The 1,123,069-nt window shown below is 49.2% G+C and overlaps 31 protein-coding genes, 2 long non-coding RNA genes and 1 other non-coding gene across 121 annotated transcripts in view; 22 read left to right on the forward strand and 12 right to left on the reverse strand.

Annotated features, from left to right (window-relative positions):
• Positions 1 to 38,009: 38,009 nt before the first annotated feature.
• Positions 38,010 to 219,168, forward strand: ZNF618 (zinc finger protein 618). 20 transcript variants are annotated; one of them, XM_068914443.1, is made up of 17 exons: positions 38,010 to 38,283; positions 116,323 to 116,366; positions 136,346 to 136,602; positions 140,574 to 140,669; positions 143,390 to 143,467; positions 150,857 to 150,895; positions 172,064 to 172,153; positions 173,587 to 173,622; positions 174,411 to 174,488; positions 175,529 to 175,618; positions 183,568 to 183,726; positions 187,261 to 187,344; positions 188,513 to 188,569; positions 196,005 to 196,049; positions 204,460 to 204,537; positions 209,720 to 209,821; positions 211,004 to 219,168. In XM_068914443.1, exons 1-17 carry the CDS (start codon positions 38,227 to 38,229, stop codon positions 212,515 to 212,517), a joined length of 2,904 nt encoding a protein of 967 aa, XP_068770544.1. In that variant the 5' UTR covers positions 38,010 to 38,226; the 3' UTR covers positions 212,518 to 219,168. The 20 variants fall into 20 exon arrangements, with proteins under 20 accessions (XP_068770544.1, XP_068770557.1, XP_068770558.1 ...); XM_068914441.1 differs by having other exon boundaries at positions 38,011 to 38,283; positions 183,538 to 183,726; XM_068914442.1 differs by having other exon boundaries at positions 38,011 to 38,283; positions 183,538 to 183,726; positions 187,264 to 187,344.
• On the reverse strand, positions 116,381 to 126,200 carry LOC138061714 (uncharacterized). 2 transcript variants are annotated; one of them, XR_011135617.1, is made up of 4 exons: positions 126,081 to 126,193; positions 121,737 to 122,820; positions 120,765 to 120,860; positions 116,381 to 119,908 (listed from the first exon to the last, which is right to left on the reverse strand). It is a non-coding gene; the product is annotated as an uncharacterized lncRNA (long non-coding RNA). The 2 variants fall into 2 exon arrangements; XR_011135618.1 differs by lacking the exon at positions 121,737 to 122,820 and having other exon boundaries at positions 126,081 to 126,200.
• Positions 219,169 to 223,094: 3,926 nt separating the features above from the next.
• LOC104139811 (cholesterol 7-desaturase nvd) lies at positions 223,095 to 237,668 on the reverse strand. Its single transcript, XM_068915357.1, has 7 exons — positions 237,344 to 237,668; positions 231,770 to 231,958; positions 229,315 to 229,493; positions 227,732 to 227,857; positions 227,289 to 227,408; positions 226,043 to 226,219; positions 223,095 to 224,594 (listed from the first exon to the last, which is right to left on the reverse strand). Exons 1-7 carry the CDS (start codon positions 237,666 to 237,668, stop codon positions 224,436 to 224,438), a joined length of 1,275 nt encoding a protein of 424 aa, XP_068771458.1. The 3' UTR covers positions 223,095 to 224,435.
• Positions 237,669 to 250,824: 13,156 nt separating this feature from the next.
• Positions 250,825 to 292,262, forward strand: GRIN1 (glutamate ionotropic receptor NMDA type subunit 1). Of its 14 annotated transcripts, XR_011135638.1 has the most exons (23): positions 250,826 to 251,146; positions 254,986 to 255,120; positions 260,518 to 260,694; positions 265,409 to 265,471; positions 266,207 to 266,307; positions 266,903 to 267,024; positions 267,792 to 267,966; positions 269,664 to 269,808; positions 269,908 to 269,991; positions 271,226 to 271,361; positions 272,326 to 272,453; positions 272,619 to 272,783; positions 273,559 to 273,677; positions 274,391 to 274,503; positions 275,346 to 275,494; positions 276,785 to 276,942; positions 277,658 to 277,819; positions 280,069 to 280,178; positions 281,388 to 281,533; positions 283,200 to 283,451; positions 284,167 to 284,277; positions 287,279 to 287,550; positions 290,479 to 292,262. XR_011135638.1 is itself a non-coding variant. In XM_068914774.1 (22 exons), the coding sequence occupies exons 1-22, from the start codon at positions 250,889 to 250,891 to the stop codon at positions 290,545 to 290,547; spliced, it is 3,078 nt and encodes a 1,025-aa protein (XP_068770875.1). In that variant the 5' UTR covers positions 250,825 to 250,888; the 3' UTR covers positions 290,548 to 292,262. The 14 variants fall into 14 exon arrangements, 13 of the variants coding, with proteins under 13 accessions (XP_068770875.1, XP_068770873.1, XP_068770877.1 ...); XM_068914774.1 differs by lacking the exon at positions 287,279 to 287,550 and having other exon boundaries at positions 250,825 to 251,146; XM_068914772.1 differs by lacking the exon at positions 290,479 to 292,262 and having other exon boundaries at positions 287,279 to 289,402.
• Positions 292,263 to 299,642: 7,380 nt separating this feature from the next.
• LRRC26 (leucine rich repeat containing 26) lies at positions 299,643 to 305,587 on the reverse strand. The gene is made up of 2 exons (XM_009668098.2): positions 302,637 to 305,587; positions 299,643 to 301,634 (listed from the first exon to the last, which is right to left on the reverse strand). The coding sequence occupies exons 1-2, from the start codon at positions 303,172 to 303,174 to the stop codon at positions 301,375 to 301,377; spliced, it is 798 nt and encodes a 265-aa protein (XP_009666393.2). The 5' UTR covers positions 303,175 to 305,587; the 3' UTR covers positions 299,643 to 301,374.
• A 3,397-nt stretch (positions 305,588 to 308,984) lies between these two features.
• On the reverse strand, positions 308,985 to 316,718 carry RNF224 (ring finger protein 224). Of its 2 annotated transcripts, none has more exons than XM_068914800.1 (2): positions 316,591 to 316,718; positions 308,985 to 310,144 (listed from the first exon to the last, which is right to left on the reverse strand). In XM_068914800.1, the coding sequence occupies exons 1-2, from the start codon at positions 316,656 to 316,658 to the stop codon at positions 309,637 to 309,639; spliced, it is 576 nt and encodes a 191-aa protein (XP_068770901.1). In that variant the 5' UTR covers positions 316,659 to 316,718; the 3' UTR covers positions 308,985 to 309,636. The 2 variants fall into 2 exon arrangements, with proteins under 2 accessions (XP_068770901.1, XP_068770900.1); XM_068914799.1 differs by lacking the exon at positions 316,591 to 316,718 and adding an exon at positions 313,160 to 313,361.
• Positions 316,719 to 319,599: 2,881 nt separating this feature from the next.
• Positions 319,600 to 345,758, forward strand: LOC138061726 (uncharacterized). 2 transcript variants are annotated; one of them, XR_011135640.1, is made up of 3 exons: positions 319,600 to 323,077; positions 326,910 to 331,291; positions 343,530 to 345,758. It is a non-coding gene; the product is annotated as an uncharacterized lncRNA (long non-coding RNA). The 2 variants fall into 2 exon arrangements; XR_011135641.1 differs by lacking the exon at positions 343,530 to 345,758 and having other exon boundaries at positions 319,607 to 323,077; positions 326,910 to 330,818; positions 331,191 to 336,136.
• A 3,022-nt stretch (positions 345,759 to 348,780) lies between these two features.
• Positions 348,781 to 354,186, forward strand: RNF208 (ring finger protein 208). Its single transcript, XM_068914948.1, has 2 exons — positions 348,781 to 349,055; positions 350,631 to 354,186. Exon 2 carries the CDS (start codon positions 351,447 to 351,449, stop codon positions 352,266 to 352,268), a length of 822 nt encoding a protein of 273 aa, XP_068771049.1. The 5' UTR covers positions 348,781 to 349,055; positions 350,631 to 351,446; the 3' UTR covers positions 352,269 to 354,186.
• A 9,342-nt stretch (positions 354,187 to 363,528) lies between these two features.
• On the reverse strand, positions 363,529 to 364,826 carry LOC138061713 (ring finger protein-like). Its single transcript, XM_068914395.1, has one exon. It carries the CDS (start codon positions 364,682 to 364,684, stop codon positions 363,635 to 363,637), a length of 1,050 nt encoding a protein of 349 aa, XP_068770496.1. The 5' UTR covers positions 364,685 to 364,826; the 3' UTR covers positions 363,529 to 363,634.
• Positions 364,827 to 367,456: 2,630 nt separating this feature from the next.
• On the reverse strand, positions 367,457 to 385,681 carry NDOR1 (NADPH dependent diflavin oxidoreductase 1). 2 transcript variants are annotated; one of them, XM_068914393.1, is made up of 15 exons: positions 385,625 to 385,681; positions 383,690 to 383,824; positions 383,122 to 383,199; positions 382,495 to 382,592; positions 381,583 to 381,681; positions 381,030 to 381,131; positions 380,276 to 380,482; positions 379,615 to 379,736; positions 377,556 to 377,776; positions 377,068 to 377,175; positions 376,067 to 376,181; positions 374,904 to 375,050; positions 374,051 to 374,169; positions 371,181 to 371,275; positions 367,457 to 367,687 (listed from the first exon to the last, which is right to left on the reverse strand). In XM_068914393.1, the coding sequence occupies exons 2-15, from the start codon at positions 383,822 to 383,824 to the stop codon at positions 367,543 to 367,545; spliced, it is 1,791 nt and encodes a 596-aa protein (XP_068770494.1). In that variant the 5' UTR covers positions 385,625 to 385,681; the 3' UTR covers positions 367,457 to 367,542. The 2 variants fall into 2 exon arrangements, with proteins under 2 accessions (XP_068770494.1, XP_009666391.1); XM_009668096.2 differs by lacking the exon at positions 385,625 to 385,681 and adding an exon at positions 384,265 to 384,473.
• On the forward strand, positions 385,677 to 386,751 carry TMEM203 (transmembrane protein 203). Of its 3 annotated transcripts, none has more exons than XM_068914396.1 (2): positions 385,677 to 385,730; positions 385,936 to 386,751. In XM_068914396.1, the coding sequence occupies exon 2, from the start codon at positions 385,984 to 385,986 to the stop codon at positions 386,392 to 386,394; it is 411 nt and encodes a 136-aa protein (XP_068770497.1). In that variant the 5' UTR covers positions 385,677 to 385,730; positions 385,936 to 385,983; the 3' UTR covers positions 386,395 to 386,751. The 3 variants fall into 3 exon arrangements, with proteins under 3 accessions (XP_068770497.1, XP_068770499.1, XP_068770498.1); XM_068914398.1 differs by having other exon boundaries at positions 385,680 to 385,724; XM_068914397.1 differs by having other exon boundaries at positions 385,701 to 385,736.
• Positions 386,752 to 389,579: 2,828 nt separating this feature from the next.
• On the forward strand, positions 389,580 to 411,097 carry LOC104139808 (ectonucleoside triphosphate diphosphohydrolase 8). Of its 2 annotated transcripts, XM_068915063.1 has the most exons (10): positions 389,580 to 389,705; positions 400,887 to 401,030; positions 402,266 to 402,383; positions 403,499 to 403,649; positions 404,787 to 404,946; positions 406,125 to 406,358; positions 407,415 to 407,687; positions 408,412 to 408,522; positions 409,184 to 409,321; positions 409,688 to 411,097. In XM_068915063.1, exons 2-10 carry the CDS (start codon positions 400,908 to 400,910, stop codon positions 409,868 to 409,870), a joined length of 1,491 nt encoding a protein of 496 aa, XP_068771164.1. In that variant the 5' UTR covers positions 389,580 to 389,705; positions 400,887 to 400,907; the 3' UTR covers positions 409,871 to 411,097. The 2 variants fall into 2 exon arrangements, with proteins under 2 accessions (XP_068771164.1, XP_009666490.2); XM_009668195.2 differs by lacking the exon at positions 389,580 to 389,705 and having other exon boundaries at positions 400,155 to 401,030.
• Positions 411,098 to 412,581: 1,484 nt separating this feature from the next.
• Positions 412,582 to 420,081, reverse strand: LOC104139807 (ectonucleoside triphosphate diphosphohydrolase 8-like). The gene is made up of 10 exons (XM_068914988.1): positions 419,803 to 420,081; positions 419,156 to 419,293; positions 418,117 to 418,234; positions 417,137 to 417,287; positions 416,402 to 416,561; positions 415,606 to 415,836; positions 414,335 to 414,598; positions 413,825 to 413,935; positions 413,369 to 413,506; positions 412,582 to 412,973 (listed from the first exon to the last, which is right to left on the reverse strand). The coding sequence occupies exons 2-10, from the start codon at positions 419,279 to 419,281 to the stop codon at positions 412,764 to 412,766; spliced, it is 1,509 nt and encodes a 502-aa protein (XP_068771089.1). The 5' UTR covers positions 419,282 to 419,293; positions 419,803 to 420,081; the 3' UTR covers positions 412,582 to 412,763.
• A 712-nt stretch (positions 420,082 to 420,793) lies between these two features.
• On the forward strand, positions 420,794 to 431,219 carry ENTPD8 (ectonucleoside triphosphate diphosphohydrolase 8). Its single transcript, XM_068914372.1, has 10 exons — positions 420,794 to 420,879; positions 423,791 to 423,922; positions 424,419 to 424,536; positions 425,897 to 426,047; positions 426,623 to 426,782; positions 427,348 to 427,578; positions 428,586 to 428,849; positions 429,433 to 429,543; positions 429,922 to 430,056; positions 430,718 to 431,219. The coding sequence occupies exons 2-10, from the start codon at positions 423,803 to 423,805 to the stop codon at positions 430,907 to 430,909; spliced, it is 1,482 nt and encodes a 493-aa protein (XP_068770473.1). The 5' UTR covers positions 420,794 to 420,879; positions 423,791 to 423,802; the 3' UTR covers positions 430,910 to 431,219.
• A 518-nt stretch (positions 431,220 to 431,737) lies between these two features.
• NOXA1 (NADPH oxidase activator 1) lies at positions 431,738 to 447,887 on the reverse strand. 2 transcript variants are annotated; one of them, XM_009668088.2, is made up of 15 exons: positions 447,300 to 447,887; positions 445,521 to 445,603; positions 443,777 to 443,885; positions 441,593 to 441,727; positions 440,706 to 440,813; positions 439,844 to 439,903; positions 439,166 to 439,203; positions 438,286 to 438,427; positions 436,645 to 436,704; positions 435,448 to 435,520; positions 435,170 to 435,228; positions 434,007 to 434,176; positions 433,326 to 433,431; positions 433,116 to 433,239; positions 431,738 to 432,877 (listed from the first exon to the last, which is right to left on the reverse strand). In XM_009668088.2, the coding sequence occupies exons 1-15, from the start codon at positions 447,474 to 447,476 to the stop codon at positions 432,780 to 432,782; spliced, it is 1,542 nt and encodes a 513-aa protein (XP_009666383.1). In that variant the 5' UTR covers positions 447,477 to 447,887; the 3' UTR covers positions 431,738 to 432,779. The 2 variants fall into 2 exon arrangements, with proteins under 2 accessions (XP_009666383.1, XP_068770472.1); XM_068914371.1 differs by lacking the exon at positions 445,521 to 445,603 and having other exon boundaries at positions 447,300 to 447,773.
• LOC138061765 (small nucleolar RNA SNORD66) lies at positions 436,316 to 436,384 on the reverse strand. The gene has a single exon (XR_011135677.1). It is a non-coding gene; the product is annotated as a small nucleolar RNA SNORD66 (small nucleolar RNA).
• A 208-nt stretch (positions 447,888 to 448,095) lies between the features above and the next one.
• EXD3 (exonuclease 3'-5' domain containing 3) lies at positions 448,096 to 788,519 on the forward strand. 20 transcript variants are annotated; one of them, XM_068914377.1, is made up of 23 exons: positions 448,102 to 448,439; positions 456,271 to 456,336; positions 488,329 to 488,535; positions 519,140 to 519,254; positions 548,394 to 548,455; positions 552,898 to 553,068; positions 554,374 to 554,541; positions 564,493 to 564,546; positions 565,266 to 565,405; positions 566,254 to 566,354; positions 574,470 to 574,543; positions 576,878 to 576,916; positions 595,275 to 595,441; positions 600,424 to 600,562; positions 600,978 to 601,191; positions 601,975 to 602,084; positions 603,099 to 603,309; positions 604,579 to 604,745; positions 607,130 to 607,300; positions 614,097 to 614,150; positions 615,844 to 615,975; positions 774,312 to 774,405; positions 787,892 to 788,518. In XM_068914377.1, exons 4-23 carry the CDS (start codon positions 519,218 to 519,220, stop codon positions 788,224 to 788,226), a joined length of 2,640 nt encoding a protein of 879 aa, XP_068770478.1. In that variant the 5' UTR covers positions 448,102 to 448,439; positions 456,271 to 456,336; positions 488,329 to 488,535; positions 519,140 to 519,217; the 3' UTR covers positions 788,227 to 788,518. The 20 variants fall into 20 exon arrangements, 19 of the variants coding, with proteins under 19 accessions (XP_068770491.1, XP_068770485.1, XP_068770487.1 ...); XR_011135616.1 differs by lacking the exons at positions 488,329 to 488,535; positions 774,312 to 774,405; positions 787,892 to 788,518 and adding exons at positions 714,559 to 714,624; positions 715,180 to 726,718 and having other exon boundaries at positions 448,100 to 448,439; XM_068914379.1 differs by lacking the exon at positions 488,329 to 488,535 and having other exon boundaries at positions 552,901 to 553,068.
• Positions 788,520 to 803,977: 15,458 nt separating this feature from the next.
• Positions 803,978 to 805,367, forward strand: NRARP (NOTCH regulated ankyrin repeat protein). The gene has a single exon (XM_068914971.1). The coding sequence runs from the start codon at positions 804,027 to 804,029 to the stop codon at positions 804,369 to 804,371; it is 345 nt and encodes a 114-aa protein (XP_068771072.1). The 5' UTR covers positions 803,978 to 804,026; the 3' UTR covers positions 804,372 to 805,367.
• A 24,824-nt stretch (positions 805,368 to 830,191) lies between these two features.
• Positions 830,192 to 838,034, forward strand: AMBP (alpha-1-microglobulin/bikunin precursor). The gene is made up of 10 exons (XM_009668075.2): positions 830,192 to 830,424; positions 831,665 to 831,807; positions 832,345 to 832,421; positions 833,106 to 833,219; positions 833,721 to 833,822; positions 834,474 to 834,511; positions 835,466 to 835,544; positions 835,665 to 835,832; positions 836,252 to 836,428; positions 837,872 to 838,034. Exons 1-10 carry the CDS (start codon positions 830,230 to 830,232, stop codon positions 837,901 to 837,903), a joined length of 1,125 nt encoding a protein of 374 aa, XP_009666370.2. The 5' UTR covers positions 830,192 to 830,229; the 3' UTR covers positions 837,904 to 838,034.
• Positions 838,035 to 839,675: 1,641 nt separating this feature from the next.
• On the forward strand, positions 839,676 to 896,543 carry RABL6 (RAB, member RAS oncogene family like 6). Of its 2 annotated transcripts, none has more exons than XM_009668074.2 (15): positions 839,676 to 840,281; positions 846,847 to 846,981; positions 852,555 to 852,602; positions 859,516 to 859,568; positions 861,163 to 861,254; positions 862,095 to 862,235; positions 863,420 to 863,525; positions 869,295 to 869,398; positions 879,511 to 879,869; positions 882,273 to 882,435; positions 888,249 to 888,467; positions 889,604 to 889,952; positions 891,811 to 891,982; positions 893,748 to 893,797; positions 894,385 to 896,543. In XM_009668074.2, the coding sequence occupies exons 1-15, from the start codon at positions 840,152 to 840,154 to the stop codon at positions 894,580 to 894,582; spliced, it is 2,319 nt and encodes a 772-aa protein (XP_009666369.2). In that variant the 5' UTR covers positions 839,676 to 840,151; the 3' UTR covers positions 894,583 to 896,543. The 2 variants fall into 2 exon arrangements, with proteins under 2 accessions (XP_009666369.2, XP_068770643.1); XM_068914542.1 differs by lacking the exon at positions 839,676 to 840,281 and adding an exon at positions 842,010 to 846,352.
• Positions 896,544 to 909,847: 13,304 nt separating this feature from the next.
• Positions 909,848 to 924,556, forward strand: AJM1 (apical junction component 1 homolog). 3 transcript variants are annotated; one of them, XM_068914946.1, is made up of 3 exons: positions 909,848 to 909,882; positions 914,271 to 914,344; positions 917,018 to 924,556. In XM_068914946.1, the coding sequence occupies exon 3, from the start codon at positions 917,081 to 917,083 to the stop codon at positions 920,378 to 920,380; it is 3,300 nt and encodes a 1,099-aa protein (XP_068771047.1). In that variant the 5' UTR covers positions 909,848 to 909,882; positions 914,271 to 914,344; positions 917,018 to 917,080; the 3' UTR covers positions 920,381 to 924,556. The 3 variants fall into 3 exon arrangements, with proteins under 3 accessions (XP_068771047.1, XP_068771045.1, XP_068771046.1); XM_068914944.1 differs by lacking the exon at positions 909,848 to 909,882 and adding an exon at positions 910,153 to 910,249; XM_068914945.1 differs by lacking the exon at positions 909,848 to 909,882 and having other exon boundaries at positions 912,975 to 914,344.
• Positions 924,557 to 925,241: 685 nt separating this feature from the next.
• PHPT1 (phosphohistidine phosphatase 1) lies at positions 925,242 to 927,729 on the forward strand. The gene is made up of 3 exons (XM_068914269.1): positions 925,242 to 925,436; positions 926,066 to 926,190; positions 927,256 to 927,729. Exons 1-3 carry the CDS (start codon positions 925,253 to 925,255, stop codon positions 927,346 to 927,348), a joined length of 402 nt encoding a protein of 133 aa, XP_068770370.1. The 5' UTR covers positions 925,242 to 925,252; the 3' UTR covers positions 927,349 to 927,729.
• Positions 927,730 to 932,676: 4,947 nt separating this feature from the next.
• On the forward strand, positions 932,677 to 952,004 carry MAMDC4 (MAM domain containing 4). Of its 5 annotated transcripts, XM_068915311.1 has the most exons (31): positions 932,756 to 932,838; positions 932,931 to 933,094; positions 933,606 to 933,740; positions 935,116 to 935,229; positions 935,430 to 935,603; positions 935,815 to 935,940; positions 936,265 to 936,410; positions 936,629 to 936,713; positions 936,983 to 937,111; positions 937,251 to 937,397; positions 937,842 to 937,936; positions 938,184 to 938,342; positions 938,548 to 938,632; positions 939,156 to 939,305; positions 939,589 to 939,702; positions 939,990 to 940,121; positions 940,307 to 940,437; positions 940,672 to 940,777; positions 941,122 to 941,238; positions 941,490 to 941,627; positions 941,754 to 941,884; positions 941,991 to 942,210; positions 942,652 to 942,789; positions 943,227 to 943,348; positions 943,596 to 943,686; positions 943,997 to 944,143; positions 944,568 to 944,702; positions 945,010 to 945,137; positions 945,238 to 945,352; positions 945,927 to 946,105; positions 946,744 to 950,433. In XM_068915311.1, exons 3-31 carry the CDS (start codon positions 933,701 to 933,703, stop codon positions 946,789 to 946,791), a joined length of 3,642 nt encoding a protein of 1,213 aa, XP_068771412.1. In that variant the 5' UTR covers positions 932,756 to 932,838; positions 932,931 to 933,094; positions 933,606 to 933,700; the 3' UTR covers positions 946,792 to 950,433. The 5 variants fall into 5 exon arrangements, 3 of the variants coding, with proteins under 3 accessions (XP_068771410.1, XP_068771412.1, XP_068771411.1); XM_068915309.1 differs by having other exon boundaries at positions 932,677 to 932,838; positions 935,815 to 936,410; XM_068915310.1 differs by having other exon boundaries at positions 932,778 to 932,838; positions 932,931 to 933,102; positions 935,815 to 936,410.
• EDF1 (endothelial differentiation related factor 1) lies at positions 948,386 to 952,901 on the reverse strand. The gene is made up of 5 exons (XM_068915329.1): positions 952,744 to 952,901; positions 951,948 to 951,999; positions 950,316 to 950,476; positions 949,560 to 949,653; positions 948,386 to 948,960 (listed from the first exon to the last, which is right to left on the reverse strand). Exons 1-5 carry the CDS (start codon positions 952,819 to 952,821, stop codon positions 948,899 to 948,901), a joined length of 447 nt encoding a protein of 148 aa, XP_068771430.1. The 5' UTR covers positions 952,822 to 952,901; the 3' UTR covers positions 948,386 to 948,898.
• Positions 952,902 to 953,558: 657 nt separating this feature from the next.
• TRAF2 (TNF receptor associated factor 2) lies at positions 953,559 to 993,021 on the forward strand. Of its 16 annotated transcripts, none has more exons than XM_068915317.1 (14): positions 953,559 to 954,991; positions 956,564 to 956,632; positions 965,923 to 966,143; positions 966,773 to 966,851; positions 967,242 to 967,340; positions 975,685 to 975,846; positions 978,735 to 978,809; positions 980,823 to 980,897; positions 981,609 to 981,968; positions 982,940 to 983,117; positions 986,742 to 986,890; positions 987,671 to 987,835; positions 992,768 to 992,809; positions 992,922 to 993,021. In XM_068915317.1, the coding sequence occupies exons 2-13, from the start codon at positions 956,582 to 956,584 to the stop codon at positions 992,801 to 992,803; spliced, it is 1,650 nt and encodes a 549-aa protein (XP_068771418.1). In that variant the 5' UTR covers positions 953,559 to 954,991; positions 956,564 to 956,581; the 3' UTR covers positions 992,804 to 992,809; positions 992,922 to 993,021. The 16 variants fall into 16 exon arrangements, with proteins under 16 accessions (XP_068771418.1, XP_009666366.1, XP_068771422.1 ...); XM_068915316.1 differs by lacking the exons at positions 992,768 to 992,809; positions 992,922 to 993,021 and adding an exon at positions 956,005 to 956,307 and having other exon boundaries at positions 954,296 to 954,623; positions 954,830 to 954,991; positions 956,541 to 956,632; positions 987,671 to 990,015; XM_068915322.1 differs by lacking the exons at positions 975,685 to 975,846; positions 992,768 to 992,809; positions 992,922 to 993,021 and adding an exon at positions 956,005 to 956,469 and having other exon boundaries at positions 954,239 to 954,623; positions 954,830 to 954,991; positions 987,671 to 990,015.
• A 1,023-nt stretch (positions 993,022 to 994,044) lies between these two features.
• FBXW5 (F-box and WD repeat domain containing 5) lies at positions 994,045 to 1,008,352 on the reverse strand. 2 transcript variants are annotated; one of them, XM_068915313.1, is made up of 9 exons: positions 1,008,151 to 1,008,352; positions 1,007,768 to 1,007,981; positions 1,004,967 to 1,005,124; positions 1,004,159 to 1,004,333; positions 1,003,088 to 1,003,236; positions 1,001,180 to 1,001,663; positions 998,225 to 998,372; positions 996,928 to 997,140; positions 994,045 to 996,184 (listed from the first exon to the last, which is right to left on the reverse strand). In XM_068915313.1, exons 2-9 carry the CDS (start codon positions 1,007,958 to 1,007,960, stop codon positions 995,938 to 995,940), a joined length of 1,767 nt encoding a protein of 588 aa, XP_068771414.1. In that variant the 5' UTR covers positions 1,007,961 to 1,007,981; positions 1,008,151 to 1,008,352; the 3' UTR covers positions 994,045 to 995,937. The 2 variants fall into 2 exon arrangements, with proteins under 2 accessions (XP_068771414.1, XP_068771413.1); XM_068915312.1 differs by having other exon boundaries at positions 1,008,115 to 1,008,194.
• A 313-nt stretch (positions 1,008,353 to 1,008,665) lies between these two features.
• On the forward strand, positions 1,008,666 to 1,014,181 carry C8G (complement C8 gamma chain). Its single transcript, XM_068915328.1, has 7 exons — positions 1,008,666 to 1,008,995; positions 1,010,502 to 1,010,638; positions 1,011,365 to 1,011,435; positions 1,011,829 to 1,011,936; positions 1,012,791 to 1,012,892; positions 1,013,204 to 1,013,242; positions 1,013,897 to 1,014,181. Exons 1-7 carry the CDS (start codon positions 1,008,861 to 1,008,863, stop codon positions 1,013,908 to 1,013,910), a joined length of 606 nt encoding a protein of 201 aa, XP_068771429.1. The 5' UTR covers positions 1,008,666 to 1,008,860; the 3' UTR covers positions 1,013,911 to 1,014,181.
• Positions 1,014,182 to 1,017,418: 3,237 nt separating this feature from the next.
• On the forward strand, positions 1,017,419 to 1,021,483 carry LOC104139743 (lipocalin-like). The gene is made up of 7 exons (XM_009668057.2): positions 1,017,419 to 1,017,893; positions 1,019,236 to 1,019,375; positions 1,019,697 to 1,019,773; positions 1,019,996 to 1,020,109; positions 1,020,503 to 1,020,604; positions 1,020,889 to 1,020,914; positions 1,021,306 to 1,021,483. The coding sequence occupies exons 1-6, from the start codon at positions 1,017,795 to 1,017,797 to the stop codon at positions 1,020,912 to 1,020,914; spliced, it is 558 nt and encodes a 185-aa protein (XP_009666352.1). The 5' UTR covers positions 1,017,419 to 1,017,794; the 3' UTR covers positions 1,021,306 to 1,021,483.
• A 1,023-nt stretch (positions 1,021,484 to 1,022,506) lies between these two features.
• Positions 1,022,507 to 1,026,367, forward strand: LOC104139745 (lipocalin-15-like). 4 transcript variants are annotated; one of them, XM_009668059.2, is made up of 7 exons: positions 1,022,507 to 1,022,690; positions 1,023,528 to 1,023,667; positions 1,023,954 to 1,024,024; positions 1,024,420 to 1,024,533; positions 1,025,229 to 1,025,330; positions 1,025,550 to 1,025,571; positions 1,026,206 to 1,026,367. In XM_009668059.2, exons 1-7 carry the CDS (start codon positions 1,022,595 to 1,022,597, stop codon positions 1,026,210 to 1,026,212), a joined length of 552 nt encoding a protein of 183 aa, XP_009666354.1. In that variant the 5' UTR covers positions 1,022,507 to 1,022,594; the 3' UTR covers positions 1,026,213 to 1,026,367. The 4 variants fall into 4 exon arrangements, with proteins under 4 accessions (XP_009666354.1, XP_068771431.1, XP_068771432.1 ...); XM_068915330.1 differs by having other exon boundaries at positions 1,025,229 to 1,025,571; XM_068915331.1 differs by having other exon boundaries at positions 1,024,423 to 1,024,533; positions 1,025,229 to 1,025,571.
• Positions 1,026,368 to 1,027,783: 1,416 nt separating this feature from the next.
• On the forward strand, positions 1,027,784 to 1,031,857 carry LOC104139742 (extracellular fatty acid-binding protein). The gene is made up of 7 exons (XM_009668056.2): positions 1,027,784 to 1,027,930; positions 1,028,288 to 1,028,427; positions 1,029,169 to 1,029,239; positions 1,029,892 to 1,030,002; positions 1,030,623 to 1,030,724; positions 1,031,007 to 1,031,032; positions 1,031,679 to 1,031,857. Exons 1-6 carry the CDS (start codon positions 1,027,835 to 1,027,837, stop codon positions 1,031,030 to 1,031,032), a joined length of 546 nt encoding a protein of 181 aa, XP_009666351.1. The 5' UTR covers positions 1,027,784 to 1,027,834; the 3' UTR covers positions 1,031,679 to 1,031,857.
• A 12,272-nt stretch (positions 1,031,858 to 1,044,129) lies between these two features.
• On the forward strand, positions 1,044,130 to 1,045,092 carry LOC104139800 (olfactory receptor 10A7-like). The gene has a single exon (XM_009668187.1). It carries the CDS (start codon positions 1,044,130 to 1,044,132, stop codon positions 1,045,090 to 1,045,092), a length of 963 nt encoding a protein of 320 aa, XP_009666482.1.
• A 15,159-nt stretch (positions 1,045,093 to 1,060,251) lies between these two features.
• Positions 1,060,252 to 1,104,126, forward strand: NPDC1 (neural proliferation, differentiation and control 1). Of its 2 annotated transcripts, XM_068914848.1 has the most exons (9): positions 1,060,252 to 1,060,380; positions 1,086,826 to 1,086,969; positions 1,098,104 to 1,098,211; positions 1,098,407 to 1,098,583; positions 1,098,775 to 1,098,841; positions 1,099,970 to 1,100,054; positions 1,100,265 to 1,100,344; positions 1,100,585 to 1,100,681; positions 1,102,154 to 1,104,126. In XM_068914848.1, exons 1-9 carry the CDS (start codon positions 1,060,281 to 1,060,283, stop codon positions 1,102,229 to 1,102,231), a joined length of 936 nt encoding a protein of 311 aa, XP_068770949.1. In that variant the 5' UTR covers positions 1,060,252 to 1,060,280; the 3' UTR covers positions 1,102,232 to 1,104,126. The 2 variants fall into 2 exon arrangements, with proteins under 2 accessions (XP_068770949.1, XP_068770950.1); XM_068914849.1 differs by lacking the exons at positions 1,060,252 to 1,060,380; positions 1,086,826 to 1,086,969 and adding an exon at positions 1,092,271 to 1,092,563.
• A 6,093-nt stretch (positions 1,104,127 to 1,110,219) lies between these two features.
• Positions 1,110,220 to 1,117,071, forward strand: LOC104139798 (POU domain, class 5, transcription factor 3). The gene is made up of 5 exons (XM_068915039.1): positions 1,110,220 to 1,110,726; positions 1,113,416 to 1,113,527; positions 1,114,000 to 1,114,130; positions 1,114,802 to 1,114,966; positions 1,115,642 to 1,117,071. Exons 1-5 carry the CDS (start codon positions 1,110,220 to 1,110,222, stop codon positions 1,115,891 to 1,115,893), a joined length of 1,167 nt encoding a protein of 388 aa, XP_068771140.1. The 3' UTR covers positions 1,115,894 to 1,117,071.
• Positions 1,117,072 to 1,120,844: 3,773 nt separating this feature from the next.
• Positions 1,120,845 to 1,123,069, reverse strand: part of FUT7 (fucosyltransferase 7) — a 4,495-nt gene continuing 2,270 nt past the window's right edge. The window contains exon 2 of one of the 2 annotated variants that reach the window (XM_009668055.2): positions 1,120,845 to 1,122,258. In XM_009668055.2, coding sequence (XP_009666350.1) covers positions 1,121,158 to 1,122,201 — 1,044 coding nt within the window. In that variant the 5' untranslated portion in view covers positions 1,122,202 to 1,122,258 and the 3' untranslated portion in view covers positions 1,120,845 to 1,121,157. Of the gene's footprint in view, positions 1,122,371 to 1,123,069 lie in introns of both variants that reach the window. The other variant, XM_068915016.1, reaches the window with a different exon arrangement.

Raw genomic sequence — 1,123,069 nt, forward strand, 5'->3', positions numbered from 1 at the left:
TGCTTGGGAAGCAGCAGCAGCAAGTGAGGCAGGTTTCCTGGCAGTTTTGCCAGGGAAAAAGTTCATCAGACCCTGGGCAGCTGCTGCTTATTGCCAGCGCACCCAGTAGTGGTGTGGGGCAATGCATCCACCTTCTTCACAGGATACACGGCACAGCTATTCAGCCCACCCCAGCCCATAGGCCGTGGTCCAGCTGCTAGGGGTAGAGTCAGAATGGGCCGCACATAGCTATGCACTTTCTCAGGAACACAAACTCAGGCGTTTGGATGACACACCATGGCTGTGGTGAAATAGAAAATTCCCACCCTATCCTCTGCACCTCCAGGTCTGGCTCTTCATCTTCATCTTCTCCTCACTGTGCCCCTGTGCACTTTCACACCTCTTTTCTTCTCCCAGATATCCCTCCTATTGCAGTTTGGACTTGGCTCTGGCAGCTTCCCCAGTGCCTGGACTGACTCCAAGAACACAGTCAGACTCAAGAGCTCTCCAGGGTCAGTCTCTGATGATCCAGAAGGGGAAGAGAGGGCTCCCAACCACCTCCTGAGAGAAATGGGGACTATTTCTTCACCTGATGGGTAGATGAGGAGGAAGAACACCTTTGGGGCCAATCTTCCCAGAGGACATGAAGAAAGAGGTGATTAGCCAGCAAGCACCTCCTCTCCTCTACTGTGCAGGATATAGTAGGGCCCAGAGAAGATGGACTCCCACTCCCCTTCAGAGCATCCCATGGCCCTGCTGGTCACAGACTCCAACTTACTGACTTATCCCTGTTACTGGCAGGGTCAGAAACACCAGATAGGGATGGCAGATGTGGCAGTTGTGGCGTCATATCAAAGCATGGTGAAAGCAATCACAACATGTGTATGAGCACACCAGTATAGGAAAGCTAGCATGCTTGAATGGCTTGTTGTGAAGAGGCACAAAATGCACGGCATAGCGTGCATACCCCAGTACACCTGTACTGAAGGGCACTGTGGGCATTGGCAGCATGTCTCAGAGGGACTGGGATCTCCATGGTGGCAGAATCCTGCTGGGCACTAAGGCATAAGACAGCACAGATGGCAAAACTCCTGTCACAGGTCCATCCTGGGGACCACCCTTCCTCTGCCCATGTCTTTCTCTGCATTCCCTCCACCCGTTGGCCAACGGAGACAATCGAGCAGAAGTGCAAAGCTGTGACCGTGCTTTACACACCGGGAAAGATCTCAGGCCATGCAGCATCTCCCGTCCTGTGCTCCTTCCTGGGCCTGCGTCAAACCACATCCTTGCTCTGGCCTGGATTAGTTGAGAAGTAGGAGCTGGCAGGTCACAGGCCTGGCAGTTTTCCAGCCACTAAACTGCATTAAAGGAAGCTAAAACAACAGCAACTTTCCCACTGTTCCTTTGCCAGATAATAGCCACTGCTATTGGCCTCAAGAAAACGTGGCAGGTCTGCACAGCGCAGCGCGGCACCTGCAAAGCTACACGAAGTAGACACAGAAGGTCTTGCAGTGTGTCAGCAGCGTGCTATGCTTGAGCTCCTTGGCTTGCTGGCAGAGCCCATGAGCTTGTGCACGATGTGTTGGTAACACACGCATGCCCAGATCCAGCTCTGCACTGTGCCGTGTGGACACACCAGCTCTGCTGCAGCTGGCTCCAGAGGTGCCATGCAAACCTGCAGTGTTTTTCAACCTTTTCCTGCTTGTGGACCACTGAAGACTTTGACAATCTTTGTCTTTGGATAATAATACGTGAGGGGGTAGGACAGGTGACAATGGGCAGGAATGATCTTTCAGAGCCACCTCTTGGTGAGCCACCTCTCTGTTATCGTTAGGCCTTTGCCCCCTGCCTTCGGGGCTTGCCTGTGATTAGACTTGTGCCCATTTAGTGTAGAGTATCATTTCGACATGATTCAGTTCAACCTGAGAAAAGGTGCAGTGAGCAGTCTCATCAGTCTCATTTCTGTATCAGCCAGGCCTCTTTCAGCTTACTTGAATATATTATGGAGAAGTTCCAGCTAAACTGAAATAGGTGACTGTAACCACACTAAAAAAACATTTTTGCATTAGTTGAATTGATTTAAACAACTTGTTTTACTCTGTGCTAGCAGAAATCTAACTCCAACTGAATGAGAATTTTTAAGGAAGTTTCACAGCAGATAAAAATAAGGAAAGTAACACATCTCAGTGACCTTCAGTCAGACATATATCCTATAAGCATTCTATAATCTAGAAGAGACTGTAAATTGAGCCATGGCATTATAGTGTCACATGTCGTGCTCCTAAAATTAAAGGTCTGTCAATGTTTCCATTGTAAACTGAGTTTTTAGGCATTTATAACTTTTCTTAAGATAGTGAACAGCAATGACCTGTTTCTGCATTCTAAGCAGGTTTTAAGGTCATTATGTGAGTGTTAACGTTCCGTTACAGTATATTGTAATGCAATGAGTCTTTCAGAGGAATAGCATTTCACAGTATTGGCAAAAATGAGCATATTCATCTCAATTTTCGCATCTACTTAATTTCAGGAGCTTTTATAATTAAATGTTTGGTTGCACCAGCAAATAGAGGAAGCAAATCCTTGTTATCATGAAAACAATCCTATCCCATCTGCATGCTCTCTCTGCTGGGGAGGAATGAAAACAGCTTTACAGGGAACATGTCCTTAAAAAGTCAAATGATGATTTTTCCATACTGGAGGAGCAGATGGGTGTTATTTTCTCAACATACTCACAGGCATTGGATTCTGCTCTCCAGCCAGTATCCGGCAATCACCTGCTTGAGAATCATACACTTTCCAAGACATTTGCATGTTTTTGTGCACTGCTGGATAGAGTTCTGCTACAGCACCAAGTGTGACTAAAACACTTGCAAGAAACTGCAATTCCTGAAATCAAAATAGAGCTGTGAGGAGGTTGCGAGGGAGAAACAAAGTGACTATGGTAATCAAGCCATGCCCTGCTCTTTACAGTTCTGCAGGGGGACTGGGACACATGAAGACGCCTGCTTTTCCCATAGGTGAAGGGTATGTGCTACAGTAGCCCTCCCCCCAGGCAGGTGACTGTCTTCCCTGGGCACAAAGCTGCCCAGGAGATTGCAAAATACCTTGGGAAAAGGCTGATTCAGAGATTTATATTTCTCCTAGGAGCATGAGGACAGCATCATATTTCATAGGATTCCCATCAGGATGATGCAACACCTCCCAATTGAGATGCATAGCTGCTGTAACACTTTCTACCTTCACTCATAGCCCACCTCTACTCCAGAGTGAGAAAAATGGACTGTTCTTCTCAGAGATATGGGTCTTGTGACAAGGCCACCCAGCTGAGATGGGTGAGCCCATAACTGGAAATCATATCCCCCTGGGGTGCTCCCATATCAGAAAGTTGTTGACACATTGGATAGGTGCCAGGGAAGAACCTTAAGAACAATTCAAAGGCTGGAAAATTGTATTACTATCAGACAATTAAAAACAACCCCTCAATCTGTTTCATCGGTCCAAAGGACATAACTCACAGACCTAAAGTTCTTCCATGGGGAGAGGTGCTCTAAGGGTGGACGATTCCCTAACAAGGTAGAAAAAGATAGACTGAGAGCCAACAGTTAAAAGCTGAAGGTTGAGATGTTCAGGCCAGAAATAAAGTGCAGTTTTTAATAGTGAGGTAGCTGATCATACAAATAGCATACCTGGGGACAGAGTGGATTTTTCATCACTTCTAGTCCTTAAATCAAGTCTTACTGTCTTTTCAGAAGTATTAAATGTAAATTATGTGTTTGAGCCATAAATTATTGGAGAAGCTCTTTGGCCTCTGTTATGCAGAAGGTCTGATTGGCAGTTGCAATTGTACTTTATGGCCTCAAGTCCATGAATCTCAGCCTTGCAGTACCTTTTTCAGACAGTCCAATGAAGAGAATATTCACATCTTTTGAATCTTACATCCCACAAAAGTTAAATTTCTTGAGCACTGTACTAAGTTGCTCTACTATTAAATAGAGTGGGAAGTAACTGAAGTGAAGGATTTACAGACACAGGTCCAATTCAGGAGAGCACTGCAGCATGAACTTCTTCAGAAACATGCCCTTGAATGTGCTACAGTGAGTACCGGTTGCTGGTACAGAAAGTACAGGCTCCCTGGGTGCTGCTTCAGGATGGGTGGGAAGTGAGCTGCCTTCATGTTCCTGCTACAGCCAGGCCAGTACTCAGCAGAGAGGAGATTTTAAAAAAAAAAATCATGAGTATCAGAAGAAGAGCAGGAGAGAAAGTAACAGAAAAGAGGGCATGCATAGTGTAAGATGGGGCTATTGGACTCTAGTTTCTTCAGCTGTACTACATGCAGATCTGCTTACTCAGGTTCAAAACCCTGAATTCACGTCGTGACAGTGCAGAGCAGCAGCAGGGTGTTAAGCAACGGGAGCCTTTCTTAGAGGAATGAGCTGAAAATCTGGGTCTGAGCTGGCTAGCAGTGCAAAGGCTGCCATTTGTAATTCTATTTGGGGGGCACTGGAGAGGAAGAGGAGCTCTTTCAACTATGAGTCAGATGTGGCATAAGAACAGATGCACATAGGTAGATGGAAGCTGTAACCTAGAAGGATCCAAACAGCCAGAGTACTGGAGTTCAGGTGGGACAGGCAAGAAACTAAACTAATTTCCAGATGGGGAGGAAAACATGTATGAGCAGGACTGTTGTGATTATGAGATGGCCACTGAGTTGAGGGACAGGTACTCAAGACCATTCCATTTTAGACTCTCCTTTCCTAAATTTCACAATCTCCATTAACAGAGAGACATCTCCAGTGGATCAGAAGATTTGCTGCTTTAATATAGTGCAAGAGCAGAACAGTTTCACAAGCAAAGGAGAATCAAAAGAGACACAGCTCTGACTTCAAAACACAAGGGAGAGTCAGAGTGAGAAAATCAAAGGGAAATAGAGAAACTAGTCTTGAAACCAAACACTGTAACATTTTTGACAATAAACTCCTACCATGCTCCATCAGAGCTAGATCAAGGAGGTACCTGCAGCTGACAGAGCTGTCACCAACCAACCCTTGCAGGACCCTTTGCCCTGCAGCTGTGCTCCACCTGCGCCCTGAACCAAGAGATCCCATATTGAAGTTACTCACGTGCTTGACTTCATTATCCGAATTTTCTGTTTCCCATACATACCTATACAGGAACAGAGGAAATGTCATAAAGGAGATTATGATGGGACATGCATTCCGAAGTTTTAAGAGTAGCAGTTTTACTAGTTTTACCAAGAAAAGTTTAAGATATTCAGAATTTTCTTAAAGATAGAGCATTTCCTAGAAAATGAAGAGTTCTATTGACATAGATCAGCTGGAAGTAGGCAGAGAAATACTATTTTTCCAGTGCATAAGAAAAAACTGTTAGGCTGAGGCTAAACCACTGAACAGAACTTCTGTTCATCTCCAGTCCTGCAGCCCCTGTGTTTGTGTGTGCAGTGCTGCTGAGGTCATAGTGCGGATTTGCTGGACAAGGGTTAGGAAGCGGCTCGTGACAATTAAGATTTTAGAAAAGGATATAGGGAGGAAAGCCATTCCGGAGCCCTCCCATGCAGCCCCACACTTCCTCCCTTGAGCATCTTTGCTTTCAGTGACTAGCTAGTTGGGTGTTATTCCAGACAGATGAGAAATGATCTCAGCTCTAGAGAGGGATCACCTTGATCCCTGGGCCAACAGGGGAGAAAGGAATAAAGAAGAGTTTATAGTCGAATGCACTAGACTCATGGATGTGGGAGTGCTGTCTCAGGAGGTAGTCCTGCCTGTTTTTGTAAAAGTTCATGCTAATGTCCTGGGCCTGGACAGGGAGCATTGCAAAACACAGCCCTTCCTCAGATGTTGGTCAGAGTTCACATGGTTAACTGAAATATTTCTGCTTCTACAGCTTTAATTCATTTGGTGTAGTTCAGAAGCTACTGATAATAAGACCTAATTTATAATTAGGCTTTATCTGTAATCAGTTAATTTATAGAACCCTAATTCTCAAGAAGGTATTTCAGAGGCTGTGCTTATTATATCATGGAGCTGATGCCCATAGACAACCAAATCACAATGATAGAATGGACACAAATTCCAAGATAATCCTACTGCAAAACTACCGTATTTATTTCCTTCAAATTTCATGCAGTAGGTATAATACAACATATCATTTATGCAAGCAGCCAGGGACAAGGATACTTCATTCAAACATATCAGGAATAATATATCAATAACATATAACATTCCATGTGGATTCAGCCAGCCATTCCTTTCTGGGGATTTCCAGAGGTCTAATACGTGCTGAGAAGTGAGTCCTACACAAGGGAAGGGAAGATCCTGGCAGGTCTAGAAGCAGGCAGGGCGGATGGAGATGTGAGAGTTCGCAGTAGTCTACCCAGTACCTCCCGCTTGACCCAATGTGTCCTGACCGTGACAATGTGGAGCTACAGACTCTTAAATGCTGAAATGCTTTTTCCTCCTTTTCTGTCTCCTCCTGCCTGAATGTAAGCACCTTTCTCTTTCTGGCCTACTGCGTGACATAGCTTTTAGATGGACTTTTTCCTGTTGTCAAAGCCATGTCACTAACATGGCTTGGCCTAGAATAGGAGGGACAAAAAGACATATTTCCATTCTTTCCCTCTGCAGTTGATGTTACTTTTCATCTGCCTTGAATATTCCCTAGTGGCCAGTGCTCACACTACAGAGCGTGAGGTGTCCCTGCTAAAGATGGACAGCCATCGGTCTCTTCTGGCCTGCACTTTTTGGCAAGCGTTTCCAAGTTGTGCTAGTCTTTCCTGCAACCATACCACACTGCAAATTCATCTTCACCTTCCCATCAACTCCATCCATGCATTCAGGCCTTTCCACAATTCTGCCTCTTGGTATCTCCCTCCTAGGTGGCATGTGATAACTATTCAGAGTGTTGATAACTATTTTAAGACCTAGCCCTGCGCCTCACAGGGGCCTAATGAGCCCAAAGTGTTGCCTTGCAGTGTAACGCTCTCCTTGGTTGACTGTCATTTCTCCAGCTCTTAAGCCCTCTGAGAGCTTCTAGCCAACCAGTTTCAATTAAATTTCAATTAACGTATCTGAGCAGAATGCTATATGCTATGAAGCCTCTAGGAAGGCTGGATTAAAGAACAAACATGAGCAGCTCACCCCTGAGGCACTCACTTCTGAGATTCTGTGGCCAAATTAAAATCCTAGTTTGCTACATAAAAGGTAGTAGATCCCAATGCCAGTGGGCTCAAAGAGGCTTATGAGGACAATACTGGTGTAATGAACATGGTGGTGTGCCAGAGTCAGGTGAGCAGATTTCTGTGGCCCGCTGGAGGCCTCTTGGCCTGCAAACATCCCAGGACAGCACATCTGGAGAGCCATCCTGCATAGCACTGTACGCCCAGCACACTGCTGTGCAGTCCTCCCCTCTGGGCCAGAGGATGCAGGAGGAGGAGAATGGTGTAGGTCAGACCCAAGAGCAGGACAGAGCAGTGCACTGGATTTCCACCCTAGAGTCACACCATTACATTAGGCCAAGATGACAGATTTCCACCAGAATCACTACAAGGGAGTTCAATACATTTGTTTCTCCACTCTTGGCAAGGGATTTCCTCTGAGGGGTTTTGCGCATATTCTCTAACAATGCAGTGAGGTTTCTAATGCCCTTCGTGTTCTGGGATACAGGCCAGCTCTCCTGGCCAGTTAGGCTTGGTCCACATTTCCCAATACATCCCCTCAGCTCCTATTTCCCTTTAGCGTTTTTCTCCTGAGCATCTCACTAATCATTTGTATTTGTTTCCTGAAATTCCCTTTGTGAAGGTAAATTTTAATAAGTCATTCAGGGTCTCAGTTACAACTGGCCGTTTCATCTTTCTTTCACAAACCCTGCTTTCTCTATTGTCCTTCTCCCACCTCAGAGGCCCATGGGATATTTCTATTCGCTGCATGTGCTATGGCAGTGCAGCTCATGCTGCTGTTTTCCAGTCTGTGCCTTTTCCCTTTGAACTTCACAGTTCCTTCTTTAGATCCCTCCTACACCCCAGTCCGCTTCTAGGACAGATTTTCTTTTATCCTCAAATCTACGAGCAGCCCTTTCCTGGTGCCACATCAGCCATTTCTCCTTCCTTGTAATTGCAGAGGAGCTGCAGTCTGTTGTGCTTTAATTAAAGTGTATTAGTAGTGGCATGTTATTGATTTACTATACATTTGCATTAGCTGAGTACTTTACACTCTTATCTGATGGGCAAAGAACTGATACAGTGCACTGAATCTCCCTTGATGAAATACAAATGAGAGATGCAGACGGCCCACCTGCGTAGATTTGCGGAGTGCTGGCTGGTAGGTAGCAGCTTCTGTTGTTGCCGGCCGCAAATCCAGATGATAAAGCACGATGTTTAAAGAACAGTTTTATTTAGACTGGCAGAACTTTCCAATCAAAGTCCTTCACATTTCATGTTTCTGTCTTTATTTCCTTGTTCACAGCATAAAATAGTGCTTTGACTTATGTTTCCTCACATTGGGTTGTAATTGCCGAGCACAAGTAAAATGCACGGAAAATTGCAAGCAAATTCATTCCTTTGGAGAAGGTCCGTGACATGTGGAAGCTGCACTAGCAGGGTAATGCCTTGTGGCTTGGGGACCATGAGGTATCCTCCAACTCTGTGGAGAAACCTATTTCTGTCCCTACTGAGGTGACAAGGCAGCTCTTGTGCTCCAGCAGCACAGCTTAGCCAACGCCATCTTGGTATCACACCGTGAAGTAGAGCTCAGCTTTCCTCTTTCCATCTCGGCGCCTTTGCAGAGATGGGGACATCTCAGGTAACATCTGTTCTCACCTGGTGAATGTCTGATCTCTTCTCCATCACATCTTGTACTCAGTGGTCTATTTCCATGGCAAAGAAGGGAAATGGCACATCTAGATGAGCTCTCTGCACTGTACGCCACGCAGATGAAATGACTTTGGCAAGAGAAAGTGTAGAAATTGGCGATACTGTTGTGATTTCAATTGACTGTTGTTCGAAGATGGGTTAGGACATGCAGAGCACTGAGTTCCCAATCCTACACACCCCGAGCATGTGCTCAACAGAGCCAAGTCACACTGATCCAGCTCTGGAGGGGCACTTCTGCCCCTTAGCTGGCTTTCCTGGGCAATCTTTAATCTCACTGTCTCAGCACAGTAGCTATCAAGCCCTGTGGATCAGGTTTTCTATCTGGCACGGAAGTGTCTTCTACTTTGGGTGGAACCTTTTCATGCAGTCTCTTCTGATGGCATCTTAGTGACAGCTTTCACAGAACGGAGCAGCAGCATATGGGCATTGTCAGCACCCCGGTCTCCCAGCGAGCAGAGTGGCTTTGCTCTGAATTGCTGCAGCTGAACCACTCAGAGGACCCTTGTAAAGGGTTTGCTGGTCTCTTCAATTGCCTTGCTATAGAGATTATATATTTTGCAACAGCAGCAATCGCAGCAGGCACACTGCCTTGCCTGCAGTGCCTAACAGTTTAACTCCTAGAAGGCTCAAATATTTGAACTTTTCTCAATTTCCAGCTCTTCTGAGCACCCAGGCAATGCTATGAGGATCTGTGCAAGCACCAACAGTGATACCACATCTCCCTACATGTGCAGAGCCCGGAACTCCCCCTACGCAGGCTGGCAAAGACACTTCCCTGAAAAGTAGCTGTACCCAGAGTAACGTATTCTGTCTTTACTTTTAGAACTGATTGAAATTTATGTCCAATAAAGCAGATTCATCAAGATCAAAACATGTCATAGGGCTGTATAATTTTCAATAAATACTTAGTTTTTTAATTTATTGAAATACGTGAATAAAGTGAAACCTAATTTTTCTGTTCATATTTAATAATGATAATTATCAGACAGCAAAATTTTTCATCTTATTAGATTTTTTTTCATTTTCTTTTTAGAAGGACTTTTCATTTAGAGAGTTATTCTATACTACAATTTGTAATGCAGTATTCATTAGTAAAATATACCTTATGAAATAGAACATAGAGTAAAAATATAGAACCTGAGGTAACAGTACACAAGAAATCAGAAATCTAAAACAAACAGTGCTGAAAGTATTTTGATAGATTCAGAATTATTATACTAAATTCTTTTTTCCTGGACATTTTTGCACTCTTAAAATATTGAAACTCATTTTAGAGGGCAAGTTTACTTTTCTGTTCTATTCTAGTAATTATGTTTCCGTATGCACTTAAAACCCTTAAATTTCATTTCAGATGGTACACTTCAAATTTAAGAAATCAAAGAACATTTGTAAAATTGTCCAGCAAGAGAGAAAAAAAATGCAGCGATGTATTCTGTAGCTGCCTGCACCTATACACCAGGCAGAGCACTTGCCACGGCACAGACAAAAAGACCTGTGGTTCAAAAGGCACGATGCACATGAACCAGACCAAGTGTATCCCTTCCAGGGCCGCCCACCAGCCTGTGGGGTTTCTGCTCAGAGCCTCCTGCTGTCAGTTCTGTTAAATACTGCACAGTATTGATCTGGGACCACATTTCTGCTGTAGGAGTCATATTCTTAGCATAAATTCTCAGCGTTGATATCAGCTCCTCCAGCATGACTCTAGTATTGCTAGGCGATATAATCTTTGAGCTCTCCACCAGACATCAGGTCATCCCCTGGTCTCCGTTCATGGGGCACCTAAAGGTCCAGTGTGACACTCATGGGGCACTCCAGGTGAGCTGGCTGACTGTTCAGCTCAGATACATTGAGACTCTGTAGGACGTGCAGACCTGAATGTTCTCACTCATATTTTTTTCTCTGTTAGCTGAGCAAAGGCCTATAAAATGTTCCTCATAGCTATAAGCGCCCACACAAGTATTTACTGGAGGCTAGGCCACAACTGTACAGACACAATTCTGTCTCTGGTCAAAACATTCATCTTTGATAGTCCAAACTAAGAGTTAATTCCTAGGTGTGAATCCGATAGCTGGCAGATCTGGGTGGAGGTTTCCTACAGTATAAATGTGTCCAAACCAGAGTCTACCTCTTCTTCTCCCAGAGATGAAAATCTCTTTTGTTCGAACAGAAATTCCATCCTTGCTGAAGTCAATGTGTATGGTATTCCCACAGAAAATTGTTCCTTTCTTCAAAGAAAATGCACTAAACAGGATTTAAATGCAAAGGCACATCTCGTGTGCCCCTCTTGTGTGCCCTTCTACTGTAAGTAGAAGTACTTACATGTTGACTCCTGCTCAGAGATGAGCTTTCAGTATCATACTGCCATGCTCCTGGCCTTCCAAACTGGCAGCTCAACACCAACATTTGAAACTTTTTCAGTGTCTGAATTTGCTCTGGCTGTCTGGTGCCAGAGGTACCTCCCGGCGATACTGTGGAATGAGATTATTTGAGAACTGGTGGATGTGGTCACGGGGGGACCATTCCACCACGTAGGTATGGCCCAGCTACAGAGGAGGTACTCTGTCAGTTGCGTTAGGAAAAGGAGAGGTGGCCAGACCCTGCGTCTTGCTGCTCTCTCACTGGGGCTGCAGCTCCTGTCTCTGATGCTGTGGATCTCATAAACAGAACCTGGAAAGCTCCTGCTGTGCCATTCCTCTATGGAGGAATGCTACCCACACTGACCAGGGCAGAGTGTCCACACCTCTTCAGTCCCTCACAGTGATGGCAAGGACAGGTTTTGTGTCCCCACACGCAGAGATCATTGGCCTGGGAACAACATTCACTCCCACTTCAATGGTCCATGGGTGAGACATAGCAAGGTGGCCTGCACTGGCACTGTGAAGGTGCCCTATTTTGGGATACAGCCATCAAAGAGACCTCCTAAGCTCAGACATACCTACCTGTTCCTCTCAGAGAGGCTTTCCCATGCTGGACGTGGCTGAGCCTCTACACAGACAAACCCCATTCTCACCTTTACACCAGACTATGGTCAGCAAAGCCACAGCTCAGCAGGAATTTTCCTGGTCCTGCCTTGGTACCAGCTGTTTCTAGAGATGCTCAGGAGGATGCAAGCAAGCTGTTGACCTCCATGCTTAGGAGTGACTATTCCTGCATAGCCCTGGGAAAGTGCTCTGACACTTTGTCACGCTTCAAGGTTCAAAAACAATTCCCACATCCTTCCCTCTCCATGTGTCTCATCCTCTCAGTGACTGCAGTTACCGTGCAAGTGTCTTGTGGGGAGGAGGAAGGGGAGACGTGTGCTGCAAAAGTTTCATGTGGAGAAGGTTACAAGAAAGCAGTGCAGAAGTACAAGGAGAGATTATGGAGGATTTCAGATGAACAATGTTACAAGGAGATTTTACCTGTAATGTGAAGGAACTGCACTAGACAGAGCAGCAGGGCTAATCTCCAGTCTCAAAGCCACTTGTGAGTCAGGAATGGAAGTGATTCCCAGCCTGGAATCCTATCTAGACGGCAATGGATTGAAATGTTCTCAGCTACACTGGCAGATTTTGGGAGTTACAGGTGTAATCAGATGCACTCCTGCTACTCAGTTCAAGTGGGTTAAGCAGCTGCTTCGAGTCCAGTCTAGTTACCCCTTCATAGCTGAGATGCAGTGATAGTTTTAGGAAAACATTGAATTAGTAGCATGCCTTGATCAGTCCCTGCATGGTGGTTTCCAACAGAGAGATAGTGGCTTCTTAAATCATTTACGTTCATTCACGAGAGCATGGCTGACTACTCCCCCAATCTGTATCTTCTCCAAGAATTGCCTTGATCAACACTCCTGGGGTGACCCTGAGAGCAGAGACATCTTTAATACAGTCACAAAGAGCGGAGCACCACTAAAGGAGGAAGCTAAGCACACTCAGACTGGAGTTAATGTGCAAATTTTTATTAACATGGGGTAATTAATCATTGGAGTAAGATACCAAGGGATGGGGTGAATTCTCTGCTGCTTGAAATCTAAAGTAAAACTGCATTTTTTTTCTGAAAATAAAAACCGCCTTAATCATGTGCTGCTACCTGGAGGAGCCTCTGGGTAAAACTAGAAGATCTCAATGACCTTCAAAGCACAAGGTCAAAGAACAAAGTTAAAGTGGAGAAAGGGCTAAAACGGGACCTGGGAGATGACCACTCATGTTATAGCTGGACCACTGCTGTATTTTCAGAGTTCTGTTTTATAAACAGAATCTGACTCTGACCTTCTAGCCTTTCTTTTATTGTTGAGGTGAAGATCAATAAAAGTAAATGAGCCTACTGAACACCAACAGCAGTAGGCTGTGTTGCTGTCATTAATAAACGTTCCTCTCTTGTTTCTTTTTAGGTTTCAGAATCTCTACTGAAATTCCGTGGAGGAGAGATGCTATTGTTAATATTTTGTTGAATAGAAAGGTACCAGTGTTTAAAAAAAAACCATATGTTTGTGATTCTCTTTGGGGTGTGTGTGTGTGTATATATATATATATATATATGTGGAAAGGATCAGTCTGGTTGATGGTCCCTTGGCCTGTATGAGATGTTCCACCAGCGCAAGAGGCTGTGTGTTATACTGGAATTGAAACCAGAAAGGTGTTTCTTGACCTCCTGCACATCCCAGTTTCACCCTGTTTCCACTGGATTGGGACCAGAGATTTGTTGGACTAACACCCCCAAGAAAGCAGGCTAGCACCTCTTTCTTGGATAGTTTGCTCCAACTGTTTATTGTATTCCTTGCTAAAGTTTGTGCCCAATTTCCAGCTCAAATGTAACTGACTTTAGCTGTCAGTGATGGTTCTTTTCATGCCCTTCTCCACTAAACTAAGAAGATCTCTAACATCTAATATTCCCCACATGCACACACCATTATGGAAAGCATGGACACACTGTAAATGAGTCAACTCAATTTTCTTTCTAATAAAACCCAAATTGCTGCAACCAAAGCCAAATATTTGGCTCCTCTTGCAGAGTGGACTTAGAGCACACAAAGTGGTGTCCTCTCAAATTAAACTAAGCCAGAAAATGTGTCCTAGCATCACTTAGTGCTCTCCACCCACTAATCGGTCACAGGATCAGACTAGAGGTAGTCCAGAATAACCCCACAAAACACAAAGGATGCTGAATCTTCAGCGCCAACTGTTTCACTCTACAGATCTGCTGATATTGAGCTGCACTACTAATTAGGGTAGACAGTTCACTACTATCCCAAAAGAAATATCTCCGGTTTAACTGTGCAAAGTCCAAAACAAAAAGTTTAAGACATTGGCAAATATACTGTGTACCACAGGGAGAGAGAAGAGATCGAAAGCCCCTAAATATGACTTTCTCTCTTGTGGGCAAATGGTTGAATGTAGCAGTGTCTTCAAGTGGTGCTACTGGGTTTGGGCATGGCCTAACTCTCCAGTAGCCTGAAGAGGCTGTCAGGCTTTAAAGTTTCACCCTCTTGAAAGGGCAAAGGTCCTGTCCTTTTGGCCATGATAGCATTGTAAGACTTTTGGTAAAAAAGCCTTCACCTGGTCTGGGCCATCTTTAAATTCTTTCTTCCTGTGGGCGTCATTTTAAGAAAGTTACTGGCCAGTACATCAGTAGCCACAGGCGAGGCTGTTACAGAAAGTACTGTAGGACTGTCCTGGTCTAAGGATGAGGAACGATGTGGTTTCCTGGCAAGCAAAGGTAGGCAGCCTATGATGGAAAGGGCAGTGTGGTGTGTGGTGGTGGGATTCAAAGAAACCAACAAGGAGACAAATCTTCAACTGTCCCCCCCAATCACGAGAGCCATTCCGAGAAGCTGCGCTAATAGTCTTGCTTCTCTTTAAATCACAAGTATTTTGCTCCATGTAAAGGGCTGGTTTGCACAAAAATGTGCACAGAAGTCATTCAGGCTGTAGTTACTGTGTGCAAGTGGCTATGCAGCACAGTTTTCAGGTTATTTTTACGGATACCAATACAACAGAAACGAAATACTGCTTCCTAGTGTATCCATGTGCTGCCTCACAATGAAGTAACAAGGGACATAAGTTAACATCATTGTGCCTGCACATCAGTCTCTGTCTGGCTTAACTTTGTATCTGCCCCCAAAATGCATGATTTTGCTTTAGCTTAAACCAGTTTCTAATTGGCTAAAAATAAACAAAGAAAACTTAGTCTTATATTTAATGAAAGGACATATAGACAGATTTTCATCATTTAAATGCTTTGCTCTTAAGTCAATATGACTGATTTTCATCAGTTTAGCACAGTTTTAAATATTTTGGCACATCTTCCTTTTGGAAAAAATGATTTAATCTGTGCAAAATATGTTGCTCCAATTAAAATATAAGTAAACACAGATTGCCAGATTACTGCAGCTTAATGAGTTACTGTTCATCAGCTGAACTACAGGAACTGGTCTTGTGTGTACTCTCCTTGAAGTGTAATATATTCACTTAAGCCACCCTAAGAGGCTTTAGGCAAGAGTTCTTGTTTGGGCAAACCTTCACAGTGTCTGCTGCTGAGATTCTTGACAATTAGGTGGTTGCTTTGCTAATATTTTCCTCCTGTCCTTGCCTCCAATTGAATCTCTCCTTCATAGACTAACTCCGAACAACATCCCTGAGCTTTTATCTGCAGGTGACAAACAGAGGCATACAAACTGGATTGGCAGGAACACAAAGGCTGCTTTCATCTCATCATTGCACGAGGCACTTACAGGAACTTCTCAGGAAAAGAAAGAGATTATGCATCAACATTGTGAGCATAAAGACAATTTAAAAGGGATGTTAAGAAACTTCATGTCAGAAAAATATAGAACATCTGCAAACAGACGAGTATTCAGTAATAAGCTACGTCAACAATCTTGGAGGAAATAACCTGTTTTCTTGCAGTGACAGGCCCATAGAATATCCCGAAGGGGATTTTAACAGACTAAAGTGCTCCTTGTGGTCAGAAAAATAAATTGGCTGCGTGCCACAGTTACGGTTGTTTGGCTGAGTTTGTTTCACCTGCTTGAAGCTCTTTCCTGCCTGCCTCTGCCATGTCTCACAGCTAGCCTCACACTTGGTGCAAGGTGGCATAAAAGTCTGCCCCAAGACTGTGACGACCTCTCTCCTGGAAGATTTCCAGACCTGACACACAAGCTACCATTTGGTCTTACGGCAGTTTATGATAGTTTGCCACTATGCTTGGATTTCAGAGAGTGGGTGAAGGAAGCAGGCAGGATACACACTGTATTATACTCCTCTCTGAATGACACCCTCTCTGACCAGTGGTGTTATGTAGGAGCAGGCATAGTAATTCTTATTATAATAACCCAGGATGACAGTGAAGACTCAATCACTAAATAATAAGCTGGCTTAACTGATTATTAATCCACTAATTAATGGACAACTAATGGTAACACATGGCTACTGCCAGTTGTCAGTAAACAATATTTACATTTCTGCAGCTGATGCTTTAGATCTGCTTACATTCCACCAGGAAAGCATTGAACTGAATTAATGCACTAACACAAATATTGCCAAACCTGACAGGGTTACATGACGGCTGGGTTTCCCCTGCTGTCTCCACCTCTTCAGAGCTCTGTGCTCTTTCCTCTGCCAGCTGGATACAGCGTGTGTGCCAGCTGGTGGGTTTTATAACTTCTCTAAGATGTGCCTCCATCTGAGCTTGTTGCCTTCTGCTGCACTTATAGTCAGTGGAGAGCTAGTTCAGAGACTCAGTGGGATCCAGGGCATCACTAACCTGAGACAAGCCATGCCTCTGACTCCACAAGCATTTTGCTTACTTATCAGAGCTCACATCTGCTCTGATGACTGTGTGTGAGTTGAAAGTGGCCACCTCAGCTGAAGTTAGCCAGATGGCTATTGCATTTGCAGTACAGTCTGTCAGTGGCAAACTTTTTCAAATACCTCCCTACTGCATCATACCAGGATGTCATCTGGGGACAGGGGTCCTACACTTTCTCCAGTTGCTTGTTTAACTGAGGGCAAGATGAATGTGCCGACAAATAAGAACCTGGAGATGACAGTGGATGTTGAGCTGTACTACATGTGGTGTTCTGTCTCTACAGCCTGAGACCAACTGGTAGGCACTGCCACTGTCCCTCACATTTTAAGGTGAAACCACCATGAGATTTGGGTCTCAGCACACTGTGTGCACCTAGAAACAAACACAGCTCAAAGGCTATGAGCCTGTCCCACCAAAGTGCCTGTCTACAGTCCTGAGGAAGGTAGTCAAGGCCAAGGTATATCCTGCCCTTTGACATTGCTATTGAAGGAGACATCCCAGTGCTCAGTGAGTGTGCTCTTGCAAATCACAGCCTAAGAGCCTAACGTTCTCTAGTGTGGGCACCAACTACAGCAAAGTAAAATTCACTCTGAGGACCAGGTGCTAATTTCCAAGTATCAGTTGTTGTCCCAAGACCTAAGACCCAGCCTTGTTTCTACAGAAGAAACCGAGCTCCTCCAACTGAAGATCCTGTCACCTCCAGCCACTTGTCATTCCCTGTTTGTTCCATCCATTGCAGCTCTGACAGCAGAAAGAAACCTGCTAGCTCACTTAGCCTGCAGTGGGTTTGGGAGAGCTCCCACTGCCCCAGCCTCTAGCAGGGCTGCTCAACGGGCAGGAACAAGCAGCTCAGGGACGTGGCCACATCTTCGTCACTTCAACCATTTCAGAGTGAGCCTGTACCTAGCAGGGAGGGATGAGAGGAGAACTTGGCAGAGCCAGAGGAGCAGTGGTGGGAGAACTACACTAACCATCTGAGTGCAAGCTGCTTCCTGCACGTGTTGGCTCTGTAGAGAGGAATATTTCGACTGAAATGTTTTAAACTGCAATGGGCATGAAAGGTGTGAATTATCTAACTCACAGCAGATGCCTGGTGCTGTTTTAAGCACCTAGATGTTTGGCAGCGATTTCTCTCAACTACCCCAAACAGCAGCAAGATGCTTGCTTCTGTGAGTAACTACATTTAGCACACTCCAGATGTCTATGCTGTCTACCATGGGCTGGCTCACAGTGCGCAGCCCAGGGTGAGACTTACTGTAATTCTCCTCTTCCCGACGTCTTCTAGTCTCTGCTGATTTTCCAACCATCTACCACTATTTGTTAAAATGGCCATTTCTCCCCAAATCCCCTTTTCTCCCTAAAAGGTGCCTTAATGTGAACTGAGACTGCAAAAACCAATCTTCTCCCTGGATTAGGCAGGCCTGTGCCTTCTGAATGGCATGCTAAAAGCACATGGCTCACCAAGAAGGTAGAAGCAGTACTTGTGCCCTCCACAGGTGGCAGGTGCATTGGCACTAGCCAGCCTGTCCCTTTCTATAGGCCTGGCCATGGGATCAAGCTGTGGTCTGGGAGGGAGCGGTGTTCAGAGAACAGCGTTGGCAAAGCTGCACCTTTGCTTTCAGTATCATCTGATCTCGAGGCCTCCCTTCCACCATTGTAGAGGGTGCCAATGGTTTGTGGGGCTTGTCTTATATGTGAGCTTTGGGGGACAGGGAGAAACCTCAAAGCTCTTCTTGCATAGGTGACTTTTGGCAAGTGTGATGGAGTAAGAGTGTTCGCAGAAGACAGTAAGTAGGGAGATTCTCTGTGCGTGTGTCTGTCTGTGTACCTGTGTGTGAAGGGGTGCACTGCCTTTTGACCACCTTGTAAGCATCTTCTGGATGTGAATGTCTGCTGACGTCCCGATGAAGCAGATTGGCCGGTCAGAATGAGAACCTAGAGAGCGAGAAAGCCTTCCGTGGAGGTGACGAGGGTCTAGCTGTCTGCTCTGGAGCAAATACATCTTGACCACAGGCAGGCATCTTGTTCGGTAGTCCCACCACTATGCACATAAGCACCGAAACACGGATGTGTAAACCTCTTCACCTATGTTAATTGTTTAGGGCTCTTCCTTTCCAGATTGAAATGACACAGATGAAGTTCTTAAGTATATGGTCCTTCCTGCCATCAACTGCCTTTCCCAAGTTTTGACTGAATTTCTACTTAATGAATCTAGCTTTGTCATTTAGGGGATGTTCCGGCAATAAGATATGACAAGGTGTGAATTATAGTACAATAATTCATGCCTGGAGCATTGTCAGGCACAAGGCTGAAAGCCGAGTGCTGTCCATGCAGCTCAGTGTGAATTATTGCACCATAACTCAAGCCCTGAGGAAACAATAAGGGACTAGCCAGAGACTGTCAATATGAAGAAAAAATCAGGTTTAATCTATTAATTCTGTTTAGGTGGATGCTGGATTAAAAAGAAACATTTTGCTCTTTGCAACATTCCTTTCTGTCCGTACTCATGTTTTCTTTGCAGTGAAGTAAAATTAAAAAAAAAAGTCTAGCTTAAAGTGAAATGGGAGAGAGGACTGTCCAGGTTCCTCAAGGAGACACTGATCAGCTGCAGGCAGAGCAGCTGGCAACTATCTGCTCATTTTTCCCTCTTCTCTGTTTTAAATATTGAACACCTGTCATTGGATCCAAAAGCACTTTACAAACTTAGCATTGAGTATGAACACAGATCGCTTCACCTGCCAGGGAAACCAGGTAGAGCTCAAAGGAGGGAATGGAGGGTTCATATCGGAGTGCACTAAATGAGGTGGGACCTGTAGCAGGGGGTGTTGATCACACACAACGTAGATGTGTTGTGAGGTGCAACAATGGGACTCAGCATCCTGCATGGGCTTCAGAGCAGAAGCTGTGAGGCAACAGAGCTGTCAGATGCGGGGGAGAGAGCTAACAGCGTTTCCCACAGATCCTCCCGAAGCTGCAGTCCCAGTAAAAGGCACCAGACCACCAGGAAGCAGCTGGACAAAGAACCTCCAGGCCGGTAGCTGTATCCTTGTCTGCAAAATGGGCTGGCCATGCCTGGCAGCAATCAGAGTAGTTTCCTCTGCAATAATTAGACATCTCTCTCCCTTCTCTTGCCTCACCTCCTTGCAATGACAGGAGCAGGAAGGGGGAAAGTCTTTGCATCTGATGAGGGCAGCAGCAAAAGGGATGGAGGAGAAAGAGGTTTCCCGACTTCCGTTGCGCGTGTGTGCCGGAGCTCTTCCTTCCTATTGGCGTTGTGTCCGCACTCCTCTGTCACCTTTCCCTTCTCTCAGATGGAATACAGCAGACAGACTGCAGAACCTGGACTAAGAATTTACTGCAGCAAAAGGGAAGTCATGTCATTGCTAACGCTGTGGGCCAACTGTTGGGTGTCTTCAATACTTCACTACATTTGATGGCCAGTAGGGTGTAAAACAAAGACCCTAGAAAAGTGCTTGCTGAACAATTTAAAGGCTGATTTTGCAGTGTTCAGTTTTCATGTAGCTAGTCCATAGAAGATCACACCCGTGAAGTCATTTATTTATTTTTTTAACCTGATAAAACAGTCCTCCCAATGCTTTTTCTGTCTCTGAGTAATTCAGCTCTTCCTAGAGACCTGCTGGAGTTCAAAAATAAAACTCTCAATTTTCCAGGGCTCTGTGAGAGACAACCTATCTCCAGGAGCCTCTGTAAACAACCCTAATTTGCAATAGTCATCCAGTATGGCCATGTTTTGGGGCTACAGGACCAAAAGCCATAACATTTCTTTCCAGGATTTCTTCTGTGGAAAAATGAGGCAAGCCTTCAGCCTGTGAGATGTGCTTCTCCTCATATGTCCTTTGATTTCTTTGTCAGGATGTCTTCAAGTCCTCCACTGCAATGACAGAACGGGAACATCCCTGAACAAGACGAAATCCCCGTCTTCTCAGAGTTGATCACCTCTGAAACTGGGGCAATCGATGATTCAGGATAGGCTGCTGACCGTGGTGGACCTAGGGTGAAAGCAAATTTAAGGTTATCCAGGGTAAACTTTAAGCGATCATTTGAACATCAGTTACCCAGTCAGTATCCAGCCAGCTCAGTGGCCCCTCAGTCTTCCTGACTGTGTGTATCCCTAAATCAGCTGCCCACATTAGCAAAAAAAGCTTCCAACAGATCTATTCTAGACTTCAGAACTGCAGGTGATACCAGCTCTGTTGCACTGTTCCAGTCCTGGTTCTGCTGCTAACAACAAACTCCCTGTGAAACTAAGTATTACTGTTACGGATTTATTTACCATTTCAGTTAAAAGGCCATTCAAAGATGCCAAACAGGAATAGGTCTTCTTTCCCAGGATCTGTACAGACATAAAATAAGATGCAGTCTCAGCTCTAAAGACTTTTCAGTCTAAAAACAACCAACAGGAAATAATGAACAGAAATACAATGGAAATGTTGATTTAGAAGTCCATTGTATTCAGTAAGATTGATTTTTAAAATCACTAGGTTTCATTACACTTCTCAAAATTTGGCGTTATCCTAATTGATCAAAAGTATTTCAAAACATCTTTATAACTTAACACCTTAAGGATGGACTGAATAGGATTCCCTCTATTATTCTGACGGAGATGTGATTTTCCAGCTATTCGATTATTGCCTACAGAATTTCTGTGTTTGCCTGGCATTGTGCAGTGATGGAGATGGGTAATTTGGAGGGTCATATTAAAGTAGGAGAAGCTGGCAGGGGGTGAGAATCGAGCAGCCAGGGATAATGGTGACATAAGAAGAAATTCAGGGATTCATGAACATATCGAAGCAAGATGGGAAGGAATATAAAGAGAATAGCTGTAGTATCTTGTATGGCCATAAATGAGAGGAAATGAGAGGAGTGATATGTGCATGGCGCAACATGTTAACTGACATTGTAGAAAAAGGTTGGTCGCAGACAGGTACATGCCATCATATCCCATGCCAAGTAGACCCATCTAGAGGGTGTCCAGAGAAAACTTGCTCTTTTCCTTGGGACGTTATCGCGGGAGGTGAACGCTGGAGACCTCCGGCAGGCGGTAATAAAACATCAGTGGCATCTCTAAAAATTATATATGATAATTTTCTAACACAAAAGGGATGGCATCTAATGTGGGGTAATTCTATTTTAGATCTTATTATGATGGATAAAGATGAATTGATCACTGAACTAGAAATCGGTGGTTGCCTAGAGACCGGTGATCATGACCTGATTACATTAATTATGGGATAATAAAAGACAGTCCCAACCAGTAATATATACCTGGCGCTTCTCCTCGGATCTGTGAAGCTGAATAAAAAATGTGAGTGAAACTCACTGAGAAGAAAAATAAATGCGTAAGTAAACGAGTGAAAAATGGAAAGTTCCTACCAAGAGTTTGCAGCCTAGCTAAAAAGTTATATTTTCATTATAATTTTAAAAGAATAGTGTTTGATATTGAGCTCTTTCTGGTGAAAGGGAAAGCGGCAGTTAGACACAGAAACAATGTACACAGAAGAGAAAAAAAGGGAAAAAAATAGTAACCAAGATAATTCAATATTTCTGAGTGGTAGAAAATTGATAAAGGAAGCCAAACACGTTAAAGAAAAATCTAACTGTTGAGTTATAGATAATAAGGAATTGTTGCTAACAACAAGGAAAAGAAACCTAATTGTAGCATGTACCTATTACTGGAAAAAAGAGTATAAAAATGATAAATTTAGATCATAAAATTAATAACAGTGACACAAAGATGATCCAAAAATGGCAGTGTCATTATCTTGGTCAAGCGGCTCATAAATTCCTCAGGGCTTTGGAGGAAGCTTAAACTGAGAGAGCCTACAAAAGACTTTTCCTTTGAGGACGCTGAGTCTTGGAAGTTCTGCAAATGGCACATTGCATGTTGCTTGAATAATTTGAAATATGGCATTTGCCACCCTTTGGCCATGGCTGTGAACCATGCCACAAGTTCCTGCTTTTCCCTAGCTAGTCCTCTGTCATTGTACTTACAGTCTTTAAAAATCATGTCTTTAAAAATCATGGCAAATTGCCCTCTCTTACTTAGTATAGATTTTATCTAGGGACAGCTGCTGGCTGGTAGCCTGCTGTTGCAGAACATTTTGTAAAAAGCAGACAATTATGATTATTTTTAATCTAAAGCCTAGATTATTTGTATAACCACCATTATTAAAATAGCTGAGTCCCTTGCAGTCTCTACTATATTTATCCTTGCAAGAAACAATGAAGTAGAGAATAGGATTAGTGTAGGTCTACATTGCAGTTCACAGAGACAAAACGGAGAGCGAGTCTTCAAGCAGCAGGCCTGGGTCCCACTCCCAGCGAAGCTGCAGCATCCCCACCAGCATGGTGTCTGTCTTCAAGAATTTATCTATCTGAAATATAGACAGGTTTTCCATCCTGTAATGACCTCCGGGCGACTACAGCACTGAGATAGGCAGTCCAAAGCTGCTGTATCTGTGCTGTTGGGGACCTGGTGAGGCCTCTGCAAGGCCATGGACACTGGACTTTGTGATTCATTCCCTACCATCACTCAGAAGGAGCTCAGCAGTCTGCTAAAGAGGGGTTGGGGAGAGGCTATCACCATGCTGGGTCTGCAAGAAGATGACCCCATCTCCACAGCTTCCCCTGCACTGTCCTAGCTGCCAAAAGATGAGGAACTGGTGCTAGGAGAGCAAACTGCATCTGTATTTCCCATGCTCATGCTAGGGGAGCAGATGGGACTGGAGCTGGGGAGCTCAGGCCAAAGAATGCCTTGCCCAAGGGGGAGAGGGCATATAGGAAGGGTGTTTTTCGGGGTCTACATTCATAGATGAATCTCACTCTCCTCATCTTAATGCCTCTATCCAGGCTGTGGCACTGCCAGTGGCACCTCTCCAGCACAGGCAGTTCTTCAAAGCTGGGTCACTCGTGGCTCCGCAGGCCAATTTGCTACTTTCACTCTGCCATGGCTTTCTGGCAGCCAGCAATACCCGCCTTTGCTTCATCTTTCCCTGACACCTCTGCCCCAGCCTCAGCCTGCCCTGGTAAGCTGTTTTCAGCCCTGCATATGTCCCATTTTGGTGTGGCAGCTTTGTGCCTGGGACAGCTGGAAGGTAAAACCCCAGTGCAGACTGGTGCAGTATTAGTGTTTTGGAGGAAATGGAGGAGAAGTGGGGCTGCAGGCTGGTCAGGTCACAGCCCTACTTTTGCGGCCATAGCCTTCCCTTATAGGAAGGAGTGCAGGAGGATGGCCAAAGGAGGAGCGTGTCATGCCGAAGAGCTGGTGACTGAGGTCCAGCCATGGGGAGTTCTGGGAAGTTGGCGCTGGATGGGTGGTCTGGAAGGGCCAGATGGGAGGAAGAAAGAAAGCCTGTGAGCCCTTCAGCTGCTTTGTGCCTGTGGGGCAAGTCATGCTGTCAGTACCAGACTAAAGGATGAAGAAATGGGACCTGTATATCCTAGCTGTTCCTTAAAACCTCTTGAGAAGACCCTGGTCTTGATGATGCTCTCCTGCATTGGTCACCACCAAGTCATTTGCAGCTCGTGCCACCCAGAATGAAGGTTCCTTGTCCTTGAGCTGCATCAGCACTAGCAGAGACATTTAACATGACGGGGCCTGGAAGAACCTCCTCAGGGACAGAGCGGCAGACACCAGACACCAGACGAGGTGTGTGGAAGCCAAACATTCACCTGCAGTAGTCGCAGCCTCAACCTCAGTACAGCACCATGGGTAGAAGGTGGGTAGGTGATGGGTTAAAGTGTGTTTACAGGTACTTTTAAAGCTGTTCCTACACTGCAGTGTAGACACAGGCTGAGAGAATAGCCCCTAGTCGCATAAGAAGATCGCAAAAGAGATGGGAACTTGATTCAAGTCTTCAAGTCCACAACAGTAGCACTGTCCCACCCACTACAGTGACTGTACACTTCTCCAGCTGCAAAACAAGCAAAGTGAACGCAGCTCCTGCTCCCATAGGCAGCTGTAAAACTCTTCTTGATTAAAAATTTTCCTACTGGCTTATTTACTGTTTGCATTTCTACAGGATCTAGAGCTCCCCCTTGGGAATAGGGCTTCCTTGCCAGGCCTTGCACAAACATCAAATAAGATAGTCCCTGTCTCAAAGAGCCTCCAATCGTAAAGCAATAGAAAGTGACAAAGGAAGAACCACAACTGCTTCAGGAATTAGTTTTATTCAGTAAAATTTAAAGTTGCTAATTTTTTGCCAAGCTGCTTGGCTATCTGGATAATCCTAATGAATCCAAAGTATTTCAAAACAGATTTCAGTTTCGTTTGCTATAGGTGGAGCTGGTAGCGATACTTTAAGATGTAAAGTCATGGGAATGGTTTCCTTACTGCTTAGAGGGAGGTTTTTAAAACTCACTGGCAACTTTAGGTGCCTCAAGCTTTTACTGCCTCCCTAAAGACACCAACTAGAGGCCTGTTTCTTCAGAAAACACTGAGACATGCTGATCTCCACTTGAGCAAACTGATCTGACACCAGTATTTTGAAGTCCTGCTCTTTTGGCAGTGAGGCCCAAAAGTACAACCCTTGCAGGAGGCATCACTACAGGACACGAAATGCAGGGGCACAGGCGCCGGGACTGAACCTTCCTCTAGGGGAAGGGTGCAGTCCTTGCAAACGTACTACATCTGCATGTCTTCTGTGGGCTAAACCATGCACACAGGTTTCTAAACACTCTTCACGACTTTCGAAGCAATCATTCCGCAAGAGAAGTAGTGCTCATACCTTCAGAGACCTTGGGGGGTCCATGTCTCTTAGGTACCCCAGACCCAGGTCTAAGGGGTACAAATCTCAGCGTCCAAAGGCAGAGGACCAGGTTTGCTCCTTCAGAGGCTGCCGCTGAATTTCAGACCTCTATTCATAATTTAGCCCCTAGAGGGGGCAGAGAGCCACTCTGTGTTTGCACAGGTCATCCTGACACCAGTTCCCCTATCTGATCTGACCTGAAATTGGGGTGCTTGCCCCCCTCCAGGCTGGAGAACACCCTCCTGAGGAATAGAGAAGGAGAGCACATGCAGTGAGGTCACTGATCTTGGCACTGGGAAGTGTTTGACTTACTCTGTAATGTAAAATACAGGTTTCCAGCACGCCAAAAAGGTAATTTAAATGTTAAAACATTTGTGATTGCATAAATTGCATGTATTATTCCAATTGAATTGTAGTGGGATTAATCTGACCTTAACAGAATACTACTAATAATTTATATTATTATCTTTAATAATATTAATTCTACTTAATTTTTTTCCATTTACTTCCTTCATTTAAGGGCAGCTCCGTTGAGCTCTGGAGCATTTAGCTCTTGGTGTGCAGCAGTCACTTATCATTTACACAAGTGGGGATTCCACTAGGCAATTTTCAGAGAAATAAAGATCATCTTTTAGTGAAAAGAACTTTAAAAAAATTACAGTATTAAATGAGCAGATATTAATGTGTCATATTTAGAATATAAAACAACCCATAATCTGTTCCGAAGTCTCTTCCATCTAAACATATACTTTTTCCCTTCTAGAGGAATCTTTTATTCTGCTGTTTAACTTATTAGGCATTACCACTCTAACTGTTAAAATAAAATTGTTAAGATCATAATGTCAGGGAAATAAAAACCTTGGCAGTATGATAGTGCCTTCTGAGCAGAGCATCACAGTTTGCTGGTGATGAATTGGAATTGCGCATTTCATTAGAATTTATATCACAAGCCAAGGAATGCAGCATTATTTCATTAAGTATCTTGAAATTTCACCAACCTAATGAAGCTGTCAAAATTCTATTAATAAAGCACTGGAAATATTTATTTGTTTGTTTGTTAGCGTGTATTTGCCATTATTTAATGTTGTATTTGCAGTTTGCTAATTTATGAGCGCAGGCACAAAGTCACAGAAGGAAGAATAGCACTTGGCTACTTCTGGAGAGGCAAGTGGCCAGAATATGGGATGGCAGCGAGGAATTCCGGGATGGCAGCGAGGAATTCCGGGATGGCAGCGAGGAATTCCGGGAGGCAGCTTCGCCGAGGAACTGAGATCACACCCTCTGCCGCCCTGGACAACACAGGAGCTTCTCTTTTCTACCGGGAGGACAGGGCTATTAGCCCTACTTTACCGGAGGGGTGAAGACTCATTCAGACGTGATTTACTGTTGAAAATCACTAATTACTACGTGCTATTATTCTCTAGTACTATAAATATAGGGAGGCTCATCCATTCACTCGGCCCCGCGCCTGGAATGCCGAACTGCAGGGCAGGGGAGGCAGCCGGGTGCAAAGGCCGGGAGCCCGCACAGCCCCTCTGCAGCATGACCCTGCTGCTGGGAAATACCTGGTGGCTCTGGATTAACGTACAGGCGCTCAGGAAAGGAATGTGCCTCCGTCTGCGGCAACTGATCCTGTAAGGGAGCCCAGCACGCCTTGGTCAATGCGGAGAGCTGCAACCCGCCAACTCCTTTTTAAAATTTGCCCGTTTCCGACTTAGCTGCTTTTGCCATCTTGTTTCTTCAGTTCGTCCCTGTGGGGTAGCAAACTTCAGTGAGCGCTAAGCAGTGTTAGTGATAATTATCATTAAAGAAATGCTAAGTTGTACTCAATGATATTCAGGGAGGAGCCTGGATTTTCTGCCGCTTCTGCAATTTGCTTGTGTGCAGCTCAAGCTAGCCAGCTTACTCAAGGTGGGTTAGTAGATTTGATGGAACTATAAATGAAAATAATACGTTGCCTTTTGGGTCAGGATCTTCATCTCGAACTACCTTGTGGAACTTTATGGGCCGTTTTCAGAGGCAACGTCTGACTGCGGTGGTGCAGGACGGAAGGTTTTACTGGCATACGTCTGGGAGAGGCACATTACTCACATGGGCGAAGCCGTGAGCGCGTAATTCAGAGCACCCCTGATGAATGCTAATAAAATTAATTATACTATATCGCTCAGTCATGTATTTAGTCTATTCTACTTGTTGCAGTAAAAGTAGTTAGGAAATGTTTCGGTTCCTCAACCTCCTGTCCCTTCACCCCCATACAACATACTACATGTGTTAGAGTAACTTAAAGAGACAACTTACATTCATCTTTCATACTAAAGCTTAAGGACCATCTCTCCCATACGTCTGGCTGCTTTATGTTGCTCCAGAGTAACAAGAAGTCTCCGGAGTGTATTGCTATGTTAATCTGGCTTCACAGCTACTTGCTTCATCTCAGCAAAGTAGCACGAGCACTCTGACAAATGTGGCCTGCGTTTGCATTTGTGACTGTGCTTTGGGTGACCGCAGGAGCTGGACGCGATCTTGAAAGAAGACAAATCTTTACGGGGAATTCTGAAGAAAAACCTTGCAAACCAGCCATGCCTAATAAACCATCAGTTCTAAAGTATAATGTCATAGGAGACCATTCACTATAAAATACGTTCTTCAAGTGAAATATACAGAGAGAGTTTCAGAGAGTTTTAATTATATAGGAAGTTTGCAGGGTCTGCATTATTCTGTTAATAGGATCTTGAGGAAAAAAAGGAAGGTCTGACACAATGCACTAGATTTGTTACAGGATGAACTTTGTAATTAGTTTTAACTAATAAATTAAGTAATGTATTTGCAAATACACACCCAGGACATGTATTCGATATTCAAGAAGTAGATGCTGGTATTTTGTGGAGATCTCTTTAACAAAGAGATTGTATGCCTGCCTGAAGTGCAAAATTCAACATAGCCATAACTATGGATCTCTAAATAGTGATTTCCATAATTACATAATTAAAGCAGAAAGACTCAATTTAAGGCATGCAAATATTCTTAATTCTGCTCTGTCATGACACTGTAAAAAGAAGACAGATGAATCTGATTATGAGCCCAGAAAGCTACAATTCCTCTGTAATACTCAGATGATCGTTGCATGTTATGGCAGAGCAGAGTTAGGATTTCCTGAGTGAACTGCATGCACTTCTTGTAAGTATATCTTTAACTTCCAATTTCTTTCATTTATACTGCTTAGTGTGAGGATAACTGCAAATCATTTTAATCTAATTTACTCCAAAATAGTGATGATACATCTCTCAATATAAACTCCTTCTCAACATTACATCTCTCTAGAAATATCAATACTGCATACTATTTTTCAGCTAAAGCAGAAACTCAGCCTTTCCTGCCTGAAGAACATTTTGTATCTTTTTCTAAGCTTATAGCTCCTGATGCGTGGATCAAAAATCTGCCTTCCTGGGATTTTCAGCTAACTCTATTATTAAAATCCCGTTTATTAAGATTCTTTTCTTCAATGTCTGAATTTTGTCAGATGCTTTTTTTTCCTGCCAGATATGATCCACACCCCATACATCTTCAGTCATACTGCCAGCATGCAACCCGCAACGTGTGCAACCAGTATGCACAAACCAATCCCTTAATATTTCCTGAGGGTATAATTCAGGCTGCCTAGCTGACTGCACCCAGGGGCTTCACTCACGCAACAGGATGTTTTCTCCATTTTTTCTCAGACTGTGAATGGCTGTTTGAGCTCTACTTGCAGCCCTGGCACCAAACATTGCCTCCTGTACAGCCCCAGTGAGGGTGGAGGGCCTCTAAGCATCTTCCTCCCATAGAGATATGTGGCCAAGCGCTTTCGGCTGCCACCCCATCCCGTGGACCCACAAGCTGGGATTTGCCAGTGTTGTGCCATCACGTGAAGGTTGGCTGGACTCACGCTCTGTGAGTTGGCTGGTGCATCATCTGTCAGAGGCAGAAAGAAGCTCCACGTTGCGACAGTAAATCTCTCACCGGCAGCAGAAGGGTCTTGCACGGCCATTAAAGAGTGGGTAAGAGGCGCCCCATGGCTTGTGATTTTACTGCTTTTTAGTTTGCTCTGGAGAGTGTGGTGTTTATACAATCGTAATGCTTTTAAAACCAAAGGGTTTTTTATATATGTAGTATAGGTAACGACATGCTTACCAATGCTCATACGCTCCTTCGTTTGCTCCTGAAGTTCAGCCACCTCTGAGGACGCACACGGCTCCTGCATCTTCAGAAAAATCGCTTAGATGAGGGCCAGCAAAGCATCGCGTACACCCAAAATCACACGATCAATTTAGCAGTCAGAAAGCTATTGCTTTCACTGGAATTTCCCAAGGATTGGGGTTTATCATCACCACCCTTGCACAAATTGCTGCAGAGTCTGGAACAGAGTGCGCTGCTTTCCTGCCTGACGTGCAGGACAACACGTGCAGCTGCACAGCGCCCTCCACCAAGCCGGGGCGCTGCTGAGCGCTGAGCGGGGCTGCATCCTGCCGCTTTTCTTTGGGGGTCTCCCAAGTGAGTGTGTGCCAGCTGTGATCCTGTTTTCCTTTCAAGGCAAAATCAGCTCATATATTTGCGAGCGAATGTACCCAGATTTATAGCACAGTCACTAAGAACAGACATTTAGCCCAAAAATGTGTCAGTGAAAAATATCGGGCTCTGCTTAAGGGATTATAGTGTATCCTGCCTGGAGTGCTTTGCGCTGACCTGCTGCACGCCTGGGTGCGCTCGGCCTGGTTTGTGCCGCGCTCAGCTTGGCAAAGTGCTTTGGAGGGAAATGCAGCGCCATCGCAGCCAGTTGCATTTGGACACGGCCAAGTACACCCCGGCCCACGGTGAGGAAGAGTGCAGGACGGGGGCACAGGCACGGAGCAGGCACTTCGAGAGCGTGCGGGAAGGCACTCAAAGCACAGAGAGGGAAAATGAGAGGCAAGACACGACCCAAACAGAACTCAGCAGAGACTCTGAAGTAAATAAAAAACTTGTAAATTATTACACTGAAGGGAAAACCGCTGGACCTAAAACTATGTCTTAAGGGCTTCTATCCTGTTCCACACTGTTTGTTATTCAGTGCATTACTGGTATCAACCCACAACAGAAAGTCTCAGGCTCTATTGGATATAACAGCAAAATTAAGATCATTGCAGACCCCTCAACAAGACCTCTATGCCCTGACAGTGAGTGCTCAGAGCACGAATGGATCCCAGCAAAGAAGAGTACAAAGATCACAACTAGAGAAGAAAAGACTGTGAGCATCTCGGTGCTGACAAGGACAAATAAAATCTATTGCTTCCTCTTATATAACTATTGGCAAACATTTCTGATGATTTTTAACGCATCAGAGTGAAGTAAATAGTACTGGGGTCAGAAGGAATGAAGTGTTTTGTTTTTTTTTTTTGCTGGTCTCACAAATATCTTTGCAGATACGGGCGATTTATAAATAGTCATTTTGCCATTTCCTGACTGTGGTTTGCCTACTCTACCTTATTTATGGTAGCATACTAGAAATATTCAGCATTCTAGCGTGTCGCATGCACCAGCTCAGGGCTCAACTTCAGCGTTTCAGAGGCAGAGTTCAAACTTTGGGGCAGGTGCTGAAAAAAATGGATCCCACGCTTCCTGTCAGGACAATCTTTGGGGCAGATGCATGAGCACTGTGGTAGTATTAAGGGGATCAGGAGCTCTAGACTTACTTCTTGAACAGACTGCTATCAATAATTTACTCCTCCAGATATTGAGCAGGTACCCCATGAAGAGGATCCTAGCTGGAAGCAGAGCACAACTGCCTAATGCAGAATCTTAATCGCGTAACTGGGCTTTGCCTCCGGTAAGTATGTCATAGGTTCATTCTTGGCCACACTTCTGCAAAATGGAGCTCTTTGTGTACTGTAATAGGGTTTCAAGGGGGTATAGGATATCTCCCTTGGACTACAGCCCTCTCCTGTTATGAGCATAGTTAACACAATAACTCAAGAAGCCTATGCTGCAGTACACAAGCTCCCAGGGCACTCCATTGCCTTTTGACAGATGTTGTGAGGACTGTGACAGTCATACAGAATAGAAACTGTTTATGCTGCTTGCCTTAAAAAAATGCTAGAATGTGTACAAATACAGTATGTCGAAGAATGTCAAGCTTGCCAAACCAGTCCTCTAATGCATACTATGACAATTTTTAATCACGTTATCACATCAGTTTATGACCCCCAGGACCCTACCTCCTCCAGCACATGGGAGGAACCAGATTCAGTGAATGGGGATTGCACTGAGTATTTGTCTTCACCTTGGTCACTTGATCTGTAGCCCCAGGCCCCCTTTACAGATCACATCCACGCTTGCAATGACTGCAGAGCTTCCTTGTAAATGGGAGGAGCATTGTTATCACCGCGTTTTACAGACAGGAGAACAGACTAAAGTTATCAGTGACAGGGCTTATGCTGACGGCCTGCCAGCGTCCCCAGCACAATTCAGGGCTTCCAGGCTGGAAAGCCTGCAGTGGTGCTGAGCACCTGCTGTCCCCACTGATTGCAGCCACAGCTGTGCGGACTCAACAGCTTTGTGAATCAAGTCTCAGGTCTGGCTCAAAAAAAGCAGGGAACACTTGTACCTGTAAAGCTTATGGCCTATGTTACTCCTCGGCACGTGGGGCAGCAGCTGTGATAGCACTGAACCCCGCTGAGTAACTTTAGCCATTAAAATGCCTGTCAGTCCTTATATGTGTCATTATATGGAGCGATTATATGGAGCTGGAGCGATCTCTGAAGCTCGCTGGGTCAGAGCAGGACTGCGCGGGACACTCCTGCACAACTGTGCAAATAGGTATGCTCATGAGGGATTGTCAGCCAGTCCGAGGAAGACCAGCAATCCTTAACAAGGGAATACTAAGAAGCAGGAGCTGCTGAAGAGTAGGGCAGGGCTCTGTCTTCCTGAAGCCAACACTGGGTAAGCTAAGAAAGGGGGAAGGAGCCACAGTAATGATGCCAGCCTGCAAAGGATGCTAATGCATGTCCAGGTGATATTTTGGGAGATTCACATCATCCTGTAAACCGAAGATTAAGGATTCTGTAACTATATCGCTGGTGAAGTGAGCGATACAGGGTCTGGTCTGCCTTCTATGGGAGAAGGAATGGGAACTGGAATAATAAGAAAAAGGAAATTGATTTTTTTTTCTTTTCTTTTTTTTTTTTTAAACAGAAAGTCAGTATTGAAATACAGTGGGGAGATTCCCTCCACTGGGACGCACCTATCAGTCGTCACCCAATTCAGGTTTAAAGGCACTACAGAAGGAAGACAGGATATGGCTTTTCAGTTTCTAGTCACTGGCAGTATGCAACTTTTGAGGGATATAGCCGAAAACTGTCACCAGTCAGGATGTACAAGCCCACTGAATCCTACCAGAGTGACAGGCTGGCGCTGCTTAAATGTTTATCCGTAACATGCAGGAGAAAAGGCTACCTTATCACGAAGGACTTCAGCCTGAATGACATGATGGATTTTTCATGCTGCCAGTAGTAAAATGTCCTTGGAATTTCTTAATCAATAGAAATTTCCTAACTCACAATATTCTCTCATACTGTAGAAATTCTGTATTAGACCTCATCTTGACACACAAAAATTGGCTGTTCTTTAGGTGGAGGTAATCACAATTTGGTTATATTTGTTATGTGCAAACAGAATAAATTTCAAGTTCAGCAGTGTAAACACTTGCTGATTTTGAAGGGACAGTTTCACAAAGCCAAAAACAATCATGAGTCAAATCACCTGGGAGGAAGATTTTTAAACAGAGAAGTCTGAGCAAGAATTGGGAACTCTCTAAGAACCGTTCACGCGGGGGCCCCAGCGCTCCAGCCCCACAGCTGAGTGTGACAGCCGTCTTAGTCTAACGGCCGAGCCAGTTGGCAAGGCCAGTGAAAGAACAGATAAAATCAAGACGACTTGGACGGTGTTTCCACCATCCCTCTGTATCTACAATTAAAAGAAATGGGAGTGGGTTTGGGGAAGAGGATTGAGAAAGCTTAAAGAGCTGTAATACAGGCCTTACAGAGGAAAGAAAGACCCAAAGAGAACTAAAAGGGATAATCTACTCACACGGCTAATGGAAATATGACAACAGGAGGCTCTTTAGTCTAGCAGTCAATGCTGTAAAAGTACCAAATGGGACCAAAGTAGGTTTAGGCTAGAAGTGAGTTCACAGCTTTGTTTTTTAGCAGCGAAAGTGATTAATGGTTGGCCATGAGTTGTGATGGATTCTCCATAGCTGAATATGTTTAAATCAATGCTGGGTGTTCAAGGACACAGTTTAAAGTTACATATGAGCAACCTTATTAAAAAGCTGCTGTGTGGTAAAATATTTTACACCATCATACTCAAGAGAGACCATATCCTTCACCCAGAGACTTGCAGAGCAGGAGCCTAGATGTTGGTTTTTAATGTTACAAAGTTTTGCTGGCTGTGACGTGGAATCTGTTATATCAATTGAGACTCCTAATGCTTTTTTCCCTTCCTCTTTGAAGATGTTGCCAAGGCTCTGTAGACCTGTTTGTGGGGATGAACACAGCCCGAGCTGCATGCCTGGTTTCTTTGTCAAGGAAGGTAAAAAGAACAGAGAAGATTCATACTCCTATAAAAGTGTACTTAAAAGTAAGTGTTAGAAATGACTGGTTGGGCCATTAGACAATCTGCATGTTATTTACACCTTCTGCATCTACCAGTACACACAGTGTTTGTGGATGAAACAGAAATGTCAGCACACAACTCCTTTTTCCCTGTTTGACTAAGTTTAAAAAGGCTGGCATGCCCTTTGCTTCAAACCACCCCAGACAAGGACAGCCAGGGAAGGCTCCATGGAGGCGTGGAGATGTTTTTCTCCCTTACGCTGGCTTTGGCTTCAGGAATGAGGGCAGTGAAGAGGTTTCCCAGAAAACTCTTGAGGGCACCTTCACATGGAGAGTTATCACGGAGGAATGAAGTCCTCCGCTCCAGGGAATCCCGCAGTTCCCACATGAGCAACCCCAGCCATGGCTCAAGCCTCTAAGTAGCCTCCAAAGAAATATATATTGTTCTTGCAGCTGAGCTCAGTTTGTTGCATCCTTCTTACTTCTTTGTGTGCTTTCTCCAAAAAAATGTTTCACTTTCTGTAGCTCCCCAGAGCAAAAAGTCTCAAAGGCAGAGGAACTTCACTTGGGCAAATGAGCATTCCTACATATTACTGCATTTCTCCTCTAGCCAATTTCTCGTTTCGCAGACATAATGTTTACCTTCATATTCTGTAAACTTTGCATCAAAATTGTACCTTTTTTTTCAAACCTTCCTCAGACTGTTTTATTATACTTAGTTATACACCCTATTTTGCTTTATTCTTGTCCACAGGGGAGAGAGCGCTGGGTTCCTTACTGTTGGTCTTCACATGCTGGATGCTGGGGGTGAAAGAGCCTTACAAGTGCTTTTTGCATCTTGACTTTTTACATCATTTCTAAGCTCATTTGAAAAAATTTTTCCTTGTTTAACTTTTCCCTTGCCCCTTTGTTTTTATTTAGCTCTGTAATCATACTACCTGACTGTACAGCATTTTGGAATGAAATCTGCATGAAAGATATTAAGAAAAATGAATTTGTATTTTACAGTATCTTTGAGGCGATCTTTAGTCTATGTAACAAGAATAAAATCAGTATTAGACTCAGAACAAATTTTAGCTTTGTGGTACTCCTGGGAAAGAGGGTTTCATGGGCCGGGGCAGCGAAATCTGTGAGTTCAGATTATTTTATTAATACTATTAATAACGATTTTTGGCAGTACTTCACAAGGGAGAAAAAAAAACAGGTATGCACAAGATGTGATTATATCTATAGTTAATGCTGTGAGTTTTCCAGGGGAAACAAAAGTGCTGCTTTTTTGTTGAGTAAAACCAGTAACTTTCGCAAGGCAGCACTGAACGTCATAAGCGTGTATCCTCCTAACAAGTACCAACCGAAAGCTCTGTAGCAGCGGGAGACAACGATGGGCTGAGCTTCATGACATGAGAGCGGAGAGTTTCCCCTGCTCTGCATTATAGCCCAGAGGCCCTCACCCTGCACTGCTATGCTCGGGGCTAGGGAAGGTGCCTTGGGCACCGCCGCGCGAGCTGCCACGCTCTGCTGTCGAGCAGGTCCCTGCCTCCAAGGGAACACCTGGGCCATGGCCCACGTCAGCGAGAGCACCTGAAAAGCTGAGGACTTCCACCTGAGGAAAGCAGACGCCGGGGCTCTCAGGAGGGTCCTCCCAAGTCCTGGCGCTGCTGATAAACCTCCCTGCCTTTGCTAGGTCACCCTGGGAGATGTGGGATGGTGGTGAGGCTGCAGAGCTGCTCGCTTCTCCTCCCTACTATTCCCTAAGCCTTGGGGAGATATTGCTCTTGCTAGAGTTAAAATGGGGCCTGTTGCTGGAGGTAGATAAAGTTCAGGTAACGTGAGGAAGAGGAGGAGCTGGAGTGGGCTTGAGGGGGGAGGAAGCAGATAGGGAAAGCCGTGAGAGGGAAGTGGGGTGGGACTGGAGCTGGGGTGGCTGAGGGATGGGGTCCTGTGGGGCACGGAGGGAGGATGAGGAGGAGAGAGAAGTGTTCAGGGAGGGCTGTCGGGACGGAGAACTGGAGAAGAGGCTGTGAAGGAGGAGTCAGGAAGGGCAAAAGGGAGAACCTGAGAGGGGCTGCCTGGGAGCAAGGGAGAGAGGGGAAGGATGAGGAAAAGAAAAGATGCCAAGGAGGCCTGCAGAGCAGAGCGCGGGGCTGAGGCTGGAGGAAAGTGAACCCACAGGGTGCTCACTGCTGCCCAAAAATGGTAACTGCCTCCCCAGGCAGCGCGGGGGCCTCTTTGCTGTGCTCCCCACCCTGCGGTTAATTTGCATGGGGCCGGGTAGGGGGCTGGCAGATGCAGACCCTCTATATGCAAAATGAAGGGCATGTTTAAAATATCATGGGATCTTTCCTGTAGGGTAGACTGGGACTCCTGGGCCATAATGGATTTATTTCGGTTTAAAACAGTTTTCCACCAAAAATGAGGGGACACTAAAGAGAGGTTTGGGACTAAAATGACAGCTGCTGCTTTAAACGAAAGGCACGCTGCGCAGGCAAGGGGAGAAAAGCCAGAGGTGGTGCCAAAAGCCAGGGAAAACACGGGGCGCAGAGGTGAGGTGCCCGTGAGGAAGCGTGGTCCCTTTTGCAGGTCCAGTCTGTCCTGACTGTGTCCAGTCCCTGCCCTTGCCCTTCCCTGCCTGGTCCTGCGCTCGCTACGCAGCGGCTCTCTGGCAGGCCCAGGAAAACGTTTCCGTGCGCATGATGGTTGTGCTCGGAGCTGTGACCTTCCCTTTCCGAGAGGCCTCGGAGCTACCGCAGGAGACTGGGGTCTGCCGTTTCGGAGCCTGGGCTCTTATCCCAGCTAAAATCTCCTGGGTTTTAGTCGCCCCCTCCCCCCTAAAAGTGGCTTTGACGCCCTCAGGGCACGCATGAGGCCTGGCCTAGGAACAAGGAGGGGAACTGCAGGGCTTTCTCACTCCTGGTGCTTTGGGAGGCAGCAGCGGGACTCCTCTTTGCGAGGCGCTGGGGCAGGCCGGCAAACGTGGCTGCTCGGACGGATGCGGAGCCCCCTCTGCGACGTGGTGCCCAGGCTGGCCCGCTAGCCGGGAGGAGCGCGGGGGCGGCCGAGGCCCTGGATACGCGGACGTCGCTCAGAAATGCTGCCCTGCCTGCCTGCCTGGTCCGCCGGAGGAGCTTGCTCATCTGGGCGGCAGGCCGCGGTCTGCAAGCAGGTCTCCGGCCGGGGGTTACCGTCTTCCCTCCCTCAGGAAAGACAACCCAGTACTTTGCCCTTGTTTATTTTATGCACGCTGCAGAAAAGAAGCAAAACCTGGGTGGGAGCGGGAAGCCGAAGAGCGCAGAGCAGAGCTGCGCTTCACGAGGGCGCGCGGGGGAGATGCCAGCCCGGGGCGTTACGAGTCCCGGCGCTCCACGCGAGAGGCCATCGCAGCGCTGCCCCCGCTCGCGCCATCACCCTCTAGACTTGGGGGCAACTGGGACGCGGCCCCCGATTCCCTTCCAGGGAGGCTCCGAGGGGCCTCGCGGGCCGGCAGCGCGGCGGTGGCGGCGCGGCCGCCGAGGCCTCGCCCGGCCGAAGCCGACGGCCCCGAGGCGCCGGGCGCGCTTTTCTCCGCGCCTTTCCCCCCAAAATGAAAAGTAGTCCCCGCGGGCGGGCCGACGCCGGCCGGGAGGGTGGCGGCCGCCCGGCCCGCGGCGCGGCGAGCCCCGGCGGGAGGCGGCGGCGGCGGCCGGGGCTCGGCGGCGGCGGCGGCGGCGCCGGTGCCCGGCGCGGGGCCGGGCCGGGGGCCGCGCGGGGGCGGAGAGGGCAGCGCGGCGGGCCGGCCGGCGGCGCGGCGCGGCTGCCGTGCGGCGGCGGCTGGGCTCGGCCAGACTCAGCCCCTTTCTCCTGCCGCCGCTTGATGTGAATGTGCTGCGGCTGGAGCTGCCCCCAGAGCGGCTCGTGATGGCGGCGGCGGCGGCGCGGGCTCGGCAGCGGGAGGCGCCCGCCCAGCCCTGCGCGCCGCGCCGCTAGCAGCAGCGCCCGTGCCCGCGGCGGCGGCCCCGGCCCATGCCCCCGGGGGGAAGGGGGGCTGCAGCAGCCCGGCGAGCCGCCCACCCGCGCAGCGGGGGCATCGCCCCCACTCGCCGCTCCTAGGAGGGCGGAAAGGAGGCAGCGGCGGCGGCGGCGCCTGCATTGTGCACGCAGCGGATCGCAGGCCCCGGAGGAGCGGGGCTCGCCTTCCTCCCGCCCCAGCCTCATGAACCAGCCGGACGGCACCGCTCCGGCGGCGGCGGCGGCGGCGACGGGAGCGCAGGTACGCGGCGGCCGGGGCGGCGTGTCCCCCGGGGGGAGGCGGAGGGAGGACGGGAGGGAGGGCGGCAGCCGCAGCCGCCCCGTCGCGGAGCCCCGCCGGCAGCGCGGCGCTTTGGCGCAGTGCGCGGGGGGCGCCGCCGGGGCACGGCACCCCCGGCACCCCCGGCCCGCCCGGCGCGGAGCGGCGCGCTGCGGCCTGGCGCCCCGGCCGCCGCCCGGCCGGCCCCTGGCGGCCCGCCGCCGGGCTCCCCCGCCGCCCTCCTCGGACCGGATCGCAAAACAAAGCGGCGCAGAGCAGCCATGTCGGCGGGGACGAGCCGCGGCTCGCCACAACGCGGCCCGCGCCCCGCGCGCCCGGCCCGGCCCGGCCCGGCCCGCCGCCGCCGCCGCCGCCCGGCCTCCCGCCCGCCTCCCTTGCCGGCCCGGCCCGGCCCGGCCCGCCCGGCCCCGCCGCTCCGGCCCGGCCCGGCCCGCTCCCTCACGGGGCTTTCTCCCCCCACTCTCCCCTTCTCAATTTTTTTTTTCTAATTTTCCTCCCAAACGATAGTTTTTTTTTTTTCCATTAAAACGACGCCACCTAGAGGAGAGTATTTCGTAAATAATAAAAAAAAAAAGAAATTAAAATTGAAAAAAGAGGAAATATTCTGCTATTTCTTATTTTTAAGAAAGTTTGCGTTGCCACGGCGGGGCGGGGGAGCCCGGCACGCTTTGGGGTTTCCCTCCTGCCACAACTATTCGAGGGGCTTTGGGCTCGCCTGGGCAAAATTTATTTTTGTCCCTTTTGAAGTGAAGCCCTGTTAATATGTAAATGAAAATTAAGCTGGAATTTGAATGAATTCAGGTTCCCCCCCCCCCCCCCCAACTCCCCTTTTGGAGGAAAATAGAGCTGGGAAGCAGCTCGGAAAGGAAACTAATTCAAGTTTGAGATGGGCACATATGGATTAACTGCAATAAAATGATTAGTTTGGGAAAGTAGGAGAATTGCTATTATGGAGCAATTAGGAATTGTACTTCATTGTAATTTTGAACTTGTTTAGCATGGTGTGCCAAAACTGATTTTGCTGCAGTGCTTAAAGTTAGTTGTTTCAAATAAGGAGTTTTGCAGGAAAATTAGACCATAGAAAATTTGCTGTGGACACACCCAAATTTTTTTTTTTGGTGATTTTTGGATTTCATGCAAAACTGCTCTTAAACAATAAGATTCTAAACACAGTCCAGGAAAACACGAGGACAAGCAAAATTAAGAATCGAATGTCATTTTATTTTTGAATTTCTTGGCTTTTCTGCTGGTTTCTTCTGGCATAATTAAAACATTGTTTCCAGTATTTAATTTCCTACTTCTTTTGTAAAGAAAAAAAATGTCCATAGTAGGCTTTTTTCTTCTTCTTCTTTTTTAAATACACACACTGTAACAACTCTAGATACTGTGGATCATATAAATCTAATATTTACACAGGTTTATTATAAGGTCCGCCATGATAATATGAATGTGCATAATTAACGATATTGTGAAAAATTAATTGCAGATTTAGTGATTTTGATTTTTCTTTTAAGAGTAAAACTAAAGTACATTTAAAGAGCTCTGTCATGATATTTCTCATAATTTCAAAATCCTTTTTCTCCTTGACTCATACTGTAAAGCCTTCCTGGAATTTGAAATCAAAATCTTTTTTCATAGTTAATTTTTTTTCTACTCTTATGTTCACATTGTTATGCTCTTACGGGGTGCCTGTGAGTTCTGGACTGTGCACACACTGGTTTGTTATTGTAGGGTTGCCCTTGAATACTGGGGTCTTGGTATTGATCTTTTAAAAATAAATAACAAAAGAGCACTGAAACATTCATTGTTTCAATAAAAAGCAATATAGGAGAGATACATGGCCTTTCCACCCAAAAGCGGGGGAGGGAGAGGAAGGGAAAGATTAGGTCAACATTGAGTTTTACCAACCTTGACACAGTCTCCTCTCTAAAATGGGGACAAAATATCAAGATGGCTGGCTCCACAGCTGCAGCCTTTTTTTTTTTTTTTTTGAAAAAGGCATTTTTAAATTTTGAACTCAAAAGAGTTCCTGGAACTGCTGTGAACCCACACTTTAGCACCTCAAATCCAGCCGCTTAAAAAAAATAAATTTCAATCTGGAATGAATTTTCAAATCTGAATCTCAAACCCCTTAAAAGTTTTTTCTGTTTTGTTTTAATTTCACTGTAACTTGATATTTACTTGAAATTAGAAGTTGCTGATAAATTCAAGGACCAGAGTCTATTTTTTCACCCTGCTCCCATTTATTTGTTTCTCATTTTGGGTTACTGGGGTGGGGGGGGGGCAATGGAAAAATTTGCAGAGCAGGATAACTCTTGGATGGAGGAGAAAATATTCTGAAATGTCAACTTAATATTTTTATTTTTGCATTTATTCCCCCCTTCCCCCCCCCTCCCCCCGAGGACCCACCCTCTTCCTGAATCTTTTTTTTAGCAAATAATGAACCAAGCGCTATAGTTAAAACTAATAGTGGCGCAGATAGAGCAGAGTGGCACATATGGGTAAAAATTATACACAGTGCTTTAAATTGGATTAAACAATCCTGGAGAATATTTTATTCATGGTTTCAACCAGGAAGCTTAAACGTGGTGTCTTTTCCATATTCTTATACTCCAAGAATTCCCTTCCTTGAACTGTACCCCATAACTTTAACTTACTCTATGATTATACCAAAAGAAACTGTTTAGCTCTAATTTTTTTAAGGTTTCATACTTTTTTTTTTCCCCCGACAGAGATCTGATGCTGCTTTTTCTTTCTCCCCTCACTCCTCTGCCCACCCCCACACCCTCACCCTGAAATCTCGGGAGAAAGATTATTGATACGCTTTAGGATGGGAGGGTAATACATTGATGGGCACTGCATGTTAAATATAAATAATGACATATATATTTGGTTTTGGCTCACAAGTATAGCATTTTACGGTTTTATCTTTAAAGTTTATCATGCTATCCTAAAATATAGGAATTGAAACTTGTAAGGCCTGGTTTATATCTATCTTAATCTCTTTTATGCTGTTATGGGGCGTAAGTGAATCTTCTGTAGATATTTGTTTTTCATGCATTCGTGTCTTGCACATCTCCTCCTCTGCAGAGATTTAAAATGCAATGCAATGGTACTAGGTTGCAACTTGTGGGGATGCTGTCATACCGTAGGTGTGCGTGCTGCAACCTTTACAATCTTTAACTCTGCGTAGATCAGTTTCTTTTTAACAACAGCTTCCATTATATGTTTCACTGATGATGGAAAGCTACAGTTGAGGTTATAATGGGATTCTAAACCTAACCTTTCGATATGCAAGTGTCCTTCTCAAAGATAGCTCCTTGCGCTTGAAATTTTTCGTAATTTTTCATTGCAGTCTGCTTTTCCGGAGGGATTTTTTTTTTTTTTCCTGGAAAGTTGATCGATATTTATCATTAAAAAAATTACTGTTTGGCAGAAAGGAAAGGGGGAGGGAAGAAGGAAGAAAGCCTTGTAAACTGATATCAACATATTTCTTCTGACGTAGCTGAAATTATTTTTAAAAAAGAAAAATTTCAAGTACTTAGTCCTCAGTGAGGGATGAAAATAGACATAATATTATTAAAGTAGTAGGTAATATTTACACAAGCGCAGTATAAAATGTTATGATCACAGTCACATAACTCTGGAATAATTTAAATATGTAACGTTGCCATAATGCGATACCATGAATAGTGCGGTTCCATGGGTACAGTCACATGGCTCTGGTGATGCGCAGTTAAGTTTGGGATTATGCAAGAGCGGCAATGAAATTAGTGTCTTAGTTTTAAAAAAAAAAAAAAAATATCTTTTTTTTTTTTTAATTAGTGTTGTTATTTTTTAAACCTGATGTATGGCAAGTATCGGTAAGGACCCAGGGTTTGTGCCTGCTTCTCCTGTCTGGACCTTTTGGAGGATGTAAGCCCTAGATGTTGCTGGCGTCCCTGAGATGGTGAGGCGCGCGCTGTGGACGGGCCGGGGACCGCCCGTCGCCCACGGCTGCCCCGGGAAGGACGATGCCGAATGCGGGAGTGGTCTGCGATGCCAGTGAGGCCGCGTGCCCCGGGGCCCCCCGCGTTGGGAGCCGCACCTTTCAGCGGCGGCAGCAGCTCGGGCTGACCCGGCTTCGGCCACGGCGGGGCTCGCGATAACTCAGATTTCCGAAACGGGCGTGCGTTGGCCCGGGTGAGCCCCTGGCACCCGAACCCGGCTGGTTCCTCTGGGACCTCTGGCATGTGCGAAGCGTCTTGCGGATACAGAAGGGTTTGCTGGATCGCAGCCTTAATGTGCTAATATTACCCTGGGCACTGTAAGTTACTGTAATTCGTACTTGGATCCGTGTAAACAATTATTTGCATGCTAATTGTGCTCGGGACAAAACACCTTAAAATTGAAAGGGTTAGTCCCACAGTCAGTTACTTCGACGTGTGTAGTTGCCCATAGATAGACTTCCGAGAGAGAGCGTTTGTAGGATTAGGCCCTAATTGTAGATAGTGTGGCAAATAATGACGGAAAAGTGGAGGGCAGGGAGAAGAGAAGCCCGGACAATGGCTGTGCATGTGGCTGGAGGTCATGGTTGCTTTTCTGGTAATGGATGCCAGGAAATGGTGCCATGAGGTATTTATTTCTTGTAATTTCTACATTTCTGAAAGATTAAAACTGCAGTGTGACGTATTTTTACGATTTTGCATTTATGCTATGGAATCAGTTTGGTCAGACAGCATTTTATGGGGAGGAAGTTTCTAATTTTTAAAAGTCTTTTATGGATTAATTGCTAGTCATCTGCCTCCTTTTTGCTTTTGTTTGGTTTCTTGAATGTCTCTTGATTATTTTGTACTATGTGATGCCAATTTAGTGGTTAACTAGTATGCAAACTACATCTGGACGTGTTGACTTTGCATTAACAATCATTGATTTGTCTGGAGCCAGGGAATAGAAATGAATGATGCTGTTTACCATGTATAGTATATGAAAAATAACCATTTGCAGTGTATCTTTTATCAGTGGCACACACTGCTTTGGTGCAACTTGTCACAGTGGCTGTGTCCTCATTAGCCGTCATGTGAGAGCTGAATTTTTAAGTCATAGCGCAAGGAGTGGGAAGAGAGAGGAAGAGGAAAGCAACTGCACCTTGTTGTATGGTGAAGGTGTTGACCATGTATCCTGCTTGGGAGAGGCGTGACTAGTGACTGCTGTTTAGGTACATGAGCTATTTGTGACATTGGGAGTGGAGTGAAGCAGAACGGAAGCGGAAAGAAATAAAATTTTATGTATATTTATTTTAAAATATGTGTGTGTGTATATATATACATATATAATGTAATATCTATTTTTATATTATATACATATAAAATGTGTGCATATATATGCACACACACATACATAAATATATATAAAATGTTCAGAGAGTGGAGCTGTTCAGTTGGCATAATTAAGAGGATATGAAATAATCATAAATAATAAACAGCGAACTCGATGGGATGCTTTTGCGGCAGTTGATTTTTCTGCAAAGATCGTTGCTCAAGGAGCGTCGTTGGCTTTTTGGAAGGAGGAGGGTTGGGTGCTTCCCATCCCCACGTCATATTGAAGGAAGCTGAGATGAACCCATAGATGTTTTGTGTTTAGGCGAGTTCTGTGACGTATGAACCCTTCCTACACGTGTCATCTTTGAACATGTTATAAAGGGGCCCACGAAGGAGGAGGAGAAAACGGCTGTAGGACGTTCCCTTTTTGCGGAGCAGGTCCTTTCCTGGGACACATGCTGGAGACATCTGTAGCTGCCATGCCACTGTATGAGACTTACTCCTTGGACAGGGTGTTTATAAAGGCAGGGTCACTTTCCCCTGATTATTGTTGAGTGTTTCCACCTTGAATCTGCCCTGCTAGTGCTGGGCCTTATTTACCATCTTCTACCGAGCAATCTTGTTACCATTGATGGGACCATGGGGTGGTGTGTGAAGTCGAGTGTGCGTGTTGGTCTTCCTTTCAGGCTGGGGTCAGCAGTAGAGGCTTTTCCCTTGCGGAAATCGTTTTACTAGACTGTGAAATGTGTGTGTTCTGGTCACATATTAAAATGGTGGATATGGATAATCTGTAATATGGCTATTATACACTGACAATATTGAATGTATAAATGCATGTGGAGATGCCAGGCAAGCTATATGATGACTTTTCTGCTTTACTTGGATTTTACTTATTTGACTGTCTGTTTGTTGTTCCCAAAGTGAGCAATGTAAGACATGTCAGGAGCAGGAATTTAAGGAGAAAATACTCTGAATGTGTAACTGTTAAGAAGTTGCTTATGCAGAGTAGTATATTTTGGGGAAGCATGCCGCAGTGAGAGTATGAGTTGTTGTAGAAAGTCAAACTACTGATACTAAAAGATTTTTATATTCCTGCTTAAACCACTTCTTTACCAACGTAAAAGAGTTTTTTCTACTCTATATCTGCTTTTGCCTTTAAGTAATTGATTGACAGTTAACCTAAGTTCATTAATACACCTGTAAATGCTAGCGTAGGCACTCCTTAAGCCTTTTGTCCGGGATACAGGTGTTGTGTTAGATGGCTGGGTGAGCGTAGCTTGTGTACAGAGGACGCGGAAGTGTTTTGTTTACCCTGAGGAGGTCAAACCAGCCAAACCCCTGACCCTGTACTTGTGTCCATGTTAAACCTTGGATCGAGTCTGCGCAGAGTTTCAGACTGGCTGGTCTCATCAGATGGAGATGAGACTCGTGGATGATGGAGTTCTGCTACCGCTGGAGAAGCTGGAGGCAACGTGGCCCATTTGGAGTAAAACTACAGCACGTTTGGTGGCATACTGTGCTCCAGGTGCCTGCCTTCCCCCTCCTGTCAGGGCCATTACAACAGCAAAATCACAGTGCTGCCTGCATTGCCATAGCCAGGGTCCTTCGTTTTGCACCGTGACGGCTGAAGATGCTCCTTTCCCTGTGCTGTAGGTTACAGCTCCCAGGCAGAGCTGGCAAGATGGGCTGGCCACGTGCTCCCTGAAGTGCTGCCTTACTGTCTCTGGGCAAAGAAACCGGGAAGGCCATGCACGATCCTTTTTGGGGGAGAGGACTGGTGGATGTGCTGGTCCGCCCAGGATGCCTGTTGTCACCTGTGTACCCCCTCTGAGAGCGTTTTAGCTATACCAGCTGAGCACCCCTCACAGAGATGTTTCTGTATTCAAAAAAAGAGTAGACCTGTGTCAACAGGATTCTGCTGGTGTAGCTCTTTCTTAGAATATTTTTCTTATGTCTTATTTCCCTAACCTGTACTGGTAAAGCACTCTTTTAATGCGTGCTTTGGAAAAGCTTAGCTGGTGTACTGTACCTGCAAAAGATTTAATTATATAGGCAAGGCCTACCTTGCTGGTAATTTACAGTACTTTTGTTTGTTTCACATCTATATTTGGCTGGCACAATGTGAAAAAATAAAGCTGTAGCTGAACGAGCAACGCCTGGAGATTTTATATATGCTGATAATGGGTTGACAAAAGGAAGAAGCAAACTCGGGCGCTTGGAATAGGGGATGGCAGCTACTGAATCCATTGAGAAGTAATAATATGTATGAAGAATCAATATATGTGTGTATGTGTTTATGCATATAGACATGTCTGAGAGACTCGACTTATCGATGGAGAATAAAGATCTCTAGTGAGTCTGAGATATTGTATAGACCTTCAGGTCGGTAACAGCAAGTAGCTCAGGAAACCCTGTTTCAGATAACAATGGCTCGCTGTGCTTCTATTATACTCTACATGTTGTTTTAGAAAACTAGGAATTTTATCACACAAGGTTTAATAACTTGGTAACTGATAGAACTATGTAAAAAACATGCGTGTTTTATTGGACCTTTTCTTAAGCAGTGTGCTGAGCCAATGTTCTTAGTCAAAAGCTGTAATGGGCCAAACATGGTCACGTTCCCACTCAGGTTCCCAAACGGCACCATCATATTTTCAGGAGAGGTCTTAATGCTTGTTGTGATTTCATTACACTAGATATATTCAGCCAGGGAGTAATTTTTTTTAAGTTAATTTTTTACATTGTGTGGGTGTAGGTATCCTTTACTCTCTTAAAATAGCAACAGGAGTTTTCAAAAGAACTTAGGTATACTTGCCTTTGAGGCCTGTCATTTAGGTTCTGTTTACCGTATGTTGAGAACCATTTTAGGATAAGTGTTTAATTGGTTTATATATATTTTTAGAAGCATTAAACCTCAGTTTTCAAAACTTTGCAACCAAAGTCAACAGCTCTGCTAGTGCAAGAGAACCAGAAAGGGAAACTGAAATAAAACCAGAAGTGAAACAGGTTAGCTTCGTTATGAGCAACGTGTGCTCGTGGTCCTTAGCTAGTGCTCCAGGGCGCTATTTAGTGATACAAATAATAGCATGTTGCGAGGGTGAACTGGTGTTAAAGCCAATGAAGTGCACTCTTGAAATCAAAGCTTCAAGTTAAACTTGTGTCTGTATTTTGGTGAGGTTCCCCCCCTCCCCCCCCCCCCCCCGAGTTAAGCATTAATTGCTTGGCTACATGAGGGGAGAATGAACCCTGTTACAGCAGCCCTTTTGATTAAAAGACAGATTTGTATGATTTCTTATATTAAAAGTCTGCAGGCTGTTTAGTGTAGCTAAAAAACAGAGCTGACATATTCCAGTAAGTAGCGTGCAAACTGCCGTGATAGATCTGTAGCTCGAAACCCAGGAGCGGTTACTGATTTCTGGGTGTAAATCTGTAACTTGAGTCCTGATGCTCTTTAATCTGTAGGTTGCTTTTATCAGCATTTATGGTATTCGTAATTTTGAGGGTAGGGAAGGTGGGTCGTAAGAACATGGGATAGTTATTCTCTGGAAATGAAATTCCTTTTCCAAGTTTAGGTATGTATGTTGGAAAGCTGCGTAGGGAGGCACAGCAGAATTTTGGTTGGCTTGTAGTGGAGAGGAGTTGAGGATGACCACGGGAGGCCCCCCAGCTCTGGTGGGAGGTAGTTGGATTTCTTCTTTATTAGGGCGACGCTGTCGACGGGAGCCCACGACGCTGGCTCTCGGCACGCTAAAGCGCATCGTGTTGGTGGCCTGGGGTTGGGCGGCTCGCCGTGTGCCCCAGAGGGGATGACGGCGGTGGACGTGACGCTGCGGGGGCGAGTCGAGGCCAGGAGGACGTTGCGGTGGTGGGAGTCCCAGTGGTCTGCGCGCGGTGGGCATGGCCGCAGGCGCCGCGCTCGGCCGGCAGGATTGGTGCGGGGGCGCTGCGGGGCAGCAGGGCTCGAGATGAACTTTGCCAGCAAAGGAATTAATAATTGAACAAGGCGAAGCCCTCTGTCGGGGCGTATTTTGACTCCTTGTCATGTTTAGACTGTTCTAGAGCATGTGGCTTCAGTTATCTGTTTATAGTTAGTCCTACCAAGACATACTACATATTAACTCTGAGGGAGGGATATTTTTACCTTCTTATCTGCCTTTATTTTAAAGGCCTATAAATTCAGCTGGTTGGTGATAGCAGCAGTTAGAATTAGCGTTTCTCCTTAATCATGTTTGTTGGGTTATTACTAGAGAGACAGCCTTGGACAGGGACCCGATCTGCCGCGGGCTGGAGAGGATGGCGGAGGCCTGCGCTCAGGAGCACCCGTGGCCTGCAAGCGCGAGGCCAGGGCCAGGCTGGGGAAAGAAATGCAAAACGCAGAGTGAGGAAATTCACTAATGGGCAAGGTGGGAGAGGAGCTGGTGGCAGAGTCGCTGGGAGGACGGGAGGCTAAATGGGGAGAGGGAAAAGCAGGGCCAAGGAGGACGTGGGGAAGAGTGCCGGAGCGGCCCCACGGCTGGCCAGGGCTGAGCAGCCCAGGTCTCGGGGCTCCGGGGTCCCCGGAGGGGCCGTCTGCAGCTGCGGTCGCTACCTGGCTTTGCCGTGGGTTTTTTCCAAGCCTGCGTGGCAGTCGGAGTGGGCAAAATTGGGCCCAGATGGCCCCTGTTCTTGGTGCAAACAATATGATTTTCATATTTATTTATTTTTCAATTAAAAACAAAGAGAGGAAGGGGGGAAAAAAAAGGAGATCGCGTCTCTTTTAATTATTTCAAAACGCAGATTCTCCGAGCCGGCATGTCTCTGTATCCAAATAAATTGCATTAGGTAAAAGCAAAATATATCCAGACCACATTTACGGGGTCGAAGTTATATCATGCGTGGTCTGAGAGCAGCAATACAATTTCTGCTACCAGGAGCAGGCTTCAGATGTCTGGAAGATGTAGGCATGAGTCCCCTGGAACGTACTGCAGCTCGTGGAATTAGTGTTGCCATTCATAAATTAGAAAAACCACCCCAAAATCAAGAAAAATGAGGCCCTTTTCCTAAACCCATGCGTGTGTTTCAATTGTTATTTTTTATGCAGTTGTCTTAACTGGAGTATTTATTAAAAAACAGATTTAGTGAAAATGCTCCATTTGCTTTTTGTTTCTGATAACGTCTTTTAGATAGCAGTCACATATTGTACGTGTTTGTTTGTCTAACTCCGTATATGTTTGCGTTTTCCTCATTTTACAGAGAACTCTCTGGCCTTCCTATTCCAGCATAAACAATGTTTGTGATTGTAGTTCATTATGTGATATTTAAAATGTATAATATGAAATGTTCCTGTCTACTTCAAGCAGACATATGTCTACATTTTACAAATTAACCTAATTAAATATATATGTAGAAATTTATGATATTCAGCTTCTAGCATAAAATATGCGATTAGCATCCATGGAGCCCAGAAGGAATTTTCCATTTGTATTTTGACTCTTCTTCCTAGGATGTTTTTTTGTTTGTTTGTTTATTTTTTTCCAATGCTTTAATTTTTATTCTGCTTAGGAATTCACTTAGGTACCAGTCTTGCAGGGATTTATGCTTGTGGTTAAATTTCCCTGCAAGTAGCTTTGATTCAAGTCAGTAAAATGGTACCTAATTCCTGTACTTGAGCCTATACCTCTGCAGGACAGGAGGATTTAGTTTTGTTAAGAGAATATTATTGTGAGCAAAATATTCTGGAGGAAAAATGGCACTAGAATATTTACATTTTTCAAGCCTCTTCCTTCCTTCCACCCAAAAATAGAAAAAAGAAATTATCTGTCTTCTCTAGATTTATGTCATTTTCAAGTGTTAGGGCAATGTTGTTTCCAAAACACACAGTCCTTCTACCTTAACTCTCTGTATGGCAAAGGAGATGTTATATAATAAATACAGGGAATAGATTCCATTAATACATGCTTTCATTTGTAACTGTTCTGGCATCAGGAATAATACATTTTAGTGTCCCTTCTGCCAAAAAATGTTTTTTTTAAACTATGATCACATTATAATAGTTTGTTATAGAAATAATCATTTGATCTATTTTGCAAATCAATAGTTGAATCCATTTTATTCACAAAAGGCTTTTTTTCACCCACTGATGTCCACAAATGTCCACACTGTTACCAGAAGGTACTCTTTCTTAGCAAAACCAATGAAGTAAATGACGTTCCCAGCTCAGCTATTTTAATGATCCCACAAACCAAAAAAAGCCATAGGAAAATTTTCAAAAGCAAACTGCAAAAACATTTTTTTGGGACACCATAACTTTTCAACTTTTTTTTTTTTTTAAGATTTTTTTTTTTTTCCAAGCAGACATACAGTGAGCTGTGAACTTGAAGAATTTGGGACAGTTCTTTCTTTCTGGAGATAGTTTGGGAGTTTCAGACTTGACCAAAACTGAGTCAAAGAGCTAGACTCATCCTTTAACAAAGTTGTAGCGCTGCCCCTCCATAGGGGAAAGAAGCAAACATGCTAAAACTGTTACTAATTTCTGTGTGCGAACTATTAATAATTCTATGTGAGGAAAGCAAAAAATTGGATCATAACCCTTTTTTCCCCTCTTGGACACCTCTACAGATTCATCTTCCAGTATTTTCCTTTAACGTTTTGCGTTACTGTATTACACGCTTACTGCTCTGTATTTTGAGGCCATGTGGAAATTCTGCTTTAAGCCACATCTCCAACTCCATCTCTTTCTGCAAGCCTTCTGCTCCTTTGCTGTGCTAGCCCTGGGTTGAGGTAGCTGTTTTTTCATACCTGCTCCCTGTGGACATTTTTTTATGCCCTCTTCCTTACAGGGGATGCATTTTTCCATGAGGTGATCAGGCCATCAGCAGCTTCTGTTTGCGTTCCTCCATCACCAGATGTTGAATGCTGACCTACTAAGTAAATAATAACAAGAAAACAGCATTGCAAATTCTTGTCTGTGTTGCCTTGTGAGCTGACAGCTTTGCCAGCAGGCCCTACAGGGCAGGAATTGTCTTATACCTGTGTCCTGTGTAGCTCCAAGTACAGGACAGATGACTTACTAAGAATAGCTTGATTTTCCACTCCTGCAGGTGTAGCATACAGCTGTTTCTTTCTCATCACTATTTCACAGTACTGTTCCCACTGTTTTGGAGCTTCTTTTATCCTGTCCCCAATATGCACTGGAGACTTTTTTAATGTGCATTACCAGGGTTCTGGCATTACTGAGAGCTGAGGCAGTGATTTGTGTAATTGCAGTGTATTAAATAAGTACCTCTGACCTATTGAGGCAGAGTATAAGGGGCTCAGAAAGCGTGTAGGATGGCTAGCACCCATCTTTACCCACTGATATAGTGTCGTGGATTGCTCGTATCGGGCAGTCCTTGAGTACCGGAGGCGTCAGTGTGCTAATGAATGTACCTGGGAAGGGAGGGGGAACGGAGCATTTAATACAGACCATTGGCTGGAGCCAGAGAAGATTGCCTGAAAGGTAAATGAAGAGCAGGCGTCATGGGTCAGCGCTGATCTCTTGACAGCGGTGATATCGGTAGTCAGGAGTAGAACAGCATGTCAAGTGCAGAGTTAACCTTGCCTTGGGACATGCTCCCTGGCTCCAGTCATTTGTGAGTTAGGGACTTCCTGAGTCAAAAATAATGTTTACAGTGCTGAGTTGATTAGGCTTTGATGGACTTCTCTTCCACGACTTCTCTAGTTGCCTTTTGGGCACGTTTCTGGCATCCAAAGCCTTGCTGCAGTTCATTTAGGTAAATAGCAGTGTGAAAAATACTTGCTTTTCCTTTGTTTTAAATTTTTTCTGTGTATTTTTTGTTTTTGGTGTTGCCTAGCTTTCTCTTTTGAGATATGGTAATGAGAGACATCCTTTATTCCCCTTCTCTATGCCCATCTTTGTTGTAAGCACCTCTCATTGCTTTTTGGAGCTGGAGATCCTTGTTTATAGACAACCTGTGTGCAAATAGGAGTTGCTTTCACTAGGTTGCCCTTGTTGCCCTTCTTTGCTTGCTTGCTTGCTTTCAGTTTTCCTTCTAGAGTTGTTTTTGAGCTGAAATCACCAGAACTATGCAGTGTGCTGTGGATTCAGCTTTATAAGGTGGCACACTTTCTGTTTCTTTAGTATTAATTAGCTATGTTTTACTTGCCCTGTTGACTACCATTGAGCACTGCACTCATGATCTTGGAGAAGTACCCTCAGTGACGCCTAGATTGCTTTTGTGAATGCTAATGACTAATTTAGAGACTGATATTTTGTCTATGATGTTGGAAATGTTTTTTCCCCTGTGTATTACTTTGCATTTATTGCTGCTGCATTTCAATTCCTAATTTGTCACCCGCTCACCTCTCTCATGAGACCTTTCTGCAACTTAATCACAGTCTATTTTGGTTTTGGCTGTCCCCAGTAATGTTTTTCTGTGGACAAACTTTGTTGCCTCACTGTTCTCATCCCTTTTCCAAGTCTTACTTGATGTGCTGAACAGATGTCTGTGGGACCCCACTGTGATAATGAACTATTCCTACCCTTTATTTTCTATCTTTTAATCAGTTGTTAATCAATGGGATGACTTCTTATTTTATCCTGTGCCTGTGAAAGTATCCTAAGCCACTTGCTGTAAGAGTCTTCAGAAATTTGTCTAAGGCTTTGTGGAAATCCAGGTATACTACATCAGTCAGTCATCCTTTTCTCCGTGCTCCTTGAGCCTTTCTGACAATTCTAATAGTGTTGTAAGTTATGATCATCTACAGGAGCCACACTGACTTTTTCCTGAGGATCATCTTTGTGTGTGTACGCTTCTTTTTTTAAAAAGTACTGTTTATTCTAATTTCCTGGTACGAAAATCAAGTTCTGTGGTTTGTAATTCCATGGATGTCTTTTAAAACGGTGGTATCACAGTCGTCGTTTTCTCTTTCTTAGGTACTGAGGTTGATAGAAGTGATACTGTACTAGTTAGGTAATTGTAATAGCTTAACGCCTTTAGAGCTTTTGGGGTGGATGTTGCCTGGCCCTGTTCATTTCTTACTGTTAATTTTGTGAGGCAGGTCTGCGTCTTTTTTTCTAGTGACCCTTCAGTTTGAGGCAGATATTCATTTCATTCCAGATGAACAAAAGAGTCCAGAAGGACTCCCAAGCTCTTTCACAAGTAAGGGGTGGTGTCAAGAAGTTGAGTTTTTATACTGTGGTTTTGTCTGTCTTGAATACTTGATTTATACCCGCCTCTAGTAGACTGCTGCTGCTTATACATTTAAAAATTTTTCATTAGCTTTTATTCCTTTAGCAACCTGATTCTCAAAATCTTTTTTTGGATTGATGTCTTAACAGTTTTAAATTTAGCTTCCTTGAGTTTACGTTCTTTTTTTTTTTTCTGATTTCTTTCTGAGGATGTTTCTTTGTTTCTAATGGCCTTTTTCATTGTGCTATTTAACTGCGTTCATTTTTTATAACCAGCACCCTTTTACAGGTGATAAACATCATCTCCAAGTTCTCCATGTCACCTGTATGCTTTTCGCCATTTTAGCAGCTCCATTTAACTTCCTTTCAACAGTTTTTCACATCTAAGTACCCCTTTCTTTATTATATGTTAGCCTAGTGCACTTTTGGGTGTGGCTTTTGTATTCTGAAGGGTTTTGCATTTGGCTAAGTTGTGTCATTGTTACAAGGTGCGTTTTGGTAGTTATCTCTTGAGTCACATCAATGCAAGAGACTCCGAGAGGACTACCTAGGTCATGGCTGAGACTCTGGAGCAGCAGGGCTCAATGCACTTTGAGGAGCTTGGTTAGCAGAGAGATGACTTCTTCCTGCTTGTCTCAGAGCTAATTATCCACAAATGGCAAGGTAAAAAATAGTCCACAGTTGCATTTCTTCATGTGCATTTGCTGACAAGACGATGCTGGGAGTGACCGTATGCAGTAGCTAGATCATCATTTCTGCATCAGACTCTGGCGTTTGCAAATCTACCTGGGATTAACTCAGTTCTCCTGTTACTGTTGTTATATTTGCTACCCTTGCAGGGGCCTGCAGCCTTTCTGGTATCCCTGGACATTCATAGACACTGTCACCATCCTTCTCAGTTCGCTGATGGTGTACCTGTCACCTCCTTTTTTGGATAGTATTCCAGGCCACAGAGGTACTGCGCTACGTATCAGTGTAATAAACACAGTAAACTTATTTGGCTATGCTTTTGCTCCTCAGACAGGACATAGTTCTCTATCATGCCTACATTATTGTATATGGGCTGTAGTGTGTTAAGTCTTATTTTGTTTCATATCTGAACTTGATAAATATCTGTGCTGTCAGTTTTTCAAGAATACAGTATGTTTATGACCTCATTAGCAGAAGATGGTTTACCTGACCTGGATGCTTCTCAGGCTTTAGTTTAAATAGCCCTTTAGAGACTTTATGTGCTGGCGTATTATTCCATTTTGGCTTTGATCGAGTCTGGCTTTCTTGTGGGGGCTCCTTCTCCTTTGGTGTAAGCCCTATTTCAACTCCCAGTCATGCCTTGAGACTCTCTTAAGTGGCTGTCCTTGTAGTTTCGGAAAAAGCTACCATGTAGGTCCTTAGCTTTTTTTTTAGTTTTTCCTTGAACAGTCTGTTGTATGTCCAGGACCTGTCATCCTCTCCTGTGTCATTCATGTGCGCTTTTTAGCAAAGGATGGCCCACTGCAAGGAAATCAGAATCTTACTCCAGTTTTAAAATTACTTTAAAACTAGGATCAAGCTTGTGTTGTGCAAGACCTAAGATTCCTTTCTCCTGCCTCATCTCCTGTTGACCACCCTTCCACGTGAGCATGCTGAGCATCACTGCATGAGCTGGGTATTGCTATGCTGGTGAGAATTTAAAAAAAAAAAAGGGGGGGGGGATAATAAAAGGAAGAGATGACAGTTATCTTTGAATTAGAAGTTATGAAGCGCAGAAAATTGATAAAGGAAGTTAAAAACACAAGGGAAAAATCGGTGACTGTCAATGCAAAGAACAGTAAGAAAGTATTTGTATTAGGAACAAAAGAAATTCTAATAATGGTTTACGTAGACTTATTACTACGGAGGAGAGGTAAAACGCATAATAAAGCAGAAAAACTAGACATGTTTAATAAATATTGATGTTCACTATTTGTGAAGAAGAGGTATGGTATATTTGTCTTGCATATCAGGAGGCATTTCCTGGTCCACCATTAACTGTTGAGGGTGTTAGGCAGAAGCTAGGAGCTATAAGCGCTTTTCAGCATGCAGGTGTGGGTGACACTTGTTGGAGTCCTACAAGAACCAGCTGGGGAGCACAGCAGTGTTGATATTTTTCCTAATACACTTGGGTATATTGAGAACATTCCAGAAAAGGTGTAGACTGTTGTTATTTTATTGTCAAGACCCTGGAAAGGATATGCCACTTAGCCCGACATCAGTCAGGAGACAACAAATGGCAAAGCAGAGGAGCAAGATAAAGCATAGAGTCAGGAAATGATGGGAATATCAAAGAAACTTAATTTGTTCTTCAGTAGAAGTGACGGAGGATGCATAACGTGCTAAGTCTGTGCAATGTTTTTCTTTTTAATTTCTTTCTTTTTTTTGGGAGGGGTATCATGTAGTGCTCTACAGTACCCCTCCCCCCCCATGTATAGCATCAAACTCATGTGAAACAGCTTGTGAACCAAGTCTCCGATCCCCAGCAGTCATACTTTTGGGATAGGGAAGCTGAATCGATGGGCAGAGACCCCAAACCAAACTTCAGGTTTGGAATGGGCAATGGGGTAATGCAGTCCATGGGTGTACAGGAAAGAGAGCTACGTGAGAACAAAGATATTCCATCTTTTCCTGTTGCTTATGCTTTAATACAACACCTCTGTTTTCACTTCTCCCATTTTTTTATATGTTGTTGAAAAATTGAAGAAGACGCAGACAGTGTGATAGGAATGGAGTGATCCGAGGAGTCAAAGAAAATACTCATTGGTGTTTGGTCCCAAACACTTTGGGACACACACTGCAGTTTGGGAAACTCTCCCTGACAAGGAGAGTCTTAGAAAAAAATCTGACTTGTTGATCGTGTCTTTGTGGAGCCAGTTCTCCATGGATTAAAAAACAAAAAAAACAAATGAAACAAAAATAAAGGTACCAAAGAGCCTTTCATTTTAGCAGACTGTGCAGCAAGAAACAATACCTGGAAGCTGAATCCAAACATGCAGATGACAAAATGAAGACGCAAAATATTTTTAAGAGTAGGAGGTGGAAATTTTGAGCAGCGGGGAGATTAGCCATTAGAACAAACTACCAAGGGAAACTGTGGACACTGCATCTCTTGATGTCTTTGCTTATTCTTTGTATCTATGGAATATGTGTTTCAGAGTTTTCTGGCAAAGCCTAGCAGTTAGATAGGGGAGTACTGCAGTTATTTTATAAAGAATGGCTATTCTGTGGATTAAACAAAAGATCTCGCTTTCTGTCTCTCTCTCCTGGTATGCTATTTCCCAGTGCCCAGTAGCACATGCCTAGGGAAGGATTGTAAGAAACAGAAAATATTGAGTGATCCTTCCTTTAATATACTCTGTAGCTCCTATCAAGTAGTGGTTTAGGGGCTTCCTGAGCATAAGAAAAACAGAATAGCTGTTCCCCGGTCCATTCACCATAACGCTTCTAAATATTTACTGTCCGAATCGTGCTGCCTACTTGGTATCCTCCTGTATGGGAGTAACAGCTCATACAACGTGGTTAGTAGTTCAGCAGTGTTTTTTGAATGCCTACAAAAAAAAGATGGGCGTTTTCGTCCTCATCTTAGCCCTCATCAGTTTTTCCCAATTGGAATTGTTAGCTAAATGCAGCGTGAGTTTGCGATTTGCTTAGGTAGACCTGGGTCTACCCAGGTCTCTCCTTGTCAGGGATAGTTTCCCAAAACCTCTGGGTAGTTTTGCTGTGCTGATGTTTCAGATCGTTAAACGCACATGCACAACTTCATAAGCCATTCCATGAACCAAAGTACTTGCAACGGTTTTGCCCCCTAGTAGAGATATAACTAATGAAATTCATAGGTAATCTCCTGTAACATTGAGCACAAAAGGCTATTTGTTTACTTTTTCAGGCGGGAAATGATAATGAATGAGGTAGTTGGGGAACACATGGGACACAGTCATTAATAATCTGCTTAATATTCCTAATGCAAAAACGATAGACTAAGCAGTGGAGAGAAGTGTGCCTAAAGCAGTATATAAGAATATGGATTTTCTCAAAACGCCTAGTGGTCTGGAGGAAACTTCATTCGCTCTCCCAGATGCAAGGGAAATGTATTGTAGAAGGAAAATTAAAAAATGGAAAAGGAGGTATTTACAAACTGTTGTAGAGATCAGAGAAGAAATTTTCTCTGGCTAACTCTGAAATTGGGCAAAAACCAGCGACTGAACTGAGGTGGCTAAGTGAAGATGTAAACAGTATTAGAAGCAGTAAGCAGTAGGCTTTTAAAAATATAAACAGTCTGGTAAGGAGGAGGATAGGAAGATCTATTAAAATAAGCAGAAGGCAGTTAAAAGGATAATTAGAAAGGCAAAAAGAAATAGAGAGGATCTAATTGCTAAGAACATTTTGACTTCAAAGGGTTCTTTAGATACATTTGGAGCAGACAAGCTAGCAGAGGAAGCTTGTCCACTGAAGATGATGATAGGAGTTGGAGGCAGGGGGTACATGAGCTATTTTATGTCTCTGGATAGGTGTTTAGGGGTGCTGGAATAGCAAGGCTTACCTGAGTCGAGGATCTAGTTTGTGTCATGTATTGGGAATTCCATGATTGGAAAATAGAGTTGCAAAACACTTGGGCATTGTAAGCATCAATTTGGTGGGGATTTTGGTTTTAACTGAGACATATGTCAACTTGCCAAGAAGCCTGAAGTCTTCGCATTGCACAACAAAAGGATCTTATTGCTGCGCTCACCTGTTAAGTATAAAGGTGACCTGTTGTTACAGAGAATTTTGAAGGATTAGCTTTTTCTTACAACCTTTGCAACTGTCATATATATATTTATATATGTATTTATTTATTTTTCCCCTTCATAGAAGCACAAAGCCCATCACCTGGAAATGGGCGTTCCTAGTAAAAATCACCGTTTTTGTATATGTTTGTGTATGCTTCACCTTTGGAGTCCTCCCTTTCCGAACTGATCAGGCATTAAAATCCAAGTAGTGCCACAAGCCAAATTGCATTCTGGCTAGAAGATCATGGAACTTGTGTATAAAAGCCTGCAGTTACATAAAAAAGCCTAATATGTGTATTTTCGTACGTATAACGTATACGTATATATACGTATAAAAACCTACAAAGTTATGTAATCACTCAATAAAGTTGCAAATTTTGTGTTTCTTTTTTTCTTTTTCTACAGAAAGGACCTAGAAGCATTGCTCAAAGTTGTTTTTTCAGCAAACCACTCTTGTAGTAGTGTTGGAGTATTATGAATTCTTTTGTATATGTAATTAAAAGCTATCTACTGTCTTGATATCACACTAGTGGGTTGTGTTTCATTTGGAAAAATGGGTTCACTTTAATACACTGTGAAAGTTGGACACTCTTCTGGTTGACGATGCAGTGCCAGAAAGGTCTGCAGGCTCTTCTTTGCCGGCCTTGGCGAGTGGGTTTAACTGTTTATATTAATTTGGAGAGTAGGATTAGCAATTTTGGAAGACCTGTTTGTGCTTGGCTTTGTGACTTTGTTAGGGTTGATTCCATGTATTATTTTGCTAGATAAGTTGTCATAGCCTGCATCAAATCAGAGCTGCCTTTGGAAGTTGTCTCAGTGACAGACAGCTCCCGTTGCCAGCGATTAGCTGGAGCAGTGCTTCCCACACTGCAGGCTGGTTGAAGACCAGTTTTGATGGATCTGTGGAGTCAGAGGATGAATTCCTGCTTTTTACCCAGCTGCCACCATAATCTGAATTTCAGCAAATTTGGAAGGAAATTAACAATGTTTCAAGCAACTGCGATGTGCAGCTCTTCAGTTATGTTCCTGGGGTGCTGTGGTTGCGTGGGCAATGCCTCACCAATAGACTTCGTTTCCATGTCAGCAAGCATTGGTTAGATGGTTTCACATCTAAACTGGTTTCACATCTTGACTGGATGGTGGAATTTGCCTCATCGGGAATGTGACCAAATCTATTGTTTGTAGATTATGGCTTGTCCCTTGAAACATTACAACATTTATGCAGAGTAATTCAGATTCTCAGCGTTGCCTGTGTGTGTTTAGCTTGGGGTTGCCAACTCCATCTGTTTGAATGAGGTATCCAGCTGTGCGCTGATATTGAAGTTGCTCTCTCCACAAGCTATACTTTTGTGTCTTCATCCTGGAGCAACCCTTGTGCCTGCTGGTCGCTGTTCCCTTGCACAACCCTTTCTTTGTAGTGAAACCAGGGAAATAGGTCCTCTACGTAAATGAGTTGGTGGGGAAACCAATGGTAGTTTCCTGAACTCACACCTGGGGTCTTGAAAATAACTAGCAGATAACTAGCCCATTTCATGATGGCTGTTTCTTTAACAATATAATATTCTTTAAGCTGTTATTTTTCTAATGGAATGGGGGAAATGTCCTAAGTGTCAAATACTTAAGTTTTCAAATGGGACTTGGGAGGTTTCATATTGAATATTATTAGTCCAGGTAAGAAGTTATAGTCTTACAAGTAAAAGAGCTCTCCTCATCCAGAGAAGGAGCTTAGAATGATACTTGGCAAGTGCCAACAGGTCTAGAGGAAATGTTTTTCATATGCTTGCACTGTTTTAATATTAAATCCCTTTATTTTCACCTGCATTAAGTGTTAATGAGTCCACGGTGGTGTTTGGGCTGAATGGGAAATAAAGGAAGACAAGAGAGCTCCAGCGTCTGTTGTCTTGCTCTGTTTTCTTACTCTGTTTTCCTCCTTTCCTCAAATCTAATATCCTTCAACTTTATATTTTTTCCAACTAAATTGTGATCAGAGGAAAATGGTAATTTAATTCAAGAGGAGAAAAGTGAAACTCAGAAACCAGTAAATGGACATTCATGCAAAAGTAATGCAGAACTTGAGGAAAAGCTTTAGTAATTCAGCACATGTGGTCAGTGGGGAAAGAGGTTCAGTGTTATACTGGAAAGGAAAAGGAGGGCTACACAGCCTTTGAAGCCATCAGCCCAGGCAAAGAAGTGAAAGCAAGAGCTCTTCACTGCATTGATAGAGGGAATGGTATACTAATGAGATGTGGTTGCTGCACCAAGCCTCGGTTGTGCTGGAGCTGGCATAACTGCTGTTTTCAAATCACAGCCCACTTTGGAGAGGAAAGTGAACATGTTGCTTGAGAGAGGCCTGTGGCAGAGGACCTGTGCTCGTTCCAGCTTCTCTGACTGTTTATGTGGTGCAAACTTGATATTGTTAACTTGCTTGCGTGGAGAATGAGTAGACCTTGTGGTTAGTGCTCAGGTGTTAGAGGGTGTGGAAGTACCTGACCTCATATCCTTGTATCTTGTATGACCTGTTAGACATAAGCTGTATTGTAGGGAAATTAGAAATACGTCCTGAGACTTGCCACAAGCCTGCTCTCTCCAGGCTTCTGCCCCATCTGATGAATATAGTGCTCCTTCTATTACTTATTTTGATATTCTAGATGGAATATTTATTTTCTCTGTGCATCTTCTTCTGATGTTTTGGGTAGTGAATACCTAAAATTTTGGCAGACCTGGTCTCAAGTTCCTTTTTTCGCTGCAGTAATTCTAGTGGCAGCTAGCCAGCCCCAAAGTTGACTGCTACAGTCATCAGATTGATGGCGCCAGTCATCAGATGTTTTTCTCTGAGAGCAGAAAGAGTGACCACGAGGTGATGGGTTTCACTTGACTGTGGGGCCTAGCTGTGAACAAGAGCAAGCCAGGAGGTGTTACCTGGTTATGAAAGTGTAGAAGTTAAGCTGTGGGGAAGAAGAAATGGCAGGGCTTAATGTGTGGCTTGTCTTGGATTTTAAATTGTGCAGGACTCTACTTCTGTTTCTTATCAACTCTTCTGGTTCATTACATGGAAAGGAAAAAATGTGAACAAATCCTAGAGAAGGTTTCAGGTGATGTGACCTGCCTGTGTTCCTTGTGGAAGATAATTGAGGGAGGAAGCTTGAAAATTAGATTACATCTGTTGTCTAGACTGTGTGAGAGCTTCTTTCCCTACTTCTGTGGCCTCCTGGGGAATGCGTGCTTCTTATTTGTTGTGAGATTATGGAGCCATAAATGTATTGTGAAAGGCCACCTTCTATCTGTATCCAGTCAGTTGGATAGGGAAAGATCTCATCCAGTATATCAGGACCCTTAGCCTGCCTCCCAGGTAGGGGAGCAGTGGAGGACTTTGAGGCCATGTATGTTTACCACCATGCTGTGAGGCTGGGAAGTTTTATTCCTGTTTTGAGGATGGACAGCCAGAGAAGCCTGAGGAGGTCCATGTGGTACAGTGGAATAAGAAGCACCCTGGGTCTTAAAGCAGCCAAAGCCTGTCTGTGCGGCACCGCAGCTGTGCTGCTTTGCTGCACACAAGCTAGCTCAAATATCTGCTCCATGCTCTGCTGGGCTTCTAGTGCCGAGTTTAGCTTGGGCAGGACAGAGTTTGTAGGGTAAGTGGAGGAAGAATATTTATTTCTATGGTGCAGATTTGTCATAAGCAACTTCCTCAAACCATGCAGAGACTCTGATCTGAGGTAGTGGTAGTTTTTTGTTTTGTTTTGTTTTGTTTTGTTTTGTTTTTTAAGGCCCAAATCATAACCTAAGCCACTGCTCCTAGCCTCTCTTGATGGTAAGATCCCAGCCAGTTTATTCCGATGGAGGGTGTATTTCCAGGATTGCGGGATCTTTCTGCTATTTAAATGTCTGCAGTTGCTGCCTCTGACAATACAGATGGGCTGAGACTTATTACAGAGTCTGAGTGGTGTTTCAGCACTGGAAATTGTGCCAGTGATCTGAAACTAACAAGACGCACAAGATTACAAACTGTATTTTCTGACCAGTTAAAGAGTAGAGGTAACATTTTGCCAGGGGACACTTTTAGAAGAGCGCTGCACTGTCGTGCTGTGAGAGTTTTCGGGGATAGAACGGGTAGGAGAAGGGAAAAGATTGAGGGGTACATGGGAGAACGCCAAGGGTGAGATGGATGTGCAACAGTTACTAACATGTGATGATATATTTGGTATTTTTGGGGTTCAGCCTTGTTGATGGAACTCATTGGTTTGACTGACATTCAGAAGGAATATATAAAACTCTGTAGTGCTGATACCTTTCCTCTCTTCCCACATGCACACTTTGGAGGGGAATGACTTGCCTATCTCCCCAAATGGAAATGAAAAAGGAATGAACGAAATGACTGACAGGAGTGTCTTACTGTTGGTGTTTTTGTGGATCACAACATATATATATATATATGTGTGTGTGTGTGTGTGTGTGTGTATATATGTATGTATATGTGTATATATGTATATGTATGCATATGTGTATATATATATATGAGTTAATGGAAAAACATGATTTTGTGATGCAGGAGGCCACGTTTGGTCTCCTTGCTCTCAGGAGACCTTGATCTGTGAGACCCAAACGTGTCCATGAAGCTTAGTGGCTCGCAGAGGAGAGGTAGTTGCATAGAGCTTTCTCCTGTAGGAGTAGTCACAGTGGATAAGACTGTGAGGTGCTCAGATGCTGCAGGTCTGCACATAAGGTCCGCTGGATGAATTGTTCTGTCTCCTCTCCTTTATTCTAAGACTATTTGCAAGAGAATTTCCAACAATTGCATTTTTCAAAGACATTTAGTTTGATCTTTCCCTATTACTGTAATTGAAATGAAATATTATTCCTAAAAACAAGAAATCACATTTCTTTCCATTTCTAGAGATTAATATATTTCTTTTTTCTCCACCTGTTCTTCCATGAAAGAATAGTTGGGAGTCTTTAAAAGCAGGATAACATTTTCAGTAAAATTCTCGCTCCAGTGAGCCTTTACTAATTGACCTGTTTGCTTCAACTCTTATGAAAGCACGTGCAGGACAACTGTACTGAAAGCCTGTGTATTAGTTGATGTAACGCGCACTGCATTGTTGCAGACATCAGAACTGTGTTACGTATTTTTGCAAAGTTTTATTAGTGAATTCTGGCCTCCTGTGAACAGCTGATGTGTCCTCTGGAGATCCTCTTGCTATACTACTGGCTATGTTCTTGTGTCTTTTGGCAACCTACAGGAAGACCGTGGCTTTGGATAGAGCTCCAGCCTCATTTTGTACTTGGCTGCCGTTGCTTGAACGGTGTAAAGACATGGTGTCAAACTACCAGATCCAACCCATTGACTGGTTGGCTTGATGCACGTTTGTGGCTGCCTGATGCATTCATGTTCAAAAGCATCTAGAATGTCATGTAAAAAGAGCTAACAGCTAGGAATGCACTTTTTATGAAGAATATTTTCCAAGTGCAATCTGAATGCAGATCAGCACGTTATAGTCTCCTTTAGTTTTCTGGCAGCATTACTGAATAACTCGAGGTGCGAACTCCCTTAACCCTCATTTACTGGATCTTAACTCTAGTGCCTAATGACATTGCTAGTCATCCTGTGAAAGGGAGGTGTGGGTGGCAACGAAGCCTGTAAGATTGGGTAGGGAGCCAGTCCAAGAGCGCACCGTTGCCAAAAGATGGAGGTGCTGGTCCTGTGCCTTCTGTCCATGCACTTCTGCTAATCTCGTGGGCTAGTGTTTGTTAGCTCCTTCTGTGAATTAATTTATCTTCCTAACCCATGAAAAGCACATTTAAAAAAAAAAGTGTGTGTTGGGGGAGGGAAGGCAAGGCTTTCTGCCAGGTTAGTGAGTACATTGGCTTATGGATGGGTGCAGAGAGTGGGGATCAGGCACAAGGAAAAGCAGGAGGAGCAAGGATGAGAAAATAAATGTACCCTACTCTGTACCATTTGACCAGTGAAGCTACTTATGCACCCATCTCCTATGTGGTGTAAGGGATTGAGGATTGTGGCAGGAAAAAAGTAAAAGAAACAAGGAGAAATGCTGCACTTCTGAAGGAGGAAGAATTTCCTTCAGGAGGTCTTCATGCAGTACAGTCAGAAAAAGGACTATGGCTCATGTGGATGTGGTAGAACCAGCTTTGATGCAGTTAGTGAGTTTGCTGTATGACCGGGGTGGTGATGTCACCACAGTTTCACACAGTAAAAGCCAATCTCTTACATCTTAATTACCCAGTTTTCAGGTGGGCTTTGCAATCTTTGGACTCCCTGTTTCTCTAGCTGTGTTAACTGATGGTACCTATGCTAGCTTTAAGCAGGCTGCCTCACCTGCAGCCCATCTCTGCCACAGGTAAACATGACCGAGTATGCAGAGCAAAGGGCTCAACTTCATTTTTACTAAGCGCTTTAAGGCAAGGCATTTTTCTGGACTGCATTTGCAGTCTTAATCCTTCTGTGGTCACAGTGGCAGGTGTTCTGACACCTCCTTTCTGGAATGACTTGATAGTGGTGGCTCTTTGTTTGCATTAGTTTAGCTCCTAAATGTGCCACCTGAGGTCAGGTCTCATAGTACTGAGCACTGTAGCACTGTAGTCACAGATTTTACAGTCTAGTGACAAATGGTTGAAAGATGAACCAGTCCTAGAGGGTGCCTGAACCACATATGGGAAGCAGAACCTGGATTTTTGAGTCCTGGACAGTGCCACAGTCCCTAGGTCACGGGGCTGAGCTGCCATATCCCACCTCTGCTCTGTCTATAGACTTGGATTGGACAACAGTGTGAGTTCCCGTCACGCCACAGAATGAGCCGAGTCCTGTAATAAAAACATCACCAAGCTGCACGTTCACTCTTCCAGCTAGTTGTCGGCCTCCGCTTGGTTTTTGCCACATTAACTGTGTTTTCTACTTGCAGGCTTCAGTGCAGAGTTCTGTAAGCTACTGCTTTGCACATGGAGTGGCCATTGGAGTGCTTGTTTCCCAAAAAGATGGTAGATCTTAGTCATTCCACTGTTTAAGGTAGAGTCAAATGAAGAACTTTGTTTCAGCGTGTGCTACATATCACTGTATAAATGAACGTATAAAAATACTCCTATTTCGTCTTCTTCCCATTTTTCCCTCTGCTGCAGTTATTCATGTGCCAGAACTCTCCCTGTTCTTCTCTCTGCAGCTGCAGGGCAGTCCTAGAGGACGGCCTCCCAAAAGACACATGGAAACCTGCAGGCCTCACTCCCATCATCATTCCCAACCCCTCTGTCCTCTCTGGAAATCTTGCAGTCCTGCTGTACCCTTTGGAAGTTAGCTTTGTCGGATTGGACTCACTCTCAGAAATGTTTCTTGAGCAGCTTCTTTCAAATGGACCCATCCACTTTGTTTCACAAAGAGCAAAATCCTTTAGAAGAAAGGGGGTGGGGAAATAAGAGCAGTGGATTCTGCTGGCCAGCCCTTCCCTGCAGGCAGGAGTCAAGCACTTGTGCCCTTTGTCTACAGGTGCTGCTCCCAGAGGATGATTGCTCATCAGTAAATTTGGAGCCCCACAGACCAAGGGGGATGGACCTTCATGGTAGGCCTAACTGCAGTCTATTCTGTCCTTGCCCAAGGGAATGGGCAAGCAAGGAGAGCAACCTAGGTAGCTCTTTCTCCAAAGCTGATTTTAGAATGCTTCTCTCTAGCTCTTCCAAAAGTTGTGAGAACTTCCTAAGCTGTTGCTAGCCAGGGAACATAAAAGGCCGTTAACAAGAAATGAGATGAAAGCAACTTTCTGTTCCTGACTTCTGGGGAGGCTATTTTGCTGCAGAGTCACTCTTCATTGCACCTCAGGACCATTGGACCTTAGGACTTCACTCTGCATTGTACCTCAGGAAAAAGGGTAAAAATGTAGGAATTGGGGAAATCTGTCAGTTTTTCAGGTACATTCGTATCCTGAAATTCTATTTTTCTTTATGTGAAACCTCTTTATCACGAGAGTGTCAATGGAGGGCAGCACCTAATTTCGCCAGGGACCAAACTCATTTCTGAGCAAACTCTGCTCTGTTTGCTGGTGTTACTGCAGGGATGAATATGAATGAACCAATTGGGCTTTTCTGTTACAGTGAGAATGTATTACTGCTTTTCACTTTAGACTGGCTTGCAATGTAAATATCTGCCTTACCGTTTTCCAGTAATTTTTGCTGTGTCATGAGAACCATGACTGCTGATCCCTGAGCACTAGAGAATGAGGTATGGCATTAGACACAACTAAGGGTCTTTTGCCTCCTGAATTTTGAAATAAGGTACTCCCTTCATTTGTATTGTATGTTTTTTTTTTTTTCATAAAATACTGGTGGCCAGAGCTACACTTGACTACCCCAAGTGTTGTGTCTGATAGTTTATTAAGACATCTTGCATTGCTTACGTTTATGGTAAAGGTAGCTGCAGGAACTTGCTTCTGTTTTTTCTTATCCTTTTTCTAGTGCACCATGTTCAATTTCAAATCTTAGAGAAATTGTGCAAAGGGAAAATTTCACCCTGTTACTGGAATTCTTTTTAGATAAACTGAAAAATGTGAGAATGGGTATTACTGGGATGAAGTGCTACTCCATCAAAATTTGGCTTTTTAAAAGGTAAGTAGCCTACTTTAGTAGTACTTCTGTGCCTCATTCCCCCAACTAACAAATCTTTCAAGCTTTTGCTCAAGATGTGATCACTGTGTCTTCTCCGTGCCTCTGTACCAGTCCTGACAAAAATCTTGGCACTGCAGCCTGCAGTGTTTGGAGTGATGAAGTAGTGAAATTGAATGGATTTCCGTTTTTGAGGTCAAACAGCGCATAATTCATCCTCGGCTTCCTTTCCTTCTAATTCAGAGGACATTCCCCAGTGAGCCATAATGGGACCAAATTGTACAAAACACTGCACCTCTATCCAAGTAAAATGTCTTAGCCCCACAGGAGGGAGAAATGTCCATGCTTCGGGGTTCACAGGGCATTCACTGTGGCAGTCATGGTGCTTGCATGAGAGCATCATATGCTCTCTACTGAAGGATTACCATGTTAAAACATAGATTCTGGGCTGGTGTGTAATAGTAGCAGTTCAACTTCGCAGAAGTAGTTTTCAGGAAGATTCTGTAAGGAGACAGATGCGGAAAGGTGTCAGCGTTGGCCAGGCTCTTCCAGTGGATGAAGCTTTTGCTCTTACTGGCCTGGAGGGTGAAGGGGGGATGGGTTACATCTCTGTCACTCCTCAGAGGTGGAATAAAAAATGTCTGTTGTGTTTGTGAAGTAAAGCTTTGAAATATGACAAAGCTGCGATACATGCTTTACTGTGCAGAGGGCCTATATGGGAAGAAAGAATGAGTGGGAAGGGGCAGGGATCTCTTAAATGGCTGGAGGAAGTGTGACATGGAGCAATGTTCTGCATGGTGGTACTGCTGAGGGTTTTGCTGTTTCCCCATCTTGGAAAAAGGCTGTTGTGAGGATTGTCCTGTGGCAGATGAGGGGTGCATCAGCTCATGTCTGAGTCTGCAGGCCCCAGGGTATCTGAGGGCTGGAGAACAGCAAACATGGGCCCCTTCCCTCCTGTACCTTCCCAGTGTTCATAGCTGTAGCACTGGAAAGTGCGTTTTAAGCACTTCCACACATTTAAGGGCTCCCATCTCCTTTTCCCCAGTTATCTCCTCTCAGTTGAAAGGTTTTAGTTCATTTAGTCTCTCTTCCTGTTGAAGTGGTTTTCTGCTTCTGACCAGCTTTGTCTTGCTCCTTGCCTTTCCTAGAGATAATCTGTCTTTGAGATAGGGTGACCAAATCTGAATGCTGTATACCAAATGCACGTGTACTAGGGATGTGTATGTGACAACATTGTTTTCTATTTGTTGTGGCTTTTCCAACAATTCCTTACTTTCTATCTCTGTGACCAATAATGAGCGCTGAGCTGATGTTGAGGCATGAAGGCAAACTGAGATCTGTTGTGTTAAGGACCCTTTCCAAATACAAAATACTGATTCACGGTGTTTTGTTTTGTTTTGCTTTCTCTTCTCTCTCCTAATTCTGTTCTAGTTTAGGCTGATTGTTTTTAGTGGTTTCTGTGCATCTACCTGTTCATGGTCTTTAGTTCCCTGCATCTCCACCCTAAAGATGTGTAAAAATGCCCTAAGGTCAGGTTTTCCACCTCCTGTTCCTCCAGTACAGAGTCTGATCAGACCAGAAGGTTACACTGCACAGGGAATGGTTCAGCCGTTTCATATTTGATTTCCCTTAGAGGTTTTGTTCAGTGCCATCTGGTCTTGGCAATTTCTTGCTACTCAGTTTATCAAATTCATTCTAAAACCGTCTGGGCCATGTTGTGAAGATCTTTGCTGGTATTTCCCTAAGCAGATGTGATTAATTGTATGTGGAGATGGGGTAGGGTGGGGACAGACAAGAACCAAGCCAGTGGGACCATAAATCCCCCAAAGGTCCAGGCCATTAATTCAATGGGACAGTTGTAAGGCTGGTTTAATTATGCTGGGGAGATGGCCATGCCTATGTGGGAGAGGAGCAGTTCGTACCCTTTGGTGCAGTAATTAGAAATGTCTTTGGTGGGTTCTGTAGTGCGAGAGTGGTCTGCATCTATGCTAACGGTGGTGGGGCAGATGGCATAGTGGATGTGATACCATTATGGGTTGGGTGCCTCACATTACTGCTGGGTCAGGAGAGGAGCAGTTAGGTATATGTCCCAGGTACCAAGTGATGCTGGAAATCCTTGCCAAAACGCTTCTCCTGTGATTTTTGTTAACACAAGATCTTAACTTGTGAGGGCTGCAGGAAAGGCTGCTGCCCACTACGGCTGCATTTGGGCTGAAAAAAGGTCTGCATGCTGTGTTGGAGCATTGTCCCACCATTGAGCTCTTGCTGATCTTGGTGGCTTCTGGGCTGGTTGCGGTTTGATCCTGACAAATAAAAGTGACCAGATCTTTTTGATATCTGTCGGGCAGTGCATGTGGCTGCAGATCCAGGCAAGTGCTTCATCATCTACTAATTTACTTTAGTTCGTTCTTTTGGGACAAGATACGCCTTTCCTGCAGTCCCAGGAGGCTAGAGAAATCTGCTGGTATCTTTGTTTCTGCTCATGTCTGCTAGGTCCAAGAAGCACTAGTTGCACCCTTAGAAGCTGGTAACTGCAGGTTTGCCTTGTGTTTCAAGAGGTAGATTGTGGGTAATCACATTAGGTATTGTCCATGCCCATCAATGAGACACTGAGATTTATTATTGATGCCTAGACCACCAGCATATTAAAAATACATTCCGTGGGTCCCGCAGTTTTGACTGGATTATTTATAAAATGTTTCTTTTTGAGCAAGTGATGAGCGGTATTGTTAGCGTTACAAATACATCTCTTGTTGCGTGAGGAGATGTTCAGCTGTTGGGTGCAGTGGAAGCAGCCCCCAGGCTTTGCTTGTTTAACCTTTCCTCATCTCTGGCACCTCCCATTTGGGTTCTGATGCAGTGCCTTCCTTTGGGTAGGGGGCAAAAGCCAGCTTTAGCTGCCGCCTTCATCACTAGCTGAAGCCACTGAGACTGCGGACAGTTTTTCTGAAAGCAGCATTGCTGGTGAAAGAGGTTACTTCACTTGTTTTGGGCAAAATCAAATGAATTAACTTCTACAGTTTGATTGCTGGTCTGAGCAGTCCCACTTTATTTCTTTAGAGTGGTTGTGTGCACTGCTGTGGTTATGCTTAGGGTTTAACCACAGGACAGAGGTGTTGATGAGAGGTATGTGACAGTAACCTTTTTGCTCGTGCATCTGGATACGCGTTGATCTCCTGAGGAGCCTTGCAGGACACTGCTGAGTAGGGGGATAGTGCCTGTGTCACTTTGTAGGGCTGAGCTGGCAAGATTCTTGTTATCACAGCAAAGCTTCTGATGAAATGTGTGGGAGCTGTGCATTTGCTGCACGGTGTCCAAGAACTGCGTGCACAGGGAACAGCGGGGGACCTGTGATTGCAGACTTTTCATATAAGAAGTACGCTTAAGTGTCTAGTACACCAAAGGGGAGAGAGTTCGTATCAAGTCATTAAATTGCTTCCTCCAGAAAGTTGTCTTAGGTGCATTAAGCATCAGAGAGGACACTTCCCACTGATTTCAAAACCATTTTGAAATTTTACTAGTTTAGAAAAACTAGTAAAAGTACGGACACACCTGGGAGACGTCACAGGGTATTCCTCTACCTGGAAGATTGTTTTCTGAAACTTCACAGGAAACGGGACAATGGCAGCTCTCCCTACTGTCCTTCTCCCAGAGCCCAAGTGCTGAGCATCAGCGTTTCAGGATGAACTGTATTGAAAGCAGCATGTGAACCCAGTAATTTCCTGCTGTGTCCCCTTCAAGGAAGGGGCTTGCACTGATCACAGAAATGGTCCTGCTGGTTCCAGAACTGAAAGGAGACTGGTAGCAGTAACTCAGCTTTTTCCAGCCAGCTGCTCTGTGGATGTGGTGGTATGCAAAACTACCTAAACATTAAGCATTAACAGAAAGGCAGCCTTCCCCCGAGCTGGGAATGTGAGGCTATTCCCGTTTTCTTGGAAAAACGGCAGGCTCTTTCTCCAAAGCCTGTGCTTTCTCTCCTGATGCTGCCTGCGGGTGCAAGTGATAGTGGTGGCATCAGGGCTCGTTGGCCGTTTGTTAGTCTTGTGTTTGCCAGTGGTGGGGTGCATCTTGCACAGTTTTAAGCTAATAAGCCTCTAGTTATTGTCTCTGCTCTCTTCATAATTCAGTGGAGAAAGAGACTCCTCTGATGTTAGACATCTGCCTTAGGGGATAAATTACTATCTGGAGACATGTCTGTCTTGTTGACTACCTGAGACTAGATGCCGTGCTGGGGTTGTTAGGGCTGGCGCTGCTGAAGGAAAGGCATCCTGTCCTGGGTGCTCTGTCCCGTGTGCCATGCTGGCACAGCTTGTAGTGTTGGGGCGTGGTACGTGGGCAACCCTAGTTGGAGATGTTTGTGTCTTAGACACCCGTGCTTGCGTGAAGCACGTGTTGATCTTCAGCCTCAGTTCGTTCTCAAGTGTGTGCTCATGACGCAGTCCTCGACTGTGAGCTCACGCGCTGGTTTTTTCCATAGGACTCCTGTCTTCTTTTTGCATGGAAGGGTGGTTAATTGGGGCTGTGTAGTGAATGAGGCTGCTGTTTATAAGAGCCCCGCTTCATTAGTTGCTGAAGGGAGAAGATTGGCAGTAAATGAGGCAGGGGATTGCAGGTAGGGAAACGGGGCTGTCAAGCTTAGAGCAGTTGCTGTTTGTGTAGGAGGGGAAATGCTGGATTGGGTTGTGTGCTTTAGAACTGTGTCCCTGTATGTAATGGTGAAGGAAACTGGTTGAACGGCTGCATTTTGCTGGACTGCGTTTTAGGTGATTTAAAATAGTTCTTGAAGTTTTATTTAACTTGAAAGCATTTAGGAAGCGATTTGGAATCCATTTGGTTGATTTCACTGCTCTTCGTACTGTAGGATGCGGAGCAGTGATTCTGTAATTAATTTAATTACATGCTTATTCAATCTTTTCTAAACTAGTAAAATTTCAAAATGGTTTTGAAATCAATGGAATGTGATTTTAGGGACAGAGGGAGGGGAAAGCAGGGAAATTTCAAGTTATTTCGTTTGCTCCCTTTGTTCATGCGACCGCCCTCCCTCTCAGGCGTTGCCGCAACCGTATGAACCTGTTCTGACCGTGCGCCAGCCCAGGGAAAGGCTGCTGCCTCGGCCCTCTCCCGAGGTAATGGGCACCCCCCCATCCATATATAACTTGTTTGCCAAAATCGTGCCTCAATCGAGTGGTTCCCTTATAAGGCTGCCTTAACCTTCTAGTCAAGGGAAAAACCTTTTAAAGAAGCTTCACAAATCAGAGATGGCATACGTTCAGAAAAAGGCTTTTCTTCTTTCCTGTCCCTCACCTCTTCCTTATTTGCTGTTACCTAACGGTTCATTTTTCTCACTACTTCTCCTGCCTTTGAATTTGGCCAAAACAATATATTATGTAATTGGACTAATGAGTTCCAACCCACACTTCATCTTCCCATAGCGGCACAGCAAGCAGCTAATCTTTACCCAGTTTACTTCTTTCCCATTTTCGTTTGTTAATTTAAAAGTATCATTTCAAAATCTGCCTCTGTTCATCAGTCAGTCCCTTTTTTAAACTCCGCAGAAGGCCTTGAATGAGTAACCAAATATCTAATAGGCTCTGGAATTTAACAGTCTTTGCCCTTTGTTCAGCTAGGTCAATGCATGAATTCACAAGTTACTAAATTAAAAAGCAGAAAAACACAAATGTCCAATTGTGGATTTTATTTGTATGTCTTTCGGAAGAAGCAAAATACAGAGAGGGACTAATATTTTTAAACTGTTTGAAATGTAGTAATTTATTTTAAAATCTAGTTATTGTACAAAGGCCAGGTTTTAATACGGAACTAAAGATGGAACTATTTTTCTAAAGGGAAAGTAGTCAAGTCTGACTTTTTTACTTAAGACATTACAAAAAATTAAAATTATTTGCAGAATAAAAACAGGTAGAGTGCAAAAAGGTTTGATGGGAAGAGATTATGGTTGGAGCAAAAAAAATTATCATGATCTTAAGATGGCTTCCTTAAATTTCCTGCTTGAAGAAGAAAATGTCAGGCGCATTATATAAAAAGGCAATATAAAGTAGTAGAGCACTGAACATACACAGGCCCTATTTGCAAGGAGGGACTGCAAGAACCAGAGCAGCCTTCTCTCTAGTAAGCGTGAACAGACTTCTATTCAATTTTTTATGAGAGTATCTTTATAAAAAATTTAAAACAAAGTGAGGTTTCCATCAAAGAAAAAAAAAAAGAATCGAGGGCAAAAGCCCTGCCTGGTGTGAATTAGCCTGTTTTACACTGGCTGAGGATTTGGCCTTGACTCTGGCTTTATTCCTAAGTTGGGAGCCACTCCCCCGACCACCAGGATGTCTCCTAAAGCTGTGGGAGATGGTCTGGGCTGGTGACAGCAGCAGGAAAATGGGTATCAGGGTTTGTACTTCTTTACTGCTCTTTGTAAATGTGGATATGTCCCTCAGTTCATTTGTGGCCTGAATTCTCCTTGTCTGTAGAATGTCACTGGCTGGAAGAGGGCTAGTGAAGAAGCTAATTTGCAGTCAGGGGCTGTTCTTCAGTTCCTTTTGGTGAAGAGATGTACAAGCAGAGCTTTCCTGGGACGGGCTGAAGGAGCTTGCAGTTTTTAGTAGGAATCTGGCAGTTGCACTAGGTGGGCTTTATTGTACTGTATATCTTCACAGCTGACTCTTGTACAAATAACAAAATTCATAAATCTTTGCTAATCTAGTCATTTGGTCTGACTTCTTTGGTGAGGGATCCCTTTAGCTTTGATTTTCTTCTCATTCTTGCAGAGCACCTTGAATGGCTCAGCAGGCAGCATGAGACCTCTGAGCTTTGCATTTGGGCCGTTGTTATTGCTCTTTTAGCTCCATCAGTGCCTTTTGAGGCTTGGTCAAACCCTCACTTTGTGCTTTGCAATATTTTCCATGCTTATTGGAGATACTACCGTCCTGTCTCCTGGTGGCCTTTGAGTCAACTCTGAAGGATGCCTTGCTCTTTTCTGGCTATGAAAGAAGACTTTTTTGCTTCCTCCTCCTCCTCATCTCCTCTCAGCATTTTTAAGCTTTGAATGGAAGATCTTGAGAAGTTGAGTTCGGCTGATGATGTCGAACAGAGCTGGTAGCATTCATGCACCGTGTCAGTGGGAGCCCAGATAAGTAGCAATGGGAGTTGAGGACCATTAGGGTCTGCCATGGAAGATGGTTCATCCCAAAGCTTAGTTTATCTTTGTTTCCTGCAGAAATGGCACTGATGTCTGGCAGTGTGTGGGTAGAAGGGGCATAAAGGCTAGGTTTTCTTAAATGGAAATGCATTTTAGTGTATTAAAATTGGCAGCAGTTCCCAATTTGGATGGTTTTGGCTGTGTGCTCCCACAGCACTGCCTTTGCCTTTGAGAAACTTTCTGCATTCAAAATGATAAATGTAACTAGAGACCTTAAGTGACCTTAATTTCTCCAAATTGGATGCCTCATGCCCAATATGACAGCCTCAGAGTTAAAATTAATATAAATTTTGTAAATCAGTAGGCTGACCTTTTGGTGAACTGGAAAGAAATGTCAAATTTCTGTTTTTTTTTCTCCCCTGTAATCAACGGTCTGTAATGAATGAATTATTCCTAATTTCAAGATTGTAGCTCAAAAGGGCACTCAAATGGCTGAAATCCCATAAGAAAGGCTGACCTTTTGGTTGTCTCTGATGAAAATTCAAGATTTTCCCTGAACTTAGCAGTCTGTAATGGACTGCACAAGATGCTACTGTTGCTCAGTGGGAGCAGGTCCCCATTTCATTTCTTAATATATTTATAGTAGCACTCTATAATCCCCCAAATAACTTTCTCAGTCTCATAGGAGTATTAAAGGCATATTTAAGAGTTGGTACCAACTTTCTGTAGGTACAAAACAACTGTGAAATAAATGATTCCCCTCCTACTCCGTAAAGAATTGATTATTTGTCATCCATTGCATCTGATACAAAGACTACATTTTTCCTCTCTGCCCCAAGTCTCTATTGCTGCTTTTTGTGGTGTTGAGTACATGCAAGAGAGTCTTTCAGAATGTGCCAACTCTCTCTTATTTGAGATAAAAATGTGACTTTGAGGTGCACAAGGAACAATAAATCTATGTGCCCCACAAGACATTACCATCTACTGTAGGTCTGTTTTCACCCAGAAACTACTGGGGAGAATTCTGTGTTTAGAAAATGCATTTAACTGAAGGCAACTGTGCATTTGAATGCTTCTTGCCAGAGGGATTTTTGTTTCCCTTTAGGAAGTAGATGTAAAACATCCATGGAGCTGGGTAATAAATTGTGTGTTCTTATATTCAGTATGTTCTCAATGTCGTACCCAAATATCCTCTTCATTATGACAGTTCACCTCCCTTTTTTGCTTCTTGGATACTGGTCAAGTTTTGTTGGTGATGGATAGCTGAAGAATCGGATGTGCTTCTGCTTCACAGCCTTTTTCATTATCTGTATAGCATGGACATCCCTTTAGGTACATACAAAAATATTGTGTAATAGAAAATAACTGGGTTTAACTTAGGAGGGGGAAACTGTTTCATAAAACTCACCCATGTTGTGAAATCCACAGCAGTGAAGAAGGGTTTGAGAAACTGGCTGAACTTTGTGTATTTCTGCGCGGTGTCAGTCATGACTCTGCGTTTCAACATCAAAGAGGCATGAAACCCTGTCATGATCGTTACTTGGTATGTTTGAGAGACCTCCAAAAAAAGAAAGCTCAAGTGTCCCTGCACTGACTTAATTTCGGTCCCTTCCAAGTTATTAGGGGCTTTTTCCTTCCTCACGTGGCAGCAGGGGCCAGGGATGCTGAACACTTCTTCAGTTCTCACGCTCTTGGTGCTTCCAGTGGGCTGCTGGGGGCCGGGACGCTTGTGAATCACCTGATTCTGGTCACTGAGTTTTGCTGAGCCTTTTACAAGTAATTTCTCTTGAGGGGATCCAGAAGAAAGTCAGCACTAAACTATATTTAAAAACTCCTTTCTTATGTTACTAATAGTTACAGATATTAAAGCGGAATAAAGTTACAGGAGTTCTGTGTTGAAGTCACATCTCTCCTACCTTAGAGATGAAAACAGGCTGATACAACTTCTGCTTCTCATCCACTAATACTGACTGCACTGTAAAATTTTGGATGCAGAGATGCAAAAGCAGTATTTAAACTTAATGCAGTTTTCATTTTAATTTTATTAAATCGTGAAAATATTTCTAGTAGAAATAGATTTTGTAAACTGTACCTGCCAAGAGCTTTAAAAATAACAAATGTCAAGTGTTAAATTATTTGGCAGTGTTTCTGAAGTGTCCAAATGCTTGATGATGATTTGAAACTTGGTCTTCTATTGGTTTTCTCAGTATTCTCTGATTATAGTTGAGATGGTGAGCAATACCAGTTCTGCTCGGTGATGTGTTATCACGTGATACCTTTAAAAAAAAAAAAAAAAAAGCCCCCAAATCCTAACTTTTTGTCTTGAGGGGACCTTAAGTTACAGGTGCATAATTGTGTGCACGTAGGATTGGGCATACTTAATGTATTGACTTGAACTAAGGGATGTCAGCCAACTTTTTTAGATTCTCTTGAATCTGAATATTTGATTCAGAAATCTTGCTTAGCCCGCCATCTCACATATCAGAAAGGGAACATTTGGTAACAGTAGTGTGCCACAAACAGTGGGATTTTTTGTTTGTTTTTCTATTTTTTTTTCTCTTAAATTTGTCCCCTTGTTATGCTGAAAAAATCCCCCAAGACCGGGAAAAAACCCATCTCATGCAGCGTTCTGCCAGAGTAGTATATGGCGTGGTGGGGAAATAGAGAGTACAATGCACAGATGAGGCTTCAGCCTATTTCTGGTGTTGAGAGTGAATTTAACTAGCATAGTCTGCAGATAGTCAGAGTAGCGCTAACAGTGGTCCTGCGTGCTCACCAGGCTGTAGGCGGAGCAGAGCTGTTGGTAGAAGACTATGCTCGTTAGCCTCATTTTTCACCCCGCACCCAAGAATGGGGCCTTCCTGTGTGAGTATTTAAAAACTAGTTAGTGCTTCTAGTTGTGCTCCCAGTTGGGGGTGGGAGGCTCAAAACTCAAGAGGGATTTGTCTAATTGAGTACCATGAAGTAAATTTTGATGGTTTTACTCTCTCCAAGTAGCCTTTCAGTAGCTCCTTCTCCATTTCTTTTAGGCGCGTGGTGTGTTGACACTTCACTGAGCAAGACATTTTAAATGTTTTTTTAATAGGAAGAGTTCAAGCTTCTTCCATCCATTTTTTTGAGACTCTTGCATTAGGTTTTATATTTAAAAAATAATAAAAAAGCAGCAACAGCATAAATCCATGAAAGAGATTTCTACCAATAGCTACCAAGATCAAAGACAACTCTTCTTGCCCATGAAGCCTCTGAACTGCAACTCACTGGAGGATGGAAGATTATTCTGGAGAAGTATCATGTAGGCTTTTCCTGATTTTTATATGCTTTTCTAAATAATCACTGTTGGCTGCTGTTGGGGACAGGACAGTGGCTTGGATGGACCTGTGGTCTGAGCCTGGTACAGTCTTTCTCACAGACATGTTCTTATGCCAAAAGTGGTTTAGCTGCTTTTCAGATATCTTCCAAGGGCTTGATCCTGCATGATGCCAAGTGAGAAACAGAGCATACAAGAGCCAGTTTCACACTTGGTGCATGAAGATTGACAAGTCTGGACCAAAGCCAGGACTCCTTCGCACCTTGCGAGGTTGAGCCTTAAATACTATGTGTACCTGTGCCATGTTAGCTAGTAATGATACCTTCCTTTCTGAAGTGGGGTATTTTCTCCTAAGGAATGTTAGAATAGCCAGAGAGGCACATTTCATTTGTGTGTGGTGGGATGTTTACCTCCTGTTGTTTTCACTCAGAAAGCCTTGCTATAATAAGATGAAGCACTGCAGCTTGTTTTTTCATCTGTATACTGGCACCCTTCATTATGCGGCTAATACTGTGTCCACAGCACCAGTTGGGTCTGGCAGCATTCATTCTGTTAAAGGATGTCTCTATTCATTCATTGGAGTCATGAAAGTAGTGTTAGCTATGGATTAAGTCCATGTGCAAAACTTTTTGGTGTTGACTAGCTGGAAGGTTATATCTACTTGGAGATGTAGATGTAAAGAGCCCTATTATCTCCTGTTGCAGAGACTTCTACCAAGCAGTTATCAGTAGAGCTCGTGTGAGACCTTTGTCTCATACGTGCATCTCTGGATAATAGCTGCCTGTCTCCAGCTGACAGGAAGAACCTTTTTTGTTCTCCTCCCCTCTGTGAAATATTTTGGCTGCTTAGTGGGGTAGGGTTGTCCATTTCTGTCCTTCTGTCATTGTCAGCTTTAGGAAGGGGATGAGATCTGCTAAAAGATGCAGGCAGTCTGGTCTACCGTCCCCTGTCTAGTCACATGCAGGACACAACCAGGAGCCCTTCTCCTTCCCTGAGCTTGGCCCCCTGAGTTCACACTTGCTACAAAAGTGGGAATTTCAAACACTGGGCTTAAGTTCTGTTTATCTTTCAGTTTGATATTGGACGTCACACAGGATTTATTCATAGATTCAAAATTTGTGCTTCCTTTTTCCTGTTCCTCACCAAGCACTGGGAAGCATGTGTCAGGAAGCTTTTGTTACTGACAACTTTTAGACTGATAGCATAGTTATTGCCAAGGGAAAATATTCTCTTGCCACCCCCTCATCTCCAAACTTGGGTATGTACTTGCGTAGAAATGTTACTTCATGCCGTAACCCACTCCAAGGTGTTATTCTCAGGTTTCACCAAACACTAAAAGCATCTACAGCCTATGACAGTGACTGCAGAAATGCAGAGTGTGTTCAGGACCCTGGTTCCAAGGCCCCGGTGCTGAATTAAAGGCAAAAAGTTCAACAGGGTTTCTGGTCTCAATAAGTACCTGATCCAGCTGAGACAGCAATGGCAGAGATGGACCTTCAGCTATTTCCCAGCAGCCCAGTAGCCCAGCAGCCTAAATCATTGTCGCATTAAACACTCAAGTTTGTGTTTTGAATCTGTGCTGATCTGACAAGGAAGGGATGTAGTGGGAACACTGGTTTTCACTGTGATAGGTGTAGTAGATACCCTCATGGGCCCTACATGGCCCACAGAAGGTAACTGGAAAAAGCAGGTCTGAAACATACATACCTACCTCTGAAACATACATACCTACCTCTGAAACATTTTGGAAGACTGAAAATCCAAAGATTCCAATTTGGTCAGTTGGAGCATAGCTTTGTGTATTTGGTACAGTCTGAGCAGATAAGTCTATGGTAGAGCTGGGAGGAGCTTTTCAGGGAAGAATAATCTTGGTTTACTCTTCCTCTGTCACCCATGAGTCTTCTGGGCCTGTCTCTTTTGGCTACTTGGTCAGTTTAGTTCCTACTTTTCTGCTGTGCAGAAAAGTCCCCATCCAGTTTTTGTGTATGGCGTCCAGGTGAAACCAGTAGTCACATATTATACGCTCTGTTTCTGTAGAACTTGAGCTGCAAAAAAGCCTCATCGTGACTTTTCGTCACCTGACTGGCTGACTGACCATCCCTCACCTCTGCCTGATCTGTGGTGTGCCCGAAAGCAATGAGGGGCTCTTGGAACCCTGGAGCTTGAACCTCTCACTGTGTGATTGGTTGGCTACACATCCTGGAGAGTGCTCAGCAGTGTAGGCTGTGGCCCCTGCAACTGCACCATCTTCAGATGGTATTCAGCTGTGCTCTGAGGCTTTCCTTCTCTGTAAGAGAGACAGTATGTCCTGGAAACCGCATGCCTGCATGGGAGTTTTCTTTTCTTTTCTTTTTTTTTTTTTTTTTTTTTTTTTTTGCTCTAAGCACTGCAAAAGGGTGAAGGTGCTCACACATCACACCTATAATCATCCACTTCAAAGACAAAAGAAAAAAGGATAAAATTCCACTTTATATGGCTTCCAGAAGTATCTCCTCATATGATAATAAGCTTTTGATATCCAACACTTGTGCATACTGCTATAATACAGTCAGCCTTCAGTTTTCAAAAAGATGGAGAGCTTCGACTTTGTAAGGACTCTTTCTGTTTGCTTTCCAGCCTGTCTTCGTGTTCTTGCAGGGGGTGTCTGAACATCTACAGGCTTACTGGCAAGAGAACAAGGACCACCATTATCCAACAGTACAGATTGCCAGTGATGCAAGGATAGTAGGTTTGAATGTCAGAAAACCAATAAAGGGAAAAGATAGTGTGTGGGGGTGAGATGTTGAAGAGCGCAGGTCTGTGTGACAGATGCAGCTGCCCTTTCTGTGAGCTTATTTTGGTTGATTTTGTTCTGCAATTCATTTTTAAAAAAAGTATGCTTGTTCAGACTGACAATAATGAGTGAAACCCAGGCGTAGAGTTGTAGGTCCTAAAAGTTGCGGGTGGTGACACATAGTGGGAGTTCTGTTTATGATCTTCAGCAGTGTTTGTCGCTTAGCTCAAAGCCGTAGAAGATGTTCAGAGAAACACAAATTTTATGGTCACCAAAGTCAAGTGGGTTATTAGGTTGAGATTTATGCTTTGCTTTCAGATTTTGTGTTTTCCCACATGTTGCTGGAGGAAAATAGTAGTTGGGTTGGCTTTGTAAGGAAGTAGATTAGAGCCTTGAGACCAGAAGTAGTTGATTTGGCAGTTTACATGCCAAGCGATGTGTTTTGGCCAACACTCTTTGATGACTGGCCAACGCTCTTTGATGCCTAACCACCTCTGCCAGTCTGCTGTTCCTGAGGAGGTAGTGTCACTGCTGGCTATAAAAGCCATGTAGTTGTGTTGTAAGATAGGCACTGAGGAATCCTCCAATAGGCTGAAGAGCAAATCCACTTGGTTAATTACCAGAACAGGATGGGAAGTGTCAGCTCTGTCCCAAGAAGTTACCAGGAAGTGTCCCAAGAAGTCATGGGATGACTTGGAGCCTGGGCTCTAGCTATTTGAAGATTGATCCTTGTTGGAGAGCAAGAGAGCGCGCAATGGATGGGGGACTGGGAGCACAGAGCAAGGTCTAGGCTCTTGTTTACTGGTTAACAAGAAGGTATCAGACCACGAAACCTGAACAGCTTCATCATTCATATATTTCTTCCAAGCCCAAATGTCACAGCTGGTAGAAGTAACAAGCTATGGCAACTTTTTGATGTTTCCTCTTGTTGAGCTTGTGTTTCTGCTCAGTGGTTGCTATCTTGGACAGTATCCGGTTGTGTAACCGGCCATATAGGAATGCTTCAGGAAACCTTTATTTTTTTCCCTGAGAGAAAGCTGAATGGATGCCAAAGAGTAGTACCTGGTTACATACCGTAGATACTTGTGTGTGAATCTGCATCAACACTCTTTGTATAGTGTTCTCCATTACAGAGTTCATAACCTGGCTTCCTCCATCCTGAAACACCCTCCTTAGCTTTGAAAGTAATCACATGACCCTGTTTTCATTTAATAATAATTGCAGTAGCAATAAGTGGTTTGGAATGCTGTTAATATTTTTCTTTTTGCTGGTCAGGTTGTGTCTATTGGTTTTTGATGGTTTGACTACCTGCAAGAGGCTGGGGATGACTCTAGGCACTTAGATAACCTCTCCAGAGTAGAAGGAATGATTTTATGAATAAAGTGCAAGGCTGAAATTGAAGAGATAAGTGTCTACTTCACACACAATCTTTCTGTGTGGCTCTGGGCAAGTTGTATAATCTATCTTAGGCTCCCTAGCACAAGAACTGAAGAAAGAAATACTTCATCAGCTCTCATAGAAATTTTGAGTTTTTACTAGTGTTTGGGAGATGCTGGGTTGTTTTAGACATTTTGATGTTTCTCTTAGCTTTGAATGGTTAGAGTGATTGAATGATGTTTACTTGAGCCTCTGGAACCCTCTTTCCATAGTAGCTATCTTCGTTTGCCTTGTCCTCTTTAGATGTAGAAAAAATGCCACCTTGTAGCTTCCAGATGGCTTTGTCCTAGTAGGCTTGACCAAAATTTTGTGGGCCGTAGATCATCAGCCAGTTGGGCATTGACCAATAAGCTTAGCAGAGAGACCAAGGATTTGGGTACGTGTGTGAATCAATTGCTGCGTTGTAATAAAGGTGGTTATTTCCAGGTCAGAGTTGAGGTACCTCAAAAATAAACTGTGTGTGGAAACTCTCTTAACACCTTGATTATGTTTTACACTAGTCTGTGGATAAACTCATTCTTTATTGCTGTCAGTCTGACATCTTTCACTGGCATTGAATTTTCTTCCAAAGCAGCAATACAAAAAAAAAAAAAAAAAGAGTTCCTTCTGTTTTGTTTTTTTAAGCGCTGACAATAGCCTTTGGAAAAGTCCAGTTTTCCTTTCCGAGAAGGTCGCCATGACTACTCTCTGTGCAGCATTTAACAGCCTTGCTGGCTAATGCAGCAGAAACAGATTTGGCTTTTCCTTTTGGATGTAATGAATAGCAAACTGCTGCGTATTCATTAAGAGAAGCAACTTGCAGAGGTTAAGTGTTTCATTTCTGGAGCTGCCGTCTAAGGCAGTAATAAAAAATAAATTGGGCAGCCAAGGAGGAAAAGGGGTTTATAAGACATAAAGTGGGAAGAAAATAATTGCTACTTCATTCCTTCTTTCTTTCACTGTGTTCTGCAAGCGTAAATCAGGATTCTTGCTTCCAAGCTATGCAGATTTTTGTTAGATGCAATCAAATTTACTGGAGAATTAGCTTTGTTTTTGACAGGAACCCATCTGACTAATTCAGCAAAGATAAACACCCTCTTGGACTGCTGTCATCCAGTCCAGAAAGGATTGAGGAAAATGAGGTTGGCTTTAGTGTCTGAATGGTACTAATGGGCGTCAAGATGATGCTCTGTTCACCTTTTGTAGATTTGTAGCTTTCAAGGGTAGAAAGGCCCAATGTGATCATTCGGCCTTAATGTCCAGCGCTGCAAAGGCCAGTAATGCCAGAGGCAAGACCATGGTTTCTGGTTGGCCTGAAATTCATCTGTAGAAAAAGGTATGTAGCCTTGATTTTAAGACTCCACAAGTGGTATTAATCTCACCTAATTTTAGATGTTCATGTCTGTGCCAGCTACTCTGGGTGCTCTCTGTAGTCAATACAGAGAGATGGGTGCTTTTCAGAAGTCTATTCTAGGATATGAAGAGTTGCGCTCTGGATGTGCCAGTTTCTCTCCCTTTCAGTTTGTCAATGTTGTCTTTAAGGGGCCAGAGATACAGAAACAGCACCAAAAAAAATGGCGTCACTGGGGATGTTGATATGTCACGCAGCCTTGTGTTCCTCTGCTTAACATCCCCTGTCCTCCTTTTCAATGGCCTTATGCTGGGCACAAGAGTTCATTTGATTTTCTCCATGATAACTAAGCAATTTTCAATTGCTCTTTCAGGATCCAGTCCATCTGCTGCATTTTTTTTTTTCTAGACATACAACCTTGTGTTTGGCTGCATAAAAATGCATCTAGTTTAAATGAATCCAGCATACCCATCAATCCAGATGGCATTGTATTAGTGACCTGTCCTCTTTAATTATGTGCAACTAGCTTTTAATTTTGTGTTCTCTGCAAACATGACTGGGAATGACTTTCTGGTTGCTTGTAAACCATTGATAGATAACGAATCCTTTTAGGGATTACTATCTCTTAGCAGAAGCGAGGATTCCCCCTTTACAATTAGTTTTTGAAATGTATCAAATAGCCAGTTTTTAATCCCCTTAGTATGTATTTTCATTGGTTTCTGTTCTAGGGCTGATTTTTTTTTTTTTTTTTTTTGAATCAACACCTTGTGTAATAGTAAGCCCTGCAAAAGTCTGTCTCTTACGTTAAAATAGTTATCTTTCTCAATCAAATCCATAAATCTTCTCAAGAAGTAATGCCAAGTCTGCTTGACAAGGCTGGTTTTCTTTTTTCTTCCCCATATGAAGACATACAGGATAAATATCTTGTTAGGACATTTTTAGCCAGTTTGGCACAGGGTGTTCACACCTGCAGAAAAATTATTTTGAATCCTTTCTCTGTCTTACTCTGTCTGAGATGTGTTCATTGCAACTGCTGTGGGTTTGGGAGCTGGAGGAGAAACTACTGTAGAGTGTTCAAACCTCTTTGGTCTGGCAGCATGAACCTGCACAGTAACTATCATTTCTTCATAGCGTTTTTTTCCCCATTTTTGTTAGGAAGATCAATACTATGTAATACCCACCTAGAGACGAGAGGATGAATGAGTTGTTTTGAAGCTTCCTGTATGTAAATAGTCTGCATTATTGCTTTCCTGTGTCCTGAGATTAGCTGCTGTTGACGTTTTGTGAAGTAGGATGTGCTAAGGATGTCCACCAAAACCCCTGTACTTGTTTAGGAGTCTGAAAGGTGTGCGAGAAGGACTTGGTGTTGTGAGAATAGTGCAAGGGGATTGAAGGGAAGGGTGTCCACCAGCCCTCTTTGTGGTCACTGCTGTGTTTTCACAGACTGAGTAGCCACACTGACTGTTTCATGTCTTTGACGTGACTGGACATGTGTCTTTTGTGATGGCTGGCGTTGCTGCTTCCTGTGGTCCTTGCATTGGTGATGATCAGACCACTGATCTGCTGTTTTGATAAAACAGCTCCCTTTTGGATTGGGTTGAAAGTGGTGTAGAAACTTTCACGTGTCTTTGTAGCTTCTGGCTAGATCTCGGTTTTAATGACTTCTGTCTTTGAATGATCCTAAACACTGCTACTGACGTTCTGGAGGGGACCGCATGTGTGTGGGTGAGCTCTGTGCCTCCTCCTGGGTGTGACTGGAGTACTTGGTGATGGGGCTTTGTGCTTCCAGGAGCCTGTTGTTTACCTGCAGCTATGCTAACAACGCCAATTAGTTTAATGGCTGTGAAAACAGTTAAATCTACATTCCCAGTGAATTTTCCCCCTTTTACTCTGGTCTTTTTAGGAGTCAGCTGAGTCTCCAGGTAGACCACACAGTGTTTTCTTGGGGAAGAGCACGGTCAGTGTTCACTGGGCGCGACTGATCCTTATAGGCAGTCGCGTGTTCCCTGTGTGACTCTATGCTGGATCAGGCTCTCAAATAGAGCTGCCTTGTTGTTGGGCCAAGCATATTCCCTACAAAAAGTTTTGTTAAATGAGAGTTAGGCGTGCCCTGGGGCATCATTAAGAGGCCCGGCAAGCCTTTTGCAAAGGCAACTAAAGTCAGTTGAAAGACTCAATAAACTGAAAAGCCTTGAGTTGAGATTTAAAGGGAACAAGATTTGATGAGTACGTGTGTGTCGGAAGGATTGGCGAGCGTTTGAGGTAGCGAGACCTATATCCTTATTTCCGCAAACTCTGGGGGAGTTGGTGAAAATTCTGAGTAGATGACGAGTGGGAATCATATGGATTTGGTCTAGAGAAAGATAAGAAGCTGGAATACTTAACACTGGGAGTGAAAGGACAGCACCTAGCTATATGCCTCTTTTGACATGAGGCTACTTATTTAACCTGCCTCAGACATTTCTCTAATGATGTTTTGGGCACGTACTGACTATGTTACTGTCCTTTGCAAATATGCAGCAGTGGAAGAGATTTAAGAGCTTGGTGCTACTGGTTTATTTGCAAAATGAGATGGGAGAGTTCATGCAGTGGGGCAGGGGTTCCTGAGGTGTTTGTGTCCCTGTAGATCCAAGGTGAGCAGCTGACCCTACCTTGCGCTGAAAACATGCGATGAAGTGCCAGGAATCAGTCCAGAGGGCTGATTTATAGATTTAAGAACAAAGAGCTGGCTGCAGGGTGCTCTGCCTAAGCACAAGACATCTTCCTCCCAGTTTGCGTGAAGGTCTGTGAATAAGCATTTGTTTTTCATGCATTGGGCTGAAATGCTTTTGTTGCCTTTATTTATGGGCGAGATGAAGTCTAGTGGTGAATCAGTCCCTTTGAAATGACACCTAGTCACACATATAGAGTCTACTGCTAGAAATCACTGGTATGAGCATCAGAATTTTAAAACATCTTTATTTGGATGCTGAAAGCCTCCATGGTTAATACAGATAGGATAATAAAGTATTTTTAATAAAGAGAGAACCCCCTGTAGTTTAGGGGAAAAGCCAGTCACCAGCTGATCAAATTAAGCAGAAGCATCCTCATGCACGGGATATTCTGTAATTGCTCACTGCAGAATTTCTTAGCCTCTTTCTCACTTTTAGCTGATCATGGCACTACCACAGTCAGAGCATCAATGCTGCTGCTGTGATTCATCGTGACGGTTGGTTTGTTCTAAGAGGGCAAAGTCTCAGGAGGTGAATTCTGGTGATGCTTTAAAGGAGAAGATAATTGAGTCACAGACTGGAGAGATGTAAAAAAGAGGGAAGTTTTGAGTCTGTGGAGGCAAAAGTAATGCGTCGGTTAAGAAGAGCTACAGTAGGAACCCAGAACAATCTAACACAAATCCTAATTGGGCAAAATATTTGTGTGACTCAAGAAGGACTGACAGATTGGAGAGTAAATCCTTTTAGAGCAAAGTGCCATCTGTGTAGAAATTATTGTCATGCTCTCTGGGAAGTTACCAAAGAGATGGGCTAGATGAAGAGTAACTGGAGAAGGGTTAGAGAATGCTTTAAAATCAGTCTTTGAGCTTTCCTTGATGAATCAAAGGGAAAGATGCAAAGGAATTAAGGAAAGGAAGGTTGCAGAATTAGCATGGTATGGTTTGACAGAGGAGAGTAGGAAGCTGGGGGTGTTGATCTCTTGTGGAAGGTGCTCAGGAGGAGGCCGATGCTAGGGATTTCCAGACTCGTATCACAGTAATGAAATAGCCCAGGATTCATTCTAGCTTGCCCAACTCATACCCAGTCATGGTGGAGATCTGTGCAAATGCCAGTAGTGATGCTCTTACCATAATTGTGAACAATACTTTGCCAAGTTCTATTTTTATTTTTCTAAAATGAATATCATGGGCTTCTTAATAGACATAGGAGCATAAAAATTTCAGTGTATCACAATTCATCATCCTTTAAGAATTGAATTTCTGTTGAATTATGCCTTGCCGCTGTAGTGCTGTGGAAAAGCTCTTATTATTCATAACTATAAATACAATGATGTTGAGATTTAACTGGTGCCCGAAGGCTTTATGATGTACTTTCATATTGACAAAGCAAATAGTCTTATGGATCGGTTTAAGTTTATGGGACTGTAGGCAGTTGAGCACTTTCACACTATTGGAAGCAATAATCTTCAGTGTGTCCTGTTCAGTCCAGAGCCATCTCTGTGACTGCTATGTGGAAATACAGGAACATTTTGTTCCGTTTTGGCACTTCAGAACTGAGATAAACAGTTACCCCCCCCAAAAAGGTGTGAAGTTTCCCTGGGGTGCAGTTCATTTCATAACTGTGGCTTTAATGTTATTATTTGGAGCAAAATCTAATCCTCCTGGAGATGTCCAGTAGTGTTTGATTTCATTGGGGGATACAATAAGCTATGTTTCCCCGTGCCTGTGACAAAGCAAAATTAGGGCAGTTTTACGGGAAGCCTCCAGATTGGAGACAGATGAAGTAAAATCCCTGTCTCGTTGATGCTTGTCCCCTTAGGTAGCACTCTGGTTTAGCTGTTAGAAGTCCCATTTTGGGACAGGCAATAAATTGGAGAGAAATGCTTTTGTTTGTAATAGCAGAAAGCAGCTTGCATGGGCTTAAGGTTGAGAATATAAAACTGAAGTGCCAGAAGGATCTCCAGAAACTGCCTGAATCACTGAGTTCTTCATCTTCATCATCCCAGGGACACTTGCCCTGCTGCCTCTGCGGCCTAGGTTTCTCTAGATTTTACTGTAAGTTTGTGGTATTCACTGCAAACTGACAGCAACCATCTTAATTTTGATTTGGAGAGGGCAGCGAGCTAAATTGTCAGAGTAGCTCATTTTGGACCTTAATTAAAGACAAGAGTCTTTCCTTGGGAAGGTTCTCACAAGCTATCTTTGGCTATGGTGGACAGTGATAAATATTTTATGTTTCTCCTTGTCTCTTTTGAGTAGTTAAACAACTGTTGGCCAATATGTGTGATTGCTAATGAGGACAAACCTGACTAGGTAAAAGTTTGCTTGGGTTTACGTTTTCCTTTGTCATCCATCTATTTTGGCTTTGCTCTTGTTCTGGGGTGAAGGCTAGAAATGTGGTAAAGTCCCACAGTTGGGTACTCGGCTGCGGCTGAATTCTAGCCCTTTGAATGGATTTTACCGTAACACAAAAGAGAAGCGAGTTATCTTTTACAGGAAATAATTAACGTATGGAAATAATTTCTAAAATCATGATTGGGTAAATTTGGTCTCTTGAGACTAGGTGGGAGAGATTCTGATTGGATTTGGAACTTTTTTTGTGGATATAATTAGAAATTTACACATAGTGCAAGAAGTATTGCTGTTGGATGTTGGTTATAATGGGCGCTTTGTTGTTTGGAGTTTTGTTTTTTTTATGATCTCTTTTCTTAATATAGCGAATGGGCCTTGCAGAAATTTGGCAGTGGCACGTTTAACTTTTGACTTAGTTTAGACATTCAATATTTTTGTTACAAAATAACTCTGCTATATTTTCTTAAACAAAAATTAATAATCTCCTGAGAACTGAAATTCTGTATTTGAAAAATCGCAAAGCCTCCATTTCGAGCTTAGTTCAACTGAAAGCAAGACAACGGTATTGATGATTTCATTGTAGCTGTATTTTCTAACGCATCTCAAAACTTGTTTCCGTGTAAGCGGACATAGAGATACTGAAACGTGTTTAAAAAAAAAAAAAAAAAAAGGATGCCTGAATGTTTTCCCCCGTAGCAAGACTGAACGACAGGCTGGATTTTTAAATGCTGTTCGGTAGTTGTGACCCTGCTAATGAAGGCAGCACAACTGTTTGTTTTTGGAATTTTTTAAAATGTTGCTGAGTGTGCTTTCTAATGACTTTTAAAACTGTGGCTTAAGGCATGCCATTTGTCACCTTGTTGAAGCGTCAGGGCTGCCTGGGGGTGTGCGTGGCGGGGGCCTGTGCGGCGCCCCGAGGCGCTGGTGGGGTGATGCACGCTGAGGGTCGTTGTCAGCTGTGGTGGGACAGGGGAAATGGGGCTCGTCGCGCCCTGGGCAGGCTCGTGGCGGTGAGGGCCGCTCGTGCGCGTTTCGGTTACGTTTGCTGGAAGACGTGAAGGAGGAAGGTGCTACCGATGGCCGGGCGAGGATTCCTCCCTCCGCCTCTGCGAAGTGTTGGTTTGGGTTTCTGAGTTGAAATGACTGGTACCTGAACAGAAATCTCCACTGTCTGGGATTTTCTTCGCCGGTTCGGACACCTCTCGGACCTGTCAGATTGCGCCTCTTTAAAGCGGGAGGGAGGGAAGGGACTGTGTCACTTTAATTCTCCCTCTTAAAGCGCTGCAAACATGAGGAGACTTGTGTAAATTGAAACCCGGCTTGTCTAAACAGAGCTCGCTGGGGTGGAACAAACGTTCGCGGTGCCGTTCGCCGCCCTCTCCCCAGCGCCTTCGCACCCTCCGCAGTGGTTTCCGCCGCCGGTGTTGAGAGCAGCGCCGTCCCCCGGCGGCAGCTCCCGGTGCTGGCGCTGGACGGCCCGAGCTGTGGCGGGCCGGCCGGCGGCGCCCCGGCTCTGCTCGCCCCCCGTGCTGCGTGGGCCGGCCGGCGGCTGCCGCGGCCCCCTGTGGCCGCAGCCGGGGCCCTGTTGTGCTCCGGCGTGTTCGGGGTTGGGGAGAAAAGAGCGAAATCGCTTTGCCCTCACCCATGCGCGTTTCCTGCAAAGTGGTCTTCTCCGGCCGGGAGAAGCTCGTTGCTGCCTGAACCTCGGCAGCTAGTGGTGTGCGTCCCGCTTTCGGGGGCAGGGCAGGGTGTTTTTGGAGGCCATGGCCTCCTTCCCGGCAAAGAGCCACAGCCAGCAAAGGCGGCAGCACCAGGCACCTCGGCTTCGGGAAGAGGCGCTCCTGCTGGCCTGGTGAATGGAAAGCAGAAGAAAGTGCTGGCCCATGAGTTGAAAATTTGCATCGAGGCCCCCAGAAGGGTGTTTTCTGCGGCGACGGCACGTACAAACGACTGGCCTTCCCCAGGAGGCGTTCTCTCGGCGGCACCGCGGCCGTCCCTCTTTGTGAAAGTGCTCTGTACTTTTTTTAATTTTTTTCCTCTTCGTTCGGTGGTGACCATTAATTTGAGAGAAAACAGGAAAAACTGGTTCAGTGCACTTAAGAAACTTTAAAATTACAGAACAAACGTACCTGCACGTCTAGGAGCTGAAGGAGGTGAGGGGTCCTCGGGAACCTCCTGTCTGTCTGCAGGAAAGCGCTAGCCGGGAAGGCCCGAACCGTCCCTGTTCCTCTCGGTGTTAGCGCGCTCAGAATAAAATCGGCAATATTTACACAAGCTGTGCGTTTCACAGCAGACTTGGTTGTGAACACTTTTGTAAAATTGAGATCAGCTAAATGGGTAAACACTGATGAAAGAATGACTCTGGTTGCTCTCAAAGCCTGGTACTTCCTTAGACTTTTTAAAGGATTTTTTTTCAAAAAAGACAGATGGGTTTTCTGACTTGAAGAAATTGCCAGCCTCGAAGGAAATGTGGTGTTGGCCAAGAAACAGGGCACGGGGTGTAGATATTAGCACGGAGGAATGCCAGTTGATTAAATTAATCCCAAATAAAAGGGGAGATGCATCTTGTTGTTCTGCAAGCCCAGCTGGCGCAGGACAAACCTTGGAATGGAAACGTTTTATTTTTCTGCGTGCAAGACTTGGTGCTCAGCACGGGAGGCAGAAGCAAAGATAGAGATGCCTCGCTCATGTTAATGCTCAATTCTTGTTCTGCCTGCGTCTTTTAAAGTCGCTGTGAGGCGATGACGTTGCCGTGCGGGTTTCTGGTTTTCTGTGTCACACTTTAATTTAGGGGTTTTCACTGGGAATAGGCACTTTCTGACAAAATCCGAACCTCTGTCAAGGACAGTGAGCTGTGCCGGTTCTTTCGGGGTGTTACTTTGCATAACTCCCCCCGACAAGACAGGTGCATAAAGACTCAAGCGTCCATTGCCCTCCCCTGGTTAATGATTGCCTGTTGACTACAGTAAGTTTTGAATCAGGTCATAACTTCGAGTTGGTAAATGCCTGAGACAAGCGTGGTGATTTCAGAGCACAGGGAGCCGAATCTGAACAGGAAGCCTGCTCTGTCCATGCTGATGAAGTCTAACCTCATGCTCAGCTGTGTTAAATGCCTTGCATCTGCCTCCAAATGTCAGTTGATCAGTCAGGAATTAAGAGGACAAATTAATCCTCCTGTGGGTATTTCAAAGGACCCTTGATGTGTGGATGCTAGGGAGTGGGCTACGTTGAAGAACTGGTCAGAAACCCCTTCCATCCAGGCTGGTTGGGGCCAGGCAAGACGGGCTGCTCGTCTTTCAGCGTGGTGTTTTTAGCTGCCTTCAGTCAACACCAGATTGCTTGGTTTTTAGTCAGCTTCCTTCAGAAATCAGTATAGCAGGCCCTGGTATTTTACTAAAATCCAGAGAGCTTCAACTTGAATGAAGTTAGAGAAACATTACCATTTTGGGGAGTTACGTGCAACTTGGTGAGCATCAGGTACTGGTAGCACCCGTCGCTTGGCCGGAGATCTCTGAAGTGTGCCCTTGGCCTCAGCAGGCAGGCATAGGAAAATAAATGTATTCCTTAACTTGCAATATCTAATTTAAAGAAAGAATTTACTGATTGCAAGTCTGCTTCCCACAAGAGAGAAGAAACTGGCTCAGAGGCCTCAGCTTCCAGATAGCCTTTTTTTCCCTTTTTTTCCTTTTTTTTTTTTTTTGAAAGGTTATAGCTATAGAGACTCTTATAATTGCATCTTTCTAATATATCTTCTATCCATTTCGATAGTGGAGGCTCACAGAGGGTGCTATATAGGAAAATGCTCTGTGGTATGGATGTAGGACAGCTTCTTCTTTCCTCTAGGACTGGACATGATACAGCAGACTAGTGTTTGCAAGGGCTGAAACCAAAGCCACAAAAGATCTATCACTGGCTTCAAATTAAATGCACCAAAGGCGATTTTATTTTTATCGATTTACCAACAAACTAGTTATTTAAGAAATGACTGGCTGCTGCTCTTGGTCATTTCTGGATGACCAGTTGGCCTTGTGTCACATGATTTAATGATTGCATATTTTATGCTAGTTAAATAGTGCTCAACAAGGAAACAAGAGAAAACCACACTGGGATAATCTAAGAAAAACAGGGATTATAAAAACGGCTCTGAGGCGCTGACTGCTGGAAGCTAAACCTATTTTATGGGTTTGCTGCTGCTGCACCTTTTCTTCAAAAAATCGGAGCAGTTGTCTCACTTGTTTTCTTAGCAGATGGACTGCTCCATTGCAAGCACATTCACTTGTCTGGAAACTAATTGTGTCTGTTGGCCTTGCCTTGATTTGCACTTCTATTAGTGTGCTCTCAAATATTACTCCCTTCATAAGAAAACTTGATAGATTAGTTCCCCCTTTAAAAAAAAAAAAAAAAACCCGAAGCCTAAGATTTACCACAGAAACATTTCTTAAAAAAAAAAAGCCATTTCCATTCAAAATGTTTCAAAAACTGTTCTAAAATGTCCTTAAAATTAAGGTTATTGGCACAAATGCAAAAGGAAATTTAAAATAATATTACTGATTCATAATAAAATAGAGTATTCCTTTTGTGTGTGCAGTCTCCAAATCCATGTTGAAAGCAATCAGCTGGCGTCTTATCTAGTTACAGGTAGAGACACAATTCTTAACGTTGGAGTTCCCATGCTGCCAGCAAGAACAACTGCACAATTCTCTTCTGCTGTAAAAAAACTCAGCTCTCATCATGTTCTGGGGTTTTCCAGACTGGCCTGAGCTGTGGCCTGCTGATGCTGTGTGAGGACACAGACCTCTGTGCTTCTTACTCAGCTCCCCTCGGGTCAGAGCGCACTTTTGTTTCCTCCTAGAGCATCCTTGCAGTTTTATCCCTTGTGTCAGTGGGTAAATCCAGATAGTTTAAGTAAATGCGTTGTTGGGAGAAAGACGCTTACACTTTTTTTTCTTTGGTAGGTTTGTTAGAACTTAGGTAGTAACTACAAAAAATGTTGATACAAAGGTCCCAGTTTTTCTTTGAGTATAAGAGTATATGAGTTGAGGGATTAAATGCTTTGCCAAAATTCAAGTACGCTGAATTGTAGGATGGGATGTTCAAAAACACCTGCCTGATTACTGAATTTGAGTGGAGTTAATGTTCCTCCAGGCATGGCTGCAGTACTAGGTTACTGGGAGGCAACAGTGGGTGTGGGTTTACATTGTAGTTATTTATTGAAATTCTTCCTTACTTCCTTATTGTCTGAATGTCTTTCCTTCTTGTTCTTTTGCAAGCGGAATTTAGAAGAGTCCAACTAGCTATGATTTTATGCTTTTTTTCATAGTTCTGTTTGAAAAGTACATGAACAGGAGTTACTAGCAGCTCTACAAGGTCACTGGGCACATGATTTGTTCATGATTTGTTAATGTTATTTCTTCAGTTAAAAAAAAAAAAAAAGAAAAGAAAAAAAATTATACTAACGGCACTGAAAAGGCCTTCCGTCCTCTGCAATGTTATGTCACCATCGCTGGTCATTTCCTCGCTGCTAACGCATCTGAATTATGTTCTGCGCTCTTCCTCATACCCTGTTCCTCTTATTCTCGCTTCCTGCAAATAGTTAAAGTAATTTGAATTAAGTGACTCACGTGTGCAGCCCCATTTTGACTTTAGATTTATTTGCCTGACTAAAGTTAAGTAGATGAGGAAGTGTTTGCCAGATTAGGGTTTTGGGCTTGATTTAAAAAAGCATCCCGATTCAGGATAACACTGAAGCCTGTGCTCGCTTCCCACTGAAATCAGTCAGAATTAGGTGTGGGCTATAAATAGAGGCCTTCCGACTGTAGGCGTTTGTGGGAGGGTCTGTCTATTTTTGTGAATAATAAAAATAATACTTTGTTCATTAGCCAGGGAATATAGGCACTGACTGACAGCCATTTTGCTCTTCATTAATAGGTCTACTTAACCTCTAAACAAGACTTTTCCTGTGATATATTTGTAAAACAAAGAAAAACAAAACAACCTTTCTTCTTCCAGTATCTCTAATGCACCACCCCCTCCCAAACAAACAAAAAAAATCCTGATTCCTCTTCTTCTTTGACGAACAATGACTCATTCAGCTTTTTTCTTTACTGGCTGCTTTTTTGTTCTCTCTCTCTTCCTCTCTCTCCCTCTCTCTATCCCTCTCTCTCTCTCTCTCTCTCTCTCTGTCTCTCTGTTTTTTTTTTTTTTCCTCTCCCCTCTTTTACTTCCCTTCAGTGGCTGTGTTACAGCCAGAGCTGGCAGTGATGCCTATGGTGAAGATTGCCTAACTCATTCTGTTAGGAGACCCATGTTTTCAACCCTTTATAACTCTGCCAAACTTTAAGTGTTTGGGGTGAAATTTTCCAAGCCAGGTGTGTGCCTAAGGGTGAAATTTGTTTTGAGAAGTAGTAGCAAAAATAGTTCTGCCCTTACTGATTAATGAGGTTCAGAGGAAAACAAGTTTGCCCGCGTTAAAAAGAAAAAGGTTGTTCCATGAGCAGCAGGTGTTGGGAAGCGTACTTTTCCGACGGACCTGCACGTGTTTCTGAGTCCCCTTCCGTCTTCCCTCCCCAGTGGGGATAGCTGCAATTTCCTTACACTGGAGCAGCTCAGCAAGAGGCAGAAGGGGTTGTGGTTGCTTTTTCTGGGCTCTGCACTTGCTGCCTTGTGCAACTCTTGTTGACCAGCCAACGCTTGTGGACTGGCCAACGGCGGGGCCAAACCAAAGGGCTGCTGTTGAGGTCAGTGCTGCAGCCCTTTCCCTCGAGGGGTCTTTCTCTTTTAATGATCATTAGGAACTGGGTTTTTTTGTTTGTTTGAGAACTTATCTTGTAAATACTGAAAACACTATTAGGTTTTCAGTGGAAAAGTTGTAGAACCTTTATGTTTTAGAGCAGGGACCTGGCATGGTGGGAGAACGCCCTTGATCTGGCTGAATTATTAACGTCTGAAAGTACTTGAGTTGCAAATGCTCAGTAGAGTCTCTTTAGAAAGCGGCAGCCAGAATCACCAAATGTACCATGTGCAGTTGAGAGTGCTTCGTTTCAGGGCTGCGGGGTTGAACAACATTTCCCTGCCTCTCTCCTGTGTGCCCAGTGTTTCCTCATTGCCAAAAGTGAGGTACGGAGGAGGAGCAGTAGAAAAAGCACAAATAGGGGAGACAAGGACAGACCAGAGATGTAGGAAACATGGGGGAAGAAGGGCCCTTTTTGGAGGGTCTGAGATAGGTCTGGGCTGTTTGAACCCAGCTGCCATTCAAAGCATGGAACAGGATCCAAGATTTTGATATCTGTTTTTCCTGTGCTGTCAGTACGTACCTCAAACCCAGTGGCACACCCTGCAGCCCATTGCCCCTGGGGTTGGGTTATGCATGCCTACTGCTGCTGCCGACTCCTCTCTTAGTCCTGGTGGTGACCCAGCAGTGGTTGGTCTGGCTGGTAGAAATTTTCATTTTTTCCCCTTTATGTTTGTTTATTTATTTATTTATTTTTAAATAAAGCTGAGCGCCAAAAGAATTATGGGTCCTGTGGAAAAAGTGGCATGTGTTCAAGTAATTCCAGATTGCATCAGAGTACAGAAAATGCCTGCAGACCTCTAACACAGAGTAGATTCCACCAAAATTTTGGCATTTTCTAACTTTTGATTTTGCAACTATGGCATTTTTTAATGTGGTTTTAGTGCAATCTGTGTGTGGGGAGAACTCTGTTCCCTCTGGCTAGGTTTCCAGTAAGGTCCTTTAAAATTAGATTTTTTTGATAATTCCTTTTGACGTTTGTTCTTTTTCAGAGTTACTGTGGTGTGTTGTGCTCGCTATCTTGACTTTCTAGGATTGATTAGCCTTTCTGTTGATGCATTTCCTTGTTTACTTTCTCTCACTTTATCTGCAAATTTCCAAGTTCTTTCACATTTTCCCTTCAACCTAATATCTTAATTCTATTGCTTTATTAATGCATCCAATTATGTGGAGTTCAAGTTGTTTGAAATCCACTCATATTGGTATGGGAAGCACTCAGCTGTGTTAATGGTCCAATGTGTTGTCGTGTTCCTTAATTTTTGCTATACATATTCTTCCTAGAAAAATAGAACTTTTATAGTAAAGCACCTTTCCTTTATGTCCCCAAAGAGACCTCTGTCCCACTGAAATATGTTAATTCTGTGATTGTACAGTTGGTCCAAGAGCGTGATGTTCCCTTTTACAGACACAGAGAAATGAGATGTGTTCAGTCTCTGAATTCCCAGCCCCTATCTCTTTGTAGCTTTGCAGGGTCTACGAAAGTCTATATGGAAACAGCTGCTTATTTTTAAAATGGCAGAATCATATATTTTTCTTAAAGATTTGAAAATTTTATTTAAACAGGCTTTTGGGAAAGACAGCCACAGAAGGGGAGCGGATGATCCGAGGGCTCTTCTTACATCAGTCCTTTTGGGTGGAACATCTCTTTTACGATCACCATTTTGCTTCTCTTTCAGGAAGAACAAGAAGATGGTGGCTCTCATTTTTGCTTAGTTTGTATTTCTGAGCAAACTCTGTGGATGAAGATGTGATTAATCTGTATAGGAGCAGAACAGTGTTTCCCACACGTCTTTATTGGATTTTTGTGAGCTTTCCCTTGCTGGGTTGTACATGCAGTGAAACCTCATAAATGTGGCGGTGGAATTTTTCCCCCTGAATTGTATGCCTCAAACATGCTCTAGCTGCATTGTAAATGCTGAATGGGAAGGTTGTCGAAAACCTGCAGAACTGAATTTCTGAGTTAAACTGGAGGTTTAGAATATGGTATTTAGCTCTGGTTAGAGCCATACTTTAAATAAAGCAGAGGAGCTGGGGGAAGGGAGGGAGGCACAGAGAAGCAGTGAGGTTAATTCTAGGTCTGACAATCCAGAGTGCTTGAGAAACTAAATCTATAGAATTTAGTTATAGGAGGCCAAAAATGTTCTTGCAAAGTGTCTCAGGCTCTGAGACAGTGAAGATAATATCAGCCACAGCTACTCTCCACAGGAAGAGAGGGAACGGATGTAGAAATTAGAGGCGTTTAGGACCACAAATAAAAAACATTTTTCACTCAGTCCTTAAAAGTCTCTTCGCCGATACAGAATTATGTGATGCAACTAGAGTGACGCCGAGGAAGTGGAGGAAGCTTTAGAAACCTAACAGCTGGGTCTTGTACCCTTCAAAAGTGTTGCCCTCTGCTCTGCTTTTAGGAGACTTTGCTCTGTGCTTTTTTTGGTCTGGCATAAAATTAGTTAAATGAGGCTGTGTAAACATGGAAAGCTTTGAAGATTTCATTTAGTGTTTTTAAATAAATACAAAAGACTGCTCATATGTGATCCTGTGTGGGAGAGGATGGGTTGCCCTATAAAGATGAGCATCCTCCTTCATTTGCGTGTTGACACTGGAGTGTTTTATTTTTGTTTTTTGTTTTTGTTTTTTTTTTTTAAGAGAGCGACTACGCGGATTTGTGTTCTCCTTGCCCTCTTTGTACTCCTCTGTCCACCTAAAACTATTATTTGTCCACTAGATGACTTGGGAGCAAAGAATTTCTGCTCTTTGCACTGGTTCTTGCAGCATTATGAATGTACCAGATAACAACCCCTATCCTGAGCTAAAGTGTGTCATGCCAATAATAGCATTAAAGTTTCAAACTGAAGGAGGGATACTTTTTTGTGGTGTTTAATGATTAATTAGGTCAAATTCTCCAAAATTAGACTGCTAGAGAAGGAATGGGCCAACAATTTGCATTTTTTCACAAAATCTTGCAACAGAAGCTGGCGTGGGCTGATTTCATCTCCTTCACTGCTACATACTCTATCCGATACCCCAAACTCACTTGTCCCCAGAAGAGGTTCATTTTTAAAATTGTATCCATTAATATCCCAATTTCCTTTTTCCCCCCCTTTTCAAATCTTGCATTAAACCCCTGTAGATTCTGCTTTAAGTAGGCAATTAAGCTAACAACATAATTACATCCCTTAATGCTCATTTTAACTGGTTTAGAGAAGAAACAAAGGGGAAAAGCAGCTTCAAATATATGGAAATAAAAGCTCTGTTGTAAAGATATTTTTGATATCCATGTGATAATTTGTCAGAAGCGCGTAGTTTGCCATTAGTGGCTGTAAGGAAGCCTGGAGGTCACAGTTTAAGAGGCTTACAAGCAATATGGAGTTTTACCTTCTAAGTGTCCTTTTTCTGAACCCTCTTCCGGCTGCAAATTTAGGGGAATCCCAGGAGGCTTGAGAGTATGTCCACTTAATATTGCAATACAGTGGCTGCATAGCTGCGGTATGATAGGTTTTTTTTTTTTTTATTACCTAGGCAATTAGTCACAAGAGACCAATACACTGAGTCCACAAGCTGCCGCCTTACCATATGTATGAGTGGAAAATAGAGCACTGCAAAATAACATTGATGGAGAATTATTGTAGTGAATCTGTGCCAATTTAGTGAAGCTCCTTTACTATCTGTACAGAGCCAGATGCAAAAGGGAATCACTGCTTAGTGCCCTCATGATAACAAGCAGAATGACTTTGATTCCTTTTGTGGTTTTCTGCAGAGCACACAACATCCACAAAAATCTGTTTGCTAGGCACAAAGTTTTATGAAGACCCTCCAGGCTTCAAGACAGGAAACTTCTTTGGCATCTCAAATTTTGTTGATGAATACAAATATTTGGTTGGAGTCAGATTTTCTGAGGTTAGCTAGTGACTCTGAAATATTAATATTGTAGTACAGACAAGTAAAACTGTAGATGTTGCTGTCTTTTACAGACATATGTGTTGATTTTCACTTTCCTTTGCCCACTGTATTTCTGCTGAGGAAATGGTGGTGCCATTCAAGCAGTTTGGCACATGCCTGTGGACCTTGGGACACGTGCAGAGCATCATTAGTCTTTATAGGTTCTGTCTCAGTGTGTAAATGGCAGTGATCTAGATGTAGTGAGGAGTACCAACTTGATCTTCTTTTCTGGATCATTCAGGAAAAAAAAAAAGCAACTTTATCTATCTGAAGAAAAGGAATAGAGAGTGCTAATGCCAGTTGTGATCCCTGAGTAGAATCACTTGGAGGTCAGCACACACATGTGGCTGTGTTGCATATCTGGTCACGTTGGCTGTCATGTGCAGGAACCTTTGTTGCTGGGATTAGGGAGCTTAGATAGGGAAATATTTAGATAATGAAAATTTTAAGGGGTTTCTCACACGTTCACCTGTCTCTAGGAAGCATCGTTGGGATAAGAAAATATTCCCCGTGGGTAATCCGCCCTTTGGCTTCTCTGCAGATGCTGCGCACAAGGAATCCAGTGAGCATCTCTTGAAGCTGTAGCCTCGTGGACTTGGGCTTCTGTTAACTAGAAAGAGAAGAAGGCTTATGGTTTAATTTTCTTTATGCTAAGAAATAACTATTAGTTAACATAGATCTTCCGTTTTTGCTAAAGTGCTCTAGTTTGAAACCAACAAAGCAGGAATTAGAAATCCTCTATCTCATTTTTAGTCTGCTGAGCCATCCAATCCGTGACTCGCTGTGCTACAGTAAAGGGAAACTACAAACGAGCTGTAGGGAGGTGGTGTTTCTTACATGACAGTTTTTCTCGGATCGCGATTGGCAAAGCAATACAGTATAATTAATTGAAGGTTGGCCTTCTGTCTTTAAAATAAATGCTAGATAAATAAGTGAAGGAACTGGATGGAAGGATGGGTTTTTCTCTATTTTGAATAACATCTATCGTACGACTTGCCAGTGCAAGAGGAAGGAGTATTTTCATTGTAACATCCTAATTATCTCCGGTCCCTGTTCAGTCACGATACTGCTTGTTTCGGCATGGTAAAGCTTGCCTGTGGGACACTTGCAGGGCTGCTGAGCCTGTGCCCTGACATGCTGGAGCAATTTGACCTTATGCTTTCTCTGATTAGGCTAGGCTATAGCAACGCCGTGTTGGCAGGGTTCCTGCATACAGGTTGCCTGTCTCTTTTCTCTTAATGGAAAAAACAATATCATGGCCTATTGCCAAGTGCCTGTAGACTCAGAGCAGATCCTTAGACTCACTGTAGCTTTAGCAACGTTTGTCTATAGCTCCAGCCTCAGGTTTCTGCTCACCCCTTCAATGATACTTGTTGTAAGAAGTGAAGAGTCACGTGGCATTTTAAAGAATTAGAAGATACCTCGCTTAAGCTGGCTAGCTAAAGACTGCAGTAAATATACACCCTGCCTCACTATGTCCTTTTTGGGCATTTATAGGCCTTATGATGAAGTTCTCTGACAAAACCGTTTCGCCCTGTCCTACTCTTGCCAGAGTGCGTGTGTCATGTCCCTGTTTCTTTGTTTCTAGCCTTTTGCTAGAGTCAGGAATGTCTCCTGTGTCCTCCTCTGAACTTAAGTGGAAGGTGCCATCAGTCTGAATGGAGTTTGCACTGTCTTGGGTGTTCAAAGACAGTCCCCAGAATTTATAGGTCATCTTTCGCAGATTCCCTGAATTGTCAGAGCTTCCCCTATTTGTAATCTGTCATTTCAAAAATTACGTGCAAAAGAAACTTAGGAAATTTTCCAAATATTCAGTAGAGTAATCTATTTGGAGATGATGTGCCATAAGCCAATCCTGAAATTTGTCTTCCTGAGAAGTTGCTTTAATGTGATAAAGAATGTTTCTCAGGTACAAAACTGTTTTAGTACAGAAGGTATCCACCGCTGCTGCTGAGGTTTATATATGATCTGAGTGTAAGAATGTCTGTTTGTCATTGGGCTTTACCACAGAACGAACTGTCACGAGCATGATTTTTCTTTGGAAAAGCTTACGGAAGTTGGCGCATGTGAGCTTTTTCAGCCCAGCATCTTTTGCACTTTATAGTCCTGGGGGACTATAGTAGAAAGGAGCAGGCTGACAAGGAGAATTTCTGGTGATACATCCAGAGGAAGAAACTGCCTGCGGCTTTATTTCTTTTTCCTGCAAAGGACTACAGGTGTGTTACATTGGGTTCATTGCTCCTTTCCCAACTTGGAGGCTCTTTCCTCAGCTTTCTCAACCAGTCCTATCTGGCACTGGCAGCAGCAAGGTATATTGCTTGTGCTGCTGGGAAATCCACGCTTCACTTGAAAATTATGCTTTAACACTTGGGCTCAGGGATTTCCTTCTAATATTTAGACATGACCCAAGGCTGCTTTTGAATTTTGGGGAGGTAATCACACTTGCTTTCTTTTCCCTTCAAAAGAGTTAGCAGCAGCTGTTGGCCTACAGACTTCTGGGAGCACTAATGATGCAGCCTGCAAAATGCAGGCCTGAAATGGATTCTGTAAGAATGCTTGTACCTCTTTTCACATCACAGTAACAGTTCTCCCAAACTGCTCTGACAGATCTGTCTAGCTGTTGAGCTGTGCAAATAATAGATTTTCGGTTTCTTGAAGCTCTGACAAATTGAAAAATTCCTTTTCAGGCTAAGCTAGAAGAAAAATATATTGATTTTAATGTTTGTTGTTGATGAGAAAATAAAGACTATCATATTGGGTTGCATAGTTCTGGGCTGAATAAAATCTGGGGCTTGCAACTGTTTTGTTTGGATTTTGAACACATCTTACAGTTCCTACTTAAAAAAAAAAAAAAAAGGATATTTTGCTTGTATGAATCAGAAAATTTTAAATGTCAAACCGTGTCGTTTTCACTTTTTGAAAATGAGAGTTATATTCTGTTGTATGAGTAGTTCAACAAAAATGACACTAATCCACCACAATGGTTGGTCTTGCTGTATCTGTGTTTTGACTGAAAATAATTTCCCTGCAGCTCTATGTCCTCGTTTTTTCAGGTCCATGAACTAGAGAATTGAAGGTTATGTTGTCCGGGTGTGTGTGGTGCTTGTCCTGTACAAGCTGCTTGAAAAGCAGTTTCTCAGCCCATTGCTAGGGGGTGATGGGAGGTAGAGTAGAGCCTTGCAGGAGCCTGCAGTAGGTAGCAGCTGGGAGAGAGGGGCAGGGGGACTTGCGGTAGAGGGAGAGCAGAGCAGATATGGGAGAGTTGGCAGCAATGACAGCGTGGCAGGCTATCCCCTCATCCTGGTGGTCTGTCTGTTCCTTAACTCTGGTATTTCCTGACTTTTTTTCAAAGGACCAAGTATAACACTTCCCACTCGGGAAGAGCCTCAGATGCAGCATCTAATGTCCCCCGAAGATGCAGTCTGTGTCAGGCACCTCAGTAGCAGAGCTGGTTTACCAAGCGATCAATGGAAGGTGTCGATTTGGGAGAGGCAAAAGAGAAGGTCACTGATGTGCTGTGGCCTCCTGCTCTTCCTCCTGCCATTCCCACCGTACTGCCGCGGCCCAGCTCTGCTGCGCTGGGACAGGTTGAGGACTCTTGGGTGGGGTTTGCTGGGCCAATCTGCGGGCCGGCCGGCTGCTCCCACGTCTAGGTCCGTTCTGGCCCTAGCGAATCCTTGGATTATCTAACGGAGAGAAGCAGGGTCTCAGCGAGACTGCTGCTAGGGTGTTAGCAGGTTGAGATGTAGCTGGGAACAGTTGTTTTTTCCTCTTCCCTTATTTTCTAAATTGCGATAGTTCTCCAGGAAGCTGGCGAACCCACCCTCCTTTGCTCTGACCGAGAGCTGCTGGTTTTTTTTTTTTTTGTTCTTTTTTGTTTTTCAGTCTTGGAGGTTTATTTATTTATTTATATCTGCTCAGGGAGTTGATCTGCTGATATTTATAGGGTTTGTGGTTGGCTGATGAGAGTTATTTTGCAATCAAAATTTCTAAGGTTTCTACTTTAAGCCTGTTTTTTTTTTTAATGTAATTTTCCCCCTTCCTTCTTTCTTCTTTTTCTTCTTTTTTCTTCCTTTCTTTCTTTCTTTCTCTTTTTTTTTTTTTTTGAGAGAGAGGGACAGACTAAACTGTTTCTGAAATTTTTCCCCTGTAATTACTGCTCTTTTTTTAAGTTTGAAAAATTCATCCAGCTTTGTGTGCCTCCCCCCCCCCACCCCCCGCTACTTATTTAGAGATCAGCATGGTTTGACTTTTTTCCCTTTCCAAAGTAAAATTACCACCTTTTCATGCTATTAAAAAAGCCAATCAAACAAAAATGTGAGAGAAGGTGACGTCCCCTAGTTAAACTTTCATTGGTAAATGTTTGTTTAGTTTCAGTCTGTTAGCCCATCTCGAAATGCTATAAAGCAAGAAGACTCTTTAATATGGAAACCCCTTTACACAGGCTGTTGTACTCCCTTTCCTGGCAGGAGACTTGGTGTTTCCTATGCTTCGGTAGCCAAAGCGTGTTGTGCTGAATCCTTCTCTACCAATATGCAGAAATGAGTGATTCTCTCACGTTTGCCTATTTTTGAACCGCTACAGGGGCATAAGTGGGGGTTTTGTGTAAAAGGACTAAATTTTTATTTTGTTAAATGAATGGTCTCCCTCGTTAGCGCTGGGAACAGGCACTGCTTGTTCTGTGATGCTCTCCCTGCGGAGAAGGAGCTGTGGCCACGTGCTGCTTCGTTCTTGCGTTCCTGTAACTAGCACCATGTCAGCGTGGCCGGTGTGCATGTGCCCGCTGAGTTGTTTTTCAAATGACGCTTTTAAAAAAAATTCTAGATGCACATTTTTCTGCTATGGATTATCATGAGTTTGGCAAATGTTTAGTTTTTCATCACGTGCCTCAGCTTTAAACTAAACTTCAGAAGTACCTTGCATCTGTACAGTGCTATTTTATTATGCAGGAACCAAAAATGTTCTTTAAAGTTTTTAAGAAGGAAAAAGCCAGCAACCCCAAAGTGTACAATTCTGCCCAGGGATCACATTACCTGCCACTGAAACCCAGATAACTTAGCTGTGAGCTGAAGCAGCTGTTCTGAGACATGCATCACATTCTCCACAGATTTAAAGGGCAAAGTTTTGGTTATGAAAGTTTATTCCAAGAAGTATTTTATTACTAGCCTCTTTCTGGTCTGTGAAATCTGTGAAGCTCTGGCCAGTGGATCTATCACAAGTGTAAGCAATCCTCAGAGGGGCTGCACTCAGATGTTCTTGATAGGATTTTAAATTTTTTTTCCATGCCTCTTGGGTTGAGGCTTCTTTAAGATCTCAGATTCTTGCAAGAGACCTGACAGCATGCGGAAGCAGCAACAGGACTTTGAGGTTTCATGGTGGGTGAGGGCAGATGAGTGGAATCCAGGTCTGAGATGGTTGTTCCTCTGGACACTGGTCAGGTCCCTCTTTGTCAGTGTGCTGAGAGCAGGCTTCCTGCATCAGGAGCCTGATGTAGGAATGGAGGGATGGTTTCTATTGAGCCATCTTGCTGTTAGGTACTTCACCTGCTTTAATACGCATCCTGATTGCAGGTTACTTGTAAAAGAATGCACTCCTTTAGCTCCCCTGTAGGGTGGGAGCCTGTTTTTGTGTTGCAGAGTTGCATCTGAAAGACCCGTTGCCCCTGCTTTCAAATTCGGACATCCTGCTGTCTGGGAGCTTGAAGTATCTCCTGGCTGATGTTCACTGTTGCAGCTATGTATAAGAAAGAAGTAAGGTTCTCGAAGAGAGTTGTGAGCAGGAGGCAAACCATGTCTGCAAACGCCACCTCCAACCTGGAATTGCCCCTGCTAATATACTGGAATTCTGCGCTCTCTTTAACATGTGTCTCACTTCGTTAAACTGGTGCAAACGCCTGTGTATGTTTGCTCTTACTGTGGTTTTGCAGAGGCTTATTTTGACTTAGATTAAACTGTTCCCAGTTGACTTCTGCTGAAGTCTCTCATGTGCAGTGGGGTTAAAATAGCTTATCATATTACTTCCCATCAGCTGAGCTGCAGCGACAGTCTGCCCACATGCTCCCAGCCCACTCCATTTGCAAGGTGGCAGGATTTGTCTTAAAACTCAGCTTTCCGGTCTCTTTCGTTACGTCATATCGGCTTGTGGTTGGGAAGGGTTGAAAGAATGCGGATGGATAGTTACTGGCGATTCCTGCAGTTTAGGTAACTCGTAGTGCGTCAAGTTATCAAAACTCAATTGTACATTGCATTTGAAAACAAGACCTACCTACTCGGAGCCAAGAGGTGTGCCTATTCACAAACGTCTGTGCGGTTTGAACCAAAATGTGTTTAGCAGCACTGGTGTTGTAAAATGTGTGTGATTCTGTGTATAGACAAGTCCTATTTTAGATTTTTCATGTGCATGCATAGGTAGATAGATATGTTTATTTTATCAAGTTGGAAAACTGCCTGTAACAGGATTTAAAAAAAAAAAATTGATTTCCTGAGAGTTTCCTGTGAAATTGGAAACCTGGAAAAAAAGAGTGTATTTGTAAAATACTATCACATGACTCTTTATCCCTCTTTTCCCTCAAGTTAAAAAAATAATAATAACCTCCTCCCCCTCGAAAAAAGGTTTCATTCCATATACATTTATTCTTTAAAAATATTTCCAGCTGTTTCTTTTACTGGGAAACTCATACCATCTGTAAACAACTGCTTGATTCAGATAATTCTGTTGTTTTGCCTGGCCGCTCTTATTTTCCAGGTTTTATAATATGAGAGTTTTGAAGTAATCAGTAATGGTTTTTCTCCTCTTCACCCTCAGTTTGATTATTTTTCTCCTTAAGAATGGAGTAGGAAGAGCACTAAGCAACAGGAGATGGAAAAAATAATATTTTGATTATTTTTCAGTTGCTTGTAATCAGGGAGAAACTCTTTAAATCCAAACCAATTTATTTCATTGATTTAATTCATAATTTTAATTTCATGACTTTTTTGAAAAAAGTATACTGAAGTGCATCAGGTTGAAGCTTTTTAAAACTTGTTTGAGCACAGGTACTTTTAGGTTAAAAATTATATAATGTTCCCCTTCTGTCTACTTCTGGTAGAATATGCTACTTGAATTTCACTAAGCTGCTATAGGAAAAAATTGAAATTCAAAGCACAGATTCTGCCAGTACTTTCAGCAAGTTCATAAAATTACTCATATGAATATTCCCTTGACTCAAAGGCAACTGCTTGCAATCCTTAAACATGTCTATGACTGTCTGAAGTATTAGGAGCCAAAGCAAGTGGTTGGCGACATGAAAATCTTGGTTACTTCAAAGGAAAAATTTTTTTTCGCTTTCAAGACTGAACAGCTGTAGAGTTGTTCAGTGCATTAGCAAACTGATTGTGACACCCCCCCACCGCCCTTATACCAGTAGACTGGCATTAAATCCAGAGGCCGATTTTAGGTTTGCAGTCCATTACGTAGATATGTTGGGGCGGGAACATCCTCAGTGAAGTAGGAAAAGTGCCATTAACATAAATCTGGACGTGCTGTTGGGTATGCATGGCCTGGTCAAAGAGCTTCAGCTTTACTGATGTAGAAATTCACTGTGTAACAAGTTTGAGATGACAAATAGCCAGCCAGAATTATTTCCTTGCTACTTTTGCATTTAGTCTCCCTATTAAGAGCCAGCAAAACCCTACGTGTGCCCTTTTCAGCATGGATTAAACCTTTTCGGTTTGGAACCTTTCAGACGCACATCCAATTATGAGGTATTCAGACAACTGGGAAGTTGAGTAGACAAAGGCAAAACACCCAAATTATTAAATTCAGATTAAAAAAAGGGAAGGAAATAAAGAATAGGCAACAAGTAACTACAGTCCAATTTAACAAAAACAATTTCTGATTTTAAAACTTTTTTTTTGCCTACTTAAAATTTTCATCTCTTCTGAAACTTTTCAGGCCTCCTCTTTGTCAAAGGTATGAATTTGGGGAGAAGCTTGAGCAACCCAATCCAACCATTTTCAAGACCAAACAGTGAAAAAAAGAAGTTAAAAGAAAAATAATTCTCTTGCCAATACAAAGAGAATTTGAAATTGGCCTAGAGTGGGGCCCTGAGTTAAGTCAGAAGTAGTGAAAATATAAGAGTGGAAATATCATTCCCATTTCAGTACTTCCGATAAAATCTCTTGTTTATGTCTGACCTTTAGGCTGCTTAGTTTGATCAACCTCCTGGTTGGTTTCTTTATTAATAGTATTATAGAGGCACCTAGCAGCTTTGCTGAGACTGGGAACCTGTAGGAAAGCAAGACACTTTTCCGGGGTGTACAGCTGGCAGTGTGCAATACTGTCAGCTTTTAATTATCTCATGTAATGCAGGGATGGGTACCCAAGAGGTCCTAGACGTGAATAACTCATAAAATACGCAAGTTGGACTATTGGACTATAGGAGCACCTGTGTGCTTTCACTTTGGGATTGTGCTGTAGCAAGAGGTTCTGGGGGTACTGGGTCCACTGCCTTGGTACCAGAATAGTTGCCCCACCATGGGCAGGGAGAGCCACGAGATGTGGGTCCTCCTATCATCTGTTGAAGCAGATTGGGTCCAGCAGTCTGTTCATGGCAGAAATGGCCAGGTGAAAGTGTCCTCAGAGAGTCGTGTCCCTGGGGAAGAAGCCCTGTAGTGCATTTGGGGTGTTGCTGTGCTGGCATCCCTGCTGCCTTTGGTGGGTTGGGATGAGGGTGCCCCTTTCACCACCATGTCCTTCTGGAGTCAGCGTGAGGCACCCTCGCCTTATGCATCCCGCACCCCGTCACCTGGGACCACCTAAAGTGGGACACAAGCTTTTCCTTTACAGTCTTAGCAGTTTCTCATGGTGAGAGGTCACAGCATGCTTGGATTTTCTTGTATGAGTATAGTAATAACTCATTACCCTTGTCTCCTCGTGATGGTCATCCAGTAGTGGTGAACCAGCCTGTAAACTCATTCCTGATTAGTGAGACCAGCTCTGGAAATCGCTGTCTTGTGCAGTTTGGTTGGAGAATCACGCCGATGGAGTTGTCATATTTGCAGGCTTAACCATGTGTCATTTTTTTGTGATGCCCATCCTCTTCAACGGATTGGCCATCAGCAAGTAGGGGATGCGGCCGGGGGCCAGGATAAGATTAGGTGATGCTATTTTCCCGTCTTGAAATTGCTTTTTGACGGCTGATTTCTTTTTATGATGAGCAACCAACTCAAACAGACATTTATTTGCATGTGTAAATTTGGTATATGTGTTCATGTGAATGAGATAGCTGCTTAATAAACCTCTTGAATTTTTGTGTGCTCAAACACACACGCTCTGTACATGCAGATTTACAGACAGCCAATTGGAGAATTGCTGGTTAATTGTGTCCCCAAGTGCAGTATTAAATGTAAGAGTGTTCAGTCTATTAGATGTGTAGGAGCTAGGGATGGATGTTACAGCACCTGAGGTTAAAGTCACCTTAACAGTTTCCTATGAATGAACTTTGGAGATCTCAATGTTAAAGTAACTCTTTTTATGCTAAAGCTGCGTTTAAATAATGCACGTGCCCCGGAGGAAACGTGGCCTTGTCATGGTACTTTCCTCTTACACTGTAGGCTTACCTGCATGCTATGTTGAAAAGTCTAGAAGATATTTAAATAAACACATCTGTCTCCTAACATCTATGGATGGCTCTGTCCCAGCACAGTAAATGCTGCTGGACAGGTGAATCGGTGGGGTGGCGTTTAGTTCCTGATGCTTGTGGTAAAAGCATGGCCCACAGCTTTCAGTCCCATCACGTCTCAGGTATCACAGAACGGTTGATGTTGGAAGGAACCTCTGGAGATCATCTAGTCTAACCCTCCTGCTCAAACAGGGTCACCTGGAGCATGTTGCTTAGGTACCCCTGATGTTGTGATCATCGCACTTTGGCGCTGGAGGTGGCTCAGTACTGCCACACCGGGTGGTTTTGATTCATATGTTTCGTTACTGCCAATCCTTGCTTGCCTTTCTGAAAGTTCATCGCTGGCCTAGACTCAAGCTACGCTCGTTTCTGTGGCTGAGATGAGAGTCACTTCCTTTTTCCTCTGATGACCTCAAGTAGAAAATACTCCCCCAGCTCTCATCTTGGAGGGTGATTTTTTTTTATTATTATTATTTTTTTAAATGCAGGGTTTTCCTCATTGCTGCAGGAAGAAGTAGTGACCTCATCATCCTGTACGTGCTCTTTTTTTACCCAAAGCAAGAGTGCAGCTGAGTAGAAGGGAGAAATTCCCTCTGATGGTCAACAGCAATTTTGACACTACTGTTTTTTAAAATCCCGCTGGAATCCCAGACCCGCTTCTCATCCATGGCTCAGTGAGGGAGAGGTCGGCGCCAGCTCATGCTGGCAGCAGGACTGCAGGCAGGAGTTGCGAGAGCTGCTGGAGTAATTGCTGCGGGGTTGCACTCTGGTGTGTGGCGTGCCAGAGACGTCTAGCAGAAGCTGGAGATCAGGAAAGGGAGGGGGGTGACCCTTATAGACTTTTTTTCCCCCCTTATTTCTTAGGGGGGGAGACTGATGCCGTTCCTCTTATCAAGCAAACTTATTTGTCCCTCCTGGAAAATTTACCTCTTTAGGGACTGCCCTGTGCAGCCTTTAAAAACTTGCTCAGGCAAATATGATAAAACATAATATGAAAGCAAACAGTCTTAAGGGATCAGAGATCATTTTTCTTTGGGTGAGGGACGCCTTATCTCCTGGAAGTCCAAGCGTCGGAGTCATGCTGAGGCCGGTGCACTTAAATCCAACGATCAGCTCAAGCAACATTGTTCCTCGCTTTTAAAATTTTGGAATTGACCATGCGTTGATGTGGGTGAGAGGAACAATTTGGGGAGGGGAGATGTGGGAGGACTGCAGTGTCCACGCATAATTCAGGAAGTTGGGTTTTCTTTAGCAGTGTAGCATCCCTGTTATTGGCAAGGGGAAGCAAAAGATCCAAAGAAAAAGCATGGATGGATTTATAGGTCCTTGTGTTCTGCACATGTTTTTGTAGTGTTGTGGGGTTTCTTTTTTCTTTTTTTTCCTTTTTTCTTTTCTTTTTTCTTTTTTCTTTTCTGTTTTTTCCTTTTTTTGTAGTTTTTTCCTTTTTTTTCTTTTTTCTTTTTCCTAGTTTTTTCCTTCTTTCTTTCTTTTTTTCTTTTTTCTTTTTCTGGTTTTTCTTCTTTAATAAAAATTAAATGGGAAACTGCCACTGTCTTAACCTTTGTTTAAAAATAAATAAATAACAGCACTTCCTGCATTTGCTGTTGCTCTGAAGTTAATAATAATAGACAGCACAGGTAGTCAGGCCTGTAGTTATTTTTATGGAACATTCCTTTGTGAGACCTGTTTTCAGTTGCTTATATTGTTGCCAAATTTTAATTATTTGGGGTGAAATTTTCCATGCTGGGTGTCTGCTTCTGGCTCACTTTTAAACTGTATATGTGTTTCATGTGTCGACTAAAATTATTCAGATGTCTTAGAGAACGTGTTCAGGGAAAGTAGGTTGTCTTTTTTTTTTTTTTTTTTAATAACCTCAGGTAAAATAAACAATTCAGACTTCTTGCAAACAGTCCGCAGAGTAAATCTGATTTAACTCTGCCTTAGAACGGCAGCTGGATATCTACACAGTGGGTTGCTCTGGGAACAGGAATTCGATTTCTGTTCTTCCATTGAAGAACTGGCAGAATTATTGGCTTAAGAGCAAAGAGGCTTTGGAGCAAACCACTAAAGTGTAGCTATTTTATGAACAAATAAAATATCATTTAGTGCAAGGCTCTAATAAGCTTTCATAAAAAGGCAGGATGACTTAGTAACCTGGGTGAGAGCAATTAATTAAGGTTGTATAGGCAGCTTGAGTTCTTACTCTGGAGGTCTTGCCATTGCAACCTTAGCATTGGTTGAAGGTGATTTTGGGTGGGATGGGGTGGAATCCAAGCTCCCTTGCCCTCGGGAGAGCTGCTTGCCCTGGAAGTTGGCAGCGCGAGGGCTGCGGACCCTGCGCCTGGGAGTGGGGCTGAGCACAGTGTATATGGATGCAAATCAAAGTGATTTGTGTAATTGTTTCCAATAGTGGTGTAAATGATCAGGCAGAAAGCAGAAAGTTTAAATCTATTGAAATTTCATTGAAGACTTTTATGCTTTTTGTTATTTTGTTATTTGTCAGTAATTTTTTTCTTACTGTAGTGTTGCCCTTTTTCCAAACGTGCACTTTTTACTGCCTATTTTAAGACATTCTGTTTGGAATCTTATTCTTAATGCTTCATCCTGTTAGGAGATGGTGACTGATACATTGCTTATTTGCCACTTGAGTTATTTTTTGCTTACCACTTGCTTGAGCAATGTATGGATAGACGCTTTGCATTATGTATTTGTGCATTTTACTTTCATAGAAATTTATTTGTATTAGTTAAATGAAGCTACCTTAAATGTAGCAAGTATGTATAAAAGTAGCTTATGAAATAGTCTTTGAATTTTAAATGATTTTATTTGAGAGAGAGTGTTACTAATTATACTGTAATAGGAGTGTCTCTGTTTCAGATCATGATGTCCCTCAGAACTTTAGAGCTAGTAGACCTCATCCTCTCATGCTCAAAGAGTGGCACACGAATACAAACTCTGCTACTCTGCTTTTTCAATTAGGTAAAGAAGTCACTGAATTAAATTAACTGGGTAAACTGGTGTGCAGAAGCTTTCTCTTCGTACTTTGCAAAGACGCTACTTTGCAAAAGCTGCTCTGATACATTTCAGCAAACTGGTTGCAGATGGTTAAATGATGACTTCCAGCCATTCACTGCTTTGACTTCTTCCTAGGCTATTTGTACGCCTTAAATAGCGCTTTTTAAATGCAACATTTTATTTTAAATAGATTAATAGTGTGGCCTTCAAAAGGCATTATAACTTCATATTTGATTCCAAATTGGTTCATTGCAAAATAAAATAAAAAATATGATTGAAATAAGTTTTTTTTGTTTTTGTTTTATTTTTTTTAAATATGTCTACATCTTCCACTTTTTCCCCATGTTGAATGCGAGCCCCAAGCTGGAGCTGGCTGTGGAGAGCACGCAGGACAGCTCTGCTGAGATGCACCCTGTGCACTGGCGTGCCTCCTGCCTTGGGGATTCTCTGTCCTTGTGGGTCTCCTCGGCCCTGTTCAGGGAGCAGAAGGAGGAGCTACTTTTTTGGATAGGGACATGGAGATGGAGGACAGGACAGAAAGGGCAGTGCCACAACGAAGGGATGAAGACGTACTGCTGAACTCTAGTAATTTGGGTAGCTGTTTCTCAGCCTCACAGTTTTCTTCTGAAGTTGAAAGGAATGCTTGTGGGGGCTTGTCTTGGTGGCCTGGGATCATGATGACCTCTCAACCCTGGCTTATCTAATATACGATGCCTGCCTTACCCTGGTGGGTGAGTCCTCACGGTCACAGCTCGAGAAGCTGCGAGTAGGACCAACAACAAAGTGCGGATCAGAGCTAGGCAGCCAGTGTCACTTGGGAAAGTCAGCAGGAAACAGGTGGAGTACAGAGACAAAACCTGGGCCACAGGCAGTCCAGCCATGCTGGATACCAGCTCTAGCACCCAGCGACAAGGGGCACTGCCCAAGCCAGCGCTACCACCACAGGCATGTCCACCAAATCAAGTCCTTTGGCTCCTTGGCATCAAGGTTATTTTGGAAAGTGAAATTTGGTTTAGGTTGCTCAGGGTAGGAGCCACCTAACTATAACAGAGGTAGGACAGGGTTCTCAGCTTCATGCTGTGCTGCCCTTATCGTTTTCACATGGACAGCAGAAGGAAGCTAGATGACTCGGATTAAACATTGGATTGTAAGGTGGCTGAGATTAGGTAAGAGTGACCATAGTTTTAGGTGTTTTTTTCCCCAGCTGTAAAATGCCCCTGTTACTTCCTATATACAGTTGCTAGTAACTTTCCGAAATAGCCCTCTTTTTTTTTAATTTGTAAGTGTATTTATTTTGCAAAGTTTGAGGAAATTGCCATAATGTTTTTTTTAATTACACTTTTGCACCTTCACATACTGTGTGTGAATGGAGGGAATTATCTTCCCGTGTTTCACTTGAGGAACGAGGAGGCTGGACATAGTCGTGCTAAAAAACACGTTAGTGGTCTCAGTGCTGTAGCTGATTAGTTATTATTAAATAACCTTGCAGCTTTGGAATGGGCTGGGATCTGCTGTGCTCGGTGCAGTACAAATGCTGAACAAAACAGATCCTATTCCTAAGGAGCTGTAATGAAGATAAATTGATGTTACAGAAAATTTGGCAGTTAATTGCATGTTTGGAAAGCGGGTCAGTGTGCATGCTGAAGGCTTCTGTTGTGCTTGTGAGAAGAGAGGCACTTTTGGTGAGAAGGTGCTTGTTAAAAAGGCTTCTGGAAGCTTAATGACAGCTAGATCTGATTTCACTCTGACTTGGTTCAATGTTTAGGTCCGAATGGATCCAAAACAAGACACCGGGCCGGGGGCTCACAGCGGCCATCAGCAATGTGTGGCGCGGCACTCCAGCTCTGCCTGCGTGCTGGTTTTGAGCATTTCCCCGCATGGGAAGCTGAGGGAAGATGCCAGCCTTGGAGATGCCTGCGCCTCCAAGGGGCATACTGGCTGAAGCCGAATCTTCTGGATTTAGAGCTCTTATTTCTTCTGGTTTCTTTTTTTTTTTTTCCTTTTAAAACAAAGAAAACCCACGCTTCCCTGGCTTCCATCACCTCTCTAAATTCGAGGACTCCTCAAAAAGCACGTGTGTAACGACAGTTTTGGCTCTGTGCTTATATATGACATGAGATGGGGAAAGGGTCTCAGTCCTGCGGGGCTGGGTGGGCTTTGGAAAGGCTCTGTGCCTGCCCACTGGGATGCGAGCGGGGCGCTGCTGGGAATTGCATAGGTGTCGGGGGCCCTCTAAGGACGAACGCTCGTGAGGGTTGCACCGCTGCACCTCCCTTTCGCGCCCTTCTGGGAGCTGGCGTTGCAAAACCGCAGGACGCGCGTGCATCCACCAAAGTGGACTGCTTTGGGTGATATTCATGCACGTCTTGCCTTCTGTGCTGGTATGTGCTAAGTCCCAAGGGGGAGAGAGTCCATGAATTGCTCATGAGAAGTCAAAAATCAAAATAATAGGAGATAAAAAAAAAATAAAAAATAATTTAAGGAGCAGCGGACAAAATGGGGAAATTGGGCAGGGCTAACGCGTAGAGTGGGGATGGTAAGTAAAAAGTGAAGATTATGGATAGAACTGGCCTGTGTGGCAGCCTTCTGGTGTCACCTTTTGTTTGGTTGCCTGCGTGCTGCCCACGCTGAGTCTTGATGCTAGAGCTACAGATGTGTGCACACTTAGCTCTACTCTGGGTTGCACTGAGTCTTAAATTTCTACCCAGAGATACTTAAGAGTCACTCAGTAGTGGTCCACAAGCATAGGTCTAAAGGCATGTAGTAATTTATTTCTAGTGAAATGAATTTCTAAACTCTATATACAAATATGAAAAAGAACATAAAATGAATTACACGCGTGATCTTCTGCAAACTAATATCTGTATCAGGTTAGGCAGTAAATCATAGGAGAGAGACAAGCTAACACGTGTACGTAATCTAGAATAAAAAATGACATATTAGGATATCGACACACTTCATATCTGTAGCACATACCCTTTCAGAGCAGGTTCTGAACTTGAATTCTTGCTTATAAAGGAATTCTTGCTTATAAAGAGGATGACTAAGTCTGCAAACTCAAACAGTTGTCCTGAGTTCAGGCTAGCTTGCTGACGGTTACGTACATGTCCATGTGCCTCCCAAACTGAAATCTTTTAATTTTTTGGTAAACAATATTTGATCTTGTCAATGGAATGGTACAATGGGGTAATCCTAACGCACCTACGTGAAGGCAGAGTTAAGGCTGTGTGTTTAGCTTTGACTTCTGTATTTTGTGACTTTCACGAGTACTTGTCCAGGCAACCTTTATATTCAGTAAGTATTTTTAATGTGGAATTATAATTGCAGGAGCCCTTGCAATTTCTCTTTGATTCAGGAATGTAGCTCCCAGTGTGACTTAGGAGGTTGAGTTTTACAGAAAGCTCTTTAAACTGATGGGAATTGTCATGTACCCAATCTCTAAGGGATTTTAGATAATACAGATGCCCCAGCACCCCACAAGGTTTTTGCCCTAGCTGTATAATAAGACTCTTTTTTTTTTTTTGTCTTTTTTTGCACACAGATCTAATCTCCTAGAAAATGCCCCGAAGGTTTGAGCAATCTACCAGTTGCAGGAACCCATAAAGCTTTTTTTTTTTCCATTGTGTAAGCATGACAAATCATTAATTTTTGATTGATTGCTTTGAATTATGGGTGCTCTGACATCCTTTCTGTAGCTGAACAGCTGTATAACAAATGAACATATCAGTGCTCACAAAAGATTGGAGATCTAACAGAAGCAATTACATTGTCAGCTCCTCCCTTCTGGCTTTTCCCAGGCAATGGAGGGAGGAAATTTTTTAATAGAAATTCCTCAAGTGGCTAACAATAATAATAATAAAAAAAACCTTTTTGTAATTCAATTAGATTTTTATCTCTTCATTTCTAGTGCATTTCTTAAACCTTCAGAAGCCAAGATGTGTTTCTGCTTTGTGTAACTTGGAGAAACTCTTTGAACAAAATTTCACATCAAGAATTAAAAAATAAAATCAAATTGTAATTTTTGGTTGCTATTCCTTTAAGATTTCAGAATTGCACCAGTGCACTAAATGTGACCTCCATAACTTTTAAATTAAGAATTTATGCTGGCTTGAAATTTATGAAATATTTCAGCATGAAAGAAAGCCTTTTTCCCTCAGGAAAATTGAGCAATAAATCACAGCACTCTCGATTTACTGCCCTACAGCCAGCCAAAGATAGGATTTTTTTTTTCCTTCCCCCCTTCGTTCTGAAAAAAAAATGTAATCATATAAGACAGCTTAGCTGCTATCCTCCCACTCTCTAGAATTTTTAATTTCAGCTGTTTCTGCTTGGATTTATTTCCAATATTCCTGCTCGGCTTTTCAATTTCCTCAGTTATTAAATTTTAATTCAGTGCATTAGCATTTAAATTAAAAAAGGGTTTATTTTATCGAAATCGTTGGCTAGCCCCCATCCTGCTGCACATGAATTGCCTGTTTCTGCCATTTGCACAAAATGTGAAATGCAGCTAATATCTTTTAACTTATATTTGCACAAATTCAGAAATAAAATTTCTGGGTTTGGAATAATATTGTCTTTCCAAGGAAGGCTCTAATCAGAGAACCAGGGGAAAGACACAGTGCCTGGCAACTTTAAGAGGCAGAAATAGTAGTTACTCCCTGATAATCCAGTTCTAATGACAAGCAGGTATAGAATTAGACAATTCATAAATAACTGAGGGAGGTGTGCTTGACTTGACCCTTCTAATTAGGGACCAGGACAGGTTTGTTTAGAAAACAAACACAAAGCCTGCTTGTGACTGGATCTGGTGTTCACCTCTCTGCAAACTGGTATTTAAGAATAGTTTGTCCAGGAGAGCAAGGACTTGGATGCGTCAAGACTTGGGATGAAGAGGGATTATTCCGGGTTTAATTCTGCATTCTGCATGCCTTCCTGGTCGGATCACGTAACCTTTTGTTTACTGCTCCCTTCCCTCCTAACAAGGCTCACGTCTGCCCATCGCACGTGGGCGCGTGAGGTTTGGTTGAGTGTGGGAAAGGGGAGCTGGACTCCAGTTGTAGCCTTGGCACAGATGTTCGCTGTGCCCTTGGACAAGTTAATCTCCTTGGGCCAGATTCAGCTGACGTAAAGTCTGCTGGAGTCCCTCTGCCTCGTGTCTCAGTTGACTGGCTCCAGGCCTTCAGAGCAAATATGAGCCACAATGTCTTTTAGGTCTTTTAGGTGTAGTTTTAGGCCGTCTGAGTTTGGATGCAATTTTAGCCCATCTGAATTTAGAGATTTTTGCCTTTTTTTCCTTCTGCAAAGAAGGGAGTCTTTTAAACTTCGAAGAGCTCCAGGGTAGCACAATAAAATAATTGCACAAGAGATCTACCAGTTGCTACCAGCATGGTGTTTTTGGAGACATCGTCAAGGGGATATGCACTGGGGATTAAACTTTTGAGTTCTCAGAAAGTTACCTCACTTGTGGAGCTGTGTCTTAAATTATGCCTCAGTCTACTGAAAACTTAATGCGTGTACTTGGATTTAAGTGCATGACATGTCCTGCCAAAATTGAGAATTGAGCATGTGTGTAATTCAGAATGGAAAAACCCAAGGTATTTTTGATGCAGAGAGCTAGCAGGAAGAGCTGGAGTGCAATCTTGCCTGCCTTATCCTAAACAGCCTTTTTTAATATCTTTTGCCCCCTAGGCTGACGAGAGCAACAGTACTGGGAGGAGGAGCTCTTCAAGCAGGTACGTGGATGGTTTTCTCTTCTCTGGTGGGATGTAACGGACAGATCTCGTGCTCTGCCCTGCCTGACTCCAGAGCAGGAGATGGAGTGGTGGAAGAGCAGCCACACGAGAAGGGTCAGGCAGGGACTTTTAGAGCACAGGAACCATACACCCATTTTTAGATGGTGCTAAATGAATAGACTGATGAAACATAATTTTGGCCTTTGGGGTTGCAAGGAAATGCTTGTTTGTAAGCAGTACAGGGTGGTATGCCTGGGTCTCCCTGGCCCAGTACCACACCTAGGATGTGATGTTGGGCTTCCAGGACCTTTGATGGAGGCCCTTGGCGGTGTTGTAGTAGTTGGGTGAAGACCGCCCTGTTCCTGTGCAAGAAGAGAGGAGGGAGGGGTGTCCCTGTGCCCCCAGCCCCCTCTGATCTCTCTGCATGCTGTGGGCCTAGAGAAGTAAGGGGCAGCAGCTGCTTCCAGGCCCAGGATAAAGCGATGTCTCTGCAGCTCCTGCAGGCAACTGCTTTGAGCACAGGGGCTCCTCAAAGTGAAGCACTCTCAGGTCACAAGTATGGGACTTTACTGCGGGCATCCCTGCTGCTGCCATCCCACCCGCTGGTAGTGTTGCCTCCTCTCCCTTCACTGCCTCCCAGGTAGATGGCTATGGGCAAGACACCCAGGGCAAGGCACAGAGCTCATCTGCCTGGCAGCCTAGCCTGCCTCTGGGTCCCCGGCAGCTCTCCGGAGAGTGGGAAGGAAGGTGTGCAGCCCAGGTGTGCATCCATGAGTGAGGGAGAAGGAAGCAAGCTCAACAAGACAAAAAAGAGGGATGAGGTCAGGCCAGCCCTGTGCCAAGGCCTCTCCGTCTCCTGTCTGTTAGTGTTGTAGGGGATCTTACCTTGCTGGTGTTCCCAGGAGATGCAGTGGGGCTAGAATTAAAGAAAATGCTTTTCAGTCATTTTTTACCTCCGGAGGCTTAGCTGAGGAGTCCGGGAGCCAGGGATGAATGGTGGGAATGGGGAATATTTGGTCCAGGAAATCAGTGCGGTCATGCTGTGGAAGTGCTACTGTTACCTAGAGCAGTCTGCCAAACCCAATGCCCTTGAGTGTGTTCGCTTTTCCTTGAGTTGACTGTGTTTCAGTGATGGGTCATCTAATACTTGCATGCATGCTTCCAGTGGTCTTGAGGGGTCTGCTGGAAAGGCCTCCTTTTGCAGCATTCATTGCCGCTGCTGGACAAGACAGCCACTAAGCTGTGGAAGTATGGAAAAGTATGCTTTAGCTGGGCTTCCACTGTAGAGAAGAGTTCATGTGCTAGGTAGCTGTGGGAGAGATGATGGGGAGCAGAGAAGAGAGAGACTCTGCCTGGGAGCAATCTGATTTATCTGGTGCCATCCACACTCCAAGCTTGTTCCTTATTGTTGAGCCATCCCCAAAATGGCAAACTCATCTTTCAGGATTAAAACATTTTGTGGTAAAAATGGGTGGTGACGTAGGAGATTAGAGATGTCAGGCGGTAAACGTGGACAATGCTAAAGTTGTATCGCAGAATGCATGGCCTGTGACAGGGAGCAGGCTTCCACAGAGCAGGAAAGCATCTGTGAGAGTTGGAGGAAAACGGTAGGAAAGACAGGGAAGTAACAATAAATGCTGGGAAGGCGCACAGCTCATTAAAGTGAGGTCCATGAAGCACCTGAGGCACCATTTAGGAATCACGTCAGAATGGGGGGCGCGGGGGGAGATTAACAATAGAAAATCTGTGCCAGTTTGGCTGCTGTGGAAAAAGTCGGCATGGTCTGGTGGGCTGCACCCCATCCATGAGACGCTTCCATTGGGCTCACCTGTTTCTTCCTTGGCAATAAGGACACGACTGCTTGGACAGTCCTGAAGCTGATGCTGCTTTTGGTGCTAGTGGAAGGCAAGCGATGAAAGCCAAGGCACTGTGTCTGCTTGAGGAAAGTGGGATGCGGCTGGAGACCCAGTAACCCTGGACTGATAGCACTGCTGTCTTTGCTTTGATGTGCTGGTGGCAAGTGGTCATCATCTGTGCAGATTGAGACCATCGTCTGTGCACCCAGGCAGTGAAATTCATCTTGCCAGTCAGTGCTCCTAGCCTTAGTGCTGCTCTCAGCTGGCTTTGAGGGAAGACCCAGAAGCACTTCAGTATAACAGATCTCCTTTGAGCCATGAGGCTTTTGTCTGGGCACCCAGAGCTCCTTGAAGCTAGGCAGCTGGAATCACTGCTCTCCTGCCGGGCTGCTTTCCTCTTCTAAAGCTTGATCTGTATTTTATGTCCTCACCTTTGCACTAGCAAGTGATACTGTCTCTACGAATAGTATTCCAGAACACCCTCCTGTTTCCTTCAGAGACTTAAAGGCACTGCTAAAGTTTTATCTGTCAGGTGAAATGCTTCCTTCCGTGTTAAAATCCAGTTCTGTTCTTCTGATCTCTGAAATTCTTCACGCGAAGTCCTTCTTCCACCTACTGTTGTTAAATGTGCATCGTTTGCTCCTCTGCCACGACAACCACTTTCCCTTCCATCGCTCCTCCCAACGCCCTGTCTCAGTGGTTTAGGTGTATAAGAAAAAATTATTTCAGAATAAAGCAGTGTTATTTACCTGAAGCTCTTTAGTAATGCTGTGTTGCCTGGCTTTGAAAGGCACCTGGTTGTCTGCTAGATCAGGGCTTGAGTAAGAGCAGGAGGCAGATTTCCGTAGTGGGCAACCACGCCAGCATTGGGCATCTCGTGCAGAGGAAAACTGCTGTCTGGTCCCCTGTCAATGCTGTCAGCGATGAGCAGAGGGCAGCTGCCTTGCCGTGGTGAAAGGCAGCTTCTCACTCCTGCCGAGTGTCCCCGGCACATTGACCCTCTAATTCGGGATGGAAAGAGAGGCTGGAGCACTGCTCTTGGGGGCTGCTGTTCTCAGTGTCAGGTCGTAGGTACAGGGGCCTCTTGTTACTCCTTCTTAATGTCCCTAATAAAACACAGTTAGGAGGAGCTCTGCGTATTATAAATTCAGGCAACACTTGTAAAGGTACAGAGAAAAGCCAGGCCACGCCACCATATTTTGGAGAGGCTCGTTGGTGAGGTAGCGTGTGCACTGGTGTGGGCTCGCTCTTGGGACAGCCGGAACAAAGCTCTGGAAGGAAAACCAGGCACTGGCGAAAGAGAGAGATGAGTGAGAGGAACTGGACACCGTTTCCTTCCTCCAAAGTCTTTCTTCTGACTGACTTTTAATTTGAATTTGCAACCCTTCCTGAAGGGCTTTGCAACACAGGTTAATGAGCACGTTCTCAGTGAGGGAGCTGACGCCTTTGGGAGTGTGTCCTTTGTGGGTGTCCGCTTTGTCCTGGCGTGCAGGAGATACTCGGTGGGCTGTGTGCCTGGCCCTCTTCCTGGGTGTGAATGCTAGTGTTTCCAAAAGCAGTTACCACATTTGTGCCCTTAATTAATGATGTAGCTGTCAGAGTGCCAGAACTTATTTCCTTTTTTTTCTCTTTTTTAAAATACATTGAGAGTAAGTGTTGTGGTTGCTCATTTCATCATTTAGCGGACTGAATAAAAGATGAGCAAAAAAGAAAAACAATGAAATCTATTTAAAAAATAAAACAGAATAAAAATCTTAATATTTCAAGAAAGCTATATTAGTGACTAAAGGTTGAAAATGAGCTTTGACAAAATCTTTTCTGAGGCCTTTAGTGGCTGAGATAGATGTTGTTTTTCATAGTTATTGCTGTTTGAAACTGTCTCATTAGTTGCAAGCTATAGTGTAAGCGCTTTACTATTAATTTCTATCAATAAAAAATATAAGCAAAATAAGGTTGCCAGGGTAACTTTACCTTTCTGCATTTTTTTTTACTACGATATGCTTGATTTTAATGTTGTGACTGTAGAATTGTCACTCCTATTTTTATTTATTGCCTTGAATTAATTTTATTCTATTTCAAGTAAATGTTTCAAGCTCTGAAGGCGCAAGATTTTTATGATCTTACAGCCTTCACAGCTCTGATTTGACCTGTCTATTGCCTTTGAAATAACATGGTTCAGCGTGCAGCTGTTTTCAACTGAGAATTGGTGGTGTCAGAGAGCACTCAGTATTTCCTACCTTTTAAAATTGTGTGTGATTCCTGCTCCTCACTGTATGCTTATTAATAGGAAATTTTAGAAACTGAGGAGAATTATTAACAACATAGAAAAACCTTCTTTTAAGGGAGCTAGAGAAGTGATGGCTGTTTCCCTTGGAGATGATGACAACTAAGAGACAACATGACAAAGCTGTGCATGTTATTGAACGGTCTAGAAAAGCTAGATCAGAGACTTATTTTTTCCTTTTGCAAGAAAAAAAAAACAGTCAACAAAAATAAAAGATAACAAATTAAAAGTCAATAAAAAGAGGTATTTTTTTCTTACGTGATGGCACTTAGCTTTTGGAACGTATCACTAAGTGATGGAGACCAGTGCTTGGGTCGCGTTCAGAAGGGACTGGACTGTTCTGGAAGATGTGACCTGTAGGCGACATGGTTCTTTTGGGTTAGGAGAATTTCCTGGGGATCAGTTACCCTACAGCAGTCTACTGGAAAGTTTCCTGAACCTTCTTCTGAAGCCCTGAACTGAATGGACCAGATTTGATTCATTCACTGGTATGAATCTGTGTGACAATTCTTGAAGGACTTGCGATGGGAATCGAGGATAGTGTGGGAACATCATTCAGAAATGCAGACCTCAGGGTAATTGTTGAGAATCTTCATAATACTATTGTAAAACTAACTACTTACCAATAATTAATGTCAGCATTCAGTTAGTGGGCTCTGGATCTTTGCAAGAAGTAATTGAAAAACCAAATATGCAATTATGTCTGACAAGCAGTGTGTGCTTTTCTTGGTCACCAGAGCCTTGTGTAGTCATGTGTTAGACATGGTTTTATATAATTATTATTGTTTATATGGTGGGTGTCAGAGGAAGGAGGAATTTTAGTTTTAAGTCCTTCATTGGCTATTTGTTTTAAAGTCATTAGATTTGTTTTCAGACTTAACTACACTTAATGTGTGAGACTCCTGCTGAGTAAATCAGACCCTGATATAGGAACTGCATCTGTTTTGCGGGAGGGAACGGAGCCAGCTGGAAGCTCAGCCTCTGTCTACACTATGGCTGTCACCAACCAGGAAACCCACTCGCAGCACAGATGTAGCTGTGCAGAAAATCATTACTGTTCTCCCAAAAACAGAGCTAAAAGATTGGCCTTCTGGGGTTATAAACTATTGTGAGGGCACAGATGGGACCCATCTTTACTACAGCATTCAACAGCACTGTCATGGGGATCCTGAAGAGGTGTATAGCTTTGTCGCTGATGAAACTTGAGGGGAAAGGCTCTGCAGTGCTGACCTGGAGGAAGGAGGAGTGAACTGAGCTGGGCAGGAGCATTTCCTAGAGGTTCTTCAAACTGCGCCACAATGGTCTCCCAGCTCTGGCACAGTACAGTTTTTCCAGATATGCCAGACCAAGCCACAGTGCTTTAATGATCTAGCAGTTTCAGTCTCTAGTTTAGAGGATGTAGCCTTCTATCTGGACGAGAAGGTGACAACGGGTGGTTGCACCTACTTCTTTGGCGCTTTCTCCTTCTCGGTTTTTCCTTCTCCAGCCTCACCAGTAGCATCCTGTCTCCTCCCTTCCTCTCCTGCTGATGTTGCTTGTTCTGTCCTTTGCAGACACCTCCTCGCTGCCAAGTCCTTTAATCCAGAGGGGTGTCTCCCCTGTAGTGGCACCAGCTCTAGCTTTCTCTCCCAGTGGCAGAGCTCCAGTTCTCTGTCACTCCCCCAGCATTCAAGGAGTACAATCTCAAAGTGTGCACAAGTGCATCTTTGGGAAGTCCATGCAGGGCTGGAAGCAGTGGTGCCCTGAATCTTGGGAAAGGGTCCCACACTGCAGGGGAGGGGTGTATATGAGGATAGTCCAAGTGGTGAGTGTTTCAAAGAAGCATAACTGTAATTAAATTGTTTCCCCTTTCTTTAAAGAGGACACATGTGGTATCTTTAGTCCCAAAGCGTGGAAAAATTGAGATTCATCTTGCATCAAAAAGAGAGAAAAATATTAATAATTAGGCAAGATATTTAATAAGCCTTGGTCCTCTCTGAAAGAATCTCACCACCCATCTTAAAAAGGAAAGAAGCAAAAAACCCACAAAAACCTCCCCAAAATCCCCAGTATCTGATTTAAGAGAAGTGAGCAGTTGAGCTCCCTGGGTGTACTACTACCAATACAAAACCTGTAGGAAAGCCAAGCAGGTTTCCTTGAAACCTGAAAGCAAGACAGAATGCCATAAATATACGCTTAAGAGGAAAGTTGATAGCCCATAGACACATCCAGGCTCCAGTGGGACTGGCATATTTTCTGAGTAATCCGCACCGACTTGCCAAACTTTCATAGCCTTGGAGGGCCTCGGGTCTGTGAGGTGGAGAAATGTAGCTTTCTGGAGATTAAAAAAAAAAAAAAATGTCACTCAGTAGCAGTAATGTCTTTAGTAAAGCTGAGTTACCAGGAAATAATTTTTCCTTAGGTCATCTACTCTCCTGGCCAGCTTGGGGTTGTTCTGATAATAGCACATACTCTCATATATTGTTTACTTTAAATGCATATGCATCTCCAGCAGCAGGACATCTACCACCTCATTTGTATCGCTCCTCACCTCGGTCGTTTTCCCAGTCGCAGGGTCCTGTCTCTTATTCTGTCTGTCTTTTGCTTTTGCTCGTTTCATCCCATTCATCTTGCGGCTGGGGTCTGCTGCATTGCTGCTGGCAGGCTCTAAGGCCTGGGTCGATTGCAGTTCAGCAGAGGCTTCTTGTGGTCATGTCAGAGGACCTATAAACGTTTGTAGGCAGTTGTCACCCCCACAGTCATTTCTTAGTCAAGCAGCATAGAGTTCTTTCACTGATAAAAATAAATCCTTAATCTATTCTCTTTGTTTTCCTTGAATTTCTTTGTCTCTGTTGACATTTCCGTGCTTGAAAATTTAAAGATGCCGGCAGCTATTTTATTATCATCTTAAATTTAGTTTTTAACCTGCGTTGTTCATATGTTGCATTTTTTAAAATCTGACTGGAGTCTTTCGCTTTTGGCAAAAACTGAGCATTTATTGTTTGTTGGATAAGCCAATTTTTTTTTAATTTGGTTAGACTTTTCTCTTCAAACCATTCTCAAGCTATTCCTAATAAGGACTTATGGGAATTTGTTTTGCTAATACTTTAGGAATTTTTTATGGCTCTTGACTATTCTGCTGTTTTCTATTTGAATATTTATTTTCTAAGTGAGAGTCAGCCTCATTTGGTCCTGTAGTTTACCTGTTCTAAAGGATTTGGAACTATTGAAGATCTCTTGAGGAATGAACACACGATTAAATTCCTGTTACTGAAGCAGTGTTTCTTGTGAGGAAAGGTTGTGTGTTTTAGTAGATGGAGATAGTTGGAAAAATTGAGTATGCTGCTTTTTTTTTCCCCTGCAGATTTTAGTAGTTGTTTCATTAATGGTATTACCTCTTCAAAAACCATCTCATCTCAATTATATCTTGAGACTGTTACTGCTACTACCCTGCTACTACCCTGCTACTGCTACTACCCTTCTAATACAGCATACTGAAAACTCTCTTTGCCGATGAACGATTGTATTGCAGTTCAGTATATCTTCTCTACTGTATAGGAGGATTCCTCCTAACTGCTGGCTTTCATCATCTGTAGTCAGTTAAATTACGGTGTGGGTTGACATTAGGATTACTATGCGAGGGTCAGAGCATGATGATACTTGCAGGGGATGCAACACACATGGGGACCTCTATCCAGATTTGAGCAGTGGAATTAACTTCAGTTGATTTTTTTCTTTTTTTCATGAGATTTTGTTGGTAGATGATCCAGAGTCCTCAGGCTGGTGGTGATGCTCCTACAACATCCATACACATCCCCAAGTGTCACATTAGTTAGCTTTGGGTTCTGAAAACTGCTGCTTCCCTTTTTAAGAGCTGACTGCCCTCAGAAGCAGCTAGCGATCCCACTTGAGGCATCTCCCTTCTAAAAAACTCTTCAAGTCCTTCTTACTTCATAATAATATTGGTATTTATTGAGCAGCTTTCTTCCAGGGAAACCTAAATGGCAGGTACCGTTATACTTGCATAAGGATGTTTTGTGAGGTTCTGATTTCAGTGTGTTTCCTGGGGGAAGAGCAAAAAAGTTATATGTGTCCCAAGTAAGAACAAGGTTTTAGGTTGCTTTTCATTCCTCAGAAATTGTCCTTGCAAGTCCAGTGACTTAGTGTGATCTCCTCAAATCTAATTGTTCTGTTTGGATCATGGGCCTCACAGCCTTCAAGAGTTGCATGTTCATCCTGGTTAACTGTCAATTTATTTTGATCACTTTATGAGTGATTAGTGTGTTCAAGCAAGTCATGTATCGCAAAGGATGGGAACACCAGCCTTGTAAAGAAAACCAACCAACCAGTGATACAGCCTTGTACCATGGACAAAACAAGTACGGAAATCTCAAGTAACGTTTGTAACCTAGCAGCAACACAGACCTTGAAGCATGAAGTTCACATGAGCACATTGAACATGGATACACCCTGAAACACTTGCCAGCTCTTTTTCTGTCTTCTACAGAATCACAAAACGGTTGAGGTTGGAAGGGACCTCTGGAGATCAAGTCCAACCCCCCTGCTCAAGCAGGGTCCTCTAGAGCACATTGCCCAGCATCACATCCAGGAGGGTTTTGAATATCTCCAGCGAAAGAGACTCCACAGCCCCTCCGGGCAACTTGTTCCAGTGCTCTGCCACCCTCACAGTGAAGAAGTTTTTCCTCATGCTCTGACAGAACTGCCAGTGTTTCAGTTTGTGCCCGTTGCCACTGGCCCTGTCGCTGGGCACCACGGAGAAGAGTCTGGCCCCATCCTCTTGACACCTCCCCTTCAGATACTTATACACGTTGATCAAATCGCCTCTCAGTCTTCTCTTCTCCAGGCTGAACAGGCCCAGCTCTTGCAGCCTTTCTTCAGAGGAGAGATGCTCCAGTCCCCTCATCATCTTTGCAGCCCTCCGCTGGACTCTCTCCAGTAGGGCCATGTCTGGCTTGTACTGGGGAGCCCAGAACTGGACACAGTCCTCCAGGGGAGGCCTCCCCAGGGCTGAGGAGAGGGGCAGGATCACCTCCCTCCACCTGCTGGCAACACTCTGCCTCATGCACCCCAGCATACCATTGGCCTTCTTGGCCACAAGGGCACACTGCTGCCTCATGCTCAACTTGTTGTCCATCAGAACTCCCAGGTCCTTCTCGGCAGAGCTGCTTTCCAGCAGGTCAGCCCCCAGCCTGTACTGGTGCACGGGGTTCTTCCTCCCGAGGTGCAGGACCCTGCACTTGCCTTTGTTGAACTTCATGAGGTTCCTCTCCGCCCACCTCTCCAGCCTGGCCAGGTCCCTCTGACTAGCAGCACAGCCCTCTGGTGAATCAGCTGCTCCTCCCTCTTTTGGATCATCAGCAAACTTGCTGAGGGTGCACTCTGTCCCTTCCTCCAGGTCCCTGATGAATACGTTGAACAAGACTGGACCCAGGACTGACCCCTGGGGGACATCGCTAGCTACAGGCCTCCAACGAGACTCTGTGCCACTGGTCACAACCCTCTGAGCTCGGCCATTCAGCCAGTTCTCAATCCACCTCACCGTCCACTCATCCAGCCCACATTTCCTGAGCTTACCTAGGAGGATGTGATGGGAGACAGTGTCCAAAGCCTTGCTGAAGTCCAGGGAGACAACATCCTCTCCTTTCCCCTCATCTCTACCCAGCCAGGCATTCCTTCGTAGAAGGCTATCAGATTGGTCCTTTTTTAGCAGGTCTTTACTCCTCTACCACAGATAGAGGAAGAAGGAGCCCATGTGACCTGCTTTCCTGTTGCCTAAAATAACTTCAGAGAATGAGAGTGAACAGTTTTTTTTCTATGACGTTTACTTTCAGAGGTTAAACCTGCACTTTGAGATTATGCAAGGGTATCTTGGAAAGTGGTAATTATGAAAAGAACCAAAATGTCCTGGTGGAACACAAGTGGCTGTGAACAGTCTATACGATTCTGTACACCAAAAGTTAATTTGGATTTTAGACATATGCACCTGCATATGCTGCCACCATGTGCATTATTAAGAATGTTGCTGGCATAGTTTGTCCTGCTCCGGTGCTTTGAAACTTGGAAAAGTTCCCAAATGCTAATGGAAAGAGTCAAGATTTGAAAGACATTTTAGAGTATGTACAATATACGTTAAGAAATCTTGTTTGCTTTACTTCATTCAGGAGACAGCAGAAGAATGAGTTTGCTCTTGATGGACGGAAATTCCCAGGAACAGGTTCTCTTTTCTGGCAAACAAAGTGGAATATGGCTCACCTGATAGAGGCAGCAGTCCGCATTAGAAACACATTGCCTCTTTTAGAAGACAATTACTCATATAGGAGGACCTAGAAATATGGTGGTCACTCCAGCACACATTTAAAACACAACGTTTATATCAAGACAGCTTCCCTTTAAGATCCACTGGCTGAAACAGCAGTTGTAGGTGTGATACAGGAACGGCTCTGTGAAGTTGTGAGGGCTGTGATTCAGAAGCTTGGATTAGGTGAGTAGGTGAGTCTCTGTGGCTTTGAAGTCTGTGAAGGAATGTCTGAAAGCAGAAACAAAATACATGGAAACTAGAAGGAAAGTGCTCGTCTCTTAACGCTGGAAAAAATAGCTCCTGTCATTTCTCCCTTTTAACCCTGAATGTGGAAATCTTTTTCCTATTAAAGTCTGAGAGAGATATGGCCGTGAAGGAGGACACAAGATGGTCACCCTGCTTCCTGACAAGCTCCACTTCCCTCCTCTTGGGTCTGAGTCATGGTACCCAGGCAGCCGGGCTGCCCCAGGGAGCAAATGAGAGCCGAAGGGAGGGAGCGGGAAGGCTACCACAAATAGTTTATCAAACTAGTAAATTTTAAGTTTACATCTTTCAGTCTCTGCTTTCGTCATCTCCTTGTAAAATGAGAGTTCATTTACATCTGTCCTTTCCGCTTACTTTAGCCACAGTCATAGCAGGAACTGTTGTGGCTCTTCCAAAAACATGACAGACATCTGTAAATTGGGCCCAATCGCAATCTCATTTTGCTTTGGCAGGCTTTTTGCTTTGGTTAGAGACTAAATAGCTGCATGTTGGTCTCAGGAAGGCATATATCGTACTCTTAATATTTTCTGTGTGAGCTTCACAAAACATGATTCTTCAAGTGTCCACTGCAGGATCCACTTTCCTGCACTCTTACGAACCTCTCTGCTGCAGCAATCCGTAAGAGCATACCAAGGACTGTGCTTGGCCCATACAAGTTTTTGTTTCAGTAGCGTAAACGGGCACACAGTGTGCTTTGCCAAGGAGTAGCTGGATATTACCATCATTGGTATCATCAAGGCATTAGTGATATATCTTTGATTCTTCCAGCTTGAATGATAACTAGGAAAAAAATGAGATGCTCCATGTCTGCTGCTGGGGCGAAAAGAGTTTTGATTGTAGGTGTTGATTAAGGGCAGTATGTCCTCCTGCACGTGTTTCCTTTTCCTCTCCTCTTGAGAAGAAAATGCACAGGAACTGACGTTGAAGACGATTCTCAAGTGATCTTACTTTGCCCCTCCCAAAAAGCTCAGCAGGATGTGTGCTATAAAAATAGCCTCATTAGAAGCCATCTGAGTACATATGCAATCACAGATCACTCAGAGCTCAGAGCATGCATGTTTCTGTTGCTGTCTTCGGAGAATTACATGACAAGTTATTCCTAGCTGGAAGAAATGTCCTTTTATAATTGGTTTTTTTCCTCATTCTTTCATGAGGGAGGAGTGTGTGTTTTTTAAGTAGCTTTTAGTCACTTTCATTATTTATGAGAATGCTGCTTCAGATCAGAAAAAGCAAACTGCAAATGCTAGTTTCTTCTGGCTGTAGCAGCTGATGGGTCCCATTTGCTTTCACTCATTGCCGATTCTGCTTATCACAGTCAGAAGGAAACGTTCTCCGAAGATAAAAATGGCACCATATTGCAGCTCTTTGGTTTGCACCCTCTTTGCCCTCTTTCCTTCTCCTGCAGGAGACCAGCTGGAAAGGGAGCCTTTGGCTTCATTGGTAGATTGTTATCCATGCAGGAGGACTCATTACAGTTACCCATTTCCTTTCTGTCCTTCCAGCTGGAAGAGCTCCTTGCATTGCCCTGCTTGTGAGGCAGCATCCTCGTTATTCAGCTCTGTAGTCTAAAACTGTTTTCCTTGCATAATCATTGATCCAGGTTTTTTTGTGTCATCTGGCTGTGCTAAAACCTCAGGCCTTCGTATAATACCATGTAGGGTAGGACAAAGGGGAGCTGTACCTGACCTGACTAGGCACATGTACACCCATACCTGTCCAGCTCCCCATGATGAGCCTTCATCAAGGCCTCTTTAAATCTCTTCTGCCTTCATGTTCTTGTATTTGACATGAAAGTGGCCGTAACATCATCAGAAGATGAAAGTCTGATGATCAAAGCAGGCAGCAATGTTGAAATGAGCATTGCAAGGTGGTAAAGCTGGTGATACAGTAATTGGCTATGTGGCCTACTTAGGAGGAGAAGCGATATATATGGGGGTAGTGGAATGTTTGTGTACCTTTTTAATGTTTAAAATCCGTAGGGTCTGTTCTGGAAGGCAAAACAGTATCTCACCAGTAAGACCATCTGGGCACACCACTGAATGACGACGTGAGCAGTGCTTGATCCCAAGGCTTATGCCTCCTCAGCAGAGAAGAACCTCCTGGATCTCCAACCTCCACAGCTCAATAAAGAAAATACTTTAAACTGTAAAGGAGATGGCATTCCCACAGAAAACTCAAAAAACATGACCAAGAAATTAGACCCACCCTGTGGAAGGGGCTAGGGCCCAAGCTAGATGTGCTTGTGTGCTCTGTTAATCTCTGGTCTGATTTTTCTGAGAAGTTTTTATCCTAAACAAACAGTGGTTAGTTCCAGGATTATCATCTTCCCAAGGGATGTAATGCCAGGGATATCAAATGCAGTTAGACCTGAACAGGGAATTACAACAGATTCCTGGAGAGCCATGCTTGATCACTATAAAATTGCATTGTTTCACCCACAAAAGGTGATGGCATGAGGCTTGGGACTTCATTCAAAGCTACCATAGGAGGGGTTGGGGTGCAGTTACCCAGGAGTGGGGTCTGACCCATGGCAGGTTTTCCTTTAGCTCTCATGCAGTGCTGTCTCCGTGAAGTGGAAGTTCTCATCACATCACTGCCTGGTACCAGTGTATTACCTAGTAATGCCCTGTAAGATTTCAGAAGATGGGGCTGATCTCACTATTAGTACAGTGTGAGCTCTGTTTGGCAACGGGCAGTGTGTTGGCCCCCGAGTCGCAGGGCTCGGAGACATGGTAGCCTCACTATTCCTACTGGGGAGTACTTCTGCTTCCAGGACAAAATGCTGATTCATGACTTAGCTGAAGGCCTGGAAGCTGCATAATCTGCTTCTCTGCGTGCCCCCGCTCCCACCCAAATACAGTATGATTTGCTTCCAGTCTTGGGATCTACAGAACTATAAATTCACTGCTGTTCTTATTCATCCCTTTTTTGGCACCTTTATAGCCAGCTGTGGACAGTTGTGCATCAGCTCTGGTTATGCTGCAAGCAGGGGAGGAATGGGAGGAATGGCAAGACCAGTTCTGGATACAGCAGTGCTAGGGCCCAGCTTCTTACCCCAACCATGCAACGTCTCCTGTTACTGTGAAACTAATGGTGGATTTCTGGAGGAGAAGTATATTCTGGACCTGCCCCTCCTTTATCCTCATATCCAACTGGAGGACCTTTGAACTCCTAGAAAACAGAGGAGGCAAAATTCTGCACAGCGCAGAGCAAGTGCGATATTGCGGGTTTGCAAGGGATGCAACAGCCAAGAACCAAAGGGATGGGAAAGAAATTATGCTTTATTGGGTCACCTCTCTTGGGCCAGCACGTGTGTGTTCCCTGATGGTTTGGTGCTGTCCTTAGAGACTGCTGTGAATGCTTTGTCTTCAAAGTGAAACGCAGTTTGTTTTGGAAGCATGGCCATGTGCACGTTGCTGCTGTGGCTGTGCATATACCCAAGTACTAGGGACAAAAGACTGTGTTGCCTTAGCAGTATCCACAAATTATGCCCTCAGAATAGCATAAACAGGTAATGCAGTCCCTTTGCGCCTTCTCTCAGTTGCTCATTGACTGTGAGGTTCGTTGTGAAAGAAGCCTTAGCAGCTGTTCAGCTTCTCAACCTTTTTCTCAGTGTCATCTCTTCTATTCAACACTGTTTTCTTGTGTATGCTTTTGCCTGTTGTTGCTGGGTTTACCCTCTTTGTGAGAGACGAGGGCCTGCTTCTCGCAGAATTGCCGTCCTCCCGCTCTTCACCCCATGTTAAGTTTTCCTATGTCAGTAATTTCCTTTTCATTCCTGTTTTTCTGAAAGGTGTTGGCATTGTTTCCCTAGCCAAACCGTCAGGCTTCAAACTTTGCTGTCTTGTGAGGATCTTTCATTCAGCTGTGCTCCCTCCCTGGACTCCTGGCTTCAGACCTAAGAAGCCTGGATTGGTCCTAGTTTTGCTGTAGCCCTGGGAACCCTACTTGAATTACTTGTGGGACCAAAAGAGTGCCCTCCAAAGATGGTGGTAGTGCTTGTGGGCAGGTTGCATAAAGTAGCAGCGTGGCTGTTTCATTTTTAGCGCAGTCCATAGCTTTGGATGCCTCATGCTCTGCTGGTATTTAGTTGTTGCCTCCCAAAGGAGGTGGTTTCTAAAAACTGTGTAGGTCGCTCAGCCAGCTCAGCGTGTCTACAGACCGCTTACATGACTCATGACTCCTTCCTTTCAAGGTGGACCTCACCACCAGCTAGACACCATTTTGAGGCCGCTCTCACCGGGAGCCGCCTTGTGTTCTGAGAGCTGTAGCAAGGGCGGGGAGAGCCAGACCCACCCACGCATCCTTTTGAGATTGCCCTTTCCTTCCAGGCCTGCTGTAGTGAGCATATCTGGAAAGGAGTCCAAGGAGGATGGCAGGAGAGAGGCCCTAGGGAGTGGAAAGGTGCTCTTGGTTGTGATGGCTGTGGGCACTACTTTTTTTTTTTTTTCAAAGGAAGCTATACTTTATTGTGTAGGTATGCAGCAGTATGCGTGTGCCTGCACATGGTTTTTTTACAGTGGACATGCAGTCTCCTGGTGGTGGGTGTATGTGATGGACCCTCTGGATCACTGCTGTCGGGTTCAACAGTTGTCTAGCTGCCCTGGACCTCATCACCTGGAAAGGCACCCACCTTCATGCGTGAGGAATTATTTGGTCATGGTGTCCAAGCAAAATGAGAAATTGGACCCTCTGCCAGCGCCTTGGACAGGCACAGTCATTGTACAAGTAATAACTGGACCAGTGCTGTGCCATTAGATGCTGTTTTTTGTCACTATTAACAAGAGGCAGCTAAGAGTCAAGTCCATTGCCCAAGTCAGGATCCTGTTTTATAGGATGTATTTAGAAAGGTTGATGGTAATAGACGGTGGCTAGAAAATATCTCTGGGATATTAAATAATAAAAGTAGCATAAGAACGCAATTCTTCCTTTTTAAGCAAAACAGCAATGGTCATGAAAGAGGCAGGTAATACTGCTCTCAGGTTGTGTGGGAGTAATACTAGCGTAGTGCAGCTCAACAAAGAAGGGAAATGCAGCATAGCGTTTCTCCAGGTTGTGCTTGCATTTGTGGATGATGTTTCTTGCATTTTGGATCGATGCGGTCAGATGACTGGGCCCTCATTACTGTGAAGCAGAATCTGCCTTATGCAATAAAATGCAGGCACCTCAGGGTGTCACTAGAGATTGTGCATTCTGAGGCTGCAATGGCAGGAGGAAATAGGAGAATGATGAGACAAGTGCGATGCTCTCAGAGACTCAGTAGTAGCTCTTTATGTATATGTATGTGTGAGTTTGTGTGTATGTGTATATTTCTGAAGAAAAAAACCCTTAAACTTCAAGCTCATGTAAAATTAGAGCTCCCTTTTCAACACCTTAGGGCTCCTTTCCCTGGGACGTTAGCTGGATATTGGTCAGCATGGACCACTTTGCTTGACCACCACACAATGCTCAGCTTTGCACGTGATGCCAGGGTGCTCAGATTAGGAGTGTTGTTGAAGGTTGTAGGTTTGCTTCCCTAACACATACAGTGGGTACATCTACTTGGGTATATCTGCTTTCATCTCTCCTAGAAAGTGTCAGAAGACAGAAAAGGTGTCATCTGGTGTGGAAAAACCAGCAGTGCTGTGGTTGGCTTTTGTTTGTTTTGTTTTGTTTTTGAGAGGATCTGCAGGCTTCATTCAGGGTTTCTGTGGTATGAACATCAGAAATTATGTAGAAGGCAGTTCTTAAAATATCTGGGGTAGATGTCCTTCTGTACGCTGAGTATCTGCTCAGATTTTCAAGGTATGAGGCATTGCGAGAGGGATGGTATTGCTTTTAATATTTGCAGGTTTAGGTTTCCTGTCCCACTGAGCAGAGGACCCAACAGGAAGTTGGCGTCTCTTGGCAGAGATGGGTATGGAAAGTCAGTGTGCGTGAAGAGCAAAGTTTTTGAGAGTCTTAACAGTTTGGTCTAGTTGTTTATCTATTTTTAGAGTATGGGGCCACCAAGCTTGGCTGCTTGCATGTTTCAGGCCAATACGCTTTTGTACTAAGCCCAGTAACCAGGGGTTAATCAGATACAGATATTCTTGATTTGAAGACTTAGAGGTTTGTTCTCCCTGAGCACATTCTTTGGAAAATGGTTGTTCCAGTGGACCACCATCAGTGCTAATATTTTATGCCTCATTTCAGCTGGTTTCCAGCGATGAGCCTTATTCTCCTCTTCTCTGCCAAATTAAGGAAAGACATTATTTTCTCCCCATGAAGACGATAATATGCTGCAATTGAAGCATCTCTCAGTCTTTCTTTTGACATGGTAAATGAATTGAACTTGTTTTGGTCTCATAAGGTCAAAAAGTATCTTTTTCCACGTTCGAACCACTTCTATGCCTCTTTTTTGCACCCTCTCCAGCTTTTCTAATTTCTTTTTAAAAATGGAGGTACTCAGTCCATATGAAGTACGCCAGGACTGATTTCACCACTGTTTCATATAGAGAGAAAATTTACCTCCTTATTCCATCTTGGAGCTCTCGGGTACATTTATTTGAGAATTACGGTAGCTCTTTAAGTCAGAACACGTCTCCATGGGGTTGCAGCATGACCTGCCTGTCAGGATTACAGATTTGCACCCTGTTTGTGGGTACACTTTGTGTTCTCAGACACATTTGACTGTACCAGAACTGCTTGGCTTGTGCCGGCCCGGTTTACAGAGTAATTGGGACCAATTGGCTTTGGTCTCCTTGTTGCAACCATTACTCTTTACCCTTTTCCCCCTTGGGTCGCCCATAAATTTTAGCAGCAACAATCATAAAATTTAATTCCAGAGCATTAATAAAACTGCCCCAAATCAATCACTTCAGAAGCCCTATGGAAATAACCTCTGTCAGTAGCGATACGCATTGAAGACGGCATTTCTCCTTACAACACATGGCTCGTTGATCTCTTCATGCTGTGTACTGCTAATTTGTATTATGTCAGAACGTGACATGACGCAAAGCCACATGCCTTCAGAAGGTCTCTTACATTCTTACCAAACTTATAATCTCCTCAGAAAGTTATATCCTCAGCCTCACTGCTAGTTGTATGAGCTTTTAATTCCAGATCACTTGGCGCCTGTGTTGATGTTACGTTGGTTTGTCCAGGACTGGCAAGTACAGCTTGCTGTACCGTCATTTACCCTTCGTTTTAGGTACAAAGCAAGGCTTTTACTGGCTGCTTTTACCTTTCTACTTATCAGGGAGAATTTTACTGGGCCCATCAAGTATTGGGTCAGTGATTTAACTTGTTCTGATCTTCCTCCCTGTTCCTCACTGAGGGAAGGATTCACCCCTTCTGGCTTCAGCCACTTTGATCAGTGCTTTACATTTCACGTTTTCCAGGTTTGATTGATTGCAATTGATCCTACCCTCTTCTGATTGCTGAATATTTTGTACTTTTACTTCTGACTACTGCCTTTCCTTTGGCCGTAGAACGGGCTTTTAAGCACATTGCCGTCTTCTGTGATTGATAGACCTTTTGGACATCCAATAACATTACCATAAAGAACTTCCAATTTTCAACCACATTTTCTCTGCCTTAATTCATCTTTCTCGCTTGTAAAAGCCTGGTATGGTTTTGGGGGCATGGGAGGCAGTATGTGTGAGGAGGAAGAGAATGAGTGGGGAGGCAGGTCAAGGATAATTCTTTCTGTTTGGGGGCTATTAATTGTACGTTTCATTCTATAATGAGAATGAAAGGAAGAAATAATAAAATATCTGGCAGTGCAACGTGACTGACCCATTTTGAAATAGCAACCACATGCCCGTGTAGGAGGTTGTGCAGTAATTATTGCAGAAGATTGTCCTCTTCATTCATCTGCTCCTCTCATCTCCATCTTCACAGGCTCACCCGTGGAATGGTTTTTCTTTGAGTTACAGCTTCTTGATTTGTCTACTATCTTCACAAGCAGTATTAGAAACCATTTCAGGAGTTAGTTTTCTAACCCTTTAATTTGCACTTTGTTCTACCTCTCCATGATATTCCAAGCAATGATTTCCAAGCAGTTCTTTGCCTTTCACTAGTCCCCGGTGTAATGGTCTAATAACTCTCGTCAGTGAGTCCAGCGTTTTTGATTTATTTAACCTAATTTGGTCTATTAGTTCTGCTTATACTTTTTCAGACACCGTCAGCTGTTCCCAGTGTTTGCATGACTCTAAATAATCACAGATTCTTCATAAAGTCTATTTCTATGTAGTCTGAGCTATTGTTACATGTTTAGTTCTTTTGATTTCTATACAGACTGAACCAGCGATTGTTTATTTTTGCATTGCATATCAAAATTCATTAATAGCCAATCCTAAAAGCAGGGTGCCCGTACTGGATGGAGGGATGGTACATTTGGAAAAGGAGCTACATTCTGACCTATTACATGGTGCTTATCTGTCATGCTTAAAATCCCTCTGTCTTTTGCCACAGTCTCACTTTTCTTAACAGATTGAATTTGCTAATGTTATCTTGAAACTTTGGAGTGTCTGTTTTTCTTCCTTCTGCTAAGGGCTTTTGAATACTTACTTATTTAGATTATTTTCTTCCATGGATTTCTTAGCGTTCTGTTTCTGAGATGAAAACACATGTTATTTTCCTTAATCTGCTTCTAAATTCTCTGGACCCTTGCTTTCCTCCCCTCATCTTTTCCTGCCCATCGCACTTTCTCTGTCATCTCTGACATTTTTGTCTGTCCATAACTTAATAGGCTCCCTAAATATCGTAATCATTCTGCTTATGATCTCCTTTTGATCTTCGCTGTATATGTTGAATAAGGCCATGTGAATACCATAGGATGAGAGTTAGGTTGCTTTTATGGGTTAAAAGAGAGAATGCAGTAGTAGACTAACCAATGGAGGAGTGCACAAGGGAGGAGATGGCTCAAAATTAGAAATATCAGAAACATACATTGTTCCCTCTGCCTGTATGGGCTAGTCTTGGCACAATATGTGATGTCAGGACTGCTGGAGCTGTGATCCTAGACCTGATAGGAACCATGTGAAATTCTGTGTTCTGTTTAATGATTCAGTCTGTTTAGGACTGTTACTGTTGTTTATGATGATTAAGGTTATTTTCATTACTAGCAAATAGTTTCATTACGTTTGTCTGGTTAAATTTTAATTACTTGCCATATATGACAGACACGCGTACCACAACACTCATTTTAAATAAATTGCATTTAGTGAAAGTACCTTTAATTAGGTCCTAGTGATTAAAAAGTGAGAGCTTGAAAAGAAGAATTCATGTTTTCTCCTCTTTTCCCCCCATTCAGGGAGTGCTTGAAGAGGAGCCCGAGGAGCCCGAAGGCAGAGGGCTCTGATTCTGTGACATCTCAGTCCTCACCCAGTGAAGAAGCTGGAATGATGACTGAGGTGAAAGTGAAAACAGAGGTACCAGATGACTATATTGAAGAGGTGATCTGGCAGGATGACACCAAAGATTCCAAGAAGAGCATAAAGGATGGGCCGGGAGATGTGCCAGCAGAGATCTGTGTGGTCATAGGTGGGGTCCGCAACCAGCAGACACTCGGTAAGCTATGGGCTAACATGCCCCATCAGTTGGTTCCTGTGTCCTTGGTGCGGGGAGAGGAACGGACCTCCGGAAAGCCCATTCCTGAAAACTCATCTCTACCTGATGGACCTGAGCTGAGTTTCACATCAATCTCTGGGTCCTGGCTCAGGATTGTTGACCATAAGTGGATAACAATACCATAAGTATTGTTATCTACTTGCATCTGGTCTGAAGACTCAACCAAGTTTAGGATAAATTTGGGGGAAAGACTCTTAGCTTCTTTTGACATATTAAATCACTTGTCCGTTGGTTATATGCAAAATTCATGGCAAACCGAGGGCTGAGCATAGATTATGAGAAAATCTGGAGGAAGGCTTAAGAAGTTGAAATATTTTGAGGAAAGTTGGTACTTTCTGCGAATAATTAGATTTAGCTTAAAAACAGTTTTTATGGGTTGCTGTTTGTTTGTTTGTTTTTCTGATAACTAGTAACTTTGTGGGAAAAATTGAGAGTTTTGGCTGGCTGTGGTATGCCACTTCCAAAATGGTCTTTCCTATCCCCACCCTACCTCCAGCTGTGATGAGAAGAACGAGGATTTTTCTCTCTGAACATGGAACTGTTCTCTCCTCTGAGTCTTGCTCCATGCCCAAGGGAAAGGGCTTTCTGCAGGATCGTGGAAGAGGCACCGTTCTTGTTAACAGTGGCTCCTCTGTTGGCTCTAAGATGGAGCAGGTCCCAACGGCAGTGCAGTGGGTTTGAGAGCCAAAGGCAGTTGCCAATATTAAAGAAGAGGAAGGTGTTGGACCATGTTTTCTTTATGGTATTAGGAAGGAAACCAATTTGAACTGCCCAGGATTGTTGTAGGGATTGCTTTGGCTTGAGTAGGGGAGAGGAAAGAGGGGGATACCATTTGGATGGATGTTCAGTTTTTCCCCTGGTTTTTGCTTGATTATTGTCCACGCTGTTGGAAAGAAACCCTGGAGCTTGTCATTAGGTGTGGGACTGTTCTGGGAGCGTCGTTGTCCTGCCTCTCCTCCCTTTCCCAGCTAGGATAGCCACTAAGAAAGGCAATTCTCCATTCAGGGTGGGAAATGGCTGCTGTTTATGCAGGGTAAAAATGTTTAGGGAAAGCCTAATAAATCCATAACTTGTTCCAACTTAATATAATTTGGGAGGAAATACTTCTGAGTATTTTCAGGGCCACTTGAAGGGACACAGCGCTTTTGTGCCTCCACAGCACTTGAGCGGATGGTGACTGCATGGCAGTGCAGACAACCTTTGAAAGGTGTCCCTAGACCACCAGGAGGGATGAGTGGAGAGATAGCTGTTGACTGGAGGCAGTAGGGAGCTTCTGCTTCAGCTGTGGTCACTAGCCTTTGCTGAAAGCAGCTGCAGAGCCGACATCTGTCGCAGAAGACCCCCTTCTCCCCATGGCTGCTGGCTGTGCAGCGGTGGCTAGTCCACAAATGATGTCCCTAGAGAATGGTGGTTTCTAGATAAAGTTGACTGTATTGTTGCGCAAAGTGGGAAACAGGCAACAGGCAGCCTTTTTGCTGTTGGCTAACTTGGAAGTACACCAAAATGTCATACCTTCTAAAGGGATGGCACTGGGAACAGGCTGGGCGTGAGCGGGGAAGAGGTTCAACATACAGGCACTGTGGCTGGTGGGGGAGAGGGGCATGGAGTTATTTGCTCGTTAATAAGTGCTTGTTGGAAGCAGTAAAAGTAAACTGGAGAACTTCTAGCCGGAAGTGCATCTTCAAATGAAATGTGCATCATATTTGTTATTTTATAGCCTTGTGCTGAGTTTCTTTAAAGTCAGCTTGATCCTGAGGGGGATTGGCAGTTAGCAGCTGATTCCTTTGTGAAAAGAGTCCTTTAAGTGCCCCTATTCATCCAGCCACCCATATAATTCTTGTTTGTTGGGGAGGTGGCTCTGAATAACTTTTCTGCTTGGCCACCAAATACTGTGTTCTGTGTGGACGGTCCGTAGTGCCCAGATATCAGTTCTTTGTGGTTTCTTGAACTGGCTCCCAGTCAATTCTTCTGGTCCCCTCTCTCCACAGAAACCACAAACAGGCAGTATTTTCATAGTTGCAGACATCTGTGTAACTTCCAATAGAAATGTCCCATGCCTGCTGCTGCTTCCCTGGCAATTTCTGCCACTGCTCTTAAGCAGCCCAAGATTGCTAACAGCTGAAGACCCTGCTACTTCCTACCTCTGGAGCAAAAATGTCATGTTGTCTGCTGCTGCTCACTGGTGTTTCCGAATTTTCTTCCTGAAGCCTTTGTTGTGAAGTGATCCGGTGGCCCTGTGTCTAAATCACTTCAGCAGTGACGAAAGGCAGGGCTTTGGTAGGATTTCATTCCCCTTCGTCAGGGAAGTTGAGATTTGAGGTGCTGAAAATGGTTATTTTATATAGTACTTCGCGGTGTAGGATGAAGTAGTGAATGAGAAGGAAACGAATCCATCTCCTCCGTATGTAAATGCAAGCCCCCTAGATGTCACCTTTCATAATGAGGTGGGAGATTGCCGGTTATATGGGGGGGGGGGGAGGGTTGTCTAAGCGGGAGCCACAGTGTTAAAGGCTTCAAAGCACACATGGCTCCAAGTGACAAACAACTTTCCTGAGGGACTGAGCTTCAGGACTTGCCTGAAATATGCCTAAGAAGGTTTGTGCCTCTTTTTGGAGTCTCACTTCTCCTGCAGGAGCATTCTATGTTTATATTTTTAACTGTTACTTTAAGCAAAGTAAGAGATTCCCAACTTAGTTACTGTCACTCACATTAGTGTTTTCATCAAATTAGGCCTGGTATAAGCTGCCTCCTATTTGGTTACAGGCTCCTCTGTCTTTTCTTGAACTTTGGACTACTCCAAACTCTGTTTCCACTCTGTTTGGAGCAGCCCAAAGCCCACAATTGATCAAAGTGGATGCAGCAAAGTGGGATGTGCAGTGGCAGCCGTTGCAGTCCCCTAGCTTGAAGAGCCGGTGCTGATGCGTTTGTGGTTTTGGACCACTTCCTTTTTGTCTGCTTTTCCACCGAAGTCTTGCAAGCCCCACAGGGGTCCCCCTTTGGGCATTCCAAGCAAAGAAAGCCAGCAGAGCAGTTGGCTCTAACTTTGGGTCTGGTCAGCAGCTGACTGATAACTGACGCTATGGATCCTGTATTCTTCCCTGTACGCAGACCAGCCTAAGTGATACTGCCATGTCTTCACATCTCAGTTTGTACGTGTAATGCACAGCCCAGAGATGCAGAGTTTCCCTTTTGTTTTTTCTTGACAGCTTCATGTGCTGGCCTTGGGCCAGGGTCATTTGAAGAGTTCCAGCACATTAACATTTCTCAGGGCAGAGGTGTCAGGGCAAAAAGGCAGAGTAGTCCACCATGAAGCTATCTTTCAGAAAGGAAAGGAAAAAGAAAATGGTATTTTTGTGTCATAGATAAGAGAACAGAGGAGGAGACTACTTGCCTAATGAGAATCCTCTTGTAGCGTTGAGAATACCTTCAGATCAGTATTTGTGTTTTGGAGAACAAGAGATATCTGAGAGTTGATCAGGAGGAATTTTATACAAGTCTATTTAAACTCTCAGTCCAGTCTGTGATTTACTGGGAGAAATGCTTTGGAGAGGGTTTTTCAAGTAATGCATTAAATCAGAAATGTTACTGAGACAAAGTGAAGAGTGAATCCTACTGCTTTGAGACTATCAATCTAGCTAGTACATACTTGATTCATGTCACGATGCTGATGTCTCAGTTACTGAGCTGCTTGGCACACTTAATTCACAAGCGTTTTGGATTCTCCCTAGTTATACTAAATAAAATAGCGCTGCAGAAGCCTTAAGACACTTTGTGTGGCCTCTGACATCTGGTTACCAAGCCACGGGGACAGATGGGTCTTGGTTGTTTTTAATAGGTTTCAGCCATCATTATCCTTTGGAAATGCATCCACTTTAAGGGCTCTTTTCTGATTTTTTTTTTGCACAATTTAGATGGAAAAGCAGTGGAACGTGGCTCTCCAGTTGGATATACACGAAATCGATATTCAGGGACCTGGATTTTTGACCATGCATTGAGATACACGTCCGGTATGTGATGGAAGGGTGTGAAAGTCTAACCAGGGATCGGAGAGCAAGGGAAAACTCTGGACGCAACGGGTGTGTTGCACAAATTCCAACGGCAAGGCTCAGTAAAAGCCTGGCAAAACTAAATGCACCAACTAACCAAAACCATCCCCCATCTCCCCTCTTACTACATACAGCTTTAACCTGCATGACACATCCTGATGTGGACAAAGTCCAAAATAAACCATGGCTACAGTGGCAGTGTCCAAAGCAACACAGACGTGTTCTTTTTAAGGCCTTACCCAAGGGATTTCTTTTTTTCACTTCATCTTTTCTCCTCTTAAATAACACATTTTGGGGGCAAGTTATCCCTCCTTTCTCTAATGCTAGGATCTGTGTCTCTTCCCCTTAATCCCGTAGTGTGCTGAGTGCACCGTTTTTGTCGTGGAGTTGTCTCTCGGTGTCTGGGGGACTCTGGAGCCGTAATGCGCTTCCCTGAAAACCTCCACAAACTAGACTGTCTTCGTGGTGTAGTGCTCTACTGTTGGTGCGCAGGTGCTGGGTAGAGGTGCCCCCCTCAAAGAATGTGCCCCCAGGTTAGACTTGAGACCTAGGTGCTGAGGGAGAGCTATACAAAGGGCTGGCCATGGGATGGTCTGGTCCTCAGCCTGCCATCGGTTCCTGCCCTTACTGCCCAGGCAGAGCCCATTGTGTGGGGTGCCGCAGTGCCAGTCCAGGTTCATAGTCGAGTGGGAAGGCACTCCACAGCCACTCGTACAGGTTATGTTTTCCTTGAAGAACTTCTACACAACAAAATGCATTCGTGTGTTACAGATCATCTCCGGAGGAAGAATAATAAGGGGAATATAAGAAAGAAACATGAAAAAAAAAATCAGACTAGAGCACTTCGTTGGTTTTTAGTTGTTTTCTCAGTGGTCTGTGTGTGTGCAGAGCTGTTGGGAAGTATGGCAGTCACTTTTTTGCTGTTGATACAGCTGAACATGGTAACAGCAGATGCACGAGATAACTGGTTGGTAGGACCTAAGTGTTTGTGAGCGTGCTTGTCTTCTGGCTGTACTAGCTTTTGGACTCCAGTTGGAACAGTTTTCTGAAAAGAGTTTTGGAGGTTAGTGATGAATATAATCAATGCTTGAGCGTAGTAAATGAGGTCTGGCAGATACTGTTGACCTGCTGTTGTCTAGAATTTCGCTTAGGAAAAACCTGTATGGAATGACCATGGATGGTGATTGTCCCACATATGCATATTTATATACATAAAATACAGCGAGTTATGATAATTAAAAGGCTGTGGAGCAAATCAAGACATAGTCAACTGACTATAATAGCGTTGTTTTGGAGTATTTTTTGGATGTGTGCTCTTGTGTATTGTGCTGTGGCGAATTATACCATAGTCTATTTCATCGTCAGTGACAAAGTAGTTGCCCAAGCTCAGAAGAGTCCCAAGTGGTGCTGATGATGGATAGGGAATTCAGTACTGCTCTGAGCTGGAGGGAGGGTTATTTTCTTCCTAAGCTGTAAGCAAGAAGACATGGAAAGGGGAAAAAAAGAAAGGAGTATAGCCTATTCAAAAAGTGTGGTTGATTTTGTTCCTGGAAAGACCTCACTCTTGAGTAGCACTGGGTAAGTATTGCTATAAAATGATATTTGGGATTTATATGGATGTGTGTGAATGCTTTGTTTCAGGTTGTGACTTGTCCCTGAGTTTTATTGTTTTGCATGATCAGTAAAAGATTGTTTCAAGGTCGCATGCAGAAGTGTTCATGGAAATCAAATGCCACATTCACACAGAATAATATTCAGACCTTTGTTCTCCCACTTTCTCCTCCAGTAAGTGCTGCTCTTACCCTACTTAGAAAGCTATCATAGAATCACAGTTACTTACCTGCTGATAGACAGCCACTAAATGCAATACATTTTGCAGGTGAGAACTTGGATGGCCAATTTATAGCCAGTTCATGAAATTGGTGAGGGTGGGAGGAAGGTTGAGTAAACTTGAATATCAAATCTGAGGAAATTTCTGTCTGCCTGTCCAATAAACAGGCTAAATTCATCGCATAATTTCATCATTACAAATTATTCTCCCAGCTTTGTTTCTCTGGTTTCATTACAAATGACTGTTTGCAGATGTGTGTTTTCTGGAATTAGATAGGCAAATTGAGAGGAGAGACTACTGTGGTCATGTGATTTTACTTACAAAGGTCAAAAGTTCTATTTGTATCTATTTGGTTTCCTCTGTGTGGATATTTACCAAATCTCTGTGGGTTTCTTGAGAAATTTGTACATTGTGCATTTCTTGAGAAATTTTGAAAACTGCTTGCCTGAAGATAACATATTGCCTTCTTTTTTCAGTCGAATCACTTTTTTCCCATATCTTAGAAACTTACTGAAAAGTAATTCAAGGTTATTTCTGTTCATAGGAAATATTAGTCATTATTATAAAATTATAAGTCTGGCTATTTTGAGAGTAAGCCTTTCATGTTAAGAAAGTTATAAAGATATACTGTAAATGTAAGTTCAGGGTAATATGCCAAGGAATCTTAAATTAGGCTGAAAAAAGCATTGAGTCTGGGATAGTGATTTCCTGCATTTATCTCCATGAACCTTCCAAAAATTACTTTGCTGCAAACTGCATTCTTTTGTCCCCAGTTTATGGATAAGTATGTGGTGAGGCTGTTTTTCCTGATCTAATATGGTGATGTATGCTTTTCTGTCTTGTTTTTCAGGGTCTTATGAGTGTGGAATATGTGGGAAGAAATACAAGTATTACAACTGTTTCCAGACCCATGTGCGAGCGCATAGAGGTATCTCTCTCCTGCTCAAACTTTGGGAATCCTGGGGTAACACTCAAGCTCAGGAAATATTTTTTGGGAAGGTCTTGAAGATTGCTCTGCTGCTGCTCTTTCCATCACTGTAATGTATCTTCCGGGCGGCCAGTTCTTAGGATAAACTTTGTGGCTCTCTAGCAATATTCCTTCTGAAGTCACTACCAAGTATTGCGTCCAATGCACTTCAGTACAATAGCGGTAATGCTTATTGCAGGGGCTCTTTGGCGGCATTGCTGCACGTTGGGAGAGTTGCAAATAAAAAAAGTCTCTCCCGGCAAATATAATTGTATGTCAGCAATCTAGTTACTGCAGCAGTGGTAGGCATCTGCCCATGGTGCCCCTCGCACTCCTCCCCATTTGGGTATTTTAATCCATCCCTGTTATGTCAGTGCGTGTGTGTGTGTGTGTGTGTGTGTGTGTGTGTGGGGAGGGGGTGACAGACCAAAGCAAATGGTTCAAACAAAACACAAGGCTGTGAGTGCGTTCCTATGTATCCAGAGGGCCATTTTTCTTCCTAGGAAAAGATTATTCACGGGTAAGACCTGAAGTGCCAATGATTGTTACTAAATGGTTTTGGAGACCCATAATACGGCGTTGCTGAATTGCTTACCTTGCTTTATTTTGGCAGTGGTGTGCTGCCGTATTTTCAGGTTTAAAATCAAAATGATACTTGAAATTACTCCCGTACCTGTTCTTTCAGCTGAGGTCCCTTTCCAAATGTATTGTTTGTATGAAATTTCTCATGCTTTGTCAGAAGTGACTTTTATTTGAATTTTCTATAATACTAGCCAATTTAAATCACTTAATTGCAGAAATGGGGAAGTTTTGCCTGGCTGTTTTCTACAATTAGTATAATTTGTATAATTTGGAGAAATATGGATCTGAAATAACAAAGTTACAGGGACTTGAAACCAGCTCATGAGACTTTCAGTATTTTTATTTTCTTTCACCTGAGTTTGAAGTATGTGTGTCAGACTTGTAGAAGGATCTGCTTAAACTCCTCATTTGCAAATAGCATTATCAGCGCACACGTTCTGTAATGTAACGATTGGTTGGAATGTCTATAAGAGCCTAAGGGAATCTCCCAGTGAAAGCTTTGTAAAATCCACGAGCAAGACATAGTGAATGCTAATGCAGTAATAAGTTTAAACATTTAAACTCTCAGAAGTCAGCAAATGCACACCTGAAAAGTGAACTTGCATTCTTAAATTCACACAGTGCTGCACTAGTCTCATGATACGTCCTTTAGTGGTATGATTACGTATTTCTCAGGTGCTGTTTAGTATCATAGAGCTTCTTCTGTATCCTTAGATACATGCAGAATTGTTTTTTGATGTTTTGTTTTCCTTTCTAAATTCCAACAAAATTCCTAAAAGTCTTTTAAAAGTGCTACTACAGAGTAGCTGCACTCTGCAGTTGAAGCAAAAATCCATAAAATAGTAAGCAGCATTATTTGCTGACATACAGAAGGCTTTAGTATTGCATCACAGCATTGCAATAATTTCACAGTAATAATTGAAATATTTAGAATTGGGACAAGGATTGGTTTTTATTGTACTTCTCTCTACCAAGCCTTATGGGATCCTTATTTCAGTTGGAATTTGTCGGAGCTACTTTAACACGACTAATCAATTACGAGGTCACCTCCAAGTGGGTGATCTAATTTATTTTTATTTATATATTTATTTATCTTTTGATCATAAAATCAAACTATGTAGCAAATGGTCTGGATGAATTCCTGATACATCGATACACACGTCTACCATTGATATCAGTAGTTTTGTCATGAACTTAGTGGAGACATGACTCTACCTTTTGGCACCAGAGTGTTTTTAATGTGTAGGTAAAAAGGAAGGAAATTTTTAAAATTTTGAATGCGGAAATTTATTAGCAGTTTTCAGTTTAGTGGTGGAGAAGCACAATTTATATATGTGAAACTAAGAAATTTTTTTTTACCTTACTGTAAACTGATGAGTGTGGTAGTAATATTTAAAATGCATTTAAATTGCCTTGAGAATAAAAATCAAAATGAGATATATATTCCTCTACACTAATTAAGAAGAAACCAAAGTAAAAACTTGATGCAGTGCTGTAAATGTAATTCTCCCAGAAACAGAACGTGAGATACCAGAGTTCAGAAATGTACCTGTTTGCTCTTGAATGTGTATGTATTGTATAGTTAAAAAAAAAAAAAAACTATATAGGGGAAAGCTCTATATTATATTACCGTTAAGAATTATATACTGGCCTGTAGCGATAGCAACGCTGAAAATAGCATGACTGCAGCACTTAATTTGTTTTAAAATGTTTTTATTGCAGCACGTATCTAAGGTTTTATATAGAAGAAGCATCTGGTATTGCACCATCCTAACAAATATGAGATAAGTTTGTGGTTACACGTACACTGAGGATGTGATTCGTCACTTTGCATTTACTCTTTGTATCTTCAGTCCATGTCTTGGATAAATCCCTGACCCGTTGGCAAGCCAGCTCTCCTGGGTTTGCTTGTCCTTGAAGCACTGAAAATTGAGCTCCCTTGGCCTCTTGCGTGCATTTACCAGCTGCTAGCAACTCAGATCCTCAACCTTTTAGTCATTTCTTTTTGGCTGGGCCAGGAAGGAGCCGTAGCGGTGACAAGGCCTAGACTTTTTTTTTTTTTTTTGTCTGCTGCTTTTTCTGAGCATCAGATGCTCTTTCCCCAAGGTCCGGGCCACCAGTTGGTCAAATTATGTCAACCTCTCCCTGAAGATTTGCCTGATCCTGGGTTAAACTCACAATTCTAACATTAGAGTAGCTGGGGCAAACTCAGGTGCCTTTTCTTCTTTTCAAGTTCTTTCTTCTGATGCTTTTTGGCCACTGTCTCAAGTCGAAATACCAACTTTTTGTTGCTTACTGAAAGACACCGGTTCTTCCCCTTCCCCTTGAGTAGTCATTTGTTATTTGCTTTGTTTTGTGGTGCCTTTGTCACTAGTGGGACTTGACCTAGCTGTGGGTTCATCCTGCAGAATGACGGAGCTGGTGGTCCTGAAGGTTCAGCCTTTGGGAGATAGGTCTAAACCTGATCATCAGAATTACTTTGGGGCAGGATAACTTAAAAAACCCACCCCTGCAGTCAGCCCCGCTGTCGTCATTCAGCAACGCAGGTTCTGTCCTGAAGATGGGAAGTGTAGGGGTCCCAAATTCTCCTCACTTTGAATTGGGTTATTTCTAAGCTGATTTTTTGTACAGCTCGGTTGCCAGTTTGGAGCTGTAGCTAGGAGAGTGCTCCCTTAGAGCTGGCTGCTCAGGGCTCGCGACTGGGAATTTTCTTACCTGCTCCCTTCTCATAGTTCATCCTTGCTCGTCAGTCACTTGTTTTGCCCTGTGCAAAACGTGCATTTCTTTTCATCCTCTGAGCTATTTAGTTCCACATTAAGAATCTTGCGCTGGTGACATCTCTAAAGAATAAAAATTGTGCTTTTCTTTAGAATGAGCATTTTCAAGAGAAATTTCCTAGTGTGTTGTGTTTTTGTTTGTTTTGTTTTGTTTTTTATCCGCACCTGCCTCCTTTCTACATCTGCATGAGGGAGAAAGTGTGTTGGAAGTGGCGTACTTCCTTTTAGGCCGAATTTTTTCTTCTTGTCTGTCCTCAGGAATGGGTGGTTTCCTGTTGGAAAATGGGGCATTTTTCTGGTTCTTAGAGCCTTCCCGGTGATGCTCAGCGTTGGCTGGAGAATTTTACAGAATGATTTCCAGGTAGTTTGCGATCGTGAAGGGTTGAGGTAGCTCTTGTTCAAGAACTGCTACCTCGCAGGGGAAAGTTCCTGTTCTGCTCTGTTCTGAAAGCTGAGATTCAGGCAGAGAAACTCTTGTGTAAATCTTTCTTCAAAGAATCAGAAACATAGGTAAGAAGTTGACTTACTGTGTTTTATCAAGTAGAAAATGAGAAGGTTGTGTGCTTTCCCCTTTGCCTCCCCCAAACGAATATATATATATATGTTGCAGCAGAGCTGAAAGACTCCTTTGTGAGGACTTCTGAAGCCCTGCAGGACTGAGGTTCTTTCCTCCTCCTGTGGTGCTGTTCGAGTTCAGCTGGAGCAGAAAGGCTGAAAATTCGCGGTGACACTGTCCAAGCTATCAGCGTTAACGAACGTTGCTACTTTGCCTACGTGAAACCCAGGCCTTAAGAATGTGTTGCTTACAGTGGTTTTTGTTCAGCTGTGTGCGGTTTTTCAAGCCATTAAAAAGGGTTGGATTGTCTTCAGGAATTAGTCATCTAGAAATTTTTATTTTGTATTGCTCCAATGGTCATATTTGAGCTACATGAGCAGCAAAACATCCGCGTATTTTAAGTCAGGGAAATTATTTCACTTTTAGATAGCTCAAAAATGGCTGGAATTACTTGATTAGCCTTTCAAGGAGTAAATTTAAAAACCTCTGGGCTGAGGCCAAGGAAGGGAAATTTTTACCAAAAGGAGAATTCTTCAGAAAGCAAATGAAAGAAAATAGCAAGACCAAAGTTTAACCCTCACAGGATATTTCACTTTTGATATAATAATTGGTGGAAGTTTTCTGTTTTCAGATAAGCTTTTCTGGGCTGAATGATGATTTTACTCAAGTTGTTTTCTTTATTATTTCTTTAAATTATTTAGTTACTCTGTTGCCTCCCTGTGAACAGATCAGCTCTGTCACGTTTCAGGGGTGGGTCCACTCAGGATCAGATTTAGCATCATTAGAATAGTGTTAAATGTGCTAGAGGTTTAGCTGGCTTCTGCAGTCAAAGTTTCTATTTTAACCAGTTGTTTGATGATCTAAAAACTTCTCCAAGCTTTTTAAGTTTTGGGTTAGTATTTTCCAAAAACAGTGTTTGCCTAATTTCCAAACTATGAAGAGAACTAGTTCAAACTGTTTGAATATGGAAAAATACATTTTTCCTAGTGTATATTTTTGGAGTCTGAGTTACAGCAGTTCTAGCACTAAAATGATTTTGAGGCAAGAAGTTGGAATTTGATAGAGAAATAACCATTCTTGAGGAGAGAGGGTGTTTCTGCACTCGAGAAAGTTGGGTTTGATTTGTATGATTATCTGCTGCTGAGTAAATCATTCATTTGCCCTGCTGTGCTGCATCACAAGCATCTGTTCTTTTACTGTATAGATTTCCCACTAAGCAGCAGCATTGTGTAGGAGGTACAGAAACAAAGTTACTCGAGACACAGGAGTTAACTTGGTTATATTCTGACTTTTCTTGTTATATTCTGACTTTCCTGTTGACCTCCCTACCCTCTCTCACTTTTGCAACTTTCTCAGAAGTCGATCTTTTGTTCTGAAGCTGTAATTACTTGGTCTGAGCCCAAAGATGATTTAGAGTGGGCTGTTTGGCAATTTTTTTTTATTCATGAAGACTTCAGTCAATCTTCTGACTAACTAACAACCTTTCTCAACACATAAGGGTTCAAAAATAGCTGGTCTTTAAATCTTTGCATATTGTTTGATTCTTGCTAAATTTGCCTAAAACACTACTTAAAGTAATTTAAATGATGAAAATGGCCTGCTGCATACATCGTACATGTCTTTTTATGGTTTATTTATGCTGTTGTCCATGAACGCCATGACGCTATGTTGCAGCAAAATTCCCTTGTGCCACAGCAAGCTTTTTCCTCCAGTGATAGGTGGTAAATCAGACAAGTAGCAGCTGTGGAAGAATACAGGGGTTTGATGGTGTAGGTTTTGCATACAATATTGAAGATTTCTAATCTGGCTCTTCAGTTTATGAAGTTGCACCAAATTAATTGCATACTTTTTAATACTACAACCTAAGAAAAGTGATCTAATCAAGCAGGTTAATAAAGTAGAAATGTACAAATTTACAAATTCACAAATGCCTGACCATTTCTTTTTTTTTTTAATTATTTTTAAGAAACAGCAAGGAAATTAAATGCAAATAGTGTTAATTACTTAAGGTTGCAAATTTTAAAATAATAAACGCTGTGAAATTCCATAGCTGTGATTTTCATGGTAATGTTAACATGATTTTGAGAGACAAATGGAATACTTGGAAATGTAGTTAGGTTATTAGATAATCTGACATACAGCAAATGCAATTTAGGATGAGTATGAAACACTTCAGTGTGGCTTGGAAATCTTAATCGTTTACCGTCCTTGGCTTTTAACTCTGGGTTTTGTTTTTCAGCTTGCAGCTTAGCCCGTTGCATTTCTGTAGGTCTTGAATGTAATCTGGTGTGTGCTGCGTGTGCTTCTTGCGGTCACACGTGTTGCTGCAGCTAGAGTTTTCTCTCCCATGTTTTCACGTGTGTCTTCATTAAGCCCAGGGTAGAACGGCCCCAGGGAGGGCTCTGATGGTGCCTGGCCCGTCTCTTGTAGAGGCTTTTTCCTCGCTGACTCCCTCCACCGCAGCCAGCAGGACGTGTCTGTGTCCTCCTCTCCCAGAGGAGATCGAACTGGATGCGCTCTTCCTTTTCCTGGGTTGACAGCGCTTGCCCAGGAGTTAAGCATGTTAGCAATTACAACAAACCTTCAGGAGGAACCATTAAATATATGTTCATGAGCTGTGTTAATGAGCCGTTGAGGATGCGTCAGTCCAGGCTGCCCGCACACCTCCACCGTGGCCCCCCCCCCCCGGCCCCGAGACCTGCAGCGTTTGCTTCCCTGAGCTGCAAGGCGGCTGGGGAGGAGGGAAAGGGGCTTTCGCTGGGGGACGGAGGCCCTCGGAGCCAGCACCGGTGGCCTGCTCCTGCCTGTGGGATCCTCCGGAGCTGGGGCTTGCCGCAGCTTTTTGGAGCGAGGGTCTACTCTCCTCCCTTTCTGTGCCCGTTCAAAGCAGCAACTTTCCTTGTAGCCATCCCATTTCAGAAGCAGGCCTCTGCGACACCTCAGGGAAGAGGAGCCCCAGTTTTTGGAAGCGTGTGAATGAGAGATGGGTACTCCTAGGGCTAGGAGGCTTTCCTTAAGATCTGCCGGGGAGCTGCGTTTAAAAAACAAACCTGGAGGTGGCCTGGGGCGGCCCCACAGCCCTCCCCCCGCCCCGGTAACGGCCGCTAGCCTTGCGCAGCCCCCTTGGTGGGCAACCGACGGCCCTCCGAGGGAGCCTGCACGCTGCAGCGCAGGCCGGCGCTCCCGCGAGGGGCTCAGCGCGCCGGCGAGCGGCAGCAGCCGCGCTGAGCCGCGCCGGGCCGGGGCGTCGCAGGCAGCTATGGCAGGGGCGTTGCGGAGGAGGAGGAGGAGGAGGAAGGCGGCCGGAGGAGAGCGAGCGAGGAGCCGGGGGTTGCTGAAGCGCAGCCCCGCGCTAGAGCAGTGGCCGGGCTGTATGCTGTCAACCCTTTGACAGAGTCCGCTGTCAAGTCTAAGTGCAGCTCTTTCTCTTTGCAGACACTGAAGCTGCCTCAGGTGAAGGAGCCTCACAAGGCAGTAAGTACGAACGTCGCCGTGCGTGCGTACGGGGGGACTGGGGCCCGGGGTGTGCGAGAGCACGAGGCCACCGCGCTCGCGGGGGCGTTTGCGGGCAGCGCCCCGGTGAACAGGGCCCTGTGCCCTCCCCTCTTCTCCGTGGCGGCTCGCCGCCCCGCGGCCCCACCGTAGCGCTCGCTTGCGGCGTCCTTCGGGTGGCCCCGGGGTTGGCGGGGCCGCGCGGGGAGCGAGGACGACGCGGGGGGCGGCGCCGCGGCTCGGCCGGCAGAGGGCGGTGGCGCCGCGGAGATGGCGGGGGCGGGAAGCCGCGAGGGCAGAGCCGCCGGCCGCCGCCGCCTCCCTCCTCCCGAGGCGCGGGGCCGCCGGCTCTCCGGGAGTTGTCTGCGTCGTCTCCTCCCCACCCCCTCATGCTGTTGGCGGCCGTGAGGGGCAGCCCCCGCGGTGCCCATGGCCGCCTGCCCCGGCTGTGCCTGGTGGCTCGGGCCAGCTGGCGGCCACGTGGGAGTGAGCGGGCTTTGCGTCGCTGCCGCTGGTCCTTGAGCACCACGAGGAGCCTTCGGGCGGCCGGGAGCCTGGTCGCAGCCTGCTCAGCCTGCGGAGGAAGCCTCAGCCCTGCCCCGCCGCCCCGTGCTGCCGTCCCTTCAGGGGAGTCACCTGTGGCACGCCAGTTAAGACCCGTTGCCATCTGGGAAGATGCTGGGTGGTGCCAACCCCTGTGGTGTGCTCAAGCCTCCTGGGATGTGGTCATTCTTCACAGTTTGGGAACCCCTGCTGATACAGGAAGGATGGGAGCGAGTTTAGCAGAGGGCCACTGGGGTGGTCAGGGCCAGAGCAGGGACCCTGGGAGAGGTGGAGGGTGCAGGGCTTGTTCACCCAGAGAAGTGACTGCTGTGGGGGGACCTGAGAGCAGCCTGCCAGTCCCTGTTACTCGGATGTTGGGTGTAGCTTCCTTTTTGCTAGGGCTTAGGAAGCATGTGCAAAGAGGTGTTTTTCCTGGAAGTCCCCTTCTCCACTGCTTACTTGTCAAGGGAGTGTATTTGGGCTCAGAAAGATGAAGCAGAGCAAGGAATGGAGTAAGACGGAAGGAAAAATGTGAGGGGTTGTGCCCCTGCTACATGGGCAAACCCATATTGTTTTAGCCATACAAGGATTAATATGGACAAAACTGTCTCTTCCATTGTGGCTGGATCATGGTGAGCTGGCAAGAACAGAAGGTCACGGACAGAAAAAATCCCTGGGAGGAGATGACAGCTAGAAGAAGTAGCTCCCTACACCAGGCTTCAGAGGAGCCACCTTGATAACAGGGGAGGTGAAGCAGGGAGCAGCAAGAGAGGAACGAACTGCTTCCTTTGGCTTCATGCAGGACTGCTCGAATCTGGTGCCTTACCATCCCCAGTGCAGGAGTTACCGACCTCGCTTTTTACTCCTCACGCTCATTGCTATCCCCAAATACTCTCACGTAGCTGAAGAGCTGTTGGCGGGTCTGAGCCACCAGAGCAGGGAAGCAGTGAGTGGTAGGCTGGGGGGTATGGAAAGGTTGGTTCAGCACAGCCCTCCACCTCTGTGAAGAACAGGTTGTGTCACCTGTCTTCCAGCTGAATGCGAAGCTGTTTAGCCGGTGCTGCAGTTTCTTAGTGCAGATGGTTGTAATTTCCTGACAAAGTCTTCTTCCTCTCCCCCCCGCCTTGTTGTTGTGATGAAATAGTTCAGCTGTCTTCTATCCACCCTGGGCCTTCCCTTCTGGGGCTGGATTGAATCCCTGACCTACCCTGGCTGCCTCTGTGCAGCTCTTCTCCATTTCCCACTCAATGGCCCTCTTATTTCCGTGTCAGTCTGTTTGCTCCTCATGTATTTTAGGCCTTTTTTATTTATCTTTCCTTTCCTGCTATTTTTGTTTCGCTTGCTGCTCCGGTACTATTCCTCTGTGACCTGGTTTGGCTGTTTATGCTCTTTCTATTACAGATGTCTGTATTGTTCAAATCTTCCTTTGCTATTTGTGTCTTGTTGGGAACCTCTAGTCTTTCAGATAACCTTGACTCATGGGCTCTCTAGGCATGGTTCGCTGCCTTCTTCCAAAATTCCTCAATGTTTAAGGGATGCAGGAAGGTCTCTTTTTCTCTTATCTGCTTCTCCCTGGGACTCTGGGGCATAGATTGCATCCCTCCTAAATTGGTCTTGATGAGGCTCTCCCTTCCCTAGCAGTGAGTCATGGCATTGGTTTGGTTGAAATAACTAGAACTGCAGGTTTTTAAAAGTTTTTTGGGTAATCTCCATGGTGACTTTTTGGAGTTGACTGCTACTCCTGTCCACAATGGGCACCTGAGAAATTTTGTTGAAGGCAACCTATGTATACAGTGGGGAGACATCTCAGCTGCTGCCTCTGCACAGCACAGCCAGGGGTCCTTGACTTGGTCCCAGGAGGAATAAAGCTGTGGTGACAGTTAGCTTCGCTGTGCAGAGTAGACTTATCCTGGGAACAGTGAGTAACGTTTGTTCTTGGGAGACAAAGTCTGCATCTTGCCATAGTGGGTCTGAGTGTGAATTGTGCCTGGCTGGTCAGGAGGATGGGTTATTGACATGGTGGATGAAGTTGTGGTGTGACATGCCTGTGCCTTCAGGTGCTTCTGTTGCAGGAAGGACTGGCTATTTTCCCTGGAGGAAGGGAAGAACAGGCTATGGGGCAAGCTGGGACACAGCTGAGGCCAGTTATTTGTTCACTGCCTGCTCAAAGAGAAGACATTGATGTTTAGACTTTCCAGCTGGGAAGGCACTTTGAAGACTCCCTTGAGGAAAAACTATTGCACTTGGTTATTTTTAGCATTTAGGGGTTTTACTCTATAGATTGTTTTTCCGGGACTCTCTATTTCTTGGGAACCGTTCTTGAAGTGACACAGATTGGTGATATTGAAGAGTGGATGTGCTTCTGGGGACATTGTACATTGTTTTGGGAGCTACTTTTCTGGCCTTGGCTCAGGGTCCAACACCAGAATTCCCAAACGTAGAGAGAAGGAAACAATGCAACCCACAGTGTTAATGTGTTAATAAAAAGACTTATTTAACTTCTAACAACTTTGACTGGCAGGGAAGAGGAAGGGAGGAGAGAGGTTTCAAAAAAACTTTGTATTCGATATTTATTCCTAACCAAGGGTGGCCAGCCTGGCATCTAGGTCATGAACTGTTCCCGTCTGGCACACTTTTTCTGAGATGCTCTTATGTCTGTTACTTGCTCAAGACTTTTGGAAGTCCTCAGGAAGAAGGTGTTTGGACTAGAGCTGCGGCCCTTCATTCTCCATGGAAATTCCATTCATATTTAATGGAGTTACAAACTTTGTAAAAACAGTCTCCCTCCTGCTGCTTACATTCCACAGGGAATTCTTGGCAACCTGAGAGATAACTAAACAAAAACACTGGCAAGCGGGGGTCCACAAACCCTGCACTAGCAATGACGGTGTGCCAGAGACATAGCTTTGGGAAGCATCACCTCTGACATGAACCAGCCTTTGCACTGTGCTAGGTCATGAAGCAGGTTGTGCTCAGTGCATGTGTTGCAGTTTGGGGACAACTGTTCTAAGAGCTGGGCTATCACTAGTACCAGGTCAGCAGTCCTACCTGTGGCAGTACCCGTAACTGTGAGCTGCTGTTTGGTTAGGAAGAAAACCCAGGATGCTCTTCAATAGCTCATTCCTGGGCACAAAATGTGGTTCTTCAGCCTTATCCCCAGTGGAAGGGAGATGGAGTGGTCTGATAACTTCTACCAGCAGAGCCTTGGTCCCTTTCTCCAAAGGGTGGTAGTCTTCTGCAGTTTCCAGAGAGTACAGTTATGTTTTGTAACTCTGCTATGGATCATGGATTGTGATATTCAGGCTATTGGATTTTGGTGGTTTTCTTTTATGTAATTTTCTCTTTCCTGTAAAAAAGAACAAGAACATATCCAAAGTAACCATAATTGACTTGCAGAGCTCAAAGTTAGACTGTGAGTTTTATAGTTGTCCATGAAACCTTAATTCAGCCTGGGGAGCGTGTTGTTTCAAAGTCTTTGTCTGCATGCTCACTACTGTTTTTTTTTAGTGTCTCTGCCTTACTGGATCAGCATAGGATGGAATTAAGGTTGCTCTGGCAACTGTTAGTATGGCACTTGGCTGACTACAACTTGCCAGTGGTCTTTGAATATCTGCTTTAAAAATATATAATAATAAATACAGAAAATAGTGCTACTTAGTCCCTCGTGCTTCAAAAGCCTTTTGCAAGGGTGAGCCTTGGGTAACTTTATAGTAGGCTTTAGTATTCTACCAACAAACAGGAAAACTGCAGAACAGAGAGAAAGTGACTTGCCAGAGGCAACTAGCAGGTGAGTGGCAAAAGAAAAGAGCACAAGTCTCTGGGATTCCAGCCCAATCTCTCTCCGCCACACACAGCCTTACACAGCCAGAGTACCTTTCTGTGCCTCGTGAAAAAAAGCAGAACAAACAATGCACGGAGAAAAGGGAAGGGAAGAGTTACTAAAAACTGAAAATTTTTTAGTGTAGCTGGAGCTCTGTATATGTCTGGTTAGTAAGTGTTCCTCCTCCCAGAGAAATCCTGATTATGATGGAGTGATGCTGCTTAATGCCATGGAAAAACATCTTACCATTCCTGCAGTCTTTTAAAGACGTGCTGTTAAAAGAGAGAAGAATTAGGAAGAGGTGGTTTCAGGAGCCTTGAATTCATCTGCGGTGTGCCAGTAAGAGTTTGGCTGGGTCTGGGAGAGCTTGCTGATAGCGTGGTTTGCTTTTCTCTCCTGCCCTGGTAGGAACACTTTTGAGGACCACGAAAACCAAGCTCTAGCAGTGTGTAATAGTCAGCATGGGTTCACCAAAGGGAAATCATGCTCGACCAATCTGATAGCCTTCTACGAAGGAATGCCTGGCTGGGTAGAGATGAGGGGAGAGGAGTGGATGTTGTCTCCCTGGACTTCAGCAAGGCTTTGGACACTGTCTCCCATCGTAGGTAAACTCAGGAAATGTGGGCTGGATGAGTGGACGGTGAGGTGGCTTGAGAACTGGCTGGATGGCCGAGCTCAGAGGGTTGTGACCAGTGGCACAGAGTCTCGTTGGAGGCCTGTAGCTAGCGATGCGCCCCGGGGGTCAGTCCTGGGTCCAGTCTTGTTCAACGTATTCATCAGGGACCTGGAGGAAGGGACAGAGTGCACCCTCAGCAAGTTTGCTGATGATCCAAAAGAGGGAGGAGCAGCTGATTCACCAGAGGGCTGTGCTGCTAGTCAGAGGGACCTGGCCAGGCTGGAGAGGTGGGCGGAGAGGAACCTGCTGAAGTTCAACAAAGGCAAGTGCAGGGTCCTGCACCTCGGGAGGAAGAACCCCGTGCACCAGTACAGGTTGGGGGCTGACCTGCTGGAAAGCAGCTCTGCCGAGAAGGACCTGGGAGTGCTGGTGGACAACAAGTTGAACATGAGGCAGCAGCGTGCCCTTGTGGCCAAGAAGGCCAATGGTATGCTGGGGTGCATGAGGCAGAGTGTTGCCAGCAGGTGGAGGGAGGTGATCCTGCCCCTCTCCTCAGCCCTGGGGAGGCCTCCCCTGGAGGACTGTGTCCAGTTCTGGGCTCCCCAGTACAAGCGAGACATGGCGCTACTGGAGCGAGTCCAGCGGAGGGCTGCAAAGATGATGAGGGGACTGGAGCATCTCTCCTGAAGAAAGGCTGCGAGAGCTGGGCCTGTTGAGCCTGGATTTTTGTGCTGTTTCTCAAAAGTAGATCCCTTTGCTCAAGCGTTGCTCCCAGGCAGCTCTTTGACAGAGTCACCATTCTGGAAATGGCCCGAGAGCCCAGCATACAAAGCCTGTGTATAAACACAAACCATCCTTTGCCTGGCAGTGCCTGGCTGCCTCCTACACTAGTGCTTTAAATTCTAGCAGAAACAAATGGGAAGAACTTTCCAAGCACATTTATGCGAGGAATGTGCTTGCTGTAAGCCATCCCCATAGGCTGAAAATTCCTGGGCTGGATCCCACAAAATCATGATTGATCCCAAATAACATAATCTTTTTTTTTTTTTTTCCTCTGTGCCTATTGGCCTTTCTTTTATGTTGGAGCTTCTTTTTCCTGTTTGCAAAGGCTTTTTGGAAATTAGCATTACTGTCTCTCAGGTGATGATATTTACCAAATGTTGCAGACCTTCCTGCTGTGTTTTCATGTTGCAGGAGGGGAAAAAAGGGGTTTGTGGATATTGCGTGATGACTTTAGGTCACCTCCATGCACCCTGAAGAACAATTTTTCCCAAACCATCACAGTATGAAGTTTTTCCAGGATAGGTGGGAAGTTCAGAGGCTAAAGAGAGTGCCAAAGCAAAACTGGCCATTAAAAGAGCCTGAGGAATGGATGAGCTGCCCTATTTTCTCCTCTCAAGTGACAAACTGCTCTAGTAGAGACCCAAATCATATTGTTCATTACAAAATGTTAAGAAGCATTTCAACTCCAAGGCTACTAGCTCTTCCAGTGCAAACTAGGGAAAGAAAAGCCAATTGAAACTTTTTCCTATGTCCAGCGGCGCATAGAAGCAAATACCAAGGAAGGACATGATATACAATATCTGCTGCTGTGTCAGAGTTAAAAATAAGTGCTTTTAAGCGTAGATATCCATATACCATAGAGGTATCAAACTAGTCATCAGAAGAGGTACTCTAATCCCAGTTGTGTGCATGATGAAGCAGGCCAGGGCAACCTGGTATCCCTAGGGCTCTTGGGATATTAGCTGACTGCCATCACCATCTGTGGTTCAGAGACTGACTCCGAACTTGGGATTTGCCATAGTCTAAAAGGGAGCGCATGGCTTTGGTAGTGCAGAGCAGGCTGCCTGGGACACAGCCAGCTTATTTAGCTGTGTCATGCTGAAGCTCCTGATTTGTGGCACATTTTTATAGCAGGTGCCGTATGATGTCTGAGTTTATTTCTCTTTGCCGGATCTTCTCTCCCTCTTATCAAGTACGCAGACATACCAAAGCTTTTATGTCTCAATGCAAAGTATGTTTTAGTTTTGAAAAAGCAGTAACAGATTAGAAGACTCTTGGCAGCTGGCTACTATTCTCATCAAATTATTGATGGATCAGGAGGTGAGTCTTTTGAAATGGAGTTATAACTGTGCTCTTCTCTGTGAGCTTTATCAAGTGGACGAGCATGTGCCAGTTTCACTCCTTCCCTGTTCATGGTAGTTTCCTGCTTGCTCACAGTGTGCTAGATTGTGCCTGGGTCCTGGGCTAACAGTGTAGGACATTAGATGCTATGGGGGACGCTAACCTTCAGCTGAGTCTGAGGATGCTGTATACTCAAAATAGAATATTTTTTTTCTTTCTGATTTCTTAGCCAAATGCATTCAAACTCATCCTCTGTGTACAAAACAGCATCCAGGAGGAGTGTCTCTCTCCACTGTGTGGTATTGTTTAGTTACAAGAGGAAAAAAGAAAATTGTTATTTTTTTTTTCAAAATGGAATACATAGTAAATATTTCACAGCTCCATAAATAAAAAATGATTGACCTGATCTTTTAAAAACATATTTCCCTTTGGGCTCTGACTAAGCATGAGAAAGTTCAGACTAAAAGGGAATTTATTTGAAAAAGCAGTAACAGATTAGAAGCAAGGATGTGGGCTGGAATATGTCTTGCAAACGTTAACTGTAGAGGCGTAGTGCTAATGCCTTGTATGCGCAAAAACATTGTGAGGGTTGTGAATTCAAACCACGAAATTAATGTATTCAGAAATTACGATTTTCTTGCCCAGATCTTACACATGCAGGATATGGTGATTTTAATGTTCTGAGTAGCGATGGAGAGATGTGCAAACAGTTTGTTAGCGTTTAATATAAGGTTAAGGAAGAACCTTTAGCATCTACATTTCTTAATTAATTTTAAATATTCAAATTTGCAACCTTAATGTTTCATTAAACAAATTTCTTAGCTTTTGATTTCCTTTCCCTTTTTTTGAGAGTAACAGAGCAAAAGCTGTTGAGTTCATGGTTATGCTTGGTAAAACTGACTAATGCCTTACACAATTAAAGGTCTAATGTAAATTATGTGTGTGTACATGCACACCCACACACAGATGCTAAAGTGAATGGTTAGTCATTTACAACTTTGTGATTAATTTTTCCAGTGTTCTTACTTAGTAATGCTTCTGCTCATTGGGGAGAGCTATCAAAATGGATATTATTTTTCTAATGTGCTTGCATGTTAAGTAGGTGAAGTCTCTTTAGATTCTCATTTGCCTAACTCAAGTAGATGAATATGTTCATCTTCAAATTTAAATGACCAATGGACTGAGACCACAAATGATAAATTTCTGTGCAGGAGGAGGGCATTAAGAAAATAATGAGGAACTTTAGTCCTGAAGGTTCCTGGTATCTACAATGGGAAGGAAATTTTGACCTCAAGGCCAAAAATGTGTTCCTTCAGTCATGTAGTGGTTGGCTTTCACAAGAGAGTATTTCTTTGCGACTGTGGGGTTGGGGCTGTTCGTTTTCCCCTGGAACTAGATGCTCTTCTGCATGGTGCAGCCCTTAACACGGGATACTCCTATCTTGGTCTTGGACGAGCTTTCTCTCGGTACATGGCAAGGCTGGAACAGGAGAGGGGAGTTACCCAGCCAACCACTGTAATTTCTCAGATTGTCCATAGCATGATAAGTCCATTTCTTTTTGCCTTACTCTGCTGCTGTTTGCTAGTTCTGACCCAGTGCCTCTACATTACAGTGCCAATGTCTTTTTTTGAGGCTGAGTGAAGTAGCTAGAGTTTCTGGCCTTGTTTTTTTAGTAGAGTAAATTTGATTTTGCTCTTCTGACGTAACTCTGTTACAGTAAGGGTTCCCTTCAGATGCTCTCATGTTGGGTAGCCTGTTGGCAACATGGGTGTTGTTTTCTTATAATCATTTACAATATGCTCAGGAGCATGAAACACATGCAGTCACGCTGGAGGTTGTGGTGTTCATGGAAATGCTGGAGTTCCACAGCTCTGGGAAGGACTAGTTGTTTTGTATGCAACGTTAGTCCAAGATTTTGGAAAAGGAGGTTTTAAACTTGTCTGTAAAATACTTAACTTCACTGATCTTATACAAAAGACTACTAATATACACATAAAATTAAGATTTTCCTCCTTTCCCAAATATTGGCCAATTAGACTGTGTTTACAGGCATCTGGTTATTAATGCTTTGCAAAAAATCTCTTAGGCAGGAAAATCAATGGAGAAATATATTTATTCTAATAACAAAGGGTAAGAATTCTAGTAATCGCTAACTGATCCATTCATTCATCAGTTTGTCCTGAAAATGCCAGGATAGCTTTCCTGAAGATAGAAATACATCCCACTTCTGTTCATTAGGGAGTGATATACATTCCATTTTTCAATCTCGTTTGAAATGTAGCAACAAAAATATGAACAAGCACCAATGTCGTTATTTATTTCAAATTCTTCTTTCAGTCTGAACTTTTGTCTGCTGAGCTGCATGTTGGCATTTCAGCAACATTAAACCTGAATAGCACATCCTAAGAAACATCCTAAGCATTTTTTATGCTTTATTGAAAGCTACATCCTAATCATTTGCAAGCTAAGACGACAACCAAAAAGATGCAGCGGTCCCTAATGTTGACTAATCCCACTTGATTCACCACAGTTCTCAGTATTTTCATGTCTAAAGATCTTTTTAACTAGGAAAGGCAGAGCAACACAAGGATTACCTTCTTAAGACCCCCTTTTTTCAACCCAGGCATAAAGGTTAGAGGTGTGGATTATCTTGGATAATTGTAGCGAAAAGGGTCCTGTATCCTTTCAAGTTTATTTTATTTTGGCTCATTTCTTTACAAAATTTGGGGAACCAGGATCTCCTCCGCAGAGCTACTCAGTCATTTAGCTATCACCTTTCGTTTCCACCTTGGAATCTAGGCAGTGATACTACCTGTGAAACCCCATCTGGAAACCACCGTAAGAACAGAATTTCTTGTCAAAGACAAATGAGTAGGAAAAAGTCAAGATGAGATTTGCTTTTTCTTTGTGAAACTCTCTATGCTGTGTTATTTACTCTGAAAAGTTGTGAAGTCAATCAGTAGTGTACGTTCTCAGCCAAACCATTTTGATTCCGAAAAGGGTTGAGAATAAAATTGCCTTGATTGTGTTCCGTACATAGCTCCAGGATGATGGCTGAATTGAGTTTTGCACTTACAATGGAAATTCAGCATCCTTTTTGATATTAAAAAAACCCCACTGTTGCATCAACAAGTTAGGTATGTACAAGTGCATCTGTTTTTTTTTTTTTAATTATGCAAGTTTGATGCTGTTCATTGTCAGATTCCTAGTAATACTGCACGTTACCACTCTCTTTTCTTCTTTCTTTAACTTACACTTATTTACAATTTAAATAAAAAAGAATTCAGCACTGCCCTGAAGTGACACCAGAATGAAAAAGTATCTGCCAGCATGAATTATATTTTCTGGTATGTCTGAATCATGTCAGTGAGTCTGAATATCATGGTTCATAATGCTTATTTTGGGGGTGATTGCAAAACTGCATAATATTTTCACTTTAAATTGCTGATATTTGCTGTCTGTTTTTACTCAACTTTAACATATTTTTGAGTGGGAAACAAGTGGGAGAAGGAAATTCGTTGATGTGTAACAGCCTGGGAACTCCTGGGATGTCTTTTTCCTCTTGGCGTTCAGTGAGCAGTACCCACAAAACCTTTTCCCCAAAACGTTAAAAAACAAGCACATACACCCCACCCCACCCCAATATGTGACCATCAGGCTTTCACAGGGAAGGGGGCTACCTTTCAGAAATGGATTCAGGATATTCCCTGTTGTATGGAATTTCCTGGTAGTCTGGCATCAAGTTCCCAAATGTGGAAGGATTTCATAAAGCCCAGGATGGTCTGCATTTAAATCTGCGTTGTGCCAATACAGTCAATTGACACATGGTTTGGATAACGTAGCACAAAATCCACTGGTGACGTACTCGAAAGCAGTTAAGAAACACTTCACGGTAAAGTTGATCCTGCAGCTACCGAATGCATCTGCAACAGCTGTTTTTTGGAGTTGGGACTAAGCTCTGAAACAGCTCAGAGAGAAACTGAGCACAAGCCTGTGGCTCCCTGCCCTCTTACCTGTCATTTAGCCATTAGTCAGCCCAAAGGTGAGCTAACAGCCTGGACCCTTTGTTCGTAATTTCAAGGAGTTTGGCCCAACTGTGTGAGGATTTGTGGATTACCTTATTCTTGGCTTGTATGAAGCCTGAGGATCCCCTTCAAGAAGCATAGGAATTGCCATGTTAGCTCAGACCAGCGTAGGTCTGGATTTCTGTTGTGTTTCTCACAATGGCCTGGTGCAAATGTTTGTAGGAAGGAAATAAATGATCATTAAATGAGTGATTTTGGAATAGTTTGCCCACAGGGAAAGTTTTTTCCTAATCCCTACCAGTTAGGAGCTGGCTTGTGCCTTTGTGTGTGAGGGTTTCTGTCCTTTCCAAATTTCTGGATTGTATTATTATTTAATCCTTACTAATGTAACTCTGCATACTGTAATCCTCTTCAGGAGCTGCTGCTGGCTTTGGGCTTACTTCTGCTCCCTTTGAAGGAATTTTGCTACTAGGCACCTTTAAGTTGAACTCTGATGTAGATTGCAACTGATTTTACTGGCATCTCTCTACTCAACTGTAAAACGCAGGTGTAAAGCTTGTAACTTCCGGGCAAGAACAAAATTTGCGTGAGGAGTAGATGGAGGTCTGCAGGCAATAAGCATTTTGCCTCTCCTCACTGCCAGCCCAGCTTCTAGAAGGAAGCTCCTAACTATGGTAGGCCAAAGGGATAGTCCTTGAACCTATTTGAGGAATATCCTGCTAGCCTTGGAAGCTATAAATGTGTTCCTTTCCCTCCAAGTGTCCCTCTGCTGAAAAGGAGCAAACCATCTCCAGAGCTGCCTTTGTGCTGCCCTTGAGAGGGAAGCCCCAGAAGCATGCAAGGAAGCATTGCAGATGCAGATTTACTGCTCCCTGCTTTGTTGTAAGGAAGCATTAGCTGCACCCTGGGTTCTCGCTGGGGAGGCTGCTCAGGTAGTCTGTGCCCTGGACACGGTTCTGAAAGGTGAGACAGCCTTTGTCTCATGTGGCATGTATCTCAGAAAGCATCGTTTTTTTCTGTTTCTTTGCATCAGGTGGTTGAGTCAGGGTGGCTTTGACTCTCACCAGAGAGTGCTAGAGTTGCTCATAGATCTTCCCAGTAAGGCAGATGTCCCAGAAGAGATGATGCTTTCTTCAGGTATTCCTACACAGCCATTAACCAGCTCCAGCCCACTATATTTATCACCAGAAGGGCTCTTAAAGACTCCAGCACCTGCCAACACATTTTCAGGAAACAGCTGAGGACCATGAAACTGAGCATCAGAGTGTCTCACAGACTCTCGCACTGCACTGTCTGCAGCTGGAGGGATGATACTTCTCTTCTGTTGCCACATAAGCCTCATTCTGAAAGCCTCATTCTGAAAGCCTGTTTGGGGGGAGAAACATTGCAATGTCGAGGAGAGAGATGACAGATAAATATATTGCAGCTGCCTAGTTGTAAGAAATTGCACCCCCCCACCACCTCTGTTCAGAGATGTTGCCAGGTTTTCTGAACTTAACAATCCGTGTTTTGAAAACCTTGTTTCCTGAGATAAGCCATAAATGTGGAGTTCCCGGAGTTGAGTACTTCGTTAGCAGTTCTCAAACCACCTGATGGAAGGATGCCACTCCGATCATAAAGCAGGACAAGTAATGCTGTAGATACTCACCCGCTTGCCCTCTTCACCCTTAGAACTTCTCTACTTTTTTGTTGATTAGGAGCTGGAACATTGCTAGATTTTAGGAGTAATTCAGCAGGCTTTTGCAATACACTTGCACTCTGCAGTTTCCCACTTTGGTCCCCAGTTGGAAGCTGTACCTAGTAGATAGCAATTTCCACAGTGCTCTGTAAGAGCAGAATCACTTAGGATTCATGAGTATCTGCAAAATGTCTAGTTGTTAGAGCTCCTCTAGCACATAGCTTCTGTGGGTTATTCTGTTTAAAAGATAAGTGCAAGTTGTAGGTCAGGTGAAAATTGCTCTTCACTTTGAAAAGCCCTTAAGAAGCTCCCACAACCTGCTCTGTGGAGACCCCGTCATTGTGGAGACCCCGTCATTCTGAACTGTCCCACTTGCAGAGATATCCTCTGGATGACGTATGTAACCATCTCCAATTCTGGTTTCTGTGAATCTGCACAGAGTTCTTTAAGTGTAGTGGAAACTTTAGTTTGTGCACAGTCTGTGTGGTCTCGGATTCTTGTCCTTATGAGGGTGGGTTAAGTGATCTGTATTTTTAGCTCATGATATAGGAGTCCTGACCTTTCAGCAAATTTTTGATTGCTACCATTCCCTTCCTGGGTTTCTAGAGCAAAATCCACTGAGCCACTGAGCCAACTGCCCTGAGGAAGGAAGCCTCTTCTTTTGCCTGCCACTATTGAGCATGTGTTCTCCGTCTTCTCTCTTTTCTACCAAAGTGAAATATGTTTTTGCTTCTCTGTTGGATATTTGAAGCAAAACAACAAAAATATCTCAAAATATTTGATACTCCATCAAATGTAGGGAAAATGTTAGCCCACTGCTGAATGGGGTGGGTGCCCTGGTAACGAAGGATATAGAGAAGGCAGAGTGGCTGAATGCCCTCTTTGCTTCAGTCTTTACTGCTAAGGCCAGTCCTCAGGAATTCCAGACCCTGGGGACAAGAGAGGAAGGCTGGAGAAAGGAAGACTCTCCCTTGGTTGAGGAGGATCGCGTTAGAGATCGTCTGTGCAAACTCAGGTTAGATCCTCCCGATTTGTGCAAACTTGACATCCACAAATCCATGGCCCCCAATGGGATGCATCCACGAGTGCTGAGAGAGCTGGCGGATGTTATTGCTAGGCCACTCTCCATCATCTTGGAAAGGTCCTGGAGATCAGGAGAGGTGCCTGAGGACTGGAAGAAAGCCAATGTCACGCCAGTCTTCCAAAAGGGCCAGAAGGAGGAGCAGTTCAGTACAGGCCTGTCAGCCTCGCCTCCATCTCTGGAAAGGTGATGCAACAGCTCCTCCTGGAGGTCCTCACTAAGCATCTGGAAGACAAGAAGGTGATATCCCTCTGAGGAAGAAGTCCAGCAAAGCGGGCAGGAGACCTGCATGGAGGAGCAAGGAACTCCTGGCAAAACTCCAGCAGAAGAAGGAAGTGTACAGAATGTGGCAAAGGGGACAGGCCACTTGGGAGGAATACAGGGACGTTGTCAGAGCGTGCAGGGATGCGACAAGGAAGGCTAAGGCCCAGTTGGAATTAAATGTGGCAAGGGATGTCAAGGACAACAAGAAGGCCTTCTTCAAATACATCAAGAGCAAAAGGAAGACGAGGGAAAACGTGGGCCCGCTGCTGAATGGGGCAGGTGCCCTGGTGACAAAGGATACAGAGAAGGCAGAGTTATTGAATGCCTTCTTTGCTTCCGTCTTCACTGCTAAGGCCAGTCCTGAGGAATTCCAGACCTTGGAGACAAGAGAGGAAGGCTGGAGAAAGGAAGACTCTCCCTTGGTTGAGGAGGATCAGGTTAGAGATCTTTTGTCCAAACTTGACATCCATAAATCCATGGGCCCCGTGGAGATGCACCCACGAGTGCTGAGGGAGCTGGCGGATGTTATCGCTAGGCCACTCTCCATCATCTTGGAAAGGTCCTGGAGATCAGGAGAGGTGCCTGAGGACTGGAAGAAAGCCAGTGTCACCCCAGTCTTCCAAAAGGGCCAGAAGGAGGAGCCAGGAAACTCCAGGCCTGTCAGCCTCACCTCCATCCCTGGAAAGGTGATGGAACAGCTCCTCCTGAAGGTCATCACTAAGCATGTGGAGGACAAGAAGGTGATCAGGAGTAGTCAGCATGGATTCACCAAAGGGAAATCATGCTTGACCAATCTGATAGCCTTCTATGACGGAATGCCTGGCTGGGTAGATGAGGGGAAAGGAGAGGATGTTGTCTCCCTGGACTTCAGCAAGGCTTTTGACACTGTCTCCCATCCCATCCTCGTAGGTAAACTCAGGAAGTGTGGGCTGGATGAGTGGACGGTGAGGTGGCTTGAGAACTGGCTGGATGGCCGAGCTCAGAGGGTTGTGGTCAGTGGCACAGAGTCTCGTTGGAGGCCTGTAGCTAGCGATGCGCCCCGGGGGTCAGTCCTGGGTCCAGTCTTGTTCAACGTATTCATCAGGGACCTGGAGGAAGGGACAGAGTGCACCCTCAGCAAGTTTGCTGATGATCCAAAAGAGGGAGGAGCAGCTGATTCACCAGAGGGCTGTGCTGCCATTCAGAGGGGCCTGGCCAGGCTGGAGAGGTGGGCGGAGAGGAACCTGCTGAAGTTCAACAAAGGCAAGTGCAGGGTCCTGCACCTCGGGAGGAAGAACCTCGTGCACCAGTACAGGCTGGGGGCTGACCTGCTGGAAAGCAGCTCTGCCGAGAAGGACCTGGGAGTGCTGGTGGACAACAAGTTGAGCATGAGGCAGCAGTGTGCCCTTGTGGCCAAGAAGGCCAATGGTATGCTGGGGTGCATGAGGCAGAGTGTTGCCAGCAGGTGGAGGGAGGTGATCCTGCCCCTCTCCTCAGCCCTGGGGAGGCCTCCCCTGGAGGACTGTGTCCAGTTCTGGGCTCCCCAGTACAAGCGAGACATGGCACTACTGGAGCGAGTCCAGCGGAGGGCTCCAAAGATGATGAGGGGACTGGAGCATCTCTCCTCTGAAGAAAGGCTGCGAGAGCTGGGCCTGTTCAGCCTGGAGAAGAGAAGACTGAGAGGGGATTCTGATCAACGTGTACAAGCATGTGAAGGGAGGATGTCAAGAGGATGGGGCCAGCCTCTTCTCCGTGGTGCCCAACAACAGGACAAGAGGCAACGGGCAGAAACTGAACCACAGGAAGTTCCATCTGAACCTGAGAAAAAACTTCTTCATTGTGAGGGTGACAGAGCACTGGAACAAGTTGCCCGGAGAGGTAGTGGAGTCTCCTTCGCTGGAGATATTCAAAACCCTCCTGGATGTGATGCTGGGCAATGTGCTCTAGAGGACCCTGCTTGAGCAGGGGGGTTGGACTAGATGATCTCCAGAGCTCCCTTCCAACCTCAACCTTTCTGTGATGTTATAATACATCTAGGAAGGAATATGACCTGACTGATCATTCCTAGGGCAGGGTATTTCAGCAGCCATAAGGCTTTGGTGGTGGAACAGACCACACAAAAACTTGGCAGGAGCCAGCAGACAGCAGCCACTTGGAGATAGGCAGAAAAGAGCTACCAACTCCATGTCTTTTACTGGAACTGGCTTTTTGTGTTGCCCTCTCCTTGCTGCCTGCCTGTATAGTCTGCAGTATGGTTCCAGATCTGTGTCAGTATGGATTACAGTGCTTGAGAATTAGAGCATCAGCCTCCCAACCCTCCTTTCTGTCCTTCTTCCTCTTCCAGGAAAAACAAGTGAGATTGGCAACTGAGGACCTCATTCTGTTCAGGTCTGTCCCCTAGGATCTTGTGAGGTTTGTGATGACACTACCCTCTTCTGACAGCTTTTTTTTAAGTTTATTCAGGATATTGGATCTCTGATATAAAAAAAAAAAAAAAACTGTATTAGGGCATAATTAAACCCTACCGAAGAAGACAGATACATTGTCTAGAGTGTCACCTTGATTTCTGCTGCTCTTCCTGCTAGTGATATCATCATTTTAAGGTAATTCATGCAGAAGATCCTGTAGCTGCAGCATTTACAGTCAAGTCTGTATTGCTGAGTACTGATATAAGAGGTGTGGGTTTGCACTTGCAAGCAAAGTGGTCAGAAAGCCCTTCCAGTTCTCATGGATTTGTTTCTTGAGGTACCTGAAAAAATCTTTTTTCCGTATCAGTATGTCAGGCCTTCATATCTGGAGAGCAACTGTCTTGCAACATGCCTGTTGCTTGCCTTTTTTCTACTGATGGATGATGTTGTATTTTGATATGTGTGTTTTATGAGGTTAAATAGGGGCTGTCTTAGGAGGTAAGGCCATTAGCCCTTAGATCTGCAGCTCTTCTGGAATCCCGGCTCCTCTTGGAAGAACTCTTGAGCATTAAGGATAAATGGTATCTGCTGGAGTTTAGTTTTTAACTGAATGTCTTTACTTTTAAGCCTTAGGAAACCCTGGGTTTGCACTGATGTAATATAGTGATTGTTCAGCTTGCAGCAGGGATGCATTCTGCGGGACTGTTGTCTGAATACCAATAAGGGACAGCACTGAATCTCTGTGCCTGTGGAGTAATTAGTATCTTTCCCTGTGTTTTTGCTTAAGTACTAGTAGCGGTGGTTAATAGAACTCATGTATAAATGCAGCACTTTTTTAAAATAGTTAATGTTTGAGAGCACAAATTCTTTATGAAAATAGTTTTACAGTATACCTGCTGGCCTTATAGCTTGCGTAAGTGCTAGTTTTTGTGAACATTGTATTTGAAACATGTCTTCTTGTATCTTAGTATATGTTTCTGCTTCTGATGGAGTTCCACTGTGTTTATGTCTACCTGGTGATAGGAGAGAGATGGAATCAGAGCAGATTTGCTTAAGCTAGCCCTAGTTTGGCTATGACTGCTACCATCTCATTAGAGGTTCAGGCATGAAAGTATCGATATGGGCTTAAAGGTCCATATGAGTCTCTTGTAGCTCTTTAAGTTGAAAGTTGTGTTGCTATCTCCTCCTCACTGTTGCTGGTATTGGCAGGCAACCTTGGGTATGCTGTTCTAGCTGTAGTCTACCTTGGTGGAGTAGTTACAGCCCGGAAAGGAAAAGTAGCTACCTTTATATAAAACTGTCTACCAGGACGTACAGGCTGGTTCTGCTGAGAGTAAGCTCCTTGCTAAGAAAGCTGGTACTGCTAGGAGCAGCGATGGAAGTATTCTGGAGCAAAGACAGCTTTTACGGGTAAGACTTGGTGCCTTTTGGTGGGTGTTATCTACCTTAAAGAGGAGAGGAAGAGATTGGTACCAGTACCAGCTGTTGAAAGTTCTTATTTCTCCTCGTAATGTCATGTTTCATCATAATCTTCTCTGGAGTTTGATCTTTCTTAGGGAAAACAGTAGCCTCACAAAAAGAGCAAAACCGTACTCTCCAGGAGTGTGTGGTTTATATGAGACTTTTTATTATATTTTCATTTTTCCCACACTGCATAGGAAAGGAAGATGATGATCCTATCCAACAGGTGCTATTTAAGTCCCAGCTGTAGAAAGTGAGATCCCCACACTGTTTACTAAGTTACGGAGAGTACAACTAATCATGCCTGTATGAGTCTATGAGATGATGTCCTAGTGCCATGGTGTTCCTAGCATTTAGTTTTATTCTAGTCTCCATATTTATTGAGCACTTTTCTTCCAAATTAAGGCCATGTTAGCTTGCTTCCTCCAAACGGAGGTACAAAAGGTGCTTTGTATTTGGTGCTCAGAATCAGTCTTCAATTCATCTTAGACTGCAACTTAAGCACCTGGCTCATTACACTTGAAAAAGGCGGCTGGTTTCCTGTTCTTAGGCTGCCCAGTTGTGTGGGACCGATTACTGATGGCATGTTATGAATTTTCTCTGCTAAGATTGATTGTATTTTTCTGCAAAGGATACACAGATGCTCACTAGCAATAATTAGATTATTTTTGTTGTTGAAAAAGCTGCTGGGTAGATCTAGAGATTCAACACTGTTACATGACCACAGAAGTAGAGTATGTAAGACTATGTAAGGAAACATGGTGCTTTTATCACTTGAATGTTCTTACGGAAATGTTTTGCTAATCCTCCTCCTCTTCCTTTAAGCAGTGCAGTGTCTGAGGCAGAGAATCCTTTTCATCGGGCTCTATGGACCTGGTCTCTGTCTCGCTTGTTGAGCTGGGACTTTTAAAAATCTCTTAGATCTAGGTTAGCGCTGCTGTGCTCTGATTAAGACACAGATATTTTTTCTGGTGGCAGAAGTCGAGTTCTCGTGCCCAGCTGTTTAACACTTACTATATTTGGCATTTTTTTGTTATAGATCACCACAGTTTCTACTTTCACTCTGTCTAACAGAATAAAGGGGTGGAAAGTGATTCTTCATTCAGTGTTGAAAGTCTGTATGCTGATGGATTGCAGTGATGAACCCAAGTGAGCCTTTAGCCTGTACTAATGCGTAATAGTTTTAAATATTTATTTCTTTAATAAATGAAATTATTAAGATGTAAAATAAAAGCTTGCTTAATGTGCAGCTCTGGTGTGTTTGAACACACTGGCAGAAGAGCTAAAAACAAACAGGGCTTTAACTTTGTTAATCATATGGTTATATGAAAACAAACAACTGAAATGTTGCAACTTGCGAAATGGCAACTCATCTGTGGAGTCACAATAAGTGTTAGGTACAGCAGTCCTAGCTTCTTGCTCCTGCTCTGAAGTTAAACACATTAGATTATGATCCTTCATGGCTACACAAGCTGATGTGTTTTCCTTTATAACAGACTTATAGCATGCCAGCTATCAGCTACTGTGGCCAGCTGACAAATAAAGTGCTGCAAGTTGCAGTGGCATGATTACTTAGGTTGTCAGTCTGAACTCCAAGGTGTGTCAGACATTAGAAGGAGAAAAACCACCAAGTTGACAAGCAAAGGTGTTCTCTGATTTATGGCACCCAGGCTCAGATTTCTTCTTACTGTGGTGTGATAACTGAGCCAGAGACACTCCTTGTCCCCATTCAGATGCAGAGAATTCATAAACATCTCAAGATGTTTGCATCTCTCTTTCTTATTCCCCCCACCCCGACATTGCCAGCCGTGTAGACTGTGACAGAAGCCTGAGCATAACTTTCTTTCCTCCCCTGCACCACCACAAGTCAGGCTCGATCCTGTCCTCTGTGAAATTTGAGCTGTGCTGGTGGCATTTCCCTGGCGCTTCCCAAGGGATCTGCTGGAAGGTTATTATCCTGACACAGCAGATCTAAAAGGAATAAAAAGCAACATGGCTAACATTGCAAAGCTCATTACATCTGCTCCAAAGATCAGTTAAGAGATAGCACTGTTAGAGCTGCAGGGGGAATAAAACTCTGCTTTTGAAGGCGTTTTGGGCCTGTAGTCTGATTTCCAAAAGGAACAAGGTTTGTGCAGTTGTCTAGTCTGTCAGTCCACCCCTGTGGTGAATTCCAGTCAAATTTCACAGAAGTTTAGAAGTCTCCAAACACAGCGTGTTTCTACAAGAGTGGTGACTGTAGGCATCTAGGCAGAGAACAAAGACCCAGGTAGGGTTCCTGAGGATGGAAAGCCTGTAGTTATGTCTCAGCTGACCAACGGATGCTTAGGTGGCATGGAGCCGGGCAGAACATGGGCTGCTGGGTGGTCAGCAGGAGCAGGAGGAACGTGGGAAGGAGCTGATGTTTTGAGGGAACATGTACATCTGGAGGAATGGAGGATTCAATGGGGAATGAAAAGACGGGGAACGTGGCTGTGGGGAAGGGTATTTGCTGTTGCTGGGGTAGCAGGAGGGAGTCTAGGGTACAAATCTGTATGAAACCAGGCTTCATCAGTCCCGCTGTTCGTTGAACAATGTTTTTTAAGGTCGTTCCTGTTGTAGCCTATGCATGATCTATGTAACTGCACATGATCAGCATGACTATACGTTCATGACTATACACAGTGATTAGTAATCAGTAGCAGTGAGAACCAAGCATAGTATGAGCAAGCAGACACATCCAGTCCATATCTCAGCTGGCACATTACAACTTTGGTGGCCTCTTAGCAGTTCAGATCTCGACACTGTGTTTAGTTCTGCCAGTTCATCCCTATGCTGACCAGCACTTTCATACTGCAGTCCTGAGCTTCCAAAAGAGATTTCAGAGGTGCCTGCTGGCTCTGCGTCTTCATTGCTGTGTGGTTTTTTACAAGCTTTCCTGGAGAGCAGAGCTGCCTGACTATGAAATGAAAAATCAGAATATGCCTCAAGCTATATAGTGTCGTGCACGCTGGGGTAGATATGAAGCAGTGGTTGTCTGAGTGCCTAAGAAGTATGAGAGAGCATGTGGGAAGAGTGTAATTGCATGGGGGTGTCTAATTCAGCAGCGTCGTCTGGATTGCTTACTCCTTCCTCAAGGTTTCTAAAGTGGCCTGTTTTCTTCTTCCTACAGACAATTTTAGGTACACGTGTGACATTTGTGGGAAAAAATATAAATATTATAGCTGCTTCCAAGAGCACAGAGACCTACATGCCGTGGATGGTGAGTACTGTTTCGACACTTAGTCAAATTAGGGTGAGAAGTAGTTGTTGAGATACTCTGGGGAAGGCAAAACGTGGTTCTGTAGGACCGCGGTGCCCATGATGTACAGGGCATCACACAGCATTGCTCGCCTTTTACAGTGGAGGCACAGTCTGCGGATAACCGCAGGGAGAAGTCTGCTATGCTTGATTCTCTTCGCGTGCATCGGAATAACACCCTCTGCTGGGACCTGCGGTCCTTGCAGTCCTCCTGTCTGTATTAAGGTTCATGGTTAAGAGGGATATGCTGTAGCTCAATGCTTCAAGGTAAATTGTCAGTCTGGCGAGTGGCTGGACAAGATTTGGTGGCGTTTTGGTTTCTGACTTCACAGGATTGGTCCTAACGTGCTTTTCTATGAGAAACCACATTTCAGAGTTGAGAAATGTTGATTCATTCTTGTTGATCACTGTGGTAGGGAACTGATAGAGTTGTCAGTGGACTTTACAGGCCAGTTTTTCCTATGTGAAAGTAGCTATGTTCTAGGCTGGTGACACTCGGACAGAAGCAGACACCCCCCTCCAGAAGCAGTGTGTTTCTTTTTTTCTAAAGTGAGGGAAATAGTAGAAGCAACTTACTGTCTTTGGCTTGCCTGCATACACTTGCTGGACATCTAAAGCTCCCTTACTTGGAGCCCACAGATACTGTGAACCCTGGCTGTGTATGCTCCAGGCTTATCAGTATGGCTTCTTACGTGGCCAGAGAGGGAAGGCTGGTAGAGTTTCAGCTTTAGGCTGCTTGGAAAGCAGATGATGTTGAGTGGCTGCAGTCTCTCAGGAAAGCGTGCGTTTTGCACAACAAGCGTTGTCCAGAAAGGTTTGCTGTTTTTAACTGGAATGTATGAATATCTAAACATGCTGTAAATACAGCTCTTGCAGTGCACCGTTGCAAGCTCCATTCCTCCTGCTGGGCAGCCAAAATTAAGTTACTGGGACTGAAAGCCATTGTGAGATGGATGTGTCTGCTCCTGTCTGAAACGTGTCTTCATAGCTATGGTTCAGGGAGCTCTACCTAGGGTTACGAGAGGGCCACAGCTTTGGAAGTGGCTTCCGCTCTTGTCTTGTTGCAAAGACACTTTTTGTCTGGATTCCTCCAAAGGGCTGTTTGCATCTCAGCAAACACAAGTGTAAGGCAGGTGTGCATCTGTACTCCACATGGGGCTGTGTCAGGGTTAGGACAAAGGCCTTGAGGATCTATGTGTATTAGGGCTGGGCATGCTCATGTAGTTCCTGTATGGATGCTGCTGGGAAGAGGAGGGACTGGGGCAAAAAGCCTGGCTTATCTGTGGGGCTCAAATATGCTGAAGCAGTGTGTGAAATACAGGAGGAAAACAAGGCTGTTAAAGAGGATTTAATTTTTGTTTTGTTTCTTCCCCTCCTTCTTCTATTCTGTGTTAGTTTTTAGTGTGGAAGGGGCCCCAGAAAACCGGGCAGGTAAGCCGAGATCCTTTGTGTGCTTTATTTCACAAACTTTTTCAAGCATTCAGTAATTCAGGCACAGCAGGCCCGATTCTATACGTGTAAGAGTCAAGGAAATTTTGTCACAGATTCCAGTGGGAGAGGAGCATCCTCTCTCCCTCCTCCTTCAGTGTGTACAGCCAGTAGGTTGATGCCCAGCCCTAGTAGATACCAGGCTTTTGTTGTACCTACAATTGATCAGGCTTCTGAAAATCAGAGAAACAGGTGTTTCATGTCTCTGGTGATTTAGTGAATTGTTCAAGGCATAAATTAAATTATTTTATAAAATGGGTTGGGTTCTGATTTGCTGCTAGCTGTGCTGTTAGATGGTAGAACGCCACTGATCAGTATTTGTTAGCTGACTTGCTTGCAGACTGCATTACTGTGCCTACGTTCAGACAGAATAACATCTTTAGATGGGAGATGCACTGGAAGAAAATCAGAAAATATAAATCAGGCTTCGAAATGTGTTTCTTCAGTCTTCCTCTGTTTTCCTTTTCCTTTTTTTTTATTTTTTAACATTAATTATCTGCAAGGCATGTTATTGGGCTGGGGGAGGGGGGTGGAATACCTGCCTGGGGCACCCAAGGAGGAGGAGGAGGGACAAGTCAGATAGAGCGGGCACTGGGTTTGTAACTCGTGCCTCGAAATCTTGTTACAGATTGAAATGTCATTACAGATGCAGGAGCATTCAGTGCCCATGCAGCTGTAGAAGGAAAACCTGGGGATGTTGTCAGCTCTCTGCTGGTTCTGTTCTCTTGCAGACCCCTATGACCAGGCCGTCATAGCAGCAGATGAAGTGAAGGAGGAGGAGCCGGAACCGTTTCAGAAGATTGGTCCAAGTATGAGTTGTTATACAGCTTCAAAGGTTAAAGAGACAGCACAAGTGGTTTCCAGCCTGGCATTAACTGGAGTGTCTCTGTGAAAACAGAGAGAACCGCATTATGCGGAGCTGTTGGAACCTCAGGGTTGCTGAAGGATATGTCTAGTATCAAATGAGCACCAAACAGCAGCAGCCCTGGCCCTAAGAAATGCAACTTGTGTTATTTTCTGCTCAAGAGCTCTACAGAGAGAAGAGGGAAGAGGTTCAGGAGAATAGCAAATTGGCAGCGATCAGAGGGGGTCTTGAGATGTGTTGGTAGAGTTGTCAGGTGATTGCCTGCACGCTGTCTCCGTGGTGCATCCATCAAACAGATCAGAGTGAAACAAAGAACGGACCAGACTTTTCCCAGGCACCTCTCTGAAATCGCCTCCATTTTGGAAACAGTTGATTAGCCCTGCATTTTACTTTGGTTTGCAGCTTGCTGTCGGTTCTGCACTTTCTAGCATTAATTGGAACAGGACATGCCATCACATGATTAGATTACTGCATTATTTCAAGTACCCCCGAAGCAGGAATTAGCACAATTGTTGCAGAAAAGCCCTTCCTTCTGCAAGAGAAAGCTGCAGTTGTAATATAAAAAGTTCTGTGATTAGGAGTCACAGCTAAGAATTCTGTTTCCTGATTTGATCGTTCCTGTGGTCCATGCATCACTGGCTGTCTGTAACCAGAAGACAAGACTATGTCATCTGTAGTATAGACTTTAGAAGCGGATTCTGTCCTTTATTTTACACGCTTATCTATTGTGTAATTTTGGGATAACCTCTGTAACTTGTTGAGTTCTACTGGACTTTTTCTGGACACTGGCTTTAATTATTTCCGCTGTTAGGGAAAAGAATGTGTGAATTGTAGGGCAAATAAGTTCCCAGTGCTTGGGGAGGATGCTCTTGTGTGTTATCACCGGGCTAGTTCCTGTGTAAGAAGTCAATGATTGTGTGAGAGGATGCTGCACTCCTTTCTAATTTTTTTTTGTTTTGTTTTCTTTTAATTTCATCTTCACAGAAACTGGCAATTACACCTGTGAATTCTGTGGCAAGCAGTACAAATATTACACTCCCTACCAAGAACATGTGGCGCTACATGCACCTATTAGTGAGTATCCTGATGGAGATCTATTTCATTATGAACTGTGATTTACAGTGGTTGGTGATAAACATGAGGGTTGCAGTAGAGATTATCCTTCTTGTGGATCCTTCCATTGGACCCTGTGGGACTGTAACCTAACTGTTAGTTAGGTCCATAAAGTCACTGCATTTTTAACAAAATCCGTGCAATTCTTCATGTGTTCCTTGGGGGTTTTATGTTTTACTTTATTGTTTAACTGAAAGTTCTAGTACCTAAAGTGCACTTAACAAACCAATGCACACACTTTTCTAGACTCCCCTAAATAATGAGTGAACACACATGCTAGAGGAGAAGCATCTTTCTTACAAGCTTCTGAGAAACTGTTGCAGACAGTGAGTTCAAACTGGTTTTCAAAATCATGTAAATTACTGTGGCAGCTTGCTACTAAATCACAGGCAATGAAATATTTATTTCAGGGAGCTCGGGAAAAGGCAGTCCTCAGCATACTGCACGACACTACAATCTGCACTCTGGAGGGATACTACAGTCTGCACTCCCAAGACTAAGGGGAGGTTATAATGAGCAATTAAGTGTAATTCATTGCAAAATTATAGTAAGACAATTGAGAGAAATTCTTGCTACATGCTGGTTTTGGATGCTTTAAAAGCAAGCAGAGAAGTTCTTTGCACCTGAACTTCACACTTCTTTCATAGCATCACCCTGTGCTGCATTGCAATTTTGATGGTATGAGCCAGCATGGTTGCTCTTTGCTCGTGTCTGTCTGGCTGCCGGCATTGTGGCTGATGATGAGGACAGATGAATTTAGATTGTTAGCTTAGTGGGCTTCGTTAGCTGATCATCTGCAGCCAGCAGAGGGAGCGCATGCTCCTCCCTCGCTAAATTCAGCTTTAGTTAGGTTTTAAAGTTATTATGATAAGGCAGTTTGGGTTTTACACATACATAGAAATAAAGTGGGAACATAGTCCACCAGACCATCACTTTTAAGGTAACCAAGTCTTGGTAGCTCCTGACAGATCCCTTGCAGGTTCTCTGGAGCATGGAGGTGGACTGGGATGATGGAAGAAGGTGTGGGGCACAGACTGCCTTTGTGACCAACATCAGGTTTAATCTTCTTATCTCCCATCTATCCAAGGAAACTGACCTGGTGCCTATGACTGCACGTGTTGCAGTCGTTCCTAAACATCCTTATGCCCTCAACCTCCACCTCCCAATGTAGACAGTGTTCTTAATGCAGGTGTTTGCAGGTCCTGAGGAAACCTGATGGTGGTGATCAGCAGTAGGTCAATCTCCTAGTAAAGATGGACCCTCAAACACCAAGGCTCTAGTGACTTTAGTCCAACTCTGTGCAGATAAATGAAGGAGACTTGGCAGTTGTATGGCTAAGGAGCAGTGTGCTGTGAGGAACGTGCATAGAAGCTCTGCTCAACAAGAACAGAATCTTATCTTCCCAGTATGCCCCATTTCAGGAGGATTTATCGCTAAGGATATCTCCCCACCTTCCCAAGCATCTGCAGTAGGCTGCAGCTTCTGGTTCCAGCCCAGGCTATCAGCATAAAAAACACAACTAGTCTTCTGTGAGAGTTACTCGCCTGAAGACATTCATGTGAGCCTGACTGCAGTTACAGATGGACTACGCAGACACTGCCCTTCTTTCTGTGCAGAGTGCCATGGGTCATCTACCCAGCATGAGGCTAAGGGCTTGTGCTGTGACCCTGATGCCCAATTTTTGGCTGCTGCAGGCCTGCATTTAGGGCAATCTGAGACTCTCATATCTGGGAACGCAAAAAGCCATTTCACTAGGTATAGGAGAGCTGCTGCGTTGAAACCTGGGCCCTAAAGAAGGGTTAAGGAGTCAGGACCTCTCCTGTCTTGGGCAGGGATTTATCATGCAGGAAGTTGTGGATTCCCCGGTAGCCATGGATGTTGGAGGAGGAGGCACGTTGTTGAAGACTAGGGTAGATGCCATTCTTGCACCGTGGTTTCTGTATTTGCCATTGCAAAAGAGAAAGGAGCTGCCCTCTGCTGCAAGCCAGAGCCAGCGTTTTGTGCTCTCCTGGTTGCCATGACCAGTCAGGTTTATGATTTACAGCTGCCAAGACAGGCTGGCCAGTACATGCTTGCCTTTCTACTGCTCATACTCTGCTCTTCCTATAAACCAAGGTCCTGTGAGGTAGCTGTAAAAAAACGAGCTTTTGATGCAGTGCAAAACTGGCTTTTCTTGTCCCCTAACAATCAGAAGTAGTAAAGCTAAGACTCTGTCTTTACCCTTGTTCCTGTGATCATGAGGCAAATGCTGAAACATTAGCGTTAGTGGGAGCACGTGAGGAAAGAGCTTCAGTATTACCAGTCTAACTTTCTGGGTCTGTCTGCTTGAGTCCATGCTTGCCCTCCAGAGTTTATCTTTCTGGTTTTCTGCCATAATGAATTAAAAATTACTGGAAGGGGCTAAACAAGGACTCATATTTTGCAGGGTCCATGGGGCCTTCCAGGATAATTTTTGGTCAGTGCTGCTGGATACCTGCTCTCTGGAAAAGAGCTCTGCTAGGGGGGTCCCTGGAATTGTTGATGCCAAATGTCTCCTTCAAAAATTATCTTTTGTTAGTGAGGAGAAGGGGCACTTCCGTACGCTTAGAATTGGGCTATTACTCTTTTAAAATACATATCCCTGTGCTGTTTTTTTCAGTCATGGTCACCAGAGTCCTATTCATCCTTTCTAAGAAAGATATTGGAGGCTTTTTCCAACAAACTGGACTGTAGGCATTTTCCTTGTCCCGATTTTAGAAAAGTCTCTGAACGCAAATGCACATGGGAAGGTTCAGAGACCTCTTTCAGACTTCCTCAAGGCTCTGTCTGCTTTGTAAGATGGAACTGATTCAACCACATTGGGAGATGGCTGTGCTATTGTTGATGCTCTTAGACTGTGTGCTTGCAGTGCAGAGAAAAACTAGTGCATTTGGAACGTGGGCTGGCTAGAAAAGCCCCCGAGAGTGGGTTTCAGCTTGCCAAGTCTAGGCTTTAGGAGTGCATGCTCACCGCATCCTCTCCTGGTAACTGCAGATACAGAAAGAGACTCCACAATCACAGAAGTGTGTACTGAGAGCTCTAAAATCTCCACAGCTATCCACATCTGTTGCTTTCAGGACAAAAAGCTGACACAATGTCAGGACCTTGAACGCACTAATAGGCCTAAATGGTCCTCACCAGCCTCATCTGGGGCCTCCACACATACCGCCTGTGCATGGGTCCAGAAGCCCATGCTCAGCCCGGGACCCTCAGTTCCTGCCACAGCTACACTACAGGAGCGCTGATCTCTAGCTCAGCCACAGCTATGCCTGTGCCTGGCCACGGACCCTGTTGATCTGGATGGACCCTGACGCACGGACTGACTTCCTGGCTTGGCGTTGGCCCTGTCTTGGCACTACGGACCTGTGCGACAATCCCTGGGTTTTATCTGACCCTCATTACCCTCACCGGACCTAATTCTGATCTTGACCTGTGGATTGACTTCCCAGCTTGACCGCAGACTTACCTCATCACCACAAACTTGCCTGATGATCTGGACTCTTGGTTGAAGCTGGCCACCATCTCGTGCAGGAGCGTTGGGATGGGGCCCTTGGCTGCTTGCTAACTGCATTATTGTGCTCAGCTCCTGGCTCCCTGTCCCTGAGGGAGCAGTGAGTCCTTGCTGCACCTTGACATATGAGATGCTCAAGGAATTTCACCAAGCCTATCTGTTCAGTTACTTTTTTTTATCATGAAAGAAACTAGATGATATTGTTCATCAAAAGTATTTAAACACTTCCTGTGTTTCTTAAAGGCAGCTGCCATCATGGCTTTTTCCTTTAGGGGAAGGGATCTTTGTTGGTAGCAGGTCTAGTTTCTACTGAGGATGGTGCCTAACTGAGAAAAACAGAGATCCACATTCCAATTGGATGGTGTTTCTTTGCTTTCTCCACCTCAGTGAGTGAAATCTGTGACTGAGCATGTTTTTCCCCAGTATCTGATCCCACAGTGTCTTAGCAACAAGCTCCACTGGCAAAATTTGCTTGTATGTATAAAAAAGCACATTAAGAGTTTGACAGATTTCAGCACAGAGTTTTTCGTGTGGAAGGTCCTGGTTCCAACAGCGGAGGTGTCAGCTCAGTGTGTGGAACTTCAGCCCATCGTTAAGTAATCTCTTTTTGTTACGTTCATTAAAGGTAGGTTTTATCCTGAAAAACCCCAAATCCTTCCAGAGGTGATGGTATAATTCTGACTGATCCATCCTAATGGTTTTCCAGCCATACTTCCTTACCCATTCTGACCAGATCTTTCTGAAGAAACTAAATATGCAAATTATCCAGAACTTTTACCTGGAATAAAGTAAGTTGTAAAATCTGAATTTTTTTCCATTGCGTAGTGCGTGGATTTATGCATCTCTCAGGGAGATGTGTTGAAATAGCTACTGGATTGTCTCCTTCATTGTCAGATCTTGCCATGTGTAGAGTTTGAAGGTCTTATCAAAACAAGAAAGCCAGATGGGACCACTCTGATATCTGGACTGAGCTGAGTATCTCAGGTGATAGGATTGCTTTGGTTTAATTGCTCAAGTTGGAGTTGGCCTCGATGATCTCCAAAGGTCCCTTCCAACCTCAACCATTCTGTGATTCTGTGAAGTATACATTTTAGAGAGGCATCCAGTCTTGCTGCTAACAGTGAGGGAAAAACACACCCACCTGTTAGGTAGAGAGTTAAATTAATAAATTATTACCCCCGCTAAATTAAAACAAAAGATATCCAACTCTAAATTGCAGACATTTGTAACTTTTTCTGCAAGGTGAAGGAAGTCCATGTTACCAAATTTCTGCCTTTGTTATAGCTTTGTGTAGCCTGCCGTCCAGTCACTCCATAGTGACCAACCTCCCAGTTAAGCTCCCAGTTAGCTTGCCTTGAATGCCTTGAGACTTCCATTGTAAGGTATGGTGTTCTTGTCCTTTATTTATTCTTTTGCCTTCTCCTCTGAATAGTCTCTAGTCTATTAACAGTCTTTTTGAATGACATGAACCAGCACTGGATCCAGGGCAGGAACACTGAGGTAGCTTTGTCTTCCTGATCCTCTTTAAGAGTGCCCTGTTTGCATATCCAGGAATTGTCTCAGTGTTTTTGGACGCAGCATTGCTCTGGGAGCTCCTCTACAGCCATCAAGATCATACACTGCAACCACTAAGTTCGGTGTCCTGCTGCCAGGGAGGAGTTCCCCATCTTTTAAGTATCGTCTGTCTTTTAGCCCACCACATGCCATTTTGTGTGTCCATAGCGCAGCGCACGCAGTTTACCAAATGATTGGAGATCATTCACTGTGACTTATCCTCTAAATTATGCACTTATTTTCCTAGCCCTTGGGTCATTTAAAAGCACTTTTAATGAGGATTGGATTTTTCCTCCAGGTTACTAATTTAAAAAAAAAAAAAAAAAAAGGATAAGGAATCGGTCCTTCTCTAAAGCTGACGCTGTGTGACAGGGGGATGCACAGACAGCTCGATCTCCTCTGTTGCCCTTCCTTGCCCAGTATATCAGCGTCAACTGGGGCAAATCAGAAAATGCTTTCTGAGAAAGTTTAAGAAATTCCGCAGCAACAGTTACGGGATCATCTGTCCATGATGCTGTCTCCAGTCTTGCTGTCTAGCTGCAGATTTTAAGGTAGGAGGTTTTTGTAACCTTTCAGCAACTCAATATTTTTTATTTGCATAAATATCTTGAACTTTCATCAGCCTGAGACAGCGAGTTCCACAGTGAAGACTTCTTTTCAAGAACAGAGGAATTACATGATCATCTGTACGTATGTTAGCAGATTCTCTCTGAAGACTAAATATCTGGTGAGCTAAAGAATAAACATTTTCTTCAACACATTTTAACATCCTCCAGACTGCTAGGATTAATATTCTTTTGATCCTGTCTGTCTTGCCTTGCTGACTCAAACTTTGTTTTGGCCTAGTGTTGGATGGAGCAGCTTTTCCTCTGGGCTTTAATTTGAACTTTATACCTGGAGAAGGATAGGAATAAAGTCTGGTCTGCTGCTGCACCACAAGTTTGAGGCCAAACAGTCAGTCCATTTATCCCAGATACAAGCTATAAGATAACTATTTTTTTCTTAAGTTGGGGAAAAAAAAAAGAAGTCATTTTTGGATGTCTTCATAGTACTGAGATTTCCGAGAAGTCATTTTTGGATGTCTTCATAGTACTGAGATTTCACCCTTCAGATATCACAGAGGCACAGCAGTCTCTGGACTGCAGAGGATTTGTGATGACCTCGTATGTGGCTGACATGATGGCTGATTACTACTTCTCTTGGTCGACGTAGATGGGTAATAAAGCAACAACAGGTGGGAATAGGCCTCTTGGGAAACTAGTGGACATATATGCAGGAAATTGTCATATCTGACTACGTATTACTGGCAGTTTGGCAGCGACTGGAGGAAGTTTATCAATGGGGATTGAAATGAAGCCTAGGAAGCAAGAACAGGTCTCCTACCTATTCAGCTGGCCAGAAACCAAGCAGAGAAGTATCTTGACCTATACTGCGAGAAAACCTACTGTAGATTCTCCTGCAGAAGTACACTAACGTTTACAAGAAGTGACATCTTGGATCTGTGTAACAACTCAAACAAAACAAATACCGTTTTGTTTGAGTGTATCTTTGCAGGCTGCTTTGAATGTACACATCACCACTTTCAAATGCTGCCAATCACTGACAGGGAAAGATGAGAGCAGTGTGAGGTCTGTAATGTCTCACAGGATTTTGCAAATGAGCGTCTAATCCCAGCCTGGGTGACTTTACTCACCTGTTTCAGAGACAGGTTTCGGTGTTGCCGTGGCAGTCTGTGATTGAAGATTGGTCAAAGTGTATAAGTATTTCTGCATTAAGACTCTTTAAGGGTAACAGGTGCTGGTGTTATCCCTCCAGTTTTAGGCATTCCAAAGTATCACTTGGGCATATCAATTAGTGGTAGTGAGCTTGGGCTGTGGGTTATGGGAACCTTGTTTCTTAGTGATTCTCCACAGCAGATGGTTGGAGTGGGATTTGGCTTCAGAAGCTATATGCAAATTTCCATGAAAGAAGCCACTGAGGAATGAAGGGGGTTATTAGGTTGTTCCTCCTTTTTTGTGAATAATTTTTTTTTTTATTTATTAATCCATTGGACCTGGACAAAAGGCTGTCCTCCTGAAGAGTTTTTATATGACTTTTGGCATTGAAAATTCCTGGTGATCCTCACTGCGCATTGCAGAGACTGAAATGTCTCCTTGTAGGTTGGGGTACATTCAAAGAGCGTATCCCACTAATACACAGGATTTCCCCATGACCCAGCAGCACTTGTCTGGAGATGGGAGCCAAAAGACCTCTCTTGACTTGCAGGATGAGAACTCTCCTTCTTACTTCCCTCCCATACCAACAACCCTTTTTTCTTTGTATTAGGTTAAAGAGACAAGGAATGTACCCAGACGTCTCTAGGACATACGTAAGGCTCAAGGATGAAAGATAAAACCTTCTCCTCATTTAGAGCTCTTGAGTAGCACATTAGAAACCTGCTCCTCGGGTTCAGATTTACTGATGTAAAACTAGAGCACAGAGGTGCAGGTACATCCCAAGCCACACCGTGGCAATCAGCTAGGACTCCTGGATGGATGGGGTGATTCCTGCTGGAGGAGAAGTGGGTTGATCGCGTGGCAGTTAAAGGTGTGGAAGGGAACTAGTAAGCTTTAGGAATCTGTCCCTTTGGGTGATGGGAAAACAATTTTGTTATATGGGATTGGAGGTTCCGCAGTCACTGTAGGTCCCCAATCAAAGGATTTGTGAGCGTGGCTATTAGAAAGCGATCTTCCCAGAAGGCATACGGTCTGGGAGCTGACTGACTATCCAGGCACTAGTTCTGAGTGTTCATATCCAGAGTTCTCTCGATCTCCACTCTTCGTGGCAGTGAAGACACAGGCGAGCCAATCCAGCAAAAAAACGCCGCCTTCAATAAACCGATGTTCCACCCTCCTGCACCGCACCCCCTCCGGTGTCCCACCGGCATCCCAATCCCAGATGTTCCGCGCTCCAAATTCTGGATCCCCAGGAAGCAAGGCCATCACAGGTACCAATTGCCTTTCTACCATCAACTTTCTTAACTGCTTAGTGTCCAGTCCTGCCCTGGGTTGGCTTTTTGACCCTTCCTGGACTCAATCTGCTCCATCCATGACTGTCCCAGAAAAGCTAGCCCCAGAAGCAGTTGAGGGGATTATATCCTTTGGCACAATACAAATGAAAATTTAGATCAGCAGTAGGTCTTTATAACCTCTTCCCAGTGGCAAGTATTTTTTAAAGCATCATACTAATGACAAGGCACAAAAGACCCTGTTTCAAATCCTGGTGTCACATACTGAGGAGAGCTTTCTGACCAAGACTGGCTTAGTGGCTTGTCAGGTACAGGGATTTTTGTTTCGTTTTCCGTTTTGTTTGGCTTTTATTTCTCTCAAATGATATTTTCAGGACTAGGCCTGTGCCTGAGGAAGGTCAAGTGGAATGGGGCACAGGTGTTTTCACAGTCCTCCATTCCCCACAGGAACCACTGAGAGAGAAACTGGGCTCAGGCAGCGAAATGAATGGTGCAGGACTGTTACAGAGGTGTCAGAAGACTCAAGTTAGAATTGTTCCTCCCCATGTCCCCACTCCCTTCTTCCAAATGAGATCAAATTTAAAAAAAAAAAAAAAAGAGCAAAGAGCACTAAAAAATAACTACTAATAAATAAGATGGGAGGCATACAGTTCATGTTTCCACACAGCAGGGAAGCGTTCTCTTAAATCTGTGGGATTGGTAGATGCGTATTCCATCTAAGTACAGAAGAAGGACTAGTTAATCAGCTACTGTTTAAATGCCCCTGAAATGTCTGGCACAGACAGATGTCAAGAAACACAGGTGACTGTGGTGGGAGAGGCCACAGTATGCTGAACAGGGTATTTTTTGTTAGCTGCAGATGTGCATGTCGTCTACCAGATATTGCAGTGAGTAACCAGTCATCGTATAGCTTTTGGGTCCTGAAACCATATTGTTATTGCAGCTCTTAAACATTCATATTATTTTATTAGTAATTTGAGGTCCATCCAGTTCCACCAAGTTAGGAATTCAAGCTGAGGAACCTATTTCATCTAAACTAGTGACAGCTTCTTCAAGTTTGAAGTCTCTTACAGAAGCAGACTAGGAGTCTTCCTGGGTCAGAGGGCAGATTCATCCAAGCAATAACTGGGAGATATTTTTTGTAACAGGTTTTTTTTTTCCTACTTCTCTAATCAAAAAGTATATCAATGCATTGGGTAGAAGTTAGAGCTGTTCTCTCCCTACATGGAGGAAGGAGTCACGTGGTGCTTGAGCCTGGTCCATTGATCTTCAAGAAACTAATTTTAATTCCACGATCCTGCCATGTCTCTCTGGTAGCCTCATTTCCATGGTGTCTTTCAAGGCAGCATCTTGCACAGAAGCAATCTGAGTGGCTTCTTGAATCATCGGTACAAATACATTGACCATAACACCCATCAGGAAGACATTCTCCAGAAAGGATGCCTTCCTAGATAATACCAAAGGCAGAGGAGTACCACTCCACCAATGATACTTGCACAGACATGAAGTGGAGTGGTACTGATTTTCCCTATGTGGGTAGTTTTACTTGGCATACAAAAGGTTCCGATAGGAGGAGAGAGCGATCTGACTTGTATAAACTGCCCTTTCCTGTGAGATAAAGACAGGATAAGTCCAAGGAGACACAATAGACTTGTTGTTTTTCTCACTGCCAGACCAGCCAAAATAAAAAGGATAGGGGATGAGGAAAAAACACCATGTAAATTTTTCCCAGATGTCTTTGGAGGCTTCCAACTCGCTTTCACTTGTGACGTAAGCCAGGATTTGAACCCGGGTCTTTTGGGGGTGGAGGAGGGAAAGGATAGCTTAATCTATTTTGCTATGGTCTCATCTTCCCACTGTGCCATCTGATTTGCCAGTTGCTTAAGGCCTCTCATTGCTGTTACTTCTCTGTGAAAGGAGATGGATGAGATAATGTCTCCTGGTCCTTTTCAGCCCTGTTTTATGTGATTCTGCTTAACTACTGAATTGATTATCAAGGTCTCCTGCTTTTCTGTATTTTGGGAAGAGTCACGAAAGTAGTAATTGGAGAATTTGAGGAGCCTGTTCAGCACTGGAAGGATTTGACCAGTCAGTAGTTAGTTATTCCCATTAAGGACTGACTAGGCTGCATTCATGGGCTGGGAGCTTCATGCAATGCAGGTCTCTCGCAGCCGAAGGGAGACATAAAGCCCTTTATCTGAGCTGTGCTTCAGTGCAAGGAGGCCATGAGACTGCAAGTAGCTGGGACCTGTTTATGAGTATCAGCACAGAGGTTCTGACTGCTTGGCAGTTTACAGAATTCGGTATTAGAATAATGATCTGAAACCACTCTTCAGGAGAATTTCATGTCACTGACTCTCCTGCATTAAAGGCTTCTTTCCCTGAACTCCCTCCCTATACAATTTGCATGCTGCTGAGGCCAGCAAAACCTTGCCGGACCACATTCATATGGGTCCTTTGGGAGAGAGTGGACTCCCTGAATGAGTCCACATAATGGAAGAGTATATATAGCATGGATCACAGGCATTAATTTAGCAAGTTCACTGGTCATTCTGTTAATTTCTGACTGATACTTTGAGTCACCATGGAAAATGCAGTGCCTAAATATTGCAAAACCAGTTGAAGTGAGAAAAGACCTCACGTTACTTGTGGTGTTGCATTTGTGCTAAGGGACTTCAGCTTGAGAAGGGTGAGGGGCGCCTTAGCTGTGGTGTGCAGTGAGGTTTCAGGACACAGCAGGCACTGCCATGGTCATGAACTGCCTCTGCATATTGTGAGGGAGTCCACCCCTTCATTACTGGGGAATTGCCTTGTGCTGTTGCCAAAACGTGTGGAGTAGGTGAGTGGCCAAGAGCGCTGACTGACAGCGCAGTGCAGAGGAGCGGGGCTGCCTGCTTGGCCTTGGGCAGGGATAAAGTAGTGAGCTCACTGGAGGAAAACGCAAAGGGCTGAAGGATACGTTAGCTTTTCTCGATGTTTTGGACAGAGTGACAGACAACCCATCAGTCCTCCATTTGAAGTCTTCAGGGAGGATGTTTGGGAAGGGAATGCTGATGACTAGGATGCCCAGGGAGAGCTAGCATAGTAGTTCAGTAGGTGACGCTCTAAATGAGTTGTGGTGAGGACCTGAGTTCAATCTGCAGGCCTAGTCACCTGTGCCAGAGGTTTTGAAGGCTGCTTATTGCCTTAGGAGGGGTAAGATAAGGGTTTTTTTGTTGTTGTTGTCTGGGGTTTTTTTTGGTGGGGAGGAAGCCATGACCCTTCTGATTCAGTCAGGACTGGTGTTCATGGGCTCCCTAGGCCACCTCTGCCAGAAGACAATGTAAAAAAAATATCTGCCTGTTATCCCTTCAATGAATCTGGCCCATTTGCCTCCAAAATGAGGTATTTAACCTTTCTGCTGTGTTCAGGGTATACAAGTAAGTGGCGCAGGAGTGTGTTGTCTGCCTCCTCTTTGTGTGATCCTGTGTCCAGTATTGACCAGTCACCATCCATGCTTTGTTCTCCACCCAGCAGAAAGTGCTTTCAGCAGGAGAGTGGAAGGCAAAGGACAGAACAACTTTGAAGAAACAAACAGCAATTCTCAGAACTCCAGCGGTAAGTGTGTTCATTCCCTCCTGCTGTTACTTACTACGTCCCTCTCCAGGGCAGGATTCAGCTGTGGTCGGTGACTGTTTATATATTGGGTACTTTCTGTAAAGCCTGCAGGCAGTTAACCTTCCAGGGGTATTGTCCTCTTCCCAATCCTCCCCAGATTCCTAATAGTCCAGAGCCTGTACGAATTGTGATGTGGGGATCCTGCTCCCAAGGTCCAGGTACTTTAGCATAGTCTTTTTAATGGGGAGCAAAGATATAGGGAAGGGGGGATATGGATAGAGCTAAAGCAGTACTTGTTTTTTGTCTGTGCATCAGTGAAGTCCTTGTGAAGCGAAGCCATTTTCAACAAGCAAGAGAATTCTGAAGACTATAAATAGAATAGCAGTTTGCATACTGCAGTGATGCTAAATGTAGTATTATAGTTATACTTTGCTGTAGCTGGAATCCAGCTGTTTGTGAATTTGCTACATGGAGGTCACAGTATATCTGATGTATAGATGTGAGAACAGAGTACATGTGGTAGAAGGAATTCAAATTTACTCCACTTTCTGGGTTTCCTTTGAGTTTTAAGTCCAAGTGGTAGTAACTGAGCATAAGCCCCTGGCCTAGACAGTTTCATTTAGGCATGCCATTTATAGACTTTTCTTTGCAAGATCTTACTTTCCCGCCCATATATTTCCCTGCCTTCAGGTGGGGTATTACCGCTCCCTAATGTTATGCTCCCTAATTGGATTTTAACAGACCTACCGGATGTAATGTTATTTTAACATTTTGATGCAAAGGTAAGTCATATGCTAGCAGAAAAGGCTGGCCTCCTTCCCTTCCCCTTTCAAGAGGACTAAATCATGTGGTGTTCACAGCGCTGCTAGCTGGAATGGGCAGGTAAGAGACAGAGCTGTCTCCTCCAGGAACTGCTAGGGATTAGGAAGGAATTTGTCCCTGGAGCAGGTTACACAGCATCTGTCTGGGGGTTTTCTATCTGCCTCTGGAGCACGTGAGAGGCTTTCTGGAACTGTGTGAAAAAGGAATGGAGTGGTGTTGGAAAACCCACGTGCAGTAGCAGAGTGGGTGATTCTGAATGGGAAAAAAGCTGTTTATTACTAAAATACTGGGTATTATGCAGTGGGGATCAATCTTGTACTAATCCAAGCATTCACCACAATTGCAGCTATTCATTCGGGGACAGAAAAACCTAAAGAGAAGCGATGTAAGCAGAATCCGTCAGGTGAGCTTGTCTCTGTGTTTCAGGCCCTTGTACTCTTCAGTCCTTTTCCTTTTGGGTAGTCGGGGGTGCTCAGGGGCGGGCAGAGTCTGTCCTCAGTCAGCCAAACAAGGCCGTTGTTAGAAATGTCAGAATACAGACGTAGTTGATATAGACTGTCAAGAGTTACTAGCCTGATGTGCTGCTCTGAAAGTAGCCCCTGGCCCCTCAGGAGGTCTGCTCCCCATGTCTAGTCTTCTGTCTGTAGTATGAGTGGTTTATGAGAAGGATTTCAAAGTGTTCAAGCCAATATACTATTTGGGTTCCTAACTCCTCTGGGGCACTTCAACAGCAGCAGCCTTAGATTGTTCTTACATTAGTTAAGGGAGAAGGACAGAATCATCTTCCTTCATATCAAACAACTCATCTCTAAAGCCAAGAAATTTGCATTGTAAAAGCTTCTGGCTGCAAACCTGCTGCTCTTGTTGAGTTTTGCAGGTGGAGAGATGAACCTATAGCATCGGAAGGAGTCCAAGAACCACTGACAAGAAGCAAAAAAAGAGAGGGTGGCTCTCATAGATTATCCAAGAATTTAGTTCTGCCTGAACAGCTTTTAAATACTGACCCATTGTTGCTATGACACATCTCACAGGTTCTCCTTACCATCTCCTTGTACCAGCTGACATCGCACCCATCCTTCTCCTGAGTCAGTTTGTGTCTAAACTGCAACATTTAGAACACACAAGGGTAAAAACTCAGAAACTCAAACACAACACAAATTCTTACCAATTAGGTATTGGTTTTCATATGGTTTGCTCATCTTCTGTCATCGTAAGAAGTGCTTCTGGCTGTACCAGTGTGTATAGTCAGTTTATTTTAGTGGCTTAGTCCAGGGCCTGGCAGGCTGCAGGGGAATTGCAAGGTACTCACCTAAACCTTTGTTTGAACCAGAAAACCTGAGGGCTGCTCAGAGCTGGTTTGAAGGGAGTCAGGCCCTGGTTGGAAGCGCTTCTTTTTTGCATTAGGCAGCTGACACACTGCTCAAAGCCAGACTGGTGCATGGGGAGGTATAAACTTCTTGCCTTTTCTCCCTTCCCTTATCTATCCCACGTTCTCTTTTCTTCCCTAGCTCTTTTTCCCCCTTGACTCTGTCTTCCTTGTGCTCCTTCGTATGTGTCCCATTCAGTGCTGCTCTTTTCCAGCTCTTCCACCAAGCCATCTCTTTTCTTTTATTTCTTCGTTTTCTCAGGAGTCAGCCCAGATGTTCTCGTTGGTAGCAGCTTAAGTGACCATCACCATGTCACACTGTGAATGGTTCTGGTGACCAGAGAGACCATGGAAAGCTCTGAAGGCATCCTGGTGCTGGAGTGTCTAAGCAGAGCTTTCAGTAACTGTTTTTTAGGAGCTGGTGTGTTCCTTACCTCACTGTTTTCTTTTTTTCCATGATTATGTTTTAGTAGGTGGGACAAACTGTGTAGCTTAGTCTACACCTGCATGATGCAAGCTCTTAGGAGGAACTGTGGCTTTGCTGGCTTTTGCTCTGTTGTGCTCCAGCCAGTAGATTTCAAACAGGCAGGGAAGCAGCTGGTGGTAATGTGGCTGAGAATGACAGAAGGGCAGACACTTCCATCCTCTCCACTCCCAAGTGCTGCCAAGCACCAAATTCCTGCTGCTGTAGAGAACGATCCCAAGTTTTGGGAGGTGAATCTGGGTCTCAGCTGAGCTGAGCCTGAGAGCTGTGTGGCTTGACCTTGTTAAACATTTGATACCCTGTAACATTTGCTTAATGTGAATGGGAGTTGCGTATCACAGGATCAGCTGTAGTGATACTGAAGAAAGCAGCAGCATCTTTTTGGGCCACACTGCTGAAAACATCATGCTCCTTGCTTTTCCCTGTGTCAGCATGCAGACTTGCAGTGCCACAGCTCTAGGGGAAACAGATCCATGTCTGGAGTGAGGGGGAAGACAGGCAGAGCAAGAGGTCAGCAGCTGAGGCCACCTAAAGTAAACTTGGAAGCAGTGCTGTAGAGAGTCTTAAGTGGGAATAAGACAACTAGGATTGAAAATGGTGGAATCAAGATGTCTCTCCACTACACACAACCCCACTCCTTGAGAGGCTGCCCCGGTATCCTCATCTGAGAACCCTGGGATCTTCATGCCCATGAAACAACATCAAAATAAAATTTGTGTACCCATTGTGCGTGGCAAAGCACCATTTTGTGGCTGAGCTTGAATCCCTCTACTAGCAGAAGGTCCTCTCCCCAGCGGGGCATGATTTAGCCACAGAGTGGATGGAGAAGGACTGTTGAGCTGTCACCCACTGCATGAATGGGAGAGTACCCTTTGCATTAACAGGAAAAGAGGTTCTACAGCCCCTTAACTTGCTTTTTGATGAAACCTGTGAGTAGTGGACATGTTTTCGCAGTGCTTTAAAAATAGTATCCATTAGAACCTGCAGATTGCCTCCTTGTGCTGCCTCTGGAGCACAGGCAGCCTACCAGAGGTCCCAAGTCACATGAAGCTTGTGATTATTCCCTCCTGAACTAAGCAAGGCCAGAAAAGAATCACATGAATCACATGAACCGGTCGTGAAAGATGGAATTGGCTCGTTGCGGTGCGTAACCTGTTAATCATCTAAGTCGTTGTAAAGCTGCTTTCAAGAAAAAACTCCTTGTGGTGGTCATTTTGCTGAGTCTTGACGTGTTCAAAGTTTTCCTTTAGTAAATTCTCAGGAGGCCAAAAAATATTTGATGGTCAGCTTGTGAAATATTCTTCTAGCTAAAGCGAGTGATTATCAGCCGGAGCCTGGGAAGAAAAAAGCCCAGAATGGGGCACGTACATGTATCGTGTTCTGTAGGGAGGACTTGCTGCCTTCCTCTGTCTCCTCTTCCTCCGTACGCACCCTGGACAGGTAGGACAACGTTCGACTGGGACTCTGCAGACTTGGCCCTGCAGTGATACAGTGTGTGGCCATAGATGTGTTACTTCCCCAAACTTCTGAATCTCTCTTTTTGTCAGCTGGATCTGGCTTCAGAAAGCCTGGGGGGCAATGACTTTCTCTAACTTAGTGTTTACAGCATAATCCAGTCTTGATCTTTTATTTTGGACTCTCTGAGTGACTACTTACTAAAATGAACCATTCTCTGAGAACACCACCTGTAAGCCAGGAGACGTGAATGAAACTATGAGACTTTTAAAAAAAAATCATTTTGAAATTGACAGTATTTGTTGATGTCTAAATTTGCTAGAAATCAATACTGTCAAAGATACAACATTTAAAATTATACAGGGAATCGGGAAATATTTTCAGCTTTTAAGGTCGATTTAAGCTGTATAAATATGTCTCAGTTTCATCTGCTGCATCAAGTAACTCTTATTTAGAGATGTCCAGTGGAACAGGTTTTGGTGTTTGCTGTTTTCAAAATATCAATGCTTTTCGTTCATGTTATACAGAAAAATTTTTCAGCAGTGTTTATTTCAGACTGAGTAGAGGGGCAAGGAACGTATCTTCTTTTTTGAATGAGTTAATGTAAAGTTGAGGAATAGATTGAGACAAGAAAAAAAAAAGTTAATTTCCGTCTTTCAATTTAGAAGTAAAAAATTTTTTGGAAAAGAAAGAGAAGTGTTGATTCTCAAAATTTAAAGCACTTAGGATCAAATTTTAAGTATATGCTTAGTGGGATTTTTAGAAGCTGGTCCGTAAACAGTCTGTATTTCCCGATCTTATATGCTACATTTCTTTTTCAGTAGTTCAGTTCTAAATGCAAAACTTTTTCAATAATGTTCTTAATTTTCCTATATATGCAGCACACTTAAGATAGTTATATTTAGCTAATGGAAATGCATTGTAAGATGCTCTTGATTGTATATTATGGATACTGGTTCCCATCCTACTGCAACATGGCACTATTTTCAAGCAGAAGGATAATTAGAAATGTCTCATTCACTACTTGCCACATGAAAAAATAAAATTCTTAGTGTTAAACTATGTAATCCCTTAAATGGAAGTCGATAGATAGTGTTTCTTTCTTGCTTAGCAACTGAACAGAACTGACCTTTTAGTTTTATTGCAAGTGGCAAAAAGGCATAGTGCAAGTCAGTGTTAAGCTCATGGTTTAAATCCGTTCTGAGGCTATGCTGGGTGGGTGGTGATGGAAGCAGACATGATGTCTGATTGATTCCCCAGTGTCAATACTATTGCAATGACAGGAGTTTAGTTCCTTATCATGTCCTGATGCCAGGTCCCATAATATGACCAAGATGAAAAAGCCAAGTTAAGACACCCAGCTGTAGCTTTTGCCTGACTTTTGGGATGAAGGAAACCCACATGATTATGTTGGGATGTTGTCAACGTTACTGTGTGCTAAGGAGAAGTGAGCAGATGGATGCTCTTGCTATAGAGTAAGAATCTTCAGGTCCTCCAGCTGCCAGCCAGTCAGAAAAAGCAGTTTTGCACTGAAGGTGCAGGAAATCATGGTAAACATGCAGGAGGAGGCAGCCCGGAGTGTTAATAATGCTGGGATCTTCCTTTATTCTGCTACTGGCCATATATTCTCTTAGACTCTTTCTCTGTAGTCCAGTGATCATATAGCCAGTCTGACTGGATTTCCTCTTGAAAAGATATGTGACTTTTAAGCTAGAAGCTTTGGTGGGTAAGTGTGACTTTAACACTCAGGGCGTAATAATTCTTGATTGTTGATTGCAGTCTGGCGTTATCACAGCCAGTCCCCCTATGCCTCCCGAGGTGCACCTGGTTGTCTTGCAGATTATGTCAGCTGGACTGAAGCGCAAAATACAAATTCCATTCCAGTGCATGGATTCATCTTTTGGTAAATCTCTTTGTCATCTGGTGGCTAGTTCGCCTGCTACTGCTGCCTTTCCTCTTGAGTTGGAGGGGCAGCAGGTCCAAACCTGCTAATGACTGAGTTTGAGGAGTGGGGCGGGGGTTGTCAGTAGGAGAGCTCCCACGTTGTCATAACTGAACTGAACAGAACACAGGTACTGCTTGCCATGGGGCAACACAATTTTCTGTGCGTGGAACTGCATTTTTTTTAAAGTAGCCTCCAAAATTATATGCCCAGATTAAAGATTACCACCAGAGTGCAGTTCTCAGAATTAACAGAAGAGTGACATGGTGAAGAGGCCTCAGTCAAGAAGAGTCACTTTACTCCATCACATAAATATGCCTCTCGGTGTCCACTGGGTATTTGCATGGAATCAAGATTTCCAGGAGTAAACTATTAATTTCTGATGACACATTCATTTAAGTTGTTCCAGACTTGTCATGTTGAACAGGTTCTTTGTAGGCAGGAAGAAAAATATCTGGATTAAAATAACCACTCAGCAGCAAGTCTCTGCGGCTGAAATTCTGCCAGTTCCTCAAGAGCTCTGAGACACCGGCTCTTTGGAAGGGACATCAAGACAATAAGTATGAAAGACATTGAGGCAACAGTGTGAGCAGTCAGCAAAATCATGAACAAGTATCCAGCGATACGAAGTTTGGATTGCAGGCTTCAAGTGTAGATACTATGCCCCACTGGGGCTGGACAGGACATAGAAAAAAGGGCCACTGATAGAGCAGGGTGTGGGCAAAGAAGGTGAACCCATGTTTCTTGCTTGGACCATCTGTGGAATGAAAGATTAGCAAAACCGCAGAACAGACTGAATTATCGGGAGGCAAACTATGACACTTTGACAACTTTTCTCAGAGTAGGTGGCTTTGGTGGAACTGACTGTGCTGAGGCACAGGGACAATACAGTGCATGGACAACAGAATGGTCTGTAATATAAGGACCAGAAAATTCCCAGTGGTCCTTCTTGGCTTAAAATACCATAGTATTAATGTTTAGCAAGTGGCCTGAGCTCATATTGCAGAGAGAGAACATTTTTCACTTGTACAGGGAGTCAACATAAACGTGAGATCACTTTAATGCTGCTGGCTGGAAAACAATGTGACTCATGCCAAGTCTGTCCTTGAGACTATGTTGGGATTTATTAAATGGTGTGTGCCTCTGCTGTCCTTCCAGGTCAGGTTCACTTTTGGGTGGAGGGTAGAATGTTGCTTTTTGACCTTCCGAAGCCTACTCACCTCTTAGTGCTGAGAGATCCCGTTAAGACTGAAGCTCTAGGGCTAACTAGTGAGCATCCATGTGTTCATTGAACATGTGCAATGCTTCCCAAAGCAGAAGAGGAGAGCACAGATAGTAAGAGAGTGGAGCCTACAGGAGTCTGCCCTATTCAGCTGCTCAGTAGGAGCAGCTTAGGAAACTATTTCTGTGAAGATCTTCCTCCAGATACAGACTTTATCATCTGTAGATGGCACTCATAGTGCCTCAGCAGGTAATACAGATCTGTTAAGCAATTGGCAGCATTCTGTATCCTGTTAGTGCCTTCCATGCATAACCTTTCCATAGTACTGTCTGTTCATGTCTTTGCCTAGCACCATCCATGCCTTCATTTCCACTTGCTACCAGCTGGCCCTGCCAGCTGAAGTCCTCTTTGGCAGCACAGGTCCTCATCACACTGGAATATTTAGTGCAAAGCCTCACCATGCTGGACCTCTGAGGTTGGCAAGAAAGACCCAGTTAAGTTTTCCTTCCAAACAAACTAGTACAAGTTTGTCAGCCCTGAGTGCCTCTTTCACTGATGCATCAGTTTAGAACTTTGCACCTGGGACAATTTCATAAATGCACTGAATTGATGACTGAATAATCTAACACTGTAATGGTTTCTTCCCCTCCACATGGGTTTGATGCTAGGGTATCTCACCTGCAACTGTAGGAAACTGCACAGGGCAGTCTGAGGTGCTGAGATTTACTGCTTCTCTTTCAGAGCACTATGGTGTGGAGTGCAAGTAGCCCCTGGGGGTTGACCGAGCTGAGAATTCCTTTCAGTCGCGTCTCAAAGATAGGAGTGTTCTGTGCTCAACAGAAAATATGTGTTCTCACCCTGAAGTAGCATACCGCTTAGGAACTGTTTCCTTTGTTACTTCATCCAGTGAGGTTAACAACACCTTGCTTTTCCTCCCCAGCCTTCCAGGCACACAGGGAGTTTGAGGAAGGTGCAAAGTGAATCAAGGAATTTGCACCTGGGGCCCCAAGAAAAGCATTTGTAAAGGGCTCTTTCCCTCCCCCCTCGCCCAGCTTTTCTTCTCCTGGCCCTCACCACTTGACTCCCATTACTGTAGTATAGAGTGTATATTAGAAAAAAAATCTCTGGACATTTCAAAACAGGAAGGAAAGAAGCAGATTCCCAGTCATGAGAAACTTGGCACAATGCTGAGAGAAAATTCACAGCTTGACATGTAGAAATTTGCTGTAAATGGCCAGCCCCGTCCTGCCACAGTTAAATCTGGGAGTGCGGAGAAAGCTTAAGGATAAGTGAGCAGATAGGCAGAGCTGTGTAGCATGCAGCAAGGTCTCTGCCAGTCTCAATATTTAAATCTCTTTCTTTTTTGCAGAAACCGCAAGTCCCCTGATTTCAAATCCTTTCCCGCTTTTACAAAGTAAGTGTGATGGATGTCTGTGGTGCGCATAGGCGGGGACTTCCCCCCTGCAGCCTTGCTGGCCTGCCCTGTTAGCATTTTTCATGAATAAATGTTTTTCATTATGAGTCCAAATGTCAAAGAATGAAGTGCCTCACTTCCATAGCTCTGGTTTCAGGTTAAAAGGTGACAGAAATCCTTCAGGGTGTTTCAGTGCGGTATGTGGCTGCTAAAACACTTGGACTCACAGCCTTTTGGGAGTTAAGTTTTGTGAAATGTGTCATTAATACCTGTTCTGAAAGACCAAGGTTTGAAGATTGAAACTGCACCCATGTTTGAGTTACGCTTATACGCTGGAAAACTTGTTCTCATGGCTGAACTCACTAAACAACTTCCCAGAGACAATTCCCTTTGGCCTAAGTCTGCGGATGAGAAATGGGAGCTCAGGGCATGGTGGTGAGCAAATGCACAAGAGCAGGTTTGGAATGAGCTGATGCAGATGGTCTCCACTCAAGATTTTGCCCCGTGTCCCTGATGTTTCTAATAGGTAGAGCTTCTTCCTTTATCTTACTATGTGATTACTGCTTGGCTTGTGTCTGTTTTTTGGGGGTGATACTACCTGTGTTAAGCTCACAGTCTAGGACTGCTGTCACTTAGCGTGAATCAGCCCTGAGAGTTTGGATGCTTCGGGGTGGTGTGCCCTGAACATGGCCACGAAGGGACAAAACACTTGTTGTTTTCCCATACACAAATCTGAGAAATGAATGAGATTTTAATTTGGAACGTGAGCATTCACATCAGAACAGAAATCAAATTCAGAACCAACAAATTTAAGAACCATGTGTTTGGGGCTCTCCTTTTATAAAGGATGCTTTATGGCACCTTTTGCTGTTTGAGATGGGTGGAAATGACAGAAGTTCTGTTTTCAAGAAGCTTCCACTTATTTTGACGTGTGGTGGCATTTTTCTGAGAGACTGCTGCTGATCTGAAATGTCTTGTTTCATCAGTTTGGGTCAAGGGTATGCGAAGGTATACAGTGTTTCTAGCTAATGGAAATATTGGAAAGAAAACGTTGAGAAGTTTTCCTGACAGTTCTTTTGCGTTTGTTTTTCATCAAAATGTGGATAGAAGTGTTGAAACGCGGGTCCTCTCTGTTGAGGAGTGCACTGCCTGGGAGCCCTGCTTCCCTGCACTGACATTGATTGTTGAGTTGGCTGCTGGATTTAGCTTGTGTATAGTGAACTCAGGGCATTTTCTGTTAAATGGCAGGACACTTTCTATTAAAAGCTCTTGACTCGTATTCACTCTTGGCCCCAAACTGAGTTCTGCTCTTTTCTCTGGCTTAGATGTGGCAATGTGAGTTAACATGGGAATCTGAGTGATTTATTTAACCTAAGCACAACTGCTGTTTTTTCTCAGTGTTGGCTTATATAGCCTGCTGTCTTAATCTGGAGCTGTGTTCACTGCAGATATATATGCTGAAAGCACTAATAAAAATGTCTAATAATAGCCCTGGGGAAAGGTGTTTCCAATTGTGCAACTGATTGTGAACGTTAGTTCCAAGTGGCTCAAGAGATTTAAGAGGATTCAGCAAATGCTGGTGCTTTAAGTTTTTATACAGGTGTCAGGGAGCACTTGGCCATCTAGTGAGGACGACCCACGATAGCATGCCTTATTCAGAGTGGAGAGGGGTAAAAAGAAGAATTTTCCCCGGGGGAAGGATACTGTTTTGTGCCTACCAGCCAACATCCAGTGCACCCTCTTGATTTTGGAGAGGAAAGCTCTTCATTGCTGGGCAGGAGAATGAAATGCCCTTGCATGGGGACGCTACAGCGCTCGAGTTTCTGATTGAACTTGCTAGTCTGTTGGAAACACCCTGGGATGGATGTTTGCCGTCCCCTGGCACTGCTTGCTTGCAGCTCCTTTGTTCGCACTCTGCAGTATGTACCCACTTCATGGGAAAACTCAGAAATGAGAGTCAGACTCTACTGAGATCAATTGACCATAGAGTAGCCCTTTTCTGCTGGCAAACAGGACATATTTGGGGTAATTTCTTCTCATTCCAGTTTTCCAAATATTTTACCCTAGAAGAGCTCTATGGAGTTAGGCTCCTGGCTGGGTGCAGTGGGATCCTCATGTTACTGGAGAGTAGCTTTGTCACTTTAAGAGGCGGCCTTCTCAGAAGCACTGGGGCTCTGCTTGTCACAGCCTGTGTCCTTGGCCCACTGTCGCGTGTGTCCGAGCATAACAGGGATGCAGGGATCTGGGAAACTAGAGAACTCCAGCAGTTCACTCTTGTTTTAACCTGATGTCTCATGCAGAAGTCTCTGCCTCCATGGCAGCCTTGCCCAGTGTCTGCTGCACATCCCACTTGCTTTTTATGTAGGGTCACAGGTGCTGAGCTGACTGCTCTTTGGACTTAACACTGGCTGCAGGGTGGGAGAGGTTGCTGTGTTCTGCAACAACCCCATTGATTCTGTCTTCCTCCTCCAGTGAGGAAGAATTGAGGCAATAAGTGAATTGCTGTCAGGCAGTGAAAAAGAGGTGGCACAGCGACGGCTCTCCCAGGTCAAGAGAAAAGCCTGCTAGGTCCACGCAGTGTGCTCTGAGTGGAAGAGGACAGTTAAGGAGGAAGGAGAAATCGGAGGAGGTAGGAGGTGGGAGATGATGGTGGGTGGAAGGATAGCGGGGAACCGGTGTAGGCACTGTGCGGCCAGGCACCTCTCAATATGTTCACTATTATATACTCTCCCTGCCTTCTCTAGTAGCATGTGGACAGGACTGGCCCACGCAACATTTGCTATTTCATGAACAGACTTTCTGGCAGCCTGAACTCTGAGGGTCCAGCTCGTGATCTGTCTGCTCTTTTGTGAAGACTCAGGCTATTTCCACCCCTTCTGCAACAGTCTCTGAGCAGCTCAGCTGTGTGTGAGACAGGACAGAGCGTGGAGGATAGGAGATGCCCAAAGCCTTACTCTGCAAGACTCCCTGCGCAGCAAAATGTTTCAGGGATCAAGTAGAGCCAACCAGCTGCTGCTGCACAGGCACTCCAGCTTCCCTGACTTCTGCAGTAAAGTGTATCATAGCTGTGGCTGAACGTGAACCCATAGGAGAGCTCCAGCAGGAGCCCAAGTCCCGCAGAAAGTATTTCTTTGACCAGCATCTCTGATTGCTCCCCCAGCTTGATGGCTTTGGTCTGTGCTATGTGAAAGGTTTCCTTTCCAAGCCTACGTGTCTAGGGGAGAGATGGCAGCCCAGCTGTCTCATCGTCTGTGCCATTTAGTGATGTGTGAGAATGCTGTGGTAGATGTTGAGTGATCAGCACTGCAGGGTTTTTTTTTTTTGTCTTATTTGTGAACCCGAATATTTTTTAGGATTCACCAGTAGCAGAGAGGCTGCGGTCTGCCACATGCGAACTGCAGGAAATTATGCGTAGGTCACAGCCTAGCCACCAAAGCAAAATCAACCAGAGGTTGGGATTTCAGTCTGGAAGGGAAAGTGCCCTGCGGTGGTGCTACCTTTTGCAGTTGTGTAAAGGTGAACTTTGGGCTTGCTTTACCCCCTCCCTTCCATCACCCAGCTGCTTTGAGCAGCAGCTAGAAGGAGCAAGCTGTGGAAACAAGGGAAAAGAAAGCCGATTCCTCATGCAATGGTGCAGCCTGCTGAGTTTATCTCCCAGTCGCTTGAGAGACAAGTGTGGAGGAAGGTTATATGGAGTCAGAAAGGTTAATCCAGGCCCTTGAGCAGGGCAGGAAACTCTTATTGGTTAGAATGACTTAAGAGGTATCGAGTGTCACCAAATGACGTGTGACTGGCCCAGACCGTGGAGCCCCTGGCTGTTAGCCTGAAAGGCAGATAGATGGTGAGTCTGAGAGACTGCTAAGGGAAATGGCCTGTGTGTGAGACCAAGTGGGGAGGGTCTGAGGGTCAGAGATCAGCAGCCCCCTCTTGAGAGCAGGGAAGGAAGGACCTAGACAGAAGGGACAGGACACTATGTGTCTGTGCCAAATGAGGTCTAACTGCCCTGTCACTTGGAGTTCCCTGGTTGGGGGCTGACAGGTCCTGCCCAGCACTAGTCTCTGGAGGATAATAATTGTTTTTTAGCCCTAGCTGTAGCAGTTGATGGAGCTCTGGCGGTCTGTGACTATGGCGAGTCCACTGCGAGTCCAGTGAGAATTCGAGTGCTCTGGGGGTTGAGAGGTGGAGGGTACCCAGAATGTACCTCCTGGTGTACCAGATGTGTCTGGGTACGCAGAGTGGCAGCCCACGTGCAGCTTTTTCATGCAGGTTTGCTGAATTCATATTACTGGTGTAAGCCCCTCAGACCCAGGACTGGTGTTTGTGCTGCTCTGGCACAGGGGCAGAAATGCCGTGACTTTGGGAGGCAGAGAGGGGAAGCTGCCAGGGAGATGTCCCTGAGGTGGAGAGAGCTTGCCCCCTGACCAAGCCCTCTGTGCTGTTAGTAGTATTTGCCCTGTCTGTAGCCCAGCACCCTGCAGCAGCCCAGGAGGGTTTGGGCTCTGGGAGCTGTTGTTACAGATATGAACCAGAGTCCTAACCCACTCCCTGAGCAAGCCAAGTGCACAACCAGAGAGCAGCTGGCAACAGCTCATGGTTAGCAGCTGCCAGCTGCCTGCAAGAATGCAAACAGGGAGGTAGCCTGGAGAAAGAAGAACACCCTGCTCCCGAGCCCATGCCAAGGGAATGGAGCTAGGAAGTTCACAGCACCTGGCACTGGTAAGAGGCAGATGGCTCCAAGTTAGATCCAGGAGCCTGTCTGAACAGATTGGGTGAATGGCTGCCCCTCTTATCGAAAAGGGGTGCTGCTGCTTCTGCCGCAACTCCTGACCCTCTCAAAGGTGGAGCAGAAAGGGGAATCAGTTCCTAAGAAGCAATGAAAGGAATGAGGGTAATGAGGAAGGGAGAAGGTTTCTTTAGTCCATGCAGACCAGCAATGTGGAACAGGCTTCCTAGGAAGTTCTGCTGGAGTTCAGAAGTCTCTGAGCTGTTTCGCAGCTGCCTGCATCACTGTTTTAGCCACCAAAACCATTTGGGGCTGTTGGAGAGCAGAGATGTTCTTCCTTGGGGCTTGGCGGGGGCGATGCAAGTGGGTCATACCTTTCCTTGTACCTCCACTGACAAAGTAGAGATGGAAAGGAGAGGTTCAGGTCCTGGCTGTGTTGGGGTGTGCGAACCCATTCTGGCATACATGCCCCATTGTACCAGGGGAGTGGAAATGTGATAGCAGATATGTTTTTCCAGAAACAACTCCCGGAGGCCCCTGCTCTGCTTACCTTTCATGTGAGGAGATGTGTCAGGGCACATCTGACCTATTTGTACACTGTACATTGCCTTGGTGACAAGATTCTTTCTTGTACAAATACATGGCTTAGTCTGCTGGAAGGGTTATTACAGAAAAAAAGCCTTAGAGAACTAGTATTTCTTACCTCATATGCTAGAACTAACATTTAAGAGCAATACTGGGACAGGAAGAGCCCAGGAACAGAGGATCAGAAAAGCTATGGGAAATTGAAAAGAAATATCCTCCAAGGAGGAATGGTGTGCTGTGTTGGGGAAGTTAGGTGGAGCTTTGGGCACTCGATTGCACCGTGGTGTTCTGGAAGCGGTGAAACAGGATATGCACATTTGCTGTATCTGAAAATCGTTTTTATCAGGTGCTTTATTCCACTGTGTAGGAGAGAGATCTCTCTAGAGAGAGCATTGGTCTTAAACAGTCTGGGCATGGACTGCTATCATGGGGAGATCTGCTGGCATCTGGCTCCGTTCAAACCGCTTGCTGGAGAACAGATCCTCTCTGGACGCTGTAAACCTCAGTCTGAGCAAGGAAGAGGAGAACTGAAATTCCCTGTAGGGAAGGGAAATGCAGAGGTCCCACAGTGGCATGGAAGGGGCTGTGCTCCAAAGGAGGAGAAGAGAGCACAAGCATGGCTCAAAGAGGTGTTGAGAGCATATTTGTCAAACAGATTTTCCAGTTAATTCTGCCTTTGAGTTGCAAGCAGAAATCAAAAGGAGAGAGGATTTACTTGCTGTGAGTGCCAGCCCAGATGAGCAATTCTCTTCCAGTTGTGACTTTTTGCCTGGCTTCAGACACAAATTACCGCTTTCTTCTCTCCACCTTTCAGACCCCTCTCCCTTCCTCTTTTAGCTCCAGACACCTCCCACCCTTGACCTATTAAATGGCACACTGAGATCTGAAAGTAGCCCAGGAAACCAAAGTTTGCCATCTCCAAATGCTGGACTTTCTGAAGCACCAGAGATGTGCCGTATGTTCCCCTCTCCCAGTTTGGTCATAGGAGCAGGAATCTCCAGCAGAGCAATGGGACAGAGAACAGGGACTGGTAGCTCTGTCAGCAGCTCTGGCTACAGGCACCAGAGATCTTCTGGCCCTGCCAAGAGTCTGTCAAACTTCAGCAGGCTCTTTGAAGGTGACTTCCTTCAGGTAGATAAATCAAATATTAATTTTGGCACTGAAGTGGGATTTATCCCACTTACTTTGAGGCATCTTCTTCCGAGTGAGCAGCTAGGCTCCCTTCATAAACAGCAGTGAGAAATAAGTACACCTGTAACGTAAATCATCTGGCATATTGAAATACTTACCTGAAAGTGGTGATGGTCACCTGTGTGGGGTCTGTTGTCTAAACAGTCAGATAAATATGTCTTGCTCTGAACAGAGGAATCCTACTTCTTGTGGCACTTTACAACAACTTTTTCACTACTGTTGATTTCAACAGAAACATTCAGTCCGTATGTTATTCACTCCCATCCTAAAATCCCTATACATGCCATTCAGCTGCCAAATCTGTTGCTTTTCTCTGAAACCACAGTTATTTAGTAATGGTATTTCCAAGTTCCGTCACTAGAGTCAAAATAGAATGGTAGCATCACAAGAAAATAAGTTAAATAAAGCATTGAGCAGAGCCCCTTCAGTTGGAATTGGCTCCATTGTTTCAAAGTGCTGTAGGTTTTTGGGGAAAGTCACAGCAGTGTGTTTAACCTTATAGCCTGTAAGTATACCTTATATTAGCCATTCTAGGATTCTTTGGGTTTTTTTCCTCTCAACTTCTTGTAGCCATCTGATAAATTCTGGTCTTTACTACCTGACAGAGGCATCTCATAGGTTATAGCGAAGTCAGGCTTGTACTTTCCTGTATTTTGGCTTTTCCACGCTGGATAATAGCGCTTTTGCGTATGCGCAATAGATTTCTTATATTTCATGGACACAGAAAGTATTTTTCCTGTCAAACGTAGATACAGATTTCTGGTGTATTGTAGCAATAAAATTGCTGCGTGTGCGCCAGGCATTTATATGCAAAATTATTTAGATGCCAAATGCTTGCATTTGTCCCTTCTACTGTTACGGAGTATGGTGCCACAGTATACATGGTGGCAGTGTGCTGGCATACCTAGAGGTAAAGAAGCAAATTGCAATGTTAACATCTCTCTCTGAAGCTTGATATTACAACTCTCAGCTAAAGCACTCAACTAATACTGTTTAAACTGAGCAACTGCAAACATAAACTGTGAGGTTAATTCAGTGGAAAAAAATGATTTTTCAAGACGCTTGGCAGATTAGAACTAAGCATATCTTTCAATTCATGGGGGAGTTGTGCACCCAGCTCTTCCCTGACTCCAGCTCATCCGTATTACTCTGGCAACATGGCTCTCCTGCTCTGCTCTCGGCCTTCTGGCACAGCTCTGATTTCTGTGCTTCTTCCCCTCCACCTCTGCTTACCCTGGCAACTTGCTACCACTGAGCCCAGTGGCACTCGCCATTCCCCAGTCTCGCTGCACTTGTTGACAGCCACAAAAAATTCACCCTAGTCCCCATGTGACTCTTCTTTGTGTCCCAGCTGCCAAGCGACAGGATTTTTCACAGCCCAGTGCTCCCTATCTTATTCCAAAAAGGCGGCAGAGGCTGGAATTTGACAGAACTGGATGCAAAATGAATCCACCGTGCTTTGCTTGGAGGCTTAAAAAGAACAAGAATGTGCTTAAAACAGCCTGCAACAGGCATGGACTAGCACACCCTGTTGTTGGTCAACTGATAGCCTCTCGAGTTGTTAGCTTGACTACAATCCCACTTGGGCAAACACACCTGCAGGTGCTTCACTTTAGTGCGTGAGCAGTCCCTCTGCCACCTAGGACCTTCTCATGGGAGTAAAGTGAAGCACATGCATACATGCTTGACCCAAATTCAGGAAGCAGTCACGTGCCCTAGCACTTTCTGGAGTCCCAGCCTGAACCCTGAGGGTTCAGCTCTAATAAACCGCTGTGAAGTGCCCAGGTTGGCCGAGGTGACAAGGACTGGGCCCTAAGGTGCTGCACAGCTACTGTACGAACTGAAGTATGCACGTGTGCTGCTTCCCTGCATACTCTGTATAATTCTTCTGAACTGATTTCTCCCAAACAGAACCTTACACCTGTGGAGCTTGTGGAATCCAGTTCCAGTTTTATAACAATCTCCTGGAGCACATGCAGTCCCATGCAGGTAAGCTGGGCACTTTGACTCGCTTAAAGCGGAGAATTAAATTCTGCGCTGATGCCTGATGTTGACCCCGTTGTGTGTCAATAGAGCTTCCCGTGCTCACAGTTTCCCAAGCCCCAGTAATTTCACCTGCAGGAAAAAAAGATACTCAAAGCCTGGAGCACAGAGCGGTGGCTGCAACAGTGCAAGGCTCAGGGTGTTTCAGGTATATCATTCCTTTCCATAGGAAGAGCAGCAAAACATGTGCCATGCTAGCACAGAGCGCTTCAAACTCCTCCCTCCCTTTATCCAAAGGTATCTAGGAATTGTTCGTTTCATAAGCGTTAATGGGTCACTCACTTCTACAGCAGATAAAATCTGTCCTCCTGCAGAAAGGGTAGTTCTCATAGAAGCAGACGAAGCAAAAATTCTTGCAGGGCAGCAGAGCCTTTGCCCACACAAGTCTTTTCTTGTGCTTGTGTCTCCTGGAGTTCTGCAAAGGATTGAAATGTGTTCTCAAAAAAAGAGTGCAATTTCAGCAGTTGTGTTCATTTCATTCTAATCTGTCTGCAGGATATTACTCTGAGGAGTAATAATTGAATTACTTTGTTTATAATCCACCTTTTTTGTTTTCTACCTCAATCTATAGAAGAAGATTTTTAAATTTCAATACAAAAGCTATTTCAAACACAACATTCAGAATATTCAAAAATATCGAAACAAACTCTTTATGATATTGGCAGAATTTTCTCTGTTTTTTTCTCCTGAATGAAAACTAAAGTAAATTGACACAGATTTAGAAATTAGTTCACTTTTGACAGGCCTGTGTTCTCCAACAGACAGCTGCTTTGCTGGGGTATGTATTCAGTGCTTGCATTTGCGCTTACTTTACAGATAGGCCCTGAGTAATGTGGCAGGGAAGGACAAGTGGCTCGAGGAAAAGTCTATTTTCAGTTCTGTAATAGTGAATTATTTGAAGTTCTTATTTTGTTTCATGCTTTAGTTTTAGTCCTAGTTTTAATGAAAGTGTTATTTTGAGTTCTTCATCTGTGAAGATGGCTCCTCGATTCGGGTTCTCATTGGTCAATGTTAGTGCAAGTTTTGTGTGTTGTTCAGCATCTGTTTTATTTGTTATCTTCATAATGTTATGAATAGACATTTATGGTGGTTTATTATAAAACAGTACGAGCTGAGCTTTGTGGATGCTATTTTAGAATGTAAGCTGGTTAACGTGGAATAATTGGACCTTATGTATGCTGAGGAGCAATGAAGCTCAACTCGGGATTGTGACTGGCATGAGAGTTCATGGTGTTGGGGGTCTGTTCTTGCCATTTGTCGAAGGCGATTTCTCTTTGCCTTCCAGCTGCGTCCTGGCCACCATGTTCCTTGTTCTGGTTTCTGGTAATGAAATGCAGCATTTTTAGCTATAGCTCTCAGTGACACTGTTGAGGAGAGGAGCTGCACAGATGGAACCAAGGCAAAGGGTGTCAAAGGGAAGAATGGCAGTTCACTGGCAAGGTGTAAGCTGCTGAGAAGTTTAGGTTAGTGCTATCTACAGCTTCTTCCTCCTTTCCTTTACAAATGACCTGTGGCCTCCAGGCTTGCTCACCCCGCTTACTTTAGACACAGAACCGGGCTCAAGGAAGGAGGTATGTGTTTTCTGAGCTATGTGTAGCGTTAGCAGAGATGCACTTAAATCAACGAGTAAATCCCTTCTCCCCCACTCAGGATTATTCTGGTTAAACTGTATTTTATCACCTCTCCCTGCTCTGTCTGTTTATAAATCAGTGTTCTGCTGGGCTGCTTCCCTCAGTGTCTCACTGGTATGACGACAGCAAATATGTCCGTGTCTTCCTTTAATGCTTTCTCCAGCCCATGACCCAAACTGCCCCATGTGAACAAGCAGCCTATCCCTTCCTGTGGGGTCTCTGTACACGGTGCTTGCCTGTGTACTGTGCTCATGCCTCTTGGTCTGGAGGAAGTGTTAGCCTTTCCTCCAAATCTATGCAACTTGATGTGAGCTGTGTAGTATTTATTTTCCAGGTCTTGTGGGATGAAGGCAAAGCAAAATGATGAGGACGGACGGCTTTGGTGGGTGTCCGGTTCTGGAAGTCTTACTTAATGAGAGCAGCAGTACATAGGGTTTACATAGGGTTTACAGTTAACTCTGGTTGCAGTTTGTTACCTTTTAGCCTGTTAGAGCTTGGAGATTTGCGTATCCAAGAAATAGTCGCCAGTCAGCATCAGCAAAACAGCTCTTCAGTCTGAGAGGCAGAGGGCTTGCAGTAGTCAGCAGAACTGGTGCCAGAGGATCCCCACACTGGGGACACTGGCATAGCAGCAGTTTGGACCAGACCATGTGCCGGCGCTCAAGGAATGTTTCCTGACGGGGATGTGGAGCTCCAAGAAGCCCATACGTATCAAACCTCTCTCAGCCAGTGTGTTCAGAAGTCCATTTTGTCTCAGTCATGTTTGAGGCAAATGGTTCATCCTTTCCAACTAAATGTGATGTGTGATTGAGTCCTCCTCACAAGTCACTGAAGACAGGGAATGTGCTGCTGGCTTCGAGGAGAAAAAGCAGGGACATGCTGGCATTTCAGTCATTCAGAGAGCTGAATCTGGAGGCTGAAAGGTAATAAGGGGAGATTATAGGTCCGTAAAACAGCTACACAATGAGAAGAAGCAATTAGAATATAAATTGGAGGCTGAAAGGCAGAAATAGAGCAGCAGAATACAAGTCAAAAGAATTTGTTCTGTAATTATACTGTACAATATACAGCTTTGACTCCTTTTAGAGTACTTTGTTCAGGTCGAGTGCTACCATATAATGACCTTCCTACAATCTAGAGCTGAAAAAATAGAGGGACAGCTAGGTTGAACCTGGATTAAAGGATTGTAGGCATGAAGAGAAATTAAAGAAGCATGATCTATAGCTCATAGACTGCCTGATAGGAAGGTGAGACTAAAGTGTACAAATCTCATTAATGCCGTGTTGAATGCTAACAGATATTTGCGTGTAATAAATCCCCCTATTATTGTGAATTAGATAAAGCATTGGAGGGGAGGAAAAACAGAAGATGCCTCCCATCCTTCCTCCTACCAAGACAAGGAAGCCTTCATGTTGTTAGGCCTGAACCATGAACAAAGTTAGTAGCCAACACCCAGCATTCTCCTCTGCCTATCTGCAAATGTTGGAGTTGAGGCCACTTGTGGCATTAGCTCTAAAGCAAGTAGACTAGGCAAATGCTGGGGGAAAATAGATGTGTTGTATCTGATTGCTGGCATTCACTGGAGCACCTCCTGCTCATCCCTTCTCTTTCACGCCTGCAAAGACCGGCCTCTGACTGCAGTCCTGAGCGTGGCAGTCCTCTCCAAAAATCAACTGCCACACTGTACCCTGAGTTCTCTGGGCATATACAGTCCTCCAGGCAGTCCCAGAATCTACCCTGGTTGGGCTCTGGTTCTTTATTTTCCTGTGTTTCTGGTCCTGGTTCTGGTTCTGTGTTTTCCTCTCTTAGTTATTGATTCAGTCTGTGGCAACGTCCTGATCTAATAATAACTGCACAGTTTGCAGCTTTTCATCAGCTAGATTTGAGAACACTGCAGCAGTTAGGATGCAGAGCTGCTCAAATTTAAGAGGACTTGCTTGTATGGAAGAGGGCACTAGAGTTTCATCGTATCATTTCTTGTCTCAGGACCCTTGCCCTTCTCTCCCAGGTCATTGCTGTGCACAAAGGAGAGCAACTTTTTCCTCTCCTATTCATTCTGACCCCCACTGCTCTGCCCAACACCAGGGCTGCAGAGCAAAGCACCTGTGCAGGCCTTAAGAAGGCATTCCTCTAGTTCATGCTCTGCCCTCTTGAGTGCCAGGGCAGGATTCATTTGACTGCATGTTGGTGTGTCTAGGCTATAGATGTTGCCATCTGAGCTGGTCACCTTGGACTCCCTTTATAATTAGTGGAGAAGATGTCATGGTCTCCAGGTGAGTTCAGAGTATGATAGATCTCATACTACAAGAGGCATCTGGTTCTGGCTGGCTGGATGAATCACACTCTAAACATGCCTATTTTGCACCACTGAGTGTAAAAGGAGCCACAAGGGGCCACCTTGCAGAGAGGCACCTCTAAGAGACATATCCAAAATTAGGTGAGATGAGTCCGGCCGTGATGAGTGAAGGACTTGTTTTGTCTTCTTTGTTTTTAATTTCATCCTTCAGCCTCGTCATCTCACTCTTATTATTTCTCCTCCTTCTTCCACTTCTCTTCATTGTGCGCTTCAATGTTGCTTCCCAGCCTATTTCAGAGCACAATTTCATAGCGAAACATACTGAGGACTGGCAAACTTCACTGGGGTGGTAGCAAAGCTCTTGGGCACAGGAGGGGAAACGATGTGAATACAATACAAAATTTACAGAAATTTTCTGTAAATTGTGTTTCCCTGAAAAATCCCATAAGGCTGGCAGCTGAAGCGTTTAGCTCAGTCACATATGAGGGAAGTGGAGTATGAACACAAAGACCCCTAGGGGAGCTGCTATCTTTGCAGCTTTAGGGAGGAACAGTTTCTGCTCATCCTCTAGAAACTTTGTTTTCCTTTTTTGTTTTCAGTCTGAGACAGAAGTGGGCAGCCTGTGAGGGGGCTGGCCCTTTGTCTGCAGTGGGAAGACAGTATATGAAGATTCTAATAAGATATTACATACGAAGGAGTTGAACTTAACGTAGAAACTGAAGTAGTTGCAGTAAAGAAAAGGGAAGTCAGCTGTAGTGTAGAAAGAGAGTCAGTAGGGCAAAAGAAGGATAAATTGGTTATACTTGCTTTCATTTCAAAAGCAAGCAAATGGTGCAAGTGGGGCTGCACAAGCAACATCATGACTTATTCCTCCTGATGTGCAGCTCCAGTTGATTGAGAGACGTTTCTAAAGCTGTGCTGATGGCATCAATGTCAATGATACACAGAAAAAGCTGGTGTCATTTCAGCTGCATTTTGGGAGGTGATGGGGTATAACCCAAGTCCGAAGACACTTTTCAAGGTGCTGTACTATCTCACTGAAAGTCACTTAAAAACTTCAGAGGACGTAGTAGATTGGTGTTACCTTAGTTAAGGAAAACACGAGTGTAAATGTTAAGCCAATGGATATTGTTTCCCCTTCTTTGTGCTTTAAGCATTAGTATCTTGTGCTTCTAACACATCCCTGTCTCTTGTCCCTCAGCTGACAACGAGAACAATATTGCCTCTAGCCAGCCCAGATCGCCTCTAGCTGTTGTTGAAGAAAAGTGGAAACCACAGCTCCAAAGAAACAACGCCAACAATAGTACGTAATGCTGCTTGCTCTTTTATCCTGGGCTTGCCCATCGGCTTTGAAGCAGTGACTCTTCCAGAGATGATGTGCAGCAGTGACTCAGGCATTGCACAAGGCCAGTGTCTTCACCTGACTGCACTTGATTTCACCTGTAATTCATATGGTACCCTGCAAAGGAGAGCACCCATTCCCATTACAGAAGCGCTGGTATGCAAAAAGTATTGGGAATCCCAGGGAGCTGGTAGGAGAAAATTCGTACAGGAGATCCGTTTGGGAACTCCTGGCTAAAGCCGGCTTGTAATTCAAGGTCAGATTTCCCAGTCTGAGGTTAAGAAATTGTTCTACTCGGCACTGCGTGATATAGGCATAACCTGTTGCTTCCTGGGCTGGCAGGCAACCAGTGTGTGGCTTTATCCCCAACTTGTCCTTTGAACTTGTGCTTCAACACAGGTAATGTTAAAATACAACCCCATGTGAAGGCAGTTCCCAAGCCCTTAAGCTAAGCAGCTGGGGGAAAGAGTGATAAGAAAACATGGTGTTTTGTGTGTCCTGGTGTGGCCAAAAGTGGCATTCATTTAGCCCAGAATCAGCAACAAAAATGAGATCACTGATCATCAGAGGAAGAATTTGAAAGTTCTGCTTCAACACCGTTTAAGGTGGTGGAGGAAGTTGGATTTTTCAGTGAAGCAACTCCTCCTAAAAGAACTGGCTCAAAGACAAGACCTAACTCACAAAAAACAGTAGTAGTCCAGCCTTTCAGCTGGGCTAACCACATGGGTAGAGTTGTGACTACCATAGACACGATTAGCAAACAGCACATCCGATTATGGCTTAGCTAGGCAGTTCCCAAATGAACACAAAGATGTTGCTGGTCAGGCACTGAATTCTGAATAGATGATGTGTGCTCTGTTTCAGTTCCCATGTCAGGGAAAGCATGCAGATAAGCTCCTTGCTGCTCTAAGCAAGGACAAGACCTGTCCCTGGAAGTGCCTCTATCCAGAAACACTTTGGGAAAGAGATCCAGGTTGGAATTGCCTCTTCCATCATCTGGGCATGTTCCACCTACTGGATGGTCTGGGCCACTGGACCTACTGGGGTCTCTCTCAGAATTATTTTGTGACTTCCTCGCTGCTCCTGATACAGAGGGGCAATTCTCATCTGGTGCTTTCTCTCCTTCCTTGTATTTCACTGCAGCATCTGCGAGTGGTTCAGTAGGGAACAGCGCGATCCCAGAGAAGGAGCGGCAGAACATTGCCGAGAGGCTCCTGAGGGTGATGTGCACTGACCTTGGGGCTCTGAGCGTGGTGAGCGGCAAGGAATTCATCAAGCTAGCACAGACCCTGGTGGATAGTGGAGCTCGCTATGGTGCCTTCTCAGTCACCGAAATCCTTGGCAATTTCAACACACTAGCTCTGAAGCATTTGCCTCGGATGTACAACCAAGTGAAAGTGAAAGTCACCTGCGCCCTGGGCAGCAACGCATGCCTTGGCATCGGTGTCACTTGTCACTCTCAGAGCATCGGTCCTGATTCTTGCTACATCTTGACAGCTTATCAGGTGGAAGGCAATCACATCAAGAGTTACGTCCTGGGAATTAAGGGCGTAGACATTCGAGATAATGGTGATTTTATCCACCACTGGGTACAGAACGTGCTCTCAGAGTTTGTGATGTCAGAGATCAGGACAGTGTATGTCACAGACTGCAAAGTCAATTCCTCTGCGTTCTCCAAGGCAGGCATGTGCTTGCGTTGTTCAGCCTGTGCCTTGAACTCAGTAGTGCAGAGTGTGCTGAATAAGCGAACACTACAGGCTCGCAATATGCACGAAGTAATCGAGCTCCTGAATGTCTGTGAAGATTTGGCAGGATCCACTGGCCTCTCAAAGGAGACCTTTGGCTCCCTGGAAGAGACCTCTCCCCCACCCTGCTGGAACTCAGTGACCGACTCCCTCCTGCTCGTCCACGAGCGCTACGAGCAGATTTGTGAGTTTTATAGCAGGGCTAAGAAGATGAACCTCATCCAAAACCTGAACAAACACCTGCTCAGCAACCTGGCAGCCATTTTGGCTCCGGTAAAGCAGGCAGTGATTGAATTGAGCAATGAGAGCCGGCCCACCTTGCAGCTGGTACTGCCCACCTATGTCAAACTGGAGAAACTGTTCACTTCCAAAGCTAATGACGCTGGTGTAGTCAGCAAACTCTGCCACCTCTTCTTGGAAGCGCTGAAGGAGAACTTCAAAGTTCATTCAGCACACAAGGTAGCCATGATCTTAGACCCCCAGCAGAAGCTGCGGCCCGTCCCACCATACCAGCATGAAGAGATCATTGGCAAGGTCTGTGAGTTGATCAATGAGGTGAAAGAGTCCTGGGCGGAAGAAACAGAATTTGAACCTTCAACCAAGAAACCCCGGGCAGCAGGGGAAGCCACAGCAGCTCAGGAAGAAGATTGGTTTGGGAAAAACGAAGTCTATGATTATTTGCAAGAACCTCTCTTCCAGGCCACCCCTGACCTGTTTCAGTACTGGTCGTGTGTTACCCAAAAGCATACAAAACTAGCCAAGCTAGCCTTCTGGCTCTTAGCAGTGCCTGCTGTTGGTGCCAGAAGCGAATGTGTAAATATGTGTGAGCAGGCTCTCTTAATCAAAAGGAGGCGGCTACTCAGTCCAGAAGACATGAACAAACTCATGTTTTTGAAGTCCAACATGCTTTAAGACTGTCTTTTAATTAAAAACAAAACTTTAAAACACTGTTCCAAACAAAGAAAAAGAATTTTAAGTTCTAAACACTGTGGACCTCATTATGAATGCCCCTGGAAACCAAGTGCTTTTTTATATATATATAAAAATATAAATATATATAAAATTAAGTTTGAAAGGAAAGCTGAGCACGTGAGAGAGACAGCCCTCTGCCAGGAACGTGCTCCTTTCCATAGATAGTGTGTGGACTTGACAGACTTTCTAATGTTTTCAAGTGGGCAGACCAATGGGAGGCTGATGTTCTAAAGTCTTCAGGCAGCTGAGATCTAAAGTGACTTGAAGTTTCTTTTGTTTCTCCTCCACCCCACCTTTCCTCTTGTCCCCTGGGCCATCTTGCCATGGATAATCAGACTACATTGAACAGACCAGTTCGGCACTGGACTTTGCTCCTTTGAATAACTGTACACCTTGAGGGCATTTGTCTTCAGCCTTCTTGACATACGGTGCATGTTATCAGGGCAGCTGTGTTTTATGAACACCAGTATCTTTAGAAATCAGGAAGGGAGACTTCAAGGATTTTTTATTTTATTTTATTTTAATTCTAACTTTTTCATATAAGGTTTTTCCAAACAACAAAAGTTACTCTTCTCTTTCCACTCCCAGTTTTAACGTGTTAGCTAGTGATTCTAAGTTTGATTTTAAATTAAGAGAAATGATTCATGGCAGAAAATGTCTGTAACTATTACATTTCTTGAATTTCCTTTTTTTTTGGAATAACTTCTTTTCTGAATTCTCAGTGTAAATTAGTTTGTCTGTGAATTCTGTACAACAGGGGTTCTCAAACTTGTTTGTAGAGTAGCCCATTTGTGATTAAATAAGATCCTTATGGGAACCGCAGCAGTTGCTTATATGGAAAAGCTAGAAACCAGCAAAAGCAAGCAAGTGGTGACAATGCAGGTGTCTGTGGGCCATCAACAAGCTTGTCTGGGTCTGCCAGCTGCCATTGAGAACCCTTGTACCTAAACTTTTTGTAAGCCTTCCCTGTACACACACTCAAAATAGCCTTCACATGGCCAAGGACAAACCAAGGTGTATGATTTTTCAGGGGAACAAAGATCATCTATTTTGTCAAACTGGGTTTTGAAGGAAGCTTAGAGAAGTGCATCAGTTGAAAGATCCTTCTGAATGTAAGTGCTCCCAATTGAGTGCAAAGAATCTTCCCATTTTATTTGGAAGGGTTTCCTCTAGTAGCACGAATGTCTTTTAAATACCTATAGTGCATTACACTACTTGTTATGTTGTTGAATCGTTCTGGCTAGGAAGGCCACGGGCCCTTAAACATTCACACATATTGGCTCACCCCAAATGCAGTTATGGATCATCATAAAGCAAAAACATCTCAGTCACTCTGTTGTCAGTCAAAGCCAGCGCTCAGATGTGCCCGTTGCCTGTAGGCACAGTTCACTGGGCTGCTGGACTGGATTTCTGCAGGCTGTCGGATTTGGTGCCTCTTGGACAATTCCCAACTTCTGGTGCCAAACTGTTAATTTTTCCATCACTGGGATTTGTATCCCAGAGGCAAATTGAGGCAAATTACTATTTCTGAAGTAATCTCTCCTGCTTCCAATAGTCTGCTCTGAAGCTGCAGTCACAGAGGCAGCAGAGCAGCGTTGGAGGTTTAGGAGGATGGACTGGACAGTAACACACTCAGCTCTGACCAGGAAGTCTGGAGACTGAAGCCCTTGAACAGAACAGGGGTGTTTTCTGATTGCTGACAATGCAGTAGTGAGACTGAGGGCCTTCTTTAAAGTGCTGCTGTTGAACAGACATTAAACCAAGATCCCACCAGCCCATCTCTGGCTGTAGAAGAAGTTGTAAGTCCCAAGACATGTGAGAAATGACAAACAAAGTCAGCTAGCTTGTGGCTCTACCCACCCGGTCTCTCAGGCTTTGTGTTCAGGTGCCTTGATCCTGAAAGGCACTAATAGCTTCAGTGCCATGAGGCTCAGTCAGGGGAGCTGTTTACATACTAGAGACCTTCCCTAGATAGAGGTCACTGAGGATAACTCTTCACAGTCATCTGTCTTCTGCAGATAACTCTTGCCCTTTTCAGCCTAGGAAGCAGGACTTACCGTTAGCCAGAGCCCACAGTTTGGGTTGACAGCACCTCTCAGCACTGTTAATGGCACCAGGGCAAAACTAGTGGTCTCCTAAAGGTGAGTTTTGGGTGTGGACATTCTAACGAGCTTCTAGAAGACACAGTCACACAACCCCACTGTCAACTGCAGGGGTAAGAGTACCTAAAGATGAGCTGCCAACAAGGGGAGGCGCTTGTAGATCTGATTTCTCTGGCAGTGGCTTTTGCAAACAGACATGTTGATTGTAAAGCCATCACTTTTCTTCTTGGTGGTTTTATTTTCTCCCATATAAATGCTACCTGCTTGGCCAGCATGGCTGGCCCCACATGGTAACACATCTGTTTGCACTTTGCAGCGCAGGCGAAATCTGTAGCAAGCAAAAATTCTCAGGCTCCAGAGAAAAACAACAGGCGATGGGTGTGCTGATTTTGAAGCATTTTATGCTATGCCGTAGGTCCCACCAAGGGATGCTGCAGCAAGAAAGCTTCACTGAAGGAGAAGTCCAAAGCAAGATTAGCTTTTGAGGCTGCAGAGCATGTATTGTGCAGCCCAGCTGATGGGCAGATCTGGGGACAGGATCTGTAGCTTTCTCCCTTGGCATGTTATGTCTTTTACATGGTTAGCTTGAGACTCAAAAAGCCACTCACAAACTCCTTGTCACTCAGGCGTGACATCTTTGCATTCCTTTGAAAAGAAAGCTCCAAAACCCCAAATTTTTTTGCTCAAAGGACAGGCTGGTAACTTCTGTGGGATTTTTCCTCTCAGGCTTATTGCGTTGTCTCTATCTGCAAGGCATAAAGGGTGGGGAAGTGGACACAAGAGAGTTAGCACAGGTTTAAAGCCTCGGAATTAAGAATGAGGTGAGATTGCAGTAGTTTGTACAACCGTTTAATACCAGGTTGTGCATAGCAGTGAGCTGAACCTTGGCTGCACAGCCAAGGCATACAAATGGAGAGGCCACAGCCACCCATAACCCCCAGCCATTTGCCCCCTCCCCAATTTACCATGTGATCTTGGCATCAGATCTGGAGCTTTCTTGCTGTGATGACCAAAGAGAGGGATTGACTGACCCTCTCTCCCATCAAAGTTACTGTCACCTCTAAGGCAACTTTGATTCTGGTTGTAGTAATGCCAAGATGGATATTAAGCAAACATGCAGCAATGTCTGTTAGCTGAGATTCTCTCAAAGACTTAAAAACTCAACGTAGCAGCTGAAAAAGCAAAACAAAATCTAAAACCTTAAAACTGAGCAACCTGGAAAATCCATGAGAAGAAAAGCTGGCTGGCTGGCCCCTTCTCCAGCTAGGCAGTGGAAGAATCCACAGCTTTTCATTAGACTACACAAGGTCACAGAGTGTTCTGCTCAAAAGTGCTCATTAGTGCTCTGTCAGACGACAGGCTGACATGTATCTGATGTTACTAATGCCCCATGCTTAATGTCTGTTAAAAGGAGAGAAGCACATCTGGAGCGCATGTACTTGCTCCACGTGCAAAGTTTTTGCTGTTGTTTCTCCTTCCCTTTTCAGGGCTCATATTTGCATTCAGGAAGTGCAGATACTTTACTAAGGCCTGAATTTCAGAAACTCTTCATTTGCCATGTTATTAGGACTGGCTCAGCAGGAGCTCTCTCTGTAGAGCAGCACATGTGCTGTAAGGAGTGCTACTCATCCTGTGGCAGGAGGCAGGAAAGGGGAGAGTCTCTTGATTTGGCAAGAACTGTTACGAGGTTCTGCTTCCTTTTAGCTGGGAGGAGAAGTCCTCGGAAGTGGGATCATCCTGTGGTAGTTGGTGTTGGGAATTTACCTTCTACTTGTTCTGTTTCCTTTACTCACACTTGAGAAATGTATTTGGACATAAAAATGGTATTTCTGTCCTCCAGGAATTCATTTGTTTCTGCTGCTTACTCTGTGCCTGACCTTGCGAACCTCTCTTTCTGACTTCACAGTTTGCTTTGAGAGTAGTTACAATCTTCAGGTGGGGAGCAAGCACCAGCAGAAGATGAAGTGTTAAGAAGGAAAGGCTTTCATGTCTTGTCTGAAGATCCTTATTGATAATAGAGAACTCCAAAAGTAGGAAACAAAGGCAGAGCTCTTCAAAGCTGAAGGTTGTTTCTGTGTGAGTATGGCAGCCAGATGGTTAGTAGAGAAGAACTTGGAACCCATATTTTTTTCCCTGTGCTTTTTCTTCTCTCATGTCACTAGTGGGCTGGCTTGCAAGATGGGCTTGATGTATTGGAACTGGTTAGGTTTCGGATAGAAGTGAACTTCTTGTCAAAGCTTTGTCTAATCTAGGAAAACTGATTTGGTTTGATATGAACTAGTGCAATTTAGAAAACTTGCTGTGAAAGCGTGCACCTAACTCAGATATCTGTTAATTACTGGTTAAACCAATTTAACTTTGAGATAAGCATCCACAGAAACCACCTGCGCTGGTTTAATTAGATTGTGCTTGCTGGCTGTTTTCCGCTGCTGATCAGAGAATGCTTTTAGAAGCAGCTCAGGGAGTGAGGACCCTTAAGTGAATTTTGCAAATGAACTTTTGGCAGTTATGCTCAAAGACCAAGAATCACTGAAAACAGAGCGGAGACAATTCTGAAAATTTTGTTTGAACTCTAAATTGTGATATATGAGTATTATTATTACAGTATCCAGTGAGATGTCTCAGGTTGGTTGGTTTGTTTTTCTCCAGCTACTTGCAATAACATGGAAGGTTTTGTGTGAGTAGAAATTACTACATACGTTTATGTAGGTGGATAAGTCTGTGTGGCCTTACGCAGTCTGAAGAATCATTTCCACATCCTGAATCCTGTGGTAGGTGAGCCAGGATGTAGTGTTGCACAGGAGCGGGATGACTGAGACATTGTGCTGCTTAGAGAATACTGTGTTCATTTCTAGGCAGCACCAAGTTACTGATAAATCAAAAAAAAGTAAAAGAGCAGCCAGGAAGTTATTGAAAGGCTGGTAGTTCTGTTTTCTGTTAAGGAAGGACTCAGATCTTTAAGTGAATCTTTCTGGCTAAGGGAGGAGGAGAGAAGCTCCTGTTAGGATTCAGAAGGAGCACATGCAGGAGGGAACAAGTTCCCTATCTAATAGTTGGGAATAATTGGATGAAAATGAACAAAAAGACACTAAAACCAGATTTTTGGAAACCTTTTACTGAGTAGAAAGCTGTTCATCTAGGAATAATCTGTTGTGGGAATGTTTTCTGAGCCCTATCATTTAAAACAAGGCTGTGCAAATAGCTGGAGCACGCTCTGTAAGGCACAATGCTGCTTTGGACCTTCCTGAGAGAGAAGAGACTAGATGTAGAGGTTGGGCATGATTGCTCAGGTGGTTGAGTCCAGTCCCACACAACAGCTGATAGGTCCAGGAGGGTCCGTAGAGCGTCTTCCAACACGTCATCCCACTCACCGCAGCCACCAAACAGTTCCCAGCATATGCATTACCCAGGTTTCATAATGGAAGGAGCTAGTTGCCTGGCAGGAGGAGCAGAGGATATAATACCCATTCCGAGAGCAAATGTCTTGTCAAGCCTTACACTGCCAAGGTGAAAGAAGCTGGGGGTGGGGGAAAGTATTAAGTGTTTTGCTGCTTCTGCTGTGCATTTTCTGTGCTACGCAGTGACCTTGAGTCCTTGGGATCAGTTGTGAATCTCCAAAACCATCAAGTGAGACTCAAGGTCCTTTGTCAGATACTTTTGAAGATGTTGTCCCGTAGCAATAAGAACTCCCCTTTTACAGTGCATGGGACGTGTCCACATGCCGTGGGCAATCATCTTCCTGGGGCTTCTGGAAATTTCACAGAATAAACCAATAAACAATAAAATACAGAGAGGTAAAAACAAGCACAGCTCCAAGTCGAATGCCTCTTTAGTACTGTGGGATAGTTTGCTTATGCTAGGCCAGAAATGGTAAACCAATGAGAGTGTATTGCCCTGAAATTTAATTTTATATATTGAATGTTTGGGGGATTTCTGTTTAATTTTTTGTTTGGCTGGTTAGTTGGGTTTTTTACTACTCCTGTTAGAGTCCTTTGTTTTATAACTTGACAGAAGAGTTTTGCTCACATTAGACAACGGTGTATCCACTAGACCCTTTAGGGTTTAATGATCTGTAGGCAGCTGAGTTTGAATTTTTAGAGTAGCTTCTGAAATGAGTCATGTAAATGGCTCGTTCATGCACAACATCAGCCACTGACTGAAAGGATTTTCTTTCTTCCCATCACTTCAGCGTCACTGACAGTGGTCAGCATGTCTTGGTGCCCGGGTGAGCAGCACAGCCTTAACGATAGGAATATTTTACAGTGGAATTGATGAGTACAGACATGTCAAACCCTTGCTTTTTACAACCAAAGTTCCTTAAAAAGACACTTCCAGCCTCATCAGCCTTGAATGCTTGTTTTCAGTCTTCTAGGGGTTCTTGTGGTGGTCTCTGCAATGTGTGTGGATAGGATGGTATTTTTTTCCAGGATGTTGGGCTGGGGGGGGGATTTTTTTTTAATTTTTTTTCCTTGCTATCTATGGAGAAGGACCTTTCCGCTCTAGGAAGGAGGCATGTATTCTGGAAGGAGCAACGGTCTTAGGAGCTGTTTTCCAAAGTCCCTTTAACCTTTTGGGAACTTTAATTGTTTTTTTAATTATTTAAAAGGAAAACTGATAGTGGATAAACTGAAACGTTCATGACAGATGACTAGCCAAGGCTGTAAATCCAGGAGGAACGCACATCATCCAGACTGTGAGGATTCTGGTCCATGCTGTAGCTAGAAAGTGTCATGCCGACAAATCAAACCATCAGGAAATCCTTATTTGCAGCCAGTCTGAAAAGTGAAGCTGTTCCTCGTTCATGTGTTCTTTTTTCAAAACCTCCTGTTGGGAGCTGAATTCTTGTTGTTTCATCGAGAAAACAATGTTCTCCTTTCCCTCCTCACCCTCCCCTCCCTCAGTAACTTTTGTGCGTTTCCTTCCTTTCTGTAGATGCAGATGTTCTAGGCAATACCACAGATGCACCTGCGTGTGTCTCTACCTGCGAGTGCAAGAATCTCATGTCATCTTAAAAAATACAAAAAAATATACAAAAAATATACAAAAAATATCTTTTTTAGGCCAGAGTTTTCTACAGGTATTAATGAATATTTTTCTTAATCCTTATAAGTTTTATGTGTTTAATATTTCTTAATACCGGTAGCATTAATTTATACTTTTGTAGCAACACAATATTTTTATAAACCGCCACCGCTGGCTTTGTCTTCATAATGGGGAAATGTGCGGGCAGCTGGCCCCGCACTATACCATGTACTGTATTTAAAAGGTTATCTAATGTCACACTTGCTGTGTTAATAAACAAAACAAAACCTGTTTGAAGTCTCATGTATTGTTGGTGTGGATCGAATGACTCAATAGAGAGCAATATTGCACGGGGTTGAGTTGCTGATTTTCATTGTGATATATGAACGCTTGAGGCCAACTCAAGTTCTTCTGATTTTTTCTTTTTAGGATTTTTTTTTGTTTTGTTTCGTTTTTTACAGCTAAATAAATTCAGTGCTGTTTGAAACTTAGACTGACGTCAAATGAAAAGGATTATTAAAAAAAAAAAATCAAGGTGTTTAAATGTTGCTGTTTTTACAAGTCTGTTGCTGTCTGAATGGAAATATTCCGCAAGAGAGAAGGAATAATTCCACTTAGGTTCCAAACTAGCTGAGAGCTCCAGGCCAGAGTTCAGTTATTTGGAGAGGTATCTTAGAGACATGTTTCTGCAACATTCTTTTCAGAGTTGATGCCAAGGCAGAAGACAAACTGTAACTGTAAGAAAGCATCCGTTGCTTGAGGATTTTCATGTCAGTGTTGTATTTATGGTTTTACAATAAAACAACCTTTAGGAAAAAAAGAAGTGTGTGGGGTTTTCTATTTTCCAAGTACATGTGTGGGACCTCACTCGCTACTGAGCGTCTCGGTCTGAAGAGAGAAAATACCTATTATTAAATCCCACAGGGCAGCAGCAGTCTCTCTGATGGACTTCATCAGCCGTGGGCTTCTCCCTGCATCCCTTGAACATGCAGCATTCACTAGAACAGTTTCTAGAGCATCCTCTGTCTCAAGCTTATCTGCCAGCGCAGCAAATGCGCTCCTCTCTCACCAGTGAGATATTTATATATAGCAGGAAGTGCTCTGTCAACCAAGAGTCTCTGGCCAGCTGGATGGGTGGTTGTTTGGCTTGTTGTAATGTGGTATCTGTATTCACGCCACCAGGACAGGTTCAGTCCAGCTGAATTTTATGCTGCAAAAACAGTGTAGGCTGATACCGGGCAAAATAGTCTAACTGACACATGCCATATTCCTGTTCAGCATAGCCGGAGGTTTTCCCTTGTATCAGCAGATTCATCTGCCAGCTTACTTTCGCCCTGGGAGAAAAGAAACAAGCAGGCACTCAGCAGGCACGAGCAGACTCACTTCTCTTTCTACAAGACAAGGTCATTAATAACTATTTGTCATGCCAAGATATCACAAGGCACAGAAGTCTTTGCTTTGAGACTAGGTTAGTCTTGACCCGTGGCAAGGTGTCTTGGAGGGTCCAAAGAGAGGGTAGTGAAGGGGGATCAGCCCGGCAGCTTGGCACCATTAAGGACCTTATTCGGAAACTACCTCCTGGAAGCCATCAGGAAGTCACTCCACGCCAGCAAACACTGTGGTGTTGCCAAAACATGAAAGTAAATGAAAGTAAATGAAAGTAAATCTTTACTTGAAAGTTAGCTAGGAAGTCTGCAGTGAATTTGTTGGCTGGGAAAAAACAGAACCCAAAGACATTATATGAAAATAGTTCTGGTAATTGGGTAGAATTATCTTAGTCAGTCAAATGTGAGGATGAGCCACAATAATAGAACTATCAGAATGTAATATTAAGAATGGATGCAGTTTTGCAGCAGATTTTGTATAAATGTGTGATTTCAGTAAACAGTAAGGTTAGATGCCCCCACATTCTAAGCAGATGTGGGTTACAGTTTGTTTGGGAATCTAAATATGTGAAGAGGATAATATATAGCTAAAAAGCATACAAGACTGGAGGAGAGTCCTCTTTGGCAGGCCAGTGTCTCCTGGCACTGAATTGTCCTGTTTGGTAGGCCCTCTTAAAAGAATGAATAAGATTGCAAGGGGAGCATAATAGGCTTAAGCTAACCTTGTTGTATTTCTCAATTCTAGTTTTTGCCTAAATGAGAAAAAAACATTTTGGTTTTAGTAGCAAAGGAAGTGTTAACTCAGGATTCAGTTTTTTGCTGGAGGTAAACTATAGTTTCCTTTAATTTCAGAGGGACTGATGAATCTAGCAAAGCTTATTTAATTCACCAGCTCTAAACTGATCAACCACAATTTGTCTTCCTTGGAGTTCTGTTCATCCTGGGATCCTCCATGTGGGAGTATAGTGAGGGATGGGGAGCCCAGCCCAGGTGCGTTGCACAAGGGAAAGAGATATGTGGGCTGTGCAAGTAAAGCCTCTGAACTTGAGTGTGTGTGAGTGTTGACGTTGTGCCCTAGCAAACGTGCACGTGAGCAATACATCTTGCCCAATCCATGTACTGTAACGTCTCTGTCCTGATAACTGCAGTTTCTGCCTCTTGCTCCTTCTACATCTACCTTCGTCCAACTCTGTCAGGGTGCATCATGGGCCAGTTGCTCCATAAGGGATGGGAGCTGAGTGGATAACTCAACCAGCAGGGCAGGGCCCTCACTGTCCAGGGCCTGTACCACCACCTGATGTGGGATGTGCAGGGCAGACTGAGATCATGGTCAGGTCCAAGAGTCCAGATCATCAGGCGGGTTTGTGTGGGTAAGGCAGGTCCAAGGTCAAGCCAGGATGTCAAGTCACAGGTCAGGACCAGGTCTGATGAGAGTAACCGGGGTCAGACACAGCTTGCAATGGCTAGGCAGGGCTATGAGGACCGGGACGAGCCGAGGTTGGGCAGGGCTGTGGGGATGGGGGTGGGCCAAGGACAGACCAGGTGGTCGGCCCACAGGTCTAGGTTGGGATTGGTGGGGCCATGGTGGAGCTGGAGACCGGCATCGCTATGGCATCATTGCGGCAGGGACTGATGGCCCTGGCTGAAATGGGGTCCTGAGCCCTGGACAGGAGTGTGGGGGTCCCTAGTGAGGTTGAGCAGGGCCATTAAGGCTTGTTGGTGCCCTCGGGTCACTGAGCAGCTCAGGATGTGGGCCAGGTAGTGCTCCTTGTCCAAGCTGCCTAATGTCCCTTGCTTGGGATTCCCTGTGACTCCTAAAGAAGGACAACACGGGTAGGCTATAGACTCACTTCTCCCATGCAGGGAACCCGCCCGCCCCTCCCCTGGGACATTTCTACACGTGGTCTTTGTATCAACCCACATAAAATTTGTCCAAGTACAGACACTCCCTTAGGTTCATGCCAAAAAGCAGTGAAGAACAATAAACTACAAGCATGAGTTCAGTTTTAAAAAGACTTTAATAGTGAAATATTAACAGTGCAAAAGCCTGAGGTGAAAGGCAAAAGCATGACTATCAGGAGGAGGCTTGGCACAGTTATCCAGGGTGCTGCAAGGGTTTGAGAAGGACGGTGCACTGGCAGAGGTCTGCAGTGGCATGTTCCTCATGCTGGCTCCTGCTTTATGGGTTAATGTTGAGCAAGGAAACAGAAGCCTCAGTAACGTGCAAAATTCACAAGGCACAAGCAAGCACTGTCCTGCCCCATCGGCACCGTGTGCACAACAGCAGCAGCAACAAGCCTATTTGGAAAACTCCTTGATTTGAGCATTCAGTTTTTCTAGCTCTTGGCATAAAGTAACTTTGAGACAGTCTGAGTCTTGCAAATACAAGGCAGACTCTTTCCATAGAGAATTCAGGTTTCTTTAAGGCTGTGCAACAGGGCAGAATTTCACCCTTCAATACAGAGCACTTACGCACAAAGCACAAGAGAATCTAGAACAGTTTTAGCCAGATTTGCAGCCTAGTTGTCATGCATTAACTTAATTTTTGATCGCAGCAACAGTAAGTGATACCAGTGGTCTTACCATGAGACACAAATTTTTACAACCAACTGCATACCCATGGTATTGCTGGAATCCAGGTTATATTAAAGCAGGATCTTATTCACATCCATGACTCACAAAACTTCTCTAAGAGACTTGGTCTTGTTTTATCATTGGCATAGTCTCCCTACTTCCCAGCTAGGTGTAATAGCTGCATGAGGAATTCATTCATGCAGAGCTCAGTAGGCCCTAGGAAGCCCATGGGTATGGTAAGGGCATGTCTTCCTTGCATGGCAGGCAATTAAAACCCCTGACTGCTGCCGGAGAGAAGGAAGAAGGCATACGTCTGCAGGCCTTACAGTCACACCTCTGACTGCCGTGTAGAGACTGGCCAAGGCTTCTCTAGAGAGCGGAACCCTGCCCCAGCCAAGGTGATGGTGCAGAAGCAACAGCAGGCCTTGCTAGGAAGGGAAGCTTCAGGTAAGAGAAGGCCATGTGAAAAGAATTTCATATGATTACTTGAAGGGATGGCAGCAGTGAGAGATAGGGACATTTTAGAGGGAGGTCTGTCTATCTTATGTTCACACTCGATTCACACACTACAGTGCAGATGATATAAAAGCAAGCACCCTTTGAGCTTTGATGACCTGAGCACGGAGGGGACCTCCAGGGCTCAAGCTCTCCTCCCTATGCTGGTGCCTGAATTTATTATATTAATCAGGCCTGCCCAACACTGCTGCCCTCCAGCCCAGGTGGGCAGGAGCCACCTGACAGCTTTTGGCCACCTTCAGCAGAGGGAGCAAGGGCCTCACCAGTCCAGGCCCTCCTGCACCGTGAACTTCATGCTTTTCTCGCTGTAGAATTGAGCGTACCAGCGTCTGTGCTTTTGGATGGTGGAGTCTTCTTTTACGAGGAGGGGCTTAGGGAGATACTGCTTGTTATTCCAAATGGTTATATCGCGTTCAAACTACAGGAAAGAAGGAAGGTCACATTCAGGTGAGGAAGGTGAACTAACATGTGGATGCTACCTGCACACTAGATTTTTAACATTTCTCCCAAATGACCAGTGTAGGACTGTTTATATTATTGCTAACTGATAACACTACGGCTCTCTATCTGCGCGTAGCAGACATATTTGCCCCCTCAAGCTCCAAAGGAGAAGCCATTTCCAGCTTGGACAGTGTCTACATCATAGATAATACTGCAAAAGAAATGGTTGTGAAGTTGGAAGCTGCTCCACCTGAGATTTTGAATTGTTAGGCAGTATATCTCCACTGGTACGCTCTTGTGAAAGCTAACCAGGAGTTTATAAATTAAACAGCCACGTCTTGAAGTCTACTCAGAACCATGTTATAAGGTTTATGGAGTTTTCCTTTGTGGAATCTCTGCAGAAATGAGTGCTGATCATTCACCTTAGTAAGAATGCAAAGTATTAAGCCAGTATTTATAGAATATGAGCTAGCAAAGCTAAGTTTCATTTTTATTTTTAGTGCCAGTGAAACTCTCACCGGCCAGACCAAAAAGTTTCCAAGCTTTAACAGTGACATCAGAAGGGCATTTCATGAACTATTCTGATAGCAGCCTACAGCTACTTGAAAGGGAGTTACAAGGATGACGAAGTCAGATTCCTCTTGGTAGTGCCAGGTGTTATAACAAGGAGTAACAGCCACAGACTGCAGAGGTTCAAGATGGGCAATAGGAAAATAAAAAAAAATTAACAAGGTGGGTAGGGCAATAATGGAACAGGTCACCCAGAGAGATGGGAGGCATTCTCCAAAATACAGGGTTTTCAAGGCTCTTAACTGAAGCTAAACAAGCACATGTCTGACCTAACCTTGGCAATAGTCCTGCTCCAATTGGGATACTTGGCTGGAGACCTCCAGAAGGTCCTTCCACCAATTCTGTGATTCTCTGTGGTAAGGACCTAGAAAAGCTCTTTTGGAGGGGCAGGAGTTGCCAAAGCTCATGACAGTTTAACAGTAGGAGGATTTCTTGGCATAATCCTTACCAAAGGGGAGAGGCTGTCCTTAAAAGTACTAGCCTGGGATGGAGGAAATCTAGATTCAATTATTAGTTCTGCAAAGACTTCCTGCAGTTTGGGAGAAGTTGCTTCAGCCTTGTGCTTCAGTTGCCTGTGCACAGGAGTGGGATAGCACCTCTCTCTGCCATCTTCTTTAACAGATAAGACACCGCAGGGACCCTCTTTACATGGGAAACAGCTTCAAAGAACTCCAGTTTGATTCTTCGGGCTACTAAAACTCGGAGATCATGCTGAGCACTGAAAGGATCTATCCCACAGCTCTTTGCTTAGGCATATATCTAAGCCCAGATAGGCAGCTGCTCTTCCTCCTCAGTGACTCCTATATGCTGAGCTCCAGAGGCCCATCTTTGGCTAGTCTTCTTCAGAAACCTTACCTGTATGCACTCTGCTTTCAGGATGAACTTGGGGATTATGGCTGGCATGTTCTTCTGGTAGTAGATTTTGTGGACAACGTTCTGCAGGAGAGGCTCCATGGGAGTCACAGTCTGCAAAATGATCCCATGGCCCAGGAAAGCATGCTCAAAGATCAGGAAAACCAGTCCTGGCCCAACCTGCCGAATGACAGCACCCTTAGGGAATATTCTCCAATGGTCCAGATTTCTGGTTCAGCAACTCCTGCAACTTGAAACCTGCTTAAGATGTCAGGATATGGGCTACACAGAAAGACTGAGTATCTGCCTCATCAAATTCTTGCTTAGGTGGGGGTCATCTAAGCAAGGTGGCAACAGGAGTACCTCCTAGAGCCTTTTCTCTACTCCTCAAAGCCTGAACACAGCTGTGGCACAGAAGGGCAGTGGGTGAGCATCTCTATCCTGCCCAGTGCATCCCATTTATGCAGCCATTGCCTGCTCTAGCTAGGACTGGAACAGGACACTTTCCCAGAGCAAACCCTGCAGAGCGAGGCATTAGCATGAGGCTCTTGCCACACTGCCCAAGCCTCCACCCACTGACGTTGTCACACAAGCTTAGAGTGCGCGCTAAACTTCTCAGCAATCCAACAGGAGACTCCGGAAAAGTTTCTCCAAGACGAACTGCAGGACCCCCCTGGTTAGAGCTTTTAGTGTGGAGGGTTCCTAGGCAAGATCAGAAAGGAACACAGCAACAATGTAGTCTGATCTCCTGGGTTACACATGATACGGGAATTCCCAAAATTCCAGTCATGCAGCTTGTGCTCAACACAGAGGAATACATGATTAGAACTATGTCCTGCCCTTGACCTCTTCATAAGTTACCTCTCTGCTTTTGACACTGAGGACTGACCATGTTTGACCAGCCAAAAAGACTGTTAAAAGTAGGAATCCTCACTATTTGAAATGAGGGGGCCAGCCAAGGCTGGTACAAGAGGCAGAAGACACAAGGTGCCACCGACTAGCTCTGCCTCGTACCTGCAGCTGCAGCGGTTCCAGCCCTGGCTGTGCTCTTGTGACACAGTCTCCATGAGCCTGATATGCCAAAGCAGCAATGAATCTTTTTACAAATATGAAACATGGTGACAGGTAATTAAAAGCTACCAATAGAGATTAAATGGCAGCTGAGGCCAGGCACCCCTGTCTATGGATCACTGAACCATCTGCTTTTCCTGGTATCTATGCAAGGTGTTTGACAGCGTATGTTGCATACCTGTCTGGCTGAAACAGTCAAATCCAGCAAGGAGAAGTGTTTCCCAAACACAGTTGCACTGTGTTTAAGCAGCAACTGGGAGCAGTGCTTGTTGGGCTCTGGCTCGGGCTGCCATTCAGCCTGAAGAGAGAGAGAAATGACTCAGTCCCAAGACCCAAGAAAACAGGAGTCCAAACTAAGGCAGGGTGACCTTGATCCCAAAGGAGGTAACACCAAGACAGTGGTAAAAGCAGCTGGCTGTGAAGACCATCTAGAGATAAGCACAAATGAAAGCGGGCCTCAAAGTCTCACAGAGAGGAAAAAGAGGCTTATTCTGAAAACTAGGGGATGTGACAGAGGCGATGAGGCAGGACTCAAGGATTAAGTTTTGAAGCAGAAAGGGGACCTGACTCGGAAGACTTCCAGCTAATAGGCTAAAAGGGGAGTCGTAGTAAGTCTATTACCTTCCAGACATGCTTCATAAAATCCCACAGCTTGGACTTGGTATATCTCAGATCAGTTCCACTCAGAATAGCTGGTCCATGGAGAAAAGTCAGATGGGCTGCGTCAGCTGCATTCTCAGGGATTTCCTGCCATTGGGAAACAACGTGCAGTTGTCTGATAGCGGGCTTGGATACAAGCCACCTATATTTTCAGATATATTTAATAATGGTATTGCAATAACATCAGACAGAGTGTTATTACAATACGGATCAGGGCATATTGTTCTAACCACAGCAGAGACGCTCTCAGGTATAAAACATAGCAAGAGAATGAGGCGGACAAGTGGAGGAAGGAAGGGGTCTCTTAGCACACCCTGACTTGGGATCAGTTTTTAACTAGTGTATGGGAATAGTTTAAATGTGTCACTCAGAAAATTCAGGGTTGATTTTAAGCTCAAAGAAATCTAACCACGTTAACATTTGCAACCATAGGAGTAAGGTACTTAAAATGAGTCTTTGTATCTGGCCCTGCAGCAACAGTGTTGTAAAGAATAAAGCATTTTTGTGATTGTGCTCCTGGATTGGAATTCACATATTTTTAAACCAGTTTGAACCTTTCAACCACACCAGCCTGCCCCCATTATGCCACTTCTTTTTAAAAAGTTTTAACTGCTTTTATTATCAAATATGCCAATCTTTTACCGTCTTGACACATAGCCCAGAATGGCCCCAGAATAGAAGCCATGGTGTGCACATGGTTTGCACTGAAAAGCAGACATGAAATAATTTTTACTATCCCATCAGTGTCCCCTGTTCTCCCTACTTCTCACACTCCCTCTGCTCATTCCTAAACCTGTATCTCCTATGTCACTTGCACCTTCATTTCTTTCTAATCCGCCCACCTTTATAATGGTTTAGTAAGTAGAGCAGGTGCAGCAAAAAACATTTCCAGACTCATTTTCACTGAGAGCCAATAGAAGCAACAGACATCTTAAAGAAGGGCAGCTCTACTTGACACATTGGCCAGCATATGATGATGGTTATAAACAGCAGATTAACAGCAGAATAACCACGATCTTCCATTCCTGTGATCATTCAGTTGAAAAGCCTCCTGCCACTAAGTACTGCAATTCTTACAGAATCTTTTTTAAAAATTAAATCGCTTTTAAGTCAAAGTAAATTAACAGATTCACTTGAAATACACAGTACATCTGTTCTTTATTCCAGAAGTACATGTTCTGCGTTTGGAGAACATATGCTGTATTGTCTGTATATATCACACTGATATAATTCTAGCTCTAAACTCTGCTGGCAGCATTGGGTCTGCCTGGTGGCACTGGGCAGAGAGCCAGAGCCCCGTTAATCGGTAGAGTTGTACCTGAATTGGGCTACACGAGAGGACACCAGTAATGGACATGGCCACACCTCTACACGGTGCTGCCAACTCCTCTCTGCTTAACCATGGAAGATATTTTTAAGAAGGAAAGGGCAAGAGGTGCAAGTTATCCTAAACCGCAGGCTCATGAGTTGTAGTTGAGCCCTCTTGCAGCTTCCTTAGCACATGATTTCTCATGAAGGGATCAGACCCTTCCAAACTCCTTTACCTGGATGTGTGCCTTGATGAAATGCTCTGTTTGCCCACGAAACACCCACTCTTTCATGGTGATCTCCCGCTGCTCGGGCACAGCCCATGACGGATTGACTCCGTCACAGTGGTACCAGATCAGCAGCATCCCGTTCACTTCGCAGGAGGGCCAGGTCCGAACCTTTGCAAAGTCTGGCACTGTAGAAGAAAGCAAGCCATTAGTTAAAAGAGGTGTTTCCAAGGCTGACGTTGTTTAAACATCACCTTGTCCTGAATTACAGCTAAGAACTCATCTGTAAGGGTGATATTAATGTGACACAGGCTTTCTAGGCACGTTAGTAGATTTTCAGTATACTGATCCTCAGCATAGGATCCTGAGGCTCCTAGGAGATTGTTTACTTGCATTTGTTTTATTTCAGCTTAGTATTTTGCATAAGTCTTTTACGGAATAAGCTGAAAGTATGGCTATTTACTCTATAGGCTACTTCTACTACTCTTAAAACCATTCAAATTAGCAAATTCGTGCTGCATCAATGAACCCTCCTCAAGCTTCAGTAAGTTAAAAGGTGATGTTTTTAGTTATAGGCATACTGAGCGTAAAAGCTGTCTTTAACTCCTGAGTTCAAGTCATTCTCTGTTACAATATTATAGCATCATCTGTTGCTTTAAGAATATATCTACATTTTTTCCGATGATGAAATGTATTTTTGTATTTACATTTACCAAAGTGTCAGAACATTTAGCTTCTTAATGGATGGAAATCCTTTGCCTTAATTAACTCTTTTTTTTTTTTTTTTTTTCAATTTGCAAGCAAGTGCAGAGAGACTCGTGCTTCCTTATTGTTCAGCATTATAAAATCAGTTGGGAGGTGAAATAATGGGAGATCTTATGTTTCTTTTTCAATCCGTGAATGCCAAAGGAGGCAGGAGGAAAACATCGTTGTTACTATTTCTAATTGAAAATCTGGTGATCATGATGGGGCAGTGGGGGAGGTGGGATATGCATCACTTTTAAGGGGGGTCTTCATTTGCCCCCATGCCAACGTCTAGTGCCAAATTAGGCTCTGTGACTCTCCTACCTGGCTGGAGGCCTCCTGAAAGCCTGGTGCTGCCTCTGCTGGCCCTGGGCACCCTCAGCATTTTGGGCTGTGGACACTGCCCCTTTCTGTACCCTGCCATGCCTGAGGAATGGGTGCAGCTAACCCTGGTGCCCTGGGCTGCCCTCAGGCCTGGCAGCAGCGCTGCCCATCCAAGTGCTCCAACATACCTGTCTCTCAAAGTGACCTGCATGAACACAGATGGCTTTTTAATCTGCTTAAATCAACCTGACCCATTTGCACTGAAAGTGGAGCAGGGCAGCTGTTTGCAGTTTTGCACTTCTAGTAACAGCAGATAACCATGCCATTTAATAAAGAAATGTCAAGTGGAACAATGCATTTTGGCAGGCATTTGACTGAAATATTCTTTGTCCTTTTATAATGAAACACTCTTTGCTCATTACTTGGAATCAAATTTTCATTCAAATGCAGCTCCTGGGTAAATATGAACAGAAAAAATACGGTGTTAATCTTTTTTTTGATAAAACAAAAAATAGGCATTATTGCTTGGTGAGATCTGTAAATTGTTTATATTATCACATATGGATAAAACGTTTCTTCTACTTTGAGAAAAATGGTCTGTTTGGTTGAAAGACTGAGTTTTGCTGCTAATTGATATTTCCATTGCTATCTTAATCAGGGAAAGTTGAACTTCTTTAGGAAAATATGTAAGAAACATAAGCCAAAGCAGAATTCAAGGTATTTTAAATCTGCTTGCTGATTTCAGTTGCACTTAAAATTAGTGCTTTAAATTAATTAAGGAAACCAGATAAAGTGATTGTTACATGTGGACTTTATGTAAGATATTCTTCCTACACAATGCAGAGTGCATTCAAAAGGTAGGTGTGTTTGAAGAGCTTTCCTAGATTCTAACTGAAAGACCTCTTTAAACCTAAAAAGGAGAAAAAAATTGCCATTTAGAGATTGCGCTGTCATGTTACAGTGACAGATTCAAGCACTGACATGGTATGGACTATTACTGCAGAGTAGAGAATAAATTCTGAAACCCAGCAGTTCCTCAGGATCCATCACTCAGATGCTTTTTTTTTCATGGCTTGCAGTGAAATGCATAATTCAGAGTTAGAAATGTTCCTTTGCTGATATACTACTTGCTAAATACAGGAATTGCAAGGCTATCAACATTGAAAAAGGTAGTCATTTAACCAGATTAAAGTCCCAGTTATCCTCTAACGTATGAAAGTGCACTAGAAAGTACAAGGACACAGACAACTCAAGAGTAAAATTAGGGCATTGCACGAAATAGGGGAACAGTATGGGGGGTGAGTTACTATAAAGACTACATTTCCTTCGCAGAGTGTAAGGACACACTGGGCAGCCATTACTGTGGATGCATTCTGCAGGTCTGGGGAGGGTTCACCTTTTTCAGCATATGGGATGCTGGTGCATTTTCCGTCTTTGCCTCGAAACTGCCATCCATGAAATGGACATTCAATGCAATTGCCCATGACACGACCACCCATAGCAAGGTTAGCACCGAGGTGAGGGCAGTAAGCGTCGACCACATACGCCTGTCCATCCTGGGTGCGAAATGCAGCAAGCTGTTCTCCTGAATGTCAAGGCAGAAATATGAGGTTATAAGGTCATCAGTGAAAACAACATCCCCATATGAGGCAGTCAGGTAAGACGCATATTGCTCACACCCTTCCGAACGGGCAGCAGAGACAGGTAACAGGAGGACCATGCAAAGGTTCTCAGACAAAGAAGTAATATACATATTTTTTAGTTTCAGTAGTTCCAGTTCTGTCAGATTTCCCTGGCTGGACTGCCTTGGATCATCAGCAGAGCTGAACCCAGCTCCGTCCTAGTATCACAGTTTGCAAAAAGACTGTGCAGTCAGCAGACAGCAGACCAACAGGCTATTTTAACAAACATCTGCCTGTGTAAAGATATCCAGAAGTATCCGGAGGGAAAATACGATGTTTAAAAATTATTACTGGAGGTTTCTAGAGGAAGAGCAGCTGCAGGACGGAAATAGGGTTATTCCAGATAAGTTATTCAGCCACGAGATGGCACCAGGCTGCTGCCAGAGCCAGGCTGCTAGTGCCCAGAGTTGAGGGTGTAAGAAAGACACTGTACAGGGTCTGGGGAGACATTCCCAGATAGAAAGTCCTTTCCTGGCAATTGGAGGCAGGAGGTATTTGCTGACTGCAAAGAGAGTCCCCGTTGGCATGTGGCAGATGCTACAGCAAACGCTTTAGGTTTGGTGGCCTTTGACTCACGGTACTCATTTAAAACACATCCCATCGCAGTGACCAGTCAGGCCATGGGCCCTTCACGCCAGATGTTTCCACCGCTCCCTGCAGCATGTTGGCAGGCCGCAGAGGTGGGTAGTCAAGGTGGCTTCCCAAGGAGGCTGCTGGAGAAACTCACCTCTGCTGAGGCCATTTCTTTTCTCCATGCAGTGAGGAGCACAATTTTGCCCACTCGCCTCTAAAACCTCACGCCCTAACCCTCAGCCCTAGTGTGTGAGCTCTTGGAGCCTGTTTCAGCTGTGGGGTAATAGGTGTCGCCACACATGTTTAAAGTTCAACAGTGTTCCTCTGCTAAAGAAGGGCTCCACACAGAGCACAGCACAGCCAGGTGAAGCAATAGCTGCACTTAAAGAGAAGCCCATTCCCATACCTTCACTCGAGAAGTGAGGCTTCTGTCGGGGGCCACATTTGGTGAAGGGCATCTAGAGGAGAGAGTATGGGCTTACACATTTTGGAGAGTTTTAATAACATTAGCTGAAAGGAGTACCCTCTTATCTGTGCCAAGGTGTGCTTTTGAACTCCAAGAGCCATCTGCATTGCAACTTGGCGGAGTATCCCATTCCTCAGGGAGAGACAACCAAAGACCATAAGCCAAAACACTGACAACTTTGCAGCAAACGGAAGTTTTCTAGTTAAGCAAAAGGAAGCACCTGACTGTTCTGCTCCAGGCAGGGAATGAAAGGAGAGAGCTGGAGCTGACATGGCTGGGCTGGACTGTACTGCTCTGGCACTCAGCCTGTCTTTTCTCTATAGCTGGACCCGATTCCTTGTGCTTGCTGAAGCAATATGAGATTTGCTGTCAGTGTTCAGTTCTGGGATCTCTCTCGCTCTTCATCCCCGCCCCCAGGGTAGCATGGTGTTAGCTGAGCAAGAAACTATTAAAGAGTTTGCTTTGACTTATGGAGAGACAGAGAGTACTTGCACAATAGCCGTGAGTCTGTTCATGGCACTGCTCTTTGCCCAGCTGTGCAAGTTAGCTATCACTGCATTGCACACCACAGTATTGGCTAAATAAACACTCTACCTAGAGGGACTGAATACATGCCAGGTATTTTCCTGGCACTGGCAGCTGTTTTGAGACAGCTGCACACCTGCGAGTGCTGCAGTACTGAAGTCTCTGCTAGCATGCATGACGTGCAGAGGCCCTAGATAGGAGAGCGGTTGTTCATTGGTGATCTGGCCTGAAAGCAAACCTAGACCTGCCCAGTGGCCACATCTGTATGAACAGACCCCAATATGCTTCTGAGTGCCCAGGCCAGCTGTGTCCCCTTCCATACCAGGGCACAACAGGACGGGACCCCACACCCCTCCCTTTGTTCCCTCCAACCCCCCATACTGCTTTGCATGAAAGGAAACCCTGGTACGCAGGCAGATAGAGCCATCTCCGAAAAGGTGCTGGATCTGGATGCTCACAGGACAAGGATCTCAGGTGCATTGCATAAGGAAAGTACAAGTACAACTTTTTAATTCAAGTACAGCCAGACCACAGAAACACATACAATAGAGGCTAGGTTCCCAAATGCCAACAAGTGTTGATTTGAGATCAGGGCTGCTCAGTGAGGTCTCTCAGTGTAGTAGCTTAGGAAGCAAGAACTTATTGCAGTCACTATTCTTGCTTAATGACTGTTTGTGCTGAAGCCTGAGATTCCCCTAGGTCACCTCATGTGTTACTTTGTAAACAATAGGCTGTGCCATGCTATGGAAAGGCCCCATCCCTGTGCACTCACCTGTCCCTGGGCGCTGTACGTGGTTTTAGGACTGCACCCGCTGTCTGCTGTAAGAGGAAAACACTGCCTGCAAACGCCGCAGTCTGCAGAGTGGTTTGAACACCGCTTCCCCTCTTACCAACCCATTTGTGCTCATATGGCTGCTGCACCTGGCAGAGCAGCACTTGTTCTGTGCTCTCATCTCTTCTACAAAGATGCTGAAGCTTAGAAACACCCCACATGGTTTCTTTTCCACACATTAGACTGTGAGCACCACTTTCTTGGCCTTCTGTTCTCCCTGGCCATCCCTTTCTCCTGGCCCCAGGAATTTAAAATGCCGGTTATTTCAAAAAATAAGAATCGCAGAAAAATGAAATGATTATAGAAAAAAAGTGATAGAATTATTTTAAAGAAAGAGAACTTAAAATTGTATTCTTACAACAAACTAGCAAGTTCTAGTCTATGCAATCAAAGCACCCTCTTTGCACAATAGATATCTTTCTCAAGCTACTGACACTCCATGCCAACCTGATCATGGTCATTTTCCCCCACTGGCTAAGTACCTACCATACCCCGTATCATGATGTCAACATATTTCACAAAGATCATTTCCCCCTAGTCCAGACGACCAGATGACAAAAGGAAAGTATAGCTGATGGTGTTGTTAACCTGCAAACTACTTATAAAGAATAGCACTTGACCGTCTTCCTTTCAAGGTGCCAGGATTCATGGCCATTCTGATCTCCAGAGAGTTCCAGGTTTGCAGACAGGCAAGCAAGGACCCAGCTCTTTAAGCACATATATTCCCTGCTGAGGTTGGCAGGTGCATTGTAGTAGTGGAACACAATGTGTTGTGTTAGTCAAGACCGTAGAGTATCTGAGCTAATGCACAGAGAAGAGAATCAAAACTTTGAATCAGCCAGCAGAAACCCAGCCAAGAAGAACAGGGGGCTTCTGTGATCAGGCTGGCCAGCATCTCTGAACCACCAGCTGTTTTAAGGATTGGAGCTTTCCTCTCCTTTTCCCTCCACCTACAATAATTAACTGAAAATCTCCAGAAACTGTCTCTTGGGGCATTGTGTATCCTGTCTGATTTGAAAATGACACTGCTGCTCCCCAGCAAAGGAAGCTGAGCATTGCCAAGGAGTCAATGTTTTCTTCAAACACAGCAGGAAAACACTCGAAGGTGAGTGCTTTGAGCCTGGGCTTGTTCGTATTTTTCTACCGTAAAGGAGAGACAAAGAGAACTAGCACTACTAAAGCAATCCAGTTAAAACCCAGGGCACCCTGTCTTCCATACTAAGCTTCAGGCTTGCACAAATGCAATTCCATCAGCTTGTGAAATCTGGTTACTACAGTGGTTGCTGTAACTTAAGGTTCACTCAGTGAGAAATGAGGGCCAACTAGACTTTGGGAGGCAGATTCTGTCCATATTTTCCCAGACAGCCACACTGATGACAAAGGACAGCAATGTAAGCATGGCACTCACAGCTGTGTACAGGCACTGATGTTTTCCTGTGAAATAAACCTACTTCCAGTGCGGAAAAGAAATTGCTACTTTTGCCAGAAATAGCACATGGCACATAAAAATCCCCAAGGCTACCATACAGTTCTGGAGTTCTGGCTGGAAACACAGACTTTGGGAGATAGCAACTTGATGGATCCTCTCAAAGTCTTTCCTGCACAGGAGCCACACTGCTCACCCTACAAAAGTATGGCTTCAGCCTGGGGTCTGAGCAATTGTAGCTTCCACTGTAAGTCAGAGCAGTTTCATCCATAGCAAGAGCCTGGACAGCAGTGCTGCTTGGTGCCTATGTAGATCAAAGCAGCATTCACCCCACATTTACAATCCCAAGAGAGAATGAAGCTTTTCTGCATGCTCAATGGCATATTTTTGAAGGTCTCTAGTCTCAAAGGTTGACTTTCGTAGAGAGGGTCAAATGAGTTTTCCTCTTTCATCTCCTCTCTCTCACATCCTCTCGAGCAGGCTCTCATTTCCAGGCTATGCTCAGACACTCTATCCAAAGTGAGTTAGATATGCACAAGCCTGGAGGCTATGGGTTGTTTAACGGTCTTCTTTAATGGTCAGCCTTTCTGACACCAGTGTGCTATTGTCACTCTGTGACTAAAAGTGTTTTTACAAGCACATTTTAGTCAGATTCTGAGAAATGGGCTCCAGAAACCAGGCTTTGGGCAGACAACCAAGAAAGGCCTAGTGTAACAGACAAGCTGGTGGTGGTTCTCCAGGACACAAATATTGAAATGAATTGTTCCCATTATATGAAAAGAACTTAGGAGAGGAAGGCTCTTGAAAACACACCCAGAAAACAGCACTCCTTAGTAGTGAAGGGTCGCCACTGAAGCAGAGGGATTTTAACCCAGAAACATCCCTGCTGAGGAGGAAGGCACGCACACAAGCCCAAACCCATTGCCAAGACTACAGGACCCTGCACAAGCCCAGCACCCCTCCGAAGGCAGCCTGAGTCCCCCCCACCCCATCCCCCAGAACATGGGGGGATGCGGGTAGCAATAATGCTCAGGAAGAGAGCTCAGGCAGCTAAACGTCCTGTACGCTGGTGGGGACCCTGAGCGGTGATGCCCTGATACCCAGACAGGGAGCCCAGGCAGTGAGATGCCCTGCATGCCAGCGGACAATCTGGGCAGTGATGTCCCCATGCCTCAGGGGGAAGTCCAGGCAGGGAAGACCCTGGCAGAACCTGGACCAGGATGCCATGGTACCCCAGGAAGGAGATCGAGCTGACATGCCCCGGTACCCCGGCAAGGGGCCCGAGCGGGGACGCCCTGGTACCCCGGCAAGGGGCCCGAGCGGGGACGCCGCCGAGTCCCCAGCAGGGAGCCCGAGCAGGGATGTCCCGGCGGGGAGGCCAGTGTGGGATGCCCTCGGTGCCCCAGCGGGAAGCCCGGGGGGGGACGCCGCCGGGGCCGGGGGAGCCCGCCCGCGGGGGCACTCACCGAGCAGGGCGAGGCTGCGGACGGCGCCGCGGGGCAGCTGCGGGGAGTCGAGCAGACGGTACCAGCCGTTGGGGTAGGGAGGCGGGATGGCTCCGGGGCGGCGGGCGCGGCTCAGCCCGGGCGCCGGCAGGCAGCCCACCTGCCCCGGGCCGCGCCGCAGCGCCAGCGGCCGGGCGCACACGAGCAGGAGGAGGAGGACGAGGAGGAGGAGGACAAGGAGGAAGAGTAGCGCGGCAGCGGGCAGCGCCCAGAGCCCCGGCCCCGCCGCCAGTCCCGCTGCCGCCGCCGCCAGCAGCGCCGCACCGAGCCGCCGCCCGCTGCCCATCGCCCCCCCGGCCCCGCCGCCCCGCGCCCTTATAGCCCGCCCGGCCGCGCCGCCGCGCTCCGCCCCGCCGGGGTGCCGCACCCCGCGCACCGGGGCCCGGCTCACCGCCCCGCGGGGCCCGCCAGGGGTCCCGGCCATGGGCGTCCCTGGTGGGAGCGCGGCCAGCGCGCTGTCGGAGGTGGTTATTCCCCTCTGCTCAGCCGCTGAGAAGCGGTGTCTGGAGCACCCGTTCGGGGGATCCTCGGTGCAAGGCAGAGGCGAGCAAACTGGGGCGCTCATCAGAGAGGGTCGCGGGGCAGAGCGCAGAGCACTCAGCATGGAGGAAAGGCTGAGAGAGCTGAGTTTGTTCTTCCTGGAGAAAGGCAGGCAAACAAGGAGGGGGTCTAACTTCAGTCTTCTGCTAGCTAAAGGGGTTACAGAGCAGAGGGAGCTGGACTCTTATCAGGAGTGTATAGCCAAAGAGGCAATGAGTACAAATTGCAGCAAAGGGAACTCCACTTGCATCTAAAGAAAAAAATTCCTCGTTGTGAGAGTGGTGCAGCAGAAGGATCTCCAATAAGGTAGATACATTCATCAAGGTAGATCATTCATTCCTGGTCACATGACCAGGACTCTGACATGTCCCACGGAGTACTCGATCAACTCAGAGAGGTACCAATACAGAAAACACAGGGATGGTGGGGGGCTTGGGTCCCTTCTGTGAAGAGAGGCTGAATCAGTGCATGACAGGGAGACCAAAGACTGGGCTATTATACATGTCAGCTTGCTGGTAAAGTGAGACAGAGAAATAACTCCTGATTTATTCCTAAGGACTACATAGGTTCAAGAGGTAACTGTAGAAAGACAATTTATCACTCATCATGCAGTTATAGTCATACCCTATACTAAGTACTAAGTACTAAGTCATTTTAAAGGGAAAAATATATAGAAATGGTGCAGCTGGCTGAAGCAAAATAAGAATGAGCAACTGGAAAAGAAGAATTCAGACAGGGTGAATTGCTTGAAGACCTCACATTAATAGTTCAGATAAATATATATGACCTACTGGAAACCTTTTTAAGAGAAGAGTGCCAGTACAGTCATGTGGTAGGCTGAATATAACAGTTAAAAGTAAACAGGCATCCTTCCAAAGGCTAGGAGTCCTGTCTGAATGAGAAAAATGAAAAAACCAGGAACGCTGGCAAGTGAAACATAAAGCCAGAATAAGACAGGTCAAAGAAGGATTTTTCTAGAGCAACTTGCTAAGGGCATAAAATCACATAATAAATACATTAGTAGCAAAAAAGCCCAGAGAACTGATGGGGCCATAACTGGACTGAACAATAGCAGGGGCCCAGGAAAAAGTCAAAGTCATGGTAGAAATGTTACCTTCGTTCCTGAGGTTGGCAATCACAATGGCAGGAATCAGAGATGTTCCCAAAGCAGACCTTTGGCCTAATGGAGGCCAAATCTACAAAACTGTCTCAAGTGGACGTCTCTGTTGATGAAGTCTTGGAGATAGACTGACAAAATTACCACTGATGAAGCATCAAGACCAGGTAAGAGCTACTCAAAAGTTTCTAAAGAATTGAAAGGATGAATCAAGGTGTACAGACTGTTGTTTAAAACTTCTCTAAGTGCTAGAATACGGAGCATGATAAAAGTGACACTGATTTTTAAAGAGGACTTCTGAAGTGGTGTGGGAAACTGCTGACCGGTAAGTCTTACTACCATAATGGCTAAATCCCTTAGACACTGCAATAAAAGGATGAATAGACACAAGAATTAATATGCTCTGTTGGGGGAGAGTCAACATCACATTTATATGTCTCAAATATCTGAGTCCTCTAGAGCAGTCAACAAACAGGTGATTGAATTAATACTTTATTTGGATTTTTAAGACACTTCCTGTAAGATCTGTTACAGAATGCCCTTAAATAATCCTGAGATAACAGGGACAGTCCTCTTCTGTGTTACTAACTGGTTAGAAGAGAGGAAACAAGGAAAAGGAGTAAATATTCAGCTACAGCGGAGAGCAGGGATCTGCATTTGTTCAGCATATTCACAAAGAATCATCCCAGTCAAGACAAATAGATGTCTAAATCATCTGATTAAGACGATTCTAAATTATTCAGCATAGAAAAAGGTAAAGCTGATCATGAACTAATGCAAAAGAAAGCCTTACAAATCTCTTAAGTGACTGGCAGGTAAACAGCAGTGTCTGAAAGTGAAATATAATGCATGTGGCGAAAACCCACAAGAGAAGGTTAGCTATTAATTAGTACTCATAAAGAGATCTGAGCATTACTTGACTTGTTCTCTGAATGCACCTACTCACTGCTCCATGCTGCTCAAAAAGACAAAGACAATGTTAGGAATAATTGGTGTTAATGTTTTTTTCAGTCATGATGTTCTAAGTGTATAAGAGAGGCAAGGTCCATAGAGGACAATAATGTTTTCTATTAGACCAGCTGATACAGCTAGAAAAAATTGACAAGCTTTCAGGCATAATAGCCCTCCTTCAAAAATAATTAGGAAAGTAACTGAGAACATAGCAGAAAACATCTGCGCATAGTTGGTCTACTGCAAGGTTCATGGGACATGTGATAGTGGCCACCTCATTTTGGATGGCATAAATCTAGAAGACATGCAGAGAAAGTACAAAAGTGAACAGGAGTAGGGAATGACTGCTACAGGAGGAACAAATAGAAAAACTAGAGTTGGAGTCTTAAAAACTAGAAGGTGACTCTATTGCTAGTCCCTGAATTAGACAGATCTTTGTCTCAATTTAGCACTTTCTTTTTAAGGTCATATCTGACTCTTTCCCAAGTTTAAAGGAATTTATGTGTGGGCATAACTGGGTCAAGTAGGAGGCAAATCAGAAAATGAAAGAAGGGAAAATGGAAGACACAGGGAACCCCTGGGTGTAGGTGCATAGAGTCTGCAGCAATAGCTATCACCATAATAAGCTCTGTTAAAGAGCTCTGGAAAAGAACCAGTTGGCTGGAGCCTTTACCAGCACTTCCAGTCTACTTTTTCTCCCAAGGCATCTTGCAAGCAAAAGCAAGAAAACCAGGACATCCACTGCAGCCCTGGTGGGACAAGGACAACTCCTGGGCAAGGAAGCAGCAAGGCCCATCTGGCATGGCACTGTGGGAACCTTGTCTTATAGAGGAAGGAGGAATGCATGCACAGGTTGGGGCAAGGAACAGACGTGATGTACACAGCCCTCAATATATGAAGGCTGCCAAGAATCCTTGGGTGTTAGAGACTGAATGCGAGAGCTGTTTATATACAGCACATAAAGGGTCCATAACATGGTGTCGGGAGTTCCTGGGTGAGAATAACGCAGGAGCACCCAAAGAGCTTGTTGAGTAATGCAGGATCTCTGAGCATATGCAAGATGCGTGGCTTTACCTTGTGTTCTCCTGCTTTCTGGTGTGTCTGGCTCATGTATCTGTTGGGGATTGGCAGTACTAGGATGGAACACAGCCCACGCTAGATGGGAACCAAATTCAGTGCAAAGATTTCCCTTTCATTCTTAACATCTCATAGGAAGCTGGGCAAAGCCCTCCAGTGGGACCATCTCAAGACATAGTTAGGAAATGGAAGAGGAGGAAGTTGGAACATTTGGGTCTGGGGATCAGTAAATGTTTCTGTAAATCATGCAAACCAAGTATAATTAAATATTGCTGAGGTAATTGTGGTTTCTGTAGGCTATTATCTTTGTATTTATTTTTAAGATATGTTCAGAGTCTTCTTTTGTTTGGTACATAGCAACCTTAGGTATAATAAAAGAAACATTTGTTTGGGATTTGAAGGAGCGTCTATGGTTACAGATGTGGAACACCTTTCACCATTTACATAACCTTGATTTTGTATGCCTATGAATTTGCAGTTATGAGTTTGCTGAGCTCAGACTGAAATTCTCCATTTCCTGGGGTTGGTAGAGAGGATTCAGACAGTTTCAAGCAACCACAAAGTTTAACTCTGCAGAAAAAATAAGCGGAGGAAGAATGTGGTGTTTTGTTAATATTAGAAATCCTTATACTGGCTGAGACTTTGTAGTGCATCTCCGCATTAGAAAAGGGGCTTAGACTTAGGCAGATCTAAGAGGTACATTTCATCTTCCTCAAGAAAACTCTTGCAGCATTAGCTGACCCCTGAAAGTCATACACGGCAGTGCTGAGTAGAGCTGGCAGCAGCTATCCCATAGGGTATGCCTTCGTTAAGGATGCTCCAAACCAGAAATGGAGGGGTGTGCTAGATGTTCCCCTCCCCAGACCAGGAACAGATCTCCACATTTCTTGGGTGAAGGGAAGAGCTGTGAGCTCCTGTGCTTCATTCTCTGGAAGTTGTTTCACAGGCAGGATAATAGTATATTACAGAGCCCTTACTCTGCTAGCAGAGGTCTGTCCTGTGTAGTGAAACTGCCCAGACACAGGGAAAGTAATGCTTCTAGGTAACAGGAGGAGACTGTAGTTTGGTTTTCAGTTTCCAGGAGAGATGATTAAATAAATACTTTTTTGTTTCCTTCCAACAAATCTGAAAGACGTTTAAGGCCGTAAAGTCAAGCATTTCCAGTGCATCCTCACTTTTCCATGCTTCCTTTGACATGGCAATTGAAGTGGGAAGTAAAGGACAATTGACACAACTACAAGAGGAGGATGAAACCTTGGAGAACTACATTCTTGGCCACAGGGATTTGTGATGATTTTTTTCACACGATAACCCTAACTGTATGTTCCTCTTTCTAGGAGACCTACCTTGAGACTGTCTTGCTTTCCAGATGTACTGAGTTGTGAGTACATTATAGATACTTTAAGGGAAGGGAATGAGGTAAAAACAGTATTTTCTTCAAAAACAGTGCTTGCTAGACCTTGTTTCATCATGTCTCTGTTTTTAGTCTGATTTCATAATAAAATAGAAGCTAATCTTTCTATCTGTTGATATTTTAATTTTCTAGAAAATGTCAATCACGCATGACAGGGAGGCACAGATCTCAAAGGATACATGTTTACTGTCACATTCTTGTACTTTTGATTTTATATTTGAGTCTTAATCCATTAATTATCTGTTCTGGGCACATGCTGGTGCACACCCAGGCCACTCTGGAGCCTGCCAGATGGCTCATGGGGTGTAGTACATCAAGCGCAGCAGAAACTCTGGTGCCACTCAGCTCCTGCCTCTACATGTCATATTAGCACAACTGGATCAGCTCTGGCTTTATCTGGCTTGCTTGCCATCCTCCAAGGCTATTCCTGAAGCCTTATGCCTCACATTTATCATGTTTGTTGTCTTTAAAAAAGCCACATCTGGCAGGTTGGAAAGCAACTCTCTTGTTTTTCTGTTCTCCCACAGCAGAGAGTGGGAGTTGCTTGGCCTGGGGAGCCCCCGGAGCTAGTTAAACATATGCAAAGACATGAAAACTTCGCTGGAGCAGCGTGAAGGCGAAAGTACTCAGATGTCCTAGATGCTGTTCACTGCAAGGGGGAACAGATCCACATTAGTTCAGGAGCTGAAGCCCCAGAGCTGAAGTAGCTGAAGGCCCTGGGGAAGGGCTGTCCTCCCCAGGCACCCCAACAGCTCCACCCATGCCAAGCCTGCAGCCTGGCATCCCCACAAGCCCTGCGAAGCCAGGCTGGGGTAGCACAGAGCTGGGCCACGGGGCAGAAGGGAATTCCGAGCAGTGTGATGAGCTCCTGGCGGGGTGAGGGAGGAGGGCAGGAAGTTCAAGGATGCAGGTAAAAAGGCTCTGCTTAGGTGTGTGCTGTCTCATCCCAAAGGCAGGTTTTAGAGGGAGGGAGGTGGGAATGAGCAAGAGCTCATTTCTGGGCCCATCACTGTAAAGACAACGTCCTGTCTTTCAGAACACTTGTCTGGGGGGGGGGGGGGGGTTACAAGTTTCAGAGTGCCACATTTGTCATCAACCCCTTTTCCCTTTGCCCTTTTCAGGTTCATCCCAGTCCAAAGAGGTTAGGTGTGCACAGAGGTCTCAGTTTCCAATTGGTAGGGCACAACAAGTCAACAGTGAAGACTGCCCCCACCTGGACACTAATGGGGACTTATAGCCTTCTAGAGGACCTTGTTTGGCTGGGTCAGCACCCTTCCCAGGGAATCTGGCCCCTCTGATACGCCTTCAGTCAGCCTATTCAAATAGTTGGACCATCTCCACATGCTTGCTTGAGAGAGGTACTGCACAGGCCCACACCACCAAATCTTGCAATGTACAGGACTGAGATTTGCTGGTGCAACAGTAGCCTCTGGTATCCCCAGAGGAGAGTCCCTGGAGACAAAGAAAGCAAATCTGATTGATAGTCTTGGATGTCAGCAATACTTCACCAAGGAGGGCAGCCACATCCCAGCAGCAAGACTTATCCTGTTACTGTGGACTCCCTGGCCTGTCTGGGTCTGCTCCTCTCCAGTTGTGCCAAGGGCCGTGAGATGAGCCTCTTGGTTGTGAGTCTTGTCCAATCTGCTGACAGCAGGAAAGGCAGCGTATGTGATGGGTGAGTTCAGAGAGGAGGATGAGGGGCTGTAGGAGCATGTAGAGGGTAGGTAGTGTGGAGGAGTGTTTGCTGGGAAGTATGAAGGGCTGTGTGGTGGCTGATGGTCCCCAACATGCTCTGTTTTGAGTGCAGTGAGGTCAAAGGCTGAAAGAAGCCTGGATAATCTGCAGGTCATGCCAGGCAGGCTGCCCTGTGGGCAGTACATTATCAAGCTCTGGCAGAGAGAGGGGTCGCCTGGGATACAGAGTTCCTGCAAAGCTTTGCCAAATCCACATCAGGAAACACAGTGAAGACCCAGGCCGTGCTTCCACTGAGGGAAAGAAGGGCAAATAGAATCTCGCTGGATAGCCAGCCAGCGCACAAGGAAGTCAGAGGAGCTACATCTGATGCTGGTGAGGACTGAGGAGATCTCTCCCCTTCCAACCTCAGGCTGCTCTGCATCATTTACTGCATTACCCAAGCCCAGGCTCCGGCGTTCTCTGAGAAAACGACTGATTTGAAGGAAGCATCCCCAGCAGTGACTGCTGTTTCTGAGAACTCCTGTTCAGCTTCGGGTATGCGATGGGCCCCAGGAGCTGGAGGTGTCTGAGGATGGATGTGCCATCTCCTGAGAGTCCTTTGGGACCACTGCAGTGCAGGACCATGATATACTGGCAGCCAAAGCCCAGGAAATTGGAATTTTTGTCAAAATGAGAGGCTCCCTACAGAGGATTTCAAACATATGAATGCTATTTTTCTGTCAGAAAAGTATTCCAGTGGAAGTTCCCATGCATTTGTAGTTTATATTTGACTGTGTGTTTATATGCATTCAGTTCCTTCTGATTTCACAGAAGCTGTTTTTGTTTTTCTCACCGTCTTTGCCTCAGGTTATTGAGGTTCTGTGTCCCATCCTTCCCTCTTTCTGATCATCAGAAAATCTCCTTGCCCCCTCTGGGAGTCTTTAGTATCCCAAAACTAGGCTAACTGCAGCCAACGTAGTGAATGCTCGGCTTCCTTGTATGAAGGCAGAGCACTGGTGGGTGGTATAACTACTCCTACACCCAGGGTAGCTCAGTGATGAGGTAACTGATTCAGAGTGTCCTAGTGATGGAAGGGGAGACATCACCTCAAGTCTTCTCACATGCTGTAGTTTGCTGCTGCTCTGACTTCTTCACGTGATGCTAGGGACTGCAGAGGTGACACGTGCTGAGAGGGTGGCAAGGGCTCTCTGAGCCCTAGATATTGTGCCCTGCAGGGAGAGCTGAGCAAACCCAACAACAATGCCCACTGCTAGAAGAGCAGCTCTGTGCTGTCCCCCATCCTGGAGCAGGGAGCCCTGCTGCCTAGCAACTACACAGACCACATCTGAAACGCAGAGCAAGCTGTGCTGAGTCCTTCTTAGCTGTGAAAGCATTTAGGGAGCGCATAAGACCTGCTTAAGGATTGCAGTCCATCCAGCATGTCCTTTTTGGGTGCCATCTGAAGGAATGTATAGCAGCTCAATTCTACACAGCTGCTGCTCAGACACTTTCACCTTGGTCTCCATCCCATGATCCTCCCCGCCTGCTACGAAAGAAATAATGCCTTTGGGTGAATTACTCCCCAGGCGGACACAGGGTCCTTGCCTGTCAGTCTGGCTGGATCACAGACATGTTACAGGGACCTCCTTCCCCGGCATCCCAGCTGCTTACACAAAGCACATCCCCAGTGGGCTGAGTGGAGAGGAGTGTGCTGTGCTGTGACTCCAGGTGGGTGGCAAGGAGGCAAAGGAAGCCCCTGCACTGCCTTCCCTGTCCATAATCCCTGAGAGCTATATGACAACCACCTGCAGTGACCTTGCACCTTATGCCAGGGACTTACTGTCATCGAGACTTGGTTTCATCTGTCTGCAGGGTACCCAGGGCATGGGACTCCCCTGGATGGCCTCAAGCTGCCAAAGCAATAGAAACATGAGAGGTAATGAAGCTGGGCAGGAAGCCCTGGCCCAGCATGGAGACCACAGGAGGAGAGGAGTGATGCAGTAAGGAAACCCTTATTCCCAATTCACCGTCCTGCTGCCCTGGCAAACCTACCCAGTCTGCGCTGGAGCTGTCCCACAGCAGTGCTCAGCATTGAGGGCATGACTATAGAAATAGCTCCTCTGGCTAAAAAATGTGTAAGTGGGAGTTCTGGCAGCTGGAACTGCCAGGCAAGCAGTGTGGCCCTGCTGGCTGGGGATATTGCAGTCTTGCTGGTCCAAATACTCTGCTTCTGCTCTCAGCAATTAGGCCTGCAGCTGAGGGAAACCCTCACATGCTGTGCCCCTCTGGAGAAAGCTATGGCAAGTCCTTGCCTTTCCAGCCAGATCACTCACAGGTGTGGCAGTGAAACAATGCCATTTTCGTCATAAACATGTCATTCTGCTAAGGCAGAGCTTTGTCTTACTAAGGTGATGATGTTTTCACAGTGAATCCACTGCATTTTATGGCCTACTGAAAAGGCTGGCTCAGTCACCAGCTGCATTGCCCTAACTTCTGTGGCTGAGAGATGGAGGGATGGAGATAATCACAAGGCCTAAACCGCTCAAAAACAACACTTGTCTCCAGCAAGAGTTCCATATGAAGGACTTTGCACCACGTGCCTCACTTGCTGCTCTCAGATACTTGATCGGGCTATTTGCATGGCAAAAGTCATGCATTACTCTTCCCCAAGCACTCAGAAACCCTGGGAAAGCATCCACAAAAGGATAGTCATCTGTCATTGCTCCTGGTAGGTGACAAATCTGGGAATCTCTAGCCAGCGTGCTCTGAGGGTTGACTGGCAGATTTCATTCAACCTTACCTCTTCTATAGAAGCTTGTGACAGTTTCCTCCCCCCCCCCCCCCCCCCCAAATATTTTTGGGGCCCTTTTCACTAGGTTTTCAGCCTCCGTATAAAGAGTATGGTCACCAGATCTGCAGGCAATGTTTCCATCTGGGAATCCTCAGTGCTTCATAGAGAGACTCCATCATTGCCTGCTACTACTCTGACACACCAGGGATACACCCAAGGACAACATTGGCTCTTTTTGCCTTTGAAAATCATGTTCAACCGCTGTCTTTTCTGACCCACTAATCAGTATTAGACACCACCAAATCCTTTCTACCATCCTTGTTTCTGCTGCGTCTGCTGTTCTATCCTAAGGGCAGGACCTACAATACTTGCTTCTACTTCTGTGGCTGTGCACTGACTGTCTTAAAATGCATTTCAGTCTGCTCAGTTTATTATATGATTCCAATTACTCAGCATCATTATTTGCTATTCCACAAATATTATCAGCAGTGATTGCTTCCAGAGCAATGATAAAAATATTGAATTATCAACCATATGTCTCAAATCTTGTCATATTTGTAGGAATACCTACATGTTGCTTGAGTTCTTCACTAACAATTGTTCTTAGAGATCTGTCGTAGACCATACAGTATGTACTCTACTTATTTTATAGCTCGGCTTAACTGCTCCAAAGTCTTGGAGCTGTAAGTAAAATGCATTACAGTAGTCTATGCTATAGCCATGCAGTTACTGCTATCCATTAAATTTTAACTTTCTCAAAAGAAGAATTTAGGGGTTTTTTTGACAGCTCCATGATGAATGGCATGAACCATATATTCCTATAATTTTCAAAATTCCATATTATCTTTTCCACTGTGGGGACTGGTGCCCCAAGGCAGATGAAATTTTCAGCTGGGCTCAGTGCTGCTCCCTTCAAGTCTCTACATTTTATGCTGATTTACTCTGGCCAAGGGAGGAATTACACCATTCATAGGGAATGGGGCACCACATAAACATAAGCTTGTCCAACTCTCCTGCATCGAGAAGGTGCTAGACATAAAAACCAGGATCACACCATGCACATGCTAATGTCTTCCTTTTACAAGTAACTTTATTAAGTGCTTGTGCCAAACCAAGGAGGTTGCCACGAGATGCAAGAAGGAAAAGCAAACACCATCACTCACTGCAGAGTCCTCACAGGGATCAGCTGGTGGATACAATTGTGTTTGCCATTTACACAGCTTCCACCCTGGGAAAACCCTGCATGCACCCATTGCCTTCAGGTGATCAAAGAGCTTGAGGACACAGCAAGCGTGGAAGTCATGCAGTGACAACGTCTGTGCTGGCTGAGTCTTGCTGCTTGAGTTTGTGATCTAGCCTGTTCCTGATGCCAGGACAACACGGCCTAGTGGGAGGCATGACCTGAGATGGAAGTAGGCATTTCTCAGATCTCTGCAATGGTGCCAGGAACAACAGTCTCTGCAGGTCAAAAAAAAAAAAAAAAAAAAAAAAAGAGACACCGAGGAAAGACCCCGACTTCTGCCTACGATAGTCCTTGACTCATGGACAACACAAGAGTGACTCAGGGACAGTACCCATTTTTCTACCTACAGGTAAATCCAGACACTAAGGACTAAGGACTAAAGATCTTTTGCACCGCAGTGTGAGCAAGCTAAATAATATTTCTAAGCCTGCCTTTTCCCTTCATCTTCTCTCTTAAGTCCCCTGCTGTGGCCAGGTCTTGCCTTTATTATTGAATTTCTGCCCTCATACCCACCAGGGTCAGGGCAGGTCTCGAAAATAGTTGGTTCCCAAATAACCTACTGAAAACGTATGAGGCACATGGTGGAGGGAACAGTCAAATGTGTGCAATCTAAGTGTATGGATGCAATACTCTTTACTTATCTGCATCCCAGGGCACACTCGGTGGACAGAGGCACACATGAGTACTGCAAGATCCTCATGTCCGTGCTTGGAAGAGTAGGAATAAAACAGTGGCACTGAAAAGAGTAAAATGTGCTTGGATGTCTTTGCTGAGAGCATGGTGAGGTTTGGTGTGGAGTTCCACCCAAAGCACTGTGAGCGTTAAGATGGGGTGGGGATATTTGTGTTCTCTCACTGAGTGTGTGATAACTGCTATAGGTTGCATTGCTTTTTTCCAAGCAAATATCTGCAGCTTTTCCAAGTGGGTGGGTCTCATAACTAGAAGGGTGCTTTGCAGCACAGTATCCCCTCATACGCTGAGAGCCTGCAGCATTACACAACAGCCATTTTGCTTCTGCAGCTTCTTCTGAGTGCATGTGGAGTACGTGGGACACAGACAAAATGGTTTCCATGGCAACTTGCACTTCAGAGATGTCAGTGAGAAAATTTGCGTTGGGGGAAAAATTCTGCTTCCACTCACGTTGCAAGCAAGCACAGAGGTGGGCTGCGGCAATACCTTAGAAATGGCTGATGTAAAAATATCTCTGGCGATTTTTCTTCTGCAGTACTCAGTCTGTTCTCTTTCTTGGCTGATATACAGTGGACTGGCTGATGGCATTTGTCCCATGCAGTTAGAAAGCAACACTCTGTAGCTATCTGCAATCCTTTTGTTTTTCCCAGAAAGACCAAAGCAGCAAAGTGCTCTGGAGAGCAATGTACTGTGCTGTGGGCTTCATCCTTTTTGCCCCGGAACTGGACAGATATGGTCTAGGAGTGAAAACTCAATCTTCTTCAACTGTGGAGTTGGACTGTCCTCCAGATGTTGGTTATTGGCTCCTGTGACTCCATTTCCTCTGGAGGAGACTAGTGATAGCCTAGAGGCAGATAGATAAAGAGAATACCAAGATATCTCTTCAGCAGAGAAATCCTAAGGCAAAATTCTAGGAACAATGGAGTGAACAATGGAGTTTCCAATGGAGGAAAAGGGCTAGTTCCCATCTTGAGGTAATGCCTGGAAGAGTGATGTCTCTGTGTAGAGGGACAGAGCAAAGACAAGGAATCAGGTGAGTGACTGATTAACCCCTCTGGTCAAGAGGTGTGCTGTCCAAGGGAGAGTTCTCCAGCACTGAAGTGAACAGAGACTCTGATGGTGTTCCTGTCACAGGCAACTCTCCCTGGCCAGGGCTGGAAATGTGCGTTATTTGGAGATGCTGCGTAATTGTGAATATTTTTTCTGGAGAAAATCTTGGCTCAACTGAAGCCTAAGGCACATATGCCTCCTAAAGTAACAGAGATGCTCAGAGCCCGAATAGACTTGTGAACAGCACTGCAGATGAAAAGACGAGAATGGAGGAACTGGACCTCCAGAAGATGCTCCACTTGCCCTCTACTGTGGCTGGAGGTTCAGTCATGCCTCAGCTCTGGCCACAGCACCCTACTGCCCTGCACCAGTGGCACTTTCTAGCCGTGCAAGACGCAGTCCCCAGCCCTGGAGTCCTCGAGGTTCCCGCAGCCTTCCCAGGGATGGCTCCACGCCTCTCTCCCAGGGAGGTCTGGCTTGCAGCTCCTCCTCAGGTGGCCGCGTTGGCCAGCCCGGAGGGAGCAAGGAATAGGGGGGTCTACACGGGGTCCCACATCTAGCAGCTCTCCCTAGTGCGCTCCCGCGGCACGGGCCGCCAGCCCCTCACCCCCCCACCTCGGGGTCTGCCCGAGAGGCAAGCCGCAGCGGCGGGGCTGGCTGCGCGGGGCGGCGGGCGGGCCGGGAGGAGGGCTCTGCGGCAGCGCGGGCCCCGCGGAGCGGGAGGAGCCGGCGGCGGGCGGAGCGGCGCGGCGCGGCGCGGAGCGGAGCGGAGCGGGAGGTTCAGCACCAGGGAGAGCGCCCGGCGCCGAGCCGAGCCGCGCCGAGCCGCGCCGAGCCGCGCCGGGCCGGGCCGGGCCGGGCCGCCCCATGGGGCCGAGCTGAGCGGCGCGGCCGGGCGCGGTGGCCCCTGTGCGTCGGGGCGCGGGCGGGGAGCCCGGGGGGCTCCGGGCCGCCCGTGGATGAGCACCATGCGGCTGCTGCTGCTCGCCCTGCTCTTCTCGTCCTCCTTCGCGCGGGCCGGCTGCGACCCCAAGATCGTCAACATCGGCGCGGTGCTGAGCACCAAGAAGCACGAGCAGATCTTCCGCGAGGCGGTGAACCAGGCCAACAAGCGGCACGGCACCTGGAAGCTCCAGCTCAACGCCACCTCGGTCACGCACAAGCCCAACGCCATCCAGATGGCTCTCTCCGTCTGCGAGGACCTCATCTCCAGCCAGGTACCCCCGGGCCAGCTCCCCCCGCCGCCGCCGGACCCCTCCGGGCTGCCACCGCGCCCCCCCGCCGCGGCCAGGAGGGCGCTGAGCCGCGACCCCCGCGGGCGCAGCGCCCCTGTCCCGGCTCGGCCCCGCCGTGGCGCCCGGCCGCGCCCGCGGGGGCTCGGAGCGGGGCAGAGCCGTGAGCCAGCGGGCTCCTGCCCCGCCGCCCCGGGGCGCCGCCGGCCCGCTGCCTGCATTGCAGCCTTTATGTAAGAGCGGCGGGGCTGCACGCACCGCCACACACACACACACATACTGGGTGCACACACGGGCTTGCACATACAAATAGCACAGAGAGCCACACACTACACCACTCCTACACGCAGTGTGTGTGTGCACACGGGCACACATACAGCACCCCGGGTGCACACGCATCATGCACTGACACACATCACCAGGGTACACATAGCACTACGCGTGCACACATGGTATGCACACACCGTACACACACGGGCATGGAGGGCAGCATGGATGTACACACACCAGGTGCACGCTCACATCACCATGGGGTATACACATGGGCATGCACCACTGCATGCGCACGCATCGTGTGCAGACATACTTATCACTATGCAAACATGGGCATGCACACATACACACACACACACACACACACACACACACACACACACACACACACACACACACACACCCCACTGCCTATGTACACCCATACCTCTGTGTGAACGCACTGCCACACACACTGTGCCACATGCAGGCACACACCCATGTACACACACAAGCACTCACTGCACCGTGCACACACACACACTCACATTTTGCCATGTACACCTACACCACTGCATGCACTAGAAACACACACAGAATGTTGCATGTACATACGCAGCATTACCCACACACACACCTTCAAATGCATACATTTGAATGACTGTGCACCAAAGCTGCACACACACCCATCACACCAGGCAAACACACAGCACCATTGCCCTCCCAGCACCACACGTCTGCATAAAGCAGACATGCAAGCACGCACACTATTGCACACATGTCCTTGAAAGACATACACACATAGACACTGCATGTGTGTGCACGCGTGCACACACATACACACGCGCGCGCACACACACACACACACACACACACACAGTGTACACGCACACCACACAGAGGTGCATACACACATGCACACAGACATAGGTAACAGAGCACACTGTGCATGCATGCACACACACACTGAGGTGCACACATTCATGGGGACACATACAGAGCACACTATGCTTACATGCCCACACACACTCCTCCCACCTGCGCACCTCATATCCTCATGTGTCAGTCTCAGCAGCTTGCTGAGCCCACCACAGTACATGCCATCCTCCCACCCCCTCCCCCCACCCCAAGCACAGCAAGCACAGAAGGCACCAGCTGGAATCCACCTTCTTCCAGGCAACTGGTGCAGCCCAAGTCCCCAGGGTGCTGTGTGCCTCTGCCCTGGGCAGCCTGATGCCTGACCCCCGCCATCTCCCTTGCATGTGCTCTGGGTGCTGACCTCAGCTAACCAGCACTGCTCCCTCAGATCTGGGCTGGCTGGTGGGCAAACAGGCATATACAAACCCACCCACACCTCAAATAGACTTGTGCTTCTGTGCAGACACACATACACACGCACACAAAGCATGTAAAAACATGCACTACACAGACTCATGCTCACCAACATGCACGCAGAAATTCATGGATGGCACACACAAAGGCAGCAAGGGGGAAGGGAGCTGAGGGGCAGGAGGGGCAAAGCAGAGCAAAGCTGATACATTCACAGATCAGCTTCCTAATGTCGAGATAAAGGCTGGTTGGAGAGATCCCCAGGGATGCTGGCAGAGCAACCTGTAAAAGATATTTGGTGCCTGGATGGGAACAGAGAGAAGGCTTAGTCAGGCCAGGAATCATAGCTGGGCTGAGGCTTCATTTAAGCAACCCAGCTACTTGATATCTGTGCGTCCTTGCCCCCATGATAAACCTTGAAAAGCCTTGGGCTGGGGCTGATCTTGGCCTGGGCAGGATAGCTGGTGACAGCATGTCTCCATGGGCCACCATGTGGGCGGAGGAGCATGTGGGCTCATGCAGAGAGGCTCCAGGCTCGCCTGGGTGGGGGGGTGGGGAACAGGGGCAGCTGACTCTGCTAAGTCCCGGGGCGACAACCCAGCAGTGTGGAGGGGACTGTGGGTCCCCCTTTCTGGGGGTCAGGGTGCTGTGGGGGGACTATGCCTTCCCAGTGGGTTGGGAGTTTCCTGGCTCCACTGCCCTTGCATGGGGAGGGCACAGGCATGTTCCATTCTTGCTTGCTAGCACTAAGCCTGAGCAGGGGGGCAGTGAGGCAGAGGAAAGCCTGGCAGCCTGTGCATGCAAAATGGCTCCTCTCTGTCAGCTGTTGTGCTGCGCAGCACAGCCCTTGCCCTGGCACAGTCTCCAGCCTCTCCCTCCTGCGTCCAGCTCCTGCCCAAACGCAGATCCCCAAGGTCCCGGTGCGTAGCCACACTCTGCCCTTCTCCTCCCGGCTCTGGTTACCCCAGCCCTGCCAAGCGTTCCCTTCCCTTCTCCCTCTGCCAGCCTCCTTCCCCATCCCCTCATGTCAGGCTCGGGTGCTGCACTGGGGACTTCTTCTCCTGCCTCTCCCCATGCCCCATTAAGCGATTTCCCCCAACTCCTTTCTGGGTAATTCCTCCCTTCGCTCATGGTAAGGTCTCCAACCCCTGGCCCCAGCTCTCTCTGCATCCTCTGCTTTCTCCCACCCAATGCCAGATAGTATCACCCCCACGTCCCACCCAGTTCTCAAGTCCCCCTTCTTCAGGTGTTTTTCATCCTCCTCTCCTATAGCAAGTTGTCCTGTAGCCTCAGCGCAGAGCATGTCCTGGGGCTCGGGCAGATCTTTGGAGGAGGGAAGAACTATTATTTCCTCCTTGATATTTTGAATTCCTTGCACTGATTTACCCCAGGTGGAGATCTGGCCTGGTGGCTGTCACCAGCTGGGGTCATTCCTTGTGCTATGAAAGTGCACTACTGTAACAGAGGATCTCCTGGGATTAACCCGGTTCCTTCCCCTTCAGTTTAAAAACAAAATAAGATTCTGCTGGAGATCAAACTCCCAGCCCTTTAATAACAGCAGCATCTTGCTGAGATCCTCCTCCTCTACTTCAGTATAATCCACATCCCTAAGTGGGATGGACCACCATGAACCCGTCCCACACTGTCCGGGTGTGCTGAGGGCAGATTCCAGCTTTTCTTGCCTGAGAACTGATGATCCTCCTCTGCCCCCCTCCACCTCCCTCGCTTTCTGATTTCTGTGCATGTTCAGGGCCAGATGGCTGATTTGCTCTGTGGCTCTGCACTCTTTCTCCTGCTCACAGTCCCAGCTGACCACTTTGTTTGTAATAGTCCTCGGAGGGGAATTACAACTGAGTATTAAATGTGTGGTTAAAGAAATCGCATTACACAGTGTGACTGTAAGGGAGATGTTTCCCTTTAATCTGTAATCCATGAAAGTTATTAGTTTAGCAAGCCGAGCAGCTAGGCACGGCGTTTCCATTAAGATGCAACCCTGAACAGACCCATCACCTCTGAGCGGGCTGCAGTCCGAGGCAGCGGCAGGCTTGCAAACAGCCCTCTCCACACCCTCACCAGGACGTGCTCCTCAGTGCAGTTATTGCTATGCTGTTTCCAATTATTCAAATGATCTTATCATGTTAACATGGAGCTGTTTAACATTGCAGAAAAGAAAAGGAAAATCACATTCGAAGGCTGATGTGCTCCTGTGAAATAATGTTTGTGTCGTGTATCCTGTCCTACAGGTCTATGCAATATTAGTTAGTCACCCTCCTGCTCCAAACGATCACCTAACACCAACACCCGTATCATACACAGCTGGCTTCTACAGGATCCCTGTCATTGGTCTGACAACACGCATGTCTATATATTCCGATAAGGTAACTGATGCATGTTTCTAGTATAGTATCTCATACATGTGGTGTAAATCAAGAGTGCCCATCAGGAGGGTTAATGATTTCTACACTAGCCTGCCTATCTACATGTCTATGTGTCTATCCATTCATCTATCCACCCTCTCCAGTTAAATCTGCAGCTCCCTCTCTTTCTCTTGCATTCCCTTGTACAGTATTTTTTTGCAGCTGTCAGTGTTGACCTACATAGTGCTAGATGATTTCTGCAGCGTTTCTCTCTCAGGCTGCTGCACTCGCTGCTCTTTAGCCAAATCAAATGCATGAACTAGCTCCTGCCCTGCTCACCCGTGATAGCTGGAGCATCCTGGGTGCTCCCCAGATAGGGAGAACTAGTGAAGGAGGATCCTAGAGATTCCTGTACACTGGGCAGGAGCTCTCTGGGGTTTGAAGATTGACTCCTTTTACTTTCTGGGCTTATATGATATTGGTAGGGAATATAATAGAATTGACTAATAAGATATCTCAAGGCTTTAAATGACATTCAGTCTGGTCAGCGCTCAAGAAAGAGGTTCAAATTCCAGGTGCCCAAACCAGTCTCTATCCCTATGGAAGCCTGGGGGTCAGCCTGGATGAGGTCCTGCTGTAGGCAGAGGGCTGGTTTCTGCCAGGCTGGTGGGCAATGCCCTGGCCTGTGTACTGAGATGCTGCCATGGCTGGATCTTCCACTGGATGCTCTCAACTAACAGGTGGTCTTACAAAGACTCTTCTTGGTTAGCAAAGGCAAAGAGAGCAGCTTAGCAGGACCTGGCCATTCACATGCCATTATAGCCCTGCTGTTACAGCAGCCTTTGTGGAGAATTTTGTTCAGGTGCATGAGCTTAGTGATTGAGATCAGGCATGTTTCAAAGAACAAATATGTCTTTGGAAAATGTGAATATTCACAAATGCAAATGTTCAGTGCAAAAATTGTCACTCTGCCTACATGCTAAATGAAGCCACATTTCAGGAGGCGAGGAGCAGCAGGCTCCCAGAGACCCAGGCAGCAGAACTTCTCTGCTGGAGCAGCAGCAGGGCATGGTATCTCCCAGCAGGGAAAACCGTGGGAGAATGACCAGCAGGCAGGGGCCATGGCAGTGACAGAAGTGGTGGCTAGCATGGGCTGGGAGCCCTGGTATGCCCTGTCTGTGTTCTGTCAGGCACTGTTAGAAGGGAAAGGGATGATAACAGAGCTGACAAACCATGGGAGAGGTGCAGTAGAAGGCAGGAAATATTCAAGGGGGATTTGGTTCTTGCTGCCTTGGGGAAGGGATAGGTCCGATCAGCAATGCCACTGAGGGGAACCCTGTCACACTGCACATGATGCTAGGGAGAAGGATATCTGCACAGTTATCAGTCCAGTTTCTTTTCAGCCGAGTTGTGCTCACTGAAACAGATTAGCTGCCATTTCCAGGGTAAGAGCCTGCACTGAATTTGCCATGCTCACCCTGGGGGGGGGGGGGGGGGAGTTTCCCATTCAGAGTCCACTTCAGCTGTTTTTTCCCCTTTAAAATATGTTGTCAGCAAAAGTGGCTCTAAAAAAACCAACTGTCTTTCAGATCTGGAGGAGCAACCAACTGTGGCGGCAGGGAGATGCCTCCCACTGAATATTTGTGGGTGTTCGGCAGGTGCAGGGCTGCAGGCAGATGCTGGGGCAAAAGCAAGGACTGAGCAGGGAGAGGAGCAGTGTGCAAGGATATTGAATACGGACCGGCGGGAGGGCCAGCAAAGGTGGAAATGGGGGAAGAGCACAGAGTGGACCTGCCCCCTACCCACAGGGTAGGTCCAAACAGAAGACAACAGTCTGCTGCTCTGCTGCCAGTTCCCTTTCGTTTTTGCTCAAGGGCAAAGGACTGCTGCGGATCTGGCAATGCAGGTGTGGATGGTAGAAGGAGCCACACACACCCTGTGCAGGACAGGCCATCCGGCCCTGCTGGTGCAATACTGGGAGATTCATCTGAATCCCTTTTTGGTTTTCAGTGATCAGTTTATTTATTTATTTTTTTTAATTCAGGAAATTATATCTTTCATGTTAGTTTCTATGGAAACAAGCTCGTAAGATCACTTTATGTGTATGCCCCTGATTGGTTTTGAAGGCATCAGCCAATTTTAGCTAAATTTCACAGAGGGTTGAAGTCTCAGAGTTAATTATGGTGCTCCCAAGTCCAGGCTGACAGGGGGAGGAGAGGCATGGGCTTCATCACAAGCAGGTTTGTCCAGTATCTTTTGATGCTCTCAGAGCATCTCCAGTCAAGCATAGCAGTTCATGAGTTGTAGCCAGTCTTTCAATGAAGAGACCTGAGGGAAGCAAGCTTTATTACTCCCGATATTCAAAGAACTACTTGTTCTAGAAGCAGTATTGCAATTGTGAAGCTAAACACTCAGGCTTGGCAGCCTTTGTTTGGCCTCCTTGTAAATATATCTTATGAAATGATTCTCTGTTTTTTTCACCAAGATCCTCACCTCATTCAGCGCTGCCCTGGGATAAACCAGCCTGCACAGTGAAGGGGTCTCTGAAATCGATTTCTTCTTTGAGTAAGTGGAAGGAGAACAGGAGAACCCCGAGAAGAGAGAGCAGGTTCTCATGGTAAAGGCAGCTGACTGGTGAACATCACTATGATATCCATCATTATGGAGAGCCCTACGTGGAATCCACCTAGGCTAAGCACTGCAAAAAGTCAGACTCTGACCTTCTCATGCTGGTCCACATGAAGGAACAAGATAGACTATTATTTTTGTGCCTCTGTTCCACGTGTGTAAAATGGGAGAATTTACATCTCCTTCCTTTTCCAAGAGATCTTGTAAAAACTTACTAATATTCAAAAAAGATGAAATGGCATTGATAGTCACCTGCATCTACTTTGAGGTCTAGGTTAAGCCTCAAACAATATTTTCTTTTGCAGAAAAAGAATTAAGTGAGGAAGCACAGGGCTGAGCACTTGGGTTTCAGCAAGAGATAGGAGGATATTGCAGAAAGCTGTTCTTCGGTTCAGATTTGCACTTCTAAACTAGATTGCTGTGAGTGATTTCCACGCTCACATTCCAGCAGTCTCAGTGAGCAGCAGGAATACTCAGAGGAGAGCAAATGATGTGAAGCCTCCAAAATGTCTTACAAGGTGATTTGCTGATTTGTAATTGAGAGCATTTTTACTGTGTGCCTGATCTGAGGGGAGCAGGTTATGACCCACGACAGCTCAAATTTAAAGCACTTGTAGCAGCACTTCAGGGACAGTGCCTGACAAGCAGTTCAACTGAAATGAATTAACATATAGTGCTAGTTGTCTCACAGAGGTTGAAGTAAAACATCAGGTGTTGAAACAAGCTGTTGACAAGCAACTTCACTGTGAAATTTGTTTCTCTGAGGTATATATTTATGACATTCAGGAAAGCCAGGATCAGTTTAAACAGCATTTTGGATACTCCTGGATGTCAAGCTTGTTGAGAAACTAGAAAGTAGTTTCATGCAATATATCGAAATTTCAAAGCTGTTTTCATTTCAAAGGGAATTAAACAAGTTTGAGTTTGATTTTCACGTTTTCTAGCCTGTAAAAATATTCTGATATTTATTTTTCTGGAGTATTAGTTACACTATTCTTCTTTCGTTTTTTTCTCCCTTCTGATTTTTCTCCACTTTCTCACAATTCCTTAAACAAGTTAAAAATACTCAGGGATAGGGGAAATGGACAACTGTGGGCGTTCCTGCTGGGAATCATGGCACTTCATCCCCAGATGAATGAGTCACCCGAGCTCCCATTACAGTCAGAGGGGGAGAAGCAGGCCCTTCTCTGGTGCCACTGGCCTGAGCTCTTTTAGATATCTACCTCAGGAGGAGTGGGACTGGACCTGGAAGTTCTTGGGCCTATTCACTACCTACAAAGAGAGCTTGAATGACATATTCAGGTGGAGACCACATTTGTTCTTCCCACTGTTCGCCCCTCTGGGGTTTTTCCTGATCCTGTAGGTTAATATTGGGCTTACGGGGCAAACAGCATTTCGTCACATAATTGGGAATGCTTGTATCATTCATACCAAACTGCTCTTCAGTGACACTTGCTGAGTCTCTCCTGACTCGTTTCTGTATTAAATTAAATAGCCACAGTCGTCTTAGTTTCCTGTAATTAGGAAATATTTCTGCTGCTTTTGGCTTTTGATATTTTTGCTGCTTCCTCAGGACCTCTGTTGTTTCTGTGTTTTGGGAGAAAGTGGCAGAGCTGACCTGATATCCCCGGTAAAGGCAGAGTGCTGAGGGACGTGACCATGACAGGAGTTTCGTATTATTTTCTATACGTTCCATAGTTTGCTTTGACTTTATCACAACGTCATATGTGAGGAAAGGGTGTTAGCTGATCTGCCCGTTCCTCCCTTGTGGTTCCATGGCAAATAAGATACTTTTTCCCTTCTAGTGTGAATTACTGTGGCCTAGTCAGGACATTTCTAACCAGTGCTGGATCAGGTCCTTGGATAGTCAGTTCTGGACTTGCCCTCTGTGGTCCAGAGGATCATCTCAGTCCATAAAAAAAAATATTGCTGTGCTCATCTTTCTGTCCTTTCCTGTTTAGACTTCTGCTTCCCTCCAGAAATTAGCTATTTTTTCAAACAGCATCCATGCTGAGCCTAAGCACTTTAATTTGCTAATATTTGACTCGAGGGCCTTTTGGAAAAGCTGCATGTTTTGAAACCTTTGTGTCAGCTACAACTTTTGGTTCAGCTGCTCCCCAAAGAGTACTGTACTTAATTATGCTGGAATTGCTATTGCTCAATCATCCAACCATAATGATGTCTTTAACCAAATCAGATAGGTTAGCCGGGGCATGAGTCCAGAGCTGTGTCTCTTCCTGTGTGCTGCTGTCGGACAAGATGACCTAGAAAAAGCCAAACAGCATGCTGTAAAATTGCTTTTCTAAACTTCTCTCATGACAAATGACTGGTATATACCTGAGTGTACCTGCAACTGCTCCTTATTGCTCTCTGAAGAGAATCTGTTTTCTTTTTTATGTTCATAGCACTGCATACTCAATAACATTTTCAAATAATCAGGAAAAAAAGGCTTTATTTGCACTGAATGTTTCTGACAGTTCATTCCTGGACAGGCTTTTCTTCACCATGCATTTATTGACTACAAAGCAAAAAACCCTCTCTCCCATGCACTGGGTTAACCACAGAAAAGTAGGAAATCATAGCAAGTATCTGCTTCTCAGTCAAAAGAAAGGAGTGTAGATTCCAGAGGTCAGCTAAAGGTTGGCAACCCAGAGGACTGCCAAAAATTGCTGCTTTACCTCTTTGGCCTAGTGATCCCTACCCTGTCTGTGTGAACTTGCCCATTCCTTGAGATGTACCCTGGCAGATGACCCACAGTAGTCTATGTTTAGCTCTTGTTCTTCTTTGCAGAGCATCCACCTGTCCTTTTTGCGCACAGTTCCACCATACTCTCACCAGGCCAACGTCTGGTTTGAGATGATGAGAGTCTTCAACTGGAATCACGTCATTCTGATAGTCAGTGACGACCATGAAGGTCGTGCTGCACAAAAGAAGCTGGAGACCCTCTTGGAGGAGAGAGAGTCCAAGGTCAGTTCCTAAATATTGCCTTGTAACTTTGTTTAAGCAACAACAACAAAACTAGAAGTCTTGGGCTGTTGTATGTATGTAGATTTCTGTATGTAAAACACCTTTTCTTTCCATTGTAACATGGCTAACATGCTTAAAGCATCAACAGTGTCTGACTAGTACCTGACAGAACTTTGTACTTTATTCATTTCACTTGCTTTGCCATGGTCAAAATCTCCTACATGTAAATCGACTACAAAATGAAGGGATGGATAACCTGGAGCTCTGCAAATACCTTGCCCAAGATTCCCACCTAAGGAGAGGACCAGTCGCTCAGCTTAGGGAAGCACCTGCCCCACTTGCAGCCACCCAGGGGCCTGTCCAGACCCAGCAATACCAAACCAACCCAGAAAAACAACTTCTGAATTGGCTAACTGGAGCTCACCTTGTGGCTAAGGAGGGCCAAGGGCAGCTGGCACATTGATGCACAGAGGTATAATGCACCCTCTCTATAAAGCTGTCAGCTCTGAGGCTGTAGGTCGATGCCCCAGTTCCCATCTCCATTGAAGCACATGCTAAACGCTGCTTTCCTGACGCCCATGCTGTTTTGAGAGTGCGGTTGTGGCTCGCGAGAGCAGCTTTATCGAGGAGGTGCACTGCACCTGCACTCAGGGCCACTTGGAGGAAAGGGGAGGGAGACAGGGGAGGTCTCTGGACCTATTAGAAATTAAGCAGGATAATCTTACACCTGCTACCATTGAGTATAGGACTGAGCAAGTGTTCAAGCAAAGCAGGGAAGGACTAGAAAGGGAGCCATTTGGCTGCAAAGGTTCAAAGGCAAGCACCTAACTGGAAAGCAAGGAACCACCTCCTCCCCTAAGTGGTGAAATAAAGGTGCCAGCACACCTCTTGTCCACACTGGGTCCCAGGGCAGTGTAGGTGCCCTTCAGGTGGGTAGAGTCTGAACCCATCTCCCAGTTCTCCAGCAGCCTCAGGGCAGGGCACTCATTCCTGGCTGCTACCTCCTGGCTCATGGGCAAGGACCACAGTCTGTGCTTGTCTAGTCCCACCAGTGGATATTTGCTAGGACAGCTGCTGAGATGTGGCTGTAGACTCTTCTTGTGCTTAAAACTAGGCATCTGAGCTGAGAGACCAGCCTGTCACTGCTCCTCATCACCTCTTGTCGAGCCACTGAAGAAATCACTGGCACAGGGGTGTGGGCTGGTACAAACAACACTGACCAATAGGGTTTTAATTTTTGGCACCGGACTCTGAAAAGTTTCACTGTCGCTGCAGCCTGGGCTGTCATGAGTCACTGGTGTGCAGCCCGCCATGGTGGGATCCTCCTGCCTCCAATGGCAGCTTCTTGTTGAGCCACTGCAGGCTGATATTTCTCTCCATGGCCTCTTCCCAGCACTCTGTTCCCTGCTCTCTGCCCTTACCCAGGGAGAGCCATGGAAGGGTGGCTCCTGCTGTCAGTCTTCCATCCCTCTTCTTGCATCTTTTGATTTCCACCTTCTGTTTGTGCTGCAGCTTCCATGCATCCCCTTTTAATGCTTCTTCTCCATGCTTCCACTCACTACAACGCCTGCTCCCAGGCACAGGGTGTATTTCTTCTTCAGCCTGCCCATCCTACAGGAAAACCATTGAGATCTGGGCCCTGAGAGAAGGGAAGAGAGGATCTGTCCTCAGACCTGCCCTGCATTCACACTGAGACTATGACATGTCTTGGTGTATCCTGGCAGCCACTTGGCCACTTCAGATGCCCTGACTGTCTTCTAGACTGGGGCCTGTGCTCCCTGATAGTAGGTCACTTCGTCTTCCCTCTGGGGTCTGCCATACTATCCTGTTTTACTTTCCTTTGAGCTTGTTCTGGTCAAACTGGCTGGTCTGGCTGATATGGAAGATGGACTCCACCAGGACTTCCCCCCCCCTTTCTCAATCTCTTTTGCTATCTAATTGCTCTTCTCATCATTGGTGTGCTGACTCCTCTTCATGCCCTGAAGCTGTACCCTGGTCCCCTCCCCAGCCTCCTCAAGCACAGCCTGGGCCCTGGCGAGGGAGCAGGCTGAAGAGCTGCTCTTGACCTCTTCAAGGCTTGGATCATAACCCCTCAGGACCTGGGGTCTCTGCTGCGTGTCAGAAGCTCACCTGCCCACCTGAGCTCTTGGACCCTACCATGGCTTGTCTCCCTGCAGCCTCCTAGAGTCTGTGCAGAACCTGGGTGATACTTAGCCATCACAGTATGAATTCATACTTTAAGCATGTGCTCAGAGCCCAGCGCTCAGGCCAGGATTGCCTGTTCTGGCACATCCCACATGCTAGCTGTGTTTTAAGCCTGTCTACAGTAACTCTCAGCCTGGGGTTGCTGCTTCATCCCTGGTTGAGTGACATAGCTCTGTGAACTGATGCTGGGCAGGCCCATGATTGCACAAACACTCCTTGAGCTCATTAGGAAGCACTGTGAAAACAAGACTTTGTCGGAAGTCAGAGGTGGCCAGTCCCTGGCCTTTAGGTTCCCTTTCTCTGGGACAGTGGTGTTTGTGCAAGCTCTAATTTTTAAGTGAATGCTGGAGAACTGTGGAAAGTGAATTTTGAATCTGTTGGTCCCTGTGTCAAACATGAGCTGAGTAGCACTAGCCCAACAAGGAGCAGGAAAGTGCTGTGGGACCCCATGTTCCTTGCCCTGTGGAAAGAGAGAGGAAGCGTTACGGGTCTAGTTCTGTAAACAGGGATGGGGACAGGGAAAGGCAGAGAGATCTGATCAGGTCCCACCAGGTCCAGCTGTATTGGACTCAAGAGACCCAATCTGCTTCACTTTGCTGACCAGCTTGGTTTGAGGTGCCAGCACGTACAGGGCACATAAAGTCATTTGTGGCTGCAGGTTGCAAGGCGGATGACGGTTTCCTGCTAAATTGCTGGTGCCTGAGGAAGAATGGCCAATATCTCTTCATTGGAGGAGAATATTCATGCTCTCCTGCCGCTGTGACACTGCTCTCCTCTGTTGTGGTGTTATCCCATGTCTCACTGTGATCTGAGGGGACTCTAAGAAGCAGTCATAGAAATTCCCACTGCGGACATCATCTGAAGTGAAAGTAGACCTGGCCTTGCAGTAAATTTTGCCTCCTCAGATTCTTTTCCTTGTAAGGATCCAACTTTTTAGAGCAATGAAAAGGCTGCCAGACTGTGTACAAGGAGTGAAAGGTAAAGATGGAAGAGGAAAGATCACATGACTACACTGAGCCCTTCAAACAACACACAGGCGTGAGACCTGGCAAAGCGTCCTGCTGAAGATTGGTCCAAGTGCTCAGGAGGAGGCAAGCTATTTAGTTTGGAGACCAAGATGCAGAGACAAAACCCAGCTGCCTAAGAAACAACCTGGTAAAAGTGGAACCCTTATGTGATGGGGGTGCAACGCCTCAGATTCCTGGCGGGGGACAGTTGCCATTATTGTAAGATGATGCAAAATGGGGACTGGAATAGAACCATCTCCCATCCCCCCTACACACAGTTCAGGGACATCCAGCTTGGGTGGAAAGGAGGCTAGAGGAAGAGGTTGGACTATGCCCACTAAAGATGGCCAAAAGTCTGTCTTGATCCTCCACGCACTGCTGGGGTGATGTTGCTGGCATGACCACACTGGCTGCTCCTAGAAAGATCCCCTGTTCTCTGTGAATGCCACTGCAGGGTCAAGGTTTCTGAGAGCAGAGCTGTCAGCCCTCATCATGCTGCCTGGTGGAGAGGAAACCTCCAAAAGCAGGTTTCATGCCTCCGGCTCTTTTGGGACTGAGCATTGAGGCTGAGCAGCAGAAGCAGCTCAGGGAGGAGAGGGGGCGAAGGAGGCTCTCTGCTCTGGTCCATTACCTGCAGGGTTAGTTCATGCTGTGCCACCTGCCCATTGTCTGGGTGTGATGCTCCAGCTGGCAGCATGGAGATTGCTGAACAATGAACCCCACCAACAATGCGTAGGGCCAGAATGTGGGCACCGTGGTCTCCAAAAACTGCACGTCCCAAGGCCACCTGTGTGCTGCAGAGCCACGAGATGCTCTGTTACCTGCCCTCCGGCCCTCCTCAAGCACCAGGTAAAAGCTGTCACCGCATGATCACCATTGCTTCATATTGCCAAGATTTGAGGCAACACAGGACACAGCAAGCTTTTTCTTTCTCTTTTGGACGGCAACAGAGGTCCAAAATGCTGCTCCCTCCTTGAGAGAGGTGAGATGTTCAGCTGAGACACTTCACTTGCTGTGAATTCCCTTAGGGTGAATAGGACTGTAATGATAAGAGGTAACAATAGTAATGCTAATACTTGTAATTGTGACAGTTTGCATTTATCCAGCACTTGCCATACACAACATTTTGTCCTTTACTTCCACAGTAATTCCATGGAATACCCACGATTTAGGCCCTTAGAGAGGCGTAGATTGTTTCTGACTTTAAGATATAAATTTCTTGCTGAAGAATTCCCCAGTCCCACAAGGGAAATACAACTGCATCGCAACAGCTGTGACACTCAGGCTTGCTCTAACCGATACGGCTTTGCATCATGACGCTCCCGTGAGAGCTGAGGCACTCTCTCCTGATAGTGGTTTTTGCGAGCTCCAGCGTTATAGAGACCCTTTAGCAAACAGTGGAGGAGGAGGTGGATGTTGGATTGCTTTACTACACGTCATTTTCAACTGTTTATAATATTCTTCTGTGTCTACATATTTTCTCTGTGCACATTATTCATCAGAGTAAAAAAAGGAACTATGAAAACCTCGACCAACTTTCCTATGACAACAAGCGAGGACCCAAGGTATATATGCATGGAAATGCACGCCGCCCACCAACCTAACTAGCAAATGAAAAATAGCCACAGCCACCAGAAAAATAAAAAAGAAAAAAGAGAAAGAGAAAAAAAGAAAAGAAAAGAAAGAAAAAAAAAGATTCATGACTATGTTTCTTGGTAGCACGTTTTTATGTTGAGATAGTTTGGTTTGGACTTGAGAATGGAAACCTAGCCAGCTGACCCTGGAAGGATTTCTTTTTGAAACATGCATGTGAACCAGTAATTAACTTGCAAGTTTTTTTTTTTTTTTGAAAAGTTGAACCAACCCCCTTTCCTCCCCAAAGGAAACGGTTCCTTGGTGTAAGTTGCTCACTTTTACTCCCAAAGGTTAACCCTGTGCAATATGTTTTTTTCATTTCCCATGTTTTTGAAAAACAACACTTGTTTGAGTTTTCAATTGCATTTCAAAGCCTTTTTCTCTTTCCTGTACAATGCACGCCTCTTTTTGGGTCTTGATTGACTTCAGTTTGCATGCACAGTGCAAAAAATCCAAAAAGCCAAAACCTTAAAAGAGAAAGGAAGGAAGGAAAGAAAGAAAAGAAAGAAAAGAAAAGAAAAAAAGAAAAAAATCTAGCTATAACCAAACTTATTTAGCAAACTTGTGCAGTTTAATGAATTTTCTTGACCCTTTTCTAGATAGCATGGCTCTCACAAGCAGTCCTTAGACTACTGCACTAACCAGCTTTGCTCAACTAATCACAGGCTGAGAAAGTTCTTCAGTTTGACCCTGGAACCAAAAATGTGACGTCCCTGCTGCTTGAAGCTAAGGAGCTGGAGGCTCGGGTCATCATCCTTTCTGCCAGGTAAGGCCTAGGGGAGCCATTCCTTCCCCTCCTCAGTCTGATTTCCTCATTTGCCCCTTTGCAATGCTACCCAGCACTGGAATCAGTGCAGATTTTGGGCATGCCTTCCCTTCAAGGAACATGGGAGAACATCCACATAAAGCCCTGCGTCCCAAGCAGGGAGTAGGCATTGTGCTGTGAGCACTGCTGGTTAAGGAACTTGAAACTGTGGGCATGGCAGAGGTGGTTGGCTGTCCTGCAAAGAGCTACCACTTGTGATCGCAGCACTTACTAACGACATACCCTGAAGGAAGGGGATCTTACTGCCCCTGTGCCTATAGATGGTGAGTCATAAGGAACGGGCCAGAGTTGCAGATGCTCAGCACTGGGTGTGGTGGGATTAGATGAAGCTGAGAGAAAGCTTCCATTGCATCAGAGAATGAGCCACTGCCCAGGAGAATCAATTATCAGAGTGGGTCCGAGGAGGGCTGCCTGGCCAGGTCAGCCCTGGGGACATGGTGCCTGCTGCCCTGCTGCCTCCCTGGGGTCTCAGACAGAGGGGAAGAGGCCAGCCGGCACCTGGAGCCACATTGCCATTCCCTTCTTCTCGTTGCAGTGAGGATGATGCGGCCACAGTGTACAGATCAGCAGCCATGCTCAATATGACGGGCTCCGGCTACGTGTGGCTGGTGGGGGAACGGGAGATATCAGGCAATGCACTGCGTTACGCCCCTGATGGTAGGCACCCGCAGGAGGCACCAGCCCCGCTGTCGGCTGGGCTAGGAGAGGACCCCACTTGGAGCTCAGACTGAGCAGTGCCTGTGGCACAGCTGGCCATCATATGCTCCTTGCAGTAAAGCTTGACCTCTGTGCTGGCTGGGCAGGCAGACCCCTGCATGAGGCTGATCCAGATGTGGTCCCATCTGGGGTGCCTTTAGCCCTCTCTGGACATAAGGGTGGCCGAGGGATGCTGGGAGCTGGGTTCCCCCACCTATGCCGCCTGCCCTCCTGGGGATCACTTGGGTTGGGAGAACACAATGCTGTGGTGAACCTGAGCAAGTGGAGAGATCCACATAAACAGCAGCCTTTGCTCTCTGCTCCCATGGGGTGGCAGGAGCAGTCTGGCAGCCTTGGATATGCTGCCACGCCCCAACTCCGGTTTGCCAGGGCTTTGCAAGCTGTCCGTCGCCTGGTGGAAAGGCTGGGGTGCTGGGATGGGACTGCACCTCTGGGTGTCAGTGGTCTGTGTTGCAGTCCCCAGTCCCCCTCCACCTCTGATAGGCAGGATGGTGTCAGCCCTGCATCTGCTGCATCTGCTTGCCCTGCCTACTCCTGCCTGAGTCCCAGACAACTCCCCAGCTGTGCCTGTGCTGGAGTCCTAAGGCCCATAACCATGCATTTGCCTGACCCTGAGCCCTGCCAGCTCCTGGCCCCATGGGAATAACGCCAGAGCAGCTGGTGTGCCCAGTGAGGCTGACCTCCCTCTTCCCCTCTGCTTGCTGCAGGCGTGATAGGTTTGCAGCTCATCAATGGGAAGAACGAGTCAGCCCACATCAGTGATGCTGTTGCTGTGGTGGCCCAGGCTGTGCATGACTTGTTTGAGAAGGAGAATATCACAGACCCACCGCGTGGTTGCGTAGGCAACACCAACATCTGGAAGACAGGCCCACTTTTCAAGAGGTATTTGGGGGAAGGATGGGCTCCACAATCCCAGGGGAAGGGTCCTGATTGGGGGGAGCAGAGGAGCTGCTTGGGAAAAAAGAGAAAAGATAAGAGCATCTGGAACAAGTGCAGTAGAGCAGCGCAATAGGTTTGTCAGGGAAATCTGTCACTAAAGTTTTGGCACACATGGCACAGGACTGTTAGCAATAGAGATGTCATGGCTATGTCTCTCCTAAAAAATTAGCCAGGACATGGGCTCAGGCACTGGTCTGCAGTTGTCCAGGCTGTTTAAGCATCATCTTGTTGCCTGGCACCAATTCGGCTCATGCCAACCCATGCTATCCCAGGCAATGCCTGGGTGGCAGAGAGCACTGTGGGCCAGGGTCAGCTCCCAGGGGAAGAGATCTTGGTGCCATGGAGGGATGCTCTTCTCAGGTCTAGATCTTAGTTCTCTGAGCAGGAGAGGGGAAAAGAGGCATTTCTGCAGAATCAGGATGTTGGGAAGATTTCTGTCAAATCAGATCTCAGTGCTGCTGACACGTGTCCTGCTAGAAGTTTCAAGGCATGGGTTTGCAGGCTGTGACTTCTGTTCTGAATGCATGGGTCAGCATGCTGCAGGAAGGGTTTGGGGGATGATGTTTCCATGCCTGGGGCAGGTTGCTCTCTGCTGTAGCAAATCCTCGTGCCACAGAGGGTTTTCAGGTTTTGGGGTTTCAGTGGATTGGGATGTGTATGATGTAGGATCAGAGCATATGCGTGTTGGATTTCTCATCACGGGCAGTGTGTTCAGCAGATGCTCGATGCTACATGCCTTCCCTAGAACCAGACCTTTGTGCTGTGGGGAGTTACGTGCTGTATCATCGCAGATGCTGGAGCTACAGAGGCCTTTTCTGCTGGATGGGTCTTGGTAAAGTGACAATGCCCTCTGTAGTATGGCTCCGAGGGCTGTTCTCTGTAGGATGCAAACAGCACCAGGGTGCTGGTCTCAGCAGTGGGATCCTGTGCCAGGGGTTGGTTGGTCTCTGCAGATATGATCACGGTGTCGTCCAGGATTCTCTTTCTGTAGATCCAGGTCCTGTTGAGCAGGGGATGTGCAGAGCTTGAGGCTTTTATTTTAGAAAGATTTCTTGTGCTGCTCTCCAGTGACACAATCTTTGGCATGAGCTATTCCATGTTATTCTCTGCTGAGCAATGCAAATGGCTTGTGCAATTATTCTGTGTGTTCACTATCTTCTTTCCAGGGTGCAGGGGGCTTGTTTTCCCCTTGATAGTGTAAGTACATGCCTGGGGCATTTACCCAGGCTGCAATGGGCTGGTGCTAAGCAGAGATAGCAGGAGCTGCTGCGTGAACACAGCTACCAAGGCACTTCTCAAAGGAAGGTCTCCCTGGATGCTGTGGACTAGATGTATAGCCCAAATAATTCCTAAGGGGAATGGGACTGACCTGGCAGAAAAGAGGGCACAGTGATAAGAGATATGGTAGTGCAAGGTCTGGAAAACATGAGCCTCCAGGCCTGATCTCATCCACCAGGAGCAGGTGACCAATGAACTATGAACAGGTTATAGGTAGCCTTGGCTGGACTTCTACAGGGTTATGAGGGGCATATGAGACATGCTAGGCAACTGAGAGAAAGCATTTGCTTTTCTTGCCCCTTCTTAGATCCCCAATGGCCATAGTAGGGATTCTAGGTTGATCCTGCTGTGTTTCTCTGTAGGGTGTTGATGTCCTCCAAGTATTCGGATGGTGTCACTGGACGGGTGGAATTCAATGAAGACGGGGACAGGAAGTTTGCCAATTACAGCATCATGAACCTGCAGAACCGGAAACTGGTCCAAGTCGGGATTTACAATGGCAGCCATGTATGTACAGGCCTGGACAGGATGGGTAGGAGGGATGCGTATACAGATATATTTATATGTGGCCCGATATCTCTCTCCTTCCTCTGGGAATGTTCATAGGTCTTGACCAATGACCGGAAGATCATCTGGCCTGGGGGGGAGACTGAGAAACCTCAAGGCTATCAGATGTCAACTAAATTGAAGGTAATGGCAAATGGCAGCAGGAGGTGCCAGCAATTCTCAGCTCTCTGCATGCAGGGCTGTTACTTCATCTACCTTCCACTTCTGCTGGTGCCTCTGTACCTACCAGCAGTGTGTGCAACCCAGGGCACATGCCATCTCAGAGAGGATATAGCAGAACAACTTAAAAGAAGGTACTGGAGAGTGTTCAAAGGTAGGGAGCAGCTTCCATCTAGAGGCAAATTAGGGTGTGTCTAATTTGTTCCCAAATTAGGGATGAGAATAGGGTGGCATCCTTTGGTTTGGAAAAATAGACAGTTGGAAAGGGCATATGAGATAGGAGAACAGAGAAGGGATGGAGGGAGAAGGTGTTCATCATTCCTCATGGCTTGGGAGCCAGAGGGGCTCTGGCACTTGTTTACAGCGAATAAAAGGATGTGCTCCTTTGGTGAACACATAGTTCAGTTCTGGAGCTTGTTGCTGCTGTCAAAGTGGAGGCCAGAAGGAAACAGGATTAAACAGATTAGTGGAGGGTAGGTGGGCTGGTGGCTGCAATGTTGGGCTCAGGAAGTTGCTGAACAGCTGATGGCCAGAAGCTGGAGATTACACTGGGAGAAGGTCCCTCCACTCTTACGCTGTTTCTCATGCCCTTCTCCTAAGTGTTCATCAGCAGCCACTTTAAAGACGATACTGGGACAGTTAGTTTTACCAGTATGATGGCTCATATGTCCTTCTGTCCAGTCGAGGTCAATCACATGTTCCTGCTGGCTGTGAGCCCTTTTCCCTGCAGAGGTGGTGCAGAGGCACTGGGATGCTGCTTTACTGAGAGGGGCCAGGGCATGGCTGAAAGATCTGCATTAGCTTGGAATAGTGTGATGCAGTAGCTAGAGCACAGGCCAGGTTCGTAATCCTGGACTCTTTGGTCGGCCTGTAAGGGAAGGGGCTGTGAAAGGCTTTGAGGCCAGAGGTGAAAACGTCACGTGAGGGAAGACGTAAGTATGGCTGTTCTTCGTCTTGGGTGCAGGGCAAGCAAATGTCTCCCCATGCCAGCACCAGAGCTTGCTGCTGGACTGAGCAGTTTCATGTGCTGAGATGGCAGTTGATGAGGGCCATGCTTGCAAGGAGAGCTCCTGGAGAGTTTTCCTTGGTTTCCTCCTTGGTTCACTGAGACCAAGTGCATGCCCCAGCCTAGCTCCCCGGGGAGGAGATAGCTATGGAGAGGGATGGGGACAAGCGGGCATTTGTGCTTCTCCACCAGATTGTGACGATCCATCAAGAGCCTTTTGTGTACGTGAAGCCCACACAAGCAGATGGGACGTGCAGGGAGGAATTCACCATCAACGGCGACCCTGTGAAAAAGGTCTTTTGTACCGGGCCCAATGAGACCATCCCAGGTAACTAGATTGGCAGATGAGGGCAGTGGCTCCACCAGTGCACCTGGTTTGCCAAGAGCCCTGTCCTAGGAAGGATCCCTGGGGGGTGGGTGGTGGGGGGGGTTCAGTCACACTGAGACTACCAGGCTCAGTGGTGAGCAGCAGGAAGGGTGACAGCACATGCAGTCCCTAATGCCCCCTGTCAGCTCAGCCTTGCAGTGATGCTGTGCAGCAGCTGGGCAGGGGGATTCAAGTGTGCCAGGGTTTGTGGTCCCCATGCGATGATTTTCCTGCTGTTTCTTCCTTGTGGGCTCCAGGGCTGTTTTAGGGGATTGCACATCATGTTTCCACATCTTGACAGACTCTGATTCCTTTTGCCTTGTTCTCAAGCAGAAGCAATAAACAAGAAGCTGAAGGCACATTAACCCTAGCAGTACCAGTTTCAAATCATTTTGTTATGTAAAGTGGGTTTCAGGCTTTGGAGTGAGCACTTGGTAGGATGTGTGAGTCGCTTAGCAATGCCACGCTTGCCCAAATCCACTTAAAGTGGAGCCCCTTGGCCTGTCATGCTGTCCTGTGCATGAGTATTCGCAGCCCCGAGTTGTGTCCTGGGCTGCATTTAGCCACACAAATCCATTTTAGCTTTCTTCCAGCCCAGTCCTGCATGCACCAAGCTCCCTCCATCCTTCTTGTGGTGAACAGGTAGAAAGCTGTCAGTTCACCTCGTTGTGTCATGACAAATGAATGAATCTTCCTTGTCTCTAGCTTGCCTTTCTCCCACACTGGTGCTCCCCTTGCACACTCGGGCGATGGAGGCAATAGGGCAGGGTGATGAAGGCAGATGACACTGTCTGAATAACATGATTACAACTCCTCTGCAACCAGAACCATGCAGGTGGCTGCTTTCACTGGGGACAGCTGTGTAGCTTGGGGTCTCTAGCAAACAGCTGTCTCCACTTGACGTGCTGCTTTCCCCCTCCTGCAGGCCGTCCCACTGTAGCACTGTGCTGTTATGGCTTCTGCATCGACCTACTCATCCGGCTGGCAGGGGTGATGAATTTCACCTACGAGGTTCATCTGGTGGCTGATGGTAAATTTGGTACCCAAGAGCGGGTGAGTGTGGGCAGCTTGGACGCTGGGCAGGGGGAGCTGGGAGTGTGGGGCAGAGGGTGAGCCTCAGCCCCAGCCCCTGCGCACACCACGTGCGTGAGGGTTCCTGGCTGACAAGGGGATGGGTGTCAGGGGAGACGGGCTCATCCTTTGCTGGCTTTCTGGCAGGTTAACAACAGCAATAAGAAGGAGTGGAATGGGATGATGGGGGAGCTGCTGAGCGGCCAAGCAGATATGATTGTGGCTCCCCTCACCATCAACAATGAGCGGGCACAGTACATTGAGTTCTCCAAGCCCTTCAAGTACCAGGGCCTCACTATCCTTGTGAAGAAGGTATGGGCTGGGCTAGGGTGTTCAGTAGGACTGGGGAGGCCTTGCTTGCTCCCTGGCTCCTAGTTGCGTGTTCTGTGTTTGCCCTCCTGTGGCAGCGCCTGCACCTTGCCTAGATCTCCCATCTATTGCCTCCTGCCCACTCCAGCACTGTAGCAAAGCCCAGCCTTTGCTGCAGCATGCCAGCCTCCAGGTTACTCTCTCTTCTGTGACGCTCTTCCCCAGCGGTGACACAAGCAGAGCGCAACATGTTTGTCGGCTTTGTGCTAACACCATCTCCTCCTCGTTCTCAAAGAGAGGCAGACCAACCCTGTAGGGTGGGGAAGGGCTGCCATCTCCAGGTACCCATAAGGCTTCTCTCCACTTTGTACATGGCATGTTGTACCACACGGTACCTCTTCCCGTCTGTGGTATGGAGGCAAACTCCACACAAGCATGCTCTTTGGATACTTCTCAAAAGAGACATAGCTCAGGTCTCCAACTCCTGCTTGCTCAGAAAAACAAGAGGTTTTTCTGTCCCACTCCTATCTTCCCACTGTCTAGTCTGGGCATGAGGATGGGCTCTATATGGCCACCATACATACAGTGTATATATAGGTGGGGCCACATATATGGCTTCTTACCTCAGACTTTATGATGAGGCAGTGTAGGAGTAGGTCTGCTGTCTGCACAGTCCCTCAGAGATCAAGTCCTCTTTGCAGCTGTGTTTACCAGTCTGGTTTTAATGTTGGTGTGTGAGTTTGATGCGTACCAGCACTGTCTCTCTCCTGTGTTCTAGGAAATCCCCCGCAGTACCCTGGACTCATTCATGCAGCCATTCCAGAGCACCCTTTGGCTGCTAGTGGGGCTTTCTGTGCATGTGGTGGCAGTGATGTTATACCTCTTGGATCGCTTTAGGTGAGTGTGCTTTGGGTCAGTGAAGGGCTGGAGGCGGTAGGGAGGTTCCCCTGCAGTGCCCTGCTCAAGCACAGCCCTGCAGCCCTTTGTGGGGCTTTCATGGGAGCTTGACTTTGCTTTCTCCACATCATCAGCTCTGGTCATCAGTCCTGAGGTTCTAGGCTTCTCTGGGTGCTGCTACACTGACAGATCAGACAGCATTTGGCATTTGGACATGGGAGAACGTGTCTGTCAGACCAGATGCCATGCTGATAGCCTAACCACTCTCACAAGAGGTCCAGGGGCCCCTGGGCTCTGAGATTAGTCCCCTTATTTGGCCCTGAGGCAGCTCTTCCAAGGGGCAGGGAGCCTTCATCCTGCCCCCATCCCTGTGTCCAGAGGCTTTCACAGATAATTTGCAGTGAGCCTTTCATGTTTCAGTGGGAGAGGTTTGAGCTGGCCAGGATGAGATGCTATTTGTGGCCTGGAGACAATCATGACAGGATTGGTACCAGCCTAAGGCAGTCAGCATTGCAGAACAGCAGAGGGGGAATGCCTGGCAGTGGTACATGAGGGCTGTAGAGCCAGCCCAGCAGGGGGCAAAGAGCTGTCTGGGGCACAATCACAGTCTGTAGAGATGAGTACAGTGGGGCTGCTTCAGGATGCTTAGGGCAGAGGGGAGACTCCTGGGGACCGGGATAACGGATGTCAGAACTCTGGGTCATGTTTTCTAGCCCATTTGGCCGGTTCAAAGTGAACAGCGAGGAGGAGGAGGAAGATGCCCTGACTCTTTCCTCTGCCATGTGGTTCTCCTGGGGAGTCCTTCTGAACTCTGGGATTGGAGAAGGTGAGTAGCTGCACAGAGTGGGGCTGCCCTAACCTGCTGCTCAGGATCCAGGGCTGGGAGGGGCACTGAGCTAGGGAGGGGAGTCTATGCCCTCCTTGAGCAGGTCCTCTTTGTGGCAGGGCTAATGCTACTGCAGTGGGACACCGGGCAGAAAGGGAGCACGCCAGAGGTGATCAAGTCAGCCTTGCGAGGGGAGCCTAGAGGTGTAAATACTCCAGATTGCCCAAGGGGCTTACAGCAACCCTGGAAGGTGGGCCAAACCTTAGGGCCAGGTCTCTCCCAGAGCAGGGTGGGGTGAGCTCTGTCCCTGTGGCAGAGTGCCAGCAAGCCCTGGGAGGATGGTTCAGTGAATTGATAAAAGCCTTCCCTTCTCTGGAGTGGGCTGGCAGGGATTCAGTGATGGTGGGAAGCAGCAGACTTGATACCATCCCACCACCATGTTTGCCATCGGGGATGGGAAACAGGTTCTTCTTGGGCTGCTTCTCTTGCCTGTGGGTTACATATCTGCATCTGGTGAGATGGGCACATGCATAGCTGGTGAGAGGCATCATGTCCTGGAAGGAGCTGGGTTTTTCCTGGCTGACTGCAAAAGGAGTTGGGTGATGTTGGGATGTCGGCTGATGCACGTGGCCTGGGCACGGCACAGCAGTTGGGACGTATGGAGCATAGCCACAATATGGCTGCTGGGTTTGGGCAATGCAGGAGTTCCTTGCATGGAGGCCAGCAGAGCAGATGGAGGCATGTCTGCAGCCGCCGTCAGACTTGGATGGGGTGGATGTGGCTTTGGTGACCAAGTCAAAGTCCTTGTCATGCTGGTCTGAGCTGTCCTCTTTCCCTGTCAGGTGCTCCCCGGAGTTTCTCTGCCCGTATTCTTGGTATGGTGTGGGCTGGCTTCGCTATGATCATTGTGGCTTCATACACTGCCAACCTGGCTGCCTTCCTGGTGTTAGACCGGCCTGAGGAGAGAATTACGGGCATTAACGACCCCAGGGTAATGACCACATGCTTCCTCTCCTCTTCCCTGTTTGTCATTGGGCAGAGAAGTGGGAGATGCATCCAGTGAGCATGTCCGGATTCCTGTAGTACTCAGAGCCCTGCTTTAATATGGGCTAGCCCCGAGCCCTGCTTTAACATGGGCTAGCCCCAGTAATCCCAAAAGCAACCCTGATGTTTTCTCTTGGGTTTCCTCTCCAGAAGCATCACACACAGTCCAGATCCTACCTAACATGTCTTCAAAGTGCCCACAGGGATCCAGGGTAAAGCTCCCAGCCCTGACCCATTTCCGCAGGGCTGGGGGCTTCCATCCCATGTGCAGCCACTGCTTCTACCTCAGGGAGGAGCAGAAGCAGGAGCCACAACTGAGGAGGGCAGTCAGGCTACGGGAGGCATGCAGGCTGGCAGAGTGGCAGAGCCCAGGCAGCACCATGGGACCGCAGAGGGGGAGAAGAGTGTGGGGGGAGCACTGAAGCTGTGTGCCTGTGCCAGGGATCAAGCTCCGCTTAGTTGTGCCTGGGTCTGTCGCTGGCTGGTCTGAGCCCCTGCGCTGAGTGAGAACAGACAGACAGATAGAGGGAGGGAGGAATCGGCAGAGAAAAATCTTGTCCAGAAATAGCACATATCCAGCCAAGCTCCCTGTCAGTTCCTGGAGAGCCTGCAATAACCAGCGAGGAAACGATTCATTATGGATGAGTTATAACTAATGAAACGGTCCCTGCGGTGCAGTCAATACTCTCAGCAGATACCAGCATGCCTCAGACCCATTTCCCACTCTTTCAAGGACACAGACACAGCCCAGCAGCACAGACCTGCAGGAGAGCATCCCACAGCACTGCCAGCCTCACAGTATCCAGCACCCTACTGCATACTCTGCCCACTGCATTGTCAGCCCCATGGCATCCAATGCCCTCCTGCATCCTCAGCCCCATGGCAGCACTGTCCCATGGCACCCCCTGCCTCACAATATCCATGAACCTAGAACATCCTCTGTCCCACAGTGTCCTCAGCTCCATGGCATCCACTGTACCACAGCAACTTCAGTTCCACTGAGGAGATCAAGGCCTTCTGTGAGAAATAGGTCCCTGAAAGGATGGACGGTTAGGAAACATAGCTTTGGGGTGAATCAGTTTGGTTGACGAAGGACAGAAGAAATGGTAGCTTAGCTGCCCCCCAGCTGCTCCCTGAGGCAGCCCACAGCCATAGCTGGGGTCTGCCTGGCTGCTCTGCCATGTCTCTACACAATGAGGTACCACAGCTGATGGCAGGCCCTGCCCTTACCTTTCAGCTGCGCAACCCCTCCGATAAGTTCATCTATGCCACGGTGAAGCAGAGCTCGGTGGACATCTACTTCCGACGGCAGGTGGAGCTGAGCACCATGTATCGGCACATGGAGAAGCACAACTATGAGAGTGCTGCTGAAGCCATCCAGGCCGTGAGGGACAAGTGAGTGGGACCAGCAGCTTGCCTGGCCCTGCAGGCGTGGGAGTGGGAGAGCTCTGGGGGTCTGCAGCCTCGGGGAGCAAGCAGGACTGATGCCTGCCAGGGGAGGCTGCAGCTGAAGCATGGCTGAATGAGGTCTGCCCACGCATTACTGGAAGACACATGTCTATTTGGTGCAGGAGGAATAGGGATGCGGGTGTTTGTGTCTGTGGGTGGGCTGTGCAGATGCCCAGTGCTGGGTTGGGACATGGAGGGGGCACCTGATCTCAGAGCCACAGCAAAAGCTGAGGAAAGAGATATTGGGGCCAGCTGGGTTTTCAGGCATGGTACTGAAGGAGGATTTGAGGCAGCCTCGGCAGTGGCGCAGGAGCTGGAGCTAGTGTGTGCCAGATCTCTGGATAGAGAGCACAACGGCCGCAAGGGGAAGGAAATGCTCAGAGCCCCGGCCCTGGCAACGACCTCTACTTCTGGCTTCTACAGTTGCCTCTGTGTGGGGAAGAAGGGCTTCAAACCTCCTTTCACCCCTTCTACTCTTCCTGGAATACTATGCCTACTCTTTGGGCAGGAGCTGCAGCACAGATCCCAGGGGGAGGAGAGGGATGCTAATAACCAAGCCCAGTGATTAAATTAGGGATGGGAGCATCCTCACTGCTCTCACAGAGGCTGCAGACAAACTGGGTTGCCCAGCCTGACCTATCTATCCTCTCTTGGCATCCAGCAAGCTCCATGCCTTCATCTGGGACTCAGCAGTGCTTGAGTTTGAAGCCTCCCAGAAGTGTGACCTGGTGACGACGGGGGAGCTTTTCTTCCGCTCTGGCTTTGGGATTGGGATGCGCAAAGATAGTCCATGGAAGCAGAACGTCTCCCTGGCCATCCTCAAGTCCGTACATGGCTCTCAGCATGGGGCCTGCTCCCTAAGCACTGCATGTGTTAGCACGCAAGTAGGCTTGTGCCAGGCACTGCCATCCCACCCTCCAAATCTTCTGCAGGGACTGTGGCTCACTGACTCTGGACTCTGTGTGGTTTGAAGGGGATGTGCCTGACTGACAGGGATGGGTAACCTAAGCCTCAGCTCTGGCTCTGGCTCGCAGGGGCCTGGGAGCTGGTGAGAGGGCCAGAGCAGGGCAGTGATGCACTGGGGCCAGAGGTAAGGAGCAGGAGCCCTGCTTGGCCACAGGAGTGTAGGCAAGGCTGGTGGAGAAAAACCCTGGGAGTATCCAGTATTAGGTCCTTGTGAGCAAGGTGGAAGCTGCAGCAACAGGCATAGGTGATGTGATTTCCCTGATTCTCCTTGTGGGTTCAGCTTGGCCAATAGCATTGGGCTGCCTTGACTTAATCTTTCAGGAGCTACTCTTTCAACTCTGGGTATTCCTAATAGGCAGAGACTTCCTCCTGGGTCCAGCTAAGGCTCTCATATCAGTATGGACCTGCAGCAATGAGTTCCAGAAGTTATTCAGATACATGGAGAAGAGGAATTTCCTTATGTTAGTTTGGAAATTACACACTCATTGCAGACAGGGAAATGACAGGGAGTAAAATGTGGACACGGAGCAAAAGCCAGCTAGGAAGTGGAGGGGAAAGGCAGAAAGCCAACATCCAGGAAGCATGAGGGTCCTGCCCACGATGCAAAGTTGAAATGTCTAAAGGAGGCAGTGGGCATAATGCAGGAAACCCAGGCAGGAGCTAGGTTAACCTAGGCAGCCATGGGACCCCACTGGCTGGTAATGCCACGGGGTTGGGTGGCAGCAAAGTGAGAAGCCTGGGGGGGTCCTGGGAGCCCTTGGCTCCCTTCTGGGAGAGGATAGGGAGGCCCAGGGCTACAGACTGCCAAGAAAGACTGTAAGTCATGGGGATGTACAAGGAACATGAGGGAGGAAAGCTCAGGGGGACCTGTGGTGGGACGTGTGGGACACGTGCCCTGTGCCTACCTCCATTCCCACTAGCTGTTCAGGCAGAAACAGGAACTGCCGGGGTACAGTTCATTTCCTTATAAGCTGGTATGACTGGTCAGGTGAGCTGTGATCTGTGCTGTGCCAATTTCTTTCCATGACACGCCAGGGAGTGCAAAAGGTTTGCTCCCCCAATTATCCCTGGGTAAGAGGGACCTCAGAGTCCTGTCACACCATCAAAACCTGCTAGAAGGGGGGGGTGGGTGGGCTGTGGAGTACCCCCTGTGAAGCCAGAGAGAGGGACTAGGGGTATTCACCAGTGATAGGAGCTAAATAGGGAGGGAGATAATAGACCATGCACACTACTGAAGACCTGAGGAAAGCAGCTTGAAGCATCTCTCCCTCATGCTTCTTCCTATCATAAGGGTACATAAAACAAGGAGAAGACATGCAGTCGGAGCAAATGACCCCCATGTTTCACACCCCGTCCATGTCAAACTAGCCCAGGTGATTCAGAAAGGGATGGGCATTTCAGTGGCTAACAGGGAATGTGGTTGGGGACACCAGGGACGTGGGGAGTCCCTGCCCTCACTTGTGCAGCAGGGGACTGATAGGCTTCCCAGTTCCTGCAGGAATTTTCCCCCTGCCCCACACTCAGCCCTCTGCCTAGGGTCTACAGATGGAAGCTGGCAGTAAGGTGAATTTTAATTTCCTTGGTCTCCCAGCCCCAGAATACCTTGCCCAAACGTACTGGTTCCCCATCAGCTGCATCCCTCCACTTGGAAATTCAGCTTCCAAATGACTCATTTTGGTAGTAAGTGGCCATTTCTCCAGCTCTCAAACCATGGGGCAGTTGCAGCAGGCAGCTGCAGACACCTACTTGCACCCACTGCACTGTGCACATGGCTCATGGCCATACTGGCTGTGTGCAGGACAGTGTGAAAACGCAAGCTGGTCATGCGGAAATGCCCACTGGAGGCAGGCCACACACACACACACACACGCTCTCTACATAGATGCCATATATACACATGTGTATGCACATGTATGCACTCAGCCAGGCATGCACACACAAGTGTGCACACACCCATCCATTCACATGTTTGCAGGTTGCAAACAAATGCAGAGTCCTAGTATGGAGGGCATGAATGCACAAAGGGCATGAAAGCTAGCCCCTGTGCCCCAGTCACCTGCGCACGGTCTCCAGTGACTACTCTGTCCTGTCTCCTTGTGCTTTCAGGTCCCATGAGAACGGCTTCATGGAGGACTTGGACAAGACTTGGGTGAGGTATCAGGAGTGTGATTCCCGTAGCAATGCCCCAGCAACACTCACCTTTGAAAATATGGCAGGTTTGTTCTGCAAACCTCTTTCTTCCTCTTCGCTAGGTAGCCTGCTTTCGCTCAAGACATTCTCCTCTCCCAAGCTGTCCTCAGGCCAAAGTTCTGCTTCTTCTGGGTTTGTGCTTTCCTAGTGCAGGAAGGCTGTTATATTGGGCTCCAATCCCACTTTGTCTGAAACAGCTCCAACAAGCCTCCTCCGACTTTCCCTGGGGTGGCTTTCTCCTCCATGGGTATGGCCTGCTTTGAATATTGCTTCTCTCCCCCTGCTCTGGCCAAATTGTGACTGTCATGGTGAAATCAGAGCTGCCACCAAGGCAGAGAGAAGGGAGCAGCACCTCCTGGGGAAGAGAAAGTGGCTGAGGAAGTGAGAAAGGAACGTGCTGCAGGAGGGAGCTGGTGGCAAGGGGCAGCCACCTAGCCTTGAGAAGCCTGTCCCACGTTTTTCCGGGGCAGGGAGCAGAGGGCAGGAAGACGATAATTTATTCAGTGGGTTTTTTTTTTCCCTTGGTCCTTGTTTGTAAAAACCGTAGGTTTCCCCAGACGGGCTTTCCCTTTGCAGTAATTTAGTGCTGACCACCCTTTACCCAGCCCACATGGGGATGTAGGATTAGACTTGTCCAGGGGGACCCAGTCCTCATTGGCACCTCAGGGCCAGGGCAGAAGTGCCAAGAGAGCTCCAGTTTGCTCCATCTCCTCTGGACATTCAGTGCTCCACCACCTCCCCTTCCCATGGCTCCCAAAACATCACCCCTGTGGGTTCCCAGATGCCTGAGGACAGAACAGCCAGCTCGGCACACTGGTGTCCTGCCTGATGGGCTAAACAGGAGCAGCAGAGTTGGGTTTCTGGTGCAAAAACAACCTAACAATCGGGGGGAGGGGGTCTGTCCTGGTGCTGGTTACAGTACCTAGCACTCCAGAGCTCTGTGCCTGCCCCTGAGCATAGCTGGAGCATCGCTGGTGCTAGTGGTTGTGCATGACCAAGGGGAGCTCGCAGATACCCAGCGTACTGTCACCTTGCTGCCCGTCACCCAGGCAACTGCAACGCCTGCCCTGCTGTGCTCGGTTACCCTCCCTGGCCACTCCTGGACTATGAAGGGATGGCGGGAGGCCAGGGGATCCTGGGTTGGAAGATGCTCCTGTTGCTTGGTGTGATACAGAGGAAATGAAGTGTCATGGTGCAGTTTCCATTGCCCTCTGTAACTTTCCTGCTTATTTCAGGTGTGTTTATGCTGGTGGCTGGAGGTATTGTTGCCGGGATATTTTTAATATTCATAGAAATAGCTTACAAAAGGCATAAGGACGCGCGGAGGAAGCAGATGCAGCTGGCGTTTGCGGCCGTTAATGTGTGGAGGAAAAACCTGCAGGTAGGACAAATCGTTTTTAGAGCAAATCTCCAACAGGTGCGTTTTCCATTCCTTCACCAAATCAGTGAATGCAGAGCTGTGGATTAGCATGGGGCCCTCTGTCCCCCACCCCGCACTCCAGTAACCTTGTCCAGGCGTTACTGAGCCACTATTGAGGTGTAGGTGCCCTGCCTTGTCCCTGGGAGCTGCTCTTGCCAATGCCACCTCTCCTGGGAGGTGAGTTGTGCTCAGCTCTGTCTGGGACAGACACCTGGCCCAAATGCACAGATTTGTCCTCAGCTGTGCTCATGAGGGGGACTTGGCACCTTGCTCTGCTGGGGACAGTGTGCTGGAGTCATATCTTTTTCCAGCTGAGCAAGCAGTGCCAGCGCTGCTCCTTTGCAGACGCTCTGCATGGAGGTACTACTCTGCCTGCACTTGCCAGCAGAGGATGGGAGGGTTAATCTGCTACCACTGAGCATCCTTCTCCTGTGGCTCTTGTGCTGTTTAGGTTTCTAAAATGAGCTAAAGTCTCCCCCTCCCTCCCCGCTCCTCAGGGGTGCAGAGGCTGTCTTCATATCCAGGACAGATTCCCAAAAGAGGCCGTGTGTGCTCTTGTCATTTGGAGACAAGGACGTCTCCCAGCATGGGAGCCAGCAATGCCAGTGCCTGTCAGCACCAAGACTTTGAGGGGTGCTTCCCTGGGACCATTGCTCTCCCCAGCTTTTCCCATCACTAAAATGTCTCCTTGTCACGCAGGCAAGGGAAGCCCGGGGGGTTGGTGGTACCTGGCAGTGACACTGAACCATGGCAACATATTTGAGCCAGGCCCAGCCACCAGCCTCACTTTTCCCTTACCCCATTGCTCTTGGGATGAACCCTGGTTGCATCCCACATCCCAGTTTAGGGCAGCTGGAGACTCTCTCTGAATTGTTTGGGTTGCTTTTCTTTCTTGGGGAAGCAAATCAGCATTCAGAGAGCAACAGATCCTTTAGGTGACTAAAGGAGACTGCCATTCACGGAATGAGTGAACGAAAGAGAGAGAACAGCAATTGGGAACCCCAAAAAGTGATGTCACCAGAATGAGCAAAATGAAATGGCCCTGTGGGAGCAGCACTGGCTGGGGAGTACAGAAGGGCTGCTCAGGTGGAAGTGACCTTCCTGAGAGCAGCAAGGGGAAGCATAAGGCCAGGCTGCTATATCCTGAGAGATTGCTGGGTTCAGTTCGCTAATATAGTATCGGAAAAAGCCATTTTTTTAAATTTTTTTCCTTTGCTTCTAAAAAGCAGCAGCACGGACGGGGTTAAGGCTGCTGGGACAGAGCACACTAGTCACACTGCCATTTTTCACTTGCCAACCTTCTAGAAAATACTGCACTGGGTCATTGGGCAGAGTCTGTGGGACTGTGAGCAAAGCATGCTGCCCTGTGGGGATAATCAGCCTCATGGTAAAGAGCCGTTTGACAATGTAAGACTTTTCCACAGGAGGAAACGTCAGAGCACTAGTATCTGGTACATTGCTAGAAGGTAGGCAAGTGGAAAGATTTATTTGTTAAAACAAACAAACAAAAATAATGGTTTTTGGGATCACAGTTTTGCCATGGCTATTTCCTGAGATGCCATGGAAGAAAAAGACATTTCATTCCATTCATCTTGCTTTCCTTTCCGTTTGTGCATGTCCGCAAAAGAGAGAACTGAGAAGGAGGAGCAAATGTATCCCCGAGCATGCTCTACGCACCAGCGGGATACATTTTGGTTACCCCCGTGCGGTAGCAGAGCCAGACCTGGTCACTCCGTCCCCCGTCGGAAAGGTCACACTCATTGGCACGAAAGCAATTGGGGAGGAATCGTTCTCAGCGCCCGCCGCAGAGTGCGGCCGGTCCCCTCGGCTCGCTGCCCCTGCACCATGGCGGCTGGTGCTCCCAGCCTGCGCTAACCAGGTCCGACTCGCTAACACCAATGGCTACATTTTTCAGTTCTGTTTCTCTTTGAGTTAATTCCGACCCCCTGATGACATCATAGTGCTAATGCTTTGCTTCCTCCTTTTCTTTTCCTTTTTTTTTCTTTTCTTTTTCTTCCAGTTTCATTTTTTTTAACCCTTTTACTTTGGGAAAAAAAAAAGTTCGGCTTTGCACAAATGCGTCATTTAAATTTTTTGAATACATTTTTTACAGAATATTCATACAATGACTTCTCTTTCAATGCAGTCCTCTCTCTCTCTTGTGGCACTAGGATTCAGCCTCAGAACTAAGGCCCTGAGCAATTTTTTTTAGTGGTAGGTGCAGCATCTCACCTCTTGGTCTAGCTAGCCTAGCGGTGGAAGTGAGGGGCAGGGCACTAGTCAGAGCATCCCCAGGTGCTCCCGAGGAAGCAAGGTCAGCTGTGCAGGCCTTCAAACAGACACCGAGGAGAAAAGGGCTATTCCCCAGAGGGGTTTCCAGTGCTCCAGATGCGAGGCTGGCCCTGTAGCTGTGGCCGTGTGGTGGCCGTGCTGTAATTGTGGGTCACAGAGGCCCTTGGAGGACTGGGAGTGACAGAACATCTCCAATAGCTTTCTCACCTAAACGAAGGACATGACACGGGGCAGTATTCAAATAGATTTAGAATTTCCAACAACACACTAGAGATCTAATCACTTATACATATTCATTTTAGGATAGAAAAAGTGGTAGAGCAGAACCTGACCCTAAAAAGAAAGCCACTTTTAGGTCCATCACCTCCACCCTGGCCTCCAGCTTCAAGAGACGTAGGTCCTCCAAGGATACGGTAAGAGGAAGAAGAACAATTCTGCCCTCTATCTTTCTCTCTCTTTCTCTCTTCTGCCATCCCATCGACTGCCACACACCCATCCCGAAGCTGCCAGTGTACATGCATAGCTCATGTTCGTCACCAGTCAGTCAGTGAGTCAGTGAGTCAGTCATCCCGTGTACCTGAAAGGATGCTGGGATCCTGGAGGGCAGGCAGGAGGTGGTTTGGAGTCCTGTGATGAGTTGGGAGATGCAACCGAGTTTTTGTTTTGGTTTGGTTTGGTTTGGTTTTTTTTTTTTGCCTGGATGATTTCTGATGTTCTTCTCTGTGCTTTGCTCACCTTACCGGTGCTGACCTTTTGAATCCAATGACATTTTTTTTTCTGTTTCTGAGTGTTCCTGTAACTGTTTGTCATTGTATGCCTAAAATGATCACTCTGATTTAATTTCGGCACTGTGTCACCTCACTGAGAGCCATGCGTGTCACATTCTCTACATGTAATTTTTGTTTGTGATTATTAGCATTCGGGACGTAGTCCTCAGCACACAAGTGACAGCTGTCTCTGGTTATCGTCAGCAGTATTTCAGCTCTATAAGAGAGACATAAATGCTTAAAAGAGGAGGTTTTAAAGACCCAACCTGGCTCAAACTGTGTACTTCCACCTTGGAGTAAAACTGCTCTCATGTAACCAGAGAAAATTTACAAAATTTTACCTCTAAAGCCAGCTGTTTCCAAATGTGTGAACGTGTCTGTTCTTGCTAGAGCTTGAGACACACTTCAGCGTCAGGTTGGGCTGTTGGTCTGTCGGACTAAGCCGGTGTCCCTCTGCATGTTGCCGTCTGTTGTATGACACTCTGCACTGTGGCTACTCTGTTGTCTTGTGTGGAAGCGGGAGGTGCGTTTTCCTGCCAGACCTCCCAGTTAACGGGCTGCCAAAATTGCCTCCCTGGGCGATCGGCGGGTTTCTGCCCAGGGCTGCTCAGAGCAGGCTTCCCACCAGGATATTAAAGGCGTGATGCATGGTGGGGCCGGGGGGACGGAGGTGGCACCGGCGCGAAGACACGCGGCCCCTGGCGGCAGGGCAGCTTGTCCCTGGCTGCAGGAACGGGGGCACCTTGGGGAGCAGCATGCGATGCTCCAGGAGCTCTCTGGGCCATGGCTCTGTAAGTGAAATGGAAGTGACTCCGTTTTAGACCAATGCAGGCTTGATCCCAAGAGGCTTCCGGGAGCACGCCTGGGACGCTGGCCTGGAGGCCAAGGCCAGCGGAGCCCTCAGCTGGGCTGGGATGCCACAAGCTCACACAAAGTGCTCCTCTTGTCTGTCCCCTCAGGGCCCAGCAGACATGAGAGGGTGGTCCCATGCTCTTGCCAGCCATGCCCCATAGCCAGTGGGGAAGACGGGTATCCTTGTCATCACTTGTGCTGTGCCCATGCTGCACCTTGTGCTGGGCATGTCCCCATGCCTTGGGTCCCACCTCTCCCCACTGCTGCCGCAGGGACCAAAACCCAGAGGAGCTCTGCAGGAAGGTTGCAGGTTGTGTCTTGATAGCCTGAGCCCTGACTGGGACAGAGGAGAAAGATGGATGTGGTGAGTGGTGCAGCGAGGAGAACTTGAGAAGTGAGAAGAGAGAGGAGGAAGAAGTACAGGCAAGATGAAGCAGAAAAGGGGAGAAAACAACCGAAAGAGCTGGTGGGGGGGGCCCTCAGTGTGACTAGAGTAGACCTCACATTTTGTGGTGCTGTTTGATTCACTCTGAGGTTTAGAAAACCAATGGATCCTAGCCTGGCAGAGCAGGAGCATCATGGCAAAGTGGGGGAGACCACTGCCCACTGCAGGCACAGGAGTCAGTGCCAGGACTGGAGGAGAAGGGGCTGGTGGAGCCCATGCCCTCGGTATAGGACTGCCCTTTCCAAAGTGCTGGAAGCTAAGGGTGTGAACACTGCACACAGACCTGTTAACTGGTATACACATGCCCAGTCTGCCCCAGGAACTGCTGCCTGGGGCAGCTGGCATGTGGCACCCCCAGTTCCTCCTTCATTGCAGCCCTGCAGCAATATGAAGCATCCTGAGCCAGACCCCTCTCTGATGTGTGGCTGCCCATGTCCCCACGCCACCCCAGAGTGCTCTCTGCCTCAGGGTAGGTGCATCCTTTATGCCGAGTTGCCTAGGTCCAAAGGACTTCTACTCCAAAGGCTTCACAGGCAAGAGGCAGAGCTGTGCTCTCCAATTTCCTTATCTGGTGGGGACCAGCATTCACCATCTGTGGGGCGGTGGGCCACAGGGAAGCCAGCGCAACCAGCCTTGCTTGTGCCTTGCGCTATGGCAATGCTCTTGGCACACTGTTTGCAGGTGAGCCATGGAGGGAGATAGCCCCACTCAATCCAGAGGATGGCCCTCGCTCTGTTGGCAGCTGCTTCTGTAGGTTATGGTGCCCCATTCCCTAGGTGCCTGTTGCAGTCATCTCATGGCCATAGGGCAACATGGCCAGGGACCCAGGACATGTGTTCCCCAAAGGGGTTAGGCTAGTTGGGCCAAGAACAGGCTAGTAGGGTCAAGGTCAGGCCAGAGCCTTGTGGTGGAGTGAGCTTTGTTGTGATCTTGAGCTGGCCTGCTGGTTGCTCTGTGGGATGAGCGATCAGCAGGAGGGTGCTGTCCCCAAGTAATGTCACAGCCTGTCACTTGGAGCCCTCAGTTTCGATGCAGCAGCCCTGGCTCAGAGACCTCAATGCCCTCCTGCTGTGGAAGGCCCCATGAGTACGTAGCATGCTGAGACACGTTGCTTGGGGTCCTTTTAAAGACAAGAAAGCAGTGAGGTGCTCTGTTTTATGATGCTTCGCAGAGCTATCGGCCCAAGCCAGGTCTGAGATGGGCAAGGCTTGAGAGCCCATGGGGCTGGAAGGCCAGACTGACCCCAGCTCCATGGGCTCTTCTGTCTAGCAAGAGAAAGATGCAAACCTGGTGGCCTTGCTTCTTTCCTTTTCGTTGTCTGGAGTTTTAAAAATGGATTCTACTCTGCAGCCCTGCAGAATGGTCCCTCAAGAGTGCCAGAGAGACAGGCTGGCACCATGGAGCCAAGACAGCCCTGGGAAGCTACCACCCCACTCTGAACGTCCTAGCGCCCACCATCACCCGAGCTGCACAGCCTCTCCGCGGCACATCATCCCCACCGCCCCAGGAGGAGATGCATGTGTTCCCCATAGGCAGCTCCTGCAACTCGAATAGCACTCGCAGAGCTGACGTACTGCCATCCATCGCAACCACCCACGATACTGCAACCCCACAGAAGCCATGTGAGATGCATAAACCACACAGACACCTTCTGAGCCGGCACATTTTGTACAGACATGTAACGAGACGCACAGATCCCTTAGCCCCCGCTGCAGATGTTGTCAGCCCCCGCAGAGTCAAATTGCCAGCCTGTGGGTCCCCAAACACAGCGTGACATATGTTCCACATCACCACGAAGCAAGGGCCCAGTGCTGTGAGGCAATGATCACTCTATAATTGTTGGGATATTGCCAAATCTGGTCAAAAAATCAAGGGGGTTCATTGAAAGGGTCACCTTTTCAATGAAAAATCAGCCATCCTAAAACCAAACACTTTTTGGCTGAAAAAAAAAATCTAGTTTTTGGCCCAAAACAACCAAAAATAGGCCAAAGACAACTATTTTTTTAAAAAGGAAAGTTGGCATTTTCTACAACAAGATTGCATTTAGCTGGAATCCTAATTTTTAATTGAAAAAAAGCAAACAATTTTTGTCCAGAAAACTTTCCACCAGCCAGGGACTACCATATAAGCCCAGATTAGGTTGAAGTCATTCTTAAAGACATATTATAAGTTCTTGTCTATATTTTCTTCCTGGTGTCATTTAAAGTTTTTGGTGCCTTCACTTCACTTCCATACCTTAACATGTTTGAGTCTCTTCTATGGTTAATATTAATTTCTTGGCTTTATAATGTTTGGTTTGGGGATAATTGCACCATCCCTGTAACATAATTTACCCTAAATTACTGATATGTGCTTTTATCATTAGTTCTACTTTAACATAGTTTTGATATGACAACTTTCTTGTTTTTTTTTCCTTTTTTTAATATTAAAAAAATTGCATGCATGAATTCTACACAAAAAGTAAATGAGAATGTTACCCTGTGATAACTGTGATTGGAGGAGATATGCTTTCAAATCAAAGTCATGTTCTTGTATTTTAATTTTTTCTGGCCAAATTCCCTAGTATGTTTGGTTGTTTTAGAGTCCCCCTTGGAGCTGTGCAAAGAGGCCAGAATGCCCCAGTCTGTCCTGCTAGATCTCCAGCTTCCCACTGCAGCAGCCACACATACATGTTCACTGAGGCACACACACTCACATACACACACTGTTTTCTACCTGTTGCATCAGGCCGGTAGTGCAGGATTTTTAACAAAGGATCTTTTTTTTTCCCCATTATCTTTTGTACCTTAAGTTCTTCCTTCAACAAAGGCTGAATTCTTCTCCATCAGTGAGTTACCCAACCTGTCCTTCTCCTAAACCATCTCTTCTCCTCTGTGGGAGCAAAGCCCTAGAGAGGTGGCTGCTGCCTCACCTAACGAGCTCATAGCTCATGGCCATTTTGCTATGGCACTCAGCAGCCAAGACTTACGCAAAGAGGGGGCAGCTGAACGCATTTTGGGAGAGGGTCATTTTTGGCGGACCCACAAAACACCACAAAAAGCTGCCCAGGGCCACAGAGCAACTTGGGGTTCACCTCGGCCATTTTCTGTGCAAACAGGCAATGGTGAAGGTGCTACCATTTCAAAAAGCAAAGCCACAAAGGCAACAACAAGGAATTTCTTAGAGGCTCTGTTTTAACATTAATTTGTTCCCTGGATGAATGGGTGGATGCACTGATTCCATGAGATATTCCCTCGGTGCCAGCAATTAGCAGCATGCCCTTGGCACGTGTAGCAGAGGGACAGGACCATGCTGGCTCTGGCTCCCACTCTGGCAGCCCCCCACTGAGGCACCAGGTCCTTGTGAGGCACAAAACACTCTGGGCAGAGCAAAGAAACCCTGAGGAGCCCACACAGTGCTCTGGGGGACACCAGACTTCCCTGAGCCAGGGGCTGGTGTGTATGGCCACGCAGGGTAGCCACAGTGCCAGAGGCACCAGCAGCACGATGGGGGCCATAGTTGCCACCAGACAATGCAAGACATGGGTAAAGTTCTGTCACCAAACAGCCCCTCCAGGAATATAGCAAAATGGCAACCCTCCTAGGTAGCACGGTGCAAGGCCAAACAAATGTCACCAGAGAGGGTCTGTGCAGCAGTACACAAGAGGCCCTCTCAGGCCCTGGCACCATTTTAGGTCTCCTGGAAAGCAATGCATGATGCTCCATGCCCCCTGCTCTCAGAGCAGGACTAGCTCAGCACTTATTATTTAGGAGAGCACAACTGGAAAAGGAAGGAAATATGGAAGAAAGAAAGGAGGAAGGAAGAAAATAGCCACCCAGCTTTAAATCCCTGGCTGGGAAGGGAGGACTTTTTTTCTTGCCAGTTGAAGGGGTTTTCTGCTCTCCCTACTTTGCTTGCTGGTGGGGCTGTGGTTGAGGCAGTCTCTCCAAAGGAGTGTTTACCAAGGCCCCCTCTGTAAGGAGAGCAGAAACAAGAAGCCAGGCCTCATCTCAACACAAACCTATGATGAAATTTCACGTTACCAAGTGAATCTCCAGTTTATTGCAAATAAGACACACTGCACATCTCCTCACCTGCATGAAGGGAAAGTCAAAGCAGAGTTATTCAAGCAAGGAGGTGAAATACCCTGGCCTCAAAGCAGAGCTAGATCTGAAACCAGTCAGATGCTGAAACCCAGTCTGACCCTCCAAACACAAGTTCATCTTGGGGCTGGGCTGATGAGTCACACACTTTGTCTTGTAGCTCTCCCAGAGCATAGACAGGCTCGCTCAGCAGGCGACACGGCTGCCACGCTCTGCAGAAGCTGTGCCGCGCTCCTGCGCGTCCTCCTCCCCGTCCAGGTGTAAGGCGCTTGGAGAGTGTCTGCAACGACCTCTGCACAAGCTTGGATTGCACTGGGAAGGGGACTTCAGCCAGCAGCAGGTTTTGGGCCGTTGCATCGCCCCTGAGTGATATCCTGTAGGGATACATGGAATGTAAGTAGACATAGGAGCCAGTGCCAGAACTGCCTAACAATTTTTTCTCCTGGTCTGTGTATTTGTGTGTTGCAGCAATATCATCCCACCGACATCACCGGCCAGCTCAACCTCTCCGACCCCTCAGTCAGCACTGTGGTGTGATGTTCTTCCTGGGGGACCATCAGTCCTAGCCCAGCATAGTAGGAAGGCACATCCAGGACTGCCTTTCCAAGGGACACCGATGGGTTCTTCTGGGTGAGACGGGAGGAAAGCGTCCTTCATCCATACACAGTGACTTCATTGTATATCTCCCTGCCTTCCTAGGCCTGCTGCCATATTCACGCCCCAGAATGCATCACAGAACCAGGATACAGTTTGGACTTCATTTTACAGAGACAATTGCTTCCAACCTGTGCTGCTGTTAATCAGTATTGCCACTGACTGGCTACGTGCAAGGGGAATGGACTTTGAAAGGTGGTGCCTGCTCTCACAGGTTAGCACAGAAGAGATAGCTCCAGACTGCTAACACGTGCTTCACTTTGCAGGCTTCATGCTTCTCAGCACAGGTACAGACCATCAGACCTGCGCTCCACATTTCACACCACCCTCGGGGGCCCCCATGTGATGTGTTCACGGCCCCGAGTGGCTGCAGCAGTCCACAATGCTGTGGCAGGCCAGGCACATGTTCCTGCTGTGCCGAGCAATCCACTGCGTCTGCAGCAGGGACTGGAAGATGCGTGCTCTGTTCACTGCGAGCAGATAAACTCCTGTTTCTCCCTTCTATCAGCCTGTGCACCAAGCCCGTGGCTATGATTCGTCTCCTGTATGTGGTCTGTTTGAGGCAGGAGTGCTCCCAGCCCTGCAGCCCTCATTGGTTCCCCCCATGGCCTGCGTGGCCTGTGCTGAAATATGGTACTCTGGAGCTCCTAACATGCTGCCAGACAAGGTCCTGGCTCCCCACATGTACTGCCCACAAGATATTCCCACTGCCTGGCCATGCCCAGCACGTAGTTCGCACACCATGGTTCCCCTGGCCAGGAACATCTCCATGGAGAATGGCTCTGGATGGTTGCAATGACCTTAAGCCAAGCTTCATACTTGTCAGGACCAGCAATGCAAGGAGAGATGCTTGCTTTATGGACCTTGCTATGGTGCTTGCTGAGTGCCATGGTATCCACACAGAGGCCACCTAACCTGTCTTTGGTGTCTGTACACCACAATAGGTGCTTGGAGCATGCTGGGCTCTCCCTGCCACACTCACCAGTGGTGCAAGCTTGCTGGCAGCCTGCGTGGCCTCAGCTCACCTGGCTGCATTTGCTGGAACCCAGAGGCATGACAAACAAGATCCTGGCTCAGAAGAAGGGAACCAGATGAGGAGGGCTGAAGCCATTCCTCCCCACACCTTCCTCCCCCCATGCATATGTGCTCTGGCACCCCACCAGACAGCAGCCCATGCATCAGCATCCTGTGTGGGTGCCGTGAGTGAGTGCAGGGACACCACCACCCTGGAAGCATCTGGCACCAACCAGGTTGATGACGAGCAGCTGCAGCATCTGCATGGGCCACACTGCATCCTGTCTCCTGTGAAGGTGGAAAGCCCACCTGTAATGTGGTACCAAGCCCCAGCAGCAACAACTGCCTGCCTTCCCCTTGCCTCAGCCAACCAGATGGGGCTTCCCCTGAGGGTCAGCAGCTTTTGCAGGCAGGATTTTCAGACTGCATCTGAGGTCTGTGAGCACTGTCCCACTCACTGCAGTGGCTCCATCAAGTTCATTTTGCTCCAGCTGAGAAATTGGGCCCATTCTACTTTATACTTTGGTGTAACATTAATATCAAGTTTTTGCAAGAGCTCAGTAAAGTCTAGACTGAATCATGAAGTGGTTTATTTCAGTGCCGTGTACCTCCTTCTGTCTCTGCCTTCTGGCACTGAATCAGTGCCTCACTCAACACTGCTGCAGGGTTTGCAAACAGTAAAATGTGGAGGGAGAGGGGAAGGATGGAGAAAATAGTAGCCAGAAAGGCCAGGATCTACAAGGGAGACCAGGAAGAATGGGGTATTGCCATTCTGGGATGCCAGGGGAAAGGCCAGTGCATGGGGACAGGCCTGGCAGCAGGGCACCAGAGCCAGTCTGAGATCACTCGAATACCAGCACCTGCCAAAATGGTGATTTTCCAGGCTTCTGACGGTGCTGCTAGGCAGCCAGCTGCCTGCTGCCAGCTGCCAACGCAGTAATTCTGGAAACATTCACATTGTTTGCTACCTTCCTCCATATTAACATAATGTACTTCCAGCTGCATGCCTGCACAGGAGCCCTGCTGCGGCTCCCACTCACATGCTGCTCATTGCCTCATGGTGAAATCCCCAGATACATCCGCCTTGAATAGCCGAACTAGCGCAAAACCTGCTGCTGCTGCAGCCATGTCAGGAACAGCGGAGGGCACTGGCAGCAGAGTAGGAGTGTGGGAACAAAGAACCGACCATCCGGATGGTACCTGGGAAAATCTCTTTATGCCAGCCCATCCACAGGAAGAGATTCCAAGTGATTTCCAAAACAATGAGGCAGACACTCTACTGGGGTAAACTGAAGCAGCATTAGTAATTAACAACATGCCCTCAGTGTCAGACACGTCCAGCCCACCCTCCAAGGGGCTCTCATCCTGATTACGGGTAGATAAAAGAGAGGTTCGGTGCCAGGGACATAGAAGCAGAGCCCCGGTCCCCAGAACCAAGACTAAGGCACCCCTTTTCACACTCATTCCAGGAACCCGAATAACACAGATCGCCTTAATCAAACACCAGCACCAATAAAACCAGTTCCAGCTGCACATGTCCCATGGAGTCAAAGCAGGGAATAGGGATGGCAGCCAGGCCCATGTACACCATAAGAAGTGCACAAAAGACTTTTAAGGCCTGACACCAAAGACCCATGTCATGTCATAAGACCGATGAGCCCTGTGATGTCACTGGAGCATCGCTGTGTCCCATGACATCATGCCTGTGAGGTAGCCACAGAGTCAGGCGCAGCTCACTTTGCCCCACGCTCGCGACTAGGTGGCACGCGAGGCGCCGAGGGCCCGCCAGGGGTGCGGCTTCGCGGCTGGGGCCTTGCTTTGTGGCTAGCAGCAGTTCTGCCTGGTTGACGCAGCGGCTGCGGACCCTGCAAGGCTGCTGTCCTGCGGCCAGGGGTGCCCAGCGGGTGCCAGGGCGTTGGACAGCCCCGAAGACTCTCGGGGTGCTCCTCGCTCTGCAGAGACAGGCTTCTGCCAGGGACCTGAGCTGCTCCGAGTCCAGCAGGTAGTGTGGGGAGTGTGTGGGATGCTGGGGTGGCTTTGAGCTGCCAGCTCTTCTCCCACCAAGGTGGCGCAGCAGGCAGCAGGGGCTCGCCCTGTGTGCGGTGCAAAGTAGGGGTTCGCCCCTTGGCAATGGGAGGGGGAAGCAGGGCCTTCCCCTTGTGCCCTGCCGGCCACACACCGACAAACTGTCCCCGGCCACTGAGAAGTGCCTCAAAGCTCTGCCAGAGACCTCCTCTTTCACGGCTCCCCCTTCTCAGATCCAGCAGCAGAGGCAAAACGTTGCCCACCCTGTCCCTTTGTCCCATGCCTCCCCTCCCCTCATTGGCCGGGGAGACTCTGCCCAGGACTCCCACTTGCCCAGCGGAAGCCTTCCTGCAGGAAGCCCAGCACTGCAGGCGTGCAGGGGGGCCTTTTGGCTGGCCACCTAGCCGCCAGGACTCCTGAGCATTTTTTCTCAGCCCTGAAGGAGAAGATTGGGTCTCTCTGCTGCTCTCTAGGTCGGCAGCTTTTCTGCCTGCTTCTTTCTCGGCCTGGATGGCAGATGACCAGCTTTGCCCCCCTTTCTTTGGTAGGACTCGACGGTGGCAGCGGAGGCCTTTCCAGAGCACAGCGGCTTTTCCCCTGGAGCCGGCATGAGCCAGGTGCCCGGGGCAATGCGGCCAGATGCCTCTGGAGAGCAGCTGTGCCCCATCTGCCTGGGCACAGTTGAAAACGTCGCCTACGTTGCCGTTTGCCTGCACGAGTTTTGTTTCGGCTGCATCCGGGAGTGGTCCGCCACCAAAGCCGAGTGCCCGCTCTGCAGGCGGCCTTTTGAGACCATCCTCCACCGGGTGCGAGAGCACGATGACGTGCAGGAGTACCACGTGGGAGGCTCTGAGCGCGGCTCTTGGGCACGCCAGCCGAGAGGGAGAGCTCCTGCCCGGTTTTTGGCAAGGAGGCAGCAGCGGCGGCAACGGTCTGCCCGCCGACACAGGAGCTCCTCTGTGCCCCTTTATGACCGTGGCCCCTCAGGGCTGCGCGAGAGGGCGCGAAGCAGGTCACCGAGGCGGGACCATGATGGCCAGGGGCGATTTCAGGCCCCGAGGGGCGACGACTCCTGGGTCCGCAGGGTTAGGGCCGAGGCGCGAGGCTCGGGCGACCACCCATAACAACATGCGAGTTCCTAGCTCTGACTTGGAAGGCCAGGCCTTCTCAGGGAGGACCGAGCGGTGACACCAGCGAGGAGGCCAAGAGAGCTGGGATTGCTGCCGAGGAGGCAGACAACGGCAGCAGAGGTCCTGCAGCTGTCCTGGACGCAGAGACTAGGAGCACGCGATGCAAACCCAGGAAACCCAGTGCTTGCCATCTGGGCATTGTGGCAAATCCATGCTTAGCTTCTTGCCAAGTTGTTCGTTTGTGAAAAATAAACAACCCTTCCCACCCACCAATCTCCTCATGCCAGAACGTGCATTTGTGTTGTTCAAGGAGAGCGGCTGGGGGGAGAGACAGGCCTTGCTCTTGGGCAGGAAAGATGCTTTCCCCACTTTGCAGGCTGTGATGCCCACGGTGCGTGCCAGGCAGATATCCATTGGCATGGGGGGACACTGCCCTGTGGGGAGTCACAGCGCCAGTGCTGCCATGTGCTGCAGCTGTCTCCATGCTGCCATCTCTGGAGCGTGGCACTGCGGGGAGGAGGAGTGGGAAAGCAGGTGCCAGGGCCTGTCCCTGTGGGGCTGGCACAAGCTCCAGGCTCCCCCAGCTCTGCCTTTGCTGGGAGAAGGTTGTCTGTGAACCCCTCAGGGACCCAGTTGTGGCTGCCTGGATGAGCCAGCGCAGAAGCACAGCTCCACTGCCACCAGTTCCTAGCCGCCACCAATGTTCCCTGCGTGGGCTAACCTCAGGGACAGCCCCAAGAGCTGGACGCAGACCTCTCAGCGGGTGCCTTGCTCCCTCTGCTTTCTCTGATGGCCTTTGGTGTCCCTGGCAGGGGCACTGTCCCATCGTTGCGCCTCCCCCACCGTCCCTTGCCAGCCAGGGCTTTGAGCAGGAGGACGAAGCAGCGGTTGGGCCCGGTGGTGGCTCTCTTTGCTAGCAATCATAGGGCACTGCTGAATGTGCGGCTCTGGCACCTGCTTTAGTATTCATTATAGTGCTGTAGCAGAGAGTACATGGTGACAATGGAGCCCGTAAGTATCAGCAATAAGATCTCTGCATACCAAACACAAACAAAGCTTTTCAGGTACTTTCTTACTTCTTGGAGAAGCGTCTGAACCAGTCAAAGGTCAGAGCCTAAAACCTTTCCTGTTGTGGAAGGCTGCTGGCCCACGGCGCCTCAAGGCCGGTTGGATCCGGTTTTAACTGGTAACTCTGCTTGCGGTTGGTTATTCACGAGGGGAAAGTGCCAGAACAGCCGAGAACCCTCCGTGATAGGCCTCAGCTGGGGTTGCCTTTTAAAACTCTAAACAGTTAATAAACCTTAAAATACAGTACATAGTGTGTAAATACACACAAGCAACCACAGCCAGCAACAGTGACGCTGTCGGGGCCGGGAAGGGAAGGCCTGGGCTGCGCCGGGGCTGGGGTTCGGGGCTGCTGGAGCTGGGGGGCACAGAGCCAGTGTGCAGAGCCATTCGCCTGCCCTGTCTGGGGAGCCCAATGCTTCAACTCTGTTGCTGGGAACATGCCTGGAGTTTCTCTTCTGGGTGCTCTTTCCCTATTAAAAGACTTAATTTTCTTCTAGGCCCCGGCTGCTGAGAACTGCCAGTTCAGCTCTTGTCCACCCCTCCACCAGCTGCCTGGGGGCCACCGTTTTAGCCTCCAGCTGCAGAGAGTGAGTGATCTTGTTTTCCAGAGACACCTACCAAAGGAAGGAGGGAGGACTCGATTTCCCCTTCCTTTCCCCCTCAAGGAGCTGCCACAGAAGGAAGGGGCCAGCATTTGCCAGCTTGCTCTGCTCCCTGCAGCCCTCGCATGCTTTGCCGGGGGGCGGGGGGGGCTGTGCCGCAGGAAGAGCCAAGCAGGAGTTGGGCCTGGCAGCACCACTGCTGGGTGGGCTGGGCTCTTGGAAAGACACACGGGAGCAGGCCACACCTGAGACAAGGTGTGCATGGCATGGTTTATGCACGGCATGGTTTATTTAACCCCGGCTAATAGCTCGCCCGCTCTCCGTCCAGGCTCGCCCCGCAGCTCTGGCGTGGGGAACTGCTCGTCGCTGCGCTGCTGGAGCTGAACGGCAGCGTCTGACATCCGCAACTGTCTCACTGCGGCCCTTATTTCCTCGCAATGGGTTAGAGCACGGGGCATTTTTGGTTTGTCCTCCCAAAATCCACAGTCTCTGCAGCATGCAGGTCAGGCCCCCTCCCTCGGCAGCCATGTGGGGACCCGGGTCCTACCTGCCGCTGTCATGGGAGCCCCTCAGTCTGGAGCCTTCCCCATCGCCCACTGCTGCACTGCAAGGAAGGTTTTAAAGAGTTCCCAAGTCTTTTAAAGACTTTAAGAGACTGAAAGTCTCTAAAAGGCTTTAAAGCATTGCTAAGAGACTTCCTTTAATTGCAGCAGAGAGCAGCAGGGAAGGCCTCAGCGCAAGTGAGTAGTAGTGGGGCCAAAACAACCCCGTGGGCTTTGTTGCCCCCATGAGGCACTTTGTACATCAGGCTTAGTGCTGCAAGTGCCATGGGCCCTCTGGGGGATGGTGATGAATTTAGGAGCAGATGTGTTTGAAAAACAAGGGAACCCCAGCACCTGCCCCCAAGCCAGAAGGTACATCTAATGGGTGCAGGGCGAGTGGAGGGACGGGGGGGTAGCTCTTTCTCGGGAAAAGTTGTCTGGGTCACCGGCGTGATTCTGGCTGGTCTGTGCCAGCATGTTGATTTGCACCCTTGGGCTTGCTCCCTCCTGGATTTGGAAGAAAGGGAAAAATATCCACGAGAGTCCGAGATTTCTGCAGAAATCCACATGGAGACTGCCAGACAGACCAGCCAGCGTTCCGGCACCATCCCAAGCAACAAGAGCACCCCTGCAAAAGAGCCCAGAGGAGGAAAAAGGGGTGAAGAGCGCCATCAGGTGGACTTCCCAACTACAGGGTTGGTCTTTCAGGCTGGGGGATCTGCTGGCTGCTGCCCCTGAGAGCCCTGTGATGTCACTGGAGCATCGCTGTGTCCCATGACATCATGCCTGTGAGGTAGCCACAGAGTCAGGCGCAGCTCACTTTGCCCCACGCTCGCGACTAGGTGGCACGCGAGGCGCCGAGGGCCCGCCAGGGGTGCGGCTTCGCGGCTGGGGCCTTGCTTTGTGGCTAGCAGCAGTTCTGCCTGGTTGACGCAGCGGCTGCGGACCCTGCAAGGCTGCTGTCCTGCGGCCAGGGGTGCCCAGCGGGTGCCAGGGCGTTGGACAGCCCCGAAGACTCTCGGGGTGCTCCTCGCTCTGCAGAGACAGGCTTCTGCCAGGGACCTGAGCTGCTCCGAGTCCAGCAGGTAGTGTGGGGAGTGTGTGGGATGCTGGGGTGGCTTTGAGCTGCCAGCTCTTCTCCCACCAAGGTGGCGCAGCAGGCAGCAGGGGCTCGCCCTGTGTGCGGTGCAAAGTAGGGGTTCGCCCCTTGGCAATGGGAGGGGGAAGCAGGGCCTTCCCCTTGTGCCCTGCCGGCCACACACCGACAAACTGTCCCCGGCCACTGAGAAGTGCCTCAAAGCTCTGCCAGAGACCTCCTCTTTCACGGCTCCCCCTTCTCAGATCCAGCAGCAGAGGCAAAACGTTGCCCACCCTGTCCCTTTGTCCCATGCCTCCCCTCCCCTCATTGGCCGGGGAGACTCTGCCCAGGACTCCCACTTGCCCAGCGGAAGCCTTCCTGCAGGAAGCCCAGCACTGCAGGCGTGCAGGGGGGCCTTTTGGCTGGCCACCTAGCCGCCAGGACTCCTGAGCATTTTTTCTCAGCCCTGAAGGAGAAGATTGGGTCTCTCTGCTGCTCTCTAGGTCGGCAGCTTTTCTGCCTGCTTCTTTCTCGGCCTGGATGGCAGATGACCAGCTTTGCCCCCCTTTCTTTGGTAGGACTCGACGGTGGCAGCGGAGGCCTTTCCAGAGCACAGCGGCTTTTCCCCTGGAGCCGGCATGAGCCAGGTGCCCGGGGCAATGCGGCCAGATGCCTCTGGAGAGCAGCTGTGCCCCATCTGCCTGGGCACAGTTGAAAACGTCGCCTACGTTGCCGTTTGCCTGCACGAGTTTTGTTTCGGCTGCATCCGGGAGTGGTCCGCCACCAAAGCCGAGTGCCCGCTCTGCAGGCGGCCTTTTGAGACCATCCTCCACCGGGTGCGAGAGCACGATGACGTGCAGGAGTACCACGTGGGAGGCTCTGAGCGCGGCTCTTGGGCACGCCAGCCGAGAGGGAGAGCTCCTGCCCGGTTTTTGGCAAGGAGGCAGCAGCGGCGGCAACGGTCTGCCCGCCGACACAGGAGCTCCTCTGTGCCCCTTTATGACCGTGGCCCCTCAGGGCTGCGCGAGAGGGCGCGAAGCAGGTCACCGAGGCGGGACCATGATGGCCAGGGGCGATTTCAGGCCCCGAGGGGCGACGACTCCTGGGTCCGCAGGGTTAGGGCCGAGGCGCGAGGCTCGGGCGACCACCCATAACAACATGCGAGTTCCTAGCTCTGACTTGGAAGGCCAGGCCTTCTCAGGGAGGACCGAGCGGTGACACCAGCGAGGAGGCCAAGAGAGCTGGGATTGCTCTTGGCTAAGGCATCAAGCAGGCGGATGATGGCAGCAGAGGGATCATCAGCATTCAAGGAATTTTCCCAAGTTCCAAGTGGAAGGGGCCTATGTTTTCTGACTCACTCTTCTCCCCATAGCCCTCGTACCCTTCACCATGGAGCTGTGCTGTGGGAAGAGCTTAGTGGGAATTGGGCACTGTAGCACTATGGTGATTTGTTTTTTCTTTTTGAAATAATAAGGGGAGCAGGCAACAGCCCAGAGACAAGGTTTTGTTCATTTTTGTTGTGGTATGGTTTATTTAATCCCTGGCAATGGCTCTTGAAGGAATACACTTCCCCCACCGCATTCCCAGCCTACTCTTCAGGTCTTTTGTGGGGAATTATTCCTTGTTGCTCTGCAGGACCTAGAAGGGAGAAGCAGATGGCTGCAGCCATCTCACTGGGGCTCTTATTGTCTTGCAGTGCTTAAGAGCTCATGTCAGAATGGGTATTTCTCCTTCATGACAAATGCTCCCTTCACCCTGCTTGCCTTTTCATCTGTTTTATCTGGGCTCTTCTAATCACAGCTCCAGCTATTTCCAGTCCATATTCCAGTATCCCCACTGAGTATTTCCATGCAATGCAGGGGAGAAGCATTTCTGCAGGGAAAGGCAGATGGCAGCAAGGTTGTGGGATGGTATGGGCTGCCCCAACCCCTTTTTGTGGGTGGGAGTAGTCAAGGAAGCAGTGAGGGATGCAGGCACTAAGTGCCTGGAGTGAGGGCAGGAACCCCATGAGGCTTTTTGTCCCCACATAACTTATGCAGGCTTTGTAGCACATTGGTCTGGCCCCCTTCCTTGGCTGCTCCAGCTAAGCTGGGTCCTGCTTACAGCCCCCATGGGAGTCCCTCATTTCCAGGCCTTCTCTGCTGCCCATGGCTGCACTAAAAGGGAGTACCTTAGAGAATTTTAAGAGTTTTAAGAGTAAAATCTCTAAGAGACTCCCTTTACATGTAGATGCCAAAGGAGTGCTACGGAAGGCACCAAAAGGCACCCGGAGGCCACCAGCATGCATGGAAGGTCTCGGGTTCATGGAAAGGAATCCAATCTTGCTGGCTTAGACTGATAGGTAAAATGGGGATTTTAGGGAACAGTGAAATGAATATGAAGGTTTCTGGGGCATTTATGTTGCTTCCAACCTTAATGCTAAACTTAGACCTTGGCCTCAGATGAGCCTTGGCCAATCCCCTTACTACAGCAGAGGGGAAAAGCTATCAGGGAAGAAACATTTTGCAACCTACACCCTTCTTGGGCAGCACATGGTGGGGTCTTGGGCTCTCCAAGAGACACATGGAGGCTCTGGGGCACCCTGAAAGCCAAATAAAGCGTTCTGTTTTGGATTGAAAGGCACACAGGCTCTTCAGGTGCACTAGAAGGCACGCAGAGGGCTCTGGGGTGCATGAAAAGGCAGACCAAGGCCTGGCAGAGGCACAGAAAGCCAAAGAGAATGTGTTTGGATGCACCAAAAGCCAAAACAAGGAATCTGGGGGACACTGAAAGGCACCCTGAGTCTGCTTGGGTTACTGAATGCCAGACGGAGGACACTGAGGGTACCAAAAGGCACAAGGAAGGCTTTGGAGGGAATCAGAAGGCAAACACCCCTAGGGTGCACCCAAAGGCACACGAAGGCCTTTGGGGAGCAGGAGGGAGAGGGTGGGATGCACTAGGGGAAAAGGATTCCCGGGGAAGTGGAGGTGCGTGTCAACGGGAGGCCTAGGGGTGCCTCCTGAGATGTGCAGAGCTGTTACAGCCAATCTGTGTCCTGCATGGGGGCTAGGCTGGAGGCTGTTCATGCTAGCAGTGAGTGCGGATGGTCCTGGCTTGGCACCACCTCTGGGAACACTGGGAGGAGAGAAGAAAACAATTTCCAGGAATAAAACATCCTCTCATTGGTTCACAGGGAAACATTTACAGTGGCTAGGTGTAGGCATCTGTGAAGAGCATGGACCACAGCCTGCCAAGTGCCTGCTTGCCTTGCCTCAGTGCCCCGTGCAGGCAGGGAATCTCCTCCAGGAGCATGATTCTCTGTGCAGGTTGTGACAGATGACAGTGATGGAGCCCACAAAGGTGCAGAGGAAGATGCTGGCCAGGAAAGAGAACGGTCCGATAAGCAGAAAGAAGGCGTAGTCCTGGGCAAGCAGTGAGTTGTCCTGGCATTGCCTGAAGGATTCATTCCTGAAGGCCACGATTGGATACTTGTTCAGCTGCTCTGGGAATCTGCACAAGAGCAAACTCTTCTCTGGAAGAGAAAAGTAGCGCTGATGGGCAGGTACCTGGGCACACTGGACAGCTGGGACAGGGTAGGTGGGTATCATGGGTAGGGGGGATGGCAGGTCTGGATGGGACAGAAAGGACCAGGGCAGGGGGACAAGGACTGTGCAGCCAGATAGGCCAAGACAGTCCAGAGCAGAGTGCAAAGACAGGGAGCAGGAAGGGTTCAAGGCTTTCCTATGTCCCATGGCTTGGGAAAAGGGAAGAGATGGTGTGGATGAGTGCTGGAGAACTCATGACAAGACTTGAAAATGGGGTTAGGACAGGATGGGATGTGATGGGACATGGGGAGCAGTGGGCAGCCAGCCTGGCAATGCCACAGAAAGTCCCCAGCCAGCTCAGGCAAAGGCAGGCACCCAAGGCAGTGGCAAACAGGAACAGGTGGCAGCAGAGGGAGAGACCTCGCAGACAGCTTTCTCTCACCAAGGCTCCCAGGGGAAGGAAATGAAGGATCAGACTGGCATGAAGACACTGGGGAAGGGGTGAGGTGATGAAGGCAGTGAGCTGTGGCAGAGTCAGGGGTGATGCCCATCCTGATATGCAGGCTCTCCTTGGCCACTCAAATGCCCAGTGCCCCTTGCCCTCACCACGGCTGGACTGGTGTCAGTGGTGGGGACGTTGCCCAGTCCAGCTCTCCAGAAAATCCTTGCTGGTGACCATTGACCATACACCAAGCACGTGAGGGTGGACACCAGGGACCAGACCCAGGGACATGGCCACCCAAGGGGACACAAGAGCCTCCATGGCCTGGTACGGGGCATGAGGAACATCACTGTACCCTGCACTGGGCAGTGTACTGTGTTGCGGTGCCCAAGGTGTAGGCTCACATATGGTCCCACATATGGGCTCACCTATGAGCCCACAGCTGCTGGCAGCCATGGTCCTGGGGTCTGGCCTCAGGCTTGACATGGGTGCCTGGCCTACCTGAAGAGGGTGGGGAGGATGGGGACACAGCCCTCTGCACACTTACCTTTCATTTTTTCCCCGTTGAGGTTGAGCCAGTGCCAGAGGGGCTGGATGCTGCAGGTGCATACCCAGGGATTGCTGTGCAGGAAAAGCTCTTGGAGCTGGGGCAGGGCATACAGCACTCTGGGCTCCAGCTCCCCCAGCCTGTTGCTGCCCAGGTTGAGCACGATCAAGCTGGTGAGGGGCAGGAAGGTTTCTGAGGTCAGTGCAGTAAGGTAGTTGTTGCTGAGGTCCAGCTCCTGCAGCTCCCCGAGCCCCACCAGGGCTTGGCTGTGAATCTTCCCCAGGTGGTTGTAAGGTAGGCTGAGCCGCAGCAGCACCGGCAGAAAGGGGAAGGAGCCTGACCTGAGTATGGTGATGAAGTTGTAGCCAAGCCACAGGGTGCTGGTATTGGCTGGTAGGTTCTCCGGCACCTCGTGCAGGTCACATTCAGTGCAGTCCACCTCCCCCGAGGAGCAACGACAGGCAGCTGGGCATGCTGGCGAAGGCAGCGGGTGCAGGAGAAACAGGCAGGCGAGCAAGGTGCCCCTCCAGCTGCCCATAGCTGCCCACTTAGATGGCAAGAGCTCCCCCACCTGCAGCGTCGGGATTCCCCTAAAGGTGCGTTCCTAGTGCCCGTTGTCTTCCCCAGCCACATGCAGCCTATGGGCTTACCCTGCTGGGCACCCGTGGGTGAGCCTGGGGGTGCAGAGCAGAGGTGCCAGAGAGCACCTGGCTCCAAGGTCGGTTTGCTCAGCAACCAGCAGCCACTCGCATTTGCCCAGATGCGGCTCGCCACCACCCTCCGTCTGCAAACCTGGAGCCAGCTGCACGCCCAGCCTCAGCTTTCCTCAGGGTGGAGCTGCACTTTTCTTAGCAAATATTTTTGCAGTGATGTCTGCCCTGGCAAGGTGCAGAGCCATGCCCTCACCCCTCCCCCTGCCAGGCACTGTTCCAGCCAGGTAAGGAGCCAGCTCTGCACACCCCGGGATTAACTTCTGTATGTTCGGCAGGCTGGAAAGCTGTAAGAAAAACAGACCCATCCCATCTTTTGGTCTCCATATTCCCCTCAGAGCAGCCCCCACGGATGTGCTGGTCTCCACTGTGCCATGCAGAGAGGGGGGTATATGGAGCCAGGACCCCCATAGCTAGCTGCGATGGGACAAAGCTTAAGCTATATTATGCACAGGTCTAATCCTAACTCCTGTGCTATCCCTACCATGCTCAGAAGGTCCTCAATGAGGAGCTCTGCTAGGAGCCACTGCCCACCCCACTCCTTGCCGTGGGTTCTGCTTGCATGTAGCGGGAGACCACAAGCCAGGCCAAAATCAGGAGGGGTGGAGACCTGAGCCTGCTGGGTCAACCAGCCTCCTTATCCCCAGAAGGATCCTCTGGAGCTCCCACTCTGTGGTGGTGGAGATGCATTGCAACTGGTGGGACAGAGGCTGCTGGTGCACACTACCCCCAGCCTATCCAGGTGTCCTCGCTGACCACTACTCTGCTCTGACCACTACTCCAGATTGCCCCAGGACAGCTTATGCTGAAGGAGTTGGAGACGTGGGCTGTCCTCTCACACACACTCACATGCACAAACATGTCAGCATGCACACAGGGGGCAACCCAGGAGCCCCAAGTTGAGAACAAGTGAGAAACATGAACATTTGGGGCTGTAGCCAAGTGTGCCTTCATGTTGGCATGGCAGTGCCAATGTGAGAGGGCTCAAAGTCTAACTCCACCCTGTTTACGCCTCCTCTGGTTTCAAAGCTGTCTGAAACCCCGTAACAGAAGGCTAAGAAGGAGAAGGTTTAATCCCCAGTGCCTGCTTTCCCTGGTAGAGTTCAAGTCTGCTGCCCCACCAGAGCAAGGGCCAGGCTCTCCTTGTGGCCCTACAAAGGCCTGATCGATGGCTGTATGGAGACTTGTGGGCAGCAGGACGTTTTACCCATCAGCAAGACACAGAAGACTTGGGGGGATGGTCAGCTGGAAGTGCCTCATCCCACCCAGAGTCCAGCACTGTGACTGGGAGCAGAGAGACCGTCCTCAAATTATGCTCTCACAGCCCTTTGCCCCCCATCCCTGCTGTCCATGCCCCACGGTAAAAGCACTCAAAGGGCAACAAGGCAGAGTGTATGCCTGCCCTCCAGACTGGGAACGAGGTGCTCCCGGATTGGGGCCAGAAGCAGCAGGCAGACCAGTTTATTAATAGCATCTGGAGGAGCTTTGGTTTGTTTATCTATCCAGCAGCAAACTCGGTTTGCTGCATTAATCCCCATCTGGAAATAATTCAGAAGAATCCTCCAGCTCAGCCCAGCCCTGCCCCAAAGCAGGGCATGAACCCACAGCCATGTGGAGTGGTAGCACTGACTCACCCTGCCAGCACCCCCAGCAGCAGACTCTTTGAGGACCTGAATCATAGGGGACCCCTGTCCCAAAATGCTCTTCCTCCTTGCAGGGTACATTGCCCACTTCCTCTGGCCCTCTGACATCAGGTGGGATGTGCAAAATTTATTGAGGGGAAAAAAAATCGTATTAAGAGCATGGCGATTTCTAGCTACTGTGCTCAGAGAGCCCAGGAGGCCATGAACCCACCTCAACTCTCTCTTCCAGCCCCCTTGTTGCCAGTCTGCTGCTCGCTCTGATGGTACGCAGGATGAGGAATATCCACATCGTACTCCTCACTATGGCCAGAGGCCAAGTGCAAGGCTATCGCTTGTTATGCCTGACCTCACTCCTATTTTGCATGCCTAGGCTGCACCCAGCCGACTGCTCAGTGTGGTGCATGCTGCAGCTGTGGGGCCACAGCTTTGCCCCCTTGCTAGGCTGATTTGAAGTCAATCGGGAGTCCTGGCACCCCACATGGTAGTCCCACCAACCCTGCTGCTGCACTTGCAAGCTGATGATCCCTTTGGGGCCCCATACCCCAGCAGTATCTGCCACTGTCCCCTCTCACTTGTACTGTGAGCACTCAGCAGAGTGCTGGTCCCCTGGCATCACTGGCTGCACGGGTGCCCTTGGATCCCACAGGTGATGACTCCTTTGAGTTCGGAGAGGTGGATACACAAGCATTTCTCCTAGCTTTCCCCCGACAGCCTACCCAGCTGCACACTGTCCTCAGCCCTGCAACTTTGCAGCTAACCCAGGGCCATAGGGAAGGGGTGCTGAGAAGTGTAAGGGATGGATACAGGTAAAAGAGCAAGTTGAGGTAGAGCTGAGGAGAGAGGTCCACTCTCTGAGCACCCCTTCCCAAAGCCAATCCAACTCATTTGACACTATCCCCCTCTTTCCTGGGTTCCTGTCACCACATCCTTCTCCTGGGAGGGGGACATGGCACCCTGCAGAAAGAGCCCAGGTCCCATTCCCCAGCAAGGGCTGTAGTCACTAGGCCAGCTGCTCACAGGGCAGCAGTGACAGTCCAATGTCCTCCTCCCCTATCACTATGCCTCCTCCTATGGGTTGGGGCTTCAACCCAAATGGCACTGCCTGCCACCCCCCCAGCTCAGGGCTCAGCATCCCCAGCTCTATGGGGCTTCTGGTCAGTGTCCATACCCTCCTGGGGCACCACTGGCCGTGTGGGGAGCTGCTGTCTCTCTCAGGGGCCTTCCTGCGCCTAAGCCCATTGCCAGGTCTGGGGCATACTGTTCTTGGTGGCCCAAGTTTACGAAGGAAAGTTCCCTATGTCTCTGCAGGCTGGAGCTGTCTCAGACTGCATGCAGCAGTTGACGTCGTGCTGCAGCTCCTGAGCTTTGGGTTCACAGCACAGGTCTGCGACCTGCACCTTTAGCATCTGCTACATGGAACACCACACAAGGATAGACCTGGGGAGGACTGATGAAGCACTCCTCAAAGGCACAGGGCTCAAAGCCAGGCCTGCTCTGGCTGAGCAGAGTGAATCCAGGGTGCTCAACCAACATGCCAATGTCGTCCCCAAAATGATGCGACAGAGAGGCAGATAGATAAACTCCTTCAGAGACCAGCCCCTGAGTGGGAGCAGGAAGGACATGTGCAGAGACACATAGCCAGGGCCATGGCTTTCTAGTTTGGTCTTGAGGCTGGACAGTTGCAATGGAGCAGGGGTGGGGGGCGTGCAGGTGAGGAAGCAGGACCAGAGACAAGGAGCCAGAGGCATTTGCCACCCTCCACCATTGAAGAGCCAGGCCTAGGGTGCCAGATCAGCTCAGAGTCCTGCTAACAGCTGCTCTGTTTTGTATGGAGCTGTGCCTCGGGCAGGGATGGGGCCATTGCCAGCCAGTTCTCACCTTTCGGCTGTGGAGTATTTGCAAACCAAAGCAACCCAATGAGGACTTGAGCAAACATCTCCTGCCAGGTGACAGCAATCTCCTAGCGATGGGCCCAAACCCTCCAGCAGTGGAAAGCATTGGCAACTCCCCCACAGCCCAAGCATCTTGGTGTGATGGGACCCCTCCCTTTCCAAAGGCTCCAACACCAACCCAGAAGAGGCCGTGGCTCTGTTGGGAGCAGGACATTCGGGGCCTGCAGTTCTCAGCTTCACAGCACTGACATTTGCATTTACTTCCCTGCTATTACATTTCTCTGAGGCTCCCTGCTCCAGTGCATGCTCCCAAGGGGAGTTCTGCTCAGGTAGAGAGTCAGGAGGTCTCCGTGCCTGAGCGTGCAAGGGTGAGAGCAGGCCCCTGGTCAGCCTGGGGCAGGGGCACATAAAAGATGGAAGAAAATGAGCTTTAAGACCCTGTGGGCAGTTTTTATCCCATCCTTAAAGACTTTAATTTCTTGAGTGGTTCCATGTAATTGAAGATCTGAGACTCTCCCCTGACTCCCACTGTGCCAGGGCTGCTCCCACCGAGAGTAAAGGGGAAAGGGTGAGTGAGGGGGCATGTCAACGGCAGGACCCAGCCCACTCAGCTTGAGTATACTGAGCCCAGTAGAGCACCTGGCTGTGCCCGCATTTCGGGAGCACTGATGGCGCACAAGGGCTGGGGTACGGTGCTGCACTTGCAGGAACTCACACCCTGAGGCCAGAGAGACTGGTACCATCACAAAGTCATGGTGGACCCATGGCAGAAAACATGCCCTCAAAGATGCATCTGGGCCCATTCAAGAGCATCCTGGGGGAATAAGGCTCACCATTCAGACCTTGCAAAAACCAGGGGTCCTGGAGGGGGTCCCCCGCAAATGGAGTGTTGGTGGTCACCAAAGGACTCAGGTGAGAGTGTAAATACAGAATGGGGCAGGGGTGCTCTTGCAGATAAGTGGCTTTCCCTGCTCACAAAGAGTATCAGCAAAGAGCCCTGACATTGTGTCCAGGCACACTCAGTCTTTCCTACCATTGCCTGCCAGGTCATTTTGCAGATGCCTGCCCCATGATGGAAAGAGGCAGTGAACCACACCACACTTCTGATATCCCCCTGGGCACCCTCGCATCTGTCCAGTCCTGTCTGACATGGGTATCCCCGGTAGCACCATTTCTGCAACGTCTGCTCCTGTAGCCAGAGAGTCCTCATGCTGAGCAGCTCTCAGAGCCCTGACTTTTTTATGGCAGGTGACACCGTGTGGCAGAATTGTGAATGGGCATCGTACACAACGTGGATGCTGTACACGGCATGGGAGCTGGGCTCTGGCCATGGCCCTGGAGGCCAGCGCAGGAGGGAGGGAACCAGGAGGGAACATGAAATTACTGCTGGCTCCAAGGAGGCACAGATTGAGGTCCCCTGCTGAGACCTGAGGGCTAGCTGGCAATGTTTGAAGGTAGGATATCGTAAGAGCTCATAAATCACATAGGAAAAGGAAGCAGAAAATGGACTCTGAGAAAGGACGACAAGAGCTGCACAGGCAACCCTCAGTCTTTCCAGCCCTACCTAAGAACTTTACTATCACTCCAGTGAGTCCCAGACCTCTCCATTTGGTCTCTGATACAATCCAGACCCTCCTGCTTAGGCTGTTGTCCTTGCAGCCTCCTGTTTGGATTCAGGCAGGGATTGCAGTGCTGACAGCTCAGGCACGGAAACAGTGGTGGGGTCTATGTACAAGCTATGTATGTGCATGCAAGCAGGGAAGTGGGAAGAATTTTAGGCAGCATGACTAAAATCAGCATGAGCAGCAGAGTGTGGGGCCGGTCAGGAGCTCACTTTGGGTAGGCCTCCCAGATTTGAGCAAAGCAAGTGACAGCCAGATAAATCTCAAGAGATAGAGCTGTGTCATGGCAAAAGCCTCCTTGCTACTGCTGTTCGCTCCCTAATAACTGTGTCATCCTCACTCTTAACCGTCCAACACCAAATTTCTAATGCAAATGGCAAACAGAGCAAACAGAGGAAAGTAACTGGCAGGCCAGGTCACTTCCTCCTCCTGCACCAGGCAGCAGGGCTTGCCGCAGGCTAACATGAGGCTTGCCAACAAATAGCACCAATACATGCAGCACAGCAGGGCCAATAGAGAGTTGTTTAATAGACATGAAGCTTTCGGGTGTCAGACATACTCTCCACAGCAGCTCTGCTTTGCTGTGTTGTGCCAGGTTCCCCTTGTACCCTGCATGGTGGGACATTTGGCTGAGGTGTCCCTGCTGTGGAACAGCATGCATGGAGAAGCCAGGCATCAGCAAGCCCTGGGCCAGGCTCCGGGAGACATCTGTGTTGCCTGAACCAGATTTCAGAGTTGTCAGAGGGACGGGTGGGCACGATGAAGGGGTGGGTGTATTCTCATTCCCGCCTCTATTGCACCCCAAATCCTAGCAGGATAGGCAATAAGCTCTGTGCAAGCTGAGGCCCTTTAGGAGCTGCTGGGACCCAAGAACAGCTCCTCTACTACTGTCCACACACACATGGAGCGAGGGCATGGTTGGGGCTGAGCTCTTTCAGGGGATTGGCTAGTCCTCAAAAAGGGCCCAGGCAGCACCCTAGGAGCTTGACTGTCCGCATCATGCTGGGCGCAGGAGGCCCTGGCTCCATCTGCTGAGCTATGCCGACCACTGCCTGCCCTGCCAGTCCACGTGCTGCCATGGGCAGCACCATTCTCCTGCTGCCCACAGCAGCTCCAGCCTGCCAAGAGCCTGCTCAGCTCTCAAAGGCAGCTGTTACCCCACAGCAAAGGCATCGCCGGCAGCAGCCGCTTCGAGGGAATGGCGCCTGGGGCACTGGGTCTTGGCACAGCCCCGAAGGCTGCTGGGTGATCACCTTCTCTTTGCATGACCCTTTGGTGGCCAAGTCAGGCTCGGGCCTGCTAGCCACCCGGGGATGCTCCTTGTCAGCCTTAACAGCAAGGAAAGTGGCCAGGTCCAGGTCAAGCATTGCCACACCGCCGCGCGGTGTGGGCGTGTTTTGGCGGCACTGCGGGCAGGGGATCCAACGCTGTTCATTGGTGATGGCATCAAGGCGTTTGAGGCAAGCCTGGCAGAAGGTATGGCCGCAGTACAGCCGGCGTGGCAGCCGGCTGCACAGGTCGTAGGAGGAGTAGCAGATGATGCAGTCAATCCTGTGGCTGCCTCGGCTCAGGGTACTGGAGTGGGTCTCGGCGTCTGGCCACGTGTCCTCTGCACAGGCACTGCCACCAGCCTGGGACATGCTGGGGAGGGGAAGGTGAGAGGACCCCATCAGCCTGGCAGCTGGGGAGAGCATCTGGGCATGGAGAAGGCCAGAGAGGTGGATGCCACCTCTGAGAGGACCAGGATATATCCGAGGGGTGGGAGAGATGGACATCAGCACTGCATGGCAGGGAACAGTGGCAGGTTCCTGGGACTGTCTGGGCAAGCTCTCTGCCCAGCACATCTCTGCCTGCTCTGTGTCTGGTCCTGCCTGTAAAAGCAGGAGCCTGCTGCTACAGTAGGCCCTGGAGTCTATCCTGCAGCCATGGAAGGATGCATTTTCCCTGGTGCCACTCAGCATCCCTGCTAGGAGCTGTGCCAAATGCCCCTTCCAGCCCCTGGGAGTGAATGTGGATGAGTAGCGACTGGCTGGATCTTGGCCATGTGCCTGGGGGCCTGCATGGACCCTGGGTCCTTGAGAGCCCCAATGTGGGAAAGAGCGGGTCAGCTGTCTGGGCTGCAGAACAGCTCCTGGTGGAGCAGGCTGTGCCAGAGCTTTACTCCTCCCCAGCCCAGGCCACCCCGGCATGGCTGTCAGCAGCAGGGAGACAGCCACACAAGTTGGTGGAGATGAATTGAGGAGTCCAGCCTCATGTGAAGGGGAGCATGTTTCAGGCCCTCTCCATAGCCCACCAGGACCCAGCTCCCTCTGTTCCCGTGACCTCAAGCATTTTGGAGTACATGGGCACCACTTCCTCCCCAGTCCCCCATCCCTACCTGTCCTGAGGTGCTCTCCTCCCGCCAGGGTCTCAGGCAAGGTGGCAGAAGGGCTGCACCGTCCTTGGGGGCTGCAGCAGTCCCGCAAAGAGCATCAGGGGCCTGAGCTGTGAGCAGCTCCCCAGCTAGGTCCAGGTGGCTGCTCGTGGCTCTGGCAATGGGAAGGGGCTCACCTTTCAGGGCCAAGTGTGCTATCGGATCTGCCACTGAGAAGCCAAGCCTGTGCGATTGGGTTACAAGCACCCAGATAACAAAGCCCTTTGAAATCTAAGCCCTCCCTCCCTTACTGCTGCCCTGGGAGCATTTACTGCATTAACCAGTGGCCTCTCTTCTCATTAGCAGAAGAAACCTTCTGCGTGAGAACGAGGAGCCTTGGGCTTCACCTGCCTGTGGAAAGGTCTTGGAAATCAGCCGTACTTGAACAGCAGTGGCACAGTCCTCCATATCCTCCGACCGCTCACCAGCAGCAGGGCACATCCGGGAAGATGCTGGCCAGCAGTGACTTCCCACCACTTGCCACCACAGCTGCTCCTGGGCATGCATGGCCCACACCTCTCCAGGTGGTCCAGGCTGCTGGGGAGGGGGTGCAACTGGATGGTGATGGGCAGAGCGGGGGGACCCAGGCTAGGGGGACCGGGCAAGCAGCAGGCGAGATGTGGAAGGACTGGGGCTGGGGCTGGGGCTGGGGCTGGCACAGCTGCAGGGACGCTGAGACTCCAGCCTTGCCTGGTGTGTGGGCCTGAGCTGGCAGTGCCCACACGTGGGACAGTGCAGCAAGATGGGCTATGTTCGGTGTCTGCTGGTGACCGCTGTGACCACTGCCAGCAGACAAACTGCCAGTGGTGAGTAGGTTGTGGAGCAGGATTGAACTGGGAAGATACTGGGAAGTCTGGGTGGAAGGACTGGGGCACCACAGAGGTGTCCCAGCTCCCCTATGTCCTTCATAGGCGTGCTTATCACAGGAGCTGAAGGACGTGGAGGTACACAGGCTTTATGCTAGCAGCAGTGGCTCAGCGGGTGCCTGGTGCATGGGGTCACAGTGCTGGCTGGGAACAGGGTCAGAGTGGGACTGGGGGAGACCAGTAGCCCAGTTTTCTTGCAAAAGCCACCAAACAAATCTCTGGGACCTGCCTCTGCTCTTCCAGCAGAGGCCACAGGCTTTTATATTGGGTACATGGAGCCCAGGCCTTCCATGTGGCTGTGAGCACTGTGCTCTGCTCTCTCAGGCTGCATCCTGCTCGGTCCTGTCCTTTCCTCTTTGGTTTGGTCTCAGAGCATCCTTGGTCTCCTCCACCTTGGAGCAACACCAGTATGCGGCATATGGGAGAAAAGGTGGCTAAGTAACCCTTGGTCCTCAGCTCTGGGTGGCAATGGGATGATGCTGATCACTAAGCACGGCTGGGGAAGGGCCTGGCACCCCCTCAATCAGGCCTTTGAGGTTTATGCTTATGCATGACCCAGGGAAGGTTCCAGCAGTGCCAGGCTCTGTCCCTGCAGCTGCCAGCCCCCCTTGCACAGCCCTCAGTCCAGCAGGAAATTGTACCCTCTGCAGAGAGGGTGCTCAGCAGGAGCAGCATTTTGGCGTACAAACCAGGAAAGACTAAACAGGTCTGTGGGGAGGCAGACGCTGAACCCAGCCTGACCCAGGATCCTGAGCAAAAAAACATCCTGGAACCAGGGCAAGGCTGTCCGGCCTGGGACATCCAGCAGCATTTCTGCATGGGAGCAGGAGAGGGCAGCAGCCTGTGCTCCAGCCAGGAGCAGGCAGTGAAGCAGACAGAGAGCCAGACAGCGCTCTCCTTTGCTGCCTGCTTGCCAAACATTTAGGCCACCTTCGGGCCACGTTTCCAGCACTCCTTGGCAGCAAGAAATAGGTTTTTTGAATTGGAGACCGAGCCTCACAGGGTCACTGGACTCTGGGAACTGGAGCTTTGTGGAAAGGCTCGACTCTCAACCTGTGCTCAGGAGAAAGGCAGTAGACCTGGCAACACAGCAGCCTCCGGGTCAAAAGCTTTTCCCAGGCTGCCCAGATGCTCCCAAGCTCCCCCCATACAGCCAGAGAGTCCAGCATGAGGCTGGGAAGTGCCTGCTCTGCCTGGGTGTGCAGAGTGTGCTTGCACCTCATGAGCAATGCAGCCATGCCCCATTCCCCCCTTGGCATGGGGGGGATGCCCTGGCACTACCCAGGCCAGTCCCATAGCTTCCCATCCCACAGGTATGCCCTCTGCCTGCCCCACAGCAGCTTGACATCCATTGCTCCCGCAATGCAGGCTTCTCACCACTCCTCTGGGCTGGATGCAGAACGCTGCTGGCCCAGGCTGTGTGCATTGGGTAGGCTCCTGATGCATGTGTCCATCCAGGATGGCACCCTGTGGCAGGGCTTTGCACTCCCCTCACTCAGCTGGCCATGGTCCAGGGCTTGAAAGGCAGTAAGTTTGGGGCAGGGCTGTGCTGGGGACCTTGATTTCTGCTGAACCAGCTGGCCAAGGTGGGGGTAGTCACTGGTGCCTAGGGTGGAGCAGGCAGAAACCAGCTGACTGGGATTCCTGCTGTGCCCTGACCTCTGAGCGCAAGGCTAAGCTGGGATCAGTGCTTTGCAGCTCGAATGTTTAAGACCGGTTCCCCCACCCCCCACCCCCACCTCTGCCTGCCAACAGCCATTTGGCATGTTGCCATACTGGCCCGCACACACCTGCACACTTGCGCACGTACATTATCGATATGCAGTTGGTGGGCTGTGCACACAGAAAGACACGTGCACCTGCACGCAAGAAAGCCATCCACATGCATATGTTACTGTCTTGCCCCTGCTGTGCGCCCAGAGACTGGCACATGGGCGCACATGAAGCCACGCAGGCACATAGCCACACACACACACACATACACACACACACAGCTGGAGAGATTCACCCCTTCTTCCAGCTCATGGCAGTGCCTCCCCAGCCGCCTTGCTGCCCATTGCTCCCAGACCAGTAGATGGGCAGCGTGGAGAGGCTCATTCAGCCCAGCAGCAGCTATTTCCCATGCATGCTTGAGGGATGTGAATGGCAGCATATTCCATGCCAACAGGCAGGGGAGAGCTGGGCACCCCAATAAGCACTGCTCCAGCTCCTCCCTGGTCACGGTGTGCTCTGTCCAAAACCCATGTGCCCAGGGATGTCTGGTTCTCTGCATGTCCCAAAGCTGGTGAGAAGTCACCCTCCCTTCCAAAGAATTGCAGTTCCAATGCCAGCCTGGCCTGACTCACCTGCCCCCGGGTGCCTGGCAGGCAAACCAGTCTCCTTTGGCCATAGGAAATCAGGCCCAGGGGAGAGGAATGGTCTTGGCTGGGCGCACACTCAGGTATACACACAGCCCTGCCCAGGGACGGCGATCACTTCCCTGTGGCTGGCCATCCTCATAGAAACACCCCACTCCCCCAAACACACAAACCTCTCTCTGCCCTCTTACCCCAACCCAGCACTGGCCAACCCCTCTGCCCCTCACATACACACTCAGCCCATCGTATCCCTGGCCCAGCTGGGTGACAGTGCCTCTGCAATGCCCGGAGTGCTGCGTCCCATTCAGGGCTCACGCACCCGGGTGCCTTTAGCCACATCTGCCTATTGCACATGTGCCATACTGGGCTCTCCTGCGCCAGCTCACCTCCTCGCAGGGTCAGGAGCCTGCAGACACGCTCTGTCCCTCAGAGGCTGGTTGTTGCAGTTGTGCCCAGCACACAAGAGCTTGGCCTCCCCAGAGCTACAGATGTGGGAGAGCCCTTGGGTGACAAGGGACTGGACTACACAACTGCCAAGCCATGCAGGATGGCACCAAGGGGCACGCTGCCTGAAACCAGCTTTCAGCCCTGGCTTTGCTCCCTATGCCCTGCTGCAGGGTGTACCTGAGAAAACCTCTAGCTGTGGGTACAGGGGAGGGTATATCTGCAAGCAGCAGCAACAAGCACTGGTGGGAAAAGGGGGAAGGGCCTGTCAAAGCCAGACACTTCCCTAGCCACTTCCCAAGACCTACCTAAAACCCAGCCCTGAGAGCTGCAAAGACCTTGAACACGGCGAGACAAGGAGCAGGCGCCATCAGGAGAGTGCAAAGGTCTGGGCCAGATGGGCCAGGCTCTCCTTGGGCTATGCATCACCACCCACACTTAATACGCGTAAGAGATACCAGTCACCCAGCACAAATGTCCACACACCTAAGCCCCTGTGAACACAGATCGTACCCAGGGAGAACCCATAGGAGCTGGATGCATGCACCCAGCAAGCTGCACGCTGTGCAGACAGGTGCCTGCAACTGTCCATGTCACCCAAAGCCCTGCACATGCATGCCAAGGCTTGGCCCTCCATGTGGATGGCAGTATTAGGCCCTCTGGCACTCTGCGCTCTGCCCACCGCTGTTCCTCTCCAGCTTTTCAGCTGGCTTCAGCTTAATCATTGCCCAGGTGACTGGCGGGGAGCGCTCTGCCCAGCCTCTTCTAGCTTGTTTGCCATCACCCCAAGGGTAAGCAGATCAAAGGGCAGTGGTGACACGTACCGTGCTGCCAGCGGACACTGTGTCCTGCCAGCACTTTGCCTGGGCCAGGCTACTACATCCTCTCTTCCCTCGTCCATGTCATGGGGGCAGAGCAGAGCTACTCGACCCTCCCTGGTGAAGCAGAACCTGCCAGCCCGAGGGCTCTGCTGAACGTACCAGGCATGATGCTGTTCTGCTTTGGGCCAGCCCCTGGGAACCACAGTTGCCCCTGCAGAGCATGCTGGCCCTCAGAGTGCCAAGCCACCTCTGCAGGCAGCGCATTTCAGTCAAGCACCCCTTGGGCTGTGCCACCACCTCCCTGCCCAGCAGAGCACAGCCACGCTGTGGGTGGGCTCCGCGGCAGGGAAAGCCTGGCATCAAGGACAGGGCAGAGGGGAAAGCAAACAAGGGGTGGATCTCCCTGGTTTCCATGTTAGCCCTGACAGTAGTCTAGACAGGCTGAATAACAGAGCTCCTTGTGCTGAGATGGGGTTGCACAGGGCTGTGTCCCTGCCAACATCTTCCTGCAAGCAGCACCACTTCCTCCACCACCCACAGGCACAGGCTCTGCTGGCAAGTGGAGGGGGTCTGGGCAGAGGAGCTAGACTGGCAGGGCCATGCCCTGCACCTCTGCCAAACCCTCACCACCCAGAAGCATTGCAAAAGGCAAAGCAGAGCCGCAGGGCTCCCACTGATGGTCGGCTCCCAGGTAGTGGTGGGCTCCTAGGTGTGTCTCAGCAAGCTTGGGCGGTGCCTCAAAGAACCCCCACAGCACCCAGCTGGCCTTGCCAGGAACGTACCCCTTCCTCAGCTCCCTGCAAAGCTGGGCTTTCTCTTTGCGAGCGACAGACATCCAACCTGGCACAGTCTAGCCTAGCACCAGCCAGCATCCCCAGGCAGGCAGGAGTTATGCTGGAAATGCCTTGGTGATGGGGGCAGTGGGAGGCAGGCTAGCAGCAGGGACAATGCACAGCAGCAAGATTAAGACCTTAGTGGGCCATTGGTGCTGCTGCAGTCAGCAGTGAAACAGTTAAGTGTCTTGCTCCCTGGTCTTGGGAGGAGGAGAGGGCTGTGTGCCATCCTGCACCGTCCTTACACAGCCCTGGCCTCCTCAGCCCCACTTGGGACCAGGCACAGCCCGACTGAAGAAGCAAGAAGTAACATAAAGAACCCGGAAAAAGCAGGGTGGAGGGAATAGGCGTACCTTGGCAGGGGAGGAGATGTCTGTAATTTTATTTGCAGTGCACTGAAGTCATCTGCTAACACACACATTCTTTCCAAGCCCCTGTCCCGACCGCCGGCCTGGAGACAGGCAGTTCTTGCAGCAGACGCATTTGCTTACGCAGGCTATCACCTCGCAGCACAGCCAGCCAGCCGTGGGACGCGCTGCTCCGCAAGGACAACGGCATGCTTGTTCCAGGTCTGGCGTGCCAACTTCAACTGAAAATGAAGTCAGGGGCTGCCCCGGCAAGCTGCAAAGAGGCAAGTGGGCTCCACACTTGCCTTTCTCCTTGCCCACTCGTTGCAGAGGGGTCACACTGGGAATCTGCTTTGGGAACTGCTTGAAGGGGGATGCCCCAGAACTAGCCCACTTCTGGTGCTGAGCACCTGGATGGTGCTGGAGCCAAGCTGAACTGGGCTCAGAACCCCAACACAGACTAGTGTGGGGGGATCTGCTGCCACTGAGCACCCCACTGAGCCCTGGGAGCCCAGAAGGAGGAAGTAAGGCAGGTCGGTGGTTTCCTAGCACCCGGACTTTAGACAACTGAACCTGTGCTCTCAGGTGCTGCCCTGGAGCAGTGCCTGGCACTCTGCCACACTTTGTCTGCCCGTCCTTCCTGTCTCCTTCCCTCCATCCCGAGGGCAGTGTGGCAAAGAGAAGTGGTATCCACTCAGAGCTGCTTGGCACAAGGCTTTACAGCATCCCTGTGACGCTGCACGGGGGTGACCACTTGGCTCTGGGGAGGTGGGGCTCCCTGTCCCAGCCTGGGGGGCACAATTTGAGCTTCAGAAAGTCCCAGGCATGACCTGTTTGCCCCCACGCTGAGACAGCAATTCTGCTCGCCTTCTCCACCAACCTCTGCCATGTGCGCATCGTTGCCATCATCCAAACTTGCCTTCTGGTGTGCAGACAAAGCCTGAGCCTTCTTCAGAGTTGTAGGTTTCCCTGCAAGGCTGGACTGGCAGCCATGGCTGAGGATGGCAGGTTCACGAGCTCAAATGTGCTACCCCAGCCCCACTGTAAGCCTTTCTTTTTGGGCATCTGCGTCGGCACACACCATCCTCAGGGCACCCAGAGCTCAATGGGCCGGGGGGAACTTGTGTTTCTCCTCAGCACACGATACTGGGCTTTCAGGACCAGGCAGGTGCCCATCACCGGTGTATCTGGCTGCGTCGCTCATGGGTGAAAACCAGCAATGGAGTCAATTCGGTGCTACCTCCAACCTGCCAGCTCTGGTGAGTAATGGGGGCAGCTTCACTGCCACCTCCTAGCCCTGCCCACTAGGAAGCCCAGGCTGGGCAGCAAGGTCCCTGTGGGGCTGCCCAGCACCGGCCCAAGGTTGGCACATCCAGAGCTCACAGCGAGGGCCTTTAGGAGACAACACAGCAGCACTTTCTGCAGCAGGGGCAGTACTTATAGCAGCAGTTTCCCCCATTCACCTTCTGCTCACAGCCCTTGGATGGCTTGTCCAGACTGACCGTGTAGAAGGAGTCAGGGGATGTCCCATTGAGCATCTTCAGGCTGGCATAGGGGTTATATGGCCGAGACCAAGACTTCTCAGTGGAAATGGTCTGGCTGTTCCAGCTGGCTGTGCTGGCCTGGTTCGCCTGCTCCTCCAAGCTATATGTGGGCACAGCGGCAGGGTTGGCAATCACAGTGGGCGAAGAGGGCTCATCCTTCAGGTATCGAGTGATGAAGCTGTGCTGAAACTGGTCCCGTGGGATGTTCACGCTGGCATAGGGATTCTCGAGGGTGACACCACGATCCATCTCCCCTGCTCCTCCCGGTTCCTTGTCAGCCCACACGTCCTGGCTGGCGGCTGCAGAGTGAGCAGGCTGCCTCTCACCTCCCACCACCTACAAAAGAAAGACTCCTTTAACTCAGGACACAGGGGGATCTGCCTGCTCCAAAGTGCCGTAGGGCATTAGTGCCAAGGGCTGTTCCCATGGAACTTTGTTCACCCCTCCCTGCCAGTCCCATGAGCCCCCCCGATGCACGACTGTACATTTCAGATGTGTGGTCTGAGAGCCGAGATAGCAGAGCAGGAAGGAAGGAGGGAGAGGACACAGGGGCAGGCAGGGTGCTAGGATGAAGGAGGGGGTCCTGGGTGGGAGGCAGGGTGCAAATAGGGCAATGGGGTGGGGAAAGAGTTTTTGAGAGGAGGTAGGTTTCTGAGAAAGGAGGAGGCAGGTGCTGGGGAGAGGTGGGGGCAGGAAGAGGCTGGGGGTGAAGGGCAGGCAGAGGCAGGAGCGATGAAGGGACAGAGCAGGGGCAAGTAGGCAGAGGGGAAGGTGGAGGGTAGGCAAAGGGGAGAAGGAGAACAGGAGCAAGGAGAGAGGGGGAAGTGAGGCAAGCTGAGACGGGACGGCGTCAGGGCAGGCAAGCAGGCAAAGCGGCAGAGAAGGGGACCGAGACAGGCAGCGAGGGGTCTCGGGCAGACAGGGGAGGGCCCGGGGAGAGGGAGCAGCGGAGCCGGTCCCGTCACTCACCGAGCCGCGCTCCGGCCGGCCGCGGGCGGCGGCTCTGGCCTCGGGCTGCGCTTCCTCTGCCGCACGGCCCGCCCCGGGCGGGGCCGCCCCGGCCGCGCCCCCGCGCCGCGCCCCGGCCCCGGCACGGGCACGGACACGGACACGGGCCCCGGCCCCGGCACGGGCACGGACACGGACACCGGCTCCGGCCCCGGCCCCGGCGGCGGCACGGACACGGGCACCGGCCCCAACCCCGGCACCGGCCCCGGCACGGACACGGGCACGGGCCCCGGCCCCGGCCCCGGCCCCGGCACGGGCACGGGCACGGGCCCCGGCCCCGGCCCCGGCCCCGGCACAGGCACGGGCACGGGCCCCGGCCCCGGCCCCGGCCCCGGCCCCGGCCCCGGCACCGGCGGCGGCACGGACACGGGCACGGACACGGGCCCTGGCCCCGGCCCCGGCATGGGCACGGACACGGGCACCGGCCCCAACCCCGGCCCCGGCACGGGCACCGGCACCGGCACGGGCACGGACACCAGCCTCGGCCCCGGCCCCGGCGGCGGCACGGACACGGGCCCCGGCCCCGGCCCCGGCACGGACACGGGCACCAGCACCAGCACCAGCACGGACACCGGTCGCGACCCCGGTCCCGGCACCCGCACAGGCACGGGCACCAGCACAGACACCGGCACTGGCACCGACACAGACGCCAGTACCAGCAGCGGCACGGACGCGGGCACAGGCACGGGCACTGGCACAGACACGAGCACCAGCACCGGCTCTAGCACCAGCATGGACACCACACCACTGGTACAGGCAGCAGCATGGATGCGGGCACAGGCAGTGGCACAGATACCAGCACTGGCACTGGCATGGGCACCAGCATAGGAAGAGGCACTGGCACCACCTCAGGCAACAGTACTGGCACGGGCATGGGCATGGGCATGGGCATGGGCACGGGCATGGGCACCAGCACTGTCACTGGCACCGACACAGACACTGCCAGTGGCACCAGCACCAGCACTGACACTGACATGGACACCGATAACGGCACCAGCACCGTCAATAGCACCAGCACTAGCACTGACACCAGCATGGGCACAGGCACCAGCACTGGCTCTGGGCACCAGCATGGGCATGAGCACAGGCACTGGCATTAACACTAGCACTGGTACTGGACACTGACAGACACCAGCATGGACATGAGCACGGGCACGGGCACAGGCACCGACATGGACAATGGCAAAGACACCAGTGTGGGCATGGACACGGCCAGCAGGCCGTGGACACCAGGACCAGCAAGGGCACAGGCACTGGCATGAGGCAGAGGCACTGACACTAGCACCTGACACCAGCACCATGCACTGGCACCAGAACTGTCATGCACACTGGCACCAGCATGGAAAGTGGCACCAGCACTGGGCACCAGGCACCTGCACTGAGCGCTGTGCATCCACACAACACACTGGTTGCACACTCGCTCTAGTATTGGCACTGCACACCTTGCACCAGTACTGGGCATTGTAAGCCAGGCACGGTGCACCAGCACCATGCACCAGGCCTGGGCACCTGCATCCTCTGCATCCCCTGCCAGCCCTCAGTATCCCCCCCGCTATGGATTGCCAGGGCCCAGACTGTGCCTGCCCCTAGGACATCCTTGAAGGGTGAACTACACTGGGCTGGAAAGAAGCTAGTTTTTAGCACCTTCCACCTGAGACCCAGGCAGGAGAGACCCTGTGTGAGCTCCCCAGTGGTCAGTCCTGCTCTAGAGTAAGGCTTTTCAGAAGGTGTTAGCTTGAAACTCAGCCCAGAGGCCAAACTGCTTTCTGCAGCCCTGCTGCCTTGGAGTCCTGATCCTGCCACAATCCCACAGCCACAAAGCTGGCTTCCCTGCTCCCAGCTTCACTGGCCACTGGGCTCCCAGGACTTCCCCGGCATTTGCCTCGGTCTACCCTGCCAGTAACCGCTGGGCCCGTGGAGAGGCTCTGGGGCAGTGTGAGCCCTGCCTGGCTGATTGCCCCTGCTCTGCCCCCTGCCAGGGCAGCAGGAAGGGGCTTGGGCAGGGTAGTACTGCCCAGCAAGGTCTCCAGCCTCCTTGCTTCCTGCTAGCAAGAAAAATGATACTTATAGTATCATTTAAATAGTACTGATGGAGCCAGGCCTGCACCAGCATGGGGACACTACCCCCAAACACCAGAAACCATGGAGGGTGTTCCCAGCCTGCCGCAGCCACCTCCGGCATCTCCTCTGCAAGGGGCAGTTCCTCTAGGCTACCACGTTCCTGCCACCCCACAGGAGGGTTGGGGCTTTTCAGCTGGGCAGAGTCTCTTTTGAGGTGAGAGACCTGGCATGGGGCTGAGCTCTTGGGTCAGACCCCAGCGGCAGTGCAGCATCTCTTTGACCTCCCCTCCGCTGTAGCAGCACAACTCCCACTAGCTTTGCTCTTAGGGGGACGCTAGGCGTGAGTTTTACTGGCATCTGCCCAGACATGAGCCTGGCACACCTGCCCGATGGCTCCAGTTGTGGCTGGCACCTTTCCCACGGGCAGTGGGAAGGCCCAGCAGCTTGTGATACTCCTGAAGGGAACGTGGGAGGTGGTGAGGTGGTGAGAATGTGCCCCTGCGCAGGTCCAAGATGGGGTTGCGGAAAGAAAGGGTGGGGAGTCTAACTGGTACCCAACAGCAACAGCTCCTGCAAGCCCCAAACTGTGAACAAAGTCACAGAGTGAGCGGCACAGCCCCACGTAACCAGCCCCTCCAGCCTAAACACCTCCACATGCCTCCATGGCTATCCCTGGCTCAGTCCCCACGCTGGCGGCGTGGGGCAGGAGGAAAGGGCCATCTGCAGGTAGATGGAGCTCAGAGCAAGAGCTCAGAGCCCTGGCAGGGGACCCAGCCTGCCAGCTGTGGGCACCCCATGGGGAAGGAAGCATGGTAGCACAACTGAGCCCACATCCAGAGCTGGCACCCTCCTCTGGGGGACCTGGGTTCCCATGCCTGCCAGTGCTGCTGGGTCCTGGGGAAGCTGGAGGGAAAGCAGGAAGGTGCAGAGAGATGCTGCGGGTCAGGCCTGCAGAAACAAGGCTTGGAACAAGTCACAGGGATGTGGCATTACCATGGGCAGGAGCCTTTGCTGCTCTGCTCTGCCCTAACTCTCTACTGTGGGCAGTGCACCCATGCATTCCCTATGTGCCCCGTGCGGGTCCCGATGGGCATTTTGCTGCAGGTTGCAGGGCTTTGGCCTACCCAGGAGGGTCTTTACTGCTGGGAGATGGGGCAAGCTGGGTGCTACAGCCAGTCCTGCCAGGGCTCTGCTTCAATGCACAGTCCATGCTTTTGGATGCTTGGGGACAGAGTGGGTTTTGTTTTCAGTCTGCACCCTGCCAGGTGTCTTGCCTCCAGCATGCAGTACAATGCTCCTGTCCTGCGCTCCCTGCAACAAGGACAGTCTCTGCTGCGCCTGTAGCTGAGCGTGCCATGGGGTGAGACAGGGCCGGCATAGGGCCAGCCCTGTCACTGCTGTGTAACACTGCTGTGGTGCCCTCAGCCTGTCACAACAGGGGCCTGCATGCTCCTCATCACTGAGCCCCCCAAGCTGGCTTGTGCAGAGTGTGGCAGCCCCACATCTTCCCATAAGCATTTCAGTGCAGCAGTCAGAGGAGCCATGGGGATACTGGGGACAAGGCCATGCACACTGGGCTGGGACAACCTGGAGAATGGCACAGGAGAAAGGGCAGCCCTAAATTGCAACTGAATCCTCCAGGACTTGAACTACGTTTCCCATAGCACTTTGCAAAGGGAACTACCTCTTCCTATGGTTTATTGCACCAGAAAACTACATTTCCCAGAGCCCTTTGCCAGAGAAAAATTACACAAAAGAGAAGAGTAGCCAACCTCTGATCTGCAGTGAGGAGCTGGGGTTGCGCAGCCCGTCTGGAACACTGCTCACGCCACTGCCCTCTGGTGCCCCTGCCCATCTGCACTGCACAGCCGGGATGCCAGGTGAGTGGGGACACTGGGCTGGGGGGGGCTGTGCCACTGGCATCCACAAAGTGATCTGGAGAGCTGGGCAGTTGGGAGAGCCCCTGGGCTGGCGGAGAGGTGCTTGTGCTCTGGGGGTGCCCGAGGGACTGGCTTCCTGCCTGCAGGGCACTCAGACCTAGGGCTGCAAGGCAGAGTGATGGCACAGTGATCCTGGGCCTCCTGCCTGGGTGGCGTGGTCCTCTTCAGGGTGCTTCTCCAGCAGCAAGACTCCTCCAGAGGCTGACAGCATCCTGTCTGGCCCTGCCAGCACAAATACTGGCAGGTGCTGAGCAAGCTAGGCACCCAGGGGTCTCTCCAAAAGCTCCCTGTTGCTAGTGCCCAATCTCCCCTGCCTACCTTATTAGGCTGATTCTGCAGTTGATCCCTCTGACCTGTGCAAGCCTTGCTGGGCTTGCACGTCCCAAAATGTGGTTAGCACCGTAAAGAGACTAAGCGACCTCTCTGGAGACTTAAGGGAGGGAAAAAGGAGCCCTGAGAACTTTTTTGTAGAAGCTATGGAGAAGGTGCAAGGTTTAAACCCTTCTCTAGTTCTAGCCCTGTGTAGCTGGCAGCTCTGTGCCTCAGTTTCCCATCTGGCTGGGGACTGAGAATAGGTAGGTAGCAGAGCACGCACTGTTCATAACCAGCACAGCAGTCAGCACCTGGGTTTTGCACAACGCAAGACTGGCTTCGCTCAGCCCCTGATGGGAAAAGCCTGCTGCTTCTGATGGCAAGGGAGCCTAGTCCAAAGAAGGCTGTCTTTAAGCCCCAGTGGCTTAAATTTCTTATGTTCTGTTGGCAAGGATGTGGCTCCCAGCAGGTCTCCCAGGGGAGAGCAACTGGCAGCCCCATCTCCTTCCTAGATCTCGCTGCTGCCAGGCTTTCCTAAACCGAGCTGTCTCCCCAAAGCAGAACTGATATTTTCTCCTACATGAGCTTAAAGGAAGAGTCAACATCCTCCCCTTGCCTAGCATCTGTGGTCTGCTGGTGTGGACATGCACCTGGAGGCTGCATCAGCAGTGCTGTGGTGTCCTGTCCACCTCTTCCCTCTTGTTGGCCCCAGACCACCACTCCCATGTAGCTCTGGAGGGGCCGTAGCTCCCGTCCTGACTGCTTGTGAGCAAGTATGTGTCACTTCTCACACAGAGGATGTCGCTGTTGTCACTCTCCAGCTCGGTAGCTTCTTTTCCTTCCAGAGCAGCCCCAGTGCCTCAGGAGCGCTGGCTCATTTTGGCTTTCTGCTCCAGATTCCTGTGTTGTAGCCCTGTTCACAAGATGCTCTGATTGCACGTAGCGCAAGCTCTAAAGCTGTACCCCAGACACATCTCAGAACAGCATGCCCTGGTCTGGGCAGCCAGCCTGTGCCTCTGAGGGGCACCAAAACCATGCAGACAGCGCCCACTGGTTTATTCTTGGTGCCTTTTCTCTCCCAAACTGGCCAATAACCTGTGTGCAGAAGTGGAGTCTCGTTAGTGCCTCAGAAATGTTTAGGGCAGGAGGCACTGCTCCGAGCAAGTCGGGGGCATCCCACATGCTCAAGGGATGCCCAGTGCACCCCTCCCACCTCAGCTGCTTGCCAGGGCTACGGACCTTGCTGAGGAAGGTCTTTGTACAGCCTGTTCAATCAGGGTAATAGCCTTAGCCTCCGTCCCGCTGTCTGCCAGCCAACATCCTTTTGTGGCGTCTTGCAGAAGCAGCGCTAAAAGCTGGGGAACCAGCTGCTGGCAAGGAGAAGGAAAAGGGGTCCTGGCTCTTAGTACAGTCCTTGCTCTCACAGGCGCCTTCTGCATAATCTGATTCATCAAAGTACCTGGCACCAGCTCTGAAGCAGCTGGGCTTTTTGCAGTCTTGTCTCAGGAAGGCCATTCCATCCCATGCTGCTCTCATGGTCCACAGCTGCCTTCTCCTTTCCAGCTTAAATTTACTGGTGGCCAATTTGTTCTTGTGCCAACAATATCTTGAGTAATTCTTCTTCCTCTTGAGCAGTGCCTCTGTGTATTTCTAGGCCTGAAGTTGGCCAGGCTGAACCTGCCAAGCTCTTTCCATCTCCCCGCAGGGCAGATCCCTGTTCTCTTCCAGGCTTCCCTTCCAAGTTTGTGTATCTGTTTTGCATGTGGATGCCCTGAACACGTGCACATTTCCTGTGTGAACCTTTTGCAACCAATTGCTCTTCTCCCGTTGCTGGAAGTGCATCCCCTGACCCTGGGGTCTTTGTTGTCCCAGGCATGCCCTATTCAGCTAGTCTGTGGAGTGTCCCTCCTCTATCATTTCCAACTGCAGAGGTCCCAGTGTGACGTTTCTGTGGCTTGTTCACACCAGCTTGTGCTCACTGATATGCAAAATGTCAAAGGTATGCTTGGCATGTCTTGCCTGCCAGGTTTGAGCAGGTAACCTTGATCTTTAAGGAAGAAGGAGAGGCAGCCTCAGGGGAAGCAGAGGCAAGTGAAGCTTGAAGGTGCCCTTGCAAGACAAGGGCACTGGACTCTTGCAGCTAGAGAGGGGAGAAAGTGGCTGGGGAACAATGGTGGAGAGGCTGCAGAATTTCTGTCCTGGAGAAGGACCAGCTTGACCCAGCTCTTCCCTTGCCTCTACTGTTAACCCCATACTGGTCTCTGGTAGGATAAGCCCTGAAGCATTTAGGACATACAAACTGTCCTCAAGGGGAAAGAGATTTTGTGGCTGCAGGACCCAGGCTCTGGGTGAGGTGTCTGTGATGCTCAGATGCTGAGTGCCCGGCTGGGAGCGTAACTAGCCTGCAGCAGAAGCAGCAGCCTGCATTCCCTGGGGAAGGGCTACGCTTTGCTGTTCCCGCCCTGTTGGGCTGGCCACGTTCCCTCACCTTGCTCTTTTCAATGCATATGGGGTTGGGAGGGAGGATAATGGCTATGGGGACACCCTGGGATCGGCACTCTGCATACACCCTGGGAGGAAGCAGGCCCAGATGATGTGTTCATACCCACATTCAATCCTCTCCTTGCCCTGCCTCCGGGCACCTGTGCCAGGTTCTTCTTGTTTTCAGCGCAGGTGATGAGGGAAGATTGTGGACTCCTGGGTTTGTCTCAGTCACAGTCAGACAGCTGGATGCAGCGCTTGTGTTTGCCACAGTGTGACATTTGTCATCTGCTGCGAGGCTAGGCCTGGGAACTGCCAGCCACCGGCTCTTCCTCCAGCAAGCTGTCCTGCTGTGTGCCAGTTCAGGGCACGTCTCTGTTCTGTTCCCAGCTTTTGAACATTAACACTGCCCTCCAGTGTGCTTGTGCATACTCTCTGCATCAAAGGTGTACCTTGCCTACCTTCAAATCCATGCGTTCAGTAAAATATCTAGTGCGCTCTGCTCCTTTTGGTCCTCCTTGAGGCTTTCTGTTTGGTGTCTCAGAATGAAAGCTGGTGGCTTCAACCTCTTTCCCTGCCATCCCCAGGCCTTTAAGGAGGTATCTGTAGCAAAACCAAGCTGGGCAGCAGGACCAGCACTGCTCCCCAGTGAGATCACCACAGTTACCTCCAAGGATTTTACTCCTAGCCACTTTATTTTCCTCATTTCTGTACTCTTTCCATTCATAAAGTCAAGGTTTACTGCGTGCAGTGGACGTTGTGTATGTCTTCCTCCCTTCGTTGAGGATGGTCACTGCTACCAAGTGGCTCCTCTACTGAGGTCCTGTGCACTCCTTGGAGGTGTTCATCTCCTTTTGGGTACTTTAGACTCCTGGCTCTGCTTAGGGTGATTTCCATGGGAGCGGGGACTCCACCCTGTGCCGGAGTGTCCGGACAATCCGTGGGAGAACTTACAGTTGGATTTTCTTTCTTCTGGCAGATGATGAGAACATGGAGGAGGAAGAGATGGAGGGTCCTGCTGCTGAGATGGCTGAACCACCTGGCTTGCGAGGGGACTTCAGGGACACCTTCTCCCAGGCTGCTGGCGACAGAGCAGGGTGGCAATTTTAGGCCCTCCCCGGCCGTGGGGATCTCAGGGAAGGCGCAGAGAGCCTGCTCCCAAAAGACCCCTTGGCAGAGAGACCCTATAAATGTGGCAAATGCGGGAAGGGCTTTGCGCAGAGCTCTGACCTGATCAGACACCTGCGAATCCATGCTGGCGAGTGCCCATACAAGAGTCCCACTTGCGGGAAGGGCTTTGGCGACAGCTCCGTGCTGTTGAAGCACCACCGCACACACACTGGCCAGTGCCCCTACAAGTGCACTGAATGCGGCAAGGCCTTCGTCCTTCCTCAGCTCCTACCTGATCCAGTAGCAGTGCACGTGCAGCCAGGAGAAGCCCCACAAATGTTCCAACTGTGGACACTGGTTTGGGCTGAGCATAGAGCTGGTGTAGCATCAGCGAGCCCACGCGGGTGAGAAACACTACAAGTGCAGTGAGTGCGGCAAGGGCTTTGCCCAGAGCTCTGATCTCATCTGCCATCAGTGCACACACACCAGCAACTGCCCATACCAATGTTCCCAGTGTGGCAAGACCTTCAGCCTCAGCTCCAATCTGCTGCAGCACCAGTGGACACATGCCAGTGAGCAGCAGTTCACCTGTGCCCAGCGCAGGAAACACTTCACCCAGAGGCTCCAACCTGCTGCAGCACCAGCACACCCACACCGGCGAGCGGCCCTACCAGTGCTCCCGGTGCGGCTGTCATTTCAGCCTCAGCTCCAACCTGCTGCAGTACCAGTGGATGCATTTGAGTGAGCACCCCTATGCCTGCGCTCAATGCGGCAAGACCTTCGGCCTCAGCTCCAACCCGCTGCAGCATCAGTGGACGCACACTGGCGAGTGGCCCTATGCCTGTGTCCAGTGTGGGAAGCACTTCAGGGACAGCGCGACCTTCTGTAAGCACTGGCACACACCCATGCGGGGCCGTACACCTGCTCGCAGTGTGGCCCTGTGGGCTGCCCCAAGCTTCTGCAGCGCCAACACCCTTGCGCTCAGGATGGGCAGCTAATCTGGTCCCCATGTATGCACTGCACCGGGACCCCATGCCCCTGACATCAGGGCTCTTTTCCATGGCTCTGCCGCCCTTTCTCCGCGCTGCAGCACGATGGGATGAGGAGAGGCACATGCTGGCCAAACTGTTTCTTCTGGGCTGCAGGATGCCACAGTCCTGCAGGAAGGCGCCTCCAGCTCCACTCTGCAGGCTCCAGGCATGGGTCAGGGGGCATCGATGGGGTGCAGACCTGCTCTGCATGTCTTTACTCCGGCTCTGGAGAAATGGGGCACTTTGGAAATGTGGACTTGTGCAAATGGTGCTGGGAAGAGGGAGACCTACAAGAGATGGAGATGGGAGGCGAAAAACTGCTGTGCAGTGGAAAAGGAGCTGGCAGCTGGTGTGAACTGGAGAGGGAAATACAGGCCACGCAGCAAACAAGCTAGTTTGCCAAGGGGAGTGAGGTTGCCTCGTGTAAAGCTGGGTTAGGTACAGACCCTTTTCCTTGCTGGGAAAATCCATGTCTACAAGCAGCAGAGCCATCAGAGTGAGGTGTGGTGGGTTGGCATGATGGGAGTATGAAAGCACTGCACGCGTGCTGTGGCAGGAGCCAGGAGGGATGCTGTCCGGCACATGTGCAGCACGGGCACATGGTACCCGGAGTATGAGAGGGCTCGCTGGTAGCAGCAGCTCTTCCTTTGCTCCCCTCTCAGCTCCCTCGGTGCAGAGCATGTGGTTTCTGTGCACAATGTTTCTGCGAGCTCTGATGGAGAGTTGTCGCAACATGCAACCAGTAGACACACCTGATGAGGTTAAAATGGCAGAACTGGTTATCCCATCTTTTCTTTCTGTGCCCTGGGATAGTGTTTCTGTCCTGTCCCTCGCTAACTGCAGAGTATCTCCTGCATCTTTTGGCCTTGATCTGCACAGATCTCTGTCCCTGGATGCTGGTGGTTGTCTCTTTGTCCCCCAGGACAGATGACATGGCCATCCACAGGCGTTTAGGAGGGAGCTTTAGAGCAGCCAGTGCTCCCCAGCAGAAAAGGCAGGCAGAAAAGGCAGCTCAGAGCTCCCCTCTCCTGGCTGGTGGCTGAGGATAGGCAGCAAGCAGTATCTGCAGGAAGGCGCCCAGCCCACGTCCCTGAAAGGCCTCCAGTAAGCCCCTTGGATGGAAGTAAACAGGTCCTTCAAATGCAGAGCTGTTCCCCAGGAGGGAGGTTCTGGGGTGAAAGCCTTAATCTGCCCTCTTAGGCATTCAAATGCTACTATGAAGGCATCGTTCCCTTCTCCGTCTCTGGGAAGCAGAAATCGACCCATGCCACGAGAAACATGAAAGGAAGCGTAGTCACAAGAGAATTATTTGGTGTACCTACCTCAAATACTAGAAGCTGCAATACAGATGATTAGGTAGATCTGCGGCATAGCAGACCCAGCCCTAATATGGCCAAGGTGAGTTACTAACAGTCTGTAAATAGTAACCGGTAATCTTAAAGTCACATATTGAAGTACAAACATTTAATTTGTTGGCAAGATATGACTCCAAACTGAACTATGAAAGCCATATCTGGCAGTCTTGTGCAGCTCCTTAAAGGTTTTACAAGTGGTAGATAATCCTCAGATAGAAAGGCTGTGGTGCCCAAGACAAAGTTGCTATTTTGGACTTGTCACGTATAAAGGGAAGGACTCACTGAGCTGGAAGCTGGTGGTTGCCTAGGAACTGTGCATTCATTATGAGTAAACGGACGACCTAAACTGATGCGTATATATTTGTCGCTTCAAAAGAGCCTAATTTCCTGCAATTGTTTTGAAGAAAAATTTCAACAGAAAAACGCTAATGAAAACTAGGTGCTCGCTTGAGCGAAGTCCTACTCTTAGGAAGGAGAATAGAGAGCAAGGTCCTCATAAGAAGTAATGGCCACACTTAAAAAGAAATATTTTCTGACTTTCTATGCATCCTTTTCTCCATTTGCAAACAGAAGCTGTGACACGGTGATGAGGTCAGAGAGCTTTGGAGAAGAGAAAAATCCAAGGTTGGCAGAGCTAAAGTTCAAAAAGCGTGTGCTGTCCAAAGTGAGGACATTGTGTGTGGTGCAGCTGTGCAAGCTATATCCTCTGTCACCTAAAACCTCTGGGAACCTTGCACATGCATCCATGAGACAATCTGAATGATTTGAGAAGGAGATTGTGAAAACCAGGGTAAACAGGAAAAGAGCAAACCTGTATTTGTCTTTTTTTAACTGATCTGTGAGCTGCTTGCTTGCAGCTTGTGCCACCTTACAGCAACCCCTCACATTCAGCCTCCAGCCATACATATTTGAAAAGCCACTTTTCAATGGCCACTTAGGGGTCGCACTCAGTCCGAGCCTTGGTTATCAGTGAGCACCGTGTGGAAAACTGAGCCGGATACTCAATGGGTTATAGCTCTCATGAGCAGTCCAGCAACACCTGTGGACAGGTGCTAGGCTGGTCCCCATGTCCTCAGCAGAGGCTGGCCCTTGCCCCAGCACACACAGGCTGTCCCACGATGGAGCAGCAGGTGAGCAGCCTGCACCCCAGGAAGGAGGTTTGCACCACGGGAAACAGCCAGCAGTATCTCCAGCCCCCAAAGAAAGAACAGCTGCTGGGAGAATATCGGAAAGTACCTTTTCTAAGGACAGGAGCTGGAACAGGTGCTTGCAATGATGCCTTCCCGAGAGATTGAGGCCTTCCAGCTGGACCTCCAGAGGACTTTTGCTCTGCAAAGGACCCTCATTGGTGTATTTAAACTGGAGGCTGCTTCCACCAGGGAAAACATTCAGGTACAAAGTGGATCCAGCCCCAGAGAGGTTTAAAACACTGCCTTTGCAGAGATGAGCTCCTGCCAGACACAGGTGGTGTGCTGCTTTCGGGGAAAAAACCCGCAAGGGCCGAGGTGTGAGGCAGCATCTGCTTGTGCACAGCCTCGAGGCAGCAAGGCCCAGTTCCTCACCTGGATGTTTTTCCCAATGGCAGTTTGTCCCATTGCAGCCTCTGGACTGCAGTGGGGTTGGCTTCAAGGGTCAGCGTGCAGGCTTGGGGCACCCACAGGCCCCTCTGCCTCTGAGCGGGACCGGGCTGGGCTGAGCAGGCAGCAGTGCAGGGCTTGGATGAGAAAGAAAGGACAAAAGAGCTCTTGTATGTCCTTCCTGCAGCACTGCTGGTGGCCCCCACGTGTCCCTGGTGTGGGACCCAGCCCCCTCAGATGTGGCCCCTCCAGTGCTCGGAGGCTTTACATCCTGCCAGGAGGGAACAGGTATGATTTTGCTTTGGGACTCATCTCAGCAGATCCCCCTGCTTTGCGTGTGATTCTCCAAGGGAGGGTGGTTTTGCTCACTTTCCATGTCCCTGCTCGCATCTCAAGATGTGGGTCTGCAGGGAACCCCTTGGTTCGCTTGGGGAGGAGGCAGACCCCAAGCCTTGGCCCCCAACAGCTGCGGTGGAGTTTAATACCCTCTGCAGAAGATGTTGGGGAGGGGAATGTCAATAATAAGATCCCCCAAAAGGAGGCAGAAAGGCTCCTGGTGGCGACACAGGCTGGTGGCCGTGCTCCCCGAACAAGTGGATGCAGGGCAGGAGGGTGCAGTGGGCTGAATTCCTGCATTCAGCAGGGAATTCTGGAGCTAGACAGGTCCTGCAAGTGCAGAAACACCCCCAGCCATGAGACATAGAGTGCACGACTAGATGGAGAAGCATGTCTCTCTGCAAGCAAGCTTGGCCATCACGTGCTGATCAGCTCTGCACACCAGCTTTTTCATCTCTCTTCTGCAAATGCTTCTGTATTATCCTCACCTGGAGAAAGGTGCTGGGCTCAGAGCATCTCCTACAATATCGATCCAGAAAAGATCTTGGTGTTTGCAGTAGTGCTGGAGCAGAAAACCCACAGTGCCTGATCCTGCATGGCTGAACACAAGGCTTTAGGAGCTACAGTGATCTCCCAGGGTGCCTGAACTCAGCAAAGTCTCAAGAAACTTCTGGCCTCACCACACAGCAAAAGAGATTATTTTTTTGGCAAAAGAAACACCAGAAAGCCATGGGCATGTCTACCTGTGCGGTGTCATTCACCTGGGGACAGGAATCCATGTGGCAACAGGGTCAGTCTATCAGGGTCGGGGAAGTCCCAGTTTCTCCCAGAGCTCAGGGGCTCTCCTCGGCACAGCAAACCAAACCCCTAGACCTGTTCACTGATTATTTCTGTTCTTTTAGTGGGAAGAGGCAGTGTCACATCCCAGGCACATGAGGGTGATGAAGTTCTTTCCAGCCCATAAGTATCCAAGGATGATATCAAACAGCATCTCCTAGAGGGAAAGATTTTTATACCGGCAGCCCAAATATCTCTCAAAATCCAGGAGTCTTAGCACAGCATTATGAACAGCTTCCCCCTGCAAATGATGATTTTTTCAGCAAATCTTGGCACGTTGAGGAATTTTTCAAACCTAAAGAAAGCTCATAGTTGTGCAAAATGGGCACATGGATGAGTTCGGACAGAATAACAGGAAGCCAATCCCTAAATTCAGTCTATGCAAAACAGTTAAAGCTGGACAGATGAGTTCATTGTTTTAAGGACATCACAAGACGCCCTCAGAAGGGAGCCTCCACTGTTCAATATATTCCCTGAGGTGCTTGATTTAGCTGGGGTAAGGGACCTATCGAAAGGGCAAGGCAAGCCAGGAGCTGGTGTCTGGCCACCAAAACCAGCAGGATGAGCAGTCAGGCCAGCCCTGAGAGCAATGAGTAGCTGGAGGAACATGGCAAACTCCAGGTCTTTCCAGAAGGAGAAATGAGCCCACCTGCCTGGCACCGTCACTAGGATGACTCACTTCATTTGGAGGCTAGATCTTGGGCTTCTGCCTGAATTTCCTCCTCTGTGAAGCACATGCCCAAGTTTTCCCTGCTGCCTGCCCAGTGGGGTTTGGGGGCTCAGAGAGGCCACAGAAGTTTTTGGTCTGCCTAACGGAAGGGCCCTAAGAAATGCTTGTGTCTCAGCAGGGGCTGGACAGGCATCACCTGCACAAGCTGGCATTGTGCATGCAAACCCCCAGCATGGTTGCTGCCCCTTATGCCTTTCTATAACACAGCCCAATGTCCAGCACTCTGGTTTGGAAAAGTCTAGTAAGGGTAAAATTAAGGTTTTCCCTTCAAATCAGACCCTCAGCCTGTGCTCTGCATCACGTGCCATGTGTCCCTGTGCCAAGCTATTCCTGCTTTCAACGTAGTGCGTGGGTGCAGCACACTCCTGCGTGTGTAACCTGGCCACCCTGTGACTGTGTCGTACAGTGTGGGGGCCCAGGCTTGCTCACCCTGCATGCACCGAGCCTCAGCACATGCAGTCACAGCCCTGCACTGCTCATCTCAGTGATTTATGCTTGTGGCATGCAATGAGTTTTCTCATCCTCAGTTCTTAGTGCCCTCGTAGGGAAAGTGATGTGTTCCAAAGGATGCCATCAGCTTTTAAAGCCAAAATGCAGCCTGCAAATGACCTGTAAAGCCTGCTCAAAAGGAGGGATTGCCTGCTCTGCCTCGGGATGGATGATACAAAGCCCAGGTGCGATTTTCTCCTGGCTGTGTTGGCAGTACCACATGCACCCATTTGCTCGTGGGGACCTGGCCGCATCTGTGCTGCCGCATTTACTCTTTTCTGGTTCCCTTCCGTGATCCCATTATGGCTGTGGTGCCAAGACATGTCCAATCTCTTGGGTCAGCACGCATGCTGTGCACACTAGGGACAGAAGCCCTAGGTGATGCACCATTCATGGGGCAGATCTGATCCTGCTCTCTAGACCAGCTCCTGAGATTTGGCTCTGTACCAAGTGATTGGAACTGGAGTTTCCAATCTGGGGGGCAGCATAGGCTTGTCTGCAAAACTCCCTGATACTTTTGCGTGGCAAATGAACCAGGTGGGGCTGGCGCTAGCCCTGCAACAAGAGCCTCTAGCAAATCCCTAGAAAGCATTGGCAGCTCCCTAGATCCGACAGGATCCCTCATCAGCTTTGTACTGTGTGGGTTATAGTCTCCCGCTGGGACGTCTCAGCCTGCCCCACAGGGCTGAGATTCGGGAACAGGCACCTTGGAAGCACCCTGGAGGGTGATCGAAGTGGAGCATCGCAGAGGGCATGGAAAATGCCACTGGTGGTGTGCGCATCTGGGCATTGTGCAGATGCCCATGTACCACGTGTACAGGCACAGTGAAGGAGCACGGCACACATGGAGTGCATCCATGTACCCATGTGGTTTTCTGTGTGTTCCTGCAGGAAGGAATGAAGGTCTTGAAGAAGGTATTCCCCAGCTTAACACATGTACGCAGGTGCACGTATAACACACACACGTGCCTGGTGTGTTTGGGTTCCTCCAGGCGTACCAGGCATGTCATTGCTATATATGGAGGAAGGCCTTGAGCTGTGGCTGCACAGTCCAGAGCATTTCTATTTTAAGTCCCCGTCATGCCCTGGCAGGGGGCTGCTCACATTCCCTGAGAGTAACGCTGTCAGAAAAATAAATTGGTGTCTGGGCTGGCATGGCCAGGGCCAGCATTGCATGAGTCACTCTGCACCTGCTCTGCTGTGTGGTGTTTCCCTAGGCCTTGAGCTGGCCTGCAGGAATCAGGAGAGGAGCTGGTTTCCTTATCACCTCCCTGCACTCGCCCTCCATCCCTCCCCCTGCGGCTCACCGGACTGGCTGGCCGGCCCCCAGGTTAGGCAGGGCCTTGGCAGCGACGCGGGGGGAAGCTCACATTGTGGCTGCCCACTGTGGGCCTGGCTGGAGGAGAAAGCAAGGATTTCCTGGCCTGGAGCAAGTCCTTCCCGTCTCCTCCCAGCAGCAGAGCACTATCGGGGCTGATGAGAGGCCATTCCCATTGGGCTTTGTACTGGGAGCTAGCGGCTGCCCCAGCACAGCGCTGCCATTAAGCAAAGGATTACTGAAAGGGCTGGGCTACCAGCCGGCCCTGGTGATCGAGGACCAGCAGAGCCAGCAGGGCAGCAGGCAGGGGCTCCAAACGCAGAGCTGGAGGAAGATACGTGGGGACGGGTGCGTCAGCTGGGCAAGCATGGCCCCCACCAGGCTCTGGTCCCCAGCAGCCCCTCGCTGGGCTGAGAACTACAGGTTCCCCCAAAATAGCACCCCAACCCAGCACAGCTCCGAAATGCCACAGTGGGACTGACACCACTCCCTCCACAAATCACCCGGACACCTGAAAGGGGCAAGTTTGGATGATGCCATCCTCCCCAAAATCTCACCCTGCCAGCTCTCTCCTACCCAGGCAATGTCTGAAGCTGGCACAGAGGAAACCTTCATCTCTTCTTGCCGTAGCAGCATCACCCCACCGAGGCTGGGATGCTCCAGGGGCTTGCGCATCCTGGCCAGGGAGGTGCAATGGGAGAGAGCAGCTGTGCAGGACACGGCAGCTCAGCTCACTACACATACTCGTCTTTAGGGCCAGCTTGGTGCTTGCGCAGCACTGTGGCATTGCACAGAGAGGCACCCTTTGGCGAAAGCCCAACCTGGGAACAGCAATACTCCTTCTGGCCCAGCACCCATGGGCAGTTCCTGGCTGTGGGAATTGTGTCCAGTTGGCCATACTGCCGCTCACGTGCAGCTCCCTGCTCAGAGCCTGACAGGAACTAACAGCCCAGGGTACCTTCTGAGGCTAAATACTCACTTGCATGCTGAGGAGACCTGGAAAACTGGCTGTGAGAGCCCCAGCTGGGGACACCTGGTATGGCACCTGCCGCTCACATGCACAGCCAGAGTTTTCCCTCCTCAAATTTCAGTTCCTCCTTTGAGCAAAAGAAAGCATTTCCTGCAAATAAGCAAGGCAAGCCAGGACTTGGGTTAGCTGTTCACACTCATGTTCAAACAGGGTCCCTGCACACATCGGTTTTGGTTTTTGTTGCAAAGAGTTGAACTCAACAATGCCGTTGCTTCATGTTTCCGGTATACTGAAACCACATGGAGAACTTGTGCGTAGGCTACACCTGGCTACGTTTTTTAGGACAAGTGGCTGATTTCCTGTTATTTTTTTCATGAATGAAAGTTTAATGTCTCAGGGACAGCCTCAGTGGGAGGGGGAGAAGGGCTGCCCCCCATGTCCTGACGTGGAGCACCCAGGGCATGGTGCCATCATTTGTTGCCCTGCCCTTGGGAAGGACTTAGGAGATGGCACCATCCTGCCTGGTATGGAGAAGGGAAGATCTTCCCACTGGGAGCAGGAGAAGCCTGAGCCCACACCATGCGGCAGCACCCTGCTCCCAGCTAAGCCCTTGGCTCCAGTTCTCTCCCAGTGGACGTCTGTTTTCTGTCCTGCTGTCTGCTTGTTCCCCCTGGTTCAAACAGTCCTCGTTTGTTTGGCTCTCGCTGTTGGCAGGAGCTGGGGCTGTGTGCCTGGGCTGCCTGTGCACAACGGCTCCTTGTTCCCTGCCTCTCACTGGCCTTCCTTCCTCCTTGCTCACCCCTCATTGGCTTTAGCAGTTATCCCAATTACTGGTGCCCCCTCCTTGCTCTCCACCTCTCTGGCTGCACTGCAGGCCCTCCTGTCCTGCAGCGGTCACTCTGGCTGCAGAGCAGCACCACCTCATGCTGGGAGCCACCTCCCAGGTCACTGACACTTGGGCACCTGTGAGATGGCTACCTGCTCCCAGAGTACGACTTGGAGGGCGGAAACAGTTGGGTTGTGCGGCGATGGAGGTGTATGGAGACCCACAGATCCAAAGATGTGGGGGGCGTCTTTGAAGCTCATTAGAGGCTGGAAGAGGATGAACAAGCCATGCTTTGGACCTGCAGCTCCCCAGCTGGCTGTGTCAGGCCACCTAGGTCTGCCTTTGCTTCTCCGGGTCTCTTTGTGCCTTTGGACTGCCCCACTGTGGCTGCACAGCCCTGTGGGAGCAGGTGTGTGCTCAGCGTGGGCGCCACAAGCGCGTTTCCTGTGAGTGTCAAGCCATGCTGCAGCACCGCCACCTTCCTCCCACGGCTGCCGGCTTTGTGAAAGCCTCTGGCAGGCGGTTAAAGTTTCTACTCACGGAAGGAGGCCAGGGTGGCCTCACAGGCCTCTGCGGGAAGCGAGCTTTCTGAGCCACAGCGCTACGCCGCTTTTCCCAGCAGGGCATTGCTTCTGGGGCCATCTTCCCCTCTTCCCTCCTGAGTCCATGGAGAAGCCAGGCCACAATCCCGAGCTGTTCTGGAGATCTGCCAACAGGGACCCAGCAGGATCATCCCTATTTGCCCTAATGGCCGAATGGACTGCTGGAGCCAGAGCTGCTGAGGACCGATGCCATTCATTACCTGGATCCTGGCTGTGGCATGCACAGCCTACCACATATCAGAGGTCCAGGGCAAGCATGCATCCATATATGCTCTGTGTCCCTGCTGATTAGCATGGTCCTCAACCATGGGGGAAGAAGTGAGGCCAGTCCATGCTGCAGTTTCTCCCCCCGCAGCACTGCAGTGCTGCTGTGTGACAGCAGTGTGAACTTGCTCTGTCCTCAGCCTCTGCAAGCAACCAGCCAGGATCCTATCCAGCACTCTGCCAACAGGACTGTGCTGCAGTCACGCTGGGACATGGCTTTTTTGGTGGGGGCATCACCATGAGGGGCAGGCGATGTGGCAGCAGCAGTGCCTCCAGCTCCTAGGATGGCTCCGAGTGCCTCATCTTGCTGACAGCAGCCCTGGGCTCCTGGGATTTGATCTTTACCATTTGAGCCAGCCTGTCTGGTTCCATTTGTCTGTTGTATTTCAGAGGGACTGCAAGCACCAGGCATACACAGCATCCTGCTGGCCAGCTCCGTGCTGGCACACTGACAGCTGCCAGGCAGGCAGCAGGCCCACAGTTTCTGCCTTTGGTGCTGCGCCTTCTCCACAGCTCTCCAGGCCCCAGATCCCTGTATGTAAGTCAGTCAGTCAGGGTCCTCCAATAACCCCTCAATGGGGTTGGCAGAGAGCAGCAGTGCCAGAACCCGTGTAAGCCCAGTAGGAAGTGGGTCCCTCAGGAAACTGTGATTTTGGCTGTGAGGTGCCAAAGGTGCCCATCAAGAGGCTGGAGTTCTCCTCCTCCTAGAGGAGAGCCAATGGGTGGGCTGGATGTGGCTTCATGCTTCCTTATTAGGGGACTGCTCTTGTCCTCGAGCTTGCACTCCTACTAACACCTTCCTCAGTGCTGATGCTAGTAAGTCCCTAACCTGCTCTGTAGAGCAGCATGAGGACAGTGTCCATGCCAGGTACTCAGTACAGCTTTCCTTCCCTTCCCAGCTCCATTAGTGCCCCAGTAGACAGAGATTTAGCTCGTGGTGGTACAAGTCTCTCTGGATATCTCTGTCCTGCTCCAAGGACACAATGCAGCCCTGGCACCTCAGTGGCTCCTCCAGCAGCCTGAGCATGCCAGGGTCCCCTTCTAGGCTGGGACACTGAGTGGAAAGACCTCACATCCCCACATCATCAGAGCCTGCAGCAGGGATGGAGCTAGCTCCAGGGTGACTGCTCGCTTCCTACCTCAGCCTACACAAGAGCACCAGGCTGGAGTGACTCTCTCATTCCCAAAAAACCTTCCCAGACAAGTCACTGGACAAGGGGGCCTCTCTAGAGGGAGCAGCTTCAAGAGAAGGGCCACAGAAGTCGAGAGGAAGTGATAGGCGGTATTGTGATTCATGGTGGCTCATCTCCATCGCAGTAAGGCCAAAGAAACTCTCAGCCATCTCTTTCACAGAGGAATGAGATCCATAGACCTTGGTGGAAGAGCCCTGAATTAGATATACAGAGGCCAGGCCTGGGCACCTATGGAAGCCTGATGGGAATAGGAGCAGGACCAATGCTATTGACAGGCTTAGGAACAACATCCCTGGTGGTATGGTTGAGAAAGGAGGGGAAGAGCCCCAGGGCTTACTGCCAAGAGCTCTGCAGCCACCACCGGAGCTGGATTTCCAGCTCCCTGGTGAGCTGAGCCGCATTAACAAGCCAGCTCTGGCTTTGGAAGTGCTTTCTGGGGAGACACATCCCAGCCCTGCTAGGTAGTGCAGTCCCGCAGGAGACATGGACTGCACAGAGGCCACCCTGCCTGCCCACTCTGCCCTGGTGCCCCTGTAGCCTTGGAGGCCACCTGAATGCTCCAGCCTGTGCGGTGGCCAAGGGCAGCATGGGCAGCAGCCAACTTGTGGGCGCTTGCTCCCTGGTGTTTGGCGCTGGCTCACTGGTGTTGGAGGGACCCAGCCTGTCTTTCTCCCAGGGCAGGCCGCCCTCCTTCCCCGTCAAGCATCTTGCCCCTGGCCCCTGAGACTACTCACTGCCATGGTGATACCAGCCAAGATCTTGGGAGGATTGAAGCAGTGAGGGAGAAGAGGCTGTGGATCTGCCTGGCGCCCTGGCTGCACAGGGCCAGATGAGAGGATGCTCCCACTCCCTTCCTCAGTCATTCCTATGGCCTCCTGCCACTGTCCCAGCAGGACCCCAGACATGGGCTCTTCCCAGATTCCTGAAGACTCCCATGCCTTGGCAGCTGGAGGCTGGAGCATGGCTGGCAGCACCACAAGCAAGTGCTTTCCCCTCCCAAGTCAACAGCCTGAGCTCTGCAACCTTCCCTATGCCAGCATCTGGCAGGGACCCTTGGGGCTGCTCCAGATGCCCCTTCCCACAGGGTCCATCACCCAGTAGGGTACATGTCCCCACCTTGGTGCAGGCTAAGTGGGATGCCTGCCAGCCCTGGGGGGAACCTCCTCAACATCTTGTGACTGCCTGTGGAGCTGGTATAACACACATGTAGTCACTGTCACACAGGAAACAACCCCCCTCCATGGCCCCCCCACCAGAGACCCTGCATGGCTTCTAGCTTTCAGTCAAGATGATGCCAGGGAATTAGCCAACTCCTGCATTTCCCAGGCTCACTCATCCCTCCGTCCACACATCCTCTCATCTCCTCCATGTAACAACCTTTCTCCAGGTCTGCAAGCCACTGCTCTCTTCCCAGTCAAGCCCTTGTTGGAAGCTCTCTCAGCTGCACATTCAGAGCAAATAGCAGCTCAGATCGGCCATGCTTAAGCCACTACAGAAGAGCAAGCGCTTCAGCAGGCATGCAGGCAAGAGCACACCTCGCCATTGCGGCTTTGTGGAGACGTGCATGCAGGAAGCCACCACTGCGCAGGTGGGCTCAGTCCAGCCAGACAGGCAAGACTGGCTCCAGCCAACAGGAAGTGGGAGCCACGACGGGGAGGAGCTCCTGGCCAAGCACTCACACAGCTCCCCAGGAGCTAGGAACACCTATGGAAAATAAAACCCTAGCTTTCTGAGGGCCATCACTGACAGATAACCACAGCTGACCTAGGACTGTAACCATCATCCCCTATTATGAGCATCACTTGTACAAGCTGATAGCAGAAACTATACCAGGAGACCAGGTAGGCTCTTTCCAGCTACTGGTAGCCAGGATCAGGGAAGGAAGAACAAGCTGTGCCTCCAAGGCCCACTGTGAAACCTTAGAAAACCATGTGCAGATAGCAGGATCACCCCACCCGCAGGCACAGCCAAGGCCTTTTGTGTGGGGATGCCTTCAGAGCAAGGCACTACACCAGCCCCATCCTGGAGCTGGCCAGGGCACAGTGGGGCCCTTTCTAGTACATTAGAGGACATTTTCACTGACCCTGAAAAAACTGAAACTCTGTGTGGGTATACAGACGCTACAAACATTGCTGCTTCAGGGCTCTGCTGCTCTTTAGAGCTGTACCCTGTCTAACAGTCCTTCAGCCGATGGGAGAGATGAGCAGGAACTTGGGCAGATCTCTAACCCATGCCAGGACCACCTCGTGCTTTGTTGTGCCAGGGAGCAAGCCCATCCAAAATTACGTGAGGACCCTGCTGAGCTGCTGACAGGCATCTTGAAGGCACACACAGTCAGTGTGCCGCCTCCTTCTCCGTGACCCAGTTTGAGTCTCAGCGCTACATCCAGTCGAGCAGCGCTGTCAGGTTACAAGCTGAGCCAGCGCTGAGGTCTCTGAGGGAGCCAGTAAAGCAAACGCTAAATGTCACTTCAATTACAAGGAGTCTGCCTCAGCGTTAGTGTCTCCAGAGCCAGAGATGCTCCACCAGCTCTGCAGCTACCAAACTCAGCAAAAGAGGATGAGGAAGAATTGCCATATCCCCACTCTGATACATGCTCTGGCTTCACCTGAGCCTGAAACCCTTAAGGCCCTAATAAAGCCAGCTGCAGCTGGGCTGGATTTGAAGGCAAAAGGTTCCTGTTCCAATTCTTCTAGGTGCTTTTCTAAAGGACAGGGGTCTTCATTGCTTCCTTTTGCCCCTAAAATGCAAGACTAGGTCATGTGGCCAGCCTCCCTAGCCAGCAGTCCTTAGGAAGTTCCAGACTTCCCCAGCAGTCCCTATATAATCACAGGAGGACGAGGAGGGAGCTTCTGATGACTTGGTCACAGGGAAGATGTGAAAACCTCTTTGCCTTCAGAGTCCACATGAAGCTTTGCACACATAGAGCAGGGGTGGATGCAGCAATGCAGCCTCCGGGTGAAGAAGGGGGGCTCTGAGGGAAGCCAGGGGTGTTGGAGTCCAGTGGTACCCTGTGCAGCCATGTTTCTAGCACCACCGGAGGAAATAATTGTCTTCTGAGCACAGCAACACCTTATTCAGGCCTGCAGAGTCTGCGCTGCATGGAGCAATACCCACGAGTGCCTCTGGGTCTCAAATGTCTGCTTACCCCACCCAGCAACGCTTACCCCAGTGCACCTCCTCAGAAGGCAGCTCGGGCCCAGCCCTTCTGGGATTGTGGATGGTCCCACTCCCATAGTGGAGTCCAAGCCCCAGCTCAAACTATGACCAGCATTTTGCTTGGGGCCTTGTACAGTGGAGTTCTGAGTATCTCCAAGGTCAGATATCCCACCACGTCGCTGGGCCCTGGTCCAGTGTTTGACCTTCTCGATGAAAAAGTTTTTCCCTATATATAGTTCCCTATATATATAGCCCGTGTCCCAGCTTTTGGCCACTGCCTCTCATTCTTGGAGTGCGCTCCTCTGAGAAGAGTCTGTGTCTCTCTTCTTTCTTTCCTCCCATGAGATAGCTGTGGAGAACAACAGGATCTTCCTCAAGCCTTCTTTTTTGATGGCAGAAAAAATCCAGCCTTCTGGGCAGGGATGTGGCAGAGAAAGAAATGAACGTCACCGCTTTTGAGGAGATAGGAGACTGTTTTTCTGGCCGTGCTGCAATGATCCTTTGCCCCCTTGCTTTCTGTGCATCCTCCTCCTCTGTCCCATCCTACAGTTGAAGGACAGAGATCTTCGAGGTGCTCTCCCTCTGCTGGATGGGGTACAGTACCAGCAAGGTGGGGCCCCACTGCCAGAAGTGGCCACAGTATTAACCACTAGAAAGAGCTAGCAATAAAAATAGTGGTTAGAGCCCTTTAGATCTCTTCAGAGCTTGAGGAATGTCCATAACCTTCGAGCTAGCCAAACCTTGACCTGTGTAAGTCTTTCATGCCATTAAGTATATAATTCCTATAATCTCAAGAAAGAGCAAGACTCATACACGGTAGTTTGTTGGTAGAGCGTGTAATAGTCAAAGGCTTTGAACCATTTTGCAGACCTTCTGAGCACCATCTTTCTCACAGTGCAGTCTCTGTAGAGAGCTGTAAACCTAGAAATGACCACTTTCAAGCCATGGAAAATGCTTTAGGACTGTACTGCAAGTGCTTAAATGACTAGCTCCTGACCATCATCAACGTATACACCTCTACTACTACATAACAGTAAGCAGAGCAGAAATAACTGACTTGCAACCAAAAATTCTCCTAGTTTCTTGGTAGTTTTTTTTGAATAGCTTTTCTCCTTTAAAACTGTCTTTACTCTGCCTGGGCTAGCTGCACTTCCCAGGAGCTGCAGACAACTTCTGCAATTGTTTTGGTAGAGCCGGACGAAAATGCATGCCAGGCATGCAGGATGAGAGCTGCCTGCTTTCCATTTATGAACGCGTTCCCTGCACGTCCCCACTGTTTGTTGGTGTCTCTGCACACTGTCAGGGCTGGGAGCATGTGAGCAAAGCTGGAGCCTGCAGCCCTGTGTCCTGATGGAGGCCATCCCGCATAGCTCAATCCCCAGCCTCCCGGGAGCCACTCTGCCTGCCCAGCTGTGAGTGGGAACGCACCTTTGGTTGCTAACACCGTGCCGTTGCCTGGCTGAGTGCCACATCAGCCAGGCCTGGAGGGACTCTAACCTGTGAGGATGGTGACCATGGCAGTTGATGTCCCTTCCTTGTACCCTGAGCACCGATGCTCTACACCGAGTAGGAGGAGGAGAGAAAGTGCTGAGGGGATGGAGCATGACACATGAAAAGACTTAATACAGGGCATGAGTACAAAATCCAGGTCTCCCTCAATGATGAGGATAAGTGCCAGGCTGGGTTCACTCTCCCAGTGTGGCAGAGTGGAGCAGCCGCTCATACTAGTGCCTGGTCGCTTACAGACCTGCTGATTAAAGCTGCTCTCTGTAAAGCTGAAGACGATCTCATTTTTTTTGTAGGTGAATTATCTTTGTTATGAGTGATACACCAGCAGAAAACAAGATCGTTGCACGAAATCAACTGGGTTTTGGAAAGAGCTGTTGATGTTGCAAAGGATGCAGTCAAACAAACTCACAAACTTGCAAGAGCAGTAAGCAGTAAATAAAAGGCATGAGTCATTGTAAAAGCACCTCGAGGTGGTGAAGCCAGATGCGGGGACAACAAAGAGCAATGCCCCAGTGTGTGCATGGTAAATGAGATCCAGGAGAGCAAGGGAAGAAGTGATGCCAGGTTTAGCATTCATGGAGCTGTTGGCTAACTCAGGTTTAATGAAAAGCAGTCAAATATATGGACGTGATCACAGGCCAGGGGTCAGTGCCAAGCAATGAAGAATAACCATCCTGTTGGAGCCACAAGGATTACAAATCCAAAGGTGTAATAAAATCCTGAATGTGCAGCTGGAGGACCAAGCTGATGATGGCTGATGTAGATGATGAGGAGGAAACTTTGGGTCAAATTATCTTCTGGCATAACTGTTCATCTTGGTGGAGTTACGCCAGCAGAGAAACTGGCCAGCATTATTACGTCTCTCAATATGTTTGTAAAGCAAAGGTTGAGAAATGCTTGATCTATGACACTGGAAAATGAGTTCCCAGAGAGACGCTGTAGTCAAATGCAAGGCAAACACAGCAATCCTGTACCAGGGAAGAATCGGCACTGAATTTTAAAAAGCCAAACTTAATTTGTCTCGGTGGCATGAAACAAACCTACTGGCAAAGCTGCTCTTGTGTGTCTGTCCAAGTAGAGCTTGAAACAGCACAACAGGAATTGCAAGTATACTTGACCTAAGGAGCTCTCTCCAAATCCAGAGGCCTGCTGGAAAGGTCCAGAATAAGGTAAAAGAATTCGGTGATGTTTATAATACCCAGAAATGCATGATATATCACATCAACAGAGAGCTCAAAAGACACACTTTGAATAGCCCCATGTAGCATAAAGATGTATGTTTATGATAACACATAATAAGATCTATGTTTATGAAAGATCATGCAGCAGATGGACTGCTGCATAGATGGCATAACCAGGAACCAGGTAGCAGGTGTAAAAGTATGGCCATACGTAAAGCCAACAGGTTAGAGGTGGCAACAAGGGCTAGGATTTGTGTTAGGACTTCCCATGGAAGTGCAGCCTCCTGAGCCCAGCTGAAGTGTAAGTGTCCAGGTTTTGAAAGACAAATTATTTTCAGTTTGGGATGGAAACCAGAAAATCCAGCCTGCAATCAAGCACAAGTAACTCTCAAAGATCTGCTGTTCTGGGGCAAAAATAGCCAAGAAAAGCAGGCCTGGAGGAGCTCTGTAAGTCTTGTTCAGTGCTCACTTGTTGAAATTAGTGGAAAAACTGAAAGTGTCCGTCAGAGGAAACTTGGGGCAAAAGTATCCCTTGCAGAAGTCATAACAGGTAGCACTTGCTCCCAAGGACCACGTCAAGCCTAATACAAGAAAAGAAAGTGCCAGGGCTTGGCTCAGGCTGTAAACTTCTTAGCAAGTAAATGAATAGGTAGACAGTAACCATGAAACTTTGAAAGCTGAAGTACAGAAACTATTGTTTGTAGTTAATTAAGACTACAGGATTGAATTGCTGCAGGTAAGAGGCTGATTTTGTGCTAAGTCGCTGGCTAGCAGTACTAAGCAGGTGAGTGAGAAATACTCTCTCACTTGCAGTGGCATAGAGGTGCTTGAGAGAGCATAAGAGCTGGGGCCAAGCAGTGCTGCTCTTGCAGCTAGGAGCACTGCCTGGAAGGAGGGGAATCCATCGTGGCATCCACCAAGGACAGGAAGCAGAGGACAAGAGAGCCGTTGGGGCAATATGAGGATACCATACATCTTGGCGCAAATGCATTCTCATTCAGCAGAAAAGACTCCTGATATCGTTTATGATTATTTTTAAATAGAGCTGTTGCTTAACTCACTGAATAGCAGTGTAATAACACTGTGCAGCTAGGTCAGCATGGGGATGCCATACGAATTAATAACAGAAAATGGCCCACAATCACTTACTTCCTGCAATTTCCTTTGCTCTGTGAGTTCAAGCATAACATACCAGTTCACGCTTGCTGCATCCAAAAGTGTTAGCAGGAAAGTAAGCAAAAAATGGCATAGAGAAGATAGGGAAGATTGAGGGAATCCCCTTTAACACTGTTAGGGTGTGAGAAAGCAGGCGCCTCATACTAATTTCGTCATGTACTCAGATCAAAGAATTATGCTTAGAAGGACTAGAGGCAGAGTCGTTACAAAATCTCTTATCCAACAAAAAAACTAAAAGATTAAAAATACAACCACTAACACTGTCAACTGGAGAGCACTGATTTCTAAACAGAGGCAGCTGGCAGGTAAAGCAAAATGATCCCAAAGCCCACAAACAGGCTCAGTGTGGCTGAGCCCAGGAGAGTGCCTGGGGCATTCATCTCGTCGAGGTGAGCTTGGTTGTCTCCTCCAAGCCAGATGTCTGTTAGGGGATAAATTAGGCAGGATGAACCCCTTCCCCACGCAGTTAGCAGAGGAAAAAGTCCCTCCAGACGACAGTTCATCCTGTGCTAAGATAAAGTCTATGGGATGCATAAAGCCTGAGGCAGCTGAGTGTTCCTCTGGCCTTACAGCAGAGATATAACCCCCCTCTTGAAATACATGAGGCTCCAACTTCTGTACCTGTCCTGGGCTCAAGGAGCTATGGGAAAGTGATGATATAAAAGCAAAGATGTGACTGTGTGGTCACAGAGTGGAGCCAGGCCAGAGATCCCTGCAATGCCTCCAGATAGACCCCTTATTTTAGGGGGAATTGTGTGGCTGAGCCATGGCTGGGGGCTTTGCTGCAGCGAGGGATGGAGGGTCAATGAGCAGGGCCTGAGCACAGAGCCCTTCGCCCACCAGAAATAAATATAAGGCGGGGGAAGGGGATCACAATCCAGTCAGACTGATTCAAGGGGATAACTGAGCAAGGGAAAGGAGGAGCAGTATAAAGAGCTCCAGAGTGCCTGAGGGAGGCAGGAGCCGAAAAACCCCAGCAGCACCTGAAGGAACCTGGAGAGCTGCCTGCCGGAGCCCTGCCACAGCCAGGGTGGCATGGGGGACTGAAGCGTTTCGGGTTGGGGTGTGCGTGCACCTTGGGTCACCGCCGCTGGCAGAGTTTGGCTGTGACCACTGGGTCTGAGCGTGGCTGCTTTCGAGGCTGCTCTGAGCTGGGGGAGACCAGGAGCTCCTTGCAGGGCAGGACCCTCATGCCGGCTGCTTGACCGGGGCATCTCCCAGCTGCACCCACTGGGGCACAGCGGGAACCAGCGCTCACTGGGAAGCATGGACCGGGAGTCCTCACTGGGGCATGACGCAGGGCATCCCCCACCCGCCAGCTCATGTCTGTCTGTGCCAGGGAGGGGATCAAAACATCAGGAGCACAGCAAAACGCGAGGCCTCCCAGTGCAGCTGGGCTCTCCAGGGACCTGACAGCACTGCTGACACCTGGGCAGCAGTGTGACCCCCGCCACATGCACACCAAGAGCACCACATCCCTCGTGGATCAGCGGGTCCTGTGCCCCAGCCCCCGCTCCCTAGAGCTTGGGTAGGATTGGGATGCTCAGTTGGGTTTTCGGCAAGGGGGGAAGCCCCTCTGCTCCAGGGCTGGGGTGGCTGCGGGTCCTGGCTGCCTCCTGGAGTCCTCCTGAATTGGGTCTCAGGCGTGGCAGTGGGGCCAGGGGCCTGTGGAGTGCAGGAGGGGTGATGGGTCTGGTTTGGCAGCTGGGACAGGGAGGTGAGGCCGTTCCCGGCACAACGGCTTTCACCGCCGGTGCTGCTCGCGGGGGGCCTCTCTCTTGGCCGCAACATGCTTGTTCAAGCTGCGCTTTCTCCCCAAGCCCCAAGTTATGTGGCCTCGGAGTGACGGAGCCCACTCTTCCCCAAATCCTGCTCCCCGTGGAGCCGTTTCCAGCCGCGTCGGATGCTGAGTCACTGCAGGCCCCTCCGAAACACCCCGCTCAGCCCCGGGCTGCACGGCGGGGGGGGGGGGGGGGGGGAAGCACCGGCCTAGCGCCCAGGCGGGACTCGGGGCCGCAGCCGGCCTCGCGCGGCGCCGTGGGCGAGCGCGGCGGGCAGGGGAGGCCACGGGGGCATTTTGGGGGAGGCTCGGGGGGCCTCGCCGCGGCGCGCGCGTGGCGGAGCCGGCGCGAGGGGGAGGAAGGAAGCGGCGCCCGCAGCGTGCGCCGCGCACGCCCGGGGCTGCAGCCGGCCGGCCGGCGGCGGGGGACAGGCCCCCTCGGCCGCAGCGGGGGCCCGGGTGCCCGGAGGGAGCCCCGCTGCTGCGGGAAGGCTCCGGCTGATGAATGAAGAGGGGGAGGGCGCCGGCGCTGGACGTAGGGCACTGCGGCCCACCGGGCTCGGCGCGCTGCTGATTGAAAGAAATGTGAGCCGGCTGCATCACTGCAGTACCCACTGCAGACGCGGAGCGAGGCAGCGAGAGCGCGCAGCGCACCAGCCGCTCCTCGGCGCGCTGCATCCCGGCTGAGCGGCGCCCGGCGGACAGCCCCCGCCGCCCATCGTCCCCGGGGGGAAAAGCGGAGGGAGGCTGCTGCCGCGAACCGGGAGGGCGGCACAAAAGCAGCCTCCGGCCCCAGGCGCCCTGGAGGAAACGGGAAAGGAGCTGCTGGCAACGGAGAGCATCCAGCAAGGCCGCCTCTCCCGGCCGGCTCTGCACCTGCTGCGCTGCTGAGGAGCTCGTCCTTGCGGAGACGAGCACGGCGGAGGAGCCTGCAGCCGCCTGTGAGCCCCGCAGCCTGCAGATACCCCGTGCCGGGAGGGTTGCATCAGCTCTTATCTGGGCGAGCAAGATTCTGCGCCGTGCCGCGCCGGGGAGCGCGGGGGCACCGGCTTGCCGAGCGCGGGCAGCGGCGGCGGGGGCAGCGCGGGAGCGGCGGACGCTGCCGGAGGAGGTTGCCCTTTAGCTTTGCAGCCCCTGAGGGGAGTGAGTCACATCGCGGGGACCGGAGATGCAGGCACAGGCGGCAGCACGGAAGCTGGCTTCCTGACGGCACCATCATCGGCGTTACCTGGCGGGTTTGCACGCCTGCTCGCCCTGAGGCACCCTGGACATCTGGCCTGTGCAGAGCATCTGGAGCAAGGAGAGCTGGGGAAGAGCCTGGCTCTGCCAGCCCTGCCTTTGTGCCCTGCCGCTCAGAGATAATCTCCCCTCGCTGCAGGGTTTACGGCTGAGGAAGCTGCTCGAGCTGGAGGTGGGGGGGCCGCGGGAAGCCGGACTGGACGTGCGGCCCAGTGACGAGGTTTGGGGAGGCTGTGGAGACCTGCCAGCATCCCCAGGGAGCCAGGACTTTGTACAGGCAGTGCCAGGCCTGCATCCCTCTGCCTTTCAGATAACCTTTAGCAAGTTAGGCCTCCAAGCCCCTGCTGGGGACAGACAGGGGCTCCGGGGGATAAGCCAGGGACACGACGACGCCAGGATCCTCTGCCCAAGGCACGGCGGTCCAGCGCTGCAGCCCAACACAGGTAACCACTGGTAGAGACTGTCCTTTCAGCCTGCCTGCCGTGGGGGGCATCCCCCGCCAGGCACGCACACGGGTGTGCAGACGTGTGCGTGCGTGCGTGCACTTGTATGCGTGCACAGCTGGGCTGTGAGTGTGCCGGTGCCATGGGGCATGGGGGCGAGCATTGCATGGTGATGCATGTGCCAGGGTGAACAGTGTGTGCATGTCCTCAGGGATTGCAGCGGGAGACCACGCTCGTCGTGGGGAAGGTCCTTAACGGGCGTCTGTGCATGTGTGTCGGGGTGGGTGTCGTGTGCTGTGGGAGGGCTGTGTCACCTGGTGCGAACATGGGGTACGACGGGGGTGTTGTGCGAGGGCTGTGCATGAAGGGGTGTGCCAGCACAGGGATTGTGGATCAGGGTGCAGAACCTCAGTGGCCATGCGTGGCAGCTGCCTGCCCGCGCGCATCGCTGCACTGGTGCCCGCTGGGGTGCCGCCGGTGAGCGTCTGCGTGAGCACCGCGTGGCACTGCGGGCCGCGAGCCCACGGGTGCTGCTTCTGCATGATCTGGGGGTGCGTGTGCTGGCTGCAGGGCACAGGGTGCAGGATTTGGGGCTGCGGGATATGAGGTGCAAGGTGTAGGCCCCCCTCCCCAGGGTAGGTGTCACGATGCTCCACGGGACCCGATCCTGCAGCCAGGGCTTATCCCCGTGCGAACAGGCAGGCTGGGGTCGGGCAGGGGCTTTGCCCATGGAGCACTTGGCAGGTCTCAGAGATCCAATGTGTGGGAAGGGGCTGAAACCCGCAGGCCTTTCCCCGACCCTGAGGGCTGTTGTCGCAACCAGATGGCCCCCTTGGGCCACCTCCATCAAGTATGGCAGGGCTTGACTGGAGCAGGCATCCCGCTAACAGGATTTGCAGCATGATGGAGAGAGCGCCTTCACCCTTCCCAGAGGAGAGACAGGCTGTCGCCTGGGCTGCCTGAGGAAGAAAATGGCCACGGGCTGACTAGCACCCGTCCCCACCTCCTGCCCCCAAATTACATCTTCTCCAGCAGCCCCCGGACAAGGGCTGCTGGAGAAGGCAGAAGGGGGGCTGCGGAGGCAGAGAGGAGCAGGGCCAGAGCAGAAGGAGAGAGAGAGACTAGCAGGGACAGATCAGGAGCAAGCGAGAGAGGTAAAAATAGATCCACAGAGCAGAGGAGGGGCTAAACGTGAGCGAAAGCCCTGTACAGAGGCAAAGCTGGCTGGGGAGCCCCTCCAGGAAGGACCCAGCAGGGCGCAGGGGCCTGGGGCTGGTAGTGAGGGTGCCAAGGGCACATCCCCCAGGGCAGAGAGGGTCTGCAGGCCCCTTCCCAGCCATCCTCCTCCTGGGACTGTCTCAGAGATGCCTGGGGGGGAAATACCTGGCTTCTCCCACTTCCATTGGCCAGCCAAAGCATGCAGGGCAGGGGGACAGGACCGGTCGGGCCGGTGCCTCAGATAGCAGAGAGCCAAATTGCCAGGATGCAGCCAGCCACCCATCCTGAGGGAATGCTGGCAGCCCGAAGAGCCCTGAAGAGCCCAGGAGCCAAATCCCTCTCACTTTTCGTTTCCAGCCTTTCCCAGCAAGCGTGAAGCTGAGCTGGGGACAAAGGTGCCGGAGCCGGTAGGGACAGTGGGGAGAAGGCACTTTGCAGCCGCAGTGCAAGTCAAGGTGAGCGTGACCCGACGCCGGTGAGCACGGGATGCTCTCTGACCCCGGGGCTGGTCCTTGCCCAGCACTCTGCAGGAGCTACCGGCTCCGCGGATACCAGTGACAGCACGTGGGAGAGCCGGGAAGTCAGAGCAAAGGAATTTGCAAACACATTCTTCAGCTCCACGAGGATCCTACAGCACATAAACAGGAATAAAGGCCGGGTGGAGGCAGGGGCTGGGGTGACGTGTGGGCTGCCCTCAGTGCGGGCAGCACTGCCCACATTCCTGCTGGGAGCCAGCCTGGGCCGTGGCCCCTCCTGACTCACCTGCTCCCAGTGAGCACCCAGCCCCGGGAACAGCTGGCCTCCCCGAAGCCTCCGGCTTCAATTTGCTCTTTCCAACTGCAGCTGGGAAGTGCCAGAAAAACCAAAGGGGGGAGCTGCCGAGTGACAGGCAATGTCATCTTATTAACATCCCGGCAAAGCACAGTGGGGAGCAGATGCTTTGATCGCCCGCCCGAGTGTTGTCCTCAAAGGCGGGTGCAGGCAGGATGTCGCTGTGAGCGCAGCGCCTTCCCGTGCACGCCTCCAGCCTCGCGAGTGGCACCTCTGGGGCTGAGCTGAGACGAAGGACCCAGGGCCTCCTCGCACCGCACCGTTTCCCCAGGATGTGCTCCTGCTCCGGCCGCTTTCCCCGGTGCTGCTGCTTCACGGCCAGAACGAGATTGAAAGCCCTGCATGCTGCCGGCATGTTTTAGCCTCATGCAGGCGTCCCTCGGAGATCCCAGAGCAGTGGACAGTAATGTAAAAACGATACTCATGTCGTGTCTGAAAGGGCAACAGGTCATCATTAAAATGGAGGCGATGAAAATCATCCACCCGGAGAAGTTTTCGGAGCTGCAGGCCTCACAGCCCCGCTACACGCCAGCCCCACGCCGCGAGCCGCCCCTCGTGGCCAAGCGCGCCTGGCCGTCCGAGTCCGAGATCATCGTGAACCAGGCCTGCGGAGACATCCCTGCGCTGGACGCTACCCCCGGCTCCCTGGGGCTGCCCCGGACTCCCCCCCTGCCGCGGCGAGAGCGACTGTACCAGGGGCAGCGGAAGGGCAGCTCGGAGGTGTGCTACCACCGGCAGCCGCCGTCGGACGAGGTGATCGTGAACCAGTACGTGCTGCACCCCTCGACGCCCTGCGAGCCTCTGGAGTGCCCCACCTGCGGCCACATGTACAACTTCACCAACAAGCGGCCCCGCATCCTCTCCTGCCTGCACTCGGTGTGTGAGGAGTGCCTGCAGATCCTCTACGAGTCCTGCCCCAAGTACAAGTTCATCTCCTGCCCTACTTGCAAGCGGGAGACCGTGCTCTTCACCGACTACGGGCTGGCGGCGCTGGCGGTGAACACCAGTATCCTCAACAGACTGCCCGCCGAGGCCCTGGCCTCCAACCCCGTGCAGTGGAGCAGCGACACCGACCGCAGCTGCTACCAGACCTTTCGCCAGTACTGCGGGGCGGCCTGCACCTGCCACATCCGAAATCCGCTGTCTTCCTGCACCATCATGTAAGCTGCGCGCCCAGCTCTGCCGTCGCCCCGTGCCGCTCGCCGCATCTGACCGTGGGGCCGTCCCGCGGGAGGGAGAGGACAGCACCACCACCGCCGGGCTGCAGCACCCCCCAGCCCCCCTCTTTTCTCCTTGTGCAGCCAGAGGGACGCGCCAGTCCTCTCCATGGCCCAGAGGTTGGGCCTCCCCCCCACCTCACTGCCGCTGGGGCAGAGGCTGTCCAGGGGGGCTGGGGGGGATGCTGCACCCTGGGATGTGGCCTGGACACAGGACACGGCATGGACCTGGGCTGGGATGTGGTGGTCCCCCGCACCCTGGTGGTGCTTGGGGAGAGGAACGTTGGGATTGGGAGCAGGTCCATCAGCAAGTCCATGGGCTCCAGCCCTCCCCATCCTGTGGCTTGCACCCCCTCTGCCCCAGTTGTTGCGCCGGGCATCGAGCAGCCCTCTGTGCTCCTTCCCCGGGTGGCTTCGTGCTCCTCTTGCCCCTTGGCTCCTGAGACATGGCCGAGACTGGATGCTCGGTCCCCACCGGTGACCTGCCAGTGACACCATCTCCATCATCCTGTGGCCAGCGAGGCCACCCAAGACGGGCTGATAATGAGATGAAGAGCCCTGGAAGTGCACGGCGCTGTGTGGGGTCACCCGGCCAGCACGGGACAGGAGTGGGCTCGAGGACAGGCCCCCAACTGCCCATTCTTCTCTGTAAGTTATTTGCCAAAGCTTTCATCTTGGTGGCCAATCCAACATGCGTCTGAGTCGGTGTAGCCAAGTCAAGCCGTTGCACTGGCCCCTCGGTTACGAGCAGACACGCGGCCCGTTTTCTCCGCAGGCCCTTGAGGAAAGCTCCAGTTTATCCTCGTTTTGGAGGATTCTTGTTTTCTCCCATGTGTCCCAGGCCGCCCCTTCCAGGCCACTACATGTTAATAAAGGCATTGAGTTGTGCCCGTTCTCTGGGGCCCTGTCCGCATGGGGCTTGAGGGGAACCCCCGGGCTCCACAGCGATGTCCTGCAGGACAGCTCAGGGTCACGGCCACGCAGCCACTGCGCTGGGTCTGATGCCCGTCATATGCCTCCGAAACAACCGTCCAGCTCCTGCACAGCCCTGGGCTGAGCAGGGCAATTCAGCTGGCCAAGGCAAGGGGGGGCCCAAGGCAAAGTTTAGCTCCTGGCCACGGTCCTGGCCATAGTCCCTTCTCCAGGTGAGTGGAGCCCAGGGGCTCTGGCATAACCAGTGCCAGCCTCAGCAGTCTCTGTGGGGATGCAGCAGGGTTGGCAGGGTGGCAGCATCCTGTGTACAGTCTTGCTTTCTCTAGGACATCTGGAGGGGTAAGTTTGCTGCCAAAAAGCAAAAAACAAACCTAAAAAAAAAATGAAAAGCCATAATTTGCAGGTGCTCCCGAGGGGCTGAGAGCTGCACCTCGGGACAGCCACAGGACTAAGGGGAGGAGGCTGGGGACCGACACAGCCCTTGGGGAGGCACGTATGTGCCTCCCCATCCCAGGACACCAGGCAAGCAGGAGGGACCCCTGCGTGGCTGCCCCTCTTCCACCCCAGCACGCAGGAGCTTCTGGAAGGAAGAGCAGCTCCTGATACTGGCCGAAGCCCAGCATCCATCTGGGGAGAGGGGCCAAACTGTCCCTCCCTCCTGCGATGCTGGGGCTGGGCTTGCCTGCTCCAGGGTGCCAAGGGAGCAGGTGATGCCACCAGCTTTGCTAGCGAAGCCCTGGGGACCGCCTCGCTCCTAGCCCCTCTACCCGGGGCCCCGCACAGGAGGGTGGGGGGACTTGGAGAACGGGGGCCAATATTGTTTCTCTTTTGCTCTGCCAATGCCTCCCGCTGCTGGTTGTGATGATCATGTTTTATACCCGGCCTTGTTCAACCCTGATCGATCTCCCCAATAAAGATTATATTGGAACGAATGGTGAGCCAGCGTGTCGGTGGCATGTTGCAGCGGGGAGGAGTGGGGCCCAGGCACCCGCACAACTATTGGGACGCTGCATGCCTTTGCTGGCACCAGCATTCCCAATGCCAGGCCCCCAAGTGTATGACACCTCCATATTTCTGGGAACGCTGTGCCCTGTCCCAGTTGGCTCATGGGGACAGTAGGGTGGCGTGAGATCCTTGGAAGAAGGGCTTTCTCCAAGGAAGAAGGGCTGCCAGTTCTCCCTCTGACCTGGTGCTCAGCTCTGAAATGGTTGGGTCCTCTCCCTGGCCTTCCAACATCCCTGCCTAGTCCTCAGCCTCACTGCATGTGACTGACCACCCTAGGGTGCCCCGTGGTGGGATCCTGGCAGCCATCTGCCCAGCTTTCCTTCTGGGCAAGCAGAGTCCCCATCCACACCAAGATCTCCTAAAAAGCTAGAGGGTTTCTGGTTCCTTCCCTAGTGGTGTGGAAGTGCTCTTAGCACCCCTAGCTGCCTCGCGCTCACTGCCTGTGGTCATACCTCAAGGCAGGGCCACTCTTGGCCCTTGTAGAAGATGCCCAGCGTGAGCACGGCTTCCTGGCAGGATGGGTGGTGCAGGGGGACCTGAGTGGGCTGGCAGCCCCATGGGCAGCAGGCATGGGGCCAGGCAGAGCCCTGGCACTGCATCTCTGAGCAGGATGCAGGGAACCCCAGGCACCACTAGATGAGACCGGCTGGTTTCACACTTTAGTCACTCTTGAGAGGAAGAGCAGGGGTGTGGGTGAAAAACGCAAGGCACAATTTGTAACCTCCTCCATCTTGGACATGGCCCACCAGCCAGTGCACGCAGCAGCCACAGCATTGCTGCTGTGCCAGGCAGCTGTTTTCATATTGGGGAGGATGTTCTACATGAATCCAAATCCTTTGTCGTGCACACACACCTACTGGGCTTTGCTGTGCTTGCAGCCCCTTGCTGCGCTGTTTGCCAGGCAGCAAGGTCCAGATCGGGCATGGTAACCGGCCCAAGTTCTTGTACCCTGTCTGGCGCAGTGCGTGTAACTGGGTTCTGCAAGGCGTACCCGCAGTCTGCTCCAAAAACAGTTTACTGCAATTGGAAAACTCTATCTGGGACAGGGAGACAAAAAGGAGGCAGGGAGAACCAAGGTTATATTCCCTGGGGCACCCTTCTTTGGCAGGAGCAGCATGAGACTGTGTTTAACCAGGGAAGCAATGTGAAAGAACCTCCTCTCGGCTGGAGCCGTGGGTGAGGCCAGAGCAGGGTGGCTGCCAGGCTACGTGCACGCAGGGTGACATGTGCACACGTGTGTGCATGCATGGGGATGCTTGTTTGTGTGTGCATGAGTGTGCAGAGGCCCTTTGTGCTCACATATCCATGCTATCTATCACTATACTCTGCTAACACCATGTAGTTAGGGCATCTGCCTCCAAAGAAAGCCCCTGGAGCAGCCCACGGAGCATGCAGGGAGGCTTTGCCCAGCGGTATGGGATGTCTGCAGACCCCTGTGCCCCCACAATCCCATCCATGCTGGAAGGGTGCTTGGCTCCAGCTCACCGCATTCAGCTCTGCGCTAGCACTGCCAGTTCCCAGCAGCCCAAATACTGCCTTGGCAAAGGGAAGGACACAAACTGGGTCCAGCGAGGGGCTCCCAGCCAGACACATGGCTCATACTGGCAGTGAGCGCTTGCTTGTCCAGCACCCAATGCCCTGCTGGAGTCCACCCAGCACTTCAGGGTTTTTTCTTTCCGGTGAAAATGAAACCAGTTAACAGCCCATCGGTGCTGAATTACAGCATCAATAATGCAGCCTGTGCTGTCCGTGGCCCCTAGCACGCCACGGGGTGGTGACCCAGCTTCTATGGCTCTGCACCCGAATGCCTGCCATCACTTAATGGATGTGGGACAGGCACACTGCTCTGGCAGCAGCGCTGGGTGTTTTGTGGGTCATGCTGTGTTTTCTGGCCTTCTACCACTCAGGCCAGGTCAGTCACCACTACTGAAGGAGGAGCGTTGCTTCCCTGTGCTGCAGGCAGGCAGCTGGTACTGTCCAGCACCAGCACCAGTGCTGACATCAGCCCCAGAGAGTTGAGGCTGCCCGGCAGTTCCTGTTGCCTCGAAGATCTCACTGTGGCTGAACCAGCAAGTGGCATGTCCTAGCTGCTCAGGGAAGTGGTATCGCAGATGTGCTGGAGATCAAAACCAGGAGGGCTAGCCCCGGGCACGGGCTGGGCACGGGGCATCCCAGACTTGGCAAGAGACCACATCCCCACAAAGCCCTGGCACAGCTGCAGAAAGCAAAGAGAGGGTCAAGCTTTGCCGTGGTCCCAGCAGGTCCTGCAGGAACAAGGTCAGGGCACAGGGTTGGGGGAACCCCAAACGCGTTTCCAGGACTGGCCTCCTCCTCTCCCCATACAGTAACTGAAGTCTTTGGCCCAGGGCAGACACCTTCAGCTACCTGCTCACATGGTGGTGGCACAGTGAGGTGTTTTGGGAGCTCCAAAGAGATCAAAACCGCCCCTGGTAGAGCCAGGGCAGAGGTGGCAGTGATGGGTAATTTTGCACTTGATGCAGGGATTTGCCCTTTTTATTACGTAAAGATGAAAGGTACAGCGTGTCCTCCCCTCTCCACAGTACCTCCTGGGCACAGAGTAAATTTAAAACCACTAATTTGATTTTGATTTGCAATTAATGAAAAAATAGGGCCTTTCAGGATTAAGTGCTGGGTGGCAGCCCATTTTTCCAGCCCTATTAATCTCGAATGAGCGCACACTGAAGAGGGGCAGCTTGGGCACACTGCAGGTGGATGAAAACTACGAGACAGTTTCGGAGCACAAGCATAGCAGTTTCAGGCAAACTAAAAGTCTATCAAAGTTACTCTGGCATCCCACGCCCCAAAACACTTTCATAGCTGTTGAGACCAAGCTCAGCTTTCTGCACCCAAGCTCAATTTTCAAAGTGCTCCAGGTCCCACTGGCCTGCTCAAACTGTCAGAGAGATGGCCATGGAAGAGTTTATGGTACAAATCTGGCCTTGTGTGAAAAAAGGTTGCTCCACAGTGAGTTAATTTTTAAAATCTCTTGGTTGTACAATCTCTGTCCTGGGTTGGGGTGAATTTCTGGGCTCTGTCTACTCCAGCCCCCCAACGCAGCACCCCTCTGGTGGGTGGTGATGGGAGAGGGCCCTTGGTGGGTTAAATGGCTCCTGGGGATTAACCTTCCCCAAATGGCCTTATTTTAAATGTTAAAATAGTCTCAATTGCTTGTGGAAAGGGCCATTCCCTCGGGAATCGGTAGCTCTCTGGAGATGCCCTTATGGGGACTTCATTTGGCATAGTTTCAGGAGATGTTTCCCACATATGTCCTCCCTAAATTCAGCTCCTTCAGACCAGCTGGCTGGTGCCATATTTTGTGCAGGGCTAGGGGAGAAACAGGAGCTTTGCATTCCTCGTGGCGAAGAACCGTGGGCTGCCAGCAGCAAGAAGCCCAGAGCCCAAAGGTTTCCTGAGCTTGACCCTGAGCGTGCAGCAGTGGTGTGAGCTGTTGTGGCCTGCAAATACCCCCTATTCTCACGCTGCCCTGCAACGGCTGGGGCACCGAGCGGGCTCCCTTCCCCAGTGGGTTGCACAACGCCAACGGTGGCCAGTTCCCTTTCGAGGAGCACTGGGGGAATATCTGGCCACACAGGCCGGCTCCCTGGGGGACCTCAATGTGCTTTATTTTTGCCAGGTCGGGAAGGGAGAGGGCTAAACATTGGGCAGGCTGTGCCCTCCTTAGGGAAGCACAGTCTGCATGCCCACACCTGGATCCTTTGGAGTCATGCAGCCGAAATGGCTATTTTAGCAGAGAGGAAGCTGCTTGCAACAACTTCTTTCAGCGCCAGGCCTTTCACAACAGAGTGCAACCCAGGATGAAAAGCTAACTGGCAGGTTAATGCAAAGAGCATGAAAGGCTGTGACGAGTGCCTGGGGCAGTGCTGGCCCTACAGACAGGGAGGGACTGCTGAGATCAGGCATTTTTCCTGGGGTTAAAAAGCCAGTGTGAGGACTGCGGCCAACCCCGCCAGTGCTGGGCGCCGGTTCCTGCTGACTCGGTGGCTCCACGTTCAAAGCCAGCTTCCAGCGCGTGATGTACATGCATGTTCCCGGTGGCCTCACCACTCTCCCACTGGCCCTCCAGCCATCCGGCCCTCGCTCGCGCAGCTGCGGGAGCACCCCCTGATGCACTCCTTGCATGGGGCAGCTCTGAGCCAGGCAGAGGTGGGAGAGGAGAAGCTGCTGCTGGATAAAGTGGCGACAGCTATCTGATGCCTCTGACCTGAGCTGGATGGACATCCCCAAATCCCTGCCCTGCTGCAGTAGCCATAAGGGAGGTGAGAACAGGCACACTCGGTGCATGTCCTGAGGCTGGCTGTGCAGGGTGATGCTCTGATGCCCCGAGTTGCCTGCATGGGGCATGGTGCTGGTGCAGCTCCCTCACTTGACCCTTTACCATCTACAGCTCCAACATCCTCACTGTCCCCTTGGTGCTGCTGGGGACTGGGGAGGGGAGAGGAGGATAGAGCCCCAAGCGGACAAGCCACTCTGTGGGGACGGGATGGGGATGGGGATAGCCACATCCCCAGGGCTAGGGGCACCATGCAGCCCTCCCAGTGCCAGCCAGCTGGGAGCAAGCCGAGCTGGGAGACAGGTAGGGTGGGGGGTGCTCATGAGGGTAAATATGGGGGCTGTGAAGGGAGCTGGTAGGGGGCTGCAGTGGGAGGTTGGGGGCTTTCTGTGAGTGGGTGCATGTCAAGAGACATGGGGACAGCAGGATTCATTTGGGGGGTTGCAATGGGGTATTGGGGATCTGCAAAGGACTGTTGAGAGGCTGGTGAGAAGGTGGGAGAGGGCTGCAAGGGGGGTGCACAGGGAGAGACTGGGGGATGCTGGGGTGCCTGTGGGGTGAGGGGGTTAGAGGGTGCTAGGGGGGCTGCAATGATGTGGGGGGGGGCTGCAATGGGCCAGTGAGAGGGTGCGGGGAGGGCTTCAAGGAGGTGTGCATGGGGAAGGGGGTGCAGGGGGGCTATGGGGGTCTGTGAGAAGGTGACTGGGGGGGATGTGAAGGGGCTGCGATGAGGCACACGTGGGAGCTGCAAGAAGGGCTTGAGGGGGGGGCTATGTGCAGGAACAGCGTCCCTGCACCGGAGGCCCTGCTACGGCCTCCCCCTGCTTTCAGCACACCACCCCCAGCGAGCTTCCCGGCCCCGGGCTCGACGTGCTCTGGCGCACCCTCTGCGCCGCTTGCCGCTATCTCAGTGTGCTAAATATAACCGAGTCCTTGTGAGCGGACGTTGCAGCCAAATTCCTGCGGGCCAGCCCTTCCTGCGCGCCAGGTCAGGCTGCTGGCGCCTGCGGCTGCCTTCAGCCCTGCACCGCATGCCGTGGGGGCCGAGCCGAGGCCTCGCCGTCATCCCTGCTGCCCCAGCCGGGAGCCAGGCTGGGCATCTTCTGCCTGAGATTGATGCCGCACCATGAGCTCCCCCACCCCAGGAGAGCCCTTCCCCAGAGGGATTTAGGTGCCTGGCTCTGACTTTTAGTGCCCAGCAGTGGTACAGCCCTGCTGGAGGAGCCTGGATCCTGCTGTGGGAGCCAAGTGTCTTCAGGGCTGCCATCCCCGGCTGGTTCCCCACTCCTGCCTGTAGCGTTGCATTATCCAGCCATGAGGAGAGCCCTGGTCTGGTTTACCCAAAAGACCACGTCGCCCCCAGCTAATGTACAGCAGAGGCATGTGCCAGGCGACCCACATGGCAGCAGGACCCCCCCCCCCCAACCACCCTGATTGCCTTCCCCTCCCCACAGGCCCAATCTAGCTGCAAATGCCCTCCCGGACGAGGCTGAGCTCATGGTACTCCTAATGGAGCTGTTCCACTTTGTATAAATAAATATTCATTGGGCAAGAGGGAGCAAGCTGGGGATTGAGGGGATGACTCTGCCTGTCTCTGCTTTTTCCTAGCCTGACCCGGTTTAAGGTGCCCTTCTCCTGCCGGCTGCCTCCCAAGAGCTTTTCTCCAGCCCAGGTTGAGGAGCACAACTTCTCCTGTGCCTGCACCTCTGCCTCCCCCATTGCTGACACATCTTATGGGCAGTGCTGGCATTGCGGCATCCTCTTAGGAGGCTTTTCCAGACAACCACCTGCTCCCCAAAGCATCCAGGGAGGTCCTCAGGGCAATAAGGTGATGCGCACCCTGAGGCGGGGTTGTGGGAGTATCTATCTCCTGCAATGCTGAGTGTAGTCAAGGGGCTGGCAGGCAGGATGGAAATAGCATTTCCGACCATGGTGACAAAGGGATTCACTGCAAAGCAGTGCTCCGAGATTTGGGTGTTTTGCACTTGAGTGAAAAATCTGACGTTTTTCTGCTGATGATGATCATGGTCAAGAGAAGTGTGTTTTGGACATGAAGGAGTGTTTGGTTTCTCTTCAGAGCAAAGTCCTTAGCCCACATCTCTGTGCCTGTAAGACCAGGTCCTTTTATTCCCTGCAGCGCTGTCTGCCAGCTGGAAATGAGTGTGGGATAGGGCCGAGTGGGAGGCAGGAGATCCCTTATTTGCTCACCCCTGACTGTTGGTCTCTTGGGTTGCAATTTCAGATCAAGCTCCATCTTTTGCCCTGGTTCCTCATCCAATGCTCCAAGGCCACTAGCATACTCACCCCCGGCCTACCGTGTCCCATGCCTGTGACTAGGCGCCGTTGGGAACTGCAGAGATGTCTGCCCAAACAGGCACCCTGGTGCCCCAGCACTCTGGAACTGCCCTGGGTGTCCCTGTGCTCACATTGCCTGCTCCGAGTTGAGGAAAGGACTTGGGGCAGGCTGAGACCTGGGGCCCCTGGATGCTGCAGCCCGGCTTTGCACCTGCCTGGCCCTGGGTTATAGGGTGGTGGGGGCAGCCCTGTGCACTGGCTGGGGCTCAGCAAGATGCTGGGATCGGAGAGGGAGCAGGAATGCAGGTGGTGCAGGATGGGGCCCTGCAGCTGGACGGCTGCAGCAGCAGCACTGGACCCCGCCTGGTTCCCTTTGTGGGAGGAAAGGGGAAGAGATGCCCATGACTAAGCTGAGCAAAGGGGCCACGTTGGCACACCAAGGTGGGGCCTAGGCTGGTAAAATCCCGCATGGTTCCCGGAGCAAAGCTTCGTGTCAGAGCCCAGCCCTGGGGAAGTGATTGTGGCCCGTTTCCAGGGCCAGCAGGGCTCTGCCCTCCCTGGCCCTTGGCAGAAGGGCAAGGCCGGGACACTTGGCCACTTGCACAACCCTGTGTGGCTGGCTGTAGGGCAAGGCAGTGTCAGACCAGCCCCTGTGCAGCGGTGCGTTGGGGGCTGAGAGGTGACAGCATGGTGCGGCTTTTTGGTGTGGGCCATGAGCCCAATACACTGAGTCAGGGCCACTTTAGGGCTTTGGCAAGGTGCTTCCAGCGCTGTGCTGCCCAGCATGGGTGGGAGCAAGAGCACAGGAGGAGCTGCACCATGACCTGGGCATTGCCCTGGGCTGGGGTGTGCAGGGCCAGCACATCGCGCCAGGCTGGGATGCGGCCAGCAGCCGCAGCTCTGGGCCGGCCCGCGGAGAGGCCAGTTGCTGGGTAACGAGCGTAGCCCACATCCCTCCTGGCTGCTGAAATATTCATGCCCACCGCAGCCAGCTCCCCCGGCAGCCACGGGCTGCAGCCGAGGCTGCTCGCCGCTGCTCTGGGCCCCCCAGCCGCTGAGAGCCCGGCCACATGCAAGCGAGCCCAGCTTGCCCCTGCGCTGCCATCCCGAGGATCGGCTGACCCTCTTCTGATACTCGGGGGTATCAGAAGGGTTGGCTCCCTCCCAAGCCCTCTCCTTATTGCAGGGGGTCATTTGGGGGCTCCGTTTTAGGGTGTTTCCCTGGCTTCCCATGCACTGCAGCCAGCCTGAGGGGCAGGAGCCATGGTGAGCTGCTGGGGCCTGGCCCTGTGTCCCAGGGCAGCCTGGCACAGCCCCAGCACCATGCTCTGGCACTGGTGGTGCCTGGTGGGGGCTGAGCCCTGGTGTCCTTGTCCGCATGGTGCAGCTTGTCCTGGGGCAGCTTGGGGCTCTGGCTGGCCTGTCCTGCTCAGCGCTGCCAATGCAAATCTCTCGGGGAGCAGAGCAGTATTTGTTCTCTTATCTCCATGCAGGGAAAGGCAAGCAGACGTGTGCAAGGCACAAGCACGGGCTGGCACCGCTTGGGCCTGGGCGCTGGGGAGGCTGCAAGAGCCTGGGTGCTGCGATCAGGGGCAGCACTCTTGCTGTCCTCTCCCAGGGTGGCTTGCGACCACTGTCACCATCCACTCCTTGCATCACAGCTGGGCTGGGTGTAAAGGATGCAACCATCACCTTGCCATTCCTGTGCCCTTGCCACCGTCCGGGCACAGAGGGCAGATGCTCCCCACCAGCGTGGCAATGCCCAGCCAGGCTCTGGCAGGAAGAGCGAAGCCTCAGTTGCGGGTGCCGCGGTCCTGTGCCGGTGCCAGCCGTCGGTGCAGCGTGGGCGTGCTAGAACAAGAGCCCGGCTGTGCCCTGGAGTCACAAGGCTGCCGGCAGCCGGGAGCAGGCTGTGACCCACCACCGCCGTGCAAGCCGTGGCCTGGGCTCCCAGTCAGCTCGTCGTGGCCGTGAGCTGGGGATGCGAGGGCTGGAGGTGTGCGTGAGCGCTTGTGCACACACAGGGGTGTGTGTGAGAGCTGTGAGGAGTAAGGGAGGCTCTGGGGTGTGTGTACAGCAGGACTGGCCCTGAGGAAGCAAGGCTGTGGCTGAGCAGTGCTGGACGCACTCAGCACCCCCCCGGCGTGCCTGTCTCCATCCAGCACGGCACCAAACTCAGCCAGACGCTGCTGCAGTACAAATGCGATTTATATTTTCAGTCTGCAGTGGGAGAGTTAGAGTTATCTGGGCTGGGCGAGAGGGAGGCAGAGGAGGCAGAGCCCCCAGCTCAGCCCTGCTCTGCCAGCCGTGCTCCTCTGGCCTTCCCAGCTCCGCTCCTGTGCCGGCATCAGGACTTTGCTCCTAGAGTGAACAGGGCCGGGGCATTGCCCTGGTCCTGCTTTCGCCTGGAAATACCAAGGCACCATCCATCCTTCAGCTGCTGCGTGCCTGTGGCGCTCGGTGCCCAGTGGGAAAGATGCCTGCCCCTCCAGGCGCTGGGCGCAGGCCATGCGCCAGCTCCGGGGCTGCCTCCCCCACGACCAGCCTCTGGGCCTCCCTCTCCCCAGCTCGCCCGGCTCCTCCGCTGTCTCACCTGCTCTGGGCTCACTGACAGTGGAGAGGTTTCCCAGACACCTGGGTTCACAGGCTGGCTCTCAGGCAGATCAGCTCCACGGAGAGCGAAGGCAGGAGGGCAGTTGCTCCCGCTCCCAGTGGGACAGAGCCCGCTCAGGCCGTTCTCCCTGTGCTCAGCACATCCCGGATGCAGGCTATTTATCGAGGATGAGGAAGAGCAGCACCAGTAGGACGATGGGGAGGAAGATGAGGAGCAGGCTGAGCATCTCGGCCGCCAGCAGCACGGCCAGCAGGACGAGGTAACAGCACCTGCACCGGTGCTCCAGGCGTCCCAACCCGCGGATGAGGCACAGGGGATAGCGCACGCAGGGGAGGCAGCCGAACATGCGGCTCGTGTGGAAGCGCACCTGGAAATGGTGCTCCAGGGCGCCAGCAACGCCCGGACGCCGGGGCGGCAGCGCGGCGGGCCTGGGCGCAGCCTGGGCCGAGGCTGGGGCTGGCTGGGCGTGCAGCAAGAGCAGCTCCTCCTGCAGCTTGCAGATCTCCCACTCCAGCATGGGAGTCTTCTGGCGGCAGATGGGGCAGCGCACGCGCCCGAACTCGGCGCTGCCGGCTGCGTCCATGATGGCGCGGAGGCAGGCGCTGCACAGCACGTGGTTGCAGTTCAGCAGGGCCTGCTTGTGCCGCTCGCCGTCGTAGGGCTCTGTGCAGATGGGGCACTCCTCCTCGCCATCGGTCCCCGCTGCCTGGATGCAGCAGGCTGCCGCCGCGGCCCCCACCTCGCTGCCCGACGTCTCGCCTTCCTCGACGGAGAGGCTCAGGATGGAGCTGGAGGCGCTTTCCAGGCTGGGGGATCCCCCCCAGGACGCTGGGCTCTCCCTGCCTCTGGCCTCCTGGGCCAGCACAGGGCCCGCGGCGTCAGGGGGGACCAGCTCTGCTGGCGGAGAGGCACCGCGGTGGCCGTGGGCAGGCAGCTCATTGGGTCCGCACAGGAGCGGAACCGCTGTGTCCTCCTCTGCCGGGCTCCACCGGCCCCGGGGAGCAGCGGGAGCCTTTCCCAGAAGCGGGGCTAGGTCGCTCCGCTCAACGGCCACCTCCCGGCCCCCCGATCCTGAAGTCCCGCTTGGCGCAGGGTACCGGGGGCTCTCACTCTGCTTCTCGGCACTTCCCTCCACGCCGGCCTCGCGCAGGGGCCTGGGGCCGGGCCCTGCCTCCTCGCCAGCCTGCTCCGGCTCCTGCTCCATGGGGCGTCCGTGGCCTGCAGCACGTCCTGCGAGCCGCGGGGCAGCCAGCTCCCCTCTCCCGGCTGCCCCGGGAGGCCCCCGAGGGCCGAGCGCGGCGACGTGAGTGCTGCTCAGAGGGCAGGAGGTGGCATTCAGTGCTGCTTGCAGTAGGATTTAAAGGCATCAGTGTCTGCCCGGAGTCCTGTCGTCCCTTCGGCATGGTTTCACGCCACCTCCCAGGCTGACGGGTTCGGAGCCCCCAAAGTGCGGTGCTTGCCCATCTCCCTCAGCAATACGCTGCCCCAATTGGGGCATAGCTGTGACCATCCACCAACCGCTCCGTCCTCTTCCTCCTCCTCCCCGGCGCCGCTGCAGTACTGACCTGCCGCAGTCCGGAGGAGAGGGCAACGAGTTGGGTGATGCCAGGCACTCCCGTAGCCCAGTCCCCACGACGGTGAGGACGAAGCTGTGCCAGGCACCTGCCCGGCTGTGCAGGGAGCTCCTGCCTGGATCGGCTGGGGCTGAGCCCTACTCCAACCAGTCTGGTTTGTCAGCTTCTGGAAGCAACTCAAGTGCAGGCAGCCCTGGGCAGCTGGTCTGTGCCCGCACCAATCAGCTCCCACGGGAGCCCAGGGAGGAGCTGGCCCCGCTCACCGCCTCTTCCCCCCTCGCCCGGGGAAGCTCCACAGCGTATTAGCAAAAATCGAGCACACCTCTGCAGTGAACACACCTGACGTCGCTCTCCATAGGGCCCACCAGCACGGACCCCATGCTGCCCCAGGACAGCACGGATCCTGCACCACCGGTGGTACGGCACACCCAGTAGAGACACCCATCCCACTTTCGCTCCGTGAAACCTGGTGCCTCTTCGCCCTGCCTGCTTTCTGTCACTCCTTTCCCTTTGCTTCCTTACCCTACGGATAGCTTGGGTGGTTTATGCTTTTGGGGGAGGCCAGTTCTTCCCCATCCCTCCCCCCGGCTGAGTGATCTCTGCCAGCTGTGCCCCGTCCAGCCAATGCCCCCAGCACCTTGCAGGCCTTTGCGGGAAGAATGTAGCTTGGCTTCGTGCCTGCACGCAAGGGGACATTGTCACCAGCATGAGGACTAACACATAGCTCGGTGCAGCCAGAGACATCACATCCCAGCTCCGTGCTGGCCCTCCAGCTGTGCCCCCACGGCACACGGAAACCTGGCTCACTCTGGCCCAGGTCTGTGGACACAAGGGCAACAGATCTGTCAAGGCAATTCTTTGCAGCAAGGCACCGCTGACTTAGCAACAGGGTGGAGAGAAACCCAAGGAGCACCTTGCTTCCTCCTGGTGCTACAAAAGAAGAACATCTGCCAGTGCCGTAGCTCTAGCAATGCCCTGGAGCGCTGCTCGCCTCACACAGGACCTTGTGATCCAGCATGTGGGAGAGTGGCTGAGTCACAGCCATGGTGTGTCACCACTGTCCCTTCCTGTCCCAGCTTGCTCTCACCCAGCTCCCAGCCCGCCTGGCTGCCAGGGACTGTCCCCGGCTAACTCACGCCAAGGGCCCTAATTGCTATTTACACGGTGGCAAGGATTGGGTGAACTGGGCGAGGAAGGTAGTGGCACCAGCCCCACTGGGGCAGGCTGCAGCACGGGAAGGGCCGGGATTGCTCACTGCTGCTGGAAGGGAAAGGGCTGGGAGGACGCCGGCCCACCCAGCCCTGGCTGGAAGCGGCTGCCCTCACCCAGCCCCAGAGCCCAGAGCCCGCCAGGCTCACACTGTGCAGAGGGAGGCAGGGATCCACACTGTCTCGCGCTGCAGGAGAGAGAACAGGCACGCACCCATGGTGAGGCCAGCAGAGGGACTACCGACCCCCACACTACGTACGCACTTTCTGCTCTGCCACACAGGGGACCCCAAGGAAGGAAGAACAGAGCCTTCGCTCTGGTCTGCAGGATGAGCTAGAGGTTGGGCCCAGCAAAGCTGCAGCTCACAAGTCTTGCCAATAATGCAGAGAATGGGATAACTTAATGGAAACAGTCCCTGGTAACTGGGGAGCTCAGACTTGATCTTCGAGCAGACTCAGGAAGACAAACTGGCAAACTGATAAGGGGATCAAAGCCTTCCTCCTTCTCCATGTCCCCACTAGCCTCAGTCAGTGGAGAGAAGAGGAACAGGTCTGTCAAGGCAGTCTCCTCCAACAAGCAGCGCTGCTGCTGAGTAATACCAGGGTGGAAAGATTCCCAAGCAACAGCTCATTTCCTTTAGGTCCTACCATAAACAATGGCTGCTGCCAATGCCATAGCTCTATCAATACCCGTGGGTGCTGTTCATCCAGCACAGGGACCCTGTGAGCTGGAGCACCCAGGAAGGCAGCTCAGTCCCACACAAGAATCAGCCAGCAGCATCCCATCGCAGAGACCTCTGGTCTCCGCTCCAGTTAGGTCCAGGGCATGGAGAGCTGGACTTTACCTCAACAAATCTGCGCTTACTAGGCCTTCATCTCCCACCATCCCCCTCTGAACGGGGAGGTGCAGTTCATGGGGGATGCTTTTGGCCCTTGCTGCAACAGGATGGACAAGGGCTCTCAGCGTCTGCATCAGGCACGTCCAGCCTGTGGGGACTGTGACCTCACATTCATCAGCACGGGCAGCAGTAATAAGGCTGAGCCTGGCAGAGAGATGGGTTCCTCCTGCCCACTAGACTGGTGAGGGGAACCCTGGCCCCACAGCCATCAGGGAAGAGCTGCTTGAGTAAATCTGCCCCCTCCGCCAAGCCCTGCGCTGTCTCAGATAATCTTGGCCCAAGGAAGATGCCAGAGGCAGATCATTTTGTTGGCTCCTTTATTTAGGCACAGGCTCTCCCATGCAGCTTACAGGGAGGAAGGGGGAAGGCTGAAAGCCAAGATTACGACCAGGTTTCAGACTGGAAGCGCTGGGATCGTTCCAGGGCTGTGAAATACTCCTCAGCTTCGGAGGTTGACAGGCCTCCTTCCGACTGCAACACTGACTGCAGGGCTTCGGCCACTGCTGCTGGCATCTGCTTGGCATTCCTGGAAGAGAGAGCAAGTGCTGTGATGCAGGGCAAGCAGGAAAACTGGGGCTGCATCAGCATCCCCAGTGCTCCACGGAGAACAGCCCTGTCTGTCCCAGCCCAGAGGAGCAGGGGGACCAGCTACTCCTGCTTTAGACCACTGCTGCATCTCACAAACAAGGCAGGAGAGCTGTGGAGCTGGACCACAGCTCCAAAGAGCTGCTTCCAACTCTGCTGCCCGCAAGGCATTGGGATTCAACACCCGTAGCCGCCAAAAAGGGGAGGCAGCAGCTCCAGGAGCCCAAACACTGGCTCCTGCTGCAACAAGGCAGTCGTGTCACTGTGGCCGGAATCCCAGCACCCACCCCAGCCTGCAGAGGCTGCCGCTGAACCAGGGCAAGGGGAACCTGCCTCAGCCGGCAACACTGTCTCCCTGGAACTGAATAAATGACAGGGTTCAAACGGCAGCTAGCACCACTCCCTAGAAAGTGATGCCGTTACCCACACACAGTTTTTAAGTGCTGGCATTTGCAGATTAAGAGGTGGCCTAGGTACCCAGGACCACCCTAGCTTGGTAGCCTTAACTCTGGCCAACATTTTGCCTCATGTCCTATGAGGATCGTTACATGGACACAGACAGGGATCTGAAACGGGGACTGCACAAGTCATAACTTATCCACAGGAGGGCAAGAAACTATTCTTTCATCCCATGGGAAACATTCAATGGAAAACATATCTGGTCCTGAGCGGGATACAAAAGAACGCAGCCGTTTGAGTCCATCCACATGCCTCCTTTCAGGAAATCTGAAATGACTTGTTTTGATGCCGACAATTGTAACCAAAGCTTCAAATCAAAAGAAACGAAGTAAACACGAGTTCTTATGTAGAAAATGCTCAAGTGGGATTCAATCATTCCAAATGCAATTTCTTGTAGAAAACAAGAAATTCAGACTTTTTCCTGGAGAGAGTTTCATTTTGATGGACTGACTGTGCAACAAAATACACCTAAGGAAAAAATTCCCAGGCAGCTCCAACTGGCATGAACACTTGGCAAAGTCCTTGCTGTTCCCCAAGAATAAGGCAGAATTTTGACTTGCATTTGAAGCTGATTAATGTACCAAAATATACAGAAAGCAGGTTTTCTTTTTTTGGAAGGGTTGCACTGCTTCTGACTCAGGCACTGATATGCAAGTGGAAGCTAATACAGCTGGGCTTGCAGTGGAGAACATGTCAAATATCTCTCTTTTGCAAAAATCGAGATGTATTTTTAACATTTTATCCCATGGGCTAGAGGAGCGGGGCACAGCTAAAGACAAGATACAGCCCTGGCTCCCTGGGCCCTGCCCCAGCCAGCAAAACCTGGGGAAGGCAGGAACACTGCACTACAGGGCCCAGGGCCATTTGTCCGCAATACGCAGCCCAAGAGTCAGTTTGCCACCTTTCTCGTAGCATGGCTGAACCTGTGAATTATTTCTAGGAAAAAAGGCCATTTTCAGGTCAACCCCCTGCACCTTCCCTTTCGGCAATCTGTGAAATCCCAGCAGTCAAATGGAAGCTTACAACAGAGGTATGCAGGCCAGGGAGCAGGACTACCACAAACCTGGGCATCTTTATACATGGTATGATCTGTTCCGTAGGGGTGGGAAAGTGTTTGCTGGGAACAGGACAGCCTACTCACGCAACGGAGATGGTCAAAGCTCTGAGATCACATCTGCCTGATCAGGGCTGAGGGCCACCCCAGTGCCAGGGACAAAGACCGTTGGCCACGCTAGGGCCAGTGAGCTGGGTCTCAGGGTAACCTTGACACTGGAAATAGCATCCTTACGGCTACTCCAAAATCCTGCAACAGGAGAAGCCATGTAACCTCTGCTCTTTTCCAGACTCTGAGAAAGAGGAATCATTTCAAATTCCTTGGAAGATCCCACAGCATCTCCAGCATTCAGCACCAGAATGTAGCAAACAGCATGGAAAAGGGTGGTCAGACTGCCAGGGAATTTGGATTGGCACAGGCGGACCCACAGGTCTGCGCAGCATCAGGACACCATGCCAGGGCCCCCAACTGACTGCCCAACAAATGCAGTCTTGGCATTTGGGCTGTGGGTGGAGGTACAACCTTCACATGTTGTCCTTAGTGTAACCTGAGGGAGAAAAACAAACCTGAATCCCAGATCTGTAGGTAGGAATCACAGGTTCGGAATAAGGCCCTCTAGAAGGCCCTGCGATGCAATGAGGCATGTCAGACCAAGCAGCAGCAAAGGATTGAGTTACTGGGCAGTTGGCAGCCTAGCCTCCACACTTCCTGCACAGTAAACAAAAAACCTCCTTCTCCCAGGAATGCAGCGAGGCCAGTCTCACCCTGCGAGGCAGCAGGGAACTTCCCGCTCTCGTGCAGGACAAGCAGGAAAAAGTCTCCTGCAATTAACTGTTCATGTTGACAGCAAGGCACAGCTCAGTGCTTTCCAGGTCACAGGGGTTCAGGACAAACACTATTCCCTGCTTCTCGTGAGCTCAAGGACCCAAAGCATTTCACAACCACATGGCCATGCCCTGGGCAGCAGGCAAGCAGGCCCCCTCCCCACCATATTGGCAAGGACTAAGGCAGGTGGGTTAAGGGACTTGCCGAGTGAAATAGCCACAGAGCCAGGTGCGGTGCTGCAGGCCTCTGCTTCTGACTGCTCCCAGTTTTTAACAGCTAGACACTACTTCTTGGACAACAGTTGGAAATTTCAAACCAGAACAAGGCAGAGGTAAAGCATTTAGCAAATGACTAAGTTCTCAAGGGAGTCAGGCTGCGGTTCAAAGTGGCTCGTCCACGCCTGTCCCAAGAAGGTGCTAAGAGACAGCCAGGATGTGCCAAGGATCCCAAAAGCTATTGCTCAAAAGCCACAGCACAGAGGAGCAGGCCTTGGCTGCATACCACTTTGAAAGCCCCCTGCTCACCTGAGCAGCCACAGGAACCACACAAGCTTTTGTTCCAGTTTCACTAAGCCTCGCCAGACAGGATCTGTATGAAGATGGCCAGAACTCTCCCACATTCACATTTGCCGTGGGTGAGAAGCCAAGGAGCCTACAATCTGAGTGACACCGCCTCTCACTCTCCGCCTCTTCAGTTACCACGTGCCAAGCTGAAGCCCTCAGGGTTTCAGCAATTAGCTACCTTTGGTGTCACAGCCTCATCCAGGACATTCATTTTCACACCAGAACCACTACCCCCAACTTTTCAGGTGCACCCCAGTGATCACTCTGACCCCATTTGTAAGAGACCTGGCTGAGTATGGTGCAGCTACAACCAGCGTGACTGCAGGAACAGCCATGCCCAGGGCTCTGAGGGTCCATGCTGATGGGAGCAGGGCCTTGCAGCCCCACAGAGGACTGCAGGGGTGCAGGGTGTGCTTGTTCTGGACGCTGGGCTGTTGAACTGACCTCCTGGGAGGTGGGATAAGGAAAGGCGCCCAGAGAGCCTGAGCGACGTGCAGCTCTTGTGAGGAGACCTGTGCTTCCAAGGCACTTACCCAGCCAGGTAGACATGAGCGTTCCTGCTGCTCAGCAGCTGCCACACCAGCTTTCGGTTCTCTCGGATGCGGTGCTGAACATACACCTTCTCCTCCTGCAGGGAAACACAGTGATGAACCCACCAGCCCCAGTAGCATCCCCATCACCCACATGCCTGCCTGGCCCTTGGAGCATGGCCCGTTTGTTCCCAGGGGTCATTTCCAGGAGTTCAGGGGAGTACAGCCCCTTCGGAGAGCAGGGGGCACCAGATGCTCAGAGAAGCAGTTGAATCAACTCTTTTGCACAGAGGGGATCCTAAGGCCCCTGGGCAGGTGCACTGGGACAGGTCAGAGGGAGATGGGTACAGCGGTGGGAGCTTTGGTGGGGAAAGCTCCCTGAATGGCTGTTGGGAGAGAGATCCCTTCACTGCTCCCCGTCTGCTACCAGCTCTGGTGAACAGCAAGGATTTGCAAAGCTATGAGCCAGGGTGCCCCTGGGAGCGCTCCTCTCCTCTCCCAGCTCTCTTCCATTCCAACATGGAAAGAAGCAGCCAGGCTCTGTGGACCTCTGTGCTAGGGCTGCACAAGGGCGGGAAGACCCTCCTCCCATGGACCCTTTTGATGCCGGTCCCAGCCCTAGCACCAGCTGGAGGTCTGAAAGGGCAGGAAGCCTCAAGGAACAGCCTCAATCCCATTCCCTGCCCCTGCACTGTGGTTAGAGACTGGATATAAGAGGCTTTTAGCATAGTAGAGAGCAGCTGAGGGAAGTTCCCAAAGGGTTAACCCACAAGACTGTAACCATCCAACCAACTGCCCACAGCCCTGGCTTCTGCCCAAGAGGAACACCATTGCCAATGTGCTTGAATTCACTGCCGGCCTGGATGGCTCCTCTGTGACAAAGGTGACACTGTGATGCAGGCCAGGCCCTCTGCTGCAGGTCTCACCGTGCCAGACTCTGCAAAATGGTGAGCTGAACTGCAAGCCTAGCCTCCACCCCATCTCCTCCTCCCTCCTGTCTAGCCCTAAAGGCAAAAAGACTCTTGCTGGGTTTCAGGCTCCCTCTGAGCTAGTCCAGGGGTGTGCGTGGGCAACACCCCAAACAGCCTTCCACCCTGGCTGTCACAAGAGCTGGTCACCCCACGGTCAGCTGGTCTCACACAGCTACAGCAGTTGTGTTGTAGAAAGACAGAGCCAGGTCACCCCTGAGCATAGCTCTACTGATCTGACTCCAGCCACAGGAGCTGCAGGAGGTAAGCAAGCCCATCACAAGCACCAACACAGCCAGCTGGTAGCTCAGCTTCAGCATCATTAGCGTTAATCAGCTAAGTGCTGACAGAGACTCTGCTGATGAGGCTGGGGCTTTGAGCAGGTCCTTAAATGACCTGTAGCTACCTGGAAACCACAGCACCCCAGATGACAAACTCCGGTCACAGTGTCTCAGCTAAACTCCAATGCATCCTGCTGAGAATTAACAACAGTCGCATTAGGCGGGGATCAGTCTGCACCACTGGGGCACAAGTGATGTGACAGAAGGTCACTACAGAGGTGACCTTACAGAGAGAAGAGGGGAAGCCTGCTCAGCTATGTAGCATCACAGCTCCTGCCAGGCTCTTTGAAAAAGAGTACAAGAAGTACTCAATGGCTTAATATCCACAGCATCCCCCAGAACTGCAGGTACAAGGCCTATAGCAATCACTGCAGCCTAATGCAGCACACGCTACGTGGCTGCACTCCCACTCACCTCCCTGTGCAGCACTGCAAGGGCTCCATGGCAAAAGACCCTCATATCAAACAGCCTTGCCCCATGAAGCAGGCAAAGCACGGAGGCCAGGAGGCACAGACACAAGTCCTGTCCCTGCAGAGTCTGTGAGAGCAGGAGGCGGCTCTGGGGCTGCTCTCCAGATCTGGGTAGCAGCAGGTCCTCCCTTCACTATGTGAACCATCAGAAAAAAAGGCAGAGTAGTCATCCAGCAAACCTCAGCAATGCTGCTCTTGTTAATCAAAGAGTAGGAAAGCTTTTACAGAGAGATTCAATTCATGCTTATAAGTGACCAGATAACAGATGTTGGCTTAAAGTCAATGCGTGCACACATCGAGGAAGAAAGGTCTGGTATAGTTAAGTTACCCGGAAATACCAATTCTCATTGACCATTTTTGGCAGACACCTCTGTTTCAAAGCCATGCTGAGCTTTCAGTGCCAGTGCCAGCACGGGAGAGGGCTAGGCAGTGAAACAGAAATGTCCCAGTTCACTGAGCCTCTCCAGCCAGCAGAAAAAACCCTGTAGCCCAGAGGGAAGAAAGAGGCAGAGGGAGAGCTGCCCAATGAAAACACAGCCTGGGAAAGAAGGGAGAGAGCAAAGGGAGCAGCTGAGGTATTGAGGTGCTCTCACTTCTGGGGAGCTTTCTCCTGTATGGCTAGGGAGAGCTACTATGGAGGTACCAAGGGCCGGGACAGGAGGATAAGCTGCTCAACTTCAGCCAGCACTCAGAGGGATGCAATTGAGAGGGTGGCATTCAACAGAAAAAGGGTATTGTCTGGTGACCCCTCCTGGGAGGCTTGGGAGCCTTTTATCACTCACGTGTTCCAGCTAAACAAAGCTGACTAACACCCTCTCTGCTCTGGCGCTTGCTAGCCTGTCCCAGTGACCTTCCCAGCTCAACTGAGCCAGTTCGTGCCCAGCTGGGCAGCAGCACTGTGCTCCTGGTGGAGATCCCTGGCTTGCACCCCAGCAGGACCACAGTAGCGTGAGGGAGTACGGCGACCACCATGCCATCCCAGCAGTTCCTTCACAGGCCATGCCAATGGGCAGAGGGGCCCAGAAACACTGGCAGCGCCCTGTCAGTGCTGCCTGGGCTGTTTCCATGTACATCCTTCTCCTCCGGGAACTAACCTGGTCCCTGGAGAAGGCCGTAAAAAGCGTCAGGAAGCCCTTTGTCACCAGCTCTTCCCACTCCAACTGGCAGTAGAAGTCCTTGGATTTCTGTCGGCAGCCAAAGAATAAGCAGTTCCCTGCGGAGAGCAGACCAAAAGGGCCATGCTGGGATGGATCACATGCCCCACAAGGGCTGGGGAGCGTCGGTGTCCTCAGCATCCATAGGCAGAACTCCAAGGCCAGCTCTCACCTAACACTCCTGGCTGATAGCCCTGGCCAGGGAAGAGCCAGGAGGGCTCAAGAACCACGTAAGCTTGAAGCCAGGTGGCCTGTGGCAATCTTAGGTCCCCTGTGGGGAGGGCAAGCAAGAACTGTGGGGTACATAGAGCAGGGACAGCTGGCCCCAGGGCTGCACGTTCACCTCTGTCAGCCCATTCTCAGCTTCCGGCTGACACCTGCAGCTGAGCTGGGGGAAAGCAGGATGGGACAAGGGCAGGCAGAGGACTGATTCTTTGTCCAGCAGAAGATGAGCTTTACAACCCTTCTCTGCTTACAGAGAGTCAAGAAAGAGCCTCTGCAGAGCTTGCAACTGAATGCTAGGCCCTACCCTGACCCAGGGGACAGCCTTGCAACACAGCCTGTGAATAACCACATGGCTCGCACACACCAGGCTCTGGTGCTTGCCTCCTCCAGAGCCCACATACCTGTGGTCTGTCCTGTAACAGTTGAGCTGAGCTTGCTCCCACTTAACCACAGCAGAGCCTGTGCCTGTCCAAAGCCTCAGGAGCCCCCCAATCCTTCCTTTGTGTATGCTGAACAAGCTGCCTGCAGCAAGAGGCACCCCAGAGTCCCTACAAGGATCCTCCCTCACCTCTCCGTCCCTGTGCTACACGCTCCTGTATTGCTGCTCGGAAAGGTGCCACTCCTGTGCCAGGGCCAATCATGATCACAGGGGTGTCAGGGTCAACCGGGAACTTCATTCCTCCTTTCTTCACCCAAAGAGGCACCCGGACATCTCCTGCAAAACAAACAGACTGACTAGCATTGCTCCATGACCACTGTACCCATAACATACCCTGCAGAGGGCACTGCCTAGGCCAGCCCAAAGCTATGCCAGGCTCCAGCTGTTCCACAGCGCTCCAGAAATATGGACTGTGCCTGGCTTAACATCACCTCAGCATCAAGGCACTCACGCGGCAATATCACACTATGTGCGTGTGAAAAGCCTTTCAGCTGTCCCAGCAAGTGCTTTGTCACTGTGCAAAGCACTTAAGTGAATCCCAGAGCAAGGCAGAAGTACCACAGCACTGTGGGACAGCCCCCTCCTCACACAGATACTGGGCACCATGAAAGACAGCAGCGGAGGTAAGCAGAGATCTCTACCTGGCTATCATGCAAGGGAGCCAAAGGAGAGGTGAAGATCCCCATCTAGGTACTCTAAGAAGACCCAGTCATGCCCTGGAGTCATACAGATCAATCCCCTGCTATCCTGCAGCAGGGAGACCCTGTGAGCTTATCACACTTGCGAGGGGACCCAGCTGCCGGGGTTCCATGATTAGAGTGGCACACAGAGGCTTAGAGGGACAGCACAGATGTGCTCAAAGGAATCACCATTCTTCCTGGAGCTGGTGCTATGGGGCTGGAGGTGTCCAGCAACCAGAACATTACTAGCTCCAGGATGCCAGGAGCAGCCAACTGTGGGGACAGCAAGGCACACTGGCACTGGGAGCAGGCCGGTCGGGCAGCTGGGTGAAAACCAGGCATGCAGGGTGTTCAGGGCAGGCTGGGGAGAGGCAAAGGCATGCTGTGCTCTGAAGAGCATGGGAGCAGTGAGGAAGGACAGCTACTGTGAGTTCAGCCGTCCTGACCAGCTGTTTTGCTCCATTTCCCTGCAGCAGTGGTGCTCCACCTAAGGTCCAGGCAGCTCAGCTGCATGGCTAATACACACAGAGCTCCACCATCGTCCCCAGGGATCAGCACTGTGCTTTGCGGCCAGTGCACAGAGCCCTCCACATAGTCCAAGCAACTTGTTACCATGTTGTGGGTTGAGGGAAGCCAACCAGGTAGAGCAAAGACCACGGCGGGGTTTGCTGAGCCGCGTCTTGTACTGCACTACTGCCATGAGGATCTGGATCCGGTTGGGGTGAGCCTGTGTGCAGACAGGAACCATGAGAAATGAAGACATCCAGGATAAAAAAAAATACAGGCTACAGCAGAGCACCAGAGTGGCAAGAGTCCATCCCTACATGGAAGGCAACTTCTCATGTGTCACCAACGACTAGAGACAAGGTGTCAGCCTGCAGGCAGGGAGCAGATCCAGGAGGAGCGGGACAGGCCAGACACAGCGCAGCTCTGCAGGAAAAGTCCAATGACTCTTCCAGGAATAGCTCCTGTGCTGAGCTCCCAGCGGAAACCTCACCTGAAATGGCTGCTTGGACACATAAGTAGGTACATCCTTGCTCAAAGCCTTTCCACTGGGGAAAGGGGCTTTCCCAGAGAAGCATCGCGGCAGGAATGCTCTGCACAGCTGGCAAGGCAGACAGAGACAGTCCAACCCAAGAGACCTCTGGGGAGGGAAAACCCAGTGGGGTGCTTGGGCTGACGTCTGCCAAGCCGCCAGGGCCAGGTCCCCCTGCCACCTCCTGGCAGCAACAGGAAACAACACTACCTCAGCCTTCCCATGGCCACATGGTGCAGGGACGCTCCCAGCCTCCATGGCAACACGTCCCACAGCTCCACAGGACGAGGACCCCAGGCCTCTGCAGCATGCCTTACCAGCCCCCAGCACTTGCAGGGCCGCAGGAGGGCAAATGCCCTAAGTCAGAGGCTGGCCACGGCGCAGCAGTTAACATCCAGTACGTCAGCATGCTGCAGGCTCAAAGCAGAGTGGGTTTTTGGGTGTGCTGTGGGTGTTCACAGGGCCTGGGAGTATATCCTGAACATCTGCAGCATGCACATCACAAGCTGTTAGGCCAGGGCCTGCCAGGACCTCAGTTCAGTGCCTGACATTAGATCTGGAATGACCGAGCTCTTACCAGCATGGAGGAGGCGATGGAGAAGGCGCGGGGTCTGATGCGAGGAATGAGGTCCAGCAGATATTCGGGTGGAATGGCGCATGTGGTGTGAGGGAAATCCCAAAGGGCCTGGCAAAGTCAAGCAGAGATTAGAACTGGTGCAGCCCTGCCTGCTCTTCAGGGTGGCACAGGCTCCCCTCCACTGCTTTACCACACTGCCCACGCCACTCGACCGAAGGCATCACACCAGGTGCGTCCAAGCACCAACTTATGGACCACCGCCCTCCCCTTGTCCCCAGGATCCTGCACACAGCAGTTCCCAGGCTGCAGCACAGGGCCTACCGCAGAGCCCAAGGATTTGGCCCAAGGTCTTCACCACCAGTGGCAATCTGAGGAAACTTCAGAAAATGGGTGAAGTAAATTACGTTCCCTAGTCAATAAACATCTTGGTGCTTTACCCCAAGACACAGCCCTCACTGTGTAGGTTTGCCATGCTCCCCCAGCTCTACCTCGAGAGTGGTCCTGCGAGGTCGATTACAGTAGCTGTACAGCTCTTCCTGGCCCTGTGCAGAGCTGAACTCCTGCAGCTTCTCCCGCTCCAGTTCATTTGTAGAGAAGTAGGACAAGAGCTCGAAGAAGGAGCGCCGGGGCACACAGGAGATGTCAAGATAATGGGTAACCAGGTGCCGGATGGTACAGGGCTGTGGCAAGAGGTCAGGGAGGGCTGTGCCTGCAAGGCAAAGCACCAGGGAGAGGTCAGGGCCAGCTCCCAGCCAGGACAGCCGAGCACAGCCTGCCTGCTGCCCCTGTGGCTCTGGTACTCCCCAGGTGCCCAAAGCAAGGGCAGCCCTGCTGTTTCAGAGCACTTGCACATCATGGGAAGGTACTAGTGGAGCTGACTTGAACCACCACCATCCCTGCAAGCCCACTGGCTTGTGAAAGAGAAATCTGGCAGGGTCGAACAGAGAACAGTCCCTTACTGTATGTAAGTGCTTCCGGACACTGCCTCATACATACGGGTCCCACCTTGCTCGCATACCCTGCAGTGGAAATAACTAGCAATGTCCTGGGTGTAAGGCCTGTCCGTGTTTCCCACTTCCCCCAAGAATATGCACAACAGTCTGAACTTCTCTTGGGTTTGCTTGCTAGACCAAAATCCCAGCACTGCTGGACATGAGAGAGAGAGAAGGAGGGAAGGGAAGACGCGCTGTCTCGGAGGGTCAGTCACTCTGGGTCAAGTAGCAGATGTCTGCTGCAAATTGTAGGAGCATTGAGAACATCTCTACATGCAGCAGCAGACACTAGGAAGAATGGGAAGAGCCCTGGGTACTGCTACCTCAACGAGGACCGAAGAACTGCCTGAATTTGGCATCTGACTAATTAAACCAAACTGATGTGCCAACATGTTTTACAGCCTGATGGATTCCACGCTGATCTGGAGATGCATTAATCAAGATATGTGATTCTTCAGGAGAAGCAGATCCCTGCAGGTGGGTCGAAATACTAGAGTGGCAATGCTGGGATAGATCAGGATCAAAAATGTTCAGAGGTAGTGGGAATGGAGCTCTGGCATCCTGGAGACAGATAAGTCCCTCCCTATTGTAGTGGCTTGGACACTTCCTAGGCCACAGAAGCCCATCCCACAGCACTTTCCAGCTTCAGCTGGCATCAAGCAGAGGAGTTGGTGGTTAATCTGTGTCCTCTGCAAGGTCCAAGACTTCTCCTTTCTTGGTACAGGCCGCACCAGGGAGACCAGTATCAAGTGATCCATGCGCTCTCCCTGTATGAGCAAAAAGTGTTTGATGCTGAAGATGTCTGATGTGTTCCCCCATTCCTGGAGGCAATCAGAAAAGGAGGAAGCATATCAGGGCACAAGTCAGAGCCTCATAACGTCAGGAAAAGGAATGAAGTTTTCCAGCAGATATCATGGTGAGTCACTCTCTTCCTGCCATCTTTGATTGTGATCTCTGTGGGATTCCATTTCCCAGTCAGTCTGGACAGTGCTCAACCAGGGAGGGGACGGACACTTGGGAGAAGAGAGAAGACTCTCCTGGCATCAGGCAGATTGCAGAGCCATGGCAGTGCCTGGCAAGGGAATCGTGGGTGCCTCCAAAGGGTTTCTCCACTTATTGGTGCCAGTGTGCGGCTGCAGAAGTAACTGCAGTAGGTCTCTGGGGCACAGGTATAGTGGGGAGGCCAACACACACAGAGTAAGGAAGCACAGGTAGAGGACAGCAGCCTGAGCAACCCGACTTGGGTCTTGGCCTGCGAACCTCCATGCTCTGGGCTGGTGATGTGGAGACACAAGGCATGGGTGATGCCCAGACACAGCTGGGTTCCTCCCATGAATCGCACTGGCCCTAACATGGGATCCCCACAGACAAAGAGCTGGGAGGGAAGGAGACCCTCAGCACAGCAAGACAGGCGGATGTCCTCTATTCATCAGTCACTCCCCACTCCTCATTTACCAAGACCAAAACATTAAAAGCAGAGCTCCAAGTTGGGCCAGAGCTCAGTGGGCTGCTCCAACCCAGTAGGGAAGGGAAAGGAGCAGTCAGAAGGACCTACTGGGCTCTGAGGGCTTCAGCACAAAGTGTCTGTCTGGATCCAGGTGCAGAAGCTGGCAGAACTGCTGCACGTCTTCGGGGGAGTTCTGGGGCTGGATCATCACCACGTCTCCTGCGCTGAATCTGCAGATACAGCAGGACCTGTTGAGCATAGCCACAGGGCAGGCCTGTGGGCAGAGCACTGGGACCAGTATCCAAACTTAGCAAAAAATGCAGTGTCACTAACATTATGCTCTTTGACTTAACAAGGTAAAGAGAACTGGCCCATGGGCACAACCCACACTGTGTCATACAGCCCACCATGTCTTTGCCATGGGGGTAAACAGCGCAGCAGGGACGCAACCATGGAAAACAGGCTGCAGCCTCAGACATTGCTGAAGGAGGGGAGTGGAAGGGGAAGGAAGCTATGGGATACCTGACTCCCCTTCACCAGGGTAGTACGAACACAGACCTGTGGCAGATTGGGAAGCAGCAGATCGTCCCTCATAACAAAAGGGGCAGAGGGATCCTGCAGAAGCCAAGGTCAGGTCAGCCAGACACCCTGCAAGGCCAGGACCCCAAAGATCAGCAGGGAAGGACAGCACAGCTCCTGCATCAAACCATGGCAGGAGGCGGCAGCTTCCCACATAGCAAAACTTGGGGGAAGCCAGGAAAATGCTCACGTGATCCCTGAGCCCGTGACATCAAATTCAATGAGCCGGACATCCTGGAAATGGGATTCTGCTGTGACCCGCTGATTGGCCACCATCCGAGCAGCAAAGGGATGCAGTTCAGAGGGAACAGCCCTGGGTGCTGTTGGCTGGAGCAGGCCATCATCAAAGCATGAGGAGTCCTCAGCCAGGTAGTGCAGGGTGTACTTTGGGGGCAGGCTGTGGGGAAGACAGAAGTTGAATACAGTAACCTCCCTGCCATAGCTCTTCTGCTGCCTCAGGTCTACAGGCTAGTGCCAGGGGAGAGGCCCTGAAGTATCCCACAATATCCACCACCCATGTTCCCTGACCCTTGGAGCTGATACATGGTAAGAGAACACAACTCAGCCAGACTGCCAGAAGAAAGAGATAGGCAATCCTGAAGGCATCAGAGCAGGCAGAGCTAAGCTGACTGGGCAAACACTCTCCACAAGTCGGCCAAGCACAGGGGCATATCGGGACAGTGAGGTGTGCAGAACCCTGCCAGGGCAGCTAACATCCACCAAAGGCACAAGGGCATACTCCATCTAGAGGGAGAAGATGGACCACCCAAGGCCAAAGTCTAAAGGATACTTGAGACACTGAGAGCTGTGTGGGGAGGTTTCCTGGTGAAAGCAGAGCGTATCTCCACCTTGGAAGCAGCCAAGAAATCAGGGCATTCCACATCAGCCAGCTCCCAGGGGGGCTGGAAAGCTGTCAACACTTTCGGTTCACCATCTGCACTCACCGCACATCTGGACTGATGATCTCAAGGCCAGGAGGGAGAGGATACAAGGTGAGGATCTTGTCCCATAAGTCCAGGAGCCATGGATCAACCACTGCATCTGGCCTGCGAGGGGGAGATCCAGGCTGCAGCAGCTCCCACCACCTCTCCACGCTCAAAGGCTGTTACCTCTGCAGCCTGCACTGGAGCCGTCATGGTAGAAGGACACTGCAGTGCCATGTACCACTATGGCTCTGCACCCTCATCCTGCCAGCCTGACATTTCCCACTGCACATGGACAATGCTAGACTGCCCCCTGGGGAAACCTGCTTCTGCTGCCTTTTACCAGCACAGACAGTAACTGCATGCTGTTCCCCTTCCAGATTCAGACCAGTGCCTCTCTCAGCTGCTCTCAGCACTCACCTGCCCTCTGGGGCACAACCACTGATATCTGAACAGAACAGCCAATCCACTAAGATCGTGCAATTGCAATCACTGACACCTCAAGCCCAAATACAGCTTCCGACATGTGACCCAGGGCTCTCCCTCCTGCCATCCGTCCACACCGGGCTCTTACCCTAAGTCATGCTGGTCATCTCCCAACGCCACTGGCAACAGAGGGCTGCCCCCAAGCTGTAGCACCCGTTTGTGCAGCTTCTTCGCAACAAAATTAAACCTGAGCAAAGAATAATTGCAGCTGTAATGGGCAGTGCTCCTCCCACACGACAGCAGACACGGGTTACATGAGCCCACATGCTGCCAGGGCCATGCTGGAGCAGCACAGAGGCAGGTCCAGCCATCTGCAGCACACACAAGCTGGCCTTATGCCCTGCCCACCCCAGCCCATGCCGGGACAGCTCAGAGAAGCAGCTGGCTGCCGCTTGTTGGGCAAAACAGGCTCCTTAGGACTCAAGCAGGGGGACTGAAGCAGGGTCCAGCTTCCTTTCAGAGCAGCTTGCACCCCAGACAAAAAAATACTTCCTTCCCTCTAGCCTCCCCTTTACCGCACCACTCCCCTTTACTGCACCATTCACTTGCACTCCTGTCCTATCTCACAGCAGCCCTGCAGGGCACACAGGAGCAATCTTTTGGGATTGGATGCCACCTAAAACTCTGTGTTTGGTGACTCCTGTTGGCTGGGCCCACTGAAACTACTGCTTTCTTGGGATACAAAGAGAGTACTGCATGACTGCAAGACCTGGCTGGGCAACAGTGTCTGAGATGCTCCAGCAAAGCATCTGCTTGAAGAGGTTGGGAGGAGAGAAACAGGTAGCAGCCCAATTCGGGGGGTCTAGCAGGAACATGAGCTCATAAGGCAAGGATTTTTAAGGACGGTGGGAATTTCACCTTGTCCAAGCTGCTGCTCTAGAGCCAGACCTCTGTCTCCCTCTGCCCCCTCCGTTCCCCAGGCACTCTGCTGTTGCTTGCAGCCAGAGTTGTGAGGATGTGCTGTTGCAGGGCAGGCAAAGAGCCAAGGAGATCTGCTTACTTGGGATAGGAGGAGTCTCCGAGGCCCAGCACAGCATAGTCCATCTGGCACAGGGAACTGGGCGGCAGGTTCTTCCGGAACAGAAACCGCCAGAACATCTATAAAGGAGCACGGCTGGGGAGTCATACTGCTGCGGCAAGGACACCTTCCCTCAGTGACCCCCACTTCCACTCTTCCACAGGGTCCCTCCTGCCGAGTCCTGACAGGGCAGGGAGCACAGCCTGGCAGCTTCCTCTGCTGAGTATGTCTGTTCAGCCAGTGGCTGTAACCTTAGAGTGCCTTATTCTACAAAAGCAATCCCTGAAGCTAGCTGCTAGTGCTACCTGCCAGAAAGATGATGCCCTGTGAGGTCTCCACAAATCTGAGGCTCTTGCTAAGGCAGGGGCTCCTCTTAGCTGTTAAGCTGCTGAAATCTCACCATCTTTGCTGTTCACATCCCACCAGCAACAGGAGATGCTTCTCAGCCCCACTCAGTGAGCCAGCATCCACCTGACATTACCCTGCAAGGATGACTGGTGTTGTTTCAAAGCCTCCAACTCCAAGAAATCCATAACTGAAGCTGCTCAGGAGTAAATCCAGTCATAGGACCAGATCCATAAAAGCAACATAGACTGGAATGCATCCTACCTTCATGTTGTCAGGTGGGTCGCCCTGGCCCGTGGTTGCACACACAAATACCACCAACAGCTCATTGATGAGGTTCGCCTGTGCACAGACAAGCATAGAAAGGTGCACTCAGGTCAGCAGCCTACAAACATATGCCCCTAGCTAGCCAGACCCAGCTGATCATGTTAGATTCAGTTCATGGACAGACCACGCTTGGCATAAACCCACAGCCCCCGCATGGCACATCCTCCTCTGACAACACTGTACAGTCATCTGCTCCCCACACACACTGCCTGCAGCAAGAGATCGTTGGTGCTCCTTGCCTTGTAGGAAGTGCGCTTGATGAAACACTGGATAAGGCTGGGCATCTGTCATCTAACAGTGATTGTATCCCAAGAGTCACTGCTCAGTTTTCACATTTTCAGCTGAGTTAAGCACAAGCTGCCCTCAGGGAGGACAGAGAGGCATGATCTTATGAAATATAGGAGGTCATAGCAAGGGTGGGAGATGTCTGAGCCCTAGAAATGGGATTGGTAGAGATGGAGCAAGACTAGAACTGCCTGGGGCACCTCTCTGCATCACCACTCACCACATCATAGCTGTCCAGTGCCTCCACTCTGCACTGAAAGTGGCGTCGTTTGGCTTCTCTGCCAATTCTCTCAGCTGTGTCCTGAGCTGTCCCAGTCTGGCTGCCAAAAAGAACGAGGAGAGTCCGTTCTGCCATCTGAAAGAGAAAGTACCAAAGAAATCATCAAGAGGGGACTTAAGGCAAGGTAAGGGAAGGTAACGCTGGACTTCTCTCTGCTCTGGGCTAGCAGTCACCCTGAAACCTACCCAGGCTTCAAAGGAGTTCTGGTAGCTTTTTAATCAAGTGTACTTTGGGGGAAAGACACTGCATACTTTGGCAAACAGCAAGGACGGAGATAGTCTAATAGTTCAATGAAAAGGTCAGGATTCAAGCCTCCTGGGCTCTCTTTCCATCCTCAGAGAGCACTGAGTAGGTGACACCCTCTTCACCCAGCATCCTTGTCTGTAGGAGCAGGAGTGACAGTACTTGGACAGTCCTTGTCCTTGCTGCCAGGGCAAAGGGAGGGGGATGAGTTGGGGGTATAAAATCCAAGGACAGTGTTTCACATTCTAGCTCATTTTAGCTGGCCTCCCCACCTGCGGTCAGTACATCCTTGGAATCAGTCTTCAGGTTTCCCATTTTAACACATCTGTTTCCCCTAATGCCATGAGACCTGACAGCCGAGGAGGGGAGGCAGGCAGGAGCAGAGCCTGGGAGCTCAGTTTGACTAGACACGGTGCTCTCAACTGCAGGAGAAGACGCCTCCTGTGCTGCTCTCACCCAGCAACAAGGGGCCTAGGTATTACTGGAAATCACAGCACAGAGGAAATTCAACCCAGCAGGATGCCAGAGCCGCAAATTTACCGCACCCCTACGGGGAATGTGTACCACTTCCAGAAAAGCTGCTGATAAAAACTAAGGAGGGGACACTACTGGCCTTTCTACGGACCAATTCCTGCAGAGGGGCTGCAGCTCCAAGGGACCTTCCCCTTGCCCAGAGCCGAATGGATTTTTCCAGAAGAGCTGGCACATCCTATGTGCCCTTCTGGACATGCACACTGCTCGCTCAGCTCCAGGAACAGAACTGCTTTTCCCTGTGCACGTCTCTGCCACAACCGCCCACTGAGGAGAGGCAGGTCCCCCATCACCCCAGCTTCAGGGTCCCTCGGGGCGCTGCCCTTCGCAGCGGGAGGCAGACCCTACCGCCAACAAGCAGCGCCCGCAGGGGCCCGAGCCAGCTCCCAGCCCTGGGGGGAGGGAGGCCACCCTGCATGGGGGACCTCTGCCACAGGGTGACCGCCCCGGTCTGGGGAGCCCCGGGGTCTTCGGTGGGCAGCATCGGCCACCGCTCACCCAGCCTGGGGGCTCCTGAGGGCCAAGGGGGCTGGAGAAGGGGCACCTGTGGGAGGGGGGAACACCCTAGGGGAGGGAAAACCTCAGGGGGGCACCGAGGGAAGGGGGAGACGCCCCAGGGAGGGGGGGCACCGAGGGAAGGGGGGGCGCCCCGGGGGGGGGAACTGAGGGAAGGGGGAGACGCCCCAGGGAGGGGGGGCACCGAGGGAAGGGGGGGCGCCCCGGGGGGGGGAACTGAGGGAAGAAGGGGGCGCCCCGGGGAAGGGGCACCGAAGGAAGGGGGGCACCGAGGGAAGAGGGGGCGCCCCGGGGGGGGGCACCGAGGGAAGGGGCGCCCCGGGGGGGGGCACCCCGGTGCCGATCCCTGCGAGCGGAGAGGCGGTGGTTGCCGGGGAGGGACAGCGAGGACCGGGGAAGGCCCGGCGGGGCCCCAGCAGCGACTCCCAAAGCACCGCACCACCCGGCCAGGCGGCTCCGGGACGGGACGGGACGGGACGGGGCGGGGCGCCCGGCCCGGCTCGGCTCGGCTCGGCTCGGCTCGGCCCGGCCCGGCCCGGCCCGGCTCGGCTCGGCCCGGCCCGGCCCCGGGGCCGCGGCACCCACCGTGCGCCCGGCATCGCCGCCTCCGCTTCCGCCGACGTCATCAGCCGCCGCCGGGGCTGGCGCGACCTGCCGGCGGGGCGGCGGCTGATGGGCGGCGCGGGCGCGGGTGCGGGTGCGCGGCGGCGGCGGCGGGGCCTGGAGGGCCGGCTCGGGGACCTAAGGCCGGGGGCTGGGTCAGGGGCCGGGGCTGGGCCGGGACCGCGCCGGGGGCGGCGGGGTGGGTCGGAGGCCGGGCCGGGCCGGGGTTGCAGGGCCGGGCCCGGGCTGCGGGGTGCTGACGGCATGACGGGCTGACGCTGTCCCCCCGGCAGGGCCCGTGTGCCCGCGGTGGCGGTGGGCCAGGCCGGGCCCCCGGGAAGATGCTGTTTTCCCTGCGTGAGCTGGTGCAATGGCTGGGCTTTGCCACCTTCGAGATCTTCCTGCACCTCCTGGCTCTCCTGGTCTTCTCCGTGCTTCTCGTCCTGAAGGTGGACAGCGAAGGCTCGATGCTCTCCTGGTGGACTGTGTTCATCCCCTTCTTCGCCGCCGACGGCCTCAGCACTTACTTCACCACCATTGTCTCCGTGCGGCTCTTCCAGGACGGAGAGAAGCGCCTGGCCGTGCTGCGCCTCTTCTGGATCCTCACCATCCTGAGCCTGAAGTTTGTTTTTGAGATGCTCCTGTGTCAGAAGCTGGTGGAGCACACCCGGGAGCTCTGGTATGGGCTCATCATGTCACCCGTCTTCATCCTCCTCCAGCTGCTCATGATCCGAGCCTGCCGGGTGAACTGATACCGAGGGAAAGGCTCCCAAATGACTGCCTCTTACCCTGGATAGAGCTTTGCCTGAGCCACCAGGGAGCCCTGAGCTCCAAGTTTGCTAAGTTGGGCTTTTGCCCTTTTTTTGTTTTTGTACAGAGTGATATTGGTTGTTAGGTTATGCAGGTCTGGTGTTATGAGAAGAGAGTTTGTAATCAACCAGATTACGTTATTATGTTGTATAGCTCAGCATTTCTTCAAAAGATCTTTTTTATACAGCGCCATTGATTTCAGGTTCACTCAGCTCTTGATGTTAATGTTAATATATCCTGATATGCAAGCACTGTTTGATATGCCAGTTAATTTAAAATAAAAATGTACAGATAGTGTAGTTTTATTTATACAACTCTTTTTCCCTGGAAAGTATATGTAGTTGAAACTGCTGCCTGGAGAATAAGAATTATTTGGAGGTTAGTTGTTGTAGATATCCTTGTAAAACTCAAATGGCTACTAGCCTTAAACAATGAAGCTGTTATCTTGCTTGCCCTGACCAGTCTGAGGCCATGGTTTTAACAACGTGTTTTCTTCAGCGACAATCCTAGTGTAATGTATTCCCGTTTTTTCCTCTCATTTCCCTGAGCAATACTTCATGCCTTCACATTGCCAGCAAGATTTTCTGTGCGGTTGTACTGTGAGCCAGAGGGCACTGATGTCTATTTTGGAACAGAAGTATATATTTTTTTCTTTGTATTTCAGATCTATTCCCAAAATATAAAGGTGTTGGGAGGGCAAAGTATAAGAGCAGGAGCATGAAGAGCTGCTTCTGAAGGTGGGCTCTCACTGAATCACAGCTTTTGTGTGAAACACTGTCCTCAAATATCTAGAAATGACCCACCGTAAATGGGGGTAGTTTAGTCTTTCTAGGGGAAATAGAGATCAGCAAGTTATTGTTAGGTTCACAACGAACCCCCATTGCAAAAGACACTTTAGTATCATTTAGCTCCGACCGTGAGGATATTCAGGGCTATAGATCTGTCTCTTACCTATCTATGAGACATTGAACGTTACTTTGGTGCCCAGGTCCAGAGGACTGTTCTCCTTTTGACAATGGATTTTAGAGACCTCTGTACTATAATGATGACGACTATCGGAAAACACCTCCCAGCAGTCATGGGCTTCCTTTCCAACCTCAGCAGTGCTCTGTGACCCACCCCTGTCTTTGCCCCATCTACCTAGCTACTGGTATCATCATGTGTTCTCTGCTGCTCTCAGGTTTACATTTCATGGAGATAGGATCTTGAAATGGAGAACTGCTGCATACACCACTCAAGTTCAGGAGATGAGGTGGGATGTAACCAGCAGAGCATGCATTAAGAAAAAGTTGAGAATTGCCACAGTGCGGGACTATATTGTAATCTAACAAAGTCAGGTGCTTTTCAAATTGCATAAAGCAGATTTTCTCTGGCTTCATACCTGAAATCTAGAAAATCTGTAGTTACCTAGCCTCTTGTGTAACTTGTATTTGCTTTTAGCATTTTGGAAGCATGCGGGTAAGAAAGGACCAATTTTCCAAGTTTATTTTTCCAGTGTACTGATTTTATAAACTTGTGGCTGTGAGTTCAGAGCAGATCTCACTGGATATTCCCTTAACAGGTTCTCTCTTGAAAAAGCTATCCACGGTGAGAGGTCTGATGCTTTTCTAAAAATAAAAAAAAAAATAGTAATAATAAAAATCCTAGAGTCCTGGGGAAAAGAGCTGTGTTACAAACTGCCTCATGACCCCTGCACAAGGAGTGCTAGAAACGTTGCTGTGTTGTTAAATGGCATGAACTGCAGGCTTCAAAGCTTGCTGAGGCTTGGGGAAATCTGTGGTCTGACTTACAGGTCAGTCTCCTTTTCACAGCATGTTGAGCAAGAGAATTTTTGCACAGAAAAGAACTTAGAGGAAAAGTTAAGTGACAAATAACACCTTCCCAAGGGGCTGCTCTTGATTTGGAGCTGGAGTAAAAAGTCCTGTTCTTAGTCTTTGTGAGCAGATCCAAGCATGCAGCCTAAGAGGTGGTGTGGCACAGGAAAGCAAATAGCAACAAAGAGCATAATTCCACATAATTTGTCGTCATAATCCAGTAATGCATATCGTTTACTTTTCTGCTGCAGCCATTGGAGATAGTCTGATGGATACTGAATCTAAGCAAAGCTTCACCTCCGTTCGGGTCACATCTGGCTCCAGCTTTGGCCCAGTGACTCTAGATGGCCTATCCTGGCCTGGCATCAGGGTCTGAGGCTGAAAGCACAGCATAGGATCACCCATTTTTCTCCGTCCTGGTGCACCCTTAGGTGGCGCTGGGACCCAAGCGTTAGGTAGGACCTGGCCTCGCAGAAGCTCCTCAGCTCCTGCTTCACTTTGTTATGTGGTTTTCCAGGCTTCAGCACCATCCAGGTGCTGCCATAATGTCCCCATACACTTGTCCGCTCTGTCTGCTGGGAGCCAGCATCTTGCTCACTTGGGTCTAGCTAAAGCAAACCAAGGACACATCATTTGGAAGGAGGGCAGCTGGCTACTCCTTATCCTCTTCCACCTCAGGCCACTGTGACTTCATCCCTGCTGTTGGTGTCCCTGTGCTGCAGCTGTGCCCATGATGTGACAAGTCATTCTGAGTGTACAAGCTGCAGATATTGCATCACCAGCAGCTGCAGAGCTGCTCGTGTGAGCCTGGGGAGGGAGATAGCTGGGGGGTAAGGCCTGTCTGCAATAGGGGGTTGTAGGGGAGCAAGGCTGGGATGATCTGATGGGATTGCCAGTGTCTGCTGAAGGGCACAAAAAATCAGAGCACCAGAGGAGGGATCGTATGATAGGTGAAGGTTGAGGTGAACAGCAGGGAGCAGGAGAAGCAGTAGAGCCTCTGACTCAGGATGTGGCAGTAGCAGAGCTGCTTTAGGGACTACTATTGGACTCTCCCAAAGCTCTCCAGGCACTCAGCTAATTAAATCAAAGATGGGGCAACCTCCTCCCCTCAAAAATTCCAACACTCATCTTTCAGCCTTGGTGCAATGCTTTGCAGAGGAACAGGGGCAGTTTCCTGCTGCTGAGCCATGGCTTGGCTTGCCAGGGACTGTCAGAGCAGGAACAGAGACCTAACCTTACAAACAGCCATGTCACAGGGGTGTGGTGCCCAGGGCTGGCTGGATGCCACTGCTCACCAGGACAGAGGGGGCCAATGCAACATCTACCTGCATTCAGCTTCAGGCTGCCAGCTGCCGAGCTTTCCGGCAGCTCCTCCGGCAATTTGTGGCTATCTTTGGGGACAACCAGGAGCCAACATTTCCCAGCTCTGCTTTTCCAAGGTAAGGCAAGCTCCCAGGTGTGTCTGGGGGACACAAGGGAGGCACAGTCCCAAGCTGTGGCACGTGGGGTGCTGTACTCAACAGGGATGTGAGGGCTGTGTGCGTGGCCAGGGGTGGCAAGGTTTGCCTTGCAGCATGGACCCAGCCCTGCCCCTCTCCCAGGACTCACTCCTTGTGCAAAGGAGTCACTTTTCCCTCTGTGCCCAAGGAGAGCCAAGTCCCACAACAAAACTTCTTGGAGCCTTTGTGTCCCTTCTGCCCCAGCAACATGACACCCCAGGGATCCTGCCCACAGCTGGGGAGATGCAGGTGAGCCACAAAAGCTGCTCCTTTCTGTGAACATCCCCTCCAGTGAAAACTTTCTGGATAGCGATCAAAGGGCCCAGGGCAGAGCTCTGTGTAAATAATGTGGGCGAAGGGCTGTGAAGCTGGAGCAGGAATTACCCAGGTAGGCAAGCAAAAGCCTACGTGTTTATTCTCCTCATGTACAGACTTCCGACGGCACGGCAGGGAAGTAAAGTGTTTTTTAGGGATAAAGCTGAGTGTCCCGAAGCCAGTGTAGGTCAGAAGTGTGCTGGGACTGCCACGTCTGATGGTCAGGACACCCGAGTGCGCTGGGGAGCTAGGCACCCCGTTCCCACCACACCTCCAGCCTGGCATGGGGCCAGGGTAGCAGGGCTCATCGCACAGGCAAGGGATCTGCACTGGCCCCATGCGCTCTGCACCTCCTGCCTCACCTTGCCTGCTCCATGAGCTGCCACGGGCTCCCATGTCACTTGTAGTGACTGACACCCTGTCCCTGGGCTCCAGGAAGTAACGGCCCTGGCTCAGTACAAGCTGTAGGGTCCCTAGCTGTCCCTGGCTTTGGGAGGAAGGCTCCTCAAGCCCTGGGCTGATGGACTCTTTTACGTGCAGGAATACGCTCTGCCAAAGATAAAAATCTAGCCTCTGGATTTATTTTTGTTGCTGTGGCCAGGCAAGTCAGTATTGCTGCCAGCTGGGCTCTTCTCCAACCAAATTGCAGCAGCTTAGCTAAGAGTGTATGTATCTTAGAGAAGTGCCCCAGCTCAGTCCCAGTCCGTGGTTTTGGGCCTGGAGACATGATGAGAGGAGCTGCATGGCTCGATGGTGCTTCCCTTCACTGCATGCCCCACACCCATGTGGGTGTTATAGCTCTGCATCCTTCTGGACTCTCTTGGTGGGGCAGTGGGGAAAGAGCCTGTGCACAGCCCAGCCTCCTCCCGGCCCTGTCCAGGGAGTTAGAGGTATTGAACCATCATCACCATGACCAGAGGGACAGTACTGGCCCCTCTGAAGCCCTGTCTGTCACCCATGTGTCCCACTGCCTTGAGGCTGCTGCTGTAACAGGAGCAGCTCTTGAAGAGAGATTAGAATTTGAGGATGATGAGGTCTGTGCTTTACTACCAAAGCTGCGACTCCCTAGGTTGGGCCACACAGCCACTGTCCCCAGGTGTCATATCCAGGGTGGGCAACAGGCAGAGCCAGAGCTGGGGGAGAAGGGCTTAGAGCCTCTGAATGGCTCAGGGCCAGGCACTGGTACCCATACCAGCAGGTGCTCACTGCGTCTTGCCGTCTGCATGCATCAGAGCCCCTGTGCACACGCTGCTGTCAGGGCGCTGGGAAAAATCTTCTACCTCATCACAGCCTGCCAGAGCCGCATTTTCCTGATGTGAAACTCAGGAAAACTCAGGAAACTCAGGGCTGTGGCATGAAGGCTTGTGGGGAGTGGGACAAGTGTGCAACACCTGCTGGGAAGACTGTGTAGGATGGAGGGAGCCCAAGCTGGTGCAGTCATGTCCATATTGCAACTATAGAGCAGAGCCCAGCCTTGGGATGGCTCAGCTGTGCTTCACACACAAGGAGGGCCAGGGACCAGCACAACCCGAGCTACCACAGTGGCCTGAGATCTCCTAAAGGAGACAGCCAGGAATAGATGGTCTCAAGGGCTCCATCTCCCCTGTCATCTTGACATGGGCAGAGCCTGGGAACTGCACAACTTGATCAATGCAGTGGTTGCTTTAGCTTGTTTTGTGTTGTGGTGAATGGCCCCCAGTCAGAAACAGGCCATTGCATCTCTGGAAGGACTCTGGTTTAGTGGTTTGGGCAGTGTTCTGGCTTGCCAGGGCTGGTACAAATCATGGTGGGAGCAGAAGCCCCCACATGAGTGCAAGGCTGTGAGAATAGCAGCCACACTTCCCTCCGCTGTGTTCAAGAGAAGGACAGTGTGGGAGCACAAGAAAAAGAGCATGGCTGAGAGGGTCTCATTTGCAGGGCATAGCCCGGCCAGAGCTGGGAGGGGCAGGATTTCCAGATCAAGCAACAACATTGGTGCTACAGCCATGCCTTGAGGGCTGAGACCCTGGGACCTGGACTCTGCCCATGTCTCTAGAGCATTTCTGTCACTCACGGAGTTTTGAAACTGCACAAAAATTAAAGCTGTCCTATATGCCCTAAGCAAGGAACAGTTGCTGATCACCCAAAAGTCTGTGTGGAAGGGATCAAGGGCCTGGGGGATACAAATAGACAGTTGGTCAGCCTGTTCCTACCTCAAATTCTTACAAGCAGACTAAAAACCTACTAAAATGTCAGGTGCCTCCAAATAGTTCTTGAGACAGACCTATCACAGTCCCATTTCAGATTTAGGGATGTTTGATCAGGGGTTGGCTTTTGCTGCTGTCATGATTGGCAGCTGTCACTCATTTCACCTTACGGTCTGCACTTGCTTTCCAACACTTCCCACAGTGTGCAGGTCAAGGGCCTCTTCCTGCACATGCTCAGGTGCTGTGCCAGGGAATCACAGGAGAACCACCAAACATATCCACAGCCACTGGACTTCTCTAGAGCCTGCTGACCTGTGCTGGGTCAGCACCGAGCCAGTCTGTCCTGATTGGCTTCTCTTCCTGCCCTGGGCACTCCACAACTCTAAGCAGATTTCAGAACTGCTACTTCTGTCAAAAAGCTCCTGAAGGCCTGGGCTAGCCCCTTGCCTGTGTTTGCTCAGTGCCTAGGGGAAGAAAAGGCCTAATTTTAATTGGGTCTCAAGGCTGTCACAAACACTCACTGTGGTGCAGGGCAAGAGGATAGCAGCCCTTCTGGAGATAAGAAACAGAGCCCTGTAACTTGCATAGGCTTTGGAAAGTGCCTTTTCGGGTATAACTGTAAGAAGAAGGGTCACAAGGAGGCTGCAGAGTAGATTCCAGTGATTTTTGTCAGAAGCTAGACTGAATGAGCTGGAATAGGTCTGTCTTGGAGCAGTATTTGTCAGTATTTTTACCTGTGACTTGGCCAAAGGAATAAAGAGGATGCCTAGGGAATTGGCTACTAACTCCAAGCTGGGGGAGACTGCTTGTATGCTTGTGGTCGGGATTCAGATTTCAGAAGGTCCCAACAAACAGAAGACGACATCCAGGGAAAAAAGGGGGACAATTAACTAGGGCAAGCGTGAGGTATGATACTTGGATAGGATGAATCACGTGTTCAGAGAGGAAAATTCAAATAAGACATTAGGAAAATCTTTCTAATGGTTTAAGGGCCTGTGGGAGAATTGTCCCTGGAGCGTCCAGCACCAAAAGGTTGGGTTGGCTATGCCAGCAATAGTTTATGCAAGCCAGCCCGATGGTGAGGCCAGGGCAGCCTCAGTACTACCCCAGCACCTGGAAGCCCTGCCCTGAGACTCTGGGTCCCTCACGGCATGTCCTGGTGACTAACCTGAATGGACCAGCAGAAGACTTGGAAGAAGGAACACCTACCTTGTAGCTTCCAGCAGAAAGGGAGAACAATGTTGCCTGGAGCTGCTTCTCAGGAGATTTTGCTGAGACTTTGCCAAGAGGGATGTGTGTTGTGTTATGGCACAGCTAGATAACTTGGGGATAACCTAGTAGGAAGCATGGGGACATGACAGGGAGGGCTTCCAGCTGCCCACCACTCAACACAGACACAGCAGCAGTGTTGGCTCCATCTTGGCCCTGGCTACCCTTGTCCAGATCAGTTTGGCAGCTCAAGGGAGACCTCCCAGAGCTGAAGGATTTCCTGCAAATATCCTCTGGCATTTGTTGAGGGATACCTCCATCACAGTCATCATTTCACTTCTGGCTTGTTTTCCTTTGGCCCTGTTGATTGCATTGGAGGAAATCAAATAGAAATCAAATCCCTCCAGGACAGCTCACCTCAGGGCTCCCTCCCAGTGCTGTCCCCAAGCACTTGTGACACCAGTGCAGGAGCAAATCCTGCCCTAAGTGTGCTTCAGCCTTGTTTCCCTGTGCTCTCTAGACTTAGGAAGACAAATCTCCAGTGCCAGAGGATAGCACATGCCTGGGGCTCTTTGGGATGGGCAGACCTAGATCCAAGATACACTGACTATGCGTGGGGAACCATAGCTCCTCTCACCTATAGGCAACGTGGCTGATGAGTGAGCAACAAACAATTTTGACCTCCCAGAGCTTTCTCATGCCATATCCCTCCATCCCAGCCTGTCTGGGCACTACCTTCCTGACCACCAGGACTACCTCTTGCCTACACAGCTTCTGCTCAGCAGGCCCACACCTCACAGCTGCTGCATCGCTGCAGCATTGCACAGCAGATCTCACTCCCTCAGCAGAGAGCTGGTGCCCATCACCAGGCAGACTGCCTTGAGGGGCTGGACTCATCGCACTCCCACTGGGAGGGGTGTATTGCCTAAATATCCAGGCAGTGGTGCTTCACCTGCAGCCAGATCTTCCCATACAGATGCCCCAGAGCAGTGTAAAACAGTTTCCTGGGCCAGGCAGAGAGGAAGAAGCAGTGAAAAGTGGAATGGAGAATGGGGAAGAGACTGAGGAATGCTCTTGTGCTTTTTACTAATATCTTTAATCTCAGAGATCTCATTAAGATCCAGGTGTTATTGTGCTAAGCCCCATTCAATAGCAGGAAGTAAATGATCTCTGGTGGTAAGAGCTCTCTGCCAGAGCCAGCCCCAGAGCAACCTGCTAGCATACGAGTGGCAGCGTCATCTCAGGGCCTTGCAGAGATTGGAGTGTTTTAGCTGGAAGATGGTGTTTAAAGGAAGGGGGACATGCCAGAGGAACTGACAAATTTCCCATGAGGCCAACCATACTAGAAGGTTGGGATCAGCGATTTCATGGCGATTAGAGCCAACAGCTGCTGGCAGCAAAAAAGGACCCCTTCTGTCCTCTCCTTAATTTTAGAAGTAGTTTCTTTTCAGGAAAATATTTACCTTGGGCAGTATTTCTTCATCTAGCACATTGACTCCTTCCTACCCAAATTCTAAGATTGCTGTTCACCAGGAATAGCAGCTGACTGTGCAGTGGATTGGAGTTAAATGCTTTAGCTCCAGGCACAACCACAGCGCACAACTCAGGCACAGCGCTCAACAGCAGTTACCAGTACTGCTTGTTGAGGACCTGGTGCGATGGGACTCCATCTCATGTAACACATGAGGCATGCAGCTGGATTGTAACTCCACTTGTGTACAGCTGTTTATGATCACCAGCTTACATTAGCTTGCAGTTCACTCCTGCAAGGAGACCTCCGTATTAGGATGCTCTCATGCAGTTTTGGCTAATTCAAGGGCTTGGAGCGAGAGAGAAAAAGTAACGGCAGGCAGGCTTTTAGGAGGGATGCACAATGAGCAGGACTTTTGTTGCACTCCAGTCTGCAGGCTCTGAATGAGTGCTAGCCCAGCAAGATAATTTGGGTCCTTGTGTACCTCCTCACTGCTATTGCTGCTGCCATACTGAGTGGGGCAGATGGCCTGAGCAATAGTAGTGCTGGAGCCGAGTGGATGTGAGACCATCAGCTGGTGCACAAGGTGGTCTGAAGTCATTCAGTGAATAACTGAGCAAGTCTATGTTGAAGACTTAGAGCTCATGCTGAGGAGAAGACATGTCATTGCTTCTGCAATGTCTGTAAGCATGAATGTGGGGTGAATGTGGCACCAGAGTGACCCAAAAATGTGACCATCCACCTGCGTCTTTGAGCAGATCACCAAACTATCCAGCACTGCCTGCCCGTCATGCTGGGCCTGTGCAAAACCCAGCTCAGGTGGCCTGGGGCAAATCTGAACCACTGCACAGGATGCTCTTTTCCATCAAGGACTTTGTTGCTGTTTGCAAGGAAGAGGAAAGGCAGGGTGTCCTGACTGTGTGGCAGGCACTAGGGGCCAGCTTCAGACTCATGTAGCTTTAAATGTTCCCATCTCCATCAGTCTTGCAAGAATCGGGTTACTGTAAAGACAGTGGTGCAGGGAGGGGAGCTTGGATCTGCTTCCTGCCAGATGGGAGCTGCAGTGAGCTCCAGGGGTGCTTCTGCTTGCTGAAAGGAGAAAGAGAGGAAGGAGCAAGTGGTGCAGCTTGCATTGACCTGTGGGGAGCCTGCATCGAGCCATGGCCTGGCTTCCACTACCCCATGGCCCAGAAAGAGCTGGAGTGATCTCATGGTGCAAAAATCATGGGGAAATGAGAGCCTCTCATTTCACCTTGAGTCAGGATGTTTTCCTTTAGGAAGACCAAGGAAAGATATGAGTAGTCGAGGTGATCTCATCTTGCAAACACCAGTCATTTTAATGACTGACAGTAATGGCTGTTCTTTGAACTGCAAAGTAACTGCACCAGCTAGGCAACTCCCTTCTGGGCCTCAGAGAGCCATTTCAAGTGCTGAGAACAAAGACATATAAGGACATCAAATAAGTGTGTGTATGTACTCTAGCCATGCTTTTCATTAGCAGATTTGTCAACTTGCAGTCAGAAAAATGGGCCCTTTAGATTGATTTTCCAATTATGAGCACATAGCATATTTAGCTCTCACTCGAACACATCCCTGAAGGCAAACAAGGCTGGGTCTTGTCAAAACTTGGACAGGAGGATCTGAGGGAAGCTGAGTGAGAGGGGGTTAATTCCTGAGGGCCAGATACCCTTTGATCCTTCCAGGTCCGGTGATACTCTGTGATTGGGTGCCGGGTTGCTCCAAGACCCAGCCACATTTTAACAGACAAACACCCCTTTTGGGTGGGATTACTGCTGAAATCTAGGGCCTAACTGAATGCAGCATGGAGACGGGGTATTGCCTTTTTGCTGGGGCCAAGCCAGAGCAGTGTCGCCCTTGAAAGAGCGTGCAGAATGCTGTGCATGGGGAAAACAGGTAGTAAGAGGAGAGATAGCATTCTCCCTCCTGGAGTACAAAGGTGGAAAGCAAGCTCACAAAGGAGGAAGGTGCACGTGCAACAGGCGTTATGTACAATACTGCATGCTGGGAACATGAAGTGGACAGATTTGGGAAGATGGTCTCCAGCGAGCCTTTCACTTAGCCTACTCAGAGCACTTTCATTCAGGGCTTGCAGTGCCTCCTCTTAGTATTATTCTTCTGTAGCAGCTCCCCAGTCCTAAAGTTTTTGCAAGAAGGATTTTGTCAACAAAATTATCAAGCCATTACCTGTGACCTGGCACAGGAATATCTAGCATAAGAGAAAGGTAGTATATTTAATCAGACTTTTTAATTAGTCTATTTAAGATAATACTACCTCTCCCAGCAAAACCTCTGTCCTGGCTTCTATCCTGCTAACAGTCCTTGTCCACTAGCACAGTCCACAGGGCCTGTGAGCACCTGCGGACATTGGGAAAGAGGGTGCTAGGAAAATGGAGATTCCTGGTCTCCTTGTACCGAGGGCGGCTTGGAGCCCTGCAGCTCCCGCTGAGTTTCAAGGAGGAGCCAGCCAGATCCAACAGAACTGACCTTGTCCCACAGCAGGGCAGGACAAAAGGATAGCTACAGCAGATGGAAGATCTCCCCCTAATCTGAGGGCTTCCTCAAACCATTCATCTACCCAGACTGCTGTGGTGCTGTGTGCCCTCCCCTTGGCACAGCCCCATCATGCAACTCTGCCCCAGACTCAGCGAGGCTTTTGACTCCCAGGCTGGCTGTTTGCTCAGGGAAAGTGCTGGTGAAACTGGTTTTCCTGCTTTTGCACATCTGCATTTCCTCTGAAGAGGAAGGCACACATTTTGGGCCCAGGGAGGCAGATGAAGGACTCTGATGGGTGGGGGACGTATCCAAGCCCCACTCAACTGCATGGCTGCGTCATGGGTGCAAGGCACAGGGCTGCTGTGCAGGGAATAGACACATCAGACACGACTCATGTTAAAAAGAAATGATGCACCACAAACACTGCTTTCATGGTGAGCAAAGCACTGTCGGGAGTGGCTGCCCGTGCTCTGCTTGGTGTTGTCCCTGGCTCACTCTTGCCAGTTTGCCTCCGTCTGCAAGCCACCTGGGCTGTGCCCATCTCAGGAGCAGGGCTGAGTCTGGTCCTGCCATCCTTGCTAGGACAAGGTCCGTGGAAGATGGGTGGACAAGGGCTCCTGCAGCTCCAGAGCAGCCATGACTGCTCTAAGGTCCCCTCAGAGTGAACACAGATTCTTTAGGGACCTGAGGCTGGATCCCTGTGCTGGGACCATGGATAGACATGTGTCCCTGTAAGATGGGGGCCAGGCTACCTGAAGTCTGTGTTGTCCCACTCGCCACATTCATGAGGGTCCTTCACTCTCAGAGGTTCTGGTAGGGCCAGCAGACCTGAGAGCATTGCAAAACTCTGCATTTCATATGTGGCCCCAGCTGCATCCCAGTTTCCTAGTGGGACAAGCTCTAGGCTGTGCGCTTCCTTCCCATGCCCTAGCCCGCATAGGATAAAATCTGGGTTCATGGGTTGGATGCACACTTGGGGTGCTCTCACCTGGCCCTTGCTTTAGGCAGCCCAGGGGCTAGGACCCTGCCATGCGCTGCAGCCATTCACTGTCAGGTCAGCTTAGACCTAGCAACCTCTGTGCTTCCCCTGCTGTTGTGCTCATGTGGAACAGGGCCTTTCCTGGTGGCGGAGCTGGGGTTGCCAAAGCAGGTTTGCCAAAGGGCTGAGCCTGGTGAAGAGACACAAATTCCTGAGAACGGAGACAAAAATAGCATCTCTGAAACAAACCTGTTGCCTGACTCTCAGCAATCCACCTGAGATAAGCAGACAGAGCGACTGTGAGCTGAGGAAAGGGAAAACATAGCTCTCTCCCAGCTGGGGAATCATTACCTGTCCTTATGATGCAGGATACAATTAAGATATTATCACATAACCTCTGGAACTTAATATTCATTAAGGAAGAAACAGAAGAAACAATCTCACCAGATATTCAGCCCAGGCTCAGGGGCAGGAGCTGGGGGTTTGGTGGGGGTCGCTGCCCGTAAGTGGCAGCTCCCCAGGCAATGAGCTGTCTGGCTGCAGCACGGCCACATGTGTGTCTAGGAGGGAGTCAGAGGTGGTCAGCACCCCTGTGTCCTGCATGAGGACAAGTCCTCTTTGCTCAGGAAGGCCCTGTCTCAGCTGCTGTGCAGACATCTGGGGATTTCCAGATCCCGGCAGGTAACGGACACTTTCTCACCCCCATCTAGTGAAGCAGGTGAATCCAAAGGTTATTCAGTGGGTGGAGGTGGCAGTGCAGGAGTTGTGGTAGCTGTCTGAGTTCCCAGCTATTGACTCATCAGCAGCACATGTCAGTGTGAAGGGGACTGTTACGGAAGGAGCGATTGGTGTGGAGTTTGAACCCCGTTCAGCCAGCATGGGCCTGGCCCTGTTTAGTCTGAACTGCAGACATATGTATCCTGAGACTGAGAATGCCAAGGGGACTGCTCAGCCCCCATCTCGATGAGGTGGTAGTTCAGTTTTAGTGCACAGAGTGGGACTTATCACCCTCTTTGCCTGGCCACCTCCAGCTGCAAGGAAAGGTGCTCTGGGAAGGTCGTACCACACAATGTGGGTTCCCCAGGGTGCATTTCCCTTCTAACATCTCTGCGTTTGATTCCCCTGAGACAAATCAGCTGGAAATTGGGTCTTTCCAGGGTGCTCAGCTTTATGATAACACTGGCAGCCTCATATCTGTGAGCAGAATCAGTAAGAAACAGCTCTGCTGTCTCACCTGGAAGAAGCAGGTCCCTTACATCCATGAGTCCTTCCCAGCCCCAAGCCGAGAGAGCTGGATGCACGATGCGCTGGGCCGCAGCAGCTGCCAATGCAACATGCTGCAGCCAGGACCAGCTCGGAGATGAGCTTTGAATGCATGCCAAGGGATGGAGGCAATGGGGGGCTGACTGGTTCTGCTGAGGGGCAAAGGGAACAGCAGCCCTTCCCCACTCCCTCCCAGCTCACCGCTGTCTCTGGGTGCCCATGTCTGCAGGGACCCTGGCTACACCCTGGCCCAGGAGCACCTTGCAGGCAGGTTGGACATTGGGAAGGAATGACCGGAGTCCCAGGTGCTAAGTGCCAGGCCATGTTTCTGTCCCCATGAAGATGTCCTGGCCTTCTTGGCAGGAGAGCAATTTGTGTCTCCCCTGGCTCAGCAAGCTTTGATGAAATCCCCCTTGCAAGCCCATTCCTCCTATACAGTATGATTTTCCTTCTCATTTTAATAAAACTTTTTATTAAGATACCTGCTGCTCTGTGTGTGATTTCAGGGCACTGGATACTGCAAATGTCACCCCCACCTCTTAAAGACCTTCTAGAGACTTGTAATGGAAATATCAGGATTGGTAAGAGTGAAGAAAAGGCAGAGACGTGTATGTGTGTGAAAGCACCAAAGAAACAGGGAAGTAAGGGTTAAAAGGAAAGGTGTGTGCTAATTGCTGCAGAGCATCATACCTATATTTTCATTCAAATGAGGAAGAGAAACAAACTAGCCTAAGATAAGGTGTTGGAAAGAAGCAGAGCAAGGCTGGAGCCATAAATACCTAGATAAGGTAAACAAGTTTCTTGCACTGAGTTTTGCTACAATTTCCCATAACCTCCCCTGCTTGATGCAGTGTTTCTTTTGCTCTTCCTTGACCTGAGCCTTCAAGCTAGCAGTGAGCTGAGCAAGAGCTGAGTGCAGGAGCTGGAGGTCTGTTGTGTTCTCGTCATGGCTGTGGCTCCTGGGTGCCAAGTCCATTTCTCTTCAGTTCCCCTGTTTTATCCTAACACAAGTCTTCCCAAAGGAAGAGCGGAACATCCATGAGGACCTCTGAGATATAAACAGCTTCCTTAAGAATAACATCAACCTGGAGAGAGCTTTTGGGAATGGCCTCCTTGCAGCTTTAACTGATCGACACTGTTTCCAGTCAGCCATGTCCAAACACTTTTCTCCTTCTGTGTTTAAGTTTGCAGGCTCTTTTCCCACGATGTTCGCTAACAAAAAGCACCTCGTCCTTGCTGTCCTGGGGGCATTGGCCATGCTCTCAACCATTGCCCTGGTTCTCAGCCTGGTGAAGATTAAAGATGTTACTCTGCCACCCATGGTCAAGGTGAGCACCACTGCAGAGACCAGTCATCCGGGACAGATGCTCTGAGACAACAGCTTATCTTAGGGCTTAGGAGTGAGTGGGGCTCAGTAGGAACTGCCTTGCAGTAGGTATGTGGGTCTTCTCTTCCCATCCCAAGATGCAGGCAGAAGAAACAAGGCACGGACACTTAGGGGCTGGGGTCACCATGTGTCAGGCTGAACGATACCTCTGGCTGACTCCTTGCCAGCATCACCCTGTTGTGTCTGTGGAGCAGCTAGCACAGCAGTATCATGGTTCATGCACAGCATTACGGTAACAAAAGCAGTAAGAAAAGAATCTTAACAGGGAGAGCCCTGTGAATTGCTGGCAGCCAATGATTCAGTCAGGGTCGGTGCCTCTCTTGCCAGGCACTGTGCATACAGCAGATAGGAGCCTTTGCTGAAAGCTAGCCACGATACTGTGCGCTCAGCAAATTTCAAAGGAAAATACGCTGGGGCCGGTGGGTAGGGCTGCAATAGCAAAGCCTTGCTCTGCTGCCTCTGCACCCCAGCACGCAGCACTGCACAGCACTATACCTCCACATGGCCTTTGTCCCTGCCAGCTCCCACTAACCTCGTCCTGACCTGCCCAGATCACAGCACAAGCATTGCTGCTCCTCCTCACCCCTCCTCTGTGGCTTGGCATCCCGCTTCATCCAAGCTGGAAGAGGGGAGGTGTGATATCAGAGCGAGTTGGAGGGTTCTCAAGAAAAAGGCACACAGTTGGATCCTCATGGACCAGGGCTGGTGTCACCCTGCCATTCTCTGCCCAAGCTGGGTGCAATGATAGGAGGAGCAGCGAGCTCTGGAGATGGGGATGCTGCTGGCCCTGAGGTAGAGCCAAGGGTGGACACAAAAAACATTTAACCAATAAAGACAATAAAAGAGCATTATGAACCACCAAGAAAGTGCTTGTGTGAGTTGGCATCACTGCATAGACCTCAGCAGAGGGAATGAGAAAGTCTGTCAATTGCCATGAGAAATGCCCATGCTGAGGCCAAACATTGCAGGGACCTGTCCTGTCACCGCTCTGCTCTGCCATGGTGCAGACTGCCATGCCTTAAAGAGCATCTATGGATTAGGAGTGCTGTTCTTTGGGGCATCCTCTGGCATCTCAGCTTGAACAACCTGACCAGGGTCATGGCAGGGCTGGGTTCCAGTCCCACAACCCATTGCTGCTCCTCTTGCCAGCCTTGATGTCTTCATTGTTCCTTCCAGTACGGTATGGTGTTCGATGCAGGCTCATCCCACACCTCTCTGTTCATCTACGAGTGGGACTCAGACAAAGAGAACAACACCGGTGTGGTCAGCCAGACTTTGTCCTGTGATGTCCAGGGTCAGTATCCCCCCTACTGTGGGCTCGATGATGTCCTGTGTGTCCGTATGGCAGATGGGATGACCTGGCCTCCCTTTCCTTGGCCTGCCAAAGCTGGAGCACTGCTTGGCCAAGTGGCTTCCCACTGCCAGATTAGCGCTGAGAGCATGGTGAGAGGTCCTGGCTATCGTCAGGATCGTCCCTACCTCCCCAGCAGCTTCGCTCATGGTCAGTGGGCCCTCAGTACCAAGTAGTGCCCAAATGCTTGATGGGACTGAAGTGCCCTGATGTTCTCATGGACTTTCAGTCCTCCACCTGGGACAGCCCTCAACAGTACAAGCCACTGTCCTGAGATGAGAAAATTTCATTCACAGAGCTGGGGACAAAATTTAATTGGGGGATACAGAGGGGAACCCTTAGGCAAGAAGTTCACTAGCTCTTGCCCATTTCTGTTGGTGCCTTGGCTGATGCACTGCTTGGAGCAGACATGTCCCATTATCTCTGCTTTTGGCCAGGCCAGGCCTGTTTCTGCCTCTAAGAACAAGTGGAACAGCTCCTTGGGTTCTGTTTTGCCTTGGTGCTCTTGGTCGCAAGCTTGACTCCTGTTCTGTCATCCAAAGAGGCCCTGGAGCATGAAGTCAGGCTTCAGAGTCACAGTGTGGGACTGACACCTCCAATGGGTGTCTCATACAGTCAGACTTTATGGTGGAAAATGGAAGGGACTTTGCAAATTTCCAGTCTGGCCTTTGCTGGCTGGATGCAAGGGGCCCAAGCTTGCACTATCCCATTAATGAAACATAGCCCAAGTGGCACTCTGGGCAGTTCAGAACCCAGGCCCCAAGCATGGTGTAAAGCATCTCAGATGTTTTGGAGCACATATGCAGCCTGCCAGTGCACAGATGCAAGCCAGTAGACTGTATGTGGTACATGGGGCCAGATACTGCAGAGCCCTGCTAAAACATGAGAGGCATGGGGATGCTGTAGGAAAGAAACATAAGGGGAGACCTGGGTGGGCCAGGTTTCACAAGTCCAGGTGTCCTGGCAAATGACCTTTTTGCTGTCCCCATGTCCACTTGCACCTGCAACCCTGTCCCCAGCCATTCCCATCAGCCTATCCCAGCCTGACTCTCTTCCAGGTCAAGGCATATCAAGCTATGCCAGCGATCCCCCGAAAGCTGGCGAGTCCCTAAGAGAGTGCCTGGATAAAGCCCTGAAGGTCATTCCTCCCATGAAACAGAGGGAGGTATCAACTTATCTTGGAGCAACAGCAGGCATGAGGCTACTGAGGTACTGCTGTGGGGCACTGGGGTGAAGGAGACATGGCCAAGCTGCAAACAGCTGCTGACAGCCTGGCTAATGCAGCCTCTTGTGCATGACCAGGCTGCCAGGAGCTCCTAGCTCTCATGCTGCCCTGAGCAAGCAACTGAGAACTAGGAGAAAGTCAGCCAAGTGGGGACACATGGGTGGCTGAGCTGTCCTGGGCTTCTGGCCCCAGGGAAGAGAGGCTGCCAAGAGACATATTGGCATTCTGGGGCTCCACAACCCAGAAGGATGCTATGTAGCACATTTCCAGGCACAAAATACTTCTCAGTGCTCTTTCTTTGCTCTTCATCATTCTTTAAACATAAGGGAGTTGTGTTCCCACCAAGGGATGTACCTTCTGCCCAGATGGATGGGTGCTGGCAGGGGAGTGGGGTAGAAGTACAAGGCAAAGGGGTGTTGTGTAACATGATCTTACTTGTCACTAGCTCGTATTAGCTCTCTTCAAACATCAAACTGAATTTCATGGTTCTTGGTTTTATGGCTGCAGATTTCTAAGATTATTTTTATGCCTCGGCAATGTGACCGCTTCCCTAGGAAGGGAAACGGATCACAGCCTGAAGCTTACCTGCCTCAGAGAGAGAGAGAGAGCAAATACTAACAGCCCCAAGAAACTTTCCCTCCAGTCAGAAGTTTGAAACCAGACTGGTATCTTCCTAAAAGACCCACTCCAGTTCAGCTACCAGCCTTAGTTTTGATGGTGCAATCAGTGGGTGATGTCCAACAGCCTGTGCTATACAGCATATCAGATGAGCTAGTCATAAAGATCCTCTCTGGCCTTGAATGCTGTGAAGATAGTTAAGTAGGAAGGGTGGCTGACAAACCACTGTGCAATGGGGATCAAGCTGCCATGGAGGGATGAGGTTGACATTGCTCTTCAATTTGTGATCCCAAGTCTAGACGGAAGGACAGCTGGGATTTACATAGCAGAAGCTATATGAGCAGCTTCTAGAAGTTATATAGCAAGAAACATCATTGCACACAAATTGCTCCTTACAAAAAGCCAGAGTCTGTGAAACTGGGAGAAAGCAGACTGTTTCCTTGTGTTTTCTCTATAGTAATGATTTCACTGCATATGTGTCCTGAACTTTGAATCCTTCTCAGGGAGCAGAACAGCTCAGCTGCAGACCAAGTCCTGGCTGAAATTGCTAAGACCATGCAAGAGTATCCTGTGGATTTCCATGGGGCTCGAATCATCACAGGAGAAGAGGAGGGAGCTTATGGCTGGATCACCATCAACTACTTACTGGATTCCTTCACTAAGGTGGGATAAGGGCAAAACACTCACCCCTTCTTTGCTACTATTGATTTTTTGATCTTTCTTAGCTCCTTAAGTTAACTTAGCACAGAAGGAAAAGTCTGGGTTGTTGCCACTCAGGAAAAATCTAGGAGAAGCAGTTAGGTATTCTCTGACTTGCATACAGTGAAAGAGGAAGAAGAAATCAGGAATGAGGGTATCGTTGCTAAAAGCTAAGGGCACATCTCCATACCAAGTGGACACAGGGCGGAAAGCCCCATGCTAACACTGAGCAAGGCTGGAAAAGCCAAGCACAGCCCTGAAGGACAGCCCTTCTTATTTATTCTGTTTGGTTGCAATCCAATCCAATTCTGCACAAGGTTTCCTGTTTTACTCACCACTGATGTGTCTGGGCCCCCTCAGAATTACAAAACAAAACCAAATCCGTGTGGCCTGTGCCTTCTCCTGTCCTTGCATGGTCAAACTGTGAGTAAGCTAGAGTTCTGGAAAGGATGTAGAGGTTGCTGTGCTTGGCCAGGGAGCGCTGTCTTCCCAATAGGTTAAACTGGCAGCAAGGTCAACCTTGCAGCTAGGCAGTAGCAGTTTACCCCTTAGGGCTTTGCCTTGCTGCCCTGGGAAGGTCTGTCTCCCGTGTAGTACTTGAGGGCCCCAGTTTTCATCCAAAGTTGCACTGTGAAGGAAGCTTAAGCCAAACCTCTTTCCTGTCACCCTCCTCAGAAAGCACTGCCAGCACTGCCACACCTCCCAGCAGAGGCAGGCATCGTCTGGCTCCTGCACAAATGAACAGAGGCTTGATGTAGATGCTGGCTGTGCTTTCCTTTTGGACTAATATTTCTGTGGCCTGCTTTTCAAGAAAGTGCAGAGCATTCACCCTCTCCAAGTCAGGTCTCCAACAGCGCTTTGGTCTGGGTACCAGTGACTTAGGCCCACGTGGGTCCTTGCCATGCTGGAATATCTTGACCATCAGCTGGCTCCGTCTCTGGCTTTTCTGTCTCTGGCAAATGCCCAGAGTGGTTGTGTACAGTAGGCAGTGGGTCCTCAGGTACAGAATGAGCCAGCTGAGACCCTTCCCCAATGCGTTTAGTAACAAAATTCAACTGACTTAAATGGGAGGGGAATTTTGCTCAGGCAAAGTAATTCCAGCTGTCTTCTACTCCTCTTCTTATCCTATCTTGTCTTGGCAGTACTCCCCCAAAGAACACCTGTGGGTCCGTCCAGAAGCAGCCAACATTTTGGGGGCATTGGATCTTGGAGGAGCGTCAACTCAAATCAGCTTTATTCCCAAAGGTTCTGTTATAAAGTGGAATGAAACCTCCAAGTTCACACTTTATGGGTATAACTACAACATCTACACACACAGCTACCTTTGCTATGGACAGAACGAGGTGCTGAAGCGTCTGGCAAAAGAATTAATTGTGGTGAGAGGGAAACTGGGCGGTAATCGGACTCCATTCTCACGCTATCAATCACAAAACTTTTAAAAGAGTAAAATAAGAACAGATAATGCTCTTTCAGAGAGGCATTAGCAGGGTATGAGAGCTGTTAGAGACTCCCTGGAGTGTGGGCAAGCTCCTGGAGAGGAACATGGAAAGTCATCAGAAGAGAAGGCTCAGGAGAGCTCTTATTGTCATCTGCAGCTACCTCATGGGAGGGTATAAAAAAGACAGAGCCAGACTCTTCTCAGAGGTGTAAAATGGCAGGGCAAAAGGCAACTGGCACAAGCTGGAAAATGAGAGATTCTAGTTGCATATAGAGAAAAATTTTTTTGGAATAACGGTGATTAAATATCAGAATAGAGACCAGAAAGGCTGTGGAGTCTCCATCTTTGGAGATATTCAAAATTTGACTCGGTATGGCCTTGCACAACCTATTCTAGCTGGTCATACTTTAAGCTGAGGGTTGGCATAGAGACCTCCATAGGTCCCTCCAAACCTGAACTATTCCGTGACTGCAGGGGTCTGAGAAAAGAGAACCAGAGACTTTTCTTAGGCAATTTTTTGGAAGATCAGAGGGGAATGGCATTTTCACGGAGTTGAACCTTGTCAAGGGAGAGCCAGAAGGGTTTGCTCATGCTGCACTGCCAATAAGACATGTCAGAGGGCCGTACCTAGAGATAGAGGTAGAACTAGGGTGGAAAAGACTTTGTCTGTTCCATACCACAACCCTGCTGGCATGGGAAGAGTCTTGCTAGATCCCTGAAATCTAGCTGCATCAGTGGCAGAGGAGGAGGATGAAGAATGGAAAGAGTCTGGAACTAGACAAAGCAAAATGTGAATTAGTGTTAAACTCAGGCTGGCACTGGAGACAGGCAAGGAGACCAGGAGACCCTGATGAGGAGATGGGAGTTGCCTGCAGCTGTGTCCATGGGAGGGAAGCCCTGGGTGAATCCCTGCATACCCCTGCTGTTGCGCATACCTCCATGGGGATTTGCATAAGGCTGCAGCCTGAAAATCACAGGATTTTCCTATTCCCAGGAGTCGTCCTCCAGCACACGAGTTGAACATCCTTGCTACCCAAAAAACTACAATGAAATCATCTCGCTGTCTTCCTTCGGCACCAGCCCCTGCACAAGCCAGAATGACTTACACCTAACTCTTGCCGACAGAAATGTGACCCTGGAGGGCAGTGGGAATGCCAGCAGGTGCCTGGCTGCCATCAAGAAGCTGTTCAACTTCTCAGCTTGTGGGCAGAGCCAGGACTGCACCTTCAATGGTGTCTACCAACCCCCTGTCAGTGGGCAGTTCTTTGTAAGGCAAATCCTGTCCTTTCACTCCCCTTGCTATCTCTAGAAACCACTGTCCTGTTCAGGGGGATGTTTTGTGTCCCATTAAGAGGCCCCTTTCCAGGCCTTTGCAGAGCTGTGGACAAGGGGCAGAATAAGGGTTGCTTGCAGCCGTCTGCATGGTGCCTTTCCCCAGGTGACAGGGTGCTGCTGCCAGACACAGAGGTGCTTTCTCTCAGGAGTAAATTCTGCAAAGTGCATCTTCCTTGGGGCTGTGGTATACCTGCATGCTGCGCCACATGGCCCATCCAGGGCATCTCAGGGCAATGTCACCTTCCTGCGGCAGAATGGGGGCACAAAGCACTCAAATTGCCACTCTCCTACGGCCTACCAGATATTTCTGCTGTCTGATTTTCCAGCTGGCTCTCAAAAAGGAACCATTTTAATAAGAGATGCTTACCTGAACACTAAGTTTTCAGTCAAAAGCCAACATAGCCAGAAGCCTACAGATTAGGTCTTGCCTGCGCTCCACACACTTCTGTAGCCAGTAGGCCTGTATGCCTTTCATTTGATCATTTTTGCTGGAACATGGAAAAGGATGCCCTAGGATTATGCAAGGGTGGGACAAATCTGGTGAAAACTGCCCCTGCCGATAGCCCTTCCTGACTCCAGGAAGGCAGCAGGAGGCTGCCCTAGGGTATTTTTTTCCCTGCTGTTACTCAATTACATTTCTACCTCTTACCTTTCAGGCCTTCTCTGCCTTTTACTATAACTTCAGATTCCTCAACCTGACCAACGGGCAGCCTCTGGCCACTGTCAGGGAGACCATTCAGAATTTCTGCACAAGAAGCTGGGAAGACGTATGTTTCCCATGATGGGTCATGGGAGGCTATGGGGAAGCTTCACAAGTGAAGGGGTCCTGGGACAGGGGAAGAAGAGCGAGGATGCCCCAGGGCAAGGCTCCCTGGTTCCTGAGCTGTGCCATACACACCAGAGCCATCCCTGAGCCCTGTGAGGGAGCCATGGCCTTCCTGCACCAACCCTTGGGGTGCCTCCTTGCTCATTGTGTACATGAGCAACATAGGGAAAGCAGCAGCCAGGGAAGGTGAAGACAATAGTCACTCCCTTGTCACTGGCTGCTGGTACCACTCTGGAGGGGAGTCAGATGAGGATGGATACAGTCAAGAGGTGTGATAGGACCATCATGGGGCAGAGAGCAGAAGCCCCTTGCACAAGGAGGCTGAGATGGGAAAATCTGGGGCAAGATGAGCTCCAATGTGTCTCTGCTTCCACGTGGAAATGGATAGTAAATCCTCCTGGGAGGAGCTGTCCTGTCTGGATGGGTCCAAAATACCTGCTTAGTCCAGAAGCAAGTATATTTCTCTGGATGATGGGGATTACAGAGCCATTACCCTTCATGGAGCAGTCATCAGCGCATTGCCCCTACATGGAAATGCCTGCTGTCAGCTCATTGCTGTCCTCTGGAAATAACTTCCCTTCCTTCTTACACATGCCCCCCAGCTGTCTTCTAGCTACCCTAAAGACAAGCCTGAGCGACTGCGTAGCTATTGCGCAAACGCCAACTACATCCTCACACTCCTCCTTGATGCCTACAAGTTCAATGAGACCAGCTGGAACAGCATCATCTTCCAAATGAAGGTAAGCAGCAAACTCAGCCTGTAGGCAGGAATAGAGGCAGCATTGGGGAAAAAGAGACAGCTGTCCACATTCGGGTGCAGGCATTCCTGTAAAAGCCATGGGCAGCACTGGTCAGAAAAGTCCTGTTGGCTTCACATCCCAGCATGGTACAGACAGCAGGTAATGCACTCGGACACAGCTGTCTGGCAGCGTGGTACCCAGCTAACATCCGGCTGTGCAGCTCAGCCATGTGGCCAGGCCGATGGAGACATCCTGCTTTGAGACGTGCACTGTGCCTGTGCCCAGCCTGGCACATGGTGGCATCAATGCTGCCAGTGGGAGCTCTGTGCTGGAGCTGCCCTCAGTGTCCCTTCTCTCCTTGGGCAGGCAGGGAGCACGGACATCGGCTGGACCCTGGGCTACATGCTGAACCTCACCAACATGATACCAGCAGAGGCTCCGGAGCATGTGAAAGGGCATGATCCCTCCCTGTGGGCTGCAGCCATTGCTTTCATTGTGCTCACTCTTGCCTTGGGTCTTGTTGCCCTCCTCATGTGCTTGTGGCTGTAGGAGCTGGGCTGCATATTGGAGCCTGGCAGGTGCCTCAGGGCTGGGGGGCTGACTTAGCCAGGGTCCCCCACACATTCACCAGCAGGACTGGCAGCCCCTACCTTGAGCCTGGGTCAATGATGTTCAACATATTGATCTTTTCAGTAAGGAAGAAACAAGGGCTGGCCTCCCATAGGACTGTGCCCAAACGTGGAGGTGGGCACCACGTGACATTTCCAAAGGAGCTGCACTCCCATTGAGGACTGCTGGCATCAGCCTATGCACTGCAGAAATGCCAGCCAGTGCCTATCTGCCTTCTTACGCCATTATGCCTGTTAACAGATTTGGCCTTCATCCCACAGGCTGGAGCTTGGTGCTGTGGAAAGCCAACCTGGCTGTGGAAGAGCTCTCCAGGTGTCAGGCTGTTAGTGTGCAGCTATAGGCATCTGGTTTCAGGGTGCTTGGTGCAATGCCAGGTCTAATCACAGTCTCCAAGAGCCAGAGAGGTCCCTGCCAAGTCTGCCAGCCTGGGAGCACACCAAGCTCTGGAGTACCCAAGCTGGCTCACCTAAATTTGTATCATATGGGCTCAGCTGATGGCTTTGGAGATAAAAATCAAACTGAGTATCTAGAATCAGAAGGACGGTCCATGTCTCCCAAGGGTGTCTCTCTCATCCTTTTTTATGGGATGAAGGGATTTCTGTTCTTGGGTGTCTTCCTGAAGACCAGACTCTGACCCCACCAGCACAAGGTCTGTGCACCATGGGTGTCAGGCTGAGAGTTCAATAGGCTGCAAGGCCTGCTCTGGTGCTGGGCACAGAGCAGAGCCAGATTCTGGGGAGATTTCCTGTCTGTGACTGCTTCTTTGCCTTTGCCTTTGTGTCTGCCCATTCATTAGCTGCCCTGTGGGTGATTCATCTAGTTATTTGTCAGAAGCACCTTTGCCTCCTGGCAGCAAGGAGCTGGCCTTTGCTATCTCTGCAGAAATGTAGGCGCCTCTCAGCTTTTCTCTTATCCAAATAAACATTGCAAAAGGCACCAAAGAGAAATACTTGTTATTTTGCTCCTGAATCAAAAGGATTTTAATACTTGTGTGTCCCAGGCTGGTAATGATGGTGGAGGACTGAGGAGAGGGGGATGGAACAAGCACCTTGTCCATGGATAGCGGCTCTGCAAAATCCAGCCCCTCCTAAACATTGCTCAGTGCTATGGGAAACAGAGATTTGATAGAAAACCCTGTATTACTGATGGTGCCCTGGAAGGGAAAAGTTGTCTGAGGGTACAGCACAGCACTGCACAGAGACACTGATGTGAGGTCTGAGCAAGCCAGTCCAGAAACCATCCAGCTAGAGATGATGAGACTGGTCAGAGCACTGGAGCAGGGCGTGTTGCTGCCAAAGGGTCCTTCCAGTTGAGGGTCAGGAGCAAAGGGCACAAGCTGGCCTTCACCCCTGGAGACCTCACAACTTTTGTGTTATGTCTGAAGGGAGCCAGCAGGGCAGGAGGACAAGCGCCTTTTCCTTCAGAGAGCCATGGTGTCCTCACCTCACCCTAGCCACTCCATCAATAGCACAGCAGCTCCTAGCCTCTGCCTGCCCTGGGCAGAGCCAATCCCTGCATGAGTCCCAGTGCCAGAGGTGATGAATAAGTAGACACAGGGCAGAATGAGAAAGAAATGCAAGTGCAAATCTCTATTTCCTGAAATGAAATGTGAAGTGAAATGTGGTGATGGGCCCTGATGTGCACACAGAGCCGCAGGGCTTTGGGGTAGCAGTGGTGACACTGCGGGTTGGCTGCTGCTTCTGCAACTGGCAGAGAATGCTTGTGCCTTGGCATGTGCAGAACAGCCTCTGCCCCTGCACAGGGATGCTCACAGACACACACTCTGACCTTGTGGCATAGGTTCAGTCTAGAGAGCAGGGCAGTGATAAGACGCCCCATGTGCCGGTAAAAGGTAGAAAGGATGCATTAGGACTGCAGGAGCAGGCCTCTTTTCAGCTATCTATCTCCCTTGCTTCAGAGCCCAACTTTTTCTTAAGTGTGCATGGAAATGAAGCCCTTAAACTAGGCCCTTCAGAACTGGCAAATCCTGGGCTGCTCAGGGAGGATGTGTGAAAACTACGGCAAGAATGGATACCTGCAGTCCCTGTCCTGGGCCTGAAGCTCTCACTCATCTACCACCCGCCAGTGGGACACTCTGCAGGGGAACCCCAGGAACTACCCACTTACAGCTCCCAGCAGAGTTCCCAAATATCCTTGTATGCTGGAAAGGGGTGATGGGATATCTGCTGGGCACAGATATGTGGCACAGCCAAATGAGAGAGGAGACTTCATACAGGAAAATAGGGTGCTGTTGCAATCTCCCCACCTCACAGAGCTTCCTATCCTTTGGTAGAGCCCAAGTCCCACCTATGCCCACCTCTGGCCTGCTCTGCTCACTGGCACTGGTCTCAGGAGATGCAGGTCCTTGCCCCTGGACAGAACAGGACCTTTGTAAGTCTGTCTCACAGGGGGTATCTGTTGCAGGCAGTAACCAGTCCTACAAGGATCCTTTTGCTGCCAGACGCCACTTTTCTCTTCTTTGACCCACAGTTCCCATCACCTCCAACTGCTCCACGTCACTGCTGTACCCACACCTTCACCACAGAGCTATGTCATCTCTAACATCTCTAAAGCATCAATCTCTAAAGCATCCTTAACCAGCAGGAAGAGGAAAGGAGCACAACACAGCACACAGTTACAGAGAGATTTTATAAAGTCTGTGCCAGTTCCAGATCACCAGGCTGGGGTACTCGTACACTGCATTACTAGTTCACAGCTCCCGGACACGGGTGTGATTCCTCCAGTCTGCAGCTCCTCACAGAAGTGTGGCAGCAGGACCAAGGAGCTTCAACAGCTTCTGGGGCCAGTGTTACTAGAGAGTCTCATAACTGGCTAATTTTCTCTGGTGACATATGGCCACAAACAGCCAGAAGCAGAGGAAAAGCATGATGAACAATGTGATTGTGGCTGCTGTCCACATGCTTCTTTGGAGTGCGGTGCCTCTCTGGGGAGTCTCTGAGGGAATCATGTTGGTGAGATTGAGCATATAGCCCAGGGTCCAACCCACATCTATGTTAGCGACCTGGGCAGATGGAGAAAGATGAGGAACATGAAGGGCTGCAAAGTATCAGGCAAGCTGGAGAGCTAGAAGAGACCTTTGCCATAGCACTCCAAGGGGTCTGTTCCACAGCCACAGAACCTGCGTACATCTTGGGCTGCAAATATCCCATTAGCAAGGCAAGCTATGGGAGAGCATATTCCAGATTGGAATTTGCAGCTACAGATGCCCCAGCAGGTGCCTGTGAATGTAACTCAAGAGCTCCTCAGTCCGCTTCTCGCTCCCCTGCCAGAGGGGCATGGGCAGGGGACCGTGCCACCTTGTTATCTCCTGCTCCCTCACCCAGGAGGCACAGGGTAGATGCAACTCATTTAATGGCACAAAGCATGAAAGCTAGCTGCAGCTAGAAGCTTTCCTACCTTTTGGATAAAGTGGATGTTGGGCCATGTCTTGTCATTGAATTTGTAGCCTTGCAGCAGGAGGGTGAGGACATAGGAGCTGGCTGCACAGTAATTATATAGATAGGCCTTGTCCACGTTGGGGAACTCCTTCTGCACCTGCAGATATGGAAGAGCAAGAAGAGGCTGCCAGCGTGGAGCAGTGCTTGGTGTACCCATGCTGTGGGGAAGGACTCTGCAGAGCAACCAGGAGCAAAGACTTGGGAGCCCCTGAGTTTGGGGTGAAAGGACAACCTGGGAGGCTGTAAATTGCTCTCCCATCTGTCTCCCTGCACAGATATCTCTGTGCTCCTTCCAGGACCCTCCAGCTGTCCATGCACACTGTGGAAGACGGGCTGCAGACAAGTCCTGAAATCTATCTGTGCCCAGGATGTGTGAAATGCAGGCAGGGCTGGCAGATCCTAGGTAGGATCTTACCTTTTCCCAGTCTCTGGTGCAGAAGTCCCAGATGGTGGCATTGACTGAGCTCAGGGACTGCCCACTGGTCAGGTTCAGAAAGTGTAGGTTGTAATAAAGCCCAGAAAAGGCCTGTGGGTGTTTAAGAGTAAAGGTGGTAGATTAGCAAAGCACCTAGGCCCCTGCTACCCACCCACACCTCATTCCAGCTGCTTTGCAGGGGAGCCTCAGGCAAGACACCTCTCTGATTAGCCCCCCAATGCTGATGCCTGCTAGTCAGTCCTGGAGACTGCTCCCAATGCTGAAATAGTGAGAGATGCTGTGAGAATGGAGCACCTTGGAGGTCAAGGTCTGTCTGGCACACTGCTGAGCACCCATGCATCGAGCACATACCAGCTTTCAAGGTGTCAATCATTCCTGGCACTATCCAGAATTTTCTTGTACAGCAGATTCCTCTGGGCTGTTGCCAGTCTCTGCTATCCCAGAAACCCCACAACCGTACCACAGCCACATGGATGGAGGGCTCCTTACAAAGAACTGCCCCCGCACAGGTGGCTGATAAATGCCGTTGAACCCGCATGTCCGGTGGGCCCCGCAGGAGAAGTTGAAGAGTTTCTGGATGGCGGTCCTGCATGCCACTGGGTCTCCTGTCCCCGACACCATGAGGGCCTGTGCAGTGCCGGGTGTGCTCGGCGTGGGGACACAGGGACTGTCGTAGAGGGCTGCCACGGTGATGTTCTCCTGGTATCCCTTAGGGTAGCAGGGGTGCGATATCTGCTGGGGAGACGAGCTGTCCTAGAGAGAGCAGGAGCCGTTAGCAGTGCTTGGCTTGGGATGGCAGCCAGACCCCTCCTCCACAGCCCATCCTGTGCTTAGACCCTCCCAAAAAGCAGGATCTGGACCCCAGGGGGATTTGGGGGGAAGCGGGATACATCCTTTGCATGACTTTAACCTGCCCACAGCAGGATAGTTCTCCCTCTCTCCCCCACTGTAGCATCCCAGCCTTTGAGGGTGCTGCTGTTGACCATCTCCATTCAGGACTCCCTATTGTCTCTGAGCTGAGCTGTGCCGCAGCTCAGCCCCCTGCTGTACCTCCACGCCTATTTTGGGGGGGTCGGGGGGGGGGGGGAGCGCAGTGATTGGAGACTAGGTAATCTGAGCCAGGCAGTGCCAAATCAGGTGCCTGGACTCCCTGTCCTCGCCTCACTGGATGTTGCATAGTGCTGTCAGGTCAGCGCGACCTCCAAGGACTGGCCAGCAAGAGCACAGGCTGAGGAAGAGGAGATCCGCTACAAAACGCCAGGGAGCACGGGGAGCAAAGCACACCATGAAGCACAGTATGGCCTTTCCTGCCATGTATTTTACCAGGAGCAAACAAGTCACCTCTTGTCCAGCAGAGGACTTGGTGGCTTTTGACACCACTCCAGTTTCAGTGGAACTGGTACCCGGGAAACCACCCGTGCCAGGGAACACTTCATGCCCATGCCTGTGGGGATAGGGAAGAACCGGAGGATACAGCCGGGCTCAGGAAGCAATTTGTTTTTGCAACAGAAAATGTCATCACAAAAACAAATACTGGGGAGAAGGGAGCTCTGCCTCCTCCTACCCAAGGGAGAGCATTTTTTAGTTCATGAGATAACACCTGAATTCATGACAATTTCCAAATTCCATAACCCTTTCTCCACAGGCAGGCACGTCTACCGTTTTGGGAAGACATTTGTCATGAACATGGGAAGTGGTTGAGCAGATCCTTGGAACCAGTGCCTGGGGAAGTCCGCAGTGGCTGGCTCCGCCTCTAGTACCTCACGGAGAGCTGCCAGCAGCATCTTCAAGGCCTGCGTCTGCCCATAGCAGAGGTAGCTGTGGGTGTAGAGCGAGTAGTTGGTGCCATATAGCCTGAAGAGGACGGAGGTGTTTTTGTCCTCCATGGCACCTCCAGGCTGGAAGGTTATTTGTGTTGAGGCGCCTCCAAGGTCCAGAGCTCCCAGCACCTCCGTGGCTTGTGGATGTTCCCATTTCTCTGCAAAGGAAAACTGGCCCCACCAGACAGCAAGTGTTAGTCTGAAATGCAGAAAATCGCAGTCCCTGTCCCTTTCATCAAGGCTTTGTGGGTTCAGAAGCCCCCGAGATATCTTCCGTGGTCCAGATCCCTGCTTCACCCCTTGCAGCCCACGTCCTCCCGGACCCACACAGGCCTCCGTGTAGCTCTGAGATGTGGCCCCTTAGCTGCTGCACATCAGCTTGGATTCAGCAGCCTTCAGGGAGGGAAAGAGTACCTGAGAAGCCCCTTTCTTTGCTCTGTTTGCAGGATCTGGTGGGGTTTGACATTGCTGCACCCCTTTGTCACCGAAACCGGCTCAGAGTCAAGAGGTAAGGGCAGGGCCAGGCTGAGCTGGCCACAAAAGCCCTCCTGCCCTTGGCTCTGTTAATGACGTCAGCGGAGCCCAAGGTGCGGTTCACAACAGGCTGCATTTGTTTGGGAGACTAGCGCCTTAAAACGACGTGTGTCTCTCCTCTGGGTTTAGAGAAATCTGGCTCTAGCTGAGATGGGCATATGTACACTGCATAACCCCTCTGTCCTCTCCCCCAGGCCCAAACCTTGACGAGTGTCTCCAGCAGGTAGTTGACAGTGATCCAGCCAAAGGAGCCCTCCTCGTTCCCTGTGAGGATCTGAGCTCCACGGAAGTCCACAGGGTACTGGCGAATGGCCTTGGCGACCTCGGCAAAGACCTGGTCAGCTTTTGTGCTGTTCTGCTCCCTGCGGAGGGAAGGACAGAGATGCCATGTGGTGGATGAGGCGGTTGCTGGCGTGTTTTCAGAGCGGTGCCCGCAGGAAAGGGCAGAGGAGCGGCACTGCTCCACTCCTCCTTCTGCAGAGGAGTGGCCCTGCTCAGAGAGAGGTTCTGTCCCTCCCACCCATCCGCTTCCCTGCCTGTGGGCTGGCTCTGCCCTCAAGCCACCAGATCAGGGTCCCTCAACCGGTGGATTGGGAGTCTCCCTAAAAACACTACCTGCTGGCTCTGTGTGAGCATGTGTGAAGGTTAATACAAGTCTAGCCCAGAAGGTTCCTCTTCCTCCTGGGACACTGCCAGGCTGTGGGGCTTCCCTGAGGGCACACCAAGCCAGCTCTGTTGGAAACTGAGGGCAGACTGCAGAAACGGATGCTCTGCCCACCGCCATGGCACGGCCTCCCCCTGATGAGGCAGCAGCCCCCACACCCCAGCACCCCGCACCCCAGCCCCTTGCATCAGCTATGATGGTCACCAGAAGCGCGTGGTGGGGAAGGGCCTGCAGAGGTGCCCAGGCTCGCAGGGCCATGCCCTGCCCAGGTACCTCAGCAGCCGCATGCCTGCTGTAGCCCCGAGGTAGGTGGGGGTCTCCCGCTGCACCTTTGCAGGGACGATCATCATGGCCTTGTCTAGGCAGGGCTTCAGGCTGGCTCCAGCCAGAGCAGGGTTGTCTGCGTAGCTGGAGATGCCGGCTCCTGAAACATGACCTCCCACGAGGGAGCGAGTTTAGAGAGACATTTCCAGCACTTCTCCCAGGTCCAGAGAGCTTTCTGGACCTCCTTGGCAATGTCTGTAATTCCCAGGCACAGCCCAAAGCTCTGCTGTGGTTGATGCTGTTCAAACACAACCCAAAAGATGACTGCTGGCCCAAAGAGCAATTAGGAACTACAGGCAAACTAGCAACAGAGATACAGCAACCCTTAGGGGCTTTTGCAGGTGTTATAGGATGACCTGTGGAAACACGGAGCTGCACTTTAAGTTACGAGAAACACTGTAAAGAGATGTTACGGGAAGAAGAGCCAAAGAAGTGGCTGCAGGAGAGAATGAGCAAACTCCTTATGTCTAACATGTGAGGCTGCAGGATCATGCATTACCAGAAGCTGTGAAATTGGACCAGTTCCAGAAACTGTGCTAACTGAAGGCCTAATTTCTTAGCCACCTCTGGGCAGCCTTGATCACCCCATTGCCCTAGGGATCCCTAAACCATAGCTTCTCACCCATAAAAGCTTGCTTTGACTTTTCTACCCAGGACATCCCTTTCTGGCCCAGCGTAGGCTAAAAGTCTCAATTCACAAACTGTACTTTCGGAGGCACAGAGTACAGTAGCCCAAAGCACTCTCAGGCCTTCTGAGGGATCAACAGAAATCCCGGAGCTCTGCTTTGCTTCAAGCACCTTTTCACTGTCTCTCTGGGTGCCTGCCCCATCAGAACTTCCTCTGCACTGAGGAAACCTGCTGGCAGTTCGCTGGGGACACTGACATGGGAGGCAGAGGGAGAGGGACAGACACATCCAAGCACACTGACCAGGCACAGTGCAGGCCTCCACTTGGCTGATGATGCCTGTGCCGTTCTCCTTGTCCGCTGGCCACTGGTAGATGTAGAGAGCAGTGTGCGTGGAGCCAGCATCGAACACCAGGCCATACTGCAGGGAAGCAGAAGGGACACGGGTCACAGAGTGCTCGAGGCTGCATGAAGTGCCATGGGTGTGTCTAAGAGCATCTGTTCTCGGTTCCAGTGTGCGGAGGAGAGCAGCATGCCCAGAATTACACTTCTAGCCTCCTGCCAACAACCTCACTTTGTTTCTGAACCCTGTGATTTAGCCACCAAGGGAGTTATAGCATGGAAAGGGAAGACATGCAGGAGACTACCACACATGCACCCAAGGGATATTTGCATCTTAAATGGTTCAAGCTGCCAGAGCTACTCATAGATCTTCAGGACTGGTAAATCTCACAAACAGTGGTATTTTTGTAACAGTCTCCAAAAATCCACAAACAGAGAACAGCACAAAGCCGCAGGACCCAGGGATGGAAACCCACCACATGGTCTGGGTATCTGAAAAGAGAGAGAAGGTGCCTGGGGTGGAAGGTGGAGCAGTACCAGGGGAAGGGTCACATCACCCTTTCTCACCTGAGAAAAAACTTCTTCACTGTGAGGGTGACAGAGCACTGGAAGAGGTTGCCCAGAGAGGTAGTGGAGTCTCCTTCCCTGGAGATATTCAAAACCCGTCTGGATGTGATCCTGGGAAATATGCTCTAGAGGACCCTGCTTGAGCAGGGAGGTTGGACTAGATGATCTCCAGAGGTTCCTTCCAACCTAAACGATTCTGTGATTCTGTGATCATTTATCTTCTTCTCCGTCCTTAGCAAGGAGGTGGTACTCTGGTTTATGGGAGGGTTTGATCTACTCAGCACTGCTTGCTCAGGTTAAGGCCAAAACAGACTGGGCTGGTTGCAGAGAAGCTCATAAGCAGAGAGGAGAACAGGGCTGGCACAAGGATGGAAGAGGTGGGAAAAGGCTGGAAGTTGTTCCAGGACTCTTCCAGGCCCAACTGTGCACCTACCTTCGTCCTCGGAGGAAGGAAAGTGTCCCTTGCTGGAGCTAGGATCAGGTAGATGGTGATAATTCCCAGCAGTGCCAGCGTGGCCACAAGGTACCGGACATCCCCCTTTAGTAGGCACTTTGACATTTCTGTGCTGAGCTGTAAAGGGAAAAGATCATGTAAGGCCAATGCCAACCCAGCTCTCTGCTCCCCGAGTGTCTCCAGCTCCTTCAAGTGTCCCTATTTTCCTCACGCTCTCAGGAGCTGCCTAACCCTTGAATAAGCAGCTCAGAGCAGCAGTGGTGTCTTGGGGAGGGTGTGCCATCCTGTAGCCTTGTGGAGACTTTACAGCCAGAGGCACAGAGCCTAGGTCACTCTGAATGTAGAAACTACCCTGCCCTCTTCCAAGCACTGAACAGTCTCACAAACCTACCTCTTTGCAAGCGGGAAAAAAAGCCCAGTCACTAAGGACCCCTAAAACTGTGCTGGAAAGATTTTGTCCTCTCTCCAGGCCCAGGGAGGGATGCTGGGAAGAGAGTCCCCAAGGCGCTCACACCAGGAACTCCCTACTATTGGAAGAGGCAGGGTCAGAAGCTGCCCTTCTGCCTGGTGAATGCCCAGCCCCTGGGAAGGGGCTGGCAGGCAAACTCGGACACCCTCTGCCATACCTGTCCTGGGGAGGGCCCCGCTTCTTCCTCCTAGGGTGTAGGTGCACCGAGCTGAGCAGACCCCAGGGCTCGCCTCCGCAGATCGCCCCCTCCCGCCCAGGTCCAGCCTCGGGGCAGCTCTGGGAAGGGTCAGGAGATGGGGGATGGAAGGGGGCAGCCCTGGCTGCCCTCTCTCTGTGGGGCCCTGCCAGAGCCCAGCCCCGACAGAGGGACTCAAAGTGAAAGCACAGCCTGAGCTGGGCTCGGAAGTCCGGGTTCCCCCGCCTGCTTGTCCTGGGCGGGCACTTTGCGCTGGCTCAGCGCAACGGAAGGAGCAGCACTCTTCCACGGCAGTTGCAGTGGCCATGCTCAGGCCAGGGACTTAGCCTTCCCCACATGTGTGCATCTGCATCAGTATCTGGAGATGGGTGCCCAGGCCATGGAGATGGGTCTCTGCTTGCCAGGGCTCTCCCATTTCAGCCCTGGGCCCCTCTGCCAGCCTGCAGTGGGGTAGTGCAGGTGACAGCAGAGCTCAGCGATAGCAGCAGTGCCGTGGTGTGTTTATTCAGCATATATGGGGCAGGGATGTCTGTGGGGCAGAAGCCTCTCTCCCAAACCTCAGGTGGTAGCCTCATCCCTCACCCAACCTGCCTGCCAGGCCTAGGATCCTCCGAGATGGTAGTGGTGACGGCTGGGACTTGTCATGGACTTCAGGGAGAGCTGCATCCATGCTGAACCCTTTCCGTGCTGTAGAACAGTGCAGGGACACAGGACCACCCCCTGCCACAAGCGTCTCAGGTAGTGCCTGGTGAGAGAGACTGTTGTGCCCACCAGCACATAAGTGGTTAATCCTGGAGGCTATTTCCATGCTGGTTCTCTAACTAAGAGCCTTGCCTCAGCCTTCCTGTTGGCTCCTGGACAAGCTGCCTCCCTGGGCAGGTTGTTGGTCCTGGGCCAAGGGGAGGGCCATATCCTGGCGACTCCAGGGCAGCCTTTGTCCCAGGAGCAGGGCTCCGCGCTCCCAGGTATGCTCTGACACCAACACAAGCTGGCCGTCCAGCCCTAGTCACAGCGTCGCCCACACTGGGAGCAGCACAGGTGAGCAGTGGGCAGTGGAGGGTCCCAGGGATGTTGTCTCACTGGAAGCATGGCTCTGCTCAGAGGAGGCTGTGCATGGGTGGGCTGAGACCCAGCTGAGCACCCATCGGCAGCAGCAGAGCTGGGTATCAGAGCATAAACATGCTCCACTGGCTCCTTGCTAGGAGAGGATAGAGGGAGATGGCTGGGACTTCCTGGCAGAGCTGTGTCCTGAAATGCTGGCCATTCACCAGCGCAAAGTGCAAGTGGTGCTGGGGCACAGGGGGATGGTGGCACTGCAGAGCCCAAGTGCTGGTGAGAGAGATGGGAAGGAGGGGACCACTCAGCATGGCAAAGATTCATGGCCTCAGCATGAAAATTTGCTTATTGATCTTAAGAGTCATTTCAAATCTCAAAGCTGCATGGTGGGGAAATCCAGCTTTCAATTTTCCTAAGAAACAGTTTAGATACAGCACTGCCTCCGAGCCTTATCTCATGAATTTTAAGGCCAACCTCCCTCCTAGTGAGGAACACTGCAAGATGAGTGATGTCCTTATACAGCACTCTATTGTGTCTGATCAATAAACTGCTGCAAGAACAACCAAAGCAATATGCACAGCTGTGAACTTTCCACACTGGAAAGTTGCACTGCCTGAGATTGCTTCTTTCAGAGCCATACAGCAACATATTTCTATTTTAACTTTGGGAGTATCACCACTGCCATCCTATCCTTTCTGTTCATGCACTGAACTTGCTTCCCAAAGGGCGATGGGTGCATCTAGAGGAGTGGGTATCACTGCCCACCGTTCCTGAGGTGCCATTTAAACATTGGGTAGTTCAATCAGCTTTCTGCACTCATCCGTGTTTGCTTTCCTCTCCCTGGGCTCGCTTCCTACGTCCTGCTCTCCTCCCTTGGGCCTCATGGACCCTATGCTTCCTTCAGGTATTACCTCCTGCAGAGACAAAATAGAAATTTTTCCATATCAGGAGCTGGTAGAGCTGGTTCCCCACCTGCTTCTGCATGCAGGATCGCACAGAGTTAACTCACAGAGGTTAAAAAAAAATCCATACTGATCCATCACATAGTGCTCAGGACAGATTTTTCCAGGATGTGGGCTGGGCTTGGGCCTTTCTCCACTGCAGTATTACCTGGGGCAGGGGAATCACTTCCCAAAGATACATTTATGTTCACGCAAAGTGCAGACAAGTTCTTGCCAGCAAACATGCTCCTGCCAGAGAAGCTGTGTCCACCCTGGACTACTCTTGCAAGCAAGGTTCTGCCTGCAAAGCCCTGAGTATAAGCAAGGCCTAGCAGAGATTCTCACAGGGCTGATCACACTGGAGATGTGATAATATGGGAATTCATAACCTACCTACATACAATTTCTTCTCACCATAGCTACCATACAGGGAAGGACTCTTGACCGCAGGAAAAGGTTTGACAGGGGTTTCTTGTAGTCCCATGTTCCCTGTGGGACATAAGAGAATTGCTGCTATCCATCATGATACATCCCATGTTATACAGGGCATTGGTAACCCTTGTTCATCACTGGAGATGCTGACTCCAAAACAGGACATGACCAAATGTCTTTCCCCTCCTGTTAGAGCCACTGAATTGGTCTGGCTAAGAGGCAAGGGAATTCCTCTGTCTTTTTATGTACTGCCAGGAGAATTGTATAACAAGTGACAGCCCCAAGGCCCAAAGCACTGGTTGGGTTAAACCACTCTTTGTCCAGGGCTCTCGAGGTGTCTGCCACTCATCTAGAGTCTGGCTTCCAAGTCAGCACAGTAGACATAGGTTAGCCGCACTTCCTGCTGGTACATGCTGGCTGGGAGAAGCAGGGTGATGGAGGAAGAGGTTGAAGAGGTGTGCCTGTGTTGAAGAGCACACCTGAGGTGCCCATGGGGATGTGTTAGCTGCTGTATATTGAAACTATTGCAGAGAATCAAACCCTCTGGCTTTGCTTCCAGCTGCACTTTCTTATTGATGCTTTAGAGCTGATTCTGCCAGGAACTGATCTCCCACCCAGATGAGGGGGAGGAGCAGCGCTCCACTTCATTTGCTCAGGGCTCTTCAGCGCCCTGCTGGCCTTGTCTTCTTTCATGTAAAATACTGTGTCTATCTGCACACAACCATCTTCATTAGTGGGCTCATCTGCACCCCACATCAGTGGGAGCTTTCTGACTCTGACACCTTTCAGCTTGCCCTTTGGACTGCAGGAGGGGCTTGGAGATCACCTGCAGGCTGGAACACAGTATCTGTGTGTTTGCTTACCTGCTATGTATTCACAAAGAGCCAAGGCGAGCTGGACAAGGCAGGAGGAGCCACACAGCCAAGGAGATGCTGTTCCCCTACCTGGAGCAAAGAGAAGCCTCTCAGGGCAGTTATAGGACTGCTGGGCAACATATGTGACCTCATGGTCCCAAGTCTCGTGGGACAAGTTTTGTGAGGGTGCAGGGTTTGATGACAGCGTGCAAGTGCTGAAGGGATGCAACTCTGCACCCTAGAGGGAATGGCCCCCCCTGGGGACATGCCAGTGTATGATCCTGCTCCCTGTCTGTGACTCAGGTTAGCCACTGCCATGCCACCCAGCTGTTAGATCAAGCAGGGCAGAGGAGTCTAGGCTGTGTGGAGAGAGGAGCCTGAGGGGTGAGACAGGGGCTGAAAATGAAAAAGATAGAGCTGCAAATGTCAAGCTGAAAATCCCCCAGGTTGGGAGAACTCAGAAGAGAGAGCGGGTGTCCCTGCCCCTAGACTGCAAAGAACCTCCCATAACATCAGCCATGCATTGCAGAATGGCTTCAAGCCCTTGTTAGGACATGGGAGAAACCTCACCTTAAGAATTCCCATGTCCATCTAAGAGACTTGCATTTCAAAACTGACCTTGCAAACACAGTGGTGCTGAGTAGGGGGTTGGGGCTGTTCTTGCAGGTTGGAGGAGGAATGGAGCACAAAGCCAAGGCTGTGGCAGTTCTCCTGGCAGCCACCTGTGTCTTCAGCATCATTGCCCTCATACTGATTGTCGTAAATGTGAAGGATGTGTTTCTGCCTTCCAACACCAAGGTAGGGTCCTTGGGAGGAGCTCAGCTACCAGCTCTCAGTTTGGTGCCAGCTCCCCCTTGGTAAGGCCAGTTCTTCCCCAAATTTCAGGCAGGCTGTGCAGTTTGTCACCAAGATGGGGATCAATACCCATCTTGGCTGGCATGCCCAATGAGCATGAGCACAGTTTTTCCTTGTGACTGGCCTTACACCGCATACATCCTTTTCATCACAGAGCACCAAGGAGCCTTCCCTGCTAGCTGAAAGGGCTTGTGATGGAGATATGTCTGTGATATAGCTAGTGGCTGCAATGTCACAGCGCTTTCCCCTGCAGTGGTGATGCTCTTCTCCCAGCCAGTCAGGTTTTCCCCGCCTACCAGGACTCCTGGAGCTCTCCTAATTCTGTGATCAGATAAAGCTAGCCTTAGCCATTCCTCCATCCAATGTGGGCAGTTCAGCATGAGTCCCCAGATCTAGTCTGCACTCCCTAATGTTCCATGTCCCTTCTGCTTCCCTGCAGTATGGCCTGGTGTTCGATGCTGGCTCCACGCACACGGCTCTCTACATCTACCAGTGGCCAGCGGACAAGGAGAACGGCACAGGCATTGTCAGCCAGGTGGAGGCCTGTGCTGTACCCGGTCAGTGTGCTAGGATGTGTTCATCCCTGTCCCCCTGCCTTCCCTTAGCTCAGATGTATGGGGGCTGGCTGGCCCCAGTGATAGCGGTGGCTGTCCCCACATGCCAGGGCTTGGAGCCCCACAGGCCAGTGACTAAGAGCAGCTAGTATGCCAGGCTGGCTCGCCTGGCTTGCTACACACACACTGAAGGCAAGTTGGCTGGTTTTCGGCCAGAGGGGCATTTGTTTCTATCACAAAGATGTTCTCTGGCTTTGGTACAAAGACTGGTCTTCTTGGAAGAGAGGATCAGGCTAGTGAGGGTGGGTAGGGAGAGCCAGATGATGCATGGAGCTGGGCTGGGACTAGTATATGCGAGAGAACCAGGCCAGAGGTGCTTGGGCAGAGGGGTAAGAGGGCTCAGAGCTTGCCTCGACGTCAAATCAAGGCTCTGAGGCTACTCTCTGCCGGTTACTGGTTAACTGTGCTTCAAAGCAAAGGTATGGGAGAGGGCAAAGGGTAAAGGAGGGGGTGCTTGGGCTAATAGCACTATTGGCATGCAAAGCTCTGGGGAAGGTAAATAGTGATATTTCCATTCCAGAGCCTGTCTCCAACCAGCACAGGGCCTTGCTGAACGCTCAGATCCAGCACTGGCATCTAGAAATAGAACCAGCTTGTCTGAGTTCACTCGTGCAGAGGGCATCTTTGTGTGTATTGACTCTGCATGTCCTCCCGGCAGGATAAACAAGAGTCTTCCCCTTCCTTGGAGAAATAAGGAGCTGCCCATTTATGGACCAGGTCTTACAGGACCCATGGGCCATGTCCAGGTTCTACAGACACCCTGTAGCATCAGAAGACAGTCACACCATGGTTCTCTCCCATCTTTTGAGACCAGGAACTTGCTGTCAGCTGTTTCAGCATGCTGTGGCCCTGTCAAGCACGCTGCCTCCAGGCTGTCTGGGTTTGAGCAGTCACCTTCTAGGGACAGCCTTGGCAAAATTGGCACTACTAGCTGACGTACTCAGGGAAAATTCCCTGCTGGCTTTCTGGACATCTGGGTGAAGTGATTGTCTTCCACCCCTCCTTCGTTGAGCTGACCTTGTTCCCTCATGGGAGGTCATGTTTCAGGACGCGAAATCTCCCCCTGTAAAGCCCCTAAGGGTTGCTGTATCTCTGTTGCTAGTTTGCCTGTAGTTCCTAATTGCTCTTTGGGCCAGCAGTCATCTTTTGGGTTGTGTTTGAACAGCATCAACCACAGCAGAGCTTTGGGCTGTGCCTGGGAATTACAGACATTGCCAAGGAGGTCCAGAAAGCTCTCTGGACCTGGGAGAAGTGCTGGAAATGTCTCTCTAAACTCGCTCCCTCGTGGGAGGTCATGTTTCAGGAGCCGGCATCTCCAGCTACGCAGACAACCCTGCTCTGGCTGGAGCCAGCCTGAAGCCCTGCCTAGACAAGGCCATGATGATCGTCCCTGCAAAGGTGCAGCGGGAGACCCCCACCTACCTCGGGGCTACAGCAGGCATGCGGCTGCTGAGGTACCTGGGCAGGGCATGGCCCTGCGAGCCTGGGCACCTCTGCAGGCCCTTCCCCACCACGCGCTTCTGGTGACCATCATAGCTGATGCAAGGGGCTGGGGTGCGGGGTGCTGGGGTGTGGGGGCTGCTGCCTCATCAGGGGGAGGCCGTGCCATGGCGGTGGGCAGAGCATCCGTTTCTGCAGTCTGCCCTCAGTTTCCAACAGAGCTGGCTTGGTGTGCCCTCAGGGAAGCCCCACAGCCTGGCAGTGTCCCAGGAGGAAGAGGAACCTTCTGGGCTAGACTTGTATTAACCTTCACACATGCTCACACAGAGCCAGCAGGTAGTGTTTTTAGGGAGACTCCCAATCCACCGGTTGAGGGACCCTGATCTGGTGGCTTGAGGGCAGAGCCAGCCCACAGGCAGGGAAGCGGATGGGTGGGAGGGACAGAACCTCTCTCTGAGCAGGGCCACTCCTCTGCAGAAGGAGGAGTGGAGCAGTGCCGCTCCTCTGCCCTTTCCTGCGGGCACCGCTCTGAAAACACGCCAGCAACCGCCTCATCCACCACATGGCATCTCTGTCCTTCCCTCCGCAGGGAGCAGAACAGCACAAAAGCTGACCAGGTCTTTGCCGAGGTCGCCAAGGCCATTCGCCAGTACCCTGTGGACTTCCGTGGAGCTCAGATCCTCACAGGGAACGAGGAGGGCTCCTTTGGCTGGATCACTGTCAACTACCTGCTGGAGACACTCGTCAAGGTTTGGGCCTGGGGGAGAGGACAGAGGGGTTATGCAGTGTACATATGCCCATCTCAGCTAGAGCCAGATTTCTCTAAACCCAGAGGAGAGACACACGTCGTTTTAAGGCGCTAGTCTCCCAAACAAATGCAGCCTGTTGTGAACCGCACCTTGGGCTCCGCTGACGTCATTAACAGAGCCAAGGGCAGGAGGGCTTTTGTGGCCAGCTCAGCCTGGCCCTGCCCTTACCTCTTGACTCTGAGCCGGTTTCGGTGACAAAGGGGTGCAGCAATGTCAAACCCCACCAGATCCTGCAAACAGAGCAAAGAAAGGGGCTTCTCAGGTACTCTTTCCCTCCCTGAAGGCTGCTGAATCCAAGCTGATGTGCAGCAGCTAAGGGGCCACATCTCAGAGCTACACGGAGGCCTGTGTGGGTCCGGGAGGACGTGGGCTGCAAGGGGTGAAGCAGGGATCTGGACCACGGAAGATATCTCGGGGGCTTCTGAACCCACAAAGCCTTGATGAAAGGGACAGGGACTGCGATTTTCTGCATTTCAGACTAACACTTGCTGTCTGGTGGGGCCAGTTTTCCTTTGCAGAGAAATGGGAACATCCACAAGCCACGGAGGTGCTGGGAGCTCTGGACCTTGGAGGCGCCTCAACACAAATAACCTTCCAGCCTGGAGGTGCCATGGAGGACAAAAACACCTCCGTCCTCTTCAGGCTATATGGCACCAACTACTCGCTCTACACCCACAGCTACCTCTGCTATGGGCAGACGCAGGCCTTGAAGATGCTGCTGGCAGCTCTCCGTGAGGTACTAGAGGCGGAGCCAGCCACTGCGGACTTCCCCAGGCACTGGTTCCAAGGATCTGCTCAACCACTTCCCATGTTCATGACAAATGTCTTCCCAAAACGGTAGACGTGCCTGCCTGTGGAGAAAGGGTTATGGAATTTGGAAATTGTCATGAATTCAGGTGTTATCTCATGAACTAAAAAATGCTCTCCCTTGGGTAGGAGGAGGCAGAGCTCCCTTCTCCCCAGTATTTGTTTTTGTGATGACATTTTCTGTTGCAAAAACAAATTGCTTCCTGAGCCCGGCTGTATCCTCCGGTTCTTCCCTATCCCCACAGGCATGGGCATGAAGTGTTCCCTGGCACGGGTGGTTTCCCGGGTACCAGTTCCACTGAAACTGGAGTGGTGTCAAAAGCCACCAAGTCCTCTGCTGGACAAGAGGTGACTTGTTTGCTCCTGGTAAAATACATGGCAGGAAAGGCCATACTGTGCTTCATGGTGTGCTTTGCTCCCCGTGCTCCCTGGCGTTTTGTAGCGGATCTCCTCTTCCTCAGCCTGCGCTCTTGCTGGCCAGTCCTTGGAGGTCGCGCTGACCTGACAGCACTATGCAACATCCAGTGAGGCGAGGACAGGGAGTCCAGGCACCTGATTTGGCACTGCCTGGCTCAGATTACCTAGTCTCCAATCACTGCGCTCCCCCCCCCCCCCGACCCCCCCAAAATAGGCGTGGAGGTACAGCAGGGGGCTGAGCTGCGGCACAGCTCAGCTCAGAGACAATAGGGAGTCCTGAATGGAGATGGTCAACAGCAGCACCCTCAAAGGCTGGGATGCTACAGTGGGGGAGAGAGGGAGAACTATCCTGCTGTGGGCAGGTTAAAGTCATGCAAAGGATGTATCCCGCTTCCCCCCAAATCCCCCTGGGGTCCAGATCCTGCTTTTTGGGAGGGTCTAAGCACAGGATGGGCTGTGGAGGAGGGGTCTGGCTGCCATCCCAAGCCAAGCACTGCTAACGGCTCCTGCTCTCTCTAGGACAGCTCGTCTCCCCAGCAGATATCGCACCCCTGCTACCCTAAGGGATACCAGGAGAACATCACCGTGGCAGCCCTCTACGACAGTCCCTGTGTCCCCACGCCGAGCACACCCAGCACTGCACAGGCCCTCATGGTGTCGGGGACAGGAGACCCAGTGGCATGCAGGACCGCCATCCAGAAACTCTTCAACTTCTCCTGCGGGGCCCACCGGACATGCGGGTTCAACGGCATTTATCAGCCACCTGTGCGGGGGCAGTTCTTTGTAAGGAGCCCTCCATCCATGTGGCTGTGGCACTGGGAGGACAGGGGCTGGGAGTTTCCTCTTCCACTGTTTGTGGGGGAGCAGGGGAGAGAGCAGACACCAGAGCTGGTCCCATCTGCAAAACTCTCCTCTTGCGCAGGGAGATGGCTTCCCTTTCCTGCAATGTCTGAGCCCTACCTGAAGAAAACAGAATAGTCTTGTTCCCATGGGACATATCTGAACTGGTCAGGCTCCCAAACTCAAGCAGCAGGCCTGGGGTTTGTCTACTAGCTCCTAGTCTTTGGTAGATCATCAAGCGTGTGCTGGATGCAGAACCCTGGGAATACCTGAGACTCTGTCTCCTGGCTAGAAGAGACCCTGGATCAGGCTAGGATTTGCCCCAAGAAGTAGCACTGAGATGTTCTGCAGCTAGCTCAGCCAGCCCCCTTCCTGTCCTTTGCCCTTGTATTCCACTCCTCTAAGGCAGAGTTGGCAATGCTGACCACAACCCAGAGGAGACGCAAAGGGGCCTTCTTTTGGATGAGAAGAGAGATATAGCTCTTGTTATTCTTGGTAGCTTTTACAGTCTTATTTTTTTCCCTAGGCCTTCTCCGGGTTCTATTATACCTTCCACTTCCTGAACCTGACTGGCCAGCAGTCCCTAGGCCATGTCAACTCTACAATCTGGAACTTCTGCAGCAACACTTGGGAAGAGGTAAGAGCACTGTGAAGAGCAGCTAGGAGCCCTGTGCCTGTCCAGGCCCGATATTCTGGGCTTAGGAGCGCAGGAGAGCTTTGGCGAGCCACCTCATATGGAGGTTCCCACACCTGTTTCCACAGTCAAGTGTGCCAGATGCATGTGCAGGTGCACTGGTCTAGGGGTGGAAGGGGCAGTTCAGCAGCTCCTCCTTGGAAAGAGCATGTGGCTAAAGGAATTATTGGTACTGATGTCCCTGCTCCAGTAATGGGGTTGCTCAAGAGCGATGCTTGGGATGCCCAGGAAGAGAACACCATGCTGTTCCCTGTGGCAGGGAGGGTTTCTGAGCATCTGTTTTATTCCTCATTGCATTTTGTCCCCCAATGGCCCTCACAGCTGGTGAAGAACTTTCCTCAGGAGAAGGAACGCCTGCACATGTACTGCTCCATGGCTGTTTACATCCTAACACTGCTACTTGATGGCTACAAGTTTGATGAGCACACATGGAGCAGCATCCACTTCAGCAGGAAGGTAAAAGCCCTGAGGGGCAGTGGGAGGTGGGGCAGGCAGCTGCTGGATGCATCCTTCCGCTGGCAAGAGGAGGAAGAGATGTTCAGGAGAAGCATCCCTGGAGTCCACAGGTCTAGAAGTGTGTCCCTGCCTCATGCCTGCCATCCAGTGATCCCTGCACAGCATCACTTCTACCTGCCCAAAAGCCTCTGACACCTACTCTTTTCTCATTTACTCCAGTGAAGACAGAAGCTAATTTTAAGGGGATCAGAGAAGGGCAGAGCAGGATTTGGTAACTTTGATCTCTGATGCATGACAGAACCGATATGAGTGTACAAGAGGGGGCGGTGGCCCCCCGACCCATTTGCACCACAATATAATCAAACTCAAAGGATCATGGAGGTGGACAGCTCCAATCCAAAATTATATGCAGGTCACAGAGGGCACATCTGGACCACAGCAGTCATCCATGTTCAGCTCCCCTTTAGTCCTTGGGGAAGGGAAAATAGCCAAAGCTCTCTGTGTAACTAGTGCTAGTAAGGCCAGGTTTGCAACAGCCAGATCCATATGTGAAATCATAGCTGGGGCAGCTCCTGGGAGAGGTGCCTGTCAGTCCCCTATGCCAAAGCTACCACTGCCTGGGAAAGGCGCTTCTTGATGATCCCTTCTGCTCTTGTCTCAGGCAGCAAACACGGACATTGGCTGGACTCTGGGTTTCATGCTGAACCTCACGAACATGATCCCCGCGGAAGCTCTGGTGCATGTCAAGGGGCAGCAGCCTGGTCTCTGGGCAAGTGCCATCTTCTTCATTGTGCTGACCACTGTGGTGGGCTTGGTGGCCATTTTCCTCCAGTGTTTCTGGAAGCCCAAGTAGCTCCCTGGATCCTGGCTAGGGGAGCCCTGCCCACGAACCAGGCAGGAAGAAGTGGTATGAGAGAAGGTGGAAGGTGGAGAAGTATGAGGGCATAAGACCCTTTGCATTGCTCAGGAGGTTCGGTTGGGTAATCTCTGTGAATACCTCAAAGATGGCAAAGGCAACTTGAGCTCTCTACGTTTCTCCAAGAGGAGAAGACTCCTGCCTCGAGAAACTTCTTCAATCTGGCTGACAAAGGCTGAGACTTGGTGGCTGGAAGATGAAGCCAGATAAATTCAAACTAGAAATAAAATTCTTTTTCTTTTTCAAATTTGGAGGTTGCTAGCTATTGAGGTTTCCAGCCTAGCACACAGACAGTTTCCATCCCTTGGCAATTCCAGTCCTCTCCCACGGGGTGCCCCACAGCTCTATGAGAAGGTGCAGGTGAGGTGCAGGGATGGTGGAAGAGGTTCTGCAGTTGCAGGATGCCAGAAGCAGATCAGGAAGTACAACTAACCTGTACTGCTTCACAGTCATCTCATCTGAAAGAGTCAGGCCAAATCTGCCTGCAGAGAGTCATCCAGAGTCATGGGAGGGAATCGGTGCTGGCAGAAAGTGGTGACAAGCAAAACTCTCATTGAGGCCCACATCCTGGCACTGCTCTGAGGAGGGAAGGGGGTGACCTTTTCTGTATCTTGCCCTGGGCGCTGGAATAGACACCCTGAATTGGAGCAAGATCCATTTCTTTTCCTTTTTTGAATATGTGACAGAATATCTTCCCAAGGACAGACTGTTATCAGTCTTTAAAATTTTTACTGGCATATTTCAGCGAAAAAATATAATCAGCAGTTGATTTAAGAGCCGCCAACACTGGTCCAGGGTTTATTTTATATTCAGGTTAAACAGCCCAGCTTAGTCAGACACTAAATCCATAGCAGGTTCCAGCTCCAGGCACTTGAGTATTTTATTTAAAACAGCACAACCCAGCACAGCTCAGCTGGAGGAACCAGACAATCATTTCTCCCCAGCCCCTCCAAGAGACTGCCTCTGCCAGAGCCCAGAGCCAGAGCTCACAGGGAGCAGGGCTGTTTCCACAGCTTCCTCTTCTGGATGCTGCAAGACTGCTGCTCACACAAGATGGGGCAGTAAAATCCGGATAGGACTTTCAAGGACTTCAAAAAAGAACCAAGGGCCTCCGGGCACAGAAGTGCCAAGTGCCCTTTGCCCTCTTGCAGATCCACAGGGTATTTGCTGTGATGATACATGGAGATGATACCTGGTGGGCCTAACCTCTGATGTCACCCCATATACTCCACTACAAACTGGTTACAGAAGGCTTTCAAAAGAGAGCAGCAGCTTGCTCTCCAGTGCAAATAAGAATATATGGCACAGGGAACTGGGTCTGCCTCCTGCTCACAGATGGCTGTGCTGAGCCTCATTAGACCGATGCTCAGCCTCCCCAGCCTGAACTTGAGCAGCAGAGGAAGAAGTGGTAACCTCCTCCATTTAGAGGAACCTCTTCCCACCCATTAGTCTGAGCTCCTGAAGGTGGGCTCCTCTGATTGCTGCATGGGAATTTCCTGTAGCCAAATACAAAATCCTTCACTCTTCTCCCTGCCCCATACAAACATATCTTTGGCACTGTGAGAACAGAGGCAAAAATGTGAAGTTTTGGAACAGCCGGTAGAAAATGTTGCCAGACTGCTGGAATTGACCCTATGGGATCCATAGCTGCGGGTCATCTCCTGTTCAGTGCTGACAGCTTTGTTAGAGCACTTTGCTGGGCTGGCTGTGGCCAGAATGAGCTGGCACTAGTGTCTCTGATCCATGGGAGGCAGGACTGGTGGCAGTGGGCTCTTTGTGTAGTCTGGCAAGAACAGGTCCCTGTTGCCTATAAAAACGTAGCACCACAACCAGACTGAGTTGCAAAGCATTTGGGGAAGATGCCAGTCTTGCCATTGCAGTGTCCTTCAAGCCAGTCCTCGTTCACTGAGAAAACATAAATGAGCAGCATGAGCCACAGCCCATAGGAGCAGGCTAACGAGAATTTTCATGGCTACAATCCAACTCTGGGCAAAAAACAGTGCAAGCTCGCGCATCTTGAAGGCTTGAGCCTGAAATAGCACTGCAGAGATGCCATCTACTGCTGGCTGTCCCCACTCCCTCCCTGCAACAGACTATGAAAGCCTTGCCCAGCACAGCCCTGTGAACAGGACTAGAGAGCTACCTTCAGAAAGAATGTCCAGTATGTCTCCTTTGCTGAACTCCAGGTCCCCTGGCCCCTGAGCAAGGTAACCATGCTGAGCCAGCATCCTGTAGAGGACCGGTCTGCCGGAGTGGGAATCTGAGCCCTACAGGAGAAAGCCAGTGTAAGATTGCAAGGCAAAGCAGAGATTAGAGTTCGGCACAGCATAAAAGTATGTCACAGGACACATACCTCGCACCAGAGTGTCAGTCTGCTGTCTGCCAACTGTTGCCACATCTTCCCCAGGTCTTCCTCTCCCAAAACTGCAACCAGTTCTTTGCTGTCCGAATGCCTGTAACTGCAATGATTCATTGAGATGGCTCAAATTACCTGACTTAAAGCTAAACTTAGAGGCAATTCTAGTACTCTACAACCCTGAGTCTTATAAAGTCCCCTTTGTAAACCAACTCTTGAGCTTGTCACTGTGGCTCCCTGCATACTCACCGGGCAGATATGGCCCTGTCAGGGAGTAACTCATGTGCATGGATACTTAATTTGAGGGTAAGATCCTAAACTCTCTTCACTACACTGACTACATTCCCTCAGGGATGTTACAGTCAGGGACACCTCAGGCCAGGAATAACTCACACTTATATCTGACTCCTAAATTGCTCTGTGTTGATCCTAGTGTATTTTAAAAGCTGAGCTGAGCTGGAGAAAAATCAGATATAAATCAGCTGCATCTGTACAGAGTTTTTTTTTGTGTTCCCTCCTGTTTCTCTACCATTGTGCAGCTTCCTGGGAAGATCCTTCGGGTCTCCAGAGCCTCCCTGGCTCACTGAGTGGCCACTATTGCTGCTTCTCTGCGATATGCTGCAGGCTTCAGTGCCTGCACTGAGAGCATAGATGTCCTCCAGCTGTTCCACAGCATACCTCAACTTCCCTTGCTCTGCTTGCTGGCTGAACTTCTCCCTCAGCATAGCCCGCAGGTCTGGCAGAGATGGCACTTCACCTGCTCTCACTGCTATGGTACAGTCACAGTGAACTCTCAGTACAACGGGTCTGTCTGTGCCGGATAAAGCTTCTTTTTGTGCCAGTGGGATCTGTTGAGAAATATGGCACAATGGACAACCTGGTTATTCAGGACTCTCTCTCATACTGAGAGAAGTGACACAGACACAAACCTCTCAGCTCAATTCTAACACGTAACGATAGTGCGGCGTCAAAATGCAGATCTGAACTTCAGAGGAGGAACAGTGGTGGGTCAAAGCCCAGGATCTAATGTTCCTATTATGAATCCAGGATGCCTGCCTCTGGGTCAGATGGCACAGACCTCTCCCAACTCCATACAGGCCTCTGCCTATACAAGCAGGGTCCCAGTTCTTCCAGTCAGCTGGAGAGATGCTGCCTTTCTGTTTAAAGTACAGATGACAAAAGATGACTCCAAAATCACTTAGAGACGTGTGGCAAAGACAAAGGCAGCAAGGCTGATGGGGATCTGCAGCTGACAGTGACCCAGAAAGGTGTTGTCCCCATGTGGACACAGCAGTGATTCCAGCTCCCTCAGATATGCTGCACTCTCCAGCATAGAGCACAGTGGTTGGTAATGATATGGAGATGTGTTAGAGGACATCATCCCAGAAAAAGGCTACTTGGTTTGGTAAAGATAGAAAATATCACACACAAAGAAAGGAAAGGGAAGAGTGGGTAGTTCAGAGACTGCGCTCTCCTACAAAAATGGGCTGCAAAGTGCATGACAGAATGCTCTTGTATCTGGGCCTTGGGCACTTGATGCAGCGGCAGCCAGCACAGCTTAGCTCCTTGGAAGATGACAAATGGACACTGCCTTGGTAAGCCACAACTTTGGCCTGCTGCACAAAGTAGTACAGTCACAGATGTGGGCGCAGTTGAAGACAGAGCATGAGAGCCTGTCTCTGGAATGGGAAAATGGACATAAGTTTTTCCAGTGATTTTGGGGCAGCTCAGAAATTTTGGAGGATCCGACTAGGAATCCCCTTTGCAGTTTTTACAACGTTGTTCTCTTGAGGATGTGGCAGCTTTAGTCTGTGAAACTTTTGGTTTATGAAATACCTCACCTTAAAGTCCATTTGGGAACCATCATCATTTGCAGAGGCATTTTCTCCTTCAGGAGATTCTGCAGAACAGAAAAAACAGAACAGAACAAAACAAAACAAAACAAAACACATAAACAGTACATTCAGAAAGCACAGGCCCCAAACTGTTATTACCTGCTAGCATACAGGCAGCCACTGCTGCACTAAGCAGCCAGCCTCCCCACACATCCCTAAAGCAGTGGAGTTTTGGCACAGCAATTTCACATAATACCCATCGACATCCTTGGCCCAGGGGCTACCTGGCTTTTGTTTCACATGGAGTCGGCTAGGAGGCACCTTGGCAGGAGGGAGGGGAATCCCATTGCTGATCTTCTGCAACAGAACACAGCAAAACATTAAGCAGAAGACACCAGAAACTGGGCAAAGCCACTGCTCAGGACAGAGGCTGCAGTAGATCATAATTTTCTGTATGGAGCTCTGGACAGAGCCCTGGGGAGACCAGCTCATTAACCAACTGGATGAAGCGGAGCCGTCAGGCTCTTAAGGATTACTGCAGCTCTCATGGTTATCATGTAGCAGATGGTGATGAGTGGGTTCGTGGGTCGCTTTGCTACTTGGCCTCCTGTCCCTTCCTGGCTTACTGCTGGAGCAGAAGGGGCTGCTCACACTGCACTGAAGGCTCTTCTCACCATCTCCCAGCTCTGCTGGCTCATCTGATTGAGCTTGGGCTGGTTCACAGGGAGACACCAGTAGAGCAAAGGTCCAGACAAAGGCCAGTCTCCATGCAGCAAAAGCACAAGTGAGTGCCATAGACAGGGATTAATTTGGAAGAGAAAATGACAGCAATATCAGAAGAGCTGTGTGCTTCAAAGACCCCCCCAACCACAGTACTGGGGTCTGAGTCATGCCTTGGCCGCTTTGCATTCAGGCGGTAAGGGATCAGGATCATGTGTAGACATGTCTATGGGGTAGAGGGGAGATGAAGGAAGTTTTCCTAAGTGAAAGGTGAGAGCTCAGGGCTTAAGTACATGACCACTAAGCAAGAAGCTGTGCTTGCTTAAGATGTTACTGTCCCACTGCAAGAGTGGACACTTCTCACCTGCTTCTGTGCTAAATCTGGTCACTCTGCAGACATCACAGGAAGGGGCTGGAGGCTACCTGACTGAGTGCCTCAAGTCCTCAAATTCATCACTGCGTTTCAGTGGCTCAGCAAGTTACAGTGGGTCAGCAGAGCCATGGCAGCTGCTCATGTTTGTGTGCTCCATCAGGCCACAACAAATAAAAGATAACAATACCTAGGTCAGTCTGAAATTAAAGCTGGACATGTGTCTAAGCCCTCAGATTTTGCAGGAAAGAGATCAGAGGCACAGAAAAAGTACACATTTTAATGTTAATATCACACAGTTATCCTATCCTGTGATAATCTTACAAACAAATGTCCTCAATGTATTTCTTGGCCCTTTCCTCTCCTACTAGTTGCAAGGTTGGCATCTCACCCATTTATCCATCTTTGAGGCAGGAGCAGGCTCCAAGAGAGAAGTTGGTATATGCAGCTTCTGCAGAACATAAAGCAGAGCAGAATATGAGACAAGAGCTGGCTGTGATGGCAGATGCAGCCCCTAGTCTGCCCAGTGCCATCTTACTTTGCACCACTTCTGTCCTTGCAAAACACTACTCCCTTGTCATCCTGTTGAAATATGAATGTGTCCACATAAGGCCCAGTGGAGGGCAGGATAACCAATGATAAGGACTGTGGTTTATGTTCAGTAATTGCTGAACAAATTCGGACGGGACTTTTGCATCTTTTTCTGCAGAAAGCAATGTTACTAATTGAGCGGCTGCAGCAAAACAGATCAAACAGCCACCAAGCTTGAGCAGGGGGGTTGGACTAGATGATCTCCAGAGGTCCCTTCCAAGCTTGGCCATTCTGTGAAGCCCACCAGCCAGTGCCTAGGATGGATGCTTAGGGAGACAGCAGTAAGGATATTGAGGGGTACTAGCTTAGCAACATGTTGTGCCTTCTGGCAATCACTGGTTTAGAACTATTAATTTCAACTGATGCTTGTGAGTAATTACAGTTATTTTTTTTTCCAATGTGCATTATTTTACGTTTATTGACTTTGAATTTCATCTGATACTTTAGTCAACCAGCATATTCAAATCCTTCTGCAACTTTTCACTGTTAGCTTCAAATTTGAGTATTTTGAAGGATTTGATATTGTCATAGACCACTGTCGCCTTATGATGCACTCGTTTTATGACTTAGGAATACATTGAATGCTTAGGTGACAGTAGAGTCTCTGTAGCGACATCCTTTCTTTAATAAAACTGTTCATTTATGCCCATCCTTTATTTTATTTCTACCTGTTAATCTGTTATCAGTCCTCAGAGGACTATCTCTCTATTTCCAATAGCTCAGGATGTTTTTTTGAGTATGAATAATCTTTTGGCAGTGTTTTGGAAATATGGGCAGATAATATATTCACTGACCTAACCCACACGTGCACTGACTCTTTCAACGAACTTGACTAAATTTGTAAGGAATGGTTTATCTCAACAAAAGACTCTCCCGTGTTGTCATATTTATCTGTTTCTATGCAATCTATTTATACTATAGCTCCACTACCATACAGAAAAATGTCAGACTTGCTGGGCTGCACCTCCTTGGATCTTCCCTGGAGCCCTTTATAAAACTTGCCTGCACAGCAGGTCCCAAAACCTTCCAAAGTTAATTTAGCAGATATTTCACACCAGGTAAGAACCAAGCTGTCTCCTGACTCAGCTCTGTTAGAGCTCTCAGATGACAAGTACTGCTGTAAATTGTGCTCCCTGCTGAGGTCCGATTCCACTATAGGCTCCTGTATGGCAGAAAGCACAAATGCCCACAGAAGAGCCATTGTGGATTGGTGGAGCTAAAGAAGTGAATGGGAGAAGCTGGTGGGAGCCATGTTTCAGAGATACCTATGGCTAGCAACTGATCTGTGGAAACGAGCTTGTGAACACATCCCCTGCTCTGCAGTGCCATGGATAGGGCACAAAGGCATGTACTCAGAGGGCTGCAGTGAGCTCCTGCTTACAGGCAGAGGTCTGGTCTCTCTTGGTCGGGAGGTGCTGGGAAATCCATCCTTTTGCCTTACCTGTCCATCATGTATAGCTGTAGCCCAGCCATCTGCTCCTCTAGTCAGCACAAAGACCAAACTGTTGGCTTTCACTGCCAACTTTTCTGAGTCCTCAGGGTAGTAATGGGATAAAACTCGATAGTAGCCTGATTCATGGTCTCTAGAGAGAAAGAATGGGAAGAAAAGTACCTTTAGTGGCCTTGGAGTTCTGATTCTGGGACGGCTTTTATCTAAAACACTGCACTGATGCAAAATGGCATGTGTCAAAACTTTCAGGTAGCAGGAAATTCTGATTTCCATTGTTACTCCTTTGTTCCAATTGGGAACAAAAGGAGCTTGAAAAACACTCAAATTTCCCAAAGGCAACTGCTACATTTCCATTGTGCTAATAACATCTTCCAAATCAAAACAATGACTAAAATTTAGCCCTGAATTACTGTTGGCACAATATTACCAAAACAAATAACTCATGTTTTTTGAATTACGGCTGAATTTGGCTTAGCACAGCAGGGTTGGTAGCCAGCACTTGGAAGTTTTGTCCTGGGAACTAAAACTGGACAGCTGAGCACCCTCTGCTGCTGAGCTGGGCAGGAGTCACAATCCCATTTCCCGGCCATGACGTGATTACTGTGTGTCTCCCAAGACCATTGAATTGATTCCTGCAAAAAGCTCTGTGATTCTTGCATGAGAGATGCTACTATCTGCAAAACTCTTGTTAGCTGCAGCATCTCTTGCAGCCACACAAGCCTTTTGCACATTTAGCATTCTCTCCACCACGGGGGAAAGGTGGGTGTGGATCATACAGAGTCTTCAAATAAAGATATCAGAGGATAAAACATGACTTTCTGAACAGAAATAGTGAGAGAAGGGTGAGATCAGGGTGGGACTGGCCACTTACCGCAGAGCATCAGCACTGGGTTCATAAAAGCCCTGTTTCTGTGGGGGGGACAACAGCATCTATTTAGAACAGTATCTGGTCGAGCAATAGTTCCACCTTATTTATTGGCTCTCTGAAGAGGAGGGAGCTTCACACCGTGGTATTTTCTGTCTTCCCCTTTTGACTCCATTTGTCACACCACAGCCTCCAGTGTGCTACTCCACACCTTACTACTAATATACCTTCCATTTCTCCCACTCCCTCTTTATCCCACCAGGTAGAGAGTAATGAAAGTCTTTCCCCCCCTACCCTTTGCTCTAAGAAATTCATATTACAGTGCAAGCCAGCCTTGTTTATGCTGATAAATTTACTAAATTGCTTCGCAAATGTATGTGGAGTACAGCAGAGGCTCCACTGCTGCTTTGATGCGGTAAGGAGACAAACACGCATCTTCCAAGGGATGGAGACTCACATCATTGCCTGAGTCCCCTCCAGCCAATGCCGAAGCACTCCAGCTGGCTTTGAAAGGTCCCGTGGTTATCTGGTCTGATACAGGGCTTCACAGGCAGAAACTGCACTTTTTTTTCAGTGATGTGTTCTTACCCTGATGGTGTCAGGATTTGAGGACCTACATGGAGCTTTATGACAGTAACATGATATTGCTGTGCATTCTTCCTTTCACAGCTATGTCCTGCTCACCTGAGGCCTAAGAGGCTCGAAGCCAATGTATTCATCATTGGGAATGATGGAGGAGATCACCTGCCAGAAGACAAATTAATGACTGAATCCAAGCCGCATGAAGAGACAGCAGGGCCCTCTCAAACCTCCTGCAAGACTAGCCACTCAAACTCGTTTTCTTCTGACCTCTCTAGTGGTCAGGCATAAAGTAGATCCATGCATACCATGAAAAGTGCAAAGCTGGATCCCAAAAGCAACTTCAACTGTCTTTTCCCCGTTTCCCAAGCAAGTTCTTCAAAAAGTATGTGAGTGACTTACTCTCCCTTCCCTTTATTCATATAAGAGTTCTCTGGCCTATGACATTTATGCCATGTGCCATGGCCACAGAAGGGATCAGAGAAGTTCTCTGCTGACTTGTTTTTAACTACATGACAAAAAACATTTGTATCCCAAGTGCATGGCTGTCAAGCTGGGAACGCAGAAGTGAGTAAGAGTGGACTAGAGGAATATGCTTCTCTTGAAAATGTAATTGCCAGCAAAATGACAATCACAAGGTTACTTAAGTATCTGCTTTGCTTTTTCAGACTTAGAGTGAATAAGATGGGGAAGGCTTTTTAGCAGCAACGTGCAGCTTTGATAGAAGAGGGGCAATTCTAACAAATCTCAGCTTGTGTTTCCCAGATGCCCTGACTGGCTGAAAGCCCTGAGAGTGTTGCTTTGGGGTCACTACCAGTGCAGGGACTGGTGGAGTGGCAGTAATGCTCTCTGGAGGTGTCAGAAGTTGTGATTTTAATCTGCTTGTTGTTAATCCTAGTCATGGGCCTCACAAGTTTTTCTATGCTCTGTTTGATTTTTCCATAAATGGGATGATGTTATCTGTTACCTTGGGTTTACCCAGGAAATCTTTTGAATCCAGCTCTTCAACTTCCTTCTTTCGTGGTCTGAAAAATTCCCCAAGGGGAACCTGCATCGCCTCTAAAAACAGGTGCTCCTAGGGTATGGAAAGACAATCAAGGAGAAGCCATCAATTAATACTAAAGTACCATCAGTGAAAAGCAGGTATTGCCTCCCTATATGTATGAAATCAGCTCCAGGGAGGCATGAGGGCAAAAATTATGGCTGTGAGTTTGAAAAATGGCACTTAGATTTAACAAGCATATGCAAACCAAAAGCACAGAGGCCACTGCCCAGCGTTGAGTCACAGGCTGACTTTGTTGACATTGGATGGGTGCGAAGGCAGGGCAGTGAAGTAAGGTTTGTTAAATCTCTGATCATTTTTTCTAGTTGATTTGAATGCTGTTCAGTCAGTCTGTGCACCCACAGAGTAGTATTCAAATTGCAAATATAAATAATACACTGACACAAAGGACAAAGGTGGCGCTAGAAGAGATTATCACATTATAAAAAGCTATAGTCCTTTAGAAAGGATACAAATAAGATAAGGAAGTATGGAAGTAGCAAAATAATGACTCTTCCAGGCAAAGTAAATTAGAGATCTGTAAGTTTCTCCTGATCATATGAGAGTGAAGGTACATTCAGTCTAATAGGAAACTGTTATTTAGAACCAGCCCCAGAAGGTAGAGTATCACATCCTCTGTATATATAGCCATCCTTTGTATCCAACATGGTTTAGACTCTGTCACTAGGTGACCAAGCATGTGGGTAGGCAGGAAGGCCTGAACGTATGCAAATTGGCACATTTATATTTTAGATTTTTGTAACTTGAGCCCAATGTACACCCCCTGAAACAGCCCGTAGAGGTGGTCTTACCTGCACCTGCTCAAGGGCCAGGTCCAGGATTGCTGTTCTTCCTTCAGGTCTCCACACAACAGCCTTTTCTAAGGTAACTCTAGCTTCCTGCCACTGCCTCAGCCGGCACTGCGCTGCTGCAGTGCTGTACAGAACCTAGAACCAGCGAGGAGGGAGCAGAACAATATGGATCTTAACTCAGATCTCAGGATCTCAGCCTGGATCTCAGGCTGAGACTGAGCAGAAATCCAACACAGCCTACCACGCTCAGCAACCTAGGCAAGAGGGACCAGGTACTGAAACACTAGGCCAGAAAGGACTTCCCTGGCAAGCTGCATGGTTTTCTCTCTTTATGCAACTGGGTAATACTTTTTCACTGTGCAAAATCACTCTGATTTTCTTTCACTACAGAATAACCTAAGTGAAATTGCTCAGCGTTGCAGTGGGCTGTGAAAGTGCAAATAGTCTGCTGCAGCTTGCTATCCTTTAGCAGCTTATAAGTATGTTCCTTGCCGATGTGCAAGGTGTGGGAGCATTACAGACTGGAGGTGGGGAAGCCTTGATCTGTATCCTTGAGCAGGAAAGTTCCTCTTTTTGTCACTGCCCAACAGTTAGTGTATAGTAGTGGCCCAACAGATTGCCCTTTCAGAGCTCTTGTTACCTTATGTGGTTCTTGGCTTGCAAGTTGCTTTTAAATATCTGGATGTAAACAGTGCTTGAAAAAGAGATGCAGATAACAGGATGCTTTTCCTTCACTCATTCCTCATGCTACTAGAATACTGCCATTTCTGGGTAGAATGGCCAAGCTGAACATCTATGGGAACTGTAGAGATGCTCCCCCTTGGAGAAGCAAGGCACCTACCGCTCAAGCCTCTGAGATGCAGCAGCTCCCCCAAGCTCAGAAGTACTGCCCATAAGAGTGGCAAAAAAATCTGTGGATATTGGAACCATACACCACATCTTCTCTCCCTTGAGAGGATCAGATGCAGCATTTCAGAGGCCATGCATGGGGAAATCTGATGGCACAGTTCTCTGGGAGGATTTTATTTGCATTTAAAAAAAAAGCACCATAGCTAGATCTAAGTAGAATGAGATACAGTCGAATTAGGGTGCAGATCCTGAGTCCAGAGTGTCAGCACAATGACAGCACAAATCCTGGCAATGTCTACAGCATGTGAAGCAAGGAGCTGTTTATTCATATCAAGGAAGGTCCTGATTTTCTCCTGAGGGACTCTGGGCATTTTTGCAGCCTGGTACTCTTCAAGGGGAACCCATTGCTTCAAGGGGTGTGTCAGCTGAGAGAAAGGAGTGCTGGGGACATTCATATTGTTCAAAGGGACTGAAACTTTTAAAAGCAATCAGGTTTAGGGAATACCACAAATGTCAAGTACAACTTCTTCCTGCCAGGTATAAGGGGCACAAAAATTGAACAAAGCTGACTGACGAGTTCTTGGGCACGCTTGGATTGAGACACACAATGACTCTTTAGGCTTGCAGAAGTGAAGGATTAAATATCTTTTCCTGTATCTGCTTTTCAGTCCACATACATAGACTCAAGACAGAGAAGAAATGAAACTTACAGTCACGCGCTTGCATCTTCTATAAAAAGCACTTTGCACTTTTACATAAATATTTACAATCCTTTCAGGCTTAGGTCTTTTTTGAACAGGATATGGCAGGATCACTCCATGTGACAGTGTAAGAGATAGAGACTGAAGTGTTGCAGAAGTGATAAGTATCAACAAGCAGCCTGAAGCCCAGTGTGTAAGGTTAGACACAGATGGAATGTTCAGACCAGTTGCTGTAGTCAGAAGAAACAAGCTTTCATGCACATGAGCTTCATTATAAGCAAATTAAGCCTCAGTTATAAACAAATTATGTTCCCATCTGTCTATACTTCAACTTATTTCTGCTTTTAGAGTGGAAGAGTTCATAACAGGCACACGTGTATTTACACAGATAAACCAAAAAACACATCAGTATGCAAGGAGCTTGTACAACTGCTCAGAATAATTTTACTTTTCAAACTATGAGTAATTTGCTACAACTTTTCAAAGATCCTTTAAAAAAAAGGTGCAAGCAGAGATTTACTTTTGTTCGAATGTACTCTCTTGAAGGGCAGTTAGATTACTACTACCTTTTGCTGAAAACCTGATGAATATCTCCAACAGAGGGGTACGACTACCGAGACAGAGTGACCCTTACCTCCCATGCATTGAGTATGTGTCTCAGCCCCAACTGCTTGTAATCGATGAACGGATTGTTTCTTAGATGAGTGAAGGCCATCCGATAGTCACAGAGAGCTTCTTCGTACCTACAACGCAGAGATGACATTGAGACTGAAAACATGAATAGACTCTAATTAGGAAGTTCAAGAATCAAGCTAGCAAGGAAAATCATTCTCTTCCCAATAGCCTGGATTCGGAGAGCTTCACTGGAGACATGTCTGTAATCTTGTGACCACAAAACATTCCCTGTCCTCTCTTCATTGGTCTTTAGTACAAAATGAACATAGTTTCTCTCTCCTCTGGGATCATCGGCACTGTTTTACCGTTTGGGATGAACAGTATTTTTTGGTATCTGAAGCGCAGTCACAATTTCAAGGAGGAGAAAGTGCAAAGAACAAGGATCAACAAATCCTGTGGGCGTTAGGCAGTGATCCCTTCCCAGCTCGCTGCTGGCAACTTTGTCCTAGCAGACATCTCAGGGGAAATGAAGTGATGACTGGGTAACACTCTAAAGAAAGGAATTAGTTGGAATTTACACCAGTTTTGCTCAGGGAAGAATTTGATTCAGCTCCCAAAAAGGCAGCAAATTCTCCCTCAGCTGGGAAGGGATGCACTAAAGCCCTCTGTTACGCAGGACAATGGAAATCAGAAGTGGTCCCCACTGCGGTCGCAGGTGGTGACATAAAGGGTCCAGGAAGGACTGTACAGCATCCACTTGGCCAAGAAGCTAGCAAACACCATCAAGAGAAACTTTCCAGGTGCCCACTTGAACACAGGTAGCTGGAGAGCAGCATCTGGCAAGCCATGATCAGGAAAAGGAGCCACGGGATGCTAGTGGCCATCACCTCCTGGAGCAAGTCTGCTACCCCAATCTATCACCCAGCATGTGTGCCCTGGGAGAGGCATGCTCCAGTTTTGCCAGCCTCAGCGCCGCGCTGAAAGCCCAGCTCCGGCGTGTGGACCACAACTCCACCATCCCTGCCCAAAGCTGCTGCACTGGGCACAGCATATCACTCAGACTAGGCAGGCTTTGAGTGCAGAGCTGCTCACTTTAATTCACTTCCAGAAATCAGGATAGTCCTTTTGTGAAATTAAGGTCTAGAAAATATGGGAAAAATAACAGGAAAGAGAATAACTGAACTTAAGAATTAAAGAGACTTGTGAAATACTCCACCCACCTCTATGTGCAGGATGTCACTGTGGTCTAATCCTAGGAACAATGAGGAATCAATCCAGTGACAGTAATGGAGCAATCCCAGTGTTAAATCAGTGAGATCGAGATCAGGCCACATAATCCACTCTCAGCAGAGAGCAAGTGCCAGACGGCATGGGCAGACTGCATTTTTAGGAAGGCCTGGCTCACATGGAACATATAAAGACGCACCAGCCAGTGCAATTATATTTTTCATTCCCAATCAAAAAGTGAATGGCAACACAAACTGTCAGCCTCACATGCAGGAGTGACTTCTTTCTCCTTGTGTATGGGATAATAATGTTACATATTAGTCCACCACTCCTGGGGTCCCAGAGTTGTGAAACTCATATCTTCTCAGTTCTCCTCTGTAAATGGAAGATAATACGGGCCAACCTGTGATGTGGCTGACAAGGCCAAACTGGATCTTATGAACTGTTTAAGATCACTGGAAGAAGTGAATTTAGGAAGATAAGTTATTACTGAAAAGAGAAAAATAAAGAATGAAATGGACAAGCACTTCACTTACATTTCTAACTGCAGTCGGACAAACCCTCTCTGAAAGAAGCCAACAGCTAGAGAGTTGTCCTTGGTAACTGTTTGATCGAATGCCTAAGGAGAAAAATACAGACACATCCCAAAGATCAGTTAAGATCTTACGAGAGTCAGTGGCTGGGCACATGTACACAGCCAGCATGGCTGCTCACATCCGATCTCCCCCTGCACTCCGAGCCGGGAGTTGAGGCCACCCGCCCCCTCAAACCTGTTCCGACACTCTCCGGCGTGGCTGTGTGTGTGCTACACGTGCAGTCTCGCACAAGGCACAGGCCTACGCTGCTGTCACTGTGTGGCTTTAGAAAGGGCTCACGGCAAGCCAGTTTGGACTAGCAAACTTGGGGCTGCAATCCAGGTGTGAGGGGAAAAGACAGCCCTGAGCGAACTTTCAGGTCTTTGTATGAACCAGAAGAGGTGGCATGAGCTGAGCTTCAGATTTCTAATCATCCTTGGGAAAAGAGAACATAAACAAACAAGCCACATTTGCCATCCAGAATCTGATAATCTGAAGACCCAGGAGCCTGGAGCAGAGTTTGCCCTCTCACTCTGAACAACCTCTTTCTGTCCCGTTGAGCCTCGCTGACTGACAGGAATAATTATGTTGAGCCTGTCAGGCTGGAGAGGGCTGTTTGAAACGGGCTATGGAGATGAGCATCTAAAAAGATGCAAGTGAGAAAACTGAAGAATTTCACACAGTGCACCTACAGCTAATATTCCTGGCCAGTTTGCAAGCTAAATTCAGGCAAGTATCAGCAAAGCTGATAACAGCTCGTGGCAGCTGGTTCAAGGTAACGCCATGCCAGGGAAATTTCCTTAGCATCTTTCTCAGAAAGACAGGAGGTTGCACTCTTTCAGTTGTCATTACAAGCAGACGTTACTCAGACGACGAATCAAGCCTGAAACCCTGGACTTTCTTTACATCGCCTAGGTGGATCGTATTACAGCAGTGAAAAACATGCTGCAGGATATGAGGGAGTGACCGTGCCTCTTGCTGGGGTGATGGCTGTGTCCTCTGGTGACTCAGCCAGCACACCTAATTTTAACAGTCTGCTTTACTATGCTATAAAAGAGAGAAGAGGAAAAATCAACCGTTGATCTACACGGAAGTATAACTGAGCTGCTTTCCAGTCCGTATACGTCCGCCAGGGCTAAAAAAAGGCTCTTAGGCACCTCCCTAGGCACATCTCTGCCATGCCACTCTTCTAGGGGGCACAGTGGGGTGGTCTCACTTTCCAAAAGGCACTGATTTTCCCCGTATTGCTGTTTCTTTTTGGTGGTCTTGACAATTCATACAGGATTATCTGGGGGCACACAGGGCTGCAGTGCTTCCCATATTTGATATCCACACCATCCACTCCATCACCCCTTGCATTTATGCTATTAGCCAGGCATTTAGAACAAGAAATCCTGGATTTTGGTTTGAGAAAGATTTCTCAGAAAAGTCTCTTTTTGTGGCATTCTCCCCTCAAAACACACATGAAAAATAGTGTCACATACTACAGAGCCCTCAGACCATTTCTCCACTGGAATTTCAAGCCCTGTAAAGCCTGTTCGATGCCTTACAGCTCTGTCTCCCAGCCGGCCCACACAACAACTGCACTGAAAAAACCGCCTGGGATATAGCGTGAGCCCAGATTTCCACGCTCCAGCCTGAATTTGCCTCCCTGTTTCCCCGTTCAGCCAAAACAAGTGCAAAGCGAAAAACATCATCCTGCTGTTTTTTACTGCCCGCACTTTTCTTTTTTCTGCTCACCTGCAGAGCCTGCTCCAAGTCCCCTGTTATAAGGTGCACGCAGCCTATGTTGAAATAAATCCTAGAAGGAGGGTCCTCAATACCGGAGAAGGCTTTCAAGGCCGCGTCCCAATCTTTATTATCGGCCGCCAGCACGCCTTCGTGCCAGCTTCTCACCAGGTCTCGGTACGCCATCATCCTCCGGCAGGCGCAGGAGAAACAGGTTTTTCCTCAGGCTCCGAAAGGCTTTTCCTTGGCTGCCGGCCGGAGCCTCACCTGCATCCCCAGCGGCAGGCGCTGCCCCTGTGCAGCAGGCCAGCTAACCAGGAAGCGGAGCAGCCTGCAGAGATTTCCCTCACTCCTCAGAGGTGAATGACACCCTAGATGGAGAAAGGCGCAAACGCGGAGGTGCGTCCAGCCGCCCCGGCGGCGAGCGGCCTGGCCCGGCCCGGCAGCGCCGAGTCCTGCGCGGCCTGGCCTGCGCCTGCGGGCTGCAGACCCGTAAAGGCTCTCAGCCCTGCTGTAACCCGGCCAGCAGGGCGGTGAAGGGGAGCCCCATGGGCCCAGCGTTATTTGGAGGAGAAAGGCGAGATGAGACATGAGAAACCAGACTGGGATTCAAACGAGAATACTAGCTCGTTTAGCCTGTGAAAGCACAGGGCAACCCAGCTGAAAAGTCATCAGGAGAAATTCCCTGGCAGTACAGTGAACAACAACATGTAGAAACAGATGCAAGAGTGGCAGACAACCCATCAGGATTTTATTATGTTTTTAATTTTATTCCCGTGGTCGTATTCAAATGCACGTTAGCTGTGGCAAATACGGTAGGCGCGCCAGTCTCGCGCTGTGGTAAATACGGTAAAGCCCACAGGCTCCAGCGCTCGCCGGACTCTCGGCCAACCCCGTCCGGCCCGGGGCCGCCGCGCTGACTCAGGTGCCCCCGTGCTCGTTGCTACGGGCGACACTGCCCCCTGCAGGCGCGGTGCCTCGGTGCCTCCGCAAAGGACAGCCGGTTGGGGCGCGCGGGGCTCGGCACGGGAGGTTCCGCCTCGGGCCGCGAAGCGGGTTTGCCACTCGGAGAGGAGGAGAGGGTGCGACGGGGAAGGTGTTTAGCGACGGACGGCGCAGCCGCCGCCGCCGCCGTTTCCGGGTTGGTGCCAGGTGAGTGGCAGAAGCTGGCGGCCGCGGCATGGCGCCGGGGCAGCTGCCGATCCGCGGCTCCGCGCAACTCAGCCCTATGAGGGAGCCGGGGCCGCGGGGCGGTCGGGGTGGAGCTGGGCCCGGTTCCCCGCGCAGCCCCAGAGTAGGGGGGGGCAGGGCCCGGCGCTGTGAGGCGGAGCCCGGCGAGTCGCTGCCGGCCCGGCGGGACGAAGCCGACTTGAGCCTCGAAAGCAAAAGAAGAGCGGCGGGCGGGGACGGGGGCCGGGGCCGGCGGCGGGGCCGCTCCGCGTGTACACACTTCTCAGCAGAAATAAAGCCATGACGCGTCTCACGGCTTCCCTGGTGCCTCTCGGTGCAGCTGCGCGCGCGGGGCGCCAATACGGTGCTGGGGGGGGGGGAGGGATGTTCTGTGGGGCTGCGCTCGAGCCGTATTTACGGTACCGCGCGGTACGGCTGCCGGGAGGGGCCGTACCCGTACCCGTACCCGTACCCGTACCCGTACCGTGGCGGGGGCCCCGTGAAGCCCGGTGCTTGGAGGAGCCCCCGGTTTCGGGCTGCGGCTGAGGGAGCTCCCGGCGCCCGCCAGGCCGCAGGTAACGCCGGGCGCTGCCTCGGGCCTTTCCGGCCGCGGCCTCCCGTCCCCCGGGGGGAGCCCGGCGGGGGCGCGGCCTGGCCTGGCCTGGCCTGGCCGCGGGGCTGGGCAGCGCCGCCAGCGCCGGGGGCGGCTCAGCTGCCGCCGTAGGGAGCCGCGGCGGGAGCGTTGTGCTGCTTCAGGGGACGGAGGTGGCGGATCTGCCTGATACGTGCTTGCTTGAGGAAGGTTTTGCGCCCAGTACAGGGCAGCTGTGGTTTTTGTTTGTTTTTAATCCTACTTTTTAAGGGCAAAAAAAAAAAAACACCCTTCTAATCCATCCTAAACCATTGCTGTTTCTTAGGTACAACCAGCTTAAGCTGACTGTTGCAAATGGAATATGGCACCAGTTAAAAAGGGAAGCAATGGTCAGGTGTAACATATATAAGATAGAAATGGACAGGCAGTGGAAATTACCAATTCATAATTACAAATAATTATGTACTTTACAATTTTTACATAGTTAAAGTATTAAATTACATGACTTGTGGCTAATTACATAATTACGGATAATTGGAACAAATTCTGAGTTACCAAAGGAATTCATGGCAGTTGTGTTATAAAGCAGCACATTTTTCAAATATTAGTAGGAAAAAATGCAAGATGGAACTGGTAACACTATTAAGTGCTTACATTTTCCATATTGCTGTTAATCTTTACACAGTATCTGGGTCGGTTATCCTACTATTTTTCATGTAATTGAGCTAGAACAGCAAGTTTGGTGTTTTTAATGAAGGAGTAAGTGTTGTCTTTCTGAACAAAGAGACTCCCGTTTAAATTAGGTTAGTTCCTTGTCGCTGCTTTTAACCATTTTGGAAAATGGAGAAAATGCAGTAGGATTAGAGGTAATGCAAATGTTCTTCCTGTATTTGGAAAGATGAAGTGTGGTGGTGGTGGTGGTGGTGGGGGGAACACAACAAAAAAACAGCTTTCTTGAGCTGATGTCAGTTGTAGGTGAAAAATAAAATAAAATGAACAAATTAGAACTTTATAAAAATTAGATACTGCAAACACAATGAATGTTTGTAGACCTTAAGGCCAGGCACCATACCATTGACAAAGTTGTGGATTTTATTTTTGTTTGTTTGTTTTTAACAAACAAAGTATCCTTTCTTTGGAGAGGATTACAAGATCTGGTTAAGGAAGTCAACTATTAATGCAGTTACTATCACATACTTGAAATTCTCAGAGGAATTTGACTTAGTATGATAGGACATTTTGATATATGGCTGTTATATGGCATTAAGGCAAAATCTGAGAATGAGCTTAGGACCAAATCTTGCATCTCAGTTATTAACAGGAAGACATAAATGAGTGGGTTATTTCTAATCAGATCCTCTCCGTACCAGTTTTTTGTTCAAATACTAATCTATCTTAATGACTGACTTAAATTATAGAAGAGATGGTCTATAACCTTTGCTATTCAAATTTGCTGATCATGGGTTGGTGGGATGGTCAGTGACAAAGATGTTGCTGCTATAGCATGGTTTGAGCCTCCTGATTAAATGGTTCCAAGAGCAGGAAGGATCTTAATATAGTGAAAAAGAACATGTTGAGTCCAGAAACCAATACTGCCACCTCTTTAGGGCAGGAAACTGTTAGATAGTGACTTGTGGGATTTAGCTGCATTGCAGCTTAAGTGTTGTGGGAAAAGAACTGATTTTATTTATTTAAGAGAATCAAATTGAAGTTATTATGTTTGCGCATACAGTGGTGTTAGAACCGTAACTGGAACATAATGTCCAGTTACAGTAGCTCTTCAAGTAGGATATGAAAATACTGGAGGGCTCAGAAGAGGCCACCACAAAAATGTTCTGGATCTGGAAAACAAAGTATGTTTAAAAAAACCCCAAAACCTCAAAAAATCAAAAAACAAAACGAACATTAATGAACTCAGTTTATTCAGGCACATCCAAGATAAGAGGATGAAGAAGTGACTCAGTCACTCTGTGGAAATCCATGCCTGTGGAAAAAGTTATCTGATAGTGGAATATTTTTAGTCTTTTCAACAAAGATATAATGAGATCCAGTAACTGGAAGTCAAGGCTACACAAAATTCTTTTAAACATGATACAATTTCCTAGCAGTGATGGAGGCTAATTATAGGGTTAGTTTACTGGAGAGGTTAAAGGCTTTGCATTACTTGGAGCCTTTAAGCTGAAATTAGATAACATTTTACAAGAAAGGCTTAAACTTGGATACTCGGGGAGCTTATCGGTACAAGGGTGTCCATGTGGTTTGGGGGAAATCAGTGAGATTCAGTAGCTCTTCTAGAGATTTGTCATTCTTAGTCTGCTTGCTCATCCTCTTTACTTGACTGCAGAAATAGCAGAATTTTTGTCTTGCTTAAAAGGGATTTAGTTCTAAATTAAGATAACTAGTCTTGTACTTTTGGATGCTTTGTAGGGGTTAAGAAGTTTTTTTTATTATTCTTTAGAGGAGAATTAGGTTAAGATAGTATACTTCTTCACTAGTCTGTAAAACATCAGAGTTTGGATGCTGAGATGGGCAAATCAGTGCGCAATACTAGTTCAGAGAATCCCCTGCCTCGTTGTCAGTTTGCTACATCTTCCTCATGTTTGCAGCTGGAGCTAGGTTTAAGGTTAGGAAGGGGTTTTCACCCAGGACTGATTCCTATGGTATCATACAAGCTTTTCATCTTCAGCAAGAGAGTAATCTTCATGCTGGAACTTTTTGGCCCCTTATTTTATCTCATCAGTTTCTCATAAAGGGATCTTGGATCTCTGTCTCAATTTATTGTTTTGATAGGATTACAGTGCCTTCAGTTAGTAGGTTGTGTAAAAGGGCATTGGTTGATGAGCTCAATTAGAGAATCTGTTGAATCACCCTGGCCTCTGACTCTGAAATTATGACTTTCTATTAAAAAGTCTCCTGTGACTCCATGAATGGTGAAACCCTGCCTCTTTTGTAGCACTTGCGTTTCAGCGTGCTTTGAGGCTGTGTTGCCTCCCTGGTTTTCTATGGAAACAGTGACTTGCTCATGACCATGTGTCAGATTTTTGGCACAAGTGTCACTAAAATCCATGACTTGTGCCACTTTTTTCTTACTCACTTGTACTTGCTCATGCACGAGCAGGTAGAGCAGGAGTAATCGGAATTTTTAGTGTGTAGAGAAGAACCAGTAAAATGTATTCTGGAATACAAGTCGATCTATCAGAACATCTCTTTGGAGTGTTTGAGGCAGTAATTTTATTAGAAATAATCATAACGGATTCACCTGCACAAAATTTTGTTGATGCTTAGTTTAGCAGTTACAGCATACTCTTCTCAGCAGTCTTTATTGGAGAAGTTGGATATGTTCATCATATGAAACTGTATCAGACCAACATGGGGTGCACAGAGCACGCAGCTCAGAGAGCGCAACACAACATTACAAAATATTCCTTTTCCAGGGACACAAAGTAGCACTGGTCATTAGTATGAGCCATGTAAATATGAATTTGCAAAGCTGAAATGTGTAATTTCTGTTGTGCTCCAAAGTCAGCTTGAAGAGGAGTGAAAGAGAAGTGGGAGATTGTTCTCTGCAGTGTGGTGCACTCTCTTTGTTAGACTATGCAAGGAAGCTCTTTCATGTTATAGCTCAGATCTTAATGTAGAGGTTGTAGATACGGGGACGCAGGACGTTGTTGCGATGGGGCCAGACTCTTCTCGGTGGTGCCTAGTGACAGGACGAGAGGCAGTGGGCGCAAACTGCAACACAGGAAGTTCTACTTGATCCCAAGAAAATTTCCTGTGAGGGTGACTGAGCACTGAGACAGGTTGCCTGGAGAGGTTGTGGAGTCTCCGTCCTTGGAGATGCTCAAAACTTGACTGGACACGGTCCTGGTCAACTTGCTCTAAGTGACCCTGCTTGAGCAGGGGTGTTTGAACTAGATGATCTCCAGAGGTCTCTTCTAGCCTCACATGTCCTGTGATTCTGTGATACCTCTGCTTACAGTTGGTAAGAACTGTAGGAGAAGCAGGGTCTGTGCATTTGTACTCTTTGACCGAAGCAATTGCTCAGATGATAAAGTAACATTAGCCCAACTTGCATTAAATACTTGCCTATGTGTGCAGTGATGTAGCCTGGGAGGAGAGGGCCATGAGGGGTAGGGGATATGTGGCAGCAATGTCCCACCAGCAGAGCCTCTGAAGGGCAGATCACCTCTGAGGTATATGGCAAAGTGTTTGAAAAACATTTATTGGAGTTTCTTAAGGATGGTGTTCTCCTGAACCAAGTGCCAATAATTTGATTCAAAAGCTAATTCCTGAGCTTGTGTTCTATGCCAGTGGCTCTAAAATAATTCATGTTCTTCTGCAGCTCTCTGAGTATGCTTAATGCTATGCAGCCAAATAATGAGAGCCTGCTCAAGCAGCTCCTTGCTCTAATTGCACACCCTAGAGGAAGGGATGACAAAAACTAACTGCAAAGCATGTGAGAGGAATAGAATTACGTTAACAGAAATAAGATACACTGAGCACTGAACATCCTGATGCTTCCCATTTTCATCTTTAACTGAATTAATGTCTAGTAAATTAATGTAATGTAGGAAGAGCTGTGGTGGAGGTCAGTGATGAAAGCTTGAAAAATTCTTCAGGGAGAAAATGAAAGAGGAGAGAGTCTGCATGGGATCAGGGAGGGTTGAAGAGAAACTCCAGTTAGATTTGTATTGAGAGAGAAGGCTGGAACGCTGTTTTCCCAGGAAATAAGTCTGTTTCTCTTGTGAACTCACATGTGGTTTTGATGTTGCAACATGACCCTATGGCATAACAGGGGCCTGGAAGGTGAGAGCCTTGTCCAACTGTTTGAGATCGAATAGTGTATCGTTTCCCAGCTCTGCTAATTCAATGCTGGATGATTTTGGGCAAGTAGTGCTTTATGATCTACAGATAAAAATCAAGTTAAAAATTCCCAGGCCATGTAATTAATAGCTTCTTTTGTCTCAGCTTTGCCACTCACTTAGGATAGCACTTTGGGCATAGTCCTTGGTGTTGGCTATTAGTAGAATTAGGCCAATTTGAGGGTGGAGGTAGTTGCTATTTTCAAATAAACTTCTATATAAGGTTGGAGGAACAAAAATCCTGTGTTATGAATTTTTCCTACAGAGAAAATTCAACCATCTCTGAGTTTGTCTCATAGGTGGACCAATGAAACTGATGAAAGATGAAGTGTTTCAGAATCTGGTTATACAAGAAAAAACTAAAACTCCTCATCTTCTGTCCCATCACCTACAAAACATAACAGTCCCATTCTCTCTCTGAGTAATATATCACGCTGGCACGAAGCTGTGTGTTAATCCTACTTCAAGTTGTAATAACGGGGATTTGGAAGGAGAAGGGAGTTGCTAATAAGGAAAATGTAAACATAAATGATGGAAGAGTTAAAGGAAAGAAGTTCTAATTTATGTTGCATAAACATTTAAACAGCAATGGCACCAGAACCAGTTCTGAAATGGATATATAAGGTAAGGATAGCATTGGTGTCCTGATACAGAACTAGGAGCTGCTATTCCTAGAGGTCTGGCCACTGCTAGAGATGACACTACTTTTTCTTTGAAAGCTACCAACTCCTTATTTTTATGTAGTGGTACAGAAACCAGGTTTTCTACTCATTGCTTCAGTCTTAAGCCATTGTGGAGTCTACTGATGAAATATATCTGCAGGTTTCCACCAGTGTAGGTGAGATCTGTTCCCTATTAGTTTTACTAAGTACATGTTGCTGAGATCAGTGTTATGATGACTCTTGTTATACGTTCCCAAGCTGGAGTGAGAAAAGGCTGGTGTATCACATGTTCCTTCTCTTCTTGTTGCTTCTTCAATTGTGCCAAGGGTATATCCAGATTTCAAGTTGTCTAAATATGTGGCTACTGTCATTTTAAAAAACATTCTTTTCTAATTAAAATAATGCTGCATTTTTTTCTGTTTCAGGGTTAGCTATACCTTTGCAATACAATTTGTTCTTGATTGTTGCTGGTGTTTCCTTTGAAAAGCAGAATACTTCACAATAAAAGGGATTACCCTGATAGCTATGCACGCAGCTGTCCTGTTTAGTTACCAGGAGGCACTGTATCCTTCATTGAACTTCACTATTTTAAACATTTGTCAAATGTGAATTACCTTTTCTCAGTTAATAACTGTATTCATTGTCGTACTTTAAAAAAAAAATATCACAAGGTTGTGATTTTTCTGGTAGCAGCCATTATAGCTTAGGTTGCAAAATATTTTAATTTTCAATTCTTGCTTTTTCTTGATCTTACATTTTTGTAAAATCTTCATTCTATATTGAAACTTTCTGCTATATAGTTCTGAAGGCACTTTATTTTTGAATCTCATGCAGTTTCATTGACTCCTGTTTGGGCTATGTGTTCATGAAAAAAAAAAAAATCCCTTTTTAAAAATATCCAGGACACTGTCTATCTACTGCTGATCTTTTTAATGTCAAACTCTGACTGAACCTCCTCAAGGAATAAGTTGTTATGTCAGGGAAAAAAAGTTGGCTGGAAAATAACAGTACTTGGAGGAATGTTTGAAAATATGGGAGAAAGCACAGGAGGAACTTTGCACTGCTTGGGAAACATTTACTGTATAAAATTGATCCACATGGGTTTTGTTAGATTATACAATTGTCTGTACATTTTTCTGAAAGTATTCCTTGGGGACTGAAATCTCACGTTGTTACGAAAGAAGGGAAATTGGTTTAGCTTTTTGAAATAGGGAGTGCAATTTTGCTTTTAATGATAAATAGCTACAGTTGCAGACTGTGCAAAGCAGGTTTTTAATAGGCAAGTAGTTGAAAGCCTCATTGTTTTTTGGTTTTGTAAGCAATCGTTGCTACTAGTTCATTCAGATGAATGGGAGTGGAGATGTTCTGTTTGTCAAAATGGATAATCTGTGGAACAGGGCAATGGTTCTATTAAGAATGTTTTATAACATCTTTGTATCATTTTTGTTAATCTTTTGTGACTCTTAGTCGCGTGATCTTAACGTTACAGTAATTAACAAGAAGTAAAATAAGTATGTAAGGCCCCAATTCAAGAAAATATTTAAGTATTTACTTGAATTCACGTTTTTCCAAGATGGCACTTAAATAGGTGCTTAAGTGCTTGGTTAAATTAAGATTGCTTCAGTGGAACTTAGGTGTTGTGCTGGTAAGTATGCACAAAGCTGCAGATGTTAACAGGCCTGTTTGATTCCTTGCAGATCTGTGGTCACAGGAGAATTCTCCAGACAACGCTGCAAATAACACGTTCACATCCTCCTTTGGGGGTAAGTTTGCTGCCTTGGGACCTGAGCCTGTTTAAAAGTGTAGTTTGACAACAGGGGGGGCAGTACGGTTTAAGGAGTTCCTGCCCCTTTCTAGTCTGTCTTATCTGGACTTTTGAAAACTTTTTTTTAATTTTGGTCACTTGTTTGATCTCTTTCACCTTAGGCCTATAGTCTGGGTGTTCAAGGGACAACTGAGCCTTCGTGCAAAACGGGTGGGAGGGAGAAGGCAGCAACTGCTTAGGCTGGCATCACTGCTCAGACCCCTACACTGAGAAGCTATACCCTCAGTGGATGTTTATAGGTAGATCAGTAAATGGAACAGTTTCACTTTGACAATTTGACATTGAGATCATTAAAACTGGTTTCTGTTCTGAGAATCAGTATCAGTTTTTCCATATGGACTTTTTCTTTGAAAGTGGTACAACTGTCTTGTGTTTGTAGGATATTTTATTAGTGTACTGTGCTTTTGTAGGTAGGTGAAAGCGAACTTGACCATAGAACAAGTACCAGTTGTACAAACTTGTGGCAGATACTGTTTCATCATTGTGCTTTGTGTGACCACTCTTAAAAGAAGGCATCTCTCCAAAGCAATATTTTTATGCTGTAGCAATGTATTAGCGAATAGACTTATGAGGATTCCGCTTTGATTTGTGAACTTCATTTGTGGTTTTTTTTTCACTTCTTTTTTAAGGGTTGATTTAACTACCTCCCATGTGGAAAAGTTACCCTGCAGTTCTCTACAGATATAGTAAATTGCATAGAACTCTGTTTATCTTGGAAAAGTTGTGCTGGGTTAGCTGCCCAGGGACCTGAGCTTTGTTTTACATGTGAGACACTCTAGCCTATTTTTTTTTTTCCTCATCTGGTTCACTATCCTTTCTTCTCTCAGCATAGGAGAACTTCTCCCATCTTTCTTTTTAGTACCACTGCCTACCAAGATATGTACTAATGAAGGTCTGCATAATACAAGGAAATCCAAAGTGTCTGTGCAGGAACATGTTCCAGTTAGTTTATATAATGTTTTCCCCATTGGTTCAAACGGAAATGAAGTGTGGCATTTAATGAGAAGTGTCTGGAAAGTCTCGTTTCTTTTTTTTTTTTTTTTTTTTTTCCTAGTCTCTCTTGTACATGTTCTGAAATGGAACTGTGGTTTCGTTAGAGGGCACTCTTTAATAACATGTAGTGAGACTGCTGTTTTGGATAATGTTCACCATGTCCTGTTCAGAGAAAAAGTACTAATGGAAATGTAGTTATTTATTTGCTGCTCCAGAGTAGAAAGCATAAGGCCTGAGGCAATGAAGTATATAGCATAACCTTATGATGCTAGCAGCAGGCAAGACTGACTATATTGTGGGCTTATCTGATACTTGTGTTGTATATGGAAGATAGCAGCAATCTATTAGTTAATTCACCATACTTTGCCAACTGTGGAATAATTTGTTTAAATAATGTGCTTTTCTCATGGCCTTTACCCTATCAACTGCCTTGATCCTAGATGTGTGCTCATTTAAGAACTATTTTTTTCATATGACTGCCATCATCTTCTTAAAAATCCTTCAGAAACAATAAGCTGCTTCAGAAGACTTGAGAAACCCTTAGATTTCAATTCCAGCCCTTACATCAGTTCCTTCTGTGCCTTTGACAAGTTACTTATTATGTATTCTTTCACTTTTCTTGTGAAATAAAGAGGATAATGATTTTTACTTTGGGAGAATTAAGCAATGTATACAAGTGTGCTTTGAAACTTGAAGTGTTTTATAATTTGTTAAATATAATTAGTATCTTGAACAAAACAGGAGTCAGGGAAGTCAGATTTAAGACCATGATTATTACTCAACTTCTTTGGTGCTTTTTTTAATTTGGGCAAGATTATAGAGCCAGATCATTTTCATTAGTTTTGACTTTTCTTGATGTTGTTTGTTTTTTGTCTAGAGAAGCATTCTTCATATACAGGAGTCAGATTGTCTATAAACCTAATTTTAAGTTTTCCTAAAACACATCTTATTTTGTTTTTAAAGTAGCGTACTAAACTGGTGTAACTTGACACATTTTTTGAGCAATTAGCACTGAATCATACCCACACTGCATAGGCTTGGCTAAAATGAAGTGCATATTTCCTGTGCTGGAACCATGCCTATGTAGCGTGTATCTGAGTTGCAATATATTGCTTTGCTTAGCCTTTAAATTCCCGTTTCTGTCTTAGCATTTCTACTTCTAGCTGGATTCTGTGTAGCCACTTGTCAGTGGTACTCATGTGCTTTTTCAAAGATGAGAAAAGAGGTGTTAAGTAAGGATGTGACTTGCTTAAGGTCACAGAATCAGGCAGTAACAGATTTACGAACAGAAACCAGTTCTTTTGATTGCCTGACCGTTTTCTCCTTAGTGGGAAATATTCCATCCAGCTGAGACTGGCAGACATGTCTGACAAAGTTTAGTTTTGCATCTCTGAGAGCTGACAGCTTTATGATCTTGGATAATGGATGGTGACACTGACAAACAGTTTATCATACCAGATTCTGTGCTATAGCCAGAGTATCATTCTTTGCTTGGTATCCTAAAGAATTACGTAGTGCTTCTGTGAACTCCTAATAGCTACATGGGACTAAAATTAAAACAGAATAAGAAAAAGGCAGTACTTGTGCCATCTTTTTCCTCTCCTAGCTTACATCTCCTCTTGCATCTGCCCTTTCTTTCCTGCTAGCATAGCTTCTTGTCGGCCTTGTCAGCAAAAAGTTGTTCCTTGGGGTAAGGAAGGAAGGCTGAGATGTTCCTGCCCTGGAGTCCTTCTGTGTCCATCCCAATAAGAGGGTACATGAGGAGGTAGGTGGCAGGAGCTGAGCTGAGACATGGTATCATGTGGATAGCTGCTGAGCTGTGGGGAGAAGCACTCTGGAGTGCCTCCATAAGGCAGTCGATTGGCATGAGGTGAGCAGCAAAGCATGCTCTCTGCCTTTCAGTAAGGTCTTGGCTAGGTGGCGTGGCAAAATAAGGTTTTGTGTTTTTGTTTTTTCTCTGTTTGGGACAGAGTTTAAGAAGTTAAGATGCTTTAAAGATCTGATCTTCTGCATGTAGTTACTGAGCTTTGGTCTAGAGCTAGCTGCCTTCTGTGGAGGACAAAATATTAAATGTATATTGAAATGGTGATCCAGCCTTTTTAGAGGTGAGAACTGCCCTTTAGGTTTGGGACTTGACCTCCATGTATTCTGGCAAGGAAATGTAACTGATGTATCTAGTGTCAGATCAGTCACAGGCAACTTAGGAGGCATACTTCTGGTGCTACCTTTACGCTGCACATCAGCACAAGAGCTCATGTCTGTAAGAACTGGGCTAAATGCAGGCACCATACGTAATACACTTTCAATTTCATACCACCTCTTGTGTTGTGGCAACAGTAGCTTCTCCGGGGCAAAGTCCAGAGGCAGTCAGCAGACTAGACCTGACCTGTGGGCTGTTGTGTGGCCCCTCGGATTGTTTCAGCAAGCTTGAGCTACAGGAGAAGGCAGGGCAGGTTGGTCAGGGATGGTGTCAGAGTAACTGCATCAGCTCTCGTTTCTGAGGAAAGTTTTAATTAACTGGCAAATGGAATTTAAGGTGAAATAGAATAAATAAAGAATTCCTTGGTAGGGGAGAAAAAGATCTTCGAGCTAGGGAATATTTTTAACGGTTTTGAAGAGCTCATCCCTTGTGATTTCTATAAGTGATATTAGGATTGACATTTTTAATAATAGAAGGTTCAGCTAAAATCTTCACCTTCTGTGTTATACTCACCCCATATGTTGATGCTCTATCATGTGTTTTACCACGTGTGCTGTTTGGATGTTCTAAAAAATAATAATCTTGCAGCAAATGACATCTACAGAAAGTGCTGATAAGGAGCTCCAGCATGCTTTTATGTAATACTCTTCTCCATTGTTGAGTAGTATCTCCTACAAATATTTTCTCACAGAACATTTCTGTGGAACTGAAAGTTTTTTTGTTATTTTTTTTTAACAATTTATATTTTGGTGTTCGTCATTCTTTGAAGAGTAATTAAAGTTCTGCGGTGGTGTGTTTGCATTGGTTAGCCAATGCCATCTTCATGGCATGATGTATGAAATGTCATTAACGGGTGCTAGTGTCATCTTTGCTTTAGCTCTGCAATCAGTTTCAGGTACCATCTGATTTTAATTAAGAGACTGCTGCAGTTCTTGGTCCCATTTATAGTTATTTTCAGTGTTGTACTTCAAATGTTCTACCAACTCCTCCTTATTTTTCCAGTGCGTATCAGCAACAGCCTATCCTTTTGGGATCTGGAGACTAAATGCATATTTTCTGGCAGTTTTTTGGGGATGGAGTTGTGGTTGTAGTTTCTTGAGCACCTCTCTGTTAGCCTGCCTCAGGACTGAAGTTCTGATATGGTAGGCTTTTCCGTTGGTCTCAGATATTGCAGGCCAAGTTGCTTTCTGGTGGGTAGCAACAACTGAAGAATGCTTTCTACTTAAATAAGTGTGGAGAAAAGCCTCTTCTAGTAGAATTTAGGGAAAAGAGTAGAACATGCACTTGTAAAAACAGAGGCAAGGAGCATGATAGGGGAAAGCATTAGTTTAGGCCAGTCTTCTGCCTAATGCAAATGCAGTAAGCAGCTCTTTTCAGTAGGAGCAAGTTAGCTTAGAGCCCAGTGGTGCTGTCTGTCTGTCTGTCTTAGAGTAGAATTAAATGCCAAAAAGTAAATATTTTTAAGCAAAGCAAAGGCAAAACTTTGAGGATATACTAAAAAGAACAAAACTGAAGAAACCCTTATATGTACAATGTCCAGAGCAATTTTAAAGTGCCTGAATAGTGTGGTTGGTTCGGCCAAACAGAAATCTTTCCTATTGATTTATTATACCAATTTAGATATAAGCCCTCTGTGCAGAACCGTCAGTTTAATAGAACGGTTTTCTTTCTCCTTTTAGATTTAATCCACATGTTGTATCAACAGAGCCTTTGTCTCTGCTCAGTTATGAGTTATCCTTTTTAAAAAAAAAAAAAAAAGAGCAAAAACATATGTTTTTTAATAGCCCTATTACAAAAGAGTGCAGGATGACATACAGAGAGGTGGCCATCAAACAGTGACTCTGATGTGCACGTAACTTCAAAGTGGTGCTGTAAATGAAAGAGTGAAAAATGGCCCTTTTGCCTCTCCGCTTCCTAATGACTGTGGAAAGCCCAGCAGTGACAGGAGGAGGCAGCATTATCTTTAGCCAGGATTCCCTAGCTTTTTCTTCCCAGCTTGTGCAGGGATGCTAAACATACTCTTTTAACTTAATGCTAATTTCCTCCCTTTTTTTAAAGGGGGACTTTTCCAGAAGTGTATGTAATTCACGTTTCCTTCCTGCCTGCCTGCCTGCCTCCCCTGCAGAGAAGGAGTTCTTTCTTAGCCCCCTGCTGTATTCGAAATGGGGGAGAATTATTCTTAGGAAACTGATGAAATTGCTATTATTTCTATGCGTGCTTTGCAAGAAAGCATTTACTTGAGTAGCAAGGCTCACCTAGTGTCTGTATGAGGGTTCATAACTGAATTTTAGAGCTGTTCAATAAAGCGGTTCACTTAAATCACTTGATTATAACCTTTACCTGGCCCTTTTCGCCCAACTAACTCCTGTAGTGTCATGAATTGTTCTGAAGGCGTATGTCTGTCCATCCTCAACTGGCAGCCTGGTGAGCTGCAGGCAGGCAAAGGCAGAGCCCCTGTCATATCTGTCTCTTTGGTGCTAGTGTGGTTCCTTCCAGTTTGTACTGGACAGCTGGCAGCCATCACGGTCTCCCGTAATTCTCTTCCTGATGTCAGCACAGAGGATCTCACCTCAAGTGTCAATGTAATTATTTACAGTGATGTGAAAAGAAGAAAATAATACTGTGTTTTCAGCCAGAAGAAATTTGTCTGGCATTTAGAAAAATGTGGCATGATTCTATCCTGCATGTGCAGGTTATGGAATAGGGTAAGAGAAGATCTACCTTAGAGGCTTGGCGGTCAGTGACAGGAAAAGAAAGTTGTTTCCTTGCTGCCTGAACCAGATAGCAGGCCTGGCAGGGGAAGGAATGGTCTTGCTATATCAGGCAGGTCCCTTGGTGGAGAGCTCTTGAAAGAACACAAAGTCCTTGGCAGTGTGTGTGCAACCATTAGGAACTGGCAGCATCCTTGAGCAGAAAAGCTGGTCAGGGACTGTCAGGATGATTAAGCCAGAGGACGGTTAGAGCCTGTGCTAAAAGAAGCAGCCTGTTCGTCTCTAAGGCAAGTTAGATACTATCAGATTCTCTGCATGTTAACTCTCAACATTTTTCTTGCATAAAAAGAAAAAACCCGGCCCTTTGAACATGGCTGTGGAATGCAGATGTACTGGGGGGTTTGTTTATTTTCCTGCAGCCTGGCCTTTTGTCGCTGCCAGAGTTTCTCTCTTATGAGGGCTGAGCATACCTTTCCAACATGAAATAAAACATGGAACTTGGGAGGATTATACTCCCTAAGCTCTCTCACTGTGTATTGTTCTTAAGTCTCCTTTCTACCAAGTTAAGTTCTCCAAACCTTCATAATAATGGGTATTCAAATGAGATATGTTTCTTCTTCAGATGACTGCTGTCCTTAATGGCTGCTATGGCAGCAATTACTTTTCTCAAAACACCTTGGAATTTGAATCTTTCCGGAGCAGTGGTAAATGGAAGGGGCATTCTACTAGTACGAGCAATTTCTTTATTTGTGGATTTTGCCGGGTATTGCACTATGTTGTGCCTTTATCTAACATATTCTTGGGCAACCATACCCAACTTTGTACTTGGCCTTGCTTTGAGAAGGGCATTGGACTGGAGACCTCCAGAGGTCCCTCCTAAACTGACTTAATCTGTTTCTGTGTTCTGATAGAGTTCTGGCTAAGATGCTTCTTTTGGCTTCATTTATATGTGCTTTCATGCTCAGCAGCTTTCATCATGTTCCCATCATAAGCAGTTCTTTAAACTGAAGTGATGTGTAAACATCAGGAGAAGTTTCTAGACTGCAAAATGAATTTCCTTTCTTCATAGTTTAGGCTATTTTTTTGTGTTGCCGTATTCAGATGATATGAATAATCAATTTTCTTTTGCTGCTGTTTATTGTGAGAATGATTGTTTTATGCTGCACCTTAGTTAAAACAAAAAAAGTGCTTTAGTTTAAAGAAAAAATTAGTTTCTAAAAGCTAGTGGGTCTTGCTCTTAGGTCGGCTTTGTTCCTTTGCACTTCTTTTGTTGGGGAACTGGAGAAGGAAAGACCAGGACCAAAGAGGCTTGTTGTTTTGGATTTATGAGACTATATTGTTACTGCATTCCAAGTGAGACTGTTGCTTTTGGGGGGTAAAAAAATGAAATCTGAGGTTAATAAGATTTAGTGGGTTTTTTTGTGTGTGAATGTTGGTACCTGTTATTCGAACACTTTAGCTTATACTCTTTACTGAACAGTATTTTGCTAAAAACTTAAGCATTTACTTAAGCACTCTGAATAGTAATGAAATTAAGTATGTGTCTTACTAATTCAGGAACTGCATGCTTGACGAGGGAATACTGACAGCTTGCTGGCGTGCTTGGATTTATGATTTTTTTTCTGAGGGCAAAACAGGATGGTGGGGCAATTAGATGGAGTTGCATATACTAAACATGTATAATTTATCACATATGCACTCAAAACTGGAGTTGACTAATCTCATAGTTCATGCTTGCTGTATGTTCAGACTTTAACCTCTCTGTTTAGATTGCCAACATGGTGCCAATTAATGTGACTGTGATGTGGACACTAAGGAATATAACTCACTTCACATGAGTTACCAAACAGCTAGCAGATGTTAAGCTAATGGTTTTTGGCTACTACCACCCTGACTTGGATTTCAACCCAGAGGTGAAAGAATTTTTCTTTCCCATTACCATTTCCCTTGAGCCAGATTGTCCCTAACATGAAAAATTCTTTCCACAAACTCTGGAAGATGGCGTAAACACTTCCCCTCTCCCTTAAACCTGTTCCTAGGGTGTCTTGTGCATCACTTTATTTTTATGTTGATTTGCCTTCTTTGATACTTGTTATGTTGGTAGGCTTGGTGAATAAAAATGTAAATACTTTTTAAGCATCAAATAAAGCTTAAATTCGTAACAAGAGAAGTCTCTGTTGAGTATATGGTGCAGTTCTGTGGTGGTTTGTACCCTGTACATGCAGTCACATCTCAGACTTGACAAAATGACTATCTTGGGACTACTGTTACTACTTTGAGGTTGTGCCTCGTAACAGAGACCACAGAAGGTGGTGGCTTGGCCTGCCTGGGATTTTGGTTTTCATTGTTCTCATTGCTGGATATTATACTCTGAAACCCCATAAAACATCTGTAACAAGGCCTGTAGTTTTTTTTCCTCTTTTTTTTTTTTTTTTTTTTTCCTTCCCAGTAGTGAGTCAATGCTGAAAAACTGACAGATTATGCAACTACAGTAAAGGCCATTGCTACTTTGGGGTGTCAGATAGAATCAGCATCAACATGGAGACCAACAGAGGAAGATTTGAGTGAGAGTTAAATGACTGTCATAGTTATTTTGCAGTGAGTACTGAAAGCAAATCACTTGCAAGGTTATATCCTTTCCTTCCAGGTTTTAAAGTGAATATTTCACTCAGTGATGCATTTGGCTTTGAAGTTCTAAAGACAGCAAGTTTTTAAAAAATCTTGAGATGAGCAGAACTTTTTCTTTCTTGTGGATTGATTTTTCTTGGTATTTATGTATTCATTCAGGAAGACCTATTAAGAAGTAATGAGAACAGTTCTTCTGTATTTAGATAACGAATGATAACTAAATACTAACTACCTTGAGTAATTAATAGTTTTCAAACTTTCTGTAGAATGAATGGTGGTAATTGAGTGAACTCAAATTGATTCAAAACAAAACAAAAAACTAAAAAATTAAGTTGAACTACCAGTTTTCAAGAATGGCAAATTATCAAGTGTCAGTTTCTGGGTGTTAGGAAATAAAACCCCACAGTGGTTTATAACTATAATTGCTTTTCTCTTTTTCAATATTTAAGTAAGTTATTCAGTCCAGTTGATGCAACCTTTCTCCAGTAATATCATTGGCTGTCTTTCCCTGCAAACTTCGATTCTATATGACAAATTATTATTCTTGGGTTGTCTCTCTTTTAAGAGACTTAAGCACTGTTGTGATCAGATCAGGTCTCGAGTATTTTGGCATATAAGTTCAGGTACATATTGAAATTATAGTAACTATGGAAAAATTTCAAAGTACATTGTCATGTTCATATAAGTGTTTCAGAAATATATACAAGGTAAACCAAAAAACCAAGATACCAGAAGATCTTTTTTCCGCATTGCTTGTTGCTGATCTAATCAGTATAGAGCCTGCCTCTTGTCTGTAGTGACTTGCAGAAAATACGCTTGCTGTTCCTTTTTTCCTGTCATATAAATCTGTAGCTGTCTAAATTTTGCTGTCTAAATGGTAGCAGAAAAAATTCAGAAGAGCAGAAGAAACTAGAAACACTTGATGCAAGGATTTATTAGGTAATTCTTCAAGCAACACCTCCCAGCTGTTTTTAAATATAGCTACTGTTTTGTTTTATCACTGAAACTTAGAGCAAACATATTTACTTTGTGCAAACTTGGTCATTGAATGTTCATCATATGTTGGACAGATTTTGTCCTCTTGGAGTATCATTGACGTGACATGAGAAAAAGTAGACAATTGGGCCAAATGCGTATGTCTGTCCACACTTACTCTGAAGTCATAAGAAATAAGGTGGATAGACTAGGATGTTTTTTATTTTAATGTGAGATTGTTGCATAGGGCTACAAGAAAATTGATGGAAGGAAAACATCTAATGGAAAACCCTAAAACTGAGGTATAGGTTACATAGAAAAGGCAGAGTGGTTCAAACCAGTGGGGGAATAATGCAATGGCTTGAAGCTAAAAGTTGAATCAGGAACCTAACTGTATTAAGAACAGAATCCTTAAGAAATTATAAAAACTTGTAGGTAGGAAACCTAGAGCATTAGAGTAGGAAACACAGTGGGAGCAAACTGGCACCCCAATGCCTCGAACCCCCTTAGGCATCATAAATGACTGTTTTGTGGAACATCTGATCAGAGAATCCAGAGACAGGAAGGTACTTGTGACTCTCCCTGAGAACTGTGAGGATGGTGCAGAATTTTACTAGTAGTGGGCCCTTTTGTAACAGTGAACACTAATGTACTTAAATACCTTGCAGAAGTGATTGAAGCCAAAAATTTCACTGAAGTGATTTCAAAAAGGTAAGCTACATCAGAATCAGGAAGCTTGTTAAAAAGAAAGTGAAAGGAGCAGCCAAAAGGGTAAAATGGTAGTATGAAGACTATTTAAAGACATCATATTGCAGAGCAAATGCCTCACCCTATTAAAAGCAAGGAGCAAGAGCAACAATGAGAGAGATGACCAGAGATGGAGGAGGTGAGAGAGGGAGACAGTGTGAGAGAGAAGCAGTGGGAAAGAAAGGCTTCTAAAGTTAAAAAGGCATTCTTCCAAAAGCTGGAGTCATGACCAAGTGAGGAAGATAGAAAAGAACGGACTCTTTGGCACGTGAAATGTAAAGCGCACAGTAAGACTGGCCAAGAAACTTGGAGGAGCAATTTTCAGAGGGTATAAATAGTAACACTTCGTTTCAGCTTTGTTGGAAATAAGAGTCTTGTGCAGGATTTTATGTTTAAAAAAAAAAAAAAAGTCCTTGAAGACTTAAGGTGTGAAAGAATCACTCGAGGAAGATGAAGCCGAAAGAAACAGATGAGTTTTATGGCATCTGCATTCATCATGGTCTCTGTACCAGGTCTGGTCATAAACTGAAATAGTAATAAAAGAATTTCTAGAGTGCAGTGAGCTATAACTGACTGCAAGGACCAGATGATATTTAGAGCCCAGGACTTATGAAGAGATCCAATGAAGAAATTACTGAATTAACACCTGTGTCCAACCTCTCATGGAAGACCTCAGTGTTAGAGAACGGGTTGGGCGAGTGTAATGCCAGCTAGGGAAAGAGTTCCAAGGGCATTGGGGGAACTGCAGGGTAAAATATCTGAATTTGTACTGTGCAATGTAGTTGAAAGGGTAGTATAGATTAGAATTAGCAGACATATGGATAATTTTTATATGAATACAGAAGAGTCAATACTTCTTTTGTAAAGGGATGTTACACTTGGCAAATCTGTGAGGACTTGAAAGGCTCACTGAACATATGAATTAGGATCCTGCAGTATATATGGATAGTATCCTCAGATTTTCAAAAAGCTTCTGATGGGGTCCTTTGCCATAGATGCCTAAGAGAACCAAGGTTTCTTGGGAGAAAAGAGAGTTTTCTTTAGTAAACTATTGCCTGGTTAAAAGATGAGAAATTGTAGGTATAGTCATTACCATAACAGAGAGGTTACCATTGGAGTCTTACGGGAGTTTTGAGGCCTGTGCTGTTTAACACTTTCACAGATTGTCTGAGGAATGAGATGGATAGGTAAATAACAAAGTATGATTAAGAAATAATTTGGGATAGTCGAATCTAAAGCAGAAGTACCCTGTGGTAAGGTACGACTGGAAAATAAAAAAGCAAGTAAAACTCAGTGTCAGTCAGTGTAGAGTAATGCATGTGAGAAAATAGCCAGAGCTGTAAATAGTGATAATTCTAAATGAGATACTACTCCCCCCAAAAGATTATGGAATAGCTTACATATGAACAGTGTCTAGGTAGAGTAGGACTCTTTGGCCTGAAGAAAAAATGACTGAGTTGAACAAAAGAGAAGATGAGTGATCATTCCCTCTTTCTCTTCCATCCCCTATCAAAAAGTAGGTACATCAAATGGAACTAGGAAGTTCAAAAGAAACAGAAGGAGATGCTTCTTTTCATGATGTGTAAAATGTGGAAGCATTTGAAACAGGACTCTGGTACTAAGAGTTTGCATGAAAGCAATTGGACATGTTCTTGGAAGAAAAATCTACCACATCTATTAAATGCTAAGACAGAAGACCCAGCACATGGAAATCTTAAGGTACGAGTTGTTGCAGGCTGGGGAAATACACTGAGGAGTATATTGCCCCATTCTCTTCCTTAGGCATTGGCTACTGACCAGCGTCCAAGACAGGATTCTGCCTGGTTAGGTAGACATGTGATCTTACGTGGTACAGCTCCTCTTCAGTTCCTTACTTTCTTCTTTAATTGTATTTTGCAATGTCTGTACTTGTTATGATACAGAGTTATTTTTATGATTTGTCTATTCCACCGGTTCCCTCCTGTTTTTCAGATGCTCCTCCTACAAAATAAATGAAGTTTTTTTTTTTTTTTTTTTTAAGGAAAATATGGAACTTCTTTGCTGGTTCTTTTTGTGTAGTATGTTGAGTTGCCGTGTGTGTGTGTGTGTGTGTATATATATATATACACACACATATATATGTGTGTATATATATATAAATATACATACATGGCATATATAAAATATATTTATAAATACAATAACTTATTGTATTTGTCTACAGACTGCTTGGACAGAAAATGGAACTGCTTGGTAAACATTTCCATATGTGCTCAGCTATATTGTTCACCTAATGTAAAAATTAACATCTTTAAAATCTTATTTTTGTGTGTCAGTAAAGAGTTAATGTAACTGTAAAAAATATCAGATTTGTATTTGTCCCTACTGTGGCTCGTAAGTCTGTAATGTCTTGCTAGGTTTTAAGCAACCTATGGCTTCATCTCTATTAGTTTGATGGCCAATTAGTTGGTCCCTCCAGGAGACTTAGTTGAATACAATCCTCCTGACATTTGAATGCAGCAGAATACTTGAACGTTAGCAAGTTTTCCATTTATAAGCAAGTTGTTTGTTAAAAGTGCAGAGAACAGTCCAAGCTCTGCCAAGCACATGCTAGGCGTATGCAGCCCCGCTGGCCTTGAACATAATGTGTTGTCAATTTTGCTTTTATTTAGGGCAGATTTGCAAAGTTGGTGTGTTGATAGAGACATAACGGAGCGTGTGATACGTCCCATCTGTGTCAACTCAGTTTCCTCTGCTGTCTTGCACAAATGGTATACTTTTGTAGGGTTTTTTATTACATGCTTTAAACTGGAGAGGCCGGGTTTGAGGAGATGCGCTTTATTAATTTAGTTATCCGTATAAGTCAAATATTCACTAAAGTGCATTTGCAGTCTGCAAGATGCAGGGAAGACAGGGAACAAGGGGTAATTACTTTCCTCCCTTGTATTTGAAGGTAAATTAGGTTGATCTGTAGACAGTGGGAATATGTTTTACAGAACCTGCAGAATTATGACTGAACATATCTTGCGATTCGATTTAAGTTCTGATAGCCTGACCAGACTTTTTTAATAAGGTAGCCTTTCATGGTTGGGAAGAGAATAAAGGAAATAGATAAATTTGTGTGACTTGCCATCCCTTTGACTGAGGTTGTCTTACAGCTGAAAACTGAACTCCTCTGTTACTCAGTGACCAAAGAGGAGGGCAGCAGAAGGAACAAGGCTTTAGGTTCACTGCCCTGGCTTATGTTCAGTCTTTATAAGAATGCTTTATAAGAGTGCAGCTGTATTTAGTGATAGCTGCTGCATTTCCTTCCAACCATCATTCCATGCTCAGTATCTAATCATGAATTTAGGCATTTTGGCAAATGCTGTGGAACTTAGATGAAGGAAATCTCCTTTGCAGTAGTTGCCGTCTTGTGACGGCAATAGCTGAGGTTCCAAAAGAGGTTCCAACTGAGGTTCCAACTTTTTTCTTGTGTTTATCAACTGGATATGTTTTTTGCTGTAGCTTCTCAGACTTCCCTTTGCTCAACAGTGTAAATCTTTTTGTAGAAAAACTATGACAGATATTATCTTGTCTACAGTGTCTAACATATTAATACATAGCCAAGTCTTTCTCAGATATGCCTTCAGGAAAACAGCAGAAATTAAACTTGTCTTGAAAAGCACCTTGGAATAAATTATTGCTTCTGGTGACCTTGAAAAATATTGGCTTTTACTAGATTTGGGAGTTTTAAGACTAGAAATGGTTATTAGAACAATACAGTTTTCTCTCTTGCATAACATGGTCCACTTCTGTTGGCGTTTAGTCTTTTTACACAGACTTTCTTTACTACTTTATGATCATTTTAAAAATGGTATAATTCTTGCAGAAACACAGTATCCCTCTGAAGGTGACCCCCTCACTAGCTTTTTGTCTATTGGTGTATCTAATGGGGAATTCTGATGCTAAGTTAAAGTCCTTATCGAATTACCTACACCCTGCCCTTCCCAATTTCTCCAATTTGTCAAGATCAGTTTGTGTTTTATTCCTGTCTTCCAGTGTGCTGGCAGTCATACCTAATTTGATGTCTTTTGCAAACTTAATCATGCCTTGGTTTTCAAAACTTTTTTTATTCAAGTTGTAGCTTTGGGTGATAAGCAGTTTTGGGAATCCCCTTTGACTGAGTTTCCGTGCCAGCCTGTTGCGTTGTCGCCTCCTGCCTCCAACTGATCTTTTTCTTCCCTATTCCAGTGCTTCATTATAGCCTGGTTTGCAATTTCCCAGAATTGTAACTGGAAGGGAATTTTCTCATAGCCTTGGGCTGGAGCAGGCTATGTTTAGAAAGAGTCTTGAAGAAATGCAAGTTTGACCTTCTAGCCATTCCTTACTGAACGTCTGCAAATGCCAGTTTTTCTGTGGGTCTCAACTTAGTGTGATTTAGGAAGACGTTAATGAGAATGGCAAAAAGAGCTTCCTGGTGTGGAAAACGTATTTCAGAAATGGAGGAAATGCTTATGAATGAGTTTTTTCTAAAATAGTTAAATCTGAAATTTCCATCAAGAAGATATCCTCCTGGATAAAGTTTGTAAAGTACAAGCCATTACAAATGGAAAGTATCTTACAGTCCTATTGCTGGCGTTCTGCAAGCCCTGTTTATAATTCTGTATTTTTTTTTTTTTAGAATGAAGCAACTTGTACCTTGAAACAGCTAGCTGGGTACATCGCTAGACTCTATGCACATTTTTCATTATTGGCATCCTGCTGAGAGGTGTGTGTGTTTGTGTGTGCAAGTCTTTTTCTGGGTACTTTATTTAAATGGTACCTCCATCCTGTTGAGTGCTCCAGTGCAGAGGAAACACAGGGCTTAGGGGCTACTCTAGTGAGTTCAGTAGAACTCTGGAAGTATGTAGGATTTGTTTGCACAGTGATCACTGGAAGCTTAGAGCACTGGCCTTCAAAATTTTGTAGGCAATGGCAAGGTTTTAGCTGTTGCATTGCCTTCTCTGACCTTCAGCAGCCTGTAAGGTAGATGACTAGTCCCATTAAATGCTTAATGGAGAGAGGTGGGCACATCCAGATGGTAGTCCATCCTACTCAACTCATAATGGGAGGAATGCCTATTTCTCTTTCCATTATATAGTGAGACCAGTGACAAGCTGAGATTAATTTTTGGCGGAAGTGAGGTAAGAAGAATCCCACCTTTGTATCTCTGAATGGGACTGAATGTAGACATCTGCTGCGGCTCTGCAGAGCTAGTAACCCGGGGATCCATATAGTCAGGGGAGAGTTGTTTCTAAGGCATGATTCAGAGTATCCTAAAACACATTAGCTGAATGACTCTGTAAAAGTACCTTTTTCTTTTGACTACAAGAGTAATTGGCTAGATGGGACCTGCAGCCAGAATTTTATAGAAATAGTAGAGATCAAAAGGAGAAAACAAGGTAACGTACTTTGGCAAAATAGCGGTCTGACTAAACCCAAATAGCAGGATGGAGATTCTTGTTCAGATGTTGCTATTGAGTAATCACTGTGAAGCTGTTTTCAGCAGCAAAAATCTTGAGACTGCTTTACCCTTGGCTTGTTTGTTTTTGTCTTGATTTCCATTTCCCATATAGTTGTTACAGTACTTTTCAATGAGCTGTTGAGGCTTAACTGTGGACAAGCTAAATGGCCTGCCATATTTATAAAGACATTTACCAGAAAACCCCGAAGCAGAATGGTGTGCAAAGCAAACATGCTCATTTTCCTTCTGCCCTTTCCCATCTGTGCTCACACCAAAACCCACAGGGATACACTTGTGCAGTTCTGTACAGCAGGAGGTAGAGAGGATCCCATGTGACTTAGTTGATGGGGCTGTATGTGATTGGAAGACTGTATATAGAGTACAACAGGAGGCTGGATCTGTGGTGATTAAGATCCGTTTCAGCTGACTCAGTATATATTATCTTTTAACCAACATTTGCTGAAAGTGCTCAGTAAATACCTATAGTGGATCTGTTTAAATGAGCCCCGTATGTTTTTTCAGCTGAAGGAGTCCTCTTCCCCAAGTCCTCAATGAATGTGCCAGTCTGACTTTTAAGACCTGAACAGGATCATCCTGTGAAAATGACGACTGAAGTGCTCTGCATTGGGGAAGCTGAGATTTGAAGGGTGTTTACTTCAGGGTTTTGGACTGACTGTGGCCAAAAGCAGCTGAATAAGGTGTACACCGGTGCTCATAAAAATTTCTGAATCTTAACTTATACTTACTGATCCTCTAGCCACCAGAAAGAGGCTGGTATCCATGTGCCATTGAATCATGTGTTTAAGGAAACTAAATTTCATCCTTGTGAAGAATAATTTTTTTCTGTTCTCTATTAGCCAGTCCTCATTGTTCACATTACTGGGAAATGTTTCTGTCATTAGTAAGCATTCATAAGACGCAGCCTGGGATTACGATTACAGTGAATTCACAAATAGTTTAACATTTAAAAGAATTTAAAGAATAGAAGTAATAGGTTCCCTTTCCTCTGTCTCTGCATGGTAAGACAATTGTTGCCTGTCTTCCTAAGTCTTCCCCAGTGCATCCTGCCTCCTGGAAAGGAATCCAGCTATACTAGTGCAGGAAAGCCAAGTTTCCTAAATGATTCCGTTACTTCCTTTAACATGTGAGATATGGAATAAATCCAGAAATAAGATGCCTTTTCGAAATACCTGCTTTTATTGAATAGAGGAATATCTACATGTTCTCAAAGGAAAACATGATGTTTTAGTGAACTTTTTTAATGTGGAATATCATTTAAATTTGAGCCTGATCTAATAGTGCCCTGAAGCTTGTGCTTAATTTCAAGCATTTCTTAACTTCAAACCCTAAAAGTAAATTTTGCAGATATATATGAGGTGCTTTGCTACATTGGGACCTTAAGAGGATATTAGAAACAGTGGAGCATGAGAATTGTATAAAGTGTTTGTTTGACTTTCCTTTTTCACTCCGTTGACAGCTGCATAGGCAATACTTGGAAGCTGCTGTGTCTGTTTAATACAGTCTGGTTTTCCCAGTCTGCTAAAATGGAGAACAGAATCCTCCTTAACTCTGTGTTGCTGAAGGTTAAGTACGTTCTTGGAAGAAGGACTGTCTGTAGTTTCTGTAGTTTCTTATTGACATAGGCTTGGAAACGTTTATGCTTTTCTACCCAGTATTGCTGGATGCAGCACGCGGATGTTAGTGCAGTTTTGTCCCCGCTTAAACTACGGGGCGCATCAGGAGCTAACCTGCTTATCTCATTGCCTGCCTGGCTGCCAAATTCTCAGGAGAGCCCTTGACCAAATAGCTGAGGGAGGTTAAAAGTATATCGCTCCCTAAAGTCCTTTCCAGGCACATGCTCTCATTATTCTTTTAATTGGAAAGGATTTAAATGGCAATCCATGCTGGTGGCGTACTCACAGCTCTCCTATTCATTTGATATTTATTGCCTCTTTTAAAAACAGCAGCATTAAATTTAGAGGAATGTACACCGTTATGTTTCTCCATATTGGAGGCAGAGGTCTCTTTCTCCACAGTTTTGGACAATGGGTTAAAAGTAAGGATAAAAAGGTATACTGGGGCTCAGCAGATGTTTTTGCTTAACTAAACCAGTACTGTCTTCTGCCTTTACTCAAGCAGATGTTCTGGAGAAGTTTAGTGATCGATGTTACAGTACATAAAGGATAAATTCTATTGTTAAGATAGTACAATTATCCCATCTTCTCACTAACTAGTGCTGAAATTCATGTATGGTGGGTGAGAGGTGGGGGGAGTCTGTTAGATCTTACAGCCTCCACTGGAGCTCTTGGCGTTCTTCTTCCAGAAGCTTGGAGAGTGACTGACAAAGCATAGAGAAATGTACTGAGCCGGGTGCCTGTGATACTGGAAAAGCATGTGCCTACCAGTGATTTAGAGAACGATCCATGTTCAAATTCTACTTAATCACAAAAGTGGATTAACTTGCCAATTTGAAACTGTGCTAATTTGATTTCTTAAGTTGTATACTTGTGTCCAGTTATATTTCTGGAAGTATAAGAAGGAAAGCAGTACTTTTTTCTGCTGACCTACCTAATGGCCAGGAGAAAGTGAAGGTTATTTCCCCAAATTTATATTCATAAAATCTTATCTTTCAGCATTTCTGAAAGACCTACAGGCCAAAACTTTGCTCTTCTAAAAAGGATCAAATTTAGAAGACAGTGTTTTCAACTGTTAGCTCTGTATATTTTCAATGTTCTTATGTGTTTTTCATCTAGCGTGACAATTCAGTGGGATGGTGTTGATTTTTGAAACCAAGGATCTCAGCTGCTTCACGCCTTATGCAGCTGATCATTAATGAAATAATGAACAGGAGTAGGGAGCGATTGTTCATGACAAAACAATCACTTCTTCTAAGACAAAACTATGGGAGCTTCAAATTAACAGTGGAAAGGTTTAGATCAAATATCAGGAGATACTTTTTCATATAGCACATAGATGAATCATAGAAAACTTTGACAGAGCGGCACGCATGCGAAAGCTTTTGTGAATTCAAGAACCAACCGAACAAATTAATGGAAGAAAGTTTCATCAAAGATTTTTATGAGCACAGCCTCCATCTGTGGCTCAGACTCCCTGGCTGCAGATTTCTAGAAGCTGGAATAATATGCCAGGGGAGTATCACTTCACACCTGCCTCATTTTAATAATAGTCCTTTGGCATCTGCCCTTGTCCACTGTTGGAGACAGGATGCTGTCTAGATAATCCTTTGGTCTGGCTGTGTGTTTGCAAGGGAGTGAATACGCTTCTGATTGTAGAGTCTTTGAGGTTCGGCTATGTGGTGATCCAGCCAAGGGCTAGCACGAATGATAGTTAACTTGTGGGAGCATTCAAACAAAGAGATGACAAAATGCAGATAGCCTCAAGTATTATCTCTAGGCATGAAGAACTCTCACTAACCAAACTGTTTTTATATTCGGCAAAAAATCATTGTAGGCTTATGTGATCTCACAGTCTGAAGAAGAGGGCAGTGTTAAACATTGTACTAATGTAAAACCATCCTAGGATGCTGACAGCAGCTTGGAGCAGTGGGATGAGGTTTATCTCTTTCAGTCCTGTTTTTAACGTGTCAAGTATTCCTCCAGTCTGACTGCCAAGTTAATCAGCTGTCTCATTTTCCTATGGAGGTGCATTGAGGGGCCAACAAATTCAACACCTAAAGGTGTCCCGTGGGGGAACAAATAGTTCTTGCAAGAAAGGAAGGATATTTTAACTGGGCAGGATGAGTGTTTGTAGTGGGCTAATCCCTTGATTAAACGGTTGTTTGGTTGCTGAGCTCCTGTTTGTTTGGATAATGTGGCCAACTCCCAGTCGATCAGTGAAAGGGAGACTCTTGCTTTTGGTTTTTTGTTTCTTTTTTTCCTCCACAGTTGCGTCTCAAATAGCTGCATTGATTTGGAAGTGCTCAGTACACCGAGTACCTGCAGGCAGCTCAGGCACTGATAGATGCAGCAATTGTTTCCTAGTTTGTTACAGTTGTAGAAACTCCCCACACTGGAAGGCTGTTGGCACTTTTGTTGTGCTTCAATGAACTGGGCTAAACTGGAAAGGACAAGGCAAATACAGAAAAGCAGTTTGGCTATCCAGCCATTTGCAGTGTTTCCATTGCTACTGTCTTTCCTTGGAAAAGAGTTGATTCTCCCCTGTATGTCTTCAAATGTTCTGTTCTGCCAGTGTGTTTTTTTTTTTTTTTAATCAAGTTCAGACCTTTTGTCTTCCCCAAAAGCTTTATTCTGTGTCTCAGTTTTCTGCTCCTCAGTATCCCTAGTGAATTCTGTCTCAAAAACTGTGCACATTAATTGACCCATCGTTAATACAAAAATAAAATAACAATAGAGAGACGCTCCCAGATCCCTCTGCCTTTGGTGTGGTCTGTCTCAAGTCCATGCTAGTAAGGGACTTGGTGCCTGAATGGGACAGTAATAATGTTAACACCGCAGTTCCAGCAGTGAGGTCATGGTCTTCTCTTCACAGAAATCGGATCTGGAAATTGTCTTACTAACACGTTTAATCCATTTCCTTGCCATTGTCTGATTCTTTCCTGCAGTACATTTGTTGGTGGGATGCCCAGTCTCTCATAAAATACCCACGCAAAAGCGCTTCCACTGTCTCCCTCAGGGATAATTCCCTCTATTGATTCTCACTCTTCAAGATTTTTTTTTTCCCCCCAGCTACTTAGCCTACCTTTCAATTGCTTAATTTCATTGCTGCCTTGCCTGCCTATTAACACAGGCCTTGGTACCACTGCGTATAAATTCTTGTACCCTTTGGGCTTGCACCTCTCAGATCTTTGTCTTCCATAGGCTGTTTGTTATGTGTGCGTTTTAATATCCCTTCAATCTTGTCTCCTAATCCCATGTTTAAGAGCTCTCTGATCCCTGTTAGTGCTGGTTAAAGTACGTTATGCAGTGATATTTTCCTGGTGAGGAGATGTCTAGGTCAGAGAATCAGCATGGTTGTGTAGAAGGACATTAACTCTGGCAGACGATTAACACCTGCTTCTTGAACATTTCTGCCTATGCAGACCAGAACACACATTTCTATGTATCCTGTGCCTATGTTATGATATATTCTTTGAAAAAAATCTTACATTCCTTTACACATAGGTATTTTCCTGCTTACTTTCACCGATTTATTTAAGAATGTTTTTCTGAAGTACGTTCAGTTTACTTTTTTCTCAAACTTTCTCAATTTTTCATTCATAAGCTTGAGGTTATGCAGGGTTTTCTCTGTCTCTATAGCCTTTGCCAAACCTTTTGAATGAGGATAATTTGCTTAAGTTTTAACTTATTTGCCAGTCTCTGTGTAAGTAAGATGAAGCCAGACACCAATATCTGGACAGTCTCCTCAAAGGAATCTAAATGAATGTTGACTGCAAGATTTTGTATAACGTTGCTAGACGTTTTACCTGCATTTTGCACTCTGTGAAAAATAACAGAGTTAGTCCTTCCAGTTAGTCGTGTAAGGTTTATTCTTCATGAACCTGTGGGTGGTTCATTTATCCTTTTAGAAGATAAATCCTAAATCTATTGAAGCCAACTGCAAATGAAGGAGAGTTAAGCTATTGATATTTTTTCTGATTTTTTTTTTAAACAAGATTGACATTAGGAATTGGATGATATACCAGGGATATCTTCTTTTTGTGAAAATAAATGTCATGCAACAAATTTAGTATTAAAGTGTTTCAGGATTTTTTTAAAAAGTGTTGAAACTTACCTCTGTGTTGCATTGACAGCCAAAAGTAGATTACTTGGCGAAGCGGGGGGGGGGGGGAGAAAAAGGTGAATGGATTTACATGATTTATTCCAAATGCCTTCATTAGTGTTTTCTGCCTATGGGTGTGGTAAGAAACAAATAGTAAATGCTTACTAAGATGAACCATCCCTCCTTTTATTTGTAATATGTTAAAGTAATATTGCTTAATTTCAGCAAGAGGAACAGCTCACTCTGAGTCTTGAGATGTGGTGCCATGTTTAGCTGTGTATATAATATTTCTGCTTTGCTGACAAGGTTAAATAGCTGGATAATTTGCCCTTTCACTTCTGTTTATTTTTACTGGTACATTTTATTGCTGCTTTATAAGATAGCATTCCATACCAACTGATAGTGGTCAGCTGAGATTATCTGCAAAAGCTGTGTGGCAGATATGAACTGAAATGCAGTTTGTTACTTTACGAAGCTAAAATTTTGCTACTGTATAACATATTTAAGAACTGTGGAGAAGCAAGAGAAGAGGTCCATGTCTTCCCTGGAAAAACGCGTTTGAAAGGGGTGCTCATAATTGCTCAGTAGTTGTCCTTTGCAAAGGAGGGAAGGGGTAGGTGCTTATGATTGCAAGAGCGCAGGGTTAACACTCTTCTCTCTTCTGGGAATAAGAGCGCAGGGTTAACACTTTTCTCTCTTCTGGGAATCACCTTGCCTGGATTACTTTATGGGCAAGGTAGTGATGGCTTATTCTCACTAGGTTTGTCCTCATGCAAGAACGGAATGTGTGTTCACTCTCAGTGAAAAATGCACATTTTTTGGAAGGCAAAACAAAGCCTGTGTCATGTAAGTGACTTTGAAGTTCTCAATTTGAAAAGAGTGATGCAATGATCCTTAACATTTCTATGCCAGATTTTCAAAAGCTCTCAGCAGCCAGCAAGTACCGTTGCTCTCAGTAGGAGTTGCTGGCACTGAATGGTTTGGAAGATCTGGTTTAGCAGTGTTTCTCAGTGTCCTCTTGAAATGCTAGGCATAAGAAGGTAAATAACACTGTTCCCATTCACAAATGGGGAAACAGGCACTTGAGATTCCTTGACCAAGGTAATGAACTGAGCCAGATACAGAAATAACTACAGGTTTCAATGGCACAATCAGAACATTATTTTAAAATGATGAATGAATGAACTACGACTATGATGCTTAGTATATTCAGAATAACTATACCTTATGAACTAACTTGCTGGCATCTGCTTTAAATGACAAATGAGTCTGTAAATACAGTAGTTTTGAATAAACTGAAGTATTCCATTTTTTTAAATATACCTTGATTGCAGGATATGTAGCTATATGGGGAGAACATTACCTATCTCATGCTTGCAAGCACTGGTGTCTTCAGTGGGAGTCTCAAATACTGATGAGATACAACCTTCAGGACAAGGGAACTAGTCTTTCAGTCTAGGCCATATGAGATTCCCATTAGTGTGAGTGGAGTAATAATTAAATTTTGTGTTGTGCAACGGAAATCTGGAGGTCTGACTCTGCTTCCGCTTGATCCCAAGCATAAGGAGGGAGTTAATCAAACTGAAACTCTCCAGTCAAGATGCTCCTAAAAATGACTGTTCTTTTCTGGCTGTGATTTGGCTTAAAACAGCTATCACCACCTCCATGGGTGACGTGCAAGAGAGAAAGGTCATCCTTTTTTTTTTTTCCTCCTTTTATGCACCTGATCTTTTTTAAAACAATAACATTGTCTACTGTCAGCTTTAATTCTTACCAGAAGAAGTTATCTTAAAATTGGGTAAATACTGTCAATATATTTTTAAAACTGTTTATTCAATTGTAAGATAATACTGTTTGTTACACAACTAAAATAGTTTCCAGTCAAACACCCACAGGACACATTTATTATATATTTATTTTGTCAAGTAAAAGTAGAGGTATGTATAGCAGTAAGACAGACCTGGAACTTGAGTAAATATTGAAAGACTCATTAAAATTGTGGGAGTTGTTAGGAATAAACAGTAGGACATAAGGGTTACTTCCAGATGATGTTGGTCAGATTTCAATAACAGTATAAAGTTTCTGTAATAGTTCTAAGGACATTTTTGTAAATATTTTGCTGAGGGTATCAGTTGTGACTCACTGGGTACAGTGATAATCTGCCATTGATATTTTTGGAAAGGTATTATGTGTGAGATTCTTCCCAAGGTCTGGAAATGGTTTTTAATAAAAATCCTGGCGTGAAATCCTTTTTAAAAAAAAAAAAAAAAGAAGTTGCATGCAATTCCTAGAGACTGGAAGAATGAGTTGGTATAGTTAGTAACCATCTGAGCAAGATCTTGAAAAGACCAGTCCTGGCCGAGACATTCAGGTTAACCAGCAGAGCTTTCAAAAAAGCTCTGGGAAGTTGTTTCAGGATATATAAAGAAACAGAGCCTGAAAGGGGTCTACATGCATGTGGTTTTAACTGGGGCAAAAATCCTAGTTTCTCTGAGCTCATGCACAAGAGAACAAAATGTTCTCTTTTTAGAAGAAGGCCACTTAAAGAACAGCTGTCTCACAGCATTGCAATGTTTAGTGAGCGTGCTGTGCATTTGGAAATACATTAAAAATAAGCTGCAATCTAAATCTATTCACTTCAGTGTTTAAACAGTCTTACAGTTACAGTTGGAGTAAGCAGGCAAATCTACGTTGTTACCTGAAGACCAGTTTAACACTGTTTCTTTCTGCAACCTGCTTTATTTTGGAATGACTGTATTTCTTCCCCCCCCCCCCCCAAAAAAAAAAAAAAAAAAAAACCAAACTCGTCCTTCTCTTTAAAAGTATGTGGATTATTGATGAGTGAGCATTGTTACTTGTCAGCCCTGGTATGAGAAACATGCTGGGGTGAGATCTCTTCCTGCCAGGAAGTCTAGTGACAAAGCGTCTTCGTCTGCACTTTTCCCGTCTTCGTCTGCACTTTTCCCGTGTGTGTGGTGATAGCTGCTATTACTAATGGGCTGTTTGCTCCTTTGAAAGCCCTCCCCCCCCCCCCCCAAATTCAACTCAACTTGAATGTAAATTTGGAAAGAAAGCGTGTGAACATGTGTACACTCGTGTATATCTACTTGGGGAGAAGGGAGGCAATCTGGAAGCTCAATCTGTGTCAACACGTACTGATCGGAAACTCTTCTGCAATCTGCTTTTTACTTCTAAGCTTTCGGGCTACAGGATCTGCTTTTAATTTATAAAAGTAAGCATGGCTGTGTAGTCTCATTCAGGACTTTTTTAGGTTGGCATTGTAACTTTTTAGTTGGTAATTGACTATTTCCTCTAAATTACAGTAACAGTCATTTGCATAGTCAGATTAGCTGAATTCCCTTCATTTACTGCTGTAATTCCCTCACTTAGTCTATGCATCTCTTACTAAGCACCCTGCATGATTTGCTGAGGTGAAGGTGGAGGTGGGGAGCCCAAGACATCTCATTGGCAGAGTGGATTGGTGACCTTGATTTTTTTTTTTATTGCAAGGGAGATTAAATGCAGTAGAGAGAAGCATCTGTTTTACTTTGGCCACTCGCATAAGCATGAGTACGAATGAATTGCCAGTGAGGGATAAATGCACAATTAGTAGTCATTGGTTTGTTTTTTATCAGGCCTTTAACAATACAAATGAACTAAGGTGCGTGAACATTTTCCTGCCAGTAGATATCTATTTTCCAAGTTTTGATTTTTTTCGACTATGTATGTAAACAGAGTAATAACTTGTTATTCTGGGCCTAAAGAGCAACTTTTTAATTGTGACTTTTAATTTATAAATGTGAATAACAATAGCTGATTTTCATTCTGGTTTCTGGACTGAGGTCATCAGTACCAAAACAGGGCTTAAAGACGATCTGGCTTTTGAATTGCAAATTCACGTACTAAATATTTCTTTAAGCTTTCAGGAGCCTTTTTTTATTAAAATGTTTATTTTTTATGTCCACTGTTGTAGCCTGTCTCAATGTGCTGGAGGAGTAGGTATAATGCTGGCCTGGTGCAACTGAAAACCATGATGACTCATGCTGTCTTGCTAAGTAATCTTCAAAAACAGCCTCATAAAACTGTTCAAACATTTTGGCAGAGAACCCTGAACTTTATGTGCAACAAAAGATTGAACAAATACTTAAGACTTAAATGTTTGCCAAAAAATTAGATGTAATGTTTTACATTTGTATATGTGATTCTTCTTACAAAAGAATTAATAAAAGGATCAGTGACCACTAGGTGCTGAAGAACTTTGTTACCAGATGATTTATTTCTTTGCCTGTTCCTTAAGCTTTTTTCCGTACTTTTCAATAATTTAGTTGATTTTTATTCCCTTACCGTTATCATGGGGTAGACAGCAGTCACAGCCTCATCCTCTCACTGACAGCTTTATTAATATGGAAGCAGAGTAGCTCTGCACCTGCTTTCATGGTCTGTTGGGACCTGAGCTTGTATAGAGCACAGCTTTCCAAAACTTCACTCCTGCCCTAGCTGCATTAAATCACAGAATCACAGAATGGTTGAGGTTGGAAGGGACCTCTGGAGATCATCTCGTCCAACTCCCCTGCTCAAGCAGGGTCACCTAGAGCATATTGCCCAGGATCACATCCAGGCGGGTTTTGAATATCTCCAGGGAAGGAGACTCCACTACCTCTTTGGGCAACCTCTTCCAGTGCTCTGTCACCCTCACAGTGAAGAAGTTTTTTCCTCATGTTCAGATGGAATTTCCTGTGTTTCAGTTTGTGCTCGTTGCCTCTAGTCCTGTTGCTGGGCACCACAGAGAAGAGACTGGCCTCATCCTCTCAACACTCCCCCTTCAGATACTTGTACACATTGATCAGATCCCCTCTCAATCTTCTCTTCTCCAGGCTCAACAGGCCCAGCTCTTGCAGTCTTTCTTCAGAGGAGAGGTGCTCCAGCCCTCTAATCATCTTGGTAGCCCTCCGCTGGACTCTCTCCAGGAGTGCCATGTCTCTCTTGTACTGGGGAGCCCAGAACTGGACACAGTCCTCCAGGGGAGGCCTTCCCAGGGCTGAGGAGAGGGGCAGGATCACCTCCCTCGACCTGCTGGCAACACTCTGCCTAATGCACCCCAGGAGACCATTGGCCTTCTTGGCCACAAGGGCACACTGCTGGCTCATACTCAACTTGTTGTCCACCAGCACTCCCAGGTCCTTCTGGGTGCAGAGCTACTTTCCAGCAGGTCAGCCCCCAGCCTGTACTGGTGCATGGGGTTCTTCCTGCCTAGGTGCAGGACCCTGCACTTGCCTTTGTTGAATTTCATGAGGTTCCACTCAGCCCAGCTCTCCAGCTTGTCCAGGTCCCTCTGAATGGCAGCACAGTCTTCTGGTGTGTTTGCCTCTCCTCCCAGTTTAGTATCATCAGCAGACTTGCTGAGGGTGCACTCTGTCCCTTCCTCCAGGTCATTGATGAATATATTGAACAAGACTGGACCCAGGACTGACCCCCGGGGGACACCGCTAGCTACAGGCCTCCAACGAGACTCTGTGCCACTGACCACAACCCTCTGAGCTCTGCCATTCAGCCAGTTCTCAGGCCACCTCACCGTCCACTCATCCAGCCCACACTTCCTGAGCTTACCTAGGAGGATGTGATGGGAGGCAGTGTCCAAAGCCTTGCTGAAGTCCAGAAAGACAACATCCACTGCTCTGCCCTCTTCTATCCAGCCAGGCATTCCATCAGGGAAGGCTATCAGATTGGTCAAGCATGATTTCCCTTTGGTGAACCCATGCTGACTCCTCCTGATCCCCTTCTTGTCCTCCAGATGCTTAGTGATGACCTCCAGGAGGAGCTGTTGCATCACCTTTCCCGGGATGGAGGTGAGGCTGACAGGCCTGTAGTTTCCTGGCTCCTCCTTCTGTCCCTTTTGGAAGACTGGGGTGACATTGGCTTTCTTCCAGTCCTCAGGCACCTCTCCTGATCTCCAGGACCTTTCCAAGATGATGGAGAGTGGCCTAGCGATAACATCCGCCAGCTCCCTCAGCACTCGCGGATGCATCCCGTCAGGGCCCATGGATTTATGGATGTCAAGTTTGGACAAAAGATCTCTAACCTGATCCTCCTCAACCAAGGGAGAGTCTTCCTTTCCCCAGCCTTCCTCTCTTGTCCCCAGGGTCTGGAATTCCTCAGGACTGGCCTTAGCAGTGAAGACGGAAGCAGAGAAGGCAGAGTTATTGAATGCCTTCTTTATCTCCTTCGTTACCAGGGCACCGCCCCATTCAGCAGCGGGCCCACGTTTTCCCTCGTCTTCCTTTTGCTCTTGATGTATTTGAAGAAGGCCTTCTTGTTGTCCTTGACATCCCTTGCCAGATTTAATTCCAAACGGGCCTTAGCCTTCCTTGTCGCTTCCCTGCACGCTCTTGACCACGTCCCTATATTCCTCCCAAGTGGCCTGTCCCCCTTTCTGCATTCTGTAGACGACTTCTGCTGGAGTTTTGTCAGGAGTTCCTTGCTCATCCATGCAGGTCTCCTGCCCGCTTTGCTGGACTTCTTCCTCAGAGGGATGCACTGATCCTGAGCCTGGAGGAGGTGATGCTTGAATATTAACCAGCTTTCTTGGACCCCTCTTCCTTCTAGGGCCCTGTCCCATGAGATTCCCCTAAGTAGGTCCCTCAAGAGGCCAAAGTTAGCTCTCCTGAAGTCCAGGGTTGCAATCCTACTCATTGCCCTGCTCCCTCCTCGTAGGATCCTGAACTCCACCATCTCATGGCCACTGCAGCCAAGGCTGCCTCCAGCCTTCACCTCTCCAACTAGACCTTCTTTGTTTGTTAGTACAAGGTCTAGCATTGCACCTCTCCTCGTTGGCGTCTCCACCACCTGAGTCAAGAAATTATCATCAATCCTCTGCAGGAACCTCCTCGACTGTTTGTGCCTAGCTGTGCTGTCTTCCCAACAGATGTCAGGGTGGTTGAAGTCCCCCATGAGAACCAGGGCCTGTGATTGTGAGGCTACTTCCAGTTGTCTGTAGAAGGCCTCATCGATGACTTCCTCCTGATCAGGTGGCCTGGAGTAAACCCCCACCACCGTGTCGCCCATGTTAGCCTGCCCTTTAATCCTTACCCATAGGCTCTCAACTTACTCTTCATCCACCCCCCAGGCAGAGCTCCAGACATTCTAGTTGCTTCCTCACATAAAGAGCAACTCCACCACCTCGCCTTCTTGGCCTGTCTTTCCTAAAAAGCACCTAGCCATCCATGACAGCATCCCAGTCATGTGAACTATCCCGCCATGTCTCTGTAACTGCAATGCTATCCATATTGTTTAAATGCTTTGTATTTCTTTAAAATGTCCACACCAATTAACTGCTTCCTGTTATTCTGGAGTTGATGGACACCCAGCCATCCTCACAGGGCATATGCAGTTTACCTTGGTTGACAATTAGTTGCTACTCTTAGCTCAGGTCAGCAAGAAAGGAGAGAGAACTGGTCTAACAGCGATTTATTTACTTATGGTGATCTCTTGGGAGCATGTGTGTGTTGGCCCACAATTTCTGTCTTTCCTGATTTTTTTTTATTTTTATTTCAAGTTTCTTTTTTCAGTCCTGCACATTTAACATGATCTTGAGTAGGTTCTTAGTTGTGATTTTTGCGAAGTTCTTCTCCTGTTTTTTTGAGAAATTCACTAAGAATTGCACCAAATGGCTCTTTAACGCAAACTGTATCTCAAAAGACCTTGTAGTTATTTTACATATTAATTTTCTTGGTGAATTTTCACTAGATACCTGTGGGATCCCATCTGTGTAGAGCTGTTGTGCACCTTCATTGATATACCTGAATTTAGTTGCATGCTAGGCATTATATGATAAAATACTATGCTAAAATTTGGCATGAACTTCAAGAAGCTTTGGGGGGCAGGATAATTGCATTGACCTTTGCTCAAAGCACACTATAAATTAATGTAACACACCATTGATAGTGAAGCATGTAAGATGAAAATACTCGGAACTGTCAGCTGCCTAAGTCTTCAGAATGGTTTTTGAAAATTCTTTAACTCTTACACTTTCTCCTTTAGCACTGTAATACATACCTGTAAAAGCTGATTATATAAGGACATGAATAATCAAAATTAAGATAAACTACCTAGATGTGTTTATCTCCTTGTAGAACATAATAATTGACCACATACTTCACTATTAATACAGTGAATAGGATTAATATACTTTGTATGCCACATCATATTCATTAAATACATATGTAACTGTTTCTGGGTTAGAAAATTAAACTGTTTGTGTGAAATGTCAATAGCACGTACAAATATGCTAGAACTAGAAATTTATAATAGTGAGGAAGGTTTTAATAAGTTTGGGATGACTTATTACTGGCGTGCCAGAATGTTAAATAAAGAATTGAAAAAATCTTTAAGAGATTGGAGAAGCGTCCTAAAAAGAGGTGTAGTTCAGTTAGGATAAGTTCAAGGTTCTACATTTATGCAAGAATAATCATGAGTTCAGGATGGGAAACAAGTAAGGCACAGGGCAGGGCAGCAGTTGTGTAGAATCTGTTGAGTTCTGTTTACTCCATCTGCTATAGCCCTCTGTGTTGTACTTTTGTAGGAGAAAAAGATACATTTGGTCTTTAAAATGGGTGAAATAATCCTGCTGTTCCAATAAATCACAGTGACCTCTGCTTGGAGTTATGTGTCCAGGTTGGGATGTTGCATTTCAGAAAAATTGTGGACTAGTTAGAGAGCAGAAGCTGAACAACAAGGAGGTCCATAAAACAAGATCTAACACAAGAGATGGAAGAGGGATGGTTCAGACTAGACAGGGGAAGATGTAATAACACCCGTCAGGTATGCTAAAAGAGAAATAAACTGCTATTCCTGTACATTTGAAACATGACAAGAAATGATAGGAATAAATTGCAGAAAGGAAGACTTAGTTTAGGCGTTTGGAAAAGATTTCTGGCAGCAAAGATAAGGAAGCATGGGAATTGCATGCATGGGCGAGTTATCAAGTTTCAGTGTTGAAAAGTTTTTAAGACCATATTAGATAAGTGCCCATTAGAAACAGGAGCACTACAGCTGACTGCCTTAAGGCATAAGGCAGAGGATGAACTAGGTGAGTTCTTAAGGGCCCTTCTAGCTCTGTTCTTTGATTCCCTAGTATTACTGTTCTATCCAAATGTTTTCATATCACTTGTGCTGAACACAAATGCAAGTGCTACTTACTCTTAGAATGCACCACTGTAGTGGTGTTGTCAGGCAAATTAAATGACATGTGTGTAAGCACGAGCTCATTCCCAGGAACTGTCCAACCTTTTCCAGCGTGCAAAAGAAGCTAGAGCAAACAATTATCTGTATGTCATTTTAAATTGGATCAAACTTAGGTTCATCAGAATTTGAGAGAGTGGAGTCGAGGAAGGTACTTTCTACCCAACCATCTGGAGGAGAATATGAAAGATATAAAAGCTGGTGATGTTGCATGAATTACCTTCAAGGGCTCTAGATTGAAAACATATGGATGGTGAAAGGCAAAGTGTAAACAGTGAACATGAAAGAAATAATAAAACTGGCCTGAGTGTAGCATGACATTCTGGCTGTGAGTTCCAGACAGTGAGGATTGCATTAGTCAAACAGGAAATTGAAGGAATTTTTCTTCAGTGCCTCTTTTTCCGAATCCTGGAAACGGAGAAGCCTTATCAGTTAATCATTATGCTGTGCTGGAACCGGGCTGATAATGAGGAGAACTTGTCCTGGAGCTGCAGTATTCCTAGGGCAGCTAGGGAGACCTACAAACCATGTGCAGTTTCTGTTCCCTAAGCAGTTAGTTCTACTTCCCAAAAAACCAGCATGAGCTTCTGCTGTTCTCCTCTTCTGCACAGTAGGATCACACTTGAATTATCAGCTTTGTCTCTTTTGAAGCTTGAAAGAGACAATCAGTGGTTTAGCCCAGAGAAAAGGGATCTTTACCTGCTGGTTGGGCTCATGGATCTCCTGATCAAAACCAGAGGTGTCATTTGGAAGTCGACAAAGACAGTGGTAGTAGAAGAGCTGATGGAGTTCCACCTGGCACCTGGAGCTGTGCAGTGAAGTAGGAGCTTTCAACTAAATTCTCAAAGATTCCTTAATTATAGTAGCTTTCTGCTGAATAGAAATTCAGAAAGGCCAAACTATAATTGTTGTTAATCTGTGGCTGTTTTGCCCCCAAAGCTATATCTGATAGCAGCATTCTTCATCTGGTTAGCAGTCTCTCAGCTGTTACTCTGTGCAAGTTTTATGCATTTCTCTGTAATGGTGATTAGTGATATACCAATAGCTCAGCAGTACAGTGATTCTAAAATATACAATATTGATGTCATAGTGATGTATCTGATATGAATCTTGTGTTTCCCCATACTTCTGCTCTGCATCTGCCTTTTCCCTATTCTACTTTCTTTTCTTGAATTTGAGACAGTGCTGCAGGAGGAACATTCGGAGGGCAAAAAGGTTCTTTGCTTCCCCTTGCAGGCAGAGTTAGATCAGAGCTGCTGTGTGAGACATCAGAGAGCTGCTAGCCCTCCCTCACTGCAGATGGTGGGTGAAAGAGAGAGCTGCACTGCAGTGGAGGATCTTCCTGCCCGGGAGGAATAATGAGATTAAAACTGCTTCTGCCCTGAAACTGTGAATCATTTGTGTTAAAATCTTCGAAAGAGATTGCTTACGTCTGAAGACGGTGTAAGTCCGTGATGATTCCTAGCAGTGGTTGCATCTTTCTCATGAGCTCGGGCATAATTTCAGTGGTTCCCCAGGGGGACTGTCATCCTTTTGTTGATCAGAATGACTGCGGTACATGCGCTCTCACTCATGTGACAGCGTATGACCACACAGTTGTGGGTCTCCCTGTGTCTTGCTTGTATTTTTCTTTGTAGTGGGCAGTGTTCCATTTAACCGTTCTTAATGCCTTTGGCATTAAGTGTGGGTGGGGTGTTTTGGCCAGTGAGGTTTTTGTATTCAGAGATGTCACTTTAGGACAGTTGCTTTAGATTATCTGTAGGAATAGGCATCATAAAAGTCATTAGAAGGTTAAAAAGAATCAAAATCACTGTGAAGACTTAAATATAAGGTGTTCAAGTCCAGTTATGGCAGAATAAAATCTGTTAACAGCTTTAAAGACGTGATGGAAAACTTATTGCATTGGTTAACAAATACTGTCTTTTTCCTACTGTTTGCTTATAATTTGACACTGGGAAATGTTCTATTTGCAAAAAGGCTAAACTAATTGTAACTTATTTTGCTTTATGATGATGTGAATGCAAAAGAATAATGCTCATTCTTACTGACGACTTGTACACGTTTTGCTAATGTACATCCTGTCTTAAAGTATTTTTCATTTCTCCTTCTTGTGAATAACTCCATCACTGAAGTATTTAAATTCAGCATCGGGGATTACTGTTGTCATTATTTTATACCCCGGGATTCTTAGAGAATCTTCTAATGACTCTCTTGAGATGGCTTTGTTTATCTTTTTGTTTGAGCCTTCAGAACAACTACAATGTAACCTCAATGTTTTAAGGTCTCAGTGGGGACCTGACGTTTGGGTAATCAGGGGAAAACTTGTGAGTAGAGGTTTCAGAGCTCACCGTTAGGCTTGGGTGTAGGAATGAACATCTGGGGATATAGAGAGATGATTTTGTGGGAGAGGACTCCTGGCAGAGGCTTCCTCATGAAGAATACAGCTCCTGATGCTTTGCCTTCGAGGAACCTTTACAACACCCTGAGTGAGACTAAAAAGTACAGGGTTTACAGACAGGAGTGCTTAATGAGTAACTAAAATTACAGTTGCAAAATGAGCTTATAACATTAAATAATCTTGTACAGAACCTGAGACTCAGAAAGCAAATAAAGCTACAAATGATCTTGATAGCTCTCTCTCACCATAGTTAATTTTTGTTTGTTCCCTAGTCCTGGCAAATGTTATTTGTTGTATCACACCAAGAAAGTCACCGACTTTGGGGTTATTTCAGGCAAAGGATGTGTGTGCGCGTGCACATGAATGCACATGCGCAATATTCCTGACCTTTGAGAATGTCCTGCCAGAATGAGAATTCTTTATAATGAGAATCCAGTTTGTGTCAGCTGTAGCAGTGTGTTGAGCAGGGAGAGAGGCAGGCATCAAGTAAGCAACTCTAGGGTAAGGTGAACTCCATCTGGAGTGTAAATCCCTGAGTGCTCATGCTAAGGCTTTGCAATGACGTGTCCTGCTGAATAAATGAGATAGCATGGTCTAGGTTATCTTTGGACTCCCTGTACCTCTAATCTGTATTTCTGTGGGTAGTAGGAGCAGGGGCCATCTGCAAAAGAAGAAATCACATTTTCTGAACCTTGGTACAAATGGTTGCATGCTGGTATTACAGTAGGGGTTTTCTTTGTGTTACCACCTTGTTTTTCTCTGATGTGCTGAATGCTTACCTTCTGCCAGTGAGAACAAGTTTGAGTTGTATTTTATATAGTTAACCTGCCCAGAATTTGGCTTCAAGATGAAGCAGAAGAATCGCAACTGAGTAGTTGCCATGGTGGGGGGAGGGGGAGTTGTCTGACAACTACTCGCCTAATCCTATGAAAAGAGGGGTGTCTTATATTTGGAAATCAGCATGGCTGATGAATTTTCAACTTCTCAGGTTAGGTATATGAAAAAGCAATAGCAAACTAAAGTATGACAGCAAAACAGGTAAGCAGACATCCACCAGAGAGACTGCAGGGGCAGAAAGGACTTCTTAATCTGAATGCTGACACTCTTGATATATGGGGAGAAGTGAAGTTGGCCCCAGTACTGTGGTACATTTCTAACTATTTTCTTTTTTCTGATGATGTAATTCATGGGGATTTCAAGAATAAAGTGACTGTGGTTAAGAAATTCTGCATCTAGGCCTGTGTTTCTTGCTTTGTTGTAAATGTCTGAGACCACGCAGTTGTGTCCATTCACAACACACTTTTTGGTACAGGATCACACTAAGCCAGGTTAAGCGAGTAACCTGCAAGTGGAAGGTTTATAATTCCTTCTCAGCTGACAAGCGAGTGGAGACTCAGTTATCCATGAGAAGTTAGTGCCACCTCCACCAACTCCTATTCTGTATCTTTAAGCCTGCACCCAGCAGTCCCAGTTTTATAGGAGGAGTCTAAGATCATAGAACAATAAAATGATTTAGGTAGGAAGGGACCTCTGGAGATTATTCTTTCCTCGTCTTCTCAGAGTAGGACCAGCGTCAAAGCTGCATCAAGGTCTTCAGGGCCCTTGTCCCGTTGTGTTGTATCTCTAAGGATGGAGATACCACCACCTCTCTGGGCCCCTGTTCCAATATTTCACTACCCCTGTGATTCCCCCCCCCTCCCCCCCCCAGTATCTAATTGTAATTTCTCTAGTTGGAACTTGCATTCACTGCTATTTATTTTCATACAAGCTTCACCTTGAGAGCACTGTGGGAAGAGGAATAGTTGAATTATTTCTTTAAGTGGAAAGATGATAAAAACTGCCAAAGGGCAGCCCTGTCTAATCCCTTTTCCACTTGGATCCTCTGATTGATGGTGCCAAAGTATGTAGTGATGCCAGCAAAGTTTCAATTGTATCCATCACCAGCAGGAGAACATTGACCAGCAAAACCAGCATAGGTTTTTTTTTACTCAGATCAAGTCTGTAGCTGCCCAACAAGGTTTATGGCGATGACAGGGTTGTTACAGAGTGAGTGATGAGAGGCCAGCTGGATCCCTGAAAAGCTTATTGTTCTATACTAACTGGGTTTCTATATTGTGTATTGTGAAGCTTGTTGGAAGCCAAGAGTGAGAATGCCTCCTAGACCTGTGGTTTTGATCTACATTGGTGTGACGAAGATGTGTCTGCTTCTGCCTTCCTTTTCCGATTATGTTTCCCTCATGTGTGGCTTTCCTGTCTCAAGACAATGTTTAATTATGTTGCTTCTTATGAGGTGTATCAGTGTTGTGCATGGCACAAGGGAAGATGGAGCCTCTTATTCAGCCAACCTGTATTTTAAACAAGGGAGACAATAAAGTATAGACAGTCTACATCACGCATCAAATTTTTTTCTGAATTACTTTGATGTTAAGAGGCTCAGCTTTACTGCCATAAATAAGGGAATTTTAAAATTAAGATAGAAATCAGATTTAAATGCTTTTGGAGGACTTAGAAGTGTAGTTCCAAGGAGTACCTTTAGTCTTCCAAACTTCAGCTCCTGCTACCATAGAAGGCTGAGGTGGCTGAGAGGACAGTACTTGCCTCTAAGAGTGGCCTGAAGATCCTCTGTTGCGTAGCTCCATTCATGGATATGTTTAATAGTAAAGACAGCCTGGCTCTCAGAATTGTTTCTGAGAATTAACTACCCTAGCTGGCATGTCATTTCAGCATTTCATCTAACGTACTGGATGTGCACTGGACAAATACTGACAATTGTGTGTCTAACTTTTGGCACTCTTCCATTTCTGCTGTTTCTCACATAGGAATTCTTTCTTTACAGCTAGATGAAAATTTCTTCTAAGTTTCAGAATAAAACTTGAATGCACTAGGTCCAGTCCCCCTCTCAGAAATGAGCAATTATATTAATCCTTTTAGTAGCGGAGTCACCTTCAGTTTAAGGTGATGAGTCTGATAGAAAATGGGAGGTTTAGAAACTGTTTTGTTCTGTATATTAGGAGAGAAGTTTTCTGTGTCTTGTAATCAGGCATTGAGCATTGTCAAGCATTTTTATTTTATCAGGTAGTAGTTACTATTGATTCTGGCAAAATACGGCTGACGAAATGCACATCTTGGCTTCGTGTGCAGAAGGGAGCCCTTCTTAGGAAGTGGGAACTCCTGCAGGATGAGTAACTGATTAGTACAGGATTGCAAGAACCCATAAAATGATTTGGTTTTGGTTGCAGAAGTAAGAAATAAAATAAGAACCTAGAATGAATTGCAGATGTGCATTGTAGATTTTAAACTGGGAATCCTAAAACCACTTGCCTAAGTTGAACCACATTAAGGGTTTGAGAAACACCAGGTCCATGGGAATCCTGTGCTTATTGGCATTGTGTCCAGAAGCCTCTGTTTTTTAGGCTAGACACCACATTTTCAGTTAGACTGTTTGGGCTCCAAGCAGATTTTTTTCATTTTGCTTTAAGCTAAATTAAAAAATAGAAAAGGGGCGGGGGAGAGAAGCAGCCAGGAGTCAGAATATTTTTGGCTTTTGTTTCCTTACCAGCTGTTTTTATTCTCAAACTCATTTCAGCTCCTGGTGTGTTTCTTCAATTTGTAGCTTATGAATTGCAGGAGTGGCTGATACACTGCTGACTGTGCCCTCTGTACGGAGTTGTGTGTGAGAATCGGGCGGTTGTGTGTTAACAGGGACAGTCAAACAAGATCTCTGTCCTTAATTCCTAGAAAGAAGGAGCTTTTGTGCAAAGATTGCTAGACGGGATCTCGTGACCTAAACGTGGGCTGCTTTTAAAAACTCTTGATTTATAAGACGACTGTAATGAACTTTAATTCTTGATGTTTTGCCTTTAAGGGAGCTGCAGGTAACATCTGGTGCTCTGTAGCTAATTTCCACAAAACACTCAAGAGCAAAGACTATTAACAGTCTATATATAGAGGTCTTATTTATACCTTCCTCTTCTCTTTTTAGTTTGAGAGTGCTCCCTGGCTCTGCGAACCTTTATCTCTGGCCTGGGAGCTGGATGCCCTTGCTTGCAGCCTGGTCGCTCTGTAGCTCCATGCTGGCCTGCCAACTCTTGCTTGTTTGGGCAGTCTCTGGCCACTCCATCCTCCCCCCTCCTTTCCTCCGCCTTTTCTCTAGGCTGGGATCCTCTAATGTTTTCGTACTTCCTTTGATCTCTTGGCGCTTAGCCTTGGCAAAGTGGCTGCATCACTAGGGTGGGGGCCAACATGTTGTCTCTTTATAGCTACAAACCCAGAAACTCCAGCTGCATATTTGTTGGGATGCTTCTTATCTCCGCCATTGTTTCACCTTGCTTGCTTGTTCCCTTGACAACCGCTTTTGATCCAGCTCCATAGCAACTAACCCATCATCCACCCACATGCTGAGGTATGCATCATCGACACAGAAAACAATGCATTTATCTCCTATTTATTGCTTATGGCGTCAATATTATTCTTCATTTGTCTGGTTTAAGAATCAAAAAGAAAAAAAGTGCCTTCGAAGCTCTGATGGTGCGAATGCATGGCCTTGTCAACTTAAGTCCTTTCTGCATGCATTTATTTTACAGTTTCTTCCCTTCTTTGATCTCGGCCCTGTGTGTTTTCTCTGTAGCTTTGATTTGTTAAAGTGTGTAGTGCTTTGTCATGAGCTTCATTTTAAGCACAGTGAGAGTGCTTATGTGCTCAAGCTTGTTCAAAGATGCTTTCCTGTCTAGGGCCTGTGTGGATGAGAAACTAGTGATTGTGGCTTCATTCAAGCAAAGGATGGCACTGGTCTTTCATTCTGAATAAATTATTTTTAAAGGCACTTTTTCTGCATGCTTAATGTATGGTGTAGTATGGTAAAGAATGTTATTTAGATTTCAAGTGCAAGTAGCCTAAAATGAGGAAATGCCAGAGTTAAGGATGCCTGCACAACACCAACCTACCACAATGTGGATGTGAATTATGATGATCTTTAATTACGTGACCACGTGCTATCTTTTTGTTTTCCAGAGAACTAAAGCCTTTCACAGTACTGTAGATAGATGTGCACTAGAGTGTGTAGTTAAGAAAGCTCTTGTCTGTTGGGCTCTCCCTCAATTCTTACAGTAACTGGAGGCTATAAAGGGAAACAAGCAGAGTATTGCAGGGAAAAAAAAGGGAAAGATTTCATTCTTACAAAAGCTTAAGCTCTATTCTTATTTCTTCCAGAGACTTCTCATAAAAGCAGCTGTCTTGAAGCTAAGCACAGCTGAGAACAATTGTTCAGAGTCCAGTTAGAAATATATCATTTAACTGTCTCTGAAAGGAAAAAGAGATGGGCCCTGTGGAACAGAGCGAAGAGTAGTGGTGATGAGGAGGGGAGACGGAAGGGGAGAAGAAAAAGGTGATAAAGCAGTTTGCCCATAGGAAGAAAAGAACCTGATAAGTAGTTTATAACCTGTGGAACGTGACTGATGGAGGGAGAAGGAGATATCAGTGGCCCACAATCCCTTCTGCTGTGTTACCTGAAGAAGAATTTTCTGGGCTTGAATTCTTAATTTTTCCCACCATACTGCTTGGGATAGTTTAATAAAAGATACTTACTTACAAGCATATAGCAACATAGCCATAACAGTACCACTTGTGTAGTGAAGTTAAATGCTTAAAAAGAAAAAAAAAAAAAGGTTCCTGCGATCTCAAGGTGTATGCCTAATGGTAGCAGGAACTTTTCACCTTTGTTTGCTGTGTGAAAAATAAAGATGATACTACCTGTTAACGCTCCCTTTCTCACCTGCTGGCTTCTGGTTTCTGTTCTGCTGACTGTTTTAATGCACCTCCCTCTCTTTTGGAGGTGATGACACTGGGAATGGAAGCATTTTACAAAACAGTAGTTGTTCTTCATCTGACTTCATTCCTCCCTGAAAACTCCAAATGGACATGTTTGGTGTACTTTCCAGGTAAAATAACATACATCATGTTTTTTCATGCTAGTACTGGTCCTAACTCCACTCCCTTTCCTGTACTGTCAGGGTAGGAGCACTGAAAGTTAAGGAGGGTAGTATTGAGGATGGACCATCTGGTGGAATGTGCCATACAGTCTGGTGTTAGTAGAGCCACAGAGGTACTCAGCCAGCAAGTTTCTCCTCTACAGATTGGGAAAAGGGGAAATGGAAGAGACTGGAAGCAGCTTTCTGACTTTTGACTGTGTTTAAAGACCAGCTTAATCACTGGGAAGCGTTTAAATCGAGTTGTTTTAGTCCTGAGTTCCTGCGAGATTTGAGCTCTTCCTGCAGAATCCAGTTCTGGTTTGAGATACGGTGCTGCTGAAAGCTGATGTTGGTTATCTCGGTCCGGGGCTGGATGCTCTTTTGGACACTTCTGTCTCACTATTGATATTGCCACTAAAATTACAGTTAACATAGTGCTGTAGTTACTGTGCCACTGATAACATAGACTTTTAGTATACTGTATTTTATGTCATGTTTCACTGTAATTTTAAATTAAGTGTTTTTGATAAGGCCAAAAAAAAAGAATAGACAGAACATTGTACGTGTTTTTGGAATCTTTGGCAATAGGTTTAATTTGATTGCTTCTAAATTATCGTCTCCTTCTTATGCCGGTTTACTGCGCTTATATTGAGTTCATGTTATGCTGTAACCGTTTTACGTAATGTAAAAAACTTTATTTCAAGAGCTAACAGTGCTCCGATTTTTTTTTTTTCAAGGATATTGTGCTTTTAAAAAAAGAAGAAAAGAAAATCCAATAGGGTGGTTAGTTTAAGCCTGTTAAAACTGTTGCACAAGTTGCGACTTCCTTATTGGTAGTCAATTTTTTAATTTCTGTTGGATTTGGGGATGGATAATTCCTTAGCAGGTAAAGAATACGGATAATTCTTAAATCCTTTAGCTTATTACTTCTTCAGCAAGTCAGTTACAGTGTCTTTCTTGGCCCAAAAAAATCCTTTGTGTTATACTGAATCCCACATTGCTAAAAGAAGGGAGAAATTTTTTGGACAAACAGCAGCTTCTTGTTGTAATCTTTTCACTTGAAATTCTCCACTGTATGAAACGTTCTCACTGAGGCTCAGGCATTTCCGAAGAAATTGTTGAGCAATATACTTTTAATTTTTGTCATACTAAGCCTGATAATTGTTTTTAATTATCTGTAGTTGTCGTTTGTGACCTTTGTTAGGATTGCTCGGTGCAAGTTTAGGAAGATTCTGCTTTTATGTGAGAGGGCGTGACAGCATGTGGAAATGTTTGTTCAGTTGGGTGGAAGAACTTCTTCTTATTGGGGCCTTGTGGGACGTTCTTCAGCTGAATGCTGCAACATCGCTTTACTGAATGATTACCTTCAAAAAGAAAATGATATTTTAGATTTAGTGGATTAAATTCTATGTTTTCCTAATACCATCAGGTGTTCATTGGGGTGAAATGCTTGAAGGATGCTGTGATGCTGTTACTACCCTATCTTTTAGCTTATAGGAAAGAAGGGGGAAAGGAGGGGAAAAAAGGAAGGGGAGGGGAACTGGGCAAACCTAAGCTCTGCAGAAGCAGCCCTCTCTAATAAAAAAACTTTTAGACTTGGATTATGCAGCATAGCCATGAGGCAACAGGTAAATGTGCGTTATTATATAACAGGTAAATGTGCGTTGAATTCCAGACCTTGGAGACAAGAGAGGAAGGCTGGAGAAAGGAAGACTCTCCCTTGGTTGAGGAGGATCGGGTTAGAGATCTTTTGTCCAAACTTGACATCCACAAATCCATGGGCCCCGATGGGATGCACCCACGAGTGCTGAGGGAGCTGGCGGATGTTATCGCTAGGCCTCTCTCCATCATCTTTGAAAGGTCCTGGAGATCAGGAGAGGTGCCTGAGGACTGGAAGAAAGCCAATGTCACGCCAGTCTTCAAAAAGGGCAAGAAGGAGGAGCCAGGAAACTACAGGCCTGTCAGCCTGACCTCCATCCCTGGAAAGGTGATGGAACAGCTCATCCTGGAGGTCATCACTAAGCATCTGGAGGACAAGAAGGTGATCAGGAGTAGTCAGCATGGATTCACCAAAGGGAAATCATGCTTGACCAATCTGATAGCCTTCTATGACAGAATGCCTGGCTGGGTAGATGAGGGCAGAGCAGTGGATGTTGTCTTTCTGGACTTCAGCAAGGCTTTTGACACTGTCTCCCATCACATCCTCCTAGGTAAGCTCAGGAAGTGTGGGCTAGATGAGTGGACGGTGAGGTGGCTTGAGAACTGGCTGGATGGCCGAGCTCAGAGGGTTGTGGTGAATGGTGCAGAGTCAAGTTGGAGGCCTGTGGCTAGTGGTGTCCCCCAGGGGTCAGTCCTGGGCCCAGTCTTGTTCAATATATTCATCAATGACCTGGAGGAAGGGACAGAGTGCACCCTCAGCAAGTTTGCTGATGATACTAAACTGGGGGGAGTGGCTGACACACCAGAAGACTGTGCTGCCCTTCAGAGGGACCTGGACAGGCTGGAGAGGTGGGCGGAGAGGAACCTCATGAAGTTCAACAAAGGCAAGTGCAAGGTCCTGCACCTAGGCAGGAATAATCCCATGCACCAGTACAGGCTGGGGACTGACCTGTTGGAAAGTAGCTCTGCCGAGAAGGACCTGGGAGTGCTGGTGGACAACAAGTTGAGTATGAGCCAGCAGTGTGCCCTTGTGGCCAAGAAGGCCAATGGGATCCTAGGGTGCATTAGGCAGAGTGTTGCCAGCAGGTCGAGGGAGGTGATCCTGCCCCTCTATTCAGCCCTGGTGAGGCCTCACCTGGAGTACTGTGTCCAGTTCTGGGCTCCCCAGTACAAGAGAGACATGGCACTCCTGGAGAGAGTCCAGCGGAGGGCTACCAAGATGATTAGAGGGCTGGAGCATCTCTCCTATGAAGAAAGACTGCAAGAGCTGGGCCTGTTCAGCCTGGAGAAGAGAAGATTGAGAGGGGATCTCATCAACGTGTACAAGTATCTGAAGGGGGAGTGTCAAGAGGATGAGGCCAGCCTCTTCTCCGTGGTGCCCAGCAACAGGACAAGAGGCAATGGGCAGAAACTGAACCACAGGAAGTTCCATCTGAACCTGAGAAAAAACTTCTTCACTGTGAGGGTGACAGAGCATTGGAACAGGTTGCCCAGAGGGGTGGTGGAGTCTCCTTCGCTGGAGATATTCAAAACCCGTCTGGATGTGATCCTGGGCAATATGCTCTAGGTGACCCTGCTGGAGCAGGGAGGTTGGACGAGATGATCTCCAGAGGTCCCTTCCAACCTAAACGATTCTGTGATTCTGTGATTCTGTTAATGACCAGGAGTCTTACATTTTTCATGCTGTAGCTTGCAGTTAGTGTATTTGTTTTGTATCTTGAGGAGTTAAATTCCAGCGCAGTGGAGTCAGGGTTTTGCTGTAACTTTGGAAAGCAAATGCTGCCAGTTTGGAGACCCCGACTTTTGTAATTGGCGATCCTGCTGCGTTATCCATAACAAATGGACACTGCAAATGCTTTATGTTTATAGAACTAATTTCCTAATTTAAATGCCTATTTAAAAGCTCTGGTGTAATGTTTCATTTCTCAAAGACCCTATTATATTGAGAGATTAAGTTTCAGATCAGAGTATTTCTGAATGTTTTGCTACATGGTATGTTTTAGGGGCACTATACTATCTGAACTGTATTGAATATGAAAGAATGCAATGAAAAACACTCTTGGTTGCATACAAATTACAGTTCTTTATTTTCAAATTAGTCACTTAGTGGATACTCATTTAGCGTGTGAGAGGAAACATGCATCGTTTAGTGCATATTATTTTAAAGGTGTCTAACCAATCAGGTTTGATTTCCAGCTTTTTAAGTAAGGAGAACTATATAGATATATTTTTCAGTGATCTATGCACCTGACTTTATGTTTAGTTTCTGAATTGTCAGTCCCTATCCTCCTTTAAAACTAGTTAGAAATAGTCTTATATTTTATGTCCAGGCAGGTTTTTTGAATGATTTGTTTTGGGCAATGAGGAAGGAAAATAACCAGAGAGTTTTATAAAGATTTCAGTAGAGTTATTTGATATGCAAATGAGATGTTTGTTGTTCATGCAGCTGTGACCAGTAAAATAATATTTGATAAAAATACCTTAGATAATGGCAGTAAACATTTTTGAAATTGCAGACTATGGAAAATAATGTAGCATTTAGAACACACGCATATTTGGAAACAGGTTTATGTTGTAACTTTAAGACCGTCACCTCTTGTTTTAATCAGTAGCATGCTTGCTGAAAATAAACTGAACCTCCTGGCAGGGGGAAACAAATGTATAATGTCCCACTTTTCATTAGAATCACATTAGTTTTGCAGTTATGAGGTATAAATCAAAAAAACATAAGCCAAAACAGCAGTTTCCAAAACACAGTACTGTTTAGATTGCTGCTAATGGGTGTCTGGCTCCTTATGTAGGTCTGACTGGAATTCAGCAGGGAGCAAGGCTTTTAGGCTTGGTCTGGTACATATCTTGGTCTGGTACATATATAGATAGCACTAGAAAAATATATCTGTTAACATATGTGCTTAAAAGTAATTTCTGATTCGCATGTCAAGTCTGTTCGCTAATGTATTCTCAGGGTTTTCCGTACAAAGTGTATTTGCACACATACTTGTGTGCAAACCTGACCTGAAAAAGATGCATTTTTAAAGAATTTCTGCTGCGACTGTGAAAAACATTAACAAAAAAAAGGCTTAATGAAAACTTTGTCTTGGATGTGTTTTGCAATACAATAATTTTAATTTTTGTGTAATATGGACATTGTGAAACTACAGAGCTCTGAAAATGAGCATGAAAATAAAGCATCCTCTTGACACACACACACAGTTTTTGCAAACTTATATTAAACCAGATGGTCGCAAAGGCCAGAGCATTGAGATTCATGACTCAAGCAGGCAATAAAACTTGCAGGGGTCAAGATGAGGAAGGTGGGCTTCTTTCTACATAGTAGCTATGGTGGTATCAGGGAAAAAGCGCCCAGTTGCAATAGGAAGATTGATTTTATTTCTGAACCTGGCTATGGAGCTTTACTCTCTGAGTTGAGCCTTCACAAATATGCGCTCTTCCCACTTCTGTCCCACCACTGCAGTTCTTAGTATCTGCTGCTTCTTTCTGTTGGAGAGGTGAAAATCCCTAAGGATTCACTGCTCTGTGTTTTTATATATAGTGTAAGACACACTCAGGCTGCTCTTAACCAGGGAGACTTTTCATCTTAAGGACTTTAGGACGTAACTGGACTTGTTTTCTTTTTTCGTTGTTGTCTGCTTAACCACGTGTCTTTTATTATAAATATACCAGCTAATATTTACAGCAGTTTACAGAGAAGCAAAAATGTCTAGCTGAACAAAGTTCTATGGAAAAAATCAATTCTTCCTTTTAGTATTGCGACAAAAAGATTAGCTATTTGAGTTTATGTAGTACAGAGCGTGCGTAATTTTAAAAAGGGGTGCCTCCTTTCATCCAAAAATTGGAACTCACTGGGCCCAAACAGATTTAAGAGCCGAGATTGGAGGGTGCATGCAAGTCTGTTCAAAATCTATTGTAATTTGACATGAACTTTGATTTTCTGCCAACCTGAGAATGTAGGTCAGGAGAAACAGGTACTTGTTTCTGCAACAACAGTTTGATTGCTTTGGTATAATTTGTGTTCTACCTTTTCGAAAAAGATTCGCTTTGATTTATGAATCTTTAAATTTAGAAAGGAAAATGAGTCTCTCACTGCTTCCAGAAGTGCTTCATTCTTGCCACAGTATGTGCTGGAAGTTTGAATGCTCCTTTACTTGGAGATCAGGGGAGAAAGAAAGCGCAATACTAACCAGTTTGAAATTTTTAACATTTTTTTAGAGCAGTACAGGCTGCACTAACGATCATTTTTGAACCCTTCCCTCAGAGTGCTCTGGGATGCCATGTGGTCCCATTAACTTGGCTAGTCCAGGAACAGATTGAAAGCTGCTGTTTCCATGTATGTTGTTTAAAACTTGGCTGCAGTGATGAGGTGGGGAGAGAACTTGAGGGAGGCAAAAAAAAACAAAAAAGGGAGAGAGCAGGGAAAAGAGCCTTAAGGCTAATATGGTTAGTTGTTTTGTTACAGATACGGAAATTTTTGCAATTCTGCTAGGATAACATCATTTTGGCTTTTCTTTGATATATTTCATTTGGGATGTCTTCTTTACACTTGCTGAGTTTAACTTGGATTGAGATGAGGAACTTGTACAGATTGGAGCATGACTCTGTAACATCTCCCTTGGTGGTAGATTAAAAATAAAAATACAGCAGTTTTGCATTTTTCTTCCTGCTGTGGTCTAGATGCAGTGCAAAAAGAAACAGGCTTTCTTTTGTGTATGCTATCTCCTGGGTTTCATTCCATCTTGAGCAAAGGCACATCTACATTATGCCTCATTTGGAGGAGGAGTAGCTTTACGTAGACTGACAACTCATTCAAGGTGGTGTTGAATGAAATCAGGCAGACTGACAACTTGAGAAGATATCCAGGTACTTTTTAATGGTGCACGCTGCTTGAACATCTGTGAGTTCTGGTTTATTAGCTTCAGTGAATCTGTGATGGTGCAGATTTGCTTCATTCCCCTTCCCTGCCTGGGAGTGGAGCTCTAGATGGTCATTGAATCGCTCTCTGAAGTGGGCATTTGGATACTTCATGGAGCAGCAGAGGACAGGTTTTTTTCTCAAAGTTGGGCTCTCGTGCAGTGAAGTTGCTCAGGACTAGAAGAAAAGAATCATCCCAGTTGTACTAAGCCTTTCATTCTCTGCTGTTCATTGCATTACAAACAAGTTTTAGGTCTTGCCTGGAAATCTAGTGAAGATTTTGGTAATAGTGGTATTTCTGATAATACAACCACAGCACAGTAGTCTGCAGATGACCTGGGGCTTTCCTTTGGTGCACAAAGATTTTGGGTGAAGTGTTTGGATACTATTCAGCCTCCTCTTCCCAGTGCCCCCCACCCACTTCTCCTCCCCTCCTCTCCTTCCTCCTTGCCTTTTGTACAGAAACACCACGTTTTCCTTCTTAGTCAAGCCAGCAGACATGGTAGGTATGACTCTCCTGATATCAAATGATACTTGTTATCACTAATTACATTCTGTGAGGCCGTTTGTAGCCATTGCCATGACCCTGGGGAGTTTTTGTTGAGGCAGTGCTGTGCTCTTGGCGGCTGGCTTTTGGGATGAGAGCAGGCAGACTTTGCACGGTCTGTGCCCCAGAGGGCTGGGGAACGAGACCTGGGATTTGAAGTAGGGCTGTCCTTCCAGCTCGGAGTCTCCCTTCCTTACCTCCAGTCCTGGGATTGACAGTTCTGCATGTGTTAAGTGATTCATCTTGCTTTTAGACTACTGCATTCAATCACTGGTCATTCTAAATTTCCTGTTGAAAATATGTCAGGGTTATGCTGTTGGTGTAAATAGGAAAATGGATGCTTTCATGAAGGACAGCTACAACAGGTAATAGTTTTTTGTCATGATTATTTCTGTGGGCTAACTGAACAGTACAGCTTTTCTTGAGAAAGGTAACTAGAGTCCTTTCACAAATTCTGCTGAAGAGGGAGACGCTGCCCTGTGTGAGGAATATAGTTAGTAGGGTGTGCTGTCAAACCTTTGAATTTTGCAGTCTGCGTAAACACTCACTTTCAAAGTTGTTTCACATAAGAAAAGAGTTGCCCTCTGCTAATTTGTTAATTATGGCGTATCCACATAGAGAGCTATTGAGATGAGCTGTTCCTCTGGGTATCAGGGATTGGAGATCATCTTAGAAAGTGTGGCTTTTTGAATCTTTAACGGTTGACTAACAGCTTTTGCTGCTCTAACTGTGCAGATGTAAAAGCAAGCCTGATGCCATCTGATAAAGGGGTTGTAATTCGCAAGGTCTTTCTTCCTTGGTCCTGAAATCAAAAGAGGGTGCTGGAAATGCTTACATTTTAGCATCTTTTGCAGTCTGTACAATATAGCTTTAATGGTCAATCCTATCTAGGAATCGCTTCCTTTTCCCTGCTAATTGTTCCTGCAGCCCTTCAGAGACCTGGGAACTCTTTAATGGCACGGTATCAGATTGATTGTTGGTCCATCTGAGGCGTTATTGTCTCAAGCTTGGCTTCGGATGCTGCGTGCCGCAGCAGTGGGCGGCTAGCAGGGAAGAATGACAGATGAGTGGAGACTTCCTGGAGAGCAGGCAGAGCATCACCCAGCTGTTTAGAAGAATTGGGGGAGAAAAAAAGGAGAAAGGCAGATTATCCCATTATGTTTACAGGGCATTGGTCACACAAACAATGACTGTCCTCTTTGACAAGAGGATTGCTTAATTAGTTAAGGGTTGATAAAGAGATGACTAAACATACAGTGCTCTGAAGGCATCTGCCTTTTAGTACAGCAGGCACGTTCTCTGTGCTAGTACTTTGTTTTTCCTTTTTCCTTTTTCCTGCGGAGCTTTGGAGGTCTCCAGAGCTTTGTTCCAAGTCTCAGAGCTGGTTACTGTGAGCATATTAAATTAAGTTTCTGTTATCTGAGAAACAAAATTATAGTTTAGCTGCCTGTGAAGCAGTTTTGAGCATTCAGAAAGAGTGACAAGATGTAAGCTATACTTGGGAAGACATATTTTTAATGTATGTATCTAGTATTTTCAGTCCTCTTATCTTTATAGCTTTGTGGCTTTTTTCCTATTTTTAGTGTGTGGCAGACTTCACCAGGTTAGATTCTCTCATGCAGACTCTGAACTGGACCACAAGAGAATCTGTGTAAATAGGTTATTAATTATGCATAGGTAAATGGATGTGAAACCGATGGAGTTTTAGTTTAAAACATGTTTTGCAGTGGCCATAAGTTCAGTATTACACCGACTTAGGCTTACTTTTGAATTTGACCATAAAATCCCATTTGAAATATTGAAATAATGAATACAAGGGGAATTCAGATAGTATATTGAAATGTTGGTGTTAGTCTGGATACCTTCTCAGAAGAAAGGAGTATACAGAAATAAAGCCACTATTCAGTATTTTGTCAGATATTTTAGCCTAGCCATAAAAGGATATACATTCAACATCCTGCTGTAATTATAATGATTTGCTTCTTTTTAAATTAGCATCCACCTTCATTCAATAATAGTGACTAGACTAGCGTAATGAATCATCTGTAATAAGAAATAATGTTGTAGCACATATGACTTTTTTTTTTATGGACGCTACCTAAAATCTTTCTATTGCTATATTGTTTTATTGAGCCATCACTTAGGAACACTTATTTTTAGTGTTTTGAGCCTCCTAGTATTTTTGTCTTGGAGGCTTTTCTTTAGTATTTTGTGATCACAGACCAAATACTTTTAAATTTAATTTACTGTGGAGTGTGTGTTGTTAGATAGAAGATGTTTTATCACAGCCAGAGATGGTATGAATCAAGCATTTTTTAAGTTCACTGGGGGATTGCATATGAGGAATTAACTATCCAGCGTCGGGGACAAACCGCTGCTGTGTCTCGCGGTTATTGATGTCGCGTTTGCGAGCTTCCTCTTTGTTTGCCGAGTCTAACAAGCGGGTCAGTTGTGCCCTGCTTCAGCGTCCTTCCTCATCCCGGCTGGGCAAGACAATGTGCTCAGGCCTTGCAAACTCTGGTGGAAACAGCGATAAAGCTGCAAACACTGATTTAAGCATAGGTCAGAAATGCCTCAGTCTCGAATAGCTTTTCTCAGCGTTCCTTTCCCAAAATAGCTGGGCGGTGAGTATGCCCCAACGTTCAAGAAAATAAGCCATTACTGCCACTCTTGAGATTAATTAAAATGTACAAACATAGCTGCAGCCTGATGCTTCAAAGATCTTATCTGAACGTTGACACTGCCCTGTGTCTCTTGGGCCTCTTTCTGCTCATTTTCCTTTTGTGCACCAGCATACGGCTTGATGCTATATGACACAAGGGAGTTGCAAAAGGACAGCAAAGCATTTGCAACTGATGTTTGCTATTTGCAGAAGACTATGGAGTGTAGCATCGGTGCCTCACTTACTGAATTTCCATTATAGCTTTGTAGAGAGATGCACGATGTTTCCCCTCCAGTAAACAGTGAACAGCTCTTCTATTACTGTCAATGCAGTATCACGCCTGTGTGATGTCTCTAGTTCAGGTCAGCGTTGCCCCAGTCTTTCTTGTTTTCCACAAACTGTTAGACTTCAAGAGACTGCAAAAGGACCTCTGAAAGAAATTCAGATCTAGTCTCTCATCAGCACAGGTTGCTGCTTCATACTTTCATACCAGTGAAGATAAAGTTTCTCTTCAGTGTGAGCTGAGAGCCAGCTTGACCACCCGCAGCTTTGGCAAACAGTGTTGTTTCAACAGTAGTTCGGTGGAAGATGGAAGCATTTGAAGTTATTAATAATTTTTAGGAGGTTGCAGCTTTCTATTTTGAGCATGTTGCCTCTGATTCCTCTTTGTGTCCCAGAAGGCTGAGGAGAAGCTGAGAAACATGGTGAGGAGTGTTGGTGCAATCAGGCTTACCCACATGAGGGAAGGAACATTGCAATTCTTCCTTAAAATGCATTGTGTCCCCCCCCACCCCTATTTGAGAACAAAATTATTGGTCTCCTCAGTCGCAGTATGTAACCCTCATTGGGCAGGAAAACCCCACTTGTCAGGGTGTGTTTTTTGTTTAAGGTTTGCAGGGACATGTTCTGAAGTGTTGCACCTTGGGCAGTCCTTCTGCTTCCGCCCCTTGCAGCGTTGCTCTGCTCTGTGGATTTTTTTTTTTGTTTGTTTGTTTGTTTGTTTTAAAAATACCACTTTCTCTAAACACCAGCAGCCTGTGAGAAGCTTCCTCTTTGATAATCATTTTAAGAAATCATTTTCCTGGACCTTATTTCTGTCCTTAGTGTGACAGAAGTCCCTGAAGAGGAGCTGGCACAGCCCATCATGCTGCTGTTATGCACTGTCCTTTAAGAAATAGGGCCGCGTTTCTGCAAGGGATGCGGTCTGTTAATCACTGAACGCAAGTTAACTTCAAACAAATTGAAGAGCACATGGGATGGCCACAAACAGCGTTACATATCTTTCAGCTAGCACCTTTCTTGTTTAACAAGACCCCTATGTCTTTTCTGTGGTCTCACCTCCCTGAAACATCCTGCAGGGAGAGCTGTGCTTATGATTTTTGAGCTTGCTCTGCGCTGTGCCCATACCTCTCTGAAACTAGACAAAAGAACATTCTTCTATATGTGAATGTGGACAGTAAGTACTGGGGTGTTTCTAGGATCTTCTAGCACTGTAAAAGCAGTACTTAGAGCTGGAGGGAGCAGTTTTTGTGCCCGGACTGTTGCCTCGTTCTGTGCTGAAGTGTTGCTGCTGCAGACCTGAGGTTGCAGTTGCAGCAGGGTTGTGCGCATCTGCCTTCGTTTAGTTTCTGTAAAACGTGACCTGTCTGATTCCAGAGTTAGTACCTGCAAGGATACTGAGACAACTTCCACTGAGAATACAAATAAGAAGATTTTTTTTTTTCTCTTTTCTCTCCAAGCTAGTACATGCACACTGCTGAGGACCTTTCTTGAGACAGCATGCATAGCTAGAGTTCCCTTTCCACTTTTGAAGCAGTCAGGAAAAATAAATGGTTAAATAGCATCGCTGTCTAGCTTCCCAGCATGGAGGGCCATTAAGGCAGAGAGGTGGAGGGCAGGATAATTTTTAGAGCTATTCTTGAAACTTTCAAGAAAGCATGTGGCCTTGAAAAAGGATGTTTTGCAGACAAGGTAGAGGCAAGCAGATGCAGCAGAGCACCTTCTGTTGTGAAGATCAGCCATAGCACCCAACACTTCTGTTGTCATACATCCTTTGGACGTTGCAAAGTGCTGATCCCATAGAGCATCCAGCCCTGTTGGGTTTAAGAAGGAACTTGAGGACTTGATCTCTCTTTAGCTGAGAAGTGCGTCAGTTCTGCCAATTTTGAAAAGAATGCGTAGCATCCTGTTCTTTCTACTGACCCACCATAAGCTACAGTGCCTGGCAGCAGCATGAAAAAGGTGGCAGCTAAATTAATGATGCCAAAGCAGAAGTTATAGCTGCCTTTTAGTTTGCTTTTCAGACCCTGCAGTTTCTGATATGCGTCTGCACGAGCAAACTCACAGTGGGATCTCTCTCCAGAATGCTGTCTCCAGTGGTTACTTTGATCTAGTGTGGACTTGTGCATACATAACGCTTAAGAGAGGAACTGTACAGCATTGTGTCAAAGTGATGTGGATGCATACTAACTTGATGAAGCTAACTTGCTGCCCTGTGAAGAAGTGAACTAGATTGTAGCATCCCAGAGTACACATGGCTTTTCATGCTGAAATGAAAAGCGAGTGAACCTGAATCTTTCCAGCAGTTGCCCACAGCTGTCCTGTTTAACTTCGAATTTGTTACGAGTTGTTCAGATGCCACATAACTTGGCAGAGGTAAGTCAGAAGTTCCTGCCCATGCCTAAAGGTGAATGGTATGGTGTTTATAACATTTGTGTTATTTTATGGATTGATTCATTGTAAGTTAAAGGTCTTTCAAAAAATAAAACTATGCATAAACTGTAATACTTTCTGAAAAAATTAGACCATGATTATAACAACTATAACTGTAGCTGATAAATCATACTCAGAAAAACACATGCCTCTCAGGTTAATCACATTGTTTAGGGATGTATAACAGTCCAAAAGCTTGCTAATACATCATTTTTCTCAACTTCTTCTGAAGGTGATGTTAGAGACTTTGTAGCATCTTGGAATCTGCTGATCTAAGCAGTCCAATTCATGGTGACTATGCGCAGCACTACTTCAGCACTTCCAAAAATCATTCTAAGCCTTTGGACTTGGGTAGTCATTTCCTCTGAAGCTCTAACCCCTTTGCTGGATGGTAACGCAGAGGGAGATTGCAAGCTAAAAAGCCCTTGCTTTGTTAGCATAGTAAGAAGCAAAGGAGCAATAAGAAGGTTCGTGAAGATCAGTCTTGCAGTCATATGGAAAGAAACAACTAAAAGGCTTGAATCACTACCCAAATATTTAAGGCGTGGTTTTCTGACCATGCAGTGCCAGCCTTCAAGGAACACTGGAAGGAGAGCAGAACCCTGACTTCAAAATTTTCCTCATTTTTGACAATACCATCTCCTACAAACTTGACTACAAGACTGTGTCCAATGTAAAAGTTGTTTCTGGCACCAAAGATGACCCTATTATTCCAACTGATGGCATAATCCCTGTATTCAAAGCTTACTTTCTAGGGAAGATCATCTCTAAGCTTATTCAGGAGATGACAAATGAGGAAAAGCCCTCCCTGAAGGACCTTTGAAAGGAATTTATTATCATGCATGGTGCAGATAACACTGTTAGGACTTGGAACCAGACCAAAATTCAGTGCCTGATCAGTATATGGTGAACGTGATCAGACTTTCATGATGTTCATGACTTTGCAGGGTTTGACACTGTCCCTGCGCTCCAGCAGGATGTTATTTCTTTTGCTGTGGATGCAGATTTGAGGAGGCTTATGAAGAGAATGTGGTGGAGTTGTTGACTTCACTCTTTGAAAACCTAACAAAGACCTTATTGACCTTGATGAGCAGTGGTCATTTGGTGATGTCAGTGAAAATAAAATTATCCAGAAAGATGCAGCAAGAACACTCACACTGAAAGATTAACATAGAGTTTTCAGTCCCTCAGATGAAACAGCCGAGATTTTCCAGAATAGTGATCTTCTCAGAGGATGATCAAACAAGGTCACCAGAGCATTGTAAGATTTGATCTTATATTATGAAGAGGTCTGCTAGTCAAAATCTTAGGACAGTAATTGGTCATCCCTCGATTTGTGTTTTAAATAGCAGTCAGCATCTTCAGTTGCTGCAAAGCCAGCATCTCCTCCAGACTTTTAGTCTTTATCAGACGTCAGCAGTTGATAATCTGATTGCTGCTGCTCCTGTCTTTCCGTCCTCTGTATCAGCCAATGTTCTTTCCTTTTTACCACCTTCCAGCTCAGCACATCAAGCAACTCTGAAACTGATGTTATACTTAAAACCACTTTAGAGGAGCTTTAGAGGAAATGTCAGATAGTTTGGCAAGAGGTTTATGGGGTAAAAGCCATTATAACAGGCCCCGTAACTAACGTTTCAAATATTTAACAAGGACAACGTTCTCTGAAGGAGTCAGGAGAATCTATAGATAACAGTATGGGTAGAAGACAAACTGAAATAAGATGTCAAACTTGTTAAAACAGCAAGCTGCTTCTTGTTGACACGAAGCATCAATGGCATGAGATCTCAAGTGAGAAAAAGCTATCAAGAAAATCTAGGTCAAGCCTGAAAAGATAACCCAGAAATTATACTGTCGAGAGCTTGTGGGATTCCTTCTAAATTTTGAAAATGTTTACAAGATACAATAACAGTGTATTCAGGAGAAAGGAAAAGGAGCTGCCTACAAACTTGACTGTCATCTGAAACCTATGTAAGCCACAAACCTCCTGGCCTCCTGTCGAGTGTGGGTAGCCTGATAATAACTATGAATGAGGGTGGTAAATGAGGAGCTGCAGACGGTCAGGATTTGAGGGATTTGCTAACAATAGAGATAACAGAAGAAATGTTAATTTGAGGGAAAATCATTGGATTATTCTGCTTTGATTCGAGCAGCATTTAGACATGGTCTGGAATGAAAGTTATCGTGGAGAAATCAACATGCCATAGTTTAAGCTCCTTTGAGTAAAAGAAAGGGCGATTAGAAAGGAAAGCAGATCGAAATGGAGAAAACTTACTGCACTGCTGAAATTACTCATCCATCTAGAAAAGGCCTGTGTGTTTAGTATTCCTACTACAGCTAAAGCTTTTCAAGCAATGTCCCCAGCAGAGAGAAAGTGTCTAGTATTGAAAAAAAAAAAAAAAAAGTTGTTTTGTCAAAGACAGACAACCCTCGCTCCCTCAATGACGTTTCCCAAAATTATATCTCTTGGGAGCTTGCTTGAGTATCTGTCAGTCAACGTGGTGTGTTGTTTTTTTTCTCCCCCCCCCCCCTACACTTTCACCAACGAATTTTACTTCCAAAACTTTGTAGTGCAGATAGGCCAGAAGAATCTCTCTTGGTGATCCCATAAGATCAGCCCCCTAAAGTGAAGTGTTCAGCAAGAGGCAAGAGTTCAGATCATGTTCTTACATGCAGTGATGATCTTTGTATGTTAGGGATCCAACTCATGTCTGCTGGCCAAACAGCTGCAATAATTTAGGACATGACTGTCCCCCACTGTTTATTAGTGCTGCAAAAGGAATGTGTCCTTCTATCTCCATTTCTCTAGTTCAGAGCGCGGCAGTTCAGTCCAAATACTTTCACCCGCTGTTCACGCTAACATGCCAAATAGAGAACTGAGGCATCGGATGTGCAGGCTTTCAGCCAGCTGTACTATCCAGGCGGTATCTTCTGATAGAGGAAGGTAGGGCGAACAGCTGGCGAGGATAATGTCTTAAACTATCCCAGCTACATTTGCCAGAGCTTGTCAGTCAAAGCCTTTTGGAAGTGTCAAACTCTGGATGATGGTTAATGCATTAAAAAAAGAAAATTTGATGCAAGATGATTTTTGTCAGGGAGTAGATTTATGTAAGACTATGAAGCTTCATCAGCAATGTGGGAGAAAAATCTTCAAACGATCTCTATCACGGAGTACTGGACAGATGTTAATAATGGCTGGGTTCCTTGCTTAACAGTTGTATTTAAACTTGTAATCAAAGTACTGGTAAACAGACTTAAAGATCCTGAAGAAGACAAAATGAAACTATTCTGGCTCTGTTTTAGGAAGTCGCAAAGTCACGTATTAAGTACCCGATGTTGTTCTGCTTACAGTGTTTATACAAAGCTATTCTAGGATTGGAAATGGTAAAAAGAAGAAGAATACTTTGTTTTTTAAGGGAATTCAGCAGGAGGTAATGAATTGTCAGCATTTAAAGTAACTATGCTGCATCATTTAGTAAGAAGGAATTTACGTGTTACTGTGACAGTCATCTTCGTTATTTAGTCAGCTGGCATTTTAAAGTTTCTTTTTTGTATCTCATGTGTTGTGGTGGCTAACAAATTGGAATTAAATTTGTAACGTGTTCCGCACTGACCTGTGGTTCTATTTGCTGAGAACTGTTTGCACTTTGATTCTGGTTGAAATTGTGCATTCTATGTTTCCGATGGTTACTTAATTTTTTAAGTTTGAAAGTCAAACACTACTTTGGGGGTGATTCTACTGAAGTGGAGGTCCTTTGGTAGGTTAAATACAACTTGCATGTGCTTGAAGTAGCATCAAGAATATGCCAACATGAGTGTCTACTGAGGTTGCCGGTTGTCCTTGGGTTTACGCAGCATATGCTAACTGGGAAGCAGTGCTTATTCTTCTGGCCTTTCCCTCACGCAAACAAAAAAAACAATGAGTAGAAAAATGAAGACAACAACAAGGCTGAAAATCAAACTCTACAACTAACATATCTCAAAAGATTAGGTTTATATTTCACTATTACGTTTACACAGAATATTATCTATTCTTGGTATTCATTGTTCAACTGAAATCTTAAAAGTGCAATACAAAGTGTTTCAGGGTGTATCATATTAGTGATTTAGTTGAGCAAACCCCTTGACTTTTGGCATCTGCTGACTGCAGGGTTTGGGTGTCATTAATTCTTTGCACTGAATCACATTCAAATTTCTCAGTGTACCTGCATGTCTTTGCAGAGACGCTGTGTTTTGGATATGTAAAAAATTTGAGTTGGTACATGGCAAAGACACATGTAATCACATCTTTCCTTTTGGGAGCAATTGGATGGCATGGAGCCCTCTTGCCAGGAATAGTTCTGCCTTCCAGGTACTGCTGCAGCTACCCCTCTCCTGCTGCATGATCCTCTCGGCCAGCATAGCTCAGGGACGTGGGGGAGTCATGATGCTGCGTTGCAAATGGTAGATGAGAAGTGTGAGTTGGAGCCAGCTGAGGGCATCTTGCATCAAGAGCATGAGCTGTGGAGGGTCTGTATGATTGACTGATGTCCAAGCGAGAGTGTTGTGTTTTGGTTTATTGCCCTCTTCATTCTTCGAATTAGCATTGGAGTTTAGGTCACCTCCCTGGTATGTCGGTCCCTTTTTGAAGGGAGAGGACAGATGCTGCAAGCAAGGTGTTGGAGGGTGTTGGTAGGTGAAAAGGGTGTTAGGTAACAACAAAGATAAGAGGGTGGCGGCTTTTCTGCAGTGTGGTCACTTAGTGGAGCAATCCAAGGGGAAGGAGGGTTATCTGGGATTAGTATTGTTTTACGGAAAGATCTGGGCAAATAGGGAAGAATTTAGACAAAGTGAAACGTTCACATAGAAAAGAAGACGTGGAGTGTGTTAGGAGGATATGGCCCTTCCAGCCAAAAACTTCTATGCTTGTTCGAGATGCTGGATGGCTTTGCAGGGATGAGGCAAGTCAGTAGTATTTTGTCAGCAGAGGGTGCCAGAGACCAGCAAACAAACTCAGGTTCACTTAGCCTCCAAAGGGAAAAGAGGTGTGAACCGCAACACCTTGTGATCTAGAGCTGGCGTCCTTCCCTGGGGCCAGAGAGCCATAAAAGAGAAACACCTTGGATACCAAGAAAACTGTCTGTTGGCCTTGCCGTGTGTTTCAGCAGTCCCCTTCTTTGGTTAGGCTGGTTGTTTCCAGGGCGAGTTTGCTAAGAGGCTGAATGAAATTAATTTGTAAGAAGAGCAACATGAGCAGGGGCACCTTGGTCCGTTATCCGTTTGTGTTGCTGGTAGAGCATGGGAACTTCATAAGACTTTGGGGAGGCAAGGGGAAAGTGGGAAAAGCCAGAGATCAGCAGCCCTAGTACCAATTTTGAATTTGTAGAGGAGACCAACTTGTATGTGTGTGTGCTGTCAGCCTGCTTTGCGGGAGCCTCTTGGTGGGAGTGGAGATTTGCAGGTGATGAAGGAGGTTGTTCTTGGGAGCCTTTCAGAAGAAGGTCAGAGGCAGCCCTGTGGTGACATGGGAGATGCTGCTGGTGGAAGATCTTCCCGTGGTGCAACAAGCCTCTTAAGTGCTCTGTTGCAATTAGCTTGCAGGAAGTGAGATAGCAAACGGCCTCCCAAGTAATTCAGAAGGTTGCAGGAATACTTAAGAATGACTAGTAGTATTTACTTCTTCCTCCCTATCTGTGCCTCCTTCAGATCTACAAGGAAAAAGGGCAAATATTATTCTTATCAGATGCCCTGATGGGAAAATGCCTGGGTTTGGATCTGAGTGAGGAGGGCAGCAGCAGAAGTCCTATGTGGGAGCGCATGTGCCTAGGCTTCTTTCTTCCAACTCCCCCATGCCTTAGGAGTCACAGTGTACCTCACACGGGACAGTTTTGAGGCATAAATCACTGAAGCATCATGTTTTAAAAGTCGTCTTGTATTTTCAGAAATTAAAGTCCAAACTGTGAAATTGCTCCCCCTACTCTTCCCGTCCTCCCCTTTGGAAAGCAAGATTCATCTCATCGCAGACAGTTGGGTTAGATTGCCTTTGCCCACCCTTTGGAATAAACCTTCCTTGCTGTGCTGCTGGAAATGGAGTGTAGTAGTGTGCACTGCATTAACTTCAGTTGGATGCTTCTGGTAAACTGTTTATCCTGGCTAGAAGGGGAAGTGGTGACCCAGCCTTTTGAAGTTGTTGCTTTTATCATGTAGGGTCAACTCTACTGTCACGAGTAAAATATACAGAAATTAGCTGCTATCCTGCAATTTGCACAGTCAGCTAGAGATTGTGAAAGGCTGGATGTGAACTTCTTGCTTTTGAATATTGCTTCACGTAGTTGGTTGGTACCAACATACTACGGTCGTGTTATAACTGGTATCCAGTTGATGCCTATGATGTGCTGTACACTATAACATGCATGCAGGAAGACACGTTCTCTGGTGTACAGAGCTTTCTCAAAGGTTTCAGATTTTATTTATGCCCTTGATGTCACAACAATTTACTTCTTATTGATGTTAGTTACTTGGACAGGAACTTCTATTAAAAATACATGCTTGTCAAGCTGGCTGGTTTCACCATGCTGAGGGTGGTAGCCTTCATAATCTAACAGACTTTGATAGACATCTGTTGATATTTTGTCAGCCACTCTCCAGGCCTTTTAGTGACAGGCCAAATGAAGCAAAGGAAGTAGTCTTAGGATAGCCTAACTCTGTTGATTACAGTATTTGTTTTGTTTTGAGCCTTCAGCTGTTCTGCTGAATCTTCTTATGATAATAATGGTAATTCACGTTCTTAAATTATCAAGAATGAATTATATTGTGACTATTTTGTTAGCCTCGGGCAGAGAAAGAGGGCTGTCCTCATTGGAATGAGCTACATAAACCAAATGTGCTGAACAAGTATGTAAGAAGGCTTTCAGTTGTGTGGGCTCGTCCCAAAGCGTTGGCCATAATACACTTCAGGTGTTGGCTTTGGCTCTGCTGCCACTCCTTGGGATGTTAGGCAGGCCACGTTCAGCCCGTTGGGTCAGAAGTGAGCTTGTCAGCCAGCCCGTTGGGGGTCTAGTGGAGATCTGCCCATTTCAGGCCATTGGTGACAAAGTGAAATTGCCTGGGGCTGTTTTACACAGAATTCAGGTAACGTTGCTTGCAGGCGCTGGCTTGTGCCTTCTGCTACTTTTTTTCATTTTGGTGACATCAATGCTTTTCTCTTTTTCTATACCCTTACCACAGAGAAATGACATTTCAATTTCTGAGTAGTTAGAAGGCTTGTGTGTAAAGGAATGACTGTGTAAAAATAGTTTGGAATTGTCGTTTGCTTTTCTTTGGAGAGGGATCTAATATATGTAACTTGTTTCCACTTTGGAATAACATTGGCCATTGAAATTGCTTGCAAATAGTCTCAGTAGGTAGGTGGTAATATGTGATAAACTGAAGTTTGAGGTGATGTAATTATAAGCATGGAGCAGAGAGATTTGGGGTGATGTGTAGTTCAGCTGGTGCCTTGTGAAGAATGGCAATGGTGTTGCTGGGTCTGTGGTGGCTGGGAGCTCCTAAAAGCCAAATGTGCCCCAGGGCTGCTGTTTTGGATTGAACGCACGATGCAACATCTGCACAAAACTCAATGAAAAGACACCAGTGGACTGTCTTGGATAATGCTTTTGTTAGGACTTCCACCTTGCAACATTCCTACATCATTCCTTTCTGGAAAGGGATCTGTGGAGCTAGATATCTTTGCTCTGTATGCCTGTGTATTCCGTAATGACAAAGCAACAAAAGGTTGCAAAAATGTGAAGCAGGCTTAGAAGTCGCAATCTTGAACCAAAATAAACATTGCTTCCTAGTATTTATTGTCTTGTTTCTAAAGCTTTACTCTCACTTCACATTTTCACATCTTTCTCCATAACCAAGCAGAATAGAAACTTACTTTTTGTGTCACTTTCTGAGAGGAGAGAGAAGATCTTTATGCAGTCTCTTCAACCCAGCTGTTGAAGAAAACACCTGTTGCCACAAGGCCTGAGACAATGTCACAGGAGTTGGCAGCACAGAGGGTTACAATAATATCAGGAGAAAGATTTCCTGGGTTGCTTTGGGCGGCTCCCAGGCTCAGGGTTCAGGATGCTCTCTCATGTTTGCTCCAGTACTGCAGTGGCCCTGCTTGAACTGAAATCGCTCAAAAGGAAACCGGTGGCCTTCAGTTCCCTGTCTGGTGTGTATTTGTAGCCTTAGCTGTTGGTAAGGAAGCAGGACTGTGAACTCAGTGCGTCGGATTTAAAAGCCTTCCCGTTCACCAGCCCGTTACTTTTCCCTTGAGGCAGTTAGAAATGGGGATATAGTGGACGCTATCGTAGGTTTACTAGACGTTCATCCGTTTTACTTCAGTTCATGTGCATTATTCATGATGACTGGTTACAAGCATTAACTCATTTTGCTTAAATATGAAGTAAAAAACCGCTGCGTGACACTAGTCCCCAAATGAAGAGCTCAGCAGTACCAACAGCTGCTCTGAAGGGACGTCAGGAGTCTTCAATGAAGCAGCTTAGCAGCTCTTTGCAGAAGCCTTTTTCTTTAGCTACTCCTGCAGCTTTTGTTACGGGGAATACTTTGAATCAAGCAGAACAAATACATGCCAGTGATTATCTTCTAATAAGCTGTCATTCACCACTGTCAATTGATGACAACATCATGCAAGATTGAAGATGTGGAGTTAAGTTCTCCCTCTGAAGTCACTTGGCTTAGACCTTAGGTTAGGCTGACCTAACAGGAAAGAAGCAAGCTTGAGCCTGACTACAAAAATAGCATACAAAGAATGAGAGAATAGCCTTTTTAACGAAGAACAGTTGAGTTGAACTATATTTAATGTTAATTCCTAAGTTACTCTAATATGACTTCATGGTTGCGAGAAGTCTTGAGGAGAAATTTTGACTGTTCAAAAAAAAAAAAAAAAAGAAACGTAGTGCCTGAAAGTATCTTCCATCAAGAAACTTTCACTTCAGTAAACTATGGGATGTGTCCATTTAATGCCAGTGACTTGGAAAACTGCAAACTGCTGCAGAACTAAACAAAAGCAGATATTCTGTAGCAAACTATGTTCCCTGTTGGGATAAAGGAAAGGGAGCAAACTCTGATACCAGAGTAGTTTCTCTGGAAATCTCAGACATTGCCCCTGGAAAATAAGGTAACCTCTCTGATCAGCCTGTTCCAGAGTTTGATCACCTTTACAGTAAAAAAGTTTTCATATGTTTAAGATTTTCCTGTATCTTAGTTCATGCCCATTGCCTCTTGTCCTTTCACTGGGTGCTGCTAATAAATTTTGTGATAAATATTAAAACTACAGGCAATTAAAATATCTGAGAAAGAATGAGTAGATGACAGATTTCAGGAATGGAAATACCAAACTTCAAAACAGTGTCACTTGATTTTATTTAATATTGATGCTTTGCCTGAGTGTTTCTGGGGTGTTTCTCCAGGTGCTAATGGGACAGCTGTGGTGTAAAGTAATGGTAGAGAGTGGCATTCAGCTAACTGAACGCAGATGCTATCATATGATAGCATCCAAGCTATCAAGCCACCAAGACTCTCAAGGGAGTCAGCAGAGAAATGCGTACTCTAGAGACATCTGCTTCAGGTCATCTTCCTAGAGGTGTCTTTTTTTCCTCCACTGGTTGTGAAGGAGCACCAGTACTCTCTGCAGCTTGTCTTAAGAGAGGCTTCCAGTGGGATCTGGAAGTTAGTGTGTCCTTGGAGCTTTAATGAGCCAGTAGAGGAGACAGTCAGTGGGAGCAGATGCTTAGAGGTGTATGCGTAGTGTGGGTGATGGCTGCCCTCAGATCAGGCTTGTTTGTGGAGATGACTGGGCCTTCCAGTGGGGCTGGTGTCTCCAGGAGACCCTTTGTCTGCATTAATGGGTTGGTTGACCTGGCCCATGGCTGTCCGGCATGCGCAGGAGGCAGAGCATGGCTCATTCCAGGCTGCTTTTGAGGCTGCTTTGCGGTGACAGATAGGCACATCCGATGTGTCAGATAAAAGCTGCTCTGGATCTATGAATTTGACCCCAGGATGTTGTGACTGAGGGTTTAGTTTTGTTTCCTTGCCCCTCAAAAGTCAGTCCTTCTGGAATTTCTATACAATAACGTTTAAGGAGTGTAAAAGAAATCTTGCCAGAGTGCTGGGAATCTGCCCAAATGCATGTTTGTAGCGGTAACTGTGGCAGGGGGCCTCTTGGAATGCAACCTGAAAAGCTATTGTTTGCAAGTGGGGAAATTCTTCTCCTTTGCTTTGAATATACACCTTTCAAGCATCCCCCTCAGACTGATCTATACCTAGTGCTAAACCTAGGATAGATGTTTTCTAAGTTACTTGTCATCTGTTGAAAAGCATGAGGCTGTTACCTTGACAACAGCCAGATGCATTGTTGGCTTCATACGATGTCCTGTTCGGTGCTTTACGTAAGCACTGCTGCTAACAGCAACAAAAGCTAATATATCTGATGTGCATCTTCAGTATGTTGGACAGTGACTTAAATCACTTGTTATTTTCCCTAATACATTTGTCTTTTTCTAAGCGTTTGTGTTCTACCAGCACACTCAGTGTGAGTACTCTTGAGGGGGAATTTCCTTTCTGATAAACAATTCTGCAGTGTGATTCAGCAGGAAGGATGTTGTGGTTAAGGCACTGGATTGGGATTTAGGAGACTTGGGTTCTGTTCCCAACTCTGCCACAGGCAAGATGTGATGAGTGGAAGGGCGAGCAAACAAAGCGGAGGAGCTGTTTAACTATGGCAAAAATATGTTTTCACATGGATTGTTTGTCCTCTTTGGAGGTTACACAGGTCTGATTTTAGGTTGTGTTATTAAGACAAGTAAACAATTTTAAAGACTCCTGTTTGTTCAGTTAAGATCTGACAATTAATCTTGCATTATTCCAGAAAGCCAGATGTGTTTTTAACTACGTGTAATGACTTGCATGAGGTTTCAGATGCCATTTCTCAGTGTTCCTTGGTTGACTTAGTTCACCAAGTCCTCATGTAGTTTTCTGATCTTCAGGCTGTGTATAGCATTTCAATGAGACATTATGTGCCCACACAGTTTCTCCACTGTCTTGCTTAAACACAAACACCTGATAAACCATACACATGATATTTCCTTTGTCACACCACATGAAGTTGCTACAGCTTGATAGTAACTCTGTATTTTTCCTTTCAGAAACAAGAGCTTTGGCTACAAACTTTGAGCTATCGACCATTAAGCTCAGCATCCTAATTTGGTGCCGTCCTAGGGAGGATGAATCAGGAGAGCAACTCAAGTGATCAGCCTGGCGGTGAGTTTTCCGCTTGTCCAAATATTCACACATCTTCTGTTCTTGCAGCATGTTTGATTTTCATTTATTTTCCTAGTTTCTACTGGAGTAAAATGTTGAGTTACAAGCAGAGCAAAAGCTGTGAATTCTATGGCAAGTTGAATGCCATGGAGGTGGCTGAATCTTTTAGGTTTCCTAGGACCACATTTAGATACTAGAATTATTAGAATTACATTCTAGGCTGAAAATGTTTATAACAATTGTTTTTTATAACTTCCCACCCATTCAGAAGGGCATATGATTTTTATTATAGTGTATTTCACAATTCATTCAGATTTTATCTGTATTTTTTTCCTTATTAATTGCTTTACCCTATAAAACAAGACTCGGGAAAGATACGCACACGTACCGTTGTCATGTTTTGTCCCATGAAGTTTCAGTGTCAGGGTTCTTGGGGCAGAGATTGAAAGGACAAGAATTTATTACTTATTTTGGCTCAGTCCTGCCAAAATTTTCCTCTCTCTTTCCTTCCCCATCTTTGGTTATTGGCATTCAGTCACATCCATTACTTCTGGCAGTTTGTGCAAGGGAGAGGGGCCTGAAAGACATATGATCCAGAAGTAGTGCCTAACAGTCTCCCAGACTCTTGCTCAGTTGTGTGCTTTTTTGGATGTGGAAAGGGCCATTCTTATTTCTGATGTGAGGGCTGTTTTTTTTCATGTTTTCCATTGTTCTTCACTCTTAGTTTGTGGGTGAGGTCTTTTTGTCCGATTCCTTTTTCAGAAATAGAGGCTGCTATGAGAGCTGTCCGCTCACAGTTTTTTTTTTTTTTTCTTTTGTTGTCAGAAGTCATGAGAGTTTCTTCCTCTCTTCTTTAGAAGACTCGGTTAGTCTGGATGAGTTTGCCCATCTGCCTTGTGGGTGTTGTTAGAATATCCTATTGCTGGAACAGCAAGGAAAACGGTCATATAGATACCACCCTTGTGCCCTGCTCTCTTACTGTCGTAGTCTACGTGGTTATAGACAGCAGGTTGACAAGTTTGGAACTCTGAACACCTTTGTATACTAAGGATCCTACTGTCATCTCTGACTTCGAATCTGGGAGCTCAAGAATAGAAAATTGAAGGAAAATTCCTGTGGTAGTATGGAGGAGAAAGATATCGTCTGTTGGTTTTTTTCTATACTGCCCAGCTGACCGCAGGGTTGAGGAGACAGAATTTCCACTCTTTAATACTCTGCACATGTTTTTATTCCTGTGAGCAGATGATGATTGCATGGCAGGATATCATGCAGATTTGTGAATTGTCTACAAAAGGATTCAGAGGCAGAGTCTTCAGAAAAAGACATTCTATGAAAGATTCGGTAACACAAACCATCCTGGGTGCTCATGAGAAACGTGTAGATCAGATGGCCACATTACTTAGAGATTTGCTCATTGCAACATTATTTTTGTAGAGGTATGAAATATTGCATCTTGGGTTTAGATCCACTCTCTAAGAAACAGACACTAGATTGAAGCTGTCAGGAGGGACACGTTTCCAACGTACTACTGCTATGGATTTTACATCTTCCTCTGAAGCACTTAGTACCAGTTAGTCTCGGAGTCAAGGTACTGGATTAGACGGGTTTGATCCACTGATGAATTATATCTTGGCTGAAGATAACGTTCTTCAAATCTGGATCTCTGTTCAGCTTCCAGCACCAGCTTCTGTAGTTGCCTAATAAGTTTTAGATTCAGCTTGTTTCATTGTCTAAGCCTTGCTACCGCTGTAGCTATAGTTAGAGAGGAAGGATATTATAATCTTGTGAAAGATTAAAATATTTTTACTGTAATCCAGCTGGAAGGGTAGCACTTTTCTCAGGGTGAGAGACAGCCAAGGTTTTTCCCATTCTGTCCTCCCCTTGTATATAGGAAGGAAGTGCTGGCAAGGGCTTCCTCAGCTTCCTGTCGACTTCGGAGCATATTTCCAGACACAGCCTTCTCCACCATCCATCACCCAGTCCAGCCAAACAATCACTGCAGTGCAACGGGAAAAACACACGTCTCACAAACACTTTGGAAGCAGCAGGAGCCCAAACCACTGGATTTTGTGCTCAAGCCAGTTTGATCTGTAAGCTCTGTCTGACAGCAGGTTACTGTAGGTTTTCTTGTCTTCCACGTCTAATCAAATATCTCAATAATTTAAAATTCTCATTTAAAAGAAACTTTAAAAAAAAAAAAAGACTGTTGCTTAGGAAAGAAGCAACTTTGAGCTGGAAATATCTTTGTGGTTCTGATAGCTGAAGCCTCACCTGCAAAATCTACTGTAAAGAGGTGATGAGCAGTTGCTGAAAGACTTTTCAAGACTGCTGTATGATCTTATTAAACAGCAAGATATGGCAGAACATAAAGAGTCTACCTTGAAGGAGAAACTGCTTTTTAATGGCTGAAGCTTGATTTTTCTCTCTACAGCTAGCCTGAATGATCCATGTGTAAGTCTGAACGCCTAGCTTAGTCTGTTTGGATATTGGCATCTACACAGACAGAGCCCTGTCTCCATTACTGTGTTCTCACAGTTTTTCTGTGGGTATTTTGAAAAACATCCTATTGTTCTTTGGGCTAAGATGCTCCAAAATGACCTCTTAGTAGGCTATATTCAGCAGGAAGGGGACAGGTTTGGATAAGGGAAGGGAAGAGGGGGGACTGGAAGACAGCCATCAAAGCTTATGAGCCTGCCCTCCTTGTTTCAAATTGACAAATTGTAGCCCACGTTGAATTGCCATCCGCCTCTGAGCCCAAACCTCTAGGTTAGTTAGGCACAACAGCTTGTAAATTAGCATGAAGGTAAAGCACCCCTAGGATTTCTGTTTGGATCATGGGAGGGTTTGGGATACAATTCAATTAAGAGTCCAGGGTAGTGGTGACATTAAAACTTATCCTACAATTTCAGCAGTTCTTAGTGTACGAAAACTACATTCTGTGAGATTTATATTCTGTGCTTTTTCTACATTAACTGACACCACATCATTGTTCCAACTCTTTCCTCTGGCTGTTCTCCCTGAAAAGAGCTGCTATCATTAACTTCTGCCCTGTGGCTGCCTTTGTAGTGTGTTCAGTGTATTGCTGGCAAAATAATATTTACTTAAGGCTACATTTTGGCTAAATTGGGGTAAAACTTGAATATAGGAGTAAGTTCTGGAAGGAAAGAAAGCGTCTTATTTTAATGGCATGGTTTTCAGGCTTAGAGTTATGGAGGTAATTGGTGAAGAGTGTTCAGAAGCAAGTTGCATACTACTGAAATCTGTCCGTTCTGACCTCTTATGCATAGTGGCCTATGTGGTTGTTGTAATTGTAACGTTCAGTGCAATTCTGTTATATTTCTTATCGTGCACACAGCAGCACGTAACTCTCAATAGGCTTGAGACTTTAAAGAAAAAAAAAGAAAGAAAGAAAGAAAGAAAGAAGTCCCTGGTTCAGTGCTGGCTACCTATACCAGCACCTAGTCTGTCCAGCCAGATGTGCCTGTCTCTAGCTATCTCATTCTCTCTCCTCTGTTTTACCTCTTTGTGCTTTGTGTTAGCTTGTAGCAGGGTGCTTGTGGGCAATTAGCTGCTTAAATGCCTTTAAAATACTCTATTGGAAAGAAATGATCATTTAAGGTCTTTACTGAATTCGATGCTATAGGGTTTTCATATAAAATCTGAAGGCACTTTTGAAATACTAATCATTATTTTTAAATCTATCAAAAATGCAGATGAGTAACACTGATTTAAAAAGAACAGAAGTTAAAATGGACTGGGGGGGAAGGGAGACAATGATAAATACAGCAATAATAGCTGTCATGTAAAAAACAAAAAAAAAACCCAAACAAAAGAACCCTTTTTCGAACTACCAAACAAATCTTGAAGTATTTGTTTCCTTACGTGGGAAAATAGTCTGAAACAGCTGTGTGGGTGGAGTGGTCCGTTCCCTCAGCACCAACATCCCAAATAGTAACTGACTTGAAATGTAGAAGCTGAATCACCAAAAAGTGGAGGTACAGCCATGTGACTACCCATCAGGGCAAAAGCTAAGATAACTAGAAAAAATCAGACTCCTCCACTATTCAGAGCTGGAAATGGATGCTGTCAAACTGAAGTAGTAGCAACTTTTAAAGAAAAGAGCAAAACTCAACAACCTCATTTCAGGTCATGTCTTAGACTCTAAGTCCCCAGACAGTTTGTGGTATTTGACAGTCTCATTTCCCTGTTTTGTAAAAGTATCAGTCTTCCTCTATGTGAAGCTGGTTGACTATACATGAGAAAACGTTCAAATAACTATGCAAACTTTCTTCATTTCCTTATAGAAAATAATTTATTGCGGGATTGCCCTGGCCATTCTGTTCCAAGGAAGAAGGCATCACTCTAATGGGTAGCGGGTGTAATTCTACTCTGTTCCTAAATACACTGATCTCTTTTATTTATTTTACTCAGTTATATGTTGTAACAGCAATGGGTTAAAAGAAAGCGAGACAGGACTGTGACTTGTTGACAGTGTCCCTTTTAAATACCAGAATGCCAACTTGAAATCAATCCACCGCATTCTAGCCGAACAATGTAAGGAACGCAGGACAGCAGTAATATGATCAGATTTGCTCAAACCGCTGAGCAAAAGTGCTGCTGTGTTCTGAGAAACTGCAAGCGTTGGAGATGTTTATTTCAAGAGATTGAAAAGTATCAATCCACATAGCCACAAAGATGTGAAAGGAGACAGGGACCTGAGAGCCCCTTCTGACGTGTGCTGATGGCCTTCACGGTTCATGGCTCAAGGGAATTAAAAACTGATTTAATCCTAGTTAAGAAGCGAAAAAAAAAAAAAAAACAGGACTTCATAAGTCTTTGAGGAGTCGAAGAAACACACGTGTGATACTAAATGTTTTTTAGCCCAGGGATAGAGAAACACACCATGTAGCTGAGAGAATTATGTTTAGATTGAACATCCACTCACAGGACATAAACTGATCAGTAGCAAAGTAGTTTTCCATGAATTGCCTCCTGTTCTCTATGTTATTCTTTGCAAAAAGAGGTAAACTGTTAGAGCTGATTCTTCCTGCTCTCATTCTTTCGTATAAATCCAGTGGATTGCAAAGGATTCAGTTAAATCCAGCTCCTCCAAACAACTTTCACAAGCTGTAACCAGATGCAGGTAACAAACCTTGGTGGAAAAACATCCTGCACAATTGAACAAGCATTTATCTGGGTCAGTGGATCAGAGGTGGTTAGTAATGAGAAAAATCAGAGGCAAAATCAAAATGTCCTACAACCTAGGGCCATGTAACTGATCCTTGGTGCCTATTATCAATGCAGGACCCTGAAAGAGTACTGTTTTCTGTGTTCTCCATCCTCTAGTTTGATGGCCCTTGTCTCCTAGATAGGATGCCTCATCTCCAATTTAAAAAGAATAGGTGGGGTGATGTGTGCTCTGTAGGAGCACAGGGAATTGCCTGCAGCAGTTATCTTCAGATCTTCTCGCCCAAAGGTGTCTATCCTTAAACAAAAGGGTTTGGGAGTAGAAATACCACCTCCGTTTGTGTGTGGGCAGGGAGGAATGATTCTGCCTCTGCAGGGATTCGTTTGTGCTTTAGTGGGAACTGTGAGGCAACAGAAATGTTCTGCTCAGCAGCTAGAGAAGTGTTTGCAGCGTGTATGTGATTGTGCGTTCTTTTAAATTAAACTATTTTGCAAGCACTTCCTTCCTGCATTTCTCAGAAGGAGGGAGGGGGGTGTGCAAAGAATGTTTAACTGCCTTTGACGGAGGAGGAAAACTGAAGAAAACAAGAGATGCAATCCTAACTACTGACCTTTTACTTGAGCTTGGTGATGTTTTTCAGCAGCAGAGCCTCCAGGGAGTAACAGCATCCTCCTTGCTATTGTGCTGCCTGCCCAAAAAGGGGGCTAAAGTTCAACTTTTATGATGTTCTCACTCTGGGCTTGTGGGAAAAAGGCCACATTCCCTTTCTTAGGTCATACGAGTGCAAGAGATGACAGAGTCCTACAGTCTAACCCCAGGGCATCAGGCCAGTTCAGAATGAGACTGGGATAGACATCTTGGTAAATAGGCAGCCAGCTTTTTCTCCTTATGGAGAGTCACAGCAGGTGGGAGGGTAATTTACATTGTTAAATTAAAAAGCACTGATTTATTTTATGTTGGTGTGTTATTGTTTCATAAAAGCACATGGGTTACCATTACTCATAATAGACTCTTGCACTTTATTGTTAAATTCTCCTTTTCCACTTTAGTCGACAGTTACTGGAAATGAATGTTAGTCACTAAGAGAAAAACAAGGGACGAATAAGCATAAAACGCAAACCTCACCTCCTCCCTAACAAACCACTGTTTTGTAGGGAGCCATCCACAGGCTTGAAGGCTGAGATTATTACAGTTTGTTTATTCAAATAGTGTTCCTTGTCCATCTAATATTTTATATTCTGCTCAGCTGGTGGGGGTGAGGGGCTAGAGAGGCATCAGTCCCTTTGCTCAGTGGTTCAGGTAAGATTCCCCACCTCATAGGTGCCAATTGCTCTCTCCTGCAGCGTTGTGGCAGGCTGACTTTGGCCAGTTCCCTTAGCAGCTTCTAGTATTGTGCAGAGAATTTTCTCCTTTCTATTGAAATTTCCTCCAGCCTCGTTGTTGAAGTGTCTTTTGGTAAATATTGAGCTGATATTTGAGTGACCTGACTCTGGCTATGGGAAGACAGTTATGCTTCTTCAAGAGCTGAGCAGAGTTTGGGGGCAGAGAAGGTGGTCGAAAGAGGAGAGAAGAACAGTCAAAAGATAAGTCTGCCAAAAGACAGTCAGAAATATAAGGCTAGGGGTGCCATTTTTAAAACTGTTTTAAAACACACTGTTAAAAAATAAATCTGGATGATTCTGAAGCCTGTGCATTTGCATCCTTTCAACAGTACTTGCAACGCCTGCTTGAGATGACAGTGCTACAGCATCTGAGTTGGGCTGTATTGTGACGTGCTGCAGTAGGCTAAGCAGAGATCCTGTCAGCTGCTGATAAATCATATGAGTTTTAACTTAATGTTACATCCTTGTCTTTTGGATTGTGCAGCACATAAAAACACTGTACCTAGCTACACAGCAGTTCACTGAAAAATATGTATCCCCATGTATTATACCTAACCTGTTATATAACTGATAATGTATCTGTATATATTGTAGGTAAAAATGCATGCTCTATCAGGCTAGAGCAAGAGGGAAAAAGATGACTGATCTAGCAGTTTAATTCCAAATGAGAGGGGAAGGTCTTGCTTCCCTGCCCTTCTCTCTCAAACTCTTGTACCTAGTCCTGAGTACATGAGTCGTTCCCTTTGCTCCAGTGCTGGTACCCATTGGACCCTTGACTGAGTTGATTCAATTCACTGGCCCAGCAAAAAAAGGATCTGTGTTTAGGTTAAGTTAGTTTTGTGCCAACAGAATGGGTGGGACAGGATTGTAAAGATCTGATGACTGCCAAAGTCTATGCAAGGTGGGGAGGTAAAGGGATCTCCTCTTTTCAGCTGTGGGGAGCTGCTGGAAGGGTTCAGGTTATTTTGTGTAACTTCCCTCTCATGTGAAGTATGGAATAGAGAGGTAATGGAGACAAGTTAGTTTGCTTTTGGATGTCCCAAGTAAAATTGGTCCAGGTAAAATTTCTTAGCACCAGCAAAGACAAGAAGAAATACAGAATCACAGAATGGTTGAGGTGGGAAGGGACCTCTGGAGATCACCTAGTCTAACCCCCCTGCTCAAGTAGGGTCCTCTAGAGCACGTTGCCCAGGACCCTGTCCAAGCGGCTTTTGAATATCTCCGGAGAAGGAGACTCCACAACCTCTCTGGGCGACTTCTTCCAGTGCTCTGTCACCCTCACAGTGAAGAAGTTTTTCCTCATGTTCAGATGGAATTTCCTGTGTTTCAGTTTGTGCCCGTTGCCTCTCGTCCTGTCGCTGGGCACCACGGAGAAGAGTCTGGCTCCGTCCTCTTGACGCCCTCCCTTCAGACACTTACTCACATTGATCAGATCTCCCCTGAGCCTTCTCTTCTCCAGGCTGAACAGGCCCAGCTCTCTCAGCCCTTCCTCATAGGAGAGATGCTCCAGTCCCCTCATCATCTTTGTAGCCCTCTGCTGGACTCTCTCCAGGAGCTCCATGTCTCTCACACAGTGCACACAGTACTCCAGGTGAGCCCTCTCACCAGGGCTGAGTAGAGGGGGAGGACAACCTCCCTCGACCTGCTTCCTAATGCACCCCAGGATACCTTGTGGCCTTCTTGGCCACAAGGGCACATTGCTGGCTCATACCACCAAAGAGGTTAATTTAAATAAACTTGAAATACGTGCACATGCCAAGTTAGGTAGTTGTTTTATGGGTGCAGAACTGTCAGGTGTTCCCTTGCAGTCATGCTTTCACCTTCCTGGATAGCATGTGCCTGTGATCTTCTGGAGCACCCGACTGTGGTGAGATGAGTGCCGGCTTTGGCATACCTTGTGATGTTCTTTAGTCTTTTTAACAGGGATGCTTGTCTTGTACTGCATCTTCCAATAACTCCTTTCTTTTCCTGACCCTCAAATGTGGTTAATACGAATATCTAGTTGCCTGGGGTAGATATTTGTTTTGGAGGTTGGAAATGAGGGGCCTTGAATCCGTCAACTCTGCAGTTTCCAGTTTTCATAGTGAGTGAAAGAGTACAGATAAATGCTAGGAAGACAAGTTTGAAGGTGAGACGTTTGCTGCAGAAGAGGCAGGTAGGACTGATGTAAAGGCAGCAGGCAGTAGCATTCAGATACAGAACAGATATAGAAGTGCATCTGTTCAAGGTCGAATCCCACTTCTTTTAGCCAACCTGAGAATTGCTTAATTATATTAATATGTCTTTCTGGCTTGCAGATATTGATTTTCATGTATACAAGAACATGCATGTGGCAGTCTGGCATACGGTGCTATCTTGACATAGGTGCTAGATGTTAGCACTCATCCAGCTGCACACTTCTCAGCACCAAATGGCTAGTGAGTAGCTTTAAAGGCTGTGGAAGAGCCACCATCTCTGCTGATGGAAATCCTGTTGATTTCCAGGAAATGATGCCATTTTACAGAATCTGAAGCTTTGGCTCTGTGGGTCATTCATTTCTCCTTATACTAATGCATTTAATTTTGCCTAATTTGAGGAGGTACCTCCTTTCATTTTCTTCTTAATGCTCTTTGATCTTAGCTTTCCAGAGTCTGGGAGGGACAGGAAAGAATTTCTCTAGAAATTTTTTTTCTTGGAAAAAAGAAAATAAGATATATTATCTGTTCTCGTTCTCCAGTATTTCACCTCAGAAAAATTTTCTGAAAAGCAGTTTTCAGTTTTTACTGCAAGAAGTATGCATCAAGCTATCAGTAATTCAGCATAACAAAAGTTCATGCAGTTCAGAGCTTTCATGATTGCACTGAAGCTTTTCTTGGGAATTTTTAAATGTCCTAGACACAATTAAAAGAATTTCTCAGCAAGGAGAGAGCAAGCTGGGGACTCTCCAGCAGATGTAATCACTCAAGGAAAACTTTGTTTGGCTTGGCCGAGTCCTGCCTTCGATCTCTTCTCTTTCATCCCACCGCCAGTCCTTTGTCTCTCAATCTCTCTCAGTGTTGCCCTGTATGTCTTTGTCTCTGTCTGTCTTTCCCTCTTTCTGTCTGCCCCGTGTTCCCTTGTAGGCTGAATGAAACAGCTACGTCCAAGACAAACAGCAAATCAAACTGGAAGAGGGGGGCCTTTGGCTGTCATAAGAATTCGTGGTCACTCACTTCCTAGAATTAAAGGCTGGGAGTTGATCTGTAGGCCAGCCAAGCCAGTGACAGTGATTGGGTTTCCATTTTGTTCCTTTTGATACTGCCTTAAGTATGTGCACCAAATGGGAAAACAAAATTTCCGTAAAAAAAGAAATAGAAATCAACTGTCTCATACAGATGCGTTCTACTCTGCTACTTCTGCAGTGCACATCATTCTCTCACAAGGAGCAAAACTCATCTGTTTTTCTCTGAAAGAATTTGGAAGTCAGGCCTGTGCTGCGGAGAAGAGATTTGTAGCTGAATTCGTGACTGCGTTGCGTTTTTGGCAGCTGTGCTAACGCTGGACCGGTGCAGCTGAAATCGCAGTGGGTGAGGGAGAACTGCATGGATGTACAGTGGCTCTGGACACCGCTCATGGTGGATATTAACAGTCCCTGTAACCTCTGCCACCTCAGTCTGTGCCTCCAATGAGCTGGATTTCCAGAGCTGCTGATAGCAGGCTAGAAAAAATGGGAAGTAGCTGTTAAAATAGATCCGTAGAGCTGTGAACAGGAGGGAGATTCGAATCAAGCACGTGCTCTCCTTTCTTTGGTGGTTCTTTTGGGAGACCTTGAGTAAGTTGCTTTGCTCTTTGTTCTTCTCCCTTTGTGTGAAAAGTGCAGCATTTACCTGCCTTATAAAGAAGCTGAAAAGACTTTTAGGACTTAAATTAAAAATTTAAGTCCGTCCGAATAAGAAATAACTGTAATTTATAGCCTAAGGGGCAACTCTTTAAGGAAACCAACACCTGCTCAATAGACAAAAGGGAAAATACAAACTTAGAGGGCTGTTATCTTCAAAGTCATATATACTATTTCCAGGTCTTTATGGTAGTGCTTTTATTAGACACAGCTGCTTCCAGGTATGACTTGGTAGCATCACTGATATGCAGAGAGGAAGGGCGGCAGTGGTCACAGTAACCACTGTAAAAGGACTGTATTTGGAAGATCAATACATTCTTCACTGAGTGCAAGTCTGGTAAACGGAGGGGTTTCAAAGAGCTTTATTTCAAGTGTCTTAAGAGGGAAAAAAAAAGTGATGGCGGAGGGGAGGAACCGCCTGGAAAGGATTGGACATAACTGCAGCTCGCAAAATCACACGGAGAACGTTAGGTTCTTCGGGTGGCACTGTGCAGAGCTTGGTGATCTTTTTGCACGGCTTGGCCAAGGAAACCAGTACAGACTGGTTCCTCATGTATTCATTTTAGTACCTCCCAGAGGTCCAAAGCCAACTTCTTGGCCTCCAAACCGGCCGTGAGTGATTACAGCCCATAAAAGCTGTTGCAACTCCTGGGTGGAAGACGCTCTAGAGAGCACAAAGAATTGTTAAAGGTGAACATTGCTTTCAGTCATGTGTCTCTCACATTGATCGATCCCTTTTGGGGATCGAGGTATTGCAATAGCTCAGCAGACACTGCGGGCTGCGGTCTTGTAATCCCTAGCACCTGCATTGTGCTCTCCTTTGAGAGTCTACCTTGCTCTACTCCCCGCCGCTCACTTGTTTAAATATTACTGAGTCTACATATTTATTACTGTTCACTTCAATATGAGATTGTACTCATTTTCTGTTTGAGGAGGTTTTATATTCGCTGTTATGTCTTCATTATTCCAACCATGTGCTCAAATAGATCTATGGTGGCCAATGTACTGCAAGGAAAAGTCTTGTTGATATCTTGTCTTTAGCTTCAGCCTCTGTCTCAAAGACTGCAATGAAATAATTATACTTTTGAATGATCAGAGCAATGTGGCTTTCTGCCATGGCATATGAGGAGATGCCAAATAAATACTAATATTTTTTAAAAATATATATATTTTAAATAGGCAAAGCTTGAATAAATGTATATGTGGAAAAACTGATCCTCTTCCATGTTTCAAAGTTAACAGAGACCTAAAACCAAAATTTTTATCAGTATAAATTTACCTGTAAGGCTGAATGAAGACTGAGGAGATTTTCAGTCCAGTTCATGGTAGTTCTTCACAGGAATGAATCCTCAGGAAATTTGGCTGAACCATGCTATTCTTTTGCTTGTTTTTTTTTGTTTGATTCCTTGTAAACCATTCTACTGAGTGAGTTTATGCTCCAAATGCCCCATAAAGCATAGAGGGGTGTCCCACCTCCAGCTTCCCACTTACCGGTTGTATTTTGTTGTTGAGCCCCCCATTCTTCCTGCTGCTCCTGCAAGACAGCAGCTTACACTGATTTTTCCGAGCTGCGTTTCTTTTAGGTCTTTCCTAATATACCCATCTCTAAGTGTCCCTTAGCCTCTCTCCTTGCCTGTGGGGGGGTCTCTTTCCCCTTTTCCCACATGAGGGGGAGTGATGTATTAAACTAAATGTGAGTTAACACCAAGTTGCTCTGTGGTACTGTTCAACTAGTTCCTGCTTTCATTATTATTAGCTTGTCCTACAGCTAGAAGTTTCTAGCCGAGTGTATTGCCCATGCATACAGGTGGTAAACATAGTTGTGAACGTCTGTACCTTTCCCATGCACCAGATCCACGCCTGGGACTAACGCTGTTGTGCTGAACTGTGTTATTTGGCTGTACCAGCTTGCTGTACCCTAATTCGCTTAGCGATTGCAGTACTATCGTCTACCCTGGGAATTTAGGACCTGTCAAGATCAATAATTGATTAAATAATGATAAGGAGTGATAAGGCACTCTCTCAATACTCCGGAGCATCTGAGATGATTACTCAGATTGAGCGAAAGCTCTTGGGCCTCTGAAGAGCAGGCCCTGAGGACAGGCTCATTGTCACAAGCTGCTTTGCAGTCAAGCCTGTCATCTGTACGTAGCAGTAGTTCCGTTGCAAAACACTGACTCAAGGTATCCCTATCCCATCAGTCATCCCCCTGAAATGAGTACAATTTTTGAAGGCAGCGAGATATTGCAAACTGAAGCTATCTTTCCTAGTTTTGATTCAGCAGTGTAACGTCATATCTCACACTATAAAGTCTCTTTCTATTGGTATTGGTGGCTCATGTGGCAGCTTCTCAACTGTTTCTGGCTGGTTAGCAGGGAAAGGGTCTTTCCATGCCTAATTTAATCACATCCAGCAGTTTATCGTTTGGTTTCTTTTTTTTTCTTTTCCACAGAAATTCTATAACATGTTGTTACTTAAATCTTATACTTTTAGAAATGTCAGTGAGCTTGCTTATCTTGTTCATTCAGATAAACACCTCTCGACATCCTGTTTTTCTTATGTCATACGAACAGGAAGAGAACGATTGTTTGAGATGTGCGTCAGTCAGAATTGTAACCAGGCAGTCACGTTACCCTCCCCATTTACCATAGAAACCAACAAATCTCTTCAAATATGTTGGTGCCATGATGACAGGTATCCTTTCATTTATACTTCACTTCCCAAAGGCTGTAACTACACAAGTTTTGTGTGCGTGCGTGTGTGTGTGTGTGTGTGTGTGTGTGTGTGTGTGTATGTATAGTAGGACCTTTCAAATATTTTTTATCTAAGGTAAGATGGGACACCCATGAATTTTGTGAGCGAATAAGTATTGCCACTTTTATCTTAAGTAGCTGTGGTATCTTTGATTCTGTCCTGTACCTACTATTAGAAATACTGAAAAATCAGAGTAGCGCAGTGTAAAGAACTGGACAAATCTTTGCCTGAGCCTGCTTGTAACATCTATAACTTGTTATAGAGAAGAGTTGTTTGAGCCAGCCAGCTTATGAAAAAATATTTGACTATTTTGCAATCACTTAAAGGTAACCTGGGGACCTTTACATGTGTAGGGAACAGATTCAGAGTCTGGGGCACCTTTTGGAGGAATCAATAGTGTACTTGGCACCTCTGGACAGGATTTTCGAAAGCAGCAAAGGGAGCAAAGGTACTTCTGAAGAACCCTTCTGAGATGTGAAGATTTTTGTTTTCTCTGGCAATATTTAGTATCAGTATTGTCGACAGTTTTACCATAATGATCTAGGATGTAATTAGCTAGAGGAAGAAGTAGTAATTTTACCATATTTTCTTTCTAAAGTAAGAAAAGTAGTAACTCCATTCTGCACATGGAGAGCCTGGTTCTCATGTATCTGTCAATTCATATTCAGCATGGACAAATGGGTCCTTTAGCTTTGTTTACTTGAGCTTTTAATTATGTTATACATAACCTGAAGGAAAGCTCAAAAATTAGTTTACAAGACACATCTCCTTTACATCTACATCTCCTATTACAAGATAGTTTCTGATCAGATGAAAGCTTCAGTATTTTTTCAAATTAGCGCTTAAAGCAAATCACTTCCAGTTCAAGAAAGGCAACATACTATGCCACAAGAGCACGCATCGCGGATGCTCACATCTGTCCTTTCTCTGCAGCTGTTATTTCGTAGCCCACCTCCATGCAGCAGAGGGAGGCTTTGTATAAGGAGGCCCACTACACTTAAGACTTTCTAGTTGGCTTGCTATTTGCCACCAATCAGCATAAAAATAAACCGTGTCTTCCATTTCTGAAGTGTAGTTGGCTGCTGGCTGTAGAGTAGAAGTGAGTAGGATAGAGCTACCCAAAATATAGTCCTGGATCTAATTCGTATGCATCTATGTTTAAAAACAACAACAACAAAAAAGAGGTAAAAAATGAGGACACATCTGTTTCAGTTTTCTGTATCTTTCCTTTCAGCAATTTTGTTACATTTTGAAATACTCATGTATTTTGCAGCAGAGGAGGAAGACACTAAGTATCTGCTATAGTTCTAAGCTTGATGTTGTGTGTTTTTTTGATTTTTTTTGTTTTGTTTTGTTTTGTTTTTTTAACTGGAAAAGGTTACCAAAGAGGTGCTCTCCCACAAATACTGGAAAGCTGTGAAATTCAATAGTCAATACAGTAACAGCAAAAAGCTGCAAAATGCAGCGTGTTCTGACATGCCTCCTTTTTGGTTCTGTCTTTGTCAGGTGATCAGGCAACAAAAGCTGTGGGTATTTTCCATGTTAGAAAAGCTTGTTTCAGTTGTAATTCCAAGAGGAGAATCCAGTCTCTAATAACCACCATTAACTGGAGTTTTTACACAGCTGACAACTTTAGTTTTTGTTAGTCAATTTATGTGCTGAGAAAAAAATTATAACTATTATGATATCTTCCAGAAAGAAAATGTGCCAGAAAACTTGGAGGTACTGTCTGTCACAATGCTGCAATCTGTCTTTTTTTTTCTTTTTCATTTTCTACCTGAAGAAATTTGGTCAGTGTAGTGAGTGCTACAGAAACAGTTTTTATTAAAAAAAAAAAAAAAAAAAGAGAGAGAGAAAAGCAATGTCCAAAACTACATGGAAGGAGCATCAGAAGGGGATCCATACTTGTGACGTGAATTCCTGTTTTCCCAGCGTGTAGTTCTGCCATTTTCTTCCTGTCTTAAACAGACCTTGGCAGTGTTTTTCAGCAGTCTAGTACAGGGGTTTACAAGTGATCCTGCTGCAGGTGAGATGCAGCGCTAAGCCCAAGGGAGAAAGCTCTGCTGAACCTTTATTGGCTTCACTAAATAGACTGAATGCAGCACAACCTTACAACACATGACAGAAAAATATTCCTGTTCTCCCTTGTGAAACAAGATTTGGAGCGACTTTTGAATAGTTTGTTAAGGTATTTAGCACAACTTTGTAGAAAGCTAACATGAGCCCTTAGGTGAAATTTTCACTAATTTAAACCAGAATGAAGCAAGAATAGAAACTGGATAAAAACATGAAGATGTGGACCAGTCCAGTGAAGTGCTTCCTCTCGTGATGCCTGTAGAAATTTTACTGTCAGCTTTGCTGGGTGAGACTCATATCCATAGTGTTTTCCTTTCAAAGGGATAGTTTGATTTAAAGCTTTTGCTGAAATCAGTTGGTGTCACTTGATTGGAAGAGATTAATTTACACCACCTTTTTTCAGCTGAAGATATGGCCTTTTATGCTGGAGCAGTGAAAGTAGACCATATGTTTTCAGCGGGAATGAATTTCTTCTCTACTGAAATGGTTATTTTAATATGTTTCTGAAATGCCAGCATAAGAGCTGAAGCATTCTTCAGGGTTAAGTTGTCTTTCTCAGGTGTAACCTACCAATTTCTTTGGGCTATCCAGCTAAACATGAAAACAAATTTTGTGATTGATACTGAATGCATGCATCATCTTTACAAGTTCTGAAACCATTGATTTTCCACTACAAATGAAAAGGGTAAATTACTGCTAGTTTACCAGCGAGTCATCAGATCTTGCTGATTTTCCCAGGGAAAGCCTGGATACCAAAAGGTTGGGAACAGGCGGTCTGTTAGATGTTAATGGGAAGTGACTTTGTTGGACTTGCTTATCTCTCTTTGCCTGTACCTCCTAAGGCATTGAATGTCCTTATGGCAACTACCTCTTGTGTAACATCAGAGATAGCTGGGTATATTTAAGGCAAGTGGTTTTTATATTTTTTGGAAAATGTGACTGTTTTTAAATCACTTATTTTGCATGACTGCATGAGTTAGCAGTTCACCAATTCACTTCTCTAAGGGCAAGGGTTTGAGAAGGGCATGAATTCCAGACTTTGAGTGCTCCTTCACTCTCCTGCACCAGAAATAGAGAGCAGCTGCCAATAATGTGGATCAATTGCCAGCTTTTTAGTGTTAACCTTTGCAGCTGGTAATTGCAGCCCGTTCTTGCTCCCTTGCCTTGGAAGAGCTGAGCTGCTGCCAGGCTTAGTTTTTTATTATTGCTCAACTGGCGTCAAGCTTGCAGCCAATGATTTGACTGGTGTCATGTCTCTGTTGTGGCACAAGGTGCTGCTGAGTGAGGAAGGACTGAGTTGGCATTGACTGCTGCTTTCAAAAAGTAGTGGCTGAAGTGAAATGAAACTCGCAGCTTGAGAATACTCTTCTAAAGGTAAAGGCAGCTGGGCTACAAAGTCCTTGAAAATATTTTTGCTGAGAGCAAAAATGCTGTTAATTGGAATGAGGAATATATGTTCCTTCTACCCTTTCCTTAAGGTATTTATCAGATACTGGCCTTCCTCCCTACAGAAAACATTCTGGTTCTGGGATGTGGAATCCCTTGGAAACTCTGTTTTTGATTATTCAAGAAGGCAGAGATACAGAAATAGAAATCTTTTGGAGCTAGGAGATTTTGGACTGCGTTTCTGTGTTTTACCTAGCTAATATGGATGAAGCCTCCAGTGCTTCTGATCCCACAGAGCCTGATTGCCTGTCCATAGCAGCGAAGTGCAGCAGTATGAGCATGTACATCTGCCTCAGAAAATGAGAGATTTTGGCCCACATTCAGTATCCATTGATACTTCTTAAGTAGGTAGAAGTGAGGAACTGACAGGAGGAAGCAGTGAGAATCAGACAAATGTTACTGTTTTAAAAGAGGGTTGAAGGGTTTCAAAACGTGTATTAGACTGTTTACTGTTAATAGTTTGTTTTACTGAACTACTAGGAGAGCCAGTTAAAAGCTATTAAGTTTAGAGCTTGGGGATTTCCAGAGATGTCTCGGGGAGGGATTTTTTTTTTTAAGCTTTATGATAGTACTTTGCATTTGATGCTTCTTTCCTGAATTGTAGTTCAATTACTGTGGACAATCTATTTTCTTGATTTTTGCAGGATTTATAGGTTTTACAGGAGAAATTGTTGGTTTTCCAGAATGTGTTTTTTTTTCCCTTGAGTTTTTATTTCTGTGAAATTCTTGTTACCTTAATATAGGGACATTCGCTTATGTGCTGGCATGATGACAGTTCTCCTCTGTTCTTAGATTAGTAGAGAAAAAAAAAATTGATGAGGTGTGCTAAGACAGCATCAAACACTTCCAGCAATTAGATGTGATAAATGGTTACATCCACAGCACTGAGTGTAATCAGGGCTTGCAGGAGTATGAGCTGCCACCGTTCCCTCCTCAACACTGTGGCATTTTATAGGAACAGAAAATATTTTTCTGTATCACTGAAAAAGTATATGAAGCTGATGGCAAAAAAAATGAGTAAAAGTAACTTTGCTGAATTTTGTAGAGGAAAAAAATATTTTATGAAGAAACCGCTGTTTTTACTGAAATGAACTTAAAAAGAATGCAGGAGCCATGATTTTAGCAGGGCTGCGATCCACCCCGCTCAGTATATCCTCTTTGATTTTGGCTGGTAGTGAATGTATTGGAAAATATATTAAAAAATCAGAGGGGATGTGCACAGGTACCCTTCCCTCCAGCACGTGCCCTAACTTCCATTAGTCAGAAAGTCAGTGTCTTTCTACGTCAGGGATTGTATTGGCATCTTTGTGTTTAATGGCCTTTGATGTTGAGGTCATAGTTCATGTAACAGATGAGGAAACCATTACATGAGCCAATTAAATGGAAACGGTGGCTCTTTTAAAAAAAGCTCCTAAGCAAATTTTTAGTAGCATTTTTGGAATTACCACGTTATGTAAAAATCTGACACCAGATTCTGTGCCACATGACTATCGTTTCACTGAATCTTGTTGCCTTTCTGAAGGGCATCTTTTGCTCACATGCCATGTGCAAAGCCTAGTGGGTTTTTTGTTTGGTTGGTTTTTTTTTGGTTTGATTTTTTGGAGTCAGCCTTTATTTCATGTGTCTCTATGCACTAAGCTGGTGAGAAAATGTGAGTGCACCTCACATGGGTTGACATGGGGAGGGGAGCAGGCATACGTGTATGTAGGGGTGAAGGTACATCGAACGGAGCTTTCTGGTAAGTAACCTGCCTTTCTCTTCATTGATAAAAAGTGCTAATAAAATAAGAGGAAAATATTATTGGCTGTTCTGCCCAGAAAACCAAGCCTTTTATTGTAATGAGAGTTCATTTTGTCTGATCTGTGTTTTTGGAGGGGGAAAAAAAAAGATGAATTTTAGCCATTATGGAAAGAAAACCCATGGTTATTTGTAAGGATTGTTTTATAAGAAGCATATGTGTGCTGTATTATTCTTTCGCTTGAAGTGTGGGGATTGTTTGCAGTTGGGAGGTTGCCTTAGAAGAATGTGAACTTCTGACTCACTGAGAAATAAAGCTTGTATTTACAAAGTTGTAAGGTTTCCTATTATACTTTCATAACTTCAATTTCTCAGAATAGAAGGGATGTATTTTGCTATTAGTAAAAGAATGACTTTTACTACCATTGAGAAATAAGGGATTCTTTTTCTAGAAGTCCTTGTTTTGCTTTCAGATGTGGTGTGCTCTTTAAAGAACCTGTCTTTTCACTCTCCTTTGTATTTTTATGTATATAAATGCATTGTTCATTCTACTTTTATTGATGTGGTCTGTCTCCTTCCCAGTTTTATTCTTTTCCCTTTCCTCATTTCCTTTTTCCTCTCTCTGGCATGGCAGTTTCTCTTTTTCGGTGTTCTGCCCATGCAAATCATTATCCAACTATATTTCCATTTGGTCTCTACATTTTGACTTGTCCATGACCATGAACTAGTCAGCAGTGTAGAGCAAGCTCTAGCAGAATATTCTGATGTCCGAAGAGATGGGTTCAGCTGATGGCCCCTGAGGAATTCCAGCATTTCTCCAGAAGAATCAAGTGACAAACATGCAATGAGCATTGAATGGGCTAGCAAGATGCTTTGTGATAAACTTCTAAAAGGATATTAGAGAAGATAAAAGCAGTGCCAACTCTGTGATACTGTACTGCATGTTATCCTATTAATACAGTATATCAAAATCAGGGACTACGACGTGGGTATAGCCAACTTACACCTCTGTATCTTACATCCAAGTTACTTATTTACTTAGATGGTTTTATTTAATCAGGTCTATCTGAAAAATGGCATCAGAAGACAATCTCCTAAATGCCACCCCCCATTCCTCACACTGCCCCAAATCAAGAAAATGTTTCCCTGCTGAGTGAAGCAAGCATCTCATGAGCTTTCCCCCATGTTTTTGATACAAGGAGAAAACTGGGGTGAGGGGAATTGTTATGGCGCCACCTGACTTAGTTTCAGTTCAGCTAGCCAGTGAACCAGAACCATAAATCGACTATGCAATTCTAAATATACCATGGACCACATTGTGGTAGTGCATTCGGTGATGCCAACACCTTTCTTTCAGTAATGATCCTTGCTGCAGCGTACTTTATCGGTTGTAGAATGACAGCAGGGGAGACCTAGCTGCAGTCTGTCGGCCACAGCTGTAGAAATCCTCACCTGCAGCAGGTGGGAGATGACAGTCACCTAATGGGAAGACAAGAATGGGAAGGGAACAGGGCTGAAAGAAACGTACCAGGAGCGGACACAGTTGGTGACAACCTAGGAAATAAGGAACTGTAGTTAGATAAGGATTCTGGCTACTGAAAACGAACTGATGCTGCTAATCAGGTGATTACAAACCAGGAACTTACCTGATCTTGATTTTTTTTTTTCCTTTTTTTTTTTTTTTTTTTCTCCTGGCTGAACTGGAGATGGCTTTAGTGGGTATGCTAGTGCACAAGGTGAATCCGAATGCACGAATGAGGACTTGGAGGAACAAGTAATGAATGCTTTTCCTTCAGTGGGCTCTAGACTCCCAGACCTCCCAAAAGGCTAAATCTTTAATGTTAAAATTACAGGGGAGGTGTGTGGCGTGTGGAGATTTTAAGACTGTGGTAACTGTGTGTGGTTACTTCCCTTTAAGATCTGAAGCAGTCTGGTCGGTGGAGTTCAAAAGCCCTGTTGATTAGAAAGTTGTAACTAAAATTGGAAACTGAGCCAAAGGTTGAAGTGAACCAGACATACGTTATAAAGAAGGACCCTCTCTGTGCTGTTGCTTCATGTCCTTATTGTTTGAATTCAGTTAAACCAACATAGTTAGGCATTAAAAAGCATATTTTTCTTTTGTGGGAGACAGATTTAAGGAATAGTAACTGGGCATGGGTAAGTGAGCTTTGGAGCGCTGAAAATTGGACTAAAGACGAGCAATTTATTGCTTCGGAAATAAAATGGTTTTGTGACATCTGATCCTCTTGTAAACTTTGCACGGGAGAGTTTGGTGGTGGGATATAATTACCGTTCGAATTGATCCAGCTCTTAGGGCAGCATTCCTCTGCCTGTCTGCGGACAAACATCGGTACTGTAGACATTTGCCTGTGAGCTAATAACTCTGGGGTGCTTTTACTCTTAGTGGAAATATTACCAGTCCAGTCAGTGGAGATTCAGATGAATCACCGAGTGCTTAGTCCTTAGTCATAGTGTTCTTGGAAATGAAGTGGTGTTATTCCTGGAAAAATCAGTTCTTCCTAAGACACAGAATCAGTGATGAGAAAGTATCAGAGAGCCATCAGCCTCCCACTGGTGCAGGTACATCCTGAAATCGGGATAAACGTTTAATCAGACAAACTGTGCTCTAACATGCCTGGTTTTATTCCCTTGAGTGTGAAGAAAGTCTAGGTTGTCTAGCTCCGGGGTAGATGTCTAAATGTATGCGTCTGAATGCCACCTCATGCAGCTACCCTGTAACAGTTTAGGAGAATTTGGAGATTTCCCTTTAAAGTTACCTAACAGTGTGATTAACTCTTTAATGTATTCCATGTAACTGCTGTATTTTGTGCTATAGAATATTCTGGTCTCAGAAGAAAACGTAACTGATGGGCCATCTCTTTACCCCTTTCTTTAATGAAGTGTTATGAATAAGCTACTCCTTTTTCCACTTGTAAGTGCAAAACCTGCCAGTCTTCACAACAATGCTAATTTACGTTTAAGAGTAACCCGCGGGAGTGGAGAAAGATATATTGGAAGTTTGTCCTTGTCATGATGTTCTTGGATGGGAGTGATATTCCTGAAAAAATGGCGCTCTCAAAACAGCAGCTTCTGTAGTGACAAGATTTCTAAGAGTCTTAGGCTTCCTTGGGTCGGGTGAAACTCCAGGTTTGAGCAGATGATATGGAATTTTCTTAGAAAATTAATGGGAAGTTTTCTCTGCTGCCTCCGTGATGATGGCTCGTTTCAGCCAGGGACATGAGTGGTGGGATAGAGAGAGGAGCTTTGAGCAGTCCCCATTGTTGTTACTCTTGCAATCTCTTCTGTAAATCCTGGCTTAGAGAAAGCTTAGAGAAAGAGCCTTCCATCCCCCTGAGTGGGGAAAAGGAATTTACAGAAGGAAAATTTCCAGAAGTAGTTTCCAGGAGGGCCTTTTTTTACCTATCTGTAGGGTTCCTACCCCTACTCGCTTTCCACTCCCTAAGAGTAAATTTGATGAGATTTAGTTTTGGAAGAAGTCCCGTGGGCATTGGGCCCCGAGGTGCTTCAGCGGCGTCCAAAGACATTCTCTTAAACATGAGGAGCATGAGTTGGCCCAGCAGCTATGGCTGATAAATGGTTCCAGACCTCACTGAAGAAACATCTGTTTTGTGGGCATGGGTGTATAGAGGGAATATACACTGCAAACACAGCAGTTGTGTGGTAGGCACTGCCCTTCCTTGGGTCCTAATCTAGTTAACATGGTTTATCAGCAGTTTGGAACTGTGCCTTCCTGGTTGCTTCTTGAGTTTTTTAGGTTTTGATCCTTTATAGGGAGAGTTCATACCGGTCAAAACCACATTTTTATTTTCCCCTTCTCCCCATCCCCAGTTATAACCAATTGGTTATAGTGCTGTATCTATTCAGCAAAACTTTTTGCGACTTTTATATTCAAGGAAGTGAATTGAATGAGCGCACTGAAAAAATGACATTAGACTTGCAGAGAACAGTGGCTGTCTTAACTTTACTCTTGTATCAGCATGAATGCAAAATAAGCAGAGATTGCATTTCATTGTGGGTGAAGGAGGAAACACGATCTTTGGCACCGTTTGGAAAAATACGGGCAAATTATGGCTCTCCCATTAAATGTTGTTTAGAACACATGTTCTTAATAAGTGCAGAATGGAATGATACAAAGGGGATGGGACAGTAGTAATGACAAAACCACTTCTCGGTGTTGTACCTTTAAGTTCTGATCAGCTCTGTGTTAGGAAGCTGAGTTCTGCCTGGGTCTTTTGCAGGTTCGGATGTGCTAATTGTGTTCTGCTCCTTTCCTCTGAAATCAAGGAAGAGTTACAGCTTTGTCACAAGGTTGCTTTCCAATTGGATACTCTTAGTACTGAAAATATGACAGTTTTTCCAAAAGGAACGGTAAAAAGCCAAAAGTTGCACAAAGTCCCCTGCTTTTGGGAATGGATTTCATAGGGTTGCTCGAGGGCAGAGGGTAGTTTCTGTCATTTGATTTCTAACAGTTTTCAGAGCCATCTCCTGCTTTAGTTCCTAGATTTGTCAGAGGGCTCATCTCCAGCTCACACTGCTGACTGATTAAGCATCTCTCGAATGGTGAGTCTTCAGCACAAGACAGGGATGTTGTGACAGGACCCAACAGTTTTGTGATGCCATCATCCTAATTTAAAAAAAAAAAAAAAAAAGTGATGAATCCATCTCAGATCTGTTTTGACAGGTAACCATGAATTCTAGCGTGTATGAAATCTTTACCCACACCACTGGTTATTCAACGTGTTAGTTACCTCTCCCCAGACTCTGGAATAAACCAAATAAGAACAAATTATTGAAAAAAGCTTCCTACAAAGCAGAAGGTGAATGGCACTCCCATGCCCCTCTGTCTAATATCCACATACTCAAATATACATACTTCTCCTGAAGTCTTTCTGCTTATTTTAAAATAATATAGCAGTTAGTATAGCACTTCTTTTGTACCCTCATTGTATCTCCTTCCTCTTAGTGAGTTTTTGTGTAAAATTGCAAGCCAGAGTTTCACGATGCATACTGTAAAATGTGATACCTGTATATTCAAAAATTGTATTGTATATTTTAAGTGTAATGTCACTTGAATTACATACATTTATTGTGGGGTTGAAGGTATAGCTGTAAAGAGAGGTATATAATTCACATTGTCCAGAGAAATTCTGTATGGAATCATTTCTCAAGTTCAAAAATATTTAAACAAGGTTGGAACTTATTTTTATGTTAAGTGTGTTCATTAAAAGCAGGCACAGCACGAAAAAAATCTTAAAAAATGTAAAAACCTATGAATTCCTATGGAGGATTTCTTTTTATCTTTTTAGTCAAATCAGCCTTTTAGAGTTTCAAAATTTGTCACTAGAAAATGTATCTGTTCGTTTTTTGCCTCATTCAAGTGATGATATTTCTGGTTCCGAACAGCCTTCTCTTCTGTAAATTTAGCACACTTTTGGCGTGAAATACAAGACACTTTTCAGAAAAAACTGTTGAAAAAGTAGGTTTTGATAAAAGACTTGGATTAATCTTTGATCCACTTAGTGTACTGCTTGATGGGTTTGAGATGTAATCATGGCATTTGAAAGTACACAGCTTTAGGTGTACCCATCTGTTGTTGAAACATGAGTTTGACTGCAGAATAGCTCTGCTTCCCTTGCCTTCAGATTATATATTGCCTATACATTTTTATCACAGAATGAATCACAGAATAGTTGAGGTTGGCAGGGATCTCTGAAGATCATCTAGTGCAACCCCGTGCTCCATCAGGGTAAACTAGAGCGGGTTGTCCGGGAGTGGACTGCCCATATGTTTTAATTCTTAAGTGCAAATGTGCTAGCTAGGGATGTGGTGACGTTGAAATGTTAGGACTTTTATTTTCCTTTCAGAAAAATAACTCAAATGCTTGTTCAGTTTAACAGCAGTTTTCACAGAGGACAGATTTGGGGGATTTATGGGGGAGGGGGGAAAGGAGGGAGTAGGCAAAAAAAAAAAAAAAAAAAAAAAGGAATAGTTCAAATTCAGTGATTATTTACTGGGTGGATTGTACTTGTTGCATGTTTCTTGATCTATATTCCATTACAGGCTTATTTATTAAAATCCAATTAATTTTCAAGGCAGCGATGTAAGCGGTCTTTGCCTAAAGAAGACTTAAACATTATCGTTCTTGACCTTTTCTGTCCTTGAATTTCAGCTGTAATTGCCTGTTTAGTTGATGCGATCCTGTGTTTCAATCACACTATCTTCTTTTTTTTACATTCTGTAACTTTTAATTAGTTGATCATAATTCTTCCAGGTCTCAGGCTGTGGGATGTTTAATAGCTTTTGACACAAAAAGTGCTGAGAGATTTTTTTCATTGGTAAATTCCTCCTTTGGGGTTTGATGTCTCACTTTCCCCATGCAAGACACACAAGTAGCCTCAGTCAGAAAGTGGCTTTTTCCTGCCAGTGCATTTCAGCAGAATCAGTGAATAACGCAGGAGAATTTTGCAAGGACACAGTACCAAAACCACTGCTTTACCTCACCAGCCTGCAGGCACCATTTTTGTTGTGATCATAATAGATTTCGAGAGATCTCTGCACAAAGGAAGAAAGAGAATGAACAAGGAGAAGTTTATGACTTTCCTCAAAGACATTTCTCTAACTCAAAAGTATAAGCCTTGTGGTTTATACGGTTTTGAAATGTAACCACAGATACTGAGAACTGGAAAAGATTTGATTCACCATCTCCCCCACTTTTGTTACCAGAATCAGGGTGGGGAAAATTTATTTTCATAATTAGAAGTGCAGAAGGCAAGCATATCACTGTCAAAATTTTTAGGACAGGGACATATTTGGAGAAACTGTCAGATGAAGTTCATTTGTGCCTTTACAGAGTGGGTGCAGAGATGTGTGTCTCTGAGATCTCTGGTGCTATAATCTTATTTTGGTGAAGCTTTGTTAGATCTTTTATGGTCTACAGCCCCCTTCTTTTGGAGCTGTGAAGGAAGAGGCAGATCAGCATCAGATTAAGTAAGTTCTCTTTGAGCTTGATCTAGGAGCTGAGGGTGCTGGGGACACTTCTCAGACTTTCAGACTTACAGCGTGGTAGACCTGGACATGCTTCTGTTGCTCTTCAGGGGTGCATAGCCAAGAGCAAAGAGGGATGGCATCTGCTACACTGGATTTTTACTCTACTTCGTATGGCCTTGTCCTTGTTTTGTTTTGTTTTGCTTGTGCAGGCTTCGAATGACCCATTTGCTAATAGTTGGGTATCTCTTTGGCATGTAAGAGTCTCTGCAGAATTTAACTTTCCTTTAAAAGTAAAGATTCTGCATGTTCTTGATTTGTGGAATGCAAAGGAATTTTTCTTGCCTTCATGACCTATCCCTTGCTGTTGCAGACACTGTTCTGTAACCCTTTAATACGTGTAGCAAGTTTTGTCTTTGTAATTGCTGTTTCTTGCTCTTATTGCTGTGGCTGGAGACTGTTCCAGGATTTTCCCATTCTGATATTTAGAGACTGTCCTCTGATTTGAGCGCAAATGTTTTTGTGGTTCAGTTATGACTGTTTGGCTTTCAGTCGCTTTGCTTTGTTCTTTCTTCCCTTGTATTTCTTCCTCTCTCCCTCTTATGTTGAGCAATCATCTGCTCTTCAGATTCATTCAGGAAGGCTTGGAAACTCCTTGTAAGGTCCTGTCCTTTCTGCTTGGATGTCCTGGCATTAGTTTCCTGGTGCTTCTTGGTTCTTTCTCAGATGTGGGTGAGCGGGCTCATATCTGGTACTCTAGACGGGAACGTAACAGTAGTATTATTGCTTCAGCAAAGATAGTAACTTCCATTTCTTAGGGTTGCCAGGAAGACCAAGGAGAGACCAGTTTTCCAAAGTGGTTCTGGTTGAGGAAGGAGAGAAGAATTCTTCATTTCTTTTAGTAGGCAAAGAGATGTCAAACTTCATGTTTTTATCTTTTTTCTTTGCTGGAGAGTAGCTAGATACAAAATAATTCCAGATCCAGTGTGAACTCCAGTGTTTTTTCCACTCTGGTGGGACTAGGCAAAAGAATAATGTTGCTTTGTACTCTCATTTATGTTTTGTTCTAGAAGTATCTGCTCTAGCTCCCGATTATTTTGTTATGTTAAGCCTCTGACTGCATTTCACCCTTAGGTACATCCAAGGTTGTCTAAGGTAAAGAAGGAACTGGAGCTGTTGCTGACACTAATGTGAAACAGTCGCTATTTTGATGTTTTCTCTCCTCGTTTTATCCTTGTTTCAGAGAATCAAGGGAGTTGTCTCCTCCTTAAACAGAGACAGAAGAGAGCAAAACACGTTGCCTTTTCTTCAGGTCACCCCAGAAGATGCTGCCTAGTTGCACTCCACACTGAACACTGTTACCCACCCCTTGTTTCCCTCACTTATTTTTGGTGGGGGGGGAAGGTGGTGTTTTATATTTGCCTGTGCTTGCACACTGGCAGTATACTGAGCTATTTAAAATGGACTGGAGAGACAGTTTTCATGCTTCTGTGTATTGAAATAACGGTGAGATTATCTTTCAGTTACAGGGTGGTTCAGCAGGAAAAATATCACCTAAGAAAAGGGCATGCTTTGTTGATTCAGGTTGAAAAAGCTTTTTAACAAGTTGAGTTATTGGCTGTATCTGAGGTGAAACACTGCTTTCCTAACTGCTCTCATTTCCTGTATTCCAGATTGTTCGCTGCATTAATTACGGTTCAGATTTACAGTGTATTTAGTTACACACTGGGTTGCATTCTGTTTCTTTTTTTTTCTTTTCTGCATGTGTATAAATTTCTTTGGGAGTCAGGCCAAGTGTAGATGTGCATGCACACACACATGGGCTGAATTTGACTGTTGGTTGTTAATTTTGTGGAATAGGGATCTGGGTATTTTTTTGTTTAGTTGTAAAAAGAGACTTTTCCAAGGAGAGCCAGTAGCTGAGAGCAGCCAGTTTTTTTGGAGAGCTCAAGTTTTCAGAAAAGCCAGAGATGAGAAAATAATATCTTATGACTAGTAAATGTGGCATTTTTAATTTGACCTGTTTCCCAAAGGTTAATAGGTAATGGGGATACTGCCATTCTCCTGGCTCAACCAGTAATCTACTTGCTACTTAAAATATTTTATAAATACTGTGTTTCAGAGCTTAGCTGGATAAGGCTGAGCTTTTCACACTTGAAGTAGCTTTTTGTGACTCGAAATATGAAACGAAGTAGAGTAATAAGTGAAAAACCTAGCATTTTGACATCATCTGTTTAGGAACTGTAGAACGCTGGAGGTGGTTTAAAGGATATTTCTTTTTCAGTTTGACATTTTTCTTTTGGCTTTATGAAACTATAACAGATGCATGAAAGGTATGAGAAATATTTTCTGAGAATTCGTGCAGATTTTTAAATTCAATCTTCACGTTTAAGCTGTTCATACCTCCAAAAGATTTCCGTTCAAAATATTCTGAGAAGTAAATAAGCATGAATTCAATAGAACCAGATAGTAAAAGCATTATTAATTTTAAAATTAAATATGCCTAAACATTCATTTCAGAAATACTGTTTTTATTGGTTAATGAATAATAATAGATAACAAAATAACAACGGCCTGTAAATTTTCAAATAGGTGAAAAGTAAAAGAAAAATTTCCAAGCAACCATGTTCTAAAATATTTGATTTTTTTTTTTTTTTTAGCTTGACCCTAATCACAGCAACTTTTCCTCTTTCCTTCTTCCTTAAACACTGTCCTGCCAGAATCACGTCAAACCCCCAGCATAGCTGGCCCAGTGTGGTCTGGCATTTCCGACCTGCTAGCAAAGTCCCTCCGGCAGTTGCCAAGCATTTGCTCATCTTGCAGCCAAATTTGCCCACTTGCATCTTCTAGCCACAGGCTGGAATGAGGTTATCACTTCAGAACCGTTTCATTAAAATTAGTGGATATTGATAATCCTTTCTAAGCTATGCAGGAAGCTGACTCTTCTAGGACCATTTTGGTTTAATATTAAAAAGGGGGAGATGGGCGGAGAGACTGGTGTTGAGTGTATTTGATGCATGGCAGCAGCATGATTTAGTTGTAAATGCACCAATACAGCTTTTCAGGATTTGCACTCTTGCGGGTGTGGGTGTTTAGTTAAAGCCGCGTATGGATGATGTCTGTTATTTTCTTAGGGTTTCGGAGCGAGGGATTTTAGCACTTTAATCCTGACTGGCAGTTGGAAGGGTGGTGGTTTCAAACACAGTGGCACGGAGTAGCCAGTTTCTCTTCAGCCAAACAATGCACCAGTGTGTCTAGGCTGCCTGCACAGAGCCAATAAATCAGTTTTGTTTTGTTTTTTCTCCCCCTTCTCTCTCTCTCTATTTCTCTCTCTCTCTCTCTATTTCTCTCTCTCTCTCTCTATTTCTCTCTCTCTCTCTCTATTTCTCTCTCTCTCTCTCTATTTCTCTCTCTCTCTCTCTATTTCTCTCTCTCTCTCTCTATTTCTCTCTCTCTCTCTCTATTTCTCTCTCTCTCTCTCTATTTCTCTCTCTCTCTCTCTATTTCTCTCTCTCTCTCTCTATTTCTCTCTCTCTCTCTCTATTTCTCTCTCTCTCTCTCTATTTCTCTCTCTCTCTCTCTATTTCTCTCTCTCTCTCTCTATTTCTCTCTCTCTCTCTCTATTTCTCTCTCTCTCTCTCTATTTCTCTCTCTCTCTCTCTATTTCTCTCTCTCTCTCTTTCCCCCTCCTCCAGGCCAGGACCCACTGCTATTGCTGAAAACCCTTCAGCTTCTCTGGACAAAGAAAGAGATGAAGGTAAGGCTGGGCGGCTGCACCTCCCCTCCATGCTGCAGTTAATAACTACATGCAGAGCATGTCCAGGCGCAGAGCCCGTAGGTCAGACCTGCAATTCTTCATGAGTGCTTTCAGTGCCAGTGCACAAGGGAAGGACCTTCAGCTTTGCAGCAAGATGTGAAAAGAAAAGGTAGCTCTGTGTGACATGAAGCAGTTAAGGGGCGCATATAAAAGAGCTGAAGTTTACAGGGGCTGAGTTGCAAAGAAAAAAAATCGAAGATGCTTTTATTTTCTTTTAAACACATTTTTATCTATTAAATGGAATATCTTTGGGGCGAAGGGTATTTCTAGTAGCTAAAAAAGAGAGAGTTGAAGTCAATAGAAGTGCAGTCTTTGCCAAGGGGATTGATATTGAGACCTTTGTGTTCATGACATTTTACTCGCTTTTCTATTTGGTTTGTTTTCGTCTTTTGGAGCAGTGAAAGCAATTCACATTGCCTCGCTAAAATTAATGTTTTATTTTTATACAGGCCCCTAATGGGCTCTGTGTGGAGAACTTGTCATAGGGAGCAAAATATACTTCGTCTAAATTTGGGAGTTTGAAAACTAACAAAAACACTAGACATTGGTTCAGTGTCGAGCTGCTCGTGTTTAACTCTATTTGTACAGGCGGATTAATAGCTGAAATTTTTTTTTTTTTGAAAGACCCAAGAACCTGGAGCCACCAGTACAGCCATGTGGGCTTTATCCAGCGTGCCATGTGAAATGGCAAGTGAGGCTGAGTCCAGTTGTGTACGTGCTCCATCCTAGGTATCTGAAATGTTTAGTCAGTGTCCTTGTCTGGCACATTTAGACTTTCCATTACTGGTAGTCTGTGGTTCCCAGCTCAAATAATAAGGCAACTGGAAACACAACATGAGAATTGTCTTTCCAAATGGTCTGTTACTAACATAGACTTGAGCTCAGCAACTGTGAAGCCTTGGGCTTTCTCTCAAGTTTTGTTAGAGTTGAACAAAAAAACATTATTTGTTAGGCCTTGAGGGCAGTTAATTCCACAAAACAACAGTAGGGAAGAATAATCATCAGAATTTCTATGCTGTGTAAACTGGAATGTGTGTGGATTGTGAAGGAAAATACTATGAAAAAGACAGAGCCTCCCATCGGCACATCCTTGGGCAGAGGGCACCGCAGTTCTTTTGCTGAGGGTGGAAAAGCTTGAGGATCACCATGAGTCATGCTTGCAGCTTAGCTTATTATTATTGTTTGCTTCTGGGACTGTCATCCCTGTAAAATGCATGATTTCAGGTGGTATGCCAAAGAGCTCCTGATCATTTTAAGAAGGGCACGCTGGACTGTCATCCCTGTAAAATGCATGATTTCAGGTGGTATGCCAAAGAGCTCCTGATCATTTTAAGAAGGGCACGCTGGACTGTCATCCCTGTAAAATGCATGATTTCAGGTGGTATGCCAAAGAGCTCCTGATCGTTTTAAGAAGGGCACGCTGGACTGTCATCCCTGTAAAATGCATGATTTCAGGTGGTATGCCAAAGAGCTCCTGATCATTTTAAGAAGGGCACGCTGACCGTGCACACTGCGGCTTCACAGAGAGGCAAGCTTGGCCTCCTTGGGCCCCCCTTTAGACTACACTGCATGGCTGCAAATGCAGGCAAAACCATGCTTTTGAAACTGGAAGGTGCATTTCTGGACCACTAGGAAAGTCTTTTCAGTGAGATGAGGAGGGATGTAGCGACACTGGATGATGGTGCAGCAGCGGCTGACTCTAAGGCGGGGAGCACAGTGTGGATATTCCCCATGGTTGCTGACACGTGAGATGAACTACTCGGTGTTCAGGGCGTTGCCATCCTTCAGACGTGCAATGCACTCATAGCAATTGCAACCATTTTTGAGGACTGAAACAGGGGAACCTGCCGCCCTAGTCCTCTGAAGGTATTTCAAGGTGTGCAGTGCTGCTGTTGTCCTAAGTAAATCGGTATCTAACCTTCCAGTGACAGGAACTGAAGGAAGTTGACTTAAACACGACTCAGCTTGCTCCATGACGTTTAAATGGCAGCGACCTTCTTTCCCTTTACTCTGCGTGGACGTGAGTGAATATGGTGTATTAACTGGTGTGAATTGATCGTCTCCATTATTTGGCGCCCTTTTGTCTCAAGTCAGTGAACGTGAGCAGGAGGAGGGTTCCTCTGTGTGGCAGGGCCCTGATTCTGGAACATGATTTCAAGAATTGACCATTTTCTATATAGAAAAGACAGTTTTGGAATAGCAAATGTCTGAACTTTGCAACTAGAAATAAAGGGCCAAAATGGCATGAGGTAGTGTGAAGTTTGAGCATCAGCAAAATATTCCTACTCCCATGATCTGTTAGGCTTTGGAAAACCCCCAAGGAGCATGTAAGCCCTGCCATGGGAATCAGTTGAAATGGAAATGCCAATTATATGTTGGAGAGGAATCCTTCACTGACAGAGGGATGAGCCAGGCAACACAACACTCTCTTCTCTCTGATTTAGATGTCTTAAGCACATATTTTTTTCTGAACAGTGCATACCGTTAGCTGAAGCCTTTGGATTGCTAAGAAGTTTTAAAGAAGGTTTTCCCCTGCTTAAAAATCTAAATGATCTGAAATCAAAACTCATTCACGATATGTTGTTACTGCCCTTGCCAGTGCTGTGAGTGTTTGGCGATACTGCGTGTGTGAAAGCAGGCTTGCGTTCTCTCAAGACTCATTGTCTGCTGTAGACCATCCTGCCAAAGCCCAAATTCTGTTTCCAGCTGAAGGAGGAGCCGAGCTGTGCGGTGAAAGCTCTCGTTCAGTCTAAAAGTGCTGAAGTGGGGCTTTGGGGAAGAAAAGAAAGAAGAAGGGAGGCCGTTTATACACAGTGCAATTTACTTGGCCAGTTGCTTTGTTTTCCTTTGACTGTTGTGTTGGATATTTGTGGTTGGATAAGAGCTTGCCTATTCCTTCTGCTGAATCTTGCAGTGAAGTTGGAGCCCTATGTTTAACATCACAATTTCTTGCCACATGGAAAAATACTTAAGAGGGAGAAAACTGTTATCTAAAGTCACATCTTTGTTAGTCATCATCTTTTTCATGCTGCATTTGATAAACGAGCGAGGAAGAAACAGTTTCTCTCATAGACGATAGATTTTGTGGGTTTTTCCCAACATGAAAGAGACTATGAAGAATAAGCATTTTCCAGTAAGTATTTTAGATGAATTAAAAAAAAAAAAAAAAAAGATCATTGGCAAACTTTCTCTAGATTTTCCTTTGTCTTCCATGTCGTTCTTCAAACTGTATGGTGCTTCCATTGGAAGTTGCAACTGGAACCATCATATACAGTAAATTACAAGCGCTGGCTGCAAGCAAGAACGAGCATCTTTTGGATTTTGCTTTTTAGCCAGAAAAGAAAGAGAACAGCTGCTCTTAGTGATTTCTTGTTTTCTATCTCTGCTTTTGCCTTGCTCCACGCCAGTGCATGTACCATGTGGTGAAAGGTCCTGTGTGGGTACTGAAGAATGCCACTTGTTCACCCTGCCAACCCTCTGAGCTCCTTGGAAACTACTTCTAATGTAAACGTTATAAAGATATTGCTCAGTACTGCTAATTTATCACTTCTACCAGATGGGTAGTAAGTAGCCTATTAACATTCACAAAGTGAGTGTCCAATTCCTTCACGTTTCTAAACACGTCACCCTGGGATTCCTAAGATTTATGGCGTGGAGTTTTCCCATGTTCCCAAACTCTTAGCACTGCCTTACGCTTTTGCTGAGGTGTGCAGTGTCTGACACAGTGGCAGCAGGTAGTCCACAGCAGATACCTTGCCCGGATGGGTTTGGAGAAAAGAAGAATAGATTTACAATATGGCAATCTGGTGGGTTTTGAGCTCTGATGCTTCAATCTTTTTATACTAGTATGCAAAATCTAAGCTATTTCAATACTCCCAGCTATTCCATTAGGGTGAAGAGCATTTATGCCCTTGTGGCTGAAGTGGGTTTAAGGTCAAATAAGAAGATTGGTGGTACAAGAATGGGGAGGCAATTTTATTTACTTTATTACTTGTAGATCTGTTAGAAGGTAGGTAGGTTTTGAGCTCTGTTATCTACCTTTACTGCCATTTTCTAATAACACCCCTTTCTCCAGCTCACTACTTTTCTCCCCCCTCCCCCAAATCCCAAGCCCCTTTGTCTGCCCCACAGAACAACTTCTCTGTCTTTATGGGATAATTAGTGTGGACAATTGCTGCTTTTCCCATTGGGTTTGAGGTGCAGTGAGCCATGAAGGAATCTGTAATGACATGAAAAGTCACTGGAGGCGCGGATGGTGGCTGAATAGCAACAGTTACCTCTCTGAATGGATTAAATTTAAAAAAATAAAGCTTTGTGTTCAGTTGGGGGAAGGGAGGATTCACTAATCTTTTTGTACATGACAATGTGTTTTTGTATCTCAGCAGCTCAAGGAAGAGATCAGGCGGGGCTTTGCGGGACTGGAGGACCCATTGGCAGGACTCCTGGACATGTTGGAGAACAACAGTGACTGGAAGGGGAAAGGGCATTCCCTTGGGTATTACATCACCAGTGAGTTGCAGCTTTGGATAAAAGAGCATCCTGCTGTTCAACAGGTTAGAAAAAGAGAGAGCAAGAGAGAGCCTGGAGAAAAGGAAGGGCAATTGATTTTTATGTCCCTAAAGTGTTCCTAATTTCACTTCATTCCGTAGTCCAGTGTCTCTTCTGTAGTCTCATACGAGTGCAATGTGACTTGGTGGTGAAGTTCTTACTGTGATGCTGTCATCTGGTGATGTTGGCCTGAAAAATGACATGACATTAAAAGCTGGTGATGCCACAGTACTATTCTGTTTCCCCTCCCAAGCTGGAGTTTCCATCTTTCTGGATCAGACCACTTTGAGCATGGATCTTTCAGTCTTTGCCTGGCTGGACTTTCCCACTGGAACTGACATCCCTGCTGTCAGGGTAAAACCAATTGCAATAATCTACTCTGCATATTCTTCCAGTTCTGCAAATAGAAGTCAGTTACTGTATGATTGCTTAACTCTTGCCATATGATGGGGAGCTTTTATCATTCGGAATGCAGAAAATGGTAATAGTATGACTTTTCAGCAGCTGAATGATTAGCTTTGTAACATTGGGTCTTCCGATTATATGCCCTAATGTTTACCATTCCTTATGCCTTCTTATATTCTGGCCTCCTGTGATTTTTCCCTTTTTCTGTGCTTTGACTTCTGAGCCTTTAGGTATTTCTGTATTTGTGTTGTCTCATTTCCCACTTTTCCAAATGGCTCTTTTTAGATATTGACCTCTATTAAGATTCCCAAAGATCACTGCCACTGTGGTATCTGTGATGTTGCAGTTAAGTGCTACTGGTGCTGAAATTCCTGCATCCTAAGAGAACGATCATGTAGGAACACAGTGATGAATACTTGCATTTGTGTATCTCACTATGACGCTTGTGCTTTTCCTGACCTTGCATCCATGAACAAGCCTGGGAATGAAAATTGAGTTGTTACGCCTGATAGGTGAGATCAGTGTTGAGGGGAGTTGGTGGATTCAAAGACTTTCAGCTGGGAACTAGAGGGGAGAATTTTTAAATAGCTGTGTTAGTAAAAGAGGGCATTTTTCCAGTTTCATGTTTGCCTTTTGTACAAGGCCATATGCCTTTTCCAGAGTTATCCCGCAAACGTTTAATGTTTTCAAATTAGATGCTGCGAAAAAATGTGTATCATATTGTTCTGATTTCTGCATGCAGACTCCATGGGAGTCTGATTTCTCCATGCAGACTCCATTGGAGAGTCCCTTCCCAAGGAACTGGCCTCTTCCACTGTTTAAACACGCTGCATTTTCAACTGCCATTGAATTGTAGCCATCTTTACTAAATCTGTGTTTAATATTTTTTTTTTTTTTTTTTAAAGTCTGGCATGAAGCTGAAGAAGCTGCAGGCCCGTGTATTCAGAATACTAGCCCAGTGCCCAGCTAATCTTCTTGACCCTCTGATTAGCATTTACCAGCTCCATACAGCAGACCGGAACTATTTGCTTGGACATGTCAGTCATCTTTATCACAAGGGCGATTACAAAGAGGTGGGTCATGTCTTTCAAATAAATTTACCTTCCCCGCTCTAGAGTTCTCTGTTAATGTCTGTGTCCATTTTTGGATGCATTTCAATGTAAATTCCGTTTCATCACAGCAGCTGCACACTGTGAACGGTACAGCTTAGCATGGCCTTCTGACGTACATGAGTAGACTGTCTTCAACCTCATTTTTTCTAATGGCTGAGTACAGAATGCTGGTGAATCCTTCCTCCACCTTTTTTGAGACCTTTGAAAGTAATGGGTTAATAGGGTTTAATTTGAAGAATTTAAGAGGATGGTTGTGCACTTCCTTGTGTTCCTTGGCCTTGTGAAGGGATTTTAGTGGGCGGTCACAGACCTGCTGTGGTAACTCCAATCTGCCTACAGCAAGAAAGGATTGGAAAAATCTCTCTGTTCCCAAGCGATTACCCTAACCAGAGGGGCACCTCAGTTCAAGGAGGCCTGAAGCCTCTTAATGCTTGAGGCTCATGTCCAAAATGTGTGAGTGTTAGAACTCATGCATTTGAATCTGACTGACTGACACTGGCAGGAGTTCACCAAAACCCAAATTTGATATTTTACCCTGTGGCTTAGAGTATTCCCAGCATCTCTGACATCACTGTGATGTCTTGATATCCTTGAGAGTGTTCTCATGAGCAAAACACACTACTAATATTTTAAAAAACAAGTCTTAAAGGGAGATTATTCACTTTGTGTAAAACAACCTGATCTTATTTAAAATTAAAAAAAAGAATTTTTTAAAATCTTATTCTTCAGTAAAACATAATTCTCAAGAGAGAGCTCTGAATTCCTTTCTCGGTGATTTCTGAATGCAGAACCAAGGATAATTCATATTTGATTAGAAGTTCACAGAGCTACTTGTGACTTGTTTTTAAGTCAGTAAGTCTTTGAGTGTGAGTGCTTGAAAATACTAACAGAAGCTTAGTATTTGACTATATTTAAGTGTGATTTTTGAATTCACGGCTCCACAAATATTTGTTTTTGTCTTTGAGAAGTGCAGTTCTAGAAAGAAGGTCTCGTTTTGGAAAGCTCTCAATTTTTTGGTGGAATTGTTTTTGTTGTTCTTTCCTTCCACAGAAAAGCTCGTTTGCTTGTTACTCGCAGTGTGAAGCACAGGAAACCTCAACTGGCAAAAATCCTTAGCCGTAACTTTCTTCTAGTTATGTTGCTACCAGAAGGGTGAATAGAGTTGTCTTTAAGAATGACAGTCACGCAGCAGGAAATCTTTTATTCCCATTGGGACAGATCATACCTAACTAAACCCAAAAACCTGGAACTAAACTAAACCTGCAACTAGGGCGTTGAGCATTTGCAACAGGGTGTAGCCTGTAAACTAGATTCAAATGTGAGATTTTTGGCTCTTTTCAATCTCACTCGCAATGACAGAAATCCTTATAAGCTGTTAATGTCATTATTTGTTTTCTGTCCCATTTTCTATATTTACAATAAGGCAGCATAATTTTATTTCCTTTGAAGTATTTTAATGCATTTCATATTGTCAGGTGTGAATCTTAGAGGCCTGTGGCCTAGCTCCATTGGTTAAGGTTCCTTTCCCTCACAAAGGTTTTGGAGAAAGGTCTCTCTGGAAAATGAGATCCCAGAGATTCCTAGGGACTGACATGGTTATTATTCACTTCTAAAGGGCATCTGGCCCTCCCCGTATCCCTTGAACTAGTCAAAAGCTGAACCAAGTGTTTAATCAGAACAGCAAGAAGTTTTACAGCTGAGCAAAGCTGCTTCTTGTGGTTCATGAATGTTGATATACTACTGTAAGTAGCAATAGACCCTCCACATACCAGGGTGGAAATTTCATGGGGATGACCATTCATAACTGGCAGATAAATAAATAAAAATGTAAAGACGGTGCCACGTCTTTTGGAAGATGATACAGGTATTGGTACCTTCCTACTTTGGTTTACTAGCCTAAATAGTAGCTATGTTCTGGGAGGCACCTGAAAGAGATGATGGATATGGTTAGCTGGCCAGTGGATGGCACTATTGCTCCCATGACACAGCATGAGCTGATAAAGTAACAGTTAAAGAAAAAGGCAAAGACACAGAAGTGTTTTTGGAGGTGTCTGGCGTTTTTGTGGGTTGTATCTATTCTTTTGTAAATGGGGGTTTGTTGCAGCTGCTGGAGGAATATGATGTGGGGCCTTGCACAGTGCTCTAAAGCTGCGAAAAGGGCTTCCGAGCCGGCTCCTGTTGCATGTCCTGTGTAAGACGTGAATTCCTATTTTACAAGAGTATCCACACAAAAGGGTCTTAAAATTCCAGCTTACATAGTTTCAGCTGAAATGCTTGCAGCTTATTTCTTTTTCAGCGCACAACTGCTCTCTTCAGTTAGGCGCAGTAGCAAGACGGGTCCAGTAATCCTCCAACACCTGGAACGAAGCCGGCAGCACTTGCTGAATTCAACCCTGTGCCGGCCTCGGCCTCAGCCCGGCCGAAACACGGCACGCACCATGCGTCGGGCAGTGCTCGGAGCCCCTGACGGCATTGTCGCCTTTCGCAGGCCTTCCCGTGGACGCGCTGCTTCGCCAACGGCTTTGTGGGAAGCAAGATGGCCGTGGTGGGGCCGGAACAATGCGGGGATTCAGCAGACCGCGGGTAATACAGTGCCATGCGAGTCTGTGAAGAGGCCCTGAATAGGCCAGGCTGTGCTTTAGAAGAATGAGGGGTAGGCAGAAGGCAAGCTAGTGTTTCATGGTCATCTTATGTTACACTTCAGCCTTTCAAAGAGTGTCTGGGGCTGCTTGAATGAACCTCTCTTGCACTCCGAATGCAGGAATCTGAAGACAAAGGAGACTCTTGTCACTCGCAGGCCCCTTTCGGGAATAAAAGCCATTGTCACATGAACAGGGGCAGTCTGGCAGGCTGTGCATGCTTCAGTGCCCCATGATATCGCTAAGTCTCAGCAGAAATCACATTCAGGGCCCTGTCAGCTTTGATTAGCGGGGTCTCATGACTTAATGTGCTGCGATATTTCATGTCTAAGGGTGGCGGCTGTCTTTCTGTGGAATGAATGCCCTCTATTGTCCACTGAGTTATTTTATTTACATTTTTTTAAACAGCTTATAAAGGTAAAAAGATAGCTGTGCTTAAAAAAAAAAAAATCAAATTCCTTTGCTTCTGGATCAGTAGTAAGTGCTGCTTGGGTCAGATACAGTGAAACTTGTTTTCACAGTCAGCATCAAAGTTCTCGTCCTGTTTAACAGCTTTATAGTAAATTCTGAACAGGTGGCAGTGGAGCTGGGTTTAGGAAGGAAACAATAAATAATCTTTTTAGGCTCTGACAACCAGAAATATTCTTTGGGCCTGAGAGAGCTCCCAGTCAGACTTCTCTGCATCAGAGACTAGAAGTGTGTTTTTTCTCCCCTCCATCAGTTTGTTTCTTAAGCTTAGAGCAATAGTCTCCCTTTTAGTGGGAAAGGGAGTATTTAATTTTTAATAAAATCCTTTTTTTGTTCCCTCTCCAGATTTCTCTGTTTTCAAACATGGAATATTTATTCTATTAATGTTTCATCTGCTAATCAGTTTGTTTTATGCAAATAGGGGAAGTTGATTCTATATATTAAATTCTGTTAGCATGTACTCTTTCAAATAAAATAATGTGGATTAAAAGGTTAAGGTGTTAAAATTTGACATAAAATACACTTACATTGGAGTACCTGGAGAAAAAGCTCCGCAGACACAGAATTCAAAGTTTTTGTCAGCAGTGCATAGCAAATAAATTGTAGAAGTAGTTTAATAATTATGTAGGAAGGATGATTGACCCAAAGGTTAAACTTACAGGAATGCAGATATGCTAAGGTCTAGAAATGCATAGTTCAACCACCAACATGACCCTTAAATTTTCACTGTAGTGATGTTTTGCAAGCTGATTTAGGGATGTTATTATATGTAGTCTTACTTTATGCTAATGGTTGAATACATAACGATATATTTTTGCAGCTGTTGATATAGATCAGTGCTAAGGTTAGTTGATCTCTTAATGGATATTCACATTTTGGGTTTCTTCACTCTGAACTTTTTTGAACTGTTCTCAGGACTGTGAAAATATTTCTGTCATTATTCTGTTATCCCCTGCTCCTCGCCTTAATTACAATATGTTGTTCAATTCATACTGTATTTTAACATTGTGTGTACATTTTGAATTTGCCTGTTTCTTTTAAACTAGAAATAATATTTGATAAGGAAATCAGGGAAAAGTTACGTGGATGTTTCTCAGGTAAAGATGATGTCAGTCTCAACCCTCCCCCCCTCCTTTTTTTTTGTTAACTTAATCTATTGCTGAAGGATAGCTTTCTCAGCACATTGTCTAGAAGATTCATGGTACTTTAGAGCAAATGGTAGCCAAACTACAGACCAGGGAATACTCCATAGCCTGCTCGCAACCACCATCCTTTCTGGAGCCACTTTCTGCTATGGGCATTTGTCTGGTGAAGTTGTATGGAAAGGGGCTTGAGTGTTGCTGGGAAGAAGTAACTCAGAGAGCAGTATGCTGCTTCTGCTGCCAGCTTTTCTGGGCTTTCGTCAAACAAACAGTGGGCCCCTGGAGAAGGGGTGCACATGTGCAGCAGGTCTAGCCGCATAGAGAATCTGAACCTGGTGAAAGTGGGTGGCCGACGTCCACTAGAAATTTGGGCAGCGCTCTAGAGGTTCACTAAAGTTGCAGGGATGCACTGACCAATTAAACCAGGTTTAAAACTGCTTAGAATGACCAGAGGAAGGCAGATCACTCAAGTTTTTGTTCCAGTTCCCTCTTCCTTTCACCTACATGCACATGTGTTCCAACCTGGACTTTCACTTCTTTCCCCCTACTTCAAATCCTTCTCTACATATACTCATACCTTCCATTAGTTATTTTTGATTATCTCACCCCTTATGAAATTTCTTGAAACAAGTGAACCGGGGAAATCTTATGTTCTGCTCTTTTCTGAAGATCTTCCTGAAGACAGTGTGTATTGTGTGCTGTTTAATTACTTCCTGCTTAAACATATTACCTGATGTCATACACTAAGCGTTGATGCACTCTAAGAGTTTGAGTAAAAGTTGATTAGGCACAAGTTTGAAAGGAGTGAGTCCAAAACAGAAAACAGATGTTCCCTGTGATTAATAAGTGGTGTGCCTTTCAGTCAGTTACTTCTACCATTATTATGCGTCTATACTTTGATCGTCATGATTTTCTGAGAACTGATATTGGATCCCCCCCGCAAGGTCATATTCCCTTGTTTGGTCTGTTATGTAGGTTTCCAGAAATTCCCTCACTGTTGGTTCAGAAATACTACACTAAATGAGGCACAAGCATATTTACCGCTGTGTTGTCTCAACTTGCTTACAGTAGAGCTAAATAATGCAAAAGTCATCAGAAACCATTTGTGTCTGTCCTGCATCATCGCTCCAACCATTGCTACTAGCAAAAGGTTGTTCCTCTGATGCTAACCCCACCGTGGGAAAATTGCCTAAATTGTCAGTGTAGACACCACCCAAGTGCACATGCCCTTACAGATAATATCTTGTGTGGCTTCCTGCACTTTATACTGTATATGGAAAGAGTAGTCATTTTTAGATGACACGGAGCCAAATGCATTCAAAACAAGTGCAGAGGATCAGGTATTGGTGCAGGGTGCTCTGGGCTCATGTGTTTACTTCAAAACAGCCACCACTTTCTCATACTCTTGTTTTTACAATCAACATGACTAGAAGACTGGTCTCCCTTCATAGCAACTGCTCTGTCCCTTGCAGCTTAGAATGCTTCAAGTTTGGGTAGCTTCCCCCATGTTATGGTCAATGCGCTGCCACACGTTTTAGATATAGCTTAACATAGTATTGCCCAACTTCAGAATCTTGAGCTTTGTAGATCCTGGCCATTTGTAAGAGTATGCACTTCTCAAGCTTCAGCTGGATTAAGCAGATATCAGAAAGATGCATTTGCCTTTTGGATGGTGCTTTTGTGATAGCAACTAGTCATGCTGTTGCACTAACTGTGCCTTGAGTATGGGACTCTGCATCCATTCCTCTTTAAGTGTTTATCCTCAGGGCACAAAACAACAAGATGTTGTCCAAACACAATTTTCATTCTCACCACAAGCATAACAGCGACAAACCCAAAGCTCCCTGAAGACAATGAAAAGACTTGCTAACTTTGGGTTGTGAATCAGGCAATGGGTCATCACATTTTTTTTCCTGTACTGAGCTATGGTCTCATAGTGTACCTTCCTCTTGCAGACTAGAGGAATGAAGGCGAGAGAGGGACCAACCTTTCCCATGCTTCTCTTCTGATCAGCTCTGGATCTGGGGCTGGGACAGAAGGGTTTCAGGACAGGTTAAGTGCTTTTGTGTATTATTTCTTTGCTGTTATTAGATTACATTCTAGGAAGTCTCTATGGATGGACTATCTTTTTGCAGAAAAGACTGTACTACCAATCAATCAGGACTGTAATGCATTTTCTTCCATAGTTTGAGGGAGGGTGGACAGACTCTTCTGATAAGATGACAATATGTTCATCAGAGTCCTGAGTAGTAGGTAGGGTTTTTTGCTCTTATTTATCAGTCGGGGAGGCATCTGCTACTTAGGATTCTTACTGCCTGGCTGGTCCAGTGTTAGTCTGAGAATCTGTAATTAGATTAACATGATTGCATTCACTTACCCTGGCTAGTCTTCTGGTGCAGCTTGGGGAATGCAGCCCTGTATATGGGGAAATGCTTGTTTCTTGGGTGGGGAGGGGGGTTCTTATCATTACAGTTAAAGCAGGCTGCCTGCCTGCCTAATTAAAGTGTTTGTTTTCTAACTACAAAATGAGTCTGTGAATGAGGTGTTGCTTTTCTGGAGATCTTATCCTCTATAAACAGACTGTTAAAAATAGGGGCATTTTACACAAAACTTGTTTGTGGAGTGAAACAATTCAAAACATGATAATAACCAAACAAATGTCTTAAAATAGCTTTAAGTTGAGACCACAGAAACAGCTGCCAAACACTTTCATCTTTATTACAGTTACTCATATCTCTTCTTTTTTATTCCCTTTATAAACACATTGATTTTATCTACGTTGTCCTCACTATTCAGCCAGCCAGCCCTTGTAACTACATCCTGCACTTCAGCCTGTTTGTTTGTGTCTCAGGCCCAGGTCGGGCAGCTCCTTCCACAGTTAGCTGTATGCAAGAGGCTGCTGCTCCGCTACTTATGGCGTTCCCCTCTGCAGGAAGTTACTGCCACCATCTGCCAGCATAGAAATTTGTTCGACTGCTCCATCACCTTCTGTTGGATGATGTTAAGTTGGTATGAGCAACCTGTTCCTCTGAATTGCTTGAAGTGGAAGACTGTGTTCATGGCAGAGCACCGTTCCTCTTAACTTGTTGCAGTGGCGGTGGTGTTCAGCGGGTGAGGACTGGATCTGGGAGGTGATGTCTCCCACAGCTTGACTAAATGAATATTCATTGCTCTACACCCTTTAGTGCAGAGTAGAAGTTACCTCTAGTTAAAGAGGTGAACACAGCCTAACACAGCCCATGTTCATCTGATTAAATGACTTGTACTGTTAATAAAGATGGAGATAAAACTAGGCCATTTAGATAACAGTTCTGCAATTAAGTCCATCTGAACATTTACATAAACATTATAAAGTTATTAGAGAAAGCATTGTATGCTTGCATGTTAAAACTAACAAATTACTTGTTTAATACAAGGTACTAATGAGGTCAAATGGTGAAACAAAATTTTTAGAGATGCTAGTCCTTTTTTATTCATCAAACTGAGATAGCTGGGAGGGAAAAAACCCAAAGCTTTCAAGCTTTCAAGCTTTTGGAGTCACAAAGTCTTTCTTCAGGTCAAAAATAGGAGCAGCAACCTTCAACTTGTGTACACCTTGAGAATAATTACTCAACTTGAACTTTATTATGTTAATCAGATAATTTTAAAGCAAAGGTAGTTGCTGCTTGTGAAGCAGAGTAGCTTATTAGCATATAAACAGATGGAATAGTTATCAGGTCTGGAGTGAGAATTTGTTGCAGAGTTAGTTGAGCTGAGAGATTATAAAATGCCTTTCTGTTCAGTATTGGATTTGAAGCGTACAGTCAATTTATTAACGTTAGTTCCTAGGTTTGCCTCTTAAAAGATGTTCTGTTGATTTCTCTTTGGGATGAAGACTAAACGGTCAGTGATGGAGTGTTTGTTTTGTAAGAAATGTTTTCCCACTGATAACTGGGTATTTGTGTCCCCTCTGGTCGCAATGAACTTATAAGGCGTGTGTTGGCAATTTGCTTTTGCACACTCAGTCCTTGGGGCAGTGGATGACATATGCCCATGAATTTCCTAGAAGGTAATAAAATCCATGGATTCTGGTGCTTCTGTTGTGGGTGCTGATAGGATGAGTTGTTAAATGTTGCGTGTGGTGCTCTGGCTGGGTCTGGTTCCCTTCATTGTGGGGGTCTGTGGAATATGGGCTTCCAGTGACAGTATAAACTGAAGTGTCGTGTGTCAGCTAGGAGGGGGATCAGAAAAAATTTGTATCGAGGTATGCTGTTACCCCAAGTTAGGTTATGTTTCTTGTTAAATTTTTCTCTAAGGATTTCACACATGGTGATGCACAACATCAAGGTTTACAGTTGCTTTGTTTTGGGGTACTTTTTGCTGTATTATGTTTGTTCATGTATTCCAATAAGTAACACAATTCTAAAATGTAACTATTTTAAGAAGCATATATGCATTGTACTTGTGATCACTTTTTCTCAAAGCAAAATAAATAGCAGTTATCAGAGAAACCTGCTGAAAAGAGCAGCTTTTCTTCTAAGCGCAGACATCTTGAATAAACAGGCATTTCTGAACTATATTGGTTATATGCTCTATGCCTTATTCTGTTGTTCAGTGTTACAGGCATGCTGCGGCTATCAAACACTAAGTTTACAACCATCTCGGAAAATATAGTCTAACTTTCCTAAGTCATTAGAAGGACACAGTGTAGAGCATCCTTATTCCCTAGTTTACAATTATATCAGTACTAATGCATAAATGCACTAAGATGTTCCTTGCTTATATTACTCCATCTACCAGAACAATATGTTATATTAAAGAAAGCCATTATAGGCTTCTTTTTCTTTTATATTTGAGATCCAAATGCTCTTACACATGACAGAAATTAAAGATATTGCTAACCTCTTAAAATCCCAATTAGTTTGTTTGTGTGCCTCCCAAGCAATACACAGCTTAATCTTAATACCTTTTCGTAATCGCCAAGCTGGAACAGGATAGACAATGGCTGAGCCAGTTCTCCTCGCTGCCTGAGTTCACCACTATTCACCATAGTTGAGTTGCTCATTTGCAAAAGATACTGATTCTGCATTAACTTGTGAATGTAGCAAGTCTTGGCTTATCAAAGACTCGTAGATATTGTAGAGATCTGTTGGCAAAATACATTTCTTACTGTCTTTCTGATTGTGATGGACCTTAGCACTTTCAGAAATTGAGCAGAAATTATAAAAACTAAGGTTTCTTGATTTTAGATTCTCTAAATTTTTAGAGTATTTTTTCCCCACAAAATGAAACTATTTTACAAAATTCAAAAAGACACAGCAAGGTGGGCGTTCAAGTTCATTCAGAAAGGTATGGTGGGTCAGGTATTTTGCAATTGCAACGTTAGAGAAAATTCTTTATTAGCAGTTTTGTCCAAGCATTTTACTTTCTCTCTCTCTGCCAGACAACCTGATCTTTAATTTTTGCCCCACGATCTGCTGCTCCTTGGAATACGTAGTACTGCCAGGAGTGGTTTTGTAGATTTCTAAGTGGGTTGTGTGTGGCCAAATATTTAGGATTTGTGCTTTAGCATATAACAGAAATAATTATCGCGATAAAAATTTGTATAATAACTTTGAAATAATGCCCATTTATCCACTGTGGTGTTTTTTTCCTAAATGCACAACTTTTTTTGTGTTTTCTAGGCAGCGATACTTAGTATTAAGCTAAAATTGCAACCAGATCAAGATGTGGAGAAGGTGAGTCATTTCCTCTGCAGGCTTCTCTGTTATCAGATCCATCTTGTGTTAAGCAGAAGATCTATCATGTCCCTATAAGCTGTGATGATTTCACATGAGGCTTTGTTCATAAGAAGTCACTACAGCATTGCTGATGTAACATTACATCTAGAGAAGTGACACAATGTATTTTGTTAGACCCCCATTGCAGCTTACTAGGCTAGTTTTCTGGATGCAGCCACTGTGATGAAAAATCCCAGGTCTGTTCTTGACAAATAGTTATCACTGTGATAACATTTAATGTAAAACTGCTCATTAGGTCTTGCTTGTGGTCTCCATTCAAAACAACGAATAAAGAGAAATGACAGCTTCGATTATTCTGTTTATTGAGAGGTGGTAAAATATAATCTTGATTAAACTTTGATTAAATAAATGCTGAGGTTGAAACTTTTGCTACTTGGGCTAATATTTGTGTTGAAAATGCCACGTCACTCTCCTAGGCCATACTGTTCGGTGAAGCAAGGGTGTTTTGACTTGCTCTCCATGTTTGACCAGTAGGAGATAGGACAGCCCTGCATCAGCTTTTGGTCCCTGTTCCTGCACATGAGCTGGATGTCATGGACCTCCTCCATGCCTCCTACATGCTTGAAGCACACAGATTGAACATGAGATGGCCATGTTCAAAGGCAGAGCATGGTGTCTTTAATGTTACCCATGCTAGATGTTATTTCTTTTTCTAGATGTGTACACCGCTACTGCTTCAAGATAAAACTAACTTGGTGGAAGCTTACGTGGGAGAATATCCTGAGCTCCAGTGCAAGCTCTTGCAGATCCTGGACACGTGGTGTGAACCCAGTTTTAATATCAAAGACATCTCAAGGTAGAAATGTTTGTTTAAGTTCTGAACAGCTGGGGCCAGCCAGCTGTCAGAAGACAGTGTGTTCTTTTATTGTCTATCTAAGTTCGTTTTCTCAGCATAATGAAGTGCAATATATATATTGTTCAGCTGAGAAAGGGGAAATTCTGGTGTCTGTGCCAAACTCTTTTTCAAAAGCTTCCTCCTGTTAAGACGCTAAGGTATCATTCCTATTGACAGATGTTCAGTTCCTGACAGGAACTGATGACAGGAGAGAGGAGTGCAAAATGAGAGCTCTGCAGTAGATCCTAACAATATAACAATATCAAAGCTCTCTGCAGGAGGTTTTAATAATCTGACTCCTGTGCTTTGCTGCACACAGGGTTAAGTTTCGGTATCGGTTGTACAGGTTTGGCAGGAAGATAATACTGTGATGAAGTGGCAGAAAAACAAGAGATGCAAGTGGTTAACCTTCTCGTGTTCTCGTGAAATGGTCGTGTGCATTTTAATTTTTAAATTGCCTCTCGCTAGAATAGCTTCTGTCCGTCACGAAGCCAAGAGAACAGTCAAACTCACAATGTAGATGCACTGGTTGCAGTCTTTGTTCTGAAAGAACAGCACAGGAAAGTCCGTGCTGGCTTTCTCTTTCTTTAAAGCAAGACTCTACACTTGCTTGTCATAGGCTGGAAAATTTGTATGATTGTATTGTGGGCTTTTTGCTCAAGAATACTCAAGAAAGATAGAGGACTGTTCTTTCCAGCACCTTGCAAAACCTAACATCTCTGCTGCTAAATATCTGCTCTTTAAGAATCATATCTTAGTTGTTTCTACAGGTTTTTTTTTTTTTACTGATTTTGTTTGTTTGCTTACAGACAATACCAAGGCTTGTCCAAATACAAACCAGATAAATTTAACCACAAAATGCTAAGCAAACTGGTCTTCAGGCTCCTAGAACGATTTAACGTAGATCCAGGTATGTGGTATTGCAACATATTCTGGAGTTACCTCTCCAATAAAGAACAGATGAAGTCAATTTGTCTTCTTCCATGTTCAGCAAGGAATCTGTGCTGTAATTTATCATGGGGAGTTTCAAGGTTTAATTAATGGTGTTTAAAAACAAAGCTGGTAAGTTATGGGAATTATCACTTTGTACTGTCGAAGAATGAAGTGCTTGTGACTAATAGACTGCTTCTTCCATGATATGAAATAAATCTTGACCTCAAAATGGCTCTGTATAAACACGATGGTCAATTTTGAGTTATGACTCCATTCCTCTCGCATAAGAGGCAAGTCATTACTCATCTAGGGATCTGTTTTCTTGAGTTATGAGTTCGTCAGTTGAGAAGAGATAACCCTTGGGAAGCAGGAGCCTCACAGCCCTATTTATCCTTTCTGTAAAATAGGGTTGGCGGCAGGGAATTTTAAGGTTCTTGCAGGCTTCTGGAAGAAGTAACCGATTGTACACCATTGAATAGATCTACTTCACTGCCAGTTGCTTGACAAAATCTGCTTTGATTTCGTTAGTTGGGGCTGTTGATCTTTTTTCTTCTATTTGGGACCGTATGTCAGAAGCCTTTAGACAGAGCATTAGGTTTTCCCTTACAAAACTCTCTACGATCAACACAAGATATGCAGTTCTCTTTTCTTGGACTGAAAAATGTTTTCTAACCAAAAAATTAAGTCTTATTACACCTGGCAGCAACACTATATGAATCCTCACATCTTCAGACTGCTGTTCAAAAGTTAATAAGATAATCATTATGAACCGTCCTTGAAGGATATGTGTATATAATTAAACTAAACACATTGATGCGAAAGCTGAGACACAGGGGGTTGATTATTTAAAATCTTAAACCTGCCCAGTGGTTTGCTATTTTCTTCAGTAATTTTCCATGCTATAGAACCTTTGCCATTCAGTAGTCTGTATTGTCCTTTATGATCTATAAAGAGAATTGAATTGTTCTTCCCCTTATCCCATGAGATATCCACCAAGAAGATGATATTAACTGTAGAGGGGAAATGATAAAATTGTTCAGACACAAAATCACCAAAATGTGAAAAGTTAAGAGAGTGAGAAAGAGGCGTATGTGCCTGTTGATCTCAGGTGGTGTATGAGAAAGTGGTATGTGTTACCTGCTGGTGGTGTCCCAGCTGTTCTAGCAGCTGATAATAATGGCAAACTCTCCCTGGACTTCCACAACAAGTTCACTGATGAGAGAGTTCCTTGAGATGAGCAGAACCGGAGTCCTTCCTGCAGGCCGCATTCCCACCTGCACTTCCAAGGAGTAATTTATCCCACACCAAGTGTGCAGGGTCTACAGTGCAGGATAAGTCACTTGCTAGAGGTGGCTGTCCCCTTCTATGGATGTGAGAGGAAATGTAGGTTGCTAATTTAGACAAGATGCCAGACTTGAGGTGTCTGAACCAAGGTTGGATAAATCTCACACATTCTCTCTTAGATGAAAAGTAGGTATTTATTTTTTACCTGTTATCCCATGTAAGTCAGAGGAGGACTTAATAACTTGCTAAATTGCTGGGCTTCTCAGTCTCCTTTGAAGCCCTTTTGGGAGAGGATGAATGCATACAGAGGCAGTTGGACCTTAAGTTGAGTTGAATTGGGAAATGGTGGCAGCTGGAATAACAGTGACTTTCCTTTCCTCCCCTTTTCTTCTTCCTCTCTTCCTCCCTCCTTCTAGGTGTTCTCTCTCCCTTATTTAGTGGAAGAAAACCTGACTGTGAGGAAAGAGCATATAAAAGAAGCAGGCTAGGTTAAATGTGCAGTTTAAAAAAAACTCAATTCTCTTACTCTGAGCAGCTCCACCAAAAAACAGCGGTGAGGTGGAACTCACACTTCTTGTTACCTAACCTAATTGTGGGCTTGTTCGGTGCCACGGTCTTCTGCTGCTTTCTATCTCCACTTCAGTCATGACTCCTACTCGCTAACGGAGGCTGAGAGCAGCAGCAGAAACGGGAAGTGGCTTTCAGTGAGAAAGGCTGGATGAGGAGGACAGGGTTTCTTGGTATGAGAAGGCAAGCTCATATGTGACTCAATTCTTGCAATTCCAAATCTACTTTCATATTTCGCTAGCCAAAATCTCACTTTTATCTGCCCTCAGAAAATTTCACTGACTCTTAAGCAAGATTTAGGGGTTGACCAGCACTTAAGTTTTGAAGCACTTCTTGGAACCGCCAATCATAAATTTCAGAACCTGACAGGAGGTGATCTGGTATAAAACAGATCTGGAACCTCACAAAAAATAAGCAAACATGTTAGACCGATCCACTACAGTTTCTTCTCAACTATATCCCTGCAAACTGTTAACACACAAAGCTGTGCATGTTAAATGGATGATTCTTCTGCTGAATCCCAGAGGTATCCCCATAAACTCTGTGTGTGTGTGTGTGTGTGTGTGTGTATTCCATTTAATTAGCTTTACTGGGAAAGGAAGAAGATGGGCAGAAATGGCATGTGCTTGAGGAAATTCAGTTTTATAGAGTAATTTCTCACACATGGGTCAGTATGCTCCAGTTTAACAAGCCTGTAGCTGTTATAGGCTAATTACTTAATACTCTTTGAAGACCCTATGAGAGGGACTTAGCAGATTTAAAAATGCAAGTTTCAGTCAGAACAGTTCTCAGAAACGAGGGAACAGACCCTAACTAGGTATGAAATAGTTTAGTCTATTTTCTATTGTGTTTTCACACAGCCAATATGCCACAAAGAGCCCAGTGGTGTTTTTTAGTGAAAATTCAGTGAGTATGAGGTGGAAACAGTAGTACTTTGAAAAGTACAACTGACCTCATATATTGGGCCTTAGTTTGTGTGGCAATAAAGCAGGTGGAAGAAGAATGGAGAAGAAATGGTAATTGATTGTATGGTTGAAAGACCTCGATAATTATTCTCCTATAGCAGCAGAATAAAGTAGCTGAGCACCTTACATCCTGAATGCTGTGAATGTTGTTTTACCTTAGCCCTTAATAAGGTTTTTTTAGCATAAACCAAGAGATAGTTTTCTCTCGATTTTGCCACCAGGTTACCTTTTGGTTTAACCATTAATTTAAATTTGGTGCAAATCTTGAATGGACCCCCAGAGTTCATTTGTGTGAGAAAGTGTTATCAGTGCTTTAGTGTTGAGGCAGTAGAGGGCAGACGAGGGCTGCTCAGCAATCTTTGCGTTTGCTCAGGTAAGTCACAACTGTCCTCAGACTTCATCAGGTCTGGAAGAGTTGGGAGCGCATCACAGGACAGTCACTAGGGAGAGCTCCAGCAGGAATGCACAAGGTTCTTTATGTAAAGTGTTTTCAAAATATGTTGTTTTGGAAAGAAATGAATGAGTGTTATAACTATATGGGAATGACTTTGGAAGGAGGATATTTCATTTTTTGTTGTTGTTGTTTTTATTTTTTTCCTTTTTCATTTTAAAACAGAGTAGAAGGTTATTGCTTTCCTTTACATTTGCTTTACAGGCTTTTTTTCCTCTACTTCCATGATGATTTTCCTGCAGAGTTTCTATAGTTTTTTTGTCAAATACCAGCACATTTTTATTTAGTACTGTATGTGAGAAGAACCTCTACACTCAGATATTGGAAAGGAGGAGCCTTCCACTCCTAAGGTTACAAAGTTCGATCCAGTGACTGCAAAGTCAAGCTGCTGAAGGACAAAAAAAGGGATTGAACATGCCAGGGTCCTTCCTTGACCCTTGCCTTGTCAGCTGTATTTTTACCTATTGAAGTACAGATTGTAGATGATCAGCTCTAGACCAAGACAAGCTGGACAGGAGCTCCAAGGTTTCCATCAGAAAAGCTTATGCTGTTCTTGCAGTTCTGAGTGTGAATTCACCATATGCAGACATATGTCTAAAGACCACGCTATAATGTTTTTTCTCCCTTAGACATAGATCTGAACCCTTGTGCCATGCTCTGTCCTTCCTCCATAGGAGGTCAGCTCCAGATAGCAGGGCTAGCAGGCAGCTCAGGAATCTTTGGCCAGTCTGGGGTTTTTGCTGTTTCCCCTTGCCTTCTGAGGACTGCTTACCCTGATCAGTAGTGGCACAGAGTATATTGCGAGAGACAAATGCATCTTAGAGGTTACAACAAAAAGGGTTTTTCTCAAGTCCTTCCCTACCCTCTGCTAACTCACACGTAGGGACTCCTCTCATAATATACTGAGAGACTAATGCATATCTTGCTTCTCATCAGACCCCCCTAAAAGAATCCCTTCAATACCCAGGTAAAAATCAAGGCTCCTTTACTTTGTACAAAGCAGTGATAAAGTATGCTTTGTCTTGGGATCTTCTGTTTTGCCAGGATGGGGTAAAGCAATCTCCTTGTGAATGGAAGTCAGGCCCTCAATGCAACTTTGTGTGTTTATGCCTCATAGAGAGGTCTCCATCCCGACTCAGTTGTGCATGACCTGGGAGTGGTAGTCGAGCACCGTGGTAGTCGAGCACCGCATCTAAAATTGTGTTGCACTGTGTCCCCAGCGGACACGTTTTACCTATGTTACACCAGTGAAATAGTTGTGTATTGCCTGCTTCAGACCCTGAGTGACAAGTAATTTCATTTTTCCTTCCTCTCTGCTTTAACTTTCTACTTAATGGCAGACAGCAAGTGGGAATTTTTACTTCTGAGTCAGTCCCAAATGTGAAACGTAGTTCAGATTAAGAACTGTTGTAGTAGAACTGCTAAGTTCTACTTAAGAATTAACACGTATCCGTAGGGGTATTTACGTAGTATCCTCATAGCACTTGTATTCCACTAGTGCTCCGTAATCCAATCATGATCCCAAAATCCTGTTACACAGACACTAAACAAAAGGATGGTCCTTGTCCTATAGAACGTTGTCTTTTGTTCCAGTAAACAGAACATTTTTCTGTTATTTCTGGTCTATATAAAATATATAACTTGTTCTTAAAGATCTGCAAGGTGGAAAATTTACAACCTCCCATGCAATCACTGCCAGTTCTTCTCTAGCCTTGCCACTAGATTTTTTTTTTAACTCTAAAAGGCCAACTGGAATTTCTAGTGCTATAAATTAGGTCCATTTCTAACTGCTTTATCCACCATGAATGTGTGGAACAGAGTTAGTTCATCCTCAGCTGGCATTTGTGCAATCAGTTATTTCTGCCTGTGTCATACCTACAGGTATCTTTCTTGAACAGCATCTTTTGAAGGGGGTGAGAAGTAATTTATCTACTGTCTCAAGGTGACTTTGAAGTCTAATGCTTGCAGCCCCTCCTTTGTAAGTGTAATAAGTATTATGTCTTCTGTCATTAAACCATTAATGAAAGTATTGCATACCATGTGGGATACAGGATGTACTCTTGTAAGGCCTCACTTAGTATGGCTTTAATTTTGAATGTAAACTACTGATAATTACTCTGAGATTTGTTTTTGAACAGTTCCTTGTCACTCTTTCAGTAATTTCATCTAGGCCATACTTTTTTCCCAGCTTGTTAATGAGAATGTTCATAAGCTCATAGGAGAACTCAGTTTGGAAGGGACCTCAGGTCTCTAGTCTAACCTTCTGCTCCAAGCAGAGGCAGCTCTGAGGTCAGACCAGGTTGCTTGGAGATTTATCTAATGTGATGTTGAAACTTCAAAATATTGCGTTTGACAACATAGAAAACCTAGCTGTAATTAAGATAGGCAACAGCTATTGCTTCATCTTTATTTGGTAGGCTGGTTACTGAGTCGTAGAAGGATATTGGATGGACGCGATTTTTTTTTTTTTTTTTTTTTTTTGGGCAATGCAGGTTGGCTGTTACATGTCTCTCTGTTATTTTGTAGGTGCTAATTTATTATTTGCTGCATTTTATTTCCAGAAAATCTTTTCTCCTTTTCCAAATATAGATTATTTGTTTGCACTTCTGCCAGCTTTCTCACCCATGCTTCACACCTTGTCAAAGATGACTCTTATGCAATCACAGATTGATTTCAGGAATGCATATAATGTATCTAAGTGTGCATGCTAACCTCTTCTTTCTTTCTCCAGCCTGAGATGTAATCACTTTGTTCTTTTTTGGTTAGTGCCTCTAGTTAGTCTTTTTCTAACGAGTGGTTGGCAAACGCTTTCCCTGGTCTTCCTTTTTCTACTAATAAATTTTGAGAATGATTTTCTTGCTAGCCTTTATGGCTCTTGATACATGCATCTCATATTTTACTTTGGACTTTCTGAGTTTGTCTTTATATGATTGTGCTGTTATTTTGTGTTTGACCTCGTTGCTACTTTTTGTATACTTCCTTTTGGTGTATGAGGTCAATAAAAGCTTCTGATTTAGCCAAGTTAGTCTCTTACTTCACTTCCTGTTTTTTCATAGCCAGCTCTTCTTAACTCCTTTTCCCCTTATAAATTAATTTTGCATGAAATCTTACTTGCCAATTTTCTGAGTTCATTCAAATCCATTTCATTGTTTCTGTTTTTCTGTTCTTCCTTTCCTAAGAGTTTTGAACTCTTTATTTCGTCTCTTACCAAATTACCTTTCATCCTCACACTTTCAGCTAGGCTTTCTCTGTTTTTTATAACAAAAAAAGCTAGAGTCGTACTCAGTTCTCTTGAGCAGAGAATGTCACAAATGCCTTAATCTTTCTCGTCTGTTTGTATTCCTCTGTCCTGCTTTCTCAACAGATAGCTGGCCATTTAAAATCCCTCAGTTCCTCCAAGTCCTATGCTTTGGACATTTCCTCTAGAGGCTCTCAAAAAGAAGCATTCAGTTGATCTTTTTTTGTGACCTGGAATCATCAAAGCATGCTGACTTGCTTTCTAAAGTGCTTTGAAACCTGTAATTTAGATGGTAACACTATTACATCTTATTTGTATCTTACTCTCTTTCCAAGTATTACTTTCTGTGAGCTGAGGGTCTTTCCTCAGGATGTTCAGATGAGTCAAGTCCTATGTGGGTAAGGATATGTTGTCACAGTATGGAAAATAAGAGCTTAAAGCAGTTCTATTTGAGGTGGGAATGTTCAGGTTACAAAGTGACCCTTCAGGAGACACCAAGAACCTGTAGTAACAAGAGCTACGTTAATTTGTAACCTTTCTGATTCCATCTTTTAGAGCCTGGTATTTGGAGATCTTTTTTTTTTCTTTTTCTTTTTCTTTCTTTCTTTCTTTCTTTCTTCTCTCAGATATTAGTCCTCTAGGCATGCTGTGTGTGAGAGACTAAGAGTTATGCTCTGAGGCCCTTTGAATCAGTAGCACAAATTTCTGTTGGTGTATGCAGATTCAAGGTAAAGTTTCCCTTTACTGTTTTCAGTTACTGTGTCTCATTGCTGGTCCTGCTCCTTCTGGCTGCCAGGTTGTTGATGGTTTCAGCCACTTAAACTCCAATGAAGGGTTTGGTTACATCTTTCCCTATGCATGCATACCAGCATCTGGCAAGAACTGACAGATATGTATGCTAATCTTAATGTATCTTATCTTCTGCATTTATCTCTGGTTGCACTGGATTTCAAAACAACATGCTATATGAACATCTTGATTTTTTGCCATTGTAATGAGGCATATCAAATGAGGATGGCAGTAGTACAAATAATAACAACAACTGTTGCTTGCTAGCTCAGCAAAACAATAGTCACCTCCCTCCGTGAATGGATATAGAATCTCCTTCATGGATACATATTGTTTTATCGGATAAACTTTAGCCACAATGCTGAGCCAAGTTTGAATCCCGGGTAACATGTTCAAAACTGCTTCAGTGAGTTAACAGCGCAGGTTCTATTTAAATCAAAATGAATGCAGCCTGTAGAAACTAGAAGTAGTGCCTGTATGGGGACACAACGTAATTAAAGGTGTGAAGTCGTTAACTGTGAAGCATATTGAACTGACAATTGGATCTTATCATTCAGGGGTAGTAGAACCAGAGATATCAGTAGCTGAGGATTAGCATTGCTAATCATTGTTTAAACTATAAATAACAGTTTAGATAAAATGAGAGTGTGTCTGTCCCTCATTGTTCTAAGTTTGATGGCATCCTGCTTCCATACACTGAGTTTGAAACTGGGGAAGTAAAAATGTAATGTCTAGACAGTAAAAATTCAAGAAGGTTCAGCTATGTTGCAAACTTAAATGTCTCTTTCCTTCTTTTAGCTCTCTGCCCTAATGTCATAAATCAGCGGCACTTGAGAACTCTGAATTATCTCTTCTACAAGAGGTTTGTTGAGGTATGTTTCTATAGTGTGCAACATGAGTGTGAATGATGGTTTTTTGTTTAAATGATATAATTGACATGATAGAAATACATTGATGGTGTGTGACCAAGTTCTTGTCATTATTATTATATAGAAATGCATTGGTTCTGCCATATGATCTCTTCTTTCTGTGAGTGATAATCTGTGTGCCCATTCATATTGTAATGATTGGCAGTCATGATTGCTCCGAGCTAGATGCTTATTCTCCTCAGCATCCTCTAGAGTGATCTGAGACATTTATTTTAGGGATGTAGAGGGGCCAGGGCATGCTCTCCATATGTTCAGTTTTTCTGGGCCATCTCAGCTAAGCAGATGCATTATTTTTCTAGCATTACTCCAATACTGGATAGAGAAGAGTGTTTTTGTTTTATTTTGTTTTGTTTTAAACCTGTCTTGTTTTCATCCCAGTTTTAATTGTAACCTGTAGCCCCAACTCTTAAGCATTCCAAATTACTGGGTTCTTTTTAGCTGCTGCTTTGCTTTGGTGCATGTGGCCTGGTTGTCTTTTTAGCATGTTGTCTGACCAGGCAGACTGTCAGTGCAGAGGGCTATTTTCCTTCTTAGCCCCTGGTATTGAAAGCACGTGCTGGTGTTGTCTCCATCCCCCTGTGCTTGTGCTGTTCTGATGTCAAGCTTGTGCTCTTCTAGTGGAGCTGGATTAGTAGATCATGCAGTAAAACTCACATATCCAGAGAAAATTGACTTCCCTATTGATAAGCGTGATGTGATCCATGGTACACTTAGAAATTCAGTAGCACCAGAGCATCCATCAGCAGGGCATGCCAAAGAAGAACGATCATTTCCAGCCTTGATGCTGTAACAGACTTTGACATCATCTTCAGCGGCCATACAAGCTCATAGAATCCACCAGATTTCTTCCTCCTATCCTAGTACAGTCATTCTTATCTTCTAGCCTTCATCTATGCTGCATGACAAAGCAAGACCTTGGTGTGTTGTTCCCCCAGCTCCTTTCTTGGGACCAATAGATTTCACATGGGTAGTCAAGACTGGACTTAAGACCCAGCCTAAAAAAAGTCCAATATAAAGCAAGAAAGAAAAGCAAGATTCAGTGCACCAACCCAAAGTCAGAAGGTCCTATACTATTTTGATGTTGATAAGCCCCAAATCTGCCACAAAAGCTTTTCTTTGCTGAGATAACAGCCTTGTCGCCACTGAGCAAAGTTTATAGCATTTTCAGCTCTTGAATGACTCTCCTCTGAGCTAATTTTACCTGTGTCTGGCCTCCAGGTCTTCTCTTTCCAAATATACTTGTACTCCTCCTCGGACAGTCAGATCTTGGAAGTAGGAAGATACCACTAATGCTTTCTAGGAAGCAGGTTTCTGTCAGTCAGTATTACTGCAGTATTACTTCACAAGATAGCCTGCCTGTGCTTTCCTGTCCCCTCTCAGGAGCATATTGAGCCAAATCACTGCCAATTGGATGCTCTTGTGCACCTTGCATTGGGGAACGCATTTCTCTGGCATCCACCATCATTCTATGCCTGGAGGCAGATTGTCCCAATTCTCATTCTGCCTCCTCTTTTGATAACAGCAGCTTGAAAGTATTGTTTCCAAATGTATTGTTTGGGCTGTGAAGAACAGGCGCGGCAAGAGACTAGGCATAGATAAATGTTTTCATCTATTGAATGCTGAATTATAAAGCCATATCTGCCAAACATGGCCGTGGACTGGTGGTTCACCTGCAGTTCATAGAAGATTTTTTCTCCCTATTTAATTCCTTTCTTGGAGTCTGTGGGGATGGCTGTCTCCATGGGCTAGCTGTTGAGATGAACAGCTTAAGGCCGTACTGCAAATCTTGAGGTAAAGGCAACAGTAATGATTCATGTGTCCCACTGGAGAAGGGCCTGTTACAGCTTGGCACAGCAATGTCCCTGTAAGAGCACAGCGTGAGTTTTGAGGCATTCAGAAATGATACAGCAACTTTGCAGTGTTGTTAAGGTAGATTTTTTTGTTTTTTGGTTTTTTTTTGCAAAGTTGTCCATTACCCAGCTCCAGACAATAATGAGCACTGGAGTAATGCTGGGTAGGGATCTGTGTTGCCTATATGCTTTGATTGCAGATTGACTTTTTGTCTTATGTTCTTTAGTCCAACATTTGTCTGATTTAGTTCATCTAAGCTGTGTTTTTCTGCCATGCCCTGCTTGGTGATATATGAGAAGCTGAGGTTTCCAGTGCATTCCAGAATGCATTCCTCAATCACAATTGATGCCAATGTGCAAGATGATGTGTTAAATTATTGTATTTTCCCTTTTTTAAGATGTCTCAGAAGTAACTTTGTCTTTTCAGAAAAGCATGACTCAGGAGAACTGGACGGATCATGTTCAGGTGAGTACAGACTTTCCTCTCTCATTTTCTCAGGGTTTATTTGCCTGGAGCTTATTTTAAGATTTTCAAAATATCTGACTGATATTATGTTTTTGACTTTGTCATAACTTTGTAAACATACAGCAAAGTTGTGCCTGAGGGGGAGAGCACAGAAGAGAGAATACATTTGAATTCCTGTTACGTATTTAAAAATACTCTAGTTTAGCTGTAGTATTTAGGTAACAGTATCAAATACGTTCTTTTACTTCCATGCACTTACTTAGACGCAAACACTACAAATATTGAGGTTGCTTAATTACAAGGTGGGGAAAAAAGAAATAATCTAAGGCAACTGCCAAGGCCTGTGACTAAATCTAGACAAATGTTAGGTTCCCTCTACATGCTCCACTCTGACAATTTTCAGCAAGTTTATTATATAACTGTTAGATATCTAGACTGCTATGTCTTGTACTGTAATACACAAGTAGTTTTAGTAACACAGGAAGAAAGGTCGCAATATTAATTTTTTTTCTGCCTGAAGTATAAACAGGAGCATTCAGACAGCCATATTTTGGCCTGATACTACAATAAATATGTGTGTGACAATGAAATATTAGGAAATTCCATGGTGACAGACCATTACTCATGATTTATGTATCCATGTCATCCCTATGGAGTTGCAACTTCATAGGGAGTATTTGCTCCATTTCTCTGACTCCTCTCAGTTTGAATTCAGCAGCCATTAAAAATTCCTGTGTCAGCTAGGCTCTCTCTCTGAAATCCTATTTGAATTATCAGTGTGGGCCTTTGAGTGGTAACAGCACAGTCCTAGGACTGGTGATCTCATGCGCTTGAGATCTCGTGCTGTAACCGTATGTAACAGCAAAATGGCTGCGTTGTAGGCATGAGACGTAACTTCTCTCTTTTCTGGATCAGCAGGAAAAAGGACAGTAGAAAAGGCATGAGAATGTGAGGTCTAGGGCTTTTTTGAGATCAGAGAGAGTTGATAACATGCCTAACAACCCTTCAAGGTAACTATTAAACCTACTCAAGTATCTTCAGTGGTGAATATTCAACTTCTGTGTGTCATTTTTCATACACATGCTAGAGGCCAAGTTTTGTGAGGAAAGGAAGGGGTATTGCCTCTTCAGCTCAGTGATCTTACCCGATGAATATAACTTGTGAGCGTGTTTGTGGGTTCCCTTTGATTTTAGTGGGGCTCTTGCAGACTTAAAAGCACAGGTGCCTTGCTGAATCAAGACCTGAGAGGGGACTAGCCATGAATTTGTGATAGATTTTTTTTTCACAACTTCTGGATGTACTTTAATGTAGGCAATGAAGGGATCTGTACTAGTGCTTTGGTAGATAGTGGGAATAACCCCCCAGCTGACCTATACGATTACTGAACATGTCAGTCACTTGTGGAGACAGCAGGCTTGGGAATAGATGCTCTCAGAGAAGTGCTGATGTTTGTTTGGGTAAGACACTCCCTCAACCACCCAGAGCTCAACTGGCTGGCAAACTGTGGCAGGAGGCCCTCTTTGCTCTGTCAAACTATTGCAAACGTACTTTCTGAGTGCTGCCAGTTTACCTGTTTTTGACAGCTGAGTAATTATCGCAAGGGTAGTGCTTAAACTTGTCTGTTATCAGTCCTGACTCTTAGCACTATCAGAGATTACTGTCTTTGGCATCACATTAAAGCAATTGAAATCCGTAGCTATGCATCTGCAGGAAACTGAAATAATCGCATGCGCAGATAAGCTGCTGCTTCACATTGTGAGCAGCCTGACTGCACTAAACAAAAAGGTTCTAGGCCTGCTTTGTTTTTTGGTGCAAAAGCCAATGTTGCCCAAGCCTTTTTCTTTTTCTTTTTCTTTTTTTTTTTTTTTTTCTTCTCTCAGTTTGGCTTTACTTGAGGGAAAGGTTCTGCTTTCCACTCCAATTTTCACCTATGACTGGACACATTATTGAAAAAAAAAAAAAAAATCTCTTAGGCTCTGCCTTGTGGAGCTGGGAGAGAGTTGAGGTTTAAGTGCCATATGTCCAGTTCCTATACTTGGGTCATGTTCAGAGGCCGTTTCTATCTCCCACACTGTGCCTGGTGATGCAATATTAAAGATGCATCGTGCTGAGTAGGAAGGAGAGAATGAGGTGCAGCGTGAGCTCCGGGTCACCTGCGGGAAAAGGATCCAAAACTCCCGAAAGACTCCACAATGGCAAACTCTGAATCAGAATTTTTTGGGTAAACATTTTCAATTTTAAGTCAAAAGAAGCTGAAAGTTTCTGTGGGCTTAAAGCCCATTTTTGTCCAATTCTATGCTGCAGCCACAGTTAAAGGCCTGGATTAAATTATGTAGATACCGAGAGCTGTGTTGAAAGTGAAATCACTCTCTGTTCAATGGTGGTGGCCACTGTCACATTCGGTATGGCGGATGATAGATGTTTCTGGGCTGGATAGAAGTTTCTTTTTGTTCACCCAAAGCAGTACAAGTCCAGAATTTTCCTCTTCCTGCCCTGTGGGATGAATCAAAGGTGTGATCCTGACTGTTCCTACAAAAGGCAGAAAGTCTATAGTTAATTGCATGGCCAAGAGAACCTGTTTGCAGCCCTGTAGCAAACTGGTTTTGTCTCCTCCTTGCTGCCAGCTCTGATATGCTGTCCAGTCTGTGGCTGAACTGGCAGAGATGGCAGCTGGAGGGAAAGCAAAGCGATCAAAACGTCTTCATACCCTAGGGAATCTGCCCTCATTACAGCTACAGATTAGCAAGCCTGGTTAGCCCAGGAGACCTACAGTTCATATCACCTTCTCCAAGCACAGGTACCTTGAGGGTAGAGGGAGGGGAAAAATACTTCTCTTTCACAGTGCCAGTTGCATTGCTATTCATTAGCTCGCCTAAACTGATTTTGTGAGCTGCATGGAAATGCTCAGGAGAGAGCGCCTGTCTTCACAAGCAGAGGGGAAGGTCTAGGATATAGATGTTAGATATGCAGTTAAAAAAAAAAAAAAGGCAGGAGATGAGCCAATTGGCTGCTTTGCTGTGTACCTTTCTGCTTCTATTTTTGCCTATTTAATATTTTAATAGCTTTAATCAGCTGCATAAGGATGATAGGATTTGGTACAGCAGTCACAAGATAGTCAGTATATGACACTATGTTCAGGAGTGGTCTTCCTGCTAGTGACCACAGGGAATTCTTGGTCAGTGACAAGAGAGGCTTTTTGAATGCTGATGTTTCCCTGGAAGTTCTGCAGGAAAAAATAATTTTGAGACTAAAAAACATGGATGTTATTTTTCAATTATCTTCCAAGCATTTAAAAAGTGAACACACATGGAACAGTAATAAATATGAGGAGCATAGGAGGGAAGCAACCCTGATCATAAACGTCACATCTAACGCTGCTTTTGAAGTTGTCTGAGGTACTTGCGTGAGGCTGGCAATACGACATAGGACCTACCAGAGAGTTCCCTTCTGGAATGGCAGCCAGAGGCCAAGGGCATCTCAAATAGCAGTAAATAGCTATGTGTTGGCTACCTGAGATGCTCCTGGTTTGGCAGAGATCTTGGGCTGGATACTTTGCTGCGCCACTTTCAGTCTGTGCAGTGTTCTCACTGATGTTTAGGGGGTGATCTTGCAAATGTGTCCCATCTTAGCTCAGTTTATTATTGCCAAAGTGCCTATCTCACGTGGAGTCATCCATGCCTCTTCAGATCTGGTCCAGCCCATGTTGAAGCTCTACTCGTCTACATGAGGGCCGAGTTGCCCAGGAAGCTCCGCCCTTAGCCTGCCCACAGGCAACAGTCTTAGCTCGGCAAAGAAAGGCTGGCGTAGTTTTAAGGTGTGTGGGGTGGGGGGAAGGGAGAACAACAGAATATTATGAGCATTTTCTGAACAGTTAGAGCCCAAAAGGCACGAGCTTGCCAGCAAAGTGATTCTAACATCCGGAGTATTTCAGCAAGAAGTAGCCTGGTTGTAGCAGAGCTAACCAGTCGATACAGTTTAAAGTGATTTTCAGAGCACTTTGGTCCACTGCTCCGGCATGTTTGTATGGAGTTCCTGCTGTGAAATTCCTTCTACCCTGGAGCAGAACAGGGTAACGGTGCAGGGCAATGTGGCTCTTCGTTTGGGGCAATAACTAGAATAGTGTTAAGCACGGTTAAAACTAAGTAGCTTATTTAGCTACTTAGCTAAATAAGTCGGCACATAATCACTTATTTTGCAAGGTGGCCAAGGCAGTGAGGTGGCAGATATTGTCCTACTGTGTTTTCTGACCTTGGATCAAGGGAGTCTTTATTGCTAAATGAAAAAGAGGTTGTGGAGTCTCCATCCTTGGAGATATTCAAAAGCTATCTTGACACAACCCTGGGCAGCATGCTCTAGGTGACTCTGCTTGAGCAGGGGCGTTGGACTAAATGATCTCCAGAAGTCCCTTCCAACCTCAGCCATTCTGTGATTCTGTGATAAAGCTTTCTCTGCTAGTTTCTGGAGTAGTGTTTGCATAGGGAAAACTATCCCTTACTTTCTCAAAAGTAAAATCTTAAACCCTTCCAAAATCAATGCTCGGAAAAGAGCTGGAGTTTAAAACAATATTACTTGTTCTTTGGGCACCCTTCATTAGCTGTGGCTCATCATCCATCCATCTCTTTTGCCAGCTAATGGTTGGCAGCAATCTGTGCTTCAGTTTGGCCTGTGTAACTTGAGAGAAGTGTACTGTGATACAGGACCTCGAAAACAGTCTGTTCAGGCCCCTGTTTTGCAGTTATTCATCCTGCTCTGGTCTTATATGAGAAGAAAGTAGATGAACTCTATTCACCATGTACAGCCCTGGGAGACTCTGCAGCTAATGTCCTCTCCTTCTCCAGCTCTGATGTTGATATAACTTGTTTATTTTAAAATTTCTGACCATAAAAGTCAAACACTGATCTCATAAGTCTCCTCTTAGCAACCAGGGGCGAGATGCTAGTAATTCATAGCAAATGTAAAACTCTAGTTCCACAAAAAATTCTAGGGTTGTTATTAATGATACTTTACAGATGTTCAGGACAGGCCAAGAGCTGCGTAGCATGTATTGCTGTTGCCAGGTAAGTCCTCAGATAATATTCGGACATATGCCCAAGCAATGAGCATAAAAATAAAGTGCCCCCCTTTATACATACCACATTTGAACAACTTTCACAATTCAATGCCATTAAAAACTCCTTACACTACAGCAAGGAGCTGATGGAATTTTACTTATTCAATCAGTTAACTTCTAAGTGGCAAACATCCTTGATGACTGATGCCAAGATCGTAAAGCCTTCTGTCTGTGCAGGAACCATTTCAACCTCAATTAAATTGTAATTACTTCTAGAATCAAATATAATAGCTATTCTGCTCAAGGAGGTTAATTTTTTAGGGGAATTTAATGGACAGAATGCTTTTTTTTTCCCCTAATCTTTGGTGGCCGGGACACCTCGCCAAAAATCCTACTCTGGAGATCTTTAATAAGAACAAGAGGTTGAAAAGGCTGCTTTGCAAATGTGCACATCTAATGTCCCTCACTAGGGCTCCTGAGTTCAGACAAACTTTTTAAATTGACTCAGGACTGGTTTGAGTACAGCAACATTCCTATAGTACAAGGAACTTAGTATCTATAGGGAATTAGGCAGTCTGTGCAATGCAAATGGGAATGATATTCAGGAGGTGATTAATAAATGAAATATCTTTCAGTATAAGTCTGCCTGTCAGATTATCTTTCAATCTGAGTGAATTATTTATTCAGCGATATAATGGTGTCTGAGTGATGAAATCCAAATCAAGACTGACTGTTTTCCTGGAAGGTAGAAACTAAAACTAGTTTAACCAGCTGTTGTGTGGAATCCCTTGCTAGTATCTACGGCCTCTTTTTAAGCAGGAAGTTAGTCAGAGGGTGATTGTTATTGTTCCTTCTGGCCTTAAAAGTCTCAGGGAGAATCATCAGCTGAAATAAATTTTCATGGTTCTTCCCAAGAAACTGCATCAATGTACTTGAACTAAGGAGCTGTCCCTTTTGAGTCTCGGTAGCTCCGAGTATGGGTGTGAATATATAAATATGTAGTAGCTACCAGTCACCTCAGGTTGTTTTGCTTGCAGCCTGCCTGTTAAGCTATCTGCAAAAGAGTTACATTTATCTTTCCACAACTTTAAGCAGCCTCTTTGTAGCTGCAATTTAAAAAAGAGAAGGGAAGATTCTTTTCCATTTCCGTTTTGAAGAATGGATGGTGTTTAGATCTGGAGCGAAGACAGGTTTAAAATCTGGTATCTGTATTGTGAAGCTAGGAGGGAGGGAATTGCTTTATATCAGCTGAGACCTGGCAGTCTTTCTTCTCCAAGCTTCCACTTGCTGCTCCCATTGCTCCTTTCATTTTGCTTCCTGTATTTTGTGCCCTGTTTAGAGCCTGGCCAGAAGTTGCGTGGTGGTGGGAGCATTTCCAGAGTCTCAGTTATGGAGATCCTTCTGCTTTTGCCCCGTGCCTTTTTTTTTTTTTTTTTTTTTTTACATTTACTATTCTGTCAGATGTCTCTGGAGAGTGTGTATAGCCACAATGTCATGTAAAAGTGTATTGTACCTAAGGGAATATTAAGCCTGGAGAAACAGGGCAATGAAAATAGCAGGCAAAGTACAGATTCCCTTCCATTTGTCAATTCAGTTTGTAAATGGTGTCATATGTTTGTTGATAGCTGAAATAACATCAGAAATGTTGCAAAGTAAAAAGACGTGCTGATAAGGCTGATGCAGAAAACGTGCACATCTGTGAATGTCTCGAGAAAAACATAATGTAATTCTTCAGTTGCGTTCTGTTTTCTGGATAGAGAGCAGTAAAACATTCGTCTGTACTAATGAAGTTAGCACCCATGGTCTAAAAGAAATTGGACCTTCTCATTTAACAAACCCACAGCTGTTGTGGTAGAAATACATGGGGAAAGCCAAACGTGCTGTGTTCCATGCCTTCACATCTAAAAAAGTCTAACAAAAGATGATATATACTGTTAAATGTAAATACCTCAGAGTACCTCTGGCATGGCTTAGAGAGGATTGTTTTCTATAAGGCCTGGAGGATTGCCATGCCTAATAATGACAGGAGTTTTATTTATAACAAATCCAGCCATTTCTAAATCAATAAATTGTACTTAAACACAAACATACTAATGAATTCTGGTGGAATATTGCAGTAGGAACAAACAAATATGTTAAGAGAAACTGCCAATTTTTTCACAACTATCTACCAAAATACAGGCTCCTGATTTCATTGTCAAAAGTATAAAAAATCAGCCACAAATTTCCATGGAGAGATGGAAGATGTATTTGCTCAATAACTTTGGAAAATCAGCTTAAGTATGGATTTACAGGGTCAAGCTCTGTGAACTCAGCAGAAGCTTATGGGAGTTGGGTATCCATTTGTTTTGGTGAGGTATTAGCAAATAATTTCTTAAGAATCTTTGAAAGCTCAGGACCTTATAAATATTATTTACTGGAGAGTGGAGAAAGGAAACTGGAGAGAAAACACTGAGTGGGGGGGGAAATCCTTTAAATTGCTTCAAAATGTTAGAGATACTTTCTGATCTTAAAAGCTTTCCAGCTAGCCAGGGCTAGCTTGCCGCTAAGCGGTATAATAACATTTCTGTCACTAGTACACATTCATCTGAAAGCACAACTTCATCAGAAGGAGATTTGGTATGGTATAAAAAGAGGGTAATTGGCTTATGGCTGTAGGTTGAGAGGTCAGTATTAGATTAAAGAGGAAGACCATCAGCCAGCCGTTAGACTCAAGTGGTGGGCCCTGGTGGTATGTTCAGCTAAAAGGGAGAAACTTGCTCCTGTGAACAATAGGAAGCATAATCATCCAGAAACGTCCTAGGAAGATGTGGGACGTCCTGGAGTCCAGGGTCCTTCAAAGCTACATCAGGAGTCCAATATATTGGTTCCCAGTATGCCTGCTACTGGCTACAAACTGCATCAGCTTTGTGTACCACAAAGAAAAAAGGTAGGCAATCTCATTCCTTTAGAACTTCAACAAATTCTTGTGTTACTTTTGCAATAAGACAAGGGGAATCTTATCAAGTGAACTAACATTAGACTCTCCAGCAGAAACAAGAGAAAGAAGATGATGGGCTGTTGAGCTTGTCTGCTTCCTGTATTAGTCAGGACAGAAGGAGAGGATGTTCACTGCATTTTGTAAAAGCAGGGGGCAAAGATGTCTTCAACAGGGCTCTGCAGGTATTCTGTTTGCAAGTAGGAGACAACCCTTACTTGCCGTTCTTTGGCATGAGGCTTAGTGCAATAGTCTTGTCCTTTGGTGGTTTATGCATGGTCGGGGCTGTTCAGATAGAGCACATTTGCCCAGTGCTAGTAAAGTTTTAAGTCTTGTACATATTCACATGCGTGCACAGATCCACTCTCGCGTTCTTACCCAGCCAACGGTAAAACTATCTGGCCATTCAATAATCATCCTAGATTATTTAAAAACCCTGTAATCGATCGGTACCTGCCTGAGTGCTCCTACAGATAGATATTGGGTTCTAAAAGCCTGTGCAAATCAGCTGCCTTTTCACAAAGATGTTTGGGCTATTTGCAATTGATAGTTTGGATGCATTATGCTGTCAGCCGAGATTAGTCCGCCAGTTCCCTGCCAAGAAGGGAACCACATAAACAGAGGATTGTTTAAAAAGAAAAAAAGTTCCTCTTGACAGCGAAGTCATGTAAATGGGAAGAAACAGGAAACTAATCTTCCCTTGTTCGCTCTGAAAGAATGCATATCTCTGAGGAATGTCGTAATTATGGATTTAGGAAATCAGTCCAATTTGCCAGGGTGTGAATTTCAAAGTTCATTCAGTCAACCCTCTCAAGCATTTCTCTTTCAGAACAAAAAACACCAGGAGTTTAAATGTACCAAAAGAGATTAAAGGAGAGAAAAAGCTACTGCCAAGTTTTTCTTTTGGTAAAGATCCTGCAAAGATACTTATTATTGCTTTGGCGATGAGCCAGATGAAGTTTCTGAATGGTAAAATAGAAAATACCCATGTTTTTCCTGTGGGCATCTATTTTTCATAGACTAATGATGTGAAGAGTTTGTGTTCCTGAGCGGATATTTTCATCATCAAGATTTTGCTTATGCCGTTTGAAGACTATCCTAAAGAGAAAGTATCCCCTACTGAGAATCCCATATTAACATGTTCTTAGAGAGAAAAGATCCTAAAGCCAAGATCCTAGCTATCCTAGACTAGAACAGATCCATAAGCATAGTAAAGCCAGTGAGCTTTACTAGGTGTGAATAGAAGGCTCAGTGAGGCTCAAGAAAATTAATGAAATAAATAGTCCACAGTTAGCATCACTGGAGAATTCCCGAGTGACCTGGGGAAGAGCTTTCAAAGAGGTCACAAACTCTCAGAAACCTGCTTAAGAGTGAAGCAGCAGAGGAAGAGACCCAGGAAATCTGATATGAGTGAAGCTCAGGGCTGGGTTAAAAATAATGCAAAGAAATTAGCTTCTCTTTTCTGTTCTTTGGCAATAAACAGAAAAGACTTTAAGCTAATTCCACTTGAAGAGCTTACAGGCCTTTTAATTAACGTAGCGATACAGCCGAGAACATGTTTTCATAACATGGACAGCTTGGTCCATGTATCTATTTTGAGTAGCTATTCCCACAGGAAAACTGCAGATCTGAGGGGAGGTGCCACATATGAGGAATAAGTCTGAGTGGAGTGACAATGTGTCCTGGTATATGAGGACCCCTGTAGAAAGCTATTGAGGTACAGCCACTGTTGCAACAGTCTGAGCCAGGACCAAGTCACAGGCGATTCCTGCTCTGTTACTTGGCTCTGTAACTTGGAATTTGACTGGCGTAAGAAGGATGGAATAAGGGAGAGAACGAGAAAGAGGTTTCTGAGGCTGTCCCTCCAACCTCTGGTCCTTTTTCCTGAAAAGTCTCCATCTGCTCTATCGTACTGAGGGGGGTTGGACTTGAGCAGTAAACCCTCCCACTCTTTTGGGGGACTGATTGCAATGGAATTTCACATCTTTTTGGAAAGGAAAATAGAGGTTATGCATTCTCATTATGTATGTGACTCGGTATGGGAATATTTACTTGACTGATTGGTTGGGTTAATTGGTATACTGGTTTAGCTCATTAAGGCTAATATTAGGGCTAACCAAAACAAATGGGAAGGCGTCATGGTGGCTGCAGTTCGTACACGTCCTGAGGAAATGATTAAGAGCAATCCAGCTAGTTTGTGTAACAGCAGTGGAGGTGGTGATGATGTTTTCATTGCTGCATATAGTGAGCCTGTACACATCTGCAGCTCTCGGAGTCCTGCAGGGTAACTGAAGTAGTGGTTTCATTCTCTGCTCTTGTTCCCTTCAATGTTGTTGCTCTTTGCCAGTCTGTGTGGCTGTTGCTCCAGTGCCTTGCTGTGCTTTTGTAGCTTGAGTGGAATTCCTGGGGACAGATCTTGTGGTAAGAGTGGATGTCATACATATGTGCTAAGTCGGATTTTAGAGTAATCTCATGTTTTGATAGAAATCCTTCAGGCAGCCTCATGGCCTGGTAGAAAGGACTGCATTGTCCTCATGCAGGCTTTCATGCTTCAAGACACAAAATAATAGAATTATGTAACAGTGATATTTGCAGAAAGTTTATGAAAGTGCTTGGCAATTGTATAAACCGTAGGCTTGAGAGACCAGAGGAACCTTGTCAGGTCATTTGAGGACTGGGTTCAGAGAAGTCCAGTATCAGTGCAGACCACCTAATGTGCAGTATATGATGGGAGCCCTCACTTTTTTAAACTGGAGAGCACAAATCCCTGATTTCCGCAGTGATACTTTCTTCTTGTGTTTGAGACTCATAATGGCAAAAGACAGTTAGATAAATGCTACTGTAGAATACCCTGGGAAGATGAGGTTTGCCAGTTTGAGCTCAGTGCACTGTGTTATTGGACTTAGACAAAGCATCTACTGTGATAAGTTATATATCACTTCATGCTCTGAAAAAATTTGGCCAATTTTCCCAACCTTGTTCTTCAGTCTTGCCAAGTGTTGGAATACTCCCAGAAAATATCTCCATCCTGCCATTATGGGACCAAGAGGTGTGAAAAATCTGGAAGCATATCAAAATTCTGTGTGGCTTATTTATTCAGAGCAAGTCCTTGGGCCTTTGCTGATCTGTAGGATGAATAATATTCAGCAATCCTGGGACTAGAGTTCGGTTAGACTGAAGAAGCCGCCGTAGCAATTGGCACAGAGGGTTTTCAAGGAAGAGCACAGACCTCAGAACAGAATTCACACTGAACTGAATCACCAGGCGGAAGGAAAAAGAAACACTATCTTAAAAAGAGAGAAAGGTGAAGTTACCTTAGTCTGTTAAGAAATTGTATTTTTTTTGGTGAATGCCCTGTCATGATTTTTCTCTCTGAATAAAGCCCATTTTAATGGGATTAGCCTTGCTGTTATAGCTCTTGAAAGAGAAAACTGTATGACATCCCCTGAGCAAGTAGTCATGGGGAGAAAAAGTACTTTAGGTGAAAGTGTCCTAGTTTTTTATATCAGCATACCTGGAGTGCTCGGCAGTTATGGGATGTAGTTGAAGAAGAGAAGGTAATTGATTTTAAAAAAAAAAAGGAGGAAGAAAAAAGTTCCGACGCTGCCGCTGTGAAAGTCTCCCAAAGCATCAGGCTACATCTAAACAAAAGAGGACCATAAACCAATCCGTGGCCCCAAAGACAAGGGGCAGTGACTGACTTGCATCCACATGGCCTCAGGCTACCTTTCTTCATGGAAGATTTGTCTGAAGTCAGCAGTGACGTGTGGAGTGACTGGATTTCTTTGCTAATACCATTCTGCAAGCACAGCAGCAGCGGATAATCAGCCAGTAAAAGCAGATTTTTCGTAACAGCCTTTAAGTGGCTGCAGTTGAGTTCTGGTGAGTAATGGGATTCAGTCTGGGTGCTGAGCTTTACATTCATACAGATGTACCATTATGCCATCTTTTCTAAATCCTCAGGCTTCCTGAAAGAGCCAGTAGATTAGGTGACTGATAGTTCACTTTTGCACTTTAACAGAGCTGTTGTTGTAGAGTATTACACCTTCTCTGTTAAACCTGGATTTCTGTCTGGGCTTGTGTTTCCTTCTGCCAAGAAACATTGATACCTATGTTGTGGTCAGCTGCTGGAGTGAAATCTAGTAACGTTCAAGCTGGGTTTACTGAAGAGGTAATATTTTGTACATAGAGCCTTTTCATCTCTGAAGTAGGAAGTATCATGTGCCCTGTGCATTGAAAATGTCTGTTGGTAACAGTTCATTTATCTGTTACGTGGCTCTGACTTGGGTGAAGGCTGGTAGGAGCGAATGTTTGGTTGTCCAGTGTTGTATTTTAAAAAAAAAAAAAAAAAAAAAAAGATCCCTCAGCCTCTTGCTTAATATTTGTTGAATATACTCTCTTTTCAGATCTGACTTTGAAAGGAGAGTTCACTTCTTACTTCAAGTACACATCTTAAGTATGGCAGTGTGAGTAGATTTTGGAAACATGATGAATTACTTCCTTCCGGGGTTACCTGATATAAATTTGGAAAGAATACCAATGCAGCAAATATGTTTTGGATCTCTATGTAATATTGTTGAGCCAGATCAGGATCATCTTGGATGTTCTTAGCTCGGAAGGAACTTGGAACTTAAAAGCAATAGTCCCTGCAAGAAGCCACCTGCCTATAAGAATAGGAATCTCAGTGCTGTGGAAGGTACATCAGTACCGATCATAGATTCATAAGGTAATTTCAATTCAAAGGAACATGGGGAGGTCTCTAGCCCATCCTCTTGCTCAGAGCAGGGCCAACTTCAAAGTTAGACCAGATGTTGCAGGGCCTTGCCTGGATGACCTTTGAAAATCTCCTGAAGATGGAAATTCCACAGCCCCTCTGGGCCCCTGTTTCAATGCTTTGTGACTTAAAATTTCTGAACAAGCTCCCCTCCCTCAGCCTCTTCTGCATCATGTACTCCAGCCCACTAACCATTTAGAGGCTCTTTGCTGCACTCTTTCCTGATTGTCAGTATTTCTCTTAAGCTGGGGGGCCAAAACTAGACACAGCATCCTGGTGTGGTCTCACAAGTGCTGAATAGAGGGGAGTAATCACTTCCCTTGACCTGCTGGCTAAAATGCAGCTGGGTGTGCAGTTAGCTTGATGAATTTTAGCAGACAAGCTATACATTTCTGCCATTTATAGTGATGTCCAGACTTCCGATTTAGACGTTGCGTTGGCAAGATTGTGAGAGCTACAGAGGAGAAGAAAGAAGCCAGATGCATCTTGTCTCACAGTATTGTCATAACCAGTTGTCACATCCTAGCAACTTCATTCAGATTGCCCAGTAACAATAAGCTCATTATGAGGAACACCAGTAGGGCTGCAAGTTGCCTTTAAGAGCTGACTTTGCCTTGATCAGTTTAAGTGATACCGTAAGTTAGGCTTGTCTGAATTGCCTTTTGAAAGACCTGTGTCTCCTAGTTGATTATACGGGGATACTGGGAAGCTGAGTCTCTTGACTCCCAAAGCTGAAGTTAGGTACTGTGAACATGCCCCAGGCAGCCCCATTGCCAAAGCTTTATTGAAAGAGAGAAGAAAGACCACTTCCCCACCATTGATGTGGTAATGCCTTCACAAACACTGAAGTGTGGCTCTGTCAATGACGCACTGATTGCTATCTGAAAGCCAGTCTACTGGAATATGAATGAAGACTGTTCTGTTCTTCACTTCATAAATTAGTGCATCTGAGTAGCCAATGCCCGTGTGTGTGTGTGTGTGTGTGTGTGTGTGTGTGTGTGTGTGTGTGAGAAAGAGAGAGAGAGAGAGAGAACAGTTCAAGTAGTGAGAAAGTAAGTCTCTCTTTCTGCCTTCTGTACATTGGCCATGTATGACTGGCCTGCTCATTTTACAAGAAACCCTGGTCAGAAGTAAGCATAAGAAAAATCAGCATCTTTTATCTGGGTGCCATCTGTTTTAAGACATCCGGAAGTCAGGAGCCCCCTTCTTTCCTGGAATAGGCTGTGACACTGGTCTGAGCTTGCGCTCAGGGTCCCTACTCCAATCCCATACATAAAGGATTTTCCTTACATGATGTACTAATGCAGTATCTCTCTATGTAGTACAAATGATACTAGCTTCAAAACAGCAATTTCGATCACAAAGCAACAAGGACAACAGGGCAGGTTGTTCCATGGAATCTATAAAACAAGGCAATCTACACACCACCTGTAACACTACAGTGATTTTAGAAATACCGTTGCTAGCCTCTGCTGCTTACAGTTGTTTTGTCCATTCAAAGTCCAGGTTACTTTTTCCCTTTTTGAAGTTGCTGGCTCTAAAATTTTCTACTTGACGTTTTCTTACACTAGAAGGATTTTTGTGTTGTTTCTGGAAGCACTTGAGAACAGGGGAAACTGGCCAAGACATTCAAAAGTTAAATTAAAATCTGACTCTGCAAATAACCAGTGTCACTTGTGTGAATAACTTCTCTCTCCAGTAAAAGATACGGGCGGAAAGTGGGGAATTGTATCAGACAGAAGTGCAAGAGAAATGCCACATGCAGAAAAACGTAATCTCGGGTTGGCAAGGGTGACTTTCAGAAAAGATATTGGATATTTGGATCCAAAATTATTGAAAGCAATAGAAGAATTGCTGACACTATGACTCAAGACCAGGGCATTGCTAAGCTTGCTCTATGCTGAATATTATGAGCTCAGTAAGGCATTCAGCTGGGTAAGAACAGGATTGACGGGTAAGCGATTTGTAGCAGTCATTTTGGAAAGCTTTGATCATGGTTTATTGTTGATGTTAGGATTTCTTTGTGTGCCTATGGATTAAAGAATGTATGATATGTCTAAAATTCTGAGAGGGTTGTAAGCAAGTCTTGTGGTATATATAATCTTTTCTTGCTTGGAGGTGTTGCTGATGTTGATCAGAATGACTGTGCTGGTTTCCTCTTCAAAAGTGTCCACGTACTGAAAACAAAACACGTGAAATGTCATCCCAAGTGAAATGTCTGTCTCCACATCTGTGCCCACATCTTCTGGGGCCAGAGTTTCCACATTCTTGCCTCTTGCAAAGCTGTTGCAATGGAAGCCTTTCCCCTTTATAGCAATGTTATTTTTTCAGTAAAAACAAAGCAAAGCTATTTTCCGTTTCAGAATGCAAGATGTAATATCTCTGGAGATTAGCCTTCTTTCCAGAGTTGTTTTTGTGGTTGAAAGAATAAATCTGTTATCATTAAAAGAGAAAAAACCTGCACCTCATTATTTCCAGAAATAAAGCTAACATAAAAGGATTTGTTCAGCATTGACTCTGGATGAATTGAAGAGCGATCCAGCCCCAAAGACTTTGTGTTATAGGAAAAAGGCAGAAAGACAATAGGATGGACACTGGGGAACTCAGAAGAGGGAATTGCACTGTGGTGTTAATAAGAAACTATGTTCTTTCTGGGAAGGATTCTGAAAAGTGGCCTTACAGAATAGACAGAAAAAGTTATTCAAGCCAGCTTCACATGTTAGGTGCTTGGTTGAGCTCAGCTGCATAAGGCAGAGACATGTGAGATGCATGTGAGATGTCTGGACTGGTATGGCCAGGAGAAGAGATCTGGGAAGGAAATGGGGCTTAGCTGAAAGGGAAACAGCTGAAAGGCTGTATATGGATTGCTCTAGGACAAAAATGGACTTTCATCTGATGGGTGTGGGCCTAGTCCAGTACTTGTGTGTGTTAACAGGGAAAGACATGAATTTAATTCTGAGAGTGCCCGACTGTGCCACCTATCAAGGTTGGTTCTAGTGCAGCATCCACGGGGTCAGGCGCGCCAGGGCCTGCCGGAAATTCAGCAGGGTCCAGGTCTCCAGGCACAAGTCTTGACTGCAGGTAACAGCCAAACAACCTTAGGTGGAGAGAGCACACTTCCTCCCTGTGCAAGAGCTTTCAGTTGTTTTAGAGGAGGGTGACAAGCCTTAATGTGATAGCCTATCCTTTCCAGCTCTCCTTCCTCAGTTCTCTCTCCTGCTTCTCTCTTGTAACTGAGCTCCCTGGTTAGATCGTGTCCCTCAGCCCAGCTCCTGGACCCCTGTCTCGATGGCATCAGCTCCTAGTTCTATCACCAGCCTCTTAGGAACAGCAGTAAAAATATTCCTGCACGCATCTATGAGAAGAAATGTGTATCGGCATTTGACAGAGTCTCAGAGGTGCAGCCTGAGTGCTGAGGCAGCAACTTTTATGGTCAGGCGGGCTTCTCCTGCGTGTGTCACCTGGGATGCAGAATTTCTCTGTGGCTTTCCTTCCAAGTCATAGTCTGCCCCTTCCTGCACCTCTCTGGGGTTTTTGGGGGGTTGTTTTTTCTTTCCTTTTACCTTGGGGCCATCGACAGGTTTGTTTCCTGATCTCTGCACGGGGTGTCTGCTTTGAAGACAACTTCTTACCTTTCAGTTACTAAAAGAATGCGAGGAATGAAGCCTGATGGCCCCCAGCATACCACACAACCAGGCTTTGTTTGTACATGCCATGGAGAAAAAGCAAGGTGCTTACAGTTCCTGGGAACAGCTGCTGACCCTGCAAGCGCTGTTTGCCTGGGCAGCCAAGGAGAGATGGCTGTGATACGTGTAAAAGGAGAGAGAGACTTAGTTGGCATCCAAGCTTTTCATTCTTACGGCCTTTTGCCGCACTAAAAAGCGCTTTTGGGTAGTGCTAACAACAATGTAGCAGTATAGCTACAAATCCTGATCTACCACGTAGAGTTTCAAGTTGTTTTGGCAATAAATTTCTCTTGACAATGTTAATTTTTGAGACAGATCCACAAATAAATCGATCAACAGAACTGGCAGTAGGAATGAGTTGCTGATATTGCGGCAGTGACTCCAGGATGGTTGCAAGCACCAGTAGCTTGGCTGGGGGGATGAGAAGGATTTTTCCCACCCCTCCATAGTGGTGTCACTGCATTCATCTTTCCTCTTGCAACTGCAGTGCTACAGCACTAGAGCAAGCATGTGGGCGTGCACCAAGTGGGTCAAGTAAAAGAGCACTGGTGAGTCTAACTGTCCCCATCAAGACTCCTATGGCTCCTCGTGCCGGTGTGGGCAGCGTGTTGTGCCTCAGCCACTCTGGGTCACAGCTGGGTGTTTGAGCTCAAACAGCAGCTGGCAGTGAGTTTGTGCTAGCACATCACAGGTTCTGAAGTGTGCCAAGGCATGGGCATCTCTGGGAAGGAGGAGCATCTTAAACCACTCTGGTTGCTGGGTGCATATAGCTCAGATTCCTACAGTGACACTTGAGGTCACTGTGTGTGTTTGTATCATGGAAACAGTAATCCATTTGTCAGGTCCACAGAGGCCTTGAGTGGATGCAAAGAGAGGAATTGCTTGCGCTCAGTTTTTCACAGCTCAAGTGACCACTCCAGGTTCTTTTTATAATTGATGGGGATAAAGTGTCACTTTCAGGTTGCACAGTTCATGCAACCTACTTGAGACACAGAATGAGACCAGTCAAACCCTGCTCCCCAGCAACAGTCCTAGCTAGGTCTGTGCTGACTGCAAAGGATGTTTGTCTGCATAGTGTACAGTTACATTTTGCCAGATGAGGGGACTCGGCACCCGTTTTAGCTGAGGGATGTACAGGGGAGCTGTAAGCAGATGAATGAGCATATTCCTCTCAGCGACCACCAAAGCCTTTTGCTCTGGAAAGCCTTACTGACATGCCTTACCTGGAGCCTGTGTGTAGCTGGTGAAAAGCACAAGCCCAGTCACCCATGCAGGTGCACCCAAGGCTTGAGGAGAGCCTGTGCTGCTGTCTCATCTGGAGGGAATGAGCCCTCCTATTGCCTCTCCCCGGATCCAGTCACCGTATGACTTCAGGGCCATGTGTAGGTGCAGAACAGGACTAAGGCAATCCAAACCCAAGGCCCGTCCATGATTAATTGCCTGACAAGCCCAAAGACCTCTACTCTCTAGTCAGTCATGAGTTCGGATTTTGCTTGATTTGATCAGTACCTGAGATAAACTGAATGATATGCTAGTCATCAGTCAGGCTAAATGGCATTGTTTTACCTTCATTTGTCTGGGCTACACCTGTGATCTTCAGATGAGCTGAACAATGCAGTTCAGAGCGGCCTTGTCGAGAACACGGAGAGCCTGGCTAGCTCTCTGTTGTGCTATGTGCTCTTCATCTACTGGCAGAAAAAAATGCAGCGCTCACTGGGTTTAAAGAATATCAGTTGTGCGGTGAGGGGAGTCTTGTTCCTTCCTCCACTTGTCCAAACCCCTTGGAGGGTGACGCACATAATGCTGTCTCCTGAGAGGGGGGTAGATGAAACTTGCTCTGACACTCTTCACTCACATTTGATTCCTTTCAGAACACGGTTGGAGAGAATCGGTGGCTACAAGGGCACCTGATACAGTTGCTAATCAGTTATAGTGATATGACCACAGCTGCGAGATGGGCTCAGCGCTGCAATTTGCCCAAGGAGATGCTGCCTTATGGAGTGGCTGATGAACTGCAAAGGCTTAAGATCCAAGAGAGGTATCTAGCTTATTTCATGCCTGTTCAATGTAGGTTGAACATCAAGGACTATGCATTTGCTTAAAATAATCTGCTGCAATGCTTCTTTGGGGAGATAATTTTGCAAAAACTTACCCCATTTCCAGATCATGTCTGTACTTGGTACATCTTGCATTTGCTCTTCATAAGCCTGGAAATGTCTGTGAAAGGTGCGTTTTAAACTCAGTCTGAGTATTTAGAAGCTGTATGAGATTGTTTCATGCCGTGGACAGGTCTTCAGATCTCCTTTGCCAGGTCACTAGCACAAATGAAATTAAATAAGGTGGGCAGGATGTGAGGATGCATTTATTTTATATAAGCTGGTTATATCTGTCTGTAAATTTTCCATATACTCTGCACTGCTCACTGTACTGGTATAATGCCTTCTGAGAGACTTGTAGCCAAGAAAATTATTTTAAATTTCCTCAAAAATTTCTAATTATATATATTTTTTTCTCCTTTGACAGCTCTTCAACCATTTTTAGCTCAGTCTGTAATTTTTGCCTCATCCAGAGCTCTCGGAGGTAATGAGGGTTTTTGACGTTTGGGATTAGATCCTGGAAGGGTCACATCGATTGAATTTGGAATAAAACTGTGCTTCCAGGCACTTAAGAAGCCTTTAACCCCTTAATTAGCCTTTGTCTCCTTTTTTCCTTAGGGCAGGTAACTCAGACAATCCCAATAATGCAGTGCCATGGTTCCTCTACTACTTTAAGACCCCTTGGGTTGTACACAGCAGATTAGCCTGCAGCAGCCAGAGTTCTTCCCCTGATGGTAGCTTCACTCTGTTGTGGGACCTCATCCAAGTACAAAGCCAGAGCTACAAAAAAAGAATTTGAAAATCCTTATCTTAGGAATATTTTTACAACTCAGAAGGTGATTTCAGGTGCAGGAATTGGGCAAACAGCCGCAGTCCAGGATCTTTGTGCACCTCTTGGTGCAGAAGGTGTAGAGGGAGAGGATGGAGGATGTGCTGAGGGAGGAGATGGGGCCAGGTTCACTGCTGTGCGCAGCCAAAGTTGTGGGAAGTTGACAAGACACTCTGAAAATTTAGGAAGTCCCATATGGCCGCCTAAACTATTAGGAGCTGTCAGGTCCCCACAGCAAGCTAAACTGGGCGACGTTACAGAGCTTTGCTTGTTGTTTTTCTGGTTCTGGGTATTCTGTGCTGTATCTCTTAGAGAAAACAGCCCAAGATCATCCCCTTGAAGAAAAGGAGTTTATGGAGCAATATCCCAGGTAGTTGCTCAGCTATGCCATACGCAAGAAGAAAAGCTGTGTTTGGATAAGCGTCTCATTGCAAATGATTTGCGGAGCTTCAGTAATTTGTTCCTATACTTACACGAGCGTGATGATGTTTCTGCCATGCTCCAGTGACTCTGTCTGCAAGCTTTTTATAACAAATTATTAAGAGACTGCTTTGTCTGGTACCCTTTTTTCTTTTATTTATTCATTTTTTTCTGCAGGAAGGCCTGCACATATGCAGGCTATTGCAAGTCTTGGGGAAATGCAGAGATGGCAGATGATACTGTCTGAGGGGCATATTCTGTTCATTCCCTGTGGACATATGAAAATAACTGTTTAAAGAATGGCGTAGTTATGCTGTTCAATGGCATAACACACGATCTAGCAGTGCCCAGTACCCGCTTACAATAAACATACTCTGATAGTTCAAAAAACATCCAGTCTGGTAGTTGCCGTACGCTTGTGTGCTCATGAGCCAAACTCATGCAAGGCTGCAAGTTACTGCAGTCTTTGGGTTCGGAGAAATTACACAATCACCTTGCTGGCCCGTTACAATCAAGAAAAGCAGCTTTTTCCTCCACTCGTTCATGAGTATCAATTAATCTAATTGGATTCAGTGCACAGAAGAGGACTTATGCCTGAATGCTCAGCGCAAATGCAGGAGATCTCTGGGCTGTGTGGTTTTAGTGCAAGCATAGCTCAAAGCCTTGTCATTCCATCACATGTTTTCAGGTAGAGTCAAGGCTTGTGTGAAAAATAGAAAAGAAGAAACAGACTCATAGTTTTCTGGGCCCGTTAATCATGTTATAATCATGTTATTCCAGAGTGTTGTCTTTGTCGCAATTGGCACCATTTGCCTGATGTCTCTTTTATCCTCACTGGTGAAATGTGGGGGTATTTTTTTTTCTTTCTTTTTTAACATAGAGATTGGTCTTTCTCGTTCAGAAACCAGGTGAAATCAGAGGAAAGTTTGCAGGAAAATCCTGACCACTCCCAAGGGTTAATTATTTACAACTTTGTGCAAGCTGATAGCCCATATCTTTAGCATCCTTCAAACATAGCCCATGGTACCAGTAGTACCAGGGAGTAACTTCATGTATGGAGTTCAGCCTTTCAGTGTAGCTGGAAATCTGAATCTGTCTTGAAATGGACTGTGCGTCCAGGAAGAGTTGATGGTGATACATTGGTGTACATTACCTATTTGGGGAGGCGTAAAGGCAGGAGAAAGTCGATGATTACTGCTTAGCGATTAGCAAGCTGGAACCTTTCTGCTCTGTGCTCTTAGGGCAAGAGGCAGAGGTAGGGACCCTCTTGGCATTGCTGTTGTGCAAGTCTGCATGCCCTTCCTCTTCTGCTACCTCTGCATGGTCCGGGCCTTTCTCCTGTTACTGCAGAACATGTGATTTTGGCCATGGGATTTGAATGCTTCCTCTTACCTTATGTTCTTAGTGCAGCACTCTCCTACTGATGTCATATGTCAGAATTGTGAACTCTAGCTGTCAGTTAAGATCTGTGACTGGCTGCCTGGTTAATGTTGCCCCCTAACTGTTGGATAGGAGACCCTTCTAAGAAGTGCAAACCTAGCACCTGAACAATGTTACCAGCACCCCCCAAGTTTATCATTAGTTTTTTTATCTCTAATATTACAATAAATTTCCATCTCCAGGAACAAGTGAATCTGCAAAAAGTACAGCTTTAATAACTGAAAACCATATTTCTGGGGCATAGATTGGACTAGAATTACTTAGAAGGCAGATGAGAACTGCAAGTGTATTAATATTCTTTTTAATGCTGATGATTTTGAACAGTTTGTGTGTTGAACTTCAAGGATCTGATCCTAGTGAAGATCACCTGCAGTGGTTCATGTTCAAGACACATGCACCTTCAGGAAATATGACATAGGTATATTCATCCTTGAAGCACTGTCTGCAAAGGCCCACTTGTCTCAGAAGTACGTGGCCTTCTTGGAGCACAGGAAAGCTCTTATCTGTATAAGACATGGTTCTGCCGAGCTCTGATGCAGCTGCATTGGTGGAGCTGCCCTCCTCTTCCTTCCTGAAGCTGCCCCCGCTACCTGGTGGGAACCAGAAGATTTTTGCATGAGGTGTAATTCCACAAAACACAAAGGGGTGATTAACAGGAGTGTGACCTAGCCACAAACTTGGGGCACCTAGTGAGATAAAAAACCAAAGAGGTCAGAAATATCACTTCATCTCTATACTCTAGGAAGCCTGCATCATGTAATGGATAGAGTGAAGGATGCCAAATAGCATGTGCAGTGCCATTCACGAGGAGTTGTGATGGATGAGTGAAGCCCTTTGTGCCTCAGTTTACTCATCCGGTCATAATACCTGCTACAGTAGCTGCTTTAAACTCTACGGAGCCATGAAACCTAACGAAACAGTGTTTTGTGCTGTACTATTGAATGAGCTAACAAAGCAGCAGGTTGTTCAGGGTGTTCGCACTGTCGAGAAACAAGGTGGTATCAGCATATAAATGACATCATCTCTGCCACTGGTTACACCACATGCCGTTCCTCAACTCTGCAGATGAGAGTATTCATGGAGACTTGAGACTTCACACCTTCATTAAATATTTTACACAAATATTGACTTCCCCATGCACACAAATCCCTGGAAAAGAATGTTTGTACAGTCAAAGCTGCTGTGCTACAAAATCAGTCATACAGTCCCCTAAACATAAGGTTAGTAAATATTTTCTCAAATAGTAAACCATTTCAACTCTCTATGGGAAAGAGTCTATCCAGAAATTCATGATATATCCAAAATAGCTGGATATTTTTTATTAGTCTCTTTCCTCTAATTGCATCATCTGACTGGGACACCATAGCAATGTGCTGACCTTCCAGTTAACAAGGCCATTTCAAGAGACTGCGCGTTTTGAAAAGAAAACGTGCTGTGTAAGATCCTGTTGTAGGAAATCAATTAGCTCATTTTTGCAGGCATCTTCCCAACAATCCCAGGGTTATTAATATACAGATCCTAAGCTTTTTTATATGGTTTCATCTGATGCTCAAATGGGGCAGCACAGGCCAGGCGCTCACTCTGCAATCTTCCCCTAAACATAGCAGATTTTGAAACTTCATTTCTAAACTGTTCCCATGTCATTCCCAAGCAACAAAGGGCAAATGTTCTCGTGTAGTTTTTGTGGACATTGTACAGGGAAGAGAATGGACTAGAAGATGCTCGATAGCAACAGGGAGATCCCCGAACCCTTCCCAAGTCTTGGCAGTATAAATTTGCGAGGCAGACTCACCCGTTCCTGGGTGGTAGTGATCTAAGTGTGGAGCAATGTGAGATTCTCTTTTTGAGACTGTTTCTGTCATAGGGAAACATGAAGCTCCTATATGAGCACCAGATGGTCTGAGATGATTCTTCTGCTATATCTTGCTCTATGGGAGCTAGCTGACTTCCATATTTACTACTTTTTGGTGTTCTCTGCAATGGGTACAGTGCATGTGCATGGTGAGGTCTCAGATGCAGTGCCATTTTTGTGATGATGTATAAAAGGAGTATATGAGTCAAGATGAAGGAGATAGAAATTATGAGGAAAATGAAAAAAGGGGAAAGAAGAGAAGGAATTGAGTGATGTTGGAAAACAGAGGGTCATGAGCGAAATTAGGGGCTTAAGACTTCCTGACGTTCCTCCAAGCCAGGAATCCCCCCATGGTTAAAGCTGTTGGATCTGGTTCTGTGCAGGGTAGAAGAGGCCGAAAAAGCAGAGAATTATGAAGAGGGTAAGAAGAAGGATTATTACCAGCCACCTATTCCACGGGCAAATATTCACTTTCTGCAGACGTGGGAAGAGATGCTGCAGTGCTGGGAAAAGGTGCTGAGGGTGAGTTTTACTGTGGTACGTACTTTGCAAGGTTGAGGAGCAGAAACTCCATAGCAGACTGGTGTGCAGGTTGTTTGTGCGTCACTGCCATCAAATGTCTCTCTCCCCAAGTCAGGGGCAGCTGCTGCGAGAGACAGTGAGGAGGCCTAAAGGCTTGTCTGACTGGGGAACAGATTGGGAATTGCCACACCAGGAAAAGTCCCCACAGGGGGTAACTCTGCTATGCTGTGCTGTGAAAGTCCCTTTTACTATGTAGTAGCTCACACATCAGTAAAGAGATGCAGTTATTCGAAAGGAAGCATTAATGTTTAGGAGTAGTGCCCCCCCAGGACAGGATCGATTTCTCAAGAGCTGGTCCAGACCAACCAAGTGCAGACAATCTGTAAACAAAGAAGGCCTGTTGTCTGTGTTGCAGCCTGGACAGGTGGTGGGCATTGACATGGAATGGAGGCCTTCGTTCGGCGTTGTTGGGAAGCCACGCGTCTCCCTCCTTCAAATCGCTGTGGGTGAGGAGGTGTTCCTTCTGGACTTGCCGCAGCTTCTTGAGCAAGCTGAGAGGGAGGATGAGAAGGAGAAGCTTTCCCATTTCATCCAGAGGCTCTATTTGGATCCAGCCATCACTAAACTCGGTAACTTGCTTCTCCTCTCCCTTGCTTATGTATTTACAGTAGGTCAGCCTCTTTTACTGTCTGAAATTCCTAGGCCTTGTTGGAGTTGTCAGCTTTTGTAGCCCTGGGTATTCAAAGATTGCTAGACCAGGAAGTAGGGTGAACGATGGAATGATGGAAATGTCCCCATTTCAGGCCAGATCCAAGGTTTCTGAGTTAGCCCAACCTCCTCAGACTTGGGATTGCCTTGGGGTAGCTCTATACCAAGCCCTGGCTTGCACCCAACCTTGAGCGGACTATGCCAGTTTGCCGTCCAGAGCTTTCTAAATTTGTTTGCCCTGTCCTGAAGCCACTGTGCTGGACAGAGGTCTACAGTTTAGCATGCCTGGGTTTAGATTCTGTCCAGAGGTTTTTAAGGGGGGTGTTAAACCTTGACTTCAAGGATATATTCATAATTATCCGGTGCAAGTTGCTGGAAGCTGAAAACTTCTCATGGAGCTGCTCTGTTAGCCTTTCACTGGTCCAGCAGATTTTAACTCAGTTGAGAAGTGCAACTTTAGAAGCTATGCAAGAATATGCAGCAAGCCTTTTTCATCCACCTTTACTCTCTCAATCTTGATCTGCAAGAGTTTGTCTTAGAAATGGGAGAGATGGGTGGCTGCCTTTTTCTCTACCTTGAACAATCTTTCCACCAAAGTTTGTACATATGTTGTGAGCATTTTACCTCCAAACTAGAGGAAGCTGCAGTGAATTAGCCATGATTTGAGCTTTTCTAGCTGTTTGATTTGGGGGTTGTTTCTCCAGGTTATGGGATGTCTGGAGACCTTAACAGCCTTGCAGCCACATGCTCTGCTTTGAAAGACATGGATAAGCAATCTCAAGGTGTAGTGGACCTACTCACAGTAGACAAACAAGTAAGGATGGACTTTTGAAGATATTGAAAATAATTTCTCTTGCCTTTGGTAGATAACTGTCATTGTTTCAAAACACTTGTCTTTTTGTATCCTATATTGGCAGGGAAATGGCTAAAGGAGTTAGTTAGTAGACCTCTTCCACTGGTTTCAAGGATAGTGTGATTCTTTAAGGAAAAACAGAAGCATTTTGTTTTTGTCAGCTAAAAAGTCAGAGCTTGATATTCTAATAACTTTTTCATAGCCTATATAAAAGCTATGAAGAAGTGATTGAAATGGAGACAGGGCTCTGTTCAGCTAGATTTGTAGAGAACTCGCAGTGTTTCAGGAGAGCTGTAGGTGGATGCAGTACAGGAATTTCTGTAGCCGTCTCTGGGTTAGAACACAATAATTCTTAGCTGTCTGCAGAAATGATAAGGAGAAACATTTCAACAGGTAAAATTTGCAGAGTGTGTTTAAGGCTGTGGGTTGGGATGAACCCAGACTTTCGGGACTGATAGCTTAACCTGGGAAGTGCTGTGGAGTCTGAAGTACTTACCAGTATCCACGGTCTTGATTTTATCTGAGGTGTAGAAACTTCAGGAAAGCCATTGCCTCCTGTGTTGCAGGAGCCCCTATTCTCTCTGGAATCGTGAGGGAAAAGATGCTGAACTGTTGCTGCTGTTATTTTTTTGAGGTTGTCTCTGACAGCCTGCGGTGTGACTGAGCGCCCTGCAAATCCGAGAAGTCACAGTCACAGCCCCATTGCTCTGATGCAATGCTGTCAGACAACACAGTTGTTCTCCTTCCCTGGTTATGAAACAGATTTCCTTCCAGCAAGGGTGTTTGTTGAACAAATAACCAGACTCTGTGTATATATCTAATGCCATCGCAGCCCTTGTCTGAGACAACGGAATACAACGTGCCATGCAAGAGAGAAAGATGATAGGGTTGCTGCATGGCTCCACTTACTGAAATAGAAGGTGTTGCAGAAGTTGTTTTATAACCATGTGTTTTGCGTCTTTCTCCTTTCATTAGCTGCAGAAGAGCTCCATTGACTGGAAGAAGAGTGGCCGGAAGGTCAATGTACTGTCCCCAGAGCCGAGCTGTGAGGACAGAGCATTCAGGCAGCCGGAAAGAGGGCTGAGCCTGTTGGTGCAACATGTACTGGGGAAACCTCTAGATAAAACGGAGCAGCTGTCTAACTGGGAGAAACGGCCTCTCCGGGAGGAACAGATCCTCTATGCAGGTGTGGTCACTAACTCCGTGGCAAGGTGCTCCAGAGAGTCCGTTACAGACCCTGTTTATCTGCTGTCTGTCACCGGAAAAATCGTTAAATAGCAAACAGAGAAAATGGCTTTGCAGATTAGTTCCTGTTCAGAGAAGCCAGCACATGTTTCATTTGTCCTTTTGCGGACGGGACGTTAATGGTTGAAGTTTAAACTGTCCAGTGATTCATTATTTCCCTTATGAAAGAATTCCTGTGCTTGGCTGATTCTATCTGATGAAACATCATCTCGGTGGAAATTCCTCTCTATAACTGAAAAGGAAGAAAGTCCACTTCCTTCTGCCTCATTTCGCCACACGGCCTTTCTCGGAAACAAGTATTGTGTTCATTTGCCATAGCGAAGTGCTTGTTAGAGGAGGGTTAAAAGAGGGTAGACGTGGTGTCAGAGACTGTAGTACGGTCTCAGCACTGTGGAAAGAACAGTGGAGTTTAGTGTTGATTACCCCAGAGTCAGAAGTCTGGGTCTAAATATTTTCCTGAGGCATCAAAGGACAGTCTACTGAAGCGAACCAACCCTTTGTTAAATTCAGCTATCCTTGAAGTTGACACAGTTCCCACAGAAGTTAATCACCAGGACTTGTAAAACTGGCTTGGAGACTTAGAAAGTTCCCGTTGCAAGGAACAGAGGCCACATGTCAGTGTGTGTGGGCAAGCGATTGCAAACAACTCAGTTATTACTTTTTAAGATACCACATCTAATAGGGAAGTTACCTTCCCATAACTGCGATGCGGTAATAAACCGTGCGTGCAAGCTGCTGCTCTGTAACAATGGAGAGTAAAATGGATTGGCTAAAGCTACCCTACGTGGCGGTTTAAACAGGCCCACTTTAATTTGCATTACATTAGGGCTCAGAGACGGCATCTCAGCAGAGGGCCTGTCACTTTTTCAGCTCCTCTGCCTTGACTCTTTGTGTTCATGTGTTTCTACCCGGCAAGGAAAAAATCTCAATGTGAATGGCAGCCCCTTTATGCGAGGCTGAATTTGATTCTCTGCCTTAATTACCTGAAGGCAAAACGGTATTGTGTATTGCTCTGAATTGGTCAAGTGATTGTGCCAAGGCCTGTTAGATTATGATACTGAATAAGTAAAAGAGTACAGAGTAAGTTGCATCTTCACAGGATGTTTGCTTTCAGTAGCATTTACAAGGGTGAAGGCTCTTCCTTGCATCAAAAAAGTCTTTGTTTTACTTTTGGATGAAACCACCTGATGCTCATGTTCTGTTCTTTTAGCTTCGGATGCGTACTGCTTATTGGAGGTCTATGAGAAGCTGTGCAAGGATCCAGCAAGCTTTGGTCTAAGTTCAAACCTGACTGAGAGTCTGATGGGAAAACCAAGCATAAAACCCAGGGCAAAGAAGCAGCTGAATAAACAAGAAGTATCATCATCTTCTGGACAGGTTTGTAAACATCTTCAAAGAGCTGCGTGTTGCTTGAGAGCCCTTCAAACCACATGTTACCTTGTCTCTCAGTTGTACTATTAGCTGTGCCTGATATGCCTGTTTGTAGTCCATTCTCAGGACTATTGCAGCAAACATCTTCCTCACTCCTCCCTTTTACTGGTAAGATAAAGCTTTCCCCTTTGGGTGCCTCAGTTCAGCTTTCCCTGCAATATTAGGTTCATTTGTCGTAAATAATAATAATATGATATTAGGTTCATTTGTCACACACATCTATGTGGCAGAATCCAGTTAACCTTACTGGCAGGGGCACCACTTCCACGTTTCCTCATTGTTGTGTGTTTGAACTCTGTGGCCTAGGTGTTGCATTAATTAGGTTTCAAAACTCTGACTTCTCTACTTTTGCTTTAAACTGAGCTTCCACACACTAGTTTCAGGTTGGGAATGCCCCCTTTATTGCAGTGGGAGTAAAAGTCTGCAAAAGTAAAAAGAGCCCTTTTCCTGATGGTTTGTCTCTGTCTCCCTGCCTACCACCAGGTACTCCATGACTGGCATTGCCCTGCAACATGTATTGTGGCAGAGCCTTAAAACCCAGCTGGTGGTAGCTTGGGGTTATGTGACTCTGCTTATAGATCTTGCAATGTGACTGGTCCCTCTCTCTTAGTAATAAAGTAGGTACGTGTTTTACTTTCAAAATGCAACCATCTGGTTGTTTATGGACCTATGAAATTATTAGTGGAAAACTGATTTTGTTGATTAATGGACAAGGCTTACTATGGCTGTTTATCCTTCAAAGTAGTCCCAAATGTGTTTTTAGCTCCTGATGTCAGTAGTACCTTCCATGGTTGGAGTGAGATGCTATTGATGATACCTACCTTTTCAGAATCCTCCTATCAAGTCAGTGTAAATGTGTGATATTCTGTTAGTCTTAGTGAAACACACAGCTGCTCAGTAGTTTCCCAAGCGCACCATGTGCATGGAAATGTTGTATGTCACAACACATTTGACTGGCTGCTACAGAGATGGGAAAAGTAAGTACTTCAGGCTTGAATTACCTTGTGAACTCATAGGTCATCTTTGTATACTGTACAGTCAAATTCATTAGCCGAGAGGTAGTTAGTAAAACCTGGACTGGGACACAGAAAAGCAGAGTTCTCTGCCTGATTCGACTTCATGCACGACTCCAAGCTCTCTTTCCCTGTGTTTCCTGGTTCACTCTGTGAAGTGGGGCTAATGACGCTGTCCTCCTTTGTAAGCCCTCTGAGCTCTACTACCATAAGACATGAAAAAAAAGCTAGATATGATATTGCTGGCCATTGAATAATCGCCAGTTAAGAGCCGACTGCTGCTCTTTTACATCTCTTTGAGCAGAAGCAACACCATGGGGTTAGTGTCTTCTGACTAGTTTGGCGCTGAAGGGTCAGCTTCATCCATTGTCATGCGCTCTGTCTCAGGGCATATCTGTATCTGCCAAGGTCCTTCCAGGAGCCAGTGATGGTTCAGTCAGTCCATGTTATGCTGCAGAGCTTTGAGTATATACCAGCCTTTGGGAGATGCAGCATCATGCAAACATGCATCTATGATGCTCATAGATCTGAGCAAGTTCCTGCAGTCAGCCGAGGTGTATCTACATTTTGCTCCTCAGTATTTCCAGGCCTGAGTTAACTCCTGCATAGAAGGTGACAGTGTCCCTCAGTCTTTCCAGCTGATTCAAGTTCCTAGAGGCAAAGCTGAACACTAGAAGTTCTTTAATAACTTCCCTTCTCCGTGAATTTAGCTCTTGTACTTCTGGGAGTCTCCCAAAGACAAAGTATCCAACTGCAGGAACTTCCCCAGTAGCAGACATTTGAAATAAAACAAACAGAATTCAGGCACTATCTATTTTTAAACTTCCAAAGATAACAAGGTTGACGTGATTGCTTTGTCTACCTGTTTCTCTTTCTGTCTGACAGATCCCCTTTCCTAGCAGTAATTTATTTGACAAGGGAATAGCAGTCTTGGAGATGAATTTCTGTGACTTCATGAAAATTGATGTTTGGGTAGAGCAGAGAAGGCCAAGTTAGCGTTTCCCCAGGGAAAGGCCGTAAATCTTGTTTTGTGTGGCCAGTTGATCAATGTCAATTGGCCAGCAAGTGAATGAATAACTCAGAATTAGCCCCATCATGTGCTGCCTCCTGCCCAAGTAGTACTGGTAGTTCATGTGGACGGGTCTAGGGGACATGAAGGGGAAGCCAAAGGTATTGCAGAGCATGGTGAAAATTATAATGCAGGTGGCGGAGGGCAGTTGGATTTGTCATGGTGGGTGAATGCAGGGAGGCAAAACACAAGTGTATTGGAAATCAACCTTCTGTTCTGGTGCTTACAGATCTGTTGTTTTTCTGTAGCAATGCAAAGGGTTTGATGAGGAGGCTTCGTGTTCCCCTGATCCCATCTCCCCAAAGGAGTTCAGTGTGGTGTGTGATAACATGTTGCAAGGCCTTGGGCGCTATCTCCGCTGCCTTGGTGTGGATGTCCGGATTCTGGAGAATGAAGATGACCATAGGAAAGCTGCTGAGGTTAGTCGTGTGTGCGCATGTTTGTAAATCCCATCTGCCCTCCTTGGAGAAGGCCTGCTGCTTCACGAGTAACTGCACTGATTAGTTACTCACAGCGAAGGCAACACTGACAGCAGATTGGTGGGACGTACTCAGCACATGCTTCCTCCTGTGCCCTTGCTGATATCCAGTTCTCAGGTTCAGTCCTAGAAACTGTGTGATGTGCCAGGTGGTATTTCCTAGTCCCTACATTAGTGTATGGTTTTGGCATTCCATTTCCAGGAGAAAGAAGGTGAGCAAACCACACTTTGCGCAGAGTGCTGTGATCTCAAATCTTATTTGTGTTTCTCTGTTTCTGTCATCATCAGCTGGGATGTTTTAAGTCAATGAAGAATACAAATGCCATAGGTGTGACCTGCAGTCTCCAGTGTCCTGAGTGGGGTGTTGGTGCACTTAAAACAAAATAACAAAGCCAGAAAAAGGAACCAAAACTCACTTTGGTTTCTAATGGACTCCAGTTTGGGCTTACAGAGAAGTTATTTGCCTGTCTTGTACTTGCGTCAGTCCCGCTGAAGCATAATCAAAAGACAGCTGTGCAGCCTGGAAGGGAAAATTGCCATAATAAATTACCTAGCTGGCTACCACCTTGTGAGATGACTCAAAGGTGATCAGCCACAAATTGCAGTGAAAGGTTTGGGAAAGGAGAAGTCTCTAACATATGTGGGGACAACTGACACTGATCTGGACTCCAATAACCACTTTGACTTTCTGCATCTCGGAGGAGAGAGACACATGCTTCTTCATTTCAGACGTATTTTTGCTACGCCAGAATGGAGATATCCAGCCCACACAGTGTGTTGCTATCAAGTGTGCACTGATCACCCAGCCTGGTGCACAGGATGTTTCCTCTTCAGATGTCTGCTTGGCCTGAATCCTGGGCAGGCTCTAACTTCTGCAAAAGTAATTAATATCTCATCTCTGCCAAACTTGCACAAGTCATTTAAACAAACTAGCTCTCACTGCCTCCCCCCAGAGCCCTGTCTCCTCTTCTCATCCTGATACCTTATCGTGCTATGAACAGGATGTTTTACATTGCTTTCTCTATGGTGACTGGACAAACATCCTTTCACTATCAAAAACCCTTGGATTGTTACTGTATTGGAGAGCCTTTGATCTGTGCTTGGATAATTAAAGATAAAAATGGACTCCTCCCACCCTGCTTTATATCTGACAATCCTGATTTAATAAAAGTTGGATGTTAACCACTGTACACCGGAAAACCAGTAAATGCTTTTGCAGAGGCCAGGAGAAAGGTATGAATCCTGGTCACCAAACACAAGATAGGCAGTTCTGGTGTTGTCCCAAAACAATCTCAAACTAACGTCACCTCACTGGGAACATATATGTGTGTGCAGAGTTAGTGTTTGTTCTTCATTACTGTAATTTCGCTAAAATGATTTATCAGTGATATGACATGTCTCTCTGTGCCAAGAACTGCTGAATAGCCTGGCATTTGTTCCTTGTTGTTCTCATTATTGGCAGTTGTTAAAGTGACTTCAGGTACTGGAAGGCAGATGGATCATGTCATTCACCTTGTACTGTCTGAGATATGACTTAAAAGCCTGAGAGCCGTGTAAGTTGTGCTTGCACAGCCATGGATTTTCTTTTTCCTGTGTTTTCTTCAACTAATGTGTGTGGCAGTAATAAGAGTAATGCTCATGCATTGATTTGAGAAATCCCATTCCCAGGCTAAACTTGAAATCTGTCCTATGTACTGCTTCATGTTGTGCTGCCGGCATTGGCCACATATCTTGTCTTGGATGACATGTGTCATGGCAAATTTATCATGCCAGCTCAGCAACTTCAGATGCGCTGTCCTGTGAGAGAAGGACTTAGTCAACATGCCCTGACACCATGAGCCAGTGTGTTCCACTTGTTTGCCCACCTTTAGCTGCTGTGAAAAAAACACCAGCTCATGCTCGGAATGTTTACTGGTGCCATTTAAATTAGCTCTTGATTGGAAAAGCAACAAATTAAAACTCCTCTATCATAAGAGCAGAGAGAGAAAATTTTTAAAAATGGGGAAACATTACAACTTTTTACCAAAGCTTTCTTTCTCTGGTTAAATCTGTTCTCATGATGAAAGGAGCTCACAGCCTGTTCTTACACAAGCATTTTAGACTTTTCTTCATGAGCACGAACCTTTCTGGGAAGAGCAGCTTTATGTCCCAGTGTAGGCACCATGCCATTTTCCAAGTCTTTTGGGTGGCAGTAGTATTTGTAGCATGTATTACATTTATGTTGTAGCTGCTGTAGTGCAGTGCACAGAGTTGTTTGGCTAAGCAGGGAGGCTAAATGCTTGCCCCAGATGTTCTGGACAAGCTCCTTTACCTGAATTAGAGCAGCCTGTGAACTGAGAGGCAAGGGGGTTTTTTGCCATGTGCTTTCCCTGAAATGTGTTGCCTTGTCTGGCGCTGCTACCTCAATCCTGCACACTGGGTAGAAGGCCCTTCAGGAGTGCTTTTGCTAATGGCCCAGCTTGAAGCCTCCCTCCCAAAGTCTGGCTCCCTTCTGTTTGGCAAAATAGGGCATCCTCTCTTGAGAAGGGCTACGTGTGTCCAGCTGTTCTTCACCAGGGGCTTCTGACTCCATCCCAAATTTGGTTATTTCTGCATGCACTCATTCCCCCCGGGCTTCTGTTATCCTCTCAGTGAAGAATGTGGAGACGGAGACTCTCTCATGCAACATCCTTCTATGTTTGTAGCTGCCATTAAACTTGGCCCTGTTGGGGGAAGCCACCCTTTACATTTGCAGATATTCCTATAAGGAACAAATGTTATATCTATTTAAATATTTTTTTTCTTTACTTTAATCATGTTATTTGCCTGTCGTGTTTCCGGTCACATCTACCAACTTGTCTTCTGCAAATTGCTCTTTGCAGAGAATCTTAAACCTGTCTTGCATATGTTCTAGGTGGGTAACTGGGCCATGAAAAGGAAGTAGGAAAATTTCAATGAGTGTGCCTCTTCTCTCTGCAATTTTGCAGAATGAGGTGAAGAAATTGGATGTTTCTGTCATACTAATCTCAAAGGATCACCCACCACAGTGAGATGACTACAATAGATGTTAGTGTTGCACTTGAGTAGTGCAGGAGCTCATAAGAAATTTTTCTTGGTTTCTTACATAACTAGTTTCTAAGAGAAGGCTTGATGGAGTCTCATAGCCCCTTCAGTTGAATTGTGTTGTTTTTAAAATTTCTTTTTAAATGGTGTGTGCTCTTCAACTTCAATACCCTCATCATCTATAAGAATAATCTTCATGCTAAGGCAAACTTAGCATCTTTTGAAGTGTGATAGCATCCAGAAGGCTGGTAGAACTGGCTTCCTGTAGCTCTCATGGGGTAGAAGGTTCCCTTGTAAGGTTACATCTACTCCCCCAAAACTCCAGGTCAACCAGCAAGTCGGAGAGGAGAACCAGGTTTAGATGGATCTCAGGAGCTGAGGGGACTTCTGATACTATAGTGAGCAGAGCTTCACGTGATGGGAGAATCTGATCTGCTATCTCATCTCTGCTTTGAATGTCTTTTTCCGTGGTTTTGATGTAAAACACATTCTTCAAGTTTGCCAGTCTCTTTACCTCCCCGCCAGTCTGCAAAGTAAATGTAGAGGGGACAGACAGAGAACTGAAAATCTATCTTTAAGACTTAGCTTTTTATGTTTAGTCAGCAGAAAGGGATATTTTTCTTTGGAGATCTTGGTACAAATAGGTCTACATTAAGAAACAATATTAGTTACAGTGGTTTTGTTTTGGTACTTAAGGTCGTGTTACCAAATCATGCCATGACTTTGTGCAATTTATGATTTTCACGAATGCTGAAGAGATGTCTAGTTTTAAAATACCACCAGTACAGCAAATACACAACGAGACTGAACTAAGTGCATCTGTAGTTGATTAAAGCTGCCAGTTATTACTGGCTAGGGCATGGTACTTTAACAGAACCTGAAACAATAGGTAGGGAGTTTCAAGGTTGGACTGAGGCTTATGATCTGCTTTCCTAGTAGATCCTACCTGGGTACTTTGCCAGTGCACGGCCCGGAGCAGATGCTCTCTGTCCATTTTCTTTTTGCTTAAGTGGGCCCTTGCTGGCCCTCGCTCAGGACCACTCTTTAACCTCTGCCTTACAAGGGGGTTGCACCTTTCCTAGACAACTACCTTGCAAAACGCGTGCTGCAGTTTGCTTCTTCAAGGACATGTAATGTTGCCTGGCGCACATCAAGCAAGGCCTTGGCAGCTACGTAAAGCACAGTTTCTCTTTCCCTTAAATTACGAGGCTACAGCCCTGTGTTGCTGTTTCTTGAAACTGTCTTTGGACTCAAATCAGTATTCTTTAGGTTGTGAGGAGTCGTGCTGCTGGAGCTTGCTTTAAAGCATAGGTTCTCTCTCTTTTCTTCCCTCTTCAGTTGTTGCCCTTCCAGGTCTCTCTTGTCCGTGAATCACTTGTGTTCATTCATCTCTGCAAGATTAAAGTTAGCTGAACGTACAGGCTTCTTAAGGGCTAAATAGCAATCACAAGTTCTTAGGTAGCACTTTTTATCCAGAAGATCTAAGCCATTTCCAGAGGAAGTTGATATAATCTTTTTAATAGATTGTGAAACTGAGGCCTGTGACCTCTCTACAGTGCTTGGGACAGAGCACAAGTCCCTGACTCCCACCCCAGCAAGCTACACGAGTCATTTCTTTCTTTTTATCTGCATTTCCAATCAGTGTCTCCCAGTTGGTCCGGAAGCTGCACTCAGTTACCTCTTTCAAAGGAAGAGAAATAATTGTGCTCTTTTCTCCAGCATATGTCCTCCGTAGGTTTCAGTCAGATATGTGCTACCACATGGCTTTTCTGGCTTTGCCTGCTTCTCCTAGTCATTGTTCTGGAGGTGGAAAAACATGCTGGAAGAGTTACTGCTTTTCCCCTTTTTATTTGATGTTCCTTGCTTGTCTCTGCAGAGCCGTTTAGATAAGGGGATTTATCAAGCTTGAACGAATTAACTCTGGATGCAGGAAGTCAGAATTGAGTGCTCCAGCTGTGAAATCCTCAGACTTACCCTGAAACACACATGGGTCTGAAGGACTTTCCGAAATCTTTTTTCCCTTGCTGGCTTCCCTCACAGTGGTGAAGTTTAGCTGATACCTTGCTGGACTTCTGTTGCGGATGTGCCATGAGGTTTGTTTGTTGGCCAGTTGCATGCAGGGCTGTTCAGTAATCGTAACTGCATAGTAGGATTGCATTGAGCAAGAGATGTCTCAGCTGCCACTTCAGGTTTCCAGTTCCTTGAGATTTTTTGCTTTACTCAGAAAGGAAGTTGTTTTTGAGAGAAATCCAGTAATTTTGGCTACAGAAAGGCGCTTTAGAGGTTGTTATCAATTGCTATCTCAATGCAGAATTGGCACTCAGACCAGTGACTTCTCAAAAGAAAGGAGGAAAAAGGCTTCCTGGAAGCTCAAGTTAGGAAGAAAATGATTGTCGAATTGACTGAAAGGGTAGTTTGTGCCTTCAGTGCCTTCTCCCTCTCATTATATGTCTCCATAGGTCGAATGGATCTTGAAAGATTAGATATCCAGGAGAGAGTTTAAGAAAACTCAGTTTGTTTTCTAAAGCTTGATGTACCCTGGCTATGCTTGGTGTTGTCAAAGCTGTCTGGGAAGTGCAGCAAGACTCTGATTGCCAGATGTATCCTCCTACCAGGGTTAAAGAGTGAACCAGTGAAAGCTTCTGAAATTCTGAACCAGAAGAGAGACCGCCGTAACATGCATCTGGAAATAGTGAAAAATACCAGGACTTCCAACAGAATCCAAGCCAGAGAAGAAAAATAACCTCATGCCTACCTCGAAGTACCAATTGCTTGTCAGCACCAGCAGAGCAAAAGTGTTGGTTCACGTGGGAATCCTTCCTTCACTGTGGCCCTGAAATTATTCTCCTGCTAGAGGGGGAGGGGTGAAGAAGTGGGAGGGAGAGATGTCATTTAATCATATGAAGATCAGTTACACTTTCATCTTTGTGAAGAATTGCACTTCCAGATTTAATATCTTCTTTTGGCCCCAAACCGTTCAAAAATGTCTCTTACTCTGTTGCGAAGGTCAGAAGCATGGGTAATGAGTCCCATGATAATGCTTTGCAGACTTTCCCTTTGAAGAAGACCTCCGCTAAAAGCAAGGATTGCAAGTCAGGAGGTGATAAACTCTGATGGAGACTTTTCTTTGTAGCCTTCCTTATCTTTAAGGGGTGGAGTGAGCATCATTTTCTTAATGTCTGTGAAGCTTGCAGACACATTTAATGGTACATTTCTTTACTGAAATTACCTGCTTAAGGTATTTTTCCTTTCTCCCCTGTGTATTGCTGAGCGAGCAGGACTGCTTGCTTCTTTTTGAACCAGATTAGGGAAATGGAAATAGCCTGGACTAAGGGAACCCGCCTCCCATCCCCCCCCCCCCCCAAAGCAAAAACAAACAAAAAAAAAACACTAAAAAGGTTTTTTGATAGGATTTTTTCAAGGTGGATCAGTTTCTTGGTCCATCTGCAGTGCAGATGCACAAGTAGTTGTTGCAGCACAGGTGTAGTGAGAGAGCAATACCTTAAGCTGCTATTGTTGTCAAAAACATACTGTTGAACTAGGCCCCGACACTATGGGCCTAGTGTATGTCAGTACTGTAGAGAAGGACTCCATGTTACCAGTTCATGTTCTCTTTGTTTTGACTGGAAGGAAAGCTTGAATCCACTGGCAACTTCAGCCTGTGTTAATTAACAATTTTTACTGTTTTTTCCCAGATTGCCCGACAGGAAGGAAGAGTCATTTTAACCTCTGGACTCCCATATCAGACTGTAAGTGCTTAGAGCTTCTGGCATTTCTCTGGCATTGTCATTGCATGGTCTGGGATGTGCAGTGCAGAGAAGAGGAAAAGCCAAATATGAAAGAACAGCTGGCTTGGTTTTTTTGTCTGTTTTCTGCACTGAGAACTACGAAAAGGGTCTTGTGAGATTTGTTGTCGTTCTGAACGGCCAAAGATTGGATCGAAGTTTCTTTTATACTTGATACTTCATCGGTGGGGAGAGCAATTGACCTCCGTGTCAAAAAAATCAAGCCAAAGTGTTTCTGTATAGCTTTACTGACAAGTGAAATGCAACTCACTTCCCATGCATTTTAGCACGAAGATTCTTGTTTGCTGATTCGCTCCGTACTGACTCGATACTTAAAGACTTTTCTTCGGGCTCAGAAGAGAGACAGCTGAAGCCACTAAGCATGTGTCCAAGTGGAGGCTTGAGTTGCTCTACAGACACACAAAAAACAAAGCAAAACCCAACCATGCCTCATCACCAGACATTCAGAGCCCTTCATGAAACATACTGCAAAGCAGAATGTTGATGGGAATATCCTGAACCTGTCAAGTCAATGGCTGCAGTGTCATGATGCCTGCTGCAAAGTTCTGTGCCTTCTGCTATTGCCCAAAAATTCATCTGGAGAAGTGAAATTATTCAGGATTACATGTAAGAGCCAGGGTGCAGGACTTCATTTCAGACTATAGATATAAAAGATCCCAACTGTTCAAATGGTTAGGTGGAGCATTTGCTGAAGTTACGTGGGTAATTTCCTAGTTTATAGCTGAACGTTCAAGAAAACTATCCCCATGATGAGATACTATGAGGCAAGTGCAGCCATGCCATGTTACAGATTCCTTATCCAGACTGTGGTTGCTAGTATCTGCAGTTGATGCTGTTAAGTATTTCAGAGTCCAGCGTAATCTTACTTGGCAAAGCTGTGACTCCAAAGCACTGTGTAGAAATTGCGAAACGAAAATAATTGCTTCCCAGTGTACAATATTGTCCTGGGAAATGTCTGGTTCCCTTTGTTCCCTTGCCTTTGTATGCCTTACATGCGGACAGAATGGCTCTGCCAGGCTCTTTTACTTGCATTTAGCTGATCCCAGCTTACTTGCAGTTTTTATTACATTCATAGAGATGTGTCTGGACACTTCCCAGTGCTCAGTCCCAGATACAGACTTTTGTGCTAAATGTGGAACAAACATTGAGGGAGTGTCCACATCAGCCACTTCAAATTCGTTGGCCATCTATGAACTCCAGGTAAAGAAGTGTATGAACTAGAAGGGGTGAAGTGGTAAAACTGTCATTAGATACTATCTCCTTGATTATGCTTCTGCAAATAGTGTGTGATCTGGCCAGGTTTCATGTGAAAGCTGTGATTAAATTCAGTTTCCTCCTGCTATCCCTGTCAGCACCGTACCATTGAATAATAAGTTAAAAGGAACTTAGGCTGTCGTGTATGATATATTGAACACTATACTGCTTCAGTAGTCTCAAAGCTATTTGCAACAGTGGCGAAGTATTAAATTACCTATTGTGCTTGTTAGATCAAAATTTAGACTGTAAACACGTATTAACTCCAAATGTTACTTGTTGTTAAAATCAAATCAAGTGTATTAGGAAAAAAAAGACAACAGATCATTATGCATGGAGTGCCTCATTTGTTATCTTTTGGTTTATGATTTGTCTTTTGAAGCTGCAGTCCCAGGTGGGAGAAGGAAGGTGTTTCTCCGTGAACTGCTCAGAAAAGGCAAAAGAACAGGCCCTGCAGGTTCTGAAGCACTTCAATGTTCAAGTAACCTTGGCGGATATCTTCAGTCGCTGCCAGGTAGGACTAGCCTTTTCTGAATTAAAGCCAGTGTTCACTAGCTGTTCCATGCACAACAGACACCATTTCAGCTTTTTGGGTTTTGCATTCAGTGGCTTGCTCTTGGTTAGCAAGATTTCTGCTTGGACTTTGGCAATGTCTTACAAAGCTGTGAGGGGTTTTGGAGTGTGCTTATATCTTTCATAACTGTTGATGACTAAAGTCAAACAGCAGAGGCACTGCATGTGCAGCTTGCTAGAAGCTTGGTTTTCAGATTTTTGGTACTTGGCATGTTTTTTGGCATTGACTCTCATGGTTATATTCTTTTTGTTCCCGCATCCTCTGTCTAGGACACATGCTGTTTTAATTGTAAACCAAGTTTAATTACAGTTTTGTGATTCTGATAACACTTAATTATTTTAATAGGGGGATTTTTTTAGGGCCTTATATTTTTTAAGGAGCTATTTGGTTAATTCATGTCCATGCTAGCTGACGATCCAAACTGTGTTTGGCATTGGATTTCTGTGGATTGTTTTTTAAGAAGAAATCTTGATTGTGTTAGCTCAAATCTTCTCCATCTCTTCCAGTTTCACTGTTGTACGTGTTAACAGTAACACGCTGAAACTTATCCCTTCAAAAGCTGTAATATAAACCAACTTCAACATCTCTCATCTTATCAGTGTTTAAAGAAAGAAAAAGAAGAAACTGCAAATCTAGCTTGAAAAGGAGCTTTCTGTTATGACTAAACATGCAAGCCAAGTACTTCAGTAAAGTCTGGCTCAGTGCCTTTTGGTAGACAGCTAACAGGATCTCCTAGCTTGGTGGAACTGTACAAATGTTGTAGGAATGACTATTGAGCAAACACAACAGTATGTTTTTATATGTTTTCATCATGTATCTGATGTTAGAAGTTGATGAAACCATGTCTGTAACTTGTACAGAAAATGAGAGTTGTCCAGCTGTTCAGGTTGTCTATAGGATAAGAATGACGTAACACCACGCAGATGGAGTAGACATAATATGGGTTGATCTGTTGATCTTCAGGATGAGTGTGTATACTCAAATACAAGATAGCACATTCAGTCTTGTGGTTTCAGTGGCACGTAGTGACACACTGGCTTCTTTGCTATATATAAAAAAAAAAAATCTTGTAACAAACCTGGTGTATTTTCCAGTTCCCTGAGATTCCATCAAATGGTAGTGTTCTTCTCCACGGTTGTTTGAGAAGCTGAGAGAATAAGCGCATGCAAAAAAAAAAAAACACCAAAGAAAACTGTGTAATATCCATAATAAATGCAGAAGACAGTGCAGCATGGAACATAAAAGTGACTCTTTGATCATGATCTGGAGTGTGAAACTGCTTAACTATACGGCTTTTTAGTATATGCTGTCTTAGATTACAGTATAAATAGGGATAATCAATCTGGCTAGGAATATATACTAAGTGTTCTCTTACTTCCAGGAGAAATAGCTTCCCTGTAAATTGTGGTGGTAGAAGAGCAGCACATTTTACACTGCTACACATGGGAAGATGCTATTATTTGCCAAACTGTTCTGTGTTCTGAATCATGTATTTACCTACATTTAAGGCTTTGGCATTTTGGAGCTAGTTTTGTTCAACTGTCCTCTACAGATTGCACCACAAGTTTCATTGATACAATGCTGCTGTTCTCAAGGAGAATCCCAAGCTTTCTGCAGCTGTATATTCCTAGCAGGCACCCAGCTGGTGGCACAGGAGCACTCTGCACCTGCAGTTCTCAGGAAATTTATGTGTGAGGAGGGGAGTTGTGATCGGTAGATTGAAAAGGATCATAGTGCATAACTGTAGAGAGTATTGACTGCCCACATACAAAATGGCAAATTTCTCCTTTTAAAAGGATGCTCTGGGACCCCTGCAGCCAGCATAGACACTTCAGCACTTCATTTGCAAGTTCTTTCCAAAACATCCTAATTCTCTGCCAACCTAGTGAAGCTGATTGGGCTTAATCAGGATGGAAGACTAGATCCTTCAATTGCCGAGCTGGTCCCTTCGTGCTGCCTCTTCTGGTCTTTGCAGACTCGTTTGAGGTCTGCCAGCTCCTTGCAGAAACCTTTATTGCTAATGGGCAACCAAGGATTTAGTCTGTCCCTGTGGCATGGGAATTCTGATTGCATGGCTGAGCTTCCGGAAACATGTAGGTGCTCAGCAGAATGGGGGGTCTGGGCAGTAATAATTTGTAAGCTCAGCCTTCCTTGCCTTCATGGAGCTTGGCTGAAGAGGCTGAACTGCAGCCCCATCGGCAAAGGACGGCTCCGTTCCGCTGCCGGAGCACTGGCGACTCGTTATCAGCTGTGATCATCCATTGTAGATAAGCATTTTCTGTGTGTCATAGGAAGCAATGTGGCATCCTGCCTGACTCACTCTGTCTCATGGAGCAAGGGCTTGTTTTGTCTCTTGGGCTTCTATTCTGTAAATGACTTGAGTGACTATGTCAGCAAATGTTGTTGCTGTAACAATCAATGCGTGTAACACAGAACACATGGTAAAAATAGGTCTCAGTTCAATGTTGGACCCAAGACTGCTGTAAAATTTGTTTCCTTTGTCAGCTCCCTCAGCAGGGATAGACGGCTTCTCTTTTGCAGATGCAGAGAAGGCTTTGTAAACCTGCCAAAATATTGTACCTTTTTTCTGTTCAAACAATGGCAAATACTGGCTACCTCCATCTGACTTTTCACAGTGAATGCAAAGAGAACATCACCTGTGTGCTCCTTGTCCTAACTTCCTCTTTCATGTGTACCGGGCTTCTGCTTGATTGTTTTTGCGCTGTGCTGTGTTTGGGGGTTGACCTGCTGGAAAGTAGCTCTGCCGAGAAGGACCTGGGAGTGCTGGTGGACAACAAGTTGAGTATGAGCCAGCAGTGTGCCCTTGTGGCCAAGAAGGCCAATGGTCTCCTGGGGTGCATTAGGCAGAGTGTTGCCAGCAGGTCGAGGGAGGTGATCCTGCCCCTCTCCTCAGCCCTGGGGAGGCCTCCCCTGGAGGACTGTGTCCAGTTCTGGGCTCCCCAGTACAAGAGAGACATGGCACTCCTGGAGAGAGTCCAGCGGAGGGCTACCAAGATGATTAGAGGGCTGGAGCACCTCTCCTCTGAAGAAAGACTGCAAGAGCTGGGCCTGTTGAGCCTGGAGAAGAGAAGACTGAGAGGGGATCTGATCAATGTGTACAAGTATCTGAAGGGGGAGTGTTGAGAGGATGAGGCCAGTCTCTTCTCTGTGGTGCCCAGCAACAGGACTAGAGGCAACGGGCACAAACTGAAACACAGGAAATTCCATCTGAACATGAGGAAAAAACTTCTTCCCTGTGAGGGTGACAGAACACTGGGACAGGTTGCCCAAAGAGGTAGTGGAGTCTCCTTCCCTGGAGATATTCAAAACCCGCCTGGATGTGATCCTGGGCAATGTGCTCTAGAGGTCCCTGCTTGAGCAGGGAGGTTGGACTGGATGATCTCCAGAGGTCCCTTCCAACCTAAACGATTCTGTGATTCTGTGCTGTGGCGCTGGAGGCTGCTGTCAGTTATGGCCTTCCAGATGGGACCATTGTATGTGTTTCTCAAGTGCTGCATCTTAAGGACTCTCTGATCATCATGGAGAAGCCACCTGTGCATAGCATGTTTAGCTAGGCCTGGCATTGCCTTCAGTGAGCAATGGTTTAAGGGGCCTGAATGGCAAAAACACAAATTCTGTCTTTCAGTGACATGCAAAGAACCCCCAGGAAGTTATGTGCTTCCTAGCCTTAAAATCTTTGAAATAAACCCATTTCCTCTATCTCTTTGAAATGCAAATGTCTTTTGTCTGTCACCTCTTCACACATCTGAATATCTTGTACAGCTTTTTTCTTCCCAGATATCCCCAAATAGCTCCTTCAGAAATGGGCGGATGTGGCAAGCATGTTGGAGATGGTTCTTACATGATAAATTCAGCACATTGGTCTCTGATACTAGTCAGGAAGATCTTTGTGAAGTCATCAGGCGCTATAGTAAGCCAGGTAGCTTGAGTGGAAGGCAGGCCCTCTTGTCCTGCTAACTTAGAGGAAGTTCTAACACAGAACTTGGATTAAAAAGAAAACCTTATTAAAGACAGTGTCTTACCAGACTGCTACAGTTTCAGATACAAACGTCTGACAAGTAGGTCATTCTAAATGGAGTTTAATGTTTGGCTGTTCTCACAGCTCTGTAAATTCAGTGATAAGATTGTCTCCCCACCCTACTGTGATGCGGCACCCACCTGCACCCAAATCACAGGGCACATGTGGTGGCTTTAGCTAGGCTATGCACTCTAGCAGGGCAGCAAAGGAACAGGAACTCAATTCTAGCCTAGTAAATAAGCTCTTGAAAATGAACTTTTATTGGAAAATGTTGCCCACATGACTGACTTGGCCTTTTCCATCTCTTGTTTCTGTACTGTCTTTGAACACTGAACATTTGACAGAACTTTGAAGTTTCATCTGAATAGGAGAGAAGCAGATGTAGATAACCATCTATTTACTGACCTTATAGTCTGGCTAATACATCTTCATTTCTTGCTCTCTTTCTCAGTGAGCCTGAGGTATTGAGGACTTTCCCTTCCTTTGTCCTAGTATGATATCTGGCCTAGTCAGGTTCTTGTCAGTGCAAAACCACTTGTGTCAAGGGAAATAATTCACGAAGGGGAATGGAAGCCCTTGGTTGTGAGTAATGCCGCTTTGAGCAATATTGTCAGGGTGAAATTGCAGTTTGAATGGTGATAAACTGATGAGATAAACAGTGCAAGTTGTTAGCTCTAAATCTTTGTATAGCAAGTGTTTGTCACGATGGTTTGAAGGGAAAACAGTATATTCTGTGTTGTAGAAGATAGCCAATAAATTATTCTTGTTATGTAAGAACTTAGTCATTAAAAGTTTTTAATTCTGCTGTAAAATTCTTGCTGGTTTGAGACTCTGCAGACGGATTTGGAGCCAGGAGGACCTGTCCATCTTTAGAAAAACTGAGTTCTGTTCTGCTTGAAACAATAAACTGCTAGTTAGCTGAACTTTGAGAGTCTGCGGCTTTGCCTTTCCACCAAACACGGGAAAAGTCAGCTCCTCTCCTGCCAGGCAGACGGCGGTCAGCGGAGCTCGGGAGACCTGGGTCCTGCTGCATGGCCGTGGCTGTGTCCTTTCCTCTTTGGCCTCTCTTTCCTTTCCCACCCTCTGTTTGGCTTGACCCTTTAGCTTTTGAGCTGTCGAGGGCACAGCCTCTGTTTGGACAAAACCTAGCGCAATGGGAGTTTTATCCCAGGTGAGGTTTCAGGGCATTCCTGCAAGAAAGAAAGATTGCAATTATATCCTCTGCAAAAAATAAATGTACAGGAAAAAAATCTCTTTGGCCTGAGTTATAGTTTCTGCAATTGAGCTGCCTTGCATTTATTATAGGATTATCAGTAAATTTAAATAGGTTGTCTCTTTCACTTCACTGAATGGTCTGATCCTAAATAAGCAAATTACATCACCTATTCTGATGTCCTGTTTAACTTATGACCTCAGCCTGAGCTCTGCAGGATGTGAGAGATAGCTGCTTTATTTCATTGTCTGGAGATCTGATATCTTTTTTTCCCCCTCTTCCCTGCTCTTTCTGTTTCAAAGCGACTCACCCTAGGCTTTTAGAAAGGTGTTAGCATAGGATTAAGAGTAGGCGGGCAGGAGAGAGAAGATTGTCATTTTTTGAGATTAGGTGCAGAAGTGTTATAGCAGTTGCAGCAAATGTTTCTGGTTTTGTGTGGTTAAAGTAACGAATTTCATTGCTGCAAAGCTCATCATGTGCAAACTGAGTTATGCAGAGCGAGCCTAGTATGGAGCAATCCATTTAGCAGGGACAAAGAAAAAGGCCTTATGATGAGATGAAAAACCCTGTGCTTGGGGCACTTTGTGAGACCCTTTGAAGCCAGCCTGGGAACTTTGGCAATATTAGTCGATAATTAGTAATATGGATCCCTCAAGCTGTCGTTTAGGTTGAAAATGTGCATGTCTCTCATGAGCCTCTGTCACACCAATCTGATCAGCAGGCTTTTTTGTTCCTTTTATGTGGGCTGCTCTGTCGGTCCAGATGATGATGAGAACTCCCAGACGTCTTCTTTCTCACTAACTTGTGAGCCAAATAGCTATCTCCCTGCTCTATCATGTCATGGAAGTTGCACCAGGGCAATTTTGTTCTGTGGTCACCTTTCTTGGCTTGGTCAACAGTCTTTTTATTCTTTTAAATGTAACAGTTGTCCTTCCCAATATACAGTAGAATTGAAAGGCTAAATATTTTGTAAAATGCTTCTTTGCTAAGAGACAGCAAGGGAGTTGCTTAGGATAAAAAGCATCTCAAACTGAAATGAGACTTGAGGAGATCATCACAGAAGTTAGAAAATGTCAGTTCTCAGAGCCCACATTTCAGCTTTGCGTTGCCTTCCACTTCTGCAATATCGTAGCTCTATTTTATTCTTCTCAGTCCTGAAATCTTTTTGGAAAGGCTGTGTCACCATCTAAATGAAGAGTTAAGACGGGTCATGTGCACTGGATTTTACAGATTTGGGAATGTTGAGAAAGAGAATATTGTTTTAAAACCCTTTGTGGTTTAATAAAAGGTTCATCCATCGGATACAATTTGTCAGCGCCTACAGGTCAGGAAAACCTGTGATTAACAGCATCTGTGGTTTCCCCAGATGTGTGTTAGCTGCTTATTCCTCACTAGCCCCTAGCCTAAAATGAAAACAGAGCCTTGGGCCTGCCCACTACGGAGGCTGTGATTTCTTGCTTCAGAGTGTGATTGTTCAACACAAAGGGTAAGGCCCTCTTAATCTTTTTGTTTATCCTGGGCCTGGCAATTTAGATGTAATCTGCAACTTGTACCGCTCAGATTCTGGCCAGGAAGCACAGCTGGTATTATTCTCTTTAGAGACATTGTTGAAGGAGTGAATTGACCTCAAAAGGTACTTGTCCCTGGAACCCTCTGAATGTGAGCATTCAGTTGTGAATATACCTAACCCTGAAATAGCAGCTTTTCATTCAAAGAGATGTTGTTCTTGCAGTTTGGAGTACATCTACATAACAGTCATTAAATGGCATCAGGGTATGTGAAAATTTGTCATAGCAATTTGTGCTCCTTTAGAGGCTCGAGTTGAGATTATTTTTCTCATCTCTAAGGCTTTATAAACCTCAATGAGAGCTCATAGTGAGCGGCCACAGTTAGGGCAAGGAAATGTGGGCACACAGAAGTAACGTGCCTCGTCCAGGCTCCCATGAGGAGCTCCCAGCGGGAATACAACCCATGACTGCTGACTCCCAGGCTGCACCTAACTGTTAAGAGATTGCCAGGTGCCTTCCTAGGCTTAAATGTAAGTATTTGTGTCTTAAGCGGGTAAAAGAATGTGTTTTATCTGCTGCTAATGTTAGAATGGGATCATGGGGAGCGTACCATAAATACTTTGGTTTATAGAAGACAATCCTGAGCAGGCTGGACCCTCCTGTGTGCAAGAATGGGAACATAGGAAGCGTATTGGCCATACCAGTTCTGCAGCATGATGCACAAGCGGGGTGCAAGCATGATACTCAAGCGGGGTCCTGTAAAATTCCCAGCCTTTAACTTTCTGTGTTATCATACGTGTTGAACACAAGAGCCCCCCCAAAAAGGGCTTGCCTGGGCCTAATTCTCACCAGCCAGCCTGGACAGTACTGCCTGGTTCCCACAGACTGTACGCTTTCCTGCCAAGATTTCAGTATCTTCAGAAATTCAGTGGAGCATGAAGGTCACAGCAAGGGAAGAATGACAGCCTGAGATTTTTTTTTCCCCCTCTCACCAGCTAGGAGCAGACTGTTGTCTCTCTCACATATTGACTGTTTTCATAGGGTTAGCGTGAAGTTTATGTTTTACACAGACCAGTGGAAGTCAGATATGGGAATGCAGCAGATCAGCTGTGTTTCTTCAAGGAAGACAGTCTCATGTTGCAGATTTTCTTTCTCAGTGTCTGCAAAAGCTTGATTTCCAGAGAAATTTCTTTTACAGATCTTTATCTTTAGCTTCTTTTTGTGGAAGTATGTGAGAGATTGTACCCAAGGTTTTGGTTTGTGTATTTTTCTCCTTTCTCTTTTTTCCCTTGCAAAGCTGCAGAAGAATATTAAACTTCAGAGGAAAAAAAGCTGTTAATTATTCATGATATTATGTATTACAGTGCTCTGTAATACATAATAATTAATAGTAATAATTAATAATAATGATGATGCCAAATTAGCCGTTAAAAGTCAAACCTCAGCTGACAGTAAATGTTTTCTTTTGAGGAAATCGTCCCTGTTCCTGGGAACCAGTTTTGCCCTCCTGTGCTAAATGCGAGAAAGGTATGAATGTGTGTTTTTTTCCTGGAGGGCAACACTAGCTGGAAAAATGCAGTTTTTAGCCAGTGGAAACAGAACAAGCAAACAACGATTGGCAGTGAAAACAGCACTTGCATTTAGACTAGCACAGAAAAGAAGACACAATGTAGTACAGAGTAAACGTCCTTTTATACAGTTCTGTACCAGGCTTTTTCTTCCTCTCTTCGGTTTGAACAGATTGGGGAAGTACATTGGTCAGCAGTGATGCTGGTGCACTGGGAGAAAGTAATGAAAGGTCAGTGGGTGACAGTGATTGAGTGACTGTAAGGAAAATGAAGAACTCTCTGGAGAAGGCAGTGACACAGCTATAACTCCCATGTGTCCTAAAGAAACCGTCCCCATGTTTTCTCTCAAATGTCATGAGAAAACAAGAGATTTGTAGCCAATTTAAGTTCCATTGGCTTCCAGTCCCCTGTGCCTCCTGAGGTCAGAGTTCAGTGTATTGACTGTGTCAAGAAGTCAAAATTCCCATGTTTTATACGCTGTAGAGTTTCTCCTCCTTTTTGACATTGGTGCCCTTATAATGTTCATTGTTTGTATGTCATGTTAAGGATGGGATGTCCAACTCTATCAGGGTTTGAATGGCTCTATATTTATACTGATGGGTTCTCATGATGATCATCCTGGGCATAGACCAGCAATACTATTACTGGGTCTCATTATTTGAGATATCTTGTGCATTAAAAGTTAAATAATGTCAAAGTTCTTGTTTTCACAATGGAGGGACCAGCTTCATCAGTAGTTCAGGTGAACGGAATTGATTTGAACACACCTAAATGTCTCCAGGGCTTTATTTTCACTTCATACATCAAGATGATGAAATAGTGGTGGATAGGAAACTTTCTAGAAAACAGTTTGATAAAGACCATCTTGTAGCACAGGTAATATCACTCCAATGTTTTCTCACTTCCTGCTGAGAATCGTGCACAAAAATGTTGTCCAGTTGTTGCAAATGCGTTTAAAATCCTGTTATATCCTTCATGGAGAATGAACATCCAACTCTAAAATTCGCAGTGTTTGCCCGGGCAGCTGTTTTGGCAGTAGACCTATGTTGTTCCAGGAGAATACATGATCTCTAGGCATTTTTGAAACAGTCATTTCAGTCAAAATTGTATACTGAGAATATACAAACTTGACTTCTTCATAGGATTTGACGGATTTGTAAGCGCTTGATGACATTTATCTGAAGATCTAAACTTTGCAGCTTCTTATGGGCATAAAATTAACATTGTGTGTTATTGATAATATTAATTGTATGAAATACAGCCTACACCAAAGAAAACCATAGTTCTGTGTACCACTGTGGGGTCTTGTACATGATTTCCTATTTTGTCTACTGCTGCAAAGGCATTTTCAGCTAGAAGCAGCTAATGATTAAGATAGTAAGCAACATATGTAAGGTCTGGCCTTTTCAAGAAGACCTCATCCCCTTAAGTTGCATACCGTCCAAATGACTTACTTGATGTAATAAGAGATCACTTTATGTTCATATAAACCCTTTCATCCAAGGATTTTGCAGTGTTTCAGAAACACAAACAGGTAAAGCAGTATCCTAATGAGACTTGAAAAGAGAAACAGGAAGGTTTTAGAAGAGTTTCTCAACACATACATCATGTTAATCATGAAGAAGGTGATATTTTCTAGTTATCTTGATGAAATACAGCTAGATTGTGTGCTGTAACCCGAGATAGGATTTTGTTCAGCTAGGCTCGGATGTTGTCTTTGAGTCCGTCATTTATAAGAGGCTCAGAATAAATTTGTTTCTCTCTCTATTCCCAGAAAGGCAATAGGAATCCCTTGGTATCACCAAGGTTTTTATCATTGACTTATCTGAGAGTGTGGTGATCTGGAACAAAGTCTCCTGAGAGGCACAACCTTTTCTTCTAGAGGGCAGCTCAGTACCCTCCATTTTCCCAAAAAAGGGAATGATATCTCAGAGGGAGAATGAGTGTGTACAAGTTTTGGCAAAGGTGGAAAACATAAAATTCAGGGCACACTTCTTGAGTGTCATGATGTTTCCTTTGAAGAACTGTCCTAATTCAAGTTACACAGTCTGAGCTGACCATCTCTTTGATCAAGGAAGTGCTGTGGGAAGGTGCAGATGAAAGCCTGTTTTTCTCTCACCCTTAATATTTTCTCCGTTTCTTCCCTTTCTCTCTCCTCATCTTTTTTCTTTGTGGTTCCTGTGTGAGCTGCTCCTGTTAAGGTATTTTAGTGAAAGGGGAGGTCTAAGAATGTTTAAGATTAGCTCAACCAGACAGTTTTATTTTCCTGATGCCCCTTATTATGATTGTGGTTACAATCAGGTGAGTCCGGCCTAAGTCTGTCTTGCTGCCAGGAGGATGGCCCAGCACCCCCTCGGCCCCTGCACCCTCATCCCTCCCTCAGGCTTGCTCTAGTGTTTGGGGTGGGGGGGGGGGGGGGCACGTGGTGATCCAGATGTTGAGACTGATCTGGCTGAAAGAGGACAGAGAGCCCATATGCACCTGGATCAGTGCTTTGGAGAGCCAAGGGGCTGAAGGAGCAAGTTGCAGCTCTGGTATAACAGTGGCATGGACCACTTCATCTCTGGTGGCCAGTTCCTGGTATAATGCTCCTACCTGTAGCCCGAAGCATAGCGGTGGATATAGCTGTCTGGAAAACTGTGGGCAGACACTAACCTCTGCAGCTGTTAGGTTTCTAATTCGACTCTCTAAATTCATGGACTTTAAAGAAGGCGAGCTCACTGAGCTGGGACATGCAGGAGGAAATTAGCTGGTAGTTGGAGAGAAGGAAGTTGGTGACAGAGAAGTCAGACAAGGAACGCGGTTCCCTACAAACAAGGTCACGTGAATGGCTATTTGGTGACAAGCTGGAGTGATCGATGTGAAAGGATAATAGGTCACTGGGGAGTTAGCCTGAAAGCTGAAGTCTCTCCAAATGTGTGTGGGACACTGGAAAAGGAAGTTAAGAAGACATCGAGTAAAGCCAAACAGTTTCTTGCACACCAGCCTGACTCAGGGCTCTGGTTAGTGTGCTTCCCTTGGCTTATTTTTGCCTGCTCCAATTTCTGAATATTTAAATGAGCTGAGCACCAAAAAATTATTCATGCTTCCTTCTGAGTCAAGCCTGGTCTGTGCTGAAGGATTCAGCCTTCACTCCCAGGAGTAAACGCAGCCCTCAGGTGGGACCAGCCCTTTCTCGCCCTGATTGACTTGCCTGTGACTGCCTTCTGAAGTTGTTTCTTCCCTGAGCAGGGCCTTCTCTGGATCAGCAACATTTAGTGGCATTTACTGGAGGGCTCAGATTACCCCAGTGAAAATAATCGGTTATGCAAAGTTACGCTGTTTAGATTAGGTTTCTTCTGTGTGGCCAGTGAGGTGTGAAAGTCAATCTGCTCTGTAAACCCTGAGGGCTCTTGCTCTGTGCTAACCTGATATGATACCTTTGGAGTTTAGCTCTCGAGGCGGGGAAAGCTGGCCAGTTCAGTTTAGTTCAGTTCAAAGGGACACAAGCCACAGGTGGTCACGGTGGGGCTGGGCTCCTGAGGAAAATAGTGCTCCTAAATCCAGATGGGGCTGAGCTTAGCCCCTGCCTGACAAAGAAAAATGGTCACCTGAAAGGAGGCTGCGAGGCTTGACTCTTGCCATGATTGCAGAGTCTTTCAGGTATTTCAGTTGGGAGAAGACTGATGTGGGCAGAGCATGGCTTAAGATCCAGTATTCTTGTTTGCAGTTGCATTATTGGCCTTTTTTTTCCCCCACAGATTCATCTGGTTGCTCTGAGATGTTAGTCCGTGCAGTAAATAGTAAATTCTCATGGTTAGGAGATGGGCTTCCTGCAGCAGGAATGTCTCTTTCTGCAGCCTGAAAAATGTTGTATAGTTTCTTCATTTTTTGATCATCTCCTTTTTTCTCACTGATACAACCACAGAATTGGAATTTCAGTGTGAGATGAGGAGTGGGAAAGTCTCTGGGTACAAACACTCCCTTCTGACTCTTCCCATCTGTCCTCTGTGGGTTTCTGTGTCATCTCTGCCCAGTGAGCTGCTAGTTCACTCCAGATTTGAACTAGTGATTGAGTGTGGAGGGTATGTGGATGACCAAGGAGTTTGGGCTGAAGCCCTGAGCTAACATGCAGGTATGGCAGTAGACTGTCCATCTGTAAGATCACAGTAGCCATCATAAGGGGCTTAGTAGCTTAGTAGCCATCATAAGGGGCTTGCCAGCTGCTTATTAATGCTTATATGCACTCAAGGAACTAATGATAGTAAGTTTGAGGGATGGACCAAGAGCTGCTGTCTTGGCCAGGTAATGCAAAAGCTAAGTAATGGGAACAATAATGAGAAGCAGTACGTGCATTTTTAAATCAGTGTCAATTTATGCCATTGCTGATCTGTGACTTACCACAGTATCATTCATATTCAGCTCTAGTGCTAAAAACAAGACTCAGTTCCTTTCTTACTTCTTAATGCAAAATACCTCTTTAGGGCTTCTTTGAAGTCCCCACTCCTGAAAATCCTCAATATATTGGCATCATTGTTACTGTTAACAACCCCTGCCAGTATCAGGAGTCTTTTCTGACAGATATCTCTGCAGGGGCTTTGTCAGACTCTGCAATTCAGACCTATACTATAGTCAGTTTTAAATGGCTAATGACGGGCCTCCCAGGGGATTTCTGCCAAACTCTCAAAGACCTCCCAGGTTTAAAAGTGGCAGGGTGTCCTTTTCCTGGGGCCAGTTGCAGGAGGAATGCACACAGTCGGATTCTCCTACCTAAGCTGCATAGGGCTAGTTATTTTTTCAGTTGCAAAGACTCATCCATGCGTATATAGCTGGTTGCTTAGCAGAAGAGAGATAGCTGTATCAGCAGAGGACATGGAATAAAAGATTAGATTAGGTAGAAAGTACCTCACCAGTGTGAGGTTTTATTATATTTTGACATGAAAATATCTTAATTTGAAAGCAACAGAAAAATTTAAAAAACTGAAAAATTCAAGTAGTGAACTAACCTGGAATCCAAATCAGAGGTACAATAAGGTTCATTCTTCCCCGGTGTACAGAGATGATACAGTGATATTTATGGGATAAAAGTAATAATGTGAATAGTCTCTAAATGAATTGGACTCCTACATACCATTTTCAGAGAAGAGAGAAAAATACTTGAGCATCATTGAAGGTCTGTTGGAAATGAGACTCAGGCTCTTATGACTGGGATTTCCGAAGAGCTTGAAGTCAGTATAGGCTGACACTGCTGCCAGATGAAGCCATCCCTTTCTTCTCACCTCTTTCCTACCCTGGTGCCTCTCTGCCCCGCTTGTCCTAACACAAGCGCTTGGTTAGCTGCAGGGTGGCTGGATCAGGGAACCGATCCCAGTTGAAACAGACCTGTCAAAACCAGATGGTTAATTTTAACCCGAATCATTCCCTTAGTGTGGTTCACTGCGCAGCTGGCCAGATGCGTGGGGTATGATAAGGGCATGATGCGGGGTGGACTCTGCCCCCGCTGTGTCAGCACAGGCTTATGCTGGCCAAAACCCTCACAAGCCTACAGCTGAGAGAGCTCAGGCTGGCATGTCTACAGCCCTTGCCTGTTAAATCCCAGTATTAAGGGAATTTGGCTGATGACCTGACAGTTTGCCAGTTAGGAGGATCACTAGGGAGGGTGGTCACCTACCTTTCCTCATTGGATGTCCAGGCTTGGCTTGAGTTTTGGCCTTGGGAGATGAGGCCTGTGAAATTGTGCTCTCAGCCTGTCTTAGCCCAGCCCTGTTACGACCCATTAATTTTGGACCTTACTGACAGTTCAAAATCTGTTTTGGTTCAAATCTGAAGTTGATCTTCCGATTTGTAAATGAAGTACACGATCAGGTAAAGTATACCTCCGCTTATATCCATGTGAACAGAAACTGTACCGTTTTGATCAGCTTCTAGCTGGTTGTGGTTGTGCCTTACCACACTTCTGTATCACGGCTGAATATGGTTCTTGGTTTCTGATTGCATTTCTCATTTTGTTCATAGTGAAAAGGCCTCTTCTCAGAGCTCAGCAAATGATTTTCCCAGAGAATACATAAGAATTGGTTCTTTGCTTGCACTTATGCAACTAAATATTTTTACAGAATCTTTCCCCTTCTAAAGGACTCAAGGTTCTCTTCTATACTGAAATCATTTCAATCTTTTGGGGGAAAAAAATAGCATCTCTTAAAGTGATTCTGTGCCTTTAACTGAGCTACAGTTGTACCGCGTAGTTGAAGCTTCATTTAGCCTGAATGAAAAACTTGATGCATGTTACTAAAGAGAGGAAACTGGTAGTGGATGATTTACTCAAAATGCCCTACAGCAATGAAGTTATAAATGAAGAGGGAGAACACCAAGAGCACTGAGATCTGAACCAGAGGAAATGCATGAAGCCTTATGCAAATCTCTAATGATGAGACTTAACTGAAATCATTTTTTCAGGGGTTGTAAAGAGCAAAATAACAATAGCCTTGAAATGCAAAGGTCACTAGATAATGCATCTTAGTATATGGTTGCATGCAGCTGAAAACTGGCCTTCTGGGACAGGCCAGCCCAGAAACTAGACTCTGAATCCAGTCTTGCTCTGGAAGCTGCCCCTTTGCTTGCCTCGGGGCTGGTTGCTGGCCTTGGGGGCCCCCTGCAAGCCTCCACCACTACCGCACTTCCTGGTGAGCAAGGCTGGGGGGCTCTTGCCATCTGCTTCACTGCCTTTCTCGGGCAATGGGACTGGTCAAGGTGCAAAAGTAATGCTCTGAGTGGAAGTCCTTCCTTCTGTACCTGTCTCAAAGCTGCCTCCTCTTAAATGCATATTTTAAACTGAATAAGAAACACTTAATGTGTTTCTGCATCAAGTTCCAAGAAGTCTGATGTGCCCTCAGCCATTAACAGTGTGCAGAGCAGCTGTGTGAGCAGCAGTGTGCACGCAGCTGGGAGACCAGTTTGTGAAATGAGCTCATGGCTTCAGCCCAGCTCCTCATGGGCAAATGCCCCATTACATAAGACACGGAAATCCCAGTGAAAAGAAACAGAGCAGCTCTTGATGGGTCACCAGGCTGTGGCCTGTCGTAGCCTTGCTGAGGTTGATTCCTGTCTTGAAATAATGTGTGGCTGCATTCTACCGTGACAGTGTCGGAATTGAGCTTGATTGACTGTCAAGACCAAACTCCCGTGCCATTTCTAGAGCATGGGATTTTTTCTCCATGCTTGTGTTCAGCTCTTGGATTCCTTTTCCTCCAGAGTATTAATGGATTTGTGATAACACAATGAGGTATTTATCTGGGAGGAAGGATCAAGTGATCACTTTTGTGAAAGATGCTTATCACTTGCTCTGGTTCCTGAACACTTTGCTTTATTTCTCTGAGCCAGTATTTTCCAAGGGCTTGTAAAGAGTTAGGTACCCCAACGCACCGATTGTCTGGGGAACACCAGCTGCCAAAATCTTGCGAGTTTCACTCTAAATACCAGATTAATTGCTTTATTTAGATTCATAAACAGTGGTAGAAAGCAGGAGGCTCTGACCCGGTGAGAAACTATGGATGTGGCTGTGAACAGCAGGCTAATGAAGATGAAAAACCTACCCTGTCCAGAATAATCCAAACACAGCCTTACATATTAGTCTGTTGGCCCAAGTGCAGCTGTTTGTCTTTTCAGTAATCTGAAGCTGGAGCAGTACCCTGAGAAGTAAAGGGGACCGTAAGTGTTTGTACGTAGCAGAGGTCAGTCGTGCCGTTGCGCAAAATGAACAGCTTCCTGCTACGGGGTGAAATCAGATGGCGTCCCGGTGATGCAGGGGACGCCGGGGGCCGTACTCCTGCAGGGCAGAGCCTGGCTTGCCTGCACTCATTCAGGCACAGAGCGAGAGCGAGAAACCAAACGTCTTCCCTTCAGAGGGGAGCTGGAAAATCTTCCCTGTATTTAAAGTTCCCATGACTGCAGTTTGAATTTGGCACGCAGTTGGCCATGGGGTTATCTGAGGTCATGTACTCAAATAGTTGTAGATAAAACAAGGGCCTATTTGGATTGGAAATCTCCAGAGGGCTTTTCCTTTGCGCGAGGGTAATGATATTGCAAGAGGACATGAGCCAAAATAAAGATTCGGCTCCGTATGCAGTAGCTCAGTAAAATAAAATGAGCAATAGGAAAAAAAAAAAAAAAAGCCTGTTTTCATTACGTTATTTTCTGACCTTGCTGTTGAGATAGAGGAACTACAGCCAAGGAGAGGGAGTCCTGCAGTGAGGCGCCATCCAGGGCTCAGCTTACCGTGCCGCTCTTCCAGGAAACTCATCCTAGCTGAGAAAAGGTGCTGCGAGGGCTGTGTGCTGCACTCACCTGCAGCTGCGGCTCGGAGCCCGGGTGCACCTGCGCCGCGCTCCCGGCTGCGCGCCGGACGTGCCGACCCGGCAGGGTAGTTCAGGGGGTGACTGCGCGGCAGCTTTTCCTGTTCTCAGTGTGCCGGTTCCTGCTGGAACGAGTCTCTTATCTCATTATCCGCTGTTGGAGAAGTTCCGTTTCCAAAAATCCTTACTAGTTGTGGCTGTTAGAAAGAGGGAGAAGTTAATGGTTTTTGAACATTAAAGAGGGAGTAAGATTCTGTCAGGCTCTTTCACAGACCCTTGAGCTTTTATGAGAAACTACTTACTCACCACTTAATAGAAGACGGCAGAGCACAGCGCATTTGGACAAGAACTGCGATTCAGTACTTTTCCAAGTTGCCATTAGAGAAAAGCGTATGCTTGTAATAACAGTTCTCTCCCTTGCTCACTGCCTGCTGCCACAGTCTTTATGATTTCCCAGCCTGCTGTTATGAAAATAATTGAAATTCAAAAACAAAATGACAAAGTTGGGAAGAAAATTAGGCCTTTGAGGGCTTTCCGTCTTCCTGTGGTTTACACAGATGCTTGTGGTGATAGATGCTCCTATGAAAACACCGCTCAACAGGTAATGGAAAGGTAAAGACGAGACAAGAATGAGGAGGGAAAGCCCCGGGAAAAGGTGTTTACCACACTTTTCAGCATGCTGGAGGCCAGGGGCTCAGGGCATCAGGTGCTCCTTCTTCAGCATTAAAACTGAAACGGGAATCGACTTTCCTCCCTTGGTGCATCGAGCTCCTGCCTGTATGCCTGATTAAAGCCCACAAAGGCTGCCATGAGGTTGGGAGCTGGAGTGCTCTCAGCTTTGCAGGCCCCTGAAGGGCCAGCACTGTCGCGAGCGGGCTACGGGAGCCCGCGCTGCTGGAGTTGGGGTAGTGCTCTGCGTCGTGCTGAGCACTCATTTCTAGAGCTCTCGGTTCCTGCACGTGGGCAAAGCAAGAGGCATCCCTCTGCCCACGCACAGTGCCTGCACTGAAATCTCTGGTCAGTGTGGTTGGGCGAGTCCCGCCGAGCTGACAGATTACAGATGTGTGTTGCAGATGGAGTTGTGATGGGTGGCACGTAGGCAGTGCCGTCTCCTCGCTGCCTGAGAGGGTGGAGGTTAGTCCCGAGCGAAGAGCTGTTGTTTCAGAAGAGAGCATGTGGCACTGTGGCCAACCCTATGCAGGATCACCGAGTTTGTGTGGTCCTGCTGCATGTTCTTTAGCGCTTTACACTGAGAACAAGGAACATGCAAACCTTGTATTGATATGAATTTCATTTATGTACAGAAATAATCTGAAAACTGCTTGCATCTTTCTTGTACTTGTTTATGATGTTGTTTTTAAGATTTCTTGCTGAGGAACTCCAGACATGAATTTTTGTTGGAGGCTGCGGAAATGAGGAGCCCAACTCCCATCAAATTTAATGGGATTTGTGTGTCTGTCTCCTTTGGGCTGCTTAGAAGAATTCATCCTCGGTCAACAAATCTTTATCTGTCTGCTCATTAGAGTTCATTCAAGAAGTTCATTGGAGAATTTAGGGAGTTTGAAATGTTGAGTTCATTGATTGGTTTCTGTCCCCTATTTGGATGGAAGCAACTGATAAATTTAGGTTTCTTGGTGCAGATTCTGAAGTTTAGGTCTTCACAATTCACTTTCTACCAGTGTATGCTCAAAATGCATATTCACATTCTTTCAGCTAAGCCAATTTGTTAGTAGGGAAGGAGTCATAAAAAGGTCGCATATTCATCAGGATTCATTTTTAGAAAGGGAACAAGCCTGTATGTATGTCTCCTTGGAGCATTGGCCCTGCTTTTCTCCTTATAGGGAGTATTTTAATAATGGTAACACTGTAGCTTTTTCAGCTTATGGAGGCATACAGTAATGTTTCCGAGAAACCTTAGTGGCAATCAATGCAACCAAGAGGTTTTTTTCTCTCTCTGTGCAGCCTGTATTTTTACGTGGTACACGTTACTGCAGGCTTTCAGTATCTCATAGACAAGGTGTTTCTTAGTGTGGTTATAGTGTGCTTTTAGTAGTCCTCTCCCATGGCAAATTGCTAATCAAATACTTTAGGTTCATAATACTACATCAAAAGCACTTAGGATCTGCAGGGTTTCTTTCTGAACGTGGTCGTTCTGGGAAAAAAGCAAATCCTCACTGAGGGAATTTCGTCCCCAGAAGAGGACAAAAATGGAGGTCTTGGCACTTGTATAGATCGTTACAGTAACATATGGCCCTGTATAAAAATTACATTTTCTTCATACAAGGCTTGAATGAAAATCATCTTTGGGTCATCATTAAAGAGATACATTAACACCTGTCCTGCTTCAGAGTGTGTGGTGTCATGCCTTTGGTCTGGGTCAGGGCTAGGTGCATGACTGCGCTGTGGTCTACCTGGCATGTAGTCACATAGTACAGAGGACAGATGGTAACTGGTGTAGCATGAAGCTAGGGTAGTGCAAAAGGGCAGTCCCCCAGCCAGGACAAGTTAGTTCATCTTTTTTTTTTTCTTTTTTCTTTTTTTGGAAGGAGTTTGAATTGTCTCCCTTATTTCTGTAACCTGTCAGTGTTGTGTGTCGTGTGCCTTTGCTGCTTTTGATCCAATCCCAGAAGCCTTTACTGTATTGTAAAACTGCAGCCTGTATCTCTCGTCTACCTCTCTTGGGCAATAATCCATTTTAAAAAACCACACCTGGGTTTAGCAGGATCATTACCCTGGCTCAGAAGAAACCGAGGACTCAACAGAAAGAAGTGCCAAAGATCTGGTTTGAAATACACTGACAAAACTGTGAGGACTAGGGAGAAACTTGTCATCTGAAGAAAGCCTGAAAGGTTCTCTATGACTTAACTGAATAAACACATTTGACTGTTTTATGATGGTGACATTTTGCATTCTCTGTTCCCCAGAGGTAGAGCAAAATTTATCAGAAAAACTTTGGAAGGACAACTGCTTTATAGTGATCGTGACATAAGCTTGAGAGGAGGCTTGTCATCATGGCAGTCTGGAAGCTAATTTGCTGAGACGTTCAACTGCCTTTTAAACCTCCACTAGAGAATTTTTGCATTTCTGGTTGTGGGTCACTTGTGCTAATTTGGCATCTGTTTGTACAGCAATTTAAATTTTTTCTTTCAGCACAAGCACTTATCCTCTCTAATAATGAGAATGCTCCTGCGCTTGTTTTGGGGGGTAATGGTGAAAGTAGTTCAAATCTGAAAAGAGGCAGCTGTTCTCTTTGGCTCACCAGTGTGTTTCAGGCATTTGTTGACCCTACAGAGGAAACACATGCTTAAAGTCTGTGTCAGGAAACTAGCTTCTAAAGCAAAAAAGTTGTGTGAATTTTCAGTGTTCCTGTAAGGCCTCTTAATTTGTTACAGCACTGTGGGTGCTGCAGTTTTTGTGGTGCCTGATAGGGAGGCCCTCACGGGATTTACACTGAAACACATTTAGTAGATTTTATTCTAAAGTTACGGAGTTGAATCAGAAGATGCTGCACAGGAGGTATGGCTGGGATGTGTGGCCTTTAGTACGTAGAGACGTACTCCTGACGTGAGTGCAGGTCCATGGGTGTGAGTGCACACTAGCGAAGAAACTGAAACTTTTGCCAATGAAAAAGATGTAATACTGGTACCAAAATATTTTATATTGAACGCATGAAGCAAGCCTCAGAGGCTCTGGAAGGATGGGAGGTGGTTATCTCTGAGCTGCTTGATGGTGGTAAGGCTGAAGACTCAGGAAAGGTCATTTATTAGTGAGATCTGAAGGATGTTGTAGTTGTTGCAGAGTATGAAGGGACCAGCAGCTTCTGGTGGAGGACAGTGCTACATAGATGAGAGATGGTGATGCATGAGAGCTCATGCATAAGCAAAATGCAAAGCAGGGAGCAGAGCAGAAGTGTCACAGAAGAACTAGGCACGGGTGACCCAGCCTCTCCCTGGAGAGTCCTGGAAAGGCTTAGCCCTCATGAACAGGAAGTAAAATGAGGGATTTCTATTAGAAAAGGAGATGATGGGACTGAACCTGCACTCAGATTCTTCAATGGGCTTTGCAAACACCCCCTTCTCCACCAACAAGCCTGGCCTCGATTCCAGGTTTAAAGTAAAAATCTCAATCCAGATAGGTCTCTCAAGTGTATGTAATATTTTCCTGAAACAGAGCAGCCACTTCCCAGGAGCAGATGACCTCTGAAAGGGGAGTTATTTGTATGTTGTTTGTCCGAGGGACAGTGATTAAAGGTTTCTCAGGAGGCTTGTTCCCTTGTTAGAGATTTGAGTATCTGCTTTGAAGTTCCATCTCCAGCTGGAAACGCGCACAAACCCTTGGGCCAAGAGCATTCTTTTTCCCTGAAATATTTGATATCTTTGTTTTGGTGCAAATCTACAACTTGTGTGCTGCTTCTGCTCTACCATTCTTCTGCCTTGCATAGGTGAGGCCCTAAGACAATGGTAAACTAGGATTATGGAGTAAGGAAAAATCCATGGTGCTCTAGAAAGAACACTGGGGACTTCAGAATCCTTACTCTTGGGATAGGCTTTCATCATAGGAAGTTTGGGAGATGTAAATATGTTGCATCCTTCCCTTTTTTTCTCTGGGTATATAGGAACTTTTAACTCTCCTCCATATCAGCAATGGATTGTTTGGAAATGCAGTGTAATGTGTGTCTGAAAGACCTTGTTGACTTAGATGTAGGAAATATTTAAAGTAAAGCTTGTGATGGCACCTATTGTGTTTAACCCTGCACAGACTTGCCAGCTCCAGTTCACAGTGCAGACACCTATTTGTGATGATAAAACGCTATGCTCTTTGCAGTTGGTGAGGTCAAAGCGTGCTGGACTGCTCTGCATGCACTCTCACCTGTTTGATTGTCTTTCCTCTGCAGCAATACCAGCTGAACGTGTAAGGAGAAACAAGGACATGGACATGGAACAATTACATGGGTGCATCTATTCCTCCTTCTCTTGAAAATGTAGGAACCTGGGCAAAGCAAGTGGCCAACAGACAAGTGGTCCCGTGGTCCAGTTGCCACAGAAGGGAAGTAATGTTGGTGGCAGTTTGACATGCAGTCAAGTGCACACCTGGACTGTGGATTTCCCTTCTTGGTGTTGGGAGACATTAATACTGTTCATCTATGACCCCTTAAAATTTATTCTCGCTGCTGCCATTGTGGTATTCCAGCATGGCTTAGCAGTTGTGGGATGGATGTTGGGTAGCTGCATCTTTCTTATTGGGCTGGTTGGTAAAAGCTTTTAGAAAGCCTTTCCATGGAAGAAAGTCCTGTCCTGTCCTGTCCTGTCCTGTCCTGTCATCTCTTCCCCCACCCCCAGTCACAAGCATCTTTGTATAGCCCTTCACTGTCGCTGTTTTCCCATGGCAAGAAGTGCCTAGTTCAGAAAGCATCAGCCCCAAGGCCTTTGATCTTTTCTTTCTCAAGAGAAAAAAGATTAAAAAGAGACAAGAAGTTAAGGATTTGTGAGGGGGAACGGAACATGAATAGCAAATTCTGCTGCAGAGGTCACCTCCCCCCCGGCTTTCTTCCTGTGTGATCATCAGGCCCCAGTGGTGTGGGAAGGGTGCTGAGGAGGTCTATTGGGCTATCCAAGGAGGAGGGGAGTAAATTGGGGGCAGAGGAGGAGTGGGGGTGGAGTGGTGAGCCCTTCAAAAGGAACAATACTTGCAAGCTCCTCCATTGTTAGGCAGCCTTTTACAGAGAGTGCCATGAATACAGGTTATAAATTCTTTGGCCATTGAGAGAGCTCTCCAAACCTGACTCCATCCTGCACTAAACCAGGCCTGAGCCCTATCAGTTGCATAGCAATGAATTAATTTACATCTGGATAGTTAATCTCCAATTCACTTGACAGTTTATCTCACCCTTGGAAGAGTGAGCAATGCCTGTTCTATTGTGTCGAAGAAAGTCTATGATCATCAGCTAGGCTAGCACCTCTTTTTTGTGCGCAGCACAGATGAGAAGGATGGGTGTTGATCTAGCTTATGAAACATGCAGTTATTACACCAAGCCATTTGATTCTGCTTTACTTTCACTTAACATCCTCCCCATTTTTACCCTTTTCCTCTTCAGTGTGGAAGTGCTATCTGACTATATCCCTCCCTCAATTACTGGCGCGAGATGCTATAAACAGAAATCCTTGCTTTCTAATATGCATGGCATATATGGATGATTTACACATCCACAGCTATTCAGTTAATTGCTATTGCTGCATAACTTACTGAGGAGTCCTAACTTTAACTCTGCTCTCTGGATATTTTGCACAGATCCTCCAAGGAGGAAGCACTGTTCTCTTGGCTCAGCAGAGTATCTTCCTGGCAGATGCCAATGACAGTGCCCTGCAGCTGCTTCCCAGGAGGCTGATGGGAGGCCTAGGATGTCCCACAGGAGTGGGAGAGATGTCATTCAGCCAAAACTGTAGCAGGATGAGGCAAATACACTTGTGAGCCAAACCCTTTTGAGTAGTCCTGATCTGGCCCATTGTGACTGGGAAAATCATGAAAGTATGCACATACAGACGGGGCAGTGATGTGGAGAGGGAATTTATCCCTTTCAGGCAGGGTGGGCATGCAGAAGTGAGTACAGGACCTCTTTTGGAAGATTGACCAATGTTTGGTTAATATTAGGAGACTGTACCGGGAAGGAGACCTTGGGGGTCAGAGGGCAAAGTTAAGCATGAGAATTCCTCCATTTATTCATATTTTTAAGTCTCCAACTTTAATTTCCTGCAGTCACTATTTGTATGTATTTGATGTGGTTTGGACATGATCTGTAGAAAGGCTACTCTAATTAAAATATCCCTCTTCTTTTATCTAGAGCGGCTGCAAATCTTTAACTGGTCCTTTTGTTTCCTCTAAAACACGGTCCACTCAGTTTGGCTCCGGTCATGAGAATTATATCTGAAAGGTTGTCTGAAAGGTTTAGTGTTGTTAACACTAAACAGTGAAAAATAGTAAGGTAAAGGAAGAAGTGATTTGATTTAAAAATTAATAATACAAATTAGTAATAAATTAAAGGGGAAAACAACTTAAAGTTTTTGTTTTATTTTGTTTTGGTTTTAGTACTACAGAATCCTTGGTTTGTCTCCTGCAACCAAGAAAGCTAGAAAGATTTCCTTGTACAGTGAAAGCTCAAAATGTCACTTAATCACAGCAGTCCAGGGATTGGAACCGGAAGCATAGCTCCAAATCTCAAAAGAGTGGTAGTAGGCTGGTGACTGTTGGGGTATTCCTACTATTATCTCACAGAATCACAGACCTCTTCCTCTTGACACCCCTCCTTCAGATACTTGTAAACATTAATGAGATCACCTCTCAGTCTTCTCTTCTACAGGCTAAACAGGCCCAGCTCTCTCACCCTTTTTTCATAGGAAAGGCTTCTTCTCCCTCTTGCCTTACCTCTCCTTGATGTAGGAGCTGTCGCATGAAGGTCACAGGGAAGCTCCTTCAGTTGAGTGAAGAGGAACTTTGGACTCTTCAAGCAGTATGTGTTGAATGTGGGGTGTGAGTGTATTACGTGTGTGTGTTACTTTAACTTGTATTTTTTTCTGTTTGGAAGAACTGGCCCAACAATGTGGCCATCACTTGTTGCTGATCTTCCTTCAGCATAAGACTGGAGGAGACTTTGATTTTAGCTGGGCATATCTCTATAATTTATTTTGGCTCCTTTCTACTTTGCTTGTAGGAGGCCTGTGAGCAGCCAGTGATCCAACATCTTAAACCAGCCTACAATGTCTCCTGGGTGTGAAATATGATGGGGTGTATATTACTTGCTTGAGTAACACTGTTGCTAGTATTGCAATAGTAATTTGGTAGGTGCAGTACAAACACAGGACAAAAAGATAAATCCCTGCCCAACAGGACTTATGATTTAAGTATAAAAATGGAAACAGAAGGGAGAGCATTAGATCAGACCTACAAGCAGGCTGCAGAAATCTTAACCCTCCCTGAGACCGGGGGAGAATGTAGAAAAATTTATTTCAGGGTAACATGCAGTTAAACGTCACAGTATGGTATGCACGGACCAGAAATGAGAGTTGGCTCCTCAACACTGAATGAGAAATGATAGGTGTGAATGGGACAGGCCAGCAAAAACCTTGGCAGTGAGGACAAGCAGCTAACGTTGGATTTCAGAGTGAGAGGAGAGCTAAGGACAAGATGCACAGAGAAGGGTGAGATGGCCATTAACGTGGCTAGGAAAGAAGCATTGCAATAACATTCTACTGAATGAGAGCGGGACAAAATGGCATTTGCTGAAACTGCAAACAAAGATGTTGCAGTAATTGAGAGGAGGTAGGGAAAGCCTCAGAAGAATGCTGAGTCAAAGTGCCAGAAGTTAGGGACAGCTTGCAACCCTGCACCAGCTCATGGGGAAAAAAAAAAAAAAAGCTAGCTTCCTGTTGTCCAGAAAATCAAAATTTTGGTGGAAGTTTGAGAAAGGGAAGATGTAGTCTCAGAATGACCAACTGCAAAGACCCCTCAACTCTAGAATAGCTGAATTGCTCTGACTTCAGTGAGACTGTTGGCTAACCTGGGAGGGGACTGGCATTGCAAAGAGAGGTAACCACGTTTTCCCATGGTTGGTGTCACCCATGCCGAGGGGTCATGTGAGTAACAGCTGTAGCTGAGTCAAGGTTGAGTAATGCTTTTATCCCTTCCCTGTTCCAAGACATAGGTCCCCCTCTGCCCTCGGGACCAGGATCAGAGTTCACTAGTAATGTCACGGGAGCCGGAGCAGTCTCCTTGCAGCCGGCTCAGGAATGCTTTTCACCAGCCTCTGCCATTTGCCTGTGTATGAATGGAGCAGCTCCTGCTCCTGGGGAGCTGCAGGCAGACAAGGAGGAAGACATCCACAAGAAGAGCTGCATCGAAGGAGCTTGGGAAAATTTGTAAGGGGGGAATTGAAAGGTATGCTGCCAGCCTGCTAGAGGCAGGACAGGAAACAGGTAGGGATGTGAGGCTGAAAGGAGGACAGGTGAGACTGTGAGCAGCTCAGTTTATTCTGATTTCCTAGATGGTGTTAAAAGCTTCAGAAATGCTTCTAGTCCTGTGCTAGTCCTGGGCTGTGGCTTCATTAAGTAATATCCATCATGGCTGACTGTCTTCAATTCCTATTGCAGTCCCTCATGAAGATGTTTTTGGGGGATACTTTTACATATGAAGTAGAAAGTTTACAGAGCCCAGTTTTCATACACAGACCAAACCACAGAAGCCTTTTCTTAGCCTGTGCCTGGGTTTTAGGGACATTCCTGCAAGCCATGGTCTCAGGATTGCTGTGCTTGCAGTCAGCCCCTAACAGAGACTTCTGCTGCGTGCCTGGAGATAACTGAATTCTTATTTTGGTGACCATTGGGTTGAACTTTGTCTTTGTCTTTGCAGCATGTGGACATGCTATGAATACATTATTTTTAGTTATTAAATAAAAATATTTTAATTCATCACAACACTTTTTTAATTCCATTTTCTCCTCATTTTTTGTTTTCTCAGGGCATTGCTCTGAAAGGTTCAAAATCTGGCAGTCCTGAGCTTGTTTCTAGGATCAGCTTATAGTGATTAGACCTCAGAGCACGGTGGATCGCTGTCTGGGGACTGCTGATCACTAACATGTTCAAAAGAGGGAGCTTGTATCCACCATCAGTGTAATACCCTGTCCTGGGAGGAGGGTAGATTTCTGTCTGTGTGACATAGTCATTATAGAAATATGACTTGGAAGCATTCATTAATTAATGCTGTTGTTCTGGAGACTTTCTGTGGAGCTGGAGCCATTGTGTGAAACCTCATGAATAAATCTGCCAAAGCTGCGTGTCACTTCCCTGCCTGATCTCCCCCAGGTTTGTATTCTCTCTCATCCCTGGCAGCTGAGGAAGAGTGTGGATTTGCCTCTTCACCAGATGAAGCCATCCTGGCTTTGATACCATGTGCTGAGTGAGTCCTGTGCTTCCTTCCAGCTCATCTTTGGTGCCATGCTTCACCCTCAGTGCCAGCAAACCAGTCTGCTGCATCCTGCATCCCAGTCACACTTTGTTTCATCCCATGTTGTAATTATGATACTGTTCAATTAAAAAGAGACAAAGTGAGTCCAATCCCCCAGTATACTTGCCAGATCTAGGTTGACAGCTGTAGACCAGGTGTTGGTTGTTGCTGGAAACACCAGGGAAGTAGGAGGTTTGCATAAGAGGACACAAATTAGAATTTGCTATTTTCAGTGAGTTTATATCTTCTTTTGAAATGGGTCGTTTTACTGCAGGTTGGTCGCTTTCCCATTCTTTCAGTTACCTGCTCTGTGCAAGGCCTTTCCCCATATTGTGCCAGGGTTTTCCTGAAACTGGAAACGCTGTTTCTGTTTCTTCTTGTGAGACACCCAGTGAAGATAGTAGAGTCCTCGTAAACTTTCAGCTTTTGTTGTTAGCAGCTATTGGTATTTCTTTCTTTTTTTCCTGCTTCATGAGAGAAGGGAAGTTTTGTTTCAGTTTAAGGTAGGAGGACATTTGGGATTGGCTGCCTGCTGAGGAATGACGAACTTAGAAATAATGCGATTAATCCTTGGAACATCTCAGGTACCAGCATGGTGCGTTCTCCAACCCTTGCAGTTTTTAAGCCAAGACTGAATGCCGTTTCAAAGTGTGTGAAAGCAGAACCAAGATTTATCTGTGCAGGATTATGTTATTGACCTTAAAATCTATGGGGAGTTTCAGAGTTTGGTGGATAAATTAAATGGGATATGAACACTGCATTGCCTTCACTACTCTTCGTCTAAGTGTTTAAAAGCATTTTTTTTTATTGTTCCTTGGCATAGGAGCAAATTGCTCTTTCTTTTGCTTGTGCTAGCAGCTAGTGACCCACAACCATCTCTCCACATGAAAGATGTTTTCTATCTTATCTAGTCTGTGGTTTTTGTTTTTAAAACAGTCTAACACAACTTTATTTTATTTTACTTTTGTGTATGTGTTTAAATAAAAATAAATTATAATAAATAGCATTAATATAAATATTATGGTTAAGATTTAAACTAAACAAAATTAGGATGTTCAAAACTGTATGTTTGCATAGCAGCTAACGAAGCCCCCTTCCGCTTCATTTTATGATATTCTGTAAAATGTGACTTGTGACGCATTATGTGCAGGTGATGTAGACAAGACAGAGCCAGACTCTGCACTTGGCGTATTTGGCGTTTGTTCATTTGAAATTTCAATCATAAATGTCTCACTAACTCAGTTGCTTGGGTTTAAGTTCCTTGCATGTTGTTTTAATTAAAAAATAAAACAGTTCTTTCATTTAGTCTTCCACTGAACCAGAGCTGGAGTACAGATTTTGGTTAGCATAGATGAGTCAGTGCATAAGGCAGTTCTCAGCGTGAAAAACGGCGTTGTGTCATTATTTGTAAAGTATATTTCCTTGTGCAAGCAAAAGGATCTAGTTCTTGCTTAGAACTCTCTTCACACCGAGTCTGAAGGTTTAGGTTTTGTTGTTTTTATCAGCAGGTTTTAGACTTCATACATGCACATAGGACGCATCTGGAAAATATCTTAATTAACTGATGATAAACATCATGTTTTCATGCTCAGCTCTCTGAAAACCAGCCAGCCAGGATTGTATCAAATACTTTCATTCGGATGGATCTTTGTCAGTGTTTAGGTATGGGAATTAGTGCCGAATTTACTCTTGAAAAGCCTAGCCGCCGCTTCTGAGGCAGCTCGGGTCAGGCGGGATTGTGCGCTTTCCCTGCGCCATGGAGCAGCCTTCCTCTTTCCTGCTGCCTCTCTCGCAGGGACTGCAGCTTTGTGTGGATGTTTGTTATCTTCCATGACGAAAGCCAGATGAATAATTGCTGCTACTTATGCTATTGAACTTTCCTAAAGAAATTCTCCACCGGGTTAAGAACAAGCATGACAAATTTCAACCCAAAGGATTGCGGGGGGCAGGGGGGGAGGTGTTAACTTTTATTAAGCCTTGCAAAGGAAGAATTTTTAATGGAAAATGGCTTCACACCGTAACACTCGCGGATCTGTGCTTGAACCTGCGTGTTCGATACAGGCGAGAGAAAACAAGGAGCGTGTTTATGCCTTTAGCTATTAAAGTAATTATCTCTCCGCGGGTGCCTGGCAGAGCCCGCCGCACCGTTTGCTTCACGGCAGATTCAGCTAACAGACGATTATAAAATAGCATCTTTTTGCTTGGGGCAGAGGGCAGAGCAGCCCCAGGGGATCCGCAGGCACGAATTAAGCGCCAGGGCTGTGTGGCGAGAGCCGGAGCCCGAGGCCCGTGGCCGGCTGACGGCCGCGGCTCGCTCAGGGCCCGCCGTGGGCTCCCCCACGCGCTGGGCAAGGCTTTGGCCGCTCGGTGGTGGCTCTCCGCATTTTGCGTGTATGACTTTTGTCTTACCTATTCGCTGGTGCACGCTCCCCCCTCGCTCTGGGCTGCCCTCCCCGCCGGGTCTCGTGGACGTGAGGAGAGCAGCGCCCTGGCCCCCGTGCCACAAAGAGCCACAGCCCCAAAGCTGCCGCAGGAACCCGTGCGCACCTACTTCTTGGTGGTGCTGTCGGTACTGTGTTATAATTTTCCCGCAGAGCCCTGTGTGAGGCCATTATTTCTGCGCGTTTCGCGGCGGAGGTCGAAGGGCCGCCGTTCCCCGGGGAGGGGAGAGCGGCGGCCGCCGGCCCGAGGCCCCGCGTGGGGCTGGAGGAGGGGACCCTGCGGAGCGCCGCCGGCGCCGGTCCTTGGGCGACCACGCGGGCTGACGGCCCTGGCCAAGCGCAGGGCGGCAGCTGGCCCCGAAGGGCGGCCAGGCCCCAGACCTACTCACCGCGGCCCCGTCGCCCGAAAGCGGGCGGGAGGCCGTGGAGAGGCCGGAGGAGGCGGCTGCAGCCTGGGGGCAGAGGGGGACGTTTCGGCGCACAGCCCACGAAGGATTAACGAGGGGCAGCGATCGGGAAAGGGTCCCTGCGCTGCTTCGCTGCCTTTCTGAGAGCGCTACCTGCGAGCGTGCTCCGAGCGTGCCAGAAGTGGGGGGTAGAGATGTTACTTAAACCTCGGAGGAATACATTTGAAAAAAAAAAAAAGTGTTTTCTTCTTGAACTAATGCAAAAAACAAAGAGCTTGTTTTAATGCTTTCCTCATCTCGAACTGGACGGAATCCTGGATTTTTTAAAAGAAAACAAAGTGCATTTCCAATGCGGTCTTTCTTTTATTCTTTCTTCCTCCAGTTTGCTGACAGAAATTCCTGCGCCCCTGGGGAAGGTACAGCTGCCAGCAGTAACCTCAGCTCGCCATGAGTCCTAGCGCGCGCACAAAGGTCCTCGCAGCCCAGCTCCTCCGCTCGCTTTTGCTGCCCCTTCCACGCTGAGGAGGGTCGGAGGCGCCGTGACAAGGCCTCAATCCTGGGCCCTCCTGTCCCCAGTTGCGAACGTCATTTCAGTCTGTAATAGGAAACAAATGGCTTTAGCTTGGACGCGCAAGCCCTAATGTGCTCTCCAAAAGTCCTTTTTAGTGCGCTCGCTCCAGATATTCTTGGCGTACGTGATGCTAATTTCTTTTAAAGGATCAGGCCGTTCTTGACAGGCGTTGACACCCGTTCTTGCGTGCTTTTGCGTAGTGGCTGTCAGCCCCCGCTTTTAGTCCGGGAGAAACTGAGGCAGTGAAACGATTCCTCTCGTGGCTTATGGGAAAACAGCCAGCAAAGCCCAGATTTCTGGAGTTAAACTGCTAGGCCACGCCGGCTGGACAAGTGATATGTTAGGCCCGTGTTGTAGCGTTAGCTTGATTTGAACAGCCGGACAGCGAGTCTGACATCTGGCAAAAGCCAGAACCTAAGCAGTGCCCTCCTGTGCCTTATCAGAAGAAAACAAATCTCGGCCGATTCGTGTTCTAGATGAGAATGCGAAGCAAATAAAGGAGCTGCCCGTGAAGTGATGTTAGGGCTGTTTTGAAAGTGAGTTTGCAGAGCGTTTATTTTGCTTATCCAGTGGAGTCTCCCATACTTAACCCATACTTACAATATTGGATACAAAAGGGAATTTTTCAAAGCCAAGTAGCAGGATAATTAGGGCATGTCTGCATAGAGTCAGGATATCATAGTTCACTGTAGAGACCTGAAGTCTCTTTGACCCTTCATTTCTTGCCACTTCGACACATGCTTTCCTCGAGTTTAAATTTGTGTGCTGACGGTTGAAGGACACCCTGAACTTCCCATTAAGAGCTTTCCAGTAGCTCTAAGGGATAGCCTTAGGAAGACAAACTTATGGCCAGGAGGTGAGCACAACACTTCTGCCTCTCCCCTCGCTGCTGCAGTGGTGGCAAGAGAAAGGCATCTGGGAAGGAATGCAAATTCTTGCACTAATTGAAGCTTCTGACAGCATTTCTTGCTGTGATTTATAAGCATTGTTAGGGTTATACATCAATTTTTTTTTTTTTGCTTATTTTAAGAATTTCTCCTAAATAATTCTGACGTTCAGTCTCTATTTATAAGCTAGACTCAGAACAACCTTTCAGAGGGTGGTCATAAATATTTGGTCATAGTTCAACATGCTACTCGTTTCCCCTGATCTTTGCCTTTTTCTTCCTTTCCTGCTATCTTCTCATCCATAAAGATCCCTTTGTACAATTTCTGCTAAAAGTCAGTGCTGGTTAATTGGCCAATTTCCTGCATGCTGACTTTTTTGTGGATTCATTGTGCTCACACACATCTCCCTTGCTGTGTGTCGAGATCATCTCTACTGGTAAAGGGTGGTAGTTAAACCCAGCCGCGTCTGCAGGTCAGCCCTTGAAAAGTGCTGTGCAAAACCTAGAGCTTCAAATGCCCTGTGCTGGCAGACCATGCTATTGTAATAAGCTCATTCAGTAGGAAAGGAAATGTGTGCTTCACTGATTGATGCTGAGACCGTCCTTCAGGGAGAGTGTTAGAAAATATCTAGAAGTGATTCAGATCAGGTTACTGGGTCCAGCATTAGGTAACCATGGAAAAAATGCAAATTGAACTTGAAGCCCCATCTCCCGATTGTCTGTGTATGTGGAATCTCGTGGCATCTCACATCTTCTTTCTGAAAAGCTGGTATTCTCAGATTTACGACAGATTATTTTTGATGCTAGAGGCCTTAAAATTGTTCTGTCATGAATCCAAGCTGTTCTACTGTCTTAGGAAATGTAGTCTTAAATGAGATCTGAAATTTATTGGACTGTGCCTCAATTCCAGTGTAGCAGAGCACTTTAACATATGCATGGAAACAGCCCTGGGAGAAAGGGCAACAAACCTTAAAATGGATCAGAAACTGGAGCTTTTCAGAGCATTGTGCATTGGTTACCCCTCTCTGGAGCTATACCCTGGAGAAATCAGCTTTGCATGTGAGGAGATCACAGTCCAGCTGTGAAACCCAACTGAAATATAAACTTCTCTCAAGTGTTCGCAGGAGGCTTGTGTCTGTATCTGTGCATGATTAGCCTGAATTGTGCAACTGCAGTAATTTTTGTTGCCAGTTTTTTCCTTCTCACCTTGATCCATGTTTTTATTCATTCCAGCGTTCTGTCTTGTCTTTCTTTGGACAGAGACCATCATCCTCTGTACACGTTCAGCAGCAAATGCAGTAAGACCCCCACTTCGTTGGTCTCTAGAAAACAGTACAGTTAGAAAGGCTGAATAGTTGTGCAGGAGATAGTAAGATCGATCACCTGGATTCAGGAAGGATAAACTCAAGACTGGAGGTAGTCACAAATACAGGCCTTTTGTAATAGGATTTTCAAGATGATTTGCTTCCCCTGTCATGTTGTTTCAAATTCCTTACAAGCCATACTTTTCACAGTCTGGATTTTCTCTCAAGAATTTCTCAAGGGGCTATCTGGAGGGGAAACTATTTCTCACCATAACAAACAACCAAAGCCTTCATCGTTAAAAAATAAAGCACTAACATAGTCCTACAATGGACCCCTTTGTCAAGTCACATCTGTTTAGATCACCAGAAATGATAAGCCTTTACTTTTAAAAGTAACTTTCTTTTATCAAAATAGGAAAGTGGACTGCAAAACATTCAGAAGAAATCTGCATGAAAGTTAAGGCATGTGACAGTAGTGCTATATGTTTTACAATGAGAAATTAGATTAAATTGCTTATTTATACAAATAACGGACTTATGCTCTTTAGCACAACTTAGGGCTGACTCTATAGCAAAGATTGCTGTTGTATCGCACTCATTTCAGTGCTACTGCAAATTACCTTGTTTTTCAATCCCAAAGTTTAAATCCATTTCCCAGAAGTTGTCTGACAGTAAGTGCCAAATTGCAAAACAAGAAGGATTCACACTGGAAATGATTTAAAATAATAGTTGAGGTACGTTCAATCATTTGAATTAAATAATTCCCGGGCATTTGCCCTTGAATGATAAAAGTGCATGTACACCCATAAAAAGTTAGAAGTGTTGTTATACCTGCGTTAGACCACTATACAATTACCCAGCTAACTGGGTACTTACACAGATAGTGTATGTTGATGCTGTGGCAGAAATAGCAGCTGAGAAACCCACCAGCTAGGCAGCAGGTGACAGCGATGCTTCTCATGTTCTTTACAATGTGTACTGCTTTTCTGCAGGTGGCAGTCTCCAGGGAGAAGCTAGTAACCACCATCAAGGAAATAGCACATCACATCTTCATCCTTGGCACTTGCCCAAATCAGTCCTCTACTTTAGAAAACAAGTTGTCTTCCTCTGGAACAAGGAAAAGATTGTTGCTAGGCAGTGAACTTTGGAGGTATAGTAGGATTTTGGACTGAAGCTGTAGTTCAACTCTCACTGGTTAATAAAGCTTTCCTAGGTGCCCTTGAAAATCCTCTAATACGGAATATTTGCATTTAGAGAAGGTATTTGGGCTGAATTCATCAGGTTTGAATTCCTCTAGGTCTCTGAACCTGGTGTTTTTATTGACAGGGCACCTTGGAAAGCCTAGAGGCAGCCAGTAGGAAATGATAGGTGGAATTGAGATGAGCCCAGTGTGAGCCATGGCATTGAGGAAAGTGAGCCCGCTGGGTTTGGGTTCTTAAGATAGAAATATTTTGTGAAAAACTCTGCTCCCTCTGAAGTCGTGTCAGGCTTGCTACTGGCCCTAGTGGAGCAAGGAACAAACTGTTGTTTTCCATCTAGCCAGCTGAAACATAAACTGTTCTCGTCCTTTGGTTCACCTACAGCTTTTAAACTGTCTTTGCTGCATAGTCATGGAAAGTTTCACTAGCAGTTAAGTGAAGTGTCCCAAGCCTTGAATCTGAAGTGAATCTGGAAATAAACTCTAAATTCACCTGCACTCGGAACTGAAGACCCTATGTTCATATTGATCATTTTTCCTGGAAGGGGTAAGGGAGAATAAGAGGCAAATTTGTCTTGATGAAACCTTTTTTCCTATTAGAGCATCCTTCAGAGCACGAGGCACCATCAGTAAAGGTAAATTACAGATCTCTCCTGTGCATTCAGCAGGGGGAATGGTTACGGAAATTCATCTAATTACATGTATAATTGGTTTTGAAATTAAATGATCTGGAATTTCAGTGAGTGACTCTGAGAAGGATTATTGGCTAAGAAAGAGGAGCAGCCTGTTGTTGGAAGGAGGGATACATGGAAGTAATTACAGCAACAGTTAATTTCAAGAATCATGATACCAGAATAAATTAGGCCAGTTTAGATTAATACATGTAGACAGGTTCGTGGAGTTAACTCTTGAATTGCAGGTATTATGTTCTGTCAGCTTTAGAGTTATAAGAGTGTATTTAGCTTCTTTGGGGGAAAGCCTAACAGTATGCGTTCTAAAAGAAGGTTGTAAGATGTCAGTCCTTCATATTTTCAACGTTAAGTGATACAAAGCAGAGCTGCTTCTTGACTGTCCTTTCCCCAAGCATTTGATTCTGTCAAGTCATTTTATTCATTCATAAATGCTGTTTGGATTGCACAGCCATGCCAAATATGCAACTGTCTGGGTAAAAATGTACAAACAAGGTGTGCCTGATTCCTGCATACAGTTACCATAACAAGTGCAAACATGCAGTAGGAATTTGAATGCACAAATGAACAGACGTCCAGATTAGCAAAGAATTTCTGATTGCAGAGACCTGATTTGAGCAGCTACTCATAGCATCTGTATATGTATATGTGTGTCAACTGTGTGCGCGGTTGCACGTGGCTTTTGAAACTCTTTTTCTAAGGAATATAGTATTTCTGTGTATTAGACCACAAAGCCCATCTGAGTTCCCCTTTTTAACCATAGCAATGACATCACTGGAAAAAGAGTCACCCACTGCACATTACCCTTCCTTGTTTTTAATGCCCATGTGTTAAACATCATGCAATGCTTATTTTAGAGCTTGAATATCTACGGAAAATAAGATCCAGAGGTGGAGAAAAAGAATAAGGGAACTCGCAAACTGCAGAGCCATGGTGGGAACAGAAGGGTTCTTTGCAGGCCAAGCACAGAAAGACTGAACAAACATAGAAAATAGACGTAGTTGTTTGCTGCAGACTTCTGTCATGTTTCTCCCGCCATCAGTATTTCAGACTGCATTATTCCAGTAAGAATAGAGAGTGCAGCTCTCACAGCACAGAATCAGGTACTGAATTTCTCCAGCAGTCACCTGCCTCTTCTCATGGAGCTTCCCATGAGACGCAGGCAGTTTCCAGCCCGGGGCCCGTATACAGCTGTGTGAATGGGATCGTTCCAGGAGCTTGCAGCATGGTGGTGGTTGAGACTGCTCAGTCCTACGCGTGTGCAGTGCAGCATGAGAAGAGAATTTCTGTTCCTGTTGAAGTCACCGGGATCCTTACCACTGTAATCAGTAGCAACAGGATGAAAGCCTAAAGAAGTGAAACATTATGGAGACCTGTTTAAGAGGATCTCTGCTTGCTGCCTCTGTCCATTCAGGCCCCGTGGAGGCTGCAACAGAGGCTTTTAGGGGTTGTTGCATTTTGGACCATATCAGTATGTATGTCTTCCCTTCTCCTCTCCCCTTGAAAAAAAGACAGAGGGAAAGATAAGGACATTGACCTTTGTGGTCTGCCAGACACCTTGGCAATTGCTAGTGGCCTGCCTTGAAGTATTTGGTTACAATTCATCCATTACTGGAAGCATCCTTGCTTGCCACTTTCAAACTCTGTGATTTTTAAATGCAATAAAAAAATATTTCCTAAGTAGCTCTCAACTGAGTCACAGGGATGGATAATCTGAGGCCAAAAGCTTAGTGAGCTGGCTCCTCCTGAGCGTTTTCTGTTCGGGTGATCTTTCTTTGAGTTCTTCTTACACTTAGTATCAGTATTGTCTGTGCTCCTCTTTTCAACTCTTCTGTAGCAGGAGTTGTCTTTTCTGTTACTTTTGTGCTAGGTTGAAGAAAGCATACTATTGCCTTCTTCTGGACTTTCAAACAATATTATTTTTCAAAATCACTTTTTAAAACCTAGCTGGAAAATGGAGTTTAATTAGCAGATGCTTACTGCCACCAGACAGCTGAAGCAATAAAAAAAGGCAAACAATGTATGGATACTTAAAGTACGCAGGAAAAAAAAAGGAGGAGGCGTGCAAATCGCTTTTCTCTTTGCAGGGTAGCATGTAATGCAGATTAGTTCAAAGAACTGGTTTACTATATTGGTCCGCAAACAGTTGTGTCAGCAAAAACAGAGGAGCAGTGGGCCGGTGCTAGGTGGAAGAACACCCTGAGTTAGTATTGCTGACAGGAGAAGGGGGCATGGACTTGGGCCTTCAGAGGACTGAGTATCCTTGGGTGCAGAGCCAATAGTTTCTTCAGTATTCCCTTTTCTCATCACTTTGCTCACATAGAATAAACTTGGGGACATTGAGCCTGACCCTACTGTGACGCTGAGTAACTAGAGTGCATTGTAAGTTTCTGGAAAAGATCTGTACATCTATGTTGTCGTACTTCAGTTGTACTTCATTTCTCACTTTCATATTTTGTCTTGAATTTTTTTTTTCCTGCATTCATGGGTTCTCTTGCTGTCTTTTAAATCCCCATCTGCTTTCAGTCCGCTATGAGTGTAGGTGCAAGAACAAACTAGGAGCAGGATGATGCGTAAATGTTGAAGGCTCCTCCTGCTTGCCTTAGTGACACTCGCTTTACGGTGTGTTATGTTGGTTTGTATATGAAGAGCGCCTCTTCTGCATCCGTGGCTGCAGAGGAGAGCAGTGTTGTATGCACGTGGGGGTTGGCTTTCTTCTTTTGCTCCCCTGCTGCTAGGTAGCTCTCACTACCGTAAAAGCAAGGCAAGGTAAAAACTCTGTAGGACTGATGAGCCTGTATAGCATTAAGGACAACACTGAGGTTTAGCCACCACGCTCAGTGGCATGGCATGGCCTGGCCAGCTGGGCTCGCAGAACAGGCGAGGGGAGGAGCTGCTGTGGCGGAGAAGCGTGTTGTGGCCTCCTGCAAATGGCAACTGCATAGGGCTGGTTGGAGGCGAGCCGGATACAGGCAGAAGGATGACAGGCGGTTGCTGATTGACAGGCAGATGAGACCGTCTTCTGTTCCGTTCTTCAACACAGCGCAAAGCCAGCGTGTTTCCCAGGAGAGAGTCTTGCTGCCGAGCACTGCGGGAGTGCGCTGTCTCCCCAGGTTAGCGTCATGCGTCATGCTCTGTTGGGCCTTATCCGTGTGAGACCTCAATGAATTTCAGCCTCGCAGGAAGAAGCTTTATGTGAGCTAGCTACCTGTGCCTTCACAAGGAAGGGAACAGCATCGAGGTGCTGCAGAAATGAGAAGCTGCAAGTCTCAGCCGTGAGAAACCCAGAAGCGTGCTTAGCCTTTCAAGAAAGACAGGCAGTGGCTTTCAGTGCCAGCTCCCCAGATCTAACTGTTTTGGATAATATCTGACTGGACATGCTCCCTGCATCGGCAGTCAGGCCGATTCTGAAGATAATTTTCTGTTTCACTTTTGTTCTCCATTAGAACTCATTAAAAAAAAAAGTCTTTTCCGCAGAAGCAGTAACCAAATTTCTGCCTGTTTACATCTCCTGTTGGAGACTGGGTAATTGCTGGGAGATTACAGCAGTAAACAGAGTTGTGAACAGAGTAAACCTGGAGAGCATTGCAAAGGACAGCCTTGTTAAATGTTGTGCTTAGTGTCAGCATAATTTGTGTGTGGTTTCATTTAGTTTATAAAGTCAGCACAGTGATTGGATGCACTGGATGAGATAATTGGAAAATGCCTCACTCACCGGGATGTCTTAAAGGTTTAACTATAGCCTTAAATTCACTTATAATTCCAGCCAAGTGGTTAGCCCTGGTTTTTAAGTCTGTATGTAATCGTGGCTGTCTCTCTACTTGAAGAGCAGAATTAACTTTTTATTGCCCTGGCCAGGTGTATATGAGTGATTCTGCCCAAGAAATTCAGACTGAGATTCTGCAGACCCTCCTGGTGGTTCTTTGCGTGGGAGCTTCCACATTTACAAAGTAATGGTTAGGTTCTCAGGCTATTTTTGAAGCTAGAAATGCAAGTGTAACCAACTCTTCAACATTTTCCCACACCTTTCATGTGACATAGGACTGTGCCCTGTCATAGGACTCTGTCCTTGGAACTTAATGAATTGTCACAGTTTCACTTCCCTGATATTCTTTTTGTTCCTTTTCAGAGGCAGCAGAGTTGGTTCCCTTTGCTGCCCTGATAGCTGAGAACGGCATGGTTCTGTTCCTTTCCAAAAAATTACTTTCACTGGAAGATTCTCTGCAATTTTGATCTGTCTCTTTGCAGCCAGGTAGTGGCCTTTACATTCTCTTAATATGTGTTTTGCAGTAGCTGTTCATTATATTGAAATACGGAACCAACTGCTGGGGCAAAGAATCAGGTTTACTGGTTGCTTTATATATAATTCTCATCATGGTTAAACATTTTTAATAAAGGTAAGCTCAATATGTAAAAACAATAAAAGGTACAGCTATTCACATCTTTACAATGGAATGGTGGAATGGTTAAAGAAAGCCAAAACATAGCTACATGCACCCGTTGTCCATCCACACCTTTTGGATGGACTGCTACCTATTCTGCATCAGTTTTCACAGAGTTTTTTTTCTCCTGTTGCTCTATGGAAGACTCAACCAGAGGGGAACCTCCTAGCAAACATATGGAGAGAAATTGGCTGTACACAAAATGTTTCATTACACATATAAAAACCCAAACTACACCTAGAAGTACTAGTTATCTGATGTGTTTCAGTTACAGTCCTTCTCGGGACTCGATACTAGTCATTAAAAGTGCTCAAAGAGATCTGTGATTTTTAAGTTGATGTTATTCCTTTAGTTCTAACATACCGCTAGAATGTTAATTAAAAAAACACACTAAAATGAAATACTCTTTAGAGAATCAAGAACCTGTCATTTGTGTGAATACTCTGGATTATAAACTGCCTCTTCTACTTTTGCTGCCAAATATGCAAAGTAAATTGCACAATTTCAGGGATGCAGTTGAGCTGCTTTGTGTTTTTCTTTCTCTAACCGAGAAGAAACATTTTCTTTGGTCTGAGAGGGAGTCATTTGTTCTTCTTTCAGTTTAACACGTATGGGCCCTCATGAAAGTTAATACAGTAAGTTTTCCACCGTTGCTTATCTCACTTTGTCATGAGGTTGAGATTTTGTAAGGCAAGGGTTGTTCGTTTGCTTGTTTGCTACAGTTTCTTAGTTATTTTTCTTAGTAAAGTTTAGCAAGAAAAGCAGCAATCACAGTTCTGTGTCGTACGAGGGCATTTGATCTTATTGCCACCCTGTTCAGTCGTGAGAACGTTCCCAGCAAGTGAGACTGCTCTTATCCAAATGTTTCTCTTCCTTAGTTGTCAAATACCCAAACCCAAGCTTCATCCGTAGCTTGGACAGTCGGTTATTGCTTTATGACAGATATTGGGATGCTTTCGTATTCTTTTCTTATCATCTTTTTAAAGGGAAAGCTTTAAGCGTATTTTTACAGTATTTGAAATTTGATGGACTTCTGATAGCTTATATAAATCACAATAGTTAGGGTTTTCAGTCTCTTTAAATGTAAATTGTGTTAAAAGCTCAATGGCTTACCATTGGTAAGTGTCCAAGTCTTGTCTCAAAGATTAGATATCCAGTTTCTCATATATATTACCTCTCCAGAGTTTGGTAATTTTTCCATTATATATGACTTTACTGTCTTTGTCTAAATTGTTACTTTGGATTTTTGTTTCGTTTTATACTGACAAATGTCTCGTCAGGACTATGCAATAGTAAACAAGACTAGAGCCTATAGTAAACAAGACTAGAGTAAACATTGCTGGTAAACATTGCTGGCTCAGTTCAGCCACAGCTCCTGATACAACTGCTAGGAAGGGCCCAACGCAGCCTTCTTCCAGTTTTGTAGCAATCCCAACAGAATATCCCATCTCAACAACATATCTCAGCCCACATGAAGATGCAAAACATTTGCCCGTTTTAATCATGACAATAACCTCAGTGTCTTTGTCCCCAAAAGCATACAGCAAGCAAAAAAGAGGGAAATTATTTAGAATCCTAGAATAACTTAGGTTGGAAAGGACATCTGGAGGTCATCGGGGTTGATGTAGGACTGATGGATAGCTTGAACTGAGGTATAGAAAAGGACTGTGAGTGTTACCATGAAATGTTTCTCTCTTGGGGCCCGTCTCAGCTCCTTCTGAAGTCACTGCAGAGCCTCGCTTTGGCTTTAAGTGGCAGAACTAAGACCTTGCTGGTGACATTCATGTCTCCGAGCTTTGGACTCCTGGTAATCATACAGCTGCTCTGAGCTCCTGGCAGAGATGCAGGTATCTCCAAGGCTTCTTCCAGGACTAAGGTGCCTTAGGTTACCAGGGTGGGAGGGATGACCTGCTGCAGGTCTCTGCATCTCTCCACAGACTTTTGAGAAGGTCTCTGTGACCTGTTGAATGCTTCCAGGTGCTCAGAGTCAGGTGAGAGGGATCGTTTCCTTGTTGAGAAGATTATGGCACCGGACTCTGCTCTGAAATCAATTCATATATTTGTATGCATTTCAGAAAAAGTACTTGTTAGAGAGATTTTAGTCTTTGATAAAACAAATGACTTGTGAGTTCACCACAACTCTGAGGATTTGCTGAGTCTCAGAGCCCAAGTGCTGTTGGTTTTCCTGGATGTTACACTTCTGCTCTGCTCCAGCAGGTATAGAGGACAGCGCAACCAGGATTTAAGCCCAGAAGCTGAAGGCATTAGGCTATTACTGTAACTTGGAACTACTTGCTCTCAAAATATGTTTATACACAAAAACTTGTGGGTTTTCAGGAAATCCACAAAGCAAATGAAGGGACTGCATCTGTGACAGACCATGAAGTGAGACCGCAGCAGTGTAAAGCAGTGTAAAGCAGCTGAGTTGAACTTCTAAGAAAGCTGCAAGGGCGCTACTGTAAAGAAAATCAGAGGTTAAAAAAACCCTATGCTATTTTGGCAGGCAATATTCAGCTGCTACCACAAATGTTATGAAGTCAAAAAGAAAATCCAGCGCAGACTGGTAAGACTAGGCTGTAGCAAAGGAGTGGAGTTTTATGACCAAACATTTTTGCAGTGAAAAACTTTTGCTCTTGAGGACAGAGATTAATGTTTATGCTAAAAGTCTGAACGCATGAAAAGCAAAACACCTTGGCTAATCAGTGTTCTCACAGCGTGTTACAGGGGTTGCTCATGTCCCCGTGGCTTGTCTGCATCACCCCTCACTTTCTTACAACAGGTGCTCCAGAAGAAGCCATGGGGACATGTGGCCATGTTGCCCAGGTACCAGCTGAGGGGGTGCTCGCCCTCTCAGGGCAGGTCCTTTCTGCATCACCCCTCATCCCTGTCCATCTCTAGGTGTGGCTTGCACACAGCATAAATTGCACTGGGACACAATGGGATTTCTACCTGTGAGCTGGGCTAGGTTGAGCTCCCGGCAACAGGGAAGGCACGTAAGTTAGAGAGATCAGGTTGCAGGAGTCTGGTTTGCAGTGCTCTGGGATGTCCTTAGCACAGCTGCTTGCTTCTGTTTTTATTCTGGTTCTTGGACCTGCTCTGCAGCCTGACCTGAGCTCTGTGTTGCTCTAACTCCCAACTACAACTCCCAAGTTATCTAGTTTAAAGCTAGTTCAGAGATTCAGAAGCCTCTATGATAGCAGCACAGTGTACCCTACAATAGCATTTTGAAATCGAAAAGCGTTGTTTTTTTACAGACCAGTATCTCTGCATGGTGCAAATTGAGTGCTGAACTTTCCATATGCAGATAAAGGCTTTATTCATGCCCTTCCTAATCCCAAAATAATGGACAACGTAGAACCTGAATGTGTTTGCATGTCTCGACCATCAGAGCCATGCCTATATCCATTAAAGCTGGTGCCAAAACCTCTTATGGACTAATGCAGGACTGAAATTACCCCTTGGGCTTTCAAACACAGCTAGATACAGCAGCAACGTGCAGAAAGCCTGGTATTTTGTGGGGCAGAGCAGGGTTGTCTACTCCCGGCGTGTCAACAGATACCGCACTTGAAAACTTTGCCTTGGTTTAGGACTGAATTTGGCAGGTCTGCATCTCAGCCTGGTGTTATTTTTCAAGGAGGAAGTTCGATGGAGAGAGGAGAGGAGCAGGAACAAAGGAACAATTTGCTGCAAGATAATGGTAGCTGGTCAGGGATGCTGTGTTTGTAGTTGTGCTTCTGCTGTCCGTGGCCCTACAGCCAGCTCTTTCTCACATAATCATCTTGTAAAGCTGATGGTGAGTTCCTGACAGGCTCCTAATCCTTTCTGACATACACACAGATGCTCGGCTGAGTGTCATTTCCTGTTTAAGGAGCCTAGGTTGTTCCTGACGGGCCCTTGGGTTTGAGCAATCTGTTTAATTTTTCTCTCTCATTTATTTCCTTTGACTAGGGAGCCTTCTGTAAGGCTCCTTATCATAGGGTATATGAAATACACTCAGCATGGGCACGAGCGTTATTTATTAGTTGAACCCCTGCTAGTTTAACTGGTGCTACAGTGCAGGAAGATTATTTTGAGGGCGTTGCTGTTCTGAGCTCCGGTTAGATGCATCCAAGCTCGTTGCAAGAGTGCTCATTTTCTGTAAGGGCTCAATGCTAATTCCTGGCAGAGGGCAGAAAAAGGAGCTCTGCTCTTGATAGGAGGCACGTAGGGCACCAACGTGGTGTTGCTGAACCAAAGCAAGTTTTAGGCTGAGTGAAGAGCAAGGTGCAGCTCCCTTTCGGTTTGCTTGCTCCAGCTCTTATCCCCCGGGTGGTTCAGGGCATGCTGAGAGGAGAAACCTGGCAGCAGCTGCCACTGCTGAGCAGAGCCAGGGCGGCTGCAGTGTTTCTGCATAGGGGCCTGGGCCGACAGCGGAGGGCTGCAGCAGCAGATGTTTTGGGACAACTTAGTCTGCCTCTGTTTCTGAAGGGAACTCTCCACTTGGAGTCGCTTCCAAAGCAATTTGAGGTTAATTAGCAACTTCTGGCTTCACTATCTAGCTGTTCTGTTTATCTTTTGTCTGAGTGAGTTCTCTTCTCTTCCTGTTGTTGTTCCTTCTTCCTGAGCAAAAGAGGGGCCATGTGGACACCCTTCCCTGCCACGTTTGGGGGATTTGCTGGACTCTGCAGGCTCCCTGCTGCTGCCTCCTCTCCACTGCCAGATGTGCGCTCTCTCTGTACCGATGCGACCGTTTAATGTTGCTTCTGCATAAACGATGCCCATTTTAATGCAAGGTGGCTGAGGTGTTGGGCTCAGGAGCAGTCATGGGAAGTGTTCCCGATAGCCCCAGGAGTTGGCCTGGCTCTGATTCTACAGCTGCCTCCCAGGTGTTGGGGGGGCTGTGCCAGCCACCTTGCTTCACAGGGGCCTTCTTCCTTGGCCCCAGGAAGAACGTAGTGGCACCAGTTTGGGGAATTCATGGAAGTGGAGCAGGCAGAGTTACAGGCCGTGAGAGTGCTTTGTGTTTGCCAGCTGCTATGAAAGCTACAGCCAGCCTGGTCTCTTCAAACCTCCCATTAGTTCCCGCAAAGCACAAAACAGTGTGGCCATGCTAGCGCCTAGGGCTAGACCTGAGTGCTTGGTCCTTCCTGCTTCCCTGTGCTAGGGTCCCTGGGGCCCTTTAGAGCATTGTCTCAGTCTGTGGATAGGTCTTGGAGTGAAGATATGATGTCTGAGCAACTGCTGGACTCAGCCATTCCACGGAGCCCAGCTGTTAATGCTGATGGAAATGATCCAAATACCAGCGCATGAGCTCGAGCTAATCCTTGAGGTAACCCCCTGCTTTGCAGTGGACATGCACCAGCCATAAATATAGGCCACTGTGTTACAAATGCACCCTCCATAAACATTTTATGTAACCTCATAAACTCATAGTAGCTGTAATCTTATAAAGCCTGTGGCCTTTCCTAGGCTTGTATCTTAGGCAAAAGGCCTGCAATAGCCAAGCCATCTGTGATGGTAATGAGTTTCTCATCCTTTCAGAAAGAGAATAGTCCCTTGGTGGCCTTCCCTGTAAGTCTCGTGTGCTGAAGACTGCATGGGATTTTCCTAACTTGCCTTTCAGTTGTGGCTGTAGCACAGAGTGGAAGTACTAGATATGACCTTTAAATCTATCTGTCAGACTGCTGCCCTTATGGGACAGGTGAAACAACAGGTACTGAGCAAGGAAAGATCATCTCTATGCGGAGCAATTTATTCAGCCTAAAATGACCCCCAGATCCATGCACGCCCAGAAGTACTTATGAACTCAGCTATTTCTTTTAGGTTGAGTCAAGCTTTTCCCTTTCAACTGATACAGCAACCTGCCCAAAGGCTCTGTACGGACTGGGTGGTCAAAGTTACCACCAGATCCTTGCTAGGGGCTGTTTTTGCAAAGCCTGTTTCTCACCCTCTAATGCTTCTGTCTTCATTTCTCTGTCCTGATACTTTCTGAACTCTCTTCACAGAGGACTCAACCTCCTCTTCCCTTTTTCTCAACACCCCATTCTCTACCATGGGGTAACCCAAGCCCAGCCTGCCCTGAAGTGATGGTTATTCCAGTAAAATCTCCACCAGACTCAGTCTCACAGGAGACCCTGGCTCCCTTTGGCCCTCTCATCCTGGAAATCCTTCCTGCTCTCCTCCAAGCCGTGCAATGCAGTGCGCGGGCAGATGGTTTCTGTTGCAGCTGTCTAACCGCAGCTGTGTCGGCTGAACCTCGGCATCTCTAAACAGTAGCACTGCTCACATCCTGCTCGCTCCACGCTGTGGCTCCAGCCTGCCTCCTGCCATGATCTCAGTGTAACCGCCACATAGGTGACATGGTTCAGCCAGTTAATAGCCAGCACTAAACAAGACGGGTCAAATTCTTCTCTCCTTTACGCTGGGGATTTTAATTCCTGCTCTATGCCTGCACAAGCGAGTCAGGAGACTTGGGCAACGCACGCAGTTGAAAACATTCCCTTTGCTCCTCAGCGCATGATGTCTTAACCCCAGCCCACAGATTTAACCTTTGAGTGATCCTGCTGCATGTTTTGGGTCTCTTCCTTTCACGCCTTTCAGTAGTGACCAGAGCAACACATGTATGTGTTCTCTTGGAAAAGCTTTCCCTTCCTTCTGGCTTTTGGAGCGCTTCCCCACAGACTGCCTTCCCAAGGGTCTGAAGTGTATTTGGCATGATAATGGCATGATAACAAGATAACAAAGGAAGAGCAGTGCTGTGAAAAGGACCCTTCCTTCAGCTGGGAACTAGGGAGAAAGCAGTTTTGGAAATACCCGATGAGAGCGCTGTGTGGACGTGCATCTCCAAGTATCAGATGGTTTGTTCGTGTAGCCAGTCATCTGGTCACATCGAAGAGAAGGCGTCTGTCTGGAAATCTCATTTTCACACTCCCACTGTCTGGATTTTCAATTGAAACACTGACCCACACAGGCATCTACTTTCCCTTCTGTTTTTTGGCTTTTACTTCTTGTCCCCCCGCCCCCTTTTGAAGTAGTTTTCTGTACTAAGGTAGTCAGTAAGGAGGAGTTGGGGTTCCGCGATTCCTGAAATGCCTCCCAGACCCCAGCCTGCTTTGACTACAGACATCTCTATCACAAGTCTGCGCCTGAGCTGCTCCTCTGGACATTGGGCCTGCATACACAGTCCTGCCAGCTATCCCAGCCCAGATCTTCCGCCCACCTGCCGTTTCTATGGAGCCCAAATCATATAGACCTTTCTCCCAGGGTGAACCCAGAATTTGAATTTTAGCTTATGGGCCCTTACTAAACCACTTTTCTCAGAAATCGAGGTCATAAGAAATGTGTGCAAATGATTTCCGGTTTTCCTGTCACCCACTTTCCTCCACTGACCTGAGACTTTCCCTGAGAAAGTCACCCACTTTCCTCCACTGACCTGAGACTGCCTGAGAAGGCAGTGCCCTTCTTTGCCAGTCCTGGGTTTCATGAGCTTACCAAAGACTTGAGGGTCTCCTTTTAAGGAAGAGCAACTGAGCAGTGTTTTCTGTTTATTTGGTGAGCAGGTGAGAGACACCGGTGCTTATTCTCTGTGCTGCCAGCTTCGCTCTAGAAAGACCGCGCACTTATCACTGTGTCGAACGCACTCTGATTTCAATGGGATTTCATTTCCACTTTTAGTGGTTCTCATGATGCAGCTCAGCTTCTGGACTCAGACTAGTGCAGTCAACTTTCAGCTCTGTGCCAGAGAGTTTGTGTCTTAGAGAAGCGAGCCAGCTCCTAACAGTACGTGGGTCTGATATCATTGCAACCAATCTTGGCCCCATGCATGGGAGAAATGAGTCTTGGCAGCGGATAGTCCTTTGCTTGTCTCTTTTCCTCCCTCTTGCCGACTTTTTCCCAGAGGGCTGAGCGAGAAGGATGAGCACCCTGCTCCAGATGGCTGCTGGGGATGAGGGAGACCCTCCTTCACCCTTCCTCTCTGAGACGTTCCTGGGACCTTCTGACAAACCCACCAGTCACCGTTACAGGCTGTTCAACTTTGTAAATTGTGTCCAGGGCTCCTCTGTGCCAGCAGACCTGTCCGTCCTTTCTGCAGGAACATCTGGGACTATGAACAAGCTGGGGAATCTGCTCAAGCTCTTTTTTGGGGGAAGGAGTATGCTGTGTCCTGTGTTCAGGCTCTCCCTTTTCCAGCCCTGCACCACGTGCATGTATTCGCACAAAGTATCTCCCATATCCAAGCTGCGGAGTGGCACTGAAAGAGCTGCTCAGAGGTGCTCTGCTAGCTTTTCTGCCTACCTTCCTGGAGGGGAAGGTGGAGGAGAACGACTGAGAGGAAGGCTAGTCCCTGCTCAGGGTAGGAGCTTCCTTCCTCTTGCTCTCTTTTGGGATGGGAGGTTTGCCATGTGAGCTTTTAGAGCAGGTCCTGGGAAAGAGCTTTCAGTCTCCTCCACCCCACAGTGTTTCAGCTCTGGGAAGGCACCATCTAAATAGGAGAGGTGAGACTGCCAGCTTTTCAAGGAGGTTTTATTCACTGCAGCCTCCCCAGGCCAAGATTGCCTTGGGCCATCCGTGTATGGAAAGCGGAGCATCGTTGCTGCAGAACATAGACCTGCCCCTAGCCTGGCACTGTGGTGGAAAGCAGGACAACTGAGACAGCCAGGTCAGGGAAATGGCTCCAGCCCACCTCCTCTAGCCAGTGCCTCTGGCTGTTTGGAGCAATGGGCGAGTTACTCAGAGAAAAACTAGAGAGGAATCCATGTGGACCCTCTGGATGACGACTGAGTCCGTCTTAGCCCTTAGAGATGACTATACATAGCCTGGGGCTGCTTCTTGCAGATATGCTGTCTCTAGTTGCCATCTTCCTTTCTCCCAGATTATTAATTCATGCCTTACTGTAGTTCCAGCCCATCTGCTAAGTGTGGAAACACCTCTAAAGGTCCCTCAGCTGCACCCATAAACCATTAAAAGCAGTAAAAGAGTTGTTAGGAGAAGAGATTTAAGAATTGCGGTGATGCATGGGGCAGGCTAGGGCCCCATTTGCCCTGCTATCACTGGGAGATACGAATGTACTTGACAGGCAGCAGAGCAGCAAATAGGGAGTCCAGGAAGTGCAGGGTCAAAAACTGAGTTTGGAGGTGACACATTTGCAGCTGTTTCTGATGACAACAGTGCAAGTTATGGCTGGGAAAATCACTATTAGTTGGTGGAAATTTGGATCAAGTGGATTAAGAAAGGGAATGGTAATGTGCCAAGATATGCCGTTCCTCTCTTAATCGTTAAAATGTGCACTGGGCAGTAAGAAAATGCCCAGTTTACAGGTGTGTGGCCCATAAATCTTTCAGGTTTCACGTGCAAGACAGAATTCACAGAGAGGCTGAATCCTTACCTCCCTTACCTGCTTCCACTTTCTCCCTTTCCCCACAGTGCCTCCCACATGCTTACTCAGTGCAGGACTAGCCTCGCCTCTTACTGTCGGGGTAGTTACTCAGCAGTTGACTGCATAGACCAGTGGTTAGAGCCAGAATGTCTGACTCCAGATTGACAGTGGGTAAAACTCACCCATTCTCAGTGCATCATTATGTCTCCCCTAAAATGGAAGACACAATGTCTGTGAGTTTACTGCTGTGGGATCTCACGAATATGTAAGCAGCTTGCTGCAAGCTTTGCCTAAAAGCGAGTGCGGCTGACCACGAATTAGGACTATTTAGTCAGTCAAATTCATTTCCGTTCCCATGCTGCTGTTGTAGTTATGGTGCAGGTCAAAAGGCACGGTGCCGTGATTTGCAAAGAAGTCCAATGACTTGACATTTCTTTTTTCACTGGGAGGGTTGACACCCAACGCCGAGGTGTGGCGAAAATAAAGAGAGCAAATCTGAGAGGAGAAAATGCAGACTGGCTTTTGACGCACCAAAACCTCACCCTGTAGCTTCATCTAGCAACTGTTACCTATGATTAAGAGTCCGTATCAATCTTAATGTCATGAAAGTCACATAGACCGTGAAATCTCCATGTTCAGTGTGAAAGTACAGCATTTGATGCATTTTTGTTTGAAATGCGTTAAATCTGAGTTAGAGGGGTCATGGGGAGTGTTCTGGGCCTTGTCAGGCAGGAGTAATTGTGCCGTTTCACTCCCTTGCAAAGCAGAGCTTGCGGCTTCACAGCGATTTGTAACATTTTTTCCCCTGCTCATCCATGACAAACTGCAAAAATTGGAGAGATTTTTGCCATGGTCAGCCTGTGAAATCAACCTCCTCTCTAGGAATGAAAAGCCTCCTTCGCTGCAGCACAGGGCTGCTCTGCTGGGTTTGAATTTCCCTTCTGGAGAGCAGCTAGTGGCCATGGCCAGGTAGGCAAGGTGGCCAGGGCAGGGCTTAGGCTTGCCTCCGTGTTTTGCGGTACAACCTCTTGCATGCAAGAGGGACGAGAGGGTGGAGTGGAAATGAGAGGCCACAGAAATTTGCCCCCTACTCATTTAGCCTGGCCCTTGCATACTAGTTGGGGAGAGGGTTTAAGCACACATGGCCTTTTTTTCCCGACCTGTACTTGGACCTTGCTCAGTGTGGACTATAACACCACGCTTTGGGTGAGATTCTCAGCTGGCAGATATGATCTGTTTTAGCAGCCAGAGGTTGTGGGGATGTCCCTGCTCGTTCCAGTGGTCCCTCGAGATTACTGCTTGCACCTGCAGCCAGAAAGGAAAGCGGTGAAGTCTGCTCTGCCTCGCCAAAGGAGCTGTTTCAGAGTCTGTCCTGGGTTTTGTACAGCTCCACAGCTTACAGCTACAAGTTACACGTTACAAGTGTTGATTGATATCTCTCCGGAGTGCATTTTCCGTTTCTTTCCACATATATCCCAAACTCAGCTATCCCTTTGACATTTCCCACTTGCGGAGCAAAGATGGGGGTTTGTCCGAAAAAGGGGCGCAGCAAAGAGGCCAGAACCGGATCCCTCTCTGAGTCCGGTGGCCTGGCAGCATTTGTTTGTTCGAGGTAGAGTTCTCACGCTCTAAATATACAATCTATGATAAGGGAAGGGAAAAAGCCCAGCATGGAAATATTCCTTCTGCAAGAGAAATAATTTGCTGCTGCTAAAAATATATGTTCATATTATTCCTGCCTTGGTCTCTAGCTTGATGGGAGAGAGTGCACGCAGGCTGCCCTCAGGGGATTCAGCTCCACTGCAAATACCCGAGGCGTTCAGAAAAGGCCGTGTGTCCGCTGGGGATGGAGGACTCGTAAGGGGGAGGGGATAGCCTCGTCATCTTTGCTCTTTTTTATCATCCTCATCTCTTTCTCAGGGCAGTAAAACCGTGATACAGGGTTGCCCCAAAGGTCATAGGAAGTAACCTCTAAGCAGGTGCTGACAGTGGGAAAGGAAAGTGATCTGGTGCGTTCTCAGAGCAGCTGGGAGCCCTTTCCCAGCCCCGTCTGTGCGGAGAGGCAGGAATGGCTTTGTTTGAGGGGGACGCGTGTTTGGATCGGTGGGATATGTGTAATCCCTTCCTGTCTCATCTGCAAGCATCCCAAGCCTGGTGCTTCCTTCCCTGATTGATGCTCTTGGGATCTCGGTTCCGGTTTGCCGGGCTTCCGGGCCTCGGCTAGAGAACAGAGCGGCAGGCCCTGCGGGGCAACGCCGGATTTCCCAGGGACTGCCCCGAAGCCAGTGAGACAAAGCCGGGATCAGAGCGTACTGCCTGTTTGCTTTTCCTCAGCTCTCCAGTACTGAATGAGAAAGGAATGGCTTTTCCTTCTAATGCTGGGGCCCAGCTCCTCAGCTGGCAGAGCCTGGCATGGATGTCTTGAAGCTGGGTGGAAATGCCTCTGTCACCAAAAGGCCAAGCCAGGTCATCAAATCAGCCGGGATTCCAGCCCTGCTTAGCCCTTTCTGTGCCCCCCCACCACCACCAGTGTTGCAAACAGTCCCAATGGTTCATTCTGCTAGATGAAATCTTTAACCTTTGCAGCATGGGTAATGACTATGTGCTATTGTTTCTACATCACAAGGTTTTAAATCATGGCAACGATGGAGCTATTTACCAAACCGTGACACACGGGCGCCAGTGGACCTGGGAGGTCAATCCCTGAGACTCAGTGTGGAGATCAGAAACCTCAGGTGAAATCTGTGGCATTTCCTTGTGAATCCCTCTCTAGAACATGGTAGATGGACGTAGTGTCCTCTCAGGAGGAATCTTGCCATCCCAAGAATATTTTCAAGGAACTGACCTGGCAGAAGGATTGCTGTTGAGGAGCTGTCAGTAATGCCAGCCTATAAGCCTTAGCAGATCTTTCTGCATTTTTTCTTTCTTCACTTAGTGCCTTGGCATTACTTTTTTGGTTCTCAAAGGACTTTCACTTGGGGGCCCAGAGCCCTGAGCCCAGAGCATACATTAACGATTATTTGCAAAGTAAGTCACATTAATTTCCAGATAGGTGAATGTGACGGGAGGTGATAACGATATAGTTTTAGTTCAGGATCCAGCAGCTGGACAGGTTGGCAGGGAAGACATCACTGTGAAAGTTGAAAAATGCCTTTTTTGTATACACTGTCATTCATACATCCTTTTTGAAACTCAAACATACCCAGAAGGACCAAGCATCTTTCTTAACCATGTTCATTTCCAAAAGGAAATGACGAAAAACTTTGCGACTCAGACATGTGCTCCGGAAAGCCTTTACTAGCTGCTCGCTGAACATGATATTGAAGCACTGCTTGCTTTGCCGGGTGAGCTCACAAAGGGCCATGTCCAAGACTTGTGCTTGCTGGGACTACAATCCCTGCCATGTCTGTGCTCCCCCTTGCTAGGAAGGTCTTTGGAAGACTCTTGCAAGGCCCAGAGGAGAAATAAAAGGATTTCTTCTCTAGATTTGCTTAAGGTAAATGTAACATGGGTGGAAGAGCCAGTTAAGCACAATGAGGCCCAGGATACCATGTTTGTTGGTGTAGAACTTGTTGCACCCTGACATGCTGCAATTGCCCCCAGCCTTGGTCCAGTTTAGAGAGCGACAAGGCGGGCAGACTTCCCTGTGGAGAGGCATGGAGCAGATGAAGTGCGTGAGTGTGGTAGGGGTTAGCGAGGAGAGAGCAGATTCTGCCCTGTGCTTGAAGAGGAAATCTATGTCCCTGAGGTGTGGGTTTGCTGCGCTAATCACTGAGTTTGGAGATACAGCACTAGCACTATATGTTTTAGCTCAGGTTAAGTACCGAGAGAAATGCAAAATATCTGTCATAAAGCAGACCAAATTCTAGGCTGCTCCTGTTGCATTTCCGTATGGGCTTTGGGGAACGGTTTTGTGAGGACATTTCACTTGACTTGCCTGTCTGAGTAATGCGGGCTAGATGAGTCAGAGCCTCGTATCGACCTTAGCAGCGAGCTGCAGGTTTCCTTCTGGCCTCTGTGGAGCCTGCTGTGACTTTGCCTACGCCCAGACGGGGCATTCATTCAGCTCTGAAACGCTGCGGCTTGAGTTGTCTAATGTCCATCCTGGCACAGTGTCAAGAATGTGTGTGTGTGCCGGGCGGGCACGGGGAGGGAGCGGGGATCACCACAGAAAGAAAGGGAAAAGCTGCCTCCTTGTTTTTCCTGCTTCAGCCCCTCTCCCATTTCAAACGCTGGGAAAGGCAGGGTTCGGCCAGGCTCAAGGTTACGTCCTTCTGCTGCCTGGCCCCAGTCCAGTAAGCGTGAGAGAGAGCTAGACACAATAACAAGTATGTCAAATACAGGATCACTTCCCTGCAGACTCAAGTGTGCAAGCAGCACTGGAAAGGGATTAGCAGGGACTAGTCTAGCGGTGAGGTTAAAGCATGTCGAAGCTATTAAATGATTTCTCACCAGGTATTCTTTCAAAAAAGGGTGCCTCGCACCTCTGCACGGCTGGGTTTTAATGTGTCCAACTCCTGCCCTTTAAGTAATTCTGCTGTTCCCAGGATGTGATGAACTTGTGGAAAAGAGGGCTGCACACAGATGGTGAATGCAGCCTGATTTCAGCCCAGGAGACAAAAGGGAAAGTTCAGAGTCCTGCTCAGCCGTTGATCTAGGCAACTGAACGCGAGCCAGGGCCTGTTCTCCTGGTCCCATCCTCAAACCCAGGCACTATTTGTCTTTTGGATGTTTTGCCTTAGTGAAATGTTTGGAAGTGGGTAAACGGCTAGAGCAAAATCAGAACAGCTGCTGCGTTGGCAAGCCAGCCTATCAGTGTAGGATAGCCATAGCAGCATGTAGCATTATTTAGGGTCAGTTGCTAACTATTTTAAAATAGACCTTATCTTGCTTTAAACATGAGGAAGATAGAGTGGATCTTAATGTGTGCAGACATGGTCAGAATTATTTCTTGGTGCCTGCTTGGCATAATCTCATTGCTTACGCTAGCATGCACTCTACCAGGGAGAAAGGTTTTGCTAGACATTAAGAAACTTTTTGGTATTTTTCTCCTTTCCGCCAGGATGGCTCATTGCTGGCATTGCTGTGATAAAATTAGTTTCTTGTTATGGATGGAGTTGGGTTTTGGGAAGGGAGCTGAGGAAGATCAGAAGGCCTCTCCCCTCCCTCCCTGCCCTCTGGTTACTGCCTGCTTTAGGGCAAGTGGTTGCGTTCCTGGATGACTCATCTCAGCCCTTACCAAAAAGAGGAAAAGGAGACAAGATAGTTGGTGGTTTAAGGCAGAAGGAGGTGGCTGTTAATTTTATCTTTGGGATAGCTGAGGACAGACAGTGGATTAGGTGTTGAGAAGGGACGAGGATCAGTCAGAGATTTCCCCCCAAGCTCTATTAGACTGTCACTTCAGTGTTGATCTTACTGAAACTGTTGCTTTTGGGTTGGTGTGTTTTTCTTTTTCTCACCTTGCTGCTATATCAGTTGCCTAGAAAAAGGACACCAGTTTGCACACTATCTTTCCCTGCTAAAAGAGAAGTGTTGAAATGTAAGCTGTCAGCTGTGGTGTGCAGAGTTCACATGTGGCCGGGGTTACTCTCCCACGGGGCCGTTGGCACGGTGGGACTAAGATGGGGCCGGCATCTCCTTGCCAGGCCCCCTGGAAACTGCGCAGACAGACCCCGCGAATCACGCACTCAGCCCAGCTGGTGAAGTGAGTGTGCTGGGCAGTGCTTCGCTTGCTGAAAATGTGTTAATGGATGTTGCAGGAACCTAAGAAGAAAGCAATGATTTCTTAGCTATCCCAGTCCTGTACCTTTGTGCTAGCTCACCAGAAAGGTCAGAATGGGTACGCTCCTCACTTTGCTCAGTTTTCAAAGTATGGAAATCATGAAATTCTTCTCTTTTACAGAGAAGCATCCCCATTTTGTGACAGTATGATCCATTTTTTTTCTTTAATTGTTACTTGCTTTCCTGCCTCTCCTCACCTCCTGGAGACTGGGGACTCAGTGTAGTGATACTGTCCTCGGCATGATAGGGGCCAGACCATGTCACAGAGAGCTTGTAGGTACTGGGGGAATGAGCACTTTCCAGCCTGGAAATGGGGCCAGAGATGTTACGTGACACATCCTAGGTGACAGGAGAAGCTGCGGCAGAGCCAAGGCCTGGTCCCTTGAGTCCTGCTCTGGCATCCCTTTTGGGGAAAGTTAGGGCAGGTCTTGAGCAGGCACCTACCCAGCCTAGCCCTACATGGTACCACTTCCATGTGTCCTTGCTTTAAGCAGTGGAGAGGCTGGAGTCAGGCCTTATCAATCGACAGTCTCAGTTCGATCTTCCATTGGCCAGCAAACCTTACATCTCCTTTGGCCCTTGAAAAGTATTTTCAGACAAGCAGAATAATAAAACATCCTGGAGATCTCGGTCTGGCTGTACCCTGGTAGGCAAGAACCTCCGGAGCAGCAGCTCCCGACTGCCCAGCATCACCTCATGAATGCAGCAGCACTGTTAGGCTGCTGCGAAGGAGTAGGTCCAGCAAGCGCGCGTGATTTCTACTGAGAGTCTCGCTGCAAACAGTCGGCTTGTTAGTCCCCCGCGCCTGAGAACTCTTCAGCGCCATTTGGACTAGATCCAACCCGCTGTAGCAATGTCACTTTGTGGAGCAGCCCGAGGTATGAAAACTCTATAACAGAGATCTGCTGTGGAGAATGGTTTTGCTGGGCTCGCCACTCTGGGAATTTGTTTGCCCTGGAGTAACCCTGGCCTTGCATGCCGTTGCTGGGACCCAGGTAGAGCAGGGTTAACGCGAGCAAAGTGTCCCTGTGTAATGGTCTTTTTATCTGATGCGATCCAGCGCATTTCCTGGTGGAGTGGTTCCCGTCCGGTCGTTAAGGCTGCTTGGCAATTGAGCAGAGAGGAAGGCTGGAAGTAAACACAGGCACTCTTGGATCGGTAGCTGGGAAAACCAGTGAGAAGCTGCATGGGATTGCCGTCTCCAAAACCTCCTTGTTTCCTTGCCTCACAGACAAACGGCTTCCTGCCAGGGAAAGCACACTGCAAGGCTCAGCGACAGTGCTGTCACCAGGCGGCCCCTCTCCCCCTCCTCCAGGCACAGCTTAGCTGCCAACCTCTTCTGCATCATGCTCTGTGCCTCTCTTGGGGATTTCCAAGGAGCTGAATAGATCTGGAACTCAAAATCTTTTGCAGCTTTGCATGCCTGACTCTAATAGGCCCCTTCGAAAGTCCCAGGCTGTATTGACTTAAACAGAAGTATTGATCTGCCTTGGATCAAAAGCATTGATCTACCCTGGATCACTGAGCAAGAGACAGCAGAAGCGAGGCTCTTTCCTCCCTGCGTCCACTATGCATAATTAGGGATGGGGAGACCTGCTGCAGTGAACTCCTGTCTTTGAGTCCTCGCTTAGCATTCAGACTGTTTGTTACACTTTTTGTGTTCAGTTGCTTCTGGGGAGGAGATGACCAGGAGTTTTTGGCTGCTAAAGTCCATATTTCTAAGCATTCTCATTTCTCTTTTGAACCAGATAGATAGATATTTGATTTGAGCATGTCCTGCGGACTCGTTGAATCAGACCAGGAAATGTGTTTCTAGGTCCCTGACTCTGGGGTTAGATAGGAAGATATCATCCTTTTGGAGCAGCTCCATACTGAGTCATTAAAGTTGACTTGACACTCCCAGGCTAATTCAGCAGTGAAAGCACTCACAGGCAGCAAGATCCCATCCCCAGAGCTCCTCTTGAACAGCAGCAACTTGGCTGCTCAGGGTAGAGATGTCAGTGTTTGATTTGGATATATGATGCCACAGTTACAGTACTGTGGATTTTCCTGCAATCGCCTCACCTCTTCAAGGTTTTGCTCTTTTCTAGTTCCCAGTGAAAGGTTATGCGCCTTATGGTTTCTCTCTGGATTTGGGCAAGCATCAAAGTACAGTCTCCAAGATCGATGGGAGATCAAAGATTTTCTTTCGGGTATGAGACAGCTGCAGAAATGCCCATCACAGAGCAAGGAAAGGCAGGTTGTCTGAGTCCATTGTGCTGAGTATGTCTGCCACAGGGATTTCCCAGATAATGAAATCTGAGCCTGTTTCTGCTGTTCTTTATACTATTAATTAAAACAAAATTTTTTTGAAAGAAAGAAAAGAATGAAGCTAGAACATTTACGTTTTTTTCTTTCTGTCTCTGTTTTAAATGATGTATCTAGTTCTGTGCTACAGAAATAAATAATCCATCACATGGAGCCATAGCTGAGGCTCCTAGTCTGAACATTGCTCTGCTTAACTCTTTTCTGTGCAGAGAAGGAAAGCAGTCATCCAGGCTCATTCAATGGAAATACTCTTAGTTTCTCATGGAGGCGTGAAATAAAAAGAAGCCTGTTTCCTTAGCCTGGACATTCCACTAGAGGGTCAATAGTCACAAAATGCAGCAGACTGGAGGGAACTGGGATCCCAGTCACAGCATTTTCCACGTCACACACTTGTTCTGAAGCCTCTCAGTAGCTGTGAATTGAAATCAATAATGACTTCACTAGTTTGCAATGTAGTCGCTGCTGGCCATGCAAACGGCAGCCTTTATCCTGGGGGTGAGTTTGCGTTTGGTTCCCGTGGGGCCTCATTTGAATTTCATGTCTCAGTGCAGAAGGGCAGTTGGCTGGTTTCATGTTCCCACTGTCTCAACGCTTCTCAACTCTTTATATCCTTGGACTTTTCTGGATTTTCCCTTGAAGAAAAATTCAACCTGCCAGGTTCTCTTTTTCCTATCTTTTCCATCTCAGCAAGCAACTAGATGTATGAACAACCAGTTCACATTTCCCTGTGAATGTACCAGCACCTTGGAAATGAAGGCTCACGTGGGCTGTTGCAGGGTACTGTGGGACTGTGTTGCAGGGTGCTGTGGGTACCATGGGACTGGCTTTGGGAATGCAAACCGGCAGCAGCACGTACAGACCCCAGCACTTGAGCAATATGCATCGTGGGTATGCTGGCTGCTGAGCTGAGGACTGTGTCTCCAGCTGTCATTCAAAGAAGGGGGTGGGTTCATTTCTGCCATCCTGGAGACGTCCAGCAAGGCCAAGTCAAGCCAGCAGTGAGCTGAGCTCTGAGTCCTTTGCTCACCTTAAAGGGTTTTGTTTAAAATTTGGGCCTTGCTGTTGGTGTACGCTGTTGGCTGGTCTATAAATACCTCCTCTTCCTTTAAAAATCTGGGAACACCCAGATAATTGGGTGTTCCCCCTCGAGCCTGATGCTTTATGCGAAGTAGCAGTATGTGCTCTACCGGCACAAAATACTTGTGTCTCGACAAAAGAGAATTGCTCTCTGTAGGGATGCGGGACATCACTCTGAGCTGTTCCTGGAAGATGAGATGGATTCAACAGAGGAGCATTTTTTACCACAAGGAGAATTAACCCCTTGAGCAGCATCTCTACAAACACTGGATTCCTCATTATGGGAGTCTTTGAGCCAAGATCAGATGCGTCTTTCTCAGAGAAAAGCCCTTGTTTAATGAGACCTTATGGGCTGGATCCTGGGAGTCCACTTGCCCTACTCCAGTCTGTGCAGGGCAAGCTACGTTCAGCTTATTTTATTGATCCCCAGTGCTTTAATATCTGTCAGCCTGTGCTAGAATATGTGTTAGCTCTTATCTCATTCACACAGACCAAAAGCCACTACTAGAAAACCTTTTTGTTCTTAAATATCAACACTTCTGTGTTGCTTCTTCTCTGCTTCTCTGACAGATCCCCAGCACTGAGGACCTGACAGTTACTTTTTGTTTCAGCATCGTTGCAGAGATGTTAGGAAGAACCAGCCCAACCCAGCACGTGAGCGTGCTTTTCCCAGACAAGAGGCAGCCAGCAGGGACATCGGGGCTAAGTGAGCAGCATCCTTCTCACGTGATAAATGGGCAAAATGATATACTCAGCATCTTTAACATTTTAGGGACAGATTCAGGCCCTTCCCTGAGTTTTTTCTCCAGTTTGTGTATCAGGGATTACCTCCCAACTCTTCTTTGCATGTTGATGCCTTAGAGGAGCAGTTACTCTCTTTCACTCCAAGAAAAGAGCAGCTACTGGTTCACAGCCAGACCCTTTGGTTTTCCAGCAGTCTTAAACCCAAATCTGAGCATTTCTAGGGTCTGTATCTAACTTCTTACCACTCCCACTTTCTCCTCTTAGGCCTGCGTAGTCCAAACTGAGTGGATTTTCACAGGAGATCTTGCCAGGCGCCCAGATCAAAGTAAAATATTTGAAGACTTGCGTTTTTCATGAGCGTGTTCCCTGAATCTCTTCACAAAAGGAGCCAAATTCCTTTGCCAGACAGCCTCCTCCTTGTTGCAACATGCACCCACTCGCCTTAAAATTTGCCTGTCTGAATCCTGACATACACCTCAGGGAGGCACAGCACCATGTGTCTCCCTGGGAATTGAAAGTGAGGAATGTGGAACGATGGCGATGCTGTATGCTGTAGGGGAGCAACGTGAGATAGAGAGAGAGCGTGTGTATCTGTATAATTGGGTGAAGGGAGGATATTCCACTTCATTTGATGGGAAAATGAGTGTCAAAGCCTATTTCAGTCTGTGTGCTTGAATTCCTGACTTGCAGTGGATTCCAGTCCTGCCTCTGCTCATCAGTACTGCAATAGGCTCTTGGCTGGAAAATACTATTTGACAGGAGCAGTAAGTAGAGCTAGAAACCTCCTTCAGCTGTGCCAGGGGAATCTGCTGTAGTTGAAGCCTCTCTTTTTCCCTTCACGCAGCTTGTGACCCTGTTCATGGGCACTGGGATTGGGGAAAGTCCAAGAAAACACAGCTGTGCATGAATACCGTTAGAAAGTGTCCTTGGTCAGTTGTTCTGCCAAGTGTTTGCAACAGGAATTGAGGTTTCCTTCTTGGCTGAGTGCTGTGCACCAGCTTGGGCTGTAGTAATCTCTGGCGTTGCTCTAGCATCAGCCCTTGCAGGCTGTCAAGCTACTTTCTCTCCACTTGTAAATGGACTCAGCATGCCCCTGAAAGACAACCAGTTTTTCCTATAATCCTGCTGGTAGAGCTAAGGAAACTGAGGCATGTGCAGGTAAAGTTCCAGCTCTGTGGTCCTGCTCAGGCCTGCAAGGTGCCAGGGATACAGTTTGTGTCTCTTGGCTGCCCTCAGCCATTAGACTGAAGTTGTTTAGTCAGTGTGTGACCTTTACTGCTTTGTATAAACATCACCGTGACTATAATATATCATCAGGCTCTGGTTATTCCCTGAACATGTGTACGACTTCCCTTTCAGAGCTGCAGAACAGCTGAGGAATCTAATTCTGCTTTTCTGTCCAACATTAAGTGAATTTATCAGGCCTGTGAGATACAGTGTGAGTTTCTAGATTCATCTGTGAAGTCAAACCATGAGAAAATGTCGGTAGGGAGCAGCCTCCCTGCAAATATCGTAGATGCTGCCACTGCTTAAGGAGTTCTGCTTGGAGTTCTCCAACCAAGTGCCCTTTCTGGGATTCCCACTGCTTATTGTAGAGGATGATGATGTTGCTCTGACTCAGGGTCCCGTGAAGCATTAATGGTCCATCGCCACCCACATCCTGCTGGTATTTAACTCTTTTGCTTCTGGTTGCGGAGAAGTTCTTCATTAAGCTTATTCCATTAGCCAAGTGCCACACTGTCAAGGGCTGGAGTCTGAAAAATGTTTTCGTCTGAAAAACGTTTGGGGTTTCTTCCTAGATTAAGGTGGTGAAGGGGAATGTGTCTGTCATCAGCTATAGAGAGCAAGGGTTCTGCTCCTGAGTAAGCACAGGAGGGAGGGCAGCCAGCTATTAAATATGGCATCCTCCATGGAGAACATTGCTCTGAAGCAAACTGCCTGTTGCTGGATCACAGCTGTAGTGCAGACGTGCAGAACAGATGTGCTGCAGAGCCCTTGGTGCTACAGAGGGCCAGGGATTGAGGGACACTGGTCCTGTTGCTCTGAATGAGCCCTTCCAGTCTTGTTCCTGCCAGTCTAGCCAGTGCTGCTTTGCCCAGGAAAATGCTGTGATGGCTCCTCGCAGGTGCCCCAGAGAAATTGCAGAAACAGGCAGGTTGCTGTAGCAGAGGAAGAGGCCGGTAAGGCGAGCAATAGGTGAGCAACAGGTGAGCAATAGGACAGTTGTCATCTAGGGGCTGGCAAGAGCCAGTGCAGCACTGAACACACCACTGGTATCTCTACAGTGGCCAGGGAACCACTGGCATTATTGTTTAAATGCAAGAAGATGGGACAAAACGGTCTTTCTGCATCCTACAAGGACTGGCATCCTCGCAGCATCTTGGGAGCAGCTGGAACATATTTCTGATTTAGAAGAGCCCTTTGGAAATGAGATCCCTCCATCACAGCACTTCACTGGCCTGCTCTGGGCTGCAGTGGGAGTTTGGAGACTCTCCTCCAGTGTGCCACCCCTCACCCCAAGTGTCTGTAGTTCACCAGGGGTGACCAGGACCAGGATCTTTGCCTCAGATCACCTCACATCGACACGTACATCATTTCTGCTGTAAGCAGAGGCACGATCTTGTGTGGGATGGGGGTGGAGAACCAGCTTTCTGACTTTGCTGACTTTGTAAATAGAAGGAAGTAACAGAGACTCAAAATCTCTGATTATCTTCCAAGGGGACTCCCATCCCCTCCAAGGCATGTCTCCACTTCCCAGCCAAGGTTGGGGCGGATCCAAGAGCTGGAATGTTTCTTGTCCTCGTTTGAAGCACTCTTTCATTTGCTCCTCTCCAGTAAAAACCTTCTAAGGTAGCAAAGCCCAGAGTCCTGATGCACCAGCAGCCTGTAGCCAGTCATCAAGAGGTATGCAGCTGACTAACAGGCTCCCATTTATATTACTGCCAGAGGGGAGAACCGTTCCAGGCAGTACCTTTACAAAGGTGCTCTAGAGGAGTGACTTCATGCAGAGCAACAGGTTTACGAGTCCTGCTACTGGGAAGTTTGCTCCATGCTTGGGGAAACAGCGAGTAGCCAAGAGCTGGATGTGTGGGTAGGACCGTCTGGTGCTGTTGCTGCTGCATGGAAAATCTTTGCGGGTGACCAGGGCACTCTTCCTCAGCAAGAGATGCTAATGCCGAGCTATTTCCCAGGGCAAGTTTTAAGGGTTTCTCCCCTCCCACCTACATCTTTCGCCCAATTTTAAAGGTATTTGTGGGTTTACACTAATGGTATCCTGTGCTCTATGGCTCGGCAGAGCCCTTCATTGCTTTGGGGAGCTGCCAGAAGGAAAGATCTAAAAATAATAATTATCATTGTCAAGTTCCATTTAATTCCAAAAATCTCACCTTGCCCTTGAGGCTGCATTAGGGCAGCTGGGGAGCAAAGCCCTGCCTGAACAGATGCAAACACCTCCCTAAGTTATTCCTGTAATAATAGGGTATGGGCTGCATGGTGCAGTGGGCTAAAGGGGTGCAGGGCTTTGGCTAGCGAGCACATTTTAAGCGTTGTCATTCTCTTTGGCAGGACATCTCTGCCGGCCCACTAGGTACAAGATAGAATTAACCTCTGTCTTGTAGGCGCCCCCTCCCCTGGCCGAACACAAACAGGATGGCCGCTGGCCTTGCAACCAGGAAGGGTATGAGTCAACAGCAGCTCCCTCCTGCTGACAAAAAGCCCTGCCTGTTTCCCATGGCGCTAAGGCAGGGGCTTGAGAATCTGCATGAGGAAGGAGTGTGTTAAGGGGTTAGTAGATGAGAGGAAGACATACTGCTGAAGGAGATCAGAGAGTCCCCAGCTAATGGCAAAAAGGCCAGCAATGCAAAGCAATTTTTACAGGGGTGTAAAGCAGGCAAGTCTGAAAGTAAGGCTGAATACAACCTTGTAAAGGTTATTAAAGGAAATAGCAAAAGATGGGTTGCGCAACTCTTGGAAACTGTCCAGCCATATAAATGAAAGGGGAAGCAGGAAAGAAGAAGTGGGACTGGTATGCACTGAGGATGGGACAGAGATTAAAGATAATCTAAGTATAGTCCTGAAACTAAATGAAAGCTTTGCCCTAGTTTTTGGTAGTGACGGGGATGCTGGCCAAGGGGACAGAGGCAGGATGACTCATGGAAGGGTATGGGAATGGGAAATGCCACAACCAAAATGGAAGCAGCAGTCAAAGATCTTGGATCATGCAAACAGGTAGGACCAGCTAACTTCTCCTCCAGAAACTAGAAAGGACTGGCACAAAGCTGAAGTCACGGAAGAATGGTTTGTAATAAATCTGTCAAACTACAGGGTTTGGATGGTTTGGCTGGAGAACAGCAAATAAAGGTCTATTTATTGGGGCAGGGTGAATGTTTTCTTGGCATGTAGAGGTCTATTAGTCTGAATCTATTAGTATGCAAAACTTTAGAATAAACATTAAAATAGAGAATAATTAAGAACATGGATAAGATGAGATATGAATTTTCTGAAAGTAAATGACGCCAGAGTAGATAAAAAAAACCTGATCTTCTTGACAAAGCAGACAGGATGCTTCTAAATTGTCTGGCCTTCAGTAAAGGAGAGTTATTAAATCAATTGAACAGGAAGGTGCTGGGCTGCAAATATTGGTCTTGGAAATTATGTTTTTTCATAATTTTATTAATGGCTTTGGCACAATACGTAGAAATTGCTAATGAAATTTCATAATTACCTGTAATTGGGAATCATCATCAGAACAAAGGCATTTGGGGAAATTACAACAAACTGGATGCTCTTCTGGATAGGAGAAACAGGAATGGGATGAAATGACATAGTAAAGCGTAGAGTCATGCAGTGAGGGACATATAGCTTGAATTTCTGCTGCCTATGAGGAGCAGATTTTCGCCTGGAATCCTACAAACTGTCAGGAATACAAAAGGCCCCAGTGTACGAGTCAGCCATGGAGTTCCTGAAAAAAGGGCAAAGGAAAGTTGTTAAGGGAGAGGGAGTTGCAGTAAGACTGCTGGAAGGATAAAGCTGTTGCACAAAGCCCAAGAGAGCTCTTGGCTGTGATCTCTCCAGGATGATCCAGAGAGAGGTGTATATCCTCCTGCTGGTACCAGGAGCAGGAGGTGCTCTGTAGCACAATCAGGCAGTAATTTGAAAAGCGCTGCCCTTTTTCACATAATGTATAGTTAAATTGGAGTTCATTTCAGCGTGGTGCTGTAGAATCCAAATATATCAATGGGCTAAAAATTAACAGAGGCATCTATGGTGCCAAGGTCCCACTTTTGCTTGTAGGATGCTGTGATATGTGCTATCATCTGCTTCCTCTGATGTACCCAACTTATTTTGTTCTTGAAGCCCGAGGTGGATTCACACTTTCATGCCCTGTTTGCATTTTCTCCTCCCAGGATGTGATTTCATGGAATGGGCCTGAGCTAATTTTACCATGTCACTGCTGCCAAAATGAGAAGGTCCCACTCCACCCACCTCTCCACTTTGCACTCTGCTAACCTTGAGGCTTCTGAGGCTCCTCTGAATAGTCAGGAAACCAGTTCAGCATACTGCAATGGCAGAAAACAATCCTGGCCAAAAAAAGACGGGTTTGTTTCCATATTTGCAAGCTTCTGTGTGATCTGCTGTGTGCCAGAGCCAGTACAGTGGTGTGAGCAGTTGCTGAGAAAGGGAGGTTGAAAAGGGGGTGCAGGGAAGGAGAGCTGCTGAGACGTCCTCTCTCGGCAGCAGGGAGCTTTGAAGCTGGCTCAGCTGTAACAATGAAACGCTACCCTGAGTACCTGCTGCTGATGAGTGTCCGAGACAGGTTACTGGGCTAGAAGGACTTCTGCTCTGACTTTACTCTTCTTGGATAACGCTCATATCATATCTCATTCATGTTCCCACCAGATGAATCAGATGAGAACTTGAGGGAAAAACTAGGAAGATCAGGGAAATGAAGATCCTGTCATACGAGAAGGGACCTAAAAGAGTTTGGCGTGGTCAGTTTAAGGAGAGGAGCAGCCTAAGAGGGGCTCTGGCTGCTCTCTGAAGATGCAAGGGCTGATGTGCACATAGGGGGGAAAAGAGCTTCGGGAGCTAACCAGCAGTCATGGCACAGAACCAAAGGTGCAAAGTGCCGTGATTGAAACCACGCTGGAGTTTGAAGGAGGCTCTGAATCCCTGTAAAAGCAAGTTTCCACAACTTGTCCCAGTGTCTCAGTTCCTGCAGTGGACTGAAGGACATGGCTCTTCAGGAGCACACAAGCAAAGCAAGCAGCAAGTCCCTGCTGGTCCTGCATTCAGGACTCTATGTCTGTGTGGTCTCTAGTAACCCCAGTCTAGGTGCACTGTGTGGAAAGTAGAGTTGCTGGGGTACTGTGGTGGGGTGCACGGGAATCCTGAGGGAGGGAGTAGACAAGGATGCACCAGTGACCTGCAGATCTCTTTTGCTTTCACCAGTTAAGGAAGGGTTATATGGTGGTGTTCCCACAGTTACAACCCTTCGATGTGTCCTTGTATGTGCTCCTTACATGCGTGGAAGCACTAGGATTTTGTTGCATGCTTCAACACCACCAGGCACAGTGTGATCCTGCCATTGTACTATATCTCCGAGTTACACTATATTGTGGATAGTAAATAATGCTCCAACCGCAAGAAAATTCCTCCTGGATGTTTTTTCTGCAGTTTGCCAAATGTGTTGCCATTTGCACCATTTACCGTAGAGTCCCTACCAGACATTGGCACTGGCAGAGCGTGTCAGAAAAATGACGATTTGAGCATGTCCCCTTTCTTGCTTCTAATAATCCCATGATACGGTATTTTGTGTTGCAACACAATGGATCACCTGAGGCGGTAGAATGGTGAGAAAATAAGCCTATTAAAATGTTCAAGCTTACTTAACTCTCAGACAACATCAGAGGGTAACTAGTGAGTTTTTAGCCAAGTCTGTGAGTCATATTGTCCTGCACAATTGTCACAGCTTAGCTCATCTGCTCGGCTGGAATGGCTATGATATAATTATGGAGGCAGAGTTACTCTTAGCAAAATAGGATACGTCTTACTCCAAACAGCAAAGGGACCGCAACCGAGATACTACTCAGCGTTAGCAAGTCACCGAAGCCTGGCACCTGGAATTTAAAAAAAAATAAAACATTTTGAATGACTGAGGTGGGAACCTCCGAGGAAACTACCCGCATCTTCCTGACAATTAATTCTGTCTATGTGAAGCTTTTCAGTAAAATTGGATTACCATTTTTTGTAAATAAGATGAGATATCAGCACCATTTGGATTGTCTCCTATCTCAGGTACTGGCATAACGCCTCCAGCCTTCTCTTGTAAAACGCTGGGAAAGTAGCCCATTCATTGCCAGCCACTGTGAAGTGTTTTTTCAATCTGTTCCTGTTTAAGCAGCGTGGTATCAAGGGGATAATTGCTCTTTGGAATTGATCCCAGAAGAAAATCATTTAGCTCATTCTTATCAGGGCCTTTCTTGCAGAGCTAGATACCCACAGGACTTATCTCCCTCTTCAGTGCTGGCCTCTAATTACTATTTAAACAGCTCATTAGAAAATCTTCATTAAAGTGTAATAGTTGAAGCTGGAAATAAATTAATAGACTATACTGCGGTAAAACGCTGCCCTCCCACATGCAGGTTGGTGCACCGATCACTGCCTCATGGGATGTCAGCGCAGGATGTAACACTTGTCTCTGCCGGAGTCGCACAAACTGGGGATGTCTTGCAGGGTAGAAGTAGGGCTGTCGCTTTCCAAGGCACATACCAAACCTGGGGTATGTTTCTTGTCTTGGCACCAACCTGCCTGTTAACTGTTCTGGTTGCATCATGGCATCACTCCAGCCTGGGCTGGAAGCATCCCAGGAATATAGCTACACGTTGAGCCCATTTCCATGCATAGCACAGTATTTCAACAGCTGTGAAGCATTGCAAAGTTATGATTGCAGTCCAGAGGAAATGAGAGACCATAGCGATCCCATTTTAAAGAAAAAAAATTACATACATGGGAAATATTTTTATATGAATTTATTTGCTGGTGAAATGTTCATGAGTGCAGGCCTAAAGCCCCCTCTGTTTCTCTGAAGCATGGAGAACATGGTCAGCATTAGCACAGATTTCCCCCATAAATATGCTGCAGTCCTGGCCAGGCTGGATCTTATTTATCTAGTGGTAAAATAAGTTCAGGAAGGAATGGACATGCAGGCACTTTACTTCCTTGTGTTCTGGCTCCCTGACAGTTTCAGCCCCAGAGGAGTCCCTTTTTGGCATTAATCTTTTGCTGGGTTTTTCAGCAGGAAAACCACAAATGTTTAATAAAAATCATTGTGAAAAGCATGCCAAGCAGCACCCAGTGCACTGTGCGTGTGTGCCCTTTGGGCTGGCATGCATGCTTTGCAGAAGTGGGCCCTATAAATATTTTCTTGGCATTTAGGAAGTTTAGAGAAGCGTTTATTATTTTGCTGCCAACTTGATAAACTTAACATGGAAAACACAGAAGATGTTCATGGCTCTCTTCCCTACCAAAGGCAGCACTTTCAGGCACTCTTTACAGCGAAGCAGAGCTGTAGGGTTCGTGATGGATTTTGTACTGGTTTGATTTTTAAAAGTAAGAAGTTACAGCTGCTGTAGGTCCTGGGTACTCCTTCCCTTCCTTGTGCTATTGCAGTATCTCTTGGAAGTCAAAGGTGATAAGGTAACTCTAGGTCTAATTTGTTCAGCCCCAGTCGGTCAGCCATGGGCATCCTGTCCATGAGGAACATGCATGGCTCAGGTGACACTTTCAGGTACTTCTGGCTTGCTATACCAGCTTGTAATCAGACATCTGAAAATGGGGGAAAAAAACATATCCCATCTGTGAATCAATTTAAAGCTACCTTGCCCAAAGAAGAGCCAAACATGTTAGCAGTGTTATAGGCATCATCAACTTTGCAAGAAATGCACCAAATAACTGTGAATTCCTGCATCTTACAGGAAATCCCTCTGCGCTCGAGAACAGACTTTGTTCTCTTTGATTTTATGAACCTTGCAGAGTTACTGAAAACTCTGAAATACGTAACTCTTCTGTTTGCCCCAGACACAATAATGTAGCTACTAACCTCCTGTGACTTCTCTCCGTGGAGTAGTACCCTATGATGCAAACTACTTTAGTAGCTGTAATTAGGTCTATGCGAAGGGACTGGGCAAGTGCAGCTGCTTGTAGATATCCATGTACAAAGATCTCAAAAGTCCTATTTTGAAAGTGCAGAACAATATGTCTAGGGCCAGTGTATTGTGGACTGTATTCACTCCACTTGTTGACATCCTCGCAACAAGCAGGAATGGAATTGTAAGAGCTATAGAGAGAAAGAACGCACAGTTTGGAGAGGAGGAGATTAGGGACTTTTTGCAAAATGAGCCAGTGGTTGTAGGACTGGAAAGAAACTTCTTGGAAAGAAGGATTATAACAGCTTCAGAATGGGAATCATCTTCCGATATAGCATAGTGACCAGTGTACTCTGAGCACCAGCATCATGTAAATAACTCGCTACAGAGCTGAGGGAAGGTAGATGGACGTTTCTGCAAATATCAGTTTAAATCCTTTTATCAGTTTGGTGAGGAATTTACACGTTTATCAATTTCTGGCACAGCCTTCATGGAATGACTCTATGATGTTGAGGATTCTTTGTAATTGAAAAATTGGCCATGAGCTGACGCTAAAATATTGTCAAAATCTGTTGAATCAGTTGTCTTGCTTTACAGAAAGCTCTTTGGGGAATAACTCTGTAAGTAGTTTGGATCATCTCACCTAGCTTTTATCTCCCATTGCAATAGCAAAGCTCTCAGCAACCTGGGCTATTCCTGGCTCTTCTGGATCCTGTCTGCATCTTCTAGCAGGCTCTGCTTGGTATCTGAGCAAACTAAATGACCACTGCTTAGGTATGTCTCCCTTCTCGCAGTCACCCTTCTGATTGCAGTATATTCCTATTAGACATATTCCAGCAAGTATGTGAATGATGGAAAATTCTTGTGGAGCTGGCAGTTTTGTAAGAGTCTCAATTCTGTATTTTGTGATTCTCAGTATTTTCTTTCTCTTTTAGTCAGAATAGCCTGTGATGGTCTGTCAGGGCAGAAGAGTCCTCCCACTCAGTCCCTGCCACGTGGGCAATGGAAAATGTTGTGTCTGTGCATCTCAGTTGTCTTCTTCTGTTTCCCCACTTCTGTCCACCTGTTTTTCATACGCATTCTTTGTTGTTTCTTCTTCTCTCAGTCTTTGTTTGAGTGCCTCCTAAATGGAGTCAGGCATCACTCCTGCCACACACATTTCTCTGTATTTGCTTGGCAGTTTTGGTGTCCCAGTAGATCAATAACTGTGATGTCACACTAGATGTATGTTGAACAGAAAAAAAAAAGGCAGTTGCCAAAGCTAAAAATGACAATCAAATAATTAACTCATGACTTGAATGAAGACTCTCTATCCCAAAAAGACCTGCTACCAAAGGGACTCCTTCCTGCCTCGGCAGGATCAGAAAGAAGAAGATCCAGGCTGACACAGGGGAGACTGAAACACAGTTGTTAGTATTGTGTGTAACCAAAGAATTGAATGTGATGGATCTGGATTGTCTGGTGGCATTAGGTCTTATAGTTCTCATTGAGAAAATTGAATTGAGCTTAGGAAAAGTATCACATGCATGGCACATGCCTAACCGAGTGGTTTTTGAGGGAAAGACCTTTCCATCCCATACTCTTTCCTGGGAACTTATCACGCTGTTCACCTGAGCTCGGTTTGGTTTCCATTCCCTGGAGACTTTGTGGAAGGAAACAGGAGGCAGCTGCAGACAGTTATGGGAAGGAAAAGAGAGAATTGGGTAATTGAAACTCCCTAGAATTGCAGGGGCTGAAGCGGTACATGCTGCAATACATGCTCCACAGCTAAGTTAGTTTGTACTGCTGGAGACTCCTGTCTTTGAGAGGAGACCCACCAAAATGTGTCCTCATGTGATCATTGCTGAGATTTTCCATGGTCAACTTCCTTGTGATCCCTAAATGAAGGAATCGCATTCTCTTTTGTGTGAGATGGAGAACCTAAGCAGTTTTATAAGGCTTAAGTTAGGTTACAGAAGTGGCATGCTCTCTCCAGGGAAGGCAGCAGTTGGATTAAGAGAGAATATCACACTCCAGTGTCCAGGAGGCTTGTCTAAAAATGGCCTTCCAGAGATTGCGGAATGAGCCACTTCCTGGGATTTTATCCATTAGCGCTAGCAGAATGACAGCCCCTCTGGCATAAGGAGTGTCACTTAAAAGCATGCATCAAGGGCAGGGCAGCTGCTGTATTAGATAACACTGGGACTAATCAAAACGCTTCCTTCAAAATGTGTTTTCTACATGAAGCAGAGTTTTAACATGGACATGAATTTCTTTCAAATCCTCTTTCTGTAAAAATTTATTCTTTTGTCAAAAATTTAATCCCCGTGCTTCCAAAACTCAAACAGTAAAAGGCTTCTGAATTTTGTTATTTTTCATCAAAAGTGCTTTAATGAGAAATATTTTAAAAAATCAAAATGTTTTAAGCAGAAAGAATAATTTCCCCATTAGTCTAAGTAGCGAACCAAGTACTGTTGTTGAACCAAGATAAAACTCCAGAAAGCTTTGTGTGGTTCTCAGCCACCATATTTGCTTGGAAATCTCTTTCCAAGTACATTTCTTTCCAGCTCTCTTCCCATATATATATGAATGTATATGTTCTGTTCTACTCTGCTAACAAAGTGAATATACTTACATGCCTACAGGATCATGAAACAGCAGTGGGAGTTCAGACCAGTGGCTCTTTTTCTCCCATTGAACTTTTCTCTGTTATTCTTAGGGAAGTTGACCAGGGGTCAACACCAGCCAGAGAAATGAGGTCTGGGGCTATGGAAAATTTGGACCCCTGAGCCACCTCCTATTATATAGATATAAATGGAATGGAAAATTATTTCAAATAAAAGTGCACTGCCCTCTGAGAAATGTTCTCACAGAACCGCCTCTGTGAGCTTCTTAACTCTTTATCAGTGTACAGTGCTTTGCTGGGGGGGAAGGACTTTCCTGTCATAGTTACAGTAAATGCAGTGTGCCCGAGGCAGGGATGTTCCAGAGCTGCCTGCTGACTTGTGCAGCAAGCGCAGGACCCAGCAAAGCTGTCCAAGTGATCCGTGCTGCTTTCCAAGCGTGGCTCAGGAGGGTGATTCCCTTTCGCTCTGAATCTGCATTAGCATTGTCTATTGATCAAGCCAGAGTTACGCCACGGTCATTGGGAAGAAAATGGGACTCAATGGAGTCTCCCTCCATCTCCTTAGGAAACACTACGTGGAAGGCTTGGGGTATAAGGTGCAACTCGCATCTCTCCAGTCCACATCCAGATCGGTTGACATTTTTGAAGCCGTCTTAGAAGTGAGGTGCTGGACTTGCACAGCAAGATAGTTAACCAGGGACATGTGCCATCCATTCCCCATCCGTTCCCCCATTCAACAGCAGTCCCGTTGCTTCTCTTTGCACATGAGGGTTAAGCATTCATCCTCACTGACAAAAATAGAAGCAGAGAAGCACTTCTCTCCCAGGGCACTTACATGCTGCTGTGTGCAAGCTCCTGCAGCTGAAAGATAGCAGACTGAGGAGGTGCCGAGTGGTCAGTGGATATTCATCAGGGTACAATAAACAGGGAAAGACCAGGAAAGGAACAAAGAGACTATGCCACTCCAGTACACATTCATTGGCATTGCCTTCTCCTGGCATTGCCAGTAGAGTGACCTCCCCTTCTGCAACAAGCCCTTGAAAAAGAATTAAGTGCCAGGGCACGGGAGAAAAGGCTGCATTGTGTGCCCACACGCTGCTGGGAAAGCTCATGGAAAGAAAGGAAAAATAGCTCAGGGAGATGGGAAAGATGATGCGCATCTGTAGCAAGTGGTATCTTTCCTTAGACCAGCATACCCAGCTGGAAGCCAGGAGATGAACCTTGTGCATACCTGAGGTTGAAAGTGGAGTGGAGAGCTGCAAGCTGAGATCAGATTAGAAATGATTTGCTCCAAGGGGTTCACAGCAGGCATTTCAATTCTTCTTCCCGTCTGGAATGCCAGATTGGGTCTCTCCTGCTGCTTCCCAGCACCTCCTGAACAGCAGAGAATTAGGGTTTTTTTTCTCATTTAGATTTTGAAACACAGCTGCATCATTTTCTGGTTAGTAACTACAACATCTGCACAGGCAGAGTGCTGTAATTACAGCTTAGGTTGCAGGATGTGAGTGAGTTGAGACAAAAGTCAACAAGGTCATGCACACGTGCAAAAGAATGCAACTGGGCAGGTGCTTTATTTGATTTTTAAAGAAACACCCTTGAAACAGTCATTTAAGGACTTCATCAAAGCCAGAAAGCAAAAATCTAATGGACCATGTGTCCAAAGCCTTGTGGCAAAACACCAAATCCTAAACCAGTACCCAGAAACTTGGTTGGGTCATTAAAAAATCAATTTGTAAGTACCCAAAAGATAATACTCTGATAAAGCACCGACACTAGAGGTTGGTCAAGAGCAAGACATGCATACCAGTGTCATGTCATTTTTCCACTGTAGCTAAGTGACGTATTGGATATGGCAAGGAAACAGATGATATATCATTGAGCTTGCAAATAAACAAGGGCAGATTCATGCAATGTGATTGAAATCTGCTGTGCCAGGTTTTGAATGGGCAGACAGCATTTGAGGACCATACTCTTCAGCCGTTCATCATCATGTCATACGTGTCATACGTATGACACGTCATGGTGGCATGTCATAACGTGTGCCCGGTGATACGGCAGATCTGCAGGTAGTCTTCTCTTTCTTGGGTCTCCTGTGCCCTCTCATGACATAATTAGGAAGGCGCCCATTAGGTAGTGCAAGTCATTTATATTTCAGATATGTGATGGGGAAAGGGCAATGAAGGGAGAAAGGAAATAATCAATGTCATTATTAACCATGAGGACCGCAGTAAAGGTTGTGGAAGTTTCCACCAAAATCAATGGGAATTTTTCATGGAAATTCCAAATCTGAGAAGTAGATACCTAATGTCCACAGCCCCTTTCCCAACCCCTTTTCCGTAGCCATGCAATCAGTATGACATTCTGCTCTACATGGAAGAGAAGTCATAAAAGAAACAGCCAAAAGTAGGTAAAGATCTTCTAGTCTTACATTTCTTTCACAAGGTGCAGACAAAAATGACAGGGCTCCAGATTTTGGCTATGACTTTTTTTTTTTTGTGTACATCTTATTTCAGTTCTGAAGAGGAGGACAGATGCCACACATGAGCTTGCCTGCATATTCAGCAATACCTCCCAGCCTAAATTCATGAAGTACATTTCTGAGACTTCCTGAGCGTCCTACAGTGCAAAGGCATTATGCCCTAAAGTTGTGTATTTTTATGTTAATTTTCATTGTTATAATTGTTATTAAATTTTTCTTTACATCAAGTACTTAGGAGGATTTTAATGAAGTGATTTACTGAAAATGCTAGTAATAAAGTTAAAAAGAGAAAATTGATCTAGTTGCACTTGCCACAGAGGTGATTAGAGTGCCTGTAACAGTCCCCTAAAGCCTCTTTCCACCCATCCAACATGATACTTTGAAGGCAATAAAATGCAGAAGATAATATGGCAGCTTTCAAAAGGGTGATTTAAACCAAGCAAGAATCTGTAGAAAATAGAGATGCAGCCTTAGTAAAGCCAGTAACAAGAGGCATACAAGTAGGGTAGGCAAAAAGTAAGGTGGGGTTTTGAAAGATGAGCAGCACTAGTGGTCAGTGCTGTGGAAACATGAGCAGAGAGCCTGCAAGGATCAACAGCCTGCTGCATATAAGGGAAGAAAGAAAAGATAAAGACACTGCAAGAAACTAAAATGATTTATTTGCACCCTCCTACCCTGTGGAGGATGTGACAAAAATACCAGTTCATTCAGACAAGAAGTACTTAAGAGTTGCTGCTGGGTTTATGTATTTTACCTACTTAAGTAGTGGTATAAGTATAGCACTTGGAGTCTTATATGCAATAGCTTCATTGAGATACTTGTTCCATCTCCTCAGTCCACTAGTTTGACCTCATGCTTTTAACTGTCTTTGGGGGGGGAAGATAAAGCCAAAAGAGAGTATAAGCAGGATTCTGTGCAACCATGCTGACAATTCTGGTATTCAGTGCTTAGGGTGGATAGGGGCTTCCTAGCAGGGTTGCTTTTTCTCCTCTGTAACTAGCCAGTCATTAACAATGCTCAACACTACGTAAGAATTAGAGGGGGAAAAACTGATGTCTGGGAGCAGTTTTGCTGATACAGGATTAGTCATTGTGGATTTTGGAGCAGAATGAATTTGAAGTAGATTGGAGAATTTTTATTTGCGCAAAGAGGAGGTTACCCGCCCTGAGATAACAGACGTCGTAGTTGTAGGTAGCTGACCTGCTCTCAGTTGCTTCTGGAGAACAGTTCAGTTAAGGCTTTGCTAGTTTTTAATGTCTGCTTTTCTTCACTGTGGTAATCTTATGGCAGGATATTGCATGTTTCACCCTCGTGCTTTCCTCTGAGATCCTGGTGTTCTCGCAGTTGGATACTGCTGTGAGCCAGTCTAGCAGTAATAATGCGTTGTGTATAACCTAGGCAGTCCAGAGATTGCTCTGTTGTGCAGTTGCTGCTAAGTTTTGCCAGGGAAAGCTCAAGCAGTTATTTAACCCACTGTCTGCTGGGTTCGAGATATGCCCTTAGACAAAAAGGTAGAGATTGGAAATATTTTTGTTTCGCATGGGAATACCAGACGTTGGCCCTGCTCAGTGCATTTCCTGCAGGCTCCTAGTTGGTGTTGCTTTAGGAAAGTAACACTTTGGTGAGAAAAAATGATACTGCCAGCATCGTTATTGTGAGATTTTAGCTGTCCGCTGATCTGAGTGAATCCTACTGGCCTTACACTTTGAAATGAAGTTCAACAGTAGTTTCTGTGCTGCCTATCTGCACCAGCTGCTCCTGGGGATGCTCCTTCACAGAAGGTGAAGAAAGCCAGGGTGCTTGGGTGGATTCACCTCCACTCCCATATGGAAAGGAAAGGATGGCAGGATGGTCAGGTAGATTCACCTCTACTCCCTTGTGAAAAGAAAGGATGGTGGCATGCTCAGGTAGATTCACCTCCCCTCAATCTCTCTGTCTAAGGGTGAGGAACCTCATGTGGACTCATCACCCTGATTTCCTTGATGGTTCTCACACTCAGTTTAGGTGGGATGAACCATGTTCTACAAGCACTCTTTGGCCCTACTGTTATAGAGGTGTCTAGAGGACAGTCTTTGTCTGCATGCTGTGTTTTTGGACAGCCAAAGTTAGGAGAAATGAACTTCTGCCCAGTCAGAAGTTAGCAAAGCCCTGGCTGACCACATGGCTGGACACAGAGGTCTAAAGGAGGCTGGTTCAGCCTCAGCGTTTCTCTCTGCCGTGGCTGAGAGCATCACAAGATTGGTCCCTTGTTTAGAGGAGCTGTGGGACAGGGCTGAGAGTGAGCTGGGTATCAGTACCATACATGGACCCTCTTGAGGAACATCTGCCTGTCTTGTCTTCCAATGCCTATCTCGGGCACTGCAGCAAAAAGGGCAAATTGCTTGTAGGCAGAGCAGCCTTGGGATGAGGATGTGGAGTGGGAGGCTGGATCCCAGGCTGCCTTCTCAGCTCAGTGTTCAGGGTGATCCTGAGCAAGTAACTTATCCAGGCCACAATTCTGCCATCTATGCTTGCACTGAGCGCTCTTCTCTTTGAAATGCTGCTTTCCAAGAGCATCGAAGAGGTCAAATTTCACATGTGGCCCTGCAATGGGACTCTCAAGAAAGTTCATCTTTGGCCATCAACACAGGTCTCGCCCCGAAGGAGTGACATCACCTCTGCACAGGCCAAGTGCCACCAGCAGGGTGAAGGGGAGAGCTGGTCGTCCTTCCTGTCCTGGAAGCTGGCACTGAGGGAAGTGTGGTGGCAGTTTGCTCTTCTCAATGCATATCAAGCTGAACTGCCCTCTCTGTACAACAGCAATCAGATGGACAGGCTCATGAGCACTGTTGAAAGTACTTTTTTTCCCAGGCAGATTACGTAGCCTTTTTAACTTGATCCCCCCCCCCCCCCAACCACACACCCCCCCTTCCTCTGTTATTTTGGTGCCTTTCCCCAAGGGAAACAAAGTTAGCTCAAACACTGTTCCCACCAGAAAGGCAAAAGCTCCCCATCCCCCTTTTTCCTTCCTCTTTTGGGTTCATGGTAATGTGTCCCATGACAAAACAAGCACAAATCTGTGCACGAAGAGCTTTGCCTTTCTCCTTAAAGGGAGAGTCTTTCTCCAGGGCTGGTGCTTTGGGCAAAACTGCCATCATTCAAAGGTGCCTGTCTGAGGGAAGAAAGGTCAAATTTGACTCTTTCTGTTTATGGTAAAAGCAGCTTATGTATGCCAAGACACAAGAGGCCACAATGATGGATGGGCGTTGGCTTTACAGGTAGGTAATATAGAGGGGGGAGAAGCCGCATGCCCGAGAAAGCTTGTCCAGAAGTCTTATTGCTTAGCTTCGGACATCGACGATGGAGATGTCTCCATGCGAGTGGGTTGTTCCGACAGCTCTGTAGTCCATGGAGAGAAAAGGCCACTTCTAAGCGCCTAAAGCAAATGTGAGAAATGGAGCAGCTGAATCGTGCTCTTGAAATGCTGATTTCTCCCTAAACTGCATTTAGGAGAGATGGGCAGTGGGACTTGCTTATTATTTCCACTGAAGGAAGATTTGACAGGCTTGAAGGAGATGCTGATTGTATAGCCCAAGGCCACCCCAAGCAAAGTAGCCCAGAGGTTTCTGTAGCCAGAGGCATACATGGAGGCAGCATGGCCAATGTGGTGGCCTCACGCTTCTGCCTCCTGTGCCCCAAGTCCAAGCGGATTGGTGGATCAGCCTTCAGCGGGTGTCTGGGCTGAAACTTGAATCTCCTTTATACTAACTGCACGAGGACAGTTAATCTGTTGTATCCTGAGGCCTTGGGGGTGTTGCTGTAAGGTCTTTGGGGTCGAAGGTGGAGCTCTAACGTAAATTTTAACTGACACTAAGATCTCTTCTTCCCAACATGTTGGTGATGTTTTTCAATGTGGACTTTCATGCAATGTTGCTTTCAACACCTAGTGTTTTCTGTATTGTGCTGTTTGGCTCTGTGCTTAATTGGAAGTGACTGGTGTTGGCCTCCAGATAAATATCGTCAGACTGTCTCTTCTCTGGTCGTTCGTGTCTCTGTCTGTGCTCACACTGGCAGCAGTAACTCTGGAGCATGAGCATAACTAGTGCCGTAACGTTAAAAAAAAAAGCGATTTATGAGTATGGATCTTTTCCCACTACTTTGAGAGAGAAGATTTATGCTCTTTTTGTAGATGATAAATAAAACCTCCTTCCCAGAAATCACTGGTCACCACTTCCCTGCCTACCATGTTAGAGAAAGTTTAAGGTACCTTTAGTGTGCCTAGCTGCCATCTCTTCCTGTCCCAGTGGGAGCAAAGCTATACCCTTCTTTGGAAAGCACCCAGTGCATCGGGAGCCCATCTGCTGAGCATTGCTATCAGTGTTGCCTGGAAGGACACAGCTGTTTCTTAGGAAAGGGACAACAGCGTGCAATTTTTCACAGACTGCTAATGGGTGACTGAGGGCAAGACTGATTTTTCAAATGCAATTCATGAAGTACTGTATTAGAAAACTAACTGCAAATTTAGCAAATAATGAGCCCCAAAAGTGGGGCTGAGCAAAAAATGTGAATGTACTGGCTCACAGGAGATGGGCATCACACTGTGGTTCACTGTTAATTATTATTTTTAATATCATAGTCACATCTCTGATCCTCCAGAGAAGCAACCAAAATATTTTTACTAGCATTTTTGTCTACAAACACTTTTTTCAATATTCCCTCCTCCCTACTTTGGTTTCTTGTAACAAAATGGAATTTTTAACAAATAAATAGGATTTTAATACATCCCCCTTAAATAGAGAAGCGATAAATATTTATGTTTCCCCTACATGTAATAAATGAATGGTGGGAACCTGGAGAAAGAGAGGCGTTTCCTACTTTTGCAGCTCAGTAATTTTTTGTAACGAAACCTTGTCACACACCCTTGGAACCTGCTCCCAGAGGAAGATGGTTGAAAAGCAAAAACTGAAAAAAATTGAAAGAAAACCCAAAGTCTAGTCATTTCTCATGATGAGAAAAGAGGGAGAAAGCAAATCAAAAATTTCATTTAGATTCACACATTTTTTAAAAAGGACCAAATATTTTGATTCAAAGATGTTAAAATCAGACTTTCATTTTGTTTCAAATGTTTCCAAGAGAAATAGAATCTAGAAAAGGGAGGAAAGTTTTTTTTCCGAGTTTTCACACCTAGTAGCAGGGTGGACTCTGAGTGGCCTGGGTGCAAGGTAGGGGAGCTGTCCTCTGGGACCCCTATCTAAGAAATGATCTCTAGGGCATGTTTTGCTTTAGCCTCAAGTAGGCAGCTGCTCTTAGAGAGATGAATTGAACTATTTTGCTCCAAAGAATATGAAAGGAGCCATGGGTGCCAGGGCAAGGTGTAGACATTTCCATTATTACCAGGTGAGATGAACCCCACCAGGTCTCTGCTAAGCTTAGGTCTGTGCATCCACGGAGCAAGAATGAGCCTGTGCACTGGGAAGCTCACCATCTGGAGCAGCAGGCACACAAAACAGTGAAACACCCATTTTCTACCAGGAGCAGTGGGACTTGTGACTCTAAAATCTGCCTGCTGAAAAATCTTACCTACTACTCATCAGTGCAGGAGCCAAGAAGAGACCTGTTCCCCATCTAGTCCTTGCCATCTAACGCTCTGCTTCCTTTCCATATTATTTACACCATGATGTCTCGGCCTTGAGAAGTACCTTCCTGGCTGGTACATGTTGATGAATGACTTCCGGGTCCCCAAGGTGTGAATGTGGGAGTGAGAATTGTGGAGCAGAGGGAATACAATTCTCCTGGCATATGATCTGCGACAGCCTGGCTCATCCGTCAGGAATGCCGTGATGAAGGGGACATTCCAAGTGTATTCAGCATGGGAAAATATTTTATCAAGAAACTTGGAATAAAAAAATAAAATTAAAATCTAAACATGAACAGTTGACACAGTGCCACATTAGGGCTATTTTTAATTTCCTTCCTGATCATTCCACTTGTTTTCATCGTCGTCAGCTCTTTAAATGATGGAATTACTCACCATATATGCGAGGCAGTAAACAGAGAGCTCATGGTTTCCAAATGAGCATCATCTTAACTCTCCTAAGGGAAATGAGAGCTATGGCACAAAGATGCCCTTGGATTCCTCATCAGCCATCAGTGTCCCAGCAGCACCTGGGACAGTGTGCTTGGTTTGGGACAGTGCTGTTGGGTGTATCTGGGAGCAGAGGCATCCAAACTCAAGAGAGGATTGTGAGCTTGCAGGCTGAACAGACACACACGTGGATGTTGGAGTTGCACTTATGTCTTATGTCTGTGTGTGCCATGGCCGGCATAAAAGAAAATACAATGATTTTCAGGAAGAGGGAAACTAGGCTAGTGCTTTGTGCTCCCTCCCTAATATCTTCATTCTGATTACTTTTGCTATATAGCTCATGAACTCCTTGCTGAGAGCTTTACCTGACACAGGTGTGGGCTTGACATCCCTCCTGGGGGCATTTGTGGAAAGGCAGAAAAGAAATCTTTTCTGCCTATTCAGAAAATATTTCAGAATAGGCAAATGCTAAACGTGATCTTTTCTGAGCATCAAGTTCCAAAATCACGGGCTGTCCTTCTTGGGGGGGGCGAGGGGCTGGAGAAGCATTTGGTTCCAAAATATGAGCATGACCCTCATAAGACCCTCCAATTTCATGAGGCAATCCGTGGGGCTCCCTGCCCTTTGCAGATGACTCCGCAGCTGCCCCAAAGCACCAACCATATTTTCTGTAAGTATTTTGAAGATGCAAGTTACTTGGTACATTTTCTTTCTGGCTATTAGGTTTCTCAATATACTTAGCTAGGGTAACATTAATATTTCTTGAATTTCTAGTTGCATTGCTAGGTCTGTGCTCAGTGTTTTTTTGGGGGGAAAAAGTGTGTTATTTGTCTGATATCATAGCTGGAAGATACTTGGCAATATAACTCAAGAAGTCACCTTTTTCGTTGCTACACTGTTGAAGATCCCTGTGATTATCCCTAATTACAATGCATATCAATTACAGAGCACTTTCCATTTTGCAGATTGCAGTCCAGACTTTAGTTAATCTGTTTACTAATCCTTTGAACTGATCTCCTGAAGTTAATGGAAGTTATTTGAAAGCCTAAAGAGAAATACGTACACTAATGGTTTTAGAACTGGATTTGAATAATACCTGTTTATTAGAGACTGGCATTGTGTTTCTTGGGAATTTCTTTCTAGGCAACCTCTGAAGTATTTAAAATGTGACTTCATAATCACTGTATCTCTTCCATATTTCTCTGATATCCTAGCAACTGATAACGAGGGTTCCCATTTAATTGCAATACTAAATAAAACAACTTAATATCCAGATAGGGCTCTGATTCCAGTGCTGGCATTGCCTGTGACTTAGGTTTCACAATAAATTCATGTTAAGTCCAAGAAGAATTAAGAAGATCACCTGATAAAATTACACTGGTCCCCTCAAATGGCTTTATGTTTTGTTTTATTTTTTTTTCATGGCAGATTTGTTATGGGTTTGGGCTGCTTTGCTCTTCTATAAAGAGACGTGAGAGACAATGAGGGATTTCACTTGCACTGTGGGAAATGTAGCTTCCATTTCTTGATGCAGAAAGCAGCTACCCAAAGCAGAGCACACTGTTTGGACTCCCCTGCCTCTCCAGGTCCAACAAGGCCCCTGTGTTACAGAGCTCTACGAAGAAAAAATCGGTTGGCATTGGGTTATTTAAAAATAAAAACTCATACGCAAAAGGAGACTATTTGTTTTTATAAAAGTCTGGATTTTCCCACAGTGGCTTGTTACATTTGGGGACTATTTGAAATGGCATCTATTTTTTCTAAGGTAAGGAGCCTTCCTTACCAGGATTGTTAGAATAATAATAGCAACAGACATTTCCTAATTAGTCGTTAATCATGGGTTGGCCTTTCTGACATGGCCAAGCGGTAATTTACTGGGAGCTGATGTTCCCAGCTTGCAGAGAAACATAACCGCTCCCTCTTAAGGTTGAAACCTAGGTTATATCCCAGGGCTGATTTCAGTCTCACAGCTCTTGAAATGCAAATGCCTTTGTTCGCAGATTTTGAAGGTTAGCTCTTGCAGTGGAGGTTTCCTTCCAGCCAGCTGCAGAGAAGCCAGCACTTGCCCGTGGCGCTGCAGATGGGGACTGGTGGCTTTGGTGGTCTGAGGTCTCCTAATCTCCAGCTGGTTTGGCGAGAGCAGTTAGGTAGGGATGAGTACCCATAATCACCCCCATAGCTTGCTGTGTGGAACAAGACATGCAGGGAGAAGAGGAGTTAGTAGTGTTTGCTGCTGCAGTGGGATTCTCCATCACTGCCTTTGCCTCCTGAGTCAGGGCCGTGGGGTCTTCAAGGGCCAAAGTCCTGCACAGGCCCCTCTTGGCCCACTTCCTTCAGCCATGACAGCCTTGCTGCACGAGTCACTGCACCCACAGGAATGTAGCTCAGCACATCCACATGCCTCCACCTCTCAGCCCACTTAGGGCTATCCTGAAGGTGCAGCACAGCTCCTTTGGGTGCAGGTGTCTGCTGTCAAACCCTTCACCCTCAGTCTGGTATGACACCCCATCCTGTCCCAGGTTTGGATTGTAGCCCTGGTGGGAGGACATGATGGTCTGTGTGCTGCAAGGAGAGTCACAGAGAGTCTTGAAACCAAAGATTTCTGGCAAAGCAGAGGTGCCCTGTCCTCCTAACCCTGGTGCTGCTGGAGTTGTGCACATCAGGATCCCCTCCCCAGTCCCGCTACTCCCCCTGTAGGCAGATGTGCTGGGAGGAGCTGCGTGGAGAAGGTACAGGCTCGCCTCTCTACAGAGAAGGTATTTGATAGTGCCAGGCCATAGGGAGATCTTCGAGGGGAATAGCTAAGAGCTGCCCTGATGCGGGCTGGTGCCTGCCACAGCTTGTTGGCTAGAAACACCTTGTGTTCAGCCCGTGGCATTTGGGTGGGCTTGCCTAGGTCCAGGGCTGTGGGAAGAGAGAGGGAGAGAAGGAGGAGAAGGAGGATTTGGAACGATCCTGCTAATTTGCTCTGTCTTTGAGGTTTCGAAAGTCCAGTGAATGAGAATTAGATACCCAGGTCCTGTATGGAGTGAGTCTCAGCCAGATTGCGCATTGCAACCACAGCGAGGTTTTTCACTGTGATGGCCTTTTCAGCCATCTCACTAAATACACAAGTCCAGTCTTTAGCAAAGGTCCCTTTGATTATGGAATTCGTTGCTCTCTAATTTACCAGGTTTTCTGAGCTTTGGGCAAAGTGCATTTGCAGTCTCTAACGGAGGGTCATGAGAGATGGCCAGCGTCAGGTCTCGTGGGAATGGCTGCTGCGGGGATGCGTGGAGCCAAGGGAAAGCCCCGCATGGCGCCTCTGCTTTTGATGTTTGTAAGGCTGCTTTGTGCTGGGAATGGAAAAGCAAGAGCGGGGCAAGTGGTTAAAGGCAGAGCCGTGTTCCCTAGCCCTGCCAGCCTCTGCTTTCCCTTCAAGAAAAGCTGGAGCGATTTTCTCACTGCCTTTTCCACCCCCCACCCCTCCCCAAGACTCGCTCTTGCCTTTGTGAGATCGCAAGGCCTGCAGGACAGGGCAGGGCACCCTCACAGCCCACGTTCCCACACTCGTAATTCCTGGGTCACAGGAGACACAAAGGGAGCTGCCGTGCTCCTGGGACACGGGGAAGGGAGGCAGGAAGGGCGGCAGGGGGAGTAGCGCAGAGCTGGCTTCACAAGTGTTACCTCATTTCTTTCTCGCTGAGGATGACCTTTTTTTTTTTCCCCCCTGCTAATCCCTCTGCTTAATCCCCTTCTCCTCTCTGCTCCCGGGTCAGGGGGCTTTCTTGTGTTTTTCCCCGCTCAGCAGCTCTGTTCCGGTTGGTGCTGGTAAAGCCCAGCTCCAAGTCAAGATGTCTCCATCACCCGTGCAAAGCAGCATCTTGCTGATGCACGGAGGCCAAAAAAAGGATTACCTGAGCATTAGAGATGCTGCTATTAATTCAGGGTTCTGCTCGTGCTCAGATGTACATGAAATGTTAAGAGGAGTCATTCATATGCACATAAAGGTACAGCTAAGCTCACTTCCTACCTCCTCAGGAATCCCCGGCTCGTTGCTGGTATTTTAGAGTCGTCACTTTGTGCTGCAGATTGTAGCTGAAGCCTGCGGCCCCCCTTTGCCAGGCAGCAGAAAGAGATGTGTGACCTTGGGAATAAAAACAAACGTTCCCACGGGTCCCATGGCAATACTTTGATCTCAGTTTTACTCCCAGGGGCTGATGGGCCTAGATGAATCCTCACCCCTGGCTCCCCCGTTGCAGACTTCATCAAACATCCCAGGTGGTCCCTTTCCATCTCCAGGCTGAGGTTTATGGCTGTAACAGGGCTCTAATTTGAAGCATCCTTGGTGTTGAAAGCCTCACTGGAAGGTAATGCCAAGGCTCAAGTTCAGGGGGTCTTTAATGCAAAACTTCCACAGTAGGCTATCCAAAACCGTGGGTCCAAAGCTGGAATTTCTAAAGCAGTTTTGGTCCCATGTAAGAACTTAAGCAAAGAAGATGTTTACATGGCTCTCACTGCTGGGCACTAGTGACAAAGCCTTGTGTCACCAACAAATATCACTGAGCAGACAGCTCAGGGTGGACTAATGCCCCGGATCTGCTAATCCAGCTTTCTAGGCAGATTTTGCAGCCTGCGTTGAGCCCCAGGGTGCTACAGCTGGACTGGGACCAGCGTCTGAGCTCAGGCGCCCAAAACCAGCTTGGATATGTCTATCTGAGATGTACTCTGAGACTGACAGGTGTTTGAACCCTTCTTTTCATTTGTTGTTAGTACAGATCCTAGCACAGCAGTATTCTAAACCACAGCCTGGACTCCTAGATGCTTCCTCAAGACAGATTATGAACATGATGAGTAACAGCTATCTATCTGGGTTAATTGTAGTTATGTGACTATGAAGAGACTTAGAGCTACAGTTCAGATTCCATAAGGGCTCAACTGCTTTGAATGCTGGTGTTTTTATACGCAAATCTGACTAAAGATTCACTATCCAGCTTCAGGTACTGATTTGTGGAAGTCTTCGCTTAACACTAAAAGGCCAGTATGTTCTTACAAACCATCTAATGCAACCGATTTCCTGTCCATACTGCAGCTATTAGATAAAGCGCTCAGCAGCTCCGTTCATGAAAGAAAGCAAAGTCAATGCAGTATCTGCTGGGCCTTGCCGAGAGCCTGGGGAATGTGCCTGCAGGTTTATCCTGGTAAGATCCAGGTGTTTGGGAGCTTGGTGGTGCTTCCTAAAGAACTGCTCAGAGGCTCAGGCACAAAGCAGCAGCATGAAGCCCCCTCAGCGGACACACATCATTTTGTATCAGGCAAGCCAGTGAAAAGAAAGCAAGGCTGTGACAGGAGAAGTAGCTTGGGATGGGAGATAACGTCTTCCTGTTTCCCTGGGATTCTTATCTACAATACTGCAAATAAAAAACAAGGAGCCAGCGAGGCTGATTCCCACAGTACACTGAACACTTCAGCATCTGTTTTCACTGTAGCTCCCGTGTCTATAGGGGAGATGCCAGGCATCCAGGACAGGACCCCTGGTAAGATGGCAGCTCCTACCGACCTGCTGGATGGTGTTCACCCTCCATGCTTTCTAGGCAAGGCTTTGCAGTGTCTTCTCTGTGTCCTGCGGGAACGGGGTTCCCATGAGCCAAGTGGGAACAAGCCTTACAGCATCTCACAGGGGCTCATAAAAGCTGCATTGGATGAAGCTATTTCTGAAGAACTTTAGCATCACTGGTGCAGTACAGTATGTCCAGGGTGCTGGCTTTCATCAGCTTGTTGGCGCTTCCAAAGCATCAAATCCCTCCTGATCCTGCTTTTGTTGTAATGCCCTGGCTGCTGAGGATAAAACACACCAGGCTCTGTCACATGGCCAAATGCAAGCCGTGCCATGGACAGCTCAGCCCCGGAGCCGCTCGGTGTTGACCCTTGCATCGCGGAGTTCGGAGTCCATCTCACAGAAGCGTTTCGGTTGCTGACGGTCAGGAAAGTACCTCATTAGCCGTCCCATGCATTCAGATAATGAGAGGCATGCACCAAAGCTCACTAGAATAACTTAGGATCCGTAAGGGGTTTGAGCTGTGTTTCTTTGCAAGCACTTGTGTGCAGAAGCCCAGTCTTTAAAAGAGCAACTCTTACAAGTCTCTTGAGCAAATGCTGAACATTCACAATATGTGCTCATTATTTTATGACGTTTGACTGATTTTTTGAAATGTGGCATTGTTCAGTTATCATCTGCACTAAAAATAAGGTAACTCATTTCTGAATCAGTCTTTGCAAAAAGATCAGTGTTTCTCTTTGCAGTTGCCCTATTTGTGTCACCCCTTTCTAAGGATCTTCATATTTTATGGTTGTTCTTTAGCTCAGTGGAAGCTAACGGGAAAAATTGAGGTGCTTCTGGTCTGGAAGAATGTTATCAAGCAGAGTTTTGTTTAGTAAAAGCTAGTACAGTTTGGCTGTTGTAGTCAGATCTCTGACTTTCCAGAAGTCGGGTATGTTGATAAAAAGTTAAAGGTTGTGCAGTCTGCCATTAATAATGACTGAGCATCACAGTGCAGATTTAGCCTGGACTGGGTCTGGAAGCATATAAATAGAGCAGGATTGGTACCCACAAGCCCAGGAGTTACTATTTTGCTTTGGGAGTTGTTCAGCTAGAGGGAATGTCTCAGTCTGAGAAAAGAAAATGATGTGAGAGGGATTCATTTTGCCAGGGGTATCTTAGTAAAGGTGGCTTTTTTCTGCCTCTTAATGAACTGCAGAATCCCACCATAACAAAGCTTTTAAGTGTAACAATGTAGAAAGCTTTAAGTAGTTGTACAGACTTTAAAGGTATCTAACCTTTGACTTGTATGAAAAAAGCAGGGAAGGAGATTCCTTTTTCCGCTGGAATAAGTCCAGATTGGCAGTCCGTGCCCAATTAGCAGCAAAAGCCAGTAACGACACAGCATGTGCAGCTCCAGCCTCTGACTATTCTCACAGACCTTGTGAACTCTGGTAATATTTTCTTTTCAACCACCATTCACTGGCAAACTAAACACACTTGATTATCTGTCCCAGTAGACACCAGCTCCGTTGAGCTCTGAACCGCTGCAGGAGGAAAGAGAAGGCTTGTGGGTCTTGCAGGCAGCCTGGTGGTGAAAGGCAGGGAACTCTCTTGGGTTCACCCAGCCAAGACCTTTCTGCTGGCAACTGGGCAGCTTTAGTAGGAGAGTGAGGCCAGGGTCAGTCAAGCCTAGGGAACTGCTATGGGGATGCAGATTTTCCTTCAGTGAGTAATTATAGAGATGAGAAATGTAGGTCTTTAGAGGAAGTCTGTTTGCACAGAGTTTGTAGTGTCTCAGGCAGTAGATAGCTGAAGCAGTATATAACTGGCTATTAATTTCTCTCCTAGATAAAATACCTTGTGTGCAGATAAAAGCAATATTGCACCTTTGCTGTTGCTGTAATAGTTCCTCTGTGAGTCGTAAGTCTCAGGAAAATGCCAAAATTCCCACAGCAAGTCACACTGGAATAAGGATCTATTCAGGGCCATATGCTGATGCCATCAACGCCCCACAAGGTATTTCAGCGTGAATAGTCCCCTTTAGGCTGGTGGGGTGGAGCAAGGTGTTACCCAGGCTGAGTCCAGGTACCAGACTGACCCCTGTCGAGGCCTGCCTTCCTTCGGGGCTGTTTTCTTCCAGCAGGAGCTCTGCTCTGGATTTTGCTTTTCCCATGGGCAGATACATTCCTCCCTAGCCCCCTTTCTAGGTTATTAATTACAAGCTTCCTTCCCTCTAATGGCTTTGTCCTGCCACTTCTCCCATGAGGAGATCCTGGGCAGAACAACTGGGAACGAATCCCTCTCTCTGACCTTTTCACAAAGCCCCAGCAAAGCTCTTTGTTCAACGTTTCCCTTCCGAAGGATGGATGTGCGGGTCTAATGGGTCTTTTCTCTTTTCAGCCGCTGTGAGCTTGGCAATAAACGTGATCATTTTTCCCATTGCACTAGGCTTTCTAGTGTCATGTAATGAGCTAAAGGCCTGCCAGCCCAAGGGTGCGCTGCCCCTTGGTTCTCAGTGTGTCTTTGCCCTTTTTTTTTTTTTTTTAAACCTGAAAAAGGTAGGTGCACTGTCCGGCGCTGTGTAGCTCACATCTGATTCAGGTGGGAACTTTTTTTAAGTTAAATAACCACTCGAGAGAGCAATCTTCTTTCTTGGCCACAGAAATACGTAGTCCAGCTCAGACATGGTGCAGTGACCCATAAGTCCTTTGTTGAGGGGTGTTGTGAGAGGGGTTTGCTGGGCCAAACTACCTGCTCTGTTCACAGGGTCAGCAGTCTGCCCATAGCTGCTCTAGCAGCACCTCTCTGCCTCGCAGCAATCACTGCAGGCATGCATTCAGAGTTAAACGCCTGGGAGCTTTGGCCCTGAAAGGGATGAAAAGGTTATTCTGACAAATGTGGGAGATGCCAGCACAGCGCAGTTGGCGACCTGCTGGGTCTGGCATGTGGATGCTGGAAACTGGCAGGGAAAGGAGATCTTTTGGAAAAAGAACAGTTGGAAGGGAAGTTTCCCTTTGCAGAAGCTGGCGTTGCTAACGGAGAGACCAGTGCTCTTGGAGGACTGAACGCACTGTTCTCCCTTGAAAAAAAGCTCCCCCTCCAGCAGCCTGCCTGGCCATGTATATGCAGTTAGCTTGGCTGACTTAAGAGGCCATAGTTTTAAGCTGCATTTCTTCCCATGGTCTTTAAGAATGAACACAACTGTGGAAAGGGAGCTGCAGCCCATTCACTCCCAGGAAGTTGGTTCACTGTGTTACGGGCCATGGAGTTGCTCTTGTGCCAGTCATGGCAGCCCAGTCCAGGGCTTTGAGCCTCGTTGTGGTTGTACATGAAGCTAAGGAATTTCTCAGAGCCTTGCCTTTCACCAGCTGCTGTCTTTGCTTTGTTCCTCCTTTTCTGATCCTTTTCTGAATGATTTGTCCCTAAAAATGAGGATGGACCTCACAGCCCTGCTTCACAGCTCCAACCCCAGTATCACCTCATAGCAAAATTTCTGTCTCTCCCGCTCCTGAATACACAGCCTTGCAAGACCACCATCTATCTCCATGACAATGACTTCCCCAGATACGCCTTAGCTTTCTTACCTTAGCTAGAATAATTGCCAGCAATCCCAAGATTAACCACTCAGTTTTTCTTCTGTCAGCAAGGCTTGGTAAGGCAGGTGCCCAGTGCTTGGTTCAGGACCAAGGTCTGTCCTCAATGCCACCGGGGACACAGCTCAGCCATGGAGCGGTCTCCCAAGGAGACCTGCGCTTTCCGAGCTTGTGGTGGTCATCTGTCCAGCCCAGTTCCTTTCCTCCAAATCAGCCCTTCCACCGGCGTGGGCAATGGCATGTTTTACTCAGGGAAGATTAAAACAAGCTGGATATGTCTTCAAGTGTGCATTTCCACTGGCTGATTGTCTGCTTTGCGTTACTCCTCTAACTATTACCACCTGATCAAGGACCCTGCATTGTCTCCCAGTGCTGCTGAGGACTGTTTAAAACTGTAATGTTTTACTTCATATAGTCTGACTGCCCAATAGGGCAAAAGTCATGCTTTATTAAAAACTCTAGAAAGCGACTTCACTAAGGTCATAAAACTGCAAAGCAGCTAAAAGTAGATAAATCTACAAATTATTTGCTCATTTTAAAAGCCCTCCAATAAATCCTTTTATGGTGGTCCCATAAATCTCTCCAACATCATTAAGGTCAGTTGCCTTCAATTCTTATCTCCCCCAGGGTAGCCTTTTATGGGTCTACAAACACAGTGTTTTTAGGGTTTTTATTGCAAATATAACTAAGGTTTGATGAGATCATGCAACAAACGTGACCCTCTGTCCCCTGTGGCAATAATCAGAGAACAGCAGATTCTCTCTAGGGAAACAGGTAAAGACAATTACCCCTAGGACTGGCTGTATGAGGCCATCAGTGCACATCTCCCACATTCAGTGGTGATCCCTGCGATATCACCAAGCCAGGCTTTCTGGAGGGCCATATTGACACCAGGGTTTGACCCAAGGTGCTTCAAACTTTTTCCTGACATTGCACAAATGTTTGAGCACAAGACAGCCTGTGGGCTGCCATCAGGCCTCCTGCACTGAGTGCACAGGAGGATTTGCCTACAAAACTGCATTTGAGTGTGCAAAGGTACCTAGCTCTTTGGAAATAGGCTCTGATTGGCATGCTTGGGCATTTTGCAGCAGGAGGGGTTGAGTAAAGGCAGTTCTAGCCAGCTTGTAGCCTTTACATCTAGCTCTTCATTTCTGGATTTATGTGGTAAGGGGGCTGCCTGCGCAGCACAGACCACTTTACTGGACTGCTAACCAAAGTCGAGAGCCTTGTGCATGTGGCTTATCCTCCTCATGCAATTTGCCTGTAGCTTCAGGGGAACATCCCAGACTCCAGCCCAGATGTTCTCTAAGTGCCTATTTCAAGGACCTGTTTCCCAGGGCCTCTTAAAAACCTGCAGGAAGAGCATCCCCACCACCCTTCATGGGCATTTCCCAAATGGCAAAAATCCTCATGAGACCATGAAATGGTTGCAAAAGACTTTTTAGCTTGTGAGTGGCTGATGCAGAACTGTTTCCGGAGATCATATCAGGTGCCACCTTCTGCTCCACATCTGTCATTAGAATTTCTTTCTTCCCTATCTGCGACCTTCTCTCCCACTGCCTCCAGCCCTGCTTCCTGCTCTCCTTGGCACCAGCACCTCTCGCTCCTGTACCAAGGAGCTTTGGCAAAGCAGGACCTGGTGTCCTTGAGGCTAGCCTCAGCAACCTGCCTTCCCTGGACGAGTTGGAGTCCTGGCTGTGGTGCTGGCTCCACTTGCAACACTGAATTCAATAGACCATTTTCTAACCAGCACCATTTTTATTAACATTCATCTTCATTAGCACATTGCAGCAGATGTAGGGTGTTACACTCTTTCAGCTTTAGGGAGGAGATTTCCAAAGTGCCAAGTGGCAGTTCAGTGTCCCAGCTCAGGAACATTGGTACCTTCTGGTTATCTGCCTTCACCTGCTGAGCTAGTGCCAAAAGATGAGAGACACTGAGTGAAAAGATCCTGGACTTCCGCATCTGGGTTTTGCTATGTGTAAGGTGCTCCAGAGGGAAAGCTTGCTGAGACTCCACGTTGGTTTTCTCTCTCAGTTGTCCTGGTGTTTTGAGATGGGGAAAATGGGGTTATTTTTCACCTCTCCTTGTTGAAATGGCAGTGATTTTGTTGTCCAATTTTTTTTATTTTTCATGACAAGTCCACCTGGTGGCTTCCCAGCAATGTTCAGGGTGTGTTTTTATTTCTTTCTAACTGGAAGTTTGCGCTGATGACTCTTCTTGCCAGCTGGGCAGGCTGTTTGACTAGACGAGTTATCTGTGTTTGGGAGACCAGCTCCTGGGATCTGGGCACAGTGCCATCGGCACAGCTCCTGGAGATGTGGCTGAGTTAGAGCTGTCTTCTCCAATTACCACCGCACCCTCTCCCACTGCTCCCACAGGGGTCTGGGAGCATTAGAAAATGTCGTTATCAGCCTGATTTAAACTGACAGCAGCAGGGAAATTCAAATGTAAGCCTGACACTTGCGCTCGAACGTGTATCCTCATCCCCTGCTTCTGTTCAGGCTGCAGCCACAGGCTATGTTTTATATTCAACTTTTACTGCTCTGAGATTACAGGCGACACAGGGCACGGGGTATCTCTAACTCTCTTTCTCTTACTGAGCGGATGTTTCACGTGGTTTTATATGTGTTTTCCTGATGGTCATGCTCGCTGCCTGTGAAAAAGCTTGCATCAATTTTTATGGAATCAGGCCAATTCAGGCGATGCCACTAAAATTCTCCTCAGGCACCCAGGATCCTTATGCCAGACACCCAAGAGTGTAATCACTTTTTTCAAAAAAATGCACAGAAACTGTTTGTTTTGCATCTCAGCATATGCAAAGGCTTCAGTCTCCAGGCCAAGACATTAGGCAATTCTGGCTCTCTTGCAGGCTACAGCTCAATATAAAACTGCGCGTCTCCGACACTCACTGACCTGGAGTAATACAGAGGCTTTCTTCCGCTCTCCGAGCACATGCAGATCTGAGTTACCCTGGTGCTTGGGGCTCTGGGAAATAATCAGGCACTCAGACGAGTGTAGCATGAGTGCAAAAGCATTGCTTTGGGAGGAGGATATGCAGGGCAGTTGGAATACCCTTGCGGGGTGCAGGAGTGCATGGGAATGAGGAGGACTTGGGCTTGGCTTTGGCCAAGTCACCGCAGGAACTGGAGCCAGTGACTTCTCTCCAGGTGCCTCCTGAAGGATGCGGGGCCAGCTCTCCGCCACCGCACGGGTGCAAGCAGCTCTGGCGCTCGCATTCGCTGCCTCTCCTCAGCAGCCGCCTTCCCACGGCGAAACGCCGTGCTCCCGCGCCCTTCCCCCCGCTTTTCTCTCTGATGTGGCTGCCGAAGGATGTGGTGACAATAAAAGTGTTAATACAGAGAGGTGCTAATGTAGGTGAGGCCGTTGGTTTCCTGTTAGCATCAGGGCGACAAGGCGAGAGCTCTTCCCCTGCTGCCTGGAGCGAGTCGGTTCCCATCCTGTTCCCTGCACCACAAGCTCCATTTGCAGTTATTTACTAAAACAACACACACTGTGTGAACTCCCTCTAGGCCAAAAATAACTGCCGCCCCATTAAGTCGAACTGTTTGTTTGTTTTCGGCTGTTTTGAGCCCTTATCGCGGTCAGTGGCCAGGCCGGCAGGGTGAGCAGTGTTATCGGCCTGCTCTGCGACCCCGAAGGAGCGTGGACAGGGGCTTTGAGCCCTCCTGGGTTTGTGCTGCAGGATCTTCTCGCGCAGGACAAAGCATGCAGAAAAAGCAGCAACCAAAGCTGCCTCCTGCCCGTTAAGATTTTTGCTTTATGATGTGTGATCGGCCTCCTGGAGGCTTTGTTGCAGTCTCCCCTGCTATGAGATGAAGCAGCTGTGTTTGAGCTGACGTCCTCCAGCCCTAGCTAGTTGCCTCAGCTGGGTCTTGGAAGCCCTTCACTCAACGGGGCTTCAGAGCCATAGCGGAGGCTCGTGGCCTCCTGCAGCTGCGGTCCTTGGGGAACGTGGCCAACAAATGTCCTTGGTAGGTGTTAAGCCAGGTCTCTGCTGCACTCCAGGGTTTCACAGGAGGAGCGTGTAGGAACAAACGACAGCAACTCCTTAGGATGCAGATCCCTGGCAAGTGCCCAGGCTGCGAGAGGCAGCATCACTGCCCCTCGATGGGTGCTCGGGCGATGTGCCCTTTGCCAGGTGCTTGGGTGATGTGCTTCTTGGGCAACAAGCCTATGATGGGTACTTGGGTGAGGCACCCCTCTCTGGGTGCTTGGATGATATGCTCCTCACCAAGTGCTCAGGCGACATGCCCCTCTCCACGTGCTCGGGTGTCATGTCCCTTGCCAGGTGCTCAGGCGGTGTGCTCCTCGCCAGGGTGCTCAGTTGACATGGCCCTCACCAGGTGCTTGGGCAACCTGCCCCTTGCCAGGATGTTCGGACAATGTGCTCCTTGCCGAGTACTCAGGCAACATGCCCCTCACTGGGAACTTGGGCAACATGCTCTCTTTGGGTGCTCAGGCGATATGTTCCTTGCCAGGTGCTCGGAGGGCATGCCCCTCGCCGGGTGGTCAGGCAACGCACCCTTCACTGAGCGCTCAGGGGATGTGCTCCTTGGGCAACATGCTTCTCCCGCCTCCTGGCCCAGCTGTGCTGGGCTGTGTCGGGAGACACACAGCATGCTCTGATCACATCGCGCAATGGCCAGGCCGCTCGAGCAGGGTCCAGATGTGGAGCAAGTGCTAATGGGGGAGCCTGCACCCCCATTGCCCCTTCTCTGACCCCTCTTAACCCCATCTGTGGGACACCTTTTGCTTGTCTTTCACTGATATGCTTCAGGGGGAAATGCCCCAAAAAAGGCTGTAATTTAATTTCTTAGTGCTGTCAGCCCCTTTTCAGTGAAAACAACGATGATTTTTACCCATAGAAAATTTCCTGGGAAGCCCATCTTGCTTTTCAAGCAGCTCCGAAGAGAGGTGAAAAATTTCAAAATCAGAAAGCTCCATGAAAAATGTCGTAGACACCTGGATAAAGATGAACCACTTCAAAGCAAAAAATAACACTTTTCTCATTTGTTCCACTGCACATGATTGCCAGTGACAACATTCCCCTTCAGATGGAGCAGTCGACAGGCCATCCACACTGACATCCCTGGTATTCCTCGCCAAGATGCTGAATATATGCACCTTGCTAAGTGCTGCGCATCATGGGTGCATCCACGCCTGCTTTACGCTGGTCAGCAAGGGTGCTGGATGGGCCAGTTTTCTTGAGTAGAAGCCAACGTGTGGGAAGATTTGGCAGTATCCTTCCCAGCAGGGATGGATTTACTGGGCAGGGAGAGGACTGTGGAGGGCTGCAGCCCTTCCCTTTTCCCATGCACACTGCCCTCTGTGTTGTGTGCCCTTCTGCCTGGGTAAAAAGACATTAAATGTGCATCTCTGCGTTCCCATACAGTGTTTTGCTCTTTGGCTACTTTTCTGTGGATGCAGTCTGAGTACAGCTCCCCTTTTGTGCTTTCTCTGCCCTGACTTTTTCAGTTCAGTCGTAGAGATTTGTGGAGTATTGTATTTTGTGTTTTATATTCCATAGGATATGCTTTTTCTTTCTTTTTCTTCTGCCTTTGAAAAATCATGCTTATTTAGCAGGTTTTGCTTGCACTTAAAAACATGTGCAGATTGCAGACCATTCTGCTCTCTTGCTGCCTGTCTGACTCACATAACTGCCGTGGTGAGCAGGGATCTTCCAAAGACCTCAGCGTTGGGCTTGTGTCTAGTCACAAGAGCGAGGCCAGAATTTGTGCATCAAGGAGCGCTGCTGAAACCCCAGGCACTGTTGGTGTCTTCAGGTCTCCTTGGGTGCAGACACCAATGCCCCAAAAGCAGCATCTTGCCTTCCCTTCACGCAGTGGGATTGGCAGGTTATAATGTCTTACCCAAGCACAAGTAACTCAGCTACTACAGAGCAGGGAATATTGCAGCACAGTTTAAACTCTGTGTCTTGTCACCTCACACCCGCAGCCAGAAAGTCCCTTCATGCTCTGTTTCACAGTCAGAAATAAAAAGAAGTTGTGTCTATCACAAAAGAGAAGGGAATATTTTGTGGGTTTGGTGAAAGCAAAGCACTCCGCTCCCACATATGTTGCTGTCTATAGCACCTCTACGCCATACCCTCTGCTTTGCAAAATACCCTCCCTTTGAGCTTTGAGCTCTCTCTTCCATAGTGTGCTTGTGTATTTGTTAAGACTCTGGCCACCTTCCAGAGTTTATGGAAGTTCAGGGTGTGTGTAATTAAATCCACACTGTAGCAACCCAGGCTACGAAATTCAGTAAAAATAGCTATTACAAATGCCCTCTGTATACCGCACCTGAAAATCTCAAAGTATGATCTACTTGGTGGGGAAGAATAGAGGCCAATTCACCATAGGCTGCAGCTCTGTCATCTTGGGGAAAGGCTTCTCAGTGGTCAGCTGTGGGAGGTGTATCAGATATATTAAAATGTTCTTTTTGTTTCTGTGAGGAAGATCTGGCCATATGTTGAAAAAGCACAGCCTTCAGTGAGTACTAGCAGGCTCTATCAAATTTTCCCAAAATAAAACATCACATGCAATTAGCAGCTACATCCATGTGATACCCTTATTAAATAAAGTGGAAAAACCAATGAGGAATTGATGGATCTGAAAGAAGTGTTATCTAGTAAGTTAGTGGGCTATTATAGGGATCAAACCATTGAGCAAAGCACTTTCTTTGGCAATAGCTGTTAACGTTGATTCTTTGAGGCAGGGAATGCCCCAGGGTACAGCTGGCCTGCGACTTATCTTTCGAGACCGTTTTATCTCCCCTTGAGTGTCCGTGGAGGAGGTTAATAGTGCCAGAACTGGATACTGACCTTCTGGCCATGAAGAACACAGTAGCAGTAGAGAGAATTTCTTCCTCTTCAGAATAACTAGAAGATTTTGCAGTTTAGGTTTTCATTTGTGCAGATGCAGCAAACAGCTTGGGTGTTTTATCAGTTGACCCTACTGAAATGTTTATAGTTGTCACCAGTGATTTCTAATTTTAGAGAGTTCTTTCCAATATTTTTCTCCTCTTCTGACAGTTGAAAATTTTTCCCACCCACACAGCTTCCTCTTACATGATAGATGAGGATGATTGCTCACAGCACATGAACACTCCTCACCTTATTTTACAGTCTCCATCCTCTGGTTTTAATTTAAGCAGGTGTCTCTCTCTTTCTAAATTTGTTTGCAGGGAGATGTGGCCATGGAAAGCCACATCACATGTGGCCCTGTGATCCATGGAAAGACTAGACCAGCCCTCTTTGAAGTTCCACTCACATTTTGCAAAAAACTTTAAATCTCACGTCTAGTCTACCCTGGAGAAGAAAAGGCTTAGGAGGACCTAAGAGTAGTCAATACCCAAGAGGAAGTTACTGAAAAGACAGTCAAACTCTTTAGGGAGGTGCATGCTGAGCAAGAGGCAGTGGTTGCAAATTGAAACGGAAGAGATTCCCACTGGATATAAGGAAAAATGTTTCACTATGACAATAATTAAGCACTGATGATCTGGGCTCTTGGCTGAGCCATCCCTGGCTCTGCCGTGCTCGCCTCACTCAGGGGTGGTGGGATGGGGTCCTGCCCTGCCAACTGTGTTACTGCACTCAGCTCCTGGCTCCCGATCCCTTAGGGAGCAGCCAGCCTTCGCTGCGCCCAGATGCTTAGTACCATTTGATTTGCAGGACAGGACTCAAGTCCAAATAATTTGCATTAACTGGCCGGCCTGTTGGCTCAGCCAAAAGCTGTTATAGCATAGGAGCTCAGGAATGGACTTAGCTGCTTTGCCGAGAGGTAATGGAAGCCAAGTGTCCTGCATGGATTTTGTGTTGGCGTATGGGATAATTGTGCAGGCCAAAGGCTCCCTGGTTTGCTCCATGGGAATGCATTGACCACTACCACACTGAGTTTGTGGCTGAGTGTGAGGAGACGGCCTGATGGCAAGCACTGGGGCAATGAGGCAGAAAGGTTATTTGCAATGCTTAGTCAGGATTTTGCCTGTCGAGAGAGGAAGACCGTCTCAGTATTGCCCATTGCGTGGACAGGATTTAGGGAAAGACCCTGTGTGCCTTGACGATGCTGCCTCCTGAACCTTCGTGCTAGTGTGTGTGAAGTGCTGGCAGGGGCTTCTCAGCAGGTTTGGCAAAGGTGACGCAGACAGGTGTCTTCAATCTGGGCCCAGTTATTGCACCCAACACCTCTGTGCTCAGCACTTCTCACTCAAGGAAGAACCCTCCTTTCTTGTCCTTTCGGTTTCCCATCTCCATTGAAGAAAGCAGATCCTCTTTCCGTTCTGCTGCTTTCCATGAAGGCTCGTTGACCGAGGCCACTGAGTCCACAAGCCTGCAGTTGGTGTTTGTTTTTAAAAAAGGCACTTGGGAACTTTTCACATGGCTCTTTTGAATTGCCTTTTATACTTTAATAAACAAAACATCATTCTTCTCTGTGCTCAGAAAAATGAGAGAGAGAGAAACACCCTTGTCTCCTGTAATTTATTATTTTCTTTCTGGGAGCTATTTCCCAGATGGGAAAGCAGAAGTGGACTTTCAGCAGGCCATATTGCCAAATGGCATATGACCAGGAGAGAGAAGCATCAGCTGCCTCTCAGCAAATACTTGTGGAAAAGGGAAATGATTTTAGTTTGAGCTTGAGTCCCACCAGGAAGGGCAGTCAGCTCCCTTGCAGTAGTTGTCATCGACCTCTATTCACATTTAAAGTGCTCTAGGAGGGTCTGAGAGGATTCATGGCTAGAGACGGCTGGCCTGTGGCCTTTGTAACACAGCTCGGGGGGCTTGATCCCATCCCCAGTGGGAAATGAAAAGAACAGCTGCCCTTGATAACGTGTGCTCCCTCCCTGGCACTGCCAGTGCAGAGGGCTGGACTGAACTGTCTGTGAAGATTTGTCTCCTGGCCACAGCAGAGGACATCGAGGATGAGAGTAGGTGAAGAAGCTGGAGCTGTGACCAAGTCAGACGTTGCCTTGCTGCTTCAGAAGCTCTTAGCTGCTTTAAGCCAATCTGCAAGCAGACCTTTTGAGATTCTCCAAAATGGGCAAGGGAAGCTCCATGTATGTCATTTTTGAGATTTACCATCAATAGCTGTGGCAGATAAGCAAGCATCTTAATTGCCCTGTAAGCATAGAGCATCTGTAAAGATGTTGAGCGTCTGTATCAATGGCACCGGAAAGAGGAAAGTTTCCGGTAAGAGGGAATCCAGCTGATAAGGCAGTTGTCCCATTTGACCCAGGATTTAGGGCTGTCCAGAGAACTGAATAATCATTTTCTTTCCCCAAATAATGACAGTCTATGACTAAAAAGAGCAGAGCAGTAAAACCTCTGGTGCTCATGGAAATGATGGGATCTATTTATAAACAAGGGAGACCATAGAAAAATATTGAAAGCACCTTTGCTAAAAAGAGTTACTTACCAGGGAGTCTGTGGCTTGTTCACTTCAGTGGGTTGAGGACTAGTTTGAGGAGGTCTCTGGAACCAGAAGTCTGTGTGTATATGAAGACAGTGATGAGTACTTTATTCCAGGATGAAAAGGTACCCCAGACAAGTGTTTGGCCATAAAATGGGCTATGATGTCCTGTTGGCTTTGCTGTGTGGTTAGGCTGCTGAGGTGAACAGGCCAGGCTGAGCGTGTTTCAGGATCATATGAGCCACCCCACGCCTGACCAGAGAGCCGACATCTCATTTTCCCAAGACTGAAATGCAGTGATCGTCACACTCCAATTCCACCTTCGCAAGATGTGGCAAGCTCCCTTGGAAACGGGTTCCCACTGCCCTCCCTGTCCTGCCCCGAGAGTGATCTGTTGGAAAATGCCACAGCGTTTCCTGCAGGAATAGCAGTCCCTGTTTTGGATTTCTGCTCTGCAAAGCTGCGTTGCCTCTCTTAGTCAAGCGAGCACACCAGGCAAAAAGCCACTGCCCCAGGCAGGAGGGACTGGAAAACCATCCTCTATCTGAGTGTGTGTTTGGGCCATGCGTTGCATGGGGCGGGGGCAGGGGGGCGGCTAATCCTGTCCTTGTGGCCTCCCTGGTGTTCTCTGCTCCGATCAGGGAATGTGGAGCCAGCAGGTGCCCCCAGGCTTCTCGCCTTCAGCCCCATCCAGCCACGCCAGCCCCACAGCAAGGGAGCCTTTGCTGTATCTGCCCCAGCAGGCACTACCTGTCAGCAGGATCAAGCAGTGAGGGTGGCCGAGGTGCTGCTGCCACCAGCAGTGGTCTTGCAAGGCAACAGAAACCTTGGGAGGGGAATTTGGGGTTTTGCTGTCATTTACCAAGGCCACCGTTTCTTAATATGGTGACTCAGGCTTGGGTTCTTCTGCATGTTGTGTGCAGAATGGATGGCCTGGGGGCTCTGGCCCTGCCAAGGGTGCAGCAACAGCCCCAGAGGCACTGAGCACGTACCTGCAGCTTTGCCCGGCACTTGGGCAGTCTGGTAAGCTTTGGATCTCCTGCAGTGGCCACAATTCCCATTGTTCAGATGTGCTGTCATGGGGGTGCTGGGATGAGCAGGACCAGTCCAGGCTTTGTAGGAGCCGATCTGTGAAAGTTGCCGGGTACCACTTTCACAACGTATTGGTGCTCAGGTGTGAATTGCAATTGTAAGATAACAGAGGAGGTGGATGTTTACAGCACAGAAGCAGTTACACCTGGTCTGTTCACAAGTTGATCATCTCCATAGCTTCTAACAGTTCACACAGAGCGAGCAGTGCTGTCTTTAAAGTAGACATGAACTCAGTGCAAATCCTGTCTACAGTGCCTCTGAACTTTGGTCTGGTTCTCACTCTGCAGTAGGCCCAGCTCCAGCCCTTCTGCTGGACCGTTTTCTAAACGTTCTTTGACAGCGGGGAACTTTGAAACCTGCCTCTGGCCCTTATGGAGCAGAAATGTCCCCTTTTCCTGTCTGATTATGTCTTAAGGTTTCAATGTGGTAGCAGAATATCTACGGCTGGAAAAATACGCTTAGAAATAGAAATAGTTTGATGTCAGTAGAGGGTCTAAAAGGCTTTGGAGAGCAGGAAATGTATGTGCTTGTGCATTGAGTATAGGTTGGCAAATATGCCTAGAGTGTTTAGGGTGGCATGTAGAGTTATGTACACAGGGGCTCAGGGCAGCCCAGAGAAGCTGCTTGTACACCAGTAGGTCAGGCTGTTCATCAATGCCAGTACACTTGTTTGGCTCTGCTTGGCATCATGTTTGCATGATGGAAAGTTGTCTGGTCCTCCTGTCTTTGTCTCTGCTTTCAGGCAATCACCCCTTGACAGGTCTGAAGTTTGAGGAGGTTCTTCTCACCTTCCTGTACGCTTCTAAAGGTAGATACTTCTATCTATCTGAGCTATTCACCCCCAGCATCAATGTGAAGAGAAATATGTCTTGATCTCTTACAAACCTAATTACTGGGAGGAGTGGTCCTCAGCTGGTGTCTGTTTCTCCCTATTGACTAAGAAAGTATTCCATAAACTGCAAGTGGATGAACACCTTACTCAGGGCAGTCTGAGTCCTGTCTTTGCGGTCTCTGCTGTGCACAGTGTAGTGGAAAATCAGGCAATCAGGGTAGAGAGGTGAACCAGTCTGCCCTGCAGGTGGATGCATGCTAGCCACCTTCTCCTGGCCCTCGGACAGGGCTGCTTCTGCTGGCAGAATATGGAGAGAGAATTGAAAACAAATCAGTTATTTCTGCCTGAGGCACAAATGCAAGCGTTTGGTGGAGTGCCTGGTCGCTGGCTCCAACCTTATCAGCTTGGTCACCTGCTGTGGAGCATTTCTCACCAGCATGACTCCAGCCCATGTGCTCACCCAGCTCTTGTGGCAAAAACTCATTGCAGCATCTCAGGCACGTTTTACCATTTGGCTTTTGCTTATGGCAGGGTTTCGGTGCAGCTGGGAAATGAAAAGCAGCGGTGGCAGCATGACTTCACACACATTCCAGACTAGAGACTCATCGCCCAGCGGCGCCTGCGCAGTGCTGCCAGTGAGGATGGCCGGGCGGCACCGCTGCTCACCCAGGACACTGCTCCTAGGTGCCAGGGTGAGCATTGGCATGCCAGGTTGGATGCAGCGAAAATCCCAAGCTTGATGCTAGAAGGTACTTGAGCTCCTGCCTCAGCAGCAGGCTCATTTCTCCCTCTGAGTCCTCTTGACAATCCGGGTCTTCAGCATATCGCTCCGAGGCGTTGTCCACAGCCCTGTGCCTTGGCAGTGGGATGCAGCGAGATGACAAATATACACACACGACGATTGTTATTTATTTATTGTCGTAGCCCTGCCGGCCCCCAGCTGAGCTTCTTGGCACTCTAGCCACTTCATCTTTTTGTTTCCATCTTCGCACATTTTTCTGGATAAGGCGGTGAAGCTGCTTTTTCACGTCTCCTGTTTGTTGTTTTGAATGACTGGGCGGGGCGAACGGCAAATTCCCAGCCTAGACCACGCTGTGCCTGCCGCCTTCAAGACACAAGGCAGGGTAGTGTGAAAGCGCCTGGTGAGAAAGTGATCACGTTGCAACAGCGAAACCAGACATCTGCAACCACGGAGCTCTTCATGTGGTCACGATGGCCGAGGCCCCCAACGGAGGAATGCGAAGCCTGGCGGGCTCCCCACACCGTGCTCGTCCCCCCAGCTCTTGACACATGCAGGCAGTCAGGATGGCACAGTGGCAGGAGTGACATCAGAGGTGCTTCCAGCTCATGAAAATCTCTGTACATGATGTTCTGTGAAGGATGTTGCACTGGACTCCTGCTAGTAGCCAAACGGAGGAAATCTGGTGTTTTTTCTATTTTATTCTGCAGGGCTAGGATCAGGGGAAGAGGAAGGTCCCGTCTTGCTGCAGGTCCGAGCAGCTGGGAGAGTTACTGTAGCCCTGGGGAAGCCAGGCTCGGACCAGCAGCTCACCAGCACCACGGCATAAAGCTGGTCTCAGGACAGTTTTCTGCTGACCTGAAGTTTCCTTGCAGCCTGCTGTGGCTCAGTCACTGTTCAGCTCCCTGCAGCTCTTTGCCACCAAATCCAATGAGGTGTGGGTCTGGGCTGTGCAATATCTGGGCGCACGCATGGAGAGGGCCCTTTGATTCCCCCATCAACTGAGCAGTGCAAAGACAGCAAGCCCCATCTTAAAGTTTCACAGAAAGGTATTGGGCTAGATTGACCAAAGAAGGTTAAGCAGCCCTGCTGAGAAGGGCTGGAGTCACCTCTCAGAATCGGTAGTGCCATCATAGGAACCAAGTTGAAACCTGCCTGGTTGAGCAGAGTATCAGGACAGATTTTTCCCACTGGATTTTGTTGGGCTGCAGGTTCTGGATGGCATTCAGCGAGGCTGGCAGTGCACATCCCAGCCTCTTAGAAAAACACAGTAGCACCTTCTCCTTAGCCATTGTTTAAAACAACACGAAAGGAGTGTCATGCCAACCTCAGCAGTTCTGGCTCGTGATTATCCTGCGTCTCGGCACTGGTACAGGGTGTCCTCCAGAATCCACACCTAAAAAGTGGAGCACTTTTGGATGATCAGAGTTATCCAGCTTTGCCCTCTGTCTCCAGGACCACATAGGACTGGGCTGGGAGCTGGCTGTGTCTGGTGGCAGCTGGAGCATGCGGGCTGGCTTCCCAGAGGGAGTCTCCTAGGATCTGAGCAGGGCCGCTTTCAGCGTTCACTGCTGTCCCGCCTCTCCCAGCTGGCCTTTCCTTGACCATGTTCAGGACCTCCTCCCTTTCCTTCCCCACATCCTCCCCTGTCATTTGGGAACAGATCCTGTTTGTGGTAGACCCCTGAGGGTTTCGCCCTTTGGGCAGTTCCTTGTTTCTGGCTGCCTGTTTGTTAAATCCGGTTGGTTTTTTTTTTTTTTTTTTTCTTTGACTGATTCTTAGTACTTTTGTATTTTCATTTATGTTACATGTGGCCTGAGCTGATTTGCTGCAGGTGCCCTCCACAGCAGTCCAACAATACATAGAAATAAAGCCAGGCTGAGACTATGCACAGACAAAAAGCAGGAAACTGAATGTGAACACCTCCTTGCAACATGGCACAGTGCCCAAGTAAGAGCATTTGGGCCTCGAATGGCAGAGATGGGCCTCTACTCTCTTCCAGCTCTGACAGGGAAGACCCCGAGGGTGGCAGGTCTGAGCCATACCAGGCTCCATCTCCTCTGGTACCCCGTAGTGGTAAGGCTCGCCTCGCAGACACAGATCCTGGCCACGTCCTTAGCTGTATGTGTCCTCTGAGTAACACATGGGGCACATGTGGGGTCACCGTATCAGAAAGGAGAACTAGTGGGAACCACCACTTAGCCTGATAGGCAGTCAGCCCTGCGAGACCATTTGCATACCCTCCTTGATGCTATTCTGCCTGTACCTGTGCCCTGAGGAGACTGATGCTGAAAAAGAAGCATCAGGATGGCAAGTTCCCCTGGGAAGTAATGCATTGCAGGATCCCAGCTCTGCCACAAGTGCTGACGAGCCCTCCAGGAGCCTGGAGCTCCCTTCAGAGAACGTGTCTTCTTTATCGTTCCTGCAGCTCGAGGAAGGTGAGTCTTGTAGCTGCAGCGACTGGCCGTATAATTCATCAGGGAGACTGGAGTAACATTTGTCTGGCATTAGCACCCAGGCTGGCATTGGCACCCAGGCTGGGGTTAGGACCCAGGCTGGCATTGACACCCAGGCTGGCATAGATACCCAGGCTGGTATTAGCACCCAAGCTGGCGTTAAGCACACAGGCTGGTATTAGCACACAGGCTGGCATTGGCACCCAGGCTGGCATTAGCACCTGGGCTGGCTGTAGCACCCAGGCTAGTGTAAGCACCAGGGCTGACACTGGCACCCAGGCTGGCTCTGGCAACTGGGCTGGCATTTCTTGAGTTCCCTGGATACAGGGGGAGCAAGGCTGGGCTCAGGGTGCAGCCAGGGGAAATGTGTGAGGCTAGAAAAGGGGTGTCGTTGGATTTGGTGGAGCTTACAGGAAAGCAGTAACTGCACTGATAGAGCTGAGGAAACCTGAGGGAATTTAGAGTAAAGCCAGCAGCTATTCATTGCTTTCTGTGAGGTCCCGGGAGTCTGAAAACACACCCTTACCAAATTCCTTAGGGCCCTATGCCTCTCCTTCCCTTCCAGAGGGGGAGGACTCCCTGCACCAGCTCGTCAAGAGGGTGAAAAAAATCCAGATCATATTGCAGTCTGCCATAAATCGCTCGGCAAGAGGAGCCAGTTTGTACCAGTTCAGCACCTTGGGTCTCCAGGCCTAGCCAGAGCAGTGGGTGCCTCAGCAGGGTCACTGCACCCTGTCTGGCTGCTCCAAGCACAGCCTCCCTCCCTCCTCATCCTCCATCAGCCGAGGTGGCAGACAGACAGACAGCTGTCAGTGGCGTCACGCTGCAGGCACTGATTTTCACGCGCTCTCTATTTCGGCTGTCCCCCAACACGATGCAGCCCTGCCCTTTCCCAGTGCGTGCCATCTGGGTTAGCATTTAAAGGCAGTTTGATAAGCCCCTTGACAGAGGTGTCAAGGTCTAAAGAGTGTCTGAAAATCATGGCAACATTTAGCAGCAGCTAAGTTTTCAGGAATCCTGGGGTCCCCCATATCGTTGCCTGGTCTTGGCGAGGCTGGGATAAGAAAAGAGGCGTTTGGCAGCTTGAGGTCTGCAAATCTTGTTGGCCAAGGTGTATGGTTGTATCATCAGCTGTTTCCCTCTTCTATCAAGGCTGTGCATGAGCACATCTGGCCAGAGGGAAAATTGTTGGAAAAAAAAAAACTGAAAATGGTTGCAAAGGGAAATAGTGGAGAGGGTCCTGCCCTGCCTGCCCTGCTATGTGCAGGCTCCAGTCAGCAGGGATCATTGCAGCTCCGACCTGCTCTGGCTTCTGTGGCTTGCTTGCTGGGCTGCAGGCCTAAGTCTTCTAGCTGGTTCCCAAGGTGGCCTTTGAATTGAGCTTCCTGTGAAGCGGGGAACAAGGCTGTTCCTTTGCTTGTGGAGGCACGTGAGGCAACCAGGCCTCCGCTCCTCCCACAGCCCGACCTTTCCTTTCCCATCCTCTCCTAGCACCTCACTAGCACGTTCCTCTTCCTTCTCTCCAGCCAGCTCTGCCCTGGTAGAAACTGGATTTTCACCGGCCCCAGAAGTTTACATCTGAACAAGGACTAAGCAAACCCCTCAAAATTTGGCCTTAACATGTCAATGTGGGCTGCAAAAGTGCCTCCCTCCTGTTAAGTCCCCAAGACAGACCAGTTTCTGAGGTGTTTGTACCCAGAGCCAGTGATCCCACTGGCATGATGTGCCCCATGGAGGGGACTCAGCAAGGTGATTGCAGGAGCTGGCAAGGACATAGGCACCTGTAGGTGACAGCAAACCCCAAATACACTGCGGGTGGCAGGAGAGCACAGTGTCTAGGTGCAGGGTGGATGCTAACCTGCCAGCCCTGCCAAGGGCCCTTGTCCCAGGTGGGCAGAAAGGAGTTTCTGAACCTTTTTTTCTTTTCCTGTCTGAGTGTTACTGTTGGCTTTTGTGCCATGGGAAATAAGCACTAGGGAAATCTCTGCTAGTCACTGAAGGGTGCAACCACGGCGGTGGCAAATAGCTGTCCCCTGCAGTGAGCAGCCGGGGGACTGAGTCCCTCCGTCACTGCCATCTGAGCCCAACGCCCCTTTCCCAGTTACTGCAGCCCCCTCTCCTTCCATGCTGCGCACACGCATGCACACACACACACAGGGAGAGCCGGGGCGAGATTCCCAGCCGCGGCCACTCCTTCCCGGCCTCGGCTGAGCTCCGGGACTCGCTCTCGCAGGCTGTTTGTTTCCCACTGCTTTTGCTGTGACTAAAGCCTGGCCGCCCGGGCGGCCCATCCTCCCACTTTCCCACAGCGCTTAGCAATCAGCAGGTTCTCACACTTGGCTCCCATGGGGCCGCGTCTGCTCGCAGGCAGGCATGTCCGCCCGGCCGGGAGCTTCCCCCGCGCTGGGAACTGGGCCTCACTTTCTCTCGGCTGAGCACGGAGCCGACGCTTTGCCGGCCCTCCTGGTGAAAAGGCGAGAGGGGAAACAAATGCAGCAGCCGCAGCCGCGCAGTTTGAAGCCTGCAGCCCTGTAGGAATGCCTCTAATTTTCAGATTCGCAAGGCTGGGGATGGGGTGGAGGGGAAACTCCTGCTTCTGCTGCGGGAGAAAAAAAAACAAAACAAAAAGGCTTGGAGGAAGGGGAGGACTGTGGGATGGGCAGAGCATGAGGTTTGCATGGGAATCAAGAGATCTCTCAGCCAGGTGGAGGGTTTTCCATCATATTGGTAAACGAGTGCAGGGGAAATGCCAGCTGCAGAGTGGAAGTCTTACTTGCAAAACCCATGCAATCCAGGGGGTGATGGGGCCAGAAATTCCCCAGCCCCAGCAGCCTGGTTGCCGTAGCCCGGACCAGCCTGAGGTTTTTCTACCCTGATGCAAGGCCTGGTTCTCAGATGGATGCTTATGGCTCCTTTGAAACCCCAGCAAGCGCCATGGAGGTTTGCTAGGAAGCCCCAGCTCGATGCAGTCCCAGTGGCAAGAGGTACCTGGCAGAGAGGCAAGGGCAGCCAGAGCTGGTGGCGCTAAGCCTTTCTACGGCTCCACGCAGAGCTGTGCGGAAGCTGCTGGGCACCACTGTGCCGGGCTCGCCAGCAAGGCAAACTCCTCTCATTGCTGGCATTTATGGGGTGCCCGGAGGTTGTAGGGCCACAGAGAGGTGGGAGATGATGGCCATGCAGCCTCCCGGACCCTGCAGCTTCCCAGGACTCTGCCAGCTCCGTGCTGGCAGGCAAGGACAATGTCAGCAGCGAAGGGATATGGGTTAACCCGAACCCACCTGTGCTGAGGGCCAGCGTGACACTTTCTCAGCTCCCTCCTTCGCCTGCCCCGGCTGTGACCAGAAGTGAAAGTGCTAACCCAAACTGGCCTTTCCTACATCCCTGCCAGCCCCGGCGGGAGCAGTGCTTGCTGGACACAGGGGGCCATGCCCGCGGGCAGTGGCTGTAGTCACTTCACCTGGTGGGTTCTGGGAAGCTTTGGACCCTTTGGCTGCAATTTTTCATGCCTCGCAAGTGATTTAGGGGCACAGCTCCCTTTCACAGCAGAAAAAGTGAATGCCCAAAACTTCCGGGAAAACTGCAGCTTTAGAGTGCTTGCGGGAAGTCCGTCTTGGAGCGTGTCCCAACAGTCACTGCATGGCCTGACAGCAGCCGTGCCAGAGGCTGCTGTCTCCAATATCCTCCCCGCGCACTCCCCACCGGGGGCAGCTCGAAAATAGGCTGAGCTCTGGAGGAGCCAGAAGGTGGCTTTTTGCAGAGTCTTCCTTGGAGGATACCAATCTGCTACAGCGTGGGAGTGACAGGGCAGGGGAAGGCACGGCTGGCACTCATCAGTCCTGCAGGCAGTCATTACCTTATTTCTTTCTCAGCTTGGCTCATCTGAGGTGCCCTGGGCCTTAACCTCACACTGGCGATTAATAAAAGGTGAAGCCTGGCGCCAAGGCTCAGGGAAGCTTTGTCCTGGAGAGCCCGCTAGAATAAAGGACGAGTAAATCCCTGGCTGAACTCCCCAGTCCCCACCTTACCAGCTCGGCTCAGAGCATTTGTTACCACTTTACTTTCTACTTGCTTTTGTGACACAAAGACCAAAGCTGCCAGTTTGCCCGGAATGACCTCTGGTGCCCTACAAATCTAACCTCTTCGTAGACAGGACAAAAATCCCATTGCCTTCTACCTCCATCTGTTTAGAGAACAGTTTAACCTAACAAGATTAGCATTTGAGGTCGTCTCTTCTTCTTTTACTTTTTCTCCCCGCCATTTGCAAAGAAAACAGCATTGGATTTAGGACAATGGGTTGAAAAACCCTCATTTGTAAGTAGCGTGGCCTTTGGAAACTGTTTTGTTCCAAAGTTATCTTGGGAAAGGGCTTGTGAATCCTCCGCTAACGCGAACAGGAGTTGACGAAGGGGTTTAGCCACAGAAGAGAATGGCGTTAGCACCTAGCACCAGGCAGCTGCTAAGAAAGCATCCAACTTTGGCTGTTCTGTGTATGGAAACTGTGTCAAGTTGCTCCCCTGGAGCAAAAGGTTTGCCTGAGAGGGAGGGACGCCTTCACAAGGAGAGGACGGAGCGTGATGCTTGGAATAGGATTGGGATTCGCGTTTTCTATCCCCTATAGACAGCCACCGGCAAAATTTCACTCTATTGACCTGAACGCCGCATGCCTCAATTCCCGTCCAGAAACCGTAGGGAGCGCAGCCTGATTTTCAGAGTTGGTAAATGAAGCCATTGGAAGGGGCACTGTCATGAAAGAGCCACAGTGAGCGTCCAAGGTGAATTAACCTGTGAGGATACAGCTGCTTTTTTTGTGTGCATTGTTTGTTCTTTAAACACCATCGCATCCAGTTATGAGCCTCTTCCAGTGGGCTACCTTCCTCCTGGCTCCCTGCTGCAGGCTGGCGCTGCAAGGAGAGGTGAAAGGCTTGAGAGTCCCCAGGGAATCGTCGGAGGAAAGGTAAAAGGGTTTGATTTTCATTCTTTGGGACTGCTTCCCCTCCCTCTCACCCTCCCCCTCCTCCCTTTTTGCTACATTGTACTGAGCTTGAATCAGACCTTCACAAAAGGGATTAGGGGATCGTTGCTGATAAATAGAGAAGCAGGTTGGAACCGTGGGAACCAGCCATGGCGCGCGGCGCAAAGGGACATTCCTGCTCCGGAGGGCCAGGCGGTAGCAAAAGTCCAGGCTAACCCCAGGTCACCCGGGGGACCCAGCGCCTGAGAAGATTTGTTCGGACACTGGCTTTTGTTGTGCACAGTTCCGTGTCAGCCCAGCGTGTATCTCGGGCCCTATTGACGGCGAAGGAAAGTGCTATTGTTAGACTTGAAAGGGCCCCCCCCTTCACTCCTTCGTTCTCAGGTTCGCCTAGTTACGTCAAGGCGGTACGTGGGAACCGGAGTGCCAGAGCGTGGCAGGCAAGCCAGCCTGGGCCACTGCCTGGCATCCCGGCGGGCGCCTGCAGGAATTCGCCCTCGTTCGCAGGCCAGGCCGGCCCTGTGCCCTGGAGGCGACTGTGCTGACAGACCTCCTGCTTCGGCGGCGCCGCATGAGGCTTGTTGATATAAGTTCTGAGCGCGGAGTAACCCCTTGGGCTTTAACCAGTAGCCCGTTGAGGCAGAGTCCTGGTTTAGTGCTGTTGCGAGGGAATTATTGGTGCTTTAGGGAACTCCAGCAAGTGGTGCAGACCTCCGTGGGAAACGCACTGCCTGGCAGAGTGGGAGCTGTGGGCCAGGCAGCACCCAGGGTCTGCGTGCGGGATGGCAGTCGCCTCGCCTTGGTCAGTCATGCACAGGCTCACAAGAAGAGGTGGAATGGGAGAGACCCTTGTCTGCAGCGTTGGGGCTGCCATTCTGGGCTGGAAGTTGTGCTTTCCCACATGCAAGCCTTCCCTGTGTTTGTGGACTCAGGCAAGCAGGTGAAAATTGAAAAGCTGGGTCTTAGAGGTGCTGAGACTCCAGCAGGAAATCTGCTGGGTGTTTGGGTGGGAGCGTTGAGGGTATTTTTGTTTTATCTCAGCCCTGGTGTTGTCAGTAAAATTTCCCAGACCCAGGGGATGAGGCAGAATCATGCCAAAATTCACACCAGCAAACTGCTGCTTGAAGAGAGCAAATCCACCCAGGCTGACTCCAGCCACATCCCCTATCTAAACACAAGGAAACTCCTTGCATATTAGTTCTCACTACCCCTGGACACCTGCTCATGGGTTAGGAGTTTCCCTCATCCACAGAATCACAAAATGGTTGAGGTGGGGGAAAAAAAAAAAAACCCTCTGGAGATCATCTAGTCCAACGTCCCTGCTCCAGCAGGGTCACCTGCAGCATGTTGCCCAGGACCCTGTTCAGGTAGCTTTTGAATATCTCCAAGCCAGGGAGCGAACCTGCTGGGAAAATCCCCCATGGTCCCTGAAGTGTTTCCCCATGGACCTGAAAGCAAGGATTCTGCAGGTGACCTTAAACCCTGCAAGTCACCTTTTTATTCAGGCCTTTGATATTTCTTTACTGTTCTTCATCTCAGAAAATGAGCCGAGCACCAAGAGTGTTCCCCAGAATGCCTGAGGGTTTTGATGAGCCATCGGATCAGGCTTTGGCTTTTATCTGCTCAAGGCCAGAAGATTGCTCCCCATCCCAATCTTTGCACTGAAGTCTGATGTTGTAGCTGGCTCATTCTGTCTGTGGCTTACCAAGACCTAAGGCTGCAAACTTGCTTCACAGCATCTTGTTCTCGAGTCCGTTTGGTGACTGTCAGTGATGTGTGACTCCAGATACATCTCCAAAAAGATGAGAGCTCAAACAAGCCGATGGAGAATAGTCTAAATAGCTGCATCCAAGTGTGACCCAAAAGCTGTGTGTTTAGGCTGCCAGCAGGGAGACAAGAGGGGCGAGTGACAAACACCTTTGCTGCTGCCCGTCCTCTGATTGTGCTCTGCCATGTCAGAGATTTCAGGAATGAAAAACAAAAGCCTTGTCTCTGAGTTGGGATTACCCTGGAGAAACTAGGCAGCATGGAACAGAACCGGGACAGCAGGGAACCTGGCTCCCACTGAAAGCCGGAGCGCTGCTCCGCTGCACTGCGGCTCGCTGAGGATACACGTGGCCCTTCCTGGGAAATCTGTGTGGGCAGCAGTAGAAATATTCTTAGAGGCCACTTGGGAGTCTCAGAGCTGGAGGGGCAGCTTAGCTCTGTTAAGACTGGGCAACAGCCAATTCTTTTAGAGAGCTGTGAAAAAAGAAATTGGGAATGGCTTCCGAGAAGCAGGATTTCAGTGTGCGCCGTTTCAGTTCTCTCCAGTGGGTGGAATGAGAGAGTTACCATTTGCCCATGTTTTATGGGCCTTTCCCGAGCACCAAACCAGGGCTTCTCAGGTCGCATGGTCCTGCAAGCTGGGAAGTGGCGGGGGGGGGCAGTGGGCAAGGCTCTACTGAGTCAAGCTCTGCCCAGGTGCTGAGTTAGCACTTGACAAGTCCAGAGCATCCTTGGTGAGCACTGGGACAGGGATGGGGCATTGCTCCTGCTCCACTTGCTCGGAGAGAATGGGTGAAGCTGGAGAAGAGCCGAGCCGAGGAGGCAAGGGGGTAACAGGCTGGGGCAGCCTGTGGGATTTGTGTTTGAAGACATTGGGTTGCTCCTGCAATGTCAGGGGAGGAAAAGGGTCAGCAGGGACACAGTGAAAGAGCAGGGAATTGTGCCAGCAGTGGAGGGCCTGAGAAAAGAGAGCTGGTACCTGTTACGAGGCCATTTGATACCGTTAAAAGGAGGATGCTTTCAGACACACTAGCCTCTGTGGTTTGACCCCTGACCCTACCCAGGAAGGTGAGCAGAGCAGTAGTTCACTGAAGAAGGGATGTGATTTCTTGAGGTGCTGAGAAGGGCTAACACCTCCTGCTTCCTTGAGCATCTTCACGGCATGTGGAGACACAGCATGGGAGATCGGTGAAGCCCAGATTCTCTCTCCTTCTTGACTGAAGGATCCTTTACTTGGGGAAAGGCCATTACATACTGCTAATATAGGAGAAATTCCATGGTTTCTACACCGCCTGCTTTCTTCAGGGAGGAGCCTCACCAGGTGTCCTGGCCTTCTGAGTCCCCTGTATTGCTCCATTTGGGTGTCCTGAGCAAAAGCAGCCATGTTGCCCAGGCAACTCCTGCGGCTGACTAGCTCCGCATGCCCCAACTGCCACCTCCACACTCCTCCTCTTCTTCCCAGGATGCAGAGGCACACAGGGTTGGAGGGAGCTGGAGTGGGAACGGGCCAAGGTGGTCAAGCCCTCTCTGCCTTGCGGTGTTGTCCTCCACCACTGGTGCATGTCTTGGGGAAGCACTCTGCAGGCACGGCAAGGATGGATGCCTTGGCATGGGAATGGGCCATGCTCCAGGGATGATGATGCTCCTTGTGGCCACAGCTGTGTTTGGGGACCTGGGAACCTCAGCAGATTGGAGGACAGGCTCAGGAGGAAACGTCACTCTTTAGCAGGTGCCAGGACGACCCCTTCTTCCTCTGACTTCCCTTGCTGGCTGGTTCCCACAGGGCTGAGCTAACGTGAGCTCCTGGTAGGGTGACAATCAGGTGACTGCTTGGACGGAAACACACAACCCCCCTAGAAATTCATGCCAGACCTGCTGCAAACACATCATTGGCATCCCTCCCTTGGCTCCACACGTGCTGTCCTGCCTCCAAGACTGCGACGTGCCCTGGGGTCTGTCGCCCTCCTGGGCCAAGTGCTGGGGCACTGGGGATGAGCCGTCAGTCCAACTTTATCACTGGCCTCTCCCAGCCCTGCCAAGCCCCTGCAGATCTGCTGAAAGGGACCCGGCCAGCTGCCTCCTGCCATGTGATGAGGGGTTTACTTTCTATTTGATTTTTCTATAGAAAATAAATAGTGCTGCAACAGGAGGAGGTTTTTTTGTGTGTTTTTTTTTTATTCCTAGGCTATTAGAGCCACCAAATTAGCCCTGCCTAATCGAATACAGCTGTTTCCTGTTCGCTCAATAACAGGCCTGATATTCCACCATCGTCCCTGCATGTTTATTTAAATAGGTAAGATCCGGATTTCCGGAGTGAAACAGTGTTGGGCTCCTTAACCACTTCAGCCCTGACCTGCCTCTCAGCAAACCCCCACACCGCAGCAGTGCCTCTGCCCACGTCTCTCAGCCCATCCCTTTCGGGGTCCCTGCTGTGATGGTGATGAGGCAGGGAAGGCTCAAGAAGGTGCTTGGGGAGGTGCAGCCAATGACCTGTTTTATTCCTCACCGTGGGAGACTGCTACATCCAAAGCTTAGTGTCCAAGCTTCCACAAGTAACTAGGCAGGCTGAATCCTGTTGTTGGAAGAGAAAGACTCTCGAAAACTGAAGTCATACTGGAAGCAGGTGGGACTTGTGCTTCTCACTGCCACGGACACTTTGGAAATGTTTCTCTGTTATTTCCTCCTACTCAAGCAGTTCCAGACAGATACTCCTTATTTCTAATTTCTGATCATCCACTAGCTGTTTCATTGCCCACTCCTCTCTTTACATGCCTGCCACATTCATTCTGCACTGGTAAAATACACCCAAGTAAAGTATATGCCAGGCAAGGGCCAAGAGCAAATGCACCCTTGACCCAAAAGACTGTGTTTCCTTGGCTGGAGTCTGTAAGACATTTTTAGGGTCACTGGAATTGAAGGCCTGAATTCAAATCCCTTGCAAAACCCTTGCCTGCAGGGGCAGGAGCTGGGTTGGATCTTTAATGACCCGATGCCTGTCTTTCCCCTGCTGATGTGTGATCACACATGTGGAACTGTTGAGCTTTATGACCTTCTGTCTCCCAGTATCCCATATCCTTCCCCAGTATCCCCATCCCGGAGGGGTGCAGAGTTTTCATGCTGACACGAGGCACCACTGCCATTCCTGCGAGCCAGACTGACCCCGCATCATGGCTCATTCAGCGTCTGCACTGTGGCAGAGAAATGACAGAGCCCACTTTCAATAAAGGCAAGAACAGGCTCTGTACTGGAAGCAGCCTGAAGTGCAGGCATCCCCAGTGAGGCTGCCCGAGCAGGGGAACTCCCTGCTTTGTTTCCCTTAATTCATTCCTTTGCCCTAAAAAGGCTGAGCCAGAGGGCCAACTTTCCAGGACCTGCCCTTTACCAGCTCTGCAGACCTCGGACCTTTCTCCTGCCATCACCCCAATGTGGTGTGTTCCAGCTGCTAGGGAAAAATTAACTAAGTCACAATATCTGTGATGAGTTTGAAGGGTAAAGAGTAAATGTGAGAAAAAAAGAATAGCCGGGGTGATTGGGTTTGGAGTGGCAAGATAGACTGCATACATCGTGTGCATTAAGAGTGGAATACTAGGTTTCTCTGGGCTTAAAAGGCTTTTGTGACTGTTTTACAGGGTTAGATTAAATTTAAGTATATATTAATCTTCCAATTCCCACAATCATATAAACCAGTTCAATAAAAATGCATTGCTAAGCACTTATTTTTAATTACTTTTCAATATTTGGTCATCAAATCGATGCATTTCCTCCGGTACAAAAGTCAGATTTGAAATACTGATTTCCACCTGTAATCAGCCTGGGGTTTTTCAAAAGCCTTCATCTTGCGTTTAAAGTTTAGTTTGCTATGCTGGCCCTCCACTCAAGGAAACTAAACCTGAACATAATCTGAAATCTGGATATAAATGATTTGTTTGAATTCTTTGGTTCTCCATGTGAATGACTGTCGGAAAAGGACATATGCTACAAAAGCCTTTGGCTTCCAGGATCATTGATCTGCTACTAAAAACATTTTTAGAGAATGATTGCAGGGTAGTCAACAGCTCTGTAAACGGGGAGAGATGGAGCTCACACAGGAGTGGGCCAGCTCTGGGCAGGCAGCTGGGCAATGGGGCTGGCTGATGTCCTGGGCAGGACTGTAGTCCTGCCTCTCTTCCTTGTGTTTGTTTTTTGCAGTTCAACAGGAAAAGCTTCCTCTTCAACACTGCCCAGTTTGTATGTCCTGGGAAGGCTTCCCATGAGACCTCCAGGCCCTTGTGTGGCATTTGCTGAGGAGGGTTTGGGAACCAGAAAGCAAGTTTGAAAACTGGGTCTCTCTCTCTCTAAGATGTCATGAATCCTAAAGACGTGGTGCCAACTGGAGCATAGGAACTGGTGAACTTGAAGTCAGGAGACTTGTATGAGGATACTGCATCCAGCAGCCTTTTTTGTTCCCTTCTAAATCTCCCTCTGTGTGAGAGGTTTCAGAAAAGGATGAGGTTTTTTTTTTTTTCTATTCAGAAATGGTTGTGTTTATTTTTAAGCAATTGCGTCAGATAAGTAAGTAGTTCCATGGAAGTCTTCTTGCAAGGATGATGAGTCTTGCGCTCCGTACATGCACACGTAGGTGTTCTCATCTATCCTCCTTCTCCCCATGATTCCTGATACCACCACAAACAGGTTTACAGCTACCCACGACCAAATAGCCTCATTGTGATTTCTTTTGTCATTTTGCTGGTGTTTGCTCAGTCACACCTCAATTACTTCCTCACTTTCTTTGACCAGGGATCCAGATGCTGCACTGCAGGCCCACGCTTAGGGCAGGAGAGGTGCAGGCTACCTCTGTCGTGTGGCAGCGTTGGCTCAGCATGCCAGCCCAGCCTGCAAGCCTCTCCTCGTTGCATGACTTTCATTCCAGAGCTGCTCCCCTTGCCCACAAGCTTGCAGTGACACCATGCGTGCAACTCAGCCTTTTAGATCTTAGCAAAAGAATTGTTGGAAGGGTATAAATTCTGTTTATTTAGCTCCGCAAGGTGGGGGTCAGACTGCTACCAGAGTCCATGCATCGCCAGGCCAATGCTGATGCCATCAGGGCTCTGGAGGAACAGCCTGGGACAGGATCCCAGCTCTATCTGGGTGAAGATGCTCACGTGCTATTTTGTAACTGGGCTTTGTGCAAGACCCGCTTGGCCCCATTGCTGGTGCGGGTGTGAGCCAGACCAGCCTTGTGGATATGAAGCAATATTTAATACACTCTCTCTGATGGCACAGTTAGCTCTAGTAATCAGGCTTGGTTAATTAAGTAACGCTTCCTCAGCATGTGACACAGCCTGGGCCACCATCTCATTCCAGGGCCACCACTGGGATCTGTGCCCACTCCCCTGAAATGAGGTGGGTGAGTGGTTTTCCAGCAATATAAATCAGATCAGAACTACCTCCAGAGGCACATTTGCCTGTAGGCATGCAGCTAAGCCAGGCAGTGCTCATCTGCAGGCCAAGATCTGGCCAACAGTGCAGCACACGGATGGGAACTGCTGGAGGGATGATAGACAGCACGGAAGTGGAGAGCCCGTGGACTTTGATGAGAGTCCTGAAGCGCTGGGGTGCTCTGCATGATCCCTTTGCCTTGGCTTTTGCCTTTGCCTTTGCCTTTGCTTTTACTTTGGCTTTTGCTTTGGCTTTCTCTTTTTCTTTTTCTTTCTCTTTCTCACTAGGTTTTTAGGCTATCCAGCAGGCCTTTCTTTGTAGTTTGTGCCAATCAGACATCTATTTAATGCTGCTTTTCAGGATTCAGAATCCTACTTGGAGGTGGTTTGCAGCGCTCTGTTACCTCCGTGTCTGCTCAGAAAAGCAGAGGTATTGCCTTGTCCTTTTACCCAGACACCTCAACATACAGTGTAATAGTGATTTATTGGATTTTCATTTTAGAGCGTCCCTTGGCATTGTTATCTCCAGGGAGCCTGTTTGACCTCATGCAGCAAACCCTCATGCTGCAGCTGGTACATTTTGTTCTCCCAGCCTGTCCTGCACCAGTGAATTCCGGCCCTGCTCTCTCCCCTTCACAACTACCCCATTAATAGGAACCATTTATCAAGGCTTGTGGTGTGCTCCCCATTGGTGGAAATTAATAAAATCAAGATAGAATATTTTGCTAGAAATTATGCTTTGATTCAAATGGGAATCGATATGGGGCAATTTTCCCTGAAAAGGTGATAGAACAGCTCATCCTAGAGGCCATCTCTAAGCATGTGAAGGATAAGAAGGTGATCAGGAGTAGTCAGCATGGATTCACAAAGGGGAAATCATGCTTAACCAATCTGATAGCCTTTTATGATGGGTTGACTGGCTGGGTAGATGAGAGGAGAGCGATGGATGTTGTCTGCCTTGACTTCAGCAAGGCTTTGGACACTGTCTCCCAGAACATCCTCATAGGCAACCTCAGCAAGTGCGGGCTAGATGAGTGGACAGTGATGTGGATTGAGAACTGGCTGGATGGCAGAGCTCGGAGTGTTGTGATCGGTGGCACAAAGTCTAGTTGGAGGCCTGTAGCTAGCAGTGTCCCCCAGGGGGACACCCCCCCGCCCCAGACTGGGTCCAGTCTTGTTCAACGTATTCATCAATGACCTGGATGAAGGCACAGAGCGCACCCTCAGCAAGTTTGCTGACGATACAAAACCAGGAAGAGAGGCTAATACACTGAGGGCTGTGCTGTCATTCAGAGGCACCTCAACAGGCTGGAGAGATGGGCGGAGAGGAACCTCATGAAGTTCAGTAAGGGGAAAAGCAGAGTTCTGCACCTGGGGAGGAATAACCCCATACACCAGTACAGGCTGGGGGCTGTGCTTCTGGAAAGCAGCTCTGCAGAGAAGGACCTGGGGGTCCTGGTGGACAGCAAGGGGACCATGAGGCAGCAATGTGCCCTTGTGGCCAAGAAGGCCACAATGTATCCTAGTATCCTGGGTTGCATTAGGAAGAGCATTGCCTGTGGGTCGAGGGAGGTAATCCTCCCCCTCTCCTCAGCCCTGGTGAGACCTCACCTGGAGTACTGTGTGCAGTTCTGGGCCCCCCAGTACAAGAGAGACATGGAGCTCCCGGAGAGAGTCCAGCAGAGGGCTACAAAGATGATGAGGGAACTGGAGCATCTCTCCTCTGAAGAAAGGCTGAGAGAGCTGGGCCCGTTTAGCCTGGGGAAGAGAAGACTGAGAGGCGATCTGATCAATGTATACAAGTATCTGAAGGGAGGGCGTCAAGAGGATGGGGCCAGACTCTTCTCCGTGGTGCCCAGCGACAGGACGAGAGGCAACGGGCACAAACTGAAACACAGGAAATTCCATCTGAACATGAGGAAAAACTTCTTTCCTGTGAGGGTGACAGAGCACTGGAAGAAGTTGCCCAAAGAGGTTGTGGGGTCTCCTTCGCTGGAGATATTCAAAAGCCGCCTGGACAGGGTCCTGGGCAACGCGTTGCAGGTGACCCTGCTTGAGCAGGGGAGTTGGACTAGATGATCCCCAGAGGTCCGTTCCGACCTCAACCATTCTGTGATTCTGTGAGTTAGAAGAGAAGGCAGGCTGACTTTAGAAACTCTGAAAGATGCAGGGAGCGTACTAATGTCAAGTCAGCACATTGACTGCTGCTAACTTTATTCCTGTTTTGGCAAATAGTTGTGAGAGGATCTGGGTTTTTTTTCCTAAGGAACTGGCAACTTTCCAGAGTCATTGATTTTTTTGTGGCTCATGGTATGACGACTTGTCACCTTTAAACTGGAATCTGAAAGATAAGCTGTAGCTGAACCATAAATTGTAGGGTTATTTGCCAGGATCATTTGTGAGAGTTTCCTTCCTGGGCTGCACAGGAAGTCAGACAAGGTGACCATGACTATTCATTTGAGCTTTAAGATTAGGGAACCACCTAATAATTCCTTTCAAATAGCCTTCCAAGGGCAGTGTGGAAATCTGCCTGCTCAGTTAGAAAGATCCTGATCTTGGTTGGTTGGGTGGTTTTACATCAGCACAAATTAGCAAAGATGAGCTGAGTTATTCCTGGTTTAAACAAACAAGATCAGGCTCAAGCCTGGCATCTTCTTATTTGCACTGCACAACAGTAGTGAGGACAAGAAAACAAGCCCAATACCTCAATCTCTCTGTAGTCACCTGAGAGTAGCCAGATTTTCAGGCTCCTGAGCACCTACTTTGCCTGTAATTGCAGAAGCCACCGGGCCAGTAACTAATCATTGCTGCTTTAGAGCAAACATTTAGACCCCAATCCAGTCGTTTGTCACCCATGAGAAATAGCTTCCTTCTGTCAAGCAGGATTTTGCCAGGCTCGTCAGGCCTATCAGCCCCATTGGGTGTTACAGTGCTGCGTACAAACCATTTGGTCCTGGCAGCCTCCGTCAAATTAACTGCGGAGGTTTTTGAAAACCACTGAGGCTGTCTGCAGAGTGCCTCTGCCGTTAGAGAGGAGCTGCAGTGCGCTTCTCACCTAGGTACAGTCAGGCTGAGATAAAAGAGCCGCTTGCTCTTTGAGATGAAAGAGCTGGGAGGGCTGAGGAGCGGAGAGAAGATGAGAGACGAGGGGAAGCCCAGCAGTTGTTTTTTGTCTCATCTCTGCTGTGCCACACTGAGCGTGGTGTGAAGGTATCAGCTGAGCTTTACACTTTCCCAGGATAGTGGCTGCACTACCCAGAGCATGCATCCCACACAGAGACCAACTGCAGAGCCAGCCCAGGGCCGAGGTGTCCTCCCTGCTCCTGCCAGTGGGAGATTCAGGGCTGAGATACCTAAAGTGTCCATGTTCTCAGTTGCAGAGGGAGGCCAAGAAGGTTGGCTCAGCGTGATGGGCCATCAGGATGTTAGTGAAGGAGTGGAGGTCTCTAGGGGCATTTGCCAAAGGAGACAGTCATCCTGGAGGGTTTGGAAATGATGGTGCAGAGCAGTGTACTTGCACAGAGCCAGCCACACGAAGCAAACCTTCCTAGAGCTGTTCCTTGCCCTTCCTGCATCTGCGCCAGGCTGGCCAGGGTAGTTGTATGAAGCAGGTTCTTGGGATGTCACAGACCTTCCTCAAGAGCCTTGCAATGAGTGGGAGTTAAGACTCTACAGCTCAGTTGGTCCTCAGCATGAGATGAGTGGAGTGGCATGTGCAAGACAAACCCTGGTGTCCCGTGATGCGGTGAGCCCACATATCTGTAGCCTTCTGGCCCTGAGCAGGAGCTTTTCCATGTCCCGTCATCCATGGGAAGCAGTGGTGGAAGTCCAGCATGTCATTTGACTGCCACGCTCTGCCTTGCCCTCAGCACTAATATGTTGTGAGCTACCTAATACTCTTTGAGCATACAAAAGGCCTCAATAATCACTGGGTTTCCCACAGCTTCTGCAAAGGCTCTGCTCCTGGGGCACAGTTGTGCTGCTCAGCGCCTGCTTTGCTTGTTGAGCAGAGACTGGAAAGCCTCCCTTTGCAAGGCCGTCCATGCACGGCACACGGTGCCAGCTCTCCATAGCAGAACGGTGGCCATTAATGGCCAGTTTGAGAACCTCGGAAGCTGGAGCGAAAATTTTACAGCTGCAATTTTGTCTTTTATCTGGTTCTATGTGTACATTTCATGCACTCAATGACACAGGCAATGGAATTACTGCTTTTTTCTCAGTGAATCATTGCATTTAGTATGAAGGCTCCTCTGTCTCCTTTTCTTCCACACTGATAGCTGGGATGTGCCCCAGCATCTCCTGTGCAGAACGCAGCCACAGCCTCAGTTGGCCTTTGGATGCAGTGCAATTGGGTCAGTGTTGTGCCTCGTGGTACCAGTTGCTGCAGGCTTGCTGCTTAGTGAGGAGGACAGACCCTACCTAGCAACACCCCTGGATTTTTAATTTAACACAAAAAAACTTTTGCTTTTCTGCTTAGATTGCCTTGTCTTGCCCGTTTCTGTGTAACTCCTGCTGAGAGTCACCAGCAGCCCTGCTGAGGCTGGCGGCTGTGCTCTGGCTGCCGGGGCCGGCTCTGGTGCTGAGCAAGGCGCATGGGGCTGAACGGGGTGAATCCGCCCAGTTGCGTTATGCGCCTGCTTTCTTGGGCAGATTTGCAAGCATAAACGTGAAGCAGAAAGCGGCTCCAGCCAGACCCTGAGGCCTGCTGTGACGTGCAGCCGTGGCACCTCGTGGTGCTCGTGGGGCTGGGCTCTTATTAGATCAGACCTCGAATTTCGGATGCAGATGTGGATTTGCAGGGCTGCCTGGACTGGAAGTGAGACAGTTTCCCATGAGACTGCAGGACCACCTGGTATCCTCCACACTAGGTGGATATCCTCCTGGTATCCTCCACACTCGATACTATCGCTAGAAGTTTTCCGTAATTCTGCTTCCCTTCACAGCAAAAACCCGGAAACAGGGAGTGCGTGAATCCTTAAAGTCAACAGCACTTTTAATAACTATATGAGAAACCACTGGCAGAGGGTGGGGAGAAGGGTGGAGACAGGGAAGGGTGAGATGCCTTTCTGGATCCTGGATCCTTTCATTCATACCATTCTGTGAGGAAATAAGTGACAGCCTCCAGGCTTCATACATATTCACTGTTGACATAGGTAAAGCTTGTGCTCCTTTCCAGATAGAGAACCCAGCCCAGCCTCAGGGGGGCATGAAATTTTCTGGGCAATTTGGACTGATTTATGGTTCTGTGCTGACAATGAGAAAATCTTGCTGCTTTTCCCAGAGACTTGGGAGCAGGCAATACTTCACAGGAGGGGCTGAGCGCAGCTTTGGATGGGAACTTTGAATGCCAGGGAGAAATGTGGAGGCTTGAACCCAAAGGGGTCCAGGATCCATGAACCCTGCACACTGAGATCCTCCACGTTTCACACGTACCTCTGTGCTCTTCAGAGCTGGGGTAGCAACATTTGGGGGAGCAACTGCACATTTGCGACAGCAGTTGCAGAGGTTTGGAAGGCAACATGTGGTGAGGTCATATACTGCAGGCCTGGGAGCGTATCGCAGGAGTCAAAAAAGAAAAGCTCATTCAGTAGATGTATATTGAGAAGATTATGGCTCCCACTTGAACCAGATGGGATGATTTTGTACTGCAGATGGTGGCACAGGTTGATCTAGCCCATCCAGTGTGATGGCCACCACGCAGCTGAGCTGGGCAAATTGCACATGCAGGTGTTGCAGCAGCAAAGGCCTGTCGCACCCGGTGATGGGCAAGTGCATGGGCAGCAACATCAAATCAATCTGATTGCCTTTGCAATCAGCGTGTCTTGTGAGCATGTTTGCACGTCAGGTTTGTTCAGTGGTCTTGCGATCCATGGATTTCTGTGCTTTATGGGGCTGGGCAAATCCTGTTATCCCCAGGTCTCAGCTGGAGAAATGGAGTTGCACTCCATGGGGCAAGGGGTGCATAGTGAGTCGGGTAGCAGTCAGGCATGTCCTACGCCAGCCTTAAGGACTGCGTGTGCATATTGCCAGGCGTGACTGTTGCACAAGATTTTTCTCAGGAAAGTGAACTGAGTTTTCTTTGAAATTTTTATCCCCACTCCTAGAAAGATGTCAAGTTTATTACTGCTAATATCCACTCCTCAAAGGAGGACATTGCAAAATCTGTCTTCTAGGAATGAAGGGCTAAAGTTTATTATATTGCAGAGCTCCTGATGTTGTCATTTGTGTAAGGAAGTTGGTGAGTCCCAGATCACTAGCAAAGGGGTAACCTGGCAGCTTTGTGACAGTAATAGGTTGCATCTGGCTGTATCTTGATGGGACAGAACAAGGAAATGTCCTCCAGCTACCAGAAAAAAACTGTGCTATTTGTGTTCCCCAGGCCTTCCAGGCTAAAGACGGGATAGTGCCAGAGGGTAAGCACTCTAGGGTTTAGCATGGAATTGGAGGTGCTCCTCAGTGAGGTGGCTTTCCAAGAGCAGCTTAGCCCAGGACGTCTTTCCAAGAGAACTTTCTTATGGATGCTGGGCCAGCTACAGTCATGTGAGCATTGCAGAGGAGTTAGGAGGTACGTGTGCAGGTGAGGAGCAGGTAGCCAGTGCTGGGGTCTGGGGCACTGGGGACTGGAACAGGAGGGACCCTCAGCACTCCCTGGCTGGTGGAAGGATCTTTCCATACTGAACTAGACTGCTGTCTTGCTCCTCCTGGACACAAGCACTTATCCAGCTTGCAAAAGGACCAGAGCATGGCTTATCGAAACCTTTGCGTGTTCCTCAAGCACCTACCTCCCCATCACACAGAGCACATGAGCACTCTGGTTAGCAAATATAAGTCAGTGAGCTTTGGTATGGTTGCTGCAGGCATCTGCTGCCATCCCCTCACTCTGCATGCTGTGAGCAGACTGCACAGCAGCCTTGCTCCTGGACCAGAGCAGGGCTGTTCCTAGAAAGCAGATTCGGAGGGGAGTGCTCCAGGCAGGTAGCAAAGGAGCTGCTTCCTTTCGTGACCTCAGTACATTGGATTCCCATCATTGGAGTTGGGATAGAGAAGAGAAATGGTGTTTGCAGCATTTGTAGCCCCGGACCTTTTCCTTTCTCTTCTTCTGAACTTTAACCAACATCTAATTAGTCCTGGATGCTCTCCAAAGGGGTGGCTGTGTGTCACACTGATCTTTCAGTGCCTCGTCTGCTGTCTCCGCTTGGACTCTGCAATTTAGCAGGGTACAGACAGCACAGACGCAGTTCCCTTTTATCATGAACAATCCTTTGGCCAAGACAAAAGCTGGAGGAGCAATAAGCCTGAGAGGAGTCAGACTAAAGAGGAGCTGAGCGGATGTCTGCCCGAGGGCTGTTTGGTTGGTTCTTAACCTTTTTGAAATGATTATATTCAGGAACCTCAAAATGGGGAAGTGGAAGATACATATTCATTTTCTAAAATGATTTTTCCATTGGTGTCTTCTGGCTGGAGTTCAGGTGTCCCAGCAGGTTCAGTGACCTGCCTTGTTTGGGGATGCAAGTGTTTGCTTGGACACCACTGCCCAGTTTCTGCGCAGGCCCAAGTGTGTACAATGTGATGGTGGGGAGAGCGCCAAGAAACCAGCCTTGTGTGAATGTGCTGCACAAACCTTCCCTGCCGTTCCTCCAGTGCATGCCTCTCACCACTGCAGTAAGTCTGTGTGTGCTCTGAGTACAAACTCAGCAGACTGCCCTGGATGCCTAAAGCTATGACAGCCACCCAAGAGAGTCTGCTTAACCTGTCCCCCTGTGCTCCTGGGAAGAGCCCAACTGCCAAGAGCTGTGGCCAGATAGAAACCCAAGGGCTGTGGGCTTGTGTCAGTCCCCCACCCCACACCCCTCCCCCCCGGAGCAGGCCCAGTGTGGGCTGTAAAGGGCTACATTGAAATGCATGGGTCGGGGCAGCTGTGCAAGGCAAATCTTTGTCTGCAGCCTGCGTGTTTGCTCTGGGATGCTCACAGGCTGAAGGAGTATCGGGAAATCAAAATCATGCTGCTGGGTGGCACCTCCTCACAGAAAGGCGCTAAACTCTGGGTGCCATCCCAGCAGGATGCTTCCCTGTGGAGAGTGCAAGCATTCTGGGGGGTCTGTGGGATCTAGTGAGCACAGGGATGCTTGTGGACAATAGGTTTGTCCCTGGCTCCTCTCAGCCCCTTTCCTCTGCATAAGCTCTTTCTCCTCCTTTCTTGTCTGCTCAGGCTGCTGGGTACGGATTGCTTCTCACTTTGCACAGAACTTAACTCCCGTGGCCTGATTTGATTTGCAGTTCAGAAGTGCTTCTGAACTACGAACAGTGAACCGTAACTCAGTCGCATGTGACATCTCTACTCCGTGCACACAGCTGTACAGAGATGCAGTCATGCTCAGTGTAACCCCTGTGGGCAGGCCTTGCCCTCACAGCTGGCAGCACTGAGGCACCCGTATCAAGCAATGAGTGTTAACTGCTGCCGGGTTTCCCAGCCCATCTGCAGGACAGGCATCTTGCACTAAGAGTGAATCAAGAGCTTTTGAAACCAGCCCAGAAACACACCGGTAGACAGCATACATTTATCATGCTTTTGCTTCCCCCTGAATTCCAGTCCTCTGACATGCTTAGATTAAACCTGATGACCCAAATCTGACTACAGCAACTGAGAAGAAAAGTGACCTTCCGAAAAGAGCAGCTCCACCAGCCCAGGAGAGTAACTGCATGTGCTTTGGGCCACCCCCTGGGCTGCTGCACCTAGACATGCTGTGGGGAAGAGGCAGCCCTGCAGCACTGAAACATTTCATTAGTTTTAATTGAATTACTTTGCAAAGCAGCATGTATCACTAATGACACCTTTGCACCATCACATGGCACCAGCAGTGAAACCTCTGGAACCTCTTACTGGCCTGCCAGTGGCCTGTGGGAAACAGCTTAGTGATCTTGGGCCAGGATGTAATGAACATATGTGCACGATGAAAAAACCACCTGCCTGCCTGGAATGGGCTGTGCAGAAGGAGCCTCCCGCTCCCGCAAAAGCTGCGGTGCCCATGCCCAGCCAGCCAGGTGGGCGCTACCTTAGTCCAGGGGAGCAGAGGGCCATGCACTGCATTCCCACCTGCTCCATTTTAGGGGACTGGGAATGGGCCACAGGCTGGTCAAGAGTCCTGGAAAATTCCCCCAACCCTAAGGGTCAGGCAGGTTGTCAGGTCAGAGTGGGAGCTGTCTTCACAGCCAGCTGCAGAGAAGACTTAGGTGGAGGCAGGCAGGGAAGGAAGCAATGGGCAATCTGCAACAACAACAACAACAACAACAGCAACAGGGAGCCCACTCTTCCTTCCTCCTGCTTTCTTTATTAGAAACTTGGGAGTCTGCAAGACTGTGAATGAATTTGGAATTTGTGGGGGGTCTCCTGTTGATGGAGAAAGGCAGAGGTCTCTGCACAGATGTTGAACTCTCCATAGGCTGTGTTGCTAAAGCCTGTATGAACATTCAGCACTGCGGCCCTCGGCACCTCTTGAGTCCACTTCCCCAAGCTGTTAAAGGTCTCTAGACAAAAATTGGGCAGATCAGATATTTTTAAAGAAACACTTTTCTTTTTAAGATGTCTCCTCTAGAGTCTTCTTTATCTCATCATCAAAAAGCTGAAATGAGCAAAAGCTCAAATTTCTGCCCTAGGCAGGTCTCGTTTAATTAAGAGCCTGAGAAAGAAAGATGTTACTCCAACTGTTCATCTTCTCAGGTAATGTCTGCCAGCTTCTGAGGAAGGCAGATGTGGTCTATGGTGACATGCTTCCCAGTCCTGCTATGGCCAGGTGTCCAAGAGAAGCCATTACTCGCAGTACTGAGCTCTCTGGAAAATCTGACCATCTTAAATGCTGACCTGGGACTTTAGTTGTTATGAGGATGCTTTTTCTGCGGGTTAAACAGGCCCAGTGATGCTTCTCCAGCCTCGCTGAGCAATCGCTATAGAGCCTTCAACTGCAGGGCCAGCAGTGACTGGGATAGAGACAGGTGCAGCTAATGCACAGGGCTGGGCTGAGGCCAGCACTTTCTTCCCTAATGAGCCCAGGGTAGCCTGAAGGAGAGTGGGAATCAAATCCTTGCAAAGCTGAATGCACTTTCGTCAGCAGCACAGAGAAAAAGGAGAGAGGAACAGCCTAAGCCCTGCAGGCTGCTTAGGGAGAGCCTGGGGGTAGCTGCATCAGCTCCAGGGGCTGAAGGGGGTCTGCTAGCCCCAAGACCCCTCTCTAGGGGATGGCACGGGCAGTGCACCCCAACGGAGAAGGACTCTGCAATGCAAGCTCCCGAGAATGGTGTCCCCTTTGCATCCCTACCTGCAGCCCCAGTGAATCCCATTGGTTGGGGCGTGATAGGGAAGGGCAACCCCAGCATCAACCATCTATCAGCCCAGTTCTTTTCTCATCCACGTCCATCAGTGAGGTGCTGTGGGAGCCCCAAGGGGGCATACTGGAGAAAAGACCCCCCCTGCCCCCGGGGTTTGCCTGTGCTGCTGCAGGCAGGGCCGAGGGCCAAGCTGGCCCTCTCCCTTGCAAAGGCCCTTCCTTCCCCGCAGAGCCCTGGGCTCCTGCGACAGCTAAGTGGTGGTTGAGTTGGTTTTTTTCCACTCCTGGGAACTAACTGTCAGCTTTTGTTGGCGAACAGACTGTAGCTTTCATGTGAAAAGGTTAGTACAGTATGTTAGTTCCTAATGAGGGGATAATAGAGGCTGATTCTCACCCCCCCCCCCCCCGGGGACTGTGAGGTGACAGCAGCATGGGAGAAGGGTATTTAACACCTTCACCCTGGGAATCTTTTCCCTTTGGAGCCTGGGTCCCACTTCTTTGCCAAGAGCAGAGGAGAAGTGCGTTGCAGAGCTGTTGTCATGACTTCTCTCTCTCATCACCAGTCCTCTCCCATCAGCATATGCTTCCTTCAGGGCGGGCGGCAGCTGGTGGAAAAGTCGGATAAGCTATCAGCAAATAAATCAGAAACCAGCCCATCTTCACCTGCTTACAGGGCTGCTCACAGCACCCAAACTAGGCAGAAACGGACTAATGTGGGCCATGAGGGGAGTGTGTAAAGGCACTGGGTTATGATGCCTGGCGAGGACATGGTTCCCAGGGCCTTGGTGGACCTATTGGTGGACCAGGAGCTACATGTCCACCCACTGGGGCAGGTATGCCCTGCAAACCATGGACAGAGCAGCACAGCCATTCTGTACAGACCCCTATACGGACAGGATTGGCAATCTAGTCCCCTCCAGGAAATGCTGAAGTCAGCCAAATCCCTGTATTCGAGCGCTAGCCTTGCTTGGCTGTGTTTTCGGCAAACTTTCTGCATGGACACCCATCAGCAGCCTAGTTTTTGCCCTGATGAGTGGATTTGGCCTCTGCTGCTTTTTAGCAGCTCTGCCTTGCTTTTTCTAGAAAAATCGTGACTCCTTTCTAAAAGCTGGCCTCCCAACCCTTCTTGCTACAGCAGCTTCATGAGGAAGAGGACAAGCCCTATGAGTCAGCATGCTGTCGCAGGGATATCTCCACTCATGGCTCCGTGTCCTGCTCCCAGGGCTGCAAGCCATTTGCAGTGATCTCTTTATGCTGCTCCCAGAGATGTCCCAGATACAGGTGGGTTTTCCTCCTTTCACTGGGTAACTCTGTTTCCCATGAAGGCAGCCCCAGCTGCTCTGGCTGAAGTTTCTAAGAGGCAATCATCTGTCCAGAGGACAAACTGGTGTGGCAGGAACCACAGCACTGCACTATTGCCCCAGCTCATCCCGCTGCCCACAACCATGACGTGTGACAGCTCTTCGAGGCGTGGAGCTCCTCTGGGGTGGGTCAGGAGTGCACTTGCCCCCAGCTGAGCCTACCACTGATTAGTGTGCAGTTGTTTTTCTAACCGAAGTGCCCTGAGATGAAGAAAAACCCCAGCTACTGTGTTTATTCAGGGAGTTTAATTCAGACTGCCTGTGCAGGGAGCTGGAATGCTCTCCAAGCAGGAGAGACCAGTTTCACCAAATTCCACCCACGTGGGATACCAAATTACAAGTGTCATCAGCCTAAGCTGTCACTCTGAGCTGAGACTTTCAGGGCACAACACTTTCGCAGTACTTAGCAATTTCATATTTTTGTAGTAACCCTTTCTTGGGTGTCGGCCAGAAACATGTTTTGGTGACATGGACATCTCTCTGAGAGGTGATGAACTTGCAGCCTCTTTCATATGGGCTTCCAGAGAGCTGTCTCATGATGGTGGCTTAGATTGCAGATCTGATCTGTGATCTGCAGACAAAAGTCACTATGTTGCACCATGTGGACTGGCAGCAAGTCAGTGGGATTTCCTTGATTTAACTCTCTCCAAGAGGGCCTATTTCTTATGTTCAGTTTGCACATGGGAGCCATCAGATCATGGTACCGCAAGGAGTCCAAGCTATCCACCCTTGATTTGCTGCTGTTACCTCAACCTTGCTCAGTTGAGACCAGTCATGCAGCAAAAGAGCATCTGAACTACATGATGTGTGGCTGAAAGCCACTGCATCCCCTCAGCATGGCTGGTTCGAACATTGGAGCACTCAAATTTTAATCCCCTGCTCTCTGGCCCACCCATGCCCTCATGGTGAATCACTGCTTAGCTTTAGCTAGAGATCTTTCATATGTGGCCTTAGGTGAGATTTAAGGGTAGCACTAGAGCTGTACATATAGGTAAGACAGTCACCCTAAGGGATGTCTAGATCTCAGAAAACGCTGCATTTTAGTCAAAGGTTGGTCTTTTGAGAAAGCAGAGATACTATTGCTAGCGCTGGTACTTTCAAAGGTAGCCTGGCCTGCCCCAGGCTGGCTCACCAGCCCAAATCTGCTCCCCACAGAGACTGCCCAAGTGAGGGAGCCAACAAACTCTATGTAGAGCTGCTGTGGCTCTCACATCCTTAACAACAGCCAGGGCAGTATCATGTTGGCTTTCCAAGTGGCATGGCAGGTCCTGAGAAGTGCTGATGAAAATTTTGCCCAGAAGATGCAGATTTTCAGTTCCCGTGGTCAGCAAAGCAGAGATGCAGTTTTTAAATTAGACTCAGCCTTCAGTTCCTGAAAAGACACTCTGGAAACATACTGTCAAATTTTGTGGGGGATGTTAGACGGGAGTCCTGTAACTAAATGATTAACCACTTCCCACAGTAGGCTCCAATCCATGTGGTTGTGGCATTTGTATGGACTGTGCATGCCTGGAAACAAGGTGCTGAAGTATTATTGAAACTAATATTCAAGTCTGCATCTGTGTTTAATAAACTAGAGAGGGCTGGAGGCTGGGTGGTTAGAGGAGGCCTGGGTCCTGAGGCCCTCCGGCTGGCATCAGCCTTTTCCATCTAGCCATCGCTGTACTCATTGTAGGTATTCAGGCTGATCTGTGAAGGAGTCTTCAAACTGCTGTGCCCCTTTCTACTTATTTACTGTGGTTAAGGGGTTCCTGAAAGCTTCCCTCTCTCCCAGCAGTGCTTGGCTTTGTTCCTCTGCTCTTTTGTGCTGTTTTGTTTGTCCTTTATTCTTTAAAATAGCAGGATGTCAGCTCCGTTCTTTCCTTGTTTTACGGTAGCACCGCTTGAAGGATGTATGGCCTTGGTTCCTGTATCTCAATTAGAAAGTGATATTAAGCCTTTAACAGTGACTTCCTTTTCTCCCCGATGATATGCAGCTGCTGGAGTCATGCAGGTGTGCTAGGCAAACAGCAAGCCGCTCTCAACTGAGTCAGAGGCAAGCTCAGGGCTGGCTCCAGCTCCTCACAGGGCCATCCTTTCTTTTGCTTCCCCAACTGCCCTCACCATGAAGCCCAGATAAAAGCAAAGGGTGGAAGCACTTTGGAAGGACACAGACTTAGTGTTGACTCCGCAAGGTCTCCTGAATCCTGAGGGAGATACCCTCTCGTAGCCTGTTGAGCTTTGCATATTTCTAAAACAAGGCTGTGTGAGCACCTCTGTTTGCTGAGAGAAAACAGAAAAGAGGTTCAAGCCCAGTTTTGCCTGCCCGAATGTGGTGAAGGCTGCAGGTGGTGGCATGGGGATTTGGAAAAGCATTTGCTCAAGATCAACAGAAATGTCACAGCTAGGTGTGATGATGGTCAAACATATGACTGAGCATCAGAGAGCTGTCTATGTGTCAGCATCACAAAGCACCTAAAGAACAAGAGTCTAACATTTTACTTGTTTGTTGGGTTATTTTTAAAAGTCCAAACCTACTAGGCTGGTCTCCTGAACTGAAGGTGGGACGCTGAACCACAGGTCCAAGCCTAGGGACTCTGCACTCTGCCTCAAGAAATTTATGCAATATTTTGGGGCAGCAGGTCAAACAAGACTTCCTCTCTTAGTGGAGTTCTGCTGAAGGTGAAAGATGCTGACCTAAAAAGCAGGTTGGAGCCTGGGCCCTGAATGCTCAGGGGACGGTTCGCAAAGGTGGCTAGCTGTGAGAGCAGTGAAGTTTGGGAAGAATTTGCTTTACTGAAATAGGAGTTCGGAGGTCAAAGAACCTGCCTGTTTTGCAGGCTGCGCTTGCTCCATGGGCGATTGGTGCTATATGGCTACAGTAAGGGTGACATTAAATATTTCAGGGACACTGGGAGAGAGAGGTACTGACCTTGTGAAAGGTACTGCACAGACGCATACAGACGAGGCAGAGTCACTCTCCTTCTTCATCGGTGGACAACTTCAGGGTCTTAAAAGCTGGATTCAAGGCTGACCTTGAGTAGCTACTGCCTGGATGACCTTTGCACCAGGCATAGCCCTTTGGGTTGGCCTAGCTTAGAAAAATGAGAGGTGTATGTGGGCTGGTAGGAGCCTGAGTAAGGCTGCAGGCTATGCAAAGCACTGAGGGGACACGCACAGTGCCACCTGCATCCGAGCTGAGCCCTTGCTGACATGGAGGCACACAGTGCCTCTTTTTTTCTCTGGACTCTCCTCTGTAGGATGCTACTCTGGTGGGTGGAGGGGCTCCCTCTGGCTGCACAGCAGCGCTGCACTGACAGGGAGATGGGGTGAGGATCCATGTGTGGGAGCTGGCTGACGGGACCCTGGAGGGAAAGGGAGAAGAAGTCCCAGGAGCAGCAGCAGCTGGCCGTGGCACTGCCTTTGGTCTGTCTGGCTGCACAGCCCATGCTGGGGCTGCTAACCGAGGGTTAGTCTAGCGTTGCCCCGCCTGGTCCCATCTCTCTGGAAAGATGAGAAACAAACGGCCCCAGACTTCTTGCTTGTCTGAAGTAGGTTGCGGCTGGGAGTAGGTTGCGCACCCTGATGTGTGCACTCCTGCATCATCCCTGGGCTAAAGGGGCATCTTTCTGGGTCACCCTGTGCAAGCGTTTCCACTGGAGGAGAGGCTTTCCAGCTGAGATAGTCTGGGCCTGAGAAGCAGACATTCCCTTACTTGAGTGTGCTGAAATGTTTAATTAGAGTGTAACAGCAGCCTGGGAAAAAGGTGTCTTGTCATATTTCTGGGCTGTGTTTTGTTTTTTAACTACTTGCCCTGTATGAATACGGCCAAGAGAGACCTGCTGCACAATGAGTCCTTTATGTGCCTCTCCCTGCGGCTCGCCCCAACCCTGAACTTTCCCATTAGCTGCTGGCGCTGTGCCCTCATGCATGTGCCCAGGAGGGAGCCAGCTCTGCTCCACGCAGGGCTAGCGAGTGCCCCTTGCCTCACCGGTGGGAGCTGCTGCAGAGTAGCAGGGAGGGCTTGGAAACGGGAGCACAGAGAAATGCAACAGTCCTGTCATGCCAAAGCTCACAAAATCCTCCGTAGGGAGGCAACATGGGCTGGGGGAGTTGGCTGTTTGAGAAGCACATAGGCAGCCACCTCTGCTCCCTGCTGCTGGGATACCTGGCAGTGTCCAGCAGCTCCTGATTTCCAGACTGGTGTCTCTGGAGAGGACGCATTTCCTCCTCTGAAGCAGTTTCCAGTGTGTGGCCAAGCAATGAGTCTCCCCTAAGTCATTTAGCCACAGACAGGCAAAAATAGAAGAAAAATAGGTGCTAGCTGGGCGTGTGAGTAGCCAGCTGGCCTATTCCCCTGGCCTTGCCTGTGCTGGCTGGCTGCAGGGACCCAATGCATTGGTCATGCATGTGGCAGCACCCTGGGGTCCAGCAGGCAGCGGGGGGCACTTGGGAATAGTGCTTCACCTGTGAGGCAGCCTCATCCAAGTGTTTCTGGAGATTTTGGGAGGTGCCTGACTAGATCAGAGGCTTAATCCAGACCCCACTGGAATTCAGAGCTTGGTCCTGTCCCCTGTCACGCCACACTGAGAAGCTAAGGTCTCAACCCTGCCCAGCATATAGGGTCAATGAGGCTGTGGGACTGGGTTTCTCAGCTTCTACTGGCCTTGTCCTTCATCCCCTTGGGCACCTCATGTGCCCAATAGCAATCCCTGGCCGCGGTTAACCCAAGTGCTGCATGGTAGCAATCCTGAGAGGGCCGTGGGAGGAATGTGAGGAATGGAGCACACACCTTCCTTCCCCTGACTTAACCTGCACAAAAAGCCCATCAGCATTTTCCACTTGCAGGTATTTTTGAGGTGAAATTAAAGTTCACCCCTTGATGTTCTAATTTTTTCAGTGAAAGAGTGAAAACATAAGTTTTGTGGGACTAGCTCACTCTTCTTTCCATCTGTGCTCCTCTTCTGCTTTTCTTTCTTCCAGTTTACCCCTAAAACAGTAGAAAAGACATTCCTTGGGACCAGCAATAGCTTAGAATATGCTACAAGTTTATGCATATTCTTACATTTTTACCTTTTTTGTGGGACACAAGTGCAATTTGGACAGCTCCCTGGGCCCCTACTGAGAAGACACTGAGGTATATGGGCCACCTCAGAACAACTATCTCACTGCACTGACTCCATGAGAAGAGGCAGTGTCCAATGCTTCAGAGCCCACTGAGGTAACTTTACAGATGCATTTACAGATTACATTACAACAGACTTTACAGATTACATTACAGATGCATACTGACATGCATTGCTTTTGCATCACATTAGTATGTCTGGATGGTGTCAGGCTGGAAACCTGGGAATCAGTGAAATGTCTCATTGAAGAGCCATCTCCTGAAGCTTCCTCCTTGCTCCAGCAGGGACACAGCCTGGGCAACAGCCAGTTGCCCAGATTGTCAGTATGCAGGGGCATGCACAAACACACACCGGACCTGGACCATAGTGCTGCTTTCCAAAGCAGAGCCAGCAGCGGACATGTTGGGTGGATCCCAAAGTCTCATTGCTGCTTCCTCCCCGGGGTAGCTCAGTCCTCACTGCACTAGAGCGGAGGAATTGTTCTCCTGGGCCCATCTTGTCCTGATACCTCCAGGGAAACCAACCCCAGTTAGGGCCATCCAAACCATTAGGGAATCAGTTCCTTCGCCATCAACTGTCCCAGTGGATTACAACCTAGGCTTAGCTGGAATAATGGCTACAGGAGGGAAAAGTCCAGATTCTGCTGATGGTGGTTGGTTGGCCTCACTTCTGCTAAAGCTTACAGTCCACGTATTTAACTGCTGCCATTGCATGTTGTCTCCGAGTGAAAACCTCTCACTGGTTACGTAGGCCTTCTTTGCTCTTTGCGCCACTAGTAAACTCCTTGTTCATAGAAGTCTTACCTGCAACCCTGGGGGAATACCAGCACTGACAAGGCAGACCCTGAGGCAATCCATCTCCCATAGACTTTCCTCTTGTGGGTCCCAGTTATCATCTTCCTTGGGCTTCTTTCTGAAACAGTTTATAGCAGATGATTTTGCAGATGTCCTGCAAAAGCAGATGCTTTCCCTAGAGATAATATACACATGTTCCTGCTCAAAGAAGATGGTGCTCCCTGTGAGCTGCTCTATGCTGGAGATGTTACTCTCTGCTTGATGCTCTGACTCCCCATAGAATTAGCTGTACCGCTAAGACCAGCCATTACATTGTATCATTAAGCCTTCCAAAAGTGCTTGGCTTCAGCCTATCCCTCACTAAAATCCTTGGGTTTTTTCCACCCATGTTCTACCAAAGGCTTATCAATAAGTTTGCATCTCTTTTGACAGCACATGGCACGGATGCCTTTGTTCACTATGTGTCCTGCAGACATGCCAGTCCAACTTTGGCCCATGAGACTCATCTGCATTCAACTATGTGTGCGATGGCAAACTGTGTTGCAAAGTTTCTTTGGCTGGCAGCCATGCCCCCCTGCAGGAGAAGGTCTTTCCAGATGAAATACCTACCTGTCATGGGAACCCAGAGGCAGCTTTGGCTGTTACTGTATTGATCTTACCTGTTTTGGAGAAGAGCCAAATCAAAAAATCTTTATACAGCTGTGGAATTTCTTAACTGGGTGGAGCTGCAAGAAACCGGAAAGACTTTCAGGGACCACAGTACAAGGGGCTGGAAGCTGGCCAGGCCAAGATGTTGTGCAGTTGCTTTCTTTCCCCAGCCTCCCCAAGGGCTGTCTAAAGAGCAGGGAGCTGGCAGGATGAGTAGGGAATGTGGTTTTGTGTGTTTAAAGTTGCTCCCTATTGCCCACTAATTCCCTCTGTCTCGCTCCTGACTTGCAAACATTCTGGGCAGAGACTGACACCTTTGCTCGGACATTGGTAGATGACGCCATGGAGGATCTCTGTGGAATTCCCACTCCTGTTCCCTACAGGTCCCTGCGTCCTCCAAGCATGGTGAGGGAGATGAACTGCAGCAGGGAACATCTCAGATTTCCTTGGAGGATTGTGTAGAGGGACTGGCTGTCACTGAATTTGGTGGCAAGGGCATGCCAGTTCCGTGGTGACATCTTGGTCAAGCCATATGTCCGGCAACACAAACTGGCACTGTGGTCCCCTCTGCTGCTGGTCTATTTCTTGCCAGTCCCGTCCTGGAATCCCTCCTGGACATTACTCATCAGGCAGCATCCCACTGAGCCACTAGAAAGCACGTGTGTCCAGTGCTGTCACCCTTCACGGTGTGGTTGTTAGCACAGAAGGCAGCATTTGCTGAGGGAGGAGCGATTGACTCTGATAGCCGCCAACAGAGGTTGAGGCTTGCTCCATGCTGAGGCATTTCTGGAGAGATAAAGGCCATCTTGGTCTCACAGACTAAACACAAAAGGGAAGGAAGAAGGACGGAGATGTTCAGGCAGGTCTTTGCCAGCCCCCAAACTCAGGTGGCTCTGAACACTTACGCTTCTGTAGCAGGTTGATACTTTTGTAGATGACCAAAAAGGACGATGTGGGAGCTAGGCATGAGTCGCTGTCCCTAGCTGCTTTGCTCAGAAGTGGGGCAAGTGAGATGCAGGCTTTGTGGAGAGAGCTGTGGACAGTGTGAGGGATGCTGGGGAGCTGCAATGGCCATCACGTTGTTACCATACCATGCAAATTAAACCTTTTTTAGCTTTGCATATCCTGTCCCCTGGCTTCATGGGTCAGGAAGAAGAGGACAGGAGTTGAGCCAGGCTGCAGTGAGAGGATGAGCGGCTACAAGGCAGCAGGTCTGCATTAAAGCCTGGTGGGACACAAGGGCACCTGACCAGAGCAAGGCAGGAGGATTCATGAGCAGGTCATGGCAGGGGGAAGGTTCCTCCCACTCCCCTTGCTAAGGCGCAGTGTGGCCAAACCACCTCTGAGGGAGAGGAAGCATTGGGGAAATACCTTGGGGAGGATTTGTTCATGGAAGGAAGTGGAGGGATTCCCAAGAGGTAGCAGCCTCCCTCTTCTGGTGATGGCTTTAATGAGCATCCTGGCACTCCTGCCTCTCTTCCCCATCCCCTTTTCATCCACTGCTCCCCTTCCCTCAGCAAGGGATTTGGAAGGAAGCTCTTGTGGCCTCAATAAACCTCCGAGACAGCAGGGTCCGTAGCAAGAAATACTTTCTCCCCAGCAAAATGGGCTCTCATTTGAGTTAATAGAGGATGGCAAATGAGGGCTTTGATGTCTGTCAGTTCAGGTCAGTTATAGGACACTCCTCTGTTCGCTAATGAGGAGGGGCTGTTTACACAAGTGCAGCAGTCTGACAAGGTTGGCAGGCCAGGGTGGCAGGGTGGTAGAAGCCTCTTGTTTCAGGTGAAGAAGTGAATGAAGAGTGTTGTGCCCATTTCCCCTTGACGTGTTCATCTTATGACATGCTCAGTACCAAATCTCTGGCCTGTGAGCCTGTCCTTAACACTGAGTGTTTGAAGAGGCCTGCTGCAGGGGCAGTCTTAGCAGGCAGCCTCATGGCTGCACCCTCCGTTACCACAACCCCATGGCATGTGAGCTGAAATACTGCTCCTGTACCATTCTCATACACAAGGGATGGAAGCATCAATTACATTAAACTGCTGTGAGGTGGCTGGAAAACTTGTTGAACTCTGAAGCTGGACTAAGAAAACAGCACTCAGTGGCATGTGTCAAGACCAAAGGACATACTGAGCAGGAGCAGAGTTCTTCAAAACTCTCCCCTGGCTCCAGTCTCATTCAATATTTCTTCCCACCTATCTCAGCATTAGCAAGGTCTCAGCTGGAGTCCTGGGTCCACCTTTGGACACTGCTCTTCAGGAAAGCTGTTAGTTTGAATAAGAGCAGGAAGAGTGAGCAAGAGCCAGCAAACATGACTCCAAAGGAAGATGGAGTGACTGGGGGCATTTAGCCTCTACTGGGGAAAATTCTGCACTCTGCCAGTCTTCAGTTGCACAAAGAGTATTGCACGTGTAAGGGATTTTATGCTCTCCATGAGTGTGAAGACAAGGACATGTCTTGAATCACAGCAGGGAAGATTCAAGTTAGATCTTGAGCTGTGGGGAGAGCAAAGCCTGGTGCACCTGAAGTCTCCATCACCAGAAACTGTTAAGAATGACAGACACCTCTTAGGAGTGCCCTGGGTAGGAATGATCCTGATCCAGGTCTATATAGGGCCCGGATGGTCTCTGGTAGGCTTTCCCAGCCCTGTAACCCATACTGTACTCAGCTGCATGCAGTGCGTGGTCCAGGCCACGTATGGGAAACAGTTTGAGATATGTGTCTCCACAGACCTGTCCCCAGCAGCCCAATAGCAGGAGATGTTCAAGTTTGGCAAGATCAGATGAGTTTTGTCCATGTGGCAAAGCCATTAAACACCCTTTGGGGGTCAACAGAGGATGCTGAGCAAGGCCAGAGCCTGCTCCATCAAGCCAGGAAAGTCGTGGTGTTACCATGAGCATTGTGCTGCTGCAGCCTGCACTGATGTTTCTCTGATCATGTGGTGGCCCTCCAGATCTGGAACAACTGCGCAGCTGCTCCCTCCGTGGAAGGATGGGCACCTGAGCACTGCTGAGCCATATCTGGGCTAGGACCAAGGAAAGGTGTCCTGCCTGGAGGTCTGTAGGGCCAGAGCTCCCTGATCTCTCTATCAAAGAGCAGCTCTAATGCCACAGTGAGGGATATCTTAGATGGAAATGTTTCTACATTTTTTTTCTCCTGGAGATGGTCAGAATGGGTTGAGCACCAATGGACACAAAGACCTGCATCATGTAGACCAGAAACTCTGGCCCAAGGGAAGCACAACCGCGGAGAAAATGGGACAGTGAGCCTGCTAGGAGTAGAGAAGAGAGGGTGGCACGCCCAGTTGGTGTGGATCGGTCTGAAGTGTCCTGCAGAGCCCTAACCTCAGTGCTATTTGTCTCCTCATTTCTGCAGCCCTGTCAGCCCCTCTATCCATGCATAAGCTCTTGACCAGTTTTACGAGCCAGACAGCTGTTCAAACGGGCAAATGAACTGGCCTCTTGTCAGGACGCCTCGGCAAGTGTGCTTCTGTTTTGTTAGTAAATAATGCTCTCGCCATGGGATCAGCTCCGAGTGCATCAGCGGGAGGCTGAGGCTGGTGAGGAAGTGTCAGAGGAGAGTAAACAAGGAGGAGAGACACTCCGTCCTGCCAGATCTGGCATTCCCAGGGGCTGGGTTAGCCAGTGAAGTGTGTGTTTTTTTCGTGGGTGACAGGCAAGCTGGAAAGCGCAGTAAAGGAGCTGTTGGCTCAGGGCTCTGTGCCAGAGAGCAGCACTTGCTCAGGCACCCCGGCTGACCTCCACTGCTCCACTGGGGATGAAGTGGGAGTGGGTGGCAAATAATGCTGGCCCTGTACAAACAGGGCACCCAGCTCATGCATTTCACTAGTGGCATGCACAAGGACACCCTTTTTTCCTCCCATTTGTGTCCTCCTGACCCCCGTCTTGCTGCCAGCCAGGACAGCGCAATGCCCCTGTGCAGGTAGCAGAACAGAAACCTCATGTCACAGGAGTCCTGCTCCCCTCCAGCTCTCTCCCAGCCAGAGAGCACCCCCTAGCTCTCCGTGAGGACTCAAGTCTGTGGTCAGGCTGTTTCCAAGAGCAGTGCCTGGCACCCCAAAGTCGCTTTCTATTGCCAGCACCAAATCAAAACGGCTGGTCTGGGAGATCCTGCAGCCGCTCTCCTAAACCTGTGCTAAAGCCCTGAGCTGAGAGCCCAGCTCAGCCATGCGCTGGGTGCAAGCCTGAGGGGGCAGAAGCCAAGGAGAGCCTCAGTGACATCCACGCACCTTTGGGTGCATGAAGTCCAGCACGGACACCTCTGCCTGCAGGCACTTGGGTGAAGGAGGGTTTCCCCAGCCTGTGCAGGGCTCGGTGCTGAGCTCGGCCATGCCAGCACTAGGACGGCCAGGGAAGGGAGCCTTTTTCTGTTCCAGCAAACTCCCAGCACCTACGCAGGTCAGGCGTTTCCTCCATGCTGCTGCCACACGCTCAGATGGCCACACGCCCACGGATGAGCATGGCTGAGTCTGCCGCAAGGGGGAAGTGAGCAGTGGCAGGTTGGTGCAGTCCCCAGTGCAGAGAGGAACTGCGACGAGGTCGTTAGTCCGCGCCTGGTTCCTGCCTATCTTTCAACAGGCCAAGCTGCCGAGCACCCACCATGCCACGAGTTGGGTCCTGCATGGGATTAGATGCCATGACTTGGACTGAGACCATAAGATGGGGAGCGATGAGCCTGCCTGAGCACCTATGGCCCTGTGGCATGTTGCTGTGCTGGCCCGCACCCTGCCAACATCTTGCTTGGCTGGGTGTGTGCACCTCAGTCTTGTGGGATGCCTCCTTCTTTCCTAAGAAATCCACTCTTTTGCCCAGGCTCCCATTGCAGCCCCAGCTGCTGAAGGCTTCTGGCTCCCCGCCACATCTTCCCCCCACCTTCCTTGGGTTTGAACACTGGGTCAAAGGGACATGTGTCAAAAGTGTCTTTAGAAAAGGCTTCAGGAGCCCCTGTGCTCCCAGTCAAGACGATGAGGAAGAGGTCAGTGTGCTCCATGCTCTTTTGGCTTCCAGAGGTGGCTCCTCCAGGAACAAACACAGAGCTCTTCAAGGTTTCTTTTGGCCATGGAGAGGAAACGGAAAGCAGCCCCAGCCCCTTGTTACTGGAGGAGGTCTGGGAGACAATCTAGTGACAAATGGCTGTGGGCAAAAAGGTGACCTCAGGAGAGGAGACTCCATCTGGGCAGTGCAGCGGCTGGCCTGCATCCCTGCCCTAGGCCTCCAAGAGATTACGTGAGAGATAGATAGAGCAGGTTCCTGCTTTAAAATAATAATAACAGCGACAATTGCTGCAAAGGCAAATATTTGCTCCTTCTCCCCACCCCCAGGCTCAGGAAAACCGCCTTTCGTTTGCTCCCTGAGGCACCAGCAGAGCCCTCAAGGGGCTTTCCCTCTGCCACCAAGCAACTTTTCAGCTTTCCATGAATTTCTTTTTTTTTTTTTTTTTTTGCATATTTGTCTTTCCTTTTCAAGTTCGGTATGGTGGTGCAGCAAAATGCAGGTGAAATATCATCTCTGCTGGGTCCTTTCCTGTGCTCCACTCTGCTCCCCAAAATCCCCCTAGATAGCTGCCCCTCAGTCCTGACAGAGTCCCCCTGCCAACCCACAGTCCTGCATGGCCAGCTGGTGTCCTCGGACCCTGCATTCCTCATATCGTGCTGTGCCTGGAGGGTGCCCAGTCTCTATGAGGAGTTTACTCTGCACCCAAGCCCACACCTCCTTGCAGGTGACAGTGTGCGTGTGGGGAAAAGTGGAGATTTTGCTGCTGGTTTTCATTGCTGCTGAGCTCATTTTGTGTTAGATATACCCACTGGTGCATCTCCCTGTGAAGGGAAGGAAGACATGAAGTCGGTGGACAACTTGGGTCTGTGCCCCGGACAGGGACAGAGCAGCCCTGCCGCTCTCCCATGTGGCAGAGGGCCCTGGAAGCCACCCAGCGCCAGCACAGCCAGAGTCCCCATGTCATGGGTGGAAATACAACGCATGGCTTGAATGGGCAAGAGGGGAAGAAAGCTTTCAAGGTCCATGGAGACATTCCCATCATGCCAGTCTGGCTTTCAGTTAGCTTTATCCATGGGTACGCTGCCTTTCAGCTCTGGCAGGGCTGTGTGAGGCCAGCACCGGAGGTGCTTCTTGCCCTCGTGTTTGGGGCAGTTAGACTAGATGATTTTGGAGCTGCTCAGAGTCTCAGCTCTGCCCGCCTGGCATCCTCTCCATCCCCTTGCCCACCCCAGTCCCACAATCCCACTCAACTCCGGGGCCAGCATCATTTTTAGGAGAGAAGCCAGATTTTTTGTGATCTGTTGAAGGCAGGGTCTGCCCCAAGATGGGGTCATGATCTAATTTACAGGAACCTCTGAACAGCTTCACCTGGGCAGCATCGGAGCAAGCAGGGGCACATGGTGCTGAGGTAGGGCACCTTGGCTGGTGGCAGGGCTCAGCCAGGAGCAGCGTGCCCATGGGTGCCAGCCAGCTGCCCCACTCTCGCTTCCTCAGCCATGACGGGCAGATGCTGATGGTTGCCGACTGCTGAGATCTGTGGATAAGCCCGCGGTGAACACAGAGTGCACGGTCCCCCCTCCCAAGAGCAGGGGGAGCATCCAGCTTCCTCCCTGTGCTGGGATTCCCCTGTTCTCGGCACAGAGGCTGGAGCCTGAGGTCAAGCTGAAGACAGAGGCCCAACATAGCCTGCCTGGACCGACAATGGCTCCTGGCTCCTGTCGCTCTCCCTGGGGAAGCCAGCAGTGGCCAGGTCTCTGCTGCGAGCTCAGACACAGCGTGTGAATGCTTTTGTTGCTCGCAGTGAGAAGCCACATCCGCCGGGATGGGCTGCGCCAAACCGAGTGTCTGCCAGCTCTTGCCACACCTGCAGCAAAAGTACAATGCAACCAAACACGCTGGCATCATCAGCAGTACCTTTGGGTGAGGGCCCTTGAGCAGGGGCTGCCCTGCTCCCTCCAAGCTATATTTTTTCCTCATTGGCTCCCTGTGGGTGGACAGGGGCTGCCAGGAAACAGCTCATGGCTCTGGAAATCCCCCATTCACTGCCCCCGCACCCTGGGGCCCTGGCAGTCCAGCATGAGTCCTGAATGCACCCTGCTGCATCTGGCCACTTCATGATGTTTGTTATCCGGTGCATTGTGCATGGAACGGGTCCAACTTGGATGTGCCTGCTGAGAGCCCAGGCAGCAGCCATGCTCGCCTGCCAGTCTGGCTATCTATCTCATCCATCCCAGAACAGGCAGCGTGCCCAGGAGGTGATGAACTGTGATGGACCTCTGACAGCAGTGCATGGGCTGTCTGAGCACTGCACCTATTCCACGCGGCAGCTCAGCAGCTCTGCACAGCGTCATGCCAAGAGCTCTCCTTGGCAATGTAAGGGTTTTGCGGTCTTCATGTGCTATGTAAGAGAGTGCAGGATCCAGCCTTGGTGACAAGGATGCTTCCCTGCCAGCTTTCTGCCCAAGCAGGAAGGATTTTTGGAGCAGTCCCACACTCACAAGGGCCAGCCTGGGTGAGAAGTCATGTGGCTGTGATACCCCAGCTCTGGCCAAGGTTCTCCCTAGGCTCTTAGGCTGCTTCCTTGGGTTACCTGAAGAGTAGATACATCTCTGGCCTGTGTCCTCTTTCCTAAACCCAAAGCCTCAGCGGAGAAGGCCAAGCTGGAGAGCCACTTGCCCTCTTCCAGGGTGCATCAATGCGATGGAGTTACTCAGGAAGGCTGATCGGAGCAGGGAAAAGGTTTAGGAGCAGTGCTGCAGCAGCCTAGCAAGAGCAGTGTCACTGTCATGGTGGAGATGCGGGAACCTGGATGCATGATCTAGTGACAGACATGTCCACGGTATGATGTGTCAAATGTCAAGCAGAGCAGAGAGGCAGGAGGATAAACCTCCTCCACTGGTGAGAGATCTGCTTTAGGTCATTTCCTTTCAATCTCCAGCATAGCTCCTTCCCCATCTGCTCTGCAAAATGTCAAATCCTCTTTTATTTACTAGTTTCTTCTCTAATCATTTTTTCCAAACCGTGTGCAGGCATGCTTTCTACTAGTCAAGCCCTGTGGTGCTATGATGTCCCGTCGTCTTCTGGGCTGCGTTTTGAGTTTCTGACCATTTTCTGCAAGTGAGCAGCGAGGCTTGGGCTGCAGGAGCCACGGGATGAGGGAAATTCCACGTTGAACTTGGGTCTGCAGCTGAGAAGGCTCTGCAGTCTCTCCCTGCAGAGACGTTGCCAGAGCCTAGCTCGTTTTCTCATCACCTTCACTGGGTGCTATAGAAATGGGTTTGCTCAAGGACTATCTTTGCTCATCTTGGCTTTTCAGTGTAGGGCATGGCCATGGGAGCAGGTTTGTGTTCATTATTAGAGGGCTGCCAATGGGCTGCTGCACACCAAACTATTCCTCAGAAGTGAAAAAAATGTTGCAAACCTTGAGCATGAGGAAAGTAGAGAAGGAATCAAAAGGACTGGATGGGCTTTACTAAATCTAAGAGGAGAAAGCTGTTGGGAATGATACTGGGACTTATAAGCCTCTAGCTTTCTCCTCAGTTGAGGTGGCCTGTAGCTTTAGACTGCTACTTGCATGCACCTTGCAACATCCCACACCCCGGCAGGAGCGGGGCAGTGAGCAGTGTAAGCCCAGCCAGGGGTCGAAGCTGCCAGAGAGCCCGCAGACACTGAAGCAGGCACTGACAGCATTTCTATGCTGAGTGCCGTGGCCTCGATTTGCCTAGGCTGATTACACAGTCCTAGCCCTATGGTGGGATCAGCAAATCAGAAAAACAACATGTTGGTGCTCAGCTTGTGCAGGCATCACTTCTGCTCTCACTGTGGCTGTGACCTCCTGGGCTGATAGCCCTTAACCACCTCTGCTCTGGGGTGGCAACGTGGTGTGGGGAGAGGCTGGAAGCCAGAGACAACCAGAAGTTGTCAAACCAAGGGCTCTTGCAGCAGCAAAGGTATAAGAGCATCTGGAGCAAAAATGACTCAAAAGAAGGGAGCCTGGCACAGAAGTAGAGCAAGTAACAACAGCCTTGAGGGATGATGTTGGAGCAAAACTGCTGGGGCTGGCAGTCAAGAGTTCACAAATCCCATCGCAGTCCTTAAAAGCAAAAGAAACCAACCAGCCCCCATTGGCATCCTGGGCCTTGCTCATTTCCCTTCTTGGTTTTTGGCCTTTGGGGCTGAGAGTTCTCATGGTCTCTTCAGACTGCCAAGATCCACCACTGGCTGTGCTTGGCCTACAGCCTAGGCAAGCTGGCTTGTGTCTAAGATTTGTCCAGTCCTGGATGGCAGAAGTACTGGGTTTACCCCTGTGCTGCATAACGCTAGGTGCAAACTGCTTTCTGAGCCTGCAGAAACCAGCAGGGCCCTGAGGACCAGGCTGACACATACAAAAGGGGTGCTTTAAGGCAGACCTCAGGTAAAAGCCTTTTCCAGCATGCTGTAGCTGTCTGAAAGCCAGTGGAGTAGTGCGAGCCTCAACAGTTAGCAGATGGTCTGAGGGGAGAAGTAACTTCTTTGTGGTATAACGATAACAAGGTCAAAGAAAGGTTATCTAGAAAAATGGTCTTGGCTTTGGGAAGTCAAGTGGATATTTGCAGGGCAAGAGAGCATGTTCTCCATAAGCAAACACATGTGCAAGAATTGAAAGAAATGAAGTGTATCTAATTAGAAATGCCTCCAAAGGCAGAAAGTCAGAACACAGGGGAAAACAGCGGGCGTAGAAAAGCTTTACTTTCAACAAATGATGAGACTGGGGGTGATGGGAGTGGAGGTGATTGGAGTGGGGGTGTTCAGCATGGAGGTGATCGGTGCGGGGGTGATCGGAGCAGGGGTGATCGGCATGAAGGTGATGAGAGTAGAAGTCAAAGGCCCCATCATGGGGTTTGTTGTTGCACAGGCAAGAAAAACATCCATTCTGCAGGGTACCCTCCAAAGCCTGCACAAGAGTGAAACACAGTGTCAGTGATCCAGCAAACTCCCGGTCTGCTGAGAGCCAGACCTCCTGTCTCCCAAGTTCTCCTGAAGCTTCATTCTGACATTAAAGAGGATGTTGGTCACTTGATCTGTGTTGCAGTTTAAGCATCGCCTTCTCAGAGTCTCTCCTCACTGAGGAAGGGGCCGTGCTCAGGGAGAAGAGGCCCAGCTTTGCAGCCATGTGGGTTGCATGCCCTTGCATGCCTGTGGACCATGCAGCTGGATGATGGACAAGATGCCTAGTTGGGTTTATTTCTAGCCTGGATTTCGTGGACATTAACATGCAAACCAAGATGCAAAGTGCATGCCTTCATCATGCTGCTGACAAGGTGCCCAAGAGGCCCCAGAGTATTGCAAAGGTGCTATGTCTGCCCTAGGATCTTTCTTTCTTTATTGAACTAAAGGCTGAATTTGGATGTTGGGTGTCCAAAGCTTGTCTCAACACATGTCTTGGGCAGTTGCGCCACAGCTGATTTTTACAGGCTCCCAATCTGCAAAACCAAGAGTCTAAGCAAGTGGCGAGCTCATGTTAAGCTCTGAGACTGGCATGCTGCAAGCCCCAAGGATGGTTTGTATTGCTTTGGGCCATTGAGATACCCATGCCTGTGACTGAAACTGAGAACTTCTGCCTGCCCTGTGCAGTTGTCCTGCTGCTGCTTCCTGCCAGATATTTTGGGAAGCCAGGGCCCCATGTGCTGCTCACTGAGAGGAAGAAGGCTGGAAAGCCAACTTGGCATGCGGGGAACCCAGCTGTAGTGCTGAGTGGGCATGCAAGTGTGTCAAAGCAGAAAATTGTGCTGGCAACAGCTTTGCCCTTGCTCTCTTTGGCTCCTCTTGTGCACACCAGGTGAGGCCAAGTCCTGGTGCAGGCAGAGCTCTGCTTCCTAGCAAGGTTGCCCAGGCTGCCATTGCTTCCTCTGATCCCCACAGAAGTATTGGACAGGAAAGTATTTTGAGGGTGCTGAGAACTGTTCAACCTATAGCAAGCTGGCGAGGGACCCTGCTCTTCTTGTTTCTGCCAGCTCTGATGCAAAGTGGGGAGGATGAGAAGACAAATCTAGCTCAGCCTCCTCCAATAGGATGGACAGAAGCTTGTGGCTCATCCTAGTGGACCCAGAGGGATCTCAGAAGCCCTGTGGCATGGAGAGCTCTGTGCTAGAGGCCAGAAAGCAGAGTGCAAGTCTTGCAGCCATGAGACTTGCTGTCTGCAGGGTTGGGGCTGGAGGGAATTGAAATCTTCAGGTGCAGGAAAGTCCCTGCAGCTCATACTGCAGGTCATGATGTCTTTGTTCTTTTTTAACAGATTTTAAGCTTCTGCTTCAAAAACGAAAGTATCTGGCCTTTCTGGCTGCAGAGATCCTATTGCAAACACCATCCTCCAGCCTTGCCTTCATGCTAGGCTGAGCAGCAGAGCTTCGTGAGCTGGAAGGGGGGAGGGAGGGGCGGCTCCCGGGGGGGCTCCCAATCGCCCCTTTTGTCACCCGCCAAGCAGCAGAGGGGCCTAATCCAGTGTCCAGGCAGGCTGCAGGCCAGATCCCAGAGGTGTCAGCATCCTAAAGGGGCGTGGGAGGCTCTGGGCAGTTGTCCCCACTGCTCACCCCTAGCACCTCACTGCTTTGCACTGCCTTGCTGTGCTATCCTCCCTCCCCAGTTGCTCCATGGAGTAAGGCAGCAGGATGCTGCATAGCCCTTAATGTATGGCAATAGCCAGAAACAGTGTGTATCATTCCTAGCCCTGAAGGCAAAAACCAGCTTCACCCATAAAATGGGCTGGCAAACAATTTATGCTACAGCCTGAGGGCTTACATGCTAGCATTTGCTGCCTAGGAGGGACAGGTGGACAGATTGCCATAGCAATGAATTGCCTGCGTAATTTATTTGTGTTGGTTCCTGTAGCTTTTTAATCAGCAGCCGCTCATCCCAGTCTGCCCTCAGCCTTTGGAATTTGGAGAGGTTAAAAGGTGTGTCCACAGTCATTTCCCCAAAGGGCCGTATTTGTAGCTTTGCATCATGGGCAGGCCTGTGCTGGCCCACGACTGGGTATTACGAACAACTCGTTACCTCTGTAAAATATCAGATTCGCTTCCGCGCCCCAGAACAGTGGGGCCAAGTTGGCAGGAGCGCCTCTTCCCATGTAGGCACCTGCCCAGGACCGACATCTCAGCAGCGCTCAGCCCCTGCCTTGCGCACCCCATCCCAGGAACGCAGTCATGTTTTCTGTGCTGCTCTTTGATGGCCTGGCTCAGCCTGGGGGCTGAGCCCAAGCTGGGTGCTGAGCCTAGGCTGGGTGCTAATCCCATTCCAGCCTGCGTGCTAAACCCTGCCAAACCCCATCTGGAGGAAAGATGCTGTGTGTTGCTCTGCCCATCCCTCTAAGGTATGTGGCAGCCCAGGCTGAGGGATGCATGCCTCACCAAAGATTTAGTATTTTTCCCAGCAAACCTGCTATTTCAGGCTCCCAGACCAGGGTCCAAGGCAGACCCTTCTCCTCCCTTCACCCTGATCCTTACCGAGAGGCAGCAACGGCCACTGAGGCTCTCCCGCTGGGACAGGCATGTTCCCCATGCTGCCCATCTTGATTTCCCAGGAGCCCCTGGGAAAAGGGGGGCAAATTGCCCTTGGCAGCCTGGAGGCTAATAATGCCCGTGTTGTTTTCCAGGCTTGGAGTGCATGGGGTTAGCCTTCCCGTGCCCCTCCTCCAGCCTGTTCCCAGCCTATTCTACCTTGTGTGTAGGAACTGGTTTTTCTTCCTGGGCTATTGTTTCCGCTGGATTGGTTAGATTGCTCCAGGCCTTGCTCAGATTTCCTTTCTCACGCTTTTTTTTTTTTTTTTAATTCACGTTTTCTGCTACAGCTTCTATTCTCGCCCCAATTAAAGAAGCAGACACTGTAACGTCGGGCTTGGGGAGGAAAGAGTCCCACATCCTCCTGCTAGTGTGTCTCTGTGGCAGCCTGAAAGCCAGGGCTTTAGGGCGATGCTGTCTGAGACTGCTCTGTGACTAAGAGGCTGGGCTCCAAACAAAGTTCTCATATTAGGGAGCCCCTCTTGGGTCAGGTGGCCTACGAGCTTGTGTGCTGCCTTGAGGAAATGCAGTCCCTGCCTGGAAAAGCTTGCAAGTTAAGCCCGCTCCTGGGACTTGAGGTACTAAAGTTTATATTTTTCTGTAACCGTGTGGATTCAAATTTTTAAAATAAAATAGCTACCAATCTTGTACAATCTTACAATCCCAGGTACCAGCACCCTCAGAAAAAAAAAATGCAGTGTTCTGATCTGCACAATCAAGCTGCTGGAGCTCCCGATGTAGTGTAACTCTGCTCTGAGCCAGTGACTGAAACAAGCTGGGCTCAGGTGGCAGCATATCAAACACAACCTGTTTCCTTGTAGCGATGCTGCTGCAGGGCAAGTGTCCTTTTGCCTTTCCAGACCACACTTGTACAGCTCCATTTCACCCACTGCTTTCACTGGCACTGCTGGGCCAGTGCTACCTCCATGAACATCCACGGCATGGATTTAAGGCCAGGCTGGAAAAGACACACCTGCATCTTCCTGCTATTGCTAGTGGTGGCACAATGAGTGTGAGAGAGGGCTCAGTGGCCCACTGGTGTCTCTAGCAAGTTGGCTATAGTGAAGTGCTGCCAGGCTCTGCGTGGGTGTAGGGAGGGAACCATGCCAGGAGGATGTGGGAGTGCTTCTTAGACGCTTTCCTCCGGTGTAGACACCTGTGCCGAGCCATGCATGCCACCCCACACCAAGAACAGGGGAGAGGAATGCACAGGATATCCCGGTGCCTCAGAAGATGCTGCCCTCTACCAGGATCCTGCTCTGGCACTCTGACACAGAAAGATGAGCAGCAGGGAGCGATTAGATGGTATCTGCCTCCAGCTGGGGAGGCAACGCATCCCCCAGGGCCTCTGGATTGCACCACATGCACGTTTTGGTTCCCAGATAAAAATAGAAGCTGAAACATGAGCCCCACTTCCCCGGACGCTGCCGTAGCCATCCTGCTCTCGCTCACTGCCCCATCTACGCACACCCTTCTTGGACAGTGGCCTGTCCTTGGGGCTCTGGTGCAGGAGGGAGCAGGGACAGCCCTGGCCCTGGTGACCATGGTGGGAAGCCTGAGTCCTTTCCTGGAAGCCCAGGACTCCCTGAGAAGAGGAGAGGGCTGAGGAGGTTGAAGCAGCAGAGAGGAGAGTGAGGGTGGGCAGGTTGTGGCGAGACTCCAGCATGAGACAGCCCTGGAGGAGAGGAGCTGTGAAGCCACCCGACACAGGGTGGCTTTAGCCCCTTGAACAGGGTGGAGACCCTTCTGGGGCACAACTTTTAGACAGCTGTGACTAAGAGGGCACAGTACAAGGCAAGTGGAGAAATCCTTTGACATATGTTATACAGATGGTCCCATGACCTCAACTGTCCAGAGGAGGGCCAGCTGCCAGGGGAAACCAGGAGGAGCGGGAATAAGGGTAGATATTGGCTTAATATATAATGAAAATCATTTCATAAAGCTTGTCTAGCACCTGGTGAAGAAGATGGAGCTTCAGATATGGCTGTATATTCCAATAGTGGCAGCTTTCCTTTGGGTAACTAACAGAACAACTGTGCATGACTAGTAACATTTTGAGTATTGGACTTATTTATAGAAAGAAAAGCTTCAGTCCTTTGCAATTTCCAGGGTTCTGACTCTCATGGTCAGAAAATGTCTCCATGGCCCTTTCTTTCTGCTGTCAAAGTCAAAAAGTTCCTAGAGGTCTGGGGATCAGGCTAGCCTGATGCTTTTTAAGCAGATCTCTGCTTGCATTTGATTTTTCAGATGAGACCATTTCTAATATGAGCTGACTGGAGGTGAACTCTCATTCTGTTTCTAGAGCCCAAGCAACTGAATGCCAGTCTTTCTTGGTTGGGTTGGGCTTTTTTGGAACTCACATTCAGCAGACCTGAGCATCTCAGGCAAAGAGGTGAGATCTCAATGCAGCTGGATAAAACTTGGTAGCCATAACACAACTTGATTAAGAGTAACATCAATTAGCTACATTGTGGAGTCAGAACAGGGAAAGTTAACCCCTCTGCTGCTGTGATGCAGGCTCCCTTGGGATGGCTCAGGAACAGACTTGCAGGAGGCGTGCTCCCAGCAGCCGATGGCAGCACGTTGCGTGCTTGTGTACACAGGAAGGGTTACTTCTCTTCCTGGAGGTAAATATGAAGCAGGAAGGCATTTATGCAGACAGGAAGGCATCATGCTGGGGCAGGGCAGTAGGAGCTGGTGCGTGAGCATTCGGGCAGGGCAGGGAGGAGGGTGGGTAGGGGTGGTTCACCCAACGACCGCTCAGCCACTCGGGCCCCCTGGAAGCTCCTGGCATGGAATTCACCCTAAAACGAAGGCTTTGGGGTTGCTGAGATGCAACCGCATCATGAAGCAGCTATCACCGGTTTGGCTTTGTTATTAAACTTGCTATAACCCCTAGAAACCTGTCCTGGAGCAGCACCCCATTGCACTAGGTGCTGTATAAACAGGGCTTGCAGGTACGGTTAAGGTTGGGTCAACGTTGCTGTTGCAGATTTTAACTTTCTGAAGGGGCTCTGCAGCTCTAACCCCAGCTCAGCTGGTCGAGAGGCAAAATTAGCAAATGAGTCTTGAGATGGGTGAAATGCAGCTGGAGGAAACAGAGGGACCAAAGGGGTGTGTGCGTGGGGAGGGGGTGGGGGTTGAGCATCTTTTTTTTCCCCTGGGAAATTCAGCTTTGCATGTGGGTTTAGGTGTAATGCTGGGTGAGAGTCTCATCACTGCAAAGGCCTTGAGGTAGTGAAAAGGGCTTTCAGTGTCACTGACAATTAGTCTCCTCAAGTGCTGTTCCGACTACCCGCGGCAGTGTCATAGCGAGGCAGCAGCGGGATGGGGTTTGTGGTTAGTGACTTGCAACTGTACGTGTGAAGCTGGAGGGAGCGTGTGTACATACAGAGAGAAGCAAATGTGTCCAATCTGCAGGGAGCTGCAGTCAGCATGGCTCAGCAGCGAGCATACCCTGCTCTGCCGTGCAGAGGGGCCAGATGCTATCCTGCTACCTGGTCCCTCCGGCCATGAGGTCAGGGCTCAGCGGGAAGCTATGGCAGCTGGGCTGGATGTCAGCTCCCCCAGATGCGTAGCCTGTGCTGGGAGCTGTGAGTGCACCCCAGGGAGGGTGCAGGCAGGTGGGCTGCATGCCAGGGTGCCTGCAAGGAACCCATGTGCTCAGCCAGGATTGCTGACCTTGCAAGCATGCCTCCTGGGCAGCACACATGGATGAATGTGCACAGGAACACATGACAGGCTTTGCATTTCTCTGTGGTCTTGTGCTGCTCCCACACCCTCTCTGTGATGGGATTAGCAAAGGTGTGCTGCAAGCTGCAGAATTGCACTTTGGCAGTGATGGTGACATGGACCTTGCTCATGCGTGATGGATCCGCAGGGCTGTGCTGTGCCCCTCTTGCCTGCTGCTAGGCAATACCAGATCCATGCTGCATGGTGCCACCACTTTCAGAAGTGAATGACTCAACTGCCGTGGCTCAGGGTAAAGCCAGTGGGATCAGGGCACTGCAGGCAAAATCCCTGGTCCCATCCCCGCCAGATGCTGAGCCCTTTCCAGCAATCTCTCAGAGCTCTTTTTTAACCAGGGACTTGGTTGTGCTTCTCCTCTCCCCCCATCCCTGTCTCCTCTCCATCTCCAGGGGAGCTGCTGAGCACCTGTTGGACCAGCACCACCCAAAATCACTTCCTATGACTCTGTTCTCTCTCTCCCAGCAGCTGTAAAATGGCCTGTGTAAATTGAGAGGGGGAGATGCCCCAAAAAGGGAGGTCCGACAGAGGAACACAGCTGGAGCTGGTATGTTTGAAAAGCAGGCCGCCTCCAAGGCTGCCTTCAGTTCTGGCCACTTTTCCTCTGCCCCATGGCTGACCTCGCGTTTGTGCTATCTCCCCAATCTTGTCAGCAGACAGCCTCCGCTAATCTGCCCGTTTCTCTGCCCGTGGTTCTTGTTTTGTACTCCCAGACAAATGAGGCCCATCTAGCTGTCAGGTGAGCTTTTCCCAGAGTTTATGCAAATGATACTAATTAAAGGCATTCTTATCTGTTCAATTTCCCACACCTTTTGCCTCCAAGGGGGATAGAAAACTTCGTGTTTTAATGCCATATTTCATAGTAGTCGGAAGGACTGCCTAGGGAAAGCGTTGGGAAATCCAGTGGGTCACTCCTGATGAGAAGAGCTGGCTTATGCAACTGTTGAAACACTTTATTATGTATGAGAAACCTTCCAGAAACGGATGACTAATAGCAAAGCAGGAGCAGAGAAAGCAGTGGGAACGCCATACCAGGCTGGCATGGGATCTTTTGTCATCTTACCAGCTTAGCAGGGTTGGGCTAGGTCAGCACTTGCCTAAGAGACCTCTCAGAGTACCTGGCTGGCAATGAGGGAAGTGATATTAATGATTCAATAAACAGAGCCCTTCCTTCTTTCTGGAGCCTGAAGCAAAATGCCCCCACTCATTCCCAGGGACCCACCAGCAGCCTCAGGTTTCTATTGACGACATGTTACTTACCTCACAGGGTCATAAAAATAGTGGCACTCATTGCACAGCCAGGTCTGGTGGAAGAAGTGCAGGTGTGGGACATCGTGGTCCATTTCTCATCATGTCTCTTGCTGTTTTAATGGGAGACAGCACTGCCCAAGTTTAGCTGGCCACTGGAGTCTGTTGTGTGCACTTAGAGCGGTTGCATCCCCAAAGCACTGGGCTAAGTCACCTGTGCATCTGATCTGCTGGTTGAGTAGGTGTGCTGGCACCCAAGGTCATGGAAAGATGTTAGACCATTTGTAGCAGACCAGGAGCAGCAACATGAACCTGGTACTGGTGGTAAGGAGTTTGGTAAGAAAAGGAGTTCTTGACACAAAGGGGAAAGGAAACAGCCTGGCCCATTGCTTATTGATCCCCAGCCTGAGTGGTGGCAGTTCTCTCCAAGGGGAGATGCAGATACCCAAAGGACCTGACTCACCACCGCTCTGCACCTAGAGAGTGTATTTGTGTCATGAGCAGGCGGTCCCAAGGTGGCAAACCTATTTATTTGTAATGCCTGGGCTTGGAGGCTTCAAGTAGGCAATCTGTTCTGGTGAGATAGCTGGCTGAATTTGAGGCTTAAGTATCCCTGTTGTAGTGATTTTTCTAGCCTCAATATGTCCCTGAAAGAAGCCCTTGGATGCTCAAGGACTGTGGTTGCACAACCAAAATGAGAGTTGGAACCTCTGTCCGGAGGAGTGGCCCTTTCACCAGATGATATCCATCCTAGAGAAGGAGAGAAAGAAAGGGGAAAGGGTAGGCGGTGAGTAGGAAGAGCAGTATCTCTCCAGGTGGCTGGTGAATAGCCCTCTGATATGGCGAGCAGAAGACGCCCATGGAATTGTCCTGACATGAGGTGTACTGAATTGCCCCAGTGAGTTCACTCCTGGCACTACCAGTGTTGTCCTTTACAGCTGGTTTTGGGATGTTGAGGATTTCCTAAGCCAGAAACTCTCCAGGCAAAGAGAGAGGTGCATTTTGGCTGTAAAACCATGGCCAAAGTGGTCCTTCAGCTTTAGTAAATGAGGTTTGCCCCATGCCATTTGTCAGCAGAGAGAATGGAAGAAGCCCTATGATCCAGGGGACCTTTTTGGGTACCTGCTCTTTTGGGCAGCTTCAGCGTGATGAAGGTAATTCTCCACGCGCTTCAGCACTTTGGCGATGCAGCTTTCAGGGTTATCAAAGGAATGAGCAAAAATTACTCCACTCCAGTCTGAACCACTAATTTTTCACACATGTTGTACACCAGCCTATGGACCTCCAGCTTAGCTCGAACCTGCATCTTTGGCCAAACTCACACCAGCCCCCAGAGCCCTTTTTGAATCCTGAAAAAGTTTGGATCCTGGTGTCTGTTTGTCCTGAGTTTTTTTAAGTTTCTCAGCTCCTGGGTTGGGGTTTGAATGGAAGCTCAGCAAGGGGATGGTTTGTTCCCCCTGAGCCTGACCGATGGTGGAGGTGGCCCAGAAGCTCCAGGCCAAAGCATCTGGTCCTGGGAGTCTTGGGAGGTTCTTATGTTACTGTCAGGCAGTCCTAACTGGGCCAGAGGAAGAGTATCTGTGGCCCAGATCTCCAGTGCCGTCTCTGGCTGAAATAACCAGCTGTGAAATCCCCACTGAGGAGGGAAAAGAGAGACAGAGATCATCCTGAACAAAAAAGGCACCAAACTGGCTGCCATTATTGCAAAAGGATTTCTCACTGGTGCTCTCCTCCTCAACCAGTACAAGCAAGGAAAATCTTATGATAGCCCTGGGATTCCTTTGGACTAGCTCGCTAAAGAGGAAGGTCCAAAACAGCAGTGGGCCTGAGATGTCTTATGCTGCTGTAGGTTCATGCTGGTGGGGTTGACAGCCTTGCAGTGCTGGGGTAGCTCACAGCAATGTGGGCACCAGCACCAGGAGACCAGGGTACGAGCTCTCCCTGTCTGACTCACTCCGTTGTCACAGTTCAATGCAGATGACGTCACTCCTTCTAATCCCCATGTCCAGGCTGGGCCAGAGAAGCAGGGAGAGGAGTTTCTGTGCGAGGCATCAGAGGGTGGGCCGAGGCTAGGAGGCCTGGGAAAAGCAGGACAGGAGCACCGTGGCCATCCCCATGGTGTCAGCAGTGTCCTGAGGCCACGTGCCCCACGACGCAGCACCTCATTCAGAGAGAAGCAGCGAGTGAGGGGGACCAGCAGAGCCAAGGACTCACCAGAAACACAGTTGACCCACTCCTTACCCTTGGCTTGAACAACATGCGCAGAGCCCAGGGAAGCAGAGGAAAAATCTTAGCCTGGGGAGGAGCAGGCACTGGCCAACTATCTCTCCCAGCCCAAGAACTTGCATTCAGCACGGGCTTTGCTAAAGCAGCTTTCCTTTCTGACAAGCCACAGTGGTGATCTGAGCTAAGAAATGTGCTCTCCTGGCTTTTCCCTAGCTGGCTGCCAGCAAGCACCTGCACCCTGTGTGCCAGCACATGCAGCGTGCAGGGTGCCCAGCACTCCTGCCCCTCTCACAGTGCCCAGGAAGGGGCTGATTCACACGGGGTGCTGGAAGCAGGGCTGCCGTGGGAAAACACACCCACCATGGCTCCCGAGCACTGGGATTGCTTCAGCAGGGGTGCAGCCAAGATCCATTTCACAGAGGGCAGAACAGATCTAGTCTGGGATTTACCAGTGACTAAGCATGTGCTGGCAAGGGCTGCCCTAGCGTGAGAAAGTGAGAGCTACTCCTCCTCGGAGATGTGCTCACCAGGAAGAAAGGCTCCACAGTGACCTGGATTCCTCTGCTCCCCAGGGCCGGGGCTCCTTGCGGGAAGAAGGAAGGACTAGGATACTCCCACTTCGTGGTGGGAGCATGAGTGGTGGCCTGGGCAGTGCTACTAGGAGGGAAGGGGGCTGCAGTCCCAATACTGCTCCTCCCAGGCTGAACTCACTCTTCTCTTATCTGTGGCCTAGATCTGGAGTCCTGACCCCATGGTCACCCTGCAGCTACCTTGGCCTTGTGGAACAGGCAGGCACCCGAGGGTGGCATGAGCAGAGACCCGGCAGACTCAGCCCGCTTGATAGGCCGTCTCCAAGACAGGGCTGGGGCATGGGACAGAAGCTGTCTTCACCTCCAGGCTGGGTGTAGATAGAGGAAGAGGCTGTGGTATGCCCTCAAGCTGTTGGGCGAGAAGAGTAGGAAGCCCAGGGCAGTGCCCCTGGACCTGGGTGAGGGGATGTCAGCAGGTCCACTGGGTACTTTGTGCACGGCTGCTGGAGAGCCTGAGCCTAGCTAGATGGGAGCAGGGAGCAAGCTTCTGCCCTGACTTCATGCTTGGCTGATAGTCCCTGCCCTGACATTGGGCTGGTCCTTGGTGGTTGCAATCCCTCCAGCCAGTGGCCCGAGGAGCCACAGGGCTCCTGCTGGTGTCTCACCATCATGAAGAGTTTTACCTCCATATATGCCTCACCTCATGGAGGCAATGGCTAATCCTTCCATGATGGATCTGGGGAAGCCATGCCTTTCTGAGGAGGAAAAACCCATCCTTTACCCATTAGATAGGCTCCTCCCTTCCCTACCCTTAAGAAAACAAAGAAAGCAAACCACACAAACACACACAAAATGCTCCAACCCCACAGGCAGTGAAGCCGAGATGCAGAAGGCTTCTTTGGGGAGCTGTGTCCCCAGGCAGGAGCTGAGCATCAAGCCCAAGGCCACCGTTCCCTGTATAGCAGCCAGCCAGCCCAGCCTTATCAAAGTGACAGGCTACCCCACTCATTTGATTTCTTATGTCTTATGCCTTGTAACCAGAGCACCTGGGAGCTCTAAGCAAAAGGGAAATATTCTGCTACCTGTGGGCTGCCAAGGCATAACTGGTCCCAAGGAAATAGATTGCCTCATTTTATAAAGATGCTGAATTTCAGAGAAGCAGAGAAATTTGCCTAAGGCACCTGAGAGAATTGTGAGACCCAGGAGTCCTTGTCCAGCATGCCTGGCCCACTGGCACCTCTTGCCAAATGCTGCAGAGACATCATGCCATCCCCATCTGCTTCCCCATTCATCCCTGCTGGGAAAGTGTGCATGGAGATATCATATTAAAAATGCCAAGACTGGCTATTGAGGGGGATTTTGTGGGCTGTCCATGCGCACTTCCCCAGCAGGATTGAATGGGGAAGCAGATGCCGTTTGTCCTGTGGGCTCCAACTGTGTCCATGTTGGGGTGGAGGCTTGGGGGCCTTGTGATCCAAAGCCTCTTTGGACAGTTGCCAACATGCTGGAGCAGCTGGCACATGCTGCCATCATGCCCAGGAGGTAGGAGGTGGGAGACCTCACCCATCTCTTCTCCCCTCCTTGTACCAGTCCGTGCCTCCCACATCCCTACTGCTGTCCCTATGTCTCCTCTACACACAGGCTAAATGCCGCTTTCTGGCTTGCAGGCCTTCCTTGCACCCTTTCTTTCTCTCAGGTTAGCTAGATTTGCTGTCTTGTTGTCACTGTCCCGCTGGGAGTGAGATCAATTTGAACAGACCTTGGCACGAGTCTCTGGGACCTGCTTGCATTGCCAGGAGGGTAGCTGCAACTGCCGAGGCCTGTTCACCCTTGGCTGTGCATTGCAATTCTGCAAATTGCACAAGGCACCTCATGAGCTATGTGAGGACTTCAGGTGGCTCATGGGGCAGCGACAATGTTTTCTGCCTTCATTTTCCAGTGTAATGTGGGAATCGCACCTTGGGGAAGGCGGTAGCCTTCAGCTGAGCATAAGCTGCGACCATAGAAGGTGGCTTTGCCTGGGCCAAAAAGAAGGAAAAGTCCCATGGCTGCTTGGGTAGGCTGTGGGATCTCCACACAAATGTCTGTTCTGCTCTTGGAGGGAAGGGGCAACTGTCGGCCTCCGTCAGGAACACAAATGAAGAAGGATAGAGAACAAATGCACCCCTCTGCCTAGCACCCAAGAGCTGCAAGCAGCACAGGATGAGCCTTTGGGAGTCACAGTTAAAATTCTCTGAAATAGAGGATGCAGCAGGACTCCTGGCAATTTAGGGGTCCAGTCTGCCTGAAGGGCTGCGTCTCTTTATAGGCTGGGACTTCCTCAAGCTGTGAGGCCTCTCTGACCATCCCACAGCATCAATACGAGCTCTGAAATCCGAGCTGACAGAGCATGGCTCTGCTATGCAGCTACATCAGGGTCTGTGCAGAGTCCCAGGACCCCTGGGGTTGAGGGTGATGTCTGGCCAAAAGGAAAGACTCAATCTCTCTTCCCTGTACATCCCTGAATTCATTTGTGTTCCTCTTCCCTTTTTCGCAGCCGTCCTTCAGGAGGGAGTATAAATAGGCCCTCGCTGTCCAGCTGATGGGCTAGTCACACAGAGTTGGCTGAATTCGTGAGCGCATGCAAAGCAGAGCCAGGGAGAGGGAGTGGAAAGGTGAGAGGCAGATGTGTGAAAGCGAGCCAGTGAGATCTTCAGTCTCTTATTTCAGGCAGTTAAATGCTGAGAAGATCAGATGAGATCATATCGGGTAGCCTCCTTAGGTTATAATGTAACCCTCCCTCATGTGATGTTCTTAGTGAAATTAAAATTTTAATTCAGATGTCAGGTCATAAATGACATCTCATTTATGATCTGATAACTTGAAATGCTGATCTGGTCCCTCCAAAAATTCAGACTCTCTCAAATAAGATCTTCTTTTTGCTTTCCTAGGTTTTTGCACGTTTTCACTTCCTCTGGGTACCTCTTTTTTAATGCAAGAGCGGAGGAGGACTCTGTTTCAGGGCTGTACAGGGAGGACTTGGGACATTCCTGGGAAGAGGAGGGCTTGCAGAGGTGGGCCTAGGTCCTGCTCCTGCAGGTGACCTTGGGCACCTTCAGCTGACGGTATCCTGAGCATTTGCTGAGGTTTTTCACAGTGTGAGTGAAGAAAAGAAGAGAAAAAAAAAAAACAAAAACTAGTGACTGGGAGCAGTATGCAACCACCCAAACCATAGTTAATGCCTTAGGCTGTAAAATTCAGGGGAATTTCAATGAAATTCGCTTTTAAAAGTGGGACAAAGGCTTCCGAGTCATTTGGGTCATCTGTGTGCATGTGTCTGTCTGTGGCATTTCTCTATCAATGTCAGAGCAGTGGATTTAGGCTTTGAGTACCAAGTAGCCATGGGTTGCGACTGTGGAATCCAGGGTTGTGACTACCGAGGCCTTTTTTGGTAGTGGCCAAGGCAATGGGATTTTGGCTATTGCCTTCAGCCAGAAGCTCACCCTGCTCTTCCTCTCTATTCCTGGCAGGCCCAGCTGGAGGCAGGCCAGTGGGGCAGCAGACACTGCAGGAATCAGGAGGATCCTTCTGCCAAGCAGTGAGAGGGCTTGAGGCATGCTCCTGCTGCCATGATCAGTAGCCGAGCTCACCCTCGCTTTTCCATTCAGCAGGGAAGGCAGCAGGTCTTGGTGGGAGCTGGAGGCCAGCTCCTCTGATCAAGTGCCAAGAAGAGGAAGGAGGTTTTGCTTTGCTGAATTCAGGCCATGCGGCACTCTGCAGAGCCACCACGGAGGGCTGGGAGGAAGTGGCTGCAACTCAGGTGCCTTTGCTGAGTTGCCTGGAAAAGGAGTTCCCCGAAGAGCTCTTAGCCCTGATGGCCTTGCTGTCACAAGACTTTCCCTCTTACCTGTCTCAGGCTCTGCCTGCAGAGCAGCTTCAGGGAGTAGAGCCTTTGCATCTTTTCATGGTCCAAATCATGCCCAGGCTGGGGACTGTGCACTGATTTTGCAGCCACTGCATATATGTTGTAGGTGGAAATATCTCCTGGGGAGCAAAGAGAGCAGGATGTCGTGGCAAGCTCATTTTCAAACAAATCATCCTCCCACCTCCCTGGTGGGAAGACAGGGCATCTTTGCAACACTCCATGGCCCCGGCACCATTCCAGCTAGTGTGCCACAGACACAGAGCCACTGGAGGGTTGCTCTGGTGCCCATTCAGGCAATGGAAAGACTTTCCGGTTTCAACAGGCTTTGGAGCAAACCCCCAGGCAAGCAACTTGTTCTGGTTGGTGAAGTTATGCACCTGTCTCACTGCTTTCTTTGGGTGCAGCATGTTCAAAATGCTCCACAAGCAAAAATCAGTCCCTTAAAACAAATAACAAGCTAAAGGTGTTGTAGCACATCCCAAGACTCAGCTTGAGTCTGCCTGGTAGTTTCCACTGCCTTAAAATACTTTCTTCCAAACTGGGAGGGTAAGAGAAGAGCAAGGCTGTGAAGTGGAGCGTGCTGAAATGCACAGGTTAGGACCCTGACTGGGGGAGGTTTAGTGCTAATTGCTTCTGGGTGAACACATCTGGCTACCAGCTGCACTGTGATTTCAGCTCGAGAAACCTTGCTCTGAGTGTTCCTTGCTGGTGAGTGTTTTCAGGAGCTCTGTACCCAGTACGGACCCCTTGGAGAGGAGTGGCTCCTTAAGGGCATTTGCAGGAGCTCAGGCCACTTGGAGAGCTCTGAAGGGGCATTTTCTGGACCAAGAGTCACTTTAGAAAATGTGTGTGTTTGTGTTACTGGTGCTATGTCAGAGATGAACCCAGTGGAGTAGCCTCTGCCAGCCGAGATGCCAGCTTGTCCCTTTGGCATACGCTGCAGTCTCAGCAGGTCTTACGGGACAAGAGAGAACAAGTTTTGAAGCTGTAGCCCAAACTCTTTTTGATACTTTGGGCCAGCCTCTGTTTCTGGCATCTTATGGCATTATACAGAGGCTGGTCTGAATGAGAAATTCTGGGAGGAAGGCTGCAGCGGGTATCTGCTGCCCTGATGTAGTTGTCAGGCGTGAATAGCTAAAAGCCTCCGTTGCTGGGAGGGTGCTAAATATCAAACACTCCTCTGAATTTTCTGTGTTCACTTCTGGGCTCCTAATGAATAGCTCTATTATGGGCTTTTAACAGGCCTCTCTGATAACATTGTTCTTTATAGGAGCATTTATACCAGAGGTTGGGCTCGACTTTGCCCTAGGGTTCATCTGGGAGCAGGAGCTGCGCCTACCAGGGCACCTACCTCCTCAGGTGCCCCCTCGAGTGCCTAGGCACCACAGGCTGCTGGGGTAACCTATGCCACAGAGCTGCCCCATCATGAGCCCAGAGGTCACCTTCTGCCCTGCCAACGGCAAAGGCCTGTCCTTCACACCACCTGGATCCTGACGGATCCTCTACAGGCGGGAGGCTGGGTGCTTCTTGCAGCCCAGAGCATAAGCAGGTCCCAGGCACTGCTCCAAGCATTCCTGGGAAGGAGCCACTGACAGATGTGGCTAAGGACTGTAAAAATGAAGTCTTTCTGGGAAGGAGGCTTCTATGACCAAGTATAGACTTGCAGACCCAAAAGCCTATGTCTGCTCCCCCTCTGCCACCCAGTAGGTGGTAGGACAGGCTTTGTCTCAGTTTCCCCGTGCAATGATGCTCTCCTGGGGAGAGCCCCTCTCCAGGATCTGCCTGGGGGCTGCCCAGAGAGGTGGGTCATATGCTCGGCACAGAGAGATCTTGGGCGCGCAGCTGCCATCTCGCTGACCTTGCCCTCTCTCTTTCGCCAGGTGTGCAATTGCAACAAGTACCTGAAGATCTCCAAAGAGAGGATGAGGCAGCTGATGGAGGACAGCAGACACTCAACGGCAGAGGATGATGCAAGTAAGAGAATGGGTGCCAATGGCTCAGTGCAGTGGTCAGGCATCTGCCTCTTAGGGTCTTGCTCCCCAGCTGGGAGTTACTGCTTGGCTTTGCTGTGAGGCCCAGGTAGCAGCTCATGAGTTGTAAAGCATCATAGGTTTCCCCCAGTCCCTGGACAGGACCAGCGTTAGGACAAGGGCTATGAATACTGATGCTCAGCAGCTGCAAATACAGCCCTACTTACTAGGAGGAGAGTGACACTTTGATGTTTTCTTTTTCCCCACGGGATTTCTTGGTCTCATACACCCCAGGTCTCCCTGCGGACTGGGGGAAGCAGCAAGCTCAGGGCTGTGTCACCTCTGACCTTCCCAGGTCTCCATATGGTCTAGGATTTTGCTGCTCTTAGGTGTTCTCTATGGCCTTTCCTGCCAATAAGTCATTTTGGGCTCTTCCTTCCCAAGATTGCACCTCGAGAAGCTACAAATGAGGGACAGAGTTTCTGATGGGATGAGGATGCCTCCACGCAGTGGGGTTGGACAAGGTGGGATGGGAGAGTCTCCTTACCCACTCTGGAGAGCCCAGCCGCAGGCAAGAGACATGCAGGCCCTGGTCCCAGTCTCCAGAGCATTACGAGACCTTCCCAGCTCAGGCTGTGAGTCTCTCAGACAGGGAATGGGGGTCCTCCCCTGCCCCCGATCTGCTGCTGTTGTAACTTTGTGCCGGGTTAAGCTTGTGCATGTCCAACTATAGCCTCCCAGCTCTTTCCTCCTGGCAGTCCCATGCGAAAGAGCTGATCTGACTTGCCAGAAGCTCTGCTGGGTTTTGCATGTGATTGCCTGGACCTGGAATGTTTTGGGTAGGTGAAATGCCAGCACTGGCCCAAGTGACAGCCTAAGGCCATTACTACCTGACTTGGGAAACTAAGCTTTGGCTGTGAAATGCCTCTTCACTGTTAGTGGTTTCTAATGCATGACACGATCCCTTTCTCACCTGCACAATCACTGCTAAACTAGGTCAGGTTGCAGGAGGAGTGAGTAAGTGCTGCCTGCCCAGAAAAGCTCTTACAGGCTCCATTGGGAAAGACCTCCTCCACTCCCTGCCCCAAACTGCTCTGCAGCACTGGTATTTACTCTTCTGCGCTTCTCCCTGGAGGGAGCCACATTTTGGTGGTGAGTGACACATGCCACAGACATGCAGTCTCCATGGAGGTGCGCACGACCGGGCGCGCTGGGACAGAAACGTGTGCTCTTTCTGCTGCCGTTCCTGAGCCCAGGTTCTCTTGACAGTTTTAAACCACATCATTGACCGCCTCTGTGCCTCAGTTTCCCCATCTATGTGATGAGGAAAGGCAGGATCAAAGCAACGGACTTTGGGATCACTGGCTGCAAAGCGCTCCTGGGAGGCTGTGGCTTCGCGAGGAACCACACCTGTGGCTCTGCAGGATGGACGGACGTCATGGGGTGGCTTTTCCCGTGGTGCTGGCAGCCTGGGAGCGCTACGCTTTCCAAAAGGCCAGGGCATCCTCCCAGCGGTTTCTCTGGTGAAGGCACTCACTGTTTATATGTACCCAGAGACCAGCCTGGCTTGTTCAGCCAGTTTTAGAGTATGGGAAATTGAAATGCTGTGGTTTATGTTCAGCCATGTGAGCGATTTCCCCTTCCCCCTCTGTATGGCAAGGATGGGACTGGGGATGTCTCACATGTCATCCTTCAGTTGACATCTCCATGCTCCTCCACGCATGCTCATATAGAGCCCCTTGCTTCTCTGTCCTTTACACTGTCTGCAAAACCCCCAAGCTCTCCGTGTGCCATAAGGCCCCTCTTCTTCCTCTGCCTCTCACTGGGGCCCCCTCCAGCCCCACTTCCTGGGTAACAGAATGACACAGCCTCCTCCAAGGGAAGGCCATCGGTCTGCTGTGCCAGGTTCAAGCCACATGCCTGCTGTGTTGGGTGAGCTGTTACCAGGGTGTCCTTAGACATGGAGAGGTCAAGGACAGAAAATATCTCAGTGTCATCCAGTGACGGGGTCAGGACCCTTCATTTCACCAAAGCTGCTCCCAGAAGAACAGCCAGGGTTGGCAGGAGAGCACTGAGAGGTGCTACATCCTCCTAAATCTCAGCACTTTGTTTCCATCATTTCTTCCTTGCCTGCATGCCAGACCTGGCTAGGCTGCGTCTCAGCAACCCACACATTGCAACAGGATTGATCTCACCGAGACCAGGGGCAGGCATTTTGGTGTTTTGCTGCAACGGAGATATAAAATATAGGTTGACCCACAGGAGTTGAGTTGTGTCTGCACCAGGGAGCATCTGGACTGGGCAGATGGCTACAGCTAGGCAAGTATACCTGACCCAAAGCAAAGCCCTCCTGGGGATTTATCTGTGGGGTTCCCCGTGCCCCAGGACTCAAACCAGCTTGGGATTTCTATTTTGATTTCTATTTCTGCTGGGGGTTGCTGGAAACGAGAGACCATCAGTGTGAGCTTAACTAGATTGTCCCAGGAAAATGACCCGCTTTTGGTCAAACATTGTGGAACAGAAACAGGGAAAGGTTGCTGCTAGGTCCTTGGCAATGTCCTGCCAACCCTTTGCCCTCCAGTGAGTGCTCTCTTGGCAGATGGCAGAAGACAGCAGTTGCAGGGGGACAGCCTGGACAGCCAGTGGAGCGGATGCATAAGGAAAATATCAGTCTGCCATTCCCCGATTTACTTCGCGTTTTCCTTCTGCAGGAGCAGGTGGAAGGGACCTTCTCTGCCCTTGAACGCAGGTTCAGTGCATGGTCCATGGCACTCAGCATGGGGAGCTCAGCACTTAGATTACCCAGGCCACTCGCCCATGCTGCCACAGCTCTGGCCGGGGGCATATCATCTCATTCATGCCACTGAGCATGGATGAAGCTCCTCAAGACTAGCCAAATGATGCTGGTTTTCCAGCACCCAGTTCCTTAGGAGGGAAATGCTCTGCCCCTCCCCGCCCCTGCCGCCTTCCCCAGGCAAGGAAAGAAACCTCCCGTGTGGTTTCATCTCTCTGAGGCGAAGCAAGCAGGGTCTGAGCAGGGGAAGATGGAGCCAGGGTTGCTGGGACACCCGCCAGCCATGCGTGGGGACTATTTCTGCAAGAGAAACCTTCGATATAAGTCTGCACTCCCCAAGTGTTCTTAGAGTCAGAGCCTGGAGCTGCAGAGAGCCAGGGCTGCTTACATTTTGGAGTTCGTTGCAGCAAAACCTGGGTCAGTGCCACTCTATTTGGCTCCCAGATTTTTATGACAGTGTTTCCAAGTGATGAAAGGCAAATTATTCATCCTGTAATAACTCACTTGAATTTGGACCTAGGACTTTCCCAGGTTTTAGGGAATGTTTTCCCTGACACAGCCACATTTCCCTGCACGAGGGCTTTGATGAAAGTGTTGAAAATTGTTTCAAGTCCAGACAGCTTTGCCCTGTAATGCCCTTTTCCCAGTGGGGTGCTCTGAGCAGCTTTCTTTAGGGGGTTCACATGCCTAGAGCAGACAGAGGAGTGGGGCAGAGAGAGGTGACAGTGCTGTGGGTCACCATGTGGCACAAGTAAGCTGTGCTCATAATGGAAGCCGTTATACAGGCTCCTAAATGACCCAGGTGGATTGGATGTGTCACAGGGCCAGGGGAAGCTTCTTGCTTAGTCAGTATGGTAAAAACTGGAGCTTGGGTGATGCTCTGCCAGATGAAGTCTGGTCCCGAGGAAAGGCAAGGATGTATCATGTTAGATCTGGTTAGGATTTGCCTAACAGAAAAGGCTTCTTTAATCATAAAATAATCTCTTTCCATTTGAAACATTTTACAAAACACAAAAATAGCTGTTCTTACTCTTTCTTGAGCTGTACTGCTAACCATGCTTGTCTGATCCTCATCAGGCACTTGGGGACTTCAGTGTCTCCTTTCCACATGCGGGAAGAAGTGATGGTGGCTGGACGCTGTATAGGGAGAAATCACATAAAAACCAAGCCTTCTGCAGCCCTGCAGCATCATCCTTGTATGGTCTCTGACCATAATCTGCCTTAAAAACCTGCTCTACCTCACCCATGGTGAGGGAATGGCAGGTCCCAGCAAACTAATCCTGCTTGCTCACACTGACTTGTTGCTCTTGCTACATCCATGATGTTGTTTTGCTGGCAGGGCCTCCCTCTGCTGCTGTAAGTTAGAGAGAAGCAGAGGCTCAGATACAGCAATAGGGATGCTTGGAGAGTCCAACATAGCGTCTTGGGAAGCCCGAAGTGTGGCAGAGACGAGCAAGCTGGGCTGGACTCGAGGGTCCTGCATGACCAGCCATCAGCTGTTTGCTCACATGCAACTCTGGTATTTGAGCGCAACAAGCACAAGACATCAAGGATGTCTCTCCTGAGCGCAACCCCGTCCTTGGGCCTTGGTAGTGGTGCTCCGAGGAGGCCACGGAGGCTGGTGGGCTGGAGTACCTGCATGGCGCAGAGGCAAGCTGCACCACACTCAGAGCAGCACAGCTCTGGGACTCTCGGCCCTGAGGCAGGCAGTGTGCTCGGACCTAAGCATGATTCAAGACCTGGCGTATTCAGCAGGGCAATGGTTGCAGTCTCGGTCAACCCCGCTTCATTGTCAGCACTTTGCAGAGGAGCTTGCTGTAGGAATGGGAGTGCAGAGAGGACAGGGTCTGTCAGGAGTCCAGGGAAGTCAAGAAGCCTCCTTGTTGGGGCTTGAGACACAGGGGATGCTGGATGGCTGTCATGGGCAGTGAGGTCATGACAGAACGCTGCAGTCCAGACAGATACTGCTGGAAAACTCAGCCTGCACTGCAGTCCTCCTGCCCCCTGCATGCAGCAGGATGTTTCTTTTGGATCCACCTGCATTACTGAGGATGGAGGGAAGAGAAATAGGGGAGTCTTGCTCCAGACCTCCCCACTCTGTTCCCACTCCAGTAGCAATCCAGCACCCCTTAGCATTTTCTGCATCCTCTCCCCTTCCACACTATCTATTTTTATTCTCCTCAAACTTTGCATCCTGCAGCTGCGGGATAAACCCTGGGGAGCCCCATGAGCAGTGCAGGCTGAGTTTTCCAGCAGTATCTGTCTGGACTGCAGCATGCTGTGATGACCCCACTGCCCATGACAGCTGTGGTAGCCAGGAAGTCTGCATGCTGTGCTGCAGGATGGCGTGGGGCTGCCAGGGCACTTGGAGCAGTGGCAGGGCAGCAGGCTGGCTGAGCTGCCGCTTTGTGCCTTCCTTGTGGCACATTTCCTACTCACTGGCCTGGAGCATTGACTCTGTTTCTTTCTCTTCCTTCCCCTCCTCTTCACTTGGGAGGTTGCACTGCACAGCTCTGTGGCTGAGCCTGGGTGAAACCTCAGTGGGGGCTGCGTGCAGAGGCAGTGTGCAAGGAGGCAGGAGGAAGAGCTGCAAGACAGCAGCCAAGTGAAGGGGGAGAGCTTTGCAGCAACTCCAAGCCAGGGCTGATGCTTGTAAGATGCAGAGCATCTCTCCCCTTCTTCTGCCACGACCAGGATTTTCCTCAGCCATTGACTCTGATCGACAGCCAGAGGAAGCCACACTGTGTCCAAAGCCTTGATGCTAGATGCAGTTTTTTTCCTGTCCTGCTTCCCTATCTGCAGCATTTGGCTTTGCCATAAGCCTCAGACCGATCTTACTGCCACGTGGGCAAAGGCGGGCAATCCCCATGCTGTCCCACAATGACTCTCACACCCACGGTGCAATCCATGCATCTCCAGCACGTTGGCCATCAGATCAGGCTAGCGCAGGGCCAGGCATGCAGGGGAGGCCAGCACATCGTGAATACTTCAGGCTGCTCTGCACTCTTCTCTAGGGTCCCCAGCCATCCAGCAAGCCAGGAGGTTCCTCGTCCGCAGCCAGTTGTCCACAGTGCTTGGGCCTCTCAGACACAACCCCAATGGCTGGGGAAGGGGACAGGTCCTCGAGGTTCTGCATCTGCCCCTGCCAAGGGCTTCCCTGCCCTCCCTGGGCCCCTTCATCCTCAGAGTGGAGAACCAGTGCTTTTGAGCACTCTCTTTGCCCCAGGGTGCAGCAGGGCAATGGGGCTTTCTCCCCTCTCCCCCTACAAGGGGCAGGGATGGGGGCTGCTGTGTTGCTGTGCAGGCCTGGGAACAAAGGCTGCAGCAGTGAGACTGGCCAGAAATACCTCCCAAGCATGACTGGGTTCGGGGCCTGCCAGCTCCGCCTATTTCAGAAGAATTTTGTTTGCTCATGTGAAAAAACACTACTGGGCTGTGAACCGAGTGACATTTTCAGGGCTGTGGGTTTGCAGAGTTGTGCATGTACCTGCTGACAGCAGTGTCACACCAAAAGCACCCCATGAAGAAGCCAGAGGCATGTCGGCCACGTGTGTGCCAAAGCCACAGAAAACATTGCTCTTTCTAGATTTGGGGCACAGGATCCAGCAGGATTTTCTCCCACAATGGGAAGCAGTAAGAGACAAGAGACTGTAGCAACTTAACCTGGCCTGTTGCTTTCAGCAAGCTCATCCTCCGCTCTACGCGTGCTCACCTGAGAACATCTTAAGAACATGGCCTGGCTAACGCAGCCCAGGTTGCATAATCCCAAGTCCTTTGTCCTCTGTTTATCTGACTTATCTAGAAGGAAAAGATAATCAGACATCTTCAGTGCCCTGCAATTGAGTGCATTTCTCAGGCTCGTAACTCCTCTTATCAGGTTCAATCTCTCACCGCGGCAAGGTTTCCCATGCACCTTTGTACTCCAAGAATGCTCCCAGGTCTCCTTTCAGACTTGTACAAAGTCTTTACGATGTGCGCTTTCTCCAAAACACCTAATCCTTAATTGCCTAATTATGGACAAATCTCCTGTGTGTGTGTGTGTGTGTGCGCGCGCACGCGCGCGCGCGCGCGGGCATGCGCACAAAGTGGTTGCGATGACAGCTGGGTGCGGCTGCAAGGCTGTGAGAAGGGGCCCAGCTTCCACAAGCCTTGCCAGATCCAAGCGCCTCTCAGGACTTGGCAGGAGGCTCTGGTTCCCACTGGGAAGCCGAAGAGGTGAGCAAAAGGTTCCCCGCCTGAGCCAGCCAGGGCAAACACCCTGCTCTTTGCCTCAAGACCTCATGCCTGAGTCTCAGCTTGGGTGACACAGAGGGACTCATGCTAGAAATGGGACTGTGTAGAAATACCTGACTCCCGCAAGAAAGCTCAGATTATCCATTAAGACCTCTGACACTGAAACCCTGAGGGGAAGGTCCCCCCAGGCTGCCCAGGGCTCACACGCATGTGGACGGGTTGTTCCTAGGCAAGTCAGGACTGTGTGGTCTGAGAAAAGGGAGGTTCAAACTAGATTTGTCCTGATCCTGCTCCAGCTGGGCTTTCCAGGCCCTCCTGTGCCCCTCTGTACCTCAGCAGAGTGTCACAGCACTGTCTCAGTAAAGCTGACTCAGGACTCCAATGTCATGGTTGTAGGCTGTAGGGGATCCAGGTCACTGGTGTCACCACCATGGTAACCTTTGCATACAAACCCTTAACCCCCAAAGGCCTCTCTTTGGTCATGGGATGGTGGGGCATTCCCGCTGTTCACTCTGGGCAGACCACACCATGCCCAGCTCGACAGCTCTGCCTGAGGCCATCCATCCCTCCCAGCTGCACCCTTCAGCAGCAACAGATCTGGACTCTTTGGACAAGTCATGTTGCCCATCACAACCCTCCTTCTGCTATAGTTCACACCCAGGGCTCCTCCAGGACTGACACCTAAGCGATCGCTTGTGGCTGCGGGTCCCAAGATCCTGCTCTCACCTTGGGGCACACCTCTGGTTCTTTGTCCTCCAGAGTTAAGGTACTGCTTGTTTTTGGGCACCAGGAACTATGCAGTGCCACAAGGCACATGAGATGTGCAGAGCAGCATTTCTGTGGGTCTTTCCCACTATCTTGTTGCTGGTGACCCATTGTTGAAGGAAAGGTGATCTCTCCCAGGCTGTCGAGGCATGTGCAGCTCCCCACGTTGCAGAGTGAGCTATGGGTTCGCTGGGCCATGTGGCCATGGCTTGGGCATGAAGCAGGGCTATTTCAGAGGAGACAAGTTCATCTCCTGCTCTGGGTGATCCTAGTAGAAAACAAGATGACTCACAGACATCATTTGTTGCTACCCCTCGTTCCTGGGCATGGAGTTGAGCTGCAGAGAAGTCCCTGTTTTCCTGCGTCTCCATGTTGTCCCATTCATACTAGGCTTGTCCTTCTCTTTGTCTCAAGCTGAGGCTTGAGCAGTGCTGCTGCAGGGCAGTGGAATCAGAGAGTCCACTGGTCACTGCTGGGTGCCCACTGCCTATCTCTGGCTCCTGGGGACCCAAACTGGAAAACCAATTCACCCAAGTGGCTCGCTACTGCCTGAGCAGCAGCTGCTGGCTTTCAGGCCCACCGCTCTGTCAGCATTTCTTACAGACGAACTGCTGCTGCAGACACACCTGGAATTTGCACCTCCTGCAGAAAGATGGGATCCCTCTGCTGAGGATGGTCTTGCTCAGTCAGAGGAGGAATCTGATCCAGAAGTAAGAGGAATTTGGATTCTACAGTGTCTTCTTTTCTGTGGACACACCAGTGCTTGGCTGGAAGGACTCAGATGGAGATGTTGCTGTTGGGAGGGAACAGCAGTGGTTTCTGTGGTGTGTTACTGTGATGAGCACTAATTTCCCCATCCAAGCACGCATGTGCAGGAGCTGGAGAGAGTGTGATGTAGTGGAAGCCATGTGCTGAGGGGGAAGGGTAGTATCACAGCTTGCAAGGAGTGGAAGTGAGATTGCTGTGGGAAGACCTCTCTACTCTCCTGAGCAGGGCTTCTGGTTTGAGAAAAGGAGCTTGAGGAGGATCATTCCTTGGTCCCTGTGGCAGCTCTATAGCACTAAAACACCTGGGTGCTCAGTCCCAGGGTGAGCTGCTCAACCATGCCCCAGTATGCTTGGAAAGTCTGCAGATCTCAGCCTCCAAGAGCTCTTCATACAGAGCCTGTTGGGTTCCGTCATCCTCGGGTGACCCGGGCAAGAGGGGGAGAGGGAAAAGGCCTTTCTATTTTCAAGATGTTTTATAACAGGATTATTAGTTCCCAAGAGGTGTTTCTAATTGATTGGATAAGGAATCGCTTTCATTTCTCCTCTCCAGAGATACAGTGGGAATCCAGCCTTTGGCATGAATAGTCACAGATCTCTTGAAACTGTAGCTCTAAAAACTCCTGGCATGTTGTAATGACACATTCGGCTTCCCTCGGCCTCACAAACACATGCACACCCACACATGCCTTTTGCTCCATCTCAGGCACAGTCATTGCTCAGCTCTGTGAATCACTTAGCAAGTGATTTTTGGGCTCAGTGAGCAGTGTCGAACCGAGCTGCAGTGCCAGCACTGCTGGAGGAGCAGCTCTGTCAGAGAAAGCTCTGCCCGGGGCTGCGTTTTGTGGCAGGCCTAGCTCAAGGGGGTGGTTTCCCGCAGGACCAGGGAAGAACACACCCTGCCAGGATGCCCAAAACAGCCAGAAAGCTTGTAAGAGGTTCACCGTGCGAGGGGGCTCAGCATGTGTCCCGTGAGCCGGGAAGAGCATGCATGTGTGTGCACACGTGTGTGTGTTGAGGCTGGCATGCTTTGCAGGATAAGCGTGGTTTTGGGCCCCATATTGCAGGAGGCCCCTGTGCCGTATATGCCATGTGGTCATGGGAGCTGTGGGGCCCCTGTGGGCATTATCTTGGGGCTGCCCCATGTTTTAGTGCTCTCACTCACATAAGACAGCCAAATTTACTCTGCTTGGAGAAAGCAAGGGAAGAAGGGAAGAAATGGAGCAGAGGGAAGAAAAAAATTCCTCCTTAAAGAAATCCCCCCTTTCTCCATTCCACCTATGGCCTTCCCAAGAAAACTTTTTTTTGCAGAGCTGTGGAGACCTGACCTTTTCACAGCAACGTTTTTCCCCCTTTAAGACTATTTGCCCGGTTGGCACCCTGCAACTGGCGCCCAGTGCCCTTTTCAGCTGTGCTGCGACGGGAGCACAGGCATCTTCAAAAGCCGTGAAAAGAATTCGGCTGGGGCAGGGGTGGGGGGGGGGGGGGGGGAGGGCCAGGGGAAAGGAGTTTTACAAGCTCCCATTCAAAAATTGTTACTTTGAAGTGATGTAGCATTTTCAACCCTTTGAAGCGCCACAATTAGGAGGGGGCTGGTGCAACCTAAAGGCAAAACACTGGGTGACTATCATGGCCTTTCTCTCCCCATGCTTTTAAGAGATGAACTTTTCCTCCCTGCCTGCCTGTTTCTCACGAGCCACCTACCGGGGGATGGGATAGGGGGTGGTTGGGGGATGCAGAGACTTAGCACTCCACATGCCAGGAAGGAGAGTGTCTCCAGTTTGCTTTGCCCACCAACAAGTTCTGAAGTCAGTGCTGCTGTGGGCCAGTGGGGTTGCACCACAGTGAATGCGTTGAGACTTTCCAAAGACAGGGCAAATTGCCAGTCATTCCTGTAAAAGCATCAAGGCTGAACCAACTATCAAAAAGTCCCAGCACAGGTGCTGGAGCACCCTGGGGTGCTGAGAGCAGCCTGGGGCACAGCTGAACGTGCCTCCTGCTGGCATGGCTTCCACAGAGGTGCCAGAGCTGGCTGTGTACTAGCCTTTCTGCATCTGGTAGCACTGATGGACCACAAACAGGCTCTGAGCAAGGGACAGGCAAGGATCTTGCAGAGCCCAAGCCAGAGAAGACAACCAGACAGGCAGTAGTTCTCTAAGCACTTGGTTAACTAGATTTTTCTTGAAAGCAGAGCACTCTGCGTTTAATGCCTTTTCTATGCCAAAATAGATTAGAAGAAAACAAGATAGCAAGCCAAGCTCTGCACAGGAATAGCTTCCTTCAACAAGAGAAAGCCATGAGGAGAAGCGCCGAAGAGTCGTAGCACGGCTGAAGCCAAGATTTGCACAGATGACTCTGGTGCTTTGCTCAAGAGACAACGTAGACAACTGGGCAAAAGCTTTGAAGCTTTTAAATTTGTGGCGTTGTCTTTCCTGAACCTGCTACCTCCTGGCTTGGGACCCTAAAAAAATCCCTAAAGGAGCAGGGCTTCTTCTGAGATGTCCCCACTCTGGACAGCCCAGGTATCTTCTGAGAACAGCCCGTGTTCTTCACCAGATGCCAAAAATTGGAGAAAATGGGAAACTGAGGTCATTGTTTTTTCTCCAAGAATGAATTTTAGTGTCCCAAACAGATGCAGAGCTTCAAGGAAAAGCTGAGGGTTGTTGAGGGACACTTACTCAGAGAGCAACAATGATGAATCCAGCTCTTTGCTGACAGGCAGCAAGTAGGACTGGGTTTGGGGCTGGTTTCTGATATGATAAGTGAGCAGTCCCCAAACATGCATGGCTGTCGGGTTGCTTGATGGTCATGGGCTGGTCTGCAAAACACTGCAGGCCAGTGACCCTGAGAATATATTCAGTGAAAGCTTTGACACTGAGTGTGGTTGTTCGTTGGCCAGGAATGGGGAGGCTGGCCACGTCCCACTGGTTTGGACACTTTGGGAACCACCATGATTGCTGGTTTCCTGTTGCTCTGAGATTTCCTCATGAAAAGATTTTGCATTTTCTTGTCTCTAACATCAGCTTTAAGCCCACATTCTCTAGCCTGTATTGCTCCCATACAGGGGAAGGAAATGCTGGTGTATCCTCACTGGGGAGGGAGTAAGGCAATCGGAGCGGGAATTGGGTGTCATGAACCAAGGATGCAGCGTGCCTGGCACCAGCATAACCCAGTCCTTGCAGGCTGTAGGGCAGCCCTAGTGTACGTGGGCTTTGGTTGCAATTTGTGATCTGTGCAGATCCCAGGGGGTTGGGCAGCATCTTGCAGTCTGTGCCACGTGGGACCCTTCACAGTGGTGTGGGGCTGGTGAGACAAGATGGCTGTTCCAAGGCAGGCTTTGATTGCCGTGGGGACACGCAGCGATGCAGGTGACCCAATCCTGCTCAGTTTTCCCCATGCAGCTGCGTAATTTTTTTGCAGAGGCTCATCACTGCATGCCTGGGACCCTCTTGTTTCCAATCCTGAGAGTTTTCCCTGAAAAGCTTCCCCAGGGGTTTGAATCCCAGGCTCCATCCTCCAAAGCCTTCCTTGTCAAGTGGGTGGGCTCCTGGGGACCACTGCTGACCCTGCCTCCCGACTTTCATGTCCCCAGCCTCAACCTTGCTTTCCCCAGCTATAATTCATGGCTCCTGAAGGCTTTGGGATCCGGTTGGAAGAGCCAGCCAAGACTGCTGGTTTCATTTCCCTCCCACAAGGCTAACTCCTGACAAAGCTCCCTCTTATCCTCACAAGGGGCAGGTTGAGAGTCCCAGAGATGTCACTGGAAAGATGCAAGATGCCTTTTGTTGTCTAATTGATGCCCAGGCAGGACAAGCTCCCCCTGCCAAAAATGAGTCATCCCAGAGTAATAACTGCAAACTGCCTCCCTGTGTCACTTGCTGCCAGACATCCTGATGGATGACAGTCAACTGAGCCCACAGCTTCCGCCTTCCGGATCCCAGGAATCCGTCGGGCCGCGGTTACAGGCCGTGAGCAGTGAGAACCTGCACTGAGCTGCCAAAAATGTCGTGGGTTTCGTAGCACTTTGTTTACAACGGCAGTAGTCGGTTGGCTGGAGGCAGGAGCCCACAACACAGCACGTACGTGCTGGCCTCAGGCAGAAAGCCCACAACAGGCCAAGGGCCAGGCCAGGGCTCAGGGTGCACAGGAACCCCTCATCTGCCACCGTGGGGCATGTCTCCAGGCTGTTGGCAGTAGTGCCCCTCTTCCAGGGATCCAGTGCAGGAGCAAGGAATTAGGTGACAGGAGGGAGATGGCATGCCAGCCCCAGTGCCCAGCACACTTGGGCAAACCAGGATAGCTTTTGATTTACTGATTCACGTCTCCAGGACTCTGGCTAATCCCACTGCTCTTAAGGCAGGTTCGTTAATGAGTCTCGGCCATAGGGACCTTGTATCTGCAGTGGCACACCACAGACTGTGATTGCCAGTGCTCCAACACTCCTCACGTGCAGCATTTCTTATCCAAGCTCTACCCAGAACCAGTTCCATTTGCAGTGTCCCGGTAGCTCTCGGTAAGGTAAACTGAGGCCACAGCAGGGTTCCTCCTCCCACATATCCGGAGTAGCATCCACTGCAGGTGCCCCCACATAGCAGTGAGGAGACAGCTTGGGGACTTTGCTCTTGCACCCCCTCTGCCCCCGACACAGCCAAAGAGCTGTGTGAATGGGGGAGAAGCCAGGCAGGCTGCTGGGGAGCAGGAGGCAGCTGCCTTGGTGTCATGCTCAAGGCAGGCAAATGGCTGGATGCTTGTCGTCGCCTTCTCCCATATTTATAGGACTCTTCCTCCCTGGGGAGCAGGGTAGAGCCCAGCCTGTACTCCCTGCAAGGATGACAAGCCTATCACAGGGGTTGTCCACGTGGGATGAGCTGAGTGCAGACCCCACTCATCACACCAATGGCTCATTATTTATCTGCTGTCTCCTGTCCCTGCAGGCCACCTGACAAGAGCTGAAGAGAAGCCAAGCCAAACCTGTGATGCTGCTACACCGGCCCATGATTCACCCCAGCCCATTTACAACCCAAACTGCCAGTGTCTGGAGGATTCAGACCTCACTGGGGAGTCTGTGATGCTGGCAAATGGCACGGTCCTGCAGGTCTCTGCCATCCCGCCTGGGGTGCTGGACAAAGCCGAGCTCACCTACTTCTACTGCTGCACCTGCTGCGGGAAGGTGTTCTGGGAAGGGTCTCATTTTGGACGCGTCGTTTCTCAGTTTAAGGATATTCTTTCTGCCATGGAGGATGACCACAGCTTCTATGACCTGAGCTGAGGGGGATGTTGGCTGTGTGGGAAGGCTGAGGAATGGGCTGGGGAGCCTGGGGGATGCTGACTCCCCGATAAACCTCAGCAGGTTTTCCAGGCCATGGGCTTTCCTTTGAGGTGAAGGGTTGGAAGCTGGGCTCTTAGGGAGAGCCTTGTTTTGGGGTATACGGTGGAGGGGACTGCCATGTTTACACTGACGGGGCAATGGTATGCAACAGCCTTAAATCACGTGGCCTCCATGAGATCATTAAATCAGAGGTGTCCAGGAAACAGATCCTTTTCTTTATTGCACAGGAGCTGTTGGGCCCCTCACCCCGGTTTGTCCTCTCAGAGGAACCTCTACCACACTGTCTCGCACACTGTCTCCCTTCAGGGCGGGCACAGCCAGGGGGACGTCAAGGTCTCAGGAATGCCACCCACGTGGTGCCGACCCTGCAGTACCTGTCAGTCCTTGGCACCCTCACCACTCCTGGAAGAAGAGGGAAGCCATCCCTTCTCCCCTGCCGCCTGGACTGCCTCATGCTGCATGGGCATGTGCTTCGTGGTTTCTCTTCCCCGACCCTCCGTCTTTCCTTCTCGCCTGGGCCTCCTGGAGCAGCAGGGCAGAAGGATGCTGCTACTCCTGCCAAGGGGCATTTGCTCCCCAGGGCTGCCCAGCTCCATCCTCGCTCCCCTTGTCTTGGGATCCGTCTCTGGTGGGCAGCATGAGCAGAGGGGAGATGAGCAATACTGGTCTGGCTGGCCTGGTGAGCCTTGGATAGAGAGCCCCAGTTTCCAGCATCAAGCAGCCCCAAGCGCCTGGGAGCTTTGTGTGATGTGCACAGAAACGGCAGCAAGGTGTGTGGTCCTGCCATCGTGGGGAACTGGGGCTGCTGGCAGCCACTGCCCAAGGCAAGCTTGGGGTACTGGTGTCCAGAGGAGGCCGAAGCAGCCGATGAGGGAGACAGGCCCCCATTTCACGGCAGCAGAGGTCCCGCAGGGAGGTGGAGAACCATGCTGGGTCAGTCCTGCAGCTCTGGGCGCTGCTGCCTGCTGCCTTTCAGTCCATGGACAGGCTCAAAACACTCCACCCTGTAACAGAGGAGCATTTGCAAAATTCCTCCCCTAATCCCGCTTAACTGCCAGGCACTGATGTTATTACTAACAGGGCCCGAGGGGCTCTTGGCTCAAGTGTGACATTTACGGGCCAGTGAAATGCCTGCCCAGACAGCTTACACTGAAATCTAAGACTTGCTTTTCCTCTCTGTGTGCTCTTGGCCACACTGGTGCAGAGGGCTCCTTCCATCCACCCCTCCCTCTGGCTTTCATTGGACATTGCATCCAGCGCCTCTCGGTCCCCTGGAACAGCCCTTTTGCAAAGGTGAGCTTGCAGCCATAGCATCACGTGGCCAAAAAGGTGTCTGGCTGCAAGCATACCTTTAGAGCCTGAGAGAGGTCTTCCTGGCGGTATCCTCCCCCGCTGCCCTGTCACATGTCCTCTCCCCTCCAGGTCCCCCATCACCAGAGGCCAGCCGCTGGGGATGTGCTGGCAGGTGGCAGGAGTTGCCCTACCTCTGGAGGCTTGCCAGGCCAGCAATGGTGGCAGGCAGCAGCTGGGTAGGTGCAGGAGCCTCTTCCCACGGGGCATGGAGGCTGGCCACATGGCCTACTCTCTGTCTGGTTCTCCTTTGCAGCAGTGAAAGGGCCTAACCACAGCCCATAATTTTCTATTTGCAGAGCTTGATTTCTTTCAAGTGGAAGCGTAAAATAACAGCATCTCATTCCACAGCAAGCACTGGCATTGAAATGAATCACTGTGCAGTCAGGAAATGAAAAAGCAAAGGTGGTTGCGGCATGAACGAAGCACATTTTTCTAAGACTAAGTAAAGGCAGATGCTGGCAGGCACTCCCAACGGCCGGGGCGACAGCAGGGCCGCGGCCAGTGCAGGCCCATTGGCGTCACACGTCAGAGGGTTCTTAGGGCTCAGTATATGCTTAAAGTTAAGGACATGTTGGGCCAGGATAGGGACTCTGTGCCTGGCTCCTTCTCATCAGGACATGCTGGGATGTGAGTCTGACCAGAGGCACCTACAGTGGTTTGTGCAGCATTGGGATTTGTTTGGGGTTTTCCCTTCTTTCATGCACGTGAATTGGGAAACCTTTCAGTGCAAACCTCCTTCCCAGCTGAGCATCACCCATCTCCCATCACCATCACAGCAATGTCTGCCAGATTGTGCTCTTGTACAAGCAAGACCTCCCCAGTCCTAGCTGTGATCACCGCGCCAATACGAAGTGACGGACCTGCTTCTGTGCAGAGTTTGGTTTTCTAATGCTGGCTGCTTGTAGATTGGCCCCAAACACACCCTTCCCACCCTTCCAGCCCATGCTTGGGAGCCACAAAGTGAAGCCTCTTGGATGACTCTACAGCCAAAGACCCCCACGTTGAGCACAGTGCGCTGTTCAGCCTGTGCACATGGAGGACTTGGGGACCTCGTTTCCTGCCACCAAGGCTTTGGCTATGGTAGGGCAAGAGAAGGGGGAAGTCAGGTCCCCAGGGGGAACTCCTCTGTGGAAGTGCTGGCTGCCTTTCTTGGCGCAGCAGCTCAGTGATTCCGGAAGGGAATTCCATTTGCCTTCCTCATCACTTCCAGGGCCTGGGGAGGTGCACGCGGGCTGGATCCTCACCTCAGGCACACCATGGGGAACCCAGCAGCCACGTCCGTGCAGCCGAGGGCAGGCTTGCCTGCACATGTTTAGAGGCATGACCGTTTAGGACCATTATTCAGCCGCCCGCTTTGCTTTGCTTTCCTTTCTAGAGTATGCAACCACATGCCAGCATCAGAGCCTGATAGACAACATTTTGGCTAGCCAAGTCCAGGCAGTTAAATGTCCGGAGGTTATCCCCATACCAACGCAAGCTTGGCCCCAGGTGCTGTAGGCCAGACAAAGCTGACAGCCACATCTGCAAAGACCCACAGAGTCATGGTGACTGGGGTTTGTGTCTGTTAGCCTCTAATTCCCTATTCCCAGTGTGGTCTCTTGCCCCAGTGAGTCCCTGACAGCACTGGAGGTGCCAGTAGCCTTCTCAAGGCGTAGTGCTATGTTAACTGCCATAGCGCTCTATTAACTGCCATAGCTTCCTCCAGGTTCGCAGGTGCAAGGCACCCGGGCTTGCCGACCTGAAAATCATCCTTTTTAGCAAGAGCTGCCCCAGTCTGTCCCTTGTAGCAGCACTGAGTTTTCCCTTCCAGCCATCGCAGTTTGCACAGCAGGCACCTACTCCTTCATCACCGGCTGGTGAGGCACTGCGAAGGCTGCCTGTTTATCTGTACTGCAGCAAGCAGGTTTGCTGCTTGCTCCAGCAAATATGGTTTGTTTTTCCCAGGAGAAGGGCACTTCCAAACCTTGGTAGAAAAAAGAGGAATCTTCCCATCTGGTTGGAGGTTTCTATTGCCCCAGACAGATGGCCATGGCACAGGCTTAAGTCTGCAGAGCAAGCATGTCAGGGTCCAGCACATTCAGCACACAGCATGTTCCTGCATATGCATTTTAACCTCAAGTAATACAGTATATCGGGAATTATTTCTCCTAATGGGATTAAAATGCCTTCTTATGATCTTGCCTTTAGGGGCAATCGTTTTTGCATTGTTTCTTTCAGTTTTCCTTCTCAGTTGTCTACATTTTGCATACAACCTGAAGGAACTGTGTTTCATTTCCTGGTTTTCTATCCTCACTCTCACTCTCTCTCTCTCTCTCTCTCTCTCGAGGTGTTAATACACTACTCTTAATCCCATTTCTCAAGTGAAATTGGAATTTCCTTTTCTCTTTCCCCCCACCAAGGTAATTTTTGTCATGTTTCCAATACAACAGTTCGGGGCCAGCCAGTGATATCTGAGAATAATCCGTGTTTTGTTAATCTTGCGTCTTTAAATGTGCATTCTTGGCCTGTTGTGCTGAAAATTGCTTTTAGCTTTTCTCATACTGGAAAACTGATATATGTAGGGACCAAATATACACTTTGCTGGTGATGATACAGTCTGGCTGCAGACAGAGAACCTGTTACTACACACCATGTACTAGCCACCAGTCTTTGAGCCACAATTAACTTGGTTTTGGCCATCAGGATGAGATCCAGTATTGAATCCTGTGTTGGTGCAGGACTTTGTGTGCTAGGAAATGACCATCTATTACTTGTGGAAACTCTGATGTGGTTTTGTTACTTGTTCCAGCAAACACCCCACAGATGACATCACCCTTGATAACAGGTTTTCTTCCTATACATTATAGGCAGATGTTTAAGAACTGTCTGTCCTGTATTCCCAATGGTAGCATTAAAAGCAAATGTGTCCATTCAGAGCAATTGAGGTCTCAGCAGCTTCAGCCATCAGAGATGACTGTAACATCAGAGATGCTGTAACAGGACAGTGGCCTTGCTTGGACATGGACATGCTTTCCATGGATATGCTTGAATCTATGTACTTTCAGTGTGTCAGCTGCAATCTCAGTAGTGCTGACTGTAGCATTTTCCTTCTCGTTCACCAGTGTCTTCAGCTTGGAAGCATTCACTTTTGGTCAGACTTTCTCCCTCCCCTTCCTCACTCAAGGGTCAGAAAAGCTGTCCAAGGCTATCTGGACGTTTTTCTTCTTTAAGCCCTTCCCAGCACCCCTAAGTTTCCAGGCTGTGTGGAAGGAGACCTGCTGCAATGTGCCAACATGATCACTCTTCAGGGACCCTCACCTCCCCACCTCTGATGTCCGTTGCTGCGTGGCTGCAGGCATCATGTCTGGCCTCTCAAGGATGTTCTACCTGCTCTCTCTAGCTCAGAGGGTGCACAGGCTGGGAGTGGCATTCTTGTGGCTTGAGCCTGTTGAAGTTGAGCAGCTGAGCTGTTCTGGAGTCTTTCCAGTTGTCCCTGTGGGTCCTGATGACCTAGTAGCAATGCAGCACTGAGCAAACCTTTAAGCTCTTCTGCTTCTGGTGAGAGCACCCTCAACGCTTTGAAAAATGGTCATCAGCTCCTCCAGCGCGAGCCACCTTCTCCACCAATGCTTCTGGCTTCTTCTTTGCCATGTCTTGCTAGCAGTCACACCCTTCTTGCTCTTCTGGAGTAGCATGTGGGAACCCTACAGAGAGACACCTTGAGTCTCTAAGGAGACCCAAGCAGAGGGAGGAAGAAGCTGACCCTTAGCCCAAGAGCCAGACTGAGCCCATTTGGATGCCTGTATCAGGCCCTGCATGCTCCTCAGCAGCACTTCTATGCTAGCCTCTTTCGGGTGCTACTGGTGGGGCCACCCCAGCTGGCGAGTGTTGGACACCCACTGTCAGAGGCTGGGCAGCCCAAGCACCCCCAGGCTCTGCACAGACATGTGTCAGCATCCTGCCGCACCTTGGGGTTGCTCTCAGGCTTTGCTCTGTGACTGCAGAAGCTAGAGATGAAATAAAGCAGGAATGCCTGCTTAACATCACCATCTCCCCTGACTCCACGATGAGCGATGTTTCCACCCCCTCCAGAGTATCATGTGATGACATGAACCTTTCTGGATTCAGTTTTGGGGAAGTTTTTGAGTCATACGAACATCTGAGTCATCCCATCCCCTGACTGAAGTGAGGGTGCCTGAGCTGCAGTCCTTGAGCCCCTCTCCTCCTGTAGAACATTTTCAGTCAAGTCGTGGATATTTCTGTGCTTTGCTTACTGGGTGTTTCTGAGCTGCAGTTTCATGTCTATCTACCACCCATTCTCACCTCAGAGAAGCTGAATGATACCCGGTCAGAGGAACAGCAGGCCACAGTGACCCTGTCCCTAACTCCAGAGACAGCTCTTGGCCACACAGTCTGGATGGAGCTCTTCAATGGAGATGTTCCTCTGATCCTCAGGTACAGGGGGGGTCACCTCGTGGTGACCTCTAGGAGTTTGACACTCTGCCATCTCCAAGAATTTGGGAGGCAAGTTCTCTTACTTTGGCAGGACAGACTAGACAGATCTAGTCAGCTGCTCTGGGGCAGGTTAACCACAGTGCGACTTGTTTTCTCTGGCTCACCTAGGGCAAACACTGGCCCACCAGAGTGCATAGCCAGGGTAGCTTGCTGTGCGCTTGCAGAATGATGTGGTCTGCTCTTCTCCCTTTAGCCATGGGACAATCATGTTCTCCTCCCTCCTACTTTACAGCAGGAGCCATGCTGTATGCTAGGGTGGAGGAGAGATGCTCTGGGAAGAGCAGTGGTGTGGGACCCAGGAGCTGGGCAGGAATCGCTTTCCATGGGAAAACATTGAGAAGTGGTTGAATAGGCACCTTAGCTGGTGGAGCCCAAAGCCCATGGAGCATCCACTTTTCCTGTCCATCCTCCTTGGGCTGAGCCTGGTGGCAACACATTTCTATCAAATTCCTCTCCGGGAACGTGTGATTTACTGCCTCTAATAAAGCTCTGCTGTGGTCCGGAGCACTCTTCTGTGAGGCTCCTTCACCAGGGGCCTTCTCCTGTCCCAGTTGCCTACTCCTGACCTTGCATCGGACAAATGAGCAAGTCCAGCTCCCTGGCCAAGAGAGAGGAAATTGTTACTTCTGATGCCTTTATCTTCCACTCATTCAGCAGACAAAGGTGAAGCAATCCATGGCCACTGGCCCCGAAAGCAGTGGGGGAGCACAGCAGAGGACAGAAACAGCCCATGGCAGGACAGTTCTTTAACAGCATCCTGCAGGCAGTGTGTGTGTAGGCATAGCATGAAATGATTCCCAAAGGGTCTGATCCAGCTCAGAGCCTGTGGAGATGAGAGGTGGTAGCTGAGACCCAAGTATGCCAACCCAGGCTCAGACACAGCACCTCTCCCTTTCTGTTGTTCCAAGGAGGTGATACTGAGGTTCAATCTGTGCACCAAGGTTATCACTAGTGATAGACCCAGTCAACATAAAACTCCAAGTCCCACTGGCCTTGAGCAGCATCCAGGAAGTCATAAATTGTCCAGTTTTGAATGGTGGATACACATCAAAGAGAATTAAACCAGCTTTTCAGTCAGACTACAATATTGTTTCCTTATCTGGCTTCTTAAAAAAAAAATCCCATTGTCTGTGCCATACTAATGTTTAACAGTTATTAGGGCAGTAATGAGCCCTTCATGTTTTTATGGAGCTGTTTGATCGTGTGTTCGAAGGGCAGCTTGGGCAACTTCTACAGAACTGTCATGGGAATAAACGTGCTGGGTGGACTGCACATGCCAGGAGCCATTCAATCCCCAGGACGTGTCATTTGAGTTCAATCCCTGCTAGTGCATTTCAAGCTGTGATCACAGGAGGATCCTATGTTAAAACAGCACTAAGACCCACGCATGCCTAACACAGATTCTAGTGTAACCAGTAATCATTCCTCTTCTTTCGCTCCCTTTGATGTAGTGATACCCAAACACTTTACAGCCAGCAGCCCTCATGTGACCTTCTAGTTCTGGATTCAGTGATTGGCGGTGGGCAGAGTGGAGGGGATGAGGAGAACTCTGGCCTCACAATTTTCCTCATGAAACCCTCAAGACCTGGCTTCATGTTGGCTTAATCTTTGGACCCTGAAGTTTTCTGCCCTGTGAAAGAAGGATCTGGCCTGGATCCAAACAATGACCCTGTCTGGCCTGTGAAAAAATTGTTTTGTTGGTAGTATTTAGCAATATCTCAGGACATTCCTCCTGCTGCTGAAATGCCATGGTCTCTCAGAGCACCTGCTAAGTGCTTTTTGTGCTGGCACACTAGCATCTCCACCAATTGTGGGATGAAGATGAGCAGACAGTATTTCTGGGCGCTGTAAAAGCCACTGGCTGACTCAGATCGTGCTGAAAATTAGCCCTCCTGGCAGCCCTGGGGCAGGTCTTTGGTCCTGGATGTTGGTCCTCCCTGTGGCACTGCGGCTGAAGCTGGGGCTCAGTTGGCTCCCTTGCAGGGATGACCTGAATTTGCCCAGCTGAATCACAAAGCTCTGAGAAATCACACATTGCATCGGATATCAGCCGAGTTCCTTTCCTCGCCTTGTGTATTTCTTGCATATCCTTCGGAGTTTGATGGGGACAAGGTGTTTGCCGTTCAGGCCAGCTTTAGTTTACAAATGAATATATCAACATTGTTCCTCATCAGCCAGGAATGCGCTTCCCTCCCTTCTCCCCCACCTTATCCCCATCCCCTTCCAAGCAAACTTCCTTCCTTGTGTAATCTGGATCGGAAACCTTGCTGCATATTTCAGTGGCTCAGAGAAATCAGCTTAGCCTTCCCTGGCGTGACTTTGTGGCTTGAACTAGCGCTGGTCAGTCCCTAATGCAGCCAGCAAGGCATGGGAGGAGGAGGGTCGAGGTTGCCCGTCCTCTGCTTGGAGCACAGCACAGAGGCTTGGAGCACAGAGGCTCTCTTCAAGTCTGCCAATATGTAGGCGTGACTTTCAAGCAAGTAAGCTTCTATGCACTAGCCAGACGTATTGCTGCCTCGCTATGCGTTCTGCAGAGGGTTATGGCCAAGACACAGCCTGAGAAGCCCTGTCTTGACCGCAGGAATATCTCCATGGGGTGGTCACCCAACCCTCAGACCAGATCCCAGAGGCCGTACAGAGTTTGCAAAACCGAGCAGTGGGGCCTGCGGGCTGATATACTTTGATCCCCATGGCCACTGCAAAGGAAAAATGATGTAGGTCAATCAAATGATGATCCTCGGGGATTGGTTGTGGCTGAAGCCAAGCTGGTTTGATTCAAGCACACTAAACAGCAGAAGGCACATCATACAGTGAGGTGCCCAATGGGTGGCCTGCCAGGCCAGTAAGAAGAGCACAGCTGGAGAGCCCCACATGCAGCCAAAAGCAGGAGCAGGAGCATCTCCCCATCTCTGAGTGTGTCCAATCTGGTGGCCTTTTGCCTGAACAGCATTTTCCTGCTGTCAGAGATGGAGGCTGTAGGCTTTAGTCAGGGTTTGAACATCAGAAGAGCTGAAGCATTTCCAGCAGGATAAGACCCGACATTGAGTAAGACTGATAAGGCTGATAAGACAGGGCACTGAAACGATTAAATGGGCTGAAAGCCAAGCCACAGAATGACAACTGAATCTGCAAAGGCAGCTTCCAAATCACTGCAGACCCTACGAGTTGCTGGGGACCTGCAGCGCTGGGGCCCGCGTGCAGGGATGCTCCCCCGTGTACATCCCCCACGAGGACAACGAGTGAAAGCAGAATTACAACCACGCTCAAGTCTTGTGGCCAGTGACGGTGGCAGCCCCATGGCAGGCTGGGAGGGAGCAAGTGCGCGGTACAGCGTCCAAGGTGGTCTCCACAGGGAGCGGCAGTTCCCAGCCTGGACACCTGTGCCACCCTCCCGCGCAATGCAGGGCTGGGCAAGCCCGCAGGAGGATGGAGGGTGCCCAGGGCCTCTCCTTGTCCCCAGGGCTCTCCGCTCCCTGAGATACAGCAGCATCCTATGGGAAATTTGCTTGCAGGGGCTTGCTCTCTGCCAGCACTCCCTGGCAGCCTCGGTGTTGCAGAGGTAACAGGGGACCCCCACATGGGTCCTCGCTGCCCCCCAGCACAAGCTGCCCCCCAGCACAAGGACGAGGTTTCTTTTGCAAACTGCAGCTTCTGGTCTCAAGAGGTTTCTACCTGCAGGGGACGTAGCCCAGTCTGGGGTGCATTTTGGGTGTTGTTGAGGGCTTGCAGGATGTGGTGTGCCCTCATCTGCAGGCCAGGGAGGCCATGAGGCACGTCCCTCGTCCATGCCCCCATTTGCCTCCTGCTGCACACAGGGACGGCTGGCAGCTCTCAGCACCTCCTAGAGGAGGGTTTCTCAGTGCTTTCCCCGTGACACCTCCTCTCTCAGCCCCCCTTCCCTTGTGGCTCCTTCTCTTGCTGCCTCAGTTTGGAAACCAGCCACCTGCGGCAGGTCCCTGCCTCTCCTTCCTGCCACCCAAGCTGGTTGAAGGTGCATCCACATAAGGGAGAGTGTTTCCAACCACACGCTCTGAAATAGCAGCTGCGGCGCCCTGCACCAGGCTCCCCCAGCCGTGCGTGGCCTCGTCTCTCCTCCCCACTTCCCCTAGGGACGGCTGGGGTAGGGAGTGTCAGCAGAGCCCTGCATTTCCCTGAAGGGGCTCTGCTGACTGATTTGCAGAAAAGACGGGAGCCAAAGAGCCAGCCTGCCCAGTGCTGGTCTGCGGCAGTTCCTGCACAGCCTTTGAGCTTCCTCCCGTCTCGCACTGAGCCGAGACTGTGTGCAGTTTGATTTCTCGCGCTCTCTCTCTCTCTCTCTCTCTCTCTTTCTCTAGCCTTTTGCTGGGTCTCTGTGCTGGGAAGAAAAGCTCTCGTCTTTCCCACGCTCTCCGACACATTTTAATGAATTAAGTGGGGGCACGCCCCCTCGCCGCCTGCCCCGGATCCGTCCCCCTGGCTCTCCGGCTCCCTTCAAGGAGGCCTCTGGGGGTGGCTGGACTCCTGCTCCTCGTCCGCCTTGCCCGAAGGACGGGCACTGCCTGCTTTGCTTTTTTGGAGAGGTTCCTGTTTCCAACAGGCCCAGCCCAAAGCGCCTGAGCCTGGCGCAACGGCGAGTGGCTCTAAGCCTCTCCTCTGGTGCCACCAGGAAGTAAAGTGGGATGGGAGGGAACGGTCCCTTCTGATCTCGCCCTCCAGCTCTCTGAAGCAGGGGAAATTCGGTCGTCAGCGCTCTCACTTCAGTGCTTCCCTGCGTGACCGTTTGCTAAATGTATTACAGCGCTGCGCTCATTTTCCCCTCCTCCCTCAGCTGTCTGCAGCACCGGAGCTCGCTGCGGCTTCCCCTGTTCTCAGAACAGAGCAGATAAATCACTGGGTGGGACTACTGGTTTTGCAAGGAATTACCGAGCCCAGGGTGAGGTGGAATGTCTCTCGGGGCCTTCAAAAGCGACTGCCACCAGTCTGTCTGCAGCCCCAGTGCTCATCCCAGCCAGTCTGGCCACCTGAAACTCAAAGTGGCGTCAGAAGGCTGGCCGGGCTCGCAGAAGGACATAGCAATGCACCGAGCTCGTCTCCGATTACCAAACCGAAACACAAATTGGAGCTGAAATGCACTGTTCAAGAATTGCCTTTTTTTTTTTCTTTCCTTTCTGGCTCTGTTCCCAAGCGGAGTCCTGCCCCCACCTGCCACTAATGAATATTTGCATGGCTGGTTCCCTGCTGGAGTTGTTATTTTTCTCACCAGTGTCATTGGCAAATGCAGATTTGCTTGCAAGGATGTAACTCTGACCAAGTCCCAGTCCAGGGAAGTGTGAGCAATTCCCAGTCTCCCACGGCTTGCTAAGTGCTAGAGAGTGCTTGACACCTTGCAGGATGCGGCCCATAATAGATGCCAAGGCAGTTTGCACAAAATCAGCTGTTCTGGGGCATTTAAAAGTGGAAAGGATGGTGTGAGGTGGCACGAGCAGAGTCGTGAAACCCAGCCTCCCTGGCAGCTACCTGCATGGCTTTGAAATGCTGGCGGGGTGAGGGGGGTGCCCAGGATGGCCAGGCCCCAGCTCCAAGTGGCCAAGGGGAAGGTGACACTGGCTGAGTGACCTCAAGTCCAGAAATGTGATGAAGTTTTTCCCATGCTGGGTATCACAAACCTGCTAACGCAGCGCTCGTCCAGCACAGGCAGGAGCAGCCAGTGCAACCCGTTACTTTCCCTCTCCCAGCTCTGCTGCTCTGGCTCTGCAAAGCGGGAGGCAAATTCCTCCTGCACAGGGGATGCAGCGAGCATGGCAGGCCCCCTTGGTGACCTGCCTACCGGGTGGCTTTTAATGTGCTTATTTTACTATGAGGGAAACTTTTACGGGTTGCCGTGGCTTGAGTGCACTGCCCAAACTTTGCACTGTGGTTGTTTGCATTACTCGGTTATGACGGGCCCTTGGGCACAGCTCAGAGCAAGAGGTGAGCTGTAACACTCTGTGAGTCACCGTGATTCACAGCACGTCCCTCCATTCACCCTGTACGGGGAGAAGAGACCAAGGACTGCCACTCATGTGCCCCACCACAACTAGGTTGATGGGGGTGCAGAGCCACTGTCTCCTCCCTGGGCAGCACTCTCAGCAGACGGATGGAGGAGGGAGAGAGACGCTCCTCTTCACTGCCCTCAGACGAAACAGGCCTTTGCACCCACATGAATCCCAACACCATGTGCCCACCACCATGTCCTGCATTAGGGGACACTAATGTTTGCCAGGGGCTGAGCGCACAGCCCTACAGAGCAGCAAGGCTCACTCACCTTCCCCAGCACTGCAAGGTCTCTGTGTGTCAGTGCGCAGGGGGTTACTCTGAGAAAAGCTGTACGGGCACAGGACACCAAAACGAGAGCATCTACAGCCCAACTGTGATAGCAAGCACAGTACTTTCCTGGCCCCAAGCCCTGCAGACTTTTATCACATTGAAGTGCTCACCTTCAAAGTTAAAATGATGGGCTTCAATCTGCTTGTGTCAGAAAGACGTGATTCAGAGAGCTCTGGCCGTGGGAAAACCAGACAGGGTGAGACCAGACATGGATGGATGCAAATGGGGATGGTGATGAGGTTGGGAAGAACCAGCCTCAGGGGATGGGCCTATGAAAGTGGGCCCTTTTGGGAGGAAAAGCAGGGGCTGCATTGGCAACAGGGCAATGCTCCAGCAGAGCATGGAGCAGGCAGCCGCTAGCTCACCCTCACTTCGCTGCCTCCTTGGCTTCTGCTGTCACAGCAAGAGCTGCTTTCACTGGCTGGGTGGCCCTGGTAGCATCACTGAACTCAGTACAGCCAAAATCAGGCTGTTTTAACCTCTTCAAACAAATGAGCAGCACCTAGTGAGGATAAAGCAGGGGACTTCCCAGCTCCTGCCACCCCATCCCCAGCACACCTTGCTCCGTGTGCCATTGCCAAAGTGGTGTGCTTTGCCACACACCACACACAGCACGTAGCACAGCACGGCTCCCCACCTGCCGCGGGGCCAGCCCTCCAGCTGCCCAAGTCATTTGGGAGGTTTTTCGTTGCAGTTGGGCAGGATCAAGAGGGGGGATGAAAGTGTGAGAAATCAGTGAAGGGGCCAGGACCTGAATGTTGGCTACCAAGATCCTCTTTCCCAGCCCCAGTCCTAGCGGTGCCCTCCGCTGGGGGCAGCCAGCCTGGGCTGGCCAGGCTGGATGCTCTGTTGGGTATCCCTCCCAGCTGCGTGCATCTCAGAAGTTGCCCTGCAGGGAAATGCCACCAAAAAATGCCAAGGTTCAAGACATCCGAGGGTCATTCTGCCCCAAGCTCACAGCAGATGCCTTCCCCTGCTGTCCAACGGTCCCCTGTGCCTGGAAGAGGTCAGAGGGAGGCATGATGGATGCTCTGATAGCAGTGAGACAGGATCTTCTAGCAAGAGCCAGCTGGTTCTCGGATGTGGCATATTTCATCCAAGTGCTTTCACTTGATTGGGCCAGAATTTGGCATTCAGATGAGTTTTTTCCCCCAATTCCCATCTCATCCCAGAATCGATGCGCTGGCATGGCCAACTAGAGGAAAGGTGACATGACAGCAACTTGTTCGCCAGCTGCAAAAGTCCTCAGCTCACCCAGGCGGCCACCACAGCACTGGCATCACCTTGTTTTACAGCACACTCTTTCCTTCCTTAATGCATTCCTCACTACACTACACTTCAGCAGACCAAACGCCCTAAAGATATCCCAAGTGGCCTTCCCAAGGAGGCGCCAGTTTCCCGTTTCTCGCTGAACCTGTACCATTTGCTCTCTACAATAGCCAAATGGAGCACATTAAGGGCTCTGTTCTTCACCGCAGCCAGATGGAGAGACACAAGGCAATATTTTCAATGAAGCAGTCATTAGTCATCATAGGTGAGTGGTGCTGGGAACCAGGAGTGTGGGATGCAGGGCTGGGATCTGCCATGGCAAGAGCAGGAGAGCCTTTGAAAAAGCTGTTGCGGGATGTCAAGCACACCAGAGATCACAAAATGACCCAGCATCTGCCACTCACATACATCTTTGTTTGATGCCACATTTGGAGTACATTTTTTCTGGATTTCCAGCCTATTTTCAGTGCCCATATTTTCCAGCCTTGGGATTCAGCAGCTCCTGCACTTCCATACCCAGCGATTCAGTCGTTTGCTTTGAAACAGATTTGATTCTAGATAAAGCCCCGTGTGACTGAGTGATACTGAATCACCGCCGGGGCTGGCTGGTGATCTGGCTCAGCCATCAAGTTCCCATCCACCTCCGCATCAGAAGGTCGATGTGGGCTTGGTCATCCCTCTGCACAAATAAATCACACTCGCAAATCTCCAAACGGTCACAAAACACCCTTGATACAAACAATTTAAGCACACTTACTGTTCCTGAAGGATAGGCCAGATCCCACAGGGGTGCAGTTTTCCCTGTTTCTGGCCACGCACTTTGGCTGTGAACCTTCCCGATTTGCTCACGGGAAGATAAACCTGCACCTAAACGGGGTCACTCTCACCCGAGACAGCGCTCTCCCGGGTGGCAAGGGAGGCTTAGCAGCCCTGGCCCAGCGCAGGCCCTGAGATCGGGTTTCCCAGTGGGTCTCCACACCCCAAAAAGCTAAACTGCAAAAGACAGGATAATCCCCCCAAACTACAGTTTTTTTTCAAAAAAACACCTGAGCAACCACAGCCGGTGTGGGGCAGGGAGGGGGCAGCTACAGGACTTTCCTGCCCCGTTTTCATCGCGTTAACACAGCCAGCCGAGTTTGGAGGGTTGGTATTTGGAGGGACACTGGCAGAGCCCTGGTTATAGCAAAGTACTGTCATGCTGCTGGGGGGGTCGGGCACGGCAGCGCTCAGGGGACGGTGGAACTGGAAAAGGGGGGACTTGTCCCCCGGGGCTGCGGGGCCGACAGCAGCTCCCTTGCCCGGAGCGGCCCCGCACGTCTGTGCGGTGGTGCCCCCTGCCTGCGGCGAGCACCGCTGCCGCGCCGCCGGCCGGGCCGGGCCGAGCCGAGCTGAGCCGGGCCGGGCCGAGCCGAGTCGAGCTGAGCCGGGCCGGGCCGAGCCGAGTCGAGCCGGGCCGAGCCGTGCCGAGCCGAGTCGAGCCGGGCCGAGCCGGGCCGAGCCGAAGTGGACCGGGTTATGCCGAACCGAGCCATGCCGAGCAGAGCCGGGTCGACCTGGGCTATACTGAGCCGCGCCGTGCCGAGCTGTGCCAGGCCATGCTGAGCCGGGCCGGGCTACGCCGAACCGAGCCATGCCGAGCCGAGCGGCGCCCATGTGGACTATAGTGAGCCGGGCCGACCCCGGCCGAGCCGGGCCGTGCCCGCAGCCCCTCCGCGCTGCTGGCGGGCCCGGGCCGAGCCCCCAGCCCCGAGCCGGGCGCGGCCCCCCCAGGGCCGAGGCCCGGGCCCGACCCCGCCGCGGCGCCCTCGGGGGCGGGGCTGCGGCCAGGCAGCCCCGCCCCCCGACGCACGAACGTTCCCCCACCTCCCGCGGCCGGGCGATACCCAATCAGCGCGCGCCCGGCGCGGCCCGTCCCCGGGCGCGGGCGCGTCACGGCCGTGCTATTGTTATGCAAATAAAAGGCTGGGTAAAAGGCGCGGCGCGGCGCCGGCTCCGCTCCAGAGAGGCCCGGGCGCGGCGGCGGCGGAGCAGCAGCAGCGACGACGGCGGCGGCGAGGCGGAGGCGGAGGCGGGCGATCCGCGGGAGCAGGGCCGCTGTCCGCCGGGAGCCCGCGTGCCGCCGCGCACGGATGCGCGGCCGCGCGGGGTAGCCGCAGCGGCGGGCGGGGCGCCCCGCGGGGTCGGCGCCGCTCCCCCGCGCCGTCCATGCGCAGCCGCGCCGCGGCGGCGGGCAGGCGGCGAGCGGCGGCGGCGGCGCGGCGGCGAGGCCGGCGGGCAGCATGAGCCAGAGCGAGGTGTCCACCTGCTCGGCGCCGCCGAGCCAGCGCGTCTTCCAGGAGGCGGTGCGGCGCGGCAACACCAAGGAGCTGCAGTCGCTGCTGCAGAACATGACGAACTGCGAGTTCAACGTGAACTCCTTCGGGCCCGAGGGGCAGACGGCGCTGCACCAGTCCGTCATCGACGGCAACCTCGAGCTCGTCAAGCTCCTCGTCAAGTTCGGCGCCGACATCCGCCTGGCCAACCGCGACGGCTGGAGCGCCCTGCACATCGCCGCCTTCGGGGGCCACCAGGACATCGTCCTCTACCTGATCACCAAGGCCAAATACTCCGCCGGCGCCCGGTGATGCCGCGGCGGGCCGGGGCCGCGCGGTGCCCCCGCGCCGGGGCGCCTCCCTGGGCGGCGCGTGGCTCTCGTTGTTGTTGTTATTTTCGGTTTTTTTGAAAGGTTGTAATTTTTTTTAATGTCAAAGCTGCTTGGACTCCATGTTTTTGTTTTTTGGCAAAGAAATTTGGGGCCCCACAAAGATTTACTGAAAAAAAAAAAACCCATCATTTACCTGCTTTTTTTTTTTTTTCTTCCAAGGGTTGTTTTCCTACTGTAAGTTTTTTTTTTTCCATCTACCTCGGCTGCACTCACAGTATTCACAGTTTCAGTTTGACATCTGGTCAGATGCTTTAAAATGCTCCCCTCCCTTTCCCCAGTAATATTTAATCCTTTTTTCCCCTGCTCCTCTAACTCGTGTGGTGGCCTGTCCCTTGATTTTAAAGTATTCTGGCTCAGAAATGAATTCATTTCAACACTTCCTAAAAATCAACCCACGTTACTTGTTTAAAAACCAAGTGGTGCTTTTTTTCCCCCCTGCCCTGTTAACGAATAAAGACACAAGCTCTGAACTCGCTGTGAGCGAGGCGATGCCATGGTCTCCCCGAGGACGGGGCAGGTGGCTCACGCACGGCGTCAACCCTTTTTCCCTAGTGACAGTGGAAGAGTGTTTCTCCTTTTGCAGTCTTCTCCCAGTATTTTCCTACTGTTAATTTTTTGATACAACTCCATTGGAATATGACAGACACATTTTTCTTACCCTGCCTGGTTGCTCTCTTTTTGTGTTGGGTTTTCGTGTTTTCTTTTTTTTTTTCCTTTTATTTTTGGGTGTCCGAAGAAAGTCTGCATCCTCACCTGATTCTTGAATCCATTTAGCACACGTGAGATCACAGGAAAAGACATTTAATCCTTCCTTCTATTTTTGTGTGTGTGTGTGTGTGTGTATGTGTAAAGGGGGATTAGCAAATCCTGAACTTTTTTCTTTTAAAAAAGTGAAATAAACTCTAGAGGCAGAGGATTTGCTTTTGCACATAAAAGGGCCGCGAGCGCTCTCTGCTGCCTAGAGAGATGCCTGAAAACTACTGAGAAATAGTTTGGGAACTTTTTTCTTTTGGTGAAACTTGGATAACACTTCTCAATGCAGAATGATTCATTTGACTTATATAGATTCACCTGCCTTTTATATTATATATATGTCTAAATATATATATTTATAAAAGAAAGGGAGGAAGAAGAGAAAGCCACCCTAAATCGCATTTTGAAGTGACTGCACGTATAATCGCAATGCTGCTTTTTATTGCTATGGCACAAGAACATCCATTTGGAAAATGCGGAAAATTTCAGAAGTCTCCTTTCTCCCACTGGTCTTTCATCCCTTTTATATTCGTCTGCACTAAAAACAACCATATCACTGCCATCTCCCTGCTCTTTCCTTTCTTACTCCCTTTATCCAAACCATTACAATTAAAAAAAAAATAGTTACCTGCTGGTTTTTTTGGTTGTGTCTTAACTATTTATCATGGATGTATATATTTGTGGGTGAAGTTTGTGAGCCTGGTTTTGTTTGAAGCTGGTGGTGAGTGATTCAAAATATGGTTTGGGAAATATGCTTTTTTTCCTAGTCTTAAAACTAAAAACTTGAGTCTGCCATTGTTATTTCCCATTGCACTGAATATTCTGCTTTGTCTCTGCTGGTTTCACCTGCTTTTTTTTTTTTTTTTGCTTCAACATTTTGAGATGATTAAAAAGCTCCAGATTTAAAGAAGAAAAAGGAAAAAAACCCTGTTGAAAGTGTCTACTCTTAATGCTGTAATTTGCGAGGAACTGCTTTGTTGAAATCTTTTTCTGTGAGCATTGAAGGTGGTGTTAAGCACTTCCATTGGTGCTTCTGTGTAATAGTTACGGGGTGGGAACAATATCTTTTCTAGAGAGGTTTTATTATGGTTACCAGATGGTTGCACATTTTTTTTTTTTGACTAAATGGATTTGCCACAATGAAATGTCATAACATTTATGACATAATATTAAAAAAGTGTATTTTAAAGCCAAGTTCTAGATGGATTTTAAAAAAAGAAATCTTGGTTATAAACCCAGTCTAAAGGGAGCTCTGTCCACTGTTGTAAAGACAACATATTGTAACCCATATTTATATTTTTATAAAATACCTGTTAAGACTGTGAATCTCCTGTGTGAATTGCTGAGTGAGTTTAAGAAAAGTATTGTTCCTTTCCAGCATCCTGGAGCTTTAGACACGCTGAGATTTTGGAAATTGTACGTCGGGGAAGGGGGTTTGCTCTGAAATTGTGAGTTGATGTATTTTTACATCCCTTCGTATTTTACTGAAAAGCTGCTGCCCTTCCTAGTCCCTAGAGTTTCAATTTTCTATGCAACCCCCACACCCCATCTCTCTTTATCCTGAGAAGTAAAAGGGATGCAGATTGATTCAAATTGAAATGAGGGTCCCCCCCACCCCCCTTGTTGGCTCATAGTGCTGCTGACCCTTCACGCCAAAACGGGGAGTACAAGAAAAGAGGCAGGTGGGGGAGGCTCTTTCGTGCATGACTGGTCACCTTATGGCAGTCATCTTTTTAATTATTATTATTATTTTTGTAAGAAGAATATATTGATAATGTCAGTGAAATAAGCAGACATTGAAGCTGATGCACAGATTGCTCCAGAAAGGAGTTTTTCTGTAGATTTTTCTTTAGATGCGAATACCTTTTTTAATTATGTTAATTAATGTTAAGAATTTTTAGGCTTATATTGAAGCTGTATGTGGGTCACTATATGATCATTTCTAACTGGATAAAGTCTGTACAGTACAGCATATTCCTGAGTGTATGATATAGACATGTAGCCCCAGAGTGCGAAATTTATAAATAAATTTTTCATTGATCTTTTTATAAAAAAAAGTTGCTTTTTTGTTTGTTCTTTCCCCACACGGTCATCGACAGAGCTGCGGTTTTAGGAGCGTGGCAGTCCCCTCATGTCCTGGGGACAATTCAGCTGCTAGAGGCTCTGCGGGTAAAACACCGGGGAGAGGCGGACCACAGGCCTCGACGTAGCCGTGTGGCGGTGGGTGGTGATTGCGTCCCATGGGTCCCAGTTTCGGCACAGTGCATGCCAGGCTGGCTGCTGTGGGCTGTGTTTTCTAACTTTGGGTTCCTGGGGTGGCCGCAGTGCTACCCTTGCCGGTGGCCATTTGGTTGGACGTCCCCATCACAGTGTTCGTTGCTGATCCTCGGCAGGAAAGGCGACCCAGCAGCTCTTCTGACTTTAAATACGTCTCCCAAAGTGTTGCTTGCATGGTAGCTGGGGTGGTTTCAGCCCAGCTCCTGAAGTGTGCAGGATGTGCTGCCCCCTCCTCCCTTCCTATCCCCTGGAGAAAACGTCCCATAGGTCCGGGTCCTTCAGCAAGATGATTTTCTCCATCCCAGCCCTGTGTCTGCACGTGCCAATCATGTATAGACACATGGATGGGAACCCTGGAGTGCCTGGGCTTAGACTGAAGTCCGGTGTCAGCCTAAGATGCGGTATTTAAGGCATTAATAAAAGCAAGATGGGAAAGTCCCCTCTCCCAGGGGAGCAAGGTGGGAGACATGCAGCCAGACTCTCCCAGGCTAAGCCATGGGGTATCTCCCAAAGGCAGGGAAACGTATGCGTGCTGCCTCAGCCTTGTCATCCGGACACCAGGATGGCTCACGGGGAACCTTTCCAAGTTTTTTTTCTCCATTGGACCCTAGCAAGGGTTTAAGGTGGCCCAGCCTGCTCTCGGCCCATGCCGAGCTCTTGGGCTGTGATGACGGGGTGATGTCTGTTTCAAAATTGCCATTAGATTGATGGAGTTGGTGGCTTCAGCTGGCAGCAAAGTTCAGTGACTCCGTAGGAGGAGGATATGGGATGTGGGTCTGTGGCAGCAGAGACATCTTCAGTCCCCTCAAATGGCTAAGAGCTAGCCAGTACCCAAACACGGGCTGAACCCTGCATCTTTGGACGTTTTCCAGGTGGGATCAGGCTGATCTGGGGAAGTGGGAAGAGCAGAGACAGCCTAATGCCTTCATCTGCCAGGCTCCTTTTCCAAAACTTGGGCTTGTGAAGGCAGGGCATGGAGGAGAGCCTTGGTCATTGTCAGGAATGGACATTTGTGATCAGGCTTTTTCCATGTTGATAATTTGAGTGGATGTTGAAACTCCCCAAATCCCTGGGAAATTTCTGCCATGCCCAACTCAGTGCCTGGATGAGGAGCCTTGTTGCACATGGCCTCCAAGAACAGCGTCCCATGAAGGCAGTGGAAAGGAGTCCCAGCAGAAAAGCCTTACATGGGACAGCACGGGCATGATCTCCCTGATCCTGGTGTGACCTCACTGGAGCGGCTGGCCTTCCTCCCCTTTGCCGAGGCCTGAGCCCCAGGCCCTGCTCTAGCTCTTCATCTGGGGGCCAGAGTGCATCAGGCTGGGATGGGTGCTGGGATGCATCCATCTCCAATAGCATGCTCTGGGGATCACTCATGCTGCAGCCCTGTGTGGAAAAGATGGGCATGAGCTGGCCCGGCTGGTTTTTAGCAGGAAAAAAAAGCTCATTCCAAAAACACCGGTCCCAACAGCTAGTCTTTATTGTCTGGGGTCTCTGAGCAGCAGCCCAACGGGGCCAGATCTGCAGGGTGCGCATGCAAGGCAGCCAGGCTCTGGAGCAGCATGGGCCAGTGAGCACCGCTTTGCTTTCTTGCAGTGCTACAATTTAATCCCATTCAGGCCCTGTGTGATACTGATCCTCTCCTGGCAGGAACCGTGGGATCTGGAGCCAGCTCCGCAGAGGCAATCTGGAGAGCCAAGTGCTGCTCCAGGCTGCCCCACTCAGGGAGCATCCCATGCGCTCAGGGTGGCACGCGCCTGTGATGCGCTGCCAGCATTAGCATCACTTTGGCATCCATGTATGCCCCCTGAGCGGGACCCCCCTGTCACTGAGGGGGAAACCAAGGCCCGGATCAGCTCAGAAGAGCCCCATAAGCCAAAGCCCTGCAGCGTTGGTCCCTGAGCCAGGCATTGGTGATGGGAATCCAGCAAGGTAAGGGCACCACCAAATCTCCCTCCATCACATTGCTGTCCCAGGACTAGGAGGAGCTGCAGGAGTACACCTGTGGATGCTGGCACCAGTTCACCCTATGCCGCTTTCCTCCTGCAGGCTGGCACATGTCCCCTGTGCCATGCCTCACTCTTTTTGTCCATAAGCGTGTGATTTCCTAGTCCCTCAGTCATCACAAGCTACTATCGAAGTGCCCTGCCTGTCCTCCCAAGGCAGTAGCAGCCTGGGGACAGCGCAGAATGGCAGGACCTACAGAGCTCTCTGTGGGACTGGGTACTACTGCCTCTCTCCTGTGGTGGGGACCCTCCAGGTGCCATCGCTAAGCCCAGCAGTGAGATGTGTGCGTGACATTGCCACCCTCTCCCATTTGGGCGCTGCCCTGGAAGCTCCTCTCTCCCCAGGCACAGGCAACAGAACCACTGCAAAAAAATTATCCTGAGGCCAGCCTCAGGATACTCTTTGCTGAGAGCAACCGAGGGCTGATCCTGGCCCAGCTCAGCTCAGCCCTGCTTGCTTTGCTTCCTTCACCTCATCGTAGGGCTTTTAGCCAGCTGGTCCACATGGGCCGAGAGCTGCAGGAGGGCTCGTATTGCCCAGTTTTCCATGAAGCTGAAGTGTTTCTGCACAAACCTTGTCTCTCCCCAAGCAAAGGGAACAGGCTGAGGCCTCGGCAGAGCCCCTTTACAGAGGATTTCGGCTGGGCGGTGAATACAAATTGCGCACCCCTGGCTCCAAGCCCAGCATTGAAGAAGCTACGCTAGCTACGCTGCACCACGGGCTTGCACGTGCTCAGACTCCAGGGCAGCGCGGGAAGCGGCTGCCTCTTGTCATGCAGAGGGCGAGAGTGCAGCCAAATCGCTCCAGTGTGGCCATGGGATGGAGAAGAGCATGGGGATGGTGGGGTTTGATCCCTCAGGCTGGGCCAGGGGGCCACTGGGGAGGCAGAGAGCGACCGTGCAGGGTGCCAGACTCACTGCTTAGACCGTCGCCGCCCTGCTCCACAGCTCTCAACACTAAAAAAACTCAGTCCAAGAAATCTAGGAACTCCAAAGTGCTGGGTTTTTTTTTTTCTTCCCCTTTTCTATTTTTGTTCCAATAAAACAAAAATAATTGGAACGTTTCATGTCGTAAGCACATTCTTCTGGCATTTTTGTGTCCCTGGCCGCATGTTATTGTCCGCCAGCCACATTACGTAGGTTCTGTTGTTCCAAGAGAAACCAAAGAAAGAATTTGAACTTTCAAGTGCTTCCTGCCATTGTCTTTTGCTTTTGTTTGTGCTACTGACTCCAAAACAGATGGATCAGTCTCCCCTCAGTCCACAGGGGTGATGGGAAGTCAACATAGCCCGGAGAAGTTTGACAGCTTTGTCTTCTGTTATATTCCCCTTCATTCGTCAAGCCTAGACATCAGAGCTGAATCAAACAACGCATATGGATGGGGGTTGGGGGGAGGTGGGATTTTATTTGAATTTCAGGGAGCTTAACACAGTAAGTAATGAATGAGAAAGAAAGACAGCGAGCGAGCAAGCGAGAGGGGAAGGGCTGTAATCAAAATTCAGTACATTTTAAATAGATGCTTTGTTGGGCATTTGTATGACTATGATAATGCCACAGCCTGGAGATCCAAATAGCAGTTACCTTTTTAAAAAATCACAATTGACTACTGTTCAGAGTCAGGGAGGAGATGGAGGCTTAGTCTAGCTGTTTCAGGGTGCCCTTGTTTCCAGTCTTAAAATTTTGCCACTTCTTGATGCCTTCTGGACTAGATTCCCCACTATCAGGGTGAAAACCCCGCTGCCAGGAATAACGGGGCAGATGAGGGTTTCACAGGGCACTGCCATCAGTGCAGAGACCATGGAAACACTAACCGGTGAAAGCATGTTGCTGCAGGAACCTACCAGCTGTGCTTCATGGGACATTCTTAATTTCAACCCACTTTGTTGAAAAAGTTCCTGAGGTGTTTGGTAAAGGAACTCATCCAAAAGTGCCAGGCTTGACTGCAAAGGTCCAGATCCCCAGAAATCCCTTCCAGGCCTGGGCTGAAGCCTGGCCCGCACTGTTCCCAGGGCACAGAGCCTTCCTCTCCCTGTTCTACTTCACTCAGCTCTTCCTATAGCATCATCACACCTTACGCCTTGCCGGGAGATAGATACAGGGTGAGGGGTTCAGTGCCCAAACCCTGTGCTCTGCTGGTGGCAGACAATGGACAACGGACAATGTCTATCTGGTCAGCATAGGGACTGCAAGCAGCTCCTCTGGTGGCAGTGTGAGTGTCCCAGAGAATAACATTGCTTCATTGTGCCGTGCGGGAGAAACATCTTCTTCTCTTCTGAAAAATTCTTCAGCTGCTGTGTCCTAATGCCACTATACCATCACAGTTACCCTGCCAGGGCCCTCACAGCCCAGCTAGGGGGTGCGTAGGAAGAGGTCACTGTCTCTATATCTCACAGAGATGTGACAAGCTGAGATGTGGCTGCAATGCAGTTTTTTGTCTTCTTCATGTTAACAGTTTATCTTCCTCCTAAACTTGACCTTAATAAGCTGTCCAAGCAGGGCAACATCATGATTTTGCTTGTTCGGGGAGGACAATGATCAAAGTTTGGTCCTGGAGAGGTGCAAGGCTTGCTGGGTGGAGGGATGGAGGGATGGGTGGAGGAAGGGATAAAGGGAAAGCTAGGTGGCTGGAAGGATGTCATGATGCAGGGCTGACTGGGACCACTGCTTGGCCTGAAAACTCTTCATTCAGCCTGAATCCTCCACACATACACTTGATACCTCTCTGTAGCTGGCAGCAATCTCTATGGGCAGTCCAAGGCAAGAAGCAGCTCCTGCAGCAGCACTGACCATTGCAAGGTGGCAGATCCTGGCCTGGCTGGGCTGGAGCTGCTCTGCTGCTGCTTTTAAGAAAGACATCCCCCCAAAATGTGCCTCCGCATTGCGTACCATGTGTGCTTTCCTCCTGACCTGAACATCAGCCCTGGCAATTCTTAGGAGTGCTGAGAGGCACAGAAACATAAACGGGAGCATTTGCTGGCCACTTCAGCTCTTCAGCGTGCAGAAGCAACTACCACCCTGGCGAGGTGGGCCATCCTCAGTCGCAGACAGCACTTGCACCAACTCACTGACATATCAGTCCTCCTTGTCTTTGTTTTAGCAGGGTGTGAATCTGCTTCATATTTAACCCCGGCAGGACCAACACACCATCGGTGTGCCTGGCTCTGCCAGTCCATCCATTTGCACCTGTCTTCTGGTGGACACCAACACTGACGGAGGAGTGGAGGACCTTATTGTAGAGCGCAAGGGATGAACACCTTTGAGCGCAGTCATGGCCAGACTGCAGCAAGATGCTTCCATATAACTCAGAGCAGGAGCAGGGTTAGCCTAGATATTGTGGGCTTGTGTACCCCTGTTTGAAGGGAACAGTGGCCAGGAAACTGCTGCCAACCCTGTGAAGTCTTTGTAATGGATTGGTGGGACATTCAACCATGCCAACCTGAGCCTTCTCATAGGGCCCAACTGCTCAGTGCCTGGCATCTTAGGGCAAATGCAGTTTGTGAGCCAATGTGTCCTGAAATCCAGCTTTGCCACACAAGCAGACTCCAAGCACTGAATTAATTTTACAGTTAAGGAGAACCTCTACCTGTAAATGGCACCTCTGAGGTCCCTTTGCAGTCTGGGGGTTGTACTGCAACATTATTTTTTGTTTTTTCCCAGTCAAAAACAATGTTATTACATATCATACAACTACACAGATAGACTCTGAATGTGCCCGCACCTCTCCCAGATTTTCTGCATCAAACATCTACCCCACACATCCCTGCTTGCTTGGGAGCTCTCATTGGGACATCTTATTTTGAGGGCAGCCTTGGCTGCAGTGACCACAAGACGGTGGAGTTCAGGATTCTGCAAGGAGGAAGCAGGGCAAAGAGCAGGATCACAACTCTGGGCTTCAGGAGAGCAGACTTGGGCCTCTTCAGGGACGTGCTTGAAAGAAACCCATGCGGTAGCGCCCTCGAAGGAAGAGGGGTCCAAGGGAGCTGGTTGATATCCAAGGATCACCTCCTCCAACCTCGAGAACAGTCCGCCCCAATGAGCCAGAAGTCAAGCAAAGGGGGCAGGAGACCTGCATGGTGGAACAAGGAGCTCCTGACAAAACTCCCAACACAAGAAGGCTGTCTACAGAAGGTGGAAGCAGGGACAGGTCACCTGGGAGGAATACCAGGATGAGGTCCGAGTACACAGGGATGGGGCTAGCAAGGCCAAGGCCCATCCGGAGTTGAGTCTGGTGAGGCATGTCAAGGGCAACAAGAAGGGCTTCTGTAAATACCTCAGTAACAGAAGGAAGACGAGGGGAAATGTGGGCCTGCTGCTGAATGGGACAGCGGCCCTGGTAACAGAGGGCACAGAGAAGACAGAGATACTGAAAGCCACCTTTGCCTCAGTCTTTACTGGTAAGACCAGCCCTCGGGAATCCCAGGCCCCAGAGACAAGGGAGAAAGTCTGGGGAGAGGAAGACTTTCCTTTGGTGGAGGTGGATGCAGTTAGGGATCACTTAAGCAAACTGGACAGACACAAGTCCACGGGCCCTGCTGGGATGAAGTCAGGAGTTCTGGGGGAGCTGGCTGATGTCATTGCAAGGCCACTCTCAATGGTCTTTGACATGTCATGGCAATCAGGAAAGGTGCCTGAGGCCTGGAAGAAAGCAAACATCACTCCAAGCTTCCAAAAGGGCAAGGAGGACCCCGGGAACTACAGGCCAGTCAGCTTTACCTCGATTGCTGGAAAGGTGATGGAGCAGCTCATCCTGGAGGCCATCTCTAAGCATGTGAAGGATAAGAAGGTGATCAGGAGTAGTCAGCATGGATTCACAAAGGGGAAATCATGCTTAACCAATCTGATAGCCTTTTATGATGGGTTGACTGGCTGGGTAGATGAGAGGAGAGCGATGGATGTTGTCTGCCTTGACTTCAGCAAGGCTTTGGACACTGTCTCCCAGAACATCCTCATAGGCAACCTCAGCAAGTGCGGGCTAGATGAGTGGACAGTGATGTGGATTGAGAACTGGCTGGATGGCAGAGCTCGGAGTGTTGTGATCGGTGGCACAAAGTCTAGTTGGAGGCCTGTAGCTAGCAGTGTCCCCCAGGGGTCAGTCCTGGGTCCAGTCTTGTTCAACGTATTCATCAATGACCTGGATGAAGGCACAGAGCGCACCCTCAGCAGAGTTCTGCACCTGGGGAGGAATAACCCCATACACCAGTACAGGCTAGGGGCTGAGCTTCTGGAAAGCAGCTCTGCAGAGAAGGACCTGGGGGTCCTGGTGGACAGCAAGGGGACCATGAGCCAGGATGTCTGGGTTGCATTAGGCAGAGTGTTGCCAGCAGGTCGAGGGAGGTGATCCTCCCCCTCTCCTCAGCCCTGGTGAGACCTCACCTGGAGTACTGTGTGCAGTTCTGGGCCCCCCAGTACAAGAGAGACATGGAGCTCCCGGAGAGAGTCCAGCAGAGGGCTACAAAGATGATGAGGGAACTGGAGCATCTCTCCTCTGAAGAAAGGCTGAGAGAGCTGGGCCCGTTTAGCCTGGGGAAGAGAAGACTGAGAGGTGATCTGATCAATGTATACAAGTATCTGAAGGGAGGGCGTCAAGAGGATGGGGCCAGACTCTTCTCCGTGGTGCCCAGCGACAGGACGAGAGGCAACGGGCACAAACTGAAACACAGGAAATTCCATCTGAACATGAGGAAAAACTTCTTTCCTGTGAGGGTGACAGAGCACTGGAAGAAGTTGCCCAAAGAGGTTGTGGGGTCTCCTTCGCTGGAGATATTCAAAAGCCGCCTGGACAGGGTCCTGGGCAACGCGTTGCAGGTGACCCTGCTTGAGCAGGGGAGTTGGACTAGATGATCCCCAGAGGTCCGTTCCGACCTTAACCATTCTGTGTCTCTGTGATCTCAGCAGAGCCAGGTCTCTGCAAGTTGGGGGCAAGGGCTCGTGTTGCAGGAACAGTATGGTGGTTTGCCAGACCCTCGATTTTCTGAAAGCATCTTTATTTAGGCCTAAATCATTCAGTCACCCCAAGGTCCCAGCTGCACGAGGAAGGAGGAGCGACAATGCAGGATCAGGGCTCCTCAAATACCTGCACAGACTGGGCAGCCCAAGAAAGCAGGGCTGGGGATGCAGGAGGGTGCTGGTTTAGCACCCACCTCCTTGCATGTCCCTGAGAGCTGGGCAGACACAAGCACCGGGAGCAGGGCAGCCCCAGCCTCCTTTCCTGGTGCGAGGAGCAGGTCATCATCCCCCCAGCCACAGTACCCTGCTGGGGCGGCTGTCCCCAGCGGCTCTGCCCCATCGCTCGCATTTCACCCTGCTCACATTCAAAGCTACGGTGACAACTTTGAGCTTCCCCCTGCCCCCTTTTCCACTCATGACTCCCCCCCCACACATTCAAAGCCTCTGTCCTTTTAAGCTATTTTTTTTCCCTCCTATTCATTTCCCGGACGCCTCTGTCCTTTTCCCTTGACTAGCCCCTCTCACGGAGCAGCTGCTATGCTAATAAGCATGAGGCAGAAAAGGGAGAGAGCCTTTGCAGTGGCTGGGGAGGAGAGAAAGACCCCGAGCCCTCCAAATGCTAAATGAATCCAGGGCTGGAGCAGCATCCCTGAACAAAGAGGCCTGGCCTCCCCCCTCTCTTCTCCTTCTTCCCAATTCCACCACCTTTTCACATTCAAATCCATTAAACAGCGAGCAGAAAGACCCTGAGTATTCATAGCATTGCATTAAAGAGAAAGCCCCGTGGTCCCTCTCCACCTCAGGGCCAGGCGGAGGGAAGGACTCCCCAGCCTGCCACACTGCCTGGGCGTTGCGTCTGTGGCCGGGTTGATAAATGCCGCACCTCCCAGCCCCTCGACAGAGCGGAAAAGGAACAAAAGGCCCCCAGCTACCGCACAAGGAGATTATTTTCTTTTCACCTGTGTCACTAATTTCATTTTTCTTCCACTCCTGGGAGCTTTTTGCTCTTCCACTGAACTGGTGCTTCTTAAAGCGCTGGGTTTCTGCAAGCAGCACGGCAAGCTTTTGGGTGTCGTAGTCCCTAAGATGGAAAGGACTTGGGCCAGGAGAATTTGGGGGGGATGAGAGACAGTGGGGTCCAGCCAGCTGTGTAACAAGCTGGGGAGCCAGCCTCAGCACATGGGCCTGTTTGTGAGCACACCATTGACAGAGCCAGCGAAGTGTCACAGCAGTACAGGGACATCTGTGAAATCCACATCAGAGGGAAGGCAAAGGTCTGCCACCTCAAACCCAAAGGACAGGACAGAAAGTCTTGGAGAAGGTGAAAAGGCAGAGGGCCCAGCAGAGGGGCTCCAGCAGAGCTGGCACAACCAGCAGCAACCTCTGGCACAGCCTGTGGCACAGCTGATGGCCCACCAGTCATCTGAGTGAGGATTGGCTGCTTCAGCCTGACCGTGTGCCATATCTGCCGGCCCCATCTTGGGTTCCTCACGCACCCCAGCCAAGCAAATCCCAATAAAGTCCCATGCTTTATTGAGTCAGAGGCAGCAGGACCATAAAGGTGCCTTGTGCTGAAAATGGAGTTTCCTTATAACAAAGATAAATGCCCGAATTGCTGTTTTCCTACCTGTTTTGTCTATTCTACCTCAGAGTCAGAGCACCCTTCTGGTGCAAAGACGCCAGACCTTGTTCCTTGAGCAAAGGAAATGGGCCAGTGCTTGCCACGCCCCCCGCCTTGCTGCCAGCCCTTCTCTACAGGCTTGCAAACGCACAGAGAGAAGGAGAGCTGGTCCCTCCAAAACCCACTGGCCACCACAACCCAGCAGAATCGCTCGAATCCTCTTCTGATATCCTTTCCCTGGCTTGGCCTGCTGGCTGCTGCCCAGCGCTGACCCTGAGGACTGATTCCTGCTGGTTGAAAATGAGTTTCCAAGAGTGTTCCCAAGGCTGTCAGTCGAGACCTTGGGCTCTGATTTGACACCAGAGCTGCAGGTGTGGAGCAGCATGTGAAGCCCCAGGGGCTTGCCTGGCTGGAGTCATACCTCAGGGAGTCGGGGGAGCAGAAGTCAGCTTCTCACAGCTCCCGCAAGCTGTTGCCTGCTGCTTGAGGTGATCACGGAATCCAGGACAGCAAAGCTGCTCTTCTCCGTTGCTTTATGGAGCTGCTATGAAAGTGTAGCTGTGCTGATCCAACCGGGGTCACTTTCGGTGCTTGCTATGAGTGGGTGCTGCTGAAGCAGCCTTTTGTGCGTAAGGTTTTTGCCTAAAGGAGCCCAAGTGTCACCAAGGTTTCTTAGGACCTCCAGTGAGTGCTGTCTGCTGCATCAGTGGGGCCAAGATGGTACTGTATGGTCTGCAGCAAGGACGCAGTCTAACTGCTAACCGCTGCTTTCCTATTTCGGTAAGGAGGAGTCCTCCTTCCCTGCATGGCATGGCCCTGCTGTGTGCATGAGGTATGCAGCTGTGTGTGCTGCTCCTCTTGAAGTGTGCAAGATGTTGGAAGCTAAGGCCAACCCTTGGGGCTTTGTCAGCTTCAAGCTGCTGGATGGAGGCAGCCGGAAAAGCTCAGCCATGGGAAGGGTTGTTCAAGGACACTCTTTCCACAGTTCTGGATGGGGTTCCTGCTGTTCCTCACGCAGGCAGAGCTTGTTTCTGGCCCATATATGGGCCACAGCAAGGATCAGATGTGGCAATCCCACACTGCGCCAAGATAAGCATGTTTTGTTTTTCCTTTGCCTTCCAGGACAAAGATGGAGATGGACTTCCAGGAAGAATTTTATGCTCTTCTCTGAGACCAGAGCAGTTTCTGATTGAGTCACAGGGCTCCATCAGCTAGAGCTTTTAGTACCAAATATTGTTAGATTTGTTAAAATAATGACAGCATATGAAGATATAAGCTGATGGCCTCCAGCATGTCAAGGTGCTGAGGGCAGGAGGATTTCAGGAGACTTCTTGTAGCCTTTGTGGGTCAAGATCCTTCCAGCCTCAAAGGTATCCAGCCGCTGTTTCAGTGGTGCTGGTTGGACCATGGAGACTGTGATTGTCACGTGCAGTGCAGAGGATGCCACAGTAACTGGGACACAGGCTTGTGCAGCTTGGTCAGTGGGGTAGGATTCAGCTCTGACAGTGAAGTGTCCATGTGGAGGTGATGGCTAGGCTCCTTTGAAGGCTGTGGAGAAAGGACAGGGATTGAGGTGCTCACACATAAGCTCCTAGTGCTGTCTGAGATGTTCTCATGTGTCCTGCCTGGTCTCCATCTGCCACAGGCTCTGTCAGTCAGCATCCCATCTTCTAGCCTTGAGTGGATGTCTTGGGTGCCCTGGGGCATCGCAAATGGCAGAAGGTGGCTATATTTTGGCTCCTGAATCCTGCCCCATTTCAGTACAGTTAAGAGTCTGGAGAGCAATAAAGGCTGCCCTGACAGGCCACCTCCACATGCTTGGCCACATCCAACTCTCAGCTCCTGCAGACGTGTTCATGCAATCACCAGGGCTTCATCCTGCCCACTGGAGATGCTGCTCAGCTTAAGGGTATGCGAGGAACCTGAGATGAGGCCAGCATACATGGCACAGGCCCGCAAGAAATCTGAAGCAGGAGGTGGGGACAGGTAGGACATCCCCCAGCACCTTAACTGGCACTAGCCACTGTGTAGGACACGAGGCATGGGAACTCATACCCCTATCCACAGACACCTGCGGTGCAGGACCTCAAAGTTTTTTGTGTACAGTCCTGAGCTGTGTCCCTTCCTGGGAACCTGGGCTCCCCACAGCTCTTACCAGTGTGTGATCCTTGGTGTGCAGTTGGAGTCGCTGCTTCAGGGAAACGGGGCTGCTCTTTGCTGATCCACCTGGCCACTTCTCCCATCATTTTCTTCTGCAGCTTGAATTAGTCTCATAGTTACTCCTCTTTTTCTCGGCCCATCTATTCTACTGCCGTGTCCTTCACCTCCACTCCAGCAAACGTGACAGCCACTGCGCCATTACACATGGCATGTGCCCTGTTGGCTCTGCAAGAGTGGCTCTGGGCATCAACAAAGGAAGGCTGAAGCAGCACAGAGCTCAGGGCAGTCTACAAAACCCAGTCAAGTGCCAGAGCACATTAATGGACAAATCTTTTCTCCCACACCAGGCACGATAGCTCCGCTGCTTTTGCACCGGAGCAGTCATTGCTCCCTACTGCAGCGCACTGTTTTCTCAGCTGGGAAACCTCTTGTGTGATTCAGAGGCTTGCTGGGCTCAACCAGGGACTTGCTCCCCCAGAAGAAGAACAAAGTTCTAGGAGGAATGCCAGCAGGGACCCAGAGAGGTTTCCAAGAACAACCTCCTCCTGTTCTATGAAGAAGCACACAGAAACTAGCTCCAACCAGAGTCTCATCCTCAAATTCCCTGTTCACAGAGAAAGAGAAGTGTTTCCATCCCTACCATAGGGAACCTGTGTGTGCAAGCAGGAAGGGCCAATCCGGGATGCTAACAATGCAGAGGAGGCTTTGCTGCTCTTCCCTTGGGGAACCAGCCTTGCCAAGGCAAGAGGGGTGCCTTTGGGCAGAGAGCCCAGCACCAGTCCTACCACTTCCCATGACTGGGGGTGACTCCCTCCAACCCGCACAGGGCTGCTGCTCTGGTTCCTTGCCCGATATGTGACATTTGTTTGATCTGGTGTGGAAGCATACAAGAGGTGTGGAAAGCCTTAGCTGCTGCTAACAACACAGTCCTGCTCCTGGGTAACTCCCCTTGTATCCCCATGAGTTTGATCAATGATAGACAGTCAATGCCCCCTTAAGCCCCTCACATCTTCTCAGTGTGGCCCCAGATGTGCTCCACCATCTTGCTCTGCTTCAGCCTCTTCCTAGGGCCAGTCCCAGCAACAATATCCACCCTGCCTCAGAGCTGCCCATGGAGCAGCCCAAAGAACAGAGAGTGACAGGTCCTGCATCACTCACATGCTGGTGGCACAGGGTAGATGGGACCTGCAGGAGGAATGGGCACAGACTACTGAGGCCCATCTGCACCCCAAATTGCGTGGCTCTAGGGGGTGCTGAGAAGGGCAGTGAGCACCTACAATTTTTCTTGGGCTTCTCCAAGGCTGAAAGGACCTTGTTGATGAACAATGAGGCACCAGTGTCCCTGGTCTTGAAGCTATGTCTAGAAATGCCCAGCCCTTCTCCCTGAGGGCAACTGCAAGCCTAACCTCCAACCTTCAGGCTCCAACCTTCCTTTGAGCACTGAAACAGTGATGCTTGCTGTAAACTTGGACCCTGCATGCTGCCTTCATGAAAATCAGCCACACCTCTTGTATGCTGGGAGGAGGGCCAGGTTTGTCAAAGTCCTGGAGACTCCAGTTGCTCTGCAACACTTCCAGGATAGTTGAAGAGCTGCCACAGGCTTGCAGGTACCTCCTCATCCCTGTGAATGGTCAGGGCTGGGCTGGCTGATCCAAGAGAAGTTCAGCTCACAAATGCTTAGTGCCGCTTTCTCCCACCATCACCGCACCCTAAAGTGCAGCAGTGCAGCAGAACCTCCACACTGCCCTTCTTGGCCAGACCTACCTGCGATGGCAGGTGCAGCGATAGGCAGTGATGGACCTCTCTGCACTGGCTCTGGGGAGAAATGGCCCTGCTTAGCAATGCAGGAATGCAGGTCGTGCTGAATACAGCAGAGGCGGGTCTGATCTGGTGCCCCACTAAGCCCCCATTCTTTCGCAGCCGGTGCATCTTGTATTCAGGCTGCCTGCTCCTAAGCAGAGCGTCTTTAATCCTTCCCTTGTCTCCGCCATTCCCTTTCAGGCCTTTGGCCAATGGGAAGGGGATGAGCAGTTCTCTCCAGGAAGGAAATTAAAAGCGGGGAGGAGGGTAGGGAGGAGGAGAGTGCGGGGAGGGGGACTTGGAAGGGGAGACAATCCTGGAGTGGAGATGCCAGTCATCAGGGTCTCAATAGCCCCATTCACCCTGCCCAGCCACACAGAAAATCAGGGTCACCAGGATCCATGCCCTGCCTGGAGACAACTGTTGCTTTATTCTTTTTAATTGCTGGAAAACGCAGAAAAAGTTCACTTGTGTGTGTGGGGCTGGCTTTGGTGGAGGCTGTGTAAGGGGGGCACAGGCGGTGGAGGGGAGGGGATGGACTGGGTGAGGCCAACACACAGCGAGAAGGGACACAAAAAGCAACCGCACGTGAGGGTGGAGGCTGCGACCCAGCGCAGTGGAGGAGCCATCTGTATGGCTGGGGCTGCTGTGGCAGGACAGGGAGAGCAGCAGGGAGCCTCGGGGATGTGGCACTGCTCTGGGACGTGGTCCAGTGGCTTCACCCCTAGGCAGTGCCTGGGAGGGGCACCCAGGCTTGGGGGCATCGGATGAAGGGGGATGCAACCAGGGTCACCAACCAGGCAGAGGAAAGGCCTATGCTCCCCTCTGCAGTCAGACACACACAGGCAGATGGACAGATGTCTCAACATCTCCAGGTGTGGAGATAGCTGGGCTGATGCTTCTGGTCAGAGACACAGCAACTGGGCAGCTTGCCCCACATGCACCCACATAGAAGGACCCAAAGATATTTTATTACCATGACACAAAGATGCTGGCACACCTTCCAGACTGAGATGCAGCCTTGCCACCACCACCCACAGGGCTTAATCCCAGTAAGATCCTGCTCCAAGTGCGGCCCCAATCAGGTGGATGAAGACATACGCGTTCCCAGGCTCACACCCTAGAAGGTCTGAGAAGGACTCACAGCCGGGCTGCCCCTAGATGGAGCCCTAGATGCCCTTCCCTCTACATCCATGAGGCCAGCCCTAAGGATGTCCTGGAGGGGAATCTGTGCAACGTCCAGGCTGTAGGCCCTGGGGAACATCACCCATCCCAGCTATCCCTTCTGGAGGGCCCCTTGCACCACCATCTTCTCCATTTGCAGTCCCATGTACCCCAGTGCTGGCAGAGCACCAGTCTCCAGGCTCAAGCCATGCTACATGCCATTGATCAGGGCCTGGCCAGGTCTGCACCAGCAGGTACATAACTGCTGTGCCAGCCTGCTGGCTGGTCAATGACAGGAGGTACTGCACAGGACAGTGCTGGATCACTGAGGGAGCAGGACATGAGAGTCTGGGCCACAGATGGGGCCAGTCCCAGCTTGTCCCCATTAAGAGCAATCCAGGAGATATCTCTGCCTATACTCCCCTAGACCTTCCATGAGCCTATAGGTGATTTATGCCTGTGCCCAGATTCCAGATTTGGGATGCTCCTCCCTCTCCTGGTGCAGACGCTCCCCTGCTTCCTTTGCCCCACTTGACTCTGCCCTTTGTTGTATGCTCACCTCTCTTTCCCTATTAACAAGTGTCAGAGATGTGCTGGCCATGCTGTTTTTCCTGTCTGCTCTTATCCAGAAAGAGACCTCAGTGAAAGACATGCTTTATCTTTACTGCAAGGATATTTGGGGTAGAGAAGGCTTGATCATTTGGGACAGCTTGTCCTCATCCCATGATGTATTCGCAAGCACTCTGTGAACCATGGGACACAAGGCATGATTCCCCAAGGCTTCCCTCATACCATGGCCCATGCATTCTTGCAAGTCCTCACCTTATCAACCCTGCACCACTGTCCTGCCTCTTGGCCTGCACGGGGTTGGTAAGCCCAGTACAAAGAGAAGCAGGCAGCATCTGGCACACCGGCCAGCCTCCAAGGCCAGGAATATGCCTGTTGAGCATGGCCCACGTCCAGGTCTCCTGACCAGCCTCACATCTTCTCCTAGGACAAGTGATATGGGGTGTTCACATTTGCGTGAGGAGCTGATGATTTGCCCCAAAGACTCCCCTCTGCCATGGTCAGAAAGACGGTCCTCCAAAACATTGAGGTGGGAGAAGAGCCTTGGAGCTAAGGAGCATGCAGCAGGCAGGGAGGTGGAGGAGAGGCAGGTGTGTGGAGTGCAGCAATGAAAACCTGCTGTGAAGCACAAGCAGCCCAAACTGGCCTTGTGCAGAGGGGCTGCAGGATACACTGCATCCTGAAACCCAGCCCACACTCAGCATGTGTATACAGCCTCAGCTCCCTTCCTGGTAGATGTTATTTTAAAGCCATAACTGTAACTATTTTAAAACCATAACTTGACCAGATCTGATCAAATGCAAACAGAGATGCAGACTCAGACAGGAACATTGCCACATCTGAGAGACAAAAAAGCACATGGGAGACAAATAGGACCCTGGGCATTCAGAGTACTCAGAGAAGGATATAAAGCAAAAGTAAAGACCATGGACTTCCTGACACGGCCAGATAGCAGGCACAGGAGCGGGGGCACAACTTGCAAATGTTTGCAAATGATCCCCCTTCATGCAGACTTTCACTCGTACAGACTGAGCGAACACTTCATTAAGACGAGATGTAGAGATATGCTTTGTGGCTGCAGTAAATAAAGCTTCTTGGAACAGAGAGATTTAGAACCCACAAGAAGAGGGATTTTTCTGGGCTGAATCTTGACTGTTTGGAACCCGGCTGAAGAGGCACTGGGGGAAACTGCTCCATAAAAATTACAGTACCACAAGGTTTAGCAGTGATACAGAGAGGGCCAGGCATATTTCAGGAACCATTTCAGGGAACGGAACTATGTAGAAACGGGGCAAACTATCAACCTCCCTGCCACAGATCCTAAACATAGCCTGGAGGCTCTTAAATACTGCATTAGAGGCCTTAATAAAATGTGTGTCACAATTCAGAAAGAAAATGAAGTGATTTGAAAGCCCTCTTCCTGGCTCAGTAGGAGAGTTAAATGGAAGTATTATAGAAAATGCCAGTGTTTCAGAAACAGAAGACTTGCCTAGATAAGAACAGGAAAGCTCTCAAAACGTATCTGATCAACTGGAGGACTGTGTGCAGTTCTGGGCCCCCCAGTACAAGAGAGACATGGAGCTCCCGGAGAGAGTCCAGCAGAGGGCTACAAAGATGATGAGGGAACTGGAGCATCTCTCCTCTGAAGAAAGGCTGAGAGAGCTGGGCCCGTTTAGCCTGGGGAAGAGAAGACTGAGAGGCGATCTGATCAATGTATACAAGTATCTGAAGGGAGGGCGTCAAGAGGATGGGGCCAGACTCTTCTCCGTGGTGCCCAGCGACAGGACGAGAGGCAACGGGCACAAACTGAAACACAGGAAATTCCATCTGAACATGAGGAAAAACTTCTTTCCTGTGAGGGTGACAGAGCACTGGAAGAAGTTGCCCAAAGAGGTTGTGGGGTCTCCTTCGCTGGAGATATTCAAAAGCCGCCTGGACAGGGTCCTGGGCAACGCGTTGCAGGTGACCCTGCTTGAGCAGGGGAGTTGGACTAGATGATCCCCAGAGGTCCATTCCGACCTTAACCATTCTGTGACTCTGTGATTCTGTGATTCTGTGAACTGTAAGCAGGAGATTAAAAGGCTAAAAATGACTGTGCAGTGCAGCCTGAAAAGAATGCTATAGCTGGTTAAAGAACATTCCCTCAAACCATCAAATCAGAACGCTGACTAAGGGATGTGTGGTATGCCCAGGATGTAAAAGGGCCTTCAGGGATGATAAGGCTGCACAGAGAAGCTCAGTGTTTTTTCCTGTTGGTCTTTACTGCCAAAGGTGATGGCAGATTCCCAGGCCTGTCACAGTCACTGTAGCAGGTTGGTGAGAGGAGCCAGACCAGTTTGAAGTAAATACAGAGGAAGCTCCAGACTAATGGAATGGGCTGGCCTTCGGCATGTCCCCAGGACTGGATGGTGTTCACTCGCATCTTGGAGAAACTGAAATGTGAAGTTGCAGAGCTGCTGGCTACAGCATGGCCTATGGGCAGCAAAACTTTCAGCTATGGAGAAGGGACGCTGGCAGCTTAGGCCTGGAGTGTCTCACCGTTATATCCCTGATGAGACAGCAGAGCCTGTAACAAAGGGTAGGATTGCCGAGCCTGTCACTGAACATGATGCTGCGCTCCTGAAAAGGGGGATCCTATCTAAACAGAGATGACCCAGAGGACATAATCCATGTGGATTTTTCAGAAAGCCTCTGACAAGTTACCACATCAAAGATTACTAAAAAAAATAAGTTACTGTGGGAGCAGAAGAAAGGCTCTTTCGTGAACTGAAAGCTAGGTGAAGGACTAGAAGCAATATCCTGGTCACTCTTCAGGATGAAGGACCATCAGCAGTGGGGTCCTCCAGGGACCAGCGCTGGGACTGGTTTTATATTTGACATCTTTGTCCACCTTCGGGAGAAGGGAGTGAACAGGGAAATGTCCAAGTTCACAAACAATGCTGAGCTCTTCTGGATTGCCAGACACTGCTGATTGCAAGGAATCTCAGAGGACCTCACAAAACTGAGGGACAAATAGGTAGCACGTGAGCTTCAGCATAGAGAGATGAAGGTGAGGCTTCTAGGGAGAAGGAGTCTGAGAGGGGCATTGGCATGGAGCTCAGGACAGGTGGTGAAACTCAGGAGGAGAGCTTGGAGCCATCACTGACCCGATGATTTCAGAGAACTGTTTAATGGGCAGCAGCAGCCGAAAAAGCCATCAAAATGTGGTGTGATCAGGAAGGCTGCTAAGAACAAGATGAAAAGTGTTGTTTTGCAGTCATAGAAAACCTCGGAGAGCTCTCATCTTGAGTGCTGTGTGCTTGAGGTGTGGTTTCCACAGCGCAAGAATGAGATAGAGGAGTTGACCTTCTCTGGGCCTTCTCTGTAATAACTGAAGAAATGGAGCTCTGGCTGTGTAAGAAGACCCTGAAAAGGCAGGGACTCTCCAGTATGGAGAGGGGAAGGCCAAGGGCAGATATAACTGAGGCTTGCAAAATCTTGAAGATGGTGGACAAGCTGAACATGAAACTTTAATACTCTGGCAGTCCAAGGAGTAAGGAGTGCTAGAAGCAGATGGGCTTAAAACAAATTAAAAAATAAAACTTCTTACCTAGCCGGTTTTGAACTTCCAGAACTTGCTGCCATAGAGGGCGGAGGAGCCAGACAACATCAGCAGGTTCCAAAAGGGACTGGACACAGATTCACAATTCACAAGATTCACAAATGGACACTGAAGGGAGGATGTCTCCTCTAACTTTGGATGCTGGGGAGTGGAAGAGGATAGTGGCCAGGATCATGTAAATAAACAGCATCTCCTTATTCCACTGTTGGAGGCTGAATCCTGTCAGCATAGATCATTCCCTGACTCAGGAGACATGTCTTATGCTCTCCTACTGCAGAAAATAGCAAAAAGTTGAGTCCTGAGGTTTTGATAGGATGAAGTGCAAAGTGCTGGAAGCGGTTGATGTAATATTAGACATCACATTTCAGAGGTAGAAAGGTGATGTCCTTCCAGCCATCTCTGAGCAATCAGATCTGGCCTTTACCTCTGCAGTGGTCTGTCTGATGTGCCATGTGCCTATGCAGCTGGCTGGGGCCCCACTTTAGGTGCCTGGCACTATCCCAGGGCTCCCAGCACACTTCATGGCCGCTCTTTGGAGACAGGGCAATGACAACTGGGTACGCCATGCCTCCTACTCTTCATGCGGGGCCACAGGACAGGCGCCAGCTAGCACTGCCCAGCCTTGTGGTTCCCCATCACACCGCCCTGTCTCTAGGCTTGCTTAGCCTGGAAAAGTGCTTAGCCCTCAGATCCTTGGTTGTGCTCATAGTTACAGACTGGGAAGACCTCTGTGACAAAACTCACAGAAAACAGCACATACACCATTGCAGCCAAAGAAGGATGCCCACTTAGGCTTGCTCTCCAGACAGGTGCGTGCTCCTGGCAAAGGCTTTGGGACACCCTAGCATTTTCCATGCAGGACCAAGCGGGCACTTGACACACGGTGAAGGTCATGACCCAAGTGGTATTTTCTAAGATAAGACAGCAACAGATGAGTAGGGAGAAGAGTATTTCCACAGGATGGGCTGTAGGGCTGGTAGGACAGAGGTGCCTAGCTATAACTTCTTGCTCACAGCCAGGTCACCTGAGGTTTGCAGTTCCCCTGATTCTGGTGCAGGTTCTGGTGCTGACTGTGGTATAAAAGAGAGGCTGGGGTTGTCAGGCCCTTTCAGAGCTGGTGGGGAGGTGAGGGATTGGTCTGTGGGAATTTTATGGAGATTTCTCCTTACATTTGCTTTCTGTCCAAACAGTTCTGAAACTAATGTTTTCTAAACCTCCTGCAAACTAGAAGGTTATGTGCATGCCACAGTTCCTCCAGGATCTCTGCTGTCTCTATTTCCTTGCCAGTCAGGCTGTGAAATCAGCAGGAATGTTGTTCCATGAGCAGCAAGAGCCAGCTCCCCCAGCCTGCAACTTCCCCAGCCTGCCACTTCACCAGGAGGCCATGAGGGACACAGCTGCAGTGGATGTCATGAATCAAGAGACCCCAGCTTGACCAGCAGGACCCACAGTGAGGATCTGCACTAGGAGTAGAAAGCCAAGTCATTCCTTACCTTGAGCTGCCATCTAGCGTCGATGAGGAAGGAACAGGGATGGCGATAGGAAGAGCTACCTGGCACTCTGGCCAGCCCCGGGAACTCTGTGGGACTGGGATAGCTCTTGCCCAACCTTCCCATCCGATGTTCGAGCAGAATCCTGGATGCAAACACAAGCATCGCCCAGCTTGTCCAGGCCTCTTCAAAATCCCTTTGCTGTCATCTCAGCTGGAGCTTGGTTGAGATGATTCGTGAGCAGGAACTGACTTGGTGAGGATGCCTGTCTCCAGAAAGCTGGGAGTCCCCAAAACCAGCTGTCATACTGGTTTCCTGTACAGCTGTCTCCTGTTTCCTTGAGAACAGGAGACAAATTGATGAGCTGTATGGCCAGCTAACAGCACCGTCAGGGACACTGCTAAGGCTCTTACCTAAGGTAGCTGTTCAGATTAATCCCCTACATCCCGTTAACAACAATGCCCATCTGCCAGCTCATCAGGCCTGGCCCAGGCTTCCCATAGCTCCCAGCTCCTAGGGTAGTGGCTGATTTTTGGGACAGTAACCCAACCCTGTCACCCTCAACCCAGTACCTACATGCCCATGGGGGTGGCTGGTAGGGACCACCAGCCAGGCCATGGAGGGCAGCATCAAGGGGACACACAGGGACTGCTGGGTCTGCCCAGCACCCAGGGAAGCACCCCAGCACACCCAGGACTGCTTCTAGACTTAAATGGGCCTCTTGAGGCAGAGCGAAGCACAGGGCAGTTTAATAAGGTGGATTTCACTAAAGCCAAGTTATCCCCTTACTGTCTGCTCTGCCCCCGTGCTCAAAGACCCCCCCCCCCCCCGGAGGTCACCCTAGATGTGCCACGATGCTGCCTGGGGATGACAACAGGGGCTGGAGTTGTGGTCACTGCCAGGACCATTGCCTGTTGGGGCAGGCCATGGAGGTCATGCAGCACCCAGGTCCCTAGGCAAAGTGCCCGTAGATAGCTCCTGATGGAGACAGCAGAAGGTAGGAGGGGTGAAAGTCCAGCAGGCTCCTGCAAATGTGCCTCTGGTTCTGGCCTTTCTCTGTAAATATTGAGTTATGGACTGACTTGAAGAGAGGCTTTTGCCCTTTGCTCTGTTTGCCATTTCCCTCAGGCTGTTTGGTTTCAGTTAATCATCCTGAGAAGGCAAACACTGGTGAGGAGGGATGACCGGCCCCTCCAGTGTCTGCCAGGCCCTAGGGACACTTAGCCGTAGGATGGCACTCAGCCTACTCCTGGGCATTGGCGGTCAGCAGGAGAAGGCTTGGGACCCCACATGAAGGATTTAGAGAAGGGCATCCCCTCTCCTAGGAGGAAACCAGGCAACTCAGGCTTTTGATACCTCCAGAGACTGGTCAGGATTAGGCAGAATCTGGGATGAGCACAGGGGGCCCCGAAGTTCTTTTCCTCTCTGCAGGGTCAGGCTGGTCCCTAAGCTGAGGGATGTCCACACATATGGGTGAGCTCCAAGGCTTGGGAGCTCATTTCGGCTTAACTCATTTGCTCAGGCTCAGAGGAACCATGTCTTGCCCCTCATTTAAAGCACGTTCATGCTCAGAGCTGGCTAGACTTGACCTGAGCAGCAGGGGACATGCAGGGTAACCATGTTAGTTAGTGGGGTTTCCTTCATGGCTGTGACACCTGTCCGTTTGGTCTGCTCCTGGCAGCCATGAGCAGGCCTGGGGAGTCTGGCCAGGAGGAAAGATTCAGATATAGTGTGCAAAGGGCAGATCCTGCCAGCCTCTGAGCATCCTCTAAGCATCAGTGGGCAGGGAAGGTGTCCCGAGTAAGCACTTAGCATCTTGCAGGAAGGGTTGCATGCAAGTTCACCTCCTATCTCAGGCAATAGGAGAAAAATACACTGAGGTTTTGCCTCTGGGTCCTCTCAGGGAGTAATTCAGACCGCAAATATAAGACAGAGAGCCCACTGTCCTGGGAAGGAGCAAGGCCTGAGGCAGTGGATCGGGGCTAAGGGCACCAGCAGGAATCTTTATAGCATCCCAGGGCAAGGATATGAATCCTAAGCTATAATAAAGGAGGCTGGCAGGTCCAGACCCCATGCCTGGGCCAAGACGAGGTATAGGAATAGGCAAAGGTGAGAAGCTCAGCGGGGCCATGGGAGAGTGAGGTATGTAGGATACCCTCGAGGGACTCAGGTCAATGCAGAAGGAGGATGCTTGCCTTCCCTCCTTTGCCCCACGCCAGCTCTCGATAAGGCTCAGCATAGCCATACCTTGCAAATCCCAGCCACCACTGAGGGCCAGGCTACACTGTGCCCCGGGGCCTGCGTGGCCAGGCTGTGCAGGGCCATGAACAACCCCCACACCTCCCTGATAGGCCACAGCGCTCCCCTCCCCACTGGCTGCCGGTCTGAAGGTCATGCTCCTGCGCAGCGGGGACAGCACAGAGTCCGGGATCCTGGCTGGTGCTTGGGGGCTGAGGGGCACTCTGAAGCTGCCAGACATGATGTTTTGGAGTCTCCTTTCCCTCCTTCTCTTTGCTGCAGCCAGCGGGACCCCTATTGGGGACCAGGAGGAGCATATCCAAGTGCAGGAGAACTTTGATGCTGAGCGGGTAACAGCGGCCTGCGGCCTTTAGTCTGGGGGCAGAGGGGATGGGGGAAGGCTTTATTTTGTTTTCCTCTAAATAGGAGGAAAATATTTCCCATGCCTATTTCAGGTTCTGCGGGACGGGTCTTGGCAGTGCGGACCTCCCTGGGGTGCCAATCGGGATGAAGAGCCAGCTTGTCAGCATGGGGCCCTCGTGGTGGCCAGGCATTGCAGTGTGGCTTGGCCCTGGCAAATACCTTACCAGGGCAGCTGGAGCCCAGGTGGCTGAGGCAGATGAATGCCATGAAATACCTGTTGATCTGCCCAGTCTAAGACGTGTAGGGCCTACTGACAGCCCCAGCAGGCAGGATTCGTGAGGGATGCATACTGGCTGGGATGGGACCTGGGAGATCACCCACAGGTGATCACCTCCATCTCCTGCCATGGAGCTCCACACCTCCCCACACATGCGCATGGATCTGGGCTCTCCATCACGGGTACATGGGATGAGTGTGAGATGCTACCTAAAGTTTCAAACTCTGCCTGGTGGTTAGAACACTTCCCTGGGACGTGGGACCCCCGACTTAGCTCCCTCCCCTGCTGCCTGGGACTGCCTGAACCTTCATGCAAGAAGCTGCGGTGCCAGCCTGGGTGGGGGGATCGGCCCCAGGGAAAGCAGGTGAGAAGGGGCCAACATCTCACTCAGCAGTGAGCACGCAACATGGATGGGGCTCCATTTCTGGCCTTCACTTCCCTGGTTGCTTGGTGTGAAACACATAGGCATCCAGCTCTGCATTTTGGATCAACTCCCTCAATCTCCACACACTTCGCACTTCATGTGTTGACTTTGTCGATCACCCATCTCCTTTCCCCTGAGTGGAGAGAGATCAACACCTTACTCCAGCCCTCAGTACCGCTCCAGGGTCAGGCACCCACACACTGCCCTGAGTCTCATCCTCAGGAAGCATAGTTTTATTGTAAAGCCTGAAAGGCAGCTTGCCAGCAGCTCTCAAGTCTTGCCAGCGATCCAAGGCTGAGAGCGTGGGGAAGCTGTGGGAGGTTAGTGACCAGGGATTTGGAAAATCCTGCTTGGTGCCTAGCAGCTTCCTAAATCCTGCAGCAGCTCTGGCCCCCAGGACCCTGCTTCATCACCCCATTGATTGACTGTTTTGCTGCAAGTGTTTTGGTTCTCAAGAAAACCATGAGATGCTCCAGCCTTGGTGGAGAGTGGTCACAGCAGAGACACCTCTTTCTTTTACCCACAGATGTATGGGAAGTGGTACGACATTGCCATTGCCACAACCTGCAAATGGATGAAAAACTACAAGGAAAAATTCAACATGGGCACACTCGTGCTGGGCCCTGGCCTGAGTGATGATCAGATCAGCACCACCAGCACCAGGCTCCGGTATGCAGTGCTGTGGGTGCGGGCAGTTGCTGTGGGTGCTCAATACACCCCCCAAAGCTTTCCTATCCAGAGGTGCTGGGTCCCCCAGGGGCTGGGACCAGGCATGGAGAAATACTTGCTCTGGCTGGAGTCTGAGCACTGAGGTGGGCCTGGATTGAGCTCAAAATACCCAATGCCCAATCCCAGCCCAAGAGGGTTACTAACTTCTTCCTGACAGACTCAGTGCCATCAGCTCTGCTCCTGGTGGTCAGGGAAGTTCAGAGACTCCCCTCCATCCTTTGTTTTTTGTTTCCATCAATGCCCAGTCTGAAGGAGGCATTTCCTGTCCTCCCTGTCCCATTAGGCCATTTCCCTCCATCTTTCACAGATGCCCAGGGCTCCAGTCCAGAAGCGGGAGGCCGCAATGCATGTGTGGCCAGCAGGGATTTCAGGGATCCTGTGCCATGGCCAGTCTTAGTGCTCCAGGAGGGATTTTTCATGCAGTAAATGGGAAAAGATATCACTCCAAGCAGCTGATTGCTTTCTCCCTCCCTCTAGGCAAGACGACTGCACCCATGTTTCAGGAGAATACCAGAAAACCAGCACCCCTGGCAGATATACCTACTATAACCCCAGTAAGTTGGACTGGCTGCTGATTTGCTTGGCCTGAAAGCTGCTGCACAGTTGAGCCATACAAGCCACCACTAGGCCTTGAAGTACACGGTCGGTGGCTGGGGAAGGGGTCAATGGGAGCAGGGCTCCCAAGGAAGGGGAAGCCACTCCACAGTTTGGGTTGTTTCCAGGCAAAGCAGGGAGTAAGGTCCTGGGGGCTGTTTCAGAGCTGCCTCTGCATGGGCACAAGACTATGGAATACGCTAGCAGATCCCTTCCACCTCCAAGGTCCCAAAGCCAGGGCAGGCTCCCACTAGCTGTGTTTCAGGAGTGTTGATAGCATCTCAGTTTTCTGCAAACCTTTGTTTTTGAATCCTCTCAAATAAAAGAGGTCAGCGGGCCCAAAGGCAGACATGGGAATTGCATAGGGGTCAGTAGCTGTCTCCCAACAATCAGATCGTTTCTTGAATAAGGTGTCCAATTTCAGCCCCCAGCTCTGGGCTGTCTTATCCTCCCTTTTTTCTCCTCCTGTCTGAGGTTTGAGATGCTCTGTATCAGGCCCTGGGGGTGGCATGGGCCGTGTGGCTGGCACAATCCCCAGCCTAGTGTCACTGTGTCTCAGATGGACCCCTTCCACCTCCATGCTCCACTGTCACTCACACTGACAGGGCAGGAATGATGTCCCATGCATCTCTTGTCTTACTCAGAATGGGATGTGTCTATCAAGTCCTACGTGCTTCGCACCAATTACGAAGAATATGCTGTCATTCTGATGAAGAAGAAGAGTAGTTTTGGTCCAACCACGACACTGAAACTGTATGGTATGTCTGGCTATGACACTTTCTGGGCAAGCACGCTTTTAGGTGGGCCAAAATACCTCAGTAACATTGTCCTTAACTTGGCTTTGAGGAATCTGACCATAGCTTTGAAAGTGGTGCCTTGGATCCAGCTTTCAGTGCCAGGATCTTTGGCACTGAAAAGGATGAATTTTATGGCTCATCTTAGAGCCATGTCACACTATGAATGTCCAAACCAGGCTGTCATTTGGGATGAATGTGGCAAAACCTGCTTGGAAGAAACCTAGATCTAGAAGTGGCAGGAGATGCTGTCTTCCATAACCGAGAGACATTAAACACACTTTATCAAAGTTCTTAGCCAAGGTTGGTAGGAGAGTTTGGATAGGACTGTGAGGCTTACACCATGTCTGCCTGCAGCTGTCTGAGCTCTGAGGGTCGATAGGTGGTTGGGGGGCTCCACATTGACCCTCTCACATGCCAGCCACTAACTGCCTGCTGACAGCCTGTTCCCTTTCCCTTGCCCAGGGAGGAGCCCAGAGCTGAGGGAGGACCTCATTGAAGCTTTCCAGCAGCTGGCTATGGAGATGGGCATCCCTGAGGACTCCATCTTCATCCTAGCTAACAAAGGTAAGCCATTGCTCCCCTCTGCGAGGGCACAGGGCTTCTCCCATTGCCTGTCCCCCTGGCATTTTGTTTTGTTGTGGCTGCTGTTTACAACATGCCAATTGCAGTGCACAGGGCTCGGGGAAAGAGGAGATGTTCAGGATGGAGGAAGGAGAGAGGAGGACTTTGAAGGGGTGGGGAGGAGGAGACAAGGTCACAGATCAGTCAGGCTTCTACCAGCTTCCAGTTTCTGCTGTACTCGGGGCAGCTGCTGGGAACCTTGCTGGGCCATAGGGTCAATCCCCCCACAACAACCGTGATAGGACAAGGCCACAGGAAGCCAGCGCTGACACACTGGAACACTTGCAACTGCTCCCCTTGGCTGGGCACTTCCAGGACGTGAAGAGCTGCTTCATTAGTCCAGCGGCCCAGAAAATGGTAGCATGGTGCAGGTGGGTGTGGGGATTTTAGGGTGAAGCTCCTGAGAGCAGGAAGAAGTTGGAGTGCCCCAAGGAGGTGGAAAGCAGCAGGAAGGGAAGAGTGCCAGGGGAAGCTGGGAGGGTATCTCTTTTCAGGGGACTTGTGTTTGCTAGGTACAAGGCCAGAGTGAGATGACTTTGTTGAGAAACTGCCCTTTTCAAGCTGCTGATTTTCTTTCTTATCATCTGGGCCTAGGTGAATGCATCCCCCAGGAGGCTGCAACTGCACCCGAGGTGAGTGGTCCAACTGGGATCTCCAGAAAAGGATCAAGGCTGGGGACATCCCCTCCAGGCCAAACCCACTGGAGACCAGGTGTCCTGGGACCAGGTTTTGTGTACCAGGCACACTCTTCAGGCAGTGTCTCCACAGAGCGCCCTGGGAGGTGCTCTTTCACTTCTGCTGGTGGGCTATTGTCTGCAAGGAGGGGAGGAGGGGGACAGGAAGGAGCAGGCTGAAGTGGCAAGGGCCCTGGGGCAGTCAGGTGGGCACGAGGGTTCATAAGCAATGTCCTTTTCCTACTCTGATTTTTGTCTAGTGTTTCACAGGGTAAAAGGAGCATCTGGAGCCTGGTATCTCCTTAGTCCTTGCCTGCCTTTGAGTGCTGCAACAGTGTGGGGAGTACCTCCAGGGTGGGGAAGGCAGCTCAGGGATCAGCCCACATCAACCTTATGCTGGCAAGGATCTGGCTGACAGAGGGCCCCTGAGGGCCAGCTGGCCTTCTGATGAGAGGCTGGCACCCAGGGAGCTGGGCAGAGACCCCCATGCTGGGCTCTCACATAGGCTCGAGCTGGGCATTGCTCTAAGGGATGAGGAGGGTTGAGGTCCACATCCTGCCACCTGCCCCATGCGAGGCTCTGCATGCTTCGATACCCGCCACTGATCCCTTGGCTACAATCACACAACATGTAATTATCTCGCAGGGTTAAGTTTAGGATTTTGAAGAGGGGATAAAAGACAGAGAAAGAGCCCAATTGGCTTGAGAGCAAATGAAAATATTCTGGAGGATAAACTATCCTGCATCAGTGAGAGCCAGCAACAGAGACATGTTCCCAGGCCAGCTCAGGGCATGACCATAGCACTGTGATTGTCTTTATCTGAAATGCATGGATCCAGTCCCCATTTGGGATGAGCACAGGGCTGCTAGGTATGGAGGGAACCCAATGATCTGCACTTCCTTCCCTGTGCAGAGGGCCCGGAGAGCAGTCCTGCCTCCCGAGGAGGGCTCAGCCGCTGGTCCCCTGCCCCCTTACGTTGGCAATAAGGAAGGTATGTTGTGGGGGAAGGTGGGCTGCATTAGCCCTCAACAGCAGGCATCCCCCTGCCCCATGCCATCGCTCAGTAGCTGCATTGTTTCCCTGCAACAACTCATGTCCTGCTCATCCACAGATTCCTGCAGGCTGAATAGAGACTCTGGGCCCTGCAGTGGGATGCTCACCCGCTTCTTCTACAATTCATCCTCCATGGCCTGTGAAACCTTCCTCTATGGCGGCTGCCTGGGCAATGGCAACAACTTCTACTCAGAGAAGGAGTGCCTGCAGGCCTGCAGGACAGAGGGTGAGCGGGATAGTCTGGCAGCACGCTCCCTGGCCAGCCGCAAGAGCTCAGGGCTTGGGGCTCGGGGGAGCAAAGCCAGCCTAGAGGGAGATGGGGAAGGAGAGTGTGGAGGATAGAATCACAGAATCACAGAATGGTTGAGGTTGGAAGGGACCTCTGGAGATCATCTAGTCCAACCTCCCTGCTCAAGCAAGGTCAAAGCGTCCCACCAGGGACATCCTGGTGGGCTGAGGGCATCATGGAGAGAAGGTGCAGGAAGTGCCTTTGCAGAGGCAGCAGAGGGAATTGGGGGCATCTGAGAATGGTCTTGCCCAACATCTGTGTGGGAGGTACTGGTGTGCACCTGGGGTCAGCACAGCACCCTGGGCCTGAGCCCCTGGGACCTGGCCTGCCCTCAGAGCTGCCCTGTGTCCCTGCAGCTGCCTGCAGGCTGCCCATCGTCCAGGGTCCCTGCCAGAAGCTGGTGATACGCTGGGCATTCGACGCAGCCCAGGGCAAGTGCATCACTTTTAACTACGGAGGCTGCAAGGGCAACGGGAACCAGTTCTACTCGGAGAAGGAGTGCAAGGAGTACTGTGGAGCTCCCCCGCTGGGAGGTATGGGCCAACCTGCCCACACGGCACCATCTCTCCCTTCCATACCACCGCTGTCATGCTTGCAGGAAACCAGGGCAGCAGCCGGGGGGACCTGCTTGCAGCACCTCTGGTCATGCTCTCCTCTGGGTCTGGGTGTGCTGGGTCTGCCTGGGTGTGGGACAGATCAATCCAGGGTCTGGGATGGGTCCATTCTGGGTCTGGGACAGGTCCTGGGTCTGGGATGGGTCTATCCTGGGCCTGGGATGCATCTGGAACAGGTCTATCCTGAATACAGAATGGGTTTGTCCTGAGTCTGGAATGGATCTGGGATGGATCTGTCCTGGGTCTAGGATTGGTCTGTCCTCAGTCCAGGATGGGTATGGGATGGGTTTGTACTGCATCTGGGATGAGTCCATCCCGGGTCTGAGACTCTGATGGACTGAGGAATACAATCATTTTTCTGCAGACAGTATCAAGTAGGGGGATTATAGAGGCTGCAGAGTTGCTGAGACCAGGTTTGGACTTCAAAATATCTTGATGAAAGGGTTCTGAGCAGGCTTCAGTGCAGCAGGGAGCACTGAAGCAACAGCCTCTTTGCAGGGGATACCCAGCATAGCACAGGGAGAGAAGAGCAGCTGAAAGATTTGGCAGGGTTGGAGAACCTCACAACAAATGAGCACCAAACTGGGGTCTCAGTTTGGGGTTTACCCTCCATGCGATGCTCGCTGGACCCTTCTGCTCTAGTTGGTACAGGGACTTCCATGTCAGAGCCTTCTGAGAAGTGGTAGAGTGAAGTGCTGGGGAGCAAGGCCAGGGCAGACATGGAGTCTCCATCACTGGGGGATTTCCAGAACGGGAATCTATCAGGACGGTTGCTCCTGCTGGGGGATGTTAATGCATCCCCTTGCCCCACCAAGCCCAGCCCAGCCCATGCACCCAGTGGCTGCCCTGCCTCAGTGTCAGCATACATGGCCCCTTCGCACCTCAAACCCATCCGCCTGTGTCCACCTGAGGAGACACAGTCCTCCAGAGCCCATGGTAACAGACACTGTTCGGTGCTCAGGACAGATGGAGGAGCAGTCAAATTTTCCTGAGTGTAGCAGCGGAAATCTTAGTGCAGAGAGGGGTGACCACAGGGATGTCTGATCATGGCCAACCCCAGCTGAACCTGCTCCCAGTATGCCAAGTATCCTGGAGCTCGGAAGGCTGCAGCACACCTCTGAGCTGAGCTCCCATGTGGGGCTGCTCCCCTCTGTGTCAGGCACTGCCTCAGGGCCACTGTGCCCCACTGCAGGGGCTGCATGAGCATCGATGGGGGCCAGGAGCCCAACACCCTCAAGTGCAAGGGGGTGCATGGAAGGTCCCTACTGCTTCCCAACCATCCCTGATGGCAGGGACAAAGTGAGCAGCACACCATGGGGTCCACAGGTCTGGCTGTCACACCATGCACTTCTCTTCTTGCAGAGGAAGAGGAGTTTCTGCATTTGTCGAACTGATGCGGGGCAGAGGACGAGCTGCCTGCACCCAGCGCAGGAGCCCTGGCCACGCAGGAAGGCGCTGGGAGCAGCCCTGGTGCGTCGCCTGCACAGCCACGGCCCTGGCCAAGCAGTAAATGTCTCTAACGTGACTAATGAGCCCAGCGTGTCCATCCGGAACCTGCAGAGGTGCAGGGAGGGGTGGGGGTGGGAGTTCCAGGAGGGTCTAGGTGATGCTGTTGAATCCTCATTGACTTCCCCTACTGGGTACCCCCATCCTGTCAGGGCTGCTGGCTGACCCGCACTGAGCCTCTGCCTCCTGCCCCTTTCTCGGTGCTGGGGTAGCCAACGTGTGCCGGAGGGGGCTCAGGGCTTCCTGCTGGATGGGCTTCAGCCCCCCCGTCTCCCAGGGGCTGATGACAGGCAGCTGGGAAGGGGGCAGCGGGCACCTCCCTACAGGCAAATAGTTCATATGGCAGCACAGCAGCAGCAGCAGGAAGGGCCCAGCGGGACTGCAAGCCCCCCGCAGCTGGCACTGTTTCTCCCTCAGTCTCACTCCTGCCAGCAGGATGCTGGCGAGCATCCCGGAGGACAGATGCAGGGAGCATGCCGCCAGCCAGGAGCACAGCAAGGGAACTAGCTGGAGCCAGGCTATCCTGCTCCTCCCCAGGGCGCCCTGCTCCATGCTGCCCCAGGTCCTGGGCAGGTTATGATCTCATGGGAACTGCAGGCGGTACCCAAGGTGCCCCTTTGCCCAGGGGATCCTTGCAAGCCCAGGGCAGTGCCAGCACTCGCTGCCAGCCTCCTCGCTCGGGGTGCTGATCTTAGTGATGTTCAGTCCCAGGTCAGCATTGGGCGAAGTCCCCAAGCCATGTCATCGGGACATCGGTACCTCTGCCCTACACCCAGGGCCCTGGGTCCTTATTGGGGGCTGCACCCTCGAGACCAGGTCCCAAGGACCCGGGGCACGCACATAGGGAAGCTCCGGGCCCTAGGGTGCTCACAAAGTCGAGCGCCCCGGTGGGGGCTGCTGTCCCCTTTTACCCTCCGATCCTGCCGTGTCCCCCCACATCACGGCCCCCTCCAGTACCCCCCAGGCCATGACGAGGCATCTCCCCTGCCCCATCCTGGGCCCTGCAGGAGGGTGGGGACGGGGAGCGGGGCGGGAGGTCAGCAGGGGGTTGGGGGGGCCACAGTAAGGGATCACAGGGAGATGATGGGAATCGCAGGGGGTCATGGGTTTTATGGGCAGTTATGGGGGTGTCATCGGGGGTCCTGGAGGGGGTCATAGGAGAGCATTAAGGGGAGTTAGGGGGTGCCATGGGGGGCCCTGAGGGGGGCACAAGAGGGGGTTATGGGGGGGTTATGGGAGGTCACAGGGGGGCCCTGGGGGGTCACAGGGGCTATGAGGGGTTACAGGGGGTCATGGGGATCACAGGGTCACAGGAGGGCTTATAGTGGCTATGGGGAGCCAGGGCGGGATCCTTCGGGGTCACAGAGGGGATTATAGGGAGTCACTGGGGGCTACGGGGGGTCACTGGAGGCCGTTGGGGGATCACGGCAGATCCGGCCGGTCGCAGGGGCCCTGAGGGATCCGCGGGGGGGGGGGGGGCCCTCGGAGGAGCCCCACAGCCGATGTGCGGTTCAGCCCGCAGGGTCCGGGGCCGCCCCGACGGCGGCGAGCACCGGCACCCCCGCGGCCGCCCGGCGGGCAGCGCCCCCGGCCGGGCGCGCTCCGCCTCCCCGGCTCTGCTGGCCCGCGCGGGCCTCCGTAGCCGGCGCTACCGCCTCCCGGCCCCTCCGCGGCGAAGCGGAAGAGGCAAGATGGCGGTGGCGGCGGGAGCCCCGCGCCGCCTCCTCTCTCGGCGCCCGGCCCCGAGCGGCGGGGCCCGGCGGGGCTGAGCCGCCGCACCGGCCCTACCGCCACTCGCAGGAGCTTCTCCCCGCCACCCTGCGCCGCCCCAGCCGCGGGCCATGCCCGGCTAGCGCCCCTTCCCCCAGGCACGCGGCGGGGCCCCAGCTGAGCCCCCTTCCCCGCCGCGTCGCCCCGCCGGCGGCTCGAGCCCGCAGACCTGCGCCCTGCCGCGCCCCGGACGCCCCTCATGGCCCCGCCGGCCCTGCCCCAGCCCTGACTTGCCCGTGGCCCTGCCAAGCCGTGACCTTTCCTATGCCCCCCCCGGCGCCGTCTTGCCCCTGAGCCCCGGAGCCGCGGCCCGTTCCCTGGAGGTGTCTGAAACGCCGGTGGTGGCGAAGGTGGGGGACCAGGAAGATGTTCTCGGCCCTGAAGAAGCTCGTGGGCTCGGACCAGACTCCGGTCAGAGACAAGAATATCCCTGCAGGGCTGCAGTCCATGAACCAGGCTCTGCAGAGGAGGTTTGCCAAGGGAGTCCAGTATAACAGTGAGTCGGAGCCCAGCTCCTGGGGAGTCACTGGCGGGGGACAGAACAAGCCCCGGGTGGGAAGCAAACCTCAGCGGTGGGTCCCAGCCGGTGCCCGGGGGGGCCTGTTTCCGGGGGCCCCTGTGGAATTGTAAAATGCATATGCTGTTTGTCTTGCGGGGTGGTGCTTTTGCCAGTAGTTGAAAGCCAAGTATGCAATTAAGTGTTAGAGCATGCAGAAACGTGGGCAGAGTAAGGGATGGTGAACTTTAAGTTTTTGTGCCAGACTTAGGAACCTGTGGTGCAGCAGTGTCCCCAGTCAGCAGGAGATGTCCTGAATGCCTGCATGCCTTCCGCTGACTGTGATACAAGAGAGAATTTCTTGTAAATCAGTTTTAGCCAGTTGAAGCATCAGGAGCATTATTCCCCCAAGTGTGTGGGTGACCTTCTCTACAGCTCTGGATAAGGCTATTTACAATTAAGCTCTAATGGTTATATGGTCAGGGACTTTTGAAAAACTCTGCCTTGTTAGGCTTTAATAAAAGGTGAGTGATGGGCCCCTTTAACTACCTTGATACATAATTTCATTATGATTATCTCTTTCTGTAACTTATACATTTGCTCTTTTTTCATAGAACACTTTCAGAATTATTTTCCTTTCAGTATTGAGGTGCAAGGTTGCCTTTTTCCCTTGAAGCTCAGTAAAGGTTATTTCTAATATGTTTCAGGAAGGCACTGCAAGTATGTGAAATACATCCCAAAGTAACAATTGTGATAAGGAGGAGGATATATATGTAATCCTTGCTGAAAATAGACATGCTGCTTGCAGTGCTCTTGTGTTATTAGCTTGTCTGTATGGGTCTGTGCAGGCAGTGAAGTCGAATTGCAGAAGACTGAGAAATGAGCAGTTTGGATTAAGACTGATTTGTAAACATGCTACAGAATAGTTTCTCTAAACACACACATGTTGGGGGAATAGAGATTATGCTATATCGTAATCTGAAACTGTACAGGAAGGGAGAACTTAGCCCTTCAGAGTTTGGGGAGGGTTTTTTAGTGTTATCATGATAGACTGCTTTTGAATTGATGTGTTTTTGAAGCTCTCTACTCTAGTAGGGAGAACATTTGGTGCATTTATCCAGATCACATCTGTGGAATATGCTAAGAATAGTACTTAATTTAGAAAGTAGGGTCTTAGCAAGCAGTCGTGAATATGAACAGAAACACACCGTTTCTGTTAAGAGACTTGATCCCTAATGAAAGATTAGGTATGAGGATGAAGCTATTATACCTTGGCATATAGTGCTGCATTGTCAACCGTATACCTGGAAAATCGCTAGTTAAAGACTGTTGATCTCTGCAGAGGCTTTGTGGAGCCTACAGACCAGAGTGCATTCATGTGCTTACTGTTAAGTGTTTAAGATCAGGTAGCTAATGTCAACTCCTTTTTCTTACATAATTTGAAAGTTGATTTTTGTGGAGGTGAATGTTTGTGCTACGTACAATAAAGATCAACTGCATCTTGCTGGCGCAAAAATAGAAGGGGATAAATCTTTGTGTGTTGACTAACTGCATGGTTGAGTGACCTGTGTGTATGTATACCTTCTTATTAGTAATACAGCAGGGCCAAAAATGCAAACAGCTAAGCTACAAACGGTAGCTTGGGTTGCTTTTTGTCTCGTTACAGAAAGCCTCTGGAAAGCTTTTTGTTTTGTGCCCTGTCTTGACAGAATTTGTGTTCTAATTACTGCTTTTATATCTATAATAAAACTACAGCTTTCTGTCACTGCCCTAAGGGAAGCTTTCCAATCTCCATAGTAACTCTTCCCAGTGATGCTATTATATAATATTTATAGGAGATACAGGCAGTCTGCTGAAGAGTTTTGAAGTACCCTACATAGCCATGGCAGTTGATAAATAGGATGGGTTCCAGCATTTTGAAGGAATGTCATATACAAGTGCCATTGCTAAGGGAAGGGCAGAGCTGCAAATCCTGTGTTATCGTCAATGCACCTTTTTTTAGCAAATACATGAAATTCAGTGTGACATTCAACAGGGGAGTGCAAAATGTTTTTTGTAGTCATCTTTAATACACACAGATCTTTAGAACTCTTTCTTTTTCCTGCAACTGCATAGATCTAAATTAAAGGGTGCCGCAATGACTGGTTTTACAGAAATGTTTCCTTTACTGTCATGAACTGAAGCGTGTTTCCTTACCAGAAGTATTTGTAGTATGCCGAGATTGCCTCGGATTTCTTACCGATAAAGCGGGCAGCAAATGGACAGGATGTGGGCCTTATCGCCTGGCTCGTGATGCCGGCTTGCTGTGCAGTTCAGAACAGGCAATGCTGTGCCAGCCTTCACGGCTATCAAGTATATTTCATAACCAAACAAACGCCTATTTGAGGTGAAAATGAAGACCGTGTGGTGTCTTAATAGCACTGAGGATTATAAGTGATGGGTAGTTTGCTCCTCTAAGTTGAACTGAATTGATTTGGGTTGATGGCCTCCCTTCTGCTCAGCCAAGTTTTCAAAAGGAAAACTTTTGCAGGGTGGGTAGGTTTAGATCTCTGACAAGAGCAAAGGCCAGTAATAGCCCATCATTTCCTTTGCATGGGACATCATATTTCGTAACAAAAGCATTTTTATATTGCATTCCCAACACACAGAAGCCTTATTTGCTCTCTCTGTCATCTGCATGCAACTCTTCTGATTTATGTGCCATGCCCCAAGTAATACTGTAGTTGTCTGAGTACTGTAGCAAGTACAGGGATTAAAAATGGTCTGTACAACGTTTGTGATGGCTGAGATGTTTATGTGAGATCATAGTTCCTAGTATAGGGAACAAATCTGTTAAAAGTCACTTCTTTTCTCCTGATTGGGATAGCTTGAACTCCCAAAAGAAAGATTTTCTTTTTCCTGCTGCTTTCCATCTCCTCCTGTCTTCTCCTTTGTGCTGACCTGGGTGTTTGTGCAACACGTGGCAAACTTGGAGGCCTGCTTTGACTGCTGTCTAGCCTGTTCCCCTCAAGAAGTGTGCTTGAGGATGTCTGCAGAGCACATCTGCTTCTTTTAGCAGCAGCAGCAGCAGCAGCAGCTTAGTGTTTGAATTACAGCCTTATAGTCACGATCCCAAAGACCTTACAGAGAATAAGGTTATGACCCTTGGAATGGGGGATGTTGTCCTAGAAGTTTGGGGATCTTTGGTATGGGATCTGAGATCCCTAGTCGTTGCAGTGCCCTCGAGGAATATGAGCAGAGTTGGGAGTTCCTGATTTCCAGTTCTCAGTCTGAGACTTGCTCTCTGATTCTGCGTCTTTACTGCTCTGCTTCCGTTCCCCTGTCGGCAAAGTTCCTCTGTTTTTCCTGACACTTTACGGTATGAATGAGAAATGATTTGTCTAGCTTTTTCCTCAGATTTTTACCTATTCCCCTTACCTGCCCCTCTTTCCACAGATAATTCTGCTATCTTTGCCACAAATCTGTGGCTGTTTGCAATAAGTAATAATTTAACTTAAAATAAGGCAGCAATTGTATACGTCTCATAGGTAACAGTACTCATGCGAGACCCATAGGATGAGGACCATAATGGCTGGTTCTCTTCTCACATTTAGGTACAGCCCAGGTGTGTGATTTAGCTGGTGCTTGTTGTGCTCTGAAGCTCACTCAGTTGTGTCTTGCAAATGCCTGTTCTTGGGTAGGCCTGTCCAAACCAAAGTCCCAAATACAGATTTTTTTTTATTTTGCTAAAAATTATTTACGTGACCTAACTTCTTCCTGTTTTGTTTTTAAAGGCTTTTTCTTTCTTCAGAAAAAAAACAGTGAAAATTAACGAACTGTGTAGAAGGAAAGAGATCCTAACATGGAAAATATGGAAGGTGAAAAGGATGGCTCGACATGTTCAAACTGAGCATGTGGTGCCACCAGCACACTAATTTAATCTAAGTGTGAGCTGCTCAAAGGGGTGGGTGATCCACCTGCTCCTGGCATGCCATGCTATGCTAATACCTTGCTGCTACCGCTCATGCAGCTGCGCGCTTGAGCTACAGTGGGAAATCAAGTGTTGTGGAGAAGTATTTTGGGGACTAGTTTTTAGCCAGTTCAGTTCCCTGATCCAACTCCACAGGTAACTGCACAAATAATAGTGTTGGCACAGGGAAAAAATGGGGTGTATAAGACTGCCTCTTCTGGAGATAGCTCACGCATAAGTCATCTGGAAGTGACCCTGAAACTGCACCTTGAGAAACAACAGACAGCATAAATGATGAAGAGTCCATTTGTCTCGTGGAACTCCCTGTTTCAGTAGCTAATGCTATACTTTATGGGGGAATGTGAATTTTAAAATGTCTCTCTGAGGTAAGCAGTGAGAACATTTCAAAAGGCTCAGGTTTTAAAGGCATCAAGTAGGTTCTTATTCTAACTGTACCATGGACTTGTTGCATGAATTAAGAAAAATCTAAGGAATTCTTTGAAATTCCACACAGTGCAATAGGAAATGCAGAGAATGCTTTGCTGTCTCTGCAGAGATGCTCTGGTACCTGTAAATGAAGTCAGCATATAAATATTTTGTTCATTTCTGCCTTGTTCATCCTTTTGCTATTTTAACAGGTAACTTTTTAAAGGAATAAACAGCCATACATCTTAATGGATGAGAGCAGAACTGCAACACAAAATTGCACCAGGCAAAGCTCTTCCATATACCGTTATATGTTGTATCAGGCACTCTTACCAAACTTTTCCTGAAATGATGCGGTTCTTCTGCTTCTCTTGCTAGGTTTTGGAGATGCCTCTAATAATTCCTGAGTTCCAACAAAAGACAGCCCTCGGTCTTAGATTTCTTTGCCCGAGTGATGATGCACAACCTAGTGCTAATGACTTGAACCTGCTATTAGATGTCTGAGTGACCCATTTTCCAGGGGATAACGGCTCCCATGTATCAAACACAAGCGTAAAATTTCTGACTCTGTTCAAGTCAGCTGCACAACTCCCAATAGCCTTGTGCTTGCTACTTAAAACAAAGATGGGATGTGTGTATGGGTTTATATGCTTTATATATATTAGATAGATATCTAAAATATAACAGAAAACTTCAAAAAACGACACTTACTCTTTTCAGAAAGAACAAGGTGACATTAGGTAGACTCTGGAAAGTCCACGCTACTAATTGCGGCAGAAATTGCTTTGCTGGGTTGAGAACACTTGATGGTGCTAGTACAAGTGATACGCTGTGGATTCATTGTTTTCTCCTCAACAAGTTATTTTGGACACTTCCTTTCCTTGGGGCGAGTTTGAATGTATTTCTCTATTGACTCACTTTTCTTGCTATGGCTATAGACACATGTGAACAAGCTCATGCACATCATCGTAGTTCAGCTAAGTGGCCCAAGCAGCTGGCCTGGAGGCAGGACAGGGGCAGTGCAGCCTTTCTGGCTTTACCTGAGAGTGCAGTTGTTGAGAATTCCTTTTGCTGAGCGCCACCAGTACGCTTGAACCTTAACAGCAGTAAGACCTGGTACATGCTGCAGAGACTTTCTCTCTAACTGAGGCATGGAGGACTCACAGAGATTCAGTTTCTCTTTGTTTTATTTCAGTGTTATTTAAGCCAGCTTGTGTCCCCCGAAAAGGCATGCCTGTTTTGGTTCAACTTAGCCTTTTTCTAGTGGATGTAAGATAGACTGATTTTGATTAAATTTGAGCTGGACTATGGCTATCAACAGAGGTCGTTTGGTGAATTTATCAGTGGCGGTTTAAGATAGACCGCTGTGGATGTGAATTACCTTGTCCCTTTGACAGAGACTGTGTTCCTCGAGATTGCCTCCTTGTCTGAGCTAATCTGGGCTGTGATCTGGAGCAGCTGAAGAGCAATACACGGTCTTGTTCCGCTTCCCCGGAAAGCGGGCTGTTGCTCCAGCAAAGGAAAGCTGAGGGCAGCCGAGAATGGTAACAGCTTACCTCTGTGATGATGTTCACCAGAAGCTGCCTCTCAGCTCTCCAAGAGCATTCGCAGACCTTTTGCACCAGTGTCTTGGTTTAATGCCCACCCCTATGAAAGTGGAGCAGCACTTCTGAAGAGAATACCCTGTCTAATTCAGGTCAGTGAAGAACTGGTCCTTGAGCTTTTAATGACATTGTACAACAGGCTCTAGGAAAATATTATTTCCTCAAGGAATGAGCAGTGTTTAAGGAGAAATGTGAATGACAGAGGAGATAATTGAAGGAGAAGCCTAGCATTAAAGGCTTGCAAAGGAATAGGGTATGATGAAGTTGGAGTAAGGGCTAGATACAAGTGAGAGAAGGCAGGAGGATGAAAAGTGAGCAGAAATAAGAGCAGAAACTTAGCTGGCCAAAGCTGTGCAGGGTTCTGAGGACTCAGTCTTGTCATTGTTTTTTTTCTGCTGAGCGAGTTTGAGTAGCTGAATGAACAGTAATTTTAACGACTGAGGCACTTGTTTTTTAACAAGCCATCATGCCTAACGTGAGAGAATTAATTACATCTGAATAACGCGTGCAAATTTTAACATGCTTTTCCAAGCATTCTCAGGTTTATTTTAATCAACTTTATTTGTCTGTTTGCTCTTTTCTTCAGTGAAAATTGTTATCCGAGGGGACAGGAACACTGGGAAAACCACACTCTGGCACCGACTGCAGGGGAAGAAATTTATTGAGGAATATATTCCAACTCAGGAGATCCAAGTCACCAGCATCCACTGGAACTATAAAAGTAAGAAAGGAGAGGGGTGGAGGGAGTGACGGTCATGGAGCAGTGCATTGTCTGTGCCTGAGGGTAGAAGTTCTACTGCATCCTCCTTTGTTTCTTTCTTCTGTGTCTGTTTGGGGAAGAAAAGGGACTCTCAGCACTCAAGTTATTTAAATTTATTGTTCAGGGTTTCTCAGTTGTGTTTTTAATAACTTTACTTACAACTATATGTTGCAAGTACTAAAGGATATACCATTGGAAGCTGCAATCCTAGGAAGGTTTTCCATCAAAAAAAATTGGGAATATTTGTGATATACTTGACATGTGAAAACATTTTTATTGTGGAAATCTGCCTCTGAGGATAACTGTGCTTCTTGTTACTATGTTGTGAACAAGTGAACAACATGGTGCACTCTTGTCTTTCACTGTCTGATCAAAATATAAACAGCATCCAGTAAGTGATAAAAATTATGTTTTAAAAATGATTGTAGTAATAATAACTTTAGGTTGAGTTACTGAAGCACAGAGGATTCTCGTCAGTAGCTTTTTAAAGTGCTTGTTTCACTTTGAGAGATGAGATGTGATTTTCCCATCTGCTGTGGCAGTTTAAAGCGGCTGTGAAAGCCCTGGATCTAGCTCGGAGAAGACTCCGCAGGCATTGAAATTGCATAAGGCTGTGGTTCAACAGTGCAGTAAATCCAGCTTTCAGGTTCCTGATCAAAAATGCCACAGCCTTGTGGGATGAAGTACTGATTCAGCATGAACTTGCTCTGTAAGTCTGATTTTGCTTAAAATAATGTCAGCAGTTTAAGTACGTCGTATCAAATACAGCCTCTCGACACCACTCTGACTTTATGCTGAATTATGTACCCTCTCTCTCCTCACAACTAGAATAAGAGCATAAAGTTGAGGTAAACGCCATATTGGGTGCTTTGACTAATTCAGCGATCAAATTTGTATTGCCTAGTCCTGTAATGCATAAGTCTCGTGTCAATGATCGTGGAGTCACAGGATGTGTCTGCAAGCAGGCTGCCTTGGGAGAGCGCTCTTGTAATATCTCTTGGCTTCCTAGGCTTCAGCACAAGGAGTGTGAGCACATACTGCTATGGTAGCTTCACAAGGTACTGGTAATCAAAGTTCAGGAGACTGTCTCGTTCCTTTTTGAAGACAGCCTTCTAAATTAGTCTCCCCTTTCTTGATAAAGGTTGAAAAGGTTCTGACATTCTGACGAAAAAGAGGTTCTGACATTGAGCTAAGCCTTGTGTCACAGGTGCTCGGATTTTTTGACAGGGACTCTCTGTATTGTGATGATGCAGAGGTCTGCTCGTTAACTTCTGCGTTTCTTCATAAAGCATCTTTATTTTGGAGAACCTTCTCCCTGCTGTTTTGCCTATCCACTGGCCCAAGACATTGACAGATCTGCATTATTCATGCAGTGTTCCCCATCTGCAGTGACAAGGCTGACATACTGCGCTGTAGCTCTGGCATCCTTTCCCGACACACTCATTCCTCTCTTGGAATATCAGCACATCCATTACTGATGTATGGAGGTAGAGCTTGAAAGTTGCTTGGATTATGGAAAGCATCTCCAAAAACAAACTTGAATGCTTCAGTCTTAAGTCAGAAGTATTCCCTACTTCTTTCTCAGATATCAAAGTGTGAAGAGCATTGTGAATGTTAAACGTGATTTTCTACAGTATCATAGGTAAAAACTTAGATGTTTAGTTTCCTCTCTAATCAGTGCTTGTAATATAAGGGTTGTTTTTAAATACAGCACTGGAATTTGGCATTTATTATTATTATTTTTTAAAGAGGCTAATTCATACCTAGTTGTTTTTGTGTACACAGATGGTTACAAGTAAAAAGTGTTTGAAGAGTCTATTCCATGTGTAGAAAGACGTAATCATCTCACATGTGTCTGCATATTTTAGGGACTGCATTTCCTTTTACTGAGCTGAGACTTAGGCACTGGCTTTTTCAACATGGACATGATCCCAAGGTAGAAAGCAGCTAGGTGTGAAGTTGGCTTCGCTGTAAGTCAGTAGTTGCAGGTGTGTTATTTCTAGTGCTGAGTTCTAATGTTTATGTGATACGTTTCTATAGGGCTTGCTGGTTAGAGTTGACAGCCATGTGTGCATATGGTGATGGATTTTTCTCAAAGGTAAAGTGTTGCCAGACTCGTTGGAACGTTTGGAAGACTGTACGTTAAATTGTGCCTTTCACTTCTGTTTTTTTCACTTTAGAAAACTGTGTTATTTTCTTACTAATAATTTCCAGTAGTACAGGAAATTGTTGGCTGATCTCCTTAAAACTTATAAAAATAACCCCCTTTTAAAAACATTGTAAGGTATGGTGCCTGCTGTGAAAACTTTCCATCCAAGATAGATGATATGGGCACTGCGAGAAGTTGACTCAGATCTAATTACCATCCTGTTGGCTGAGTTAATCTGTAGAGGAAAAAGAAAGTTTATTTTGCCTGTGACCATGCTCTCAATCTCCCTTGAATAAACATTATGAGGTAGTTGGCAGCAAATATTTACGGTTATTAATTAAATTGCTGTCAAATGTTCCAGAGTTCTCATATTGCCTGGTATTAGATGATTAATATTTTAAATATGGAATGTTCCCCTTGTCATGTCTTCAGAAGTTTCATATTGGAGGATTTAATAAAGATAAAGGAATCTGAGAGATATTTTGCTGCTGAGAATGAACAAAATTACTTTTCTGAGCCAACTGCCTTTGTTATGGAATTTTTTTTTAACTTTTATGTCTAGGTAAGGAGTTACCATTTCTGACTCTAATGTACAGTTCTTAGATGATGCTAGTCATCAGTTTTATTCTTCTATCAGTCTCAGAAAGGGAGTCTGAAGTAAAAATTAGCAAATACTTTTGTTCAGAATACTTTGAAAGCTTTATAGATGAGTGTGTGGAATGACGGAGCTGCTCTGCTCTGTAGGATTTGTGATCCAAAATACAAGGTGAATCATGTAACTATGAGAATGAATATGTCTGAGAATCTGAATTTTTTTTGACAAAGCCACCTATAAAGGCATGATTTCTTATTTTTTTAAAGGATCTTTCTTGCAAATGGAGCCTTGTCATTTCTCCGCTATTTTCCTGGAAAACAAGGTCTTACGTGCAACTGGCTACAGACTACTTAGCTAAATAGCAACTGAGTAGAGTTTTCTCGGTGGTTTTATCCATGCAATGGGTTTAGGGTAATCCACGTTATAGAATTAAAATGATGAATTAGCGCTCCTTTTTTGCAACGTGCCTTCAGATGCCGTTAAGGTGAAAAGCTGCTCGTACACCTGTGTGTGAGTCATAAGAAAGCTAATACAGCTGCATTAAAGTAATTATCCTCTTGTGCGTTCAAGATAGCCAGGAGCGAAGCTGGTGATGAAAAGGAAGAATTTGTTGTCTGGTAGCTAGCAGGAACACTGTTCCTAACACAGAGGGGAAAAAAATAAAACATGGGAAAATGGTTTTCTTGGATCTCGTGTAGTCAAGTTCTTTAAGTTCTGTGTTTCCCCTTAGCAAAAAGGATATAGAGACCCTTAGCAGGTCTCTTCTTTCTGCATCGAACTGTTCCACTCCCTGACTATCTGGAAGGCATACTGCCCAGCAGGACTTTAGTGCTGTGTAAATTACTCACTAGGAGAACAAACTGTAACTGAGGGTGCACTTGCACTTGGTATTAGGATAGGAAGGTGAAGACCACTGGTGGAGATCACTGGAGCTTGGCAGCAAAGTTCCAGTGTCAGGTACTCAGCCGTCTCCCAGGAGGGCGCTGCAAGTCACCCAAGGGATTTCGTTTTCCAGAAAGGGGTTCCAACTTCTCCATAGAAACTGCTTCCTAGAAGTTATCTGCTTCTTCACATGAAGCTACTAGAAGGAACAAACTGTTTTCTAGTCTCCTCCCGTGGTGTTGCAAAGTTTGCCGTCTAAAAGATGAAAACGTCTCCTGTCATCTTGCAGAATGTCTTGACTGTTGAGAGGAACAAAGATTGCCTTTGCTTTGCTCTTCTGGGACAGCCACAGCACTGCTGGTTCCAGTTGCAGGGTCTGAATTTGGGAACAGAACTCAAATAGGTTATCTGTGTCAGAGCACTTGCTGGGTCACGGTGCACCCTGAACACACTGTGGGCTTGAGCATCCCAGGTCACACTCTGAGAGCTGATATGTATGGATATCTGTTCATACAGCTTGATGCCAATCATGTGAGTAATGGGGAGTGGTTGCACTATGCCCTGTTGATGACTTGTAGAAATATTCAGGAAGAGAAGGAATTTGAGGAGCGTAATGGTTAAAGCAGAAGACTACGAGCCTCTGTATGCCTGTTGTGTTTTCAGTACCATCTGGGCCTGTTGATGCAGTGGCTGATCCTGGGCAAGTCTCTTGTTCGTCTTCTGCCTTACTAGCAAATTGGAGGATTAAGTGGGAGTTGCTGTGAGAAAAACAGCCTCTGATTTGGTTTTATACATGACTGTAAAAATATCTTTCTCAGGAAGTGGATGATCAAACTTTTTCTTTATTCATCTGTCTTTACAGAATTTGGAAATATTTTAAGCTAACAAAGGATTCCATTGAAGAAATGTTTCCTGGCTTGACAATGACACTTAGTTATATTCAGTCATGCCATGATGGGAGATTATTTTCTACTTTAAGCCATTGTCTTCCTCCTCTATAGCTGCTTTTGCTTAGTACCTTGTATCATGTCCCAAAAGCAGCTGTTTCTTGGAACACCGTGTGAAGATGAGAGTGCTTGTTCAGATTCAGTGAGCAGCTTCCGTTAATTTATTCTGCATGCAGCCTGAAAGTTAAACCGCTAGCTGTCATTATCAGCAGGAGCTTTTTCTAGTTAGAATTTTGCTTGTCTTGCTTTAGATTTTAGCAACTCACATCTCAAATTCCTGCCTTGCTGTCCTTTATTTATGGACTCTGCAGCTCTTTAAGAGGCATAATTGCTAGTAATATCTTATTTTTGTCAGAAGAATAAGCCAACGTAGCTTGAAACTTGCAGAGAGAATAGATTTCTGTGACCACAGGAGTATCTGTCCCGTTTGCCACATTTACATAAAAATATTATTAATACAGTTGATCGTCTTTAAATATAAACACAGAGATAGTTGATCATCTTTAAATAGATGTATTCCCATTTTTTTCCATTGCACACATTGCTTTTAGACTAGCCTTTATTCTCTACATTTAATTTACATCTATTCTGAAAGAAGAACATGGAAACCTCTGCATGTTATGAAAAGAATCTAGGTGTGATTTTTATAATGCGGTCCAAATCTGACACACAATTTTAAGGAGATCTAACAATATCACTTATGTGACTAATAATTTTTAAGAAGCTCTTTAGAGAGCCTAGTTTTGGTGTACATCTTGGTTCTTCAATGGCAGGCCTTCTTTAAACTGTGCTTTGGGTTTTTTTTCTAACTTGCTGGGGAGTTACTTAGCTTTTCTTTTGACATGAATTTCTTACTTTGACACTGTTTGCTTTGGGTTAGGCTTTGCGTGGTGGGGGACAGTTCTTCTCCAACTTGCTGAAACCCTTTTTCTAACATTTTGTGTTCTTATTGTGCTTTTAGCCACTGATGATATCGTTAAGGTTGAAGTCTGGGATGTAGTAGACAAAGGTAAGATTTATAACTTCCTTTTTAATGCAGATTGATTGGTCGTTCTCAGTCTTAATTAAGAACTTATGTGGAATTCAGAAACACCCATTTATTTCCACTTTCTTCAGGAAAAAGTGTGTATTTATTTTTTGGAGTACACAGATGTAAGTTCCTGAAATAATAATATAGGCGGAAGAAGTCTCCTATACTGGAGTCCATTTTTTGCAATTTGAACTTCAGATCAAAACCAGAATTCAGAAAATTCAGAAGCCGTTATTTTACATGCTCTGTGATGAATGCAGTAGCCTGCTGCTTTGCATATTTAAATTATCTGAACTGTATAATAAACTTCTCCTTTATTTTTTTAATATATTTAGACAGCTACTGAGTTTTGTTCTGTGTATAGAAGTTCTTGCTGAGCTGTTTTTGAAAACAATAATATTGTTAAATTCATAAAATGTTATCTGCAGTGATTGATGTACGCAGGAGGGAAGGATAAAAGAGAAGCTAATTACTTAAATCCACTTAGCAATATGTTATAAATAATAAACAATATAAATAATATAAATAATAATATAAATAATATATAAATAATATATAAATAATATATAAATAAATAATAATATAAATAATAAGTATATTAAATGCAATATATTTAATACAAAATCTTTTCTAAATGCTTAGCTGAGGAACGCATTAAGATGGGTTGATACATTTTTCCTTAGTTTTCAATTTTTGTCAGGGTGTAAAGTTTTATTTCCTTAAAAAATGAAAAACAGACGTTTCTGAAGGCAAAATCTGAACACAGTAGAAAGGTGGAATCTGTTGCTGAAAGAGGTTGGGGTTCAGATGTAAATGTTAGCAGCACATTCTTATAGCCCCAAGTGCGCATTTTGTCTGTCTTCTTTTAAGAGGTGTTTTCTGCTAGGCAGGCTCCTGGTTTAAAGTGTGATTATGATCAGGAAAGCAACTTTACAAATGAGCCCTTCTTGCTCTGCAGGTGTGCTCCCTGTTTGTGAGTTTCTCTTGGTCAAATCTCATGACTATACTACTGGAAACTTGATTTTTTTTTTTTTTTAATGACTTCACTGTTGTTATCCTTTCTGCAGCCTTGGCTAGAACCTGTTCTGGCACACATATCCCCAGCAGAACTATATCTGAAATGTGCTATCTTTAAGTGCACCACTTGTGCAACTTATACATGCATTAGCACAAAAAAAAAAAGCTACAATAGGGAGTGGGAAAGGGAGAAAGTAATTTCTTTTTTTGGGGGCTAAATCATATTAAAAATAGTAACAAAGGAAAGATGGTTAAAGATACCAGCTCTAGTTCAAGTTCATAATGAATATTTTAGGTTAGACCTGAGTTAGTAATTTTAATATAAAATCCTGGATGATTTATCTCTCTTTTTTTTTTTTTTTTTTTTTTTAAATACCAGTCTTCTGCAGTACATATAAAAGCTTTCTTAGATCAGGATTACTGCTGAAGCCAGCTTGATTCTGGTTTGTCTTTCATATCCTAGGATAACGTGCGCAGGGCTGAAGAAAACCATCCGTTTTCTCACTGCCTTGCAACTTGGATATGAACTAATAGTTAATTTGGGAATCACGTGGTTCCAACCTTTATTTCTGTGAAGAGCTTCTCTGAGCAGAATCATGTTCTAAACTACAGAGACTTGTTTTATTATTTTGTTTTTTTGACAATGGATCAGATTTGGTATGTGCAAATGCTGATAACAGCTCTTCTGATACTGCTTTCATTTCTGACAGTGGGACATGTATCTGAAATCCGAAGGGACTGCTTTCTCTCCACTTCGTATCCATTTGAGATAAACCTTATTCTGTTAAGATCCCTAGTTAAGGACCACAGACGTTTCCATCTTTATATAATGTGTATATGCAATCAGTGCAATGTAAAAATTCAGATCATGATGTAACAAAATCAAATCTTTTCCCGCTGACATAGCATTGCAGATCCTTGATAAATACTGCTCGCAAAAATGTGCGAATTAACCATTATGAACTTGTTCATATCTAAGTTTCATCTTAACTTTATCTCATGACAGTTTTGTTCTTCTTTCTGTATGCTTAGGACAAAAAATCCTCCTGCGTGATGCTTTCGGTGAGAGTGACGCTAACCTAGACTATAGACTTTTAGTAGTGAAGCATCCAGTACTGCTGCCGCATAGTGCTGATAAGATCTGATCCTCCCTTTTTGTCCTTTCGTACAAGATCCTGCCTAATATGCATATTTAGAGTTGTGTGGCATGCTGCTTTTATTAGGCTGAATTTGAAACTGCCCAGAATGCATGTTCCGAACATTGCATTTCAAGTCGCATTGTTTTCCAGGCAAATTTTTTTTTTTTTTTTAACCGATTTCTCCCATTTGAATTATTCCTTGTCAGAGAAAATTGAGAACTGTATTTAAATTAAGGTATTTGAAAGTGTATATTGAAAGCCTGATATTATTTTGCAATAACCTGGTGGGAATGTAGCCAAACTGTCTGAAAAACATATCCATAAACTGTGGTTTTCAACTTCAGCCTTGTAATGCAGCTTCCACCTCACTCTGCTGTGCAGTGGTGCCATTCTTTATGTATCTCTGTGAATGTGCACAGGAGAATTTGGGAGAATTTTGTAAGCTGCGCCCTGAAAAACCTCGCTTTGATTTTTGCACTGAAGTCGAATGTGGTTTCACTGAGTAATGTTTTGCCTAGCACTTAGCAGCGGTTGTGCCTCCCTGTCCCTGTTAGTTCTGCAGTGTGCTTTGATTCCTCCCCCAACTGACTTAGGAATGCTGGAAGGAGCTTTGTTGGCCCTGCCTGACTGATGACCCGCTGTCATTTGTTTAGGATATAGATGCTAATTTGGAAGCAAGGGGAAATGCTTTCTAGTGAAAGCATAGAAGCTGTTAGGGCAGTAAATGCAGTGAAGGAAGAGGGCATGCTAACTGTTACGTTCTACCCCTCCTCTTAACTTGTTCTTGACTCTTCATGACCTTTTTTAAATGTGCGGACTTACTGGAGTACAGACTTATCTGCAGCTTTGCCTGGTTCTCTTTGGGCACGCTCAGAGAGCATGGCTCATTTCTGTAATGATGCCATTTATTAAATCCTTAACAAGAAGGGCTTGCTCCCAGCTATAGATTGTATTGAATTTTGTCCAATACATGTGATCCTTTGCTGCCCTTGGAACTAACAGTGCATAGAAAAGATACCTATCAGCAAGTCGCAGTCCTGAGTCATCGTTCTGCTTTGCAGTGAGTTGTATAACTGATGCAGGTCATAAAGCCATAACAGATTCTGAATGAAAGGAAGTGAAATGAAATGAAATGCTTGAAATGCAGGTAATTCAAGAGTTCCAATCTCCCATCTTGTAACTTCTGCTGTTTGAGCTCCTGCATCTTTCCCCAGACACGAGCTGAAGGGATCAAGTCACGTTTTTTTCTCTGGCCCCCAAAATAACCTAAACCCTTTCCCTCGAGTGCTGACCAGTCTTCTGGCATCCAGTAAGAAGAATTGTTCTGTAGACTCTGGGGCACTGCTAGAAGATTGTTTGGTGTTGGTTGCTACTGCCCCTGTAAATAAGGAGCTATCAGCATTCTAGTTAGAGAAGCTGGGCAAACACCACATGAAGACCCTTGTTTTCTAGTTGAGGCTCCCAGACCACACATCATGTAATCTTAAAAAACAGAGAACCTAGATCATGTCGTCACTCCATCTTCATTGCTCACTGGCCTTTAGAGCCTGAACGGCATCTCTTCACTACATGTATCACATCTTTATCTGGCCCATCTTGCAGCTCTGATTCCAGAAATAGACACTGTGCATGAATACGTACACACATGCACTTTTCAGCTCTGTTAGTGCTTTACAGATGACCTCCTTTACAGCAACGATGAACATCACTTAAGAATACCACTCAGTCCTCTTGATACATACTTAAAACCGTAAACAGGGAAAGGTACATGAATTGTGCATTCTGTCTCAAAGCATGAGCAGTAATAGTCTAGGTTAGAAGGACACCTTGATTGCTCAGGGCGAGAGAAATCTGCAGACTATGAAGAGTTTTGGCTAGGTGTTATGCGGTTGCTTGGGCTTCTGTTTTAATACCAGAAATTCAGGTCAAGTCCAGCATAATTTATCAGCAACTGGAGAAACAGTGACATCTTGACATTCACGGAAGCCACACAAGTTCCACTGGCTTGAAATGATTTTAAGCAAAGGGGGAAAAGGCATGCATCTCCTAGACATCCCACGGCTTCATTTGGTCTGGGAAAAATCAGAGCCCACGCTTGAACCCTCAGGAGGGATATACTGCAAGAATGGGGAAAAAATGAGGATTAGTATTTCTGCTATTTTCAGCTGTCAAAAGTAAGATGACAGTAGGGCTGCAAATGTTTTAGAAATGTGTGTTTTTTACAATGACATTCAGAAGCATCTACCGGTAAGGGTTTCAAGGCTGAAATCTGCTGCTGTATTCTGCAACCCTTGCATAGCTGCTGTGCTAGGACTGCTCGGGCATGAACACTGTGTCACAGCTTTTTTCCATTCGGAAAATGCCCTAAACTCTCTTGGGTTTTTTAGGTGACACTAATAGCTTGACAGCTAACAGATGATCTAGTTGACCATCATTTGCTGAATATGGGTGCAAAGTACAGCAAGAGAAGTGGAACCAACCTCCTAATTATTGCTAACAGCAACAATACTTTCAGTAGGCTAATCCTGAATTCATTAGGGACACTCGTCAAGCGATATTGATGTCCGTATGAGCATTTCTATAACAATACTTGGTAAGAGTATTTCAGGGGGTCATTTCTCTGGTGCAAATTTCCTTTAAACAGGAAAGCACTACAGCATTTAAACTTTCCTGAATAACTTTTTATTTTGTAACCATTTATCCTTGACCTGCATACAAAAAGAAGCAAATGGTTTTTTTCTTCTTTGTTTCATATTTGCCAGAACCATGAATTTTGCAAGTGGTCACTCCATCTTCTTCAGTTGAGTTGAATAGTTCCAGAAGCTATATTTGTCCCCAGATTTGCAAATAGTCTGTTAAAGAGTCAGTGGAAGTTTGTTGTGGGAGTATCCAAGCTGTCAAACGCATTATGTCAATGATAGGCTGAGTTTCTAGAAATTACGAGAAGGAATTTCAAATCTCTGCCGTCCCAGAGTTAGGTGACAGAAGATGTGCCTCTTCTCACTTACTGAGACTCCTGGCGATCCTTGGTCCACACCAGAAAATCACATTAGCCAAGTGCCGCCCTGCTAGTCCTAGATACAAGTGCATTGTGTGGTGTTCTCTGCCTGCTGTGGCTGCAGGCTTTAAGATTTGGAAACATGACTAGAGTGTAACTGATATAATGCAGCGCTTTCAGAGAGCCTGAAACATTGGTTCTGAGTTTTAAAATGTTGCCTGCCCCCTTTTTCACGGGTGCTGAGTCAAATGCCAGGGGTACTTTAAAATGTCAGTCCCTGTACTTCTCCGGTGCTTCCTGAAGCTATAAGAAAAAGGAGAAATCTTAGCATGCAGCTATTTACAGCCTGTTTTGAGGGACTGTCTATTTCAGTGGTACAGATTTGTAAATGTTTAGCTGCCCTCTTTTATTATTCTCCTCTCCTGTTGAGAAGCCACTGAGGCTGGCAGAGTACGCTTGTAGCTGAAGAGTAATGTGCTGGGAGGGGATTTCTTGACATTGTTCACTGCGTTCCAGAGACACATCCACCTTCCTTCAACTGTCTAGCAGTGTGCTGGCAAACCAGGCTGTCAGATTAAAAGAAGGAGAAATAGAGCCTTATTTGGATTTGTGCTTGCAATTTAAGTGTCTGTGGTGCTGTCATGCCTCTTGGGCACGCATGGCAACTTTATTTTAATAGCCACTTCAAAACAAGAGGAATTTCTATAAGGTCACTTTATACAGGTCCAAAAAGGGGTCAGACCTTTAAATGTAAGGGCTATGTTTTAGTGCATGCCTCAGAGGAGGCAGATGAGTTGCAGAGAAACCTGTGGGTCCCTGCAGATGGGATTGTGGCCACTGGACTGCAAGGCAGTTCTCTAGTACTTTTCTAGTGTCTTCTCCAGGTGTTTAGCATGATGCCTCTTGCACTTTGTTAAGAGCTTACTCCGAGTTTTACGTGTCCTCTAGCTGGTTCTTAAATGCATGTCTCTAGAGCGTGTGGTGTGTGCTCAGAGGGTTGGTTTGGGTTGGTGCCTGTTGAGGATTTCCTGTCTTCGCTTTTGCTGGTGATGACCAGACCAGTCCTTCCACCGCTGGCCTTTCATGCACTCATAGGTTGTTTCTCTTCTGCTCCACAGCCCCTTTGCTACAGTTTTTTGGATTTTGCTCAGATTTTCCCCCCTTTGTAAGCTCTGTCTGCATTTTGATGGATCTGTCTGCATCAGATTCCACCCTGCCACCTTTTTCTTTTGTCACAAGTCAGCCAAAGCACCTAATGGACTCTGAGACCACGTTTACTTACAAGACTGCCTGCTTCAGGTCAGCGCAATAGCTCAGCAGTGTCATAGCTTCTCTCAAGAACAGCGTATACATAGTGGGGCTGTTATGACTGAACTGCCCAAATATCTTTTGCTTCTTCAACACTAATGCAACAACAAGCAGAACAGAGCAGCTCCCTTTGTGGTCAGGGAGCAAACCCAAACCCATATTCTTCAGTCATTGTGACTGTATGCTGTGAAGAGCACTGTTTAAGCTGCTGCAGACTTTCTGTTCACCTTTACATTAAACAGACGAGCTGATTTTCCTCAGCAAGGCATGCCTGTGCCACCTCTCCTTGTATTCCCCATGCTTATAGTAGAAGTTGGATCTGCTTTAAGGTCATGTACAAAATGCCGCGGCGCTGCTCAGGGAGACAGAGCCATGCTGGAATTCTGTGCCCAGTGTAATGCATTTGTCTTTTACATCTCTTCTTTTTAAGGAAAATGCAAAAAACGAGGAGATGGTTTGAAACTGGAGAATGATCCTCAGGAGGTGAGTCACCTTGAATGCAGATGTCATCCTTTTAGGGGGAGGTCTCTTGTCCTTCTTTGTTCTCTGTATTCTGCATTTGTTCTGCATTTGTATCTGCTCTGAGGCTGGCCGGGCAACTGGGTGAGGGGCAACGTGACCCCAGATGCTCTTCACTCCTTTGCCTACCTGTTTTATCGCTCTGCTCGTGCCCTCACTGCAACTCTCGTGCTGTTTTCCATTCAGTCTTTTGGGAATGAGGCACTCCAGATATTTACACTGTGGTTTTTTTGTACCTGTTTCGACGCGGCCAGTGTCAGGAACCCCTTTTGTAAAGGACTTGCCAGGAGACTTGAAGAAATCTCTTAAAGCCATGCTGTCTGGCTGCTCCTTGAAACTAGGCTAACAATTACCTTTTAACACCCTTTGAAAGGTAGAAGAGGAAGGAGCAATAGAGGTGCTAGGTGCTGCATAGTATGTGAAAGTAAACAGAGTGGCTTCCTCATGGCTGTTGCACAAACGTGTCCTGTGGATCTTCTGCTATAGAACAAAGTGCCATATGGAAGACCTTGATGCCACGTTCCCCGGACTACATTTGGGCTGCTAGTGCACTTCCATAGCACGTCTTTCAAAAGCTTTACTATTTTATCCTCAGGAAAAGTCAATTTAAAGGCCCTTGATCGTGTGATTTCTGCTGCAGCTTTTCAAGAGCTTTATTGCTCCTATTGCTGTGCCAATGCCCTGCGGGGTTCATTGCATGAACAGTGTTTTGGTGCTCACTCAGTAACCGCTTTGTTAAAATTGACAGGCTGATTTCCGGGTGGAGGGAGAGGCAATATCACAGATATGCAAAGTGCTGAGCACTCCAGTTCTAGGGATGGTTCAAGGCAGCGAAGAGGTGTCTCTTTGACCAAGGTGCCAGTTCTCTTCAATCTGTGCGGTCAGATAAGGAGAATTTTCTTTGAAAATGTTCTCCTTCTGTGGGAAAAGGATTCTATGAAAACAGATATCACACAGTTGCCTCCCCCTTTGCAAGCATGGATGCATTTCTCACTCTGGGGGAACCAGTGAGTGCTGTTCCATAGGCACTAAATTGCAGCAGGAGCCTGGCAGATTCAGTTGTGACCAGTATTGAATTGCGCAAAGTTGCAGAGTCCAAATGATGAAAAGCAAGTGGGCTACTAAATGTTTTCAGCTGTACACAGGAGAAGTTCGTTAGAAACTACATCCTGGCTTTATGAATTGGAAGCATTCCAAGTACAGTCAATATTCAGGTCTGCAAAGAGATGGAATAGGTGCCATGTGCTCTATGTTATAGCTGTATGTGGAATTCTGTTATCAAGACAGGATTTGGGAGTGGGGGGAAAGAACAAGGGTGGGTTTTAGCAATTGCAGACATGGGTTTTTTCAAAGAATGTCAGGTCTTTCACATCCTGCTCCTGCAGGCAGTGGACCTGCAAGGTACCTTGCTTAAATGACAATGATGTGAAATCCAGATACCTTTATAGTGGCTGTTACTTTAGAAATTTTGCCTGTTTAATGCTGTATCAGTTGTATTCTGTGCAAGCCTGAAATTGAGCCAAGTTATTTAATGCTTCTTTTGCCTTTATTTCCTCAGGCAGAATCAGAAATGGCTCTGGATGCAGAGTTTCTGGATGTATATAAAAACTGCAATGGCGTAGTGATGATGTTTGACATCACCAAGCAGTGGTAAGACATCATCAGCGTCATGCGCAATCCAACTTTCATTTGTTTAATCAAAAAAAAAAAAACTTTTAGACTTCTTGGTGGCCTCTGAAGCTGATTTTGTGTCACGTAAAATAATAGCTTTATCTTCTGGTGTGTCTTTTAATATACTCCCCTCCTGGGTTTGTTTTGAACAAGCAGTTTCCCTGTGGGATTGTGGCCTGGAGTTCCTGCTATACTGCTGTCTGAGGCTTGATAATTAGTGCTGCTGCAGATGCAGAGTGTGCTAGGCGTGTTACAAACCCCCAGCTCTACAAGGGAAAGGAAAAGACTTGTGAGCAATGGGGAAATTCCCAGGAGGACAGGTATTGCCGCAGATTATTTAGAGGCCACAGATTGCATTAATATATAGAAACAGTGAGCTATTCATTTTGCATCTCTGATGGGGAGGATGGGGAATGTATAGAACCATGATAAGGAGGTGACTGCTTCTTTATATTTAAACTTGTGTTTTACTGGTTTGATTATGGGTCAGTAAGCCTGTTGCCAGCAGAAGTGAGGGAAGCCTTCACTTCTACTGTCCTCACACAGTTATATAGGTCTCACTGCAGGAGATACTAGGTCCCTGGTGGAAGTGGAGTATTGAACTTGTTGAGTTCTTCTTGAATGAAGAATGGTGTGGGCGTATTTACAGTTAATGTATCCTTCTGAGAGGAGCAAAGAAGCAACAGTCTTGGAAAGATTTTTGAAATTCTTTTCTTACTTTATATTTGTTCTATATTTTTTTTCTGTGGTTTTGTGGTGATGAAACCGCTCACAGAATTTCCCCCTCATTTTCTTGTGTCTGTCTCTCCTTTGGTGAAGGACATTTAATTATATTCTGAGAGAACTTCCCAAAGTGCCGACCCACGTTCCAGTGTGTGTGCTTGGGAATTACCGAGACATGGGGGAGCACCGGGTCATTCTGCCTGGCGATGTGCGAGACTTCATTGACAATCTGAACAGGTAACTGAGGGTGGCACCCCAGTCCCCACACGGGATTGTCATGAACCCCTGTCATCAACCATCAACCCTGCCATCAACTCTATCATCAACCGCAAATAACCGTATTGCTGCTGTGTTTCAGATGTGCATCACGTTAATGCCCAGGCCCTCTGCTTAGCTTTTGGGCTTTGATAGCTCAGTGTCATACAGCAGCTTTGGCTTACGCGATAGGCTCTTTTCCGCTTGACCTAGAAGCCTGCGCCAGCCAGGTTGTTAACTGTATTCCTGGAAACAGTTAGTGCCTGCCAGTGTGTGCCTTTCAGAGTTATTTTGCCCAAGAGGTCATCATCTTTTTGGATAGTTCTTTCTTCTAGAATTCTCTCCCTGAAACACAGCTGTTCTCTACTCTCGTTAATCCTGCTGCAAGACAGCCAGCTAGTGCAGCTGCGGCCCTCGCTCTTCCTCTAAGAGCATCCTCACGCAACTGCTACTGGGCGCAGCCAAATCACTTTCCTCCCGTTCCAGCCAAGCAAGATTTTTCCTTTAAATTGGGCCCTGAGGCTCTCTATTATTTAATCTTAAATATTTTTTTGTCGGTCAGGATTGAATAGATTGTACCCCTTTTGCAGTTTATGATTTTAAGGCAATTTTTAGTTTTTTTAGTCTCTTGTTTGTTCCTGTGTGTGTCAGGCACACACAAGTGGCATCGGTTTTAAGGCTTGGTTTAGTAATGCAATCACTTCTTTACAGGTTTATTTCTATACATGACTTAGCTAGCTGAGTCTAATTCCCAGCGCCAGTGCTTGAGTAGGTGACTTAATTTAGGTCTGTTTGTAGTATTAAAACAAAATCTTCACTGAGGAATGGCCCCGTATAGCCATGAAATGCACAGTTTAGTAAACCAATGGCCCAGTGTACTGACACATTATTTCTTAGTCTATCAGCTGCATGACACAGCAACACAACAACCGCTGCATTCCAGCTTTTTCCTTCACGCTTCGGGAGGAGCACAGTCTGAATTTTGTTTATAAACAAAATAATCAGTCCTTAGCAGAATGACTTGTCAGGCTACAGCTGGGAGTTCAGGGATTAGCTTGTAAATGAGGATTGCCCGCAGTATATAATTCAGCAGGTGCCTCCTCTGTGTGTATGCAGTCCAGGTCCTTTGTACAATTTTCTTCTCTCTACCTATCTGGTTGAGACAGGCCACCTGGCTCCTCATATTTTCGGTACGCTGAATCTTCCATGAAGAACAGCTTTGGCCTCAAGTACCTGCACAAGTTCTTCAACATCCCCTTCTTGCAACTGCAGGTAAGAGAAAGAGAGTGTCCCTGATGTGTGGGTGGGTGGGATGGAGTTCATCTTTTCTAAGGTGGGAATTTGATATTTATATATATATTGATTTTGTATTATATATTATTGTTAAAGGATCCTAAATAGATTTTTCTTTTTATGAACATTTAGTTAACAAAATTATGTTAGTACATTGGTGTCTGTGACTTAAACATGTGTCTGCGTGTGCAAGGGCTGTTCTTTACTGTGTTCACAAATGCTTACCTCTGTAGAAAGTCTCCAAGGTAATAAATATCATGGGCAAGGCAACTGCATCCAGTGTTGTGATTACCAAATCAAAAATGTTACATCCGCACATGTATTAAAGTCTGTGTTATCAAAGTCAATTAAAACTCAGTTAAGAAAAGTCTTGCTAGTGAGATGAGCAGCTCAGGGACAACAGTTTGCTGAAAATCATTACCCTGAGATGAATGGTAACTGATTTGCTTGGATCCTATACGCATAGATCCAAGTCTCAGATTTCTCTCATATGATTGAGCCTTCTTTGGTGGGATGAGTGGGGAGGCAGAAGCTTAACGGGCGTGAAAGGGTGAAATTCGTAGCTGCGGTCCCTCAGAAGGGTTAGGGTATGCTTCTGTCCTTTTGTGGGGTGCATATGATATATCATTGTTTTCCATTGCATGAAAAAGTTCAGATAGTTGATCTTGGTTGTCTTTCACTAGAAAGTGAAATATTTATATATGTATTTTTTTGTAAGAGTAATCCCAACTGAAATACTAGTTCAGAATAAGCTCAGATATATTAGTGGATGTGACCACATCTTCAGTCTGCAGAGCGGATGCGTTAGAAGGAACCCGGGTAAGAAACCTTAAGGTAGAACAACCCAGTGAAACAAATCAAGTAATAACTTTTTCAGGAAGAAGCGGTAGAAATCTAACATTTGAACCCAACTTACTGCTCAGTGGAGCAAATTGAAATCTACCAGTTGGTGTTGGTTAGATGTTTTGTTTTATAATCTCAGTTCCTATGGCAAAGGTGGTGTCTTGCAGAAATCATGCAGAATAGTTAATTCCCAGGTTACTTTTTTCATTTCAGTTTTGTAGATCTTTCTATTTCTTCTCAGACAGATGTTGATAAGAGGCAAAGACATTAGCACAGGCTTCCTGCCAGATTTGTGTCTGAGTGGCTGCTCATAATAATACTATTAATGGTCAATGTATGCAATGATTTTTCTAAGTATAATCATAACCAGGAAGTACTGAAGCGTCTGTGGTTCAGGGTTTGTTTGGAAGCAGCTTTAGGAAGAGAGTCTTAGGTGACCTTTCACTGAAATGCGCTGTGAATAAGTAAACATGATGTACCAAACTAAAAGCTGCTAGGACACTTAGATAAGGTAATCAGCCCGAAAGCCAGAGAACTTTTTGGACAAATCTTGGTCTTCACGGACATGGGAAAAATAAATCTGATGTAACCTTTAGGAGTTTGGAGACTCCAGTGACTGTTGCCTGGGGAGATGAGGGAAATGGAGTGACCAACCTGCATTTATTCTCCTGTTCAGTGGGCTCAGGATGGCATTGGAGGTAGTCCAAAACACAAGGTGCAGGTGCTACAGGCAGTATTGGCCTCAGTTATACTAGGTTCCCAAATGTTGTATTTTTCATATGATATAATGAAACAATTCAACACTTCGCAGACAAACCTGAACAGAGTTCTCAGTATGGGAACTGTTAAGTTCCCATAATGTGCAAGAGGAGGTTTGGGTGGACACATGTAAACAACACATGTAAATATGTTTCCACTGTTCTTAGTATCTTGGAAAAAAAAGTGGCCATTGATGAGCTTGTACTATGCCCGTCGTTCAAGGAGAGAGTGGTCAGATCATAGCTGTCTGGCCTTTGATTTAAAACAGTGGGGCCAAAACTAATCCTGCAGCTCTGTGATAGCTGGGTTTCAGGCCTGTGCTTTTCCATGCGTTTTGCTCAAAATCACAAGATAAGATCAGATACCAGGATGTTTCCCTCTGAGGTGAAGGAGGTCTCTGCCCTTGCCATCCTCTGAGGAGGCCCTTAGTTGCTTCCACACAGGCTTTAGGGGCTCTGCTTGCTGTCAGACTTCAACCAGCTTTTGCTGTGCCACTTGCATTTGTGACGCAGTTTTATTGGAAGAGCTTAGTGCTGTTTTGTAGCTGCTGATTTGGTGGCTCTGTGCACATTGCAACTCCTGTTTAGCAGCTGGGAGCCTCGCCTTTGAATGTGCTGGGAGCCAGAGCTGGCCCACTGCGCCTTGTTAACAAGCAGTGCAGCATGTTAAAAAGTGTATAGGAAAATCACAACTAGACCTAATTCCTAATGGTACTCTTTATACTTTCAGAGGAAGTTGTTAATAACAGCCTCCAAAAAGGAGTCATTTGCCTAGTACTTCTGTACAAAAAGCAAGGTGAAAGGAGAGGGACTCTGCCAGTATTAAATGCACATATGATTTTATCAGTCTGTCTACTTCTGAAGTTTCTCTGTGGTTTTCAGCCTAATCCCGCACAGTTCTCAAGGGGAAGAGTTGTTGTTAACTGTGCGTGAGATGCCAGTGTGTCCTTTAGCAGAGTTGGCCTTTAGTGCATGGGTATTAAGTTGCACTTTGCTGTGTTCAGCTTACGTTCATGCATCTTTCACTGAGAAAGTGGTGGGTGAAATTCATACCTTCAGTATAAAGCTAGTCCCCCTAGCAGCCTGGACTCTTCAATTATTTATCAGTTCCTTTCCAGGGGGAGGATTCACAAACCTGAGAAAGCAGTTCAGCCCTAGGTATTGCTGGTGGCCCACGTAATGTGCTGCTAACGTGGTCGGGTCGGCCGGGCCTTCACAAGTGCTATCCTGGAAGGAGACAAAATTCTGCTGTCAGCTGAAATGGCCTTTTCCCAAGGAGCACTTGAAAGTGGCATTCAGCCAAAGCATTGGTCAGTAGCCTATGATTTGCTCCCTTCTTTTGGGTCATTGCTGAAAATAAGTTGTTTCTTTAATATTTTAAGGCCAGCATAGTGAAACAGAAATTTAAAAAAAATATTTCAGTCCGTTATTAGTAGTGAATTTTTACAAAATTAGATGCATCTTTCTCTGGATTTAAATCTGCGTTCTAAATTTACTGTGATCTGTGAAAACTGAAGTAAGTAAAACTCTGATTGCTATGTCTTGCTGCCAAAGTATGAGGAAAGGCAAACCACTTATTTGATAAAAAGCCTTTATCTAAGAACCTAAGATGAGCATTTGAGAGCAGTATCCCCTCTGTTTCTGTTTATTCAACTAATATGCCCAGCATTTATTTCACTTTTATTAGGAAACTGATTGAGGACAAAGAAGCAGACAATTTGCCTTTTTTGTGTGATTTCTGCTTCCGGTAAATGAATAAAATATAAAAGGACGAAATCTGTTCTGAAATGTTGAAGGATACAGGGACCATAGAGCAATACTTTAAAATCACTAACTACGGATTAGTACTTCTCTTTAGTTAAACAAGTTTAAATATGTATGACATGTTTTGCTGAAATTTCTCATCTGTATACCACAGTAAGGGGAATTTGAGTTAGCTAAGGACTTCATAATTCTTTGTATATGTTTTAATTAAATTCAAATTTGCATCTGCGTAGAGCTTATGAATATGTTGAATAAAAATTATCTAGCAATGGGAAAATGGATCACTCCATGCTCTTTACACAATGAAACAGTTTAAAAATGAAGAATCGAAATGTCTGGTAAGCTGTCAATTAGCTTAAATGATCATAGAAGTACCTAAATTTTGAGGGAGGCTATATCTGCCTGTGAATTAGCATGTTGTAATGGTTATCAACCCAGATGAATCACCTGATCTTAAAAATGTAATACAAAATAAAAATTATGTAAACCTGACTTGCTGATTTTTTTTAATCATGGCTGAAGTTGATGTAAATCAGCTTGCTCCACAGAAAGCTCAATCTATGCCCTGACTACTCCCTTGGATAGTTTGGTGTGGTTTATATAAAACAAATGAGTTACTTGATTTTTAAATTCTTCTCTTTTTTTTATGGCTCCAAAGTTGTCATGTATGTGCAACCATATTGTCCTTAGCATGTGTGCATAAAAACAGCACTCCATTCCTTTATCCAAATGTTTGTTTTCCCTTAGGGATTTTAGTCTGTAAATAACGTAATAGGTTTCCTTCTGTGTGTTTTAGTCTAATGGAATTTTTCTACAGTGAGCATACATGTTCTCATACATAGAATTAAAAATTCACCCTGGCTACTGATGCTAAACTTCAAGTAGTTATGGTAGAAAAAAGGACTGTTGAGGATGAGGCAGTCATAAAAGCAAAAGCCTTTGCCGTCTGAAGGAAGTCTGGGATTTCTCTTCTGTCTCCTACTGGGCCTTTACCTAGTCTATCTGCTGTCTGGATGGTGGTGCAGCTTGTCAGTCCTTGGCATTAGTGGACCCTGCTGTACTGAGACATGTCTGAGCACAAGCTAATGCTGTTTCCCATGTCATTTAGTCTGTAGGCAGTGGGAGAGGGAGGATTGACACTTCCATTGAACGTCATGACTTTTGAGTCATGAATTTGGTGTGTGTGAATTGACTTGGGTGCTCCTAGCTCAGAGCCTTCCCAGGAAGGCAAGCAGTACATCGGCATGCCAGTGATAGGAGGCGACACCTAAGCAACCTCCATCAAGTTCTGGCCATTGCCAGTGTTCAGCTGGGAGTGTGTCAGGTCTCTTTGAGAAGATGGGAAGGGGCTCTGATACAGGAACTGACCACTGAGCAGGGCACTGGAAACAGAAGGTTTTAGTTCTGGCCTAGGGTTCCTGAATTGCGTTTCTGCAGAAATGGCTGCTGCGTTAGCTCTGCAGCTTCAGCATCCTGGGAAACCTAGGTCCTTGCCATGCAGAAAGAAGGGTCAGATGGCTGGTGCTGGTAGCACTGCAGGGCTTCAGCTTGCCTTGGGGAGCCATTGCAGGTAAGCCCTTTTGGAGCTGGTAATATCAATGCAGCCTCAAAAGTAATGCGTGTGGTTACTGATCTCTTGTTACCCTCTGGGCTGCCAAGAGAGGTGTCCAATGACTGTTTGCAATTGATTTAGAGGCTTTTAAGACATCACAAGCCCTCAGTCTAAGTGCCTGTTTGGAATCCGTTGGAAACGTGGAACATGAAGGACCAGATTAAGCTACCCCCCTTTTATGTCAGTGAAGCCAACTCATTTCATTTCACGTTTGAAATGGACTGGGGTTTCTACCCCTCAGGTCTGGGGTAATAACTGAAGAGTGAGGGCAGTAACTTTTAAAATTGCACAGAACTGATAGACTCTGGTCACTCATCAGCCTCTGCTATTAAAAAGAAAACTATTGTGCGGTTCTGCATCAGCTGAGTCCTGCTCACAGTTAGACTCCTTTATCACTAGGAAAAAAAAATAAAAGCTTGGAATGAAATGGTATCAACCACTGTGGAGAGTAGTTGTGCAGTTCTCTAAATGAAACGAGTGATCTTGTGTCTGAGAATTGCATTACTATTTGTGGCCCAGTATAGTACAGGTTTCAGGACAAGTTACTTTTTTACACACTAGCTTTCTGGATTAACATACTTTTGTTACTGCTTCCGCTTTCCATTGTGCTTCTATGCTTAAACTGAACACCTTGGAATGGACCAAAACTCCTATTTAATTCATTGCTGGGGGTAGAGTGGTGACAGAAGATCTCACTGCAGCCTGCCAGCGCACAGAGATCTGTTACGGTGACCGTTCCTGCTCAGACCCATCTTGTTTTCCTTTCTTCAGAGGGAGACGTTGCTACGACAGCTGGAGACGAATCAGCTGGATATCGATGCGACTTTGGAGGAGCTGTCAGTGCAGCAAGAGACAGAAGATCAAAACTACGAACTGTATGTCATTGAGCCATCTTTTCTAACTGTTTTGTTGCAGTCCAGGTATCACATGAATGTTGGACAACCCCAGCTGTAGCATTTGGTCAGGTGTCTTTGGACCTTTTAAAATGTCACATTAGGTGACATTGCCTGAGATAAAAAGTGCACTTTGGGGTCCCTCTCAAAAGGTCTGGTTCCTACAGGCACGTGATCTATGTGAGGGCAGTGGAGGTAGAGCTGAGCAGCACACGGAGGTGGCACGTGCTCCAGGGGTTGTAGATAAGTATGTTACAGCCTCTGATGCTGAAACAGGATATTCTCCATATCTGTAGTGCTCAGCACACAAACTGATTCATTTTCTTTTGGCTGTTGTATTCCTGTGTTTTGTGTGTCTTGTGATAGGCAGAAGTTAATGACTACAACATTGTAGTCTGTTGTTCTGTCTGAATACTTCCATATTCCTCAGTGCATTTCTGCTCTGAAACAGTGACTGGTCCCTGCTGTCTTGTCTTTGTTCAGTGCCCTGGCTGCTTGTTTTGCTAGTTGAAATGAGCTTTTGCCAGAGTTTGCCCTGCAAGGCCAGTACATCTGTAGCACAGTGAGCTGGAATCTGTTCAGATTTGTGTGTTGCTGACGGCTGTGTTCCATGAATTCCAGTTGTGAGGTCTTTAAGGATGTGCAAGCTAGAAAAATCAACCCCAGAATGAACTGGAAGGACGTTCTTTACAGGCAGCTTTATCTGCAATTTGGAGTCAATGATTATGAAATATTCATGCAGAGCCATTTTGACAACTGCTTTTCAGCCTAAGTTTTAAGTTCCTTAACCTTAGAAGGTGTGTTCTCTTTTGAGAGCTTTAAAATATGCCATATCCATACAAAGTAGTGGTGTTTCTAGAGTACTCACCTCATTCCTTTTCTGTAGGGACCTGTTAGTCTCATATTTTAAACCACTTTCTTGTCACTGCTCAAAGGACTGGGCTGTGCAGGCTTGTGCTGTCTAAAAGTTTTCCAGTATTTTTATGTACCCTACATCAGCAATGGGAAGATACTTAAAAGAATCAAGACTTTAAACTTACACAAAAAGGTCTTCCTGCTTAGTTGCATGCAACCCTTACACCAACCTTAACATTTATTGTATCCTTGCCTGAGCCAATTTAGCTCACAAATCCAGCAGAAAACTCTCCTTTACTGCCATATCCACTTCTAGGTTAGTTTTCTGCCATGTGAGCAGGTTGGTCTGGCTCTGAGAAGCATCTACTGAAAACCAAAGCTTAAAAGAAGCAGCAAAGGCATGGGGCTTGGAGAAGCAGGATGGCAAGACGCAGTTCCAGCAGCGGACGTTAGACTGTATCATCCCACCTGATGTATCCACACCCACGGTACAACGCTTTATAATACTGGTGTGCTTCCACTGCCGAAGAATACCCTTCCTGTAGTGCATACTTGAGCAGAAACACTGAGATTACTAAAGAACATCACTTGCATTGCAGTAGCCTCCAGAATCCGAAGGTCAGACTGGCCTTGTTGCTGAAGGCACTCACTGTACGCTCACAAGTCAAAAGGCATGTTGTTGGCCCTAGGAGTTTTCAGTGCAGTTTATAGTTTTTTGAGCTCTTGTGGTTTCCTACTGCCTCAACAGAAGCCCCTGAGTGGTTTGCACAAATTCTAACACTAGACAACCGTTTAGTCCACATGTCAGTGCCTTGCCGCATCCACACTTAGAATGATTTGGAGATGTCCCACAGCCAAGCAGCTGCCCTTCTCCTGCGTTGCAGAACAGCATGCCATAACGCAGGACTATTGCTTAGCCACTGGGGAGGGCTTGCACCGCAGGTGACCAATTGCACTGTTAGCCTATGTAATTGGCATAACGTGGCATAAGAAGTACCTTAGCCAGGGTACCTACCAGAAGAGGAACTGCTGAAATACTAAAAGCAAAACTACTTCCTAGGATTCTGTTATAGCAAATAACATGATACTTATATATATGAATGAAGCTGGCCAAATTCTCCTTTTTCACTTCTGCAACTTCCAGTTTATGTCTACGTACTGATCCTCATGTTCTTTGCTTTTGGAAAACAGCTCTTCTTTATAGAAAGGTCTTTAAAATATCCCTGGATGCTTCCTGATTTGAACCCCATGACTGGGCTATGTCATGTCTGACTACTTTGACCACACTGGCAAAAATAGAGTGCTATTTTAGGATTTTTGAGTTACTTCTCTGCACCTCAGCTAGAAAAGAAGAGTCTTTTTGTTTCAGAGGCGCTCTCTGAAACAGATGAGCTGTAAGGGGGGGTTGCTTCAATCTCAGAGTTGAAAAGTATACTGTCCGTACGTTTATTTTTTATCTCTGCAGGTGCTGTTCAATTTCTGAGCTCAAGTCCTCCAGCCTGAGTTCTGCTATAACCCCACTTATATGGCAGTGAATTCAGATTTGGATACAGTTCTGGTTCTCAGTAAATGTCTTAGGCTGTTGAGCAGCATATCCATAGGCACGACAATAATACACAGTGAGAATTAGTTAGCTTGCAGTTGTGAGGCAGGTCTGCAGGGCTCATTGCTGGGGCTCAGAAAGATCCCTGCATCCCTATTTAAAAGATGCCCATCCTCTTGCTTTGGGATTGTCATGCTTAATATGCTACTGTAACCTGCAGTGGCTGTCAAAATGAACACCTGGTGCGGTTGTCCTCTGGCACTTGGCATGGAGAGTTGATGCGATGCATCTTGTTGACCCTTGGCAGATGTGAAGCCATTGTGTTGGTTGTTTGGATTTAGGAGGTACTTGAAGTTTTGCTGTCAGTCCCCCCGAACGGCTCAGCCCAGTGGGGTGTCCACAAGCACTTGGAGCTGCAGTCCGTGGGTGCCGTGTGGCTACTGCACCACCTCCTCTGAGGTGATTCCTGCTCTCCTTATGTTCACGCCCTTGCACGGCCATAAAACCAGGCAGTGTAGCAAGGCAGTTTTAGGACATCTCGATTATTTTGCTCACCGTGTACATGGGCTAGTAGCTGCTCTGTCACAATGACTGATGCTAAATTTGGGTCAATGAGAACAGAAAGAGCACAAGAACTCTTCATCCTGCTGTGTCTGGGTACCTGAGGGCAAAGCGTCATTGCTCCAAATGCGCATCCCAAAGAAAACACGAGGTGGCACACAACGCTGCCTCATCCAGCTTATGTAAGCTATCCCTTGGCAGCCACTGGCTGAGTTTTCACCTATCTAATATGCACTGAGATGCTTTCAGTTCCTTCCCTGTGCTTAGTCTCTTCTCTTCCTGCCACGCCTCTTTCTCCTGTACGTTCCCTGTGGTCTCTCAGGTCTTATATTTTCAATCCTGCTAAAACTAGATTTCATCCCTTTTTGAGTTCCTGAATTATTATGAAACAAGCAGCAATCACTTTTTTTGAATCTGTTTGTTCTAAATTCGTATTTAATTTGCTTGATTTTTTTTTTTCCATCTGTAGTTGCATCCAGCCTATCTTCTGTCATGAGAAAAACTTCATGTGTATTGAATTTGTTCAGTTTAAGGTGGATGTGTTCCCTCACTGAATGATGCGCATGAAAAAACAGTTTTTAGGAAACTGATGGAAACTCTTTCTGCCTATTTGTTTTTTTAAGCTGCTGATGGAGATGTATGCAATAGTTAATATATGTGGGTTTCTTTAATGTTATATTTGACTGTATTTTTTCTAATGTTACTCCTTTTTTGATACTGGAACAAAAAATTTAATTTTGAAGGTTTAGGAATCAACCTTCTTTGAATTAGCATTTTTTTTTTCCTGCGGATGAGTTACTCAAAAGAAGCAGCAGCTGTGTGAAGGAAAGATGGACAGGGTTGACAAGCAAAGATCCCAGGGTGATGTGGAAAAAAAGGGAACACCTAATCAGCAAACCAGGGCTTTAACTGGGAGCACCTCAAGCATTTGCATGTAAGCAAGGAAATCCTTACAAGGTAGTATTATGGGGAAACCTCTCACACCCTGGGGAAACCAGCATGCTTGGGTGCCTCTGTGAACTGCCTGTACACTAACGCATATAACATGGGGAATAAGCAGGAGGAATTAGAGATCCATGTGCTGCTTCAGGGCTATGATCTCGTTGGGATCACAGAGCCGTGGTGGGATAGCTCAGAAGACTGGCATGCTGCAGTGGATGGATACAGGTTCTTTAGGAAAGACAGACTGGGCAGGTGAGGAGGGGGAGTTGCCCTTTACGTGAGAGAGCAGCCGGAACGCATGGAGCTCTGCCTAGAGAGAGGGGGGAGTCAGCTGAGAGTGTATGGGTCAGGATTAAGGGGCAGACAAATATGGGTGACATTGTTGTGGGTGTTTGCTGTAGGTAACCTGATCAGAAAAAAGAAGTAGGTGAGGCCTTCTACGGACAGCTGGAAGTAACCTTATGTTGCAAGCCTTGGTCTTCGGGGGGGGTACTTTAACAGACCTGATGTTTGCTGCAGGGACACCACAGCAGGGCACAACTCTCCAGGAACCTCCTGGATTGCGACTGAAAACTTCCTGATACAGGTGATAGAAGAGCCTAACGAGGAGAGGTGGTCTGCTGGGCCTTGTACTTACAAACAAGAAAGGGCTGGTTGGGGACAGCCTTGGCTGCAGTGACCACAAGACGGTGGAGTTCAGGATTCTGCAAGGAGGAAGCAGGGCAAAGAGCAGGATCACAACTCTGGGCTTCAGGAGAGCAGACTTGGGCCTCTTCAGGGACGTGCTTGAAAGAAACCCATGCGGTAGCGCCCTCGAAGGAAGAGGGGTCCAAGGGAGCTGGTTGATATCCAAGGATCACCTCCTCCAACCTCGAGAACAGTCCGCCCCAATGAGCCAGAAGTCAAGCAAAGGGGGCAGGAGACCTGCATGGTGGAACAAGGAGCTCCTGACAAAACTCCCAACACAAGAAGGCTGTCTACAGAAGGTGGAAGCAGGGACAGGTCACCTGGGAGGAATACCAGGATGAGGTCCGAGTACACAGGGATGGGGCTAGCAAGGCCAAGGCCCATCCGGAGTTGAGTCTGGTGAGGCATGTCAAGGGCAACAAGAAGGGCTTCTGTAAATACCTCAGTAACAAAAGGAAGACGAGGGGAAAAGCACTGCCATACAGTTGTTATCTGTGTTGTCAGGTAGTCCTGGATAGCCAAATGCTGCTGTCTGGGTAAGGATGATGATGAAATGGTCACTGCAGAAAGGCACTTGCTCTCTCCTAATGAGGAGTCTTATTTTGGGAAGCAAGCTCCCTGTGCTAGACAGCTTTATTCACTACAAAGTGAGTCATTGCCTTTTTTTCATGCCTTGAGTACAGCTCATAATTTTGCAAAGATGTTGGTACTGAGTAACATCTAACGTCCGGTAGGAGGACTTGCTGCTAGGCCTGTTCTCCCATATCTTTTGCTGTGACCGAGTAAAGGCCCAGAATCGCACTGAGAGATTAGACTGGCCATTAACAGTCAGGAAAATAAAAACACTCCTACTTTCTCTTCCCCCTGCTCCATCTTTATCAGTTCAGCTTGCTATGAATCCTTTGTTGCCCTTCAGTGTAATCCTTTGTGTTAGACTAGGATCGATCTAGGTCAAGTTCTTTGTGTGTGACTGCATTAAAAATCAATTGCAACTGCACCTATCATCATCAGACTTGCTTGAAAAGTGGAGAACGCAGAGGTTGTCTAGTATGTTGGGGGTTGGAGGGGGGGGCAACCTGTGTGTTGTCCCCAGCTGAAGGAAGTGTCTTGTATCTCTACCTGCATTTTGTATCAAATGGAAAAACTGAGGCCCTGCTGGGGAGGGATCGTAGTGTCCAAGGCCTGGACAGCAGGCTTCCACCTAGCTCGTGCTGACTAATGATTTGTCATTCAGGGACCTGGGCTCAAAGGGGATTCCGGTTCAGTGCCTCTCATGAGCCTAAAACAAACAAGTTGAAACCTAATCCTAAGTCCAGGGAGCTTAAATGATCAGATGTAGATTATTGTAATGAAATTGATGTCACAGGGCCAAAGCATTTCTTGCCAAATAAAATACATTTGAAAAATTGATCACACAATGTTAGAACCAGGAGCCAAAAAGCTTCAGGCTGCTCCCATCTTCAATAGTAAGTAAACAAGAACACCGATGACTGTGGGAGCTGCGAGGTTAATAAGTCCTTTTGTAGCTTTTTTGTTTGCTCTATGAGCAGAGCAACAACCACCTCAGGCCCTGATGAATCTTTGTTCCCACAGAGCGTGCTCATCTTTAAAACTGCATAAAAGTCACCTCTTGTGAGCAGGTCCAACTGACTGAATTATTCAGGGCTTTTGAGGATGTGGACTTGTTATTTGGTATGAAATTGAAAGATCAAAATGCAAGCAAGGAGCTCATGTGGGTGAGGACAAATAACTCATCTGGACTCGAGTGGTGTATTTGCTCTCTCTGAATCCAAACCAGAACAAGTACGCTCAGGTCATAGCGTGAGTTCATCCTATGTGTTAATAGATCCTTGTGTATTAAACCTGGTGCAGATATGAAACACCTGTTTGTTTAACAATAAGATTTTGAGTAGATGGCTTTTTGGACAGCTGCTTTGGCTAAGGGCTGGCAAAAAGGATAGAGCAAGGAACACAGTAGACAGATTGTATAGAGCATGACAAAAAAAGACACGTGGCAGGTTTGGCCTGACCTGTTCCTAAAACAGCCGTGCTTGAGCCTCTGAAGAGTATGTGTAAAGCCACAGAAAGCATTCATGCATTATGTAGTATTTTCAGAGTGTGGGGGATGCTTAGACACCTCCGCCATGGAAATTACTGAGAGTTTACTGGCAGCGTTTTCATGCGTGCTGTTTTTCCACCTACTCCTTCCATGGAAGGCTTGTATTTGAAAGCTCAGCATAGCTGGTTTATGCAGCCCACGTAAAACTGGGATCAGACCATACTTATTTCTCTGGTGTCATGGCACATAGTACAGAGCTTGGACCACATGTCTATTTCTGGATGAGGAAGGTCACATTAAGCACAGGTGCTGGAGCTCTCCTTAGTACTTTTTTGGAACAGTAAAGTATCTCGTGCTGCTCCCAAATCATCAGTTGTATCTTTTTGATAAAAATAACTTGCCAAGTCTTGTTCTTATGCCCTTCATCTAATATAGTTAAGCGAGACATAGGCACAGGTGCAGAAGTGAGTCTGAATGTGTGTAACTCTCCAAACTGGTTGAGCTGGAGGGAAAATAGCACTCATTATACTTCAGTCATGTAGAATGTTTTCCCTCCAGCTCTTAAATTCGTGTGTTTCTGCAGCAGAAACAGGTGGCAGTCACAGTCTTCCCTCCCTCTGGAGCTGGCTTCCTGCCCAGAACAAAGCAGGTTGTTCCAAAATGGGTAGCTTTGATAGTACAAAGTACAGTAAGTCTTCAGATATCTTGATATTATAAAGAGTGTCCTGCACTTTGCTGGAACCACCTTTAAGCGCTCTTCGAGCTTCACGTTCTGTATCCTGAAATGACTACGTACCTACTTTTGTAGGTGCTAACTAACATACATGATCCTCGTTCCTTAGTCTTCAGTCCTGTTCCATCTGAATCTGCCAGCTGCCTTGATGGTGGGGCCCAATGTCCTGGTCAGACTCTGAGGTTGTTCAGTAATGTTTTCACGTGATGCTGGTGGTTTAGGTGCTTATGTAGGCAGTGTGAGCTGAGAGGCCTGAATCAGAGGAGAAGGATGGCAGAATTTATCATTTGGTACCTCTGGTGTGGAGTTGCAGCGACACACAGCCTGTGCAGGCAAGTCCCTTGGATGGCTTTCCAGGCCATAGAAATTCACATGTGGATTTAGAGCATTTGCTTTGTTGGACAAGGGCAGAAATGCAGGTATCCTTGCCTCGTCTTACCATCACTACAGATGCATTGTGTAGGTAGTCTGTCTTATGGGACACTGAGTTGCACGTATTGCAGTCTTCTCGAGAAAGGAGTGGTATGTAACTGCTCAGTGCTGCAGAGCAATTAAAGTGAGGCAATGAAAATATGCAGTTGGATTCTTGCGGTGTGATGCATTGTGCACCTTCCCAACAAATCTGCTCTGTGTCCCCGCACAGCTCTGTACTTGTATGTGCAAGAATTAATCTTCCCTATTTTCTCCTTGATACGTGACAAATCCATGCATCGTTTTCAGTGGAATGTGCTGTCGCACAGTTGCGTCGCTTCCCCCCAGCTCCTAGTCCCTTGGGATGGAGGCTGCTGGAACGAATGCTCTGCCGCACGCTCCAATCTCAGCTCTGACAAGAGTGTTTTGTTTTAGCTAGTGTGCTGGGTGGAACGAGCGTGTGAGCCTTGCTCCAAATCCTGGTGCAAGCATCTGTGTAGCTACCACAACGTGGCGCTAATTTAGCTGCCTTGACAGCAATCTTGGGGATAGGTGATGGACCGGCTTTGTGACAGCCTGGCTCATTTTCTGCTCCCCACAGGCCACTTTGTATTGCAGCCTTCTAGTTTGGCGTTCTGGGAGGGGTTAGGCAAGCCTTTCTCAGCCATTCCCATACGGTGAAATTGTAGCTGTTTCCTAGTGTGTTCAGCAAATGACCGTTTCCTTCGTACTGTTGAATTTCTTCCTATTTCTGTTACTCGTGTTCATCCAGTTCTTTCTGTATGTTGTCCCTGTCCTCTTCTGTGTTGATGCTGTCTCCTAACTTGCGACTTCATGAGCATGTCCCTGGTCTCTGTGCCACTTCATTAAAATACTAAAATCCATCTCAAGGCTAACCGTTCAGGAACTGTACCAGTGATTTTTCTCCCCGCTAATGCTGCTTTCTAGTGTTACCCTTTATTTTCCCCTTTAGCCGGTTTCTTAGCTGGGAAGGACTCCTAAATCTCCAGTTTAAATAACAGCATGGGGAGGGGGTGAGGAAGTTGTTCTGAAGGGTTCCGCACATTGCTGCTGACAAAATATATTAGTTTGTTCCTTAGCAGTGTATTTGGTTGCTCCTTAGAGTAAGAAAGGATATCTCAAGGAGTCTTGGAGTCTTTTAGCCCATGCTACTTCCTTTCTGCTGGAAGCCCTTCCAGTAAAGAAATCCATCTGGTTTGGGTCCCTGAAGGACAAGGTGGTGTTCTGTATTGGAGAGGAGTCTCTGTTTTGACACACTCATTGCCTGGAGCGCTGCTGAGTCCCTCTGTCTTGCAGAGGGAGATAGTTGAACCCGTAGCCTCTGTGCACACAGGAGCTCATTAAGCTTAGTGAAATAAGAGGCGAGATCATGACATTTGCTGGATTTTATGTACCTGACGTTTCATTTTGCTAATCCTCTTTGTGCCTCTCGGACATGCTGCTTGTAGCAGGTCTTATTCTGAGACCATTTCATAGTGAAAGCCTGGCCTGTTACCACAGCCCTTCTGGTAGTGTTTCTTTGGATAAAGCTTCTGAAAAAGCTGGTGACCAAACTAGCTGCAGAACAAGGTTGCAGCAGGATCAAACTTAGTTTCCTTTTTCAAAAGGGTAGAACCGTGCAGCCTTTCTGGCTCTATGGGATTTAACACTCTTTGAGTCAGGGACCAGTCAGGACTGCAGCTTGTTTCAAAGCTTCTGCTTCTTGCCTCTGTTGGCTGCCATACGTGATGTGCGTGCAAGGCGGAGCGATTGCGTTGGTATCTGTGCGTGATGAGACCGATAATTCTTGTCAGTCCTATGTGGGCCCCCTGGAATATCCCTTTTCGTTTAACAGTCAAGGACTCTCAAATGCTCTTGGCTGAAAGAAGAGGTTTTTAGAGTTATCCTGAGCGCTCTGATGTGTTCTGCAGAATCTAAAAATGTGCCATTCCTGCAGTACTTTGTCCCTGAGAGGCACATGTCCAAGAGCTGACTTCAGGTTGTGTTTCAAGCCCTGGCACATGGTTATAGTCTGTCTGTCCAGGGAGTCCCCAGCACCATTTCAAATGTAGGTCTCATCCTGCAGTGCAGAGCAGGTTGGGATTCTCCGTACCTCTATGCTAGGTGAGTTTAGCTATCGTAGGAGAACTGATCTGTTTGTAATGGCCCAGGGAATCATGGCAGCACTGAAAGCAGACCCTCTCAGCTTAGCACGTAACCAAAGCAGCGCAGCATTGTACTCAGGGGCTGTCCTGAGCATGTTTTTTTCCATTCCTTATGTTTGCAATTTATTTTCCTTGTAGCTTCCTTGAAATGATGGAAGCCCGAAGTCGAGGACATACGTCGCCACTAACAACTAATGGGCAAAGCCCTTCCTCTGGCTCCCAGTCACCCATCGTACCTCCGAGCTCCACATCAACGGGCAGCTCCAGCCCTGGCACCCCACAGCCACCACAGCCGCTTTCCACTAGCTCCACCGTCTCCCCTGAACCCTCCTCATCTTTTTCACCAGTGCCTGCACCAGACGTCCAGCAGCCCCACGCGCCTCCGCCAGCCACAGCCTCCCCAGCACTTCCAGCTGCAGTCCCACCACAGAAACGCAGCATCATATCACGTCTCTTTGGGACTTCTCCTGCATCAGAGCCCTCTCCTCCCCAGCCAGGTAAGTACTGAAGTGAGGTGTCCAGGCAGGAGGTCACCTATGGGTGTTTCTCTTTTGTCCTTTTTTCTTCCTCTGCAAGAGGCTGAGTAGACAGGTCTGAGGAACACAAGCATTGTGTGCGTTCAGCACATATCCCAGGAGAGCCATGTTGTCACTTTGTTCCTTTCTCCTGATTGGTGTTTTGATATTTCTCTGTGCTGGGCTGGTGGGGCTGGTCTTGGATGGAGACCGTCCGACCAGTTGGCTGGAGGCTATAGGATACTTCAGGAGGAAGGTGCCAAGGACCCAGGGGATGCTAATAAAGTAACTGTCAGCTTCTTAGCAGGAACACACATGCCTCTTGAATAGCAATGAAAATCATAAGAGAAGCTGTTTGAGGAGGCTCTGTCTTCGCAAAGTCTGGTAGCTCAGAAGGGCTCCTGTGTGTTGACAGAGAACAGCGAAGTGTTGGTTTTAAAGGTTACCTGGCCAGAAATGATCTCGTAAGTCCAGGACTGCACTGGCTCCGCAGCGGATTCCCCTCTGGGGAAATATCCTCCCTCAGAGATGCTCCAAGGAGGAGGGCAGCCCACGCCGACTTCCTTAACGCTAGTAAACAGCAAAGCAGAGTAGTGCAGCGTTTGCTCCGAGCCTCTGTTGGATGGAGTCGCAGGGAGGAGGCACTGAAGGCTTTGTTGCATTCACTTTTACTGATCTGGACCTTAATTCGCCTGTCACGTTCACTTTGCTTGCAAAGCTGACTGGAGCTGCAGAACTGGCACAGCCTAGAAATCATTAGCATGACATGGTTTGAATCACCCTTTGGAAATACCTTCTCCTTCAAACTGTCAATCCCTGGAGCTCACAGTACTCTCAAGACACCCACAGAAAGAAAGGAGGAGGTGCTGTGAAAACACTTTGCAGTCTCAGATGTTGAAATCTTTCAATTTTAGTTTTGTACACAGTGTTCTACCTCCTGAATCTGTTACCAGGTATAACACAATACACCAATATGTTTGTTTATAACTCCTCTTACCCAGAAACAAACAAACAAACAAACAAACAAAGGAGAAACTGTTGGAAACCCTGTGTCAACAGAAAACCTTTGTCTTGCCCAATCAAGATGGGTCATATGCAGCAAGCAGACCTGTAACTTGAGCAGGATGCAGCTAATCTGCTTTCCAACTGGTGCTGGAAACGAGTACAGGAAGGTGGACATTCAGGACACACAAGATAGAAGTCTATCATAGGAAAAAAAGACAAGTTGCTCACCAGCAACGTTACAACCCTTTACCTTTTTTTTTTTTTTTTTTTTTTTTTTAAATTCATCTATCTCTTAGCTTGAGAACTGTTTTAAATTTGTGGCCTGCAGCCATGGATCTTGAGGGCTCTTTTTGGGAGGACTGCAAAAGGTAACTAGGAAAACCTGATCTATCGTTGTTAGGCTTAACTGTAGCGTGCAAAAGGTCTGCACCTCTACTGGAACATGTCTAGGTGTCTGCTAACTGGAAAACAGTTGAAAATCACTGTCACAAACTAACATTCAGTGTTTTCTGTGCAAACTGCTATTTAAGCTTTTGTTTGATGTCTTGCAGCAGCAATCAATTCTTCTGGCTGTGTTTTGCTTACGCCAAAGCTATGCTGTGACATCGATAATAGTGTTACTCATATGCAGAAGTTAAGTGAAAGCTGTGCTAGTAGGACAGAATCTGTATTCATACAGAAAACTTGTTCACCCCTAAAGGAAAAGAGCCGAGGTGGGAAGGGCAATCGGGGCAGAAGAAAAAGGTTGAATATTACAAATTCTGAAAAGATTAATCTCTTTAGACTTGTTAAGCTAATTTCATGAATTTTCATCCTGATACCTTGAAGATGGGTAAAGGTTGCTCTGAATTAAGCAAGTCTTTGTCTGCAGTAGTTCTTGAGCTTTTAGTTACACAGGACATCTAAAAGCAAAGCATGAACAATTCTGCCTTTGACAATTACCCTTTAAAAAGCAAGAGGAGATGAGTGGGTGAACTGATCAGCCTGCAAAGGTAAGAGAATAACAAGGCAACAACATGCAGGAGTGGTGCACACAGCTAGCCTAGATATAAAAAGCTGGTTGTGGTATAGTTAACGGATTCTGTTCTATGGTGAATACTACTATCTTGGCAGTTTTTCAGACCTATTTAAGAGCTACATTCAGCGTGGTATATTGTACAGCTCATTTGCTGTATGTATTATGTGAGTACCTTCGTGCAGGTCTCTGTATTGATTTGACTATCCTGTTTGTACCCTTTCACTTCCCTTGCTGTATAGTTGAAGTCTTTGCGGCTGTTATCTGTGCGCTGAAGCGGCCCTGGGCGGAATAGATCTGTAAAAGCAAACTTTTATCTTGCTTATGATGAACCCTGCGCTTTACAACTACTGTTCCTAATGCAGATGCTGCTGCTGCTGCTCCTCCCCACCCTGAAGCCTCTGCAAAAGTGCAGAGCGTGGAGGACTTTTTTCCTGATGACAGCCTGGACCACAGCTTTCTAGAAGACTCAGCCCCGCAGAAGGACAAAGGGAAACAACAGACTAAATGTCGTGTTGATAGCGAAAGGTAAGCAAAGGGGGATGGAGGGAGGTGAGGCAGGGAAGCATCTGAATGTGCAGTCTGAATGGTTGCTCGGGCCTGGCTAACCTCTTGCAACTGTTCAGAAGGTGAGTGACCTCAGAGCAGTGAGCTGTCCTTATGCCTTTCGGTCTTCTGCCATCTCCCATGGAATGACGCACGCTTACCCTGGGGAATCGGAGAAAAGGGAGTAAAAGCCATTTATTGCCTTCCTGGGTTTGCCGTCTTGCTTACGTGCTCAGTTCTAAACCGGTGGGTTGCTTTGGGTTAGGAAGGGATTTCCCCTCTTGCCGAATGTGCAGAAATGTTTTAGGTGTTTTCCCTCTGGAACGTGATTCAATTTGTAGGGTTATTGCATTTCACCTAACATTTCTTCCCAGAGGCCCAAAGTGTGGTCAGGTGCTTCTTGGCTTGGCACTGCCGTTTCTAAGGCGTTTGGAAAGGGTTGGTGTTTGTGGGAGAATGGAGAGAGTGGTGTTCCTTTGGGAATGTCTTTGCATGCTTGCCTGCAGGCTCCAGAAAAGTCTTAGTGGGTGCCTTCCTTTTTCTCTAGACTGTCCATTCCTAGTGTTCCGTCACAGCATCCTCCCAATAGCAGAGAGCTGCGCTCACGTTGTAGGCTGGCTTTTCTTTGTTTTTCTTGGCCTTTTTATCCAAAAAAGGGGATTATGGTGCCCTGAGCTGCTCAGACAAGAGGCTATGCAGCAGGATTGTCTGAGAGCAGGCTATCATTTGAGAGGTGACCCAAGAGTACTCCACAGGCTCTGCATCCATCTGCTTAGAATAGTCCCTGCCGGCTGCCCCTTGTCACCACCACTGCATGCATTAACCAGGAGAATAATTAAACACCGATAAAACTTGTCTGTGAATGTTGTGGATTCTGCATCATTTGACATATTTGTCGTGACTTGATGTAGTTCGACCATAACAGCTTGAAATCAGTGCTCTGTGTGAGGCTTAATTTCTGCCTGATGCAGGTCAGCGTGAATCATCGTTCCTCGTAATGTAGGACGCGTGGATTTTTTTATTATTTATTTATTTTTTTATTTTTATTTTTTAAGCAGTATCTGCTGGAAGTGTGCTTACCTACAAAGTGCCTTGCTCTTGGCTGTGGCCAAGTTGTGTTATATTTTTTATGTTTAACAAAGAAACATCAGGAGGGCCAAGCCTGGCCTTTCTGGGGTTTGCTGCAGGACTGGATTCTGGAATGGCCTTAGAGCTGCAATTCTTGCTGTGGGTGAGAGGCTGGATCTCTAACAAAGGCTTTTCCTCCCCGGAACATCAGTCGCTGGAAACAAATTGGCATTAAACATCTCAAACAGTGGCACAAAAGCCCTGCTCCTTGTAGAGCTGTCACTTTCTTGGCTGCTTTGATGGCCCCTCTATGCTCTGTCTCCAGTCTTGGAGACATGCCTTCCAGTGCCTGTGAGCCAGTAGGGGGGGGAAAGGAAGACCTTTGGGCTTTCACTGGATACAGAAAGAACACATTGCCTACTTCATTCTTTGAAGACAGCGGTAACTATCTGCAGCTAGAACAGCTCTTGTTTCCCTGGGAGAAGACCCTGCAGTACATGCCTACAAATTCAGGTACTAGCTATTTCTCTACAGTTTGGCATCCATGTCTTGTTCTGGTTTCTTATATAGTTTATATAATTTCCTGAGCAGTCTGGTAATTTTACCTTCTGTTTCTTGCCAGAAAGTGCCTACCACAGTAAACCAGACTGCTGAAATTCAGAGATGTAGTATGTGGTTCTTTTCATAACCTGTGCTAACTGATTGCCTCCAGGACACCATTTACGACCCCACAACGTCCAGGAGAAATTTAAGAGTTCTGTGAGCATCATCCCTAATAATCTGCCTCTACTGCAGCAAGTAGATTGTTGCAGTTGCAACAAAATTTACTGCAAAAGTTTATCTTTGGCCTAAATAACACAAAAGTTCTCCTGTGAAACCACTGGAGATGTTTGGGTTTTAAAAAACAAAACTCCTGGAAGCTGCTTTTCTTGCAGCTGAGTGAGGAACAAAAGCTGGAGAATCACAGAATCACAGAAGGGTTGAGGTCGGAAGGGAATCTTGCTAGAGAGATGCATTCAGCTCTCCTGAACATTTTTTAACCAGAGATCTAAGCCTTAAGTTTGCACAGCTTACCAGCATCTCTTCTGTGTGTGTTATGACAAAGCATAAGCTCCTAAACTGAACAGCCATACAAGCTGTAGTAGGGAAATGGGCTTTGTGTTGAAAAGTTGTAGAACTTACTTCTCTTACGCAAATGAAAGGAGAACTATCTTGCTGTCTGTATGCAAGCATCTTGTAGTTAGCTCATGTGGGAATTCGTTAGTGCACAGTGCAGTTCTCATTCAAGGTTGGGGGCGGGGGGGGTTACACTTCTGTATTGTGCTATGTTGTGTAACTGAACTGCTTCCTGACCTTTATAGTGTGCTTGCTTCCATTTTGTAAGAACTTGTTTGCTTTTCCTTTTTAAGCTTCAGAAAGAGGCTACAAAGTCTGATATTTCTTGTGTGTTTTAGTTACATAGGAAATTATTTGATTTTTTTTTTTTTGGTCAGTTTTGCCTGGTGAACTTCTCTCCTCCCATTCTCTGCTCTGTAACATCTCTCAACAATGGAGCAAGAGCTGACATGGAGCAGTAATATTAGAAAAAATTGTATTTTTTCTGAAGCGTGCTAGCAGTAACTAGCAGTGAGGAATGAGCTCATGCCTGTGGAGCAGGGTATTTCTCGCCTGAAGATCAGACAGCTGCCAAGACTTTCAACTCTTACTGAAGTGCTAGCTAGCTCCCAGCACGGCTATGCAGAGAATTATGCAGTCTTGATTTTTGTTTAACGATGTGTTATAGTTCTCTAGCTAGAACTCCCCAAATCAGTTTCCTCACCAGCTCATTAGGAAGGCAGTTCAATTTCCTAATTAGCTGTTGCAGCACTTACCTTGCTGCTGTTTAGCCTTGAAACCCTGAGCCGGTGTGTATGCGACTGCACCAGAGGAGCTAATCGGGTTCTGGATAGGCTCCCCTATTCCTTCCTGCTGGGTCAAGGTGGCTTAAGTTCATGGAGAGGTTGCAGGTCTCTATTTGAAAGTGAGCTTATGCAAAGCCTAATAGTATTGCAGTTTTGTTTTCTCCATATCAGTAGACCTTTCCTGAAACATGGATTAGATTTCCATGTCCTTAAATCTGAAGGGCTTTGAACTAGTTTTTTGCTTTTGTGACATCTTTTATTTACGTGGTGTTACCCAGCTGTGCTAGACCAAGGAAGGGAAGCTGAGGACATGGTTTGGTTCACACCGGATCTCATCTCCTAGCATATAGTCTTGTGGGCTCATCCTGTGAAATACGATTCCCTTAGCTTATCTGCTATGTTAGATTTTGGGGTTTTCCTTCTTTCTCTAGCCCCAAAATTGACATAGCAAGAGGATTCTTCTGGATCTCTGTGGGATTGGCTCCGCTGGCCATATGGCAGGGCTGATGGAGTACTGTTGATCCAGGTTTTGAAACTATATGCTCAAATTGCTGCAGGATTTGTTCCATCACCAGAAGCTGTTTTGTATACACCATGGAGGGCTCACTCTGAGGAACCCCCAACATGCTCTTTGATCACTAGCTCAGACACAGACCTCCGCGAGCATAGTCATTTTTGGTGGGTACCTGCGCCTGAAAACACATTGGCTCAATACCAGCACAGGCTTGGCAGTGTGTCAAGTGTTGGAGAGAGTGGTGCAATGTGCTTGTTTTTGCCTGCTCTGAATTCCTTCCAGCTGGAATCTCAGGACCACAAGCTGATACTAATTTTGCATTGTCAGACCTTGTTTATACTGCAGTAGTGATTTTCCTGACGTATATTCCCTTCATTGCTTTGCTCTTAAGCTGTCGCTCAGTGATTTGTTTGGAAGTTGTAGATGGAGGCAGTGTGTTCACTGCAAAGGGAGATGACCCACATTTTGTGTGTGTGTGTGTGTGTGTGTGTGTATGTACACATGGATGTGCTTTCTGTTCAGACTAGGAATGTTTAAAGACTGCAAGTCAAGTCTGGTGTGTGGTAGAAGGACAGTAGCAAAAGTAATAATCTCTGAAGAGTCCCCATGCTTAGTAGAGCAGCGACATGTTAAAGAAATGCAGTGTTACTAGTTCAAAACAGTACACAGCCATTTTTAGGATTTTCTTTTCAGTGCATTTTGAGAGGATTCCCCGTCAGTTCTTCCCAGACCTTAGAAATTTCCCACGATTTCCTTAGAAATTTTCCTCCAGCCAGTGCGGCACGTGGCAGCTGTTTGGGGCGCCAGTATTCTCCTTTGTGTGGGACAGGCTGTGAACCTCCGTTCTGGCTCAAAATGAGGGCAGGCAGCAGTGATGATGATGAAGGGACTCTTTGGCAGCCTGCCTTTGCTGAGCTGGGAGTTGTATTGAAAGATCCTGAAAGCAGAGGAGCATTTCAGGACTCCATGTGGAAAGCAGGAGGAGGGAATGGATGTTAGACCTGATCTTAGCACTCTAACCTGGACAGGCATTAATTGTAATCCTTCTTAATGTGCTGTCCCGTTTGTGATGACCACAGCGTCCCATACGCTGCAAATGTTCCATAATCTGTTGGCAGATGTGTAAATTCTTTCAAACTAACTGATAAACAGTAACTAGACATAAGAAAAGCCAGAGTGAATAGTAGAAATAGCTGGACTTTGTTAAGGTCTTGGCGTTTCCTGTGCCATCAGCACACCGTCCTCTGGAGCTGGTTGCTGTCTCTTCCTGTACTACCACCACTTTCCAGGTTAAGGATTTTAGTTTCATGTCATTTCTTCTGTGCCTCTGAAGCACACACATTCCAAGTCATAATCATTTTCTTTGATTTGCATGAAAAAGAAGGCTGTGTTTGTGCAGTCTATATCAAGTCATTAAAAGGACAGCAAATATTATTCATGGTAGGTTATCAGGAAGTAAATGGGTGTCTGTGAAAAAGAGCACACTAGCAGATAAAGCAAATAGAATAAAGAAAGGTAATGCAAAGGCTCATCAGCTGAGACTGTAAAAAAATCTGTATTCCTGACATGAGCGAATCCTTGGGAAAGTATTAAAACTGCGTGTCCTGGGGAAATTCAAAAAAGAATCCTCAGCTGGTAATTTCAGCTGTGAAGCTCTCTATCAAGATGTCTCTGAAAGCATAACTGTGTTATATCCAGGGAGTCTGAAAGACTCTTAGCTCTAAAAGTGTGTCCTTAAGTTAATTTAGGGAATGTTAAAGCATGGTTATGTTGTCTGAGTAGCTGCCTGCTTCGGGGAGTACTACAGAAATAGAAATAAGTCCAAGAAGGTAGTAGCTGCAGGTGAATTCCTGTAGTAGTGACAGTAGATGATCAGGTTTAATTACAGGTTGCAGGGATTAAGGCAAGCAGTTCCTACTGTTTAATTGACTGATCCTTGCAAGTCAGACCAGAGACGTTCTGATAGAGACCCTGCTGAAGCAATAGGCTGCTCTTTAGCACCAAGGCCTGCCTTTTCCAGCCACTTATATTAGGCTTGAGTGGTGGCAGCCGCTGTGTGACATCCTTCTGCTACCCTTCTTGGTCCTGGGCTTGTGGCACCCCTGCACTTTATGGGAGCAGGTCCAGCCTGCACCAGGCACTGGGCTGGGCACTGCAAAGAGGGGAGGCTCGCGATGGAGCCACCCCAGGCTAAGGAAAGTCAGTCCTGGAGCTAGCCCTAAAAGCCCAGCCAGTGCCACCCTGCTTTCAAGGGGGAAGGCAGGTTTGTCCCAGCGCCTCCTGCTTTGTCTAACCTCTGTCTGCCTTTGCAGTGATGGAGAGGCACCTGGGGGGAACCCTATGGTGGCAGGTTTCCAAGACGACCTGGATCCGGATGACAAAATGCCCAGCAGGCCCATGCTGGCAACAGAACGTGTGCCCAGCAAGAATATCACCCTGTCCAGCGAGGAGGAGGAAGAGGAAAAGGTGAAGGACTCTAAGGTCGTACTCATGCCTGATGAGGACGTTGATGCTCAACATGAAAAAAAAAGGTACAAAATACAGTCTGAACTGTGGGATTGTGTTGGCCGACTTGGGCCTCGGGCCTCTTCTCAACCCTGCCGCTGACTTCCTATGCAGCCTCTGAGAACTCCTGGCGTCTCTCTGAGCCTGTTCCTTAAACTGCAAGCTGGGACTGTATTTACTTTAGGTGTAACTGATTTATGTCTTTTTTTTTTTTTTTTTTTTTTTTTTGGAAGGCAGTTTGTAGTACTAGTATTTCTTACGGTACGGCTGCACCCTACGTAAGTAACATGTCAGCACCGGTGAGCCATGTAAAGTCCTTCTGTGGTCCTGCTACATTTCTGTTTGAGAATGGCCCAACCTTTTTCTTCACTTTGAACAAGAGACTGTAACCAAGCTTCTGAATGTCTGTTCCTAGCAGTGTGAGGAGAACAGAGGAGTCAAGTCTTGTGGTGAGGGGAGTGGAAGTCATTCACCACACCCTGTGCTAGAGAATGATGAACTGAATCGTATTTTTCACATATACTATGGTTCTGTGGGTAACACAGGCAGGCTTGGCCCACCGATACAGGCACCTCTGCATCAGCATCCTCAGGGACAGGAGAGCTGTCTTTCAGCATTTGATTACTGCCAGAAACACTTTTGACCTCTGAATGGTGTGTTTTTTGGACGTCTTCCTTCCTCCTTCCTGGATGCGCTATATCTCCTTTTGAGATAAACGTTGAAGCCCTTGAGGCTGGCTCAGCTATCAGCTGGTCATTTTGTTTTGCCTGTGCAGCACTGAAGGGAAAAAAGAATGGGATTTGGAAAACCAAAAGAAAAGTGCCTGTTCATCTTTTGAACGTATTTCTAACGCTGGCTAGACATGCTTGATTATTGTGATCAGAGAGCCTGCCTGTTGCAGTGACAGATAGACATTAAGAAAGCATTAGGCTATCAAATCTGTTTTTAGTAGTCCTACTGGAGATGGGGATAGCTCAGTGTCTTACTTGTCTCCAGTGATGTAACTCCTGGAGTTCGCTCTCATGGCCTCTTTAGTGGGTTTGAGTTTGAGGGCTCTTGTCATCCCACTCCTTAAAGCTTGCCTGGAAGAGGCTGGGAACACAATTTGGGACTCAGACTGCTGGTGTGGACAGGCTCTGACAACTTGTTCCTTTCTTTTAAGGTCTTCCAGAAATTCTTTGAAACCACGGAGTGAAGTAATTTTGACCAAAGCAACTGATCCGAAGCCTCCAGACAATTTACCTGCACGTTCTGGCTCTGAAAGAAACAGCAGCAGCAAGCTCAGCACTGCTCTGCCAGCTGCTGTTGCTGCCACCCCAGCAGCAGCCCAAGCCCCAAAGACCACTTCCCAAAGCAAAGGACATGCTCTCAAACAGAAAGTGGTCAAAGAGGAGAAGCCTGAAGAGTCTGACAGTGATCAAGAGGGACCAATAGCTACTCAAATGCTCTCATTTGTTATGGATGACCCAGACTTTGAAAGTGAGGAGTCTGACAGCCAGAAAAAGAAAATGGTAAATAACATGCATGAATCACTGGGTGCTACTGCAAAGCTGAGCTGGAAGCGTTGAGGCATCTCACTGAGCAGGGCTTTCATCTGCTCTCCTGGTCTCTCAGCAGCAGTCACAGCAAGTCAGGTGCTAAGCAACCTGAAGAGCTTGATTTGAGCACAAACTTGCTAATGCTCTGATTGTTGAAGTCACATGGCAGTGAGGTTTGTGATCGTGGATTTTAAGTGTGCTATTTATTCTCAGTAACTCCAGAAATTAGTCAGTTCAGCAGTGTGGAAATATGGAATACAAAACTGAGGGGTTTTCATCCCAAGTTTAATATGTGGAAATGTGTACATGCCACAAGTGGGCTCCTTACAGTCAGTCAGCAGTCAAAAAGCCATAACTAAATTTGCTTGGCAAAACTCATTAGTGAAGTAGCAAAATCTGCCTGAGAAGGACTTTCCAGCAGAGTCAGGTTGGCTGTAATGTCTCCATGATGTCCCACACATGGGCTGTTGCTCAGTGCAGCCTGCAGATGTCTGCTCAAACACAAGGAGCAGCTGGAATCTCCTCTGGACCTGTCGTGGATTAAAGATGGAGAAAATACAGGTATCTTCTCTGGGCTCATAAGAACTTGCTGATGTGGCTCTAGTTATCCCTAATTTCAGAAATTTGCATTCAGACATTCAAGCAGTCTCTGTAGAAACAGCTAACTGATTTGAGAAGGCGCTTGCTGTTCAAAGGTATTTCTGGTGTCTGAGTTAGCTGTTGTTTGGGAGTGTTTTATGTGTTTGCCTCATTCTAGAGTCTTGCAGAAAGGACAGTTGTCCCGGTTTCCCTGACCTTGGCTATCTGTCAGCCTGTTTTTTGTTAAGTAATTTTCCATTTGTTCATTTTCAGTACTTGCTTTTCCTGGTACCTTAATATAAAGGCAAAAGTTTTTGGAGCAAGTTCACTTCTCCTAGAATGTGATTATGAGAAATGGGATTTGTAAGGGAGGTCACCATTGCAACGTTGCCAGGGAGATGCCCCTCAACTTATGAATGCTTTTCAAGTACAAGGTTTACTGGTCAGGCTAAGCAGTAAAAACGCCGCCACCAGCAAGAGGGAGGGGGAGCATTTCCAAGCCATGACAGTTAGGTCAGGAGCACAGTGAGGCCCTGTTTTGCCAGTACAGAGAACATCTTAAAAAAAGAGGAGTTAACAAATTCTGAAGAGGATCAGCTGGCACATATCAGATCATTAAACTTCATTTCCATTTCCATTGTACAGCGAGGGAAAGGATTTGGGGGTGATATGCAGCCTCTGCAGGGTCCCGTTTTTAGCCTACATGTAAGAGGGAAATTTGCATCCAAAGGGAGCAAACTCCCTTTTGGCTTGAAGGAGGGATTTATTCTGCAAGCAGAGACTGCTTCCTTGGCCCTGCTGCGTGTTGCCTCTAGCACGCTAGACCCCACAGAGCTACACAGCACAGGTTTTTGTCCCTCAGGTCTGGAGATCGGCTTTCAGCCCATCAGATCTGATTTTCCCTGAAACAGAGGTGTCTCTTCAGGGCTGTTAAAAGCTGGTGCTGTTGAGCTAACACGGTTGAAAGTCTTGTTTAATCCTTTTACATTAAGGAATTTGATTTTGCTAGCACAAATGTTAAGCACCAGAGTGCGCTTTCCAGTAGCAGTGCTACCTTGATATTTTACTGTAAGAAAAAAATAGAGCTTATAGGATCGAATACGTTGATACCCAGGCAACGACAGCCGAGTTCTTCAGCTGCCATTTCCTTCCTTCCTTCCCACTTTCTCGCATGTGGAATCTTTGTATGAAGACCACTTGGCTATTTTGTTTGAAAGATTCGTCTGTGATGCCTGCTTTCTGTTGTCTTTAGGATGAATTTCCCATCCGGGAGGATCTCTCTGAAATATCTGATGACGATACCTCTTTGGCAAAACCACCCCAGCCTGTGAGATCAACGGTCCACTCCTTTAAACTGAAAAATGACTCAGATCTCTTTGGCTTGGGTTTGGAAGAAACTGGGCCCAAGGAAAGCAGTGAGGAAGGTAAAGATTGCACCTTGTTTCCATTCTCGCTGATCTTATTTGTCAGGGATCTGGTTTTTCATTTTCCAAAATGTTTCCAGGGTGTAAGCAAACCAATTTGCACTAATTAAAATACCCTATGATTTCATGCACTGCCCTGTGTGAGTGTTTAATGTGGTTTAACACAGCATAAATAACTTTCTTTTAGTTTTTCCAAGGGAGAGGGGAGGGGGAGCTTGGCTGGTCCATGGCATCAGCCATGTGTTATTTCTGTCCCAGCTGGAAGGAGGAGCACATCTTTCTTTGAGACTTCCTGCTTAGCCTGGAAATGGAAGTTCGGCACTGCAGTATCCACCCCCTCAAGAACTTGGATCAGTCTGAGCAAAACGCTCTGACATACCCTGCCAATTTGCTCTTCTGTTTTTGGGAAAGATAGGTTACAATCAGAACCCCACCCCAAGCATTCCTCAGGGTTTTGGGGTTTTTTTCCTGTTCCCTGAGGGAACAAATCTTCCTTGTGCAAATAATTTCTGCTGTCTTGGCACTACTACAAAGCTATTTCCTATAGATCTGCCCCTGATGTCACCCAGAAAGATGGGATATTAAAGACTTGAGGGGAGAAAAAGCTGTAAGCAGCACAGGAGGGATTTCGCTTTGAATAGCTGTTCCACAAGTGTAAGAAAGATGTCAGAGGCTGTGATGGCTTCATCAGCTTGTCGCTTTGAGTTGCTGAGCAGCACAATTTGCAGTAGCTGGCTAGAAGTGAATCTGCTGAAGCTCGAATAAATAATTAAATTTCAGTTTAGCGTGTTTAATAATCCAGCGTGGGTTCATCCTGTCTCCTCTCTTTCTTGAATGAATATAAAAACATATCTTGGTAGTCAGTTGGTTGGAGCTTGACCAGCAATTAGATTTGTCCGTGGTGGACTTGTATTTACTCATCAATTGAGGAAGAGAGTATATAAATATGATATTGGCAAGTATATATCACATTCAGTGTCATTATAAAACCTCCTTTGTAAAAGGCAAATAGATACTCTTGTATTCAAGAAGGTTCTTTGCAGAGGCAGTGGAAGTTCAGCAGTCAAATTAGTTGCTGAGCCATCGTTCACAGTAACCTGAGACAAATGTTTTGACAGTGGTTGACTCTGAGGCTCTTCCAGTACAGTGAAATTAGCCACTGTTGAGAAGGGCTGTAGCACTGGTGCTTTGGCCTTATGAGGATGCAGTTTTCATAGACATTTTGAATGACAGCGAGTGTTGACCTGCTAGGATGCTCCCATCTCCTGACAGCATGTCTTTAATGGTCCTTTCCATTGCTATCTGGACTAAAGCACAGAACATGCCTGGTCGTATCTGTGGTTGCAGGGGTATTTCCATGTGTCTTTGAATGGTGGTGGTCAGAAGCAAATTGTTCCCAGGAGCTCCTCTTCAAATTTGGATTTAAGTCTGGTTCCCAGTTTTGCATTTGGGCCAGTTCATAGAGCTGGTCTCTGTACTGTGGTTTTGTTTTTGTCTTTTGTTTTGTTCTCCCCCCCACACACACACACCATGTGAGTGGCACGTGTGTCCACAAGATAGACATGTGTCTAGTTTAATGAGGGTCTGACTGCTGGAGCCTATGTTGGCTTCTAAGCCACATAGTTTGGCCTGAGGAATCAGAATTGCCTTTACATGTGGCTCCAAGACAGAGCATTTTGTTCCCAGAAGTAGGACTGCTGAGGTAGAAGTGCATCTCTCATGGTTTAATTTGATTAAAAAGAACATTGTTTTCTTGTTTGAACAGATAAACATCCCTCTAAGGAGAAGAAGAAGAAGAAAAAGAAAAGCAAAGAGGTACTGTTTCATTCCTGAGCCAGAGAGGGGTGGCCTTCTACAGCATACACTGTATACCTGGTGGACTTTCTTCCATTCTTCCATCCTACAGCCAGATCTGTGCTCCCCAGGTTCAGCAGGCTACTAACCACTTCACGGCTTAAGAGCAAACTTTCAGAACAGTTAAATTTTGAAAAGGCAGTGCGTGAGTTTGTAAAATGTAATATTAAATAGAGCTATGCATCTCTGTCGGGTGGATTCTGTTGATTAGCACCATGGCTTTTCTCCAAGCAGAGGGTGTCCTAGACAGAGCTAACCACAGAGGTAGCAAGGGAAGTCTGCAGGAGGCTTTTTCTTTGACTTTCTTGTCCAGTGTAGTCAGGAGATAGCACAACCTGATAGACCACTGCTAGGTGTAAACCAGATGGTGTTTCCTCTCTTCTGTCCAAGCTAGCAGAAGGGTCTTCTGGAACTAACTCCCAGCCAGCCTCCATAGTGGACTCACCTCCCTAAGTAAGGTTCCTGTCAGAGCCAAGTTTCAGGGTGATGTATGCTGGGTTGCTGGCATGCTCAGAGGGTTTATTAATAAAGCATTTTCTCATTTGCAGGAAGAGGAGAAGTCTATGAAAAAGAAGAGCAAACACAAAAAGAGTAAAGAGAAGGAGGATGGCAAAGACGAGAAGAAGAAAAAGAAGAAGCGGAGCAAGGAGAAAAATGAGATAGATGAACTGGAGGCTTTTCTTGGAGGAGGAGGAGGAGCCAGCATGAGTAAGCCGCGAGGAGGCGGAGACTATGAGGAGCTGTAGACCAGCGGCGTGTGAACGCAGCGGACTCTTCTATCAGTGGCTGTCTCCATCTCTTCCTATGAGTCACACCAGGACAGGTGCAGATGTGTAAAGCTTTGGCCGTTTGCCGTATAGTCCCTCAAAACAGAGCTGGCAGAGCAAAAGCTTTACATCTGTGTGTGCTGCTCTGGTGCATTTGTTACACAAAGAAAATTCAGCCGTGATGTACTTGAGTAAAGGCAAGGTTCAGGATATGATTCCCAGGCCTACTTCCAGGCTGTTATTCTTTCTCCTCCCAGAGATGCCCAGTTGGGTAGCTGGCAGAGTATGGGAGGCAAAGGGGACCTGCTTCCTGCTCCACCCCACCTATATTGCTCTGCTGCACGCCTGAAATTCCTGTCTTGTTAGAGGAGTGCAACAAAACATGCCGCATGAATGCCTCATGCTCACCTGTCTCAAGTCTTTAACTTTTTATCCTTCCTATTCTTTTAATGAGAAAGGTGGTCCTGGCCATTGCTCCACCTGGCAATTGATGAGCTTTAAATTGAGCAGATTATGCTATGTACAGCTCTTTAAGCAACCAAGGGCCAAAATGAGAGATGTGATTTTGGAGCCCTTCTGAAAGGGACCTTTCAGCACAGCAACTTAATTAGCACTCACTGGTGCTGCTGTTGGAATTCATGAAGCCCCATTGATTTCCGTGGCCCCAGTGTCTCAGACACTACACGTAAGCTGCTATGCAGTTTGGGAAAACAATGCAAAGTGCAAAGCTAACTTGAAAAAGAGAGAGAAAAATCAGTGCTTTTCTGCATTTCCTACCCTTGAATTTGCATATACTAGAATCCCATCCCTTCAGTACCTCTCAGGGAGATGACTATCATGGAAATGGAGATATCCAGAGCTTCAAAACTGTCTACGGAAAAGTGTTAGCATGGCAAGGCAATTGCTTCTCAGGCATTTTACAGTCGTGCTGTAAAACAACAGCTGCCTCTCTGCACTGAGTGGGAAAACCACTGTAGCTAGGAGAGCATCCTTCCTGGTCCAAGTACTATCGATATTGCAGGCCGTGTTTACTAGGCCAAGCCTCCCAGCAACTAGCATGCTGCCCTTCCTTGCCCCAAGTGGAGAACCTCCTCCTAGCACATGAGTCTGGAAAGCCTTTTCATTTTTGCTCTGAAGTTAGACCCGTGGATTGGTGCCTGCTCAGCAGCACAGGTTGCAGGTGGATGGGCACTACTGGCCAGCCTTTTGCACTTGCTTGTGTCTCCATGAGCAGCCCCTGTGTTTTATGAGCTTGTTAGCTTTCTGTACCCCCTCCTGTTTTGGTACTGGTGTCCCTTCTGCAGCCCAGACAGAGAAGCTCCCTGCAGAATTCTGTTCATTACGTTACCCTCTTGCTTGCAAGTTGGTTTGGGGTTTGGTTTTGTTCTCCCTCTTCTCTCTCTCTCCCCTTTTCGATGTAAACCGTCAGCTGTGAAATCCAAACTGAGGTTTCCTTCTACGTCCCTATAAAGCAAAATGTTCTTTGGATCCATCCTCCACTGCAAAATTGTCTTGATCAGCAGGCAACTACTCCATTCTCTTCTTTTTTCTTTTTTTTTTTTCTTTTTTCCCCTCTTTCCCCAAGAAATGCACCTGTAACTGTTTCCCTATATAACGAACTGGGTATTGCTGCATGAGCAGTATATTGTTCAGGTCTGTTTTCCATTAGCATTTGCCTACTTCTCTGAGCATTACTTTGTTTCATGACACCGTAGGGAAATTGCATGGGACAGTTCAAACTTTGCACGCCTGGGGAGGAAAAAGTTGACTGGGATGCAACCAGTTTGCAGCCTCGCTTTCAAAAAGGGAGGGAGACATTTGAACTTCAGCTGGCTGCGTTCCTGAAAGCACTTCTGTTCTGTAAAGGTTTTGGGTCATGTTCCATTTTGCATTGGAAAACCTGGTACAATCCATTCTGATTATAAAGCTCTGTTCTACAACTGCCTCTGTACATCTTCTCCATTGCAAGCGTGTGTCTGCCTGGACCTGTGAGCTGCATGTCCCTCCAGGACTGTTTCACAAAAGGACAGCCCACTGCCCCTTCCTCGTGCCGTTGCATTCTTACGCTTTGTGGAAAGGGCACTAAATTAAAAATTGCTCAAAAAAAGTCAAACTGAAAAACCATGAGTTCTTTCACAAAGACCGATGTCTCTCCCGACAGAGCTGTTGTTCCACACGGTGTAAGGGCCAGAGTCTGCATTTTTGTTCAACTCTGCTTCCTTGTGAATGCAGCTCTCAGGCTAGCAGAGGGCTGCACAGGCGCTGAGTCTCCTAGAATAATTCATGTTGGCATTGGTTCGTATTTCACGTGGGCCAGATTTGACCGCCAGTAGGAGCCTGTACGCTCCCTGCAGCTCAGGTTCATTGTCAGCACAAGGGGCTGAGACAAAAACAGGTGAAGATGAGTCATTCTGTTCCAAAATGCTCCTTTAAAAGAGAAAAAGATGTGGGGGCTCTCTTTATTTACTCTAGAGCCCAGAGAGGGTATGTGGGTGTGTGAGGGTATGTGCTGGTTTTGGCAGCAAAGCCAGAAAATCCCACCCAGTGGGTGAAGCAAGAGAGTGGAAGAAGATGGCAGTGAAAAGGCACTGGTTAGCTTGTGACTTAAACTTCTCTCCTCCCTTTCTCAGGAAATGCTGAACTGGTTAGGACTTCAGAATGAGATATAATCCAGTGCTAGCAAGCGTGAGTGAGTGGAGAAAAAAAGTAACCTTGCTTGAGTTGGTCTTTCCGATGCCCGGTATTTTGAATAAGCCAGATATAAAAAGTATGTGTACGTGCCTGTCATTGTGGGGAAGCTTCTGCAGAATCACACTGATATAAATAATTCCTGTGCACGTCTCTAGAGGTACCAGTGTATTTGCTTTTGGGTGTATCAGTCATCCAAAAAAAATCAAGAGCTTAAGGCTGAGGAGCTGCAGTTTCTTGGAGTCAAAGCCAGCCAGATGCATGTTGTACAAGGTCTGTGTTGGTAAAGTGTAGCAGGAGGGAGAAGTACCAATCTGTCACTGTGTTTGTAGCCTGCCCAGCTTAAAGGGCCTGGTTTCCAAGCACACCAAGGGGACCCCTGTCCTTGGGGGCTGCTGCTGGAGGCATGTCTGAAAGCTATGCTGCCTGCTTCCACTGCTGGATTTAGATCCCATGGGGCTCTCTGACACAGTACAACTGGATCTTGGCATCCACTATGCCAGCTTGAAGCCAAACCGTTCATGATACCGTCATGAGAGGTATCTTCTGTTCCCTCTATCTTCTGTTTCCACCCACTGTATCTTCCCAGCTGGTATTGCTCAGCTGCTGACCAAGACTCTGCAGAGCTGTGATACAGGAGCTGCCTGAAGAGCAGTCTCTCTTTTGCTTGAGCCTCAGGCTGGTGTTACAGCCCTCCAGGAGAAGAGAGGAGAAGGAATTTACCCAGCATCTGTGGGAGTCTGGGTGTCTGCTTTATGAACAGGGCTTGTGGTTAGATGGGATAAGCAGGGGCTGTGCTACTAACCCCAGATGTGAATGGGAGTGTTGTGCCCAGCATTAGTTTGAGAGGTGTTTCCTGCAGTGCCCATCTCTGGAATAGGGAAAATCCAGTATGACAGTTAACAGTTACTGTCGCTGTTGGCGATTCCTGGTTTGTGACTTGATGCAGCTGTTGTGGCAAGACATGGGTGAACTCGTACTTTGAGAGGAGACTGGCATTTTCATCTCTACAGGCTTTGCAGTGTGCCTTGTGCCCACAACCATCCCTGTGGTTTCCTGCCAGGAGCTGATTTTAGTGAGACCTTCCAGCTCACCTGCGTCTGAGTTGCTCAGAGCTGTCTTGATTGCTCAGCACTTGGATATCCTCTCCCCGTGATTTCATCCCGTGCAAAGGCACCAGGCTCGCAGCATCTTCCTCCTGACTGCCTGAGCCCCAAGTCTTCTTAGCACGGGTGGCCGTCCCTGCTTGCTAAAGCTCTTGCTAGTCTTAATCTGTTTTAATGGCTGTCACAAAACTCATCCCTGCAAGAAGATCAAGCTGCTTAGCACTACTGATGAGCGATGTACCCCAGCCCTGCATGACAAAGCCTGTGCCAGAAGGACCAAGTCTCCTGATACCCAGCTCATGGCTTCTTTCACCCACTTGCCAAAATAGCAGATAGAAACAGCACAAGGACGGATTTGTTGCAGCTCCCACCTCTAAAACCACCCCGTCTCCAAACCACCTCAGTTTTCAGCATCCCTGCGGGAAGTTGTCCATCAGTCTTCTGCCTTGAGGCTTGAGAGCTGTCTAATAATTGCCATCTAGATTTATTCCTGGCCGACTTATGCTTATTTGTTCCTTTGCCAGCACTGTTGTTTAAATACTGCTGCCCCTGCTCCCAGCTCTGCGTGGACAGGGCTCATATCCCTGCTCTGCCTTTGTTCTGTGAGACGGGCTGTCCCCCGGCTGTGCTAGCAGCCATCCTTGGCACCACTTCCACTTTGAGTTCATTATTTTTGTAGCTGTGCCAGTGCAGATGAGGTTGTGCCAAGGCTCATATTTAATGCTTCCCATATAATATGTCTCCTGCTGCATCCTAAGATGATGCTGACCTTTTTCACAGCTGTATCTTGCTGATGACTTGAAAGTGGCTGTGGCCTGACCGATACACCAGGTCTTTATCTTTCCATGTGATTTATGGAAAGGGCCAAATGCAAGGAACGCAGTGATCCTGCACTTTGAGGGATTCAGTTTCACCCTATTTCTGTTGTTCCCTTAGGGTCCTAACAGGTTTTTCCTCAGCTTGCTGAGGCCCAGGGGTGGGAACTTGCTTCTTTCCCCCCAGCAGTGAACATGCAAAAATTATTGAAACTTGGGCTTTATCAGGACATAAGATAAACTGGAATTAGCTGGTGCTTTCTGAGGAGGCCTGCTCCGCGGGTAGCTATGCAGGCTTCTGGCAGTGCTGCTGGGCTGTATGGCCACAGCATGTTAGACAGGGCTGTGACAAGCCTCAGTGCAGCATGGGCCAGGCAGAAAGGGAAGGAGGGCAGTGAGCAGGCAGGTGGCCAGACTGGGGGGAAGGACATCTAATGAACATGCTGCCTTATAACTTTCCTAGAGTTGAAGGGTCCCCATCCTTGGAGAGACCACAGTGCTTGGTTGTCCCTGCGGGATGCCCCTGAGCTCGCGAATGAGTGATCCTGGGGAAATCCCGTGGTAGGATGGGCTTATGGACTGGTTGCTGTAACCTAGCAACAGCCTCAATCATGGCATAATATAATTAATCCAGTGTTGGCTCAATATGCTCCTTAAAAATACTAGGGTAAGTGGTTGAGCCTTTTTAATGTGTGGGTTTGGCTTCCAAAACACCTTCAGCATCTGAGATGTGTCACACACGTTCCAGGCCCTAGGATGGCTCATGGGGAATTTCTAGTCTTCCTCTTACAGCTGCTTCCCATTGAGGTTGCTGAGCAAAGAGAAATAATCACTTAACACTTTAAAAGAGCTGTAGTCACTGAAGCCCATGCGTCATGTAGGCTCAAGGCAGGCTTTGGCTACGTTAGGAAATGCCAAGTAGTTAGCTAAACCTGCAGGTTCAGGTGCTGTGCAGGCTAGAGCAGCCTGCAAGAAACCAAGATGATTTTCTAGGTTGACCCAGGAGGCATTATTTGAACACACCTATGCTGTGCCTGGAGCTGCACAAAGGACATTGCAGTGGGGCAGCAGACTCCAAACCCCCATAAAACTCATAACTGAGCTCCAAATTGCTGGCAGGGTCTAACTTAAGTGGTGGAAGGAGGGGAATGTAGTAGTGTGGCTTTCCAGTATAGCAGCAGGAAGAGACTGGGGTGGGTCTTGGGTCTCCAGGTGGCAGGGGAAATCTGAGATGCCAATGTCCAAGCAGCTCCCTTTTCAGCATGCCAGTCACAGGCCAGCAGCAGCCCCTGTGCCCCGGCCCTCCTCCAGGAGAGCAGGGCAGGTCCTGCCAGGGAGCAAGCGTCAGCGTCGGGGAAGCTGTGCCTACGTGTAAGTCTGGCCTGAGTGGCCGCTGCAGGGTCTGTTCTGACACCTGCAAACTCACTATAGGGAAGTCAGTGAAAGGAGCAGGCGTTTCCCTGAGCTGGTAGGAGAAACACCCCTTCTCCTTATGCCGTTGGGAGAAAACACTGTGTCGAAGGTGTTGGGCTGTCACCCTGGCCTTGCTCGCCTTGAGCAGTGCCTGATATTGGGGTCACCGGCCCAACGCTGAGGAGGTTAGTTCACACGTTGCATTGAAAGCTGCTGGGAAGCAGACGATTTGGGGGGGACTGTGAGAGGCTGCTCCTGATGCTTGGTGTTGCTTGGGCAGGTTAGAGCAATGCCCTGCACTGCCTGGTTCTGCACAGGCTGCTGGGGCCCCGGCTCCTGCCACCCACTGGGGCCTTGTCCCCTTGGACGGGCAGCGCTGAGATCCTTCCTTACAGGCACCGCAGGGGCTGGGGGCACCCTGACCTGGGCGTCTGCTTGGCTCTGCCACCAGTGTGGATCAGGAGATGGATGCCCAGCACTTGGGCTCATGGCCCTCAGGGACTGTCCTCCTTGTTCCCAAGGAGGCAGACTGGAACGTGGGGTTTACGACCCTCTTTATGGGCAGGGGTCCTATGGCCGGTGGTGATTTAGGTGTCAGACAAACGCAGCAGCCGTCTTGCTTTTGGCAAACCATGCTCACCCTCTCCATCTGCCACCAAAGTCGTTCTGGACTGCAGGGCAGGCTCTAGCTCCCTCCTGAGCCCCTGAAGCAGCCTGGACTCTCCCTTATTTCCATTTTAATGCTGAGAGAAGGGAGCTAGTGCAAAGGGAAAGAGGAGGAGAGAAAATGGAAGAAGATGAAGAGTCCTCTGCAGCAGCATCCAGCTTGCCCAAGGTTTCTGAGCGAGCCCAGGGCAGTGCAGCCCTGTGCTAACCACTTCCCTACTTAATTCTCCTTCTGCAGGGGCTTGGCTGCTTCTTGCATGGGAAATGGAAGCGTTAGCCCTGTAGACAGGAGCTGTGGGGTGCCTGGTGGGCATCAGCAAGGGGCAAGCTAAGGGGTGGGCATCCCGGCCAGGCTCTACCTTGGTGCCCAGATGTAAGATCCCCATGTTGCCTTGGAAACGGGATTTCTCAACAGCTTGCAGAGGTGCTGCCTGCCTGGTGGGGCAGCAGGCGAGAGGGGCTTTGCTGTGCCCACGGCTGGGCAGGCCGGAGGCAGGACACTGGGCTGGCCATGGTTCAGCCTGCTTTGCTTCTGCTCCCATCGCTCCAGGTCTGCCCACGCCGCTCTCCCCCTTGTCCTCTTCTGGCAGGGGAGGGGACATGAAGGCTGCCAGCCCTGAGCTCTTGGCCACCCCAGAGCTGCTTTGCTGGCCCAGCAAGGGATGCTATGGTCCCCAACCATAGTGCGATGCACTGCCCCACTTGGCTGCCCACATGTAAGGATGGCAACCTGGGAATAACGTCCCCATGCCTGCAGCACTGAGCCAGGCTACGGGAACGGGAGCGGGGAGGGGGGCACAAGCCAGTGGGAGGCCGCTCAGGTAACGCCTCTGCGACGTCCTCGCCCTCCCATGGCTGCGTGTGCCTTCCTCCAGCAGGCGTTGCCAGCTGGGGCACGGCAACCACCGTCTCACCCCATCGCATCCTTGCGAAAGGCAGCTTCTTGCGCAGCACCCTCCCGGTACTGCCTGTAGCTTGTACGCCAGCCACCGGAGCGGTTCCTCGCCATCCCTTTTCCCCCAGGCCCACGGTGGCTCCGCGAAGGGTCGAGCGCCCGCAGCCCCCGTTTCCCGCAGGGTTGCCGTGGCAGGTGGGTGCATCCCTCCGCTGCAGGCACCGCCGCCCCTCACCCATGCCCGGAGCCCTTGCCCCAACAAATGCTGTTTTGGTGGCACTGGCGCCTGCACAGAGCGAGTGACCCAGCAATGTGCTAAGCCCGCGTGCTGGCAGCCAGGCTGTGGCCGTTCGCGTGTGCCAGCCCTCGGCGGGGACATGGCAGGCTGCACCAGGGGACGAGGCGAGAGCAGCCGGGGCACCGGGCGCTGCCTGCGGCTGCCAGCCCCAGGCCGTACTGTCAGCCGGGCAGTGGGCAGGAGGGAAGCAGGGAGGGGGACAAGCCAAGGATGAGGCCCCTCACGGTGCCACCGAGCCCATCACCGAGGGTGGTAACGGTGCCCCTTAATTCCTGCAATGCCCGCAGGTGCTGGCAGTGGGGCATCATGCAACCCCAGTCTCCCTAAAATGAGGCACCCATCTGAGCTGCTGCTCCCTTGAGGGCATGGCTGCCACCCTGGGCCCCTCTTGGGACCCCTCTCTTGAGGGGTGGGCACAGCTGGGCACATGCTGCCAGGTGCTACAGGTGCTGTAATTCAGTAGGCTGGGCTCTGTCACCCATCTCCCATCTCCCTCTGCCCCTCAGAGCTGGCACAGGCGATCTCAGTGTCCCCACCATGGCACGGGGTCTGGAGCAGGGGTCCCCAAGGGACCCCGTGGCGACGGACGAGAGGGAACTCCCTGGGTGCCTGCCTGCAGTGTTGCAAATGGCTCTCGCGGGTGCTTTTTCCCAGGTCTTGGTGTCAAGTTGTTAGATGGTTTGGGAAAACCATTGAAGACAGGCGAGCCCTAAAGCTGCAAAGCACTGAAAGACCCAGACAGAGCCCCAGGACCCAGATTTTATCTTTAACCTATCCTTGGAGAGGGGTCCAGCAGCAGCATCTCAGCAACGGAGTCCTACCTTGCCCCAGCCAGACCCATGACTGGGGGGGGGGGGGGGGGTCAGTGGGCATCAAGGAAGGGATTTGCTTACATAACAGCATGCAGGGGAAAGAAATCAAAAAAAATGTTATTTTTAGTGGACCTCGTCCTATCTGGCCGGGGGCTCCATGCGCAGCTGTGCAGGCGGAGCGCCGTGGTGCCGGGCCATTCGTCGCCTCTGAATGCTTGGCGGTGCAGAAACCTGGCCCCTCCGACGTGGCTTGGTGGAGATGTTGCTGCCACGTTTGGGAGGCTGCTCTTGTTCAGACCCAGAAACCCGGCTCCTTCCCGCGCTCACTGAAGCGGCTCGAGACGTGCTCAGGCGCCGTTCCTCGCCAAGCCGTCACATGCGGCCAGTTAAATCGCCCTGACGCTGGGCTCCGTCTCGCAGGTGGCCCCGAGGGCGGGTTTGCGGCTGCCTCCCTCGCTCTGTCGCTTCCCATCGCGATCTCCGTGCACGAGTTCCCCAGCCCACATGGGGGTTGTCGGTCGCCTCCGTTTCGTTGTGCCAGCATGCCATCAGGGCCACGCAGCCCCTCGCTAGCAAAACTGACGTGGGAACCTCTGTGCCGGGCAGCGGCAAGTCCTGAGCTGCCAGCGCAGGTCGCCCAGGGGTCTGCCAAATCGCACAGGGCAGCACGCAGGGCCCCGGCACCTCCAGCACCACGTCTGCTGGGGGGTCCTGGGAGAACCTATCTATTCGAGGCCTTCCCAAACGATGTTCCCTCGCCTGCCTGCCCACCTCATCCCAGCTGCATCTGCTTCCCGGCTGGGATTTTGGCCCTCCTGGCAGATGGATACAGCATTTCACAAATGCCCAGAAAGGTCTTGCTGTCTCTGAAGTTGGCCCATACTGACTTGGCCAGGGATGTCCTCCACTGCCCACACTCACCTCATCCCCACCAACCTCACCTGTTCATTGCTATGTCGCTCTGGGTCTGCCAGCCTCCACTTGCACGCTGTCGGTCAGCGCCAGGAGGGCTCATACTGGGGAGAGCCCAGGGCCAGAAGGAGATTTGAGGTCTGGGCCTCTATAGCCATGGCCAAGGGGTGTTGAACCTGCTCTGCCACGTGTGCTGGACCCCCACACTGATGAGCATCCCCCAGAGTACGCACAGAAGGACCCTGCTTCGGACTGGCCATGTGTGCCCTGCTCTGCAGCGCACAGCACCAAAGGAGCTTCAGGGGCTGTTCAGAGTGGCTTTCTGTGCTGCTCTTGTTGCCAACAGCGAGTCTCGGTGTTGCCCTGTCCCAGGTTGTTCCAGCTCCTGTGGGGTCCTCCAGGGTGTCTGGCCCTTGCCTTCTCCTCTCATGCACTGAAGGATGGAAGGGAGCATCGCTGCCCTGCTGGGGCTCCCAAGGCTGGTTGCCCACAGAGAAGACCAGAGCAAGTCAAATTGTTAATCTCCAAAGCAGGTCGGGAGGGAGGTTGGCCGAGGGTGGGCAGCTTGCGAAACAGCCCAACACCGAAACCTTTGGGGCTTTTCCATTCTCCAGCCAAATGGAGGTGGGGTTGGCTCTGCAGTGGCTCTGGTCACCCCGGTTTCACAGTTCCTTGCGTGACCCATGAGGACACGCTGGCTGGAGGGAGGAACCAGCGACGACGTGCAGGAGAGCTGGGGATGGAGCCAGGCTCTCTGCAATCCCAGCGCTGGGGATCTGCAGGGAGGAGGCACCCGGCTCAGCTGCAGCCCCAGCAGGAGCAGGGGGACGGGTGGCCTGCGAGCACTGCCTGTCCGTGTCCCCATCCAGTCAGGGAGCATGTCCTCACCACCCCGCCATGCCAGCCCCCTCCTCCTGGCCCAAGACCATGGTGATCGGGCCAGGTTTAACCCCTGGGGATGCAGGGGCCTGTGGCTTCTCCCTTTCTGCCTCGAAAGCAGGCAGGGATCAGCATCACCTAATGGGCTCCGCGGACCCAGATGGGGTGAGAGGAGATATAAATATCACCAAGGCAGCAGGGGAGCGGAGGGACGGTCCCCAAGAGCCGCAGCTGTCTGGGTAAATGGGCCAGTGCAGGCAGGGCTGGAAATGGAAGAAATCTCTCCAGGTGTCCTGGATGTAGCAGTGCGAGATGTGAGGGGACGAGAGGGGAGCCGGGACCGGTCCAAAAGGCCCTGCATCCCACCTACCCTGGCTGGACCAGGTCTTGGGAGAGGCAGCCCATGGACTCTCCTGCTAGGGTCCTGCAGAGATGACCCCCCCACCCCAGCTTCATGGGCTGTGAAGGACAGACTCGAGCCCCCCATGCTGTCCCCTGGCTTGGCAAGAAGCCAAAGTTTGTCATGGTGAAGCTCAGCCTCACCATGGCCTCCCGGTGCAACCTTTGGGCACATCATTTCACTGCTCTATGCCTCAGTTTCCCCAGTCACTGTGCTCCACCGAGCCCCCAGCCTGCCAAGCCAGGCCCCCAGGAGAGGAGCTGGCGGGGTCAGACCTGCAGCCCCCTCCCCCAGGCCACTCACCGGCTGTCATCCATGGGGGATGCTTCAACCCACGGAGCACCCACTCCAAAGGCTATTCTCCAGGATGCTCCGGCTCTTCCACCTCCCCATGGCTTCCCTTCTCAGCAGGGCTTTCCCACAGCCCCGTGCCGCGGGCAGTGACGTCCACCACGGCCACGGCACGCTTCATTGCTCCTTCTCCGGGAAAGCTGGGGCTGAGACAGCCCGCGCTGGACTAGCACAGCACGGCTGCCCAGGGGCGCTGGGAGCTGCAGCCTGGCCACCGCCTTGGCTGCTGCCAGCCACCAGCAGCGCCACACAGGGGCGGCATGGGGGGCCCACCACCCCCCTCCCCGCCAGGGACCCGGCCCAGCACCCTCCATTGTGCACATGCTTGGGCCTCACGCATAACGGCGTGGTGCCCCACTGCCTGAGCAACAGCTGCCCCCATCCTCCCTGCGAGACAGCCCGGCTGCAGAGGTGCTTAAGCATGTTCCCCGCAGCCGTCCCCAGGCCCAGGACCACTCCTGCCAGCTGGGGTTTTTTTGGGAGGCAGTAGGTTGAGAAGAAAGACACAAGCTGAGTCCTGCAAGCCCTGGACCTATCCTGCATGGCCCCTGCCTTGCTGCCCCCCCATGTCCCCCAGCAAAGTGAGACCGGGGCTTGAGAGCCAGCGCGCGCCAGGGAATCGATGAATGATTAGCGTGAAAGGTTGGAGCTACAGCCCTCCAAGCACTCCAGGGCCTCTTTCTAGCTGCGGGCTCCCGCCGTGTGTCACAAGCAGGATTTGGGGCCGGGACGGATGGGGAAACCGAGTCCCGGAGCTGGGCAGCGAGGCAGCACGCGGCCCCGCTGCCATCCATGGGCTCTGCCCTCCTTTGGGAACAGCCTGGGGCTGGGGGGGAGGTACCCAGCGCCGGATGAGACAGGAACCTCAGCGGATGAAGGGGGATCTGTGCAGGCATCGTCCCGGCCTGGCTGCACCTCGCAGCCTTGGCAGTCCAGCTCGGCCGGGCTGGACACGCAGGATGAGGCCGATGAGGCTGGAAAAGCAGCGCTGTCCTCTTCGCCGGGTCGTGCCGCAGCGCTCTGCTGGCTCGGGCACGTCCCGCCGGCGGGACGAGGGCTGCCAGCAGCTTGGCCAGGGACAAGCTTGGGCCTGCGTTGCCATGGCTGGGGCCACCGCCACCGAGGGCCGGGGCAGGGCATCTCGGAGGCCGGCGGCGCCGGGCAGGGCTCGCCACCGTCTCGACGCCGGCGCTGGGCCAGGCTGCGATGCCGCCTGCTTGCCGGCTGCCTGAGCAGGCGCCGCGGTGCCCCGTGGCGGTGTCCGCCACCACCAGAGCCCCTCTGCCCGCTCCCGCTGGTCCCCGCTGAGCCGCCGGCACCCTCGAGGCCCGCAGCACCCGCCCCTCTGCCCTCGCGACGCACCTCTCGGCGCCCGCCTGGCAGCAGCGTCCCCCCTCCCGCAGCCAGCCGGGGACGGCCGAGCCCCCAAAGACCCCCAGTGGGGTCTCTCCCCCACAGGGAGACTGGGGCTGGCAAGCGGGGCCAGCGCTCCGCTAGTCCTTCTCCCTCTAAAGCTCGGGAGGGGCCTTTCCGAGCGCTTACAGCCACCAGTGCACCCCCGCCTGTGTTTGGGGCGCTGGGTCCCGGCACCCTCCTGGGCCTGAGCCAGCCGTGTGCATTTGAGAGCATGTCATGAGCCCCGTCCGTTCTCAGCTCGCCGGGGCCGGCTGGCACGCGGGCCCGGCAGCAGGCGGCAGAGCAGATGGAGCGGAGCGGCACGGGCTGCGGGAGGAGGAAGCCGAGGGCAGCAGGAACGGCCGGCCTGGCAGCCGGGCTGCTGCTTCCAGCAGGGAGGAAAATGAAAGTGGCGGGGGCGAGCGCGGGGCCAGGCTGCGCTCTGCCGGCGGGCACCCGGCGCTCCCAGGGCCTGGGGAGACACCCTGCCGCCCTGCGCAGGCCGGGGCAGCCGGCGTCTGCTCTGCCCCGGGAGGCGAGTGGGGCTCTGCTGCTCCGCTCCGCAGCTCACAGCCTGCCAGCAGCCATCACAGTCCAGATCATCTACGCAATGAGTTCTCCATGCTCAGCCCAGTCCTGGGCAGAGGCATCCCAGATTGCTGCTCGTGCCGGTGGGCTCGGCTCTCCCCAGAGCTCCCCTGGGAGCAAGGGGTGAATCCAGGGGCAAAACGCAGCAGCCCAGGCTGAGCCGCAGCAGGGAAAGGCAGCGATACGGTGCGCCCGGCCCTGCCCAGCCCCGGGGAGCAGGGCGCTGGGCACAGACCGGGACGGGTGCTTCACCAGGGAGAGGGGCGGCATGCCTGCACCGCCCCCCCCCCCAGCTCCCTCCACTCCACCCTACAACTGTCTCGGCTGCTGCTGACCCTGCCTGTGGGTCACACTGGGGTGTTTCCAGCTGGGCACGGGGAACTTCAGAGTTTCTTACCAGTGAGACCGCAGTCCGCTCCTTGAAGCATCGCTCCGCCAAGCAGAGTACTGGTCCCGCTCAACGCACGTAACGCAGCAGAGCAGGGCAGGCCAGGCCTGACCCTTTCGTGGGAGGGGGACGCCCTCCGTGGCCGCTCGTCGCCGTTGCCATCGCCATCGGGCTCATGCAAGCTCAGTCTCTGAGGGCATGTTCTGGCCCTGACTTCGATAAAATTAGCAAGAGATCCTGGTTCATGATGATTTCCAGAGCCGAACGCTGCTGCTGGCACAGGTTAATTGGAGCTGCCAGGGCTTCATCGTGCCCATCTCAGCGCTCCCTGCAGCAGCGATCAGGCAGATGCAGCAGCAGGAGCTGTTCCCCGCTCCCAGAGCGCGTCGTGTGCGCGTGTGTGTGTGTGCATGTGTGTGTGTGCACGAACATGGCTCTCACGCGAACGGTCCTCTGCCCTGCGCGGTGCCCTACAGACGCAGGCAAGCAGGCGAAGACTGCTCCTGCCATCACCTTGGGAGGGAGGGAAAGGCTCTTGGCTCCGGAGGATTTTGAAGCCAAACAAATCCCGTTAAGCATCCACAGTGCAGAGACGCGCAGAGGGAGGGAGACCTCCTGCTCTGCTCCCCAGGTATCCGCTGCACACGGAGCTGCATCGGCCACCCCAGGCACCCCACAGCCCCCCCCGGCAGGTCCCCGGAGCTGGGACCCACTTGTACCCCTTGGCAGAGGCCACCTCTCAGCACGCAGTCAGGTGCCAGGGTGCCTCCAATGATGCCTTTCGGGGCAGGTCCCTCCTGGGACTCTGCAGGGCTGTTGGGCCTGAAGCCAGACTTGAGAAAGTGGAAGATGGGGGAAACTGAGGCAGAAACCTGGGCATTGGAGACATCACAGCTTGAAAAGCATCCGGCGTGGTTTGAGTTGGCTGTCTGTTGGATGCCCTTTGCGTCACAGCTGAGGGTGTCCCCCACGGCCACAGGGGTGCAGGCGTTATCGAGGTGGGCACCATGGCCGGGGTGTCCTGCACTTCCCTGGCTGGGGTGGGAGGCTCAGGCCATGCAGACCCCATGCTAGGACCCCGTCCAGACCTGCAGCCATCAGAGGGGCTGGCGCTGTGCCCATGGTGGGCAGACGGCAGCCCCTTCGCATCTCGGAAAATCCTGCCGTTTCATGGAGGAGCTTATCCAGGGATTTCGCTGCCCAGTTGGCCACCGCTGGGCTCGGCCGGCATGACATGCCCAAGGTCACGCGGGACATCAGACTCGGCTGGGGACAGCCCCGGGGGCCTGGCGCTTTGCCCGCCTGCAAGGGCAGACCCCTGCGAGGAAGGGGTTCGAACGGGCAGAGTCCATGGGGAATCGGACACGGTGCGTGCGAGCCATGGCTAAAACCTCTTCGTATTTCTTCTGAAACGGTCGCTCTGGCAGCCAGGGCCCCACCGGGCGCCTGCACGCGCCCCGCGCACACGGGCCGGCGAGCGCCCTCCCAGCGCTGCTGACCGCCACCCCGAAAGGGCTCCTTCAGGGCCAGACGCCCCGGGCAGGTTTGGGAAGGTGCCTGGAGGTGGGGAGGAAGGTGCTGCGGGGGGGAACCGTGCCCGAGGGGGTCCCCCACCGGCGAGGTGACGCCGTGATCCCAGCGGCGCGGGGGCGAACGGCAGCCGGAGGGACACGGTGAGCGCGCGGTGCGCACGGGGGGGCCGGGCCGGAGCCGGCGGCCGAGCGGAGCGCGGGGCGGGGAGCCGAACCGGGGCCGAACCGGACGGGGCGGGGCCCGTGGGTGGCTCCCGGTCCCGGTCCGGCCCGGCCCCGGCCGGTAACTCCGCCTGCCGTATTTATGGGAAAACAAGCGGCGGAGCCGGGCGGTCGCGGCGGAGCGCGGGGGTGGGTCGTGCCGGGCGGACCGAGCCGGAGCCGAGCCGAGCCGAGCCGAGCCATGGCGGTGGCGGCGACGGGCCGAGCCTAGCGCAGGCAGGAGCGGCGGCGGCGGCGGCGGCGGGGATGCGCCGGGGGGGCCGCCGGGGCGGCGGGCGCGGAGCAGGTAAGGGCGCCGGGGCCGGGGCCTGCCGCCCCTCCGGGGGACGCCGGGCCGGGCCTTCCCCCCCAAATCCTCCCCGGGCCGAGTCATCCCTCCGGGCCGAGTCATCCCCCCATCTCCCCCCCCTCTCCGAGCCGGGCGGTCCCTCCGCAGCCCCCCGGGCCATCTCGCCCCGGTGCCTCCATGACGCCGGCCCGGCCCAGCTCAGCTCCGTGCGCGGCCCCGGCGGGTGCGGGGCCGCCCGGTGCCGCTCCGCAGCGGGGGGACCCCCGGGGCCCCCGCCTCGGGGTCCGCGGCCTGGCGCGGCGGCGCCCCGGGCCGGCCCCGCATCCCCGCCAGGGCTCGGGCTCCCCCCGGGGCTCGGGGCCGGGGGCCGCGGTGGGAGCGGGCTGGTGGCGGCCCCGGCGCTGCCCCGCTCCGCCTCGGCTGCCGGCTGGAGCCGCTGGGCTGCGCTCGGCTCCCCGCGCCGCGGCCGCAGCGGGCCCGGGGCAGCGACGGCGCCGCCGCGACACCTCGAGAGCCGGGGCCGGGGGGCAGTGCAGTGCGGGAGAGCAGCATAGGGGGCAGTGCGGGAGTGCAGCGGGGGCGGGAGAGCAGCATAGGGGGCAGTGCGGGAGTGCAGCGGGGGCAGGAGGGCAGCATAGGGGGCAGTGCGGGAGTGCAGCGGGCCCAGGAGGGTGGTGCAGGGGGCAGTGCAGTGCGGGTGTGCAGCGGGGGCAGGAGGGCAGCATAGGGGGCAGTGCAGTGCGGGAGTGCAGCGGGCCCAGGAGGGTGGTGCAGGGGGCAGTGCAGTGCGGGTGTGCAGCGGGGGCAGGAGGGCAGCATAGGGGGCAGTGCGGGAGTGCAGCGGGGGCAGTGCAGTGCGGGTGTGCAGCGGGGGCAGGAGGGCAGCATAGGGGGCAGTGCAGTGCAGGCGTGCAGCGGGGGCCAGGAGGGTGTTGAAAGAGGGGGCAGGCCACAGTGCTGGGGGCAGCCCGTTGGCAGGGCAGTGCAATGTGTGAGGGCATTTGGGGCAATGTCTCCCTGTGGGGAGGGGGCAGTGCACTACAGAGGGGCAGTGTTGTGGGTGGGAGCAGCATAGTGAATAGATGCAGTGGGGGGCAGGAGGGCAGTGTACATGTGGGGCAGTGTACAGTTTGCAGAGGGCAGTGCAGTTGAGAAGCAGGGTGGGGGGGCATTGCAGTTGGGGCAGGAGGACAGTGGACTGTGTGTGAGGGCAGTGTATTGTGCATGTGGGGGGCAGTGCAGTGTATGAGTGCAGTGCATGGGGGTAATGTAGTGCAGGGGGCCTGCAGGGCAGTGTGAGGGCAGTGCAGTGTGTGCATGTGGCAGTGTAGTATGCAAGGGCCCGTGCTCCCAGTGCCCATGGAGCAGTGTGTGCACAGCAGACATGTGCAGTGTGTATGGGTTGCGCAGTGTGTAGCCGGTGTGCACCAGCTGGGCAGTGTACACATGGGGCTGCAGAGTGGGTGCCTCCAGTTTGTGCTCCCTGGGCACGTGGGGCAGCGTTTTTGCCGTGTACATGGCAGGGCAGTGAGGGGCAGTGTGCACACGTGTTCAGGGCAGTGCTGCGTGCGCAGAGGTTTGTGTGCTTGCCGCACACAGGTGAGCGTGTGCATAGTCAGTGTGAACTGACAGTACACTCTTGATGCACCCTTGGAGCGTGCAGGCCAGTGCAGTGTGCAGGGACTCGGCACTCTAATGCGTGCTGCCAGGATGCCCACTGCAGCATGCACAGGCACTGTGCTCACAGTGTACGTGAGGCAGTGCACTGGCAGAATAGTCTGTGTAGTGTGAGCAAGCAGTATGGTCGCAGTGCAGATGCAGCAGGGTGCTGGCAATGTTTCCAGGGGAGTGTGCACAAGCAGTGCACTCAGTGTGCACTGCCAACATGCATGCTCAGGGCAGTGTACACTGCCGTCATGTTCACTGTGTGCGTGCGGTTATGTATAGACAGCAAGCTCAGTGCAGCACAGCGTGCACTGGCAGCATGCTCTCACAGCGTGGGGGGTTGTGTGCTGGCAGCAGGCTCAGTGCACTGTTTGTGTAGGCAGTGTGCCTGTGGGGGGTGTGGGCTGGCAGCGTACTCCATTTTTGGAGGCAGTGCACTGGCAGTCAGTGCACTGGTAGTGTGCTCAGTGCAGTGTGTGCTGGCAGCATGGGGGCAGTGTGCTGGCAGTGTGTATGGGGCAGCACACAGGCAGTGTGCTCAGTGCAGTGCACACATGGGCAGCACACTCACGGGGCAGGCAGTGCCCAGGCAGCACACAGCCAGGGTGCTGGCAGTGCCCATGGGCTGCTGTGCTCACAAGGTACCCAGGCAGTGCAGTGCACACTGGCAGTGCAGTGCACAGCCCCACTGCATGCACCATGCATGCTGCACGCAGCCAACGACCCACTTCCTCAGCCCTCCCCTTGGGCCCTCTTCAGGGCAGTGCCGCCCAGGTCACGCGCTGTCCCCATCACATGCAGGGATGCTCTCGCGGTGCTCACCCAACGGTGCTTGCCCGACTTGTAGCCAAGCCGGCACCCTCGGGAGACAGAAGCCCAGGTGCTGCGTCCTCAGAGCAGCACGCTCTGCAGCAGCTCCCGCTCTGCCCTGCTGCGTGGGGGCACGGTAGTGCCCACGGAGGGCTCAGAGACCCCCCCCCCCCGCCCTGGCACCTGGCTTGGAGGTGCCCCCAGCACCACACGCACTGCATCCCAGTGCCTTCCCACTGTGGGCCTGGTTTCTAGCTCCTTTGCCCAGCACACAGCCTGTCCTGCTCCTGGTGCTGGGCCTCCCCGAAGCAGTGGGTGCTGGCAGAAAGGACTGTTCAATGTGATGTTGGCTGGCTGCTGGGCAGGCAAAGGGCAGGTGCCAGCCCCAGGTCCAGGGAGGGGATTTGGGGTGCCCTGGCACAGTGTGCTGGCAGTGGAGATCCCGCGGGTGCGGGAATGTTGGAGGGATTGTGTTTGGAGGTGTTTGGGCATCATGGGCACTCTGGTAGGATTCAACGCGGGGAATTGGCTCTTGGGAACAATGTTCCTGTTGTGCCCCTTTCCTGCTGGAGCAGCAGCCCGAACAGCGGGGACATGTGAGGCACTGCAGCTCTGGGACAAACGTCTAGATCTTTCCCAGGGTGGGGACACGGGGGTGATGCTGCCAGGCAAGGGGCTTGCTCCGTCCCTGGCACATCACAGCGAGGCAGCTGCGGAGACATGGGCAGGGAGATCAGTGCCTGCCCAGGGAGAGGGCAGGCAGGGCTTGGAGGCAGAGCTGGGTCCCCACTGGCTGGGCAGGGTGGAAGAGGGCGCAGACACCCCGATGGCCGGTGTGACCCTGGGTGCTGTCCTTGCAAAGGGCGGTGTCAGCAGGGCCATCTCCTCCCTGCCCTCCCAGGCACAGAGGACACGCGGGTGCTCCCCCTGCTCTGCTGCAAAACTCCAGCTCCCGCCCAGGAGCCCCCGCAGCGCTCCAGCGCCCACGAGCAACGCCAGCCTCCCCCACGTCCCCCGCACCCACGCCGCTCCGCGCTGAGAAGGAATAGTTGGGAGAAACCATGGCAACCCTACACAGCGCTGGGGATGCCAGCACCGTGGCTGAGCTGTCGCGCCCGGGGAGTGGGTTCCCCCGCCACCCTGGCCTTGTGCAGCCCTCTGGGGCGCCTTGCAGAGGGATGGGGATGAGGAGGGCGGTCGTACCCCATCTGTGTGGCTGTGTGTGTGACAAGGGTGCCCATGCGCTCAGGGGTGTGCACGGTGGCCTAGCTGGGCTTGGGTTTGGTTTGGCTAAGTGAGGTTGGGGTTGGATGTCACTGCAGGAGCCTCCCAGGGGCATTTGACCCCAATCCAAGGTCTTCCTGGCCACAGCCTGGGCAACAGCAGTGTGGTGCCACCCCCTGCAGTGGCGCCTTTGCTCAGGCATCCCATGCTGGAGTTACAGTGCCCCAGGTGGCCTTGGCATGGTGGTGCTGGTACCAAGTAGCCTGCCCGTGTGTGCTGGGGTTTCCCGGATTCCTCAAGTGCCTCTTTTATTTTGCAGCGCTGGAATGGAGCCACTGCAGGGCCCTCTGCCAGCTCTGCCCGCCCACCCCATCCCTGCTGCCGCCAGACCAGGTAGGATCTTCGGACCACGGGCCAAAGCATGGTTGCCTGCCTGCAAACTGCCCGGCTGCCATGGTGATGAGCTTCCCCTCTGGCCTCAGCACCACTGTTTTGGGGAGGAGATGGCATCTAATCCACCATGGGATGCTCACCTTCCTGAGTCCTCCCAACTCCAGTCCTCCCAACTCCAGCCCAGCATGCCCAAATGCATGTAACCCAGCAGAGCCCTTGCCGCTCAGCCAGTGCAGGGCCAAACCTGCCTCCTCCAGCACCCAGCTCCTGCTGGATCCCCATCTCCTCCCAGCAGACTACCAGTATGGAGCCCAGCATGGCCCCTGTGGACTGCTTGGTTTCCCAAAAACACCTCCAGCATCACTGGGGACAGATTTCCAATGCAGGCCATAAAGCTTTGGCTTCACCAGATGCTCTGGACTGTCTCCATGCTGGAGGTAGCTGGGGACACGTGCACACCTGAAGGTGCTGCACCCCAAAAGGCACTCCTGGCCTTTACCAGACTGGCAGCAAGCTTTTCCTGGTTGCAGGATGCCCCAATCCCTTTCCAAGGTACAGACCCCTGCCCCACCATTGCTTTCTTCCATCCCTACCAGCTTCATCCCAATTCATGTGGTCTGCCCCCATCCCAGCTTCAGTACAAGACAGGTCTTTATCAAGGTAGAGTTGGAAACTGAGGCTACAAGTGAAAAAGACCCTTGCCTCCTTCATGTAGTCGATGCTGCTTCTTGCTGAATAAAGTCTGTTCCTTTTCTCCCTCAAACGCGTTCCCTGTGGTCCTCTGCTTCTGTTTAAAGTGAAATGCATTTTGATGGCTTTTGCCCTGCACCTTTCTGGATTTATGAGATGACCAGCTCTCATCTCCATGCTCTTGGGCCTCTCGGCCAGGTGGCCAAGAAAATTATCCTTAGGATCTTATGAGACATAAAGCAGGCTGGTTATCACCTGGTGGGGAAAGTATGCTCTGGGCAGGTTATGGTCTCCAGCCAGTCTCAATGGGCTGAAGCCTGCCCTATCCTTTGAGCAAACTGCCTTGTCCTCTCCCTGTATCTGCTTGAGGATTCCTGGATTGCGTGGATGCCTGCCTTTGTCACTCGGCTATATCGCACGAGGAGAAATGGAGCTGTACAGTCAAGGCTTTTGGGCACACCAGCCTTTGGCGTGGGCTGCAGAGCAGCATCCCTGGAGCAGGGGTGTTAGGCGCTTGTTGCGGCAGGTGTGCTGTGTTAGCACGAGTGTGTGTGCGGGAGACTGTGTCCACCCCCAGCTGGGTGCCACCATGGGCCCCAGGGTCACCCATGGGCATGAGCTATTGTGTGCCGGCCTCCACTGCAAGGAGTGGAGGAAAGGAAAGGAGCTGAATGGCTTGCCCTGCTTCTCCTGCTGATGCAGTTCTTCCAAGCCTGGCAATTGTCTTCCCCTTACCCACAAGTGGGTCTGTCTTGGGGAGGAGGGGTTGTATAAACACAGCCCATCTCGCATCCAGCCCAAACTGCGTGAGCTGCAGCCTCCAGCCCCTACTTGCTCTCCCACCCCCGATGCACCATGTGAGATGTGTCCCCTGGCCACAGGACCAGCTGGGACACTGAAGAAGGCAAATCTGGAGGGTGCTGAGTGAGCAGAGCCCTTCTGGTGCCAGGGTGCTGCAGGCTCCTAGCTAATGGTTATTCCTAACACACCTTGGGGTGGCCCGAGGGCTTGGTCTGCTGCAAAACGTGGATGGTGGGGAAGCGATGGAGGATGTCTTGGAGGAGTTTGGGGCCCTAGCCACAACACCTCTCTAGTTAGGCCATGCTGGTCCAGATGGGGCCCAGGGAGCAACGTGGCCACAAGCAGGCAAGACCCCACAGAGGTGTTCCCAGACCATGCATCTGACACGGGGAAGGGGCACAGCTCCAGCTCCTCCAGTGCAGGGTAGTCACCCTGTCCCCAAGGCTGCATGGGCTTTGTGGCCACTGCAGTGGGCGTTCATGGACCCCGTTTGCTGAGCAATGCTCCCCAGCTGCCCTGCATGTCCCATGGTTCTCGGTGTTGTACAGCGTGCACTGAGATGAGGAGGCCTGCGGTCTCAGGAGGCCCCATGGCCACTCCAATGGGCACGACGGGGTGCCAGGCATAATTTCGCCATCCATTAAGGAAAGAAATCCCCTTGTTGAGTCCCCCCCACCCTGTTAGGAGCTGCTGTTTCCCGTGATGCCGCTGGGGATCCCTGCAGGCTCCCAAAATTAGGACAGAGCCTGTTCTTGGGTCTCTCCAAAGTGGCCCTGGCTCTGCACGAGCCCTGCGTCCTGGCTCTGGGGACCAAGCACCTGCAGGTGCACCACGGTTGCAGGCTCCTCTCCCCGGCATAGAGATGACTGCACTCTCTGCTGCCCTGTTACATGTGTGGGTGCCCAGCAGGCCTGCAGGCGCCCTCTCGTTTGGTCGTCTTTATTTGCGCTCTGGATTTTGAGCCTGTCAGAACTGCGTTTTTCAGCTTTTCTCCAGCTAAGATCAGACTCTTAAAAGCACCCGCGGAAGCTGAGACTCCCCTAATCCCCCCAGCTCAGAAGAGTTGTCAGAAAAACCTCCCTGAGCCAAGAGGCATCGGGTTTTATCCTGCATCTTCACAGCTCCCCTGAGGTCCCCGCCGGGCCTGGCTGGGATTTAGGCCCCTTCTCTGTTCTCTTGCAGGGCCAGCTGCCTTCCTCTGAGGCACTCTGAAGGGGAGCTGGCGAGAGAAGAGTCACTTTTAAGATGACACGAACCGACCCACCTGACATACTGGTGTCTACGGTGTACCAAGACATAAAGGTGGCCTCCACAGCCCCCAGGGATTCGATCGTCTGCCAGCCCCTGGCACGATGTGACGCCTTCATGTCCTCATCCCTGCCCCGCGATCCGCAGCCCTTCAACAAGCGCCACTGCAGGAGCTTCGACTTCCTTGAGTCGCTCGACGACCAGCTGGGCACCCCCGTGGCCATGGAGCACTCTGGCCTGCGCCCGGGCACCCCTGAGCCTGCGCCGGGGCGACGAGCTCCACCAAAGCCGGACGGTTACGCCGGCAGGGCTCCGCTGGCGGCGAAGGAAGGGCCCAAGGAGCCGTCGGTTCGGGGCGAGGCGAAGCGGCGAGCCCGATCCAAGAGCGCTCCCCGGGTGAAATCCACCTTCACACCGGTGCCCATCACCGTGGCGGCATCGCCACCGGCCGCTCGGCGTGGGCGCGAGGCACTGCGAGCGTCGCGGGAGGCGGCCCGTGGTGAGCCGTCGCCGCGCCGCGAGGGCGGCTACGTGCCCAGGAGGCCGCTGGCGAACGAGGTGCACCCCATCAAGCTGCAGCCGCAGCGGAGCAGCGCCAGCCGCATCTCACCGCTTTGCGTCAGCAGCAACTGCTTCGAGGAGGTGCCAGGCTCAGCAAAGGTGGCCGCCAGCCCCCACGTCAAGTGCCGGGTGGACATCAAGCCGGACGAGGCGGTGCTGGTGCATGCGGCGCGCAGTCTCAAGGCCGCACAGAGCAGGCAGGAGCCGCCGGGCTGGCCCCGAGCGCCCAGCACGGCCCGCAGCCTGGCGGTGCCAGGCAGCAGGCAGGTCTCCGTGTCGCGCACACCCACCCCCAGCGACTCGTACAGTGGCGAGCACCCGTTCCTGCCCTACGCCGGCGAGTACTACGAGGCAGACCCTCGGGGGCTGGCGTACCAGACGGTGCCAGTGCCCTCCTCGCGAGACTACAGGGAGTACCCCGAGAGGGGCTGCATGACCTTCGCCGCCCCCAGCGTCCCCACCAAGTTCTTCTATGCCGAGGAGCCCGTGCGGTGCCCCAGCCCGGCCATGCCCCTCAAGAGCTCCGGCTACGCCAGCTACCCTTACCCCCGCCGCCACGGACCCCCGCAGCACTTTTACCCAGAGGAGCCAACCAAAGTGAACGTCCACACCATCCCACCCCGGACACTGTACGTGGAGGAGGCACGGAGCTACCCCATCCAGGAGCCCCCTGCCCACGCTTTCTATGGAGATGACCCTCGCTTCTATGACCCGCGTGGCACTCCCATGAAAACGCTATACACCGAGGATGCCAGGACATACCCTGCCCTTGGTTCTTCCGCCAGGGTCTTCTACGCTGAGGACTATGGGAAGTACCGCGAGCGGGAGGCCGTTTCGCGGACATGCCCCCATCCACGCAGCACCCAGCCCTTGCACTTCAGTGACTGGTACTGCCCCGAGCGGAGCACGCTGCCCTACCAAACTTTGCAGATGTCACGGTTCGCCCCACAACCACCTGGGCGTGAGGCCATGCTCTCCTCCTGGCATGCCAGCTACAGCACAAACCCCTCACGGCTGGGCAGGGAGAGCCAGCACTACTCCAAATCCTGGGACAACATCCTGACGCCCATTGTCCGCCGGGAGGACCCCCTGCTCCGCGGGCGCAGCTACGAGAACCTGCTGGCCCAAGAGCAGCAACGTGCCTTATCCCCTGACGACCGGCGGCAACCAGTGGTAATCAACCTGTCCAGCTCGCCCAAGCGCTACGCCGCCCTGTCCCTCTCGGAAAACTCCATCATCGAGAGGGTGCATGCAGACGGTGGCCGCTACCCCATGGGCCGCTCCTGGTACGTCACGCCGGAGATCACCATCACCGACAATGACATCCGTGCCAACGGCCTCGGCAAGAGCGAGAGACGCTCAGCCAGCTGGGACGTGCTGGACTCAGGGCGGGAGGGCAACTGCCCTTACGCCATGCCCTACCACCCAGACCCTGTCGCCAAAGAAAGTGCCCAAAGCAATTCGGCCCGCCAGCGCAGCCTGGAGCAGCTGGACGAGCTCATCACTGACCTGGTCATTGACTACAAGCCAGCGCCCAGCCACCGCGCTGGTGACAGAGGCAGCGTCGCCGACCAGCTCAAAAAGCTCATCAACAGCAGCGCTCCAGGGCACCCCAGGAAAGCAGAGGTCAGGAAGGCCCCTGCCTGCACGCCCGAGGCAAACCGGCCCATGAAGGAGCAGCCAGGCCCCAGCTCCTTCTGCAGTGACCCTCGCCGTGAGCGGGGCAGCCATGGGCTTCCCACGTCCGTCTCCAGCGGCAGCTTTGAGAAGCACCTGGACAACTGCTCTCCGGACTTGAGTGCCGAGGAGGATGACATGATGATGTGCTCAAATGCCAAGTGCCGGCGGACGGAGACCATGTTCAACGCCTGCCTCTACTTCAAGTCCTGCCACAGCTGCTACACCTACTACTGCTCCCGCAACTGCCGCCGTGAGGACTGGGACACGCACAAGGAGAGCTGCGTCTATGGGCGCGTTGGCAGCATCTGCCGTCACGTGCTGCAGTTCTGCCGGGAGAACGCCGAGGTACACAAAGCCTTCTCGCGCATCGCCAAGGTGGGCTACCTCTCCCGAGGACGTGGCGTGCTCTTCTTGGGCTTCCCCAATTCAGGCTCAGCAGAGAACTTCCTCCAGTTTGGCTTGGAGAGCTTGCTGATGTCCCCCACATACCTGTCTCTGCGGGAGCTGGAGAGCTATTCGGATAACCTAGGGGAATATGCTCGGGAGCTGCGGGAGACTGGCAACCAGTATGACCCTGATGAATGTTTCCTCTTGAATGTAACTGTGGCCGTTGCCCAAAAAGTGCCAGAGAGGCCATCTCCGAAGATCCAGGTGCCGACGGTCAGGAAATATGCCAAGGTGGCCTTAGCCTCATCCAGCCCCGAGAAGAAGATCTTGAAGAAGGAACGGGACATGGAGACCTTGATCCTGACCCCGCCACCCGGCACGGCGGACATCGACAAGGAGGGTGAAGAAGGGCGCAAGGCGCGGGAGGTCTGCTTCATCAACATCCAGCGGGAGCTACGCATCCGTGGTGTCTTCCTGCGCCACGAGTTCCCCAAGATCTATGAGCAGCTCTGTGACTTCGTGGAGAGCAACAAGCGTTTCACCCCCACGACCATCTACCCCATCGACAAGAGGACAGGCAAGCAGTTCATGTGCATGATCATGGCTGCTTCGGAGCCCCGCACCCTCGACTGGGTGGCCAGCCCCAACCTCCTGGATGACATCATGTGAACGGGGCCATGGGGCCCCCTCCTGATGGCCCCCTACTTATTCCCCTTTGTAGATATGTGTTTTCTCGTGGGCGCACTGATGCAGTGGGGCTGGATAGCCCTCTGGCTCCCTGTGATGCATCTTGGTGCCAGTGCTGGGGGGAGCGCAAAAGAAGGATGCTGCCATGGAGGGATCCATGGACTCTGGGCGTTGTGGATCGCCAGCATTTGCTGAGGTGGGCTGGATCCAGAGCCTCTGGGATCCTGGGGCCCTGGCTGGGCTGGAGGAGGAGCGTGATGTAGTGGAACCACAGGCTGAGGGCTGCCATGGAGCATGGGTCATTGGCAGCCACCAGCCAGCGTCTGGGCGAGTCCCTCCCAGAGCCCACTCTGGGTAAGCCAGCACTCGGCCAGGGTGCGGGGCACCCCAAGGCCCTGCCCTGGCCTCATCTCTGCCCCTAACCACTAGACAACACGGCTACCTCTATGCAAGCATGGCCAGAGCAAACGTTTGGCACCTCTGTGGCTGCCCACACTTTATTGCCTGCCCCCAGGGACCTGGCGCAGCCCTCCTGGGATGTAGCCCACAGCAGGTCCCAGGGGCATCTTCAGTGGCACCTGGTCTGGGAGGGCACCCGTGGAGCATCGCAGTGCTGCTGAGGCTGCCAGCCCCTGGCACGATGTGACGCCTTCATGTTGCTTGTAGCCCTGTATGGTCTCTGGGTACCTGGCAGGGGCTCTATATAGTTTCTGGGTGGCATAGGGCCTCTGTTCCTAGAGCACCTCAGTGTCCTGAGCATGTTACTATATGATCTGATGGCACAGCAGGGACCCTGTAAGATACCCTTTGGGTGCCAGCTGGGCTCTATAAGGTCTTTGGGTACAGGATACTGTATATGCTCCCTGGATGCTCAGCAGGGGCTCTGTAGGGTCCTTGGACACAGACCTGCATGTTAACCTAGGTGCAGGGTACGACACCAGTGCTGTGGCCCCTGTTGTGTCCAGCACAGGGTGCTGAGCCAGGCCTGGTCCCAGGGGTGCCAAAGGAGGGCAGGGTGCAGATGCAGGGCTGTTGAGGAGCCTGCCGTGTTTCAGCACATGTGGCACTGGGGCTGCATGGGGCACTGTGGGCGGCGCAGGGCGGGAGAGCAGTGGGGGATGCTGCACACCAAACAGCAGTTGTGGCAGGGCCATGTTTTGGGGGATGCCTGAGCAGATACTGGGGAGGAGAGGTGGCAGCAGCCCTTGCTGCAGGAGGGGACAGGGAAAGGGACAAAAGCTGGTGCCGCAACACAATTTCAGTGAAGCAATGCGCCCCCCAGAGGTGGTATGGGACAGGGGACGGCCAGCCTGGCACAGAGGCACATGCCAGCCCCGTGCAGCAGGCCATAGCTGGGAAAGGACGCCCATCCCCACTGCCACGCCTGCACCAGCCCCCCCACCTCTGCCAAGGGCTGTCTGGCGCTCGTGCTCGCTCCGAGTGATCTGCACAGCCCCAGCAGGGCTTGGGTGCCGCACGACGGGGAGGGGGATGTGGCGCCCAGCCTGCTGGCTCTGCCCAGTGATGCTGGCACACCTGCATGCCGCAGGGTCCAGGGCTGCAGGGGGCCAATCTGGGGTGACCCCAAACCCCTGCTCTCTCTGCAGCGGGGTCCTCGCCGTTCATCCAAGGCCACTCGATGGCAATGCCCAGCTCTGAGGTAGCCCTGGGCTCTGTCCTCCCCAGGGTTATGCAGTCGTTCAGCACGCCCACTCTCAGCTCCCTTGGGGGCGCTGCAGCTGGGCATTGGCCCCTTTCCCAGCCGCTCTAAGGTTTCCACGACTGTTGCGTTTTTGCAAGGACAGCCCCAGCATCCTAGTGAAATGCTGCCAGCTATGGCAGTCCCCTTGGCTGGGGGAAGGCTCTGACATCTGCACCAGAGCTTGGAGTTGGACACTGGCCAGGCCAGGATGCTCCCAAGCTGCCACCAGCAGGGGCCGAGGGCTGCCCTAGGTCACGGAAAAGGTCCCCCTCATCGTGTTCCCCATGTGCTGCTGTGCCCCTCCAAACAGCAGGAAGCTTTTCTGCAGGGCCCCCGAGGGGCAGCCCCCTCCCGAACTGCAGCGTGGCCAGGGATCCCAGCAGCCTGCAAGGACATGGCACCAACCAGAGCAGGGCTGCCCCTTCCTCCCTTGCAGAGCTTTCTTCCTCCCATGGATGGGGCAATTGCCCTAGACCCAGAGGGCAGCTGCTGTGAGATTTGGGTCAGGAGAAGTCGTGGGGACCAACCCACCCATACCCCTTGCTGCCTAGACCTGCTTTTGGATAACCTGCCTGTTTATCATCCCCAATGTCCTTGCCTCCCCCTGCCCACAACTTGCCAGGATGGAGGGCAGGGACATGCCAGGGGACAAGAAGGGCATCAGGCCTGGCAGCCGTGAGCCCTCCCAGTCCTGGCATGGCCTGGGCAGAGCAGAGGCTCTGCAAAGCCAACGATGATGGCAGTGCCTGGGAGGAGAAGGGGCCACCCGTTCCCTGCCCCTGCCACCCTTTGCCTCGGGGAAGGGACAATGCCAACACTCAACAAGGCAGGGTGGGAGACGTGAGGGGGTCTCAGGCCTTTGGACAAAGCCTGTAAGAGCTCGGTGCCTCAGTTTCCCCACCTGGGCGCTTGGGAATGCCATCGGCAGCCTATCTCTGCAGAGCCAGCAGTGGAGACATTCCCGCTTGCTTAGGGCTAGCCATCAGCAATATCCTTCCTGACACTGCCTTGCAGCAGCGCCGGGAGAGCAGGCGGACCACAGGGCAGAGTCGGGGCAGGGCTGCAGAGCAGATTTTCCTTGCTGCCCAGAAGCAGGTACTGAATTCCTGCCTCAGAGGGTGTCCCCCCTGCTTCTGCCTCCATCCTGCCCACTGGCACTTTGATTTTACTGGCCAAGATTTGTCCCGGGTGCTTCCTTGCCTTGGAAAAACTGAGAGCTACCAGCTGCTCTGCATGGCTTTTTGGGGTGGAGCAGGGGTGGGCATTGCCCTGAGGTTGTGCTTAGTTTCATGGCCCAAGCGAAGCTGCAGGCAGGCTGGGCTCTGCACATGAAACCACAGTGGTGGGAGCCAGTGCACAGAGCTGTATGTGCCCTTGGTGCCAGCATTGCCGGTTCTGCTGTGAGTAGGTGGGCTGCAGCCTTCGCGGGCCACGAGAGCCTGCAAATCAGGTCTTGGGTAGAGGAGACGGGATGTGGGTCTGGTGGAGGGGCCATGGCAGGAGGCAAGTAGGCAACACTCCCTCAGCTTTAACACCAGGCCACAATTGCGTCCTCATACCAGGTGCGGGCAGAGCGCTGGCCTGCACCTGGCGCAGAGGTCTGGCGCTGCCGCCGGGCAGGAGGTAGTGGCGAGGGGGCCGTGCGTGGGCACCCACTATCACCACGGGGAAGACAGCACGTCCTTCTAGGTAGATGGCTCCCAGTTGGGATTTTGGCCAAACCCCCTGGCCGTGGGGTTTGTGGGCCTGTTAAGTGTCATGGGATGGCCGGCCCATCGCCAGCAGCACTGCTCATGCCGGCACTGCCCTCGTGTCCAGTAGCTGCTGAGTCTCTTGATGATATCCTCAAGCATCTGAGCAGGCAGGATTTCCTGCCTCACGCCCAGGACCGACGGGCAGCTCTTGTCTCTGCTGTACTCAATCACTCTTCAAACCACGACTTCTTCCTCCCAGGCCTGGGGATGAAGCTGGAGACACCTCCAGCCTGCTTCTGGCCAGCGTCCCTTCATACTGCTGGGGTCCTCTGCGTGCTTTAATCCCACGTCACGGCTGGGATCTGAGCAGCTCCTCTGATTTCAAGGTGTCAAAGCAGTGATGGATCCTTTTAACTGTAGCCTGGTTTCTCCGTTTCTTCTTCCAGCTGAACACAACAATGAATAAATTAAAAGATTGAAACTGCATCTTCACAGCTAGGCTCCCGAGAGGATTTTTTTTTTTTCTGAACTGGGACGGAGCTCTTTGATACATGCATGTTCTATTTATTTCCTTTTTTTATGATGCATAATACTGAAGAGTCAGGTGCCACATCTCCTCATGTGCAGAGCAGAACTAGGTCTGTATTTTATCACGTTTCATTGTAGAATTCCTGCTGGTGTCCCGTGGCACAGTTTAACGAGATATACTTATAACAAGAGATCTATTTCTTTTGAACAACCATAAAGTATAACTTGAATGTACCACCCCGAGTCCCGCGTCTCCTTTTCCCGCTGCGGGGTGCTGGCGCAAGGAGGGCAGAGCTACCTTTCAGGGTTGGGGCCCCCCTGCAAGGATCACAGGCGGATGAGGACGCGGGCCGCCGCAGGCCAGGCGGGACGGAGGGGAGAGAGGGCTGCGATGGGGCAGCCGGTCCTCGGCCGCCGCGAGGGCCCGCCGAGCCCAGCCGGCCCTGCCAGCGGCAGCAGGATGGCCTCGCGCCAGGGGGAAGAGCCCGAATCCCGGCTGATGGCAAACGTGTGTCGCAGGGGACGGCAGGGCCGGAGCGCGACGGCTGGCAGAGGCGCCCAAGCCGGGGTCGGGGTCGGGGTCGGGGCAGCGCCCCTGCCCACGTCCCGCGCGCCCCGCGCCCTTCAGGGCCCTGGGCTACCCCGACACCAAGGGCCGGGGCAGGCCCGCCGGCGGGGCTGCCGGCCCTCCCGGCCCCTCCGTTTCGGGCCACCCGCCCCAGCCCCCGGCACGGCCCCGTCAAGAGCCGCCCCCCCTTCCAGCTCGGCGAAGGACGCCCTCCCCCGCCATCCCCTTTGAGAACTGCGCCGGCCCCTTTAAGAACGCCACCTGCCCCGTTAACCCTCGCGCCGGCCTGATTGGCGGCGCCTGCGCGGGCCGCGGGAGCTGGTTGGCTGGGGGCGGGGAAGCCCCGCCCGCGGCCGCCCCGGATGGGGCGGGGCGGCGGCGGCGGCGGCGGCGGCGGGATGGCGGGGATGGCGGGGGTGGCCGACGTGGACATCGACGCCGGCGGCGTCTTCAAGTACGTGCTGGTGCGCGTGCGCGCCGCCGGCGGGGCCGCGGCCGCGGCCGGGAAGGACGTCGTGCGGGGCTACGGCTGGGCCGAGTACCACGGTGAGGGGCGGCCGGGAGGCCCCCGGGGTGGGTGTCCCCGGGGTGTGTGTCCCCGTGGAGGCCCGGCGGGTCTTGGGGTTGTTCGGGGCTGCCCGTGGGGAGGCTTCGGGGATGCGGGGCGCCCCGGGGGGCGGAGGAGCCGGCGCGGGGCCTATGCTGGCGCTTGGCCTCAGAGCAGCCAGCTGCCGGGGAGATAAGGGCCCCCCACGGGCGGGGTGAGTTCCCGAGGGTCCCATGGGGCCCGGCTGTGCTCAGCCCCGCAGCCCCTTCCCCGGGCAGGAGCCCGCCGTGTGCCAGCCGCGAGGGTCCTCTCGGCGCGCCGGGGCTCAGCGCGGAGGGAGCTGAGGAAAAGGTAAGAAAGCAGGCTGCACTGGGACCCTCTTAGAAACAGTGAGTGCTAAGGTATTTCTTTAAATTCAGACTTAGAAATACCAAGCGCTGGAGAAAGGGCTTCTGCAGCAGGACCAGCCTAATCCCTGCGGTCACCAAAGAGCCAGCGTTGTTGGAAGTGTTCCCTTGACTCTTTTTACCCCTGCCACACACGTGAGCCCCGTTTCACGCACAAGGGTGTCTTGCGGGCATCGGTGCAGAGAGCGGCCAGGACTGCCCTGACTCGCATCTCTCCTCAGCTGACATATACGACAAGACGGCGTCAGAGCTCAAGAAGCAGGGATACGACTGCGAGTGCTTGGGGGGCGGCAGGATCTCTCACCAGAGCGAGAAGAAGAAGATCCATGTTTACGGATACTCCGTGGTAAAGGAAAAGCTCTTGCTGAGGGAGGGGGGCAAAGAGATTTGCAGCAGCTGGAGGGAGATGCGTTCCCTTTGCTTTGCCAGCTAAGTGCAGTGCTAGCACGTTCTTCTCCTGTGTGACAACTATAAGTGTAACCTGTACACAATCTTAGTGCAAGACGGTGAAAATGCTGGCGTCTAGCATATACATGTCCAGCTTAGAGGCTGGAATTGTTGTGCAGGTGAGCAATCAGCTATTCCCCAAGCCTTGTGCCTCTCCCAGAGGCAGTCATAGCCCACTGTGACTTTTTGAGTACTGCTGGGTCTATCCTTGGCCTGAACGTGGGTACATCCGTATCAAGGGACCTTCTGCAGACACAGCTGCTCCTTCTTTTTGATGGCAGCAGTTGGAGCTGTGCAAATATCTGTACTGGTTGTGTTGCTTGTTTTGGTTAAAATGACACAGCACTCGCCTGAAGGCAAGAGTGCTCAGTGGAAACGCGGAGACTGCAGCCGAATGCCTGAAGTGCTGTGGGCATGTGGGTGTCGCCAAGGCTCAGCAGGTCTGGGAGTGCTTGTGGGAACCACACTGCCCCCCTGCACCTTCTTGGCTCTGAACCAGGCCCACCCTGGCCAGGCAAAGCTTGGTCTCCTTTCTGTGTCTCTCTCTGCTTTTCTTCTTTGCTGTGCCGCAGCTGAAGCTTTGCCTGGGTTCCTGACGGGGTGCAGATGAAGGCCACGAGAGGGTACCTCTGTGCCCCGAGGGTTAGCTCAGTTCTGGTTTTCCCAGCTCTGGTGCCCGTCAGAACAGTTCTGGGATGGTGGGGCATGTTGGCACTGTGCCCACTGTCTGGATGCTGTGCTGTCTAGCAGCTGGCAGCAGGCTGAGCTGTGTGCTGTGTGAGCTGGTGCCAGCAATTGATTGGCCAATTAATCTTTCATGGGTGCAGGATCAATGGTTACTTTCACTGCTATAGTCTCCTTGCAGAGCATCTAATTGCCCTGAGCTGTCCCCAAGGGTTTGTTAAGTTCCTGTACAGGTGGTGAGCACACCTCCTTTACTTTTGAATCCTCTCTTCTCTTCCAGGGCTTTGGGCGAGCAAATCACTCCGTGACTACAGAGAAGCTGAAAGCCAAGTATCCAGCCTATGAGATCACTTGGGCAGATGAAGGCTACTAATTTGGTCTGACAAGGCAGCAGCCTTGGTGTCAGCCTGGAGCTGGTATGGCTGGTTTCTCCAGCTCAGTGTTTAGGGAAATGGCAGCAGGGTTCCCATGCTCAGCAGCATAATGGGCTCTGCTGGTTTTCTCTGTGCTGAACTCACAGCTCTGAGGAACTTCCATTCTCCTAGGGAGTTCACCCATCTCCACTTTCACTGGACTTCCTCTGTGCCACGGGCTCTGCCATCTCCCTGCCACGGCACAGCAAAGCCTAAGGGTGAAACCCTCACCTCGGTGAAGCTGATGGGAGCTCTGCCCTGGCCTTGCTTGTGGCAAGGGTTTGTCCTGCATATGTGTGGTGAGCATTAAACATGTTGGGCAGCACAGCTGGCCCTACTTGGTTGTTTGTGTGTGTGTTAATGGTTCAGTCTGCTTGTTCCTGCCGACCTAGGCAGTACTCTGGCCTGGCTGTGCATACTGTTCCTCCACAATGGGACTGAGCATCCCCCAGTTTTCCAGCTCTGTGCAGAGATGCCTGTTTGGAGGCCTAATGCCAGAGCTGGTCATATCTGAGGTGGTGACAGCGGTGTTTCAGGATTAGCCTTTGGAGGAGGTTGGGGTTGCGGGGACAGGTGGGGATGGCTGAAAACTGTCCTTGTCCTCCAACTTTGAGGATTGTCCAGGACACTGATGTCCAGAAGTGCTATCTGGAAAGAGGGAAATTGAGCAAGCTGGGTCCAGCTGGGAGGGAGCTGCTGGGAGAAAGCAGTGTGGTCCCCATGCCTGACAAAGGGAAGGGGCAGAGTTGGCATGCAGACTCTCTGGGCAGAAGGAGCACTGCGATGGTATCCCTTTATCTTCTGCCCCTAGCTCCTGGGAGTACAAGGGCTGAGCTGTTGGGGAGTGTGGTTTGGAAGAACATGCCCTGTTCGCACTAAGCAGGTTAGTGGTCAGTTCTACCCTGAGGTAGAACAGCATTGATTTCAACCCTCCAGAAAAGCAACGCTGGCTCCTGCTTTGCAATATTTCCCACCTCATATGTCTAGGGAGGCTCTTCTCCTTTGTAACTAATCTTTAGCTTGCCCTTCTGTGGTGAGGATGGCAAGGATGGGGAGCATGAGAGGCTATGAGTATCTGCTGGAGGCTTTACAGATAAGCGTTCACCTGGTGGGAGAGCTCAAAGGAGATATGCATGGGTGGGGTTGACTGGGCAGGTTGCTAGACCACTAACTCATACAAGGGTAAGTTTGGTGGGTACCCCCTTCCCAGGGGAACCTGGGGCCTGGCCTCAGCCCCCTATTTAGTTCTTGGGGTTGTGATTCTGCACGCATTAGGATGGGGGGTTATTGACTAATGTGAGACTGCAGATTGAGCTTCAGGACCAGTTTTTTGCAAGCCACACTCCCAGCTCCTTCCTCACCGCTTTGCGTGCTGTTCCCTTCCCTGCCTTCCTCAGGTGGCTGTTAGGGGAAGGGATCTGTGCTGCACAGAGAGGAGACAGCATTGTGGCCCGCTCTTTGGGGTGGGATAAAACTGCTGCTTCCCCATATACAGCTGTGGAACAGGGCCCTGCTCCTGTCTACTAGCAAGAATACCATAAATGACTGTAATGCCCTGGGAGAGCAGATCAGGTATTGATCCTCTCCTGGTCTTGGGGGTTACCTGGGCCCCTGGTGACCTCTGCTTCTTCTGTGCCCAGAGTTGTGCAGAGTTGGCAAGACTTGCTAAAGCTTAGCCCCTATGCCTGGTGTCCTGCTTCAAACTTCTTACATGCAGCTAGTAGAAGTGGGCAATGATGGAAGACGATGACCTCATGGGCTGGGGGTGTTCGTAGCTTTGTTGCAGGGCCTGCTGCCTAGCTGGTGGCTTGGGGTTGGACCTGTGTCCTCGGAGGCTGTCACTCACTGCCCTTCTGTCACTGGCGGTCATCGAAGGCTCCAGGCTCTCCCAAGGGCTGATGTTACACTTTGATCTGGGGCAGGAGTGCCTCCGCATGAGCTGCTTGCTGCTGCCACAAGATGAGAAAGATGGTGAGATGTAGTGCTGTGGTAGCTCTCGCAGCCCCCTCCTGGGCTTAGGCTAGCCTCTGAGCTCTGGCATCCTGTCTGCAAACTGGGGTCCAAAACGACCCTGATGGGGTGGGAAGCAGGTCGGGGGAGTGGGAAGCAAGCTGCAGCCCAAGGAGCAGGGACAGAGCCGCGTGTCCTGGGGAGGAGGGTGCCCCAAACCCACCTCCAGCCCTGTAGGCTAGTGAAAGGGGAAGGAAGCCAGTGACTAAGCCCAGGTGCCCAGGACATGCACTAGGTCACGTTAGGCCCACTATAGATAAAATGGGTCTGCTGTGCCTAGCCTTTGTCAACCAAAATCCCCCTGGGTGTTGTACTAGCTCTCCTGGGCCTGGATAAATGTCAGTCAAGAGTCATGCATGTGCTCAGGTGTCTAACTTTGTGAATGGTGGATTGAGAACTGGCTGGGTGGCAGAGCTCAGAGGGTTGTGGTCAGTGGTGCAAAGTCTAGTTGGAGGCCTGTAGCTAGCGGTGTCCACCAGGGGTCAGTACTGGGTCCAGTCTTGTTCAATGTATTCATCAATGACCTGGAGGAAGGCACAGAGCGCACCCTCAGCAAGTGTGCTGATGATACTAAACTGGGAGGAGTGGCTGACACACCAGAAGACTGTGCTGCCCTTCAGAAGGACCTGGACAGGTTGGAGAGATGGGCAGAGGGGAACCTCATGAAGTTCAACGAAGGGAAGGGCAGGGTCCTGCACCTAGGCAGGAATAACCCCATGCAGCAGTACAGGTTGGGAGTTGACCTGCTGGAAAGCAGCTCTGCAGAGAAGGACCTGGGAGTCCTGGTGGACAAGTTGAGCATGAGCCAGCAGTGTGCCCTTGTGGCCAAGAAGGCCCATGGTATGCTGGGGTGCGTTAGGCAGAGTGTTGCCAGCAGGTGGAGGGAGGTGATCCTGCCCCTCTCCTCAGCCCTGGGGAGGCCTCCCCTGGAGTACTGTGTGCGCTTCTGGGCCCCCCAGCACAAGAGAGAGATGGCACTCCTGGAGAGAGTCCAGCGAAGGGCTTCAAAGACGATGAGGGGACTGGAGGATCTCTCCTATGAAGAAAGTCTGAGAGAGCAGGGCCTGTTGAGCCTGGAGAAGAGAAGACTGAGAAGGGAATCTCATCAATGTCTACAAGTATCTGAAGGGAGGATGCTGAGAGGATGGGGCCAGACTCTTCGTGGTGCCCAGCAACAGGACAAGAGGCAATGGGCAGAAACTGAAAGCCGGGAAGTTCCATCTGAACATGAGGAAAACCTTTTTTCCTGGGAGGGTGACAGAGCACTGGGACAGGTTGCCCCGAGAGGTAGTGGAGTCTCCTTCCCTGGAGATATTCAAAAGCCGCCTGGATGTGATCTGGAGAAATATGCTCTAGGTGACCCTGCTTGAGCAGGGAGTTTGGACTAGATGATCTCCAGAGGTCCCTTCCAACCTCAACCATTCTGTGATTCTGTGATTCTATGTTAGGCATCTAAACCTGGGAGGGCAGGAGATGAGTTTTATGTCAGTAGTATGGAGGAGCGTAGCTTCCTTGGTGGCTGGCTACCTTCATGTCAATGAATTGCTGAGTTTGGATGGCACCTGGAGATCATCTAGTACAACCCCTGCTCTAAGCAGGTTGCTCAGGAATGTATCCAGGTGGCTTTTGAATATTTGCATGGATTGAGACTTCACGTTATCCCTGAGCAGCTTGTTCCAGTGTTTGAGCACCCTCAAAGGAAGAAAGTCTTTTCTTATGTTTAAGTGGAATTCCATGTATTGCAAACTGTGCTCACTGCCTCTTGTCCTGTCATAGGGCACCACTGAGAAGAGTCTGGCTGTGACCCACCCTGCAATCAGGCATTTATACACATGGATGATATTCCCTGAGGCATCTCTTCTCGAGGCAAAACAGGCCCAGCTCTCTCAGCCTCTACTTGTATGAGAGATGCTCTAGTCCCTTAATCATCCTAGTAGCCCTTCGCTGGACTTGCTCCAGTAGCTCCATGTCTTTCTTGTATTGGGAGCCTAGAACTGGACACGGTACTCCAGGTGAGATCTCACTAGGGCTGAGTGGGAGGGAAGGATCACCTCTATTGACTTGCTGGCAGCACTCTTCCTAGTGCAGCCCAGGATACCATTGGCTGCCTTTGCTGCAAGGGCACGTTGCTGGCTTGTGGTCAGCTTGTCCACCAAGACTCACAGGACCTTCTCTGTGAAGCTGCTCTCCAGCTTGTACTGGTTGTGTGAGGTTTTTCCTCCCCAGGTGCAGGACTTTGCATTTCCCGTGGCTGTGCTTCATGAGTTTCCTATTGGCCTATTTTTCCAGCCTGTTGAGGACCCTCTGAGCAGTAGTGCAACCTTCTGGTGTATCAGTCTCTCCTCCCAGTTTTGTATTACCTGCACGCTTGCTGAGGGTGTACTCTATCCTATCATGCAACTAATTAACGAAGTGGCCCCAGTATTGGCCCCTGGGGGACACCACTAGTAGCTAGCTTCCAGCTGGACTTTGTGCCTCTGATCACAATCCTCTGAGCCGAGCAATTAGGCCAGTCTTCTGTTTACCTCCCAGGGAGGCCATGCAACAGCCGAGGAACTTGGCCTGTTCCTCCAAGCACAGGCTGTGTCTGGCGCTGCCTGGCAGAGTCATCCAGAAGCCAGCATCGCCTTCCTCCCTGGCTGATGGCTTCGTGCTGCTACAGAAAACCCACTGCAAGAGGAGTGGCCAACTTGTGTCCTCAAACAGAAGAGGCCAAGGAAGGGTGCAGGGGGCCTCTGCTCGGCTGCCTAATTGCCTTGTACTGGCTCCTCTCCCCAAAATCCAAGAGACAGAGCTGGAGGCTTTCCTGGGAGCGCTGCCCCTTGCATGGTCATTTTGTTTGGGGGCAGGGTGCCAGCTACAGCTCCTGTCAGGGAGGTTTGAATTAAGGAGAGAGGAAGGCAGAGGAGCAGAGCAAAACATCTGCTAGGCAGCTGCATGCCATCTTCCCAGCATCAGAAAGTTTGGTGTGTGTGACTGGGCTAGAAGCACTCCCAAACAGAGACTTAGGTTTCTGACCAGCTTAGCAGACCTGAGCTAAGATCTTACCTGCAGGACTGGCCTTTGGGGAGGCTTGCACTGAGCCTGGACCCTTGCTGGTGGGCAGTGCCAGGCTCCAGCACACACCAGGCTTGGATGGCCGCTCTGCATGGGGGCACAGGGTTCCTCACCTCGGCATGGCCTGACCCATGCCGGTGCGGGGGAAAGAGTTGAACCCTGTGTTTTACTACACCTGACGCAATCGAGTTGTAATCTGGTGTCCAAGGCCGTCTACTAGCAGGGAAGAAATCTCTGCGCTCACTTGTGCAACAGGAGCCTGTCTTCTGTCCCCCCCAGACCACGGGACTGCCGACAGGCAGAGGCAGGGCTGCTCTGCTGTGGTAGCGTCAGCTCCTATGCACCCTGGTGGCAGCTCCCCCTACCCAGCTGGGGAAACCGAGGCAGGGCTAGGGAAGTGGTTGTCTGCCAGGCTGGAGCACCCACCTTGCGGTGCAGCACTGGGCTCTGACCACTGTGCAATACTTCCTTGCAGGCAGAACTGCATGTATTCAAGCTCAGCCTGGGTTGCTCCCCACAGCAGGAGCTCAGGTTGTGGCTCCAGAGCTGTGCCCCCTTGGTAAACGTGCTTCATCCACCCCCAGGAGCTTGTGGAGGTCCTCAGTTGCCTGGGTACCAGGACGCAGGAACATCTGTCAGGTGAAGAGGTGAAGGCGGTGATGAGGGCTGGCTGTCAGTGCCCTGCCAGTTGACGCTTGCTGGGCAGGGACCATGATCTCTTTATAGGCCTTTTCTGCCTTGAGTTGCTTCTTGCAAACCCATTCCCACCTCCCAGGCCCAGCTGCCCTTTTCAGCGGGGGTGCACCCTGCTGCCCACCTGCACCGAAAGGATCTCTCCTGCTCGCCCAGCCACCTTAGATGCTCCTGGCACCCAATGTCTTGGCCTAGTTGGAAAATGGGGTTGAAGAAGAGGGATTTGGTAGGAAAAGGAGCGCAAGATTTCCCTGGGTGACACAGCCTTGCAGAGTGGTGGTTGCCAGCTCGCCATGTATGATGCTCGCAGTGGTGCCAGGCTGCAGGACGGTGGGTGGCCTGTCCCAGCCAGGAGAAATTCCTCGCCATAAAACCTGCAGCTGAGGGATGGGATAGCTCGGGAAGCGTAAGCACTGTGGCACAGATAACAGCGGGGCTGAAGTCCAAAGTGTGGCAGGTTCTTGGGAGCAGATTCCAGCCCTCGGCTCGCGGTGTGGCCTCCTCTGCCTTCTCCGAGCTCTGTTTTGCCCTCGCTGTGGCTCAGAGGCTGTGATGTCTGGACACGCTGTCCTCCTGGTCCTGGCGCTGTTGGGTAAGTTGTGTCGCGCAGCTGGGGCTGCGCCTGGGGTCATGCCATGGGGAGAAGAGGGGGCACGGTGCCTGCTGGTTTGGTCCATCCCTCTCCAGCACAAGGCCGCCTGCATTCCCAGCCATACGGGGAACGCGCCAGTGCGATGGCTGGGCAGGGTGTTTGCTGGACCAGATGCTCCAGTGCCCTGGCCCTGGCAGGATGAGGCCCACTGCCCTCCAAGGAGGAGGGTGTGAAATATGCTGTGTTGCCAGGCAGTTTCTGGGCTCCTGCATCAGCTGCTTGCAGTAGCAGGGCTCGCTCCTTCCCCCAGCATTGCTGGGCTTTGTCAGCTTTTGGAGGGGGCTGGACTAATCTGGCACTGCTGGGGGGGGCCAGGGCAAATAGAGCCTGGCAAAACCCTCCTTGGGGCTCAGCTTGAAAGGTCAGCCTGAGTTTCCCTGCTCGTTGAAGGGCTGGTGATCGCCGGAGTCGCCCGGGACACGAGTCGGCTTCAGGCTGGGTATTGCTGACAGCTTTGCTCCGCATGGGGAGGAAATACCCAGATCTTCCCATTTCCTCCCAAGCCCCCCGCCATGGGTTGGGACGAGCAGTCTGCGTCAAGACCCATCTCCCACAGCCCTTGTGGTCCTGGGGCGGCTCTTTGCAAAGGGCATGTCCCAACGGCTCAACCTCCCCAGCCATGGGTGAGGCTGAGCCCCCACCCTGGGCACAGGGAGCATTTGGGGGGGGGGTTCGGAGAGGAGATGTGTTCGGAGTGATGCCCTGGCAGGGGCAGGAGGGTCGTGGCCAGGTGCCACCAGAAAGCAACACCCCAAGCCAAGGCTGCAAGGCACAGCAAGCCACGCGGCTCTCACCCTTCGCGAGGGCCAAGACACAAAGCAGGGATGCAATACGGCAGTGGTGACGCAGGGAGACAGCGGCCAGGCTGGAAGTAGCGCTGCTTCCTCGAGAAGGCTCATCCTGCAGCCCGGCGGGCTCTGGCTGTAATCCTTGCCCTGGGCTGCCTCCCAGGCATGGGGAGGACGTGCTGCAAGTGGGAGATGCCAGCATGCAAGTCTGATATGAGAGGGGCTGTGATTTCCTGGTCCTGGATGGAGAAGTGGGACGCGTAGCCCAGGCCTTGGGGTATTTTGCTTTTCTTCTGCAAGCCCTACCAAAATGCCTGGCTGCCAGCCCCACAGGGCGCTGGGGCAGTGGTGAAAGGTCCTGGCCAAGCAATGATGCCTCTGAGAGCCCAGAGCTCCCCCAGGAGGTTCCCAGGCCGAGGAGCCCAGAAAAACATCCCCTATGGGCCACATCCCCTCGGTCGCAGTACCATCTTTGGGTACCTCCACGGGGGCCTGTACGATGTTTTCACCCCCTTCCTCTCTCGTAGGCAGAGCTGCCCTTTTGGGTGCCTCCACCGTGGTCAACAGCTGCGGCAGCCCGGCCGAGCAGCTCTGCGACTTCGTGTGCAACTGCAGCGACTGCTCCGACGAGAACCAGTGCGGTGGGTGCTGGCCACCTCGCAGGCTCCCTGCCCTGGCACTGGCTGGGGCTCAGCCCCAGGGCCCCCTGGACCTGCCCGGGGATAAGAGCAGGCACCAGAGCGGGGGGCACCGAAGAGCTGGGGGGCCCGGGGCCGTGCGTGGGTACAGGTGCCCACGGTGGAGCCGGCTCTGCCCTGACGCCCCCTCCGCCTGTCCCCAGGGTACCTCGGGGTTTCGGTCGTGCTGGGCACCCCCTTCACCTGCGACTTCGAGGAAGGCGACTGCGGCTGGCGGGACGTGAGCACCTCAGCTTACAGATGGGCGCTGGCCCGGGCCAGCCTGGACGCGTGGGGCACGGGGCCCCACTCAGACCACACCGTGGGCACCAACCTGGGTGAGCGGGGGACTGCTCAGCTGGTGAGCGCCCAGCACCGTATCGCAGGGGCGAGGAGCCCTCGGAGCCGGGGAGCTCTGCGCGCGCAGGCTGCCTCGGACAGCTGACCCGGCGGGGCTGCGGGAGGTAGAGCCCGCGAGGAGCAGCACGGCGCGGGGCAGCAGCGGTGCCATGCCACAGGGACGCATCCCCCCGTCTCTGCCTTCCCCAGGCTGGTTCATGGCTGCAGCAGACCCCCCGGGAAAGACCCCGGCCACGGCCTGGCTCCGGTCGCCAGTGATGCGGGAAGCGGCCGCCGCATGCGAGATCCGGGCCTGGTATCACCTCTCGGGAAGCGGTGGGTGCGACAGGATGCCGGCGGCAGGCAGGGCCAGGCTCGGGGTGCCGCAACGCCATGGTGCGGGGCAGCAGGGAGGGACTGGGCCAACTCTCCCCCTAGCACAGGGCCAGAGCCAAGCTGCTCCTGCCGACCGGCAAGCCGCCAGCACCCAGAGGTGGGTCCCTGCCATCCTGCTCACCTCTTCATCACCCCAAACGCAGTATGCCGCAGGACCCAGGCGTCCTGGTCCCCATCCCCAGGGCCGGCGGGGTGGAGCTGCCCCCACCGAGCAAAGGGCAGGTGGCACTGGGGCGTGCGGCTACGTCTCCGCGATCCCCGCAGGGCTCAACCAGACGGAGCGGCCGGCGCTGCGCCTGGCCCTGGAGTCTGGGGACGAGACAGTGGAGCTGTGGCAGAGCCCCGAGCACGGCGGCGAGGGCTGGCACGAGCTGGTGGCCTACCCGGGCCGGACGGCGGGGCCGTTCCAGGTGAGCCGGTGCTGCGCGGGGCGAGCCGTAGCTTGAGGAGCTCGGGGACGGCCAGCGGCGCTGGGCTCCGCGGGCTGCAGGGAGCAAGGGACCCCGTGGGGCACTTGGTGGCCGTCCTTTCCCCGGGGGGGGTCTGTGCTGGGCCACCCTCCGCAGCCCTTGGGGTGTCTCGGCGGGGCAGTCTCGGCTCACGCCGACCCTCGGCCTCTCGCCGGCAGCTCACCTTCTCCCTGACGCCGTCGCCTGCCCGCGGGGCGCAGCTGGTGCTGGACGACATCGTCTTCAGGAACTGCGGCTTGCAGCGTAAGACGCGGTCTGCTTGACCCCCCTCCCCACCCCGCGTCCCTCCCGCGGGCCCGGACACAAGCCGGCACCCGCTGGGGGGTGGGTTTGGGGCCCCGGCAAGAGCGCTCGCAGCGCTAGGCCGCGGGTGGGCAGGGAAACCAAAGGAGGGATGGAGCAGGGAACGGCCAGGGTGCGGGCTCTCCGGCGCCCCGGTGGGGACCGTGATGCCATGCTGCGGCATCGCTCTCCCGTGCAGGGGAGGCTGACGGCCTCCCCCCGCCCCCCAGAGCCCGGCAGGCAGCTCTGCGAGGAGGAGGAGAGCGCGTGCGCGCGGGGCCCCTGCGTGCCCCTCGACCGCTTCTGCGACGGCACCGACGACTGCGGGGACGGCTCCGACGAGGCTGCGCCACGGTGCCGTGAGTGTCGCCGGCCCCGGCGGGGCTGGGGGGGGAAGGGGGCGAGATCTCCCCGAGGGCATGACCGAAGGGAGCCGTCTGCCCGACTGGGGCCGGGGAGCCGCCCCGTCCCTGGGTGACCGCTCCCTGCCCGCCGCAGAGCCCTTCGACGCGTGCTCCTTCGAGCGAGACTTGTGCGGCTGGGAGGCGGAGGCCGGGCAGCCGGCGTGGGAGAGGAAGGCGAACGTGAATTCGGGGGCCGCGTACGGCCTCCCCTCCCGGGACCACAGCAGCAACAGCAGGGCAGGTACGGGAGCGGGCGCCCTTCCCCGCTGCGGGTGTCCCGGGGGCCCTGCCGCCCCGGAGGTTCCCCCTGCTCCGGGCTCGGTGTGAGGCTCTGCTGGGAAAACCGCTCCGCCGCGAGAGGTTTTGCAACCTCGCAGCCTCCCCGCCGCCTCGCCGGGGGACGGTGAGAAGCCAGCTGCCCTCGCTGCTCCCGCCGCCCTGTGCTGTCCCCTCCCGAGCCGCAGGGCGCCGACGCTCACGGCGCCGCACGTGCCGCCCCGGGCGCCTGTGCCGCGAGCAGCGCAGCGGGGCACAGAGCTCGCCCCGTCGGTGGCCGTCGCCCGACGGCCCGCGGCCGCTCTCGCTCCTTCCGGCGTCCCCTCTTCGCCCCCACCGCCGCCGGCTCCGCGCGCCCTGCCGCGCTCGGCTCACCCCGCTCACCGCCCGCTCCCCACCGTCTCCCCAGGTTATTTCCTCCGCGTCGGCAGCGCCTCGGTGGCCAGGGCCGGCAGCGCAGCCAGGCTGAGCAGTCCCAGTTTCCAGGCCACCAACTCCTGCTCCGTAAGTGGTGGCTCGGGGCCCGCGCTGCCCGCGTGCGACGGCACAGCAGCGGCCGGTGGCAATGTCCCCAGCCACGGGGACCGCTTTGCTCAGGAAGGTTGGGGGGTTTGGGGTAGGGGATGAACAGAGGCAGGGGGCAGGGCTGGGAGCCCTGGGAGGTGCTGAGCACCTCCGGCCCCCTGGGGTGCCAGGGGGCCACGGGGCTGCCCAGCCCTCGCTGCCTCTCACCTCCCCTCTCTGCTTCCAGCTCGTGCTTTACTGCCACCTCCACGGCTCGGCCACCAGCAGCCTCAGCATTTATTATGTGACCGCCTCCACCAAGAAGCTGCTGAGGGAGAGGACAGGAGACCTGGGCGCCTACTGGGTCCGGGAAAGAGTGGAGTTCAACGTGACGGAGACCTTCAAGGTGGGCTGGCCCCGCATCAGCGGCAAGTGGCCCCAAAGGGCCACGCTGTGCCACCCGCCCTGGCTCGGTCCCACATTGCTCCCAGTGGAAAACCCCAGGGGTTTTGTGGAGCCCTGGCATCTCTCCAAGGCCTGCAGCTCCAGGCAGCCCCGGCAGGATGCGTGTGACCCTGCACCGGTGCTGCAGTGGGTCGCTTGCCCTGCAGGTGCTGATCGAAGGGGTGGCCAACGGCACGGGGACCGTGGCCCTCGACGACGTGATCCTCTCTCCGGGCTGCAGGCAGGAGCAGGGTGAGCGGGAGAGCCGGGCATCCGTGCCACCCCTGCTTCGGGGCAGTGACCCTCAGCCGGGAGCCCCCTAAAGCCCCCCCCCATCTTTTGGCCACGTCACCATCTCTAAAGGACTCACCTCGGGGTCTGCTGGTCCCTCCAGCTGTCACCATGACCCCCTGGGGATGCAATAAGGCAAACACCCTGGATACTAAACCCCAGCTCGCCAGGATGTCCTTCTTCTCCACCCTCCCCAAAACATCCTACCCGAGCCGTGTCACAGACCCAGATGTCACTGCCACCTCCCAGGTCCCCTTCCTTCGATGACCACAGCCCCAGACCACTGGGGCTTTGCTGCAACATCCCCCACTGCTGTTTGCCATGGTCCCTTGGGGAGAAGGGCCGCGCTCGGGGCAGTGGCCGTGGGGGTGCCCGGAGAGGCTGCAGCTCTGGCCAGTGTGCAAAGGGGTGAGGTTGCCGAGGCCGGAGTTTGGCTGCACGCTGGCCTGGCCAGTTACTCTCTGCCCTGTGGTTTTGCCATCAGAAAAGCCCCAGATAACCCTGCCAGGCCGGGACCCTGCCGGCCCGTGCACAGCCGAGGAGTTTGCCTGCGACAGTGGGCAATGCATCGGCGCCGAGCTGGCCTGTGACTTCGCCGAGGGGTGTGCCGATGGCTCCGATGAGAAGCGCTGTGGTGAGGGCCCGCGGCCGATCGTGAGCACACCGGCTCCCCACTACCCTGCCTGGGCACCCCAGGGTGGCTTAGGCCACGCTGAGGCCCCCAGCCCTCCGGCTGCAGGCTGGCGAGCCATCCTCCCATGCAGATGCTCACACCCAGGCTCCCAGGAGCCAGGCAGCAGGCCTGGCCCAGGACACCTCTCCCAGCCAGGGTGCTGTCGGGGAGTGCTGGTGCCCACACAGCCCCTGGGGCTCTCGCAGCCCCAGGAACCACCGGACTGAGCGCTTCGTTTTTGCAGGAGCAACCACCTTCGAGGAGGGGGATGGTGGCTGGCATGACGTTAGCGTGGGCCGGCTGCACTGGGGGGTGCAGAGAGCTGCCGAGCCTGCGGGCACCACCCTCAGGGGAGCGGGTAAGACCCTGCCAGTCACTGAGATGATGCCTACTGGTCCCTAGCACTGCGAGGGCTCTCGGACTGCAGAGACCCCCCCCCACCCCGCTCCTTCTCTTATTCCTGTTCCTGCTCTTGCTCCCTCTCCTGCTCCTGCTCCTGCTCCTGCTCTGGCTGATCAGGGGAGTGGGTGCCACCGTGGGAAGGGACAGGCTGGTGCACAGGGAAGGTGCTGGCAGTGGGGTGCTTGGGTTGGGGGCACTGGCAGGGATGCAGACCCTGACCTCTTGCCATGTCTTCTTGCCTAGGGGCTTTCCTGGCCCTCCAGAGCGGAGCAGGGCAAATGCTGACCGCTGCGAAGGCGCGCACTCCTCTGCTGGGCCCCTCCGGTCCAGCCTGCGCCATGGAGATGAGCTACCGCATCCCCAGTGACCACCAAGGTAAAACCCCTCCGGCCTGGCCCTGGGCTGCCCCGCCAGCTCGGGGCAGGGCAGATCCCCCCCCAAGCCACCACCTGGCTTTGCTGCACCTCCCAGCCCCACGCCGCTGGCGCCAGCAGGTCCCTGCTGCGTGGCCAGGCGGGCGAGCAGGGCGCCGCCGCCTCCGCACCGTCCCTCTCGCGCAGGCTTCCTCGCCGTCAGCGTGGCCGATCACGCCACGGGCGCGACGCAGCTGGCCTGGCAGGCGCAGGGGCACGGCAGCGCGGCCTGGCAGCGCGTCAGTGTCCCGCTGGGGGAGCGAGCCAGGCCCTTCCAGGTAACACCGGCGGGTGGGCGACGCGCTCGCGGGGCACTGCGGGCCGGCCCTGGCCCCTGCTGCGCCCAAGAGCAGAGGCAGCGGCTGAGCTGGTGCCCCAAGGTGGCCCAGCCCACAGCGGCTCCGTCCTGGGGACAGCAGCAGGGACACCGCCGGCTGCCGGCAGCGTGTCGGGTGGCCCGAGGCTGGCGAGGGAGCCCCAGGGCCGGGACTCACTGGCTCCACGTCCCCCAGGTTGAGCTGCTCGGGCAGACAGATCTGCACGATACAGCGAGCGTGGCCGTCGACAACGTGACTTTCGTTCACTGCGACCCCGGCGTTGCTCCTCCGGAGGCTGCAGGTGCCAGCAGCTGCCGGACAGACAGCGAGGGAGGGCGGGCTGCGGGCAGGAGATCTGCGGGAGGCGGATGCTGCTCCTGTGGTGGCTGCCCGGTGACCGTGACCCCGTCCTGCCGGCATGCGCTGAGCCCTGCAGTCAGCAGGGCCATGGGGCAGGAGCACGGTCCACGCGTGCATCCTGCCCGCTGGCGCTCGCCTGCCCCAGGAGCACGGGCCAAACCCAGGGAGCGGGTCAGGGGGTGAGGGGACATGCTGAAGTGGTGGGGGAGGCATATTTTGGGGGCCTGCTTGCTTTTTGGGTGCTTTATCCGTACACCCTCACCGTGGCCTTCTCTCCCCGGCCAGAGATATCTTGCAACTTCGAGATGGGCATGTGCGGCTGGTACCAGGATCAGCGCAGCGACTTCAGATGGGTCCGAGGCACGGGGCAGGGGCACGGCTCCGACCACACCACCGGCTCGGGTAAGGAGCCAGGCCCTCGGCCCCCACGCGGCTCCCAGCAGCTCCGGGGGGCCCCCACAGCCTCCCACGTGCCCGGGGCCAGGCGAGTCCCCGAGCAGCGCCGTGCACGCCGGGCGAGCTCGGCCAGGGCAGCCCCGGGGCCGGGAGGGTGGCGGGACGAAAGGCGTTGCAAGGCTGCGTGCGTGGCGGTGCAGCTGGGAGCACCCCTCTTGCTGCCCGCCGCCGCCGCCACCCACGTCTTCGACACGCAGGCTACTTCCTCGCCGCGGACCCCACCGCGCCGCAGAGCCGCGGGCAGCGGGCACAGCTCATCACCTACTACCAGCCGCCCGCCGCCGCCGCAACGCAGTGCCTCTCCTTCTGGTACCGCCTGGCTGGCCCGCAGATCGGTAGGCTCCCGCCGGCCGCGCGCCCTCCCCGGCGTGCTGGCGCCCGGCCGCGGCCCCATGAGAGCTGCCCGAGGGGAGCACCGGGGCGGCTGCCCCCGCGGCTCCCCAGCGCTCCCCTCCGCCCAGGCACGCTCAGCCTCAAGCTGAAGCGCGAGGAAGAGGAGGCGACGGTGCTGTGGACCAGGAGCGGGACCCAGGGCAGCGTGTGGCACCGGGGCTTGGCAACGCTTCGCCTCGAGGGGCAGCACAAGTACCGGGTGAGGCAGCATGGCGGGCCGGGCGGCGGGGACGCCTGGGGTGCCCGCAGGGCCCCCGGGGCCGGGCTTCCTCTCGAACCGGCATCTCTCCCCGCTGGCCCGCCAGCTGGCCTTCGAGGCCCTGCGCGACGGCTTCCTGGGCGAGGTGGCTCTGGACGACGTGACGCTGCGCGCGGGGCCCTGCGGCGCCCAGGACTTCTGCTCCTTCGAGGCTGGCACCTGCGGGCTGGTGGCCAGCGGGCAGCCCACGTGGCTGCGGCAGAGCAGTGGCACGGGCGCCACCGCCGCCGGCCCACCGGCCGACCACACCACCGGCACGGCCGCAGGTACCGGGCCAGGGCCTGCCGGGTCTTGGGGGGAGACCTGCTGCTGGCCCTGAGTGTCCTGCCTGCCAGCCCTGTCCCTGTCCCTGTCCCTGTCCCTGTCCTTGACCCTGTCCCTGTCCTGCCCCTTTCTCCATCCCTATGCCTATCGCTGTCCCTGTCCCTGCCCGGTCCCTGTCCCTACCCTGGGCCAGCTGTGCCAAGGGCACCCCCTTTGCTGCCAGCTGGCCCCCAGGCTGGGCACCCCAGCCTCTGCACCCCTCTGCAAGTGCTTGAGCATGAGATGAGCACTGAGGGGGCACCAAGCTCTCCAAACCTGGGGGTCCCCAAGCCCAGAGCTCCCCAACCAGTCATGAAGGGTTTTTCCTGGCAGACCCTGCTGTCCCCCCACCACAGGCAGGGTGGGACAGGGGGGTTATGGCGCGGGGGCTCTTCTCTCCCCAGGCCATTACATGCTGGTTAGCACCAGCAAGGGCTCCCTGCCGGCGGGGCGCGTGGCTGAGCTCACCTCCGAGCTGTACGAGCCCTCCACGCAGGCTCAGTGCCTGGCCTTCTGGTACCAGCTGAGCGGCGAGGCCCCAGGTGAGTACCATGTCGCGGTCAGCGCCGGAGCAAGGCAAACCCCAGGATTCCTGGATCCTGCCTGTGAAGCTGCTGGTGGGTGGGAACCTTGAGATGAGCTACCGGCCCCAGCCACACAGCCTCCTGGGGCAAGCTCACTTCTTGCCTCTGGCCTGTGGGGATCTATGGCCAGCGGTGTCCAGACAAGGGTATGGACCCTTGCAACAGCAGGACATGGTAAACATGTGTGGTCACCATGGCCTCAAACCCAGGCCAGCTCTACCCACCAGACCTGCTGGCCCCATTACCAGATCTCCCAGGTGGCAAGCAGAATGGAGGCTGGTTAACTCCTCTAATGCCAAGGCATGGCAATCCCACCCATCCCGTCCTCATACCACCAGGAACCCCTCCCTGCTCCATTCCTGGGGTTCGCATCCAGCATCTCTGGCCCTTGGCAGGTTCCCTCAGCGTCTTCGTGGAGGAGAGCAGCATGCGGACGAAGCTGTTTGTTGTGAGCGCCATGCAGGGGAGCACCTGGCACCACGGCCAGGTCACCATCCAGGCAGACAGAGACTGGAGGGTGAGATGGGGCAGGGTCCTGGGCACTGCAGCACGGGGCACTCAGGTACGCTCTGTCCCAGCAAGGATGGAGGCTGCAGGAGGCATGGCCGCGACGAGGGAACACCAGCATGGGCAGGCGATGAGCCCTCCTCCAGGCCTCCTGGGGACAAGTGCCAGGCATCAGGGATCTCCTGGTCCTGGGTGCCACCTGCGCCAGGGCTGCTGCCTGATCTCAGTCCGCGCCCCGCTCTCCACCTCTCCGGCAGGTGATATTCGAGGCAGCAGGAGGTGGGGGTGACCGCGCATATGTCGCACTGGACGATCTGCACGTGATGGATGGTGCTTGCCCAGAACCAGGTGAGATCCCACCTGACATGACAGTGGGTACTATGCAGGCTCCACTGTGGCAAGGCCAAGGGTGCCCAGCCTGGTCTGGCTGAGCCACCCCATCTGCCTGCCAGCATGACCAGCGCAGCCACCAGCCACCCTGCTCAAGTCCAGAGCTTTACATGGCCCAAATCTGCAGCTGCCGGTGGTGGTTGGGGGTGGCGGGGGGGGGGGGGGGGGGGGAGCGACCAGAGCAGACCACGGCACTTGGTGGGTGCAGAAGAAAGGTGACCGTGCCTGTAATGGCCCATGCAGCACCACCAAGGGTTTTTCCTCCCAGGTTCCTGTGATTTTGAGCTGGACACGTGCGGCTGGAGCAGCCCCTCGGATGACCACCCGCATGGCTTCGCCTGGGGCCAGAAGAGCGGGGTCCCCCTTGCAAAGTACCCTGGCCCTGAGCAGGATCACACGCTGGGCACAAAGGATGGTAGGAGACCATCAGGGTGTCCCAACATGGCCAGGTAGACTGGAGGAGCTGGAAATCGACAGGGTCACCCGCGCTTGCCTCCCTGGAGCATCCCAGAGGGCTGGGCAAGCAGCCTTAATAGCCATGCCTCCTTGCCAGCTCCACCCTGGCTTCAGGTCGGTCTGAAACGGGACCAAGTGGGGCAGATCCTCCACCCTATGGCAAGCAGACACCCACCCAAGTGGCACCAACCAGCACAGCCCCACTGCAGGGCCCAGCCCTGAGCACGTGGTGGGGACGGCTGGCTCCACTGCCTCCCGTCCCCCTCCCCTGAGAGGGGCTGCTCAGCCCCAAGGGCAGCGAGGAGCCGGGGAAGGCAAGCCTTGGAGTGGTATCTGGGGTGCAGGACAGAAGGCGACCCTGTCCCTTGTTCCTGCTTGTGCAGGTCACTACATGTACTTTGACGCCAGCGTGCTGGGCCCAGCGGGCACTGCTGCTCAGCTGGAGAGCCCACACCTGCCTGCAGCTGCCGACTCCTGCCTCCACTTCTGGTACCACATGGACATCCCAGAGCACCTCCGTAAGTGCTGCTCCACTCGTGGGGGCTGGAGCCAGGCACAGCGAAAGCAGGGAGGACAGGGAGGAAGATACTGTCCCCGGGGAGGTTCCTGGGCAGATGAGCTCATGATGGGAGCTGGGGGCTTAATCAAGGACTGCCACCCTCCTGATCCAGCTCCGGTTGTGCAGCAGAGAGGGTCTGTTCCTGGTGGGCTCTGCCTTCCCCATAGGGGACAGCATGGCTGGAAAGGCACAGCTGCTCTCTGCAAGCCTCTGGCTGGCTCCTTGGCATTGATGCTGGGGATGCCTGTCTCGCTCCTGTATTGCAGCTGGCGGGGAGCTGCGTGTGAGGCTGCACAGCGCCGAGGGGCAGCGCACGGTGTGGAGCATGGCAGGGCACCAGGGCTGGGGCTGGCTGAGCGCCACTGTGCCTGTGCAGAGCCCCAGCGAGTTCCAGGTGAGCAGGGCCATGTGCTCCAGCCAGTCCAGCCAGCCTGCACCCCTGCTGCAGGGTGCCCTCCCAGCACAATGTCACGCCGCATCTTGTCTTCCTACAGATCGCCTTTGAGATCACCACCAGGACATGGCCAATAAAAGGGACCATCGCACTGGACGACGTAGAGTACAGTGCTGGGAGGGGCTGCAATCCCAGCCCAGACATACCTGGGAAAGGTGAGGGGCTCTTTCTGGCTGAAGCAGCTCTGAGCAACAGCATCCCATGCGCTTTCCACACACGCCCAGCCCCAGCAAGCTGCCAGCGGGGTGGCGTGGATTGGGGGGTCCTATGCAACAGAGCAGCTCACACCAGCCGCCAGAGGCAGAGCTGGGCACAGATGCTCATTTGACCTCGCATTTCAGCACCCAGAGCACAGGATTTTATACTCCCTACCTTTTGAGAAGGCTATGGGGAGGCTGATGGTACAAAACAGCCGCATCCAGAACAGCAGATGCATTTTGACTGCATGGGAGAAGAGCAGGGGACAACAGAGCATCTTTTTAGCGGCACACAAAGGCTCACTGCACGCTGCCTTAGGGGCACCCCGCTGGCAGAAATAACATACAGCGAGCATCATCAGTGCAGGACACCCTCGAGGAACGGGTTGCTCTGCTGGGTCCTGTGAGATGCGCTGGACAGGGCATGAAGGGTTAACCCTGAATCACTCAGGCCACTGGGGCTTTTGTAGAGGCCTGAAGCAGCCCTCCTTGACCACAGGTCTGGCCTAGCAGCATCTCCTTTTGCTTACAGAGAAGAAGTCTTCCAGCAGCTTTGTGGCAGAGGTGGTGATCAGCCTTCTCCTGGCCCTCATAGTCCTGGCCCTGGTAGCAGCAGGTGGATATTACTTGCTGAAGAGGAGAGGGCAAGCGAGCAGGATGCCTGCAGAGAGCAGTGCCCCCCAGGGCTTCGACAACATCACTTTTCAAGATGTAAGGAGTTGACCCTGACCCTCGGGAGGGGTGGGAAGGGCTCTTCTGTTTGCCCAGCTGCCCAAGCCAGCACATCGGCAGGCTCTGAAACAGCACTTTCTGAAAGTTCAGCAATTCCTGACAAGCCCCCAGTCAGTCCACAGTCTGCAAACACATCAGAAAGGTGCAAAGGCCTCTTGTTTCTTATCTGATAGCCAGCAAATGAGTGACTCCAGAGTTGTAGGACTGACCTAGAAATGTTGCTGATGCGATCAGGCAATTGTTTCAGAAACAGCTGAGGCTGAGATCCCTCTCCCTAGTGCCCTACCAGTGAGGAGGTCCTGCAAATATTCCTCATCCTCTTCTATCCAGCAACTTAAAATCTTCTCTGGCAGCTTAAACAACATTTGGTTTCCTTCCACCAGTTTGGTGCCATCTAGTCCCCAGCAGAGCTGCTCGGATAGAAACACTGACAGTTGCTCCAGGACTGATCCCAAAAGAGGACATGAAGCCCATTTGGCCTTTTTAGGTTGTTTATTTGTTGGCATTAAAGTGTGCCGACAGGTTCCCCCCTCTACTACCTGGAAGAGGTCAATGTATTTCCTGTGAGATATAGCCTATGCTGATTACAACCAATTTATGTTCACCTTTCTTTACAGGACAAGGTCATTATATCTCCACTACCAAAGGAGGGGGATGAAGATTGAAATATTAAGTCAACACCACTAATTGCCACCTTGTGCCCGTTAGCTGCATACAGAACAGAGCATCTTTCAGCAAGACCTCACACTCCCGCAGCCTAGTCTGGCTCTGAGGTACTCTTGCTGTCTGACATCGTGCCTATCAAATAAAAAGCTGCAGTAGGCACTTAAGACAAGGTCACAGCTCAGGAGAGAGAGAAGAGCTGCTTCCTCCACTACTTCCAAGACCTTGAGAAAAGCACTGTTGTGTAATATGAACTTTTTATACTGCACTGAGAAATCTTAACGTGCCTGTGCTTTGACAAACACAAACACTTAACAGAAGGATCTTGCAGCAGGAGTGGTCATCCTTTTCTGAGGAGAGCAGGATCCTGGCAATAGCAAGTTTCTCAAATGAAAGGGGTCTAAGCACATTCCTGCACCACCGTTGGGGATGGGAGGAAGATCATCTGGTGTGGCACGAGCTATTTCCCACACTTCAGGACTGCCTACACAGAACACAAGAAAACAAGTCCAATAGCTGCCAGGGCACAAAACGGCCATGGTGAGGAATACAGTGCTTCAGCTGTTTGTGTTTGGGGGGAAGAGGGGGAGGTCAGGTAGGGAAGTGAGCAGAGCAGGTGGTAGCATGTCACACAGCTGATGCCAGAGAACAGCCCTGACCCATCTGTATGGGTACTCACCTAGCACAGAACTGCCCACCCTTGTTTCAAGGGCCCTTGATAATTTGTGTTTAAATGTCATTGGAAAAGATAAGTTTCCTGAGGCACAAGCGAGGCTCTCAGCCAGAGAGCTCACCATTCCTGCAGCCAGGCCACAGGCCATCAGAGGAGACCCTAAGCCAAGGATTCCCCTCCCCCCACAACCAACTTTTGAAACCTATTTAATACTATTGCCCTAAGCAATCCATAGCCAAACCTACTACATAAGTACAACAGTAGACAAACCAGTTCTGCTTTTGTGCAGGAGAGTAGCCCATTAGCAAGTCTGCTCTCTTCAAAAACCTTTGTAGCTTGTTTGTGGCTTGCAACTTTCCTGGTTTTGGACAAAAGCCTCTTTTTCCTAATACGCTGCTACACAGGATTCTTCAGCTCTGTCCTGCTTGTATTATGACAAACTGTCACATCAAGCATGATCCTTAAACCTACATTTGCACCTGTCTTGGTGGTGCTACCCAGTAGGAAGGGAAACAAGCCTTTCAGCTAAGCTGTATTTCTGTAGCAGCATGCTAGGTAAGAGTGGTTACAAAAAGAGATAAGGAGGGTTCTGGCTTCATATAAATGCATGATTGTCTTTTCATCAGCCTTGCTCTTTAGAACTCCACAGAGACTCTACTCACCTTCTCTGCACAAGGTAAGAAACACTGTATTGATTTCATCTCCAGGATGCAAGCCAAAGCTGCAGTCCTAGTCTCCAGGGAAAGAAGCAGAACAGCTAGGAAGGTTGTGACTACGCCAGAAATTGGTGCAAAAGCAGTCTTCTCCCAAATGCTTTAGGTAGCCCTGTTAATTATATTTCTAAAAGAAAGAGGGTGCTACAGCACCACTCAGGTTCAACAGAGAATTACACTACCAGCTGGTGAACAGGCAGTGACTACCCATTGCAACTGAAGGGTATCAAACTTTATTATAGATCTCTTTAAAACAGGCTGGAAGGAACAAACAAAAATGTCATTGCAATGCAGTGACTGAGTCATTCAATTCAAATGCAGACACTGATCAACCCCCAACTCTCCCAAACTATTTATATATAATATATCCCACCCTCCCCCAAAATTGCTCCAATTAAATGATCCCACTTCAGATCACCCCAAGTGTCTTAACATTAGCTGCTTCTAAACACCAAGACGCACGTATTTTCTGGCAAATTAGATGCAGTTATTTTTTTGGGTTTAGTTCCTCAATCTCTGGAAAGGAGGAAGGAAAAACAAAACCAGGAAAATCGCTTCTTTAAGGTTGCCTTTTTACAGCAAGTACAGATTCTGCAGATTTCCCCCCCAAAGCAAGTCTGAAACCCTCTTGTTCAGCTTGGCAATACGATGAGAGATTCTGGTGGTTAAGGAGAACCAACCAGACGAGATCAGTCTTAACAAACTGATTTCGAGGCTTTGTTTTCATTTCCCTTTGGGGCCAGTTTCAAGTGGTTTTCCAATATCCTTCCCACGCAGTTTAAGGCCTGGAATAAGACAGAGAAGATAGCCTTCATCATCTGCTATGTTATGATCATTCACCTGATAGCTTTACTTCCTTAATCGTTGCTATAATGGAACATTGAAAAAAAGAGGACAAGGGACGAGGTTTAGGAAGAATCCCACTTTGGTTTGTAGGAGCATCAGACTAGTTACAGAGAAAGCTCCAATTCTTGCTTGTGCATTGACTGTGCTCCTAGGAAATAATATTTGAACAGGCCTAAGATAGCCACGTAAACATTAATGATTGCAAGATACTTTACTGAATTGACATCAATCCTTCAAGGGTCTCAGCATCTCTCTGATTTTGAGAGGACAGTACAGAGAAGGGCCCCAGGACGCCGTCCCATACATAAGGACGGTGGGGGGGGGGGGGAGGGGAGGAAAAAAAGGAGAACGAGGGCTTTGAGTTGTTTTAGTCAGCAGATCCAAGTATTATCAGAACATGGCCTAATGATACCCCACCTATAATAACCTATAGTCAGCAACTGTTCCTGCCACAGAAAGTATAAATAACTTAAACCAAAACATCCTTCATACTCACTGAAAACATTTGTTATTTTTGAAGTCTACTTCCTTAACTTACCAATGGCTCTTTCAATCTTGCCCATAACCTGGTTATTGGGGATTGCTCTTCCCGATTCATAGTCAGCAATAACTTGTGGTTTTTCATTGATTTTCTAAAAATAAAAAAAATAAAGAGGTGCCTCAAACATTGGCACAATTAACATTCAGAACCAAACCCCAAATACTCTATCACACTAATAAGTGGCAGCCTACAATCACGCCAGAATTGGAAGAGACAGCACTACTTATAGGCTTACTCCATCATCACTCTTTCCCCTCTGTCCAGTGTTTGAGTGCTACAGCGATGGTGACACCCATCACGGACAGATTTTGACTTCTCTCATTCTCCCAGGAAGAACAATAATATTAAAGTGCTGTCGTTCATTAATACAGCAATGAGCTTCTAAACGCAGTATCAGACATAGATGGGACAAAAAAAACCCCTTGTGTCAACGCTAAGTTGATGTGATAAGGAAAAAAGAAAAAAAAAAAAGCCTCCCAGCAGCTCACTGGCCATAACACTGCTCAGTCACTAAGCCGATGTACAAAGGTCGCATAGATAAATCCCTGAGCTATTTCTTCGGTTACTAATTTTGCCTGGGAATCAGGCAAAGACATTACACTCGCCAAACTTCCAATTCTTGATACCATGCCACTGCAGCTACCCATGAGGAAAAATTTAAAAAAAGGTATCTATCTTCACCCCTCTAGGGGTGCCTAGACCCTTCCTCTAGAAAGCCGGAGCAGACATCAGAGAACACTGGGCAATACTTACTGTGGCCAAGTCCTTCTGTGTCATGCCCTTGCTCTGTCGACCCTGCTGGATTACTTTGCCCACCTCCAGGGGAACTCTGTCATGGTGCAGCTCTTCTGTTTCTCGGTCTAGCTTGGCTGTGTTCTTTGTAATAAAGTGTTGTTTGTTTTGGCCTGCTGCCCCTACCATTCAAAGCAAGAACAAAAAACAAGAACAAACAAAACAAGGCTCAGAGCTGCACAAAGTATCAAAGTGCTTGCTCTACATACTCAGCTGCCCAGGATCCCAGTGAGTTTTCAGGATTTTAACATGCCAACATCAGCATCAACCTCAGCCAGATCCTGCCAACTGCAGTTCAGAGAATGTGTTATCTTAATCCTGTTAAATGCTGACGTCTAAACAAAGTCATTCAGAACTCTTCCCTTTCTTTACTTCATTTCCAAACTTAACTCCATATACACAAGATTTTGTTACAGCTTAGGGGATTTACTATATGAACTTTTACCTTGTTTGCTTGGTTACAAGGCATCCTGAATATGTGGCTTCTGCTCAGTTTTCTGCTGCCTCTTAAACTCTAACCTTATTTAGTTTTGAGGAAAGCTAGAGGCTCTCATTTTAGTTAGAATGTTCAAGTCATAGTTAGAATCCCTTCTCTAACATTAGTGACCGAAATTCAGTGTCTTGATTAAGCTGACCAAACTTGAAACATTCTCTATTTTCTCCTGCTCAGGGGTTATCTATTTATTTATTAACAGCTATCCTAATCTCTTCCCAAGGTGAGAGAACATAAGAATTTACATCAGACAAAAAACAGGGAATTTTTAAAAGAACTATGCCACGGTAAAAAAGAGTAGTTATTCAAATTCTCAAGCATATATGTGATCAACAGTAAGAATACACTGTATAAATTGGGAGTTTAATCTAGAGTTTTGCTGTCATGAAGGCTTTTCCAAGACGTTTTAACTTAGGATCCCTAAAAATGTTAGTTTTCTTGTATCCATAATGATTCATAGAAAGAGGTTACATAGTCCATCTCTCTACTTAAAGAGAGTAATTGCTCTATGCATGTTATTGCTGGGCAAATTTGCCTAACGTGTTCACAGGAGACTCTGGCAATAACGGGCCCCGTTTTCCTCTCAGTCAGTAGTCAGAACAGACGCTGGGCAGAGATCAGATCTGGGTGACTGGATCAGCAGCAATTCAGGGATCGTTACAGTGAAGCATTCTTTGCTTTTTGCAGGAAGCCTGGAGGTTTTTTTTCAGGTCCCAGTTGTGGTCAGCTATGGCTTAGCTCAGAGGATATGCCGCTATTGTCTCAGATTATGCTAGTCAAAAGAAGCTTAACAGACCAAGCCTCAAGCAGAAGAAGCTAGCTTGAACCAAATGCTTTCAGCAAGAGCAAGAGGACTAAACACCCACTGCTAACATCATTTGCTGTTCACTGAACTAGGGCTCTTACAGGAGAGGATGTCTGCTTCATTTCACTTTGCAGGTCTCCCCAGACCTCCCAGTTTCCCTAAAAAATGACACTATTAGGCCATTTTTAGAACACAGAAATTGGTACAATCAAAAGACAACGGGCTTTTAGGCTATCCTGAAAGTTACTCAGGACATGAAAGTACTCTGCCCCCCTCACCACACACTGATACATACACTTCTTGGAGGTCTCCACATCCTCTCCTCGCCTCTGAGCTGCTAGGATCGCCTGGCAAAAAATGAAAAAAAAAAAAAAAGAAAAAAGAAAAAGAAACGTAAGCGAGTGAGAGTGAGAGCAAGCGCCGGCAGCGCGGCCCAGCCCTCGCCGAGGGCCCCGGGAGCCGTCACCCCTGCGGCCGAGCCCGGCCGGACCCACCGGGGCGGCAGGGGGGTCTCCAGGCGGCCCCCAGCACCGCGGCAGCCGGCGGGGGGAAGGCAGGCAGGCGGTAACGGGCTCCGAGAGCCCCCGGGAGGCGTTACCTCTCCGGCTGCCCCGGCAGCAGCACGGCCCGGCGGAGGGTGCGCGGCCCCCGCAGGGACCGGACAGCTCCGCGCCGCCGGCGGGCTGCGCCGCCGGCCCCCCGCCTCCCCGGGGCGGCCCCCGCTCCGCTCCCCGCCGGCCCGGCCTCGGCAGCCCCGGCAGGCGGCGAGGGCTGAGGCCCGGCCCGCGGGGCTGGGCCGCTCCCGGCGCCCGGCCCCGCCCCGGCCCCTTGCATCAGCCGGGCGCCCCGGGCAGCGCGGCCCGGCCGCCCCCGGCACAGCGCCAGGCGGCGGACGCACCGGGCAGGCCGCGGCCGGGGCCGCCTCATCCCGCCGCGGCGCCCGGGCGCCCCCGCGGCTCGCACCGGGGTAGGGACCCCCCGCCCCCCGCCCGGCCCGACTCGGCCCGTCCGACCGGTGAGTCAGCAGCGGGCCGGGCCGCCCGAGCGGAGCAGGTCGCCGCGGGCTGCCCCCGCCCCCGCCCCGCGCTGACCTGCTTGGACTTGGCCTGGGCCGCGCTCGGGCCCTTCTTGCGCAGCACCGTGACCGTGTCCCAGTCGCTCTCCGCCATGGTACCGACCCCGCCCGCTGCTGCTGCCACTGCCGCCGCCGCCGCCGCCGCCGCCCCTCGCCCGCCCCGCCCCGCCCCCATTCGGTGCCGCGCCCGCCACTCAGGTGGCACGGCCCACTGATTGGGCGGTGGGGAAGGGGCAGGCTCCGCCTCTCCCGCCCCCACGAGCGGGGCGGGGCCGCCGCGGGGCTCGCCGATAGGGTCCTGCGCCCGCCCCTCAGAAAATACGGCGTCTCATTGGTAGAGAGTTGCGCGATCGCAGGGGGCGGGACTTAGAACTCCTCAATGGCCTTCGGCATAAATAGCAATTCATTCACGCCCTTGACGCAACCACTTTTGATAGGCCTAGAAAGCCACCAATCAACCAGTGCATTATGTGATTAGTTAATGTCAACACCTGCCTGGAAGCCAGCGAGCACCCTCCCACTCCGTGCACTTTGATAGGACATTGTAACTGCCACTAATCCGAGGCCGGTCGATAACTGGCTAAGCCAGGGGCTCTGTCATTATTGCTGCCCAATAGCCGCGTCGGGCAGGGCGGGGCCGGGCTCGGCACAGGGGGCGGGCATGCGCCGCAGCCGTCGGCGCCTGCGCGGGGGCGAGTGGGCGGGGCGGCGCGGCGGTTGGAGGGACGGCGGGGCCGGGACGGCGGCCGGGGCGGGCTCGGTCCGGTCCGGTCTGCCGGGGGAGGGCCGTCGGCCCGGCCCGGCCCGGCCTGGCGCGGGGACGCGGTGCTCGGAGACGACGCCCCCACAGCCCGGGTCTCCGCTTGCGCCACGGCTCTGCCCCTTCCGTTGGTGGCCGTTGGGCGGCTGTCCTGGGCAGGCAGGCAGCCAGCCAGACGCTGGGCTAATGCCGTTCGTTGTTGTTGTTGTTAGGTTTTTTTCTCACGCTGAACGAGAAGCGAAGAGAAGGCCCGAAGGGTTTGAGGGGGAGGTTTCCTGCCTGTTTTTGCATGTGAATAATTCAGGGCTTGTCTGCTCTGGAAGGTTCTTTGTGCAGCTGGAGAGCTGGTGCTTGGCAGCCTCTCAGCCGCGACGCAGGGGCCCTGGGGCAGAGATTCCGCTGAGGCCTTCCGTGCAGTGGAGCAGCAAGGGAGACCGGCTCCACCGCCAGCGCCTTGGCAAGCGGCTGTCGGTAAATACCGCTATGCTAGAGGTAATGGTAAGGTGCAGGGTGAAGTGTGATTGCAGTGCTTTTTATCTGTGAAATTCTACAGTGTGCGTCTTTATTTTGTGGTAAACTGATGTAAGCTTTTTGAGCATGAGAAGGCTCTCCTTGTTAAATGCAGCAGCGTCTTGGCTCTTTCAAATAAAACACACTAAAATTCCTAAACTGCATGCCTGAGTCATCAGTAGTCACTATGAATTCTTCAGGAAAACCAGGAAAAAACAAAATTGCCACTGTGGCCCTTTCTGAAATAAGGGGGAAGAGGAACAACACTTTAAAATCCTTCTGTGGAGTGTTTTTGCAGGCCGTCATCTTGACTAAGTGCAACAGGAGCAACTGATTTCCAAATCATGGATGATTTGAGCATTGCTCAGGGATCAGGTGCTATTATAAGTGCAAGGTGTTTCCCCTTCTTGCGGCCAGGAAGTTCTGTCATTACAACACACCCAGCTCCTGCAGTCCAGGAAACTGAGGAAAGAACGCTTTTTGGGCACGCACATCAAACACTGAGGACTGTTACTCTGCATTGCAAAAGTTACTCTTCCGGCCATTTGGTGGCAAATAGAGTATTGCAACAGCAAGTTTATTTTGAGCAGTCCCAGATTGTTCCCTTCCTGTAGTCAGCGGCTCAGGTAAGGCATTGCTTATGATTTCCTGCTTCTGAAGTAAATGATGTCAGCGTGGTTTGCCCTCAACAGTTCTGCCGGGATAATGTTTAGTTCAGGAAATGGAGAAGTGGTTTTTTTTTTTTTTAAGTGAATTATGTAAACCAATGAATATTTCTAGTAACGTAAATGTTTTCGTACTTTCTTTCCCGGACAAAACACAATTGTGCCAGGAAAAGGATCGTTATAATGGAATAGCTGAAGCAGCGCCAGCAAGGACGTGCAACTTTACCTGTCCCAGTGGAGTTATGTAGTACAAGTTACTACTGCTGACACATGCAAAGGGATGTGTTTCCTGCCCTTGACCATAGTGGAGCCATCACAATTTATGCCAGGTGAGACCCAGCCCCTGTGAGGTCTCACAGGACCCACTGTGAGGTCCTGTGGCTTGCTGCCCACTCTGTTTCTCATCTTCAGGGAGGAACAGTGAGCAAGCGGCTCTTCTTTCTACCTTGAGAAGCTGTGAGGTTTCTGCCTAATTTCCACGTATTAGGGCTTTGCGATCTCCTCGTGTACTCTTCGTATCCACCTTGTTATTTCCCCCGATGTTTCTCAGCCTGTTCTTCCTTATATTTCACACTTGGTGGGGTGACCAGAGTCATCTGAGAATGGTGCAGTGGGATGCTGCACGATGGCATCTGCTGCCTGGGCTCTTGCTGCTGCCTTTGCATCCGTTGATCGTGTCCCCTTCTAGAGGGGAGGAGAGAAGCTGAGGCAGGAAAGGAAGGGATCAAAGTATTGAGGCCCCCCACCAGCACAAGTTGGTGGTCTATTATAGCATGACAGCTAATGTTTTTGTCAGAGCCGACTGCCTAAGCTTTGGGCGTGTGACATCCACGTGTACATTTGAACCCATAGGGCAGCCCAGGCATCGTGACGTGGATTGGAGCAAAATGGGCTCCTCTCTTCCTGCTTAGCAGGAAACCTTAATCCTTTTTCCTCAGACTTTCTGCATAATTCCCCTCCTTCTGTCCTGATCAGCATCTACCCTTGTCATTAACTGGCATCTCCTGCTATGGGCTGCGTCTTGCCACCAGCCTCAGCTTTCCAGACAGAGCCTGGGGAGACAGTGGTTCAGTTCACAGTGGGTATGGCAGCGAGGCCTCCGTAGGAGTCCCCAGAATCACTTGCATCAGCCTTGCAGGTAGCATCTCGTCTCAACGCGCTCCTGAGCAGCACACAGGTGTACATGGATGTCAGAGGGACTGTGGCTGGGTGCATGCTCACTCTGGACTGTGCAGCGGAGTAGAGGAAACCATGCCTCCCGAAGCTCAGCAGACACCAGCTCAGCCCTCAGCATATATTAGGGCCATGTCAAGTCCTGCCCTAACATGCACCTCTGTTGCAGCCACCCCCGCTCCCGAGCTGACCTCACAGCCAGGAATCTCTGGGAGAAACACTTTGACTATGCCTTTGGTGCTGGGCACTCCTTTAGAGGTAGCATCAAACTGGTTATGCCTGGTTTTGACCAAGGAGGATTTCCCCAGTGTGGAGTGAATTCCCCTGCGTGATAAGAATCAGACTCTTTCATGTTCTGCCAACATGCAAGGCAATAAGACCCTGAAGACCTCAGCTCTGTGTGTTCAAGACAGCCTCTCCAAGGTGGAGAGCTCGCTGCAGGACGAGGAACACCTTCCAATGCTCTGAGCTGGTAAGCTGGGTTCACATCCACAGTGAGGCAGGCAGGCAGGAATGAGCTTCAGGCTCTGGACACAGCAGTCCCACACCAAGTGAAAAGGTCTGCTGTTGTGACCTTTAACAAAGCTAAGTTCCCCTGTGAAAAGCACCTCTGTGCTGACCTCACTGCCACGTGGTAAGTATTTTCGTTTCCCCTAGCATCTTTTATTAAAATGAAACCAGTCTGCTGCTGTCTCTCCTTTGCAGCTTCATCTCGCTTCTACTTTCAGTTCTGAGCAGACACCTCTATGCTGCCTCTAGGCTGGGATGAACAGCAGACAATGTCACTTTGTGCGCAGGTAAGTGAGCAATGCTTCTTTTTCAAACTGCTTAGCTGTGTTAACTTCTAAAGGCCTAGTCTCCCTTGAAGATAGAGTTGGCTTGTCTCGGAGTAGGCAGTGAAAGCTCTGTATGAGGTGTACCTACTCTGGTGTGTGTTGTAAGGCTGGGAGACAGCTTCTCTTAACCAAGGAGGGGTTTTTGTTGGTGGTTTTGACAACCGAGAGTCACACGCTGCCACTGAACATGACTAGCACTGGGAAGGAGGAGGGAGCCCCTGGGCAAATACGCTGTAAATGCGGAGACTGCGCACAAGCCACCCTACTGCATTAGCCACCTGGTTTGGACCAGCCCAGTGGGGCGAGTACTTTTGGGTGTTTGTCATTCCCTTTGTAGTTAGGGATGGAGGCATCTCTCCTCTAAGAGCCAGAATGAGACTTTCAGCTTGTTTCACTAAGACCAGGTTCTTTTAGCCACTATCCAGCTGAGGTGCGTTGAATGAGAAACCGCATAGCAAAAGGCCCAGTCTAGAGGTTTTTTTGCAATAGCTTGAATTACGTTCAGTGTCTTTTGTTTTGAAGGATCTGACACATGGACGTGATGTGAGGTGAAACTGAGGCAGCACTGGAGCTATGGGAATCCCACCAACCATACGGATGGGGTTAGGTTTCACCCTCTGTGAACAGCGTGTGACCCAGAGCCCTATCAGACCCATGTGAAGCTTTCTGTTAGCACAGATCTGCTTTCCACCACATCTGCCGATTCCTAAATGCCAGGTGAAGGCTCGGCAGACTTCAGGCTGAGGCCGTGTCAGCTCGTAGCATAGCCTAGGGTTGGAGACGGGAGATGGGGATTGCGTTGTCAGATCGATTATTGACTTCCTTAGGCATATCCCTTTGATATTGTGCCTCCGCTTCAAGGAGATAAAGTATGAATACAGCTCCCAAACTACTGCAGAGTAGTCAGCTATCTCTATGTTCCTGAGAAGCTGGGATCCAACAGTGGCAAACTTGGCAACCAAGGATGGATGGATGGAAGTGTTGGGAATTGCATTCAATCAGGCCACCCCAAATACCAGCACTGGGATGATGAGCATCTTCCTTAAGCTGGCATCCATGAGGGAATTGAGAAAGGAAACAGAGACCTCAGTATTCGCTTTCCTTCCGCCTCGCTAGCGTTTCTCTTCTGAATAATGTGGTGAGAGTGCAGATACCGCGTGTCCCCGGGGCCCCGAGCGGCGCTGGGGGCAGCGGTTCCTGGAAGGGCAGGGAGGGGAATTTCTACCCCATGCCGTAGAGGTGAAGCTGGGGGTGTGCAAGGGGAAGCGCTTCTGCAAGCAGGGCAGCTATGACTGGTCGGGACTTTTCAAACCCTTCCACATCATCCGTGTGTTATTTATTTATATGTGGCAATTGGTGCGTGTGGCATTCGGCGCCAGTAGCGGGTTACACCCCCGTGAGGGGACCACGTCCAGCTCGGCAGGTCCGAGGACGTGGATACTCTCTCAGAGCTGTCTAGGTCCCCACAGAAGTGGCAGCACCATCTCCCTGTGCATGCCTGCGTGAGCTTGGGGGAGGGCAGCGGGAGCCAGAGAGCCGGGGCGCTCTCCCGGGCTGCAGAGGTGCTGTTGTGCTGGGAGACGGGTAGCCACAGCGTGAATAAATCCTTCAGGCTTCACCCCGGTTGCTCTGGGTGCCGCTGGGGTGGCCGGCCGGCGGCTCGCCAGACCTCCTCTCTTCCCCCACGTCCTTGCAGGCACTTGGGGGCGGCCGCCCCGAGCATTGCCTCCGACGTGGGCGTGATGAAGGCCTCAAAGAGCTCCGGGGGAAAGAGGGGCTGCGTGGGGGGTGGCAGGGCGCCAAGGGGGCTTGGGCAGCAGGCGCTGCGCTGGGGCCCCCCGTGGAGGGGATGGGGCTGGGGCCAGGGGCAGCCCGGGGCCGGCAGGGAGTGGGGGGACCAAGGGAGGGGGGGGACAGTGAGGGGGGTGGACAGGGACAGCAGGGTGACCGTGTGGGGCAGCAGTAGGGGGAGGGGTGAGTGTGAGGGACGGGTGTGGAGGAGTGACAGTATGAAGGGTGATGTTAGGGAAGGGGTGACAGTGTGGGGTGACAGTATGAGGGAAGGGCGACAGTGTGGAGTGTCAGTGTGGGGGGTGTGACAGTGTGAGGGGTCTGTCAGTGGGGGGGGGGTGACGGCCAGAGATAGTGTGAGGGAGAGCTGTCAGTATGCAGGGTGACAGGGTGGGGGTTAAAATGTGGAGGAGGACTGTCGAGGGGGGTGAGAGTGTAGGGGTTACAGTGTGGGGGATCTGTCAGTGTGTGGGGTGACAGTGTGGGGGTTACAGTCTGGGGGGCTGTCTGTGTGGGGTAACAGTGTAGGGGTTACAGTCTGGGGGAGAGCTGTGTGGGGTGACTGGGGGTTACGGTGTGGGGGAGGGCTGTCAGTGAGTGGGGTGACTGTAGGGGGTTACAGTGTGGGAGAGGGCTGTGAGTGTGGGGGGTGACGGTGGGGGAGAGGGCTGTGAGTGTGGGGTGACGGGGGATTACAGTATGGGGAGGGCTGTGAGTGTGGGGGTTACAGTGTGGGGGAGGGCTGTGAGTGTAGGGTGAGTGTGGGGGGGTTACGGTGTGGGGGAGGGCTGTGAGTGTAGGGTGAGTGTGGGGGGGTTACGGTGTGGGGGAGGGCTGTCAGTGAGTGGGGTGAGTGTGGGGGGTTACAGTGTGGGGTGAGTGTGGGGGGGTTACTGTGTGGGGGGAGGGCTGTGAGTGTGTGGGGTGAGTGTGGGGGGTTATGGTGTGGGGGGAGCGCTGTGTGTGGGGTGAGGGGAGGTTATGGTGTGGGGTGAGGGCTGTGAGTGTGGGGGGGGTACGGTGTGGGGGAGGGCTGTGAGTGTGTGGGGTGAGTGTGGGGGGGTTATGGTGTGGGGTGAGGGCTGTGAGTGTGGGGGGTTACGGTGTGGGGGAGGGCTGTGAGTGTGGGGGGTGAGTGTGTGGGGTTACGGTGTGGGGGAGGGCTGTCAGTGAGTGGGGTGAGTGTGGGGGGTTACAGTGTGGGGTGAGTGTGGGGGGGTTACTGTGTGGGGGGAGGGCTGTGAGTGTGGGGGGTGAGTGTGGGGGGTTATGGTGTGGGGGGAGCGCTGTGTGTGGGGTGAGGGGAGGTTATGGTGTGGGGTGAGGGCTGTGAGTGTGGGGGGGGTACGGTGTGGGGGAGGGCTGTGAGTGTGTGGGGTGAGTGTGTGGGGGTTACGGTGTGGGAGAGAGCTGTGAGTGTGTGGGGTGAGTGTGGGGGGGTTATGGTGTGGGGTGAGGGCTGTGAGTGTGGGGGGTTACGGTGTGGGGGGAGGGCTGTGTGTGTGGGGTGAGTGTGGGGGGGTTACGGTGTGGGGTGAGGGCTGTGAGTGTGGGGGGTTACGGTGTGGGGGAGGGCTGTGAGTGTGGGGGGTGAGTGTGGGGGGTTACGGTGTGGGGGAGGGCTGTGAGTGTGGGGGGTGAGTGTGGGGGAGTTACTGTGTGGGGGGGTTACGGTGTGGGGGGAGGGCTGTGAGTGTGGGGGGTTACAGTGTGGGGGGAGGGCTGTGAGTGTGTGGGGTGAGTGTGGGGGGGTTACTGTGTGGGGGGGTTACGGTGTGGGGGAGGGCTGTGAGTGTGTGGGGTGAGTGTGGGGGGGTTACAGTGTGGGGGGAGGGCTGTGAGTGTGTGGGGTGAGTGTGGGGGGGGTTACTGTGTGGGGGGGTTACGGTGTGGGGGAGGGCTGTGAGTGTGTGGGGTGAGTGTGGGGGGGTTACAGTGTGGGGGGAGGGCTGTGTGTGTGGGGTGAGTGTGGGGGGGTTACGGTGTGGGGTGAGGGCTGTGAGTGTGGGGGGTTACGGTGTGGGGGAGGGCTGTGAGTGTGGGGGGTGAGTGTGGGGGGTTACGGTGTGGGGGAGGGCTGTGAGTGTGGGGGGTTACGGTGTGGGGGGAGGGCTGTGAGTGTGTGGGGTGAGTGTGGGGGTTACGGTGTGGGGGAGGGCTGTGAGTGTGGGGGGTTACGGTGTGGGGGAGGGCTGTGAGTGTGTGGGGTGAGTGTGGGGGTTACGGTGTGGGGGAGGGCTGTGAGTGTGGGGGGTTACGGTGTGGGGGGAGGGCTGTGAGTGTGTGGGGTGAGTGTGGGGGTTACGGTGTGGGGGGAGGGCTGTGAGTGTGTGGGGTGACGGTGGGGGAGAGGGCTGTGAGTGTGGGGTGGTGGGGGATTACAGTATGGGGAGGGCTGTGAGTGTTAGGGTTACGGTGTGGGGGAGGGCTGTGAGCGTGTGGGGTGAGTGGGGGTTTTACAGTGTGGGGGAGGGCGGTGAGTGTGGGGGGGTTACAGTGTGGGGTGAGGGCTGTGAGTGTGTGGGGGGGTTACAGTGTGGGGTGAGGGCTGTGAGTGTGGGGGGGTTACGGTGTGGGGTGAGGGCTGTGAGTGTGTGGGGTGAGTGTGGGGGGGTTACGGTGTGGGGGAGGGCTGTGAGTGTGTGGGGTGAGTGTGGGGGGTTACAGTGTGGGGGGGGTGTGGGGGAGGGCTGTGAGTGTGTGGGGTGAGTGTGGGGGGAAGGCTGTGTGTGGGGTGAGTGTGGGGGGGTTACGGTGTGGGGTGAGGGCTGTGAGTTTGGGGGGGTTACGGTGGGGGAGGGCTGTGAGTGTGGGGGGTTACAGTGTGGGGTGAGTGTGGGGGGGTTACGGTGTGGGGGAGGGCTGTGAGTGTGTGGGGTGAGTGTGGGGGGGTTATGGTGTGGGGGGAAGGCTGTGTGTGGGGTGAGGGGAGGTTACGGTGTGGGGTGAGGGCTGTGAGTTTGGGGGGGTTACGGTGTGGGGGAGGGCTGTGAGTGTGGGGGGTGAGTGTGGGGGGTTACGGTGTGGGAGAGGGCTGTGAGTGTGGGGGGGTTACGGTGTGGGGGGAGGGCTGTGAGTGTGTGGGGTGAGGGGGGTTACGGTGTGGGGAGGGCTGTGAGTGTGTGGGGTGAGTGTGGGGGGGTTACAGTGTGGGGAAGGGCTGTGAGTGTGTGGGGGGGTTACGGTGTGGGGGAGGGCTGTGAGTGTGTGGGGGGGGTTACGGTGTGGGGGAGGGCTGTCAGTGTGTGTGGGGGGTTACGGTTTGGGGGAGGGCTGTCAGTGTGTGTGGGGGGTTACGGTGTGGGGGAGGGCTGTCAGTGTGTGGGGGGGGGTTACGGTGTGGGGGAGGGCTGTGAGTGTGTGGGGTGAGGGGGGTTACGGTGTGGGGAGGGCTGTGAGTGTGTGGGGTGAGTGTGGGGGGGTTACAGTGTGGGGAAGGGCTGTGAGTGTGTGGGGGGGTTACGGTGTGGGGGAGGGCTGTGAGTGTGTGGGGGGGGTTACGGTGTGGGGGAGGGCTGTCAGTGTGTGGGGGGGGTTACGGTTTGGGGGAGGGCTGTCAGTGTGTGTGGGGGGTTACGGTTTGGGGGAGGGCTGTCAGTGTGGGGGGGGTTACGGTGTGGGGGAGGGCTGTCAGTGTGTGGGGGGGGGGTTACGGTGTGGGGGAGGGCTGTCAGTGTGTGTGGGGGGGGTTACGGTGTGGGGGAGGGCTGTCAGTGTGTGTGGGGGGGGTTACGGTGTGGGGGAGGGCTGTCAGTGTGTGTGGGGGGGGTTACGGTGTGGGGGAGGGCTGTCAGTGTGTGGGGGGGGGTTACGGTTTGGGGGAGGGCTGTCAGTGTGTGGGGGGGTACGGTGTGGGGGAGGGCTGTGAGTGTGTGTGGGGGGGGTTACAGTTTGGGGGAGGGCTGTGAGTGTGGGGGGGGTTACGGTTTGGGGGAGGGCTGTGAGTGTGTGTGGGGGGGGTTACGGTTTGGGGGAGGGCTGTGAGTGTGGGGGGGGTTACGGTGTGGGGGAGGGCTGTCAGTGTGTGGGGGGGGGTTACGGTGTGGGGGAGGGCTGTCAGTGTGTGGGGGGGGGTTACGGTTTGGGGGAGGGCTGTCAGTGTGTGGGGGGGGGTTACGGTTTGGGGGAGGGCTGTCAGTGTGTGTGGGGGGGGGTTACGGTGTGGGGGAGGGCTGTCAGTGTGTGTGGGGGGGGTTACGGTGTGGGGGAGGGCTGTCAGTGTGTGTGGGGGGGGTTACGGTGTGGGGGAGGGCTGTCAGTGTGTGTGGGGGGGGTTACGGTGTGGGGGAGGGCTGTCAGTGTGTGGGGGGGGGTTACGGTTTGGGGGAGGGCTGTCAGTGTGGGGGGGGGTACGGTGTGGGGGAGGGCTGTGAGTGTGTGTGGGGGGGGTTACGGTTTGGGGGAGGGCTGTGAGTGTGGGGGGGGTTACGGTTTGGGGGAGGGCTGTGAGTGTGTGTGGGGGGGGTTACGGTTTGGGGGAGGGCTGTGAGTGTGGGGGGGGTTACGGTGTGGGGGAGGGCTGTCAGTGTGTGGGGGGGTTACGGTGTGGGGGAGGGCTGTCAGTGTGTGTGGGGGGGGTTACGGTGTGGGGGAGGGCTGTCAGTGTGTGGGGGGGGGTTACGGTGTGGGGGAGGGCTGTCAGTGTGTGGGGGGGGGTTACGGTTTGGGGGAGGGCTGTCAGTGTGTGGGGGGGGGTTACGGTTTGGGGGAGGGCTGTCAGTGTGGGGGGGGTTACGGTTTGGGGGAGGGCTGTCAGTGTGTGTGGGGGGGGGTTACGGTTTGGGGGAGGGCTGTCAGTGTGTGGGGGGTTACGGTTTGGGGGAGGGCTGTCAGTGTGTGGGGGGGGTTACGGTTTGGGGGAGGGCTGTCAGTGTGTGTGGGGGGGGTTACGGTTTGGGGGAGGGCTCTCTATGCGGCCGGGGGGCGGGGCGGGGTGGGGGGGGTGCCGGGTTGCTGGCCCCGCCCCCAGTTAGGGCCTTCGCGGCGTGGGGGCGGGGCCTGGCTCCGACGGGGCGGGGCCTGGGCGGCCGGGGCGGGGCGGGTCCCACGTGGCCGGTGGGCGCGGCTTGGGGCGCTTCCGGTGCGGGCGCGGACGGACAGTGCCGGTGAGTGAGGCGCCGCCCCGCCCCGGCGCCCCGGGCCCACCCTCGCGCGGCCCCGCCGGCAGCGGGGGCAGCCGGGGCCACCGGCCGCGCCGCGCCGCGCCGCGCCGCGCCGCGCCGCGCCGCGCCGCGCCGTCTCGCCTGGGCTGGCGGGCGCGGCGTCCGGGCCGCGCGGCAGGGACGGCGGGCGCGGGGCCGGGCCGCGGCGGGGGAAGCGGGCGGGGAATTTCCGAGGCGGCTGCGGGGGCCCGGCCCGGCCCAGGCGGAGCGGCGTGAGCGGGCGGGTTCCGCCTTCCCTTGCCTGCGGCGGGGCCGCTGGGGACCCCGCTCTCTCGCCGCTGTTCGCGGGCCGGGCGCCGCCGCTGGGGCCAGCCCGGCCCGCCCGTGCCCCTGCCCCGCGGGACCGCTGGCGGCGGCGGGCGCGTGCGAGAGCCGCTTCCGCGGCCGGGCCGCAGGTGCGGAACGCGCGGGGAAGGAGAGCGGGCGCCGCGGTCGGTCGCTGCGAGCCCGCGTGGTGGGGGGGTACGGAGGGACGCGGTAAACACGGGCGGGGGACACCGGCTGTTAAGGTCGTTGCCTGTGTGTCAGCTGCTCGCCGTGGTAGCCGCTTCCTTCTCGCTAGGTGCGGGCGCTGAAACGCGGGCGCTCTCCTGCGCAGCTTTGCTCTGCGGGGTCGGCCCTGCGTAGGGACGGGAGGGCGGCGGGAGGCCGGAGGTACCCCCCTCCCTGGCGCTGCCCCTCGGGCACCTGGGTGATCTGACCCAAAAGAAGGGGGAAGGTGTCTCTCTGGTGCGAGGGTAGGGTGGGTTGGGTGATGACTGCTGCCACTTAGTAGGCTCCTTCGGCTGCAGTGCAGCGCCCTTCGGGTGAGATGCTCCTTGCCTTTTCTTGTCATGCTTCTGGCTCAAAGTAGAGTTTTGCCCTGAGCTGGTTTTGTGTTAAACCAGCTCAGGTTTGTGTTTTGCGTGGATTGCATAACGAGCTGTTTGCTATCACGCCTTTCCACACCTTGTCAGCTATCCTCTCACTTCTTCATTGTCTGTTTGAATCTGGAAAAAGTTCTTCCCTGCAAGAGTGGAACAGAGTCCCAGAGAGCTGGTGGGATCTCCATCAGCAGAGACTTCCAAAACTCAGCTGGCTATGGCTCTGAGAAATCTCATCCGACTTAGAGGTTAGCCCTGCTTTGAGCAGGAGGTTGAAGTAGATGACATCCAGGGACCCTCCCAGCCTAAATTTTAGAGTATTAAAGACGTGGCTACGTACGTGCATCGGGAAAACAGTGACGCTTGGTCCAGTTGTATGCTACGGATTGCTGACACAGCTGTTGATATGTAGATGGCTGTAGTGGCAGAGGCCCTTCAGCAGACACAGGAGCAAGGCTGCCTGTGTACTGATTTGGGGGATTTGGTTGTGCATAGTAAACTTTAATACTTGTCTAGCTGTCCCTGTTCTAGGATTGCCTTATCAGCATGCTGGTGGCCCTGTAGCTTTAACAACTCCTGGGACAGGCAAAAGTCTAATGTTATCTAAGAGGCAAAATATTTGGAGCTCTGAGTGAAGCTCTGCTTTTTTCACTGCATTATTTTAAAGGACCTATCTGGATATGTTATCTTACGCGTTTAAGACCGCCCTGAGGTATAGTTGCAGCGCACAAAGGTAGGAGACGCGTGTTTAGACCATCATAAGTAGCAAAAGCAAATGAATTGACTCTCCCTCGACACACTATTAGCTTTGTGATTTGTTTGTGCCTTTCACGTCTTTATTCTCTAGTCCTTTAGAGAGCCCCATGCACCTGACTGGGCATTGTCAGTAAATTCTGGCCCTACAGCTGCTTGTAGAGAGTCTCCCTATGACCCACGTGAACTGCTGTAGAATTACAGTCCTTTTTGACAACTGACAGATATGAAAGCGCGTGGTAGTATTAGCTGACAGATATGAAAGCATGTGGCAGTAAGCTGTGGCTACTTCACTTGGTGCCTACAGGTTTTTGGTGGACTGAGGTGATTTATTTATACTCTTGATGAGTTCAACTTCAGAAGAGTGTTTTTCTTTGTTTTGGGCTGGAAGCCTTGATTTCCCTGAATAGGCTATGTCTCAATTAACTAACTAGGATGGGAGATTTTAGTGAGGTCTGTTCACCTTATCCTGGATTGAATTCTGAAGTTAACTGTGTAAATTTTGTTGTTGGTGGTTTGTTTCTGTATTTCTGACTATGGTAGTCTCATAGTTTAGACTGAGGTCTACCTGTGGTATTGGGTTTTGGGTGCCAGTGTAGCATGCTGTAACTAGTACAGCTTATGTGGAAAAATTACTACCATGCAGTTTTAATTAAACAGGAAAAATATTTTTATTTTTCAGGCTTTTGAGATACAGCCAGAATTTTTGGCTCCCATGGCAGCAGCAAACTCTACTCCACCTGGCTCTTTGGATCTAAACCAGCCTGGATTTTCCAAGGAGATACTGGGCACTAAATTGGAGGTCAAATACCTCTGTTCAGAGTGCAAGAATATATTGAGGAGGCCGTTTCAAGCTCAGTGTGGACATCGCTACTGTTCCTATTGTCTGAAGAAAATTATAAGGTAACTTGTGTGCCTTCACTCTGAAAACAAAATGATTAAAAGTAAGTGGAGGCAAAGAAGATGATGTCTTATTTTCAGTGGTTTCTCAGTGAGGGAAGTTGTATTTTATCTTGGAAATTCATCATCAAGCCCTCTGTAAGGGAATGTGTAATCTCTGGCTCGCTTGTGTTATTCTGGGGGTTGCTTCAAAGTCCACTTTTCTGCAATCTTCTCGGTTGTTTTTGCAATTCTGTTGACAGTCTAAGTGGATCACCTGATCTTTCAGTCGTTTTAACAGCTGTCGAAGGAGTTTGCTCCAAAAAGTCCTCATATGGTTATCATGTCAAAATGTGAGAAATTTAAGTGGACTCAGGCTTTCAGAAAAGTCTACTTTTGTTTTAACTCACTCCTACCTTTAAGTGAGGGAAGTTCAACAGAACAATTGGTCACAAGAAGAAAAAAAATTAGAATCAAAAATGGGTGTCAAAATACAGATGAGCAGAGGTTCTATATGTTATTCTAAAAATATTTTTTAAAATAACAACTTTGAAACTGTTGATATCCCTTAGTTTTACATTGTAGCTGTATCATGAACTGGTATGTTGCCATCTCCTCCTGTTGTGTTTGATTATTATTTTCCTGTCTGCTAGTTCGGGACCTCAAAAATGTGCCAGCTGTATTCAGGAGGGAATATATGAAGAAGGAGTTTCTATTTTAGAAACAAGCTCGGTAGGTAAAAGCTCATTTTAAAAAATAAAAGCAAACTCACTGATACCGCTTCCAGTTTTTGTTTAAAACACAAGGTCTAAGATTTCATTGTTCTTAGGAAACGTTCTGTTATTAACGGTGGTGAAAGTTATGATTAACGTGGTGATAGGCTCCCCAGCTTCTAATATCCAGGTCATATTAATATAGAGGTGGCCTATTTAAACACTGTAATAAAGATTTGTTTGCCATTAGCACACCTCTGAGGATATGTGGAAAGTGGTTTGAGGAGAAGTCTTTTTTTAAGAATGGTTTATAAAGAATCAAGCAACTGGACCAAAACTCCAACCCCACAGTAATTTGTGTGGTTTAATTGTTTGTTGTTGTTGTTCGTTTGTTTTTTTCCGATTTCAGGCTTTCCCAGACAATGCAGCTCGTCGGGAGGTAGAAAGTCTGCCTGCCATCTGTATTAACGATGGTTGCACTTGGAAGGGGACTATTAAAGAGTATGAGGTAAAGATCAAAGCAAGGCTTTCAATGTCTTTGTGCTTTTTCTTTCCTTTTTGTTTGTGTGATGATAGGGAAAGTCCAGGCAGTTTCGATTCTCCGCGCTGATACTGGCAGTGATGGTGGGACCTTTCACCTCTGTGTACTTCATTGTAAGCAGGGCCCTCCTGGAGTTTGCAGAGATTTATTGACTGAGCCAGGTTTGTGGGCCCTGCTGAGGGCATCAGCTGAGCTGAAGGAATTTCAAGTTTGGTTGTGGTCTCAGGCACCAACCACATTACTTCCACGGCAAGAATCAGTCACCCAATCTTAAACTCCTTTCTGCTATAAAAGATGCAAGCAAACTGTCAAGAAATGCTGCTGTGCAAGGAGATTGCTGTGAAGTTTGCTGTGAACCTAAAACCTACTTCAGAGCCATGAGCCTGGGGAAAGCAACCTCTTTCCAGCCAGCAGCTCTCACAGCTATGGGGCCATGTGGTAGCTGCAAAATGAGGGCAGCGGGGTTGGCCGTTCACTGACTGGCCACAGATCGCTCCGAGGTATCTGTGCCACAAGACTACTGGACAAGAAAGCTTTTCTACCCTTCCTCTTCTTGAGGAGCCCATCAGCAATTTAATCCTGGCTTTCTTCAGTCTTTACCTGACCCAGGGCATTTGGTTTTTAGCGTATATATAGCTAATGGGCCTCACAAGAGAAATGGGTTCTCCCTGAGAATTGTGGTGCCTGAGATTTGCTTGCCATTAGCACACCTCTGAAGATATGATGTGGCAAGTGGTTCCTAACATGTGGCATGCTTCCCTCCACTTCCCAGCAAGTAAATTCTGCTGTGGAGATTTGCCTTGTTAAAAGGTGTTGGCAGCTAAGAGCAAATGCAAGTTCACCTGGGAAGTTGTGGTGCTTCTGAGGCGGCCTTTGTCATCCATCTTGGAACGTAAGAACCACCAAGTGAAGGGACTGAGATATGAGGAATAAACTTTCTTTTCCCCTCCAGTGTTTTCCCCAGGTTAAGATCTGAACCCCTTGGCTCATGGACCTTTGTTAGTAACCAAGATTAAGCTTGGTCTGTGTAGTATAACACTGGGATTCTATGTGCAATGCTGCTGCAGATTGGCAGGAAGAAACAACACAGCTATGGGTCATGTCTCAGTTTTCTGCCTAGCTTGCTGAGCGTGTTAACAGGGATAGTTCTGCACCTATGCTTCCTTGTCCTTTTTTCTAAAGCCTTCAGCTTCTCTATGCTAAAATTTTAGTCCAAAGATAAGAGGAAGCAAGATGCTAAACAAGTCTCCTGCTTTGAAACCCTCATTCTTAGATCCATGAGTAGCTTGTGGTGTGAATATGCGTGACTGAATAAATGTGAAATTAAAAAGTTAAAACCGATGGTTACTTAAAGGTTTCCAGTAAAGAAAATTCTAGAGTAGCATTTCAGGGTGCAGTGTTTCACTGAGGTTCCAGATTCCAAGTGTGATGCTGATGCCTGCAGATTGCTTGACGCACAGTTTACTTTGTGCTGTGTGACCATTGGCTGTTAACACACAAGTCTCATGCCCACTGCAGTGTTCAAGATGGTGATTGTAGTGAGTGAGCTCATCTCCATTAAACTAAACCAAATTATATTTGTCAGCAGCTTGCAATGCTATTGACAGGGTGCTGTGGCTGATGAGCTCTTAAGAGCTTCAATTCTCTTGGATTTCAAAAAGGGGGAAAAAAAAAAACAAACAAAACAAACCAAAACCTTGAAGGGTAGTTCCTGTAGGGCTCAGCATAAACCAGCTGCTGAAGGTCCTCTCTGTGTGATAAGTGTCCAAATGCAGACTTTGGCCCAGCTGGTGCTTGGATTAGCAGTTTCAAAAGGCTGCAAGGTGTCATGGGATAAGTCTCCTTTCCTGCAAGGCTACAAGTATGTGTGGCTCTTTAGGATCTTAGGCAGAACTGTTTAAGAGTGACTGAACTGATGTCATTGTGCTTCCTTTTTTATCCTCCAGATAATCTTCTGCTAGGTATTTTGCTAAAGATAAAGTATGTTTTGGAGAGGTGCTACTCCAGCATCCTTAGGCTGCAGATCTGCGGCACTGAACTTGACTACCACAATTTTTGCTAGTCTTAGGGCAGTCTTCTGTGACTTAATGGAGAACAGGGATTTCTAGCAGTACTAGCTGGTTTATCCTGGGAGAGAGCTTTGTCTCTCTTCAACATAGCATGTGTGGTATTCAGTGCTAATGAGGGTAATGTTATTTTGCGCCCTCTCAGGAAAAACTCATTCTTGACTGGTGGGAGGAGACAGGGTCTGGCTTGTGTTATCTCTCATCCCAGCTGCCTCCAAAACAGCTGTGGAATTTAATCAGGCCTGGCCGTCCTCATATGGTCTGGAGCTTAAGAGATGGTATGTGTGGCTGAGGAAGATTGATGAAAGGAGGTATCAAATGAATGCGTTCACCCAGAGTCTCTCCTGCTTACTGTGGACTCATGTTAAACAGTGCTTTACAGGGTAGATTTGTTAGCTGAGCATTGCTTTGGTGTCACAGCTCTACTATATGACTTGCCTTGTGCAGTGCTGTTGAATCTGTAGCCAGCAATGTGTGTAACGTCCTGCAGCAGCTCAGTGCTCCCACCATGGAAAGTCCCTTGCTGTGCTATTTCCGACAGGACATGGAAAGTCCCTAAAAGCTAATTTATTGTTTGCTCATTTAAAAATTGTGCAGTGTTCGTATTGAGACACAGTCATTTGGCTGCTATCCACTTATAAATCAAGAAAGATTGTCACTTCTGGCTTGCTAATCTTACTAGGGTACAAACAAGAAAAAAACTGTTCTGCAGTTGAAAAGCTCTAGCCCTTCAATCCTGAATAAAAAAAATTAATCTCAGTTTTGCTTTCTGTTCAGCCTTATCAAAGTTCAAGTCTCAAGGGGGCATGCAAAACAGAAAGAGTGAAATCTCCTTGGACTTGATTTGCCCTTCTGCTCAAAGTTGTGCGAAGTTTGTAAAATAAAGTGCTTAGAACACGTGTGGGTTTATAAATGCGTTTTTCTGACACTGAGTGCAGTAGTGTATGTGTAGTGCCATTTGGATAAAGTATTCCATGGTGGGGTGGGAGGACTTTTCCTTTTCTGTAATCTCTTTTCCTGTGTTGGTTTTTCTGATCAGTCTGACTGAACGTATACATGTAGAAAAGCAAGCTGTGGCCAGGAGGCTTTAGATTCAGGTGGAAAATCTGAGAAGAGTTAAAGAAACTAAAACTAGCCTGTTAAGAGCAAGAGAAAAGACCAAAGAAACCAAGTCTTGTGATAACCGGGTAGAGGGATTTGGGGGAACGATATTAATATTTACATGGGTGATGGAGGTCTTAAACACTTTGATTTCTCGGTACTGAAACATGTTTGTTTGTTTGTTTGTTTGTTTTTTGCATTGCAGTACGTCCAGTTCCCCATGTCTGTCTTCTGTTTTATCAAAATATCCTCAGCTCTCTTATGTCCTTTATTTATGCCTTCCATGTCATCAGCTCCCTTTATTTGCCTCCCAGCCCTCAGTGTAGTACCTGCAGCTTCATGGCTTCTGTTTACTCTCAGCCTGGTGGCTGGTGGCTACCAGCCACTGCTGTCACCCAAGCCAAGCAAGGTTTTGTTCTGCCCATTCTGGGATTGGAATGGGAGAAAAGGGGCTGCGAAGAGGCATCTATATAGTTAGCAGTGGCTAATTTTCATTTGTTGCCACAAACAGAGTGTTTATTGATGCCCTGTTCATCTTGGGGAATACAAAATTATTTGAGAAATAACGAAATGAAATTGTCCTGCAGGATCTAAACTTGTAATCCTGACAACAGTATTTAAGTTTTGAGAGGAAGAGAGAGCAGTGAAGAGGGTTGGGGGTTTTTTGTTTGTTTTATTGTTGTTGTTGGTTTTGTTTTTTGGTTAGTAAGTCAGATGAGTTCAGCTAATGAGGTTAGGTCATCTGTGGCGATAACCTATTCTAATCAAAATTGAAGGGGATGTGTTTTGCTTGCAGTAAGTTGTCACCTTGGCTTTGAAATGTTCACTTTTGATTAAAGCCTAAAAGACCATGCAGGACACAAAACTGAGAACTTCAGTACTACTACTCCAAAGCTCAATCTGGTAGACAGTATGCCTGCAGACCCTTCTGGACTTGTGTGACTTCTGTGACTAAGGGCCCAAAGTGACTTGGGCAATTTCTTCCTGCCCTGTGTTGCTACAGATCTCTGGGAGATGATCCAGAAGCCCTACTACACTTTGTGTAGAGAAATTTTTCCCTCTTCAGAATTTATTGGGGGGGGGGGGGGGGGGGGCCAGGACCCAGAAGGGTCTCCTGTTTCATGCTGCTTCACAGTTTTATGATTCTTCTTTCCAGCCATGTTCCTAAGAATGTCTAATTGTTTTTGGTGATTTTCAGCGTAGGCTGAAAACTTCAGCTTCAGGCTTTTGCATATTGTTTACAACAGAGCTGCTGGTCTTTGAAGCAGCTTCACCTGGCTTGTCTTGCCTCTTTGAAATGTAGTTGTGTATGTTTTAAAGCACTGTTGTCTGCATGAGATACAGCATTTTAAGCTTTTGGCGAGCATACTTGGTGATGCCTTACTAAGGAGATCAGAGTTCTCTTCTTAAAATCAAGAACAGCATTTATTCTTTCTCTGAGTGTTTTGGCTCCAGGTTGTGATATGGCATGGAAATGCCATTTGCAGCCAGTTCCGGTCTGATCAGCATTATACCCAGAGGTCAGCTTATCTTACAATACCCTGCACTTGCACCTAAAGATGACCAAAAGGAGTTCTTACTTTGAAAAGAAGAATCTGATCCCTTTTTACTTTCCAGCCTTGTAGCTGAGATCCACAAACAAAAGTTGGCCTCCCTTACAGACCTTGAAGTAGAGTTTATATAGCTGGCTGCCTAGATACTAGCTTGTTTCCTGTCCAACCCGCGTTGTGGGAGGTAAGCCACAGGGAGTGCCAGAAAATGTGTGTGGGAGGGGGTTGGAAAGCCCCAGCTGTAGAGGGGGGCTACACTCTTAGTGTTTGGTCCTAGAAACAACTCAGCGTTATTGTGGTGGCCCACCTAATTTACAGCTTTAGCATCTGTCCCTTTGAAAATGTAAAGCTGGAACTTGCTAACTTTGAAGTTCAGATTAATGACGTGTCCCTTCTAAGCCTTAATGAAAATCCCCTTGAAAGCTTAGTTTGCACACAGAACCTTTGGAGTTTTGGGGCAGCATTTCACTATCAGTGAGGAATTTGCTGGACTCCAGATATTAGGCAGGTGCCAAAGCCATGATCACATGCAGTCATTTGTGTAAAAGCCCACTGAGGTAAAGAGGTGCTTTCAACTCTTTTGACAAACTAAAGAGATTAGATTTGAAATTAAGCTACTCACCACAGGCTTGATTTCTCCAACTTGTGAAAGGCATCTGTCCCAGTTGTGTTTTTTGTCTCATCTGCCCTCTTCTGAATGCCTGTGGTGTTCTTAGTCTAATGCTGTGATAACACTTCTGTGTAAGGCCCACACCTTCACGCTTCTGAGACACAGCCTTGGCTGATTCACCGCTGTGAAGTCTGAGAACCAAAAGAGCGGGGGCTCTGCCTGTCTTCGCTCAGCATTTGTGGGCCACAGAATATGGCCTCTGTCAAAAACGTCCGTTTTAACATTAAGGTCAAGCTATCTCCTGAAGTTTCAGCCTAAGGTTGTCCATTTTGATCTAAGTGATTAAGATGAAGCTTTGCGTGCTAGTGAAAACCCTTACTTAAAGGAAGAGAGATCTCTCCAATAACTCTATCCTAGAAATTGGTTGGCATGGTCAGTGTTTTTAGCACACCTAAAGCACATCTGTCAATACTGCAGTTCTTCATGCTGCTAATAATAGTGTTTGTCTTCCAGAAGCAAGTATCGTTTTAAAAATGTACAGGTGCCTAGTGGCATTAGGGTGGTGTCATGATTGGAGCCCACTTTCCAGTGATTGAGTTTGTGACCTCATTAGATAGGAACAGCTCATCTTGGTCACTTGTTCACAGGACTGTGACTGCAACTGTTAACTGCAGCCTAGAAGGCTTATGGAGCTGATCGCTGGATCAGAAGTTTGCAATTCCTTTGAATGTCCCTTACAGGTCAAACAGTTGTATACTAAGTTTCAGTATATTTCAATGTAGCAACTTTTAATATCCTTGACAAGTAGCTTTAGTCTTTTTGTTGCAAAATCAAGTTGACCCTATCTGCAGCAGGGATGACAAGGATGCAAGGGCTGAAGCTGGTTGAATGTGGCTGACCACGTTCTACATGGCCTAGGCCAGCATGTGCTCCTAGCAAGTTCTTCTGCTGAGGCCAAGTCAAGTTCAATCTAAGGCTTTTGTTCTAAAACTCAAATGTTCTGGGGATCCATCCCCACAGCCCCTTCAGACTAGAATCTTCTGAGCAAAATAGTTCCTCTGGGACGGTGGAGATCAGAAAACACACAAGAATTTGGAGACAGCTTCTTTGAGTGTCACATAGCCTAATATTCTTACATTCCAGGCAAATAGGCAAAGCCAGAGTCTTTCTGTAGGAATGTTTTATAAAACCTACAGCTTTCAAATGCTTCTTCAACGTAGGAAACACGCCATTTTGAAATCCTACCAGTAAACCCCAAATCAAGCATCTGTCAAAGAAATCAGTCTTAAACACTAATTAGTAAGACCAAAGAATGCTGAAAGTAGAAGATCTTCTGCAGTTAAGGTGCTTGTTCTGAAAACATAAGGGAATGAGGCCCTTGTGAAACCTGTGGCATCACTTCTACCAATTTTTGTGCAACCTGCATGAATGCCATGGTGTTGGACAGCAGAATTAAGGCTGTGATGGATTCCTGTTCCCTCGCTTTTCCACGTATGCCCAACGAAAGCTCAAAGGCCCTGAGCAGTTACTGATTTGAACTTAGTCTTTATTTTGGTCAGTTTGAGGTTTAATTATTCGTAATGCCTCGCTTGGATGTCTGTCTCCAACATGTCCCAGTAAAGGGAGAAATTTGTATGTGGCATTAGATCTTGTGACGTTCTTAGAAAGTCCCCTTTCCCAGTCAGCTCTGCTCTTTACAAGTTGGGTTCCTGGTCCCCAGCCCTGCACTGCCTGGTTCTATAAAATAGCGCAAGGAGCGTGCATGATAATCCAGAGAATATCTGCGTGGGGAAGGCTTCAAGCAGGTCTCTCCTCAGAGTTTCCGTAACAAGGAAAAGACATGAAATGAAAAGGTACATACTTGACCTCAGAAGAGTAGGAAATTCCTAAGTAACTGAATTTTGTGGCAAGTTCCTCTCCCAGAGACTTCCGAGTCCCTGTGGGCCTGGCAGAGGTGCATGAGACAAATCATATGTCTTGGAACAAGTGATTCAGGTTCCCTCTAAACTTAGATAGGCAACTCTTACAGCAGAGGTGTAAGAGTTTTCAAGGTTTTCTCTACAACTTTGAGCTCGCTTTCTTAATATGCCTAGGCTGAGATGCCAAAGGACCTTTTTGCTAGATGTGGCAAAACCTGGGCTAAAGACTATGAAAGCTCTGCCAGCATTGTCTCTTGTTGTGCTGTGTTCCACCACAGTTGTTTTTCCCCTGCTTTCCTGTGAATTTTCCTTCCTTTAGTTGCTCCCTTCCTGATGCCAGTCTTTCAGCTCTGTGAATGCTCAGGGCTGCTGTTGCCATGCTCAAAGGGGGCTAATGGCTTTCGAAGAGCAACCTGCAGCTGTGGGAGCATATTTGCAGTGGAGATGAGTTGCGCAGCCTATACCAATCCTACTGCTATTCTGCTGTATCTAGTGTCTCTGGCAACCCTGCCCTTTTGTCATAACCTTCCTGCCAGGGCTCTGGCAGAGGCATCTTGTAGCAGCTGTTTCAAAGGTTGTTTTTCTCAGCTGCCTGCTTTGCCCTTAGCTGCAGGGGAGCGTAGTCTGATGCTGATGGATTGCCCAATGCAGTTGAAAGCCTCCACAAAAATGGATTTGCATTAACATGGCACGTTCTGAACAGGGCAGCTGAGGAGCACATGTACGTCTTGTTCTGCCACCGTGATACAAGGATAATCATTTTTCATTGGAGCTGAAGAGCGAACAGGGGAAAACAGTACCCTCTCCATAGCTCAAGTCAAGTTTAGCAGAGCCTCGAGATCCCGAATGGCAGTCAGATTAAACTGCAGGTTTCCCTTTTGTCTTATTTATGCAGGCCCAGTAGAGCAGCCCATCCTGACATTCTTTAGGAAGTGCTTGTTACATACCTCACAAGATGAGCTTGTGTTATTGAAACCATCTTCTTTGCATATGTGTGTGTGTGTGTGTGTGTGTCTGCGCTTTTTTGTATGGCTATATTGAAATGTGCTGCTCTTGTTGTCACAGAGCTGCCATGAGGGGAACTGCCCGTTCATGCTGATTGAGTGCCAGGCATGTAAGGGAATGATCAAACTCAATGAAAAGGAACGCCATTCTGAGCGCGAGTGCCCCGAGAGAAACCTCAACTGCAAATACTGCAAATCGCTTTTCTACTTTCCTGATATTAAGGTACGAGAGTTACGGCACGCGCACGTGCAGCTACATACACAGGCAGGCCTGGCTGTCTGGGACCTCGAGGCAAGGGAAAAAAGTGTCAAGTGTTCTCCGTTAGTGCTGATTTGCACTGCTCTCGATAGGAGCATGGGTAGGTGTTGGTGGACTGAGTAGCTGCAGTAGTAACCCACAAGCATGTGCGCACTGAACAAATGCTCGTGGGCTATCATGGTCCTTCCAGAGGTTTTAAATAGCTGATTTCCTGGTCTCTCAATTGAACTTAATAGAGAAGTGCTTGTTCTGATTGAGGCGTGACCTGCGTGTGTTGTACAGAGGTGTTACTGGGTTGTCCTCCAGTTTGTTTTTAGGGAGGGATATTGATTTTTCAGGTTAATCAACGGTTTGGGGTTTAGCTGAGTGGGAAGAACAAGGCGTTACTGTGGAGACTACTAACTCTGCCCAGTTTTACTTTTCTACTTCAGCTGTTAAATTCTGGAGGCCTGATCTGCAGGCTGCTCTGTGCTGTGGTTTACAACAGATGGGTGAGAAGTCGACCCTGAGGCAACTGGAGAGTAGCTTTTAAGGTCTGAGTCAGAGAAGTGTCTTCCAGCTCCACTGTAATTCTTATATTGTTGTCTCATCTCTCCGACCCCCATCTGATTTTATTTTCAGGACAAGTTCGTAACGGAAGAGAGACTGCTCTTATCTAGCCTGTTCAGAGTGATGGCTTTCAAAAGCTGCCTAAAACCTTTGGGCTGTACACTTGAATGTCAGAGAGGCTTGTCCTCGTGGCAGTGAAGCTCACAGCTGTGGGTTTGCGAGAGCTGTAAGCACCAGGATTGCTCCATGCCTGGGGGAGTGGACTACAGTGGATCAAGCTTGAATGGCACCCCCTGACTCTCCACTCCTGGGTGGAGTGAATTTCTTCCAGCGGCTATAGCGCGTTTGTCTCTGTTTAGACAGCTTTCTCTGACACCCCTGTAGAGGGAGAAGGGGCAGGGCTGGAACAGGGGAGATTCCAGAAGAGTTGGAAACTGGTTTTACAGAAATGTTTGTCTAGGAGTTTGGATCTGTGCTGGTTAAAGCCAGTTTCTGGGGGTCTTAAAAACAATTTGCATGTGGACTGGCTGCAGTTTCAGCTTAGCTGTAGTGTTTAACTACCACTTCCCTTTCTGTTCCTGCAAACTCGGTATACGTCTCGGAGATGTGTGTATATTGTAGTTTATATATTGGTGCTACTTGGAGTCTAAATGGAACTAAAATGCTTTGTGGTGTATTTAGAATAGCTGGGAGGTGGGGAGAGAGGGGAGGACAAAGTGAAGCTGATTGGAGAGGAGGTAGTAACTTGGTGCATAGCAACTGGCACAGGAAAATGTAAGTTTTAAATACCCCCTTTTTAAATAGCTGTATTTACAGTGAAGTTTCCTTTCCTTCAGCCAGGCCGTAGCATCTGTTCTTATGCCAGCATTTTGTGGGTCGCAGGGAAGATAGTATCTGCTGTCTCTAGAACATGAAAGCAATAGGTGGGTAGAAGAAAGGGTTCAACCCCTCTACGCAAGCGGGATGAAGTAAGGCGCCCCACCTCACGAGTTTCCTCTGTAGACAATGGCACTAATCCATGGTATCCGTATATGCACTTAGCAATGCCCAGTTGAACCACAGGCTTGGGAGACTGCTTTTCTAGGGAGAGTGCAGCAAATCTTTTGACTGTGCTCATTTAAAATATAAAAAGGAGAGAGTAACTAAGCAGCCACAGTTGAGCCACTAATTGGTTTCACTTTCTAGTTTCTGATGTGGTAACAGTAATTTAGCTAGTGTATGTTTTTTCTCTTTCTCCCCCTCCCTTCCAAATAGTAACTTGTTTTAATGCTGTAAGTTTGTACGGAATGAATGTGACCAAGTTTTCCAAGCATTTGATTTCACATAACTACTTTGAATATTTGATTTTTTTTTTCTGTTACTACTATGGGAGGGGATAGTTCAGTATGCTTATCTTTTAATCTGAATTTTGAACTGCGTATTAGTGGAATTTACGGTGACGCATCATGTAACCTTGGCCAAAAAAGCAAAACCAGTTCTCTGGAACCCTAATTAGAAAAGCAACGTATGAAGTTGCTCACTTGTTTCAAGTAGTTGGTGTGAAAAAAGAGAAGGTTTCAGCACTACGGAAGTGATACAGAAAGCAGGGCGATGTTCTAGCATTCCCAATTTAGCTGGTGTTGCTGGCCCTAGTATCTGCTGAGGATCAAGAGTATTGCATTGCTGTGATTACTTGTTTCATGGCCAGAGAAGCTGAACAAATCATGTGCTCTTGCTGCAGGCGTGGCTACTTGTGTGTAGGGGTTATTAAATCAAACTGTTTTAAAATATTTTTCTTTCTGTTTGAAAAATGGTTTTGTGAACTGGTTTGCATGGGAGGACACTTATCAGACAGCTCAGCTCAGCACGTGACAAGTGGGCTCTGGATTCTTACTTTACTTAACAGATAACCATTACAGTGGAAAAATATACAGATTATCTTACTGAGACAGTGGATTATTTCACTTAACCTGCTTGAGTATGTATTTTCCTGACAGAGCCATAAATGGAGCTTCCTGTTGATTATCTTGTCCATCAAAGCAGTTGTTTGATTTTTTTTCTTAAAGTTATTATAGTAAATTTTAAATGGAGGTTGAGATTTGGAAGCTACATAAACACCCAAAACTCTGGTAGCCTGGAGATCATAGGAATGAATCGGCACACAGACTCACCGGTGTGACCAAGATTTGAGAATGTGCTTTTAGAGGACAGCCCTCTTCTGTAATAAAGTATAGAACTATACAGGATGAATTGTGTTCATCATAGCAACCTTACTGGAGCTCTTTTTCAGATGACCGAATAGTCTCCTGTCACTTCTTTTACAGGCTCATGATGAAGTCTGCCCTAAATTTCCATTGACTTGTGAAGGCTGTGGGAAAAAGAAGATTCCAAGAGAGAAGGTATCTGACCGTTCGCGAATTGTATGTAATGGCAGTGTTTTGGGTCCTGATAGACTGTGACTGGAGTTCTTGGAGAGCTGGGAGGAAAACCAAGTCCGTAAGAGTGGAGTGGGGAAAACAATAAAGTGGCTGCCACTTGTGCAAATTTGACCTTTCCATAAGGCTCAAAATACGGGTACGATGCTAGTGAACATGACTAATCAGGCACTTGTTGGCAGTTTTGTGTTAAATACTACTAAGGCAGCCTAAGTTTGGCTTCTATATTTACTGCAGTTGGGTAACATAGCCTCCTATAGGAAGCCACGCTCCTTGGTGGAAAGTGTGATTTGCTCTGTGTAAAGCAACTATGTCAGCCACTGTTGTAATTAGGGAAAGTGATCCCCTCTGCAGCTAAACTAATGTATTTCTAATAAATCATCCATTTCTAATAGTGCCTCCACACTGCTGGCTCCTGAGGCAAGACACAAAAGTCTAAAAAGTCTAAAAGTTTTAGGAAACATCTTCAAAAAGCATGTTCATCTGAAACTGTCCTGCCTGACACAGACAATTATTTTTACTATTGCTGTAACAAAAGGCTTTTGCAGTAGGGCAGGGAACCCAGAAGCATCAAAAAGATGAGTAAAGAGTACCCAGTGTAATTAAGGACTTAGTGGTGTGATCTGTGACGCTGATCTGCTTGTCCGCAATCTGAAGCGGGAGTCCAGTTGGGACGAGGCTTGCGCCTCTAGGATTCCCATAGGTGAGCTATCATTTGTTTAAATGTTAACTTCTTTTAACTCTCTCCAACCTTTTGCTGGCTGATGACTGCAGACATTGTGCTCCAGTCCTGCAGCACATAACTCAGAGTAACCTGACTCATTAAGTAAGAAAGTCAGATGGACCTAGGAGTGTTTTTTGTAAAAGTGCTTTAAAAACAGCTTTAAGTGACACATTATGGTAAATGTAGGTGTTAAATGTGGAATATAGTTGTTGTTCAGAATAGACCGCTGATGTCTAATGATAAGAGGTGTATCAAAAACAAGATGATAATGTGCCAGTGCTTGTTACTATTAATCATACGTTGTGTGGGAACCCAAATGACTCATCTTGGAGGTTGGGGGGCTCTTGGCACTTCCTCCAGCAAGATACCCAGCGTTGGTCTCCGTTCTTGGTTGCAGTTGCCAGATTTGAAGTGACTGAGGTGTGATGTTCTTCTCTACTCTAGCAAGGGGATACTGGACACGTCAGATAATTTTTTCCTTGCACAGGTGTATCTGTAGTAATTAGTATAAAATACTCAGGCAGGATCACCAGGGAGCTTTTTGATCTCAGGTTTATAATGTCTAGCTAGAAGTGAAAAGACCCGGTTGTGGCATGTCCCAGCCTGGGTCACATGAAGTCATGAGTTTGGATAGATGTGCAAACAGTTCTCGGACACAATGACCCCGGAAGTGACAAGGGAGGATGCAGTGAAAAGGGAAGAAGCTTTAAGACTTGCATGATAAGATGGAGTGCTAGCAAAGACCGGCAGAATTGCTGGGACGAAACATGGTTCTCAAACTATCTTGCCTTCAGGTGGTTTGCGTTAGCCATGACTGTTGTTGCTCAGATATCTACATTTTTGTGCAATTTTCAAATTATATCTGTTTTATGAGGCTGTTCCTCATCCCTCCCCCTTCCTCTACGCTCAGTGAAGCTTAAGTTTGTTACTCAGCCTCCCTAACATGTGCTATATATTGGGCTCATTACTATTTTTTTTTCTTGCATACCTATCTGAAGAGACCTTGTAGCCATCAAAAAAGAGAAGGAGGGGGAAAAACTCCTTCCAGGTGTCAGTGCTGTATTTAAATTACAGTGAAAGCTGAACCTAATAGCAGGCAGTGTCCAGTTTTAACCACCCACTTTGAAAGGTAGTGATTAGCCGTGTCTTTGTTATTCTCTAGTTTGTCCTCAGTTTTCTGGATTTCAGTGAGATGAAGAGGGAGCCACTTGGGACACATAAGATCTATTTAACGCGTCTTCCTTCCTTTCTAGTTTCAGGACCATGTGAAGACTTGTGGCAAATGTAAAGTGCCTTGCAGGTTTCAGGTTGTCGGATGTGCTGAGATGGTAAGGGCTTGCCTGTTCATGTTTAGCGAGGGACTTGTCTTCAGTTCTAGTGTTAGTTATAACCTGCACACTGCTGTGATCCAACTTGTTACAGATATTTGTGTTCAGATATTTGAACAAAGTGGTGCTTTAAACCTTTTGCAAATGCAATGTACATGAGCGATCTGCCGTCCGGACTTTAGGTGTCCACGGAGTGAACTAATTGTGTCCTTAGTGCAGAAGGAAATGTTATCTTTGGAGAATACCCTGAGTGCTTTGAGACTCCTTGTGGCTACTGTGCTTATAGCTGTAAGTGCAGAATTGAGCATCTGGTGCCTTATTCTTTAGCCATAGCTTGGCCCAGTCGATATTTCTCCATGCGACTTAGTTTTACCAGCTCCTAATGGCAATGTTGATGTACAGCCCTCCTTAGGGGAATTACACGAGGCATTGTCCTTTGGTGCTCTGGCTGAGCCCTTGTGGGAAGTAATGAAGGAGGACAGAGTAGAACAGTATGTACAACTGGGGAAACGTTAAACATCCGTCATTGTATATGAATGCAGCTTTTCTTCAAAAACTTTCCAACAAGCAGTGTTTTAACTATTTTTCTTTGATTTTTTCCCCTTTATAATTTAAAGCTAACGTTGTGACCTCAAGAGGAGGAATTTGTTCTGTGGATGGTGACAGCGTAGAATTGAGCTTGCTGAATGGGATGTATTTCTCTTCATGTAGGTGGAAAATGAAAAGCTACCAGAACATGAAAGCAAATGTTTGGTGGAGCATCTGTATATGCTACTGAGTTTTGTGCTGAGCCTCAAGACTGGATCTGGAGGCCTAAAGCATCATGCTGCCTTTTCCTCATCACAAAGCAACTCCCCACTACTGGCAGCAAATGCTCTGTGCTCTGAGTCAGATCTCTCCAAGTCCCTGGAGCTCCTAGGAAGGTGTGAGGCCCTCGAGAGGAAAACAGTGACCTTTGAAAACATTGTCTGTGTGCTCAATCGAGAGGTGGAAAGAGTATCTCTAACAGCTGAAGCATATAGTCGGCAACATCGACTAGACCAGGAGAAAATTGAAACACTGAGTAACAAGGTGTGTAACCACTGGCTTGGGCTTTCTAGCACTCTGCTTGGAGACATTTTCAGTTCACTTCTCCTGTAATTAGAGCATCTCACTTCAGCAGTTCTTAACAATGTAGCCCTGACTCTCTGTAAATCTGAAGACAGAACTAAAATATCACTTGTGTCTGTGCTCAGCCCTTGAAAGCTTCCTGGAAGGCGGACCTTAAACTGATGTGCCTAAAGCGTTCAAGTCTCTGTTAGTAATCAAGTTATGCACATATTGAGATGTTCTTAGGGTTTCCCATGAGACAGAGCTTTTCACTGAACCTTCTTGAATTCATGGGCATGACCTCCTTCTGGACCTTTCAGAAGAAATCTAGTCACTGATGCCGCACTGTAGCGTTGTACCCAGCACGGCATGGAGGGCCAGCGTGAAGAAGTTGCCCCAGCTGGTATGCTTTTGCACAGTTCCTGCTGAGCCCTGCCGTTGTGTCTTGGTGACTGGGAGTTCTGCAGTTTGTAGCATACCTGTGTTCTCTTGATAAGGGATCTGCCAAAACAGACATAATCCTATTACCTAGCAGTGATTAACCATGATAATTTCCCCCCCCCCCGCTTTGGCAGTGTGTTGGCTCTTCTGTTTCTCAGTCTAGTTTTATCACAACATTGATTCTCCCCCCCTCACCCCCAGTGTGATCTCTTGTGTTACTAAAGAAACAACCTGTTCATTGAGAGAATTTTTCTGTTCACTATAGGAAAATTTCCAGCTCAGGCATTGAATTGTATTAATGCATCTCCTCTAGAATGGCAGGATTCAAAAAGAAGCTTCAATGAATCAGCTTATGGTGTTAAATTTCTTCCTTTTTCTGACCCCTGTCACGTCTGGAGAATGTTTCTTACTAAAGATTAGGCCTGAAGGAGATTCCAGTGTCTGCTGACTTTCTTAGGTCTCATAGCAGTACGTGTTTCTAACAAGGCTGCACCATGTATCCCACTGAGCAGGTTCGACAGCTGGAAAGGAGCATTGGACTCAAAGATCTGGCCATGGCTGAGATGGAAGAAAAGATCCGCAACCTGGAAGCTTCCACCTACGATGGTGTTTTCATCTGGAAGATAACAGAATTTGCCAGGAAACGTCAAGAGGCGATAACGGGCCGCTCTCCTGCAATCTTCTCCCCAGGTTATTGCTCACAGACTTGCAAAATAGCAAACGTCTTTTGTGCTTCAACTGGGTATGGGGTTTTTAGTGCTAAACTAGGCATGTGATGTGCATGGCCGTTCAGACATACTTCTGTTCTCTCTTCCCCTTTCCCGGTGGAGACTGAACCACTTCTTTAACAATTGGGGTAAATGAATCTGCTCTGCTGGAAGAGATGGCTTTTTCATTACAGAAGACCTTTTTTCTTTCCCATAATGGAAAAGGCAGCCCTCAACCCCAAAACAGCCCTGCATAATCCCTTAGAATTAAAACACTCAGAAACAGTACAGCTAGCAATAAGTGGTTAAGCAAGGAAGGAAATTAGAAATATATTTTAGTGCCCAGAGCATGAAGTTGCAAGAGACAATGTCTAAATAAAAGCCCAAACCATACCCAGAGAACTTCTTGAATATCTGTTAAAGGAGAAGGAGTCTTCTTGCAGAACTTACCCAACCAAGCACTGTTCCTAGTGCTCTTTTAAAAAAAAAAAAAAAAAAAAAAAAAAAAAAAAAAAAGGCCTCAATCAGTAAACAGTTGGTTATGAGCTGGCTTTTTTGCTTATGAAAGCACATCCTAGTATTGCAGCTGTGAGATGAAACCGTCTCTTTGCAGGATTTCATTGCTCTGTGTGCTGCTCGCATCATTAAGAAGTAGTTGAGGAGGTGAACGTGCATTTTCCTGAGTAGGAATAGCTTAGGTCTAAGCCTGACGGAGAGCTCTTCCCAAATGTCCAACCTAGAGCCTACTTCCTGGTGTAATACAAAATCGGGTAGTCCTGGGGTCACAAAATATAAGAAAAACAATCAAAGTTTTAAATGAATTTTAAGTCCATTTTCTGGATGCTGGCTGCTTAGAATCCTTTTTCTCATGGGAAAAATGAAAGAAAAGGATTCCCCTTCAGGGGAACTGAAGTGCTATTGAAACTGTTTGCGTGCAATTACCATTTCCTTTTAAAAGTCAGTGACAGCTGTGGAAAACCCCAGCTCTCCGTCAAATTCTTGTAGGGCAGCACTTCCTTTCTTTTTCCCAAAGTGAAGAAATCAGGTCGAGTCTGTTTTGTTTGGCTTTGAGAGAGGACCCTAAGTCTTGCATCCTGTCTACTTTTTGTGCAGTGCTTGAGAGCTTTTCGACCTAAATGTCTCCTGAGACTGCAATTTCAAGAGACTGGACTGAGCTGTCAGGTCCTTCCTCCTGGCCACGTGTCTGCTGCTTGCTTTGTCTGAGTTCTGGGGCTCCTCAGACTCCTCCGTCAGCTCATACAACTTGCTGTCCTCCCAGGGGGCTGGATTTTTTTCCTAGGTTGAAGAATCGAGGCTGCTTGAGGAGGGATATGATGAGCCTCAGAGTCAGCCCAGGGAAGGGAACGTGATGGGAGGGGATGGGGAAGGAAAGGGGAGGAGACCTCTCAGTGAACTCAAGGCGTTTAGATCAGCAGAATTGTTCCCAAAGCTGCACCTTGCAATTGCTTTCACCTCCTCTCTTGTGCTGTGTGCTGGCTGATTTCTGTCCTCCACCCAGGTTTGGTGGCGTGTGAGTGGTTCTGCATGGTACATCACCTTGGAGGGAAAGGCAGGAAAATGTCAGCCTCATAGCTGAGGGATCGGGACTTTTATAAATTGTGTCATCAAATGAAAAACAATATTTTGTGGGCCACCAGACAGTATGTTTTATATTGCTGGTTGTTATCTGCAGTCTGGTAATGAAAAGTTTTGGATGCGGCTTGAGGAACTGGAAGGTACAGGCTGTCTCTGCCTAGTACATGAGGATGTATGTGGAGGAAAAAGGACGTTTTTGTCTTGCAAATGCAAAGTACAAGGCCTGGTTTCCTGCGGTAGTTGGTTGTGCCGCTCTAGACTAGAGGTCTTCATTCCTGTTGCTGATTTAGCTGAGAAAATTAGGTTGAGAAACGAATCTTCAGTCTGGGGAGGAGACAGCTGGAATGAGAGAGGTCTAGAAAATCATAACTAGGATAAAAAAGGGAAATGGATGCAATTAATTGTTTTGTATTAAAACATGAGAACAAGGAAATACCAAATTAAATCAGGTTTAAACAAATAAAAGGAATTACAGTTACCACTCAACAGCATTGTAAGTTAAAAATCATTGTCACAGGCTTTTGTAAAGGCCAAAAGCATAAAAGAATTCAAAAAGGTATTAGGCCAATTCACAGAAGAAAGGCTCACCTGGGGCATTAAACAGGACAGTCCAAAACTAATCTTCTGCTTGAAAACCATCAGCTGGTGACCGTCAGCAGCTGGATGGGGAAGGCTTGCTTGGCACTTGCCCTGATTCCTGTGTACTTTCCCTGCCCTTCTGCTCCCAGCTAGGGGCCAGGTCACTGTTCTGACAGAGCCTTGAGCCTGGTATTGCAGCATAAAAGGCATTTGGCGCTTGGGCTGAATAGTCGTTATACTCTGCTCAGCCATCCTTCTTCCAGTTCCCCAAGAATTTTTACGTGCTCAGGGTTATGAAAATGCTCAGAAGCCCCAACCTGACTCAGAGGGCTGTTATGATGTGCTCTTTGGGCTATTAGTAGAAAGTAGCTTCTGCCCTGAAATCATTCAGCCTAGGTGAAATGAGTAGAGAGGTGTGAGCAGGAAAGTGAGTTGGGTAGTGTCAGTGGGGAAGCAGATGACAAAGCCCTGATCTCTTGCTCCTTACCAGGTGCTTAGCCTGTCAAAGGGCACGGCCTCACTGCTATTGCCTATCTGCCTGTTCATTAAAGTGCATGAGCCCCATAGCGAAAATGTCTGCTCTGATCACCTGCTGTGTGCCCTGAGGCAGCTGAGCCTCTCCCCGATCCTTAGCCTGTACCTCTGTGCTGCTGTGAGAGGGCAGTTTGTGGCAAGACTGGGCGGATCTGGTATTGCAACATGAGCATTCCCAGAACTGTTCAAGAAAGAGCCCGAGATCCTGGGGCCACATACCTGGCTGTGCCCCTGCCACTTCTGAATATCTGAGATCCTGATGGGAGAGCAAAGCTTGCTTGCCATGTCTCTGCCCCCGATTCAGGGGCGGTCAGCTTAGAAAGAAGGTGCAGTGAGTACTAGGCATGTTCTACCCCCACCTGTTTTTTTTTTGGGGGGGGGGGGTTGTTTGTTGTTACTTGTCAGTGTTATTGCAATAGAAAGGGGGGGCTAAAGTATACCCTGACACCTCTGGTGCCTTCAGGCCTTTAGTAGTCGCATGCTACATGATTGCTTGAACTGTGGTGGGAAAGCAGTTAAGGAATCACAGTTGCTCCCAGGCAGAACACCAGCTTCTGGCTTTGTCTTGGGAGCTTTCGTAGTAGTAGGATAGGGAAAGTCTGAAGGGTCATCGGTTTTCTTGGTCTGCGCTACAACAGCATGTTATCTAGACTAAGGGGCTTGTGACTACTTTATCTTTGAAGATTGACTATTTTGAAGTCAATCTAAGATCATATCTGACTGTGCTCTGTGTGTGGTGACTTTCTGGAACCTCTCCTTGGTGCAGATATGATAATATCCCAACTTAGGTTCTTCTAGGATCCAAACTGTAGAGCCCTCAGAGTTCAAAAGAAACTGCTGGTATCAGGCTTTGTTGGTTCTGACGCTCACTATGTCTGTTTTGCAACACTTTCGATAGCTTTCTACACAAGCAAGTATGGCTACAAGATGTGTCTGCGTGTTTACCTGAACGGGGACGGCACTGGGCGTGGGACCCATCTGTCTCTCTTCTTTGTGGTGATGAAAGGCCCCAATGATGCGCTTCTGCGATGGCCCTTCAACCAGAAGGTAGGTTTGGGACAAAGCCTACTTTGCCTAGAGATGTGCTCCTCTATAGTTGTGCACCCACGTGAGCTTCTAGACACTGTCAGTCTGGTTTACTTAGCAAGCACAAGAATAAGACAAGCTTTTGGCACATTAGCTGCTCTTGGGATTCCCCAGTCATGCTGAAAGTACCAAGTACTGCAAGGCAGGACAGATGAAAGGGCAAAGGTAGTAACAGGAGAACAGCAGCATATTTGGAAAGTGAGCAAAGCCTTTGTGCAAATTTGGGCTTAGGGAACACTGTCATTTGTGGACTCTGAATTTAGGATGCAGATCCTCACTTAACATCAGAAGTTCAGATTTCAGTTCCTAGACTTTACAGATTTCCAAAACACTTTGAAGTTGAGCCAGAAGAGTACTGATGCAGGGAAAGCGCCTCCTTTTTTCTCAGTGGGACAGTAACTCTCTGGGACTGAGTGAAATGTCTGCATGAAGTATTGGTAGTGACTCTTGTGCCAGCCAGTTACAGGTTTTCATGATTAGTCTGACAGAGGCTCTGTCCTGTCACACAAGTTTCCAGTGACAGGGCAGGATGTGGTTCTGCAGCTCTCTGTGACATTCTGCACTGACCCTATTTACAGGCTTTTCTCAGATCTGTAGTCACATAGTGTGGCTAAGGTTGCGCTTGCACTTGCACTTTTCACAGGCTTAAAGTGAACAGGTCACCAGACTAGATGTTTTTTAATGCTTTTTAGATGTGCTTTTTATTCAGCCACTCTCGTATACTTCCATGTTTCCCCATAGGTAACCCTGATGCTTTTGGATCAGAACAACCGAGAGCACATTATCGATGCTTTCCGACCTGATGTGACATCCTCCTCCTTCCAGCGACCCATCACCGAAATGAACATTGCCAGTGGCTGCCCACTCTTCTGCCCTGTCTCCATGATGGAAGCGAAGAATTCCTACGTACGTGATGACGCCATCTTTATTAAAGCCATTGTAGATCTCACGGGCCTCTAACCCTCCTCGCCTCCAGGAGCAGTGAATGCAGAGCCAGCCCCCAGTGGGGCATCCTCCCTCTTGCGCCGCCCTTCAGGCGGGCCTCAGAGTGAGGGGAGGGGCAAAAAGTGGAAGGGGAAAAGCCCAGAGCTGTCCCCTTCCCAAAAATGGGACCTTCTCCGCTCTGAGTGGAAACAAGGTGTCTGATGGGAACCCCCTTCCCTGGTGTCAGAGAGACCTTTCCTGAGAAGTTTGGGTGTACATTCACAGTCTGCGGGGTACAGGAATATTTACTGCAGGGACTTGGATATCTGAGCTGCCGGTGTCCGGTTTTCAAGTGGAAACAAGCGCAGCTCTTGCTCTACCAGTTTAGTGCACAGCTTCAGTGCTCTGTAGTGCAACAAGGTTTGGTCTGCCCAAGCACCATCTTATGTGGATGTTTGGCCTTTCTGGGCTTTTCTTCAGAGATCTCCGTGTTACTGGAAACTTGATTTGCTGAAGCAATGTCATTGCTCTGTGCTGCTGGCTGGTTTGTGCTTTGATATCTGGGGAAGGTGTGGGGCAGATTTAGCTGCCAAGATGGACTTGAGCCTTTGGAGAGAGAACCGTTGTGCTGCTGTTTTGTTGGCCCTGTTGGCCTGTAGAGACAAGTGCTGAGCCAAGCTGCATGGGGGAGTGGTACCCTGTTTCTGGCTGAATTTGGGTTCTTGATCACGTGTGCTCTGAACGGTCCGATAGGAGTCGGGGACAGTGTGGACAGCGTCAGTGGCTGCCTACCTAGAGGAGAGCATGTGGCCAGCACTGAGGATTTCTGCAGTGAGAGAAGAGTCCCTCCTAGAGACCGCCCATCCTATCCTGGAGGGCAACCACAGGGCTTGTAGGACTCCAGCCACCTGAGATGTGTTTGCCTCCGTGGAGGTTTTTAGCCAGATCCTGCTGTTCTCTGGCTGCCTGTTTACCTGAGTCTGAGCAGCGGTAAGGAGGGATGGTGGCAGGGCTGGAAGCTGTCTTTACTTACACAGAAACCCTCCTGAGCTGGTTTTAATCTCATTCCCTGGGAAGCTGCAGCAGCACAGGCACATGAACCTTCCCAGGCTCCTGGGTACTTTCCGGTTACTGAAGCTCTGCTGCCATCTGCGCCTGATGCCCAGATACATCTGCACATACTCTGTCACCTCTGAGGTTGCAATGCTGACAGAGCTATGGCATGTCTCCTTGTTCACCTTCGCGGTGAGCTGCTGCTGTCCAGCCCCTGCCCTCCCCGTTGCACTTAGTCTGGGCTGTAACGTTCTGACTTTGCCAGGCTGGCAGGACCAACCCCCACGTGGGATTCCCTGAGCTCTGGGATCCAATATCCAATGGCTCCTGGTTAGCGTGCTCTAGAGCACGCGCTCCCTGTACAGCCTCTCGGCCTGTTAGAGAGTTTGCAGCCACTTGCTTAGGACCTGGGGAGGCCAGAAAAGTCCCTGCGTGAAGCCTGCTGGCCCCTTTTCTGTCTCTGGGCTCTCTGCACTGCTCCCTTCTGGGCAGCAAGTATTCTGCACCTTTATCTGAGGTACAGTCTTTGTATTTCGTGGAGAAGCATATTTTGTGCTGTAATGTCTCTCCATCATGGCCAGCTAGTCCTTTTAGAGTTGCTTTGTGGTGGCCACTTGTAACTCTAGAGTGACTGTTAGCCAGGTTGGACTCTTAAGGCTTTCTGCCTCTTTCTTCCTGTTCTTTTTCTCATCTCTGACAACCTCCAAACATGCTCTGTAAGATGTTTGGTCACAGGAGCCAGCCAGCTGGCTGCTGAGCCCACCTTGCAGATGTCCTGGCCCTATCCAGCTCCTGTACTACTCCTCTGGCCTGGAGGACAGGCAAAGAGGCTGTTGTAACTGCCTGGAAAGCCATGACCCCCTTTGCGGTTAGCGAATGGGATCTGCTGCCTCTGTGTGAGGAGAGTGAATTCTCCTTGGAACGGGGAGCGGCGTTCGCTGCTAGCGAACCAAAAGCAATTGCATGTGAAGCTGCGGCGCGCTCCGTGGAGGAAGGCCCAAAGCCCCTCTGTGGCGGCAGGTCCGTGCCTGGTGCCAAGCCCTGCATGGGTGCCAGGCTGAGGCTCTTCTTCCTGCCAGCCTGATAAATACAGACTTTTCCCTGCTCTGAGCTGTGCCTTGCTTGTGGCTTCCTGCTGCCCCTTTGCTCTGGTGTGTTGGCCTCACTGTCTGGCCCCTTCAGCTGGGTCCAGAAGTCCATCAGTGGAGAGGAGCTCTGACCCCAGCTGGGGAGCTCGGGGAGCCTTGCTAGGCTTGCAGGAAGAAGGACTACTGTCCTACAGCTCCCTGCCAATAATAACTGTACTGATTGCACGCTCCTGCTCAGCACCTCAGCGCTTGGCTGAGCTTTGGGTCAGTCCTGCAACTGCCAGTCTTGAGGGCCCTGCCCCACCTGCAGGTAGGGCTGGAGTTGGTTGCCGCCTCTGCTCCTCGTCCACCAGTGCGGGTCATGGCCTCTACAGCAGCCTGCCAGGGACTTTGCTGTCTGCTCAGCCCCTCGGGGTGGTTTGAGTGTTCCTGCAGGACGGCAGCTGCTGACCTGCCCCCTATGCGGCAGGTCCTGCGCTGCTGCCCTGCATGGCTGGCCTGGGGGTTAACTGCCAGAAAGTGGCTTGTTGTCAGAGAGGAACTGGATGAGGCCGAGGCAAGTGCTGTACCTGTGCCACGATGGCTGTCAGAGGGTTCTGGGAGGGACCTCTGGTGAGTTTGAAGGGGGGGCCTGGCACCTACTGTACCTGGGTAATTCATATGACTTCTCCAGTATGGTGGGTATCTCAGATCCTTACTCAAGCTGAGTCTCGGGCACCCAAAGGCGCTGTGCTGGCTGGGTGGCTGTCCCTGCCTGTGGAAGGGTGCTGGGATGACCTTTGAGCCCCTGTTTAAAGTCTCTGTGCCGCTCTTATCAACACGCTTGCTGCGGTAGTTCTTGTGCTCTGGCCCAGCGTGCAGCTGTGCAAAGGCCATAGCTCAGGGCAGGCTATGCTGTTTCAGTACAAGGAGAGGGACAGGCGGCAGCCGTGGTCGTGCCCTGGGTCTGCCAGAGGAGCAGGAGGGAGGCACAGCGATCGTGTACAAGGCAGCTTCTGCTACCTGCCTGCAGCAGGTGGGTCTGGCTGGATGTCGGGCAGGCAGGATGGCTGCAGCAGGCCATCCTTGCAGGGTGCGCTGAGCAACTTTTTGTAGCATAGCTGCCGTGACTAGGCGGAGCTTCCATTGCTGTCCAGATCCCTGTGCGGCAAAAGCTCTTTCCTTGCGTGCTAAGGAAAAGGCAGGAGCGTGCTAGGCCCAAGTGCTGCAGCCCTGAGCCACCTAGCTGTCCCCCAGGAGGAAAAAACCGTAGAGCAGCCACCCTCACAAAGGGTGATGGGGATGGAGCATGCCAAGAACTGCAGGGCGCCTGGGAGGTGGTGGTACCAGTCTGCTGCTGTCTGCATGGGCTGGTCTGGTCCCCTCCTGGGCAGAGGGTTTACTGCTTTATATAAGGTCATTGGAAGATAGGGGGAGCAGTTATGATTTAGGAGTAAAAATAACCCCCAGACCAGTCTCTCACTGCTTCAGGTTTGAGTCAAAACATAGCGGACAGGCCAAGGGGGGGGGGGGGGTGTTCCTGCAGGATGCTAGTTGCTTCCCTTTCCCTGTGAAGGATTTCTGCAGCTGTGGTGCCTGTGTGGCTCCAGTGTCGCACAGCCCCTCGCTGCAGCCCTGCTTTGTGAAAAGGTGAGGGCTGCAGTATGGGTCAGGGGCTTGCCTGGTTCTTCCCAACGCCGACAGTCAGTGGATGGGATGTCCACCTGGAGCAGGTCCTTGCGGAGTCGAGTGGGAGGGAGGGAGCCATCGCTGCTTGCACCCTGCCTTGCTCCTGGGTCTTCTTTGAGCCCCCCCCCCACACACACACACACCTTGCTCTCAGCTCTTCAGGGAGGTGGAAGAGTGATGGGAGGACCTCCTTACCTTCTGCACAGATCTCCTTTCCCAACCCTCCTTGAGCATGTCCTGAGGGATACATGAAGCCATTGCCACTATCACCCTATTGCCTTAGGAGGAAAAGAAAGCCTAGCAAAGAAGCCTGATCAAGGCAGAGGAGGTGTTGCTGTAACAGCTCTGCTACCTATGGCGGCTTTCCACAGCCAATCCGTGCAAGTGATTTATGTGCTGTTGCTGAGGCTGTGGTGCGAAAGGGAGGGCTCCTGCCCAGCAGAGGCCAAGGAAGGATCTGGAAAGGGGGAGGAAAATCAGCTCTGCTAGTTTAGAGGTTGGGAATTAAGTGTTTGGGGGGGGGGGCTTGGTCTAAATTAAGGTGAATGCCTTTGCTTTTGGGGGTGCTGAGCACTCTGCAACTGCAAAGGGTGGGGGGGGGTGTCAAAGTGCTCTGGCAGTGTAGTGCCTGTGAGATGCCTCTGGAGATGCTAGCTCAGCTGATGGCATGGGATGGGGCTGGTTTCAGTGGTTCAGTGCCCTTTCCTGCAATAGCAAATGCCTGGAAGACAACAGAAGGTTCTCTTTGGGGTGTAGAAATCAGTTTTAGCCCTTTCCAGCCTATGACAAGGATAGTTGTGTTGCTCTTGGAGCAGGAACAGCAGACTCACAGCACAGCAGAAACCAAGTGCCTCTCTCTCGCTCTGTGTGTGTGTGTGTGTGTGTGTGCGCGTGTGTGTGTGTGTGCGTGCGCGCGTGTGTGTGTGTGTGTGTGTGTGTGCACACGTGTGTGTGTGTGCGCGTGCGTGTGTGTGCGTGTGCGTGCACGCGTGTGTGTGTGTGTGTGCGCGTGCGCCTTGGTGTTTCCTTTCTTTCACAACATGGCTATGGAAAGGGAGAGCTGGTGCTGCAAACTCTGTCCAGTCCTCTCTCATTTTTTTGGCAGGTCTTGTGTTGCTTGAGGCTGACTGTACGCTGCTAGATGCTGGTAAGGTAGTTTTCTGTGGTCGCAATGCTGAAGGCCTTTCTGGAACATGGGCACTTGGCAAAAAAGCAACAGCTTTTTTATTTATTTTATTTTATTTTTCTTTTGGTCACAGTTATCTGAGGACACCCATCTCAGGTTATCAATGTGAAATGAATTTTACTCTGTGATATTACATGGTCAAAAACAGCTAATAAAGCAGTTTGAAAAGCTTTGTTGATGTATATTGGTCATTGGAAGGTTTGGCTCCAACAGCAGAAGAAGAGTAAGCACACCAGCCGGATGTTTGGTGGCAGCCTCCAGCCAGGAGGAGGCAGGTTGGATGCCTATTTCTATGCACAGAGCTTTCTGCAGCTGCTGGCTGCCCTGCAGTACCACTGCACCTGGAGCCCAAAGGGAGCTGGTCTGGCATCAGTTTTGCCCTGACCTGGGGATTTAGAAAAGCTGCAGCAGGGGGTGAAGAAGACACCTCCTCTGTAAAGATGACCTTCAAAAAAAAAAAAAAAAAAAAAAAGCAGCAAGGGGCCCCACAGCTGCTAGAAAAGAGGCAGGATAGAGTGGTGCTTGGGCTAGCTGACATCTGTCAGGGGTACTGGAAAAGGGAAAGAGAGACCTGGTCACTGGGTCTCATGAGGCTGCCAGAACCACTTAATACAAAGCTGCTACAGGATGCTCTGAGGTGAGCAGCAAGAGGTTGAAAGACTCCAGGGGCGTAGAGGCTAATGGCACTGAAACAACCGTTCCCCCAGCCTACTGCCCACAAAAGACCAGCACACTTACTCCTTGCTTAACCCCAGCTTCTTGGAAAAACTAGGAACCTTTCTAGCCCTGCAAGGAAAGGAGTAGAGAACCAGAAACACTGCTCTGGCCCCAGACCAGGACCGCAGGGGCCTGCTCCCAGAGCCCATCACTGGCCCCCTTGCCTTAAGGAAGGGTTACACCACAGTCCCAAAAGCACAGAGCAGCTTTCTCAAAGACATCTCTGCTTGATTTAGCAATACACTCTGCTTCCCCTCCTCCCCTGAGAGCAAACAGGAGCTGGCTAATAGTCTACAGCTGCCCTCTTGCTGTCCCCTTTTTATTGTTTTAAACAGCTTGCTACCACCATGCAAGGTGCACGGCCAGCAATTACTACTGGGCAGTAGCTGTAGCCAAATTATATTACCATTCTGGCTTTAGTTTCACTTCAGCAGAAAAGACTGCTTCTTAAAAAGAAAAACAAACGCACATTGCAGAGATGCTTGAGCAGAATATTTATTCAATGCCATAGTGAAGAGCAAAACTTGATACAAACATAAACCCTCAGTGCCTTGCTCACTACTACACAGAGCTAAGTGAGAAGAACAGATTTCACAAGCTTTAGGGGCAAATGGAAGAAGGTAGAGGCTGAGTTACTTGGTGTAACAGGATAGATAACTGGATTTAGATCTTGTGCACACACACACACACACACACACACAAATAAAGGACTCGCTTCTTCTGGAAGTCATATGAAGACAGAAAACCTGAGTACAAGGGTTTTGAATAAAGCCATGGGCACCTGCTGGGGGGGGGGGGAGGGAGGGGGAACAGAAGGATACAAACGCCCTTGTCAAGGACCTCAGGAGCTGTTAAAGCCATCAGTGCACATCAAGACAGTATCTGCTGCCTCCATAAAGTCTATTTGCAACCCAACCACTGTGAGTGGCACAGACAGCTGCCCCACAGCATTCTCAGGGGACCCAGGATTCCTGGAGTTCCTCCTCCAGCCTCTGTTTCAGGCTAGGCTCCCTTCCAAACACAGGCCTAAAGCCCAGCTCCTGGGTCACTGCCTGCCAGCAGTGGCTCTGGGACCAGTTCTCAGCCATCTAGGCCGAGTCAAGATTAGGAGCTTAATTTTAGATTCTCACATTTGGCTCCCCGCTGGAGAGAGAGGACCTTCAGGGACAGATACAGAGTAAACAACACTGGGTTCATAACAGTTTAAAGAGAGCCAGCTCCTGTGTTCAGAGGGGTGTCCAAGAGGAGCCGACCCTCCTAATCCAAGGCAAGTGAACCCAGGTAGGAGGAAGCTTATTCAACTGTCAGTTCAGGTGGAAGAGTGCTGTGTCTCCACCTGTTCACCTGTGGGTGAATACCTGTAGACACTTACGGGTGGCCACACCTATTCACAGAGAACATACCAAGAGAACCTAAAGTGCCACAATTTGAGTAGCAAGGGAGGGAGGTGACCATAAGACCCACCAGCCATCTTCACAGCTGCCTTCTTGGGAAGGGGCAGCAGATCCCCTGGAATAAATAAGTTACCAATGCCACAGCTTATTTCAGTGCTACTTAGCAGAGGAAGACAGAGGCAAAGCCAGCACCATGTTACCACCAGCTCTCCACAAACACAGTTTGGGAACTGGCTCTATCAATACTTAGTTGCTAACAGAAGGCATCAACATAGCAGCTGGCTGCATCCCAGAGGGCTGCGCTAAATGCCAAGTTGAGATGCCAGGCAGGTCCTTCAGCAGCAGCCCCAGCACTGCCTCCTCAGCTGCCCTCACTGCAATGGCCTTTTCAGCCCTCCAATCCTTCCTGCCCTTCAGGGCCCAAATGCTGTGTGGGAGGAGGCACTCAGCACACCCAGCAGCTAGATGAACTGCCCATGGAGGTTTGGGACAAGCCAACATTAATAAAACTACTATATTTAAAAAAAAAAAAGTCCTGCAATAAGGCAGCACAGCGCTGTACCACTGCTTTTGCCAAGTGCTCTGCAGCCAGTAGCTCTCAGCAAGGTCAGACATGTCCCAGACTCACACAGTACAAAGGCTGGAGACAGGCTTCAGTCTGTTCCAAGACCAAAGCTCACTTGGAGAGAGCTGTGACCAAGTGGCAGCATTTGTGAGAAGCTGTGGGGAGGCTGCCCTGCAGTGACCAGCTCAGGCTACTGCCCAGTCAGACCCAGGAACAGGCCCTCAGCTCTTATGTGCTGTCTTTGAAGCAGATGCTCTGAGGAGGAAGCAGTTCCCACTACTGGGGTCCCTCCTGACTCAGCTGATGGGATTCATGTGCCCAGAGCTTGTCTCCACTGTGCAGGGCTCAAAGCTCTGCAAGCTCCAGAGGAAGTGGCTGGAGTGAGGAAGCTGCAGGAGCAGGTGTACCTGGGTTCAGCTTTTCTGGTTCATGAGCCAAGAGAAGAGCAGTTTTCTGGGCCTGGGTTTCCTGGCCTGCTGGATCCGCACTGTGCGAGGAGAGCGCCACACCTTGATGGTAGCGTCATCGCTGGCTGTCAGGAGCAGCTCCTGCTCAACTGGGCTGAATGCCACCGAGTTGACCACATTATCGTGTTGCAGTTTGGCCAGGCAGATGTTATAGTGCCGGTCCCAGATGTAGCCGTGGCGATCCTCTGCCCCGCTATATCAGACAAGATAGCAGGAAGGGCATTAAACACGACCGCCTGGGTAACCTGCCTCTCCCAACCCTCTTCTTTAGGCAGACGGAGACAGAGGGTGCTTTTGACCTGGCCAGAGGCCCTAGCCTCCATCTGCAGTCTCGTCCTCTGAGAGCACTGCAGCCTGGGCAGGCAAATTGCTCTTGGGATCCAGACTCTGCCCCAGACAGAGGTGGGTTCCCAGAAGTGGAGCCCAAAATGAGGCCTCATAGCAGCAAGAAAAGTCTTTCAAAATGAACTCGGGACACACAGACAGTCAGGCTGTTGACTTGAAGCCACACTGCAGCACTTCCTGGCAAAGCCAGCTGTGAACTGCCCTGTTCATTGCAGCAAGGCTGTTTTAAGTGATCCCTTCAACTCACCCTACCAGCACTTGCTGCCTGCAGCCCCCAAGAAAGTCACTTGCCACCCACTGCCAAACATGCCACAGCCCAGTGTTTCCTCTTTCCACACAGATTTCACAACAGTGCCACAGCAGACGGCCTTCATTAGCACATCCCACCAGCACCTGGTGATTCAGTCACTCTGCTGTTTACAAATTTCCAGTTTTTGCTCTGCTCACAACACACAGGAATTTCCAGCACACAGACTAAGCCCTGCTTGCACAAGCCAGTCCTGCAGTGCCAGACCTTGGCCCCCCCCTTCCCCCCCCCCCCACCCTACCGGACTTGGAGCCAGGCTCCTGCCCACCCCTGTCCCTCCACACCTTGCTACAAAATCCCTGCTGACATCCAGGAAGATGAAGAAGCACTCCTCATTGGGTGTATAGGCCCGATGCGCACGGAGGGCTCTTTTCACCTCCTTCATCGTCTTCAGGTCGAACACATGCAGATCAATCTCCTCAGCAATGGGAGGCGGCTGCATTGGGTCTGAGATCACACAGTCCCGTGGCCAGGCCCGGCTGTTCACGTACAGGTACCTTGGGGAAGGGAGTACAGCAAAGGGTTTACCCTGACACCTTGCTGCACGCTCAGAAAAGTCAGAGCCCCAGCTGTAAAAGCCTTTCGCACAGCCCAGCCCAGCCAGGTGGCACCTGAACAGTTTTTCTGGTTCCTAGCTAGCAGAGCTGCAGGCTTGTTAAAACCCAGTCTGCAACACTGGGTTGCAGCCTGCACGTTCCTGAACCACTACAGAACCACTTCCTGCCCTGTGTGGGAAGGAGAATGCCACCACAATTTGGACTATGGGTCCCAGAGGCTAGGCTGAACCTCTCTGGTCTCATTAAAACCAACTCCAAGCATGGTGGCTGCAGAGCATCTGATCAATCTGCCTCAGGGAAGAGGCTCATCGCTGTGGGCAGCTCCTTCACTCTTACAAGGCTCCCTGCCTGACCTCTAACCTGAAAGAGGCTCAGCCGACCAGAAGGAAGAAAGTTCTCCTGCTGAGATCTGGGGAGACGCTTGAGCCATACACGTGCCTTCAGTATTAGGTTATAAGTGGGACGTGGATGGACAGCAGCTGCCTGAGCAGGCTCCTTGCTCTATCCACTAAGCCAGCATACCACCAGTGCAGAGACTTCCCTCCGTCAACAGCACTTCAGCAACCTGCAGCAAAGGTCTGAAACCTCCAGCCAAAACCAGGTTAAATGCAGCAGGGCCAAGGGCTCTTTCAGGACACATGGTGCATTTTCCAGAAGGTAAAGTTCACTGCTAGCACTCAGAGGAGGACGAGTGCCCAGTGTGCTCTCTGCCGTATATATATGTGAATAGGTCCCTGGGGATAATCCGAGCCTACAGGCATTTGAGTAAGATATTCCAGTTCCTCCGAGACTTGCAGCTACTTTGCTCTGGTTTTACTGGCTGTACAATCTACCCTAGTGTGGAGTACCTCATCCCAATGCCAAAGCAGATGGGTCTCTTCCCAGGGTGGAAGTTGCTGCTTCTTCTATTCATCCCAAAGAGTCCTTAAACAGCTGCCACCCCAGACTGCACCATGCACACCTTGCACTGCCTAAAGCCAGCAGGGAGCACCCACCCTGCATGCCTCCCTCCCACCACGCTCACCTGTGGTCAGGGGAGAGGCCCATGCCAATGATGTGTCCGTGGATGTCAATGACATGATCCAAGGAGTCAAAGAACTCATCTGAACGCCTCTCCTCCCCAAGCACTGGCCCAGCAGTTGTCATCTGATGAGGCAGGATCCTTTTAATCCCTTGGGGACAGAAAGCAGAGTCAGTCCATTCTGCAGGTTGTTGCCAGCACACAGCAGGATTGATGAAAGTCCCCAGGCTTCAGAGAAGAGCTTCCCTTAGCGCTGCTAAGAAAGGAGAACTGACTCACTCCTGGCCAAGAACCGAGGGAAGGGTCTGGGACAGGGCTCCGGTCCCTGCCAGGCTCTTTCAAGCTCTTGCTAGTGCTGCTTTTGACCAGGAACGTGCACACAAGTGACACTTTGGCACATTCAACCCCAGCCAGCAAGACACCCACCTGCTACCATCCTGTCTGGTGCAGCCACACCTAGTTCCAAGCCTGGGTCCAAGCCTCTCATGAGGCCGCAGAGCTGCTGTGAAGGGAGCTATGCTGGCTGTGGAAAGGTTTTTCCCCTGAAAGAAATCCTTTGGCCGGGCCCATAGTTTACAGCTTTTGAACTTCCAGACCAAGGGAGAAACACGCAATGGGTCAGGTCCTCTCCTTCTTCCAACTCCAGACAGAGATCCCAACCTATTAGGGCTCCCTGGATGACCATAAGTCTCAGTAATTTTGGGGCACATGTGGGTTTAGCCTCCCCAGCGTGTCCACGAGAAATCGGGATATGGCCCATCCCATTACCCTCCTGAGCACCCTCAATTTTGGCCCTCTACAGCAACCAGAGGAGGGTAGGGGGAACACCCCATTGCACCTCAGCTCAAGGCCATTCAAAGAACCACTGCAGCTGAACCTGGACACATGAGGAACTTCAGGATAGAAATCTTTGCTTTAGCCAGCCCAACTGTCAAGGCTCACCAGCACCTTTTTCCTCATTTACACAGCACCAAAAATCCCAGTTTCAAAAAGCTACGTGATCTCTGCATGCAGACACCAGCCAAACAGGCAGCATTTGCCCATGACTCAGACCTACAGCTAGCACAAGAGAAGCTTAAAGGAAACGCCTGCAGGAGAGATGCTCGCGAGTCACAGATCAGGTGAGGCTGAGCCGAAGCCCAGAAGCAGGCCTGGCCACCCCGGCAGCAGGGCTCCCACCAGCAGCTCCAGCCGCCCAGCAGACTGGGCAGAGAAGTATAGCAGCAAGCTCTTTCGAGTACCAGTTCCTCAGGGACAGGAAGAAGATACGCAAAGGATAGTTCAACACACAAACCTATGGGCCAAGCATATTGCAGTGACTCATGGCTGGGACAGGAGCCAAGCCAGGGTTCATCCCTCAGAACAACCAGTCTCTGCTCTGGGCACTGGCTTCAGGCCAGGGAGTCACTGGAGTTCAAAGGCACCAAAACTCACAGCCAAGGGAGGCTCTACTGGAAGTCAGAAGGGTCCAAAGGCAGCAGCTGCCTTAACACCATGCTTTGCTTTTTTACACACTGCAGGTCCCAGCATGCAATGCAGTGTTTGTTCAGCCAGGCAGATCAAGATGCATGCTGCTTACAGGGTCTGACTCACAGCAGGCCGCCCACCATGCTGCTGTGCTTTCAAAGGTGGGCCAAGGCCAGGGAGGCAGCTGATGTCTATCATGCCTGTCTGCGGACCCAGTCATGGATGGCAGCAGGGAGCATCAGGCTACGCTCAGTCAGGTTGCATTCTTATCTTAGGTAGGCAGAGACCAAGGGACTCTTCTCCAGGTTGTCTACAGCTTTGGAAATAGCCTTTCTCAGCAAGCTATCCTGTCTTATTCACCTGTACTGGTGCAGGCCAAGGAACAGAAGGATTAGGAGCACCTGTAGCCGGGAGGAGAGGCTGAAATAGCACAAGCAGCAAGAGGAACTAAAACTGCCCAGCTTTATAAGAGTCTTCTTGCCTGGAAGCAGCTCTCCTTCCCTCCCCACATTTTACTGCCTGGTTCTTTCCACTGAACTAAGCTAGCTCTCAGGGGCTTTTGAGAAGTAGCCAGACAGACTATTTGTTCATCACCACATTATTTCACCATACATTCAGATTCTTCTAGTTGTTGGGACACTGGGACAAGCCCCGAATAAGGAGGAAAAGTCCTAAACCAGAAAAAGGCTACCCACAGCACCATTGCTTGGCTAGTGCTACAGTTATAGATCCTTGTACCCTGCTGAGCAAGTGCAGGCTGAGCACCAGCAGGCTGCCTGGAATGACACTCACCACAGATGTTTGCTGAAGCATCTAATCATCTACAGTGAAACCCTTTCAGTACCAAACCAGTGGTTCAACTTCAGCTGCTCAGGTGCCCCACTCAGACTTAAAGGCCACATGATGTGTCATTAAACACTGGGCAGTGAGGGAGGCAGCTTGGCTGTGCTCCCCTCAGAGTTGGCTGTGACGGCATGGCAAGGCCCCATCTCCCAGAGCTGAGGGGCACTGGGTAAGCAACACACAACTCCAAGCTGCTCAGACTAGTCTTGTCAGGAAGCCCTCTCCACAAAGGAAACAGGACTGAGACCCTCCCACAAGCCCATGTCAAAGCAATCGCTGTCCTTCACCCCCACTCGCTTGTGTACAACACATGGCTGATGTTGTAAAGTCAGGGGCTTATTATCAGTCTTCTGCTTATCCCTTGCCATGAGTTTTCCATCTGGCCAAGTGTCGAGCTTGGCAGAAACAAAACAGACTTAAGCCAAGTGCTTGAGGGGTGGAACACCCTTCAGCTACTGCAGGTACCTAAAAAGCCTCCTGCATCAAGAGTCCAGCAGCCTGAGCAAGACTGCAGCGCATTCAATATAGACACAAGCAGTAAATAAAACAGGTATTTTCCAGATTGAAAAAAGTCAGTGTCGTTGCAACTATGCTCAGCCTATGCTCCCAGGGAGGCTGGTGTGCCCTGGAGCTCAGACTACACCTTACCTATCTGATGTGGAGAATAGGTGAGGCATCCTGTGGTGAAGATCAAGTATTTTGTCTTGCTATTGCTGTCCGTGGGGAGCAGGTTCAGCTCGGGCGGTTTAGTTCTGTTGCGTATGAACAGCTCAGCCACCTTTGTCTCTAGCTCAGTCTCAGTCATGGCAGGCCTCACACGGCCCTCCATGATATCATCAAAGAACTGCTGCAGCCCATCCTCTGCTGTCACACCCCCGTCATCTGGCAATTCCTGTCCTGCTGGCTCTGCAGTCTGCTTGGGCTTGGCCTCCTCTTCCTCACTGTCACTGCCAAGATCAAAGACTGGGCAGGTGGAGGTAGAAGCAGCTAGCTGCTCCTCATAGTCCAGGAGCAGATCTGGGGAATCGTACCGGCTACAGTCAGCCACCATCACTGTCCGGATAGTGCTGGCATTCAAGTTCTGGATTTTAAACAGTCTCTTCACTACATTCACATTCTCAGACTCTATGCCCTGGAAGCAAAAGACAGGTAAGCAAGAACCACCTCACTGGAGGCATGTTGATCCTACAGCCTCTGCTCAAAGAGCCACTTGCCCGAACCTTAAGCCCACCCAGGGGACCCCAGTCAAGCACCTGACCCCTCTTAGCACTGGGGAGCTCAAAGCACTGCAGATCATGAGGCTGGCCAGCCTTGTGGACTGGTTCTCATTATGCTCCTTGGAGGTGGGAGCGCCGAGACAGAAAGCCAGGGCCAAGTTTATGCATGCAGACAACAGCTGAGCTGGAAACAGAGGCCAGGCAGCCTTGCTCCCACCTCTCTGCCTGAGGTCATTTGCTGGCACAGCCTGTCGCATGACAAGAATTTCAGGAACAGGCCTCCATGATAAACATAGGTGCAGTATGAAGTACCATGCCTCTGGCATACAAGAAGCAGAAAAAGAAGACCTCAGCGCTCTTGGAGTTTGCATGCACCCCTCAATGGGATCAGCCCGGTTCTCAGCTCCCAGCCACGAGCAGCAGGTCTCTCCCTAGCACAAAGCTTTGGCAGTCAGCAGGCACACTTCAACAGCCCTGTCAAATTGGGCAAGGTCCTTCCTTGCCTCTTGCGGATAGAGGATTTAATGCTGTAGTGTCAGTGCAGCACAAGCATGTGATTACTGTAAGGGTTACTGCAATGCAATACAGCTACAGAGGATTTCACCTAGGGCCAGCACCAAAGCTTTGGGTCAAAGAAAAAAAAACAAGAGGGTGTGCAGTTGTGACATTTTGTGACAGAGGCAAGACATGGAAGAGGAACACACCTCAATCCAGAAGGCAGAGGCACAAACGGCAGAGAACGGACAAGCAGCAAACAAACAGTCTGACCAGTGCACACTGATCTCTAGGTCTAACCACAGCACAACTGAGAGCACCGGGCCCACGAAAGTCTCAGCAAGTGGCAGGCAGGACTAAGTTCAGCCTCCTGCCAGCCTCCAACACCAGGGAACAGCACACATAGCTGGCTCCCAAGCGGGAGAATGGTCACTGCTCAGGTACATGCCAGTATACAGCCACCCCAGGCCCAAGCTTTATGATCTGAAGGAGTTCAGCAACCCTGCTGTGCTTCCTCCGCTCTCCCTTTAGCAAGACAAGCTCTAGGGCACTGCATTCAAGTCCTTATCCCTGTTGACAAGGCAGAAGATAACAAAAGCAGAAGGTACAGAGCTGGAAGGTGAGGAAGAGACTATTGCAATGGGTACCACAACACTGAGTGCAGAGAAACCTCATGCAAGGGTTGCCTCAAGCTAAAGATCCTGAGAGCAAGCCTGATGAGGGAAGCATGACTGAGTTGCCTTGTCATCTTAATTTGTCTCTCCAACCGCCTCAGCAGTTTTTCCTCCCACAAGAGCCAGCAGGAAGCTGTACTGCCCACAGAGTCAGAACAAAGGCACCTCACCTGGAAAGCGTTGTTCAGCCATAGCACAGAACAGGAGGTTATACGCCCAATCCGATGCAGATTGCCAGAAATCAAGTTGGTTTCATTCAGCCAGCAGCCAAACACATCGTAGGGTTTATTCCTCACCCTGGAAAGTAGTGTAAAATTCTCTGGAAGGGAGGGAAAACACAAGCATGAGGTAATGGCTTCTTACAAGGGCTCTGGAGAAACAGAGGCAGAAGATATGGGAAACAGATTCAAGTCTTGGCTAACAGCAGCAGAGGCACTGATGTAGCGCCTTTAGTGGAAGCTGAGCAGACGTGGGCCAGTTACTGTCCAGCTTCCAGTCACTACTATGGACATAGATAATTCCTCTCTTCTATAGGCATCTGAGGGGAGAGCACGCACAAAATGGAAGGGCAACCAAATGGAGTCAAACCAGAAAGCCATCTAGCCTCATGTCCTTTCTCCAAGCACAGCCCAAAGCAGACACCGCAAGGAAAAGAACAGGCCAAACATACAAGACTTTTCAGCACACTCTCAGGCTCCCACCTTTGTCGCTTAGGGCCTTTTTGAACAATACAGTTGTGCATTTAGCAACACTCCTTGATTTTGGCACAGTGACTAGGACTGCAGCACAGAAATAGCAAAAGATAATGCAGTTGGGAGTAGTGGGGTTCACAGGACTAGAGCAGAAAAGGTAGAGGGGCCAGGATGGTTGCACCTCAGAAAGCCACCTGGGACCTCAGGGTGGAACCAGCAAGTAACAGCATGGGTCAGAAATGGTAGCTTCAGGACAACAGGTAATATGGGCAACTCCTGCCTTGCCCAGACCCTCACTTAGAACTGAAGTTAAGTGACGATATTAATGCCAGACTACTACTGTTCTAGGTGATGACATGATGACCTGAACAGAGATAACTAACATTATCCAGAAAGTCTACCCTATGGCACTGCAAGATAAAGACCCCTTTGCACAGATGGTAAAAGGCAAGACAAGCAGAGGTCAAGACCACAGCACACGTAAAGAGCAAGGGAAGGAAGGGAACCCTGGCACTAGGAAGCCCCAATGGAGGTAAGGGCAATAATTACCCATACTGATTACAGCAATCTCTCCTGACGAAGAGTTGTGAGGCCCCACAAAGACACCTGATACCAGAAGGAGGGAGTCATCCGAGTTAAACTGGGAGAACTGTGTGTAGCTCCAGTTATATGGCCTCATATTGGAGCTGTGCTGCAGGGAGATGTCCAGCTCATTGCTCCAGATCTGAAAGCAAACAGACAGTTATGAAGCTGTTAGGAAGCCGGACAGTTCTGCTTTATCTGTCCTGCCAGCACTCATGAGGGAAGTTGGGGAGGGGGGAGAAAAAGAACTCCCTATCTAATTGCCTCCAAGTTCTGATCTCCCTTACAAGCCCCTTCATGAAAAAGGGCCAACAGTTTTGGAGAATAACTGAATGCAGAATTGCTTCTCCATCACTGAGCCAAGCAGTGAATGTTACTGCTACAGCTGTATTTTCAGTACGTCGAGAGAGATTTCTCCTAAGATAATCATTCATGCAAGTCACTTTCTGCAGTAGATCCACATGGTCCCTGTTACATCAACAGCTCAATGGAGGACTGATTTGCAGCTAGAAAGCACCCAGAGCCAGGTAGACACCTCTCCCATCTTCAGACAGGCTAGAGCTGCAATCCACAACCCTCAAGGCTACATTTGCAAGACTCATCAGTCCTGTGGCTTCGAGGACAGCTCAGCATCTGCAGGGACAACTGCAAGTCCAGGTACCCCTGGGCAAACCTCTCCTCTCCAGGCTTCTTAAAAAGCTAAGAGGTGCTCTCAAGGCTAAGCCCTACTAAATCAAAGCTGGAAGATTTGCATGGGGGCATACTACCACTTTACCTTAACAGTACAGTCTTTGGAGCACGATGCAAACAAACAGCCGGAGTGGGAGAAGCTGAGGTGCAAAACCTGGTCATTGTGCTCCTTCAGAGCCTGCACTTCAATACAAGGAATGGTGTCATAGAGCCTCTGGAACTCGTCATACCAGGAAACAGCAGCTGAAACACATGAGCAAGGACATCGGACAGGAACTCAGGTGGGAGGGTAGAGACAGACCCGAGCTACACAGGGGCACAGAATAAGTCTTTAATGAAGCACATCCCAACTGCTGCTAGCAATGCTGGGAGCTTGGCTGTGGCCAAGGTCCCTACGGCTTCAGCTCTTGCTAGCAGGGCCTAAGACCTGTTCTCAGTAGCTTCCCCACTCCTACACACACAGCCCTTTCTTTCAGAAAAGACACAACTCCTTAGCATATCACTACTTTCTAAGCCATTTACAGCCACCGCAAGAACCAACCAGGGCACAGCTGTTAGATAATAGCTTTTAGCTATCTAAGAAAAACTTTTTGCAGGACAAAACAGCAGTTGGAACTGCACACATACCCCAGCATAATGAAAACAAATTCATCACATGATGACAGGAAAGTTGTTCCTTAGAGTACTGGGCTCTGTTCTGATTATCTCTGTCTCATCTCATACAGAATTAAGAGGGATCCAGAAAGGGTATGAGACTGACAGGGTGGGGAAGGGGACATGGACAGACTTCCATGAGACAAAAGACTGGGAAAAACAAGAGAGAAGAACTGGAGTTGAACACATTATGTCAGGACAGACGAGGAATCTTGCAGTAAAAGAGTTTGGAGCACACTCAGGGAAGTCATACTGAAGGCAAATAAATAGATAAACAAAGAGGATTTTTAATGAAGTGCCCAGTAAGGCAACCTACAGACTTCTGGCAGCAGCAAATCCTGAAGAAGCAAAGAGGATTAGACATTTATTTGGACAATGGCCAACTTTCCTAGTTACACTGAACAGGACCGAAGGTTTTTTGGAAATCTTTCACTGCAGTCCAGGAGACACCTGCTCTTGGAGGCAGGGAACAATTAGCTGCCAGGTTATCTCAACATCACTCACTAGGCAGGGGGCTTCACCCCCCTCTGAGGCATTCAGTCCCAGCCCATCAAACAGGGAAGCAGTCCTGACAAATCCCATCTGGCCTAGCAGTTCCAACATTTCTGCTTATAAGACCCAAGCTACACCACACCAGAAGGTTGGCAGTTGATTTTCCAAAACTCCTGTTTTGGTCTTTTCCTGGGACTGGCGGCGGGCACCCCCTTCCCCAGGAACCTTGTAGATGATTTTCACAGCTCCGGATGTGCAGCCTGGAAGGTGCCTGGATATATTACTGAATTACATTGACTACTCATTCACAATCAGCACTAAAGAGCAGGGTTGTCAGCTTATAAAATCCAAGGAGCATGAGGTAAACACAGCCTGGTCAAAGAGCCTCAAATAAGAAACTAAAGGTAACTACTCCAACCCTGTAGAGTTCATAGAGCCTGTGCAAGTAAAAAAAAAAAAAAAAAAATCAAGCATTATTCTAAGTCATCACATCCACATCTCATCTGCTCTTCCTCAGAGCCCTCTTGCACCAGGCTCCCTACTCCCTGCGTTCCCTACTGCAGGGAGACCTGGGCTCCCAGTCACTTCTTCCTCACAGTTTCTTCTCATCCTTCTGTAGGGACCGCAACTAACGAACAAGAGGCCACGCTACCCTCTGGCGCAGCCATCCTCAGAAGCACTGTGCACCCTCTCTGGGGCAGAGGAGGGCATGCAGCCCTCCTGGACTTCTGCAGCATGCTGGGAACAGGCATTTCTGACTCCAACAGAGACTCACCTTGACAACAAGGGCTCATAACACCAGATCCCCAACACTTGTCTCAGCAGGGCTTGACAGTATTAGACTACCTTCTAAGACAGGATCAGAACAGTAATAGAGAGCTATGATTGTATGACCACCAGCATTGAGCCTGTTGATAGCTTTACCTGGAAAAGGCCATGCAGGGCTCAGAGTTGATGCTGACTGTTAATAGGTTATTTTCCTAGTGTGGGCGTAGGCCAAGATCAAGTCAGACCTGACCTAGCAAGTGGGTCAGCTATTAACAGTTGCCCACTGTACAATTAAGTTTTTGCACACCCACCTCCCTCTCCAGACAGCACGTTCACCCTCTACAGCCAGGCTGCAGCTACTGCCTACAGCATATGGAAAGGTAAACTTGATCGACTAATACACACTCCCAGCTCTTCCTAGCCGGGACAAGGAAGGGACAGAGCCTGAGGTGCAGGCTTGCTGTAAGGTCCCAATCTTGATCAGAAAAAGCCAGCAGTGATTACCATGGAATCCAACACAGCTGCAATACAGCAGGCCAAAGCAACTCACTGCATCTCTTCAGGGCCTTCTTTAAGAGCAGCAGCACTTAGACACACTGTAAAGCAGCTACCAGAGACAGTCTGCCTGCACTGCAGAAGGCTAAACCCCCCCCCAACCACCACCTTTCTGGGGAAGAAAGGGACAGTCTAAGCATTTTCAAACATTTGATGCCACCTTTCCGAAGGGCAAAGATAGTCCGTGGGCCTTTCACACATGGGCCCCCATCCACAGGCCCCCACCGTTTAGCGGCTCCATCGCACCCAACACCAGCAGCAAACAGAGGGCCGAGTAGCACAGGGAGAAGAGCTCTCCCCTTCCCGCCGCTACGGGCTCACAAGCGGGACCCTCGCTCGGCTGCCAGCCCCCCAGGGGACCCCAGGCAGGGCAGCCGGCCCCAGCGCTGCGCCGGCCGGCCGGCAGCGGGACCGCACCTGGGTGCCGCGGCACCTCGCGGGGGATGCGGTAGTAGCGGTAGAAGAGCTCCTTCCAGAGGAACTCGTCGCGGGCCACGGCGTGCCACTGCTGGCACACCAGCCCCACCGCGAGCACGTCTACGTGGTCCAGGTAGAGGAAGATCTCGTAGAGGACGCTGTCGGGGAGCAGGGGGCCGCCGCCGCCCTCCATCGTGTCATTCTGCCGCGGCGCCTGCAAGCAAACACGAGTGAGGCCCGGCCCGGCCCGGCCGCGCCGCAGCGCCCAGCCCCCCCGCCACCGCCTGGGGTCGCCTCCGGCCCCCCCCGCCCCGAGCAGCGCCCCCGGGCCGCCCCGCTCACGGCACCTCCGCGGCTCCGACTGTCCCGCCTCCCCCCCGCACCGCTTCCGGCCTCCTCCGCCGAGCACTTCCGCTCCGGTTTTTATGCGCCGCTCTAGCCGCCTTCTCTGTGGTTTCCTCCCTCCCTCCAATCACCACGCGGTTTTCTTTCCCAGGCAGGAAAAATCGAGCCCAGAGCTCTCCCCCTCCTTTGACGCCCCAGGCGCAGCTAACCGAGCGCGGCCCGCTCGCTCCGCTCTCTACCGCCCCTGCAGGGCGGCCTCGTCCGGCCTCACCCCACCCGTCCCCGCTCAGGCCCCGCCCCTCTCCTTAAGGCCCCGCCCCGATCAGGCCCCGCCCCCGGCCCTGCCCTGCCCTGCCCCCGCCGGGGGGGTCTCGCCAGGGCCCGTGGGGTCGGCAGGCCCCGTGGTGGGGCCGGGGCTGGAGCAGCCGCCCCAGCCGCCCCAGGCCCAGCACTGCCCGCCGGGCCCGCGGCACCGAGGCGTCGCCCCCACCTCGGCCCTCCGGCGCGTCCCCCGCTCGGCCCCCGGGCAGGCCGTGGAGGCCGCTGGGCCGCCGGCGCCCGCCGCCTGGCAGCGCCCCAAGCAGGCCGCGGTGCTGCGTGACCCCGCCGCCCTCCGGCCCCTGCACCCGGCCCCGCCGCTTCCCATCAGAGCGGCCCCGCTGCCCCTTGCCCCGCCACGGCACAGCACGGCAGGGCGAGCGCCGCGCGGCAGGGCGACGCGGGCCCCGCTCCGGGCTTGCAGGGCACCATGGCCCCCCTCGCCACCCTCCTCTTCCTCGCCCTCCTCCTCCCGGTGTCGCAGGGGCAGAAGCGGAGGCGGCCCCCCCCTCCCGAGAGCCCCATCGAGAAGGTTGCGATTCAGGAGAACCTCAGTCTGCCCCAGGTGAGGGGTTGGGGCATTTCGGGGCCTGCAGGCGGCCCCACCGGCCTGTCCCGGCTGGAGATGGGGCTGGGGGCACGAATGGCTGGGGGCGGCTCGGTTCGGAGCAGCCTAGCAGGGGCCCCACTTGCTCAGAGATGCTGGAGCGCTGCAGCCTGTCCCCCCAGCCCTGTCCCCGCAACGTGTCCCCGCTCAGACCTGGCCCTGCAGCATGTCACCCCCCAGATCTGACCCCCAGCGTCTCCCCCAGACCAGATCTCACAGTATATCCCCCAGACTTGGTCCATCAGCACGTCCCCCCCTGCCCTGACTCCGCAGTGTGTCCCCCCTTAGACCTGGCGCCCCCAGGATGTCCCCCACACCACCCGGCGAGGGGCCACAGCAGCACGGCAGGCTTAACGCCTGTCCAGAGTGGCTCAGCCCCACGGCTCGAATCCTGAGAAGCGCCTGTCCCCAGGCTTTGCGAGGTGTCCAGAGAACTGACGCACGGGACAGCTTTCAAAGGCCAAGTCCTCGCCGCAGGCGGCCCAACCCTGGCTGGCTGCCATCCCACAGGGCGCCCTACTCCTGCGGCTGCCTGCAGTACTTGCGCTGCTCAGCCCTGGGGCTGTGGGCAAGTCAGGGCTGGTCCGATTGCTCTTGATTTCGTATTTGGAGCTCAGTGCTCCCCACAGGGCACCAGGCACAGCCTCCAGCCCCAGTGCTGGGGCTCGAGGTGATGGTCTGCAGCCAGGAGCTTGGGGGGTTTGCTGTGGGGCCCCCCTGGGCCAGGACCCCCGGCCAGGCCTGGGCCGTGGGGACAGGGTGCTGAGGTTTGCCCACCCACATGCCCAGGACCACTCAAGGTACTCTCACCCCTGCTGGCAGTGACAGGCTTCGGGGGGACGCCTTGGCCATCCCACTCCCTGCAGCTGTCCTCCGGCCTGTCCCTGTGCCAGGTTGGGGACGTGGCTTGCTTGGCTCCTCGCCACCTCTTATCTGTCCGTCTCCGTCCACCTGCCTGCTCCTGAACAAGGGCCCTCAGTGAGCAGCACCTTTGGGCACACCAAGGGACCGCGGGCATGGGCAGAGATGCCAAGCAAAAGGAAACGTCATGGAAGTAAGAGCTGGCACTCCCAGGCAGGCCAGCAGGGCTCTGGCCAGGCCCTGTGGCACTTCTTGGCTGTGTCAATGATGGCATTGGGATGAAACAGGCACTGTCTTGATGAGCCTGGCAGCACCCGGTGCTTAGCCTTGCCTGGGCCAGTTCCATCCCCTCTCCCGGGAGGCAGGAGCAGGATCCGACCCTTAGCTGGACATGGGCTGCGCCAGCATGGCTGGGCATGGCCGTGGCTGGGGGAGCACCCTGGCCCTGCAGGTAGCCCCCACGCTGTGTCAGTCAGGGGGACGGGGTTTCTGGCTCCTGCTGCCACACAGCTGTGGGCTCGGGGCAGTGGGTGCTGGGGACATGGGGTGGTGGTGGCCCAGGGGCTGCAGCCTGGCAAGAGATGCCAACCCCGTGCCATACAGTTCACAGGGAAGTGGTTCCTGGTTGGCATGGCCTCCCGCTGCAGCCACCTGGCGGAGCACAGCCACCGTCTGGAGGCGACGGCGCTGGTGGTGGCTGTTGAAGGGCAGAGCCTGGCTATCAGCACCTTCAGGAAGCTGTGAGTGACATTGGCCCACTAGGACTTCAGGGAGGGACAGGAATGCTGCAGGCAAGTCAGACTGGGGCTGGTGCCCCAGCCATGGGCTCCAAGGAAGACAGATGCCCCTGGAGCAAAGCAGAGGTGGGCTCTCCCTCAGGAGCTCTCATGCTAGAAGTCCTGGCCACGGCAGGGCTGGCATTGTGCTAGTCCGGTGGCCACCCAGCCCAGGGCAGCCTTGGACTGTCAAGGCTGGGTCTCGAGGGGTTAGGCAGCCGACACATGCAACTCTCACCCACCTGGGGAAACTGAGGCAGCAAGCCAACATGCAAACCCTCCACAGCTGCCCAGCAGGGGACTGACTCTTAAGTGCCAGTTCAGCAGCAGCACAGTGGAGGAAGCTGGCCTTCGGCATGTCCGTGGGAGCTTCCCCCTGGTCATGGAGTGCCGTGGCCTGCACCAGGGTGTTGGAGCATTTTGAGGAGCCGATGCCAGGCCTGGACCTGCTGCAGGGAAGCAGCAGGGATCGATGGGCACTCAGGCTTGGCAGGTTTTTGGACTCCAAATCTCTCACGGTAGCCCCACAGGGCTCTCAGATGACCCTTTGCAGCATCTCCCCCATAGAGAAAACAATATCCGGGAAAAACACATCCTGTGTGCACCCTGGCGAGCAGGGAGGGCAGTGACCTGGCATCCTGGGAGGTCCTCTCCAGCTTGCACAGACAATGTCCTTCTCTCCCCATACAGGGACGGGATATGCTGGGAGATCAAGCAACACTACCTCCCTGCCAAGGCCCATGGACGTTTCCTCTTAAAGGGTGAGGGAGGCCAGGCAGGCCTGGGGTGGCATAGGGACCACAGAGCTGGAGTCTCCAAGCCCTGCTCCTGGCCAGGAGGTCAGGTGTCCTCTGGTGTCCTCGTCCCCCAATGCCCTTCCAGTATCCCAGTCCTGGGCTCTGAGTGCTCAGTGCTGAATGCCATCATAGGCAGTGCCAACTAGTGGTGGGTGGTACCCACTGGTGGGAAATGGCATTCCCGCAGGGGAGCAGGATGCACCAGCTCTGGCCCTGATGTTCACCACCTTGTATGCCCCTCTCACGGTGAAGCCAAGGCTCCTGGATAGTACCAGTCCCACCGTGCACCCAAGAGGGGATGCTAGCCGTGCCTGGGAGCTAAGTGGCGTTGCCCTGGGCTATGGCTGTCTTTCCCAGGCCGTGGCTACAGCAGCAAGGTGGACGTAGTGGTGGGGGAGACGGACTACAGCAGTTACTCCATCCTCTACTACCAGAAGGGCCGGAGCATCTCTGTCAAGTTATACGGTGGGTCGATGTTGAGGGGCTGCTTTGGGAGCTGAGGTGCACAGGTGCTGGTGGATGTCTGGGCCCCATGCACAGCAAAGCTGCCCCAAATTGGATGTCCTACTGAGCAAGGCTGGGGCAAGGGGCTGATCCTTCTGCTCAGAGCCCCGGGTTGTACCCCTTCTCATCAGGCATCTTGCTGTGCCCTTTGTTCTCTGGTCAGCATGTGTGAGCTGGTGACACCATGTCTGGCACAGGCAAGCTGGTGGGGTCACGTCCCGCACATGTGAGCTGGGTCACAGCTGGCCAGGGGTGGTTTGGGGGGCTGGGGTGGTTTGGGAGTGGTAGGCCAATGCTAGGCTCAAGGCATGCTGAGCCCTCCAGACCCATGGAGGACCCAGATGCAGGGGTGTCCATGGAAGAGCTCAGCAGAGCCTTGTCACCTGATGAAGAGTTTTGTCCACAAAACGCTGCAGGGGAATGGAAAGAATCGCCCCAGAGCAAATCCTGTCCCTATGGGGGCAGCTCAGTCACAGGGAGGCAAATCCTGCTGGGGGAATCGAGATGTTTCTGCTCACTAGTTTGTGGCGTATCAGCCTTTGCCCGCTTGCTGCCTGCTGTCCCTCCCTGCAGCCGGTGTCACATTCAAATGAGAGGTCATGTCATCCTGGAAAGCTGCAGTTTTTCCCCCTGAGCATCAGCAGAAACTGCTGTGATAGTGGCAAGGTTTTGTAACTGGCTTTCCTGAGCTGAAAAGCCCTTTGGCCCTGAGTCTCTGCAGCAGGGGGTGTGAGAGCTGGGGGCTTTCTGGTGGGGACAGACGTCCTATCTGTCCCCCAAGGCCACTGATGGCATGTTTTTCCCTTCCCTTGCAGGACGGGCCGGCCGAGTCAGTGATGCTGTTGCGGACAGATTCGAGCAGCATGTCAGGGCTGTTGGCCTGAATGAAGATGTGACCTACTACTTCCCCACATACGGTAGGTGGTATATGGTCCCCTGGGAGTGCGGGGTGCCCATGACGATGGCTGTGCCTGAGGATCTGACACCGGCGTTTGTGGTGTTGGCACCTCTGACATGGGGAGGGGAGGGCAGGCATGTCCACAAGGAGTTTGAGCAGCTTGTGGCCCTGTATTGCCTGAGAGCAGGGACACGTGTGGGGCCTGTCCCCATGCCATGGCTTCCCTCCTGGTAAAGGACAGGGCTGTGCCATAGCGTGGCCCTGGGGTGCATGGCAGGGGTGTCCCAGGTGCCTGGGCAGGGTGACCACGGTGGGCTCTCTCTGTTGCAGGGTTTTGCGACTCCGCGGATGAGTTCCACATCCTCGACGGTGAGTTGCAGGTCCCTGATGAGACACTGAACCGCCTCTATGCACCAAGCTCAGGCTGGGCTGCACCAACCCACACAGGGCCTGGCTCGCAGCTCTGGGGCTGGCAGTGCCCGCATGAGCTGGACTGTGCCTGCGGGGCAGTGGGCACTACGGTGGCTATCCCTGCCCTGGCTGCAGGCTGAGCACGCTGGGCTGGTCCCGCACCTCGCCACGGCTGTGTGGTCCTGCCCAAAGGGTGCAAGCATGCTGGTCTGGCACGAGGAGCAAGGCCTGCCCCAGGAGTCCCTCCGCACCCTTGTACGGGGCTAGGAGGGAGCAAGGCGTCCCCCAGGGCAGCCATTGGACGCACCCTGGTAAAGCAAATTCCCATTTGTCCTCCATATGGGTCAGACTGGACTTAATGGGGTCTATATTGAGGTTTCTTGGGGTGAGGGTTGGTCTGTTCTGGGATTCCCAGGGACAGGGGCACCCTGGGGTGAGGGCTGATCTATGCTGGGGTCCCCAAGGAGGGGGACACCTTTGGATGAGGACTGGGATCCCCAGGGACAGCTCTGTCATTTATCATTGGTTCTTGGGGAGGCAGAGGTGAGTCTCCAGCCCTGCCATTAGGCTCTGATATCTCCCCCAGCCTCTCAGCACCTCTTTCCTTTCCAGAAACGAAGCTGTAGACGCAGACAGCGTTGCTGAGAGGTCCCCAGAGCTCAGCGGTGATCCCGTCTGACTGCTTGCAGATACGGGGCAAGAGCCAGGGCTGGCCAGGCTTTGATCAGATACCTCTGCCTGCTCTACAGCCCTGGCATGAACCCTGGGGCTCCCCAGCTCCTTCAGCTGTGGTGACAGCTTGCCATGTCACCCTGCAGCTTTGTGTCACCCCTCTGCTCTGTGCCCTGTGGCTCCTGCAGCAGCCAACGACATCCCAATAAACACCTTGGAAAAGGGTCCTTGCCTCAAGTGTGTCACCCCTTGATCTGCCCCCAGGCCTCCTGCCACGGAAGGGCTAACACAACTTTTGCCTGAGGATGAGCTTGCTGGCGTCACTTCTGTGCCCAGCTCAGGGACCAAGCTCTGGCCTGCTGTTCCCAGGCTGGACAGGTGCCTGGTGCCACTTGGGGGATATGCAGCCAGGAGCCCTTGCCCATGATGCTGCCGGGACGTGCAGCCCCTCCACACAACCCTGTCCTCCCCTCCCCGAGCCTGACTCAAAACATGGGGTGCCAAGGCAGGAATTGTGATGTTTCTTAATTTACTCTCAGGTCTTATAATTCAAGTTATTCTGGCTCGTAGGTGATGAAGTACCCAGAGCTCAGTGACAAAACACGGTGTCAACACTGCATGCACCTGTGGAAAAGCACAGCGCTTGGTGCTGTCAAGACACGCAGGCTTGGGGGTTGCTGGGGACCTACTCTGTATCAGCTCTTCTCCCAGGACATGGCAGGAGATCCCTCACACCTTAGGGATCCCGAAAGAGGAAACCTTGGCCCTGCGGTGGTCCTGCTTCCTATCGCCAGGGCCTCTGGGACAGTGAAACACCCTGTTTCCCTGCCCCAGCCTTGTGGATTGTGTTCTCCAAGGGGCTGGTACCACTTGGGATCAGACCTTTATACGGCAAGGGCTTCCCAAACCCTGCCCTGCACCAGGCAGAGCCCAGCTAGCGCAAAGCAGAGGAAGTCCCTTGTATATAGGGAACATGCAGTTCCCTACAGGGGCCGTGGGAGGTTTGGAGCCAGGGATGCAACCAGGATTTTGGGGCTGGATCTTGTTAAGCCTGGGGCTGAACCCCCTTACAATACCCCTTTCCCTGCCAATCTGATGCACGTTCAGCCTGGTGGAGGGCTGCCATGTTATGTGTTCACCCTGTGGTCTGGGGCTGGGGTGCCTCAGGTACCAATGCCTCGGTGCAGACTGGGAGGTTCAAGAGGGCAGGGAGCAGCCGGGGGCTTATGCTGAGCTAGCAGCTGGCTGAAAAGCTGTTTACCCAAAGGCCCCTCTGCAAGAGGCCGGTTGGGCGCCCTGGCCACCCTGCAGCCCCTGCAGAGGGAAATAGCCCTCTGCCTCCAGCGTGGGTGTTTTGCAATCTTAGCGGAAACTGTTAACACATGTTGTTTATCAGAGGAGTTATGTAAGGAGCCACCACGTGACTCCTCCACTGCCGGCCCCCCGATGAAACCGGCCATTGTCCCAGGTGCCCACGTGTGAGGCACTCATGTCCAGCTGGGCTCGCAAATTCCCCCCGGCTGTCTGGCTGCTCTGGCCACGGCAAGGCTTCCTGGCCAAGCCTGCTGCTTTGCAGCATCGACATGTTACGGACTCCAGTCCCCCCATTACAGCTCACTTTCAACCCTGCACCCAGCAGTGGTGCTGCTCCCCTGAGGTGGCTGCATTGGGGTGGCAGCATGGTGGGGTGGACATGGCATAGGGTCTTTTGGAGATGGGACACCAAGGGGGAAGCCCTCCCTGGCTCTCTGGAGCCTGTGTAACTCCGCCCGGACCTTGCCCTCATGCCTGCGCCCCACTCTGCTCCAGCAGCGGGCTCAGCCTGTCCCGCACTGCCGAGGTCCCCATGTTCCTGCGCTTGCCACATGCCAGTGCCTGGTTTTGCCCCTCTGTGAGAGCTGAGCACCCTTAGGCACCCCGAGGCACCCTTCTAGGCACCCTCGCCTGCCACCCAGGGCAGGGAGCAGGGGACGCCAGGGGAGAGGGCAGGCTTTGTGGCCCTGCCTCAACGCAGGACTGTGGGGGCACACAGGGATCCTCCAGGCCTCCGTTGCCCACCAGCGAGTCCCAGCAGCTGCAGCACCCCGTGGGGTGCCAACCCCCGCTGGTAGCTGCACCCACCACCCGAGGGTGAGCCCAGGCAAGGGCTGGCACCTGCCCCGCAGCACCCACAGGGTTGTGCGCCGGCTGGCGCTGAGTGAGCCCCAGCCCGGGCTCACGCAGGGGCCCTGGTCGGGCTCTCGTGATGCTCAGTCCTGCCCGGCTCAGCTTTTGTTTTGTTTTAATAAAGCCACGGAGCTGGGCCCAGCTCAGCCCCCGGCGTGTTTTGGGCTGGGGAAGGAGTGGCTCCCAGCTGGACGTGGGGAAGGGAATGTGCTCCGGCTGCGGGGCCGGGTGGGCTGCCGAGGGGAAAAAAACAGCTGTTGTGAAAACAGGCTCCTTATGTAAAGGGCCTTGGCAAGACTGCTCTGCCGGGACAGCTGCCGACGGCCCGGCTGGCGGCACGCGGGCGGCCAGCCAGAGCCCCGGCTCTGGCAAGAGGCACGGCCAGGCTAAGGCTCTGCCCGGCGCATCCTGGCAGGGATGTCAGAGCTGGGCCAGCCCGGCTGCCCACCTCTGCCGCTGACACCCCGTGCTCACCCGCAGCCCTGGGACACCGGCCTGGCGTCACCGAGGTCACAGGGGCCTGGAGCTCTTTTCCCCCCACCAGCCACCCTGTTGACTTCCCCACTGTCGGCTTTTCTCCAGCCAGGATTTCTCTGCCAACTCAATTCCCCTCCTCAGTTAGCTGGGCCGGTGTGCCAACCGCCCAGGGAAGGTGGCATGGTCATGGGCGCAGGGACGCAGTGCTGGCGGACATCTCAGACACACTGCCCTGCATGTACCAGAGCCCTTTGGGGGTGAGGCGAGCCCGGCCCTGCAGCCAGACCCAGGGCTGGCACTGGGAGGTGACCGGCTCGGACCTGTGCTGCCCAGCCTGGATTTGGGGGTGCTGCGGGACCACATGCCCCTGAGTGCCGGGGAGTGCCTGAGCCATGCTGATACCTCCTGTCAGAAGGGCACAACAGAGATCAGGGCTGTAAAACCACATCAGACCCCTGGAATCGTGGGGTCCCAGAGGGAAGGGGGGCCATGTTAGCTGTGGAGCTGGTTGAGCTTTTCTCTTCCTCATGAAACTTCTAGAGGCCTGTGGGGCCTGGGGCGGGCAGCAGGGCTGGCCAAGGTGCTCCTTTGGGCGATGCAGGGACTTGGGTAAAGTAGAAGGTGAGGTCCCACAGGAGTGCCCAAAGGTGGCCATGAGTCCCCTATCTGGGATCAGGACACCGTAGGCATCCAGTATCCCCACTATGTTGCTTTGGCCCCTCTCTGAACCCAAATGAGGATGTGCTGCAAGGATCGGGCAGTCGGCAAACCCTGGCCCTCGGTCCTGGCCACCCCAGGTGGCCCTGGCCCCCCTTCCGTGTTGGTGGCCAGCCTTGGCTCTCCCCACACCGGTCTCGAGCTCTGCTGCGCCGGTGGGCAGGGAGAGCTGCTAAACTGGCTGCAAGTTGTATTTTTGCTGCAGGGAAGTTTGGCACCCGGAGGCAAACATCTAAAATCAACAGGAGGGAAAAATCTGCAGCTTCCCAGGCTGCACTTCGGATTCGGCACTCACCCCTAGTCCTGCTTGCATAACAGCGTGGGGGGGAGACGGGGCTGGCCTGCCTGCAGCGCTCGCCCCCTGGGGCCATTGCACGGCCTGCCCATAAATAGGGAGCTCGCCCGAGTCTCCAGCACTCCGGCACATCGCCTGAACTCAGCTCAGCTCAGCACAGGAAAGGGCAAAGCGCTCGGAGACATGCAGGCCACGCTGCTCAGCATCCTGGGGCTGGCCCTACTCGGGGCGCTGCATGCACAGGAGAGCATTCCTGTGCAAGCCGACTTCCAGCAGGACCAGGTGATAGCAGCCCGGCTGGCATGGGGGCTGGCGTGGGGGCGCGCGGGACGTGGTGGGGATCATCTCCCAGCAGATGCGGAGAGTGTGTTACAGATGGATGTGGGACCAGGCTGTCCTGGGCTCTGGAAGGAGGAGGGCACCCGATGCACCCTTAGTTCCCCATCCCTTGGCTGTTCCAAGTCCTGGGGGTTCGGTTTGGTGGACCTTGGTTTGGTGGTGTTTCTATAGATGCATGGGGGTCTTGGAGGGAAGGACTGAGAAAAGCAAGCTCAGTTTGACAGATCTCATGGAGAGGGGCCACAGACCTCCACCCCCCGAATACAACCCCCAAGCCACCCCTGGACAGAGATCTTAAGAAAGCAAGGGCTGCTGTGCTGGGGAGGTGTGTGTGTGGGGGGGGGGGGGTCCCATGCACCCTTCTGCCCTTCCCAGCCCCCGCAGCTAGCTGCTGGCATGCTTGGGGTGTTAGTGATCCTCATCCCTCCACAGAGGGCAGGCCACAGTCTGCTCCCGGCAGAGGAGGGGAGGTCCAGGCAGCCAGCACGCCTGGGGTCCTAGCCCCTTGGCCTGAGCCCCACGGGGTGCAGAGCAGGCTTATGCTATGCCATGAACTGCCTATATGTGGCTGCTCTGGGAAGGCAACGGGGCTGGAGACAGATCCTGCAAGGACAGGGGTCTGGCATGTCCCTGCTGAGCCAGCTCAGCCTGCCAGTGCTTTCAGCCCTGGACATCTCCAATGCCTGCAGCCAGCTCCCCTCTGGGTCACCTGGGCAGTTGGCCCCAGGGAGTAGGCTGGGGCAAGTGGAGCAGCCCATCAAGTGAGCAGTGCTGGCCCTTGGCCCAGGCTGGGTTGCCGGCTCAGTTGCTGGCTGTCCTGGACACCTGCCCATCACCTTGCCAAGGGATGCCACCCATCACAGCAGTGACTGAGACACTCTTTGTGCCTCTGGCTAGATGCCTACAGCACGTCTGATTCGGACATTCCTTTCCTCCGGCCTGGGCATGGGGGAAATAAATAGGAAGAAATCGCCCTTAGTGCTGAGCACTGAAAGGCATGGTGTTAAGCAGGGGGAATCCTTGCTTCTGGGTTTTGTGGAGACAAGGAGCTGAGCAAGACCTTCCAAAGACTGTAGAAGCCCCCTAGGTGAGGAAGATGCCAGGATACAGTCCTGCCGCAAGGCACAGACTGATGCTGGACAGAGAGGTGGCCTGAGCCAGGCGCTCCTGGTCAGCTGAGGGGTAGGACTTGTCCCTGCTGCTGCCACTCATGGGGCAGCAGGTGTCAGGGCAGACAAGACAAGGCATAGTGCCCAGCCTGCGGTTGAGACAAGGTTGTGTGCAGTTCACAGGGAAATGGTACAGCATTGGCCTGGCCTCCAACTCCAACTGGTTCAAGGAGAAGAAGCACCTCATGAAGATGTGCACCACAGTTGTCTCAGCCACTGAAGAAGGCAACCTGGAAGTTACTTCCACCTACCCCAAGTGAGGACAGGCAACATGATGGGTGAACTGCTGGCACCAGGGGAGATGGGTGGCAGCCCCAGACTGCTATGCCCAAGGGTCACCCTGGTGCCTGTGCCTCCCTGACCCCCGAAGGGCCTGCCCAGGGGGTGGTGGGTGCCCTTGGGGTGGCAGGGAGCCTGATCCTGCCAGGTACTGGGTGCTCCCCCTTCCTCTGGCACCAGCAGGTCTGACAGCTGGTGTATTGGGTGCTGGGGAAGGTTGGTGGTGCTGGTGTTTCCCCCATGGCCACGCAGGCAGCTCCTCTCCAGCCCCTCGACAGCTTCGTGCTTTGCTTTCCAGGGCTGATCGGTGTGAGACAAGGAACAGCCTTTACATCAAGACAGAGCAGCCAGGGCGGTTCAGCTACACCAGCACACGTGAGTATCTGGTCCCACGGGCCAGGGTCCCAGTGCATCCCTTTGCAGGCAGGATGGTGCCAGGACAGCCCCTGCATGCACCTCGGCAACACAACCCTGGGCCCTGGGCATGGGCACTGCTGCCCCTGGCCTGGCACCAGTGTTAGCTGTGCCTGGCACTACCTGCCTGCTCCCTGCCCTTGCCTTGGCTGGGCTGAGACGTACCCCCTCCATCCACTGCAGGCTGGGGCAGCAAGCATGACATCCGTGTTGTGGAGACCAACTACGACGAGTATGCATTGGTGGCCACCCAGATCTCCAAGAATACCGGCACCTCCACCATGGTGCTGCTCTATAGTACGTCTGCACCAGCGTCGGGACCCCCGCTTGTCACCCACCGCTCTGCACCCGAAAGAGCAGGCTGTCTTGGGATTTACTTGGCTGGGAGATCTCTCCCACCAGAGAAGGGAGGCAGGATCTCCCAGGGCCAGTGGCTGGGATGCCCAAGCCTGTGGGTACAGCCAGGACATGGGGTCCTGCCCAGTATCCAGAGTGACCAGCAAAATCTGAATCACCTTGAGTGATATGCAGCATAGCTGGGTCTGGACCACTTTCCTGAAGGGAATTGCTCCTGCCAAGCTCTTGCTGGGCTTACACTGCCCCTGGGCCATATGACCTAGCACTGCCCGCTGGGTGATGAGTAGCAGAGCTTGCTCTCACTCTCGCATGATCCTGCTCTCCTGGCTGCAGGCAGGACTAAGGAGCTCAGTCCCGAGCGCCTGGAGAGGTTCACCCAGTTCTCCAAGGAACAGGGCCTGACAGATGAAGATATCCTCATCCTGCCCAAAACAGGTAATAACAGCCAGGAGGAAAGGCTGGAGAGGTCAGATGGGGTGGAGGGAAGCTGGGCCCTACTGAGCATGGCACCCCCAGCCACATGGGTCCTCCCAAGGCATGGGATGGGATGGGATGGGATGGGATGGGATGGGATGGGATGGGTGTCTGGCTGGTGATCCTGGCTTCAGAGGGATGCATGGGTGGGATGAGCGTGTTGGGGTCCTGCGAGGAGGGTTTGGAGGGCAGTGGTCTCGCTGAGCCTGTGGGTGAGCTCATCTCTGGTTTTGTTCCTTCTGCAGATAAATGCATGGCTGACGCTGCCTAGGTGAGTCTTGTTTTCTCTGGTGCTCAGACCAGCCCCACATGGGGGTTTATAGGGGAGGTGCTCAGAGACGCTCCATTTGCAGAGCCCCCCAGCATCCTGCCCTGGCCCTGTCAGGCTGCTTCAACCACATCCCAGCTCCTCTCCCTGGGGATCTCTCTTCCCCTCAGGGGGGAGAGCTCCCCAACACTGTTCCCCATGCAGATAGCTCTCCTGTAGCCCCAGTAGCCACTTTATGCCCTCCCCACTGTGCAGGAGAGCTAGCCCCACAGGACCACATCGCCCTGGGCCGTGGGATGGCTGGTGCCCACTTGCTTGGCACAGGACTCCGAGGGCCAGCATCACCCCATCCTCTTCCCCCAGCTCAGCTGCGTTTGCCTTCCCTCTCTTCCAGGTGGGCCCCACGAGCTGCTGCTGGGCTGGAGCCCAGAGAGTGCCACGAGCGGAGCAGCCACCCCCACCCCATCCCCAGCACTCCCATGCCATGGCGTCACCCTTTGCTTTCTACCTTTGCACCCCCACATCTGTACCGCCTCCCCGCCAAAGCCCCATATAAAACACCAGCCCTCTGCCGTTGTCTGCTGGCTCGTCAAGGGGGGTGAACAGAAAGGGGAGCCCTGCTGGGGCCTCTTAGGGTCCTCCCTTACTTGAGGACTGGTGCGGAGGGGGGCATCCACATCTCCCCACCACAGGCTGTCCCAATTCCCCCCAGCCAGCCACTGGGTGGGTAGGAGCAAGCACAGGTGGTGCTGATGCAGGGCTCGGGCTGGCCCCAGAGGGCAGGACTGATTCAAACAGCCAATCAGCACCTAGAGAGAGCTGGCAGGATGGGACATCCTGTACCCTTGCTGCCTGGCAGAGCCATGAAACCTGTTCTCTTGCCAAGGATTCTTCCCCTTCCTCGGGGCTTCCCAAGGGTCAGGACACGCTGGGAATGGGATCATCACCTCCCATCTGCCACGGGCTCCCTTGGTCACCCTTGGCAATCACGCATCCCTGCCTCAATTTCCCCTTCAGACAGTGGGCTTGCAGTGGTGGGGATGGGACCAGAGCTGGGTCATTTCAGGGGATCTTCGAGAGCTGGTGGGAGGATGGACGTGAACCAGAGTGACTGCTCTAAGGGGCTGATGTGACTCAGCCCTGACCGTCCACATGGTCTCCGTGCCATGGACCCAGGCCCTCACAGGTGCTTTCTGGGAGCAGGGCCTCTGCCCGCTGCCAGGAGGCCACCCCATCCTGGTGGGCAGTGGTTAGAGCCTGGGCTAAAGCACTGGCCTAGCCAAACTCTGCCTCGAGGCAGGGTCCATCCCTGCACAGCCAGAGCCCCGGGGCCAAGGGACCCCCCAGCTGGGAGGGGAGCAGTGGGGACCCTCCACACAGGGCACCCTCTGTGCCCATGTTCCCCCACCTTCCCTGGACACTCCACTGGGCACAGGGCACCGCCTGGTCCCTGACCTGCTCCTCGTTGGGTCTCAGACAAGGCTGCATTCATTCAGGACTGGGCAATTAGACCTGGAAGGGGCCAACGCTGTCACCTAACACTCGCACAAATTATCCCTGCTCTTGTGTAACCTGTTGCATAAAGCGGGGGCTGGCGGGAGGGGTGCTGCCAGCAGTGGGGTATAAAGGCGGGTATGGGAAGAGGCACGTCCATCCAGCCCACATTCAGCTTCTTAAGTGAGGATGAAGACCGTGCTGTCAAGCCTGGCATTAGCCCTGCTCTGCCTGCCGTGGACGCAGGCTGAGGCCCCTGTGCAGCCAGGCTTCGACTCTGAGAAGGTAACTGCAAAGGATGGCAGCCTGGGGACTCCTGCCGTGGCTAGGGAGGAGGCTGGTTGGGGCAGGGGTCCCATCCCCTGCTATGTCCCTGGGCAGGGGTGCCCAGACCTGCAGGTCCCCCGATCCCAGGTCTGAATCTGTGCCATGTTATCGGCCATGAGATAGTGGAAAGTGGGTTAGTCTTGGCCGACACTGGCCCATGTCTCTCTCTTCTGCCATGGCCAGACCCAGCACTGTCTGCGCCACAGGGATACCTACACCCCTGCAGCTGCAATGCCCTGGAGAGTGCTGTGTTTCCCCAGGGAACATGGGCTGGGTGCTGTGTCCACCCTCCTGGCATGGGGCAGGATAGAGCTGTGATGAAGCAGCACTCGGAGGAGCAGATCCCCTCGGAAGGTGGCAGGTCACCACAGCAGATGACAGGTCCCCACGGTGGGTGGCAGGTTCCCCACAGCAGGTGATAGGTCCCCCTGCTGGTTGGCAGATCCCCCAAAGTGAGTGGCTGATCCTCCATGGTGGGTGGCAGGTCCCCACTGTGGCTGGCAGATCCTCTGGAGGGGGGCAGCTCCCCATGGCGAGTGACAGGTCCCCATGATGGCTGGCATATCCAGATGGTGGGTAGCAGATACTCTGTGGTGGCTGGCAGGTCCCCACAGTGGGTGGCAGGTCCCCATGGTGGGTGGCAGTTCCCCCGGGAGGGTGGAAAGTCCCCATGATGGGTAGCAGATCACCCATAGCGGGTAGCAGGTCCCCATGGTGAGTGGCCAGTCCCCACAAAGCCATGGGTAGCAGGTCCCCATGGCTTTCTCAACCTCCACTGGTGAGTGCTCGTCACAGTTTGCAGGGACATGGCACATCATGGCTGCCGTTTCCAACTGCCCAGTGTTCCTGAGCATGAAGGATAAGATGAAGTCATCCATCATCGTCACTAACTTCACACCGGAGGGCAACCTGGCTATGAAGGTTATTTTCCCCATGTAAGTGCCTGGTGCTGCCTGGATGCTGTGGGTAGAGTGGTCCTCCTGCTCTGCCATGGTGCCTGCAGCATCCTGCTAGGGCTGGGGACTCTCCTCCTGACAAAGGCAGTTGGAAGGGGAGCACTCTCCCTACAGATCCTAGAGCCCGCAGTGCCCTGCGGTGCCCAATCCTGCCTCCACACTGGCATATCCCCACAGCCAGGCCAGGCTTACCTCTCCATCAGGCACCCCACTACCCCCAGCATGACTTTGAGCTGCATCTGCTGTTTCAATTTTTCCTTTTCAGGTCAGATGAATGCAAAAAGCTTGAGCTGTTCTTCCAGCAAAGTGGGCAGGCCGGGCACTACATCGACACAGGTACGTGTGTGCAGGGAGACTGGTGTGATGGACTCTGCTCTTGGCCTCTGGCTGGCTGCCTCTGTGGCACCCTCAAAACCAAGAATAAGTAGCCCAAGCCTTCTCCATGCTCTCAGGGAGCAAGTGAGAGCTGGGTTTGGCCCTTCCGCCTCCATCACTTGGCAAGAGGTTGTACTGCAAGTGGGCACCTGGGCAAGCCAATATATACTCAAAGAGCTACTGGCTCAGAGATGGCATTCTCCTTTTTTGCACAGTGAAAGGGCAAACTGAGGGCCAGGGCCTCAAGCTGTGAGTCCTATCTGACCTCTGTGCAGCTTGTATAGCATCTGGGAGCCAAGGGAGTGCATGAGGTTGTGCCACATTGCCTGGCTGAGCATCATCTGGGGTCTTTTTAGCAGCAGAAGAGAAGCGGGACCTGCGTGTGATGGAGACGGACTATGATCACTACGCCATTGTATACACCGTCAAGGAGAGTGACAGGGAGCCCAGCACCACACTGCAGCTCTACAGTGAGTTTGGGAGTGGGGACAGGTGCCTCAGCTCTCCAAGGCCAAAGCAAGACGTGGCCACCAGTGAGTGGCAGAGGCAGGGCTCCCCACTGCCATCCACTGCCACCACATCAGCACTGAACTTTCTAGCACCAAGGCACATGCAGGAAATTCATTTTGGTATGAATGAAACTTTGCATCAAAAATATCCCCCTGTTATCCTGTTTCGAATCAAATCCCCTCCTGCAGTGTTTCAGTCTGGCTGCAAACCCCCATAATATACCAGTTGTACTGAGCTTCTGAGGTTGGAGCATCAGGCAACTCACATCCACCCATGCATCCTGGTGACTACCTCTCACGCATGGGTCCCAGGCTGTTGTGAGCTCCAGCCAGTGCTTACTCATCTTGCCTGCCTTGTAAGCCCTGCTAGTGGCTCTCATGGGCGGGTGGGCAGATGGCCCCCCAACCAAGCAAGTGGGCTGTCCATGCAGAGGGGTTTGTGTCCTTTTTCTGTCAGCCCAAGGCAACGATGGGATGGCCAGAACAACATCCAGTGTCCATCGCGTGGCTGCATTTCTCCGTTGCTTTATCACTGCTTGTTTTTTCTTCTCTGGAATCCCATCCCTGCACTCATGGGAGCTGGGCCCTGCATGTCCAGCTTGCCACCAGACCACCAGCTCATCAACTTTGCCTTTCCTTTGGGTTTCTGTCTGCAGCGAGGGGGCAGGATGTGGACCCCCAGCTCCTGAAGAAGTTCAAAGAGCTCTACCCCACCATGGGCCTTACTGATGACATGCTGGTGGTCATGCCAAAGTCGGGTGAGTGCCAGCAGGGCAGGCAGGGAGACACGTATCCCCTCTGTGCGAGGATGCTCTCCAAGAGGGCCAGCTCTTCAGGGGAACAGTCTTGCCATGTGTCTCCGGGATCATCTGCCACGCTGTGGCAGTGGGGTGGGCACAGGGCTGGGAGGGGCTCAGGACACCATTTATGGCAGAGAGGAGGCAGCATGTTTAGACCTCTTTTTTCCTTTTTAACAGATGAGTGCACCCAGGCTGTCAGGTGAGTGTGACCAGGAGAAAGTGGGTCTCCATCCCAGCACGGTCTGGGCTGAGCAGGGACTCACGACCTCCTGAGGTGCCCCCTGCCTGCCTCAGAGTGCTGCTCCTGCATACTTGAGTCAGGGAAGGGCCTTTCTCCAAGGAAAACATCAAGATTTTCAGCAAAATGTTAAAGAAAAGCACATGAAGTGAAATTGTTCTGGTGTTTCACAGGAGGTACCCTGAGGACATGGTGCAGTGGGCAGGGCAGCCCAGGTCCTGGGCTGGTGATGATCCCCTTGCCTGCAGGTCCCCACAGGAGCTGTGCTCCTTGGGAAGAACCCTAGAGTGGCGTTTGGGAGCACAGGGGGGCCAAGCACCCTTCCCATGAGGTCCCATGTATTGCCAGCTTTCCCCCAGCCAAGAGCAGGGGTTTTTGGCGAAACAAGGACAAGCTGCCAGCCCCCAAGAACCTCAGCCCCAGGATGGACACTGATTTGGTCTGGGCTTGCAGGAGAATGAGGCCTGGGATGGAAAAGTCCTGGGATGCCTTAAGGACCTTGGCTCCACTGCAGCGAGAGGGTGGTGCCCAGCTTTCCCCAACACCTATTAGTGCTGTTGCCTCTAACCACTCATCTAACTGTCCTGCCTTCCAGCAACTGAAGGCAAATGGATGCCCTCCAGACCTTGTGGAAACCAGGCTCTGCTCCCCTCCTCCACAGTGCCCCTTCCTTTCCTCCCTGGCTGGGTTCTGCCAGACCTGCTGCTCCCACGAGGACCACACTTCTCCCTCCTGAATAAATAGGTGCAGAAGCTTCCCAAGAGCTTGATGTATTTATTGGGGATTGTAGGAGGGGCTGCCAGGGTCTTCCTGGACAAGACCTTTCCACTCAGCACCACAGGGACATTTGGTGTATGGGGGGGGGGGCTCCTTCCCTGCACTGTTTACAGAGCCCAGGATGGGGATGATGGGAGAGCAGAGGCTGGGGAAGGTGCAGTGGGGCATCTGCTGAGGGTGCGGGCAGAGAAGAAATGAGCAACTGGGATGAATAAGGATTCATGCAGCTCGGATGGTGGGTTGGATCAAGCAAGCAACCTGCCCAGCTCTGCCTGCCCTGGCCTGGCTCTTGGTAGGCAGCTCTTCCCTAGGACATCCAGGTCTCTAATCAGCCCCTGCCCCAGCCAGCCTTGGGCCCATCTGGCTGGGGCAGAACAGACCGAGGTGTGAGTGCTGCCGCACCATGACTGCCCAGGAAAAGTACACAGAGGGAATGGGACCTCCATGCCTGCCTCCTGGCCCCTTTGGCATCCCCATCTACCTGCTGCTCAAGGTAGAGTCATGCTGCAATGAGCCCCAAAGACACGCAAGGCCCTTCCTCCACCCCCCTCTGCTCCCATACTGGGACATGCCAGCCACCTACCGCCAATGCAGAGGGGAGACAATCCCCTGGCTGCCCCACTATCCCCACTCCCCAAGCAACGGTCACCAAGGAGTGGGAGTCCCTTGGTGTCTGGCCAGGAGCTGCAGGGAAGCAGTGTGGACCCTTTCAAGGAAGCCATGGCCCCAGGAGTCCATCTGAGCCAGGTCTTGGGAGCACAGGAGACAACACACCCCGGGGTGGAGGTGATGCACTCCCACAGTGACACAAAGCCCTTCTTCTGCCTATGCTGCTCAGGGTCTGTCTGCCTTCAAGGAGCCTGAATGCTCCTGAGCTGGTAGGTGCGCCCACATGGGCACAACAGGGTCAGGTCGTGCCACCAAAGTATTGGCACCAGGATTTGGGTGCGGAGGTACCCCTGGGGGAGATGCTCGCCCAGCCAGAGGGATGAGTCACCCTGTGCTCCTTGGTGCTAAGTGCCCTGAAGTGCCATGGTTCCTATGTGTGCCCAGTCTGAGGAGGACCTCCTGCTTCCACTGAGCAGTTCTCCAGCAGCTAGCAGGAGGAACAAAAGGTCCCTTTGTCCTTTCATGAGGGATTAAAAAGATGAAAAACTTCCTTTTAGCTCTAGTGCAGCAGAGATTCTCTAAACTTCTCGCTCAAACTCCTCCTTGAGGCTTGGAAACAATTTCCTTCTTCCATGAGATGAGACACTGTTTACCCAGGGATGACTTCAGCCCTTCAAAACCACCACCTCACCCAAGCCAACAATAACATCATCATCAAAGCAGTTCCACACTCAGCAGTGACGAGGTGAGTGGGAGGGGAAAACACAGCTCTATAAAGCCAGCAGCTCTGGGACCACTCTCCATCCCGCTGAGCGAAGCTGGAGGAGGCTGTGGCAAGATGAGGGCCATCGTACTGAGCCTGGGGCTGGCCCTGCTCTGCTTGTTGCATGTGGAGGCTGAAGACCAGGGGGCTGCGGAGATAAACAAGAACAAGGTGACTCCCAGGGTCCTGGGGAAGGAAAGGTGGGAGTGTGACCTCCAGTCACCAGGGTGGGAAATGAAGATGTGTTTTGTTACTGGGGACAACTGGGGACATTACAGCCACCTCAGGAGATCTTGTCTGCCTCAGCTGTCTCAGAGCAACTAGATGCCCAGGTAAGTGCAGTTGCCCAGCTCCAATGTAGGTGCTCCAACAGGGTATTTATGTGCCTGGAAAAGACACAGGTGTCTGACAGCCTGAGAGTTGTGGAAGCCTGTGGGTCCCTGCAGAGAGGTGTCCAAACTGCTGAGCCCCTCCAGAGAGGCAAGCCCTGCCTTGTCGCCCAGACTCACTGTCTACCTTTGCCACCAGATTGCGGGGAAATGGCACATCGTTGCTCTGGCTTCAGACTCTGAAGGCTACCTCCGTAAGAAGGATGAGCTGAAGATGTCAATGGCCAACATCTTGCTGCTGGAAAATGGCACCCTGAAGGTCTCCTTGGCCATTCCCACGTAAGTGCCAAGCACTTTTCTCCATGGGCTTCAATGAATGACCCTTTCCCCAGACTTTCACTAGTGAGACTCCACCTGGGTCCCTCCACCCAGCACCCACCAAAGACCTGGATGAGGAGGGAGGCAGAGCCTCCAGATGTGTAGCAGTCATGGGTTTGAATCTGCGGGCTTGGGAGAGCAGTGTCATGGAGATGCCCTTCCCAAGCACTGCTCACAGTCTGTTCAGGAGCAGAGGGGTCCCTGCCATCAGAACCCACGATGGGACACAGAAGGGCAGGCAGGTTCATGCCAGTACCCACACAGGGGCGGTCCCTTTGTGGAGACTGAGACAGCTCGCTTCTCCCTGTGCCTTCCCAGGACATTGATAAGTGAGCATCAGAGCTTTCCAGGCAGGACTGGCACCATCCTATTAGAGCAGTATGAACAAGGGAACATCCATGTGACCTCATAGGATGATCCTTGCATGCTAGTGCTCTGTTCTGGCAACCAAACCACCCATTACTCTGAAGATGGCATCTGTCCTCCCACCCACCCATACCATCCCATCCCCTAGCAGGAAATTCAATGTTTGGGGTGGAAACTCCAGATCCAGCATCGCTATGGGAGAGGGAGGTGGGTGACTTCACCCCAGTTGGTGCATGGTGATGCTCCACCATTGCCTGCACATGTCCTTGCTGAGCTAAACTTGCTCCAGCATACCCTTGGGGCTGAATGACAAAAGTGTCCTTCCTTGTTTTGCAGCTCAGAGGGATGCAAGAAATCAGAGTTTATCTTTAAAAAAATAGGCATCCCAGGTGAATTCTACTACTCCGGTGAGTGTTGGGGGAACACAGCCACTTAGGCATGGGTGGAGGCACTTCCTGTTGCCCTTTCTGAAGCAACTGGTTCTTCCTTGGGACCTGGGCCTCAGGAATGCCTGTCTGCCTCTCCTGAGGTCCTGGGGTGGGGAAATCCCTCTGTGGCTGGTGGCTGGCTGCAGTGCCAGGGTAGGAATCTCTCCAGTGTGGCTGCCCTGCACTACCTCCATGACAGAAGCTGCTCTGGTTTGAGATGGCTGTGCTCAGACTGAACTTAATCTCTGGGGCAAAGCAGATTCATTCTGCAATGGGAATATGTATGGATGGTCCCAAGCGATGAAGCAGCAGTGATTTCAGAAGGCTCCCACCATTTGCACCTCAGATGTTAGACTAACGCTGGCCAGGTTACTCCATTGTCTGCAGTGACCATCCCCAGACCTTCACTGTGTTCATGGTCCCTGTTTGAGTCGCAGCTCTGCTATGATCTGATCTGTAGGCCCCTCTAGGCCTTCAGAGGAGCCTTGCCAAGATCAAAAACCAGGAGTGGAGAAATACGAGCTGGGTGGATGTGGCTCTTGGCTTTCTGCATTCTAATAGGCCTTTTGCATGGTGGGAGCTTTTGGGGGATGGAATGAATTTTTTTACTTTCTTCCATGTTCTTTTACAGAGAGAGGCAATAAAACAGTGCAGGTGATGGAAACCGACTACAAGAGCTATGCAATTATATTTGCATCCAGAGTGAAGGATGGGAAGACCTTGCATATGCTGAGGCTCTACAGTACGTAGCCGGTGGTGGGCTGACCAACAGCCTTGCTGACCACAGACCATGTGGTGCTTTGCAGTGTCATGAGGAGAGAGTCATCCAGAGGGTGCTTAGTACCCGCAAGAGAGACCTGCCCTCCATCCCACTCTCTTGTGTCTGGCCCTGTTGCCCCGCTGGGTGGTTGAGGGGCTGTTGCTGCTGAAAATCCCCTGTGTGGCAGGAAGAAAGGTAAATGATTTGGGGATGGAGGGGGCAGGTCCAAAATCCCTGCTCTGTGACAGGAATGCATGGTTTTGGGTAAGTCGCTTGGTAAAACAGGGCTAAAAGCGGAGGTCCTGCTGCAGGAATAAGGAGGGGATCAGAAACAGTGGAGATGGGAACTAAAGACAGGAGTTGCCATGCTGGTTGTAGATGCATTGGTGCCAGGGCCTCTGCTTCATCTCAGTCCTTGGCAGTGATGTCTCACATGCCCAGCCACTGCCACACTGCTGGGATCTTCACTGCTCCCTCCCACCTTCTCCCAGGAACTGTCCAGCCCATCTGTCTCCTGTCCTCACTTACATGAGTCCATCGGGTGCCCAGATAATTCAATGCACAGACCAAAGCCTGGTGCTAATGCAGGTCTTTGCCTTTAGGCAGAACCCGGGAGGTGAGTCCCAAAATCACAGAGCTGTTCAGGAAGCTGGCCAAGGAACAGAGCTACACAGATGAAATGATCAAGATGCTGCCCAGCCAAGGTTAGTACAGCTCAGAACCAGATTTGTACGAGCCAGCCTGGCTTGTTCGATATGCGCAGCCAGAACGTGCTGACAGCAGCTCGTTTGGTCCATACTTACCACCACTTTGTGGTTTGTACTGCCAGGAGAAGGCCCTCGTAATGAGATGTGCTCTGGCTTAAGCATGTTATGACTTTTGCCCTGCTCGACTTCATTCCTGGATTATCTGCTTGCTATTTTTTGTGCTAAATGGTACTAGCCAGACCATGGCCATGGACTCAGCCTTTCTCTTTATTTTCACAGAGGAATGTGGCACTGAAGAACCATAGGTGAGTTGCTGTAGTACTTGCAAAGTCCTCAGCTGAAATTTGCTCCCCTTGATGCCCAAGCAAGGGCCACCATGAACTCCTTGAATCACTCTGGGGGCCATGTCATGTAAGCCAGGCTGGAGCTTACACCCAGGTAGGACTGTTTCTTTTTGAGCAGAATGCTCCCTGGAGCTTCTGCAGCAGGGAGCACAGGGCCCCAACAGAGGTACCGTGACCTCAGGGTGCAGTGCTGCCCAGCAGTGAGTAAGGACATCTGAACCAAAGCTGCAGGGTGCCATTCAGTGGAGAAATGGCTGCAGAGTTTATCTAGCAGTGAGAGCCAGCACAAGGACTTTTCCCAAAGGGACCTGAGGGTTGTTAACAGGCAAAACTGGCAAGAGGCTGGGTTGATGTCTCACCACACAAAACATGGTTGCTGTTAACCCACTGGGCAGCCCTGGCACAGGATTTCCCACTGCTCTAGTACCTATTCATTTGTAGGGATCAGATAGAAATCTCCCATCCATCCCTGGAGATGGCCCAAGCCTACAGAGCTGAAGATAACTGGAAGAGAAAGCATGGACTGTGGCAGAGAGTCCTGCTTGGCTTGCTCTGTTGGCCTCTTCACCCCCTAATACTTAGCCCACCTCTCCTGGCTGTTTTCTAGGAGGCACCGGGCTGGCTGGTGGATGCTGCTCTCTGAGAAAGGCAAGACCCACATCCTGAAGTTCCAGGCTGCCTCTCTGCCATCCCTCTTCAAGGTCGGCGGTCAGGGCCTTGACACATCTTCTGCTCCTCCAGTGCATTTTCCCTCCTCTTTGACAAATAAAAAGAATCAGAACTTCCCTCTCTGAGTTTGGTGTAGTTATCTGGGGATAATCCAGGTTGCCCAAGCATCTTTTCCCTCCTGCCTTCTTCCCAGGCTCTGGGGATGATGAATAACCAGGGGTGATATTCATCCAAGTACAGCAAGGCACACATTCAGGAATGCACCCAGGGCGCCAGGCAGGTGAGTACTTGGAGCCCGTGAGGATTTACCTCCTCCTGGGTGCATCCCAGGCAGAGCAGGGCTTGCTGCCCAAGCTCCCAGTATGGCTGTCTCCTGGAGCAGGACCGCAGATGGGCAGAGGTGAATTGAGGAGTGGAGTGAGGTTGGAAATCCCACTGTCGTGAGGGGCTGGGCTGAGAAAGGCCATGGGAGTTTCAGAAAGCTGAGGTTGGAGTTTGAAGGGCTTGTGGCCATGTCCACACGGCTAGTGGCCATGTCCACACGGCTAGTGGCCATCCCACCAACCTTTTCTCTGCTTGCCTTGCAGTGATTGCCAGCTCTGTGCTCCTTTTAAGCCCTATCTGTCCATTAGTTCAGGCTCGGCCATGGGAGGGACAGGTCTCAGCTCTGGGACCTTTCAGGCCCACTAGCCGCCATGGTGGCTCTCAGGGTTGGTCACATGCAGGTATATCTAGAGATGGGCTTCCAAAGCTGCTCTAACCACTGCTCCTCCTGTCCTCTGAGGCAAAGGTGGGTGGAGGAAGGATCTGGGATTCCCCACAGGCTGACTCTGAATATAAACACAGGGAAACAGGTGCACTTTTAATCCCCAAGCAGCACAACCCTAATCAGGCACTGGGCTTCCCCTTAGACCCATTAACCTTCCAGCCACGTGATTGGACTTTTCAGTCCTTTCAGAGCACATACTCCATTTCCCCATGCTTCTCTCCTGATGAAACAAAAGTGACACCAAAGCTTTCTTCAGAGAGCTGGTACAGGTCTGTGTGTGGTCTCTGTCCCTGGGCACTCTGCAGCGGTCAGATTATTCAGTGATGGTAAATGTCTGCCCCTGTCTGTAGGGGCCATCTTTCTTTGAATTCATATTTCTGAGTAGAAATCCCACTCCACCCTTCCATGCCAAGAGCTGCTATTCTCTGTGCTGTTCAGCTCTCCTCGCTCCCCAAATCCACTCTGACAAACAGAAAACTACACAGGGTAAACTGTGCTCCCAGCAAAGCCCTTGGAAAGCTGGACTGAGGCATCACGCATGTGCTGATCTTCAAAGGCTCAGTCAATGATCACAGGCACTGAGATTCCACAGGGTAAACTACAGTTGTCCCCCATCTCGGAAAAGGAAGTTCCCCAAAAATCCTTTCCACTGATCTTTCCACTCCGCCAGTCCCTGGCCATCATTGCTTGTCTATCCAGGCTTTCATTTCAGTCTGTGCTCTGCCTCATTTCTGTGTAGTAGTACCAGATGTGTCGGGTCAGCTGAATTCATCAGAATGTTTCTAGATGCTCCTTCCTTCTCCTTGTCATGGCGACAGGGAAAATACGTTTGGGAAACTTCTCCTCCTGATCTTGATGCTGAATGCGGACGGAGCTGTGGCTGGTCCTGGGGTTCCCTTTACCTCAGGAACTTCTACCTCAGTTCTTTCCTATTTTGTGGGTCCTTTTTGCACTATTTGCCCCTTTGCACTCTTTGGTGCTCTTCTCTTCCCTGGAGTGGTGGCTGGAGGAGGATGAAGAAAGGGAGGTTATGGTCCAATTGGCAGCACCTCACTCCCTGCTGGGAAAACTCAGGCCCTGAGCACTGACTCCTGTTTGTGCCCTTGCAGAGCTGGACACATCCTAACAGCAGCAAGGCAATGGTCACAGCTGGGAATTTCCAAGCCAGTGACACCTCCACGCTTTTTGGGAAGGAGTCTGCATTTCCCAACAGGAATTCACCTCTTTGGCCAGTTTGTACTGGAATAGTTCAAGTGTTTGCCAAGCTTCCAAGAGTGCTGGGCCCACACATAGCTTTGCCTCAAGGCTTGTTTCCAGTACATTTGTTAATGTGGATCATAACATCCTGCCACCAGCAACACCCTTTGCCAAGGACTATATGTGACTGGGAGTCCTGGTGTCTCCACATTATGTTCCAGCCAAATATTTCCTTCCTGCCTTGTGTGGGCATTACCCAGGCACAAGGCAGTGAGATCATTTCTTTCTGCCATCAATATTTTCCATTCCTCCTCCTGCACTTTTGTTTTCTCCCTGTGCTGTGTGCCACGTGCCTGCTGTGGCTGCTCCAGAGCAGATCTGTACACAGCGGGCTCAGTCCACCTTTCCAGCTTCTTCTCTGTTTGCAACTTTCCTCCATGCAGAACAGGCAAGGGGGCTGAGGGGGTCCATACCATGTCGTGGCTCCCCACAACTCCTCAGCCCCCTCATTGAGCCTATCGTTATACTTGCCACTCATCCCAAACTGAGAGCATTTTCACCTTGATGCTCCTCCCTAGCTTTTTGCTGCTCTGCAGGTCAGGTTCCGGTCCGACCAGGAGGTCTGAGGTCCTGACAACGACAAAAATGGTGCCATCCCATAAGCAGAGAGCAGAGCATCGTGTTGGGGTGTGAGTCACAGTGCTCCTGCCCGGCCCAGCAGGCTGAGGAAATTGCCTCTTCCATCGCCGCATGCTGCGTGGTGTGATCTGAACCACAGCAGCTGCAGTGAGGTTGGCTGTGCCAGGTCGGATCATACATCCTCTCTCCCAGCGCTCTGTCTTCAACAGTAGCCCATACCAGGCACAAAGCAAAGTGCATAGGAGCAGGGTGAAATGACTGCAGTACCTGCCCCACTTTAGGAAAACTCAGCAATGTTGGTGAGATGTGGCTGTTGTATAAAGACTTCCACAGGATTTTTCTTCCTTTAATGTGTCTAGTCTTCCTGGGCTGAGGTACACTTTTGGCACTCTGATATTTATGAGAAGCTCTTTTGCAATCTTCACAGCTGATGGCAGTGGTGCTTTTTAGCGATTTATTTTTTCTATTCATCCTCTTCCTGCTCTTCCAGATCTTAAAGTGACCCTCTCAGTATTCTTGCTCCCCCATCTGGAGGGTCCTGTGCCATGCACCTCTCATCCTTCTCTCTTTCTCTCTTGCCTTGATCATGTCCACACTGAGGCCACGTAACCACACCTGGACTTCCACTCAGTCATGAAGATGTGGGTGCACCTTGGATTTATGCAACATCTTGTCCTGTTGTCCACTCCCGTCCTAAGATCTCTTGCTGCATTTGCCACTTTTGACACCTGCTGCAAGGCCATCTATCAGCACAGTGACCTCTCTGGGATGATAACAGCTGGCTGAGAAGTGCAGAGGGTTGTGGGACATCACAGCTGTGTCCTGTGTCACTGTCCTGGCACTTGCTCCTGTGAGACACTTCTGTGACTCTGGCTTGATCTTCAGTCTTACTGCCCTGCTAATCTGCTATCAGCGGACTCTGTCCCTTCCCTGTTCACATCCCTTTCTAGGTCACCTGTGAACACATTGATTAGCACATGGGGTAATCTTTGTCCCATGGCTGCCTTTTTCTGTCTCTTAGCCACTCATCTGTCCGTGTGAGGATCTTCCTCCTCAGTCTATGGTAGCTTACCTTCAGTAAGCTTTGATGAAGACCCTTCCCAGATGAGGAAGGAATGTCCAATACCTGTGTCATGTTGATTCCTCCAAAAACATTTTTGAGGCATGACTTTTCTGTGCAGAAGTTGGAATCAGTCTCCCCCCGACATAATTTGTCCGTGCATCAATCAGTTCTGCCCTTTATTACAACTTTTGTGAATCTGCCTGCTGTGCATAGCAGGTCTATTTGTTTGTAGTTCTCTTTATCTCTTATAGCCTCCTTAAAAACTAGCATAATATTTACCACCTGTAGTCTTCCAATGAGAAGGCAGTTCTAAGAAGACACACTGCAGTAAAAAGTTCATGAGTTTCATACCTAATTTATTTTGACTGGAAATGTCATTTCCACTGTTTAACTACTCATTTTTATTTCTGTATTGGCAAATCAATTTAGGACAGCTCCTTTAATGTATCAACAAAAGAGATGTCCTAGCCAAGGAGTCTACCAAAATTTCTCCTCAGTAAAGGCAGATGCAGAGTTCCTTTGCTTTCCTATCAGCTTATTTTCTTTGAATATTCACTTTGAATTTGACCATCTATTGATCTAACGGATTCTAGTATTCAGTTCCTGCCCCGATGCCTTTAAAAAAAAGCACATATATAAAGAAAGATGTTATTCCTCAGCATAGAGGAGCAACTGGCCATCTTCTGGTGGTTTTGGGTTGTTCATCTTATTCTGTTGCTGGTTAACTTTCCAGGGCTTATCCTACTGTCTTCCTATGGATGCAACATCTGCAAGTTTTAAAAAGTTTATCTTTTTTCTGGTCAGACCTTTAAACTGTCATTTTAATCATGCTGGCTTCCCTTTGGACTCTGTAAGGTTGTTTGGGGTTTGTGCTTTCTAATACCAGCTTAGGCGCTCAGAGCAAAGCTAAGCAGGTCTTTCTAAACAACCTCTGTTCCATCTGCAGTATTTTGTGTTTTTGACTGTTCCTTTTTATGAGTTTTCCCTTCAATCTCTTCAATTTTTTTTCCCCTTTTAAAAATAAAGTGTGACTGTGTTGTATTGTTTCTGGTTCTAAGTGTGTCACTGCCTGTTATAAGAACAGCTTTTTTATTAAAACTCTTTGAACCAGGTCCGGTGTGCTGCTCAGGACCAAATCAGGAGTCTCTTCCCTCCTGTGGACTCTCAACCGGCTGCCCTATGCCTGAGCAACCTAAAAATTTGGCTTCTGCGTCATGCTCCACTGTGACACATCTAACCTGCATGGAGCTAACTGTGTGTTAGCCCCGCTTGGATGTCCTTTTGCATGTGACGGCCAGGAGCTGCCTGCACTTGCCTGTCACTCTTGAATCATGTAGAGTGGATGCCTGGGCTTCCCAAAGAGCCACTGGACTTGTGACCTGGCCAGTAGCAGCCCAGCTGGACTAGAAAGGAGGAAAGCTTTTCTCAGCCCTCAGGCCTCAAGGTCAGTCCCACATAGTGATCTGAGTGGATGGGCAACAGCTCTTTGCAGCACAGGCATAAACTGTTTGAGCTCCCATGGGTTAGGAGTGACCTCGAAATTGCCACTTACTGCTTATAGACACCCCTAAGCTATGTCTGAGCCCCACCACAGAGGGATACAACTGTTTTTGCTCCTTAGTCTAGGGAAGGGCAAATATAGCTTCTGTCTCCAGGCGCTGCACAATAAGCCCCTTGGAGCCTTTTCAGAAGTTAAGACTGCAGAAGCTCAGATACTTTTAATGACATCAACTGAGACACATTAAAAGTGAAGAAAAAACTCACGGTTACTGGGACAGCAAGGTGTCCTTTTGGGTCATAGCTCCATGAGACTCTAGCACTGGAAATGTAACTGGCTTAGGAAGTTCTCACTTCCTCCAGATGTGCTGTTGGAAGCATGTGGCTAATTTCAGTTTGGATCATCTCTGGAAGTGCTTTTATACTTTGGCAGTATGAACAGTTGGCCCAACACAGCTGATGACAGGTGGTCTTGTGGCCTGAAGGTGGGAAGAAACGTGGCTGGGGACTTCCCAAGCTGACGCTGCTGCCAGATTCAGTGTCTTCTGAAATGAGTAAAGATGCTTCAGTCCCAACAATGCCAAACATCAGTGACAATGTGCCTGTTGTGAATGACAAAGCTTTGGGCTCTGGTTGTTATGCTGGAGGGCAGGATTGCCATTCAGAGAGACCTCAGTAGCCCGGAGAAATGGGGTAGCACAAGTTCAGACAAGGCAAATGCAAAGTCCCGCCCCTCAGATGGGCTAACCCTGTGCAATAGGACAGAATGGGGCATAGAGATGCTTTCCAGAAAAAGCCCTGGGTGTTTGGTAGGCAACGAGCTGAACCTCAGTCAACAGAATGTCATTGCTGCAAAGGCAGCAAAATGCACCCTGGGCTGCATTAGCACAGGAGTAGCCAGCAGCTCAAGAGAGGTGACTGTTCTCCTCTACTGAGCACTTACGAGACCACATCTGGAGTACAAAGGAGAAATATGACTGCTGTCTCCAGCTACCCAAGGGGTGGATGTAGAGAGCTCTTCTTGAAGGTGCATGGTGATAGGATGAAGGGCAACAGCTAGAAACTGCGACAGGGGGAATTCCAATTAGACCCAAGAAAAGTGTTCTTCATGAGGGTGATCTTGCATTGGAGCAGGGGTCCAGAAACGTGGTGGGATCCGCATTGTTGGAGATACCCAAATTCAGCTGGACAAGTCTCTAAGCAACATGATCAAACTTCAAAATTGTCCTTGCTCTGAGCAGAGGGTCAGACCAGAGACCCCTGAGGTCCTTTCCAACCAAAATCATCCTGTGACTCCCAGGGCCTTGGAGCACTTGAGGAAATCTGCACCAGTTACGTGAACAGTACTAACAAGGAACCCAGCTGGATGCAACGAGCTGATCTCCAAACACTAACAGAAATTATTTATTCATTATTGACCATTCAGAAATTAATTAAAACTGTGAACAATACTGAGGAAGAGGCCTATTCCTAATAAGTCCACTCTTTATGTGCTCTAAGTCTTAGGTTCTCTGCTGTAGTCCTCCTTTCCATGCGCTGCTAGCTGTGTACTGCTGCAGGACAACTATGGGTAGACCAAGGAAGGGTCCAAGCTTGCTCTGGAAAAACAGAGTGTGCTCTTGAGGCCCACACTGGCCTTTGCAAACTGGTGCATTTTGGGGGGAAATCGCCTTTCCAGATTCCCAAATTTCTCACAGGTGAAATGTCTCAGAGAAGCAATGTGCTTTATACTTGCTAGAGCCTTCCATGCCACTCCTAAAACTTGTCCAAAAAAAAAAGGTTATCCAGCAAAGCCAGGAGGTGCATTCTTGATTGCAAATGTGGAAAAAGGTTAGGAAAGGAAAGCACAGGCAGAAGAATACCTGATATATTCCTGGACTTCAGCTCTTGCTTAAGGGTTTCTCTGAGGTAACTTGGCTGCAGAGCCCACAGGACTAGCTCAGTCCTGCTCCACAGCAGGACCACTCCTCTGAGTGTTTCTAGCTGCTAGGAAGCTCAAGCACAGCTTTAGATCTGTCCCACAATTCCAGCTCCTGGAAGTTTGTGGCCCTCTTTGTGCAGGGTGCTGACAGGGCACCCATTGGGGTGGGTATGCAGAAGTTCACAGCTGGACACTGAACACAGGACTCTGCACTCTATATTTACTCTCAGTATTTTTCCCTGGTCCCACAGCATCCCAAACCATGGTGCCCAAGGGGCTATGCCTGAGCAATTATGGACTTTGCTGTAACAGGGGAGCTTTTCACAGCTGCCACCTAGGGGTGTATTGAAATCACCCTGGTCTTTTCCCCAGACCAAATTGCTAGTGCTGCCAGACCCCCTTGGTATGAAGAGAGGAAAGCATCTTCTCAAGGTAAGCTGTGCAAGGGCCAGGTCATCAGGTGTCCTTAACCGATATCCAGGGTGAGTACTGCAAACTAGGACAGTCATAGGATTGAGGAATAGGGAAGGAGGTAGCCCCCATGTAAGAGGGCTGCAAGGCTAACTCTGCCCTGCTCTGCTCTATCTCCTTTTCCCACAACCAGATGTGGATGTCCTTGTGCTACCTCTCATGATCCAGTAGCCATGTGAGTACCAGGGAGCCTGGGTGACCTGTCTCAAAATTCACACCACTGCAGCTTGCCTGCTCACAGTGCTCACATGAGCCGGCTGAAGCTAACAAGCCCTGCCCCTACTGCAAATATGGCTCTGGCCACAGTGCAGACGTATCCCTTGTTCACATGTGTTGCAGCCCATTTCCCGTCAGTGTTTGCAGTCTGTTTCCTATCAATGTTTGCAGTCTGACTGTGGTGTGGCTCTACAAACCCAACAAGACTGTATTATTAGTGTGTGCTTCACAAAGAGAAGCACTGATCAACTGCTCCCAAAACTGTCTCAAGCTCAATTGTCTCATATTAGATTTGATTGCAAATTAGATGTGATTAATTAGCAGAAAGGCAAACAGACACTTGACTGGCTGATATTCCAGTTAATGACTATCAGATCAGCAGATTTAACTGCAAACCCCTAAAGCTACCAGAAAATGAAATGAAGATGCCACTTGTATCCCAGTCACACACAACATCTTTGACATTTTCCCTTTCTCTAGCTCACAAATTGATAGACACTGCCAGTAGGAAACACAAGCAACCTTCCCTGGCTCATCCATCCTGCATGTACACCTCTGGATGCAGCAATTGGTGCCAGGGAAGCCAAACAGGTTTTGTTGTTAGCCCAGGTTGTGGCAATGCCTCTGGGGAGACTGGAGGCCTGGTTATGCACTTGCTTCTCTGAAGGCAGAGGGCAAGGGAGTGCAGGAAGGGTAATGGGGTGTGGGTGCCCTCTCTGAGAGTCTTGCATTGGATTTGCCTGTGTGGCATTCCTGTTGACCCAAACGTATTATTTTCCACCTCCTCTTCATTAAATTGATGCAAAAAGTCCTGTGGATGCTTACTTACAGTTAGGACAGGTTTATTTTAGCTGAAAGGAAAAGTTTTCAGAGGTGACAAAGAGATTTAGGAGCCAAATCTCTCCTGTTTTTGTCCTGATATAAACACTTGAGGTCCCAAACCTCATGATAAAGCACTCCATGGGACTTCAGCTGCTTGTCCAAATCTCTTTGCATTTGATCTAAGGAGATGATTCCTGGGTCCAAGTCACTTGTGAAAGTGAGGTTTAAGCTGCTAGCTCGCTCAGGTTTTTCTGTGCCAGGGTTACCAACAGCAGTGTGCTCTAGTGAGGGGGGTTCTCCTCCCCAGTGCAACAGTTATCTTCCCATTCAGCTTTTGCTTCTCCAGACTAACTGCCTCACACTGCGTCCTCTCCAATGGGCTCTCCCTCCTCTGGGCATCCTTACAGCCCAGCTTAGCCCATTGCGGAGCAGCTTCCTCCTTCTCGAGGGGGGCTCCCCGCACCCTACACACCACCTGGCAAGGTCTCACTTATGTACCATGTCAGTATTTCTGCATGTGGTTTGTAAATCTTTCCTGCTATGCCCAAGGCCAGTTTGCCTTCCCATGCCATGCTCATGACTCTTGGTTACTCTGCAGCTGGCCAGACCATCAGGTCTCCAACTGCAGACCTTGTTAGCAGACATAGCATTCTGTCATCCCAAAGCTCCTGTGCCCATCCAGTTCTTCCCACTGTGACTGTCTGGCAGCACCTCCCAGCTCTTGTCCTCCTGTTTTGCCAGCATATCCCAACCCTTAGTGTCCTGCTCAGTAACAACGTCAGTACGGTCAGGTCCCAGCCTGACCCCCTCAGTTCCCCCAGAATCATCTCCACTGCTCCCTGACCTTTTTGCCCTGGTCATCTCCAGGTTAAAAAGGAATTTCTAAGGCCCAGACAGGTTATAGCCGTGCCATTCCCACTGCTGAGAAAACCAGGTATCTTATTAAAGCCAGACAATTCATTTGTCTGTGGGATCTCCTCTTGGAAGCCTGAGTTACATTTTATCATATCTTTGACTTCTTTTTCCCCAAACCCTTGTAAATGCCCAGTCCTAGTTCCTTCTTCTCCTATTGGATGTAGCCTCCATCAGAGAGACACTTTGCATCCTTGCTGCAGGAACAGCATCACTAATTCCTCCTGAATCAGATCCAGCCACACTCCTATCCCACAGCCCTGCTGATGTGCAGCAAACCTCTGCAGACTTTCCTCTTTCTCTGAACAGCTGTCCCGACATCCTAATGCCTTTGCCCTGAAGTGTCATTGTCCTCCCAGAAAACTGGGAGGGGGCAATTTCTGACCTCCCTGATATTGAAGTAAGAAGCGCTTTAAGGTTGCCTGTACCCCAGCTACACTACTTGAAGAGTTTGTATTAATTTCCTAAGACAACAAGCAACTTTCACTGTCTCTCTACACTCCTTGATCTTCCAGTTCAGACTTTTCCTTCTGCTTTTCAGGCTCTTTTCCTTTTTTGCAGACTTTCCACTCATTCCAGATTTCCTTCTTGGTGCACATGCATTATTTGCTCACTAGCAGAGAAGCCCTACTTTACCAGCCTCTCCCTTGCGCTCAAGAGGGAATTTTCACCTGGTTTTATATCTTTGGCTTCAGGAATTTCCAGCCCTTTTTCATATTTGCCTGCTTGACTTCCCAAATCTATCCTGCAGTAACTAGCTTTTTTCACCTGTAACTAGCTTGTTCACTTTTTCACATGTCCACTTGTGCATGTTCAAAGCCCCCCCCACCGATCTGCTTCTGTTGATCTTCCCACTTAAGCAAATTTTCATTAACTTATGCCCACCCTAATAGAAATGATTTTCTACAGAGAGCTGTTGTATAATAGCCTATTTTTTAGGAACAAATATATATTAAAAAAAAAAAACTCATCAGCTTGCTACATGCTGTGATCTGATAAAGACATCAGTGAGATGATATACTGAGGGATATCTGGAACCCCCATTGTAGATCAGCCTGTGATTTATAAATTCCCCCTCCAAAGAGGTACTCTTCCTGGAAGGATTTCCCTCTTAGAGCTTTATACTTGTCCCACTTTGACTGAGGGGTCTATGACAGACTCCCAGGCACTGTCCAGGGAACTTCCTTTCCCTCTTTCCCAAGGTGATTTGGATCCAGGCAGATCTCTCAACAGTGCCTTTCAATCTATTGTGCTGCGCTACCCTTCCACCTCGCCTCGCTTTCTTATCCTTCTTCTAAACAGCTCATGTCCACCTCTGCCTCTGCTCTGGTCCCACCAACTATTTCTCTGAACTCCTAGAACATATGCTTTCATAGGCTGCTCCATGTAGTAGTTTGAGTTCCTCCATACTGCCCTGGTGTGACACCACAACTGTTTCTGCTATTTCTTAAGGACTAGCTGTTTTTCCTGAGCTGAAGGAGACACCAGCCTTTTGCCTGCCTATACTACTTTCCCACTCTTTTTATCCATATAGGTGCTTTCCTTTCCTTTGTGTCTCTCCTACATTCTTATGCCCTTGTTTACCAGCTTCTAATCTTCCAGCACATACCAAACTAAGAGAGTACATGCCTTTCCTTTGACCTCTATTCCCTCCTTGGTTCAAAGCTTGGCACATCATTTCCACCAGCCTTGATCACTCAAGGCTTTTACCTTCCTATTGGCATGCCTTCTTGCACTAGACTGAGACCTTCTTCTTGCTGCCTTGGACATAAATCTCTGATCATCTCCTTCCTGCTCTTCTTTCTGTCTGTGGATTCACTAGCCTTTAGTTCACTCTTAAAATCTTCAATATCTCATCTTCATTTATCCCTGAGCTCCAGTCTCTCATTATGTTCAGCTTTTCCCTTTTTCTCCAGGCTAGTGTCTCTGCTTTTTTTTTTTTTTTACCATTCTCAAATCTGTTTGAACTACACAGTCACTTCCAGATGCCTTTATGATCCTCATATGATCTCCCAGAGGATCCTCCCTGCATTACTTTTTTGGTGTGCCCACAAGGTTAACATATAAAGTGGAGTTTTTGCAGGCAGACCCCTCCTTTGACTGTTATTTTTATGGATTTCTTTTTTTTTTTTTTTTGGTAAGGGGGTAAAATCTGTTCACATAATCTATGAAGGAGACGGGAAACAGGATGTCTTTCTGTCATTAATTTTGGAGTGACTTATGTATCACTTACTCATAATGTAAAGAGGACTTGCTCCATTGATGGGCAGTAAGAGTTTAGCAAAGCAAAATCCAGCCTTCTGTGTTTTGGGGAATATTTAGACCACTCTTCAATTATGCTTATGAAACCAGGAGGCGAGCGAAGAGCTGCTCTCATTGATTCTTGTTTAACAGTCCCTAGGATCCTTAATGACTGCACTGCTGAGGTTCCTGGGTTTTGGTGTCCTTCAAGTGATGCAGAGTTTTGACACGTTAAACACTAGGTCCTGACCCAGCTCAGAGAGAGACACAGTGAGGTGTCTTTGCTGTGCCTTGTGTTCTCCAAACAAGTACCAGAAGAGCTGGAGCCATTTTAGCCCTGTTAGTCTTGCTGCTGCCAGAGTTCGTTAGCTGCCTTAGAGGTAATTAGCCAGAGAGCAACCCCCATACTAGCCAAAACAGACCAACAGAGGAATGGGAACATATGCATGGAAGTACAGGTATGGGATCCTTTGTGGTTGGCTTGAAGGTCAAAAGTCCACGGGCTGAGACTCAACATCTGTCTCCACAGATGCTTCCCACCCTCAGTGGTCCTGGAGGGAGATGTGATGTGTGCAGGAAGTAATGACATGGCTTCACCCCAAGATACCAGCATAACAAATTTCCTCCTGCTCTTCCTCAAGATGAGCTTTGAATCCCTGCAGTGGGGAAATGTCAGCAGCCCCACTACATTTCTTCTTTTGGGGGTTTCCAATGCCTACAAAGAACAAGTGACCCTCTGCATGGGCTTCTCACTAATTTATCTGGTGACTCTGCTGGGGAATCTCCTCATAATGACCCTTGTCTGGCTGGATGGTCACCTGCATTCCCCCATGTATTACTTCCTGGGCCACCTCTCCTTCCTGGACATCTGCTACTCCTCTGTCACCCTCCCTAAGATCCTCAAGGACTCCTTCTCACCACAGAAGACCATTTCCTTTGTGGGCTGCATTACACAGATCTATTTCTTCCTTTGCTTTGGGGGCTCTGAGTGCATGCTCCTGGCTGCCATGGCCTACGATCGGTATCTGGCCATTTGCCACCCTCTCCACTACTCAGCACTCATGAACAAGAAGATTTGCCTCTGCTTAGTGGCTGCTTCATGGCTGAGCGGCTCGTTCTCATCTCTGATCCAAGCCTTCCTTACAGCCCACTTACCCTTCTGTGGGTCCACTGTGATCGACCACTTGTTCTGTGAGATACCCTTCTTGCTAAAGGCATCCTGCAGCCCTAACACTCACCTCAACAAGGCTGTGTCATATGCTTTAGCTGGGACTATTGCAATGGGCTCTTTCCTCTTCATTCTCATGTCGTATGTTCGCATCACCTGGGCTGTCCTCCAGAGGAGAGCAGGAAGGCAGAAAGCCTTTGCTACCTGCACCTCTCATCTGACCGTGGTGTCCCTGTTCTTTGGTGCCGGGGCCATCACGTACCTGCTTCCTCACTCCAGCTGCTCCAAGGAGATGCATGAGGTCCTTGCCCTGCTGTATGCTGCTGTAACCCCCATGCTGAACCCCATCATCTACAGCTTGAGAAACAGTGAAGTCAAAGGGGCCATCAGGAGGGCCCTGCACAGGGAGGTGTTGAAGCAGGGAGTCTCTGCTTAGGCGCTGCTTGGGCAGCTGCAGAAATCCGCCACAGTGAAGGCGTCACTGCTGAGTTACCGCCACCCTCACCATGTCTGGGTGCCCAATGTAGTTTGGTACAGAAGTGACTTTGGGGCTCCCCTCACGGTCCAGGTGTTTTGGGGCTCACAGTGCTGGGACAGAGGTTCCTCATTCTCACTGATCAATGTGTGGGATGCTCAGGCCCTTTATTTGCTTAGTGGCAACCCAGAGACAGGGTATCTAATCTACAGCATTACTACAGTGCCTTTTTTGCCTTATTTCCCTTTGTGTCTGAAAGTCCCTAGCACAGCTAACTTCAGCACACACTGTGAGCTTTAGGAAGGCCTAGAAAGCCCAGCTAATACAAACACAATCCAGGGCAGATCATCTGTGTTTTATCTGATCTCAGAAGCCAGGTACCATCCTTTTGGTGTGAAGTACTGCAGAGATCTACACCCTCTTGGACCAGCACATCTTTGGAAGGAGAAGGATGACATGCAAAGTCCTCCACAGGTCTGAATAGATTAGGAGGGAGTTTCGTAAAATTGCTAAGCCTTGGCCACAGAAGTTTTCCCTTGTTAGGTCTTATGGTTTTAATCTTTTATCGGCATTAGGCTTTTGCCAAGCTCTCTGGAAAGAGCACTATTTCTAAGCAAAGCCCTTTCTGATGTGAAACACTGTGCAAAGGACAGCAGTAGCACTCTGCTATAAGCACCTCCTGTTAAGTGGTGAATAATCTTGTCTGGGCTGCACTTGCAGACACTGCAGAGCCGGATGTCGTTCTCTTAATGCAATAAAATATGTATAAGCAGGAAAACCATTGTCAGGGGATTGATCTTTGTAGTTTCAGGAATCAGTTAATCCTGGGAACAGACAGCTGCTTCCTCATGCAAAATGGTAGTGATAAGGCACCAGTGTGGGTGGTACCTGAACAAGTTTGAAGAGACCAGATTAATCTGGTTCATGACGTACTTTCAGGAAGATTTCACAGGGGCTTTTGGCACTTTGCAGAGATGAGAAGGGGTTAGCTGATGGTCATGAATAAAAGGAGGTAAAAGAACATTGTGACCACTGCTTAAAGTGTGCAAGAGGATACACCTACAGGCAATGTGAAAAATGTCCTTCTTGGACCTCAGCTGAATTCTGGTTGGTGATTTCTTTACAAATAAGAGTCTGTAAGACTCCTATTTAGCAGAAGTTATGGGAACTGGTTTTCTCTGATTAGAATAAATCCCTTCTCTACTGGAATCAAGACTTCCCCAGTAGGAACCTGAAATATCTTATCCAGTTCGGGTGAGGATGTGGCATGCATCCTCCCAGGCTGAAGCCATTTAGGGAACCCAGTTTGCAGGACAGCTACCACATCAGCTACTCCTTGGGAAATAAAACAGGAATTTTACATTCCTTCCCATCCACAATGCACAAGGTAGGATGAGCTTGTTACTATCAGCAAGGAAACATGGGCAAATCTGATTTCATGACTATTGCTGCCAATTGTAGCTACTCTGATATTTGCTTAAGTATGCACCTCTCAAGGTGACAGGCAGAAAAAAGCAGATAAGAGACCATTTGTGGCAGGGAAGCGGTCAGGCACCACAAGTCCTGTGCATGTTGTATGCTCAGCCTTCATTAATCTGAGTTCCCAATGGGTAGGACCACACTAAGTTATGGATAAATGGAGTTTGCCATACAGAACAGCAGAGTTACTCGAGATGAAAGAAACCTGTATCCCATTTACTTATCTGCTAAGGATTTATCTGTTACGGAAATCACTGCTTTCTCTGGAACACTACATCTGAGTGAAGAAAGAGGTTCCTAACTGCGGCATTGCCTGCTCTGGACTGCTAAAAGCAGCTTCCAGCTGCCAGGAGAAAGCAGAGAGCAATGCTCTTGTTCCAGTCACTGGTGCTGGACTCATGAAGCCATCTATGTGACGTGGGAAATTTTGGATGATCTTGCAGATAAATCTCTTTTCCAAAATGGCTTTTACCAGAGTGGCATAGATTTATCTGACCACAGTGCGTTATCGGTCCTTACATTCTCGAAAGGAGAGGACAAAGGAGCATACAATGTGTCTACTGTGGCTTGGTGGAAGAAGTCCTCTGCTCTCATTGCCTGGAAGTACCTCAGCCAGGATGGGAACAGGTAGTAATATTGGCCAAGATGATGAAAAAGAGAATAGGTATGGATTGCATGCTATAGTTTTAGACCAAATTATATATGCCAGCTAAACATACTGAATTATATTCATTACTTTATTAGCAAAGAGAAGACTAAGGAAAATGTGTCCTTGATGTTGAAGTGAGTAGGGGAATAATCATGAGGTGGAAAAGGACACAGACAGGTGGAGGTACTCATGCCTTCTTGTCTGAGTCTTTACTGGCAATGCATCTTCTCACCTGACCATGAGAAACCAACTGCTCTCAATGTGATTTGAGGGCCCTCATGTTCAGAAGACTGCTAGGAAGAATCTATCTAGATCTAGCCCCATTCCCTTTTTCTTTGACATCCCAGAATGATTTTAGAGTAGTTGTGGGATCTTGTCCATGAGGATAAGAATTTTCCCCAAACTAGCACCTCAAAAGCACAAAAGAGATGTCTCTTGGAGAAGATGGATCTTGCACACCGTGTGCTGTGTAGCCCCTACATGCCAAACAACTGGAAAGCTCAGAAAAACATGAACCTCCTGGCTGCTCTCCTTTTAGCCTTTTCCTTTCTGCTAAAGATGCCGAACTACAGGTGCAATGTTAATAAAGTGCACATGGGTCCCATGAGTAGTATTAAATAGATCATGCTGCCCAGGTTGAATTTGGTGACTTTGGAAGTTCACTTTACCTCCTGCCCAGCAGTTTTCTTGAAGGTGTGAATGAAATAATGGTGTTTTGCATAAAAGAACCATGTCTTCAGGTAACAGTGTTGTCAGGAAAAATAATGCTTTAGTAGAGCCTTTGATTTTTTGCAACACGTGTTCACTTAATAAGACTGTCCTCCTGGTCTGATGCTGTTTCTTACAAGTATACACAGATGACTGTCTGAAGATGCTGGAGCTAGACTTTGAAAGATCATAATGTGCAGACAAAGTTAGTGGCATTTCAGTTCTCCAAGGTGCTGTACTCTGCTCTGTTTCTTATGGGAATTGGGGGCTCGTATGGTCAGTATTGCAACAAGAAAAGGTCAGGTGTTTCTGGGGGTGAAAGAAGCAGGTTTGGTGAATTGATACTCAGACCTGAAGGGTGAAGACAGCTCCAAAAAGGGCTCTGCAAGGAGGAGATTCCAGGGAAGTAGGTTCTGGACCTACCTGACTGCAGCTAGGAAACATCCACCATTGCTCCAGAAAAAAACAAGACGAGACCAAAAAGGTGTTGTTTTGGGCCCTGCATTACTCTTTGGAGCCTATTATGTTGATCCCATGGAAAGTATCAGTGGAACTGCAGCGGACAGAGAATTTCTCATCCCTCCTCTCCTTGTTCCCTCTTGAGGACCTGAGGGGATCGTTCTGTCCCAGACCTTGGTAGGAACATGCTGTTCGGGTGCACACACAAACAAAAGCAGTGTCAGGTGAGGCCAGAACGAATGATGTTATCTCTACAACGATACTAATCATCACATAAATGGCCAAGAGGGACGGGGGATGGTTTGCTCTGCTGCCTCCAAGGATCTGTGCATAGGGATATAAGCTTGGAGGTCCCTGCGGATCTCATCTTTCTTGTGTGTGTTGCAAGACTGTTGGTTTTTTGCTGGGGGGCAAGAGGGACCGGCTGTGAAGATGAAGGTGATTTTTTTGTTCCTGGAGTTGGCACTTCTGTTGGTGCTTCAGGCCCAGGCCAAAATCTCTCTAAAAGAAGATTTTGATGTTGAAAAGGTAATGTCATTTGAGGAAATTTTCCCTTGGTGGAGGATGGGGAAGCTGTATTGATTGGATACAGTCTTCATGAGGGAGCAGGGGTCAGACAACACTTACCAGAGTATTTTTCAAAGAACCCCAGTTCGTGCTGAAAGTTAAACTCCCTCAGACTTTCCAGCATTTGATAACAAGACATTTGAAAGCCTGAACACTTTAGTAGGGTATTTAGCACACCAGAGAGGGATGCAGAGTACTTGGGTTTGTCCAAGTTGGTGAATTTTGCATCTGGCTAGTTCTTTATGGTAGATCCCTACTCTGCCTTGCAGAAAAGGTGCTTTTTGACCTCCCCCAGTCAGCAGCCTAAGCAGAGAAGGGAACAGCAGGGTTCCTGCTCTATCCCTGAACCTCTCATTGCTTTCCGTATTAATCAAGGCAGAGACATTCTCTCTAGCTTGCTGGGAAGTGGCGTACCATCGCCATAGCTTCTGACTCTGCCTGGATCAAAGACCTTCGGAAGAATGGGAAGATGGCCGTGAGCACTGTAGAACCTCAAAGAACTGGTGAAATAATCATCAAGACGTTAATCCCTGGGTAAGTGTCAATGCAAATGTTCCCATTTGCTATGGCTTCCATATAGGACTCTTCTCCTCCTTGCTCTTCACCTTGGATAGCTCTTGAGTTCTTTATAAAACACAGAAAGAACCACGTGAACCCTGGTGGCATTCATTGCTTCCAGTCCTGGTAACATGAGTGTGCTGCTTTGTGTGGATGGAGCAGAGTTCTCAAGAGCTGGTCTCTAGCCTCCAACCTGGAACAGTGATCAATCAGCTGTAGAAAAATACAGTGGACATGGGAACAAACATCTGCCATGTGGCTGGAGATTTCAGGAGGCAAGACCGGAGGGACTGCTCTCCCACAGCTCTGAGCCCAGCTTCTCCTTCCAACAGCTTCTTCTGCTGTTGGCTCAGACTTGAAGTACAGCCTAGTTTTGTAAACGTGGAACAAAGAACTGTGCAAGGAAACCTTCAGGTCTGGTGGGGGAGACTTGCTCCTTCCAGTTGCAGGTGCATTCAGAGGATTAGTTCATCTGTGGGTTTTTGTAAGGTACCTTCAAGTGGCTAGCGTGATTAAGGACTTAACTATTATTCTCTTGGCTCCACTACCAGACTGCCTCAGGGACTGAAGAAGTGCCACTAAATCACGGAAATTAGACAAAAACACCTTTGTATTTAATCTGTTCTTTACAAGTGCAAAATTGTCTGCAATTCTCATTCTGGAAGCAGGTCTGAAACGAGAAGCCAAAATTGACTAAGATTCTTCTCAGTGGAGAAAACTGATATGGTTTCACATACTTTAAAGACCTAAAGAGCAGCTTCTTCTCCTGTTTAGTACTGGCTAGAGGATCCCACTCAGTTTCCTCTACATTCAGCCCGACAGGGTTGATGAACCTGCTCATCCTAAAAAGGTGTCCAGCCTTGGATATCGAGGGATGGAAAACCCAGCATTCCCTTGACACCTTCCTTCTAGCCACCCCTCAGATTACTAGTTATGCCTTGTGTCTAATTGGAATTGCCTGAGCTCCAGCCCCAGCTGCAGTGTCACGCCTCTTCCAGAAGCTGCTTAGGCTGTGGCAATCAAATGGCCTCTTGAGCTGCTTTTTGAGGAGGCCAAAGGAAATGTAGTGGAGCTGCTCCAACTCAAAGAGTACAGGGAAAACTGAAGGCTTTGCATGCTGTCAGCCAGAGCACAAATGCCTTTATTCACTTTCCAGCCCTGAAAGATGCGAGCAGAGGACAATGGTCCTAAAAAAGACTGATCATCCTGGTCAATACACAAACTCTCGTAAGTACTGGGGCTGCAGGAGGGAGGAAAAGAGAGATCTATCAACTGACCCAGTAGCAGGGTTTAAGTCATTCCCAGAAGAGAAACACCTCCATAGCATGAACATCAATGGGGGCTATTCCCACTCTGCAGGCTAGGGTTTCACTTACTGTCTGGAAGCTAAGTAGATCATCAGGAGCTAGTGATTTCCTGTATAACCCTCTGCATAAACCTGAGGATGAAGCTGGCAGATGTCCCTTAACTGAGCAAACTCCCAGCCCTTGCAAGGTAGACTTGGGGTCTAGCCTGGGGACCCAGCTCTGCCTTGCTCTGGGAATGGCTGTGGGTGGGGCTTTTCTAGTGATGCTAGGTTTGGTGATCACAGAAATGCTGACTGTTCTCTGGGTTTACTACATTCTCAGAGGAGTGAAAAGGTTACTAAAGCATAGGAAATTGTTCTCACTGAGGCATGTGCCATCCCTTTAAGCTCCTGATGCAGACCCATTTTGCAGAGCCTCTGTGAATAAAACCAGTGCCTCAGGGCTCGATCTTGAGGCACCCAGCACTCAGACAGGGGCCTGGCCTCCATCTGGAAGGGCATGGTGCATTCAGGTGCTCTAAAAGTGTGGTAGTTCATAGCACTAAGCCTGTAATCCTTTCCCCAAAGCTTAAAGCACTTTCACTCCCCACCAGGGCAATGGAGCTACACGAAATTAGGCACAGCAGCAGCCCTCATCTTTCTATGAAAGGCTTTTCCCCTTGCCCTGAGCTGCTGTGAAACTGCAGTTCTTTCCTTCCCCCCTTCCTGGGCAACTTTTTGTCGTGGAGGGTCTGACTCACATGGCAATCCTGGGAACATCTCTGCCATGGTAAAGTGTCATTTCCACCCTTCCCAGGTCTCCCATCATTACCAAGCCTCAGAGCTGCTGCAGCCTTGCGGTGGTCCCTGTAAGCACCCTGGTCACAGTGATGTCAGGGATCCTTTCAGAGATAGCATGTCCACCCAGGAAATTTCCTTCCCAGTTGTGGACAGGTCTACAAATCTGTGCTGAGAGCCCGTCTCCCCACACATCTGGGATGGGGCTTGGCTCATCATGGGTTCTGGTAAAGATGCACTCAGATTTGCATTGGGAAGCACACAGGCCAGCTCAGGGGCTGAGCAAACAGTGGAGCCAACTCAGAGCAGTTGGCTCTGCTGGAGTACCCACCAGGCTAGTCACCCTGAGTGCCCATTACCATCCAGCTGCATGTCGCTGGAGCTTCAGTGCATTTCCCTCATCCTCCCGTCTGTCTGACAAGCTGGGCCCTGCATCCAGCTGGGGGGGCGAGCCATTCAGATATGACTCCATCAGGACACAGTGACCCCCTGTCCCTGAGCCCAGCCCACCTCCATGTACCCTCCAGGATCTCTACACTGACCATGCTGCAGCCAGGATTCACAGGTGACGCCCCACAGACCTGTTCCCGTCTGAGGGAGAAAGGTCCCCTTTCTGTGCTGCATGAAGTGGCCACCTCACAGGGTGTCCCAGGAGAGGCTGTCTGGTGGCTACAAGCACCTGCTAGTTTATGTGCTTGTCTGGTTGTTGCTGATGGTAGGTACTGGGTTAATTCAGGAAGATGATGCCCAGGAACATTCTCAGAGAAGCCCTAACCTCTAACAGTAATCACAATAATAAATCTCTAGTAGTAACAGTAACTCTAACAGTAACAACAATAAACACTGGGATAAAATGCTGGGACCCCAAACTCCCTCTTGGTGTTTTTGTTGAATATAGCACTAGGAGGGTCCTCCAAACACCCTCTTGGGGCATATCCTAGATCCTGCAGATCTGGGGTTGTTAAAAGCATGCTTTGTTCCCAAGTCTAAATAAATGACTTTCTTTAGGCTCTTCAGGGCCTTGGAACTCTGATGATGATTTGGAGGAAAGAAGTGGCACTTCTCACAAGCCTGGTAAGAACCAATGTCTGCAGCCCTGAGTCCACCCAGGGCTATAGCATCACCCTGAGAGAGAGACATTGCAAGGCCATGGCTGGCCAGGCCTGTGGAGATGGAAGTCACCACGTCACCCTGTGGCCAGGACTAAGTTGCACTGGCAGTACGGGGCAAGGCTGGTGTGCAGAGAGTTCCCATGCCATGCCCTGCAGTCAGCCGACACTGGGGAGGTGGGGATGTGCAGGGAGCTGGGCTCTGGAGCAGGCTCAAAGCTTGAGCTATGAGGCCAGAAGGGAGGAGGAGAGCATGGCAGCACTACCGTGAAGCCTACACCAGCTTCAGTCAGGCTGGTCAGGAGCCCCACCAGGGTAGGGAATGATGCTGGAGGAGGGTACATTCAAGATAGAAACCTGGCACGCTGGACTGAGCAAGAAATTCCTTTTCCTGAGCCCAGAATTTGCCACAGACAAAAGGTGTATTAGAGGAAAGAACATTCATGCATTTGCTGGTGGATGTTTCAGGGGAGTGCAGGGAGAGAGGGAGGACACAAGTCTCCCTCAAACGCAGTGCTGTCCCCAGAGCTCTTGGCCCCAGGCTAATTACCAGTGGAAACTAGAATGTGCGTTCTCATGCCAGGATTAGGGCTTGGGAGGTCATTCTTAGCCTCTGGGTTGTCACTGGGGGGTAGCTAGCCCATGAGGTACAAGGGGAAGAGGCTGCGTGCTTCCCATATGCCCATGGGGAAGGAGACTCTGTCTGTGAGGGAGCTGTGCCCCAGGGAATCAGCAGTACTGGGCTGCCCTGGGCTGGCACAGGGAGCTGAGGCAGGTCATGGGGTATGCAAGGGGTGCAGAGGACAGTGTAGGATGATGAGGGAGAGTGCAAGTGGTGCAGTGGAGGGGTGTAGGGTGTCCAAGGGGTGTGGAAGGGTGATGGGAAAGGGTGTCATGAGCCCTTCACCTCTCCGTTCCTTGTCCAACACCTCCCACTGTGACTTATGGTCCTGTCCAGCAGGGGATGCTGGTCCTATTCCCATCTCCCTGCTCTTGGGCACAGAGCTCTGGCCCTCCAAGCGCCCGAGACCCTCTGCTTTGTTTTGCAGAGGGAGAGCTCAATGACTGTGGCCTGATTGACACTGACTACACCAGCTACACCATCATCTTTGGCCACCGAGACTACAAGGGGCAGAAGATCTCAGTGCTGTTTCTCTATGGTAGGTGTTGGAGAAAGCACATAAAAGTGCAGTGAAATAGGGGGAGGAGAGGAATGCTTGGGGCAGGCTCTCTGCCAAGCCTCTCCAAATAGGACAGAAACTGCCAGACAGCCTACCATCAACATCCCCATCACTCTGGAGGTCTGCAGTATGGCTGGTCTGGCAGCACCCTGAGCTTGCTGAGAGAGGAGAGGGACCTCATAGGACCCACAAAATGTTCCCAGTGCCATCTCCCCTCCAAGCCTGGCACTGCCGACCCTCTGGTGGGTAGCCAGCCTTGCTCCACCAGAGGAGGTTTTTGGCCAGCGTTTCGGTGCAGGCTGCAGGTAGCAGCTGTCTAACTCACTCTCTGTCACCTGCAGGCAGAAATACTGAAGTGAAATCCGGCGTGTTAGAGAAATTCAATGACACCATGAAGGAGGTGGGACTTTCCAAGGAACAGATGGTCATGCTGCCCAAAGCCAGTAAGAGAAACCATCAGCCCCTGCCCATGGGTCTTCCTTGCAGCTGGGACACAACTGTCCTGCATGCTCAGGTCTTGCTTACATGGAGCGCAGTAACAGTGCTGAGGTGATGAGAAGCAAAGGGCCCTTCTGTCACCTTCCCATGGCTGCTACATGAAGACCACATGTGAGCACGGCTCACTCAGTGTACAAATGGGCAGCAAGGGTAGAGGTGCCCCAGGATGCTCTGTGCACTGAGCTGGGGCAGGCTCAGCCCTCACGGGGACACAGTCAGCACATGGGGCACAAGGCATAAACGTTAATGAACTGGGTCAGTCTATACAGCGTGCATGGTGGATCTGGGGCTGTGCTGAGCATCCTTTTGGCGGTTGCTGAGCAGCTTTGCCCTGTGCTGAGTTACTCGTTGAGCTTCTCTCTGGAGAAGCACATAGGCCTCATCCTTTGTTTTCTTTTCAGAGGAGTGCAGCCTGCAGTTGGCATAGGTGAGTCAGAGCTTCCTCTCTCCCATCTTTCTGCTGGAACAAGCCCCCAGAGTCCTGCTTTCCCACCCAGAGCCTTGCAGCACAGGGACAAACCAATCCAAAAGGAACTGCTAACCACTTCTCCTGGGGAGAGGCTGAGCACCAGATAAAGCCTAAAAAAGTAACTTTTTTTTTCTTCTGCTGAGTAAACTTAAGTTCTGAAATTTGGCATTAACAAGGTATGTGGAAACAGCCGCTGCTGCCTGGCCCAAATATGCTACTTGAGGTAGCGAAAGGCAGGCTGGAAGGTAGAGCAGTCCTGGGCCCTTTCTCACATGACCGTTAGTGCTGACCATCCCGAGCAGCTCATGCTCTCCGGAAACTAAGCCTCCACATGTCTCTGCCGCACTGGACTGAGCCTGAGTTTTGGGAGGTTGGGAACTAGCGGTCATCTGCAATGGACCAAAACCTCAGAGGTGAAGCTGGGACTACCTTGCTGCTGTGGAGCTGGGCTGAGGTCTGATCCAGGTGAGCAGCAACCGTTGCTCCAGTGATCAGACAATGGGATCAGGGTGTCATAAGGTAATTCAGACTGGAAGGGAGCTTAGTAGGTCTCTAGTCCAACCTCCTGCTCAAAGCAAGGTCAGCTATGGGGTCAGACCAGGTAACTCGTGTTTTCTCAAGTGGGGTCTTGCAAACCTCCAAGGACGGAGACAGCATGGCCTCAGCGGGTCCCTCTCTACATCTCCTAGGAGAGCGGGTCCTGCCTCACCAAGCGCCTCCAGCCCTGCTTGCTCCCGATGGGTCAATGCTCAAGGACCCTGGCTTAGCTCCCTGCTCTGTGGCACTGGCCCCACCATGCTCAGGGTTGGCTCCGGCAGCCCTGCTGTCCCGTGCATGCCAACCTCCCCTCACTCCCAAATAAAGAAATTGCGACCCTCCCCCATGCCTCGGTGTGATGCTGGGAAGCATGGGGAGCCTTGGAGAGGTGTTTTGGGTTCTCAGACGTCCTCTGACGGGAGTATGCAGCATGACGGGGGAGTTTCTCCTCTCCACCTTGCCAAGAATCAGAGACTCCCCTGAACACATGCCAACACCCAGTTATTTCCCATTTGCCTGCACTGTGCCTGCCTGTTCTCTCTGGCCAGCCTCTAGGACTCACCGTCCTGGCAAGACCTTGTCCTTGCCAGGACTGTAGGAGAGGGTAATCCTGAAGAGCAGGGACTTGCGAGGTAGCTCCTGCACGTGGCAAATGGCTCTAGACTGCCCAAAAGATAGCTTGCACCCAGTCAAGCTAGCCCGCAGAACCCTGCTGCCTCTCTGGGCAGACAGGTGCCCTGTCCATGTCCCTCAGGCCATGCCGCAGGCTGTGGGTCACTTCAGTTCTCTGTCCCCAGCATGGCAGCGGGCGCAGCTCTAGGGCCTTGTGGCCATTTGTCTTCCAGCAGGCTCTGCTTGCACCTGCCCTGCACATAGAGCCTGAGCTGCCACCGGCCCCGATGAGCAGCTGCCTTGAGAGCCCACTGCTCCCACTTTGCTCCTTTCCACTGCCCGTTTCCTTTATGACTCTCATCCTCTCTCAATCCATGCAAAGCCTCTGGAAGAGGATGGTGGAGGTGGGGGTGAGGGAGGTGAAGATATCTCACAGCTTGCTTGGCAGTAGTTGCTCCACCATCCCAGCCTGCCTACCCTAGAGATCTCCTCTTCCAAAGCTAACACATCTCCAGCACAGTCCTGGCACCTAGGAGTCCCTGTGGCTCTGGTTTGCACAGTCCTTGCACAGCCCGTCTTCTATTGGGTTTGCTTCTGGACAGATTTATTACTTGTTTTGGGTGGCTCCCTCTTTGTGGTGTCCTGGCCAGCGCTTTCACAGCCACACTAGAGACCCTCTCTCTTGCCTATCAGACCCTCGGCTATGTCAGCTTTGTAATTCCTCACCTCTGCAGAGCACCTGGTCCCTGTGATCCTCTTTACCGACAGGAACTACTACCTGGCTCCGACACTGCGGTCCCCTCCCATCTTGTCTAATCTCAGTAATTCTGGGCTTTCCAATAACTCTGCCACCTCCTGGTGGGTCCTGCTCACCAGACACATCAAAAAAAGTGCCTTCTCCCAGGTAATCACCTGCTTTACAGAAAGCTGGCCTGTGAAATGGTCTTGTAGCTGGTCTGGTCCTGCTCATTGCACTCCAAAAACCAGGGCCTCCCTTTCTTTTTTCACTTGATCAGACTGAAAAATTCACTGCTGCAAGGAATGGGAACAAGGTCAAGACAAATATCAAACTTGACCCAGAGGGACCCTTCAGGTAGGTACGGGAACATCCAGTGTTACAGGTAAATCTCAAATATGGGGCGTTTCTTAGCCTAGAACACCTTGGTCTTAGTCCCGTGTAGTGCAAAATGTTTGAAATATAGAAATAAAGAGAATCCAGTAAAACACAATATTAACCAACCTACACAAGCAAATACAATCTTCTGCCTTCATGCAGCAAGGGCAATGTGTTCGAAAGGGGAAAATATCCAGTAGCTGAGGAGAGATTTGGAGGTCAAGTGGGAGGCACTGAGACACGATGGTCAGTGTGATGGTGAAGAGTAGGCACGTCTGGCCGCTGCAGAAGGATCTGGCTCCCCAGATTGTCAGGTCGCAGGCCCACAGGCGGCACCTGAACAGGTCTGAAAGCTAGGGCATCCCTGGGGCATCCCTGAGACCCAGGATCGGCAGCCGGGGAAAGACCTTACGTCTCAAAAAAAGCACCAGTAAAACAGTAGCTGCAGCCAGCTCTGACATTTGTGTTTCAAGGAGGACATGGAAATGGAGGGAGAACCATAAGAAAGAACGAGGGGTCGAAAAACAAGCCCTACGATATGAGCTTGCCCCAACATACCTGAGTCCTGAGGAGGGGTTTGGAAGATAGCTCAGTCTGTAGATAACTGGTGCTAGGGGCCTTGCCGTGTGATAGAAAAGGGAGGGGCTTTTTCAGCCTTGCAAAGTTGTACGCAGAACTGCTGGCTGCAGCTGAGGCCTGACAAACTCAGCCCTCACAAGAAGATGCAGTTGTCCATCAGGGAGGGAAGTGAAACGCTGCAACAGCTTAAGATCAGTTTGAAAAAATTATCTTTGGTTTCTGAAAGCAATCCCCCAGCTTTCAGCTGCAGAAAGTGGGACCTGAGGCTACCAGGACCCCTTTGGGCTGCACAGTCTCCCCGCGTGTGACTCCTGGAGGGACATTCACCCCCCTGCCCCAGGCCCAGATCCATTCTGGGTGCCTTCCAGCTTTCCACCAGGGCAGGGGCATCCCAGCTCTGGAACTGCCCCCATAGCTGTTGCTACTGTGCAGCTGCCTCATCCGGCCAGCAGTACGGCTTGGTCTTGGCGATGGCAAGCACATTCCTCCGGGCTTCCACTATCAGCCTTGGGCATAGGGAGCAACCCCAAACCCCAGCCTGCCCTCCTGAGGGTTTTCCTAACTCCTTGTCCCTGGATTATGTGATTTCTGAGAGATGGGGGCAGGAGGAGACCCAGCATCCGCTGTTCTTTTTCCCTAGCCTCTGATCTTGGTTTGGCTGCTGGAGCGCCACAGAAATCGCCTCTCTGCTGTTCCAGACTCTTTATCTATTTCTGCGTGCAGGCTGCATTTCCGGTTATGAGATTTGATTTCATCCATCCTGCCCAGCACGCAGAGATAACTCCATGCAAAACAGCAGCATTTCAAAACTAATATTCAAAGCTGCTGTTCAGCACACACAAAAGGGCCCTAGAGAAACAGCACTGGGAAAACGTACATGCTAAAAGGAAGAGTGGTCTGGAGGACAAGAAAGGCCTGGTTTATTTTGCTGCACCGGTGGCCTACCGGGCTAGAAAAGGTTGCGGAGCTCCCAGCGCTCCGGCGCCACGCAGCCTCCCTGCTTTGCAGTTTGGCTGTGAACGGGAACGAATGTGGAGCAGCCCTTTCACTCTGGCCCCAGTGCTGCAGGGGGATCTGCCCCCAGCTCTGGCTCTCCAGCTGCTGGTGGCTGAGCAGGGCAGGCAGCTGGGTGCCAGCAGTGCTGATCAACCCTCTCACTGGCCCAATGCCCTGTCTCTGCCCGGGGTAGAGGGGAGGCACCAGTGGGACTGGCAGTTTCTGTCTTCCAAACTTCTGTTTGGTTTCACCGTTTCACCATCCTGCTCCTCATCCAGGCACCACACTGCGCTGAGACCCGTTATTTCCAGCACTATTATATTGCCTTTAAATTGGCTGCTTGGTTTGCCAGCAGCCCCTTGGGCAACACCATGCCTCACTGCTTGACTCAGTTTACCCACGTTTTGCACGAGACCAGCGCTACCTCACAAAGGATGTGCTCGGACCTCAGTGCCTCCCCCGGCACACGGGCATCCCCCCCGCCTCTGTGGGACGTCCCCAGCCCATGGGAGCCTGTACAGACCTGGGGATCAAGGTCCCTGGGTGACAGAGAAGAGGCACTGGAGAGCTAGGAGACAGGGAGTGCAGGGCGGGGGGGGGTGCAGGCTGCATGGAAAGGGTGGCCCCCAGCAGCAGGGTGCAAGGCCCTGCAAAGGGTGACGCAGTACTGCGGCGGGGGTGTACGGGCCTCAGCAGCGATCCCGGGCAGATTTGGGGTCCCAAGCAGACCAGTCCCCACGGGGCCCAGAAGTTGGGTCCCAACAACCATCTTGGAGGTGCCTGGGGCCCTAGCAGGGCGACACCAAAGAGGCGCAGGAGCAGTTTAGATGCTGGCAGTGATCCCAGAGGGGTTCGGGCTCCTGCAGGCTGAGCCCCAGAGGTGCAGGAGGCATTCAGGCCCTGGGCGGCGAAGGGGTTGGAGCCTCAGCAGGCTGCTCCAGAAGGGGAACTAGCGGGGCTTGGGCCCCAGGCAGTGGTCCTGGAGGGGCTGGGAGCCCAGCAGGCTGGTCCCAGAGCGGTTTGGGACCACAGCAGACGAACCCCAATAGGGCGCAGGAGGCTTGCGGGGGTGGGCGGTGGTCTCAGGGCAGGTTGGGGCCCTGGCAGGCCAATCCCGGGGGGGCGCAGGAGGCGTTTGGACCCTGGCAGCGATGCCGGGCGGGTTTGGTTCCCCAGCAGGCTGAGCCGAGCAGGGACGCGTGGGCTTCGGGGCTCCCGCAGGGATGCTGGTGGGGTCTGGTTCCCCAGTAGACGTACGCCAAAGGGATGCAGGAGGGGTTCGGGCCCCGGCGGCGACCCCAGGGGTATCGAGGGCCGCGGCAGGCCAACGCCAGAGGAGCACTTGGGCGCCTGCCGGCGGGCCGGCCCCCCTAGCGGGCAGGCCGCTGCGCAGCTCCAGGCGCCGCCGCCCGCAGGCGCCGCAGCCCCGCCGAGCCCCGCCCCGTGGCGGGGTGGGAGCCGCCCCCGCCCCGCCCCGCCCCGCCCGCCGCCCGCCGCCGCCGCCGCCGCCGCCGCCGCCGCCGGCCCCACGCCTGCCCGCGCGGCCGCAGGATGGTGGCGGCCCGGAGCGCCGCCGCCGCCCGCCGCGGAGCCCTGCTGCTGCTCGCCGCCCTCGGCGCCTGCCGCCTGCGCGCCGCCGCCAGCGGGGCCGGTGAGTGCCGCGCCGCGCCGCCCCGGGGCCTGGCTGCGGGCCCGGGGCCGCTCGTCCCCCTCCGCCTCTCCCGAGGGACCTGGTTGTCCCCCCCCCCCCCCGAGGGGCCATGAGCTGTGTCCCCCAAGGTCTCGACACTGTCCCCTCCCCGGGGGGGAGGCGCTATGTGTCCCCCCCCCCAGTCCGCGGAGCTGCGTGTCCCCCCCGGGAGACATCGCGGTGCTCAGCCCCCACCAGCCGCAGTTAGGGAGCCGGCGGGGACGGTGGCGGGGGTCCCGGGGGTCCGTGGCAGCCGCCGGCGGCGCAGGGGGAGCGCGGCGTTAGGGCCGCCGGCCCGCAGCGGCGGGGGCGCGGGGCGGCCTCCTGCGCTCCCCGAGCCGGCGGGAGGCCCGCCGCCGCGGCCGAAGCTGCTGGTGGCCAAGGGCCTGCAGGTGCGACGGGGCGGGCTGAGCCGCCCCGGCCTTTGGGGGTGGCCTGGGCACCGAGGGGCTAACGTCCCTCTAGGGCAGGGCAGAAATGCCTTCTTAAAGTAGGCGCTGCGCGGGATGCTCGTGGACGTGCGTTGTTCTGTGGTTGGGTTGGAAAAAGGTCAATCCGTGGGGCAACGTGGGAGGTGCGTCGTGAGCAAACGGACTTGGGCTCCGCTCAGAAGAGCGGTGAGCCTGCTGCCGGGCTGAGGCTCTCTGTGGGTCGGGGGCCGGAGCCGGAGCCAGAGCCGGGCCGAGCAGCTCAGCTCCAGCTCAGAGCTTCTCGCAGCGGCAGCCTCCTGGGCTCCTGGCGCGAGAACCATGATTTAGGCTTCCCTGCGCTTTGGGTGCATGATGGTGGGCAGCGTGTTGCTGCCACGAAAGCGAGGTGGAAACCATCCCGCGGTTCGTCTTGGATTCTCTCCTCCGGTTTGTCCTCCCGGCTCTTATTTTTGCTTGACCAGCATCCGGCTCTGCAAGTCACAGCCCAGAGCACTGCCCAGCGCCGGGGACGAGGGGCTGGGTCTCCCACGGCCGAGCGGGTGCGGGCCCTGCCGTCGCCAGGGTGAACCTGGGGTGGGTGCGAGCAGATCTGGCTGGCGAGAGGGAGGGTGGCCCGGAGTAACCACGCTTCAAGCCGTGGCTTTGAGGGATGTTGGAAAGCAGCAACGCTGCGCTGGAAGCGCGTCGGCGGAGGCAGGCTGCTGGTGGGAGTCACTGGCCATTAGTGTCATCAGCGACAAACTTTTCCGCTTAGGCGGTTTGGTGAGCTGGAAGACACCGGTGGGGAACTATATCCAGGCCGGCGAATTAATTTCTCGCCGGCGCTGATCTTTGTGCAGCAGCGCTGGGAGGGGCTCTCAGCGCTGTTGTTGCGGGGCGTTTTTTATTTTAAAAAAAAAAAAAAAGAAAGAAAACAAATAAAGCTGCTCTAATGACCTAGCCATCTTAGCGGCCGTCACGAGTATGCGTCAGTCCGGGCAGAGAAAGCTCGCTCTCCCCACCCCACTCCGGTGACAGCTTGCGAACGTGCTGTTTACTCACCTGTCAAAAGAATTAGCCACTTAGAGGGAAGCAGAACTTTGCAAAGGCTAAAATGTTGACGAGAAGCTTTTCTGATTCTTCTGCAGGGGAGCGAAAAATCTCACGGCTTTGTCTTTTTTTTTTTTTTTCCTCCTTTTCTTTTTAGTGCAGGTCACCTGTTGGCACGTTGGCTTTCTAGGGGGCAGGCGGGGGTCTCTGAGCCAACCCAGCACCCCTTGTCACTGCGGCAGGCTGCCGCGGTGCACTGCTTGCAGGAACGCGGACCCACTGGAAAGCACGGCCGAATCGGGGCGTTACCGCGCGTTGCCCCTGGCGCGGCTGCACGGCGGGCTCTAGTCGCTTCTCTGCCCTAAGAGCTCCCCACCTGCACGCGGCCTTTGTCGTTCTTGGCTCCTCCCAGCCCTGAGAAGTCCCTGAAAAGGTGGCGTCCCCGGTTTATAGGACACTGAGTGTTTCTGCTGGAACGTAAATGCTTTCTGCCTCGATGGCTATTGAAAGCACGTAGAAAGTCAGGGAGTGCCTTGTACTCGCCACATTGTTTGAGGATCAAACATTGTTCTCTCCGGTCCTTCCCCGAGGGACGGCGCTTGCAGGCAGGCGAGGGCTGCATGGGGAAGGACACGTGAGGCAAGGGCAGGGGTCCGGGGAAGGCAGGCTGTAGGGGGTGGCCCTTCAGATTTTCACCTTTGCATCCGTTATTCCTTTCCACCGGCTTTGGGAGCTTTGGGAGAAACATGCTGGCGGGGGATGTGAGCGAGCGAGGAGAGAAGCGCTCAGAGACGAGCGGCGAGGGCTCGGGCACCCTGGGACCCAGCTGCTGCCGGAGCCCCTTGCCGGCAGCTGGGACGCTGGCGCCGCGCGGGTCGTTCGGCAGAGGCCCCAAGGAGGGGTGGTTTGGTCCGTCTCCATCAGTCACCACGAAGGAAAACGGAGCACAGACAGGCAGTATTGCATTGCTTTGGAAGGGTGAGAAAGGTGCTGGTTTTGAAATCTTCTAGTGGTTCAAAATGCCCCAGTCCTTCTCTACTAGGGGTGGCTGTAACTAGGGTTCCTTCACGCTGTGGTGGAGGGTGATGCTTGTGATTGCTTGTGGCTTGTGTTTGCTTTTGGTATTTCCTAGCCCTGAGGTGGTGGCTGGGCAGGGCCTCCTTGTCATAGCTCCCTGGGTATGATACTCGGCAAAGCCATTCGGCTAGCGGTGACTCACTGCAATAGGAGAAGTGGCAGGCCTGGCGCTGGGTGAATCTAGACGATTCTGGAGATGCCCTGGGTAGCTACCTGTGCCCCAAGACCTTACATAAGCTCAGCTGGCTCCAAATTTAAGGACACTGCAAAGCTGTGGCATTTTCTCTGAGGTTGCAGGCTTCAAAGTGGAAATGTCTCCCTCCCGAGTCTCCTCCCAAAGAACTTTTCATGCAGAATAAACATGAACTTGGGCTGTGGAGACTTAATGGGCTTGGCTTGTGGGCTTGGCTTAATGATGAAGCTCACCCCATGGCTGGGCTGGTGGGGAGAGCCCCTCAGGAGGTTTGTTTTGGGCCAGCCAGGGCAGTGGGGCCTCCCTCCGGCAGCACACAGCCTTGTGCCTCCAGGGCTGCTTATGGAGTTGGCAGCAATGGCTGCGTCACCCTGGGTGTTGAGTTTTGCTCCGGTTATTCAGGATTTGGGCTTTGTGCCCTCAGGCATCCAGAGACGATCTACTTGAGCCAGCCGGGGCCGGGAAGGGGAGTTCATGGAGCCTCACTGGTGGCTGGACCCTCTATGTCCAGCTCTTTGGGGGGACTATAACTAAGCAGAAGTCCAGGAGAAACAGCGATGGTGTAGCTGTCTCCAACAAGCAACACGGAGCAAATGGTTAGCCTGGGCAGGCTGCAAGGGGCCAGCTGAGACTTGACTGTTTTACCAGTTATTTACCTTTTAGGGCAAAGGAAACAGTCAGCTTCCTCTGAACAAAGCAGAGCTGTGCAAAGGACAAGTCTCCCCAATAACAAGCACCTGATTGGCATCTTCTCTACTCTGATGCATCCCTGGGATTGTCCTTTCAATTGGGTTATCAGATGTTCCCAGTAAAAGCGGGGTTAGGTTCTTGATTTTGGGGGGCTTCTCAGCCCCTTGTTTGCTGTTCAGTGCTCTGAATCAGCTGTATCATTCTCAGGCAGGGTTGGAGGTATCAGTTGTGTCCTGTGGTTGCTTCGGGGTACAGCTGTGCACTGCAAGGGCTGGATGCTGTGTGGGATGCAGAAATCTGCCCAGGAGCAGGGTGAAGGGTTTTTCCTGAGGTTGCGTGGTAGCTTTGCAGCACAATATGTAGGAGCTTGAGCTGAGCCTCTGCCATCTTTTTACTTTCACACAAGCAAAAGGTGGGGAAGGTTTCTTCGCGCCATTTCCAGTAATGTTGTTCTATAGCCTGGAAATGCCGACGGCAGCATCCCATTGCCAGGAGGCTGCTTTTGCACCGCACATGGCATCGGGAAGGCCAGGGGAGCGAAGGGCCCGGGCTGTGTGCGCACTGCGGCAGTGGGGATCTCCAGGCTGGTTTCTTCGGAAAGCTTTGCAGATAGCTGGCGTTGCCTGAGGAGCCTCCTTGTGATGCGGGCTGGGGAAAGGAGTTTGGTCCCGTCTGCTTCCTTGTGTCGCCTGCGTGTAACGGACGGGGGGGAAGTTACAGCGGTTCCCTTGTGGTTGTTAGGTTAAAGGGGACCCCACAGACACTGCAGCCTTCCTCCCCGAGTGCTGCTGGTCCTTCCTGGCTGCAAGGAGTAAAGTGTCGAGGGGAAGTATTGGCTATTTCTGCCCATCTTTTTAGATTTTCCTTTCTGGGAGGATGAGGCAGGGCTCTGCTTTCTTTGGAAACAGCTTGTTCTTACTTGGAGCGTGGTGTGAATGGCAGGGCACAGATACAGCTCCTGCTCCATATTGCGTGTGGGTGAAGCCAGACCTGCCAAGGAAAGAGCTAGAGGGAAGGTCCTGGACTACTGTACCTGGATCCTCCTGGCTCTGCTGCTTCAATAAACCTACTTCAAACTGCGATTAACGTTTCCTCCTCTCCTGCTCTCTCTGGCTTCTCTGCTGCAACCAAAAGACTCCTGCAGTAGACAGCATCTTGTGGTACACACAGGTGGCACAGCGACACCGTCATCTCACCTGTGGGCTGCACTCCCTGCTGTGAAGCCGGAGGCTGGCGGGCAGAGGTTTGGGCAGTTATTTGCCAATAGCAACTGCGATAGGGGTGAGGAGGCAACAGGAGGTGAAAACTGCACATGTCCCCCTTTCCAGCTGGCTGGCACCTTCTCACCTGCAAGGAGCGGCTCAGCAGCATACCAGTTTGATCTGGAATGGAGGAAGGCAGTGGAGCGTGCTGGCTTTGCTGGTGGTGTGGCCACGTGTCCATGGTTTTTGTTTTTCCCCGCATCTCTCTTTATCCAGTGCATATAGTATCCAGTAGAAATGCTGGTATTGCCTAACCTGGTGGAAATACTGGTATTGCCTAACCTGGTTTTCTGGTAGGTTTCCTGGAGCGTTAGTGAGAATCTGACTTCTAACCCTTTCTTGAGTAATTTGGTTGCCAAGTTTGGTCTGTTGTTATTTTTAAAATATAAAGGTTTTCCAGCTCAGAAGCTTATTAAACAGAGGTTCTCTCCTGTCATTTATTAAGGCTTCAAACCCCAGCTCTGCTGCTGCAGCTAGGAATTTGCAGCAGAAATGCCCAGAGAAGCTGTTCGGCAAAACCCGAGTGGTCATTTCTAGTCCAAGTGACCCATTTGGCCCAGCGTTCCTGGGGAAAACACAAATGGACTGCAGACTTCTCTCTCCCTTTCTTCCTTGTACAACATTTTTGAGGATGGAGGTGGAAGCACAAACATTATTACAGATACCGGATGTTCTGGCTCTGCAGTGATGCAGGGAGTTCTGAAGAGCTAGAGTTGTATAAAATAAGGCGAGAGTTACCTGCCTGGCTCTTTGCCCTGTAAAGTCTTCATTGCTTAGCATATGGTGGGATTGTCAGTCTCCCTGCTTTTAATTTGTCCGCTTTGCAACTACCCTGGTCCAAAGTGAGCTGTGATGGGGTCTAGGCACAGAAGGCTGCTCTCTCAGGGCCTATGTGGGGTTGGCTTCCTTGTATCCGTGGATGCACGTGGAGAAGAAATCCCCGCTGGGCTGCATATCCAGAGCTGGGCTCTCTCCAAGCTTTCCTTGAGGGCTGTGGGAGATGGGATAAGCTATTCCTTATCCTGAACTCTGAAACTGGGGCAACTGCAAGCATCTCTTGGGAGCAGGCAGTGGTTGGCTGGATGGTGTGCTTGTGTCAGTCTCTTCCCTCCTTGCAGGGGAATTTCTGCCCTGGAAAGCTTCCCACATGCTAGCATGGTGCCTAAGGTGAGCAGGGCGGCTGATCTCTGAGCTCCCTTATGTAATGCAGGTCCCCACGTTAATGTGTCTGGGCAGCTGACAGACCTGTGAGTCTGTCTGCAGAAAGCAAAGATTTCCCAGGGCTGCTTTTTCTTAAGATGCGGAGAAGGTCGTCTGAATCATCGTGGTCGTGGTGGTCAATTATCTCATTTAGCAATGAAGTGCAGAGCAAGTCTGAACAATTGATGGCACTTAGGCTAGAAACATGGAGTAGAAGGAGGATATGGGCTCCCAGACTGTCCTTGCAGTATGCAGCCTGCCCCGTTGCTTTGAACCCACCCTTGGAGGCTGTGAGGAAGGGTATCTTCTGTCCAACTGGAGTACAGACCAAATATTTCATGCGTGTTCGGTTGTGGGGGATGCTTGTCTGCTGGGACCTGGTTGGCTCAGTGTTGCTCCTGAGCTTAATTTTCTATGCAGTTTTTCTTTGGAAACAGCCCTTCCCCCCCCCCCCCCCCCCCCCAGTTCCCTGGGATTTTATCTGCTCCAGTTGCTCCTGCCATGAAAAATAATCCCTCTCGGATAGCTTAGGTGTCTGAGGTATACGGGGAACTTGAGATACAGTGGCTGGGCACCCCTTAAAGGCAGCCTGCCTTGGTTTTGTGGATTGACGTCTGTGCCAGGGAATATTGCTGGGCAGTGGTTTGTCTGCAGGTGAACAGATCGCTGACGGAAGAAGCTCTCTGATCTCTGCAATACCTCCACTCACTAGCTCCAATTCCTGTGGTCCCTGAGGCTGTTGGCTCCTCTTGCTGCCAAAGAGGTTTTGGGTGTTTTATGAAAGAGCTTCAGGAGCGGTGCCCGAGTAGGTCCTCCCTTCTTGTGCTTTGCTTCCACCCAGTGTCGGCAAATCCCACCCTTGGTTTCCTCCCATGAAACAAGAAGGAAAACACTGCAGAGATCATGAGGCTCTATTGGAAGAAGCAAAGAAGTGGGAGACGTGGCTGCAGCGGAGCCACCGCTGCAGCCACTGTGCCAGTCGCTGGCCCTGTGCAGCGCTCCGTACCCGTCTCCCAGAGCTGGGCTTGGAGGGCTGGTCCTGCAGCTGGACTGCCGCTCCACAGGGCAGCATGAAACGCCCTCTGTATTGGTTTAACTAGCTGCCAGGCTTCTCTTTCCCTTGTGCTCTGCAACCTTTTTTTTCTTTCCTTCTCATGTCAGCCCGAGTTGCAGATTCTTTACTGAACTGCATTCCCTGTCCTTGGCACTGGCCCGGGGAGCTGGAAGGGTCAGGCTGCAGCAATTGCTCTTTCATCCCCCTTCTTCCTAACTTGTTGGGGGACCTGAAACTGGTGTTTCTCTCCACGGACATTTCCCATCCGAGCCCTGAGTTGTGCTCTCTGTTGCCTGGGGCAGGGAAACCTTGATCCTGTTTGTGCTCTTGAGCTGTTCAGAGGCAGATGAAGAGACCTGATCTGAAAGGCAAAGGGAGGTCAGAAGTGGCTGTTTGTAGCTAAAACGTGCAGGGAGAAGCCTTTCAAATCAGCGCGCTCTTCCCGGTCGGAGAGGCGTATCTGCCTGCATCTAGGGCTTTCCCACAATGAACGGCTCCCTTATCCATCTCCCTTCTCCGACGGACCTCCTGGTGGCCAAGGACAGTTTGGGCCTGTGTTGCTCTTGTCACAGGGCAATTTCTCTCAGCCTGGTGCTGACTAACAGTTACTCCCTCGGGAGATGTGAAGATGATCCTGGATCGTTATTTCTCATGCACGTTTTTGCCAAGCCCTCTTGCTGCTTTGCTGCTGCATCCTGGGAGAGGGTGGCTCTTTCCATGCGCTTGTGCTGCAGCTCCTCTGCGTTGCTCGTGGCTCGTCCATCTGATCTAGGCGCCGACGCTGGAGCTTTATTGTAGGGCCCTTTCTGTTCCCCAGTGTGGGTTTGGCCTTTGGGATATGCAAACGTGTTTGAGGTTTTGGGTTTAATGTGTTCCCCTTCTGGGGCAATACTCTGCTGTCATGCCCTTGGCTGGCCTGCCCAGAGGAAGCTTCCTGGGACAATTTGGTGGTGCTGTAGTGGCTCAGGCTCTCCCTGGGGGCACTTTTGGGCCCTTCCTAGAGAGAAAGTACAAGTGACATACGTTTCCCTGAAACGATCCTTCCTCTGGACCATCAGAGTATTAAAGGAAGTAATCGGTTTATGCGTCTCCCATGTGCTGCTTTAGTTGTGGGAGCATTTGGGGTAGGCAGGGATTTAGCCCTGGGCTCACTGCGGGTAGGAAGTCAGCTGCCAGCCTACAGATTTACAGAATAACGTGGCTGGCTGTCTGGCTGGCTGTCCCCGTCTTCATCTGCCACATTACCGCAATGCCCTTTCCCTCTGTAATTCCCAGAATTCAGACCCGGTGGGGATTTTATCTCTGCCGGCAGCCTGGAAGGGAGGAACAACGGGGGCCCCTGGTCCATCCCCTACTCTCCTGCCTCTGCCCAGGTTGAGAGGATGGGTGCTGGGGCCGGGCCATGCTGTCTGGGCTCAGCCCAGGGATTAATCCCAGCTGGTGACTTGTGAACATGCCAACACTGCTTCCAGCCTACCTCCAGCCGCGCCCTCCTTGCAGGGGAGAGCACGCACACCCCTCTGCATGACGGACCGGACCGAGCCTTGCGTCACCTCTCCAAGAGATGCCCCAACCCGGGGTGTTTTTTTTTTTTAATCTGCCACAGCTTTTGCAGGGGTAATAAGAGCATTGACTGGAGGCAGCAGGCCTATAATTAGCCATTTCATGAACTAACATTAATTGCCCATTAAATGCCTGGAGTGTGGGTAGCTGTTTCTGGGTGGTGACGGGCCTCACTCCCATCACTGGATGCTTTTGTGTTGCAGACCAAGCCCTGGGGGTCTGTCAGGGCGGTTTCACAGCAGGTTTTGGCTGAGCAGATGTGCAGCGAGCTGCGCCTTGCCCAGGGCAGGAGTCTGTTTTGCACCCGACTTGGTTTCCTGGCCATGGGCTAGCGTGTGCTGTTTGGAGCAGAGTGAATTTGGGTACATCTTGATTTTGAAGTCTGGATATTTTGTTCAAGTCTAAACTGGGAAATAAGTTCCAAGGAATCACTTTGCATGCATGTGCGTAGCCATGTTTTGTTTTGGGGAAAGTAGAGCTGTGTTTTGGGTTTTGTGTGTGTGACATTTTTGGACTGAAATAAAATGCTTTGATAGTCCCAGATCAAAGTGTTTCATTTCCTGTCTGAGCCAGAGAGGTCCAAGATCAGGTGACTGAAAGTGGATTGCCGTAGCGTGCAGTGTTGTGTTTTTGCCATTTCCTCCCACTTAAATATTGTGTGTTAAAGGAAAAATTGCAGTCAGAGCAGGTAATATTAATGTCCGGTTCCTTGTCTCTTCCCACTAGTAAAGCACCAAAGTCTTACCTGCTCCCTTTTTTGTCCAGCATGGTGTAAGGTGACTGCTGACCACCCTAAGCGCACACAGTGTTTTTGGGGTGTCTCCTGTATGGATAGAGAAGACAGCAAAGCCTTTGAGTATCTGGGGGAGGAAGGCTCACTAATCCAAGCCCCAAACATCCAAGCCACATGCCATGAGAGGGAGCCCTGGTGGTCTGGGCTTTTTGCTGGAAGTCCGTGCCGGGCTGCTGGAGATGCCCTGCTGTGGACCAGCCCATCCACCCGCCAACCCCTTGTGGCACAGATGTCCCTATGGACTTCTGGCTTCAGTTTCCCTCCTGTAGAAAGGAGGTGGCAATCCTTTCTCTGGGCAGAGGGGAAAACATGGGGAAGGTGTTTCTTTTACCACGTGCAGGTGGCACCCGTGGGTTTGGCTGAGGTCCTGGGGCGTTGCAGTAACAGCCCAGGGAGGTTTTGTTGAGGAGCATTTCTCAGAAGCTGGCAGCTCTTGCGTGATGAAAAGGGAGGCAGGAGGAAGGGAGAGCTTTGTTTTGGGGAGCTCATCATCTTGCATCTGGCAGGGATTATTCCCGAGCAGCCTGCTAAGCCTGGGGAAAGAGAGGCTCTGATAAGCTGCCTGTAATGTGACCCTTCCTTTGGGTGCTGCGTGTGGCTGCCGAGGGGAGATCTGCTGCCTGCGGCGCTAATTCTTGGCTTCCTGGCTGGAAATGAGAGGGTTTGCATGAATCAGCTGCCTGTTACGGTGGATAAAAACCTACAGAAATCTCAGGGTGGTTCCTCTGCTGCTTGGCCACGAGTAACAGCCCTTTGGCAGGTGCTCTGGGTGCCGCGCTTCCCATGCCACCTCCGTGTTCGGCGCTGCTCCGGGACGCAGCTTTTGGTGCAGGTGCCTCACCAGGGGGCATGGTGTTGGGGGCACCCAGTGCCAATCCTTCCCGAGGCATGGGAGGCCTGCAAAATCCTGCAAAACCTGCAAGCCCATGGTGCAGGACTCGAAACTCGTTCTCCAGCGAGTCTTTATCTCTATCTCATCCACTTAGTTGAGGCCTCTTTGGCTCCGATGACTGAATTGAACTGGGTGCAGTCTTTGTGCCCAGCCAACTGGAAGGGATCAAATGGTTTTCTGGAGGTGGGGTGATTTGTACCTTGCTTTTCCTTGCACCTTTTGGCTCACGTATCCGTTTGACTACTGGCATGACGCAGTTTGCCTACCCTGGTGGTGCTCCACGTGGAGCGGTTTGAAAGGCTGATTTTGCATGCTGCAGCCCCCAGGATGGAAGCTGTGCATGGTGCTGGCACACTGGACCTGTAGCATCTGGGGCCTGGTTTTTGGTGGCTGTTTCTCTGGTCCCCATTTTCAGAGAAAAACCCACCATTGAGCTGTTGGGAGCCACCAGGTTGGATGGTGGGGGCAGGACGGACAAAGAATTGGGATGTTCCTGACCTGGAGTGAAGTCCCATGTGCTGCTGCTGGTGCCACTTAGCTGCAGGAAGGTGTTTTACCAAGAGACTGTCAAATTTGTGCCTGGTGCCTCTTTACTAAAGGCTTCAAAAGGTCTCCTGGTGGCGTGGGAAACCAGCAAGGTGTAGGAGGGTTTTAACTTGCCAAAGAGCATCTGGCCCCAGTGGGAGCAGCTGTGGTTAGCCAGGGATCTGTTGCTCCTGGCTTTTATTTAAATCACTGCAGACATGGGCCACACGAACCCGCTCCTGCAAGCGGCTGGTTGCCGGCCGGCGGAGCCGTGCTCTGCGCAGCTTGCGTGCACCCTTTGACGTGCAAATTCCTTGTGTGCGCGGTCTCGGTGAGGTCAGTTTGCCTCTCTCCTTCCTCCTTCCCTTCTGGAAGCACTTTGCTGCTCACGCAGTGATAATGTCCGCAGGGAAGCGTTTGGTGGGGGCCAAGACCCTGTTGTTCGCACCCAGGCTGTCCGCTGGCCTCTGTGGCTTCCAGGCTGGGGTCTGTGAAAGCTGCCCTGCTCCTCGAGCTTTGCACGGGCGGTACCCAAAGGAGAGCTAGCTCTGCTAACCCAGGCTGCAGAGGGGAATCTGCATCTTGTTCCTTGTTGCCTGGCACCCGCAGCACCAACGTGGCAAGCTGCTGGGGCCTGAACCAGCTGCCTGGTGGGTTCAGGGTAAGCGTTCGTCAGCAGGCTCTTGCCTTTGCTGGTGGGGTGAGCCTGCAAGTGTCGGCTGGGAAGGGCAGAGAGGCTGCACGTTTGTGCCCAGCCTTGCTAAGTGGAAATGCATTTGCGTGCCGGCCCTCAAGAAGTGGCTCTTCCCTGGCTCTCACCAGTGTTATAATGGTCCCAGCCAGATCCTGCAGCCTTCAGGTATCTCCTGCTGCCTGTGGCACACAGACGCGTCGCAACTGAGCCCAAGCTCCTCTGGATGAGGAGCTTTACTGAGAGGTGCTGCAGGGTCTGCAGCACTGGTGAGTGAGCAAACTCTCCAGAGCGGAGAGCCCTTTCACGCAGCTGAGAACTGTCACAAGAGCGCCGTCTGCAGTGGGGTCATGTCAAGGACCTTATGGGGTGACAAGCGAGCTGGGAGAGGAGCAAGCTCTCCCTTGCAATTGGCTGAGGAGCTAGAGGCACCTGGGCAGGTGATGGGCTGAGCTCTGCCCTGCGTCCAGGCAGCGTCTAGGACTCTGCTGCCTCCTCGGGGCTCTGCACAAGGAGGGAAGGAGCCTTTCCAAGCCCAGCAGGGGCTGCAGGAAGCCAGGACTTGTGGGGCTCACCTGCCCAGGCTTCTGGGAAGTCACTTTGGGACACTGGGCGGGGACAAATTGTGCGGAGTGTGTGCATAGAGGGAGGTCCCTTGTTGCACTGTGGCTTGGTTGGTAGCTGTGACAGAGGTGCCAGGTTATCCCTGTCCTAGTGCTGTGCAGGGTGTGTGCTGGAGCTTGGGGGCTCTGTGGTTCCTTCAGAGACAGGACCATGTCTTGGTGGCTGTGATGGCCCTGTATACCTCTCTGCGTGGCTGCAGATCTCCGGGGCAGTCAGGCTGGACTGTTCGGCAGGCATCCCCGTCTGACCATGTCCTCTGCGCCCTGCGTGCCCCCGGACCAGGGCCACAGAGCCCGTTGCGGCAGGCCAGCCACAGCATTGAGGATGGCACAGCCCAGCTTGTGGCGCGTCTGTGCCCCAGAGAGTCCTGCCCCTGTAAGCAGCTTTGGGGGACGGGCTTTCATTGCACGTTTAATCCATCAGGCTGTGCCAGACCTCTGAGTCTACCCAGTAAAAAACAAACAAAGAAAAGCCACAGCACGGCCTAGTCCAGATAAAAAGCCCAGCAGGTTGATATTTGCTTGAGCAAAGCTTGATAAACAAGAATGCAGATGGGTATTTTAAGCCGGGACCTCTTTCCACTTCCATGCGGGCCTGGAGGGACTGTGGTGTCAGAAGCCTGACCTCGGATAAGGCCTTATGTGTGGTGTACACACTGGTTGGTGTGCATCAGGCAAATTTTATATAGCATGTGTTTGTCTGTCTTTTTTAATTGCTTCTCCTCCTGAAAATCTGAAGCAAAGCACTTCTGACTGCAGACAGGCCCTTAAACTGCAGAGTCAGCCCTGGCATGGGTAGGGATGGAATATTTAATCCTCCTCAAAACTGCACTGCACAGCACACAGACTCTGCAGAGACTGAACTGTCTAAGGAGCAAGGAGAAATAGGCAGCAAGGTCCCAGAGCTAGCCTGAACCCAGCATGGCCCAGGGAAATGCATGGGGGCCATGCTGGGTGAGGGTGGCCTTGAGGGGTGAGGCATCTTGTTTGGCTCAGTGCGACTGAGACAGACCCATTTCGCTGTGGGCTGGGGCGAAGGGTGACGTGTGCTGGGGAAAGGCTCGGTAACTGGTTCCCACTGTGGTGTGCATCCCAGGGAGAGGTATGCATCACGGCAGAGCTCAGCAAGGTGACAGTGGTCCACAGGGTCCTTTTCTCCTCACCAGGTGGTGCATGGTGGCCACACCACCTTGAGAGGATGGTGCGACCTTCTTGAGGTGCCTTCTTGAGATGACCCCACTGCATGGGCTAGCTGCTGCATGGGGCAGGCAAGAGATGTAGGTCTGTGTCCTCTACCACTCCACAGCTCTGCCCTTGCATCTGCTGAACAGGCAGATACCTTTGCCTGGCTCGGTGGCCTTGGGCACAGCAGTGGAGGACGAGTGGGCAAGTTTTGGTCTGTGAAACTGTCAGGGTCTGAAGTTGCGGTTTGCAGGAGCTGTTTTCATCCATCCGGGTGCCGGTGCCGTATCCCCTTCCTGCAATACCCATTAACCCCGCTTTTGTTTTCTTAATGTGCTAGGCAAAATGCCAAGGCAGTGAAGAGTAGTTTTTTTTGCCCGATAAAGGGTTTTAGTGGCAATTACGTGAAACCCTACTCCTTCAGTTTGCTCCTGGGAGGTTGCCTGATGCTCCCTGCTTCCATGCTCTGAGGTACATGAACACAGGAACTCCTTGAATTTTTGGGGTGTTTGTAGCTTGGGTTTGCAGTAGCAATACTACATATGTCTTCTGAGGAGGGTTCCCCCCTCAACACACATGCTTCTTGGGACTCCCTGCTTCTCTTGCTGTGCTGCAAGGGTAACCCTGAACCTCATCTTTGAAGTTTTTGCATTTCCCCCAGATGACTTGGGCTGGTTTGACTTAGACTCTGGGATATGGGAAATGCTGCGGGTTGGCGCTCTGCATGATGCCTGCTAAATTGCTTCAGAGCAGCTTGAGCTCAGGAATGTGGTAGTGGGGCTGTGCAGGCCAGGCACTGCTCCTGCGCTGCCTCATGGGTGGTTGCTCCTCGCCCTTCACTGCTTTTTCCTGGGGAGCAACCTGCCACATCTCCAAAGGCACCTTTACAGGCTGAAGCATGACATAAGGAGAGCGTTTCAGGGAGGGATTTCTCTTGCAGCAGGGCTGCGTGTCCCGTGCACGTCCTCTGTGTGGCATTTTTCCCAGGAACAAGCTGGGCAGAAGTTGCTGTCCCCTACCACGTGCCGCTCTGTACAGCACGGGGCTCGGCTCGCTGCGCTCTCCTGGCTTGGCCCTGGTTTCACACCCATCCTCCCACCTTCAGCCAACACATCAGGAACCACGCGTCTTCCCGCTCTTGCCCAAGGCACGATAAACTTTGGCTCAAAACTCTTGAGCCATTTGCCGTTTTGAGGCCTGGTTTTTGTGCTTAGTGGCTTTTCCCTTTGTTTCTAGGCTGAGACGGGTGCTGGCAGGACCCGTCCCCTCCGCCGGAGCTCGGGGGCCAACCTGCGGCGTGCTGAGCCCCGTGCGCGGGGCTGGGAACGGGGTGTCCCCCCGCCCGCCGCGCGAGCAGGAAGCCCGTCTCTCCCGGTGCGTTGTTTTGTTCTGCTGGGCCCGGAGGAAGGAAGCCTGCTTGGAAAAGCACAGATTTATTTTTTCCAAGCGCAGCTGGTGGGGGGCAGGACTGCAGATGAAAGCCCTGCGAACCCAGCCCTGTGGAGAGCGAATGTGAGCGGGGATCTCTGTGTCCCCAGGCCGGCGAAGCGAGACCGTCAGCGCTGCACAGTCCGCTGCCCTGGCGAGCCCACAGCAGCTGCTCGTTGCAAGTTTTATTCATTAAGCTGAGCCAGACCTCTGCGTCTACCTGGTTTAAAAAGAAAAAAAAAAAACAATAAAACAAAGCAAAACACCGAACCCAACCTAGCCCAGAAGGACTCTGGGCAGATAAAAGCCCAGCAGATTGATATTGGCTTGAGCAAAAACTGATAAACGAGGACAAAGATAAGCGTTTTAAGCTGCAAAGAGCAGCCGGCTGCTTTTTAAAGGATGATTCATTTACGACCTCCAGCATGGACTGGTGGCCTGGGAAGTGCTGCGCCGAAAGCACGCGTTGGGTGAAATAATCTGGCGAGACAAGGGGAATGGTGGTCCAGCAGCGCTGAGGCAGACAGGGATGTGTGGCACCCCTGCGTTGGGGCATCCCTGGACCGCGAGCAGGGCCGGACTGAGGGATGGGAGAAGCTGTGTCGGAGCCCCCATGCACTGGGATGCGGGCTCGCTTGGTGCTTTCCAGCATGCAAAGGGGTTTTAGCCTGAAAATAGCGTTCCCACTAAGGATACCTGCTCGTGATGTGCTTCTTAAATCTGCCTGAAGGCATCAGGGGCTTTTGTGAAGGCCCCAGTGTCCTTCTGCTGACTGAGACCCTTTCCAGGCACTGTGGAAGGTTTCTGTCTGCAGCTCGTTCACGTGGTCGTGCCGTCTGCTTGGTTCCCAGGAAGGTGAAAACATGGCAGGTTTTCAGTCGCTTTCGTCGCACGTTTCCAGTGCAAGAACAAGGGCCAGGAGGGCCAGGCTCAAAGCAGGCAAAAGGCGGTGGCTGCAAGTGCAAGGGGAGGTGGATCTGTGGGACAACTTGCAGAAGGATGTTGCGGGTGCTCAAAATTGGCATGGGTCCACAGGGAGAACAGATCAGATGTGGCTTGCTGAAAAAAGATGTTTGGCTTAATATCACCAAGCTGAAAACAGTCAAGGACTGCTGGGAGAAACAGTTTGTACAATCACCCCATCCTTGTCCAGCGCCCGTGGCGTTTGCTCTTGGTCTTGCTCCAAGGAAGGATATGGGGCCTTGGGGACCATCCATCTGACCCGGTGCAGGTCGTTACTCTCCTCTGCCCCAGGCCGTTCCCATTTAGCTCAGTGGCTGTAGCAGGTGTTTAGGGTGCAGACAGGAGGCTGGTTATGCCCAGCAGTGCTGCCGATGTCCACGTGGCTGTGGGACGACTGAGGGCTGTGCCCTGTGCCCCTCCACCTGGAGCACTGGCTCTTCTCCCCAGCTAGTGACCCGCTCCAAGATCTAGGAGCAAAAAGGAGAGCTGAGCACTTTCTCTGTGCTCTCCAGAGCTAACGTTTTAATAAAGTGTTGTTTCTGGAGCAGCAAGACCTATTCTGTCTCCACATGCCGGAGGAATCGAGTTTCCTGCATTTGCAGAGGCAGGAGCATGGCTTGTGACATGTGCTGGCTGAAGCCAGCAGCAGCTGGGTGTGAGGAGCCAGAGCAGCGCCGCTGAGCTGGATGGCAGATATCTCCCGCAAGGCTCTGGCCAAATCGGCCTCCTCATCTGACGCCATGCTGTCCCCTGCCTGTGCATGCTTAGGTATGCAAGTGGCAGCTTTCGCTCCAGGCATCCCCTTGGCCCGGCTTGGTTTGAACCCGTTATTTGCTCTCCCTGATCCCGCTGAGGTCCACTTGCCTTGCAGAGCTCAGGGCGTCCGTGCAGGCAGCGCTCGCCATCCTCGGTGCATGAGTGGGCCTCCTGCCCCAGCGTGGGTTGCAGCCTCCGCCCGTGCGGCGGGGACTCGGTGTCCCTCTCAGCGTGCGTGGTGCCCATGACGGGAGGACAGCTCGGGGGCGGCGCATTTGCTGCTGAGCCGTTCTTGCTGGCTGCGTGTGGGAGTTGTGGCTGATTGCAGCCCCAAAGCCGAGGAACGGATTAGCACTGATCCCCTCGTTCCCCCCTTCCTGTCTCCAGTTCGTACTCTGCCTGGTGGCAGACGCAGCCCGGCCACAGGCAGCCTGCAGAGATGTCCCTGTGCTCTGTCACCTGCACTTCAGCAGGGGGTTCCCAGCCCAGAAAGAGCATTTTGAAATGCAACCGGAGCACAAGCGAGCTCCAGCTATTTGGCTGCAGTGGCTTCCCTGGTCATCCTGTCCACCCAACCTGATTTTTGTTGGATTTTTTTCATTCTCTTTTTGCGATTTCCTTCTCTGTTGCAGCCCGGAGGGGACAGCACAGACAGACAGTGGAGGAGCAAAGCCAGGCAGCAGGACAGCCCTGCAGAGCGCTCGGGGCATGTCCTGGGATAGGGGACACGGTGCTGAGCCGTTCCCCTGCAAGGCTACGTGCTGGGGCAGCTGGAGGAGGAGAGGAGCCACGCAGCCAATTTCGAGCGCTTGGAAGGCCTTTCCTACGGCGATGTCTTTTTGCCTCTGGCTCCTGGTTGGTCAGGGCAGTGTCCCCATCTGCGTGTGCTGTCCCACTGGAGGCTTGCTTTCGGCCGAGCGGTATTCGTGGGCGCGGGAAAGTGCGGAGCTGTGGTTGCTGGAGGGGTCTCATCTACTTTGGGCTGCACGGGCGTGCGACCGCGCTGACAGGGGCACTGGGCTGGTGGCCGGGAGAGGGTCTGTATCCGCGCGCTGCTCTGGCTTTTTGCTCCTAGCGATTGCGGTGAGGAGCTGGGGCGGCCGAGTACAGTTCTACGATTAAGCCCAGCCTGCGGTTCGTTTGCAAACGTGGGCTCTGAGCGCTGTTTCTCACGCAGCACGTCTGGCCTCCAGGGCACCGAGGGCAGAGCGTAGCATGCTGCCACTGGGGCAGATGAGCCAGCCCTCCAGAGGGGAAATGCTGAGCCAGACCTGGACCACTGGTGACGTTCAAAGGAGCCCTGGAGTTCGGGAGATTCAGCTGCAGCCCCTGAGAGCCAGCAGCAATTTTTTTCGGAGCAGAAGGTAGCGGTGGTTCCTGGAGCCGAGGAAACCCCCCGGACGAGTGCCAGGCTCCCGGCAGCAGTGCTGAAAAATGCTGGCGAGACAAGGCAGGCCGGGAGCAGGTCCCCACGTCACCTGGCAGGAGGAGGAGGAGGAGTGGTGGTGACCTTGGAGCCGGGCTGGCAGAGCTGCCGCCGGGTTGCGACTGCTGACGGCAACGCGCCGTGCCCTCTGCCGTATTTATTTTTAATGCCGAAATCTTGCTCGGTTTTGATCAGCAGAAGCGCTGGCTGCTTGCCAAGCCTGCGAAGCAGCTTCCTTCTCCGCTCTGGTGGGTCTCCAGGGCGTCGAAGGGAGGCCCATGCCTGGGCGGGTGGGCTGCACCTGGTGCCGCTCAGGGCGCTGTGGCAGCAGCACCCAGCTTGGCGGGAGGGTGCTGGGTTCGGGCGGGCTGTGATGGAGGGCTGTTTCCCCAGCCTTATCTTGACTCGAAAAGCTGCCGGCAGCTCGGTTGCTGCGGGGGGTGCGATTTGCAACGCCAAGGCTCCCTGGGGCGGCGGGAACGAACGCGGCTTGGCCATGGGAAGAGATCGCGGAGGACACCGGGACCCCAAAGGGTTTGGCCAAAGAAAGTCGTCTCCTGCTGCTCGGCTCTGTGGTCCCGGGTGGGCCAGGAGCTGTCAGTGTGGCCGAGTCCCAGCTTGCTCTCAGCACCTTCCTGCAGCGGCACGGCCTGGACGCGGCCCGGGGCTGGGTCCTGCAGGCCCTGCTGGGCAGGGAAGGCTGCCAGCGTGGGAAGGCTTAACGTCGGCGTGCGAAAAGGGGAGCAGATGGATGCTAAGCCCTAGATGCTTTTCCCGAAGCCCTCGGATCGCTCACGTGGAGGGCGGCGTGCCCGGGCCTGAGCTCGGGCGCGCCTGGCCGGCGAGCGGGCTCCTTCCCCGCTGCGGGGGCTGCGGTTCTCTCGCGCCTGCCTGCCCGCGGCCCCGCGGCTCCGCGCACGGCTGTCCTGGCCGCGGGCTGTCCTGGCCAGCAGACCCTGGCGCGACCTGCGGCGGGAGCCAAACGGGGAGGGGATGAGTGCGGTGCAAAGCTCTCCAGCCTGCCTGTCTCCCTTCTCCTGGCCTTCCCAAAGCTGATTAGTGCCCTCCCCGGATAATCCCCCGACGCTCAGCCCAGCCCCTTTCTTCCCTGTTGGGCTCCTCCGAGGCGATGACGGGACGTGCCAGCATCTCCCAGAGGCGACGTTCACCAGGCCGATTTGGGCCGCTGGGATCCTGAGACGCGAGCATCTCTTTAGGCTGGGTGGAAAGCGCTCTGCGGCTGGGCTGGGCGTAGAGGGGCCGCCGCTCACGCTCTCGTGCCTGCTGGCCGCTGTAAAAGAGGTGGCCGAGCCGCCACGCAGGGGCTGCCGCAATCTCTGGCCGCACCCTGAACGCAGCCGTGCTGTCGGATCCGGTTTTGGCACTAGGGCTGACGTCCCCGTTGGTCTGGGTGTTGCTGGTGCACAGAGCTGACGTGCTCTTACAGGATTTCTCGTTAATTAATTTTTCCTCTTAAGCTAACTTTTACTTTTTTATCTGCAGCTGTTAAACATCGGGCAAAATTCCTGCCTTCCCTTGGTAGCCGGATGTCCTCCTCTTACTTTTTTTCCCCGCTGTACATTTTGGCATGACGGTGGAAAAAAGATTTTACCCAGGGCCGTAAACGCCAGTAGAGCGGTAACTTGTCCCAGCCAGGTCTCCTTATCAGCCCAAGAAGCGGCGAGACGCTGTCGGTCTCCTGTCGCGGCGGGCAGTGTCCATCCTTGCGGCACGGAAGGATGCAGGTGGCACCTCCCAGCGCTCGATGTGCTTTTCTCGCGGCGAGGCTGGCAGCAGCTCGGGGGTCTGTATGTCCCCGGTCTCCCACGAGGCCCCTTTGGGCCTGGGCGAATTGCACTGAGCTTTTCGATCCGAATAACCCTTGTCAAGGGCGACAAGGGACGCATGCACCTCATTGCTTGAGGACCAGGGTTTCTACCAGTGCACGGGGCCAGTCCTCCTCCCGCGTGCCCTCGGACCACTGTTTTGTTTTTTCTTGCTGGCTGCAAGGTGTCAAGCGCTCTCGTTCGCCCTGCCAAGACGCACGTGCTAAGGCAAACGTGGCGGGCTGCAGAGATGTCCTTGGCGCTCAGCTCCCATGCGCGCTGCTGTCCGCGGCCAGCAGGCACCAAAGGTTTGCCCCCGGCGGAAGCCCCAGGTTTTTAATGGGCTCTCTTTGACCCCGCAATGCTTTGCTGCTGGTTTTCGAGCTGCCTCTTGCAGCGCTCCATGCTGATGCCCACTTGCGTGAGAGGTTTGCACCTCGATGGTCACTGGAGCGTGAGCAGAACGTCCACCGTCACCAGGCTCCCTTGGAAGGTCTGTGCTGGTGACGTGCCAGCTGTGCTGCAGCTGGCGGTGGCTTCAGGTGATGCTTCATTGTACACTCCTCTTGCTTTGGTTTACAGTTGGCTTGTAGCAACCTGAAGGCAGGGTCTGCTCTGCTTTGCCGTGATCCTGGCCGGTGGGGTGTTTCAGTCTGTGAGTGGGATTCGAGAAAGCATTTTGGGAAGGAAAATGCAGCGCAGATGTCCAACAGCTTGAAACTCAAGTCTCCCCGGTCCCAGCCCACAGTCTCTCCTCCACATCGCACGGACTCCTGCACCTACGTACCGAGCCCTGCAGCCACGCGATGCCCCGAAACCTCCCTGGCAAAGAGGCGGCTCCCACCGCACCCAGCAGCAAGCGTGGCTGGAAATGCAAGCAGTGCCCTGACAGTGATTAATAGAGCTGTTTGGGAGGGGGGAATCCCAAACTGTTCCAGAATGACAGCAAGAGCGGAGGCAAGATTGAGGGGGTTGTCTCCCACAGAGCGGCATCACCGCAATTCGGTGGCATGGCCGTGGGAGAGGCGGCGCACTGTTCCCATGCTTAAAACGGGAGCGTCGAGCGTAGCTATCAAGAGTGTGCCGATGCACTGTCCCAGGGGCTGGTGTGCGGAGGAGCGGGGGGGAGACGTGCAGCTGATGGGATAGAGGCAGACGACGGCAGCTGGCACAGCGATTTCTCCGGGTCGGGTGTGCAAGGCTGGAGCCTTGTTCCCAGCTGCCTGGGACAAACCTTGGCCACGCTGCTCTTCGCGGCCCTTTCCCCTGCCACCGCGGAGCTGCGGCGGTTGCTCTCCTGGTTGCCAAGGCTCCGGCGCAGTCGTTGCCCGGGCAGCCTTCTGCAAATAAATGGTCCGACTGGGCTGACGGATTGCAGGGACTTGCGTGCGGGTCGCTGGGCCGCTCCAGGGAGCTGCTTCTGGGAGCGCGTGGGCCTGGGGGATCCCGTTTTTGGAGAGGGGGAATCCAGGAGGTCTCTGCCATCCTGCTCTCTTGGATGCTGGTGGTTGATTTTGGCAGCTCCTGGGTCTCGTTCGCATGCTGGGTGCTTGGTCGCGGCTGCGCAACTGGCAGTACCGAGCTCTGCGGGAGAGCTGCTCCACCGGGGGCCGCCGGCGCCGGCAGGGAAGCCGAGGTGCGGGGAGGAGGGTCTCGCCTGGGGCTGTCAGCCCGTGGTGTGTTGGCTGGAGCGCAAAGCATGGTTTTGCCAGGGTGCTTGATCTGCAGGAGGAGGTCAAGTGCCTCCGTGAGGGCACAGCTCTGCTGGGGACGGCAGAGGGTGCAAGAGCTGCATCCAGCCGGGAGGAGAGGAGACTTATCCATCCCGTTGTCAGGCCGGAGTGACTTTTCCTCCTCCGTGCATGGGGGAAAAGCGTGCTCCTCGGGCGCCTACCCTGTGCCCCAGCAGCCTCCAGGTGCACGCGGGCTCTGCGAGCAGGTTTGCAGAACGGTGCTGACTCGGACCCAAATCTCTAGGGCTGCTGAGGGAAGGGGATGAGCGGCAGATGGAGAGGGAGCTCCCTGGGTGGCTCTTGCCAAACCCCTCTGCTTAGCTTCCTCTGGGCTGTTCAGCGGCCTCAGAGGCTTGCAAAGCCGCAACGACTAAACAGGGAGCCGCGAGCGCACTGTAGTAGGCTAATATATGTGCTTGCTAAATAATGATTGATTAAACATTCAGAGTTTATTAGATCAATGCCTTTCTCTCTCGCTCTTATTCCTTATCCGTGACAGTTGCACAAGCACAGCTCGTTCCTCACAGATAACGACCTTTTATATATTCAACGTGGAGTTTTATTTAATTGGTTGCTGGGCACCAGCTAAGGATGCTGGGGCTTGCAGCTCCCAGCCACCCTCAAGGGAAGCAGCCAGGCTGGATTTTGGGTACAGCAACCTCAGCCCTTGGCCCCAGCTGTGTCCTGGCTCTGCACCCCAGCTCGGCTCTGCACTGTCTTGCAAACAGGACCACCTCGAGCCCTTTCCCCGGCTGCCCTTCCTCCCTGGGCAATCCCTTTCTCCTTTATTTATGGATCTGTGGGATCCTGACAGGATCTTGCAGGATGCTGGGTGCTGCCAAACATCTTAGGATACCCTGTGGTTGCAGAGTGCCAAGGCAATGCAGCGTGCAGCATGTTTTCATCAGTGGTGGCCTGTAATTTGGGGTGATTAATGGGTTGGGTTTCTTTCTTTTGCATAACAAAAGCTTTCTACAGTATCTGTTTCTGGGGGAACAGGGCAAGAAGGGCACACTTTAACATGCCTGCGACACAGGAGGGGTCAGAGGGTCTCTGGCTGCTGCGTCCTCCCCAGTCCCTCCGTGGGCAAGTGCTGGGGTTTGTTCCCGCCGCGCGGGTCTCACCCCAACAGGAGCGGGGGGGTCTTTCAGCACCCCAGTGCCGCGCTGAAACCTTTTCCTTCTCTTGCGCTTTTGAGCGTTTGGGTTTGTTGCCTTTTTGAATGAAGTGTGGGCGACCTTAACAAAGAGATGAGGGGTAGAAAAAGAGCCCCTCTCCCTCACATGCATAAATGCCCAATTTTTTCCTGTTAAACACAAAGAGAAAATCAGTTTTCAGCCTGTGTGGCCTAGCCCCTTGGGGTTTCCCAGCCAGGAAGGTCAGATCCAGCCTGGCGCTCGGCAGCGGCTCTGGGCAAGGCTTTCTCTGCGCTCCCCTTGCCCTTGGCTGAGCATCCCTGCTGCTGCCAGCTGGGCACTGGGGGAGGCGGCAGCTTGTGGTCCTCCCCACGGGGCTCCCGGCCTGCCCCTCTTCTGGGCGTCCAGCCATGCCCTGGTCCGGGGAGCCGTGCCTGCGGCCCTGTGCCTGCGGCCCTGCTGCGCAGGGACGGGCGCTTGCAGAGCAGCTCTGGTCGCTCTCACGTGGGAAGCTTTTGAAGCGCTCGATTCCCCTGTTGCTTTCTGTGGTTTGCTTTTTTTCAGGCCTGCTGTTGCTTGCTTTCTTTAATGAAGGAATTATCAGGCTCTGGAAGTGGTGATGACTTGCTTTCTCGCTCTCCTAATGCTTCTAAACTCTTTGCATTAAGCGCCTCCAGCCTTTCACTAGCCTCAGCGTGCGGGAGAATATTCTAAGCGCATCACGTCAGATCGATTCCTCACGCCCTGCGCTGGGCTCTGGTAGACTCTGCCTTGTCCCTCTAATGAGGCCTAATTGGAGATGTCGAGAAAACACCGCCTGCAAGATAAACCGCTGCACCAAAGGCAGCTCTGCCATACTTCGTTAAACAGAGAACCCGCTGCTGCCGGCCTCCGAGGCAGGTAATTAACGGACATGATACTACATCGGATGCGGTGTGGGGAATGGGTGGCCTGGACTGGCAGTCTCCTCCGCGCAGGGCAGAGCTCTCTGCCCCGCACCCTGGGGAAACGGGTGCTGTCCGGTCAGGAGCCCATTTCCCAGTTCAAACTGTCTCAAAGCGCCGTAGAGCTTTTTTGGAGTAGGGGTGCCAGTGCCCTCTGCTCGGAGTGCCTGACGCTCTGCAAAAAGGCAGCAGTTGCTCAGCAGGGCCATAAGGCACCCCCGCTTGCCTGGAGGGAGGCATGGACCTGCTGAGACCCACAGCATGTCTTTAGAGCTTAAGGTGACTGTGTTGGGGCCAGTAAGAGAGCAAAACCGGTTGCAGCAGCTCCGCTGCTGGTTGGTAACCTGGGAAGCTGCTGCTGTGCGGTTGTGCACACAGGCTTTGGGGGAGCATCCCACAAAGCAGCCTGCGACCCGCTTCGCTCTTGCTCAGAGAGGGGTGCCGGCAGGTGTCCGCTGCTCCTGGCTCCCGTGCGCCCTGCACACAAGGAGCTCATTTCTGTCCCTTTGGCCCCTGTGGCACGGAGAGTTGCGCGCGGCGCTGGGCTCCCCGCCGTATCGTGCTTGTGCACAGCAGCAGCTGCTCAGTTCTCGCGCCGTGGGGCGTTTGCGGCGGGCGTGATGAGCTGTGCCCGTCAGGCTGTGCCAGCGGCGTCCCCGGCAGATAGTGCCATGGGATGCTGCCCGCCTGGGAGGCCAGGCTTTGCAAAGCCAGGCTCTGCCTGGCCTCGAACGGCATGCAGCGTTGGCAGCGTGCAGTTTCTTCCTTGGCTGCCGCTGCGGTCAGGAGGAGCCTGTGCTGCGGGCACGGGCCTGGCTCTTACTCCGTCCGTTCTCAGGGCAGTCGGCAGAGGGGTTCAAGGCTTTCCCGCGCGCCCCGCTCGTACCTGGCGTGCTGCCGGGCCGGGAGCGGTCCAGCTGCCAAGCGAAGCGCAGGCGGTGGGTGGCCATCCCCTGCTCCAGCAGCACTCTTGTTGGGAAAGACGGGTGTCCCTTCTCCAAGGCTGCTCCGGTGCCGTGCTCGGGGCTGTCCCCTAGGTGCCAGGGAGCACATCCCCATCGCCCAGCCCCATCACCTGGCAGCTCTGCCGGTGTGGGCAGGCGGGGGATGCCTGGGACCGCGTCCGGAGCGTGGGACGGTTCTGGGAGCCGTCGCCCGCTGTGACTCAGCGCCGTGGCGGCAGGGACAGGTGACACGGCCCTGGCAGCCCGCTCTGGCCCGGCGAGTCCCTGCCACCTCTCCTGGCTGCTCCTGCCTGCAGGAAGGACAAACGCGCCTAGAGGAGCCCGTTCAACTCGGTGTCGCCATGGGCGGACGAGAGGAAGACGTATGTGGTTTTGCTACGGCAGCAGCAGCTCCCTGGTGTCGCTGTCACCGGGAGGAGCAGCCCCTCCTGGCCCTGCGGGACCTGCTGTGGTCAGTGAAACCCTGGGGGTGCTGGTGTCCCTGCTGGGATCCCGCTGCCCCAATGGCCCTGCATGCGCCTGTTGAAGCAGAGGACTTGCTCCATTCTGCAATGTGTCCTGGACTCGCATGTCACCGGGCTGGGGCTCATCTCAGTCCACCTTTCCATTTCCTTGCATGGTTTTGCATCCTCACCTGTTTTTTGCTCTGGCAGGCTAACATAGGCCTTGCATAAGAAATGGGGACTTACCGTCCCTCCAGGAAATCCTGCTGGTTTGACCCAAATCAAGAAAGAAAACGGACTGTTCTTTGCGCGTTTGTAGCATTGAAACAGCGTCACAAGCGTGTTAGGTCTCGATGAGGTTAGGACACTTTGCTGGAAGCATGGCATGCCCTTGGCTATTCGAAAAGTTACAGAGCAGGAAGTGGAAATGAGATGCCCCGTTGACCTGGGATTGTTGGCCTGGCATCCTAATGGGAGATGATGGCTTTTACCTGCAGGCTGCCCACAAGCGCTAGGATCTCCAGCCCTTGGGCGTGCCAGCCCCAGCAGCAGACCCCGGCAGCAGCATGGGCGCATGACAAGCCGTAGCAGCAGCACCCGGGCTTCAGAGCGTGTTTTTTTGTTTTGGGGGGCAGGTTGTTTTTCTGCAGCCTCCTCACGAGCACAGGTTGTGTATTGGACCTGATTTCTGCTGCTGCTGTGGGAGGGTTCCCGGTGGGAGCTGAAGACCCTCATCGCCGCCTGCTCTGCGGTTAGCCGGCCTCCGCCGGGCCGGCCCTGCTGCCGAGCTGGGGCCGACACGCGCGGGAGGCCTGCGATCCTGGTGCTCGGGGTCCTCCATGGAAGGAAGAGCGCTGCCCGCTAATCCTGCACCTAAACTGCCTTGAGTAGGTCATTAGAGCCCAAGCTTAACTGCAGTGGCTAATTACTTTGCAAAGGTGGGCAGCTCCGGCAGAGCGCTCGGCTGGGGCTGGAGCAGAGGGTCAGCTCTTGCAATTAAACATGGTATTAGCTGTACTCATTAACTTCAGCAGGAGCTGAGCTGGCCTCCGCCTGCGGAGCCGGGGACAGCTCTGGGGAGAGCAGGCTGTCCGGGGGCGCGGTGGGGCACGGGTGCATGGGAAGGGGCCTGCAGCGGATCCGGTCTGGGATGGGGCTCCAGTGCGGGGGTTGCCGTGCTGTCACCCTGTGTCACAGTGGGCTCCAGGTCTGCGCTGAGCCCCCCAAACGCAGCAACTTTGCAGGCCCTCGCTGCCACAGGGCTGGGGGAGCAGGAGGGCTTGGAGCAGCTTCCAGCCATGCTTGGCCTCCCCACGATGGTCCTGTCTCCGGTGCAGGCTGCCCACAGAGCTGATGGGTTCCTCACCCCTTTCACTCTTCACCTCTGGACAGGACAGTTGTGGTTTTGGCCAGCGGAGGTTATCAAGGCCTCAGATGAGCCAAACTATTTGTGCATTGGTCCAAGGTGTAGCTGAGGTTGACTCACCCCCAGGCCAATGAAGGTCCTGGAGCTGTTCCAGCAGAAAGGAGCATATCTGACCCTTCTTCTCCACCTGATGTGTTTTCTCCCCCTCTCCACAGCGGAGTCGTGCCCCCGGAGCCTAGACTGCACCCTGCAGCGCCGGGAGCTCTGCCCGCCGGGGTCCCACACCTGCGGGCCCTGCCTCCAGCAGTTCGTGGAAGACGACCATGGGCGATGCGTCCAGAAGAAACACTCACCCAGTGGTATGTGCAGCTACATTGCAGTCCTTTTCCTCTCTGTTACAGCCTGATGCCTGCCAGCAAAAGAGACGTGACTTGGTTCCCTGTCACCCCATGCTCCACCTTGGCACCATGGGTGCTGGGTGTTTCCCTCTGCACGGGCCGTTCGCTTATGCCCAGCAGGAGGCATGGAGGAACTTCTCCTGTTCCCCTGCTGTTGGACGTGGGCCGGGCTCCACGCAGAGGTGTGCGTCTCTTTGCAACACGCAGCTCGTAGCACCACCGCTGGCGTGTCACTCGCTCCTGCAGGGCAGCTGGGGTCCCTTCGCGTGCTCCCCCTGGGTTCTCGCTCATGCCAGGACTGGGCACCCAGCACCCTGCTCACCCCTGCAGCCGGGAGTGCTCCGGCGGTGGGTAAAGCCTGGCATGGGCAGCCCTGGGCTCACCCTTGGTGCCACCAGCTCTGAGCTGGGGAAAATGGGCTTTCCTCTGTCTCTGCGCAGGGCTGGCAGGGGAGTTGGCGCCTCTGTGAGCCTGGTTACAGGGCAGTGGGGACTGACTGCCTTTTAGTGCTATTTCTTGCTCATTTTAGATGCTAATCTGCAGTTGATTGATAGGGAATTTTGTAGTGTGAGCTGATGCACCTGAACGTGGGACGTGTGCTTGGTTCTTAATCTCTTCTTGGGCTCCTGGAGAGAGGTTGCCACTGGGCAACCTCAACTCCGGTTAGCTGCGCTCTGCACACCCACTGCTGTCCCGCGCTGCCAAGCTGGCAGCTCACCGGCTGCTTTTTCCCACTGGGCCTGGCGCCCTGTCCCAGATACCGGGCTCCGGCCGCAGACCACCTTCAAGCGCTGACCCCGCGCAGCAGCGTCTCATGCGGTGATGGTGACAAGCGCCTGCAGTGCTGCCTGCCTGTCGCTGGGCTTTTACTGAGCTCCTCTGAGACCATTAACCCGCAGCCAGGTGAAGCTGGCCCCAGGGCTGCCGTCAGCGTTGCTGGTGCAGAGGAAAGTGCTGACGTCAATCCCCTGGTGAAGCGGTGGGACCCGGCAGTGCCTGAGCCTGCTGGGGCTTGGGGGGGCAAGGGCAGCAGTGGGGAGCAGGGTGGGAGGGCTGCAGCGGGTGACTGGAGGGTACGAAAGAATGCTGGCAGCGGACGGGATGCTCCAAAATGGCCAGCCGGCTGCTGTGGTTTACAGGCTTTTTTTGGCAGGGATATCACTGCATTCTTCGCTTGGGGGCAGTGGAGAGCCCCAGGCTTTGCAGGAGCGCAGCGGCTTTCCCTGCACGGCGCCGTGACTCATGCAGCCCACCCACCTTGCCACCCGTGGCCAAGGCCAACGGGTGCCCACGGCTCAAGCGTGCTTCCTCATTCATCCCGGCGCTGAGCCAGGCTGGGGTTTGCGATTTCAGTCCTTGGGCTGAGACGCCAGCTTGTGCTTCAGGCCATGTCCGTCGCCCCCGCGCAGCTCAGCCAGCCTGCCCTCGGCTCTGCAGCGCAGCTGGGGGCGGGCAGCTCCTCGGGAGCAACGCTCCCTGGCTTGCTTTTTCCCCTCGTAACACTTTGAGCTCTCCCCATTTCACTCTGCTCCTGTCTCTCTGTTTGCATTGTGAGCCAGTGATGGCTTGAAACAGGAGCTAGCACAGAGGCGCCTGCTGTGCGGTGATCTGCAGGGAGGGCACGTCGGCAGCAGGCAGGGCTCAAGAGCTGCCTGTCAGGAGGAAGATGGGACATGTGTTAACCATAGCAGGGCTTGCAACGGTGGGGGAGAGCTTGAAGGTGTTAAAGGCTGCATGGTGTATTGTCTAGATATTAACCCTCTCCTTTCTGGAGGGAGCGAGGTCCTTGCGGGGCTGTGGCTATTTGCTGTGACGTGAGGGCCCTCCTAAGAGCTGCTGGCCTGCAGAGAAGAGCCAGAGAGGTGGACAGGAGAAAGGCAGAGCATCCCCTTGCAGCAGGAGGAGAGTCCACTGGTCGCCCAGCTCCACACGCAGCCCAGCACCAGGGCTCTCCCCATCTTGACCCAGGAGAGGTGTCGCTGTAGGTGCTAGTCGTCGAGCCCTGCTGCATGCACGGGAGGATGGAGCATCCTGGCTCCTGCCCAGGCTGCGGTGCATTACAGGATCCTTGGAGAAAGCATTCCCTGCACGTCTTCAGCGGCTCCTTCCCGTGGCTGCCCTGCCTGGTGCACAGGACCTGGTGAACGGGGAGACACCCCTCTTCCTTTGGCCCCAGCAGGTTTCGAGCACAGACTGCACTGGCAGCAACGAATGCTTGGCAGATGAGTGACCTTCAATTCTTCACATAGTTTGGAAAGCAAAACTAGCTTTAGGCAAGGGCGTTTCTTTCCTCCTCCCCCCCCCCCCGACTTTTCTTGCAAATTCAATAAGCAGGTGAATTAAAACTGTAATTACAGCTCCACCCAATTATTCTTGCTTTAGCTAAAACTGAGCAGCCTCTTTGCGCCGGGTGTGAGGAAATACCTGGCAATCCCCTGGCACTCCACTCGCCCTCGGGTGGGGGGGGTTTCGCTGGCGATGAACCGGGTATAAAATTGGGAGGCACTGAAACGTGCAGCGCCTCTGCAACTCGCCTGCAGCCTCACGGTTCCTCCCCGATTACCTGCCCCGCTCCCGCAGGTGTGCTAGCGCAGAGCGGATTTTGGCTGCCGATTGCCAGCAGGCCGCGCGCCGGCCCTCGCTCGCACATGGTATGTACAGCCAGCAATGCTGGCGGTCTCCCCAGGATCCAGCTTGTGCCCGGTGCTGGTGCCCATGGGCAGGGTGCTGCCCAGCCAGAGGGCGTCAGCAGGGTCTCCTGTGCCCCCTGGGCTTTTGGTGTTGGCCCATCTCCAGCACGTGGCACCAGGCACGTCAACAGAGCAACCTTGCCGCTGCGGGCTCTGCTCCACTGATGGGCAAGAGCCTCCTTGCTTTTCTGCCCGGAAGAGCCCCTGTGCCTCCCGGTAATACCACCTTGCATAGGGAAAGGGGACCAGGCTGTCATGGAGGGGGCTGTGACAGTGCTCATCCCCCTCCAGACATGCTGCCAGCAGCTGGGCTGCTTTCCTGGGACGTTCTCCTGGTTCGCTGCTCCCGAGCATCTCGCTGACGGGAAGATACAGCTCCCACGGGGCAGCCTGGCTGGCCCATGGCAATACTGTGATACTGTAGCATCCACAGCACTTCCAGACAGGGCCAACGGGTGTAAGCCTTGTCTGCCTTCAGTCTCGGGGTGCGTTGAGCACCTTTCCAGCCCTTTCTTGGGAGCGGGGCTGGGTGCACAGTTGCTCCAAGCCAGGAGCTGGCTTGCTGCACAGCATCTCCAGGGGCACTTCTGGGCCCCTTGCTCTCATGCCAAGGCTCAGTGAGCTCCTGAAAACATATGCGGGGTTGTTCTTCACACTCCACGGTGGACCGCGGCAGTGGTACAAGGTGCTGCAGGAAAGAGCGAGAGCTTCCCACCTCTCCTGGCTCAGGGCCCATCCATTATGGACAGCAGCCTTTGCGTTTCAAACAGCCCCATGAAATATTCACGGGAGCCTTCAGGAAAGGGCCCCAGAGGCCGTGCAAAAGCTGGAAGCTTGCTCACGTAGGCTCCTTAGGGGAGGCCAGGCTGGAGGACGGGAGTCCTGGCTCTTGTCGCGCCAGTGGCCCAGCAGCCAATGCAGAGACCTGCGCTCTTCTCGGCTCGCTCAAGACTATGGTGGGGGCCTGCCCCATGGAGCTGGGCTGTAGCGGGACCCAGAGGTCGTTCTGCCCCCAAAGCCCGACCCGCTCATTGCAGGGATGGGGCCGTACAGGTTGTTTCCCACGCCTTGAGCCCTTAGCCTGAGAGCAGCCGTTTAGGGCAGGCGAAGGTTCGCCCGCCTCGGGACACCGGAGCGGATGTGGGACCAGGCTCTCCCTAGCCTCTCCCCAGGTGCTTTCCCTTTGGCGTTCCCTGCGGCAAAGCCCTGAGGGCTTCCCCCAGCCTCTCCCCCCGGTTTGCAGGTGGGCTCAGACCTTGCTGGCGGTTTCGGGTCCTGCCATGGGTCCTGGCCCACATCAGTTTGTGGCGGGGAGGCAAGGGCTGCTGCCACCCGGCCAGGTGAGGATAGTCTCCAGCGCTGTGAGTGTCCTCACCCCCGACGTCAGGCGGGGAAAGGAGGACTCCAGGCCTCCTGTGGCAGGATTCGAACCCAGAGGTCTCAACAGGCGTTTCAGCTCCCGGCCCTTCGCCTCTGCGTAGGCATCGCCTTCTCCGGGTGTCATGCGGAGCCTTTGCCTCGCGGCATGCGGGTGCCCTTGACACGGTGAGGCTGATTTCTCACCCTTTGCACATCCTGCTTCAGTGCTGCCTCCCTGCTAAGAGGATCAAACCCTTAAAATAGAGGTGAGAGCCCAAAACGGGAGCCCTGCTTCTATACGCAGCCCTTTTGAGGAGAGGGGAGGGGGAGAGGCTGTGCTGAAGTGAGCCCCTTGGGACTCGGGCTGCGGGGGAGAGCAGCCACATCCTGCTCTGGACTCTGGCCCTCCATGCACAGCCTCATTGCAGTGGCTCCTCTGGGGCTTTCAAAGCCCCTCCAGAGCAACCAGCTTTGGCGGGGGTGTTGGTTTTTTTCCATGAAGTCTTTGGAGCAAGTTTCTCTCCAGGAAGGGATGCACATGCGCCTGCATCTCCATAGCAACCTCGCTTGGGGGCCGTGCGGCGGGGTGCAGGGCTGGGTTAGCGTCCCCTCCCGGAGGCAGCGTGCTGCCGACCCCCCGCGCCGTCTTCCTGGCCCTGCAGCCAGCGCCACTGTGGCCGCAGCCGCTCACAGCATCACCCTGTGTCCCGGCCCCTTGCCTAACCTCTGGCTTGTGCCTCAGCTCCTAAAGCCCCCAAACTCTCACCTTGCAGCAAAAGTGGGGAGGGAACAGGGATCCCCCACCTCCTGCCAGCCCCGCTGTCCTAGCTCACCCAATGGGGAGTTCAGTAGTCCCGAGGGTGCTCAGCTCCCTTAGGAGAGTGGATGGCAGCCAGGCACTGATGGTTTTGAGGGTGTTTTTGCAGCACCTGCAAGCAACGTCGCCTGGCTCCCCAGCCAGCTCTCCAAAGCCGGTGCAACCAGGGCAGCCTCTGCAAGGCGGCTGCTGCTGGGTCGGAGGGACCCTAATTTTGGGGCTGGGGGAAAAAGGGTAAAAGATGTGGGAACAGAGCAGCTGCCTGACCCTTGGCTGCATCTCAAGGATGCCTGAGCTCGCAAATGCAAAACTGTGTGGGCAGCCCCTTTAAAGGGTTAGGCATCCTTGAGGCGCTGGTGACGCTAATCCCGGGATCCCAGCTGCCGCGTTGCTCGCCGCGGCGCCGTTCTCACGATTGGCTGCGGCTCCTGGCAGGAGCGTGGGCAGGAGCCGGGCTTCCTCTCCCTCGCGCACCCACGCAGGCAGCAGGGCCAGCACTGAGAGCCGCGGAGGCACGCACGCTGCCCGCCCAGGCGGTTGCTTTTGTTCGGGGAGAAACGCTGCCGGAGCTCATCCTGGCGCGATGCACGTGAGCCGGGTTTTCCTCCCCGAGTGCCTGTGCACCTTGGTGGCGGCGGGTGTTGGGGTCACCGGGTACCCGACTCAGCAGGGATTGCAGCAGCCCAGAGGTAAGACAGTCGCCCCAGGGTGCGCGAGGCCATCTGCGGTGCGAGGTCGGTTTTCAGTGCCAATGCAGTGGAGCCTCCGGGTGCTTCAGCTGGACAGAGAGCTGGCCATCCGCTCCTCGCTGGGGGCACCCAGATGGGGTCTGCACCGCCAAAACGCTGCCACGTGGCACAGCACCTTGCACCTCCCGGGGAGGAGCGGGGCCGAAGCTGCGCTCGGTCTGAACGTGCCCTGATGCTTTTGTGAAAAGAGCCGTGCGACGTGGGTTGTGCTGGCAGGGCTCATCCTGCTCCCAAATCCCTGGGGGGGTCCTGCTCAGCCCCCGCCGCAGCCAGGCAGGGGCAGGGGGCTCCTACCACATCCCCAGGGTGGCGGGTGGTGTAGCTGGGGGCTGCGCAAAGCCTTTCCCCTCCGCGCGGCCGTCTCCCACGCGCAGACCTGGCAGGCACTCGCCAGGCGTTGGGAAGAGGGGAAGGGGATTCCCACCTGGCCGGCCCACGGCCTTGGCGCTGCCCCCTGCCCTTGGGCTGCTGGCAGTGTCGGGAGAGCCCCCTCCCTCCTGGGGCATGGCTAGGGGAAGAAATGGATTTTCGGTGCCTTCCCGCAGAGGCTTCAACCATCAACACCAGGTTCCTTCTGCCCAGGGCAGAACAGAGCAGAAACCCGCTCGCGTCCCTTCGTGCCCTCTGCTGTCCCTAAACCTGCCACGGAGCAGGCGGTGGGGGGAGATCCGCCACCGAAGGATGCTCCGTGCCCGCCTGGCAGCGCCTTGCCTGCCGCGGGCGGGCAGCGAGGCTGCCCGTGCGAGGGCACCTGTGCCCCGTGCGTGCCCAGCGGGGGCCGTGGGGGAACCCGGCTCCGCTCGGTGCCAGCTGAGCAGCAGGCTGACAGCTCCCTGGCTGCAAGAGCGAGGGCTATCCTAGGCTTTCCTGGGAGGCTGCGTCAGTGCCAGGAAAAGCAGGTCGGGTCTCCTGTTTGGTCCCGTGATTGCTCTGCGCCTGGCACCAGGCTCGGCAGTTTTCCATTTCTGCAGGCCCTGCTCGTGAGGGGTGCTGCCAGCGGCTCTGCATGGCCACGGAGGCATTTTGCATTAATGGGAGCATGCACAGCTCCCATGGCCTCTCTTCCTGGCCACCCCTTGGCTTCCGCAAGCCCCAGGGCGCTGACGCCCTTTCGGGCAGCTGCGGGTCCTCCTCTGCTGCTGGGTGCCTGGCTCGGAGCCCAGCAGTGCCTCCCCGGGGGCGGCTGCCCTGAGCCTGCGGTTTGGCACCTTGGCTTCGCGGTTGCCGTCCTCCTCCTTGCAGTCCCGTGCCAGCTGGGGAGGACAGGGGGACATTTTGAAAGGTGGTATGGCAGTGCCACAGCTCCCGCAGGTGTTCCTTACGCCTTGCTCAAGGGCCCGGCCTGGGTGACGGCGTGTGGCAACCCGGTTTGAGCCTCACTTGCGGAGCAAGCCTTGCTGCAGCATCCGCTCCGAAAGAGGAACGGGGAAGTGCAGCGCTGGCTTTTGCACAGGCTCTGCCAGGCAGGGGCATCGCAGCCCGGCGAGACGCCCCAGCACAATCCTGGCCGCAGCTGGGCAGGGCGCTTGGGTGCTGCCGTTGCACGCGGTGCCTCCCCGTGCCCGGGTCCGCGTGGTGGTTGCAGCGCAGACAGGGAGGTTTCCTGCTGCCCGGACCCTGGGCTGAGCAGAAGAAAGCAAGGGCTGCTGCCTGAATGAGCTCTTCGGCTCTGGTGTTTGCAGAGGGAGGGGGGACAGGGAGAAGCTGGAGCTGGGGGAAGTGGCCTGCAGCAAAAATGGGGCTGGAGCGCTCCTCATCCCGCCACCCTGGCCCAGTGGCTTTGCTGGCGGTGGGGCAGCTTCGTGCAGGTCGGAGCAAGGAGGGGTCTGCTCGAATCGGGAGCGATCCCGGGCCCTGCCAGCCCTCGGGGAGCCCCCAGCGGGCTTGTGCCCCTTGGAGCGGTGCCAGCACCCCGCCGAACCCAGGGCACCAGAGGCTGACTTTAAACTGGGCTGTTCAGTGGGTGCTGGTCAGGCTTTGGGTGCTGGGGGGCTGTTCAATGGGTGCTGGTCAGGCTTTGGGCGTTGGGGGGCGGTCCAGTGGGTGCTGGTCAGGCTTTGGGTGCTGGGGCTTTGCGTTGGCCAAGGCTGAGGTTGCAGCAGAGCTGTGCAGGGCTGTGGGGAGCGGGTGCCACAGGGCTCACGCTACCCTGGGGAGAGGCGCCGGTTGCCCCGAAAGGGCTGCCAGCGCGGGCAACGCTGCTCCATCCGCTCGGTGACTTCAGAAACTGGTTTCCCCCACCCCGGGCCCTGGCTTTGCTCCAGTGTTGTCACGGCCCTAGCTCTCCTCTCCGCTGGGAACCGGCCCGTCTGGGCTGGGTTGCTTTGGAAAGTACCCCGGGAAAACTGCGTCCTCACGGATGTGGATATCACTGGGGAAAAATCTCAGCCTAAATGCTCTTGAAAATGAACAGCAAAAAAATGCAAAGGCTTTATATTTATTGTGAAAAGTAGAGAAATAGGGGTGCCAGGATTTTTCCTAGCTCAAGGAGAACCTGCGGCTCAAACTTTGCAGTGAAGGAGAGTGAATGGTTAGCCCGGGCCTGGCTGGCCAAACCGAAACAAGAGCACCCCACGCTTCTATTGAGGTGTTTTTTTTAGTGCTGCTTTCAATATCGGGAAGGTTTTGAGTCCCGCGCCGGGGCAGCAGGCTCCGGGGGCTCAGGCAGCGGCAGGCTTGGCCCAAGAGGCTCAGCGAGGGTCACACACCAGGTGCTGGGCTCCAGCCCCCGCTCTGCAGCGCCGGCAGCAGGATGGGGCCCGCAGTGCATGGCCAGGCGCGCTGTGGCCCTGGGCAGCTGCTCCCCGCCTTGCCTGAGCGGTTTGCCAGCTCCTTGGACGCTGTAAAGAGAGCCGAGCAAACCCAAGGGGCACACGGCCCTCCGGCTCCGGCGTCTGCAGCGAAACTGCTGCAGGGCCCCCTCGGCCGGCGGCGCTCTGGGGGCAGCCGGCGGCGGCAAGGGCGGGCGGCGCGGGGCGAGGGCCGCCGGGCCGAGGGGAGGGGAGCGGGAAGTTCCCGGGAGAGCTGGGGGTCTGCAGGGCCTGCGCGCGGGGAAGGCGGGAGCAATGAACCTCCGTAGCTGTTTTTGAGGCCCGTGTTGCGCGCTCGTTTAATGCAGGAGCTGAGCTTGCTGGCTAAGCCCGCGACCCCAGAAAGCAGCCTGTACGGAAACTGCCAGAAATGGGGTTTCCGGTCGAATGGTAAGAGCACGGCGCAGGCGAGGCCAGGACCTCACCCGCTTCACATCGGTGCGGGTTAAATCCTGCAGAGCTGAAGAGGGAGCGGGCTCTCCTGGGGCGAGCAGCCCCCCCCCCGGCACCGTTTCCTTTTATAAGGCTTAAGGTTATCCAGCACGCTACGGCTCTGCTTTAAACTGATTTTTCGCCTGCGCAGACAAGCAGCAGCTCTGAGTCACTGGGGATAGGTGGCGGGGGCGCTGGAGGGGGCTTTTGTGCCAGGGCTGGGGAGGGAGTTGATGTTTATTTCCAAACATTCAAAGTCCTGACAAATTCCAGAGGAGCTGTAATTGTTATAACCTTGAATTATCCTGGAACCAAGCTGCCTTGGTACCACCTCGCCTTTGTATGGCTCGATTTACCCTCCAGGGCTTCCCACTGCGGCCAGTCCTGGCTGAATACGGCAATTGAGAGGCAGAGGGAGCCTGGACCATCTTCTGGCTTTGAAGTTGAGTTTAATCCTGTTAAAAGCCCAACGCTTCAATAGCGGCCTCTGATAATGCGTCTGCTAAGCCCTTTGCAGAGCCAGCCTGGAGGTGAGCAGGTTCCTCTCCTGCCCGGGAAGGAGCGCGTGCCTGCGACCCTGGCTGGAAATGCCCTGCGGGCACAGGGCTGTGGAAGCCACCCTTGCCCCCAGCGCTGCAGTGACACCCAGCCTTCCCCGCTCCAAGCACCCAGGGCGAATTCATGGTGAAACGCCTGGTTTCTCAGCCCAGGTCCTCGCCTGGCCGGTTTGGCAGCCTGGCTCGTTGTGCAACCGGCCGGCCCGTGCGCACGGCTTTGCAGGGTGGGTGCAGTGCTCGTTCCTCTTTCATTGCTTCCCTACTCAATGTGCAGCATGTTGAAGTGACCCCCGAGGTATTGCTTGGAGCGGGCAGTGGGACCTGTCGTGGCCGGGGAGCTGAGCACACCCAGACAAGACAAGAGGTCTGTGACGCTGGTAGATGCCCAGAGGAGCTCGTCCAGACACACAGCACAAAAACGGGGTCTGATGTGTCCTCCCCACTCCAGCGGCAGGCTCTGGCTAGCTGGCTGTCTGGCGCAGAGCGGGGTCCCTGTGCTGCTGGACAACAGGGCATCCTCGGCTGCTGGGCCAGGCATTGGGGCTGGCTTCCCTGCCAGGCTGGCCAGCCCCTGCTAACTGCTTTCTCCAGCGAGGGTCTGTCCAGGCAGAGCAGCGTGCTCTGCCCTCCCTGTGCGAATCGGTGTCGCTCCAGGTCGGCGACACTGAGCCGGGGAAGGGGCCGGGGCGAGGGTGTGTCAGGACAGGGTGGGAGCCTAGCCGGGCAGGGGGCTCCAGGAGGACACAGGTTACAGCTTCACACCGGCTGCTTTGCGAGGGAGGGTCACCCCCTCCCAAATTGATTGCTTTGGAAACATAGACGCATCTGCCTGGAGCCTGGAGAGCAGCCTTGCTGGGGCATCTTTGCCATGCCAGCCCTGCTCCCTGCGGATGCTGGGTGCTGCTGTCCATCTGGCACGGCTGCTCCCCGGCATGTGGCTGCCGGGGCAGGTGAGGACCGGCCATGGGGGACGGGGATGGCTCTCAGCAGCCACTTGCATGAGGGGAAAGCAGGCAATTGCCAATCTTGCTGCTGTCTCCAGAGGATACCTGCCAGCGCCTCTGGCGTGCCAGGCTTACCCCGTCCAGCCGTGGGCAAGCAAGATGCTGTTACACAGGTTTATAGCCCCTCTGGATGCTGTAATGACCCCTCGGGGCTCACCAGGACGGGAACACCGGGGCAGGCGAGGGCTGGCAGTGTCTGGCATACCGTGGCCAGACTGGGCTGCTCCCCAGCCCCTCTCTTCCTCCTCTTCCTCCTCCTCCGCTGGCTCTGCGCAGCCCGACCTCAGAGCTCCTGTGGCAGCTCTCATTGTGGGCAGGGGCTGCGTGTCCCCGCATGGATGTGAGGAGGGGACTCCTGGTCGGGACTCCTGGCCCTTGGCCTGGGGCCAGGCAGCCTGCGAGTCCCCTGGTGCAGGCAGCAGCGGTGGTTTCTGCAGGGGAGAGCAGCTGGCACACGGGTGAGTCTGGCTCGTATCCAGGCTCTCCGCTCCCATCGTGTCCTTGCCAGCGCTGCCGTTGCGTAGGAGCACCTTACCAAAGGGGCTGCGTCCTGCCGAGTGCTGGGCAGCAATAGGCCCCACGGTTGGAGGGTTTCCCGCCAGCTAGCTGCTGGGGGTGTCAGCGTTAGGCTGTCCTGAATCCCCCGTCTCATGCTCGCTGGCTCTCTCTTTGCTCAGGGAGGACTTTGGTTCCCAGCTTAGAGGAAGAAATCGATTTTCTGGCGGACGTGCTGGCCAGGCAAGATGCTCCTCACCCCCACCCGCTGCGCGATGGCAACCCCAGAAGTAAGTGCTGCCTGTCCTCCCCCTCTGCTGCTCCCAGTGCCCCCCGGGTCAGAAACCCCATGCTGGGATTTCTCCTGTTTTCCACAGTTCGTGACCCTCTCCTTGGTGGAGGGACGCCTGCTCTCGCTTTTAACGCACGGTACCAGGCTGGCGCTGCTCTGCTCATGCCCCTGCTTTCTCCTGCCTCTTCCACAGCCGTCCCAGCCACGGTGGGGAGGCATCGCATGGCCAGCAGGTTGAGAGGGGAGTCTTTGCAGAGGGATCCTGTCAGCAGCAAGGCAGCCACGACCCTCCCCACCTCTACCACTGAGGCAATCCAGAAGTACCCTCTGGAGGCATCCCCCATCCCTTCCAACGATGACGTGGTGCTCGGTAAGATCTAAGGGACAGGCGTCTGGGGCTCGTCGGAAAACATCTCGGTGTCCTTGCCCGGGGGATGCGGGCTGGCGGAGGCCCGGGCTGGCTCCGCGCTGCTCTGCGCATCGCAGGGCTGGGTGCTGGGCCATCAGAGCTGCCGCCGGGCTCACCCCTGCCACCTCTCTGTGCCGTCCCCTCCTCTGCAGGGCTGATTGTGGTGTGCACCGTGGCCGGGATCTCCGCTCTAATCGTGGCTGCTGTCTGCTGGTGCAGGTAAGCCAGAGGCCACTAATCCCAACGAGTACCTAGATGTCCTTGTAGTGCCTGGGGGAGCTTGTTCCCACGCTTCCTTGGGACCAGGGGAGGGTTTGGAGAAGAGGAAGGTAGCTGTCCTTATTTGTCCCACCACAAACGCACCTGTGCCTGTGTCCACTGGGGTACAGTGTCTGCCAGAGGGGGTGGGTACATGGGACACTCCTATGTCAGGCTGGGAGCAAGGGGTGCTTGGTTTGGCATCAGACTTTGCCTTGCAGCCCACCCCCCCCACACACACATTGCAGGCCAAGCTGGATGGGGTCTGGTAGGAGCCTGCATGAGGGTCCAGTGTGCTCAGAGCTCACGATGCCAAAGCTACCCGCTGCCCCGGAGAGTTTTTGAGGGCACAGAGGCGTGTTGGCCCCCAACCTGCCGAGGTGCTGGCTCTGCTTTCGGAGAGCAGAACACATCGCTGCTCTGGGCTGTCCACCTCAGACCCTGCGAAACCAGCTCACTGCTTGGCGCAGCTGGTTTGCATTGGGTTTCAAAGGACCTCTGGTGCTCTTTAACCCTGACTAGCAGAAGCAGGGAGCATGCACAGTGGTTTTAAAACAGAGGGGTATAGCTTGTCCCCATAATGCCCTCTGAGGGCCAAATCCCCAGGAGTACACGGCCTTCAATGGCATGACCCAGTGCTCAGGGGAGAGCAGGAAGAGGGTCTGGAGCAGGAGAAGAGGGCTTAGCAAGCGAAAAGCCCCACAGAGTCAATCCTGCCTCCTTGAGAAACCTCGTGAACTGTGGTTTCCTTTTCCTTCTGAGACACTGAATTTTTTTTAAGTACAATTCCGGCTTTGCCACTTGGTCCCTTTCTGAGCCCTTCCAAGGTGCCATCCCATGGTGGCATGTCCTGTCCTGCCTCACAGTGATCTCATGCAGGGGAAATGCTTGCCTGCACGACCCCAACTGGCCGTGCTCAGCCCTCGCCATGGTGCTCAGTGCACCCATGAGTGCTGCCGACTGTGGGTACCCCTTGAAGGCACTGTGGTTCCGGGTGGGGGAGCTGAGCTGAAGGGGGGTCGCTGGGTCCAGCTCTGAGTCAGCCGCTCTGGTCACTGCTGCCCGACTGCTGTCCTCTCTCCTCGGCAGGCTGCAGAAGGAGGTCAGGCTGGCGCAGAAAGCAGACTACTCGGCGCAGAGAGCATCCAGCCCTTTGCCCTACGACAACATCTCGGTAAGGTGCCCGGATGCCTCCTGACAGGGCATTTGGTGCCCGAGGCAGACTCACGCTCCTTGTGAGAGGCTCCCAAAACAGAGGTGGGGGAACAGCTGTCAGCTCGGGCTCTGCTTTGGGCCACTGCCCACAGAGGAGAGTCCGTATCCTTGGGAGGGCTGGCAGCTTGCCAGAGCCCCAAGTTCACGTCTGCTGTTGCTCTCTTTGCAGCCCGGGGACAAGACGCTGGCTCAGAGTGCCCAGATGTACCACTACCAACACCAAAAGCAGCAGATGCTCTCCATGGAGAAGTAAGCAAGCCTGCCCTGAAAAGAGAAAGCAGGAGCAGTCCCCAGAGCTGCCCTGGCCGTGCCTCGGGCTAAGGGTGCCAGAAGCCGGGGATGAGAGCGTGTGGTCCCGACAGGAGCCCCAGTTGTAGGGTCTTTGCCCCAGGGGGCAGCTCCCTGGAGCACGCTTGGCCATGCCGTGCCACTAACTGGGAAAACGTCCCTCTGGGCTTCACCCAACCTCTCTGCAAACTCTTCCCACAGGCATAAAGAGGAGCCCAAGCTGCCAGATTCCGCTTCGTCTGATGAGGAGAATGAAGATGGAGACTTCACTGTGTACGAGTGCCCAGGGCTGGCTCCGGTAAGGCATGGGGTCAGAGCGGAGGCTGGAGCGGGGCACCCACGAGCTCTGCTCCAGCCAGCCAGCACCCTCTGCGCGGCCGAGCGGCAGGTGCAGGCAGAGGGGAACATGCGCATCCAGGGTGGGCTCTGGGGTGTGTGGGTCCTCGCGAGGAGACCTTTTAAAAATGTCCTTTATCAAATTCTGCGGTGGTCCAACCACACCATGTCCCCCATCAGCTCCAAGCAGAGCACCCGCTGTCCCACTCAGCTCGAACACCGGGTGCTCCCCCGGCCAGAGTTGCTGGGACAGTTCAAGGCGATGCGAGATGGGGCTGCTGCTGGCCCCCCTGTCCACGCTGGGTGCTGGTGGCTGTAGGGGCTGGTGGTCGTTGCTTCAGGCCTGGAGCTGCCTCAAAACGTCCCTCGCAGGGAACACGAGGCTGGCTCGGTGCTGCAAGAGGGGCAGGCAGTGGAAGCAGGGGCAGCTCTCACGGGTGAATGGGTTCGCACTGCTGCAGGCATGCAGCCTGGGTTTGCTCCAAGTGTTAGATGGACAAACACAGCTTCTGGACATGGGGACATTCCTTGGGGAGTGCTGCCCTGCTTTATCTCAGGAGCTGAGAACTGGAGCATCCATTGGCAAACCAAACCCAACTGCCCCTGAGATGCAGGCAACGTGGCCACATAGGGGCTCCTGGACACAGGAGCTCCCGTGGCTCCTCCTTGTGGCCCCCAGGTCACCAGCCAGCCACTGTGGGGGATCCAGGCCCTGGTCCAGGACCTCCCTGGCCACTGGGTGGACCAGGGCAATCGCAGCCAGAGACCCCACTCAAACCCAGAGTGGACTTTTCTGGCCCTTCAGCTCAATGGGAACCCTGGGGAAGGGCAACTCCTAACAGCCCTGCTACAGGCCGGGGTGTACAGAGCACAAAGGGACCCAAAGGGAGCCTTTCACATGGTAATGGCTGTGGTGCCCAGCCATCAGGGCCCAGATTAACGGTCATCATTATGTCTTTACAGGCCCATTAAAGGGCTGTTGATGGCACACTGACAGTCTGGGGAACCAGCCCATTCCTATCAGGGAGGCTGGTGGGTGCTGGCATGGGAGAGCAGTGCCGAGGTGTGTTTGTGCACGCTGCCCATTCCCCCCCCCCCGCCCCCCCCCCCCAGCATCCCATCCAGTTGGAGCAACCCAGTCTGCTCCCTCCCACCCCAGCCCGGAGCCAGGACCTTTTCCAGCAGTGGGTGCTGGGGCCCCAGTGCATCTCACCCAGGACCAGACCACCTGGATTCCCACCCAAGCCTCCCTCCCTCTCGGCCTCAGTTTCTTCTCTGCCTGGCTCCCACGTGAGCGAGTGCTGTGCCTCGGGGCCCTGCGTGTTGGATTTCAGTCCCAGCCCCTTACATAGCTGGAATGGGGAAGCTCATGAACCCAGCTGCTTTCTGACCTGCTCTTTCCCTCCCTCTGTCCTACTCCATCCACCGCCGCAGACCGGAGAAATGGAAGTGCGAAACCCGCTGTTTGACGACTCTACCTTACACCCCTCGAACTCCAAGTTGCACCAGTAACACCCTTCCTCACTCCTCGCGCCCGAGCTCGCTACGGACTGTATGCAGAACGCCCAAGCCCAGCGCAGGCAGCGCCGCCGGAGGGGCACCCGCACCGAGGCAAAGGGGTGCAGGGCCGCGGGAGCCCAGTGCCCCCCACTCTGCCAGACTGTTCGCCGCCTGCCCAATAAACACCCACTAACAGCTATGGGAGGGGGGGCTGCCCCCGTTTCCAGCCTCCTTGTTCTCTTTGACGATGTGAGCGCGTCCCTGCCTTGCCCCGCGGCACCCCCGCCGCGGTGTCCTCGCTGCTCGCTGGGGCTGGTGCGCTCTCCCCGCCGGGTGCCCCGAGGGCTGCTGCCACGTTGGCACAGAAATGTGGAGCTGCAGCTCTTTGTGCTTGGCTTCGAGGAGGGGTTGAGGGCTGCTTTTACAGCTGCAGCTGCTCTAATGCAATAGCAGCTGGGAAAGGTCACCCGCGGGGTGGTGACGTGCTCTCTTCTTCAGTCTGAAGTGCAACTGGGGTTGGCCTGCCATGAGCCCCTGCAGGAGGGATGGAAACTTTCCCAGGATTTGGCAAGCACCTTTAAAGGCTCTGGCTGGCACCAGGATGCCTGGTCTGTCCCCTCCTCCCCCGAAAGCCCCTGTAACTGGGGTCCTGCTTGAGAAGCCCAAAGCAAGAGCAAGAGGGAGGTAGAGAGGCTGCAGGCTTTGCTCTGGGTGATGCGTCCTCAGCTGCTGCTGCTGCTGCGGAGGCTGTCTCTGCGCAGTGCACGGCTGTGAGGAGACAGCCCGCCTTGAACAGGCAGCGTGGCTGCCTTCTCCCACCCTGGGCCCAGCGCTTTTACCCCTTTTCAGGGTGCCGGTCCCCAGAGATGCCCGTGATGCAGGAGATGCAGGTGCCTGTGGGGACCCCCTTGCCCAGGACAGCGGTGGTGCCTGTTTGCAGCCCCTCAAATGGGCAGAGGGTTTCCTCAAGCTGTGCTTGGGGTGCTTAGGCTATCTCCATCTTCTCCACTGCTCCGGCCACCCTGGAGCCACGTATTGAAGTGCCCCAGGGTGCCGAGGGCAAGGAAGGAAACATGCTGCCCCTATGTAGGGGTGCCGGGGCTCAGCATTGCTGGGGTTGCTGGGCAGTGGTCCGAAAGGGTTAAACGTTTTAGTTTGAAACCTGCCAGCAGTGGAGGAGAGAGGAGAGAGCATCGCCAGGGCTGGCGGGGCCAAGGAACGAAGTGGCCGTCTGGACATGTTTCCAAACGATGGCAGAGCTTGCCAAGCGATGGGCACAGAGAGCACCCCGCCATGGCCCATTGCAGAACCGGCACAGCCACAGCGGGACCCCCTGCACGCCAGCATCACCCTGTGTCCTGCCTTTCCCCGAAGAGCCGGTCCCCTTCACAGCATCCCCTGGTAGGCAAAGCTTGGGCTGCTCTGCAGCAGCTGGTGCTCTCCCTGGGCATCCCTGCATGGCAAGGGACAGTCACTCAGGTCCATCACAGGGCAGCACCTGGCTCTGGAGCCGCCACGGCCTATGGGCAGTGGGTGCAGGGGAAGGGGGTGCTGCGTCCCCTCGCCAGCCCCTGCTGCCGTGTCCTTGCTTGGAGCCCGTCGTCTCTCCCCGGAGCCTCGCAGGTGCTCATCGCGCGCAGGTGGCTCATCGCGGGCGATGCCGGTGCTGGGCGGGCGGGCAGGGAGCAGCGTGCATCTGGGTCCATGGCCCTGTGCCGGCAAGCAGCGGTGATGTGGAAACAGGCAGAAGTTGTCACTTAAAGGCAGAAGTTGTCACTTCGTGGATGCTTTCTCTTCGCTGTGCTATGTTAAACGTGGGTTGCTGCCCCTCTCCCTGAGACCGTCTTGTTGTATGGATTGTAGTTATTTTAAAAAAAGGAGATTTTATTAAACGACCATGTTTGAGACCCATTGCGAGTGTGTGGTGTGGGGCCAGGCGGGCTTCTCTCCACTGCAGCCCTTGCTGTCGCGCTGGACGCGGTTCCTGCGTGGGGACCCTCTCGCCTTGGGGTGCTCCTCTCCCGGCAGCATGCCCGTGAGCAGAGGATCCAGGCTGGGGGAGAGGAGGGCTCACGCCGGTTCTTCGCCCCATCCCGTAGCCATCCCCAAGGAAGAGTGACCGTCTGCCATCCCGCTCAGGCACCAGAGCTCTCACATAGCCTCTGGCTGGTGCCCAGAGCTTTTCTTATTCCCAGGAAGAGTTTAGGTTTTTTTACTTCTCAGACCTCAGCCTGGCCCCAGGCACGGGCATTTGCCAAAATGTCGAAGCTGTTAAGGCAGGTGAGTGCAGGCTGCTCTCCCCCGCAGGACTTGCACCCTGGCCCCTAGAGCAGTGTGAGCCCTCCTGCCCGGCTAATCTCTCGCCCTCCAGGGCCGGGCCCTTCGCACCTTGGTCTGGGCTCAGATAAGAGCTATCACAGCCCTCGGGTCCTCCTCCAGCCCAGCATTGTTCAGCAGGGCTAAATGTATTAGTTCCTCTCGCGGCCCAGCTCTTTGATCACACTAACCCCGTGGTGCTGATACAATCTCGGCTCCTCTGGGTTTCGGCAGCGCCGGAAGGTCGGGTGCTATTGTCCAGCCCGAGCGTCTCCGTCACTCAGTGACTCACCATGGTCAACTGCCTGGGCATGGTTGGGGCACCTGGGTCGTCCCCACTCAGGGGGCTGCTGGACCCCTGCACACAGGCTGCCCTTGGCCATAGTGGTGTTGCCGGAGGGCCAGCCCAGCATTGTCCTGGGCTGCGATGGGTGCCCTGAACCCTGCCACTGCCACCGGCTCCCAAGGACCTGCAGGGCCCATCGAGCTGGGGTTGGGACAAGGCTCAGTCTGAACACCCAGATTTGGCCTCGTGTGTGTGCTCTGTGTCCACTCTACAGGGCAAACCTACATCGATTTTCAGAGAGAGCTTATACTGGCGCCAGCTCCTCTGAAACCTCAGCAGCCATCTCTAGTGGCTTTTGCTAGGGTCCTCAGGGTGCTGCTCCCCACCTCTAGCTGGGACCCTGGAGCAGAGCCGGTGGATGAGGATGTGGGGCTGCCCTGTGGCACAGGCTCTGTTCAACACACTGCCTTGCAACCCAGGTTTGAGTTAAGGCCTGGCCACCCTCAGGGCCGTAACCCAGGTCCCAGCTCTAAGGCAAGAGTGGCAGCTCCCATGAGCTAGACGAAGGTTGGTAGCTGCTTAAACCACTGCAGGAAGATTAGCCATGGCCCCCTCCCTTTGGAGCTGTCAGGCTGGCAAAGATGCTGAGATTTTCCTGCCACAGCGGAAAGGGGGGCTGGGAAAGGGGAGCCATGAGTACCCTGTGGCCAGATGAGTGCTGCCAGCATGGCAGCCACAGAGCCTTGCCTGAAGCCTGTGCTGCGATGAAGGTGATGCTTCACAAGTGTAGTGAAGTCCTAAAGCCCAGAGGGGTTTTCATGCTCTTCTGGGGCTTCTCTGAATCTTTCTTGGGTGGCTTTTGCTATCTAAGTGTGGATCCCAGAGCTGAAGCCAGCACCCCTAAACCACCCCCAGCCAGCTGATGCAGCCCCCTCAGCCGATGCTTCCCTGCTCAGGTGGGGAGGAATTGCAGTGCCACAGGGGCAGCACTGCCGGGCCGCAGCTGCCCGCAGCCAAGTAGCCCCTGCTAGCCCTCCGTCCTCTCTGCTGCCATTCAGGAGACACCCCTCCGCCTCTTCCTCACCACCCCACAGCATCCCTCAGAAATCCATGGCAGCACGGCGCATTAGGGCACTTAAACCCCAGAAGAGGCATTTGTCCTGCAGCAGCACATCTGTCCTGCAGCAGCCCAGGGGCTTCACACAGGGGCTGTGCTGGGTCCTCTGCTCAGCCCCAGCCTACCTGTGTGCAGTCCCCCTCCCCCCCCAATAACTGCAGAGCAGAAGGGCTGGTGGTTCAAGCTTGCAGCGATGTGGGTGATGCCCAAATTACAACCCAGGCTGCCTACTGCTGGGCTGGGCTGCACAGGCCAGTTTAATGAGGATGCAGATCTGGACCAAACCATCCTCCACGGCTTTCAGCTCAGCCTGGGCTCATATGCTACAAGCAGTCCTTTCGTCTTCCCAGCATCAGCAAGTGGCATCTTCCCAGCTAAGCCCCTTGCTTAATCCTTGCCAAACAAAACAGCTACACGGAGCCAGGAGAGCGGAGCAGAGGGAGGTCCCCAGCTGTGGTGCAAGCCCAGAGCCTGGGGGGGCGGAGGCAGAGCTGAGTGCCCTGCTCAGCTGAAGGAAGGAGCAGTCCTTTGGCCAGGACCCAGGGGAGCAAGATGTGGTGGGGGGGGCAGGGAAGTGAAGGGGGCTGTTCTCACCTAATGCTATCATTAGGCAAGGGCACACCAGGAGGGCCAGCGGGCAGCGCCCAGCTCTGCTCCCAAGGATGACACCATCACAGCTGAGTGGTCTTGTCCCACACTCATGGGCAAGGCTGGTGAAGCAGGATTTGCCAGGTCAGGATCCATGGCCGGGGTGCAAAGGAGACTTTCCCTCACCTACCTGCAGCTGCACAGGTCTGTCTGTCCAGCCCTGGCAGGCCCGTCCAGCTGCAGCCTAGCAAACTGGATTGCCATGGAGGAGTTTCAGTTTTGCTGCCCTAGATGGGACTTTGGGGGCGGAAGCCACCGGTCTGACCCTTGTCAGATGGGCCTGGAGCGAAGCTTTTCAAACATGGACCTAGCTGGGCCCTTCACGTTGCTGCTGACCACTTTGGCCCCATGCCCACCGTGTGCAGGGATGCAGCCCACCACATTGCTCTGACTCCAGTATATTATGCATTAAATTCAGGTGCATCCAGCAGAGTCCTTTTATCTCACCTGCCACAGGAGAGAGGGTGGTTTGACAGTGAATAAAACATCATCTTTGGCCACACGTTCTCGCAGTATCTTCTGTCACCAAGCCAAGCCAAACCAGCATCAAGCCAGCATAATGCAGCAGACGGGAGAGACAGATACATGCGCACCTCAGTGCCCCCAGCTTGCTATCATCTCACCAAGGTTGGTAGGACACGGACATTTCTCTCTGCTCCCATTTTCTGAGCAGGATCCCACTGACATCTGGCTTGGTTACAGATCACAGTGCTCAGCCTGCCACAAAGCACTACAGTGCTGCAGGATAAGGCTGTGGGTATGGGGACGGCCTGCCTGCCAGGACACGCTGGGAGGCAACGGCCTTCCTCCTCCGGAGCATGCAAACTCTAGGAGCATCTCCCCTGGAAGGAGGTGAGGAGCTGCCGAGCGCCGGCCATGGGGCACACCAGGAGCCCTGCACCTCGCGCAGCCCCAGAGCTCGCCCTATTGAAATGGATGGGGGGGACGGAGAGAAACCCCACTGACTTGCTCCACATCCCCCAGCGAAAAACATCACTGCCCACAATGGGCCGGGCTCCTACAAAGAGGCAGTTCAAAGTCAACGTCTCCCCTTCGCCTCCGCCTGTATATGAAAGGGAGCTGGAATGTGTTTGAGGGCGCGATGGCTCGGCCCCGCTTCCTGGGGGGATGGAGAGAAAGAGCAGGTCGGGGAAGGAGGAGGGGGCCCAGGCCAGGAACAATAAATCAAAGGGAAAGGGGGAGTTACTGCCGAGCTGAAGGGTCTTCTAAAAACGTCGCAGCCCCAGCTGGAGCCCGGCAGGAGCAGAGGTTGATCGCTGCCCATTGGAGTCCTGCGGCGACACTTCCTCTGCCCGCGGGCTCCGGGCGGCATCCTCCGGAGAGGGGCCGGGGCCGGGCCCGCTCCTGCTCGCCCCCTTGGCCCCCGCTGCCGGCGGCGGCCTTCAGCCCCGGCCGGAGGAGCGGCTCGCTCCTTAGCGGCCGGAAAACGGCACAGCCCAAGCCAGCGCCTGCCGCCGTGACGGCCGTGCTGCGGGAAGTGGGAAGGCGCCTGGCCGCAGCTGCGGGATTCACCGCTCTGCCCTCCGCAGCCCCGGCTTGCAGCGGGGTCTGCTCTCCCCTGAGGCACTCCGGGGTTGCCTTCCTCCCCACCGAGTGCTTTTTTGCAGCCTTCAAGTCTTCCCGAGGGCATTTTTCTAAGGGCTGCCCTCCCTTTTCTACAGCAGCGGGGTGCACTGAAGGGTGACAGGCACCCGCCACACAGCCAGCCAGGACAGGCGACGCCGCAAACCCCCAGCGAGACCATCCACGAGTCGGGAAGGAGCTTTAAATACAGCTCACCCTCTTGTTCCCCCCCCCCCTTTTTTCCTCTCTTTTATAAAATTCATTACAACGGGGTGGGGGGCTGTTCTCTGCATCCCTTAAACACGTGCACGCACCCACGTCCCCCAAAGGGCAGCAAGGGCCACCGAAACGAAGGGTGCTCAGCCTGGGGGAGAGCAGCCCTCCCGGGAGCCGGCCCCAGCTCCTAGCTCAGCAGCCACCACCCAGAGCAATTGTTTCATAAATCAGTGACAAAACGCCTTCCTTTCAGGCCCTGCCAGAAGCACTATCCAAAACACAAAGCCAAGGGGTGGGGGCACTCTTCAAGCCTATCTCTTTGGCATATCTCCCGAGTGTGAGACTGCAGAAGGCTAAACAACAGCTCGCAGTAATCCGGGTTAATAAACAGGGAAAGGTGCTGGCAGCGGGCCTGCTCCACAGGGGCCCCATCCCTGGAGATGGGGGGCTGCCCCACATCTTGCCGGGGGTCACCAGGTACCTGCCTTGCCCGTGCCTCCCTGTGCCCTGGCTCCTCCGCCGAGGCCGATGGGGTGGCAGCGTCAGGGCCGTGCCACCTCCGTGGGCTCCGCGGAAAGCCACCATGGATGGGAGATGGGAGGGAAGGGGGGAAATGCCTTGAGCCCAGGTCTGATAGCTCCATTGTGAAGCCGCAGTGTGAAAGGAAAGCCCCTAAGATAGCGAAAAATATCATGCCTGTCCCATTGTGGAGCCGATCTGCGTGATAGCGAGGGCCGTGATTAGGCCCCAGAGCGGCACACCCAGCGCTCCGGGGCCTCATGCAGTGAAAGGCCGCAGCTCTGCAAAGCAAAGCAGATGCCTGCCCTCCCAGGTGCAACCCTTCCTCTGCAGGGTGAGGAAGAGGGGAGCAACAGTGGGAGCGCAAGGAAGCCAGGGGTGCCCAGCTTCTCTCCTGGCCATGGTCTCTGAAGCACTCAGCAAGGCATCCCACGGAGCAGCAGGCCTGCACTGCTCGGACTGTAGACAGGCGAGAAGGGATTGGCCAGCGCTTGTAAGGCACCCCCAGTGCACCCCAGCAGCATCCTGGTGGCTGCTCATCCCTGGGGCTCGTCCTCAGTCTTGCTGATGAGGGCCGGCCTGCAGCCCTAGGCAAGGCGCCCACCCCAGCGGGCACCTTCCAGCTTAGCTCAGGCCACTGCGACTATCACCGATCTGCAAAGTATGTCCCCCCCCCCAACCTGATTGCTATTTTCCTGCCCACCACGAGACCCTACAGCAGGGAGTTCCCAAGGTCAGGAGATGCTAAGAGGGGAGCATTGCCTACAGAGGGATGGAGACGTTGGATTCCCCCATCCCCAAGCACCCCATAAGCTGTGCGCGGGGGGACAGGGAGTCATGGCCCTGCCAGGTTGCTGTTTGCTGCACAAACGGGGTATTCGAGGCATAGCATATGGGTGCCCCACAGCATGGCCGGGTTTATCGCCCCACTCGGGGGGGATCCAGCCTTCTCCTTTCCATGGCCCCAACGGGAAGAGTCCCAGAGGGCCATAAATCACATAGCCGCTCTGTTTTATTTCCCCTCCGGACAGACACCCCTGCGGCCGGGCCGGCGGCGCCCCCTCCTCATCCTCCCCCCACCAGAAAAAGGGGATCAAGTTCATGCCCGACCCACCGGTGCGGCCGCGCCGCTGGGGCCAATGGGGCCGGGGCCCATTTCCATACGGTCCGGCCCGGCCCGACCCGGCCCCGCCGCCCTCAGTGGCCCCGGCGGCGCCGCAGCATGGAGGCACCGTCGGGCGAGCTGCGCCCGGCCTGAGCGCCGCGGCGGGGCCTTGCCGCAGCGCCGCATGGAGCCCTAGGGCCGCGGGCACCATGTTCAGCCCGGACGGGGGGCTGCCGGCCGCCCCCTTCGGCCTGCTGCCCGACGGCGGCCCGCCTTTCGCCCGCAGCGGCTACGACGGCGCGGCCGCCCAGCAGCTCTTCTTCCCTTTCGCGGCCGAGCCCGACGGCGGCCGCGACGCCGCAGCCGCGCCCCGCGCCTGGCTGCCCCCGGCCGCGGGGCCAGCGGCCAAGGCGGAGGCGCGCCCGGGCCGGCCCTGCCGCCAGGGCTCCCCCGACGGCCGCGCCGCGCCGCCCGCCGCGCCCTGCTGCGGCCCCGCCTGGGCGGCCCCGCCGTGGGGCGGCCCCGCGGCCCCCGCCGCCGCCCTGCCCGGCCCGCCCTTCGCCGCCGCCGCCGCCGCCGCCGCCTTCCCCGCCGGCCACGGCCTCTGCCCCGCCGCCCTCCAGCAGGGCTCGGGCGGCCTCTCCAGCCTGGGCAGCAGCGGCAGCTCCAGCGGCGCCGCCAGCGAGGGTGGACAGTCCAGCGACAGCGGCGACGAGGTGAGAGACCCGCGACGCCGGCCCCGGCAGCGGGCTTGCGCCGCTCCGCGCCCCGGCTCCGCCCTGCCGGGCCTCCCGCGACGGCGCCCCGAGGCCTGCGCTGCGCTGCCGGCCGCCGGGCGCCCCGTCCCGGCTCGGGCCTGCCCCGGGGCGGCTGCCCTGGCCGGGGCAGGTGCCGGCGGGCGCTGCCTGACGCCCGGGCCGGGGCAGGGCCGCGGAGGCTGCCGAGGAGCCCGTCGAGGCGGCGCTCAGCTCGGCTCTGCCGGGGGAGCCGAGGCGGCGACCGTCGGGGCCGGGCCCGCTGCCGCCGGGCGGAGCGGGGCTCGGGGCGGGGGGCACCTCTCACAGAGAAACGGAGCAAACGGGTGAGCTGCGGACCCCCCCCCCCCAGTTGAAAGGGGCGCTTCAGCCTTCACCCTGCTCGGGGAGAGGCCGAGCAGCTCCGGGCGCTGCTGGGGGTGACCGCGGTGCTTGTCCCCCAGCCCCCTGCCCCTGGGCGACTGCTGCTCACTTTGCTGTCAGCTCCTGCCCAAATGCAGCTTTGCACTTTACTTTTTTTTCCTCCCTCTAGACATTTCAAAACAGAGCTCCTAGGTGGCCGAGGCGGGGGAACGTCTAACCTCGCAGGGGGACAAGGGGAGAATAAACCTGCCAGCAGAGGGTATTCTGCTCAGCACATAAAAAAGCAGTGGGGACTTGGATCCAGCTGCCTGCCGGGAGGGTCTCCGGTCCCTCGCTGGCTGTGCAGACACCAGGGCGTGAGAGGCTGGGAATCGTTGCAGAAATCCCTTAAGCTATCCTTGTGCGGGGCAACCTCCGGATGCCCTCAGCATCCGACTCAGACGTGCTGTGATCCCTCCTGCATCATGATGCTACTGATGCTGCGGAAGAAGGGGAGTACCCAGGGTCTGACTTTCCCTCTGCTGCCTCCGTCACTGCAATCTCCCAACCTCTGTGGGTGACTGGGACCCGCTGCTGAGGTTTGAGGGCAGTTTTGAGTTGGGTCGAATGCTCCTTGAGCATGTTACTTTGTACTAAAAAACTCTGCTCAGATGAGAATCACAGGAACACCAGAACAGATCATGGCTATGGGGTATGTCTCGCTGCACCTGATCTGTAACAGTCGTCTCCAACCTGTGTAGCTATGAAAAGACCACAGCTGTTTCTCCAAACCCTTTCTGCTGGGGGGTCTCGCTGGCATCCTCCCAGAGTGCGGTGGGAAAACGCAAACTTGTGCTTATTGAAGGGCTCCACTGGGAGCTTGTAGTTACCTGAGCCTAGGGGCACGGAAAGCCCCAGCACCTGCAGCCCGCTTGCTCAGCAGCTCCAGCAAGGGGCAGGCAGCACGATTTAGCAGCACGACTGGCAGAAGTTGTGTGTTCGTTTTTTGTTTTTAAACTCCCTTCTTGACATAATAGAAAACCAGTGCTCCCAGGCAAAATTACTCCAGGGTTAACAGCAAATGGTGATGTGTTTTGTTTTGGTTTTTTTAGAAAGTTTTTGCAAGTTTTTTCTACTGCGGGTTGGTTTGTTGTTTTCATGCAGGCTTGCTGCTGTGTTGGTGCCTAAGGGAGTAGAAGCGCTCAGACCCACGGAGTTCAAATTGTGAGCACTGGTGGGTGCACGCGGTGTGGCCAAACGCCTGGGCTGTCCTGACCCGTGCGTGGCTCTGCAGTGCCGGATGGGGGTTAGATGAAATTCTTGTTGTCAGTTGAGAAAGGGTCGGGAGTGCCCTGTGGCAGGGATGCGCTCAGGCTTGTTGTGGGTGATGTCTGCGAACAGTTAAAAGGTGAGACTTGTGGGCAGGAGGCACTTCTGTAAAATCTGAAATTCTGCTACGAGTGTGAAAACTTGTTAAATGGTTGCAAAATGTCCACTGCAGTGGTTCCAGATTGTAATGCAGAGAGGAAATGAAGCACTTAGGTAAGCAGCTTTCCAGAAGTGTAGAGCCTGGTCGTTGCAAAGATCTGTTAAAAACCCATTCAGATCATCTGCGCTTTCCTCATTTTCTTTATCTGAGTCATTTTGCCTGCTCTGGGCCTCAGCAGGCTGCAGAGCTGGTGCGTGCCCCTCTCTCTGTGCCGGAGGGCCATGGGAGATGGGTGTCCATGTCCCTGGGTAGCTGAGCACCATGGTATGGGTCACAGGATGTGTGATGGAGGGGAAATGCCAGGGACATCAGCGAACGCGCTTCAGGCTGTGTTTGTGCTGCCCCAGGGCAGGCAGCAAGGGTCTGAATCCGGGGGCGGAAGCTCCCTGGCACGTCTAGGGGCAGAGGGAGAGCCGTGGATGCTCCCCGCCACCTGCCCTTGCACCAGCCATGCTGGTGTAGTAGATGGGACATGCGCGCCATGGTCCTGGTGAGCCACAGCCAGGCCAGGTCCTGACGGAGTTTTCCAGGTGTTTTTGCTGCAGAGCAAGGTGGGGTGGAGGTGCTTTGGGATCCAGGGCCCAACAGAATCCCTTGCTCAGGGTTTGGGGAAAACCTTCTGTCCCTGGCCCCATGGCCCTGTGGTGGCAGCAGCCAGCTGATGTGAGCACTGCTGAGGGCTTAGCTGAGCCCTCCCCACTCCCACTGTGTTTCCCAGGCCCACGCAGGTCCTGGTACTTGGACTGGACCCCTTTTCTCTCCAGCCTCAGCCCGTGGAGGTGCAAGGTTTCTGCTCTCACTTTGCTTCTGCCCCTCCAGGATGCGCCAACTTCGGAAGAGCTGGAGCAGTTTGCCAAGGACCTCAAGCACAAGCGCATCATGTTGGGCTTCACGCAGGCTGATGTGGGGCTGGCTCTCGGCACTCTCTATGGTAAGAGCTGCTCTGGGTATCTTCTCCATACCCAGTGCCCTGCGTCACGGTGGGGAGGAGGGGAGGCCTGGCAGGCAATGGAGCAGCCTTGGGCGAAGGAGATTGCTGCTGCAGAGTGACCTACAAAGAAGCCGGTGAGCGCGAGTGTCCTGGACCCCTGGGGTTCTCTCCTCCTCCTTGCCATGTTTTAAGCACTTCCCTAAAGCTGGAAGGATTTGAGCCTGGTGTGAGCAGCAATAAACTGTTTAAAATAGCTACAGCTGCATTTTGAAGGGTGTTTTCAGTGCTAAAATAGCAGGGAAAATGCCCTTAGCAGATCCTTTGGTGCCAGAGGACAGGGCTTCTGGGGGCCTATTGGAGATCAGGGCTGCAGAGCTCTTTTCCCCAGGCAGGAGGTGTGGGGAGGCCCTGGCTCAGAGACAGGGAGCTGCGGGTAACCAGGGCCCTTGCCCGCCTTGTCTCCTCTGCCCAGGGAAGATGTTCAGCCAGACGACCATCTGCCGCTTCGAAGCCCTCCAGCTCAGCTTCAAGAACATGTGCAAGCTGAAGCCGCTACTGCAGCGCTGGCTCAACGAGGCGGAGAACACTGACAACATGCAAGAGGTGCAGGCCCAGGGGTCACCTTCCTCTCCTGGCGGGGAGGAACCATCAAGCTACAGTTCCTCCTGCCTCGAAAAAGTGGTTTTGGGGAGAGGAGAGCAGCAGGCTTCCCCTGTCATAGTGGCAACTTTCTGTCCTTCTCGCAGCCATGGCTTCAGTCCCAGCTTGCCAAGCTGTGGGAGGGTACCGTATCTGTTGGTAACCAGGTGGCACCTTCTGCAAGGCTGGCAGGAGAGCAGAAGGGGCTTCTTCTGAGGGAAGTGAGCCAAAATTTCCAGCATATATCCCTTGCGACAGCTTTGGCAGCTCCCTTCTCAGAGCAGCCGAGTATTGCTGGAGCCTCAGATGCCAGCAAAAAAGATGCAGCTGATGTAAATGTACAGACATGCAAATGCAGAAAAATGTGTCTGTCTCCTTCTGTGCCACTCGCAGGCAAGTTGGTGGCACGGCCCTGGGCACAGTGGGATGAAGCTTGAGAGCAAATTCTTTCACTGCATCTCTCTAGAAAGCAACTGCTGTGAAGGAAGAGGCTGTGATGACAGCTATTCCCAGGGACCCGAGTCTGTCCCCATCCCTCCCCAGACCTTTGCATGCATCTCCAGAGGCTGGGAGGGACCTTGTCAGCCCTGGGCTGCAGTGTGACTGAATGCCATGGCCTCTCTTTTACTTTCCAGATGTGCAATGCAGAGCAAGTGTTGGCCCAAGCCCGGAAGAGAAAACGCAGGACCAGCATCGAGACCAATGTAAAGGGCACACTGGAGAGCTTCTTCCGCAAGTGCGTGAAGCCCAGCCCCCAGGAGATCTCCCAGATCGCCGAGGATCTCAACCTGGACAAAGATGTAGGTTTGGCAGGGTTCAGAGGGCAGGCAGGGGAGTCGATGCTCAGGCAGTAGTGATTCCTTGACACCGCCATCAGGCCAGATGAATGTTTTTATGTGGAAAACGGTGCTTTTATTTGCAGCACCCTTGTAGTTCACAGGGGGATGTTTGCTTTCTCAAGGGGACTAGGGCATGGAGGGTGAAGGATGCTGCAACTGAATATAGCAGGGCACCTGGCACCTTGTGGAAGGTGGGACTGGGGAAGCTCGTGCCTCCCATCTCTCTTTGGATCAGTCTGACCACCTGGACATGTTCTCCACAGGGGTTCGGGTCACCTAGGATATGCTGCTCCTAGAAGCAGGGGATGGAGGAGGGTGCCCAATCTGAAGGACGGTGAGAGTCCCACCAGCGTGGGAGACAGAGTGCACAGCACTGAGAACATGCTGGGAGTGGGCTGCCCCAACATGGCTTAGGGGAGCTGTAAGAGGGAGGCCAGGTCTGGGTGGTTGCCCAGCCGCTTCCTAGTGTTCCTGTCCATCCTGATCCCCCAGGAGGAGCTGTGGCAGGGATGGAGCCATGCTGGAGGTCAGGATGCTGTGGGGCTGTGGAAATCCCGCTGTCAAAAGGCGGGATTTTTGTCTCTAGCCTGGAGTTTGAGCTTGCTGAGCTCATGCACTCTCCTCCCATCCTCACAGGTGGTCCGGGTCTGGTTCTGCAACCGGCGTCAGAAAGGCAAGCGGCTGCTGCTGCCCTTCGGCAACGAGGCGGAAGGGGTGATGTACGACATGAACCAGTCGCTGGTGCCCGCCGGCTTGCCCATCCCAGTGACGTCCCAGGGCTACAGCCTAGCCCCATCCCCTCCTGTCTACATGCCGCCATTCCACAAGGCCGAGATGTTCCCTCAAGCTCTGCAACCCGGGCTCTCCATGAGTAACAGCAGCCACTGAACCAGGGGCTGCAGGGGCGGTTTGGGAGCTGGATGAAGGCGTTTCCCAGACAGTGCGGCTCAGCTGGTTCCCTGGAGGCAGCTTCCTCCCCTTGCCCTGGAAAGGCACGTGGCTCTGGTCCCAGTCCCCAGGAGCCTGGCTGGGCAGTTGGCTGTTTTCTGGCTTTTTGTGCATGAGGGGCAGAGGAAGGGCCAGGAGCTGGGCACACAGGTGGTTCCCCACTCTCTGCAGTTGCTCCCAGCCCTTCCCAATTATGTGAATTTGCTGGTCCCAGCGCTCCCTCCTCCATCCCGTGCACGGGCTCGGTGTCCCCTCCTACCTTCCCTGGGGGGCAGCTACTCCTTCCTCACTTTGACCTCCCTATGCCAGATGTGCCCGGGGTGCAGAGTGAACGCCCCGTGCCCAGAGTGCCGAGCGGAGCCGCCTTTGCCTGTTCCCAGCTGAGCTGAGCTGCCCTCCTGCAAGAACCGTGAAAGAAGCATTTCTAAATTTGGGTGTGGGGAGGGGGGCTGGCTTTTATTTTGTTTTATCGTGGTTTTGGTTGTATTTCTAGTTTTTAAAAAGCAAAAAGCTTTGTAGCGATTTCTAGTTTCCCAGCTGCCCCCTCTCTGGCACGTTGCGCGGGGCTGCAGGCACCTATGCCCGGGGTGGGGGGGCACCCCAAAGGCTCTCCCCAGCCTCCTGGGCACCTGGGGCTTGCCAAGAAGCCTGAGGGCTATCGCATGGAGAGAGGGGAGCCCTCAGCAGCCCCAGCCCAGGCTCTACCTGCCTCCTCTCACCCCCAGCACCCCCCAGCTCAGGAGGGATCTGGCCCAATGACATCCCCCCGACCCCACCAGGCAGGCCAGCGGGGCTTGTTTTTGGATAGGGTGGTAAAAAGGTGGCAGAGGGGCAGGCAGTGAGGGGCAGGGGTGTCCTCCCTGAGTCTGGTGCCTGCTGTCACTGGATCCTCTGGGACCTGTTCATTTGTCAGCCAGACCCCGGGCTGCCTTTCCTGGGGGGGGGGGGGGGGGGGGGGAGGGGGGTCGAGCCCAGGGTCCACAGTGTGACCAACACCATCCCGTCCATGCCGCTAGCACCCCCGTGCCTTTGAGCTTGCTGTAGTTAATGATTTTTTTTTTCTCCCCTTAATCATATTCCCTCTGGCAATGAAATAAATCTCAGTTCTTTGGGGCATGAGAGCAAGTCAGCCCTTTCCTTGCTTCAGTGCTGCAAGCAGGGGGGTTAGGGAGGGAGGCAGTGGGTCAGGCCCCGGGGGTTCCTCATTCCTCCCTCGCACGTTCGGATCCCGTCCTGCCGGCAGCAGACCGCGCGGTGCCAAGCGGCGCGGACCGGCGCCGGGTTTGGGTGCCCGCAGCGGTCTGGGGCAGCAGGCACGGCCCTGCCCGCCGGCCGGGGGGGCACGGCAAGCTGCGGGAAGCCAGCCCTTAACAAAGGGAGCACTGGGCTGGTGCCAAAATCCAAGGCTGTGGCCGCGCTGCCGTTTTGTGCCGCTAAAGGCAAATCAGGTCAGGCTGACGCTGGACCGCGAGCTGCTGGGTCCTGCTGGTTTGCCAAGGCGGGTCGGGCGGCTTGGTGAGCGGTGGTGTGTTCCCTGCTCCTAGCGTGGGGTTTGCTTCCCTTGGACTTGCGAGTCAGGTGGGGGACCCACCGGCGGGTTCCTCTCTGCTGGCGTGTTTTAGTGGCGACAACAGCAGCAGCAGCAGCAAAAGGGTGGTGGGGGGGGAGGATGGGGGCGTTTGTCCATCTGTGTCCCCGCGTGGGTCTGCAGGTCTTTGACGCAGCGTTAAACGGAGACCTGCAGAGACCAGCTTGCTGAGGCTGCGCCTCCCCGGAGTGGGTCTGAAGGGGAAGGGGCACCTTCCAGCCTGTTTTCAGCTACTGTTTGCCCCATAATTGCTTTTGCGAAAGATGACAGTCCAGCGGGGGTCTCACTCGAAGGCTTTTCTTCCTACCCAAGCAGGAGGATCACCAGCATCCGGCGTGATGAGTGCTTTTCAGGGCTGCGTCCTGCGCACGCCTCCTTGTCTGCAGCAGCGTGCGTGGGGCCCCTAGGGATTTTTTCCCCAAGCAGAAGTAATAAAATGACCGATGCTATAGTGCAACTTGCCCCCAAGACCCCCTTTTTTCCTGGCAGCCCTTCATTTGCCAGAAAATGATGATTTTGCTCTGTGGGGACAGGTCTGCACCCTCGCTGCCCCTCCTGCTTTAGATGAGCCGGGCCGGCTGCTGTGCTGCACTGGCGTTACCGTAGGCAGCTGCTCTTGGGGCGCCGCGGGTCCCGCAGAGGGCAGGCGGGGGGGAAACCCAGGCTGGCATCTGTCTGCTCCCCCTCCCGGCCCCGCTCGCTCCCCAGCACGCTGGAGAAGGGCTCATGGCCCCGGCCCCATCCTTCCGCACCGCTGCCAGCAGTCCAGCGCTGCTCGCCCGCGGCGAGGGCACCGAGGTTTAGCGCCCGGGGCAGCGGCGCGTGCCCAGGCACTGCACCGGCTCCAGACCGCCCTGCCAGGTGCAGCCCTTTCCTGTGAAATCTGGCATTTCGTGTGGGCCCTCTGGCCGTGTTGGTGCGGGGGGGTGCTGGAGTCTGGCGAGGGGCAATTTGTTTGTTAGCTGCCCTTCGAGCGTTGTGTGCGAAGGGGCTGCTTCTGCCCAGGAAGGCTGTCGCATCCCCTGGGTTTGCTTCTCTCTGCATTTCTGCCCTGTGCTGCAGTTTGTGCTGCCAGGTGGAAGCGCGTCGGACAGGGGGGTTGCATCCATGCCAGAGGCCTGGAAGGATGTGGGAAGGCCCTGGGAGCCCCAACGCTGCTGCCCCCACAACCGGTCCCTGAGCAGGGAAAGGGGAACCGGCAGACTCGAGCACGTCTGCCAGCCGGTGCGCCCTGCCCACCGAGGCGATGCAGGGGCACCGGTGTTCAGTTTTTAGTTAAGCCTGCAGATGAAATGAGGAAGCCACACAGCAGCCACGTGATGAGTCTGGTGTGCCATGCCAAACTGAAATGGGTAAGAGAGATTTGGGTGATGCTGGGTAAGCCGAGAGAGGTTGCTGTAGCTGGGGGACTTTGCAGAGCTGCAGACGGAGACCAGAAGGAGACCAGAAAGCACGGAGAAAACAAAACACGGTGATTCTGCGTAAAGCCTGGAGTAAGGGACCAGGAGATGGTGTGGCTTTGGAGATTGTCTGGATGCAAGGCGAGAGCCTAGAGCCCCAACAGCACCCGGGGACCGAAGGGGGAAATGCTGCCAGGAGAGACCTGCAAGAGCAAAGCGGATTGTGCAGAGCGTGGCCGTGGGGCATCAGAGAGCAGCCGGGAGAGCTGGGCCAGTCCCCTCTTTTGAGGTGGTCGGGGCCAGAGCTGGCTGCACCCTGCCGTGAGGACTGGTCTGGCCCTGGGTGCTGCTTGCCAGGGTGGGTGGCAGCCCCAGCAGGGCCACCCAGCCGCGCGCAGGCTGGCAGGGGCGGACGTGCCCGGCTGCACCAGGCAAACAGGAAGGGCAAAGGGCCTCCTAGCAGGGAAATCGGGGGTTTATGAGGCCGGCATAGGTGGGCTGAGCTGGCTGCGCAGCAGCTGCCAGGCAGGCGCGGGGAGGGCTGGGTGACCCCGACGCTGTGTAGGCACGGAGCTGTCCCCTGGACCCCGAGAGCCCCCATACAGGCTGTGACCTGCTCTGCCCTGAAGCTGTGTGTGGGAGGGTCCCTTTTTAGGGGGCAGGTAGGCAGGATTTAGACCTGAGTGAGGTGGGTTTGCAGGCACCCATGGGTGTCTGTTCCAGTCCAGTGCTGCGTTGCCTGCTGGAGGAAGGAGAGAGCGGAGGGGGCAGTGGTGGGCGATGTTTCCCAGCATGGCTCCTTTGCGTATGGGCTGGTGGGGATGCCAACTCTGGCCGGGTAAAGTGGCGTCACCCACCACTAGCTCCTGCAGGGCTGCAGGCGAGGAGAGGGGTTGGGGTGTCCCCACAACTGAAATGAGGGAAAGCAGAGCAAAGCTTGTGACCAAATAAATCATTAATGGCGTGGAGCTGCACAGGCACAGTGAGGGAGGTATGGGGGTGCCCGTGCACTGAGCACAGCAGGGACTGAGCAGTTGGGTCCCTCCGCTGGGTGCTGTCACCCAGCTCTGATGTCTGCTGCTTGCCCACACCACCCCCAGCCCGGACAGGTGGTTCCCGCAGGGCCCCTCAGGCTACCCATGCCCACGGTGCAGGGGGTGTGGGTAGCACAGGGTGCGCAGGGTGCAGCATGCCCATGGTGCAGGGTGAGTGTAGCACAGGGTGCTCGTGACGCAAGGGGTGCCAATGTAGCAGGGTGCTTGTGGTGCACGGGGGGCTTACCATGCAGGGTGCCCACCGTGCGGGGTTTACTCTTGGCGACCTGCAGGGCTCAGGGCGACACCAGCCTCGACGGCTTCCTGCCGGTGCCGCATGCGTGCCAAAGGGGAGTGAGAAACCACAGCCATCTCTGTCTGACTCAGCCGCACACTGAACAGGCTGTGATTGCTCTCGAGATAGTATCCGATGTCCTGCCCGTTCTCGCTGCCTCCTCCCAGCCCACATCCTCCTTGGTGCAGTGACACCCGTGGCTAGCAAGCAGGGGCGGCCACACTGGGTGCTGCAGGACTGCACCAGGAAGTGGCAGAGCAGAAGCTGTCAGAGCCAGGAACGTGCGCATCAGGGTGCTGAGTGCCCCAGCCAGGACATGCCAGGTTAGCCTGAGGTCCCGGCATCTGCCAGGCTGGGGAGAGGCAGCTCTTCCATGGCAGGCTGCAGTGATCCAGCCAGAAAAGTGGCCTCAGGGCCTCTCCCACTAAGGCTTCACTGCCCAGCAGAAGGTGTCAGGGAGCCAGAGAGAGATTATAGACCACGAGGGGAAAGAGGCAGGTTGGGGGAGCCTTGGCTGATTCCTCCCACTCCCCCCACCAGCCCTCGGCCCAGCCCACACCCTGAGCGGCAGGCAGAGCCTCTGGAGCACATGGTTTATTTCCAAAGCACCTTTTTGTCATCCCAAACACCGTGGCAAGGTAGGTCAGTATGGAGCTGGGAGGGGGGTTTAGTCGTGTTTTGCAAGAAGTCAAGTCATGCACAGTTGCTCAAGGTCACGTTCTGTGGCAATAGTAGGGCTGGGATGAGAGGTCAGGACCCCTGGGTCACTCCGTGCTCAGTGCGCTGTTTCACAGGAGGGTATTTCACTCTCCCCCTCACCATTACCTACTGCCCACACGCATCCTTGATATCTCCAGACATTGCTGAGCGCACATGCCAGCCCTGTGCTAGGCATTGAACCAGCTCTCCAGGTCGGGATAGACACGACCCTGGGGCAGGCTGGGGTACTTGGTGCAAATCGTACAGATCCGCTCCCTCCAGTCTGTGTAGAGCTTCACGCTGTACCTCTTCTGCCACGCGAAGAACTGCCGGTAGTGGCTGGAGTTCATGGTCTTCAGGAAGCTGGCCAGCTCTGCCAGGGATTCAAAGTCGTCCACATGGATGAAAGAGTCTGCAGGAACAAACCGCTCATAGTTGGCCCGGGGGGGGCCCAGCACCACAGGCACAGTGCCAGCCATCAGTGAGTTCCTCCAGAGCTTCTCAGTGATGTAGTCCCGGTGGATGGAGTTCTCAAAGGCGAGGTAGAACTTGGATTTGGACAATGTTGGCAAGAGACAGTCCTTGCAAAGTGGCTTTTTGTTTGCTTTCCCATATATGTCCACGTGGAGGTACCTGGACAGGTTTTTGTAGACTTCTGCTCTTTTCTGAGTCCTATGATAATTGCTAATAACCCAGGACACCAATCTGGTCTTCCTGGGGATGTTCACAGTGGCTGACCAGTTGGGCACAAGCTTGCCATAGGGAATGAAGATGTCAGAGTCTCGTCTGTATGTCATGACCCAGTTGAAGGTTTGTTTCCATCCTGCTAAAGCTTTAGTGTTTGTGGGAGACTCCAGGGACACCCATAGCCAGCTCTGCCCGGGAGGCTTCTCCTTTGGGAGCTTGTCTCTGTTCTGCTGGAGCACATCATGGTGGAACACCACCACGTCTGCCTGGCCGAGGAGCCCCCGATCCAAGGTGACCCTGCAGCCCATGATATTGTAGAGGTCTCTGCAAATGTCCGTGCTAATGTTTGGGGCCTGCTTGGAGGGCCATTCCCAGACCAGGATCATCAGTGGTTTAGTGTGCTTGGGGGATTTACTGAAGATGTCAGACAAGTTGATAACATACTTGAGGTTCCAGAGCACGGTTACAAATAACCCAGCAGTGACTGATGCCTTCACACTGGGTAGGCCCAGCAGTGACCATGGCAGCATCGATGCTCGAGGCATGCTGGTGGGTTGCTGGCTAGGCTGATCGTCACCTCCTTGCACCCTGAGATCCCACGCCTACGGTAGAGGAGGGCCAGCAAGAAATGACATCGGCTCAGTTTGCCCAGCCACCTGGCCGGAGGCAGAGGGGCTGGGCTGCACACAGGTCCTGAGTGGGGAGGTGCCAGGGCTGGAGGAGGTGGAGAAAGGGCTGCTCTGTGGTTCCCCCCAAAACCAAAATCCTGGGAGGGGGCTCAGAGCCAGCAATGAGGGAAAGGACATGCAATCCCTGGAGACTGCATGTACCAAGTGGACAAGCACCAGGGCCAGGAAAAAAGTGGGGGGCTAAAAACAGGCTTCCAGGCTGGTTGCTGGGACAGACCCTCAGGCCCAGCAGGACTCACCCAGCGTCTTCCACTGGCCCTCACCACCACCAGGGTCCCCCCCTGCACCCTCTGCCAGAGGCTCTGCCACTGCTGAGTGCTTGGGAAGTGCAAGGCAGCAGTGCAACATGCAGGGCCCAACACTCCTCACCAGGCACTTTGCGTTTTGGCCAGGCTTCTGTGCTCAGTTTTTAATTCCTTTTTTTTTCTTTTCTTCTTTTTTTTTTTTTTTCCTTTTGGGGGTTATCTTTCAAGCTCAGGAAATCCCTTGTGCAGAATGACATCAAAAGCCCACACCTGAGGCTACGCTGACAGGCTAGGTAGCGGCAGGAGCCAGCTTACATGGCTCCATCACGCCATGGCTTGGCCATCTTTTGCGTCACCCTGGCACACTGCCGAGTGGGGCCTGTCTCCAGGGCGAGGAGGGGGCTGCTGCAGAAGGGGGGGGTCACAGAGCAGATGGGCAGGGAACCGCCAGGAGACACCCGTCCCCCCGTCACAACTTC

The sequence above is a fragment of the Struthio camelus genome, chromosome 20 (genome assembly GCF_040807025.1).
Source record: "Struthio camelus isolate bStrCam1 chromosome 20, bStrCam1.hap1, whole genome shotgun sequence".
Classification (NCBI taxonomy): Eukaryota; Metazoa; Chordata; class Aves; order Struthioniformes; family Struthionidae; genus Struthio; species Struthio camelus.

Excerpts from the sequence above, each read along its gene's own strand:
- FBXW5 (XM_068915313.1), bottom strand. The coding sequence starts at position 1,007,960 with ATGGAGGGCGGCGGCGGCCCCCTGCTCCCCGACAGCGTCCTCTACGAG. Across the intron at positions 1,003,237-1,004,158 it reads GATTGCTGTAATCAGTATGG|AGAATTTTACACTACTTTCC; the intron begins GTAATTATTGCC and ends CCTCCCTTCCAG. Across the intron at positions 998,373-1,001,179 it reads CTATTCTCCACATCAGATAG|GGATTAAAAGGATCCTGCCT; the intron begins GTAAGGTGTAGT and ends TCTGTCCCCAAG.
- LOC104139798 (XM_068915039.1), top strand. The coding sequence starts at position 1,110,220 with ATGTTCAGCCCGGACGGGGGGCTGCCGGCCGCCCCCTTCGGCCTGCTG. Across the intron at positions 1,113,528-1,113,999 it reads GGCTCTCGGCACTCTCTATG|GGAAGATGTTCAGCCAGACG; the intron begins GTAAGAGCTGCT and ends TCCTCTGCCCAG. Across the intron at positions 1,114,131-1,114,801 it reads ACACTGACAACATGCAAGAG|ATGTGCAATGCAGAGCAAGT; the intron begins GTGCAGGCCCAG and ends TTTACTTTCCAG.
- LOC104139808 (XM_009668195.2), top strand. The coding sequence starts at position 400,854 with ATGTCCAAACACTTTTCTCCTTCTGTGTTTAAGTTTGCAGGCTCTTTT. Across the intron at positions 404,947-406,124 it reads TACTGGATTCCTTCACTAAG|TACTCCCCCAAAGAACACCT; the intron begins GTGGGATAAGGG and ends TTGTCTTGGCAG. Across the intron at positions 408,523-409,183 it reads GCACAAGAAGCTGGGAAGAC|CTGTCTTCTAGCTACCCTAA; the intron begins GTATGTTTCCCA and ends CATGCCCCCCAG.
- MAMDC4 (XM_068915309.1), top strand. The coding sequence starts at position 933,701 with ATGTCTGGACACGCTGTCCTCCTGGTCCTGGCGCTGTTGG. Across the intron at positions 937,398-937,841 it reads CAGCAGCAACAGCAGGGCAG|GTTATTTCCTCCGCGTCGGC; the intron begins GTACGGGAGCGG and ends CCGTCTCCCCAG. Across the intron at positions 945,353-945,926 it reads CCCAGACATACCTGGGAAAG|AGAAGAAGTCTTCCAGCAGC; the intron begins GTGAGGGGCTCT and ends TTTTGCTTACAG.
- LOC104139743 (XM_009668057.2), top strand. The coding sequence starts at position 1,017,795 with ATGCAGGCCACGCTGCTCAGCATCCTGGGGCTGGCCCTACTCGGGGCG. Across the intron at positions 1,017,894-1,019,235 it reads CCGACTTCCAGCAGGACCAG|TTCACAGGGAAATGGTACAG; the intron begins GTGATAGCAGCC and ends GGTTGTGTGCAG. Across the intron at positions 1,019,376-1,019,696 it reads GTTACTTCCACCTACCCCAA|GGCTGATCGGTGTGAGACAA; the intron begins GTGAGGACAGGC and ends TTTGCTTTCCAG.
- LRRC26 (XM_009668098.2), bottom strand. The coding sequence starts at position 303,174 with ATGGGCAGCTGGAGGGGCACCTTGCTCGCCTGCCTGTTTCTCCTGCAC. Across the intron at positions 301,635-302,636 it reads CAACGGGGAAAAAATGAAAG|AGAAGAGTTTGCTCTTGTGC; the intron begins GTAAGTGTGCAG and ends TTTCTCTTCCAG.
- AJM1 (XM_068914946.1), top strand. The coding sequence starts at position 917,081 with ATGACACGAACCGACCCACCTGACATACTGGTGTCTACGGTGTACCAA.
- NRARP (XM_068914971.1), top strand. The coding sequence starts at position 804,027 with ATGAGCCAGAGCGAGGTGTCCACCTGCTCGGCGCCGCCGAGCCAGCGC.
- TMEM203 (XM_068914396.1), top strand. The coding sequence starts at position 385,984 with ATGCTGTTTTCCCTGCGTGAGCTGGTGCAATGGCTGGGCTTTGCCACC.
- NPDC1 (XM_068914848.1), top strand. The coding sequence starts at position 1,060,281 with ATGGTGGCGGCCCGGAGCGCCGCCGCCGCCCGCCGCGGAGCCCTGCTG. Across the intron at positions 1,098,212-1,098,406 it reads GCGCGATGGCAACCCCAGAA|CCGTCCCAGCCACGGTGGGG; the intron begins GTAAGTGCTGCC and ends CCTCTTCCACAG. Across the intron at positions 1,100,345-1,100,584 it reads CAGATGCTCTCCATGGAGAA|GCATAAAGAGGAGCCCAAGC; the intron begins GTAAGCAAGCCT and ends CTCTTCCCACAG.
- GRIN1 (XM_068914772.1), top strand. The coding sequence starts at position 250,889 with ATGAGCACCATGCGGCTGCTGCTGCTCGCCCTGCTCTTCTCGTCCTCC. Across the intron at positions 276,943-277,657 it reads ATCCAGGCCGTGAGGGACAA|CAAGCTCCATGCCTTCATCT; the intron begins GTGAGTGGGACC and ends CTTGGCATCCAG. Across the intron at positions 284,278-287,278 it reads GTAGGTCCTCCAAGGATACG|CCCTGCAGAATGGTCCCTCA; the intron begins GTAAGAGGAAGA and ends TCTACTCTGCAG.
- TRAF2 (XM_009668071.2), top strand. The coding sequence starts at position 956,582 with ATGCTGCCTCTAGGCTGGGATGAACAGCAGACAATGTCACTTTGTGCG. Across the intron at positions 966,144-966,772 it reads TGTCTGAAGAAAATTATAAG|TTCGGGACCTCAAAAATGTG; the intron begins GTAACTTGTGTG and ends CCTGTCTGCTAG. Across the intron at positions 966,852-967,241 it reads CTATTTTAGAAACAAGCTCG|GCTTTCCCAGACAATGCAGC; the intron begins GTAGGTAAAAGC and ends TTCCGATTTCAG.
- RNF208 (XM_068914948.1), top strand. The coding sequence starts at position 351,447 with ATGCTGCCGGCATGTTTTAGCCTCATGCAGGCGTCCCTCGGAGATCCC.
- ZNF618 (XM_068914441.1), top strand. The coding sequence starts at position 38,227 with ATGAACCAGCCGGACGGCACCGCTCCGGCGGCGGCGGCGGCGGCGACG. Across the intron at positions 116,367-136,345 it reads AGGAGGAGCTCTTCAAGCAG|GGAGTGCTTGAAGAGGAGCC; the intron begins GTACGTGGATGG and ends CCCCCCATTCAG. Across the intron at positions 172,154-173,586 it reads AGACCTACATGCCGTGGATG|TTTTTAGTGTGGAAGGGGCC; the intron begins GTGAGTACTGTT and ends ATTCTGTGTTAG.
- AMBP (XM_009668075.2), top strand. The coding sequence starts at position 830,230 with ATGCTCCTGCGCAGCGGGGACAGCACAGAGTCCGGGATCCTGGCTGGT. Across the intron at positions 831,808-832,344 it reads ACCACCAGCACCAGGCTCCG|GCAAGACGACTGCACCCATG; the intron begins GTATGCAGTGCT and ends CCCTCCCTCTAG. Across the intron at positions 836,429-837,871 it reads TGGAGCTCCCCCGCTGGGAG|AGGAAGAGGAGTTTCTGCAT; the intron begins GTATGGGCCAAC and ends CTCTTCTTGCAG.
- RNF224 (XM_068914799.1), bottom strand. The coding sequence starts at position 313,236 with ATGGACACATGCATCAGGAGCCTACCCAATGCACACAGCCTGGGCCAG. Across the intron at positions 310,145-313,159 it reads GCATCCAGCCCAGAGGAGTG|CATGTCCCAGGCTGGTGGCA; the intron begins GTGAGAAGCCTG and ends TCCCCTCCCCAG.
- LOC138061713 (XM_068914395.1), bottom strand. The coding sequence starts at position 364,684 with ATGGAGCAGGAGCCGGAGCAGGCTGGCGAGGAGGCAGGGCCCGGCCCC.
- PHPT1 (XM_068914269.1), top strand. The coding sequence starts at position 925,253 with ATGGGGCGGGGCGGCGGCGGCGGCGGCGGCGGCGGGATGGCGGGGATG. Across the intron at positions 925,437-926,065 it reads CGGCTGGGCCGAGTACCACG|CTGACATATACGACAAGACG; the intron begins GTGAGGGGCGGC and ends ATCTCTCCTCAG. Across the intron at positions 926,191-927,255 it reads ATGTTTACGGATACTCCGTG|GGCTTTGGGCGAGCAAATCA; the intron begins GTAAAGGAAAAG and ends CTTCTCTTCCAG.
- C8G (XM_068915328.1), top strand. The coding sequence starts at position 1,008,861 with ATGGCCCCCCTCGCCACCCTCCTCTTCCTCGCCCTCCTCCTCCCGGTG. Across the intron at positions 1,010,639-1,011,364 it reads ATCAGCACCTTCAGGAAGCT|GGACGGGATATGCTGGGAGA; the intron begins GTGAGTGACATT and ends CTCCCCATACAG. Across the intron at positions 1,011,937-1,012,790 it reads CATCTCTGTCAAGTTATACG|GACGGGCCGGCCGAGTCAGT; the intron begins GTGGGTCGATGT and ends CTTCCCTTGCAG.
- EDF1 (XM_068915329.1), bottom strand. The coding sequence starts at position 952,821 with ATGGCGGAGAGCGACTGGGACACGGTCACGGTGCTGCGCAAGAAGGGC. Across the intron at positions 952,000-952,743 it reads CCCAGGCCAAGTCCAAGCAG|GCGATCCTAGCAGCTCAGAG; the intron begins GTCAGCGCGGGG and ends ATTTTTTGCCAG. Across the intron at positions 949,654-950,315 it reads CACAGAAGGACTTGGCCACA|AAAATCAATGAAAAACCACA; the intron begins GTAAGTATTGCC and ends TTTTATTTTTAG.
- EXD3 (XM_068914377.1), top strand. The coding sequence starts at position 519,218 with ATGAATCAGGAGAGCAACTCAAGTGATCAGCCTGGCG. Across the intron at positions 566,355-574,469 it reads ACGATTTAACGTAGATCCAG|CTCTCTGCCCTAATGTCATA; the intron begins GTATGTGGTATT and ends TCCTTCTTTTAG. Across the intron at positions 574,544-576,877 it reads TCTACAAGAGGTTTGTTGAG|AAAAGCATGACTCAGGAGAA; the intron begins GTATGTTTCTAT and ends TTGTCTTTTCAG.
- LOC104139811 (XM_068915357.1), bottom strand. The coding sequence starts at position 237,668 with ATGGGCAGCGGGCGGCGGCTCGGTGCGGCGCTGCTGGCGGCGGCGGCA. Across the intron at positions 227,858-229,314 it reads TCATCAAGGCACACATCCAG|GAAATCCCTGAGAATGCAGC; the intron begins GTAAAGGAGTTT and ends TCCCAATGGCAG. Across the intron at positions 224,595-226,042 it reads TGAAAGCAGAGTGCATACAG|TTTGAACGCGATATAACCAT; the intron begins GTAAGGTTTCTG and ends TCTTTCCTGTAG.
- RABL6 (XM_009668074.2), top strand. The coding sequence starts at position 840,152 with ATGTTCTCGGCCCTGAAGAAGCTCGTGGGCTCGGACCAGACTCCGGTC. Across the intron at positions 879,870-882,272 it reads GCCCTCTCCTCCCCAGCCAG|ATGCTGCTGCTGCTGCTCCT; the intron begins GTAAGTACTGAA and ends TTCCTAATGCAG. Across the intron at positions 882,436-888,248 it reads TGTCGTGTTGATAGCGAAAG|TGATGGAGAGGCACCTGGGG; the intron begins GTAAGCAAAGGG and ends CTGCCTTTGCAG.
- LOC104139745 (XM_068915330.1), top strand. The coding sequence starts at position 1,022,595 with ATGAAGACCGTGCTGTCAAGCCTGGCATTAGCCCTGCTCTGCCTGCCG. Across the intron at positions 1,022,691-1,023,527 it reads CAGGCTTCGACTCTGAGAAG|TTTGCAGGGACATGGCACAT; the intron begins GTAACTGCAAAG and ends TGCTCGTCACAG. Across the intron at positions 1,023,668-1,023,953 it reads ATGAAGGTTATTTTCCCCAT|GTCAGATGAATGCAAAAAGC; the intron begins GTAAGTGCCTGG and ends TTTCCTTTTCAG.
- ENTPD8 (XM_068914372.1), top strand. The coding sequence starts at position 423,803 with ATGGAGCACAAAGCCAAGGCTGTGGCAGTTCTCCTGGCAGCCACCTGT. Across the intron at positions 424,537-425,896 it reads GGAGGCCTGTGCTGTACCCG|GAGCCGGCATCTCCAGCTAC; the intron begins GTCAGTGTGCTA and ends GTCATGTTTCAG. Across the intron at positions 426,048-426,622 it reads GCAGGCATGCGGCTGCTGAG|GGAGCAGAACAGCACAAAAG; the intron begins GTACCTGGGCAG and ends TTCCCTCCGCAG.
- LOC104139807 (XM_068914988.1), bottom strand. The coding sequence starts at position 419,281 with ATGTCAAAGTGCCTACTAAAGGGGGATGTCCGGTACCTTGTGGCCACG. Across the intron at positions 415,837-416,401 it reads TGCTGGAGACACTCGTCAAG|TTTTCCTTTGCAGAGAAATG; the intron begins GTTTGGGCCTGG and ends TGGTGGGGCCAG. Across the intron at positions 412,974-413,368 it reads ACATCCACTTTATCCAAAAG|GTCGCTAACATAGATGTGGG; the intron begins GTAGGAAAGCTT and ends CCATCTGCCCAG.
- LOC104139800 (XM_009668187.1), top strand. The coding sequence starts at position 1,044,130 with ATGAGCTTTGAATCCCTGCAGTGGGGAAATGTCAGCAGCCCCACTACA.
- LOC104139742 (XM_009668056.2), top strand. The coding sequence starts at position 1,027,835 with ATGAGGGCCATCGTACTGAGCCTGGGGCTGGCCCTGCTCTGCTTGTTG. Across the intron at positions 1,028,428-1,029,168 it reads GTCTCCTTGGCCATTCCCAC|CTCAGAGGGATGCAAGAAAT; the intron begins GTAAGTGCCAAG and ends CTTGTTTTGCAG. Across the intron at positions 1,030,003-1,030,622 it reads GCATATGCTGAGGCTCTACA|GCAGAACCCGGGAGGTGAGT; the intron begins GTACGTAGCCGG and ends CTTTGCCTTTAG.
- NOXA1 (XM_009668088.2), bottom strand. The coding sequence starts at position 447,476 with ATGATGGCGTACCGAGACCTGGTGAGAAGCTGGCACGAAGGCGTGCTG. Across the intron at positions 443,886-445,520 it reads GTCCGACTGCAGTTAGAAAT|GTACGAAGAAGCTCTCTGTG; the intron begins GTAAGTGAAGTG and ends TCTGCGTTGTAG. Across the intron at positions 436,705-438,285 it reads CAGCTATACATGATGGACAG|AAGCTGCATATACCAACTTC; the intron begins GTAAGGCAAAAG and ends TATGTTCTGCAG.
- NDOR1 (XM_068914393.1), bottom strand. The coding sequence starts at position 383,824 with ATGGCAGAACGGACTCTCCTCGTTCTTTTTGGCAGCCAGACTGGGACA. Across the intron at positions 380,483-381,029 it reads ATCATCAGTCCAGATGTGCG|CCTGCCCCCAAAGTACACCC; the intron begins GTGAGTGCAGAT and ends TCTTCCCCACAG. Across the intron at positions 379,737-380,275 it reads GTCACGGGCTCAGGGATCAC|ATTCAGCGCAGGAGACGTGG; the intron begins GTGAGCATTTTC and ends CTGTATCTGCAG.